General features: G+C 35.2%; 4 protein-coding genes and 1 long non-coding RNA gene across 11 annotated transcripts; 3 read left to right on the forward strand and 2 right to left on the reverse strand.

Annotated features, from left to right (window-relative positions):
• Window positions 1-58043: 58043 nt before the first annotated feature.
• LOC309809915 lies at window positions 58044-475497 on the reverse strand. Its single transcript, XR_014294918.1, has 5 exons — window positions 475445-475497; window positions 472897-472966; window positions 379993-380119; window positions 95243-95321; window positions 58044-58123 (listed from the first exon to the last, which is right to left on the reverse strand). It is a non-coding gene; the product is annotated as an uncharacterized lncRNA (long non-coding RNA).
• On the forward strand, window positions 475364-542737 carry TFPI (tissue factor pathway inhibitor). 3 transcript variants are annotated; one of them, XM_082631486.1, is made up of 9 exons: window positions 475364-475635; window positions 494419-494594; window positions 506531-506653; window positions 512498-512695; window positions 519116-519160; window positions 525160-525336; window positions 526015-526110; window positions 541115-541294; window positions 541970-542737. In XM_082631486.1, exons 3-9 carry the CDS (start codon window positions 506533-506535, stop codon window positions 542074-542076), a joined length of 924 nt encoding a protein of 307 aa, XP_082487612.1. In that variant the 5' UTR covers window positions 475364-475635; window positions 494419-494594; window positions 506531-506532; the 3' UTR covers window positions 542077-542737. The 3 variants fall into 3 exon arrangements, with proteins under 3 accessions (XP_082487612.1, XP_082487611.1, XP_082487613.1); XM_082631485.1 differs by lacking the exon at window positions 494419-494594; XM_082631487.1 differs by lacking the exons at window positions 494419-494594; window positions 541115-541294; window positions 541970-542737 and adding an exon at window positions 530975-533757.
• Window positions 542738-559719: 16982 nt separating this feature from the next.
• On the forward strand, window positions 559720-664871 carry CALCRL (calcitonin receptor like receptor). Of its 4 annotated transcripts, XM_082630357.1 has the most exons (16): window positions 559720-559944; window positions 579297-579364; window positions 619488-619577; window positions 619762-619850; window positions 620927-621019; window positions 623264-623399; window positions 625900-626010; window positions 626110-626222; window positions 627606-627697; window positions 643806-643932; window positions 646869-647022; window positions 648931-648991; window positions 649075-649141; window positions 655947-656165; window positions 656321-656362; window positions 661732-664871. In XM_082630357.1, the coding sequence occupies exons 5-16, from the start codon at window positions 620966-620968 to the stop codon at window positions 661945-661947; spliced, it is 1392 nt and encodes a 463-aa protein (XP_082486483.1). In that variant the 5' UTR covers window positions 559720-559944; window positions 579297-579364; window positions 619488-619577; window positions 619762-619850; window positions 620927-620965; the 3' UTR covers window positions 661948-664871. The 4 variants fall into 4 exon arrangements, with proteins under 4 accessions (XP_082486483.1, XP_082486485.1, XP_082486484.1 ...); XM_082630359.1 differs by lacking the exon at window positions 619762-619850; XM_082630358.1 differs by lacking the exon at window positions 579297-579364.
• Window positions 664872-942934: 278063 nt separating this feature from the next.
• Window positions 942935-944318, reverse strand: LOC309809553 (heterogeneous nuclear ribonucleoproteins C1/C2-like). Of its 2 annotated transcripts, none has more exons than XM_082630755.1 (2): window positions 944250-944318; window positions 942935-944204 (listed from the first exon to the last, which is right to left on the reverse strand). In XM_082630755.1, exon 2 carries the CDS (start codon window positions 944139-944141, stop codon window positions 943221-943223), a length of 921 nt encoding a protein of 306 aa, XP_082486881.1. In that variant the 5' UTR covers window positions 944142-944204; window positions 944250-944318; the 3' UTR covers window positions 942935-943220. The 2 variants fall into 2 exon arrangements, with proteins under 2 accessions (XP_082486881.1, XP_082486882.1); XM_082630756.1 differs by having other exon boundaries at window positions 942935-943785; window positions 943825-944318.
• A 120876-nt stretch (window positions 944319-1065194) lies between these two features.
• Window positions 1065195-1083553, forward strand: ZSWIM2 (zinc finger SWIM-type containing 2; the record flags this gene model as incomplete). The annotated part of the gene is made up of 9 exons (XM_082630994.1): window positions 1065195-1065359; window positions 1066488-1066564; window positions 1068122-1068162; window positions 1074089-1074299; window positions 1075367-1075618; window positions 1078458-1078542; window positions 1079244-1079353; window positions 1081660-1081813; window positions 1082741-1083553. The coding sequence occupies 9 exons, from the start codon at window positions 1065195-1065197 to the stop codon at window positions 1083551-1083553; spliced, it is 1908 nt and encodes a 635-aa protein (XP_082487120.1).
• Window positions 1083554-1153433: the final 69880 nt, after the last annotated feature.

Genomic DNA, 1153433 nt, shown 5'->3' on the forward strand with positions numbered 1-1153433 from the left:
TTAACATTATCTTGGATCATTAGCTGTATGTACGACATTTATTTTTTTAATTGGTAGGGTTGGATTGGAGGGAGAGTGCTGTCTTCTCAGGTCTAGTAGGTTCCTGAGTGATCCTCAAGGAAGAGTAGTGCAAATTTGGTTACTTTTCTCTCACTCAGTTATCTTCCCTGCAGTCACTTTGACTCTGAAGCATGGCTTGTTTTTTGTTGTTGTTTTGGTTTTTTTGGGGGGGGAGGGGATTTGCTAATAAACATTTTTAGAAAGCTTTGCTTCCCTGTGAGTTTGTCTAATACACTATTTAGTGCTTAGAATACTGGAATAAATCTAAATAGTTTGAAATTGAAAAGCCAGGTCATAGAGGTAGTAAGTTTCTGAAGTGAAGACAATGTCCCAAAGGTCAAATGACTAGATTTTCTTTGTTTCCTTTTCTCTGCATCTCTCAGGATGAAACCAGGAGTAGTTAGAAAATAAGAAGGAGAACTTATTCTTCAAACTCAATTAACTGTTACTTTTTAAAGAATTCTTTGCTGCACTACCCCCACTTCAATATTCAATCTATTTAACAGCATAGTCAGACAAATGTGAATAATCCCATCTTTTTACTGATGAGCTTTTCTCTATGTGTGTGTGTGTGTGTGTGTGTGTGTGTGTGTGGTTTCTCAACAAGCCCTGGTGTCTATTCTCTCTCTATTAGTTATCTGAATCCCAAAGTGCTGAGAAGTCATGATTTGTTCTATCTAGCTGTTTTGTACTGCTGTCCCTGAAGAAATGGGCTTTCTTTTCAGTACGGAATAAACTGTCGAGGACATTTAGGTGTTGATCAAATGGAACAATTATAACTCTTATTGTGGGATCCTTAAAAGTCCTCTTGTTGGAAGATAAATAATTTAAATCACCTTGACTATTGTTTGAGAGTCATCTTTCTTCTTTTAAAGGGAAATTTACCTATGAGATTTTAGATCTTAATGTGATTTTTATTAACTTTTGAAAATGCCTCTTAAGTTCAATGAATTAATCAAGTTAAGTATATTCTAATACATACACATAAACTTAACTGTTGGAGGTCATAGAGGTGCAGCATCTATTTGAAGTATTCCTATAACATATTAGGCAGATATTTCCATAATACAAAAAGGTGAAAAGGACTATTCTCAAATAAGAATGTGTCAACGATTCGGCACAAAGCAATTAGATAAGGAAAAGCAGGGCCCCAACAAGAGTATAGTGGGATATTTTTTTTGTATTGACTAGCTGGTTAGGGTGACATAAATGTACTAAAAATTGTAGGGCAGAGGATGCCAGATATTAGAGTCACCTAATAGCCATTGTATATTTCTAAGTTTGGTATCAAGCCCAGATATCCAGTTTTTTAAAATGGATGAGATAAACAACAATAACAACAACAAAGAAACGTCTATTATCTCATTTGCAAAAGCCAAACTGGCAAAATCTATGGGAGAAAAGTCACACTGTGCTTACTTGCCTTGCCTAAATGAGGGATGGCAGGAAAACTAGTAGGTAGGTCCCTGAAAGAGCAAGCACTAGTCTTACTCAGATTTCTCTTTACTGTGTTCTTTCTCCTCTGGTATTTTTCATTCCTATTTATTCATTACTTATTTGCTGCCTATTTGATTAAAAAGTCCTCATAAACTTTTTGACTAGTAATAGAGAAATTAAAAAATAATTTGTTGGATTATTTTCTCAAATGTATAAACCAGGACATTTCAATTTACTAAATAAGCTGGTGAGTGAATGCAACTCAGAGGATCAGTTTAATAAAGTATCTTAAATTAAGTCCTAGTTAAACACGCTTGAAAAAGACCTAAATTAAAAGTTTTTTTTCAGCTTTGCCATCTATTGTTCATTGTTTTCAAAATCAGAAGTCAAAAGTTTTCACTGAATACCTTATTTTGTACAAGGAATTGTGCCTGATCCCAAGTGCTGGCTTAGAGAGAACGGAACAGACATGTTTCTGCCTCTGTAGGTAGGAAAATGAATAAGTGATTACTTCAAGTAAATAAAGAATTACATGATGATAAGTGTATTGTTTAAAACAAGATGTTCAGTTGGCCATAGGAGTATATAACAGGGTAACCAACCCTAGCCTGAGGGTTCAGGAAAAGTTTCGCTTTGGAAGTAATACTAAGTCATGCAGGAGAGTAGCACTTACGTAAGCAAAGGCAAAGAGAAGAGTGTTCCATGCAGAAGAAAGTGCAGGTAAAGATCTGAGAGGATGAACAGTCCAATAGGTATGAAGAAATGAGAGAAGCTCAGAGAGCTGGCATGGAGAGACAGGGACAGCATGTCCTGATAAGTGACTGAGAAGCACAAACCACTGTATTATGCAGGTCTTTGTAGATCATGCTCAGGTTATTGGAAGAGTCCAGGTGAGAGACGATGAACTATGCTCATGGCAGTGAAAAAAAGAGAGAAATAGCTTGCTGATCAACAGGAAGGGCCTGGGCATGGGTGAGAGTGAGAATGTGAGGAATCCAGAGGGGACCAACCTGACTCCAAAGGTCAGTGGATGACGGTGTGAGTATCAAAGACTGGGAAGCAAGAGAAAAATCACGTTTGCAGATGAAGATCAAATATTAATTTTTGGAGTTATTAGTTTATGATGTCTATGAGGCATGTCAGGTAAGTTATTGTGTATAGGAATTTGGAGCTTGACCCGCCTGGAGAAATAGATTTGAGAGTCATCAACATCAGTATAATATATTGGAGAGGGTTTAATCTAAATTGTTTTGATGAAAATAATCCCATATACAATGGATTAAACAAGATAGAAATCCACATGTTCTTTTTCAGCAGTGCAGAGGAAGGTAATACAGGGCTGTTAACTCTATTGATATCAGGACATAGTTTTGTGTCTGGACCCATGGTGGCTGGCTACCCCAGCCTGTGCCATCCAGAATGCATTCCAGCCCAAAGAAAAGGGAAAAGAGGAGGTCACTTCTTCCTCTTGAGGATACTGAAAGTCAGACAAAGTCTCTTACAATCTCCTGACTTAGGCAAGAAAAGTGCACTCTGTATTTAGTAACATGGCATTGTCTAGCGACCTAGTTACAGCAGGTTGAAGGGTATTTACTGGGAGCAGAAAGGGCAAACTTTTTTCAGAAAATCTGTCATGAGCAAACAGAGAGTGGGACAGAAGCTGGAGGGATAAGGGGGGCTCTTTTAAGACAGGAACATTTTGAAATAATTAAATTATTATAGAATAAATCATAAATGCATACAATTTGAAGACACTGAGAAAAAGGCATAATTGGTGGTGGAGTAATAGTCTCTATATAAGAAATAAAACAGCAATTCCATCTGCAGAACAGTAGAAAAGGATGAATACAGTTGCAGAAATAACTGGAGGCTTGAAGGCAGAATTTTGACATAGTTTCATATCTATAATAGATGGTAAACTCATCTGCTGAGAGTGACTGAGGAGATGGCACCAGGAGTCAAGATGTTAAGGAGGAGGGGATTTGAAAACATCACGGAGGGCAGGGCAGTCACGTGCAGACTTTCACAGGGCAGACTTGGGCAGGGCAGTCGCAAGCAGCAGGTTGTGCCCCACTCCTCTTTAGGGATTACCATGCACACAATGTACCATGAGAACAGTGCTCCCCAGAGTTATAAAGTACATAAACACAAGACTCAGTGCAGGCTTTCACATTCACAGAGTGTGTCATTGGAAAACCGACTAGAGACCTATGTTACCGTGCGATGTACACGCCATTAGTGGTTGTCAGCCTGAATTTATGGTGCGTCAGCTTTCCATCATTCATGAGCAATCAAACTGTGTTCCTATTCCCGACACTCTACGATTTGTTAGACTTCTGAAAGTTTGTCATTTCATCAGTTACCTTATTTATTTTCAACCTTTTCTTATTCTGTCTCATTTGAAAAGTTGTTCAAGAAGATTCTACTTTTCTTTTGATACTCATTCTTAAGTTTTTCCCATTTTTCTCCACATTTAATTTTTTTATTTTGTATATTTACAGTTTAAGTTTTTAAAAGGGAGTAATGCTTTCATATACTTAAGAACTTTTGTACTTTTCTCATGCTTTTTCCTTATGTCGGATTTCTTCAGTTTTAAGTGCTGATTTCTTCATAGCTGCCCATTTTCCCTCACTTTATTTGGTTTGTAGAGTTATTTTTTGTTTGTCTTAGGTAGTAAATCTTCCAAAATCAACTCACTTTAAAATTTTTAGTGTAATAAATTGGAAGTGGCAAATAGGTTGTATCAGGAGGGGCCCGTTCTCATTAATGATGCCTGCTATGAACAAAAAGTTGACAAATGTGGCACATGTGACCTGTATCTCATTATCCTTCCTAACGTTATTATAAACAAACAAATGAACACATACAACAACAACTAACCTGAGGGTTTGGTCCTTTGGAATGTAATCCTGGTTTCATTTCTATCTAGAGACACTGATGTGACTTGAGCAGAACAGAAGTTCTGTATAGTGTTTGAAGTCTAAGAAACGGAAACCAGGAATTTTCAAGTGTATAACTCTATTGCTCACTTTATTCTTACATCACAGTGGTTGTCCCTTATAAGAGCTTGACAGGCAGTATTAAGACTTCCTAGCTCTCAAAAAATCAATTCAGATATCTGAGTTTAATACACTGTATGAACTCTCTGTGACTGATCTGTGACTATTCTTCTAGAAAGGCAATGTCCTTGTAGGAAGTCTGGACTGATTACTAAAAATATGTGACATTTTATTATCTCCTTTTCCCATATCTCAACAATAAAAGGGAATGGTAGAAATGCATGGGGCAGAGAAATGTAGGTGGCTACAGGTTTGATCTTTAAACTTTGAATCAAAATGTCAAGGACTCACAATGTAAATAACGCAAAATGTAAATGAGTCTTTCAGGCTCTATGTTGTCATGTATTTAGCTATGTAAAAAAAGGCTGGTCCTAAACATGGTCTAGTGAGGCTTAGACAGTTGTTCTAAATATGGTCCTACAAAGAATTTCTTTTGGTCAAACCATTTCCTAGGATAAACAGATTAACTCCAGATTAGATTTTGATGTAGATAGAGTAAATCTTATGATTCATGAGAAAGTCCTGGATCTGTCTATAGGCAGTCGTGATATCCATCTACATACAGTGATAAAAAAGTTCCACATTTGAAGTAAAATCACAATGACTTTCTTAATTTTCATAATTAAATATCAACTATGATAATAGCATGGCTGGTATTTAGAATATATAGACTTTTTGTCATTCAATAAATAATAAAGAATAAATCAACTTCAGACATCATTCTCATATCAGTTAATAATTAGCTACTCTTAGTAATCTGGCTGAAATAATTGCACAGCACCCACACAACAAAAAATCTAAGACATTGGTTTGCAAACTGCACCCTATGGAGCAAGAGGGTTTCTCCAGCGTTTTCAAGTTAACCTTAACAAGCTTCCTGGGTGGATGAGGAACCACTGTTAACCTCCATCCTCTGCAAGAAAAGGAGGTCTGCTTTGATAGCTTTGAAGTACGAACCCTGCATAAGCATTCATTTGGAGAACATATTTCTCAAACAAAAAAGAGGTTTGCAAATCACTGTTCTAAGGATTATGGGACCATCCTTTCCTACAGATACTTTAAACTCTATTCCTGAATCACGCTGGATAAATATCAACATAGGGACATTCTTTTAGCATAGATAGATCTATCTATATCTATACATATCTCCATATCTATCTATCTATCTATCTACCTACCTATCTATCCACCTTCCCAAATGCTCATTCCTGGCTTCAGGGTTGGGTCTTAATTACTGCTGACAAAAGTAATCCCATCTGCCTTGCCACTGTTGTTGACTTAGTGATGGGCATATGACTCTCTTTCTATGGAATGAGATGAAAAGAGGGCTTTATAAGGGTTTCTGGAAAAGGAAGTTGATAGCTCTTCTGGAGGGTGATGACAATCCAATTCTGGATGTCAGAAAGAAAGCGTCTCATCCCAATTCCAACTGGAAGATGTCCTTGGAGCATAAGGACTAGATTTAGAATTAGGCCCCCATGAAGGGTGATTAAATCAAAAGGTGGAATGAAAAGCATGGGCTGTTCAAAAAGAGAGGAAAGAGGTCAGTATAATGTCAGTCAATAGCTCTTGATCAAACGTAATAAGGATTGAAACTCAAGTTTAGGTAGCAGGTGAAGGATTAAGTTTTTGCAAAGATAGGAATTGTCTAGAGAAAAATTATCCTAAATTTTCCCATTTTTAAGAGTATAATGGAGCAGAAAGGGCCTAGATTTGGAGTTAGAAAGTCTGATTTCTGTGTCTATTCTGACTCCAACCGGCTGGGAAATTTGTGCTGATGAATTACTCTAGGTTTCTCTTTTGTTTTTCCTTTGTAACGAAGGGACATTTTCTAGATGATATCTAAGCTTTAAAAATCTAATTCAAAGACAAATGGCAAGTGAATTCAGCCTGGTGCTGCAAATAGAGCTTTATTGTTTTCAGAGAGCCCAGGATACAGGTTTGTGTTTGCATTTATTCTTTTTTTTTTTTTTCCCACTCCTCTGCTTAAAAAAAAAATTTTTTTTAAATTCATGACAGTTTTCATAAAATAACTGTTCTTTCCATTTATTTCCTGGTTGCTGAGGGGGGTGGGTCTTCCTTCTGGCTGGTTTGCTAGCCTGTGTTCTGAACTCCACAGGGCTGAAAACAGAGCATGGTGAGTCTGGAGGCACTCTCTGGGATCTCCGCACATAAAAGCTCATCCTCTGTTCACTAACATCTGTAGCACCAGCATGAGTTGGTGTCAGTCAAAAATGCAGAGGGAAGCTGGCTGTGGAGGAATTGTGTAGTCCCTGCCTCATTTCTTTCTTTTTTTTTTTTCCCAGAATGAGTCCCAGTGGAACCTGTTAACAACTCTGCTAGGCCGAAGGCTTCCATAATTACCTGGAAATATGGAACTGCATTGCATTTTCTTTAAAGTCATGATTTTATAACGTGAATTTATTGTATGCCACTCTTCAATCCAGAAATGGAGGGCTCATGCTCTGAGTTCCTAATAAAGTAAAATCTGTTAACTCACTATTTTTTAGTTTTTGCAGATAGAGATTAGCAATTTTCATTATAATATTTTTTTAGAAGATTAAACAAAACCAAAGCAACAGATTGCAGGATTTATGGAGAAATAGATATTTACTGGGAAACATAATGAGAGACTTTAGGAACAGAAAATTGCTCTAGAAGCTGAAGACTCACCAAATAGAAATGGCTTTTATAAGAAAAGAAAAATTATCAACTTCTGAAACAAATAACATAGACAGATGGAGATGGTAAGTTAGGAAATCAACTGAAATAAATTGAACTGTATTTCTATAGTCTAAAGGTATCAACTGAATATCTTAACAGAAAATGTAAATAAAATGAAATAAGTTCTTAACTCCAATAAAACCAATCAAGCAAAATAACTTGAAGAGCTCACTAAAAAGTTAAAAATATAAGCACATAATTTCCGGGGCAAAACCTTACTCTCTTCCTAGAAAAACTCATAGTTACTTGATTTCTATCATCTTATCTACTTCTCTTTGAGAGTAAGCATATTAAAAATATATGATCTATAGTTAAGAAGTTTAAAGATCATGTTCACACATGAGTTAATGTGTAATCTGGGCTGAGTTTTCAGTGTTAAGTTCAAGGAGAAGTTTTTTCTTTCTTATTTTTCTTGTTAACAACCATAGTTTTACACATAATTTATCACTAAATAATCCAAGTCCCCAAGTAAAAACATATAGATGACTCATAATATAGAAGATACTGCTCTAACTTTAGCTGATTATCTTCCCTGACCTATGAAGTCTACATTATTCTTAAGGCCTTATAGATACCATTGTGGTCAAGAGTTTGGGTGCCAGAATTTCAACCAGTCATGTCCCTAAGCTACACTATTAGGAGGTCACAATGCAAGACAGGAAACAGAATATCGATGACTTATTGTAATTCACACTTTTGATGGCAAAGAATTCCAGAGTACCTGTTTTGCTGACCCTGAGGGTGAAAGACAGCATAGAGGGAGCATCTGGAAGAGTGAACATACTGACTAAAATTCAGCATCTCATTGAAAAGAGTCACATTTGGCAGTTTGGTTTTTCCACAGGATAAAATGGGAGTGATTCCTCCCTTCCTCTTTTAGAATTTCCATGCCACTATCTAGAAGCCGTTCTTCACATCACACAGCTTCCTGGAACTGAAAAAATAATATGCATATTAGCCTTTGCTAGTGATAAATGAGGGAATAGAAGATAAAGAAAGATTGTGGAAGAAAAATGTGAAGTACCAATTGGCAAAATGTAGTGAGTAATTAAAAGCAGAGAATCCAGGAACAAGAGAAAGTAACAGTGATGCTGGATCTAAGGGACTTAGAAGGTGTGGGTGACAGTGAAGTGGAAATTGAGGAGAAAGCTGGCTTTACAGGAATATGAAAATATTGAAAGAGCAATGCTCCAATTTAAGGAAGAACAAAGCAGTGCTGAGCTAAACTGCCTGATATTTCTTTTTCAGAATAAAGAGTTATTCATACAAATTTGCAGGGGTAGATCTCTTTTATGTTTTAAGCTAATTATTAGATTGTTTTATATAGTTAGACTTAGTTGGGTCAGTTCTCACAGTCAGCATTGAGGTGACAGTGGCCAAACTGGGTGAACCATGCATGACTATCTTGGTCTGATTTGGGTAAATACGACCTAAGAATTAAAAATGAAGGCTCAAAAAAAAAAAAAAGTAATAAGAAGGCAAGAAGTAGAGCAGAGGGAATTAGAAATATTATCCTCAGCCTGAATGCAACATTTGCTGCTTATTTTTTCTTTGTACTGTCTGTTGAAGGGTTACCAAATATTTTCCCCTTTTCCATGTGACAGAATTTATTTTCTATTTTTGTTCCCGTGGTAATCTGTTGAGAAATTATGCTTTTTGACATTTTTCAGTTATAATGATTTCTGAAACTGGGCACATCACTGTGGGCAATCTGGAAGCTACACCATTGGGCATATTACAGGAGATACTGCCTCTTTAGGCTTTTAAGCCAGAGTAACTAGCACATCTACCTCAAGCGAGTCACATTCCCTTCCACCTGGGCTATCACCTGGGGACAAAAAGGAATAGCTTGTGAATGAACTGCTGAAGACTGCTGGGAAGACAACTCCTGTGCAAAGGAAATGGCTGATGGGGTTATCTGGGAGATATGGTTCTTGCCCTAAGCTCTCTGACAGCTGCAAGAGTGACCAGTTGAAACAAAGAAGTCTTCCTAGTGAGCACTGAGGAATCAAAGTAGGGAAATTTTTTTTTTCCATTTTACCCACCTCCTGCTCCTTCAATGAAGAACACTTCTCTTTTCAGTTTTACTGCTATTATTTATTGGTGGTATCATCTTAAAGGACTATCTCAACCTGTCTAATTAGTCAGAGGAAACTTATTTTTTCCACTGCATTTGTTACCACATTGGATATAAAAATTTTTCTTAGCATCTAAAAGTTGTCAAAATTATAAATAGACATTGATTTAACAATTGAATTATTTGTGCTTTAGTGCATAAGGTTCAATTAATCACATGCTCCATTTACTGGCAAACCAACATCAAAGGCCATACAAAGTCATTTTCTTGTTTTGTTATTTGTTCCTTAATGCCCATCCTTACTTCAATTCCCAGTGCCATCATAATGTCCTCTACACTTTCTTCAAAATATGTAGATGTATATGTGTGTGTGCCTGTGAACACATGTGGAGAGAAAGAGAAAGGGGATGGAGGGAGAGAAAGATGTTTATGGACGTGTTACTAATCTATATAAATTTATAGGCTTCATAACCAATTATAGCAGAAGTACAAGTTTTCTAGAAATTAATTAAACAAGAAATGGCCAAGACCATTTTGAAAGATAATTTTAATATAAAAACAGTACTTGGGTATATGCAGAACAATACTGTGTTCATGCAGGGGATTTTTAACATAAAAAAGTTATCAATTTTTTCAAATTAAGTCCAGAAGATGATAGAATTCCAATAAAAATTGCACTAGAAGTTCCAGCTTATGGAATGACAGAGTAAGTTCTTTATGAGAAATTTTGAGTTATAAATATATTCATTAGCATTTAATTTTTTATTGCAAATCCACGGACTTAGATTTATCACCTTTGTTACCATTATCTTGCCACATAATTTTAATAAAACTAATGTACACATTATGAGTTGAATTGTGTCTCCCTAAAAAGATATGTTGGAGTCCTAATTCCTAGTAGTTCAGAATGTTACCTTATATGGAAATAGATTTTTTCCAGTTTTACTGAGATATAATTGACATATAACATTGTGTACATTTAAGGTGAATCACCTTTTCACCCTGCTTCTGTAAGTTCGATGTTTTTACAGTAGTAATCAAGTTAAAATGAGGTCACTAGGGTGGGCTCCAATTCAATATGACTGATGTCCTTATAAAAAGGAAAAATTTGAGCACAGAGACAGACACGCACAGGGGAAGACAATGGGAGGACACAGTGACAACACGGATGTGAAGATGGAGGATTGGAGTGATGCATCTACAAGCCAAAGGGTGCCAATAATTGCTGGCAAACCACTAGAAGCTAGAAAGCGGCAAGAAAGGATTCCCTACAGGTTTCAGAGGGAACATGGCCCTGCCTGTCGACACCTTGATTTCAGACTTCTAGTCTCCAGAACTATGACAATATATTTCTGTTGTTTTAAGCCACCCAGTGTTTGGTACTTTATTAAATCGGCTCTAGGAAACAAAAGTAGTACATGATAAAATTTATTATATAATGTGTATATGCCAAAATTAATTACAAATAAGCTGTATTTAGGTTTTCCATAAATGTACTAATTTATATTGTTTAATAAATTGAATAATTTGACCAAACATAGTGACCAACAGTTTTGTGTTGTGTTGATAGTCTCTGAGCTGATACTGAAGGAAGTAAAAAGAAACTTACTCTTCAGGTCAAATTTGACATTCTAATTATTCTTTTCACATGTGACCCTCATAAAAGAGTTAATTGTCAATATCTTGATTAAAATATATGTGGTAATGAATACATATAAGTATATATAAAATATTGGTTGTCTTTAACCAGGAATTAGCCAATTCAATATTATAATATAAAAATAATATTATTATATAGATGTGCGACTCTTCCTTTCACTTGAACACTTAGAGGCCATTGTATGGTGCTTAATTGGCCCAATTTCAATGTTGTTGTGTCTCAAGGAATGAGAAGGCCTGAGGAGAAGAAAGATTGGGGAGTGGCTGGTTGGTGAAGCAGTCAGAACCCACACAACATTTATGGATTAAGTTCACCGTTTTGTATGGACATGGTTCTTGGCACCCCAAAACAATTACGATAGTAACATAAAAGATTACTAATCACAGATTACTGTAACAAATATAATAATAAGGAAGAAGTTTGAAATACTGCAAGAATTACCAAAATGTGACAGAGACATGAAGTGAGCAATGCTGTTGGAAAAATGGCACAGATAGACTTGACTTGAGGCAGAGTTGCCACAGACCTTCAGTTTGTAAAAAAACACAGTATCTACAAAGTGCAATAAAGCAAAGGGCAATAAAATGAGGCCTGCCTATATTAGTTAACATCAAATCTGGCTCCTTCTCTTGTCGCACTTCTCTCACTTTAAATCAAAAGTTAAAAATGATTTAGCTTAGTGAGGAAGGTGTGTCAAAAGCTGAGACCCGCTGAAAGCTAGGCCTCTATCACCAATTAGCCAACTTGTGACTGTGAAGAAAAGGTTCTTGAAGGAAATTAAAAGTCCTATTCTGGAGAATGCATGAATAAGAAAGCTAAACAGCCTCATTTCTGATATGGACACAGTTTTATTGGTCTGGATAGAAGATCAAACCAGCCACATTTGCTTAAGCCAACATCTAATCTAGAGCAAGGCCCTAACTCTCTTCAATTCTATATTTCATGCCTGCTAACATAACGTTCATTCTCCAGCTCATGGATCAAGGAATAATTTAGACTTTCAAATCTTATTCTTTAAGAAATTCATTTTGTAAGACTATAGTTGCCACAGATAGTGGTTCGTCTGATGGATCGGGGCAAGATAAATTGAAAACCTTTTAGAAAGGATTCACCATTCTAGATGCCATTAAGAACCTTTGTGATTTAAGGGAAGAGGTCAAAATATCGACATTAACAGGAGTTTGGAAGAAGTTGACTCCAACCTTCATGGATGACTTTGAGGGGTTCCAGACTTCAGTGAAAGTAACTGTAGATATGGTGGAAATAGCAAGAGAGCTAGAACTGGAAGTGGAACCTGAAGATGGGACTGAATTGCTACGATCTCATGATAAAACATTAACTAATGAGGAGTTGCTTCTTATGGATGAGCAAATAAAGTGATTTTTTGAGATGAAATCTACTCCTGGTGAAGATGCTGTGAAGATTGTTGAAATGACATCAAAGGATTTTGAATGAAGCAGCAGCAAGTTTTGAGAGGTTGACTCCAATTTTGAAAGAAGTTGTGAAGGTAAAGTGCCACCAAAATCATCGCATGCTACTGAGAAATCGTTCACATACATGAAAGGAAGAGTCAGTCAATGTGGCAAACTTCATTTTTGTCCCATTTTAAGAAATGGCCACAGCCACCTCAACCTTTAGCAAACACCACCTGATCAGTCAGCAGCCATCAACACTGAGGCAAGACTCTCCACCAGCAAAAAGATTATGTCTCACTGAAGGCTCAGATGATGGTTAGCAATTTTTAGCAATAAGGTATTTATAAATTAAGGTATATACATTGCTTTTTAAAACATAATGCTATTGCACACTTAATAGACTACAGTATAGTGTAAACATAACATCGATATGCACTGGGAAACCAAAAAATTCATGTGACTCACTTTATTGCAATATTCTCAAACTTTAATGCACTGGTCTGGAACCAAGCCCACAATATCTGCAAGGAAGGCCTGTATTAAACTGGACAAAGGTTTTTAATATCTGACAAAAAGTTCTAATACCCACAAGTGAATGGATAGCTATAGATTCTGCCTAGGACATTGTTCAAAGATGCAGAAGGAAAACCAACAGAACTGGTTTCTAGGGGGATATTTTTAGTTTTAAAAATATTATATATATACTTATATATAATATATATTTTAAAATATGGGGACTTCCCTGGTGGCGCAGTGGTTAAGAATCCGCCTGCCAATGCAGGGGACACGGGTCTGATCCCTTGTCCGGGAAGATCCCACATGCTGCAGAGCATGTTTTTACAGTAGTAATCAAGTTAAAATGAGGTCACTAGGGTGAGCTCCAATTAAGCCCGTGCACCACAACTACTAAGCCTGTGCTCTAGAGCCCACGAGCCACAACTACTGAGCTCGCACGCCACAACTACTGAAGCCCGTGCGCCTAGAGCCCATGCTCCGAAACGAGAAGCCACTGTAATGAGAAGCCTGTGCATCACAACGAAGAGTAGCTCCTGCTTGCCGCAACTAGAGAAAGCCTGTGTGTAGCAACAAAGACCCAATGCAGCCAAAAATTTAAAAACTTAAAAATAACATTAAAAAATGTTTATAAAAAATAAAATATGTATTTTTTTCCTTTCATGAATGACTACTTTAAAAGGTAAAATGGAGTAACTGGAGAATGCCAAAGTAGAATAGGATCACCCAAAAGTAAATCATCCACAAAATCACTGATTGGGTTAATTGTTTCTTTCAAAATTAGTAGAATAGTTTAGATAATTTAGGGGCACAGAATAGCATTTATCTACTATATAGTAGGGTAACATGCTATCAATTCCATACAAGTACTTTGGTTGGACCCGCGGTATCTTTACCATGAAGCTAAGTTTTTGCATATTGCTAAACTAAAATAGTTTTAGTAACCCATTAAACCTATCAAATTTCAGTATTTATGCTAACTTTGTACTCTGTGTTCATATCTAAAAATATGAAAATGTTGAAGATAAAGTATAAAATTTATCATAGCTATATATAATTAAAATACAAAATAAAGCATACATGTAAACTCAAATTGTCTTTGCAGTTTTGAGATTAACTTGCTTATTTGCTAGTGGCACCTTTGGAAAGGTGTCTTTTGCTTCCTTGAGCGTGAAGTTCTTTAGTCCTTTCTGTTTGTAGTGCACCATAGGAGGTCTAGTGTTCCCTTTAGTCTACCTCAGATCAAGAACAACCAGTGATGGAGAAATAGTCACTTTTTTTTTTTTTTTCTGCTAACTGTTGTTATGTCTGCCTGGGGGGAAAACCAAACCAAACCAAACCAGCCAACCAACAATAAATAACTGTACTCTATGGAGCTTAAGAAGTCCTTTTACTGAAGGGTGCTATACATATCCCCAAACAGCTCAGAATAAAACTTGGACTTGTCCCTTTTTCTAACCTATTGTGAAAGGGGTTGTGCAGGGGTAAGCGGCACGAGGAAAATTAATCTCCCAGGATGTCTGTCTCTTCAAGAACAAAGAAATCCCTTTGGAGAAAAAAATCAGCCTAAAATAAAAGAGTAAAGAAGTATAAGTTTGGTTTAAAGACATTGCATCAGTATCAGAAGAAAACTGATCTGAGGTAAAGCTGTAGGCTCTCATTAGATTATTCTGTGCCCCACATCCATGAATTTATGTCTTAACTCCAGGGAGAAAAAGCTGCAATGAAAGAAAAAAACTCTAGAGTCAGTTGCTTTATATTTTACATAAGACATTGAAAGCACTACTTAGGTCTTTTGAAACAGAAGAGCAATGTTTGAGCCGCAGGTGCAGTGCATAATGTCCATTCAGACCAACCTCCATTTAGGATAGAAAATAGACATCAGATATTGGTGCCTTCAACATGAATGGTGATGCCTTTGGTGCCAGTCTTGATAGCTTTGGCAGTAGACACCACATGAAAATAGAGCAGGAGTGTGAAAAGCCACAGACACAGCATGGGATAACCAAGATCAAAATTTGGTGAGCAAACAAGAGACACTATCCTAAAGAAAATGAAAACTATTAGGGAGGAGCTTAGGGGAGTTGAAATTCTTGCAAAGAGGGGAGAATCCAAAAGGAAATTTTAAAAAATGTTAATATGATTCTATTACTACCCCCAGGTTAGTGTCATTTAAATACAATGAAGCTGCTGACTAGATAAAATTATCTATTGAAAATTTAGAAAATACAGGGAAGGAAAAAGCCATCTATTATCCTACAGGTAGACTCTTTGGATGCTTTCATGGAGAAAATAGATTTGGATCAAGGGAGACAGCAGAACCATGCGGTTGCTACTAAATATATGTTTAAAGGTGACCAATAGGAGGATATATTTCTGACCAGAAAGTTTTATGCACACTACTTTTTTTCTCATGTGAACTGCAAATCTAAAGAGGAAACTGAAAGAAAGGAAAAAGAATCAAAATAAAAATAGATAAAATTTATAAATTATAATTATAAATTATAGAGACAGGATGTTAATGTTTTGCTGATATTAACTTCAATCAACACTTTAGGAAGTGTTTAAATTTTAAGTACCAGAATCAGTTGTTTACAATTCAAGGGTAGTTAATTAGCATTTGAAAGACTTTAATCAAAGGCCCACACTTCAGCCATCCCTTCAGCAAGCCATTCAATTAGTGTTATTTAAATCTGCACTAGAGAATTTGTTACTTAACATAAGAAATGGTAAAAATAAATTTTGACTTGCAAAACGAATGTTGAACAAGATATGTGATTGGTTAAAAATAATGCACAGGTGGGTGGGGGAGGGGCAAGATAAAGGACGGGATTAAGATCTACAAACTACTAGGTATAGCATATTACACAAGGATGGAATGTACAGCACAGGGAATATAACCAATATTCTATAATAACTTTAAATGGAGTATAATCTATGAAACTATCAAATCATTATGTTGTACACCTGTAAATCAACTATACTTCAATTGAAAAAAAAAGAATGAAGAAAAAAAATGCACAGGCATCCATTACCAGTGTATTGAAATCTAGGAAGCTCAGCAAGTGAAGAGCTTTGGAGTAGCACCCTAGTTCTAGCACTTGATGAAGACTTGTTCCCTTCACTTTTTTTTTTTTTAATCTTTATTGGAGTATAATTGCTTTACAATGGTGTATTAGTTTCTGCTTTATAACAAAGTGAATCAGCTATACATATACATATATCCCCATATCCCCTCCCTCTTGTGTCTCCCTCCCACCCTCCCTATCCCATGCCTCTAGGTGGTCACAAAGCACCGAGCTGATCTCCCTGTGCTATGCAGCTGCTTCCCACTAGCTATCTATTTTACATTTGGTATATATATGTCCATGCCACTCTCTCACTTTGTCCCAGCTTACACTTCCCTCTCCCCATGTCATCAAGTCCATTCTCTACGTCTGTGTCTTTATTCCTGTCCTGCTCCTAGGTTCTTCAGAACCATTTTTTTTTTCTTCTCGATTCCATATATATGTGTTAGCACACGGTATTTGTTTTTCTCTTTCTGAACTTACTTCACTCAGTATGACAATCTCTAGGTCCATCCACCTCACTACAAATAACTCAATTCGTTTCTTTTTATGGCTGAGTAATATACCATTGTATATGTGTGTCACATCTTTATCCACTCATCTGTCAATGGGCATTTAGGTTGTTTCCATGTCCTGGCTATTGTAAATAGAGCTGCAATGAACATTCTGGTACATTATGCTTTTTGAATTATGGTTTTCTCAGGGTATATGCTCAGTAGTGGGATTGCTGGGTCATATGGTAGTTCTATTTTTAGTTTTTTAAGGAACTTCCATACTGTTCTCCATAGTGACTGTATTGATTTGCATTCCCACCAACAGTGCAAGAGGGTACACTTTCCTCTACACCTTCTCTAGCATTTATTGTTTGTAGATTTTTTGATGATGGCCATTCTGACTGGTGTGAGGTGATACCTCATTGGAGTTTTGATTTGCATTTCTCAAATGATTAGTGATGTTGAGCATCCTTTCATGTGTTTGTTGGCAATCTGTATATCTTCTGTGGAGAAATGTCTATTTCGGTCTTCTGCCCATTTTTGGATTGGGTTTGTTTTTTTGATATTGAGATGCTTGAGCTGCTTGTATATTTTGGAGATTAATCCTTTGTCAGTTGCTTCATTTGCAAATATTTTCTCCCATTCTGAAGGTTGTCTTTTCGTCTTGTTTATGGTTTCCTTTGCTGTGCAAAAGCTTTTAAGATTTATTAGGTCCCATTTGTTTTTGTTTTTATTCCCATTTCTCTAGAAGGTGGGTCAAAAAGGATCTTGCTGTGATGTATGTCATAGAGTTTTCTGCCTATGTTTTCCTCTAAGAGTTTTATAGTGTCTGGCCTTACATTTAAGTCTATAATCCATTTGGAGTTTACTTTTGTGTATGGAGTTAGGGAGTGTTCTAATTTCATTCTTTTACATGTAGCTGTCCAGTTTTCCCAGCACCACTTATTGAAGAGGCTGTCCTTTCTCCATTGTATATTCTTGCCTCCTTTATCAAAGATAAGGTAACCATATGTGCGTGGGTTTATCTCTGGGCTTTCTATCCTGTTCCAATGATCTATACATCTGTTTTTGTGCCAGTACAATACTGTCTTGATTACTGTAGCTTTGTAGTAGAGTCTGAAGTCAGGGAGCCTGATTCCTCCCGCTCCACTTTTGTTTCTCAAGATTGTTTTGGCTATTCGGAGTCTTTTGTGTTTCCATACAAATGTTAAGATTTTTTTGTTCTAGTTCCATAAAAAATGCCATTGGTAATTTGATAGGGATTGTATTGAATTTGTAGATTGCTTTGGGTAGTATAGTCATTTTCACAATATTGATTCTTCCAATCCAAGAACATGTTATATCACTCCATCTGTTGGTATCATCTTTAATTTCTTTCATCAGTGTCTTATAGTTTTCTGTGTACAGGTCTTTGGTCTCCTTAGGTAGGTTTATTCCTAGGTATTTGTTCTTTTTATTGCAGTGGTAAATGGGAGTGTTTCCTTAATTTCTCTTTCAGATTTTTCATCATTAGTGTATAGGAATGCAAGAGATTTCTGCGCATTAATTTTGTATCCTGTCACTTTACCAAATTCATTGATTAGCTCTACTAGTTTTCTGGTGGCATTTTTAGGATTCTCTATGTATAGCATCATGTTATCTGCAAACAGTGACAGTTTTACTTCTTCTTTTCCAATTTGTATTATTTTATTTCTTTTTCTTCTCTGATTGCCGTGGTTAGGACTTTGAAAGCTATGTTGAATAATAGTGGTGATGGTGGACATCCTTGTCTTGCTCCTGTTCTTAGAGGAAATGCTTTCAGTTTTTCACCATTGAGAATGATGTTGGCTGTGGGTTTGTCATATATGACCTTTATTATGTTGAGGTAGGTTCCCTCTATGCCCACTTTCTGGAGAGTTTTTATCATAAATGGGTGTTGAATTTTGTCAAAACCTTTTTCTGCATCTATTGAGATGATCATATGGTTTTTATTCTTCAATTTGTTAATATGGTGTATCACATTGATTGATTTGCATATATGGAAGACTCCTTGCATCCCAGGGATAAATCCCACTTGATCATGGTGTAAGATATTATTATAACTCTAATGTCAAGGACAGAGCTATGCTGCCATTCTATTTTAAAACAAAATTATTTTTAGCTTTTGAATGGTTTTCCTTTAAGTTAAACTCCTTCTAATTCTAAAGCTTCTAAATTTAGTAATTCTTTGTCATTGCACTAGACGGACCTGGAATGGTGAAATGGGTGAACCATACAAACTCTGAGATCTTTTAGTTGAATAAACAAATGATCATCAGCTAACTTAAGGATATTCATTCCACATATTGCTGTCCATTAATCTGTGGCAATCTAGACAAGAGAAGGTAATTTTCTTTCTTAGAAATTAAACTAAAATTATTAAAATAAAAAACATTTTTAGCAATGAGATTGGAAGCTAAGAAGTCATAAGGTAGAGAGTCAGGACTATGAAGAGGTGTAACAAGTCAATGTTCCAAGCAGGCTGAAATCCTGTTTCAGCAGATACTATTAGACAGAGGAAAAAAAAATATATAGTAGAGATTGAGAAAGGTTGACATAGAATGATACAAAGAAGGACTAAAATGTTTAGCTGAGCATCTTCAGTGATGGCCTATGGAGTGAAAATTTTAGGGTAAGCATTACCATAAATTCCAGATTTATCCATGTATCTGACTTTTCTCAGTCCGTGCTGTTCAACTCTGACTGTTCAGTGTTTTATGGATTTGAATGTTCATATATATATGTTCATATATGTAAGTTAAGATTCTTTTGGTTACAAATAACTTATGTAAGAATATGAATTTATTGTGAAATACTTGGGCCTATCATTGATTCCAATCCAATGAATAGTTGGGTCACCAGACATGAAAAATCAAGATTTTATGAAAATTCTCTTAACATGCTGCCATCAATGTAACTCAGCTCCCATGAACTCAAACTCTATCATTTAGTTTAAAATTACTAATTTGTAAGAAAAAAATATTTGATTAGCCCAGCTTTTATTTTTATTTTTTTCAGATATTCTATTATAATGCCTAGGGAAGCAGAATTACATAACAGAATAAGGACTGTGGAAGTGACTCCAGTGTTAAAGGTGGGTAACTTTCAAAGAAAAGGAGCTGAAAAGATAACCTAATACGAATGCACCACAATAGTTATTCTTTCAACAACTCCTGATTACTTAGGATAATTCAACAAGTTTTTGTTGATTGCAAACAAGAGAATCAAACAACCGTAGGTATTAAATTTGAGATATTGCATGTGGTTGTAACGATACATCTTCATATTTGCCAAGGAATTATACCCAGAGCTTCTGCAGCCTATAGTTTCAACTGCCCAAATCTGTTGTTCACATGTTTTCAACTTGAAGATCCCAAGAGTTCCAGAGCATATCACGAGTGTCTGAATTGTGTGATTCCAAATGAGGTGGCTGAATACTAGGCTAACATGACTAGATAATTTTGCCATGAACTAGGTTTAGTTAAGAGTTAATTTCATTTGTTAAGAAGAATGAACAATAACTAGAGAGAGAGAGATCACACCCTTTTTGTTGGGATGACAGAATTACCGAATTACCTACAAGGTTCCCTATAGTCCTAATCATCATTTATTTCATAACTCTTAACTCCCCAAGCAAATTCTTACAAAATCTCTGTTCTAATTAGTTAGTTTCAACACCTGTGCTCTTGAAAATTCTACCAGGCTTTCTCTTGAATATTTATTGGAATGATCTGTTTTAGGTCTGTATATACTAAGAGGCCTAGATACTTTCGGAGATGCGAATATAGACACTTCCTTGGTTAATAGGGAAAGCATTTTATGTGATCTGAAAATAAAGTAAGAAATGTGCCAGAATGATTTAAAAAGTTTTCTTTATGTATCTTAAGAACATAAAACTAGGTAAAGTGTATTTTGCCTCATAATACTGGTAATATTTCATACTTCACTATTTCAATAACACGTCTCTTCAATGCTTCAAAATATTAACTCTTTCTTGAGAGAAATGTAAGCAGAAAGTGAAATTTTATAAACTTTAGGAAAAACTCAAGGGTCAAACATAAAAGGAACATTCAGTTTGTTTTTAATATTTGTTATATTTTTAAATGTTAAATGTTGATTTAGTTAGTAATAAAAGACTAACCAGAGAAGGTGCCAGTTAGATATAAGAAATTTAGGAATGACCATGTAAATACAGAGCTATTCCAAAAAAGAGATGTAAACCAAGGGTTGCTTTAAACTGAGTCAAAATTTTTGACACATTTTCATTGAAAGAGAACTCAACTGATTTAAAGGTTATTGCTAAGATAATAAAATGGACAGTTTCAGATGAAGATTTTGGTGTGATAGTTTTTGGAAAAGAGTTGTATTCACTTGCTTTTCACAGTGTCCTCACAGCTTTTCATTAATGTAAACAGAGAAAAACAAAGTGCAGCAAATGTCCCATTAACAGGAATTTGATTTTTGGAAGACTGGCAAAATAGAATAAAAATTAGAATATTAGAGGAAACTGATAAAATAGTAGAAAAGTAATTCCTTCATTTTGGTAGTTTAATTTAAACTACTACATTGAGTAAACAAGTTTAGAGAAACACATCAACGGTTCTCAGCAATTTGAAGTTATGACATTAATTCAATGTATAAGCCTGTTGTAGCTTGAAAGTTTGTAAGATGCTATATTGCTAATATCCTTTGATAAGAATAACAAACTTAAAATTGAGATGTTCTCAAGTTGACCTAATCTTAACATTACTTTTAAATTAATTAAACAGCTAGAAATTAATGTCATTTGTTTAAGTAGGCATTCTTCATTTTTCATAGACAAACCAGTCATTCAAGTGGTAGGATATATGGGAATTTAAAAGTTTGCTGGCTCCAAAACAGCTTTTTAAGGCCGTCAGAATTCCTGAGGTGCTTACAATTATAATTTGGTTGAGTCTAAGTATTGGAGACAGAGGAGGTGAGGGTGGGAGAAAATAAACATTTTTCAAATACTGTGCCATGCATAAAAATGCATTGACTTGCTATGTTAGCTGTGAAGCATTTATACAATAAGATTTGTTCAGCAATATACCAGCACAACTGGTTTTCAGATTAGTTCACTAGTCATCCAGTCAGGTACTGAGAGACCATTATACGGTACCAGATAGTGGCATTATATCGGAGCAACAGTGACTGAGAGGAGAGAAAGGGAATACCAAACATATTTCAGTAATACCTAACAATATCCCTAAGAACTAAGCATTTACTGAATGAGTGAGGCCCGCATTTCCCAGCATGAATTCTAGGAAACTCTATAAAATCTGGTGTGTTTATTATTCCAGGGTAATGTTTAATGGTCGAATAAATTAGAGAAACAGTGAATTAAACAAAGGTAAATAGGTTTCAGTATTGCAGGACTTCAAAGACCTTTTAATAAGCTAATAGGTAATAATTTCAAAAAGGGATTTATATATTTTAATCCTAATTAAACTAATCAGTGAAAACTTTTGTCCTAGAATTTCTCTTCTGGCCAGTATTTTATGTACCACACTTTGGGACATGCTTTCCTAGACATATTAATAATAAATACACTGTATAAAGCCCCTATTCCAATCATTTGGCAAAGCAAGAGTTCCCTATGCAAAGGCAAAGTTAGGCTTGTATGAAATTTTATTTTGAAGGTATTGCTAAAAGACAAAATGAAACTCTATATAGTATTACTTTAATTCTCTCACTTACTTTTGTAAATATCAAATTTTGTATCTTTGAGGGCTGCCTCACTCATTCAGTAAATGCTTAGTTCTTAGGGATATTGTTAGGTATTACTGAAATATGTTTGGTATTCCCTTTCTCTCCTCTCAGTCACTGTTGCTCCGATATAATGCCACTATCTGGTACCGTATAATGGTCTCTCAGTACCTGACTGGATGACTAGTGAACTAATCTGAAAACCAGTTGTGCTGGTATATTGCTGAACAAATCTTATTGTATAAATGCTTCACAGCTAACATAGCAAGTCAATGCATTTTTATGCATGGCACAGTATTTGAAAAATGTTTATTTTCTCCCACTCTCACCTCCTCTGTCTCCAATACTTAGTAAATATCAAATACTTGTAAATATCAAATTCTTGATATTTACAAAACAAGAATTTATAGAGCTTTAATTTCATAACAGATCCAAACACTTGACTATAATTAATTAATTTGTAGTAGTATTGAGAATATTCATTTGTATTTGAAGTGATTAAAATAAGAACCTCTTGATTAAGATTATAAACCATAATAGATTCAAGTATTAGGAATAAATCTATGTATTCTGATCTGTTTCTAAGAAATTAGTTGTTATTGAGAAAAGAAAAAGTTGTGTTTTTTTTTTTTAAACAACATACTTGGTTACAGTTGAGCAAAACCTGCTCACTGAAATGTGTCACCAATATTATTAATGTGATTTTTTGGTACTGACTTAAAATGATTATGAAATAAAACAGTTTAGAGATAGTCTACACTGCTCTTTTCTTTCCATACTTCATTTTATTCATTTTTTATATGAAATAAAATTATGCAAATATATATCGTGAGAACTTTTGGTATCTTTACTTATCTATGTATAATAGTACATTTTAAAAGTAACAAAACCAGGCCAAAGAAATACAGGTATACCTCATTTTTATTGTGCCTTGCTTTACTGAGCTTTGCAGATACTGTGATTTTTACAAATTGAAGGTTGGTGGCAACCTTCAAGCAAGTCTATTTGATGCCATTTTTCCAACAGCATTTGCTTAATGTCTCTGTGTCACATTTTGGTAATTATCACAATATTTAAATATTTTTCATTATTATTGTATTTGTTATGTCATCTGTGATCAGTGATCTTTGATGTTACTATTGTAATTGTTTTGGGGCACCACAAACTGCGCCCATATAAGATGGTGAACTTAATAAATGTTGTGCGTGTTCCAACTGCTTTACTGACTAGCTATTCCCCTCTCTTCCTCTCTAAGGGCCTTCCTATTCTCTGAGACACAACAATAGTAAAATTAGGCCGGTTAATAACCCTACAATGGCTTCTCACTGTTCAAGTGAAAGGAAGAGTCAACTGATGGGACAAACTTCATTGTTGTCTTTTTTTTTTTTTCTTTCCACATTGGGAAGCATTAGTTTATTTCAAAATCAATTGGGTCTAAAGAGAGTGCTCGGGCCTCCCTGGTGGCGCAGTGGTTGAGAGTCCGCCTGCCGATGCAGGGGATACGGGTTCGTGCCCCGGTCTGGGAGGATCCCATATGCCGCGGAGCGGCTGGGCCCGTGAGCCATGGCCACTGGGCCTGCGCATCCGGAGCCTGTGCTCCGCAACGGGGGAGGCCACAACAGTGAGAGGCCCGCATACCGCAAAAAAAAAAAAAAAAAAAAAGAGAGTGCTCAAAGAGTCTTAGCAAAGTGGCTCCTGATGAAAAGTTTCCTGAGGGCACCCTTCAGATCTCAGTTCCACAGGCTGTAGATGAAGGGGTTCAGCATGGGGGTGACCATGGTGTATATCACTGTGGCTGTCATGTCCCTCTGGGTGTGTGTGGATGTGGGGTTGAAGTAGACTCCAATGACAGTCCCATAGAAGAGACAGATTACACAAAGGTGAGAGCCGCAGGTGGAGAATGCTTTCCATTCCCCCCCACCCCACACACACCGGGCTGAGGGCACACTGCTGTCTTATCTTAAGAAATTCCTACAGTCACCCAACCTTCATCAACTACTGATCAAGTGATGATCAGTGGGTAAGACACACCACCAGCAAAAAATATTATGGCTCATTGAAGTTTCAGATGATGGTTAGCATTTTTTATCAATAAAGTATTTTTAAGTTAAGATATGAACATTGTTTTTTAGACATAATTCTATTGCACACTTAATAGACTACAATATAGTGTTGATGGAAGAAATTTTCACATATTGAGGTATAGCAAAGTCATTCTGCCTTATAAATGATTTGGCTTGGGCCTCCCTGGTGGCGCAGTGGTTGAGAGTCCGCCTGCCGATGCAGGGGATACGGGTTCGTGCCCCGGTCTGGGAGGATCCCATATGCCGCGGAGCGGCTGGGCCCGTGAGCCATGGCCGCTGAGCCTGCGCGTCCGGAGCCTGTGCTCCGCAACGGGAGAGGCCACAACAGTGAGAGGCCCGCGTACCGAAAAAATAAAAAAATAAAAAAAAAAATAAATAAATGATTTGGCTTGAACTTTATGCTGACTAGAACAGCTTGTTTTATGGCCTGTCAAATGTGCATTGTACATCTGCTTCAACCATTAAAAAAAAAAAAAAAGAATGCATTTAAAAATCAAAATGGAGTAACTGTGGTTCAGGCATTCAAAATGCAGCAGGGTGGCCATTGGGGATGTAGTTTCAGACATGTTCCTGCATCACTGAGAACTTGAATTTTCTGAACTTTATCGAACTCAAGGACACCACCAGCCATTCTCAGAACAATATCTGCTAGCAGCTGCCAGCTGCTACCTTATGGTCTCAAGGTTTCTCTTGTAACTATGCAACCATTTCAGACCCCAACCAATTCTTGCTTAACAAGCACTCTTATTTCTTCTTTTTTTCTACAGAACACTTTCTCTTTTTTTAATTAAAAAAATTTTTTTAAAAAATTTTTTTGGTCATGCCATGCTGCATGCAGGATCCCAGTTCCCCAACTGCGCCCCCTGCAGTGGAAGCATGGAGTCTCAACCACTGGACCGCCAGGGAAGTCCCAAGTACTCTTCTTGCCAGCTCCAATTATAACTCTTGACAAACAACTTATGTAATTTTTCAGTTTCTACTTTTATAAACCTCCCCCATTTTGTAGTTTGGCGGAACATAATTCAACTGCTTCTTGAGTCTGTGTCTCCCATGTTAAAGTCTCCAGTTTGCCTCCAATAAAACTCTTTTCTATCCTTATTTTAAATTGTTTATTGATTATTTCCATCAACAGTGTAAACATAACTTTTATATACAGTGAGAAACCAAAAAATATGTGTGACTTTATTGCGATATTTACTTTATTAAAGTGGTTTGGAACCTAACCTGCGATATCTCTGAGGTATACTTGTAAAAGGAATACAGATTAGAAAGGAAGAAATTTAGTTGTCTCTAATTGTTAGTTCCCTCCTTTCTGTTTTTACTATCATCATTTCAATTCAGGGCTTGCTTCTGCGCAGAATAATGGCCTGTTTTGCTTCCATTCCTGTTTATTCCACCCTTCACAAGACTACAAGGTTATTCTTTCTCAAGTAGAACTCTAATAACTTCATCTGCTAAAAATAAGCAAAACAGAAACTGCCAGTACCTCCCCATTGCCTACAGTTTAAACTTGTCAGGCTGCATTTTAAGGCACTCAGTGATCTGGCCTCCACCTGTTTCCCTGTTTCTCCAGATTCATCTCTTGTTATTCTTCATGACTGCTGTGCCACAGTCACTCTGGACACCTGAATGTTTCCTTAACACTCGATGTATGGTCCCACTTCTATAACTCTCCTTACTCTTTTATTTTACCTTTTCTTGATTTCTTGACTCCTACCATTCTTTTTTCTTTTTTTTTTTTTTTTGCGGTACGTGGGCCTCTCACTGTTGCGGCCTCTCCAGTTGCGGAGCACAGGCTCCGGACGTGCAGGCTCAGCGGCCATGGCTCACGGGCCCAGCCGCTCCACGGCACGTGGGATCTTCCCGGACCGGGGCACGAACCCGTGTCCCCTGCATCGGCAGGCGGACTCTCAACCACTGCACCACCAGGGAAGCCCCTACCATTCTTTAAAATGCCACCTCATTCATAAAGCTTTCCATGAGCCAAACCATCCGTCACAGTCACTGCTTTCTTGAATCTCCACTCTAGTTTAGCATATTCTGCTTTTAATGAACTGTGAAATAATAATACATTTCTTACATATTTCCCGGTTCCTGACACACACAGATCCTAAGACCTTTGTAATTTCCTGAGTGATAAGATCCTCTGACACTGAACTCCTAAATCCCTTGGGATTTCCTGGGTGATAGGAATGGTTTTTGTTTTAATCAGGTGACTCTTGGTGGGCTTCTGGATGAAGGCTGGTCACCAGAAAGCCCATCTAAGCCATGATTAGGAACTTGGAAGTTTTAGCACACTCCGCCATTTTCCAAAGAAGGGAGAGGGGCTGAAAATGAAGTTAACAATCGACCTTGCCTACGTGATGAAGCCTCCAGAAAATTCCTAATAGTATGGATCTGGGGAGCTTCTGGGTTGCTGAACACGTGGATGTGCTGGGAGAGTGGCTCTCCCACATACTTTGTCCTAGGCATCTCTTTCATCTGGTTGTTCCTGAGTTATATCCTTTTATAACAAACTGGTAATTTAATAAGAAAAATGTTTTCCTGTGTTCTGTGAGCTGCTCTAGCAAATTAATTAAACTCCAGGAAGGTTCATGGGAACCTCCAATTTATAGCCAGTAGGTCAGAAGCAAAGATTGACAACCTGGACTTGCAACTGGCATCTGAAGTGGGGCAGAAAGCAGATGGGGGCACAGTCTTGCTGGACTGAGCCCTTAACCTGAAGGATCTAATGGTAACTCCAGGTAGATACTGTCAGAAATGAATTACATTGTTGGACATCAGCAGGTGTTGCAGAATTGCATGATGTGTGGAAAACCCACATATCTGGTGTCAGAAGTGTGTAAAGGAGAAACAGAGGTTTTCCAATATATAAATGAACAAAGAACAAACAGCCAAATCATAAAATTACGCAAATTATAAAAAGTATTTTATCAATTTCTCTATTCAAGAAACCACTGTACTGCAGGCACATTGAAGTTAGGATTTGTGCTTTACTTTGTATTGCTCCTTGCCTGTGTCACCCCTGACCCATTTATAATTTCCATATTATTTTGCACAAAGTATAGGTATAGTAAAAGTTTGCTGAATTGAACAGAATCACCAGAAATATTTTGAATTAAGCTATTCCATTTTGCCTCAGAATTAAAGCTATCATTTTCTTTTCTCATTATATTAGTTCATTATTAAGTTCAAGATGTGAATTTTAAAGCTTGATAGGTGGTATGTCTCTGAACAGAGCAATGTGGCCTTGTGTTCACATTGGCATTTGGATTTGGCAAAACCTAAAGATGCCAGACTGTATTTTTCCACCTGCTGTTCCAGCTCAGGGTTTGATGTTGGATTTTAAATCTGAGCCAAACAAGTAGGGGAAATAAGTGCTAACCATCTGATACTGTAGAGATTGAGACCACATGGAAACTTGCCTTAAAAAGTCAGACCAGTTTCAGTCATGTCAACATGAGCTACCTTGAATTTCTGCTTTGGAGACATTATTATTACGATTAATCATAGTATTCACTGAAACATTGCATTTTATTTAAAAAAATAACCTGGAAGGTAGGCTCAGTATTGTGATTGTCAAAATGTTAATCCTGAATCAGAGGTGGTAGAAAATAATAATTTTAGCTTGTGTTTAATTTCCACCAATGATCTTAAAATCTGGAGCTGAAATTCTTGAAAAGAATATTAAGTTGGCTCTGAAGACTGATATATGCATAGCTGCAAAAGGCTATTTTCTCACAAAAGTAGTAAACTTTAAAAATAAGTGCAATGATCCAGCAATTAATTTCTCCAGAGTTTGTACCCTGGATTTTTACTTTTTAGAACATTTAAAGTTCCTATAGTACTTAAAGAGAGACTGGAGATACGGCATTCACAAGAGTTTGGTGATGATGGTAACTTTAAGACAAAAAAGACAAGAAGCCTTTAGTATGGAAATAATGAAGGGATGCCCTTAAAAGGTCAGATAACACACACTCAGCCATTCAACATAGCCCATTAAAAAGTGATTACATAGTAATAGAAAAGGATGCACTTTGACTAAATGGGAGCTTTATAATTATCCAAACTACTATCTTCCTAATCATTGCAATGGCCTACTTGAATATGAGACAGGTGATCTTTTGCTTATCGCAAACATCTACTGGGAAAACACCTGCTCTCTTTCAATTGTCTGCAATTTTAATGGTACCATAATGCAGAATTATCACACTGAACAATGACCTCTTTCCTCTCACACAGTTACACAGATGCTGGAATAAATGATCAACATTGAATCATACTGTGTCTTCATTTATGTGTCTTTATCTTCCTCCTTTAATGTAATTAACAAATTACCTCTAATACTATTTCAATCTTCAATATTTTCCATTATTGGAGTCTTCAAGTTCAGAAGAGAAAGAATATGCTAGCTCATTATTTAAACACAATTATATTACCTAAATAGGTACTCAATCAATCCTCTTTGTTATCAATAATGATTACTCAGAGATCCTGTAAGCATAATGAGCAATATAGGAAAGAATGAATTGTTTCTGTCAGAAAGTAAATTCATTCATTCATTTTCTCATTTAAAAAAAATTATTTAGTGGCCATTATACAGCAGATGTGCCAGGTTCCAGGGATACAAAAAAGATTATTGCTGAATTCCTGTCTTTCAGGAGCTTAGCCTCTCAAAGAAGCTGACAAGTACATTAATAAAGAAGTCTGTATGAGGGAGAATGAAGCCAAAGGAGAGAGTTTTAGAGTTTTGAGACCATTCAGGAGAAACAAAGAGAGCCGGCTTTCTTTTTTTATGCTGTTTTCTTCTCCTGTTTTAAAATTGCATGCTTATTTCACAACTTCCTGATTTAAAAAAAAGTTCTGCATCAGTTTTATGATAGCATTTATGAAGAGTTGAAAGGACACAAGGAAGCTAGTTTTTCACTTGGGTGGGACATCAAATGTGAGGATACGCAGAGTGGAACAAATACATTTTGTGGGCTGTACTTCAGATTTGTAAGTCTAGAATATTGACAAGGGTGACAGAGATATTAACACTAGAAAAACTCAAAATATTTAAGACGGAGTGCCTATTAACTCACTTGGGAGCATTATTTTGCAGCCCCCAGAATACAAGTTATTCTCTTACCTCCAAATCACTGCTCTCCCCTCAGAGGCCCAACTGGCAAAGAGGTGAATGAGCACAGTGAATATGGAAAGAGAGCAAAGAGAGCTGACTAGTCATAAGATATATTTTATCCAGGCAACAAAGAAATCTTATATATTGTACCTGCCTCAGAATAGAAAATTCTCCTTTAATCCTAGAATGATTATGATCTTCAGATGTAGTGCTTCATACATACACGGGTTAAAAACTGGCAGATTCTCCAATCTCTGACTCCATTTTCCTAATTAATATAGGATCCTTATCCTCCAGGCAATTGTAGTGTCAAAGAAGGTGACGGTACATTAATAAAGAAGTCTATATAGGAAAGAGTGAAGCCAGAGGAATGGGTTTTGAGAGAGTTTACTACAAACAAATAAATACTGCCATTCTGATAAATCCCCTTACATTGACATATTTTTTTTCTTCAGATAGGCTGTAGTACAACTGATTATATTTATGATAAACTCCATCCATTTCTAGAATGGATTAAGCTACAGAATCATTTATTATTATGAGTAGGCTAAAAAGTGGTATAGCTGAGACTGCCATAGTCACTCTGATGGAAGCTTTTACTTCACCTATTTTGTCTCTTCTTTAGGGTGGATCATTTCCATAAGTAGCTCATCACAACTGGTAGCTATTATTCTTGATTTCATTCTTCTTCAGTTTGTCAAGGTTCTAGGAATGCCTTATTTGCTGCACATAGGTTTTATGACAGTCATATATGTTATATTGATGTTGCTCTCATTTAATTTATGTTTACTGTATGCATGTGGTACGCATATCTGCCCTCATAGAACCGGCTTGAGTTTGCAGTGTACATTGTATGCTTTCCTGCTATTCTTCAGTGTGATTTAGATTGATATGTTAAATTAAAAGTAGACATTGGAACAAGTGCTTTTAGAATGACATGGAATCTAATAAACTCTGAACTGCTTTAAAGAGGACATTAGGTCAATTCCTGCTTCTGCCTTAACACAATGTGTAAACTTGAACAAGTACCCACAATTCTCCAGATTTCAGAATTTTTGCCTATAAAAGAGAAAAGCCTAGATCATCTATCTCTAAGCTATCTTTCCATAGCAAAAAATATATTACAAACCACATCATGATGCTGTAGGGCAAATAATAAAATATTGGGTAGAAGTAGCAGTACATTTCCTGGAGAGATAATAGCTAGAGAACTCTGAACTTAAAGACATGGGTAATGGAGAGACACAAAGATCAGGCTGAACATAGATATAAAGGCCAAAAAAAAAAAAAAAAAGAAAAAAAAAGACTTTTTGTTAGTGTTTTGAGTCTTTGGGATAGTTCCTTGGGCAGAGATTTCTACCACCATAGCCCTGGGTTGAATCCTAATATCTATAAGTCAATAATTCTTTTTGCTCACCTTTCTCCTGCATACTCAGTGGTCATTCCAGAATTATACTGTTCAAAGCCTTAGTATTAGAAAATTCAGTAAGTTCTTGACCTTGAAAAGCTCATATATGTAAGTATAAAGTATTTATTGGAAACTTAAAATGTGGGTATTATGTTTACCTCTTGATGCCAGATTAGAAATCTAAATATTTTATTCAGATTATGAAAATAAATGAACATAATACTAAATATTGGTAGTAGGTATTAAATTTATAGCTTCTTGTTTTAAAAATTAAACTACACCAAATAACTCATTAGAGATTCCTTCTATCATCTGAAGAAAAATCTCCAAGTATAAGGACAAAGTCCTTTTTTTCATGAAAATTAATTCAGTCATAATCACAGATAACTGTGAAATAAGATAAGAGGAAGATAATTATTTACTTTTGTTCAAATTATCTCTTAGAGTTAATTACAGTAATTTGTAGACAGAACATTTATAGATTTGACTTAGTGTGATTTAGAACAGACTTGGACATAAAGTCAAAAAATGTACAATTACACTAAAACTTTTATTGGTCTACTTTATCCCTAATTAGGAGAAACATAGTGAAATCTATAATATTCTTAGTACTAATTCTACACTCTAGGTAGTGTCGGTCTCTAAGATTGAATGAGGTCATCAGCATTTGATGTTTATCTGGTAGAGAAAGGGATAGATGACATGATGCATGGATAGGCATTGGTTTCTTTAGAGGAAAAGTGTGTTTACTTTTCTATTAGTGTCATTATGAGATGTGAATTACAATTGAGGGGAACCGAAGAAAAAAGAATATATTAGTTTTTGCTTATTTTTTGAAGAGAATATTTACCAAAATGTATTTCTAGAATAAAAAATCCTTTTATTGATCACTCTATATTTAGAAAAAGTGTTTTTGTCACTAATGCTTTGACTCAAGCTGAATCAAAACCTATTTGTTTCATTTTTAGGAAGCATAAAGAGCAAAATAAATATAGCCAACCACATGAAGCAGGGTCTTTCTAGTCCAGAAAGCCTTAAGGTTTAGAAAGAAGTTACTTGTCCAAAGTGTAAAAAGGAACCCTCCTACACTGTTGGTAGGAATGTAAATTGGTACAGCCACTATGGAGAATGGTATGAAGGTTCCTTAAAAAACTAAAAATAGATCTACCATATGATCCAGCAATCTCACTCCTGGGCATACATCCAGAGAAAACCATAATTGGAAAAGATACATGTGCCCCAATGTTCATTGCAGCACTACTTATAACAGCCAGGACATGGAAGCAACCTAAATGTCCATCGACGGAGGAATGGCTAAAGAAAATGTGATATATATATGTGTGTGTGTGTGTGTGTGTGTGTGTGTGTACACACACACACACACACACACACACACACTGGAATATTTCTCAGGCATAAAAAAGAACGAAATAATGCCATTTGCAGTGGCATGGATAGACCTAGAGATTGTCATACTCAGTGAAGTAAGTCACAGAAAGACAAATATCGTATGATATTGTGTATATGTGGACTCTAAAAAACGGTACAAATGAACCTATTTACAAAACAGAAAGAGAGTCACAGATGTATAAAACAAACTTATGTTTACCAAGGGGGAAGCGGGGGGGAGGGATAAATTGGGAGATTGGAATTGACATATACACACTACTATATATAAAATAGATAACTAATAAGAACCTACTGTATAGCACAGGAAACTCTACTCAATACTCTGTAATGACCTGTATAGGAATAGAACCTTAAAAAGATTGGATATATGTATATGTATAACCAATTCATTCTGCTGTACAGCAGAAACTAACACAACATTGTAAATTAACTATACTCCAATAATAATTAATTAAAAAATAAAAAAAAACCTGAATCCTCAATGGAGCAGTCAGACCTCATGGCTGTGTACACCTGGGCTGAGGATAGAAAGGTATGGATATAACAAGTGCCTGGGAATTACACAACGGAAAGCCTGTGTTTAAGTAAGAAGAAAACCAAATATAAATCTGGATAGACTTACATGAGGGCATGCTGCCCAAGTAAGAAAGCGTCTATTGCTATAACAGTAGGATAAAGTTATAGGAGTTAGGATTTGTTCTCCTATGAATTAGTGATATAGGCAAAGTAAAAGCATGAAAATTTTATTGCTTTCTCATATCTTTGATTGAATGAGAGAGAAAATAAGTGTTACAGGATTTAGAGTCAGTCAATAAGAAGGAAAAATATACCTCAAGTCTCTTCATTTCTCACCTTTACAACTCTGCAACTACATAGCCCAAGGTATCCCCATTCTTCGTCAGGGCACTGCAATAGCCACCTAAATGGAGGCTTCCTCCATCCATGATGGCTTCTAGCCCATTCTCCAAACAGCAATAGGGGTAGGATTTCTTGAATGTTGGAGTGAGGGAGAACCTCCATAAATCCACTTAATAAATGCAACAAAAGTACTGGCAAAATTGTGAAAATCAGAATTCTACTCTGACTTGACAGAAAGCCATGGCAAAGGGACTTTCATGAATGTGATTAAAGTAAGAGCATTAAAATGAAGAGATTATCCAACATAATCAAATGAGTCCTTAAAGAGGAGAACATTTTCCTGCTCTTGTCAGAGAGAAAGATGATAATGGAAGAAAGGCATGAAGATATGCAAACCCATTATTGGAATTGAAGATGGAAGAAGGGGACCATGAGCCAAGGAATGTGGGCCACATTTAGAAGATGCAAAGATATGTATTCTCCCCTGGAATCTCAGAAAAGAATGCAGACCTGTTGACAACTTGATTTTAACCCAGTGAGATCCATGTCAGACTTCGGAACTAGAGAACTGCAAGATTATATATCTGTGTTGTTTTAAGCCACTAAATTTGTGGTAATTTGTTATGGCAGCAATAGAAGTTGAGTATGTCTTTGCATACTCTGTCAATTTCTTTGTCCCTCTCTCACTTTACTTGTCTGGCTAAACTAAATGCTGGCCAGACCCAACTCTGTGTTTATTCTCATGTAGCTGAAAATAACTGAATGAAAACATAAAGCCTTCTAGCTAGTCTGACTTTAAATTCATAATCATGTACCTCAAATGAACACTTAAATGTACCCAGCAATAGTTCCTTATTCTATTCAATCTTCTCTTCTCCTAGTGATAATTTCCCACATTCTCCTCTTTCCTAAATCCATTCCTAGATGTCCTACATCCTAAGCTTGCAATTATTTTCCTGTTACTGAGAAAATAGAAGTAAAAGGACAAGAACATTCATAATGCTCTACCATCCCATCTATACACTTAGCTCCATCCATTTTCATATTTCCTTGCCTTGTTTTTATGGCTGTGCTTCCATCCTTTTATTTAAAGCTAAGTGCATCCACTTGTTCATTAGATTTCATCACCTATCACTTACTCAAGGAAACTATTTTATCAATTTTCCCCCCTTTAGCTTCAAAATCTATCCTGAATCTAATTACTTCTCACCACATCCATTCTTGCTACTTAGTTCAAGCTGCTTATATTATTATCCCCCTAAAGTGTATTCTCCACCCAAATACCATAGTGGGAATGTTAAAATATGAGTCACCTTATGAACTGTTCAGCAGCTATCCATACCTCCTAGATTATTTCTGTAAGTATACAAAGATGCTGTTATTTCTCCCACCCACAGGAGCATTTTCTTGACTTTACTTTTTTTTTTTTTTTTTTTTTTTTTTTTGCCAGACCCTGCCTTATTTCTATCCTTTTTACAGAAATAATCATTGAAAAGGAAGTCAATTGTTTTGGTCTTAATCAAGTTTCACTCCAACTAGGCTCTGAGCATGATCTTGTCAAAGTGAACAATGACCTTCATGTTGTTAAATCTAGTGGTCAGCTCTCAGTCTCTATTAATTAAACTTTAGCAGCATATAACAGAGTTAATACATATTTTTTCACTTCCAGGACTACAGGCTTGCTTCTTTTTCCTCTAGCTCACTGGTCAAATTCCTGGTTCTTCTTGCTTCCCTGACCTCTAAATTTTGAATTGCTTCAGAGTCCTTGGAACTCTTCTATTTTTATTTTTATCCACTTTTTTTGTTGGTGAATACTGTTACCCTGTATATACTGATGACTCCTATGATTCCCAAATTTATAGCTCCAGCCAGGACCTCTCCTCTGAACTCAAGAATCATATATCAAACTGTCTACTGGAAAACTGTACTTGGATGTTTAATACGCATCTCCAACTTGATTTGTCAAAAACTAAGGTCCTGGAATGACATGCTCCTCAAATCTGCCTGTATCCCAGGCTTCCTCATAGTAGTAAATGACAACTCTACAGTGTGTTCAGGATAGAAGCCTTGTCATTTTACTCTTTTCTTTTATATGCCACATCCAATGTGTTGTCATATCTTGTCAGCTCTGCCTTTAAAATCTATGCAGAATCTACTACTTCTGACCACTTCCATTGTAATTACTTTATCCAAATAATAATCATATCTCACCTTGAGGACAACGTCCTCTTACCTAACCTGTCACCTTGATTTCATGCCTGTTCTCCTAAAGTATATTCTCAACTCAAATCAGAGTGAGACTCCTTAACACATGTCATTCATGTTATTCCTTTCTTCAAAACCCTCCAAAGTCATCTAATCTCAGTCAGATAAGAGACACAATTCTTACAATTACCTACAATGCCTGATTACCTCTTTGACCTGATCTCCTACAAATATGCCCCTTGCTTACCCCACTCCGTGCACGTAGGTCCTCTTGCTGCTTCTTGAATAAGTCAGGCATGCTTCCATCTTTGCATTCCCTATTTCAGTTTGTATATCATCTGCCTGGAATGCTCATCCTTCAGATAGCCAATAACTTGCTTCAAAACACTTCCTTCAATTCATTTTCCAAAGTTCATCCCCTCAGTGAGACCTTCTCTGGCCATTGTGTCTAAAGCTACAACCTCTTCCACTACCACCATAGTTTCTAGTTTGACTTTCTGCTTTATTTGTCTTTTTTAAACACTAATTGCTTTCTAATATGTGACTTTTTTTGTTGTTATTAACGTTGTTTATTGTCTGTCTGAACTTCTAGAATACAGCTCTAATGAAAGTAAAGTTTTTACTGGGTTTTTTTTTTTGGTAACTTTATCTCCAAAACCTAGAATAATTTGCTGGTACTTTATATTCTCAATAGTTGCTTAATATATGATTATAAAGTAGATGCTGCTGCTTTTTCCATTGTAAATGAGACATACTTATACACTCATTTACTTAATTTTTTTGTCTGTCTCCTCTAAGATGTGAGATTCATGAGTGCAGAAAAGTTGTCTTCTCAGCTAGAAGAGTGCCTTTTATAAAATGGCCTTCACTTCAAAGAATCAGGGAGAGAGAGTGACTCCTTTAAGTTTCTGATATACTCTTAAGAAAAATGCAAACATGTACAACCATTCAGAAATAGTTTTCAGGGAATTTATAGACACTCTGAAGCCCATTATTAATGTCCATACTGGTAGAAATGTATGATTTCTACTTCAGTGTTTATCTTTTGCTGCATCCTAAAGGTCTGGTATCACAATTGAGAACTTGATACTGGTAGAAATGTATGATTTCTACTTCAGTGTTTATCTTTTGCTGCATCCTAAAGGTCTGGTATCACAATTGAGAACTTGAAAATAAAATCTTTATTACAGCTTATAATTGTACACAGGGTGAAAATAAATATTAATGGATTTGTGAGACATGGAAATCCTTCTTTTTAAAAAAATAGATATATGTGTGCATTGACCAAGGAGATAAGAGAATCATTTGTGCCTTATGTGAATGTCTGAACCCAGTGTTTCTCAACCAAGAGTGCTCTTGATCCCTGGAAGACATTTGGCAAAGTCTGGAGACACTCTTGGGTGTCAAAACTGAGGAGCTATTGGTAGCTAGTGGGTAGAGACCAGAGATGCTGTGTAAACATCCTTTAATGAATAGAACAGAGCCTTTCCCACCAGCAGAGAATTTTCCAGCCTAAACTGTCAGTAGCAACAATGTTTGGAAGCCCTGATATAACCTTGGGGTACAAGCACTATGCTCACAGGTGTATTGTTCAGCATGATTCCTACGCATAATAGATACACAAGAACACCTGTTGTGTAATTGAAAGATGAAGCCTAAGCAAGTACACTAGTACTTCTTAAAAATAACATACCATATCTAATTCATCCCTACATCCATTCATCCACCCATTCATTGATTCATAAGTATGTACTGATCACCTCCTATGTGTCAGGCATGGGACCAGGCAGTCGGAGCACACTGAAGACTAGGGTTTTTGTATCTAGTAATGAACACAGATAGTTCACAGATAATTTCAAAACATCATATGTACTCTGATAATGGAAGTGCTAGATTTTCTGAAAGCCAGCACTAACACAGGTCATCTAATCGAAATTTGAGGGTGAAGAAAGGCTGAGTTTTCTAAACCAAGATTTGCCGGATGAATATGAGTTAACAGAAGGGGAGGTAGAGAAAAAACCTACATAAAGGGCCAGAAGCTAAAGACAGCATTCCATATTCCGAGAATTATAAGCAACTTGGAATGGCTCAAGTTCAGAGTGTAATAAGGTCCTAGAAAGTGATGGATCTATAATAATAAACATGAGTCACATTAAGAAGTTTGGACCTTATTCTGATAGCATTATAGAATTTTAAGCAGTTATAAAATAACATAAATGTGAGGTATTACTATTATTTTGTTATTACTATAAATGTTATTACTTTTCCTTGTAAAAAGTTGAAGCAAGTATAAGAAAATTGAAAATAAAATTCTCAATAGGATTTATTTAAAAACAAAAAGTTCACGAATTTTTAAATGCTAATGTGTCATTTTACTTTAGCCCTATTTCTGCATTTTATGCCTTTTTATATGTCTGTCTGTAAGGAAAATTGGTATTGCCTATACATGCTTTACTGGGCAAATGGTGCTTGACTGTGAAACGATCTGTAATCACAACCTACATGAAAGCATCCACAATGGGAAAATATAAGATATGATCATCTAATCTAATGTAATTATACCTCATCAATGAGGAGGAAAAGGGTTTTAAAAATAGAGGTGGGTGCTCCAGGATTCAGACAGTAGAGAGAAAAGTTTAAAGCAGAAGTTATTTACAAAGGCTCTGCTGATCCTTTCTAGGTCACTTTGTCAAAAAAAAAGAGATGTTTCACCTTCCCTCAAAAGTCTACAAGGGGAAGCTACAAGTTGGAAGAGTGTCCTGATCCTTTCTTTGAAGACTTTAATCATTTCAATGCTGGTCTTGACTTAAAATGTCCTTAGCAGTTTTAACAATCTGTTGGTTTCCCACATCCCTAACTCATATTCTCAGAGGGATTAAAATATAATTAAATGTTACCTTTCACACACCACTTCACAGTTTACCAAATACTTCAATCTGCATTATCTTAACAAAATGTTGGAGGTTTGGCTTTCACCAAGGGTCACTTAATGGCCATGTTTTTCTTCTGGTATAGAACTTTACATAGTGAACACTGCAATTCAAATAATGATTAACTAGTCAGACATTTTTATGCTTATCCAAGTATTCATTTTGGAAAGTTATAGTTTATTTGATTTTTAATTATGTATATCCAAAGTGCATAGTAACATTTAATCATGAAGACAGCTTTTTTTTTTTTTTTTTTTGCTCCACCTTTTGGTCTTCACATTGTTTATGGCATTGTTTTAAACCTAAGAGCTCAGAATGTGTTTTCTTATGTTTTCATGAATAAGATAATATGTCATTCACATGGATCTGTTAAGACAATATACAGTAGGTGAGACCTGTAGAATTATTTCTTAAAAGCAAGCAATAGGGGTTTCCCAGGTGGCGCAGTGGTTAAGAGTCCGCCTGCCAATGCAGGGGACACGGGTTTGTGCCCTGGTCCGGGAAGATCCCACATGCCGCGGAGCGGCTGGGCCCGTGAGCCATGGCCACTGAGCCCGTGCGTCCGGAGCCTGTGCTCCACAGCAGGAGAGGCCACAACAGGGGGAGGCCCGAGTACCGCAAAAAAAAAAAAAAAAAAAAAAAAAAAAAAAAAAAAGCAAGCAATAAATTATTTTGGTTTCAGGTTAAAAAATACTTTATGCAAGTAATGAAAGAAAGTGAATGCATTGTGTCATGGCATTTCCTTAGTGAAATGGGAATATTTTTCTGATCAATTATTTGGAAACTGTAATAGAAGCACATTGTTTTGAAAAACAATGGCGTAGGTAAAAGCAATAACCAACAAGACTTTCGTTAAAAAGGCAAGTAGAACTAGCAGCAGAGGAAAACTATAAAGACATTATATTTGGGAATAACCCATTTAAGAGGCACAAGTTGCTGACACATTTCTTCGAAAGGATGTATGTTTAATATATTTGGAAGATGAAAGAATCTGCAGCAAAAGGAGTTAGCTTTAGGCTGTATTTAAATCTCACACACCCGCCTTAATATCGTGTATACAACTGCAATATCTTTTCCAAAATACATATTTTTTCCTTCCAAATTTTGAGGATAACATTTTTTACCTTCAGAGTGTATAATTTCCTTTTTAAAGTATTTTTTCAAATAGGCTTTATATTTTAGAACAGTTTTTTATTTACGGAAATGTGATATTAGTACACATCACACTATTTACTATATACCCTATGCTATTTCTGCACTTGTTAATGTCTTATGTTAGTATGCTACATTTGTTACAGTTAATGTTATCGATACATTATTATTAACTAAAGTCCACACTTGATTCAGATTTCCTTAGTTTTTAACATGTCCTTTTCCTCTTCCAGAATCCCATCAAGGATACCATATTACCGTATTACATTTAGTTGTCATTTCTCTTTAGACACCACTTGGCTATGACAACGTCTCCTACTTTCCTTGTTTTTGAAGGTTTTGGCACTTTTGAAGAGTAGTGGTTGGATATTATATAGAATGTCCCTAAACTGGTTTCATGTGACATTTCTCTTATGATCAGATTGGGGTTGTGGATATATGGGAGAAAGACCACAGAGGTTAAAATGTCATTTTCATCATACCATGGCAAATGTACATTCTGTCAACATGACTTTTCTTGATCACCTGGAGAAATAGTGTTTGTCAAGTTTCTCCATTGCAAGGCTATTCTTTGTTTCCCCTTCTGCATACTGTACACTTTGGAAAGAAGTCACTATACACAGACCACACGTAAGAAGTAAAAATTGTCCTCCATTTCTTTGAGAAGAGAGTAGTCACTTGGAATTCCTCTGCATTGGAGATTCCTATTCTCTCTCATTTAAAAAATTCATTCAATCAATCATTTATTTATATTAGTAGGGACTCATGAATATTTATTTACTACTTTGGGTTATAATCCAATACTATTTCATTTATTTTCTTGCTCAAATTGTTTCAGCTTTGGACATTGGCAGCTCTTTCATTTGGCTCCTATATCCCTTTGGCATCACTGTAGTTTATTTTTTCCTTTTTGAGCACTTATTTTCTGACACTACAAGATGTTACAGGCTCAGGTCTATATTTTCTGCCCCATTCCTAGAGTAAGCCATTTCTCCAATGATCCTGGTTCCTTTTATTGGAGGATGGTATTAGAAATCAAGATCCAGGAACTAGTTGTGTTCATTGCTCCTGGGGATTCATTGCTTCTAGGCCTTCTCAGGTGACAGAGCAAAGAAATACATGTGTATATACTTACTTGTGTATATACACAAATCTATAAGTCTTTCTATTATATATGTAAACATCTTTATCTATATTAAACTAAACATGGGTTTGTACTAATAACTCCAACTATAATCCATTACCACATGGATCATTCTAACCTATTCCCTTTGCTTATTTGTAAACTCCTACTCTAAAAGTGAGAAACCTGGCTCACACCATCTACCATGCATTTACTTTCCATCCAGTATAGATGTATAATGGTATCAGAATTGTTAACTCATACCCCCAAGGAGATCAACTTTATTAACTAGAATATAAGGCTTATGTGCAGTTTCTTTCACTTTTAGTCTTACAGATTCCATTCATTTTTAACATTACTTAGTACTTTTTATCTCTACTCCCTTCAGGGAAGTTGTTTCATATATATTTTAATACTGTTAGATTGTTTTGTTATGTTCTACATTCCATTCTAGGATCCCTCAACCTCCTAAATGATTTTTTAAAATTTGTATGAATAGTTACTCTGTGCTAGAAAGTTGTATGCCTTCTGGAAAATGGATAGTATCATGTCTCTACTATTGAAGTATCATACAGAACAGTTTTACTGCCCTAAAAAAAAAACCTCCTCTGTTTGATCTATTCATTTCCATTCCCCTGCCACCTGATCTTCTGAAACCACTGATCTCTTTACTGTCTCCATAGTTTTGCCTTTTCCAGAATATCATATACTTGGCATCAAGGTAGCCTTGGCTTCTTTCACTCATCAGTATTCATTTCAGATTCATCCATATATTTTTCTGATTTGAAAGCTCATTTATCTTTATCACTGATTAACATTCCATTGTATGGATATACCACAACTTGTTTATCCACTCACCCATTGAAGGTCATCTTGGTTGCTTCCTGTTTTTTTTTTTTTTTTTTTTTTTTTGGCATGCGGGCCTCTCACTGCTGTGGCCTCTCCCGTTGCGGAGCACAGGCGCCGGACGCGCCCGCTCAGCGGCCATGGCTCACGGGCCCAGCCGCTCTGCGGCATGTGAGATCTTCCCGGACCAGGGCACGAACCCGCGTCCCCTGCATCGGCAGGCGGACTCGCAACCACTGTGCCACCAGGGAACCCCCGTGCTTCCTGTTTTTGATAACTATGGATAAAGCTTCTATAAACATTCATGTGGAGATTTCTGTGTGAATATAAATGTTAAAATCAGTTTGGTAAATACCTAGGAGCACAATTGCTTGACAGTATGGTAAGATTATATCCAGTCTTGTAAGAAACTACAAAACTGTCTCTGGCAGTGGCTATACCATTTTGCATTCCCACCAGCAATGAATGAGAGCTTCTGTTGCTTTGCATCCCAACACATGCATATGTGTTTTGCAAGTATCTAACCTCCCCAGTGTGTGGGGTTTTTTTTTTTTTTTTTCCCCTTCTCTTAGCAGTGTCTTTCACGGAAGTTTTTAATTTAAAATCCAATTTATCAATTTTTTTCTTTTATGGATCATGCTTTTGAGGTTTTGATATTTATATTTTTATATCAGTTTACTAAACACATGCTCTAAATGTTATTTTTATTGAGATTTTCCTGTGGCCTAAGAATCTATTCTAGAAACATTCTATTTGTTCATGAAAAGAGGCTTGATAGCACATTCTCCTGGTTTTCCTCCTCCCAGTCTGACCTTTCTTAGTTATTCTCCTATGTTGCTGGGGCTCACTCCTAGGCATCCTTATCTTTGCTTTTACTTCTCACCTTTATCCATTCCCATAAGTTTCCAAAGCCTTTCATGTACCTGCTCCCAAGTTTATTTCTCTAGTACAGATACCATTTTTTCACTTTCAGCCCCATACATTCAACAGCTTACTTACATTATCACTCATATGTGTTACAACATCTCCAAATTTGCATATGCAATACTGAATTTCTGATATCCATTTACTACTGCCAGTACTTAGGTACTTGGTCCAGAAATCTTGGTAATGTCTTCCATTATTAGTCCTTCTCCTGAACTCTGACTTGAAATCCTTTTACTTTAATCATCCACTTCTTTTACTTCATTTATCCTACCCAGTTCAAGCTGTAATCATGTCTCCTGGACAATAGCAATATGTTTCCTGGTATCCCTGCTTTCATTTTTACTCTCTATCATTTTTCATATAAAACTTCTGCTTTAAACCTTTTAATAACTTCTTATTATAGTTAGCATGTGATTCAAATCCTTAATATGATATATAAGGCCTTACCTGTGACTACTCACCTCAAGCCACTTTTCCTCTCTGCTTGATACACCTTAGCCCCCTCTAAATTTTCAGTTGGCCTCCACCTATTTTTTTCATTGAAGCTTTTACACATATAGTTCTGTTTATCTTTAATGTTCTTTTGGACACTGTTTACTCAGCCAGATCCAAATCGTTCTTCAGGTCACAGCTTACTGCAACATTTTGGAAGAGAACATCACTGACATGCTAATATAAAATATCTCTCTTTTAGGTTCTTTCACACTACTCTGACATTTTCCTAAATATTTTCTTCTATAACTCCCAAATGTGGATTTTCCTCTTCAATTACACACAAAAATGCAGATGCAAAGCTGCACATTTTCTTTTAAAGATGCATTTTAATCTTTGAAGATGGTGCCCTCATCTAATTATCTGCCTATCTATTTTAACTAAGAGTGAAAGCTTCTTAGCATAATATAATGCAATTTCCCCCCATATTTTGTTAAAGCTTTGCTAAAATTTTGATCACTGAGAACAGTAGATGGTTCTGGGAGTATATTCAAGGCTGCCTTTGTGTACAAAATATCAAGATAAAATACGCAATCAGGAGACACAGAGAACTTTTGTCAGGGATTTCATATATTAAGTTTAATGCTTTAAAACAAAATATTGGGACTTAACAGAGTTATACCACTTAAAAGAAAAGGAAGTAAATTCTTCAGCTTTCAAGTTGAACTAACAGGTTTTAGTAATAAAATAATAATGTCTTCATCCTTCCAATGGCCAGCCTGATGAGTCTTACCCTTCTGATTTCAACTTTGTGATTATTGTTTTCTCACTTCTAAACGAGAAGACTGTGTCCCGTGCACTGGACAGAGGATGGGGTATATGCTAAAGTCACTCCCCCCACCTCACACTCATGTTTCGTGTCCAGTTTTCTATAGCATCTGTTTGTACTTCAAATGTGATTGTGTGACCTATTGTTAACTTCAGCTACATATGATGAAGATAGATTCATCATATATATATGATGTTTTATATATATAAAACTTTTTCTTACTCGTATGACATCCAACTGGATAAAAAGGTGTCATTTTTCTGACAGCTCACATGAAGACATAAAGTGATTTTCAGTGCACCTCTCTTTTGATTGCCATATACATTTGGTTGTAATATCCTGCTGCTTCTTCATATAGTTCCCCCTAGCACCCTTCCTGTGTCACCTTCAGTACTGTCCTAGATGTCATTTCTTCTAGAACTACTTCTGGAACTGTCACTTCACAAGATATTCTTTCAATACTCTTCTTCTCATCCACTGAACCTCTGCCCTGGCAATCTACCTTCATTTCTACTGTCAAAGGCGTTCTAGTACAGGATATTTTGAACATATCACACCCGCTCTGAGTCCTTGGAAGTTTACCTCTGTCTTCCCATTCCACTACAGATGAGGTCCCAGGTCCTTATTCTATATATCAAAACCCTCGGATATGTATTTCCTCTCCTTATCTTTCTATTTTTAAATCCAAACAACATTCTGAACTTTTTTCCAGGAAGCCTAATGTCAGTTTTTCTTTACTCCCATCTTTGATGTTTTTCCCCTCTCCAAGCAAGGCCACAAGCTTGGAATTCTCTTCCTTTAATGACTACCAAAATCCCTGACTCTTCTCCTGCCCCCATCTCTTTTGTTTCTCTTTCCTTAAATAGTGTCTAAAAATATTTCAGTTATTTTGGAAAATCCTTCTGTATTGATCACAAAAAAGTTAATAATCTTGCTTATTTATTATGTGCAAGGGTATTTTATAAGGCTATTTCTCCCATCTTTCTCCTTCATTTACATTTATCTTTTCTTCTTGATATGTGTTACATTTTATTTTGATATAGTGTACTTTTATCATTATCTTTCATATGATGGCCACAAATTTTTAGTCTCCTCATCCTATAAATGTGTATTAGTAAGAATGTTTGGTTTTAAGCAAGAGAAAACATTTCTAAATTAAGTCCAAAATGAAATTTTTGATGGATATGGAGTAACTCTCAGAACCAACAACAAAAATCAGGATATTGGAAGATACCAGTAAAGGTAGCCAGCAGAAGTCATGGCTACATTCATGACCCAGTAAATGTTTGGTCTGTATACTTGCCCAGACACAGGAGGATCCAGAAACTGAACTCTCCCTGACTCTACTGTGATTGACTTCTAAACTCTGCCCAAGTCTTCACCTCACCACCAAGACTGATATTATGAGCACCAATTATCTGAGCATACATTATATATAAACGAATATAGCTTTAATTCTATGTGGTAAAGAGAGGTACTAACTCCTTGGCTTCCTCTTGGAATTCAGAACATTGCCTCCTAAAGAATACTCAAGTGATGGAAGATTGCTCCCAAATTGGAAGACTATTCAAATATTGGTGGCTAAAAATCCTGACATATATACATAACAATAGCTTTCTCCCTTTTTGACACTATTTTAGGTTGTAGTCTAGGAAATAGGAAAAAAATTTGTATTATTCTTATATGCTATTATCCTGGTTTTAGGCATGATTTTATGTTTGGGGAAAATGCTATTAATATCATTTTTGCTTCAGTATGAATGCCTTCTTTTACAGGTTAAGAGAAAATTTTCCTCTGCTTTAGTTTAGCATTTAAGGTGTTACATGTGCTAAAATAATGAATTAATTTCCCCTTTTTAAAAAATAGTATGTGTATATGCTGAAAATATCATCTGGCTTCAAGTATTTGTCTTAACTTTGGTTTCTGATTAATTAGAAGCTTAAATTGTGAGTTTATGTGTCTTATATATTAACTTAATTACCTGGCTCTAACGCACAATCTGCTGGATTTTATTGGCAGGGTGTATCACAACTTTTAATGAGTCACATCTTCCACCAAGCTATGCTTTAGAAAGAAAGAAACCACATAATTAGATCAGGTTTACTCCATTTAAAAACATTGGACTGATTAGATACTTTGGTTTAATTTGCTGGAAAAAGATACGAAGTTTTAAATTAAATTAAATTTAAATTTAATTAAATTAAATTGTGTTAGTTATTCATGCTGTGCTTTTCATCCATTTCAAGTATGAATCTATTTGGGCTATAGAAAAGAACTTAGCATGTTTTTGCTTTTCAACAAGATAAATAAAAATGTTTGCATCAGGTGGAAATTGAGTATATATATGTGTTTATGTGCATTTTTTATCCTGGGATTATTGAACTCTCAGATATTTAACTTAAAATATTATATGTATATCTATATGTTCATTAGATTCTCAAAGAGATCCTGACCAGAAAGAGATCCAGAATCACACTTTAGTGACTTATTTTATATTGTTTTCTTACTACTTAATAAAATAAATTTTAACAAAGTGTCAAGTAACCCAGTTATTGAAAAATATCTTGTATTTGTATATAAATATATAAAATACCATCTCCATAGTATCATTATATCCATTTATATTCTTTAAATTTATTTGGTGAAAGATAAGTTAAAAATTGAATCACTATATTAATACATATGTAAACTAGATCTATACATTCACTAGAAATATCCTGATGAACTTACAAATTTGGATACATTCTCAAATTACATATATATATAATGGGTTAAAATGTTAATAATGAAGTCTCAACTTAAAAAAGGTAGGGATTTTGTAGATTTTTCAATGTGAACAATAAAAAAAAATGGAGGAAATATTCTTCCACTATTCAAAAGCTATTGCCTAGTTAAGTAAAATAGTCATTCACATCACTGACAAACACCTGAGGTTCTGGTGTACATCTTTACTTCATTTACATTTTACTTAATGTAAATAAAGATATCAACCAACATTCATGCTGAAGCTACAATCAGAAAGCTAATTGTTAAACATTTAGCAGCACACCACTGCCTGCATATATGACAGCTGTGTTCAATAGATTGGACACTGTGATGCAGACAGCAAGATTGCCAGTTGTGCATCTGTATGGTCCAGTCTGCTTTGTTGTTATAAGATGACTTTCCTGCTACAGCTACTAACTGACATGTTTCCCCTTGATTACATAAGGAAATATTAATCCAAATTCTTCATTTTTACTGGAAAAAACTAACACTCATATATGTCTCATTGATATGAATAACTTGTTACTCCAAAATAACTGTTCTAAAATTAATCTCATTGATTCCTTTTTAAACCTTTGCGTATATCAAATGTAACTGCTCTTTATACATGATTATATGTTTACATTAAATGTATATTTATATATTTAAAGATAATTCACAATATTTAAAGAGCCATCACTTCCTCAGTTCCACTGACCGTTTTTAAGAGGTACAAGTTTTTACTTATATGATTATTGACTGTCTTCTTTCTGAACTATTTGACTGTTTTCACTACTAAAACATAACTGGTAATTATATATTGTTGTTTTTTCCCCCAGATCATCTTTAGGTTCTCTAGCTTGCTGTAGATGATGAGAGTTGGGAAAATCTTTTTAAAAAGCCTAAAACTATAAAAGCAAGCACACATACACACACCCAAATACACACTGAACAGTATTTGTAACTGTAATAATTACTTAAAAATTCACAATAGTCTATGGGAATTATTTGTAATTCACTCAGTATGTTAAAATCATATTTAACTTTCAACAGGTGAAAAACATCCTCTGAAATGTAGGAATCTATGGTGAATATGTTTCAGTTGAGGATCACTTGGAGTAAAGCCAGCCAGAGATGGCATTGGCAGAGTGGAGAGTATGATGGTGGGGCAGTGAGTGTCTGGCTACATATGGGCAAAGTTCTCAGTGCCAGTGGTGGCAGCAGTGGGCATCCATCTGGAAAATGGACAAATCCTGTGTAATCTACATTTTGGTTCCTGCTACAGCCTTGTATTTCAGCCTTGCTGTTGATTGTCTCAGTTTCCCTATGTCATTCTCACTTTTCAGTTTTGGTTAACTAGAGTCAGAGTTTGTTGTTTGTTTGTTTTAGAACAATTGATAATGGCATTTTCACATTTAAAGCACTGATATCCTATACCAGATAGTAATTTTCTCTTGGCCACTATTATTTCATTTTTCAGGATTCCTATTCATTCTCATTTATGTCATATAAGAATTCATTTTAAAAATCAAACAATGGGGTCTTGAACTAGATGTGAAGATGAGTTGGGATTCTATATCTGTGATAGATAAAACTCTAGTGGGTCTCTGGACAATGAAGCACCTCTGCAGTATATGGCTATTCAAAGAAGGGGGTAAAGTTTTATTTTCAAGCTGTACCAAAAATATATTGTGAATTCTAAAAGAGGGAGTGGTCAGAATCTACATGTTGACCACTACTAGGCATAAATGGGATTATTTATACAATAAAGAGTCTATCTATTAGGACATCTTGCTTTTTTTTTTTTTTTTTTTTTTTTTGTGGTACGCGGGCCTCTCACTGCCGTGGCCTCTCCCGTTGCGGAGCACAGGCTCCGAACGCACAGGCCCAACGGCCACGGCCCACGGGCCCAGCCGCTCTGCGGCATGTGGGATCCTCCTGGACCGGGGCACGAATCCGCGTCCCCTGCATCGGCAGGCAGACTCCCAACCACTGCGTCACCAGGGAAGTCCCATCTTGCATTTTTTAATTTGTAACATCACTTGACCATTTTATCTCTCCTTTCTAAAAATGAATGGCATTGGAAACTAAGCATTTGTCGTAAACAAATATTTCCTGAGACAAAAGAGACTTGGATATTATTACTCATAAAGTTTAATGAACATTTATACAACTTCAACAACTATATTAGAGTTAATACTCTCTTTTAACTGAATGTTCAAGTAATTGATCCTTTTAACTAGTAAGTTGGGCATTTTATTACAATTATTCATCTAGTTTAAACAACTGCAAGTCTTCCATAAAATAATTATTTATAATAGGAACCTGATGAGCTGGAATATCAGACTTTGCCAGTATTAACTGTGTGCATTAACCCTATCTTTGTCTAATAAATAAGGGAGAAGACTTCAGCTTGGCACAGAGTAAACTCAACGGTCCAGATGAGGTGTTGAATTTCCCTTTTCAGATGAACAATTTGCAAGTTGGGAAAAAAAAAGGATAACAAAAATCTGATCATATTCTTTAATATTAAACACATCTCCTGAGAACCGTGACAGTACTATATTTTCCAAAATACATAATTTAAAGCTGAGATTTCCTTTTAAATAGAGTTAAATTAAGCACATATTTGACACGTGTTATTCCCAGGTGGGAGGAGCAAATAAGAACATGAGAGAGAGAGCCTGAATCATCTAGTATAATAGAGGAAGGACAATCCCAGAGGAGAAGAATTAGTAGCTGTGCTTTAGTTGTTCCAGTAGGGTGTGGAGATAAGTTGGATTGGAAGTTTCATTTAACCTGGGTCTTGATGGAGTTAGATAATAGTCAACCCTTTAACACTTTATAGTGCTTATTATGGGTCAGGTGTTATTTGATGTACTTTATGTATATATAGTCCTTTAATGCTCACAACAATCCTATTAGGTTGGTTCTATTAGAAATCTTGTTTGGAGGTTCTAGCAAGGGAGTGCAGCTACTGGTGTACATGCGACCATACAACCACCCTCCTCTACTGGGGAAGGTTGTCCTCTTCCACCAAGTGTACAGGTTCAGGGCAGATGCACATGGAACAGTGGAGACACCTGCCTAGCCAGATAAGCCAAATCTAACCTGGCGATCAATCGGGTGACTGATATTGCAGCCAGATTGCCCTCACATCTGAGGTTGGTCTTATTAGAATCACCAGTATACAAATGAAGAAATTAAGGTAACAAGAGATTAAGAATTTTGCCCCAAGGACACACAGCTTGTAGCAGCTAGCCATGCAGACTGGATCCAGCACCAGTGCCTTTCATTCCATATCCCATTTCTAGATCATCTGCTTTGTTTTCAGTGCTACTAAAGGAGTGGTTCTTATTGGTCATATTCCTTAGTCATAAAAACCTGCCTCCTGCCATGTTCTCAGAAAAGAAATATTTTATGCAAACACTATTCAATATTTTGTGCAAATAATCAAGCTGAGCAAGTGAGTTTGAATTAAGAAATACAGTGATGGCTTCCCTGGTGGTGCAGCGGTTAAGAACCCACCTGCCAATGGAGGGGACACGAGTTCGAACCCTGGTCTGGGAGGATCCCACATGCTGCAGAGCAACTAAGCCCGTGCACCAGAACTACTGAACCTGCACTCTAGAGACTATGAGCCATAACTACTGAAGCCCGCGTGCCTAGAGCCCACGAAGCGTAGCCCCCGCTCATCGCAACTAGAGAAAGCCTGCACACAGCAACGAAGATCCAACACAGCCAAAAGTAAATAAATAAGTTTATTTAAAAAAAAAAAGAAATACAGTGAGACTAGGCCAGTGGGTGGTGGAGATTGAAGCGTAACTGTCATAATTAGGAGAAGAATATGAAGGGGTCATGATGGCCATGACCAGAAAATGAAAATGGGCTCAGGAATCTGATTGGCAGAAAAACAGTTTAGAGAAGACAATAGACTCATGGTGAGCCGAGACACCATGAAAGAGAGTTTGAATAGTTCATCCCATTCCAGGTGTTTCCTTATAATAAGACAGAGAAATTGAGAGTGTGTCTATTTCTGTTTGGATCTTATCATGGATTATATCATTGGGGAGTCATTGAGAGTTTTTAAACAGAAAGATGAAATAATTAGGCAGATGATGCAGTAATGATAGGTCAGACAGAAGAGGATGTAACAAATTGAAATGGGAGAGACTAAGAACAAGACACTCATTACAGAAGGTGATGGCTATAGTTGAGGTACAAGAGTAATATTATTAAGAATGGCTCAGAAAATTATTACAGAGATAAATCTGACTTCCTTCATATGCTAATTTATTTATTGACTCATTTGCATCTTTGTTCCTGTATTTTTTTGCCAAAATACATTGACTCCTACATGGGTTTCTGGAAACACTAAGGTGAACAACTCAGTCCTTTCCCTCAATGAGCTCATTGACTAGTGAAGACTGTTATCAAACAACAGATCATTCATAAAAGGGACAGCATATCCAAGCTAAGAAAATCAGGGAAACTTTTTAAAAGAAATGACATTAAATTAGTGGTTGGAGATGGGGAAGGAAATGTACAAGATTTTGAAATTTGGTGACTATGAGGATACTGCTGATAATAAGAAATATAAAGACAACAGGAGAATGATTCATCAAGAACTACTTTTTAGGAATCAATGTGAAATTTGATTGAGATGAGAGAGATAGATGACCTGGTCCACTAATAACATATCCTTAATTTGTCTCCTATTGCCCTATAAGACAACTGAGGAAAATGTAGCACAGATTTGGTGGTCTAGTTAACAAACTGTTATTAGGTTGAGACTAAAACAGCTTTGGAAGGCTTATCTTAGCTGGAAGGATCAAATGAAGGATTCCCTGGCTTCACTGAAGGCAGGCCTAAAGTTCAAGAAGGTAAATGATGTATTGTCCTCATATCCATTAATCCTATCCTCTGATGAGAAAAGTCAATTTTGTTGACTTTTTTTGTTGAGCATAAGGACTAGAATGAAAAGCCAGATAATTTTCTCCAAAACCAAGAGCCTCTCATGCCAGGTCTTCTCAGTCCAGGCTGCCTCCAAGGCAGGGCCACAGCCCTGGCTGTCTCATCTCACCATTTAAGTGGGAGAAAGAGCCCAAAGGGAGTCAAAGTGGGGACCAAAGAGAAATACAATATGATGTTTTTAGACCCTGGAGACAAGACTGGCCTTAAATGGATAAGAACCCAAGAGACTGACAGAGACTAAACTTATCTCAGAGGAAAGCAACATTGCCCATCTCCCTTTGACCTTTCTTGCCTCTCAAAAGTGCCTTACCTTTCTGGTATTAAAGAATGATATTCACTTCTAAAGTAATAATTTTTAAATGAGTTTGGAAAATGTTTACATACCTCTTCAAGATATCCATGCACATTAACGCAGAAAAACACTAAAAAAGTCCCATAGTAAAGAAATTAAATTATTTTCAAAACTTATTTGATAATCAATCTTATTTCTATAACCCATTAACATGTTGCAGACAACACCTTGGGAAATATTGCAGTAAAGAAAGAGACTATACATGTTTGCCAGGGCTTTTCCCTATTCTAAAGTAACATGTATTTTTAAAAATATTTTCTAAAGATAATATATATTTTTCAAATATATTTTTCAAAATATATATTTCATGCTCAATAACTTTGGAGTGAACAAGTATTATTTTCTCTGTGATGGACATTTCTTACAGTGCCATGTTAGTCGCTGGGAGTTGATAATCATGTGGTATTCCCAAAATTATACTGCATAAGTACCTACTCCTTTTACCTTTTTTTTGAGTTTTCACTTAGATTTTATTTTTATTATTTAAAAAAATTAAGAAAAATTTTATTGAAGTATAGTTGATTTACAATGTTGTGCTAATTACTGCTGTACAGCAAAGTGATCCAGTGATACATATATATACATTCTTTTTTTAAATGTATTCTTTTCCATTATGGTTTATCATAGGATATTGAATATAGTTCTCTGTGCTATACAGTACTCCTTATACTTTAAAATAAACTTAATTCTCAGAATTTAAAAAGGTCCCCACTATTCTCAGGGCCAAGACGACCTGTAAAGCCATGGCACTGGAGCTTGCCTGCTTTATTCATAATTTTAATAGGGACAATGATAGTTTGGGTTATTCAGCATATTTAAATGTAGGCTAATTCTTTTAAATTTAGGAGTTATCCCTCATTGTTTGCTTTCCTAATCCCCACATTTCAATCTATCAGAAAATACTGCCTTTTCTAGCCAAATATATTTGAAATCCATTGACAAGTTTTCACCTTGTTGGCAGTACGCTATTCTCAGCCATAATCATCTGTCTCCCAGACTCCAGCAATAGCTTTTATATTGGTCTCTTCTAACACATATTTTTCTCCACAAAATTGCCAGAGTGTCAGTTTTTAAATATAAATGAAAGTATGTTGCTTCCTTGCTTCAAGTGCTTAAAATAGCTTCCTCTTGCTGTCAGAGTAAAACCCAAATTATCGTGGCCTACAAGTCCCTTTATAGTTTGCTCCTAGTTTCCTAAGTCCTATTGAAGCAGAATCTCTGGAAATGGAGCCTGGGGTTTTATTTTGAATAAGATTTTGATGGTCAGTCATGACTGAGAACTACTCCCTTCTTCAATGTTAGTGTTCATTCAGTTCCTTCACTTTTCACTTTCTCAGCAATGTTCTGGTGCCTTAAAGTCTTTGTTACCTGTTAGCAGAGAGACAGAAGTTTGGCCAATGGAACACATCATAGTTCCCCTTAGAGATTCTAGTCTTTGCTGCATCTTTTCACTTCAGACCCAGAGCCTCCTCTGAGGCTACTCTGGGTCTTCCCACTGCTTCGGCTGTAGCTTCTTTGCTTCTGCTATCATAGCTGCTGTGGCCAAATAGTCTATGCTGCCAGAGTACCTGCCAAAGCACTTCCAAATGTCACTCATTTCCAGAGTTGGGAGATACATTTTGACCTTGGCATAAAAGAAATCTTGTCCCAGTTAACATTCCCAAATTTGGAAACTAAGCATCAAAGGACTACTAAGTCATCACCTTTCAACTGCATGCCATGATCCATCCATGCAGAAATGCTGGGTTATTTGATGATGACAATGGCCTTAGCCTTGAAATATTCTCATCTGAAGACTTCTAGTAATGTTCCATCTCCCCAAACACATACACACACACATACATGCACTCACCGCTACGTATGTGTGCATTTTTTTGAGCATACTCTCTAACACCAAAAAAGGAATAAAGGTAGTTCTACTCTGAAGTATAGGTGACAGTCACTATTGTAAGTAAATATAGAATCTAGTTTTTGAAAATGGTTAATAGTGGAGAAACATACAGCTTGGAGGTAATGTAGAGAATCATGATGAAAGTGTAGTAAAAGTATATTTTACTGTAGCTATGGTTTTAGCCTAGGTTTCCCAAATAGTAAACTCCCCAGACAAAAACCTCATTCAAATGGAAAAGTGAAAAACAAGACAAAATAAAACAAAGTGTCACTGGTGGTAGACTGCAGTAAAGGAGCAGTCCAGGCAAAATTCTAGAGCTGGCTAATGATCACTTGCTTCTATTTCATTGATAGTATGCCTGGGTATAATTGACAAAGGGACATAGTGATTGTATACAGTTAAAGGTGGTAAAAAGGAATGGACAATAGATTTCACAAGATGGAGATACTCAGAAAAATTGAAGCAAAAATGTTTTAATTTCAGGATCAGGGTTATCTGAAATAAACATTTTGAAGAAAATGAAAATGTCAGAAATTTAAGGCATTGTCATGTTCTTTATTTAACAGATTGTATGAGTTTTCCACCTATATCTTTGATTAAGATAATCATGTCTGATACCTATAGTTTTGTTTTATGAGTACTAACATGACTATGGTTTTTAGAGGATATAAATTCAAGCTTGAATTTATATCCTCTAAAAACCATATGAGGACTACCTTTTTAAAGGTCATCCTTTGAATTTTTAAAGATCTAAAATGTTCAGCACTGCTTTAGGGTTTTCTCCACATTTGTCCTCTAAGTCTTACATGCACATCCATTTGGAGTTTCCCTGCACATAGATTTGTCATTTATACATAAATATTCATGACACCAATTTGATTAATGATCTTGTCTTTCTTACTCCTACAGTTTAATGGACAAAATAAGATGTTGACAAGGCTCTGGAGGTTGGAATAAGAGATGCTAATTACATTTTTTAAGGCCAATAGACATTTTCAGTCATAGAACTTTCTCATGTTCTAAATGTCTGGTATTTTTAATGCTTAATTCTTCAAATTGCTTCCACTGTAATGATGATGGTGAAATAACGGTAATTACAGCAGTTGTTTTGTTGATCCAGACTCTGACATTAAATCTATTATGCCCAGCCTCTTAGAGGGAATGGGTCTGAGCATTTTTTTATCAAGTGAGCAGGGTCATTATTTAAAAAAAAACAAATAATGTGTAGATTATCTATTTTTCTCATTGTTAGATTTAATTTTGTCAAGAAATACTATTCATTTTTTATAGTTTTTGACAATAATTCTGATTATAACAGTCTTGAAGAACTTTATATTTGAATAGTTTTCAATAGTTTATTAGCTATCCACAGAAATCTTATGAGGTCAGTATAATTATCTCTCATTTTATGGCAAACCTATTAGAAAATGTTCTCCATCTACCTACCAAATTAGCATTGTTATTTTAGTATTCATTTTTAAAGTAATAGCAGAGGCTGTGCTCAATATTGTATCCTTGGGCATACTGCACTTAATATGTTTTATTACCTGACACTTTTTTCATTTAATTTCTATAATAATGCAAATGTAAAACAATAAAGACTAAGAGACAGATGTATGACCTTCAAGATTAAGTATGAGTCCATAAAGGAAAGAGGAAAGAGAGGCTGTGAAAATATGGTCAATATTGAATAATTACAGATAGAAATTATTCACGTGTAATTAAGCTATTTAACTCATTTTATGTTGTCTCAAAATATATGGAAAGCTAATTATTTTAAAAATGTATTACATAAAGCTGTATGAAATAATTAATACTTTTATGAAAGACACACTGAAAACATTTTTATTGCATGATAAATTTTCAAATCTATTCTGCCCCTTGTCATTCACATACAATTGTCTAACTTGGGCAAGGGCTAGCTCTTTGGCCTCCAATTTTTGTTTTTTTAAGTGTCGCCTACCCAAAAAATATTTATGAGATGTATACATGTATACATGAGACATACTTTTTTCAGTATGATGAAGAATATCTATATTTTTACACACATATATTCATCCTGGATTTCAAAGATATATCTAGACTTTACCCAAAGTAAAATCCTAGATTTCAAAGATATATATTAGACTTTACCCAAAGTCTAATATTATATGATCTATATGTATATATACCTATAAATTTAGAAATAAGTGGATTTAAAACTAAAGTCCTAAAATATGCTTCTTATAAAGCACACATATTAAACAAAATCATATAATATAAAATTAAAGGAATAGAAATATATACCAGTTATGGAATAACTGGAAGAAAAATGATTAAATATGGAGCCTGGAAACAAACATATACACATATGGTAATTTGATATAGAATAAGATTAAGAATAAAATGAGAATGAGATGGTGATGATGATAGTAACTTATGAGGATGATGATGGTAACTTATGAGGATGATGAAGATGATGGTGATGAAGATGATGATGATGGTGGTGAGGATGATGGGGTAAGTGTTATTGTTTGCATATCATGTGCCCAGGTTTATAAATGCTTTATATACTTTAGCTGATTCAGTTCTCCTGACACCTATTAAGGACTTTAAAAGCTATAATATAAACTAATATGGTGTTTTAGTTGCTATCAGTGGGTATCGTTGATTTTAAATCTTTAACATTAAATGTGAAAATAAAACCTGACAACCTGATAGAAAACTAGTCTATGAATAGGAACAGTGAATATATACACAAGAGGAAAATCAGGAAGCTGATAAATCTATGTAAAGGAACACATTTCTCCACTTATCAGAACAACAAGTTACTGTTTCATGCTCATCAGTTTGGCAAAAAATATAAAGTCTGAAGATACAACAGTTGGCAAGGATGAAAATTCAAAACATAAACTTTTATACAGTTGGTAGAAGAGTAAATTGGTACAGCCATTCTGGAAAAGTTATAGAATAAATTTACCTTATACCCCATCAAGCAATTCTATTTCCAGGAGTACACCCTGGAGAAATGCTTTCACACACTGACAGGGAAACATACGTAAGAATGCTCACAAAATCAAAGCTTTTGTTTGGAAACTATTGGAACTAATTTCATGTAGATAAATCTCAGATGCATAATATTGATATGGGAAAAGAATTAAGTAAAGGTACGTAAAGTTGAATGCCATTTACAAAAGTATGAAAATATGAAAATTAAAGCTATGTATTCTTTCAGACGCCAATATATTAAAAATATAAAAGGATGAATGGCAATAATGAAACAGAAATTCAAGGTAGTGACTACTTCTGGGGAAAGAAGGAGAGAGAATCCAAGAGAGTTGTACAGCTTCAATTTTATGTGTAATGTTTTATTTTTTAAAAAATATGAAGTGATACATGAAAATGCTAAATTATATTAAACCTGAGCAGTAGCTACAGAGATATTTGTTGTATCATTCTTCATATTATATTGCACATTTGAGGTATTTTATAATATTTTGTATATGTACAATAATCTAACAGTATGATATATTAAATATTATACAGAGGTTTATAATATAATTCATACTTTCATAACTCTTTCTTTATATATGTCCCAATATGTTTTCTCCCTCCCAGCTGTCTCAGCATTCTTTCTGATTAGCATATTACCTATCAGATAGATGGAGTTCAACATATGATTCCTAAGAGATGACTGACTGAATATTAAAATCCTTCTATATACAGAGTGTATAAATTACCTCCAGGAGGTCTTCAGTAGGTAAAAAAAACACAAATACAGAAAGTGGGATATACTGATAAGACATTATTCATGAAAATATTTTACTGTTTTTGTGCTTTTCTTAGAAATAATTTACTCCAAATGTCCTTGGAAATTTTCACTATTTCAAAGCAAGTTTAACAGATTGTTTAGATTGAATTTAAGGATGATTACTATAGATATAATTAATTTTAAAAAAGATGTTGGAGGGAAATCTGAGCACATAGTTTTTTCAAAAGTTATATCAGTAATCTGTAGATCTTTTACTATAAGATATAAGCAAATGGGAAATTCTTTAATTCCACTTAATAAGAAAGCTCTTTAGGAATTAACACAGTCTGAACAGCTGTTATTTATAAATGTAAATCCAATAGACAACTTTTGAGAACATAATTCAAAAACCAAAATGATAGAAAATCATATTAATTATGTAATATAAATAATTAAAAAATTTCAAAGTATTCCCAAAATTAGGGCATTTTCATATTATGACAGTGCCTAGGGTGGGAAACATCTAAATAATATAAATTCTGTTACTGTAATTTATAAATAATAAATCTTTTCTTCCTCCCCTCTCATATTAGCCTGGAGAGGAATCTATTTTATTTTGGCAATAATTTACTTTTATCATTATGGTCCTTTGTCTTATAGATAACCTGAACCTGAAACTAGAAATTTTACCCTGAGCAAAAGAAACAGATATCATAAAGGGAATGTAGCTGTTTTTAGTAAACAATCAACTTACATGATGAAGAGTCAGAGATGCTGATCTCTTTTAGGCACTGATGGATGATAGGAGAATGGAGACGGCGGCTGACATTACACACAGGGATCCAAACGTGGTCTAATATGAAGAGATTGGAAAAAGACATTAAGTGTGATTTTTGTTATTTGTAAGAAAACACAATTAGACCATGACTAATTTCAAAATGGATTTAAAGTGACTCATAACACTAAATTATATACCTGACAAAGAGCTGAAAAGATGGCAGACTTGGCTCTTTCTTCAGGCCAGACCTGGAGCTGCCCCAGAACTGAAGGAAAAGCATCTGTGTCTAAGGAACACAAGACTGAAGGAAACCCCTTAGGATACAGAAAGTGTCTGCTGGAGTGTCCCAGGGTGGCAGAGTCCTGGTGTCACAGTTCGTGAATAAGTTGGGGAAAGCTTTTTAAGTATTTCTTTTCTGCCCACAACACAGTCCTGGGTAGGTTATAGTTTCTCAATAAATAACATGGGACAAAATGAATAAATATATACATACATGCATTCATCCATCCATACATAAATATATAAAAAATAAAATAAAACTTAAAAAGTGATAATCTATTACTTTTTGAGGATTGGAGGGTTACTAATACTTAAAATAATCAAAAATTTCTTTCAAAAATAATAGGTTATATTGATAATAGAAAGTAGGTAGGAGTAATTATAAAGAATTAAAACCAAGTGGTAAAGGGCCAACTTATTTCCAAAGAGAAATGAGTTACAGCAGAACTTGGGGGCAGGGCCATTTTTATTTTCAAAAGAGAACATTTTCACTGCCAAGTTCTTTGGGCAAATTTTCAATGTATTGCAACATAAAACATGGAAAAGATGATTTTGCCATAATTTTTCTTTTTAAGATATGCCACTATTATTTGATCTCCTTGTTGTTCGTTAACATCCACAAGTACCTGACACCCCCATTCTGTTTTTTGGTAGGGGTGGACCTTTCAGGTTGAATTACAGCAAAATATCTCCAAATGGTAGAATTAGTTAATCTGTTAGAAGATGAATTTAGTATTAAGCGTTGACAAATTCTGTCAAAAATCATGATTCAAATTTAATTTTATTGATACTAAATTGTTCTTTCTGGCAAAAATTAGCCAACAATTTAATTTTTTTTTATACTGAATCTTTTTTTTTATAATAAAAACTACCAACATGTAAGAGGACTCTCATCTTGTCTACTTGATATAGGGTATTAATCTAAAATAGCCTGTAAATTATTCAGATATTATAAAAAAAATCAAGGGTGAGGCTAATTCATGCACTATGACATACAATAAGGGAATTTTGCTTGCCAGAAACGTCTCCTGGTTCTGAGTCTTAGAGTAATATTATGGTACAGGCTTTGTTGATGCATTAATAGCGTAGGATTTATATCAAGACTGTTCGTTCTGGAATGCAGCCAGAATCTATTTGTGGAATCAAGGCAAGATCAATGAGCACAGTGAAGAGCTTATTCTGTTATTAGCCATTTTCTTGGTAAGACGAGAGTGAGGTTAGACACAGTAGTGGCGTAATTGTGTCTAAAATCTGCCTGCTTCTCATGAAAGATATTAAATTGAATTATTCATTCTTCTACTCTGTTGAGAGAGAAGCTTAGTACAATATTAAAGTGATATTCAACATATAAAAGTATTTATAACCTGGAGGGGATAAGGACTTCTTTTCATGACAATCAATTAGACTGTATTTTGAGACTATCTAAAAAGCTTCTAGAATAAATAGTTTAGAATAACTGAATTTGCCTTTCAGGGGAAGAAAAAATATATATAGTTGCAAGAGTTGCCTGATTTGGCTTTTTCAGTTTAAGGAGATTATGCATTTTATAGTAGATAAAATGATAGGAATCCCAGAACTATAAAAAATTCAGAGAGGTATTCCAAAAACTATCAATTTGAAAGAAATACTTCACCTAATCACAAATATAGCAGTTTTCATTGTGAGTTAGAGGCTTTCCAAATGGAATATTGGCTCTGGAGACTAAATTCAAAGACTCCCTTTGAAATCTGTTAAGATAGAAACTGTTGTAATTATTTTGAATTGCTTACAAAAATTCTAGCAATTATTTTTGAATCACTTTATTCAGTTGCATAATTTTTTCTTTTCTTCCTGATATTTAAACTTTACTTCATCAAGGTTTAAGTAGTACGTAACTTAAGGAAACATGGATACATTTGGGGATTAACTGTGTCATATGGAAGTATCTAATTCAACACTACCCTGGATAAATTTGAAATCTTCAGTTCATTTACTGAAGGATGTTGACTCTTCCAGAGCAAAACAGCAGCAATGCCCAGGTAACAGAGATATACTGTATACTTTCCAGATCTCTGAGTTGACTGCTCATGGGTGACTTACACCATGTGACATAATTTTACCTGTTGAGATAAGATGTATGAGGAGGATTTGTTAGTTTTATCAAGGGACTTGGCACATTTTCTGCCAGCAGAAAATGATGGCATCTCCATTGATAACCTCTGTTTTAGGCAAAGATGACATGAAAAATATTTCACATAAGGCCTTGTGGAGTATTAAAGTCCACACTGTGCTAAGAGTTTGGGAGACATTTAAGGTAATCTGGTGAGTCCATAGGAAGTATTAATTTACTACAGTGTGTTTGCAGTGTTCAAGAAGAGACTTCTATGCTGTCTAGGCTCAGTGCCTCAGCTCTAGATGTAGGAAACTTTAATAACACGCTTTAACCACTAAGGAGAGCTCAAGGGTCCTCCTGCTTATTCCATTTCTGTTGTGAGTCAGGAAACTACTCACTGTGCTTTTACGGTTTCAGACTTGGAGTGAAAGGGGCAAATAATTTAAAAGCACTATTATCTTCACTTGCACTCTTTGGATTGGCTCTTTTTTTTTTTTTTTTTTTTTTTTTTTTTTTTTGCGGTACACGGGCCTCTCACTGTTGTGGCCTCTCCCGCTGCGGAGCACAGGCTCTGGACACGCAGGCCCAGCGGCCATGGCTCACGGGTCCAGCCGCTCCGTGGCATGTGGGATCCTCCCGGACAGGGGTGCGAACCCATGTCCCCTGCATCGGCAGGCGGACTCTCAACCACTGCGCCACCAGGGGAGCCCTGGATTGCTTCCTTTGAAACAACTACTTACAACTTGTATGGGTACTCTTCCATGTCCTGTGGCTCCTACTCTAAATAATCTTTCTTCAAGAGGGGAAAAACCCAGAAACCCCAATCCTCTACCTCACCCCATGCACTAGAACACGTGAGAATAAGAGGAAGCCAGAGACTAGCATATTATTTGAGCAAATCACTCCATCTTCTTCCAATCTACAAGCACAAACACTCTCAGCTATTTCTGTCTCAGTTTACCAGAATCTCTAGAGCTCAAGATCTGTGCTGGTTTGGCCTGAAGGCGAAGAAGCGAAGTTAGGATCATATCTAAGTCTCTTTTCAAATAAGATATCGGAGGAATCTATTTTCCCCTTCCTTTCCTCATCTCTATAACCCTTGTCTGCCCTGATAAGGATGCAGTGCATTTTACTTAAATGTTCCTTAATGAAATAACTGACTAGTGTCATAGAAAAGGCACTTCAGGATTTACTGCTGTATTCTGTGTTTCATCTACTTCTAGCTGTGACATTGATTGATGTTTATAAAATACTTAAACCTCTACTGGCAGCTATGGTTATTATTTTAGAGCATATAAACAAAGAAGTGTGGGTGAAATTATGCAGGAAGAAAAAAATTTCTTGACTTTCCTTTCAAAATAATGTTAATAATAGCAATTATAAATTCGAGGGAAACATTTGAGCAAATAGAATTTCTTATCTAATGTTTTCAAACCAAAAGGTTGTCTTCATTAATTTTTTTTATTAGTTTCTGCTTTATAACAAAGTGAATCAGTTATACATATACATCTATTCCCATATCCCTTCCCTCTTGCGTCTCCCTCCCTCCCACCCTCCCTATCCCACCCCTCCAGGCCGTCACAAAGCACCGAGCTGATCTCCCTGTGCTATGAGGCTGCTTCCCACTAGCTATCTATTTTACGTTTGGTAGTGTATATATGTCCATGCCTTTCTCTCGCTTTGTCACAGCTTACCCTTCCCCCTCCCCATATCCTCAAGTCCATTCTCAAGTAGGTCTGTGTCTTTATTCTTGTTTTACCCCTAGGTTCTTCATGACATTTTTTTTTTCCTATTTTGCAAGTTGGCTCCACGGATGTATTTTAGTTAGCACAATAATAGATCATTTTTTGAATAACTCTGATTATCATTCCACATGGCAATAGCAGTGAGATTGTAGTCTGGTATTAAGGATCTAGTCATCTTACATTTTTAGAAGTTCTGAGATAAAGAATTGAGGCATCAGTTAAACATCAATCATTTTAAAAGTTGATAGTCATTTTAATGGTAATCTTAATAGAGTCTTTCCTTTTAAAGACACACTCATGATCATATCCTTCTAGGGGTTAAAAGCACAGCTATTTGATAAACATATTGACAAGGAATTCCAACAGCTATAAAAATATAAGGCCCTGATCATCAGCCAAATAAACTAAATTCTGCTCTCAGTTAGGTCATTTGTTTTCCCGTTCAAGTCATTCCAGAATTTGAAGCCAAGTAGCTGAATAACATTGTAACACAGCCATACAATGATAGTCAGCAAGAACATTCCTGAAACAATTCAGTAAAAATCTATTTGTTGTAAACTGTAGAAAATTATTATTATATTAAATTTTCAAATAGGTGGAATATAAGCTTAAAGGTTTCTCTTCCCTTTCAAATTGCTGCTATAACAAATGGGTTGTAGCACCAATCCTTTGGGGAAGAAGTTGGTTTTCAAGGTTCTGGTTTATAGCTGGGATCTGTTTGCCAGTTAAGTCTTGACTTGAGATATACTTTGGTTACAAAGTCCCTCCATTCTAAGCACTCAGTTAAAAATACTGAGGTAAATCTGGGAAGCCACGTGAAGAACTGGGCAAAGATGTAAACCCTGCTCCTCTTGCTGATGTTCTAGTTTACCCCAAGATGGCCAGACTATTCCACACTTCAAAGAGAAAAATGCCTAATTCCTTTAAAATAATAAACGCTCAATAGCCACTGGTTCTGTACCTATCTCTACTTTCCTTATTCCAAGGGCTGATTAGCTCTGGAAAGGTGAAGAAGGTCTATCTTAAATTACCACCATCTGGGACTTTTCTAGACAGTTAATACCCACTTGGTAAATTTAAGACCCCATAAATCAAGAGCCCTGGGAACTGGAGCTAGGTGTATGCTCCTAAATTTTATGGCGTTTTTTAGACTGCCAGGGTTCAAATCCTGCCATGGACACTTACTAGTTGTGTAACCCTATGTCAAGAGTCTTAAATAGTTCTGTATAGAAACTTAAGACATTTAGTTTCCTTATCTAAGAAATGGACCAAATTAGAATATGTGTCTCATAGGGTTACTGTAAGTATTAAGAGAATTGTTGACATAGGTAAAGCACTTAGAACAGTGTCTGGCTCATCATAAGTCCCCAGTGGTGGTGGCTATCATTAATGTTTATTATTAATGCTAATAGCCCTACGTGTCAAGGTAAATGATAGGTACTCATTGATATATTATGAATTAATATCTCAAAATATTTGGCAATTCATGTATTTTTTCTCAAAAATCTTGCTTTGCTTGTTCTATAACAACAGAATTGATGACCAGTAAAAACATGTGGTGATTAAGTAAAAATATTTATTAATGTTTCTATTAAGCAATGTAGCATGCAAAATGTAGGGGGCAGATTTAATAAATAAAAGAGTAAGAAAAATGCTCAAGGAATTTGTTATATCTTGCAATTTAAGAACCAATCATTATCTTAATCAAAATCTATTAATGAGAATTGTTCTATGAAATAAATACAAAGAAACTTTATTTTAAGTCATATGATATTAGAAAAGCAAGTTTCATGACTAGAAGTGTATATTCTTGAAAAAATACATTTTCTCAATTTACATTGTCCCCAAATACTTAATAGAGTTCAAGATTAATATTTCGTCCAGTTGCAGTGCCCACTTAATAATTATGTGGATACATCAATGAGAGATTAGAGTGAACTCATAGATAAGTAAAGTCTTGAAAATAAGTCCTACCTATTTAAAAAGACAAGGGATTGAGGTTATTTAGTTGGAGGAACTAAGACTAGAGTGTGAATTAAGAAGTAAACAAAAATTCCTTCTACAGAAGTGATAGTCATGTGACTTTACTGAGAATTCTAGAAATCAAGGAATCTGTATAGAATAAAAGTCAGTAGGCATAATATACTCACTGACAGTAGCCTGAGGAATTTTAGGTCATATCCCTAAGAGCGGTTTCTTTTAAACATATGAATGGATTACTGAGAATGACTGGAACTACTTTCAGTTCAGAACTGATGAATTCATCAATAATTAGAACATTTTCGGTTGGCAATATCTAAAATCCTGACTTGAACTTGCCTAAAAAATTTACTGGCCCATGTAACTGAAGTAGGTCACACAAGGCTCAGTGATATGACTAAGAGTTCAGTTTTTATCTCTGTGATTTACCTTAAAAGATATTGGCTTTATTTTAAATGATGTTCCTCTGGTGATCCCAGGCTTCCAAGACTACATTATTCTTCAGTTATATCATCATTCATAGCAAATCTCTTGGTTTCACAGTGATTGGGTCAACTTAGTTCAGGTGCCTCAAACAGTACCAATCACTGGAAACAGGAAAAGAAGTGCTGATTGGCTTACTTTCTTACTTTAGGACACTTGCTCTAAAAATGGAGCTGAGAAGATTCCGTTTCCTCAGAAGCACACCTTCATTAAATAAAAATCTGGAACTACTGGGGAAGAGTTAGAGTAGATGCCAAGAAAGCACTAACAAACCCTCCATCTAGGTCCTATTATGCTGAAATGGACTTTAATTTCTCCTTGGTAAGTTTAGCAAAATTTTCTTTAAAAAAAGATTAGATAACTGCCACCCCACTCTTGCTACAGAGTGTATATTATATTAATATGCTCCATGATTGTACTCTACATCTGTGATAAGCTAAAGGATAGAGTGTAAAGAACCCCAGAGATGTTATCAGGAGACACGGGGCCTAGCCTTGCTTCCACTGATTGCTAACAGTTAAAATTCAGCAAGTCACCTCATTTCCTGATAATTGGTTTCCCATTGTAAAGTGGATATCAGGTTTTTCCCTTTTCTCCTTAGCAGAGTTGTATTTATCAAATGAGATAACACACGAGAAATAAGTAGGTAACTTATTTTTATTGTAAAGTAGGTTGCACTATATAAAATAAGGGAAATACTGTTGTTTTAAACATTAGACTTTTGCCATTGTCTGGTTTAAGAATTGGTCTGAAATGAATGTTTTTAAGAGCTCACTGCATTAACATTTAGAACTTGTCAAGATTTCATTGCCTATGAGTCTTGGAAACATAAATGAACTCCACATGTAGGATACTAAATTTATTATGTTGCTTTCAGTTTTATTTCAGAAATTTGTAATTATTAAATTGCTCTTGAAAATCATGCCTTATATCTCCTCTTTATAGGGGATTTTAGTACCTTTGAAACTTGATTTCTTTGTTCTTTTGGTTAGGTTTGAAATATAGCACAATGGAAAAGGTTAGAGGTAGGATGTGTGTTCAATAAAGGTTTTTTCCATAACTTGGAGCTCAAGAAATGAATCAGTGTCATTGGCTAAGTGAAGGTCAATATGAAATAATTCACAGGAAGGTAATGAGACATTTTAGACTGCTATTCAAATACAAATTATCAAGTTTGATAAAGCTGTATCATTTGTATTAAATCATATAAGATAGTTCTATTATTTCAAATATAAATTTGGAAAAATATTGCTTTTTGATCCTTTGAGGCATTAAACATATTTCATTGTATTAATTTAAAGGATTATTTTTAGAACTGTTACTGTCAGTTATTAAAATGGTTTAAGCCTAAATATCCATTTGTGTGTGCTTACATACTCCCCATTGCCTCAATACCTATCCCCATGAATTCAGATGAAGTTAAAATATAAATCTTTTATGCAGTTATTTTAAAATGTTAGAAATTATTATAATGTTTCCATTTGACATCCACCACTCTACATTAGCTTATTTTGAAGAGACTAATGCTAGAATTTATTCGTTCGTTGTATATTTAAACACTGTTATGTAAAAGGTATTGTACTAAATGAATGTAGATATCAAATTTCATAAGAAATCATTCATGCTTTTATGGTTTTAGAATCAGGCACAGATATAAATCAATTATATGTAAGATCTGTGATACGAGTAGACAAGCACTGAGGAAGTGTTCGACAAACACTAGGGAAGCAGGCATTATTTCCATCTTTAACCCAGGGGAAAGAGCTCATGCAGACAGTGAATATTTAGCTGGGAGGTTCACATGCAGTGATCTGAGTGGAAAGTGCATTCTCAGCTGAGGGAAGGTGATGAGCAAACCTGCAGAGGCAGGAAAATATGATGAGTGTTGGTGTGGACACACCAACTGGTGGTCAGCTGGCTTAATTTGGTCCGCAGAGATGTTTTGTTTGTCCTGTATCACAATTAAAATTCTTTAGAATTGTTGCCAACATTAAAAAGCAGAGAAATGATGGGTTTCCAGTTTCTTGTGAAAAAGTGAAGTTTTAACTCTATCCCACATTACAACATTCCAACAGCCCCACACAGCAATTATTTGGAGCTGAGAAGCTGCTGCTTCATCCTAAGGGAGAAATCACCTTCCTTTCTCAAAATAACTGGCTTTTTCCTTTCCTTACATTACTTGCTTTGTTCCTATAATTGAGTTAGCTGCCCCTAGCCAGGATTACAAAAGTTAATGCTGTGTGGAGTTGACTGATGTCTCTGTTTTAGGATGTATTAAAACTTGTAACATTTGTTGTAAATAATATATGTTCTATAAAAAAAAAATCTTGACTTTTTTTAGGGAGATTAAAAATGAAATTTCCTTCAGATCTAATCAAATTTGAATGTTAGTTTGTGTTGTGCTCACTATCACTAATAATCAAAATAAAGGTTTTTTTAATCTTCATTTTTAAATGTAAATTATTTAAATGTAAATTATTTAAATGTATAATATTGAGGAAATATTTTCAGAATGTCAACAATTTGAAATACTATTTAACCAACTCTGTATGTGCATGTTATCGATTGACTGATTGAATATGTGTTTCACATAAAGATGAGCTATGTTTTTACAATCCAAGATTTGGATCATGTAAAATGATAATTGGAAGTTTTATATATTCCCAAGTCTTTTTATGCACCTCCCCACAAAAAAATGTACACTGCTATTTCTCTTTTTTTCAGGAGATCAGTATGAAATTTTGACACAATTGATCCTTTCCAGGATAATAAGCTGTGAGGAATTGGCCTACATTTGGTCAGCTTTGTCTCATGCAAGTGTTTTATACACTTGTCTTAAAAAACAAATCTGCTCAATTTGAAACTAAACATTTTACCTTATATATAAGTTTAATTCTTTTCAAGTTCAAATGTATATTTAGATTTTGATTTTCATAGGTTACATTTGATTTGTAATCCAAGGAACAGCTACTTATAGTAAATTGAGTGTTAGTAATATTGGTAGTAGGTAATAATTATCACATATTATGTAGTGATATGTATTTAGGAATATGTGTAGCTTTCCATAATTCATAATGTGCTCTCAACCTACAGTAGTAACTGTCCCTTTGGACACAACTGGAAAAATTGGGTATTTAGGCTTAAGATTTTTTTTTTTTGGTGTGAAACTTCATTGTTATATAAACACCACTGCCTACTATCAAGTTGTTCCATAATTCTCAAAAACTGTGTTTTAATTTGTCCATCAGATCATTGTTGGGATGTTCTGTGTAATGAATGGAAATATTTACCTGTATTAGTTCTATTTTTAATGTCAAAAATTATTTATTTAATATTCTCTATGTGTTAGGCATTCTTCCAAGCATTTTACATAAATTAACATTTTACATAGTAACAACCATCTTATGGTGAAGGTATCATTAGTAACTCCACTATATAGATGGGGAAACTGAATCATGGAGAAATTAACTTAATTGCCCAAGGACACATCATATGGAATGGAATAAAAAACAATTCCAGGTGATCCACCTCAGAACCCACGCTCTTCACCTCTAAGCTATGGTAGTGCAGACCAGAATGATCTCCTTACTCTTATGAAAGTTCGGATGAGATTGACATACTTCACATATTTAGTCTTCAGAAATACTAAAAATTCCAATGCTATGCTAACTTTTGCTGTCACTAGGGAGGATTTTGCAATTCAATGTAATAAGGTAGAACTATGTGAAATTAGCATTAAATATTCATTTTTATCTACAAAATGCCATATGGTTTTATACAGCTCAAGAAAATACCTATTAAAAGTTTATCCCCACTTGAAAATCCACATTAATGTCATAGTTTATATGAACTTTCTCCTGATTACCCTGATATAAACACAACTTAGGTAACAGTGGGAAGAGCCAAATGGCCATAAAATTTAGTCTAAAAGTTCAAATAGACTCTGGGTTTAGGTGACGATAGTGGTTCCCACAACATGTGGTTATACTCTGGGTAGATGTTCTGAATAATATGGAGAGGAGTGACTTCAGAAATTAGATTCAATTTACTAGATCAAGGAATTAGAAAATATCTGTCATAAAGCAAAGCTTAAAAATGCAAACCAACCTCAAAAGAGCCTAATCACTTTGTCATAAGAATTAAAAATATTGGTTTTCAAAAATAGGAGTAGAACATATTAATTCCCTTTATGCTTTAGCATGTATAGACAACTATTTTTTTATGATAAATGAGCATATAATATATGGGATTCCAAAAAAGTGTTTTATATTTATTTTAATCCTAGAAGATTTAGAGGGAAGCCTTGATTCTCCTTAAGTTCAGTGTAGATATAATTCTTTCCTGTTTTATTTCTTAATGTAATTTAAATTTAGTAGTATCTCATGGATTCCCTCAAAGAAGATTCAGGGGTTTGAAATAAAAGCCTGAAAGATGATTTGCATGAAATTGTCATGTTAACAGGGTATATGTTGATAAATTTTAGAATCTGCTCTTTGGCACATTTTAAATGGTCAATATCCTCCCACACACATACTCACACATACACTTACCAGAAGTCACATCATCTATTATAGTAACAGAGAACAGAGAAAGACAAATAATGCCAGTAAATACCTATTCTATCTATCAACTGCTGGATAACGAACCTACCTAAAACTTAATGGCTAAAATAAAAATTATTTATTTTGTGCATGAATTTTCAATTTGAACAAGACTATATAGGAAGAACCCATTGCTACTTCACTCAGCATCACTTGAGGCAGCTTGAAGGTTGGGGCACCAGAGTCATGTGGGGTACCGTTTACTCATACAATTGAGAATTGATGCTGCTGTTCACTAGAATGTTAGCTGGGCCTTTGGCCAGAACATTTCAATATTGTCTTTACATGTGGCTTTCTATGCTTACAAAATGGTGGTGGGAGTCCAAGGAAAAGCATCATGAGAAGGGGAGGAAAGCAAGCAGAAGGTGTATCACCTTTCCAAATTAGCCTTGAAAGACATCAAGGTACAAATCTTCCACATTCTACTGGTTAAAAGCAATTAATTAAAGTCAGCTGATAATCTAGGGATGGAAACTTACATTCCACTCTTTGATGGGAGAATTGTCAAAGAAATTATGGAGTTTAGTTTTTTTTTTAGCAGCATTCCTGAGCTATGATATACAGTAAAATGCATATGTTAAAAATATAATTTGATAGGTCTTAAAATATGTATACACCTATGAAACCATCACTACAATCAAGATGAAAACATAGCCATAACCCCCCAAAATTTCCTTGTGCTCTTTGTAATTTCTTCCAACTAACCCTCCTCATCCTGTTCATCTATATATAGACATTAATCTTTTTTTTTCTGTCACTATAGTTTAATTAGCATTTTCTAGAACTTCATAAAAATGGAATCAAGCAATAGATTTTTTTTGTCTGACTTGTTTCACTCATAATTATTTTGAGATTGATCCATGTCATTGCATGTATCAACAGTTAATTTTATTGCTGAGTACTACTCCATTGGATACTACTGCACTGGATATACCACAATTTGTATATCCATTCACCAATTGATGTACATTTGTATTCATTCCACTTTTTGGATATTATGAACAATTCTACTAAGAACATTTCTGTACAAGTCTTTGCATGGACATGTTATCATTTCTCCTGGAGAAAATACCTAGGAGTAGAATTAATAGGTCATATGGTAGAAGTATATTTAACTTTTTAAAAAAATGCCAAACTGTTTTCCAAAGTGGTTATACCACTTTCATTTTTAGCTCCCACATATAAAGAGTTTGAAAATTGTCACTCCATTCCTTACAGGAAAATGATGGACAAAATCAATGACTTTCTCATGTGATTAATATGATTAGGACTCTATATCAGAGAACAGAGTTTTCAGAGAAAACCACCACCCTGAAATCTAGATAGAAAGATGAATTCAGAGAGATGCACTGTCCAAGATTTGCTTACATAAGGCAGAAGATTCTCAACACCATACATTGGTAGAACTATTTCCTTAACTAATAATTTTGACAAATTTCTGGAGACTAAGTACAGACTAGTGTGAGAAAGTGAGAAAATTCTAAAGGCTGCAGTTACAGAGGATCCCCTTCTCTTTCATGGACTTCCCCTCCAGGAAGCCCAATGGGTTCTCATGATGAGGAACTGAGAATAATCTCTTCCTAGCTCTGGAAGGGGGAGGGAAAGGATAGCCATTGTGAATTCTACCTAGACCCTTCTGCTTAACAGAAACCTACTCTCCAGAGGGAAGGACTTTTACCAAAAGGCTTACCTCAAGGTTTTGCTAAAACATTGTCCCAGATGGCAAAAGAAAATTCCACCCACTCCAGCCTGCCTCAGCCTTTCTGTTCCACCTAAGGGGAAAATAAAAAATGATACTCAACAGGGGAGAGGGCCTCAAGGAAATAGATTGAGAATGCTGCACCAGGGAAAAGAATATAGGGAAGAGAGAGATAAAAAGCTATACCTGTGTAGGAGGGACAAAAACTCTTGGAAAGGCTTCACTCTGAGGTACAGGCCTATTAAAGCAATGATATTTTTTAAAAAGTTCATAGAACATCCTGTTCCGCATCACCCAGCATCACTTCAAAATGCCTTCACTATAACAGTGGAAATATCTGAAAGATGCAGACTCCCTCTGAAGAACAGAACAAAGGTAAACCCCAAAGCCATGGAGGGAGACGAAATAAGGACATTTTAAGAATTTGAAGCCTCCAGTACTTATAGCTGTAACAAATATTAAACAAAACATATCTCCTCTATGGGACATTATAGGCTTTTTAATTTCATTACCTATTACCCAAAACAGCATGTCCAGATTTCAAGACCACCAACAAAAAACAGCAGGCAAGCCAAAAAGTGAGTAAAAACAAAGTTTGAAGAGACACAACAATCAAAACCAGATTCAGAGATGACACATATACTAGAATTATCAGGAATTTAAAATAGCTATGATTAATATGATTAGGACTTAATGCAAAAATTAGAAAACTTTCAAGATCAGATGGATAATGTCAGTGGAGAGATGGAAACCGTAAGAAAATTCAAAAAGAAATGAAGTTAACTAACAGTTCATAGATTTTTCTAAAAATCTGGTAAGAAAGCTTCTTTCAATTACCAATTAGCTAAGAGCTCTTTTTTTTTCTTTTCTTTTTTCCTGCTGTACGAGGGCCTCTCACTGTTGTGGCCTCTCCCGTTGCGGAGCACAGGCTCCCGACGCGCAGGCTCAGCGGCCATGGCTCACGGGCCCAGCCGCTCCGCGGCATGTGGGATCCTCCCAGACTGGGGCACGAACCTGTGTCCCCTGCATCAGCAGGCGGACTCTCAACCACTGCGCCAACAGGGAAGCCCTAGCTAAGAGCTTTTTATTAGGAATGTTGGGTTTTGTCAAATGCTTTTTCAGCATTTACTGAGATGCTCACATGTTTTGTCTGTTTTCAGTCTGTTTACATTGATAGATTTTCAAATATTAAACCAAACTTGTTTTACTTGGTTAAACCTCACTTGGTCATGATACATTACCCTTTTTAGATATTGTTGGATTTGATTTGCTAAATTTCCAACAAAAAATTTCCCATCTGTGTTTATGAGGAATATTTATTTTCTCTCCTGGTATTGGAATAAAACTAATGCTAGCCTCATATTATGAGTTGCACAGTATTTTCTACCTTTCCATTTTCTAGATTTTGGTATCATTTCTCTCTTAATTGACTCACTGAATTTCCTAGTAAAGCTATCTGGGCCCAGCATTTCCTTGGTTTGAATGTTTCTAGATACAAATTCAATTCTTAAAATAGATATAGGAATATTTAGATTGTCTATATCTTTTTGAATGAGCTTTGGTACTTTGTCGCTTTCAATAAATTTGACAGTTTTATCTGTTTCAAATTTATTGATACAGCATTGTTGATAATATTTATTATTATCATTTTAATATCTGACTAATCTGTAGTGGCATCACCTCTTTCATACCTTACATTGATAATTTGTTTCTTCTTTTTTTCCTGATCGGTTGGGCTAGAAGTTTATTAATTTTATTTATTTTCTCAAAGAATCAGACTTTGGTTTAATATTTTTCTATTGTTTTCTGTTTTCTACTTCATTGATTTTCACTCATCTTCTTACTTGGGTTTTTAATTTGCTCAGTTTTTCTAGTTTTCTAATTTCTTTATGTGGAAAGTCATTGATTTGAGTTTTGGACTTACTTTCTCAGGGAACTAGCATAACTTTTAGCAATTCATGTCAGATAGTTAGGCAAAATATTTACCATCCATATGTATTATTTAGGGTTCTCCAGAGAAACAGAATCAATAGGATATATAAATACAGATACAATATATTTTATATATATTTATATGTATATATTTATATATCTGTATCTATATATTTATATCTAGAGAGAGAGAGAGATTTATTATAGGAATTGGATCACGTGATTATGGAGGTGGAGAAGTCCCACAATCTGCCACCTGCAAGCCAGAGAGTGGAGAACCAGGAAAGCTAGTGGTATAATTCAGTCTGAATCTGTTGTACAAGCACTGGAGAAGACAGATATCTCAACACCAGCAGAAAGCAAATTAGCCCTTCCTCTGCCTTTTTTGTTTTATTCAGGCCCTCAGTGGATTGGTTCTTCATTGGTGAGAACAAATTTTCTTTATTCAGTGTACTGATTCATATGCTAATCTCTTGCAGAAATACCCTAATAGACACATGCAGAAATACTGTTTTACCAGCTATCGTGGTATCCCTCAGCCCAGTCAAACTGACATAAAACTAACCACGGCACCATGATATTTCCTACTTTTTGTCTGGCACATAGTCATACTCTGTCAAACACTACCATTTAATGTTGTATTGTTTATCTCCTCACATGGTATAGTAAAGCAAGCACAGTCCTGGGTTAAAAGACCTAATCTAGAATCCTGCATCACCCACTTATTAATCTACATAGGGCTCAGTTTCCTAATACTAAAATATGAGTATAGTTGTATTCCTCTAGGAAGATGAAAGCACTAAATGAGATATACCTGAGACTGCATTTCCAAAGCTTCAGTTCATTTGTACTTGGTTTTAACTTTATTCTAAGAATCTGATCACTCCTTCCAGTAGTGGAAACTAAAGTGATAATTTAAAATATAGTAATCATCCCTCTCTATTCACATCTCTCATGTTTAATTTTTGTATTGTGTACATCTTCTTTAAAGTCTAAATTTATTTTAAAATATCAAGCAAAATTTACCCCAGGATTACACCACAATACTTCCTGTTCTGTGACCAAGACCTCCAAAGTACTTAAGTTTAAATCAATATTGTCCCATTACTAAACAGGAGACATCAATCCTGTAAGATATATCTGTGTGATACATAAAACCTTAGGAGAAAAAAGGGACACTAGCATGAAGAGTCCTAGTGCAGATGACCAGCCAAAATTTTCCCTTTTTCTCAGTTATTTTGGTATCATGTAAATGTAGCTTCTTTTAAAAGAGCATTTGATAATGTTATAATATAGTCAGTGACTTGCTGATATAGTGTGGACTGATACTTGTATTCTGCATAGTCATATCTATATTAAAATGTTGATTAAACTGAAATTTTATTTCAGCTGGTTTTATTGAAATAAAAAGTCACTGTATTTCTTCTTCTCATTTTTTGCCTAACACATTTTTATCTGAAAATATAAATTCCTTAGGACAGTATTATAAACTAGGCCATGCTATTGAAATAGTAAGTAAATAAAAAGAGGAACCTGGAAAGTCACAGCCAATTCTGAGATAAAATATTGCAGGTACTATGATAAAATATTTGTCCTGAAGTTATTTTTCTAAGGCATGAATAAAGTAGGATGAGAAAATATTAAGTTCTTGAAATTGTATATGCTTGCATGAGCAATATGATTTTTCTTTATATTTGTTTAGAGAATAGAAAAAAATCAAAGCTATAAATTCTCCCTATATTAATATATGGATTGACATCTATAATTGAATGATTGAAAGTTTAAAACATATTAAACATAATGGCCAGTCTCATTTCTAACCAACAATCAAGGAAATGCTGGTAGAGGTTTATTTCCACAGTCATGTTTCATGTTTCCATTACTACTTTTTTCTTTTTTAATAAGGCAAGGCAAAGTCTGCCTACCACAAAGGGTTTCCTTATACCATAGGAAGCCCGGCAAACTCTCTTGGAGGCAAGAAGTTTCCTGAGAAGTACAGAGAAACAGCAAGGGAAAGAAGGGAGAATAGCTGAACTTTGCCCTCGGGGGAAATTAAATCTAGTATTGATACAAATTTCCAGCGTGCTCATCAAGTCAAAGGTGAAAAGAAGAGCCATGGTTTACTAAAACCTAGAAGTTTCTCATTCAGTCCTGTGGCAAAGCATAGATACAAGCAAAACAGAACACAGCTTATCAGAAACAAAAAGTCCACAGGTTAAGTAGAAAATCTTATACTTTTCAGTCAAAATAAGTGAATTCAGAAGATGTCTGAGTGCCCCCTGTTGCCAGCTTATCTCTAGGGAAGTAGCTATATACAGAAATAGAGATAATTATCATGTGAAGGCAAGGATGGAACCACCAAAGAGGATGACTTGAACAAAACCAAGCTCAAAACTATCAAGAATTGAGAGTTAAGTGAGGATAAAGTGGGGTTTATATAAATGAAATTGTTGCACATGTGCCAAAGTTAAATCTTTAGTAAACTACATAATATCACTATTTTGTTTTGCTCTCAAGTAATTAATAAATAACATTTGTCGAGCCACTGTAATAAGCAATGCTTCCTCTGCTTTACAGCAATTCATTCAGTCATCACAAGTTTCCTATTATCTAGGCACTGCTGTTATTCTTTTTATTTACACTTTTCATAAAGTATAGACGAACTAACTTGCTTTTTCCATAGCCTGAAAGCAGTAGAGCCCAATTTGAACTAAGCAATTTGTCTCCAGAGGCTGTGCACTCTTAGTCACTACTGCACTGCAGAGGCTCAAGTTAAAGAATCTCTCCAGGTGTTACGAACCACATACAGTTGTACCCAACCAACTATCTATCAAAAATGTGGGCCTTTGACAGCAGTTCCTTTAAGGGCTGTCACCATCAGTTGCAGGGTTACCTGTTACACAATTTGTGACTGAAAAAGGAATGCCCTTAGTGTAGGTATCACTAGTTCACCAGTGTTGTTTGAAGCTATCTGTGCTTATTGGGCAGGGAAAGGATTGGGATTCATCTCAGTATGTTACAAGAGTAAAGCATCAGCAAGAGCTGAAATATTTTCATTCACACAACTTCAGCCACAGGAAGGAAGGTAATGTGACCACACTGGTACCTGAAATTCACCTTGAATGACCATATTACCTGAAGCAATACCTCTGGAAAGCATAAAACAAACAGGTTTTCTTTTAAAAATACAATATACCTAAATATATAGGCAATGATTTTTAAATTTCAAAATGAGAATTTTTGACTAGATATATGAGTAGATTCCTAACTTACTAGAATGCGAATCATATGCTATGTTATTTCAACGGTATAGAATTCTTAGAACCTGCAATCTCCACTATTTGGTATCCTACTTCTCCTAAGCTGCTTATTTCACAGGGAGTATCCCCAGTAGTCAGGCTCTGAAAAGGCAGGCACAGTTACCCTTGTTAGGTAACCGTGATTTCTTACAAAGACATAAGGGCATGTGTGATAGACTACGGTAGAAGAGTGGGTGGAAAGCGCTTGTACATTTCCCAGACTTCCTGGTTTGGGTGAGAGGGAAACAGAGTTGTCAGAAGCTGCTGAGCAGGCCCCTTTCCCATATTGCCTGAACTATTTGTCTGGTTGGGAGATACAAATAAGTAGAAGTAGCTGTGCAAATCCTCCGTAGATCAAAGGAAATGAATAGGGAAAAGGAGATGTTTTCTATACTGCTCCTTTCCTCTCCTGTGAATGGACACTAAAAACAGCTAGATATACTGAGCACTTCATTTCGGGCACTATTGATTATCTCCTTGATTTGTTTAGGGAACTACAATTGATTTATTTCAACAAATGAAACAAACATTTCATTTACCTATATGCTTTCATTACTTTCATCCTTCTAGTCACTTAAGCTTTAACTTGGAACACATAATGTGTATTTTTCACCTTACTCTTTTTTTTTTTTTTTTTAATGCATCCAGCTCTGTATGTTAACTTCTAAGAACATTGTTTGAGTTTTATTACTTGCTCTGGTTAAGCCTGGACTTTAAGTACTTTTCCAAGGATGCAATTAAATTGATGAATATTTGCAATGTTTGGTTAAATAAAATGGAAGTCTCTAAGATTTTTGTATTTGATTTGGTTTTAAAGGTATTTTTACAGAAGTTATTGCTCCTATTATTTTATCCATCTATTTGTATAAGAACAGCAACACTGACAATACAGTATAAGTTTTCATATATATTTTTCTTTCAGAAAATTACTTGGTCATCTTGCAATCCAGTTTTGTGAAATCATCGGTCTCTATCAGAATTTATCAATTATATTGCTATCTGTGAAGGTAAACAAAGATAAAAAATGAAGTCACTTCACCATAGATCAGAGGTGGGGTGTGAGGGGAAATGGGTAAACTGTTTATTTTTCTTTTTAATTTAAATAAATTATATTGAAAATTTAAAAATATAAATAAAAATTGAAGTCACTTTAAAAATATCTATTTTAATTTTGGGAATATTCACTAAAACTAGTCCTTCTCATTACATGATTTGCTTATTTATTTTCCTGTTTTATCTTTGTGTCTCATACTAAAAAATTCTGCATTCTTCACTAGCTACCATTTATCTGTCTCATTTTTTGTATCCTGGTCTTTTATATCTCACATATCGGAGTAATCTTAGACTCAGATTTTTCTTTTCTTCCTCTATGTTCATGCCCTACATGAAATTTTAAGTTCCATAGCTTCTAACTGCCTCTGTTCTGATAACGATCAATTTTTGAGTAGCCGTACATTTTCTCCTGAACTCTATAAATATACCATATGACTATTAAACCTCTCCACTTGGATGTTTAGCAGATATCTCAAATCTAGCACATCCAAAACTGGATTATTGATTCCTACCTCCCCCCACCTCCACACTACCTACCAAATCTGTTCCTATTACAATGTTCTCATATTTCAGTGAATAGCACTACTATCTGCCTGTGTGCTAAAGTCAAAATCCTTGAAAATAATCCTTGCATCATCTTTCTCTCCTCATCCATATCCAATACAACACATTTTGTAGTCTATACCTTCAAAATATATTCTGGAACAAATCACTCTCATCATTCCCACTACTCCCACCATCTCTGCATGGACTACTGTAGTAGCTTTCTCCCTGGTCTCCCCACTTCCAGTCTTGGTGATCCCTAACACCCTGTAATCTATTCTTTCACAGTAAGCAAGATTCTTTATACACCAATCATATCAAGTCATTCTTCTGCTCTAAAGCTTCAAGTGGTTTTCCTACACACTTTATCCAAAGTCCCTCCCATGGCATACAAGATCTGGCCTCTGCCTATCTCTCTGAATTTATTTCAACTCCATGGCCTTTGTTCCCTGTGCCTCATCCACTCTGAACTCTTTTCTATTCTTTGAGTACACCAAATCCCCTCCTGCCTCTTTGCTTACTCTTTATGCCTGAAAATCTCTTATGCCAATGTCTGGATAGCTCATTGTCTCACTCCATTTTGATCTCTGCACAAGTATCTCTTCTTGGAGAGCTTACTTGTTTTCTTAGCCACCCAATGTCTTTTGATTGGAGAATTTAGTCCATTTACATTAAAGCAATTATTGATAGGTATTACCATTTTGTTAATTGCTTTCTGGCTGTTTTTGTAGTTCTTCTCTGCTACTTTCTTCTTCTTTTTCTCTCTTCCCTTGGTTTCATTGTTTTCTTTAATGTTATGTCTAGATTCCTTTCTCATTTTCTTTTGTGTATTTACTATGAGTTTTTTTTTTTGTGGTTACTGTGAGGTTCACATATAACATTCTATGTATATAACAGTCTCTTTTAAGTTGATAGTAACAATTTTTTTTTTTTTCTTTTTGCGGTATGCGGGCCTCTCACTGTTGTGGCCTCTCCCGTTGCGGAGCACAGGCTCCGGATGCGCAGGCCCAGCGGCCGTGGCTCACGGGTCCAGCCGCTCTGCGGCATATGGGATCCTCCCAGACCGGGGCACGAACCCGTATCCCCTGCATCGGCAGGCGGACTCTCAACCACTGCACCACCAGGGAGGCCCGATAGTAACAATTTTGAACACATTCCAAAGCTTTATATTCTCCATCCCCCATGTTTTATATTTTTGATGATACATTTTAACATATTTTTATTTTACATATCTTTCTTAATGAATTATTGTATTTTTAATTAGTTTTACTACTTTTGTCTTTTACCCTTTATCCCTGCTTTATAAGTGATTGATCCATTATCTTTATTATTTATTTACCTTTTTTGGTGAGATTTTACTTTTGTATGTTTTCTTATTATTAATTAGTGCCTTTTCTTTTTACCTTAGAGAAGTCTCTTTAACATTTCTTGTAAGGCCAATCGAGTGATGATAAACTCCTTTACTTTTTGCTTATCTAGAAAATTCTTAATTTCTTCTTCAATTCTGAATTCTTTGCTGCATACAGAATTTTTGGCTGGCATTTTTTTTCCTTTCAGGACTTTGACTATGCCATGCCACTCCCTTCTAGCCTGCAAAATTTCTTCTGAAAAATCTGCCAATAGCCTTATGGGGTTTCCTTTATATGTAATAAGTTGCTTTTCCCTTTCACTTTTAAGATTCTCTCTTTATCCTTAACTTTTACTGTTTTAATTATAATGTATCTCAGTATGTTTCTGTTTGGGTTCATCTTATTTAGAACTCTTGGGGCTTCCTGTCTTGGATGTATGTTTCTTTCCACAGATTAGTAAAGCTTTCAGCCATTATTTCTTCAAACACTTTTTCTGGCCCTTTCTCTCTCTCTCTTCTCCTTCTGGGACCCCTGTAATGCAAATGATATTCTGTTTGAAATTGTCCTAGAGGTCCCTTAAGTCATCCTCACTTCTTTTAATTCTTTTTTTTTTCTCTGTCTGGGTGTTTTCCATTGCATTGTCTTCCAGCCTGCTGATTTGTGCTTCTATTTCTTTCATTCTGCTGTTGAACCCCTCTAGTGTATATTTTGGCTCAGTTATAACTACTGTTTGGTACTTTCCTATATTTTCTGTCTCTTTATTGAAGTTCTTGCTGTGTTTATCCATTCATCTCCCAATATTGGTAAGCTTTTTATGACCACTAATTTGAAGTCTTTATCAGGTGGGTTGCTTATCTATTCCATTAAGGTCTTTTTCTGGACACTTGCCTGTTTTTTGTTTTTGGAACATATTCCTCTGTCTCCCTGAAATAACTACCTCCCTGTCTTGAAGGAGTGTTTGTATAGGAGCTGTTTTGTGTGTCCCAGAAGTGCAGTCTCCCCCAGACACCAGAGTCAGGCACTCTATATGAGTGACCCTCACTTGCGCTGTGTAGGCATGTTATCTTTAATAGGGACGTGGCGGCTGCATGGGGAGAGTGGGGTTCAGGGTGCTTACCTGGCCTGGTTATGGCTTGGCCACTGTAGAATTTAAGTCACTTACCTGTCCCGGCTACGAGGTTATGGCTTGATCTCTGCGTTGGGGGGTCAGGGCTTGGAGTGTTCCTCTGACCTGGATGTGGCTTGTCTGCTGTGTAGGAAGGGCAGGACTCAGGGTGCTTGTCTGTTCCAGGTGTGATTCAGTCTCTGTGCAGGATGGCTAGGCTTGAGGCACTCATCCAGGTTGGTTATGGCTTGCCTGTTGAGTGGGGAGGGTAGGGCTAGCAAAGATGGTGCCCATAGGCTCTGTCATGTTAAAATGAGTTTGTAAAACTGGCATCTACGAGTGCTTCTGTTCCTGGATAGAATCCCTACAGGTTCTTGCCTCTCGCCAACCACTTTAAAATTAGTAACTGAGTCTCCCTCACTTATAGTAGAGATATTTTTCAATCTGTTGCTTTTGCACTGGATCTCAGCTTGCTTGGGTTTGTTTGCAAACCCTTTAAGACTGGAATCTCTTTTCTCTGCAGTTCAGATTCTTCTGGTCTGAATCCCCATTGATTTTCAAAACCGGACATTGTAGGGGCTCATCTTTCCAGTGCTAGCCCTCAGGGTTGGGATGCCTGACATGAGGCACAATCCCTTCACTCTTCAAGAGAGAGTTTTGTATTTGGGGTATACTTCCTGATTGTGGGGTCACCATGTCCAGGGTGGGGTCCGAGGTAAGGCTGTGTCTCTGCCTCTCCTACCCTTGTCCATGCATCTCTTTTGTCTTTTGTTGTGGAGATGTACTTCATCTAGGTCTCAGGTTCTTTTCCAAGGAAAATTACTTATATGTAGCTGTAAATTTGTTGTGTCCATGGGATAAAGTGAGTTCAGGGTCTTTCTATACCACCACCTTAGATGTCCCCCAATTTATTTTTATTTCTGAAAGATCCATTTGGTTTTATCTTTTATCTTTTTTCTTTTTTGTCATTGCATTGTTTCTTTATATATTTCACATACATAATTATATCTTATTTCTTTAAATATTTTATACATATAAAATTAATGGCATTATTTCCTTTTTGCTGTCTGTCTCTGTCTCTTAAAAAGATTATTTTCTTATAAATTTGACTGTCTTTAATAAAAGCTCATATTTGGCTGATCTTAATATGTGTAAAAACTGGGGCCTAAAATGAAAAGGCTTTCATCCAGAGAAGATTCACTTTTCCTTTTTTTTGAGCCAGGGAGTATTACCAATCTCATGGCCCCTTTCAGATTCCCTGGCTCAATATAGTACACTCTGGTTCACCTTCCTCCTCTTCCTTTAGACAATCATGATACTGGAAAGTTCCTTAGGAAAAACCTATCTTTCTTCTGTGCTTATTAATTCAAGCTCAGATTTCAGGATCCCCTCTTGCTCCTTGGAAATTTTCTTTACTTCCATCTCCTCAACTCAGTATTACAATAAAATTCATATTTTATCCAAGGTCTATCCACTTTCCCACATTGATAAAGCCCTAGGTATATATGCTGTGCTGGAAGCAAAAATTAATTTTCTTTAATCATCTGAGTAATTCTTTTATTTATTAATGTTTTTCATTGATTAGTATTACATTTTACAGAATTCCAACACAAAGCCAACTAAATTTTTAAAAAAGAAAAAGAATTTAATGACTCACATAATTGTTTCCAAACGTTCTAAAATACTAAGGAATGATCAGGAATGCTCCCACAATTGGTTGCAAAATCTTTCTGACTGCTGTTGCTGGTTTTGTTCTGCAATTTGTTGCCTTTCTGAATTGCTATTTTTTTCCTAAAATGCTGATCTGGTCTCTAATGCTGCCAAAAATGTGTCTCACTCAGCCAATATTTACAACTATTTCATTTTGCTCTGCAAATGTTAACTTGTCCTTTTAGATTCTCTATAACCCTCTTTCATCCACTTAATAATGTGGAACAATTTCCCCTGGGCTGAGTCAAAGCACTTTTGAGAGGACATTCAGATACTTTCTTCAGTCTTGGTATCTCCACATGAACTGCTTGTCTTTTTTTTTTTTTTTTGTGGTACGCGGGCCTCTCACTGTTGTGGCCTGTCCCATTGCGGAGCACAGGCTCTGGATGCACAGGCTCAGCGGCCATGGCTCACGGGCCCAGCCGCTCCGCTGCATGTGGATCTTCCCAGGCCGGGGCATGAACCCGTGTCCCCAGCATCGGCAGGCAGACTCTCAACCACTGCATCACCAGGGAAGCCCAGTGCTTGTCTTTTGACAACTTCCTACGAATTTGGTGAAAGGTCTTAACCTTAGTTTCCTGGTACTCAAGTTGTCTTCATTATTTAACAGTTGATTCTAAAACAACTGTCATGCAAACAAAAGACTTCTGCCAGTTTGCTTTGATATCATGATTTAGCAAAATATAGCTATTTACTTATAATTTGAGGAATGCCATGAATGGACAGATTGCTATATGAATGTAAACTGAATCTAATTTTTGAAATGAGGAATGGCAGGGAAAACTTCTCTGGAGAGGTGAAATTAAAAGTGAAGACTAAGGATAAATAATAAGCCAGGGTTGGAAAAAAAAAAAGGAAGTGGAAAAAGAAACATTTTAGGCAGAGGGAAAAAGACATTCAAAGACCTTGAGGAAGAACAGTGAAAAAGCAGTTACAGAAACAAAAGCAGAGTGACTAATTTGTACTCAGTAATGGAAGTGGTTAGAAATGACCTTGGGAGAAGTAGGAAGAATTTTAACATCAGATAGAGCATGTTAATAAAATGAGACTTTAAATCTAAGAACTATGTGAGACATTTAAGGTTTTTAGTATGTAAAAAAATTTATATTTTAAATTAAAAAAAATTCTAGCCATAATGAGAAAAAAGGGATTTTGTTGAGAGCGGGGGCAAGAGTGGATCCCAGGAGACCAACTTGGAGCTTTTGCAGTGGTTTAAGTGAGAAATTATGGTGAGAGTTACAATGGAAATGGAGAGAAGGAGTTAGATTTGAAAGATACTGAAGCAAGGGACCTACAGGATTTGGCCACTGATACAGAGTATTTAAAAGGAGGAGTCCATAAAATTAACTTCAGTTTTTGATGAAAATATGTATGACCTTTTCAACCTTGATAAATGGATGATGGAAAATCACTATATTCAGTCCATACTTCCATTTTCCCATTTTCAACACACTCCCTTTTATATACCTACTCTCCCAACCAAATATCCTTTGCCACTTGTACATTTTCCTCTAAAAAATTACTGAGATTTTTTTCTCTTTTTTTTGTATTAGGCACAACACAGCACTAGGTTCTTTTCAGTAACCCCCAATACCCACCCCATTTTGTCTATTTGTTTTTATCTTGGAAAAATTGAACAAATAAGAAATTTCAGCATCAGAATCTTTTATATTTTCTCTGCATGTTAAAGAGGGAGAATAAAAGAGTTTCTTTTCCCAGTTCTGTTTTTTTGATGTGATGGACTTAACCCCAAATATACTTGAAATAATTATTAGAATTACAAATTCATTTTCAGGAAGCTCTTATTTATTAATGGCATAAGCTTAAATTTGAAGGAAAATCTCCTCCCTGTTTGCCTGACCTATGACCCTATTCTCTGATGACATATTCTGATTGCCCAAGAATGGCTTCTTAAGATCTAAACAAGTTTTAGAGTTGATTTCATTATTACTTTCAAGGTGGCATGTCATCTTATACAGCTTAGTTTCCAACTTGCATCTTTCTAAAGTACATTAATAAGAAACTGTGCTACTAGGTTAGAATTTTATTAACATTCAAATCTTGCAATGGAATTGTATTAGAGTTCTCTAGAGAAACAAAACTAATAGGATATTTAATTAATTAATTAATTTATTTATTTATTATGAGGAATTGGCTCACATGATTGTGGAGGCTGAGAAGTCCCACAATCTGCTGTCTGCAAGCTGAAGACCCAGGAAAACTAGCTGTGTAATTCCAGTCTGGGTCTGAACAGAACCAGAAGATTGATGGTGTAAATCCCAGTCCAAAAGCAAAAGACTGATAGCTCAAGCAGGCAGGCAGTAAGGGCAGGTGGAACAAATATCTGCTTCCTCTACTTTTTGTTTTGTTCAGGCTCTGGACAGATTGAATATTGCCCACTCACACTGGGAGGAGCTAAGTGCACCAATTCAAACAGTAATCTCATCTGAAAACACCTTCATAGACACACCCAGAAATAAAATTTAATTTGGACATCCCAGCCAAATTGACACAAAATTTACCATCACAGGAATCATTTGCTATACAAAACAATATATTGTAAAACAAAAATCAAAACATATGATTGCATTTTATGTTATCAAAGACAAAATGCACCAGTTAAGGAGAGATTTTATTCAGTCTATTGCATTAGGGAGAGCATTACAGATTTGAAGATTATAGAGTTGTGGTAGGGTGATTTTGGCTTAGACTTTCATAGGAAGAAGACAATTTACAGGTGGCGTGATTTAGAGTTGTGATCATTTTACAATTAGGGGAATTCTCTGTCAGCTGAATGGGGAATGTTTTTCTTTGTGTCTAGCTGTTTACAGAGGGACAAACAGTTCTAATCTCAGCTAGTCATTCTTGAGGCAAAGAATAAGACTTCAGAGGGTCTGCATTTGGTCTTGTCACAGATATTCCAGGCAGTTGTCTCCAAATCTTATGGGAGTCAGTGAAAGAGTAGATAGTGAATCTTGTCAGTTCTTGTGGGGAAATGTGGTTCTTTATGGTAAATTGTTTCCTGGAACATATGTAAAATGCCAGAAAGATTTCAGAAAACAGAAGCATACAGGGATTTCTTAACAATCACTGTTTTCTGGGAAAATAGGGCTCAGGTAATGTTAATACTGTCAATTTTTTACATGTGAGTTCTCAGTTCTTGACAGAAATGTTTATTTTCATCACTTCTTAGGTGCCGCTTATTCTACAAAATTATGTCACAACTCGAAATTTGGAAAGTTTTGAGTATAAAGAAAAGTTAATAAAGAAGTTAATTTGATGGGAACATATCCAGATTTATCTAGAATTTGCAGGAATATGAAACCATCCACTTTATAGTAGAAGGAAACACTAATTTAGTAAATTTGACATTTTATGTCTTTCAGTTGTTTTATTTATATAGCTCAAATTCAATTTTACTAGTCATGATTAGTATATACTCCCACCAACTATTACAATCATTTCCTTGGTTGCAATCAAACAGTAGCTTGCCTAGGGAATTATTTTATAGTGCTTGTTTAAATTTGATCTGTTTATACTATGCTGGTTAAATATGAATCAAATCTTCAGAGTATTATTGTTTTAATACATTTCTTGGAAGCTTGACAAGAAATTCTATATATTAAGTTCAGCAAAAATATATACATACTTAGAGTCTGTCAGACTATGCATGCTCCCATCCTGAGTTGATGAACATCCTTTTGTTTCAGGGAAAATTTCAAATAAAACCTCCACTTGAGCTTTTTTTCCTCAGTAACCTCTTGTTCATCACCCTGGACTGGTTGCCAAGCAATAATGTGATTGCTTTACAGTCAGTGGGAAGTAATTCAGTGGTACTTTTCCATTTGTAATGCTCCTCAATGAGAAATGAGGTTATTAGGCAACAGATGACATAGGGTAGGGAAAGGAAAAAGACTTCAGAGAGGAATTCACACCAAATGCCACTCCATTTTCTATATAGTCAGTATTTTAAACTTTTATTTTGAAATAATTTTAGATACAAATAAAAGTTGAAGGAATATACAGACATTCCTGTGTACTCTCCATCCAGGTTCTGCTAATGATAACATAAAATCTCAGTGCAGTCATCAAAATCAGGAAATTGCCAGTGATACAATATTATCAAGTAAACTACATAACTTACTTGGATTTCACATTTTTACATGTACTATTTTTGTTTAGTTGCATGAAATTTAATCACAGATATGGATTCATATAGCTACCATCACAATCTGAATAGTGAACAATTCCATAATCTCAAAGAAACTATTTTGTGTTATCTCTTCCTAGTCACACCCTGCCCACCAAGCCTAACCCAGCAACCATGAGTCTGTTCTAGATCTCTTAAGTTTAGATATTTCTTGAGCTTAATATGAATGGAGTCATATGGTATGCACTCAGTTTTTGTCTGGCTTCTTTCACTTAGCATAATGCCTTTGAGATTCATTCAAGTAGTTGTCTGTATCAATAGTTCATTTCTTCTAATTCCTGAGTAGTATTCCATTGCATGAATGTACCACACTTTGCACATTTTGTTGCTGAAAGACATTTAAATTACTTCTAATTTTCACTATTACAAGTTGATATAGACATTTATGTACAAGTTTTTATGTAAGCATAATATTTTATTTTTCTAGAATACATACCAAGGGTCGTATGATAAGTGCATATTTAAAATTATAGGAAACTTTCAAACGGTTTTTCAGAGTGCTTGCACCATTTTCCATTCCCACCAGGAGTGTATGAAGGATCCAGTAGGTCTGTATCCTCACCAGTCTTTGGAATTGTCAGTTTTTATTAATTTAGCCATTCAAATACATTTATAGTGGTATCTCATCATAGCTTTAATTTGCATTTCTTTAAGGGCTAATATATTTCTTTTCATGTAATTTCTTTGCCATTCATATACCCTCTTTGATGAACTGTCTGCTCAGGATTTTTGCCCCTTCTCCAGCTGAAGTCTCTGTTTTGCTTGTTAAGTTTAGAGAGTTCTTTATATATTCCAGACACAGGCCCTGTGCAACACAGGGAATTTGCATATATTTTCTCCTGGTCTGTGGCATGTCTTTTCAACCTCTTATCAGTCCTTTGAAGAACAAAAGTGTTTTAATTTTAATAAAGTTTAACTAATAAATTTTTTATGTGAATTATATATTCATTGTCTTTTCTAAGAACTCATTGCCTAACCCAAGATAGTAAAGATTTCCTCCTATGTTTTATTCTAAAAATTGTATAGATTTTGGTTTTATATTTATAACTGTAATCCATTTTGAGTTAATTTTTGTTTAGGTTTTGAAATTTAGGTTGAGGTGTATATTTTGCCTAGGGGTGTCCAATTATTCCATTTGTTGGAAAAACTTTCCTTTCTCCATTGAATTGCTTTTGCATCTTTGTCAAAAATCAGTTGGCAGTACTTATGTGAGTCTATTACTGGACTCTTTATTCTGCTCCACTGATATTAGTGTCAGCTCCTCTACCCATACCTCTGTTGTACTTACTGTAGAGTATATAGAAAGGCTTAAAATATGGTAGTGCAAGTTTTCTAAATTTATTTTTCATTTTTAAAATTGCTTTAGCTGGATTTAGTAGATTCATAATTGTTTTATTTATAATTGATTTAGTAGATTCATAATTGTTTTATTTGGGGAAGGTATTGTCATAGTAATTTTTAAATTTTAAATTCAAATGGCTCATTACTGCTATATAGAAATATATTTAATTTTTGTGTCATGATCTTCTTTCCTTTGAACTCACTTATTAGTTCTAGAAAAAAAAAATTAATGGAATCTTTGGGATTTTCTATGTAGACAAGCATACCGTGTGGGAATAGGGACAGTTATAGTTCTTCTTTTTCCAATCCGTATGTCTTTAATTTCCTTTTCTGGACTGTTGCACTGGTTAGAACTTCCAATATTATGTTGGAAAGGAGTGGTAGTAGACAATATCTTTGTTTTGTTCTTAGTTTTAGGTGGAAAGCATTTAGTTTCTCACCAGTAAGTGTGATGTTAACTGTATATTTTCAATAGATGTTCTTTATCAGATTGAGGAAGTTCTATCCAAGTTTGCTGAGAGTTTTTACATCAATGGATAATGCCTTTTGGCAAATGCCTTTCTTGCATCAATTGTTTCTTCTTTATGCTGTTAACATTGTGAGTTACATTGATTTTCAAGTACTGAATCAGCTTTGCATTCCGGGAATAAACCCACTTGAACACGGTGCATAATTCTTTTCATATATTTCTGGATTCTATTTGCTAATATTTTTTTGAAGATTTTGGCATGTATTTTCATGATGGAGATTGGTTTATATATATATATATATATATATATATATATATATATATATATATATTTTGGTACTAATGTTGTCTGGTTATGGTGATGGTGACTTCATAAAATTAATTAGCAAGTGTTCCCTCATCTGTTTTTTGGACAAGATTTTGTAGGATTGGTGTCATTTCTTCTTTAAATTTTTGGTAGAATTCACCACTGAGTAAAACTAAGCTAGATATTTCTTTTTCAGAAGATTTTATTTAGAAATTCAACTTTGTTAAAGGCTATTCAAGGTTTCTATTTTATGTTGGATGTTTTGATAGTTTATGGTTTTTGAGGAATGGCCCTTTTCTTTTTTGTTGTTGTTTAAATTGGATAATTTCTCGATCTGTCTTCCAGTTGGCTCATTATTTCCTCTGTTGTATTCATCCTTCTATTGAACTCATCTTTTAATTTTGATTACTGTATTTTTCAGTTCTAAGAGTTTATTTTTTTCTTTTTATCTTCCACTTCTGTCAAAATTTCTGTTTTCATTTGATTCAAGAGAATTTCTAATATCTTATCAGAGAATTTTTATGATATCTATTTTATAATCATTGCCAAATAATTACAGTATTTGATATATCTTGGTTTTGCAATCTGTTGATTTTCTTTTCTTATTCAAATTGATGTCTCTGGTTCTCAATATGGTGAATAATTCTGGAATATATTCTGGAAATATTAAGTCATATATTATAAAACTAGTTATGTTTATATCTTCTAATATAGTAGGTAATCTTCCTGCTAAAGTTCAGAATGCATGTCCTGGCTCACTCTGGGGGGCTGTAATTTAAATGTTGAGGTTTCAAAACCTTTGTAGTGCTACTTTGGTCTGCTCTGTTCATGTGCTTTTCAATGAATGACTAATTAGAAGCATAGGTCACTCTGGAGTCTGCCCAGAATTTTATACACAGAATACTTTTCTGCAGCTGCCTTCTCTCCCTATGCCTACCTTCCACTTTCTAATTGGGTGGATGCTAGGTGCTTCATCTTTGCTGTCATTCAGTTAGAACAAGCTTAGGATAATAAGGCTCCATTTTACTGTCTCCATAGTACATGATAGAGAGGTGAAAGAGTGTTGCTTCTTTGCTGATGCTCACTTAGTATAAAACTGTGATTATCCATATAGCTAACTCCACAGTTCCACAGCCACAGTGTTCAATGTGGAGCAGAGGGGATGCACCTCTGCTCATGTTAGTGCAGTGTGGTGATGGTTGATAGGGTCCTGACACACAGTCTCTCCAATGCATGCTGGGGAGAGGTAGGGATGCTACCTCCTAAGTGTAGAGCAGGGATGGAAGATAGTGTTCTGTCCACAGTCTCCAGGGGACACTGTAGGGAAGCAGTGAGGCACAACTTTTATCTTGTTATTACAGACTTGGAAGGAGGTCAAAAAGTTATGTCTTGCAGGACATAAGTTTTCCCAGTCTTTGTTTAGGGAGACTGTGCTTTCTTAGGACTTAAAAAAAAAGTCTGTTACCATTGGCATTTCTAGTTTATGGCTTCCTTAGTACCCAGCCTAGGATATATTGGAATCAAAAACAAACAAACAAAACATTTAGAATTCACTTCTAAGTCATTCCTCAAGTCACAAAATCCCTAGCTACTTCTTTTTTCTGCTTTCAGATTCCTCTGATATTTATTTCATCCAGGATTTTTAGTTGTAATTACTAGGAAAATTAAGGAAGAATGAACTTTTATGGAACTCCTTTTACAGAAGGGAAAGACCAATGTCTAATCAATTTTAAGGCCTTATATTCAGTCCTAGCCTCATTTTCTGTTTTATCAGCATTTGCTAAATATGTTCTGTGTACTATTAGCACTCCTGGAGAGTTATAAAGGAAGTAGAAGACTTAGTTACAGCCCTCACATCTATTATGATCAAATTCAGTCAAAATACATTTACTGAAAACCTTTTGTTTGCCAGACAAATTTCTGAGGTGGGGATAAATATCATGGTCTAGTTAGGGAACAGACATTCAAACACATTATCCTATTACAATGGGTTAATGATATACTTAGAAATGTTTTAAAAGATTACTGAAGCAATGAATATTTCTCTTTTTATACATATACATTAAATTAACCCTGTGACAACTGAGTTGGTTTTGGGAGTTAAACAGGAATTTGATAGGCTACTTGGGAAATGAGATAAAAAACAAAAATGCAAATTTTCATACAATAAATCTGCAAATTCATGTAACCAATAAAGTCTATACAGAGATATAATTTTTAGATGTGGGAGGAGGAAAGGGTAAGGAATAGGAGAAATGGCATAAATTATATTGTGATTTGGTTTCTGGAGTAGTTTTTTAGGTGTTAAGATCAGTCATAGAGAAATGTAAACTATGTGAATTCAGTCATAACATATACTTGAGTAAAAGCCATTTGATTCTCTTACTATGGAGATAGTCATGTGCTCTTATTTTGAGAATGGTGATAGGTAAGGAGCTCATCGTCAGTCATTTTAATTTTACAAGTGTCTTAGTTCAGGCTGCTATAACAAAGTACCATAAACTGGTGGCTTATAAAAAACAGAAATTTATTTCTCACATTTCTGGAGGCTGGAAGATCAGGGTGTCAGCATTACTGGTTCTGGTGAGCTCCCTCTTCTGGGATGCAGACTGGACTTCTCATTGTATCCTCACATGGCTGGAAAAAGGACTAGAGTGCTCTCTGGGGTCTCTCTTTTTTTTTTTTTTTTTTTTTTTGCTGTACGCGGGCCTCTCACTGTTGTGGCCTCTCCCGTTGCGGAGCACAGGCTCCGGACGCACAGGCTCAGCGGCCATGGCTCACGGGCCCAGCCGCTCCGCGGCATATGGGATCCTCCCAGACCGGGGCACGAACCCGTATCCCCTGCATCGGCAGGCGGACTCTCAACCACTGCGCCACCAGGGAGGCCCTGGGGTCTCTCTTATAAGGGCATTAATCCCATTCATGAGAACTCTGCCCTCATGACCTAATTACCTCTCAAAGCCCCACTTCCTAATACCATCACATTGGGAGTTAGGATTTCAACATATGATTTCTGGAGGGGGACACAAAATTTAGTCTGTTGCAATATGAAAGGAAAATATGGAGCTACTAAAATTAAATATCAGACACACTCCCTGTCTTCAGACTATACTACAAAGCTACAGTAACCAAAACAGTATGGTATGGGCACAGAAACCAACAAATGGATCAATGGAGCAGAGTAGAGAGCTCAGAATAAACCCACACACATTTGCTCAATTAATCTATGACAAAGGAGGTAAGAATATACAATGGAGAAAAGACAGTCTCTTCAATAAGTGGTGCTGGGAAAACTGGACAGCTATATGTAAAACAATGAGATTAGAATATTCCCTATCACCATATACAAAAATAAACTCAAAATGGATTAAAAACCTAAATGTAAGGCTGGAAACCATAAAACTCCTAGAAGAAAACATAGGCATTATGTTGTTTGACATAAGTCTTAGCAATTTTTTTTTTTTGTATCTGTCTCCTCAGGGAATGGAAACAAAGGCAAAAATAAACAAATGGGAATTAACAAAACTTAAAAGCATTTGCACAGTGAAGGAAACCATCAGCAAAATGAAAAAGCATGTTACTGAATCAGAAAATATATTTGTAATAATATGTCTGTTAAGGGGTTAGTATCCAAAATATGTAATAATATGTCTGTTAAGGGGTTAGTATCCAAAATATACAAAGAACTCATACAACTCAATATCAACAAAGCAAACAACCCAATTAAAAAGTGGGCAGAAGACCTGAATAGGTATTTTTCTAAATAAGACATACAGATGGACAACAGGAACATGAAAAAATGCTCAACATCACTAATCATCAAGGAAATGCAAATCAAAACCACAGTGAGATATTTCCTCATGCCTGTTAGAATGGGCATCATCAAAAAGACAAGAGATACAAATTATGGTGAGGATGTGGAGAAAACAGAACCCTTGTGCACTATTGATGAGACTGTAAACTGTACAGTCACTATGGAAAACAGTATGAATGATCCTCAGAAAATTAAAAATAGAACTACCAGCAATTCCACCTCTGGGAATACATCCAAAGGAAATACAAACACTATTCCCAAAAGATGTTTACATCCCTATGTTTATAGCTGCATTATGTACAATAGCCAAGATATGGAAGTAACCTAAGTTGCTTAGATGAATGGATATAGAAGACGTGGTATATACACACAATAAAATACTACTCAGCCATAAAAAGAATGAAATCTTGTCATTTGTGACAACATGGATGGACCTGGAGGGTATTATGCTTACTGAAATAAGTCAGACAAAGGAAAACAAATGCTGTATATTTTCACTTACCTGTGGAATCTAAAAAATAAAACAAATAAACAAATATAACAAAACTGAAATAGACTCATAGATACAGAGAGCAAACTAGTGGTTACCAGAGGGGAGAGGAGTGGGGAGAGAGGCAAGATAGGTAGAGGGTATTAAGAGGTACAAACTATTAGGTATAAAATAAATGTCACAAGGATATAATGTACATCACAGGGTATATAGCCAATATTTTATTAGTTAATATGGGGTATAGTCTATAAAAATATCAAATCACTATGTTGTGCAACTGAAACTAATATGATATTGTAAGTCAACTATACTTCAATTAAAAAAAGAAAATAAAGAAAATGAAATAGTACAATACCTATATAATCCCATGCTCACTAGTGTGTATGCAAAGTAAAGATTAATGAAAGTTAAAGAAAGCCATGGCAGTAACTCAAAGATAAATTAATTAATGTCAGAATCACTCTAACAGAATGACTCAGGTGACATGTCCATTGTTTAAAAGACCTGACAGAAGAAAAAATGATTACAATAATTCCTTACAGAATATAGTTTTTTCAAATTAAAAACAAACAAAAACAACCTTTAATTCTTAAATGACTTAGAAACTGTTTCCTTCTAAAAGGAAATTATAATTTATTTCTGAACATGTCATGCCATTTTTAGATTGTAATCATATTTGATATTAGACTGATTATAATAGGAGGGAGGCAAAAATCAACTTTTAAGAATAATTTTTATACTACAGTGACTTATATAATAAAATTAATTTTGAAATAGTTGAGTTACCTGATTTTAAATAAACCAAGGTATTAAGATTAAAGATGTGGAAAATTAAATTTCTCCATAGCGTAATGGAATGGTTTACAATCTCTTTATTATATAATAGTAATCAAATAAGTCCACTTAAATCATATATTTCTTTCTTAATATTTAACTAACTGATGACATATTATGAACATTCACAATGTTTAGAAAGGCGAAATCTGCCACTTAAAAGTAGGAAACTTATTGTAACAGACATAGACCTCCACCTACCACCTAAAAGCATTAGGAGAAAGACAGTGGGTCCTGGAATAGAGAGGGCTTCTCTTGGAGTTATGTAGGAACATCTGCTAATGCTGAAGCTGCTACGGGTAAAAAAAAAGGAGAAAGATCTATATGGATCAGTGAATCCAGCAGGGATATAAACCCTTGTTATAACAGGAGTGCATTTGGCTGTAAGCCAACCAGACTCACAGGGGCTTAAATACCTAGGATATTATTCATTTTACATAAGAAAATGTCTAAAGACAGGTTTTCTAGGGCTTGAATGACTGATCAAGGATAGGGGCAAGGGCTCAATTTCCTTCTATCTTCCTGCTCTACCATGTTTAATATGTCACCACCATCCTTAGTCTAAAAATAGCTGCTGTGTCTTTAATCATTGTGTCCATTGTCCAGGTAGAAAAAGAGGAAAGGATGAAAGGAAGAAGAGCAAGCACCTGAAGAGGTATGCAAACCAAGCCTGTCCCTATTAAAAGCTTTTCCAGAGCCCATACCTCCCACCCCCCAGGAAGATTCCTTATATCTTACTGGCCATAATGGGGACGTGTGGCCACACTTGGCTGTCATGAAGTCAAGGATCATGAGAGTCAGCATGTACACCACTTGCAGAGAGAAAAGTAAGTTAGAAGAGACTATGAACTGCTTGTTTTTGAACAGAACCAAACCATAGAGTATGCCACAGGGATGTGGATGATACTGTCAGGTGGTTGATTCAGAGTGAATTGATCTCAGAAACTTCTGAGTTCACCTTAGTGCCCTTGAACTTTCTGTATTTTACATCACAAGAGCATACAAAATTTCCACATCTTCTGGAATATGCTTTATTACCCTAAGTCTGTCTTCTGGTACAATAACTATTTAATAGAATCTAAAGAGATTAAATTACCCTTGGTCTCTAACTTCTGTTGATTAATTCTGCTCAGATTTATCCTCTCTTTTTGTTGTGTTAGTATCTGATTACGGCTCATTCTGAAATTTGCTTTTTGTCTAGCTAGGAGCGTTTGATTTCTAGTATCTCCCAGTTTCTGTAGTATTTTGTCTCTGTTTCTCTCTCTGTGTTTGTTGCCTTTAACCTCTCTGTGTGGCTTTCTTGATTAAGCTGCAATTATGGCCATTTGTAGCTCCAAGGCTCACATCTTTTCAGCTTCATCACTGGAGAGGAAGGGACTCTATATTTTAATTCCCTATTTGAAATATCCTAGAGAAAGACTGTTGACATTGTCTGGTCACATGCCCACCTCAGAAAACATGTGTAGTGAGGTTAATTGCACTGTGATGTGCCTAAGTACGTGTTCAACCATTTCCCTTAAAAAAGAGCTGGGGATTTCTAAGCAGAATGAGAGAAAAGTACTGATAAAATGAAAAAAAAAAGATACATACTATTCTACCATATAAGATTCTATTTCTATTTTTCTATGCTTAAAAAATGCTATACAATAATTTCTTATGGTTGGTAAGGAGACGTGGCTTGACATCCTTTTCTAAAATTTTGGATTAGTTCTCAATAAACATCAAGTCAATGAAGCATGCCATAGATTATTCCAAGTTTCAAGGGAAATCCCTTTCTTTATTAAACCAGATTACAGGTTGTTAACTACAAAGAGTAAAACTGTGTTTAAAGACGATAATGGGAGCACATCCAATCTTACCTAGGATGAGTAGAGGTATCAAGCCGTGTGGCTATGTAGTTTCTCAGGTCCTGTTCTTCTAAAGTAGACCCCGACAGTTCTAAAGAGAAAAGAGAAAAGATATTAAACATATTTTTCACTTACAAAAATTGTGAGGTAAAATACTGCCTTTTATCTGATAAATACTGAACTTGAGTGCATGTTAGAATATCCCACATTTGTTACTACTCTCTACCCAGAGTTATAGTTCCATTTTTGACATTCACTTTTAGGATTGTGACTATGAATTAGCAAAATATATTCCCATTTAGGTTCAGTTGAATCTCATTATCTCTGAGAAGTGAGTGTTATTGCAGTTTGATTGAGCAAGTGATATTTGGTGGTTTTCATCCTAGGTGGGCAGTAAATAATAAATACAGTGATTTACTGTCAAAAGTGTAAACAAAAGATATTTCTAAATGCAGAAGAGCAACAACACCTTTCATCTGAAAGCAATAATGTCTTAACATTTGTGTAAAACAATTATTGACAAAGCACTTCCACCTATACTATAGCATTTAATTCTTAAAGTATGTCAGTGAGGTATGAAATGTTTTCTTCATTTTTAAAAAGAAAAGAAATGGTTACCAGAGAAATTTACATACTCAAGATCCCCACCAATTAAATAAAGCCCAGAAACTCAAACCCAGGTCTTCTGAGCCTAGTTCAGTCCTATTTTGCTACCACAGCTGTTCCTTTCAATGTAAGATGAAATATTCTGTCAGCTCTATGACAATGGCATGAAGGAACTTGAAGTAAAGTTATCTTTATGACAAAATCAGAGGATAATTTACTCATTCATCTCAATAATATTTATTGTGAATCAAGTATAAGTTTTATCCCTAGTGCCCAGAAGAATGTCTGACACATACAGTAGGTAAGATCAATGGATATGTATGATTAACGAATGGGTGAATGAATGAATGAGTGCTAAGTCAAGCAAGCATCATGCTCCACTCATGAAAAGTTAAAGACCCTGCTTTCAAAAAACTTCCTAATTAGGAGACACGTACATATCAATAAGAAAATGCCACATGAAGTGAAAAATGCTGAAGTAAAAAAATAAAGATGTTTTGAGCACTTAAGTGATGGATAAATTGAGCACCTCTTCACTGAGGAGGTGACATATGAGGTTGACCTTGAAGAACTAATAAGATTTTACCTCACAGAGAGAGGGAACATCATATGCTCAAAAGTAAAGGTCAGGGAATGTGAGTAGTTCCATGTGAGGCTGCTGATCAAGCAGCTGGGGTCAGAGGAGCTTGAGACAGCAAGTAGTGACTGTGCAATGTTACTGGCACCTTGTGAAGGACATGGTTGTGTACCCCATGGTGATAAATGAATTTGTATTTTAGAACGTTAACCCTGGTGGGAGCAGGGAGGATTGACTGGAGTAGGGAGAGCTGCTAAGCAGACATTTTATGTCTGGCTTGAACGTGAGAAAATAAACTCCTGAACCAGTGTAAAGAGGGTGAAGGTGAGGAGATAGATTCCAGTTCTGTGAGGCTTGAAGCTTATACAAATTTCAGGGCTCTCTCTCTAAAAAACAAAGTGTTCAAAATTACAAGTACAAAATTACGTATAAAAGCAAATATGAATTATAATGAGGAAAAGAATCTGAAATCATTACTAAATTTAAAGGGCTGACAAATGCTACAAATTTCATAAAATCCAGAAAAATGACATATTTCTATGAACTACCTTCCTGACACAGCTCTCTATATTAAAAGATATATAAACTTTTTAGATGCATACTCTTTAATATCTTCATATGATAAACATTTATTATATTAGTACTATATAAAAGACTATTATACAAATTATAATAGTATTTTCTGTGGAGAGATTAGAAATAAATTAAGATTTCTTTCTATTACAGTTGATCAGTTTTTAAAAAATTGATAGTTTAGATACAAAAATTATGTGGCTTTACACAAAGTTGAATCTGCTGCTTATAGTACTGCTACAGGTTGTGCCCTACACACAGGAATTCTGACAAACTTTATTTCAAGCATCTTTCATCAAAAGAAGGAAGAAATAGAGTATGGCGAGTTTATAATTGTACATGTTGCTATAAATCATATTTCTAACTGGAAATAACTTTTGATTAGGCATTTTATGGGAATCAAATATCTTTTTAAAATTACATATGTTTGAAAATTGGAAGAATTTTCTATATATTAGCTTCTAGTTCTGTACATGTTTAACCATATTGCTCCTCCATTCTCATGGTTCTAGTGCCAGATTCCAGAGGATACTTTCATACAGTGACACATTTATATCTTTTCGACTTCCTGCTATTATGCTGGGTGGGTCAGTACAGTGTGTGGTAAAAGTACTTCTGGAAGCCATTCCTACAGCAGGAATGCTGACAATTATGTAACCATTTATAGAAGTGACTGTAAACCACATTGATATATTCCAATAAACCAAAAATGAAATATTTCCAACTCAACTGCCCCTTAGCTGGATTCCAAACATGCTTTGTTGTCACCCTAACACTATTTAACATAAATGGAAGTGTCATGAGGGGCAATCACTGTGGAGACAGCCATCCTAACTGATCGTGATGCTTTTGAAATTTTAGAAAAACATATGAATATATGAACACATTTGTAAGAGCGCCTCTCAGAGTGTTAGAAGGGGTTTGTGCATGCAAGATGCACCAAAATTTACACTACATTAGTTTATGGTGAACCTGCCTCTATAGGATAAAACCTGCTTCTGGAAACTGGTTGGATATGAAGGATGAGAGAAACAGGTATCATGGAAAGCTGATGGGTTTTTCTAGTTTATAATACTGGTTGGATGATAATATGATAAACAAAAAAATGAGGTAACCAGTTTTCCAGGTTTGATTGTCCCAGTTTAAGCACTAAAAGTCTCTCACCCTGGAAACACCACCCCAGAATGCAAAAATATCAGTTTTTAGGTGAGGGAGGTTGGGGAGAAAGTATCAAACAGAAAAGGCAGCCCCCCAAAATATAGACTTAAAGAAAAACTGCTTTTAGTGTCAAATGAAGATAGCATAGATTATCTGCCTTTCACAGTTGCTACTGTTTTTACCTCTGACCACTGATGTGGTTGGTAACCATGATTTTCATTTCATAATAATGGATCATCTTTTATTGGACCACTCCAAGTGATGCAATTTCAGGGTGAAACTTTAGTGCTTTGTAATGGTGAGCATTAATAACCTGTCTTTGACTTGGTCAAAGGATGTTTCAGGATGCAAAAAGATCTTACTAGAAAAAGGCAGTGAAGTTAAACATGACTTTTCTAATTGCTTTACAAAAACTCCCACTTATTTGGAATTCAGTTTTGATTTACCAAATTTAAATTACCTTTGTGCTTTAAAACAATTTTCCCCGAGAGTTACCTTATGATAATATTCAATGTGGTTTGGAATGTTTAAAATGATGACATTTTAGACATGGAGAGCCTATATGATAAATTTATAAATGCAAAAGACCTGACTGATATTTGGCATACCAAAACAAGCCTGCAGAAATAAAGGAGAAGAACATTTTAGGACAGCCAGAAATTAATCCCTATAAGTCCAAAGATTTGCTGTTGCTAGTAAGTAAAATCCTAAATAATCCATGTTCAAACACTTTCATTGAGAGGATATTTACATTAAAGTCATCACATTTGATAGACACCAGGAATCAGTGTAATGTGGTCTTGATATGAGCAGAGCTGCTTGTCAAAGAGAATTTCATGTTTGGCTGTATTCAGTTTTAGTACTACATAAAAGAATAAGGGTATGTCCTAAATCCTAAAGGCAGTTCAAAGAAGTATTATTCAAAAAGGGAAAAGAAAAATATTCTACTTTCTCATAGGACAGAAAGAAGCATGCCAATGTTATATTTTTTAAATTAAATATGAGTAATACCTATTAGTCTGTATTTTCATTTTTAAAACTGTCTTACATTTCAGTCTCTTAAGAGCACATAAAAATACAGACTGCAAAATTTAAATTCCAAAAAAAGACTTGAAAAGGAATTAAAATAAATTGCTATGTAAGAGGACAGGAAGAAAATGATAAACAATAAACAATTGTTATTTTTCTTCACGCATATTATCTGTTTAATTTATTGCTGTTTTGTTTAAATTATAGCATTTATATAACAGAAAAGTGAATAAGTAAAAATCTATGAGCTTGTTTTGATTCATAAATAAATAACTCTATAGCTTTGAAAATCTACAGACATCTATGTGAAAATTTTGTATAATACCATTTGGAGAACCGAGCAATTTTTAAAGAAGTCCAAATTTCTATGCTTTTGAATACATAGTTTTCATTAATCTATTTATAAATACAAAGATCAGAGTAAATATATCTTCATTAAAGTGATATAAACTGCTACAGTATATATGTAAATAAATATTTGTTCTTCCTTATAACATACTTTAAATGTTATTTTGTCCTTCTAACTTTTGAACTTTCAGCTTTTATTTTCATGTAATATCCTACAATACAAAAGATATTGATTATTTTGTTCACTTCAGAGCGTGTTTTATTATCTCAATGTTTTGGCTTAAAATACTAAAGATTTTTCTTTGTAGGCAATATTCTAAGGCTAATATTTAACATTCTGCGTGTGATTCTGGATTAAATAAATTAAGTCAGCTACTTTATGACTGAGTATCTCTGATATACTTGCTTTCAGGTCTAAGTACTAAAGAAAAACAAAAGCTGTAAAAGAGCAATGCTGAATGTCCCCTTACATGCAAATGGATTATGTTTCCATATTGTTATGTATCCAGCATGTTTTTAGAGCCACTAAATTAATATATTTAAAATTATATTTCAGTGATATATAATTTAACTCTCTTAAGCATATATTTGAGTTTCTTGAAGAGCTGTATTCATAACAATTAATTAAAAGAAACTATAAATTAAATGTTTCATCAAATATTAACAATTTTATAATTTGACCATTGAATGTTAATGATTTCAAATGAGAGGCAATCATCAAATTTATTCTAAAAGATACAGAAGACAAATAATTCTAAGAAGAGTTCTGATGAAATTTTTGACTGGGATTTGGCTCCTGGTTACACTGGGGTACAGGTTAAATTATTCTTTGTTAGTTTTCTCTCAGTCATTCTGGGGATCTCAAGTCCCCCTAGGACTCATAGACCTTTAAGTAGAGCACAACAAAAGAACAGAGGAAGAAAGGAATGGAGGGAACAAAATGACACAATCAGAAGGTCTGGCTTTCAGACACAGGTGTATCCCTTTCTTACTAGATAATCTTAGCTGAGTCATTCTTGGAGCTTGAATGATTTTACTCACAAAATGGAAATAATAATTCATAATTCATACAATTTTTGAGAGGAGTCATTGAGATTACACTTGTGAAATGCCTAATGTGAAGTCTGGTGCCTGAATGATATTTAATGTGTGTTCATTCTTCATTCTTTCAGTTATTCACTTCTGAATTATTATTCATGAAACACTTCTGTTTTTTAGTCTCTAGAACCAAGTCTCAGTCCCAGGTTGGATTTTTTTCATTCCTTCTTTTCTCTAGCATGACTTAACTATTTGGCTTGCATGTAATTATTTCACTCCTAGCTCTCCTATAGAAAGAGAAGCATTTTCTAAAATACCCTATTTTTTCTTTCTCTGAAACACACATAAGATATCATGAGATTTTGGAAAGTAATGATAACAATTGATATTTCTGAACTTTTCTCAACAGTGTATTGGCATAGGCTTCTCTCTAAACTCCCTTCTTAATGTTATTTGAGAAAGCTCTAGTTCTTTTCATGTTATCAATAATTTTAGCACAATCTTATGTCAATAAATGAATTTTATTGATGAGTAAAATTTATCATTCTTCAGTCCAAAACAGGTTCCTCTTGAAAGTTATGCCAAAACTGGGATCCCCAGTCTTCTCCAGATATGCTTCTTATATTTATATCATGATATTATCCTTTTTTCCCTTCCCAACCTTTTCTACCACCTCATTCATTTTTGGTTCTGGACTCAATGAATTTCTACCTTGTAGGTTCCTCAAAACTCTTCAATCCTGCCTTTGGCTAGTCTCTGGATGAAGAATGAATTCTCTGTTTTAGCTTTTTAAATTTCCTCTGACCTAAATGTTGTCTACTTTGCCCCTCCTGAAACACTTCATGGTCTAGTTCCTGGAAGCTCTACCCTCTCTTCTGACCTGTTTCACCTTTCTGTGCAGTTTTCCCATTTCTAATCAATGTTAAAGTCAAAGTTAGGGCTGTGCTATCCATGAAGCTGTGCGCCTTTGTATATTATCAATAGTATAAACTAGTCTTACTAGTTGTCAGCATGCTCTTCTTGTTTTAAAGGTCATTCCTTTTCAAGGCATTCATTCATTCATTTTTTAAATTAAAGTATAGTTGCTGTAAAATATTATATAAGTTACTATTCATTCTTTCTTAACAAACATTTTTAAGCTCCTTCTTTATTCAGATCCTGGCCTAGGTGGTCCAGTCTTAAGAGAAAAGCAAAACAAAATAAAATATAGTCACTAACCACAGGGGGTTCTCAATCCAAAGGTAACTTACTATCAATTAATTTGTATTCCTCTTGATAAATAGTGTGCTGAAAGCAATCACAGGATGCTATGTATAGAAGGGGAAAATAACCCAGAAAGCTTCAGGAGATACCCAAATGGAGAAGATTTAGTTTGGTGAAGAAGTGGAAAAGGTCATTTCAGAACATCATGTACAAATGCAAGGCAGTGTGAGGGGCCATGTTTCTTTAAAAGGATTTGTAAATCATTTACTGAGCTGAAGGGAAAAGTACATTTGAGAAATTTAGGAAATATTCAATGAGAATATTGAAGGGGCCAAATATGGAGGGCTGAAGGCAATAATGTTCATTATGGGAAATTAACTTGAAGGATTACTATACATATTTTTGCTTTTATATTTATCCTACTTAATTTATCTTTGCTAAACATTGTCTCCTCTTTGTCTCCTTCTGCTTTCACAATCGGATAACCTAATCTACACTATAGTGTTATTGACTTGAAATGGCTAATACATTATCTCTCCAAGTACCAACTACGGCATAGTTTTATCTCCTGGAAATGCCAATGTTGTAACATTCACAAAATTTACTACTAAGGGTGAAATTTTAGCCACTAGGTCTGTATTAGAAATTGTTTTAAGCATTAGGTCTTTTTCAACACTGGAAATAATTTCTGCTTCCTATTTCTGTCAGTTTCATGCCTGTGAACATAACATATACTAGAAGGTTTGATCCAAATTGTAACAAGATTTATTCATCCCACACTTGTAGACTGAGGCTTTAACCATCATTTGTGGAACTTTAGAAGTTCCACATTACATATAGATTTAATAAAGTGTTATGATTTTTAGTTGATTTTATGTAGATTTGGTAGCTTGTATCTTGTAAAGATTTTGTCCCTTTCATCTAAATTACTAAATTTGGAGTTATTTGTAGTAATTCTTTATTATATTTTTAATGTCCATGAACTTGGTAGTTGTGACCTCTTTTCCTTATCTGATATTGTAATTTGTGTCTTCTTTTTGTTTATTTTATTAGCTTGGCTAGACATTTAGCAATTTTGTTTAACTTTTTGATTTAAAAGTTTTTAGATCCCTTAATTTTCTCTATTGTTTTCCTCCATATATAATGGTATACAATGGTTCTTTGACTCTAAAAAGACTAATACACAAGAATCTGAGGGGTAAATAAAATATTTTCATGCTCTGAAATGAGATATTCAACAAGGATAATGTATGTGCACACAAACACACATGAGAATGGATGAGTGTTGCTAATGCATGCACTTAATTTACTGTGGACTACACTGCTCTGTCTTGTTCAATCCACTTTCAATTTTTAACTTATTCTTCCATTCTGCAATTATTTCAGGAAAACCTACTATGGTCCTGGCACTCTTCTAGTGTTTGGGAATGTGCAGCAAGCAAGTGGCCAATCTAGGAACAGATGGAGCTTAAATTCTAGTATAGTGTATAGAAACTATAAACTAAGAAATAAACATTAGATTGTAATAAGTACTATGAGAAAATAAAATGAGGAATGTAAATAGGTAGTTAGGGAAGGGCTATTATATAGAGACTGGTATTGGGAGGTCTTTCTGATAATAATATTTGACCTGAAGAAGAAAAACTGAACCATGTGGATTAATGGGTAAGACTATTTTAGAAGGAGGAGGAAACAGAAAGATCATGAAGTGGAGAAAGCCTGGTGTGTTCAAGGAACATCAAAGAATGGGTGGCTCCAAAAAATGTACTAATGTTCACTAAAATTAAAGAGGAATAATTATTAAGACATAATAGAGTAAATCCTTGAGAGAGCCCAAACTCAGAATTGAGCACCCATTCCTAACTTTCTCTAGAAATGTGATAGGTATTTAAGCTCTGGCATCTATCTGCATGATATATAGGGGTTGGATGCTAAAGTCAGGCCAGTAGGAACACTGTCTAATCATTTACATAGTCCTCTTTCATTATCCACTATGGATTAAATAGTTATCTTAAAGGGAGTTTGGTTTGGAAGGGGATGGTCTGGTAACTGCATAGAGACTTTAACTTTTCTTTTACACTAGTAGTTGAGTGGTTCTCAAATTTTCATGTGCATAAACATTATTATACACAATTGTGTACACAAAATTAAATTATAAAGACATAATGTGTGGATAGCCAAGAAAAAAAGGAATTTTGCAATGTACAATTGTTGTAATAGATTCTGTCTTTAGAAGTTTACTTCTAAATAAGTCGCAACATCACTGTAGTTAATGGAAACGGAACCCACTTCCTCTTAGATAGTGTAAAAATTGTTGCTTATGAAAACTTTAAAATACATATTTAAACAGGGAAGCAAGGTATATCCTCATAAGAATTTTTATGTTAATAATACAAAAATTTTTTAATGTCATATGTTTTAATTTATTAAGAAAAAGTTAAATATTAATAAAAATGAAAGAAAATAAGTAAAAATCTGTCAGTGGGCTTTATAACAATTGTTTACAATACAATAATAGTTTACAACAATTGCAAATTTAATAATGGCATGAATTTTCCTTCTTGTTGAATGCTATTTAAACCAAAAATATAATAACTTGGTGATATATAATGAAATGATGCACTGCTCTACTTTATCTCTATAAGCCACAAGAAAATTTAAACTTTACTGGAAGGACCAGTTTGTATTGATCAGTAAGCACAGATACTGTCACTGGTATTTCTTAGAATGGGTTACTTTGCAGTGTAAAATATAGTCAAGAAGTCTGCCCCACTTTACTAAACCCTATATCTAAGTCTCATTCTTCAGTGGTGGATGAAGTGCGTGTTTTGGTTTTTTTTTTTTCTCCCAGTGTAGATATCTTCTAGTGGATATTTGCTAAGAACTTAATCCTGTGTACATGGACCACTGCACCGGATACTAAGAACATCTCTAACATACAGGAGCTTATGGCCTAGTGCATGACAACCAGAAGACAGTGGGTTATAAGGTGATATATGTGCAGATGAATATAGTAAGTCCCCTACGTACAAACGAGTTCTGTCCTGAGAGCACATTCATAACTCTAATTTGTTCTTAAGTTCAACAAAGTTAGCCTAGGTACCCAGCTAACACAATCGGCTATATAGTACTGTACTAATAGGTTTATGAAACTTTTCACACAAATAATACATAAAAAACAAACACAGGGGGCTTCCCTGGTGGCACAATGGTTGATAGTCCGCCTGTCAATGCAGGTGACACGGGTTCGTGCCCCGGTCCGGGAAGATCCCACATGCCGTGGAGCGGCTGGGCACGTGAGCCATGGCCGCTGAGCCTGTGCTCTGTAACGGGAGAGGCCACAACAGTAAGAGGCCCGCGTACCGCAAAAAAAAAACACAAAAAAAACCCACAAAAAATAAAGAAAACATTTTTAATCTACTGTACAGTACCTTGAAAAGTACAGTAGTACAGTACAACAGCTGGTATACAAGGGCTGGCATCGAGTGAACAGGCAAGAAGAGTTACTGACTAGAGGAGGGAGAGGAGGTGGGAGATGGTAGAACTGAAGGGTCATCAGCAATAGGAGATGGAGGGCAAGCTGCAATTTCACTCATGCCTGATGCTGATGGAATGCAACTTCGCCTCTTTGAAAGTTCGCAACTTGAAGTTTCGTATGTAGGGGACTTACTGTATTGTCTTAGGCAATGAAATAACTTTGTATTTTTTTCTTTTAAATAAGTAGTGGAGTTAATTGATTTCATACATTTCAATCTATTGATACATAGAAGTGACTATGAATGAAAAGAAGGAGAAATGTGCAATAGAAAATATCTTCTTATTTTTTCTTTTGGCTGTTGTTTTCTTTAACCTAGACATGGATTTTTGACCAGAAGGAAGACACTGTGTCTGATTTTTGACCGGAAGGAAGACACTATGTCTAGTCTCTTCAGTGGCATGCACTTGAAGGAGACATGTGGCAGCGCTATGAATCCCTATAATATCTGCACATTTAGTAAACTGCAGTAGTTGCTGAGTGATTGGGGATTGTCAATAATATCTTTCATGGTTCTCCAGAGAACTACCATCCCACTAGATAGTGTGGGTTTGGATACTCACAGCATATATTTTATATCTACCACTCATGGAACATTGCTGCACATATAAAGTAGACACTCAGGAATGATTGAGAAATTGAATTAATTATATTCTCACTATTGTTCATATATATCTAAGTTCCCCTCAAGTTATATGACTTTTCTATCTCCCACTAATTTTTATTTTTCAGAGATAAATTTTGTTAGATAAATTCTACTTACATAAAACATTCATAGGTAAAATTTACATCAATTACTATTTAACATCCATTAATCTCCTATGACAATGATAACATTAACTCTTACTAAACATTACAAAAATATTATTTCAGATCCATTTATACCGATCAGAATACACATTGGAATTAATTCCAAAACCAATTAAAAAGCATAACCTAGAAGTTAACAATTAACTAGGCCTTCATCTGAGTTTAATAAAATTAAATCTTTGTAAATATGGATGTAGTAAGTTGTATTTTCTATTGATTTATATCTGATGTCATGCATTATATGCCTAACAACTGTCTTTTCTTTTCATAAATGAAATCTCTACTTTTGTATTAATAATTATAATATTGACTCAAATATTGATCAAATTCTTATTAATCTCCATATATATTTTGTATTAGTTTATTAGTGTTTGGTTATAATACAGGGTCTTAAAAGGCATATGTTTGAGAATTTTTGATTAGTAAAGGAAAAATAATTTGAGATTTAGTTATTTAATAATACAGAAAGAATATATACATATATATGCATGAACACATACTGATCACGTATCATACACTATGCATACAGTTGGGTTTTTTATATATTAGCATTTCTATCACATTCTCAGTCATTAGTCATGAGCTCAAAGCTATTCATTCAGCTAGAGATTTAGCTCAAAATTGGATTCTAAGAGGCAAGAATGGATTTTGTGTCAAAAATTTTTTTTTTTTTTTGCGGTACACGGGCCTCTCACTGTTGTGGCCTATCCCATTGCGGAGCACAGGCTCCGGACGTGCAGGCTCAGCAGCCACGCCTCATGGGCCCAGCCGCTCTGCGGCATGTGGGATCTTCCTGGACCGGGGCACGAACCCGTGTCCCCTGTATCGGCAGGCGGACCCCCAACCACTGCGCCACCAGGGAAGCCTTGTCTGAAATTTTTGATTCAATGTTAGTATGTTATTTTTGTTGTTTTGTTTCCTTTGATCAACAGAATAAATCAATTTTCTCAAAAAAGAAATTATATCAAAATGAATAGCATGTCACAACTTTTCATTTACTTATTTTTTCTTCCTGTGTTGCAATACAGAATATTGTTAGAACTTATTACACAGAAAAGGAAAATTAATTCTGAAAAACTTCTGAATTTAGCACACAGAGACAAACCTGCCTAAAATATTACTTTATTAAACTGTAAAATTTCTTTGAATATTTAACTGGTCATGACATCAAATACAACTCAATTCTCTTGAATTAAGCCCACATTTGCACATATTGTGGTGAAAATCCTTGTGGAAAATTATCACAAGAGCATAATTTGAAGGCATGAACTATATATTAAAGGTAACTGGCAATTATTTTCTAATTTTACAACTGATTAATGTGGTGCACATATATATACATGTAAACATCTGTATATATATATGATTATATGCATTTATTCATATATAATCATAAACGGATGATTATTGGTTAAGAACTCTTAAAAAGTACACTTGATTAAGAAGCCTTTTACAACAGTCAGCATCTTTAAGATAGAAAACTTGCACATCCAAATAATGAAATCAGAAATTAATTATTCAATTTTTTAAAAGATTTTTTTGATGTGGACAATTCTTTAAAGTCTTTATTGAATTTGTTACAATATTGCTTCTGTTTCTTTTGGTTTTTTCGCCACAAGGCATGTGGGAGCTTATCTCCTTGACCAGGGATCAAACCTGCACCCCCTGCATTGGAAGATGAAGTCTTAACCACTGGGCCACCAGGGAAGTCCCCTAATTATTCAATTTAGATTATACCATATATGTGCTTTGCCCTTCTTTTTTCCTTCCTCATTATTTTAGACTGACTGTAATAATATGTCATTCATAAACTAGATCATAGTAATATGATATTCCAATGAGTTTAAATCTTAAATCTTTAAAACTTAAATCTTCATTACTTCTATTCATGGAATGTCCTGTAATTTATGACAGTGTATATTTATATCATTGTTTGTGTTTGCCTTTGTAGTTTAGAAACCTTAAAATTCCACAGTGACCTTCCTCAGTGCAGGAGGGCCTCTCACAAGTAGACCTTGAAAGCCATTTAGTTTTAGTCTCACTTTCACAAAGGCCTCAAATTTGGATTATTAAGTATTGAGAAATTAAGCATAAGATCATTGTATTTGTGGGTTTATATGTGCTAAAATGGTTAATTTCTCATTTATAAACATTTAAAATGAATCATAAATTTAACAGTATTTTCTATGTCTTCATATTTTCTAGCATATTAGTTAGTAATCCATGAAAAGCATTAATGGACTAGTTGTCTATTCAACTCAGATTATCATTGTATATCAGCTAAAATTTCATAGGGTAATGCAACTGAGACATGAGGTTTAAACTTTTCTACCTCTCAGAAATGTTTACATTTTAACAATGTCAGAAACAGAGTAAAAGGGGAGATAAATTTTCACAGATTATTAATTCAGGAAAACTATATAGGAGATTGAGTTCAAAAATTTACCAGAAGAACACCAGAAAATTATTTCTAAGAGAGTTCAAATGTCTTACTTCCATTACTCCCAAACTAGTTGATGTCAGTCTTGGAATTATTATTACTTACAATTAGAATTCTTTAGGTTATATGCTTCTTCTAAAAACCCAAGTAATTTAATAAAAAAGTATTTGCATCTCCCATCATACCTTTCCCAGTAAATATGTAACACAGTGATAGAGATTTGGAAGACACAACAATTTATTCATGTAAACCACTAAACATAAGCATGCCCAAATTTGGTACACTGAGTTTTGTATTGAATTAATAAATACCTGATAATTATACTAATTTAGTTCTTTAAGTAATAAATCATTTTCCTGGAGAAACAAAATTTTTATGGACTAGAATAATGTAGACTTTCTCAGCATATATATATTAACATTTTTCAATGCACCTGGTCTTGGAAAGAGTTCAGTTTTCTTTCATAGTGTCTTGCATCTCTCCATATAAATTAATAATGATCAGACTGTTGTGACACTCTTCAAATTCAAAATGATTTTCAACTATTAATAAATCTTAGCCCTACGGTGTAATTAAATTTTAAGAAGTGTGATTAAGAAGGCTCATGAACCATCTAATTTCTGGGAACCTACAATAATTTACTATTACATAAAGGTAAAGTTCTTATAGCAATGAAAAAGAGAAATTGCATGATATAATTTCTTTGAATGTGTACTACCAAAATGTGAAGACATTCATTAGGTGTTTGTTTCTTATCACTGACATTAGTAGAAGTGGAGCAAATATGTCTAACATATATAAGTAATAAATATTTTATGCTTGTAACTTTTCAAAATCTGAATTAAGAGTTCTAAGATTTGAGAAACTAGATAAATGAATAGTTAGCATATCTCTTAGCATAGTTCTCTGGAACATCAATCATTTCTATAGCACTCTGTGCTGAACTTGGAAAAAGAAAATAAAATATTAACATTCCTAAGAATACCTAAAGTACAAGAATTCTGGGTGGTTGATTGAAAAGATATGTGTATTAGTTAAAATCAAGCAGATGGAAATGTAGATTTTTTTATCTTTTTGGTTGGAGTTGTAAAAATTTTAAAGCCCGACACATTTTAGTCCCGATGGAATAGAATATTATCCAAATTCTATGCTTATAAAGACTATAAAAGAGCAGAGCTAAGATTATTTTCTTTCTGAAAAAAAAACAGTTTTGTCTATACTCAAAGAATAGGAGAGTCTTTGCTTGGAAGATTGTGAAAGTAGGAAGATCACACAATTTGAATATACCAAAGGGAATAAAAAGAAAAACTTGATATGGCTGCTGAAAATAACTTTATTTTAACTGAATTGCATTTTTATGTTCTTGTCAGATGAGCTTGTAAAAAAAGAATTACATATTTTCAACTAAATGGACTAGGGTGGCATTTAGTTTTTTAAAAAATGTGTGAGTAAATAAGACCTTGTATTGACAAAGTATATGACTAGTTTAACTGAACTTCTCTATTTCACTTTCTTGTACTGTTATAGTCTAAGTTAGGCAAGGATATATATCAAGCTTGGGGAGATCTGATCCACTTCTGGAATGCCAGTGGGAGGAGCTCTGAAGATCAACTCCTCAATAAAACAACCATAACTGGTAAAGATTATGAAAAACAACCTGACCACTTAAGTATCTGGAATTGTCCTAAGGGCATACAGCAAAGAAATAAATATTTATTCCAGAGAATCTGCAAAAATTCAGTAAGAACCATAAGAGTATATGACACTTCTGTTACAGACATAAATATGATTTGCTTCCACCTCCTCCAGCCCTGCAGTCAGCATGATAGAAGCTCTACTATAGGAGTGTATGACCAATAAAATGAGGTTTTCTCTCCCCTAGCTCCCAGTCAAGGACTATAGCACTGTATTAGTTTCCTGAGGGTGCTATAATAAATTACCATAAACTTGGTAGATTAAAACAACAGAAATATATTCTGTCCTGATGTCAGAGTCCAAAATCAAGATGGCAAAAGAGTTGCACTAACTTTAACTGCTCTGGGTGGGGAAGAATCCATTCCTTATTTACTTTTTTTTTTTTTTTTTCCAAATTCTGATATCCTATTTCCTGCTGTGGAATTTTAGAAGTCTGACAACCTTCTCTTTTTTCATTTTGTTCTGTCTCTGTCTTTTTCAGTACAAGCTGGCAGTATTTCTACTGATAAAACATTCTCTTAAACCTTGTGGGTCTCCTGTGTATGTCATGAGAACTCACACTATTAGAAAAAAAGGTCCTCCACAGATCTTTCTTGGATTATTCCATTCCTATTCCTGGCTTCTGTTGACATGGTTGAGTGGATCTATGAATAACACACCTAATCTCTTTAATTAATGCTTGTCCAGTTACTCACAGCCTTCTCTCAAAAGCACACTTTCCTAACAGCATATGTAATTTTAGTGTATTGTGTAATTTAGATAGGCTGAGAATTTTTCATATTATCAAATGCTGGTTCCTTTTTGCTTAACATTTCATTTCTCAATTTATCTTGTTTTTCTCATATTTTATTATTAGCAACAAGAATCCAGGTCACACCCTCAATACTTTCTTTAAAATTCTCCTCAGCTAAATATCAAGGTTCATCACTTACAAGTTGTGTTTCCTCTGATGCAACTATAATACAAAATTCAATAATGTTGTCTGTTATTCTATACAAAGGTTCACCTTTCCTTCAGTTTCCAATGACTCTTTTCTTCATTTCTTTCTGAGCCCTTACCAGAAGTACCTTTAATGTTCATATTTCTATCAACATTCTGTTCATGACTATATATTAAAAGTATTAATGGAGAAAGAATATTACTTTTTTACCCTGTTGGCTTTGCTTTCATTTGTTCATGGGGTAACTGAGGCCACTAATGGAAATGAACAACCCTCAAGTCTGTCTTGCAGACAATGTGGTAATCTTGTCAGCAGTCATTTCTGGGGAGGTCACTTACTGTTGGTTTTTTGAGGGTTGGCAATGATTCTGCATTATACATAATAAAGGATTTTTGTTTGAGGAGGTGTTGATGTTTACATAATGTGCTGAATTAGAACAAATCAATCCTGGATAATTTGAGTACAGTAAAACTTACTTGATTGGTCACTACTTAATCCCCTAGGATCTAATTCAGAATAAGTGCTACTTACTAACTGATTTCATGGAATTTCCCCCGAGTTACCTTGTTCCTCTGTGCCATGAAACAACAGTAGTTGTTTCACTTTGCGGGAAATCAATGAACCAAAAATAAGTTTACTTACTTCTACATAAGACAGGCAGGAGTGTTTGAAATTACAAATGAGGAAATAATTTAACTTCTGACTTACAGTATTTTTTTAATACACAGATTTAAATGTCACTATTTATTGAAATTTTGGGTAAATATACACACATACACAAATATGTATATACATATATATTGTATATATAAATAAATAATATGACTTGTATATATTGATATTTATTATATGTCATATGTAATTATATACAGAATATGTTACATATATTATACATAATCAATTCCCAATTCATGCTTCCAAGTGGATAATCTAAAGTCTGGGTTGAATTAAGCTTAATTATTGCAAGAGTACTTTTAATTAGTTGGGCTAGGGCATGTCAGATGTTAACTGTTTGAAGTAGAATTTTTTTAGGAGTTTTTCCCAAGGTTAACCTGTAAACTGTAATAAATCTTCACAGACTTACATATGTCTCTATGGACATGCTTTTGTTTTAAAAAAAGATTTAAGAACAATGATTTTGTCTTATTTATTTCTCTTTAAAAGGAAAATTCACTCATAATCCTACTGCTTAGAAGTGGACAACTGAAAGCATTTTATAATTTTCGAACTTTTCATTAATATACTCACTTGGCACTTTTTCATAAAAATGAAATTATATTTTTAACTTGCTCTTTTCAATTTATGTTTTAAAATCATCTTTCTATGTGAATTTTTTTTTTTTGTGGTATGCGGGCCTCTCACTGTTGTGGCCTCTCCCGTTGTGGAGCACAGGATCCGGACATGCAGCCTCAGCGGCCATGGCTCACAGGCCCAGCCACTCCACGGCATGTGGTATCTTCCCAGACCGGGGCACAAACCCGTGTCCCCTGCATAAGCAGGCGGACTCTCAACCACTGTGCCACCAGGGAAGCCCTCACCACTGCTCCACCAGGGAAGCCCTCTCTGTGAATTTTTATTAACTTGCCACCTAACCTTAATGACAGCAGAGTATGCCACTTTTTATGAACATAACATAATTTTTTACCATTTGATCAAGATTCATGTTATCGTTTCTTTTCATGTATCCTGACACTAGTTCGCACTTCCACGGACTGAAGAGTGGCTGAACATGGGCATCAGAAACAAGCAGGCTGACGAGAAAGCTAGGACAGGCTCTCTGATACCGGCCGGCCAAAGGACCATGAATGAATATGGTTAGAAAGCAAGATGGGAATAGGAGTGGAGCTTGATTTCATTGTGTAGACTGGTGGAAGATGAAACATTAAGCAGTTCAAGGCCCTGAAACTTTCATTTCTGATTCTTGCCCCACTTAGGTTGGGGAGTTGGGATATATGAGTGAGATGAGGAGGTGAGATGTGTGGAGTATTCTACTCTATATAAAACAAATGAAATCCAAGAATAAGAATCTTACACAGAAGAAGGTGGAAGTATGCCTAACTTTCCTTTCTTGCTCATCAGATTACATGTCATAGTCCATCCTGAAAAGGATGACAAAGTAAAAGCTCATAGAATATATAGTCTTTCCTTAAATTATTTATTTGCATATTTACAGAGATAAGGAGATAATTGCAAGCTTAGAGCTTTGGCTCTATCTCCTGCTGGGTTAGAGTGTGGTAACAGAGCTTGTTTATATATTTAGACTAATTTACTCAATAGAGATGACTATGCTATTAAAATATGATATAAATTAATGACTGATTTAACTACAATCCAACTTTAGTTCATAGAGGTCTAGTTATTTATAGAAAGTTGTAATATATAGATAAAATCTAGAACTTATATTACAGTACAATCTGAAGCTCTGTCTCTTATACTACCATTTTTTTATAATGAAAATACATTTTATATTTTATTTTTTTCACACACACACACACACACACACACACACACACACACACACACTGTATTTTATTTTTACAAGAGATAAATGGACTGACACCAAGCATTGTAAATGGATGACCACAACAAAAGCAACAATGATTGCAATTACCAAACACGAAACACACTCATACTATGTCATAATATTGACATTCAGTCCAGTAATCCTCCACTGTAACAGGTCCTTTACTTTGCAGTGAAAATTGATTTGTATATTTTTTTGCCTCTGAGTCCTTGTGGGATTTTTTTTTTATTCAAACAGAAAGTCACAAAAATTATAATCATCCTCATCAGTTCACTCAGTCCCATGTAATTAATTTTTTTTTCATCTTGATCTTTTGTTAGCACTTTTATGAATTCATCAGTTTTCCATTAGAGTTCTGAAAATGCTTATTCATTCAGTTCAGCAGTATAGTCAGTTACCAGAAACCTGTACTTGTCAGAGTTGTTTCCATGAATTCCTTGAAGATGTAACCTTTTTATAGGAACATTTTTGCAAAAGAATCTGAGTACACCCAGAACTGACTGTAAATGACAAAAGACTTATAAATGACCATGGTTAAAGATTTGATGAAAGTTCATAATAATGCAATTGACAAGGAAATTTAGTTATTTCTGAGATATATATTTTAAAGTAATAACTAGAATTATGACTTATAACATTATACCAGAACATATAAGATTTTTAGAAATTTCATGTAATGTCTGAAACATTTATATTAACATATTCCATACAAATAACCCAAAGAAAGTTTAGTTGTTTATTGTTTTTTTGTTTGTTTTATACTGCAGGTTCTTATTAGTCATCAATTTTATACACATCAGTGAATACATGTCAATCCCAATCGCCCAATTCAGCACACCACCATCCCCACCACACCATGGTTTTCCCCCCTTGGTGTCCATACTTTTGTTCTCTGCATCTGTGTCTCAACTTCTGCCCTGCAAACCAGTTCATCTGTACCAGTTTTCTAGGTTCCACATACATGTGTTAATATACGATATTTGTTTTTCTCTTTCTGACTTACTTCACTCTGTATGACAGTCTCTAGGTCCATCCATGTCCCAACAAATGACTCAGTTTCATTCCTTTTTATGGCTGAGTAATATTCCCTTGTATATATGTACCACAACTTTTTTATCCATTCATCTGTCGATGGGCATTTAGATTGCTTCCATGACCTGGCTATTGTAAATAGTGCTGCAATGAACATTGGGGTGCCTGTGTCTTTTTGAATTGGGGTTTTCTCTGGGTATATGCCCAGTAGTGGGATTGCTGGGTCATCTGGTAATTCTATTTTTAGTTTTTTAAGGAACCTCCATACTGTTCTCCATAGTGGCTGTATCAATTTACATTCCCACCAACAGTGCAACAGGGTTCCCTTTTCTCCAAACCCTCTCCAGCATTTGTTGTTTGTAGATTTTCTGATGATGCCCATTCTAACTGGTGTGAGGTGATACCTCACTGTAGTTCTGATTTGCATTTATCTAATAATTAGTGATGTTGAGCAGCGTTTCATGTGCTTCTTGACCATCTGTATGTCTTCTTTGGAGAAATGTCTATTTAGGTCTTCTGCCCATTTTTGGATTGGATTGTTTCTTTCTCTAATATTGAGCTGCATGAGCTGTTTATATATTTTGGAGATTAATCCTTTGTCCGTTGATTCATTTGCAAATATTTTCTCAAATTCTGAGGGTTGTCTTTTCGTCTTGTTTATGTTTTCCTTTGCTGTGCAAAAGCTTTGAAGTTTCATTAGGTCTCATTTGTTTATTTTTGTTTTTATTTCCAGTACTCTAGGAGGTGGATCAAAAAAGATCTTGCTGTGGTTTATGTCAAAGAGTGTTCTTCCTATGTTTTCCTCTAAGAGTTTTATACTGTCTGGTCTTACATTTAGGTCTCGAATCCATTTTGAGTTTATTTTTGTGTATGGTGTTAGGGAGTGTTCTAATTTGATTCTTTTACATGTAGCTGTCCAGTTTTCCCAGCACCACTTATTGAAGAGACTGTCTTTTCTCCACTGTATATTTTTGCCTCCTTTGTCATAGATTTGTTGACCATAGGTGCGTGGGTTTATCTCTGGGCTTTCTATCTTGTTCCATTGATCTATGTTTCTGTTTTTGTGCCAGTACCGTATTGTCTTTATTAGGGATTGCATTGAATCTGTAGATTGCTTTGGGTAGTATAGTCATTTTCACAATGTTGATTCTTCCAATCCAAGAACATGGTATATCTCTCCATCTGTTGGTATCATCTTTAATTTCTTTCATCAGTGTCTTATAGTTTTCTGCATGCATATACTACCATTCTTGTACTTGTTTCCTAAATAAAATCAATTCATCGGACATAATTAAGAGTATCCACTTATGCATATGATGGTGGGACACTGTGATATGAGACCCTGTGTCATTGATACTTTTTTGTTGTATAGTGCTTTCCAGTTTTCAAAGTCCTTTTGTAATTGGTGGTACAAACTGAAACAATTCTTTTTCTTAGATTCTTAAACAAATTGTGTCTAAAATGCCATTGAGTACTTCATTATTTCTATGGTCGATCTCAGAAAAATCAACATAGGCATAGACACAAACATTTCTGTAAAAAATGTCAAAGGGTCAATGGACTGCCATTAGCTATGTTTGGGCCTTCAAAAATAAGAATATCTGTTTTAAAAGGGTTGGTTTTCTGCTCTGCCACTCCAGTTATTAACATCTATGTCCAATTTTTTTTGCATCTAACCATTCATATTCTATTTCATAAATAAACTCTAAAGGACAGATCAATGAAGTACTAGCTAAAATGAATCCAACCCATACTATATAAAAAGTATTACAACTTAATAAACATTTATATTAAGCAAAAATATATACGTGTGCGTGTATATGCACAAAGTTGATAATACAGGAATATTTTTTAAAAATCATCAAAGTTTTGCTCTTTTAATTTTATGTGTAGTTATTCATTATCTATCTGTTACTCAGAAAACTCAGGTGGAGTAAGCAGTATCATGCCTGTTTCTTGAATGAGGACATCTAATGTTCGAAAGTTTGTGAGACTTCTTCAATTAGTACAATTGAAGAAAGAAAGAGGTTTTCTGAATCTCTGAACAGTATTGCTATATCAACTACTCTTTCTTTTTTCTCTTCTTCACGTTTCTGCTGGTCTATACCATTATAAAACAGAATTCATCTTTCTCAGTCTGAAAATGTAAAGTTATTTACTTTCTAAAAATATTACAACTAGAATAACAAGTACACTTAAACCAAATAGTAGACAAAAAGTGAAGAGATATTAAAATCCATTAGGATTTACAAGTTTAGCATCATTATTAAAAAAAAACCCTCCAGTTTAAGGGAATTATATTTAGTTGTTAAAACATATAATAGTATATCATGACTTTGAAAAGATTTCTAATCTTGGGGCAGTGGATTGCCCTGTGTCCTCTCAAGGATCCGAGAAGAATTGTTATTTTTTAGTCTTTTCAGCTTTTTACTTATTGTTAGAGTGGCAACTTCTAAGCTCATCACATGTGGAACTGGAAACTGTCGCAGATATATCTTTACTTGTTTTTACTAAGTTTCTTCAATTTGTAGCTTTCTTCAACAATTTGGGGATATTTTGACCATCATTTCTTCAAATAAATTTTCCTCTCCCTGATGATTAGTGATGTTGAGCATCTTCTCACAAGCCTGTTGGCCATCTGTATGTCTTCTTTGGAAAAATGTCTACTCAGGTCCTCTGCCCATTTTTTAATTGGGTTTTTTGATTTTTTGATGTTGATTTGTACGAGTTCTTTGTGTATTTTAGATATTAATCCTTTATTGGATACATCATTTGGAAATACCTTCTCCCATTCAGTAGAAGGCCTTTTGCTTTCTTGATAGTTTTCTTCACTCTGCAAAAGCTTTTTAGTTTGATATATATAATTTGTTTATTTTTGCTTTTGTTTCCCTTGCCTGAGGAGATATATCCAAAATAATATTGCTAAGATTGATGTCAAAGTGTGTACTCCCTGTTTTCTTCTAGGAGTTTTATGGTTTCAAGTATCCCATGTAAGTCTTGAATCCATTTTGAATTTATTTTTGTATATGGTGTGAGAACGTAGTCCAGTTTTACTACTTTCCACGCAGCTGTCCAATTTTCTGAGCACCATTTGTTGAAGAGGCTTTCTTTCCCCCTTGTATATTCTTGCCTCTTTTGTTGTTGTGACCATAGAAGCATGAGTTTATTTCTGGGCTCTCTATTCTGTTTCATTGATCTATGCGTCAGTTTCTGTGCCAGAAGCATACTGTTTTGATTACCATAGCTTTGAAAGCATTATTATAGTTTGAAATCAGGAGTATCTCCAACTTTGTTTTTTTGTATCACAATGATTGATTTGCATATATTGAACTACCCTTGCATCCCTGGGATAAATCCCACTTGATCATGGTGTATGGACCTTTTAATGAATTGTTGCGTTCTGTTTGCTAATATTTTGTTGAGGATTTTTGCATCTCTCCTCCTTTCTCTCTCTTCTCCTTCTGGGACTTCCATAATGAAAATGTTAATACGCTTGATGTTATCTCAAAGGTCTCTTAAACTGTCCTCATTTAAAAATTTTTTTTCTGTTCAGCTTGGGTGATTTCTACTACTCCATCTTGCAGTTCACTGATCCATTCCTCTGTATCATCTAATATACTGTTGAATTCTACTAGTGTAGGGGGGCCTAGCAGCAAGCTCCCCTATGGTCAATAGAACTACATGCTCTAGGATTGCCCCCTATGTGGGTTGTGTGTGCACTTGCATTGTGGTGGTAGGTGGCTGGCCCCCAGCTCAGATGATAGTGAGGCTGTGCCTCGTGTGGTGGCCGTGGGCCTACTAGAGGACAGGGTAGGCTTTTCACATGGTTGGCTCTGTGGCCCAGGGTGGGCGTGTCTTCCGCCAGCCCCCTGGATGGGGGGGGCTGCATGCACATCTCAATTTTGCTTACCAATGTCAGCCTCTGGAGTATGGGGTAGGGTCCCTGCACAGTTGTTTGCATGGCCCAAGGGTGCTCCAGGCTGGTGCTGGCCTTTGGAAGGTGAGGCCAAGTCCCTGCAGGGCTTTCTGAGGAACTGAGGGGGTGGTTTGGAGACTGATGCCAGCCCACTGGTAGTCAGGTCCAGGTCCCTTGTGCTAATATGTTAGAGGATGGAGTCCCAAATGGTACTTGCTAGCACAGATGCTATCTTGGTAAAACAAACTCCCCAAAATGCCTGCTGCCAGTGTCTCTGTCCCCACGAGGAGTTCCCAGTTGCATCTTGCCTCTCTGGGAGGATCTCCAAGATCAGAAAGTGGGTCTGACCCAGGCTCCTTTTAAACTACTGTCTCTGCACTGGGACTCAGCATGTGAGATCTTGTGTGCACCCTTTAAGGACAGAGTCTCTGTTTCCTATATCCCTCCAGCTCTCCCAAATGTAAGTCCTGTTGATTTTCAAAGCCAGATATTCTGGAGGCTTATCTCCCCAGTTCAGGCTGAGGAGCCCGATATGGGCCTCAGACCCCTCACTCCTTGGGGAGGACATCTACAACTGTGATACTTTTCCTGTTTGGGGGTTGCCAACCTGGGGATGTCAGTCTTGATTATACCACTTCTCTGCCCCTCCTATTTGTCTTGTTGTGGTTCCTTCTTTATGTCTTTAGTTGTAGAAAATATTGTCTGCTAGTCTTGAAGTTGTTCTCATAGATAGTTGCTCTGTAAGTAGTTGTAATTTTGTTGTGTCCCTAGGAGGAGGTGAGTTCAAGGTCTTCCTACTTTGCCATCTTGGTCACTTCTTGATTGTATATTTTTAATAAATCAAAAGTATTTTCATGTATGCACCCTAAGAAAGATATTTGCCACTACTTTTTACCTTTATCAGCAATAACTATCGATCTTGAGTGTCACATTTATTGAAGGTCAGCTTCATGCAGTTAAATGAGAAAGTAGCCATTTATTGTTTTTGCCTCAGGAAACTTTATTCAGCTGAACTAATGTGACTTTAACAGAGAGCACAAAGAGATCATTTACTAAGAGGGACCCATTTATTATAAAATCTAAGGAAATGAATTTTGTTCTATCCTTATTCAGTGTACTTGAAAATAACTTATCACATATTTTCCATTTTATACACTGTTACCATCTATAATTTAAGACAAATAGTGTGGAGATTATTAATCAGACTGTGATTTGTTACTAATTTATGTGAAACCAATGGACAAAAGCTGAGGACAACATAGAAATTGTTCCCAATGTCTATTCCTGAGGAAAGGTAGGCTACTCAACTTCTCCACCAAAAGGGGAAAAACACTGTCTACTATATATCATTCCCTCATAAAGATGCATAATTTGTACTAGCATATTATCACAGTAAAGGTTCTGAGGTTTCTGTGATTAGGGAACTTATTTAACTGGGCTTAATTCAGTGCTTCCTAAACATATTTGACTACAAATCTCTTTTTCACATGTGAAGAGATAATACAGTTAGTGTTCTTTAGGTAAAGACTAATGACATAAAGAGAAAAACTGGTTATTCAATGTAATGAGATATGACACCTTGGGTGATTAGGCATAGAAAATGAGAAGAAGGAGCCTAACTCCATTAGGCTGATAGCCTCAACTTTGAGGAAAAGGGCTCTTTTAATCTGAATGTTTCTGAGTGCTTGATCTATGAAAGCCCATCTAGGTGTCTCAAGGAAAAGGAAGATTTCACATTAAACCATCTTATAACACTAGTAAAGAAAGCAGTGTTCTAGATATGGGTCTCTTTTCCCTTTATTCTATGTGTTTGAGTGTATGTGTGTTAGTACGTGTTTGGCATACAAAAGAAGAATTGTTTGTCAAGGGCAACCTGAGAATTAACCTGCATCAGATTAACACTGGGACTCAGTGGATGGATATGGATGTCTTATGTCAACTGCGTGAATATGTTTCTTAGAGATATTGTTTGCACCTTTATTGTGGGCCGTCAGTTTATTTTAGGAAATCTCACCCAGAGAATATCCTTTTCATCCTGTTGCTCTAAACTTGGTCAACACCTTTAAGCATTCCTACTTGTGCTGATAAAAAGATGGCCTTTAATATCAGAGAGGATGAGGAAGCCAGGCTCAGTGGATTATCTGAATAATTCTAAAAAAAAAGTTTTTCTAATAGTTCTCTTATATTTGTTCTCTCTTCATAATATTGTTATAAATGTCATGGTCATTGCCCATAATTCTCTTTCCTTCCTGTTTATCCTGGCAAATGTCCTAAAGGACTCAGCTCTGTATCACCTCTTATGTAAAATATTCATCAACGCCCATACTAACAGAGTTAATTGATCATTCATTTTTGCTTCCTTAGCACATTCTTTATTTGTTCATATTTCATTGGAGCTCTTTATTTATTGTGACATTCTTGTGGGTTGGGTTTTGAAGTATCATTTTGATTTTACTTGTATTTGTATTTTAACCATGTCTAATATGTAGTATTGAGTATCCAGTACATTCAGGAAATGTTAGTTGACTGAATGAAGAAATAAACATGGGAGGTTTTTGGTTTTGTTTGCTTTTGTTTTTAATGCTCACTTATTCTTATTCACGTATAGGGAGTAAGAATTTCAGCTCCCTCTTTCAAGATACACTTCTCCAATTATGTATCAAAAGGACAACAATTTTGGCTTCCTCTTTAAAAAAGTAGTATGTGCAAGAAAGTCATAAGTGAGTAGGTATCATATTTGGATGCTTCCTACATATTAGGCACTAACATATTTAATTTTTGTTTAATACAGATTATTCAGAATAAGAGAATGTCTATTTGTGACTAATAGAAATTCTTCTTAGTGTATCAAAATGACCAATTACCACATTATTTCTTCCTCAAAAATTTTTTGTTATCTTTAAGGCACAGTATTTTCAACTTGAGAAGTATTTCTGACAGTATCTGTTTGTTTTAAATTTTATCTAGAAGAGAATATCATATTTTCTTAAGAAGATAAATTCATTGTGTATTAGTCCCCATCAATTCCAGGAAAACTGCTAACTGGCACAGAGCAGTTAGGAGCAGCCAGCTGTCACTTCATAAGCATTCCTGTGTACCTCTCCACCTGTGGAAATTGGATTTAGGTGGCAGAACAATCAAAATGAATAATAAACATCAATACTAATCGCTCACATGATAAAAGGTGATTTCTCTCTCTCTCTCTCTCTCACTCACTTAGTCATTTGTAGAAATGTTATATACATTCTCTGTAATGCTGCAATTTTGTTCAGGATTTGAGGCAGCCGAAAGGTTTTAGTGTGGTGTTACTGTAATTACCTAAAGAGTGAAATGGTTACCGAATGTAAATTCTCAACTCTTATAGTAAGTTGATTTATAGCATGTTTAAAAACACTTCTAAGCAGTAAGGCTAGGTATCACTGGAATGTTTAAATGTGCTAAAAATGACAAAAATTTATAGAGTGACCGGGAACTTAATAGGTAGGCAACAAATGCTACTACCCCCATCCCTCTTGTAAATGAAATACAATGTTCGGATCTTGGGGGAATATAAAAACAAATAACAAACTTCAACTGGTTAGTACTAAATCAACTATTTTTAAAGTAAGCTTTCTTATAAACAAAGCAAGAACTGATACACATTTTTTTCAATGCCAATTAAACTGTTTGGAATTGAGCAAATACCATTGTTGGGTGTAAACACCTTTTATAAACTGTCCTTATTTTAGCACATATTAGTGATTCCAATATATGAAAAAAATATTGATATTGACTTAGAAAATATTTTTAGCATATTGGTATGAAATTAATATTTTAAAGAAATTCTGAAATTTGATGAATCCATATCATCTCTGAATCTGAGTGTGCCCTATATTTTGGAGGTTTGTGTCAATTTAATTGCATATGATTTAGTTAGGTGTAATGAGACTATGAAATTTAGCAATATGGTACTTGATATCCAAGACAAAAAATTCATGAAATAAATTAACCAGGGCATAACTATTATTTCAAAGCATTTTAATGATATCTTATGCTTTATAAATTTATATACTACTCATTATCAAGTAATGAATTCATAAATGAAGGAAGCTTCTGAGGTTGATTCAAGTCTCACACTGTTCTATCTATCTAAAATGTTGAGAGCAGGTTGAGTTGTAAGACTTATTAGATTTCAAATAAAAAGATATGGATTCAAAAAGATACATGCACCCCGATGTTCATAGTAGCACTATTTACAATAGCCAAGAAATGGAAACAACCCAAGTGTTCATCAATAGATAATAAGCTTAAGAAGATGTGGCATATATATATACACATTATATACTTCATTATATATATGTGTATATATATGTATATATATATATATATATATATATATATATATATATATATATGTAAAATGAAGTATTACTCAGCCATAAAAAAGAATGAAATACTGCCATCTGCAGCAACATGGATGGACTTAGACAATATTTTGCTTAGTGAAATAAGCCACACAGAAAAAGACAAATACTACATGATATCACTTATAAATAATAACCTAAAAAATAATACAAATGAATCTATACACAAAATAGAAACAGACTCAAAGACATAGAAAACAAACTTGTGGTTACCAAAGGGAAGAGGGATGGGGGCAGGGACAAATTAGGAATATGGGATTAACAGATACAAACTACTATATATAAAATAGATAATCAACAAGAATTTACTATGTAGAACAGGGAATTATATTAATATCTTATAATAACATATAATGGAATATAATCTGAAAAAAACTACTGAATCACTATGCTGTGCACTTGAAACTAACATAATATTATAAATCAGCAATAACTCAATAATAAAAAAAATCTGGGATCTAGGCTCAGTCTTTCAGTGACAAATTTCTTAGTTTTCTTTCATTTAAAATGTGTACTGACACCAAAAGCAAAGGCAACAAAAACAAAAATAACCAATGGGACTATATCAAACTAAGAAGCTCCTACACAGCAAAGGAAATCATCAGCAAAATGGAAAAACAATCTACTGAATGGGAGAAAATATTTGCAAATCATCTATCTGATAAGAGGTTAATATCCAAAATATATCAAGAGCTCATACAACTCAATAGCAAGAAAAAAACAATCCAATTTTAAAATGGGCAGAAGATTTAAATAAACATTTTTCCAATTAAGACATACAGATGGGACTTCCCTGGTGGTACAGTGATTAAGAATCTGCCTCCCAATACAGGGAACACAGGTTTGTGCCCTGGTCTGGGAAGATCCCACATGCAGTGGAGCAACTAGGCTCGTGTGCCACAACTACTGAGCCTGTGCTCTAGAGCCCACAAGCTACAACTACAAGCCCACGTGCCACAACTACTGAAGCCCACGCATTTAGAGCCTTTGCTCGTCAACAAGAGAAACCACCGCAATGAGAAGCCCATGCACCGCAATGAAGAGTAGCCCCCGCTCACCGCAACTAGAGAAAGCCCATGTGCAGCGACAAAGACCCAATGCAGCCGAAAATAAATAAGTAAATTAAAAAATAAAAAAAAGATATACAGATGGCTAACAGACACATGAAAAGATGCTTAACATCACTAATCAACAGAGAAAAGCAAATCAAAATCACAACAAGATATCACCTCACACCTGTCAGAATGGCTGTCATAAAAAAGACAAGAAATAACAAGTGTTGGCAAAGATATGGAGAAAATGGAACCCTTGTATACTGTTGGTGGGGATATAAATGAGTGCAGCCACTATGGAAAACAGTATGAAGGTTCCTAAAAAAATTAAAACTACCATATGATCCAGCAATCCCACTCCTGGGTATTTATCCAAAGAAAACAAAAACACTAACTTGAAGAGATACATGCACATCCCCATATTCATTGCAGTACTATTTACAATAGCCATGACATGGAAACAACCTAAATACCCATTGATGAATGAATGAATTTTTAAGATGTTTTATATTTTATATATATATATATATATATATATATATAATATTATTTAGCCATAAAAAGGAATGAAATCTTGCCATTTGTGACATGAATGGACCCTGAGAGCATTATGTTAAGTGCAATAAGTCAGACAGAAAAGACAAATGCTGTATGATCTCACTTATATGTGGAATCTTAAAAACAACAACAACAACAAAAGCTGAGCTCATCAATACGGAGACTGATTGGTGGCTGCCTGAGGTGGGGAGTACTGGGGCATGGGCAAAATGGGTGAAAAGGTCCAATTTTTTTTTGTTATATTGATAAAATGAATGTCTTGGGGATATAATGTACAGCATGGTCACTACAGTTAATAATACCATATTGTATATTTGAAAGTATCTAGGAGAGTGGATCTTGAAAGTTCTCATCACAAGAAAAAAAATTTGTAACTATGTATGATGCTAGATGTTAATTGAACTTACTGTGGCTATCATTTTGCAATATATAAAAATATCGAATCACTATAGTATACAACTGAAACTAATATAACGTCATGTTAGTTATACTTGAATGAAAAAAGAAAAGAGTAAAATCAAACAAGTAAAAAAAAAAAGTGGGTGTGATAATGACTATTCTATCTAGTAACCTCATAGGGCTATTAAGAGGATACTATGTGAAGGTCAGGGAAATTTTAAAAGTACATGCAAAACAACACAACTTTCTATTAAAAGGACACATGTATTTGAAAGTTTGAAAATATTTCTGTTTATATATCTCTTTACATTTTTTGTGAATGAATTTTTGTTCTGACTTTTCAAAACCTATCTCTACCTGCTTTTTAGACTGTTATTGCACTATTTGTTCTAAAAATAAGTACTGACAAGGCCCTCAATGAATCATTTTTTAAAATAATGCTTAATTGTACTTTAGTTTTCTTAGCTTATATGAATCACATATAATTATGCAGAAAAGGTTTTGGTAGGTATTTTATTTTGCCACACGTCTATTTGTTTATTTTTCCCTCTTACTGTCTTTTTAAATAATACTTCTATGACTTTTTCTTTTTTACATTTTGAACTACAGTCTTTAAGTTTTCAAAACAGAAGACACATTTTCCATCTCAAAATAATGCATTAGTATATGGAATGTAATGAAGAACAGTTGCTAGCTCTTAGTACATGACTGCACTAAATAACTTTTGCTGAATCTCTTGTAGAATTGGCATTGACACAGACCTTGAAGTTTTCATGTGTTTTAGAACCTGGGGTGATGTAATGAATTGGCTGTGTGGTAGATAATATAAGGTGTATGGGAATAAAGTCCTCAAAACTCTTAACGGATTATTTATGGTTCCTGCTAGGTAGAGAGGATAGTTTAATTCATTCACCCATAAGGTTATTTTTTCTGACTGGAGAATTTATTTTTAACACCTTTTAAAAGGGGTGAAAATAAGTTTCCGTATACTAAGACCAAAATCACAGTAGCCTACAGCAAGGGATATAAAGGTTTTCCCCCTAAAGTTTATTGCCAATAACAAAACATTAAATGTTTACCAAACTTAAATTCTTTAAATTTAAAGAAATACAGTGAATAAATAAGGTGATTCTTGGAAAAATAAGAAACAATGAACAGTATTTTTTACAGTTAAAAAGTTTTGCAAATAAAACACTTCTGAAAGATCTGGGAGCTTCCAAAAGACATCCCAACTTCCATTTCTATGACCAATCTTATGACATTGGTTTCTGTGTTCTTTATTTTATTGTATTCCACAATTTGGAAGGCTTTGTAACCTATAATGTAAGCATGGTATGGTAAGGAAGTAAATATATGCATGTATGTGGTATTGGAGCTATTTATTAAAATGTCAGTGTGGTTCTCTTGTTTTTCTTCCAGTAGCATATCCATTGGCTTCACATAAATTAGCACCAAATCACAGTCTGATTGATAATCTCTACACTGTATATATTGGGTTGGCCAAAAAGTTTTTTTGGGTTTTGTCCATAACATCTTATGGGAAAAGATGGTGACAGTATATAAAATAGAATACAATTGATAAGTTATTTTCAAGTACACTGAATAATGCAAATATTTTTATATTTGTAGTTAGTGATCAGTGATACTAAAAGAAAAATAAACACATATCCATCATTTAACCAAGAGTTTCAAAGAATAATTTAATTATTTAGTGGTGGTTTAATTTTTTCACAACTAATAACCAAAGACGATGTTATCTAGTGAGCGATATTGGCTTTCAACATTAAAAAAAATATAATTACCTTCTATAATTGCTACAGTAATTAAGAGTAAAGAGTCTATTGCAATCTTCCCCAACTAACACATTTGAGCCAGTTAAATTAAGTTCCCAATACCAGTCTTTTATAAAAGAAAATAGAACTACTTACTTAGGTAAGTGGGGGGGAAAGTGTGGCAAAAATAAATCAAGAAATAAAGGAAGAAAGAAAGACTTTCTGTCTATTTTCTCATTTACTTTCTTGTCAGGATATCTTGGTTTTTTTTGTTTGGTTGGTTTTTTTTGCGGTACGTGGGCCTCTCACTGTTGTGGCCTCTCCCATTGCGGAGCACAGGCTCCAGACGTGCAGGCTCAGCGGCCATGGCTCACGGGCCCAGCCGCTCCACGGCATGTGGGATCTTCCCGGATCGGGGCACGAACCCGTGTCCCCTGCATTGGCAGGCGGACTCTCAACCACTGCGCCACCAGGGAAGCCCTTGTCAGGATATCTTAATGGCACTTTCCAATGGTTCTGCTTTTTAACATTGTCCCTGTAGTGCATATTATTTTCATCTTCCCAGAACATTCTCCTTTCTTACAGGTTAGGTATATGATGAAGGTGGTGTCAATCATAGTACTTATCAATCTGGCCAAATGTTAATATAGAAATAGTTATATGATGCAAATTGGGGCAAGTAGGGTCTTCCTGTGAGATTTTTCTATGTGAAGCTAGCAGGAATAATTCTCTCTTCTCTCCTGGGCATCAAGTACTAAAAGTATTTCCAAGAACTTCCAGGGACCAAGTCTCTTGCCATGTGAGAATATCCCAGAAACTCATGCAAAGCAGAATGAGTCTTAGAGGATCAGGTCCTTGATTCCAGTCTACGAGGCTCTGAGATGCCCTGTTCCTGCAGATCTTCATTTAATTCTCAGAGATATCTTATATCCTTCCAATCCATCCTGTGCTTAGATTCAACTATGTTGAATTGGGTTTCCTTCAAGTGGAACTGAACATCTCTGGCTTAAACAGCATATTCAAAAGGGGAATGTCAAAGGATACTGCATCATGCTTACATTAGAAACCTTCTTTCCACTACTCCTCAGTTATTCATCTCTACCAAATCCTATGTTGGAATTGGAAATTTCCATTGCATGGGCTTATTTATAACTATAATGTGGGTGTTATTGGGATTCCTCATTTGCCTTCTTTAATATCAGCCTCTGCTACTCAATAATGCAATCTGTACATTTGCTCTTTTTTTTTTCTTTTTACTCTTTGTGTCTTCTCAAGTAGACCCAAAAGGCTTAGTTTTCCCATTGCTTTTAGAGCTACAGAGCTTTTCCACGTAACTCCTCTTTTTTCAAATTCATATGATAATCAGCTATTCATTTCCCGGTTAGATCTCCTAAATTATTTTCCAATTAAGTCAAAATGTTTAACTTACAAAGAAAATTAAGAGATACTCCTGTTTCCCTTTTTGAAGGAAAATTATTTTTGCATATATTTTAAGCATGGTCTTCACTTCAAAAAATTACTTTAGAACCGTGAAGAGAATCTTATTGACTATATTTATCTTGCATCTGTTTCTTTTTAAACATCTGTATAAAGACTACCTTATCTAGTACCATCTGAAATTTAAAATTTATTCATAAAGCATTTTTTATGATTTCTGTGTTTTTTTCTATATTTATATTATTCTCATATTTTTTTCTGCTTTTTCTTAAAAGCAAATTTTTTTCTTACTGAATCTAAAGCTAATGCATAATTAGACAGAAAATTAAAATTAATAAAATTAAAATTAAAATTAATAAAAATTAATAAGAGAGTAAACTTTTCACTAAATCTAAACATGTAGTTATAAATACTTAATATGCAGGTGGACACTTTATTTTTTTTTATTATTTTTTTTCAGAGAGTATCACTCCATTTATCTGAAATTCCAGAATAGGCAAATCCATAGAGACATAAAGTAGATTAGTGGTTGCCAGAGGCTGAGGGGGTAGGAGGATGAGAGTAACTGGTAAAGGTACAGGGTTTCCTTTTGAGGTGACAGAAATACTCTGGAACTAGATGGTGGTGACGGATGCGCACCATCGTGAATCTACTAAAACCCACTGAACTGTAGACTTTAAAATGGTGACTCTTATGTTATATGAATTTTATCTCAATTTTAAAAAATGCAAAAAACCTCATAAAACCACATAAAGTGCTTAGAACAAGGCCTGGCCTGGAATAAGCACTCAGTTAATGCTAAGTTGATTAATACTAACATTTCCAGTGAAGTTATTTTTTCCTTCATTGTAACAAGTTGTCTTGCTGCAGTTTTTGTTTAACTATTGTTTTGTTTAACTTTTAATCCCAGCCCTGCTTCTTCCCATCCCACTGATAAGAAAGCCTGGAGCTCCCTCTTTTGGTGACGGCAGAGATTCAAACCACATGAGGCCCTGGCCCAGGCAGAAACCCTCACCCCAGTCCTGCCCCTTAACCACAGTAAAAACCGGGGCTAGGTGCTCTTCCTTCTTCTCACAGAGCTTCTCCCACCACCAGAGATCTCTATTACGCAAGCAGTAAACCTTTCATATCTTCATCGTTCTCAACATTCAAACCAAATTTGGAGGAAGGGTCCATCCTATTTCTGAAGGACAGACAGAACAGTGACTACTGTCCTTATCTTCCGGCCACACTGGGCCTGCATTCCCAGGTGACAACAGTAGGTGGTGGTGGAGAAGAGTGTTCTCTTTATCCAGGGCACATGCGCTCTGGTTGGCCACAGTCCCCCCCACTCCCAATCGCCTGACTCCCAGCCTCCTGCACTCATTTACTCTACCTTCCCAGCTGTTGTAGGTGCATAGGTTTGCAGTCCCAGCTCTAAGAGAAAGCTGCCTCGAGGCAGGTCTGCAGCTGGGATACGGCTCCATCTCCATTCTCAGAAAGTGGTTCCCTCCCATTTGCCTTGGCTCCAAGATGGCCCAAGCCAGCCCAGCCCAGCCCAGCACCTGCCCACCTGTGGATAGAGTATACCTTCATAGAGAATGCCCTGGCCATCCCTGCTCTGGAGGCATCTCAGCTTCCAGTGCCGTCCACTCTTGTCTATCAGCACTGTCCCCGCTGGCAAAGCCTTGAGCAAGGTGGTCACCCGGCTCCGCTTCAGGGTCTGAGGGCTCTGCCTGGTTGTCCAAGGGCTGCTCCGGGAGGTTGGGGATCTTCTCCAGCACGCTTTGGGTTTCTCACAGGTACTCAAGGTATCTTCAGATTCAGAACTGCCACCTTCTGAGAGAAGGGATGATGGGGGAGAGGAAGCACAGCTGGACCATTTCACTTTCTTGGGAGATATTTCAGAACTGGTGTTCCTCCTTCTCCTTGAGCCTTGGGAGGATGGCATAGATGGCTTGACAAAGGTCTGGGACCCCTCGTGCTCCTCTGTAGGCAAAGGTTTTCCACAGTAGGGGCAGAATTTGAAAGTTGCTTCAACACCTTTGCCACAGTCTGGACAGGAGATCATGCTTTATGGGGTTAGAGTCGGGCCCTCAGACTCACTGGACTGGAAACTCCATCTTAGCTGTGTCCTTCTCAGTTGCCCTGCGAAAACTTCCGCTTGGGCAGAAGGCGCTGTGCATGCATCCTCTCCCTCGCGGGAGGACTAACACCTTATTTTTTAAATTAAACTTTTAAGTTATAGATTTATGTGAAATTCTAAGAAATAATATGAATAACAATATGGTATATAATTATTTTTATATATTACTGAATTGTATATTTTTAAAGCAATTTTTGCGTCTATATTCATGGTAGATATTGGTCCATAGTCCCCCCCACCAACACCTTATTTCCTGCACTCTCTTTATCTAGTTTGGTTATCAGGGTAATACTTAACTCGTTTCATAATATGAATTGGCAAGTGTTCGCTCCTCTTCAATTTTCTGAAAGAGATTTTCCTCTTTTCTAATATATGCATTCAGTGCTATAACTTTCCCTCTCAGCACTGCTTAACTGTTTCTCATATAAGTAGATATGTTTTATTTTAATTTTCATTTCATTCAGTTTAAGGTATTTTTGATTTCTCTTGAGAATTCTTCTTTGATTCATGGATTGTTTACAAGTATGTTGTTTAGTCTCTAAGTGTTTGGAGATTTTCCTATTATACTTCTGTTAATGATTTTTTGTTTAATTGTGGTCTATGCAGAACATACTCTGCATTATTTCAATTCTGTAAATGTTTTGAGGTTTGTTTTGTGGCCCAAGATGTGGTCTATCTTGGTGTATGTTTCATGGGCACTGGAAAAAATATGCATTCTGCTGTTGTTGGGTGGAGTGTTCTGTAAATGTTGATTAGGTCCTGTTGGTTGGTGAAGTTTTGAGCTCTTCTATATTCTTGTTGATTTTCTGTCTAGTTGCTCACTCAATTGTTGAGTAAGCTGTGTTGAAGCCCCTAACAATAATTGTGTATTTGTGTATTCCTCCTTTCAGTTCTGTTTGTTTTGTTTCACATATTTTGCAGCTGTGATGTTTAGTGAATTTATATTTATGATTGCTATGTCTTCTTGTTGAATTGACTTTTATCAGTATATCATATCTCTTTCTGGCAATTTTCTTTTTTCTGAAGTCTACTTTATTTGTGCTGACCAAAGAGCATACATCATTGTGCCCACAGAGTGAGCAGAGCAAAGCCATGCATAAGCTACTTGGGTAAATATATAAACACAACTGCAGAGGACCCCATACCTGATCCATCATTTATATATAGGAATGTATAGCCTTGTCCTACCAAATCAAGGAAACACAAAACATAAATGATAAAATTAAGATGGAAAATAAAATAACTGATGCAGAAGTGAAGTTTTTATTCAAATATCACTTTAAAATCATTGAATTGATATTCTCAGAAATATATGATTGAGAAAATATTGCACTGAGTAATAATAATAGGCTGCTATGTACAATATTAGGAACAATAATATTGCAATAAAGGAGGAATCTAAGAATATGGATTGAGTACCTGGAAATAACAGTATTGCTAGGATAAAAAGAAATCCACAGAAAACTGAAGAAATTTAGATGTATAAGTAACACTTAGAATTATAGTCTTTGAGAATATTAGGGACTAAGGCCCCTCCATCATACCCTGTCTAATCATCCATTACATAGATTGGTCCCAAGCCCCCTCAAAAGTAAAAATAACATGAAAGCTATATCCCAAAACAGCAAAAATACAAAAAGAGGAAAAGTATGACTAATAGTTCATCTGAGAGGATAGATCCAGTAGCTCTGAAACTTGTTTAATAGAAATATCAGAAGAAGAGGATAAAGAGATGAAAACAATCAAAAACATAATTGAAGATAATTTTCTAAAAATTAAAAAATAGCCTTGAGTGCCAAGAGAAAATAATGAAGCACATGTTATACACACTCAGATAAAAATGAATCATACTACACATTCTCATGACAAAAATTTTAATAAATCAAGTTTAAAAAAAATCCTAATTTGTTTAATGACTAAAAACAGCTCCTGATGAAAGAGCAAAACCTGCTAATATTAGACTTTTCAGTGACGAGAGGAAAATGAAGGGATATGGTAAGAATTCAATGAAATGATAACCTTAAATTTATGGGTGGGCATGATTTTGAATCTAGATTCTTATACCCAACTAAACTTTTATTAGGGCAAAATAATGAAAGTTTTAATATGCTAAGACTCAGAGGATTTACTGCTCATATAATCCAGGGGGAAAAAAATCACTTACGGATGTACTTCAGAGAAAACAAAATGTATTCAAGGTAAATTATTACCTTTGCTTTTGAGATTATTTATGTCTACTCTATTTATTTGTTGGAAATACTATACAATGGCAAGCTGTTGTGCCATACTCTGCATGTTCCTTACTCTGCATTCAGTGATGCCTTTTGGTAGCTTGAAATCAGTTAATGCTACAAATCAGGACTTGATTCTATATTTTGTTGTTTGCCTAGACTTAAGAAACTAATGAAGAAAATAGTAATCATGCAGATCAAAGTGTGCCATGTCTAGTGTTGAAGCTTAAAGATGTTTCACTTTAATAAGTATAATTTGTATAAGGTAAGAAATAGTCTAACAGCAGATTCTAAATGAGATTTAATGACAAAACATTTTTTTGCGAAAAGGATTAGATGATTAGGATATAATTCCATGTGTTGAATTATGGTTGGATTACAACCATAGATTTTCTACAGAAAAAAGAATTTGACAAAAATCCATGAAAGCATTCTGCAAAATTAATAGGTGGGATAGAATTTACAATAAAGAGTATTGTGTATTTTATTATTATTTATATATCACTAAAATTTATAAAACTTATATAAGTATATCAACACATACATTTCCCCCCCCACCCCCAGAGAGCCAGTTGTTAAATGTTTACTGGAACAGTACTGGTTATGAGTGATTTTAATTTCCCTTTTTATAGCTTTCTTGTGTCTGAATTAAATATGGCTTTTATTTTATAATCAAGAGAAAGCATATTGTATCCAAGCTATAACAGACTGGTATATCACCTAGCTTTAGCTAGGTGATATAGTACCAGAGTGCCACAATGTTAAAGTGGCTGTTGAGTGAGTTCTCAAGTTCAGAAAGAAAAGTTACATAAGCTATATCTAAGGTACACAGGGCCAGCCTTGTTTTTGTACACAATCCCATTTAATACTCATTATAAACCAACAAAGTAGCCATTTTTGAAATTTTAAAGATATGTGGGACAGCAAGTTCAGAGGTTTAAGTTGGAGGAATTCAGATTTCAGGAGGTTGAGTGAAATGATATTTACCCGATCTCAACAAGGCAGATCCAAAAATGCTATTTTGCCAATATACTGAAATTGAAAGACTCAGGGAGATTCAACCATAAGATAGTAAACTATATAAATCAGGATTCCAGTGTATTAAGTTAAAATGAAAAATGTGACTGTCAGCAGACTCAGTGTTCATGAAGGCTTGACAAGGCTCAGGAAGCCACCCAAGTTATCAGATAGGTGCTTGGTAAGTCTGAAATGAGAGTGAGAATAATGAATTACATGATTTTAATGTGTAATAATAGTTTTTTGTTCCAATATCCTAATCCGTTTATCCCCATAATAGTGATAAACCTTCCATTGGACAGGATAGTTAACTGATGTTGATGGGGTTTGTAAGGTCTTGATAACTATCCTTTTTCATGGCTTCCGTTGTTACCATGCTGTGATTAATATTCTTTTTCCTTATAGTTATACTTACAATCTTGTTACCTTGGATATCTAGGAGCTATGTGTTGGTTTATAATTTATCTCTCAAATAGCAACCTGAATACTTATTTCAAAGTCTTTTATTTGAGAAGTATGCTGTTTTCTCCTACAAGGTAAGGATATAAATTCCTCCATTTACTTATGAGCTGCTCAGAGGTTCAGAGAGTGTAAGCAGGGACAGTGGGTATAGATGTTGTATGTGTGCTTGTGTGTGTATGTGTTTGTGGTGATTCTATTGGGAACCAGGAGTTAAAGAATTTGGAGGGAACAGGCAGAAGCTTATTGCAAATCAACTGTTTGGAATCTTGGGCACTGCTTTTATGATTCTTGTACTCTTTCTTCACCTTTGTTCAGAATTCAGATTTCTTTTTTTTCTTAGCCTGTTCTTGATGAATAAGGTAGAGTAATCATTTGGATCATTTTGCTATGCTCTTAGAGTATTCTCTGCGGGTTGAATTAGCTTTTAGCTATCTAAACCAAAGTTAATATGCTGGTTCTAGAAATTTCAGAAAAGTTTCCAATTTACTTGATGGTAGTGAATGCAGAAACCATGAAGTCCAGAGAAGACCTAATGAATGCCGTCATGGATTTTCACCAAATTTTATAATATTTATATGGCCTTTAATAGGCTCTATTACATTTCATATCTATCTATCTATCTATCTATATATATATATATGCCTACAGAAACACACACACATCCACTGATAAGAATGGCAATTTAAAAAATAGTACAAGAATGTTTTTTCTAGAGATCAGTATTTTAGGAAAGAATTAGAGGCTAAAACAGGGTATTTATGAATATAAATAGCTGAGTATCTGTAAATCAGGTATATATACCTTATATGTAACAATCTCCAGGTCAACCAACTTATAACAGGCTTTTTCAATTGCTGATGTGGAGAAAATACAACTTCAGCTTGGTAGGGCAATGATTATGAATAATGGCCTCCCCAGAATTCATACAGAGCCTCACCTCCCACTACACCCTCTTCCAAACACACAAATCATTATGTCTCATTATTATCACATAAGGTAATATATACAAGATTGAGGAATTAGTAAGAATGGTTGGCTCTATACCATCACCCAGAAACCTCACCTAATAAGGAGTAAGTCTTCAAGGTTACTACAATGGGGTGAACAGGGATCCATGGCAAGAGCATCCAAAAGGACTTCTGTCAAGATGAGGATGGAATGGCAGATAAAGTTAGAACTGCCAAACTTGTTGAAGACTGAAAATTATTTAGTGAACTCTTGAATTATCCTGATCAACTTGAAACCAAAAAGGGAACTTGGAGGATGATCACAGAGATTTAATACTTAGGCAAAGAGGTAAGTCACAGATGGCATTATGCACTTTTTCTTTCAATAAGACCCCTTTTAAAAGGTAAAAACTTCCAGTTATAAAATAAAAAAATCATGAGGAAGTAATGTGCAGCATGGTGATTATAGTTAATAATACTGTGTTGCATATTTGCAAGTTGCTAAGAGAGTAGATCTCTTCAAAAGAAAAAAATTGTAACTATGTATGGTGACAGATGTTAACTAGACTTACTGTAGGGATCATTTTGTAAGATATACAAATATCAAATCATTAGGTTGTACACCTGAAACTAATATAATGTTATATATCAATTATACTTCAATAATGATTTTAAAAGACCTCCTTCAATACACTCTAGACAGCATCTTGGTAATGCGGCCCATCCAGTGAAACAGGTATCTCAGAATTCTGCTAGGGATCTGAACCAGTGAAATAATGGCATAATTAAAAGATTTAAAAAGGCAATTTAGGAAAACCAAGTGAAGGATTTATCATACACATGCATTGCTAAAGTTATTTTTTAACCCCTAGAAAGTGACCCCCCGCCTCAAGCATTTGAGATATGCTTTAATACGAATAACATGCCTTTTCCTTGGTATGGAAATCAGTGACAAACCCCTAATGGTCTGTATACTGCCTTTATCACCTCCTCCTTAGTGCCTTTCAGTGCTGCCTTAAAAGAGAGGGTTGGGATAGTATATGAAATAAAGAACAAGACCAAATATTGTTGGTTATTACCAGCTGATTTTCTATCCTTTTTAAGATTCAGCCGTCTTCCTTGCACTTGCACCCAGCTCTCTGTAGATGCCTTCTGCTAGTAGTAGAATAAGCATCCCATTTATTTCTGATCAAAATATAAAATGCTTAATGTAAAATATTAAGATATAACATATTATATGACACTGAGAAAATATTTAAATAGCATATATATTTTAATAAATTTTCTCAATTCTCTAATCTCTAAAACACCCTAAGTTGGCATATATATGTACTATATATATATATATATATTTTTTTAAATTTTATCTCATGTATTTACTTCTTAGAGTTGAACACTGTCAACTAAGTGCTAAGATGAATCAGAAGAAATTTGACTTGAGTTTTCTCTGAGGTCTTGTAGCTTTTGCTTTTCAGTGATCAGATTGCAGATCACTCTGCAGTAGACTTCATCCATAATTCCCCTGCCTGCTTGGCCTGCCAGAATTGCTAATAGGTTTAAATATAGTAGGCAACCACGTTTCAGGCTGATTATGTCACTTTCATTTCATCATTATTTAGTATACACATTTTTAAAATGTTTCATGGTCCTCATATTTACTTTGAACTACTATTCCTGTTGCTAGCATGTATTTTTTTTTTATAATTGCACACTAAAGTCAAATGTCTTCAGGTTTTTCAAGTTTCAACTTGTCAAAAGCTTAAATAAATTTAAAAGTGACAGGGCAAGCAAAGTGAGCTGAGATACTTCTACTAGGTTATGTCCCTCAATTTACTTTCCAAACAAAGGGGAAAAAAGCCAAGATACAGGGTTAATAAAGATACATCACTTTATGATAAATATTTTCTAGTTTGAAAATAAATATTGTTTTCTCTATGTTTCCACTAAAAATAAAATCTGGGGTTTTTTTTGTGTGTAAATTTTCTTCCTTGTGGCATCAATAATTTTAGTCTAAGATGTGACAACTTAATAAAATTGAATGAATATTGTATTAAAATCTTGTAGACCAGGATTCATTCTTTACAAGCAGCCTCTGAGTGATTATGACCTCCCAAGAAAGTAGTGCTATAGAAAACCTTGGTAAACAAATCATGGTTTCTGTTTTAAAGAAACATGTAGCCCAGTGATGGGGTGGGTGGAGACCAGACAAGTAAACAGGCTCTAACAATCCAGAGCAGTAAGGACTATGATAGAGGAGGTGCCAAGGCAATAGAACACATGCAGAGGGAACTAACCCAGTGTAAATTGTCAAAGTTTCCCTAGGAGTTATTTCTAAGTTTATAACACAGCACAATGGTATTAAAGTAGTTACATGTAAGATTGGTTACATGTAAAACTGGAGGAAAGAGAAGGAATTTTGGAAACTAAAGAAGAGCTGATGAAAAGAGTGGACATATTTAAGAGTTCTTAGGAGCTGGAAGAAATAAGACATGATGATTCATTGCATATCAGGGAAGAAGGACAGGAAACAGTTAAGAATCATATCAAGATTTCTAGGTTGAGCTAGGCAAGGGATTGGCCATTCACTGAGATTTGTTTCAACGGAAAAGATGTTTGGGGACATAGGAGGTAAAAAGAGACTCTTTTGGGGATGAAAGGTACTGGATTTGAACACTCTGGAGTCAGCCAAATGGAGATGTCCAGTGGTTAGTTGAATATGTGGGTTTGGAACCCAGTGACAGAGCTGGGATGGAGCTGGAGAGCAGAATCTTGAGCAGAAGTAGAGTTATCATCTTTAGTTATTGCATTCACTCCATGGGAGTGAAGGAAATTGTCCCAGGAGAATATGAGGAAAAGAAAGAAAAATTTAGATGAAAGCTTAAAGAAATCATATGATAAAAGAAATCTGTAGACACGTTATGAAAGTGTACAGAAGAAAAAATAATCTAGGCCTGGCTGTGCTTTGAACAAGCTGTATAACCTGAACTATTCACTTAATGGCTTCATTTTAGTTTTTGTCTCTTTAAAATAACAGAGCTGCCCACATGTTAAATTTTATTAATTGTATAGCACTTTTTAAAATGGTGCATGTTATGGGCTGAATTGTGTCCCTCCTTCCCCTAATTCATATGTTAAAGTTCTAACTCCAGTACCTCCAAATGTAACTGTATTTTGATATAAGGTCTGGAAAGAGATGATTAATTTAAAATGAGGCAGTTAGGGTGGATCCTAATCCAGTATGACTGGTGTCCTAATAAGAGGAAATTTGGACATACAGAGGAAGAGACACCAGACATATACACACAGGGAGATGACCATGTGAGCGTAGAGGGAGAAGACAGCCATCGAGAAGCCTCAGAATAAGACCAACCTTGCTGACATCTTGATGTTGGCTTCTAGTCTCCAGAACTGTTGGGAAATAAATTTCTGTTGTTTAAGCCACCCAGTCTGTGTGTTTGTAATGGCAGACCTAGAAAACTAATTCAGGTTTTAGTATTGAGCATGGGGTGTTTCTGTAAAAAATACCTAAAAATGTGGGTAATAGGTGGAAGCTAGAAGAGTTTTGAGGTCATGTTAGAAAAAGTCTAGATTGCCTTGAAGAGACTGTTGGTAGGCATATGGACATTAGAAGTGCTTTTGGTGGTCTCAAATGGAAATAAGGAACATGTTATTGGAAAGTGGAGGAAAGGAGATTGTTGTTATAAAGCAGCAAAATTGCATTCTGGTGTTTTGTGGAAGGTATAGCTTGTAAATGATTAACTTGAATCATTTAGCTGAGGTGATTTCTAAGCAAAGTATTGAAGGTACTGACTGGTTTCTCCTTGCTGTTTACAGCAAAATGTGAGAGGAGAGAGATAAATTGAAGCAATTGTTAAGCAAAAATGAACTAGAACTTGAAGATTTGGAAAATTCTCAGCCCATCCATATTGCAAAAAATGAGAAAGTGTTTCTAGAAAGAACATCAAGTGTGTAGCTGGACAATCTTTTGCTATAAAGAGATTATGAATATGACTCATGGATCCAATTATCCATATCAGCAAAAATTCTGCCAGCTTGAACTGAACGGAACAGAGCCAGGACAAAGTGAAAGAAGGCTTTCAGCCTTCTGAGATTCTACAGGATGGTCCAATAAAGCTATTCAGCTGTGAACATGCATTATCCTTTATGAGAAGGGAAACAAATGAGGCAAAGGCAGTTCAGGGGTTCCAAAGCTGCCACTATGAACTGAGGGGGCACAGGCCCGGGTGCTGGGGTCATCTCCTCCTTGGTTCCATAGGCCAGAGCAGCTGCCCAGGGCCCCTGGGATGGAGCTGCTGCCTGTGGCCACAGGGATGGGGCTGCCTTCCTGGTTGGCCCTGAGAACAGAGCAACAAGCCAAAGAGCATTAGTCTTGAGCCTTAAAATCTAATGCAATTTGCCTTGCTAGATTTCAGTCTTGCTTGGGACTAGTGACCCCTTTCTTCTTTATGATTTTCCTCTTTTGTGATGGGAGTACCTCTCTTATATCGGTCTCACAAAATCTGTTGTATTTTGGAAGCAGGGAACCTATCTGATTTCACAGGTTCACAGCTGGAAGAAAATTTTGCCTTAAGATGAATCATACTTCAGTATCACCCACACTTGATTTAAATGATATTTAAACAAGATTTTGGACTTAGAGTTGATATTAGACTGCGTTAAGACTTCTGGACTGTTGGAATGAGGGTGACTGTATTTTTCTTGTGGAAAGGACAAAAATTTTGAGTACCCAGAGGGTGGCGTGTTACGGGCTGAATATGTTACCAAAAATTTATATATTGAAGTCTTAGCTATTAGTCCCTCAAAATGTAACCACGTTTGGAGATCTTCAAAAATGTGGTTAAGTTCATATGAGGGTTTTATGGTGGATGCTAGTTCCATGAGTTGTGCTCTTGTAGGAAAGGAAATTCGGACACAGAGAAAGAGAGACAACAGACATGTGCACACCTAGAAAGATAACCATGTGAAGACAGAGGGAGCAGACAGCCATTTACATCAAAGAGAGAGGCTTCATGATGAAACCAATCCTGCTGACATCTTGATCTTAGACTTAGAAGTCTAAGTTTTCAGATCTGTGAGGAAATAAATTGCTGTTGTTTAAGCCACCCAGTCTATGGTATCTATTATGGCAGCTCTAGCAAACTATTACGGTGCACATTATTTTATTTCTAACAATACTGAGATATAGATTTTACTTGCTCCACTTTAAAGATGAAACCATTGAGATTTTGTGAAATTTAAGTACTTAGTCAAGATCAAAGGGTGGATGAGAGAAAAAAGGTTTAATCCTGGACTTAGGAAAGGCCTAGTTCTTTCCAGCATACCATAGCTGTTGTTCCTGATAATAGCTATTTCATAGAAGTAAATGAGTATATGTAGAATAGCATTTTGACAACAGTTTTTGTTATTTGATTAAATATCTATAACCACATGTTTAAATATACATTGAATTACATTAGCTTCAATATTTTATTCACTTCTTTTTAAAATTTATTTATTTATTTATTTAAAAAAATTGTTTTGGCTGCATTGGGTCTTCATTGCTACGAGCGGGCTTTCTCTCATTGTGGCTAGCAGGGGCTACTCTTTGTTGCAGTGCACGGGCTTCTAATTGCGGCGTATTCTCTTTGTTGCGGAGCACGGGCTCTAGGTGCATGGGCTTCAGTAGTTGTGGCTCGTGGGCTCTAGAGCGCAGGCTCAGTAGTTGTGGTGCACAGGCTTAGTTGCTCCGCGGCATGTGGGCTCTTCCTAGACCAGGGTTTGAACCTTTGTACCCTGCATTAGCAGGCGGATTCTTAACCACTGCACCACCAGGGAAGTCGCTTTATTCACTTCTTAATAAGTAAAGATATATGAGTATAAAAACATTACATTTTAGGGCTTCCCTGGTGGCGCAGTGGTTGGGAGTCTGCCTGCCGATGCAGGGGACACGGGACCGGGGCAGGATCCCACATGCCGCAGAGCGGCTGGGCCCGTGAGCCATGGCCGCTGAGCCTGCGCGTCCGGAGTCTGTGCTCCTCAATGGGAGAGGCCACAGCAGTGAAAGGCCCGCGTACCGCAAACAAAACAAAACAAAAAAAACATTACATTTTAAAGGTTCAAACAACATCTAAAATTATTGCTTTATTTTTATTCATTTATGAAAAGTAAAAAAAAAATGTGCTTATAGAAGAGTTATGGCTGACTGACTGCTCAGGCAGGAGTGATGGTTAGCTGAGTGTTTGTTTTATACCAGCACCATTAATACTTTATCTTAATATTTACTATGAAATAGTCATTTATTATGCCTGTTTTCCATGAGCAACAGAGGTTAAGTAATTTTATCAAAATCATATGTCTAATAAAATATGTAAACCCGGGTTGGTTGGCTGCAGAATCTGTGCTTTTAACTACAAAAGCATAATCACTCTTTGTAGCAACTTGTCCAGGGTCTAAACTTTGTTTTTTGCAAATCATTAGAGAGTATCTTTCTCATCACTAGAGTATTTGTTCCATGAGAACAAGTTTCTTTTTCTTGGATAGTGTAATATAAACTCTCTTCTAGGATCTGTGCAGGCAATCCAAATTCATTTTCAAATGGGTAATGCTGAAACTTTGAATCTAATTGAAAATGTTTGGGCTATGCTTTCCAATACAAATGTGAATAAGAACAATGAAATTTTTTAATAAACAAAACCAAAAAGTTACAAAAGCTATAGATTTAAGAAGGTAGGATATCTTAGATGGAAATGTTTATCATGTAGATATGGCTACAGAACCAATTAACAGTGCATTGTTTATAGCCTACCAAGAAGGATAAAAATAGTAATTTTTAGAAATCATCAATTATTTTTCTATATAAAAACTATGGCAATAGAATCTGCTATAAAAATTATTTTATCAAATTCTAACAAATCACAGATTTGTAGTTCTGTGATTATTAATTTAACTAAACAAACATTTAATAATAATGAAAAATATGAGTTGACATTACCACATGATGAGGAGAAGGAGTTGTACATGAATGTGTTTAAATCACAAGGATAAATAAGTCTTCAGGGCACACCCAGATTTAATAGACAGGAGAGAAAGATCTGGGAAAGTGAGTTCAGAGATGTAGAAAGAGAAACAGACCATGTCTATTGTTAAGAGAAGAGTTTCATTGAGAATTGAAGATATTGTCAGTTGAAACTGGAGAGAGACACACGTGTTCCAAAGAGAGCAAGGAGCTTGACTGAAAGCATTTAACTCTAGCGAGCCACTCTACATCCAGCCGATCTATTCCTTTTATCCTCTCCTTCACTAATACAAAGAAGAAATTTTTAAGAAAATGGATATGGAAAAATCATAGCATTCCACTTAAATTGAGATCATTCTTATTTATATATTCCCTAGATTTTGTGTTTTATCCATTTCTTTATCCTACAAAGTCTGATAAATAACACAGAATTAACCTCCCTCCCTCCACTGAAAAAATAATCTTCAAGGCCGATGTTCCCCCTTACTGATTCCTTCTAACTTCCATGAGCATCTTCTCTGTTTTCTAGATTTCTATTTTCTTCACAGTCTTAAATGCCCTTAAATCTTTCTATCTTACAAAAGAGGGAGAGAGAGAGAGAGAGAGAGAATACAAAGTAAAAAATGAAACAAAACAACAACCCTCTTTTGACTGTGTATCCTCTTCCAAGTAAGGCCAGAGATGAAGCTTTAGCTTTTAAAATGGAAATCCAGTAGCATGATGGTGAAGATTGAGTCCAGAGTCATATTGCTTTTGTTTTACTTTCAGCTTTAGTACATGGGCTAGTTACTTAATATTTCAATGCCTTGATTTTCTCATTATACCCATTTCACAGATAGTCCCATCTCTTATGATTGTGGTAAGTACTAAATGCATAAGTATACATCAAATGCTTAGAATGGCTAACACAAATTGAGTTGTTACTGTGGCCCAAGAGCTGTTCTAAGCATCTCCTCAGTTAGATTATAAGGCACATATAACCAGGGCCCATGTGTTATGTTTTTATTTCACCTGCAGCATCCCATACTCTATCTGTTGCTTAAATAATACACTTCCATTTGTGTGACAAATGAATGAATGCATAGAAATATAGGCATGCCAAAAATCCCTGCAATGGAGGAAAGTCTTTTAACTGAAGGAACAAAAGTTGTTGTATTTTTGGAAGTCATACCATCTTCTTGCTTCAGTATAGGATTCATTGTTAAGCTTCAACCATTATCCTCAAACAGTATGAAATAAAATAAGTCCAAGTGACACCAGAAAGAATCTGTAGGATGCCGCTGGAAGGCTAAAAAAAAACAGAATATTTTTGTACAAGTGGCCTTTAGAAATTTTCTCTGTCTGCTGTTTTGAGAATGAAGTTGAATTTATTTCTCTAGTCTAGAAGATTTCTGTGTAAAGGAAACCATGTCAATAAAAATAATGTAGAGAAGTAATATGTCATTGTTAATTAAATGGGGGTAATGAGTAAAGAAGAAGTGAACAAAATAAACCTAGTGGAGTATTCAATGATGTTTTAGTGTATAGAATTTTGGTTTAGGAGACTTAAATGTGGGATGGCACTTCAATTATAAAATTACATGTAACCTTCAAAAACTTACATATATGTGAGGGGCTGATGAAAAAATAGTTTTCAACAGGAGACTGAGACCTGTGAATTTTCAGCATGTTTTCTGAAATGCACTTTACCCATGTGAAGACTTGTTTTAAGTAACCTTCCCCAGTCTCTAAATTGAACTTATATCAACAATAGATATTTGAATCAGTACAATGTTATTTCTACTGGCTGTACACTAACATAATCAGGCTAAATTAACACTGATCTCTGTCATTTAACATTCACCAGTTATTTGCGAATCCTCCTTGTCTGTCTTCTTTACCAAAAGAGGCAATGAATGAGAGTTGAGCTTTAGTACTCAGACCTCCTTGTAGAATTAGAATATGATGACAGCTAATTTTTCAGGCAAGGTTATAAATGTCTGTAGTTATGGGATGTTTTACTGAAGTCTTACCTAGTAGTACAATATTTTAAATCCTGTTCTAATCCCTGGATAGAAATGAATTCCAAAAATATATAAGTTGTTTGCTTGAATGTAGGGTAAAATAGTTATGATATGCTAATTGTACTTTTCACCCATTATGTGAGCAATTCCTAGTATATGATGAACCATGTTTAGTGAGATTCTCTGAAGTTTGTTCAATAATATACTGAAATCTAAAGATTTAGAAGACTCATTCATACCGTCACCTGAGCTATTAAGGTAGGCCAACAGTACTCAAATTTTATTTCTTAGTTTAATAAAAAATAGTTTTGATTCTTAACATTAACGACTTCACAATTAAAGAATTTATGGCACAAAGGGGAATTTCAGTGACATAGATAAGATGACCATATAATTTATCATCCAGCTCTACTCATAAGTAACTCACTCAAGAGGATTTAGGATATAAAATCCCTCAGCAGATGAGAAAAAGTTTGGAATAAAAGGTTTTGTAAAATATTTTGTACTTTTTTCCTGTATTTCGAGTGTATCTACAAGTGAGAAGGTAGTTTATTTTGTATTTGTTTTGCTGCAAGGGAATAAAAAAAACGTGGCAAACTCTTTCCTATCCTCGAAAGACAGTCAGTCATTTTGACTTAGCAACTTTGAAAACAAAACAAAATTGTTGCACTACTTCCAGAAGAGAACTCCACCAGACTTTTGTTTTAAAAAATAATAAATATGGGCTGTGATAGGACAAAGACTATTCACACTGGTTTGGAAGAAGTGTTGAGGGCCAGGGATGAGCACTGATGAAACTCTATCTGTTGCAGAGGTATCTGCACCATGAAGTCTTAGATGGCAGACCCTCTGAATGGATGGCAGGAGAATGGTGGCTGCAGTGAACAAACAGAGGGAAGTGTGCAGGCCAGAATACTAATAGTAAAGTACCTCTGTGCTCAAGCTTGGCATAAAAGCAACAGAAACATCCAACATCAAGAAGGCATGTGGGCTTCAACAAGTGGTGATCAATATGAACCCAAGATCACATATTCTAGCTTGCCTGAAACACAGGAGAAGGGGAGACCCCATAAAGTATGACCCTGACTGCATATACCAACGGTCAGATGAGCAATGGCATCGAGTAGGTATGATTTAGAGAAATAAAGAGTTAAATGAGTCAATTCCATTCCTGCTGTAGGCCCCTCATAAAGATATAGGTAGGGAGATTTTTGTAAAGTATCTGATTTATTTTGATTATCCATATTTATTAAATTGACTTATGTCTACATTACTCAGTTTGAGATTTTCTACTTCAACTGTAAAATCAATTTCAATATCTAAGATTGATGTTCACATAACTGGGTAATTAAGTCTTAAACTATTCTTTTTCTCTATCCTCAGAGAATAATCTACTGACCTTGGTTTAAATGGATTTGGCCTTGGAAGACATTATGATACCCTAGGATTTTGGAACCTTGATAGTACAACTAGCATACTACAAGCAAAATCACAGCTGTTATAGCTGTCTCTGATGCCAGGGATTACTTATCTCCAAGTATCAGGGAGAAAATAGAACAGATGGTCTAATATGTCTCCAGCAAAAACTTTTAGAAACAACTGCTAAATTTTGCTTATGGGCACCAGAAATACGATACCTAGGTTGAAGCTGAAAAAATGTTTATTTTATCCTCAGCATTTAAAAAGAAAGAAAACTGTTTTACATGCAAACATTTGAAGGACTTAGACCATGCTTATATAATCCTAAAACAATTACCAGGTGCAACTGTCCTTGTATGAGGACATAATTATAAAATATTACCTATCAACAGAAACAGTAAAAAATTAAAACCATGCCCTATTTCAGTAGCTAAAATGCATAGGCCCTCAGATTCCATGCTTCACCACTTTCATTGCTGACCTTCTTATGGCATTCTGTGATTGTGACTAAGCAATCTATTTGGGTTCTGGGTGTCTCTCAGGAGCATCTTCTGCGTGGAATTGATGGTGTCCATCACTAACTTTATTGTGCCATACAGACTCAAATATTTAAAACCTTGGATTCTTTGAGAAGAATATTATGAAAACAAGTTCCTAACATGTTAAGGAAAAAAAGAGGAGGGCTACCAATTAGAACTAGTGTTTATTTACCCATTTATTAAGACAACAAAGAGTTTTTGAATCTCTACTGTGTGTCAGTTGCCGGGAGACAAACTTCTGTTCGTATATGTGTGTGTGCTTTTCATAGCTGTTAATGATGGCTAATTTTATGCTGATAGAAGTGTTAATATTTGGTCTACTTATTAATTTTTGGCAGTTTATATTAGAAATATAATTATTACTACAGAAATAAAGCACTGAACGGAATCTTAATAGCATACCATGGATATACCACTGCACTTATTTTTTCATGATGTCTTTAGTGGGTATCTGTTTGTTCTATCTACCTATTTATCTAGCTACCATCTATCTATCCTTCCACCTTTTGAAAGCATCAGTCTATTTTTCTTAGAGAATTTCTCCCTATACATGCTCAGATGATGTGTTTTGATGTGGGTGGATATGTGACCATTAAACCATCACATCTCCCTGGCTACAGGTTGAGCACATCATTCAGGCCTAGACTCAGAGCCAAGAGGGTTGGGTTGCCAAGAAGAATAAACAAACGTAAATCTAGAGTTCTGGTACCATGAAGGGAGAGTTACGTGCAAATGGAGCTGATCTCAGAAAAGGAGAGAATAAGACCATATTTTGATTATATCATTTGGGCCTCCCAATTCAACTATGCTTAAAGATGTTTTCTATGCTGAACTTTTTCAGTAATATGATCCAATGCATTTAGAGTCAATTTAGATAGCCAATTAAGATTACATACTACAATCTGAATTTGTGTCCTGGATTCCACCATTTAATTCTTATAGGACAGTCACTAGATACTATGCCTCAGTTTAGCATCTGTAAAATAGGAATAGTAATAGCTACTTCTTTGGGCTGTTGAGAGAATCACATAACCTAGCATAAACCAAACTGTCATTTCCGCCCTTCAAGATGCCCATTTTGAAAACTTTCTATCTCAGTAAATGATAACTCTATCCTTTTATTTGTTATGAGGCAAACGCAAAAAAACAGAGTTAAAATACTTCAACATATATTGACTTTTCCTCTCATTCCTCACATGCGATTCACTAGCAATTCTATCCAACTCTATGTTTAATATATATCTAAAACCCAGTTACTTCTCAGCCTCTCTACCTTTACAAGCCTGATCTGAGCCATCATTATTTTTGCTTGGATTACTGCAGTAGACTCAAAACTGGTCTCTCTGGCTCCCTTTCAGTGTAGTAGCCACAGCAATGCTTTTAAGATATGTCAGGTGAGACTGAAATACAAATGTTTTTCAAGGCTCTATATCTTTGGCATTGCTCTCTAGGAGGAACTCTGGAAAAGTATAGGAGAATTTTATCACAATAAAGATAGGTAGGGAGTTTCCACTCACATTTATTGAGCCAGATCTAAGGATGCCAGAAGTCCTACAATATGTGGTTATTCCTGAACAGCTCTGTCCCCTCCATAGCTTTCAAATAGAGTAACAATTTCATAAAAATGAAAAGCCTATTTGTATTTTTAAGCTTGGAAACTAGTTCTATTTTACATATAAACAAAGTATTTTCTAACTGTTTTATTATACTAAAATTCCCAGTAATACCATTATCAGGCTGTTTGATAATTTAACAAGCGATGTTCACAACTTTAGAAACTCACACCACTGCCATATTGCAGTTGCTAAAACAATTCTTTTTTGCATCTGTCCTTACTATAAAGAAAGGTGTGTTGAACCTGACAGGGTTGAGGACTGCTGCCTTACATGATCTCAACTTCATCCAAAGTTCTTCCCTTGTTAACTCTTTAGCATCAATTCCTGCTCCTTTCTCCCACACTCTTTCTGTTTAGTTCTAGCCACAAAATCTTCGTTGGATATGCCAGACATGATCCCTTTGCCTGGCATGCTGTTTCCTCAGTATTCAATGTCTGACTCCCTCATTTCCTTCAGGTCTTTGCTTTTCTCACTGACCATCATGTATAAAATTATACTGCCCACCCCACTCCAAAATTCCTTATTCTCTTTGCCAGCAGTAATTTTCTCTATAGCACTTTCAAACATCTGATGAACCGTGTGTTTCTTACTCGTCTTTTGACCAGTTTCACTGAATAGAATGTAAACTCAATGAAGGTGGAGGTACAAAATGTTGTCCATTTCGTTCACTGCTGTATTTCAAGCATGTAAAATTAGCACCTAATATAGAGTCCTCCTCTAAAAGCTAGACCTTCAGTAAACATTTGTTGATTGAATAAGTAAATTAATGATTACTACCTCATGGAAAATAGTCAGAATAGTACCCAACATATAGTGAGATCTCAACTGATATTATTATTAATAACAAAGTCCATTTTGCTTAAGAAAGATTTCATCAGGTGTTGTTACTTGCTACTGATATATTCCTAAACAATAAAAAAAACTCAAAGCCACTATACCTAATTAAAAAGTAACATGATCTTATACAACAAAGTAGTTATCAAGAAGTTACATTCTAGATACTTTAGAAGTGTGAGCTGCATTAAGTTCCATAATTTAAATATATGAAAAAAATCTCAGACACTACCTGTTATTTAAAAGGTATTCTTAGTAAGAATGGCATTACTGAACTCAGATGTTTTAAATAATAGATAATATGTATGATGTTGTGTCACAATTGGTCGAATATGAATGGGATATGAAACAACAGAAGCAGTCATTCTAGAATAAAAGCGTTTTATTTTGCCTGTGATTGAGTTTTCTGTATCTATCTGTTGTTCTGTATTTTTAAAGAAAGCATAGTAAAAAAGAATGAAAAATGTCAAAGTGAGAAGGCAGTCTCAGCACGTCAAATGAAACAGACAAGAATATAGCAAAATAATCTCTGTCAGCAGTCCAAAACTTTAGAAAAACTTCAAATGAATTAGAAATGCTGTGCAAGGAAGAAGGCAAGTGTTCTATAGTTATTCAAGGCAATATATCAAAGAAGTATAAAAAGTACATATTAGAATATGTCAATGATTCTTAGATCAGAAGGGGAGGGATAAAGAGAGGATCAGAGAAAGGAATACAGGAATTTAGTGGCCTGGAAGTAGAAAGAGAAAAGTCATGAACATTTATCAATGACAAAAATTATTATCATAACTTTGATGTAGAGAATTTGAGGAAAGAGAATCTTGCAAATATGTGATCACTGATTATGGCTGAACAAAACTATTGCTTATTTCACTGCTCAAGTCTCAGACAGCAAACCTTCCTATCTCCCTCCTCTGAACATATGCACGCATGCATTCTAGTTGTGTGAAGCCTAGCACCATGGTTTCTAATTCCCTTACTTTCTCTTGCATCTTTGTAATGATCTGTATCATCTGAGTTAATCAACATCACTCTGATCTTTGCTGTCTGACAAAGTCTAACAAATGGGGAAAATGTGGTGGCATTCTATGATGGAGGAAAGTGAGCCTGTTTATGATAAAAAAATTATAATAAAGAACTAATTTAAATAATCAGTGGTTAAATATGAATAATTATAATAGATTTGAAATATTTAAGGAATTTCTATTTTTTTCCTGGGCAGTAGTATTAGTAATTATAACAATGGCAATGATAATAAGGATATTTTATATATTGGCTACTTACAATGTTCTAAGAACTGTTCTAAATACTTTCTAAGTATTGCCTTTTAATCCCCCCAAATTCTAAGAGGCAAAATCTATTATTATTTATATTATATAGATGAATCATAAGCTATATATAATGTTCTCAATTCAAAGAGGAGGTGACTTTTGTGGGAACTGAACTTCAGTTTAAAACTGAAGGTATATTTGTAATGACCTTCCATTGATGAGCTTGGATTTATACATGTTTCAAAACTGATAGGAATAATATATATGTTTAAAAAATTAAAAAGATAGTTTCCCAAGAAGTTATTTTTTCAGTTGAAATGGATTCTTATAATTATCATGCCCATTTTACAATTATCTAGTTCTTCAAAAACTAAATAATATAGATGGCATGAAATATATACCAGATGAATAAGTCCTAGAGATTTACTGTAGAACAGGTTTCCCCAGCACCCGGGCCACAGACTGGTACCAGTCCGTGGCCTGTTAAGAACTGGGCCGCACAGCAAGAGGTGAGTGGCAGGCGGGTGAGCGAGCAAAGCTTCATCTGCCGCTCCCCATCACCCCCCATCGCTAGCATTACCGCCTGAACCATCCCCCACCCCACCCCCCAAGTTGTGGAAAAATTGTCTTCTATGAAACTGGTCCCTGGTGCCAAAAAGCCTAGGGACTGCTGCTGTAGAGAATAGAACTTATAATTAACAATATTGTATTCTATGCTTACAAGTTTGCTAAGAAGATAGATATTATGTAAAGGGTACTTAGTACACACACACACATACACACACAAATAATAATAAATAATGAGGGCTGGAGGAAACCTTTGGGATTGACGGATATGTTTATGGCATAGATTGTAGGGATGGTTTCACCCGATATATACTTATCTCCAAACTCATCAAGTTATATATATTAAATATGTACAGCTTTTTGTAAGTCAGTCATATCTCAATAAAGTGGTTTTAAAAAGAAATATATATATATATACTTCCGGGTAAGATGGCGGAAGAGTAAGACGCGGAGATCACCTTCCTCCCCACGGATACACCAGAAATACAGCTACACGTGGAACAACTCCTACAGAACACCTACTGAACGCTGGCAGAAGACCCCAGACCTCCCAAAAGGCAAGAAACTCCCCACATACCTGGGTAGGGCAAAGCGGAGAGATTCCCGCACAGAGGATCGGTGCCGAGCGGCACTCACCAGCCCGAGAGGCTTGTCTGCTCGCCCGCCGGGGCACGCAGTGCTGGAAGCTGAGGCTCGGGCTTCGGTCAGAGCGCAGGGAGAGGACTGGGGCTGGTGGCGAGAACTCAGCCTGAAGGGGGCTAATGTGCCACAGCTAGCCGGGAGGGAGTCCGGGAAAACTCTAGAGCTGCCGAAGAGGCAAGAGACTTTTTCTTCCCTCTTGGTTTCCTGGTGCGCGAGGAGAGGGGATTAAGAGCGCTGCTTAAAGGGGCTCCACGGACGGGCGCGAGTCGCGACTGAAAGCGCGGAGCCCAGTGACAGGCGTGGGACGCTGGGGCTGCTGCTGCCGCCGCCAAGAAGCCTGTGTGCGAGCGCAGGTCACTGCCCACACCGCCCTTCCGGGAGCCTGTGCAGCCCGCCACTGCCGGAGTCCCGGGATCCAGGGGCGGCTTCCCTGGGAGAACGCACGGCGCGCCTCGGGCTGGTGCAACGTCACGCCGACCTCTGCCGCTGCAGGCTCGCCCCGCACTCCGTGCCCCTCCCTCCCTCCTGGCCTGAGTGAGCCAGAGTCCCCGAAGAGGCTGCTCCTTTAACCCTGTCCTATCTGAGCGAAGAACAGACGCCCTCCGGCGACCTACACGCAGAGGCGGGGCCAAATCCAAAGCTGAGACCTAGGAGCTGTGAGAACAAAGAAGAGAAAGGGAAACCTCTCCCAGCAGCCTCAGAAGCAGCGGATTAAAGCTCCACAATCAACTTGATGTACCCTGCATCTGTGGAATACATGAATAGACAACACATCATCCCAAATTGAGGAGCCCGGAGTCAGTGCTGTGCCTCTGAGGTGGGAGAGCCAACTTCAGGACACTGGTCCACAAGAGACCTCCCAGCTCCACATAATATCAAACGGCGAAAATCTTCCAGAGATCTCCATCTCAACACCAGCACCCAGCTTCACTCAACGACCAGCAGGCTACAGTGCTGGACACCCTAAGCCAAACAACTAGCAAGACAGGAACACAACGCCACCCATTAGCAGAGAGGTGGCCTAAAATCATAAAAAGTCCACAGACACCCCAAAACACACCACCAGACGTGGACCTGCCCACCAGAAAGACAAGATCCAGCCTCATCCACCAGAACACAGGCACTAGTCCCCTCCACCAGGAAGCCTACACAACCCACTAAACCAACCTTAGCCACTGGGGACAGACACCAAAAACAACAGGAACTACGAACCTGCAGCCTGCAAAAAGGAGACCCCAAACTCAGTAACATAAGCAAAATGAGAAGACAGAAAAACACACAGCAGGAGAAGGAGCAAGATAAAAACCCACCAGACCTAACAAATGAAGAGGTAATAGGCACTCTACCTGAAAAAGAATTCAGAATAATGATGGTAAAGATGATCCAAGATTCTATTTCCCAGATACAAAATCTTGGAAATAGAATAGACAAAATGCAAGAAACAGTTAACAAGGACCTAGAAGAACTAAAGATGAATCAAGCATCGATTAAAAACACAATACATGAAATAAAAAATACTCTAGATGGGATCAATAGCAGAATAACTGAGGCAGAAGAACGGATAAGTGAGGTGGAAGATAAAATAGTGGAAATAACTGCTGCAGAGCAAAATAAAGAAAAAAGAATGAAAAGAACAGAGGACAGTCTCAGAGACCTCTGGGACAACATTAAACGCACCAACATTCGAATTATAGGGGTTCCAGAAGAAGAAGAGAAAAAGAAAGGGACTGAGAAAATATTTGAAGAGATTATAGTTGAAAACTTCCCTAATATGGGAAAGGAAATAGTTAATCAAGTCCAGCAGGCACAGAGAGTCCCATACAGAATAAATCCAAGGAGAAATACGCCAAGACACATATTAATCAAACTGTCAAAAATTAAACACAAAGAAATCATATTAAAAGCAGCAAGGCAAAAACAACAAATAACACACAAGGGAATCCCCATCAGGATAACAGCTGATCTCTCAGCAGAAACTCTACAAGCCAGAAGGGAGTGGCAGGACATACTTAAAGTGATGAAGGAGAAAAACCTGCAACCAAGATTACTCTACCCAGCAAGGATCTCATTCAGATTTGATGGAGAAATTAAAACGTTTACAGACAAGCAAAAGCTGAGAGAGTTCAGCACCACCAAACCAGCTTTACAACAAATGCTAAAGGAACTTCTCTAGGCAAGAAACACAACAGAAGGAAAAGACCTACAATAATGAACCCAAAACAATTAAGAAAATGGGAATAGGAACATACATATCGATAATTACCTTAAATGTAAATGGACTAAATGCTCCCACCAAAAGACACAGAGTGGCTGAATGGATACAAAAACAAGACCCATCTATATGCTGTCTACAAGAGACCCACTTCAGACCTAGAGACACATACAGACTGAAAGTAAGGGGATGGAAAAAGATATTCCATGCAAATGGAAACCAAAAGAAAGCTGGAGTAGCAATTCTCATATCAGACAAAATAGACTTTAAAATAAGGACTACTAGAAGAGACAAAGAAGGACACTACATAATGATCAAGGGATCGATCCAAGAAGAAGATATAACAATTGTAAATATTTATGCACCCAACATAGGAGCACCTCAATACATAAGGCAAATACTAACAGCCATAAAAGGAGAAATCGACAGTAACACACTCATAGTAGGGGACTTTAACACCCCACTTTCACCAATGGACAGATCATCCAAAATGAAAATAAATAAGGAAACACAAGCTTTAAATGATACATTAAACAAGATGGACTTAATTGATATTTATAGGACATTCCATCCAAAAACAACAGAATACACATTTTTCTCAAGTGCTCATGGAACATTCTCCAGGATAGATCATATCTTGGGTCACAAATCAAGCCTTGGTAAATTTAAGAAAATTGAAATTGTATCAAGTATCTTTTCCGACCACAATGCTATGAGACTAGATATCAATTACAGGAAAAGAGCTGTAAAAAATACAAACACATGGAGGCTAAACAATACACTACTTAATAACGAAGTGATCACTGAAGAAATCAAAGAGGAAATTAAAAAATACCTAGAAACAAATGACAATGGAGACACGACGACCCAAAACCTATGGGATGCAGCAAAAGCAGTTCTAAGAGGGAAGTTTATAGCAATACAATCCCACCTTAAGAAACAGGAAACATCTCGAATAAACAACCTAACCTTGCACCTAAAGCAATTAGAGAAAGAAGAACAAAAACATCCCAAACTTAGCAGAAGGAAAGAAATCATAAAAATCAGATCAGAAATAAATGAAAAAGAAATGAAGGAAACGATAGCAAAGATCAATAAAACTAAAAGCTGGTTCTTTGAGAAGATAAACAAAATTGATAAACCATTAGCCAGACTCATCAAGAAAAAAAGGGAGAAGACTCAAATCAATAGAATTAGAAATGAAAAAGGAGAAGTAACAACTGACACTACAGAAATAAAAAAGATCATGAGAGATTACTATAAGCAACTCTATGCCAATAAAATGGACAACCTGGAAGAAATGGACAAATTCTTAGAAATGCACAACCTGCCGAGACTGAATCAGGAAGAAATAGAAAATATGAACAGACCAATCACAAGCACTGAAATTGAAACTGTGATAAAAAATCTTCCAACAAACAAAAGCCCAGGACCAGATGGCTTCACAGGCGAATTCTATCAAGCATTTAGAGAAGAGCTAACACCTATCCTTCTGAAACTCTTCCAAAATATAGCAGAGGGAGGAACACTCCCAAACTCATTCTACGAGGCCACCATCACCTTGATACCAAAACCAGGCAAGGATGTCACAAAGAAAGAAAACTACAGGCCAATATCACTGATGAACATAGATGCAAAAATCCTCAACAAAATCCTAGCAAACAGAATCCAACAGCACATTAAAAGGATCATACACCATGATCAAGTGGGGTTTATTCCAGGAATGCAAGGATTCTTCAATATACGCAAATCAATCAACGTGATACACCATATTAACAAACTGAAGGAGAAAAACCATATGATCATCTCAATAGATGCAGAGAAAGCTTTCGACAAAATTCAACACCCATTTATGATAAAAACCCTGCAGAAAGTAGGCATAGAGGGAACTTTCCTCAACATAATAAAGGCCATATATGACAAACCCACAGCCAGCATCGTCCTCAATGGTGAAAGACTGAAACCATTTCCACTAAGATCAGGAACTAGACAAGGTTGCCCACTCTCACCACTCTTATTCAACCTAGTTTTGGAAGTTTTAGCCACAGCAATCAGAGAAGAAAAGGAAATAAAAGGAATCCAAATCGGAAAAGAAGAAGTAAAGCTGTCACTGTTTGCAGATGACATGATACTATACATAGAGAATCCTAAAGATGCTACCAGAAAACTACTAGAGTTAATCAATGAATTTGGTCAAGTTGCAGGATACAAAATTAATGCACAGAAATCTCTGGCATTCCTATATACTGATGATGAAAAATCTGAAAGAGAAATCAAGGAAACACTCCCATTTACCATTGCAACAAAAAGAATAAAATATCTAGGAATAAACCTACCTAAGGAGACAAAAGACCTGTATGCAGAAAATTATAAGACACTGATGAAAGAAATTAAAGATGATACAAATAGATGGAGAGATGTACCATGTTCTTGGATTGGAAGAATCAACATTGTGAAAATGACTCTACTACCCAAAGCAATCTACAGGTTCAATGCAATCCCTATCAAACTACCACTGGCATTTTTCACAGAACTAGAACAAAAAATTTCACAATTTGTATGGAAACACAAAAGACCCCGAATAGCCAAAGCAATCTTGAGAACGAAAAATGGAGCTGGAGGAATCAGGCTCCCTGACTTCAGACTATACTACAAAGCTACAGTAATCAAGACAGTATGGTACTGGCACAAAAACAGAAAGATAGATCAATGGAACAGGATAGAAAGCCCAGAGTTAAACCCACGGACACATGGTCACCTTATCTTTGATAAAGGAGGCAGGAATGTACAGTGGAGAAAGGACAGTCTCTTCAATAAGTGGTGCTGGGAAAACTGGATAGGGACATGTAAAAGTATGAGATTAGATCATTCCCTAACACCATACACAAAAATAAGCTCAAAATGGATTAAAGACCTAAATGTAAGGCCAGACACTATCAAACTCTTAGAGGAAAACATAGGCAGAACACTCTATGACATAAATCACAGCAAGATCCTTTTTGACCCACCTCCTAGAGAAATGGAAATAAAGACAAAAATAAACACATGGGACCTAATGAAACTTAAAAGCTTTTGCACAGCAAAGGAAATCATAAACAAGACCAAAAGACAACCCTCAGAATGGGAGAAAATATTTGCCAATGAAGCAACTGACAAAGGATTAATCTCCAAAATTTATAAGCAGCTCATGCAGCTCAATAACAAAAAAACAAACAACCCAATCCAAAAATGGGCAGAAGACCTAAATAGACATTTCTCCACAGATGATATACAGACTGCCAACAAACACATGAAAGGATGCTCAACATCTTTACTCATTAGAGAAATGCAAATCAAAACTACAATGAGATATCATCTCACACCAGTCAGAATGGCCATCATCAAAAAATCTAGAAACAATAAATGCTGGAGAGGGTGTGGAAAAAAGGGAACACTCTTGCACTGCTGGTGGGAATGTGAATTGGTACAGCCACTATGGAGAACGGTATGGAGGTTCCTTAAAAAACTACAAATAGAACTACCATATGACCCAGCAATCCCACTACTGGGCATATACCCTGAGAAAACCATAATTCAAAAAGAGACATGTACCAAAATGTTCATAGCAGCCCTATTTACAATAGCCCGGAGATGGAAACAACCTAAGTGTCCATCATCGGATGAATGGATAAAGAAGATGTGGCACATATATACAATGGAATATTACTCAGCCATAAAAAGAAATGAAATTGAGCTATTTGTAATGAGGTGGATAGACCTAGAGTCTGTCATACAGAGTGAAGTAAGTCAGAAAGAGAAAGACAAATACTGTATGCTAACACATATATATGGAATTTAAGAAAAAAAAATGTCATGAAGAACATAGGGGTAAGACAGGAATAAAGACACAGACCTACTAGAGAATGGACTTGAGGATATGGGGAGGGGGAAGGGTAAGCTGTGACAAAGTGAAAGAGCGGCATGGACATATATACACTACCAAACGTGAGGTAAATAGCTAGTGGGAAGCAGCCGCATAGCACAGGGAGATCAGCTTGGTACTTTGTGACCGCCTGGAGGGGTGGGATAGGGAGGGTGGGAGGGAGACGCAAAAGGGAGGGGATATGGAAACATATGTATATGTATAACTGATTAAATTTGTTATAAAGCAAAAAAATAAAATAAAATTTAAAAAAAAAAAAAAAAAAAAGAAATATATATATAAGCTCCAATCATCTGTATCAAGTATTAATATTCGATGAGTTTACTTTTTTTTTTTTTTTGGTGGATTTGCACATAGGAGGCACACAATTGTTGGCACTCAACCCATGTCTCTTTAGCAACATTTAATGAGTAATGGTCAATTATTAGGAGTTATATATGACAGGTAAAACAAAAAAACTCATAAATGTTTTTATAATATTATCATGGAGTCAAGATATTTAAAGCCTTTCTAAACTCTTGTTGAAGGAGGGCTGTAAGAACTCAAATACAAATTAATGACACTTCTGTTTCTGGTGGTATGGTAGGCAGACACCCTAAACAAACTTTCTGCATTAGAGTTCTTCAAAGAAACTGAACCAATAGGAGATATATTTATATATACAATATATAACATAATCTCTTTTTATAAATTAATATAAAGAGATTTGTTAAAATTTATTAAAATTTTTAACATATATATAAACAGATTTATTATAAGGAATTGGCTCATGTGATTACAGAAGCTGAGAAATCCCATGTTTTGCCATCTGCAAGCTAGAGACCCAGGAGAGCTAGGGGTGTAGGTTCCAGTGTGAGTGCAGGAGAGGACGGATGTCCCAGTGTGAAAATAGTCAGGCAGAGAACAAATTCTCCTTTACTCCATGATTTATTCTATTCAGGCCTCTAACAGAATGGATGAGGTCCACCCAGGGATGGCAATCTGCTTTACTCAATTTACCAATTCAAATGTTAATCTCATCCAAAAATGCCATCACAGACATACCCAGAATAATATTTAACCAAATACCTGGGCTCCCTGTGGTCCCATCACATTGACACATAAAACTAACCATCACAACTTCACCCCTTGTCAACTTTGCACACACACACATCTCCTTAAACCATACTTAAGCTCCAAATAAAGACAATAACAAGATTGTGATTCTGCCTAACACAATACAACTACTCTGCATACAACCAAAAATGCACTAACCCCTTTCCTAGAAGAGAAGGTAAAGTCGTTGCATGATGTTTACTCTTCTTGATATCTTGTAACTTAAGTATTATGATGTAAAATTCACAATACTTAAATACTATAAGAAAGTCAATACATTTTATGTTACATATAATGAGAACTGATTCACCTCCCAATGGAAATAACTAGAAAAATTAGACAAATATAAAAAAGGAATATATGTATATTGATGCATTATTGAAATAGCAGAAAGATAAAGAAGCCACAGAAGTAAAAAAAAAAAAATGAAACAAAAATTATGAAAACAGAAACCCTGAGGAGGTAAGCAGGTCAATTTTATTCTTATGCCAAGAATAATAAATTATAAAATAATTTAAAAAGATGTATTTGAACATATAACAAAATGTGTTACTCTTAGGAAAAAAACCTAACAACAAAAGATGTGAAATCTGTAAGGAAACTTACAAAATTTTGATAAAAAGACATTTAGGGAGTTCTAAATAAATGAAAACATTTTTATCAGTTGTGAGAAAATATATCAAAGATGAAAAATATTCCTAAATCTATGTATAGACTCAACACAATTATTATTGAATTTTACAGGATTTCTCATGGATACTTAGAAGTATTTACTAAAATATATGAGAAGTAGCAAAATATTAAGAGTAGCCAACACTCCTGAAAGTCAAGAAGGTCTTCCTCTTAAAAAGGAAGAACATGTGAGGAGACTTTTTCCCTCAGACAAATAGACTCATTTGAATCAGGAAAAATGTGTAAGACTGTCCATATGAACATTGTTTTAGTAGCAAAAATATTAACCAGTATCCACTTATCTATGTCCGAATTCCTTAGGGAACGTATCAACTAATGCCTATGTTTGAGGATGTTCAGCAACTCTAGTATTCCAACAAATTATGATAATCAAGTGTCAGTTTAACCATTATGGATAAAAGGGCTTCCAGACTACCATATTAACCTTGCGTGTGTGTGTGTGTGTGTGTATGTACTTTTAATTACATAGTCATATGCTTTTCTAGACAATCTCACCTCTCTGGATGAAATAATCTATTCTTTCTGTTATGTCCCCACAGCAGATTCCTATCATATGGCATCTATAACAATTTGTCACCAATTATTTGGCTTTACTTAGAAATGTTGTGAGTGTGTAGAGCCCTTTCTGTGTTTTCAAAAGCAAACCGTACTGCTTCAAGCTCCTCTTAATTGATGGATTAAATGTAGAATTGAGGTTAGAACTGTTATGTCACATGGATGACAACCTAGATTTTCTGGGATCAACATGCTGAATGAGCTCATAAAATGGAGATGGGGCAAGATAGAAACCTGAGTATAATTTTCAGGGACTTGTGTCTGGGATTAGAGTACCACTTTGACCATCACTGTGAGGACTGTGATATCCCAAACAACAGAGGCAGGTAACTCAGGAGTGGGTACATGGGCAAACACGCAAAATAAACCAAGGATATTTCTCAGTCCAGTAGATTATATAGAATGTTTATTTGGGTAGGCGTACCCCATAATTAGTGATAAATAGAGAAATATATTCAGGAAATCTAAGAAACTATATGGTTTCTTGATGTACATTACAATAAGAGTGTAAAGTTTTAAACATTGGAGCAAGCAACTTACAAGTATTTAAACAGCAGTATGTTGTTAGAGTTTTACTCTACTTAACCTAAGTACACTTATGGACAATGGAAACAAAGAGATTACTTCTCATCTCCCAGTAGCCATGGGAAAAGAACTTTAAAATTCAGAAATGGTATTACAAAACAATATTGAAAAATGGTCACGTGAGAACGTGACCGTATTTAGAAATATGACCCGGGGGTGGTGGTGGTGGGAGAAGTAAAAATTATCTTATGGTGATATCAAAAATATATCTACTATTAGAAATATTTGACTGAGTTGAAGGATGTTACCTTGTGGAGTAGATATCCTGTAGCAATGGAGAGTGTTATCCAAACACAGTACATACATTTTTATATTTGTGGGGGGAGGTATAGTAACTGCCTAACAATTTCAATTGCATCAGGATCTTTACCGTGCATAGTTCTGTTTTCATGGACATATGATCAACAATTCATCCAATCCATTTGACAATTATTTATGCCAAAGGATTATTCTATTCTCCTCTCAATATTTTAAAATCTTATTATAACTAAATATGTATGCTAAAAACAGTCTATAAAAATTCCAGGCAATTACAGATTTTAAATTACTGGAGGAATTTTCATGTGTTACATTTTAAATTTTATGTTTATTCTGAAGTTCACCTCAGTTCCAGAAAATAACTTTCTTCTTAAGGAACATATTTAGTGTTTATGATACGGAATTAGTAATGATAATTGGTTAAACCATGTGTTGTAGAAAGATTCTGGACATTAATCCAACAAAGGGGTCTACCAAGATATACTCCTCAGGGTTCAATTTCACACTGCTTCTATTTCATCCTGGCTTTTTGTTTAGTAGTGTCTATAATTTGTGTCAAGTCCTCAGAGATGTACTTTAACTGTGATTAAAGGAAGCAAGATCATTTTAATTTCTCCTTTAGGATGTAATCAATCTTCAAATTATTTTAACAAAGTTCTCATGTAATATTTTAAACTTTTTCTCTTTTGGTTTCTTTCAATTTCTAACTTTTTATATTTTATAAGATGGAAATAATTAAAAACTAATGATTGTTTTGATCTATTATTTACTAATTGCTGCTTGTCTTATTCAGGAATAGAACATTTTTCAATTTATTTTAAGATACTAAATCACATCAATTTTTTACCATTTTTCAACCTTTATATCACTTCACACTAATTATTTTTCCCTTTTTTGTAAAAAAAAAAAAAGAAAAAAAAAAAAAGAAGTTACCTGAGATGCATGCACCAGTGCTGGGTCTGTCACTCATAAAGTTATTTCAATGTGAACATTGTTTCTAGAGCAGCCTGCAAACTCTTTCCTATTGTATCTTTGGGGATAAAATTAACTGTTTGTCTTCCATAAAGACATTAACAAGTTTTTGGATTTTTAACAGGAACTATATCAGATTTTAATTACTGAGACTTACTTTTTAAAATTAATCTTATGGGGTTTCCCTAATTATTTTCCATTGACTTATTTAACAGTTCCTCGAGATTCCAGTAAATAGAAAGACATATTGATACAACTAACTGCAAGGGTTTCTATTATGACTTGTTTTGCCTTTTGACAAAGACTCTCTCCTTTAACCAAATATGAGTCAGGCTCCTCTAAGCCCTCTTTCTTACAAGTCCCTGACCCTAGCTATTTTCCTATCTCATTTACTCCAGTTTTAGCAAGGATACTGTTGGGGTCAGGTTTACTGAAAATCTCCCATCCTTGATATCTGATCATATTCCTCACCCTCACCCTTGTTATCTTATCACCCTGTCCTGCCTCCAGCAAGAATCCTGAGAAGTAGTTCTGGCAAGAATTGCCCTAGCCTAAATGTTTTATTTCAGTGATTTTCCATTCATTGACCCCCACCCAGTTCCTTGGTTATAAATCTCCATTTGTCCTTTCATTTGTAGCTGAGTCCAATTCCTCTCTGCTACTGCAAAACCCCATTGTTACAGTGCACTTGAGTAAAGTCTACCTTACTGTATTTAACAAGTGGAATGAATTTTTTTAAATATTTTTTAAAGGGATCTTTGGGAATTATAATTTAAATATTTGCTTAATACACAACACCAACAGCTGTTGGTGTTAACTTTAGTTAACAGCTGTTAACTAAAGTTTGTTACCTATTTTAATTTCCTCTACCTCACCTTGTCCACAAAACCCCATCCTTGAATAAATCCAGCCATGAGCTTAGTACTGTAAAGTGCTGTATAAAGGGGACACTAAAATCCTGTAGTGCCTCATGGTCTTCAGCTGGAGCTGTGCCCACATCTTTACCTCACAATCTTTGTGGTTGACTCTGTTCAGATTATGCTCCTATTCTCTCTGTAATTATCCTTAATGTCTACCTTTTCCTCAGGCTCCCAATTCTATAAACTCTCAACTCACAGAAATATCACTTTGCTCTTACTTCACAGAACCAGTAGGGGTTTTCAAGGGAAAACTCCCTCAGAATCCTGCTTACCCTGAAACAAACTTTAATTGGAATCTGTTATTCCTCCTGACTTAAAGAAACCATGACTTTCCTCCAGTTCATTCTGTATTCTCAATCTCACTCCTCCTGATACACCTCTTATTTCCATACCAGCTTTTTCTCTCTTGGCTCTTCCCCCTTGACACATAAACCTTAGACCAGTGATTCTCTACTAGGAGTATTACCTGAGGGCTACACTTTTAAACTATACATACTTTCTCTGTAATTGAAAAAATTTTTTTTCACTATTTTTTCTATGTCTTTTTCTTAGTAACAAAAGGCATTCCCAAGTGGGGTGCCTCAGTGAAGTTTGGCATACAAAGTACTTTACAGGTGACTTTGCTTCTGGTCCAACACATTTTGGTTTAGGGTCATAGCTTCCACGTGATCTACAGAGTTAGAACCTACATTTTAATAGCTTCCCCCTGGGATTCATATACATAGAAGTACTAATTTACGACAGTGGTTCTCAACAGTGGCTATACATTAGGATGTCCTAAAAATCTCTCTAAAATTAGTACCAATGCCTAGAATCTTTTCCAAACCACTTAAATCAGAATCTTGGAAAACGGTGGGGCCCATCTTTCTATTTCTCTCTTTTTCTCTCTCCCTCTTTTCCTTCCTTTCTACCTTCCCTCCTTCTGTCCTTTCTTCCTTTCCTCTCTCCCTCCTTCCATCCCTCTATACGTTCATTCTTTCTTTTTAACTTTTAAAGCTTCTCAAGTGGAATTCTAAAATGCAGCCAGAGTAAAGGGCCATTAGATTACTGATGATGGAAACATGCAGGGTTTCCACTCTGCTATTTACTACCTACGCCATCTGCACAAACTAGTTAATTTTTCTGGTTTTAACTTTTCTGTTAAAGTGGAGTAATAGCATCCACCTCAAAGAGTTGTTCTATAAACACAGTGCTTAAAACAGTGTCTCATAGAAAATGACTTTCACAAAGTGACAACTATAATTATTGAAATTACATTATGCTTATTATTCTGTAGATTTGTTACATCTAAATAAAGAGATATAACAATTTTTTTTCCTTCAAACTTCAGGGCTTTGCATCAATTTAATTTGGTTCTGAGACTATAAGACTTGACTAAACCATGGTTCTTATTCTCACAGATTTAAAAACCAATCTTACAGCTTCCTCTGTCTGCAGTATGTGACTTTTTTCCTCTTAATCAAAAAGCATTATAACATGTTGTCTGGTAATCTCAGAAAAAGGCCTAGTCTTACCTTTTAAAGCCTTTTCAACAACTCCTGCTCAGTTTTTTGAGCTTTAGGATTTTTTCTATTTCTTTTCATTTTGGTGAAATAATTACAGTTGGGTATTTTATATCTTTGGCAGATGTAGGGACAAGATAGATTTTCTGCTTATTTTGAGGAACTAATTTTGTCATCTTGTAAAGGAAAAAGTGCTTTTACCACAATAGGAGTAAGATAAGCACATTATAAAATCATCATTTAAAATTAATCTCTTTAGTAAATCTCTCTAAGCTGGATTCAGTATAAATTTCTTTTCAGATAATAAATTACTTTAAGGAATAACTTGAAGAAAAAGTTATTGAAGAATATAATTTAACTAAGTTTTTGAAAGGATGACTAACATGTTTTTTTTTCTCCCTCTTTTACCTCATCTTGGAATAAAAGTGGAAAAAGACAAAACAAAACAAGCATATAGCAGAAAGATGGGGAGGGTGATCAACAAAGGATCAGAGATTGCAAGAAAATTATGGAAAAGAGAATGCTGATGAAGCATAAAGTGGGCCCCCTCATTAGAAGAAGAAATGGGCCTAGAAAGCTGCATCCTAAATTACATAAAAAAAGAACCTGTAGTGGAGGTGGGAACTCATGTCCCCACTGCGATCCCCAAGCAGCTCTGAGCTCAGAGGCAGTGGGTAAAATGGAGTGGCAGTGGGGCTCTCTACAGCAGGATTAACTGGGGGTCATATGAAACTCTATTAGTCAGTGTACCCCTCCATAGCTAATCCACAGAGTGTCAACAGGCAATTAGCACCTGAGATGCTGGTCAGAAACTGGGGTCTCTCCTCAAAAGAAACTGAACCAAATAGGCTTTTAGCTAGAGGGCCAGTTCTTACCTCCTTGCCTTTTTTGCCCCTTATTGCAGAGATCTAGCAGTGAAAAATCCTCCTCAGAGAGAGATATGATGTGAAAATATAAAGAAAAGTTAATACAACAGAAGAAACCCACAGTTCTTCTGTACCCAACTCTTCTTTCTGAAATTTAAACAAGACCATCAAGAATCACTGGATGTATGTAGATCAGAAGTAAAAAAAAAGACAATGGGCACCCAATCTAAAATAGTCAAACTCACAGAAGCAGAGAGTGGATTGGTGGTTACTTAGGGTGGGAGGGAGGGGGAACTGAGATGTTGGTCAAAGAGTACAAAGTTTCAGTTATGAAAGATGAATAAGTTCCAGAGAGCTAATGTATAGCATGGTGACCATAGTCAACAATATTATATTGTACACTTGAAACTTGCTAAGAGTTTAGATCTTAAATTGTCTCACCATACATATTCACACACACATTCACATAAATCTGCATCCCTACCACACGCATGCATGAGCACACACACAGTGGTAACTATGTTGAGATGATGAATATGTTATTTAGCTTGATTTTGATGATTATTCACAACATATATATATATATATATATATATATATAAATGTTGTTTTATACCTTAAGAATATACAATTTTTATATGTCAAAGATAGCTCAATAAGGTTGTTTAAAAAATAGTTCAACCAGAAAAAAAAAGACAATGGACACTCAAAAGCAACTGATCATTGAGCAAACAATGATCATGGAAAGGATGACTGTTATCCTCAGGGAGATATGGGAATATGGTATATACACAGCGTGGAACTATAACAACTATAAAAAAGGAATAACAAAGTGATAGAGAGAATTAAGGTTTTAAAATAAAAGTAGTAATATTGAAAATAAAAATCAAAGGGTTTTTTTGTGGACTTCTCAGAATGTAGAGTAGATGAACAAAGAAAATTTTCAGATGAGCTTTTAAAAAATGGCAGAAATGTTCATGTATTAGAATAACAGGGACATAGAAAAAGAGAAATGAGGAAACAGAGGATAGGAAATTATCATGAGGTAGTAAAATTTCCCACTTATGAAGAAATTATAGGTCTTCACACTGAAAAGACCAGCTGAATATCCAGCTTAATGAATAAAAGTTCCTCTCTCTCTACCTGAGCACATCATCTTGAAATTTCAAAATATTAAGAACAAAGAGAAGAACTTAAAAACTTCCATAGAGGAAAAAAGAAAATAACACTTGCTGAAGAACAAAAATCAAAATGTTCTTGGACATCTTCTCATTAAGCTTGGATGCTAGAATACAATTAATATTTCTGAGGAAAATTAAATTAGAAATCTTACCCAATGAAACTCAATGAAGTATGAAAGCAGAATAAAAATGATTTCAGACATGTTGAGATTTAGCAAGTAAATCTTCCAAATGCCTTTTCTATAAATATCATGAATAAAGAAGCTACTGGGCATCAGGACACAGTAGCTCAAAGAGGGCAGGGAAACGAAGTCTGGGCTGAGGCTACACGAGTGACCCATACAGATCAGATCAGCAGGCCACTGGGAAGAAGTGCTTATACTTTTTAAAATAAACTAGATAATGAGAAAAAAAGGCTGAAAACTAAGGGCATGATAAAGGCTACATAAAGCAAGAAAAAGCTGATCAGAAACTTAAAGAGGAACAAGGTTCTTTATAAGAAAGTCATAGCTCAAATATGAAGCACAGTGAGATGTGGAATGATTTTAAGGAATTGAGTGAAAGAGAAAAGATTACTCAATAGAAATATTCAGTTTTAGGTGACATCAGGTTGTACATGACATTGGACTCAAAGAGAAGAAAATATAATCCTAGAGTTATAGTATTTGATTGGTTATTGTGTGCACAAATTTATTCTGATAATAAAAAAATCAATAAATATTAATTTGAAGATTTTAACAAAAATTTCTAAGTTATGTAAATGACTTCTTTGCTAGAGTCTTTATTTTTGGTAGTCATTCTCTTCCCAGGTTGTTCCTATATCTTTTTACTTTTCTTACCATTTTACATACATCTAACATTCTGCCCCTATTGCTAGTTATTTGTAAAAATACTGTCTCACTTTCTTTATTATATATATTCTTTACAGGCTAGAAACAGAACTTTTATAATCCTCCAGGTACACAGTGCAATATAAAACGAATAATCATGGAACTGAATAGGTGTTGGCGAAGTATATTGTATTTTAAAACTATGAAAAATTTGAACAGTATCTTATCATGCATTATTTGAATTTTAAATGGTTTCAACTCAAATGAGTAAGATTTTAATGTCAGATAATTGCATCTTTAATAAAGCTTTTGGATTCATTTTTAAGTACATTTTTAAAATCATGTAAAATAACCTATCTGTGGCAAGAAATTATTAGTAATATTCAATCATCAGATTTACTGTTTTATGGAAATCAGTGGAAGAAAAATGATAATTATACCTGTCATCTTAGTGAGCACTGGTGTCATTAATTAAAATTCTTTGCCTTAGACTGTGTTATTAGTTATATATTTTCATATTGCTCTTTCATTTTGTCAGTGGTATATGTTAAGCATTAATGTAGAAACGTTTTCTTAGAAAAAGTTTACTTAGTTAAGTTTATAACTTGAATCATGAAAATGAAAAGTGGGAGAATATTAACTTTAGTTAAAAGTATTTGGCATTGGGCTTCCCCGGTGGCGCAGTGGTTGCGAGTCCGCCTGCCGATGTAGGGAACACGGGTTCGTGCCCCGGTCCAGGAAGATCCCACATGCCACGGAGTGGCTGGGCCCGTGAGCCATGGCCGCTGAGCCTGCGCGTCCGGAGCCTGTGCTCCGCAACGGGAGAGGCCACAACAGTGAGAGGCCCGCATACCGCAAAAAAAAAAAAAAAAAAAAGTATTTGGCATTAAAAAAAAAATAAAGTATTTGACATTTGACTCATAAGCTGCAGTTATCCACCTCCTTTTAAGTTAATGTTTCTGCCAGTAAGAAGATACAGTGGATGCTCTTGGTTGCCACCCTATAAGAGGCCATCTCCTCTTCTCCTTCTTAAGAGAATTCTGTTTTGATTTTATTTGTCTTTCCAGCTATCCACTCATTCACCTGCTCTATAGAGTCATCCTCATTAGTAAACTAACCAAGGCCTCAAATTCTCCTGATGTTCAGGGAGTTATGTTCCAAATTAAGAAAATTAGAATAAGGACTAATAGCTCCTTGTCTGAATCAAATTTTTCTCACCTGCTAGATACAAACAAGAAAGCATGGAGCCTCGACTACCACTGGCAGGCACTTGTGAAAATAATATACTAGCCTGAGCATGAAGCTGAGTTCACTGTTACCCACAGTTTGAAAGTATTGATAGACAAGAAGTCTCACAGCAAGGCTGGGGCTAGTGAAGCTAGTGAGGTTCCTGGTGCACAAAATTTAAGGAGACACTTACTCTGTCTGTACTTGCATGACCCTAGTCAATGTCCTGACTCACAAGACCCCAAATGGCAATGCTTACAAATCTATACTTTATTGCATGAAAAAGATACAATACAGCAACAGTATTAAAGTAAGGATATGCATCACTGTCAAAAGTTTCCTCACAACAAGGGGTCAAGAGAGGTCAGGTTCTAATTCTCCTCCCTCTCTAAGAGCCTTAGTGATATGCTTCCTCTCTTGGATCAAGAAGCACCTGACATATGCATGGAACCCCTCGGAAGCAGGGTGCCCAAAATAATGCCAACCCAGGTTTCTTTCACTCTGCTTGTCACCTAAACATATCCTTGCTACATAACCAACCCAATGGGAGAACTTTCCAGGAATCTCTGGGCACATAGTAAGTCTCAAGACCATGTGAACACCATAAATCTCACTGCTATCTATAAACAATGCTGACAGCTGATACAAACTACCTGAAATTCCTCAGACTCATAATTACAAAGTTACACTCTTAATCAGAATGTTTCATGCCTTGGCCAGAGTTCCCTGCCGTGCAGGTGCAGTTATTTCAGTAAAACAACTCAGGCCAATTAATTCCATGCTTGCTGGAATGTCACACTGACCCTAGGTAGACAGACTCCTGATTCTGTGATGACATCACTAAGCTGCTAACCAGTCATCTCTGGAGCCACTTCTCTTTCTGGTTTTCTTGTTAACAGAGACAATAGACTTCTTTACTGTTTAAACTGGTTGATCTGGAGTTTTTATTTCTGCAGCTGAAAGTATTGTAATTTAACAAAGAGGGAAACTCTCCTTTATCTACAGTTATTTGGGGAAAAAATGGGTATACAAGGCAAAGTACCAACTAAGAGAAAGGCTGCATCTAGGCAACCACTGACTCAACTTTTGCCAGAATTTTCTTTGGTACTCTTTTACCCTACAGGGGAAAAATATTTTTTTCCCCCCAGAGGCAGATAGAGATACTTCAGAAACAATCCTACCATGTGTAATATGCATTAGTATTATAAATTACTTGATTCTATGAGTAGATTTTGAGGAAGAATATACTTTAATAATCTTAAACCATTTATTTCTATTTATTTCCTTTTTTCATGCTTCTATTTTGGTAATAGTCCATAACATTTCTCTTCACATTTACTAATTTCATAATTGCCTAGTCAAATTCAATTGTTCCTACAGAAATTTATTATTAAACGATAGTTTAAACAGTTCTTTGCATTCAGCAGAGGTCTACACAGCAGCATCTATACCTTCTAGTAACAATTTGGCTGAAGAACTACGTATTCACATACTTAGGACCTTCTCTGAAATTAAACTGTCCTTTGATTTTAGCCTTTAGCCAATGAGATCAACTTTAATTTTCTTTTTAAAAATTTGCCTTTTGCTATAAGTGAAACTTTAACATTTCTTAGTTCTTATGATGTAAAAGACTTCAAACTTTATGGTAAATAAGAACTGAGGAAGTTTAAAAAACAAAACCACTTAAACTCTGGAAACAAATATTTTTATAAGGCGACTATGCTATATCTGCCTGCTAGAACTGAGCTGCTGGTGGAGTGGGCCTGTGTACACTGGGAGTCAGAGAGGTTTGTAATGACTCCACAGTCAGGGAATTTTAATTTCCCTCGGTGACAGTGCTTTTGGCTGAAAAAAAAAAGGTTCCGTTAAAAATTTTTCAGTGGATCCAGAGTATAAGGTAATATATAGAGATGGGGACAATGTTGGCACTAAATTCAGACTGGCTTTAAAAAAATAAGGTATGTAAATTCCACTGCCTCATGAATTTTGAACTTTCATAATTTGCCTGAAAATACTGCTCCCAAATAAATGTCATGAATTAAGTTTTACTTGGAGCTGTTTGTTATCAAGTTTATCTAATGTCATTGTTGTAAACTGACCAAATGTTTCTCTTAAAAACACCAAATGTACAGAAATGAATAGAAATATTTGGGGGAAAATGTTCATAGATTGAGTTAATATATAAAAGCAGAATGCAGGGTAATATTTAATTAAAGTTTTCAAATTATACTGATAGTTGAGGTCCAACTTCAATACAGATGTATATCATTCCACATATCCTATCCTTCTTATATAAACATTAAAACTAGAATTTGATCATCTTAATGATGATATTCATATGTGACATCTTTGAAACAATATATTCTCCACTTAATTCTAAAAAATGGTGACACATAATAAGGGATTCTTTTTAAGTGGGGAAATAAGAAACTAAAGATTCTCAAATCATGCTGAAAATAAAAATGGGTAAAAAAAAATTACTTGGAAAGCATCATGGCATCATAAAATATGGTACCAAATTATACCTCAAAGACCTGGCTTTTAGCCTAGCTTTTCCAGTGGCCATGTAACCCTGGGCAAATTATACTACTTCCCTAGAATTCATGTTCTTTAGATATCCCAAGAATGGATTAGACAATAATCTATTATCTCTTTCAGCTTTCTTCTTTTTAAGTTTTAGCTTTTATTATTTATAAAGGGCTGAGATTATATATTTTGCAACAGTTTCTACCATCAAACCATGCCCATGAATACAATCACTTTAAAAGTACCAATTTCTCTATTATCCTTTCAGGTACATATCAAATGCCATAGAATGATCCTGACCATCTAGGCCTAACATCTTCTAGCTGCCACAACAGAGCTTGCCCCTACCACTCCTGCTAATGCTACCCCAATGCTGATACTGCTGTTTCTGCAATTTTTTGTTTCTGTCTTAATGTCCTTGTCCGGTAAGATTAATTTCAAATTTCATTTCCAACTGATGTCTATGGTAGGAGATGCATGGTGGTAATGCCCCTGTTGCCAAGTCCCACACAGTGGTGGGAGAATAATTTGCCACAAATACAGCATGGAGCTTTAGGAAAGGGGGTCAAATACTGAGTGGCCAATACCTGATTAATGTCATCTCATGTTTACTCCATTCTGTTGAATGTTAAGCCTCTGGAATCTTAATATAAATGCATAGATTTTTGTTGATGTCATTTTATGAGTATTGAATTTGAAAGTGGGTTTGGAGCTCACACTTATCTAGTGTTCTAAATGCATCACCTAGAGTTACATATGTCTAACATGTGACTCCACCATAATGTAGCAGCTTCCAATGCAATGAGGAAGACAAGCACCAAAAATGAAAAATCAAAATGCTGTGAAAGCACAAAAGAGTAATTGATGACCTCTGCAAGTCAGGAAAGTTGTCCCAGAGGAAATGACATTGAAATTAGAATTTCCACGAATTTTAGCAGCTCAACAGATAGACAAGCATCAGGTAGGACATTTACAGGCAGTGGGAATGGCTGGGGAATTGGACATTGCTTGGTGGGTTTCAAAAAGTTGAAATTCATTGTGTGTGGAAGCTGTAAAAGACAGAATGGACAGGAGAAGTGCTTGGGAGTTAGAAAGGAACTGGGCTGTGATTAAGCTTTTTATGCCATGCTGAGGAATTGGTACTTCATCTTTCAAGGCATGGAAGGTCATGAAACATTTTTAGATGAGAAAAAGCATGATTTGATTTGCATTTCTGAAAGAGTATACTAGGATATACCAGTAGAATTCTTGACAGTGACCTTTTGCATAAGGAATGAAAATCAAGGTTGAAATATCTTATTGACAAGAAATGATATAAAAATTAAGAGAGCTACAATTTACTTATTCAGCAGGATTTGGTTCATTTCGTTATACAGTCCGTTCTCATTATTCACAGTAGTTATGCTCTATAAAGTTGCTGTGAACCCGGAATTAGTGAATACCAAACCTTTGCTCCTAGGGAAAATACAGAGTTAGGTTCCTGCAAGACACTGGTCACAGTAATTTGCATCAATCAATCAATTCGTTATCTTGTTTTACATGTGCTTCTATTTGAAGACACCTTATTTTATAACTTATTGATCCATTAACATTGAACTCATGACCAATAGCACTATAAACTCATGCCTGGACAAAACTTATCTCATACATACATATTCTCTGTAAGGCACATCAAAGCCTTCTTGTGTTTAGAAACCCTAGACATCACTTCAGCACTATGCTTGAGGGGCACTCTAAGTAGCGAAATCACTAACAAAAAGCACAAAAATGTACAAAACATGGCACTAAACAGACTGCACTTGTTTGCTGAAAAGAGAGAGCAGAGTTTTGTTTTGCTTGACCTCAGCTGGGAACATGCATGTTGCCGCTTTGCATATGTACTTGAAAGACTGTGAAAGCACTGCAAATATGATTTTGATATTATAAATAAATTTTAGCAAGAAAGCATATTCACAAATATGGAATCTGTGAATAATGAGAATAGACTGTATATTTAAAACTGCTAATTTTAAGTAAGCCCTATTTAAGAAAGATTACTTCAAATTCAGTAGGCAGACTACTAAAGGACACTCATAGAACACTTGCTAGACAAAAATTACTTTAGGTCTGCCAAAACCTAATAGAGAAAGAAAGAGGAAGGAAGGAAGGTAAGGAAAGAAACCATCAACTAAAGTTTTGAGTAAAAGATTAAATGTATGTCACTAATTGATAAATTAGTTAGCTAAACTGACTCTCAGAAGAAGGTTAAATGAAAAGTGAGCAATGTGTTTCCTTAATTATGTTCCAATCTCCTTCCTCCTGCGAGAGCTTCTTGTTCATGTTCACCTATGAAGGAATTGCTTAACTGAAATATGCTTCTCATCTTACTTAGAATAAGAGCTTGCTTTTGCCAGCCAAGAAGCCAGAACAGTAGGAGCACTAATAATACATATTATATATGCACAAGTATTATTAGTTAAGCAGAGTTCCTAAGAGAGAACAGAGAGAACAAAACTGGTTTGTCTTAAATATTTCATCTGCGAAATTATGATTTTATTCATTCCACTTCCCCGAAACAAAATTCTATTTCCCCAGCACTCATGTGTTTTCAGTCCCACTATTTTCTTTACATAACTTTATTATCATTAGACTATCCAATTCATAGACTCCTTTACTTTTTATCTCCTACTGGCATTCGTATTATTTTCATTCCCTGGGGCTGCATTCAGATTTTGGGGTTACATGCTTGTGAACTATTTGCAGGACTGTTTAAAGGAAAAATAGTATAAAATTATAAATCACAAGTACAAAATTGCCAGTGTCTCTTGAGGGGTATTTGAGGTGACCCGTGTAAGAAGAGGACCTATAGCTTAGCCTTCAGTAGCTTTAAATCAGCCTCTGCTTATGCCTTTTCCTCTCTAAATTAGAACTGGGATTCATCACTCAACCACAGTCTTTTGGAACCCAACTTTCCATCTCCTCAGGCTCCACCTCCAGATAATGAAGCAAAGATGTAGCAAATCAGATGACCTTACACAATGCCACCACTATAGATTTATGATCAATAATCTGGTCTGACTTCTCAATGCTGGCTGAGAATTTTACAACATCTTCTTAGTTAACACTTTCCTAGTCTTCACAGAGGTTATTTCAATCATTCTCAATAATCCTCAGACCTCTGACCCTCCCACATTTTCCCTCAGTCAGCAGAAAATCTTGCCTCCCACTTTGTAGAACAACAACAAAAAAGACTTTAAGAAAACTGTTTCTTTTCATAAAACCCACTCACACAGTTGCACATGCACCCATCCATTTTTCCCTCTTTTTAGAATAGTGGACTTAAGCCTCCATCTGTGCTTTGGATCCCTTTCCTTTCTGCCATTTTAGGGACCCCACTCTCTCAATAATCTCTTCCCTTTCCTCTATCCCCAACTTCTTTTCTGATTGTTTCCTATTTTCTCCAGATATGGACCTGTCTGCATTCTTCAAGATCAAGTTTCTTGACTTTTGAAAGACTTATGTATCTTTACTATATTTACTTTCATTACGACTCCTTTCACTTGGTATTGCCACCTGGTTTTAGCTTTGACCACTGCACTAAAATAGAATTATTTAAGTATTTTTGTCACTAAATGCAATGAACAGTTCAATTTACATCTTATTTACATTTCTGGAACACTTTAATGTTTTTATTTAATGTCCCTTTGCCTTTTTCCTGGCATACCTTTTCTCTTATCACTTTGTCTACTCCTTTGAAGTATGCTTTGTTGAGTTTAAACCCATTTTAAGAGGAAAAAATCTGTGTGTATTTATATTTATAATATATATGTTATTAAGACGTTTACATTGCTAGTAAAGAGAAAAGACTTAACTATTAAGGTAAAAGATTATTCTTAGTATATACCCCTAGTATGAAAAAAATGGTATAACTATGTTTATAGCTAGTTCTAGGAGTTATAAAGTTCAGTTATTGGTTGAGGAATAAAGGAGAAAATTAAGTAAAATGCTCACTTTACTTGCTGACATAGCGTTGGTATTAAAAAGGAGCTCAGGTTAACTTTCTTACCTATACAGTTGTTGAGGTCAGTGCCATTATCCTAAAGTTATAATCCACTGCAGCTTAGCAATCACAAAAATATTTAAATCAAACACTGGGAATAAATATTTTGTTGTGTCATGTTTATTCTTGCACTCAAGACACTTATTACCATTGATTATATCTGAGTTTAAAATTCAAAATTTCAAATTCAGCAATTACTCATTGCATGGTTGTTTTGTATCAAGAATTGTGCTCACCTAGGGGAATACAGTGATGAAATATGCATTGCCCCTCCCATCAATGATGTCATATTACTCTAGCAGTTTACAAAAACAGAATCTTAAAGTTTACTTATTTATGCAATGAGAAGCTGACACGTTAACTAAAATGAGAATGTAATATGTTAAGGAAATCCACTTATTTGATTTATATTTAAAGTTTGTTTTTACAACCATGACTTAAATATTAATGGCAACTTTCATATTTTACTTCTCATGGAACAGAGCAAATTTGACTATGGTGTGTTCTAAACTGAACACCTGGAGCAAATCAAGGTCTTAAATGGTTTTATTATATCCCTCAAGTATTGCTTATGTGCAAGGTAAACCCTGAATGTTAAGGGAGCAATGAGTGGTCACCTGGGTCTTTCAGTGTTTTAGGAATCCATCATCTCACATGCTCATTGAGAGGTGACATTAATCACTATGTCTTGACTTTCATTTGCAGCAAATCCTTAACTGTCAGAAAGTTACTTCTTGGTTTACATATGAGACAGAATTCCAGACTCAAAAAGCTTTACATTTTTATTTACATGCTCCCAGATCTTCTTGTAAAGAAATTAAAGCAATAATGTCCACTGCATATGCCCAGCCCCAGCCCAGGGTCACTTACTGGGAAGCACCTGCTTCCATTTGACCAGGTGCAGCTCATTGCCCACCCCACCCCCTCAACATCTAGAACTGCCCCAGGCCTCTTCTAATGGCAAAGTCAAGCCCCCTGACCCAACCACCAGCTCCAGAGAGGAAGTGCTTCCACTGCCCTCATCTAAGGCAGCTGCTCCTTCTTCATCTCCTGCCCCAGGAAAGTACCAGACAGTGGAAGCACCCAGTTCCTGCAGGAACCTACAAGAATGGGGTCTGATTCACCTACAAGAATGAGGTCTGATTCTCTGGCCCCAGTAAGTTGACCACAACATACTGCAAGATCTAAGCTTATCTGTGGTCATTTTGTTACATTTATGATAGTAAAATGTGGAAAAACCTATAAATCCATTGGTAAGGAAGTGACTAAATTATGAGACCTCCATAAACCTATATAAAGTTACATGGAATGAAGAGGATGGGAAGATTACAGGAGTCACTCCATGTCAAATACTTAGGACAGGTCTGGGCACACAGAAAGTGTGGTTAAGTGGAAAAAGAAGCTAAGAAACAGTGTTATAGTTCAACAGCATTTTATTATTAAAATATATGCAACCTTATGTGTTCACATACATAGATAAATATATGGAAGGATATACCAAAAAAAGGAGAGAAATTAAATCATAACATATTTAATTTTAAAATAAAACAGACGGAAGTGTTTAATGATTTTGTCAAAAGTTACGAAAGGCAAGAAAAATATGGACTCCTTTGATGGCCTTTACCTTGAAGAGATAAGATAGGAAAATTGGTTGGCTTTATTGGAACGTTTATTATTTATAAAAATGTTATCTGCCAAGAGAAGTTTGGGCCAAGAGAACTACTCAAAAAGGTTGGATGTGTTGGTAAGAAGGGAGAGAATGTTCTTTACTGCTGACCTGAATGTCAGCTTAAGCAAAAACTTGTTGACTTGATTCAGTTCTATCAGAAGGCCAAAGATCCTTGGAGACAGTAGCATGGTAGAATCACAAGGTCCAGTAGGGCAAGGAATACATCAAATAGAAGTCCTTCTCCTATGCCTGCAGTTCCAGACTGGGAACCACAAGATGACATTGAGGGATGTAGGCCAGCCAGAGGTTTTCATAGTTGTGGAAAAGTTGTGGAGAAGAAGCCTACATACCCAAGGAATAATACTTGGGTTCAAAGCTGGGAGTTGCTGGATAAATGAGTATCACCAGAATTCACAATGGCTAGTTAAGTTCTTTTTCTTCGCCTGTTCATGTGAGCATCTATCTGCTTACATCGAGCCTATAGACAACAAGCTAGATCAGGAGCCGTAGTAAACAACAGAAGAGGTTCAAACCTGCAGCAGTCCAGGATGGAAATCAAAACCTATTTTCCTTTTCCTTCCTTTCTCCTCCAACCAGTCCAGCTTTCTCTGAGTAGTAGAAGACACATTTAAATGAGATCACACCTGAAAATGAACTGGACTAATATTTAACTGAAATGAGACTGTTTTTCTACAGAATGTCACTGTGAAGTTTTGAAATTGAACAGACTTGTTAAAAGAACCAGAGACCTGATAAAACAGAGCATGTTTGGTAGCAATTACTATAAAAACAAAATGTTCATGTTTTTTTTTTTTAATGAGTTGAGATTCCTAACTAAAGTGGTTAGAGAAATAGTTAAGATATTAAAATTCTCTTCTGTCCTGTACTCTCTTTTCCTCTTTCTAGTGGTTGCAGTGGCGTGATATACACTTGATGCACTTCTGCACTGGGATTAGGGGATGGAAAAGGAAAACCTTCGCAGAGCTACACACTAAAAAGGTTTAGTGAGGAAAGGGGTTCTTTATGTTTCTGTGTAGCCCAGTGTCTCCTCAGGTAGGAGAGCATTTCTGGTGCATTGTGCCTGCTCTCTTCCCAGGTACTTTAAGCAAGTTGGCTTATAACTGGATGTAATAGGGGTGGGAAACCAGCGTGAAGCCTAATCCCTGGTTTGATCACTACTGGAACAAGTAATTTGTAAGATGTTATTTTAAATACTAATGTCCTAGATCTAAATTATACCTATATGTATTACTTTGTCTTTCTATAATTAGAACAAGGTGATTTTGGAAAATCACCAGCAATGCAATGCAATTACCTAAGAGCTATATATATTTTTTCATTCACGTTAGACTTAAGTCTTTTCCCTGAAATAATTTGTTAGTTTGTCTTTTCTGTGCCTAGAAAGATTTCTTCAGCTGTACCTGAATTGACCTTCTCTGAACCAAATATCAGATCAACTTCAAAGCAAGTTGACTTGCTGACACAATTGCTATGTCACAGCATTGAGCATTTACTTGGAATTGGAAACAGGATAAAGTGCAGTCTGCTTCCAGTAATTTAACTGTGTGTAGAGTCTAAAGTGAGGCAAATAGCCTATGCAGTTTATATCTTTCTCACTGGAGATGAGGTTATTTATCATAAGTATATCAGCTATAAGAAACAGACAAGAATATCATCGAAATCATAACATTTGATTTTTAATTTCACAGCTTTTAATTATTTGGAGTCACTAATATCAAGTGAGAAGAAAACATGTATTCCTTTTATTAGGGTGGTTCAATCACAAGTGACACTATGACTAAGCTGAAGGAATGAGTCACCTGTACTGCAAAAGAACCAATTTCCATTTGCTAATGTATTGTCAGAAAAGCTGACTGGCCAGCCTGAATGCTGTTATACTTACAGCCAGTTGTCAGGCTAAATTAGCAGAACCATTTTTCTTGCCTTGTATGAATTCTTTATAATTCATCAAGAGAGAGACCAACCTTTACATGCATTGTGTTTTAATGGAAAAAGGAAAGGTTGTGGAGTCACAAATTTTGAGTGTGTAGGATTTTTCTTTTCCCTTTTTAATACTAAAATATAAAAATGACATGCATTATAAAAACACATGTATTATAACAAAAATAATAAATACACATATGAGAATAATGCCTATATAAAAATACACACATACACACATATAAGTTCTTCTTTTCCTGTCATTTCCAGGTTGACCCAAAACTCTTTCTGGAAATAACTGATGTTATCAGCTTATGGTATTATCCTCCTGTCACATTTTTTTGGCCAACCTTTCCTTTAAAGGTCTGTATCACCCTTTATTTTATTACTACCATATAGTAATTTATTTAACCAGTCCCTTATAGTCATTTAAGTTTTTTCTGGTTTCCTACCATCACCCCTCCTCCCCAGTCAAAAGAAAAAAAAAAGTCACATAAAACATGCTGACGTAAAAGTAAGTACTAGTTCGAATTCCAGTTTTGCCATACCCTAGATATGTGAATTCAGGTGAGATATTCAGTCTTTTGAAAACTCAATTTTCTTATTTGCAATTATGGAGAAAATAATGCTAATAAGTACTGTGGTGGGAACTAAGTGAGATGTTGTAAGCAAGACACCACAGCTTGATACTGTGTGAACCCTATCATGGACAAGATCTTCAGTCCTATATTTATATTTTTGACTTTCTAAAAATAATTTGACATTCTAAAAAACATACATTTTATGGAAAACAAAAAAGTAATGTAATACCATAGACTTTAGAGGAGAATAATGAACACAAATCATGAGTTGATGATATTTTTGACAAGGTATTTTGCAAATGGGTTTCTTGGTGTGAATATTAATATATCTGAGCTAGGAGTGGTGGATGACTAATATTCATGTATTTCTGATAGAAATCTCTAATTATATTAATGTTCTTTCAAACCGTATGAAGAAACAAGTTTGAAGGAAAAAGGCCAAACATAATTTCCAAAATTAAGCTTAATATTAGGGCAAGGCAGAAAAACACACTCTGCATAGTGTCAGCTCTCTGCTGACATAGATGGGAGACACCTCAGAGAAGACACATATAATCATCAGAATATTATTTATAGGGTATATTTCACTCATTCTCAAAATAGAGATGCTTTTGTAACCAGACCTGTTATAAAATGCATACATATGTGTGTATATATTTTATTTGGAATAATCGTAAATAAATAAAATGCATGGGAGCCTCTCAGATTCATAATAATGTATTCATATTGAAATATATTAAAGCTATAGATGTGAGTTATTCAAATACTTTTCTCAAAGATAATTCTGTTTTTCTCTAGAAATGTTATAAAATATCATCAGGTAAAGAAACATGAATGGTAAATAAAAGTATCATTTTTATGTCTGGGTTAGGTTATTCTGAATGCAGTAATTATTTATATGATATGTTCTTTGAAATTTACATTTTAGGGATAGTTCTAGTACATGAAACAATTAAACCTTAGAAGTAAGCCTTTGTTTGAAATCTTGAGGTAAAAATATTATTTACATAGAAGGCAGATGATTATTATGCAGAGAAGTCTATCCTTTTCTATAGTGCAATAACAAAAATACTCCCTTAAGAAGAAATTGGACTCATTGCAGGTGGTAAGAATGATTTCCATCCTTTCCTAGAAGAAGAAGGAATGGATCGCATGGTATATTTATCACTTCACTACTTGGTGGCACTTACTTTCCACACCTTTCTTATACATTAGCATTTTTGCTTCTGTTTCTCTTCTGCTGAGTACCTTTGCCCCTCTTCCTTGGAATCTCACTCAGAGGCCTTCACTTCCCATTCTCATATCATTTTCCCAAACTGTTTTCTGTCTCCTCTCTTCCCATTGAGCTGAGCATTTTGTGACCGTAAAGCAGTTTGGACACATGCATTTTTGAAGCAGAAATATAAGAGGAAGGAAGCAGGTGCATCCTAAGAAAAGGTTCCTCATTTATTACTTCAAAAGTTCATACACATCTCTTGGTATGTCTTAAGAAGCTTAGATTTCCTTAGTCTTATAACTAAGATAATAATTTATTATCCAAACTTGAACACACTTAGAGTGAAAGAGGCACTAGCCGCTTGGAATACCGGGGAGCTGGACCTAAATCAGGACTGTCTAAGCACATATGCTCATCCTAATTTTAACCTTACATTCACTTTTCAAAATTGTTAAATTGAAACATATAAAGGAATAATTTCAAATTCATAGGGAATATTACAATTAATGGTAAAGTGATAACCTCAGTTCACCTTACTAGAAAATGAAACATCATAATTATTCAATTTTCCTATAAAAGAGACTAATACTTCTCATTATTAACATCTTAATGCAAAAGACATCTAAGTAATTTTAGTGTCTTAGGGATACAGTAAAGAATGTTGAAGCACTGAGAAATTATGGTGAAGTCTTTGACTTTGATTTAAATAAAATTAAGCTAAATGTAATTTCTCATGGTATATTATTTTAAAGTCAAAATCTGTGAAGCTACTATAGTAATCTGTGTGTTGGCTCTTGCAATTAAATTACAAAGTCAATGTTTTGACATGTTGCCACATTTTATTGATATATTTATATTGAGACCAGAATATTTTACTCAACTAAGGAAAAATTAGGAAAATGTTCGAAAATAAATACAGTGCAAACATTGCATTTGTACTTTAAATATGTAGTAAAATATGATTATTTCTAAAGTTAGTCTTTAAAATAAGATGCATGTTGTGATTGCCAACTTGGTTTACGTTGATTGATTTATTTTCCAAATTTGTTTCTTTCTTTAAATTTTTGTTTTTTAAAGGTTTAATAACTAGTTCAATTTAGTACCAAATGTATATCAGTTTGTGATCCAATGATGCACATGTAAACGTCATTCTTGTTCATTCTTGAGAAGTTTATTGCCATGACTGGGCCCCTCTACAAGCCTACATGCATATAAGGTGATGACACCAGGGAACCACACACACAGTTTTGAGGTGATCCCTAACTCGTCCATGTCTTTCATCCAAGACCCTTCACCACAGCATCTATAACATTTATATGGTCATCTATTCACAACAGCAATGCCATACCCATGGTACTCTGTATTTTGAAACAAACTCTTACTCTGCAATTTCTACCTAGTCCTTCTATAATAACCTCTAAAACCAGAGTTCAATGAACAGCACATTTCTTTATATCTTCAACTTGTACTTGTTTCATCTCTCATGTCCCAGGTAATTCTGGCTTTGGAAATGTAGTTGATGTCTTCCAGCTTCCTACAGTTCTTTCCAGACTGTTTTTCTCCCTATATTTGAGGAAAAATCCCTTGTTCTTTCAGGCTAAGATTATCATCATCCCTGTCTCTGCTCTTCATTAATAAAGACTACTGACCCCTCAATATGTCTGGTGCATGTGTAATGACATCACAATTTAGAGTTAAAAATGCATGTCCCCAAAGCCTAATGAAGTACTGTTTATATGTATAGTAGCCACTTGTATACATTCTTTTGTGAAGTGTTCATATCATTTACTCATTTGTAGTGGGCTGTTTATCTTTTTATCATTTATTGTGGGAGTTCTTGCTGTGTTGTGAATACCAGTTTCTTCTTAAATATATGTATTACAAATATGTTCTCCCATCTGTGGCTTGCTTATTCATTTTCTTCATGGTGTCTTTTGAGGAGGGAATGATTTTAATTTTGGTGAAGTCTAATGAATCTTTTTTTTCTTCTTTTATGGTTATTAGTTTCTGGGATCCAAGTCATAATAATAGTTTATTAGGTTTTCTTCTAATGGCTTTATATTTTTAATAGTGATACTGAAACCTATGATCCCTCTTAATTTACTTTTTGTGTATGGTATAAGATATGGGTCAAGATTCACATTTTTTCTGTGTGGATATTCAGTATCATCTGTTGAATAGAATTAAATTTTCCCATTGGAATATTTTGGCACTTTGTTGACAATCAAATAACCAAATGGATCTATTTCTGGTTACTCTGTTCCATCCTATTGATCTATCTTGTGATCCTTACACTATACCACATTGTTTCTATTACTGTAGTTTTGTATTAAGTTTCAGAGTCAAGTGGTATGTCTTTCAACTATGTTCTACCTTATTAAGTTTCTAAGTCCTTTGTAATTGCATGTAAATTTTAGAATCAGCTTCTCCCATTCTACACCAAAGAAAGCATATCAGGACTTTGATTGGGATTATAGTAAATCTCCACACCAATTTAAAAAGAATTTTAATTAAAAAAATGATTCTTCCAACACATGAACAAGGCATATCACTCCATTTATTTTATTTTATTTTTACTTTTTCAATTTATATTCTTGAGTTTCTATCATTTTATTTCTTGATTTGTCTAATAAATGTTTTATCAATTTTCTTATCTTTTCAAAGAACCAAATATTTGCTTTGTTAATTATCTTTATTTTTTATCTGTTGCATATTTCATTGATATCTGACCTGATCTACATTTTTCCTTTCTTCTCCTTACTTTTTCTGTCTTCTTTTGCTGGTCTCTCTAAGTACTGCTTTAGTTGCATCCAACAAGTTTTGCTGGGTTGTATTTTATTCTCATTTGTTAGAAATATTTTCTAATTTTCCTTGAAATTTCTTCTTTGACATCTGGATTGTTTAGAAATGCATAGTTTAATTTCCAAATACTGGGGGAATCTACTAATGTTTTATTGTTATTTTTTCTACTTTGAGTGTGGTCTTAGAATGTACTATGATTTCAATCAATTTGTTTTTGAAACTTGTTTTATGGCCCAACATATGTCTCTACAGGTCAACATACTGTATTCACAAGGAAAGAATGTATGTTCTTCTACAGTAGGACTTAGTTCTCTACAAAAATCTGTAAAGTCAAGGCAGTTGATGGTGTTGGTCATATTATCTATTCCTTTATTTTTTTGTGTGTGTAATTGTTCTACCAATTGCTGAGAGGGTTATCTAAAATCTTCAGCTCTGATTGTGAAGTTATTTTTTTATCCTTGTAATTGTATCCCTGTATATATTTTGAATTCCATTTTTAGGTACGTATATGTATTTATTTTTATATCTTTTAATGTATTAATTTAATTATTATGAAATATCCCTCCTATCTTTTGCAATGCTGTATGTTTAAAAGTTATTGTATCTGATATTAATATAGTCACTCCATTCAGTGGGGGAATAGTGTGATATTCTGCACAATATCAAAATGTTTATGTCCTCTGTGTACTATATTGTGACAGAGCAGAAGAGTTTAACTTATCTTGGGGACACACAATGTATACTTCTGTCTTTCCTACAGCAATTGAGCAGCTTTTGATGAATGTACTCTTCACGTGAATAGCTGCATACTGTTCCAGAACTGTGTTGATCTTCTTTATTAGATATCATGACTGGCTTGGCAGCTGAGTTTGAGGTTACCACTAAGTTAAATTATAAAAACCCACCATTATCCACTGTAATCCATTTGGATGTTACAGGGGACAACACAAATAAAACAGGGATATGACTGGCACCTCTACTCTTGTATTCATTAAAACTTTGAGGGTGGCACTAATTCCTCCCATTCCATCTGGGATACAGTATTGCTTCATTTTAATGATATTGCTCTCCAGGGGAGGTGGCACAGTTTTAAGGAATTTTGCTTAGCCTTTTACTCCACAAATCAGAGAAACAATGTGAAGGAAGCTTCTGCCACCTGCTATGATGTATGAGTTCAGAAATGAGGGAAATGGTAACCAGGTAAATTTGAACATATATTTTAGTGTGAGATGATCTTGGGCTGGGACACCATTTATCAACTGGCTTCTATCACTCTCACTCAAACAGGGATCCAAAGTAGCATTCTGAATTCCCTGTTACTAGGTCATCTTAGATGCTGGATTCAACAGCCCTCAAAAGTAAAGACATTCCCCTTTTCTCAGTAAATGGAAAAATGGTCATAGATCTCTTTGGGGAGAGAGTTAGGGGGTGTTTATTTTATACTCTAATAGTGGTATTGCTGTATCCTTCCTCAAGGGGATCCAACATTCCCTTCAATCAATGGATTTTGGATTTGTGCAGTGTCATACATCTGGAACTTGGATAAAAAACTGTAACTTTCCATTTTGGTGGCTGACATCAGCCTTCTGCTTGGCAGCACACTGTTTTTTCTTGTTATGCAAGTTACATAACACCCTATCATTTGTGCTTGGAACAGTATGATCTCTCAATCGTCCCACAGATCTCTGAGGGTCATGGCACCCTGATAGCTACTCTGATCTTGCTGCCCATTACAGCAATCACATCTTCCTTGCCTTTGGTGGCTAAGTATTGCCACTTGGCCTCTGATATTCCAGAATTCTGTGAAAGGGATGTTTAGTTCTTTCTGCTTACACGCCTGCTCAGGAATCCACTACTGAGTTTTACAAAGTTGCCTGTGCATCTCCTGCATCTCCTCTACCCCCTCTACCCCCACCATTCCTTATTGACTTAACATTCTATAAATGCTTCTGAGGAAAACAAGTAGATAGTGAAGTGGTGTGTCTTCTGGTTTTACATAGTAAAACCATCTTAACTTTTTCAATCCTGGGAGTCTTCTGACTTCTTCAATATTCTACCAAGGCAGTTTACCTCATTTACAGTAGACCATCATTGTGTAAAAACTTCAAAGGATTATCCCAGCATGGTTTTATAATTGGTTCCAGGTGTCCCTGCCAAGTTATTAAACCCTGTATCAAGGGTGAGTGTTCTCAAGTTACTAAATTCTTCCCTTTCCAGTCTTACATTCTTCCTCTTCTGATAAATGTATTTCCTCAAGTTCTTGTGTGTATACATTAACAGGGTCCTACTGTTCCTTTGGGGAGTTTGCTATTTCCATCTAGAACTTAGACGCACATCTTTCTGCTCAGGTTGTGTTGATACTCATCTTGTTTAGTGGTATATAGATAATAAATGGTGTGGAGAGACAAACATCAATATTTTGGAAGATAAGCAGCAATTTGTGAGGAATCTGTTTCTGGTGAAATGTTTGCAATGTTTACAAATAAGGGAGACTGTTCTCCTCTGGTAGGGTAGGGAATTGCTTCTGACAGCCCACAAAGTCAAGGGTTCAATAAAATATGCAGATTTGAGTTTTTCAGGATTGTCCACCCAAAGTCGCCACCCCAGATTTCGAGGTCTTACTCTTTTCCTATGAAGACATTGACTTAAAAATTAGAAATCTGTTGAAGAAATGAACACCATATCCTTTGTAGCTCTCTCTCCCTTATACTTAATCTAAGTCTGATTTTCAGCATAGTCTGACCTGTGACATAAGGATGTTCCTAAACATCACCATCACTGTAGAAACTTTATTTTTCACAATGTTGCTCAAGTTGATAGTGATTAATCTGTCCCTGCCATTTTCTTTTTTCAAAATTCTAAAGCAGTTGATTTTTTTTTTTTTTGGGTTACCATTGCTCACATACTGTTTAAGTGCCAATGGTACTATATACCCTATCACTTCATATTGCAGGGGCACTTCATCTTACAATAAGTGAGAATCTTAGTAATTGTGATGCTACTGTGTGTCAGGGGTTTTTTAAAACCATAGGATTACACAAGAAATGGGTTCTTTCTTGCCTAATGACTTACCAATGATCTAGCTCCATCCCATCCTTTGGATTTAATTTTCAGCACCACTACTCATTCCAACTAGTTTAACCCTGAAAGTAGAGTACGCACTCAAGAAGTGCTAGCATAAAGTACTACGTATGAAAACATCTATATTTTATTACATTAAGCTACACTAATTAAGGTACATGAGCTTGACTTGCCCAGAGACACATGATGATTTTTATGAAGAAATTAGCCAGGGTAACTTCAAAGATTTAACAATTTGTCATGTTCTTTGTTGTTCTTTTGCAAATTTTAACTGTGGATGTAAGTTCCCTCTTTGGCAGATTTGAGATGTTGTTGTCTTGTTAATTTTTCTTTTCCTTTTTTTTTTTTTTTTTTTGGTTTGTATTTGAGTTAACAAAAATTCCCAGTCAGATTAATTGGAATTTTCATGTAAAACTCAGAACTAGGTAGAACATTTAGATATTCATCCCGATTCTTCCAGCAACATAGTTGTCTGAATTTGAGATGAAATTACCTGCTTTGCATGCTTCTATTTCACTCTTTTCTATCCAAGACAGATTCTGCTAATAGATCAAGGTGTTTCCTTCACACTGACTCCAGTTATGACCTCAGATTCTTTCTCAACATAATGTTTTGGGAAGTCTTAGTTGGGATATGGGATGAAATACAATTGCTATTTCTGGAATCAACACATAGAAAACTCTTATCTTTCCATTTCTTCCTTCTTTTTTCCATAATTTTTAAGGATGGAAATAACAAATGCTTCTCTCAGGAATTCTATCTGATTATTCTAATATTTAAGAGCTATAGCTTCTGAGCAAATAAAATATATTCTACCTTTTATTAACCATAATAAATTTATTTAGTAATGTATTTTATAGCTCCCTGTTCAAACATTTCTAAAATAGAAATATTGATGAAGTCATTCTTAAATTGACTGACACAAATAATACAAAAATTTTTTTTGTTTGATTATTTGTGAAATAATATAAAAGTCTGGATTAAATGTAAATAAACTGAGTTATTTAGGCTCGATTAAAATTTAAATAAAGTTTAATAATACTTTTGAAAAATCTCCCTTCTGAGAGGGGGGAGAATCTTCAAATCTCCCATTTGAAATGCTAAATGGCAATTCACATTATCCTTTATGAGGAAATAAATCTTTTTAGAAATGAAGATTTGCTTTCAAGTTGCAAATATGTTTTATGTAAGCCCTTGTTTAGTTTCGCTGCAGATGTCATGAGAGACTTTTGAAGCCTATAACACTCAGTAATGTTTTTAATGTGGACAGATACACGAGTTTGATAAGTAGGAGGGTGTATTTGAAGAAATAATAGAACTCTTTGGGATCCAGGCCAGTGGACTAATGGGGTTATACAATCCCCAAGTCAGAAATTCAGGAATCATTGTATTGAATTATGGACCCTTTCCTGAACTTTGGCACAGCTTCCAGAAACATAAACTTTGAAGGTATTTGGAATGTTCTTTAACTGCTCTCAGTTACATAAATTCGAGATGGATGAGAGGCATGTCATGATTAATACTCTTTTGCTTATAGTAAAGTAAATTTTCCCTTTTTTTTTCCTAAATAAATTTGTCAACAAAAGGGCATAACAATGTGGATAATATTACTCGGGTATTTCTTCTATAAGTCGTAAATTTTACTTCATATCTATTGTCTCCCCACAGTATTTCAGGTATTAACTGTAAGGTCATTCAGGAAGAACAGATATCCAGAAATTCATCTTTAACGATAATCCAAAATAAAGCACCACATTTCATAGGACTCCAATAGACAACAATTTAGCTCTTAAGAATGAACAAAGCAAGCAACCAAATCTATGTTTTAAAACACAGTGACTTAAATACCAATCATTTAAATTTAGAAATAATATATACAAATATATACAATAACATAATATACAAATATGTGTTCAATTTAAGTTGATGCTGGTCATTTCCAGAGAACATGCTGTCTGTCCATATATACTTTGAATGCTCTTTATCTCTTAAAACAGTGGCAATATAAGAAAAACATTTGCTGGTAAACAAATATTTTGACACATACTCCCTAAAATGTCATCTTTTAATGAAAAGTAGATAATAAGATAAAATCAAAATATGATACAAATAATTATAATGAATAAATTATATTTAAACCCTACTGATATTGTTTTGGTTTAGAGACAAAGGCTCATAAATTATTAGGAATAATTTTGTATAAATTTAAAGATTCTTCCAAGTTGACATAATGGGTAGATTTTGATTTTTCTTAATTGGTCTCCTTTCCTTTTAGTCAGAAACTTACATTTTTACTCTGTTCACAAACCATTAAAGCTGATTTGGAAACTTTATCATTGGGTCAATGGATTAGTTCAGAGAAAGTAACCTTAAATTGCAATGCACGGAATTCCTTAGATCAATGAATTTCAGGGCTTATTTTATTTGGACTGAGCTTGGTCTGTATTCTCATGTAATCAGGATGAGTATGGTGTCCCTTTTTTGCGTCATTGTTGTGAAAACTAATTGGTTTATGTGCTCCTATTACCTAATGAGAAGTCATTCAGGAAAAAAATGGGGCAAGAGTAGCTTCTGAACTATTTGGGGTGAGGTTTACTCTCCCTAATTCCTGAGGTATTGAAAGGGCACTAAGCCTTCCTAAGTAGTAATCATATTCCTTAGGAAGGAGCCAAGGAGCCCTTCCAAGGACTGCTTCTTCAGATGCAAGAGAATGGACAAAACCCTCAAAGACAAAAAGATACCACATTTGAGGCACATAATCCTCCTTTTAGATAGTCTCTGAGTTTGTTTGAACAATAGACATATGGGCTAGCAAACAGAAAAGACCTCTGGTTTAATACCTCACTAACAAAGGGAATATAGAAGGAAGTTCCCAAACCTTACCTTAAATCCTTAGAAGTATTTTTAAAGTGCTAAAAGGCAACAGAAGTGCCACGAGAAACTATTTCAATAAACTAAGATGGTCAATAAGATTCTAGATGATCCAGAAACTACAGACTTAGAATCTTCCCCAGTAATCCATTTTGAGCTTCAAAAAATTCAGTATATTTCTTAGTAGAGAGTAGTGCAAATAACATTGTAAAAACAAAATTGCCAAATTAAAGAAAGCATATGCCTTGATTCTAAGGTCAACCAATCTCAAAATTTAGTGGCCCTTTATTCATATAAAGATTATTCTTATTTTGTTATCTGAGATTCTTCCTGTGAAGCCTCAGTTAGGACAACCTTCCTTAGGGGGCATAGCCTAATGCTTTTCCTAACTCACCAAAATTGACTATACTATATACTAACTTCTTGGCAGTTTAGTCTATTTTACTGTCTGTTACCAAGACAGTATATAATAGTATCAATTAAGACAGCTAGGTTCCACCCATTTTTTCCTTTTCAGACAATAAGTGTTTCATCTTGAGTGAAATCAGCTTTCAAAAATTCAAAAAGTTATAATTATATATAAGTGGATATTTTTATTAGCAAGAGTTTTTCAATCATAAAATAATAGTTTCTCAAATTCATATATTGGTAGAAATATATTATAAATTGTTTTTTATTTTCTAATTTGTTCTGACCAAAAAACATATAAATTAGGCCATTCAGATAATGACAAACACTTTTATTCTCAAAACTCAAGGTGGTTAAGTGACTGACCTAAATTGTGGAACATATAACAGATCTGGGAATGGAAAGTAGGTACTAGATTTGGGCTGTTTTCTGGAAGTTCAACATCAAATTCCCTTACTACTATCTTCCTGTCTTCCTCCTAGGAATCATATTCCCTCCTGTTACAGAGCTGAACAGGCTCTCCCTGCTTCTGGTTCACTCAGTCTTGGAAGAGTCACAGGTTATTACTGGGGTAGTAGAGGCCAGGCAGCCAAGCTAAAACTCAGCTGTGTGAGTGTCTGTTTCTAAATTTTCTGTTACATAATCCTCTGGAGATTCCCTAGGATAGTTCCCATTCTTCTAACCAGTTCTTCAAACTTCACATTTATTGTGTGAACTGTCTCCACTCTCACACCTCCATACTTTCTAGTATATTCCTTTCTACTTAAGATAACAAGAACTGTTCCCATCTGCTGCATTCAAGAGTTGGGCTTAAAATGAGAGAAGTTATGGTAAGAATGACAATGAAGTAGACTGATGAGGAAGATGGATGATGTAATTTCCATGCATCACACTACATGCCTAAGGTCAATTAAAGCAACTATGCTGAAAGAATTGTCTCTGTAAGTCTATATGCATATCAAATACTATGTGAGAAAGTATGAGTATCCTTAACTGCATAAACTCTGTCCCTAATGATTAAAAATGCATTTTGTTTCTTTTTGGTTAGTTTTAGAAAATTATTAGGGAAAGGGTTAAGGTAAACGTTTTTAAATGTTTTAGTAGAATTTGATTCTCTAAAATGTTATCTAGGCCTTCTTGCTATCAATGTAACCAAGCAGAACCCTATGGGGCCTTCCAGGGACAGAAACCCTTTGGGGAGTTTGGGGTTTGGGGGGCATAAGCTACCTTGTATGGCCCTGCAATAAACCTTTCTCTGCTCCAAACTCTGACGTTTTGGTTTGTTTGGCCTCACTGTGTGTCCGGCACACGACTTGCATCCAGTAACATCAATATGTGATAGAAATGTTACATTGACAGAGAAATTTATGGTTCGATTTAAGAATATACAAAATAGCCTATATCAAATTTTAGATTAAAATATTAAATTATCATGTAATAGCTATCAACATTCCCCAAGAAACAGAAAAAGGACTATTTTTTCTATGTTTTTATATTTTTAATTATTTTTCTATTTTAATCTTTGAAGAGGAGCCAGAAATATGGTAGTCATTAAGTAGTACAACACCTCACTTTAATGATGAGAAAACCATAACTCCCTCCGGGTCTTGCACTGTATTGTATGGACATTCTAAAGACCTCAAATGTCTATGTAATTGCCTGAATTATGTGCATAAAAAAGGATTTACTCTTTTTGGGTTTTTGTTGTTGTTGTTCACACTCATTTATAAGTCTTAAGTACTATTAAGAATTTTATTTATAAAGAATTTTTGTATAATATTCTGAAGGGCCTTTAAATTTAGGTCTTTGAGTTTGGTCCACTTCTCACTGATAAATCTAATTGACTAATAAATTTGTAACTGCACTTAAAAATTTTTAAGGAGTCCCAGAATTATAATCTCAAATATGACAATTTACCCATGGCAAGTTAAATGACACCATGAAGCTAGATCCATCATGAGATAATCTGAATGGGAGTAACAATAGTTTTGATCAAAATATTGCTCCTGGGTAAAAGCAACTGCTTTTAACTTCCTTATTTATTCTAGAAAAAGTCAATTTAATTGTCATAATGACCTCAAAGAAATTTAAGCTAAAGTCACAGATTTCCCTCAAATATAAAAAATAAATAATGTACCCCCTTCTCAATGATCTAATCAGGCTCAATATTAGTTCTCATTGATTGGGAATTCATATAATTTACTTTTAACGAAGAGATACTTTAGAGTGTGTCAAAGTGTTTATTATTCCTGATAATCCTGATCACCTATGTAACTAACAGCATTATAAATATAGCCTTGACTATTCTACAGAAATCACATTTTGTAAAAAAGAATCTGATCATAAATAATGTTCATTGATTTGGAAAGACTAAGTATTCAATTCTAACCTCATCTCAAATAGAAAGGGAGGCCCAGTCTCTCAGTTACTTAAGGACGGGGTTGGTGCTGTAGAGGGAACAGACTCACTACTCTTTCCATTATACCACATCTCTGTGTTGTATGTCATAACTAGAGGCCTCCATGGAGGGCAGATTGCCTGGAAAAATATTATGAGAATATTTTATGACATAGTTGAAATTCACTAAATGTCTCTGCTACTCATAACAAAGTTACTAACATAAAGATTACTCTTTTTGTGTGTATATGGAAAGTTGGCTGGCTAGTGGTTTGAATTACTTTTTCTTTAATTTCAATTATTTTTCAATTTAAAATTTAAAATGTAGAGGGTACAAAAGATATAATTAGACCATTTAATTGAACTGTTTCAAGATTATTCCATTACCAAAATATTCCAAGAATATTTGGTTCCTAAAGTTTTAAGTTACCACTTAAGCTTTAAATTATGCCATGAGAATATTCCCAGAATATACTGTTACTAATGTTTTAATATTATTAATAGAATATTTTTAGAATGTGTTCATTTAAATAAAAATGTTAAATTTAGTATGTGGGTCTCTCCTTTTTCTTTTATTCCTGTTTGTCTGAAACTTAGAGCACAGTCAAGTATAACTTTTTAAGTGAAGGACAATTAACTTGACAAGTAAGAATACTGATGTTTAGACAGTTTGCCAGTCTTTAAAATGTATGGATGAAGATGTATTATTCAAAGTGTCATAGGCAACATTAGGGGGTACAAAAGTGAATAGGGCATGATCTCTAGAATCATAATATTAGAAGTCAAATAGGGAAGGTAGATTGATATGGAGAGAAGTATAATAAAAGATAATTTGTTAGAAGTATTATCTAATAGGTATAAAATGAAAACAGTAAGTGCTCAGACAAAGGGCAGGCAAGTAAAGGAAAAAAATGTACAAAATGGTGACTGTAAGTATACGTGATGGATATGGAAGATTTTATCAGATACAAATATAGTATCAGGATCTTAGAGTTTAAAGAAACCTTTGTTGTCCAAACCACATTCCTAGTCAACATCACAATCCTATCCACTCATAGCTTTTTAGAATCTTATAAGGAAAGCTTGTAAAATCTCTACTACGTATAGCAGAGTTATCTCAAGTCACTATCTCAAAACCTCTGGTTTTACCATAACTCTTCTCTTTGTACCACCTCTAACATTTGGCCAATTTTATTTGTAATTTATACTCATTTCTTTCAAAAAAGTATTTGAGATGAACCATGTTATTAACTTTTCAGTTTCAATGATTCTTCATCTGACCCATCTTTATGCACTATTTCCAGATTAATTATTGAAGTTCAGAGAACAGCTTAAGTTTAACCTTGTTCACCAGTAAGGCTTAGATATATTCAGTTTGAGCTGTAGTGACTCAGTGATACATCATAGAGATCAGTAAGGAGCAAGTCTTGACACAGCATGGTTTTCCTTTCTTGAATTTGTTCCTTTACCAGCCTTCTTTTCAAGATTTGTTTCAAACTTGGAAAGGTTTAATGATTCATGTAAACAGTGGAAATATTTGCATTAAAATTTATGTCTGATACTTGGTACATAACCCTCACTAATACTTGTACTTTGTTTCACAATTAACTTATTAAATTTATACAGCCAATACACAAAACTTAGAAATCTAATCCTTTTTAAAAGATTAAACTTTAGTTACTAACCTAACAAAATCCATCATAATAATTTAAATAACAATGTATATTTATATGACTGACTCATTTAAACACGTGCCACATATAAAATAAGAAAATAGACAAATAGAGTAAATACATATTAACAAAGTTATATTAGAATTTTTAATGCTATTAGTAATATTGGCTTATTTTATCATTTACTAGAGATTTGTTTTATACTTTCTAAAAGCTAGAGTAATTCTTATTTTGACCAACAAGACTGAAGTTTAAAAGTTTGGATTTTTGACCAATCACTATTTTTGTGAAGGCATTTTAATCAGTTGCAATTTATGAAATGTTTCAAACTTGAGCTGCAGATCACCAGGCTAATCCTATTTTTGTTGACAAAGATAGTTACTATATCTATGAATTTTTAAGTTCACACTTTTAATATAGTAGCCAAGTGAGTGAAGAGAAGAACTTCAGAAGTTAGGGGGCAAAAACTATATGGTAGATTTCTAACAAAGGAGTAATATGATCTGATTTCTGTTTTAAGAGATTCATACTAGCAGTTGGGTGCAGAAGCAAAACAAATGAGAACTACTTCACTTAGAAAAGAGTAAAAGTAGCAATGGCATAAAAGGAATGGTAGGTTGAAACCACATGAGCCCCACAAAGACTGGGTCGGAGAAAGATTTTTCAAGTTTTTAGAAAAAGAAAACAGAAAAATGTAAGGGTGAGAAAGATAAAGGATAATTTGTAAGAAAAAGATAGTGAGCTAGAACAGAAGTTTACTGTAATTATGACCATTCATATGCCATTTTAGTGTTCTTAACTTGCTTTTCAAATATATTTGCTTTCTGACTGGTATTCCTTATGTGACTTCATGCCAGTTCAAGCTGCCTGCATTTTTAAACCTTTGATACTTGGAGAAAATTGGCATTCGATTGAAATATTTCATTCCTAAGTAAATATTTTTGAAGATTATTTTAAATTATTAGTACAAATAAATCCTGTTTTCACTTTCATGATATAAATAAGATTCTTAACATTGAACTACCATGTCGTTTTTCTAAGGCCCCATTGTTTGTTTACAATAAGACAAGATGGTGAATATAGTAGACATTTTGCTACTGAAGTAGTTTACAATGAAAATTTCAATAACAAATTTATTTCAAGTTTAATTATAACTTTTACTGTGACAATGTCAGTTGGTTAGAAAAAAAAGCAAAAAATCTAGTCAGCTTTAAGTCAGTTGACAAAGAATGTTTTCCAAACAGATGTGTCAGTATAAAAGCTGGGAAAATAAAAAGTCAGACCAACTTCACTCGTATAGCATGTGTATTATCAAATTATTTTGTGAATATATTAACACATTTTAAAAACAAACTTTTTTTTTTTTGAATTTGATTGGTTCTAGCCTTGTACTAATCCAAGTAGTGCTACAGTGAATACCACAGCCTTTTTATACTTTGACTAGTATATTTGTGGGTTAGAATCTGAGATGTGAGATTTCTAAATAAAAGAGTTCATACATTTGTAATTTGGCTATTTTATTATGTTATGTCAACTTATTTTACAGTTCCCTTTCAATGTGATATATGGCTCATATGGTATGGATCTCTGACCTGTGTTTGTGAACCATAGATGTAAAACTGGGACCTTTTCTATATAGAGACAGAGAGTAAATGTTTTGGGCTTGGCTGGTCATATATAGCCTCTGTTGCAACTACTCAACTTTGCTATTCAAGTGTAAAATTAGCCATAGATACCATGTAAATGAATGAGCATAACTATGTTTCAATAAAACTTTACTTACAAAAACAGGAGGTAAACTGAATTTGGCCAACTGACTGTAGTTCGTTGACTGCTTCTCTAAAATACATATTTTGTGTGTGTGTGTGTATGTGTGTGTGTTTTTCTTTCTAAAAAAAGTGGATAATTATTATGGCTCACTGTTCAGGGGTTATAAATTTTACATATCCTTGATATATGAATGGAAAAGTGAAAACTGGAAAAGTATACTCTAAATTATTGTGATTGCTGTGCAAAAATGCCTGAATAGAAACATCAGAAAGCTATAGAAAACAGGACTTGACTGTCAACTTATAATTGTTTTCAGTATTCAAGGAAAATCAATTGTTTATCAGAATATGTTGTTACATTTAAGAATTTGTAATTTTTACTTTATAAGCATTTTTAGTTTAAAGATTAAGTTTTCAGATTGCAGTAAAAAAATTAGTTTTCAAAAGCATATTATTTATCATTGGCTCTTCTAATAAGGAAAGTAGTTTCTGGTCAAGCAACTAATATGTATTTATATTAAAATTTAAGGACACATTTGTAATTGAGCAAACATTGATTTTCAATGGAATTTTTTTAACAAAACAGAGAATATTGGCTCATTGATTCTCACTATTTCCTTAAGGATACAGAAGGAAAAAAAGACAAAAGCTTGATTTTTAAACTCACAGGTCTTTGATTTGGAGGATTCTATTCTTTCATTTTATTTTACTTTATTTTTCCTGAAATTGCTGTTTATATTTTGGAGGAACTACAAGTCCAAATCTGCAAAGGATACAAACTATATTAACTTTAGAAACAAAAACATAAGAAAATCTAAATGTAGCCATTTAAGGAAAACCTACACCATTTAAAGAACATTTCAGAAGTTACTTCAAGAGCTATACCAAGTTGTTGTGCCACACGTTGGTTCCTACAAAACATACTTAGGTGATGGCAAAATCCAAATATTTCATGAATATAGTCTATCTCTTAATTTTGTTTTTCTTTTTATAAATTTCTAATAGATGAAAGCATGAGAAGACCATTTTAATTTCTATTGCTCCCTTTTTACATCTCCCTCACTCAAATTCCATTCACCCATGGTAACCTCTGTCAACAATTTACTCTTTTGTTCCCTTTTTATGTATTTGCATAGACATGTATACTGATGTATCTATATTTTACATAAATTATGCCATACTGTGCAGTGGTCTGTGACAAGCTCTTTTATGTTAATACGTCCTTCAGGTTTTTGCATGTCAGCTAGTGAAAACAGCTTTGGCCAAAAAGGGAATCTATCTATCTATCTATCTACCTACCTATCTACCTAGAGAAAAAGAATATTAATCTTATATCACAAATTTCTGAACTCTAATTTTAGTTTTAATGCTTTTTATTTTTATGTTGTGGTTGATTTTCTTGGAGTTTCTAGGAAGGCATTAATAACTTGAAAAAATTGGTAGTTTATTATATATTATCTTATTCATTTTTAATAATCTCATTGTATTTGCCTAGAACTTGTATTATAACTAAATACAGGTTATCTTAATGACACCAGACATACTGGATTAAGGACCAGTTCTACTCCAGTATGAACTCATCTAGACTAACTGCATCTGCAGAGACCCTATTACTAAAGGTCACATTCAAAAGTACTGGGACTTAGAACTTTAACATATTTTGGGGAGACACAGATCAACCCATAAAACCTCTTATTACTTTTCTTTTTTTTTTTTTTGCTTAATTTTTAACTGTTTTTCACTTAATGTGCTAATGATTTTGCAGCCAAACCATATTGCTTGCAAAAAATATAATATTTTACCTCTTTGTATTTTTTTCCTCTTGACTCATCAAATTGACTAGCATTGTAAAAACTTTATTTTGATGGTGACAGTGTATATTCAATCTGTTTCTATTTTTAATATAACTTTTAGATTCTCTTTCTTAATTGTTAAAATACCATAAAATTAGAGATATATCTGTGAAATCAAAGAAAAAATAGCAATCTGTTAAATGCATACTATGTACAGTACTGTCTACTCTGCTTGTTTAGTATGGACCACTTGGTCACATAACTTCATTTTAAAGGGGATACTTCTAACTTAGGGAGAGATGAAATAACTTGTAGGCTCAGTGACAAAATGTTGAAGCTTAGATTTAAACTTTGACTCCAACTACTATGCTATTATAAAGGAGCACTTCAGCTCCTTCAGTATTGTTATTAATATTGCATGTATCTAAATTTAGTATAATTGCATAATAGACTATATATCTCTGTAGAAAAGTAACTATAACTTGAGAACCTCCTGAAACTTGGCCTGGCTTCTCCAGTCTTTGCAGATGTAATACCCATGTGTAGTTTCCTTTTTGACAATTGGGCATAGCTTTATTTACCTAGTGGCTCATATGTCTTCTCCCTAACTCTCCTCAAACATATCAATTATTGTTAAAGGTGTCAACCTGTAACAAATAGACTGCCAGATAGTTCTCCAGGAAAGATGGGTTTATTTGGGATTAACACAGACTTGCAATTCAGTGTCTGCAACCATGGTGAGCCACATGTAAGTCCCATACAGCAAGGGAAGAAGATCACTTTTATAGAGGGGAAAAAGAAGTTGGGAAGGCTAAACAGAGTCCATGGCTTTTCCTTGGCTGAATTCTTGCCAGGAAAGAGGAGGCTTTATTCTTCCTGTTTGGCCCTGCTATTGTTGCAGGGCATGAGAACTCCGCATTCTCGTTTCCCAACTCTAATTAATTGAGGTTTCTGTTTAATCATTTTTTTACAAAGCAAAAAAAGAAAAGCTGAAGAATGAGCTTTTATTTCTTTTTCTGGCCACTATTTAGTAGTTTATATTTCATATTCAGAGGTTTATTTTTGATTTTGATGGGGGCAGCAGGAAGGGTACAGCTTCCTGTTTAGTTTCTCAAGAAAAGTTCCCCAATTAGATTAGAAAGGTATTCTAGGAAATATTATTATTAGGTGGGTGGGAAGAATTAACTACTCCAAGGAAATATAAGAAAATCCAACACATGTTCCTGAATGCAAAAAACGAACTATAAATTCATTTTACCCGGTTATGAGACTCTTCTATAATGGTTTGCCATTTTATAATCTCTCCTTCAGGCTAAATGGTTAGAGCTGAATAGTTCTTAGTATATTTTTTAATAGAAATATATTTGGCATTTATTTGCCTTTCTCTCTGTAAACTCTTTTGTTAGTCACAGCAATATTAATGCAACTTTGTTGTTTTTCTTTAAATTTTATTAATTGACTTAATAATTTTCTAGAGTGAACATAACAAATTACCACAAACTTGGTGGCTTAAAACAACAGAGATTACTCTCTCACAGGTCTGGAGGCCAGAATTCCAAAATCAAGGTGTCAGCAGGGCCACACCCTTTTTGACAGCTGGAGGAAAGAATGCAGTGCTTGCCTCTTGCAGCTTCTGGTGGCTCCAGACTTCCTTGGCTTCTGGCAGCATAACTCCAATCTCTTCCTCCCTTTTTCCATGGCCTTCTTCCCTGTGTGTCCCTGTATCCTTTTCTGTATCTTATAAGGATATTCTCATTGGATTTAGGGCTAACCCTAATCTGATGAGATTTCATCAAGATCCTTACCTTGATTTTATCTGCAAAGATCTTATTTCTCAAAAGGATCACATTCTGAAGTTCTGGATGGACAAGAATTTTGGGAAGACACTATTCAACCCACTAAAACTGGGTAGAATGAACTTAGGAAAAAGTAAAGACAGTGAATAGCTCTATTTCTTCAAAGTTGTAACATTATAGCTAATTTTTATTTCTTTCATTTTCAAAATTAACATTTCTGAAAAGAGAAAGGAAGTAAAAATGATAACGTTGTTATCAAAGTTATATTATTTACTCCCTCTTCAGTCACAACAAAAAACTATGACACATTCAGCCCACTGCCTCATATATACTGCTCAAAAAGGTTAGATTCTGTTCCCTTTCCAAGAACTGCCTTATTTCCCACTTAATCTAAGCAGACATTCCCCTTTTATGACTGTGGCTTGTCTTACATTTGAGTAGCTGATGATCTTTTAAAGGATTTTAAAAGTGAAGTTTCTCCAGACTTATGGTTACCAAACGGGAAAGGGTGATGGGGGGGGCAGAATATATTAGGAGGCTGAGATTAACATATACACATATACACAATATTATGTATAAAATAGATAAACAACAAGGACCTACTGTAGAGCACAGGGGACTATTGTTAATAGTTTGTAATAACCTGTAAGGGAAAATAATCTGAAAAAGAATATATACATATATATATATATATATATATATATATATATACACACACACACACACACACACACACACACTCATATGTATACATAACTGAATAGCTGTGCTGTACACTAAATCAACTATACTTCAATAAAAAAATTTTTTTTAAGTGAAGTTTCTCTGAGAATTACTGTCTGACCTCAAATCACTTAACTTTTTAGAACCATGGCTTCCTCATTTTAAAAGGAGGACAAAAAAACTTATCTCATGGGGTAATTTTGATGATCAAATGAGATAAGATATATGATGCTTTATGGAAAGCACTATAAATATGTCAGTACACTTGTCAGTAAATAAACTACAATTTTAAAAGTCACTTTAACTCAATATTGAGAGGAAATAATTCTGTTATTATTTGTTTTTAGCATGCTGTCAGATTTTCCATGTCCTTCTTTAGTTCAGGAATGTCATTTTTATTTCAACTTAGACCATTAGAGTGATTAACCTGCATAGACTGGTAATGAAAAAACAAAAAGAAGGGATTTTTACTTAGTTAATTTGTTACTCAAAATTCATTTTTGTCCTCGCTAATTTTTTCCTTGCTCTTATGGTGCCATTACTTTTATATTATCTCATTTTCCACACAAGAGAGTTGATGAAATTCCTCTTGGGTAGAATATGATAATGATACAAATGTGCTGTTCATCAAGCTGAATTTCTCAAGAGGCACTAGAAAAATTGATGATTGCATGGCAAAGTTTGTGACACCCTAGAGTACACATATTGTAAGAGGAGACTCATTTGGAACTTTACAAAAAAGGTCTGAAATCACATCACTTGGGAAATGGATACTCCTCATTAATTAATGGGGTAAAATCTTTAAGGCTATTAAGTAGCAGATTCAGGGAGAAAAAAGAAAGAGAGAGAGCAACCTAAGAGGAATCAAGAAGTAGGAATACATGAGAAAAAAAAAGTGTTAGACCATATTAGGTTTAACAACATAAAAAAGTATTATACCATGTTATCATGTTTGTTTGTTTTTTAACCACCAAGAAGGCATTAGACCATGTTAGCATTAATGATTTAAGAAAATACTGCTTACAGGTTAATCAACATATGTACCTCTACAAAGTATGTTCTCCATCTCTCTCTCCTCTATCTCTCCACCTCCCCTCTTTCACTCTGTGTCTAAACACACGTTTATTTCTATATAGGTCCAGAATCACTGGTCTCATTTGTAATACTCATTATGAACAAATACTCTCTCCATGAAATTAGTTTATTTTATTGAGAACAAAATCTCTGAGGTACTAAAATATTAGTGTGAAGAAAGTGAAGCATGACCAAGGCAAAATATAAATATAAAATAGAGTACATCTTCCCTCCATCAATCAGAAGGGCAAGCTATTATTTTTATGCAAATAATTTCTTGTATTATATATTAGTCAGAGTTCTCCAGAGAAATAGAACCAATAGGATGGAGATATATATGTGTATATCTGTCTATCTATCTATCTATCTATTTCATGTATATCTCCATCCTATATAGACAAGATATATTTCAGATCTTGGGACTTGTCAGCCTCAATAACTGCATGAAAGAGGTTTATTCGAAAGAATTAGCTCATGCAATTATGAAGACTGACAAGTCCCAAGATCTGCAGTAGGCAAACTGGAGACCAGGAGAACCAATGGTATAGTTCTAGTCCAAAAATCAGCAGTCTTGAGACTCAAGAAGAGCTGATGTTTCAGTTCAAGTCCAAAGGCAGGAAAAAAAACTGTTGTCCCACCCCAAGGCAGTCAGGCAAAAGAAGTTTCTCCTTATTTGCAGGAGGTGAGCCTTTATTTCCTATTCAGGTCTTTAATGATTGGATGAGATCCACCCACATTAGAGAGGGCAATCTACTTTACTCAGATGCCATTTTCAGTGTCTACCTATTATTCAACCAGTAGTGTATCTTTTGAAGACTCATTACAAGTATATACACATTCCTTCCTCAAATACCTGTTTCAAAGCAGGACATAAAGGAGAGAAAAGATGTTTTGTAAATCTTCTGAGAAGTTGGATTTATATGTAGTTGCTGTGTGTAATCAATATGTAATTGATCTAAAACCATTAAATAGCAAAACTTTAGCAATGCCTCTCTAGTTGGAGAATGAATACATTTACACTGGTAGCTCAGATGGATTATATTGAAAATGGAAGGTTAGGTCAGCTGTAGAGCAGAGACTACTGAGTAATGTAGAGAGTTTTCTGGGCAACATTATTTCCCACATTAAAGCCAGAAAGATCTGTGAATGTCCTTTTCCTCAAACCAAAGCAAAAGGAGACATTTGGTACTAAGCATTTCCCAGACAATGTGCATTGGTTTTGATAAGGAGCAAACCAAACAGTATGTCTAATAATTCTGTCACTGTGCAGAGGTAGAGTGTTCCCTATGTACTTAGGGAAAAAACACCAATATTTGAGTTAAAAAGTCTAAAAGTTTAAAGATGATTTGTGAATTCGTGAAGACAATGATACTGAGAATTCTGTGTTTTAGGGTATCAAGACTAATGCAAAGAGACAATAAGGATACATGGATGAACATGCATATAGTTAAGAAGAACAACAGAGCCATGATGACAAAAGAAAATGAAAATTAGTGCAAGGACATTATGAAGGCCAGTTTGCATTATACCATGTTTACAGTGGTCTTTTAAGTAAGTTCTTTTTTAAAAAATATAACAGTATGTAAATCATTCTTTAGAAGGAGTTTAAATTTTTCTCTACCTTTTGATAACTTTTTACAAAAAAAATTTGAGTTAGAAAGCCCATATCAAGTTTTGGTAAGGAAAAGTATTTATATTAAGTCATAAAAGTTAATAACTATACCAGGAGGATATAACTTATTTTATGATCACCATCTTGGTCCTCAGCATTTTCAGTGCAGTAGGCAGCTTTCCTTAGAGAGCCATCCACTTTCAGGGATTGTTTCTGTTCAGCTGAGTTAGTCCTCAACTCTATTTAAGGCAATATAAAACATTCCTAAAATCTGTATCATCTCTTAGCTCAGTTACCCTGAGACTTAAATTAAATACAATAGTGCTGCTTTTTCTTGATCCTTAGATTATTCTTAAAAATTCCTTTGGGTATGGGTCCTTTTCAAAAAGAGAACATTCATTAAATGTTTCATTATGCAGTGGGTTTTTTTCACTTATAGCATAAATTCTTTTTTTTTTTTTTTTTTTTTTTTTTTTCCGTACGCGGGCCTCTCACTGTTGTGGCCTCTCCCGTTGCGGAGCACAGGCTCCGGATGCGCAGGCTCAGCGGCCATGGCTCACGGGCCCAGCCGCTCCGCGGCATATGGGATCCTCCCAGACCGGGGCACGAACCCGTATCCCCTGCATCGGCAGGCGGACTCTCAACCACTGCGCCACCAGGGAGGCCCAGCATAAATTCTTATTTATGGCAATGATATACTCTAGTGTTTCAAAAACTGGGATTTATGGACTGCAGGAAATTCACAGGTGTTTTCTCCAGGGGTCTAGATGTCCTGAATGTTAAGTAACAGGTTGTACTGCATGTGCCAAAAATTTGAAAAGTTGACATACACCCATTTGAAACTTATTAAATATCCTCATTGTGTCAATTTAAATTAAATCTTAAATTGATCATTTCACAATATATGTAAATCAAAACATCATGCTGTATGCCTTACACTTATACAGTGATGTATGTCAATTATTTCTCAATAAAACTGGAAAAACTCTTAAATTGAAATAGTATGCTATATAGGAATATATTCAATAGTGAAAAATAAAAGACCATAATTTTTAAAAATATAGATTACTGAATCTATCATTTTTCTTTTTAGCCCTGTCTCCTTGATGCAGGTTTTGAAATGTCATCATAGTTTCATAAAGATGATACGAAATAAGATTATTATAATAGTCAATGAAAATGAGAGCTCATAAGATCTGTTAAATCATGTGAGAGTGTTTGGTATTGTTCCTTGAAACTGCAAACAGATTTTTAAAAAGCAGGTGAAACTTGAAATGTATCCTAAACGCAGTATTTTTTATATATACAAGTACAGAAAGATAACTAATCATTTAATCTGTCATTCATTTTACCAGGTGTACATATGCTCATGACTGAACAAGTGTTTTTCCTGGTTGGCAAAACTGTAAATTGTTAACAGTAATTATGATGAATCACAAAAATTTTGCTTGTGCATTTTTATAAGGCAGACAGATGACACTGGAGAATAATTGTATGCAGAAGTCAAGGAGTCATATTTTGGCACCAGTGTGCACAAGACAATATGAAGGGAACACTTTTTTAATGACATCCCTTGTAAAGTAGAATTCAAAGTAAGACATGAACATGTCAGGTGCAATCTAAAGGGAATTCGTTTCTGAAATACTAAAAGGCCATGAAAAAAGAGTACATTTACAATTCAGTGTATAGCAACAAAAATGCAAATTGGACTGACAAAAATTTTAAAATTATGATTATTTAGAGGAAAGGTATTGAGCTGGTGGTCAGAAGCTGAGTGGTCACTCGTGGATTTTTTTTTTGGACAGAAGGGTGTTTTAATTTCTAAAAAAAATTCAAAGTTTGAATGTCTTTCATTGTAGAATGAAAAATTGGTCACGGGCTTCCCTGGTCGTGCAGTGGTTAAGAATCCGCCTGTCAATGCAGGAGACACAGGTTCGAGCCCTGGTCCGGGAAGATCCCACATGCCAGAGCAACTAAGCCTGTGCGCCACAACTACTGAGCCTGCGCTCTAGAGCCTTCGAGCCACAGCTACTGAAGCCTGCACACCTAGAGCCCGTGCTCCGCAGCAAGAGAAGCCACTGCAATGAGAAGCCCGCGCATAGCAACGAAGACCCAATGCAGCCATAAATAAATAAATAAATAAATAAATAAATTTTTAAAAAAGGAAAAGAAAAATTGGTCACAAAATTTGAAGTTTATTCCATCAAGAGTTTTGTAATCTACTTGCTTTAGGCAATGGGACATTAGCAAACATGAGGCTGCTTGTGGAACCCATGTGAAGAAGCTGATATTAGCCTAACATTAAGTGAAGACACATGACCTGTGTTTTTCATAGTAAACAGCCATACATGTGTGTGAGTTCATCTGGGAACAATCTGCTTCCAACTATCTGCCAGGAGATAGTAGCCCAGGACATACCAGCAGAAGAACTGCCCACCTGAGCCTGAATCAAACTGACAACCCTCAGAACCATCATTTATTAGAATAATTGTTGTTTAGCTCACTAAGTTCTGGGGCATTTGTTATATAGTAATAGTTATGGCATGCCCTCTCTAAGTTGACACTAGTTCTTGCCGTCCTATTTTGTATTACACCAGATGGACTCACACGTTTATGCAATTGACCTGCCTCCTGAAAGCATTTCATTTCTGGGTCTGTACTCTTACAGAAAATCTCTTTAACAAAAGAAGCACTGAGTATGGTACTGGCACAAAAACAGATACATAGATCAATGGAACGGTGTAGAAAGCCCAGAAATAAACCCACACACTTAAGCTCAATTAATCTATGACAAAAGAGGCAAGAATATACAATGGAGAAAAGAAAGTCTCATCAATAAGTGGTGCTGGGAAAACTGAACAGCTACATGTAAAAGAATGAAATTAGAACATTCTCTAACACCATACAAAAGTAAATTCAAAATGGATTAAAGACCTAAATGTAAGACTGGATACTATAAAACTCCTAGAAGAAATCATAGGCAGAACACTCTGACATAAATCACTGCAATATTTTTTTTGGATCCATCTCCTAGAGTAACAGAAACAAAAACAAAAATAAGCAAATGGGACAAAATGAAAAGACAATCTACAGTATGGGAGAAAATATTTGCAAATGATGCGACCAACAAGGGATTAATTTCCCAAATATATAAACAACTCATACAGCTCAATATCAAAAAAGCTAAACAACCCAATCAAAAAAATGGGCAGAAGACCTAAATAGATATTTCTCCAAAGAAGACATGCAGATGGCCAATAGGCACATGAATAGATGCTCAATATCACTAATTATTAGAGAAATGCAAATCAAAACTACAATGAAGTATCACCTCACTCTGGTAAGAATGGCCATCGGCAAAAAGTCTGCAAATAATAAATGCTGGAGAGGATGTGGAGAAAAGGGAACCCTCCTACACTGTTGGTGGGAATGTAAATTGGTGCAGCCACTATGGAGAACAGTACGGAGGTTCCTTAAGTTACCATATGATCCAGCAATCCCACTCCTGGGCATATATCCAGAGAAAACTCTAATTCAAAAGATACCTGCACCCCAATGTTCATAGCAGCATTATGGAGAATCCAAACACCTTAACCTCAAACACCTTAACCTTAATGACATTAAAAAGAAGCAACTGGCCAGGTTGGAAAGTGGTTGTTGCCTTAGCAGATTCTCACTTTAGCTAAGTGAGAAAGGCATAAGCCTTTTGATAAATATCCAAAAATGAATTTTGGTTTAGGCTAAAGAAATGGCCCTCATTTTAGATTTAATTAAGCATTTTTTTTTTTTTTTGGAGAATATGTTGTGCTGTTCAAACAGTCTGGTCTTATATTAAGTTATCTTAATTGTTTAGTGCACCTTTGGCCATATCAATGTTTATACTGCAAATATTTAAAAATAACCAATGAAATTTCAGGTTATTGCTCATCTAACATTTCTTTGAATTAAAGTGATTTTATTTCTCAGTTTAAATCCTTTATGTTTACAAAAACTATAAATTATAGGAGTTTAATTCAGTTTTGAGGTGATATGTGTGTTTGTGTATATATACATATATCATATATTTGTAGTAAACAAATGGGATGCATGTTTTATTAAAAGAATTCAACTTATTGTGCTGCTCATACATGACCCTCCACCTTCCATTTGAGATTTATAGTTCATATTGTTAATCTTTGCTTTACTATTTAATTTTGTATCTAGATATCTAGATATGAAGTGACTTTAAATATAAAATATATTCATTAATCCAATGAATTGTATTTAAAATTATTATGAACTATTAATGCATTGAGCTTTGTTAAATACAACTATATGATAAAGAATAAACATGATAAAAAATGGAAGACAACCAGTATGCTTTTTATGTTATATATAGAACTAGACAGGAAGCAGGTGCCTAATAAATATGTATTAACAATTATTATGAAAACATGATCTCGAAAATTATTGAGCTTTTTACTGAAAAACCTGACTATGCCAGACATAATTATTTGTAAATAGATAGTCATCAGAATATTTGTAGTGAAATCATAGAAAGCGTGGTCAGTTAAAATTGCCTACCAAATTCAAGTTTCAACATAAACTGTTTTTGAAATACTTTAGGTAGTGGAATTTACTTTTGCTGAACAATGTAATTTTCCCTCCTTCTAGAGTCTGTATAATTACTGGTAATTTTCCTAATTTTGCCCCACTTCAGACTTTGATCAGCACAGCATAAACCAATTTTTATGTCTTCATTTGTATCAAGGGGAAGAAGCTGATTAGTAATTACAGTGAATAATAAGAGTATTTGTCAAATATCCTTAAACTGCTTTTGTAAAGTAGGATGGTACAGTTGGTCCTCTGTATTTGTGGGTTCTACGAGTTCCAATCTGCAAATTCGACCAATTGCCCATTGAAAATATTTGCGGAAAAACGCTCCAGAAAGTTTCAAAAAGCAAAACTTGAATTTGTCATGCACCAGCAACTACTTACACAGCATTTACATTGTATTAGGTTTTTTTTTTTACATTTTTTTAACACACTCTCCTTATGACTTTTGAGTGGTTTGCTCTCCTTTTTTAAAATTATTTTTTAATTAATTAATTAATTAATTTATTTATTTATTTATTTATGGCTGTGTTGGGTCTTCGTTTCTGTGCGAGGGCTTTCTCTAGTTGTGGCAAGTGGGGGCCACTCTTCATCACGGTGCGTGGGCCTCTCACTATCGCGGCCTCTCTTGTTGCGGAGCACAGGCTCCAGACGCGCAGGCTTAGTAATTGTGGCTCACGGGCCTAGTTGCTCCGCGGCATGTGGGATCTTCTTAGACCAGGGCTTGAACCCGTGTCCCCTGCATTGGCAGGCAGATTCTCAACCACTGCGCCACCAGGGAAGCCCTGTATTGGGTTTTATAAGTAATCTAGAGATGATTTAAAGTATACTGAAGGATGTGCATAAGCTATATTCAAATACTATGCCATTTTATATAAGGGATTTGAGCATCTGGAAATTTTGTTATCTATGGGTCCTGGAACCAATTCTCCCATGGACAACGAAAGATGACTCTGTTTCTATCTGTCAAGGATGGTTAAGTATTATTTAACTAAATCCAAGAAAGTACAGCAATAGTATTTCATTAGCCTATAATAATATGATCTTTTAAACACTTAAAAATACAAGCAAAAATACTGAAAGATTATTATTACATTTAATTCTGATTCAGTAGCTACTCTATAGAGAAAATGCTATATTATATTTCTTAAATTTTGTTCTGGTATTTAATTAATATTTTCAAAGAATGAATTATTTAGACTTTGGGCTTGCAGTTTCATTAAGAGGGTGCTTACATGTACAAAGAATGTTCATTAAGGAAAAAGTCTTTAAAAAATAAACTGTTATTCAAGTACATTTCTTTAGCCTAAGAATAAACTATAAAATCTTGCTTCCAGGTGGCTTTGCTGTCTGTTTCCATGGCTTTGTAGAACTCTTGAAAATGAGCTTTTCTTCTCCCTTTGATGGACGAAGTGCTGAAGGTGTGACATTTCACTGTAATGCCTCATGCCCATCCCCAGCAGCAATTATTCAAGTAAAAGTTTAGTCACTTCATGCTCACAAGCTTCAAAATGAGTATGCTCAAGCAGCATTCATGAGAAATGAAACTTTCCTCAAACTCTGTGGGCAAATGAGAATCATAATTGCATATTTGTATGAAGTCATATATTTATTGACTATTTTAATTCATATAATAGCAAAAAACTATCCTGTTAACAAGTCCAGATTTTGAGTAAAAAAAAAAAAAAGCCTTAATAAAATATTTACTGAATTTGTTTCTTAAACAATAAAGAGAGAGGAAAAAATAGTTAGAATTGAGAATAACAGACATAGCTCACATGTCTACAGGGCAGAATAGGAGGTGGAAGAAACAGTATATTAGAACTACCAAGAAAGCTTTTCAGAACTACAGATGCCTATGCCTCCTCTCCTTACGGCTCTCTGATAGATGATCACTATGTATCCTACCAGCCCCATGGACACCCACTGATAAGAGAGTGATGTTGACTGGAAATCAGGATTTCAGCGATCTCTAGCTTGATCTTTCAGCCAACCTTAGCCTGGCTGTGAGAGTTTGGTATTAGCATAAAATGTTTGCTTATTTAGCAAGTTACTATGTAGGAAATTTTAGTTCCATGACACCTTAAATTTGCATAGAATGACGTGTATCTACTCTTTTGAGAGGTAACTATCACTGTATTGTACTAACGAATGTCTGAAAGCTGTTACTCATTGAAGGCAAAGTCTGGGATTGACCTCCAAGTCACATAAAGTCTCATGTAAATAGATTGCTAGAAATTATGAAGTTGGGCATCCATCTGGTTTCAAACGTGCATGAGCTTTTAAGAGAGTAGTGTTTTATTCTTCATTCTGTGATGCCACTTAATTTTCATTGCACATTTTTTCATACAAGGTGGACTCTTCTAAATATAACATTAAAAGATAAAGAAAAAAGTCTAAACTTCCCTTGCAACTTCTCTCAAGTTGAAGTGCTCTCCTCTGATCTATAAAGAAAAGGCAAGACCCTTCAAAGCATTTGTACCTGCTGAGGATAAAAGTTAATGCTTCTAAATAAAAAGGTATAGGGATGAAATGAAAGTTATCAGTAGACTTCTGCCCCAGTCTTTCAGTATCCTAGAATCACTATTCTTATTATGGTAATTTCTAATGATTGAAGCTTTCAAAAATGAAAGAGCCTATCTTTTAAAGTAGCCTCTAGAGATGAGAGGCAAAAGTGCTGTGTAAGGAACTCCTGCACTGGGGGGATGTGAATCACATTGCTGGATGAAGCACATATCTACCTCCCCTACCCTCCATCACAGCAGGAATTATGGAAACTTTAAAACAGAAAGCAGGTAGAATGGAACTTGTGGAAGGACCAGAAAAGAAAAAAAAAAATTCAGTTTGTAACAAAGGAGAAAGGTCGGCAAAGGAAAGAGTAGTTCTCACCACAAATTTCATGTGAAAAAATATCAACAAAGTGGAGTGAAGAGTGAGGTAGTCATCAGAGTAATACAAGTGTTGCCTTTGGAATACTTATATCAGAGGACCCATCCTACCATCCATCTATACTACATGAATGAAATCAGAAAATTTTTGTCCTTGACTAATTCTCAAGCACTACTTTCTAAAGAATGTGACTGATGTGCTCAGAGACAGTGCTTAGTCTGGGTATTGGAAAATAATGAAAAGCAGATTAGACACTATGGCAACCCCATACCTTAACAAAAAGAGTAGAGGGAAAAATGAAGGAAAAAAGAAAATATCAGTTTTTTTCTATTGCATCTAAGATAAAGCTGTATTTACAGCTTTCTAACAGAGAAAGATTGCATCCAAGAAATATCCACAGTGGTTACCAGGAGTGTCCCAGACAGGGATGGAGGCTGCACCCCCATAACATAAGTCTGTTATACCCATACAGCCAGATATCTCAACCTTTCTCTGAAAAGCCCGGAAACAAGGCTACTATATGTAAGATTGGTTTCCACCAACAGAAGAAGAAAATTTATTTGACTTGAGAAAATACACTGTTCATCTAAGACTTCTACAAGATACATAGACAAATGTGAATTACCAAATATTTGTGTTAAGTCCAGACCATGGGCTAGTGAATCAAAGTTTATTAACAAAATGAAATCATGAAGAAACAAAGTTAATAGGGGAAATAAAATATAACTTAATATAATAATTACAGTTATTATAACTTATAGAATTAGAAGAGATAATGTATTTTGGAAAATGTGGAAGTTAAAAAGTGAACACTCGGGCCTCCCTGGTGGCGCAGTGGTTGAGAGTCCGCCTGCCGATGCAGGGGATACGGGTTCGTGCCCCGGTCTGGGAGGATCCTATATGCCGCGGAGCGGCTGGGCCCGTGAGCCATGGCCGCTGGGCCTGCGCATCCGGAGCCTGTGCTCCGCAACGGGAGAGGCCACAACAGTGAGAGGCCCGCATACCGCAAAAAGAAAAAAAAAAAAAAAAAAAAGTGAACACTCAAAATTCTTGATATATATGAAAATATTACATATCTGTGTTAAAAACAGAATGGTTACAGTTGAAGGTAGTAAGCTAGAAGACTGAGAAAGGAAAATTTCCCAGAAATCAGAGAAAATAAATAAATAAAAGTGAGAGTAAATAGATGTCTGATAGATACGAATCTAGTAGAGGTCCCAGGTTCCAACTGAAAAAGAACAGAGAGAACTGAGTGGAATAAATAATCAAACAATCAAACAAATTATTCTAAAGCTTGAAATGAACAGCTAAGACCACAACTAGATGAAAATAATAATAGACTCAAAATCAAATATATTTTAAAGATATTTAATATCAATAGCTGCACAGATAAGATAGAATTGTTAGTTTTTTCAGAAAGCAAACTATGTTAACGGAAAGAATCAAATGGACGTCAAGCTTCAGCTTGAGCAGAGAAATATTTAACTACAATCAAGCAAAGCCTCCAAAGTTCTGAGGGAATGGTGATGTTTGAACCAGAACTTTGTAGCTAACCAAATGAGCATTCAAATATGAAAGCGAACTAAAATTAATTTTGGATATGCTAGTGCTCCAAGTCTGTTGGGAATAGATCCTTTCTAAACAAATGGCTTATTGCAACAAAACTAATACAGTATAAATCAAATCTAAGAGAAGAGGGTGAGATAAAAGAATCAATGGTCTATGTCAATAGCAATTCAAATTATGTGTAATTCTAAATTAATTATATATATATATAAGGTAATAGTACCCAGAATATTTTAATTTTGAAAGGTAGAGGATAAAGAGAAAAGTAATGTTAATTAACTGAGTTTAAAAACTAGGTTAATTCAACAAAAGTCAGAAAAAGGGAAAAAATCAAGAATGCAATAAAGGAAATCAAGATGATAGGAATTCAGAAATCATAAGGATCATTCATAAATTAACACCCCTTTAAAGAGAATTTCAGACTGTCTTATAGTCCAAACATGTACAAAATTATTGCAAGAGACACAAATAATTATAGCAAAATTTGCAAATAAAGTGAGAGACATATACACTTGCCAGATGCTATTAAAAGAAAGCAAATAAGGCAAGAACATTATCAGAAAAAGGAGAAATTACAAATTAAGGTAAGAAATTTCATGGAAAAAAGAAGACTATTAAAATTGATTAGGGAATTAATCATCCAAAAAGATGGACAAAATTTATCAGGTACTCAACAGAAATTGAGAACTGCTGATTACTAGAACTTTCTATGGTATAGCAGAATGTGAAATATTACTTAATTTTAGCTACTTTTTCTTGCTAATTACTGAATTCATTTTTTTCTTAGGGGCAAATTCTGTACCTTTTAAGATTTCTACTTTAGAAAACTTGAGACTTTCCTTTACCCTTTAAATGTAATCAGTATTTAAAATATTTCATGGCTATTTGAACAACAATAGCAACTTAAAATTTTGTTTCTGGGTAATAATTCACATGTATATATATGTATGCATATATGTATAAGTATATATGTATATGTACATACAGATATATTCACATGCATTAAAACATACACACACAACAAATGTGTCTATGTTGTAGATGATAGATAGATATGGATAGACAGGTAGACAGTTATTCATATTCCCCAAATCTTTGAATCCTTTTTTTACAATAACCTTTTCTGTTTATTTTTAAGACAAGGATATTGAAGTCTCCACAAATGGTTGGTAGATCTTCTAGATTCTCTTTGAATATCTGACAGAATTATTTCTCTATTTGCTTCAAAATGATGCTGAATGCTTAAGTTACCACATCTATAAATGGCAAAACATCTAATAATACAAAGTTTTGGCAAAGCTGTGGGGAAATACCCTCTCAGTCTTCTGGAAGAAGAGTAAATTGTTACAAGCCATTCCAGAGTTTTATCTGTCAGTAATAGCACTGTTGAAAGGAAGAGCTGATGTGCTTTATGACTAAGCAGAAACACTCTTGGGTATACATCCATTCTCATACAGGTCAATATGGAAATGTGGATGAATAAATGCTTAGTTTAACAGTATCTGTTTATCTCCATGGGAATGAAATGTAATTACTATTCAACATGCAGAAGCAATCAATAACTACTGTTACACAGAGAAGCAGTGATGGGTCTCAAAAATACAGTGCTGAAGGAAAATTGTAAGAAAACACCAAAAATACCATTTCATGGAAATAACTTTCAAGGAATCACATACATACACAAGAATATAGAGTTTTAGCTAAAGTATTTGGTAGTAGTATAAATACATATGTACACTTAAGTATGTATATATATAATATATATACACACATATGTACACGTTTGTTTGTTTATATAAATGTAAATAACTTAAGCCTCAGAACAAACTAGGAAGTAGATATTATTATACCCATGTTGCAGAAGAAGAAACTGGTATGGCATATAAGTAATATGAAAGGTCAAATGTTCATGAAAGGTCAATAACATAGCTAGTATGTGTTGAAGCCAGATTTCAAACCTTGGCTATCTGGCTCCAGAGTTCACAGGCTTAAGCACCATGTGTGCTTACTGCAAATGTCAAATATGTTAGTGTGTACCTAAGGGAGGATGGAAATAGATATGAGGATGAATGATGGTGACAAAACAATAATATAAAACCAATCAGAGTCTTGAACATTACTGATGAGAATGCTGTAATGTGATTAATTCAGCTCTGTGAACCTAAAGAAGGGAAGGGAAGGAGGAGGAGCAACAGGAGAAAAGAAAAAACATTCTAAGGAATAAAAGAGTCTAAGTGATAAGCATAAGTCGTGTCAGTGAAAAGACCAGAATCTGACTTTTCTGGATTTTATTCATGTCATTTACAGGTGAAATACATAAAAGTGTTAATAAATTAAGTGCTTTAAGCTTCGGAGATTAATTTGTTTAAACCTTACTGAACATCTATTACCTGTTTTTTACTATACAGTATTGGAGAAAGATTAAAGACATGCTCTTTTGGTCTCTTATTTCTATGTGATATTGGACAAAACATTTAACTTATTTTTGTCTAAATTTTTCATACCGAAATTATATTATGCTTTAAGAGTTCTTTATTGTAATAGCAACCACATTGGAAATATTCAATTCCTAAAAAAGATTTAGTAAAGGGATTTTTCATTTATTGTTCAGTGGTATTAAATGCTTAATTTAGCTTTTTTTTTGTTCAACACGGTGTTCAGGTTTACGAGTGAAGCACATAGAATTGTGAAGAAGAGATGGAGAACCAGTATAGACAGATAAATAAACCAGTGAAAACTGTCTAGAGATCAATGGGAGGAGAGATGTCCTTATCATGTCTAATTAATTTGTTTAAAGAATTATTCTTTTTACACTTTTATAACATGCAGCCACATTAGTTAATTACAACAACAGCCATCTACTACAATATCTGTTTAATGACATCAAGTTACAGAATTTATGGTTAGTGAATTTTGTCACATGAATAGCAAATGGAAGCTAAGTAGTGGCAGAAAATAAAAAATAGTCTCAATTTCCTACTTCTGAGAAGAGAGATTTAAACAGTGCATTCACAAGAGATGAAAATATATATATAAGAATTAAAGTTTAATTAAATTATTTAAGCCTAAAAAAGAATGTTTATCAGACACAGAGCTTGAGATAGTGATCCTGATTTTGGTTTTACTTTGCTAGGTTTTCTGTGCTTCTGTGGGTTTAAATGCAAATGTGAAAACTGAATACCATAAAACAGCTTCATCTTTCCTTTTTGGCCTTGTGGCTCTATGCCATATTTTTATACTGAAATCACTAAGTTATGGGCTTTTCCTAAAAAAAAAAAAAGTTACTCCAAAATATTACCTACTTAGTAGTGATCTAGCAGTATCAAATGCCTAAGGAAAAAATTTTCTATCTGAAAATCTACATAGAGATTAATGTTTGCCATTTCATAGCTCATTATTCTGAAATGGTCCCCTCTAAAGCCATGAAATGTCTAGAAGTTCATATGAATAATTTTACAATAAGGTGCTATTCCCAGAAATCATTAGTTCTGCTATACTCTTTTTGTTTGAAAGGCTCCTGGATTTCAAAATAAATGTCTTGCCTTATGAAAATAAAAGCCAGTTTGTATTGCTAGAAATTATCTTCTCATAATATTTAACCAAAGCATCTCTTTTTTTCAGAAATAATAGATCCAATTAATCTCATAGTATCAACCATAAAGATTTATGTAGTGGATGAACCATTTTGCATGAGTTAAATTTTTATCAAATAGAAGCTTATATTTTGAAGCACAACCAAAAAAGCATTATTTTTTGGTTCTGCCAAGAATATGTCCCCCAAATATTTTATAGTTTACTCTTTAAGCAGAATATGCTCAATTCATTACTTCAGGAAATGACCAAGTATTTTGGATTATTAATTTCTAAAGTAAATGATCACACTCTGCTTTATACATTTTCAAGGTTTATTTTCACTGTTGCCCTTTGTTTTTCCTCTTTATCTGGATGGTAGCTACCAGAACTAGAACGAGTACACCTAGTGCTAACAACTACTTTACACTTCCTAAATACTTTTCTGCTCTTGAGTTATAAAACAAATGTGACAGGATTTTATCCAAAATAGTGACAAATAGTTAGGGCTACTGGGAAGTTCTGCTGTTAATTTACTGCAACTTAGATCCTATATTTAAAACATTTTTTCCTAACATAAGTAGTTAAAGATATAAAACTCCTTTTCAGCACTGCAGCTTTCATTTCCAGCTACCCTATGCTAAAGGGAATACTTTCAGGCAAAGAGCCATACACATGTGACTCTTATCTAATGTAGTTCCCCTCTTTCAAGGGTTGACTTCTGATTTTCTGTCTACTTTTGGTCACTCTACAGTACCTTCAAATAGTTGAGTTAGGAGAGTGACATGTAATTTATATCTTAAAAGACCTACACTGTCTCTTCTGTATAGAAAGTACTGGGATAAAAGTGAAAGCAAAAAGACTAGTAAGAGGTAATTGCAATAATTCAGGAAAGTAGTGATTGAATGAGGTAACAGTAAAGGACTTCTGTAGAAGTCTCAGATATAGGATGTGTTTTGACTGTAGAGCTGAAATCAAGTTTAACTCATCAGTTGGATATAGGTTATTAGAAATTTTGCTGAATCAAAAATGATCTCCGGGGCTTCCCTGGTGGTGCAGTGGTTGAGAGTCCGCCTGCCGATGCAGGGGACACGGGTTCGTGCCCCGGTCCGTGAGGATCCCACATGCCGCTGAGTGGCTGGGCCCGTGAGCCATGGCCACTGAGCCTGCGCATCCGGAGCCTGTGCTCCGCAACGGGAGAGGCCACAACAGTGAGAGGCCCGCGTACCGCAAAAAAACAAACAAACAAACAAACAAACAAAAAACACCTCTATTTTTGTTTATTTTGTTCTTTTCTGTGTTTTCTGTTTTAACCTTAAGATTTTAATGAAGTGTGATGGCAGAAACTATGATTAGGAAGACTGTGGGATTGGTGAGAAAAACAGATTTTGGAGACTTGACAATACTTCAGTTTAGCTACAATGAGACTGAAATATCTATTAAACATTCCAGTCTTGAGTATAGGAGAATTTTTGTCACTGGCTATATAAATGTAGTTCTTATATTTTTAATGGATGCTATTTAATGTATACAACTTTTTGAAATCACCCGAGAATTAACTGTAGGTGGTTATGAGAAGCGATCCAAAGGAGGATGACCCAGATAATGAGAATGAAAAGAATTTGCTACTGGGGGAGAAGGAAAACCAGAAAGAGTGGTGTCCTTGACACCATTCTTTTTTTTTTTTCTAAAAAGAAGGGACTGATTAAACCTACTAATGCTTAGAATTATATATATAATCAACAATATATGGATGAAACATATTTGGAGAAACTGTGTTCAACATAAACATTATTAACAAGTTTCCTGTCAAGTGTATAAAGTGTACAATAGTGTCGAAAATATTCTGATGATGCAATTTTTCCCAATGAGGAGTATCATGTAGGAATACTATTCTGAGAAATAGTCTTATGTCTTATGGAATTCCCACTTACAGCCACATTTCTCAACGATCCATCAAAAATTTTTATTCTTTTTCAACATTTTAAAACTTCTTTGGGGCTGTAAAATTTAAAAGGACTTGAAATTAGTAAAGGAATTTCACAGTTGTAAATTTACTTGGTGCTGGGGGCCAATTCAATTAGCTAAGAACTTACTTTAAATTGTTACCAATTGGATCAAGGGCGTATGACAGCTTTCCCCTTTCATTTCCATGTTTCTAAGGACAAGACCTTGAAAGAAACATCCTGCAGGACTAATTACATTTTAGAAAGATAGGGTGTTCTTCCTCTTCTTTGTAAACATTAGTAGACAAGGCAGATTTATTTTTAATTTACAAAGAAGGGGCTACTGATTACATTAAACAGGGACACAATATGAACTCTCTCTGTGCAAGCTGCAAGCAGAATTCTTTAGCTCATGATGATTCCACACTAGGTTCAATTCCTCCTCTGTTTTCAGAGAAAACATATATTTAACACCACATTGACAAATCTTCAAAAATGTTAGCTTCAGTTAATTTTAGGGATCTTACAAGTTATATTAGGCTGACTATTCTTAATCATTTCCTGGTAGGGTATGTGTAAAAAATGGATCTAAATTCGGCAACCTTAGGTAGGAAAACAAGAACAACACACGTCAAAATGGAATCAGAATGTAACCTTTATTTTTTCTTACTTCCCTGATGATGATTTTATGGAGGCTTCAGATTTTGTGTCCTCTAGATGAGATCCAGACACCATGTTGGCATTCTGGCTCCCAAATCAGCCTGAGGCAGAGACTCACTCAATAAATAACCCATTCCTTTAGGAAATAACAATAAAAATCTGACCAGATACAGAAATTTATTGTATCAGGCCTGTTGTAATAGAAAATTGTTAAAAGGCTTTAAGGTTTTCAGGACTTTGAAGATCAATAAACCTCACCAAAGGCTAAATAGTTCTGTGATTTTTTTTAAAAGCCAGCTTAGTTTAGGTAAGCATAAATTACTTACCCCCTAAATACCAATAAGCAGTCATTTCTAAAGATATATCATCAGGGCCTCCCTGGTGGCGCAGTGGTTGAGAGTCCACCTGCCGATGCAGGGGATACGGGTTCGTGCCCCGGTCTGGGAGGATCCCATATGCCGCGGAACAGCTGGGCCCGTGAGCCATGGCCGCTGGGCCTGCGCATCCGGAGCCTGTGCTCCGCAACGGGAGAGGCCACAGCAGTGAGAGAACAGCATACCGCAAAAAAAAAAAAAAAAAAAAAAGATATATCATCAATTAATAGCAGTTTCTTGACGGTAAAATAAGCCCTAAATTTAATACACCAACCAAAAAAAAAAAAAAAAAAGAGACCAACTCAATTTCAGAAATGTTAAATGTAAAAAAAGATGCAACTTAGATTAAGAAAATACTATATAACACATCAGGGCTAAATATTTTCAAAAGATTGATCAAAGGCTTTATAGACCTCTTTAAGTATTGTGTTCTTTTTATATTTATGTATCTTTAAATTTTCAATTTAAAATTGTCCACTTATAGATATGTAAAATCTACTTATATTATTTATCCAAAAACATATTTACTCTACAAAGCAACGCTGAAATTCACCAGCCTTTTATGTCCTTAGGGCATTAAAGTCAGAGGCACTACCCATTTTTGCAAAACTCTTAAATGCATCTTTCCTATGTCAACACTTTGCTTATATAAATATGAAATTCCATTCTATGGCTCTTTAAATGTGTCCTGAGTATGTATAACTCCTTATTTGGAGCTACTCTCCACCTAATTGAGGATGTATCTGTAGATACTGAGGAAGCATGGTACCCCTGGAAGTGTCATCTCACCTGACAGTGCTATAGATGTTTTTTTCTATCACTGACAAAAGATTAAATATTGCTAGCTTGGCATTGCTTTAGGCTGTAATAAAGTGTGACTTTATAGCATTTATTTGCTCTACTTCAATACATTTGTTTATTTTTTATGTATTTTCATTTGCTTTATAGTTTATTTGTCCAACTTGGTAGATTTGATTTTTTTTTTTTTTTTTTTTTTTTGCGGTACGCGGGCCTCTCACTGTTGTGGCCTCTCCCGTTGCGGAGCACAGGCTCCGGACGCGCAGGCTCAGCGGCCATGGCTCACGGGCCGAGCCGCTCTGCGGCATGTGGGATCCTCCCAGACCGGGGCACGAACCCGTGTCCCCTGCATCGGCAGGCGGACTCTCAACCACTGCGCCACCAGGGAAGCCCGGTAGATTTGATTTTGAATAAACACACAAGTTGGTTGTTAGTAAGATTTTTTTTTAAGTGTCAAGGTTAGTGTTCCTGTGTGACTCATTGATGGGATATGATGTAAAATATTCACTGGTTTGAGAAGTTGAAATAAAACCTTTAAGTAGTGTCACAATCAAATATGAAATAGAATGTGGAATACAGTAAATTGATAGTGTAGTAAAGTCATGATAATTTCACTGAAAAGGTACCTTTGGATAAGATTTCCATGCATCAGATTTATCTCTTGGTATATACACTGAAGTAAATTAGAAATGTCCCCTTTGTTTATTTCTTCTGTAAATTTAAATCTGATTGGAGCACATCATTCTGGGCAGGAAACTCAATCTTACTGTCTTGGACAGTGCAGCAGAGGATCTTTTTCTAGAGAAACACCTGGAAAATGTGGGAAGTTCCCTTTCTTCTTCACTGAAATCATCATGGTTACTAATCAGAACCTTACTTCCCAAGTTTATGTGGTTCTTTGAAGACACGTGATTCAGTCCTTTCTGGGATAAGAACTTTTGTCAATGTGGGAAATTTGAGTGCCTAAAGTCCAACCTCCCTGGGTGCATGATATAGCCATTTTCCTCTAGAACTTGACAATCTCCTAGGAACAGTCTTATCAGGAAAAATACAGGATGCCAAGTTCAGTTTGAATTTCAGATAAACTGCACATTTTTTAGTTTAATTATGTTGAAAATATTGCATAGTATATCTTATATTAAAATATTTATTGTTTATTAAAAAATTTAAGTGAATATCCTGCATTTTTATGTGTTAAATCTGATAACCCCTCCTAGGACACAATCAGTGAGTGGTATAGCCCTCACCCCATCCTCACCCACCCCTCCACCACGCCCAGAAATCAGAAACACTGTCTTCTTCCTGGGCTTGAGAAAAAAACTCTACCCTTCTCTATGTCTGTCTATTCCTGCAATGTAAACATTCCTTTCTGAAACACAGAGGTAATACTTTCAGTGAAGGCCAAAGCTGGCAACCTCAAATGCCTATAGATTCCATAATGTAATATATATGACTGAAGCAGGCCCAGGAGGACTATGGCAAACTATTATATATCAGCTAACAGGGTCAGCTGATATTCAGCTCCAGCCAGGTACCTTATGCGAAAATTGGCCTAGTGTTGCTAGATTTTCTGAAAACCAAATTTGGATTTTTAACAGGGAGTCTCCCTATATTGAAGTGTTAAAAGCACATTGAAATAATTTAAGAAATAAAATAATCAGCAACTTACACTCAGCACTCAGCCCTAATTTTTTAACCATCAGTGCAAACTTTTACTAAAGACAGCAGTCAGAATTTTCTCCTACCTGCTTCAGCTTTCAGTTCTGAAACAGAAACTTCACCTGAGTTGAGAGAGCCCAGAGCCTTGTAATGAAACAAAACATTAAACACACACACACACAGACACACACACACACACACACACACACAGCTCGAGTGCCTTTGTGTAACAGTATGATGAAGTATCATGTAAAAGATTCAATGGCTTGAGAAGATGAAAGTGAATCATGCAGCATTAAAACTTTATTTCAAAATTAGTTAGTGCTTGCTTTATGTACCTAAAGGAAATCAATAGCATTGTGATATTCATGTAAAGTCCCGGGAATGCCTGGCTATTTTGCAAGGTTTTCAAGCTAATAAAACAAAGGTAAAAATAAAAATATATTACCTTAATCTTTAAATTATATACATGTGATTGATCATTTTTTTTGATTCAATAAGATGTTATTTTCTGTTTCCAATTATGTTTTGTCAGAGCATTAAGCTAAAGTATCATAATCTTGAATGTGTTTTGAAGACATATTTCATATAAAAGTTTTGCTTGTTTATACGATACTATCACTAGTTTCTGGGTGAAATTCTGCCTGTGCCCCACTTTCCTCTGATACATATAGAGTTTATATTGTGTGGCAGATAGTAGTAAGCATAGCTTTTTTTAAAATGCAAATGGGATAAATCTAATTTCATATGTACATTGTAATAATCACCTTTGGCGATTGGATGTATTGAATGAATATTTATAAGCCATTTTTGTTTTTCCCATTTTAAGGTAAAGAGTATTTAAGAAGCTAGGTGAACATTTTGAAGAAATGAAGAATGACTGGTTAAATATTTATACATATTTAGAAACCTGCTTTGAAAGTCAATACTTCAAAGAGACCTCAACAACTTTAACAATACAGAGTAAGCAAACTACAAATATTTCAAAGCCAATTGACTTTTCTTGAGCATGAGGCAAAGATTTACCTAAAGAGAATCAATATCTAGCAGACAGGCTTGGTAACCCGTATAGCAATGAAGCAAAAAACAATTACATGTTTAACCTCAAATATAATTTATTTCTGATATTTTCATCAAACATTCACTGAGATCCTATTCTACACTAGTCATTGTGCCAGATACTAATGGTACAATATTTTAGTAACATTCCTTATGCCATCACAGAATTCAGATTTTATTGTAGAAGAGAAGTAGGTGAACAGGTCGTTGCAGTCTTCTGTTAATAAGTTACAGAAGAGTGCTGGTTTCTATGGGAGCACCTAGGAGGGACATCAAACACACATGATGTCACAAATCTTTGTGATGGGATTACTTTTAATTTATCTGAAGAGAACATCTCCCAGGGGTGTTGATTATTGAAAATGCCATGAGACATAGAGGAGGGAGAGATAGGATTCGAGGGTATGTGTCCTCAGCACAGTTCAAGAACATATTTTATCATCCATGCTGGGATACTTTGTGAGAGGGGACACTTAATATTTACATTGGGACATCAAAATGAACCTGAAATGCCCCAGGAAAAATAAGATATACGATCACCCCATAGATAGTCCGTTCCAGATCAGCTCCAGGAAGAATAGCTAAATCCTTTCCTCCATGCTACATTTATTCTCTATTTTACAACAAAATGGTTAATCTGGAGTCTGACATTTAAATATATACCATTATTACTGATAGAATGTCACTTTCAGAAGTCTTTGATATTATTCAATTCTAGTCAGAATATTAAATACTTGTAAGGTGGCCAGAAGGTTATTTCTGGCTGCAGAGCAGGATAAGTTTTCCTTATTCTAGAAGAAATTGACTGTTTAGAAGTCATTTTTTTCAGATGCCAGATCAAATCTCTACCTCTTTCATATGTCTGCAAAAGGTAAGCTTATTCTTTGAGTGTTCTCCATTCAATCTTTAAGTGATAGAAAATGCAACTGTAGCCCAAGACTATAATAGAAAAACAAATATGTTAGCCTTGCATGACTAAGGGAACAATTATCTGAGTTAGGAAAAGATTCTGCTAGCTGTTCCTACTCATCTCAGCTACTCAACACACCTGAACAGCATAAAAGAAATTAGTTTTATGCCTTCTTTTTCATTTTCTGGAACGTTGACAAATGTATCTCAAATGCTTACTGTCCTACAAAAGTAATAGCCATTTATTTAACAAAATGTGTATTAGTAACAATAATGGCAAAAAAAAAAGAATTTTGGCAGAGAAACAACTATTCCATTATACTTGACACTTGCTTAGTAGTGTGATGTCTGGCACATTTAATAATAGCTAATGAGACTTTAATGCTTAACTACAGAAAAATGCATTTTATTGTGGGTGTTCAAGGACAATAGTTTATTTTTACTTTGATTTATAATTATAATAAATTAGTTTTGAATAGAATATATATAACAATCCTATTCAAATGGAATTCAGAGACACTTTTAATAGCATGTGATTTATTTTAACATTCTATTTACAGGTAAAGTGGTTGCAGATAGCTCCTATTTAGTTGGTAGGGAGACTGAGTCACTGCAAGTTGTGACAGGTCTAAGGTCATTACAATTCATTTTCTTCTAATTCTTTGCTACTGTAACATCCCAAGACTTCTCGTAAAATTAAAAATATATATATATATGTTTTGTTGAAGCCACTTATTTTGGTAGTGAAGATGATCCTGACATTATAATATATAAACAAAAATATGTCTTTATTATAAGGAGGATACAACTGTGACTATGAGTTTCAGAACTTTGAAAAAATTTATAATTTTACTGAAAAATAAATTTGTTGAAATTAAACATTTGATGGAATTTAAATTCTTTATTTTTCATAAAGTTGCCCAGAAAAGTAATTTGCCAAATACTCAAGACTAACATTTGTTGGTAAGATTTTCTATAGGATCACAAAGCCAGGGAGATAGATACCTCAGATATATGCACTATAGTTTATTTAGTTTAGCAGCCTTTGTGTTGAAACTTCTCAGTATAAAATAAATCTAAGGAGAACAAAATATTAGTCATCAATTTGTTTGAAAATAGTTATCAAACAACTAATTAGATAAACATACATACAGGTCAATTTATAGAAACTACATATATGTCAATGTCTGCTCAGCATTTACAAGCTAGTAGATCCTTTGTGAAAGTTATAAAAGAAGAATGAGAATATTTATTTTGTGATGGTTAATTTTACGTGCCAACTTTACTGGGCCATGGATACCCAGATATTTGGTTAAATATTAATCTGGGTGTGTCTGTGTGTCTGTGTTCTGGATGAGATTAATATTTGAATTGGTAGACTGAGCAAAGCAGATTGCTCTGTCCGATGTTGAGCCTGATCTAATCTCTTAACAGCCTGGGGGGATTTACTCTTTCTGCCTGGAGTAATTTTGGAGCTGGGACATCAGTCTTCTCCTGTACTCAACTGGAACTTACACTAGTAAAAGAAAGTTCTCCTGATTCACAAGCCTTTGTACTGGGACTAGAACTATACCGATGGTTCTCCTGGGTCTCCAGCTTGCTGACAGCAGATCTTCTCAGCATTCCATACTCATGTGAACCACTATCTTATAATAAATCTCTCTCTCTCTCTCTCTCTCTCTCTATATATATATATATATATATATATATATATATATATATATATTCATACATATAAGTCTATATCTATAAAGATATATATGAACATATATATATATATATGTATACACACATTAGTTCTGTTTCTCTAGAGAATTCTAATACATATTGCAATACAACTGTACTTTTTATTGATTTTTTTAATTTAAATCATCTGCATTAAAGTAAATGGAGTGGGTTATGCTTTCTGACTAGACCCTACTGATACAGCCTCCTTTTACCTATTGTGGTCTACTAAAATTATTTTTTCTGAGCAATTTTCTGTTATTGCTAAAAGCATATAGCATTTTAAATTCAGTAAAATACAAATTGTTTTACCAATTTCCTGTAAATGTTAGAATACTTTAGTAAACTTTAACTCCTTTTACCACCTCATCTTTTATATTATTCTTGTCATGTGTTAATTTCTATATATTTCAAACCAGATATATAATATCTTGCTTTGTAGAGTCATTGGTCTTTTCTATTTACTCAAGTATTTACACTTTTTTTTCTTCCAGCAATTCAGTGTTTCCTACTGAAATCATTTTCCTGAAAATCTCTTGTTAGTAATTTTTTAGAAGAATTTTGCTGTAGAGGGGTTCTTCTGTTTTTGTTTTTCTGAAATTGTCTTCATTTACCTTCATTTTGGAGTGATATTTTTACAGGGTACAGAGTTTTGGTGGGCTGCTATTTTCTTTGGTCGCTTGAAAGTGGACTTTCCATTATACTCCTAAGGCCCACAATCTCTCAGTTTTTGCCCTATTTCTCCAGGCTAAGCCCTGGAATCTTAGCCCGATTTTTTACTGCCTCCATAGTATTCCACTGCTATTTTAAAAATGACTTATTCATTTTAACTGGATTTTCTGGTTATTTCCTCAAACATTTCTGTTCATGAACAAAAAACCCAGAGTAGAATCAGTATAAATGAATAAAGTGAAGTGAATATGGCTTGATTTTTTAAATTTTATTTTCTGGTCCAAATATCTAAATTATATTGAGTGGCACTAAATACATAAGGTATTCAAATAATAAAAGAAAGCAATGAAAATTATACTTTTTATTAAATATATTGGAAGTGGTTTTTCTTCTATTAATATACAAAATAATAATTTTTCTCTTAATAAGTAATATGTGCTTGGGAAAATTGTATCAATAGTAACTTTTCCCCACCATAGTGACAGTCTTAATGTGAAATGCCTATGCACAGTAAACACCTAACAGAAAAACTGAGAAGACCTATTTTATTTCAAACAACTTAGCACCTCCATCATTGAAATTCATACAAAAGTGAATCAAGAACTCTTAATCAGGGAAAATAGGAAGCTGTCATATAGGTGAGTGGTAATGACTAATAATGAAGAGTTGCCCAGAAAACAGACATTTTGAATTATTTTCATTTCCAGCTTTGTTAGGAAAATCTATCAAACCTTTCCCACAAGAGAGATGCATCCTTTCAGGCTACATAGCTGGTTTTTGGCAGAAGCTGATGTCAGGGTGTTTATACTAAAAAAGAACACAGCCACTTAATACCTAACATTCCTGAACCCAACTCTGGCCATCCTGCCAGGAAACCTTCTCCCCTACAAAATACCTAATCTCAGTAAATGTAAACACAGACTTTTAGAAGCTCAGGTTTAAAAAAAAAAAAAAAAGATGTCTTGGAATCTTATTTGACTCTTCTCTTTTTCTTACACTCTATATCTAATGCATCAACTTATGTTAAAGTTAAAGACTTTTAGATATTGGTAAAAACAGTTGCTCCTATCACATGTCTTTAATGGATGTTGACATTGAAGACTTTAGCAAAATATGAGGTAGATTAAAATAAGTAAATTGCCTTTGCAGCTGGAACCTGAATAGGACTCTTTCCTTTTGTATGATATTACTTGATAATGTTTTAAAATAATTATTCTTTTTCAGAGAGATGAAGCTAAAGTTTCTAATGCCCACCTGGTTAAGCAGCTTACACATAGGACCTCCTGATTGTTTATGAAAAGCATGCATTTATATATCATAGCTCATACAAAAATGCTATGCTCTTCTGAAAATGCTTTAATTGATTCTACTTTTTATTCAGAAGAACACTTGGGATTTCCTAGAGCCATGAAAGTGTTTGGTCTGGAATAAACAATTTATTTCTCAACTGAAATATATGGTTTAATTTCCCTCTGACTTTCTGCTTCATTAAAGCACGTTCTCCATCTGGGATGTCTTATAATTATTGTTTAATGAGTTTCAGTGTTGTATTTATTGTGCTTATCACTAATGGAAGTAATTTCTCATTTGCACTTATAATGTATTTATTTCATAGGATTGTATACAGTTTAATTGATTTTGCATGGTGTCTAAGGTTTCTTAGCTTCGGCAAAGGTATGTTTTCCAGTGGACTGTATTTCATTTCAAAGATATTTAATATTTCAAAGGAAAATTAACTACATTTTTGGAATATTAAATAGATCACCATATCACATTTCATAACATGCAAAAAGAACATTTGAAAGACGTATGATATTCCTAATGAATTATATAATTACAAGAAAAACAAACAGGATACAAAAACGATTAGGTCTTGGTTTGTTTGTTTGTTTGGAGGAGGAAAAGGGACATGTACTATTTAATGAGAAATTCACACTTTCTTATGAAGTATATAAAGGTCATTAATAAATCACTATGCCTTACCTCCTATGGCAGTGAAAGTATATTTTGTTGACTGTGACCAGGAATACTACAATGAAAATGATAATTTTAAAGTCAAGGACTTCACATTTATAGATGATTTCTAAACTTTAATTATTTGTCTTCTTCATGCTGAAATTATTTTATAATATCTAAGAATAAACTAAGGAATTCTCTAAAAATATTTGCAAAAGAATAAGATGAAAGGTATGGGAAAAAGTTAGGTAACATGGATAGTTCTATGGATTTCAAAATTAATTTAATGGATGCCACAAAGGGACAAAATTAACAAGCACAAAGGAAAAGAGACAAAATAAAATTTATAAAATAAAAAAAAATATCTTAAACTGGTAAAAGACATGAACCTTTGACTGAAAAGTCCACACAGAAAGTCAGGTAAGATTAATACTTTTAAAGATTTCCACCTAGATAAATCCAGATAAAATTTAGAACCCTAAAATTATGCATCAGGAAAACAAAATAATATCTTAAAGAGTACAATTTAGATAGGCATCAGTCACAGACACATACTAGAATATGTTAAATATAGATTAAGTGGATGCCTTCTAATACCTGAAGAAAAAATTTTCGAATTTAGAATTCCAAATTCTGTCTCAGTCAGTGTGAAAAAAAAAATCTCCTTAGACATAAAAGAAACTAGGCATTTGCTTCCAAAATATTCTTCCTAAAAGAATTACTCAAGTTTTTAGTGAGACAAAGAGAGAAACAAAATAAAGCAAAAGATCAGTTATCAGCTGTGTTCACCAAATGCTAGAAATATGGAAAACAAGGCAGGTGTGTAAAGTAATAGAAATAGAAATTCTCTTCTATTTCTAGTTTTCTGTGAGAGTTTATCATAAGCTTGTGTTGGATTTTGTCAAATACGTTCTCTGTGTTTATTGAAACTATTTTGTGGTTTTGCTCTTTACTCTTTCAATATGATGTATTATATAAGTTGTTATTTTTGGATCTTAAACTGACCTTGCATATCTGGGAGAAATACCAGTTGGCTGTAGTTTATAACCCTTTTTCTGTGTTGCTGGATTTAGTTTGTTAATGCTTTGTTGAGAAATTTTGCATCTTTATTAATAAAGATAATTTCTAGTTTTATTTTCTCATAACATCTTAGTCTGGCTTTTGTATCAGGGTACTTCTGGCCACATAGAATGAGTTGGGATGTATCCTTTCTCTCTTTTCTAGAAGAATTTGGGAAGAATTGGTATTATTTTCTCTTAATTTTTTTTTTTTGATAGACTTCACCAGGTAAATATCAGAGCTTGGGTTTTGCTATGTGGGACAGTTTTAAATTACGAATTCAATTTCTTTATGTGATCTGTTTATTATAGATTTGCAAGGTGAAAAAGAGCCTGTGTCAGAATATAAATCAATTCACTGCTTCCTTCTTTGAGAAAGTTTTGCTCTGAAAAATATTTTAAGTCAGCTACCTAAAGAGTGTGCTTAATGAAGTAACTGGTTTACAATCTGGTGTACGCTCCTTGTCATTACTGACAATAACAAATATTTCATGGATGAGTACCTGACCATGGACTATATTTTGAACAGCAATAATCTACAGTATGAAGATTAATCAAGACACTTTGGCAACAAATCGATAACCTGAACTATTTAACTCAATAAAGTAAGGATTTGTTATGTTATGCTGGGCTGTATCATCCATTTTCTTAGTACATTTAGGCTGCTATTAACAAAAATACCATAGACTAGGAGGCTTACAAACGACAGCAAATTATTTCTCACAGTTCTGGAGGCTGGAAAGTACAAGATCAACATGCTGACAGATTAAGTATCTGGTGAAGACCTACTTCCTGGTTCATAAGTGGCCATCCTCTTGCTATAATCGCACACAGTAGAAGGGAAAAGGGAGTACTCTGGGGTCTTTATATAGGGCACTGACCCCATTCATTAGGGCTCCACTCTCATGACCTAATCACCTCCCCAAGGCCCCACCTCCACATACCATTACTTTGGGGATTAGGATTTAACATATGAATTTTAGGGGGACACAAATAGTCTACAGCGATCATGGAACCTAAGGATAGGGATATAGACAGGTCTAAGGTAGGGTCTGGAGTAATGAACTGAAAAGTCCTATTAACAATCCAGAAAATACATTTCCTCTCTCAATTTTTTTGCTCTGATCAACTTTCTCAGCTTCTCTTTCACATGGTACAATGTAGCCACCTCAAAGTACTAAGTTCCATATTTTGGTTTCATTCCAGCATGGATAGGTGTCTATTTGTCCCTATGATGATCACTTCTTATAAATGGGCATTATAATATAGTACAAACATGTTTAGGGGCTCCAATATTGAGGATGCAAGAGGCATGCAGCAGAGAAGGTAGTCTGGCAAACACTGCCAAAGTGTGTCCTATTTATAATCTGATATGATTGCTCTTAAAAATTACTTTTGGGATGAGTTTGAAAAACTTGTGGCACATTACTTTGAATGTGTCCAGTGTTGGTAAATCTTTCAGGGAAAAATTCACTTTTCAGACAGCCATATTTTTAAACTTGTCATTTGAATCCATTGGGTTTTTGTCTGAGTATGTAGCCTTTAGCCAAAAAAATAAGGTGACAGTATCAATAATTAGTCTGATATCCTGTGTTGATTGTAAATTATCTGCAGAACTTACCAAAGAAGATTCTCAAAACGTATGAGTGATGGAAGAATGTATAAACTCCCAACCCAAGTATATAATTTAAAAAACAACGTTTATTCAGATATATGTATTCTTCATTAATATTTGTTATTCATTATGTTCATGAATTCCAGGTCACAAACAGTGGATGTAAATAAATAGTGCTTAATTAACAAAAGGGAGGGTTGGTTAAAAAATATGTATATATATTCATATGTAATTATATATACATACATATACATATGTGTGTAGTATACAAATATATACACATATATGTGTACATATATATAATATATATGTCACCTCATTAGCATAGCAAAGATATTCCTATCACTGAGGACATTTCAAGGGTTTTAGAAGTTGTCTACCAGAAACTGGGAACAATGACCAAATATATTTTTTATATACCACAGAAGTCCATTGTAATTCTTATCCTTGTTCTTCTCTAGGTAAGGTGTATTTTTTCTTTGGCGACTTTCAAGAATTACTTTCTCTTCAGTTTTCTGTAGTTTGAATATGCTATGCTTACATATGGGGCTTTTGGTCTTTATACTGCTTGCTGTTTTCTGAACTTTCTACATCTGTGGTTTGTTGTCTGTCATTAACTTTAAAATGTTCTTGGAGTAACTATTCCAAACATTTCAGTTTCTCTGTTATCTTTTGTTTCCCCTTCTGGTATTATAATTACACATATATTACACCTTCTGAAGTTGTCTCACAGTTTTTGGATGTTCTATTATTTTAAAATTATTTTTCTCTCAATTTGGGGACCTTCATACTTTCAAGCTTACGTGAATGAGTTAATTCCACAAAGAAAAAAGTTAGATCATTGTATCATGGTTGTATTTATATCCATTTTACTGTCTATGAAGAAAAAACCTAAAACACTATTGATTTACTCCATGTATTTGTGGGTTCAGAGAATTAAAGGCATACAAATTCTGCACATGTTGTCAGTGAGCACCATAAGTTTTATTAGTGCTGAGCAGAAAAACTAGAGTATGGAAATACAATAATACAATATCTATCTGACATTTTTATTTCAATAAACTAAAATTGATATACATATAAAATAATGAACACACACATATACACACACATACACATATTTCTTAACTAGATTTATCCAGAGGGAAAGAAGAGCAGATTCCCAAATTTGGAACCCGGAGAATTTAGATCCTTATGCAGTTACGGTATGACCTAGAATTCTTTTTCTTCTGTTTAAGAATCTTTGGGTTAATTCAAATTTGAAAAGGCCAGAATAAAATGGAGTTTATTGATTTATGATAAATCTTAGCAGCAAAGTTCATTTTTGTCAGGACAAAAAAAAAGGGCAACTAAGAGGAAAGTATTTTCAGATGCTGAACAATCAGCAATTTAAGCAAAATCTGTCAAAACCAGATGTTGTTTTGACAATCCATCCTAAATAGACTTGTTTTGTATTCCTATCTCTGGTTTCAAAATAACAGTACAACTGAAACAGTGTAGTCTTCTATAAAGGGTAGACTCCCTTTGTTGTAGCATGAAAAAAAAGTGAGGGAGATGAAATAATTTGATTCTATTTTCAGTGAACTGAATTCGAGTAAATTCATTTATTATTAATATCCAACATAATTATTATGGTTACTTCAAGGGACATAAACACAGTATATTTTTAAATTCCATTTCTAAAAGACTTTATGGTTGAAAACTGGCTATTATTTTAGTTTTATGTTTAAAAAGTCTGAACCCCTTACAAATTCTTCAAAATAGATTCTAGTCTGTACTGATTATGTCACACAACAAAGCTGAAGCAAAGAATTTGAACAATGTAAAAATTCTGTTAGTAACCAAAGAAAAAGAATACAAGAGAACAGCTTTTTATATTCAAAGCAGGCACCTGACTAGTTATCTTTTTTTTTTTTTTTTTTTTTTTGCGGTACACGGGCCTCTCACTGTTGTGGCCTCTCCCGCTGCGGAGCACAGGCTCCGGACGCGCAGGCTCAGTGGCCATGGCTCACGGGCCCAGCCCCTCTGCGGCATTCCTGGACTGGGGCACGAACCCGTGTCCCCTGCATCGGCAGGCGGACTCTCAACCACTGCGCCACCAGGGAAGCCCTAGTTATCTTTTACTGATGTAGAAATTATCTTGAAGGAAATGAACATCATAGTATTGGCCAGGTGAGTTAAGAATTAATTTTGAAATTGAAGAAAACCAAAGTAGAGAGAGCAGTGATGCTAAGAAAAGATCCAGCAGTCTCTTGTTAGAAGATCAAGGCAGGGAAGTGTTGGAAGTGACAGTGTTCCTCGGAGTGGTAGAGTAGGCTAACTTAACAAGGGACTTTTACACTTCAAGGGAGGGGCAGTGAGTGTAATTCTGTCAAGCAGGTTGGTAATTAAACTTAACAGCAAGTCAAAAATATAGTTCTCTCTTTCCCAGGCTATGAACAGAGAGATGATGCCTAAGAGGCTTACAACCAGAATAGTGCTAAAATAAATCAAACTTTCTAGAACAATAATCACAGAGAATTAGGAAGAAATTTAGCTTTTTGTACAGGCTCAATGCACAGAATTTAAAACCATAATTAGGTTTTTTGAAGTAGAAAAAATAATAATAGCTTATTTGTAATGTCTGAAAATTTTTTATCTGTGTCTGTTAGAGAAGTATTATTCCAAATGATATTTCTATATTATCAATTTTAGCTATTTAAGTTATCCTATAAGTTATCCTGCTACAGTTTAATGAACACTTTGTCATTACAAAACAAGGCCGGTGTTACAATCATTTGTGAAATTTAGTTGGTTTTATCTGTCTCCCAAGTACAGCTTTTACCTTTTACTAGACTCACTCTTATTTTGCAATATTTACTACATAAAATTAGTTATTTGAAGAGCTCTGGGACATGAATTCAAATAAACAAGGACTTATCTGAATATCCTTCAAAATAATTTTTGAAGTAAATTCAGTGATATAACTGGGATTATTATAATTCTTGTGATACTTTAGAATTTCCAGGTATTTGCCAACTTAGCATGTTGAATCTATGCTTGCTTGTCAAGATCTGGAATAGATCTTGTAAATTTGCAAGAGAATAATGAATATCTTCAAATATCTAGATAGCAAACTGTGGCATTTGCTTATTTCCATGGTGTAAACCCACCCACTATGGCCAATTTCAAGCTACTCATGAGTCATCACTGAACAGAGTTGGGAATAGATGTGCACACAGTTGAACACAATTCATTATACAGTGTTTCCACCTTACCAATATAATAGACAAAAATAAGTCTGAACATATATGATAGTAATTTATTTTTTAATAATGGCTATATTTAATAAGTGGCTCACAGAATGCCTAAAAATTTGGCCATTAGCTCTCACAAGCTGGTAGGAGCTGGCTCCAGCATACCACCAGCTATCTCAATTAATCTGCAAGCTTCCTTGTCCTTTCCTTCCTTTCTATATTCACATTGTGATTAGTTGGAATTTGCCTAAAATATTTCCTCAAATTATCAGCTGCCCCAATAATGCCCTCTTCTATTTTGCTATTTCCAGTGTTCTAATTGATCTTAATAATTATTGAGCAAACCAGGATGTGCTAATATTGTATGAAGCCAGCACAGTCACACACATATCAATTAATTAGAGCTGCTAGATGATTGAGACAGCTGCTTCTCCTGAATAATCAGCTCATTGGATATTGATATTTTGCCAATAGATGGCTTAAAAGGTATGTCTTGGAGCCACTATTTGGGTAAATATACAACTCATTATGTACATATAGGTAAATTGAATGACTTGATCTTGATCAAAAACAAACAAACAAAAAATAGTTTATAGCTAAGAGTCAATCATCAGTAGAGGAATGAGATCTGTCCTCATGCTGTAGCTTATTGACTTAATCATTTTGCTTTTTGGAATTCTCCAAGAGATAAAAACACTCACAGCAGTTTGGCTAATAACCCGCTGCTTCAGCTAAATAACAGTGTCAGAATCTATGAGTTATAATGTAACATTAAGGAGTATAAAGACAGTTATTCTCCAGAGGATGTTTCAAAATCACAATGAAGTAACAAGCAATTCGTTGAGGATCCTTCCCCGCCAGTTGCCAAAGCATTAGCATTCCATCTGCCAGGCAGTGGGATTAGCATATCCCCAGTGAAGTTGTTAATGGCAACTTTCAGAAGACTAAATCAGTGCTTTGTAAAATCTCTAGGAAATCATGTTGAACACTGTATTAACGCCTTTCTTTAGACACATATTATGTTAGCCTTTTTTCTTATTGCTTACTTATGTTCATTTGTTTCAGCATCTATTAGAAGATGAATGGCAGCACCACGAGACACCAGAACTTTTTTATTTTTTCCACTTGAGCAATTGAAAGTAATGTTATATTTACCCCTGTTAGAAATAGCCCAAGAGAACTGATATTGTTTTAAGTCAAGTTTTGGCAAAAGCTTTATCCAAACTGAAGCATTTTGAAGAACAGGGGATGCACTGTGCAGGACTTTTCTGGGCTTGCATGTTCACAATGCCTGATACTTTCATCAATCTCCATTGATTCATAGCTATGATCTTTGAAAGTTATTTTCAATGTGTGCTAGCAAAAGTACTTCCTATGGTGTTTGCCCTGAAAAATGCCTTTTTATAAATGTTTTCTAACATTTCAAACACACTTGAAACTAAGTCGAAGACTCCATATCTCACTGGTTAGAAACATGGTTGATAAAAATTAAGGCTGCAAAAAATAGTCTATGTCTACTTTTAGATTAGGAGAATGTTTCCCTGCTAGGTGCCCTCTGGGAATATTAATTAATGATAGGAAGCGAGTTCAGAGTGGTGGATTTTGTAAATTAATAACCCCAGGCTAGCACTCTTAGGGTTTTGTATGCAAACAGTCTGAGAGAGTTATGAGACGGCTTTATTGTTTTAATAAAGAATTACAAACATCTGGCAGCCTATAAAAAGTTCTTTAGTCTCTAATGTTTTGTTTCTCTTCATCCTGCTCCTTTTTTTGGCACCAAAATTACTTTAGATGTTTTGATCTCAGAAAGTTATTAATGTCTGTTTATCTTAACCAATTTTTATAAAACAAAGGAAATACTGTTTTATATTTCTTTCAAGACAGATGCATAATTTATAGCCAATGGATTCAGCCTAACTTCTTTTAGATAACAGACATAATTATTTTTTGTGTATTATTTATTTCAAGCAAATAATTGCAAATTATTCCATTTAGTGTAATACTACTTCAGTGACAAACAAGTGTATGATGGCTTAATAAATAAGACAGTAGCTTATTTCTTGCTTTCCTAAAGTTCTGATTGTGAATGGCTTTTCTCTAAGATAGGACACATATTCTTCCCATCTTGCTGCTGTACCATCATCAACATATGGCTTCCAAGATCATTGTGCCCATCTGCATGAGGCCAACTAAAGAGGAAAGTGGATAAAGAATCCCATGTAGAAGGCTTGGAAGTGATATACCTCTGCCGGAAGTTATATACCTTTGTTCACATTCCATTGGCTAGAACTGAGTCATTTGACTATGCCTAACCAAAAGGAAAGTTAGGAAAAATAGCTCAATTTGTTCATAACTTAGCAAGGAAATGGATCTGGTAATCATCTAGCAATCTTTGCCATGGTAAATTACAGAATAATACCAGGTCACTATGAAATGAAATGATGCATTCTATGAACTTTAGCATATTAGTGTTTGCCAGTATAGTGAAACAATGCTTCTTAAATATTCAAGCTACCATTCTAAAAAGGAAATAAATAAAGGCATATATACATATATATTACCTTTCCTTTTGTTCACATTAAAGTGACGTAAATTCCTTTGTACTGATATTCATTCATTCAGTATACTAAAATAGCCAGGTTTTATATTTTGCCTTTTTTTAATGCTGTTTTTTACCACTTTGTTTCTATTAATGGACCATGTATTAGCAATCTTGAAAACATTAAAGGTATAAATAAGAAGGTATTATAGTTCTGCAATCTTAAAATATGAATAATACTTTGAATATAAATTTAATGCTATTTCAAATCCTAGAGGAATTTAGTATGCTAATCTTATCTTCTTAAATTGTCTGACTTATCTGTATTTTACTCTAGTATAATCTTTCTATACTTAGCACAATATACACTTTCATGTACTATTACAGAACATTATGAAGGACAAATAAAATTATTATTAGTCAGAAAATTGATTAATAATAGAAAGAAGACATGGAACATTTTATCTTTAGCTACTAATTTGGATGCTCATAATAACTGAAATTTACTTCATCACTTGAGGAAAATGACTCCTAACTAGTCACTGTTATTTCCTTTCTTCATATCACCCTCTTAAAGTCAATGAATTAAAAAGGTAACTAAGGATGAAACCTCTAAAATGTTCTTCCATTCATAATATCCAACACTGGATACTTATCCAACATTTTGCATAGGTTTTCCTACTTTTGATTTATAGGGCTGTGTTTAATTTGAAAGCATCTCTCCCAATCTAAAGAGATTGTTACAGATGAATCAATTATTATGAGCAGAGACTGGAAGAGAGGTAAATGAAGGAGCTCTTGAACAATTTTGCTCATAACTGGTTGTAGCCTATAGGATGAATAATTACCCCTAAATATATCCATGTCTTTGCCACATACAGAGTCATAAATCAGGGAAAATAGGCAACCTTGCAAAGGTAAGGAAACAGATTGTCACCCAGAATCTCAAAGACAAACCACTCCACTGACACCTAGACTTTAGACCAGTGAGATTGATTTTCGATTCTGACTTCCAGAGTAATAGATTAAGTTTTTGTTGTGTTTAGCCACTAAGTTTGTAGTAATTTGTTAAAGTGGCTATAGGAAATGAATGCAGTGGTATACAGCCAGATATCTATGCTGTAATTGGGAGAGACTGAGTCAATTCCTTTCCTACAGCAGTGGCTTAATACCATGCCATATTTACTGCTCAGATGCTTAAGAGGATGAGAAAGTCAAAGGTAATAATATGTGCTCTTGCTACATTTGAGAATATTAGTGGCCAGATGTTAGTGAATAATAGGGCTAGGAAGAGGCAGGGGATTAAAAAAGAAAATCATGAGCAACAAAAGCCAAGAGTAAACTATGTTTTTCTTTCTGAATGGGATTTCCTACTTAGTTTCTGCTGCCCACAGAACTATTGTCTTCCTTATAAAACAGACACTATTTTCTGCTAAAAACCTGTATCTCTCTTTCTCTCTCTCTCTCTCTCTCTCACACACACACACACACGCACAAACACACCCACCCCTCATCTCTGAGGAATCAGGTCTAATATCAGAACTAGCTGAGGCTTTCATATCTAATTTTACAAATGGATATAAAATACTTTGATAAATCTTTGGGCCCCACTCCGTAACATACTACACATGATACATGGCACCAAATGTGCCCACACTTAGAACACTTAGAATAACATTTCATAATTTCTGGAAGTGTTGATCCTGAACTCATGTACAGGATTTCTTGCCAATCTTTGTCCTTACAAAAATTTTAAAAACTCACAATTCCTGATGCCACTGATGATGTTCTTTAGCCATTTTCAATGCCAAATATTTGATGGTTGTGTTACATCATCTACCATTAAAAAAGAAGCATAGCACCTTGTAGGCCTCTTTTTGTTGTGGAGGTGACATGTTCCACACCTAGAAATATTGGATGAAATGCAAATCTGCCAAACTTGAGTTAGGCCTGGAGTAGAAAAGGGCTCAGCAACAGGTCAAAGCTCCCATGCACGCAGTCCTTCTGCTAGGGCCATACAATCTACCAGACCTAAGGTGATGGATATGTCAGTGGTGGGAAAAGACACTGTGTATTTTGATAGAAAACCTCAGTGGAAGAATTACAGTGCAGACTCCTGGGGGTTTAGAGCAAGATTATGTCATTCATAGTGGGGAATATGTTTTCTGAAAAACAGCTCCTGGCCAGTTACTAAGTCTTAGTAGAGACAAAACACTTAACCGTGTTTCCAGAAATGCCCTTTGTGAGCTGCATTTGGTTTTCTCCTAAGTCAAAAAACTGAAGAGGTTCAACAGCAGGGTATGTGAGATGGAGTCTGGGTAGGACCAGAAGGCACAAATAAACTGCATGAGCAGATGGCCAGAATTCCCATATCATGTACTATATTTACACAGAGTCCTTTCTTTTGTTATAACCTATAGTCATAAGGGGGTTCTGTATAACCAGCTAAAGGAGGATGAAAAAGCCCAAACTTGGTTCACATATATGTTTTCTTGCATCCATGCAAGACAAAAATGGATGGCAACTGCATTATAGTCACATGGTGACCTTGATGGACAGTAGAAAGAGTTGTAGTGTATCTGGTCACCCACTTAGTATAGAAGAAGTGATTTGAGGTGAATATGTAAATTTGTGGGCAGTCATCAATGGCCTGGCTGTTTTGTGAGTGGTCTGGAAGAAAAGGGAATGGAAAATTAGGGACAAAGAATTCTTGGGTAGAAGTGTGTGGTTGTAGACATAGAGTGTGAAGATTTCTATATCACATATTAACATTTACCAGAACATATTCATTGTGAAAGAGGCACTGAATAACCAAATAAACAAGAAAGCTTGGCCAGTTGATGTTACCCAAGCTTCATCCATCAGTCACCATGGAACTGGCACAATCAGTACGTGTACAGACTGACCACATTGACAGAGATTGATGGTACACATGGGCTTAACAGCATGGGCTCCTACTTAGAAAAGGTGATTTAACTAAGGTGCCTCTGAATGCCGAATCTTCCAGTAACAGAAACCAGCACTGAGCCCTAAATATGGCACCATTCCTTGAATAGACCAACTTGGTTACTTGGGTGCAAGTCAGTTACATAAGTCTCCTTTCATCTTGGAAGGGCCAGTGATTTGTCCTAACGAGAATAGTTACGCCCCCCTAACATGAACGTGCCTTTTCTGTCCAAGTGTCAGCAAGCACTACTAACCATGAGTGATTACATGACGTCTGATCTACAGACTTGGAATCTCACAGAAAATATCATTTGACCAAAGGACCCATATCATAAAACAAAAGCAATATAGGAATGAGCCCATGACCATGGGATCCTCTATTCATATTGTATCCTGCACCAGAGGCAGACAGACTCATAGAAGGCACAGTTGAAGTACCAGTTAAGACGTAATATTCTGCAGAGATGGAGTGTCATCCTTCATTTAGCAGTGATTTGAGAATCAAAACAATTACACAGCATACTCTAGATTAACATGACTTTAGTGTTCCATTATCTTCACCAATTTAACTTTACAATTCCAGAAAACATTTGTCCAGGAAGATAAAAAGGTAAGTTACTTTACTGTTTAGACCAGGAATTTCCTGAAAGATCCATAAACTCTCCAATAGAAAAGCAACAAACAACAATTTACACTCCAAGACTCTTTGGACTCCTTGCCTCAGTATCTTTACCCTCCTACGTCCACCAATGTTAAACTATTATGTCAAGATCCTTACCCAATCCTAACCAAGTCTCTATGTTTGAAAGACCTGCCTTAGAAGAAGCTTCAAAATCTCAGTATCTAGTCTTTGTACTTCCTTCCCTGATATGATACTAAGATTTTATTAAGGTAGTATTCTTCTTTACTATGATAAGCAATAATCTCAGCTTTACTTTTCAATTGGTTGTTTCATTGGTATTCTGGGAGCTGGCAATCAACAGATGTTTGTACAGAAGCTTCGAATTGACTTAATAATGAAATTGAGGTATACACTATATATAAATTTCTTACATTTTCTTTAAATATTTTTCTTCCTATTCTATTGTTAAGCATGTGTTAGGTATAAAATGTATAGAAAAATGAATCTCATACCTCCAGTGCTTGTGCAGATGCAGGATCTGAATTTGTCAGCTTCCTTGTCAAACATTATTTGGTCCAAGAAGTGCTATTGAGATAAAAACCTTTGGTTATATTTATAATGGTACATCTAAAGCAATCTGAACATATGTAGAAAATAAAAATAATCATAAATAACATATGCCAGATACAGATTTTCTAGGAATAGTGCTAGAATGCATGTATAACTGCCTAATAACTTTGCTGTTTAAGGATGAATAGTTTTCTTTAGAGATGTACAGGGATTTCACATTTTCTATGTATTAATTTTAATAAGAATAGGTGACAAAAGTGTTATGAATTTGGTACATTAGTCATGAAAATTTCCAGGGATGGTCATTCTCTTAATATGATATGAGGTCTTTTCTGCTAGACCATTCATTTATGCATTGCTGTGACTGGCCTTTGTAAATCTGAGAAAGTCTTGAGAGATATGATATTCCATTCTATTGGCAGATTTCTCTCAGTGAGGAATGAAGAACTAATTGGTAAATGGTTCTGATAAATGCCCTTTATCTAGACATTATTTTTTATTCTCCTTTTTTTAACCTAGGAAGAGAATATTTTATTAAAATTGAATAAAACTTTTTTATTGCTAATGTAAATAAAAAAGAACACCTCAATTATCAAGATTACAAAAATAGCGCATATAAAGCCATTGATCTAGTAATTTTCAAAAGAAAAAAATGTTTTATATATGATGAGTCAGGTAAATCTAAAATCAAAATAACATAAAGCAGATGTGTTGTACTTTTCCTCCTTCTATTATACAAAAGTATATTAATTTTAAAAATATAAAGAAAAGAAATACCTAAGACAGAGGTATTATGCTTTTTTATGATAAGCTGTTATACTTGTCAGTTAATAGTCTAAGCCAGTTGTTCTCAAAGCCTGACCCCTGCATCAGCAACTTCAACATCACTAGGGAATTTGTTTAAAAGACAAATTCTCAGACTCTACCACAAACTCACAGAAATGGAAATTTGGGGAATAGGGCCCAACAAACTGTGATTTTGCAAGCCCTCCAACATAACTCTAATATACACTAGCCAAGGAAAAAATTAAGTTTATGTTGTGCAAACACAGATCAGTCAGTAACTATTTGGTAACTATTATTTGCCCAGAGAGTAAAAACAAAAAAGGTATGTATTTGGGAATAAGAAAGCGGTGTGTTAAAATATAAACCTAAGTAGTGCTATACTGAGCACCTCAGTTCCCTCATCGTTTTTTTTTTTTTTTAAACATCTTTATTGGAGTATAATTGCTTTACAGTGGTAGTTCCCTCATCTTAAACATGTATGGAACTAAATAATCTCTCAGTTTCCTTCCATTTCTAAGAATCTGTAATCATTTGACTGAAGTAATAACCTAAATAAAATGTTATTGTAAGCATAAGCATAGTTAATGAAAAAAAATGTCTATAGCTTAACATGAAATGACGACTCTTCGTGGGGAGAGGTTGAATCAAGAGTTGAAGAAAGGGTAAAATTTGCATACACTTAGAAAAGAGGGGCACATTCCAGGTGGGACAAATGCCTTTAGCAAACCCATGGCAGAGGAAAGGAGCAAACATCCAGTGCCCAGGAAGAGAGTGAGTTGGGACATGGTGGGAACTAGGGGAGGGAAATCTCCAGGCACTCATAGCAGGCTGAGAAGTGGGCATGTGTTTCAGAAGCCCATGAGGTTTACAAGCATAGGAGTGTCATGGGGTAGCAGTGTTTTGTTGTTGTTTTTGTTGTTACTGCTTAACTCTCATAGATATGGTTGATTGATGCAAGAGAAATGGTAGGAGTCTGTTAAAGGAAGTTGGTGGCAGATAAAAAAGCCCAAACTACAGTGATTTCAATGAGAATTGAGAAGTGGAAAAGCAAAGAAAGGACCTAAGGATTTTGATTGTGGGCCTATAGGAAAGGGAAGACTCAACTGTTGTGCCAGTGGTCCTCTGGGTTCCTGTTTGTTGTTTGATTTATTTGTTACTCTGAAAGTCAAATTTATGTGATGTGAAACAGAAATGGAAAAAATCTAGCATATAAACCATACGAAATTGTTGTTTGAATAATTTTTATACTGCAGTGATTTGGAAAGTGTAATATATACGTAGTTATTATGTCACTGATTATGTACTTTTATAACCACCAGAATAGCTAAATGTACTGATACTGGAGTCAGATTTATAAATTCAACTCCCAGTTTAGTCACTAGCTCCTATATGATCTTAAGCAAATTACTTCATCCTTCTTAGTCTCATTTTCTGTTTCTAAATTTTTTAACATAATAATAATGCCTATGTCATTGGGTTAGTGTGAGGATTAAATAAGGAAATCGATGTAAAAGTTGACCAAGAGCCTGGCATATGGTAAACATTCAATAAATGTAAACAAATATCATTGAATTAAAATAAACAGATCAAATGGTAATTAATAATTTCTTATTGGATTAATAAAAAAACTTATGTGTAAAACTTTGCATGAAACATTATTGATATCTATAATTCACCTAGAAAACTTAAAAGTGTATGTTGAATGTGTAGTGATCTATAGATATATGAACATGGATGAAATCTGTTTTGCAAAAATTAACTTATCTTTAGTTAATAATTATTGGAAAATATTCTCCAATCTCTTTAGTTATAATTCATAATTTTTGCTTCTTAGACAGCTTTACTTTTTCTGAAAATATGTCCTAATGCATTATGTATTTTTAGATAACTGACTTACCTCTTTTAAAATATTTAGTTTGACCTAACTGAATGTTCATACTCTTAGTTTTATTATTTAGAATCAATAAATAACTTCACTGATACAGATTTAAACTGTTGTTCCAAGAACATTTCTGACATTTTCATATTTTATTCTTAAATAACAGTGACCTATTCATTAATTTACATCATTATCTCAACAAATAGATTAATTCCTGATTTTATTTCCATTAATACACTTTTTAAAATAGAGGGTACAGCAGATAGATGTTACTGACTTTCTCAATGAAGATGATGTCACTGTATTAACTTAATTTTATTTCTCCAGGGAAGAGATTGTTCCTTGTGCCTTTCTAGTACATTGGCAGCTGGTGGTTTTTCTGGTCTTATATAATAAATCTATTTTAACACGCTCACTTTTCTGAGCCTTCTGCCTGCTTTCTCAGTGCTATGCATAAGTAGTTCTGACACTTCTGCCTCATTTACTTGGTGCTTCTAAGCTTCAAGGAACAATTTCTTGAAACATATTATGCCTATCTCCAGTATTCTTAATGCATTTTTTTTTTTTTTTTTGCGGTATGTGGGCCTCTCACTGTTGCAGCCTCTCCCGTTGCGGAGCAATGCTGGACGCGCAGGCTCAGCGGCCATGGCTCACGGGCCCAGCCGCTCCGCGGCATGTGGGATCTTCCCGGACCGGGGCACGAACCCGTGTCCCCTGCATCAGCAGGCGGACTCTCAACCACTGCGCCACCAGGGAAGCCCTAATGCATTTTTAAATGTTAAATGATGCATGAGTGCTCCTGTATGAACAATTTCCTATCAGCCTTTGTTTCACCTTCCCTGGTCTAACATCCTCAAAATCCATTTTCTAGCATGTTCTTCATATTCCTGCCAGTACATATGAGCCTGGACCTGTAGGTCCTTTGTTGTATATTCTTCTTTCCATAGCAGGAACTGTCCTTTTCCACTTGAGTTCTGGTGAGACTTGACCCTACTTATTGGTCTAGAAGCAATAAGTGGAGGTGGAGACACATCAAAGGAAGCCACGAATCATTTTTCAAGGCATTAACTTCAGTGAGGCCTTTCCATAACCTCCAAGTAGCATGAGGCTGTGTTCCTCTAACAAGGATGGAATCTCCACAGCCTGCTTTAAGTGTCCAGGGATATCTAGGCATTTAAAGATCTCTGGCGACTCCACCCAAATACCCTGGTTTCAGGGTCTCATTCTTTCCTTATCAGGGCTCAGGTTTCAACATGAGAGACCTGTTATGGCTATAAGTTAAGCTTCCTATGAGGTAAATTCCTCTTACAATTAAGACTGATCTTCAACACACACTTACCTCCAGCTATGGAAGATAAGGATTTTCTAAAGTGCTGCCAAGGACATTTTCTGGGTTTCATACTGTACTCTAAATTATTTGATTTGCTAATATATGTCTTTTACTTACTTTCTTGGGACTTCTGTGATGTTAATAACCACCAACAACACAATCTCTATAACAAACCATTGTATTCATTCTTTCAAGCACTAGGGCTATTACATAAACCACTGCTAACCTTCCACCTGTGTTATATCCTAATCCATGCTAGTAATTGCGTTGTACAGAATGCTATGGATTATTATCATCTCCATTACCACCAGCAAGGGGGTCTTCACTGACATCTGGGCAGCAAGTGATCTAATTCCAGAATCCCATCTTTCACCTTCAGTTCCCTAGATGTGCACTCCAAGAAAAATACTTGATTGCAAGTTAACTGTAGAAAGGATCAGTAAAGGAGTGGGAAGTAAACTAAGGATGAAAATAAAAGTAATAAAAGGTGCTTTAATTAGCCAGGTTACCATTGAAGGTAACTGGAGCTCAGTTCTGAGGGACACCTCTGCTACATGCCCGAGTTGTCTGATCCAAGATTCAAGAGAGCTAGGACATTTATCCTTCAATTCACTTCTGTCAATGAATGAGTGACAATCACTAAGAACCTAGTCTAAGTCAGTTTCCGCCTGTAAAGTGTATGGGTCTAGAAAGAGTTCTCAGGCAGAAAGAAGGACATCATTGACATATAAAGGAATTGCGGGTTCCAAAGGGATATGAATGGAGCTCCAATAGTGTATACTATACTGGCTGTGTCAAGTTAGAGTAACTTGCAATCTGGAGATCAGTCATCTGGTTTGACACATCCTAAATTAGCAAAAGCTTCCTAAGGATCCCAGAGAAAACGTTGACTTTAGTGTTGGTTACTAGAAAAAAAAAGAGTATGACAATCCACAGCCAGGTTACCTTTAAAGAAACAGAGATCTCAAAGTGCGGTACTGGCTCCATGGGACATTTTGGAAAATCTGTGGAGTCCTTTCAGTTAACACAAATGATATGAGGCCTAACCTTATCACTTAATCATTCCGTAGCAGGGATGTCAGTTTCAATGCTCAAGATATTCCCACAAAATTATTTTCTATTTTCTCACAGGACTTTCAAGTGTAGATGAAACATGAATAATCAGAGAAAATAATTCTGTAACTTAATTTTAGATGCAAACACAAAGCATTTTTTAACATTTTTCAATTTTCCAGAAATCTAGTTACTCTATATATTGAGAGTAGCTTGTTATTTATTTTATTCAAAACTTTTCTAATTTTATTGTTTTGGAAAATTAAATCAATGCTGCTCCGAGAGACCGAGTCAACATAACAAAAATCTGTATCAGTCTGTATTTTAAAGTTTTAAATTCACAATTACTTTTATTTATACTTATTAACTATTTATTTTAAAATGTTAAGACCTTTGAAAAGTCAACACTCCTCAGTTGAATATTGCCTTGTTTGTCTCAAATCCAAACTTATTCATCATAAGTACAGGACATTTGATGAATGTAATATGTCATCTCATGTACTACTGTCACCTAAGATTTATATTCTGAAATATATATTATTTTATTATATAAATTCATTAACATTAGGGTGTATATAAATATTTTTGTTTTCAATTTTATCTTATATATTTATAAAAATAGTTTTTAGTGTTCCTTCTACTATCCAGAAATGACATTAATGTCTTGGGGTTAAAAATTATTGCTCTAAAACGTTGTCCATCAGTTTTACTTGTGATACTTTTAAAAAATGCACACGACCAGGTTCCATTTCCCGCAGATTCTGACTTATAAGTTCTGGATTGTGACCTGGGGGAATATGATTGGAATAATTGATAAGGTAGCTTCAACTATAGTATGATATATAAAATTATTGCCAACAATTTAGGCAAAAGGAAGATTCAAAGCTTTTTGTACTCTCTAAAATTAGTTTGTATATAAAATCAGAACCCTCATATTTTCAATGAATCAAAAATAGAACCAACTACTTCATTGTAAGTACTTGCCAAAAAAAAATAAAATAAAATCTACCAACATTTATAAGATACGCTTCTTGAGGAAAGAACAGTTTATGTATTATTGAAGTTATATCACTAAGCAAAATAGCTTAATTAATTAAATTGGTCACCTTAAAACTCAATGAAATGAAATGATTTTAGAATTATAAAGTAAGAGAAGTAAATTAGTTTTAAAAAAATGAACTACATGATGATATTTACCTTACTTTAAAAAAAAAAAGGATTGGTTTCTATCATTACTGTGTAGTAGTAAAAGAATACCATAAGATGGTTCAAAAGTTCAATCTGAATAAACATTTAAGATGCTTGATTCTTGGTTGACTCTCAGCCACCAAACCTTTCAAGTCTGAAAAAGTCAACTGGAATTCTTATAAAAACAGTTGTCTAAGGATATTCTTGGCAGTTTTTTCTTTTTTCTTTTTTGTTTATTTTTTTTACCTCAATTCTGGTGGGCCGGGAAAAAAAAGGAGATGCACAGTTTTCTTTTAACATCATAATTCTGCTATGTTTTTCTTACCAAGTCAAGTTCAATAAAAAGAAAATAATTTTAAGTTAAAAGTTAAAAACCTACATGCAAAAATCAGGAAATATTCTGGCTCTATGTACTCAAAGTTAACTTTCATTCCTCCTTTATTGCTTCTAATTTCCCATCCCTTCCCCACAGCATTTCTAGAAGCAGTGCTTTGCTTTTCCCACTACTTGAACCCAAAAATGGAAAGAGAAGGGTCAGAACATTATCAGTTTAATACTTTTCCTAAATATCACTGAGTGCAGTGTTCTGATCAGAAGTGTACCCTCTGATTCCAAAACTGTAATAAGTCCTAGATCATACTTCCAATTTTCTAAAATAATAATGAAAATATAATAATGCTAATAATACTAATTGTTAATATTTATAAGTTCTTGTTAGTGCCAGGAGCTTTTCTAAGTGCTTCACATATTAAAAATAGTTAAATTTTAAAAACCTTAAGAGTTTGGTATTTTTATTCCTCTTTTACAGATGAAACACACACACACACACACACACACAAATGAGATCTGTTTAGAGAATCTCATCAAAGATCACTTTACATTCTAACCATTTCAAATTATTTGCACATCCTTTAAAGTATCATACATTTTTTGAGGAGGCCTTGTCCAAGAGCATTGCAAAAGATGTTCCCTGTGCCTAGAATGTCTTCTCCTCAACCCCTCAGCACCCAGCTAATTCCAATCCAGGCATCATTTTATTGATCTCGTATCCCTCTCCAGATTCATTTAGGTGCTTATTCTTTGTTATCCAACAGTACTTTAAAGATGTCTGTATCATATTTTCTTCAAATTATCAGTGAACTCCAAGACAACAATTTCAACTTTTATCAATGCATTACTAGGCACTGAATAGAACTTTTTATGGTAATGGAAATGTTCTGTATCTTTGCTCACCAATACAATATTCCCTAGCCACATGTAGCCACTGAGCACTTGAATTGTGGCTCATGTGGCTACAGAACTGAATTCTTAATTTTATCTATTTATTGACTAACTTAAATTTAAATAGCTACATAGGACAGTGTAGCTCTAGCATACAGCTGACACTCTGTACAGGTGCACAGAGAATGTTAAGAAAATGAATGTGTGACTGAAGGAATAAATTAATAAACTGAAATGACTCCAAGCCATTTGAGTAAAGAATGGAGATAGGAAAAAAACTAGAGGTAGGAAGATATGTTAGAAAGCTACATCAGACTTTTTGTCCATCTATGCAACTTACACTCAGTCATAAACATCAGTCTTGTGGTAGAAGAGATGATGAAAACAAATGTGAAGTTAAACTCATGATAGCAGCACAGTTTCACCATTCTAAGATTATTTGACTTTAAAAGTGATTTCAGGGGCTTCCCTGGTGGTGCAGTGGTTGAGAGTCCGCCTGCCGATACAGGGGTCAAGGGTTTGTGCCCCGGTCCAGGAGGATCCCACATGCCGAGGAGCGGCTGGGCCCGTGAGCCATGGCCGCTGAGCCTGCACGTCCAGAGCCTGTGCTCCGCAACGGGAGAGGCTGCAACAGTGAGAGGCCCGCATACCGCAAAAAAAAAAAAAAAAAAAAAGTGACTTCAGGTCAGGAAAAAAAGAGACAAGTATGGCTTTCTATATTTGCTACCATCAGTATTCAGGCTTGCATATTTGTATAAATTATTTCTGTTAGAACTTCAGATCATTATTTCAAAGTTTCTTTCCCATAGCATACTGATTTTTAATATGTCACGTATTTATACCATCTGATGCATTCACTCCTGTTAAAAATGATCTTCTCTAGCATAACCACCTATAAAATATTTTAAATAATCAAGCATTTAAGGAAGTAGAGTCTTGTTTGGCATTTTAATTTACATAAAATTACTATAAGTATTATCAATATTACTTTTAATCATCAGCATTTGAGTATATACTTTATCACAGAGGTAATAATGCATATTGAAAATAAATCTTCAATAAATGACAGTTTTAAAACATACTCTATTCCTTAATTATTTTTTGCTTGCCAATAATTATTTCTTTGCTTAGCTGCTTAGAATATCCTAATTAGAAGATTAAAAGGCTTACCTTTGGAAAAAGTAGAGAAGATAAAAAGTTAATCATAGGAGTTTTGATTATACAAATGAAATGCAACATAATTATAACTCTTTTTTATAGTTTACCATCACCCCATATGTTTGTGTATATTAATCTTCCATTTTCAATTCCATTTATAGTGTTTATTGATTCTATGTAGTATCTTTACTCCTACTCCATGGTACATTGCTACAAATCATTAATCTCAAGCCAATTTCAACTCATCAGGTATAAAGCATGAAAAATAAGCTTTTAAACATTTTACTTCAAAGAATAACACAGGTGTTTTTGTGGCATTTAACATAATGTATTCATACCTTAGCAAAAGATTCCACCCACTTATGATAAATCATATCAATAACTAAGTTGCCAGCAGCTATGTAAAAGCACATTAGTTCATTAATTTTGATGATTCTTATTCAATGAAAAATGGGTGTGATGACATATGACAAGTCCTTCTGCACTGAATGATCCCTCTTCAAGGAGGAGCATTTTGTCTGATTTCATAGAAGTATGTTGGGAGACAGCTGTCAGTCACCAGTCCCTTCAAGGATTGCCTCAGAGGCAGAGATCTGCCTGGCCTAAGGTTGCATCCCTTCTAGGATGGCTCACTTCAAGTGATTGATATCAACAGGAATAGAAAGGCCCAAGCCAGGAGGGAGGATCAAGAACGGCAGAGTAGGAAGAGGTAGAGCTCACCTTCCCTCACAAACACATCAAAAAATACATCTACATGTGGAACTATTCTCACAGAAAACCAACTGGAAATTGGCAGAAGATCTGTTATACAGCCAAAGCTGCAAGAAAGATCTCCAAAAACCTGGTAGGACAGGGGGATAAAAGCATCAGAATGGGACTGGCATTCCTGGGAGGGAATCTCTGAAGGAAGGAAGGTACACATGGGCAGGTCCTCACCCTGGGGAGCCACCTTGCCTGCTGGGAGATCCACTGGGATGGATAGAGAGGTTAGAGGGGCTGGAGGGGCCTGGACTCTGCCTGTGAGGAGTGTGCACATGCTGGCTTGCTAGCAACTAAGGCAGAGAGAGACTGGTGCTGGCAATTACTGCCTGACCACACTTTCAGGAAGGACAGGGCACATAGTCAAGGACAAGGGAGTCTTATCAAACCCAATGCTCAGGGTGTCTACTCCAACAACTGTGGGCAGATCCCAGCCCCGACAGGGTTGTGACAGCCACAGAGCAAAGAGGAGGCCCTGTTCAACATACAACACAAGCTCTGGACACCACAACACCAATCATACTACCTATCAAGGTGATAATGGCCAGCACATTCTGAGGAAAGACATGATTGGCATCTATACCAAAACCAGCTTTCACACAAAAAATATTGGACTCACACAGTCTACATTAGGATGCTCTCACATAAAAACAGCCCTTAAAAACCACAGCAGATAACTGTTACTCCTAAATTCACAGAGACAGAGAAAGTTAAGTAAAATGAAAAAGCAGAGGAACTACTCCCAATTAAAAGAACAAGAGAAATCCCCTGAAAGAACAAATAATGAAATAGACTTAACCAGTCTACTAGACCCCAAGTTCAAAAAGGAGGTAATAAAAATGCTAAAGAAATTAAGAAAGATTATTGATAGGAATGCAGAGCACTTGTAACAAGGAACCAGAAACTATAAAGATGAACCAAACAAAATTAGACAGCTCGACTGCCAAGATAAATACCAATCTAGAAGCAATGAATAGCAGACTAAATAATGCAGAAGAACAAATAAGTGAAAGCAACATACAGCATCTCTGGGATAATATAAAGTGTGTCACCCTATGCTTAATAGGGGTACCAGAAGGAGACAAGAAAGAGAAGGAGATTGAAAATGTATTTGAATTATAACAGCGAAAGGATAAACATGAAGGTGTAAAATAGGAAACCAAAATCACAAAATGTGGTGGGGGGGAGAGTAAAGAAATGTAGATATTTTAGAATGTGTTTGAACTTATATGACTATCCGTTTGAAGCAAGTAGATATAGTTATGTGTCAACATACATGAAAACCAGGGTAACCACAAATCAAAAATACAAAAGGTTCACAGAAACCAAAAAGAAAGGAACACAAGCATAATACAAAAGAAACCATCAAACCACAAATTGAAAAAAAAAAAGGAAGAAATGAACAAAGAAGAACTATAAAATCAACTGGAAAACAAGGTTTAAAATGGGAATAAATACACACCTATCAATAATTACTTTAAATGTCAATGGACTAAATTCTCTGATCAAAAGACACAGAGTGGCAGATTGAATTAAAAAAAACAAAAAAACAAGTACCTACAATACGCTGCCTATAAGAATCTCACTTCAGGGTGAAAGACACACACAGACTGCAGATGAGTGAATGGAAAAATATTTCATGCAAATGAAATGACAAAGTGGGGGTAATAATATGCATATCAGACAAATTAGACTTTAAAACAAAGTCCATAAAGACAAAGAAGGACATAATATAATGATAATGGGATCAATACAAGAAGAGGATATTATGCTCATTAACATATATGCACCCAATATAGGAGCATCTAAATATATAAAACAAATATTAACAGAGATAAAGGGAGAAATTGACAGGAATACAATGATAGTAGGAGACTCTAATACCTCACTCACTTCAATGGACAGATCTTCCAGACAGAAAATCAATACGGCAACAGAGATCTTAAATGACACAACAGACCAGCTGGACTTAATTGATATCTATACGGCACCACATCCAAAACAAAACAAACAAACAAACAAAAACAGAATACACATTCTTTTTAAGTGTGCATGGAATTTTCTCTAGAATAGACCACATACTAGGTCAAAAAACAAGCCTCAAGAAATTCAAGAGGGTAGAAATTATTTCAAGAATCTTTCTGATCACAACAGTATGAACATAGAAATCAACCACAGAAAGAAAAGCAGGAAAAAAAACCAAACACATGGAGACTAAACAACATGCTACTAAAAAAACAATGGGTCAATGATGAAATCAAAGAAGAAATCAGAAAATACCTTGAGACAAATGAAAATGAAAACACAACCTTAAAAAATCTATGGGATGTAGCAAAAGCAGTTCCAAGGGGGAAGTTCATAATGATTCAGGCCTTCCTCATAACATAAGAAAAACCTCAAGTAAACAACCTAACCTACCACCTAAAAGAATTAGAAGAAGAACAACAAACAAAACCCAAAGTCAGAAGAAGGAAGGAAATAATAAAGATCAGAGAGCAAATAAATAAAATAGAGATAAAAAACAATAGAAAAGGTTCTTCCCGAGCCTGAATGAAGATGGCGGAGTAGAAGGACATGCTCTCACTCCCTCTTGTGAGAACACCAGCATCACAACTAGCTGCTGGACAATCATTGACAGGAAGATACTGGAACTCACCAAACAAGATACCCCACATCCAAAGACAAAGGAGAAGCCAAAAAGAGATGGTAGGAGGGGTGCAATCACAGCAAAATCAAATCCCATAACTGCTAGGTGGATGACTCACAGACTGGAGAACACTTATACCACAAAAGTCCACCCACTGGAGTGAAGGTTCTGAGCCCCACGTCAGGCTTCCCAAACTGGGGGTTTGGCAATGGGAGGAGGAATTCCCAGAGAATCAGGCTTTGAAGCCTAATGGGATTTGATTGCAGGACTTCAACAGAACTGGTGGAAACAGAGACTCCACTCTTGGAGGACAGAGACTCCACTCTTGGAGGGCACACAAAAAGTAGTGTGCACATCGGGACCCAGGGGAAGGGGCAGTGAACCCACAGGAGACTGAACAAGACCTATCTGCTAGTGTTGGAGGGTCTCCTGCAGAGGTGGGGGGTGGCTGTGGCTCACCGTGGGGATAAGAACGCTGGCAGCAGAAGTTCTGGGAAGTACACCTTGGTATGAGCCTTACCAGAGTCTGCCATTAGCCCCACCAAAGAGCCCAGGTAGGCTCCAGTGTTAGGTTGCCTCAGCCCAAACAAAAAACTGGGAGGGAACCCAGCCCCACCCATCAGCAGTTAAGCGGATTAAAGTATTACTGAGCTCTGCCCACCAAAGCAACGGTCAACCTCTTCACACCACCAGTCCCTCCCATCAGGAAACCTGCACAAGCCTCTTAGATAGCCTCATCCACTAGAAGGCAGACAGCAGAAGCAAGAAGAACTACAATCCTTCAGCCTGTGAAACAAAAACCACATTCACAGAAACATAGACAAGATAAAAAGGCAGAGGGCTACGTACCAGATGAAGGAACAAGATAAAACCCCAGAAAAACAACTAAATGAAGTGGAGGTAGGCACACTTCCAGAAAAAGAGTTCAGAATAATGATAGTGAAGATGATCCAGGACTTCAGAAAAACCATGGAGGCAAAGATCGAGAAGATGCAAGAAATGTTTAACAAAGACCTAGAAGAATTAAAGAACAAACAGAGACGAACAATACAATAACTGAAGTGAAAACTACACTAGAAGGAATCAATAGCAGAATAACTGTGGCAGAAGAACGGATAAGTGACCTGGAAGAGAGAACGGAGGAATTCACTGCTGCAGAACAGAATAAAGAAAAAGGAATGAAAAGGAATGAAGACAGCCTAAGAGACCACTGGTACAACATTTAACACAACAACATTCGCATTATAGGGGTCCCAGAAGGAGAAGAGAGAGACAAAGGACCTGAGAAAATATTTGAAGAGATTATAGTCAAAAACTTCCTTAACATGGGAAAGGAAATAGCCACCCAAGTCCAGGAAGCAGAGCGAGTCCCATACAGGATAAACAAAAGGGGAAACATTTTGAGACATATACTAATCAAATTGGCAAAAATTAAAGACAAAGAAAAATTATTGAAGCAGCAAGGGAAAAAGGACAAATAACATATAAGAAAACTCCCATAAGGTTAACAGCTGATTTCTCAGCAGAAACTCTACAGGCTAGAAGGGAGTGGCATGTTATACTTAAAGTGATGAAAGGGAAGAACCTACAACCAAGATTACTCTAGCTGGCAAGGATTTAATTCAGATTCAATGGAGAAATGAAAAGCTTTACAGGCAAGCAAAAGCTAAGAGAATTCAGCACCACAAAACCAGCTCTACAACAAATGCTAAAGGAACTTCCCTAAATGGGAAACACAAGAGAAGAAAAGGACCTACAAAAACAAACCCAAAACACTTCAGAAAATGGTCATAGGAACATACATATCAATAATTACCTTAAACGCAAAAGGATTAAATGCTCCAACCAAAAGGCACAGGCTTGCTGAATGGATACAAAAATAAGACCCATATATATGCTGTCTATAAGAGACACACTTCAGACCTAGGGACACACAGAGACTGAAAGTGAGGGGATGGAAAAAGATATTCCATGCAAATGGAAATCAAAAGAAAGCTGGAGTAACAATTCTCATATCAGATAAAATAGACTTTAAAATAAAGAATGTTGCAAGAGACAAGGAAGGACACTACATAATGATCAAGGGATCAATCCAAGAAGAAGATATAACAATTATAAATATATATGGACCCAGCATAGGAGCACCACAGTATGTAAGGCAACTGCTAACAGCTGCAAAAGAGGAAATCGACAGTAACACAATAATAGTGGGGGACTTTAACACCTCACTTACACAAATGGACAGATCATCCAAAATAAAAATAAAGAAGGAAGTGGAAGCTTTAAATGACACAATAAACCAGATAAATTTAATTGATATTTATAGGACATTCCATCCCAAAAGAGCAGATTACACTTTCTTCTCAAGCACGCATGGAACATTCTCCAGGATAGGTCACATCCTGGGTCACAAATCAAGCCTCAGTAAATTTAAGAAAATTGAAATCATATCAAGAATCTTTTCTGACCACAACACTATGAGATTAGAAATGAATTACAGGGGAAAAAAGGTAAAAAACACAAACACATGGAGGCTAAACACTACATTACTAAATAACCAAGAGATCACTGAAGAAATCAAAGAGGAAATAAAAAAATACCTAGAGACAAATGACAATGAAAATATGACAATCCAAAACCTATGGGATGCAGCAAAAGCAGTTCTAAGAGGGAAGTTTATAGCTATACAAGCCTACCTCAAGAAACAAGAAATATCTCAAATAAATAATCTAACCTTACACATAACAGAACTAGAGAAAGAAGAACAAACAAAACCCAAAGTTAGCAGAAGGAAAGAAATCATAAAGATCAGAGCAGAAATAAATGAAATAGAAACAAAGAAAACAATAGCAAAGATCAACAAAACTAAAAGCTGGTACTTTGAGAAGATAAACAAAATTGATAAACCATTAGCCAGACTATTCAAGAAAAAGAAGGAGAGGACTCAAATCAATAAAATTACAAATGAAAAAGAAGATATTACAACAGACACCACAGAAATACAAAGCATCCTAAGAGACTACTACAAGCAATTTTATGCCAATAAAATGGACAACCTGGAAGAAATGGACAAATTCTTAGAAAGGTATAACCTTCCAGGACTGAACCAGGAAGAAATAGAAAATATGAACAGACCAATCACAAGTAATGAAATTGAAACTGTGATTAAAAATCTTCCAACAAAGAAGAGTCCAGGACCAGACGGCTTCACAGGTGAATTCTATCAAACATTGAGAGAAGAGCTAACACCCATCCTTCTCAAACTCTTCCAAAAAATTGTAGAGGAAGGAGAACTCCCAAACTCATTCTATGAGGCCACCATCACCCTGATACCAAAACCAGACAAAGATACTACAAAAAAAGAAAATTACAGACCAATATCACCGATGAATATACATGCAAAAATCTTCAACAAAATACTAGCAAACAGAATCCAACAACACATTAAAAGGATCATACACAATGATCAAGTGGGATTATCCCAGGGATGCAAGGATTCTTCAATATATGCAAATCAATCAATGTGATACACCATATGAACAAATTGAAGAATAAAAACCATATGATCATCTCAATAGATGCAGAACAAACTTTTGACAAACTTCAACACCAATTTATGAAAAAAACTCTCCAGAAAGTGGGCATAAAGGGAACCTACCTCAACATAATAAAGGCCATATATGACAAACCCACAGCAAACATCATTCTCAATGGTGAAAAACTGAAAGCATTTCCTCTAAGATCAGGAACAAGACAAGGATGTCCATTCTTACCGCTATTATTCAACATAGTTTTAGAAGTCCTAGCCTCAGCAATCAGAGAAGAAAAAAAAAAAAAAGGAATATAAATTGGAAAAGAAGAAGTAAAACTGTCACTGTTTGCAGATGGCATGATACTATACATCAAGAATCCTAAAGATGCCACCAGAAAACTACTATAGCTAATCAATGAATTCGGTAAAGTAGCAGGATACAAATTAATGCACAGAAATCTCTTGCATTCCCATACACTAATGATGAAAAATCTGAAAGAGAAATTAAGGAAACATTCCCATTTACCACTGCAACATAAAGAATAAAGTACCTAGGAATAAACCTACCTAGGGAGACAAAAGACCTGTATGCAGAAGACTATAAGACACTGATGAAAGAAATTAAAGATCATACCAACAGATGTTCTTGATTGGAAGAATCAATATTGTGAAAATGACTATACTACCCAAAGCAATCTACAGATTCAGTGCAATCCCTATCAAATTAGCAATGGCAATTTTTACGGAACTAGAACAAAAAATCTTAAAATTTGTATGGAAACACAAAAGACCCTGAATAGCCAAAGCAGTCTTGAGGGGAAAAAACGGAGAAGGAGGAATCAGACTCCCTGACTTCAGACTATACTACAAAGCTACAGTAATCAAGACAATATGGTACTGGAACAAAAACAGAAACATAGATCAATGGAACAAGATAGAAAGCCCAGAGGTAAACCCACACACCTATGGTCAACTAATCTATGACAAAGGAGACAAGGATATACAATGGAGAAAAGACAGTCTCTTCAATAAGTGGTGCTGAGAAAACTGGACAGCTACATGTAAAAGAATGAAATTAGAGCACTCCCTAACACCACACACAAAAATAAACTCAAAATGGATTAGAGACTTAAATGTAAGACCGGACATTGTAAAACTCTTAGAGGAAAACATAGGAAGAACACACTGACATAAACTACAGCAAGGTCTTTTTTGATCCACCTCCTAGAGTAATGGAAATAAAAACAAAAATAAACAAATGGGACCTAATGAAACTTAAAAGCTTTTGCACAGCAAAGGAAACCATAAACCTGACGAAAAGACAACCCTTTTGTCTGAATCAACGGATGAAGGTTCAATCTTCAAAATATATAACAGCTCATGCAGCTCAATATTAAAAAAACAAACAACTCAATCCAAAAATAGGCAGAAGACCTAAATAGACATTTCTCCAAAGAAGACATACAGATGGCCAAGAAGCACATGAAAAGCTGCTCAACATCACTAATTATTAGAGAAATGCAAATCAAAACTACAATGAGGTATCACCTCACATCAGTTAGAATGGGCATCATCAGAAAATCTACAAACAACAAATTGCTGGAGAGGGTGTGGAGAAAAGGGAACCCTCTTGCACTGTTGGTGGGAATGTAAACTGATACAGCCACTATGGAGAACAGTATGGAAGTTCCTTAAAAAACTAAAAATAGAACTACCATATGACCCAGCAATCCCACTACTGGGCATATACCCAGAGAAAACCACAATTCAAAAAGACACATGCACCCCAATTTTCATTGCAGCACTGTTTACCATAGCCAGGTCATGGAAGCAACCTAAATGTCCATCGATGGATGAATGGATAAAGAAGATGTGGTACATATATACAATGGACTATTACTCAGCCATAAAAAGGAACAAAATTGGATCATTTGTTGAGACATGGATGGATCTAGAGACTGTCATACACAGTGAAGCCAGTCAGAAAGAGAAAAACAAATATCGTATATTAACACATATATGTGGAACCTAGAAAAATGGTAGAGATGAACCAGTTTGCAGGGCAGAAATTGAGACACAGATGTAGAGAACAAACATATGGACACCAAGGGGGGAAGCTGCAGAGGTTGTGGTGATGGTGTGATTAGTTGGGCAATTGGCATTGGCATGTATACACTGATGTGTATAAAATTGATGAGTAATAAGAACCTGCTGTATAAAAAAAATAGAGAAAACCTATTTATTATGTTTATAGACATGTGCACAATTTAAAGTAAAAAAAAAAAAAAAAAACCCACTATTGTTACCCTCAAAAAAAAAAAGACTATACATTTTCCTGTAAGCACACCTTTAGTCATATCCAAGTTTTGGTATGTAATATTTTTATTATCATTCAGTTCAAATTATTTTCTAACTCCAATTGTGATTTGTTTTTTGGGGGGTTACTTAGAAGTAGTGTATTTCATAACTTCTAGTTACTTTTTTGTTACTGATTTGTAGCTTAACTACAAGTCAAGAAACACACTTTGTATAATTTTAATACTTCAAAATTTGTTAAAATTTGCCTTAAGCACAATATGGTCAGTTTTAAAAATGTTCCAAATGTGCTTGAAAATAATTTGTAATTTAAATTTTTGGAGTATAGTGACTATATATCTTCTTGTTGAATCAAATTTGCTGCTCAAGTTATTTAAGTTTTTTATATCCTTACTAATTTTTTTGGGGGGGTCTACTGGTTCTGAAAGAGTTGTCCTCTATCAGTGAATGAGAGCAGCATGTTAAATCTCCTATTATGATAGTGAATTTGTCTATTTTTTCCTTGTAGATCTGTTGCTCTATTAATTTGAAGTTAAGTGCATACAAATTTGACACTTCCTGGTAAATTGGACTTGTTGATATGAAGTGCCCTTGTTTATTTCTAGTAACGCTTTTGCTTTCAAGTCTGCTGTATCTGTTATTATATAATTTCCTTTTGGTTTATATTTGTACAGTATTATATTTTCCAATTCTTTTACTTTCAAAAAACAATGCAAAAAAAAAAAAATAGAAAAGATCAACCAAATCAAGAACTTGGTTTTTTAAAAGATAAAACAAAATTTACAAAACTCTAGGCAGGCTCACCAAGGAGAGAGGACTCAAGTAAACAAAATAAAAAATGAAATAGGAGAAACAACAACTGATACCACAGAAATATAAAAAAATCATAAGAGAATACTATGAACAGTTACATGACAACAAATTGGACAACGTACAAGAAATGGACAAGTTTCTAAAAACATAGGGCCAGCCAAAATTGAGTCAAGGAGAAATATATCAATAATTTGAACAGGCCAATCACTAGAAGCGAAATAGAATCTGTAATTTAAAAACTCCCTGAAAACAAAAGATCAGGACTGGATGGATTCACTGGGGAAATCTACCAAACATATAAGGAAGAAAATATACCTATTCTTCTCAAACAACTCCAAAATACTGAAAAGGAGGGAACACTCAAATTCATTCAATGAATCCACCATCATCCTGACACCAAAACCAGACAAAGACACACAAAGAAAGACAATTATAGGCCAATATGTTTGATAAATGTAGATGCAAAAATCCTTAACAAAATATTGGCAAACTGAATTCAACAATACTTAAAAAGGATCATACATCATGATCAAGTTGGATTCATTCCAGGGTTGCAAGAATGATTCAGTATACGCAAATCAATCAATGTAATACACCACATTAACAAAAGGAAAAACAAAAACCACATCATCATCTCAATAGATGCAGAAAAAGCATCTGACAAAATTCAATATCCATTCATGATAAAAAACCTTCACAAAGTGGGTATAGAGGGAACATATTTCAACATAACAAAAGCCATTTATGGCAAACCCACAGACAATACTCAACAGTGAAAAGCTGAAAGCCTTCCTACTAAATTCAGGAACAAGACAAGGATGCCCACTCTTACCACTTCTATTCAACATAGTATTGGAGGTCCTAGCCACAACAATCAAAGAAGAAGAAGAAATAAAATGTATCCAAATTGTAAAGATTGAGGCAAAACTGTCTCCATTTGCAGATAACATGGTACTCTATATAGAGAACCTTATAGACTCCATACAAAAATTGTTAGAATAAATGAATTCAGCAAGTTAGAAGACTACAAGATTAATACACAGAACTTTGTTGCATTTCTTTACACTAACAATGAAATATCAGAATGAGAAAGTTTTTAAAAATCCCATTTAAAATTGTGTCCAAAAAATAGCTAGGAATAAAAGTAACAAAGGAGGTGAAAGACTTATATGCTAAGTACTAAAAAACATTGATAAAGGAAATCAAAGATGATTCAAGAAATGGAAAGATGTCCCATGCTCTTGGATTGGAAGAATTAATATAGTTAAAATGGCCATACTACCCAAAGCAGTCTACACATCTAATGCAATCGCTATCAAAATACCTATGACACTTTTCACAGAACTAGAACAAATAATCCTAAAATTTATATGATACCATGAAAGACTCAGATTTGCCAACACAATCCTGAGGAAAAAGAACAAAGCTGAAGGCATAACCCACCCAGTTTTTAGACTATACTACAAAGTCATGGTAATCAAAATAGTGTGGCATTGGCACAAAAACAGACATGTAGATCAATGGAACAGAATAGAGAGCCTAGAAATAAACCCACACACTGACAGTCAATTAATCTATGACAAAGGAAGCAAGAATATACAATGGAGAAAAGACAGTCTCTTTAACAACTCATGTGAAAGCTAGACAGCTACATGTAAATCAATCAAATTAGGACCCTCCCTCACACCATATACAAAAAAAAAAAAAACCCCAAAAACTCAAAATGATTTAAAGACCTAAATATGATATGACACCATAAAACTCCTAGAGGAGAACATAGGTGAAACAGTCTCAGACATAAATTATAGCAGTAATTTCTTAGATCAGTATCCCAAAGCAAAAGAAATAAAAGCAAAAAATAAACAAATGAGACCTAATCAATCAATAAAGGCTTTTGCACAGAAAAGGAAACCCTAAACAAAATGAAAAGACAACCCACGGAATGGGAGAAAATATTTGCAAATGATGTGACCAACATGGGATTAAAATCCAAAATATATAAATAGCTGATACAGCTCAATATCAAAAAAACAAACAACCCAATCAAAAAATGGGCAGAAGACCTAAACAGACATTTCTCCAAAGAAGACATACAAATGACCAACAGGAACATGAAAAGATATGCTCAACATTGTTATTAGAGAAAGGGCAAATCAAAACCATAATGAGGTATCACCTCACACCAGTCAGGATGTCCATCATTAAAAAGTCTACGAATAATAAATTCTGGAGAGAGTGTGGAGAAAGGGGAACCCTCCTACAATGTTTTTGGCAATGTAAATTGGTGCAGCCACTGGAAAACAGTATTTAGGTTCCTTAAAAAACTAAAAATGGAGCTACCATATGATCCTGCAATCCCACTTTTGGGATGATCCTGCAATCCCACTTTCATATCTGGAAGAGATGAAAACTCTAATTTGGAAAGATAAATGCACCTTGATATTCATAGCAGCACTATTTACAATAGCCAAGACATGGAAACAAACCACGTGCCCATCAACAGATAATTGGTTTACGAAGATGTGGTACATATACACAATGAATATTATTCAGCCATAAAAAAGAATGAATTATTGCCATCTACAGCCACATGGGTGGATGCAGAAAATACCATACTAAGTGAAGTAAATCAGACAGAGAAAGACAAATATTATATGATATCACTTATATATGGAATCTAAAAAATAATACAAATGAATTGACAGACAAAACAGAAACAGATTCACAGACATAGAAAACAAACGTATGGTTACCAAAGAGGAAAGGGAGGTGGGGGGAATAAATTAGGGGTATGGGCTTATGGGCTTAACAGATACAAACTACTACACATAAAATTGCTAGGCAATAGGGATTCACAGTATAGCACAGGGAGCAAAGAAGGGTAATGGTCATTTAATAAAAAGAATTTTGATTTTTTGAGAAGTCACTAGTAAGAAATTTTTAAAAATAAAGAAATGTTTAAAGCTTTATTTCTCGAGGTTTGCTGCCATTTGTCTGCCTCATTCTCTATATTTTTGACATTCATATGCCTTCTGATCATGTCTTTTTATTCTCATCAGATTTAATGACTAACTTGCATTTTTTTCTTCTCCCCATTCCACCATAATGTGCAGGATTTAAAAATACACAGATGGACCCTTCAATGCCCTTCTTCTCAATTCATGGATGGTTCCACATCCAGTGACCCACAACTCTCAAGCAAATCACTCATGCAGTCACACACTTGGAATCCTCATTACTTGACATATCTCCACCACTGATGATCATTTAAGCTCAGAAAATTTTCTGTGTCCACAACTTCTTATCTTTTCAATAATCTTAGTATTTCCCAGGGTATCTGTTCTTCAACTCTTAGTCTTGTGTTCCCCTCTTTAATTTCTTCAGGCCATTCTTTTTTCACTTCATTTTTCTTTGCTACTTTGTTCAGATTCCTCTGACAAATACTTCAATTGTTTTCAATTCTCTCAATTTCTTTTTTCATTACATCCATCTAGCAGGTGTCTTGTCTTTTTGTGATTATGACAAAAGTGATGTGTATGTTGGAGAAAAATAGAGTAAACATGCACATTTATACAAAAATAAAATAATTTCCAACTTTAATTTATCCTTCAGTGCTTTCTTGTAATCTTTTTCTGTTTTCTTGGTCAGCTATCTTCTCCATTTTCTTCAATGAACGTATTAAACATTTTTCAAAACTTTACCTTTATTTCCTCAAAATGTTCAGTCAAATGCTTCTCCAGAACAGAGAAAATAGGACTCCCTTCACTTCCTGACATCACCTCACATATATCTCTATGATTATCCCATTTTCCTTCCTGCCCATCATTCCACAAAATTCTATATATTTATTTATTTATTTGTTTATTTTTGGCTGTGTTGGGTCTTTGCTGCTGTGCACAAGCTTTCTCTAGTTGTGGCAAGCAGGGGCTACTCTTTGTTGTGGTGTGTGGGCTTCTCACTGTGGTGGCTTCTCGTTCTGAAGCACAGGGTCTAGGCAAGTGGGCTTCAGTACTTGTGACACGTGGGCTCAGTAGTTGTGGCTTGCAGGCTTAGTTGCTCCATGGCATGTGGGATCTTCCCAGACCAGGGCCCGAACCCATGTCCCCTGCATTGGCAGGCAGATTCTTAACCACTGCACCACCAGGGAAGCCCTGCAAAATTCTATTTTTAATCTTTGCCAATCTCATCTTTAAAAATAAAATGGTTTTAATTTTTTCTTCAACAATTAATGAGTTAGAATATGTTTTTATATGTTCATTGATATTTGTATTTCTGTTATGGATTACTTATGTAATGGAATACTTATTTTCTAATTCTTTTGAGATTTGTTTTTAGTAATAATATTAAGCTGCCATATATCTTGAAATTATTTTTTTCATTTTTTTGTTGCTTTTACTTTGATTTATAATATGTTGTTTAAATATGATCTCTACCAGGATCTCAATTTTAAAAGCTTGCAGAGTACATGCTGGAAAAAAAAAAAAAGTGAACTAGAGAGGGTGAGTGATACAGTTTACTGGATAACTCTTGCCTCTTTCTAAAAGAGGTCACTGAACCCAGCACCATTTTATAGTTATTAGTTCAGTTTTGCCAGATGGTCTGGTTGTTTTTCCAAGAAAACTAGTTAATTATCTCTTTATTTGAAATTTTATAATGTTCAGATATTTTATAACTTAAAAAAACTCTTTGAATGGTAAATAAAAAAAAATTGTAGGTTGCTGCTGCCTTGACTGCTACCAATATATGATCTTCTTCTGAAAGTAATGCTTGATCCAAGATTATATATTCACCTGTGTGCTTCTGTTTTAATCTTAGCACTGATAATTTTTAGCTTATCTGTTATGAATTTTGGCAAATGATGTATGGTAAATATTCAACTTATTTTTTTCCCAAAGGTTAGCTAACTGTATAATTAGCTCCATTTTCACCTAGTGCTTTGAAATGGCCCATTTTACACCCTCAAATTGGTAGAATTGTTTTGTATATTGCCCTTTTATTCATTTGATTTATTTGTATATTCCTGAATGAGTACCCCACTGTAACTTCATAGAATGATGTTCAGTTTGGGGGGCAACTCATTATCCATCATTTTCAACAGTTTTAGGATTAGTGCATGACTATTCTTTAAAGAGGAGAAAATCACCTTAATAAATTGAATAATATATCAAGTATTTAAAATTATATATCACTTTGGAGAAAAATAACAACTTTATATTGTTTTATAGGAAGTTCTCTGCCCCCCGCCTTACACACACACATACACACACACAGATCTGGTACAGTTCTGTGACTTTTTCTTATGTGACTCTCAGACTTTTTCTGAATTAAGGACATAACTTAGTTGCAGAATTATATAATACTGAAAATTAGAGAATTTTTAAAACTTTTAAATGTTTTGTGAAATAATTCTATTTATAAGAGTAGGGACTTCTTGGCTTGTGTATTGTAGATTGCTAATGTGCACATAGATAAGCTTCAGAAATTCTGCAAATCTCATATAATACTTTCATATATAATTGTATTGTCCTGGAGATAATGTCCAAAGATTCCACTGGTTTGTCAAAGAATGTTGCAATCTAAGAATAATTAATATCTGGTATTGACCATTTCCCAGATTTGTGACACATTAAAATATCAAGTACAACTGAAAGTTTCTAAAAGTTCTTTGATAAGTAATAGTGGAAAATAATCAAATACATGAAAAGTGGTCTATTCTAAAAATACGAGAGACTAATGCTTCAGTGAAACATTAGTTCACTAAATTAGTAGAGAAATGTAATTACAGCCACTTTTCCCTTTCTGTAGGTGATTATATTGTCCTCCTAAAAATAACAAATATATTAATATTAATAATTATTACAACTGTTATTGCTCTTATTGCTACCAGTTACTGAGGACTCAGATTGATATAAATACTGTGACAAGTACGTTAAATGCAGTATTCAATTTTACTCTCAAAAAAAGCCTCAAGTATTGGGTATTACCATTTTCAGACAGAAAGTGATCCTAGGAAATTACTCAGATGATTAGTAGCTGAACCAGAATTAGAAGTTTGACTCTGAATTTCTTTTTTCTCTCTCATGTTAAAAATAAACTTTTTCTTCTCCATTTTATTTTCTCCCTGCCTATTGGATATAGAAGATTAACTAAATTTCGACAATGGCTTTTTATTAAACATTAAAGCTATTATAATGACAGAATTTCAGCAGTTGAATCTTTTTGAGATTAATTAATCCATTCCTAGAAATTTCAGGGCTGTAATTAATTTATTACTGCTTTTCACTAAGAGCTGTATTTAGCATTAAACATGTCAATGGTCAAAGCTGTCTTTATTAAAAAGTCAAAGAATAATCATACATGATTTTTCTTATTCACTTATTTCAGAGAGTTTTAGGATTGATAGAGCACAAATTCAAAGAAACAGAGTTTGACATCTAGAAACATATTTGTGAGTCTGTGGCAAGGGAATGTTTTCAAAGAAAGATGTTACAAAAGAAATTTCTGAAGTCATTCAATTTCTTAAGCTCCTCTTAATATCAACAGCCAGTCATAATGGAGTTAATCTTTAACTCATACAGTACAGAGAACTCAGGATGTGATATGAAGGGAAGTTGGGAATCCATTCTAGCCTCAAGAGTTTGTAGGATTGGAATAAAAGATAAAAATAGGCATGGAGGTAAAATGCTCAAGTTCCAACTTTCCCTTCTCTTGGATTACAACCTCCTGGGGAAGATTAGGAATATCCATATAATTATGAGAAAATCTAAGATTATTGAAATGTGTTGCCATGACATAACCTGGGAGAGGACACAGGTCTCTAGGAGAAATCTAGGGATGATAGCAAAAATGTAATAAGTGCTGAGTATGTAGCAAGCACTTTTCTAAGTGCTGATGGACATTAACTTAGCAACAACCCTCTAAATTATTTTACAAATAAAGAAACTGGTGCAGTGACATAGAGTGACCTCCCCAAGATAACATATCTAATAATCCTAGAGCTGGGATTTGAAGCAAGACACTCTGAATTTGAAGGCCACTCTCTAATAATGAAATATCCAGTCTTTCTAGGTAAAGAGTGATGATGCCTCTTTTAGGTGAGTTGCATAAAATTATCAAAATGATAATACTACAGGTGACATTTTGGAACTTGAATAGACAAACCAATTAATTAGAAGAGTAGAGTAAGATGAAGAGTAATTAATTAGAAGAGTAGAGTAAGATGAATCATGTGTGTTACTGAATTCCTATGTAATATTTTAATTTCATCATGCTAAGGTTATTGCTCTAGTACTCTAGTGTCTTTTGAGTTATGTTCGACATTCTGCGCAAGCAAGGTGAAGGGTGTGTGTGGTAGTAGTTGACCTCATTAATGTGAGTTGCTGAAGGTTATTAAGGAATGACTTGGAAAATCTGGAGATGGTAGGAGTAAAGGCAGTATCCTAGATATATAACCTCTTATGGAAAAAACCAAGAAACTCTCTCTAAAGCAGTTTTTTATGGGGAGAACATATTAGTCAGGTTTCTCTAAAGAAACAAAACCCAGTAAATGAAATGTTAAATTAGGATATATATATATATACCAGATGTTCTGGCTCAAGCAGAGAGAGCGACTTTGCCCTTCTACCTTTTTGTTCTATTCAGGCCTTGAAAGGATTGGATCATACCTACTCTCCTTGGTAAGGATGTTCTTTACTCAGTCTGCTGATTCAAGCGTGAATTTCTTCCAGGAACGCCCTCATGGACATACCCAGAAATAATGTTTTATCTGGGCATCTTTAGCTCAGTCAAGTTGACATATAAAATTAAGTATCATGACAGGGGTGGGTGGATTGTTTTTTTCAGTCATGAATAAGGTTATAAATATTGGTACAGCTTTTTAAAATTACATATGGCAAGATCCCCCCATGGACAAACTAACTGGAATATCTGAGGAAGTGTCCTAGGTACTGACATTTTTAGGCCTCCCCAGTGGGGTCAAGAATATCCCTGGGAAACAAGGTGACACCTCTTTGCACTTTTTCTATACTTTTTGAAAATGCCATTATGACTTTACTCCCTGGTGAAGGTGAAGGTGAAGTTTGGTATTGCAGTACATTTGTTTTTTTCAAATGTAACATGTCTTTGCATGCTTTCCCACTGCCACCCCCCACCTCCTCAATCCTCAGCCCCATAGAGGGATGGAGTGTAGCACTGAGACATCTGCTCATTTGGCTGGATTCTAAAATCATACATCTGTTTGGACAGAAATTTTGTCAGCTCTGAGAATAAAAAAATGACTTTGAAAATAATGTGTATTTTATTTAACTGCTGACCACCAATAAATATTAAAAACAAAAAGATTTGTCGTTGTTGGCAACTTCCTTAAATAACCTTCTTAAGTAAAACAGCTTGACTGGCCACTGGCCACTGTTTAGGTAATTTTTTTAAAAATACTTTTACAAACAGAAAAAAGACAGCAAGGGATTTCAGTGAATGAAGCCAAAACTGTCACAACATTGATAACTTAGTCCAAGGATTTTCAGAAAGATGCATCTTGCTCCTAAAACTTTTACTCTTTCACACAGTTTTCATAATATTTACGTTCATTAAAAAAAAAACCTTTTCCAACCTGAATCATAAGCAAAAATACATATTTCTACCCTGGGGGTATTCTTTAAGAAACTTTTTAATTAGTATTTTAAACCCATAAACTATAACATGCTGCTGTGGAAAAACTATAACCTTTAAGTACATAATATTACATTTATAAAATAATTTGGTTAGTAATGAGAACCAACATACTTTTATTTAAAATCAGTATACCGTGTTGTATGATTACACTGTTTTTTGTTTGTTTGTTTGTTTACTATGGTGACTTTGATTTTTTTCCTATTAAATAGTATCTGTGTGATCTATGGGATATTGTTATATAGGTGATACTAATGTGTCACCTTTAAGATTGTAATGATATATTCGTTTGACTAAAGAATTGTTAATGTCTATTTCAGTTCTGGAATTGTTTGAGTCCCCGAACAGAAGAATACTGAAGTGGTGTGAGTATAAGCAATATTCAAGGAGAAGACAGAAAAAATGTTATTTATATTTATCTGTCTTTGTTGTGATTTTAAGCATCACCCAATAGTGTATTTATTCTATCTCCCTGGTCTGAATTTATAATTCCTTACACCAAAATCAAAGTATATGAGTATTGGAAACATAATTCTGATATTTTAATATAAGTGTGTCAACTTAAAGCAAATTTTTATAAGCTGTGTTTTCAGTGCAATACTTATTCAGTGCAATATAAAATTACTTTTACTCGACAAAAATATTCAAAGTTCCTTTAAGTCCTGAATTTTATCCAGATAACAAAGTATTTATTTTCAGATCATTAGTTTCTTGACAGAGATACTTGAGGAATATTGAGATTACATTTAAAATATTAGTGCCAATTGAATATTAATGTGGAATAGATTTCATTAATTATAGTAAATACATATGGGGAAACAAAGATTTTCTTTACAAGCATTAATTTATTCACAGCTTTGGATAACATTACCTTGTACAAAATCAGGCATCCCTGTATATCAATTTAAGAGAAAGATTAAATACTAGCTTATTGGGGTACTGCTTTCTGCATAAAATTGTGTTAGATATTGTGGTCATTTCAAATTAGATAAGACAGTTTCACTGCCAAGATGGTTAGTGTTTAGTAAAGGGGCAAAAATTAAATAAGCAGATAATAAGGTCAGAGCACTAAAAACAAAACAAAAAATACTTTAAAGAATGTAGAAAGTGTTATTGATTTACCATGGAAATAGTCTATGGCAGATATATTCAATAGCTGATCTAATAGTCTTTCCATTTCCTCTCTGTCTCACTCCTATGCCCGTCTTCTTTGAAAAAAGAATGTCAATTGTATTAAAGTATTTGACAGCCAGAATAGACACCTGTATTACGAAATTAATATTTTGGTAATTTCCTTCTTGTTAGTGTTTGCTTTGAGAACAAGCATGCGACTTCATTCTGACTGATGAGGTTTGAGACAAAGTATACTGGTAGATTCTGAAGCATTTCCTTAGTTTTACAAAGTTTCACAAGGAAGGGATGTGTTTTCTTCTCCCCTTCTAGCTTTTGGGCATTTAATTTGTGATACTAAGCTGCTTAGAAGCATTATAGGCATTTATGTGACAGGAGAGTATAAACTTGAAGATTAAAGCCAATATACTGAGAATAGCAGAGTAGAAAGGTGGAAAAACTGGAACTTTTCTGGAAATCATTGAACTAGTAAATTAACAGACCCTATAAATATGTCACCTCCAGACTTCATGTTATGAGAGATCACCATTATCATCATCATCCTCCTTCATTTTGTTAAGCACTTTTCAGTTGGAGATTCCATAATTCAATATAAGAATCATGTGCTCCCATGCTAGGGTAGCATCATGTCATGCTCTCCATGTCCTAGTTTTCTGGAATCCATGAAGCCACCTTAACATACTGAGTAAGGAAGTGTGAGATTCTAGAAGGTTGACTTGATGCTCTTATTTTGGTGAACACAAATGTAACCTACTTAACAAGTTCAGAGTGCTGATTAGTTCTTTGAGGTTTTGTTATAACTCCTCCTTCATAAATGAATTTCTTTACAATTGACCCCTAGGTATTCTAGGTCACCAATTAATCTGCTCTCTGTATTTTAACAGCTCAAAAATCTGCTTAGATACTGCTGCTGTGATTTCCAGTTTCACTGACCACTTCACACATCAGATTTATACTATTAACTCTGCCAATACAGCTTTCAGTGGGTCATTTCCATTAACATGTTGTTGTCTTGTCAGACACTGCAAACCAATTGTTTCCCCTCTGTACCATTTCTTAGGAGGTCCACACTCTAACAATATACATTGACTCATTTGCAATATTTCTATCCCCAGATATCTTGTTATCTTTCTTCTAGCCCTTTAGGTTTTATATGTTCCCTGGGATGAGATGATCTCCAGGAAGGTAAAGGTTAACTTGTACAGGAGTCATTTCCCTGCAGGGTTAATCCCCCTAAAAGAGGTTGCCTTCCTGCAACACTCAATGGAAACTGGTTATATACCTAAGGCTCTAACACCAGCCCCATGATCACAAGAAAGAATGGACTGGTGTTCCCCCCTTTCATAAAAACTGACAGGTAGAGTAGAGTTGGTGCCAAGTACTTGCAATGTCTAACTGCTATTGGATCCCAGTAACTGATCCCTGCAAAGGAGCAGCTGGTTCTTAATTAATCACGAAGCCCACATTTCAAGGATCAGACTTCTTTTCCCAAAATCTCATGTCCAACCCTGTTAGTTCCCTGTGTGCTCACCAAAAAATGCAATCAGCTTCAGGGGACTCACATACATACCTAAGACTATTTCTTCTCTGAGTTTCTCCTAATAAGCATTACTCCTTCAGGCCTCTTTTGTGTGTACTTGGTCATTTGCCTTTGATTGCTTGCCATTTCCTAAATTGTGCACTCATATAGGTAACTGGTTCCAGGAGAGACAGATGTCACTTTGAAGGAGAGCCATCTGACATTCTATTCAGAAACCTGCTAAATGTCTTTTCCCTATCGACAGCCCATTTTGTCCTTTGGTTTCACTGATGTTAAAAACTACCTGAATCTGGGAGTGATAAGTCCATCCCTCTTGGTACTCATGCTTACAGGACAAAGAGAACAGCTTGAATGGAAGAGATGGTGCACATTGACCTCTTGTTGCTACTGCTTCTGCATTCCCTAGCTGTCTCTCCCTACCCTGACAGCTGACAGCTCAGGACTTATCTTCTTCCTTTATCCTGACTTAGCATAAATCCCTGCTGCACCTCTTGTACCATGGGAGAGACCTAGCTACCCTCACCAAACCATATATTCTGTTTATGACTAACTAGATTGAAAATTAAATTATAAATCCTGGCTTCTGTAACCAAATATCTTATTGGCATCATTAAAAACACAGTGGCTCATGGATTATGACACTGATCAATAATTTGATATGCCTTGTTTTTTCACTAGACTTAAGTTAGTTTTAAAGTGTCATCTGAGGAACACCCTGCCAACACATGGCCTGAGGGCAAAATTTGGAGTAGGAGAGCCACTGCTAGGAACTCTTGCTTCAGATAAATTCTGCCCCAGCAAGTAATAAAATAGAGGAAGAAGAGGCACTCTAAAACAGGAATGTTTGGTTTTCCAGGTTACTCCAGAATGGCCATGATGTTCATAGCAACCGGGACTCTCAGGAATGTTCATTAGTTGAAGCATTTCAGTGTTTGAGGACTATAAAAGTTGTGTGGCAAATATGTGGTGAGCAAGGAGAAGAATGACATTAGTTGAGGTTGGGCTTATAATCAGGATCTAAAAATATTTAGAACCTGTAGATCAGGATAAAGCATTGGGATTGTAGTCAAAGCATAGTGAGGGCCATTAAGAAAGTTTCGATTATTTGGTTTAGTTTGGCTTGTTTTTTTTCCCTGTATGGGATCCAATTTTGTTTTTTCTTAAATAATTGAACTAGGGGATTTTTTTTTGAATGAATGAATGATGAATTAGACCTGAAGAATTAATAATGCAATATAGAGAGGAAATGACTATAAAGGAGTAAAACCCCTGATGATATGAGAGGGAACAAGTTGCAAGTAAATGTAGTAGTACTGTCCTTCAGAAACAAGAGTCATACCTTCTCTATGGAGACAGGAAGAAAGGAGGAGTAGGTAGGGCAGATATAGGTTTATTTTTGGAATTGGCCACAGAAGTTGAGGAGTTTCTGACCTGATTAATAGTCAAATGATATGTGCAAGAAAGATGACAAGATTGGAAGACATCACTAAGTTTCAGTATTACAATTTCATAGAAATGCCAGTCTACCTGGTTGTATGATTTACTTAATCAGTGCTCAACTCAAGAGAAATACCAAAGGTGATGTAGGATTTGTTTTTTTCAGGTAAGTAATGAGAGAAATGGGCAAAAACAAATGGAGAATAGAAATGATGGAACATAAGATGGAATAGAAGGGAAGCAATTACAAGGTGGATTTCCTGATTGGCAAAAAGGTGGTGAAGTGAATTGACTGGAAGTTTCAGTGAACAGAAAGAAATATTTCTTATTAGTCTTTCTGAGTAAGTAAGTTGGAATGATAGAAAATTATAGGTATTTTTGGAAGTGGCAAATACAGCTAGTGTATTAAATTTATTTCAGAGAAATTAAGCACTTTAACGAAGGCAGAGTTGAGAGTTACTTCGTGTAAAGATTCCATCCTTTATGCTCTCATCCTCGGATCCATCCTTCCTCTAAGAAAGAGTACAGCTTTAATTTCTAAGGGTTCCTTCCCTCATTCTTCTCAAGATTTTCTGAGTAGAAGTCCTCATCCTTCCTGGAGAGGTATCCTAGTGTCTTTAAAAAAAGAGACAGTCTCTTTTACCAGAAAGGTAACTTGACAGTAGCTAGAGGTAGTTCATTCTCTACCTCTGATTTGAAGTGGAGGTAATTTATTCATATTAAAAATACAGACTGTTTTTGGTGGTATATTACATATGATTTAGTGTTCTAGTTATGTTTTTAAAATAGAGTCCCCCAAATGCTTTTAAATCAATCAAAAGTCTACACATACGATGCCATTTTTGCTTGACTGAAATTACATATTTAAAGATATTTTACTTCTTAAGGGGCTTCCTTGGTGGCTCAATGGTTAGGAACCTGCCTGCCAAGGCAGGGGACATGGATTTGAACCCTGGTCCGGGAAGATCCCACATGCTGTGGAGCAACTAAGCCCATGCACCACAACTACTGAGCATGCGTGGCACAACTACTGAAGCCTGAGTGTCTAGAGCCTGTGCTCTGCAACAAGAGGAGCCTGTGCTCTGCAACAAGGGAAGCCCATGCACCACAACAAAGAGTAGCTCACTGCAACTAGAGAAAGCTCGTGTGCAGCAACAAAGACCCAATGCAGCCAAAAATAAATAAATAAAATAAATAAAAATTTATAAAAATAAAAAATAAAGATATTTTACTTGTTGAAATTTCTTCTCCACAGTAATAAAAATGTAGAATGCCCCCAAAACACAAGAAAAATTACAAATAACCTAACTTACCACTTAAAAGAATTAGAAAAAGAAGAACAAATAAAACCTAAAGTCAGCAGAAGGACAGAAACAATAAAGATCAGAGAGGAAATAAATAAAATAGAGATTAAAAAATAGGAAAAAATCAATAAAACCAAAAGCTGGTTTTTTGAAAGGATAAACAAATAGACAAAGCTCTAGACAGATCCACAAAGAAGAAAAGAGAGAGAACCCAAATAAACAAACTAAGAAATGAGAGAGGAGAAATAACAACCAATTCTGCAGAAATACAAAATATCGTAAGAAAATATTATGAACAGTTATATACCAAAAAAATGGACAATCTAGATGAAATGGACAAGTTTCTAGAAACATACAGTCTTCCAAAATTGAGTCAAGAAGGAACAGATCATTTGAACAGACCAATGACTAGAAATGAAATAGAATCTGTAATTTTAAAACCCCCTGCAGACAAAAGCCAGGACTGGATGTCTTCACTGGGGAATTATATGAAACATACATAGAAGAACTTATACTATCCTTCTCAGGCTCTTCCAAAAGAATGAAGAGAAGGAAACAATCCCAAAGGCATTCTATGAAGCCACCATCTCCCTGATACCAAAACCAGACAAAGAACCTACCAAAAAATAAAATTACAGGCCAATGTCTTTGATGAGTATAAATGCAAAAATCCTCAACAGAATATTATTAAACCGAATCCAACAATACATAAAAATGATCATACCCCATGATCAAGTTGGGTTCATTCCAGGGTCACAATGATGATTCAACATATGCAAATCAATCAATGTGATATAGCACATCAACAAAAGAAAAAACAAAACCACATGATCACCTCAATAGTTGCAGAAAAAGCATTTGATATAATTCAACATCCATTCATGATAAAAACTCTTGCCAAAGTGGGTATAGAGGGAACATGCTTCAACATAATAAAAGTGATTTATGACAAACCCACAGCCAACATAATACTCATTGGTGAAAAGCTGAAAGCATTCTCTCTCAATTCTGGAACAAGAAGACAAGAATGTCCACACTCACCATTTCTATTCAGTATAGTATTGGGAGTCCTGGCCACAACAGTCAGACAAGAAAAAGAATTAAAAGTTATCCAAATTGGAATGGAAGAGGTAAAATTGTCATTATATGTAGATGAGATGATACTCTATATAGAGAATCCTAAAGACTCCATACAAAAACTCTTAGAACTGATAAATTCAGCAAGGTAGCAGGATATGATTAACATACAGAAATCTGTTGCATTTCTTTACACTAACAATGAAATATCAAAAAGAGAAAGTAAAAAAAAAAAATTCCGATTTAAAATCATGTCAAAAAAATACCTAGGAATAAATCTAACCAAGGAGGTGAAAGACTTATACACTTGAAAGCTATAAAACATTGGTAAAGGAAATAAAAGATGATTCATGGAAAGGTATCCCATGCTCTTGGATTGGAAGAATTAATATAGTTAAAATGACCATACTACTCAAAGCAATCTACAGATTTAATACGATCCTTATCAAACTACCCATGACATTTTTCACAGAAATAGAACAAATAATCCTAAAAGCTATACAGAACCACAAAAGACCCAGAACTGCCAAGGCAATCCTGAGAAAAAAAACAAAGCTGGAGGCATAACCCTTCTGGACTTCAGACAATACTACAAACCTACAGTAATCAAAATGGCATGGTATTGGTACAAATGCATACATATAGATCAATGGAACAGAATAGAGAGCCCAGAAATAAATCCACACACCTATGGTCAATTAATCTTTGACAAAGGAGGCAAGAATATACAATGGAGAAAAGACAGTCTCTTTAGCAAGTGGTATTGGGAAAGCTGGAGAGCTGCATGTAAATCAATAAAGTTAGAACCCTTATACCACATGCAAAAGTAAACTCAAAATGGTTTAAAGACTTAAATATAAGACATGACACCATAAAACTCTTAGAAGAGAATATAGGCAAAACAGTCTCAGACATAAATCATAGCAATAATTTCTTAAATCAGTATCCCAAAGCAAAAGAAATAAAAGCAAAAAATAAACAGATGAGACCTAATCAATCAATAAAAGCTTTTGCACAGATAACGAAACCATAAACAAGACGAAAAGACAACATTTTCATTGGAATGGGAGAAAATATTTACAAATGATGTGACCGACAAGGGGTTAAAATCCAAAATATATAAATAGCTCATACAGCTCAATATCAAAAAACACACAACCCGATAAAAAAATGGGCATAAGACCTAAATAGACTTTTCTCCTAAGAAGACATACAAATGGCCAACAGGTACATGAAAAGATATGCTCAACACTGTTAATTATTAGAGAAATGCAAATCAAAGCCATAATGAGGTATCACCTCACACCAGTCAGAATGGCCATCATCAAAAAAGTCTACAAATAATAAACGCTGGACAGGGTGTGGAGAAAGGGGAACCCTCTTACAATTTTGGTGGGAATGTAAATTGGTGCAGCCACTGGAAAACAGTATTTAGGTTCCTCAAAAAACTGAAAATAGAGCTACCATATGATCCTGCAATCCCACTTTTGGGCATGTATCTGGAAAAGATGAAAACTCTAATTTGGAAAGATAAATGGACCTTCATGTTCACAGCAGCACGATTTACAATAGCCAAGACATGGAAACAAGCCACGTGCCCATCAACAGATGATTGAAAGAGATGTGGTACATATATACAATGTAATATTACTCAGCCATAAAAAAGAATGAACTATTGCCATTTGCAGCAACATGGATGGATGCAGAAAATACCATACTAAGTGAAGTAAGTCAGAGAAAGACATATGTTATATGATATCATTTATATGTGGTATAAGTACTCTACACTCTACCATACTCCATACTCTAGTAAAACTGTAAGCTTATGAATATGTTATTTAAGTGTATTTATTTGTGCAACAGTAGGTGAATATTTTAACTGATCATTTGATATATGAGATCTGTAGAAAAAGTTGTAACCTGATTGAAAATGCATCAAAAATAATTTAAACCCAAGTTAATGGCTATAATTCTATACATTCATATTTAATTTATAGGCATACTTCTAATAATTTGACTAATAATGAATAAAATACATGAAGACCAGTTATTCATCATAGATAAACATAAAGATACAACTTTATTATTCTACAAGCTTTTTGTAATCATCATTTTACTTGAAAAGTCAGTGTCACAACTCCAGAGGCCAAGTACTCCATTTCAGTTATAACTATTTTTAATGACCTAATGTTCATGTAATAATTCAATGGTAATAGTCTCTCTGGAAAATCTAAGATATGTGTCACAATTTACATGCTTATCTAACTGTAGTATATTCATAGGCTTAATATGTATAAAAGTTACATCATAATACTTGAGAAACACCCTGTATTAGTTTCCTATTGCTATTGTAGCATATTACCATGAACTTTGTGCCTTAAAACACCACAGTTTTACTATTTTAGTTCTAGAGTTCAGAAGTCTAAAGTCAGTGTCCTTGAAGGGCTGTGTTACTTTTATTCCCTTGTACTTCCCAGCATTTAGAGGGCACATACATTCCTTGGATCATGGCCCCTTCCTCCATCTTAACCTCAGCTTCTGTTGTCACATGTCCTTTCTCTGGCTCTGATCCTCTTGCCTACCATATATGAGAGGCCCTGTGATTATATTGGACCTACCTGAATAATCTGGGATAATCTCTCCCCTTCTCAATATTTTTAATCCCATGTGCAAAATCCTCTTTAACATGTAAGATAATACATTCACAGGTTCCCAGGGATAGGGTGTGGACATTATGGGAGTCATTATTCAGTCTAGCACACACACACACCAGAGAACATGCTTCAGAATTGAACATTTTTACAGAATGACTTCATGATTAATGAGTATCATTAGTGGTCTAGATTGTAATTAGTAAAAATTCTTAATGCTTCCCCTGATGTTATAAACCTTATTCAACCTGATATAATCCATCTGCATTGCTAAATAATTTCAACTCTGCTAACTCACTTTGAATACAAAATACTATTATGATTTTAAGAAATACTGTACTCAGCATTTATTATACTGAATTGTACATTTCAGGTTAAGCATTTTGTGGAGGCTAAAGATACAAAGATGAGAAGTGATTTCTGGCAAAAATGACTAGAAGAACCTGTGGGGCAGGTTTTTTCCAATCACCTTTTGATATGGAATACTGGTAAAGAATTCAAAGAATTAGTCATTGGTTTTTATTTTAAAAGATGAAAAGGATTTTGACTAGTGGAGATAGAGAGAGGAGAGAAAGGCATTCTAGGGAAGGAGAACCATTTGTGAGAAGACATAAGGACAGAAAGGATGTGGTTGGAAACTAACCAGCAGCTCTACTGAAGTCTGGATGATGTGCATGACTAGATCATGGCTTGATCATGGCTTGAAATACAGGTTAGGATCAGATTATGGAAAAATTTTAATGCTATACCACAAAGTTGGAATTCTGTCATAATGTGAACCTACTAAATAATTCTAAAATAGGATGTGATTATTTTGAGATGCATTTGTTTTAAGTATTTACTCTATTGCAGACATTGTTCTCGACCCTGGGGATGCATTATGAACCTTGTATCCTAATGGCCAATTAATAGTTCATGAAATCTAGTCTTTTAATTTGACTTCTGATTTGGTTTGGTCTTTATCATTTAATAATTCCAATATAAACAGATCATATTTTGTGTTTGTCAGTGTGTGTGTACGTATTTTATTAAATAGCAAGATAACATTGTCAAATAGGGTGATAGCATTATAAGGTTGTATATCTAAGAAGGGATGCTTCTCAGTGGAATTTTCCTTTCTCCAGAAGGGGGCAACACAGCCCTTGTGTAAGCAGGGAGACTAGCTTTTACCAGAATGTCTACAAGCAAGTGTTTGGAATAAGAGCCTGGATTTTATCACAGTTCTTCTCAGCCTTTAAAAAAAATCCCCGCAGAAAAAGTTGCCCACTTAGAAATACATAAATTTCTTCAGACCAGCGTCCATCTAGTACTGTACTAATTTATGCTGATTTCCCCATCTGAGTGTCTGATGGAAAATTTTATTCCCCTCCACCCAAGACCTCATGAAAACTTTCTTGTTTCCATTCTCTACATGGATTTTTCTCTTAGCATATTAATAATATTTTTTGTTCCAATTTATCTTCACTTATATTAAATCAGCATTCAAAACCATTTGGGTATAAATGTATAACAAGATTCTTAAGACTTTTTTCTACTATCCAGTCTTTGATTGATGTAAAATCATGTCCATGGCATGACTTTTTCTATCAGTTGTTAATACATGTTCTGCTTCACAAACTTATTATATCAGATTGATTGAAGAGATTCTAGACAGTAATACTAAAAGTCCTCATATATCTTCATGTAAGTCAACAACTAAAACACTTATAAACATATCTGTCTTTAAGCTTTGCTTTCAGAGCCTCTCTCAACTTCCCTTTGCACGTTGAACATTCAGGCCTTTCAAATCTCCCCTGTTCAACCTCTCCTTGAAATGTCATATGACTAATGATTTACCTTCTCCTGTCTCACACAGGGCTCATTAATAAGGCTTCCAAATTAACTCATTTCTTTTTCTGTAATTACACAACATACTGCTTTTAAAAACAATAATTATCTTGCTATAATTACTCCAGGCTGGTCTTATAGAGAATCCCAGCATACATAAGGAGACATTAAAAAGGAACCTATGATTTATGGGAGGATATATTGAAAGAGTTTGGGTGCATTATTTGTTCCTTGAAAATAACTTTGTGATTCTTCTGAAGGGATTACAAACTGAACTCCCTTTGGACTTTAGTTTCTTCATTAGCATAATGATGGGGTTTGAATAGATGTCCTGTGCTTGCTCTAAAACTGTCTAGTTTCATGATAGCGTTGTGCTTTGGCATAGTCAGGGAATATTCATCACTTTAGTATATCTATCTGCATAATGAATAGATATTCCTCATAGCTCTACACTTTCCTCATATTCAATCAAGATGATGGTAGGCCTCTAGGCTCTCTTACTGGCTAAGTGACTTACACATCCATTCTACCTTTCAAGGATGTGTGATTCAACTTCACATTTCAAAAACCTAACACACGTGGAACTCACAGGGGCATCACTGGATATTAGAATCTGTGATTATTCAGTGGGTAGATATCAAGGGTCTGCTTACTAACATGCAGAAAATAATATGCTACCATATATTCCTCAAAGTTTCATGTTTTAATGTCTTTACTGGTCATATTTTGTTTGCTCTTAGCCATATTGTTTAACTTATATTAATATTATGGAATTTATTGTACAATGAAAAATTACTAAATGTCTTAGCAATATTTTTCTCAATGATCAATGATAAAGTTAATTTAGAATAACATTTAGAAATAATGTTGATGATATTTAATAATGTCCTAAAACATAAATAAGCATTTCTGCAAATATTTATATATCTGCAAATACTAATATACTTATTAAGCAAATGTATGGAATGTGGCTTCTATTTAGAGTGGGAAAAGTAGTTTGCTAATATTTGCTAGAGCATTTTAAAGTCAGCAAGTCAAAAACATAATTATAGTTGTCAAATGCAAGCATTTCTTGTGAAATGCAGAATACAGATTTAATGTTTATGCATTAATTGGGTAAAATGTTGATCTATTTTGTTATTATGAAAATATATTCCAGATAAAATACTTACGAGTTATAATTCTGCAGAAAAGTATGTCTATATATGTACAATGCTCTAATTTTTCCATACGGTACACAAGCAGTGGATTAAGTAAAAGAACAAAACAAGTAACTTAAAGTCTTATGTTTTACTCAGTGGTGATATTAAAATTATGTCCTATTTTCTCCATACTAGCTGAAGTTCTTAAGAAAAACATAAAAATCATAATTGCCAAATCTGACCAGTCTGTAAATCAAATTAATTACTTTCTCAGTCATTTCAGATCTTTGTTTCAATTTTAATAAGTTAGCATAGTTTCCAATGAAGTTGGGTTTATTTTGTTAATATGACAGGTTGTGTTGATGATTTTTAAAATATTGAATCAATCTTGCATTCCTAGAATTAATCTCACTCAGCCATGCTGTATAATTAATGGCTTGGATTTGAAGTATTTTGTCTGGGATTTTTATGTGGATTTTCGTGAGACAGACTTGTCTGTAGCTTTTTTTTCTGATGTGTGTGTGTGTTTGTGTGTGTGTATGTGTGCTGCCTTTGTCTAATGTTGGTATTAGAGTAATGGTGGCCTTATATAAAGAGTTGAGAAGTTTTGCTTCCTCTTCTTTTTTTTGGAAGAGGTTATATAAAATTGGTGTTAATTCTTTAAATATTGGTAGAATTCTCTAGTAAAATCATCTGGGCTTTGAATTTTCCTAATTGGAAGCTTTTAAATTAAATTAAATTAAGTTAAATTCATTATTTTTTAATAGTTTCCGACTATTATGATTGTCTATTTCATTTTGGGTGAGTTTCGGTCATCTGTGTTTTTTGAGGAGTTGGTCTGTCTCCTAAGTTGTCAAATTATCTGTGTAGAGTTGTTTCTAGCATACCCTTATTATCCTTTTAATATCTGCAGGGTCTGCAGTGATATTCCCTCTTTTCATCACTGATATTGGAAACTTGTGTCTTTATCTTGTTTCTTTGACTGTCTTACTAAAAGTTTATCAATTTTCTTTTTAAAGAAGCAGGATTTTGTTTTATTGATTTTCTCTATTGTTTTTCTGTTTTCGATTTCATTGATTTCTGCTCTTATTTTTATTATTTCTTTCCTTGTATCTATTTAGGTTCCTTTTGATCTTCCTTTTCTAGCTTCTTGAAGTCAAAGTGCAAGAGCCATGCCAAATCTTATTGGAGACTGAGGCAAAAGAAAAAACTCCGTAATATCGATCCTGTCTTTAATTAAAATGTGGATAATTCTTATACTATAGATTTTTGTATTAAATTTTATTTTAAAAATACTACATTAAAGTGTTACCTATCTTAATTGTTGAGGGTTTTGCTGATCTTAAAATTTGCCTCTGAGGTAAGTACTTAACTAGCCTGACCTTAGTACTGGTCCTGCTTAAATATAACTTTTTATTAAGATATATGTAGGATATGATTTTGCCTCTGTAACACTTTTAAAACAGCTCCCTAATGATAGTAAATTAGGGAACTACTTTTCAATCATTTCATGACACTTATTGTCTTAAGCTGAGTTCCCCAGAAAGCAGACTCTGAAGAGTAGATTTCTGGGCAAGTGATTGCTTTAAAAATTAGTCCCAGGAGCTTACAGAAGAAGCATGTAGGTGGAAGGACATGGAAGTGGAAGAAGCCAAGAAAGAGTAATATTTTAGGTAAGATTCTAGGGAGGGTAGCTTCAATCTAATCTTGCAGGGGAGCTTGAGAGTAAAAATTATGCCTCAGAGTTGTCCCTATTTGAAGGAAGGAAGCCTACCTTCCATACATGTGAACCCATCTAAGGTCAAAGTTGGACAGGGAGTGGATTGGGGATGAACTCCCAACCACATTGACTCTCTCTGCCATGGAAGGCAAAGCAGTTCCATTAGCTTGATGCCAGTCTTCAGAAAAAGAGTCAAGATACTGACCTATGTGAAGCAAAAGGGTCATGCAGCAGAAGTAGCATAAAGAAATGGTAAAAATAAAGGAACCTGTACAGATTTCATGTATTATGTAAGTATATATCAATTAAAAGTATAGAAGGAATTTCAGGGATCTAGATACTGTAATATGAACTAAAACGACTAAATCTGAATATTTCTCATCGGCTTTAAATATACATACATGTACATATATTTATATATACATGCTTTATATACATACACACATGTGTGTGTGCATACATACACACATTTCTCTCTCTCTCACCCTCTGTCTCTATCTCTAAGGATTGACTTTTCGGTACTATTTATTTAAAATAAAACTTTAATGCATTTTGGGAGAATAGATAAGCTATCAGGTGTATAGCTAAAAAAGATATTAGAAGGGTAGCTAGATAAGATATTAGAAGTGATTTCTACATTTGCTTTAATGCATTCTCAAAAGTGTAAGTCAGGGCTTCCCCAGTGGCGCAGTGATTCAGAGTCCGCCTGCTGATGCAGGGGACACGGGTTCGTGCCCCGGTCCGGGAGGATCCCACATGCCACGGAGCGGCTGGGCCCATGAGCCATGGCCGTGGAGCCTGTGCTCCACAACGGGAGAGGCCACAACAGTGAGAGGCCCGCGTACGGAAAAAAAAAAAAAAAAAAAGTGTAAGTCAAAATTCTCTATGTGTTATATTTGAAATTTTTTGCTCTTGTAACACAAACTAAGTTTGAAAACCTATGTACCACCTCAAACATTTTTAAGTAGACATATATATTTTATCACTACAAAATTTAAAATAATTTTATAGCAATTTAAAATGAATCCATTTAACATTTATATATGTGTAATAGTATGTTACATAATAATTCATTTATAGAAATAAGGTTATGTAAAATATGTTATATTAAATACATGCTAACAATGATATACTAATTTTAATATATTAATATAAATCACTATTATATCTATATATAATTGTGCTTTGTTTTCCACCAATATCTATATAAAAATACATTTTAAAAGTTTTTCCTTAAGAGTCAGGCATTTTACCTTATTCCCTTTCTCCTTTGAATTAATATTTCCATCCCATTTGCCAGTAGAAATTTACATTAGTATTCTATTTTAATTGTACTTTAAAAAATTTGTTCAAGCAGATTATTTTTTGGAAAATAATGTATAAGGAAATTGATTATTTTAAAATTTATTCCTTAAACTTATCCATGTTCCCTTACCACCCAGAAGTATGCATACACTAGTTTGAAGACCTAATGTTATGACAGTTTTTGAAATATAATTACATAATTAAACTGAAATCTATTATATAGATCTATTATGAATATTTATAATATATATTTACATTAAAAATATAAATCTATTATAAGGTTTTAAAAACAAAGCTTATACATTATTTAAGTTATCTTGGTTGTATTATAAATCATCCTTACATTTTCCCTTCTCATTCCTAGAAAATTGTATCTCCATAATTGGGTAAAATATTTGAAATATTTGACTCTGTATATTTTACTTAAAAATAAAATATTAAATATTTATGAAAACATAAAATATGTATGTCTATTCCTCCTTTTATTCAAACCAACCCTCCATCATCTCAGAGATATACAATATTATCAACATTTAAAAGAAGTGAGGAGAGTGATAGAGACTGATACCTATAACACAGGTGATGCTGTGTTGTTATTTTTACTCCTGCTGAAATACATTCTATTATTTTCTTTGTAATCAAGAAGTCATCTTTAAATGTTGTCTTTCATCTCCCCTTAATTCAGTTGAGCAATATATAATTGTTATTATGTTCTAACAGTCTCCACCACAAACACAAATATTTCCAGGGATAATTACAATTAAGATTTTAGCATATGAAAAACTTTAAAGTCTTCAAACAATTCTGTGAATTGTAGTCCTAAATCAAAATTATTTTGAAGAATATGAGTATGACTCAAATCTGTTAGGAAAAATACCACACACTCCCCAATTGCTTAACGGTTGTTCTTAGCAAAATAAATTAGTGTGCTAAAATATACTGTGAATATAATGATTGCTCTGTGTTTAGAACATTAAATTCTTTTTTTTTATTTAGGTGAAAGAATGATTTAAGTTCTTTTATCCTTCAAAATAAGGATATGTGAGAATTATCCCATTTAAAATATTTGTTTTAATTATTTCTAGGAAATTAGTATAGCATTTAGAATTCACAAAAGTTAAAAATTGAAAAACATAATATTCTTATTTTATCGTATGTTGTGCCTTTAAACATTTCAGAAATAAAGCAAAAAAAAAATAATTCTCAGGTCAAATGAGTTACATTAGCAAAATATACCAAGGGGAATTATGTAATGAGGTAAAATAGCACAAACAATTAACTCTCAAACACTGAGGCATTTTTAGAATGGTATTGAGTTTTCTGGATATAATTAAGGTATCAAAGGAAACGCAACTTAAACTCATAGATCCTAAAATAATTTACTGAATTTGTAATTTTGCCTCAAAGAGAAAGCATAAATGGTCTTTCCATTGGAATAACAAACCAAATGCCATTATATTTATTTCTTAATGAATTTATAAAATTACAAAAAATCAATTTTAAGAGTTCATTTAGAAACAAATATCTAATGGTCTAAATGAGGTAAAAGCAGGGATACTATTTGGAGACAATATATTTTTATTTCATTAGACTGTAACTTTCTGAAAGAAAGTATCTACTATATATTAAGGTACTTTTCTTGATTAAGGATAATTATATGTAGATTATTAAATCAGACAGTTATCCTACAATCAATTATTTTATATATGAGAAACTACAAATAAATTGTATGGGGAAAGAGCAGACATTGCTCAGATGAAATAGCAGAGGAAAAATTTAGACAACAAATATTAAGAGAGAAAGATGCTATTGGCATAGTCATTCTAATAGAATCAGTAGAATTAAAGGATATGTATTGTCACACGTGAATGGAATTACAGAAAGATATAAGAAGATTGCACTGGCAGTACTTAGTGAAATTAAACTTGTGCTTATTCTATGGCAATTTTTTTTTCCTGATACATATTAGAGAAGTTGGATGTAATTGGAGATCCATTACTACAAGGAAGAAAGTAAAATATTGTGCAGGTACATGTGGCATATTATGCAGCAGTTAGAACCTATGGATTTATGTAGAAGACCTGCAACAGGACTAATTTTCTGAAATAAAATTTTAAAATTACACAGAATAAGTTCCATAGTGACATTTTTATTCAAATTAAACACACACATCCTACCACTACCACCAGCCACACTATATTGTGTTTTCACTGATGTGCAAATATTCAAATGATATATCAGATGTCTTACAGAGAATGTACATTGGAGTAGGGGAACAGAAGTAAGATGCATGATGGCTCAAGAAAAAATATATCTATATATTTATATGTATATATATACTAAAAGCTTCTTGTTAATTATGTCAATAATGGTAATATTTTCCTAAAAAAGATAACTATGATGCAAGTATAGAAACAGACAATTTATGATTCAATTATTGCTTACTTTCTCTAAAATTCAATGACCAACAATCATTAATTTACCATTGGTTCTAAGTCTTTCCCATGAAAAATTATTTTGTTAGCCTAATATGAGTCCTAATATTAAAATACTGTATTGACATCACTATATATAATAATTGGATCTTTAAAAATCATGCTGACCTCTGTATTCAGGCAGGATGAAGTACTTCACAGAGGATAACACTTCTGCTGAGAACAACATGAAAAGCCAGGTAGATATAAAAAAAAAAACTATATATAAGTATGTACATACAGAAACAGATTTGCAAAAGCAACTGTATCTACAGAAAGTAAAATTCTAGAGAGTCTTTCATAGTTGATCTGAATCTCTACTGCTGTCCCTGGATATATTTATTAATGCTGTGCCTTGCCTAGAAGCTGAAATAGGATAGACCCAGGAAGAAGACTGCAACCAAGGGACAGAGAACCCAATAGCTCTTTTGGTAGTGACATGGGGTTGGATGGGGAAGACAAACAAACAAACAAGAAAACAATCAAACAAAAAACCTCTGCACTGCCTAATATTGCCTAGAAGAGACACATCTTAAAGATGACACAAAAAATATTGAAAATAGAGGGATGAACTAGAACTCTCATACACTGCTGATAGAATTATGAATTGGTACAACCACTCTGGAAAACTCTTAGGCAACATGCCAAAACTGTGACCCAGAAATTACATTTCTTGCTATAACCCATTCGAATTGCATTTATATGCTCACCAAAACACATGTAAAGAATGTTCATAGCCACACTATTCATAATAGACAAAAACTGGATCTACCTAAATGTTCATCAACACTAGAATGAATAAATAGTTTGAGGTATTTTAACAATATTAAATTCTATACAGAGATGAGTGAATGAATTATAATTTTATGCAACAGAAATACATGTTGAGTAACATGTTATAAATGAGTATACTATCTTATTTCATGTAAATTAAGTTCTAAAACGAGAAAAATTTATCTATAAAGGTATAAATCACAATAGTAGTTACTTCAGAAAAGGTAATAGTGACTTCAGTGAAGACAAAGAGGGTGCTTTGTGAAGCTGATAATATTCTCAAATCTTGTGCTGGATACCTGAGTGTCTTTAGTTTGTAAAAACTTTTGTATCTTCACACTTATAATTTGTGAACTTTTATATCTATGTCTGTAAAAATACTTCCATACACAGTTTTCAAAAGAATACAGGAAAAAAAAGAAATGTGTGTGGTGAACTTCACCAAGTCCTGATGCATAGCCTTGAAGGGATCAGTGTAGCCTTTCAAGAAATCAGAAACCTGCCTGCTCTTTGGGTCTGAGGGAAACCAAAAGGCTGATTTGCTGTCTTTACAGCTAGGAGCCAGGGACAGAGCCAAATAAGCATTCAAATATCTTTTAATACCAAGGAAGAAAATGCTTTGGTGTGCCACGAATAAATGAATGAATGAATGACAAATGAAAAAACAAACAAAAGAACAAACAAACAGAAATAAAAGTAAAGGCAGCATGGACTGGATGGAAGCTGGAAAAGTTCTAGTTTCCTCGCTACTGTATAAGAGGCATAGACAACTAGAGAAATGGTGGCCTGCAATTGTTTCACATCCTTCTTAGATATGGAGGGACAGTTGTGACTCAAAGCAGAGTATCTTTAGAGAGTTTTGAGTGTACTAGAATCCAGCTGTACCCTCTTGAGCAATTTTGCATAGCCTTCTTCTGTGGGCTGGAGTGGAGAGATGCTTTTTTTGTCTTTATAACATTTTCTGTACTATTGATTTTTTTTTACACAAATCAGATTACATTTGAAAATTTATAGGTCAGCTTTCATTTTGTCATTCACTCATGATTTCCTTCCCTTGAAAGTATTGATTTATGGAAATTTCATCTTTAACACTAATATGAAAATTCAGACGAATTAAAATAGGTGAATATTACAAATTTCCATGCTTCTGACAAGGGAATTTTATCATGGTTAAGATATTTCCTTTAATATGCACCAAGACTGAGTAAATATCCACTTAATGTACCCTAAACTGTATTTTTAAAAATATTGTAGGGGAGACCTTCAAGATAGTGTAGGAGTAAGATGTGGAGATCACCTTCATCCCCACAAATACATCAAAAATACATCTACGAGACTTCCGGGGAAGATGGCGGAAGAGTAAGACGCGGAGATCACCTTCCTCCCCACAGATACACCAGAAATATAGCTACACGTGGAACAACTCCTAAAGAACACCTAATGAATGCTGGCAGAAGACCTCAGACCTGCCAAAAGGCAAGAAACTCCCCACGTACCTCGGAAGGGCAAAGCGGAGAGATTCCCACACAGAGGCTCGGTGCCGACCGGCACTCACCAGCCCGAGAGGCTTGTCTGCTCGCCCGCCGGGGTGGGCGGCGCTGGAAGCTGAGGCTCGGGCTTCGGTCAGAGCGCAGGGAGAGGACTGGGGATGGCGGCGAGAACTCAGCCTGAAGGGGGCTCATGCGCCACAGCTAGCCGGGAGGGAGTCCGGGAAAACTCTGGAGCTGCCGAAGAGGCAAGAGACTATTCCTTCCCTCTTGGTTTCCTGGTGCGCGAGGAGAGGGGATTAAGAGCGCTGCTTAAAGGAGCCCCACAGACGGGCGCAAGCAGCGGCTAAAAGCGCAGAGCCCAGAGACGGGCGTGGGATGCTGGGGCTGCTGCTGCCGCCGCCAAGAGGCCTGTGTGCAAGCGCAGGTCACTGTCCACGCCGCCCTTCCGGGAGTCTGTACAGCCCGTCACTGCCGGGGTCCCGGGATCCAGAGACGGCTTCCCTGGGAGAACGCACGGCGCGCCTCGGGCTGGTGCAACGTCACGCCAGCCTCTGCCACTGCAGGCTCGCACCGCACTCCGTGCCCCTCCCTTCCCCCCGGCCTGAGTGAGTCAGAGTCCCCAAAGCGGCTGCTCCTTTAACCCTGTCCTGTCTGAGCGAAGAACAGACGCCCTCTGGCGACCTACATGCAGAGGCGGGGCCAAATCCAAAGCTGAGACCCGGGAGCTGTGGGAACAAAGAAGAGAAAGGGAAATCTCTCCCAGCAGCCTCAGAAGCAGCGGATTAAAGCTCCACAACCAACTTGATGTACCCTGCATCTGTGGAATACATGAATAGACAACAAATCATCCAAAATTGAGGAGCCAGGAGTCAGTGCTGTGCCTCTGAGGTGGGAGAGCCAACTTCAGGACACTGGTCCACAAGAGACCTCCCAGCTCCACATAATATCAAACGGCGAAAATCTTCCAGAGATCTCCATCTCAACACCAGCACCCAGCTTCACTCAACGACCAGCAAGCTACAGTGCTGGACACCCTATGCCAAACAACTAGCAAGACAGGAACACAATGCCACCCATTAGCAGAGAGGTGGCCTAAAATCATAAAAAGTCCACAGACACCCCAAAACACACCACCAGACGTGGACCTGCCCACCAGAAAGACAAGATCCAGCCTCATCCACCAGAACACAGGCACTAGTCCCCTCCACCAGGAAGCCTACACAACCCACTAAACCAACCTTAGCCACTAGGGACAGACACCAAAAACAATGGGAACTACGAACCTGAGCCTGCAAAAAGGAGACCCCAAACAGTAACATAAGAAAAATGAGAAGACAGAAAAACACACAGCAGGAGAAGGAGCAAGATAAAAACCCACCAGACCTAACAAATGAAGAGGTAATAGGCAGTCTACCTGAAAAAGAATTCAGAATAATGATAGTAAAGATGATCCAAGATTCTATTTACAAGATCCAAAATCTTGGAAATAGAATAGACAAAATGCAAGAAACAGTTAACAAGGACCTAGAAGAACTAAAGATGAATCAAGCATCGATTAAAAACACAATAAATGAAATGAAAAATACTCTAGATGGGATCAATAGCAGAATAACTGAGGCAGAAGAACGGATAAGTGAGGTGGAAGATAAAATAGTGGAAATAACTGCTGCAGAGCAAAATAAAGAAAAAAGAATGAAAAGAACAGAGGACAGTCTCAGAGACCTCTGGGACAACATTAAACGCACCAACATTCGAATTATAGGGGTTCCAGAAGAAGAAGAGAAAAAGAAAGGGACTGAGAAAATATTTGAAGAGATTATAGTTGAAAACTTCCCCAATATGGGAAAGGAAATAGTTAATCAAGTCCAGGAGGCACAGAGAGTCCCATACAGAATAAATCCAAGGAGAAATACACCAAGACACATATTAATCAAACTGTCAAAAATTAAACACAAAGAAATCATATTAAAAGCAGCAAGGCAAAAACAACAAATAACACACAAGGGAATCACCATCAGGATAACAGCTGATCTTTCAGCAGAAACCCTACAAGCCAGAAGGGAGTGGCAGGACATATTTAAAGTGATGAAGGAGAAAAACCTGCAACCAAGATTACTCTACCCAGCAAGGATCTCATTCAGATTTGATGGATAAATTAAAACCTTTACAGACAAGCAAAAACTGAGAGAGTTCAGCACCACCAAACCAGCTTTACAACAATAGGAGCACCTCAATACATAAGGCAAATACTAACAGCCATAAAAGGAGAAATCGACAGTAACACACTCATAGTAGGGGACTTTAACACCCCACTTTCACCAATGGACAGATCATCCAAAATGAAAATAAATAAGGAAACACAAGCTTTAAATGATACATTAAACAAGATGGGCTTAATTGATATTTAGAGGACATTCCATCCAAAAACAACAGAATACACATTTTTCTCAAGTGCTCATGGAACATTCTCCAGGATAGATCATATCTTGGGTCACAAATCAAGCCTTGGTAAATTTAAGAAAATTGAAATTGTATCAAGTATCTTTTCCGACCACAATGCTATGAGACTAGATATCAATTACAGGAAAAGAGCTGTAAAAAATACAAACACATGGAGGCTAAACAATACACTACTTAATAACGAAGTGATCACTGAAGAAATCAAAGAGGAAATTAAAAAATACCTAGAAACAAATGACAATGGAGACACGACGACCCAAAACCTATGGGACGCAGCAAAAGCAGTTCTAAGGGGGAAGTATATAGCAATACAATCCCACCTTAAGAAACAGGAAACATTTCGAGTAAACAACCTGACCCTGCACCTAAAGCAATTAGAGAAAGAAGAACAAAAAACCCCAATGTTAGCAGAAGGAAAGAAACCATAAAGATCAGATCAGAAATAAATGAAAAAGAAATGAAGGAAACGATAGCAAAGATCAATAAAACTAAAAGCTGGTTCTTTGAGAAGATAAACAAAATTGATAAACCATTAGCCAGACTCATCAAGAAAAAAAGGGAGAAGATTCAAATCCATAGAATTAGAAATGAAAAAGGAGAAGTAACAACTGACACTGCAGAAATACAAAAGATCATGAGAGATTATTACAAGCAACTCTATGCCAATAAAATGGACAACCTGGAAGAAATGGACAAATTCTTAGAAATGCACAATCTGCCATGACTGAATCAGGAAGAAATAGAAAATATGAACAGACCAATCACAAGCACTGAAATTGAAATTGTGATAAAAAAATCTTCCAACAAACAAAAGCCCAGGACCAGATGGCTTCACAGGCGAATTCTATCAAACATTTAGAGAAGAGCTAACACCTATCCTTCTCAAACTCTTCCAAAATATAGCAGAGGGAGGAACACTCCCAAACTCATTCTACGAAGCCACCATCACCTTGATACCAAAACCAGACAAGGATGTCACAAAGAAAGAAAACTACAGGCCAATATCACTGATGAACATAGATGCAAAAATCCTCAACAAAATACTAGCAAACAGAATCCAACGGCACATTAAAAGGATCATACACCATGATCAAGTGGGGTTTATCCCAGGAATGCAAGGATTCTTCAATATATGCAAATCAATCAACGTGATACACCATATTAACAAATTGAAGGAGAAAAACCATATGATCATCTCAATAGATGCAGAGAAAGCTTTCGACAAAATTCAACACCTATTTATGATAAAAACACTGCAGAAAGTAGGCATAGAGGGAACTTTCCTCAACATAATAAAGGCCATATATGACAAACCCACAGCCAGCATCGTCCTCAATGGTGAAAAACTGAAACCATTTCCACTAAGATCAGGAACAAGACAAGGTTGCCCACTCTCACCACTCTTATTCAACATAGTTTTGGAAGTTTTAGCCACAGAAATCAGAGAAGAAAAGGAAATAAAAGGAATCCAAATCGGAAAAGAAGAAGTAAAGCTGTCACTGTTTGCAGATGACATGATACTATACATAGAGAATCCTAAAGATGCTACCAGAAAACTACTAGAGCTAAACAATGAATTTGGTAAAGTAGCAGGATACAAAATTAATGCACAGAAATCTCTGGCATTCCTATATACTAATGATGAAAAACCTGAAAGTGAAATCAAGGAAACACTCCCATTTACCATTGCAACAAAAAGAATAAAATATCTAGGAATAAACCTACCTAAGGAGACAAAAGACCTGTATGCAGAAAATTATAAGATACTGATGAAAGAAATTAAAGATGATACAAATAGATGGAGAGATGTACCATGTTCTTGGATTGGAAGAATCAACATTGTGAAAATGACTCTACCACCCAAAGCAATCTACAGATTCAATGCAATCCCTATCAAACTACCACTGGCATTTTTGACAGAACTAGAACAAAAAATTTCACAATTTGTATGGAAACACAAAAGACCCTGAATAGCCAAAGCAATCTTGAGAACAAAAAATGGAGCTGGAGGAATCAGGCTCCCTGACTTCAGACTATACTACATAGCTACAGTAATCAAGACAGTGTGGTACTGGCACAAAAACAGAAAGATAGATCAATGGAACATGATAGAAAGCCCAGAGATAAACCCACGCACATATGGTCACCTTATCTTTGATAAAGGAGGCAGGAATGTACAGTTGAGAAAGGACAGCCTCTTCAATAAGTGGTTCTGGGAAAACTGGACAGGGACACATAAAAGTATGAGATTAGATCACTCCCTAACACCATACACAAAAATAAGCTCAAAATGGATTAAAGACCTAAATGTAAGGCCAGACACTATCAAGCTCTTAGAGGATAACATAGGCAGAACACTCTATGACATAAATCACAGCAAGATCCTTTTTGACCCACCTCCTAGAGTAATGGAAATAAAGACAAAAATAAACACATGGGACCTAATGAAACTTCAAAGCTTTTGCATAGCAAAGGAAACCATAAACAAAACCAAAAGACAACCTTCAGAATGGGTGAAAATATTTGCAAATGAAGCAACTGACAAAGGATTAATCTCCAAAATTTATAAGCAGCTCAGGCAGCTCAATAACAAAAAAACAAACAACCCAATCCAAAAATGGGCAGAAGACCTAAATAGACATTTCTCCACAGAAGATATACAGACTGCCAACAAACACATGAAAGGATGCTCAACATCTTTACTCATTAGAGAAACGCACATCAAAACTACAATGAGATATCATCTCACACCAGTCAGAATGGCCATCATCAAAAAATCTAGAAACAATAAATGCTGGAGAGGGTGTGGAAAAAAGGGAACACTCTTGCATTGCTGGTGGGAATGTGAATTGGTACAGCCACTATGGAGAACGGTATGGAGGTTCCTTAAAAAACTACAAATAGAACTACCGTATGACCCCGCAATCCCACTACTGGGTATATACCCTGAGAAAACCATAATTCAAAAAGAGTCATGTACCAAAATGTTCATAGCAGCCCTATTTACAATAGCCTGGAGATGGAAACAACCTAAGTGTCCATCATCGGATGAATGGATAAAGAAGATGTGGCACATATATACAATGGAATATTTCTCAGCCATAAAAAGAAACGAAATTGAACTATTTGTAATGAGGTGGATGGACCTAGAGTCTGTCATACAGAGTGAAGTAAGTCAGAAAGAGAAAGACAAATACCGTATGCTGACACATATATATGGAATTTAAGAAAAAAAAATGTCATGAAGAACATAGGGGTAATACAGGAATAAAGACACAGATCTACTAGAGAATGGACTTGAGGATATGGGGAGGGGGAAGGGTAAGCTGTGACAAAGTGAAAGAGTGGCATGGACATATATACACTACCAAACGTAAGGTAGATAGCTAGTGGGAAGCAACCGCATAGCACAGGGAGATCAGCTCGGTGCTTTGTGACCCCCTGGAGGGGTGGGATAGGGAAAGTGGGAGGGAGACGCAAAAGGGAGGGGATATGGGAACATATGTATATGTATAACTGATTAAATTTGTTAAATAAAAAAATACAAAAAAAAAGTCCTCAAAATGAAAGAACCTTTACCCCAATAAAACAAAAACAATTAAAAAAGAAAAAGAATTGCCTGAGGTAATTTTAAAAATATACAATACAATTCTGTCAGAATAGAAGTTATGGTTAAAAATACAAATTCCTGTTAAAATTGCAACTTCAATCTGAGAGCCACTGACTCATAATCCCCCAAGAAGGAACAAGAAGCTGTATGCTCAGGGCCCCAAGGGATTATTATCAACATGGTAATTTTGGAAATAAGTCATACCAATAATGGACATTTTTTAAATAGAAATAAAGGACTAAAGTAAGTTAAAAAAAATACATCTACACGTGGAACAACTCCTACAGAACACCTACTGAACACTGGCACAAGGCCTCAGACTTCCCAAAAGGCAAGAAGCTCCCCATGTACCTGGGTAGGCCAAAAGAAAAAAGAAAAAACAGAGACAAAAGAATAGGGATGGGACCTAACTTCTGGGAGGGAGCTCTGAAGGGGTAAAGGTTCCACACACTAGAAAGCCCCTTCACTGGCGGAGACGGGGGTGGTGGTGGGGGGGAAGCTTTGGAGCCACGGAGGAGAGCACAGCAACAGGGGTGCAGAGGGCAAAGTGGAGAGATTCCTGCACAGAGGATCGGTGCCAGCCAGCATTCATCAGCCTGAGAGGCTTGTCTGCTCACCCACCGGGACAGGTGGGGGATGGGAGCTGAGGCTCCAGCTTTGGAGGTCAGATCCCAGGGAGAAGACCGGGCTTAGCTGTGTGAACACAGCCTGCAGAGGGCTAGTTTGCCACAGCTAGGAAGGAGGGAGTCCAGGAAAAAGTCTGGACCTGCATAAGAGGCAAGAGACCATTGTTTTGGGGTGCACAAGGATAGGGGATTCAAAGTACCACCTACACGAGATCCAGAGACAGGTGCAAGCCGCGGCTATCAGCATGGACACCAGAGACGGGCGTGAAATGCTAAGGCTGCTGGTGCAGTCACCAAGAAGCCTTTGTGCAAGCGCAGGTCACTATCCACACCTCCCCTCCCGGGAGCCTGTGCGGCCCACCACTGCCAGGATCGTGTGATCCTGCAACAACTTCCATGGGAGAATGCACAGCGCACCTCAGGCTGTTGCAATATCATGCTGGCCTCTGCTGCTGCAGGCTCACCCCACATTCTGTACTTCTCCCTACCTCCGGCCCGAGTGAGCCAGAGTCCCCTAGTCAGCCTCTCCGTTAATCCCCTACTGTCTGGGTGAAGAACAGATGCGAGAGAGCGACCTACATGCAGAGGTGGGGCCAAATCCAAAGCTGAACCCCAGGAGCTGTGTGAACAAAGAAGAGAAAGGGAAATTTCTCCCAGCAGCCTCAGGAGTAGCGGATGAAATCTCCACAATCAACTTGATGTACTCTGCATCTGTGGAATACCTGAATAGACAATGAATCATCCCGAAATTGAGGGGGTGGACTTTGGGAGCAACTGTAGATTTGGGGTTTGCTTTCTGCATCTAATTTGTTTCTGGTTTTATGTTTATCTTAGTTTAGTATTTAGAGCTTATTATCATTGGTAGATTTGTTTATTGATTTGGTCGTTCTCTTCCTTTTTTATATATATATTTTTTCCTTTTTATCTTTTTATGACTGTGTATATGTATGCTTCTTTGTGTGATATTGTCTGTATAGGTTTGCTTTTACCATTGGTCCTAGCATTCTGTCTCTCAGTTTTTTTTTTCTTTTTAGTATAGTTTTTAGCACTTGTTATTATTGGTAGATTTGTTTATTGCTTTGGCTGCTCTCTTCCTGCTTTCTTTTTTTTTTAGTATCTTTTTATTTTTAATAATTAAAATTTTTCTATTTTAATAACTTTATTTTATTTCTTCTTCTTTCTCCCTTTTCTTCTAAGCTGGTGGCTGACAGGGTCTTGGTGCTCCAGCCAGGTGTCTGGCCTGAGCCTCTGAGGAAGGAGAGCTGACTTCAAGACTTTACTCCACCAGAGACCTCCCAGCCCCACGTAATATCAATTGGCGAGAGCTGTCCCACAGATCTCCATCTCAGCGCTAAGACTCAGCTGCACTCAATGACCAGCAAGCTCCAGTACTGGACACCCCATGCCAAACAACTAGCAAGACAGGAACACGACCCCACCCATTAGCACAGAGGTTGCCTAAAATCATAATAAGTTCACAGAAAACACACCACCGGACGAGGTCCTGCCCACCAGAGACACAAGATCCAGCTTCATTCACCAGAACACAGGCACCAGTCCCCCACATCAGGAAGCCTACACAGCCCACTAAGCAACCTTACCCACTGAGGGCAGACACCAAAAACAACAGGAACTACGAACTTGCAGCCTGTGAAAAGGAGACGCCAAACACAGTCAGTTAAGCAAAATGAGAAGACAGAGAAATACACAGCAGAAGAAGGAGCAAGATAAAAATCCACCAGGCCAAACAATTGAAGAGGAAATAAGCAGTCTATCTGGAAAAGAATTCAGAGTAATGATAGTAAAGATTACCCAAAATCTTGGAAACAGAATGGAGAAAATACAAGAAACATTTAACAAAGACCTAGAAGAACTAAAGACCAAACAAACAATGATGAACAACATAATAAATGAAATTTAAAATTCTCTAGAAGGAATCAATAGCAGAATAACTATTGTTAGAAAAATGGAGAAGTGACCTGGAAGATAAAAGAGTGGAAATAACTACCATAGAGCAGAATAAAGAAAAAAGAATGAAAAGAATTGAAGACAGTCTTAGAGACCTCTGGGACAACATTAAATGCACCAACATTTGAATTATAGGGGTCGCAGAAGAAGGAGAGAAAAAGAAGGGGACTGAGAAAATACTTGAAGAGATTACAGTTGAAAACTTCCCTAATATAGGAAAGTTTGAAATAGTTAATCAAGTCCAGGAAGCACAAAGAGTCTCATACAGGATAAATCCAAGGAGAAACATGCCACGAAACATATTAATCAAACTATCAAAAATTAAATAGAAATAAAAAATATTAAAAGCAGCAAGGGAAAAGCAACAAATAACATACAAGGGAAACCCCATATGGTAAACAGCTGATCTTTCAGCAGAAACTCTGAAAGCCAGAAAGGTGTGGCAGGACATATTTAAAGTGATGAAAAGGAAAAACCTACAAGCAACATTACTCTACCCAGCAAGGATCTCACTCAGATTCAATGGAGAAATTAAAATCTTTACAGACAAGCAAAAGCTAAGAGAAATCAGTACCTCCAAACCAGCTTTACAACAAATGCTAAAGGAACTTCTCTAGGCAGGAAACAGAAGAGAAGGAAAAGACCTACAATAACAAACCCAAAACAATTAAGAAAATGGTAATAGTAACTTACATATCAATAATTATCTTAAATGGATTAAATGCTCCAACCAAAAGACATAGACTGGCTGAATGGATAAAAAAACAAGACCCATATATACGCTGTCTATAAGAGACCCACTTCAGCCCTAGGGACACATACAGACTGAAAGTGAGGGGATGGAAAAAGATATTCCATGCAAATGGAAATCAAAAGAAAGCTGAAGTAGCGATTCTCATATCAGACAAAGCAGACTTTAAAATAAAGACTGTTACAAGAGACAAAGAAGGACCATACAAAATGATCAAGGGATCAATCCAAGAAGAAGATATAAAAATTGTAAATATTTATGAACCCAACATAGGAGCCCCTCAATACATAAGGAAAATGCTAACAGCCATAAAAGGGGAAATCGATAGTAACACAATAATAGTAGCGGACTTGTAACACCCCACTTTAACCAATGGACAGATCTTCCAAAATGAAAATAAATAAATAAACACAAGCTTTAAATGATACATTAAATAAGATGGACTTAATTGATATTTATATATATTTATAGGACATTCCATACAAAAACAACAGAATACACTTTCATCTCATGTACTCATGGAACATTCTCCAGCATAGATCATATCTTGGGGCACAAATCAAGCCTTGGTAAACTTAAGAAAATTGAAATCATATCAGGTATCTTTTCTGACCACAACGCTATGAGACTAGATATCAATTACAGGAAAAAAAAATCTGTAAAAACTACAAACACCTGGAGGCCAAACAACATACTGCTAAATAACCAAGAGATCACTGATGAAATCAAAGAGAAAATCAAAAAATACCTAGAAACAAATGACAATGAAAACACAACCCAAAACCTATGGGATGCAGCAAAAGCAGTTCTAAGAGGGAAGTTTATAGCAATACAATCCTACCTCAAGAAACAGGAAACGTCTCAAATAAACAACCTTACACCTAAAGCAATTAGAGAAAAAAGAACAAAAACAATGCAAAGTTAGCAGAAGGAAAGAAATCATAAAGATCAGATCAGAAATAAATGAAAAAGAAATGAAGGAAATGAAAGCACAGATCAATAAAAATAAAAGCCGGTTCTTTTAGAAGATAAACAAAATTGATAAACCATCAGTAAGACTCATCAAGAAAAAAAGGGAGAAGACTTAAATCAACAGAATTAGAAATGAAAAAGGAGAAGTAACAACTGACGCTGCAGAAATACAAAGCATCATGAGAGATTACTACAAGCAACTCTATGCCAATAAAATGGACAACCTGGAGGAAATGGACAAATTCTTAGAAAAGCATAACCTTCCAAGACTGTACCAGGAAGAAATAGAAAATATAAACAGACCAATCACAAGCACTGAAATTGAAACTGTGATTAAAAATCTTCCAACAAACAAAAGCCCAGGACAAGATGGCTTCACAGGCGAATTCTATCAAACATTTAGAGAAGAGCTAACACTGATCCTTCGCAAACTCTTCCAAACTATAGCAGAGGGAAGAACACTCCCAAACTCGTTTTATGAGGCCACCATCACCCTGATGCCAAAACCAGACAAAGATGTTACAAGAAAAGAAAACTACAGGCCAATATCACTGATGAACATAGATGCAGAAATCCTCAACAAAATAAGAGCAAACAGAATCCAACAGCACATTAAAAGGATCATACACCATGATCAAGTGGGGTTTATCCCAGGAATGCAAGGATTCTTCAATATATGCAAATCAATCAATGTGATAAACTATATTAACAAGTTAAAGGAGAAAATCCATATGATCATCTCAATAGATGCAAAAAAAGCTTTTGACAAAATTCAACACCCATTTATGATAAAAACCCTCCAGAAAGTAGGCATACAGGGAACTTACCTCAACATAATAAAGGCCATATATGACAAGCCCAGAGCCACCATCCTTGTCAATGATGAAAAACTGAAACCATTTCCACTAAGATCAGGAACAAGACAAGGTTGGTCACTCTCACCACTATTATTCAATATAGTTTTGGAAGTTTTAGCCACAGCAATCAGAGAAAATAAATAAATAAAATGAATCTAAATCGGAAAAGAAGAAGTGAAATTGTCACTGTTTGCAGATGACATGATACTATACATAGAGAATCCTAAAGATACTACCAGAAAGCTATTAGAGCTAATCAATGAATTTGGTAAAGTAGCAGGATACAAAGTTAATGCACAGAAATCTCCTGCATTCCTAATGATGAAAAATCTGAAAGTGAAATTAAGGAAACACTCCCATTTACCATTTCAAGAAAAAAATAAAATACCTAGGAATAAACCTACCTAAGGAGACAAAAGACCTGTATGCAGAAAACTATAAGACACTGATGAAAGAAATTAAAGATGATACAAACAGATGGAGAGATATACCATGTTCTTGGGTTGGAAGAATCGATATTGTGAAAATGACTATACTACCCAAAGCAATCTACAGATTCAATGCAATCCCTATCAAACTACCAATAGCATTTTTCACAGAACTAGAACAAAAAAATTCACAATTTGTTTGGAAACACAAAAGATCCCGAATAGCCAAGGCAATCTTGAGAAAGAAAAACGGAGCTGAAGGAATCTGGCTCCCTTACTTTAGACTATACTACAAATCTACAGTAATCTCTTGCCACTATGGTACTGGCACAAAAACAGAAATATAGATCAATGGAATAGGATAGAAAGCCCAGAGATAAACCCATGCACATACGGTCATCTTCTCTTTGATACAGGAGGCAAGAATATACAATGGAGAAAAGACAGCCTCTTCAATAAGTGATGCTGGAAAAACTGGACAGCTACATGTAAAAGAATGTAATTAGAACACTCCCTAACAACATACACAAAAATAAACTCAAAATGGATTAAAGACCTAAATGTAAGCCCAGACACTATAAAACTCTTAGAGGAAAAGATAGGCAGAACACTCTATGATATAAATCACAGCAATATCCTTTTTGACCCACCTCCTAGAGAAATGGAAGTAAAAACAAAAATTAACAAATGTGACCTAATGAAATGTAAAAGCTTTTGCACAGGAAAGGAAACCATAAACAAGACGAAAAGACAACCCTCAGAATGGGAGAAAATATCTGCAAATGAAGCAACTGACAAAGGATTAATCTCCAAGTTATACAAGCAGCTCATGCAGTTCAATATCAAATAAAGAAACAATCCAATCCAAAAATGGGCAGAAGACCGAAATAGACATTTCTCCTAAGAAGATATACAGATTGCCAACAAACACATGAAAGGATGCTCAACATCACTAATCATTAGAGAAATGCAAATCAAAACTGCAATGAGGTATTACCTCACACCAGTCAGAATGGTCATCATCAAAAAATCTAGAAACAATAAATGCTGGAGAGGGTGTGGAGAAAAGGGAACCCTCTTGCACTGTTAGTGGGAATGTAAATTGATACAGCCACTATGGAGAACAGTATGGAGGTTCCTCATAAAACTAAAAATAGAACTACAATACGACCCAGCAATCCCACTACTGGACATATGCCCTGAGAAAACCATAATTCAAAAAGAGTCACATATCACAGTATCCACTGTAGCTCTATTTACAGTAGTCAGGACATGGAAGAAACCTAAGTGTCCACCGATAGATGAATGGATAAAGAAGATGTGGCACATATATACAATGGAATATCATTCAGCCAGAAAAAGAAACGAAATTGAGTTATTTGTAGTTAGTTGGGTGGACCTAGATACTGTCATACAGTGTGAAGTAAGTCAGAAAGAGAAAAACAAATATCGTGTGCTAACACATATATATGGAATCTAAAAAAAAAAAAAAAATGGTTCTGAAGAACCTAGGGGCAGGACAGGAATAAAGACGCAGACATACAGAATGGACTTGAGGCCACCGGCAAGGGGAAGGGTAAGCTGGGATGAAGTGAGAGAGTGGCATGGACTTATATATAGTACCAAATGTAAAATAGGTAACTAGTGGGAAGCAGCCGCATAGCTCAGGGAGATTAGCTGGTGCTTTTTGACAACCTAGAGTGGTGGGATAGGGAGGGTGGGAGGGAAATGCAAGTGGGAGGAGTTATGGGGATATATGTATATGTATAGCTGATTCACTTTGTTAGAAAGCAGAAACTAACACACCATTGTAAAGCAATTATACTCCAATAAATATGTTAAAAAATGATGAAGATGAAGATGATGTGATGATGATGTGAAGATGATGATGAAGATGAAGATCATGATGAAGGGCTTCCCTGGTGGTGCAGTGGTTGAGAGTCCACCTGCCAATGCAGGGGACACAGATTCATGCCCCGGTCCGGGAAGATCCCCTATGCCTCGGAGTGGCTAGGCCTGTGAGCCATTGCTGCTGAGCCTGCGCATCCGGAGCCTGTGCTCCACAACGGGAGAGGCCACAACAGTGAGAGGTCCGCATACCACAAAAAAAAAAAAAAAAAAAAAATAAGATCATGATGAAGATGGAGATCATGATGATGATGATAACAATTTTGATGACGGTACCTAACACTTATTGAGCTCTTACCATAAGTTAAGCTAAGTGGTCCGTTTAATTTCCACAATACCTCTGCAATACAGGTAGTACTGTCATTTTCATTTTATAGAGAAAGAACTAGGGCTTACTTTGTTTAAGGACCTGGACCAAGTTCACAGGGCCAATTGAGTCACGGAGCCAAAATCCTGAGACAATGTGACCCCAAAGTCTGGGCTGATGTGTTCCTACATTCTCCCTATTGATTTTTTCAAATACTCTATTAAAGGAGTGAGTCTAATTTCCATAATTAAATGCCCCTTAGTCTCTTAAAAACAAACAAAACCCCATATATATAAGTGGTTTATATACATATATTATAAAATATGATTATATAATATATATATAATTTATAACAAAGGTGGAACATAGGGATAAAAGAAGAAATCGCTCTTTTTTTCTTGCTTTGTACAAAACTTGACTCTCTGAGACAAGTAGTAGATGACATGAGGGAGAATTTGTTTTTCCTCCACATTTTACGGTTTGTTCTAAACTATTTCCAGTTGAAAACAATTAATTATGATTTGCATTTGAGCTTCAAGTCAGCTATATTTAGCAGACAGTCCCCCAGATTCTTAACAGTGATTGACACAGATTTTGTATTTTCAGTTATTTCCATCTCATGTTTGTTAAGATTCAGCGGTATTTTATTAGGTATTTGGAAAAAGGAAGATAAAGCAAAATTTGTCTTGATGCCATCTTCAAGCAAAATTAGGTGTGCTTGAATATTCCTGAATAATTTTTATGGTAGCCTTATGAACTTCTCTCATTAATTGTATTTATTGGCATAAAATTCTTAAGATAACTTGGCAAATTTAAGGAACAAGGAAAGAAAATAAAGGAAGAAGTAGGGGGAAAGATTTGAAAAAGAAAGTGAAAGAGGGAAAATGGTAATAGAGTAACTAGCATTTCTACCCACAACTTTTTTCAAGGGACTTGTTATCAATGTGGGTCTAATAATCAAAATATTACTATGAAAGTAGGCAAATGCTGACATGAAAATTTTACTCTAAATATTAATCATTCCAAGTAGCCCCAATCCAATTCCACCATGGGCACTTGGCTCTTTTATCAAATTAATTTATCTAAAATAATATACCCCCAAATATTTTCTAATTAACATTTGATCCCATTTAAATGGTTTTCCCTTGGCTCTACATGGCCTTAGTGTTATTGATATTTTCTTATGGTATTGTCTAAAAGACATAGATTCCCTTAACAATAAAACAAAGAAACATCCAAAGGGCATAAGATTAAACCATTTAGTATCTTGTTCACTCTTCTAAGAATCAAGAAGATATAAATGTGTGACCACTAGTGAAAAAAGCATGTGTAATCATTAAGTAATTCGCTTCAATGATAATATCTGATTCATCTTAATGGAAGCGTTTTATATGGAGGAGTGTGACACTGAATAGGATGTACAGATGCCAATTAAAGACAGATAAATTAACACCAATGTTTGAAATTCTCATTTAGGAATAATCTGTGAACTGGCTCTTTCTCAGGTGAGATCGCTGCACCTGTCAAAGAAGGCAATGACGTTTTTGAACCCATGATTATTTATAAGCACTTACAGCTCTTTCCTAAATCAAGTCAGTTTCCATGGAAACAGGAATTATCTGTTGAAGTCTGACCTTTCCTTTGCATAGTTTAGTTTTGACAGCTATGTGAGCAGTGTTTTAGAAAGCACATATATCCTAGAGTCCTTACAAAAGATATACAAAGCAGAAAGTAATTGAAAATGCTAAGCTTTAAAAATGCAGTTAAGTTTACCTAGCTTTTTAAAGTGACCTTTCATTTCTTTAAGAGTATGTGAGTTTTATTTTGAGCCAGTGTTACCTTGGAATGTTCAAAAGTAAGAGTTGGAACAAGGTAGAGAACTATTGTTATTATTATTTTGTTACATAAGTAAATATTAGAAGGAAAACAAATACTTGTATGAGGAAATAATCTCTCAGCATATAATGGACATGTACACATCATTATTTTTTTCAGTTGTGAAAGGATCAAAGCATGCTAAACGATTTCCCAATGTCATATGTCAAGTATTTAAATGCACGGCTCATGTCCTGGAGATTCTAGAGCAGCAGTTCTTTTAATTTCAGCCTTTAAAATTATGAACGAATGAAGTAATATTAAGTAGTAGAAAAATTTACTAAAATATTGGGGCCCGTCTTCTAAATTTGGTTAATTTTAAGGCTCGATAAATTATGGCTATATTTTTACCTGCTTCTGCATCTGGAAAGATTATTTTTAAAGTGCTTTTACTAGTTTTCATATTTGTGAAAGAAATCAATGACTACAGCTTTGGCAATGTGGTAGTAAATGAGATAAAATGATTTATTAAAACCTGATAGATTAGAATTTTACAACAGATAATCTCAGAAAGCACATAATTATGGCAATTGTCATTAGAGCTTCATATTCAATAAATACAACTTATCAAGTGTACTTAAGGACAACTCATAAATTGTTTTCTGAACTTTATTTACTAATTTTAACTTTCAAGTAAATAATAGAAAATAGCAGCCATTCCAAAATGAAGAAAAATGTTTCATGAGGAAAAAAAGTTATCTAACTGAGAGGACCACCTCAAACATAAGGGCAAAGTACTAAAATAAAATTCAATAATGAATCAAATGTAAAATAAATGAGTTTCCACATTAGTTTGACAGAATAACCTTAAAGAGCTTTGAAGGACATCACAATATAATTTCATTTTTCTTAAGAAACAATTTTAAAGCCATAAATTATATAAAAATATTGTGTATTGCTTACTTTAGTTTAATACTTTTATTTTTTCATATTTATGAAAAATTTTTTCATATTTATGATAAAATTTGAAAACCATATTGACAAATTCCCTCTCCCTTTCAAATCTATTTTATGTGTTTCTATACTTTCTAATTTTATGACAATATTTAAGTATCATCTTTCACAAAGTGGAAACATACATCAAATAAAATAAAGTTATAGATTGAATTTCTGCAGTTGCAGAGCATACTTTGATTTTTTCCTGAAATGAATAAACATATTTTTTAAGCTTTAGCTTCTATTTTCCTCCTCTTAAATTTGATAACTTAGTCCCTGAAGGAAGTAGATTATATTGTTATAGGTTTGAAAACTGGTATCACAGAAAAGGTATATGCTAATGGGTTATTTCAGTGAGACTTTGGTTGAAATGCATAATGACAAGTCTCAGTTGAACAGAAAAATAATCTGTAGTTGGACTCAGATAAATTTGTCTGAGTCTATTCTGATTCAGAAAAATTTAGAGTGGGCTATAGAAAATAACTTTACCAAAATACTTAAATAAAAATTATGGTTACCAAGAGGGAAGGAGAGGGAGATAAACTGGGAGATTGGGATTGACATATACACACTACTATATATAAAATAGATAACTAATAAGGACCTACTGTATAACATAGGGAACTCTACTCAATACTCTGTAATGACCTATATGGGAAAAGAATCAAAAACAGAGTGGATATATGTATATGTATAACTAATTCACATTGTTTTACAGCAGAAACTAACAAAACACTGTAAATCAACTATACTCCAATAAAAATTATAAAAAAAGGAAAGAATGAAAATTCCATTACAGTTCCCAACATTTAAAGATTATATTTACTACTCTTAAAACTGCTCTAGAAAGGAACCAGGACTCCTAGGAGAGATGCCTGAATTGAGGACTGAGGCATGTAAAGTATATGAATATAAAACATCTTTTTTTGAGCTGAAAAGTAAAGTGATATTCAAAGAATGATGTGGACATATCAAAAGAATACAGGAGCCAGTTTGAGCAAGCAACCCCTTGCCAAATCAGAATTTGTGAGAATCAAGTAGGCTGAAAGGAGAACATTCAATTGGCATAAGACTGAGGAGTGGGGGATATTTTGGATGTGTCACACTGAAATTGAGATGTCTAGTGCTGCCTTTGTCTTAAGTTAGCTCTGTGTCTCTGGATAAATCACTCTGAGGTAAATTCCTTCATTTTGAAATGAAAATGTCTAAATTTACTTCCAGTTTTAAAAATCTATAAATAGAGAATTTGCAGAATAAAGAAATGAGAAGTCAATAGAAGATCTCTAATAAACCATTTAACTAGAAAAATTATGAAAAGCAATAATTTAAAATCTCTGGAAATTGTCCTAAGGGCACACAGCAAATTTAGAAACATTCGTTCAAGTAAATCTTCTAAATCTCAGTAAAAGTAGCAAAAGCCTCTGACATTTGAGCCACAACCACCTTCCTCCACCCTCCGTGGCTCCTGCTCATCCCAAGCTACATCTTGTGAAAACTACCGCAGGAGTTCTAATCCAGGAAGCTGCGGCCAAGAAGATGATTCTCTCTCTTTCCTTAGGTCCCATTCTGGGCTTTGGTTTCCAGCTGAGGTTGCGGGGTGGGAAGAGAAATTCTGTTCCAAGCAGATGCAGTTGAGAGAACCAGGATACCCTTGTTCTAACCGGCCATTATTCATAGAGCAGAAGCAATTAGAGCAGGACGGTTTACAACATATATTGACCTAAACGTATCACAATAATAACAGCACAGATAGGAGGATGAATGGAGCAACATAGGGAAAAAGTTTCAGTATTTCACTGGAACTATGTTAGTATGAATCTAAAGTATATTTTGATAAATTAAGTTACAACCCCTAGAACAATCAGTAAGATAATAATTGAAAAATATAATTAAATTTATTAAAGCAATTAATATTTTGCACTGAGAAATATCTACTAAATTAAAAAGAAATTTGATAAGGAGGACCATAGGAACAAAAAAAGATGTGAGACACATAGAAACAAAAAGTAACGTGGCAGATATAAATACAACCATATCAGTAATAACACTAAATGTGACAGGATTAAATATTCCAATCAAAACACAGAGATTAGATTGGATAAGGAAAAACAAGAACCAACTAAGTTGTCTTAAGGAGACAAACTTTAGATTTAAATACACAAATAGGTGCAAGTAAATAAAAAAAGAGACATCATGCAAAAACCAATCTTAGGAGAGCTGGAGTGGCTGTACTAACATCAGGAAAATAGACTTCAAGCAAGAAATGTTACATATACAAATAGGGATATTTCTTATGACAAAGACCTCAATCCATCAAGAATAAACATGGATGGCCCTAGCAACAAAGTCCCAAAACACATGAAACAAAAACTGACAGAACTTAAGGGTGAAATATTCAATTCAACATTAATAATTAAAAACTTCCATACCCTATTTTCAATATTGGGTAAACAACTAGAAAAAAATCAGTAAGGATATAGAAGATGTGAACAAAACTATACATCAACTAGACTTATTTATAGTACATTCAACACAATAATAGCAGAGTATACATTCTTCCTGTTTATAGAACATTCTCCTGAATATAAAACAAGCCTTAGTAAACTTAAAGTGATTGAAATCGTATATAAAATATGTTTTCCAACCACAATGGAATGAAATTAAAAATCAAAAGCAAAAAAGAAGTTTGGGAAGTTTACAAGTATATGAAAATTAGACAACACACTCCTAAATGACCAATATGTCAAGAAAAAAATCACAAGGGAAATTTAAAAATAAGTTTAGATGAGTGAAAATACAAACACAATATACTAAACCTTATGGAACATAGCTAAAGCAGTGAAGTGCTCAGAGGGAAATATATAACTGTAAGTACCATGCTTAAAAAATGCCTCCAGAGTATAATGTGAAACTTGCACAGTGCTTTTAATGCTTTTAATTGTGTCACAGCTTGGGATAATTAATTTTTCTGAGTCTTACTCTAATCTTCTTTATAATGAAAAAAAATTCCTAAAGTTCAATGTACTGAAAGCACACATAATCTCTCAAACACATATATCAATCTCTCAGCAAATGATATCTCTTCATCCTCCTCTTTCTTCTCTTTCTCTTCCTTTCAGAGTAAAAAGAAACTGCTTCATCTTATATAACTTTTAATTCTAAAATTTTAATATTCTAAAATAATTTTCTAATAGAAAAAAATAATTAAAATATTTTAAAAATATTAAAATAATTGAACTTTATTTCAAAAAGAATTTCAGTATTTAAAAATGTCCTCAATATTATTTTTGTTACTACTCTAGATTATCACTGAAATATGAAAGGGCAGAATTACACATATGGATGAAACAGAACAATTTCCTTGGTTTACATGAAGTATAAGGTATATCAAAGAGAATGTTTAGTTTTTGTTGTAGTATTTCCAGAAAGATAATAAAATAAATTATTTTCATGTAAGAACACAAAGTGGTATCTCTAGTCTGTTCATACTATTGATACAACCCTGTTTTCTCCAAACTCTTAGAGAACGATAGAAAGGAAATATCACTTCATATTCCAAATGAGATGGAATTATGCAAACTAATGGAATAGAATTCCTCATGCTGTAAAAAATGCATGATCACATTTTGGAAAAATCCACTTAGGAGACAATGTTTCTCATTGCCCCTGCCCCCTGTCAAAAATAGCAAGAAGAACAAATACCAGCCCTCCAGGTAATTCTAATGATAAACAGTACCAGAATTTTGATCAAGTGCTTAATTCTTAACTTAAGCCCCTAAAATACCAAGTTTCTGTGTTAGAAATAACTAATCGCTACTGACACAGTTCCTCTGTGTGTGTGTGTGTTTGTGTGTGTGTGTGTTAAGATAATCAAACTTACTTTCTAGACTTTTAAAAATTGTAGGAAAACTAGAACTTTTAAAAAATAGTCACAAAAATGTACTCACATACTATGTTTTCAAGTAAATGAAAATGCTGCTTAATGCATACCACCATTTCTTCAACTACTCTGATAAAATATATATAGGCTTTACTTGGAAGTAGTCATAGCTTCTAACAAAGGTTATTTTACCAGTTACAGCTATGCCTGTTCTTATAGCAACATCACTGTATTTGCTTCTATTTTGGAAAAAAATTATGGATATTATTAACTCTCATTAAGGAAGAAAGGAAAAATATGAGTTTACAGAATGGTGGTACAGAAAGAGAATGGGTTTTAATAACAAAAATCTGAGTTTGAATCCTTTTTCTGTCACTTACAAGCTTAGGGCACTTAATCAACCTTTTTAAATTCCAGTTTTCCCATGTGTGAAGTGTAAGTAATTAAATGTATGGCATTATTGAGAAAAGAAAAAAAAGTAAAGCATCTATCAGTGCTTCATAAATAGTCTACACTCAGTAATTATTAGTTCTTTTCTCCCTGTTCTACATTATAATCAAAATATGACACCTTATTGGAAAGAGTTAGAATCAGTCATGTATTTATATTATGCTATATTATATTTAGAAGGTAAATTATTTAGAAATTTGTGAGATGGTATAATAAGAAAAACTCCTTCTTAATTTTCTCTCATTAGCTCAAACCCTCTTCCAACCTCTGTACTTGTGTACTTAGTTGCCTTTTTCAAACCCCTCTTGGCTGTCTCCAAGATAGCTCATACTTAATCCAACGAAACTAAATTGTTGATTTCTCCTTCCCTCCATGTCCCTTCATAAGAGATTTTTGATTACAGACTATTCGAAATTAGTAAACAGTCCCACCATCCACCCAATTACACAAGTCAGTCTTGGGATACTTTTAACACTTCCTTACACTTTCCCCACATCTAAACTATCCCATCTGTCTCATTTTGATTCTACCTCACAGAAACATGTATCATCCATTTCTGTTCTTCATTTCTGGTGCAAATCACTATCATTTTTTTTTTTTTTAATCTGGAGTACTGCAGTAATTTCCTGACTGGTCTCGTCTCTGATTATCTTGTCACTTTCCACTTTATTTTCCATACAGCAACTAAGGCGATAATTTTAAAACACAAATTGCTTCGTTACTGTTGCCTGAAACTGTCCAATGGCTTCCTTCTCCACTTAAAAATTATATCCATGCTTCTACACATGACTTAACAGGCATCCTGTGTTCCAGTCCCTACCTGGCTCTCCAAACTCTTCTCATGATATTCCCTCTCCCTACTGATTGTTACATCCACAAGGGTCTCTCAGGTCCTTAAACATGCCAAGTGATTTCCCACCAAGTGCTATTCCTTCTGCCTGAAAATATTCATTGCTCCAATTTTCACATAATTGGCTTCTGATCATCTTTTAAGTCTCACGTTAACTTTCTTCTGAAAAGCCTTTTCTAGCAACCCAAACTAACTTCATATGCCCTATTACTTCCCCTGAAAACAGCCTGCTCCTTTCCTTTCTATTACTTTTTGAGATATATTATTATATACATTTTGATTATATACATTGGGTAGAATTTTATTCCTCCTTACTTTCTCTTCCAGGCAAGGAAGGATTTTTTGGCATGACACAATAAAGAAAACAAAATTAATGGCATAATATGTTCATTTATTCAACCAAAGAATATATGAAGGTTAGAAAGTAATGGACATAGGAGCAGCAGCTATTTTATATAGATTATTCAGATAAGAACTTTAAAAGATGAAGCAACATTTAGCACAGTTAAGAATGAATTGAGTGAGGGAGACAAGAGGAAGTACTTTCTAGGCAGGGAAACACAAGCACAAAGTTCCTGAGATAGAAATATTTTTAGTGTGTTTGAGGAATAGTAAGGAGGTCAGAGTGATTTAAAAAGAGAGAAGACAAGAAAGAGGGTTGAGTTGGGTCTAGATTACATAAGGTATCATATATCACAGCATAGGTTATGTTTTTATTCTACTGTGAACCTTATTCTATTCAAGGCAATAGATTTTGTTTTTCTTGTAGATTCTCCTGTCTGAAAACTGTGAAGACCTAATATATTCCCAAGTGTGGAGCAGCACTGCTACTGGAGGATAGAATCAATAGGGAAACTCAGAATATGAGCACATCTAGGGTGGAGCTGGGACCCTGAAGTGCAGTCGAGGGAGTGAAAGACTAAAGGGATGATTGAGAAAGGATGGCAAGGGAGGAGCTGGAGTGTAGAAGAAGAGTTTTTAGACACTATCCAGGCTAGTGTGGTATGAGAGATAACTAGTGGGAACAGTAGGGGATATTTTGCACTATTCTCCTAAGTCATGACTTTGTAGTCATCCAAAATAATATTTCTTTATATGTGTCTAGACAGCGTGTTGTGTCTAGACAATGCAAGAAAATATAAGCAGTTAACTTTGAAGGGAATTATCTACCATATTTATTGATCTGTGATATTATATCTGACCTTGCATGAATCATGACAAACTACATGATCAAATCAGGAACATAACAGCATGCTACCTGAACTACAGATAGAATGGTGCAAAGAGAGAGTAGAACCAGTAGGGGCAGCCCTGGAGTTAGAAACACCTTCTCGGGGGAATCCACCACGGTGGAAACAGATACGACTATAGCGTTAAGGCTACTAGAGAAATAAAACTATAGATGAAAGGACATTTCAGAGACTTCCACTTTCAGCTTTGTCACCTAGAGAGTTTAGAAGTTGTCACTTCCATCCTTACAACAGGAAAATATCTAAGCAAACTGAAGTCATAACTTTTCTTGGACACATCAGTGAAATGAGGTTGCAAAGCAAACAAGCATCCCAAAATCTGGAGAGACAAGTGAGTTCAGAGAATTGCAGTCTACATTAGCTTGCATGGAGCAGAAGGATCTGGAGCCATAAGTTGGAAGAAACACTTCAATAGTAATTTTGAAAAATTGCTGGAGGCAGAGTGCCCATTAGAGCGAGACCCACACAGGAGTTTCTCACTCTCAATAGAGAAAACCAAAGCCAATTCGTTAAAAAGTTCAATAAATTTGATAAACCTCTAGCCATATTAACAAAGAAAAAGAGAACACACAAGTTACTAATATCAGAAATAAAAGAGGGGCCATTACTACTGATCCCATAACATTAAAGAATAACAAAAAATACTATAAATAATTATATAACCAGAAACTTGATAATTTAGATAAAATGAACAAACTCCTTGAAAGACACAAGCTACAAAAAACTCATACAAGGAGAAGGAGATAATCTTCTTAGGAATATGTCTATTAAAGAAATTATTTCATTAATAACCTTTCAAAAAGGAAAAGGCTTAAATAATTTCACTGGTGAATTTTACCAAACACTTAAAGAAGAAATGGTATCATTTCTCTAGTCCAGAAAATAGAATGAGTTAGGTATCTATATTTAATTATTTACTGAAATAGAGAAGTGGGTAGACTGAGACAAGGATAAGAGTTTTCTGGGAGAAGCCATGTATCACATTTTGATTAAATTTAGGTTTCTCCAGAGTTCTCAATATGCTCTAGGAAGCTTTACTTTTCAATTAATTTGGGCAAAAGGGAAGAAAACAAAGGTATCACGTTAACAGAAATAAAGCTACTAAGATAAATATTATCTCATAACTGAGACCAAATGATGGTGAAAGATTGGTGTAAAGCTTAGCGGGAAAATGTGGAACTACAATTAGTGGTAAAAGAAAAGGTTTAGGTCCAGGATTAGGTGAGAAACACTGAAGCTGGTTATCTAGTAGAGGAAAAATATGAACAGTTATGCTGTTAGCATGAGTGTCCTAAGCAGGAAATGGCATACATGACCACAAATTGCTGAGGAGTATAAAAGAATAATAGTAACCCACAAACTGATTGTGGATCAATTTATGTTTCCCAGTGGACCTTCAGAAATGCCACTGGGAAATGATGTATGATGACACTGAAAATTTGCAGAAGGAACAGGTGTTGCAAAATGTGACACATACTTAATTTTGTACAGCAAAACCATTGACCATTGAAAACCTATTTATAAAGGACTCAGACCCCCCAAACTAATATTATCATGCATCAAGCCCCGTACTGGATAGCCAGAACTTAAGAAACTATCTTACTATTTGTAAAAACCAATTCACATGTTTTTTTCCCATGAGAGTCCTATCTAGGACCTGGAATCTTGGAAAAAATATTTTGAGAGAAGTGACTGCCTGCTTACCAGCCCTCTACCCAAGTCCAACTCTGAGCAAGGAAGAAATTTTGAGAATACACTGCTATATCAACAATACTGGGACATACCAACATCATGTGCCTCTGATACAAGGCACTGAAAAGGACACAACATCACCCCAATGACATTCTTTACAAAATGTATAACTTGAATCTAATCATAGGAAAAATGCCAATTAAGTAAAAATCTACAAAATATCTATCTTCCACTCTTGAAAAATTGTAAGGCCAAGAAGATTAGGAAAATCTGAGAGAGTACCCCAGCACTCTGTACTTTCAGATCCTTGGCCAGGGTTAGCTTCACTGGGAATATTCTTACTATCACCATTTCAGAAGATGTCTTATGTACCATCCAAAGTTCAGGGTCAACGGCTCCTGTTTTTTGAAGAATTCCTGTGTGCCTCAAACAGGATTTGTCACTCTTCATTTTGTGATCTTCTGACATACTTTATCTTTCTTATGGCCAATTAGCATATATACTAGACTTGTACGTATTTCTGCTCTCCTCACTATGGTATGAGTTTTGTGAGGACAGAGACCAGGTATTCTTACCTGCCTATATCCAGGACCTAACCCAGTACCGAATGTATCATATGTCATATTTTGTTGAATGAAAACTTTATTTTTATGAAGCAGCTTGTTTTCTCCCCTAGAATAGATACTAATTATTGATACCATTAAAATTTCTCCAAGTTTCTAAATTCATAGAGCATAATGAAACAGAATATTTGATGAACCTTAATTCTCAGTAACACAGATAACTTTCCTGATAGGTTTTGGTATTTCTGGGCAGCAGGCTTGTAAAGGTGGCAATGGCCAAGGACAGTGATCTTTTGTTTATTACATACCACCTGGTATACTTTGCATATCAAACACTAGAACATAGTATCTGAGTTGTGAATAAAGGTTACAACCACTTGAGAAATCATCTATGCCACTGCATTAATAGAAATGAGTTGAAAGAAGGCAGGCTATTTAAAATATTCATTTATAATTTTGTAGATCAGAAAGGTTTTTGATGTGGTATTTCAGTTCCTTTGGGTTTTTCATTATGGTTAAAGTTGCTAAGAAAGTAGATCTTCAATGTTCTCATTACACAGACAGAAAAGGTAATTGGGTGAGGTGTTGGAGGCATTAACTAACCCTATGGTGCTAATCATTTCATAATATATAAACATAACAAATCATGTTGCACACCTAAAATGTATACAATGTTATACATCAATTATATCTCAATAAAGCCGAAAAAAAGACATAATGATATTTAAGAAATCAGGGAGAGCAGTCTAAATGATTTTGGGTGTGTATGTGGGGAGCACTGAGGCTTCATTGTTCCTACCCATTTCTTTTCACTGGGGAAAAATTGAGTTAAATTAGCAAAGTTATTTTCATGAATATTTTCAGCTACTTGAAAAGATTTCCTTTATGTTCTCAATGAGCCCATAAGATAAAGACAACATTTAGCAGGAAGCCACGTTGACCACTTTCTCTTAGTGACTGAAAAAGTTATTTAGTAGTGTACTAGTTAATTTAGAAACAGTCTGTGTTTCATTGCTCAATCTACACAGGAAAAAGTATTAAAATATTCTACTACTTCATAAATGCCAGATCCCCTCCAAACCACCACCTTGGCTGATGTAATATATATATTTCCAGAACAGATCCTGGAACATCGTAAGTACTTCACCATCACTGAGAGAGATGAAGTCAGTGATGAATAAATACATCAGCCTACAATGAAACATTTGGTTTATTTTAAGAGTTCACTAATTAGAAGTTTACTAGGTCCAGAAACTATGAAAGATTCCATTTTTAAAAGCATTGCCTCTGCTCCTGTTGCATTTAGATTTCTCTTTGATACTAGGGAATTGTATGCACATTCCTGCCTTTGCTCACTTTGTGTTTGATCATTAGAATATCACCCAATTCATCTTCTATGTAGCACATTAGCTATTTTGAAAATTCTAATGGTGTTCAGATTCTTCCCTTTAATATTTCCTACAGCCATTCCATTATTTCAATCCCATTAATTTTCATCATCCTAATCCAGAAGTTTGAAAATCTCTGATGACCTTCTTGTCCCCATTCTACCTCTACTCCATCCATCAGCAATCCATCACTTCTTTTCTTTTCCATAACAAAGGCTCCAAATTATCTTCATGTGCCTCATATCTAAAGCACAATACGTAGCAAGATGTACTTAATCTGTTTTCTGTTATTCTTCAGTATGAACCTTCCACAAACAAGCTAATGTAATTTTTTATCCAGATGGTATTTTCTGTTTATTGGTCATCATATTACACAGTTAAACAACAGAAGCTTTGCGTATTTGAGAAAACTCACATCAATTATTTGCTTCCTATTGGTTAGATTTTCTCTGACCAATTTCCTGTCTTTCTCTTAGACCTTCCTTCCTCCTTCCCTCCCTCCCTCCCTTCTTTCCTTCCTTTCTTTTTACATGAAATCTACTCTCTTAACAGATTGTTAAGGGTACACCACGGTATTGCCATCTATAGGCAAAATGTTGTACAGCAGATCTCTAAAAATTATTCATCTTGCATAACTGAAATTTTATACCCGTTGATTAGCAACTAGTCATTTCTCCTCCCCCTCCAGGCCCTGGAAGCCACCATTCTATTCTTTGCTTCTATGAGCTTTTCTCATGTCATTTCCTCTATGTGAAAATATTTTTTTTCTTTTATCACTTCACAGTAAATGCTTCCTAATGTATCTGCCCTTACCAAAGTTCCCTTATTACAATAATGTTCAAGAGAACACTTGTTTTTGTCTTACTCTTAGCAATTTCCTCAATAACTAGTATAGCGTTTGCAATTTCATAGGTTCCCAATCAATATAGGCTGAATACTACATAATGCTTTTCCAGGCATGTTAAGATTTATTATCTTCTCTTTATTTAAATTTTATATGACTTATTTATCTGTATCACTTATTTCTGAGAACTTCTATCTTCTGATTCCTCAGAGAAAGATAGAACCAAGCTACCTATTATGTCAGTGACTTGCAAGTTCAACATTTGTGAACTCCCTCCTTTGGGATCTGGGAGACATATGGGCTTGGAAGTCTAGGTACTGAGAATTCTCATTCCATTCACAATCAGAAACTACGTTGGAAATACACCTGGGTGTATATGTGTATTAGAATTATAGATGACAAAAGAAAAAATTGTGTATAAAGATGATTGACACCAGGGGATAAGGTGGGAAGGGATAAATTGGGAGTTTGGGATTGACATATAAACACTACTATATATAAAATAGATAACTAATAAGAACCTACTGTATAGCACAGAGAACTCTAGTCAATACTCTGTAATGGCCTATATAAGAAAGGAATCTAAAAAAAACAAAAAAGAGTGGATATATGTATACGTATAACTGATTCACTTTGCTGTACACCTGAAACTAACACAACATTATAGATCAACTATACTCCAATAAAAATTTTTTAAAAAATGATTGAGCTATTTAGACCAGAGTTAGAACATGACGAGAGAATGACATTTGTACTGTCAGCTACTTCTTTTGCTGGTGACCTGAATTGAACTAATAGAACAGCTTTTATCCTCTTTGTTCCTCAGACTGAAAATACACTTGCAACACAGCTCAGTTATGTTTTTGAGAGCCTGACCTACATTGGGTCTTCTTGAAAGTACAGTGAGATAAGCAGACAGGGAACTCTAAGGCCCCTCATTTCTCATGGAGGTAGACAGTTCTAATATTTCCTTGGGATACATTCCTAATAAGAAATGTTACCTTGCTTTCTTCTAGATTGTTGTTGTTTTTTAAATTAATAAAACATTAGCTAATAACTTCTGTTCAGTCTTCTCTCCTTAATAGTAAAAAAAAAAATAACTAAAGTTTGAGAGCGCTAATTTAAAAGTCCACAATATTGCTGCTTTAATTAAAGTGCTCCTTTATTTGAGCTTCTTTGGATTGTCAATGTTTAAGAGAACAGCTCTTCTTTTTTCTTCTCTGCTTCAGCTGATGCCTCCTCCATACCTTAGAAGGTTATCTATCCTGTTCATTTCACAGCAAATCTAGCAGAACTGATGAGATCCAAAATAGGCAAAAGGTCATGATTCAGGTATCTAAGGCTGAGCAATCTTTTTTATGATTATTACAAATTAATCATTGTTACTGAACATAGGTAATTTCTAAATGTAAATGTTTCATTTGATATTACTTCTGAATTTTAAGTAGTTAAATAAAATACTGAGTTTCACAGGAATAGTCCCTGTTACAAATTCCTAGACAATACTGCATAATGTAAGGACCAAAAATTAAGGGTGGGGATATTGGGGAATGAGGTGGCTTTGGGGATACCAAAAGGAAGCCAATGTTGTGTTCTGTCTAGCTCCTCTCTGCACCTTTGAGAAAACCATTTGAATGGGATCATATTTGCTTCAGACAAAATAATGTGGGAGGTTCTTGTAAATATGTTTGGCATACTAGCTATTTTCCCAAATGCCAGTTAATTTACTCTTTTCTACTATTTCTTTCTCTCTCCCATTCCCATAAATATAAATCCTTGTACTAATGGAAATGTGCTCTAATAATAATTTTCTTTCTTAATTGCTTTAAGATCCAAGGAGATGATCTTTATTAATTGAAACTTTGCAACCCACATGTAATGGCAAGTGTTGCTGTTAGTACTCAAGCTTTGCAAATGCAAACGAACACATTTGTGTCCTCCAATAAAGCGTTTCTATGTCATTTCCAACCTCACATGAAATAATGGACTCTTTCTACCCCTCTCTTAGTGCCTGAGATAGAGTTCATAATTTAGCCTTTCCTAATTTCCAATCTAAAAAGTATACAAGTGGAAGATTTGAAGTTGTAAAATATCTGATATTCCATATAAACATTCTAGTGAATAGCTCTTTGTAAGAGTATGGAGAATTTTAGATACATGGAAGGGAGTCATAGCTATTGATGTTTTTGTTTTTATAAAATAATGCAAATGCAATGATTTACTTTTAAGTTTGATTATATGAGTACAAGAGAATTTTAACAATCATCTATGTTGAATACCATCACTGACAATTAATTCACTACCTCAAACAGTAACGTATTGGTGTTTCAAGCTTCTTTGCTTGATATGGTCCTGATAAGCCTCTTTTGTATCAAGTCTTATCCCACAAATTAAAAAAAATATTCATATTCTTACACTTAAAAAATAGTTTATTGTCATTTAACTATTATGGTCACTTCCAGAAGTCACTCTTATTGACAGAGAATTTCTTTAAAAATGTGATTCTCATAAGTAAAAGCAATACAAGTGATATAATCAAAGCAAATTAGAGTCTCTTGGATTTAGTCAACTCTGATTGATTTAGGGAGAAAAAAATCAGTTATAAGGATAAAAAGTTAAAAAATCTGGGTGGCTCCAGAAAATGAGGCAGTAGGAATTGGAATCTTTTTAGGGGTTGTCATTAGAATAACTCTGCTCCAACTATTTTCTGTCCTTGAATCACTCAGCTCAAGATTCAGTTTTAAAGGCTGATGGGCCTATCTGCATTTATGTGCCAATTCCCTTCATTTGGTGAAGTAGATAAGCGAAGCTTTTTGTTATAAATTACTATTGAGGTTATTTGTAAAAGTCACCATCAAAGAGTATTACTAAAGGAGAGAAAAGGAATGTTACCCAGATAAAGACAAACAATGCCTGATTGAGTAGGCCCAGAACCCTCCAGCTTTTCTGTCTGTGACTAGGTACCTAAATCAGCACGGCCTTCTGAGCAGGTCCAGTTGTCTTTAAATATAGAAGAAGATGACGGAAGAGTGCTGCTTTCACTTTAGGTATAAGCTGTTTTTTTTTTTTTTTTTTTTAATCCTTTAATATTTGTGTAAAATTTTGATCTCAAATTTACTTCTATCAGCTTTTTACCATTAAGAATACTGAAGAAGGGCTTCCCTGGGGGCGTAGTGGTTGAGAGTCCGCCTGCCGATGCAGGGGACACAGGTTCATGCCCCAGTCTGGGAAGATCCCACATGCCGCGGAGCGGCTGGGCCCGTGAGCCATGCCCGCTGAGCCTGCGCGTCCGGAGCTTGTGCTCCGCAACGGGAGAGGCCACAACAGTGAGAGGCCCGCGTACTGCAAAAAAAAAAAAAAAAAAAAAAAAAAGAATACTGAAGAAAAAGAAATCGACTGACAGGCAATACACAGACACACACACACACACACATATATATAGAGATATACATACATACATAGTTTGATCATCTAATTGTCAGAAATGGTGATTTCATTATGCTTTTCTGTATTTTCTAAGTCATCCTCAACAGATAAGTATTTTTAAACTTTTATACGCTGTGGCATAGAAAAATATTCTCTAAAACATCTTTTATATGTGTGAACCTGTGTGTAGACAACACATATTTTTCCCAGAGGTGTAAACAGGTTTAAGATAAAGAATAATTCCATCATTAAAAATATTTATGATATGCTGCTGCATATTCTAGCACCTTTCTGGAGACCCACAATTCATATTAATATATTAAAGGCTTTGTGTGTCCCTGATGTCAGGTAGACATCAAGTCAGATGGAACTGGATGTAATTTACTTTACATGTTTTTAATGTATAAGCTTTGGTCTATTTATGCCATCTTTTAAAATTTCAGTTTTCTCAACAATTGAAAGATAGTAGTAATACCTGCAATTTAAATGATAAGAGCACAAATTTAATCATATAGACCTGGGTTCATACCTTAGTTCTTGAACTTCATCTTTGTGTGTTTAACTTTTCTACACTTTAATTTTGCTCACGTATATAACAGAGATGATACTATTAAGGTAATTCTCAGAGTGTTGGGAGGATTAAATTAGATAATAATTATGTACAGAACTTAACATGGTGCCTGACATACAATGAGTCTTTATTATTTGGTGACTACTATTATCATTGCCATTACTGTTGGGCTATTTGATGTACCAAGTGGATAACATACGTAAGCTCTCAGCAAGGTGAATAATACAGTAAATGTTTATTAAGGGCTATTGATGGTGTGGTGGTGGTAGAAGAGATGGAAAAGAGGTAATGTGTGTGGTGTTTCATTTACAGAAATATTCCCAGATCAAATTTTTGCAATCATTCTATATTCCTCAGAACTTTGTGGACATTATTACTTATTCATATATATGCTGGAACACACCCTAAGCATTTATTTTGTGGGGAGAAGCTTGGCAGGAACTACCTAGGCCTACCTCTGCGTGAATATGCCATGGCCTTCTGGTCAGGCACCTGTCCTTGTTGGGCTCCTCACATTTCAATGGGGATGTTCATCTTACCTTCTGTTTCACTGATTCTTGCAGCATATGGCCCTGCACAAACTGGCAGCACAGAATAACTCTGTTCCAAGTATTTGTGGGGGAGTATGACCTTGACATTGAGGATCAATAAAATTGACTTAAAGGAAACATTATGTTGAATTTTTTTTAGTGACATTTAAATCTCTCTCTAGATAAGCTAAAGAAGTCTGTTTTTAGAAATTTTATCATGGGATTTTGCTGAAGACTCCTCCCCTCCCAAATATCCCTACCATCTAGTTTTTCGTTTTAATGAACTGAACTTTGAGTTTTTTGAAACTCATCTTTATATTTATTCTAAAGTTACTGTTGAAGATATGTACATTGTACATTTTTTCTTTTTTTGAGGATGAATAAGAATTTCCTCTATGGTCTCTGTACCAGGAATATTTGTACTACTCTGATTCAGTTTATCTTCAATTTATGAAGACTGCACATCTTATAAGTAATCATGTTTGCACTTTAAATTTTGGTTGCTAAAATGTTTTAAGCCAATTTTTGCCATCTACCCCTTCCAAAAATAGACTGCTACACATTTTGTGTGATGTTAACATTACTTCTGGCATTACGTTAACCATAATAAACCAGTCCTTTTAATTTTTTAATGAATTTCATACCAACTACTTTTAAAAAAATAAACCTTTTATTGAGGTGTGATATGTATGAAGAAACATAATTCATAAATGTATAGCTTAATGAATTAGCACAATGGAAACATATCTGTGGAATGACCACTCAGAATGAGAAATAAAACATTACTAGCAGTGCAGATGCCCCCATATTCTCCCTTTCAACCCCCATCATCCTCAACTTCAAAGTCAACCAGTATCTGTTTTTCCATATGAATGAAACTATAGATTCTATGATTTAATATTATGCTTCTGAGATTCACCCATGCTGCTGCACGCAGCAGTGCATTTACTTTGCTTTACTACAAAAATATTTTTAAAAATCTCCCACTGTTTATCCATTCTTCCATTGAAAGAACAAGGATGGCATAATTATGTCCTCCTATTGAACTGAGCCTTCTATCATTATGTGTTCCTTTTTATCTCCAGTATGTTTTTACTTTAAATCTACATTTTAGACAGCTTTCTCTTGATTAATCTTTGTATGTTTTCGATATTTTTATTTTCAACTTATCTGTGTTTTTCTTATAAACAACATATATTAAGTCAACCTTTTTCTGAACATGTCCCCAACAGTTCTTCTTTATTTCTCCTTTCTTGCCACTTATGTATTATTTTTATGTACTATTTTATTTTCCCTCTCTTTCTAAACTATTTTTACATCCACATGCACCTTTGATTCATCAAGTGTAATATGTACGAGTAGTTTGTCCACATCATGCACAAAGGAAGGATATTAAAACTCTCCAACTCCACTTAATACTTTTCCATATTTTGTACTATCAATTTCATACATCTTAGTCCTTTATATATTTAAATAATACAACATTATTTTATTTGTATTTACCCACATTGTTACTTTTTGGTTGCATTCTCTTTATCCCTTTCTGAATACGTTTTCATCTGTAAATACTGTTTGTACAACTGCCCTTTAGTTTTTCCTTTAACATTGGTTCACTGTTGATAAAGTTTTTTTGTCTACCTAAACCAGTCCGTATTTTGTCCTAATTTATGAAGGATAATTTTTGCTCTACATAGAAGTCTATGTTGGAAATTATTTGCTTTCCCCATTTGAAGCTATTATTCTCCTTTTGGTTTCCATAGCTTATTTTGAGAAATAATCTGTCAGTGTTAATGATGCTCCTTTGAAGCTTATATGTTCTCATCCTTCATATTCCTTTTAAGATTGCCTTTTTTGGGGGTTTTCAGCAGTTTTGCCATGAATTGTCTAGGTGTATTTCTAGGTGGATTTAGACTTCTTGGTGATCATTTCTTGATGTCTATCATTGGTTTTTGAAAACTCTGAACCATTATATATTTAAATAGTTCTCTGTCTTATTCTATATTTCCTCTATTTCTGGCCTTCAAGTTAAATTAAACTGATGTTTCCATCTCAGTGTCTGTCCTGACAATGAAGTAGACAACAAACACATTAGGTTTCTACCTAGCAATCTGTTCTTAACATTTGTAATGTATTTTAGTTTCCTTAGGATTAGAATTCCTTCAAAATTTGTACAGTTTGATGTAACAAAGATTTTTTTTTCTATCCCAGTTAGCTGTTCCTATCTTACATCTTTGGAATTTGACCTTTGAAAATCTGTGCTTACCAGAATATACCATGTGGAAGTTTGATGGTGTATACTGATGTTCACCTCTCTTTTCCTTTCTTGATAGTATTTGTGAATATTCAACATATATTTATTTAAATAATGTTTACAAATCAACTACTAAGTGCCAGATACTATTCTATGTTTTAATGAAGTTTACACTTTAGTGATTATGTGTTCCAAATATAAATTTTTATTCTCACAAAAAAATCATTTATTGAGTCTGATCCACACAGTATGAATATCACTGCAAACTCAAAGGAGAACAAAATCAAAGCCCCTAATGTTAAGAAACATAGTATGATATTTGAGATAGACTATATAAAGCTTGTTGAAATTCTTAGCTGTGTATTGAGAAAGGTATACAGAAACTATAATGGAAACAATGAAGATGTGGAGATTAATTGGTTCTTAGAAGACAAGGAAGACTACATAGACTACATAGAGACAAAAATAATAGAAGTCTTGAGAGAAAAATTGGATTTGCCAAACAGATAGGTTAGAGTGGGAAGGAAGAAGCGCCAGGCAGAGGAAAGTTCCAAAGGAACACAGATGTCAGAGAGCAGAGCATTTTTAGAAAAATGCAAATAGAAAATGCCAGGACAGAGAGAGCTATGAATTTTTTGCATGTGTTTATATGTATACATGTAGTTGGGGCATGGTGGTGTGCATGTGTGTTTATCGGGATTGAGTGGGGCACTGAGGTAATTGAGAGATACAATGAAGTATTAGCAAGACTATATCATTAAGTGCCTATCTAACAGTTTCAAACTATCTTGTTACTTACGGGCAGTCTGACAAATTTTAAGGCAAAATATTATAAATTCATGTTTTCAGAAATATAAATTTTCTATGATGGGATAAGTTTGAAAATTTTTTGTAAACTATTACAATGTTCTTTCCTCTAGTTTATTGTGTGAACCTGACAATGATGAATTTTACCTTTCACAGCTATTTCAGATAGTTTAATGATATGATTAGTATCTCTAACTGTTTTCATCACTTTCACGTCACCAACCATCACTTCCCCTTTTGTGATAATTGTTTAGAGAAGCATTTCCGCTAACTCTTGTTCACTCTTCAGAGATAAAATTGTCAGTAAAGAAATAACAGCATTTATCAGATTTTCTATTTTAAGTGGAATGAGAACTGTAGCTTTTATCTAGATTGAAGTTCTTATATATAGTATGAGGGCACTTGTGCAAGGTGTTTTTCAAGCAATATGTTATTAATGATTGTTTATGTATGGATTTGAGAATTATATACAATAAAATAATTTACAGTGACTAAAGGTTATTCCTCTAATCATAACAGTTTTACTCATGTTCATATATGGTTAATAACTGTGGGAGAAAACTAGCAAGCTGAGAATTACACAATACCTGCAACCAATTTTACCCAGGCCAGAACCAGACCCCAGAGTAATTCATCATTCACATATGAAATGAACACAAATTATTATATTGCTTAGCTTACCAAGAGCATTTTGTGGGGTTTATTAAAATATGAAAGGGCTTTCTCATTCCCTCACTACTTATACATTTATTAGCTCTCAGTTTGTTGTAAGAGAGAGCTTTCCCTTCTTTTCATTTATTTATTCAAGAATTATTATTATTATTCAAATAATTATTTTAAGTGCTATACTCTGTTACTATCATTATATATTTTTATATTCAAAGCACTCATAACTTGGTCATTGGGAGGCCCTTAAAGCTGGCTCTTGTATCCTTCTAATGTGCTTCCATCATTCTTTGAACATTTCCTTATTTCTGGCATAGCAAGGTGTTTCAAGGTCTTTTGGTACTTTGCCAGCACCTGTCCTGAAATCAGCAGTTTCACCAAGAAATCTGATTACTTTCAGTTGGTTTAGAAATCAAATATGGGTTCTGGGTGCTAAATATGCTTATTGCTACTGGGATCACTGACTTAAGACTCTTTAGAGAAAAGAGCCAAGAAATGCATGCACACATGTGTACACAGAGTATATTTCATCCTCCTCCCTTTCTGTATTTGTAATTCTCTGAAATGAGAAGCATGGATCCTGTTATACATGATATCTTCACTTGTTTTCTTAATTCTAGACTGCTCAGTTTCAGCATTGCCTACTCATACCAGTACGAAAAAACAAACCTGCTAACTAGAGTTTAACATTTATTTACATTTCTGTAAATACTTAGCCTAAGTATATATAGTCAAATACTGTTTGAAAACCACCACAGTACTAATCCTTTCAGGCAAAAATCATCATGCTAAAATGAAATTTTATGAGAAATAATATATTGACATAATCTCAAAGCATCTCCCTACAAGATACTTATTACCTATAAAGGGAAAAAGAGTAACATTAAAGTAGAGAAACCTGGCAGGCATCATTTTAACTGAGTGATAAAAGTTAAAGGTAGTACAAAAGCTTTTAAGCCTAATTAAACTTAAAAGCTTTTGCACAACAAAGGAAACCATAAACAAGATGAAAAGACAACCCTCGGAATGGGAGAAAATATGTGCAAATGAAGCAATGGACAAAGGATTAATCTCCAAAATATACAAACAGCTCATGGAGCTCAATATCAAAAAAACAAACAACCCAATTAAAAAATAGGTGGAAGACCTAAATAGACATTTCACCAAAGAAGACATACAGATGGCCAAGAGGCACATGAAAAGATGCTCAACATCACTAATTATTAGAGAAATGCAAATCAAAACCACAATGAGGTATCACCTCACACCGTTCAGAATGGCCATCTCAAAAAATCTACAAACAATAAATGCTGGAGAGGATGTGAAAAAAAGGGAATCCTTTTGCACTGCTGGTGGGAATGTAAATTGATACAGCCACTATGGAGAACAGTATGGAGATTCCTTAAAAAACTAAAAATAGAACTACCATACGACCCAGCAATCCCACTACTGGGCATATACCCTAAGAAAACCATAATTCAAAAGGACACATGTACCCCATTGTTCATCGCAGCACTATTTACAATAGCCAAGACTTGGAAACAACCTAAATGTCCAACAACAGATGAATGGATAAAGAAGATGTGGTACATATATGCAATGGAATATTACTCAGCCATGAAAAGGAACGAAATTGGGTCATTTGTAGAGATGTGGATGGACCTAGTGTCTGTCACACAGAGTGAAGTAAGTCAGAAAGAGAAAAACAAATATCGTATATTAATGCATATATGTGGAATCTAGAAAAAATGGTACAGATGAACCTATTTGCAGAGCAGGAATAGAGGCATAGATGTAGAGAACCGACATGTGGACATGGCAGGGAAGGGGAGGGTGGGACGAATTGGGAGATTAGGATTGACATATATACACTACCATGCATAAAATAGCTAGCAGGAACATGCTATAAGGCACAGGAAGCTCAGCTCGGTGCTCTGTGGTGACCTAGATGGATGGGATGTGGGGGTGGTGGGAGAGAGGTCCAAGAGAGAGGGGATATATGCATATATATAGCTGATTTACTTCATTGTATAACAGAAACTAACAAAACATTGTAAAGGAATTATACTCTAATAAAAAAAAATAAAGGTAGTAATTATTAGAAGCAGACATGTATCTTCTGATACGATGCTCTGAGGAGCACAGAGAATCACATACATGGTATTTCTGCCCCCAAAACACACATCACCAGAATCAAATCATGAGGAATATACAGACAGATCAAAACTGAAGAACAATGTGCAAAATAAATGTTCTTTTACTTTTCAAAGAGTCAAGCTCATGGAAAATAAGAAAACTTAAGGTACTGTTCTACTTAAAATGATGAAAGAAAGAAAGAAAGGGAAAGAGAGAGGGAGATAGGGAGAGAGGGAAGGAGGAAGGAGAGAGGGAAGGAAGAGAAAAGGGGAGAGAAGAAAAAACAAATAGAAAAAAAGAGAGGGGGGCAAAAAAATATGACAATTAAATGCATTGAATAATTATAGATTGGTCCAAGCCCAAGTTATTTTTTTCCTTTAACAAGGGCATTAGTAGAATGATTGGAAAACTTGATAAGTTCTGTGTATTAGACAATAATATTGTATCAGTGTTACTTTCCTGATTTTGAAATTTTCAGTGGTTATGTAGAAGAATGCCCTTGTTTTTAGCAAATATACAGTTAAGTTTTTAGAAGCAAGGAGCATCATGTCTACAACTTACTTTTGAAAGTTTCCCCCCCGAAAATGTAAATAATAAGAGAGGTAGAGAGGATAACATGGCAAGTGGAATAAATTATTAACATTTGGGTAAGCTGGGGCAGTGGCTTTGAAAATATGTGCACACTTGTTACTTCTTCCTTCAAGAAGTAAAGGGAAGGGGCTTCCCTGGTGGCGCAGTGGTTGAGAGTCTGCCTGTCGATGCAGGGGACACGGGTTCGTGCCCCGGTCCGGGAGGATCCCACGTGCTGCAGAGCGGCTGGGCCCGTGAGCCATGGCCGCTGAGCCTGCGCATCCAGAGCCTGTGCTCCGCAATGGGAGAGGCCACAACAGTGAGAGGCCCACGTACCGCAAAAAAAAAAAAAGAAAGAAAAAGAAAGAAAGAAAGGGCAATTCCTCTCCGCTTGAGTTTGGCCTGGATTTAGTGATTTGCTTCCATCAAAATGAATAAGACAGAAATAGCAGAGTATGAATCTGAGATTATGTCATAAAATGCATCTATCTTTCTCTTTCTCTCTCAGTCTCTCTCTCTCTCACCCCCCCCCTTCCCTCCTCTTCTTTCCATTGCCCCTTCCTTTCTCTCTGGAAAGCTAGCTGCTCTGACATGTGAGAGGCCCTATGGAGAAGTCCACATGTCAAATCAAGGAACTAAAGCTGTTTGTCAACAGTCATAAGTGTTTAAAAGCAGATTATCCAGTCCCTTCTGATAACAGCAGCCCCAGCCAACATCTTGGCTACAGCTTCATGAAGAAACTCTAAACCAGAATCACTCAGCTAAAGTGCTTCCAGATTCCTGACACTCAGACACTGTGTGAGATAATAAATGTTTGCTGTTTTAAGGTGCTAAATTTGGGAGGTTGATAAACAATATTAGGTAATTAATACAATATGTGAAGGGTTTATTGAAATTCTCTGAGCAAATTTTGTATCTTTTTCTGTAAGTCTGAAATTATTGATATTTCAAAATAATTTTTTTTAAAAAAGAGAAAAACATCTGGAAGAGTGTTACACATGCCAGATTTTCCAGGCTCCACGTCATAGCAGAAAAAGTAGTTTACTGTGCATCTGGAGACTTACTGGCTTCTGTCATTCTTTTCTCAGCAATATTTATTGCATCTCTAGCCTTTATCTAGTCTGTAGAACACCATCAAAGAAAGTCACCTCGCATAAATGATCTTCTTCCTCATTCAAATACATGTATAAATACATTTCCATGCGTAAAAATGAAATATGCCATGTGGTTTAATTTTGAAATTTCAATTATTATTTTCAAATGTACAAAAAACTATATGATTCACTCCATGCTCTGAAAATTTTACTCTGTACAGGAAGTAAATTATTGTCTCCTGAGCAACGAGAGAAGTAAAAATGGACCTTGAGTCAACTTGTCATACAACCTATACCTTGCCAACATAGGACAACCAAAAAAGAAACCTTCCTTTTTTATGAATTAAGCAAGAGCTAAATTCCTGAAGAAGGAAAAGGACAAAATATTATTTTGTTTAATGATTCTTCAATGGTGGGAGAAAGCATCAACTGCTTTGTTTTATTTTTTTTTAATTTTTATTTTATTTATTTATTTATTTATTTATTTTTAAAAATAAATTTATTTATTTATTTTTGGCTGTGTTGGGTCTTCGTTTCTGCGTGAGGGCTCTCTCCAGTTACAGCGAGCAGGGGCCACTCTTCATCGCAGTGCACGGGCCTCTCATTGTCGCGGCCTCTCCTATTGCGGAACACAGGCTCCAGACGTGCAGGCTCAGTAGCTGTGGCGCACGGGCCCAGCTGCTCCGCGGCATGTGGGATCCTCCCAGACCAGGGCTCGAACCCATGTCCCCTGCATTGGCAGGCAGATTCTCAACCACTGCACCACCAGGGAAGCCCTGCTTTGTTTTATTAATACTCACAGGTAAGTTCATTCACTCGTGTAATTTGCAGTAACATTTCGAACGGAAAGAGATAATTTAAACAAAATTGAATTGTATTCAATGTCTCTATAGTAGAGTCTTTACTTTGATTTATTGGAATATGAAACAGAACTTAATTTTTTTAAAGATGCATTAAATTCGCATATATATAAGCATACATATACATATGTATATGTATACATATATAATGTATTATGCAATGTATAAAACACATGTTTAATATATAACATATATGTATATGTGTATATGTATAGACACATGTATATATGTATTATATATATAAATACACAAACACATGGATTCCCATATGAACTCTATGTCAACATACACCTTTTATTTTCTTGACTGTACACCTTCTGCCTATCTTTCAGGACTTATCTCAAATATAGAAATATTTCTTAACATTTCCAGTTGACTATGATCCTTCCTTCTGCTAACTCATATAGTTGCCTCTATATTTTAAAATTTTATGTAACTTTTCTCACATCATCTTGTACCATTAGTATTTGTGTTCAGGAGTCAATCACCCTGCATTTCTATGATATTAGATGCTCAGTAAAAAGTAGTGAATAAATGGTTTAAAATTTTATACTCTCAAGAATATTTCCAGTCTGAGTATCTTGCTTTTAACCAGAATACAAAACTCAGAAATTATTAAAGTAATTAAATTTACTATTTTAATTTTGAAAAAGACTCTCTTGTTTTTATGGCTCAATTTAAATATTCACAACATTCCTTAATTTATTCCACATACACTATTTTGACAGTCTTCAACTTGGGGTTAATTTGTTTTAAAATAATAGAATAGAACATTTGGATATAAATAAACTCATTTTGCAATAAATAAATGGAAAAGAACATTTACAACATTTTCTTGAAATAATTTCACAAATCTTTTATAGCCACCATTTGTAAATGCTTCTTAATATTTTAAAATTTTACAGCACTAACTCTATGTGATTATTTGCTTTTACTATTTCATTCAATCCTGGAACCCTTTGTCTCTGCCATCCTTCACATTTTCCTCATTTTTCCTTCTGCCTTTTTATCACCTACAGTAAAATCAATTCAGTCACCTGAAAAATTAAATTGAGGACAGCAGCTTATTAAGAGGAGGAACAGAGCAATCCCATTTGATGCTAAACCACCTACTGAAGACAAAAAGCTCAGAGGTTGAAAGAAAAACATTTCTATTCCTTAATCTTTTTATTTTTAGATTTTATTGGTTCTGAAATGACTAAAACATTTTGAACGTTATGTTATAGCTGGAGGAATTTTTTAAAGAAATATAGTTATCGATATCTTCATTGTCATCTCAGAAGAAAATGTGGCTTTTACTTTTGTTAAGCATCAAGAGACTGTGTGGAAGTAAAATTTCCAATTTAACCTCTATGTTTCATATAACTACCTTAACTATCTACTTACCTTCATTTCTTATCTTAATTTGTCCATAATTATAACACATTACATACTATTGGTAATCTCTTTAATCTCAGACAAACTAATTTGCCTGCATTTCACAGATAGCCATATGGTCTCACTGACCATCATCAAGGGAGAAATCTGGGCTATATTCCTCATCAACTTGCTTGTTATAATCAGTAGTCTTATTTCCAGGCTCTTACCCCATGAGTCAGTCAGCCCTAAAAACTTGACCCATAAGAAAAAAAATAAATTCTAAAATATCCAGATTCATAACTGTTTAATTACTTTAAAATAATATTTCAGCTCACAGTGTTCTATTCTTTTCCCAAGTTCAGTTAGCATTCTGATTACTACTGCTTTGAACTTGTTATCTCGTAAATTATTTATCTTTGTTTCACTTGGCATTTTTCAGGGTTTTTTCTTGTTCTTTCATTTGAAAAAAATTCCTCTATCTTCTCATTTTGTTTAACTTTCTCTGTCTCTCTGAAGCAGTTACTTATCCCATTCCTGAAGGGATGTTCTAGAGTGAGAGGGTCCTTATGCAGTCTGCATGTGCTCAGTGGCTTTGATGGGAGAGCTGGAAGCTACCACCTTGGTGAGAGCTAGGGCTGGAGATGGAGTGGCTAGAGTCAGAGTCAGGTGTGAGCCAGGACTTCTATGCTCAGTGGCCATCACTTCCTTTTTGGGAGTGGAGCCACGTCCCAAGGTACTGGAGCAGAAACCCTGAAGTTTGGATCTGAGCTGGTTTCATTCCATCTAAATGTGCACACTTTCCTCAGCAACTATATCTTCACCCTAGTGGAGATCAACACTGGAGCAAGAAAGGCTAGAGTGGGTGCCCAGTGCAGGCTGGGGTGTGCTCTGGGACAGTCCTAGCAAGGCAGTCACGGCCTCAGGATATTTCCAGTCCACTGCCTCTATGCACTCACTTGAAACTGACCTGTTCAGAGTCAGGGCCAGGTCTGAGCCAGTTCTGCTTCCTCCAAGTTTGTGCATCACCGCTAGCAATGGCACCTTCACTGCAGTGGGGAGCGGTACCAGAGCAAGAGAGGCCAGGGCAGCTACCCTCACCCTGTTTGGATGAAGGCTGGGTCTGAGCCAGCCCTGTACCCCACAAGTGTACACCCTACTCAGCAACGGCAGTCTTTGCCCTAGTGGAGAGCTGCTCCAGAGCAAGCGGGGCTGGAACAGGCTCCTGGTTCAGGCTAGGGTGCCTGTTGGGGCAGTCTGGGGAAACCAGCCAGCTCTGGTGAATTTTCAGTCTACTTCTTCTGCCTTGTTCCTGGGAGTAAGCAAGCATGTGCGCATTGGGATTTTGATCAGTAGCTGTGAATCAAACCTCAACTTTGCCTGTATATTTATATCTGAGAAAAGGTTTTGGGATACACATAAATAAGCAATATACAAGGGCAAAGGCAAACTATATGTGTGAAAATTGAACAGAAAAGTAATTCTAACATTGTATATAAAATCACTGCTGCAGCAGAAGTATAACTCCTTCAAACCATTTCTAAAGAGCTAAATAATAATCAATTTTGATAAGTATTTACTATGAGAAAGGAAAAAAAAAAGGAAGAGGGCAGTTATTATTATTGGTTTGGTTTCTATAGAAAAAGATCCATAATAAAAAACAAGCAAGCAAAGAGGTTCAAGTGCTTTCAATGTAAAACTTAGACTGCAAATATCTAAAATTATAGTTACAGAGGAGAACATTATTTAACATGGCAGTGTCAATATGGCAATATTTCTAACAAAAGTCACAATGTAAAGGATGGAATCCTAGCCAGAAAAATGATATATTCAATTTAGGAGAATTTAAGGAGGGTTTCATAAAGGGACTATATACAAAGATGTGGATAGGGTATAGTGAATTACAGAGGATAGTATAATATCCCTTTTTCTAATAACAGGGCAGTAAAAACAGATCTATTTAATAACAGGGCAGTTACAATTCCTATATCTGAAAAGTAAAGGCTAGAGAGTGATTACTGTGGAGAGGGCCATGTTAAAAGAAGCTAACCTATTTTTTTGAAAACAATTTTAAAAAATCTTAATAACTGTAGTTAGAGAAGAATCTCAAGGAATTTCAAGAACATACTTTGCTTACACCTGTACAAATAAATTTAAGTGAACTGGATGTAAAGGATAACGCTTTAACAAATTGCCTATTGCTAAAACTGACCCTAGAAGAGCAGATAATCTGAACAATTCCTTTAAAGAAAATATAACTGGATGAATTATTCATAACCAAATGAGAAAACTGTCAGAGTTTTATAGTAAAAAGTACTAGTACCCTATTGTTTATATGAACTAAGCAAAAATAAATACAATACATAAGTACAGGAGAAACAGGAATCTTCAAGATCCAGTACTATTTAAACTTTTCCTGAGCTGACAGACATAATGAAATGTTCTAAATTATTTTTTTAAGTAGAATATATAAGATAAATGTAAAGATAAAGACTTTTTCCTCGTGAATGTCAATAAGAAAGAATGCCAATTAAAAGATTGGAAATACAATCATGAAATACTTATTTATTTTTTTTTTTTTTTCGGTACGCGGGCCTCTCACTGTTGTGGCCTCTCCCGTTGCGGAGCATGGGTTCCGAACGTGCAGGCTCAGCGGCCATGGCTCACGGGCCCAGCCGCTCCACGGCACGCGGGATCCTCCTGGACCAGGGCACGAACCCATGTCCCCTGCATCGGCAGGCGGACTGCCAACCACTGCACCACCCAATCATGAAATACTTTTAAAGAATAGTACTTCAAAGAAAAATGAGGTTCCTTTGCATAGATTTTAACAAAACCAAATTTCCCAGCCATCACTATTATCTTCATCAGTTTATTCTCTATATTTAATTAGATGTTATGGAATTATACCCTTCACAATTCTCAACAACTTTCTTTTAAAAATAAAATCCAGTCTTTATAAAAATTTAATTTGATATTTAGGAAGATTTGTATTTTTGTTCTAATAGCTAATTTTTACTAATGTCTTAATTTATTCATTTAGTTTCCTCTCTTTTAGAGATGCTCTTCATTAATATTGTACTATGAACAATATTGCAACTAGCTAGTAACTCTTTCTCTTTCCCTCAACTCCAAACATCTAGTTTAAAGAAATATTATTTTTTCCCCAATTAACACATACAGAGTTATTAGTGAGCTTTTTCTACCAATAATTTCTCTTCTCTTGTTTCTTACTTTGGGATATTAATATTAGTATAATGACTATCTATCTACCTACCAATCTATCTACAATCACATCTATGTAAATTGTTAGAACATGTAACAAAAGCAAGGTGTTTTATCACTCTTCTCTTTATAGCTGTGTGTTATTTGTACAGATGAATACATTTACTGTGCAGTAGCACTTCTTATGCTGAAAGTTCTCTAAACATGTCTTGGCTATTTGAAGCCTTTTCAATAATAGATTCTTTGGAAAGCATTGATCAGAGAAAGTATTCACTGATTCATTGCATATTTATATATATCAGCTTTTGCTTTTCCTCTGGCATGAAATTCAGTCTGGGTAGATATAAAATTCTGGATTCATACTGTCTTTCCTTGGATATCTCAAATACATTTGCTTCATTTGCTTCTGGCATAACCCGCAACTGTTGAAAGAATAATGTATTTATGATTTTCTTTTTCATTCAAGCGACTTGGTCTTTTGTCTGGATGCCCACAGGCCAACTTTCTTTATCTTAAAATTTCAATAATTTTGCCAAATTTTACCAAATCTCGATCAATTTGCCTTGCCCTTTCAAAATTAAGTTTCCAGCATTCTTTATTTATTTTCAAATGTTATTTATTTATCTATTTTTGGCTGTGTTGGGTCTTCTTTGCTGCATGTGGGCTTCCTCTAGTTGCGGTGAGCAGGGGTTACTCTTCGCTGTGGTGCTTGGGCTGCTCATTGTGGTGGCTTCTCTTGTTGTGGAGCACGGGCTCTAGGTACGCAGGCTTCAGTAGTTGTGGCACGCAGGCTCAGTAGTTGTGGCTTGTGGTCTCTAGAGTGCAAGCTCAGTAGTTGTGGCATACAGGGCTTAGTTGCTCTGCAGCATGTGGAATTTCCTGGACCAGGGATCTAACCCGTGTCCCCTGTATTGGCAGGTGGATTCTTAACCACTGTGCCACCAGGGAAGTCCCAAGCATTCTTTATTTTTAAAAGAGATATCCTTAATTTGATATTTTGAGTATTTCCCATCCCATTGTTTTGTTGTTTTTCTTTCAAGGATTTTAAGTTTATTTGAATTAGATCTTGTTTTCCTTCTTCTATGTTTATTATTTTCTTTTTAATATTTTTCTTTCTTATTTTCTGCTTAATTTCTTTTATTTTCTCCTTTCCATACTTTATTTTCCTTATTGTATGTCTGTGGTCTATTTGTTTTTTTGTTCCTTCCTATGATTTTTTTAAAATTTATTTCTAATTTCCCCCCAACAACTCTGTTAATTACTTTTTGGATTATTTTTCCTTCTTATATCATTTTTATATATTACTATTTCTATTTTTGAGATGTTATTCTCTCATAGTTTTTATCATTTAAAATGTTATTTTAGTTAGTTTTGGCTAATTTCTTAGTTATATCTTGTGCTCATTTGGACTGGTGTGATTCCCTTTTCTCAGTTTTTCAGATTATACTCCTTTACCAATTCTTAAATTCATGTTGAAAGCAACCTGTTTTTCTGTTGCTAGTGTTTAACTATATCCTTTTTATGCTGCAGTGTTGAGATTTCTTTATGGGGAATAGGGCTGGTCAGGATATACATTCCATCTTCTATTGTTCGTGAATTATTTTATGGCTTTGAAAAAAAAAACAGATATAGTCTTAATTTATTAATGTCTTCCTTAGATCCACAATAAAGAGATACTGAGTATAAGGAATGTTTAAGGAAACACAAGATTCAGTGTAATCGAAGATGAAAGATAATTTTGTAAGTTAAACAATTTTAATTAAATGATACTTCCACTTTGGCTTATAGGAACCATGATTATACTATTAGAATTTTCTCATTTAAAGTCATGAAATCTGACTGAAAATATATTTGGGTATATTTCCAGATGTAAAATGTATACCCAAGACTACTCAAAAATTTGAATTTAAAAGTTTCTAATTTTCAAGATTATATTAAAAAAGATGCTCTGTTCTTTGATTATATGAGTTTTAAGTGTTTTCTATTCTGTTTTATAAAAATTGAATAATGTAGTCTGTAGTAATGGATAATTAATTGTAAAGGCACATTATAATTTTGAGTAAATAATTCACTATTTAGTGCCAAATAGTATGTCCTCAGGTTGTGCTTTAAAAATGACCTACCAGGGGCTTCCCTGGTGGCACAGTGGTTGAGAATCTGCCTGCTAATGCAGGGGACACGGGTTCGAGCCCTGGTCTGGGAGGATCCCACATGCCATGGAGCAACTAGGCCCATGAGCCACAACTACTGAGCCTGCATGTCTGGAGCCTCTGCTCCACAACAAGAGAGGCCACGATAGTGAGAGGCCCACGCACTGCGATGAAGAGAGGCCCCTGCTTGCCACAACTAGAGAAAGCCCTCGCACAGAAACGAAGACCCAACAGAGCAAAAATAAATAATTAATAAACTCCTACCCCTAACATCTTTTAAAAAAAAATGACCTACCATATAAACAGTTGTAAACAAAAAATACTGATTTCTTGAAATGCAGGGACTATAATATCTTCCTAAAATTGCTCTCTGGGTTAAAAAAAAATGATCATATGCATATTTGAAACCTGAAGGATCTGGGCAAAGAGAGGATAAACTGGTCTTTTTGGCTCTATTAGTCAGAAGTGATCACCTTGGAGGAGGATGGAAATATGGTAGTTGAAGTCCCAGTATCTGTGGTATGACAATGAGAGCTGAGAGGGCTGCAAGGATCCTGAACAGGCACTACAGATAAAAAAGTTGTTATCAGGAGTGAAAAAGCAATTGTAGCTAAGAGATAGCATTCTAAGGCACAATTTACCTAGAATATCTAAGTGTTTGGAGATATGCAGAAGATGAGAAAATGGCAAGAATGATAACTCTGGAGTCAGTGTTGGTAACTGGAAGAGAGGGTTGCTTAGGAAGAAGAAATGAAAATGTACTGGAAGGATGGGAGACTAGAGAAGTTCAAGTGAGGGAAGAGGAAGTGGCCCAGGAAGTCTGAACTAATGGACCCTCCAAGGATCTGGAACCTAGAAGTCTTCCATTCATTATTTTTCCCAGAGGTACTGGAATTTCCAACAAGAAATTCCATCATTGGACTGCATCTACAATCATATTAGGAATATTACAGTACCCATTAGTAAGTGTTAGAAATAAAAACACTATTTTATCTATAAAAAATAGGTTTTAAGCTTTTTTTAAGAAGAAAAATTACCACAGTAAACAAGCAAAGAAGATTCTTTAAGCAATAAACACCTCTATATAAAACTACTACTGAATATCTTGCTGAACATGGTATTAGAGAAATGTCATTGTTTTCTTAGTGTAAATTTTTAAATCTTTAAGAGGTGTAATTTTAATTTTATTTGCAGCAAAAAATACGAATTTTGTTATTCTACTTACTTTCATAGCAAAATGCTATATGCTATCTGCCTCTAATACCTCTCTCTCTCTCTCTCTCCTTCACACACACACACACACACACACACACTCAAATATAGACTTTTCCCATAAGAGACAGAGTAGAGTTCAAATTTGAATTTTATCTATCATGCCAAAGAATTTATATCTGGCTCAGGTGTCATCCCAGCCCTACAAAAATATTGCAGACAAATCCCCAAGATTATATCTGTGAATCTGGATGCATTATTTGTAGAGTACTTTTGAAACCCAGAAGTGAGGGTGAATGGACCACGAGTGATAAATGATGTGGGCTTTTTGGGTAAATACAGCTCTATGGGCTGATTCTGTTATTTGCAATCTCTAAAATTATCTTTAGAATAGAAAAGGGATGATATCAATTATGCTTGAATGTGTTAAAGAAGCATGCTTCCTAAAGGAAAAGAGAGAATTTCTCCTAAGTTAATTTTAATATATCATCACAGGCTGTTCGGGAAATAAGTCTATCAGAATACATTTTGAGCTGGCTTTCTATATCCATTAGTTTAAATTTATCGGTAATCTTGTTAGTGAACAGGGGATACAATCTAGGTTTCCTGAGGACATCAACACATCAGACTTTGCTACATTTTTTAATATCTGAAAGGAACCAATCTCAAAATTATGTATAAAAAAAGATGATGATGATTAAGGAATTGACCCTTGGTGGAAATATTATTTCCTGAGACCCTTTAATGAGAGCTTACAAAAAATATATTAAACACCAAAAACTGCCATGATATAAAATTTTAATCAATGGGATTTAAATTTAATGACAAATCTCTCATAGCTTCTGGAGTGTCTGACATATCATAGATATTCAAATGTTTGTGCATTAAATACAGTAAGATTGAATTTCCAGGGTCACCTCTTTTGTTCAGACTCCCATCATGTCACAGTTTGATATTGGGCTAACCTTCTAAATCAGGTAATGGCAAGCTTTTTCTGCAAAGGGCCATATAGTACATATTGTCAGCTTTGGGAACCATGCTGTGTCTTCTCAAATATTCAACTCTGCTGATTTAGCACAAAAATCTTATATTAAAAAAATGAGTGTGGCTGTATTTTGATAAAACTTTCTACATAAAAACAGACAGTGAGTCAATTGGGCTCCTGGGTCCAAGTTTGTTAACCTTGTTTCCACTAGTCTTCCTTCTCCAGGTTTCCTGTTTATATACTTCCCTTCCTGTGGTTAGGACATGTGAATCAAGGTGCATTGGGGCATGATATTGAACTCCCTGGAGTGCCCCTTAGAGTATTTTAAATTTTCAAGGGAAACATGGTAACATTTGTCAGAGGCCACCTGAACTACTTCTATTCTGTGGCTTGGACATGACTGCTTAATAAACAGAACTATTAGATATATATTTTTAGCTTAGAAGGCCTAAAAAATTACTGAGACTAAGTATAGTTGAAGAAACAATGAATAAATCAATATGATTCATTAGAGAGATTTGAGGTAATTCAAGAGACAGAAGTGAACCACATAAAAAACAAAAGCACCAGGTAAGACACAGCAACATATGTACAAGAATGCCTTGTTAGAGCATTATATTAAAGTTCAGTTCTTGACAAGGGATGCTTTATCAGCAGACCTGGGCCAAGCCATGAAGGGCACTGTGTGCCATACAATGGGGTCAGGATATCATTACGTATGTAAAGAAGATCAATTAAAGGGTTTTGAGAAGGTCAAGTTTTGGTTTTGGATTGCTAACTAGAGCAGCAATATGGAAGAAGAACCGGAAAGACTGGAGACTGAATCAGAAAGAGGAGTACAGAATCATAATCAAAATTAATGAAGCCCTTACTCAACTGTCAGGCAATACCCTAAGCACTTTACATGTACTCACATCTACTTCCCAGAGTAAACCTGTGAGATAGGTACTATGATTATTTTTTTCTATTTTACAGTCTAGGAAACTAAGGCATAGAAACATGAAAGTTATAGAATAGGTAAGTAGCATAGTTGGAAATAGAGCCCAGTTGGGTAGCCCCAGTACCCATGCTCTTAAGAACTATATTTATTGACTTTCAAAATTGTACATGAGAGATAATCTAGGGCCTACTTACCATAGTAGTAATGGTGTGAAGGAACTGGAGAGCCAGAAACATTCGACTGATAGGACTTAGTAATTAATCAATAAATGTAGAACACGTCTGTGATGTTCCTTGGGCTTCAAGCTGTGGTGATTATACGAATAGTAAAGATACAAGAGGAGGAAGTTTGTTTTGAAAAATAATTTGTTCAAGATGAAATATGCTGAATTTCAGATGCTGAAATATTCAGGCATAGAAATTCAGGAAGACGTTTTATATATAGTTCAACAGCTATATATATCATGTCTGAAAAAAAGCTGAACTTACATACTTCAGAATTGCCAGAATTGCCAGTGATGGTAGTATATGCTACGTAATTGCTTGTGATCATCCAGATAAAGAGAGTAAATTGAGTAGATCAAGGATAGAACCCAAGAGTACCCTTAGCATCTAAGGGACAGTTGAAGAAGAAGAGCCGCCCCCCACAAAGAGCAAAAAAAAAAAAAAAGGAGTCTTAGACGGGTCTTTTAAGAATCTACTAGTTGTACTACTTCTTCCTCACCTTTGACCTACATTTCTAACAGGACTCAAAATGCCTGGTATACATTCTTTCCGATAGAACACAATGCTATGTTCCACCTAGTTTTGCGTTATAGCCATAAGCCATTGGAGTTCTGTAAATATATTGCTAGTTTTTATTTCCATGTTATTGGGAGTTGCTTCAGAACCCGGAAGAAGGAACTTCTAGAGAAGCAGAAATAGTGGGTCTGAACTCAATACTTGTACCACGGACAGATCACCAAAGTGTTTCTCTGAATGATAACCTGAATGTGAATGAACAGGGCATGTTCATGTGAATGCCTGGCTCTGGACTGCTGAGAATGTTTCTTATCTTCCTTATTATCTGGCCTCTCCTTAAAACAACTAGCCATTAACTGAAGTAACCTGATGAAATGTGTCCCTTGCAAATTTTAACTACCTAACTCACACACAAACATGATGGCCCACAACGTATTTGTGCTCTTTTTTGGACATAGTTGCCAAAATCATAATGTAAACCAGTTAGGCATGAACAGGAATTGTAAGGACACTGGAACTCTTCACAAAATCAAAAAGGAATGTTGGTAGGCCTCAGTAATAAGTAAGAGACTTTAGAAACCTTCTGTATCACCAGTCTCAGACTGTGAACAATGGATTCCCTCTTCTCTCTTGTTCAGAAAACTAGCATTTTCTTACTTTCTAGATGAAATGGTAGTAAATGTGGCTTCACAAAGCCCTTAAGCTTAAAAACTTCAGGTATTAGAGAGAGATGGCTGTAATCACTTATAGTCACAAGTTCAAAAATTCCAGAGAAGAGAATCATTAGTTTCTTTAGAGTCACTTATCCAACGTTGGAGTAATCAATGCTCAGGTGATTAAATAATATATAATATAACCATCTGTAAAACCACTAGAAAAAATTGTTTGCTGACAATCCCATGTCTATTCCATACAGGTATATAAGTTATGCATGTCTTGAACTGGGCTCTAATCCTCTACATCAAACTTGCTTTCTTCCTGTATTTCTTGTCCTGATTTGATACAAATTATTGTCAAGGGCTTACTGAAGCAGTATAATTAAGGTTTTTGAAAGAATGTGAGGTTGATTTTTTTTAATGAGATAAAATGAACAGGAATAAAATATGGAAGTGTAACAGAATGTGCCTGTCCAAAAGGAAAAAGAAATAGAAAATTTGTTGAAGTACAAAAGTTATGTGCAATGAAGAAAAAACCTTTTTAAACACATTAAAATAAAACTTAATATTGGAAACTATTCATTTAGATTTTTGATAGTTGTGAAAATTACTTAATTGGTGTATACTTTTCCCCTTTGTAGTTCATCTTAGTTAAGCAATTTGACAAAATTGCATTTTGAAGTACAAATTCTCAATTCTCACTTATGTGTAGAACATGTCTATTTGTTTATTGACTTATTAATCACTGGATAATTGTTTTCAGTACTGTTTTAATTGTAATAAATTTTTCTAATTCAATAAATTGTGAAATTTCCAATAGCAAAATAAAATTTACAAAACTATATCTTAAAGTTATTTAGAGTAAAATTAACTTCATTCACATCCTTTCTGCTATTATATTTCAAATTATTTAATAATATGAAATGAGAATCTTTCTTAGAGCTATTAGAGCCCACCAATTTCAATTATATAAACATTTTCAATATATATAATTATATTTTCATTCTGATTTCTTACATAAGAACTTCACTGGACTTCCGGGTAAGATGGCGGAAGAGTAAGACGCGGAGATCACCTTCCTCCCCACGGATACACCAGAAATACAGATACACGTGGAACATTACTCCTACAGAACACCTACTGAACGCTGGCAGAAGACCCCAGACCTCCCCAAAGGCAAGAAACTCCCCACATACCTGGGTAGGGCAAAGCGGAGAGATTCCCGCACAGAGGAGCGGTGCCGAGCGGCACTCACCAGCCCGAGAGGCTTGTCTGCTCGCCCGCCGGGGTGGGCGGCACTGGAAGCTGAGGCTCGGGCTTCGGTCAGAGTGCAGGGAGAGGACTGGGGCTGGCGGCGAGAACTCAGCCTGAAGGGGGCTAATGTGCCACAGCTAGCCAGGAGGGAGTCCGGGAAAACTCTGGAGCTGCCGAAGAGGCAAGAGACTTTTTCTTCCCTCTTGGCTTCCTGGTGCGTGAGGAGAGGGGATTAAGAGCGCTGCTTAAAGGGGCTCCACAGACGGGCGCGAGTCGCGACTAAAAGCGCGGAGCCCAGGGACGGGCGTGGGACGCTGGGGCTGCTGCCGCCGCCGCCAAGAAGCCTGTGTGGGAGCACAGGTCACTGTCCACACCACCCCTCCGGGAGCCTGTGCAGCCCGCCACTGCCGGGGTCCCGGGATCCAGGGGTGGCTTCCCTGGGAGAACGCACGGCGCGCCTCGGGCTGGTGCGTCACACTGACCTCTGCCGCTGCAGGCTCGCCCCGCACTCCGTGCCCCTCCCTCCCGCCCGGCCTGAGTGAGCCAAAGTCCCCGAAGAGGCTGCTCCTTTAACCCTGTTCTGTCTGAGCGAAGAACAGACGCCCTCCTGCGACCTATGCGCAGAGGCGGGGCCAAATCCAAAGCTGAGACCCAGGAGCTGTGAGAACAAAGAAGAGAAAGGGAAACCTCTCCCAGCAGCCTCAGAAGCAGCGGATTAAAGCTCCACAATCAACTTGATGTACCCTGCATCTGTGGAATACATGAATAGACAACAAATCATCCAAAATTGAGGAGCCAGGAGTCAGTGCTGTGCCTCTGAGGTGGGAGAGCCAACTTCAGGACACTGGTCCACAAGAGACCTCCCAGCTCCACATAATATCAAACGGCGAAAATCTTCCAGAGATCTCCATCTCAACACCAGCACCCAGCTTCACTCAACGACCAGCAAGCTACAGTGCTGGACACCCTATGCCAAACAACTAGCAAGACAGGAACACAACTCCACCCATTAGCAGAGAGGTGGCCTAAAATCATAAAAAGTCCACAGACACCCCAAAACACACCACCAGACGTGGACATGCCCACCAGAAAGACAAGGTCCAGCCTCATCCACCAGAACACAGGCACTAGTCCCCTCCACCAGGAAGCCTACACAACCCACTAAACCAACCTTAGCCACTAGGGACAGACACCAAAAACAACGGGAACTACGAACCTGCAGCCTGCAAAAAGGAGACCCCAAACACAGTAACATAAGCAAAATGAGAAGACAGAAAAACACACAGCAGGAGAAGGAGCAAGATAAAAACCCACCAGATCTAACAAATGAAGAGGTAATAGGCAGTCTACCTGAAAAAGAATTCAGGATAATGATGGTAAAGATGATCCAAGATTCTATTTACCAGATCCAAAATCTTGGAAATAGAATAGACAAAATGCAAGAAACAGTTAACAAGGACCTAGAAGAACTAAAGATGAATCAAGCATCGATTAAAAACACAATAAATGAAATAAAAAATACTCTAGATGGGATCAATAGCAGAATAACTGAGGCAGAAGAACAGATAAGTGAGGTGGAAGATAAAAGAGTGGAAATAACTGCTGCAGAGCAAAATAAAGAAAAAAGAATGAAAAGAACAGAGGACAGTCTCAGAGACCTCTGGGACAACATTAAACGCACCAACATTCGAATTATAGGGGTTCCAGAAGAAGAAGAGAAAAAGAAAGGGACTGAGAAAATATTTGAAGAGATTATAGTTGAAAACTTCCCTAATATAGGAAAGGAAATAGTTAATCAAGTCCAGGAGGCACAGAGAGTCCCATACAGAATAAATCCAAGGAGAAATACGCCAAGACACACATTAATCAAACTGTCAAAAATTAAACACAAAGAAATCATATTAAAAGCAGCAAGGGAAAAACAACAAATAACACACAAGGGAATCCCCATCAGGATGAAAGCTGATCTCTCAGCAGAAACTCTACAAGCCAGAAGGGAGTGGCAGGACATAATTAAAGTGATGAAGGAGAAAAACCTGCAACCAAGATTACTCTACCCAGCAAGGATCTCATTCAGATTTGATGGAGAAATTAAAACGTTTACAGACAAGCAAAAGCTGAGAGAGTTCAGCACCACCAAACCAGCTTTACAACAAATGCTAAAGGAACTTCTCTAGGCAAGAAACACAACAGAAGGAAAAGACCTACAATAACGAACGCAAAACAATTAAGAAAATGGGAATAGGAACATACATATCGATAATTACCTTAAATGTAAATGGACTAAATGCTCCCACCAAAAGACACAGATTGGCTGAATGGATACAAAAACAAGACCCATATATATGCTGTCTACAAGAGACCCACTTCAGACCTAGAGACACATACAGACTGAAAGTAAGGGGATGGAAAAAGATATTCCATGCAAATGGAAATCAAAAGAAAGCTGGAGTAGCAATTCTTATATCAGACAAAATAGACTTTAAAATAAAGACTACTAGAAGAGACAAAGAAGGACACTACATAATGATCAAGGGATTGATCCAAGAAGAAGATATAACAATTGTAAATATTTATGCACCCAACATAGGAGCACCTCAATACATAAGGCAAATACTAACAGCCATAAAAGGGGAAATCGACAGTAACACAATCATAGTAGGGGACTTTAACACCCCACTTTCACCAATGGACAGATCATCCAAAATGAAAATAAATAAGGAAACACAAGCTTTAAATGATACATTAAACAAGATGGACTTAATTGATATTTATAGGACATTCCATCCAAAAACAACAGAATACACATTTTTCTCAAGTGCTCATGGAACATTCTCCAGGATAGATCATATCTTGGGTCACAAATCAAGCCTTGGTAAATTTAAGAAAATTGAAATTGTATCAAGTATCTTTTCTGACCACAATGCTATGAGACTAGATATCAATTACAGGAAAAGAGCTGTAAAAAATACAAACACATGGAGGCTAAACAATACACTACTGAATAACGAAGTGATCACTGAAGAAATCAAAGAGGAAATTAAAAAATACCTAGAAACAAATGACAATGGAGACACAACGACCCAAAACCTATGGGATGCAGCAAAAGCAGTTCTAAGAGGGAAATTTATAGCAATACAATCCCACCTTAAGAAACAGGAAACATCTCGAATAAACAACCTAACCTTGCACCTAAAGCAATTAGAGAAAGAAGAACAAAAACATCCCAAAGTTAGCAGAAGGAAAGAAATCATAAAAATCAGATCAGAAATAAATGAAAAAGAAATGAAGGAAACGATAGCAAAGATCAATAAAACTAAAAGCTGGTTCTTTGAGAAGATAAACAAAATTGATAAACCATTAGCCAGACTCATCAAGAAAAAAAGGGAGAAGACTCAAATCAATAGAATTAGAAATGAAAAAGGAGAAGTAACAACTGACACTGCAGAAATACAAAAGATCATGAGAGATTACTATAAGCAACACTATGCCAATAAAATGGATAATCTGGAAAAAATGGACAAATTCTTAGAAATGCACAATCTGCCAAGACTGAATCAGGAAGAAATAGAACATATGAAAAGAGCAATCACAAGCACTGATATTAAAACTGTGATAAAAAATCTTCCAACAAACAAAAGCCCAGGGCCAGATGGCTTCACAGGCGAATTCTATCAAGCTAACACCTATCCTTCTCAAACTCTTCCAAAATATAGCAGAGGGAGGAACACTCCCAAACTCATTCTACGAGGCCACCATCACCTTGATACCAAAACCAGACAAGGATGTCACAAAGAAAGAAAACTACAGGCCAATATCACTGATGAACATAGATGCAAAAATCCTCAACAAAATACTAGCAAACAGAATCCAACAGCACATTAAAAGGATCATACACCATGATCAAGTGGGGTTTATTCCAGGAATGCAAGGATTCTTCAATATACGCAAATCAATCAACGTGATACACCATATTAACAAATTGAAGGAGAAAAACCATATGATCATCTCAATAGATGCAGAGAAAGCTTTCGACAAAATTCAACACCCATTTATGATAAAAACCCTGCAGAAAGTAGGCATAGAGGGAACTTTCCTCAACATAATAAAGGCCATATATGACAAACCCACAGCCAGCATCATCCTCAATGGTGAAAAACTGAAACCATTTCCAATAAGATCAGGAACAAGACAATGTTGCCCACTCTCACCACTCTTATTCAACATAGTTTTGGAAGTTTTAGCCACAGAAATCAGAGAAGAAAAGGAAATAAAAGGAATCCAAATTGGAAAAGAAGAAGTAAAGCTGTTACTGTTTGCAGATGACATGATACTATACATAGAGAAACCTAAAGATGCTACCAGAAAACTACTAGAGCTAATCAATGAATTTGGTAAAGTAGCAGGATACAAAATTAATGCACAGAAATCTCTGGCATTCCTATATACTAATGATGAAAAATCTGAAAGTGAAATCAAGGAAACACTCCCATTTACCATTGCAACAAAAAGAATAAAATATCTAGGAATAAACCTACCTAAGGAGACAAAAGACCTGTATGCAGAAAATTATAAGACACTGATGAAAGAAATTAAAGATGATACAAATAGATGGAGAGATGTACCATGTTCTTGGATTGGAAGAATCAACATTGTGAAAATGACTCTACTACCCAAAGCAATCTACAGATTCAATGCAATCCCTATCAAACTATCACTGGCATTTTTGACAGAACTAGAACAAAAAATTTCACAATTTGTATGGAAACACAAAAGACCCCCAGTAGCCAAAGCAATCTTGAGAACGAAAAATGGAGCTGGAGGAATCAGGCTCCCTGACTTCAGACTATACTACAAAGCTACAGTAATCAAGACAGTATGGTACTGGCACAAAAACAGAAAGATAGATCAATGGAACAGGATAGAAAGCCCAGAGATAAACCCACGCACATATGTTCACCTTATCTTTGATAAAGGAGGCAGAAATGTACAGTGGAGAAAGGACAGCCTCTTCAATAAGTGGTGCTGGGAAAACTGGACAGGGACATGTAAAAGTATGAGATTAGATCACTCCCTAACACCATACACAAAAATAAGCTCAAAATGGATTAAAGACCTAAATGTAAGGTCAGACACTATCAAACTCTTAGAGGAAAACATAGGCAGAACACTCTATGACATAAATCACAGCAAGATCCTTTTTGACCCACCTTCTAGAGAAATGGAAATAAAGACAAAAATAAACACATGGGACCTAATGAAACTTAAAAGCTTTTGCACAGCAAAGGAAACCATAAACAAGACCAAAAGACAACCCTCAGAATGGGAGAAAATATTTGCAAATGAAGCAACTGACAAAGGATTAATCTCCAAAATTTATAAGCAGCTCATGCAGCTCAATAACAAAAAAACAAACAACCCAATCCAAAAATGGGCAGAAGACCTAAATAGACATTTCTCCACAGAAGATATACAGACTGCCAACAAACACATGAAAGGATGCTCAACATCTTTACTCATTAGAGAAATGCACATCAAAACTACAATGAGATATCATCTCACACCAGTCAGAATGGCCATCATCAAAAAATCTAGAAACAATAAATGCTGGTGAGGGTGTGGAAAAAAGGGAACACTCTTGCATTGCTGGTGGGAATGTGAATTGGTACAGCCACTATGGAGAACGGTATGGAGGTTCCTTAAAAAACTACAAATAGTACTACCATATGACCCAGCAATCCCACTACTGGGCATATACCCTGAGAAAACCATATTTCAAAAAGAGACATGTACCAAAATGTTCATAGCAACCCTATTTACAATAGCCCAGAGATGGAAACAACCTAAGTGTCCATCATCGGATGAATGGATAAAGAAGATGTGGCACATATATACAATGGAATATTACTCAGCCATAAAAAGAAATGAAATTGAGCTATTTGTAATGAGGTGGATGGACCTAGAGTCTGTCATACAGAGTGAAGTAAGTCAGAAAGAGAAAGACAAATACTGTATGCTGACACATATATGTGGAATTTAAGAAAAAAAAATGTCATGAAGAACATAGGGGTAAGACAGGAATATAGACACAGACCTACTAGAGAATGGACTTGAGGATATGGGGAGGGGGAAGGGTAAGCTGTGACAAAGTGAAAGAGCGGCATGGACATATATACACTACCAAACGTAAGGTAGATAGCTAGTGGGAAGCAGCTGCATAGCACAGGGAGATCAGCTCGGTGCTGTGTGACCGCCTGGAGGGGTGGGATAGGGAGGGTGGGAGGGAGACGCAAAAGGGAGGGGATATGGGAACATATGTATATATATAACTGATTAAATTTGTTATTAAGCGAAAAATTAAAAAATAAATAAATAAATAAATAATAAAAATGTACATCTTTTATCAATATGAATATTGGAGCTGATATATTTTCTCAATGTTAATATTTACCCAATAACACTTAATGATGCACATTGTAAAGATCAAGTGTAATCATATACTTTTTTATCTTAATGCTTCCTATTCCACTACATTTCAATCTAATGATATGTAAAAAAAAAAAAGAACTTCACTGAAATTTTCATTAAATACTGCCTTGCCTATGTGCTGCTATGTACGTACATGTTGCCTAAACTTTTGGAGTAACAGGAAGTGACCATCATCACAGTAGTTATTGATATGATGGCAAATGCAGCTATATTAGTAGCATGACACACTTGTTAGGAGAACAAGCTCTGCAGTCATAGTGCCTGAATTTTGATATTGACTTCACTGCTTACTAGGTACATGACCTTGGTAAGTTAAAACATTTTAAATAATAATAATTCCTAAAAAGTACTAATTGGTACTATGTATTAATTTATAGCTTACAAATGTTATCACATATATTATATAATTTTATCCTGAACAATAATCTTGTGTGTGGGTATGAAAATCCCTATTTTACAAATGAGGGAGGGAGAGAAAAAAGGAAGGAGGGAAGGAAGGAAGGAAGGAAAGAAGGAGGGGAGGGAGGAAGAAAGGATAGATTAAATTACCATTCTGTGCCAAGTATCAGACTAAGGTCTTTCATGTAAGTCAAGTACTATAACCTTTTATTTTTTTTTTCATTTTGGCGGCTTGCCGTATCTTAGTTCCCTGACCAAGGATTGAACCCATGCCCTCAGCAGTGAAAGTGCATAGTCCTAACCACTGGACCGTCAGGGAATTCCCAGCCAAGTACTGTTATTAATATGAATTTACAGGTGAGAAAACTATGGATTAGAGGGGATAAGAAATTTGCTCAAAAACCCAACAAGTAAATAGAGAAAAAGGAATGAATGATTCATAATTTGCATTTTAAATATTTCCTTTTGTTGTTATTTTATAATATGTACAAAGATCATCTGAGGTGTGTAATTTAATTCCTGATTTATTTTATAGAGGGATTAAAATGTATATCCTTCACATTAATGAAAGGACAATCACAATGATGTTTGATGTGAAAATACAGTTTTTATTATGGTTTTAATGATATGCTATATAGAGTAAGTTTTCTGAGCAAACAAAATTTCTGTATTATAATGAAGTCACATAAAATAATTTCACATATTTTTCATTTTAGAAATTATTTTAGACATCATATATTAGAAAAAGAGAAATATTATTACATCTAACTTTCTTAAATTTGATAAAAGTCAAATCACTAATTTTTTTGCCTCTTGCCTCTTCTAATGTATAATAGATTTATAATGGTAATCAGTCTCAATTCCTTTCTGGATGTAGAAGTGGTATAAAAAATGCATATGAGAAATGTAATATTGTCATAATGGTGTTTAGAAACATGTTGAAGATGAAGTTGTTGGATGGTAGTGCTACCATTTGGGTGGGTCAGTCTTTCTTTTAGTAATTTCTGGGATCTTCCTTAAAAAGAGTTAGTAGTTGTTAAGAGAGTAAATCCTAAGAGTTCTCATCACAAGGAGATTTCCTTCTTTTCTTTTTATTGTGTCTATATGAGATGATGGATTTTAACTAAACTTATTGTGGTAATCATTTATCAATACATGTAAATCAGAACATCATGCTGTATACCTCATACTTATATAGTGATATATGTCAATTATTTCTCAGTAAAACTGGAAAAAGAGAACTAGTAAATGAGAATGGTATAGCCTCTTAAACTTCTACTAGATTCTTCTATGGTGTTGATTCTTGCCCTAAGCTCACATTAATTTGTCTTAACATCATGTATATCAGTTTTTATTTGCAGAAATCAGTTGCTAACATCCATATAAGGCTACTGAATCAATTGCTAACATCTCATCCTAAAGTTATGAAATAAATTCTACATCTAACATTTTCATTTCAAAATCATTTGGCTCATGCACCAACATTGATTTATATGACATTGTGTTACTTAAATCACTATAATTTTCCAGACTCTTACGTTTACAATAAAAACCTAGTTAGCCAGTTTTTTCCTTAAATGGATGCTGAACAATATATTTGAAATGCTTTAACTTTCAAAAAAACATGCATGTTTCTTCAGAGCAGGAAAGTTTTTAAAAATATCTTACCCCCCTTCTATTCTTTATTGGATAAGTTACACTGGACCTCGTGAGGGATTTTTAATGACTAAAAACCTTGCAGTTCTTCATATTATCTTTCTCAGCACAGCCCATAAGAGAGCAGTAGAACAAATTGAGGTGAATGCCAGGTGAATGTCTTGTGTTAAGACTTTTGGCATAAAATTCCTAATGATGATTTTTACTCCCATCTCACCAACAAGAAATGCTGATTAATTACAGTTCTAGATTTACCAAATGATGAGCAGAGAAATTATCTATGCTATGTTATTAAGCTGTTTTCATTTTTCACTTGCTTTTTAACTTTTTAACTCTAAGGTGGTATATAAAACACAATGTTTATTTTAAAAACTATCTGTCTCAAATTATCTCATACCTTAAACCTATTTGGTGACATGTAACAATGATACTTGTATGTTGCTCACAAGCTTTTCTTGGGGATAAAATGAAAGTATAAATGTGAATATGCTTTTTTAAAAAACGTAAAAGACACAACATTATCTATTATTTTGAAAACTTTTTGGAATTAATTGTTATGGTAAATATGTGTTGGTTAAAAGTTATATATGTCAAACTCTAATTTTCAAAGAAATACTTGTACTTGGGATAAAAATTCACTAAACTCTAATTTGATAATTTAGATACATTTCAGAATTTAAAGCCAGTGTCATCATTATTCTAACAAAATGGAAGCACAGAAGTTGTAAATGTGTGTGTGTGTGTGTGTGTGTGTGAATACACATTTATTCCATAGCTTCTATATATAGGTATGTGTATACATATATTATATAGCATTGGATATCACTTATATATTATGTAACATATATATCATTCATAAATGGCACATATATAATATTTAGCATACATATCTGCATAGTTATATATGTATATGAACTAGATTTGTAGTTATAAAGATATTACCGCCATCATATTTTTGGTACTACACTGTTACATACAATTTACATATACTTATTTAATTAGAGTTTTCATGTGTTCTTTCAAAAATATAAGGCCATATTAAGTAAATAAACTTTTTCCCATTTTGCATATGAAGAAATCAAGGCTTAGAGAAGTAATGTAACTTGCTCATGGTCACAGTTATCCTTGAAATTCAAATTGATCTGGTGAAAAGTATGTACTCTTTGTATCGTATCATGTTATTTTGACTTTTAAAAATGCCATAGTTCATCATTTCTTTCTATTTAATTATTTTTCCTAATTTCTTAATATATTCCTTAGTAGCTTATTCATTCTAATCTTTAAAAGTAGGTATAAAATACCTTTGATGATTTTATCATGTTAGGTTAAAAATTTTACTCATGGTAATTATCAATTATCTTGGTGTGTTTGCTAGGCATACCTAAGTTTTCTAAATTACATAGGTTAGTGATGTATTATACTCACACACAAACACTTATATAAATTTTAAACAATAAGAAAGGATGTAAAAGATAAGAAACCATGGTAGAGCTCTAGGATATAAGGTCAGTAAACTTGGCTATTATGAGATGTCACTAAAATGCTTTTCCATAAAACAGGATTAATATAGTTTTTCAATCAACAGTTCTGAGAATGTAGGAAAATAACATATGTAAAAAGGTTCCATAAATTGTAGAGACCTCAATAAATGTTAGAGTAAATTATACTAAAATTAAATCTTGAATTTTGAATAGAGTGTGAATTATATGATTATAAATATAACTTTACTTAAATATATATACTATAAAATATATAACCATAAATTACTCTTACTATATAGCTATCACTTATATAACAATGTATTATAAACCTTGGCACTTTGATAATCTAAACATTTGATAATCTACTAGGAACTAATTTGCATTGAGGTCTGTCCTTTCCATTATTATATCAGTAAAAGAAACTCATTTCACTCTATGTTATAAGCACATTTGGAAAAATTTTAAGATATATTTGCTTAATTTCTCTTGTAGTTTTGAGTAATTCTCTATTGAGAATGGAATTTTCAAATTAAATAATTATTAAGAAAGTTACAATGAGATTTAAAATACATGTACTGTACTTGATAATGTCTCTAAACACTTCAAATCATTAAAGTCTATATAGTGTATTAGTATTTCACACTACATGACACATTTGATTTTAGAGAAGACTATTGATACACCAGAATTCAATGTCAAAAACTGAAATATTTATATAATTTATGTAACTAGAATAATTTATTATACCATAGAACATTTACATTTGTTTATAGTTTTTCCCTTACATAATCTCTTGATATTTCCAACCATTCTATAACAATTTCAGAGCAAGTATTTTCTCTACTTCAAAAGTCAAAGATATGTACTCTAATGTACTTTGCGCCTGAGGTTACACAGTTATCTTGTATATGACCCAGGGCCAGAATCATGATCACCTAAATCTCTATAAATGGAAGCAAGGTGTTTCCTTAAGGGCTAAAGGAGCTGATTATAGTCATTAGACTTGTTATAATCTCTATATAAGTGGCATTAAGCGAAAATACCAAGTATTTTAAGCACAAGCTTTCCTAGTTCCATGACAACATTGTAAAGAAGATAAAGTAATGTTGACTAAAGTATGTTTATTATGATACACCACTGGATAGGCATTTGATAATATTCAAATAACACTAAATAATCATTGAATGCATGTGATATAAATTTTGTTATTTCTATACAATATAAACTGAAGTGAGTTAACATAACAATATTCATCCAGTCAACAAATCTTTACTGTGTGTTCAGTATGTGCCAAGCAATGTTCTAAGTACTTAGAATTCATCAATGAACAAAACACACACATATTCCTGTTTTTTTGGAATTAACTTGTTAGAAAGAATGAGTAACTTTAAACAGTAAACAAAATAAAGTATGTTGGGTGGTAATAAATTCTATTGGAAAAAGAAAGAAAATTGAGCAGTGTCAATGAGGGGTGACAAAAATATAGTGGAGGGAGGGGTGTTGGGTAGCAATTTTTTAAAGCATGACCAAGGAAAGCATCAACGAGAAGGTGAGCAATGACTTCAACATGATAAACAGTAAATCATACAGATTTACAGGGAAGGGAGTTCCAGGAAGAGGAAGCTACTGCAGCAAGGGCCTATTGTCTTGGAATATTTGAAGAAGAAAAAGATCAGTATGACTGGAGAAGAATGGGCAAGAGGGAGAGCAATAGGAGGCGGGATGAGAGAGGAAGCAAGAGACTGGCTCAGAGAGCTTTGCAGAGCTTCAACATCTGCTGCTAGTGCAACAGGAAGTCCTCAGATTTTCCTATGAATCAGAGGAGTAACATCCACTGATACATGTTTTATCAAAATCACACAGTGCTGTGTTGATAATGCAAAGCAGGGGGGCAAACTGGAAGCAGGGAGACCAGTTAGGAAGCTAATGAACTAATTCAAACAAAAGATGATGGGTAGATTGAATAAAGTGGAGATGGTACAAAGGGGTCTGATTCTAGGTATATTATGAAGGGAGAGTAAACATGACTTCATGACAAACTGTATGTGGCATGTCAGAGAAAAAGGGAAGTCAAGAATGACACTAAGGTTTTTGTGTTAAGTAACCTAAAGGATTGAGCTATCATCACTAAGATAGGAACAGATTTAGGGTAGAGAGATAAGAAGTGTTCAGTTCCAAGCATATAGTGTTTCATATGCCTGTCAGTTTCATCAAGTAGACAACTGGATATGTACCTAGAGCTACAGAATATGGTCCAAACTGAAGATATAAATATGAAACTAGTTGGCATAGAAATGGTATACAATATCAGGAGAGTGAAATCAGCAATGGAGAGAGTGTAGGTAACACAGAAAAGAACCAGTGACTGAGAACTGGATCACTATAACATGAAGAATTCTAAGGGAAGAGAAAGAATCAGTAAAACATAATTGAAAAAAAAAAAAAGAAAGAAAAGTGCTTCCCAGTGAAGTAGGAGCAAAAGCAATGAAATGTGATTTTCTAGAAGCCAAGTGAAGAAATTATAACAAGATATAGCACACAGTAAACTAAATGAGTACAAAGAATCAATCATTGTCAATATAGAGTTCAAGAATAGTTTCACTGGGCTTCCCTGGTGGCGCAGTGGTTGAGAGTCTGCCTGCTGATGCAGGGGACACGGGTTCGTGCCCCGGTCCGGGAAGATCCCACATGCTGCGGAGCGGCTGGGCCCGTGAGCCATGGCCGCTGAGCCTGCGCGTCCGGAGCCTGTGCTCCGCAGCGGGAGAGGCCACAACAGTGAGAGGCCCCTGTATCGCAAAAAAAAAAAAAAAAAAAGAATAGTTTCACTGGTGGTGAAGGAGGAAAACACTTTTTTGGGTGATTGAATAGAGAAACGGGAAGAGAGTTATTAGACACTGACAATGTAGAGAAAATTCTTTTGATGAACGTTGCTGCAAGAAAAGCAACAAAATGTAAAAAAAGTTTGTTTGTTTATTGTGTTTTTAAAAAGACAGAATGAATAATACATATATCTATTTCTTGTTTATATGTCATTGGGGATGATCCAGTAGATTAGGGAAAATTTATGATGTAAGAGAGAGGATAACTGTAGGACCAAAATTCTTGAGCAGGAAAGAGAGGATGAGATGTGGAGAACAAGTGGAGGGACTGGTTTGAGATGAGATCAATTTAATATGATGCATAATACTAACACAGCATTGTAAATCAACTATACTCCAATAAAATTTTTTTAAATATGATGCATTGTATAATTCTATATAGTATGCACCCTAAGTCTTAAATTTGGTTTCTATATATTCAAAAATATTTCTAATTTAATGCAAATTAATAACTGGATAAAATAATTTGTTCATATTTCCTGTAAAGATGGCAACAAGATCCATCTTAACCTTGTAATATACAGCTGAGTACAGTTAAACTATGTTCAATGTTTAGACATGACACATACATTAAAATGACTCATTCAACAAATACTTTCTGAGCATTTGTTGTATCCTTTAATTCTTTCCTGAATTAAAAGCACTACTCCTTGTCAAGGCCTGGATTAAAATAAGGGTAATTAGAGGTCATTGGATTTCACATCTGTGTATAATTGCTTTAAGTTTTTTACTAGACTATGAAATAAAATATGAAATAAAAGATTCAATTCATAAATCCATGAGTGAGAAGAACTTGAAAAAAAAAAGGTGTTCTTAAATTTAAAACATGTAAAGCGTCAATTAAAAATACTTGGGTTTTAGGGCCTCCCTGGTGGCGCAGTGGTTGAGAGTCCGCCTGCCGATGCAGGGGATACGGGTTCGTGCCCCGGTCTGGGAGGATCCCATATGCCGCGGAGCGGCTGGGCCCGTGAGCCATGGCCGCTGGGCCTGCGCATCCGGAGCCTGCGCTCCGCAACGGGAGAGGCCACAACAGTGAGAGGCCCGCATACCGAAAAAAAAAAAAAAAACAAAAACAAAACAAAAATACTTGGGTTTTAAAGACACTTTGGAGACAATTATGATATGTTTTCAATGTCTGATTTCTTAATGAGCCAGAATTCTTCTTCATGATAATTTTTGCTTCTTGAAAAGAGTTAATACTTTCTTTTCACTTTGTAAATGCTATGAATTGATCTGTTAAATATTCAGGCATCTCTCCATGGCATAACAGTCAAAATTGTTATTTTTGAAAGGATTAAAGCAGATATATAAAGAAAATAGATAAAATTTTAAGCTACATAGTCAAAAGACTATTTTCATAAAAGTAATATTTTATAAATATTGATCAGAGTTAAAATTGAATATTAAATAAACACATTGCTTTAAAAGAGACATATGCAAATATTTTCCTGGAGTAGTATAACAAAATTTTTGTATAGTTCCATTTCTTCTTTAGATATTAGATTTTACATTTGGTCTAAAACCATAGTAGTTATATCTGTCCACCCTTGTCCAATTAGTTTGAATTTTCCATTCCTTTGTTAAAGAGTATATTTTATTTTCTGATGGCTTTATAATTTTTAAGTCTTATATTATATTTCACAGATATATTTAAATTGTCTTATATTATGTTGCATCCTAATGTAACTTTTATATTTATTCATGTATATTTATAAGTACATATACCTATTTCTGAATATCTCCCATATCACAGGAAATTTATTACCACCAATTTGTAGCTGTTGAGTGTCCTTCAGTCCTTTTTGTACTTATGACTACTCTTTTCCAATAGTATCACATCTTCAATACTTTATTCCCTTCAAATATTATGTTATTATCTAGCTTATATGTTCTTATCTATCATTATCTTTTTCTCCTCTTAAAGGTATTTGCACCTTCCCCAAACTCCATTTTCTGGTGTTCTAGTTTGTGAAGTTGTCCGCATTCAGAGCCTCTCTTTATTACAACCTGATTCTAATTTCACACTTATTTATATTGTTTTTATTATCTGCATATCACACAAGAATGTAATTACCATGAAAGTATCTGTTGTTAGCATAGAGTTGACTCTTAATAAGTACTGGTTAACTGAGTAAGTGAATGAATATTTGCGCTCACATGAAAGGATATGCTCTGCATTAATAAGAATATAAGTTCAGCTTCTGCAGCAAAGAATCAGAATAACAGATATAGGAAATATCAATATATCAGGTATTCAAGTTCCTTCTAACTTATTGCTCTGCCATTTTATAGAATTGCTCAAATCCATATGGTCCAAAGGATCACAACCAAAGCTGTGAGAAGAGGAAAAAGACACCATGATCTCTTTCAGTTCAAGGTCATGTATCCATTACTTCCATTAGCACTACATTAGTCAAAATTAGTCACATGTCCTCAACCTGCTGCTGGGATTCTAGTCTTTATTCTAGGTGAGTCAGTGTCCAGGTAGAATTTAAGAATCTGTTACTAAAGCAAGAAGGGGAGGTCGTAGCAGCTTCTGTCCTTTCACCTGTTTATAAACATTTATTATTTTGCCTCATTTTTTATTTTCAGGCTTTGATTTTAAAAAGTAAACAGACTGTTTATACTCTTAGAAAATAAAAGTGCAACATAATCAACTCATTTTATCAAATAAGAAAATATAATAGGTTAAGTTCTTAACAATTGCATCAGAGGAAACCCAAAGCTTTTCCTTTGTATTTTCCTTCTAATTTTGATTGAAATTAAGAATGCTGCATAAATACAGAGAAAATATCTGAAATTAATCAACTATATGAAACACAAATATACACACACACCATATATGTACATATATATATATATACGTATGTGCATGGTATACACACATGCATGTACACACACGCACACACATTACTTCTCTACTCCTAAAGGTATCTGTGTCTTCTCAAAACTCCACTAGTCTAATGTACCTATTTGGGTAGTTTTTTGTTTTTTTTTTTTTTGCGGTACACGGGCCTCTAACTGTTGTGACCTCTCCCGTTGCAGAGCACAGGCTCCAGACGCGCAGGCTCAGTGGCCATGGCTCACGGGACCAGCCGCTCCGCGGCATGTGGAATCTTCCCGGACTGGGGCACCAACCCGTGTCCCCTGCATCGGCAGGCGGACTCTCAATCACTGCGCCACCAGGGAAGCCCGTTCCTATTTATTATTTTTATGAATTTGCTTCTACTAGGGTGTTTTAAACTTCTCACATCTGCTCCAAAAGATAGATGCTGCACACCTAACCATACGTTTTTAGGAGACAATAAAGAAAGGCAGAAAATAGGCAATTACTTATAAAACACAGAGAGCCCTAAATATTAGGGTAAGGAATGTGAGATAGGTCATTGATGATTTTTGTATGATGTTTTTGGAAGGACGTAGATGAAACAATGTAATGTTTTATATTATGATTATAAATCATATATACACTTATTAAAGAAATACATAAAACCAATAATGAAAATAGGAATGTGCAAAAGCTTCATGCATTGTAGGAGATTGTGGCCCCTGATACATAAAGTTTCTTCACAAAGTAACCAGAAGTCATAAATCATTATCAGCATTTTTATTAACCTTAAAAATCAATCTTAAACAAGTAAGAATGATATAGAGAGTCAGCCTGTGGTAAACAGAGGTATGACACAGTGTCATTTTGTTGATAGGTACTTAAGAAGACCAAATATTTCATATACTCCTCAGGGGCTTTTCTGACCTTTCTTGTGTGGTTGAACTATACTATTTTTTCCCCTGGAAGTTAGTTTACTGTAAGGTACCTTTTAATGTTGTACAGCCATAAATCCTCTAGGAAGTTAATAAAATAGTTCTTAGTGGCTGTTGGTTGAGCCTTATTGAAGTGATTAAACTGTCCTGCTCTTAATTGCAGAGTACAGACTGCTGTTGAAGCTTTTTCACTTGTAATAAAATAGTCTCTGAAGAATAATGACAGGATTAGGCAGGAATTATTCACCTGTTGTCTTCTAAAGGAAACGCTTTTTGTTTCCATGGAGACATGCTTTATATCATATGATGAAAATTACATGAAAGAAGGAGAGAAGTTAAGCGGTACAGGGTTTCTTTCAGAGGGGTTAATATGACACGAGGACTGATATTGTTCCAGTGGAATCATTAGTGCAACTGCATAAGTAGCATTCTCTCCCAACAGTCAATTAAACATCAGCAATTTTGCCAATAGCATAAAACTGGTGCTGAATATACAATTTGATTTTTTTTCTTGATTTAATGTTACAATTAAGGTGTCTGCTCCTAAGTTTCATCATTGAGACTAACTCTACCAGCTACAAGCTCTGATCTACTTGGTGAATGGATGATTGTTTATACTCATATTAAAATAAAAAAGGGAAATAGAATCTAGTGACAAACTACTGAAATACTTTAATAAAGGTATAATGTTTATACAGCATTAAATGTTTTTTCTCCCCAACAAGAATGAATACACTAAAAAATAAGGTTGAAATATGTTCTAGTCAGTGTTAAAATATAGAGAGAAATAACTTCATTATCATCATCATCATCAATATTGTCATAATCAACAACACAGCCTAATCAAAAGTATCACTAATGAGTATCAATATGAGTATCACTATGAGTATCACTTATTATGTTCTAGACTTTTGTGTTTTTTTAAACATATATTAGCTATTTGATCTTCACAATAACTCTATAAAGTAGGAACTATTATCTTCTTTATATTTTAACTGATTGTAACATAACTTTGTCAGAGACAAATTTTGAAAAAAGATCCAACTTATGTATAAAGTAAATAAGTTTCAGCTTTGCCAATTAACATATGAACCATCCATATTACAGTTATTTGTTCTTGTCATGAATATATCCATCTTGCCCTGTTGCTAGAGAGCAAAACATTAGATATGTTCCTAGCAGAAGGTGCAGAAAAATGGAAAAATGGAAATAAGTTTGGTTGAGATCTTAAGACATTCCAGGCTTTGAGATACCATTTAGTGCATATGATCTCATTTCAGCCCTCTACAACTCTTGTAAACAAATTTTTCTCGGATGGGCAAGTGTATATGCACCAAGCATGATACTTAATACATTCAAAGACAAGCAGTTAATCAATGCTAGAGCCTGACGTGGACTCAGAACTGAATACCCTTCCTATGCTCCCATAACACCTCTTCAGATTACCCAAGTCTTTGTGTCTAGATTTCATATTATCTATTTCTCTCTTCTGTGTGCTATTGGGTCACAGTCTCAAACCACTAGAAAAATGTTCATGATTTTCTGTAATCTGTTTCAATGTGGCTATTCTTTGCATCACTGAAATATTATTAATTTTCATTATATTTTCAGTTGTTTGAATGTTCTATGAAAGCATTTTAATTCAAAGTATTTGTTTTACTTGTCAGGAAAAAAATACATAGCAGTACTTCCATTATTTGATATTTGACTACTACTTTTTAAAAATAGAGATAAAAACAAATCATTTAGGGTTCTTACAGATTGTTGCAAACTTAAATACATTATCAGAGAAATGAAATTTTCTCTTCAGGAAATTAAAATAGGGTTCTGTCTCTATTTCTGCTTTAGACATGATGCTAGTTAACGTTGAAGAGTGGAATGATTAATAACTTTCAAATACAGACTAAGAAAAGTGAAAGATATATAGGCTCATGTATGCCTCTCAGCTAAAATATGGCTGATCATATTGCAAAGTGAACTGCCAACATATTTATTGTAATTTATGAATATGTTGTAGAGACAATCTTTTATAATGACTCACTAAAAATTGGGAAACTCTAAGTCTCTACTTCATTCATCTTACTGTGTTTATGAAACTCCTGAAGTAGGAAAGTTGAAGGGCACCATTGAGATCAGAAGCAGCTATTTGTGGCCTTGTGCTCAGTTGATATAGATTCATGACTCTCTCTCTCTGTCCAAATATATATATAACTTATATATTTCTCATGCACCTTGTAAAAAATTAACAAACAAACACCTCAGTGAAACAGAGTTCAGAAACCAGAAGGGGCAGTTTTGAAAAAAACAGAATACTCAAGCCTGTGGCATAAGTTCAAAGGATGTAATATACATATAATGGGAATACTAGAAAGAGAGAAAGGAATAGAAGTAATAGTTGAAACAATAATGACTGAAAATTTCCCCAAATTATTGTCAGACACCAAACCACATATTCAGGAAGCCCAGAGAATACTAAGATAAATAAATGCCAAAAACTACCACCTAGTCATAATATTTTTAAACTACAGAAAATCAAAGATAAGGAAAAATTCTGATAGAAGCAAGAGGAAAAAATTACTTACCTATAGAAAGAAAAAGATAAGAAATATATTTGACTTCTCACAAGTCATGCAAGCAAAAGAGGATGGAGTGAAATATTTAAATTGTTGAGAGAAAAAACCATCAACGTAAAATTCTGTATCTGACATAATTATCCTTCAAAAGTAAAGGAGAAATAAAGACTTTCTCAGACAAACAAACATTGAAGAAATGTGTTGCCATTAGACCTGTCCTGCAAGAAATGTTAAAAGAAATTCTTTAGAGAGAAGGACAATTACATAGGTCAGAAACTTGATCTACATAAACAAAGTAGGAGCATCATAGAAGGTATTGAAAGTAAAATAAAAGCTTTCATTTTTCTTATTCTTAATTGTTCTAACAGATAACAGTTTGTTCAAATAATAATAGCAACATGTATTCAATTATGTGAGATATATATTTATGCATACACACAGACTCAGGTATAAGTCAAATCAATTACAGCAATGATATAAGAAAAAGGAGGGAAGAATTAAGATTTTTTTGTTATTATAAGGTACTCATACTACTTGTGAAATGGAACAGTGTTATTTGAAAGTGGACTTGAATTAGTTGTAAAGGTATATTGCAAATTTAGGTCAACTACTAAAAACAGTTAAAAAAATAAGTATAACTGAGATATGCTAAGAAAGCAAGAGAAAGTGAAATCATAAAAAATGCTCAGTTAAAACCAAAAACTACAGGAAAAGAGTGGAAGGCATAAAATAAGACTAAAAAGCATGGGCAACAAACAGAAAACAGCAATGAATATGGTAGATAATAATCCAACTATTTCAATAACCACTTTGCACATCAATAGTCTAAAAACAGCAATTAAATACAGATTGTCAGAAAGGATTAAAAAAAAAGACACAAACAATGTTGTTTATAAGAAATCCACTTTAAAATATTAGGAAACATATAGATCAAAAATATAATGGATGGCTTGCATTTCTCTAATAATTAGTCATGTTGAGCATCTTTTTATGTGTTTTTTGGCCATTTGTATGTCTTTTTTAGAGAAATGTCTATTTAGATCTTCTGCCCATTTTTTGATTGGGTTGTTCTATTTTTTTTATGTTGAGTTGCATGAACTGTTTGTATATTTTGGAAATTAATCCTTTGTTGGTTGCATTGTTTGCAAATATTTTCTCCCATCCTGTGGGTTATCTTTTCATTTTGTTTATGGTTTCCTTTGCTGTGCGAAACCTTTTAAGTTTAATTAGGTCCCATTTGTTTATTTTTGTTTTTATTTTCATTATTCTAGAAGGTGGATCCAAAAAAATATCGCTATGATTTATGTCAAAGAGTGTTCTGCCTATGTTTTCTGAATAAAGATGTGGTGCATATATGCAATGGAATATTACTCAGCCATAAAAAAGAATGAAATAATGCCATCTGCAGCAACATGGATGGACCTAGAGATTATCATATTAACTGAAGTCAGAGAAAGACAAATATCATGTGATATCACTTATATGTGGAATCTAAAATATGATACAAATGAACTTATTTATAAAACAGAAACAGACTCACAGACTTCACAAATAAACTTACGGTTACCAAAGGGGAAAGGTTGGGGGGAGGGATAAACTGGGAGTTTGGGGATTAACATATACACACTGCTATACATAGAATATATAATCAACAAGGACCTACTATATAGCACAGGGAACTCTACTCAATATTCTATAATAAGCTAAACAGGAAAAGAATCTGAAAAAGAATAGATATATGTATATGTAAAACTGATTCACTTTGCTGTACACTTGAAACTAACACAACATTGTAAATCAACTATACTCCAATATAAGATTAAAATTATTTTTTTTTAATTTTATTTTACATATTTTTGAAAGCTAAAAAAGTAAATAGATGGAGAAAAATATACCATCTTAACAAAAATAAAAAGAAAGCATGGGTAGCTATATTAATTTCAGACAAACAGACTAAAAAGCAAGGAAAGTTATCAAGGATAAAGAAGGGCATTATATACTGACAAAACGGTCCATTCTCCAAAGGAAATAACAATCCTTGGTATGTGTGCACCTACAACAGAGCATCAAACTATGTGAGATAAAAACTGATAGAACTGCCAAGAGAAATAGATAAATCCACTATCACAGTTGGAGACTTCATCACTGCTCTCTCAGAAATGGACAGATCCTGCAGTCAGAAAATCAGTAAGGTCATAAGCTGAACTCAACAACACCATGAATTAACTGGATATAACTTACATTTATAGACTACTTGTTCCAACAACAGCAGATTACAGTTTTCTCAAACTAACATGAAACATCTAGGCCATAAAACTTACCTTCATAGGTTTAAAATAATAGAAATCATACAATATCTACATGCATACCACAACTGAATTAAACTAGTAATCAAAAAGAAAAACAAATAACTGGAAAATTCTCAGATATGTAGAGATTAAACAACACATTTTCAAAAAAAATCTCAAGAAAAAACTAAAAATACTTTTAACTAGATGAAAATGAAAACACTACTTATAAAAATTTGTAGGATGCAGAGAAACCAGTGCTTAGAGAAAAAAATATAGTATTTTATCATAAAGCATTTATTAGAAAAGAAGAAATATCTAAAATAATAATCTAAGATTCCGGGCTTCTCTGGTGGCGCAGTGGTTGAGAATCTGCCTGCTAATACAGGGGACACAGGTTCGAGCTCTGCTCTGGGAGGATCCCACATGCCGCAGAGCAACTACGCCCGTGAGCCACAACTACTGAACCTGCGCGTCTGGAGCCTGTGCTCCGCAACAAGAGAGGCCATGACAGTGACAGGCCCGCGCACCGTGATGAAGAGTGGCCCCCTTTTGCCACAACTAGAGAAAGCCCTCGCACAGAAACGAAGACCCAACACAGCAAAAATAAATAAATTAATTAATAAACTCCTACCCCCAACATCTTCTTTAAAAAAAAAATAATAATAATAATAATATAAGATTCCACCTTAGGAAACTAGAAAAAAAGGAGCAAATTAAATCTGAAGTAAGCAAAAGAAAAGAAAGAATAAGAGAGTAGAAATAAATGATACTGAGAACAGGAAATCAGTAGAAAAGAATAAATGAAACCAAAAGCTGTTTCTTTGAAAAGATCAATAAAATCAATACGCTTCTAAGATTTTAAAAAAGGGAGAATACAAATTACTTATATGAGAAATGAAAGAAGGGAGATCATTAAAGATCACATTAAAAGGATAATAAAGGAATACTATGTCTACAAATTAGAAAAGCAACAGGAAATGGACCAATTCTTTGAAAGACACAATCTGACAAAACTCACATAATAAGAAGTAGATATCTGAATAGGCCTATATCTATTAAAGAAATTGAATCAGTAGTTATTAACAGTCCAAAACAGAAAGCACCAGGCCCAGATGGGTTCACTGGTGAATTATACCAACTATTAATAAAGAAATTATACCAATTCTCCATAATCTCTTTTAGAGGATATAAGCAGAAGGAATACTTCATAATTCATCCTGTGAAGCCAGCTTTACCCTAATACCAAAACCAGGCAAAGACCTTACTAGAAGAGAACTACATATCAATATCTTTCATGAATATAAACCCAAAAAACCTTCACAAAAATTAGCAAATAGATTCCAACAATGCATAAAAAGAATAATACACCAAAACCAGACATGATTATTCCAGGTATTCAAGGCTGATTCAAGATTTGAAAATTAATTAATGTAATCCATCATATTGATAAGCTAAAAAAAACACATGATCATATCAGAGATGCAGAAAAAGCATTTGACAAAATCTAATATCATAAAGATAAAAACACTCAGTAAACCAGGAATAGAGGGGAACTTCCTCATCTTATAAAGAATATCTATGAAAAAATCTAAGCCTAACATCATACTTAGTGATTAGAAACTCAAAGCTTTCCCATTAAGATAGGTACAAAACAATTATATCTCCCTCACCTCTCCTTTTCAACATTGTGCTGGAAGTTCTAGCTAATACAATGAGATAATAAAAAGAAACAAAAGGTATACAGATTGATTGAGAAAGAATAAATAAAACTGACTTTGTTCACAGCTGACATGATTCTCTGTAGGAAATCTAACAGAGTTGACAAAAAACTACCGTAACTAATAGGTAATTATAAAAATGTTGAAGAATAAAACGTTAATACACAAAAGTTAATTGCTTTACTATATACTAGCAATGAACAATGTTATTACATAACATGATCATGGGAGTGGCATCTCATCACCCTTGCCATATTCTATCGGTAGGACACAAGTCAGTTTTTGTTTGTTTCGGTATGTTCTGTGGTTGGTTTGGGGTTTACAGCATACATTTTAACTTACCATAGTTTACCATAGATTAATACTGCACCACTTCAGACGTGATATAAGAACTTTATAACAATACACTCCTATTCTTCTTCCCTGTCTACCTGTTATTTTTGTTATAAATTCTCTACATACATTATAAATTCCACAGTGTATTATAACTATTTTGATTTTATACAATATCTTTTAAAGGTATTTAAATAAATAGAAATAAATCATTTTATATTTACTACATATTTCCAATTTCCAGTGCTGTTCATTCTTTTGGTAGATTCAAATTTTTATCTTTATTCTGGCTCACGGACTTTAATATTTTAGGCCCACTGGTGATGAATTCTCTCTGCTTTCCAGTGATTCTTCTATTTCAGTAGTTTTCTCTCATGTATGTGTCTATCATGCCCAGCCAAAGACAAGTGGAATCCTCTGCAGATCGCCAATGTGCCACCTTCTCTTTTGCAAAAGCATACTTACACATCTTTCCCTGTGCAAATTTACCATTTACTCTGGAATGTTAACCCAAGATTTTAGCTGCTGAGTTGGACTGTGTGTACAGTGAAATGATACTGACAAATTGCTTTCTAAAGTGGTTATTTTGATTTATGCTCTAACAACAGTGTATGACAGTTACCATTTCCCTGATTCTTCACTAAACCCGGCTACATCCTCTCTCTCTTATCCTCTCTTTCAATCTCTCTCTCAATCAATCTCTCCCTCTCCCTCTCTCTCTCCCTCTCTCTCTCGTTCTCCCTCCAAACCTCCTTCACCTCTCTTCTCTAGTACCTTTTCCCACAAATTCTAGCCTCCTTGGCCTCCCCAAGCTCCAATTTCTGTCTCCGCAAACAGGAAAACTGCTGCTCTCTATTTGGGCTCCCCGTCTCTGTGTTAAGAACTGGAAACTCCCTAAAACCCATCAGCTGATGCAATCATAGGGCTCACCCAATTTGTCTTCTGACAGATTTCCTTAACAGATCTGGTAGTATTGGCTCACTGGTAATGGATTCTCTCAGCTTTAGTATGTCTGGGACCACTGACCTATGCTACCTATTGTCCAATGTCAGAAAAGCATCACCTCTACCCCCACACCACATATTTTGCCTAGTTTTCTAGCTGTTTATGGTGGGAGGGTAAATCTAGTCTATGTTATTCCATCATATCTTCAGTGTGGAACTTTCCTAATTTATTTCTTTTCTGCTGTTGGTTTTAGATTTTCTGATGCTTTTTTACTCATGGAAAATTAAAATCAAGTTAGTTTTGAAAGAGACAACATTCTCCTATAAATACATGCAAGCAACTGGTTTATCTCCACAAAATTGAATATATTTTGATGTGTTAAAGAAAATAGTGAGATGAACTAATAATTTCTTTAAACTTTCCTTAAACACAGGAAAAAGAAATACAGGAATAGTTTCCTTCAACAGATTAAAAGAAAAAGCAATATGCTATATTATTCTAAATATTTAAAATAACCTAGTTAATACAATCCAATCAATGATCTTTTTGCACCGAATTTGAATCAATGCAATTAATACATATAAAAGAAAGGGGTTTATAATATATGACACAGTGCATATTGCTGTAGTTAAGAACACAGCTACCCATGTGTGACCCTGGAAAAAATAAGTATCCTAATGAAACGGAGCAGGACCTTATGGTCCTTCCCTGCCATGTCCTCCGCCTTCCTTTTGTCTGTGGAAAAACTTTAGCCAAAGAGTAAGTTTAATCAGAGACGTGAAAAAATACAAAAGCAAAGGAAAACAGTCAAACAGGACAAAACAATAATAGCTTGGTTAGTGCAAAGCCAAGGACCTTTAGTCCCTTCTCAAGGGCTATAGATAATAGCCTGAGCCATATCCTGTGAGCTGTCTTAGAGATACTAAAACCCTCACCAGGCAGAAGTTAACTACACAATGGTCAGACTGTAGCCATGACATATGCTGCCACAATTCCGAGAACTGGCCTCAAAGACGTGGGAACAAACGGACCCTGGAACTGAAGATTAACTGTATTTAAAACAATCAAGATAACGCTGGTCAGACCACCACATGACCAATTTCAAGATGACTGTCAGAGCTGATCATGCTGTTTCTGCATGTAGCCTCCTCCCTCTGTCTATAAGCCCTTGCCCACTGATTGTCAGTGGCAGGGAGTCGGCCTTTGGACGGTAATCTGCCCTCCCCCGCCACCACTGCCCTGCTGGTTGCCAGCATCCAAAATAAAGCAAACTTTCCTTTCCACCAACTTGCCTCTCTATTGGCTTTTGAGCAGCGAGCAGCCAGACCCCACTTTCAGTTACACCAAGTCACAAGTAGTATATAAAAATAGTTATTTAGAGTAGTGCCTGGAAAGTAATATGTATTTGATAATGCTTATTTTCACTATTTCTAGTCAATGAATTATAACTGTCATTTCACCATTCTAGTATGAAATATAATGATAAAACAACATACCTTGCTCTATGACCATATACACATTGTTTCATATGGTTATTTACATTTAATGTAACCTGATATAATAATTCCTAACATCTTTAGAGAACTCTAAAAGTTTACAGGGTTTTTTCCAATGTAATCCTTCTAATATGATCCCCCAAATATGTAATCCTAGAACAGCCCAGTGAGATAGATGTTATTAAGCTCAAATTACAGGGAAAAGCATCAGGGCTCAGAGAGCCTATGTGATAGATCTAGATGTGCATCAGGCAGAGCAGGAACTAGAATCAGAGTCTTCTGATATTGTAACTTCTTGCCTTTGTAATATAGTTCACTTGATGTCACACCCTGTATTTTTTTAAAGGCAGTTTTAACAATACTTATAATATTTTATGTATATATATATATGTATTATATATAAATGCTAATAAGATATATGTAAACACATATGTATATATATGCATATATACATATATGCACTGTAATAATGAAAAGAATAGCATCCTGTTATATTACTAGTTTATAGTTAAAAATAGAAATATATATATTTTAAAGAATGAACATTCTCTAGCTGTGACTATATATACTAATAACACTCATAGAATAACAATATCATACAAGTTTCGTAGGAAGAGTATATAATAAATTTATAGTAATTCATGCTAATCATTACTATGATATTTTAAAAAATAAAAAGTTATTGATACAGAGGAAGTGTACCAATAAATTATTTATCCAAAAGATTTCTTGTTTCAAAATGAAAGTAATATTCTGGTACAATCACTACACTTAATTTTAATATAATTATCTTGAAGGTAAGCACAAGCCAACTGCATAGAGCTAATTCATAATAAAAAAAAATCCATGCTTGATTTTGTTGTTAACTTGCTCTAAATTTAGAGATGGTATTTATATCATATATATGATTTCAGTGAATAGATTTTCAAATTAAAATAATTCTATAATTGAGGCAAAGTTATTAAATATCATCATACAAAAGGATCAAAGCAACAAACACTAAATACAATTTGTCATGGTTTTTTAAGAAGGCTATTATGGAAAAATTATTGAAATAATGTTATCAATGTATTTCTATCCACATATCTGGGGGAATCACCAATTATCCAATACTTCACAGTTTGAGATCCAGGTACTCTAATTTTCAAGTAAATAAACTGTGTTAAATTTTTCACACAACATGGTGAATTTTAACTACCAGAACTACTGCAAGCATGTGTTTTAAAGCTTTGTTTCTATTTCTGTCTTTAAAGAATACATTATCAAAGTGAGCAGATGTTGTAGATGGAGTGGATAGGAAATTCAGTGAAGATACGTTGTGTACGGAGACTTCTCATATGTATTGCCTTTGATTTTAATGAGACAAAATGTAACATATTTACATAGAAGTTATTTTGACACATTATAGGTAAGTCTAAAAATTATGCCTTTTTTATTTGGTTAGTGACATATTACCTCTGAGTAACTATTAGCTATGAATATTGAATCCTGCTTTCCATTGTATTATTTAATATTTTTACTGAATTAAAGTGTACATACAATAAAATATACACATCTTTTGTGCTCAGTATGATGAGTTCAGGCAAATGCATATACTCCTCTAACCCACACTTCTTTCAAAATTGGCTATTTCCTATGTGCAGAAATTTCTCTCAGGCCACTTTCCCATCTGTCTCCACCCAACTCTTCACCAGAGGCAAACACTGGTCTAATTATGATCACCATAGATCAGGGGTCCCCAAACTCCGGGCCGCAGACTGGTACCAGTCCGCAGCCTGTTAGGAACCAGGCCGCACAGCAGGAGTTGAGTGGCAGGCGAGCGAGGGAAGGTTCGTCTGCCGCTCCCCATCGCTCACATTCCCACCTGAACCATTCCCGCGCCCCAATCCCCCAGTCGGTAGAAAAATTGTCTTCCACAAAACACTTTTCCCTGGTGCCAAAAAGGTTGAGGATGGCTGCCATAGATAACTTGACCTCTCTTAGAAACTCATAAATGCAATCATACAATATTTATTCTTTTATGTCTGTTTTTGGTTTATCTCAAAATAATGTTTTTGCTAATCATCCATGTTGTTATGTGCATCAGAATTTCTAAAATTTGTATTGCAGAGTCGTACTTAATTGTAAGAAGCTACCACAGTTTGTTAATCCATTCTCTTCTTGATGGACAATTGAAATGTTGTCAGGTTTTGCTTACTATAATTAAAGCTGCTATGAAAATTACTGCACAAGTCCTTTTGTGTATATATGTTTTCATTTTTCTTGTAAAATATTTAGGAGGGGAATTGCTGGGTCACAGGGTAAATATAACTTTATAAGAAACTGAAAACTGTTTTAAAAAGTTGTTGTAACATTTTATACTCCCACCAGTAATGTATGAGGGTTCTCCTTGCTCCATCTTTGCCAAAATCTTTAAATAACTGCTTTTCAATTGTAGCCATTCTGGAGATATGTAATAGAATTTCAAAGTGTTTTACATTTGCACTTCATTGTTGATTAATAACTTTGAGCATAATTTCATGTGATTCTTGGCTATCTGTATACCTTTCTTTGTGACATGTGTGTTCAGTTCTTTTGTATATTTTTCTTGGGATTTTTTTCTATTTCAGTTGTAACAATTCATTATATATTTTAGATACAGATTCATTGACATGTTTTAGATACCAATCTATGCCTTTACATTGTTATGGCTGTGTTCTGAAAAATAGAAGTTTTAATTTGATGAAGTCCAACTTATCAATTTTTATTAGCTTAGAGACTGTCCTTTCTCTCTAATTTTGACTGCTCCATGAAGATAGTCTCCTATATTTTCTTCCAAAATGTTTATAGGTTCAGGTTTAACATTTAGGCCATAATGCATCTCAAAATAAATTTTCATATATAGTGTGAGATAGGTTACAAGGTTTATTTCTTTTCTCACATATTTGCTTATTCAGCACTATCTCTCACTGAATTTTCACTGTTGATTTTTTTTCTGGTGTCTCTGTTGCATACATATTAAAAATATATAGGTGATTCTATTCTGGACTCTATTCTGCTCCATTGTTATATTTGTCTACCCTCACATCAATAATATGCTGTTTGTACTACTATACCTTCACAGTAAATCTTAAAACTAAATTGTACCATTCCTCTGGCTTTTTTCTTTTTCAAGATGGCTTTAGCTATTCTAGGACCTTTGCATTTTCACATAAATTTGGAATCACCCTGTCCACTCTAAAGTAGGTCTTGATGTGCTTGATTGAGATTGTATTGAATCTATTGATCAATTTGTGGAGAATGGACGAGTTAACAATATTGACTTTTCCAATTCAGTAACATAGTATATATCTCCATTTATTAAGATTCTTTTAAAGTTCTTTCAGCAATGTTTTCTAGTTTCAGTGAGATTTTACACATCTTATGTTACATCTTTCCTTTTATTATATTATACATTTAAATTTTTTTTCAATTATTTATTTTTATATATGGAAACATAATTGGTATCATTGAATTATATACTGAGACCTTGCTTATTTCAGTTATTAGTTTTAGTTGTTTTGTATTTATAGATTCCATAGACTTTCAGTAAACTCATGTTATCTGGGAATAAGGATGATAAAATTCTACTTTCTCCCTTCTATACTTTATGCTTTTTATTTTTCTTGCTTTATGTACTGTCAAAGACGGCTGTAAAATGTAACTAGATGTCGTAAGAGTGTACTGCTTCAGATAATGATCTTGAAAGAATAGTAAGCATTTGCAATATCCTTTCTCCATTTGTACACTGTTTATTCTTTGTTTTCTATTCTTTCCCTCCTCACTAGCTCCTAAGGACCCCAGACAGCCTTTTTCTAATTTCTTTTAATTTGTTTAAAACTACAGTGCAGGCTTCCCTGGTGGTGCAGTGGTTAAGAATACGCCTGCCAATGCAGGGGACACGGGTTCAAGCCCTGGTCCGGGAAGATCCCACATGACGTGGAGCAACTAAGCCCATGTGCCACAACTACTGAGCCTGTGCTCTAGCGCCCGCGAGCCACAACTACTGAGCCCACGTGCCACAACTACTGAGGCCTGCGCACCTTAGAGTCCATGCTCCACAGCAAGAGAAGCCACTGCAATGAGAAGCCCACGCAACACAGCAAGGAGTAGCCCCCACTCGCCACAACTAGAGAAAGCCTGCACACAGCAATGAAGACCCAATGCAGCCAAAAATAAATAAATAAAATAAATAAATTTATTAAAAAGAAAAAAACTACAGTGCAAAAAACAACAACAACAACAAAAAACTATAGTACATCTAATTATCTCATACATAACCAGACTGACTCTTCAAATTAATGGTAATTGATTCATCTATGTATTCATCTATCTAGAAATAAATCTTACTTTAGCTTAATGACATTTTTTAATGAAATACAAAATATTGAGTAAGGGATGGTACCACAATGATGCATGTAACTGACCTTGTAACTGACCTAAGTAAGAAATACACTTTATACTGGATAGTTAGTAATAGAATTTGAGAATGGTAATGATGACTCCAAGGTTATTATCCCTGTTCTAGTATTCTTTGCAGAGACTTGCTTCTAGTAGAAAAGAGATAACTTTGGCTACCAACAAAAAAATAAGTAAAAATATGAAGCATCCATGAAAAAACTGTCAAAAAATTAACTTTTCTTTTGGGCACCTTGATCCATGAGCTCTCTTACACACTTTTTCTTTTAACTCAGAGCATTTCAAAAACCTAGGCTTCTGCTTGGAAATATGAAAGAAAAAATTCCCCATACTTTTTTATAGGTTAAGTTGGAAACATTGAAAAAGTTAGATACTTTAAGGAAAATCTGTACATGAAATTGTAATAAGCATTATGCTTATGCCATAAACTTAGATGGGCAAAAAATGTCACACTACTTTATTTCCTTTAAGCCAACTAATTCTAACCATAAGACTCCACTCTGCTTTTGTCTACTGGGATTCCTTAACCAATTATGGCCACTATTGTGAAAAAGTCCTTGGAGTTTGCATCTCAACAAAAGTCACAGTTGTCCATTCAGTGTTGGTTCATCTCTTTATTATCTATTGCCTATGAAATGCCCATTAGCCAAGTTTTCATCACTCTTTGAGGACCAGGTGTCCAGTTGTTTCTGCTTCCAATTTGGGCACAGAGATCTTTGCTGAGGCCAAGAATTCAGAGGCCAGATATTGAGCATCTCTGAGCACATCAGTCATCATTTTCCTTTTTCTAGTTAATATTAGGGTAAAACTGTGTGATATTTCAAAGCCTCAATTGTGTACACAATTTACTGTTATCCAAATTCTTTCAAGAGCGTGATACAATTTATAAAACTCTATGCGTAACTGAATACTACTTTTTGTAATGAAAGTAAAATTGTATATTTAAGTATTAGGTTAAAAAGCTGACAAAAATAGGTAGCATATATGTGTGAAAAAATGAATAGAAACCATATTTTAAATATTTATATTTAACGTGCATATAGCACAAAACTAACAATACAAAGATAAAAGGTAGCAAATTAACAGATAACTATTTGTTACTAAAAATATACACCCATAAAAAATAAATAATCTTAAAATACTAAGTCATGCAGGTAAAATATATAAGTACTTATAACAGTCCATTACATGTACAAGAATAACAGCTGTAGTGGTCTTAACATTTTCACATTATACTTACAGTTGTGGGTTAGGTCTCTAGCAGATGAGCTATGAATAAATGTAAATGACTACCAACAGCCTTTGTAATTGGCAACAATCATTTCTTTGAAAAATATATAGGGGACATCAAAACATAGAAAGGACATAATTCAAAAGCTAATATATGGGTGATATTACACCCTGTATGCTGAACAAATTTGTCATTTCACAGTCACTTTTTCAGTCTTATCGCTTCACCCCCATTCTCATTCTTCTATCTTGGGGCCCTGGCCTCAGAGCCTTGGCAGTTATGTCTACTACTCATGAAATGATCCGTGTAGGTGGGTTTACCTGGTTTCCAATTCCCTCCATCAGCCGTGCATAGACCTTTAGCTTTCCTTTTCAAACATATTTTATAGTATGTAATTTAGACATGTTATTTGGGAATGATGAATTGTGAGAGTTAACAGAAGTGCAAAACGCCCTACTCTAGGAGCCATATCGTGGATGGAACAAAAAGAGCTTTGTCCCAAGTCTTTGCTATTTAAAGATAAACATTCTACTCACTTAACTTTCCTGGTTCCTAAAAATATTTTATTCCACCACTGTAAACATCTAACAGGAGAGCTTGCTCAATAACTCCTAAATGGTCTTTTTTGCCATTACTTCCCTTCCTCTGATAAAAGACGCTTGGCCATGAAGACCCTTGCTGGAACACTGGAGTCCAACTCACAAACTTTTTCATACTAGAGCTGGTAATAAATGTCCCTTTCTTCTCTGACAAGGGAGTTTTCTGGATGTTAGTATAAAGTTGTCTATGGCCATGTCTCCAACGAAGATGTCAACATGTAGAGGGGAGCAACAATAAAAGAACAGGTCCTAACAGTGAATACAAGCTTATTTCCATTGCTACTGTCATCCATGACTTTCTTTATTTCCCTATTATTATTATGCAAGTAATATATTTCATTTTTATTGAAAGAGACAGAGTTCAGTTTCTGGTAAGTTACAAACAAAAAGCACCATTTATTTTTATTCCAATAGTTTGTTTATTTTTGTATATTTGTAAATAAAAATTACATATATTTCAGTGAAATAATTCAGTATCTCTCCTGTTCTGGCTCTTATTTAATCTTAAGAATAATGATCTATTCCTTTATCTAACACTTTCTTTAACATTCTCCTAGGGAAAAAGGAAGAGAAAGAGTGTGTGTATATCCAGGAATGCTGAAAGAAACCTTAGAAAACATCCTATTCAGCATTTTTGTTTTACAGAAGAAATCTGCTATAGACTGAATTTCTGTGTCCCACCCACCCCCAAATTTACGCATTGAAATTGTGCTCTTTGGGAGATGATTAGATCATGAGGGTGAAACCTTCATGGAAGGGATTAGAGCTCTTATAAAAGAGATCCCACAAAACTCCCTAATCCCTTCCACCACGTAAGGATACAAGAAGAAGTCTGTGACCTGGAAGAGGGCCCTCATCCAATCACACTAGCACCCTGATTTCAGACTTCAGCCTCCAGAACTGTGAGCTAAATTTTGGTATTTACAAGTCATCCAGTCCATGGTGTTTTGTTATAGCAGCCCAAATAAACTAAGACAAAGTCGTGGAAAGATTCAAAGACAAAAATTGTTAATATTCATTTACAATGTAGTACTGAATAAAATTTGTTTTTGTGCATTAAATTTCTTTTAATCTCATTTACTCTTCTAGCTTTATTTTGTCTTAATCCTTATTTTTTGAGGGGAGTTGGTGATGGTTGCTAACAATTGAAATGGAGACATTTATATATTCTTTAAGAGAGACACTCCCTTTTCCCTTATGACTTTATGATATTGAAAGCTAACTTTTACTGAGCTCCATTGTAATGGCTTTTAATGATGTTGTTGTTGTTGTTTTCCATTTATCCCTTGCCACAACTCAATTATATAGGTACTGATAAATGGAATGTGTATCAGACTATTAAATATTTTAGTGACTGGTGAGAACTATTCTAGGAGATAGTAGGTTATACTGATGTTTTACTCCTAGGGTTAATGAGACTTGGAAGAAATCTATTAAAATCTCTAACCTGAGAGTAGTCAGTACACTCAGTCACACACTCTTTAGACTAATTTACAAAGCACTCGCTTGAATGATTTTTGACCTTTAGCCCTTGTTATTAAGATGGAGAGGTAAGTGGAAGAAAATTATAAGTTAGATCACTGAAGGCAAATTTTAGTTCTAGACCAGACCAAAAAATAGAATCCTTTCTCTCTAAAAAGAAAAAGGAAACAAAAAATAATACTAGCTATGGTATAGTTATTCCTTACTTGAAGTTTTAATTAGTTCTCTGTTTCCTCTCTAAGTTGACTTTCATAAGAAAAAATTCAGATTATTTAACGCAAATGATTCTAACTAAAAATTTTGACATAAGTAAAATACAAATTACCTAATATAGTTTTCTATTAGAAGCTCTGTCCATCAAGGACATTTTTATAATGCAATTAAAAATGAAGTGAACTTATAGAAGAGCAAAGAATTGAGCACCAGGTCTTTTCTATCGAGTTTCACAGTCTTGTTTCCAGCTTATGAAAGATGGGGTTAAATTGCCAAGCTACTCCCAATTACTTAAATCTGTTGTACCTTATTTCTTTTGCCCTCAAGGTAAAAAAATATCCCTGATATGGCATAAGCATGGTCTATGGCATGAGGAAGGTTGTGTTTTACAAAAACAGACTTTTAGGCAAAGGTTTGTGTCCAGAATGTTTATCAGGGATTAACTTGCACAGTGGAAAGGGAGTAAGCAGAATTGTCCAGAGGGAGAAGTAGAGCTGTAATGCAGGTCCAAAAGTCTCATTTGACCCCACTGGGGAGATGTGAAGCTGAAATGGACTGCAAGAACTGTCTGGTGTCAGTATCAATCAGTAATTGGATCTCGGCCACCTCAGGAAGGACTTGACCTGGTGTGCATTGCTCCACACCATTTATTATACAGATGGTGTTTTTCCAACTGACTTGAAATGTCACTTTATAAATATACAAGGTTATATATTTGTCTATCCATTAATGGTGCTCAAACTCTTATTTGCTTTCTCTATTTTATGGTATTGGTTAAACTCTAGTAAAATGCTGAAAAGCTGTGGCAGAAGACATCCTTACCTATTTCTTTATCATAATAGGAATGTTTCTAATATTTCAACTTTAAGTAGGATATTTGTGGTAGGTTTCTGGTAGGCACGATTTATGAAGTTAAAACATTCCTGTTCTATTTTTAATATGTTAATAATTTATCATAAATGTATGTTAAATGTTAACAAATGCTTTTTGGATATTTATCTAGTTGGTTACATGCTTTTCTACTTTCATCTCTTAATGTAGATGGTTTTCTAATGATGAGGCTCTGTGGCTAATGGAATTAATTAGCATTGATCTTTTAATACTCCATACATCTACACTCTTTCCATTGCTTTATTACAGGAGAAATGTATTTCCACACATCTTGACTTTGGGCTGGGCATGTGACTAGTTCTGATCAACAGCAGGTGCGTGGAAGTCACTGTACCTCTCAGGAGCCTGAACCTTAAGATGTGTTGTTTTCACTTGTCCTCATGTGCTTCTATTTATGCTTCTGCTGTGAGAAGAAAAAGTCTGGCTAACTGGATGGGCCAAGGAAAATAAGGATGTGATATATAAGGAGAGATATTAAATCACATATGATTTTTGTTTTTATATTCAGAAATGATATTAGTCTACATTGCTCTTGTTCTGTGCTTGTTGGTTTGGTATCAAGGAATTATAACCTTCTAAAATAATATATCATGCAAAATTGTGTATGTCTATGACAGTTTATATAATATTATCAATCATTGTGTTTTATCAACCAACTGTGTAATTTTTATCAGTTATCTTTATCTTTTTATTATCTTCCTTCTAGTCTTTTTTAGGTTGTTCTTAAATTTTCATTATTAAGTTCAAGCTTTTTGAATTTAAGAATATATACTGTTCTACAGACACAAAGATCCTCAAAAAAATACTAGCAAACAGAATCCAACAGCACATTAAAAGAATCATACACCATGATCAAGTGGGGTTTATCCCAGAAATGCAAGGATTCTTCAATATTTGCAAATCAATCAATGTGATAAACCGTATTAACAAATTGAAGGAGAAAAACCATATGATCATCTCAATAGATGCAGAAAAAGCTTTGACAAAATTCAACACCGATTTATGATAAAAGCCCTCCAGAAAGTAGGCATAGAGGGACCTTACCTTAACATAATAAAGGCCATATATGACAAACCCACAGCCAACATTGTTCTCAATGTTGAAAAATTGAAACACTTTCCACTAAGATCAAGAACAAGACAAGGTGGTCCACTCTCACCACTATTATTCAACATAATTTTGGAAGTTTTAGCTACAGCAATAAGAGAAGAAAAAGAAATAAAAGGAATCCAAATCAGAAAGGAAGAATTAAAGGTGTCACTGTTTACAGATGACATGATACTATACATAGAGAATCCTATACATGCTACCAGAAAACTACTAGAGCTAATCAACAAATTTGGTAAAGTAGCAGGATAAAAAATTAATGCACAGAAATCTGTTGCATTCCTATACACCAATGATGAAAAATCTGAAAGAGAAATTAAGGAAACACTCCCATTTACCACTGCAACAAAAAGAATAAAATACCTAGGAATAAACCTATCTAAGGAGACAAAAGACCTGTACGCAGAAAACTCTAAGACACGGATGAAAGAAATTAAAGATGATACAAACAGATTGAAATATATACCGTTTTCTTGGATTGGAAGAATCAACATTATGAAAATGACTATACTACCCAAAGCAATCTACAGATTCAATGCAATCCCTATCAAACTACCAATGGCATTTTTCACAGAACTAGAACAACAACAACAACAAAATCACAATTTGTATGGAAACACAAAAGACCCCGAATAGCCAAAGCAATCTTGAGAAGGAAAAATGGAGATAGAGGAATCAGGCTCCCTGACTTTAGACTATACTACAAAGCTACAGTAATCAAGAGAGAATGGTACTGGCAAAAAACAGAAATATAGATCAATGGAAGAGGACAGAAAGCCCAGAGATAACCCATGCACATATGGTCACCTTATCTTTGATAAAGGAGGCAAGAATATACAATGGACAAAAGACAGCCTCTTCAATAAGTGGTGCTGGGAAAACTGGAAAGCTACATGTAAAAGAATGAAATTAGAATACTCCCTAACACCATATACAAAAATAAACTCAAAATGGATTCAAGACCTAAATGTAAGGCCAGACACTATCAAACTCTTAGAGGAAAACATAAGCAGAACACTCCGTGACATAACACACAGTAAGATCCTTTTTGACCCATCTCCTAGAGAAAGGGAAATAAAAACAAAAATAAATAAATGGGACTTAATGAAACTTAACAGCTTTTGCACAGGAAAGGAAACCATAAACAAGACAAAAAGACAACCCTCAGAATGGGAGTATATATTTACAAATGAATCAACAGACAAAGGATTAATCTCCAAAATTTACAAGTAGCTCATGCAGCTCAATATCAAAATAACAAACAACCTAATCCAAAACTGAGAAGATGTAAACACACATTTCTCCAAAGAAGATATACAGATTGCCAACAAATACATAAAAGAATGCTCAACATCACTAATCATTAGAGAAATGCAAATCAAAACTACAATGAGGCATCACCTCACACCAGTCAGAATGGCCATCATCAAAAAATCTACAAACAATAAATGCTGGAGAGGGTGTGGAGAAAAGGGTACCCTCTTGCACTGTTGGTGGGAATGTAAATTGATACAGCCACTATGGAGAACAGTATGGAGGATCCTTAAAAAACTAAGAATAGAACTACCATATGACCCAGCAATCCCACTACTGGGCATATACCCTGAGAAAACCATCATTCAAAAAGAGCCATGTACCACAATGTTCATTGCAGCTCTATGTACAATAGCTAGGACATGGAAGCAACCTAAGTGTCCATCGACAGATGAATGGATAAAGAAGATGTGGCACATATATACAATGGGATATTAATCAGCCATAAAAAGAAACGAAATTGAGTTACTTGTAGTGACGTGGATGGACCTAGACTCTGTCATATACAGTAAAGTAGTTCACAAAAAGAAAAACAAATACCGTATGCTAACACATATATATGGAATCTAAAAAAGCAAAAACAAAAATGGTTCTGAAGAACCTAGGGGCAGGACAGGAATAAAGACGCAGACATAGAGAATAGACTTAAGGACGCAGGGAGGGGGAAGGGTACGAAGTGAGAGACTAGCAAGGACTTATATATACTACCAAATGTAAAATAGATAGCTAGTGGGAAGTAGCTGCATAGCACAGGGAGATCAGCTCAGTGCTTTGTGATCACCTAGAGGAGTGGGGTAGGGACGGTGGGAGGGAGAAGCAAGTGGGAGGAGATATGGGGATATATTTATATGCATAGCTGACTCACTTTGTTATAAAGCAGAACCTAACACACGATTGTAAAGCAATCATGCTCCAAAAAAGATGTCAAAAAATATATATATATATATATATACTGTTCTCTAAGAACTGCATTGGGCCAGTGTATACATTTTGTTATTCAATACACTGCAATTAAATCTTAAATAGTTTATTATTTCTAATTTTTCCTCTTTAACTGAAGATGTATGTCGAAATATATTCTTTAATTCCCAAAGGAAAATAAACTCTGTATACTTACTTCATTTCTTTTTATTGTTGCTTGCCAGCAAATACATAATATTAAATATTTTTAATTTATTGAAATTCATTTTGCTAAATTCTACGTTAAATCTTATATTTCAAATATATTTGAAAATAATATTGATATCATGTATTCTGTTTCCTAGACTCATAATTCCATATGTTAGACATGTGTTTGTATCTCTATACACCCTCATAAATGCATTAAAGAAGATTTTAAATTATGACATTGATATTATCTATATTTCTCCACTAATTTTCCTATCACTAAAATTAGATTCAGGGGCAGATAGTATAAATACCTATATATTTTCAATATATAGGATTTATTATTAGTAATACATGATTAATTATATGATAAAATGTAAGTATGAAGAATTTGAGTAGTTTATGGATGGACTTTGATCCTTAATAACAAGTATTTAACATTTTTAGCAAATATAATAAGTAAAGATAAAATTACATAGTGATCCTCCATAAATTGAATATATAATTTAATTGCATTAAGGAGAAGAGTTACAGATGGTGGAAGGTGTAACTTGACTCTTTTTTTGCACATCTGTTTATATTTCTTTTCAAGTTTAGTCCATGATAGCCTGAGTATGATGGGCACTGATTAATTCATGTGTCCTTGTAACTAGAAAGATGGATATTATGGAAGAAAATAAATAATTCTCTGAGTGCTGTCACATTCAGATGAAATAATTAATTCAAACAATTTCAAAACTCTTCACTTCTCCAAAATTTACAAGCAGCTCATGCAGCTCAATAACGAAGAAACAAACAACCCAATCCAAAAATGGGCAGAAGACCTAAATAGACATTTCTCCAAAGAAGATATACAGAGTGCCAACAAACACATGAAAGAATGCTCAACATCATTAATTAGAGAAATGCAAATCAAAACTACAATGAGATATCATCTCACACCAGTCAGAATGGCCATCATCAAAAAATCTACAAACAATAAATGCTGGAGAGGGTATGGAGAAAAGGGAACACTCTTGCACTGCTGGTGGGAATGTGAATTGGTACAGCCACTATGGAGAACAGTATGAAGGTTCCTTAAAAAACTACAAATAGAACTACCATATGACCCAGCAATCCCACTACTGGGCATATACCCTGAGAAAACCATAATTCAAAAAGAGTCATGTACCAAAATGTTCATTGCAGCTCTATTTACAATAGCCAGGAGATGGAGACAACCTAAATGTCCATCATTGGATGAATGGATAAAGAAGATGTGGCACATATATACAATGGAATATTACTCAGCCATAAAAAGAAACGAAATTTAGTTATTTGTAGTGAGGTGGATGGACCTAGAGTCTGTCATACAGAGTGAAGTAAGTCAGAAAGAGAAAGACAAATACCGTATGCTAACACATATATATGGGATCTAAGAAAAAAAAATGTCATGAAGAACCTAGGGGTAAAACGGGAATAAAGACACAGACCTACTTGAGAATGGACTTGAGGATATGGGGAGGGGGAAGGGTAAGCTGTGACAAAGTGAGAAAGTGGCATGGACATATATACACTACCAAACGTAAAATAGATAGCTAATGGGAAGCAGCCGCATAACACAGGGAGATCAGCTCGGTGCTTTGTGACCACCTAGAGGGGTGGGATAGGGAGGGTGGGAGGGAGGGAGACGCAAGAGGGAGGAGATATGGGAACATATGTATATGTATAACTGATTCACTTTGTTATACAGCAGAAACTAACACACCATTGTAAAGCAATTATACTCCAATAAAGATGTAAAAAAAAGATGTAAAAAAAAAAAAAAAAAAACTCTTCACTTCTGAGTCCTTGTTCCTCAAACATGGGACCTTGACACCGTCAAATACAGTCCTAAATAGAGGAGACAAATACTTTCATCCTCCAAATTGTACTTTTCACATCAGTATTGAATTACTGGGCTTTAGTTTATGTTAGTCTCTTTAATGCATAGCTTGTGTGAAGCATTTAATCATTGTTTAATAAACTGACCAAAAAATTTAAGAAACAGACCTCACAGAGCTGCCAGTCACTTGATCACTCTTGGCCTCCCTCTAATCCCACTACAACTGCAGATTTACCTACGTTTAGTAGCACAATTCCAATTTATGGAACACGCCACACAGAAAAAAAAAGTTATAGATCTGTTGAGGACCAAAGAAATATGATTGGCAGTAACTGATGTCCACTAGCCATTTACTGTCAGTAAAGTGTGATATGTACAAGAAATGCATTCCATTCTTGATTAGTTCTGTTAATTGGGGTCAAAAATAGCATAATCTGTTTGAATCTAAAAATTAATTCTTAATATTTCATTATGCAAATAACATTCTTTCCCAATCTAACCTCTAAATGAAGACTCTAGGAAGTTTTACTTTTTTTATGTGTAACAATTTGAAATGCACTTCATATTTCTGCCCCTGTCAACCTTTTGGTGGAAGCCTCAAATCAGTTATATGACCATGAGCAATTGGGTGGCCAGAAAAAAAGTCTTTATACTTCCTCTAATACCTCATGGGGATGAACAAAGAAAAGATAAACAAGTGGTACCTCTCTCAGGTGAATTTTGTAACCAGACATAATTTGACTAACCTGCTCCATTCAGTATCTCGCTGCTTCTCACAGAGGGCACTATATGGCAGTAGGTTTACCAAGGAGTCTCTTTGATCTTCTGCTGTACCTCGTAAGTATTCCATGTGGAGGATGGAGATGATAGCAACTAAGGGGGACAGAGGTAGAGAGAATGTGTACACTTGTGAGTAAAATACTGTGGAGGAGAAAGATAACCTGTTTAATGATTGCTTGTCCATCATCATACCAGCAAATTCCCTATAATTTCAGGGAAAGATAAGCTCCAGCAGGAAATCATTCTCCCTACATATAAGACTTACATAGCTCTAAAGATTTTCCCATTGGCCAACCTCAAAGCCATTTTTAAAAAATATATCCACAAAGTTCATTCTTGCTTTGGGCCTTTTTATCTGTTGTCTCTCCTTCTGGGATATTCCTATTCTCCTGATCTTCACTTTCCTGTTTCCTTTTCAATATTCAGGTTTTGAACTAAATATCTGCCACCTGGAAAGGCACAATATTATTTAATGCAGCACCTTAATAGACCATTAAATCTGTAATACAATACTCCATAGTCTTATCAAAAAGGTAACTGTCTTAACAGCAGTCATCACAAAATGAAGTTACCTCATCTAATTGTTCATTTTCTGTCTCTCTATACTGACATGTAAGGACTTGTCCACTGTGAAACCCTTCTTCCTAGAACAGTGTCTGGTACCAAATTGATGCTATTAAATGTTCACTGAATAAATTAAAGGAACACAGAATAGGTAACTTGCTGAGGTAGAGGGATCACTGCCAGGAAAATAAGGCCGAAATCTTTCTGGGCATGACCGCACATTGCTGACTGGTGGCAGAAAAATCAGAAATACCATTACCCATTGGCTAAAAATCAATAAAATGAATTCTACAGATATAAGAGATCACATCAGAGAATCAGACTTGATATTATATAAGTATATTTTTAGTTTTTAAAATAAACATGATAAATGATTTCAGCCATGTTTGTATTTTATAATTTTGAATATTTTTCAGAATCAAGTGAAAAATTTAGTATACTTTATTAGTAATTAACTGTATTAATTTATTTATCTGAAAAGATATCCTTCATAGATTATAGCCTCTTATTTTTAGTTGCACATATGGTATTTCTCTGATTTCCTATTCACGAGAAATTGTACATTTTACTTTGTCATGTGGTGGTAATTTTATTTGGAATTAATAAGTATTAACAAATACTTATATAACAAATATAAAGACAATTTAGTCTTAAAATACAATTTAAATAGTACTGGAAATATCAAGACATACATTAGCAGCTGTGAATAAAAAGTGGTTTTAAATGTGAAGAGATGGTCATGTGGAGTAGATTACTGATAGAACCCGTAACATTGCAGCATTCACTTAATTTTTCTAACTTGTCAGACTATTAGCGCTTTAGATACCTAGCAATATGTATTGCTTCTCAAACCCAAACCTGAATTGCAAATATCATTAATATATCATTCCATTGTTACCACCACCATTATCAAAATCACCCATACTTGGCCATTTAAAAGATTTTGAAGAAAAAAAAAAAACAGGAGGATGTTTATCTTGTTATAACATACAATATGTATCTCTAGCTTGATCTCCATTTACCATTAATTTCATTTGACCTGCCCGACAACCAGTTTCCTTATCAACTAATATTGAAATATTGATTATTCTTACTGATGGGTCACTGAACATGGAATACTCTCTTCTCTGGAAATTCCTCTCTTTTCCAAATTTTGTTTTTATTTCCTTTAATATCTCATTCAAGTAGCCAATGCCTCAATAAGGTGTCTTTATTACTTATAGTACATAGGCTTTCTGATTTTGAAATTCTCAGTGTCTGTAAATTTTATATCTATTATTATCTTTTGTTTTTTATTTTTCCTTATTGGTATTTATTCAGGTCCAGTGCAGTGATATGCTCATTTATTAAGAAGAACATATAAAATAAATGAAAATGGAATTGATATTTAATCAAAAGAGAAAGAAGCAGGTAAATCAAAACTAAAGACAATTTCCAAATAATATTGTCTGTGAGTTTATGTGTCTGTACACACATAATACAGTTTCATTAGGTATCTAGGAACATTCTTGGATTAACATATCTTCTCAGAGATGTTGAATATGTTTTCCACATCTAACCCTTGCAGAGATGGCAAGAAAGGTGTTAACACATAGATTTGACCTGAAATCTTTCAGCTTTGTTCAGTTGTGGACTCCAGATTAAGACCTAGAAGAACTATTGGCCACACGGAACATTTTCAACTATAGATTATGGCATGTGCTTGCATGCCAAGATTATAGCAGGACTGCATGGTAGGGAATCACACACTGCCAGTGGATTTATTTCATTTCCCTTAGTTGATTCTTCCAGTATATAAGACCTAGCTCTTATATACTTACATATATGGTGTCAAAATTATTTTTTCATAAAAATCCTGTTGTATCAGTACTAAAATTCCAATAGAAAGCAGAATAATCATCACTGTGTTGAAATATCATTCAGAATTTACCTCCCAAATAGTCTATGCTGCATAACCAAAATAGGTAATTTTTCTTCATGGGTTCTTATTTCAAGGTCTGTGATAATTCTCTATAATTTGTCACTAAATCTTTCTCAGTTCCTTCAGATTTTTTTAAGAACTTTAGTCTATTGTTTAAACATATTACTAATATAGAGAAAAGTCAGTGAAGCTCAATATAATTTACAAATAGTATAATCTTCTTTTAAAAATTGTTCCCCCCGGGCTTCCCTGGTGGTGCAGTGGTTGAGAGTCCGCCTGCCGGTGCAGGGGACACGGGTTCGTGCCCCGGTCCGGGAGGATGCCACATGCCGTGGAGCGGCTGGGCCCATGAGCCATGGCCGCTAAGCCTGCACGTCCGGAGCCTATGCTCCACAATGGGAGAGGCCACAACAGTGGGAGGACCACGTACAGCAAAAAAAAAAAAAAAAAAAAAAAAAATTGTTCCCCCCAAAGATTTTAAGTCCTTTTTTATTTTCACTTATAGTATTATCTTATTCATCTTAAAATTTGCAGCTAATTTAATTTTTTGAGGAAGTTCTTTCAAATTTTACATTAGCACTCTATCCAAAAATGCCTCAAAAGAAAATAATAGTTTCTATTGAAGGTGATCTACCTCTTTGATGCAAGTTGATTTATAATCTTTGTTCAGTTTTTGTTGTTGTTTATATTTTTAATTCTGTATTGAATTATAACAAATACAGAGGAAAGTACACAACTCATAAGGCAACAGCTTGATGAATTTTCACAAAGTGAACACACCTGTGCAATCAGCACCTGGATCAAGATACAGAGTATCACCAGCCCCCAGAAGCCTCCCCATGTGACCCTCGAGTCACCACCCTTCCTTCATCCCCCAAATAACCACTATCTTGATAACTAACACCACACATGAGTTTTTGCCTTCTTTGGAACATACTACAAGTGAAACATAGATGGTCTTCTCCATTCCTTGGTCTTCATTCCTCAACATCATCCCCACCAGTGACCTTTACCTTCACCCCACCCCCTGTGACCTTGCCATCTTTAATAACTATTCCCACATCTTGTTGGCAATGATTCCACTTTCTGACCATTCACTTCACATGATGTGCTCTTTGTTCAAAACTTCTTTGATTTGCTGTCTCTGTGAAAACATCAGGTCTACCATGTTCTCACCATCCATCACCTCCCTGTGCCCTCACCCCTTCTGGCTCATCTAAGGTTCAGTGCTCTCCAAACTCCCTGGCCTCTTCTCATTCCACTGCATTCACTGGGCAAAACCAATTCAATTTAACCCAACTCTCCACTTAACATGCACCTGCCCCCAGAGTTGAGTGTGGCTTCAGGAAAAGCACACACTGGGCTGACTGGTCTCACTGTAAGTTCAAGTCTTAAGATCTCAGATTGCACCACCAAGCTTCCCTGGTAAACTTCATTCCATTCTCAAAAATGATGCTTTCACACTTCTGCTTCCCTTTTCAAGCTTCCCATAACTCCTCTCTTCTCCCACTCTCAGCTCATTACTTAGACCCATATTTCATGGAGCAAACAATTAGACAATAGTTTTCTCAGCTTCTCACCACCTAATCTTCAACCTACCTACCTCTGCACCCATGCCCTCTGCCTTCTCTCTTGGTGCAATGTTTGATGTGTTCCTTCCCCTATCAGAATCCAATCCCTCACTTGTGCCCTGCCTCTCACCTCCTCCTGCCTACTCAAAAGCACTTCCCCCATAACTCTCTCCTCTATTACACCATCGGCTTCTCCCTCTGCACTTGATAGGTCCTACCAGAGTACAAATACACATCAGTATCTGCCATCTTAAAAAATAACACTCTTTTTGATCCCCCATCTCTCTCCAGCTACCACCCCAATTCTTAACTCTTCTTGATCAAATTGTCTAAAGTGACTGCCTCTGCATTCTTATCTCTTGTACTCCCCTTTACCTTCTTCAGCCAGGTGCCTAAACTCCAGTTCACTATTGAAACTTCTCTTGCCAAAGTCACCAGGGACCTCCATGTTGCCAAAGAAGTGGTTTCTTTCCAAAGACCCACACATTTTTTGTTGTTGTTTCAGTCCTGATCTCTTTTCTGAGTTTCTCACTCATACAACATAGTGCCTACTCACTTACAACACCAAGATTTCCAGTAGGAAACTCCAGCACCGGTACACATCAATTACGTACACTGAATCACATCTGTTCTGTTTAGAAAAATACCTCTTCTTATCGACAGGTTCCTATGAGAATATCAGCTGTTAATTATTTTAATATCACTCCTTACTTCTGAAATATAACATGTCCAAATCCAAACTCTTTACCCTCAAAACTGTTCCTCCTCCACTCTCTGCATCTCAGTCAAACGGCACCAACCACTACTCCGTTGCTGTGTGCTCTTTATCCTTCTTTTCTTTATAATATGTCTTCCTTCCCTCCATCCCTCCATCCCTCCCTCCCTCCTTCCCTCTGCGGCTTATACTTTAACCCTCCTCAGCTCTCAAAGACCTGAAATGGCCGGTAGCTTCCAGAAGAAAGCGGCTCTTTAGGTTTCCTTTCGCAGCCTTCCCCGCCCCTCCGTGGTTCTGACAGCTTTCAGTGGCTCCTGCAGCCTGTACATGTACCCTCACCTTATTCCAGACAGAGCGCCTACTCCTGAGACCACGACGCCTACGGCATACCTGCCAGCGCGTCTTTGCTCTGCTGCCCCAGCTCGCCTCTCAGGTCTATGCTCCCGCAGTCACCTCCCGAAGGCGCGCGGCCCACTTGTCTGTCAGGTGCGCACGTCCGACGTCCTCCGTCAGGTCTTCACGTCAGACGTCATCCGTCAGATCCGTACATCCGACGTCCGACGTCAGGTCTTCACGTCGGACGTCATCCGTCAGATCCGCACGTCCGATGTTGTCTGTCACGTCGCCCGTCTAACGTCATACCCTGGATCTGAACGTGCCACAGCTAAGGTCAGTGTTTATTTTCTGTTGTTATTATTAGAGAGGGGTGTACAACACAGAACTCAGCTCTAGGGCAGCTCTTAACTTGATCACCTGTAAATTGTGTATCTCCATGTCATAGCTGAGGAAATCTATATTGTTGATAAAATTCTTATGTCTGTGAACAGGTACCTGAAAAAATGGCTGAGGTGGAATCATGAGAGAAAATGAATTCTAATTTAAATGTTGAAGGAGAAAATTATTTACTTAAAGAAAATTTGTGATGCATCCTTTAAAGAGTTAAGTATATCTCAGTTTGCAAGTTGATAATTTTCAAATCAGATTTTCATAGACTGAAATAGCCTGAATATACAGACAGCACTTGCATTGTTTTATGAATATAATTCATGGCACTTTATGTGGGCAACAAAATTCTACCTGTTTCCTGGCTATTTGGAGAAAACAGTGTAAGGAAGGAGACAAATCACTAGAAGTAGTAACACCTCTCTATGAGACTTTTATATTTTACTCTCTTATGAGTTGTCAGAGAAATTGCACCTTGTGATTAATTTAAGAAATAATGCAGCCCGTCCTAATACAGTTATCCATTATTGTTCAAGTCATGTTGGCAGCATTGTTTCCTGGAAACACTTAAAAAGTGAAAACATTATAAACGTTTTGCACTCACTGTTGATTCTTGCTACTGGTTGCCTTTTAGTTTTATTCTCTGGCTCAGAAATTTCTACTCTAAATGTTAGAGAAATAAAAGTAATATTTTCATCATTCATCAAAGATACATATTAATACTTAAGACTAAAAATACCAGTCTTTTTGTTCCAGAAACTATTCTGCACTTGATAATATGAGTAAAGTTTCATTCATTTGAAATATATAGAATATTATATTATAAAAGAAGTCAGGGTATTGCATAATTTTGCAATATGTTATGGTATTATTATATGAAGTCTACAAATTTCTCAATAAGAATACTTGATTTCCTTTAATGTGATTAAGTCATTTATTAATTTATCTGAGCCTGTTTCCCCGCAAAATAAGTAAATAAGTGTAAAATATATGGTAAGATAAACTACAGTGGTTCATTAAACAGGCATGTTTTAATGGAAATATATTTTTCTTGTCATAGATTTTCTAAAATCTAGGTATAAGTATCTATTATAAATATTGAGACTTCTTAATGGAATGTCTGTCAACACTGATGAAATGATTTGTGCATTTTTACAATCACAAGTAAGGGAACAAGAAATTCACAAACCTCTTTGATTTATTTTAATCGCTTTATGTAATTTGGGTTGAATTTTTTTTTAAGAAATATATTAGTACTTAGGTCAAAATAGTTTGATGACATTTATTTTAGTATCTTGTCTCAGATACATTATTTTGTAGTGATTTTAATACCTTAGCTTATTTTCAGGAGCCATTTGTTTACCAGTTACACAATATTTTATTTCTGTAAATACTATCTTCATGAAACATTTTGCATCCTCCAGGACATAGATAAGACAGATCCAACCTTCTCCTCAAGAAACAATCAATTTAAAAGTATGTGCATGGCAGGGACTTCCCTGGCGGTTCAGAGGTTAAGATTCTGCATTTCCACTGCAGGGGGCGCAGGTTCTATCCCTGGTCTGGGAACTAAGATCCCACATGAAGTGTGGCACCGCCAAAAAAAACTTTAAATAAAAGTATTAAAGATAAATAATAATACACAAAATTATAAAACAATTATACAAAATAAAAATCCTCTCTGTAAACCTCCCAAAGTAGCAAAAGATAGTTATATGAAATGATGTTTAAATTGAAGTGAAAATATTCTGAGGAGGATCATAATTCTAAACTGCTCTATGCAAGATTTTATTTTTCAGGGTTGTGGGAGAGGGCAAACACAGCCAGCACTTGTAAAGGACTTACTATGTCCAGTCTTTAAAGGGCTTTGCATCTATACATAGTATAGTCCTCATAACAACCTTGTGACATAAGTACCATTATACCTCTTTTCCATTAATAGGGAAATAGGTACAGAGACATTAAAGAACTTGGCAGTAATCACAAAACAAATCAATGGTCGAGCTAGAATTTAAACCCTTAGATCTAGCTTCAAAGCTTCTTTACTTTTTACTGCTTTTTTACTTTTAACTTCTGTGCTATGGTATCAATTCACACGAATTAGATTCATATACCTATATTTTAGGGAATCTAGGATACTTTCACGATGACTCTTAATCTTGTCACAAAGTGTCAACCGAATTTTTCACACAACCAAGTTATGTTAGGCCCTTGCCTGTTAGGAATTGTAATCTTGCAAGCCACAAACTTTGGTAATATGTACTCCTATTTTAGAGAGGTTAAACTGTGGGGAAATGCATATGAGAATTCATGAAATAGATGGTAATCCTTAAATATCTTTAAATAAGCCTTATTAATTTTGACAGGACCAAATAGTTAACATTTTCGTAGAACTAATTCCTCCTTGCCTGTGTCAAGTCTTTGCTCAATGTTCACTGTCAGTGGTATTTTCTGGAACACTCACCGCTCACCCACAGTATTCCTAATTCGGTATACTCCACTCTGCTTTTCTTCTTTTCCATAGTTTTATCATTTTGTAACATGCAATAGATATTATTAGTTATGTTGAATATTGATGTCTGCCTTCGCTGATCACTGTCCCCTTAGAATGCAAAATCATTGAGGGAAAGACTGCTGTGCTGTTCACTGATGTATATCTAGCACATAATCATAGTCTGGTACATGCCAGAAATTCTATATGTATAATTTTTAATGTCAAGAAAAATTTATCATCATCAAAAAATAAATTCATACTGTGTGATCAATGTTCTTATAAGACTGGCTAGAGTTACATTTCTTTACTTATTTTTATCTGAGATATATCTGTACAATTTGCTTGTGTAGAAAAAGTGTATAACTTTTATGTATTTAATGTGACATTAAAACTGCCAATATACATCATCAGTGATCATCCAGCTGTTGAATAATTCTTTCAGTTTACAGTTTGGTTAGGGAAGAACCACACACTAAGCTGAACAGTAAAAAAATAAACTAATTGCAAATGTGCTTAACGTCTCCAAATCTCAGTTTGCCTATCTATAAAATGCAGACAGAAATAGTACACATCTCATAGGGTCATTATGAAGAATATGTGAGATAACTATTTCAAGGATTAAGAAAATAGTGTTAACTATGATGTTGTTACACAAGAGTAGATGACGACTTCATCTGGATGGTTATTTTCGGGGATATTTATAAAAGCACTGTACTTGATGAGGATTTTTTCCCTAGATTCACTTAAATAGATTCACTTAGTTATTGATTACTTCTCTTTAAAATGTCTTAGAATGGCAAAATGTAACGTACGTAAACAGACTATATCTGTGTCCATCACAACATTCTAACCAAACTTCAAAAATATATCTGCACAAACATTTGTTTTCCCCACCAATAAATTTCTAGTACTCAATCTCATACTACTTGATAATTATGCCTTTGAGACCAATAGACATCAAGGTGCCAGTAATGTAAATTCTGTTTGCGTACGTGTAATACAGTTATGATAGAATCATAACCTCATTTTTACAAGAAACAAAATAGTTTCTCAGACTTTGCTATGATAGACCAGTATCAATTTGAATGAGGCATCATATTGTAGTCCTTAAAATAGCTCTGAGAATGGAGGGTGATAATGTATCTCATACAAAGAAAATGACAGAATTGTCTTGAGAATGAGACAACTCATAGGTGAAGAAAACCTGAATAGTCACTCTACAACAGATTGACTATACGTTTATGTAAACTCTGCATGGTCACCATTTTGAATTCTTTGCATACAGAAAGACACTGAGCACAGTTTAACAATTAGCCTATAAGCAAAAAGTTAAATCAGACACAGAAACTATTCCCAGCTTTCAGGAATATGAAAAAGATTAATAGAGCATTTGGCATCTAAAATACTATTTATTAACCCAATTTTGTAAGTTAATCAGTCACCAGTCCTCTTAATACTAAAAATTATACATGAGTTGGTTGATACTTTAGTGCTCTAGATAAATGTGATCATTTTTTTTTGTATAAAATATGTTCTGTAATGCTGTGATTCTCAAACATTGATATATGCCAGAAACAGCTGGAGAACTTGTTTAAAATGCCGAGTTTCTGTACAGTTTTAACTCTCCTGTGACTCAGATTCAATAAATCTGTTGTAGGTTTGGGGGAATCTGGATTTTAATAAGCAAACTCACTAATTGTGGTGCTGTTGATGGTAGACCACACTTAAACCAAGACTGCACTAAGCCTGTCATTCAAAAATTTAACTTTTTCTTGGTGAAAGGAAACAAGAAGCTGAAGAAATGTGAGTAAAAATATATAGATGCTTTTTGGACAGTAAATTCACCTGAAATTGGAGCCCTTGGCACAAAATATCTCTCCATCAAAACAGTATGTTACTGTCTTTGCAAAACAAAGTACTATACTCTTAGAGAGAGAAACTCAGTTTGAAAATCATGGGGGATGTGGGCTAGAGCTAAGGTTTACTGCAGTAACAAACAACTCCTAGTATCTGAGAGGCATAAAGCAACAAAAATTTACTTCCTGGTTTATACTCTACGTCTATCATGGACCTGCTTATTGCAATCACTCAGGAACTCAGGATGATGAAGTGGCTGCCTACGTATGTGATGTTGGCTTCTATGTCAGAGAAAAGGGGAAGGCTCTAAGAGTCCATGTTTTTGTAAGTAAATACTAACTTCTGGCTTCAGCAATTGAAAGGTTATGACTCATTGGTCAAAACTAGGCACCAAGCTATTTCCAACTGTAAGAGCCAGGAATGCAATCCTACTATGGGCCTGAAAGGTGGGGCAGTGGGGGGAAATAGGAAGATTTGGCTAACGGCAATTATGACTATCAAAAGTTGCCAAAGTCTCTTCTGAGAAGTGCTCCCGTAGCCTAATATCTGAACAAAGTCAGTGAACCATTTATCTGTTAACTAAAGACACTTTATGGCTCAGGGAAATCTACAAGTGAAAAACGCTGTGCATGAGCTGATTAGACATCAACATTATGTCTACTCCAAACAGATGGCAGAAATGTAAAATCTTCTGAAATGGAAAGAAGTTTTAATTATTGAAAGATGTTCTGCATATTATCAACAGAGAAATCTGTCCTATTGACTAACTTTTTTTCTAGAAAGCGATTTATTTTCTGACCAGTGCAGCTTCACTAGTTTTTCTGTAAACAAAATTCATCATCACAAACTGCCCTTTGATTAGTTTAATTAAAATTTCTGCTTCACAGTCACTAAACAAGTGAAACTTAAGGAGTGGGAAAGGGTTAGAAAGTTGCCTTACCATTTAGTTATTCAACAGAGAAAAACATAAAATTTGTTTAGATAGTGGAAGATACCTAATTTTTTAAAGCATAATTCCTTTCCTAAACAATTCCTCTAAAATTTTTAATAGACTCAACACTTAAAATTTTGTAGTCCCTTTATCTTTTGAAGCAATACTTTCTTCTTCACTTTTTAAAAATAATTCTATTGCTTTTATAATTTTGTTTACTTTTATCTTATTTATCAAGACACTACTTTTCCACTGTACAGTGAGGAGGAAGTGTAGCAATTGTCTGTGTTTTTATTATCTTATTAATGTGTTTACCTGAATCCATTCGGTTCTTAAAAGGAAACCAATGTAGTAAAAAATTTAGAAGTGTTCAAATTGTGCTTGCAAAAGAACAATTTAAAAATATTTTTCGGTCTTCCCTGGTGGCGCAGTGGTTGAGAGTCCATCTGCAGATGCAGAGGACACCAGTTCATGCCCCGGTCCGGGAAGATCCCACATGCCGTGGAGCGGCTGGGCCCATGAGCCACAGCCACTGAGCCTGTGCGTCCGGAGCCTGTGCTCTGCAATGGGAGAGGCCACAGCAGTGAGAGGGCCGCGTACCACAAAAAAAAAAAAAAAAGTTTGTCTAATTTGAGAGGAGTTTCAAGTTCTATTTTCTAAGATGGAACATTTCTGATGTATGAAATATATATAAAAGTGATTTTAAAGAGCCAGTTATTTCAGTAACCTCTTTCATTATTTTTATTAACTTCATGCTATTATAAGGTCACAATTCTTTAAGGGAACACTAAAAGGTAGAAATTTGAATGAGATATAATGTTAATAACTATAAGTTTGAACAAATTATTGACAAACTTGAAATTATACCATAGAGCTAATGGACAATTTAGGGTTATATTTTCTTCATACTGATCAAGGCCTAATGTACATTCTGATTTGATACTAAAAATAAGTTCAGTTTCATAAGTATCAATTAATTAAATGAAATTGTAATGTAGTCCTTGTAGACATCAGTAGAACAAAGTGTATGGAGTTTTTTGTCATGATCCCATATGTCTTATTAGTGATAACAATTTTCACACTGCATTCAGATTCACAAAGAAATTCCTTGAGGACCTTCCAGCATTCAGTAAGTCTCTGGGAGGCCCTTCCAGCTCCTCCTTATTGCTGAGTCTCAAACTCAATGTCCCATGCTTCAGATTTCTGCTATGGCATCATGCCACTTTTGATATCAAAAACTGTGCTAGTTAGATATTAATGCATTAAAAAAACAAAATGAAACGAAACTCAAAAACAACTTATTATATCACAATTTTGAGATTCAGAAATTCAAGTAAAGCAAACTAGGAATAGCTTATTTCAGCTTCCTAGTGATTATTAAAAATTTAAAATATACAAAATAATTTTTAAGAAGGGGAAAGGGACAAATGGGAGTAAAATGTTTGTGTCTTTGTCTGAGAAGTGATAAAATTACCTATTTATACATTAAATTGGAATAAATCAGGGATATGACATATAATCTCTAGTATAATCATTAAAGCTTGTTAAAGAAAGTTAAAAAATCAAGATAGTAGAGGAAATAACTGATATCTAAGGTTAATGCAAAAGAGATAATGAAGGAGGTAAAACAGAATACAAATCAAGTGGATCAAACAACAAAAATAGAGTAAGATATTAGATTTAAACACAAACATACTAGTAACTACAATAAATGCAAATATATATTTCAAATAAAAGACAAAGATTGTCAGATTTTTAAAATTCAGTCATACGCTGCTTACAATAGACACACTTTAAATACAAAAATATAGGAATATTGAAAGTAAAAACTATGCAAATATCAACCAAAAAAAGATATATAGCTACATTAATATCATATAAAAGTAGACTTTAACCAAAAAAAAATGATAAAGAGGGATATGTGATAATGGCAGAAGGGTCTTAAAATTTTATGTGCCTAATAATAGTTTTAATTTTAAAATGCAGACAAATTGATGAAGATTATAAAGAGGAGACAAACCCAGAGTCATACTGGAAAACTTAACACTTTTTTATTTCTAGAATTGAGGGATCAAATAGACAAAAAATTGATTAAGAATATAAAAGATTTGAGGATCAAAATTAATCACATTGACCTAATTGACATATATAAGACATTACACCAAGTAACTGCAGAATGCATACTCTTTTTCAAGAGCACTGGAACATTTACCAAAATTGACCAAATGCTGGGCCTCAACAGATGTTAAATAAATTATATAGAGTATGTTATCTTACCAAAATGGTATAAAGTTGAACCCATAAGCAAAATATAACTAGAAAATACCCAAAACACTGTAAATTAAGTTATACACTCTGAAATAAAAAGTCATCGGTCAACAAAGAAATCATAATGGAAAATAGAAAGTATTTTGAAAAGTATGATGGTTAAAACAAACACATTAAAATGGAAGGGTGAACACTAATGGAGGATTAGAGGGAATTGTATACCCTTTACTGAATGAGAACAAAGAGAACCAAAAATCAGATCTAATTATCTGTGTCAAAAAATGAGAAAAATGAAAATTAAACACGATGAAATGGAAATGAGGCAATAATAAAAATAAAAGCTGAAATTAATGGAATGCCAAATGAACAGATAACAGAAAATTAACAATACCAAAAGTTTGTTCTTTTGGTTGTACTATAGCAAAATGGACAGAAGATAGAAAAATCTAAAAATTGTTTGTTTTAAACTCTTCTGGCCTGCCTCACCTCCACTTGGTTCATCTTTTCATAGGCTCCTAAATATACTACAACTCAGAAGTGCAAGTTTGAGGAAGTTAACATCTCATGGAGCAACCCTTGACCAATGTTGCAGAAGAGCTAATAGGGAACATTTCTCATTTCCAGGACTAAGGCAGATAGTTCTGAGATGCATTCTTCACACCTACTTACCAGGTTCCAGGGAATCAAAAACCCTCAGTTCTCAGAGTAGTTAACAGTTTGATTATGCAAATCTGCATTGACTTTCCTATTTCTCTATGTTTCTTCACTCTTGTTTTATGGGATACTTTACTAATTAAGTTACCTCCATCTAAGTCTGTTTTTTTTTTCAACATAGAAGACAGTCTAATGTATTTCAAGTAACTTGTATCTGTAATATAAAAATTCTCACAAAAATTCCAGGCCACATGGTCTCATAAGTGAATGCTGCTAATCATATACACATTCTCCCAGAGAAAAGGAAAACAGGGAAACTTCCAAACATTATATAAGGCAAGCATTACTTTGACATCAAAACCTGAAAAGGAGATTTTTTAAAAAATCAAACCAATCTCTCTCACAAATATAGATACAAAAAATTCTAAAGAAAATATTAACAAAGTGTTCTCTTTTAATACATAAAGGAGGACAATGGATAACAACCCTCTGTGATCATTGCAGTAATATAAATATAGTTAAGGATTTGAAAACTTCATCAATTTTAATCACCATATCAACAGAATGGAGAAAAACTATACAATTATCTTAATACATGGAAAATAAGTATTTGAAAAATCTAATATTTTTTCATGATAAAAATGCTTAGCATGCTATAAATTAAATGAAAATTTCATAATCTTTTAAAGATATCAAATTATGTAGGTCCAAATATTCTAGAGCAAATACCATACACAATGATGAAATATTGAAAATTTTCCCTATAAATTTGGGAATTAGTCAAGAGTGCCTACTCTCATCATCCACCAGAGGGCAGACAGCAGAAGCAAGAAATACAATCCTGCAGCCTGTGGAACAAAAACCACATTCACAGAAACATAGACAAGATGAAAATGCAGACGGCTATGTACCAGATGAAGGAACAAGATAAAACCCCAGAAAAACAACTAAATGAAGAGGAGATAGGCAACCTTCTTCCAGAAAGAGAATTCAGAATAATTATAGTGAAGATGATACAGGACCTCGGAAAAACAATGGAGGGAAAGATCAAGAAGATGCAAGAAATGTTTAACAAAGACCTAGAAGAATTAAAGAACAAACAAACAGAGATGAACAATAAAACAACTGAAATGAAAACTACACTAGAAGGAATCAATAGCACAATAACTGAGGCAGAAGAACGGATAAATGACCTGGAAGACAGAATGGTGGAATTCACTGCTGTGGAACAGAATAAAGAAAAAAGAATGAAAAGAAATGAAGACAGCCTAAGAAACCTCTGGGACAACATTAAACGCAACAACATTTGCATTATAGGGGTCCCAGAAGGAGAAGAGAGAGAGAAAGGACCAGAGAAAATATTTGAAGAGATTAGATTCGAAAACTTCTCTAACATGGGAAAGGAAATAGCCACCCAAGTCCAGGAAGCACAGCGAGTCCCATACAGGATAAACCCAAGGAGAAACATGCTGAGACACATAGTAATCAAATTGGCAAAAATTAAAGACAAAGAAAAATTATTGAAAGCAGCAAGGGAAAAACGATAAATAGCATACAAGGGAACTCCCATAAGGTTAACAGCTGATTTCTCAGCAGAAAATCTACAAGCCAGAAGGGAGTGGCATGATATACTTAGAGTGATGAAAGGGAAGAACCTACAACCAAGATTACTCTACCCCGCAAGGATCTCATTCAGATTCGATGGAGAAATGAAAAGCTTTACAGACAAGCAAAAGCTAAGAGAATTCAGCACCACCAAACCAGCTCTACAACAAATGCTAAAGGAACTTCTCTAAATGGGAAACACAAGAGAAGAAAAGGACCTACAAAAACAAACCCAAAACACTTAAGAAAATGGTCATAGGAACATACATATTGATAATTACCTTAAATGTGAATGGATTAAATGCTCCAAACAAAAGACACAGGCTTGCGGAATGGATACAAAAACAAGACCCACATATATGCTGTCTACAAGAGACCCACTTCAGACCTAGGAACACATACAGACTGAAAGTGAGGAGATGGAAAAAAATATTCCATGCCAATGGAAATCAAAAGAAAGCTGGAGTAACAATACTCATATCAGATAAAATAGACTTTAAAATAAAGAATGTTACAAGAGACAAGGAAGAACACTACATAATGATCAAGGGATCAATCCAAGAGGAAGATATAACAATTATAAATATATATGCACCCAACATAGGAGCACCTCAATACATAAGGCAACTGCTAACAGCTATAAAAGAGGAAATTGACAGTAACACAATAATAGTGGGGGACTTTAACACCTCACTTACACCAATGGACAGATCATCCAAAATGAAAATAAATAAGGAAACAGAAGCTTTAAATGGCACAATAGACCAGATAGATTTAATTGATATTTATACGACATTCCATCATAAAACAGCAGATTACACTTTCTTCTCAAGTGCACATGGAACATTCTCCAGGATAGATCACATCTTGAGTCACAAATCAAGCCTCAGTAAATTTATGAAAATTGAAATCATACCAAGCATCTTTTCTGACCACAACACTATGAGATTAGAAATGAATTACAGGGGAAAAAATGTAAAATAAAAACAAACACATGGAGGCTAAACAATATGTTACTAAATAACCAAGAGATCACTGAAGAAATCAAAGAGGAAATAAAAAAATACTTAGAGGCAAATGACAATGAGAACACAATGACCCAAAACCTATGGGATGCAGCAAAAGCAGTTCTAAGAGGGAAGTTTATAGCTATACAAGCCTACCTCAAGAAAAAAGAAAAATCTCAAATAAACAATCTAACCTTACATGTAAAGGAACTAGAGAAAGAACAAACAACCCAAAGTTAGCAGAAGGAAAGAAATCATAACAATCACAGCAGAAATAAATGAAATAGAAACAAAGAAAACAATAGCAAAAATCAATAAAACTAAAAGCTGGTTCTATGAGAAGATAAACAAAATTGATAAACCATTAGCCAGACTCATCAAGAAAAAGAGGGAGAATCAGATCAATACAATTAGAAATGAAAAAGGAGAAGTTACAACAGACACCACAGAAATACAAAGCATCCTAAGAGACTACCACAAGCAACTCTATGCCAATAAAATGGACAACCTGGAAGAAATGGACAAATTCTTAGAAAGGTATAACCTTCCAAGACTGAACCAGGAAGAAACAGAACATATGAACCAACCAATCACAAGTAATGAAATTGAAACTGTGATTAAAAATCTTCCAACAGGCCCTCACGCGTCTGGGTCGTGGAGCCATTGGCCACGGTCTCCTGTGCAGATGGGCTCAGTGACCTAGCGTCCCAGTCTCCGCCATCCATGATCGAGTGTCGAGGCCCCCAAGGGGTTGCTGCCGAGGTTTCCACCAGCCCACAAGCAAGAGCATGGCAGCCATCCTCTCCAGCAGCTCGCTTGTAGCCACCCATGACTACTACCAGCACTGCCTGGGCTCCACTTCCAGTAACAGCTCCTGCAGAAGTGCCGAGTACCCTGGGGAAGGCATCCCCCACCACCCCGGTCTCCCCAGAGCTGACCCAGGACACTGGTAGGCTAGCTTCTTTTTCGGGAAGTCCACTCTCCCATTCATGGCCACATTGTTGGAGTCCCCAGAGCACTCAGAACCAGCCCAGTCCTCCACTGGCATAATCACCTGTGACCTGGCTTGGGAAGCCATGGGGAAGCAGCAGCCTGGCAGCCAGCCTGGCCAAACCAACTACAGGCCCCCGTCCTGAGTGGCCACTACCAGCTGCTGGGCTTCCTCCCAAGGCTCTAGGCTTATCAGAGGCCCCCCTCCTTAGAGTGAGCAGGCTGCAGCCAACAGAAGCAGTTGGGTTTTTAATATCAAAACAGCAAAACACCAAAAAAGTTTAGAGAACTCCACTCTTTACTATCCAAGCCACATGAGAGCCTTCCAGCACCCTGTGCCTTGCACTGAGTAGAAAATAAACTCCAAGAAGCCAGCAAAAAAAAAAAAAAAAAAATTCCAACAAACAAAAGTCCAGGACCAGATGGCTTCACAGGTAAATTCTGTCAAACATTTAGAGAAGAGCTAACACCCATCCTTCTCAAACTCTTACAAAAAATTGTGGAGGAAGGAAGACTCCCAAACTCATTCTATGAGGCCACCATCACCCTGATACCAAAACCAGACAAAGATACTACAAAAAAAGAAAATTACAGACCAATATCACTGATGAATATGGATGAAAAATCTTCAACAAAATACTAGCAGACAGAATCCAACAACACATTAAAAGGATCATACACCATGATCAAATGGGATTTATCCCAGGGATGCAAGGATTCTTCAATATATGCAAATCAATGTGATACACCATGTTAACAAGTTGAAGAATAAAAACCATATGATCATCTCAATAGATGCAGAAAAAGCTTTTGACAAAATTCAAAACCTATTTATGATAAAAACTCTCCAGAAAGTGGGCATAGAGGGAACCTACCTCAACATAATAAAGGCCATATATGACAAACCCACAGCAAACATCATTCTAAATTCAAAGCATTTCCTCTAAGATCAGGAACAAGACAAGGATGTCCACTCTCACCACTATTATTCAACATAGTTTTGGAAGACCTAGCCATGGCAATCAGAGCAGAAAAAGAAATAAAAGGAATCCAAGTTGGAAAAGAAGAAGTAAAACTGTCACTGTTTGCAGATGACATGATACTATACATAGAGAATCCTAAAAATGCCACCAGAAAACTACTAGAGCTATCAATGAATTTGGTAAAGTTGCAGGTTACAAAATTAATGCACAGAAATCTCTTGCATTCCTATACACTAATGATGAAAAATCTGAAAGAGAAATTACAGAAACACTCCCATTTACCATTACAACAAAAAGAATAAAATACCTAGGAATAAACCTACCTAAGGAGACAAAAGACCTATATGAAGAAAACTCTAAGACACTGATGAAAGAAATTAAAGATGATACCAACAGATGGAGAGATATAACATGTTCTTGGATTGGAAGAATCAACATTGTGAAAATGACTATACTACCCGAAGCAATCTACAGATTCAATGCAAGCCCTATCAAATTACCAATGGCTTTTTTTACAGAACTAGAACAAAAAATCTTAAAATCTGTATGGAAACACAAAAGACCCCAAATAGCCAAAGCAGTCTTGAGGGAAAAAAACGGAGCAGGAGGAATCAGACCCCCTGACTTCAGACTATACTACAAAGCTACAGTAATCAAGACAATATGGTACTGGCACAAAAACAGAAACACAGATCAATGGAACAAGATAGAAAGCCCAGAGATAAACCCACATACCTATGGTCAACTAATCTATGACAAAGGAGGCAAGGATATACAATGGAGAAAAGACACTCTCTTCAATAAGTGGTGCTGGGAAAACTGGACAGCTACATGTAAAGGAATGAAATTAGAACACTCCCTAACACCATACAAAAAAATAAACTCAAAATGGATTCAAGACCTAAATTTAAGACCAGACACTATAAAACTCTTAGAGGAAAACATAGGAAGAAACTCTATGACATAAATCACAGCAAGATCTTTTTTGATCCACCTCCTAGAGTAATGGAAATAAAAACAAAAATAAGCAAATGGGACCTAATGAAACTTCAAAGCTTTTTCACAGCAAAGGAAACCATAAGCAAGACGAAAAGACAACCCTCAGAATGGGAGAAAATATTTGCAAACGAATCAACGGACAAAGGATTAATCTCCAAAATACATAAACAGCTCATGCAGCTCAATATTAAAAAAACAAACAACCCAATCCAAAAATGGGCAGAAGACCTAAATAGACATTTCTCCAAAGAAGACATACAGATGGACAAGAAGCACATGAAAAGCTGCTCAACATCACTAATTATTAGAGAAATGCAAATCAAAACTACAATGAGATATCATCTCACACCAGTCAGAATGGCCATCATCAAAAAATCTAGAAACAATAAATGCTGGAGAGGGTGTGGAGAAAAGGGAACACTCTTGCACTGTTTGTGGGAATGTAAATTGAAACAGCCACTATGGAGAACAGTATGGAGCTTCCTTAAAAAACGAAAAATAGAACCATATGATCCAGCAATCCCACTACTGGGCATATACCAAGAGAAAACCATAATTCAAAAAGACACATGCACCCCAATGTTCATTGCAGCACTATTTACAATAGCCAGGTCATGGAAGCAACCTAAATGCCCATTGACAGACGAATGGATAAAGAAGATGTGGTACATATATACAATGGAATATTACTGAGTCATATAAAGGAACGAAATTGGCTCATTTGTTGAGACGTGGATGGATCTAGACACTGTCATACAGAGTGAAGTAAGTCAGAAAGAGAAAAACAAATATCGTATATTAATGCATGTATGTGGAACCTGGAAAAATGGCACAGATGAACCGGTTTGCAGGGCAGAAATTGAGACACAGATGTAGAGAACAAACGTATGGACACCAAGGGGGGAAAGCCCTGGTGGGGTGGGGATAGTGGTGTGATGAATTGGGCGATTGGGATTGACATGTATTCACTGATGTGTATAAAATTGATGACCAATAAGAACCTGCAGTATAAAAAAATAAATTAAAAGAGTGCCTGCTCTCATCAAAACAGAACCATTAATAATAGGAAAAATTTAGATCATGTGCCAACTGATAAGATGCATTGAGAACACAGCATTACTTTTGTAAGATTCCTGCCACGATAAACAACGTAGACTAATATGACAACAATCAGGCAAACACCAACAGAGGGATCTTCTACAAAGGAAATTCCTTGTAATCTCCAAATGTGTCAAGGTCAAAGGAGTCAAGGAAAGACAGGAATCAAGAGACCAAAAGAGATTGAAGAGACATGACAATTAAAGCAAAATGAATTTGTGAGTCTGAACTAGAGTTTTTGCTATAAAAAACATTGTGACATTTGGTGAAACCTGAATAGGATGATTTTTAGTTAATAGTAATGTATCAATATTAATTTCTTGCTACTGATGGTTGTAATATGTTTACTTATGGGAGTATCCTTGTTTGCAGTAAAATATTCCAGGCCTGCAAGGGCTTCAGCTCTTCAGTTTAGTCTCAAACGGTGTAGGGGTAATAATGAAGGCTTTGTATTGATTACATGGGCACCTTTTCTGGAAGTTTAAGTGTTTTTTTAATTCTAAAATTTACAGGGAAAATCTACATTGTTAAGGTGATTTTACTTTTTAACCATTTAAATAACTAATTGATTTCAAATTAGGCTTCTTTAAAAGGAATCACAGTTTACATGGATGATCCTTTCTAGAGTTATAACTGGATCAAATCAGTCAGTGTTTCAGAATCAGCTTTTTTCCAGACAAAATGAAAGAATGGGTGTTTACTTTTTAATTTTACTTCTTCTCCTATTACTAAGCATGAATATATTTTTTTAATCTTTTTGGTCTTTAGCCTTAGGTTCTAAAAATTAATTGCATTTATTAAACATGCTCATATTAATATATAATATATATTATATAATATAATAATATAACTTGATATGATGCAAGAGAAAAACGTAAACAGTACCTGAAAGACTATGCTGTTTGTATTTAATAAACTCTATTTCTGAGGATATTTGCTTAATTATAATGACTTAAAACCCACATTATGTTTGTGGGTTTTAAGAATCAACATTTGATATATTGTGGTTTCATCAAAGGTGGATTTTATTTTACATTTTTTATTGCTAAAATTGAGAGAAAATTGAGTGGACTGCACTGTATATTACTAAAATACTTTGGTTTTTCTGTTAAGAGCAAGGTATTGATATTTATCAGACTTTACAGAGAGACCATTATTCTTCACAAAGTAATCTACTGTGAAATTTCCCCAAATGGTATTCTAGCTATGTATTTATTTTATTATAAATAAGAAATTTGCCTGATCAATAAAATTGTGCATATTCTGTGTGAAATAGAAGTTAATTTTTCACTGGAGTAATAATGGTATTATAATTAAGAAACCTAGGCAATTGAACTTTGAATGACCAGTAGAATCAGTTCTGTCACGGTTATAATTACTTCCACAAAATATCATTTCTTCTCTTAATATGCACTTGGTGTGAATGACATGACTTACGGTTATCATGAAATTGTTTTGGTCACCTTAACAATCACTACATAAATTTCCTATTTAAATGAGGAATGAATTGCCATTAATTCATTTAAGGGTGTATTTATCAAATGCTTAACTATTTTCTGCACGTAGTACATGGGGGTTATTTAGGATGAGAGACAGATGCTGTTACCATATGAGTGTTTTCTTATGATCCTAAGCAAATCTCTTTTTCCTTTCAAAAGACCTGAAACTGAGTAATTTTAATTTTTTAACTTAATTAAATATCTATCGAGTGTCTATTATCTGCATTACTTCATCACTATATGATATATAAAGATAGATGAAGTGTAGCACTGGATTCATAGAGTATAATAAAATAAGGAAAATGGATCACATTAATACAATTTGCTTGTGATAAATTTCATATGAGCTAAGCAAAGCCAGTTGGCATAGCATTGGATAAAGGATAGATCATAAGGGAGATATAGTATTTTGAATAAATTTTGTGGGCCAGGAGACTATCTGGGTGACTTACTTGGCTTTTGTCTCTAAATCTATGAAAGGTTTGTTGATGATACTTTCTTCTCAGCCCTTTCCATGGACTTTCCTATAATGTTTTATGTCCAAGTAATATTTTTAAAGTATTTTGAAAATATCTATTTATGGAAAGTGAATTTTCTTTTGTATAATAATTGAACAGTCTCTTTTGAAATTTAAAGAAGAGATTTTAAGTACAAAATAATAGAGGTATTCAACAGATACAGCAAAACAAATCATGAAAGTGTTATACAATGGTACATGGTCATGTCAAATGCTAAGATCATGGCACCAGAATGAATGAAATTTGAGTATCAGAGAAATTAAGCTGATTAAGATTAAGATTTGATGAAAGAGTAACCAGGAAAAGAAGGAAGAGCATTTCAGTGTGAAGGTACATCATGAGCAAAGATCTTATGTCAGGCATAGATATGGAATGTTTGATAAGGGAGCAGGCCAGTGTGGCTAAAGTGAAGATACATGGCAGTGAAATATGAGATTGGACATAAAAGTAGGGATTGAATTCTGTGGAACCACGCAGGCCATATGAAGAATGTTGGTATTTATCATAAGAGCAATGGGAAAACCGTAAGTATTTTCAATGGAGAGGTGATGTGTAGCTTTGTGATTTGAAAACATGCCTGCTTAAAAGCAAAGAATTACTAGAGAAAAAAAAAAGAGAAAAAAATTCAGTAAAATGATAATAGTTTAAGTTACACAGTACTACCACTTCTTTGTATTTTAGAAACATGAAACAGTTTAAAACAGTTAAAACAGATTCTTTCGATTAAGTGCTCAATCTTTGGTCCTCTTTCCCCTTCTTTTGCTTCTCTCCAAAGCGTTTCCAGGTGTAAGCATTCACACTACCCTTGAGTTGCCACTGGTCTCTGACAAAATGGTTTTTCCCATAGTTTCCTGACCTAGTATCTACTGTGTTGTAAATGGTTTTATTGTGCTATAAACCACTCATCCAATTCTGGTCTAGACTGTGCTGAACATTGGTGGCTCCTTATTCAAATTCCAGCATTCTTTAGATTCTTGGATATTCTTAGCACCTCCATGTTCCATCCCTCAACAACCATCCCTCCCACCATTGCTACCTAGGAAGTGAGAATGCATCTATATCCTCTACAGAATTGGGTAACCCATAGGAGGTCATTATGTCACCTCTGATTCTACTCTGTAGCCACTGCCTCCACCCATATGTACGGTTGTAGAATATGGCAAAAGGCCAAATGCAGCCTTACATAGATTTCATCAAGGGAGTTGGGTCACTAGTTCCAGTGCTCTCATGTTTCCTCTTACCCTTGTGGAAGTTTCTACTGAATCCCCAGAAATATCATCATATTCATCCACCAGAACCACAAATATGCACACATTGAGTTTCCTTACATAGAGGTCCAGAAATAAGAGCATTGCTGTTGGATCATTTGCCCTTCTCCTTCTTCTGAGGATAGGATTGCCCCCAAATACCCCTGTGATATCCTGAGTTCTCTTTATTTCTTGCTTATAGTAAAACAGATATTCAAGGATTCTAGTCCAGGCCCATAATTTGTTAATAAGAGGATAATAAATTTAGACAGTCCTTCCAACTTTACACTATTATACTACTAGGGAGTTTAAAAAAGCCCCAAAAACATTTTTTTGATTGGTCATAAAAGCTAAGCATTGATGTTTTTTCATTCTTTTCATTTCCTACCACAACAGTTTTAATGCTCTCCTCTCATTCTGTTTCTACCTCATAGCATATATATGACATTAGTTAACCAAAAATTGTCGAATACAGGGACATTCAAAAATAAAACAATTTAATATATTTTGGTTGAGATTTTACAATTACATGAGGAAAACATTGCAGTGAAATAAGATGTCTATTGCAGTGATCTAGAACGGAGAGGGTTAGAAATTGTAAAAAAGTTGTTGGTGATAGAACTGGTAAAAAGTGAATGAATTTAAGGGACAAATCTGGCCCACCACCTATTTATGTAAATAAAGTTTTATTGTAACATTCATTTATGTACTCTCTATGACTACTTTGCATTACAAGAGCAAAGTTCAGTTGTCATGACAGAGACCACATATCAACAAAGCCTAAAATATTCACTGCTTTGTCCTTCACAGAAAATTTTTGCCAACTCCTAATTAATAGCATAGATACAAATTCTATGCATTATTTATACTACTTTTTTATTAAAGATATCAGCAAGGAGATTTTTACCTCTTGTGAACAGTTGGGTTTGATCTTGTTTTTAACTTGGTGTTCTAGAGGCAGCATTGACATAAATATTATTTAACTTCATATGGAAAGGAGCTTTTTAAATTTTTATTTAGTTATTTATTTTTGGCTGCGTTGGGTCTTCGTTGCTACGCGCAGGCTTTCTTTTAGTTGCGGCGAGCGGGGGCTACTCTTCGTTGCTGTGCGCAGCCTTCTCATTGCAGTGGCTTCTCTTGTTGCAGAGCACAGGCTCTAGGTACACGAGCTTCAGTAGTTGTGGCACACAGGCTTCAGTAGTTGTGGCTCGCGGGCTCTAGAGCACAGGCTCAGTAGTTGTGGCGCACGGGCTTAGTTGCTCTGCAGCATGTGGGATCTTCCCAGACCAAGGCTCGAACCCATGTCATCTGCATTAGCAGGCAAATTCTTAACCACTGAGCCACCAGGGAAGCCTGGAGTCCTTTTACAGAGTCAGTAATCATTTATAACCTCCTTGTGATTCCACTTGGCATGAATAGCTCAGTTTGTACACATCCTGTTGCAGACCTGGAATTAGCTATTTTTCCAAGGAGTTCTGTATCCTTTTAGTGAGAAATGTTAGTGAGTGAGCACAGCCTTGATACTAGGAATGCTCATTGGTTATTGGGTTGGTCATTATTTTTAGTATTTTTTAAAAGAACTAGAGTACACATTTTGTTTTAAGATAACTATATTGATGCTTCCAATTCAATATCAGAATTATTCTTACTTAATCTCATTGATCTTACCTCTGTATTTCCTCCTATCAATGTTAAAAATCCTTGTTCTCAGTGACCCCAACATACTCATTTGTTTTACCCTGTGTAAGAAATATACTACAGTCTCAGAATAATAAAACCAATAGGACCTACAACAATATTATGACTAAAATAATGTTTTTAGTATACCAAGAATTTTCCTTTAAGTCAACTTTACTTTTAACAATTACTCAATGTATTTTAGTAATTACTTTAGTAAATTATTTTTGACTTTAGTGGATTTCCATTAAAATTGTCTATAGTTCTGGAAATTCCTAAAATATTTTGAAGTTAAGTAAACACAAAACCACTTGATAAAATATCTTGGGGAAGTGCCATCATTCTTTTTTTTTTTTTTTTTTGCAGTACGCGGGCCTCTCACTGTTGTGGCCTCTCCCGTTGTGGAGCACAGGCTCCGGACGCACAGTCTCAGCGGCCATGGCTCATGGGCCCAGCTGCTCCGTGGCATGTGGGATCTTCCCAGACTGGGGCACGAACCCGTGTCCCCTGCATTGGCAGGCGGACTCTCAACCACTGCACCACCAGGGAGGCCCTGCCATCATTCTTTATCTGTCTTTTGTTTCAGAAAATCTTTATTCCACCTCTATAAGAATTTCAAATCTCTTTCTTTCCAACCCCCTCTATGTCTTCTACACAATCCCCATTTAGAACATTTCTTTAGATCATAATCAGCCTAAGAAACTATGATGAAGAGGAAAATATTATACCACATTTATTTAAGTACTGTTTTTTCAAAAGAAAAACCACTGCAGTTTTTTCCCAAACAGTACTTTAAATATATTATTGATTGATACCTTTAGGAGATCAAAAATCTATACAGATATAATAAAGAAATATACATATGTATTTTAAATAGGACTTATTCTTGTCTCTATGGGTTATAATGTTTAAATCATATTAATATGAACTTTGTTTCTTTTAATACTCCTCAATCTTCCCTTTTTCAGTAATATCTTATCCTCTTTGTTGTTAGACACGTTAAAAGGTACAACATGCAATATTTATGTGATGAAAGCTTTATTTTTTTCTTAGATATGGATTTGGAAACATGATGAAAGCTTAATGTTCACTTAACTATGTATTTGGAGATACCCTAGTTGAAAATGTGATGTATCATGAGTATTTCCTCTTGAGGGCTTTGAAAATGTGTCCTTACTGATTGTAATGTAAAATCCACATTCAGCTGCAAGTTACTCATGGCTATATAGCTAAGTATAAATGATTTGACTATGAGTCAACTTCTTATGCATATAGAAAAATGCCTTGTATCACAATTATATTTCAAGAGCAATTCAATTATAGCCTTATTCAAAATCAAGGAAAGATATTCTGAGTATGCCGGGTTATTTGCAATAACTGCCTCTCAGCTTCATATTAATATAGATGATAAACACAGTTCTTTGTACAAAATTTGAATTTTATGAATTGTAAATTTGAAAGGTTGTCTTTATTGGAACATTACTTATATTAATTATTTTACTTAAAATAGTTTATATTCATAATCACTGATTTAATATACTTCTGATTTTAGTGAATTCTCAGACTACTGCTATAAATGACACTGAAACTTTTATTTAAATTATGAGGAACCTTTCATACAAGAAAATTAAGTAGCAGGACCAAGATCATTCATAGAAACTTGTGGTGGAAAGAACACCAGTTTCCATCTAATTATAGCTGTATAGTTCATTTTATTTATACTACATTTATTTATACTAAATACAAATTTATACTAAATTACAAAACCAGATTTGAGGAAAAAATTGGATTTAGGCAATTAAAACATATATGGCTAAATGTAAACCAAAGCATTTATAATTATTTTTCTCTTCTCAGTGTTATCTTGGATCTTCAGATTTGGTCTTCCACCACACTTGACCTTGTGTATACCTATTATGTGTATGCAATTCTATTTGAAACATGGGGGTTTTGTTTATTTTGTTTTGTTTCATTTTTAATGCAGGAGTGGAATTTTTGAAAAATGACTTAAAATCTTTAAAATTTAATAAATTTAAAAAACTGCAATATGCCAGACAGAACTTAGAGCCAACCAACGATGTCCTCCAATTTCTTCTGTTCTTGTTCAGTACTTCTTATCTCACACCAAGGTGTTCATCCAGGTGGCTTCAAGTTATAAAGAATCTTTTTTTTTTTTTTAAGAATCTTAAAGAAGGCTCTTAAAGAGAAATCACAGCAAATTATTACAGAGCCTAGAGCATATACACTGAAATAGATGAAAGGCTCTACTCCTTGTCATGTAGATAGTGATGGATAAGTGCCCATTGTTTGCATATAACCCCCAAATTTCTTTCAACAGCTAAAGTTGAATTCTTTAATGATAATTTGGTAGCTCCAGTATTTTTAACAGGTAACGTGATGACAAGTTCTTTAGTTTGTGAATCAATAGTGATCTATTGGTCAGAACTGATTTAATACAGTAATAACCAATAAGTATAATATTGAATTATGGTTAATTATATCCAATAACTGTAAGAAATAGAAGGAGAAGGAGGAAGAAAAATAGAAGAGGAGGAGAAGATGGAGGAGGAGGGAAGGGAAGAAGAAGTAAATGCAGTTATTCCTCATCCAAACACTTTAGCAAGGTATATAGGAAGAAGGGGAATGCATTTATTGCCATTCAGGATTCTGCTTGTCTGTGAGGGTGAGTAGATCTCCCTTTAGCCTGCAAGTGTTATTAGGAAAGAGCTAGTCTGGGCCTCTTTCTTAGTGGAATCAAATGGAAGTCCAATCCACAGTGTTCAGTTTGTGACCTCAAAGGCAAAAAAAAATGCCTTCCCTTTTAGAAGATTCTTGGTCTTGTTTGTGCACTATGTAATTCAGACTATTTGGGTTTTGCAATAGGTATTAATATACATGGAAGTTTTAGGAAAAATAAATTTGACATTCAAATATAGCAGGATTCTACTTTTTTAAAATAGAATGTTCTGTATTGTCATCTATAATTTCAAAAATTCTCCTCTCATAATCTTAGTTTAACGTATACGCACTTGTTTTCTGTTTCCATTTCTTCTTCTATTTCTTTAAAAACTGCTTCATATGCTTTGGGTATGCAACACTAGAACTGTCAATAAGGAAGCCACAATTTATATGCTTTGTAGTGAGTGTTTAAGAAGACTTAACAAAACTGTAAAGATATTTGTCCTTAAAAGTCTCATTTTACTAAAAATTTGGAAACTGGAATAGCCTGAGGAATGCAGGAAAATACGGAAATTTACAAAAGATAACTTAGTTCTTAAGAATGACATGAAATAAAGTTAACAGTTTTGTAATCCTCATTCCCTGAATCAATTCCCTTTGCAAACCTCAATAAGAGCCTTTTACACTTGATACGCATCTCTAAATTTGATCAAAGAAATGCATTTTAAATTATGCAATTTTAAAAAGAATTTGATCGATTGCTTTGCTTTTTCAATCAAACTACTAAAAGTTTTAACTAATAGAGAGAAAATGATTGCAAAGGAAATAAACCATTTATAGATGGATATTAAGCATGTTTTGCAACTAATTGCTGAATACTTAAAACTTATTTCTTATTTTATTCTGTTTAAGAATGTTAGCAGGGCTTCCCTGGTGGCACAGTGGTTGAGAGTCCGCCTGCCGATGCAGGGGACACAGGTTTGTGCCCTGGTCCAGGAAGATCCCACATGCCACAGAGCAACTAAGCCCATGAGCCACAACTACTGAGCCCACGCTCCAAAGCTACTGAAGACCGTGTGCTCTAGGGCCCACGTGCCACAACTACTGAGCCCACATGCTGCAACTACTGAAGCCCGTGCGCCTAGAGCCCGTGCTCCACTTGTTGACTTGTTGACATCACTGGGAAGGTTGTAGGCCTTATTTTCCACTATTATTTTATTGTCTTGAAGCATGCCTCATGCCTCCATTGCATGGTTTTTTTACTAAGCAAATTACCTTGGTTTCGTTGTTAGGCAAGCCAGTCTGGCTCTGATGCTAAGTGACTCGCTCTGCTTTATGAGTCAAGCAAGCCCATATTGTTTCAGGATTTTTCCATTACTTTCTTGAGTGATCATTAACTTACTGCGGTCTCCCAAAGCCCCCTGAACTTTCCAATCTATCTACAATCCCCTAGTGGGATCTAAACTATTTGATTATCCTATTCTACCCCTATCAATTTGGCATGAAGAAAGGTCTATAACAAATGCTAGATGCATTTATTTTATATATATATATACATATATATATATGTATGTATGTATATATGTATGTATGTATATATACATATATGTATATATATGTATATATATATATATATGCTAGAGCATTACAGCAAAAGGAAACCATCATCAGGCAACAGAGAGAAGTTATGTACAAAATGCCTCAAAACCAGGAAGCCTGACACATACTAGCAAGTGCTGGTCATGTAGCATATTCCTGCCAAGAAACCAGCTTCAACAGCGGAGCCCTCCAGAAATCTCATTGAGCCCAAATTCAAATCATGAGTCTCACTGTAATCAATAAACAAAGCTGACGAGCTAATACAAACCCCACAAATCTCCTCAGTTCCAGGTCACAAAGCAACACTTTTTTTTTTTTTTTTTTTTTTATTTTTGGCTGCGTTAGGTCTTCATCGCTGTGCGCGGACTTTCTCTAGTTGCAGCAAGTGGGGGCTACTCTTCGTTGTGGTGCATTGGCTTCTCATTGCAGTGGCTTCTCGTTGTGGAGCACAGGATCTAGGCATGAGGGCTTAAGTAGTTGTGGCACGTGGGCTCAGTAGTTGTGGCTCACGGGCTCTAGAGTGCAGGCTCAGTAGTTGTGATACACGGGATTAGTTGCTCTGCGGCATGTGGGATCTTCCTGGACCAGGGCTCGAAGCCGTGTCCCCTGCATTGGCAGGCAGATTCTTAACCACTGCGCCACCAGAGAAACCCCAAAGCAACACTGTTAATCAATATGTTCGTACCTTGACCAGAGGGCAGTGTCATACGTGTATATTTCTTATTTCACTAAGAGAGCTAAGGCTAATTCCAGACCTCCTGAAATTAATTCTTACAGCATAGTCAACCTGCCAATTGATAGTTAAAGCCTTCTTATGACAAAATGCTCATTCTTAGTTTGTCAACAGTACTTGCCTTACAACATCATATAGTCAGATAATCAGAAGTTACATACAGATTCCAAATGTTTGTAATACCCAAATGTTTGGGTTTAGATGGAATTATACAACTAAACCATCCAGTAATACCAGCATCAACTTTTTCATATTTTTGTGCTAACTGTAGTGTTTCACCTCCCTGATAAACAGCTTTCTGTACTTTATGGTATACGTTTGCTGAATGGCTAAGAAAACAATCTGCCATTAATGAGGTCTAAGTCTTCTTCAGGCCAATTCTCCTCTATAAGGATAATATCCTGAGGGGGCTTTACTTCAGTCTCCCAGTACATATTGCAAAGATTTCCCAATTTCAGATATTTGAAAAGCTTACCATATTCCACACAGCATACTTATGTAGGTCTTTATTTAAAAGCAAATGAACGAGACAATACAGGCAAACATTGAGGTTCCACAAAACATCCCACGAGAAAGCTCCTCAGGAGTCTTAATTCACACATGCTGACCTTGTTCTGTCTCCAGCTTAAACCAGCAAGATCTGTGCAGACTGTTAACTTTGGGAGACCTCAAAGCAAAAGTCCTGAGCAGGGCTTTTATGCCTCCTTGGCTGCATGATAAGCCAGACTGACTTAACTGGTTAGGCTGGTTGCAAACCATCAGTAAAGAAACTAAGTTTGGGGGATTTCTAGGGGTAGTTTAGAAGTTTAAATAAATCGTCATAAATTCTACTGCCCTTGCCTTAGCCGGGGGTCAAAAACCGGACATTCAGGAGTCCCCAGAATATAGTGTCTCCAGCCTACCTGTAACTGAAACTTATCTCACATATTTATGGTAATGCATACTAACATTATCTTATCATGCTTATAATACATATATGTATATAATACCAGTATTATAATTGTGCAAACTAATAGAAGATAAGACATCAGAAATAGAGAACTCATGGTAGGTTTTTTGTTGCTGTTTTTGTTCCTGTTTTGTTTTACATAGTGAATTAGTTACAAAATCAGCAATAAAACCTAAGTCTTCTGAATCACAGTCCATCTCCATTGCATCTTGATGCCTTGCAACATAAATGTGAACTTCCTGGGGTTTGAAAGGTGTAACTCATTTATGAAATAGATATTCTACATACCATGCAAAGAAAACAGTTGTAATATCCTAGAAATAGCAATATAAAGATTTTCTGATGTGAATTATTTAACTCTGTCATTAACTGTTTATCTACAAATCAAAGTTAAACACCATTTAAAATTAATGTATATTTCAATGACTAAGTATACTGTTGACTTGTTTTAATTATCTTAGCTTTATGTATGTTTTCCATATTCTTTTTCATATTACATTATATGTTGCTACTTTATGTAACCTTTATTTAAAGCAAAGACAGAACATATTTTTTTCAATAAGTGGATAATATCATTTTTTAAAAAAATTTGTACCTTTTACATTATAAAGATTTAGCTCATTATATCCCTTTAAGTCATCTAGCATTTGCTTCAATGAAGCCATCCATGCTTTTTTGTATCTTCTATTTATTAAAGATAATTTTTCTGTCTCTGAAACTCGGAAAGATTTCTATTACTTTCTATGTTAAAATGTAACTGTAGGGCTTCCCTGGTGGTGCAGTGGTTGAGAGTCTGCCTGCCGATGCAGGGGACACGGGTTCGTGCCCCGGTCCGGGAAGATCCCACATGCAGTGGAGCGGCTGCGCCCGTGAGCCATGGCCGCTGAGCCTGCACGTCCGGAGCCTGTGATCCGCAACGGGAGAGGCCCACGTACCGCAAAAAAATAAAATAAATTTTAAAAAATGTAACTGTAAATCTTCTTTACTCTTGAATATTAATTTTCTCAGAGTTAGCATTCCTTCTGTCTTTCATCAGAAAGAGATAAAATTATAAGAACATGATTTATTTTTCTATCTATTTATCTATCTATTTCTATCTATTTTATATTTCTATCTATTTTTCTATCATATGACTGGTTCAGATGATAATACCAGTGATACCTTATACAAAATCAAATTACTAAATTGTAGGTCTGTAAAATTTCAGTAAGAAATATGTCTTTATGTGTGATACTTAAGTTAACAATAATGTTTTATCGTCATGCATTTATTTGATGCATTTGATTTAATTTGCTCTCATCTAAACAAGTTTCTGAAATTTGTTATTTCCTGCTTTCAAGAAAGCCTCTTTTTGGAAAACATTGATTAAATATAAATATATTATAAATATAATATAAATTTGTATTATAAATATAATTCATTAACTTAAGCCAAAATTTTGTTTATGAATCATGCCACATAATCCATATATAGTGTCTGTGTATGAAGTACAGAGATCAGAGTCTCCCCTATGAAGAGACAATTTGCAATCATGATTTGTGCAAACTGAATTCAGACATTATATGTGTAATTGAGGTCTATGATTAACAAGCATCTTAATTCAGAATTATATGGTTATTAAGACTGAAGGACAACTATATAATTCACAATGTATTAGTAAAGAACTATCTTTGGGATAGAGAAATGAGAAACAAAGCTCGATTATGATGCAATTAACATAAGTAATTACCACATTATATTTTAAGTATAAAAAGCTTTCATCAAAATTATTTAAGGTACCTTATAAGTTTAAGAACAGATAGCCTAATTTAAATTTTATTTATTTATTTATTTATGGCTGTGTTGGGTCTTCGTCTCTGTGCGAGGGCTCTCTCCAGTTGCGGCAAGCGGGGGCCACTCTTCATCGCGGTGCGCGGGCCCCTCACTATCGCGGCCCCTCCCGTTGCGGAGCACAGGCTCCAGACGCACAGGCTCAGCAATTGTGGCCCACAGGCCCAGCCGCTCCACGGCACGTGGGACCCTCCCAGACCAGGGCTCGAACCCGCGTCACCTGCATTGGCAGGCAGACTCTCAACCACTGTGCCACCAGGGAAGCCCAGATAGCCTAATTTAAAATGGCATATTTGAAACTAATATGCACTGGCAAGAAGGAAAAATTAAAAAACAAATTTTGAAATGTTATTTCTAAAAATTCAAAAGCTTGATATCAGAAAAGCAAACAATTGAATCATTTTTTGAGATTCTTATTGCTAATTTTGGATAGATACCTAGAATATTGAATTGATTTCATTTTTTATTATTAATAGTAGAGTAAGAAAGAGGCCATAAACACATATCTCGAGGAGAGGAAAGGCCAAGTTAGTTCTAGACCTTCGGCCCATAATACTAAAGTTCAGAGACAAAAAATAGATCAAAGTTTTCTTTTAGGAATACTCCAGGCCCAGCTTCTTCCTTGTAGTACTCTTGCTGGATTATAGGAAAAAGAGTAAGCTTAAGACCTAAGGTGATTCCAAATGTTCAAGTAAATGGTTTAGAGGGCTCAGCACAGTTCTATCCATATCAGATACAGTTTTCTTTATCCAAGGATGAGTAAGGAGAAAAATATTGAACTAATGGTCCAGTCAGAGAATATGCCACAAGGATGTGAACAAAGGATAAAACAAAAAATATAAGCATCAAATACAGGTAAAAAATATATATGAATTTTGGGAAAGTATTACTGCAGAAATCAAAGTAAACTTTCTCCCCAAGAATATTCATTTAAGTGTTATTTTTTTTTAATGGAAGCCACTTAGATGCCCCCAAATATGGAAATATTAAGTAAACTGAGATATCCACACAGTGAAATACAATAGAACTTTTAAAACTGATGGTAGGGGAAATGACTACAAGTGATGTTTAAAATCAGGTTAAAAATATTGTGAGTATGAAATATTCATATTGTATATACAAACATATCAATTGAAAGATAAAACAAGATGATAATATTGATTCTCCCTGTATAGTACATTTCTGGTTTACTTTTTACATACTTTTCTTTGACTTTATTTTTAAACTTCCTCTACAATAAATAATAAATTATACTGTAATCAAAACCAGATATTTTAGAAGAGACTAACGGAAATATTGGAGGAAAAGTGTGAAAAATTAGCCCATGATGGGAATGATAGTTTACTGTTAAATGATAACAATGGAGAAAACTCCTTAACTCATTTCTGAAAATAGAAAAGAAGGAAATGCATATTACTTTACCAGCACATTGAGAGAACAGGAGTCATAGGAAACAATCAGAAAACAATATAAAACAACCTTGGGTTTTTTACTTAGGACTGCCCCTGAAAACTTACTACATGAAACCATTTTGTCTCTGTCCAGGTTAAAATTTGGCCAGGCCACCCAGCTGTTAACTCTTAGTTAACAAAACTTCCCTGCTCAGTTTAGTGCTGAAACAGTCTCGCTCTATAGTTAATGTACCCAAACAGGTATAATAATTAAAACTCTCAAATAACTTCAGAGTTGAAATTCTTCCATATTCCAGCTAGACCAACTTCTCATCTAACAACTCCAGAATTGGAGAGATATCGGGGAGAAGATGTAAATGATAATGAGGTCTTTTTTTTTTTTTTTTTGGCCGCATTGGGAGGCATATAGGATCTTAGTTCCCCGACCAGGGATCGAACCCGTGCCTCCTGCATTGGACCACTGGACCGCCAGGGAAGTCCCAATGGGGTCTTTCTTAAGTGAAGTTCTCTCATCTGCAGTTCCAATGTCAAGGAGATACATTGGACATTTATGACTCCTTCAGCTTATGGTCCAAATAGACTCTTTTAATTAGGCTCTTCTCTCTCCTGCTCTAATAGTCCATGATACACCCAGCCCTTTGACCAGCCATTAGTAGGAGTCCTTTTCCAAGCCACCCCAGACCACTACTTTGCTGTCACAAACTCTTTTATTTTTCTTTTCTATTTTTCCTAATTCAAGTTCATTTGTTCCTCAAACTTAGAGACTTCAGCAACACCTATCAAATTCTCCAAGTAGTCTTATATAAGTTTTTATCATTATATCTGAGGTAAGGGGGAAGCATGATCCCCTCACAGCAAAGTTATAACTCTATCATGAAAGCCATTTCAACTTAGCTTTGATATCATCAAATGTTTAAGAACCCAAGGGTTTTGATACGGTTTTTGAAAACTCTTTTGCAAAGCCAGATAGGTGAATAAATGCATCATTTATTTTCCTATTTCTGGCTGAAGGAGGGGATGGGATGATAGGGTCCCTTTGACCACAGAAGTTTCCCCTCCTCTTCAAAACTATGCATCCTGCATATGTACCTGGTTTATGCCTTCTACAGAATAGCTTAGCACCACCTACCTTTAGGGCTTCTCCCCATTGACCTATTTCCCCAGTTGATAGCCTCACACAGTTATTCTACAGTCCCCACAGTCATAAAGCCACAATCTTATAACACATACCATTGTCTCAGTCTGTGCTGGGGGTGAAGAACAGGCTCCCATGGCCTCCATTAAAAGCATCACTGAAAGAGTCATAGAGACTCCTGTGCCAAGGAGACCAAACCAGTGTAGACTCTGTCTTCCCCCAGGTGCTGTCGAGAGGAGATAGTCAACACAATTCGGAAGTGTGAAGGACATAACACTATATGGGATGGACTTTATCTAATGGGGAACAAGAAATAGGACTGTTCAATGAGCAGTAGCTTTAAACTGCCTCTTTTGAGATATTCTTCATGACTGAACCAACATCTGGGTTTTCTTGGGAGTTGGAAATGCTTGTATTTGCTTTTCCTCCTTCTCTGCCTCATTTCTTTTACCCCTGTGTTTTCTTTATTTGAATGACATTCACCAATAATACAGTAGCATGAAAGTTTGCCTCAGGCTCTGTTTTCCAGGGAGTTTAGGCTTATGCCCCCTGAAAGTAGGTAATTTACTGAAAAGAATTTAGGAGATTATTGTGAAAGGAACTTGGATTGCAGATGGTCAAGAAATTACAAATGCCACTGACATGTAACAGCTATTAACATCCTATAGAACTGCAGTTCTGAGGAACACACTTCATTTAACTTTGGACCAGTTGTCTAGTTCAAATCTAAAGTTTTATGATTCCTCACTTTATAAGTAGATCTATTATATTCAGAGATGCTGTAAATCCAGTCATTCAACCTATGAAAATTCCAAGAGGTCATGATTCTGACTTTGAAAAGGAAGGTACTAAGCAGCAATAAAATTAACAACTTTTTGCACAAAGCTATCTGTGTAGCAAGAATCACCCACAATAACTTCCATTTATTTTGACCTCATAACACCAGAGCACTGAGCCAGTAACAGCTCAATGTCAGAAAGGTGAGCTGACCCAGAGGAAGCAAAGCACTGACATTGGCATCCAAATTATTATGTATTGAAAAATCATCTCGGCTTGCACCTGGCACATTGGCTTTTCTTGCTGACATTGAAACTGGAAACTGCCACTTGGCATTATCTATCAAAGTCTAGAAGGATAGAGGTTCGATATAGAATGTAATGCAATCAGGACCAGCCTGTAATTACAGGGACAATTCTCAGAATTTGCATTGACACTGAAATGACAGTCCCTGTATTCTTTCAATAACCACACTCTAAGAACCTAACAGTAAATACTAAAGTGATGTCTTTATATTAATAACATCAATTTAGTGAACTTAAAATTTTGGAGCAATATTGAACTACTAATTATAACTCGATGTAAGAAGAAAAATTCCTAAATATAAATATGTCATAAACACAATAATTATACCCTGAATGTGTTATTTTATCATTGTTACCAAAAATCAAAATAACTTGTATAGCTATAATAGGAATAGGTAACTTTTGTTTTTAGAACATATCCCTTACTAAGATACTCAATCTTCATTACTGCTATTACATATTGTGTCTTCCACTGCTTCCCCATATTTCATATTATTCACTGTTACTTTTAAAAGCAACATTTGGAGAGAAATTTATAATCTTCATAGTTATCAGATATTACTAATGAAATATAAAGCTCCTCATATTTTAATAAGTAAAACTGGGGAGCCATAAAACTAAACTGTACCACTTTTTCTCTTAAAAACTCACCTCTTAATTTCTTCTATCTTTTCCTTAAGCTGTTTGTAGGCATATTTTTATTGTTTGTATTACTTCTAAAATGTACTATGTACTCAGCAATTCTATTTCTTTAAATAACATTGTGATTTAATATTTAAGCAATACTCATTAGTCCATAAATTTTACAATCGGAATTCTTTGCAGATCTGGCTATTGCTGTTGATCATTAATCAGGAGTTGCATAACTCATTAATTTGTGGTAAGGTTTTACAGAATTCATTCTTCTACTAGGTGAATGCTAAAGGGCACAGAAGGAATTAAGAGTCAAGACTAAAATTAGGTAGTGGCAAAATGGCCAATAGTTAAAACCAATAACCATCACATTGATAGATGGTGGTTAATTCAGAGTACTGTAGAGCAATGCTACAAAGTCAGAAGGATTGCTGCTATGCCAGCAACAGCTTACAAGGAAATGAAATGGCTTCAAATATAAAGGCCCTATGATCAAAACCAATGTTTCCTTTGGTATGTGAAAGTCCTAATAATGTACCTTCTAAAGGACATGTGAAGAGTTTACATTTATGACCCGCCTCTCCTTTATGCTTTTCTTCATTATACTTATACTCCAAATCTCCTAGGAACCTCTTTCAAAACACATGTGAGTAGTCTCAACCCACAGTGCAACCAGATCTAGTGAATCCCAAGCACATGTGTATTTTAACAAAGGCCCCCAAATGCCAGACACAATAAAGAATATTTCATTTGTTATCTCATTTTATTTAACCCACACAGAACCCTGAGAGATAGGTATTATGAACCTTACTTTCCATTAGAGGGAAAAGGAGACTCAAAATAGTAATTAATAAGGAAACCCATCTAGTTATTCTGCTTATAATCACTATGCTCTACTATGTTCACTCCTTAGTCACTAATGCTTTATGTAAAATCAACTAATGATCTCCATCACTGTCATTTCATAATCAGAAAAGCAGAGTACCATTGGAAGCACATGCCACATGAAAGATAGAATTCCCATGGGAAGCGGACTATCACACCTGAATGACAGAAGTCTCACAGAAGGTTGGCAGCTACACCTATTCCAACATGTTTGTGTTATGTTCCTATCACTTGTTCTTCCAATTCTGCCCTCCTGGCACCCATGCCTGTGTGACTCCAACACACTTAAGCACAGAGGCGTCTGTGTCCACTCTTGCCCCCCCCTTCAGGATTTGGTGGCAACTTTGTGCGAGTTTACTCCATCTTAAAATGGGGGAAACTGATTTACGTTATACTGTAAAACCCTTTGGTTTGGATGTTTTCTCCTGGAACAGATGCAAAGATATCACAGTTGTACCCTCAGGTTTTAGGGGGGAGAGTCCAGCAGCATGCAAAGAGTGTTTATTGTCAGCAAAGAGATGGTCTTAATTGGTTTCACTTCTGATTTTAAAAGTCCATTTCTGCCCATCTTAGCTACTTAGCTTAACTTTTAATTTCACACTTTATTGCCTTTATTTTTGCTGTTCTGATCACTTGGACTGTTCAGTTATCTTTGTTATGCTTGGTTAATAACTATATACTTTGGCAAGGCAGTCTTTGCTTCAAACAGCTATCCTTCCTGATTTAATCAATATAGTCTATTTCACTTAATATTCCAACAAAGAATAACATGGGGAACTAGAAAGAAAAGAATCCATATACTAACAATTAGTCCTTATAATTAATGCCTATGATCTTGAACACCTAACAATTTAGGCCTTATTCAACCACTTTTAATGGCAAAGTATCTTCATTAGATAACAGAATATATTAATATCTGACAGAATATTAGTCAGTGATTAGTCAATAAATAGCTAAGCTAAAAAGAAGAAAAAAAACCTCTTTGTAGCTGATTAGTTCTTCAACTTGTAAAAGTTTTGCTTTTATTAAATTTCCATGTGCTATATTCCCGTGACCAAATCATATATCTCTGACAGGTTTCCCAAATCACAAATATTATAATATAGAAATTTTAATTTTATCTCAGCAATTTTAGTAAAATGTCTTCTCAGAGGTTGTCACCATAGAAATACATTACTCAATATTTTGTGTTTATGAATGAGCTTCGAAAACAATTGTACTGTTCGGACAAAAAAAAAAAAGACTTCTTCCCTCAAACACTACATTTTTCTTCTTATTCTGCTGCGTACACTCAGAGTTGTGAGGCCATATTTTCTAGTATCCTGAGAACCTGCACCTACATTATAAATTAAGGATTGCTTTAGTTATTTTAGAGATTCTCTGTGGAGAATAACAACTCAAATTTTCTCTTGTGTTTGCCCAGAAGTTCAAAGGAAAAAGCAAATTAACTAGAAAAATAAAATAGCTTTTCTTCTTCTCCAAATGATGTTTCTAAGAATATTAGAAAGTTCTAGTCGTTGGAGTGGAAAAAAGGAAATATTACAACAGAAAAGTATCTCTTCAGTTATTGAAAATTTTTCTTTTATATTTGTGGAGAGTAACAATGACAGTGATGACAACAACAGACATTAAGTGCTCCCTGAGTGCCATTGTATGTGCTAGGGACTATGTAAGATGCTGAGGAGTGAATTATGAGAGAAAGCAGACAGGCTCTGTGACATCACAGCCTTAAAAAGCCCAAGGTACTTTCATTCGATGATCTCAGATATAAAAATTTACACATCAATCAAATAGTTTCCCAACTTAGCTACATAGTTTTAAGAGTTCACTTGTTTCCCAAAGTAAAATTTGTTGTTGGCTGTTCCCAAAATGTCTGCTAAAAGTTTGAAAACCAGTATTTTTGCCATTTTAATTTAAGGATATTGCCAAATACACAAATGAACAATTTTTTAAGTTCTATTTTGTGTTTAGAAAAGAAGAATAATTGTCCTAAATTAAGAATACCTGACAAGGGAGAAGAAAAATGGAAGTAGTAATCATTCATTATTAACATGAGGGCTACTCTTGACTTTTTCATTCTTACAAGTATTCCATTGGCTTATTATATTACTCCCCTAACAGTCATTTTTCTTACTGATGTGGTACTGCATTTGTGTATACCACAATTGAAAACTGGAGGATAATTCATCTACTCTGATAAGTTGCATCAGGAAGCTACAAGGATCTTAGTAATAAAAGTTATTACTCTTAGATTAAGTATTATGGTTGTTGTGTATGAATAAATACTGCTGAAACCTTTCAGCTTCTGACTGCTGTCTCATAATATTCAGAAATTTCACTTCTCACTTTGGTATAACAATAACTCATAAAATATAGCTAGTCTTTTTTTAATCTTATTTTTTGAGATATCGATAGCTTGCTAGCTGGTAAGATATAAATATACCAAGTTTCTTTTAGACCACTTAACTTTAGAGAAATAGATTTATTTTCTGTCTAATTGTGTAAATAACCTTTGTTACTTAATCTTTTTTGTAACCCTGGAGGTGTCTATACTATTAAAGAATTAAATTCTGAATCATGTAACTTCCAGGGACTATTTGGCCAGAATTTACTGACTAAATAAAAAATCTCTAACACAATATTATAACTTAGTCCTCTTAGCTCATACCTGTGATTTCCAGAAAACAACTTAATCTCTTCTTTTCATAATGATTCATTCAGGCTATGTTTGTCCTCTCACAGGAGTTACAAGACATTCTTTATTTTTCTCTTTAGACCATTTACATACTGAGAAACCTTAACACTGAAACAATATTTATAAAAGGGAGAGTTCTTCAAGGACCTGTGACAAACAAAAATTTAAAGTTCATCCACAAATCTAAGTGCTGTCTTATATGTACATGGACACCAGAGCAACTGGAGATGCTAAGAACATAATTACTATATTATTAATTATTAATGGATAATATAAAAATGTGTCTTGAATAATTTTCTGTAATATTTACTCACAAAATCCTTATCCAAGAAATTAAGAAAAACAAAATATTATTTTTAAATTGTAAACACCTATTCTTTTTTGTAATATATTCAGAGAAATAATACAATTTAATATTAACATAGATATTGATATTAATATATATATTGATACAGAAATATATAGTGTTACCTTAGAGAATTCATATTTTCATACCATTTATTATCATGCTCAAAAATATGGATAATCTACAAATTTGATCCATTAGTTTATTACACAAACCAAAATTAATTATATTCCCATTAGGTATATGGCTCATATACTCATATATGATAGAGAAAAGGCACAAATAAGATGAATAAATATATATTACACCATATTTTTAGGCAAATTTAAAGATAAGATATTTTTAATTATCTGATTTTACACTTGATTTCCATTCTGTCTATTGTTTCATATCTCCAATACCATTTCTAAAATGCCATTTACCAGAAACAGAGAGTAATCTCTAGAGTTCCAGGAAATTTGAGGCCACACATGAAGTAGATTCTTTTCTTCACCTTAAAAGCCTTCATTAGGAGATTACCACTTGCATGCTAGGTCTGTTCCATCAGGCATATTGGCCACTGGTGTGGCTACCAAAAGCAGTTTGCTTATCAGTCACTTCTGAGCATTCTTCAGGTCATTAAAAGCCATCAGAACATGATGTTGCAGAACAACTTGGTTGTTGAATATGAAATTTTTTTTTAAATTGCTCTGCTGTGCATACTCTGCAGATAATTATTACAGAAATCTATATTGTGGATGGTTTAAAAAAAGAGGGTGAAAAGTGCTAATATCTTTCCATAAATCATCACTGTATGTCACCAAATAAAATTCCCTTTATTAACAGAAATTCTATGTAAATCTTTTACATAATGTGCTGGAAGCTAACTCATGAGTGGTTATGGAAAGCCACACAGCTGGATGCTCCTTGCAGATCTGCTGAAGTATGCCTCCTTTAATCAACGGCATTTGGATCTTCCTTTAGAACCTGATTTAAAGAATTTGACCACAGCAATTACCAGGCTGACACATCACACAGTTTCATTAAAGATCCTTTCACTGCTCATTAGCATTAGACAGACATTACATAAGAATTCTCTATGATTACTTAGCGGAATTTTCTTTTTTATTCTACATGTTCCCAGTGGTTTATACTATCTGTCAGAGATTATTGTATAGTTTTGGTGCTGTGTACTATATTAACAATGTGACGACTCTCAGGAACTTGCATATCCCTAAACATGGCACTGATTTAATAAACTGTGTGACATCATAAAAGACAACCTTCACTTCAGTATAAGATGGCTTTTACTTTCTAATTGGAACTTATTCTAGAGGTTTTTGATTGTAGGGGAAAACCATGACATTTTTCATTCATCCAGAAGAGATTATTAACCTTTTAAAGTAATATTTTAACAGAAAGTGTTGTCATATGAGTCTCACTTTCCACTACTTTTAACACCACAGATAAATTATGTTTACAGGGGCTTCGCTGGTGGCGCAGTGGTTGAGAATCTGCCTGCTAATGCAGGGGACACGGGTTCGAGCCCTGGTCTGGGAGGATCTCACATGCCGCGGAGCAACTAGGCCCGTGAGCCACACTACTGAGCCTGTGCGTCTGGAGCCTGTGCTCCGCAACAAGAGAGGCCGCGATAGTGAGAGGCCCGCGCACCGCGATGAAGAGTGGCCCCCGCTTGCCACAACTAGAGAAAGCCCTTGCACAGAAACGAAGAACCAACACAGCCAAAATAAAAATAAAATAAATTAATAAACTCCTACCCCCAACATCTTCTAAAAAAAAAATTATGTTTACAGTCTTTTATAGTTATTATCATTCATGCACACTGAAAACTGTTATAAAGACTTGCTTTGTGATTGTCAAATATCCAATCAGTCCTGGGTTTGCAAATCTGATCTCTATGGCAAAACTGTTCATTGCTAAGTTTAAGGCCAAGGTTTAGACTCAACTGGATAGAGAGTCCGTCCAATGAGAAAGTTCCCACTTTCTGCCTTGTGAAATTCTAACATGGACCCTAGAGGAAGGTAGAACATCTTGATCAACAGTTCCACTAAGACCATCCAAAGTGAGGATGAAGCAACATCTGTAAAGGAAATCAGTGCTGCTGAAGAAGGGGGAAATGAATACTGAACAGGCAAAATAGCAAAAAATAATGGACATTTCAAAACTAAAGTAAATAAGTGCTTCTGTCTGACATAGTTATACTTTTAGTTTCTCTATAAATAGGAAGAGCCATTATAATTAGTGTTTTAACAATATAGGCCCTATAGTCAGATACACCTGCCTCATATCCTAGTTCTACCTCTTCAAGTTGTAGAAATTTGAGCATGTTTTATAATTTATCTATGCCTCATTGCATCCCATTGTTAATTTCATAGAAATCATCATGAAGATTAAAAAACTATATAATTCCAAACATAGCATGAGCTAATTACTATTACTAGTATTACCTACTATTATTAGAGGTAACACTTATGAAGTACTTTATACCAAATAAGCACCCAATCAGTGCTAGCAATAGTGACAGTTAAAGTAACCATTATTATTTTTATTAACCAACAAAATATATACTGGTACATCAAAAGGGTATTTTTGCAAATAAGAACTAACTGGACGAGGAACTTCCTTCGGTTAAATAAGAATTTAAGTATCATAAGTTACACATGCAAAAATTGTACAGTCAAGGTGGGTGAGATAACCTTGTCTTTACAGAATAACAACAATAATAACTGCTAACATTATTATTAAAGCTACCTTTAAATAAGCACCTGTTTTGATCCAGACATAATGCATAATACTATCTAATCCTGAAAGATAATAGTAATATAGAAAACAATAATAATACCAGAACTGCCCAAGGTAGTGAGCAAAAGAGGATCCAGATTTTTCTGGGGCCTGAAGATTTTAGTATGGGAAGCTAAAAAATAATATAAAATTATGAATATATAATTAGGTATAGGATCTTAGAAGAATTCTCTAGTAGCCACTTGGTTAGTCTGCCTCTGAAAGAGAGTACTATCATTATCATAACTTTAGAGATAAGAAACATAAGACGCCCAGTGTTGAGACAGCTTGATCAAAGTCACACAGCTGGTGAATGTTAGAGCTAGGCATCAAGCCTGATATTGTTTTTCTTTTTCTTTTTTTTTTTTTTTTTTTTTTGCGGTATGCGGGCCTCTCACTGTTGTGGCCTCTCCTGTTGTGGAGCACAGGCTCCGGACGTGCAGGCTCAGCGGCCATGGCTCATGGGCCCAGCCGCTCCGCGGCATGTGGGATCTTCCCGGACCGGGGCACGAACCCGTGTCCCCTGCATCGGCAGGCAGACTCTCAACCACTGCGCCACAAGGGAAGCCCCGCCAAATGTATCTTAATATAATATTTTGAGGCCAGAATAAAGTTGGTGGGGAATGTGAATACTTCCATAACCTTATTTCCCATAGTGTGTATAGGCATTTAAAATTCTTATATAATTTGACAAGCTAGAGGAAGGTGTGATAGGAGTCTGGTATTCCTTTATATTCATGCGCCAGTAGGGTGTACATCAGATACAGAGGAGATTTTAGAATTCATCAATTAGGGACTTCCCTGGCGGTCCAGTGGTTAAGACTTCACCTTCCAATGCAGGGGGTGCAGGTTCGATCCCTGGTCAGGGAACTAAGATCCCACATGACTCGCAGCCAAAAAAACAAAACATAAAACAAAAGCAATATCGTAACAACTTCAATAAAGACTTTAAAAATGGTCCACATCAAAAAAAAATCTTTAGAATTCATCAATTATCCAACAATTAGATTGATATGAAACAGTAGCCATAACACTTCAGGTTCTTTAATAGGTCTTGGTAACCCTTTAAATCATTCTATGTTTTCCTCTCATATCACTCAACACATATATACACTATATTTATAGGTATAATGTTAATCAGTAACATCCCTGAACTATTAGTTCCAGGAAGGAACTTCTATGATAAAGGTGGTGTAGCAATGATCTCATGCCCATGGAATTCACTGGTCTTACTTTACACCATATTGGAATTGTGATGGAATAAGACAATATAATCTTAACTAAACATTTCAGTCAGGTGTCGGTCTGTGATTTTTTTTTAAACATTTCACAGAAAAATAAGAAAACTAAAGACACTATAGAAAGTTTTTTATTAAGTTAAAATTATACTTTTAAAATAATCACTTTATTCTGAGATTATGTTTTTCCTTCTCTTTAGGTGCTAAAATATTCTTTCCTTTATGTGGCTAAAGTGAATGGAAAAGTTATTTTTTAGTTGCTTTTACTTAGAAAATTTTAATGTTAACATTCTCTGCAAAGCACCTAATTTTTAAATAAAATGTTACTTGACTATAAAATCTAAAAATACAGGAAACCAATATTACATAGAAAGTAGTATGCCATATATTTTTGGTTAAAGTAATATGTGTGTACCTTAAAACCTTTAGTGAAATAACCCTTCTCAAAAAAGTAACGTGTCAGATAACTTCTGTTAGTTTTCTTTCCATTATCTTCATATGGATAGACAATTACATGGATATGGATTTGCCTTCATGAACTGCAGTGCTTCTGCAAGCACCATCATTGGTGGATTTATATAATTCCTTGTTCACTATTATGTTAAACTGCACAAAATCATCACAGGCCAGGGGCATATTTTATAACAAAGGAAGTATAGCAATGAGCCCATGCCCATGAAATTTACTGAGCCTACCATATGTCACATCTAGAAGAAATACGCTTGATAGGCAGTGGCACTTTGGGGAATCCAGCAGGAGGTGAGAAAGAGACAGAAACAGGTTAAGAAGAGAGTGGTAGGGAGAGAGAGGAGAGGAGAGAGATATCAAGGTATGGATACCCATGGCTGTCTTTTGTGAGGCTGCCTTGAACTAGTTATGTCCTTTACATAAAGGTCACTTATCATCAAGGTGGCTCCCCTCAAGGTGGTCTGCTCTATCATGACTCACTTCTGGATTTTAGTTTCCTCCATCCCTTTGATACTTTAGGCCTAGGGGTACTGATAACTAAGCACTATACTAGTGTTTCCCCCGACCCCCCAAACCTTTATAATTAGTACTTTGGAAATAAACTCTTTTTGAAGTATCTAAATGTATGTGAGTCATCTGTTTTCTGTAGGAATTCTGACGATCTATTTTCATTTCACCCTAAGAGCAGAAAACACTGAAGATAGAGGAGATTCAGGTCATACACACAAACACAGACACATACATAAAAAAACAGAAAGCAGGTAAAATAGCTAGTGGGAAGCAGCCGCATAGCACAGGGAGATCAGCTCGGTGCTTTGTGACCACCTAGAGGGGTGGGATAGGGAGGGTGGGAGGGAGGGAGATGCAAGAGGGAAGAGATATGGGAACATATGTATATGTATAAATGATTCACTTTGTTATAAAGCAGAAAATAACACACCATTGTAAAGCAATTATACTCCAATAAAGATGTAAAAGAAAAAGAATAAATGGTGGACTATTTTTTAAAAAAACAAACAAACAGAAAGCAGGAATAGAGAAAGCAGGGCAGAGAGATAAACCCGCAAGTACAATACTTCACAAATAGAAAAGAAACTATTAGTTGTATAACATATAATTTGTAGCAGCAACTTTGTACAACATGTTGGAGCAATAGATGAATAAATTTAAAAAAAACAGTGAGATAACACATAAGAATACAGAAATTTTCTGCTGAAAATGATTCATATAAAAGAAAGAGACATTACAACTCAAATCAGAATAACACATAATTAACAAAAAAGAATCAGCAACAATTGATCAATATCTGAAACAAGGGACATCCTATCAGGACAGTACTGGACTAAGAGTACTTCAGTTTCTTAATGTGGACAAAACTGTAAAAGAATATATATTATTATATTCTCTGGTATAGTATTAATTTTGAATTAAGCATTATTGACTATTGTGACTATTGTGATTATTAACACCTCTTTTTGCTTTTAACTTTGTTTTCATAAGGTTCCAAATTTTTAAAAATTTAGATATTGTGAGGGTAAATAGATAAGTAAATAGTGTTTGGGTTAATAGATTTATCATCTGAATTTTGTTCCTGACCACATTGTGTTTTAAGATGTATTCTAGAACAAAGTTGGAAAGGGAACTGATAGTATTATTATGAAGAATATATTTTCTTAAGACTTTTTACCAGTGTGTAGGTATACTGCAATCTATTCATAAATGGCAAAACATTATTTATGGAAAAATAAACAAGCTCCCTTTACTCTATTAAATGATAAGAATTTGCCTCTAATATTGAAATATTACATTTCTCTAAGAGTTTCTGGCCATATTTATTTCCTATTGCACTTCATTTTTTGCCTTTCTGGATACATAAAACAGTAAGATAAAACAAGTTATATTATACAATTTCATTTATCAGGGTGATGTTTTATAGTATAGAAATAGAATTTTAATATCAGCTATTATTTGATATACTAGATTGATTGTGTAAAATTAAACTGCAACTTTCTGCTATTTTTTATTTTAAGCTTCTAGAACTAAATAAATAACATTGACTTCTTCAGAGGTCAAACTAAAGTAGACAATATCAATTTTAACAGAGTTAATGAAAGAAATATCTTACTTTTCAGTCAATGATTGTTACAGATGCATTAATAAATTATTGTTATTAAGTAAAAAAATGAGTCAAGTTTCAAAATTATATTGTAGTTTGATATTCTAACTGAAATTACTTGGAGAGAGAATACTAGAGAAAAGGAACAGATAAGACAACTGGGTTAGAGGCAACCAACTTCACAGGGCTCTCTGAGGAAGAGTCGGAGGAGAAAGGGAAGTAAAGCATTTATCTTGCTGAGTTTTGACTACTAGACAATAGTCATGTAGCCAGTACTCAAAATTATTTTCTAAAATCTCATAAATATTTTAACTCTAAGCAATCACATATTTTATGCATAAATACTGCTATTTTAAGAACCTGGGATGTCTCAGATGCTGTCTAGTTTAGAAAGTAGGAAGTTATAGTCATTATCAACTTCACATTAATTAATCATCTACATATGAAGAACAGAATTATTTGTCAATTTTTATACTTTTTACTATCTTGTAACTTCTCCCCTCTTTAGAAAAGAGAATGGTGGTTTGCATTCATGTTTTCTCCAATTGAAAATATTCTTTGTGAAAACTACTGTAATAGGAACATGTGTTTAAATTGCAAGGTATTAATTAAATATGTCACCTTTACAACTGACTTAACTCCTCTACATCTGATTCCTTCATTGGCTTACTCAATATATATGCCAACTCCTGTCTAATGTAGATACTTAAAAGGTATATTTCCTAGATTCCTTGAAACTATTTTTTCCTTAAATAGATCAAGTAGAAGCCAACTGTTGGTCAGCAACCTTCTGATTCCTAGTCTTCAGCTAAGGTAGTGGATTCATGGAGGCATCAGTTCTGCTGCTCCAAGACTAATAAAAGTAATGTGATTCTAGAATCAGTGAACAGATTTCCCAGATTTGTGTTTGTTACAGATGGAACCCTCAGTGGGCTGGTGCTATGGTGTTTTTCTGGAAGTGATTCTTAGGAGCTGAACTAATAACTGATCCTCCAGTCCTTTCCATAGTTTTGTAAGCACCATACTCTGTATTAAGTCTCTCTGTGCTTAAATTAGATGGAAGGATCACCATTATTCTCAATCAAAATCATACTAAATATTAACTCATAAAGCTATCATGAGGATAAAACGTAGGTGATGATATAAAGTAATTAAGATGGTCAAGTGTTTGGCCATCAGTAAATGTTAGAAAAATTAGTAGAGACATATCTTAATGAATAGATTTTATTTTTATAAACATATCTTTTTTTTTAATGAAGCAAAATCTAAGATATTCTGTATGTTTTGTCAGAATTTTGAGTTAAAGAAAATTTGAAAGTCAAAAAGCTTTTACTTTTATTTGTATAATTTTGCTTTTTTTTATTATGATCTTTGTTTTTACAAAAGCCAAATGCAAACATAGCCAAGACAATCAAAATATTGAAGAATCAGTCTTTATGGGTCATTGCTGGCAGGGTTAGTAATTGATTTAGATTGTCAAAAGATAAGTTGAAAAGTGGTTTATTTTTGTAACTGATCAATGTTGCTTCACTGTAATTCATTGATTTCACCATACATATCCATACTAATATATATTTTTTTCAATTTGGAATTGTTTCAAACAATTTTATAGACTACTTCTGTGCATCTAACAAAGAATTAAAAACTAATGAAATAGTTCCAATAATTGAAGGAAAATAAATAAATAAGTGATCTTATGTAGTCTATTTCTTAGAGATAAGGGCCCAAGAAAAATGAAAAATAAAAACCAATTGCTAATTTATGCAGAAAATAACAATTTTTTTACATACTATAATATTGAACAGTATAAACACTCACACACACACACACATATGAATGCCACCTTGTATATACATATATTCACTATGTGAACATGAGTTATGGTCATGTAAGGAAAGAACTGAGTTCATTGTACCCTTCATCTCATGCTATAATATTATCATCTATGCAGGGACTCTCCCTTGATTTCCATTTAATCGTTTTCCCTTCAGCATTGGTTTTCCCCTCCATTCCCTCTTCCTGTTGCTGTCCATTTAATGTATTTGGTGTATGTCTTTAATATGCATGTATTTTTTTTAATGGTGTTATTTGGTGTATGTGCTTTTAGTTTGTATAGATGATATTCACCTACAAATATAATTTCTCCAATTTTTTCATTCAACATCATATTCGAAGATCTTTGTTGTATGTTTATATAGTTTTTTGTCCTAAATTCTGCACAGCATTCCACTAGAATTAATTTTTAATTTTCCTTTATGGACACATAGGTGCCCCCAAGCTTCTGCTTCCACAAACTGTCATGCAATAATAAATGGTGACACTGTCCATTGGTCACACACTCAATAGCAGGATTGCAGTGTCCTAGGCAACACACAATCACAATTCCAATAAGGATTGGTAGCTTGCCCCCCATAACAGCTCATCCAGTTTTCACTCCCATCAGCAAAATAAACCTGCTCTTAAGTCTCCACATTCTCACTAACACTTGGTATTATCTCACTTGCCTCCTCTTCCTGAATTTGAATGTGGAAACTCCCTTCAGTCAGTGTGCTGGAGCAAATCGTAATGTAGGGTTGAACTCTTGTTTCCTGTGCTTATGGGATCACTGCTCTTCACAGACCAATATTTAGTTAGCAGAAAACCATCATTTAATATATTTTGACTATTTTTTGTTTGTTTCAGGTGAGAGGATAAATCCAATGTTAATCGATTGTGGCTGGAAGTAGAAGGGCTATTTTTCTTTAAATTTTTATTTTGTATTGGTATATAGTTAATTTACAATGTTGTGTTAGCTTCAGGTGTACAGCAAAGTGAATCAGTTATACACATACCTATATCTATTCTTTTCCAGACTCTTTTCCCATATAGGTTATTAAGAGTACTGAGTAGAGTTCCTTGTGCTATACAGTAGGTCCTTTTTGATTATCTATTTTATATACAGTAGTGTGTATATGTAATCCCAAACTCTTAATTTATCCCTCCCCCCACATTTCCCCTTTGGTAATCATAAATTTGTTTACAAAATCTGTGAATCTGTTTCTGTTTTGTAAATATGTTCATTTGTATCATTATTTTGTTTTAGAGTCCACATATAAGTGATATCATATGATATTTGTCTTTCTCTATCTGACTTACTTTGATTAGTATGATAATCTCTAGGCCCATCCATGTTGCTGCAAATGGCATTATTTCATTCTTTTTTATGGCTGAGTATTATTCAAACCAGGGCTTTTTTAATAGTTAAGAAGAGAGATCATGATAACTGTAAAAGATATCAATCATAAATTATGCTATGCAAACCAAGACAAACATTCACCCCGTAACACTGATGTTTTAATTATTTGCATTTAATTATTTAATTATTAGTGAAATTGAACATCTCCTCATAAACAGATTAGCCAGCAAATTAATTCTGCTAATAAATACTATATCATTTGAATGTTTCTCTCATAGTTTCCTATCTCTTTCTTATTAACGGGTAAGAGTTTCCCTAGATTTTAGGTTCTAATCCCTTGGTTTCTGTCATCTTCTCCCAGTCTATAATTTACCTTCTTCCATTCTCTATTGTTTCCTTCATTGAAGAGAAATATGAGTAAATCTATTTTATTCTTTGGGGACGGTATTTTTAGTGTAATATCTTACAATGCTAAAATTGTTATTGCTTAACCAAAGTTTCACAACTTAACACATCTTTATGAATAATCTATGTGCCGCTAGACATTAATAATCAGTAAAGCAGATATGGTGCCGCTTTTAGGAAGTTCACAGCAAAGTAACGCAGGTAGGCGTTCAAGTACCAACGTGGATGGTGAATGTTAAAAACAAGAAAGAGAAGTAATGTTCTAAGATAATGTAAATTAAGAGACTCTAACCCAGTATAGGAGCCCCTGAGGAAAGTATGCTTAAGGTGGAATAGTTTAGCCAGACAATGGGGTGTGGGTGGGACATGTTCAAAGCTTGGAAGAACATGGCCAGAAGCTGTTTTAGCGTAAGGCACTTTGCAAGAGAAGCCGGTCTGTCTAGGCAGTTTTAGCTGTGGTTATGGTATCTGGTAGTTATACCGAGATTGTGATAAACTACTTTCTTTCAGACATTTCTTTCTTAAGGAAAAAAAAAATCAAAAAAAATTTTGGTGTATATACCAGAATGTGGTGGAAAATGTATACAGAATGAATTTATTCCAATTTTATATTAAACATATCGGTTTTTAGTACTTGAGTATATGTAAATATATATGTAAAAATATATGCATATATATTTTAAAAGTTTTATAAGTAATGGAATACTTTGAAAATATTTCATGTATTATATATTAGCCATGCACCATATGTAGCCTAAATCTTAATCCTCTATCTTAAAAATAAAATTATTGTTCAAGTAATGTCTTTTGATTCTGTACTGTCTTCCTAATGAATTCTTTGTGCTATTTGAAGCTTATCTATAAGTTTAGGAAGAAATTTATATCTTCTAAATTAAAAAACAAAATGTTTTCCTAATTTTTTATATCTTTTGTGGCTTGGACCTAAATCTTGTTGACAGGTACTTAAGATGTGGATTTGTTTCTTTTAATAAAGTGCTTATTTAGAAAATATTCTAAATCATTGTCTTTATGAACAAAACAGTCATATTTGGTAAAGCAACAGTGACATCCAGTGACAGTTCAGATTTATTCAAAGAATATTTTTTTAGATTTGCCATACAAGCAGAAGAAAAAGTTATTAAATATTAACCTGCACACTTTTACCTGTTCTAAGAATGTGTCTGTAAAAAAAATTATTGGATGAAAATAAAAACCAGTCAATTATTTAGAGAATGAAAAGATAAGCCACAGACTGAGAGAAAATACTTGCAAGACATATGTCTGAAAAAGGACATATCCAAAATACACAAAGAACTCAGTATCATATGTCAAAAGGGGATTGCAAATTAATGCAACAATGATATACTACTACACACTTGTTAGAATGGCTAAAAATGTTGTTAAAGTGATTATAGCAAATGCTGGCAAGGATAGAGAGCAAAAAGAATTCTCATTCATTGCTGCTGGGAATACAAAATGTTGCAGCCATTTTGCTGCCTAAGTTTGGCAGTTTCTTACAAAGCTAAACACTGTCTTTAGGATCCAGCAATTGTGCTCCTTGGTATTTACTCATATAAGTTGAAAACTTACATCCACACAAAAACGTGCACGCCAATATTTATAGCAGGTTTATTCATAATCGCTCAAAACTGGAAGCAATTAAAATGCCTTTCACTAGGTGAGTGGATGAACAATTATACATCCATACAACTGGGTGCTATCTAGCCATAAAAAGACGAGTTATGCCACAGAAAGGCACAGAGGAAAGTTAAAAGCATATTTCCAAGAAAAGGAAACCTGTCTAAAAAGACTATGTATTGTATAATTCTAATTATAATGACATTCCGGAATAAACAAAACTATAGAGAGATTAAAAAGCTCAGTGGTTATCAGAGGGTGGTGACAGATGGGAGGGATGACTAGTTGAAGCGCTGAGGATTTTTAGCGCAGTGGAACTATTCTGTATGATACTGTAACGGTGGATACATGGCCTTATGCATTTTCAAAACCTGTAGATGTGTATAATACAATTGTGAACCTTAATGTAAACCATTAATAATAATGTATCTCTATTGATTCATCAATTGCAACATGTACCACACTAATGCATGATGTTAATAATAATGGAAATTATTGTGGGGTGATATGGAAACTTTCTGTACTATCTTCTCATTTTTTTCTGTAACTCTGAACCCTCCTAAAAAGTAAAGTCTATTCATTTTAAAAAGTCAATCAATAAAATTATCATTTCAAGATTAATCTTTTCCACTGAATTAAGGTATTTTACTGAATGGTGGATTGTCACCAAGGTACTGAATGGCATTATTCATAATTTTTATTGAATATGTGAAGTAGTGAATATTGAGTAACACAGTGACTGTGTAACTATATGACTTTTAATTGCAAAAATTAAATTGTGTGTTGTATGTGTTTGGAACGATGAGGACTCCACAGTCATGTTACTTTGCTATGTCCTCATCATTGCATTATTCATTATTTTCATTAATATCATTGATATTGAAAACTTGACCTCATAATTCACCGTTTCTAAAAGCACAGTGGAAAAATTAATACAATAGATACCAAAAAAAAAATCACAATTTAATGCAATCATGATAGGCTGAAAAAAAATGGACTCTCCAATATGAAACCAACAGGGGTGCATACAAAATGTCACATCAATCACAGAATTATACTATAAGGGAGATGTAATTTGATAATAGTTCACACTGGAAAGTAAATGTTAGGGAGATTCTTAGTTGAACACAGATTCAATATAACCTGTTTGTGACGAGGTTTTTATTGGGTTGGCCAAAATTTTCGTTTGGGTTTTTCCACGCCATCTTACGGAAAAACCCAAATGAACTTTTTGGCCAACCCAATATTTAGTCTGCCTTAATTTCATTTTTATTCTGTTTTATTTGAAAACAAAGGGAGGAAATAAGCCAAGTGTGAACTCCAGCTGGTTAGACTGCATCTAGAGTACTGTGTTCAGTCCTTGTTGCCTCGTTTTAAGAGGGCCATTGACAACTGAAAGCATCTTGAGAACAGGTAAGATGTTGAAGTATGTAATATGAGGGGTGAAGAAACTTGAGAATTTTTAAATTCTCAAGAAAAGCATAGATAATCAGTTACAGTTACCTTTAAATATTTGAAGGTTCCCTCTGGGAGATAACATTTCCTTCAGTCTTACAGGGAAACTGTGAGCAATAAGTGAAAATTACAGGGAAAAAACTTTTAACAATTTTCACTTAAGATAACATAAGTTGTTCTTGCTGAATTTGATTATATTAACAAAACATTAAGATACTTTACCTGGTGTTTTTTATTTGAAACATAATTAGAACCCATCTCTATTTTTATGCAACATATGTAAAATCAAATGATGGAAATTTTGAGAGAGAAACATACAGTTTTTGGCAGCTAATTATCAATTATGAAATTATAAACAAATTATCTCAATGTCTGTCCATATGAAAGACTGTCCTCCTTGTAATATTTAAATTGACTAGTTTTCTTCTTTCATCACCAAATTAGTATGGGCATATTGTCTCAAGTGAAAGATGCAAAAATGTGTGAAGGTAACTTTAATGATCTCCAGTCATACATCTCCTTTCCCACAACCTTGAATTAATAAATTTCAAATGTCTTTTGTATATTCTTCCATACTCCCTCTATATTCATATGAATATATTAAATACACGCACATGTAGAAGTTATTCATTTCTTTTCCAAAAATATGGATCACAAATAGTACATTGTAATGTAAAATAAGGTCTCTTGATAAATGTATTAACCATTCCTCAGATCAGAAGGTTTGTTCAATCTTCTTTCTATTGATGGATATTCAGTTTTTTTACTTTTTAGTTTTATATTGCCGTCATGCTGCTTGCCACAAACATCTTTGTATATGTGTGTATTTAGTTACTATTGCTTTTATTTTTATATGGTATTCTGTAGGAACATTTTTAAAAGTGGGAATGCTAGTTTAAGGATTATGAGTATTTCTTTTGTTTAATAGGCATTACAAATTACTTTTTAAAAAAACTGTAGCAAGGCTTGCAAGAAAAGGAAAGAGAATTTCATTTCCCCCATCGTCTTATAGCACTGGATATTACCAAATTTTAAAAGTTTGGTAAATCTGAAGACAAAAATATTATTTAATTGTTGCTTTAATTTGCATTCCCTCGAGTGAGGTTGAAAATAGATTTTATGATGTTGTTTGTTGTTGTTATATTTCTTCTTCTGTAAATTTCCTGCTGTGTTAGTTAGGATAATCTAGGATATGCTGATAATATGTTAACCCAGAAACTTTGATGGTATAACACAGGAGAATTTTACTTCTCAATCATGTTACATGCCCAAAGTGGATTAGCAGCAATCCCAAATCCACAGACTAAAAAATGTTCTTCGATGTTGTATTTGAACCACCTGCAATATTTGTTCCAAGGGAGCTTCCAAAGAAGCAAAGAATTTTAAAGGAGGCCTATCAGCTCATAGCAGCCTTAGCTTCAAACTAATACCCATCACTTCTTCTTACACTAACTAGTTCCATAGCACCAATCTAACTTTCAGTAGGGTTGGGAAGTACAAGCAAACTGAGTTTGGTGAATATTTGATAGCTACTAACCATGTCTACAACAACTGCCATTTTTATAACTTGATATCTGTCTTTTCTTAAACCAGTTTATCAGGAGTATTTGTAGGAGATATTAACTTTTCATAGATTAGGTTAAGATATACTTGTTTAGTCTATTATTTATTTGTCTTAGTCTTTAGCTACTTTGTGGTATCCTTTGCCACACACAAAAAAAACCCCTCCATTTTTCTAAATACTATTACTCTTGTACAATATTTATTCATTTTCTTTACATTTAAATATTTACTTCATTGACATTGATTTTTAAATAATGAACTAAGAACCTGGCTGTTCTTCTGTTAGATGATTAATCAACCCCATCAACAACATTTATTAAATAATTTCCCACTGAACTAAAATATTTCCTTTATAATACTATATTAGGTTCCTTTATAGGGTTTATATCTCTTCCAAAACTGCTTTTTATGTATTTCACTAGATACTGTGTGCCTTAATATGACAATACACTTCCTTTGCATACAATGTTTTCATACTCAAATTTAATATCTAGTAAAACAAGAACAGAACCTCCTCTTCCAATTCTTTAAAATTTTACTAGGTATAATTTTTCTGACCTATAAAAACCTATTTAAAATCTAAGGTAAAATCAAATTATTGTGGACTTGTTTGAAATTATTCATTAATTTTACAATCACTTTTATTCAGCTACGTGGCTTCTCCATTTTGTGCAGGTCTTGAAAAAAATTATATAGGTTTTTCATTTTTACCATAAAATTTATTTACAGTCATTTTATCATTTACTATTTATGTATTTATTATTTATTACCATAAGATGGTATTTTTATTTCCATTTCTCAGTGGCAATTGTTAGTAGAGATAAAAAGCTATACTGACTTTTGTGTATTAACCTAAACAATCAACGAATTTTCTTATTGATATACTCACAGTTTCTTTAGTTTTCTAGGTATACACTCATGTTATCTACATCTAAGAGTAAGTTTCTCTCTCTTTTGCATATACAACTTGTTTTATTTTGTATTGTCTTGTCACATTACCTAGAAAAATAATGTCCAACAGAACTTTCTGCAGTAATGTAAATATTTTAAACCTTCACTGACAATAGGTAGCTACTAGGCACACATGGCTAATGCAACTGTGGAACTGGCTTTTTAATTTCATTTAACTTAATTAATTTAAATTTAAATTGTCACATATGAACAGCATCTACTGTACTGGACAGTGTGTATCGAAAATACAAAAATAATTTTGAAAAATATCATGATAATGAACATCCCTGTCTTCTTATTTTTAATTATCTCAGTATTTTACTATTTTATATGTTGTTTGCTGGTTTATCTGTGATTGTGGGTGAATATTCTTCATTGTTTTTAAGGAGTCTTCTTCCATTCCTATTTCCTTAATAAAGTTTAGAAATTTAATTCAGATTGGAAACAGAATTTTAGCAAATACTTTTTGGCATACGGTTTCTCTTTTTTAATGTGTATATGTAATTACTTAAGATTGATGCCCTAATTTTGAACAAAACTTATATTTTTGTCTGAATCCTTTCTGTTTCTGTTGTTATTCTTTTCACATTATGGGAATTTAATTTTCTGAACAATGTATTTAGAAAGTTAATAGTGCTAAGTGAATTGTTCTAGAGTTCCTTAACATGTTATAATATTAAGATTATGATAAATGCATAAAATGACATGAGAAAAATTCCACTTCTCTATGGTCTAGAATACTTCATATTACATAGAGCTTTAATGTTTAGATAGAGCTCAATTATAAAACAATAAGTGTCTTATGGCTCTCAATGGGAGATTTACAAATATCTTTCCAATTGTTTTCTGTAATTATTGATTATTATTTGGTGATTGCTTTCTATGTTTTGAAGTCATTCTTGATAGTTTATATTATATTTTTATAGGAAATCATCTATTTCTTCTAGCTTTTCTAAGTTATTGCCGTAGTATTGTTCATAATATTTTATAATTCCTTTGTTCTTTTATCTTCTTCTTTTTCTAAAGTTATATCTATTTTATCAATCTAAATATTGCATAATTTTGCTATCTCTTATAGTTCTTTTGTCAGATTTGTTAAAAGTTTGTCTAACTGACATTTTTTAAAGAAGCTTTTGGCCAGTTGGTTTAGACTACTTTGTACTGTTTTCTATTTAATTATTTCAACATTCATTGATCTACTTTCTCTGTTTCTTTTCTTTGGCTTCACTTTCTTTCTTTTTTTTTTCCTAATGTTTTAATTTGGACACTTCATCAGTCTTCCTTATTTTTCTTCAGTCTGCATTGGCTATATTATGTCAGTCTTATAATAAATTTTTCTTATTAAAAAAAATTAGTTAAAGTCCCATTTACGTTTTTTCTCTTTGATCCCAACACTTTTATTTTATTTTATTTTTTTTGAAAGGAAAACATGTCTTTATTTCATGGGAAGAAAAAATACCAAGTATGACACAAGGCTGATACCCACCCAATGGCCTGATATGTTTTCCTGAGGGATTTTGTTGTGTTTATTCCTCTAGCATTTTTCCATTTCTGATTTTTAGTGTGGACCTTCTGTGAAGTTTCCTCATCCCAGCTGTTATGATATTTAATACAGAGTTGCCAACTTCTGATCTGGCGGTTCTAAGACACAGGGTAAGGAAAATAAAGCTTTCCAGTATTTCTGAATCCTATCCTCCACCCTATTTGGAATTAGTGCTTTCATCTCTGGTCAATCCTGAATTGTTTCTAACCCTAGCTTCAATCTTCCTCTCCCCCAGAATAGCAGAACACTTACTAATGGTAAAGATCCATGTCCATGTCCAGAGTTCAAATTACTCATGCCCCACACAAATCTCAATTTACTCTTTTTTCCTTTTCTGTCCCTCTCCTCCCCTCTACCCAAGTAAATTATGGTGGTTTTCTTTGGGGGACATATTTACGTTAAAGAGCTTTTATTTTTTCTAAGATAAAAATTAGATTTTTATTTTTAAACTAACTAGGAAAAACAGAATAATCTTTAAAAAGGGTAATTATCTGGGGATCCTAATGTTACTCCATGGGATGGCTTAACACTTCCAGTAAGGGAAGTCATGGTATTTCATTCTAGAAATACACAAGAATCGCTACTTCCTGCTCCCTCCTGCCCTCAGCCTGAATTGTTCAATGTTAATGTGAAGTGGTCCTGACTGGTCCTGTATTTTATGCGTGGCCTGCTGCAGAACAAGGCAGATAGGGAATTAGAGGTAAGCAGAATTAATACCTGAAGGCCTCAGAGTCAATGTTGAAAAAACGGATATGATATCTAATATGCTAAAATTCAATGAAAAGGCATTGTTGTAACCCAGAAATTACATATCTAAATAGGGTTATAGTAGCAAATTTACAATAATTGTATAGGCAATGGTTTGAAATCCAGTCTGTAGCCGCTGTCTCAAACTTGAAAGGATCCAGCCATCAAAATATGTCAGTAATCTTGGGGACCAGACTGGGAATATGCTCAAAGATTTGGGTAATATTATGAAGTATTTTAACATCTTGGGTCATCTGGTGTAAGTTGGTTTGAATCTGACCTGAGTTGGTAGATTGTTCCATATCTCATCAAATCAGTTTCTTAGTTCTGAGAATGGTCAGTTTAATTAAAGGGTCGTGTCTCATTTCAGGAGGTGGTATTGCAGGTGGGCTCCCAAAGTTAGGTATATATGGTGCTTATTTGCATCAGGTTACTTAATAAAAGGCATTTCTATAGAAACAAAAGAAAAAAATGGTTAATGGTTGGAGCAGACTATAAACCCAGTCTGAGTCCCAAGGGTGACCAATCAAGATTTTTAGATGTTGAGTTTAAAGCATCTTCAGATGGAGTGAGGGAAGGCAGTGGAAATCTAATGGAGGTTCTTGGTTAGCAGTTTGAATGTCTCTGGTAATCCTTTTGAGCGGCCACATAGCAACAGACACAAAGATTTTCCATACACGAGCTATTGTGGTGATTTCTCTGAAGTTTATATTAAGTTGTCCTACTTTAGCTTGCATAGTTTGGAGGAATGGACAGTTTTAGTCTGAGAATTTCAGAATTCTGGAGGGATCAAGAAAGGAGAAAAAGTAATTGTTTCACTTTTGTTCACAAAGGTATACTTTAACAAATTGCTGTAAGTCATAGCTTAAGAGAAAAAGTTTTCTTAAATATGGAAAACAAAAGATGAAAGACCCAGCAATGTTCAAACAAAAAGTCATAAAAAAATTATAATCACATTCATCAATTCATTCAGTCCTATGTAATTAATTTTTGATCTTGATCTTTTGTTAGCTATTTTATGAATCCAGTTTTTCTTAGAGTTCTGTAAATTCTTACCTAGTTCAGTGGTATGATCTGACAGTTAGCAGAAACCTGTATTTGTCAGAGTCCCTTCCACAAATCTCCTTGAAGATGAAGCACTTTTGCAAAAGCATCAGAGCAAAACAAAAGCTATCTGTAAGTGACGAAAGACTTAAAAATGCCCATGGTTAAAGATCTGATAAGTGTTCATTATAATGCAATTGATAAGGAAATTTGGTTCTTTCTCTAACACAGGACATTTCAAGATGATAACTAGAATTATGACTGATAATATTACATATCAGATTTTCAGTTTCATATAATTTCTGAAACACATATTCATAACATATATCCATAAAGAAGGTTTAGCATTATTTCTTATTTGACAGTGCTTCCCATATAACTTAACATGTCAAATAAGCCTAATTAGTTTAATGTTTCTCTTTTATGAGGAGAGGCCCTCTGGAAATCCCAAAGTTACTTCCAGGTCAAAAGACTTCATTTAGAATTTGATTTTGGGAAGTCTGTCAAAAATACCAAAAGATGGGCTTCCCTGGTGGCACAGTGGTTGAGAATCTGCCTGCCGATGCAGGGGACACGGGTTTCTGCCCCATTCCGGGAAGATCCCACATGCCACGGAGCGGCTGGGCCCGTGAGCCATGGCCGCTGAGCCTGTGCGTCCGGAGCCTGTGCTCCACAACGGGAGAGGCCACAACAGTGAGAGGCCCACGTACCGCAAAAAAAAAAAAAAAAAAATCAAAAGGTTTTGGACATTTGACTAAATAGGATCACCAATTATGATGAAACAGTACTTAATTATCTACTTAACCAAAGTGACAAAATATTTTAAAGGCAAATACAAGAGGTTACATAGTTGTAAGCAAAACAGCTCTTTTAATGTTGAGGAAACTCAGTTTTCTTAAGTAATCAAAAACCTGATTAAGACAACATGAAGCACAAAATTATTCTGATAAAACTCATAATCTTTGCTTTGTAGCCAGATCACTTAAAAGGTAAAGAAATACCTTTCACAATCTCTTATGAGGAGCAGACCAATACTCCAAAAAACTTTGTCCTTTTGGCAGATGAAAGAAAATTGCGTAAGTGTACTTTGATACTAAATGTTATTTAAAAAAACTCTTATAATAACAATTCAATTTTAACCAACCTGACCACACAAGGTGAAATTCTCTTTTTCTCTCTCTTCTCAACTTTCTATACAATTTTGTCCTTTATTCACCTCTTTCTCATTCTGAAATAACCAGCTTTACTTTAGGACAAAAGACAAAAAAATAATAATAATAATAATAATTACTTGCATTTCCCTTAGAAATGCATCTCCATACATCATAGCTTTCTTACCCAAAACACATCTTACTTTCCTTGCATATTAAGATTTTTTCCTTATTATTTCTAGGAGTTTTAATTACATATATTAACTAGGTCCTTAACCCTTAAAAACCTTAATTTCTAGTGAAAACTAAGAAGTAAGCAATTGTGAACTGTCTGTTACACCAGCATTCTTTAAGATTGGCAAATCTGTGAATATATTTTATAATTTGTAGAAACATACATTTCCTCATAGAATAATTTTTCAATGTCTCAAAAATCATGTTTACTAACAGATTCAAATATCTTTAGTTCCTCTATAATAAAAGGTCAAAAGTTGGTAAACTTAGACTTGTTTGGTAATTAATGTTTTACTAGCTTATCTTATTTGGAAATGATCTAGATAGTCAGTGAATTTCCATCATTTATTTTAACTTAGCAAAAGTCTAAGCCTGGAAGTTACCAAAGATTTGGGAAACTATTTTTAAATAGACATACTATAACACATAATTCTTGCTGAAAAGTTCACCTAAAAACTCTTTTCCTACTTACATCTATTTAAATCATTTGCTCCCAACAATTATGTTTAGATTACCTGTGAAAACTTCATTAGGCAATAGAAAAAGTCAGCCATCATCCCAAGCTACTTTTCTTGCTGACAGATTTTATAATAGAGATAACATGAATTTATTTGACTAGAAAACTCAGGTAGAATATAAGTAGTTTATCTGCACTATATTTAATGCTGATAACTCTGAAGACATACTTATTTTAATTAAACCAAATCTAAACTAGCTTTTACTTACCAAAAATTATCCTAGATCATGTAAACTTGAAAAACTTTTGGGTTAGTTTTTATATTTCTGAGTTTAAGTAATAGTTAATTCATAAGAGTTTATTTTTAAGACAATTAAATAGAGTTCTTTTATGAATTAATTTTGGCAATACCATCCGGAGGTAGAGAAGAAAAAATAATCACATACACCTAAAATATATACATAGACTTTTGTAAACATGCAGACAGACACAAACAGAGACCCTATAGCTTCTGTTCCAAAATTTTAGCCATGAATCAGGTACAGCAATATAAAACTCACTAGTTTACAAATAATAGCTGAATCCAAATTGACAGACAGAACAAGTAGAAGTTACCTGTTTCAATGGCTGAAACTTTATACTAACATTTGTGGAGAAGACTTTTTAAGATTTGTGTTTGTCCTTGACAAGTAATCTTAAGGAGGCTGTGGACTAGATTTGGGGCAAGAGAGCTTTTACAGCAGTTTGTATTTTAAAAGGCCCCTCCCCCTGCTATTTAAACCCTTCAGCCTCAAGTGATTGTGGGTAGTGTTTAGTTGCCACCTGGGGTGTTTACATTTCCAACACATGGTAAGGTTTACATCTTCAAGTGATAGAGAAAGAATGTAAATTTTCTTCTAGGAGTTTTAGTGCCTTTTGGATGGTTTCAGAAATCCCAATAAAATGTAGTAGCACAGCCCTATAATTAGGGGAAGCACCTTGTAAAGATAATTTCTCTGGACTCAGGGTCAAATGGGACATGTTCAGGATTGGACATAAAGACGGGCATCATTTTGGTCACTATGGTCATGGAAATGATAAGCCCATTGGACCACGCCAACTTTTCATGGCAGGAGACAAGCCTCATCTAAAGTTTTCCATTCACTGTGAGCCTTAGCAGTGATCACCATGATGGAAGAATGGGCAGGGTACCAGGCAATAAATATCCAGATGAGGAGACGGAGCGCCCTGGTATGAATATCGATGGCTCTGGGGGCCTCTGCCTTCCAGTTTCCCTCTTCCTCCTCTCTAGAGGCCTCAAGAACCCTGTCAGCCTTTCCCTTGGCAGGAGGGATACCTCTAGAGGAATGTTTCTTAATTCTGACACATTCAGGGGAAGGCCAAGGGGGCTCAAGATCTGTGGTATCGCCCCCGGAGGAAGATGGCGGAAGAGTAAGACGCGGAGATCACCTTCCTCCCCACAGATACATCAGAAATTCATCTACACGTGGAACAACTCCTACAGAACACCTACTGAACGCTGACAGAAGACCTCAGACCCCCCAAAAGGCAAGAAACTCCCCACATACCTGGGTAGGGCAAAAGAAAAAAAAGAATAAACAGAGACAATAGGATAGGGACGGGACCTGCACCAGTGGGAGGGAGCCGTGAAGGAGGGAAGGTTTCCACACACTACAAGCCCCTTCGCGGGCGGAGACTGCAGGTGGCGGAGGGGGAGAGCTTTGGAGTAGCGGAGGAGAGCGCAGCAACAGGGGTGCGGAGTGCAAAGCGGAGAGATTCCGGCACAGAGGATCGGTGCCCTCAGGCACACACCAGCCCGAGAGGCTTGTCTGCTTGGCCGCCGGGGCGGGCGGGGCTGGGAGCTGAGGCTCGGGTATCGGCTTTCAGTCGGAGCGCAGGGAGAGGACTGGGGCTGGCGGCAGGAAGAGAGCCTGAAGGGGTTAGTGCACCACGGCTAGCCCGGAGGGAGTCTGGGGAAAGGGTCTGGAGCTGCCCAAGAGGCAAGAGACTTTTTTCCCTTTTGTTTCCTGGTGCGCGAGGACAGGGCATTAAGAGGGATGCTTGGGGAAGCGCCGGAGACAGATGCGAGCCGCGGGTAAGGCGCGGACCTCGGAGACGGGCGTGGGACGCTGGGGCTGCTGCTGCCGCCGCCGCCGCTGCCGCCGCCGCCGCCACCGCCGCCGCGGGGCCTGTGTGCGAGCGCGGGTCACTGTCCGCCCCGCCTTCCGGGGGGCCTGTGCGCCCCGCCACTGCCGGGGTCCCGGGACCCGGGGACGGCTTTCCCGGGAAAGCGCACGGAGCGCCACGGGCTGCTGCAACGTCACGCCGGCCTCTGCCGCCGCAGGCCCGACCCACACTGCGCGCCCCTCCCTCCCCTCTGCCTGAGTGAGCCAGAGCCCCCGAATCAGCGGCTACTTTAAACCCGTCCTGTCTGAGCGAAGAACGGACGCCCTCCGGCGACCTACGCGCAGAGGCGGGGCCAGGTCCAAGGCTGAGACCCGGGAGCTGTGAGAGCAGAGAAGAGACAAGGAAATCTCTCTGTGCAGCCTCGGAGGCAGCGGATTAAAGCTCCACGGTCCATTTGATGTGCCCTGCGTCTGTGGAGTGCATGAATGGACAGCGAATCATCCCAAATTGAGGAGGTGGACTTTGAGGACAAGATTTAAGACTTTCTCCCCTTTTCCTCTTTTTACAACGAATTATCCCAAATTAAGGAGGTGGACTTAGCAAGATTTCAGACTTCTCGCCCTTTTCCTCTTTTTACAACGAATTATCTCAAATTGAGGAGGTGGACTTGGAGAGCAAGATTTTTGATTTTTCCCCCTGCTCTCTTTCTGTGAATGTGTATGTGTAATCTTCTGTGTAAGATTCTCTCTGTATAGCTTTGCTTCCACCATATGTCCCAGGGTTCTATCGGTTCGTTTTTTTTTCAATAATTACTTTTTAATTTTAATAATGCTACTATATTTCATACTTTATTCTATTTTACTTTACCTGCTCTTTCTTTTTTTCCTACCTTCCCTTCCTCCCTCCCTCCCTCTGCTCCTCCTTTCCTTCTTTCTTTTTCTTTCCTCCCTCCCTCCGTCCCACCCTTCTTCTTTCCACTTTCTTTTTCTTTCCTTCCTCCCTCCCTCCTGTCTTTCTTTCCTTCCTCCCTCCGTCCATCCCTTCTTCCATTCACTCTTCCTTTTGCTTTCATTCCTCCCTCCCTCCCTCCTTTCTTTCCTTCTTTCTTTCCATCCTTCCTCCCTCCCTCCCTCCTTTCGTTCTTTCTTCCTTCCTTCCTTCCTTTCTTCCCTTCTTCCTTTCTTTCCCTCTCTCTTTCTTTCTTCTACTACTTCTTTCTTTCTACTCTTTCTCCCTGTTATTCTGAGCCAGGTGGATGAAAGGCTCTTGTGCTGCAGCCAGGAGTCAGTGCTGTGCCTCTGAAGTGGGAGAGCCAACTTCAGGACACGGGTCCACAAGAGACCTCCCAGCTCCACATAATATCAAGCAGCGAAAATCTCCCAGAGATCTCCATCTCAACACCAGCACCCAGCTTCAGTCAACGACCAGCAAGCTACAGTGCTGGTCACCCTATGCCAAGCAACTAGCAAGGCTGGAACACAACCCCACCCATTAGCAGAGAGGCTACCTAAAAACATAATAAGGCCATAGGCACCCCAAAACACACCACCAGACGTGGACCTGTCCACCAGAAAGACAAAATCGAGCCTCAACCACCAGAACACAGGCATTAGTCCCCCCCACCAGGAAGCCTACACAAGCTACTGAAACAACCTGAGCCACTGGGGACAGACACCAAAAACAATGGGAACTACGAATCTGCAGCCTGCAAAAAGGAGACCCCAAACACAGTAACATAAGCAAAATGAGAAGACAGAAAAACACACAGCAGGTGAAGGAGCAAGATAAAAACCCACCAGACCTAACAAATGAAGAGGTAATAGGCAGTCTACCTGAAAAAGAATTCAGAATAATGATAGTAAAGCTGATCCAAGATTCTATTTCCAAGATCCATAATCCTGGAAATAGAATAGACAAAATGCAAGAAACAGTTAACAAGGACCTAGAAGAACTAAAGATGGATCAAGCATCGATTAAAAACACAATAAATGAAATGAAAAATACTCTAGATGGGATCAATAGCAGAATAACTGAGGCAGAAGAACGGATAAGTGAGGTGGAAGATAAAATAGTGGAAATAACTGCTGCAGAGCAAAATAAAGAAAAAAGAATGAAAAGAACAGAGGACAGTCTCAGAGACCTCTGGGACAACATTAAACGCACCAACATTCGAATTATAGGGGTTCTGGAAGAAGAAGAGAAAAAGAAAGGGACTGAGAAAATATTTGAAGAGATTATAGTTGAAAACTTCCCTAATATGGGAAAGGAAATAGTTAATCAAGTCCAGGCGGCACAGAGAGTCCCATACAGAGTAAATCCAAGGAGAAATACGCCAAGACACATATTAATCAAACTGTCAAAAATTAAACACAAAGAAATCATATTAAAAGCAGCAAGGCAAAAACAACAAATAACACACAAGGGAATCCCCATCAGGATAACAGCTGATCTCTCAGCAGAAACTCTACAAGCCAGAAGGGAGTGGCAGGACATAATTAAAGTGATGAAGGAGAGAAAACTGCAACCAAGATTACTCTACCCAGCAAGGATCTCATTCAGATTTGATGGAGAAATTAAAAGCTTTACAGACAAGCAAAAGCTGAGAGAGTTCAGCACCACCAAACCAGCTTTACAACAAATGCTAAAGGAACTTCTCTAGGCAAGAAACACAACAGAAGGAATATACCTACAATAACGAACCCAAAGCAATTAAGGAAATGGGAATAGGAACATACATATCAATAATTACCTTAAATGTAAATGGACTAAATGCTCCCACCAAAAGACACAGAGTGGCTGAATGGATACAAAAACAAGACCCATATATATGCTGTCTACAAGAGACCCACTTCAGACCTAGAGACACATACAGATTGAAAGTAAGGGGATGGAAAAAGATATTCCATGCAAATGGAAATCAAAAGAAAGCTGGAGTAGCAATTCTTATATCAGACAAAATAGACTTTAAAATAAAGACTATTAGAAGAGACAAAGAAGGACACTACATAACGATAAAGGGATCGATCCAAGAAGAAGATATAACAATTGTAAATATTTATGCACCCAACATAGGAGCACCTCAATACATAAGGCAAATACTAACAGCCATAAAAGGGGAAATCGACAGTAACACAATCATAGTAGGGGACTTTAACACCCCACTTTCACCAATGGACAGATCATCCAAAATGAAAATAAATAAGGAAACACAAGCTTTAAATGATACAATAAACAAGATGGACTTAGTTGATATTTATAGGACATTCCATCCAAAAACAACAGAATACACATTTTTCTCAAGTGCTCATGGAACATTCTCCAGGATAGATCATATCTTGGGTCACAAATCAAGCCTTGGTAAATTTAAGAAAATTGAAATTGTATCAAGTATCTTTTCCGACCACAATGCTATGAGACTAGACATCAATTACAGGAAAAGATCTGTAAAAAATACAAACACATGGAGGCTAAACAATACACTACTCAATAACGAAGTGATCACTGAAGAAATCAAAGAGGAAATTAAAAAATACCTAGAAACAAATGACAATGGAGACACGACGACCCAAAACCTATGGGACGCAGCAAAAGCAGTTCTAAGGGGGAAGTATATAGCAATACAATCCCACCTTAAGAAACAGGAAACATTTCGAGTAAACAACCTGACCCTGCACCTAAAGCAATTAGAGAAAGAAGAACAAAAAACCCCAATGTTAGCAGAAGGAAAGAAACCATAAAGATCAGATCAGAAATAAATGAAAAAGAAATGAAGGAAACGATACCAAAGATCAACCAAACTAAAAGCTGTTTCTTTGAGAAGATAAACAAAATTGACAAACCATTAGCCAGACTCATCAAGAAAAGAAGAGAGAAGACTCAAATCAATAGAATTAGAAATGAAAAAGGAGAAGTAACAACTGACACTGCAGAAATACAAAAGATCATGAGAGATTACTATAAGCAACTCTATGCCAATAAAATGGACAACCTGGAAGAAATGGACAAATTCTTAGAAATGCACAACCTGCCAAGACTGACTCAGGAAGAAATAGAAAATATGAATAGACCAATCACAAGCACTGAAATTGAAACTGTGGTTAAAAATCTTCCATCAAACAAAAGCCCAGGACCAGATGGCTTCACAGGCGAATTCTATCAAACATTTAGAGAAGAGCTAACACCTATCCTTCTCAAACTCTTCCAAACAACATCAGAGGAAGGAACACTCCCAAACTCATTCTACGAAGCCACCATCACCTTGATACCAAAACCAGGGAAGGATGTCACAAAGAAAGAAAACTACAGGCCAATATCACTGATGAACATAGATGCAAAAATCCTCAACAAAATACTAGCAAACAGAATCCAACAGCACATTAAAAGGATCATACACCATGATCAAGTGGGGTTTATTCCAGGAATGCAAGGATTCTTCAATATACGCAAATCAATCAATGTGATACACCATATTAACAAGTTGAAGGAGAAAAACCATATGATCATCTCAATAGATGCAGAGAAAGCTTTCGACAAAATTCAACACCCATTTATGATAAAAACCCGGCAGAAAGTAGGCATAGAGGGAACCTTCCTCAACATAATAAAGGCCATATATGACAAACCCACAGCCAACATTGTCCTCAATGGTGAAAAACTGAAACCATTTCCACTAAGATCAGGAACAAGACAAGGCTGCCCACTCTCACCACTCTTATTCAACATAGTTTTGGAAGTTTTAGCCAAAGCAATCAGAGAAGAAAAGGAAATAAAAGGAATCCAAATTGGAAAAGAAGAAGTAAAGCTGTCACTGTTTGCAGATGACATGATACTATACATAGAGAATCCTAAAGATGCTACCGAAAAACTACTGGAGCTAATCAATGAATTTGGTAAAGTAGCAGGATACAAAATTAATGTACAGAAATCTCTGGCATTCCTGTACACTAATGATGAAAAATCTGAAAATGAAATCAAGAAAACACTCCCATTTACCAATGCAACAAAAAGAATAAAATATCTAGGAATAAACCTACCTAAGGAGACAAAAGACCTGTATGCAGAAAATTATAAGACAGTGATGAAAGAAATTAAAGATGATACAAAGAGATGGAGCGATATACCATGCTCCTGGATTGGAAGAATCAATATTGTGAAAATGACTCTACTACCCAAAGCAATCTACAGATTCAATGCAATCCCTATCAAACTACCACTGGCATTTTTCACAGAACTAGAACAAAAAATTTCAAAATTTGTTTGGAAACACAAAAGACCCCGAATAGCCAAAGCAATCTTGAGAATGAAAAACGGAGCTGGAGGAATCAGGCTCCCTGACTTCAGACTATACTACAAAGCTACAATAATTAAGACAGTGTGGTACTGGCATAAAAACAGAAAGATAGATCAGTGGATCAGGATAGAAAGCCCAGAGATAAACCCACGCACATATGGCCAACTTATCTTTGATAAAGGAGGCAGGAATGTACAGTGGAGAAAGGACAGCCTCTTCAATAAGTGGTGCTGGGAAAACTGGACAGGGACATGTAAAAGTTTGAGATTAGATCATTCCCTAACACCATACACAAAAATAAGCTCAAAATGGATTAAAGACCTAAATGTAAGGCCAGAAACTATCAAACTCTTAGAGGAAAACATAGGTAGAACACTCTATGACATAAATCACAGCAAGATCCTTTTTTGACCCACCTCCTAGAGAAATGGAAATACAAACAAAGATAAACAAATGAGACCTAATGAAACTTCAAAGCTTTTGCACAGCAAAGGAAACCATAAACAAGACCAAAAGACAACCCTCAGAATGGGAGAAAATATTTGCAAATGAAGCAACTGACAAAGGATTAATCTCCAAAATTTATAAACAGCTTATGCAGCTCAATAGCAAAAAACCAAACAACCCAATCCAAAAATGGGCAGAAGACTTAAATAGGCATTTCTCCAAAGAAGATATACAGACTGCCAACAAACACATGAAAGAATGCTCAACATCATTAATCATTAGAGAAATGCAAATCAAAACTACAATGAGATATCATCTCACACCAGTCAGAATGGCCATCATCAAGAAATCTAGAAACAATAAATGCTGGAGAGGGTGTGGAGAAAAGGGAACACTCTTGCACTGCTGGTGGGAATGTGAATTGGTACAGCCACTATGGAGAACAGTATGGAGGTTCCTTAAAAAACTAAAAATAGAACTACCATATGACCCAGCAATCCCACTACTAGGCATATACCCTGAGAAAACCATAATTCAAAAAGAGACATGTACCAAAATGTTCATTGCAGCCCTATTCACAATAGCCCGGAGCTGGAAACAACCTAAGTGTCCATCATCGGATGAATGGATAAAGAAGAGGTGGCACATATATACAATGGAATATTACTCAGCCATAAAAAGAAATGAAACTGAGCTATTTGTAATGAGGTGGATAGACCTAGAGTCTGTCATACAGAGTGAAGTAAGTCAGAAAGAGAAAGACAAATACCGTATGCTGACACATATATATGGAATTAAAAAAAAAATGTCATGAAGAACCTAGGGGTAAAACGGGAATAAAGACACAGACCTACTTGAGAATGGACTTGAGGATATGGGGAGGGAGAAGGGTAAGCTGTGACAAAGCGAAAGAGAGGCATGGACATATATACACTACCAAACGTAAGGTAGATAGATAGTGGGAAGCAGCCGCAGAGCACAGGGAGATCAGCTCGGTGCTTTGTGACCGCCTGGAGGGGTGGGATGGGGAGGGTGGGAGGGAGGGAGATGCATGAGGGAAAGGATGTGGGAACAGATGTATATGTATGACTGATTCACTTTGTTATAAAGCAGAAACTAAAAAAAAAAAAAAAAAAAAAAAAAAAAATGCTTAAAGTCCAGACTTCTCAACTAGAAAACTTAAGCACAGTAAAAGCAGTGTTTTTAAAATTAATTCTGGAATATATTTCTCTTGATGGTAAAGACATATAAGATTACAGATGTGTATGTTTGGATGCTTTATAAATAAAAGTAATATGATTAATAATTAAAAAAAAAGAAAGTTATACATTTTAAGGTCATTAGAGATACTGACCAGTTGAGGCATTTGGGGATCCATGAGTAATAATTCAGAGCCCCTTCCAAACAAACACCTGACAATGGCTGATTAGCTCCCCTCTTTCCTACTTGCTACATAAAATCTTTAAGAAAGGTTTGAATTTCAGTTAAGGTAATACTTTTTGATGTCAGTTTTACTTATTGATTTTCTTCCATTACCTTAATCTTATGTGTTGTTACTGCAAAGGTTTGGATGATGCCACTGTGAACCCTCTTCATGGGTGGTCACTTTCCTTTCCAGAATTGTCCCAGTTGATCTCTCTAGGATTGGAATCTGCCTCCACTTGTACGATACACACATGGTCTCTGGGGGAAACCCCTAGGTTTCTGGAGTGTAATTCCAGAGTCTTGGCATGTTGGTATGCATGCCACTGAACAACACCTAGGAAGCTTCCATGGGGTTTTGCATTTATCAAGGAACTGCTGTACCTCTTCAGGGTTCTTCGGAGGTGCTGGCACCAGATATTCAAGACATTTATATTTGTCCATTATTATTTCTCTTTTTTTAGCAATATCATACCAGTGATTGGACCCACAATATCCCACTGGGTCAGGGAACGAAGAGCAACAGTAGTGAGTGAAGTGACCATAGGCCTCATTGTAGTTTTTTCTCTGATGATGCCACTGGTCTCCTTGCAAGGCTCTTTCATTCTTCTGAGTTAGGACATGTAGTCCAGCCATGACCCACCAACTCAGGGTTCGCAGATGGACGTCTCCCATCCTCCTCACCTATGAGAATCCTTTCCCTGTGCCTTTAGCTCAGAACCTCTCCTTTGTCAGTGACAAAAGCTTTTCAATTCAGTCCACCCTCCTTAGCTCTTCTTGGTCTTGAGGCGAGGAAGACCCTCATGCACTTTAGTAGTTAATTAAAGTCTATATAAATAGTGGTCTGATCACCTCATTAGACCATATGGCCTTGATCACACTGCTCTGGGAAGATCATTGGATTATTATGGCAGCCCTGACATTTTGGGTTGAATACCACAGGTAACACATGACAGAGGCAATACCCAAAAGCACATAGCAGTGGGACAGAACCTCAGCAAGCAGTGTCCCTTCCCCAGATGGTGTTACCCACCTGAATTAGGTGGTTAGTAAGCAAGTTTCAGGTAAAAGGCATTCCCCTTGGTTAATTGCAAAGGCAATCTTGGAGTCCTGCTGACTATGCCAATTGTTTTGTGCTGGTCTCAGCCTACCCAAAACCAATGTTATGGCTGGATAGGCCCTTATGGTCCTTATTATGACTGCAAGATGCCCTGCAGCAATAACTATCAGGAAACTTTGAAAAAAAAGAAAGGTTTATTACTTACAAGACCTGGATATTACATAGCACACCTGGGGCTACACAGCAAGGTATCAGACAGAGAGATTGAGAACGGTCCTGGGGTTCTGCTTTTACTGAGGTTGAGGGTGGGAGCCTAGGGTTTCATGGGCTCACCCTTTATTAGTGAATTTAAAATATGAGAGTGGAGGGGTTTCCCTGGTGGCGCAGTGGTTGAGAGTCTGCCTGCCTATGCAGGGGACACGGGTTCGTGCCCCAGTCTGAGAAGATCCCACATGCTGCGGAGCGGCTGGGCCCGTGAGCCATGGCCGCTGGGCCTGCACGTCTGGAGCCTGTGCTCCGCAACGGGAGAGGCCACAATGGTGAGAGGCTCGAGTACCGCAAAAAATAAAAAAATAAAAATAAATAAAATAAAATATGAGAGTGTAAATTTACAGCAAGGAAGGAAAAAAGCAAGTGGCTGAAATGTTCAGTTATTGAAATCAACCAAGTTCTTTAAACAAAGGAGCCTTAGTGGGGGAAGGCCGCCTGGTTTTTTATCTGATTATATGGCTGGCAATGTGTATATTCGAGATAGCCACCTTTGAATTGGATGCCTCTTTGAAGTGGATGCCCCTTTGAAGTGGCATCTCAGCAATCAAAGCTTAAGTCAGGCACTTGCATTACAAAAAAGAAAAAAAAACTGTCAGGGTTTATAGTACAGTCACTTTGGTTCACTGATTCAGAAACAAGAAACAGAAAAGGAAATTTAGTAATAACTTGAAAAACAAACTGTGTAAGTCACAGATGGCAAATTTCTAGTTATGTGCAAGGACAGGAAGAAGCAATCCAGGCAAGAGCAAATAAAAAACAAAGTTTCATTCTGTGATGCATTGCAAGAATTTCACAAGTAAGCAAATTATTCAAGTGTGTAACCAGGATTATTGCATGTAAGAACCATGAAATAATCATTCTATTATATGAAATACATGTTCTATATACATTTACAGTCTGCAAAAAAAATGAAAAAAGATAATCAATGGCAAGTTCCATGAAGCAAATTGATTAAATAGCATCTAAAACACTAGAATATTAGATGTGTGATGGGACATTAAGAGATCTGGATTTATTCTCTCTGTTAAAGACTCTGAATGAGATTGGATAATGGATTGAAGTACATGAAAGCTTTTTCCATATAGAATGACTGTTTTATTTCTAAAGAAGCAAGAGAACAAAGGATTTATATCCTATTTAAGGAGTACTTTCCTGGCAAAAATGATAAACATAAGAAAGCATTCTTGAGAGAAACTGCAGATTTCCTCTTACTCACAGTCATTCTGCAAAGGATAGGTGTCTGTATATCTAAAGTAGCTTAATACATTTGGCTTAGTGATAAAGTGGTGTGAATTAATGCTGCTACAGTCTCTATTTGATGCTATGGAGCAGATACACAAGTTAGCTAATATACAAGCTGAGAACTCTTGGCCCTAATGTGGATCTTAGAGGGCATGAATCTAATTCCAAATTTTTATCTTGGGGTGATCTGAGTCCTAAAAAAGTGACAAGGTTGCATTGTGAGTAGGAGCTTGGACTTAGACATCAGGCAGGAAAAGCTGAGTCATAACTCAACTCCCTAATAGATGACAGATACCTATGTCTGAGACTGAATGGTCCAAGGTCTCAGCTGGTGGTCTAAGAAGGCTTCCTGAAGAGTGAAACCTGAATTGATAGGTAGAGCTGAGGCAGTTTTCACTTTAGGCAGAAGGAAAGTACATACAAAAAAAAAAAAAAAAAACAGGCAATAAGTCAGTTTTTTTTTTTCCAAGAACTGCAAGATTCTCAGTATATCTAGAATATAAGGCTCAACTGGGGACTCTGAGATAACAGTTCTAAAGGAAAGGCAATTCTTAGTTTATGAAGCACTTTTTAAGGCGATATTGGGAATTCGTATTTTATTCAGAAGGATTTGGAAGAAATCTTAGCAAGTTCAGAACAGTGCAAAGGAACTGCATGAGTATAGGCAGTAATTGAGTGTATTTTCTCTAGAAAACCTAAAAACAATAATAAAATCAACTTAGTCTTTTTTTTTAATGCACCAGCAATTCTAAACAGTCAGTGATAAAATACTCCTCCCAGAAAAATATTTTATTGGTCTAATTCTAAACAATTTCTTCTGCAGTTATTGCTGAATTTTAATACTATATAAACCAGTGTGGCAGACCGTATTTTTCAAAAACAGCTGCAATGGTATTTCCAGTACCATATGCTCTTCCAAAATTTTGTCACTCTCCCATCAAGAGGTGGAAACTTTCTCCCCTCTGTTGCCTTTGTGTGGACTTTTGTAACTGCTTTGTCGAGTAGAATGCAGCAGAAGTGTGGATAGGTCTTAAGTGTCTCTTGTAATGCTTGCTTTTGGAACCCAGTCAACCTTACTATGAGAAAGCCGAGGAGTAACTTGCAGAGGTTACATGGAGATGTTCCTGATGACACTTGACCAAGATGGCCTTAACGTCCCCTCAGCTGATTAAACTGCACACAGGTTTTTCCTGTCTTTCTGACATCCCTCTTTTTAGAGCACTAACTTTAGAAGATTTGCAGTCATCTATTCTTTCTCTGCCTTTTTGAAATGTAAATCTCTCAGCCTCCTGCCAGTTTTACAACCTAGGAAAGTCTTTCTTGAGGACCTGGGAGCCATTCCTTTAACATGCAATCATTCAGAAAGATATCACCCTTATTTCCCAGTGTCTGAGGGAGCCTAACTTTGATAAATTAGCCAACACAAATGACCTAATTCCATTGACCGAATTCTCCCCTAATGTCCTCTAGTACTTTTCTACTGACTCACCCCAGCACTTAAAAACTCTTCAATCTCTCTCCCTATTGCAGTACTTTTCTAGTCCTCTAGTACTTTTTCTAGTACTCTAGTACTTTTCTACTGACTCACCCCAGCACTTAAAAACTCTTCAATCTCTCTCCCTATTGCAGTAGTCTTTAACTCTACTGCAATATACTTGAATAGTCTTCCTCTCTGTTTAACTCAATCCAATGAATTTTTTTCTTTGATTCACTCTCTGGTGAGGACCCAGATGACAGCATCAACTGTTCAACATTTGAGTAAGTGAATATTAAGATTCCAGCACCAAACAGTCCTCCTAGCTACCCCAGTTGGTGCCACTTGGAAAAGATACAAACTGTCTTCACTGAGCCTACCCATACTTACAGCTGTGCAAAGTAAATAAATGATCGTCATTGTTTTAAGCCACTAAGATTTAGGATGGTTTGTTATTCGTCAATAGATAACTGGAATAGTAAGCTTCAAATTAGCACAGTTTTGCTAATAACCCTCTGTAAACATTGTTTTTTATGTGGATGTTAATTCTGTTAACTCCAATAGTACATAACACTCAATTCACAACTGTGCAGAATCATTCCAACTCACTTTTTTTTTTATTATTTTTGTATTCTTTTGGATTTATGTGACAGTTTTATTGGAAAAATCATACTCAAGGCAGAAATAGAGACACAGACATAGAAAACAAACGTAAGGTCACCAAGGGGGGGAAATGGGGGTGGGATGAATTGGGAGATTAGGATTGACATATACACACTAACTAATATATATAAGATAGATAATGAGAACCTGCTGTATAGCACAGGGAACTCTACTTCTCTTTGCTGTACAGTAGAAACTAACTGTACCCCAATTAAAAAAGAAAAAAAAAAGAGAGGGGGCAGGGGCAGAGATATTCAGAGTGAGACTCTCCAAGTGTTGGAGCCAGAGGTTAAGACTGTTGGGGGAAGAAGAGTACTGAATCAGGCTTGACTTGGGAGTTTTAAGATGAATAGGGCTGAGTTTCAAAGACTATAAAAATGTTCTAATTACCAGCTCACTTCTTGTGCCATTTGATTCTCTGATCCTGGGGGACCACATTTTCCTGCATTTAACGAACGGATTAAAAATAAACTATGATAACACAATGATTATAAAAAAGGAGAAACAAAACTTACGTTATTTCAATTCTGTCATTTTATGTAACCACCTGGGTTTTGTGCATGTGTGTTTAAAATTTAAAACATTGAAATAGAGTATGAACTGGAAGGAATAATAATTTTTTGCAAGTGCAAATTTTTATCCCACACATGAAAATTTTTGCTGAATTTAAATAATATTTTTAAAACTAAAATTCACTCCTCTTTTTTTTTTTACTGTGAATTTGTTATTGGGAAACTAAAGAACAAATCAACAAAATAAAATATTACATCAGAATTATGAGGTAGTAGTGCTTAAATTGTTTTGAAAGTGTTCCAATTGTATTAAAATTCACTTACTAATTATTGGACACTTATTTACATAAAAACTTATTTTATAAGACTGTACCAAAGGCTGATAGACACAATTGTTAAGTAGATATAAAATCTACTGTATAGGGGCTTCCCTGGTGGCACAGTGGTTGGGGGTCTGCCTGCCGATGCAGGGGACGCGGGTTCGTGCCCCGGCCCGGGAGGATCCCACGTGCTGCGGAGCAGCTGGGCCCGTGAGCCATGGCCACTGGGCCTGCATGTCCGGAGCCTGTGCTCCGCAATGGGAGAGGCCACAGCAATGAGAGGCTCACATACCGCAAAAAAAAAAAAAAACAACAAAAAGAACCCCAAAAAACTACTGTATAAATATTGTACTTTTTTCTCCTATAAAAACTTGGAGGAACTTGTAATCACTTGCAATATTTTTGTATAACCAGCAACTGGTTCATAATTATTGCAAATTTCAGAAAGAAAATTGAATACACCAACATGAAACAATTAAAATCAGTTTTCACTTGAAATGTTACACTGCTAACCACTATGTCATAACAGATATAAGTGGAAAACCCTTTCAGTAGCCAAAATAAACGTTAGAAAGTCAGTGAGTTGAAAGTTCCTTTCTTTATTTTCCATAGATTAAGTCTTAAGTGACTAACGCCTTGTTCAGTCCTCTCATCCACGTGGGAAGGTGTGAAGCCAGTCCAGTGTCTCCTTCTTCAGCACTTTGCTATCCTCCTCACAGTTAATACTATCACTCCCCAACAAATTCCTCTCCTCCTGTCAATCCAGTGGAACTCAACAAGGAAAAAACAACAAAGCAAAAACAAACAAACAGCAACAACAAAAATATACTAGGAAACAACTGCAGCAATGTCTGCATCTATTTTGGAATATCCAATGTCTCCAATGTTATGTATAAGTTAACTTCATGGTCATTAAAATAATAATAATTTTGTCATATAAGAGAGGGGTAGATGTTAAAAAAATAATTCACTCTCATGTCATGGGATAGGTATACCACTGCAATGATTATTTTATATTATATATTCTGAGACTACTGAAACTATGCCTATTTTGTATTATACTTAAAACATAGTATTTAATAGGTATTTGTAAAGTTGATGCATCAAATATTTACATAGGGAGTGATATAATCAGTGTTTTATTTGTAAATGATCACACTGATATCAATTTGGACACTAAATTAGAGGAGGCTAAGACTGCAGACAGGAAGACCAATATGGCAATTATTGAATAAGAAATGAAGAACCAAGGTGGTAGCTGTGGGTTTGGAAGAGATGGAAAAGATAAAAATACTATTTATGGGGCTTCCCTGGTGGCGCAGTTGTTGAGAGTCCGCCTGCCGTTGCGGGGAACACGGGTTCGTGCCCCGGCCCGGGAGGATCCCACGTGCCACGGAGCGGCTGGGCCCGTGGGCCATGGCCGCTGAGCCTGCACGTCTGGAGCCTGTGTTCCGCAACGGGAGAGGCCACAGCAGTGAGAGGCCCACGTACCGCAAAAAAAAAAAAAAAAAAAACTATTTATGAACTATAATCCACAGGACATAAGGGAGAAGGAGGAGTTAAGAGAATCTTCTAGGGTATCAAGAAAGATGGGTTTAGGGCTTCCCTGGTGACGCAGTGGTTGAGAGTCCGCCTGCCAATGCAGGGGACGAGGGTTCGTGCCCTGGTCTGGGAAGATCCCACATGCCGCGGAGTGGCTGGGCCCATGAGCCATGGCCGCTGAGCCTGCGGGTCTGGAGCCTGTGTTCCACAATGGGAGAGGCCACAACAGTGAGAGGCCCGTGTACCGCAGAAAAAAAAACGACAGATGGGTTTAGGAAATCAGTGATATAGTTCAGCTTTATACATGATGTTCTGGAGATGTCTCTTGACTATCCAAGAGGATATATACAGTAGGTAATTAAAAATATAATATTTATGTTTAGAAGAGAAGTAGTAGAGAAAAATATTGGAGATTCGATACATATATGGTATACTTGATACCAAGGATATGAGGGTGATAACTGAGGTTCAGCCTTTAGGTTAGAAGAAAGAAATGTATAAAATTTGGGAAAATATCAGCAATTAGTGGATGAGCAGAGAAAGAGGATCTATAGAATAAAACTGTGAAAAAGACTTAGAAAACCATTTGGAAATTTCTAAAAAGAAACAGTGACCCCTGTCAAGGTGTGTAGAGAGGTCAAGACAGTCATTGAAAAGTGTCTGTTTGACTTAGCAAATAGAGAGTCATTGCAGTCATTAAAAAGGAGGGCTTCACTGGAACAGTGTTGGGAAAAAGACTTTTGCTATGACTGAAGTAGAGACTGGGAGATGCAGAAGTACAGATAACAAGTATTGACTATGTCAAGAGTCTTTATTCTAAAAGCCAAAAGAGGCTATAAATACTAAACAGAAAGCAAGTTTAAGGAAGAGGTTGCTTTCCTTTTTAAGAGGGACAAAACTTGATTATGTTACTGATGTACAGAAAGAGCTAATATGGAAAGAAAGTGATAGGAGTAATTAATGGAGATACTTGAGAATGTGAAATGGAATAAACTCCAAATGATATCTTCTGAGGAAGATATTGAAGATTTACTCATTCAATATTTATTCCAGATTCCTTTTAGTATTTCCTTCTATACTGCAGAGACAGGAAAGCTTAAAACAAATCCAAGATTATCTCATAGCTAGAGTTCCAAATGTGTTTTAGACTCCATAATCAAATGCACTTACATGAGACTTGAATCAGAACTGAGGTTACTGAGATGGGTAACTAACACATGAAAAGACTCTCAACACCACTAATTATTAGAGAAATGCAAATCAAAACTACGATGAGGTATCAGCTCACACTGGTCAGAATGGCCAAATCTATGAACAATAAATGCTGGAGAGGGTGTGGAGAAAAGGGAACCCTTTTACACTCTTGGTGGGAATGTAAATTGATACAGCCACTATGGAGAACAGTATGGAGGTTCCTTAAAAGACTAAAAATAGAATTACCATATGACCCAGCAATCCCACTCCTGGGTATATACCCGGAGAAAACCATAATTGAAAAAAATACATGCACCCCAGTGTTCATTACAGCACTATTTACAATAGCCAGCACATGGAAGCAACCTAAATGTCCATCAACAGAGGAATGGATAAAGAAGATGTGGTATATATATATATATATATATATATATATATATATATACACACACACACACATACACACACACACACATACACACACACACACAGTGGAATATTACTCGGCCATAAAAAGGAACGAAATCGTGCCATTTGTGGAGACATGGATGGACCTAGAGACTGTCATACAGAGTGAAATAAGTCAGAAGGAGAAAAACAAATATCATATAATATCACTTATATGTGGAATCTAGAAGGATGATACGGATGAACTTATTTGCAAAGCAGAAATAGAGACACAGATGTAGAGAACAAACCTTGGATACCAAGGGGGGAAGAGGGGAATGGGATGAATTGGGAGATTGGGATTAACATACATATATATACTACTATGTATAAAATAGATAACTAATGAGAACCTACTGTATAGTACAGGGAACTCTACTCAGTGCACTGTAGTGACCTAAATGGGAAGGAAATCCAAAAAAGAGGGTATATATGTATACATATAGCTGATTCACTTTGCTATACAGCAAAAATTAACACAACATTGTAAAGCAACTATACTCCAATAAAAATTAATAATAAAAAAAGAACTGAGGTTATTGATGAGGGAAGCAGAGTTAGTGGTTCTCTAATTATTTGCACATATTGTGGAAGAGGCAGCATGGTTCTGAAGTGAGCAGTTGTAATGGCACCATGTCTGTATGTGTGTGTGCTTTGTGCACACACACATGTGCTCATGTGTATCTGTTGGCATTTGTCTGGAAACAGCAACTATAGAAACAACTTACAAATGCAATAGACAAGTTCTCATGGAAGGAGCTGCTGGTGCTTTGGCAACAGTTCTACTCTTGATAATTTACATTAGAGTCTCTTTTGACAGCTCTCTCAATGATTTATAACCCATTTAGAACACTGTAAAAATATACTTATTCTTTTTAAACCACTTTATTGTGACGTGATTGACACACAAAAAGCTGTGCATATTTAATTTCACATCTGAAACAATCACTACAATCTATGCCACAAACATATCCATCACTTCCAAAAGTTTCTGTTACCCTCCTTATTATTATTATTATTATTATATTATTTCTCCTTTTGTGATAAGAACACTTAACATAAGATCTATCCTCAACAAAATTTTAAGTATACTATACAGTATTGTTAACTATAGACACTATGCTGTACAATAGATCGTAGGTTCTGTTTGCTTTAACTCAACCATGATCCATACAACTTAGAAAAAAGGTATAATATGAACAAAGAAAAGATTGCTAGTGGGGAACAGAAAATTTGATGACATGCTATCTGGCAGTCTCCTTTTTCTCCCCAAACAAAATTTTCTACTGAGAGTAAAGAGTAAAGTGTTGGGAGTAGGGAGTTGCGGAATATAAATATTTTATTTTGCATTGATGTTCAAAAACTTGCCTTTGTCTTTGTAGTTGTCCTCATAGTTGTCCTCTTGTTTTGAAGGGAAAATGTAAATTCCTGAACTAGTGGAATTCAATTGAAATATTCTGATTGAGGCAATGCATAGAATAACAAAAAATTTTGGCTAGAAATTTCTCGAGTACTGAATAAAAATATAACTTTTCTGATACAATATATTGCTGTGTTTACAGTATAGAATGAGAATACCCAGGGCTGGCAGGGAAAAAGCAAGAAAGGAAATGGAGATAGTAGGCTGATCTTGTGGCTGTGGCTGGGCACTGAGTTTATTTTACATACCCATGGTGAAAAGAAATAAGTTTTGAATCTATATGAACAGGAAGTTAGAACTGAGGCACCTACAAATAATTGACATATGCAAAGATTTACACAATTACTGAGAAGGAAGACTATGGCAATATCTATCCACCTACACAAGTAGATCATAGGAATATTTTGCTGGGATTAAAGCAGGAAAACAAGTTTCCCTCAATTACTTAAATCAATGAGCATGCTCCTTAAGTGAGTTTGAGATCAAATTTGCACAACTCTAATGGTTTTTAAATGCCTGTAGGAGTGAAAAAAAGAAGCTTAAAAATAGGTGAAACCAGCACCATCATGGATTTTTTGGCAGGTTTTGCACTACACAATGGTGCCACTTTCAAGGAGAGTGAGTCATATCCTTGACATCATAGATTGTATTTTTCTATAACAATTTTCCAGTAATGACGGAAAGTTGTATTGTTCTAATAAACTTAATGCATTATGACAATTTTATGGAATAAAATGCAACAAGAAAAGGTGACAAAAAGTTCCCAGGTGGGATAATAGCAGTCTTTTGGGATATCTGGCATATGCACATGCACAATTTCTCTGAAAAGAAACACAATCCAAGACAAGATTCTCACAAACAACCTCACTGTGAAGGTGAGGACATTTCCAAAATTATTAGCATCATAAATGATCACTAGCAGCCATAGCCACCAGGATGATTAAAGACCTAAAAACTTCACAAAAAAAAAAATACAAAAAAAATACAAAAGAAAAATAAGACCAGAAAATAAGTATGTATAAAGTTATTAAAGACAAACAAGAAACTAAAAGCATAAATCAAAAAAATACCAAATTATGAAAAAAGGCAGAACTGAAAGAAAATCAAGTAGAACTTATAAAATTAAAGTACAGTCACTGCAATTAAAAATTAACTGAGGGCTTCCCTGGTGGCGCAGTGGTTGAGAGTCCGCATGCTGATGCAGGGGATGCAGGTTCATGCCCCGGTCCGGGAAGATCCCATATGCCACGGAGCAGCTGGGTCCGTGAGCCATGGCCGCTGAGCCTGCACATCCGGAGCCTGTGCTCCGCAACGGGAGAGGCCACAACAGTGGGAGGCCCACGTACCGCAAACAAAAAAAAAAAAAGAGAAAAAAAGAAAAAAAATTAACTGAATCATAGATAACTAATAAGAATGTGCTGTATAAAAATAAATAAATAAAATTCAAAAATATATATAAATAAAATAAAATAAAATAATTGAATCAACTGAAAGCAGATTAGGCACAGGGAGTTTTGGTGAATTGAATATGAGACCTTGAGACATAACCCAGAATGCAGCACAGGGAGATAAATGACATTTACTTCCTATTCCATGAGAAAATAAAAGCTTCTTCCATATACACCCACCACTCTATCTACCCATGCTTTGCAACTGAACCCATGTCCTCTCCAGGACCAGCTACATATTTGGGGGACACAGTATAAAATTTATCAATTTCAAGGTGATGACAGCAGGGTATCAAACCAAGCACAGGACCCTTCTCAGTGCAATGCCCTGTGTGATCGCAGCAGTAGCACATCCATGAAGCCAGCCTTTAACCAGCCTTCACTTCTATTTCTGTGGATGAGCTGCCTGTCTCCTAGCTAAGGTCAGTACATCCACCAGATTACTAAAGTCCAGATCCCTTAACTGTTCAAGCTTAATCTTTCCAAATTAATTTATTAATTTAGTGCAATACCAGTTAATATTAATTTTTTCAAAGAAATGGGCACACCAGATATTAAACTTTATATGGAAGATATAAAGGGAAAAATAGCTGAAGAACTTTGAAATGTTTGAAACAGAAGACAAAGATGACGATTTCAAAGATAAAAGATTTAAAAGTAAAAATTTAGAGAAAACATAGAATAATATATTCATCATATTATGATAGTAGAATTTTTTTAATAAAAATTTAAAAGCATAAGCCATGAAGGAAAAGACTGATATATTTACCTACTTCAATATTAATTCTTATATGACAAAAAATTCTCTAAACAAACTAAAAAGACAAGACACATATTTGGAGAAGGAATCTCCATTCCATATAACCAAGAGGATTTTTTTTCAGAATCTATAAGAAACAGCTCTTATTTAAACAAGAAGAAGGCAGGACAGAAAATCAAATATTTTAAATGGTCAAAGGATATGATCAGGCATTTCTCAGAAGAGTAAACCAATAAACATAAACACTTTCTCACAAAAAAATCTAAGAAATAAAATCAAATCTACAATAAGACATCTTTCCTTACATATCAGGTAAAATTTAAAATCCTGACAACACTTTTGGCAAGCATTTGGAGAAATAAGTACTCTTATATAGTGCTCTGGTGAGACTACTTTGTAGAGCAGTTTAACAATACCTTGTGTAATTAAAAACTGCTTATTCTACAAGCCAGCAATTCCAGTCTTCCATATCTACCCTGAAGATATGCTTACATTTATACAAGGTATCATGTTTAAGAATGTTCACTGAAGCAAAAACAAGTGCAAGCAAGCTAATCAATCTACTACTCCTCAGCAGAGGAATGGAAAAAAAATTAATTGTATGTTTTTAATAAATGGAATACTATACCATAGGTAAAACAAAAGGAGTAGATCCACACATGTGACCATATATACATTTCAGAAATGTAATGATGTGTGAAAAAGAGAGGTTCAAAAGAATAAGTTGAGTATAATACTATTTACTCACATTAAAAAGGGAGCAACTGTGTAAATTATTTGTGTAAATATCATATATAGCAATGTACAACATCATAAATGGGAAAAATTCACCCAATTTCAGGATATTGACTACTTCTAAAGAGGCAGAGAGGCTGTAAACTGGACTGGAGTTAAGGCTGTTTCAGAGTAAAGTAAGTCTGGGTCCTTATTGATTAGGAGTGGTAAAACTATCCACAAAGCATGAATAGAACAAGTATCAGCAGAAATGTCCCAAGATGAGAAACAGCCCCATAACCCAAGTGCCATAAAGGAATGTTAATACTCACCAAAGATTATTTCCATGCTTAGTGACATTTAGGTAATTTAGCCTGAACTACCATGCTGAAGTAAATGCATTACTCAGTTGTCATCCATTTTTGTGGAAGCAAAGGTACACTCCCTGACTTTAAGATAAACATGAGAAATCTAGATCAACCTTGTCATTTATGCGTTTCATCTCAAATTTTTGTGAGAGAATGAAAACCACGTATTGTCTTTATGACTTCATTATTTAGTCTGACTTTGGTTATAATGATTGTCACCTGGGTTTTGAATGACTTCCACATCAAAAGAGAGAAAAATTACTGTTGCCAAAAAAGTAGAAATATTCTTCTCAGTCCAGGTGGGTTTTTGGCAGGCGCCCCACTTCCTAAGCCGTCTAATGAATCACTAATATATGGATCTGACACAATCCTAATAGAACTCACAAAAAAATCATGCCTTGAAAATACCTTTTGCTGAATTGATTTTGCTGTTACTGGAACTGAATTTGCAGCTACAGTATTTCTAATTAACCTTACTTTTCTGTGTGTGCAAAATGGGCAGCAGCTGTTTATCACTATGTCTCCACGGAGATATAGAGGCTATGGTTTTGTGATTGCTTATTTTACATGTTACAGTACCAATTAATCAAGCTTATTCTGCTTACTTTCTGGAATACCTTTCCAACCTGAAACAAAACTCAGTTTAAATTTATATTTTCTTTCTTTCTTTTTAAATTCTACTCGTTAGATTTTGAGGATAGTGTTGGCTACATTGACATTTTTCTTTTATTCTTCTGCTTTCTTTTGCCTCCTAAATATTTTCCCCAAGGCCAGACCTTTCCTCCAAGTCTTTTGATGAATGCTTCTACAGTTATGACTTTCTCCTACCAAAATCACAAGTTAATTCAGGAAAATTTGTCATGCCAATGAGGAAAATTGAGAAAGTTAGTGTATGCCATTAAGAGGGCAAAAGTAATATTACATGCCTGAGTATGTTAAATATGTCCCCTGACCCTTTTGATGAAAAATGTACTAAAATGTAAGTTCCAAGAAAACGGGAATGTTTATCTGGTTTGTTTACTGCAATAGTCCCAATAGTGGCATATAGTAGGTGGTCAATAAATAGTTAGTAAATGAATGATTCAGAAAATGCTCTCTTTGCATTATAGTAAAGTGGAAGGCAGCAAGGCATAATGATGAGCATGTGTTAAATATTAAAAGTTATTAATCAAGTTAGAAAAGTACTACAAAAAATATTTTCTATCTTACTTAGACAAATATACTTCATAAAGATGAAATTGTAAGATATGTAAGATACATAAATCTATAATTTTTATGTGGCTGAAAGCTGACAAAATTGTAAGACATCCCAATTGAGTTATTATTGTGCATATTTGGATATTAGGTTAATTGGTGAGTGCTGCTTGGATGAATAATAAACTAAATACATACATAATTTATGAGTATTTGTATATTTATTCCATACCATTGATCTTTCTTGCCTTCAGTTCAGCACAATTAATAATTATGTGATAATCAAGATTATCACATAATTTTCCTCTACTGCAATTTGAAATAATTTGTCCAAAATGTAAATTAAATTTAAGTATTAAAAAAATTCTTTTGTTTTAAAAGTTTTTTCTTCTAAAGCAATCAAAACTATTTATTAAAATACAAATGCAAAATGAAAAGTTTTAACTAATACCAAAATTTAAAGTAAAAATTCAGATGACTGAAATTTTAATGTAATATTTGAAAATATGATTGTATTATTACATGTTTTAAGAAAAAACTGTCAGCAGTTCTGGTGTTCAGTGTTTATCTAACTGCCAATGCAAAGAATTATTATTTTACTCTACATGTTATGTATACACTTACACATGAAAATGTTCAGAGTTACATGAATTGTTTAATATACCAAACCATTCCACATTCCAAGAGCAACTACTACAGATACCTCCCTAATTTGTGTATTCTTCCAGAAAGAGGAATTAAAATTAAACAAGAAGCCAGGAAATGGACACTCAGCACTCTTGGGAAAATAACACTTAGCATCAAAGATCTACTCTTCTTGCTACCTGAGAGAAAGGACAAGGTAATTATTTTGATTTTGTATTTTTGCTGAGCATTTCTGCCACTCAAATCCTATCTGTGCACAGAAACAGAAAAACTGGGTAGCTTACAATGGAGAAGCCTGCAGACGACACCTTGATGAAGTGACCAAAGTTAACATCTGTCCTCAGTAATGAGACAAACCCAAATCAAGTGTCCCCTGATGAAATGAAATGAGAACAAAACAGCTTCACTTGTGTAAAAGTCCAAGAAGAGATGCACAATCTAAATTAATTACAGGAAATGTCAGGTAATCCTAAATAAGGACATTCTAAATTTGTCTGTAATCCTCAAAAGTGTCAATAAAAGGAATTCATATTAAAAAATGAGTTATATCTCTGCAAATTAATATGGAATAAACTCTAAAATATGTTTTACATTTATAAAAAGTCAGAGAACAGTACTTCAATTTTGAAAAAAATACACACACACACATATATATAATTTCCAGAATGACAAAGAAACAGTTAATAGTGGCAACCTCTAGGAGTGGAATCTAGATGGAGAGTGAGAGAAAGATGTTTATTTTTCTTTTCTCACTTTTATTTTTTGCATGGTTTATTTTTAACCTGAACAAACATCTTAGTTCAATTTTTAAAATAAAATAATTTCTTTAATTCCTTTGACTATTGTAAACTTTGTTTTTGACTCAGAAAATGGGAAATATTCTCAGGCAAAAAAAAAAAAAAAGTACTGTTTTTAACTTAGTCAACACAAGACTGGTGGTAGGGGACTTCCCTGGTGGGCCAGTGGTAAAGAATCCGCCTTCTAATGTAGGGGACGTGGGTTCAATCCCTGATCACGGAACTAAGATCCCACATGCTGCTGGGCAACTAAGCCCGCGTGCCACAACTACTGAGCTGCGTGCCTCTAGAGAGCCCACGTGCCGCAAAATACAAAGCCCCCACGCTCTGGAACCCACGCGCCACAACTAGAGAGAAGCCTGCGTACCGCAATGACACCGCAACGAAAAGGATCCCGCATACCTCAGCGAAGATCCCGCATGCCACTACTAAGACCCAAGCAGCCCAAAAAAAAAAAAAAAAAGACATGGTAGGTCATGACACCCAGGGTCTCATCCTGCCCTTGTCATTTAAAAGCTATGGCTGTTTGGGCAAGGCACTTCCATTCTCTGGGATTTAATTATTCATCTTGTTGATGAGATTTGTTATAACTCTAACTTTAAATACTCTTAAAATATAAATTAAGACTTATATAACATTCTGCCAACAGAGGGCAGTAATTTATCACAAATAGTTCCAAAGAGTTTTTCTGAGCAAGAAATGAATCATTTTCATACAATTTAAAGGAAAATAGTAACCAGAGTACCACCGTTTTCCTCGCTGTTCCTGAAAATTTGGATCGCATTCCAATTTCTAGAGCCCGCGCACCACAACGAAGAGTAGTCCCCGCTCGCCGCCAACTAGAGAAAGCCCACACGCAGCAACAAAGACCCAATGCAGTCAAAAATAAATAAATAAATAAGTTAATTTTTAGAAAAGTGTTGTTGAGGACGTTGGTATATGGGTACTATCAGACTGTGAAGTTCAAGTGGCTAGAAACTGATATAAAAGTATAACTTTTAACCGTGAAATTTTATCCTAAAAATTTTAAGAAATTAATCAAGATGGTAATAAATAGTTTGTCTTTAAATTTCAGATAATGAATAATCGATAAAAACCTCCACAAGGTAAACTAACACATTTTTTTATAAACTAGAAAGAAGAAATAAACATGCAGCTCCTGGAATAACTTCTTTCTAAGCAGATTTAAAAGGAGATATTTTAAAAGGTGAGACATTCTTTTGTTTGCTGTAATCCTCATTCACTAAGTAAGGATTGTTATCATTAGTAGCATTCAGTTTATGGCACTAAAATTAAAGTTCCAAGAAGACAGAGTTGTATCTGTCATGTTCTTTGCTGTCTCCTTAAATCCTAGAACAGTGTTTGTCATACAGTTGGTGCTTAATAAATACATCGTGTGGTATATTTATATGCTATTTTATTTTAAACTTTGAAGTTTTCCCTAAGAATTTGTAAAGTAAAAATATTTAATAAAAATGTATAAACTTATGAGAAACAAGTTTTATATTTCTAATGCAAAATTTATCTCTTAACAGTATTTTTATGCTTCTTACCAAAACTCTACTCAACTCTGCCTACCAACCATTCTTGCTTTTGTAGTTGTGTCTTATTATCATTAGACAAAGGGAGACAGATAATCATAAAACCACCATCATAGTGTGCCTTTTTTCCTTTTTTTTAAGAATTCCAAATGACACTATAATATTATTCTTCTGAGTCCTCTTAGAAAAGAATAGTGAAAATACAAATGTATATTTAACAAAGAGATAGAAAAATAAAATATTTTGAATGGAAAATTATTATCCAAAAACCCAGCTGATATTACAATAAAGGAGAAAATAAGATGGTAGCTGGTGTCCTATACTTTGAAATTCTGGGCAGGATCACATTATCTAATCAGCAAGGATTTCTGAGGGCAGAATCTATCAAGGGATTAACTCCCTAAATCTAAAACAATAGGAATGGGGATATAAGGATAATCCTCTCTGAGGCAAACTTTCCTTAACATTCCTAATCAATAAGAGGTGATTTACGGTATAAGTAACTACTCCTCAAACACAGTGAATAAAAAGTAGTAAATTAATATGTGTATGTTGGTAGTAGAGACTGGAATAAAACTTACCTATCCATACAAGCAGTCTTTCTGGGAGGTTCAGGATGAAAGTATGTGCTGTGAGAAGATAGACTTTTCATGCAACTTGCCAGTGTCTGTCCTGGCAGTATAGGTAAGTCAGTGGTTGGAAATAATTTTCTTCCGTGGGCCTATCAAATTATTCAATGAGGTAATCTTAGAGTCACTGAGCCCTACTTCGGTTAACGGAGGATAGTCCATCTTAGGGAATTGAGAGCTTGCTGCTGTATCAACTTGAAGGGAATAAAGACCCAACTTCCCTGGTTTACACCGTGCTATATTGACACACATGGGCATCATACATTATATCTTCATCAATATAGTACCAATAATAATACTTAAGATAGACACTTCCATAAAAATGAGAACTAAAATAACACTAAAAGTAATAAAACTAGTTAAATATGGGATTAATAGTACTAGTAATATAAATCAGAAGAATGATTAAGAATAATAGTATTACAAAATAATTAAAAGGACCGGAAAACTAAAAGCCTAAAACCAGTTTTAAATCTAGAAAATAAACAAAACAAAGCAATTAAAGTCTAGATTAAAGGATAAAACGCAAAGTTGAATGTATAAACTTCAAGTCTTGACATTCGAATGCACAAGCAAGCAGGTAGAAATTATAAAAATTAAGATTACTCCCTTCCATTGTTATCTGAGATTGGACTTTCTTTGAAGGGAGTCTCCAGGCAGATTTCCTAAAGAAAGAGTATTTACTGAAACTCAGGTGAGCTCAGCAGTGGTTAATCTCCCTCAGGAACAGGACTGTGAATTTATTCTCAGGACTGTGAATTTATTTATTTATTTATTTATTTATTTTTTCTTTTTGCGGTATGCGGGCCTCTCACTGTTGTGGCCTCTCCCGTTGCGGAGCACAGGCTCCGGATGCGCAGGCCCAGCGGCCATGGCTCACGGGCCCAGCCGCTCCGCGGCATATGGGATCCTCCCAGACCGGGGCACGAACCCGTATCCCCTGCATCGGCAGGCGGACTCTCAACCACTGCGCCACCAGGGAGGCCCTGTGAATTTATTTTTGCTTCTCCTTTCCATGGCCTCTTCTCTCTTTGTTTGTGTTCACCCAACCAAGGTTTTATGCATCTGTAATGATCCCATCCATGCTGTAATGAAAAAGGGATCCACCTTGGTCTTAAAAAAATGTAGTGAGACAACAATTATGAATGGCATAATTGTTAGGCTCAAGGCTTCTGGAGTTGGACTTACTATTTGTAAGTTATTTAGACACTCTGTGTACTATCATAGAGTTGTTACAAAAATCAAATGAGTTCATTTAGTTAAAATATTTAAATAACAAAATAGTTTTTGGTACATAATGACTTTATCACTCTCCTAACAAAACTTGAACTTTAAAAGACTATACGGTGAGCAGACAAATGCATTTTTCATTATTGGGTGCATTTCACATATGGTAGAACCTGGAATAAGACATTGGGAAATGTGAGACTTTTTCTCACTGCTTATCAAATTGCATCTCACAGGAGGTTACCTTTTGTATCTGGACATTTTTTCTCTCTAAGAAAGTCTCCAGAAAGGATGAAAAAGCAAGCTGGGCAAGAAGGCCCTGTCCAGATTTTTACCTTCCACATAGAGTTAGGTAGGGACAGGAAGAAACAAGAGATATACTTTCCAAGTTCTCACAGAAGGAGTTAAACAAACTAAAAAAGATTAGGGGAAAAAAAACATTAATTAAAGTGAAGTTTCAAAGTAATATACCAGGCCATCTAATAGACTATCTAATTCTAGAAAACCATAAGGAAATAGCTAGGAATTCAACTTATTTTATTTTTCCTCTGTTTGAGACATGATGTATTTTTTTAATATCAATAAGTAGCAATAATTTATTGTGAAGTGCAATGCCTAAACACAGATGATACAATGATTAGGCTTCCCAACTCTCTTAGTCAATATATTTTGCCTAATGAAGGAAAATCACTTACTCAAGATGTCCACCTGTTAATAATGCAAATAATTAACAGAGATTCCTGTGGAGACGCTCCTGAGAGGGCTGAGTAACCCTCAATCATGACTTCATGGTCTCACATATTACCACTACTTTCAAAAATCATTCTCATTTTAAACTGGGCAAGGGATATCTTATTAACAAGAAATATGAATTAGAGAAAACAAAAATAACATGATGATTCCAGTACTCAATTTGCATGTGTGTATTTATTTTGAGTTCCATGTAAAGATTTAACCTAATTTGAGGAGTTTTCCTACAGATGGAGTCAGCTTGCTTGTGACTGTAAAAGTTCTGAAAACCCTTTTGTTATTACTATATTACTTAACAAGAATAAACTTTAATCTGCAACATATTTGAAATTGATTGTTGCTTAATTTTGTTTATACTGCTGCTTAACATCAGTAAATTTCCAGAAAGCATTCCACCCAAATTACTTCATATACTACAATGAAGTGCGTAGGGTCAAAAGGAACTCAGGACACCAGGGGGACTGAGGGTATGGGGTCCAGGGTTACATAGCATAATAATATATATGTGGTCAATATAACACATCTTTAAGGGAAGAAGGTAAGGGGGTAGGGAGTATATTATTTATCTCTTCCTAAGTTATGCTTGATAACAAACTATCCCAATATCTATGGGGTTTTTATGAAGAAAGGATTTATTTTGTCTCCTTTGTGGGTCATCTTTATTGTGATCCAATTTTAAAGAGTTACCTTTATGTGGGACATGCACATCATCTGGCAGGAAAATGAAAAATATAGAATCATAAAACTCATGAACTTCTCATAAAGCTCATAAAAATCTGAAATGTTATTTGAATTGTGTGAGTGTTGGAAAGACAAAATTGACAGAGTATGGTGAGAAATGAAAAGGAGAGTGTTTATTTAGTATTAGGTGGGTACTTGGAACATCCAGATAATGATTAGATGCAAAGAACTTTAAGATACGATGGCACATAGTCAAGTTGTTGGTGAGAAAATCTTTTTATCCAAATAATTTAGACTTAGAGTTGTACACAATAAGATAGACAAACTAGTAATAAAACCTCAAAAAGGAGCTCACGCAAGCCTCAGGGAGGGAAAAGCTGAGTCCACAGAGCCCTTAAGTGACAGCATCAGGTTGTCTTACCTTAACAATAGCTTACGTCAATTTCCCACATTCTCTTCAGCACAAGAATACCCAAGTGTGTGTAAATTACCTGGAAATAAAACGGTAAAAAGTCTTCACTGATGTCAAGTGCAACTTAAATATGAAATCAATGATCTTTGAGAAAATAATTTCAGCTCAGTTGTGGCTCTTTCAAATAGGGTTCTTTACATAGTAAGAAAAAGAGATTTCTTAAATGACCTTAGGGGGAAAAAAGGGTTTACTACAAGGGTATATGTTCTTGAGTACTTAGAAAAACTTGAACTAGGCCTGGGAAGGACTGTTACTGTAGAGCTCAGGCATCACTTCCTCGTCTCTCATCTCATCTCTGTCTTGCTCTTGCTTTCATTCTTTCCCTCTTTCTGTCTCAGAGGTTACACGCCCTCTTTCATTCAGCCCTTTCACCATTCACTCTCACCTAGCTTTCTCCACATAATCATCTGGCGCACACCATTTTGGATGTCAGCACTTCCTCTATCTTGGCTTTTTAGTTAAGAGCCTGGCACTGTATACTTTTATCTATAGCTCTCAGTACAAGTTTCCAAAAAGGAAATCTGATTTGCTGAGCTTACCACTACCTTAGTAGAGCCTGCAGATTGGCCAAAAAAAAATGAATCAATGTCCACTCCAGTCCAAGAACAGGCAACTTTCCTCAACAATCTGAGCAAGAAGGGAACACTGAATATGCTTGAGTTGCAACAGGTATGGGGTAATAATTATGCAGCAAAGTTCTTGAACTAGGCCTGGGGAAGGACTGCTTTTAACTTTCTTAAAAATAAAGTTTCAACACACAGCAAAATTTTGTTGTGGTATGAAATCCAGAACATGGGTGAGAAAGAAACATAGAAGAGTATTTAAGTATCTGTGCTCTGAAGTCAGACTACATGATTTGAATCAGAGCTCCACAAACTATACCTAACCTTCTTAAACCCATGAAATGGTGAAATGGTCATGCAGAGAGGGCTTTCTTCACAAGCTGGCTGTGAGAATTAAATGAGGTAATTTATGTGCCAGACACCTAAGAATTATTCAATAAATAGTAAAAACACACAAGAGGAAAAGTTACCCTGTAATAGGGAAGGACCTTTGTATTCTATTACAAGGTAATCACTAAAGGAATGTTGCCTATAAGCTTAAATTATACATAATGGCCCATCTCTGGGAACCCTGCCTCCCAGGTAATGAGCATTAAACTAAAATACTTTTGTTTAGCTCACAAGAAAACATCCTGACTAGGCCCACCTGTGAATGACTGCAGAGAGGTAGAAATTAACACAGCCTCTCCAGAGTCTGATGGGAACCAGGAAAGGTTTGACTTTCCTCCCTCCCCTTTAGTATAAAAGAAACCTGAATTCTAACTCAGGCAAGATGGTTCGTTGGTACAGGAGTCTACCATCTTCTCTGCCTGCCGGCTTTCTGAATAAAGTCGCTATTCCTTGCCCCAGCAGCCTATATCTTGATTTATTGGCCTGTCCTGAGGCGAGCAGTATGAGCCTGGACTCGGTAACAACTCCTTACCCAGAGGTCAAAGGAAGGAAGCAAGAAAAGTTGAAGATATGAAGACAATCAGAGATGGAAAAAACAAGAAACTGATGGATTTTCCTATCAAATGACTTCAGCCATCATGGCAAAGAAGATTTTGCCATCTTACAAAATCTCTAGTGATCTTAGCCTGATATGGCCATAATTCCATTACCGAAATACTAAGGGTTAACTTCAGCGATAGTGACCTAGAGCAGAGCAAAGTGAGTGATGCCTTTAAATATTTACATATCATGTAAAATAATAACTATGATATAAACAACAGCAATAAACGTGATAGTTAACATTTATTGAAGGTTTGCTATGTGTGGAGGACTAAGTGCTTTATATGTCTATTTATATGTATATATATTATATGTATTAATCCATTTACTACTTTTATCAAACTTAGGAACTTTTATCATTATTTTAGGGAAAAAGAAACTGGGGCACAGAGGGTTTAAATAATTGACCAAAATTACAAAGCTAGTAAGTAGCTGAGGCAGGGTTTACAGCCTGACATTCTGCAACAGGCAATACATTGCATTGCCTCTCAATCAAAGGGAATTTCAATAGCCCTCAGGTGTTTTTCACAAACATGTTGACAATATGGATGAAATAATTTGAAGAAGAAATAAACTGCAAAAAAAAAGGTTCACTTTATTAAGTAACTACATGATGACAAATATATTTAAAAAATATATAGCTCTGGGGGGAAAAAGTGTTTTTTTTTTAACTGATTACAAAGAATCCTGGAAAGTAAAAGAAATAGTTATGAAAAAATAGTAATTCTGAAATCTTAGTGTAAGCTGATTCCTTTTTCTGTTTCCTTCATAATTGAAAAGGCTTTTGAATAATTTGGCGAAATTAGCCTAAAAAGAGTTGGAGTGACCTAAACAGGAAGCCTGGCTATTCCCAGCTGTGGGTGATCTTTGAGACCGGCTCTGAGGCTCCTCTTTGCTCCAACAGACGGGAGCGACATTGAGCTGGATAAAAGTCAAATTCTTACCTCGCCCTTTCACTGCTGGCAGGATCAGATTGCATTTCTTTCATTATTCTTCACTCCCCAGTTTCCTGATCTGTTTAAAAGAAGAAGTAGAAAAGATAAATCCTCTCTTCAATGCCTGGAAGGGAAAACAAAATGACCTCAACTCCGCTTTGAAAAAATCTTTCCAAGAACTTTCTTCAGAGATTTTACTCGTGAGTACTTGGCAATATACTTTCTAGCCCATGAGAAGTAACTTTTATTTATTTTCCTTGGCGGGGGGCGGGGGGAACCAGGGTGCTGAGAGGCAAAAGCTTGTAGGGGAGGACCATTGTCTGTAACCCTACAATGAAAATCGACCCTTCTCTGTAAACAGACTCACTGCAATGCTAAACTAAATTCTCAGGATTTTCCATTTAGTTTTAAGCAAATATATATGCAGTATAGGATTATGCTTTTAAGACCATGAACATAAAAAGTTGGTGAGATGTAGCCTTGTTTATAATTTTAAGCTTGTAGTGGCAGTTCTTTACTAATTGTGTCTTTAATTGGAGTTTTCTGAAGATTTTTTTTTAACCTTTAAACATTATTTAGTAACATATAAAGAAATATAATAAAGAGACTGTCTGGCAGCCTTATGTTTAAAGAAACTTCTTTCATTGCCATTAATTGGTGATATTTAAAATAAGGTACAAACATTAGAATCCTTGTAGTCTAAATAGTTCTTGCCAGCATTAACTAATCTCTGTAAGAAAATATTTGACAAGTCTCCAAAAACAAACGCTCATATTCTAAATATACTAAAATAAGAATAGATAGGATTGCACTATATATAGTACAATTACGTAAATTAAAGCAATAGATTACATACCTATATGATGTACTGTCATATTGTTGCTTATAAAATGATATTAAATTTAGCTTCTGGTAGTAAAGAAAGCACATAGTATAGAAGTACACAACCACAGAACTATAATGAAACAAAAAATTAATTATGGAAAGCACTCATTTGTATGAGTATTAATGGAAAAATGAGGGTCAGGAGCAGTGCTGTGCAGAAAAAAAAAGAAAAGATAAGTAACAGCCACACTGTGACTCAGTGCTCTGGAAATTAGTCACAAAATGACTTTGTATAATTGTGATAACATTAAATACAAAGGACAGAACCCAAGCAGGAAACATACAGCCCAGAGAGTCATATTTTATTATGTGTAAAAGCATAATATTTACGTCAGAGGTGAATAATTGTGTCAATTTTGAGATATTGCAAAGTTTTTTAACCTTTCATAAAACATTTTTAGGATTCTTTTATACTCATCATTCTAGCGCATGATTATTTCAAGACATATAATCTATATTTTATCTAATACTTAAACTGAAGGGTGAATAATCTCTGAAAATGTATTGGAGTGTGAAATTTTAATTTGGGGCCTATGGGTTAATAAAATGGTATAAAATATCCTTAGGGATCAACAGAGTTGGAAAACTATTAATGTAAATACAGATAATTAACATTACAGATGTAAAACTTTAAAATATTTACTTTTAACAATTTGAATGGTTATTGGGAAGCCAAATTTGTCTTCTTCAGGTAACTATACAATCTTATTAGAGAGCTTCAATGGCATATATACTACTATTTGGTTCCGTCCTCTATTAGGTATGCTGACTTGTACAAGTTTTGTTTTCTGTGTTTAAAGGTACAGTCCGACATCTTTAAACATTTGTTTTATCTCCAATGACTAGATCTAAACCTCTTTGGGAAATGTGGTCCTGTTCAAATGGATTATGCCATCAGGTAGTGCTTGCTGGTCTGATTGGTTGTCTGTAACTCTAGGTTTCATTTGCTTATTGATTGTACAACTATTTTGCCTAGAATCTTCTACTATAAACAGTATTGCTAAATTTAAAAATAATAATCTATGAAATAGAAAATTGTTTTTGTATTAAACTATAGCTTTCATAACACTAACTTATTCCTTCCTAAGAATTAATTTCCTGATCTTAGTTATCTACATCATTCAAATTCAAAACATAATTGAGGGACTTCCCAGTTGGTGCAGTGGTTAAGAATCTGCCTGCCTATGCAAAGGACATGGGTTTCAGCCCTGGTCTGGGAAAATCCCACATGCCGTGGTGCAACTAAACCCGTGCACCACAACTACTGAGCCTGCGCTCTAGAGCCTGAGAGCCACAACTACTGAGTCTGAGTGCCACAACTACTGAGCCCACACGCCTAGAGCTGGTGCTCCACTACAAGAGAAGCCACCACAATGAGAAGCCTGCGTACCACAAGGAAGAGTAGCCTCACGCTCGCTGCAACTGGAGAGAGCCCGCACATAGCAACAAAAAACCCAACGGAGCCAAGAATAGATAAATAAAGTTATAAGAAAAAAAACCCATTCAATGATAATGATAATTGGACAGATGACAAACTACTAGAGGAAAAAAGCCAAGCTGAAAAGGTTTTGTTTATTCCCAGAACACCTAGCAATCTAACCAAATAGTAGATATGCTACAGATTCTTTAGGAATTGTTGGCTTACTAAGTTCACTGTCACAAACTTTTAATACAGATTTCAACTGAATCAAACATCTCTACTTAATAGAAGAAAAAAATAAAATAAACATCCTTGCCAAAAACAAGGGGGGGGGGTGGGTGGGACAGGAGAGACAATATGAAAAGGAAAGGGAAGTACTCAGAATAGGGTTTTCAAAAAAATCTTGTTTATTGGTATAAATTAAATAAGTAGAATAATAATGATTAAAATTAATAAATTTATTTTTGATATGTAGACATGATCTAAAAATTATATTACAGTCCAACTCATCTATTCTCAATAAAGGCTGTCTTTAGCCACCTTTTTCTTGTTTACCATCTAAAACATGTAACTCAGAAAACTTAATTTGCAAAGTTGTCTTTTTCAAAACAAAAAATGCTTTTTAAAAAAAATTATTTGTTTATTTGGCTGCACCAGGTCTTAGTTCTGGCACGCAGGATCTTTGTTGTGCCGTGCAGGATCTTTAGTTGCAGCATGCAGGATCTAGGTCTCTGACCGGGGATCAAACCTGGGCCCCCTGTGTTGGGAGCACAGTCTTACCACCAGGGAAGTCCCCAAACAAAAATACGTTTAAATGCATTATTTTTTTAATAGAAATATGCCAATACTATAAATATTTGATTGTTACCATCTGCATTTGGAGAAATCTGAATTCAAGACATGGAGTGACTATTGAAGTCTTTGTTTGTGGATATTAAATCTCAACAAAATGAAGAAAGGATGCAAGTTATTCCAGAGAGTTCTCTTTATGCTAGACCACCTCTCTTGGGTCTCTGAGATCCTCAGTGACTGCTTTCTTGGTGTGATATATCATCTCTAGGAGCCCAGTCTTCCCATTACCCTTCTCTCCCTGTCTTCACTTCAAGTGGCAGGTGCTGTGTAGAACCAGAGCCTAGGATTCAGCTACCAATAGGATGAGGGCACCCTAGTCATTTCCACTTTTCTTCTTTTCAAAAGCAATAACAAAAAGCACTGGATGCATGTCAAATCTGCTATGTTCATCTCTCTTCAGGCCTTCCTTTGTGATTCTATGTTCTTTCTTAGTTGGAACAACCATTTTTTAAATTATTTTAAAAACAAGAGGTCCATGATCCATACTAGGAGTCCCAGTGCTGTAATATTTCTGTCTCACTTGCTCCACCTGATAGACCACAGGTGCCTGGGGAGACACAGACTTACTGCAAGGAATTCCTCAATCAAAATGTGATGATAGCATACTCCCTAGACTGAATAAATATTACATGTTGTTGATTAAGCTATTTCAACATCAGGAATGTAAAAGTATCCATCAGTACAGCACTGATATACTGTGGTGTTTTTATTACCAAGCATAGAGTGCCATTGACCCACTTCAACTGTACCACACCCTCAGTGCCACCACCACCCTGCTGCCAACCTCATTCTGTCTCTCCAATTCATGTTTCTTACCAACATCTATCCCATCCTTTAATCCTGTAATAATCCTGTAATCTAAACATCACCTCATTCCTTACTTCACAAGGCTTAAAAATGGAGTAAATCTCATAAATTGGGTGAGTCTCCAGAATAGTAGTGTTTGTTGCAAAATATTGGTAATGTTTTTAAAGTTCTTTTAGGAATAAACTTCAAAGTATCCCAGGAAATGAATCAAAATGATTATATCAAAATATCAAATGCCTACTCACTCTTCTTTGTGCAACCAATTTGAAATATACGTGACAATAAAATGAATGAACTTCTGATTCATGCTACATGAATGATTTTGAAAACATTATGCTAAGTGAAATAAGCCAGACACACAAAAAAACTAATAGTATATAATTTCACTTACATGGGATATCTACAATAGGCAAATTCATAGAAAAAGAAAGGAGAATAGAGGTTACCAGAGTCTGGAGGAAGGGATGAATGGTGAGTTATTGCTTAATGGATACAAAGTTTCTGTTTGGGGTAATTAAAAATTTTGGAAATAGATAGTGGTGATGATTGCACAAAAATATAAATGTAATTAATACCACTGAGTTGTACACTTAAAAATAGTTAAAATTGCAAATTTCGTGGTATATCTATTTTACCACAGTCAAAAATAGTAAAAGAAAAATATTAATATTTTTAGTTTTTTTCTGTTTCAATTTACATAGTTTCTATCATTATATCTTCAAATTTACTTATCTTTTCTTCTATGTCCAATGTGTTTATAATCCCGTCTAGTGTATTTTTCATCTCAAATAATGTTGTTTACATCTCTAGAAACTCAGTTTGAGTCTCTATCTTCTTTCTCTATTTAACACATTCAATATTTTCTCTAGATTCTTGAACATATGAGTGCAGTTAAAATTTTAGTTTAAATTTTAGTTTAAAATTTTAGTTTAGTTTATGAATGCAGTTAAAATTTTAGTTTAATTTTAGTTTAGTTTGTTAATTCTATTTTCTGTGTCATTTCTATGTCATTTGGATTCTTCTCATTATGTTATATTTTACTGTTTTTTGCAGACCTTATCATTTTTATTTGAATGCCTGATATTATGAATCTTACCTTCTTATGTGCTGAATATGTTGTATTCCTGTAAATAACATTGAGCTCTGTTCTGAGTTGCAGTTTAATTACTTGGAAACAACTTTGTATTTTGTTATCTCACTGTCAAGCTTTGTTAGACAGAATCAGATAAATGTTTATTCTATGGTTAATTTTTTCCCAGTACTGAAAAAAACTTTCTGACTACTCTGCTTAATGCACCATGAATGAAGATTTTTACAATTTAGGGACAAGAAAATATTCACAGCTTTACATGTGTTCTAAGTGTTATTCCCCTCTAGCCCTTTAAGGTGGTTCTTTACCCAAACTTGGGTACTTTTCTCTTGTATATGTACTGATCAGTATTAGGCTGAAGACTTGAGGGCCATCTGAAGATTTCTGGATCTCTCTTTCTGTATAGCTCTCTACTCTGTTCACCGTGCATACTCTAGCTACCCTGGCCTCTGCAGACAATGTGCTTTCTCCTAAACTCAGGGAGACCACTGGGCAATTCCAGAACCTCCTCTTCCTGAATCTGAATGTGGAAACTCCCTTCAGTCAGTGTGCTGGAGCAAATCGGAATGTAGGGCTGAACTCTTGTTTCCCGTCCTTATGGGATCACTGCTCTTCACAGACCAATATTTAGTTAGCGGAAAATCATAATTTAATACATTTTGACTATTTTATTTTTTTAAGTTGTTTCAGGTGGGAGAATTAATCCAATGTTAATCCATTGTGGCTGGAAGTAGAAGGGCTATTTTTCTTTAAATTTTTATTTTGTATTGGCGTATAGTTGATTTACAATGTTGTGTTTGTATCAGGTGTACAGCAAAGTGAATCAGTTACACATATACATATATCTATTCTTTTTCAGATTCTTTTCTCATATAGATTATTACAGAGGACTGAGTAGAGTTCCTTGTGCTATACAGTAGGTCCTTGTTAATTATCTATTTTATATAGAGTAATGTGTATATGTAATCCCAAACTCCTAATTTATCCCTCCCTACAACCTTTCCCCTTTGGTAACCATAAATTTGTTTTCTAAGTCTGTAAGTCGGTTTCTGTTTTGTAAATAAGTTCATTTGTATCTCTTTTAGATTCTACATATAAGTGATATCATATGATATTTGTATTTCTTTGTCTGACTTAATTCACTTGGTATGTTAATCTCTAGGCCCCTCCATGTTGCTGTAAATGGCATTATTTCATTCTTTTTTTAATGCTGAGTAATATTCCATTATATATGTGTACCACATCTTCTTTATTCATTCATCTGTCGATGGACATTTAGGTTGCTTCCATGTCTTGGCTATTGTAAATAGTACTGCAGTGATCATTAGGGTGCATGCAATGCATCTTTTCGAATTATGGTTTTCTCTGAATATATGCCCAGGAGTGGGATTGCTGGATCATATGGTAGCTCTATTTTTACTTTTCTAAGAAACCTCCATACTGTTCTCCATAGTGGCTGTACCAAGTTACATTCCCACCAACAGTGTAGGTTCCCTTTTCTCCACACCCCCTCCAGCATTTATTGTTTGTAGATTTTTTTGATGGCCATTCTGACTGGTGTGAGGTGATACCTCATTGTAGCTTTGATTTATATTTCTGTAATAATTAGCAATGTTGAGCACTTTTTCATGTGCTTTTTGGCCATCTGCATGTCTTCTTTGGAGACATGTCTATTTAGATTTTCCGCCCATTTTTTGATTGGGTTATTTGTGTTTTTTTGATATTGAGCTGTATGAGCTGTTTGTATATTTTGGAGATTAATCCCTTCTCAGTCATATCATTTGCAAATATTTTCTCCCATTCTGTGGGTTATCTTTTTGTTTTGTTTATGGTTTCCTTTGCTGTGCAGTGGAAGAGCTATTTTTTTAAATTATATTTTAATGATATCGTAAAAAACTAAAAATAAACATAAATAGAATGAGAAATTTTAAAGGCATATAAACTGTAATTCATTCATTGGCCTGGATAAGATAAATACATTTTTTGCCTGCTATATCTCAGAAACTATGTTAGATGAGTAAATATATTTACATGATTGTACAATGAAAAACTTAAATTCACTGTTTCTAAAAAATAATTTTTCATTTCAGATAAGCAGTTTGTTTCATTATGATTTTCTAATAATGGTAGTTGTTTGGGCGGCTAATATTTTATACTCTCTTCTATTTTAGATGACAAATTCATTCTATAAGCTTAAAACCAATCAAGTTGTCACTTGTTCAACAGGCATTTCCAAAACTCTGAGTGCTGAGTGTTATTTACCTAAAGCTTCCAGAGTTTTGCAATGAATTAAAGATTGCATTTACTGATTGTTTCTTATCACAATTTCTCATAATTATCTTTCCTCCCCTGATTCCTGGATACTTCTACATATTGGAAGCTGTGAAAGTTCATTGACAGCACAAATTAAAACTTACTCTTTTTATGAAAGAAGTTTCAGGTGTTTCCTGCTTAATTATATATACCAATTGATATAAACAGATAATCCCAAATGACAAATATTGTAAACAAAAATTATATTTAGCGTTAGAATTTGTTTTTATAATTATGTAAGAGTGTGTACATTATTGAACTTTCTATGCATCTTATTTGAGTTCTGTGGTTTTAGTCTCCTTTAGCATAGTTATTCAGTCTATGAGGAAAGGAAAACAGGTACACAGTAAAGAAATCATTATGGCATCTACATCCTGGCACTAATGCAGGTTTATAAAAAAATTATGAGATAAGCAATTTACCTTAGAAACACTCAGGCCCTCCTTTCAGTGCTAATAATTTTTTTCAAGTTTCAGATTTCCCAGGATTAATCTCTTTTAGTATGTTTTTCTCTTAAGGAATTGCTGGAGAATATTCCAGTGGAAGAAAAGTGTTTAACTAGGGAGAATTTAGATTAGCCTCAATTAACATGGCAAAAGAGCATTGTTGTTTTGTTTGTTTGTTTGTTTGTTTTTCTATTTGTGGTAAACTCTGGATGAAACTCCTTTAAAGCCATTTGCATTTATTAGTTATATCCCTAAAGAAAGGAAAATATTCCTTGGGTACCAGTGTTTGCCCTATCACTACTATGTCAACATTGCTCTCCCAACCACCACCTGCATTCCATATTACTTCAGAGGCCAAAGAGATATAAGTGACCATCTATCCTTCCTAACAGGTACTGGAAACCTCTTCTGAAAGGATATGAGTAAATGGGCATTTATGGATGGTCCTCAAAAACATGTGTGAAAAAATATCTGAGCCATGTATTTACTCTTTAGAAGGGAATGTATAGTTTTCCTCAGATCTCTCAGGAGCTTACATATGACCATGAAAATATATCTGAGACATGATTAAATATCTAAGGAAAACAGTATATAACATTGGGATCAAAAAAGAGTGTCAAGTAATAATATATCCTGAAGAAGGCAAGATAAAGTTTTCAAAGGCAGATAAACTTGACATAGGAGGGATAAGGGTGGGGTAGAGATGGATAAGTTATCCTATGTATAAGAAATCTTGGAGAAAATATCTTTTTTGAGAAGGCTTGGAAGAGATTAAATTATTTTAAGATCTTCAGTTCAATCATTACACTTGAATAAGCAGATTCAATTTTTAATATCTTTAAAGCTGAGCCTTAACTATGTGCTTTTTATATATTAGAACTTATGCAGGGTACAAAAAGTGTACAATGTGATCATTTTTTAAAATTTATTTTTTAATTTTTTTTTGGTTATGCTGGGTCTTCATTGCTGCACGCGGGCTTTCTCTAGTTGAGGCAAGTGGGAGCTACTCTTCGTTGCGGTGCACGGGCTTCTCATTGCGGTGGCTTCTCCTGTTGTAGAGCACAGGCTCTAGGCGTGTGGGCTTCAGTAGTTGTGGTGCACAGGCTCAGTAGTTGTGGCTCACAGGCTCTAGAGTGCAGCCTCAGTAGTTGTGGCACACGGGCTTAGTTGCTCCATGGCATGTGGTATCTTCCCAGACCAGGGCTCGAACCCGTGTTCCCCACATTGGCAGGCAGATTCCCAACTACTGCACCACCAGGGAAGCCCAATATGATAAATTTTAATCATTATAAATTAACCTATTAGCATTTGAAGTAACAACACAAATAAAATCTCTGGTCTTCATTCTCAAAAAATTACAATCAGGGGAATTAAGTAGGGCCTTTAACAAGAACATGCTATCTGATTCCTGAGATTATGTAGAATATGGGTAGGTAGAATATGGATAGGAGAAAAAAGAATGGCAATTTAGAGAAACTAGCAGATATTTATAAAAATGTAAAATAATGGGCATTCAATGTGAGGAACCAAGAGAAAAAAAGAACTATTTATTGGATGCTATGAGTAAAAAAGGAAGTAGCACTAGTTTCCTTTCATTCTCTGAGTCCATAGTTCATTGTTTCACGGGTCTGACATTTTACAGTCTGAATGGAAGTGGCTGAAGATTAACATGTTAATGGTTCCTGGAGGACCATGACTTAGCTCCCTGGGGCCCCTGTTCCTTTACAATGATGACTCAGAAAGTTGAACTCAGGATGTCATGGGTGTAGTCACCAACAGCTGCAGTTCCAATCTTGAACTAAGCTCAGTTGCTTTTCATTAGAGCACAATCAGAAATTCCCGGGTTTTTTACTTTCGGACTTACTTCACCCGCAGAATTACTCTCACTGAGGAGGGAGAAAATTGGTCATTTCTTGTTCAACATGTTTATTGTACTTAAGTATAAAAACTTTAGCTAATATTTGGAATCATAACACTTTCATAGTCAGAAACAAAGTTACCTGATTACTTATCGGACACCAGAATGTTATAAATATCTAGCCTCAGGTATATTGAGTATAAATTTTGCTTCTCTTTCTCTCAAGGAAATGACAGTATAGGAATATTTTGTGGGAACTTCCCATACGTGGACTAACATTTTGCTCACCTTTTCTCATACTACAACATTTACTATCAAAAGCAGGAAGTTGAGAAGTTTCCAATATATTTGTCTAAGCAGAGACAAAATCTAAAGACAAAATCTAAGATGGCAACAGACTTTGAGGGGAAATGAGGAAGCAGACTTGACTTTATCTATTGATCTTTAAAATTAAAAAAGGTAAAATAACCTGAATTACATAAGCTATGAATCAAGGTTTTAATTAGAAACCTGTTAGGAAGGTCTCAACTGTCTTTCCAAAATACATATACCTCCTGCCTAAGATGTCATACTAAATATTAATTAATAGCTTAATTAGAATTAATAAATTAATTATGTAATCAGGAGATAGATTGATTGATAGACATATAATCAGAGAAGCAATGGTCCTGAAATACCATTTTCTTATCTTACTAAATAATGGATGCCCAGAAGAGCAGATACAAACAGGAGAAAAAATAGAAGCAGACATAGGTCTTTCTATATAAGTTTCTTTCTAATATGGACAGTAATGATAATAAAGACATAGTTAATATATTCAATTCTTTTCTTTTCTCACACCAAAATTCATTGTATTCCTTTGTTTTTCTTTTTTATTTCCTTCCATTTGGGGCTACTGGCATTAGTAGTCGACAAGAATTATATACTCAGAAATCTCCATTTTGCTTTAGATATATAATACCAAGTTTTATTTATTTATTTATCTATTTATTTATTTTCCTGCTTAAAGGAAAGAAATGAAAACAGCATACTATGAAGATCTTTGCTGTTGAACTGGATTAGATTAAGAAGAGTCCCTGTGATGAGGAAAGGTGAACTCATTCAAAGAAATGAATGCCACCTTCTTTTGACAAAATGTCTTACAAATTTAACTGTAATATCTAGACAAAATAATTCCCCACATTTTTTCTAAGAGTCTTGGTAGCTATGGGCAACTATATAAGGAAGAATCTTTGGTATTATTTCTTTTATTATGTATTTCTCTCTTATTTTCCTTTGCTCATTGTATTTTTCTTAGTAAAATATATACACTTTCTTTGGACCTTTCTTACAAATTTCAGAAATATTTTTACATATTTACATTTCCACTATTCTTTTTTAAGTTACTTAATTAATTTTGGCTGCATTGGGTCTTCATTGCTGCACGTGGGCTTTCTCTAGTTTCAGCAAACAGGGGCTACTCTTCATTGTGGTGCACGGGCTTCTCATTGAAGTGGCTTCTCTTGTTGCGGAGCACGGGCTCTAGGCACGTGAGCTTCAGTAGTTGCAGCACGTGGGCTCAGTAATTGTGGCATATGGGCCCTAGAGTGCGTGGGCTTCAGCACTTGCAGCGCATGGGCTCAGTAGTTGTGGCATGTGGGCTCTAGGGCATGTGGGCTTCAGTAGTTGTGGCACATGGGCTCTAGAGTGCAGGCTCAGTAGTTGTGGCCCACAGGCTTAGTTGCTCCATGGCATGGGAGATCTTCCAGACCAGGGCTTGAACCTGTGGCAGGCAGATTCTTAACCACTGTGCCACCAGGGAAGTCCCTACATTTCCACTATTCTTAACTTTATAATTATCTCTTTACTATCCCACTGTCTCTTATTGCTTCTCAATTTTCCTTCTCCACATCCAGTTCTCTCACTCATCTCTCTTAGCTAGTAATAAGAATTAATATGCCCTATTATTTAGAGGGAGATTATTTTTCCTCTTAAAAAATATAAACACAAAAGTTTAAAAAAATAATTGGTGAGTTTCTTGACTTACTTTACTTATAGAACTTTAGTCCAAAACAGAGAATAAAAATCCCCTACTTATGTTTTGATAAATTGCTAATTTCTAGAGAATGTAAATAATCTGAAATTCACTTTAGGGGAAAAAAGAAGGAAAAAGATATTTGTGAAAATAGTGGGTCTTTCTTAAGCTTGCAGTTGCCCTTTTTTGGGATGGTCACAATTCCTGTGTTTAAGTTGAAGCTCTGTCAATATGCAAGTCTAAGACTTTGGAGAGAAAAAATTAGTTTCAGGGTGTCCTCATTAAAAAACGCAGGATATTCTAGATACTTATCCCTGTAGGTGTTTTGTTTGTTTGTTTTTTTTTTTTTCCGGTACGCAGGCCTCTCACTGTTGTGGCCTCTCCCGTTGTGGAGCACAGGCTCCGAACGTGCAGGCTCAACGGCCATGGCTCACGGGCCTAGCATGTGGGATCTTCCCGGACCGGGGCACGAACCTTCATCCCCTGCATCGGCAGGCGGACTCTCAACCACTGTGCCACCAGGGAAGCCCTCCCTGTAGTTTTTTATATCTCTAGCAGTATATAATTCTATGACCTTGCCCTTCACTTCAGCTTTTTTTAATTTTTTAAATAAACTTAGTTTAAATATGTTGTATGCTATTTGGTGTAACATGAAGATATTCACTTTTTTCTCCTGGCATAGCTATTTCTTTTCTCTGCGATATTTTTGTTTTTAAGTTTTCTTTCTCATAGTATTAGAAATGACAAGAAATTAGACCTACACAGTAAACAGTTTTTAACATTTCATTACTAGAGGAAACTTCCCTGCTTTATAAAATCATACCTAACAACCACTTCATATCCAAAAGAGAGAGAGAGTAACTAACTTTTTTATCAGTGAAATTGTCATAAGCTAAAATACAGATAGATGTTGTGATTTGACATATTTGCTAACATTAAAGAATTCCACATTAAGCAGTTCTCCAGAAATATGACTTCCTGTAGCAAGAGCCAAATCCAATAGATGTTTCCTGAAGGATTGGCCAATCTTTTAGTAAACATGATTAGAGTGAATAGTCTGCAACTATTTGGGGAGGCTTGTTTTTGTTGTTGTTTTGGTTGTATTTTACTGTGTTCCAATATTAATTTACTAACCAGGTTCAGAATGTTTTGCTTCATTGTTTCCCATATTTTATCATTAGTCTGGGTGTATTTTTAGAATATAATCTGAAAATCTGACTTTTATAAAGCAAAACATCAGGTATTATTTTAAGGGTAAATTTTTTTTTGATATTTATTTATTTATTTGTTTATTTACTTGGTTGCACCGGCTCTTAGTTGAAGCAGCCAGGCTCCTTAGTTGCGGCAGGCAGGCTCCTTTGTTGTAGCTCCCAGGCTCTTAGTTGTGGCATGTGAACTCTTAGTTGCAGCATGCATGTGGGATTTAGTTCCCTGACCAGGGTTCGAATCCAGGCCCCCTGCACTGGGAGCATGGAGTCTTCTCCACTGTGCTACCAGGGAAGTCCCAAAATAATTTTAATGATAAGAAAAGGGGATTCTGACCTATAGTAATGATATTATTTTCCCATCCTTCAAGCATCCTCTAATCAAAAACACTGAAAAAGTTGGTTAATAGCCAGTTTGTGAAATCAAAACAGCAGAATAATTGTCAGGTTACATTTGGCTGCTAGAAGGCAAAATCCATAGCATGAGTAGCTTAAATATGAGGCCATTTACTAGTTCACATTATACAAAGTACAGAGGATGCTTCAAGATTTGTTAATTCAACACAAATCTAAGTGCTTTCCATCGTTTTATTTCCATCACTAACAGCAGGTCATCCTTATCTAGGGATAGTTCTCCTCGACATTACAAGATGGTTGCTTCAGTCATAGGCATCACATACAGACAAAACAAGTGGAAGGAAATATTATGTGCCCTTCCCATGTGGCTCCATTGAAAATAAGGACCTTTTTCAAAAGTCCCCCAGCCCTGGAAGATAGCATACTTCCTTCCTCATCTCATTGGTCAGAGATTTATGAAATAGAAATATCTAAAACAATGTCTGTAAGGGAAATGGAATCACCATGATTAATGTAGATTAATGAAGAGTTTATTATTTATAAATTTATTCCTTAGGTGGGCATAGGCTATCCTTCCCGGAGAACTGGACATATGAACATATTCAGTTCATCTATCAATGAAAAGTGACAGAGAATTGTTGTTGCATAAGCAAATGAGATGACTAAAACAACACCTTACAAAGTTAAAAAAAAAAAGACAAAAATATATCCATAATTTCACTGACCTAATTTCCCTTATTAAAGCATATTTTTCTGTATAAACACCAATTTTTGCTTAGTTTATCTTAAAGTGTACATATATTTTTGTATACAGCTTTTAAAATTCATATTACCATGATTAATCCCCTCTTAATCTTCTAGTCATTATCATTACCAATTTAACTTTGTATAATATTACATCTGGTGGATGGATGTACTGCCATATCTAATAATTGTCAATGTTGCATACCTACATTGTTTAAAAATGTAATATTTCCTATTTTTAAAGATTGTGCATTTAGTCATTTTCATATTTTTAAATTCCCAAGTGTCATATCAGTACCTTAAAGTATCATCTACGTTTTTTAACAAAGAAAGTACACATTTAGGAAAAATTTTTAGTCGACGATTAAATAATAAGCCACTTATATACTTCCCCTTGCCAACACTACTCAAAGTCCTGCCTTTTTTGTCCTTTATCTCTGTCCAATTGATAAAATCCAACTCTGAATCCTTCAAAAGGTTAATTCGTGAATCTGGAGGGAAAGGGCACTGAATTTTGAAGGCACAAATTACTATGAATTTATAGTTTGGGATTCCAGCAGCCCATAATCCTTTAAGATTTTCGATACACCATTTTATTTTACCTGGAGAAAATGGCAAACCCTCACTTTTTTTTTTTTTTTGCTGTACGCGGGCCTCTCACTGCTGTGGCCTCTCCCGTTGCGGAGCACAGGCTCCGGACACACAGGCTCCGCGGCCATGGCCCGCGGGCCCAGCCGCTCCGCGGCATGTGGGATCCTCCGGGATCGGGGCACGAACCTGTGTCCCCTGCATCGGCAGGCGGACTCTCAACCACTGCGCCACCAGGGAAGCCCCAAACCCTCACATTTTTAAAAGTCCATTATTTCTTGACATATTGAACAGAAAACCTCAGCCTCTTCTTCACATAGAAAATTGAATCACAGCAAGAAAATCTTCAATTTTCTTTTATTTATTTATTTATTTATGGCTGCGTTGGATCTTCATCACTGCGCACGGGCTTTCTCTAGTTGTGGCAAGCAGGGGCTACTCTTCATTGCAGGGCATGGGCTTCTCATTACGGTGGCTTCTCTTGTCACAGAGCACGGGCTGTAGGTGTGTGGGCTTCCGTAGTTGCAGCACGTGGGCTCAGTAGTTGCGGCACACGGGCTTAGTTGCTCCATGGTATGTGGGATCTTCCTGGACCAGGGCTCGAACCCGTGTCCTCTGCATTGGCAGGCAGATTCTTAACCACTGCACCACCAGGGAAGTCCAAAAATCTTCAACTTTCTGTCTACTCTTCAACAGCTCCATCACAAGACACATACACACACACACACACACACACACACACACACACACACACACACACACCTGAAAAATATGTCCTATTTCTCTCCCCACAGAGAAAACCTCACTTCAATGGAAGTTATTTTTTTCTTCAGGCCAAGGTTAGACCCTCTTTACTTGTGTCCAGGATCTCAGTCTCTATTTTATTTTTAGCTTTTGTCTCTTCCTCTCTAGTGGCAGAATCATATTAAACTAAATCCTCCACAAAAGTTTCCTTCAAACACCCTCTCTTACTTTCCAGCATAGATTTATAAAATGATATCCTCAATTGCTATTTTCACAGGCTTTGTTCCAGTTCCTTCCTCAGGTCACCAGTTGCTGCCCCCCCCCCACTGTACCAAAGTTTATTTTGCAGTGTGCAAGGGTACTGACAATGCCACTGTCACTAAACCCCATGCATGTTTTTTAACTCTTGTACTTGAACCCTCTGTGCTCTAGACATTGTCAACTTGTGCCAATTTTATGAAATATTCACTTCCTTAGCATCTATGTCGCTACAGCCTCCCAGGTTTCCTTTTGTTTCCATGTCTATTTCTTAATCTTCTTCTTAGACCTATTTCCCTCATCCTTGTTCTCCACAGTTCACTTATAGGGTGTTCCTTCCCCATCTTCATAATCACCTTTATAGAGTCACTGTGAGGATTATGTGAATTAATATTTGCACAGTCATTCAGAAGAACACCTGCTTCATATCACATGCTACATAAGTACTTGTTAATCAAATCAACCTCAGCACTCCACAGAGTAATTTTCATTTTTATCTTGATACTCACATTTCTGTCTCTACAGAGATGTCTACCCTGAGCTCCATGTCTACATATCGAGCTTCTTATTGCATGGCTCCAATGAGCATCTTACAAATACTTAAAACTCTCCTGCTTTGATGAAAATATGTATTTAAATCTATTATAGTTAGTAATACATAGTCATAGCAAAAATTTGCCTATGATTCATACTATCTCAATAATACCAAATAGAATGCTTACTTTTTTATTGAGATATATTTGACATATAACATTGTGTGAATTTAAAGTGCATGATGTGTAGATTTGATATATTTATACATAACAGTATGATTATCACCATAGCATTGGCTAACACCTTTATCACATCACATAATTATCATTTCTTTTTTGTGGTGGGAACAATTAAGATCTAGTCTCCTAGCAACTTTGATGTTTATAATACAGTACTGTTGTCTATAATCACTATGCTGTGCATTAGATCTCCACTGGCTATGAGTTTGTGCCCTTAAACAACATCTCCCCAATTTCCCCATCCCTCAGGCTCTAGTAACCACCATAGAATGCTTACTTTAGATTTATACAGATATATCACTTAGATGAAAACCAAACTACATCTTTTTCTAAATGGCATCAAACACAAATTAAATAGACAATTTCTGGATGGTTTTATTGTTAACATTTTTTGTATTTTTCTCATTGTAAAGATGGGAAAAATAAAATTTCTAGGTACCTAGAACTTATAAGCTTATTATAGTCTTAAAGTTATATTAAAAGAATATACTATAGATATTTTTGAATGAAAAACTTAAATTTGTATCATAAAATTATAACTAAATTGTTGCAAAATACACATAGAAAATATTCCTTAAATACATTTACTTTTCTGTTATTGACTTTTTAAAATAAAAAGACATTGACCATTGTGTCAATTATGGTGATAATAAAATATATCACATTTTAATTATGTGTCATAAAACAAGATTCATTTAGATGAAATGAACAACACATACAATAAGACCTCAAGGGCACAATTGGAATTCCTTGATAGACTATGGAGTATTATAGAGAACATACAATCATGAGCTAAGGCAGAGACCAGAATGTAAACAACTAAGATCACCGGGTTGTGGGAGGTTATTGGTGGTGGAATGAACTGGGAGATTGGGACTGACATGTATACACTAATATGTATAAAATAGATAACTAATAAGAACCTGCTGTATAAAAAATAAATAAAAATTTAAAAAAAGAACAACTAAGATCACCATCGCAGCCTCTCTAGTGAGCTCTTGTTATTTGGCCCTCTCTGGAAGTCTACACAACACCTCTCTCTATAGACCAGCAAATCATCTGACTGTATATATGTCTACCCCTTGGCAAGTCAGCAGTGGCCAGATGCTAATGTGACTTCATTATTATCCATTCAATAGGAGTTTGGAGAGCTGACTTTATGAGTAGAGAATATGGGCAGGTTTTCTTAGAAGTAAAGGTGGAGAAAAGGAAGAAATAATTAGTTGGATACTTATTGTCATCTCTAGTAGAGGATTAAGTTATAATTGAAGTCCATTATGTTTCCTTTCATTCATACAGTTTTAAATAATTTTAGTTTATACATTGGTTTTAAATTTCTCCAGTGACTTTTTACTTTCGTTTTTGCAGAACTCTTAATTCATTGATTTGTTCTATAAACATTTATTGAGCTCCTATTAGATACCAGAAAGAACAGATATAATTGCTGCTTTTAAGGACAGAGAAAACAGTAAGCAAATGTGTTACATAGGGATAAGTGCAGTGATTTAAGAAAAAACATGAAAGGGAATGGAACATAATTATGGAGCTATTTTGTCTCAGTGTTCAAGGCAGGATTCTGAAAAGACTCCATTTGAGCAAAGATTTGATACAGAACCAATATATCCATAGCATTTATGAGATTGAATCAGAGCATGATTCCAGGGGTGGGGAGGTAAGGAAGACCCTGTGAGTAGGGATTTACCACAGAATTTCCTCTCTGCTGCAGTTGGGAGTGTCTCTACATCCTTTTCCATAAGAGCAATCATAACTTCTCATTTTCCTAATATCTTGCAACAAATGGTACATAGTTAGCTTTCAGGACCTTAGGATAATTTAAGAAATTTTTTATGCAAAATTATGAAAAAATCCAATCTTAAAATAAGACTTCTCAGTAATTTCATAGCCCAGAAAACTAACTGGCTGAGTAAAAATTATTCTCTAATTTCAAGTTCTAAGGACTGACATACAGGGCAGTGCTTTCTGCTCTGGAACATATGATTTGTGATTACAGTTGAGGAATGAAGCAGAGAAGGGATTAGGCAGTGAGGGTCTGTTTTACCTGCCAAGTCTTTCCTTGTTGTGAACTTTAAAAGACACCTTCTTCCTAGAAGATATTATACAGAACAATTTTCTCGGAACACGTCCCCTCTTAGTAAATAACAACAAAAACCCAACAAAAGCACATAAATTGAGAGAACTGAATACTAAGCATCCTTATAGTATAGGTGATTCTACATTTCCTATAAGAATGTGGCAGGCCATGGCCAGTCCTGCCTCTGGCTTAATTTTTAAGCAACAAGAAATAGAATATGGTAGTCTGTAACTGTGCAGAAAGAAAAGAATTGGCTTACACATTAAAAAGCAAACTCTAGGGCTGATGTATCTCTTCCCACAGCCTAATGACAAAAGGGAAGTGACCCTTGCTTCTGAAACAAATCTACTAACCAAGTGTAGAGATACTTTCTTAAGAAACTAGGTGGGCTCCTGCTATGAACTGAATTGTGTCCCTCCCACCCCAAATTCGTATGTTGAAACCATAATCCCCCATATGATTGTATTCGGAAATAAGACTTTTAGGAGATAATTAATGTTAAAATGAGGTCATAAGAGTGGTGTCCTAATCTGACAGGATTGGTGACCTTATAGAAGAGGAAGGGAGAGAGATCCTTCTCTATATATATGCACACACAGAAGAAAGGCCACTTGAGGACACAGAGAGAAGGTGGTTTCTGCAAGCCAAGAAGAAAGCTCTCTCCAGGAGCCTGATTCTTCCAATGCCTTGGTCTTGGACTTCCCTCCAGAACTGTGAGAAATTTGTTTCTGTTGCTTAAGCCATCTAGTTCATGGTATATTATCTTATGGCAGCCATAGTAGACTAAGATAACTCCTGTGAGCTTTATCCACAAAATCACTTGTATCCTTACCTAACAAAGATCCATTTCAAGCCGTGTTGGCTGGTTGGAAATGATAGCAAAGAAAAACTACCTTGAACGAGGTCTAATTCAGCATTCTTGCCAGACCTCAAACCTGGACTAAGTCATTGGTGATTGCCTACCTTAAGCATTGAGGCTCTTTCACTCATTTTTCACCAGCTGGCCTATCAACATAAACTTCCTTTATAATATCGCATGCTCAGAGTTCCAAAAAGCTTACGCTGCCAACATGCTTTGGAGCATGGTTCCATTCTAAGATGATGACTGCCTTAATCAAATCTGTAGTGTCTTTTTCAAATTTTGACTTAACCATTTTTATTACAACAAATCACACTAATCAATCCACAGAGGAATGTATAAATATAATTTCTAATAATATTTAAATTTTCTTTTACCAAAACATTTTTTTTAATTTGACAGTATAAAGCAATAACTAAGGCATTTGCTTTAGAATTAGTACATCTGCACAGCCACTTACAAGCTGTTTTCTTGGAAAAGTTATTTTATCATTTTGAACCACTATTTGTTTATCAAATGAGGATAAGTTAAAAACATTCTCTTAGACAGAGTGTGAAATATAAATGAGAAAGAAATAATAATTAAGGCTCATTATTGAAAACTGCTTTTTGCATTATGATTTATTATCATTAAAGTGACAAACTAATTTCACCACCCCATGGTAAAAACAAAAAATAAGGTGGCTTAAAAGCAGGCATCTAGAGAGAAAATCTAAACAAAGACTTAATCTACAACATGAAAATTAATCCAAGATATTTCAAGAGCTGACTATAATTACATGTTTGAAATGGGGCTTAAATAAAATAGGAATTTGCTCTTTTCAACTCTAGTCTTTAGCCAAGATCATTTTAAATGCTTGTATATGTGGTTTCTATTTCTTCTAAAGTTTGGGAAAAAAAGAGAAAATATGTTACTTAACAGATTTTTGAAGTACCTCTTTTAGATGTTCCCTTGTGTAGACTTCTTCTAATCTGTTCATTCAGGCTTTGACTGATGGGTGAACTTCTGTATCCTCTTCCCAGGTATGAGAGGCAAACACCTAAGTTTTCTAAGGTTTATGACCTATTCCCTTCTCTAATATGGTTCGCTAGGCTTGGGCCAAAAACCAGCTACCCATATATATGGATAGAGTGATGTGGAAATATTTACACAGTAATAAATATAATTACTAATGAAGTGTAGAGCTAAAGCTAGGAATAGAAAACATTTAGACAACTTACTGAATCAAAAATTACAGTAATGATCACAGTAAAAACTTATATTGGTCAGTTAATTGTAGGATTAGCAAACCAGAGAAATCAATTATTTTGAGAAATCAATTTTTATCCCGTAGTTCCCATGGTGATATTGCCTAATCATCTTCTTCAAGTCACAATAAAGATATATTGCAAAAAGAAATAAACAGAGAGACTAAGTGATTAATACATTTAATTATAGTTTCCTGCATTGAATTTGGTCTCTATTCCACAAATCTTGTTTATTTTACGGGTGCTTTGGGATCCTATCCTGCCTCTGTCACTTACTAGCCACCTGGGCATATGAGGTTGGAAAACAAACCATGTATCTCTAACATAAATTCAGTATACCTGCCCCACTGGCTACACAGCATTATTATCAAGATTCAGTAACCTGGGGCTTCCTTGGTGGCGCAGTGGTTAAGAATCCGCCTGCCAATGCAGGGGTCACAGGTTCGAGCCCTGGTCCGGGAAGATCCCACATGCTGCGAAGCAACTAAGCCCATGCGCCACAACTACTGAGCCTGCACTCTAGAGCCCGTGAGCCACAATTACTGAGCCCGTGTGCCACAACTACTGAAGCCCACGTACCTAGAGCCCATGCTCTGCAACAAGAGAACCCACCACAATGAGAAGCCTGTGCACTGCAACGAAGAGCAGCCCCTCTGGCCGCAACTTGAGAAAGCCCACGTGCATCAACGAAGACCCAACACAGCCAGAAATAAATTAATTAAATATATTTTTTAAAAGATACAGTAACCTAATAGGTAAGAAACCACTTCAAAAAATAATAAATCATTACAAAATACAAATGTTTTGTAATGATATATCTTTGTACTTCTATTATCATTCTTAAAATAAATGTGGTGAATATACCATACAGCCAGAGCCTCAGGAAGTTTGATCTTAATTTTAATTGTAGGTCATGGATAAATAATCCTGATACCAAAATAATGCTTATAGTGATGACTCAATGCCTCAGTAATGTGAGATCCAGGGGGGAGTTAATAATAAAGAGATAAGCCTCTGTACTGACCTGTTAGAATTTGGTATGTGGCAAACGTGCAGTTACAGAGCCTTAGATCTCTCTTGGGAAACTGCCCAAACATTTGTATTTCCACAATGTATTTATTTAGAAAAATACTCTTTTCCTGAGAAAAATCTGGCTCTCAAATCTCTAACTGAGATTATGCAATTTCAGTAACTCTATTCAGGAACAAGTGTTGGAAGTCTAGTGAGAAATATATTTAACAAAAATCCATTTCCAGACTCTAATTGTTGTGAATATTTGGGAATTTTCAGTTGAAAATACTACTTATAAAAAATGAACTTCAAAACATTAAAAAAATAAATAGAAAACTGTAAGAATACCGATAGGGCTTTTTGGCTTCCTCCCCTTACTGTAGGTTTATTCTCATGTTACCTTTCTTCATTCATTATCCTTGCTGTTAGGGCACTGCAAACTCACCCAAAATGAGAAACAACCAAGAAAGCACAAAGGTTAGAGATAAAAACAGGCTCTAGGTTATAGTGGGCAGCCCCGCCAGGGTTCAGCCAAATTGAGTGGAGGGAAGTATTAAACACCAAGAGGATAACAACATTGCCACTGCTGAGCAGAAAATTGGAATTATTTTTCAAGTTATATTTTTTCTTTTTTTCTGGTTGTCAGGTTTTGTCTCTCCTGTCTTTCATTGCTACACTGCAAATAAATAAGCAGCCAACATGAAATTTCTTTTAGACATGGTAAAATACTCATTGAACTTAGAGATTAATAGTAAAATTTTAAAAAAGAAAAAGTTCAATGATATGTGATAAAGAAAATCTGAACTAGGAAGTTTAAATTATATAAGCACCATGATGATAATATACACGTAAACACAACATGTGATTTTTCCAGATAAATTTATAAGATGATAAAATAACAAGAGTGTACCCCAAAACTAATGATAAAATAGAGTAATAATTGCCTACATGTTGTTATATGCCTTTCCCAAAATGATGTATTAGAAATTTAATGCTGGGGACTTCCCTGGTGGCGCAGTGGTTAAGAATCTGCCTGCCAATGCAGGGGACACTGGTTCGATCCCTGGTCTAGGAAGATCCCACATGCCGTGGAGCAACTAAACCCATGTGCCACAACTACTGAGCCTGCACGCTAGAGCCCATGAGCCACAACTACTAAAGCCCATGCGCTCTAGGGCCCTCATGCCACAACTACTGAGCCCACGTGCTGCAATTATTGAAGCCTGCACGCCTAGAGCCCGTGCTCCTCAGCAAGAGAAGCTGCCTCAATGAGAAAGCCTGTGCACTGCAACGAAGACCCAACACAGCCAAAATTAAAAAAAAAAAAAAAAAAAAAAAGAAATTTAATGCTATCCTTCCAGGCTACTATTGGTCTCTTCCATTACCTGTGAGCTTTTTGCTCTTTGAATCCTGTCACAAGTTCTCATCCACATCAACATCCATTGCCATTTCCTTTGAGTTGTTCTCACCAAAGCCAAATTGCCAACATATTTCTAGTTCCAATGGACTTGGATTCTTAGAAAAAACATTCATTTTACATTAAGATCTGTACTGCCTCATCTTACAACTTGTAGCCCAAGAAACATCCCATACCTAACCAAATTATCACAAAAATGTCTCTCAGTTTGGGCCTAAGGTCTTTACAAATCAGTGCTATATTTTCAATTGTTTAGATTTTCAAAGAGTCTGAGATGACATTCTCAACAAAGAATAAGCTCAATATAGCTCAACAAAGAATAAGCAAAATATTTTGCTTCCGTTTTTACAGTACACCCAAAATGATGTCAAGGATTACTTAAAATGATTATAATAGCTAAAATTTATTATATTAGTCATCATTCTAATGACCTTTCCATTTAATCCTCACACCGCATGAAATAGGTTTTAGTAAAATACCCAGCCTATAAATGAGTAAATAGAGGCAAAGAGAGGATAAATATATTGTCAAATTCACATAAGTAGTAAGGTACAGAACTGGTATTTGAAGTTTTACAGTCTGTACTAGGTTACTAGAACTGCCATAAACAAAGTATGACAGACTGGGTAGCTTAAACAACAGAAATGTATTTCCTTACAGTTCTGGAGGCTAGAGTTTGAGATCAAGGTGTCAACAGGGTTCATTTCTTCTAAGGCCTCTCTCCTGGGTTTATAGGTAGTCAGTCTTTCTCTGTGTGTCTGCATTCTCTTTTTTTTAATAAAGACACCAGTCATAAGACCCACCCCAATGACTTCATTTATCCTTAATTATCTCTTCAAAGGCCTTATCTCCAAATACAGTCACATTCCGATATACTGGGGGTTAAGACGTTAACATATGAATTTGGAGAGGACACAGTTCAGCTCATATCACAGTGTTAATCCAGATCCCTCCTCTTAACCACTAAACATGCAAAAGGAAGGGAGGGAGGGAGGAGGAAAGGAAGGGAGGGAGGGGCGAGGAGGGAGGGAGGGAGGGAGAGAGATGTTACTTAGGGCATTACTTGGATTGATTTGATGGCTCTTGGTTTCCATATGGGATATAGCCACCTCTACCACAGCAATATACTTGTCAAGCAAACCAGAATAACCTTGAAGGCAGCTGGAGGTAGGGTGCTTCCTAGACAATGCTGAGACAGATTGACCAGTTCCTGGGACAGAAGCTTGGTATGGTGATGTGACCTTGAGCTCTGAAGTTACACAGATATAGGTGCAAATATTAGCTCAGTTTCATTCTACTTGGAAAAATTATATTCCCTTTCTGAGCTTCAGTTTTCTTAACATGGGTATAATATTTCATATAGGATAGGATTTTTAAGAGTATTATAGTTGATATGAAGTTCATAGATGAGCTCATATCCTCAACAAGTGAAAACCTCAAAGTTCTTCATTTTTCCTTTCCATTTTTCTCCTCACTTACTAGATTCACACAGACCACTTACCTTTCTTTCACATACCCTCTCAAGAATATTAATATCATAAATAAATAGTGAAGTAATAAATAATACGTTTCTTTTACCTAATTACCTCTTTTCTAAGCACACCTTTCTTTAGTCATCTCTCCTACACACTCACCATCTCTTTTGGTTGGATTTAAGCAATCACCCTGTCTTCTTTCTTTGAGTTGCAAATTACCTATCACTTAAGCAAAATTTTACAAATAGAAATCTACTCTATTCATTTTACATTTTCTTTGAAAAATTTCTTTTTAAACAAGTTTTTAAATTAAAATATTTTATACTTCCAGAAAAGTGGAATAAGCAATACAAAAGGCACAATTAGAAAAATAAATGTGTATAGATGGACATTCCATCACATTGATTCTAATGTCTTTATTTTTTGGTGGGATTGGTAGAAATAAATAAAACTGTATGGATATATCCAATGATCCATATTGTAACCTAATTTTAATTCACAAAGTTTATCCATATTAATTAATTTATTTATCCTTATGTCAGTCATTATTTTGGGTATTGAACATAGAATTGTGAATGTTATGCTAAGAATGGAAAATGCGTTAGTGATGGAGAGACAGTGACTATGTATGCAAATAAATATGTAAGTGGTGATAAGTGCTATTCCAAAAACAAAGCAAGTCATTACTTTTAGGAATGTAAAATGGTGCAGCTGCTTTGGAAAACAGTTTGGCAATTCCTCAAATGACTAAACAGAACTATCATATGATCCAATAATTTCATTCCTAGGTATATACCTAAAAGGAATAAAAACATATGTCCTCACAAAAACTCGTGCACAGATGTTAATAGCAGCATTGTTCATAATATCCAAAAAGTGGTAACAGCACAAATGTTCATTAAATGATGAATGGATAAATAAATTGTGGTATATTTATAGAATACTTTTAGCAATAAAAAGAAATTAAGTACTGGGATTTCCCTGGCGGCACAGTGATTAAGAATCTGCCTGCCAATGCAGGGGACATGGGTTTGAGCCCTGGTCTGGGAAGATCCCACGTGCTGCTGAGCAACTAAGCCTGTGTGCCACAACTACTGAGCCTGCACTCTAGAGCCCATAAGCCACAACTACTGAGCCTGTGTGCTGCAACTACTGAAGCCTACACACTATAGCCCGTGCTCAGCAACAAGAGAAGCCACCACAATAAGAAGCCCGCGCATCACAACAAAGAGTAACCCCCACTCACTGCAACTAGAGAAAGCTTGCACGCAGCAACGAAGACCCAACACAGCCGAAAATAAATAAATAAAATAAATAAAGTTTAAAAAAAAGAAATTAAGTACTGATGTATGCTACAGTGTAGGTTAACTTTGTAAACATTATGTTAAATGAAAGAAGCCAGACTCAAAGCCATTTATATGAAATGTCTAGAATTAGGTGGTATATAGAAACAGAAATTATATTAATGGTTTCCTAGGAATGTGGGGATGGGAAAATTGCTGGGGATGATGGCTAAAGGGTGGGGAATTTCCTTATAGGGTAATGAAAATATTCTAAAATTGATTGTGGTGATGTTTATACAACTCTGTGGATATAGTTATAGCTATTAAAACATTTTTTAAAATTGAAATTATCAAAATTAAAAGTTTGTGCTTATCAAAAGATTTGTATAAAATTGAAGATATAAGACATAGACCAAGATAGAATACTTATATATATTTGGCAAAGAACTTATATCCATAATATATAAAGAGCTCCTACAATTCAATAATGAAAAGACAAAAAAAAATCTTTTAAAAAAACGCTCAAGTTATTGGGATAGAGAGTAATAGAGGAACTGGTGGTTGTTACTTTTTAAATATGGTGCTCAAAGAAGGTCTTTTGGAGACAGGATACCTGACAAGTGTCCTAACTAAAAGAAGGGAGTCTGTCATTCCAGGATCTTGTAGAAGAGTGTCCCCATGACAGGAAATAACAAATTTAAAGTACTAAACCTAGAATGAATATGCTATGTTCAAGAATCAACAGCTTCAGTGGAGCCAAAGGATTAGTAGGCAGTATCCATAAAACTGAGTAATTACAGAAAAGACTGACAGGAAATAAAGTTGAAAGGGGAGCTGGGAATGACATATTGGACACCTTTTCCCTTGTCAAAATGATCCTCCCTAATGATGATGATGGGGCTACAGCAAAATATTTCCTATCTCCTGCCTTGTGTCTTTAACTGCCCTTATACTGTTCCACTTAGAAAACATAACCTCAAATGTAATCTGTCCTGACCAAATTTGTCCCTAATATGTACACCAATCAATATTTACATTAATTTACCAAGTTGTATGACTAGCAACAACAATTCACTCAGGATATACTTGAATCCTCTGACCTTCATATTCTGTATCTATTCAATGACTCAGTTTTATCAATACTAACTCAAAATACCTGTCCCTTTCTCTGTAGTTCCACTGATAACTCCCTTTTCATAATTTCAATCTGATCTGCAACATTCTAGCTGTTAATTCCACTTATAATTTTTCCCTCTCAACATCTTTCCATACATGCTGGATTTTATTAATGCACAAAGCATATCATACTTTTAAATATTTTTCTAACTCAGAAAACCTACTGACTTTTTCTTATTTGTAATATTATCTCTCAAGATATTTTCCAAAAATATTTTATGGGAAAATAGTCCCTTGACATATAAATTTGGAAATGCAGTTACTATATCTCCCATAGAAGATACTATTGCACATTACCACATTAAGGATTCTTTAAAAGTCCTAGAGTTAAGAAACCTATATAAATTTTTAAACTTAGATATAAATATATATTCATCTATGAACACTTTTTAAATATAATAACTAATAACATCTTGCTGAACTGGTATTCTAGGAACATACCTTGACTAAAGGTTAAAATTCATGCTGCAAATTATCATTAAAGTGACTACAAAATGTAAGTTATACGACATAACTATGTTATTCTGCAAAGTGAGTAAAATGTGTTAGTTCAAATGCATACATTTTTAGAACTGAAATGTAATTTAAGGACAATCTAGCCCAAGTCAAGCATTTTATGAATCAGGTTCAGAAATGTAAATTTCCGAAGGTTACTTAGGTTGATAGCAGAGCTGAGCTTAGAATTTCTAGTTTATTGCCCTAATGTATAAATACTATTTTTATTCAAGGTAAATAATTTAACATATATTTATTGTCCACTACTATGTGCCTGGTATATGCAAAGATATTCTCACAATTCATCTTGGCACTTAACATTGCATTTATATTTAATTCAATTGGTTGAGCATAAATTCCTTAAGGGTCAAGGCTTTCTTTAGATTTTTAAATCTCCCTTTGTGACTAACATATTATTATGCACAACTAGTCACTGGCTCAACACATTCATGTAATATATTCTTGCTTAAATAACTTCTGATGACAGATCATAAATTAAAGAGGATTTAGCAAGAGTGAAGGCCCTCTTCCTAGTTCATAGCTGGTGACTTCTCGCTGTGTCCTTACATGATGGAAGGTACAAGGGACCTCTGTGGGATCTCTTTTATAAGAACACATCCCATAGCTCATGATCTAATCCCTTCTGAAAGGTCCTGCTTCCTAATACCATCACCTTTGGGAGTTAGAATTCTACATAAGAACTTGGGGGAACACAAACATTCAGACCATAGCATAATCTCACCAACAATCTTAAAGGTCCACATCCTCACCAACATTTTGTATTGTCAGTTTTTATTAATTTTAGTTGTGGTATCTCATAATAGTGCTGATATGTATTTTTGGATGACTAATGTTGAGCATCTTTTAATATGCTTATTGGCTGTATATATATAATCTATTGAAAAGTACCTGTATAATCTTTAATCCTTTTTTTTTTTTTTTCTGTACGTGGACTTCTCACTGTTGTGGCCTCTCCCATTGCGGAGCACAGGCTCCGGACGCGCAGGCTCAGTGGCCATGGCTCACGGGCCTAGCCGCTCCGTGGCATGTGGGATCTTCCCGGACCGGGGCACGAACCCGCATCCCCTGCATCGGCAGGTGGACTCTCAACCACTGCGCCACCAGGGAAGCCCTAATCCATTTTTAATTGCATATTTATTTGTAGTTCTTTATATATTTTCAATATATAATCTTAAGATATGTGAATTTCAAATACTTCCTCACAACTTGCCTTTTCAGTATCTTAACGGTGCTTCCTTTGTTGAACAGAAGTTCTTGATTTTAATGAAATCCAATTATCAGTATTTTATTTTTAATTGGTACTGTCTATATCTTGATTCAAAAATGCTTGCCAACCTCATCATGAATATATTCTCATATGTTTTTTCTCCTAAAATTTAATGTTTTATCTTTCACATTTAGATGGTTGAATTCTCTTGAGTCAATTTTTGTGTATTATACCAGGTTGGGTAATACATATTTTTAATGGGGCCAGCTATTTAAGACAATAGAGTACAGAAAGGTACCAGGATGTATAAGAAGTGTGTTAATCACTGCATAGCTTCAGGTCGGGTTTGTTATCTTGTTTATCATTTTACAATGTAATTATGCATTTTGAAATTTTAAAATAAGTTAATTACAATAATATATAATTACATCACTTCACTCTAGTTGATCTCCACAAATTACAGTGTTATGAATGTTATAACAAGTTGTACTATTTTTTCAGTGGCACGCACACCTAAATCAGTCTTCTACACTGCTCTTAGAAACTGAAATATTTAGTGGTTTTGGTCACTTTTCAGAGGCAACATTGTGGAGAAGAAAAGGTACTGAACTAGCAATCTGCTCACTTGAATTCAAGTTCTGTATCAGTCATTAATTAGCTATGGCTTGCTATAGAGCATACTTATAGTTTTCTCTGTCCAACACCCTTGCTTTCTTCTGGAAGCGATAATCTACTCCTCCTGGGAGCTACACCTGTCCACTCCACCCTTAAACTCATATACTTACATTAAGATTTGCAGTGTTTTGACATTTTCCTATTCCCTGACCCCTGACATTTTTAGGGTCCACAAAATCTGTGCTAGTCTCCCGTAGCTATCCACCTCAAACATATTGGTCCAGTGGTGGGACACTTCTAAACTGAAACTATCAATGCTATGCTGAAGCTATGTGAATCTAGTCCATGAAGAAACGTAGTCACACTATTCTGATTAGGCCTTCCATGTGCGCAATTCCTTCATATCCACAATTCCTCTATATCAGCGGTTCCACATCCAAGGATTCAAGCAACCATGGATCGTGTAGTACTATAGCATTTACTATTGAAAAAAATCCATGTATAAGTGAACCCATGCAGTTCAAATCCATGTTGGTCAAAGGTCAACAGTGTATATGTATATTTGTACATACATTTAAATACATATATATTTGTGAATTCAAATACTTTGTGATATGATTTAGAAGTTATGTAACACTGCTACTGACTAAAATTCAAAAATGTGTTAACATTTCCAAAGTGTGAGAAAATAGGCTATACATTTCACTAGTGATTTTAATGAAGTTTAAAGCAAATGCCATTTATTACTTTATTATTTATTATGACTACACTTTAATGATGTATATTGCAGCTGTGATCCACTATAGACATAAACAGAATATTCTCTAAATTGTTTTTGATGGAATATCTGTTCCTGAATTTCTGAATGTTTACTGATAACATTGCTCTTTCCTTCCTGATTCCGATCACATCAGCGACTGAACACGTGCATGCATTCTCTTCCTTTTCTCTTCCCATGCTGTGTGAACATTACACATTTCCTTCCACTTTTGAATCCAAAGGAAAAATAACCTTAAAGAAAAAAATTTATATGTGCCTTTCCATTATTTTTTGCTATTGATCTTTAAATAATTTTGAAACAGGAAGTCTCACTCTCCTGCTGAAATCTGTTTCCTATAGAGAGTAACTGTGTTGATTTATCACTTAAAGTCACTTTTCTATGAAACTCTTTTGAATCAGATAACTCCCTAAGTTGAGGGAGAAGAACTGGGACAAAGGACTGGCTAGAATGTTAGACAATTTCTTTTTTCAACGGTTCTGTTTGCAATCTCATAGAAAACCTGGTCAAGAAATTGGTTATAAAAACAGAAACATAATTTAAAGGAAACAAAGATGAAAATTTGGAAATGTGTTTCTTTTTTGAAATGGGAGTAAAGGGAAAGAGAAATCAGAAATTGAAAGTTGCGTTAAAGAAATAATAGAAAAATGCAAGAAAAATTAAAGTAAAATTAGTTCTGACTCAAAAAAGATAGTTATGAGAAAGATGTGGCAAATAGAATTGCAAATGAAAATGGTTCTTAATACATACTTCGTCATGTTGATCAGGATTACCCATGTCTCTCAGTTATTGCCATTTTAATGTGTATTTTTAAGATTGAAATATGACCTCTGTACTTGAATATTATTAGCTATATGCACTGAAAGTATGTGTGTCTACAATATTGAATGCTAATACACATGTTTTAAATATGACTCATGGAATTTGTGGACAGAAATGTATAAGAATACACATTAAATGTCATAGAAACTTCCATGTGGAGGTGTGCATAAGGTTCCTACTAGTCTATATATAAATCCACATTAACATTTTATTTATTAGATATATCTGTGTTCTGTATTTCAGAGATGATTGACGCAATGAAGAAAGAACAGATTTTTTGGGTTTCTGTATGTCTGCTGCTTAGTTGCGCCTCTGCCCCTCTTAATGCTGTTCCTGAGGAAGATGAAGAACATACAAACATTACAGGTAAAATGTTAAAAGCATTCACCTTTTTAAGCTAGTCAACGCTCTCAATTTTTTTTTTTTTTTTTTAACGGTATGTGGGCCTCTCACTGTCGTGGCCTCTCCAGTTGCGGAGCACAGGCTCCGGACGCATAGGCTCAGCAACCATGGCTCACGGGCCCAGCCGCTCTGCGGCATGTGGGATCTTCCCGGACCAGGGCACGAACCCGCGTCCCCTGCATCGGCAGGTGGACTCTCAACCACTGCGCCACCAGGGAAGCCCAACGCTCTCAATTTTAATCCAAAAATTTAATACATTTTTCTCCATCTTGTAGAAAAATCAGTTTTTATTGAAGTGACATTTTCCCAAAATCTTAGTCCAAAAAAAAGTCACTTTAGTAAGGAAAATCTCTTTTTTCTCAGACTATATATTAAATACTGAAGTACCTCTGAAAAATTGCAAGGAGCAAAATGATATACATACAACTCTCTATGAACCTTGATGTACCCTTTGGCTGGGAAAAGTATGAGAAGGAAAAGGAAAGTACAAACATCTGAGGTTTCAGTCATTCTCTCCTTCTTGCCTTTATTCCTCAAATAAAAACTTCTCAGATGAGTCCAAAGTAAGAATCTAGTCAAGCAGGACACCAGAAGATCTGGGTAATAGAAGATAGTTCTAATCCCATAAAGTTCTGTGTCTAAAAATAAAATACAGTTGACCCTTGAGCAATGCAGGGGTCAGGGCACCAACCATCAGTGAAGTCAAGAATCCACATATAACTTATAGTCAGCCCTCCGTATCCACGATTCCTCTAGGTCCTGCATTCTGCATGCAGATTCAACCAACCACAGATCATGTAGTACTATAGTATTTATTACTGAAAAAAAATTTTGTATAAGTGAACCCATGCATCTCAAACCTGTGTTGTTCAAGCATCAACTGTTTTAATAATAAAACAATAGAACAAGGAAGAGACTGTGTAGTGATCATTATAGATTTATTTCTTTCTTAAAAGTAATATTTTGTGGCAAATTAGTAAATTAGTGATAAAAATTTCATCACTGTTAATAATGAGAGACTGAACAAAGTGATAGCTTCTATTCGTTTGTATATGTGTTTATGATGTACAAAAGATTTCCATAAATACATTTTGATTTCATGTCTCCAACAGCTCTTTAATGTGATTTTGTTCCTTGTACTAACCTTTGATAAAGGTTGAATAAATATATCTTATGTGCCTGAAACTCGGTAGGTGCTAGGGAAGAAGTGATGACAGAGACCAGGTTCTCCAAAATTTCATGGTTTCACAAGGGAGACTTTAACGTAGACAGATTATTTCAGTGTAATAAGAGGCATGCATAATGGTGCTGCTGTTGACACAAAGAAAAGGGGGACTCATCTAAGCTTGGCTATCTGAGAGCTTGGCACAGGGAAGTGGCCAAATGGTACATGCTACATCACTTCAACCTGCACCCAAAAATGAGACACTGGGAGCAGATCTGATAGTCTAGACCAACTGGACCCACAGCTTGAAGTCCATCTGCCCAGGCAGGCCCAGCGTCGATAAGCCCCCAGCTGACCGGTCGATAAGAAGCAAACCCAGCTGGGATCAGAAGGGCCATTCACATCCTACCCATGAATGAAAAATAAAGGCTTATTATTATATGCCACCGAAAAATACATATATATTATTGGGAAAATTTCCTAAAGATGGAACATTATTTGATAAAGTAAAAACCATTATGTGCCTTATGAGAGTAGGAACGTGGGCAGTATGAGATGGATTCTTCATTCCACTCATTTTTCAAAAGGGATGGTTAAAGTTCTAATATTCTGGAGGTTGGGTAGAGAAGGAATGCGGAGGTTACAGTAAGTCCCAACAGGGCAAAGCAGGCAATCCCGTCTTAGAAAGTGGGAGGAGAAAGAGTCCAAGTGTTCCTAATATTCACCTCATCCAAGCTCCCTCAATTAGGCTGAGAAAATGCATGCCAGTTAACCACGGTGTTCCTGAAGTTGTTGCTACTGCCACAGTCAGTCCAAGAACCCAGAATTAACTCATCAATAATTAAACCCAAGTTTAAAATCTCTGGGTAAATCCAGACCAAACCCACCTGGATAAGGAAAAATTTTGATCTTAAAGCTAGATTTGAAGACCACTTAGCTGACTGGCTGCACAGTCTTATGCAGTTTTGGTTTTCTTTTCTTTTGTTTTTAATTAATCTTGTGATAACATGATCCTGTGTCTGTATAGATTCAGTTTTGGAGATACCATCTATCACATTATGCCAGGGTCATGCCATCATTTTATAGATGTATGCCATTTCATTGAAATACTGTACTAGCATTTTATTGAAAAACATTACAAGATTTTATGGCTTCTCTCACAAGTCAATAGTAGACTTTTTAAAATTAGTTCAACCAGCAGGGAGGATGAAATAGAGAAACTTTTTGATAAGATAAAAATGATTAAAAAATAGTGGTGATAAGGTTGTTTTTTTTTTTTTAATTCCTTTAGACTGGTATAGACAAGATTAGCAGGGAGCATTTAGAGAAAGGCAAGTATGTTTCATAGCATTTAGAATCAGACAGACCTAAGTATGCATGTGTAGTTTGCCACACAGCAGCTTTGCAAAATTAGATGAGTTTATGTAAACTCTCTGACTCCCAGTATCCTAATCTATAAGTAAGTGATCTAAATAACTACATTTAAATGGTTGTTATATAAACTGCATAAAAGCATCTGGCATATTTCCTAGCACAGAGGAGGCAGAGTACACGTCTGTGTTCTTCCTTTCCAGAGAAATCAAATATTTTAGTTACAGAGTAAAGTAGCATATAGACTCCTAGATAGTAGGTTCCCAAACAAATTCCAGGAGAATGAGGATTCTAATAGTCAAGGATATGACACATCCCCAAATATATCATGAGCCTTCCATTCAACATCCCAGGACAGGGGGAGGGAAGACTGAGATTTTAATTCCCAGACTGTGAGACATAAAATATTGGGTTGGCCAGAAAGTTCCGTAAGATGTGATGGAAAACCCCTAACTTTTTGGCCAACCCAATAGAAGAAATTAATTATGAAAATAATTACATATAAACCATAATTCTGTTTATCTCACTACATCAGATTAAAGTCCTGTTACATTGTCTTGTATAATTTTTCCAGTTTTATGGCCTTAGGTAGATCCTTGTCACAGTCAACGCTTTCTTCAAGTCTCAGGAAAGTTATCTCTGATCCCCTCAGAAAAGCTTAAGTATCTTATTATACACTTACACAGTATCCTGAACTTCTTGAATATTTATATAACTAAGTCTTTAGTGTCTGCATGCTCCATGAAGTGGGGGGGTGGGGGTGGTTACTGCCACCTAATTTACTATCATATCTGCCATGACAGCACAGTTCCTGACACACATGACCAACACACGATTGTTAACTTTTGAAAAGGTTTATCTAAATTAAAAAATCAAAACAAGACAAACTTTCATCCCTTTTTAGTGGCATGGCATGGCTGTGTGTCCAAAGGGGCCACCTGATCACTCCCCCAAATCAGGAATGCTGTGCCCAAGTGCGAGGTTGCAAGGTCACTGCACAAAAGAATATTCTAATATAGTATTTGTGTAAGAAATACAATAAAATATGAATGGTAAAAATGAGTAACTAGATAATAATTAGTAAAATACATTACTCAAAGTTAATTCTTAGTGTTTTCTTTAGGAAATTGCTATAAAATCATTACCTGCTTTCATCACTGAAACCATTTTTAATTTTTATAAAGTGAAGTTTAGAAAAATTTATTGAGTGGAAATTGTAAAATTAAATCTATGTGCTTGACTTAAATGCCAATTAAGGAATCTCAGTCACACAGATCTGTGACAATATTACTCAGTTATTAAGAAGGTGAGCAGTATCTGGTATAAAACTATCTGAGGGTCAATTCTGAAGCTATCACTTATGGTGTGAACTGAACAATTAATTTTTGCAATGCTATTTTATAATCTGTAAAGTGGAGATAATAATGCCTAATTCAGAAGGTTGTTGTGATCGTTAAAGAATATAATTGTGAAATGTCTGGAGCACAGTAATTACTCAGTAAACGTTAGCTGTTACTACCAGGACAACTGCTACCACTATGGTGTAATATCCTTTTTTTGTGGTGCGCTGCCACCACCTGGTGGCACCATTACTAAATAGCAGGTTGAAAATAAGATGGTATATCCTTAATACAGAAAATGTAAAATAAAAGATTTGGAATGATGATAAGGAATATCAAATGTATGAAAAGTCAAAAATGTGGGAATAATCAATGAGGAAGAATTTGATATAAATTATTGATTTATAAGACATAGTTTCTCTAAGTATACAGTATTTGGCAACTCAGGTAAAGCTGTCTGTGTTCTACAAGTGGCCTATATTAAAGGTGCCTGTCTGAAGCACTGCTTCAATGATTCGGTGTCTGTAGAGTTCTAAAGTAACATTAACTTGGGAATGAAGACCATCATATCGTATGAGAAGTGCTATAGGAATTTCTGAAATAATGGTATATAGCCATAAGATTTGAAAATGTCAGGGAGTTTTTATTCTAGCTCATTTCTCAAAATTATTTATGGGACTTCTGAGATTCTAAGATCTGCTCCTAAGAGAGGATATTTATAGAACTGATAGGTCAAATTTTTGTCAGCACTGCAAAAATGTATATAGAGCAGATAAAACATAAAGTGCTAATTCAGTGATACATTGTGGGCCATCTCTCAGTCAGACGCACCACTTAGGGTCCTTGAAGCTTTCTAACTTCTCACAACTTTTTAACAACTCAGAATGTCATGTATAGAATTATCAATCCTTAAGTAAAGAAAGGAATATAAATAGCATTCACAATCATGCATAAATGTACTACTCAGAAAATGCTTTCGCTTATTTTTGAATTCAAATTGACAGTTGTAACTTCAGTGATGAAGGGAAAATATATTTTTTCATGTCATTTTTTGTTTATATACAGATATATACAATACTCTAAAATGTTATTATATATTATTAATTTCTAGAGAAAAGAAGTACTTGTGTGTATAATTTAAGAAAATTATTTGTAATTTATAATATTTAACACCTAAATTTTCATAACTAGGGAATGGTTTAATGTAGTATGTTATATACATACATGTATGAATATAAATATTCTGTTGCTTTTTCTTTCATGAAGATTGGAGTCATGTACCAGCCCTGATATTGTTGCTTTTAAAGAGTTGTTTTGTATGTAAAAAATGACACAGCTGTTGGGCTTCCCTGGTGGCACAGTGGTTGAGAGTCCGCCTGCCGGTGCAGGGGACACAGGTTCGTGCCCAGGTCCGGGAAGATCCTACATGCCACGAAGCGGCTAAGCCCGTCAGCCATAGCCGCTGAGCCTGCGCGTCTGGAGCCTGTGCTCCGCAACGGGAGAGGCCACAACAGTGAGAGGCCCGCGTACCGCAAAAAAAAAAAAAAAGAAAAAAGAAAAAAAAATGACACAGCTATGGATTAGGGAGTCATCTCTACTTATTTGTAATGTCAACACATCAGTTACCTTATAACTACTACTCAATTCCATATTGGTCAACTGGCACAAGTTTAAACAACATCTATAACAAGAGTCTAGAAAAAATATTTGATACTTTTCCTTAAAAGTTGCTTAATAATCAACTATTAAAGTTTAATAAAGTTGGTAAGACCTGTCTCATTTGGTGAGTTTATATATTTTATCTAACTTTTTGATAACTTTTCATAGTTTCTTATATCAGCCTGTTTTATGATTGTTGCACTTCTCCTTAAAATTAAGATGTATTAAAAATGAAATGAAAAGGAATGTTATTCTTTTATTTTTACCTTGTAGATTCTGAGTTGCCACCATTGAAACTTGTACATTCATTCTGTGCATTGAAAGCAGATGATGGCCCATGCAAAGCAATGATAAAGAGATTTTTTTTCAATATTCACACTCAGCAATGTGAAGAATTTATATACGGGGGATGTGAAGGAAATCAGAATCGATTTGAAAGTCTGGAAGAGTGCAAAGAAAAATGTACAAGAGGTAGGTTTCTGGAGACACTTATCACCCAGAAACGTTTAGAGTGTTTAGATCTAATCATAGATTTGATAATTTTAGAAAAAACGTTAAAACTATGTTAACATTCCAAGGAATCTTTTTTCACTTTTTTAGCTTTAATGTTCAACTACTGTTTTTCATTTTTTTGTATCAGTCATTATAAAATACATTAAGCTTATTGTCCTATACTCTTCTCCATAATAAAGAGGGGAGAAAACCCTTAAGTTTGCAGAACAGATTTTATATCTGCAGCAAATTAAGTGTAATTCAGCCTCCTTGGGTAGCTATGAGTTCACAGGAAAAACATTGTTATTCACAGTGACTTAGACTTTCCTTTACCAATACAATGATCTCATAGTTGTTTCCCTGTCAAGATAATGAATTAATCCAATTTGAGGTTCTCAACAGCTACTACTTAGAAAATTATAGAAATATATGTATGAAAGTAAAATCCTTCTCTTTGGAGCCTTGGAGTAATGTAGAAAATATCATCCCTGATGACCTTAGAAGACCTTACTGAACTCAACTTTTCATAGTTTTACTAAGTTATAAGGTTTAAAAGCATATCACATTCTACTATTAAACTTTATTGAACACTTTTATTCTTTTAATCATGTTAAAACAACTTTTTTTTCTTTTGCAAATTCTACAAATTACAGTGTTTCATGTGGTTTTCTCTCTTTAGACTGAGATAAATTCCAAACAATTACTGGTCAACATTTTTGAATGTTTTTATCTCAGTTTTATTCTTCTGAATTGAGAGCTACTTGAGAGATAGAAAATCCTGAGTTGTCTTTATTTCTGCAGTTTCTAGTCCCAAATTTCCCCACTGCATGTTCTTAGAGACAGTTGAATTAAACTGTAGGGCCATAGCGATGGTATCTTTAGTTAACACCGGTGTCTTGTTTTTTGCAAAGCAGGCAGGTCTGCATTTTCACTCTGATAATGCTTTCCTAAACAGCTTTTACAAAACAGCCTTGGCATCATGATGCTCTTGGCCTATGGGAAAATCTCAGTGTGGTAAAAACAGAGCTTTTCTCCTCTGTGACTGTTGTATGCTCCAGAGCTGGCAGAAAAGAATCGATGTGAATGAGTTTCTTTATCTCAGAGCACTTATTTTCTTCTTTCCTCTCTGTAGAAGTGCTAGAAATGTTACTAACACAGATTAGGCAGTTCAGTGGTTCTCTGTAGTACCTTTGGTTTTTGTGATTGCCTGGTCATTTTCCATTCATCACAGATTTCTATACCCTGTTCTATTCCATACTGGGCCAAGTATCCTTTTGTACTGAGTATCACTCAGGTTCAGCACCTTGGCTAGAGGCCTGGTTGCCTCATTCTTTGTAATCCTCACTTTTTCATGTAGCAGGCTACTTAATTTCATCAACTGGCCTCTTTCCTGAAATACATACCTATTTAGTTTTTATAATTTACAAATCTTTTATCTCACCATTGTGAAAAGTTACCCTTTTCTTCAGAAATTAATCAAATATAATGATTTTGTTCTTCAGTAAATGTCATGTTATAATGTTTTCTCAAACATCATTACTGCCTACCATAACTATATGTCTTTTGCCCCCATCTCCTCATTATCTCTTCAAAAGTCATTGATATTACTGTTTGAATATCTGAGTGTTTTATATAGTAAGCTACTCTTAAGGATATAGCTGACATAGAAGAATTACTAAGCTTTTAAAAAATCACCTAAGGAGAAAATTCCATCTTCAGCTGTGATGGAGTAACTGGAGCTGAACTTTCTCTCCTAATGTAAATAACTAGAAAACTGGGCAAAATATATGAATCAGCTGTTTACAGACATTGATCAAAAGGCAGTGCAGGATTGTGATCTCTGAGAGATGGGAAACATGTGAGGTGAACCCTCCGGTCTCCCCAGCAATCTGCATGAAGGCACTTCAGACCACAGTTAAAGGAGGGAAATACCAGCACAGCATGGTGGTCTCCATGGTGGAGGATGTGGAGATTGGAGACTGGTAGACTGATGTGGCTGGGTTTTGAGGGACAATATGTGAGAGAGAATGGACATATGTAGAGAAAAAGCTAAAAAATCTGGATAAGGGTCCCTTTGAGTTTGTTACTGAATAATAAAACTGCGTGCACTTGGTGAAATTCCATGAGTTTGAGAAAGTAATTACAGGGATTTTTAAGTGGAACAATTCCCAGAGCTCCCACATGACTAGGAGAAATTTTGCATTTAATTTAGTACTACGACTAAATTAGACCTAGAGTAAAAGCTATTTTAACCTTGCCATAGTGAAACTTTAACCAAGCCTTAAAAGTTCCAGATGATCCACAAGTAACTTAACTACTTGCCAGAAGGCACTTCTTTAATGGAAGATGGTAAAACATTCTTTAACGGGAGACGATAAAATCCAGCAGCTAACAGGATAATATTCAAAAATATCTATAATCCCCCCTGCCCAGAATACTAAACATTTGAAGAAGCAAACTGTGATCCATAATTAGGAAAAAAATGCTTAATTCAAACAGACAGAGAAATGACAGAGGTGACGAAATTAGTAGACAAGGACTTTAAAATAGCTATTATAAATATGGTAAAGGATTTAAAGAAAACATGAATGTAATAAGGAGAAAATGGAATATATAAAAAAGAACTAAATGGAAATTCTAAACTTGAAAAATCCATTATATAAAATAAGAAATTTTCCAGATGTACTTAAAGCAGATTAGACATTACAGAAGAAAAGGTCAGTAAACTTAAAGATAGAGCAATAGTAACTGTTCAAGATGAAGGATAGTGAGGATAAAAAAAAGGCTAAACAAGCAAACAGAAAAGAATATAGCCCAATAACCCATGACAGGAGATCAAGAAGTCTATCAAAATGTGTAATTGGAGTCCTGGTGGTTGCGGCAGAAGATATGGGAACAAAAAAATGTCAAAGAATTATCCACATTTGATGAAAACTGTAACTTGTAGAACCAAGAACATTGACAAAATCAAAAAAAAAAGAATAAAGAAAAAGAAGTCTACACAAATGAATATAATAATCAAATTGCTGAAAATTGTGGATAAAACGTAAATCACAAAAAAATGAAGAAAGTGATACATGAGAGAATGAAGATAGAAAGAATCCCCAATTTCCCATCAAGAAACAATTCACAAGAGAAGAAAATGGAACATCTTCTTTGAAGAGCTAAAGGAAAAAATAAACTGCCAATTAGTAATCTAGATCTATTAAAAATACCCTTATAATGGAGATAAACACTTTTTCAGATTAACAATGTCTGAGAAAATTTATTGCTAGCAGACTTGCACTGTGAGTAATAGTAAAAGATTTAAAACTAAAGCACACAGGAAAGGAGGGGGAGCATATGAGATTAGTGTTGTAAGGTTCTTATACTACAGATGAAAGTGGTATAAATTATTTGAAGCCAAATTGTCATGAATTAAAGATGCATATTAAAATTACATTAAATTTAAATGGTATAGTCACTCCAGTTAAAAGGTATATAGTAGACAATATAAAAAAATCACGAACAAAGTATGTGTTGTCTGCAGGAAAGACGTTTTAAAAATACAGACACAGAGAGGTTAAAAGTGAAAAGATGAAAAAAGATATACCATGCAAGCACAGATCAGAAGAATGATTAGTAAAAGTAGACCATAGGACAAGGAATATCGGCAGGAGAAAGGGAAGATACATTATAGGAATGAGGGCCAATTAATCAAAAAGCCATAATAATCCTCAATGTCTATGTGTATGCCTCAATTACAGAACTGGAAAATTTTCAGAGAAAAAACTGACAGAAGTGAAAGGAGAAATATGATGTGTATCTTATATATTAAGACTTGGAAGCTGAAATTGTTTTTTATTTTGGATACCTTTGAGAGCTATGGCTGGTAAATTACCATGCCTGAGAATAAAGTCAAGCCAAATATTTCAGAGAATAGGAACTAAGGATGTGTTTAGTTTGATATGTATGCTCAGCTGTCCTTTTGCATGTAAAGCTGTTTTACCAGTTGTTTCCAAATATGTATAATCTTGCATGATGTATTTACCTATGTAATAATAGAGACGTGGTAACAAAGTTAATAAGGTAGAAAAAATTAAAATATAGTTTGTAAATGGTTTCTAAACACATGGCTTTCAAAGTGTTTGTCTTTCGGTTTAGTTGCTTTTTTTCCCATAGCCTAAACAAGAACATTGTATTTGATTATTATTTTTTAAAAAGTAGGTGTATGTAGTGTGGGAATTTAAAAATTAGATGACAGAGATCAAATTCCTACTTAGCTTTTTAGCTAGTCAGCCTCTACAGCAACTTTTAAAGGCTCCAATAGATATGCTGTTTATATTAATTACTATTTTATTAGTTGGGCTAACTGTGACTTGCAGCTTTTCATGGGGATTTACATGGAAATTTTCTCCACAGGAAATTAAAGAGCGTGTAAATACTTTTTCCATTCTCTTTATTTTTAAGTTTATTTTGTGTTTTATTTGTTTGGAATAGTGAAGACTTACCCAGTAACAAGAATATTCTGTCCATAGACTCTTTTCCCATCTACTTGGAAAATTTTCTAGGCTGACTTCAACAAATATGAAATATAAAAGTTAGCATTCAGATTTTACCCTCCCCTTTCCCAACAGAAAACAAAAAGATGAAGAAAGAATAGGGCAAAAAAACATTTTTTTTACAATTGTTTAAATGCATCAGGTAATTATGAATTAATTTTGATATTAATTAATTTTAATATTCATAATGAAATATTAAAATGTGAATTCATATACATTGGAGTTCAAGGAATTACTAAAATAAGAATTAGTAAAACATACTCTCATTATTCCTTAAGACATCATTAATAAATGTTATGTTCTGCATAAATCTAGGAAAATATGATAACTTGGATAATTTGCTGTAAACCTCATCTATCTTTTCAGACTGTAATTGGCATAAAAATAAATTAAATAGGGTGTCCATGGTTGTTATTTTCAGAATCCTCAAAGATAATCATTGGTAATTTAAATACATCTAAAATTCGAATGTGCTAAAATACATTATTTGAGTTAGTTTGCATGTATACCAGGTGAATTACTCTGATTTGGGATGAAACCAGAAAGGAACAATTTCTCTCTTTTAATATTGCATGAATATTGAAATCAAGCATCTCTATGTTCCTGTTCTGTGGCTATTGTCAGTAGGTAAAACAGAGCAAAAATTATTATTCAGCACTCTAGTCTTATATACTGTTTATATGTATATATCCTTTCCCTGCCTTCATAAATTAAAAATGTAACATAATAATTGTACATTAAAATATTTTAAAGTAAGCTTATTATGACAATCCACCATCTAAAAATATTAATTGGGGGTTGTTTATTTACAATAAAAAAATCAGTTTTTCTTAACATTTAAAATACAATTAGAATTACACACACACACACACACACACACACATCTTTTTTAAAAGACTGTTGAATAAAACATAGTAAAGCTCAAAAGGGAGATGAACCACATCACCTTATCATTCGTAGACATTTTACTCTCCAAAGCATAACCTGATTGATCACTGGCTGAAAGGGGCATTTAAGCCAACTCATACTCATATTCTCTCTCTCTTGCCTCTCTCTCCCTCCCTTTATGTCTCTCTGGCCATACAACTAATAATAAACTGCCCTGAACAAAGCTTTTCTCTGTAAAACAAATGATTATACAACAAATCAAATATCACTTAGTTTTCCTAATGTTTACGTGAACAAATCAAAATTTTTCATAATATATCAATTTGAATTTCATTATCCTTTAAATTAGAATTTAGAATCCATACTTGAAATACAGTGGGTCAAAGACAAGTAGCATTCTAATTCTCAAGTGGAGTAATTCCAATAATTCTATGAGATTAAACTAAAAAATACATGACAGATACCATTTGCTTCATTTCTCCTCTGTAATTGGAAATAATAATGAAGCTTGTAATTGGATTAAGATAATGAAGCAGAAGAAGGAATCAGGGAAGGAGGTAATTCTGGTTCCTTTCACTCCTACTTCCATTCCTCTATACAAATGATCTGTTTTTATAGGCAAAATAGGCTGTTTGAATTACTTTCACATTTCACATTATTTTAATAAATAACTATTTTAATCATAGATATTTTGAATAGCAAACAGTTCACCATGAATTATTATTTTTGTAAATGTGTTAGAAAGTTTTAAAATAGTTTTTGAGACATTATTATATTAAAATGTAGGTGACTTCATGGTTATACTGTAATAATTTAATCTTTAGGGAAAATAAGAAATTTATTTATTGACATTCTGTATAAGAATAATTTTAATAGTAATAAACATATCACCCTAGTTTGTTAAATTGAAAGTCATAACATTATATTATAAATTGTGGTAATTGATACATATATACTGTTTTACTTGCAGATTATCCAAAGAAAACTAGAAGGACAAAAACAACATTGCAAAAAGGTGAATATGTTCATTTGTATGCTCATTAGTAGCATTTACATAAGACACTTGGCAATTCAATTCTTAGCTTTCTCTGCTATGAGATTCATCATAAATCCATGTGATCTTTGAAATGGTGTTTTGTTTCAGTGCATATAATGAAAAAGTAGAAATAACATACATGATATTTGGTAAAGGAAGACTTCAAACACTGTGTTTACTCATTCTAATGCAGTGTGATATCTGGTATTAGATCAGTAACAATCCAGAGCCATGCACATGCTATTTTAACATCCCCAAATAGTGATTTAGATGTTGCTGTTCTTACTTTATTTCTCAGATCTCTAATCCTTTCATAATCTCAGCACTATGTGGCTTTAGCAAGTTTCATCCAGTATTACCCTGAATGTATATATGCCTTTGAGTTGTCAACAGCCTGTATGAAAAAATAAGTGGAGATATTTAACAATAAATAATTGCTTTTGTCAACATTATTTAGCATTTGCATATTTTTGATTTTGTGATTTAAATTATTTATAGTTTTTAACTAAAAATAATTACTTTTTGGTGAATATATTATATCAGCACAAGAAAAATATTACAAGAAATGAAGAAAGACATGCTCCTTTTAATAAAGGTCTAGAAGCTGACTTTGCTCAATTACCATTCACAGCATTTACATTTAAATGAGAAATTATTGAACAAAAAGATCAAATTATTTAACTCAGGACATGAAAAATCTACATAATTCAAAGTGAATTTTAGTTTTACTAACTTTGATTTAATTATGTGGGAAAGAGCTGAAAAATTCTATAACTCACTGATAAGCTTAAGAAAATCTACTGTCCAGGATTTCAGTCAAAATTTATAAAATAAATTCAGCAAAATTTGTACAAACAACATAAGTAAATGTATTTATTTACAAGTTTTAAAATAACTTTCTATAAATATTGAATTAATTTTTACAAAAGTGTTCAATACTTCAATTAAATGAAATTCTTCTTCTCTGTAATATCAAAGAATACAGCATATTTATAAATAGGGGTTTTTTGTCCATCAAGTAAAAGATGATATCTTCAACATTTAAACATTAGTATATTTTTTTCAAAAATGTAGATTTAGGAAAAAATTATATGCAGGGGAAATTTACTAGAAAATTATGCTACTTAATTTATATCTAATGATTCAGAATTGAAACATTCTTATTTGATATTATATATGAAAGTTAGAGAGTAAAGCTATGGATACTATTCACGTGTAAAAAATGTCAGATGCTAAAAAAAAAAAAAAGTCAGATGCTAAAACCAATCCATAATGAAGACTTTAAGCATATTGATTTGAAGTCAACTTTGTGATATGCTTCCTAACATCACATCAGAACAGTTATAAAGACAATGGGGATTCTTTACAACCCTTTTGGGAGAAAGTTTTGTTTAAGACAATTGCCAAGTATGCAGCCTCAAACAAAAGTTAGTAGTGAAAATCATGTGGTTTATGGAAGTTGGCATATAGCTTAAAGCCTGCCTTCTGAGTTTTAGCTGAGAATCAATTTAGAGCAAGGATTGTATATGCAGATTCAATACGAACGTTAAAACTTTATTTATCTTAGGAATATTGGGAACAAATTTCTTAATTTGTGACCGTGGATATTTTAAACTCTAGGCCTAAGCAGAATTATTTTAAAAGTATTCAATTTCAACTCCTAAAATATGTCCTAGAATGGGGCCTCATATAAATATGGCAACTTTCAGTTGTATAATTCCTTAATCATATTTTCAGAATAATTTGTTACTGTTTTCTCTTCTTTGTATGCAATATTTTTTACCTACTTCCTTTTGTTAAACATAGAATTCTTATATTATTTGTTAATATGATTTAAAATTTCATAAATACATACTAAGACCTAAACAAATCAAATTAGTGATCAAATGTATTTTTCTTTCTCTTGTAATATGGTATATTATAAAACTTTTTTAAAACAGCTTTATTGAGATATAATTCACATGCTAAACAATTCAGCCATTCAAAGTGCACAATTTAATAATTTTAGTATATTTAGTGTTGTGCAACCATAAGCATAATCAATTTTAGAACATTTTTATCACCCCCCAAAAAAAACCTCTGTAATCACTAACAGACACTGCCCCATTTCTTCCAGCTCCCCCAGCCACAGGCAACCATTAATCCACTTTCTGCATCTATAGATTGGCCTATTCTGGATGCTTCATAAAAATGAAATCATATAATATATGGATATATGGATATATATGGATAATATATGGATTTTTGTGTCTGACTCATTCCACTCAGCATCATGTTGTCAAGGTTCATCCATGTCGTAGCAGATCTCAGAATTTCATTCCTTTTATGACAGGATAATATTCCATTATATGAATAGACCACATTTTGTTTATCCATTTATCAGATGATAGATGTTTGGGTTGTTTCCACCTTTTGGCACTTGGGAATAATGTTGCTAGGTACATTAGGGTTCAAGTTTTTGTGTGCACATGTGATTTCATTTCTCTTGCCCTAGACACCTAGGCCTCTGTGTGGTTCTAATAGGCATTCTTTTTAATTTTGAGTGAAGTTGAACATCTTCATGAATTACCTGTTTAAATCCATTGCTTGTTTTACTGTTGGGTTGTTTGAATGTTTCTTATTTGTGGTATTGTGATTTATAATAAAGATATAGTTGGTCTTCCTCCTGTTGTCCCTGGCACAGAGCTCCAAAAACCCTTGGAATTTCCTGACTTGAGCCTTAAAGGTATCTTTTGTTATGTTAATGATGTGACTTCCGGGACAGCTGCTAAATTAGGGGGGGCTGCTGGTTGCCAGGGGAGCCAACCCCTTGATTAGAGGGTTGGAACTTTCGATCCCAGCCCCCCTCCACCACCTCCAGAGAGGGGAGAGGGGCTGGAGGTTGAGTTCAATCACCAATGGCCAATGATTTAATTATTCATGCCTATATAATGAAGCCTCCATAAAAACACAGAAGGACGGAGTTCATGGAACTTCCGGGTTGTTGAACTTGGGAAGATTCGGGAAGAGTGGATGCCTGGAGCGGGAAGCTCTGCCCCTTCCCACGTACCTTGCCCTGTGCATCTCCTCCACCTTGCTCTTCCTGAATTATATCCTTTTGTAATAAACTGGTGATCTAGTAAGAAAACGTTTCTGGAGTTCCGTGAGCCAAATTAATCAAATCCAAAGAGAGGAGTGTGGAACCTCAGATTTACAGCCTTGTTGGTCAGAAGCCCCGGGGGCTGGGGGGGCGGGGTGCACCTGAACTTTTTTTTATTTTAACATCGTTGTTGGAGTATAATTGCTTTACAATGTTGTGTTAGTTTCTGCTGTATCACAAAGTGAATCAGCTATAAGTATACATATATCCCCATATCCCCTCCCTCTTGTGTCTCCCTCCCACCCTCCCTATCCCACCCCTCTAGGTGGTCACAAAGCACCAAGCTGTGCTATGCGGCTGCTTCCTACTAGCTATCTATTTTACATTTGGTAGTGTATATAAGTCTATGCCACTCTCTCACTTTGTCCCAGCTTACCCTTCCCCCTCCCCATATCCTTAAGTCCATTCTCTATGATTGCGTCTTTATTCCTGTCCTTCCCCTAGGTTCTTCAGAACCTTTTTTTTTAATAGATTCCATATATGTGTGTTAGCATACAGTATTTGTTTTTCTCTTTCTGACTTACTTCACACTGTATGACAGACTTTAGGTCCATCCACCTCACTACAAATAGCTCAATCTCTTTCCTTTTTATGGCTGAGTAATATTCCATCGTATATATGTGCCACAGCTTCTTTATCCATTCATCTGTTGATGGACACTTAGGTTGCTTCCATGTCCTGCCTATTGTAAATAGTGCTGCAGTGCACATTGTTGTACATGACTCTTTTTGAATTATCGTTTCTCAGGGTATATGTCCAGTAGTGGGATTGCTGGGTCATATGGTAATTCTGTTTTTAGTTTTTTAAGGAACCTCCATACTGTTCTCCATAGTGGCTGTATCAATTTACATTCCCACCAACAGTGCAAGTGGGTTCCCTTCTCTCCACACCCTCTCCAGCATTTATTATTTGTAGATTTTTTGATGATGGCCATTCTGACCAGTGTGAGGTGATACCTCATTGTAGTTCTGATTTGCATTTCTCTAATGATTAGTGATGGTGAGCTTCCTTTCATGAGTTTGTTGGCAATCTGTATATCTTTTTTGGAGAAATGTCTAGGTCTTCTACCCATTTTTGGATTGGGTTGTTTGTTTTTTTGATATTGAGCTGCATGAGCTGCTTGTATATTTTGGAGATTAATCCTCTGTCAGTTGCTTCATTTGCAAATATTTTCTCCCATTCTGAGGGTTGTCTGTTCGTCTCATTTATGGTTTCCTTTGCTGTGCAAAAGTTTTTAAGTTTCGTTAGGTCCCACTTGTTTATTTTTGTTTTTATTTCCATTTCTCTAGGATGTGGGTCAAAAAGGATCTTGCTGTGATTTATGTCATAGAGTTTTCTGCCTATGTTTTCCTCTAAGAGTTTTATAGTGTCTGGCCTTACATTTAGGTCTTTAATCCATTTGAAGCTTATTTTTGTGTGTGGTGTTAGGGAGTGTTCTAATTTCATTCTTGTACATGTAGCTGTCCAGTTTTCCCTGCACCACTTATTGAAGAGGCTGTCTTTTCTCCATTGTATATTCTTGCCTCCTTTATCAAAGATAAGGTGTATTATAAAAATTTAAAGAAGTAGGATTTTTCCTTGTCCCATATATTAAACTTAACCACAAATTATTACCATGGGAATAATAGTTACATTCACCTTAAGAAACGAGGCAGTAAACAATGAACAAAACAACTTTCAAATTGGTACTTTGAGAAGTCATAGAAAATAGATATTTTACTCTATATTAAAATAGGATGTTTTAATTAATAAAACAACTTTTTCATAGGGGATTCATTTTTCTACTGTTGCAGAAATCATTAACATTATTAAATACATACTGGTTTTATAATAAAACACTCATGAATATTGCTTCCCTGAGATAAATGCAAGATGCTTTAAGATGTGAAAAGATGCCACTGTTCATTTTTGCCGCTATGGTAATATATAGTTGCAGGGGGGAAAAAATGGGGAAATTGGAGCTTTGCCCTAAAAAATTCAAACCCAGTATATCTTGCAATCATCATAATTTTGAAAATGATCTATTGCTTTTCTTTGCAGAGTATGCATGTAAACAAGGCTTGTAATATAGATCACAGTGGTACAACTTTTGTGACAGCTATGTTTAGCCTGGTTTGGAGCGCTATCAAAGAATGGGTATTAGACTTTTTCAAAAGCCTCTCCAATCCCTGAACATGTATTTCCTGTCTGCCTCTGCACTATTGGAGTCATTCCAATGCCTGGAAGAAAAATAAGAGACACAGTGGAGGAGGATGTCATACCTAATACAGATATTAATTTCAGCATAAGAATTCAGGAACTTCTAAGTATAGCCAGGAAAGCTTCGATACCCCTCAAAGCTTCTACCTTTTTTAAAAATTGAAACCATTCTAATGAAGCAACAAAGTATACTTAAATGAGACTGCACACCTGAAAAATAAGAAATATTTGTAGATCTTTCCTAAATGTTGATGCACATAAGCTTAATAAAAATAATTAAACCAAATTTTTGCCATAACATTTTGGACTTCCAAACCAAGGGTAAAAAAAAAAACCCAATATCTTTTATTCTCTCAGTTCATGAAAGAGCTGATAGTTAATGCCCTACTAATTTACTATGAGAAATTTAGAATTTGAAATTCCAATAGACACAATGTATGACAACAGTTGTAACTCCCTTATTCTAAATGTCATAGTAGATATAGTATAGTTGTGGATAAAGTTATATTTTACCTTTTATCTTTATCTTTTCATATTTACTCCTTAAATAATTTCAACTTAACCATTTATATTTTTAATTAACATAATTAAATTATTCACAAAGAGGAATATTGCTTTCTGACATTTTTATAATTTCTAGAAAAGCCAGATTTCTGCTTTTTGGAAGAAGATGCTGGAATCTGTCGAGGTTATATTACTAGGTATTTTTATAACAATCAATCAAAGCAGTGTGAACGCTTCAAGTATGGTGGGTGCCTTGGCAATCTCAACAACTTTGAATCACTGGAAGAATGCAAGGACACCTGTGAGGACACATGTACGTTCATTTCTCATATCCTTTTACTTCATTTTATAGGCATTCTTTTTAAAATAAGGCATCCTAGAGGATGTTCAGGCTTACCCAGATTTTGTTGTAGCCATGAAAATGAAGATCCACTGTAGTCACTCTTAATCTGATAGAAATTAGTCACCATGTTAGTTTATTTAAGAAAGAGAATTAAGAAATTTATAGTGGAAATTATTTCCATAGAAATTATTTTTAGGTTACATTATTTAATTTTCCTTTCTGAGAATACTGTAGTACAATTTAGGCACAAGAGTAGGACTGCTGAAATCCCTTAGGCTTATAAAAATTTGAGAGCATGTGGTTTTTTGGAAACTACCACCTAAAATCAGTCAGTTTTATCTGACCCTAAAATTAATTAAAGGAGTGACTTAAACATTAATTTTTACCTTTTTTGTTTTGACAAAGAACCACAAAGGTACTCGTGGAAATATTATCGTATAAGATACATATATAAAGATATATATATCTTATATATATAAGATATATAAAGATATATAAAGATTCACTGTTCACTAATTTAACATACCAATGTGAATAAAATTTCTAGACATCTACTTTTCTTAACACAACTTCTGTGCTTTGCTTTATGTGTACAATTATGAGCTTGTGAAAATGTCTTCTATTTTAATTGGCTGTATTTTTTTTCAGTGAATGATTTCCAGGTGGATGATTATAGAACCCAGCTTGATGCTGTGAATAATGACTCCTTGACTCCCCAGCCTACCAAGGTACCCAGCTTCTTCGGTAAGACTCTATTTTAATTGCTGCCAGAAAAATATTATCATGGTAACAATAGAAATAAAATGTACATGAGAACTATGCTTTTTAGAAAATTATACTTCTTTTGTTTTTTAATAATAAGTGTGTTGAAATACTGAGATTCAAAATTGCTTAAGACCTTTTTTCCCAGAAAAGTGATAATTTTCCTAATCTATTTTAAAGTATGCTTTGTAGTAGGCTTTTGATTACATATCCCATGAAAACTTTTACATGATATTTAACTCTGCACCAAATTTATCTTATAAAATAATGCTAGGAATTATCAACTTCAATATCTAATTGTAAGTCATTGTAATGGCAGCAGTGTGTCAAAAGAAGCCTACAGTGTTCTTAAATTCAGCATAGCGGGCTTCCCTGGTGGCGCAGTGGTTGAGAGTCTGCCTGCTGATGCAGGGGACACGGGTTCGTGCCCCGGTCCGGGAGGATCCCACGTGCCGCGGAGTGGCTGGGCCCGTGAGCCATGGCCGCTGAGCCTGCGCGTCCGGAGCCTGTGTTCCGCAACGGGAGAGGTCACAACAGTGAGAGGCCTGCGTACCGGTAAAATAAATAAAATAAAATTGAGCATAGCATTGGAGAACGTCTCTGGTGTTAGTCACAGGATAGATTAGGATTTGGTGACTAACCATCCGTGAGGCTATGTCACTCTGAGAGAATTTTCTTTTGGATGTATGCAGAACACTTTTCTGGACTCTGTCCTGTCAACATATTTGTCAAATTTAAACAAACATACAGGAAATATGCTCACAAAAATGCAGAGCTGGGAAAATAGTGAAAATACTGGAAAACATAACCAGACACCACAAATATCTAGACAGAAACAACCTAAAAAGTTGAAAGTTAATGGGATGAATGTAAGGTTCTTTCTAAATTTAAAAAATCACAAGTCCTTATTCAGAAATTGGAGATTTTGCTTAGAAGCAGTCTGTATAAGTGTTAAACGTAAAGTTGGCATGTGTTGAGAGTTCTGTGGCTATTAAAATTTCAGCCTTAGGGTAAAAAGAGACATAGTGTCTGGGTCACAGGTTCTCTACCCCAGCCATGTGTCAGAATTGGATGGGGTTCAGAACCAGAATGTCTTTGAGCATCTTCCTTTACAAAAAACAAACAAGCAAGCAAAACTTCTGCCCACATGGATTTAAGGGACTGCAAATGTTGTCTGTGATTTATCTAGAATGAGGAATATAGTCCTACATTGACCTGATGATGCCTGTGGACTTGCTTCAGCCCTGAATGCCATACCTTAGAAGTCACTGGACTGAGACTTAGAAGGACTGGAAAGTGTAAGGAGATGTGAGATCTAAGAGAGAACATTATATATACTCTCAGTACTTGAAACACTGTCATGTGAAAGGAAAATTAAATTCTGTACATGCCTCACTCAATCTTCTCAATTTCAGTCTTCCCTGTCCCTATCCCCCCATTCCTTATCTCCCTCAAACCAGCCTAAGAATCAGAATTAATGAATGAAATCTAAAGTACAAATTTCTTTCTGTAAAGTGTTTATTTTTAATGTGAAGTCTTCAAAAATGAATGAGTGCTTCAGTGACTAAATTCCCCAAATTGTAGGCATTCAAGTAGTGTTCCAATAGTACTTGCAGTGTCATAAAGGGCATGAAAAATTTCAGAGGGAGTTAGTATATTCAAAATCCCTTCAGGTCTTTAGATTTTATAATTAGAACAGTGAAGTATTATATCTGTCACTGCTTGCAATTATATAAATACATTTTATAATAATTTAAGAAAATACAGTTCTATTTATGTAAAAACTTGTTCAACGTTTTAGCAAATGCGTAAGGTTCTCTGTGGATATTAGATTCTTTTGAAAAGATGTAAATCCTTTAAGGTTTTGATTCAGTGTACAGGAATAAGAATATGCTCCACAATACAAATAGAATAGCATTCGTTTAAAATTATTTTCATTAAAAACAATCCTTAGGTATTTGAATACTCCAAAAATATAGCTAGATTGTGTTATTGTTATTAAGTGAAATATTTATAAATATAATTTTAATGTTTCTCTTTCTGATGATAATAGAAAAACATTTTAGAAATTTTGTTCAATGTTACTGGAAAATGGTTTGGTAATTTTTTTTAATTGCAATTTATTCTCAACCATAATATTGCAAATTAGCATGAGAATATATTTTTTCCAGTGAACCCTCTTGACTCAAGATATTTGAATGCTTATTAAGCACAACTGAGGTTTAATTTTCTCCTTTCATTTCCATATTTCAGTATTTTTTTTTTTTTTTTTTTGCTGTACGCGGGCCTTTCACTGTTGTGGCCTCTCTCGTTGCGGAGCACAGGCTCCGGACGCGCAGGCCCAGCGGCCATGGCTCACGAGCGTAGCCGCTCCGCGGCATGTGGGATCTTCCCGGACCGGTGCACGAACTCGTGTCCCCTGCATCAGCAGACGGACTCAACCACTGCGCCACCAGGGAAGCCCCATATTTCAGTATTAATAGGCTACATAGGTGACCTCAAATATTGAAACTTGCTCTTCCTTAAAGAGGTTTTTGTTTTGTTTTGTTTTGGTTTTTTTGGTACGCGGGCCTCTCACTGTTGCGGCCTCTCCCGTTGTGGAGCACAGGCTCCGGACGCACAGGCTCAGCGGCCATGGCTCACGGGCCCAGCCACTCCGCTGCATGTGGGATCTTCCCAGACCGGGGCACGAACCCGTGTCCCCTGCATCAGCGGGCGGACTCTCAACCACTGCGCCACCAGGGAAGCCCTAAAGAGATTTTTATAAATGTTCTGTAAGCATGGCCCTGTGCAGAAGTGAGAGCAAATTACTTAATTTGATTTTTTGTCCTGAATTGTGAGGATCTCCTCATAGTTACAATAAATATGTGCTCAGTACATATGGGAGAGAAATAATTCTAACACAGTATCTCTAAGTGTATGCAGTTCTGTGTAAGATCTTCAGAATGAAAGACTGTCACAACGGGTTCTTCTTGACTTTCCTGCTGGGATTGGCACTAAAATATAGTGGATAAGAGATATGACTCTGAGCCTGAAGACTTGGTCTCAGATCCTATTTCTTTCACTTACCAGCTGTGCAACATTAAGATAATTCTTAACCTCTCAGAACCTTATTTTTTCCCACTGCAAAATGAGGATGGTAATAATATAGTACTTACCTCATAGGTTTTATTGTGAGGTGAAATCAGTCAATATACATAACTTGCTTAGGACAGTACCTGATAACCTATTCAGTGCTACATAAGTATGATTTATCATTATTACCCATGTAATTCAGAGCAATACAAGCCTTAGTTCCCAGGCCTTAGTTTCTCATCTGTAAAACAACTCTTTGTAAGTTCCCATTTGCAGGAAAAGGTGGTATTTCAGCCACTTATAAAATCTCAGATTATTCAAATAAGTGCTTCAGTACACATACAGTAAAAAAATTACAATTAACCTTTAAAAGAGAATCCACAATAGAACTAAATACATATGTGGGAACTTAAAACAGTTCAAATGTGTTTCCTAGAAACAAATTGAGAATATTGGCATGCAGAAGTATCATGGGGCTTTGAAACCAAAAGAATTTTATTTGTAAAATTTTTCTTTATAGTTTTCAGTATTTCCAGCTTTCCAAATTTTCAGAATTCTGCCACCATTTTTCCATTTATTTCAGCTTGAGCATTTGGTAATCTCTTTTGATCACTTCTGTTCTAGTCAGTCATTAAATTCTATTGCTTTTTCTGATGAAATGTCCATTCTCATCTTCTCCATTTTCAGTCTAACCTGTTTCATTCAGACTATCAGTCCTTCATGCTTAGATTACAACAATCATATGTCAACCAAACTGGGATGCTAATAGAAATGAAAGGAGAATGCTAAAAAAATTTTATTTATTTAAAATATATACATATAGACAGAAAATTGGGTTTGTCATTTTGGTGGATAAATATTATAGTTTTATTTTAAAACATATTTCAATTTTTAAAAAACACAATATGTTGGAACATGATATACCAAAAAAATAAGCATGAATTAATACTAGCTCAGGCAAACCAGATGTTATAGACATTAAATAGGTAGATAAGGAGGATAAATAAATAGATATCACAGAGGTCAGCTATAACTCAGATATACTACATATATTATTAATATAGTCATATATCAGGCATAAGTCAAGTAAAACATTTTATGTATATGTGTGTATATGTATAGACATAAAAGATGGAGATGGAGAATCAGAGCTATATATAACATGTATAAGATGTGACCTTTTTTGACATGACTGGCCTACTTAGATACATTCATTATATTAGTGTCAGGCAAATTTACATATTTCTCTTGCTTTATAGAAAAGAGTTTTAACTTAATGGATACATTTTTTTCCCCTGTGTTAATTTAGCCTCACCCACTTGGCTTAAATTTGTCTGTTATCTGTTAGCTCTCTACCTATTCCAGATTTTGTCTCACTATCCTGTAAATAAAAAAGTTTTTTGTCCATTCAGAATAGATATTGTCATTAAACACAAATTATCCACTCTCTTCATTATTATTAAACACAAGTTATCCACTGCTTTCTCCCACCTAAAACTCACTGGCCTTCCTCATCATACCTAAGCTGCTTTTTTACCACCATAAGGAAGACTTCTTCCTCTCTCTTTCCCCTGGCTTTTTATTTTGATTCATTTAATATTTATATTGTTTGATGTGTCAGCTCTGCCTCACTGACTAGATTACAAGTTTTTTGAAGGAAGAGAGCATGGATTATATATTTTGTAGACTTCCCTCCCCTAGTGTTTATCCCACTGTTAGGCACAGGATAGAAGACTAATATTTTTTTATTTATTAATTTTGTAATCCACAGTTACAAGAGAAAGAACAAATGACGGTTGGAAGAATGCTGACCACATTTACCAAGTCTTTCTGAACATCTGCATTCATGCATCCATATTCATTTTAAGATTACATGGCATTTTATGCATATATTAATAATTGTTTTTTTGGTATTTCTTTAATATTTACATGGTATATGTGGTGTCTTCCATAGGATACTATTAATAAAGTTTTAATATTTATATGGAGTTAATATATTCCTCTCAATATATCTCTTTGATAAACATCTAACTAGCAAAGAAAAACTAATGTTTTCAAGTGTTCATATTGGTACTGGGCCTTTTGAGTGGACTCGACTCATTCATGAAAACAGTGGATGATCCTTCTGCTGCTCATAGCTTCCTTTGCTTCTGTATATCAACTCTTATTAGCTGCCTTGGAACTACATCAGCTATATGATATTTCGGAAAGAAAAACTTTGAGTAGACTTCAGAAGCCTATTGCCAACCCAGTCTGGTATTTGATATTTAAGAAAATGAACATCTGTATACCTGACCTAGTCCCATGTTGCTTCCTGGCAGCCTCCAGGTCAAGGGAGAATAATTGAATGGTATTCTGAAGGCCATTTGAGTACTTGGAACTCTATGTCTCTCCTGACTGTATTCACTGTATGACCTAGTGGCCAGATTCCATATATATGTGAAAAAAATGGGTAGAAAAGAAACACACACACACACACACACACACACACACACACACATACATACACACACATCTTTTAAAAAATTTTGGTTATCAGCCTTCTGGAAGAGGTGTTATGCTCAGAAATTGTGTGATTGACACCAAAAACCATTACTGATATGGTCAATTTACAGATTTGCAAGAGAATGTTGTCACCTATTTGGCCTCTTGTTGAAGATGTGGTTACATAAAGGAGACTATTACAACCATGGAAATTTTTTGGAAAGAAAATAACCTCCATCAACTAAAGAGTTACACACTTAGCTGTATACCACAGTTAATCGCCACTAAGCAGTGTCAACGATTCTGGAAAACCCAACTTATCAACACCCCACTTCCATAGTCCCAAAGAAATATCTTGTTTTTCATACTGTATTCTCAAACCAAGAAGCACAGAAACTTCCCTCATAATCTAAATATTCCTGCATGGTGAATCATGTGCCTTCAAGCTGGCTTTACAAAAATTGATAACAACTTGTGGTAAGGATTCATCAGACCTACTATTTCTTGGCAGGAGATCTGGTGAGAAACAAAAATGTAGCACTTCATCTCTGCCAAGAGTGTTGCCAACTGAATATAGTCACTCTAGGGGACCACTGACTACTTTTGCTAATCCTTTTCTTCCTGGACCATCTCTGGTTTTAACAAGGATAAATTTTTTGCCCCAGTCATAAGATTCCTCCAGAGAAGTGTTTCTAAATATATGGATACCTTTAAAAGAGAAAATTCACAGACCTCCATTTTGAAAACCAAATTATTTTGAATGATATTAATTTTATATGAACAAGTAAAATGGTAGGAATAAACTTCTTTGGCATGTGACCATTACACAACTATAAATCAAAACTTATTCACAAATGAATACAATACAAACTACAAACTAATAAATTAATAATACTAATTCATTGATTTATTTGATGGCACATGTTTTTTGCTAAAAAGGAAAAATCCCTATAATATGATTTTGGTATGGACTGCTATAGGACATGTTAGGAATGAGATAGGAATAGGTTAGATAACCCTGTGCTACTCTATGTTGCGTGTAAGTCTTTGCCCTTTTTCTATTTGAATGCTGGACAATCTTTGCAAGAATGAATTTGAGAAGCATTGATATAAAATGTATATTTTAGGAAAATTCCAACTATCTTTCCTAGGGACACAGCAGAATGAGGTTTCTAGTTTTCTATCACATCTTAATGCTATTAAATGGATCCAACTGGCCAGTGCAAATATGATCAGAGAAGGCATAGAATCCTGGAACTTTGGTCTATTTCTAGAATCTGCCCAGGTTGAACATGCCAACTCAATAATTCTCACCTTCAAATGTTTGAGTTCTCTGAATACTGTTTGGCTCAGGACTGTTACTCCCAAAACTTGTTTTCAGCTTCCTTGTTTGATGACTGTTTTGATTAGGTATTTTTCTCCTGTTCAAACTTGCTAAATTCCAACTCCACTCACATAACTGAGGGTAAGAAGCTTCTAAGACATACTGAATCTGAGCTTCAAAGAAGAGAGACTTTGAGAATGAAACATAAAGGATAAGTTGTGACAACTTTCATTTTACCTGATAATTATTAAAATATATTTGCTCAGTTATTTTTATTTTCTAGTTAGTTTTCAGAAGACATATCATAGTGGTTAAGAACATTGGCTTTATGGGCAGAAAGATGTGGTTTAAATTCCAGTTCTGCTACTGCAGACTCGCTCTGTGGCCTGGAAAAGAATTACACAACTTTCAGCCTCAGGTTCCTCATTTGTTATATGTGAAGAGTAATAGCTCATAAAATTTCGGGGAAGACTGTAATGACTTAACCCAGTGTTTAGCACAAATAAGAGCTCAAAGGTATTAATATTTGAATTTTTCACGATGGTGGGATCAATGATTATCCAGTATCAACAGAGGTTTAAAGCAGGAAAAAATAAAATAATCAGGGTATCATTTGTATGCACATTATCAGTAATAATTTTTAATACAACTGAAATATGTAACCTTGATTTGGAGTGTCTGTATTTAATATACTTAATACTATGATTACCTGAAATAACATAAAGCACTTGTAAAATTCAAACACAATTATAAAATATCAATACGTGTTTCGTGTCTTTGGGTCTTATTTCTAATCAGAGGACTTGCAAACCTGTGTTTATCTTATGACTTTAGGTACAGATCTGTTATATTTCTAAATTTCGATTTATCTTATGACTTTAGGTACAGATCTGTTATATTTCTAAATTTCGATTCAGTTCAATAATAATTGAGTGCTTTCTATATGACAGGATTTGTCATGCAGACTGGGAGTCTAATAATAATAAATAAGAGGGTGGTTTTGTCCTTTACAGGCATGCCTGAGAAATAGGGGCATACGTAGATGAAGGGAGGACAGAGTCATGATGTACTTGCATTGAAGGATCGTCAAAATTAAAATGTTCTGTCTTCTCAAAACCTGGGTTCCGGGGCTTCCCTGGTGGCGCAGTGGTTGAGAGTCCGCATGCTGATGCAGGAGACATGGGTTCGTGCCCCGGTCCGGGAGGATCCCACATGCCACGGAGTGGCTGGACCCGTGAGCCATGGCCGCTGAGCCTGAACGTCCGGAGCCTGTGCTCCGCAACGGGAGAGGCCACAGCAGTGAGGGGCTCGCGTACCATAAAAAAAAAAAAAAAAAAAAACACCTGGGTTCCATCTTCTATCTAACGTCTTGGACTTGTTTGCCTAGGTGCTGGCTAATCCATAGGCATAGTTCACAATTCTATCTTCATTCAGAGAATTTTCTAAGTAAAGCCACATTGAAAGAAAGCCATGATAAAATGACAAATTTTGAAACTATTGACTATATTTTATACTCTAATTATATTTCATAATACATTAGAAATATTCCATCTTCTAAGTCAACCAGTCTAGAAATATTAGAATTACCTTCTCTCTAGCTGTTTCACTACCCACATTCACTCTGGTGCTTAATTTTAGCCATTCCCACTGTAACTGCTTTAGTTAGGGTTATCTTATATTCTCCTCTATTGCAAGTCTCCTACTGGATTCAGCTGACACATGCCTGGTTGTGTTTGTTTCACGCATAAAGATCAGAATTTGTCTCTTTCATCCTTCTATATGTTCAGGCATTTATTAATGTCTACATCATAAAAACCAAATACATTAGTATTCAAGGACCTTCTTAATTTTGTCGAAATCTGCTTTTCCAGCCTTGTGTCCCACTATACTCTCCATGCACTCCGCTCTTCAGATAGCTTGGAGTTTGCAAAGTACCTCAACAAACCAGGGATATTCGGACCTGTGCTTTCCTTCACCTATATTACCTCTACCTCCTTTGCTTATTAAAATTTCATTCTTCCTTGAAAGCTGATCAAGGGACTAAGTAAGCATTACTTTTCACCTTCTACTAAAATCTTATAGGGTTTTCAATGTTGCAGATATGAAGAAAAGTTTTTCTAATGTATTATAAGGTATAATTATCTTAGTATACGTTTACTCATAAGAGTCTCAAAATTGTGATTTTACTCTGGCTTTCTTCCTTTGTGGCTTTATTTAGAAAAATCCCTGGATGAAAATAGTTTTATGAACTTTGTCCATGGATTAGGCAATATCTAGGCAAGGAAATCCAACCGAATAAATATCTACCTCATTTCCCTTCCTCCTGTTTAATCTGTGGGGCTTCCTTGTCTGGGAAAGGTTTCTGACAGTCTATTTCCCCATGACCTTTCAGCTTCAAGTGCCCTGGCAGCTTACCTTTTACATTTCAACCTCAGCTAAGTGGCCCAGTACACACAGAAAAAAGAAAGTTCCATAGTGCTTGTTTTCCCATTCCCTGCCCTCTTTTCTATATGGCATGTCAGTTGCTACCCATTTAACACCAGTTCTACCTAGTGAATGGAGATACATGCTTTCCTTGTAGTACAAATTTACTATCTATCTGTAAATAGTAAATTTACAAGTGACAGGTTTATTCTTCATTCCTAATCAGAAATAGATTCTAATCTCTAGTCTTTCTTTATGACCCCATAACACTGGGATCCCCCTAAAATATTTTTATATAATATCTCTAATATTTATTATATATTTTATTATTACATAATTTGAGCATTATAATTGAAGACAACTTGCAAAAAATACAAAAGTAGAAGAAAAATTAGCCATATTTGCATTACGCAGAGACACTCACCATTAATATTCTAATATATTTCCTTTTACTATTTCTTTGCTATTTTTGTCTCCAACTCATCATGAAGTAAATAAAATACTGTAAAGGTAGCTTCTGGAGGATCCCCAGCAGTATAGAATAGGCTTAGCACAAAAGAATCTATTTTGCAGAGTTGTAAACTCTAAGCTCCCTACCTCATAAAAACATCTCTACAGTGATCATCTTTCCCACTGATTACATACCCTCTCAGGTTTTTTGTGTGTTTATATATGTACATGTGTATATGTATGTGCTTAGTTTTGGGGTGTTGACACAAAAAGATAAACTATCATATTTTATTGATTGTGAGGTACATATTTTTCCATGTTTTAACATGGTTCAGATCATGATGAAACTTGTAACTTATGGTATGTAACAGTGTAATTGTATTTTTTATAAGCAGTGCATAAAATAATGGTGCATCTTAAAATCAATGGCACCTTAGGTTCTGTAAATTATATTTGCAGAACATTTGAGTAATGAGCAATTACTTCTACTTTTGTGGGTATGAAAAGAAAATAAAAGCAACAAATGGTAAATAAATACAATGCAGTAAGGTCCAAGTTTGTTAAAATTTTTAGGCACTTTTCTTTTTGTTAAATTGTTTAGGCACTTTTAAACACTATTGTAAAAGTATAAATTTATATAAACTTTTAGTGGAAAAGTCAACAGCATCTACCAAATTATAAATTGAATACAGCTTTTGCACAATTCTAATTTTAGAAATATCTCCTAGAAATATCTGAACCAGTATATAAGGATGCTCATGAGCCACTGTCTGGAACTGAAAAAAATAAATGGAAGTAATCTATGTATACACAATAATGGGTTAAATATACTGTAGTCAATTCAAAAAATTAAATACTGTGCATACATTAAAAAGAATGAGGTAGGGCTTCCCTGGTGGTGCAATGGTTGAGAGTCCGCCTGCTGATGCAGGGGACACGGGTTCGTGCCCCGGTCCGGGAAGATCCCACATGCTGCGGAGCAGCTGGGCCCGTGAGCCATGGCTGCTGAGCCTGTGCATCCGGAGCCTGTGCTCCTCAATGGGAGAGACCACAACAGTGAGAGGCCCGTGTACCGCAAAAAAAAAAAAAAGTAAAAGAAAAAGAAAAAAAAGAATGAGGTATACAGATGAAGAAATGTGGAAACAAGCCAGAAAATATTATCAAATATAATAATGAGACAGAACAGTATACTAATATGTGTTTGCATATGCAAACGATTTGGGGGAAGATATTCCCAAACCACTGGTGGTGGTTTAAAGGGCAAGGGTCAAATTATGGAGAACTTTTGTTTTATATTTGTCATACTTTTATATTATTTCAACATTTTACAATGATAAAGTGTAATTAGAAAATAAAAATCTTTATATTTTTCTTCACTATAAAATTATGGGAAAAAAGAATTTGTTGTTCAAAGGAAAGATTTGTTATTCAATTCCCTAAAACAATCTCAGAAGACAAAAAATAATTTATTCAACAAGTGATGAGGTAGTTCCTAAAACTTAAGTTCATTGGTAAAATAAAAGCCTAAATATAGGCATGTAAAATGGGACAGTAAGAGAGACACCATAGTAAAGATTCAAAGTGAGTACAAAATTGAAAGTTTAGTGTATAAGTTTCAAAGCAATTGCATAAGGCACTTTACATATAAAACTGGCTCTGGAGCATCACCTTACAGTTTACCAGTCATACTACATCATGGCAATTCCTGGCAGAATGTAAGTGGATTCTGAATTCTGAAATCTATCATAGACCCTCTAAATGGAAGCTATCCAAATTGTTATTAATGGCGAGATCAAGACAGAATGCATTTGGTTATTAAATTACTTTGGAAAAGAACAGAAGTCAGGTTAGCATCTTTTTATTCGATCTTAAATTTCTGCAAATAATTATAATCTAGACCAAAATATCCCACTGTGCAACTACTTCAAAACCTTTATATTTTCTTTCACTGTAGATATCAAAGTCTGGGTTTTGAATAAGTGAGTGCCTATGTTTATCTAGAATAAACATGTTAATTGAAAACAGTCAAGCTTATCTCCTCACAGGGGGCAAAAATTTTCTATTTCCTCAACTTTGGAGAGTGAATCAGATGATAAGGACCCAAAAAATCCTTGGAGCTAAAATGTCCTTGAGAAACCATCTGCTTCATTATTTTAATTCTGTTGTTTATGCTAAAATAATCCAATGATAGTCTTAACTGCTTAGAGTTTAAATGATTTTAGGAGAAATAGATTAGTTTATGTAGTGGGTATAATTCATGTTTCTGAAGAGTAATGACATTATGAAGACTCCCCAACTGATGATAATTTATTGCATTATTAAATACATAATTTTTAAAATTTAAAATAAAACATTCTTAGTGATTAATTTCAAGCTTTAACCCCCTAATCAAAATATTCTTACTTCCCTATATCGACCTGGGTCAAATGTGAGTTGTGTTTGATGATCTGTGTAGGTAGTGATTAAAACAGGACAAACAAATGAGATAGACAAACAACTGTCATCGGGTCAGTCATGGACAGACACTTTCTGAGTAGGAGCTGCTATCTGGTAAGAGGGACAATTCAAGTCTGCACACCAGATGCCAGGCTGTCAGAAAGCAGCAGTCCACACATCCTCTGATTCAGAAGTCACAAAGAGTTTCGGGTAGAGGCAATCTGATGCCTGGGACAATTTAACAGGTAGTAAAACTCTCTTTGATGGACCTGTGCTGTCAACTGTCTGTTTGCTTTCAAACTAATCCCCTGCCTTCTTCATGCTTTTTCTTTGGCTTCTGAGTAGATTTGGTCAGTGGCAAACTGTTGGAAGACTGGGTCGCCAAAGGAAGACAGAAGCTCCAGTACATCTCTCCACCAAAACTGTGGTGTATGCTCCATGGTTTCAGATCCCACTGGAGAGATCGTTTTGGTTCTAGCTTTCACATGATGTTTGAGGCTCCTGGCCTGTGATAACAGACACATCCCTTGTTACCTTTAATCTAGGGACTGTAGCCCCAGATATACCAAGCCAACTTTTGCCCAAGTTGAAATGGCATTGATTTTGTTATGGGGCCAGTTTTACTCTAGATTGTAAGCAAAAAGAAGGATGATTTTGCTCCCTGTCATCAGAAAACTCTCTCTGTCCTGGAATAAGGAACTTTAGGTCGGGCATTGCTATTAAGACATAATAACTAACATTTGAAAAGAAGTGTACAACTTAAAAGTACATCCATATTATTATTTTCAACTTACTGTGGGATAATATCTTGTGTACAAAATGCTAAAGTGAAATTGATGTATAAATCATATCATCATACTTACACATATACTATGAAGCATCTGTGGGTGCTTTCTGAGGATAATTTTTCAATGAATAGCACTTTCCTCTGTTTTCTCTTTCTCAAATCAGGCTAATTGCTTGTGGGGTATTTCATTTGTTTCTGAACATAGGTGATGACTTTGGATGACTCATGGAATTAGAAGTGGTGGCAACTGATAACCATTTCATCATCTCATATTCTTGGCTGTGGATTAATGAGAATCCACAACATACCTATTGGAAAAGCTTGCACAATATTGGACTCAATTACAACATATCTCTCCTAGGTTGTTAGAAATTTCCTCTTACATGAGCCATTGTTGGGGCAAAAAGACCTTGACATTTTCTAAAAAATTAAGCACACATTCTCACCAAGTACATTTTAAATTTGATTTATGATGGCAATAATCATGCACTATAACCCCCAAATGGGGTGAGGCCAAACATAAATTAGACTACATGATTTTGAATGATGTTTTAGTTTTATAGATCCTAGGAGTTTCTTTTAAAATCAGTGTCTACACACCTAGTCAAAGACTAAATAATACAAAAATTTTTAATGTGATTTCAATTCTTGAATTGACACAAAATGTCACCTTTCTAAAATGTTTTATCATAAATTCTTCCCATAGTATTCCCACTGCTTCTCTTATATTTTCCAGAATTTCTCTTTACATGAGACGTTATATCAAGACACTCTAATATTTAAATACATAGAAGGCAGGAGGTTATAAAATTGTTTATCAATTTAAGATCTTTTTCATTTTTTTCTCAAATTGTTTTATTTCTCTTTTAGTCTATTCACCTGGGGTTCACTTGCCATCAAACCACTTCTTGCTCTTTTGCACAACCTATTTGCCTTCCTTGCTACTGGATTCCTCAAAGTTCTATTTTCTGCCAGTGATGTACATTTAGCAAATCCTCTTCATTTGCATTTGCTGTACCACATCTCACTATTTGGCAAAGCCACCAAAGCTCTCTTTTATTGATTCCTGACCATCCACCAACTTACCTGCAGTATTGATTTACCAATAATATCAAGCAGTTTAGCTCTGCTACTGAAGAGTACCAGCTTCCCCTCACTGACAGGAATTCCAGAAGGAGCTAAAAATTATCATTGGGCTGAAACCATTTTTCTGCTTTGCCTTAAGGAAATGAGTTATCCTTTCATTACCCTAGTTCATGTTTCTTTTTCCTTCTGTTTTTGAAAGTGGTTGTTCCCATTGACAGACCAGCCTGTCGGTCTGGTTTAAACCTGCAAATGTTTGATCTTTCCTGCCTTTAGCAATATTCCTCCTTTTGCAAAAATATCTAACTCATCTAGAACTGATGGCTCAATTCACAAGAAAACTTTATTACTAAGCCAGATCATCTCTTCTGAGCTCCTTTTCCAAAGCTTAAGGTTAGAATTTGCTATACCTGATTCCCTGTGCTTTAAATTGTGATATATCATTCAGAACTTTAGTCAGGGAAAGAACTCCTTCTCAGCTTCAGTTTGTGTCATACAATGAGTAAGGATTTTGCTCATCAGGACTTTTTTTGCAAAGTTGAATACTCATGAACAAATGATATGTAAACAATGATAATTTAAAAAAAATTGATATGGTTAATACATTTTCACAAATTAAATTGTTGAATAGTGGCTGTTTGTATTATGTACAACTAGTTTTGTCACATAAAGAGTAATCCCGGCAATTTCCTTTAACAAATGTACCTACTTTTACATTTATTGGAGAAAGGTGTCAGTATAGTGGACACCTGGAGATTGGTTAAACATTTTGCTGGAATTGAAATGCATGAATTTTGTTACTTTAATTCATTCAGATTACTGTTTTACATAAACATGCCACAAGACTAATCTATAAACAATGAATATGAAAGTTTTAGATTAACTATCATATATGGCTTACCATGTTTTCTTGATGTTTTTAGAATTTTATGGCCCCTCCTGGTGTCTGAGCCCAGCAGATAGAGGATTATGCCAAGCCAATGAGAGCAGATTCTACTACAATTCAATCATTGGGAAATGCCGCCCATTTAAGTACAGTGGATGTGGAGGGAATGAAAACAATTTTACCTCTAAAAAAGCATGTCTTAAGACTTGTAAAAAAGGTATAGAGGACATTCTTCCTATTAATTCACTAGTGTTTAAGATAATAATATTGAAATTATGAATGAATTTTATTCTATGAAAGTATGAAATGAGTTCTATTTATGATAAGGAACAGTATTATGATTTAACTAAGTGTCCCCTTTTCAACTACATTTTGATAATATTGCCAGATATGTTAACTGTAATTCCTTTTAATATGTCTTCATAGAAAAAAATCAATTTTAAACAAAACATTTTATTCTTTTAATATTTACATACTGAGCTTTCATTTTAAAGGATTATACCAAAATATCTTTAAGCTTTCTAATGCACAAAACTTTAATGTATTTATTTTCTTCTGACAATAAAAATGTTGCATATTTATAGAGTATTAATATGTAAATAAAAATCATCTATAACTCCACTAACCATATATAACCACATGTCCACTTTAATTAGTATTATTTTGTAGCTCAAGGTGAATAATAAAAATCAATAACGTTTACCCATTTATGCAAAGTGACATCCTTAGGAAGAGGTTGTTTACACAAAGATATAGACAAATTAAAGACTTTTAAACCAATTACATGTATTTTGGTTTTAAATATTAAAAGATAATTTGAAGAAATTTTAGATTAAATGTTTTATTATGTTGTTGCTTTATCATGCATAAATTTATTTATCTTCCTTTTTAGGTTTCATCCAAAGAATATCAAAAGGGGGATTAATTAAAACCAAAAGAAAAAGAAAGAAGCAGCCAGTGAAAATAGTATATGAAGAAATTTTTGTTAAAAAGATATAAATTTGTTACATTACAACATTATTTCTACTAAATATTTTGGATAAAACTTTTCATTATGATTCCTATTTTTTCTCTCCTGAAATCTTTTTAATGAATTTTTCATGAATTTTCTATGCATATATTATCTGCTATTAATGTATTTGCATCAGGGTTCCTTTTCTTATCTGGTCAAATTGCTTATTCTATGGCTATAACTTATTAACTGTCTACTATGAACTTATTATTCTCTCAATCCCTTTCTAACTATCTGCCATTTAACTACAATTTATCATACTACTGACATCAAATCAGTCCATTTTACCATTTGGTGATCATCCTATTTGAGAATATGTTGTCACTTATTTGTTTTGATCATGTATACAATTATATATTTTATAGCCTATGTCCAGATTAAGAAATACAACAATTAAAGATCAAGTGGTTTTGGGGTTTCACATCTAAAATAGTGGCAAGCATCTTCTTCTGATAAAGATCACTCAATAGTGCATTTGGAAAGAGCTGGTAATAACAGAATTCTGCCATGTGATTCCCTCCCTAGACATACTTTTTCTCCTTTTGCATTAACCAGTACCTCAAACAATCTTGAGCCAAACCATATCTGAACAAAGAAAGTCAACTCTATGTCATGTGCCTGCCTGATTTTTTTTTTTTTTTTTTTTTTTTTTTTTTTTTTTTTGCGGTATGCGGGCCTCTCACTGTTGTGGCCTCTCGCGTTGCAGAGCATAGGCTCCAGACGCGCAGGCTCAGCAGCCATGGCTCACGGGCCCAGCCGCTCCGCAGCATGTGGGATCTTCCTGGACCGGGGCACAAACCCGTGTCCCCTGCATCGGCAGGCGGACTCTCAACCACTGCGCCACCAGGGAAGCCCTGCCTGCCTGATTTTGATTGATGTAACTTTTATTTGCTTATGGCTGATCATATCAGTAAAGATGGCTGAATAGCTGTGTGTTAAATACAGATCATGATAAGAAAAAACTTGGTGGGAAAGGAAATTTCTTAGTGGCAATCAAAAGGAAATTGTTTATGTACTTCCTAATTTTATTGCTTGACAAAATTTTCTCTTACCAAAAATAGCAAGTATATTTAAAACTCCTGAAACCTATTCATTTATAATTAGGCTTTGCACACAAAGCAACCAGTAATTCACGCTTTTAAAACAAAGTCATGTTATTTCTGTAGAAAAGGAAGAGAAAATTATCAGCAAGGAAGATTCTACTAGAAAACATATGTGTTATTCACTCTCAGGCTTTTAACTAACATTTCTCTGGAGTTAATTCAGTTTATCCAGATCTATACCTTTCCTCCTCTGCTGAGTCATGTACAGTCTGACATCTCAACAGCCTTCTAGATATTTCAGATTCTATGATGTTCACTTCAAATTTCACTTTAAAATTTGAACTTGTCATCTAGAAACAACTAACCACTTTATCCATTTAGTTTAGCTTAATTACTTCTCTCTAGCAATAGTATCATAATTCTGCCTGCTTCTCAGGCTTGAAAGTTTGAACCCATTTTGATTTATTTTCCCTCATATACTACTTCCAATCAATCTCTAAACACTAACGCTTCCTTTTTCATAAAGTTCATCTAACTCCCAGGCTTTTTACATCTACTTCATTCTTCATATCATTATTAACTTAATTCTTTTCTTTTTAAAATTTTTTCTTAAGCTTTATTTTTTTTAGAGCATTTTTAGGTTCACAGCAAAATTGAGAGGACAGGGCTTCCCTGGTGGCGCAGTGGTTGAGAGTCTGCCTGCCGATGCAGGGGATGCGGGTTCGTGCCCCGGTCCGAGAGGATCCCACATGCTGCGCAGCGGCTAGACCCGTGAGCCATGGCCGCTGGGCCTGCGCGTCCGGAGCCTGTGCTCCGCAGCGGGAGAGGCCACGACAGTGGGAGGCCCGTATACCGCAAAAAAAAAAAAAAAAAAGAGAGGACATTTCAAGATTTCCCAAATAACTCTTGACCCTACACATGCATAGCCTCCACCATTATCAACATCCCACAACAGAGTGGGACATTTATTACAACTGATGAAACTACATTGACAAAACATAATCATTCTAAGTCCATAGTTTACATTATAGTTCACTCGGTGTACATTCTATGGGTTTGGACAAATGTGTAATGACATGATTCCACCATTTATAGTATCAAACGAAGTATTTTCACTGTTCTCAAAACCCTCTGTGCTCTACTTATTCACTCCTTTTCCTTCCCCGAAACTTGGCAACCACTTAAGAATTAATTCATATATTTCTCCACCACCACTCAAAATCCTTCGATGACTCAGTAATTGGTACTTAACCCCACCCCCCAATTTTGATATATCTATATATATATTTGGACTTACCTACACTACTCTTTCATGACTATTTCAATTTAGTTAAAGTGGTATTCACTGATCACTGAATATATGTTTAATTACTTAGTTTATTCATGCTGATTTTTTATTTAAAAATATGATCCCCTCCAGACCATTCATGTGAAGTCAGGGTACAGCTGATGTGAACTATAAAATCACTGTATTTTGAGGCATAATATGAAAAGTTCTAATATACACTCTATGGCCTAAAAATTATATCATTGCAAAACAGTGTCAATTTGTTCACTTAAGAAAATTTCTATATCTTGATTTCAAATATTCATACATAAGTAACTTCCTTAAATTGAGTCTCTGCTGTGGAATTTGGAACTTTTGGAAATCAAAATCTCTTGTGAAATATTCCTGTTGTCTTTTATACATGGATAGCAATGGCTTTAAATAAATTGTAAAGTCTCCCTAGGTCAAGTTGCAAGTTGCTACCAAGGACATATAAACAGCACAATGGTGAGTTGACTATTTTCACCAACAACTACTCATGGCTCTTCATTACTTAGTCAAGAAAGACACACACTGAGAGATGGTTTGCAGTGTTTAATGCATGTGAATATTATGTTTACTGTGTTTTTAAATAAGATTGTCGGTGGTGGTATTGTTTTCCCTTATTTTGCATAATCAAATGCATCTAACTGTGAATTTTATATAGAATTACATTATACAGCATATAATGCTATTTACTGACTTTGTTCAAAATTAACCATGTATGCTGAAAATTGCTCAAATGATTTTATTTTTTACAGTATAAGAAATAAAATATATTATCCTGAATAATAAAGTATGACTGTTATACTCATGAGTTTTTTTATACTTCAAAAAATAAAAATTAATGCTTTTCCGTTATTCCAAAGATAAAGAGTTCTAAGACAAAGAAAAATAATTATTCCACAAGCTCCACTCTACTTACCTCCTTTAATTGGAATTTGCAAATAATCCTTTCAGTTATAAATGGGCATCCATGTATTATGATTTCTTACTCAGCAAATTAGTGTGCTATGCCTTATAATCCATATATTCTACATTTAATTCATTCCATATATATTTCTACCAATCATCTCATATAATTGTACAAATATGATAATATATTTAAATATATCATACGACAATATATTATATAAATGACTTCCAATCCTGACTATTGAAGGTGGCCTGTCCAATTTTTATACCAGAAGAAGGAAGAAAATGACATTAAAGTAACCAACTATTTAGGGGACTTTCTGATTTTTTCACCAGTTCTTCCAGCTCTTGTCTGTTTTTTATGAAATTAGCATTTGTATTTACTTTCTCCAATTTTTGACTTTTAGTTCTTTCTCAAGGACTTGAACATGGACACATCTTAGTTGCCTTCCCTGCATCCTGCTTTTCAGAACAGGAAACCTTGATCTTTCAGCCTCTCAGGCCCAACCTCTGAACTATTCTAACCACATAGCTGAAGTCTTGGCTAGAATTATTTGGACGATTTTTAAAGGGAGTAATACTACATGATAATTCATCTTACCAAAGAGAGAGAGGTGCACAGGCATTTAATCATATAAAGTAACAATAAATAAAATAGAGCTTTAGGACAATGGATATGATCTCCTCATCAATTTGCTTACAAATGAGAAAAATTCTGGCCCACACAGTCTGAAACAAAACAGGGATATTTTTTATCACAAAATTGAAAAGGTCAAAGGTATCTGACTGCGTTATGGTTGGATTCAGGGCCTCATATTGTCATCAGAATTCAATCTATCTTCACTTCTGATTCTGCTGCCCAATATTTTTTGCCTTTATTTTCTAATCTCACAGGATTTCAAGATGACTTCCAGAATTTAAGTCCCACATCCTCTCAGAGTAAAGTTTTCTAGAAAAGTGTGTACTCTCTTAGCTAAAAGAATTGAAATAAAGTCCTGACCTCAGGCATGATCCATGAAAGAAATAATTGATAAGCTAGATTTCATTAAAATTAAAAGCTTCTGCTCTGCAAAGGAAAATATCAAGAACTTAGAAGGCAAGCTACAGACTGGGAGAAAATATTTGCAAAACATACATTGGATAAAGGACTGTTATCCAAAATATACAAAGAACTCTTAAATCTCAACAATAAGAAAACAAATAACCCTATCAAAAATGGGTCAAAGACCTTAACAGACACCTCAAAGAAGATATACAGGCGGCAAACAAACTTATGAAAAGATGCTCCACGTCATATGTCACCATGGAAATGCAAATTAAAACAACAGTGAGCTACACACGTATTAGGATGGTTGAATAAGGTACACTGACACCACCAACAGCTGGAAAAGATGTGGTAAAGCAAGAGCAACTCATTCATTGCTGGTAGGAATGCAAAACAGTATAGCTACTTTGAAAGACAGTATGGCAATTTCTTACAAAACTAAACATACTCTTACTATACCATCCAGGAATCATGCTCCTTGGTGTTCCCAAAGAAGTTGAAAATGTACGTTCACATAAGAACTTGCACACAGATATTTATGGCAATTGTATTCATGATTGCCAAAACTTGGCAGCAACTAAGATGTGCTTCAGTAGATGAATGGATAAACTGTGTTACATCTAGACAATGTGATATTATTCAGCACGAAAAAGAAATGAACTACTAAGCCATGGAAAGACATGGAGGAACCTTAATTCATATTACTAAGTGAAAAAAGCCAGTCTGAAAAAGCTACATATTGTATGATGCCAAATATATGGCATTTGCCTGGAACAGGCAAAACTATGGAGACAGTAAAAATATCAGTGGTTACCAGGGGTTGGGGGCATGGGGGAGGAAGAGATGAATAGACAGAGCACAGAGGATTTGGGGGGCAGTGAAAATACTCTGTATGATACCATAATGATGGATACATGTCATTATATATTGTCCAAACCTATAGAATGTACAACAGCAAGAGTGAACCATAATGTAAACTATGGACCTTGGGTGATCATGTGTCAATGTAGGTTCATCAACTGTAACTAATGTAACATTCTGGTCAGGGATAATGATAATGGGAGAGGCTATGCATGTGTTATGGTAGAGGAGTTATGGGAAAACTCTGTACCTTTCCTTCAATTTTGCTGTGAATCTAAAACTGCTATAATAATAATAGTAGTAGTAGTAGTAGTAACAGTAATAATAATAATAAAATCTTAACTTAAAAAAAAAACAAATCCTGGCCTCCCTCTCTTTGACCGAATTGTCTTATGGCCAGCCTTGAGCCAAATGCCATGTTTAGAGAAATGTAACTTTCTGACTGACCAGGTTGGATTCACAAATTTACTCCCAAATATCTGGTTGGTATCAGCACTATCTGAAATATGTGATCTGACTGGCAGGGCTGGGAGTAGAGTGAGACAAGTGAGACACTTGCCTCAGGCACAAAATTTGAAGGGACATAAACAAACTCAGTAACCAAGATAAATATATTGTAATGTAGTATTTTTTAAATAAAAAATAAAGCAAATATCCATTATGAAAATATAAATTTTTTTTTAAAGACAGGGTCAGTAACTGAGCCATATTGTTATTTGAGGCAAAAGGAAAAACCAATAATACTGATGATTTACAAGAAATATAAAGATGGTTCAAATGTGATTGTTGTTTAATGTAATGAAAAATATTAACAAAAAGTATAAGCCAAATTATCATTTTCAATAGATAAAGAAAACTCATTTGATTAAATTTGATACTTGTTTTATGATTTAAAAATTTAGTAAATTAAGGAGAAGAGACCTTCCTTAATCTGGTAAAGGATATCTACCAAAAAACATATAATACTTCGGGGTAAAATTTTAGAAACATATTCGTTAAACTCAGGAACAGGAGCAAGATGCTCTCATTACCATTGCTATTAACATATCCAGGCTGTCATAGTTTTACAGTCAAAGCAAAAAGACAAGAAACAGAAATTAGGTATAAATATTACCACATTAGTTATTTGCATATAATATGCTTGTCATAATTGAAAATCCAAGAGAATCTAAAACAACAGAACACTGGAGTTCAGCAAGGTTACTTTATGCAATTTTAACATATGAAATCGATATATTTCTGTAGGCTAAATAGGAAAATAGCAATAAAATTAAAAATAAATTAAACAAAAGAAAAAACAGAAAATACGCACTAATGACAATAAAACAAAAACCCTAATCTACTTAACAGTAAATCCCACAAAAGATGTGTAAATGACTTTTACAGAAAAACCCCACAGAAAAATTCAATATGTTATTGAGGGCCATAAAAAAAGCTAAATACCTTCCCATTTATTGTGACCCTTATAATTAGTATTTGCAGAGAAATAATGGAACAAGAACACTAGATTCTGAAGAAAAAAAACACTAAAATACAATAAGTATTTTTAAAATTAAGAAATCGGAGAGAAAAGTGATGAAAATATCTAAGTTATAGAAGGAAAAAGCCATAGAAAAGGAAAATGGGAGAGAAAAAAACAGTAAGAAAATTAGGAATTCAATTCAAGAGCTCAACCTTGTTGTAACAGAAGTTCTACAAAAATAGAAGAGATAAAATTGAGGGGAGGGAAATTTTATAGAATAACATGTTTCCTTTATTGAAATGGGATATTGTATTCAAAAAAGGAAAACCTACCCAGCACACTCCCTACACACACACACACACACACATGCACACACGCACACACGAAATTTCAAGCACTACAGATGAAGAGAAAATTCTAAAAAACGGGAAAATGTGGAGGAATAGGTCACATACAGAGAAGCAGAAATAAAAAAAGGAATTGTGCCTCTCAACGGCAAGAATGGAAGGAAGCCAGAATAAAGTTGGATGTGGAAGTCTGAGGGATGAGGAAAAGCTGTTTACTTGTTATACACATTTAGTACTAATTGATCTTTCAATTATGTGCCTGGAGTGCTTAGCTGAAAAATAGATATTAACTAAAATAAATGTAAAGTTGTTTAAGGCTTTCACTTTCCATCAGAGGCTGTGGGGAAAAGTTCTGAAGTGTGAACTAAGAGATATTGTTTATTATACAAATACTGACACTACCTGGTGGATGAATTTGTTTGTCACCTAATTTGTTTACCCCACATTTACTCATATTTAGAAACTGTTTTGGACTTGACTGCTTATAAAAATTCTTCCAGTTTGGCATTTTAGAATTTTATAAAAATGTTCTCTATTTTAAAGCCTCCAACACCGATACATGGTAAGCCAAAACAAATGTGAAGATGTTCTGTGACTAAAAAACAAAAGTCAACACTGGCCAGGTTCTTCTGTTGGTAATAACCACATTCTATGTAGATTAAGGAAGTCATTTTCAGTGGTCTGCTATATTCCTCCAAAACTAGCCTATGTGGATGTAGCTTGCCTTATCTAAACTGAATACACCTGCAACAGATTTCCTTTTTCAGTGCCTAATTAGTCCATAAACAACAGAAGTTTTTTATGACAAGCTTCCAAGTTACTACTTTACGGGGGGGGGGGGCACTCACTTTGGAAGATTCTAAATGCCTTAACATTTGGCTTTTGCTTATGATAAAGTACTTAATCTCTTTTTGTAATAATTCTTAAAAGAGCTAGCAAAATTTAGTGAAGCGTAAATTATTTCAAGTACCAAAATATTTTATTTCAATCTATAATTTATTCTAATAAGCTTTAAGCAAATGAAATTGAATCACAATTAAGCCATTTCTGTCAACACTACTGATAATTTGCTCTTCTTCATTTATCATGAGATAATATCAGCTAAGTCAATTATGAACCTGAGTGTCTTTGGGGTTTTAATCCATATTTAATCTGTATTTTCATAAAGTGTGTAATTCCAATTTACTGACCTCTCTTTCTTAAGCTGCAGGTGCTCTCAAGTTAGAAGTCAGAGGAAACTATTCAATATTTCCTTCTTAGTCGAATTTTGGAATCAGAAAGCAAGAATTCTGACCTTCAAAAGTCAATTTTTTTTAACGTATTCCCCATTCTCAACAGAATGTTCTACAAAATTTGTAAATCACTCTAGGGAGATTTCCAGAGTTTCAAAATGCAAACAGCTGTGAGCTACCTAAACGATCTATCTTGCCAAGAAGTTTCTACTCCCAAGATGAAGAAATAAAAAATTACCTTTTTTTTTTTTACTCAAAATATCTGCCACTGTTCAGTGAGAACGTTTGTGGAATTATAAAGCTAAGTATACGTTAGAAAAAATTGTATTCAACCTTTTGCATATTCTCTTTATTTTTCTCCTTCACAAGCTACACACACATACATACCATCATTTAATTGGGAAGAAAATCTTTAAAATCCAGTAAATCCCACAGTTTCTCTTTATCTACTGGCTGCCAGTACTGTCAGACACAAATGAAGAATATTTTAAGTATTGTAGAAGAAAAACATAAAACACCAAATCAAATGTAATAATAAACAGCATAGGATTTGGATTCAAATCAATTTGGATTTGTACCCAATAAGCCTGACTCTTCTTTGCCTGTGAAATGATTATGAGGGTAGATGAGAGCACACATGGAAAGTATTTAGCATAGTGTTTGCTGCATCGTAAGTATCCAATAAGATGATAGCTATTGATATTAAAATGTGTTGAATATTTATTATTTCCCAAAGTTTTAAAATATAGTTTGAGCTGTAACAATTATTCAAATAAATTAGGCAATTAAAAGTTAGAGTAGGAAATTTTAGGTACATTTTGTTTGCTAAAGTAACAATTTCATAAAATGAGAAATGAGATTAAGTGGTTTTACTGTTAACAAGATGGAGAAAAATGTAAAATTTTTATATTTAGAATTTTAGACATTTTTAATAATTTGTTTTTGAGATAATTGCCTGAGGTGCTAATAAAATTTTTAATATGGGACATGGGTAAAAGGGGTAAAAAGCAGTGAATCGTTTTATTTTTATAATGAACCTATGTAAAATTCATATTAAAATATTTAAAAATATCTTATGTTTCTAAGAAATTTTAAGTTTAAAAAATGATCACCATTATTCCTTGAGTCATCCTTCCAAATATTCAGAAACGTATACTATTATTCATATATGAGTAATATTGGAAATGTGTGCTTTGGATAGAAACCGGATTATAAATATATTTGAATAGAAAAATAGCCAAGCTAGTGGTGATGCTTTCTTTCTTTTTAAACATCTTTACTGGAGTATAATTGCTTTACAATGGTGTGTTAGTTTCTGCTGTATCACAAAGTGAATCAGCTATATGTATACATACATCCCCATATCTCCTCCCTCTTGCATTTTCCTCTCACCCTCCTTATCCCACCCCTCTAGGTGGTCACAAAGCACCGAGCTGACATCCCTGTGCTATGCAGCTGCTTCCCACTAGCTATCTATTTTACATTTGGCAGTGTATATATGCCCATGCCACTCTCTCACTTCGTCCCAGCTTACCCTTCCCCCTCCCCGTGTCCTCAAGTCCATTCTCTACGTCTGCGTCTGGTGATGCTTTTTTGTTTTTTGTTTTTTTGCGGTACACGGGCCTCTCACTGTTGTGGCCTCTCCCTTTGCGGAGCACAGGCTCCGGGCTCGCAGGCTCAGTGGCCATGGCTCACGGGCCCAGCTGCTCCACGGCATGTGGGATCCTCCCGGCCCGGGGCACGAACCCGCGTCCCCTGTATTGGCAGGCGGACTCTCAACCACTGCGCCACCAGGGAAGCCCTATGGTGATGCTTTAATGCTAACTTTCTGAACGCTGTTTTGTGTTTTCCTATATTGCTAGTACTCATTATTTTCTTTTTCTCAGTGCAGAATCATCTAACTGAAACTCCAGTAGCTAATATCATTTGAATTATATTCCATACAGTCTTCTCCCAAAAATATCTGAAGTAGTTTGCCAGATTAAATATTTTACTCATAATGTCACGAAGGAGGAGGACTGGTTTGAAAACTAAACAACTTAAGTTTCAAGTTCCAGTTCTACCAATTTATCCAGTTGTGTAAACTTACTAAGATTCTATTTCCTCACCTGAAAAGTGAAAATAAAATCTTATTCAGAGTTAAAGAAAATGTCTAAAGCATATAGCATATTTCTGGAAAAATGCCAGTCATCAACAATGCTACTTTTTGGGCTTCCCTGGTGGCGCAGTGGTTGAGAGTCTGCCTGCTGATGCAGGGGACGTGGGTTCGTGTCCCGGTCCGGGAAGATCCCACATGCCGCGGAGCGGCTGGGCCCGTGAGCCATGCCCACTGAGCCTGCGCGCCTGGAGCCTGTGCTCTGCAACGGGAGAGGCCACGGCAGTGAGAGGCCCGCGTACCGCAAAAACAAAAAACAAAAAACAATGCTACTTTTCTTCCTCAACTTCCCCTAAAACAGAGCAGAGACCACAGAAGCACTGCTAGATATTAAGTACTTAAAGATACACTAATTAATACAACTCAAAGTTGAATCTATTTTTTATGCTTCCTTACAATTAATCCAAAAAAAGAGGGTCCTCCAACCATAGTATTTTTTTTCTGAATAGTCGCAAATACCATGAGAAATGCATTTTAAGGGTACCATGTATAAGGGACCATGGTTGACACTGCGGACATTAACTTCCTAATAACTTTGCAGAAAGACATAGAAACATTTCCCAGGGAAAGGTTTTGTACTTGCCTACTCACGCCACCCCCACCACCCCAGTCCCACCCAGCCTCACAGAATAAAGCATAAAACTTGATTTGGAGTGCATGACCATTGCAAATAGATTAAAATACAAATTCCTTATCACAACCTACATGGCCCTACTTACTATGTCCTGATATACTCACGTGGAACTCTCTTCTTGCTCACTGATCTCCAGACTCTAGAAACAATCGAGATGTAGCACTTGAACAGGTTTTGCTTACTTGCACTAGTATTCCGAGTCAACTTTGTTCAGGTTTACCACCCGTATTGAGCTGGTGCACTCTTCTCCCTGTTGCTGGGAAAACTGGCTGCTAATAGTTCCCAGCTGCACCCTTCTGCAAATTGTCCTCAGCTGATAGTAGTTACTTTCCCTAGAAGTTGTTTCCCTCTCCCAGAGCGCTTCACACAAGGACTGACTAAGAAGAAGCTATGAAAAGACAGACTCCTGTTCAGCAAGGGAAGACAAATCTGACAGGCAATTTATACTCCAGAGCCCTAGCCTAATGCATTAGGCCAAATCCAGATTTTACCTGAGACCACATGCTTGCTCACCTCCTTCTTCTTCCAGTCCTGCTTCATTCTCTCCCTTAATGCTTTTTCCTAAAGTCTAAAGAGTACTCCTTCAGTAAATTAAATCCTAAATCCTTCTCTCAAGCTCTGCTTCTGGGCCCTATGGAGAATAGACTCCTTTCTAATCCATGGAATACCTCATATTTCTTGACTTTTAGGTTCCAGAGTAATTATTACCTTCAGAGAAAATGCTCTTCTGCAAGAAGTATGTCCTCCCTCCATCCTACCTTCCTATCCACTCAGTCCTGGTGTGTTTCAGTCATTGAACATACTGCTTTTAAGCAATTGGAGTATTTGAGCAATATGAGTAAAAATAAGTATATTTCCCTAAATGTCTACCTGAGGATAGAAACTAAATTCCTTGAGAGCAGGAACCATGTCCCTATTATCCAACTTTGTACTCCCAGTATCTATCCAAATGCTTGGTACATGGCAGATGATCAATTAATATGATGATCAGTTAACATCCAATGGATGGCTCTAGTTCAGAAACCTTGCTTTCTGATGATACAACTGTTTAGAAAGGTAGATTTCAGGGGTAATTAATATGCCCCCAAATACTGTCTCTCAAAGGTCAGCTGTATTAAGCCAGACTGGCAGGATTATAACCAATTAATCATTGATTTTTTTCCTAACACATAGTGGTAAAACAAATATTTTTCATGCTTGAATACAGCGAGGTCCTTGTTTATCAAATGTGAAAGACACTTTTCACTCTGTTGTGAGCTTTTGAAAATCTGATTTGTATTCCTGATCAGATATGTAGGAGTTAATCCACTTTAACGTAGCCATAGGCTTCAGAGTTGTCTAGCTTTAGATCATTTCAAATATTTAAATATATGTATGTTACATATATGTGATATGTACATTCATTAGAAGAAAAAAGGTGGTATGTCATTTTAATTTGTAATGTTTCACTTATGTTTTAACATTTATTTAATGATTGTTTGCCTTTGCATCTAAATACCGTATGAAGTACATATTCTTTTTACTGTATATAAAAGGATATTTTAATTGTATAGTCTAAAATAAGTACCTCCCCACTATAACTCTAGTCATCATGTGCATCAGATTGTTTTCTTAGAAGTCTTCCCTAGTTATTGGGATTTTTATTTAAAGAAAAAAGGACAGAATTCCATTATTATTTCACTTAAGAGAGCAACTTTGGCAATTTGAGAATGTTTAACACTAGATGGCAGGATGAGACTGTAGATACACAACTCCTCAAGCTAAGTATAAAAAAAAATGACACTTTCTCAAGGTTGTTAAGAATTCTTAGGCAAATACATTGCATTATTCTTTAATATATGCATTATATATAGTTCCACACTACTTTATATTTAAAAGCTTTCACTGTGTATGATAAGTGATGTTAAACACAAATAAATTAATGAAAAGAAAATATAAATTGCTAATAATTTTATAAGTTATATAAATATGACAATAGCTGAATAAAATAGTCTGTACTGGGAAAACATTCATACTATTTGGCATTCTTAGAACTTAATAATTAAATTTTTAAGTAAAATGTAAGATGTGGTCACTTAATCAATTGTTGCTTAGGTCAACATGCATAAACACAAAATTAAATAAACTATTTATTTTCACAATGAAGATGGATATTCAGCAAATAAGAAGCATTTCAGAATAAGTTCACAATACATATCCAGAGATGAAAAGGGCATCTTTTTCAATGCCAACTAATACTATCCTAGAAATAAGAACTATTTTAAACTCTTCTGGGAAAAGCGATTCAAGTTTCCCAGATGAATTACTCACTCTCAGTATTTATGTACCACTTGTCAGTGCAATATGGGTAAGTATAGCTAGGGTGACCATATATAATTTTTCATCCAAACAAGGACACTTTTGAATATAAATATATAAACTGGAACTGCCCTAGCAAACTGGGGCACATGATCACCCTGCTTAGGGGACTTCATCCTCAGGAAGTTCATTTATAATTTTATTGTATTTTAAAATTAATTTTTAATTAGTCCATGACATATCTCATTTGCTAGTCTTAGCTTTTAATTCTAGCAACGGTTAGCCCTTTTGGAGGAGGAGAGGCTCAAACACTCATTAATATCTATAAGAAAATATTGAGTTCCTTAGAAGATCCAAATCCATGAGAACTTCATAAGAATCAATGAAAAGAATAGGCAGGTTTGTAGCCAATTGTTACTGATACGTTGTTTGACTTTCTTGGGGAAACACATTATAAAATACTAAAAGAAATACTCTATATAAGCTAGTAAAATAGTTTTATTTATCCATATATTGACCTGATGTCATGGTACTCACTTCAAATTTAAAGTTTTCTGTTCTTTTCAAATTTGTATTTATAGTAAATATTTTACAAACAACATCAAGATCTCCTTGAAATGATAAAATATGTATATAATTAGAGTGAAATCAGCCCTTTGGTTTTAATAATGGAAAATAGCATATTCACTTTCAATGGCTCAGCCATCAGATCTGGGTCCTTCTACTAAATACAATTCATTTAGTAATAAAATAACTTGAAAAATGCTAAGCAATTTAAGTAAAATGATAGAAGGTCAGGTCAACTTCCTTACCAGGATTTTTTTGATTTAAAGATTATAAAAATTGTGTGTTTCTCCCCAAATTATTGGTTCATTTTAAACAATGCATGGTATACATAATTTTGTTGATGCATAAATTTTCTGAGTGTAAATAATGACTTTTAGACAATTGAGAACACAGAGGAATTATTAATTCACAACATAATACCTGAAAAACTTCATAGAAATAATTTTTAAAGTTCTTTCTTGCACCCTCACCAAGGACAGTCTGTTCATATGTTTCATTTAAAAGTGTTTTGTTTTGTTTTGTTTGTGGCAGAACTATGCTCCAAGGCAGTAGCCACACGAATTCAAAATAAGTGGTCAGTTCAACCCAAACTACATTTTTGGTCTAATTTGACTAAGTTAGTCAAATAATATAAACAGTAATCCAGATATTTTGAGATAGCCTCCTCCTGAGTGTTAGTCAAAGTGCATTTCACATGGTAATTGGTACTCATTACTGGTGGACTACGGCTCTCATGTGCCTTACATGGGACCACAAATGTAGGCACAAATCTGCGTGTAGGATTCTGAAATGGGCAAGCATGACTAATTATTATTATATATTTCATTCTGCATTGTACATCATTCCTGAGTTCTATAGAAAACCTTATTGACAGTGTTCTGCATGGTTACATCTAGACTCTGCGTTTGCAACATTAGTTGTTAATTGCAGAGAATTTGGCACTTGATTCCTCATGTGCTAGTCAATCTATGCTGTAAACAACTAGATAACAGAATACATCCTATTTTTTCTTAATTCCCCAACACAGCTAGTACAGTATCTAGCTCAAAATATAGGTTTGATCACTTATTAAATGATTGTAAGTGTCTTTAATCATCTGTTCTGGGAAAAAATATTTTATAAATAAAATACATAAGGCTAAATTAATATATTGATTAATGCCTCACTGGTTAAAAATCACCTCAATGATTATTGAAATGCTTTCACTTTGTTCTACTGCATTTTTTCCAAATACCTGTTGTCATGTTTCAGTGTTGAGATCCATCTTTTCACCTGTCCCTTCATACCCAGGGTGGCTCCCTGAAAGTCCTCATGACATTTGTTTCATCTGGAGTTTATAAAATGGCAACTTAGAATCTGATTAGTGGGATGCAGTTTGCCTGTTATTTCTAAATAAGGCTTTTAAATGATAACTAATAAAAATTATCCAAGGGACTTCATGGAGTATAACCATGTGCCTGAACAATAATTTAAATATAAATACTATAACCTCTATTAGCCTTCCCATTTAGTGTAGTATTAGTAAAGGAGAAAGATGATGTATAGTAGAGGAGAAACAGGGTTGGTTTCAGATTCTTAGGACATAAGTCCAAAGCATAGATTTTTTTTATTCCCTAGACTTTACTAGTGTTGGACAAATGAAATCAATGACTCTTGAAGAAAAAATATTAGTACTTTTGCAAACTTATTGGCAAAAGTTTTAGTTTTTTATAACTTAAATTCAAAAGCTATATTTTGATCTCTTACTAGGAGTCAGATGATATGCCAAGCATGAGAGATCAGAAGACATGGACAGTAATCATTCAGGCACGTATTAAAGTCTAGTATTTGATTCTGCTCTGAATTTTAAGATGGGAACAGCAAGACATAAAATGCTTTGTCAAAGGTCACATTAGAAAGTATCAGAACCAGGACTGGAATCTCATGTCTCTTGGTCCAGTCCCAGTGCTTTATATTTCTTCTTAGTGGTTCCCTTAGTGTATTCACTCCACAGCAGAATTCAGTAAAGCTTTCACCTGGCAATATCCACGTCAGTATTCTGATTAAAGAACCATTTTTTGTTGAGTCGGTCATAATCTGCAACATTGGCTTTTCTTCTCATGGGCGGAAAGAAATAACTCAAAAAGAAGTATATCTCAGCAGCCTCTCAATGCAAAGCAAAATCTAGCCTTAACTGGAAATGACAATATTCTGTAAACTTGCAACCTATGGTTATTTTCTATTTCTCAATAACCAAATAGGTATAAGTTAGTTTCTTACAAGCTTTATAACTATAATTTGATAGAGATTAGTATGTATCCAATTTTTATATGTATTTATTTTTATCAACCTTGATCTTATTGATCTTAAGATCAACAATTGTGTAATAAGTTTCTTCCAAGTAATAAAAGTGTCAGCAGGAACATAGTGTTTAAAATACGTGAATTCTCTTTAATTTATGTTGCCTGGTCCTCTTTTGTTATTCTACAAGGAATATGAGAATCTCATTTTGTTCTGGAATTGCAGTAACATACCAATATTTCACTGCCTCTGATCTCAGATTTACTAAGAATTGAGTAATCATCATCATATCATATGTATTTCTAAATGTTACTTAATTTGTTGATTGAAAGTGTTAAAAATATATGGATTTTAGATATTCTTTGATACATCTCTTCTAGTTTACAGATAGAAAATTGATGCCCAGATAAGTGACTTTTAGTGCTGTTTAGATTTCAGAAATTATTATTGTTGTTTTATCTCACACATACACCATATTGTCAAAAAAAAAGTTCATTTCAAATTTAAAACTTTCTCCCCTGATAACATTCAATGATTTATTAAACACATTTAGAATAAACTTATGTTTTGAGGCAAAACTTTTTCTAAAACATTAAAGTATGTTACATATTTTACCTTGTTTCATAATTTAAGTCTACAAATTATCGGCATTTTTTAAAGGCTACTTTGAGGTATAAGTGTAGTGGTATTAATTACTCTTTTATTTCATAGGTGATAACAATCAAGTCAAATATTTTTAAATATGTGCAATTATTTTAAATTTATAAACACGTTCTCAAAAGGTTACTTTCTCTAAGATATATATTTATATATAATGAAAAATAATTATGTATGTATATGTATACACACACAACAGATACACACACAATGATTTTGGTTATGACACATACACATATCTATGTCATGAACAAAATTTAAAAAATGTTCAAAAACCTACAGGATAGAGTTTCATCATTTAATTGTGGAAAACGGATCAGGAAATAGCTCTGATTATCAGAGATCCAAATAAACAAGAGTTAGATCACAGAACTAATTATGAGGGAAAAATAGTTATTACTTTTCTGTGTTCCTTTATGAAGAAAAACATGTTAGATTTAAAAATTCCCTTGATGCTTTGTAAAGTATAATTCAACACACACACACACACACACACTTCCTAATTCCTTTAATTCTTTGAGCAGAATACTATGTTCAGATTTCCTTCAAATCATAGGCATCTCTGTTTGACAAGTTCTAACAGAACTCAGTCAAGGTGAAATCCAGCCAGCTTTTGCTGCTAACAATGTATTCATACAGCATATGATCTCTGTCTGTTCAGGCTGCTTCTTGCTCTTGTCTCAGAATGAAAAAGGAGTGCTGCTTTCCTGGGGTATGCCATTTGAGAAAGAAAGTAACCTAACACTAACTGCAGGCGGGGTCAGAGTGATGTAACAGGAAGCTCTGATGTTTCCCTTCTGCTGCTGAGCACATACAATGTGACAACCCTTCCAATCTACTCAGAACAACCCTCTCTCTCCAGCAGAGAGTGTCACCTCCTGCTTTAGATCATCAAGCTCTGCTAACTGGACCTCACCCTGCCTGCAGGGTTACACTGCAAAGCTTTCACCCTTCCGCACCTTGTCTGGGGGTACATTTCTTCTGCGGAATCTCAGAAAATCAAATTCCATCCCAAGAATATTTCACCAAGAATTTCCTTAGGAGCTGTGCTGGGTAAGTGCATTATTCAAAATAAATATATTTATTCGGAGTCGTATTCTCATGTAGTTTGACAATGTTTCTACTATAGAGTTTAGTTAGTGACATTGAAATTATGTTGAAACAATTCTCATTATTTCACATGTTAGAAAAATGAGAGTATATCTCCCCAAGATGTACACAATACCTATTATTACTAGATAATATTATGTACAGTGATATTCTAGAAAAATAAATTTAGGAAGTAATAAAACATCTAAATGGATTAAAAGGCACACTTTTGAGCAAATATCTTGATCAGGGAACAATGCTTTTTAAAATTAGCTCTACTATTAGCTAAGCTTAAATTTTGACAGCTGGAAAACATTTTTCCCCCAGGAAGAGTCTTTAAACTTTCCATATAATCAGTATTCTAAAAAGGGGGTGAAAGAATAACTACTTATGGGGGTCTCGGAGTCTCACTCTGTAGTTGAACACGATGGAGAATAAAAAGAAAAGGAATCACTTCGGATTTATTATATTTGTCTTCTATTTGCCACTTACCCCTATTTACACATACATCTCTAACTATTGAACTAATGGAATTTTCATTGTTTGCTGTTGCCAGATGTGTCTAAGTCTCTCTTTTACTAACTCTGAACTGTTTCCGCTGTATTGGATCATGGGGTGGGCAACAAAGGAAAAAAACAACTAGGGTTGAGAAAATGTTGATATTTCTATATTAACTCTAATTTCCAAGCTCTTAAGCTAATAGAATGTGTTACTTCCATTTGTCTGGTATCCCTCTGCAAGCTTTTTCGGGGAGGGTGTGATACTGAGATAACCGTGGGTAAAGAAAAGTAATAAAATATTTCCCAAATAGATATATCAGATAATTAAACAGGGAAATTAAAGTGTGTGTTAAAAAAAGAATTTCCAGGATAAAAGTTACTGAAATGTTGAGATGAATCATCTGTTAATGCTTCTTTCAACAGTACAGACTGTCCTGGACAATTTAAGAAACTAGTATCTACTTAATAAGTTGTTGGTATAGAGACATGACAAATTTGTTGCTAAGAAAAATTAAATGTCAGATTTGGGTTCAAATTATATTAATCGACATAATTTTAATATATTTTCTTACCTAAGTGAAATTATAATCTGCAAAATATCCTTCAGTGGAGAAATCCTGTACTTAATCACCCATAATCTGGCACATTAACGGTGGACTACCAACACATTCTGAGTAATTCCTTCATAATTTTCTACTCAGTTTTTCCACACATTTCTCTAAATAATGGAAAGTTCAATTAAGTCTTATTTTTGTGATTCTTTAAAAATATTATGGCTGGTTTCCTATCTCCTGTCATTCATTAATTGTACTGAGTTCCCTGACACATTTTTGGAAATGGATAGTGTTTTTAGAATGTGACTTTGTAAATAGCCATTAGATAATTAGGGGAAGAAATGGAAAGAACACATTAAATGCCGAACCCACCAGTGCCATGGGTTGGTAACAAAAATTAAAATAACATTGTTTTTCATTTAGATTATTTTCTTACAAGGAGGTATTACATTAATATTGTATTTTATAATAAGGAACTCCCTCAAATTCTCTAATCTTTATTTAATTGCTAGCCAAAACCCCATAATTTTCTTTAAATTATTAAAATAATTTAATTTATTTTTGTAACTATTCTAATAGTATGGTTTATAATCTTTATTTTCAAAAAATACTGTGGAAAAACACTAAGAAACGAATATTGAGGGTCATTTGGCAAAAGTTTATTATTTGAGAAAATAATTGAAAGTCTGAAATAAGAATTCATATTATTAAATTCTACAGTTTGCTTTCTTTAATGGTAAGAGAATATCAGAGCATCAATGCATGCTTTCAGCCATTAAGAATTAATTTACTTTTCTGGATGATATTACCCTGTAGGATCATAAAATCAATACACAGAACCTAATTACAGTTCTAAATATGTAAGATAAAAATACAGAATTGAGAAATCACAGGGGTAATGTGAGCAAAAAATATGTTCTACCTGCAATATTTAGATATCTTTAAGAATATGCTTTTGGTTATTCCTACAAGTTCTTTTTTCCCCAGTATATCTTGGCATATGCCAAAATATTATTTTGTTAGTTAAAATATGTAAATTTTTAGCATATATAAGAGTATTCATTCACTTTGAAAAAAATGAATAACAAAAAATTAAATAGAAATTAGAACTGGGTCTGCAATTTTAAAAACTATGTTAAATGAATGGCCAAGGTATATGTACTTTACTCATTGGTGATGCCTAGGACATACTGAAGTTTAAATGGAGTCAACACTCTAGTATACTCTGAGAACCTTCACATTAACCTGTACATATTTTATCATTATTTTATGCATGACAGATATTTACTTCAGTAAAAAATTCAAAATAATATTAAGACAAAAGTTTACCTTGTAAGCTTTATGTTAATGTGGAAAAATTCTCTGATAAACACATAAAAACTAATCAGAATTCAGTTTATAGCATTATTACATATTTCTAATTTAGATATTTGTAACCATTATAACAATATTTTGTTTTCAACCTTTAATTCCATGGTTAAAATTTGATAGTTACTTAATTTTTAAGAATTGCCTTAGAGACTGCTATAGAACAATTAAAAAACTTTTTAAAGATCTAAATATGCATTCACTAAACAAAACATTTCATACTCTATGTATGACTTTGAACACAGCTTGAAAAAATAATTGTTTTTAGAGATACCATGATAATGGTGTCAACATTTCAGAAAACAAATATATTTAAAGGACATTATTTGAGTCTTTTTGGCTTTATTCCATATCTTTGTTTAGGACTCAGAGAAGCTTTTAAACCATAAACATAAGATACATCATTGCAACAGTGTTAAAGATGACACTCAAAGAGTGTAGTATCTCTTAGTTCTTGACTTGTAGTACCTCTTAGCTCTTGACTTAGACTATCAGAGAATATACATAAGATGGAAAATCAGTACACATCTATTTAAAAGATTTGTCTGTGTCTGGTTTTGAAGTCCATGGATGCACTATATAAATGTTTATAATTTCTTAGGAAATCTCTCTTTCTCTACCAAAGTACTACTACCATGCTGCACTATTAAATTTAAGAAATTCTCTCATTTAATATCAGAAAATGTTCTGATGCAATTAGATGGAAAACAAAGACTTAACCAGAAACACAAGGTCTATATACTAACCAGATATCTCGATCATTTTCCCATTTATTCATATGGACAATCATATCTGCCCAAATTCTTTCCTCAATAGTAGTTATGCAACTCAAAGTAACTGGATAGTTTTTACACCTTAATTTTAGTTTATCTACTTATAAGTTGGTTTATAATTTTGAAGGTATACAGCCTTAATTAGTGTAAAATTGAAAAAATAATATAGAATACATTTAATTGTAAAATTTGGAATATAAATATTGAACTAGTGTGATTTAAGAAAAAAGAGCATATGATTAGATATATGATAATTAAATCAACAAAACCCATTTAAATAATAGGAAATATACTTTATACGTCCAATTGCCATTCCAATTTAAATAATTTAAACTTTTTGTCCTCAATAAACCCAGATTATTATTTTCTCATGTCTAATTTGGATTGTAATATTGTTCATTAAATCAGATTAGATCAAATAATCTGTATTTTTCCATATTTGAGTAAACTTAAAATCAAATTAGTTTTTAAATTTAATGTTATTTACAAAAAATGAAGAAATGGATTTTAAAGATACAATAAAAGTCTTCTTAATGTTAAAAAATAAAATGGAATCACTGGCTGTGAACTGAGTTAGGGTCTATGTTTATTAGGTTACCAGAATTATTATCAGATGATAAGTTGCAAATACTTTCCTAGAACATGTTTCTTCCTCTTTTTCCTTTAAATTAGTTTACTTAAAAGAAACAGTATTATACAAAACTAACACAATGTATTGTCATTTGCAAAAATGGTCAAAAGAGTGTATTTACTTTTAAACATAAAACAAGTTTTAATCTTTTTCTTCCTTCCTGGTTTAATTAAATGCATCATATGTTTCCTACCTTACTACCAATTAAAAGGACAAAAACTCAACTCAACCCAATATAAATCTAAATAAACAATTAACCAACCCAACCCTGTGGTATTGAGGCTATTGCTTTATACTTTATTGAAGTTGTTGGATGGAGCCCAGTTTTTAGTGAAATCTTATTCCTTTTAACATGGAACATATTTTTTAGATAAAAATGTTAATATGGCATAAACTTTTGTATAAATCTGTCATTATTTCTCTATTTAGGTTTAGGTTAACCTGAACTCAATTGTGCTTCTCATAAAGCCATAGTGACTTGTGAGCATGTCATTTGGTATATTAAATAACAGTGATATAGTGAAATGGCGGCTAGCTAGTTTACAAGGTGCCCCTCTCCTTCCAGCTTAGTCAGCTGGGGGGTCATTAGCATATTCATGAACACATAAGCTTGGTTTTATCAATCAAAACTAAGATAAATTTGTCTTATATCCAAGCACTGATTTCATACATTTTACAAATGAGCATTATTTTGAACCCATAACCATTAGTTAACCTGACACCAATTATTATGCAGATATTTGTGCATGAACCTCAATTTTGCTTCCCTTCCAAGGATAACTTGAAGGGAAAATTGGAACTTCAGTAAGTACTAGAGAAGAATAAGTAATGTTATAGCAGAAAATAAGGAGGATTAAAACTCTGGGAAAAGAATGTCATCAATACAAAACTGTTGATTTTTTTTTCTTAATTCTGTTATTTTCAAATGTGAGGCAAAATAGGAGACTTGTTTTTCCTTAAATAATGCAGATCTAATATTAGGGTAACATGCTTACATATTTTATTAATCAATTTACATATGCCTTCTTTAAAAATCTATTTTCAATGAAATTTTTTTTGGTTTTAAATCTTGTTTTTAGGACATGCCAATATACTTTATTAGCTAAGGCAAAAAATATAACTTATGGATTCGTGTTTTAGAAATTTAGATATAGTTGTTGTTTGAAGCAATTCCCTGGAATGGAGTACATTTTAGACAACAATCATATCACATTTAGTAAGGATATTGCTACATTTTAAATGTGTTAAACACAATTTCGTTAAACTCCCAGTTAACTAACTAAAATATCTTGGAATTGTCAGGTTTACTTAGGTAAATATATTTATTGTCAGCTTTGCTTTTTGGTCCTTGACATTATTAGGTAAGGATGAATTATTGGATGAAGGATACATTATTGGATGCATCTATCTTAATATCCCTGAGGGACAAAAACTTTTTTTTTTCCTGCCTCAAACAGTAGAGTCTGCCTTCCCTACTGCAGCATTCCCACCAGAAGTCAGCATGGGTGAATTTGTCCACACTGCACTCATACAAGAGAACCCCCTTTTAAAGGGTGGCTTGCTGCTCCTGATTTAGCTAATTTCTTTGAGGGTTTGCCATGTGCTATGGACATTATTAGTTACTCATGTATAAGCCCATTTAATCTTCCCCAAAGCCCTAGCAAATATTATTATCTTTGTTTGCAGGTAAGAAACTCCAAAACCAAGGCACAGAACTCCTAAGTAATGTGCCAAAGGTCATATGGTTATCAAGTGGCAAAACCAGAACTTAAATTCTGACTCATGCCCTGAACCACTCTTCTTCCCTTTCCAATTGGTGGCTGGTATCTCATCATTCCTATTGCAAAGGGATGTTGTTCCTGGAACCTTAAGTTAAGTATAGAGTGAATTGAAATTCTTTCGAAACAGTGATAGAGTAAATAATCTTGGGTTTCCTGGTTAGTCCATAAGTTTACATTTTAAGTAGGTTTTTATTTCCCACTGCTTTCTTACCAATTGCAAAAAAAAAAAAAGGAAAAGAAAAAAATTACAATACCACAGCTGAAATATGAGCTGTGCATATGAAATATGAGAAGTGCAGCTTAATGGACTTTGGCTTCAAGTCAGTCACATATGAACCCCAATTTCACCACTTCTTAGTTCCCCTTTCTCTTCTGTAAAATGGAAGTGATTAATCACATTGCTTTATAAGGTTTTGTGAGGAATCCAAGAAACAATACATTGAAAATGTTTAGCACAGCGCTTGGCACGTAGTAGGTATCCAACACATTTTAGTGCTCATCATAAATCTTTTGTGAACAAGACTGAGGACATAACTTGTGTCTATGCAAAAGCTCATTCCAAACAATCAACATACAGACAATTAGAATACAACTTCTTCATAGGACAGGGAGAGTGAACAAGTGTGATTTGTAATCAGTTTTTAGACTGATCACACTTTGCCATCATCATATAATATGTGCCAGACCTAATAAAGCTGACATTGTTAATCACCATTTCTACAGAGCTTGAGCACCTAAAAAGTATCTTCATGCTAAGAATTTTAAAGGTATATTATACAGAAATTATTGGGGTTTTTTCTTTCTTTTACACATGAAGCCCAATGAAGTACATGGTGTTCCCAAAGTCAAATGATATCATTGATAAAGCTCTGATTTTAACGTACATCTACCATGACTCTGAATCCTAACTATTTTGTTGCACTATTATATATTATCTATTATTAGATCTTATTATTAATGTTGCACAAAGTTGAATAAGCATAATGATCCACCAGATTTAAACTCAATTTCTTCTAACATAAGATAATAAAAGTAACTTTATTTATGTTATGTGGATTTTGTGGAATATGGTACATTAGAGATAAATTTAGATGTTTGTCAAGAAATTTTTAGTTTTGACTACTTATAGCAGCTGTAGAAACTCAAAATTTAAAGAACATTTAGAATGATCAAATTAAACTTCATTTGTAGGGCTCCAAGTTTTTGGTGGTTATTTTCTTTTTGTAAAAATGTCTTTATTACAGGGCCTTCTTACTACTGCCTAATGGTAGACACTTATATTGTCTTATGTATTATATTTCAGAAATAGGATGAAAGAGTACTTGTGCAATAGGATAGTGAACATTCATTTAAGTTTTGGTTAAAGATAATTTATTCTAAAAATCTGTTTTTGAATATTTTATGAATTATGGTCCATATTGAGAATATAATGAAAACTGCAAACTCTTTGTCCAGAACAAAACCAACTAATCTACATTGATAGGGACTCACATTTTGCATACAGTTACATGAGTTTCATGGGATCTCCCTTTTTGATGGATCCATTAAGAGTTCTTGGATCTCATGTATGAAACTTGCTAATTAATTCAAATGACAATTTTTCTTCTGAATGAAGTAAATTATATGTATATATTTTTCAGTTACTTCAGATACTTTTATAAGTACCTATGAACTCAAAAAATAGACATGAACATCAGAAACAAATGGCTTATAAGATTATTTCCATCAACTAGAGGGCAATACTGCAGGGCTCTAGGAAAAAACTACACAGTAGGTAGAATCCACAATTGGTAATTTTCTATCTCCTCTCTGTACCCTTCTCCATTCATGATGTTTTTATACCTACACCTACACCTTTGGACCCTCCTCCAAACCAAATACTCAGCAGCTTCTTTCTGGCCTCCGATAGTCGAGAGTAGCATGGGAAAAAATCTTGAAGAAAAATTCTTTCTTTATTGGGAAAGCTCAGTGTTTAATCTTAAAGCTTTCCACCGACTGGAAGAGGCCCACACACATTATCAAGGGTCATCTCCTTCATTTAAAGTGTCTCATGGTAGATGTCAGTCACCTCTACAAAATACCTTCACAGCAGCATCTAGACTAGTGTTCGATCAAACAACTGGGCACCATAGCCTAGCCAAGTTAGCACATAAATTAACCATCATAACTAGTTAGGGGGATTCATCCATATTCACTCTTTTTTCTCCAAAATTATTTAGATTTTTAGATTTTGGAAATTCTTCAAAAATTCCTTCTGGAATGATAACTGGAACTGTAGTGAATTCACTAGTTAAACTGACAAGAGCTGAGACCTTAATGTTGTTATCCAACCATGAGCATGGTTCATATTCTCTAGTTACTCAGGACTTTTTTTAGGGAGGTGGTAAGGCAGTCTGATATGGGCTTAAATGTACGTTAAAGGTATATTTAAAAGAAATATATTATAATATACGTTATAATATAAAAATACATTATAAATGGGGGAGGGTAAAGAGAAATGATATAAGGTTTCCACTTTTTTAAGAAAAAGATAACATACACACAGGATCTTCCAGATTCGCTCTTCCTCTTATCAAGTTAAAATATGTTCTCATTGCAATATATTTTATATGGGGAAATTTCTGCTCACACCAGAATTTAATCTTGTCAGAGAACAGTTGTAGTTTAACCCAGTGACTATGACATTATTGATATTAGGGGTGCTAGGGTTAAACAGCATGATCTTCAGTTTAGAAAGCACTCACAGTGTGCCAGCCTCTATGTTACACGTTAAAGGTAAGACCCCGGGTCTGGACAACATCAGCTCCACCTCAGTGCAGTGTAAGACAGTGCTGATTAACTGTTAAGCTGTACTGCTGGCTGCCACTCTATTTTTCATTTTGTTCCAAGATCAGGACTGAATGCCTTAACTAGGGTGTTTCTAAAATGACAAAACATGATAAATCAGATATTTTCTGCATATATTTATTATATTTAAGAAACCTTGTGTTATAGAGTAAAAGTAGAATAAAAACTGAAATAAAGAGCAATCTAATGGATTCTACTTAGCTCACAATTGTATGTGCTTTGATATTCTGAAATATCTTCTTTTCAACTGCTTCTGATATAACTTTGACATTTTAAATTTTAACAGAAAGATTTCCTTGCATCTAAATCCACCACAAATTTCATGGTCGTGTAGCAGAAATTTTTCATTTTTTAGGCAAAAATAATGTGGTTAAAGAAAGTGATATCATTAAGAATAAAGTTTGAAGAATGTTTGGTTTCATTAATTTGAGCAGGAAGGTCTTCAAATGAGATATGAGCAAGTTTTAAGGTCTAGAGCAAACTGAGAGGGATGTAATCCATAAATGATTTTCCTAAATATTGTTTAATATTTTAATTAATTGAATTCTTCACATGAATTAACTTCCTTAATTATACACTTTCCAAAAGGATTTCCTGTACTGTGCTCCATGTTATCAGTTCAAAAATTATTAGAAGACTTACCAAATACTTTGATCATAAAATTAATATATGTCCATATTTAATGAACCAGATTCCAGGCTACTTCCTTCAAAATAAATATATCGGGCTTCCCCGGTGGCACAGTGATTCAGAGTCTGCCTGCTGATGCAGGGGACACAGGTTCGTGCCCTGGTCCGGGAGGATCCCACATGCCGTGTGGAGCGGCTGGGCCCGTGAGCCATGGCCGCTGAGCCTGCACGTCCGGAGCCTGTGCTCCGCAACAGGAGAGGTCACAGCAGTGAGAGGCCCGCGTACCACAAAAAAATAAATAAATAAATAAATAAAATAATAACAAATAAATAAATAAATAAATAAATATACCAAAATCAAAGAGTTTATGTTAGAGTTTTTGTATAACTCAAACATCCTTCAGAAATCCACTAATTGTGTGTTTCAGATTAACCCTGAAACCTCACAGTTCACTAAGTTCTTAACTGTCACAACTCTAATACCATAAGACACTACATATTTAAGGCTACATGTTCTCAACTTTCTCAGTTATAGTACCATACATACCATAAAAGACTACATGTTAAAAACTTTTAATGTTACATGTAGTTTCTGAAGCTAGAAGCTAGAATAAGCTAAATAAATCTAGTCAATGGGATCCTAACTTAGAAATAGGAGACTCCAGCTCAGTGTGTCTTCAGAGGGTTTCGTTAAGTGTAACTATGATGTAGGTCTTGAAATAGCGTGTGCTCTAAAAAAAAAAGTTAGATTTGTACACTGAGACAACACTCTGCTCCTAATTACTCAAAATCATTTAGACTTCAAGGATTGTCCTACATCTTGGTCTATGTTTTTCTTCCACACATAACTGCATAATTTTATTATCACAAAAGGGAAACAGTCTGTAAATACAACGTGTAAGCTTTTCTATCTGGAGAACTATCACAGTATATCAATTCCAATTTGACTAACTCCTTGGAATTAAATTTGTAGTAAACAAAGGTCAGGGAATTCCCTGGTGGTCCAGTGGTTAGGACTCGTGCTTTCACTGCCATGGGCCCAGATTCAATCCCTGGTCGGGGAACTGAGATCCCGCAAACTGCATGGCATGGCCAATAAATGATAAATATATAAATAAAACAAAGATCACTGTGTATCATATTACTTTACTAATACAAAATTATAATAGAAATTAGTGAAGGAATACTTACTTGAATGAATTGAGTAACTTTCTAAGTTTATTTTGTCTCCTTTACTCTTAATCATGTATGCATCATTATAGCACCTGAATATGAAAAAAAATGCTAATCGTTTTTATTTGTGGGCGTGTAGTTCCTGGATTCCGGATTTTAGTAGCTCTTCTTTCTTTTGTTGAGTCCTTCACCTCCAGACAAGTTTACTTCTTGCTAGTACTTCTGATATCAATTGGCATAAATTTAAGGGAAGGTCAACACATTATCTAAGAAAGGATTAAAACTTATCTGAGTTTCTTTTAATGAGCATAGAATGCTTTTCTCCCAGATATCCATATGCCTAGGTCCCTCTCCTCCCTGTAGTCTTTGCTCAAGTAAAAACTTTTCTATGGGGCCTAAACTAATCACTATTTAAGATAAACCTACACCTATACCACCACAACCCTATTGTTCATCTTTAGCTATTTTAGCATGTTCTTGCTTTTTCTTATAACACCAATCACCTTGCAACAAACCATCCACTATAATTTACATATTTTCTGTTTTTATTTATTTTCTGTCCATGCAACTAACATGTAAGCTCTACAAGTACAAGCACTCCTATTTTTTTTCACTAATATATTCTAAACACCTAAATAAGTGCCTGCACTAGTAGGTGCTAAAGATTGCTTAATAAATGATTAAATGAATGAATATGTTTCTTTCTACCAGTCTCCACAGAAAACTAGTAACTCTGTGATTTTGTATGCAGTACACAGTAGATGTCAGAGCTGAAATTTGGAAGGCGTTAGAATCACTACACATTGCCAAAGAGAAAATATTCAGAAGCTAATTACCATTTCATTATTCTTAGGTCAACCTAATATTTACCCCTTCACTGTCTTTGTAAAAGAAAATAAATTAATAAAGATGCTTTCCGTAATGTATTTAGTGTTCAGGTTTCACTGAATTCCAAGGCATGACCTTTCAAACTGGGGTAAATGAGAAGGCTGGTCAGTGTTTTAACACAAAGTGTTGAAGCATTTCCCCAAATGACCAAACAATGGCTGAAATTGGCAGAATTTCTTGTTGAAACTGGCAGACTTGCCCACTGTTGCCTCCCAACAAAAGTCTTCCTCCATTACTTGTTGCCTTTTTGGACAATTGCACTAAAAAGTCTATAGAAGGAGAAAAAAAACCTTAGCAGTGAAATTGAAAGAAAGTAAATCAGTCTTTTAATGAAGCATATAGGGTAGAATACAAATCCTGTTTAACTGACAAAAAATTATCCCTCTGTTTGATAAGTGAAGAGTTACATATTTGTAAATCTATAATTTATCAAGCTTTTAAGTGTTGATTTATAAATATTTAAGAATAATTTTAAAGAGTGCCAACTGTCAATGCCCTTTCATCATTGTATAGCTTTGAAAGTTTTCTAAACTTAAAGCCAAAGGACTATTTTATAAATTAAAATACATACTTGTCATTAAATAAAATCATGATTTCCTTGAAAGCCTAATGATGAATTTTCACAAAATGTATCTTTTAATTAACACAACTCATAAGTTATAACAATACTTTTCTTTTCTAATTAAGATTCTCCATGTGTTTGAGACACATAAAGCTAACTTTATTTTCTTTTAAAACAGGTGTTAGTCATTCATTCACCTAGAAATATCACTATTGAGTTTGTTTTTCTTCTGGGTCTAGAATGTATATCATTCAGGGAAATAATACTATTCCTTTGAGAAAAAGACTAATTCTCAACATATGTCCATAGTATTCAGAAAAAAAAATATGTGTAGAAAATGTGTCAAGGTCGTAACTTTACTGTCCTTCAGTATATTATCTAATATGACTGGATTTTAAACCACAAGCAACAAACTAGTTTGGATTAAACAACTCTCTGTCCTCAATGAAGTATTGTTCAAAACATAAAAGTAAGTTGTGAAATAGCTTCTTCTTTAAGTCTTCTTGAACTTTCTGACTTTAATGTGGTATTATCGAATGGTAAACTTATAATAAAGTTACTATTACAAAACATAAATGATAATAATACCCTAACAAATATTGTATTTGTTTTAAGAATTATTCTACATTCAATTAATTTCTGGTATGTTTACATATAACATGACAATCCAATATTCTACATTTTCTTTGTCCCAAGTAGCTTAAAAACAACAATAATAATAATAAAATAAAGCTGAAATCAACAATAACTTTTAAAAGACCAAAATGTGACAGTTTCTACTCTAGAAACTAGATGGGCTTGATGAAATGGTGGAAAGGGCACTTAAAATACGCTTTACATATTAATAGAATAATAATGAATTTTCAGTTCAAATACTTTGCACTTAAAATTGGAGTGCAAAAATAACTAATTTCTCACAGTAAGTGGAGACACTTCACACTTTCTCAAGCTAGAATCAGTCCCTACAATGAAAAATGGGTACTCCCAGTAGTCCTGTTCAGAAAAAGGCAGTGCCAAAACATTTGTTTACTCTAATCTAGATTCAGCAGAGGTACCATGTATTCTTGAGAGCCTTTTCTAATAGGGTGTTACTTGCAGGATGAAAAAGCTCTTTTGAAGACTGAATAATTGTCTAATACTAAATTAAGTCTAAAAAAATTGCTGTCAAATGAGTTTCACTAGGGCTTCCCTGGCGGCGCAGTGGTTGAGAGTCTGCCTGTCGATGCAGGGGACACGGGTTCATGCCCCGGTCCGGGAAGATCCCACATGCCGCAGAGGGGCTAGGCCCGTGAACCATGGCCACTGAGCCTGCGCGTCCAGAGCCTGTGCTCCACACACAATGGGAGAGGCCACAACAGTGAGAGGCCCGTGTACTGCTAAAAAAAAAAAAAAAAAAAAAAAAAAAAGAGTTTCACTAATTATTATAATTGACTCTTCATTGCACATTGGATTTAAGGGTATAGAACAAAATTCATTATCATGTTTAGTAGTTCTTCAGCTCTTATATACTGTATCTCCTTGACTCTGTTAAAGTGTCTCTACACTAGAGGCATAGCTTGCTAGCCTATAGCATGGAATATGACCATAAATCAATTTTGTAATCCATGATGTTGTCCACAAACGTTACTAACAATTCTCTGATTAGTTCTATTTTAACTAATTCCTCTTACTTACTAGGTCCTCACCTCATTTGTTTCTAAAGGAGTGGATGTGTTCTCCTTGTTTACATGGATCTTAATTTTTAATTGCATATTTTTAAACATATAATTTAAAAACTATAGAAATCCTAAATTTTCTGCCTTGAAGTAAAACCATGTCAGGTCTGGTGACTGTGTCTGTCAAGGTGAAAGGTTTAGAGATTCAACCAGAACTTGATGAAACTGGAAATGAAAGGAACAAGATTAGGGAGTTAGAGACTAATCAGGAGAACAGAGAATAGGAAAGATTCAGAAAAATTCTTATTCAGAGACCAAAATATATATGACTGTAATAATGTAATTAACTTAGTAGTTATTGTTTACTGAGTCAAAAAACTGATATAAAGCCACAGTGAGGGATGTGTAATACCTCTCATATAATATTACCTCCGTGAAAAGTTGCTAATCAGTAAAATAAACCAGAAAAATAAAAGGGAGTGAATAGAATAAAGAGAGGAAAAAGGGAGTGAATAGAATAAAGAGAGGAAAAGAGGGAGAAGATAAAAGGAGAAGCTATAAGAGAAGATAAATTGGTTCAATAAGACACAGTATTTGCCAGAAAGGTTAGGAAATAAAAATCCTACACTGAACTGCATCCGTTAAGATGTGGAGGTACTTTGGATACATGGTCATGAACCAAAAGTTAGTATACAAATACCCTCCAGCTGCTTGGTATAACATTTTGGATATGAAAAATTTACCTGCTCTTTTGTTTGAAGAATGGGGTTGAGTGTTAAGCCTAAGGGTTATTCCTTCTGATAAGAGGTGAGGAGTGTTTATGAAGAAGTTGTGAGAAGAAAATACCACCTCCTGGTACCAGGTGGTACCACCTCCATGATTACCTGGATGGTAATCATGTTCTAAGACTTGGACCCAATTAGTCAAGATAATGACTCTACTTTTAAAAGGGGAGGTTTCATAGAGACTGACCCACTGGGAAATCTTAGTCTGTCTAGGATAGTTTCTCTAAAGGGAGCCCAGAAATTGGGCTACATTAATCATACCATGTTTAAAACAGCAGAGCTTATTTGGTTAACTGCAAATCTCTTGGCTCATTCCAAACCTACCAAATCAATCAGGGGTGGCTCAGTATACAGAGGGAGGTGATACTTAAATGAGTCTCATGTGCTCTGAAAACCACTTTCTCTTTACTTTACACTGCATATTGTGAGATAAGAGGTGATAACCTGATTTGGTTCAAATTTACAGTTACAAAATAAGAGTGAACAAGGATGTTTAAATCAATTAATTTTCTAAATAATGAAATAATAAGTATAAATTCACACTGAGCTACACATAAATAGCAAGATATATACTGCTTTCCCTTCTAATTCTGGCTTTGAGAATTATTAGTTTTGTGCATGAGGTGCACATTTTCCATGTCTGAATCATTATAACTTAATAGTCTTAGAAACTTTGTAATAATCCAAAATACAACTTTACTGACCCTTTCCTTTTTCACTGGACTCGGGGGTAAGTACACACACACACACGCACACACACACACACACAAATACTCACACATATACATTGATTCACAGGTTGTTCATCTTTGGTGTTCCAAAATTCCCTCCATGTAGCTAAGAAACTAACCTAAAGTCAAATAGAATTCACACACCTAAATCATATCTGTAAAATTCACAAAGTGTTTAAATCATACATATACTATGATTTAACTGGGAAATCTTAAAAAGGGTCTAAACTTAACAATATTCTGACAAAAGGAAATAAACTTTAAAATTAAATGCGTGCTGTGTGAGGCATCTCCATCTCCCACCTAACACTCCAGACCTATCTGAATTACATTGCGTTTTTATGTATTTTGATCCACAGATCCATAACAAGTACATGATTCCAAAGTAAGGAATCACACTCTGCACATTGTCCTACAAAAGCTTTTTAAACTTTAAAATTTTCATGCATATGAAAGATTATTAAAATGCACTGCTTGGGCTTCCCTGGTGGCTCAATGGTTAAGAATCTGCCTGCCAATGCAGGGGATATGGGTTCAAGCTCTGGTCTGGGAAGATCCCTCATGCCGTGGAGCAACTAAGCCCGTGCGCCACAACTACTGAGCCTGTGCTCTAGAGCCCTTGGGCCACAACTACTGAGCCCGCATGTCACAACTACTGAAGCCCACGTGCCTAGAGCCTGTGCTCCACAACAAGAGAAACCACTGCAATAAGAAGATTGCGCACCACAACAAAGAGTAGCCCCCACTCACCACAACTAGAGAAACCTTGTGTGCAGCAATGAAGACCCAACGCAGCCAAAAATAAATAAATAAATAAATTTATTTTAAAAAATACAATGCTTAAATAAATAAATGCCTGTATACCTAGAACCCATCTTTTCCATCATGTTCCTCCCTGATTAAGTCACATGTGTGTCCCCAGAAGTAAACCATTAGCCTAAACTTGTACTAGTCATTCCCTTGCTTTACTTTATGGCTTGACCACCTATATATGTATTTCTAAGCAATGTATTATTTAGTGTTATGTTTTTAGTTTTACTTTTATGAAAGTGGAATACTTCTGAATATAGTCTTTGGAGACTTGCTTCTTTCATTCAGCATTATGTTCCAAAGATGCATCAGTGTTAATGTGTGTAATTTTGGTTTTGTTCTTTTCACTGCTGCAGTGTTCCATTGTATGAACGCACAATGTATTTATCTTTTCTCCTGCTGAGGGACATTTGGATTGCTTCTACCATTTTGCTATTATAAACAATGAAGCAATGAACATTTTTTAAACATATTTCCAGGTACACATGTTTGAGTTTCTTTAGGGAATAAATTTATGAGTGGGATTTCAGGATCCTAGCAATTCTTGTACCAATTTATCGTCCCACCAACAGTGTATGAGGTTCCCATTACACCACATCCTTTCCAATACTTTGTATTACTGTCAAACTTTAAAATTTTTGCCAGCCTGGTGGATATAACATAGTCTTACTGTGGTTCTAATTTGCATTGCCCTAATTATGAATAACAGCAAATCTACATGTAAAACAAGTTAAAATTTTCCTCTGAATTTTTGTTTCTAATTGGGTAGCAGTGACTTGATGTTGTAGAATTATTTTTTGCTTATAATTATTTAAGAAAAGGACTATTTTTGGTTAGGTGGTCCAGGGAAAGGAAAGATTGTTTTAATGCTTTTAAAACTGGGTATGTGTGAATGGCATTTCTCATCATGATCAAGAACATAGACTGATAATGCCTAGAATCATACACCAAATTTTCCATTTCCTTTGCTTCAAAAACCCCATCAAATACATATCTTCTTTAAAAACAGAGAGGAAGGGACTTCTCTGGTGGCGCAGTTGTTAAGAATCCACCTGCCATTGCAGGGGACACAGGTTCGAGCCCTGGTCCGGGAAGATCCCACATGCTGCAGAGCAACTAAGCCCGTGCGCCACAACTTCTGAGCCTGCACTCTAGAGCCCATGCTTGGCAACAAGAGAAGTCACCACAATGAGAAGCCCGTGCACCGCAACGAAGAGTAGCCCCTCTTGCTGCAACTAGAGAAAGCCTGCGTGCAGCAACAAAGACCCAACACAGCCAAAAATAAATAAATAAAAATATGTAGTAAAAAAAAAAATAGAGAAGAAGAAAGTGAATACTTCCATTCAGATGCATGTGTGCTTTTTAAAATATAAACTTTATTTTTTAGAGTTGTTTTAGATTCATATCAAAGTTGAGTAGAAGGTGAAAGATTTTCCGTATAACCCCTCTCCCAACCCTCCTCTATTTCTCCCATGAAAGCTATACATTTATTACAACCAATGAACCTATATTGACACATCATGCCCACTGAAAATACAGTAGGATTCACCGTTGATGTTGTACATTCTATGAGTTAGGACAAATGTATCATGACAACTATTATGTGTTTTTATAATATTTTGACTATTTTAAATCACTCATGGAGCTTACAAGTCTCCTGAAAGAGATAATGTCTCTCTTTCTACTGTTGTAAAAATTATTTCTTATACATAAAAATATCATAAAAGGCATTGTAGTTTGTGTCTTTCATGTAATTCCACATTTTGGAAACCAGTGGATTTCCCTTATATCCAGTAGCTGAATTTAACTAATATATTTCTTCAAGATTCTGATTTCCTCTTAATAAATATGCTTAGGTTTGCATTTTTTTCTAGCTTGATTGTTGTGCTTCACCACGGCAAATATCAAGAAAGTTTATCCAATAATATATTTATTTTCTGTGTTTCTAAGGTTCAGTTGATTTTGATTTCATTGTCTACTTCAGTCAGTGGTGCTACTTCCACAAAATTAGCTTTCTTTTGAGTTTTCTCTAGGTATCATTATCATTTTCATTAAGGCTTTATAATATTTTCTTTGTAGCCTCTCTTCTTGGATATTAATCTATTTTTTGGTACTACATATACTGATATTTTCAGAGGAAAGTGGAAGTAAGACCATGCTGACATATACATTATATTTTATTAATATGTGCAATGCATTTACTAACCAAAGTTAACTCATCAATAAGTTTACTGATAGTCAGAAGTAATCATTGACATTTTGCTTTTTACTTATTCCCTATCACCAAAAATGTGCAAATATTCTTTCACAGCATTTTCAGCTCGGATGAAAAATGAAATTTCTAGACCCATGAAGAAAAAAAAACACTCCATGGTCATGTCTATTTCTAGTGGCATTTTCTAGCAAGTTGGGAATATACTCAAAATAAACTTCAACCTTGAACCTTGTGAATTCCATATGAATGCCAGTAAAGCCTGAGTCTGACAGGAGTTTTTATTTTTTCCAAAATAGCTTGTAGAAAATTCAGATTCTAAATATATGTGGAGTGTCTATTGGTGTAAAAATACACAACTCTTTAAGATGACCAGATCATGATCCTAATTACAACATATACTAGACAATTTATAATATATAATAAATTATTAAAATATATGAAGGTGTGAAAATTTACAAAATAATTTTACAAAGTAATCAAAACTTTTTGATTTATATAAAAAATTTGATTACAGAGATTGCTTTTAACATAAGCTTTTTAATACTTTTGGGTTTTCATGTAAGGATCCCTAGTGCCTTCACGGAAATCCTTGACAATAATTCAGAGATTATTTTTGGAAGTAGCAAATTCATGATCTAGAAGAACAAGTTTAATAAAAGCCTCTCAAATCACAATATAAATTAACGGAGATAAAAAATTTGCAAATGCAAATTTGATATTTTTGAAGTTCTAAAGTCCAAATAATACTGTGTAAATGCAAAGCAAGGTAAACAAGATTATAGCTATATCTTGCCTTCGACCTTATTTTGAGTCTGAAAAAATGATGTAAACCACATTTATATACGTTAACTCAGTTTAGCAGTGGATGAATCTCACCTGTTAGTGATACCCTATGTTTAAGGAGAGTTAAAGCTCATTACTGACATGGTCTAGCCTCTGGCTTCCTCTTTGACAAGATCTGTGTCACTCTTTCCCCCTCATTCACTCCAGTTTGATCACGTTGGCTCTCTTTATGTACTTTGAACTAGCCGTGTCATTTCCTTCTCAGAACCATTGACCAAGCCACCATTTCTTCTGGGAACAACCTTTCACCTGAACATTTCAGGGCATCCACCTCTCCCTAGTGCTAAGACCTTTAACAACAGGGACCATCCTCCATGTTCGTGCTCCTTACAATACTCATTCTTAAGAAATAAGGTCCAAGAACAAAGTTCCTGATTACTTTCAGGTCAGCATGGTGGCAACATAAATGTGCCTGAAACAACGTCTCCCAACTTCCCATTAAAATGAGACATTTAAAATACATATGTCTGTGATTTAAAAAAAAAAACACTAGTATATAACTTTAAGTTATGTAAAATCCCACTATCCACTAATAATACCAAATTCACAGGAATGTTCTCTTGTCATCCAGGGTCCTATGATGATACACCAGCCACTTGTGCTACTACCTGTCAAAACTATGGATGGCCCTACCTTCAGGTATTGAGTATGAATATATTACAAAAGAACATTCATGACTTGATGAAAGTAACATGTTGAATTTCCAATGAAATTGAGGATAATATGAACATGTTAACAATCACAAGAAAGATTTCACAGAATGATACATAACATAACTCCAAATAACTTCTGAATCAAGGAAAACTTTGAAAGGCAATCTAACAAAATACAGGCTTAGGGACATCTGTCAGACTTACAAAGTCATTTCCTTGGGGCCTTTGGGTATGAACTTATCCCCTATGTCTTTTTTCCCTTGGCCAAAGGACTAGGAATGTTAAATTAATATGAACAGTTCTTATAAGATTTATTAATATTAACAATTTGGTAGTATTAGCCACAAACCTCACACAAACACACACACACAAACACACACGTATATAATGTCTATGGTTAATCTTATTTTAACTATGTATATGTTTCTATATATACATATATAAAAAACAAATTATGTTTCCTGTATAAAATAATAGGGCTAGGTTGCTCTTTTGAACTAAATTCCTTTCCTCTGCAGAGTTCTTTGTTTTCTGATCCACATAGTCACTATTATATTCTTATAAATGTCTGTAAACCTTTCCCATAATTGGAAAATAAAAAGATATCATTTATAAATAAGGGAACAGGAAAATGGGGGGTTTGCTGAATTAAAGATTTAAGTTGCTCTAGATACTATTTTTAGAACTCCCTGGCAAAGCAGTTTCAATTTCAATCCTGGGCATTAATTTCAAGCTTCAGGGGCATTGGTGCCTCCAAAAAGATTACTGTTGCAGACAGATGTGTCATTTATATTTAGTATTATAGTTCCATATCAGATAAGATATTATGTGATTATTATTACACCTCACATCCTCCTTCCTGACAAAATTAAAGTAGCTTTCCTGTCCTCACTTATTTTTAGACTGCGAAGTATTTAACAATTCAATCATGCATCATCCCAATAAACTATAATAGCATTAATGAAAAATAAAGGCTACTGAATTATTTTATTTTAAATTCAAAGCTGAGTGACATAATTCCTTCTTCTGATTTTAAATTCCCAAATCATTCTGCTGGACCCAAAAATAGACCCTCTATAATTATTCTTTGTCCCACAGCATGTCTTTGGGAACTCATCATTGTTGTTCTATCCTTTTTATGTGTCAGCTTCCTTTGCACATTGCATCTCATATGACTCACTGTTCCTTAGAGCATGGTTTGAATGCTCAAAATGCCTACTTATATCTGACAGCTGGATTTTTCTTCCTGAACTATTTTATGTGAAGTGGTGCCAGATCAATTTTTAAAGCCCCAAGTTTGCTTATTGAAGACATATAAGAAAGAGCAGAAAATGGAAAAAGAGTCACTTACTAGGCAAAAACTGATTTTGACTTCCAGTTTCTGTTAGTACCAGTCATCTTCATATGGAAATTAAGAGGATTACCCATTTTTTTTTCTAAGTGTCTTTCCACCTTATAAATTCTAACATATATTGGATAGTTTGAAGGAGATAAATTGGAAGTGGCTTGAAAATGAAAGGTCCAAATTTAAGCTGCATTCTCTTACCAATACTTGCAGAGTATTGGTAAGAATTTTTGTGAGACACTAATAGGCCTAATGGTAATTTTTTAAACTTTATTTCTAACAAGTAGAGTTTAAGGTGGATATATATTTAAATTCTAGCAAGAAAGAGGTTGAAAAAATGATCTCTGGAGAGATTAAAAAATATAACTGAGAACCAGGACTGCGGTTTGCTATCATATTAGGTTGACTCACATGTGGTTTAATTTTAACCTAACAAAGAAGCACAGAAATGAGACTTAGGAAAGAGAACTCCTAGTCTTAGCTCATCTACCTCTACTGTGGGATATGAGGCACATCACTAAACTCTCCTGAACTCCCACCTTCCAAATCTGTAAAATAAGCAGGTTATACTGTGAGACCTTCAGGTCTATTCCAGCTCTGAGATTCTGGATCCTCTAACTGTAACTACTCTGAATTAAAGACAGGAGCTGGAAATAAAATATCATCTGAAGTTCTTTGTAACAAATAATGTGATTTGTAATAGCTCAATTCCTCTAACTTTGAATAGTTTAGCATTGCTTTATTTACATAATCATTCAGTAGACTCTGAAATTTGACAAATGGGTAAGAGGTGAGAAAGAGGAAGAAAAAAGAGAATATCTCTGGCTAGACTGAATTTTGACAATAGAAGGATCCATTTCTATTTATCACTAATGTAATATATTCTTACCGAAAATTCTCTTTGACTCCAATATAGTAAAAATATTAACTATTAAATTTATAATAATTTAAAGGTCCATTTTTACAATTAAATCTTAAACCAACTGAAACTGAATCTCAGATATAAACTTCTTCCCAAAATTGATAGACAGTTGTAGCAACACTTTTTATTAAATAATGCATCCTTTCTATTACTGATTTGAAACATAACTAAATTGTTCTATTTACTAAATTATATTAACAAAATTATTTTGGATTCTAGAGTACATTTGTCTTATTGTTGTCTGTTATTTGTTTATCTGACCTTTAAAATTATTTATTACCTTGACTTCATTACATTTACACATTATTTTGGGAAAAATTAAGCATCTTTATACATTCTAGTTTTGTACGTATTAATACAAATGTCTCTTTATTTATTAAATATCATTTTATGTCCATAAGATAATTATATATTTTCTTCAGAATGGCTCTCCATGCAGGAGAAGTGCCTGTTTCTTAAAGATCAGAGAAGACTTTTACACAGAGCAAGATGAAAATTTTCTCAGCAAATAATATGAATAGTTCAGACAATCAGGAGTGAGTCCGGTTGGTTAGAACAGTAAGAACTAAATTAAGGTAAATTTGGAAACTAAAAAGTATTCGTATTCCACTAAACTAATGAAACTTAAATTCCAGGACTTTCACTCAAATAAGACCTTTCAAGACCCTGTATTTAACTTTGTGTTTATGATTTGGTGCTGTTTTTTTAAAAGAGGAATCCTATAAGCGTGTTAGTTTTCTCTAATCTAAGACCATAACATATAAGTCCCCAAGTTGTCAGTGCTTTGGTTCCTACATCTCATCTGGTAAGGCAGTAAGGGTACCCAAGGAGCAAGGGGGCCACGGGTGTGTAATATGAGATACTGGCCACTGAGGGCTGGTCTGGTGTGTAGCACATCTCTCCTTCTAGCTAAGCTTTTGACTTATGCATGTCACATAAATAGACTGGAGTTCGGCTGCCCCATTCGTATAATAGAAGATTAAACTAAATCTGAGAAAAAGAAAAAAAAAAAAAACAGAAAGTTGCTCTAAATAAACTCTAAGATCTTCCTTAATTCTAACTCTTCCCAGGCACTGTGGCTCATGGTTTTATCTCTATCTCCAAAGGGTACATTTTACATTCTGTCTTTTGTCCTTTAATTTGGCATGCCTGTCTTTCTTGTCCCCGAGCTACAATACAGAGGCATCTGTAAAGAGCTATTTTAAACCTCTTTGTAGTACACCTTTTAGTGCCTGTAGACTCAATAAGTACATTTACAAATTATATTAAAATGCTCCCCGGAAATTTCACCTTTACTGTTTAAACTATATTTATAGATCAACTTCATGCATGATTGTCTTACCGTCCCTTGAAAAATGTATAGCACACTATCTTATTGCTCAGAGTTAAAAACAGGTAAACTAAGAGATATCATTATTCTAGAAGGCATAATTAATGACTTGTTACAAAAAGTAGGTATAAAAGTATATAACATATATATATATATATTTTAAAAACTAGGAATCCTTTTGAATTTTTTAAAAAAATTATTTTTATCTTTTATTTTTAAACAATTTTAAAGGTTACACTCCATTTACATATATTTTTAAATGTAATCCTTTAAGAGTCAAAAGATGCAATATTCTAACAGTTAGAATGTCCAAAAAATACCTTTTCTCATCTTTCTGTGTAATGAGCCATGTTTCCAATAGAAATCATTCAAAAAAATTATGGATTCAACAAAATGAGTTTAGCACAACTGATGAGGAATGTTTGCTATATATACCTGTCATTTATGTTAACTTACATACTCACATGCAAAATAAAGCATGAACCTAAGTATAACACACACCTCAATAATTCAGTATTGTTATTGATCCAGTGACTTGGGGTTCTCATTTTCAGTGCCAAAAAAGTCTACTAATATTCTTTCGAATCTCTAAGAGATCTCCGTATTATTATGCATCCTATAAACGGTGGTATTCTTTACAAATACACTTCTCTGAAACCACCTTGCTAACTTACTTTCGGTACAGGGGCCTCTCACTGTTGTGGCCTCTCCCGTTACGGAGCACAGGCTCCGGACACGCAGGCTCAGCGGCCATGGGTCACGGGCCCAGCCGCTCCGCAGCATGTGGGATCTTCCCGGACCGGGGCACGAACCCGTGTCCCTTGCATTGGCAGGCGGACTCTCAACCACTGCGCCACCAGGGAAGCCCTACTAACTTACTTTTAATCAGACTGCCTTTTAGTGCATAAAGTTGTTCTAGTTTGCATTGATCCCTGAAATAGTCCTTTCTTTGACATCTATAAAAAATTCCATACACTAAATTGTTTTTGAGCATAGTAGACTTCACTGCAGATTTTCATATGAAAGATTCAGGAGAGATTCACAGATTAGCAATGCAAACAATTTCAAATCAAGTGGTAGACATCACCATTTTAAAAAGGTCACTTGGAGAGTGGTATGGACATATATACACTACCAAACGTAAAATAGATAGCTAGTGGGAAGCAGCCACATAGCACAGGGAGATCAGCTCAGTGCTTTGTGTCCATCTAGAGGAGTTGGATAGGGAGTGTGGGAGGGAGACGCAAGAGGGAGGAGATATGGGGATATAGGTTATGTATAGCTGATTCACTTTGTTATACAGCAGAAACTAACACACCATTGTAAAGCAATTGTACTCCAATACAGATGTTAAAAAAAATAAAAATAAAAAGGTCACTTGGTTCTTCCAATATCTTATCTATTTCCAGCCTCTTTCCATCTTTCTGGATTCACGCTCTTCCTCTTTATCACTCATTTTCTTTCTTCCCTTTTAGGAGTGAAAATAATACATTTTCTAATCTTGATTCATGAAGAGCAGATTTTTCTTTTTATATTTGAGCAACTGTTAACATTTATGGCCATGTGGCTGTTCTAGCCCATGTTATTTTTTATGTATTTTACCAAAAATATATAATTCCTTCTATAAGAAGAATTCTGGTGTCAATGTTAATGATAATTATTTAATAAGTTATGGTAACAATTTGTTAATAATGACAATTATTTAATATTTAATTTAATAAGTAAAAATAAGTTGTCATTGAAGTTTAACGGGAACCATGTTATATGTAGTATAGACACTATAAACGTTCATACATGTATTTACTTATAATTTGTTCCTTTTCACATTTGCTTTATATTAAATTACAATTTGTTTGATTCATTTTTCTCACTACAGTGCCCAGCATAATAGTTCTCAAATGCAATGCATTTTTATTTTTGGTAGAATTGAATTTCTTCATTTAATATGTCTTACTCTTTAGACCAGTGATCTACAAACTGGGGTATGCATACCCCTAAGGAGTAGGCAGAAACAGCTTGTTTTACAGAAATCAATTTCCAGATTCTTAACCTTCATTTGAACTCCATCTTAGAACTGATCTGCCACAGAAAATTCCTAAGGTCTAAGCTTCAGGCCACTTCTCCCTTTTTACTTTTTCTTTCATATCGCTCCTTTTACTTCTTTACACACACACACACACATACACACATGCACTATTTCACCCTTCTGAGCCTTACTACAAAGCATTTCTGCAGGATGTAACAATCTCCTAGGCCATAAATGAGGGGACAGGGATGATGAATACACTGATGTTTGCCAAGCCTTCTTAAAAAGGACACATGACTTTCCCACTTTGTTCATCTCATTAATGATGTATTTCTAATAAAATTTTACTTTATGTGTTTAAAAATTATGTATCAAAATTTATAATAAATTTATTATGTTTTCATCTAGAGTATAAAGTCTAGAGCCAAACTGGTTCAAATCCTGAATCAAACAATTTTTTAAATTATCTGGTGAAGTTAATAAACGTACTTGTGCCTCAATTTCCTCAAAGGTAAACCTGGGATAAACAGTACCTACTTTATATGTTTTAATAATGTGATCATAAAGTCTGAAAAGGTAAATATTATTTTTTCATATATTATAATATAAAGTAGCATATCATCTATTATGTATCATTGGTGTTTCCAGACTTGGTGGCCACTCTGTACATGAACTGATGGAAGTAGAGGCAGAAGTATATAGTGCTTAGGTCATGGCTTGGAATTGAGTAAGCCTTCCAAAAGTTTTAGCTACTATTATCATCATTGTTATTAGTATTATTATTTCTAATAAAAATTGTAATGGTAATGCAATTGGGAAGGATTTTTAAAACATTCATTTAGATAGGATTTTTTTAATGAAATTTCAACCTAGGTATACGTATTTTGTTTCATAAAAGATTTTGAGCAGAGAAGACTTCATTGAAAATTTTGTTAGGAAAAGATTAGGAGAGGTTTGCATAGTAGCCATGCAAACACTTCAAAGGAAAAGGAAGATATTGCAACATTATAGTTTTTAAGTGTCACCTGCTCATTAGGTGATCTATTTCTACATCCCTCCATCTTTCCTGCTCCACTCTGTCTTTACTCCTTCTATTTCTGTATTATGCTTTTTCCTGGCTCTCTTTCAATGTGGTCATTTAAAAGAATTTGAAAAATAAAAATATAGTTCAATAGAATAAAATTCTATGAGGGAAAGATGGATAGTGGAGTAGAATATGATGTCAATGAGATTAAGAAATGAAGTAAAGTTTCCAGCTGTCAAGAAGAGAACATTCATTTCTCTACAAATTATTGTGTATGCATTAAATTGTTGTTGCATTTATATTTCATTGAAAAAGAATACTATAACAGTCATAGTTTAAGATGTCATCATTTAAAATGTACCCAAAATTATGTTTTGCAAATGACCTAGTAACTTAAATGGGTGAAGTTTTTAAAATATTACCTTATAAATAGTGTCAACAGAAAAGTTAGAACACTGCACTAGATTGGCATGTTTAATTCATCTTTGCATTCCCTCTTCCATGAAAAGTACACTTAAAATAAGTTTATTAATAAATATGAATATAGCATTTTTATCATGAAAATAGGATGTTATAATATCATACCTTTCATTGTACCATGGCTTTGTAACAAAAACAACTAACTTTATGTTCTTGACTTAATTACAGGAGGATGTATTGGATCTGGGATAAGGTGACTAGGTACTACACATATCATCACATGGAAATGAGCTCTTGCTGTTATTAGTAAGAAAATAAATATAAGGCTTTGCAAGCAGTGGGTTGGAAGATACCATAAGGGCTTCTCTTTTGTTGTTAAGGATAATAAATTATAAGGAGATTAAGAAAGGTCCTTTGCAACTGGAGCTTATAGCTCTATGTGTAATAATTTATATTTGTAACTTATGATTAACAAATAACTTACTTTTATTTTTTGATAATGAAGTTTTATTTTTGATAATGAAGAACATTATAATTTGCAAAAACATAAGAGGTTGTCATTAGATGTGGGAAAACTCCACAGTTTTTTTCCAAGATGCAGTGACACATAAAAACGCAATCAGTTGAACAAAGAGTACCTATCTTGAAAGGGTTTTTTAATCATATTTGAAGAGCTTGTTTAATGGGATAGACCCATACTTATGATTAAGAATCAGACCCCTCAGCCAAATCTCAGCCAGAGTCCATTAGACTCCAGCTTAATTCTAACAGTCATTAGGGTGTGGATTTCCCCTCTGTAGAAAATCCGTGCATTAAAAGAAAAAAAAGCACCTCTCTCCCCCCACAGAAAACCTTGTCTGTTTCACTTAGATATTTTATTATTGTTTCATTTGTCTTTCACCCTATCTCCCAGGCCTTCCTTAAGCTTCCTTTCAAAGCAAATTATTTATCTTTCTATGGAATAGATCAATTTTGACAAAATTTTCCCTCTTCCCCAATTATGCAGACTCTAACATGAACACAACAAAGTGAAATTATCAATCAGCCTATGCCACAATTAATTTATACATGTCAGGGTCATAATTTCACTAGTTTTTAACTTTGAGACAGTTCTTCCTAAACTGCCCATATTTATAACGTTCCTAGATTATCTAACTTTCTGTCTGTGTTAATCCATCCGTCACAATATACTTATACATGACCAGATGGGCAAGCCTTTCCACTTTTTGGCTTATTCCATTAATGTATAGAGTCTTGCTAATATATTTAATGATATTTATACATCTACTAGTTATTGAAAATAAATGAAAACACATTTACATTTATTGACTCCTGTTTAAGTGAGCACATTTCTACCTAAAGTAGTGGAGAAATGCCTAGGACCTAGGAAGAATAAAGGGTGTGGCATATGAGGAAAACACAGTCATTTACTGTATTTTACAGGAAGTTCCTGCTGTGACTAAAAGTTCTTTGCTCTCTCAGACTGCTGCAGATGCAAGACAAAGAGAAACGCAACACAGATAATTATAGCTTTTAATATGCTGAATGTAAAGCATGTCTACCAATGAGAAACAGACCCTGGATTTAAAGGAAACGAATGTTATGATTCAAAGAGCCTGGCAAATACACCTGGCAACAATAACACAAGACAGATGCACTATTACTGTTTTAGGTTGTTTTAGATAAACCAAAACCTCCAGATGAAAGTTCAACACTTCTCTGTCAAATGTTTTGTCTGTATGACACCAAATATCACCTTAAGTGAGAGAAATTTGAGTAACCAGTAACTGTCAACTGCCAATGGTAAAAATTACCTCATTGGGCATATCCACATCTTTTAAATAAAATGTGGCTATTGTTAATTAGGCTTTAAGCAAGAGACCTCCTATCTATAAAGAAAAAATTATGGCCATGCTGAATTTATTATTTTTTATTATCTCACACATAGAGTAAACTTTTTTTTCACATTTACTATATAATTAGTAACAAACTCTAACTTCAAACCATTTGGGATTCCATTTTATAGAGTGTGTTCATCTTAGTTACATATTTCCTGAAAAAGTTATTATTCTGTATTTACTCTCAATTTTTTCCAAAGCCTTTGGACATTTAATAAGGGATCCAGAAAACAGTGCTGTGACACAAAGATTGCCATATCACTGGAAACATTAATGCATGCATACAATAAAATCACAAAATGCTTTAGAATGAATTTTACTATCATAAGAGTAAGTTTTCTGAATCATAGCAGACCTTAGAATTCATCTTTCAGCCAAATCATAAACATATACATCAACAATAACCTATTAAGATAGTTTCTGTGTTTTCTTTACTGTGGGAAAATGACATTGAATGCTTTTATAAATTCTCAGATTCTACTTGGTATTTCATAGACTATTTGGTGGAAATTATACATGAATACACACAAACATACATACATACATACGTGTAACTTGAAACACATTAGCAGAAATTCAAACGCATTCTGAGAAAAAATACTTGCAATGAAAATAAAGAGAAAGAGGTGTGTTTGTTCACAAAGACATATTAAATTAAAAACAATAAGGCGGTATTTTTGGTTCACACTTTGTAGTGGCTGGTTTGGAAAGTTATATCTTTGTAGCCAGAACAATTCTTCTATTATACTCTATTCTTAATGTCTGTTAGTCTCTATTATTTTCTTTGAAGGTTAACTGCGTCTTTAAAAATTTTTAGTAGTGAACAGGGAGGAGTTATTTTTTTTCTTATGAGTCCCACCTAAATACTGTAATGTAAATTGTAATTTCTATTCTCTCTATTACAGCTCTTTTGCTTGGAAGTGTTTGGTGACATTTCCAGGCGCAGAGTTTTAAAAAGCCCTATATTCAATCTTCTAATACATTAGCTTCATAGCTTTGTAGGACTAGATGGATCCTTACAGTTTTTTGAGACAACCCCACATTTTTGAAATGAAAAACTGAGAATCAGGTAAATAAAAAGACCGATTAAAAGAAACAAAATAGTAATCTGGGGTCACCAACAGAATTAGTATCCATTTTACTTCAGTACACTTATACTGACTATTCTATAAAATGCCCACAAACTACCTAATCATGTCCCTTAAAAGTTACCTATAAGCAACACTCCACTCTTCACACAAATTTAATTTTCCCCCGTATTCTTCTGGACATTTTCTTATATGTTTCCCTTGGAACTTAACAAAGCATTCTCTGACATTGACTGTAAGATAATCACTATTATTGACAGATTTGATAAGTCTTCTTTCATGATGCCCTAAAACAAATCATCACGTACGGTTAAATCTGGACTTCAAAAAACAACCCCATTTTTGGATTCATGTCCTATCCATTGTCCATTGAATTGTCAAGTGATTTACTAACTGGGATCACATAATATGCTGACGTATCTTAAATTTCAGGTACTTGTTGCCACAGAATCTCTCATGCAGTTTCAGTTCAAACCCTGATCAAATAAGTAGTGTGATTGATATTTCTATTTTTAAAAATTTGGCCCTATCAAATAACTTTCTGAAATTCCTCTCCATATCCTGACATGATGAGGGTACCACTCAGTTAACAGAGGGCATTCACATGTGCTTAGAGACTTTGTAACCACTCTGTCTATATGAGGTCTCTCAACTGCCATTTTATTTTATTTTTCTCTCTTTATGTAGCAAGTTGGACCCATTTAGCCCCAGGGCCTTAAGAAATTATTATGTAATTAGTATTTATGTTGAAAAAATACATACTATATTACACAAGATAAACCTGGACTTGTTAGCAGGAGCATCAAGCTGACTTCAAACACTGGTGAAGTAGACATACACAAAGATAAAGTACACACTGTTCACTAAATGTAACTCTTCTGAGTCATTGGTTTTTAAATCTGCCTGAACCCATATGTAAATACATTAGTCTAAAAATACTAATTTTCAAGTGAAATCTCAGTAATAAAGATCACTTGATCACTTGTGGGTATAGTTAGGTGTTCATATTTTATCTTGAGGATGTTATTAGCTCATTTCACAGGATTTTGCATACCTGGGATAAGTTCCCAGAGACAGCATAGAGTACCCAAAGGGATTTGAGTTAGGAGACATGTTTCTAGTCTCTCCTTTGCCTCAGACCTGTTGCATGAATGTGATCATGACACTTCACTCCTTTGGTATTTTGTCCTCATCTATAAAGTAAATTTTTGTACCAAATTGATTTTATTTATATTGTGAAAAAGTGATATTTAAACAATAATAAACATGAAATGCATATACTTCCAAAAGTCATGTTGTATACAGTTTTTCTAATTCTGAAAAAGCGATCCCTTCTGGAGTCAGAAAGATCTCAAGTCTTATGTGATTGCTCATAGAATGAGCAATTTCAAGGTAGAAATTACATAACATTATTTAATATGGTCCATTTTTCCCTGAAGTATACTTTAGTGCTCTTAATATAAGCAAAGAAACAAAATTGAATGTAAAAGAATGGTGAGGTTTATTCATTTTAATATCCTTCTTCTAGGATCTAGCATAGTGGTGGGCACATAGTAAGGGATTACTCCATAAACATTGGTCTTTCAGTGATAATTTTGCTCTGTGGGAGAACATGTGCTTCACATAAACTTTAAAATATTGCTGATAAATATCTGCATAGCCAGTGACTATTTGGAGGAGTGAAACACATCAGGGTCCAGAGAAAGTTCTGGTTAAGAGTATATGTTTAGAAGTCAGAGTCACAGTCTGGAGTCCTAGCTGTTCACTTCACTAGTGAGATGACTGAGTTTCCTTATCTGGAAAAATAAAAGAGAGAGTGTAATAATTTGTTACTCTTAGAATTAAATATGGTAGCATGCTTACAGTGGCTGGGACAGTGCTTATCACACGGTAAACACTCAGTAAATGGTAGCTATTACTATTTAAATTATCCTGTAATTCTGATTTCAATTGTTGCAAATAACACCAAATTAAGACTTGATTTATAATGATTTATTTCCTACTTTCTACTTTTGATCTTGTGCTAATAGATTTCTGAATGCTACCTCAAGGAATTTCTGACAATTTCTGCTCTCCCTTTATTAGTTAGTGGAATTAGGATGGGATGCTTAGTCCAAATAGCCCTCCCTTTCCCCACTTCCTCCTTTTCTCCTACCAGCATCTATATGCTTGAAATAATATGCAGGGAAATTTGAATGTTGCTGAAGAAAGAAAGAGGGGGTTGTTTTGTTTTGTTTTATGGGACCTAACCTATGATGATGAGGACGTAAAACTCAGAGGGTGGCATGGCACCTATGCTTTACTGGGCATGAATTGGGTGGAGCTGCTAGGGAACTAAAGATGAAGGAAAGGTTTTCATGAGAGTATTAGTAAAACTCTGGATAGAGCCCAGGTGTCAACACAGCAGAGGGTAAAATTAAAGACCATTTTCTACCAGTTCTGCACAGAACACAACAGGTCTCTGGCCCCAAGAGTTGAAGGCTTTGAGGGCATCAGGAGATAGTGCCCTTGTGCTATTATTTTCAAGATGAAGCAGTAAGAAATATCAAGAGTAAAGTCACTTCCAGTGATTCTAAGGACAGAGGGCATAGAAGAAAGAGGTCAGAGTTCTAGACAAAGTAGGGTGTGTGTTGGCCCCACGAAAGAGACTGGTCTATGAAGCATTTCCTTAGAGATTTCAAGAGTTATGTGGGACTTTGCAGGATGCTGGAGGTCGCATGTTCTAAGGCGCAAACAAAATTAGAAATTTGGGGGTTATTGATGATACGACTTGGTATCCAGAGGCTTCTGCAGTCTAACAAGATTTCAGTCACAAGAATAATTATGGAAAATTTTATTTAGATATAAATCAAGATAAATATTTAACTAGTATGGAGCCAAGAGTAGATTTCAAAGTATCTGAATTTATGAAAATTGTAAGTGAACTATGGGATTACCCAGTTGATTTAAGGTATCTTGGGCTTTTACATGAATCACCTGGCAATAAGGAGGTATGTGATATTTCCTAGCAAAGTTATTTTCCGATGGGAAAAAGTGAATATAGCTACTTCCACATGGGAGGTCCTGCTTCTGACCTATATAACCCTAAGGATTAATCTACTCATGGCTTAGATAGTTCTACCTAAGAAAGGTAACATGTAAATTCTTGTAAGTCAGCATTCACAGATACCCTCCCTCTAATGTGTTCAGAGGAAATTCTCAAATGGCTTTAAAACCCTTAATCCTTTCTCAAAACCCATGCAAAGCATTCAATATCCTGATATCTTAAGTCTACTTAAAATAAACTTTTAGACATGTATTGTTACTGTATTTATGTGTAAATAATCGGAGAGTGGATACTAGAGATTGTCTTTCTTTCATCTTCCTTTCTGAACACTAGCCTTTCCCCACACCTCCACTCTCTTGTATCACTTACACGTATATTTCAAAATTCTTCTTTCTTTTTACTCAAGATACCACTCAAACATATGTACTCCTGAAATGTAAACTCACGTTATCTCCTGCCAAGTTCAGATTCCAAATTAAGTTGCCTGAGGCCCTTAATGATTTTGTTTCCTCTAGCCAGTATTTGACAAGAATTCATATCTGCTTTCAATGTATCCTTTTAATAGATTTAAAAAACTTTTTTAGCCTGCCCTGAGTTTTATTTGTGGCTGTAGGCAAATAGGTGAAACTTGGCAAAGAATCATGCTCTACAGTGATCTTCACCATAGGGACAGCTGCCTCTCCCTACTGGTCCAATTCTTTCCTTTTAAAAAATTTCAAAAGAAGAAATATAATTATGACCATTAGCCCATTTGAGCTGTATCTTCAACCAGTTTCATTGCAAAGTCACTTTTATACTTTGAAAAAACAGTGGTTCATTAAAGAACAGATTTTTCCAAGATATGCATTATGAACAGTGGAATGCATTATAAGCTCATGAAAGAAATTCCATCTCTTCCAGAATTAGTTCATTAAATGATTCTTTTAATCAGACTGGTTCTTGACACAAAAGACAGAAACTTTTCTCTTAAATTCATCTGGCAAAGATACAATCTTTTAAACACATGAAATATCAGCAGATTTAATTAACTTCAAGCACTATATGGAAATGATTTTTAATGCTCTTACTATGAAGGCTTTTTTAGAAATGTTAGTATCTATTTCATTTTATAGATTTTAGAGTAATTTCTATCAGAAATGTATAGTTCAGTGTGAGAGTGGCAAGTGAAGGTTCACTGATTATTAGGGCAAACAGAGGTTAAGTTGGCATATGAGCCAGTCTCTGCTTCCATAAAGATTAGCATGTGGCTCCTGAACTAATAGTTATTAATCATAGCATTTTTTAAACTGCTATGTTTAATGGCTTAATATTATGTTATTTATCTTCATAATGCCTTCAGGCAGATAGCATAGATCCTTTAGTGGTAGATTTATACCTGTAGTTAAAATAATCTAAGGAAGGCCTTTTTAATACATTTTAATTTAGCCTCACATACAGTAAATATTTTCTTTAAATAATAGCTCTTTAGCAAAGGAAAATATATTTCTTTGTTTTAATTTTGAATATATGAAATGGTATATTTATCAACAAGGAAGTGTTTAAAATTAGATAATTTTTAAAATACCTTTATGAAATTCTGGGAAATTTTTCTTCAGGTTTTATTTAGACTCTAGCTCTGAGAACTAACTCAACCCAACTGTATTAGTCTGTTAGGGCTACCCTAAAAAATCACAGACTGGGAGCCTTGAGAAACAGAAATTAATTTTCTCACAGTTCTGGATGCTGGAAGTTCAATACCTAGGTGTTGACATGTTTAATTTCTCTTGAGACTCTCTTAGTGGCTTGCAGATGTCCACCTTCTCATTATGTCCACATATGGCCTTTTCTCTGTATGTGAGCATCTGTGGTGTCTCTTTCTCTTTTCATAAGGACACCAGTCCTATCAGATTAGGGAGCCACACTTATGACCTCATTTAACCTTAATAACCTCCTTAAAGGCCCCATCTCCAAATACAGTCACATTGGGGGTTATATCTTCAACAAAATAAGTTTGGAGAGGGAGGACAATTTACTCCATAAGGCCAAGAATTTCTAAGAAATTTTTCAAAGAAAATGGAGTTGAAATCGGTAAGAGTTATTGGAAATTTTTAAATTAATCCCAAGTAATAACTGGGTTTATTCCCTAAGTAAAAAACTAAGCATCCTGTTGACATAAAACGAATAGACTGCCAATTATTTCTACAGCAAAAAAAAAAAAAAAAGGGTTTATTCAGGATCAGCAGAGGACTGCAATTCAGGGTCTACAATCCTGGCAAGCCACATGCAAGTCACCCACAATAAATGGAGAGAAGACCTCTTTTATAGAGGGGAAAAGGAAGTTGGGAAGGCTATAGCAAACAGAGTCCATGGCTTTTCACTGGCTGAGTTATGACAGTCTTTCATTGGCTGAACTCTTGCAAGGAAAAAAGAGGAAGTCTTTCTTCTTCCTGTTGGGTTTTGCTATAGTTGTAGGGTGTGAGAGCTTCTGCTTCTGACCTCCTGACTCTATTTTAATTGAGGTTTCTGTTTATTAATTCCTACATTTCCCATTTTTGAGCATGATCTTTCTCTAAAATCATCGTGGTCAAGAGTCAGTTTTTCCAGTTTCAGTGGCTTTTTGTCCCTCAATACCAGGAAGAACATTTCCTGGGTATAGTGTCCCTTGTCAAAGGGAAAATGCACAAATTGGAAACCTATTGAAGTCATATTCAAGTAAAAATGAGTGGTAGGAAGGAGCACTCTCAGGCAATTTTTATTTAAAGTCCATATGCTATCAGGATCCCAGTCATCTGAAGTGTTATGTCATAATCAAAGGTTTGGCAGATGAACTTGCAAAAGGTCTAGTCTGGATATCTTGGGAAAGCTATCTCATCAGATGTTGTTTCCTTCAATTCTTGGAAATCTTTACTTTCAGGTCACCAGATGATATGCCTGTAAGTCAGGGTTTGGTGCTTTCTTTAGGTATGTCAAGTGAATCCAAGAGTCTGTTCCTTAGAACTTGGCAGGACAAAGGTTGGTTAGCAGCACCTGATAGGGTCTTTCCAGTGAGGTTGAAGAGAGCCTTCTGTAGGTATCTTTTCCAATAGATGTAATCTCCAGTTTGCAAGGTGTTATGCCTAAGGTGTTCATCTCCTGAAACATACTGTGAAAAGACTATGCTACCAAAACATGATTATTTTTAATAGAAGCAGTTAGACCTCTGTAATACTGGAGTATCTCTCCTTTTATAAGTTATGGGTCAAAAGAGACAGGAGCCGAATGCATTGGGTGTCCTGTGACTATCTCAAAGGGTGAAAGTTCTATGAGTTCCAAAAGAGTGGATCTAAGATTTAGAAAAACCAACAACAATGCTTTTGGCCAAGGTATTTGGAGGGCCTCACAAACTTTGCCAATTGAGTCTTAACACTGCTATTAGTGCATTCAAGTAAACCAGAAGATTGAGTGTGGTAAGTGCAGTGAAAGTGTAAAACCGGCCAAATAACACAGACTTGTTGAAGTACCTGACCAGTAAAATGAGTTCTTGGATCATGAAATTTGAGAGTGGTCCCCCAGGTAGGGATAATCTTTTCCAAAAGGACTTTGCTACAGTAGTCTGTCTGCAAGGAAAGGCTTCAGTCCATTGTAAAAACATGCAGACCCTGACTAAAACTTATTTATATTCATGAGACAGAGGACATTTTATGAAATCTACTTGACAGACCTCAAATGATCCATTAGGAGATTTAAAATGTTCAGGAGCAATACAAACAGGCTTCCCTGGGTTGTATTTTGGACAAGTGGGACAAATGACATAAGCAATTTTTGTAGCCTTGTTAATGTTTCCCCACCCATATTGATTCATGAATGCTATCATTTTTTCAGTAAACCAATGGTTTAATGAATGTACAAGAGTGAAGAGTGAGAATTTGAGAGTCTGCAGTAGGACTGGCTTGTTTTTTTGTCTAAACCAGAGCCTTCTCTTTTTGTCAAACCAACAATTATTGAATTTCCAATCTGGTTCTTCCTTTCCTGAGGCCAATTGTTGGGCTTCTCTAGCTAGTTTTTATAACTTATCATTTGGAGAAATATCCCTTTTGACCATGACAGAGGTTTGGCTGCTGTTGGTTCCTTTAAGGAAATGATTTCCCCTAGCTCCCAGACAGTCAAGTTTAGAATTCCCTGGAATCTTAGTAATAGCTAAAGTGGCAATAATTGCATTTAGTAATTCCTGAACATAAGGGTCATTTTTTGTTTTATTTTTCCTGGAAGTAAAGAAGTCACACTGTTTCCACAACATTCCAAAATCATGAGCTACTCTGAAAGCATATCTACTATCAGTATAAATATTGACAGTTTTGCCCTTGGCTAAAGTACAAGCCCATGTAAGAACATATAATTCAGCCTGTTAGGCTGAAGTAGACATAGGTGAAATTCTGCCTCAACGGTATCAAAATGTGTTGCAGTAGCACAGCCAGCACAATATTTGCCATTGTCACCTTTTAAATAAGAACCAACAGTGAACCATGAGAAGTCAGTGTTACCCAAAGAAATTTCCAGCAGATCATCCTGAAGAGCCAGGAGGTGAACTGTCAGCATTAAGCAGTTGTGAGGAACTTCGTCAGTGAGAGAGAGGAGAAGAGTAGCAAGGTTAAGATTACTACAACTTGAAAGAGTTATATGAGGAGCGGTTTAAAAAAAGGACTTCATAGGAGGTGAGGTGGCTGATTGAGAAATGTTAAGTGTGATGGGAATTCAGGAGAGCCTCTATAGCATGAGGTACAAAAATGGTTAGGGAGAAATCCCACAACAATTTTCTCAGTAGTCTTAACCAAAAAGGCAGTGGCAGTAATGGCTCAAAGGCAAGAGGTGTATCCCAATGCCCTTGGGTCCAGTTGCTGGCTATAATACCCTATGGGTCAATGGTGGTCCCCATGTTTTTGGGTGACTACCCCAAGGACATTTGCTTCCTTTTCATATACAAAAGGAAAAAAAGGGAGTCTGATAATTGAGATGCCCAAGAACAGGTGGGTTCATCAGACTCTCCTTTAAGGCCTTAGAGACTGTATCATCCGGTTTTTCCCACAAAATTGGGTCAGGGTTGTTGTTGTTGTTGTGTGAAACATACAGAGGTTTTGTCATAACAGAGAAATTTGGAATCCAATTTCGGCAATAACCAACTAGCCTGAAAAAACCTTGCAGTCAGTGCTTGGTTTTGTGCAAGTTCCCCACAAAAAATGGAAAGGAGACCTCTTTTATAGAGAAGGAAAGGAAGTTGGGAGGACTATAGTAAACAGAGTCTATGGCTTTTCATTGGCTGAGTTGTGATAGTCTCTTGTTGGCTAAGCTCTTGCCAAGAAAGAAGATGAAGTTTTCTTCCTGTTGGGCTCTACTATCATTGTAGGGCATGAGAGCTCCCCTTTCTGGCCTCCTGGCTCTATTTGAATTGAGATGTCTGTTTATTAATTTTTACAATTGATATCTTCTATATGCCAATAACTTCCCAATTTAAATTGTTATGTAAGAGCTTCTTACATATCAGTCCTTCAGTAAGAACTTTTAGCCACATATTTGATAAACCATTTGTAATGAAAAACCTTTTCATGGCTGAATATCAAACTGGTGTCAGAAACACTGTTAGTTTCCTGTTATAGACACTATTAGATGACACAACGGCTTCTAAAAATGTTTCTTTGTTAGTAAGTATACTTTCAAATCTATACTCTTCCTCAGATTCTTCAGAAGGATTTCTCTTTCTTTTGTGATTCAATATTTTTCAAGCATGTCCCTTTTTAAAAAAATTTATTTTTTTTTGGTTGCTGATCGTGGCCTGAAGGTAGACCCACTCACCTACAGACATCTTGAGAATTTCCCTTGGTTATGCTCACTGCTCTCTAGGCTTTCATCAAAACCCCTTTTCATGTCAGAAGTTTAAAGGCAAGCAGATAAGCATAATTTTAGCCAAAGTCCCAACATTTACAAAGCATTTATCTAGATTTTTCTAGAGTGGAATTGTCTCATATCCTATATCCTATCATCTGGAACTCTCACACTTTGACCAATAGAATGCATTAAAACCTCTTCACCAGGGCCCTTGCTACTTCTTCCTTCCCCGTAGGGCTTGATTTATGGGATTAACCCTTAACCATAGAGATTATTGAGACAGCACCAATGTCTACTCCTAACCAAATCAATTAATCAATCACCAAAAAAAAAAAAGTATTTCTTGTTTTCTGGGAAATAAAATTCCTGATGAATGGGGGGGGATGTACAAAAAGAATAGACACACATCTCTGGGCTTGTTTTGTTTTAAAACCCAAAACACATACATTTACTAATTTCCTGGTGAGTACAGCTCTCATTCCTCTGAGCTTCAGAGAAGATGTTAAATTTGGGATGCAGTATGTGTCAATTTTTTGTCTGTTGGGTAGGCACTGGCTGTTTCTGAGTCCACCTCTACATTAATTGGCATGCCTCCACAGTCCTGGGAAAATCTGTCTTAAATGTTCATGTTTCTATGTGTTTTTCTTCAACTTCTGGGTATTCAGTGTGTAGCTGGTGTAAAGATAGTAGATGGCATACGGTGCATAGGTTGCCATTTAGATCCTATTTTTAGCCAAGATTCACATGTGTACTTTGGTTTTAGACATTATTTATTCTATTATGATGAAGGAAAGATTGTGTTTTCAACATCCTACAGATCTAGCTGCTAATAATTATGACCTCTCAGAGAAAAGTAGATTTTAAATGAGTTCATTATGGCATGCTGCTGCCTACATTAATATGTGAGCAGTGAGTTTAAAATGTGGTCATCTATTTATAACTTTACTATTTAAAGTTACTTTTATATTTAGGAATGAAATACTGTTGACTAATATTGAGGAATTCAAACACCTCTTTGGCTAAGAATATGCTAATTGACCTCTGAGGCAACTACACTTATACAACTTTCCATACTTGCACCCTAATAAAACATGGTAGAAAAGAGAACTTTCTTCCCATAAATGAAATTTTTGCATAAATAAAATATTTGCTATGCTGATGTCCCTATTTAGCTATTGTACTTCCTATTCCTCCTGCTGTGAAAATTAATGATAACCAATATTAAAATGGTATCATAATAATAATTCACATTGAGTGCTTACTAATGTGTCAGGAAATGTTAGCTCACTACATACTAACACATAAACCCTAAATAGGATATACTACAATTATTCACATTTTATGTAGATATCAAAATTAGAGGGATAAAATGATTTGCCTAGGTTATTTAGATACATAGTGACAGTTTATATCAGCGCTCAATGAAATACTGACTCAATCAGTGACTAACTCTATAAAAATAGTCTTTCTCACTTCTCCCAAGATGAAAATGTAAGCAAAGCAACTCTGGGTTGCCTTCTCTGGTATTTTATATCTATTGAGACATAAATCACAGTTTTTGCGTCAGCCCTGGTGCTGTCAACATACAAGTTTTAGCTTGAATAGAGATTATTTTAAGGTCAGGCCAGTAACAATTACTTCGGGGAGTTTTTCTACCAGAATTGTTGAAGGGAAGAATAATTTCCATTATTTTGCTGAAAACTTAGCTGCCCCAAACCTACTTTTGTCCTTTTGGTATATGAATAACAAAGTCTTAAATAATATAGTTCTATAACATTCTCTTGCTTTCCTCATATGGGGGGGAGATAAAATTTAATTAACTGATAAAAATGTGATATAACAATTATGGTAGGGTAGCCATCAGATAGATAGCAATTACCTTAAAAGTTTTAAAATATAACAGCTGACAATAATCACATATACAATGTCAGGGAAAACAGAATGAATGTTTAAATCTCTTTAAACTTCAAAATTCTGAGAAAGAAATACTGTGCCTCTTTGATATTCATGCTGTTCTCCCTGTCTTAAAAAAATATTTTTTTTGCACTTGTTCCTTCCCCCATTTGGAATATTCTCTCTCTCTCATCCTCTCTGACAGATGCTTAGATCACAATAATATCTCCTTTATTGGTCCAGAGAACAATCCTGACACTATTAAGGTTATTTCCTGAATCAAAACAAATAAGTTTGAAAAGATGATGCAATGGAGGGGAAGGAAAAAAAAAAGACTTTAGTGTTGTAAACATTTTCCCAGGGATTTCAAGCCTATTATCCATCATTATTTGGTAAACAGAGTCAATTAAAGGCATTCACATGTAAAACATTCCTTTACAAAGAGCTCACAGTGACTGCTGCAGTCAAGGGAGAAAACTGGGGAGAAGGAGACAAAAAGGGAAGAAAGAAAAAGCCTTCAGACCTTTAACCAAGAGTAATTGTAAACATTTTACGTGTGCTGAAATAATTTATTTGTGCTTTCTTGAAAATGTAATTGCTACATAATTTTTAGGAAAAAACAAGTTCTATATTTCCATAAAATGTTGTTTTAATTACAAACTATATAGAGCATGGAGGAAGAGAGAATAGAATAAAAATGTTAAAGAAAAAACTGCATTTATAAACTTTTTCTTCTTGGTAGAGCTATTCTTTAGCTATCACTGGAGTATAATTATTTCAGTCAACTATACAGTGATTAAATTACTTAATTTCTTTTACTAAAATTTCCTTAGTAGCATTTCTAAGATGGGAGGATTTGTACACGAATTACAATAAAAATTCAAGATCCGTTCTGGATTATCACAAGGGCAAAAAAAAAAAAAAAGCCAGCTGCAGAAGGGAGTTCTTGAATTTTCATTTGTACAGAACAGACTCCAGGGTAAAGTTATAGTGAATTCATCCATATATTTCATTTAGTAGGTGTTTGGGCTTCCATATCATCCTACCTTTTTAAAATAAAGATATATAGCATGTAATATAATTTTATGAATATCACGTTAGGCAACTTTGAGTTTTATTTCTATCAATAGATTGCCTATTTCTTAATAATGTTTTAAATAAACTTTAAAATATACTGTCATGCTTCTTAAAAGTGTTGCCTTGCTCATTTATTAAGGCATTGGGAGGAGGAAAAAAAAAGAAAAAAACTCACTAAAGCTAAAAAACGAAATCCAAAAATGTTTTCTAAATATTTAAATAGATATCAAAATAGCATTATTTTGCAAACTGTAATATTTGTTGCATGTAGATCTGAAACAAATTAGTGAGGAAAATTTTCTTTAGTTTAGCTTTCAATACTTAATGGATTTACATTAATATATATGTCTTAGATAAAATAACAATGATATTTCCCCTCAGAACAGTAGAATTAAAGAACAAAAAAAGGGCCTTAAGAATCTAGTCCAATACCCTTATTTTACAGATATAAAAACAAAACAAAACAAAACAAAACTGAGACTACCAAAGGTAAATGGTTTTGTTCAAATTATATAGAGCTTGTTTAGTGACAGAAACCAAGACAACATATAGAGGTGGAAATACTAGTCATCTTAACGCACTATGCACAAGAAGCTTTAGGTCACACTAGAGCCGGCCTTCACTCCTTTTCCTCTGTGATCCCCGTTTGGCTAAAATTAGAACGCTGGTTTTATTCACACTCAACCTGAAGCTATTCGAATTTTTTAGAATAGCAATATTTTACCTAAATATATGCTTAACGTTAAAGAAAACTTTAATATCAAGCAGCATATATTTATATCTCACTCTGTCTCAGCCCTTACCTCATGCCAAAATATATCTCATTCTTTTATTTTTAAATTTGTTTTTTTTTAATCTTAGAATATAAAAGTCAGCACAAATTTCCAGGATTGACAGCAAAAATATACCACTAAAGTTTTGAATAGGCACTATTTTAGAATTAAAAGAAGCAGTTCATTTGAAAATGTTCACAACTTGCCAATTTTAATCATCATGATATTATCACCCACTAATTTTTAAAAATTTTCTTCAACAGTCTGAGAGAAAACTTTTTTTGGACTAGTTTAAGTGCTTTTCTTTATTTGACAAATGGATGAGACAAACCTTTTTTAACTAGTCTTACACTCTTCCTAAATACACATGAATTTTGCTGTGATCAGTCTTTGTAAATCATTAAAACGATTTTAATTATTATAACTATAGACATATTTTGTGATAAATATTTATTTCATTTCTTTATTCATTAAAAAAAAACTGGTAAAGGTTACTACACACCAGGCAATGTCCTGGGGACCCAAAGGTTAGTAAGGCAGTACCCTCAAACGCCCTCAAATAGGACTCACATTTGGTGGGAGAAAGTAAAAAACCAGACTGAAATAAGTCTAGTGTGATAATGTGCTGAAGAGGGTGCAGTCTCTCTGTGGTGGGGACATTAGGGACATAAGGAGTTCGGAGAGGGTTTCCTGAGGATGAGAAAGCCAAAGATAAATTCTGAAAAGACAGTAATTAGATCCTTCATAAAGCATCATCAGCATTATTGGACAAACAGTTCTATTTTTTTCGAGAATTCTGCTCTTCTTATATCTGACTAAAAGATTTTCCAGTTAAGTAGTTAATGTGTGTATTTAATGATGTGGATTCCATCACTCCTTCCCTGTGTAGGAAATAAAATGGGAAGTCCTGTTCTTCTGTCTTCCAGTTTTAGCTTTCTCTCTCTCTCTCTCTCTCTCTCTCTCTCTCTCCCTCTCCCTCTCTTATGTAAGAATACACACACACACACACACACACACACACACAAAAGGACCAAACCACATCTTTTTCAAAACTTATTAGTTGCTTATTTTAAGTACCAACTACAGTGTTTTAAGCAATGATTACTTTAAGAGACCATAGATATACCCAAACAAACAGACTAGTAATGTTAGGTTCCCCAATGCGTCCTCTTTTTTTCCTCCTTCTTTATCTTATCAATTGTACCCACCATTATGCAGAGGTAGAATCCTCCTAAGATTTTCTTCACAATAAAGATATTTAACAGAAAACTTACGTTGAATTGTGAATGGAGTATTCTAAACATCTTCACTAGTTAATGAATTTATTTCCAATTTTTTAAGTACATATAATTTTCATAAAATGGTAAGAGCTAACAAGTAATTTTCATAAAAGGTAAGAGCTAAATCAAATAATTACAAATAATTTTCATAAAACAATGAGCTAAATCAAAATATATGCAATTTTACAGAACAAGAAATTATTTTTGAGCTTCAAAATCTTTTTTTGATGATAAGGTATTGTTTTTATTGTTTCTTTGCCACGAACAAACATATCAACTTTTTCCCTTTTTTCTTTTTCTTTCTTTGGCTGGGGATGGTGGTGAGGTGGTCCAGAATTCAGTTTTAACCATAATAATGAAGTGATAAAGCCCAGCTACTTACAGCTCCACATTCATACTATTTTATATTAAAAGGCAACATTATGTCTTAAAACACAAAGAGTACTATTTAATTAAGAAATAATAAATTATTGATCTAATTATTTTGTGTTATGTATATGTCTGTATTAATTTTAATTGTTTTGAACAACAAAATAAGCTTACCTAAGAATTGCTGCAAGTTTTTTCTTTCTTTGTCCTTCAGCTCTTTACGTTTCATATCTTCGCACCATTCTGCCTCCAGCTAAAAACTCCCTGTTTCCAGATAGTATATCTGATGCCTTCAGTTTTACTGTTTTTTTTTTCATCCAGGGATTAAGAAAATCAAAAACAATTGATAAGGCAGATGTAGAAATCTTCATAGGGTATGTGTTTATGACAAAGCTTAAAAGATTTCACCTCCTTAATAATATTGTCCTGGAGATCTAAAGAAGAGACTGGAACACTGGTGTTTATTACCTTCTTAGTAAAAAGGCCTAATGTCGTGTATGTGTGTATATGTGTGTGTGTGTATATATATATGTATATGTATATACAGGAAATGGTACCTCCTAACAGAGCAAGTGTTAGGGTTAGGGTTAGGGTTATGTATAGAGCAAAGTAGTTTTCATAAGAAAACAAGCGATTTTGGATTTAGAGTCCATTGTGACTCCCCTTTGAACATGGTAAATCCCATGCCTTTGATGGCCAATAATCTCCTCTTTTACAGAATGCTGAGAAGGTTGGCATTGTTAAATATTCACATATAATTTTACCCAAAATTGCAAGTCTTGTCACTGAGACCGATTAAAGCAAACCATGGTATTCTCGTCCGCTGCAGGGGAGAATAGAGACCACTACTTTCTGAGTACCTATCACTTCCCAGATAGCAACAGGTGATTATGTGGGTTATTACATTTAACCCCCATAGGTATACTTAAGATAGAAGTGCTATGCCCATCTCAGAACTACAGAAACCCAGGTAAATGTTGTAGGTTAGGTTTCTGCCTACATTCCCAGTTTGTAAATGCTACAGCTGGTATCCAAAACCAGAGTCCATTGACGCAAAAGCCTGTGCTCTCTGCCCTGCATCTTGCTTTCTACCGTTTTCCTGTCTTTTTTTTTCCCAATACAAGTCCCCTACTGTTATTTTTAAAAAGTTGTCGTTATCCGTTGCCAAAAGCAGCATACTGTTCAGATAAATGCATTGACTCCTGTCCCAGAAAGCCACATGTGAGTTTTCTAGCCATAGCCCCCATCAAAGTGGCCATGAGGCTGTGTTTATCTTTTATTTACTTTCCTCTTCTTCCCCCTCCTCCCCCTCTTTCTCCTCCTTCTCTTCCTTTTTTTTTTTCTTTTCTGAGATTGCTATTTTGATTGCTGTTTAGAAAGACTTTTGATGGAGAAACACTTCTCTCTGCAAAGACAGACATGCATAGCACTACAACCTGAGTTGCAGTTTGATAAACGTGCCCCCAAAATACTTGGGATTTGTTTTGAAGTGACCAAGACAGATTTCAGGATGTTGCGATTCTTTTCTTTTCCTCCAAAAGAAGAAAAAAAAGAAAGATCAACTTACTGGGTACCTAGGGGGCCATTTCATATGACTAATTTATTTTCTTTTAGGTTATTTTAACTCTTACAAAACATTTATTTTCTGTAGTAATTTTTTTCTCTTTACTTGGAGAAAAATCCTACTTCGGTGGGCAGATTTTTCACTTGATTTAAAATGGTGACTTTTTTGGGTAGATTGTCTCTTCTGTTGTTTCTTCAGGGTATTTTGCATTTTCATGAAAATGCACTATCTTAAGATTCAGTGAGAGGAGGGGCAGTCAGGTTAGGAAAATGTTTTACTGTTGTTGTTAAGGCCTATTATACCATGTCAAGAGTGACAGGGCATTTTTTTTTCTTTAACACATCCTGGTCCAGTTAAGGCTGAGATTCAGAAAAAGTGCTTGCACAACAATTTAGCAGGAAAGAAAGCTATTTTAAAAGTCTTTTGGGAACATGTTTGTGAAACAGGAAAAAACATAAAATTGAGTTGATAATAGCACTCCATAAAGGTTAGACTCGCTGAAAGGGACTTGCCATCTTTTTTTCACAGGGAACGTGTTGTTCTTAAGCAGCAGTTCTCACTTAAGCATGGCTTAATTCAGCGAGGAGCTTCTTCCTGTGTAACTTCTTTTGCACTGGAATATCTATTTTTAAATTACAACCCAGATTTAGTCACAGGACTAAATAATTAAAAATAAGCTGTGTTTGGTATGTGCAAAATTACAGAAGTTGTAGAGTGCATCATGGGACTGGGTGCCTGGGAAATGTTTCAAGTCACATATCCAGGTTTCCCCGCATTGATTTCCTACAGATTCTCAAGTTCCTTCAGGCCTGCACCTTTACCCTTACTCACACAAGCCTTGTTCTTTCACGAACCTATGCCTTTGTGTTTCTAGTTCCTAGTCTCTAGAAAGCTCTACCTCTATCATCTATCAACACACAGTCTTCCTTTTGAAGGAAGGAATTCCTTAAATTCCACCAGTGTTTTTGAAATGTGCTCCAATTCAATTCCATGTACATCTCTTAGAGTACACTGTCTACTCCTTTCCCATTATAGACAGTGTTTCTGGACAAAATGGCACTTTTTACTGTTCTATTATATTATGATGAGTATGAACATTTTATTTCAAGGCCCTTCCTTACTAATTTCCAGAACTATCTAGACAAACACTCTCAGGCATTTTCTTCTTCAGAATATCTCATCTGTACTCAGATATTTTCCCACACTTGTTTTCCTCTGTTGTAGACCCTATATTACTGATTGGAAGCCAGATACTCATATTAGAATTGGGGGAATTCATTTAGGTTAATTACACTCAACTGAATTCTCATATCTTCATAGTTTAACCTTTTTAATATCTCTGACTTTTAAATATTGCTTTCCATCCCCATCATTATTAATCTTAGTTCCAGCCTCCATGATTACAGTATTTTCTTGCCTCACGTACTTAGAAGTCACTGCAGTATTCTAATTCATCTCTGTACAACCGCCCTTGTCACCATCTCTGAATTAACCCTCGTACTTTGTAAAATGAAAATCTTGACATACTGTTCTACTGCTTAATTCCCCTACAATTTTTTTTTTCTGCAGCTGGGCTAGCAAATATTTTGAATACTTGTCATTCCTTCTTAGGATGATGCCCATGGCAGACATCACTGATGCATCAGTGATGCTCACTGAGCCTAGACTCAACCTCGTCACTGCTCAGTGCAGCAATACTGCCTGCCATCAACAGCAAATCAGAGTAGGCATAAAGATGAAAATCTATAGCCTAGAGCATTAAATCAAAACTCTTCAATATGACAGAAAATACCATCTTTAATTTGCATCCCTGTCTTTCAAGAAAACCTTATCTCATAAGTACTTGCATCTTTTTAGCACCTGACACTTCCAAATTACTGATTTTTTGAAACTCCACATAAGTGTCATATTCTATATGTTTCTCTCTACATGCATGAGCGTGCACACACACACACTTCTCCTATCAAAAATGCATCATTCTATCTGATCAGACACTACAAATACTTATTGACTACCTATAATACTTTATTATCTACATTTGTACATCTTTTTCCCCTACAAGATTTTTTACTATCTCTAAGGTCAAAAATTATAGCACTTCTGGATCCCCAGTACTTAACATAGCTTTTGATATATATTATATATTTCAAACAAATAAATTTTATATTCAAATGAATAAAAAAATGAATATACTAAAAATATTAAGGTGGAATTATGTTTAATGGTTGTGAGAAAAAGAAATCTGTAAAGGAACAAATTTTAGTATTATCAACATTCTGTTTGATTCTTTATAAAAATAATGAAAAATAGAGTTATTTTTAAATAAAGTGTGCATTTACTTGAGACAAACATTCCTTCCCTCTTTCTTCTTTCCCTCCTTCTTTCCTTTTTCTCTATTCTTCTTTCACCTTTCTTTTACTTATTAATAACATCATAAAAGGGAAATATTTGGGATATAAGATTTTTTTTTCTTTGTGCTGGGTTTTTGTTGCGGCACGTGGGCTTCTCTAGTTGTGGCATGGGGGCTTAGTTGCCCCATAGCATGTGGGATCTTAGTTCCCCGACCAGGAATGGAACCCACATTTCCTGCATTGGAAGGCAGATTCTTAACCACTGGACCACCAGGGAAGTCCTGGGATATAGGATTTTTAACCAGGGTTTATTTCCAAGAATGAACCAAAGTTCAATAATTTCTCTTCTCTTTCTTGCTAATATTCCTGTATGCTATTTCTTTGTTGTTATGGCTTGTAATCACACAATTAAAATATGCCTCAAATGAGAAAAAAATATCTGCATTTTTGTATACAAATTGTCAGTTTTCTACTCCTATCAGAAAATGAAATAATGCTATAGAAATGTAGAGAAAAGAAATTACTATCAAGAGAAAAGAGATAAACAACTACAGATCCTATTTAAAACTAAGGGAAATTTTCTCAGATATCATTATACTTTTTGCTCAACTGTGTATAATGGTTATTTTAAATAAACACATTTATTCTTCATGGGAAATATAAAATTTTTGTGTATGAGGTGAAAGCAAATTTCAATGCAAATGTACTTTTCCTTACAAATCAAAACAGTACTAAGCTGTAAAATAGAGTTGATTGAGTGTTGTTGAACATGAGATAATGCATCAAATTGAAGGGACAAGTCAGAGTATACATCCATGTAAACTAGGCAGGTTTTTTGTTTTACAACATGAAAATTATTATTATTTCTCTCTCAGAGAAGAGAGAAATGAGACTAGATGTTCTACTAAATCTAGTATAAATCTTCCCTTAGATATACACACCTTATTTTGCATTTCCTTTTTAAGATATAAATCATATACCATATAGTCCATCAATTTAAAGTATATAATTCAATGGCTTTAGCATATTCACAGGGTTGTGCAACTATCACCGCAATGTAATTTTAGAACATTTCATCACCCTAAAAAGGATCTTGGTACCCATTAGCAATTACTCCCCTTTACCACTCTCCCCCAGACCAAAGCAGCCACTAATACGGTCTCTGTTTTTATAGGTTTACCTGTTCTGGACATTTCATATAAAAGGAATCACATAATATGTGTCTTTTGTGGCTGGGTTCTTTTACTTAGCTTACTGTTGACAAGGTTTATCCATGTTGTAGTATATATAAGTATTCCTTTCTTTTTATTGACAAAAAATATATCATTTGGGGGATATATCACATTTTGTTTATCCATTCATCAGTTGATAGACATTTGAGTTGTTTCCACTTTTTGGCTATTAAAAATAATACTGCCATGAACATTCAAGTACAAATGGTTTCTTGGACATATGTTTTCATTTCTCTTAGGTAAATATCAAGAATAAAATTGCTGGGTTATATGGTAACTCTATGTTTAACATTTTGAAAAACTGTTAAACCACTTTCCAAAGCAGCTGTACCATCTTACATTCCCACCAGCAATGTATAAAAGTTACAATTTCTTCACATCCTTAACTACTTGTTATTGTCTATCTTTTTCACTACAGCTATCCTGGTGGGTATGAACTCATAACTTATTGTGGTTTTGAATTGCATTTCCCTATGACTAGCGATGTTGAACATTTTTTTTCATATGTTTATTGGTGATTCATATATCTCTGTGGAGAAATGTCTTTTCAGATATTTTGCCCATTTTTAATTGGATTGCCTTTTTATTATCTAGTAGTAGTGATAGTTCTTTGTATATTCTGAAGACAAGTCCTTTATCAAATACGTAATTTGCAAATATTTTCTCCCATTCTGTGAGTTGCCTCATCATTTTCTTGATGGTATCATGTGTAACACGAAAGTTTCTAATTTTGTTGGAGTCCAATTTATCTTTTTTATTTGGTCACTTGTGCTTTTGGTATCATGTCAAAAAATATTGCCTAACCCAAGGTCACAAAAATTTATTCATTTGTTTTCATGTAAGAGTTGCATTTATTTTTTGAATTAGCTATAAATATCTTATTGCAGGCACATATTACCTGTGGATTATCCAAGGGCATATATGGCTAAGGCTATTTCAAATTTAGAAAAAAACAATCACATCATAGATATATTGGGTGGAAAAAGTTAGTTTATGAACTCATATTGGCTGGGCTTGGAATATGCTTTGGAAATTAATAATGATGTCCTGCCTTGGTGAAAAAGAAAATAATTTGGAGATATTTAGATTACAAGGCATAAGAGAGATTGAAGTCATCTTATTTTACAGGTCAGGAAACTGGGGGCTGGCAGTGTAACTATCTTAGGCTCAGTAAAGCTAGGCAGAATGAAAAATGGAACCTTCTTAGTAATCTTTCCACTACACTAGGGTTTCTCAAATTGTTAGAAACGTATTGGTTGCAAGAGACAAAACTCCAAATCAATCCTGTCTAGGTATAAAATGTAACTTGATGGTTTTTCCCTGATAACATTAAAAGAAATGTCCCAGGGAGAATTTTGACAGTACAGATTGGACCACATTTTCATGCCTAAATCAATCTAAATCAGAGGACTATGCTAATCTGACCAGTTTTCAGTCACTTCCTACCTCAGTTGAGCAGCCTCACTTGAACCAGAGGGAATAGATTTTCCAGTGGAAAGAGAGGTTCATTTTTTCAGGGAAAAAAAGAAAGCGTGCCAGACCAACAGTATCAACACAGTTCCCGTGGTTCTAAAATGCTGAGATATGCTAATAGGTGGTGTTTAAATTTATTTATTTTTTTGAGAAAGATTGAAAACAAATAACAAAAATACCACAACTTTTATGATGGACTACTATGTTAATTTAAATTAAAATTCCAGCAGAATTATATACTTTCTGATTTTATTGTCTGAGGAAGAAAACATGTTTTCGCATAGAACTTGATTCCTGACTTTGTGGAGGGGAAATAGGTATAAAGCTCGTAGTCCAAAGAGCTGGAAAGATGTTTTGTTTCTATGCTCTTGGGCAAGCAATTCTTTCCATATTAGATCTCCTGGAGGGAGATTGTTCCATCAAGTACAAAGCAATTTTTTTCAGGTTCCCACCTACCTTTTACTAATTAGGCTGATATTTGGCCACTTGCCTCTTTCAAATAAAAAGAAGGTGACCAAAATCACCGGAAATGGCTAATTATTCCCACAATGGGAAAATTATTCCCGTGAGTAAGTACTTCAGAGTGTAAAATGCAGTCCTAAATTTAATCACAATATTATCTCTCTTTAATGGTTATTCAACTATTCACCCTGGAATGTTCATTAGATAAGCAAGTAAGCATAGAGTCAATATTTTTCTTTTTGGTTCCAATACAGTGTTAGTAAAGGCTGTTACAGTCAACCTAAAATTAAAGTCAAATTTGAGAGGTTTTATATCTTGTTTTTAATTGGATTAGCATGTTATATTGTTTACAATGTGACTGATTACAATGTGTACAGTTTGTTAGAGTTTTAGTTTATATAAGCTCAGTATTAGGAAATATGCAGTTATTTATTAACTAGATGGACATTATGTTTGGAATATACTTGTTATCATTCACTTAACTTGATATTTTCATAACTGATTTAAATGACAATGGAAACAATCATATTATTTCTACAGAAGATAAAAAGTCAAGATGCTTATGACGATCACCTTGAAATATAGGATTAATTTTCACCTATAATGCTATTGAAATTGTGATAAATAACTTAAAACATGTATGAACTTACTTATATTATTAAAAATGTTAATGTGATATAATAATAATAATAACTAACATTTACTGTGTTCTAAAATGTTTAGGTACATTATCTCATTTTATTTTCACAATAGCCTTCTGGTTTAAAAACTATTTTGCAAATGAGAAAACAATTCTTACTGAAGTTGTTTAACTTGCAAGTGTGAGGCTGAGTTGGGTTTTAAAACCAGGAAATCTAACTCATATTAGCAATCAGTACAACTACTGCCTCTACTTGTAACTGACCTCACACATTGTCCCTCAATTATGCTAATTATAAATAGCAGTTGGATGTTACGTTATTTCAAAAACTCTCTGGAAAAAGGAAAACTATCATTAGCAATGGGACAATATTTACAATATATGTTTTCTTAGCATTTGGAATTTAATAGTTATTATTAAACTAAGGTGTCATTTCAAAAATAAAATACTTTCTGGAGGTATTTATGAGAGTTCTTATTGCCTTTTTAAATATTAGATGTGTTTTTATACTAAGTCACTCATAGGATTTTGATAAATTAAATGTAATAATCCTTCTTACTCTTTCATTAATTAACTTGTGTATATTGTTGCATCATTTCTTAACATGTCCTGTAATTTTTGGCACTGTATGATTTTTAAATTTTTACCTAAGTCATTTTCTGTTAAATGAAAAAGAGATAAAAACCAATGTAGCTAAATTTCAGAAATTGTTGGTTTCCAGTATTAGGAGCATTAAGGCTATTCCAATGATGATGGTAATAAGTTTAGCTTGGCCTAGATGAACTGATCAGATTCCATTCTGAGAAGTCTGGCAAGGGGGCTTATGAAGAAGTATGTTTGCTTTTCTAATTTCAATTTTCTGCAGTTCAGAAGAGAGAACTAGCTTTTTTTTTTTTTTTTACAAATGGCCTTTCAAAAGTAAGAATGACTCTTAAAAAGAGGCAGTATATGAAGAGGTGAAATCAAGATGCTATTTTTTTTTTGGCCTAGATACCTTTTCCCTGAATTCCCATGTAACAAAAGAAAGAGCATCTAGCCAAATGGTCCACTTTCCACTGTCTTAGATTCAAACTCAAACTCCTTTTGGGTAATTGGTAGTAGGAGACCTAGGGAAATTCTTCCTGAGCCAGAAAAAAGTTTCAGGAATGACTTGGTTTCAAGGATACTTAGGATTTGGGTTACTTTCAACAAAACTGTTCCTATACTAACCATTTTTTTCCTTTTTATATAAATTTTGAACCTTTATTCAACATTTAAATTTATCTTATCCTACTCTTTTGTTTTACAAATGAGACACCTGGGAAAGTATGTAACCTGCTCAAGCTCATTGAAAGTGTACAGACTGAGGCCCAGCACTAGCTTTCTGTCTTAAATGTTGTAAAATCATTCCTTTTTAGAACCTCATGAATGACTCTTATGGACTGTGTTTAAAAGTACTGAACGAATTCTCTAAAATCAGTGTAAGATTACCACTATCTAACTTGATAAATATTTTCATTGAGAGCAGAAATCTTAACTTGTGTTCACTTCTGTCTCCGTGCACAACTAAGTGAAAGTAGTTGCTCAAGAAATAGGGTAAGATGACTAATTGAATTTCTAGAAGTACTTCTTAATCTATACTGCATTTTAAAGTGCTTGAAAGCGAGACAATACATGTGCTTTTGATTTTAGTACCTTAGCAGAATGGCAAGTCTGAGTTGTCAAGCCATTTACTAATATAAGTTAAAAAAAAAAATCAAATGTCACAACATTTCTAAGGAAAGGAATTAAAAGAAGAAATTGTGCCAGAAAAAAATATAAATGTGTCTTATGAATAAAAACAAAATGCAATACAATGAATGGCTGGTTAAGTAAAATAACTGAATAAGCAAAACAGAAATGTATTCTGCACTTTTTAAACCTTAGTTATCCAAATAAATGACTCAGTCCTCTGAGTCAGGATGGTGTAGGACAAAGCGGCCCAGATTTAGGGTCAGAGAATCTGAGTTCTTAGCTTTGTGTCAGCCCTAAGCTTCTATGTGACCTTGGCCAAATCACTAAAATATGTATGCTGGTTCATTCAGTTGAGATTAGCATTGTGAAAACTGATTGAAATAATATAGTAATATTGATAATACAAGAGCTAATGCTTATTGTGTATTTATTATTAGACAAATTCTTTATATCTATTATCCAATTTAACACACTGACAAGATGAGTTATGATAAAAATTCTAGGCAACATTGATTCAGACACTACTTGTACACCCACTTTCAGGTCAGGAAATAGATTTAGTGAGTTTGAGTGTTGCAAGAGCTTAAGTTTGAAAATATGGCTCTCTGACTCCAGCATATCTCTTCTAACAAGGATGCAGTAGCAAACAAGAAGCTAAAGATCAAGTTGAGTACCCATTTTCTACTTGGGTAAACCCTGCAGAAAAAAAGTTGAATCAATTTTCTCAAAATCACACAGCAATTTAGGACCAGCTAGAAAGAAATTCTGCTAGCTAACGTGATTGCCTTGCAGTATAATGAATACATAGACAGTCCCCAACTTACAATGGTTTGACTTTATGATAATGTGAAAGAAATACACATTCAGTAGAAACCCTACTTTGAACTTTGATCTTTTCCCAGGCAAGCAATATGTGGTATGACATTCTCTTGTGATGCTGGGCAGTGGCAGCAGCTGCAGCTCCCAGTCAACCACAAGATCACGAAGGTAAACAACTGATACACTTACAACCATTCTGTACCCATACAACCTTCTGTTTTTCACTTTCAGTATAGTATTCAATATGTTACATGAAATTTAAATACTTTATTATAAAATAGTATTTGTGTTAGGTGACTTTGCCCAACTGTAGGCTAATGTAAGTGATCTGAGTATGTTTAAAGTAGGTTAGGCTAAGCTATGGTGTTCAGTAGGTTAGGTATATTAAATGCATTTTTGTCTTATGATATTTTCAATTTATGATTTATCAGGAGATAACCCTATCATAAATTGAAAAAGATCTGTATTCTAGAGTTAGGAGGAATGACTGACCAGTTGGGAAGCAGAAAATTACCACTTAGTTTTGATGGGAAAATTAATTTTTGATCAGGTAAGTATTTGTACCTAGTTTTTTCTCACAGCTGTAACAAATTGACACAAATTTAGTGGCTTAAAACAACACACCATTATTATCTCACAGTTCTATAGGTCAGAAGTCCTATGGGCTTGGCTGGTTTCTCTATTCCAAGTCTCACAAGGCCAAACTCAAGGTGTTAGCAGAGCTGTGTTTTCTTCTGAAGATCCTGGAGAGAATCTGCTTTTGGACTCATTCAGGTTGTTGGCAAAATTCAGTTCCTTGAGGATGTACAGTTGAGTCCCCATTTGCTTGCTGGCTGTTAGCTTGAGGTCCACCTTTATCTCCTAGAGGCCTATTTCTGGTCCTTGTACATGAGCTCCTGCATGGCACAGCCAGTAACAGTGCATCAACTCCTTATGTTGCCATATCTCTTCTGCTTCCTTTCTTCTGCTGCATCATTCTGATCTTCTTCTTCTACTTTGAAGGGCTGAGTTTAGGCCTACCAGGATAATTCATGATAATCTAGGATAATCTTCCTATTTTAAAGTCCATAACCTTAAAATTGCAGATTCTGGGGATTAGGTATGGAAATCTTCAGAGGCTCATTATTCTGCCTACCACAGGATTCTTCTGTCTATCCCACTGGTTCTCAAATTTAGCTGTATATTCCTGTATCACCTAGGAAACTTGATAAAATGCTTATCCCTGGGCCACAGTCAAGATGAATTGAATCTGAATTTCTTGGACTACAATTCAGGCAATGACTTTTTAAGGTATCAGAAAATTTTAATATGTTTGAGAGGGTTGAGAATATCCCAGAACATGAGATTTCTTCAACTTGATTAAATTCATTTTGTAAGTAACCTACTCAAAACATACTTTATATACCCTGTTTATGCCCCCACTTTGCTAGGGTTTGGAGTCACAGAGATTAATATGATGCAAGTCCTATTCTTCCTGTGCTCACAATCTAGAGGCACAAACAGTACAAATGAATAATTACAACAGTACATGAAATGTTTTAAAATAGGATATTTGAATAACTTGCTCTGGGAGTTCTCAGATATTAATTATGCCTGAGCACATTGCAGAATATTTTGCTTGATTTATACTTAATAGTACTTGTAAAATAGTCTGGCTAGTACCTAGAGACAGAGGAATATAAGTGTGTCCAGGTTTCAACATGGCCAAATGATGATGATGTATTTATATTGTGCTTCCCAAAATTTAACAGACCATGAATTTCCTCAGGTGCTTGCAAAAAGTGCAGATTCCAAAGTTCTGAAGGTTCTGATGCAGAGGTTCTGTTGTGGGCCCTAGACATTCTCACATGTTCAGCAAGTTCTGGTGGTGATTCTGATACAGGTGATCCATTAACCCACACTCTGTGGAATTCTGTTTTATGTTACGACAGTAATTTAGTAACTATTCATTAAATAATGAAAACCCCAAGCCATATTATAAAAAAAGACTTACAGTTTGATTTTCTTACAACAGTAACAGATCTTCAGGCAAGAGAAGTCTAGTTATATTTTAAGTTTCTTACTGCTTCATGGATTGAAAGTGTTAGGAACGTTCTGTGACCATTTGGATGGGTGGGATAGGGAGGGTGGGAGGGAGGAAGATGCAATAGGGAGGAGATATGGGAACATATGTATATGTGTAACTGATTCACTTTGTTATAAAGCAGAATCTAACACACCATTGTAAAGCAATCATACTCCAATAAAGATGTAAAAAAAGAAAAAATCCTTATACTGGAATTTCTTTCTCAAAGACTCTAGTGGAAGTAAAGACAGTAATTTGCAAGAATCATTCTAGCACAAAGAGTTATGTTTTGCCAAAAAAAATAAACAGTGAGGAGAGAATAACAGGTAAGCAGGTCTTGTACTTGGATACTTTTATTAGTGGCACAATCTGTTCCACATAGTGTAAAATGACAGAAAGAAGTTTGCATTTGTCATAGACGTGTAGAATATTGGGATTGAAAAGTGCTTTTTCCTTGTTTTGATTCAGGAGAAATGTAGCTTGTTTAATACTCCATAAAGGAAGGCATGTACCTAGATAGGAAACAGCCTCACTTTGCTCACACAAAGTTTCAGGATACTTAACGGCAAATTAGATACTTGTGGGAAATGCTTCTGTTAGCCAACTTTATAGTGACTGGGTAAATAAAAGGAGGAGAGAATATGGCTTAGGGTCTCTGAAAATCCAAGATATTTTGGAAATGCAGGAGTGGAAAACAAAAGTTGGGGTTTTTTCTTAATCTTGGAGTGAACATACACTTTTAATATTAGGGTTAGGTGACTCAACTAAAATAAGAATTATTATTAAGAAAAATAAATTAATGGAAAGTGTGTATATGTATAATTAAAATCTGAGAAAATAAGAAGCGGGTTTGAAAGGCACTGGATTTATGCTTTTATGTTCTGGTAAATTAGTATCGATTAAGTCACACTAATCTATTATGTTTATGTAGAATAAAACACGTTTTTACACTGAAGTAAGTGAAGATTGGTTAAACTTTGTGGACTTGGAAACAGAACTGTTTTAAAAAATGTAGAACTGTCTTGGGTTGCAGATCTACTGAAATTTTAAGAAATGAACTCAGAATGATGCTACATACAGCCTTGAGTGACTAGGAAGATATATTTCAAAAGTTATTTGAGGTCTCAAGACAAAGTTCTTTCTGTGATGAAATCAATCATTTTAATTTTATTTTGGTGATTCTTTGGTCAAGAAGCTTGTAGACTATTTATAAGCTATTTTTTATTCCATGTGTACAGTAAAGAAAGTTATTTTGTTTCTAGTAGTAGAACCAAATCTTCCACTTTAATTTTGAGGTGTGATAATAAAATGGTATTTATAGGATCCATGAGGCTAACAGAAAGAGAAAATGCCAGTAACTACTACTAGTACCACTGTGATTACAGATGCACTTAAGAGTTTAAATTAGAGCTTTCTCAGTTTTGAAGAAGTGCTTTTCCCATTAAACAAACCTAAGCTCACTTGGAAAAATCGACTACCAGATTTAGTCATTTAACTTGACCTCCTTTAATTATGTACTTGATCTCTCCTCCAAATTGAATGGGAGCTACTATATATTTCACCAGGCAACATGCAACTCAGTTGTCAGTAAATAGTTTAACTAGATCTGAGAAATTTACAATGCTTTACTTAACAGCTTAGGTCAATTGATATCAAGTGAACTTCAGCAAAGATAAATTTGGAATAAGCTAAACATAGAAGAGAGAACCACTTGCTGAATGAACATATGAGAGGCTGTATACAAAGAACCAATAAGCTAAACCTAGGAGTACAATTAAACATACTTCTCCTTGTAATAATCATGCCATTACTCCTACCAATATGAGGCTCAATCTAAACTGACCTTCATATGTATCTGCAATGGCATTATCTATATGCCCAGTCATGATCCCTCCATTATTGGCCTAGGGAGGTCTTGGTGAAAGGGGTGATTCTCCCGTAACTACCACTCCCCATATGTGTCTACTGGTAGGGAAATTTGATGAGTCCTTTGTAGAGTAGATGCCTCAAGCGAATTGGATCACCACATGAAATGGACATTGCTAGATCTAATGAAGAGTACAGGTGTCCACCACGATTTTGAAAGACTGCTACCCAAACTTGCTGCTGCATCTTTGATAAAACCAGAGATCATGAACCTGCCCCCTTGGTTAGGAGTGCTACAAGTTTACACAGGGCAGAATACAATCTTGTCCCTAGTAGCCCATTTTTCAGATCACTAGGGAATAGGGTAAAGAGAGAAAGCTGTAAAAGTGGAATTACTTGCACTGATCAATATTTTGTGTGTTTAATAAAGTCCTCTTAATTATTGGTGCCAGGATGATCTATTGCATGCTAAGAGATATTTCACTAAGATACTTTTTGGAATTCTGATTTAGAAACCCATTAGATAAGCAACAAAAATAACTGCTATTGTTGCATGAACTGCTTTTCAAATATGTTGGATATAGGAAAACTTCAAACATGTTTTTTAAGGCACTTTTTCCTTCAATTTTTGAGCCCATGTACACATGGAAGGTAATTTAATCTTGACTCATGTAAATCATCAAAGCATTGCTTCATAAAAACCTATCTGATTTCCAAATAAAACAATATCAATATGTCTTTACATTCCTGTTTGTAAATCTATGTGTTTTATATATATTTAATACAGAAAAATGTGGATGACTAATGTTTTAAATTTGGCTTAAGCTTTATGACTTCCAAAGACAGTACAGTAAACTACTCTTTATTCAATATCCAAACGACCACAGGACTCAAAAACTGAATAAAGGACTTTATTCTGTAGGATAGTAAACATGCTGATATAAGAACTTTTTCCCCCAATTTTCAGTGTCAGTATAGATTCAAATACTACTTAAAGTCTTCTAATAGAAGAAATGACAGTTCACTAATAGTTATGATTAGTGTTCCTGATTGTAAGCTTAAAATCCTAAAGTACTTTATTGTTTCATTTATTTATTTATTTTATTCATTGATTTATACAGCAAATGTAAATTAACTACCAGAGACAAAGGATACAAAGATCAATCAGATATGGTTTCTGCCTGTGAGACACCACACAAGCTAGGGAAATAGATATAAGTAACTAAGATTAACACATTCCAATAAATATTAGATAAAATTATTCAAAGGAAGTTTAAACTACAGTTTAATTTAAAAGTCCTTTTATCATACTCTAGTTCTTCGAAATTTACGTAAGTAAAAGATTCAGTTAATTGCTAGTGTTTTGACCATCCTGGATAAATGAAAATTGACATTAAGTTTTTCCATATAATGGAAAACAACAAATATTTGTGATAAAACTCAAATATATTGTAAGCAAAATAGATTTTTAAAAATTGGAATAGCTTAATAAAAATATCATTTTTCTAGTGGCATTTTCTTTGAAATTTAAAATTTATTATGGAAATGATTTTGGCTCATTGAAATAATATTAAATTATTATATCAATATTTCAGGTCATGACCCTGGATTTAAGAAATTTTTCAAGACAGTTTTGAGTATAATCCAAGAGAAAATGTGATTTGAGTCTGGAGACAATTGTGAATGTAAGTATTGGAAAATTAGATTTTTCTCATTGTTCCATGCAATAAAAACTAAGATATCAACTCATTAATTTTTGAATTGCAAAAACTTTGATTCATTGTTTTCTCTCTATTACAACATGATTTTTTACATCTAAAATTAATGGAATTCTTCTTTTTTTTTTTTTTTTGGTTGTATTTTTTAAAGATCAGCTAATAATAAAAGCCCAGTGTAGCTGATCGAAGAGAAAACATTATTTGGAAGTTTGCTACAATAAAAAGAAAAGTTTCTTCTAGGTAAGTCATTGATGAGGGCAAGCAATGGCATAGATTCTGTGTGCTAGTTAATGGCAAGCTTTCATTGCATGTGATAATGCAAATGCTAAGTAAAATGAAGAAAAGTTTTTTGTAATTCTTATTCTAACCTTTGCCCTATAATAAAAAACATGACATGTTTCCTAACAAAATCAAATCTAAGTTCATAGTCCACTGGCAAATATCTATTGATTAGATTTTTATCTCCTTTGAAAAATATTTTTTACTCATTCAGTTAAATAAATACTATATTTTATGACTAAACCATGGTCATTTATATTTCATAAAAATTCTGCCAGAGTATACTGATCATGGAACTTATAGGGAGTAAGCATTATACACGTTACTCCTGCAATGTTTGTCTCTTAGAATTAAGAAGTTAGCAGAGAACTGTATCTATCGTTAGAAATACTCAACAGAAGTACTTTTATTTGGTATTGCCCATCTCCTGTAAACTTATTTTAATAATATAGATGACTTAGAGAATCTTTTATTTTTTATTAAAAAAATTGAGTGCTGAAGTGAAGAATAATTTCTATTAAATCATAAGGCCAATTTTATGACTTATGGATGTTAACTCTCAAGAAATTGGCACAAATACAAAATTTTCCCTTAAATTGTTTAAAAGTCATAAAATTAAAAATAAGATTATGCAAAAAAATAAATAAGATTAATACTTATCGGACATAAAGGTAAGCTTTATAGTAAAATATGCTATCAAAATTTGTGCTTTTATGTTCTTGTGAAACTCTTTACTTTGTACTTTTTATCCCAATTTTGGTAAAGGTAAAGAAAGTGAGATGTTTTCTAATTACTTAAAAATAGATCTGTAAGAGTATTTCCTGCTTGTAAGGCTAATTAAGTTAAACTAAAATGTATTTAATTAAGCTCTTTAGTACTTTAAGCCACGATGCTCTTAATATTTGTAATATGTAAGACTATTAATCAAATCCTTAAAGCAAAATTATTGTGTAGTTTAAAAATTTTTTCCATTGAGAGCCATCTATGTTTATTTCATATATATTGCTAAATTATATTTCCTTTATTTTCTATTGCAGTTTGATTTATATTATATAGCATATTTCATCTTGGCTTTAATGATGGAGAAAAAGTGTATCCTGTATTTTCTGTTTCTCTTGCCATTTTTTATGGTAAGCATAAATTTCTCTAATGTATCTCCCTATCTATGATTATTTCTGTTTTAACTTCCAACATACCCATAATTGATAAAGGCTAATAACACAAAAATATATGTAGTTATTGGATGCATAAATTAAGTACATTTTTATATCTAATCAACACAGCAATCATTTGTTTCCCTTCAGTGTACCTTTTTAGGCTTTTAGTCCTGTAGCAGGCACAACAGTATGATGGTGCAGTGTGGGTGGAGGGATGATGCACACAAATGTGCAGACACCAGAGAAAAGCCATTACCAGAGTTTGAAATAAAAATGGAATGGCTCTATAGTACAGTCGTACGTAATGAAATATTTTCAATCAGACCTGCTGATTCTGAGTTAGATCTATTAAAAAAGCAATTCCAATCTGTTGATTTTTCTCCCATTCTGCCAACTGATTGACCTGTATTGATTGAAAATCACTTTGGAATCATGCACTATGTTTTAAATTAAGTTCCTCACCCATTCACTCAAATAAGTATTAAGTGCCCATTTTCTGACAGGCATGGATGCTAAGTTTGAGGCATGTGAGTATGAGCACTCCTGCATGCCTCTGCATGTATATGCAGGGGATGTGGGGCTGGAAGTGGAGGGTAGACTAAGGATGACTAAAAAGCAATTGCTGTACTTGAGGGGTCATAGGTCATAGACATTTAATTTTATTTTTATTGACAGAAATTTTTGTTCCTATTTTTCTCTGTTTCACATTAAAACAGTGACTATACTCTTACTATATGTATGAGAAACTCAGAGACATAATCTCACCTAATTCTGTACCAGCAAATAATTTTCTTGTGGTGTTTCCAAGTAAACCCCACAAAGATTCAAACAAAGAAACTCAAGAAAGGTATAGAAAACCTAAATGGGAAAAAAGCACAACTACTCTCCTGTCAGTATTTGTATTTAAAAACATTCTCAAGTCTAGGAGCAGTCCAAATTCTGCACTTCTTAGATGTTATCTTAAGTAAACAGACTGAAATTCAAGAAACAGGATTCCTGTTTCTTCAGCTCCCACCCTCCATTGAGTAGGCCAATGAGCTGCACAGGCCAAAGCTGGTTCCCTGTAGGTAGTTCTGTAACAGATTACCAATCCGATTATTGTAATTTAAGGAATTGTAACCGTTTCTCTTGAATTCATTCAGACGATGTGCAAACTTGAGTTTTTAAGTAAGAATAAAAATGATATTGATTTTATGCAATTCTATAAACTGAGAACAGGAGGAAAGAATTTTTTCTTGATGTTATAAATTTCCATTTATTACTTGTGCAGCACAACAGCTGCATAAATCTTTATTAAGAGATTAAAACCAATCAAAGAATAAAAAAGTTAATGTTAAATGGTGGTGAGGTGATGGTGAAACTTGAGTGGTGCCACATACTGAAGAACTTTTACAATTTATTTTAAATTTAAATTAAATTCAACTTCCTGTTAGAGAATAGAAAATCAAAAATAAGGGAAAAAAATAGGAGTAGAAAGAATTGTTTATGGAAAACAATTAATAGGAATTATGCAAAAGCAAAGAAGAAATAAGGTTGAAGAAAGGTTTATACAGGCTTCATGCTACAAAACAGGAAAAAAAGTCAGGTAGAAATTAAAGTATAAGTGAATCTTAAAATAAAACTACTAAAGTGGAAGAATATAAATATATACCATGCCTAAAACCTTTATTGATATGCATACAATAAAATTCTGTTTACCAACGTCATAAATGAACTTGTCATTATTTTGATTATCAAAATGTAATTATAAAAATGCCAACAATTTTAAGCATTTACCATGTGCCAGATACTTCCCCTCTGTTATCTTGATACTATTTTATCCCATTTTACAACGAGAAAGCAGAAGTTTTGGTGGTGGTAGAGGGGGTGGTTAAATATCTTGTCTACACTCCCAGGTCAAAAAGTAGAGGTGAATTTTGAATACAGCTGTCTGCATTCCAGATACATGGCTTGGAGCTGGCTCCCACAGTCTTCTGAGAGAGAACTGTGGACTATGCTGCTCACTGGGGCCATTGGCAACTCTTGGTGGTGGTTTGAAATTGGACATGGTAGGAATATTTACACCATGGAAATTAGCAAACACTACAAATCAGGAATTTCCCCCCAGAGCCTCTTGACCCTGCAGTACATCACAGCACTTACTGTTTTCCAATGTGACAGACTGCTTCTCACAGACATTCTCACAATTCTGAAGTTTTATTTTCTTTAATCCCTTAGATTCTTGTCATAGCAGAATCAGAAGAAGAGAACCCTGGTGACTTAATTCAGTTGGGTGTTACTAGAAATAAAATCATGACGGCTCAATATGAATGTTACCAAAAAATTATGCAAGACCCTGTTCAACAAACAGAAGGTAAACATGACCAATTTTAAATTCATTTAATATAGTTTTGAAAGAAAACTACCTCATTACATTATTACGGGTCCCTTAGGTCCATTCTTAAAAATGGGTTAATTGCTAGTTTTTCTGGTATATGTGCAGTTTTAATTATTTACTTATGAAGAACATTTTATGATGCAATTATCTTGCCTCTTTTTAAAAATTCTAATAAAAATATGTGCGACAGGGATATTTTTAGTAACTTTTTTTATGGTATAAAGATATTTAAAATATCAAATAAGTATGTGTCTTGGATTAAATCAGTGACAGTTGATCTTCAGTTTATGTGATTTGTATGTCTTTTTTTTCAAAAGCTCCTTGATAGTAGCTTAATAAAATGACAATTTTTATTTTTTATTTTTTTGCACCTAACATACTTTGTGTGATACATTTGGTAGCAAAGCTAATGAAATCCAAGAGCTTCTGTTTCCATTAAGATATTTTTAAGGTATTTTTGAAACATTTATAGAGGGCCTACTAAGTGCCGTATATATGCTTCAATTCTGAGAAGAACAAGTAGAGTTGCCAAATTTAGCAAAAGCAAAAACAAGTCCTGTATTTTACCTGGCAACCCTAAAGGCAGAGTTATGTTCAACATGTAAAATGCAACACTCATAGTGAAACAAAGCAAAATGTGAAGACTTTAGATATTTTTAAATCTTTAAACCATCAGTGGAAACAAAGAATTTAAATTTGGGGGAAAATATTTGATAGTATAAAATACAATGTTTGTTATATACATGAAACGTTAAAAGTAGGTTATTATTAGTATTTGTAACTGTCAAAATGAACTTGCTTGTGAGAAAGAGAAAAAAAGCAAATTTTCCACATTGGTCAACTCTTGGAACCTTAATCTAACTGAACAATTTAATTTGTTCATCTTCGGAGAAGTAGTTAGATATATCTGTCCAAATATTTTTATTACAATATATATCCAGTTAATACATGTATTTAAAATATGCCAGACAATGACAAACTATCTGATATTAGCTCAATAGGGATTGAATTATCGAGTAATTAAAATTTGTATACAAATTCTTTGTTAACTGATCTGGCTTCTCACTTTATTCCATTAAAATCTAAGTGTTACTAGTTTAAAATTATTGAATTAACACCTTCCAAATCATCTAGATATGTGTGAAAGCTAGCTTCAAATCTAATTTTTTAACAATAGGAATATATTTATGAGGGTTTTATAATAAAATAATTTTGTGATAAGTTCAAGATCACTGCAAAATAAATCTTCCTCTTGGAGAGTCATAATACACTTTGTAATTTTAAATACTCTAGAAAATCTTGTTATAAAGAAATGTTTATTTTAACTTTGTGTTCCCCAAATCTATTTGATTACATAATTTTTTAATAGAATACCTACCTACTCATATCTCACTCAAATGTCATACAGCACAGTTGGAAAAATTCTAGACCTGGCAATCTATCATGCAGCCAGTGTTGTGGAATCTTTTGGAGAAGTATAAGGACTTGTTTGTGAGGCTTTCTAAAATGGTATCAGGAAATTTTTCTCTGATAGGCCACAAAATGCATTTTATTTAGTAATATGTGGATGCAAGCTATTTATATAAGAGTTTGAAAATCACAGGAGGGAAAACAGACTATCTGAGGCTTTTTTTTTTTAACTAGAATTATTTAGATTTTCAGGCCAATAGAACTTTTTTACTTCCGTGAAGCCTAGATTGATTCTGAGATTGCCTTACAAATCTGTTAATAATAATAAACATCTCATGGAACATTCAAGTTTCTATCTATGTGTGCTTACCTAACAAGGCAGAAAATTACTCTCTTTGATTACAGACTGTTATAACTTTGGAACATTTTGGTCATTTTATTTCTCTATGTCTTTAAAAAACTTTACATTTTTTCATGTAAGAGGTTCTTTCTCTTAATGTTGGTAAGAAAAGAATGAGAGACTAAACACTCTACTTCATTTGAAAAGAAAAGGAAGGAAAGTAAGAGCTAGAACTTGGTGGAGGGACCTAAATAAGTATGTGTCAGGGTTAATGTGGTGAAACAGGAAATATTGGAATGTTCATCTCTTCACTTCAGAAAATACTATAACTTGCCCTTAGAATACAGTTTCTAAAATAAAACACGTTTTCATCTTCCCATAGTTTTTGAATTTCAAGCATAGGGACACTAATTAACCACTACTTTATGGTTAAGAAAACCAGCAAAGACCGTGTGATTTATTAAATAAATAGCTAACTTTGAGAATTAGAATTAAAGCTAAACCTCATATATTTTTTAGATATTTCTAAATTTAATTTAACAATTAGTTATTCTAATAATTACTTTGTGAATAATCCAAGTAATTGTTATAAAGATTTTATATGATGTCTTCATTTTCAGTAGACAGTCTTTATTCCATGTCAGTGTGAGTCTACCATTAAGACTTTATGTCTTTCTATATAACTAGAGGGAGTTAGTAAGCCCTAATTTCTACTCTCCCCTTAAGGCATTTATTGCAACAGAACCTGGGATGGATGGCTGTGCTGGAATGATGTTGCTGCAGGAACGGAATCAATGCAGCACTGCCCAGATTACTTTCAGGACTTTGATCCTTCAGGTAAAAGTAGAAATTTATATACAAATCTCCTTGACATCTACTTAATAAACCCTTGGTTAACGGAATTACTGTTTCCTTTTTTCCTTTTTAATTTTAAAGAAAAAGTTACAAAAATCTGTGACCAAGATGGAAACTGGTTTAGACATCCAGCAAGCAACAGAACATGGACAAATTATACCCAATGTAATGTTAACACACATGAGAAAGTGAAGGTAAGTAATAATTATAAATTCAGATTTAATTTACACTATTTTAAAAGTTAGTTGCCGATATAATATTGGAGAAAATTTAGCTAGTTCATTCCACTGTAAAGCCTTTTCATCATAAAAACAATGAACAAAAATATCTTTGTAGAAATAAATAATTATTGATTTGGTCATTACACCGAGGAAGCAATCCTGCTAGGTAATTCAGTGTCTCAGTATTGGAGTTTAGAATTTTCCAAAGTAAACATACTTTAAAAGTGTAAGAAAAAAGAAAATTTTCATCTGTGGTGGAATTCCTATAATTACGGTCAGGAATTGTGCTCAAGTAAACAAGATAAGCCCAGCGGGGTTTACACAGTTCCCTCAGCAGAAGGCTTTCATTCTGACTGGCTATTAGGTCACCCTCACTGACATTCCCACTTTTAACATCATACATTAAAGTCAAGGTTAGTCACAGTTTGTCACAACAATAAAGCTTCGATACAAAGTGCCTGCATATATTTGCACGTGTGTGTATATTGAGGCAGTTTGTCACAGTGATTAAAACTGTGTTCTGATTTCTGACTTCCTGTTTCTGCTCCTTACCAGCTGTGACCTTGGGCAAGCTGTAACCTCTCTCTGCCTCAGTCCCCTCCTGTGTAAAGTGAGGATACTAAACCCATCCACAAGGTTTTCATAAGAATTGACTTAATACAAGGAAAATATTTAGAAAACTAACGAGCCTATAGTAAGCATTTGATAACTGCCAGCTATCATAATTATAAATCATGTATTGTTTGCTTACTCAGAGAAGGGTTTGAAGAGAATTATAAAAATACACAATAAAATGGTAAGTTACAATAGAATAAAGACAAAAATCAGAGAAAAAGTCAAAACCAAGATAAAAAATTTATTTGTACACATCAGAGGCGCCTGTAAATTACTGTTTTGAGACTTGTTTTGGAGCCTCAAATTTGTCAAAGGAAAAAAAAAAACCCAGTTAGGAAAGAAAGCCTTATCTGGCATCTAAGTCTAAACAAACAAACAAAAATCATTGATTTAAGGTGCACAAACTGATAGAGTGAAAATTGCCAAAATGATAAATGTTGGTTTTCATATTTTATACAACGTAGATCAAGAAATTTATTTCTTCATATGTTTAATATGTGACTTCTAATTTCTTAAATAAAAAGAGCAATTTATAAATTTTGATATCATCCAATAAATTTTCATAGATATTCTTCATTCCAGATGTATTCTAATACTCATTGGCTTGCAAACTAAACGGTAAGGCTATCAGATCACATGTTTTTAAAAATATAAGTTATTTTATTGATTTTGAGCTTATACACATGTAGAATTATAGTATTGATATGAGCCTTAATTTTTTTTTATTCATACAAATTACAGACTGCACTGAATTTGTTTTATCTGACTATAATTGGACATGGATTATCTATTGCATCACTGCTTATCTCACTTGGTATATTCTTTTATTTCAAGTAAGTACATGTAAAACTTTTTTTAATTTACTGATTATCTTTGGTGAATGCAGTATCATATGCATGTTTATCCATGTGCTGATAAAATTTATGAAATATAGATGATTTATAATGTTTAAAATAAATTGAATGTTTAAAATAATTTGAAATATGTTGATTTTATCTTGACTTTATAAAATGTAGAGAAAGGAGATTGACAAAATATCTGAAGCCTAACTTTACAAAATGAGTATGCATATAAGAATGAAGTCATGCAGTAAAAAGGGAGCCAAAATGAATATGTAAACCTATCCTTATTTGCTTTGGAAACTGCCAAATATTATAGGCCTTCCTAATTAAATTTTCAACTTCTTGGTCAATTTTAATATCAGTATACATGGTACATTATAAGAACTGGTATTTTGTGCAAAAAATAGCAATGACATTTAATATATATTATTAAAAATAATAATTTCAATATATTATGGTTAGGTTAATTTTCCTGGTTTGGTGGGTTCATTTTTAAAATAGTTTAAAATTATATTTTGAAATTTACTTGAAGTTTATTCCTTTTTAGGGTGGAGGGAGAGTCAGCTCCAATTTCTTCTTTTTTAATTGAAATATAGTTGATTTACTGTGTTTTAGATATACAGAAAAGTCATTCAGTTATGTGTGTGTGTATATATATATATATATATATATATATATATATATATATAAAATATATATATTCTTTTTCAGATTCTTATCCATTATAGGTTATGAGATATTGAATATAGTTCCCTGTGCTATACAGTAGGACCTTACTGTTTGTCTATTTTGTATATATAGTAGTGTTATCTGTTAATCCCAAATTACCAATTTATCTGCCTTCCTCAAATTTTTTGATTCCACCTATCAACTGTGATATTTTTTAATTGACAGGAAAATAAATTCTAAAAATGCATAATTATGCATTAACATGGTCTTCATAATTTTGATCACCACCAGTAATTAAAGAATGCAGTGTAAAGAGAAAGTAGCTATATTTTATTGTATCTTCATCACCAGTGTCACTGTCATTGTCTCTCTCTTCCTCTCCTTCCTCCTCTTCTTCTTCCCTCTTCCCTCCTCCTTCTCTTTCTTCAACAATCATCTTGGAACATTAGCAGCTTCAGAACCAACTAAAGTAGTAGTTGCACATCAAAATAATCCAAATACAGAAATTATTAGACACCTGGATGTTAGGCTCATTTGTAACTGGAGTACTAGCTTTTAGCCCACAGTTCATCAAATATTCAAAGTACATGAAATAATATACGAACCAACCAACGAATATTTTTCATGGGATCAAAATCATGGGATCTAGAGATTGCATCATAATTGCTGGAAACTTGCACTTCCTTAAGAATCTTCAATATCAGTTACTTTGGGGAATTTTTAAAAACTTTTTGTTTTATATTGGATACAGCCAATTAACAATGTTGTGATAGTTTCAGGTGCACAGCAAAGCAACTCAGCCATGCATATACATGTATCCATTCTCCCCCAAACTCCCCTCCCATTCAGGCTGCCACATAACATTGAGCAGAGTTCCCTGTGCTATACAGTAGGTCCTTGTTGTTTATCCATTTTAAATATAGCAGTGTGTACATGTAGGTCCCATATTCCCTAACTATTACTTTGGGAAATTTAAATGGCACTTTTAATTTATGACATTATCGAGGCACCATTAGAAACCGACTAAAAATATTCCACTCTGAATAAAGCTAATTCAACATCTGAGTACATTTTAAAATGTGACTTTTTTTTTTTTTACTAAATTGTGTTAAAACATGCATCAAAATAAGTTGAAGAGACTTTTTATCCTAAAATACGGAAAACATTTCTTAAAGAATAAAATTTACTATACTATATTTTGTAACAAATTGCCAAAATGTTCTTGCTCAAAACAAACTGTCGGGTTTCCCTGGTGGCACAGTGGTTGAGAGTCCGCCTGCCGATGCAGGGGACAAGGGTTCGTGCCCCGGTCTGGGAGGATCCCACATACCGCCCAGCGGCTGGACCCGTGAGTCATGGCCGCTGAGCCTGCGCGTCTGGAGCCTGTGCTCCGCAGCGGGAAAGGCCACAACAGTGAGAGGCACGGGTACCGCAAAAAAACAAAAACAAAAACAAAAACAAAAAAAACCAGGCAATTCTCAGTCACTGCCTTTATAATTAGTTACATAATATCAGTTGCTTATATACAGTTTAATAAAACTTCATGTCTTTACTCTTGAATATACTCTTAGGTTATGTAAGATTTTTGAAATGAATATTTTGGAGTACGAAAAACTTCATTATGACTATCTAATAGATTGAAAACTGGAAAATAAACCATTTTCCAAAGTGACAATTTTTAAATAAATTCCTCGGGTCTACAGTGATAAATTATTTATGCTAATTGACAAAGTGAAATAGTGTTACTGATGATAACAAACTTATTGGTAAAATATGGCACTAAAACTCAGTTAATATTTTATTTAGTACATTTAAAGACACAAAATAAAATTAAAATTTCAAAATCTCAGTATAAATTTAAGAAAGATATAGTTCTTTTTTCTTCTTTATTGCTGAAAACAAAATATTTACAATTTAAAAATGAATGTATCTAAATTTGAATAAATGACTCTCTTGGATCTTAGAACTAAATGATACAAGTAATTCCCTAAAGTCTATGCAGTACTCTAGAACTCAGATTCTTAGTTCATTAAAATTACATATTACCACACATAGAAACACAGAGAAGATTAACTTAAATGTAACTAATATCAGCTAAGGTTCTTTTTCTAACATGAAGACTTTTATGACCATGACTAAGTATAAAGTAGATCAGCCTCTACCCTAAAGGCATACAATAGAAATCATAAGAGTTATTTGACTATCTTAAAAAGCTTCTTGGAAAAAAGGTTATGTTTTAATATTTCTAACCTCAGGGGAAAAAATGCAACCATTAATTAAAAACAAACTAATCTTGAGAATTGCACTTAAATTTGCAATATTTTTAAAAATTGAGAACAATTTAATTTTTTAAATAAAGAAAAGAAATATATACACCTACAATTCTAATACACTATTGCACAATTTCATTTATTTTTCCAGTTTTATTTCATATTCATTTGTATTTACTGTTTTATTTGTAATGTACAAATTATTTTAACTATTTTTACAACTTAGCATTATATAATTCTCTCCATGTCACTAAGAAGTTTTTAAAACAACCATTTAATTGGCTATTTAATTGGCTAACTAATATTTTATTTAGTAAGTTGACAAAAGTTTACTAAATCATTCTTCTATTTTTGAAAACTAAAGTTGCTTCCAGCTTTTCCTATTAATAAAATACACTGCAATGGACATTTTCAGCCATAACTTTCCCCATATTTTACACTATTTTTTTAGGCTACATTCCCAGACTTGTGATTTCTTGGTGAAAGGGTATTTATCTTTTTATGGCTCTTGAGATATATCATCTCAAAAGTATTTCAAAAACAACATATTCGAAACAAATTCATACTATCTACCTTCTCCTAACCCAAAGCAGTTTTTCTTCCAGAGTGACCCATCTTTACAAATAACATTACCAGCAATCTACTTGCATAAGCCATAGACTTAGGAGCAATCTTCGATGCCGTCTCAGTTTTCCTCCCTATCATTCTCTCCTCATACTCTGTGGATAAAACCTCCCAACAGCCCTCCAATCTATCCATTTTGTTTCATCTCTCCTGCCATCACCACCAACCTAGTCTTATGTAGCCTCAGTAAGTCCACTTTCACCATCTTCATTCAATGCTAAACATCGCAGCCAGAATATTTTCAAAGATTTATATTAAATATAGATCTGATTTTGTCACCCCTTGCTTTAAAAATTTTAGACTTCCTGTTATAATTTATATAAAATCAAAGTCATTAATGTATTCTATAATTGAATATTCTGTATAGTCTCTTCCCTGCTCCTCTAGTCTAGTTAAATGTAGTCATCTTTCAGATCTAAACCTTAGCATCATTTCCTCAGTGAAATCTCTGTGATTTTTTTATTGTAGTATTTCTGAAACTGCAACTAGTTTGTGCTGAATGTGGAATAAATTTTTAATTACCATTTAGGAGCCCACCATCTCTTCAGATTTAATATTAATACAGCTGAGACCCTTCAGATTAAATGATCTCTTTTTATTTTGCATGTAATAAGCCAAAATATTTAGACATATTAAATTTCTGAAGGACACAAAGTTAAATATAGTAATTATATTGCATGCCAAAGTCAGCAGTTAAAAAGACGATAAAGGGTGTCCTAGAATTCCAAGTCCTATGGCTCCAGTCAAGTTTGAATTTTAAGGATATAAATAAAGTTCTAAACTAACTCCATAAAACCAAATGTAAAATTAACTGTTTCTTTATGAAAAAGCCATGATTTAACTGAGCAAATGCTTGCTGTGTACTAATGAGGCAATAGTGGGACTGCCAAGGGAAAACAATATTGCAAGCCAGACTATACATAAATGCAAAGTATCCAGTTTCAAAGCTCTAATTAAACCAGTCATTTACTCTGTCTACTATGGACTGACTTTGTAAGAGGAAAAGAGGATGTCATAGAACTGACTTATCAGGACAACGAAGAAATTAAAGAAAATAATATCTGCTGATCAGGGAGTCAAGGTACCAAAATTGTTAAGCCAAATGACAAAATAAACAGGGAACAGCAGATGACTTCAATAATCTGAAAGGCTAAAATGGGAATAGAGTTTGTATAATAACACAGAGAGAAAAAATAGTTGGCTCAATTTAAAAAAATAAAAAAACACTAACAGGCAAACAAAATAGACTGAACCATCTGTTGACCAACTGACCTTTCTGTCACCAAAGATTTTCAGATATTAGGTGTCAACCTAGCAGGAATTTTGAAATAGGTGATTTCTATACTGGGTTCATAGCTGCACCTAATGATCTGTAATGCTACTTTCAAGCCCAAGTCTATAATTTAGGAAAGAAGATTAGAATGAAAGAGTTAATTTTTTAAAACAAAATATATAATTTCAATAACAGGAAAGTTAGCATTTGTGAAAGTATTTGCAGACTGAAAGCAACTACACAGATAAACTACATTTATTATATTATTGATTAGGAATTGAAAGAAAATCTGGTTCAATATTTTTATATCTGTATTTACATATATTATATTTAAAAGAGCAAATGCTATTCAACCAATACAAGTAATTTTAAATTGAAGGGTTAAAATTTTAAACTTCAGAATTAATTTATTTTCTCCGTAGAAAAACACTTTTTAAAAAACTGAAATTGTGTATATACATGCTAAGTACTTTAGCTTTAAAGATATAATCTGTAGACCCATTTCTCATTTTAAAAAGAGAGGCTAAAAATTTCATGTTGCCCCAAACATCGTCTTCATGTTCAACATATTGATAGACCTTATTTTTTTCACAAAAAGAGCAGGTTTTCTTTTTTTTTTAATCAAGAATTCTATATGCAATATATATATATATATATATATATATATATGTTAATTGCTAAAAATTTCGATGCTTTAGAAAAAAGATTTGTGACATGCTACATAGGCAAAACCTCATTAAAGCAAATAAATATCTTGCCAATATATGAAAATTGGTTCTTGGCCTCTACATAAAAGAAAAATTAAGGTTTTTAACTAGTTGCATTGCTTATTTTTAGAGTTTATTCAGAAACTACAATTAACTATTCATTTTCTATAGTGAACTATAAAAAAGCTTTAATGGTGAGTTAGCATGATAGATATATACTTGATTTCAGGCACAGTTAATTTTAATGGATAGTGTAATACAGTAATTAAAACATGGGATATATGCAAATCTTGCCATTACCACTTACTAATAGTATGGACTTATCCTGATTTCTGTTTTTCAGTTAGCCTGTTTTTTATAATGAGTCCTAACATTTAAAATACTGGGCAGAGAAGACACACAGTACCTGGCATGTAGCGAACTTTCAATATTCAGTAAAAGGTACTAATTTTGTCATTAGACAATATCAATCATGTAGGCACATAGACTACACTTACTTAGTCATCTAACATTATCCCTATATAAATAGTAATACAAAGTAAACAACAACAACAACAAAAGCCCCCCAAATTGCTGTGGAGCTACAAAGAGCTATGGGAAGACAGAGGAAAGAAAGACTCATTTTGACTCACAGAATTGGAAGATTCTTGAGGTAATAACCTCACTGAAATGAGTGTTGAATAAAGGGTAGAATTTCAACAGGTAGAAATTGTAAGCCATGAAAACTGAAGAGATTATCTAGTTCAACGCCTAATTTTACTTATATTCTAAGTAGTTAACTAAGTTATCTAGGGTTCCTCCCCATCTATATACTTTTTGTTTGGCTTAGTAATTTTATTTGACTTTAGTTATCTTTTAAAAATGGAGAATTTGACCAGAAAGAAGCAAAGCTTCAATTAATTTTTCTTTTTTATTATACATTCTCGGGCTTTATATAAAACATGAGAAACCTGGGTCAAGTTAGGCCCAGGTATACCATTCTAAATACTTTTTTATGTGTTAGACAGCCTTCACTACAGGTGAGTGGTTAAGAGTATGTTCTCTAAACAGGCACATCTTGTCTCAGATTCCACCTTCGTCAGCTACTTGCTGCATAGTATCGAGCAGCTTCTTTCATTTCTCTAATCCTCAATTTCACATCTTTAAAATGCAGATTCTATTAGTATCTATATCATAGCTGAGATGATATATATGCACTGTTAAGTGGAGAGTCTCGTTTGGAAAACACTATTATTGGCATAGTTGTCACTCTTGTTCTTTCTTATTAGTCCATTAAAAGATTTTATATAAATAGTTAGCCCTGATTGGAATATTTTAACAGTGGGCTCTTTGAAAACATAATTAAAGAACACAGTTTCTAGTTTTATGTGTCCCACATTTTTAAAGAAATTGTTATAATGTTCACATAGAAAAATAGGTACACAATGAATGAAAAATTTTATAAACCAAAGTAGTAGTATAATTATATCAGGAAAAAATTGAGGTTAAGTAAATTAGTCAAAGATAATAAAACTTGTTAATGCCCACAAGATACCACATAGCTTACTCAGTACTTGAATTTGTAGTCTTTGATTTTAAGGCACTTTTAATATATACTCCCAGAACTATCTACTAAAATAGGAAAAGCCACTATCAACCCCAAACAACTATCTGCTAAAAAAAGGAAATAATGGAAAGAACAGCACAAATTTAGCTCCATGAGGGCAGGAATCATCACTGCTTTGTTTCTTTACACATTCCAGGGCTTAGCACATAACCTTGCGCACAGTAGGCACTTAATACATTTGTAAGGAATGAAGACATGAACTGACTTGGAAACTTATTTCTAGGACAGACTTTCCCATGACTTATCTGTGACCTTGGACAAGTCCCTTGAGTTTAGCCTTTGCTGTCTCCATCAACAAAGAAAGACATTAGAGTAAGACTCTTTACAATTCTAACCAGTAGAAGCATCTGTGTAAAATAACATAGGATACCCTGCAGCTAGATCCAAAGAAGACCAAGGCCATTTCAGAAAATGCTTAACTGAATGGTTAATGAAGCATGTTCATACAGTCAGGAGCAATAGAAATCTTAGCTTTCTTCCAACTAACCTGGAAACAATTCCTAGGAGAGCTGATGTTTCACATAAAATCATTGTGTGCACAAAAATCTATCAATATCTCCTTTCTGCTTCTGAACCCAGTTCCTCATACTGCAGTCATTCTTGTTTAGTCTAGGGTAGAGGCAACTTTTTTTTTTCATTTGTTAATTGAGTGAGGGTCACTGATCCACCCTAATAAAAACCAAGACCATACAAAAAGTTGATTTAGGGTACTGTTTGTTATTTTTTATTTAGAGAGAGAAAAAAAACTCTACAACTCATCCATGCTTTAAATTAGAAGCAGAGAACATGAAACACTATTTACCAGATATACTTCAGTTTTATATTAGAGCCAATTAAGGAAAGAGAGTGGGAGATAAAAAGAAAGGGAACAGAAAAGGAGGGGAAGAGAGAGAGACAGAAATTTGGGATTTGCCAAGCCCTAAGAGGCAATGACTCTTACTCATAATGATCCTTGGAAAAACAAAGCAGAACCCTTTAGATTAAAAAAAAAAATAAGCTTTACCAGAATTAATTATAAATTATATTTTAATTACTGTTTAAAATCTGAGAGCATAGCAAATCTTGCTCTTACTTTCAACTCAGACAAAAGGCTCCATATTCTTGTACATAAAAGAGCACACGTAACTTGTATGGGGAAAAAGGTAGTTCTTTTTTTTTTAAACCATCTTAATTTTGCTGACATTTCAGACAATGATTCTAAATTATTTTATTTTATTTTATTATTTATTTTATTTTATTTTATTTTTTGTGGTACGCGGGCCTCTCACTGCCGTGGCCTCTCCCATTAAGGAGCACAGGCTCCAGACATGCAGGCTCAGCGGCCATGGCTCACGGGCCCAGCCACTCCGCGGCATGTGGGATCTTCCCGGACCGGGACACGAACCCGCGTCCCCTGCATCGGCAGGTGGACTCCCAACCACTGCGCCACCAGGGAAGCCCTCTAAATAATTTTAAAGCCAAGTTGCATATTTACAACTATATAGAAGATGTTATTTCTCGGTAGTCCTGAGTAAAATTCAGCAAAAAGTCTCTCAACTTAATAAAATGATCCTTTAATGCTTATATTTCTGCTTTTCAGGACACGTGACACAAATTCTCACCTTTCTTTTTTTAGATCATATTTGAAAATATTCAATCAATATTGTGAACTTTCTCTCATTTCCAGTTTCTTCATATATCTCTTGAATTAGAACAAGTATGGCTTCCTTCTTTAAGCTATAACTATTCTCCTGAAAGCTGTTCATGATTCAATCTTTAAATCAGTTTTAAATAAAACTAACTATTTAAAGAAATCCTACATTGAAACAGAGAATAGAGAGTCTTATCTACAAATCAGGTTCTGATGTCCCTGTATTTGCAAGTCAGAGCTATCACTTAAATAAGTTGTTTAAAACCTGGCAAATCTGCATTGTCAGAAGTCTGACAATGGCTGAGTTTAGAAATAGTCATGTATCGATCCTTGAATAACATACCTCTGAGTGCCTACTCAGGACCACCCTTGCTTTCTCCACTCTTGTGGTAAGAGTGTATTCATTGTAAGTTTGTTGTGCACTACAGTTCTGAGATACATTCTATTCTGTTGTATGTATTCTAGACTTCGTTCAGCTCAACACTGGATATTTTAGTTATAGTTTTTCATATAATGTTTTATTAGAGCATACTCACTGAGTCTACTTCCAAATTAATGAATTTAATCAATGTGCTGAAACATCCTTCCCTCTCAAACTGAACGTGATGAGAGCTGAAAGCGTTCCTATTCAGGAATGCTAGTCTTGGCTGGAAAGCTTTTTAAATATGTCCACTGTAATTATATAACAAAAACATTGCATTTCCACATTAGAGTATCAGATTTAAATCAGGACAAACTGGTGCAAGAAATAATGGGTTTACTCTAACAAAACCCAGTTCCTCTATAATGTAATTGCTAGTACTGGTTGATGGAGAAGAGTCCCAAGTATGGAAATATAACCAAATTAAAGAATTTGGACTTATTTTAAAGAGTAAATTTATTATTTAAACTATAACTAAATGTTAAAGATTACATATTTCTGTTGATTTTTCTAATAAATATGCACCTTATTATAAGTGTATTTATAACGTATATTTAAATGTAAGTACTATTTAAGCATAACTGAATTTTCATGGGACCAAAAAGACAAATTATTTTAAGAATGCTAATGATCCGTTGCTTGGTGTTAAAACTATACAGTTATTAGAATGGATTAAATTTTGTATTTGAAATAGATAACACAAATAATATAACATCTTTCTTCCCCAAATCATAATATGTTTTGCAATCTGGTTTCCTACTCTTGCAGACATAGTTTATTTTCCTAGACCATACCCACTGATATGACTCTATATGAGGAGAAAGCAAAGCAAAGTAAAGCCTCCCAACTGTAGCATCTTTTTAGTAGTTAGGAAAAACAAAACCCAAGAATGGCGGGCTATTACATTGCTAACATTTGCTGATGGAACGTTAAGATGTAACATAAGAGTAAGAGCTGCAGAATCAAAAATTCATTTAGTAAGTTGTGTTCTTTGAATTTAATTTTCCTCATTTAGTATGGGAAAAAAAAACAGTGTGGAGTTTTGCCTTATGCTTTATTCACATTGTCTGTCCTTCTTGCCCCTCAAAAACCTTAAGCTTTAACTTAAAAAAGAAAAATGTTCGACACAGGATGCTGTCTCTGCTTGCAATGCTTTCCTTCCCTATCTTCTCCTGTTTCAGTTCTATCTGGAGTATCCCCCTCACTCTTGCTGCAGTCTTTGCCTATCTCCTAATTCTATTTTAACTTCTAAAAAACATAGAACACTATGTAGAATTACTTTATGTAATATATGTATCTATTTACCCTCCACTGTCCCATGAGTAACATGAGATCAGGATCGTGCTCTGTGTTTTTCACAACTGTTTCCCCAGTATTTAGAAACAGTGAACAATATATTATTATGCATCAAAAATAGTTATAAGTGACTAAATGAATGTTAAAGGAGACAAAAGCCTTATTATTGATACTTTATTAAAAACTTAAACATTCAAATTCAAAAGATCACTTAATAGGATTGTGACCTGGAGCAGCTTACCTCAATTTTATTAAAGGATAATGATATTTCAAGGGGTTGTTAAATGAGATAATGAATGTAGAGTACTTATCTCTGCACCTGGGATATTGTAAAACCTCAACATCATGGTGTATGCTATTATTATGAATTTTATCTCTAAAGGGTTGTTTTTTGGGATTTTTTTTTTAAAGCATAAGAATCACAGGCATTCAGAAAGCCAGACTATTTCTTCTCTAGTTTTCTGCCCATTAGGAGACCAAGAAGCACACTTGCACTGGGGCAATTCACACATGAGAGCAAACCATTTGGCCACATAAAATGAGCAGGTCTGTTCCTTATGCAGCCTGTATTTATATGTAATATTAAATGAGCAACTTTGGAAGGCATGGGAAGTGGAGGAGGGAGCATGATAGAGGAAGGGCAACCACATCCTCTCTAGCAGGACTTGACTGAGCACCTTGGTTGAAACACTCTTGGACTCTTTCTAATCTGGCTGAATGGATCACCAGCAGCCTCCAAAAGAGAGCTAATGTTAGAGGTTATGTCTGCTTTGTGTCACATAACCAGGTGATTCCATCAACTCAAATTTCCATTGCCAGTAGACAAAAGATAGCCATACTGCTTATTCTTTTAATACATTTATTGCTTTCTGCCTGTTGTTTTTGGCAGTGTTCCTATTGGCATGAGCTTTCCTTTCGGATACATGATTTGTGTTTTCTTGTGGAAAAAGCTGAGCATTTGGAAATTAAATTAGATAAACTAGCATAAGGAAGTAGTACACTGTAGAGTGGGCTATTCTTTTATTGCTTGTATTTCCTCCTTCCATGACTAGTTTTGCTCAGGATTAGTACTGAGGAAAGTAATTTGGAAATTTCGACCTCATGTCAAAACCAAATGGGAATCAAAGGCAAGTGTTTTGTCCATACTGTGGCAGAACTTTGAATATGGAGTAGCATAATACCTGGCATCAGCATGATAAGGAAAGTGGAAATTTGCAGACAACTCCTTGGGAAGATAATTTAGATTGCTTGATCTATTGCCCTTCATCACATGGAAATTATCTTTCTGATGCTGAATTCTTGTGTTTTGTAACAAAAAGAGGACAATGTATCATTGCATTACTTAAAACATGGGCAGTTTTATATTACTGACATGAACCTTGATGCTATTTTATTATTTGTGAGAGAAAACCATTAGAGAATTTGATTAAAATTAGCCACATGAAAACTATGTTAAAAATAATAGTCAACTTGGAATGTTTACTATAGGTTAGATATTATGCTAAGCACTAGACATGATTTAACTCATTTAACCTTCCAGACAGTCCTATGAAGTACTATTGTTATCCCTATATTACAGAAAAGGAAACTGAAACTGAGGATTAGAGTTTTTAAATAACTTGTCCAAAGTCACACTTTCAGTAGGTAGCACAAAAAGAGAATTGAAAGGCATGGTTACATTACACATGGAATGTAATGATTTTGCTGCCACACTTATGCCAACTGCCTCTATAACTCTGCTTGTCAAAATTGTATATTGAAATAGTGTTCTAAAATAATTATATGTACAGAATATGAAACGGAAACAATCCAGACCCACAAACCACATTTTCTATTCTATGGTTATGCTATGATAACATTTAAAGAAAGCAGACAGAGATTTTTGTTAAACATTCTATAAGCCTATAAAATAATTTTTAAAAATATTTTGAATAAATAATCACATTAAAGAATTTAGGATAGGTTAAATTAGTTGCAGATTAACATTTGAAAAAATAGCAAAATATTTTAGTATTTCATTTAAGCAAACCAGTGTGTTTACCAAGTACATATTTTGGTTTTCATTTTCAAGTTGATTTTATTTGGCCTAATGTACTTATACGTATTAAGGAATATGTTTAAAAGAAAACAATATGCATCACTAGAAAAACCTGAACCATTTTTACCACTAGACATTGAGAAAAAACATGTCAGATAGCATTCGTCTACATTTAAGTTACACAGAACCTGGAGGAAGAAATCGAATAAACCAAAACTATAGGCTAGTATTGTAGAGAGTAGGACTTATTTTACACAACACAAACTGAAATGATTTGGCAATGGTTCAGTATGTTACAATGATATGGACAACTAAGCGGGATATCAGGGTTCCTAATGCAGAAGTATATGGTTTGAGTCATATATGGTAAATTATCTATGTTGACTATACTACTTGGATAATTTTGTATAACACTCAAAATAAGCTTCATGTGTCTATTGAAATGATTTCATGTGTCCTCTTAAGTAGTTGTTTGGTTTTGGTATTCAATAATTCATTTACCATAGAATTTCACTCTATCATTTCAAAATTTTGCCCATAATATGGCATTGTTTGGGTCTAAAAGAGGGAAATATGGTATATTCTTTTATCACATAGTAAGAGAATAAGAAACCATTTTTTTGGTAACTGTAGTCACAATAATTACATCTTTAGAAGAGAATAGATACCAGCAGCTCATTTTTTTTTAAACATCTTTATTGGAGTATAATTGCTTTACAATGGTGTGTTAGTTTCTGCTGTATAACAAAGTGAATCAGCTATACGTGTACATATATCTCCATATTCCCTCCCTCTTGCGTCTCCCTCCCACCCTCCCTATCCCACCCCTCTAGGTGGTCACAAAGCACCGAGCTGATCTCCCTGTGCTATGCAGCAGCTTTCCACTAGCTATCTATTTTACATTTGGTAGTGTATATATGTCCATGCTACTCCCTCACTTCATCCCAGCTTACCCTTCCCCCTCCCCGTGTCCTCAAGTCCATTCTCTACATCCAGCAGCTCATTTTTAAGTCCTTAACTTTCAAGCCAGATTGAGGTCGGAGCAGAGTCATTAGAAAAGAGGGAATTCTCAGAGGAACAGAAATACAGACTATCATACATAGAGAAGAGAAGGAAGTTTAAATGAACACAAGGAAAATTAAACTGGTTTTTCAACTAACTAGTTGGCATTTTAGTTTACGTATTTTCAATCTTTTCACATGTGAATATTATAAGTATCAACAGTTATTATATAAATGCTGTTTGTTTTATGTTCCTCAGCTCATATCTTTCAGCTCTTACTTCTATAATGAATTGCTATTTTTGAAAGCCTTCTTCAATGTTTGTTTTCCTGCATTCCAATTTACTCTTTACAAATATTTCTGACTTGCTGTGTAAGAAAACCCTCCTAGTCTTTTGGTCATAATTTGAAAAATATGAATTTTTTTTATGTATATATGTCTTAACCAATGGACCTGGATATAAGTGTGTTCAGCAGAAAAGGGCAAAACAACCCAGTTAAGGAAAACATTTTATTATTTTTCCCATGATGGTAGCTGAGTTATCTAAATTCCATTACTAAAAAAGGGCATGGGTGTTTTATATTTGCATGGATAAGCAGTTTTTCCCTAAACAATAGTTGGCACTCCATAGACACAGGGTAAGCCCAAGACAGGCATTTTAAAATAAGACCATGTTGACAAATTTTATGCGTTCATAATTTTCAACACAGAAGAGTGATAACTTACGAGAAATAAACTACACATAATATGTATAAATGATTTGAAAAGAGTATTTTTTTATTAGACCTCTCCTCATATTCATTCATTCTCTTCACTCTCAGTAAACACAAGCACTCGTGTCACTGCTGTGGCATTTTATCAAAAATAGAGCCATCTTTGCCTCAATGTTGACTTCAGTTAAATAGCAGAACTCATGATACTCCTTAATTCAAAAACTTTCAAAGGTTCTTTTTCTCTATAGAGTATCATTTTTACACTGTTCCTTGATCCCTGCCTGCTTCTCACTACTGTCATGCACTGCAAAGTCAAGTCAAGTCAAAGACTCTCTAATATGAAAATACTAGCAACTCTCAGCTGTTTCTATTTTGATGGACTCCATCTGGACTTCACAATTGTTGGTATATGACTGCCTCACACACAGTGATTGATCTGAGGGCCGTCTTGTTCATGAAGCCTTTCAAAGAAGTTTCCCTGATAGCATCTACTTCTGTGAAAGGCATGTATTGAAATTCCATAAATTTTGATTTGGATTGGATTCACTTTCAGATCCTTTAAAATACTAGAGCTATATACAGGATCACAGACCTTTAGCTGCAAGAAATTTCAGAGACAATACAGCCTAAACTTTGCATTTTAAATATAGAAAACCTTGGCATCCCAGCCTAACTATAATATCCTGGGCACATAGTCTATTTAGAATAAGGTGATATAGTGATAAAACTAGGTTAAAATCTCAAAGTTTCCAAAGTAGAAGTCATTGGTTTGAGTTATATAGGGCAGATTATCTAGGTTGATCATATTAATTGTATAACTGTGTAAAACCCCAGATGAGCTTTTAACTCTTTGTAATGAAATGATTCCTCATGTCTTCCTACATATATGTTTTGTTTTGATATTAAGTATTGTTTCAAATGGATTCCTTTATATTATTTTAAAACTTTACCCATAATAAGCCATTGAATAATGCTTCATAAAAGAGGTAGTACTTGAGTTGGTCTTTGATCATGGGTAAGGCAGTCATATACAATCTTGTAGAGCAGATGTGGATTCAATCTGAAGACCAGCATTACTTGTCATGAGTGACATCTGCTTCTGAAATCTATTTCTATATGAACTCCATTTAGGCAGTTTTAAAATTTAGTTTTACACATGAGGACCTTCAGTAAAAGGAGGTAATATTTTTATATCTTATGCATGTGGCTGGGCCAATTGGAAAAAAATTCAGTGAAGCTGAGCAAACCTCATTGGTTGTTATATCTATATTTTTATCAACCCATTTCTTCTAAATACAATGTTATTTTTCTCATGATTGGTCTACATAATCACCACTACCACATAGGAGCTATATAAACAGAACAACCATAAATAACCATAAACAGGCTATATAAATAGAACAGCCTATGTGGTATAATGAAAAGAGCATTATCTATGTGAGAATCTGATGACAAATCCGAAGTTTTCAAATTAATTAGCTGCATGATTTTTGGATCAATTATCTATTTTCACTGAATTTCAGTTTCTACATCTTCAGAATAAATTAGAATATTAACCATGATGAGAGATTAAGGGAAGAAATTTATGCAGAGGCCTTGTACAGACAAATTTCCTTTCCTTATATATGTTTACCTGTACTGAAACAACACATGTGTCTCTATGCTTTAAGGAATTATAGATTTTCCCCAATTAAAATTTTATCATGAGTGAATCTTGGGGAGAAAAAATAATTCTTCCAAATTTGGAGCAGCTGCTGTGAATTGTGAATGTATCTTATTTGAATGGTTATTAATACAAAATGTGGAAACATTTTATGATGTCAGCACACTTTGGTTTCTCTTGCCTTTCAGGAGCCTAAGTTGCCAAAGAATTACCTTGCACAAAAATTTGTTCTTCTCTTTCGTTTGTAACTCTATTGTAATAATCATTCATCTCACTGCAGTGGCCAACAACCAGCCCTTAGTGGCCACAAATCCTGTAAGTAAAATGAAGTTTAGGTTCAAGGGGTTAGTGGGGAAGAAATAGGAGAGGTGGGGGGCAGGGGTAGATACATGTATATGTGTGTAATTAAGTACTAATATATGTATATTTTATGTCTGACATATAAAGAGTATGTATATGTAGCTATATTCCAATTTAGAAAGGTAAATATATCTCAATATTCCCCAAGTTATAAATATTGAATAACAAAAGGAAGAATAATTTCTTTGTTTCAGTTACTTACATATGTTAAATGTCTTCACCTCATTTATGGTTAGAGCCTTACTTCTGGTTGGACATAACATTTCCTCAATCAAATTTTTTAAAAAATCAAGCAAAGCAACTAACTGTGCAGTTAGAGAAAGGCAGCACATGAAAATGGAAAATTTAATTTCAATTATATGTTTGGTATTAGGCTGACTTTAAAGAGTTAATAAAACCAGGGGGAAATGGATTATGTCTAATATATAATATGAAACTTTATCAACATAAAATTCTTCAAGTGCTCTACCAAATCCTAACTGTCTCAGCAAACATTTGTAAATTGTTCCCTTACAACCCCTTTGGAAGTACAGGTTTTAGGATAAATATAAAAAGGTACACAAAAATAAGCACAGAGACTATCACAATACAAAAGCTATATTTTAAAAATATAACCTGACATTTACTTATACAATTTTATATATTTTATGCAAGTTATATGCATATGTAGGCTATATTTAAATTAAAATATCTGCATAAATAGCAAGCATATATTCGAGATTTTTAAATTGCCTGCTTTTATAATATTTGTAGTATCTATACTACAGTTTTGGATGCAGACTTGGGAAGGGTGTGTATATATGATATATAAAATAGTTTTTATATAAAAGATTAAGGTTAAGATTATAAAAGATTAAGTTCTGGTTACTGAAATCGGGAAAGGGAAGGAATTTTCACTTAATTGTTCAATAAATGATACTGTCATATGTGTTTTATGTGTGATTTTAGGGTAATTTCCAAAATTCTAAAATTCCCTGTGTTGTTTGCACATGTGCATCCGGATTGCTTAATCTTGTATATGTTCCACTCTAAAGTCACTGGGTGAGGAAACACTGGGGTATAATTAGCAATATAAAAAACTGGCGAATATCTTGCCATTTTAGAGTGCATTTCTCTAGAGCAAGGAAAGTCGGAGCTTTGTCATGAAGCTTCAGAGAAAGAGACTCTAAATCTTACATTTATATACTAGGATATTCTGTTTATCACATAAATTGCAAAATGTAGTATAGTTACTTTTAATGTATTCTTGGAAAATTTATTGTCTGTTTATATTGCCAATGCCATCATAAAAATATTTTTCTAAGGCATGCTTTAAGTTCTTTTTATCATAATAATTTATAGATTAAATTTTTAATGAAATCAGGAGTTGGAACCCCAATTAGATATATGTATATAAAAACTATACAGATAAAATTTTGAAGCTGAAGCCTATCATTTCTATATAACATAGTTAAATAACTCAGCTTTATTTTTGAGAGAACTTTTTAATATAATGTTTGACATCAATGTACAATATTTACAATTTAATATCATGCATTCTGCAGATGTATTTAATAAAAGAATAGTTTTATAAGTATCCTCAGTCAGAAGGCATTATGTACGGTCGAGAAAACAAAATTTTGTTCAGGATGTAGCTTTGACTGATGTTGTATGAATTAGCAAATCATTTAACTTCTCCAGTACTCAGTTTTTTATCTATAAAGTATGTGGCTAGTGATAAATCATGCCTCACAGAATTATCTTAGGGATTACATAATACAATACATATTAAAATATTTTAAGCTAACTTATATGCCAATGTTATTACCACTATTCTATGATAATACAATATTTATTTTCTAGTGCATTTAATTTCCAGTTTTCCTTTTAGTGAAAAAGATATTTATTTCAAAAACAGTGATAATTGCCACTAAATATTTGAGTTCCAGTCTGGAAACTTGAGCTGATGGAAGTAACTGGAGAGCTTTAAATTTATTCCCATTGTTAAGGGGTAAATATCTCTTTTACTCCTTTGTATTTTCTTTACCCAATATTTAAAACTCTCTCTTCCTGTCTCTTTGAGAAAGTGGAGACTTCAGGAAAAGAGGAAGGAAAACCATAACTTTTTCTTCTTTTTACCTATGTGAAACCCTCAAACCCCGTATTTAAATAAAACAAAGAATGGGCTCATTAGATTATTATTTAATAAGTACCTGCACTGGTAGCACACGATATGCAAGACTTCCTAAGTATTTGGCACTTTTCATGAACTGCTTTTAAAATTATTAAGATAATTATTAAGATTTTTCCAGCAGAATGCAACAATCGAGGAGTTCATGATGACATGGTTAAAACAGATGTAAATTCATTCATGTGCAAAACTTTGATACTTGTAATTACACAATAACTAAAACAGTATTAAGAAAATACACATCCACTAAATGTAGTAAACTTGGCATTCACACATTTCCTGGGAGGTGTATCATTTTAAATCTCTGAAGTCAGTGGCTAAATACTTTAGAGGCACCATTAGATGGGGATGAAGACTGGCTTTTATAATCTGAATCATTAGTGGGAAAGATTTTGTGTAGAGGAGAGAAAATTCTGTGTTTCTGTAAAACTAAGCTAAACTAGAATATTGCTTTACACCTACATTTATAAACAACTAAATATTGATTGCTTTCTGGGAATTCCCTGGCGGTCCAGTGGCTAGGACTCCGTGCTTCCACTGTCAGGGCCCAGGTTCAATCCCTGGTTGGGGACCTACGATCCCCCATGCCACATGGCACAGCCAAAAAAAATAAAAATAAATATATATATATATATATATATACACACACACACACACACACACACATATACACATACATATATCTATATATCTATATCTATATATCTTTTTTTCCTCATAGGTTAGCTGTAAAGTGTTCCAATTCATTCATCTTTACCTGATGGGCTGTAACTACTTTTGGATGCTTTGTGAAGGCATTTACCTACACACACTTATTGTGGTGGCTGTGTTTGCAGAGAAGCAGCACTTGATGTGGTATTATTTTCTTGGCTGGGGTAAGTGCCATCATGCATATCTACTGACTCATCTTTTAAGAAAGCTTTTGGAGGATGCAGAGTTCCTTTGTAATAAAAATATTCTTATTATCAATCATTTTTTAAACAATATCAAGTGATTAACCTTTGCTCATGGCTGTAAATTAAAATATTTAAAGTACCACTGACTCACTGTTTTCGGTAACCACAGGTCAATTAATGATACAATTTTTTTCCATTTAATATTCCAGTGTATATTTTGGCCAAATATGTAGTGACTAAAACAATAGAATTATTTATTTTTTATTAGTTTCTGCTTTATAACAAAGTGAATCAGTCATACATATACATCTGTTCCCACATCCCTTCCCTCATGCATCTCCCTCCCTCCCACCCTCCCCATCCCACCCCTCCAGGCGGTCACAAAGCACCGAGCTGATCTCCCTGTGCTCTGCGGCTGCTTCCCACTATCTATCTACCTTACGTTTGGTAGTGTATATATGTCCATGCCTCTTTTTCGCTTTGTCACAGCTTACCCTTCCCCCTCCCCATATCCTCAAGTCCATTCTCAAGTAGGTCTGTGTCTTTATTCCCGTTTTATACCCCTAGGTTCTTCATGACATTTTTTAAATTCCATATATATGTGTTAGCATACGGTATTTGTCTTTCTCTTTCTGACTTACTTCACTCTGTATGACAGACTCTAGGTCTATCCACCTCATTACAAATAGCTCAGTTTCGTTTCTTTTTATGGCTGAGTAATATTCCATTGTATATATGTGCCACATCTTCTTTATCCATTCATCCGATGATGGACACTTAGGTTGTTTCCAGCAAACAACAGAATTAGAATCATAAATTAGGGATGTATTCTGAATCTCCTTTTTCCTCATGTGCAAAATGAGGGCATTGGGTTTAACCAGCTTTGAAGTTCCATTCTAAAATTGCTTGTTTAAAAATTTTTTTTAATTTTATTTTAAGAGTAGAGGGAACAGTAACTGAATAAAGACAGCCCCCCAAATCTGCTTTTTCCACACAATCTCCTGACATGATATTATTCACAAAGCAAAAATAATACACTTCTAGCATATTTTTAAAAAATAACCGGAATAATGCAAAACATAAAATGCTGAAAATGAATTCATTGTACATGAATTCAATAGGACTAGTTTCCAGAAACATAACTGAAATGATACTTATCTATCTATCTATCTATCTATCTATCCATCTACCTATTTATCCAGTCAGATAATAGATGTAGATATATAGAGGTATGTACCCACACACTATATTTTTTTTTACTGAAATAAATGTTGTTCCTATTGGTTGTTTGATATTATTGATAATAAAAATGTCATATATATATTTGCCAAGTGAGTCCAATTTTTGCTCAATTATATGTATGTATGTGTTGAGGTTATTAGTACACTCAGGTTACCTTTATAAAATATACCTTCATTTTACATTTGAAAGATCTGATTTAGAATGCTAAGAACATGCAAAAGTTCTGATATATAAGCCATCTCTCTCTTCCTTCTCTTCTTCTTCACATAGTCAGTCTCAACTTCTTCCCACATCTGATTGGCCAGTCCCATCTTACAGAAGATATGTGGATGCTGAATTTATTCTAAGCTTTTGAGCCCAGGCAGCACATTTATGAACTTAGGTCTGGAGTCCCCTGATTCAAAATGGCTCAGATTAGAAGAAACTGCACACACACACACACACACACACGCCTGAAGACAGATACCTAATACTTCGTCACATTTACTGTATGAGTAGACAGATAATATTTACGTCAGAAGCATATAGTGACCAGCTATTTTTGCTCCTAGAGTATCTCTGAGTTTCATATTTCAGGACATATCTTAGGAATTCCATCTACAGAGAAAGATGCCTATTTATTTTCTTTTTGTTTGATATTTACAGGATTTCCACTGATTCCTGCTTGTATACATGCTGTTGCCAGAAGCTTATATTATAATGACAAGTAAGACAATCTCTCTTTTTTATTTCAATTGGAAATAATTACAATGAAAATCTTCAACATAATTTCCCTGTTTTTTCCCTTAGCTGTTGGATCAGTTCTGATACCCATCTCCTCTACATTATCCATGGCCCAATTTGTGCTGCTTTATTGGTATGTAATTAAAATGCTCCTTTTTTCATTATTGTTCATAGTTCAACTTTATTTCCTGAAACATCTGGCCTATGGTATCCTTCAGGATATCAGTGGACATAAACGGCATACTCACAGTGTTTGATTGAAGAGGGTTAAAGGAAGGTGTTATATTTGAAGTGTTGGCAGGAAGAGGAAAGGAACTAATTCATAAGGGATGGTGAGGCACCAGGCACCAACAGCGGGAAGCTGTTATCATGGACAGACTTTAAGAGGGGGTTGGGTGAGTGCTAGGAGGGGTAGCCCAACAAGAGGTCTGGCCTTGGGTAGAGGAACACAGCTACTGTCAAAACCACAGCCTGACAGGGGAAAAAGGAGAAGGAAATACTCAAACTTCTCTCTTTTCCCATGCTCTAATCTCTTGGATCCTCCCATTGGCCAAATGCAGCAAATGCCAAGGGCAAAAAAGCCTTGTGATGATGCAGTCCTCAGACCTGCCTCAGAGCCTGCTGGGGTGCAGAGCAGAGGGCAGAGGATGGATCTATTGAGTGGGGATGGCAAACAGGAAAAACCACACACCTGTGACGGTAATAAGACTAATATCCCCATAAAGAAAAGACTTTAATTTGGAAAAAGAAAGTATTGCTTAAACTGTTGTTTTATCATTATAATTATCAGCACTTAATCCAAGTGCACGAATTGGACATTTTAAAGTGTGGTTGAAGGAAAACAGAAGTCAAATTCAGTGCTTTTATTACATTGTTTCAATGGGGAAATAAATTAATCTAAATTAACATGCTTTCTCTCATAGAGCATTAGAGACCAGATTCCAATTACAGTCTTTAAGACTGTAATTACAGCTGATATTTAATTATATATAAAAAGAAGAAGGTGGCACGTTTCTCAGCCAAAATTCAAAGCTTCCTAACCCTTCTTTTCAGATTCTTTTTTTAAGAGAAATATTCTATTATTTTACTACATTTGCTAGCTGCAGTTTAGTATGTGGTTATGTGAGAACACTGTTCAAGACATTCTCAAGTGAATCACTGTTATTTTCAAAAGTGTGCCATAATTAAGAGGGTAAATTTTAGAAGCTGATTGTCTGGGTTTGAATTCTTCTACCTCTTACTTGCTATGTGACCTTATGCAATTAAACTAATCACTCTGGGCCTCAAGTCCCTTATTTGCAAAACGGAGAATGTAATTACAGAGACTTCTAATTTTTTTTTAACAAGAAATTAAATGAGTTAATACATAAAGAGTGCTTAGCCTGGCATGTATAAATCACGGAGCAAGTGTCAAATTTCTGGTTTGTGCTTGGCTACACAAGACAGCCAGTTCAAAAAATCAACACATGGAATTTATTATTATATCTCATGGAAATTTTAATGTACCTTAGTGCAGACTCTATGAAAATTTCAGAGGCAGAAGCATTTCCTTCCCTTGCTACCTGCACATGAACATGTATAGCACATTGTTTAAGCTGTATCCTGAGAAGTCTTAGCTTTGTATTCTTGGAAAGAACCAGCATTGAAACCTAGCTCTACCATTGCTGGTTGTGTTTCTCAGGGCAAGTTCTGTTTTGTTTTGAGCCTCTTTTTGCCTTTGTTTTCTCATCTATGACTATGCAGTAATAAGAATAAATACCTCATAGGGTGTTGTAAGGATTGAGATGTATCCTGTTAAGCAATTAACACAGTGCCTAGAATATAATAAACTCTCAAAAATGCTTTTAAAAGATCCTTCATTTATAATTTCTACATGATACCATGATTCTGTTTTGAGGAAATTACAAAGAAATTAAGATTCTTTTTTTGGGCCATCCAGAAGCTTACAGAACAAATACAAGGCAAAATTTTATTATAAGAGATCTGGCTCTAGAGAGGGGTATGTGATTCAGAGTCCTAAATCAGAGAGGTTCAGGAAATAAGTAAAAGCACCTAACAAATGAAAAATATAACAGCAATTAACACAATCCTTGGAAGAGCTTGTCCACAACAACTTTGGAAGAGTAGATGGTGCAGTTAGGATAAAATATCACATAGGAATATAGCCCATCAAGCTGCTCAGTAAGAAAGGAAGTGAAAATCCACATTATTTGCAGAAAGCTTTTTCCATTTTTCTGGCCTAACAAAAGACTAGAGGACTATTTTTCTACCAGGATAAAATGTTCTGTCCTTGTTTAAGCTCTAGGGCTCCTCACTGGTCCTGGCCAATTCCAAGGTCTTGGGAGGGGCTCTAGCAATTTTTTATATGGTCACATATTTTTGTATAATTTTTATAAATGAAGAGATTTCAATCACAATCAGTTTCTTTCCACTCAGACTTCCTCTGTCCCATATTCCCTCGAGCAGGGTGGTATTGGAATGTTTACAGCACTTTTGAGATCTTGCTAAGGGGAAGTTGAGAGGGGATACGGTTAATTTGTGTTTAGTGAAAGATGTTTAGGTCACTTTAGTGAGTAGTTAAGTGATTGCTGGCTAATCTAGTAGAGGAATGACTTCCAGGAATCCTGCTGCCACTGGGCTGATTCACAGGGCTTCCTGCCATGACCCTAGGTGGTATCATGATGTGAAAATGTCCTGTTGTACCTACGACCATCTATGTGAACTTTATGGGTATTGGAGTAAAAACAAGTTTCTCCTCTTTTCCTTACCTAGTTTTTCACTAAGATAGATGAGATTCAGATGTGATTCATCTGAAATTCATTATTCTTGTTCTATTTGTATTTAAAATAAATGGAAGTATTTGCAGAAAATAAAGTAGGATGACTCTCTAATTTCTAGGTTCACATTTTAAATCAGACTTGCCATTTGGAGAAGCACTTTGCATTTAGAAATTTTTATATAATAGGCATTTAAATTGCAACATTTATAGTGATTTTTATAATTTATGATTTTTGCATATTAGGATTATAAAATATTCTAAATTCTAAATTTATAAGCAGATAAAATGGCATTATTACTTTTTATTCAATGGGCTGGTAGAAATTTCCACTTAGTCAAAACTTTTAAAACAGTAATGAATGCTTGGGAAGGGAATACAGTAGGATGGGTGGAATAACAGCTGATGTGTTGATTCATCATGTTTCATTCTTACACCTGTTGCAATAGCTTATTCTGCTTTGGTCTTTAGCAGAGACAGTCCTGTGTCTGTAACCATGTTACTTTTCATAGATGTGTTTCCATCAGGATTATAGTTAGCTGTTTATTTTTGAAGCATATGTTCCATTGAATTCTCTAAAAGAATAGTAGAATATTTTTATGCCCAGTTATTTTCATAACACGTGCCTTAAATCAGCAAATGTATGTTATTTGTTCATTGCTTTCTATATTAAATGAGATACTACCATTATTTTTCTGATTAAAGTATGTGGATATAAATTGCATAATAGTACGCAGTTTGAAATTTTTACATTATTAAACAAAACACTAGAATTCAGGGTGAGAAAAAAGGAAAGAGAACAAAAGAGAACAAAATAGTAGAATAAGAGCCCGAAGGGACATTTCTGGGGCTATTGTCCATAATTCTATGGAAAGCATAAGGAATAGGAATAGAGGATTTAGACAAAAGTAACAAATATTGACATGGATAAAGATAAGAAAGAGAGAACGTATTATTCAGGAAGAGAGAGAGAAATGTATTTCAATAGAACTCTGTTCATTTCTTGAACACTATATATATATTTTTTCACATCTTTATTGGAGTATAATTGCTTTACAATATTAGTTTCTGCTGTACAACAAAGTGAATCAGCTATATATATACATATATCCCCACATCCCCTCCCTCTAGAGCCTCCCTCCCACCCTCCCTATCCCACCCCTCTAGGTCGTCACGAAGCATCGAGTTGATCTCCCTGTGCTACGCAGTAGCTTCCCACTAGCCATCCATTTTACATTTTGTAGTGTATATATGTCAATGCTACTCTCTCACTTCGTCCCAGCTTCCCCTTGCCCCTGTGTCCTCAAGTCTATTCTCTACGTCTGCATCTTTATTCCCTCCCTGCCACTAAGTTCACCAGTGTTGTTTTTTTTTTTTTTAGATTCCATATATATGCATTAGCATAAGGTATTTTTTTTCTCTTTCTGACTTACTTCACTCTGTATGACAGACTCTAGGTCCATCTACCTCACTACAAATAACTCAATTGCGTTTCTTTTTATGGCTGACTAATATTCCATTGTATATGTGTGCCACATCTTCTTTATCCATTCATCTGTTAGTGGACATTTAAGTTGCTTCCATGTCCTGCTATTGTAAATAGTGCTGCAACGAACATTGTGGTACATGTGTCTTTTTGAATTATGGTTTTCTCAGGGTATATGCCCAGTAGTGGGATTGCTGGGTCATATGGTAGTTCTGCTTTTAGTTTTTTAAGGAAGCTCCATAGTGTTCTCCGTAGTGGCTGGATCAAACTACGTTCCTGCCAACAGTGCAGGAGAGTTCCTTTTTCTCTACACCCTCTCCAGCCTTTATTGTTTCTAGATTTTTTGATGACGGCCATCCTGACCGGTGTGAGGTTATACCTCATTGTGGTTTTGATTTGCGTTTCTCTAATGATTAGTGATGTGGAGCATCTTTTCATGTGTTTGTTGGCAATCAGTATGTATTCTTTGGAGAAAGCTTTATTTAGGTCTTCCACCCATTTTTGGATTTTTTTTTTTTAATTGAGCTGTATGAGCTGCTTGTATATTTTGGAGATTAATCCTTTGTCAGTTTCTTCATTTGCAAATATTTTCTGCCATTCTGAGGGTTGTCTTTTCGTCTTGTTTATGGTTTCCTTTGTTGTGCAAAAGCTTTTAAGTTTCATTTGGTCCCATTTGTTTATTTTTGTTTTTAATTTCCATTACTCTAAGAGGTGGGTCAAAAAGGATCTTGCTGTGATTTATGTCATAGAGTGTTCTGACTATGTTTTCCTCTAAGAGTTTTATAGTGTCTGGCCTTACATTTAAGTCTTTTTTGTTTGTTTGTTTGTTTGCGGTATGCGGGCCTCTCACTGTTGTGGCCTCTCCCGTTGAGGGGCACAGGCTCCGGATGCGCAGGCTCAGCGACCATGGCTTACGGGGCCTAGCCGCTCCGTGGCATGTGGGATCTTCCCGGACCGGTGCACGAACCTGTGTACCCTGCATCGGCAGGCGGACTCTCAACTACTGTGCCACCAGGGAAGCCCACATTTAGGCCTTTAATCTGTTTTGTTTATTTTTGTGTATGGTGTTAGGAAGTGTTCTAATTTCATTCTTTTACATGTAGCTGTCCAGTTTTCCCAACACCATTTATTGAAGAGGCTATCTTTACTCCACTGTATATTCTTGCCTCCTTTGTCAAAGATAAGGTGACCATATGTGCATGGGTTTATCTCTGGACTTTCTATCCCTGAGCACTATATTTTTTTAAAGTTTCATGTCTCAATTTCAAAGAGAATGCTTTCTTTTGGGGAAAGTTGTAAACTCACAGTAAGTTTATAATTACAGAAAGTAATCGACAGAAGGCCTTGTTGGATGCCAAATTTTTTTACCTCTAGGATGATCTAGGTTGAATATCAACTGGTTCCAGTATGTGATTCAGCCTCCTCATAAGGGTAAAGAGGATTATAGTACTATCATGGGGAGTTGTGAGGATTGTTACACACATACACACACAAATAATGCAGGAAGGATAAACCAAAAAGATGAAAATGGTTATTATGGTATAATACATATTTGGTAAGTACCTAGTATGAACACTAATACAGAGTAGACACTTAAAATAATTAGTCTTTGCTAAAAACAATTATTTCCTATCTTTGAGCTGAAAATGTTCAGAAGCTTTAGTTTTTTAATCATAGCAAAATTTTAAAATTTTGCATAAGAAAATGAACTAAGCAAAACAATCAGATATTACTTAGCTGAAGGTGGCCCACAATAATTCCACCATAAATTTATTTTTTAAAATCTAAATCCATTAAAATTGATGTACTTTTAAAATTAATAAATCACAATTCCATATCCAAAGGAAACAAGAACACTATGTTAAAGAGATATCTGCACCCCATGTTCATAGCAGCATTATCCACAATAGCTAAGACATGGAAACAACTTAAGAAGTTATGGTATTTATACACACACACACACACACACACACACACACACACCACACAATGGAATACTATTTAGCCATAAAAAATAAGGAAATCCTGCCACTTGAGACAACTTGGATGAGCATTATGCTAAGTAAAATAAGTCAGAAAGGGAAAGACAAATATTGTATGATCTCACTTATATGTGGAATCTAAACAAATAAACAAACTCATAGAAAAAAGAGAACACATTTGCGGTTACCAGAGGCAGAGCATGGAGGAGGTGGAATTGTAGGAAGGTGGTCAAAAGGCAGAAACCTCCACGTTTAAGATAAATGAGTATGAGGGATGTAATGTACAACATGATGATTATAGTTAATGCTGCTCTACGATATACATGAAAGTTGCTGAGAGTAAATTTTAAGAGTTCTCATAAGGTAAAATATATATACAATTTTTGGTATTTATATGAGATGATCGATGTTAGCTAAAATTATTGTGATGATCATTTCACAATATATGTAAGTTAAATCATGCTATGCAACCTAAACTTATATAGTGTCACTTATATCTCAGTAAAACTGGGGAAAAAATGAAAAAATTCAGTAGCAGAAATACAAATTAATATTTAGGCAAATATTCTCATCAATAGAACATATTCTTGTGTACTGAAAACATTCTAAGATTCATAAAATCAAAGATCCTTCAATTATGATTCTTAATATTAAATATGAAATAATTTCCATATGCCATTTTATTTTCTTTTAGGTGAATCTTTTTTTCCTATTAAATATTGTACGTGTTCTTATCACCAAGTTAAAAGTTACTCACCAAGCAGAATCCAATCTCTACATGAAAGCTGTGAGAGCTACGCTTATCCTGGTGCCATTACTTGGCATTGAATTTGTACTGTTTCCATGGCGGCCTGAAGGAAGGATTGCAGAGGAGGTGTATGATTACATCATGCACATCCTCATGCACTATCAGGTATGGTGTTCTTGCATCAGGAAGGCACCTTGTGAAATTTGGTTTTAAATTTATATATAGCTTTGGTTTTATTTTTAACTATATGTGCATCAAGTTGGTTACAAATAATGTGTCTTTTCCATTTGGAATCAGATAATTCTATTTTTCTTTTACAGGGTCTTTTGGTATCTACAATTTTCTGCTTCTTTAATGGAGAGGTATGGTGATTGATTTTATTCCTCTTATTTTTTATTTGCAATACTTTTTTACTTTAAAAAATGAGAGAATTATAAATTCTCTAAGAACAAGTATTTCAAATTCCATTTCTGTCAGGAAAAAGAACCATGGAATCTCTTTTACTAGATGTAACTCTCCTTCCCAAAAGCTCAGGTCATATTGGAGTTCAAGACTAGGGCAAATTCAGCCTCACTTTAAAATATTCCATCAATGACTTTTATTCATCTAGTCTTTCGACCTACCTTTTGAACTAATCCTACTAATTCTAGACTTTGTCCTAGGTACAATGTTAGGCAATCCTTATCCTCATAGAACATACACTCTAATAGGAAATAAAATTGGGTCATTTTTATTTTCCCCCTTTCTCTGTTTTGTTTTTTTTTTTCTCCTGGGAAGAGCTGAAGTGGGTTAAGAAACAGAAGAGCCCTCTGATTTGTAACATGGAAATGTGCTTTTGGATATTTCAAGATTTTTATCCAATATTTTTTTCCCTAATTGGGAAGTTTCAGGCATCTTAGAAACTGGTACCATATTTCTTATATCAATAGGGCTATAACTCAGTGGTTTGAGCTATATTGATTTAGTTCTTTATATGATTTTAATCTACTTGACAAAATTTAACGTGTTGGAGGATTTTGGCAAAATTCAGTAAAGTTTAGAAATTCAGACAGCAACTTATGAGACATATATTTGGTAATGGTGAAGCTTACCACAAAGCTTCAGATGGGCAACACATGGAACCAGTTGTCATAACTTTATAAGAACCATTTCTGTACAACTAATCAATGTCGGAAATTATGTACGTCATGAAAAACTATAAAATATTGTTTTTCCTTGTTTATGTAATATTTTAATTCTTTCTCTTAGCATACAATAAAATTTCATATTTGATTTCTTAATCAATTTTAAGATATAGATATTTATTTTATATATTTATTTATTTATAATGGCGTATAGAACTGTCAAACATAGTAGACTATATTTCATATCTTTGAGTGGTGTCTCCATGATTCTTCTGCTGTATAGAGGATAAGAGTGACTTTTTCTGAAGTCAGTGAGAAGTAGGGACAGAGAATGCAATTAGGAAGAATAGATACATCATCTGTTTTGATAATAAAATTCAATTAGCATTTATTATATAACTCTATAAATTAATTATTGTATAAACTGAATTAGACAATACAATTTCTGCCTACATAGGACTTTACAATTAAATATAGATGAGAAAGCTACAGACAATATGCCATAAAGCATGTATGAAATAATTAAGATACATGTTTGCATGTGCAGAAACATATTTGATTTTTATAAAGGGTATTTTTTAAATGTACAAATTATAACCACTAGTAAAATATTTTGTGATGGAAGGCAGTGTAGCATAAAGGCACTGACACAGTAATGCATTTAAACCCAAAGATGCCATTTTGTTCCTGGCTGTAACATCTTGGGAAATATTCTGAACCTCCAGGAGTCTCAGTGTGTACTTTTATTAAAGGGAAATAAACGCAAGTTCCTTACACAAGTCTCACAGGGATTAACATAAGCTAGGAATATAAAGTTTTTAGCACCATGCCCCACCCACAGTAGATACTCAGTACATTATAGATTCCTTTTTAGATTTGTCAAATCTCTCATTTACAAAAATATATGTACAAATGGGGACATTAATCATATCGGAATCAAATCTCAAATTGGCCCTTATATTTAGAAAAAGTGCCCAGGGAATATCTAAATTAATGCCTAACACTCTTATTGCACTCTACCTGTGTAAGCAAAAGAGACACAGTCCTTGATCTTTTGCCATGTTCTAAAATTGAGAAAACTTTGGCACTGGAAAATTACAATAAAATATCTTTGAGCCAACTTGTTACCAAATCCTTCAGCATCTCACAACATCTCCAATATCTGTCCCCTTGTCTTCATCTCTAGATACAATCCCTGTTTGTGTATGATTCATTTCTCATCTTAAGAAATACTATAATGCTTCCTTTTTTTGTCCCTTTGCCTCTAGTTTTTCCCACTCTCATAACATGAAGACACAGCTGCCAAATCCATTTTGTGTGGTTCCAACTATGTCATGTACTTCTTGAAATCATTTGCTTAGGCTTAGTTTCCTTCTTACTTTCCATGTTAGGTCAAATAGCTTGCCTTTATCTTAATATTTCTATTTATTTTTTATTCTCACATTTTATTTTTATTTCTTAGCCAAAATATTCCTATTTGCATTTCTCACTAAATAACCGTGGCTTGACAAGTACTCAGGTCACTTTCATCTCATCTCTAGTCCTCTCAATCAAAAAAATGTGCACTGTTAGCATAAACTACGGACTCTAGACATCAGAAGGGCCCTCCCTAGTCTCATGGGTATCTTTTTTTTTTTTTTTTTTTTTTTTTTGCGGTACGCGGGCCTCTCACTGTTGTGGCCTCTCCTGTTGTGGAGCACAGGCTCCGGACGCGCAGGCTCAGCGGCCATGGCTCACGGGCCCAGCCGCTCCACGGCATGTGGAATCTTCCCGGACTGGGGCATGAACCCGTGTCCCCTGCATCGCCAGGCGAACTCTCAACCACTGCGCCACCAGGGAAGCCCCTTCACGGGTATCTTTAACAACACCTGAGCGTAGATATTTTTACAACGTGAACAAAAAGATTTGTTGAGAATAACCAAACTCACATTCTGTAGTGAGAAGTAGGTAGAATTTTTATATAAAGCTCTATTAAACACCTTTTAACTGATTTAGGTTAAGCAGTGTAGAGTTGGTTTCTTATCAGGTACTAATGGTCATATAAACCCATATTCTTTATATTGTACAAAATTATATATTGCAATGTTATATTCTAAAAAGTTGGCCTTACTATTTATATAACACTTATGCATAAATCAATGAAAACATTTTCATATCTTTAATAACATCAGGCAGGCTCTCTTGCCTTCCAATGGCAATTTTCCTTTTTATCTTTCCCCATTACATTCTTCTCATTGTAAGTTTACTGAGAGTGGCCACTTTAATGTTCTGTTGAACAGGTGTGATGTTGTGTTAGAGAAAGCAGATGAAAAAAAATAACATCCTTATAGAGAGTACCATAAACAAACAGATGTCTACAAGGCCTATGGGTCTTTAATTACCTTTATATTTAGCTTCAGTAAGTAAGTCAGGAAATTGGCTTTCCATGGTTTTTCTGACGATTTAGTTGCAAGGGAGAAATAGGGTGATGACCTTAATCAAAGTAGATATTTCAAGAGCAAACAGTCATGTATTTCAAAGCCATTTTGGCTTTTAGAATTGAATTTAAGCTTTCCTTGTTAAGACTATAAGTACTACTCTCGTAGCTAAAATATTTCTTCATGTCAGCTTCTTCCCAACATTAATGTAGAATCTTTTGTACAAAGCTACATTCCACCTCCTTTCAAACAGAAACTATATAGCACATGGATTCAATCAGTCCAGCTTTTAGTAACAAAGTGAGAAGTTAATTAAGCATAAAAATCAGGATCAAAAACACTCCCATTAGAAATACCTAGATAACTGGCCAAATGTCATTTTTGTTTTAAATCTCTGAATATTTATTTAAAAGTCATAATCTAAAGCCATTCCATTTGTCATTTGCTTATATTCTTGAAGATATTACATACGCAGATGGTATTTTTTAATTACCTTAATTTAAAATGTTATTTGGAGAACTTAGAAATACATCACTAAACCATAAGAGAAATAAATTTTTATAAGATAAATGTATTCATTTTCCTATAAATGTTGTTATTTCAAAGAAAATTTATATGAATAAAAATTATTTCCTTCAGATATAGTTGCCATATGTAAAGAAGTGAGCTTGAAATTCTTGAAGCTCTGAATTTCATATTAATAAAACAATGTATTGCATTCCTAGCTACATAATTTTTGAATTATAGAGTAGGGAGATGCCTCCTGGAATTTCTAATAACTCATTCTGAATTCTTACTAAAGAAACTGATTAACCTTATATTTGTTTGTTTTGTTTTTCTACATGTTAAAATATGAAATGAGACAGTAAAACTTTGTGTTCATTTTAAGCGACAGATTAGAGGAGACTAACAGGACCTTAAAGTATCCCACAGAGCTGCAGACATCCTGGGAATACCTATTCACTATAGATTGTAATTTGGAGAAGAGATAAGAAAATGAAAAGACTTAAATAATCAGCCCTATTTTAAAGTTTAATATTGATATGTACACGTGAATGTAATGAACAAAAAGTTGAGGAATTTATGTAATTCGTAGAAAGTTAAATAATATTGCATGAGTATGTTTGTAGGACATGAACTACTAGAAAGTTGTTTTTGGATGCTCAGATTCCCTTTGGGGAAACAATCAAAGGGTCAAAGAGCAGTAGAGATTTGGGGAAGACAATTCAAAGCTATACATGCTTTGCAAAGACACAGATCAGGTCACAGCATGTGGCTAATACATCCTTAACCTAGAAGCAGACAGGAAATGTACAGGTGATTGAGTTGGGGATGCATTTGATATTCTCATTTATGCTCACTGACTCAATATGAAGAAAATCATCTGTGTCTTATGTTCAGTTAAAACCAAAATCATTGTATATGACCTACCTAGTTCTGATCTCTATCCCCAAGCAGAAAAGATAGAAGAGTCATTAAACTTCAAATTTATCCAGACAGAGGTGTATCTAAATACAAAAAAAGTGGAGTTGTGACATTACTAAACTTTTTTTCCCCACAATACTCATACCATTATATGTTCAATGCTGTAATTATCTGTTCAACACTATTTTCCCTCTGGGGGTAAGCTCCATGAGGACAAAAACCCTGATCTTCTTTTTCCAGAATGTAGCTCAATACCTGGCATATGCTAATCACAGTAAAAGGTTGTTGCTGCTGCTGTTGATGATGATGGTGATAATTATTTATATTCCCTGTATCCCTGTTTTTAAATCTTTTTTCTCTCTTCTTTTATATTTCACTAATTATCTCATTCTTTTAATAAAAATATTGACACAAAACTAAATGTTGCACATGCCAACTTGTAAGTGAGGGTGTAGATTAACTATTTGACAGCAAGACATTCATGTGCATTTTTAGAGCTTCAAAGAGAAGGCATAGAAAGAGAAATATGAAGTTTTCTGTAGTCTGTACAAAAGTATAGAGTAATTACAAAGATTTCCTAATATAAAGATAGTTTACTCAATTTCATTTTTTAATTAAGAAAATAAAGTAATATTATTCACTCAATATCAATGCTTTTTTAAAAAAAGCTTTTGTAAATAACCTATTTTATTGTATTATTAAACACATTATCTTCGTTTCATTTATGAATTGCTCTTACCCTTTCTGTTTCTTTTTATTTTATAGGTTCAAGCAATTCTGAGAAGAAACTGGAATCAATATAAAATCCAATTTGGAAACAGCTTCTCCCACTCAGATGCTCTCCGTAGTGCATCTTACACAGTGTCAACAATCAGTGATGGTGCAGGTTACAGTCATGACTGTCCAAGTGAACACTTAAATGGAAAAAGCATCCACGATATTGAAAACGTTGTCATAAAACCGGAAAAGTTATATGACTGATAATAGAGCGTGTATTGCTGAACTATCATGTTCCACTCCTAACTCAAGGACTTGGATCCATGACTTTACAACCAGAAGACTTCAATATTAAATGAATTATTTGAAGGTGACAAAGAAAACCCTCACATGATTTCAGTAGTGTGTTGATAAATGTTTCACACTAGCTCCATGGGGGAAAACAGTCCTAATTCGTAATTTTTGCCAGTTTTTATGGTGTAAGTAGTCCCACCATGGCTGATTTCAAGTTACGAACTTGACATCAGTGAATGTGGAGTTGGGTAAAAATGAGCACAATCAGTTGTTGTAGGTTGGTGTGAGCCAGCTCCAGCACACCACTGCATGAATCCACAAATAAATAGACCATAAAAGTTCATAGACACAATGGGCACAATTCCACTCCTGTTGCCTAAAGAGACCTAGCTACGGCCTATAGACTTGGAAAGAAAATGAGCTTTTCATTTGTTTTTAAAATCTTTATCCCATATTCCTTGGTGAAGTTGATTTTTTACCTTGAAAGTATTCTAGCCCTTTTTGTTTTTATTTTTTCAAATGGACCAGATAAAGAATTAATTATTCCTGTTTGCTTACCCTCTTCTCCCCACAAAAAATAAATGAGCAGAATTGCTGTTGGCTACTCATTTGCTGATTCATCACAGTTATACCCCTTGTCATATCCATTTTTGAGGCTTGATGAATAGTATGTATGATACACAATCCTACTTTGGTATCATTAGGGAGAAATCTTGGTTGATACTACAAAACATGTGGTTGACTACTTTCCCATCTTACTACACGAGTGGGAAGGAATTCATGTCCATATACCTGTAAATAGAAACTTTGCCCCTTCCATTTCTACTATGTGGACAAATTAGCAATTATTTTACATGAAGGAAATCAATGAAGGATTTCTTATTTTCTTAAAAGTTTGTAAAAAAATTGTGAAAGGTAAGCTTGTAAATACTCTGTTATTCTATTTTATAGTCTCAAATATATACAATCTAGGTAATTTTTTTAAAAAACAAATACTTAATGTAACAGTGTGTGCATGTTAATATCTGATACTGTGTCTGGGCTGATTTTATAATAAAATAGAATCTGGAATTCTTTATTTGGTAACTATTTTAAAGACAACCAGATGCCAGCATCAGAAGTTTGAGAACTAAGTTTGAGAAATATCTATGATAAGATATAAAATATTTATTTAAAAAATCCTCAAGGCCATTGTTTTATTGAATATATTAACTTTGGTGATTCATACCTTAATAATAGATATGTTTGACATATATCCTTTTTTATTTTGATGATGAACTTTCATTCTAATCCAGAAAATTTAAATGACTCCTATAATAAATGCCAATCTGCTATTCTTATGGTTTTTACCCCGTTAAAAAGATTACTTTTCTGACTTACTATATGAAGATATATAGCTTTGGAAATGCTGCAGGCTATTTTTTAAAATTAGAGGAATACAATATATATCATATACAATGTTTTAATATTTTAATAGAGATATTATATATGACAATGCAATATAGTGAAAGACCTGAATGTATCAGTAAGGAAGAATTGTTGTCAGAACATTTATGGAATAATTAAATTAAGATGGAAGAAATCCTCGCTAATGAATTAAAGTGACATTTAAATGGGATTCATTTTCCCTAATGTCATTTTCCACTGATTTCTGAAAAATAAAATGCCTTCAATTAGTAAGTCAGTTTTGGCGGGAGAATTCATTACATCTATATGTTTTTTTGTTGTTGCTGTGGTGTGTCAATCTGCTTAAAATGGATTAAACTAATGACTTAGCCATCATAGGTTGTTTCGTAAGCTGTCAATAGATGGTAAGTTCAGAAGTCATTTGAAATTGTCCAGGTAAATTATCTAAATTAGTAAGAATTCACTTATTAAAAGGCCTGGTCAGTAGATTTATGATTTATCTATACACATGTAAAAGCTGTACTGTTAGTTTCAGATTTATGGATTTCAAAACAAGCTGTTATAAAAAGGAACTCAGGCTGTTCTGAACTTTCTAATGCCTAAATTATACAATAATTCCTTTAAATAATCTCACATTTTAGCTATTTATTATTCAAAGACACAGATTCAAATCCTTCACTGACACTGTTCATATATTTTAGCATTCTTCCAGACAAGCTATCAAGTCTCAACCATAAATGACAGTAGAAAATGTCAAATTATCAGCGAGCATTATATTAAAAATACATTGTAACTTTCAAGTCTTTTTATTGTGCTTTTATCATATTAAGTTTAGATCAGATTTCCTTTGTGGCCAGGATTTATCTATTGTACCATCTTTAGGTGAAGACAGTCCATTATTAATCAGTGTTAGTTTTGAACCCATTTTTTTAGAAGTGATATTTTTAAATATTAGACTTCTCTAAAACTGAAGTACTAATAATTAAGATCTCCTTTGTATCTTACTCATATAAAAAAGTCAAATCAATACTGTTTAAAAGCAAACTTCCTTGGTATCTAAAAACTTATTTGGGGAATTTCTAGCTTTTAAAATGCAAATCTGCTACTTTTCTGAAAGTATTTGTGAAAGTCATTTTAATTTTTAAACAATTCTAGTATGTCATATTTTTAATTTCTAAAGTTATTTAGTGCATTTATTCATAAAATATTCATTCTGGAATTTAGTGTTTGTTCAAATGTAATCCAATGTACATAGAAATAGTGGTAGCTACAGTGCTGTATTTATTGCTTGATAACTTTTTAAAAATGTGAACTTATCTAATTTTCTCTTGGTTTTAATATGCTAATAAAAACCATTTCTTTTATTTCTAAAACATACCCAAGATATTCTGATCAATTAAAATAACTCATGTTATGCTTACTTAGTGTATATCTCTATATTTTGATTGTATGAAAATATTAAAGTTATGAGCTAAAGTTGATTTTCACTCATGTTTACTGGAGTACTGAATAATCTAAATTACAAATATAATTCTTTACAGCAATCAGTGTAATACTTAAAATCGATGACTATATCACCATTACCCTCTTTAAAGTCTTCCATAAACCTGTAAATCATTCCATAAACCGGTTTGTTAAAATTATGAATTCATCTTTTAAGCTAGAAAATTCCAAATAAAGTACAATGTATGCAAATTCCTTCCTAGGCTGAAAGAAAGGAAAAGATTCCCAGAAATAGGAAAATGCACAGAGATTTGTCTCCTTTCTCCATTATATTCTACTGTATAATTTTGTGTTGAATAGCAGAAAAAAACAGAAGGAAAAGAACTATTTAAAAATATAATTTTCTCATTTAAAGTTGTTTTTAGTGTATTATATTGGTATAGTATATTTACATATATTCAAAGATGTGTAACCATCACCACAGTCAATTTTATTACATTTTTATGACCTCAGGAGGAAACCATGTATCCTTAGCTATCACTCTTCTATCCTCCCATCCCTGCTCTTACCCAAGCCCTAAGCAGCACTAACTTACTTTCTGTCTCAATAGACTTCCCCATTCTGGACTTTCATATGAATGGAATCATATGGAATATGATCTTTTCTGACTTCTTTTACCTATAATGTTTTCACAAGTTCGTAACTTGTTCCAATTTCATTCCTTTTTATGACTAAATTATTCCATTGTATGGATTTACCACATTTTGTTTATCCATCTGTCTGCTGATGGACATCTGTGTTGTTTCCATCTTTTGGCTATTATGAATAATGCTGTTATGAACATTTCTGTATAAGGTAATTTTTTTAACATATATTTTAATTTCACTTGGTTATATACCTAGAAGTGGAAATGTTGGATCATATGTTAAATACATCTGAGGACTGCTAGACTGTTTTGCCAAACAGCTGGACCATTTCACATTCCCACTAGCAGTGTATGAGGGTTCTGATTTCTCCACATGCTTCCCAACACTTGTTATTATGTGTCTTTTGTACTTTAGCCATCCTAGTGGGTGTGAAGTGGTATCTTGTGGTTTTAATTTGTATTTCTTTGGTGGCTAGTGACATTGAGCACCTTTTCACGTTTTTATCAGCTATTTGTATATCTTTGGAGAAATGTCTATTCAAATCCTTTGTTCATTTTTAATTGGATTGCTTGTATTTTATTATTGAGTTGAAAGAGTTCTCCATGTATTCCAGGTACAGGTCCCTTATCAGATATAAAATTTGCAAACATTTTCTTCCATTCTGTGGGTTGTCTGTCACTTTCTTGATGGTGTCCTTCATAACACAACAGTCTATAATCTTGATGAAATACAATTTATCTATTTTTTCTTTTGTTTCTTAGGCTTTTGGTGTCTTATCTAAAAATCCTTTGCCAAATTGAAGGTCATGAAGACCTACTCCTACAGTTTCTTCTAAGGAATTTATAGTTTTTGCTCTTACATTTAGATCTTTGGTCCATTTTGAGTTAATTTTTGTATACGGTGTGAGATAAGGGGCCAAATCCATTCTTTTGCATGTGGCTCTCCATTTGTCACAGTAATACTTGTTGAAAAAAATTATTTTCTGCATTGAAGAATATCCTTGTCTTGGTGTCCTGATCAAAATCAATTGACCTTAGATTTATGGTTTTATTTCTGAACAACTCTATTGGTCTCTCTTTGTGTCCAAACCACATATCTTGATTACTTTGCTTTGTAGTAAGTCTTGAAATCAGGTAGTGTGAGTTGTTCTGTTTTATTCTTATTTTTCACAGTTGTTTGTGCCATTATGGGTCTCTTGGAACTCCATATGCATTTTATTTTTTTAATTTTTTTAAAAATTAATTTATTTATTTTTGGCCATGTTGGGTCTTCATTGCTGTACACGGGCTTTCTCTAGCTGTGGTGAGCGGAGGCTACTCTTCGTTGTGGTGCATGGATGACTCATTGCAGTGGCTTCTCTTGTTGTGGAGCACGGGTTCTAGGCACGCAGGCTTCAGTAGTTATGGCACGTGGACTCAGTAGTTGTGGCTCATGGGCTCTAGAGTGCAGGCTCAGTAGTTGCGGTGCACGGGCTTAGTTGCTCTGTGGCTTGTGGGATCTTCCCAGACCAGGGCTCAAACCCATGTCCACTGCATTGGCAGGCCAATTCTTAACCACTGCACCACCAGGAAAGTCCCTCCATATGCATTTTAGACTGAGCTTGTCAATTTGTACAAAGAAGCCTGTTGGAATTCTGATAGGGATTACATTGAATCTGTCGATAATTGGGAGAGTATTACCATCTTAATGTTAAATCTTCTGATTCATGAACATTAGGTGACTCTACACTTACTTAAATCTTTAATTGCTTTCAATAATTTTTCTAGTTTTCAGAGTATAAGTTTTGCATTTCATTTGTTAAATTTATTCCTAAGCATTTTATTCTTTCTGATGCTATCATGAATGGAATTGTTTTCTTTTATGTTTGGATTGCTTATTGCAAGTGTATAGAAATAAAATTAACTTTTGTGTATGATTTTATATCCTTCAACCTTGCTGAACTCATTTATTCATTATAACATATTTTAGTGGATTCCTCATAATTTTCTACATAAAAGATCATGCCATCTGCAAATAGAGACAGTTTTATTTCTTCCTTTTGAATATGAATGCCTTTTATTTCTTTCATGTCTAAATGTCATGGCTAGAACATTCAGTAAAATGTTGAATGGAAGCAACAAGAGCACACGTCATTGTCTTGTTCTTGATCTTAGGGAAAACACCCAGTCTTTCCTCCTTAAGTATGTTAATTGTGTGTTTTTTGTAGATGCCCTTTACCAAGTTGAGGAAGTTCCCTTCTATTCCTACCTTGTTAATTGTTTTTACCATGAGAAGGTGTTGGATTTTGTTAAATGCTTTTTCTGCATCTATTGAGATGATCATGTGATTTTTGTTGTATATTTTATTGATATGATGTATTACATTATTGAATTTTCAGATTTTAAAACAATCTTGCATCCCTGGGATCACCTCTCTTGGTCATGGTGTTTAATTCTTTTTATATGTCGCTAAATTCAGTTTGCTAGTACTTTGTTGAGGAAATTTGCATCCATATTCATAAGAGATATTGGTCTGTAGTTTTCCTTTTTTGTGATGTTTTAGTCTGGTTTTGGTATCACAATAGTATCATATTCATAGAACGATTTGGATTGTGATCCCTCCTCTTCTGTTTTTAGAAGAGTTTGTGAAGAATTCCTTGAAGAGTTTGTATTAAATCTTCTTTGAATGTTTGGTGAAATTCAGTGGTAAAGTCATTTGGACTTGGACCAGATAAGCGCAGTTTTTTGATTACTGATTCAATTTCTTCACTTGGTATTGTCCTATTCAGATTGCCTATTTCTCCTTGAGTCAGTTTTGGTAGTTGATATTTTTCTAGGACTGTGTCCATCTCATCTACTTTGTCTAATTTGTTAACCATACAGTATTGAACAATCACTAAGGCCACAAACTGATTTTTGTGGTGCACTGACATTTTGGCCTTAACCAAAATAAAGCTGAGAAATTCATTAATTTTTTGGCAACATAAGCATTATTAGTGACATTGGCAAAGGTAGTTTCAGTGGAGTTTTTGAGACAAAATCTTGATTAGAGTGGGTTCCAGATAAATGGATTATCGTAAAATACTTTTTTGAACAAAATAAAAATAGAAAACATGATATAAAAATAATATGGCAGAATCAAATCCAATGCATCTAGGGTTTAACTTACATATTAACAGATTTTCAACTTGGATCACAAGCAAAACCATATCTTTGAGGTAGACAAAAGACAAACCTAAAAACTTTGAAAATACAAGGATCAGCAAGGGTAGGATATCGGGGAAATCAAACAAACAAATGAGAAAGCAATGGTCCTGATCTTAATATTAGTCAGGGAGGAATTTAGGTTTTTTAATAAGGCATCATTTGGGGAAAATAAACGTATTTTATAATGCTAAAGAGTACAAGTCCCAAAGAAAGCATAACACATATGAATATCTGTGAAGTTATGAATATATAGAAGAAATTACAGGAGACATAAGGAGAACTAGAAAAAAACACAAAAGTAGTAGCAGACTTTAATTTACCTCTCTCAACAATGATAAAATAGACTAAAATGTCAGGGAAAAAAAGCCCAAAAGACATAATTAACATATTTAGAAAAGTAAACCTTCCAAACTACTTTTATAAAGTGAGAATATCATCGAATTCAAAATATGATATTGCACCAAAGTAGTACAATTAATATCTTATGAATATTGGTAGATAAAATACTAAAGTAAAATACTGGCAAACAGAATTCAATGCATATTAAAAGATCTTTCACAACCAAGCAAGATATATTTCAGGAATGCAAGGATGAATCAATATTTAGAAATCTATTAACTTAATACACCATAGTAATAGTAGTAAGGAGAAAAATATCAAATAGTCATATTCAATGATAGTGGAGAAGCATTTGACAAAATTCAACTTATACTTAATTTTTAAAAATAAAAATAAATAAGGAATTTATATACAGACACTTCATTTACATGACAAAAGATACCTCAGCCCCCAAATCATCACCATGTTAATAGAAAAATACTGGAAGCTTTGTCCCAAGAGTCAGGATCAAGATGTAAATGCTTACATATCACCACCATTATTTAGTATCCAGCTAAATGAACCAGCCAATGTAATTTGACAATGCAAAACAAAATTAAGCAAAATAGAGGTAAAAAATATGGAAAGGAGCAGAAAACTATCAAGATTTTCGGATGATAGATACGGACACACCTGGAATGTTAATCTAAGCAGTAAGAGAATTCAGAAATTTAGGAACGTACAAAGTACATGTGCAAAAATCAATATTTTCCATATATACATATACCAACCAGGTAGAAGATGCAGTGGGAAAAAAAGGAGCAAATGCCATTTGTAACAGCATCAAGATAAATAAAACATATAGGAAAAAATTAAGCAAGAAATGAATGAAATACATTTTAAACACAACTATGGTCACAACAGAGGACATCACTTCATGGAAAGACACCATGTTCTTGAATAGGAAGATCATCATAAAGATGTAATTTGGCCCCTAAATAAATTATAAAGTATTTATGATCTATATAAAAATAATAGTAGGTAGTTATTTTGAAATCAGATGTGTTGATTCTAAATTTCATATACAGTCGTCCTTTGGTATTCTTGGGGGATTAGTTCCAGGGCACTCCTCCTCCCTGCCAATACCAAAATCTGCAGAGGCTCAAGTCCCTTATGTAAAATAGCATAGTATTTATATATAACCTATGCACATCCTGTATACATGTCTAGATTACTTATAATATCTAATACAATGTAAATACTATATAAATAGTAAATACAATGTAAATGCTATGTAAATAGTTGTCAGGTGGGTGGCAAATCCAAGTTTTGCTTTTTGGAACATTCTAGAGTTTTTTTTTCATCTGAGGTTGGTTGAATCCACAGATACAGAACCCTCGGATACAGAGGGTGGACTTTAGGGTAATAAAAATAAATAGTCATGAAGATTCTAAATAACAGTGGTTAGGAGATAAGCCTTAACAGATGTTATGAAACCCAGTTAATAAAACAGTGGTAATGGTACATGATTAGGACAGAGAGAACAGGAGGAGGGGAAGTGTGTATACAGACCACTCTTTGGAGCAGAAAACAGTAATCAGAATGGGGAGTGGAATGACATTATCACCCAGAGAATCATTAATTCTTGTCCTTTCCCACTTTGTCTTCCTTAAAAATGTGCCACCTCTGGAATACCAGATATAAGAAATGGGCATAACTGGTAGTGGTTGCTCCCTTGGCTTTAAAACGCCAAATGCATTGAAACTATTACCCATTAAGTATAAAAGTCTGTAGAAAAAGCCATCCTCTTCTTTAATTTTTTGCCTGGGAAAAAAGTGGAGATGCCAGTTGTTTGTTTATTCAAGTTACAGTTATAAGCATATAAGTTCAATGATTTCATAGATTCATGGATGCCGAACTACATCTGTGGATGACCTAAGAGTACTTAAACCTTAAGTAAATCCCTTTAGCCTACATTTTCAGCAAAGTTGAGTGGTTATTCTTTTGTTTCTAAATTCCATCTACAATCTCTTCTCTCAGACTCCAGGTAGAAGGCATTTCTCAGGTCTCCTGAAAGCTCAAATATTTTCACCATACAATTTTGTTTTAAGGTATTTCTTAAATAATTTTGCTATTTCAATTTGTCCTTTACATTTTAACTTTCCTTTGACCTTTTTCTCTTTATCTTATCTCAGGGTATATATTATATTCCAACAGTTATTGTCATAAATTTTCTGTAAACACATTTATATATTTAAACCCTAGCCTCTTACTGTTTGTTGCATGTCTTAGTCTGGTCAGTTTCCAAAACAAAAATACCATAGACTGGGTGGTTTAATCAACAGAAATTTATTTCTCACATTACTGGAGAGAAAGCCCAAGTTCAAGGTGCCAAGATTAAAGTTTCATTTTGAGTCCTCTTCTCTTAACTTGTAGGCAGCTGCCATCTGGCTGTGTGCTCATATGACCTCTTCTTTGGGCATGTGGAGAGAGTAAGCTACTTGGTGTCTCTTCTTATAGGTACACTAATCTTATTTTTTCAGGGCCCCACCTTTATGATCTCATTTAACCTTAATTACTTCCTTAGAAGCTCCATCTCCAAATACAGCCACACTGGGGGTTAGGGCTTCTACATATGAATTTGAGAGGGATGCAAACATTCAATGCATAACACGTCATTATTTCATTACAAGTTCTCTGTGTACAACCCATTACCTCATGATAAAGCAAACAAAACATAACAAAAAATTAAAATTTGCATTCCTCCTGTAAATCAGATAGTGCCCCCTTTTCTGAAATGAGTTCTGCAAAAATTATGTCATTGCTTAAGTCTATTTCCAGACAGTTGCTGATGGCTATCTTCTTGATCTTCTTCATAGGACAACTAGTTTCCTCACAAACTTCAAAATTCTCTTTCCTTTAAGGTTCATTTTGGTTATTTTAAACTTTTATTTCTTTGTGTTCATGTAACAAATGCAGCCAGTCATTTTTCTCTTTTGGATTCTGTGTCCAGGAAGCTCGCCCAGCTGTATCATTTTTCACTGTTACTTAGTCATACAAAGTCTGTATAAGAATGTTCTTCATCTCTGAGGATATACAAAGAGCTCTTTCTATGAAAAAAAAAAAAACCTATTTGATCCAGGTCTATACACCCAGGACAATTTTCTAGACTGCAGTTTACACCCCAGTGTGTCCTCCATAAATTTATGGTAACCATATACATTTGTTTGCTTGAGTCTAGGTTTGTTGCTTATTGTCCTGGCATCAATTACAGCTTAGCGTTTGCAGTACTGGCCTCAGATCCATGAGAAAGGAGCTATGTTCTTCTCCTGGCACTTCAGAGACTCTAACTCTGGCTTTATTCTAGCTTTATCCCTTTCCATGTGACAAGGAGTTATCTAAACCAAGGAAACATGTCCACCTAAAGCTTAGCCCTTCTAACCATATCCTGAGAACCCTGGGACCCCAGAGTTTCCAGCTCCAGTGGCTTATGCTCATATCCAGGAACTACACAAATCTTTTGTCTGTATTCTCCTTTCATATGATGGACCTTGCCTCTTCTGTGCCCATTCCTAGTCTCAAGAAGTGGCCATGGGATGAGTATTTACACTGAGAAGTGAACAGAATTCAGATGCACAAGCTGAAATGAACACTTACAGCCACATGAGAGGCCCCATAAGTGCAAGAAGGAACTGGGGATGGACAATAAAGGCCCTTTTGGGGGACAGGCACCAGTTTATCCCATACCAGCATGTTCCTGTACAAAACTCCAAGGATCCTAAGAATTCTGAGAAACGTAAATTTGAAATTTATCTTATTGGGTGTTTTGAATATTTATGTGTAAAAACAGGTATAGAAAGTTACCAAATAGTGTCGTGGCTTCCTTTATATACTTGGAATATGTCACATATACAGGATTTAATTTTGTACCCTTGCCTCAGGCTCCACAGATACTAGGGAAAAGCCTAAGCAATTTTCTCAGAATAAACATTTCTTAGTTTGGATAATGAATTATATGTTCCCTTATTCACTTCTATTCTAAACCTTCCCTGACCCCATTTGAGAAGTACATATTAAATGGTTAAACTTTTCTTGTTTTTTCCTTTTCTTTTTTACCCACAGATGTATTTCATGCTTTTATTATGCACACTAAAGCGCACATTTTCCCATTATTTTCAATCAGTCATAACCTAAAAATTCTTCACAATAACCATGAAAACAGCTAGTTTTACTCATGTTATTCTAATAACTCTATTGATCAAATATTATACCTGCGTGATCCTGTGAAGCATGGGCCATCTCTGAAGGTAACTAACAATCTCTCTGTCTTTGACTTGCTAAGTGGAATTGCAATAGGATTCCTCCAAAAGTCATGTTTCTACTACTGATACATTTTAAACCCAGATTCACTGCTGTTCTAAAAATCATTGAAAGTTCTTTATTTCCTGGCATTAACATAATAATAAATATCTACCTCGTTCCTAAACATTGATTTAAACATCAGAGTTTGGGGGGCAGTTGTTCTTTCTCTAGAGACAGTTGTTCTCACAAAGAAGCCTCTTCCTCAAAGGATCCTCCCACTCTCTCCTGCACAGAAACTGTGCAAGTTGTCCTCTTCTCTGCTTTTTTTCAACCTCCAAATGTAGATATTATGTATGATAAATAGAAACTAACAGAAAACACTGCTTTCCCTTCTCTTTCTGCTGTAAAAATGCACTCAGTTCTGTTCCATGCGAGAAAGATTTGCCCTGCCTTTTATCTTTCTTAAACCTTCCTTTTGCAGGTGTCTGCAGACATTTCTATACCCCTGTCTAAAGCGAAAGGAGAAAACTCAGCACTCTGCATGACCAAAAAAATCCTTTGTTTGTTGCCTGCTACTCCTGATCCTTTGCAGACACGTACACCCCACTAAGATGCTCATGGGTTCTTTCTGCACTGTAGTCTCTTTGTTTTGTGCCTTTTCACTGTCTCTGGCTCCCTGAATAGCTGTAACAACTGCAGAGACTTTCTTTTCCCTCTACCCTACCTGCCCAATAGGATGTGTTACCTTATGTCCTATCTTACACGGCTTCCTCTATATTGTAAGAGCTTGGCACATAATAGGCACTCAATCAATATGGTTTCTCTTCCCTCATCTATTAAAAAATATATTTGAATCAGTAAGGCAAATGTAATCCTCAGCTGATTAATAAAATTGAGGCTTCGCAAACATGTCAATGTCATACTGTTTCCAAAATATAAAGTTAAGACTAGAAATCGATGTCCGTATTCGATACTAGAAACAGTATCAAACTGTTCATACCAAAAAGAGACAGTATAGAATAAAATACTTTACAAGAAAGCCCCTCAGAAGACCTTTTACTGTCATTTGATAATAAGGGTTTGGGGGAAGAATCTGTCAAAGAAGACGAGCTGAAAGGCAAAGACATGGTTTTAAAATAATGGCTTTCAAAATAAGGAATTGGCAAAAATTCCTTTGTACAATGTCCCATCTACAAAATAGGAACTTTTTTTTTTCCTGACAGTCTGTTGTCTCTTCTATCTCATGATGAAAGTAGATTCATCCTTTTATACTCTGATTATTTCCTGTTTGAGTAGTCAGTCATCAGTGGCTGAAAGAGAAAGAATCATTTGTTGTTCTTTTCATTCAGCTGATATGGTCACTCAGCTATCTCAAATGGTGGCCAGGCTAGGTCTCGTTGGTTGTCTGACTCTTTGCATCCATGCCCAGCAAGGTCAGAACACAGAACCAGAAATGTGGAACCCAGTGGGGGTCATGACCCTAAACTGTGCTTCATGACCTTGACTTGTTTATGTGATCTTTGAATATCCATTTCCTCAAACGCAGCTAGCCGTAGCAATACAAAAAGTTGAAAACTCACTGTTTCTAAGAAGTTCTAAAGAATCAAGAGGTGTCAATTAGACATAAAGTGACAGGTAAAGATTTGCAAAGCACAGGGAGATAAATTTTAAACTATAATGAATATGAAGGTCTTGTATGATTAAGCAGGAAAATATGTAGCACTGTTGGTAATTTCCAGTAAACTATTAAATCAGCTATGCTTTAACTGTCACAGGTGTTAGGCCACAAGGTGCCCCAGGGGAGAACAATTTATTCTATGGCTTCCAGAACACATTTGATTCATATCCTGTCTCCCATGTTATTTTACAATGTATTGGGATTGGCCAAAAAGTTCATTCGGTTTTAAGTAAAAATAAAAGACACATTTTTCATTTTCACCAATAACTTTATTGAACAACATATTCTCTAACCGAACAAACTTTTTGGCCAATCCAATATTATATTTATCAGATTACAAGATAAGCATATTTTGGATGGGCTAAAAATCACCCATCTTTCAAGGCTTCTATTCCCCTGGGGTTTGTGGATAGAATTCAGGGGATACATGAATTTAGATGCACAGAAAACTCTGTTTATTTTTATTAACTGCTGGCTGAAATTCAATGTCTCCTTCAATTACAAATGTAGGCATAAAGCACCATAGCATTAGTAATATCTGTGACTTTGTCACTGATATAAGTCACAGATATAGTCATATCACATAGTGATTGTTGCAGATATCTGGAAATGATTTTTTTCTGATCACCAATATTTTAAAACTATGATAGTTATTAGACTTGCTCTTGGATCTTGTTAGTTAAATTTATTAATAAGGAAGCACATGTATGATGGTATCACACATTTGTTTTTTATATTTGGATAACTAAATTTCAATGTAATCTATTTCTTTAGTACTCTATGTATTTTATTTCAGATATTTAAAAATATTATTCTTACAAAAGATCCATAGGCTTTCAGATATTTAAAAATATTATTCTGACAAAAGATCCATGGGCTTTACCTTACTGCAAAAGGGGTCAAAAATATACAAAATAGTGATAAGCCATAGTTTAGAAGAGCAGTAGTTCTCAAATTGAGTGTGTATCAGAATCCCTGGAGAGTTTGTTAGAACACCAATTACTGAGCCCCATCCCCAGATTTTCTGATCAGCCAGTCTGGGGGGACCTGAAAACTTGCCTTTCAAAGAAGTTCCCAGGTGATGCTGATTCAATTGGTGCAAGGACTAAACTTTTTAAATGAATGCAACAGCATTGCTTGGAAGAAAGAATGGGCAGCTCTTAAAATCAAAGCCTAAACTTGTTTAAAAATATTACAGGGATGTTGGCAAGGAACAGTTCAGGAAAACTTGAAGGTCACACACATTAAAAAGAAATGCTCAAATGATTTTCTTACTATCAGAGCACAGCAAATCCACTATATGAAGATTTATATCTTAAACAGCTGGTTTCCTCTCCTAACAATAACAATATAAATCAATAGAAAACATCAACACCATTATCAAATACAAAACACATTTTTACCTTGATTAAGGAAAGAACTCTGCAAGTTAAGATGTATTTTCAAATGTATATCCTTCAAAACTCAGTGTCTTTAAATGTACCATGCATGTGAAGTCTCCCTTCTAAGTGATGAATGATCCATTGTAATGATAGAGAACTCATTCTATTCCTCTTATTCCTACCCAGGTCACTTTGCAAAAACCTGTCCAAGACAGGGAATTTTTAAATCCAATTGCGTATCTTAATATAAACTGATGAATAGTGAAGGAATCTTTACATCTATAATTCATTTAAATTCTGAAGGTTGATTTTGTGTTTATAATTCAGTTAGTTGCTCCAAATTAGATTAGCTGCCTCTGGAGTCTTGAGCATGTCAATTTCATCTCAGGCAAAGGTATTTTAAAAAGTTGTGTGGTGATAAACTCTTGTTTTACAGCCTCTTCTCCTTGTGACTGCAGATTTTTAATTAACATTAGCTCCTGAGTTATACGTGTGAGTGTTAATGGATAAGATTATACATTTAGCAACTCTTCCTAGCAGAAGGAAGAGACATGCACAGACGAGTTGAAAGGAAAAAAGATGGTGTGACTGTGAATCAATACATGTGGTATTCTCTACACACTATGTTCTAGAAATTGATGTAACACCATTCTCCTGGACCCGGTGTACACAAGTTCTTTGCCTATACAACCATTCTATTCAAACTTAGCTTACATATTAAAAGAAAAGGTAATATTTGACTGAGCATAAAGGGAGCTAGAGTGAGAAAATATACGGGAGACTAGCATTAATGTGTGTTTGTTAAAGGAAATGTATATACTCAAACAATATTCCCAGGACGGTGGGCAGCTGCCAAAGCTCAGAGTGAAGATACATCGATAAATATGTGGGAAAATCAGCAATCAAATAGGTTTCGTAAATTTAAATAATTCCTGCCAAATTTGACTGCAGGCATTTAGAATTTGAGAATCCCAAGTAGAAAACCACTTAGATTTCTCAAAGGATAAGGCCTGGCTCGTTTCACTGTGAAACATTATTTTTTTACTGACAAAAGATGCAACAAGGAAAATGACTGAAATACAGATGCTAAGCTATAAAGGAAAATGACATTAGTTTCCTTTTTAATCAAAATAAATGAAAGTTTTCATTAGCAACCAAGATCTCAAAGACATTTCAAGATCTATTCTAGTTCAGAGAATAAGCATATGGGAAAAGTATTAGTAGAATCATTATCACCTCTAATTTTTTCAAGTGTTCATGGGAGGATGAATACTTATTAAGTAGTAAATGATAATAGCCCATCACTTGATTAATTTGATACCATTCTCGTTCTGTGAAAAGTAAGGAAAAGATAATGTAGCTCTGAAACTGCATCACTAATGGCTGGGGTTAATTATCATTTCATGTTTTCCCACTTTCTTGTCCATGGGATCCACTTTTTAAAGGGATTGCTTTCAGTGACATAAAGGGATATTTAGTGTGTCTGTCAGAAAGGGGGAAAATCTCAATCTTGCCAAAAATATTTTGAACGATTTGATATATAAAATCTTAATAAATCTAATAAAAATCATTGCAACCCCTAGAGGGATTTTACAGTAGAGTACCCCTATGTGAAACTGTAAGCTGAGGCTTCCCAAGTTACTGATCTTGGGAGCAAGCACATACTAAAGGAGTTTCAGAAAATCAATTGCTGCTCTGGATGCCTGTTAACAATTGATGGGAAATGAAAAATATAAAAAGAGAAATTAGATCAAAAGATGGAGGAAATGGTGAGGAGGGGTTTTAAAGGAGAAGCATGCTGGGTCATGCAGTGTTCAGTTGCACAGGATTCTAAATTAGAAAGTTCACTGTGCCAATTCTAGTTCTGTCATTTTCTACCTTAGCCAGTTTGAGTAACTTGAATTGTATCTTTGTTTCTCTGGCTCCTCAGTGAGAAGGCAAAAATAGCAACTTTTAGGACTTTGTATGAAATAAATTAGTTAAAGTATTTATAATGTCTAGTGGGGTGCTAAGAACTGGAGGATATTTCAAAAAACACAGTTTTAGGATTAGGCTTGGTAAATAGCTACTATTGTATTATGAATTTTGCTAGACACTTTATGTTTTATTTATAATTACTATTAATAGTTACTATAATAATTACTATATCAAAATTGTGCCAAACTCTTTCTTAGCTATTTCTTTAATATTAGTTCATTTCTTCGTAATTCATAACTCTGCATGGCAGGTATTGTAATTCTTAGTTTACCTACTGTGGAACTGTGGAGAAATTAAGTCATTTGTCTAAAAGTCATGTGGCCGTAAGTGAGAAAGTGAAGGATTATATCTGGGGCCAGACTTTCATACAGTTTACAATTGGATGTGTCATTTGTTTTTAAAAATTAAGTTAAAATATGCAGGGAACATTTGTATTTCTAATTGATTAATTAAAAAATTCACTTATGGATTTTATATGGGAATTTTAGATAATGATGTGTGGCTGTTGATAATCGGTGAGTGGTGGGGATAATTGGGAGAATTTTCTATAGAACTGTCATTTCAAGTTACCAGCTATTTGGTAAATATTCTGATAGAACTAAATCCCATTTAGTTCATGTTTTTGATTTATTAAAAAGAGATTATGGACCAGATGATGATAGATGCCATATAATGAAATGCATCTTTAATAGAAATGTCATTTTTGGGAGAGGGTTGCAGTGTAAAGCCTGAACATGAGCATAATGGCCTACCCATAATGGATTATTTTGCTGACAAAATTATTGATACTGCAGAAATTCCCTTTTTTCACTACAATGTACATTGTGACATATACTACTGATATTTGTGTGTCAAGCCCAAGCACATAGAAGACTTTTGAAAAATGCTTATTAAATAAATAAATGAATGGATTAAAATCTTTCACACTTACTGCTCTTACCAAGGGCACTAATATCCTCTTACTCCTCCACCTCTGCAGAATTTGCTGTTTGACAAATTGACTTCTTTAAACTCTCTAACTTCTATGATGTTATTGAGATTTTTGTTTCTGTATCTAGTTTTGCAATCATTTTTTCTCTGTCACCTTTACTGACTGTTCCTCTTCTAACCATCTCACAAGTGCAAATTTATACTGGTCACCCTTAATTACCTTCTTCAATCATATACACTCTCTCTGAGTGACCCCAATCAGTGCTATGGCTTCAACTATTACATTTATATTGAAGAAACAGAAAGAGAAGGAGGAGGGTGTGAAAGAGGGGGGAGGAAGGAAAAATGGAAGGAAGGAAGAAAAGAAAGAAAGAGAGTAAGAACGAAAGAAAGAAAGAGAAAGAGAGAGAGAAGGAAAGAAAGAAAAAGAAAGAAAGAAAGAAAGAAAGAAAGAAAGAAAGAAAGAAAGAAAGAAAGAAAGAAAGAAAGAAAGAAAGAAAAAGAAAGAAAGAAAGAAAGGGAGGAAAAGAAGAAGGAAAGGAGAGATAGATGGAGGGAGGGAGGTTTTTTGTAAGCTGGCTACAACTTATTTCTCTACCCACCTTTTCCTCTCTTTATGGTTTTGTGCCAAGCACACTGACCTCCTTGTTCCCTGAACACACAATATGCTTTCAGAATGTTGTGCCTGGAATACCCCACTCCATCTCCTCCTCTTGGCAAACTCCTGCTCATCACTCAGCGCCAGTTCAAATGCATGTCATCCGTGGCCTTTCCTCACTCCCTCAGGCAAGTAGTTGTTCTGTTTTCCTCTCCCAAAGGAGTCATGCTCACACAGTGATTATATCAGCGGTTACATGCTATGGTAGTAATTGGTTCTGATATCTGTCTTCTCCACTGTACTGCTTTACTCATCCGTGCCTCCATCCCTAATACAATAATTGTAGAGTAATTTGAATTTATGCATGCATATATGAATATTTGCATGCCAAAATTTCATTCAAATATTCTTTTAAAATTATTTCATTTGTCCTTTCAGCTTAATGTTATAGTGGTCAGTGTAATAATGATTTAGCTAGTTCAAAATTTTGGTAAGCCCTAATGTAATTTTAATTATTTAAAATAAATTATTTATTTAAATATTTTATATTTTTAAAAATGATGATCACTAATATAATCTGCATGCCACCTTTCAGGCATGCATAGATTCATCAATATGAATTCCATCTCTTACAATAAATCTGCTTCTTATTGTGCTGGCCTTCATGATAGGTTATTAGTCATGGTTTCTCTTACTATTGCTAAGTCTACAAATTACAGCCTATTCATGTATAATTTTTAAAATTTGATTTGGCTTTTATATTATAAGTAAGTTATAATTGTGTTATAAAGAATAAATACCCCTCAAGGAAGAATCTATTGTCCTCTCTCAGAGAATAAAATCTATGGCTTTACTGATGGGATTTTATGAAAGATATTGTGGGTATTTCAATGATCTGTTCTACTTCCTTGCAAGGGTAATGAGTTATATTTAAGAATACTGATGTTTACTAGGAACTACAGTAACCAACTTCTATTCAGTGGCAGTTGCAAGATCCTGCCTGATTTGTAATTACGTTATTTTTACTTCACTTATTTATTTAAAAAATGTTTATTCAGGGCTTCCCTGGTGGCGCAGTGGTTGAGAGTCCGCCTGCTGATGCAGGGGACACGGGTTCGTGCCCCGGTCCGGGAAGATCCCACATGCTGCGGAGCGGCTGGGCCCGTGAGCTATGGCCGCTGAGCCTGCACGTCCAGAGCCTGTGTTCCGCAACGGGAGAGGCCACAACAGTGAGAGACCCGCAAACCGCAAAAAAAAAAAAAAAAAAAAAAAAAGTTTATTCAGTTTCTATACTGTGCAAGGTACTGTGCAAGAGATACAATCAATGGTCAGCAAAGACACACAGTGTGCCTGTCCTCACAGCATTTACAGTCTTCTATTATTAGGTCTATTGGGCAAGAGATTTGCAAAGTATTGTATTACTAAAAACGCATCATTAAAAATTCCTATAATTAACAAAAATTTTAGATAAAAAGAGAAATCAGCATGCTATGTATGATGAAAGAGAAAGAAGTTAGGAAATTCAGTAGTTAAAATAGCTATTAAATAAGTGGGATGTGAAAGTTTTAAAGGGTATACAGGAGGCAATTGGGGAAATATTATTTATGTGATTATACCACTAGATAATCTATCTTAAAGAAAGAGCAACTTTCACAAATTCAATAAACTCATATTAGAAATATAGAAAAGGAAAAGAACATTCATTTTCTTATTCTTTGCCCCCAAATAATAAGTTGGCCATGACAGTGTGAATATACATGTAAAACATAGCCCAGAACTGTAATACAAAAGCTCTTAAGATAAAGCATAGTTTTCGAGGCAATTCTAATAAACGTGATCATCATGCTCCTTTGCCCTATGGTGATTAGAGTGAAGGGTTGTTAGATATTATTTTGTCTGCTAATATGCTTTTAGGTATACAAATGAGAAAGAAGAGTGAGGTAGAAAACCAAGGTTTCTTAATGTGGGCCCCACGAATGGGCTTTAGGACATGAAATAATTTGCAGTATTTTTTAATGGAAAAAGAGTCAATAGCATTCATCAGATTCTCCAAGGAACCTATAATTACCCAGAAGTTTAAGAACCCAAAAAGCTGGAAAGTAAGAGAAAGAGAGAGAGAGGGAAATAGATCAGAGATAAAATAATTCCAAGGCAATAATTAGTACTTCTGAGAGCCCCAAATTTTAAAAAAGTTTATAGGATTCTAAAATAAAACAGGATATTGAAAAAAATAATTAGCTCTCAAAAATGTTGCTATTTTGTTTACTATTTGGAATAGAGAAAAAGGGGTAATTGAAACAGAGAAAACTTCCCCTGTCATTTAGATGTTTTAGCATTTGCTACAAACAACTTTTGCGAAAGTATTTTTACATCTACAATTATCAAAGTCAACTCAGTCGAGACTTGCTTTCAGTTTCCTCATGTAAACGTTACTTTGAATTTTGCTCTTAAAGATGCCTGAAATTATAATTTGTATTCTATATCATCATTATATTTACTATTGTAAATTAAGTATTGTACACAGATCAATAAGGTGTTTCAGAAACAAAGAGATTAAGTCACATTCACTCATGTCACTATGGCCTATTTTTCCAAATGATTAAAAAGTGTTCATCAAATTAAATGCAATAACATCTACATATTTGGAAGAACTAGTTTTTTAATATAGCATATGTGAAAGTTTGAAAGTTTATTTAATAAATGAATTTCAGCTCTTCTTTACTGAAGTCACTTCCTGATAAACAGCCAACATGGAGAAATAAATAAATATAAGGCGTTTGTGAATTCCAGGCTTCTTGGCTAGTCACAATTGGTGTGTTGTTATTTTGGCTTGAGGACAATAGTCGTAATTACTCTCCTCTAAACAGCTGAATTCAATCCAACTCATAATGTCAAAAGTTTATGAATCTGTTGTAGCAAAAATTACGATTAACAAAGAAGACAAATGCCACTGGAAAAACATTTTTCAAACATTTCCTATCCTCCCACTCCCCTTTCTTGTTTCATCAAATTGGAATCACTCCCAGTTTTAAAGGTATCACAGATTGAATTGTACTTTCCCAGCCACTGTCTGTCCAGTGAGTTAAACAAACACATATGTAGCCAGAAAACATCTTTCCTTTTTTTATATGTGGCTTTTCATGTGTATTAAAATCATGTCCTTTAGTTTTGCTTAAAATCTGTGGTTATTACATCATTACAAATATATTTATGTACATTTATTCTAGATAACAGTTTCTGAAAGATGTTTAACTGATGTTACAATGATTATGCCTTGAATTAGAATTTACTAGATTTGAACAAATAAAAAATTGTTGATCTTTATATTTCTCAATTTTCAAAACAATATTATTAATTCAGTAATACAAATTAAAATAATATTTATATCACTGGTGACTATAGAAAATGGTCACTAATCCCAGTGAGTCTTAAAATTACTCAGTTCTCTAACAAAAATTGAAAAAAAGAGGTGTGTGTGTGTGTGTGTATGGAAGTAGAAAGAGAAATGTCATAGATAAGGAGGAAGTAGAGGACCTTTAGGTACTCTGCAATGAACTTGAAAGTCTAAGAATAGGAGAATCAGTGGGTTAGGTGGAGGATTTTTATCAAGAATAAAAGAGCATTGATTGGAAAGAAAACTACATGATGTGACTAAAGCTTTCACCAGAGATTATCCTACTAGGATAGATAAAAGGGGACAAATAAAATAAAAAGTTTTTCAGAGGAATACAGAGAAATATTTTGTAAGATTTTGATTATGAAAAGAGAGAGAAGGAAGAGATGGGGAACACTGAAATTTTATGCCCAAGGGCCTGGAAAGATGATCATTGAAGTCATGCAAGAGAAGGAATAGTGAGAGAACATTTAAAGGAAAACAGATGGTCTAAGGTCAAACATGATACTAGCCATAGTAGAGGTTATTAATGCTAATTTTAAAATTACAACATGCGTACAGTGCATTTTGTGTCATCAATGTTTTCATGTGCATGTTGCCTCATTTGACTTGATAGGGAAGAGGAGTGGCCATGTAAGAGCAAGAAGAAAAGCTGAGGTAAACCAGACAGTGAATTGTCATTTAGACTGTTAGGAAAAAATTAGAGAAGAGCTAATACCATTTATTTAGTGCTACTCTATGTGCTTGACATGATGTTAAGTTTTCTAAATCTATTTTTTTTAATCTTCACAGTAAATTTTTCAGATACTTATGTCTCCATTTTGCAGATGGAAAACTGAGATTCACAGAGCTTTTGTAACTTGCCAAAGATCACATAACTAGGAAACAGCAGAGCTAGCATTCATCCCAGACATGACTGGCCAGAACATTTAATATATTAAAAAAAAATTCCTAGGCCAATAAACACTGAGGGACCTTTTTCAAATAAAAACAAAAATCAAATTTCTTGGCCTCTTATTCGCCATTCAGCACTGGACTATTTTGGTTAAAAAGTAAATGAATCAAAAATAATCTAACATAGTTATAAAAAAATTTTAACTATGGTGAAAGATATTAACTAGACTTACTGTGATGATCATTTTGTAATATATGCAAATATTGAATCATACGTTGCACACGTGAAACTAAGATAATGGTATATGTCAATTCTCCTTCAATAAAAAACAATCTATAAATTCTATGCACTAAGGAAAAGATAAAGTTAGGGGAACATGTTCTACATATCAGGTGCTCTCCTAAGTACCTTACAACATAATCTTTACAATTTCTCGGATATTACAACAATTTCATTCCTTCATGTGTCATTACATTACCCAGGGGATCACCAACAGAAGTGGGATAACATGCTCTATGTATGTCCCTTCCTTCAGATGGAGGGAAGTGAGAATAAGAGCAGCAGGTAACATTTAGTGTAGTGCTTCTATATACCAGGGTATTTCCAAGCACTTTACATACATTAGTTCAATCAGTCCTCACAGCGGCTTAATGAAGCGAATGCAATAGTATGATCCTCATTTTATCAATGAGTGAAGAAAAGTACAGAGTAGGTAGTTTCCAGAAATTTCCAGAGATATAGAGTCAAAGATCCAGGATTTGAATGGAGGTGCTCTGACTCTGGAGTCTGTGCTACCAGTACATACATTGTACTGATTTTGTACAACTTAATAAAGGAGACTTAGTGCCCCCATAATGGTTCTAGAAGCCTGCAGAGGTCTGGAGTAAAGAAAATGTTCACCATTTAAAGAAACAGAAAATCAAAACAGGATAAGGAGCGGACGTTTTTGTTTGCAAACCAGTCCCTACCAACAAAACAAAACAAAACACAGAGACAACTTATATACGTTTATATTCATATTTTATGATTTTTTAAGAATATAGGGAAAAAAGATTTTGCAACTATCAAATCAAAGAGCAGTTAAACTAAGAACACAGATAACTACTGTTGATATTTTCATATCTAGCATTGAAATGCCAAGAAAGACTGTGAGAATGTCTAATATTAGACATTCAAAGGGTGAATGTACCTCAATATGCAGACAAATGGAGGAGGAAGAGAAGAAGATGCCCTTTTGTTCCCTGATACAGTCTGAAGAATTATAACTCTTGAAAATACAAATATCAATGAAATTAATACTAGCTAAAAATAGCCATATAAAACCATTCCCAATTTTTTTCTCACATTCTGAAGGCAAAGGGATGTGGTTTTATGTTTAACTTTATACTTCTTTATCAATTGGTACTTCTTTCTTGTGTTGCAATAATGATATAAAAATTTTAAATCACAAGTTTATGTAGGTCTAACTAAGAACATTGAAAAGTGACATAGTTCTTATAAAAACTGTTTCTGTTAATTATAGACTGACAGAATTGAAACGTGCTAGCTAACATTTGGATTTTTATTCATAATTAATACTTAGGGTCTAACAAATATCAGACAAAGCAATACTACACATTACCACTCAGTTCTTCTGTGATTTAGACATTGTGAGTAGTTCCTTTGATGTCATTAATTCCATTAACTCCGTGTTAAAGTTTTCCCACTTTTAGCGGTAACTAAACAGACCAGATAACCTTTCCATCTCCTATCCTTTGCACATGACCACTACACAAAGCGAATTCCATAAATGTTAACATCATTATCCTCAACTGTCTGTATTTAAGGAAAAACATTTTCCTATGGATGATAACATGGCTGTCGAGGAAATACTAAAAAAAAAAAAAAAAAAAAAATCCGTCAAGAAGCTTTTAATTGTATCTTTAGCTTTATCTCAATCTCCTAAAATCTACTATGGTTTTTATAGGTCTTACATTGTATCAGTATCAAATTTTGAAACTAATGCCAAGATCTCTCATATTTTCTGCTAAGATCCTGAAAATAATGAAATTCTTTTTCACCTAATTTAATTTACAAATTAATTCATAGTCTTTAAATTCTAATTTATTACTCTCAAGTTTCTATTTTGAAAAAACGTAATTTGTGTACTACATGAATGAATGATTAATGTGTTTCATGCAATCATTTTATTAACGATCTTTGAAAAAAGTAGATTTTTTTCATATAACCAACTTATTGACTGACTCCTCATGAATTAGCACAAATATCACTTCCTCAGAGCAGTCTCCCAAAGTGTCCTTCCACTCCTCTTCCCCATCTAACTACTCTTCATCCTATTAGCCTGTTTGGTTTATTTTTTCTTCAATTATTTTTATCTTTTCATTTATTTGCTTACCTATTACTGGTTTGTTTGCTTCCATTAAAACGTAGATTCCATAAGGTCAGGGATATTTTCTACCTCTCTGACTGCTATCTCCCTTGTGCTTTGAGGTAGACGCTCAATAAACATTGCTTGAACAACCATCTACTGCTAAATACTTTAGCATCTATCTTTTGAGTAGATGGTTGTGATGTCTGCAACTTGCTCTCAGATGATTCATCAATAAAATAACAATATATATACATATAGTTATGTATGGAGAAAGAGAAAGCAAATGTGACAAAGTAGTAGCAGTTGGGGAACCTTAGTGAAGGATATATGAGAATTTATTGTTCTAATTCTGCAATTTTCCTAAAAGCTTGAAACTTTTGCAAAAGAAAAAGGTGAAACAAACAAAAAAAAACATTACTTGAACAGATGTATGGATGAATACATGTAATAATGATTGGTGATAATGATATGGAATACTTATTTGTTTAGTTATCTGATGTTATTCTAATTTGCTGATGTGGCCATAATTATCTACCTATTATTTTCAGTTTCACCAATTATTGGAGGCAACTTGTAAAGATATGCTAATCAGGCAACATGAGTATGAGCATGAAACTAAGTCAATATAACAGATTTAATGGTAAGATTAAAAACTTAATGTATTTATTCATTGACTCAACAAATGTTTATTGAGTATTTCAAGTCAGTCAACTTGCTAGGTGCTGGGGATACAGTACGGGTAAGATGGATAGAAATACATAGAGTATGTATCATCATTACCATTTATTTGTGGGAAGGGTGGAATATAACTACCACCCAAATAATAAAGATTGTGTTGGGTGCTATGGAAGAGGAAATACAGGTGATATTCACCTAGTCTAGGAGAGGCCTCCCTAAGGAAGTCACAGTTAGAGTGAGCTCTAAGGCAACCAAACAAGCAGGTGAGAGGCAGCAGGGAGATTATTCCAAATTCAGTGATCCAGATTTGGAAATTCAGTTAAATATGAAATCCTCTTTACATATACTATACTACATTAGAAATGCTTTCTCTAGATGTTTATGCATAGATACAAGTACATTATAGAGAATAAAAACAATTTATCAGTATTATCTTCCAAATATTCTATAAAACTGAAAATGTCTGTAAGTATGGGTTAAGAGCCCTTTCAACCTAATTATACTATGGTGATTTTATAGCCAAAGGATCATCTAATGGTATCGTCTTAGAACATACAGCATACTTTTATAAACAGGAAGTCTCTACTCTTTTCAGAAATTGATTTATTTTTCATTTTTATGGAGGGAGGATACGAACACTTGCAATTCTCACAAAAGTATAGAGAGTCAGAGAATCCTCTTTAAGACTGAGTAGTTTATCAAGCCAAAAGCTGTGAAAACAGAGAATAGAATGATGGTTACCAGGGGCAATGGTCAGGGGTGGGGGAATTGGGGAGATGTTATTTAAGGGTACAAACTCGCACCAATAGATAAGTCCTGGAGATCTAATATACAGCATAAAAATGATAGAAAGCAACACTGTACTATGACTTCAAAGTTGCCAAGAGACTAGATCTTAATTGTTCCCACCATAAAGAAAAGAAATGATGATTGTGTGACATGATAGAAGTGTCAACTAATGGTATGGTGATAATCATATTGTAATATATAAATATATCAACCAACATATACCTTAAACTTGCACAATGTTCTATGTAAATTATATCACAATACTTTTTTTTTCCTCCTTGTGGTATGCAGGCCTCTCACTGCTGCAGCCCCTCCTGCTGTGGAGCACAGGCTCCGGACACGCAGGCTCAGCAGCCATGGCTCACGGGCCCAGCCACTCGGCGGCATGTGGGATCTAGCCGGACCAGGGCACGAACCCATGTCTCCTGCATCGGCAGGTGGACTCTCAACCACTGCGCCACCAGGGAAGCCCACAATAATTTTTTAAATGGAGAAGTTTAGCAAGAATAACCAGTTGGACAATGATGATTTAGGAAAATAGACACTGCCTATTTTATGTATTACATAAATTTGCAAACCTTACATTACAATTTGCAAACCTTAATGCAAATTGCCAAAAAAGACCAGGGCCTGAGATGGTATAACCAAATGGCTCCAAGCCATCAGTAAGCTACTGTTGGCTTGTGGGAAACTCTTCTATTTAGTTCTCTGCCCAAGAGGAAAGCTTTTTAATAATTTTAATTAAGAAATAAATATTTTGAGAGCAAAATAATAGCTTTATTATTCTTAATTATGACTTAAAGTGAACAAACATATGCTTATTTAATACAAATTAACATAGATTTTAAAAGATTATTAACTCTCACTCTGAAGTATAGAGAAAAGTGAAGCTAAAACTTTTAAATTTTGCATTTTGGGCTAATACATTAAAATGTAGGAGCATTCTTAGCTAAAGAAATATAAAATCTGAAAATACACTATGATTCAGTAAATACATGTAATGTTTTGCAAACACATGAGCATAATTCTTTTCAGTTTAAATCTGGTAATTTCAACACAAGAAGACACAAAATTAACACAAATATTTTAATATCCAAGAATTTAGCACAGATTTTTATAAGAAAAATATGGTTCCCATAAGGCAGAAGTGCTCCATCCTCATTCATAATTACTAAATATAATATAAGGTGTTGGCTACTTTGAAAAGTCTCACAATTTGTTAAGAAAAACACAAAAACCTTAGTTTTTATATAGATCCCCATAGTATAGCAGAAAGGAAATAAAATTAAGGATTAGTATAATTATAAGATATCCTTCCCATTTTGTCATTTTAAGGTGATCTTGGAAAAAAACCTGAAAATCACAGTTTCACACAAAAAATGTACATATTCCTCTAAAATATGTGGTAGAACATTTTCCTCCCTGAGAATACTTTTGTTAGATTATTTTCTTCATCCTTTATGATACACATAAATAGACTCTTTATCATGTTTGTTTTCCTTTTGGCTTGGAGCATTAGGGCACCCTACAAAGATTTGCAGCTGGCAAATCTTTCCATAGCTTAATGAATATTCATTGCCAATTTGCAAAGATAGAATGACAAGGAAAACTCTCTGTTTGCTTAATACAGGACAATTTGGCCAGCTCCTAATGATTGCTTTCTGTGTTTGAACACTGAATTACACTAGTAGGGAATTAATGAAAGAAAACTCCACTGCAAAGGGGAGGAAGAAAAATGATTGGAGGGATATGAAATGGTAATTATAAAAATCATTTGAGAAGTTTAATCTCATAAAATTTTAGCTTCAAATAATATCCCCTTTGCTCTAGAATTGTGCTGTTACTCATGAATATAATTTATTGCATTAATATTAGTATGTATTCATCTTAAAATCACTTTAATGAATTATGAAGTAGACTAAATGGTCATATGGGACTTCAGTAGAAAAAACTGCTAGAATAGTATACTCTTAATTACTGAAAATAAGATGTGCTTCATTGTTAACACCCTGTTCTTAATGACATTAAAATTCTTATTTGCTTTGCTGAATAGAGTCTTTTTCAGATAAATTATTATTCCTGGTGTGAGATGAAAAGCTTTTTTAAAACTCCCACTACATGGGTATTTCAGTTAACATAATTTAGGCTTTTGGTTAACAGGATTGTTGAATTCAGAAAAGAAAGTTCAAAAAACCCTCTTTTGCTCTAATGTAAAATGAAGTACAATCTCATTTAAAACAAATTAAACAAGTAAAACAACACAAAAAGAAGTACTCACAGACAAGCAATTTCTCATTTTCTTTGCCTTTTTTGCCATAAAGTCTTTTTTCTTTTATATTTAAAAGTTGTTAAGTAAAGAATCATTACACAATCATACAATATACAATACTAATGAGAAACATTAAATGTGGAAATATTCTCTAGTGGGATACTGATTTACCTAAAACCTATAAAATACAATAAAAGGGGAAAATGTAATACTTTAAAAGTTTATGTAAAATATGACCAGGTTATTATTAAAAGGTATTATATAAAATGAAGTAAACTATGTTTATTTGTTAATAGAAAAGATTGATACTTAAGTCAGATTACCATTATATCTAAAAACCAATATATTCTTTCAAGTCCTTAGCATCTCAAGCCGTTAAATGATTCTTCTATGTATAGGATACCTTACTACCTGGTGATTCTTTAGCAGTGCTATGAGGCTGCTTAGTGTTAACACACACACACACACACACACACACACACACACACAAGGTCTTTAGACTTTCCTGAATACTACAACAACAAACTATTTTTATTCAGACACTTTATACTGAAGAGGGCTATTTTTAGAATGAATCACATCCTGGTCTTCAAAAACAATGGGATAAAACTGGGTACTAAATACAAGGGCAATATTTCCACTGTGTAAAGGAAATGTGTGTGTGTATCAGTGTGTGTGCGTGTGCGTACATCTCTCCAAAAAGCTGTCAATGATTGTCTAAATCCTCTATATATTGTGTAATCCATTTTATCCATGAATAATATGGTTTCAAATGATCCCAAATTATTCTTTTTTTTTTTTTTTTGCTTATTCTGAGTTCTTCAATCAGTTACTCTATTAGTGGTTGTATTCTGTTTATAAAGTAAAATTATTATTATTACCAAATAAAGGATTATTAGTTTTACTATTGAGTGCTTATTTCTCCTTCTGAGCACCACTGGAATTTCTCTTCAAATCTTAGAGAAGTGTGCCCTTCCCCAAAAGAAAATGGAATTTCTGTGAATCAAATTGTCCAGGGCAGCTTGCAAACAGATGGGAGAGTCCTGCTGCTTTTTGCTTTTGAACTTCTGCCATGCAAAGCTAGTACACACAGAAAAGCACTCTTTGAGGGTCACTTGTTTGTGTTTTCTCTAAATGGAGGTGTTGTTGTCCACATGCATACTCTAAATAATTTTTGCTTTTTAAAAAACTGCAAAGAAGTCTTGCCAAATTGAAGATCTAAAAATAATACACATTGTAGTGAATGGATATCTGTCTCTATATCAACATGACATCTGTAATATTTACCCATTTTTTCCTACTAACAGAAAAAAACTAAAAATTACTACAAAAGATGTGAATGGAAAGAAACTTAAGGAGAATTATTTTTCTTTCCTCAGGTCAATTTTTTACTTTAAAGTTATATTTCCATGTTAATATATATTATTGAAATTAATAGAAAATATGATTTTATACATGATTCTCTATAGAAAATTTCAGAATCAAGTTTAAAATATTTTAGTTCTAGTTGGAAACATTTTTTCCAATGTTTAGATACGGGAAGTAGAAATTATAATATTTCAGGAATATATATATATCCTCAATTTGCCAACTAAATTGTAGGGATACTACGCTTGAACATTCCATACTTAAAACACATTTATAAATACATGTTTTGTTATTGAATTTGAAAATTCTTTTTTTTTGAAAAACATGCAGATTTTGGCTTTGTCATTTGAAAATCTTAATTACATGACCATTGTCCAGATAATTACTAAAAGAACTACAGACTTGGCTAAAGTAAAAACATTAGAAACAAATTTTGTTTTACACTAAAATAATTACTTTTTAGAATTTCAGAACTTTATGTTACAGTAGCTAAAAATAAAACAAAATTGCTTTAGAGAAACTGGTGAATCCATAGTATACTGTGATATGTTTTAAAAATAAAGATATGAGGGCCTCCCTGGTGGCGCAGTGGTTGAGAGTCCGCCTGCCGATGCAGGGGATACGGGTTCGTGCCCCGGTCTGGGAGGATCCCATATGCCGCGGAGCGGCTGGGCCCGTGAGCCATGGCCGCTGGGCCTGCGCATCCGGAGCCTGTGCTCCGCAACGGGAGAGGCCACAACAGTGAGAGGCCCGCATACCGCAAAAAGAAAAAAAAAAAAAAAAATAAATAAAGATATGAAATTAGACAATGGCCACAGAGGTTAGTTTCTGGTACTGAAATAGTTAAAATAATATTTTTTATATAAACCTTTCAACCATGATATTGGTATATGAACCTGTTATTAGGTCAGTTAAATGAACAAAGATTGGATAAAACTTGTCTCCAGTAATTAATTCTTCTAATTGAGCAACATTGTTTTCAAACTCACAGTAAGATTTAGACATGCTGTTTTACTGGGTATAATATTTATTGATTAAATTTAAGATAGAAAAATATGAACAAATATAACAGTAATTAGAAAGCACAAAGTGTGACTCAGATAATTAAGAAAGTAAACATTTACGTTGTATTTAGTCCAATGGAAAAATGTTTATGAGTAAAAGGGAAATGATGACAATTTCATTTGGTAAGAGAAGTTTTCACTTCTGCCTAAAGGGCCCCAAAAAATTAAAGAAAGAGAGAGTGGGAAAGATATGGGGGAGGGGGAGGAAAGATGGGGAGGAAAGTACTCATAATGTGTATTTTTCAGAGTGGCCTTCTGATTGTGCCCTTGTACAACTGTAACTATGATGGCAGAAATTTTTGAAATTCTCTGCAGTGGCAATTTTCTGACAGGCTTATGGGGTAGATGAAGCCTCTCAACACCTACTTCCTCTAAGAATAAGGCCCCAATTTAGAGAATACTTCTGCCATTACAACAGGAAAAGAACTGTGTTAATTTTGGCTATATTGGTCAACTCAGTTAACAGTAGAGAGTAAACTACAGTTAAACTGCAAAGTTTTATCCTCTATGACAGTGCTAATAAAATTCATCTATTGATATATTAGGTGAGTATGAATAGTGTATGCATCTAGCAAAAATTGCTTGAGAGCCTATTATACTATCCTATCCCATCCTTGAGCAGTTCAAACTTGTTAGGGGATGAGGAGACAAGAAACAGGAGATGTTTCAACCAAAATTTAAAACATTTTTAAAATTACACAAGAAAAATATATGTAAAATGTTGTAGGTACACCAAACAGGAAGAAGGCAGTGGGACTAGAGATAGCTAAGTTATTAATAAATCATACTCAACTTTAATGCCATGCTACAACTTTGGGCATTGAAGAGATGTCAAAAGATTTGAGTTCCAACAAGACAAATCTGGCGTTCACGTAAGATCTCACACTGATTCTGGGCATAACGAAGCATCTTTAACCAGGAGGAATGTTATCCAAGACTTCAGACTCCATCCCCACCATCCCTTTCAAAAGCTATCTTGCATTGAGATTCTCAATCTGTATCCTAATTATGGCCTCCTGCTGCTTTCCTTTTGCTTCTTCTACTTGGACCCTGTTCTTGGCCTTTGCTTTCTAGGTTGAAACCTTACTGGCTCTGCCTCTGTCAATCTGACTTCCTCATGTTCGTCTTAGTTGGGTTATCTGAGAGAAGTCCTGGCTCTTTTCTTTCCTAGTGGTTCCCTCTTTGGGTGTTTTTTCCCTCTAGTTATCTATACCACAGAGAATTTTTCAAAGATTAAAAAGTGGTAATGAGGGTACAAGCAATATTGTTGTTATATTCTTTTTATTTTATCTAGTATATTAGCTACTGTCCCTGATACAAAGACAGCAGATTAGTTTCTTGGGTCTCCTACATTTCTCCATTGATAAATGTTGCACTCACCCTCCAGGGTTCTTCCAGGCATACTCTCCATCTCATCTCAGGCCATTTTCTCAAGGCTAGATTTCTGACCTGGGCTGCACTTTGCTGCCCTCTTCTGATCTACAGTCATGGTTTTGATCTGGCTTAAAGGAATCAATTTTTAGGCTCTCTCTAGAATTAACTCTTTTCAGGTTCTACTATTGCCATCTTTTATGTCCTTGCCTATAGTAATAATTGCTATTCCTATTGTACTGAAGCATGCTGAATATATACAATTATAGGATAAAGCAGGGGTCCCCAACCCCCAGGCCACGGACTGGTATCCGTCCGTGGCCTGTTAGGAACCGGGCTGCACAGCAGGAGGTGAGCGGCAGGCAAGTGAGTGAAGCTCCATCTGTATTTACAGCTGCTCCACATCGCTTGCATTACTGCCTGAGCTCCACCTCCTGTCAGATCAGGAGCATTAGATTCTCATAGGAGCACGAACCCAACAGTGAACTGCACATGTGAGGGATCTAGGTTGCGTGCTCCTTATGAGAATCTAATGCCTGATGATCTGAGGTGGAGCTGAGGGGTGATGCTAGCACTGGGGAGCGCCTGCAAATACAGATTATCATTAGCAGAGAGGTTTGCGCAAAGACCATAATAAATCAACTACTTGCAGACTCATATCAAAACCCTATCAGTGGGGCTTCCCTGGTGGCGCAGTGGTTGAGAATCTGCCTGCCAGTGCAGCAGACACGGGTTCGAGCCCTGGTCTGGGAGGATCCCACATGTTGCAGAGCAACTGGGTCCGTGAGCCACAACTATTGAGTCTGTGCGTCTGGAGCCTGTGCTCCTCAACAAGAGAGGCCGCGATAGTGAGAGGCCCGTACAACGCGATGAAGAGTGGTCCCAACTAGAGAAAGCCCTCGCACAGAAACGGAGATCCAACACAGCCATAAATAAATTAATTAATTAATTAAAAACCCTATCAGTGAGTGGCAAGTGACAATTAAGCCGCATCTGGTGGCAGGCTTTATAGTAGCAAGTGAGTTGATGTACTTCAATTGTACAGTTGCATCTGGTGTCAGGCTTTAAGTCAGAATCCAACACTTATTTTAGTCCGTGCATGGCCCACCCATTATTTTATTTACCACTACCATCCACTCCTCTTTCCTGCACCGCACACTTGTCTCAGTCACAGTTTTGGTAAGCCCACAAGCTGACCCGAGCCAAGATGAATAAAAACTAAACATCCCTGGAGAGCTTCTTTGAAAAGGGGGAAAGACCCAATGATGAGACAGCAGAAGGCTCTAGGACTGCCAACAGAAAGAAAGCTGCATTTGAAAGAAAATACCAAGAGTCCTACTTAAATTAGGGGGTTCATTGTAACAAGTGATTCACATTCTCCAAGCCCGCTTTATATAATATGTGGCAACTGGCTATCCAATGAAGTCATGAAACCTTCAAAACTGCTTGGCCACATGGAGACCAAGCACCCTCCATTACAAGACAAGCCTTTGGAGGTTGTTTTTTTGTTTTTTTTTTTTGCGGTACGCGGGCCTCTCACTATTGTGGCCTCTCCCATTGTGGAGCACAGGCTCCGGACGCGCAGGCCCAGCAACCATGGCTCACGGGCCCAGCCGCTCCATGGCATGTGGGATCTTCCCAGACCAGGTCATGAACCTGTGTCCCCTGCATCGGCAGGTGGACTCTCAACCACTGCGCCACCAGAGAAGCCCAAGCCTTTGGAGTTTTTCAAAAGAAAAAAAATGTGAACACGAAGAACAGAAGCAATTAATGAAGGCCACAACTTTATCAAATGTGTCTACACTGAGAGCATCATTCTTAGCGGCTAACCACACTGCTAAAGCTAAGAAGACCTTTACTATTGAAGAGTTGATCCTGCCTGCTGCTAAGGACATTTGCTGTGAACTTTTAGGAGAGGCTGCAGTTCCAAAGGTGGCATGTGTTCCTCTTTTAGTTAGCACCATAACTAGACAAATGATGAAATAGCAGAGGATGTTGAGGTGCAATTGTTAGAGAGTATTAATGAGTCACTGTGGTACGCAATCCAGGTTGACGAGTCTACTGATGTTGACAAGGCAACAATGCCTGTTTTTGTGCTATATACTTTTTGGGAGGATGTGCATGAGGTGTTATGTGCACTTTTGTTGCCAACCAACAGCACAGCTGCAGAACTATTCAAGTCTTTAAATGATTACATATCAGGAAAACTGAATTGGTCATTTTGTGTCAGTATATGCACGGACGGAGCAGCTGCCATGACTGGACGACTTTCTGGTTTCACTACTCTGGTCGAAGGGGTCGCTACTGAATGTAAGTCTACGCACTGTGTCATCCATAGAGAAATGCTGGCTAGCCAAAAAATGTCACCTGAACTTAACAATGTTTTTCAGGATGTGATTAAAGTTATCAACCACGTTAAAGTACATGCCCTTAACTCACGTCTGTTTGTGCAGCTCTGTGAGGAGATGGACACAGAGCACATGTGTCTTCTCTTATACACAGAAGTGAGATGGCTTTCTAAAGGTAGATCACTGGCCAGAGTTTTTGAGTTATGAGAGCTGCTGCAGAGATTTCTTTTAGAAGAAGTCACCACTGGCAGCACATTTCAGTGACACAGAATGGGTCACAAAACTTGCTTACTTGTGTGACATATTCAACCTGCTCAATGAACTCAGTCTGTCACTTGAGGGGAGAACCACAACTGTGTTCAAGTCGGCAGATAAAGTGGCTGCATTCAAAACCAAACTGGAATTATGGGGGAGATGAGTGAACATTGGGATGTTTAACATGTTTCAAACATTAGCAGAGATTTTGAAAGAGACTGAGCCAGGGCCTTCTTTCTCCTTACTGGTGCATGATCACCTATCTCAGCTTTCAAAAGAGTTTGAGCATTACTTCCCAACCATAAACGATCCCCGAACTGGGAAGGAATGGATCTGCGACCCATTTGTAAATAAACCAGGTGAATTGACTTTCTCCGTGCTAGAAGAGGATCAATTGCTTGTGATCGCAAATGACGGTGGCCTTAAAAGTATGTTTGAGACAACTTCAAATCTCCATACATTCTATATTAAGGTCAAGGCGGAATATCTTGAGATTGCCACAAAAGCACTGAAAAACCTGCTTCCATTTCCAACATCCTATCTTTGTGAAGCAGGGTTTTCTGCAGTGACAGCTACCAGAACGAGATTACAGAGTAGACTGGACATAAGCAACACGTTTCGGGTGTCACTGTCTCCCATCACCTCCAGATAGGACCATCTAGTTGCAGGAAAACAAGCTCAGGGTTCTCACTGATTCTGCATTATGGTGAGCTGTATAATTATTTCATTCTATATTACAATGTAATAATAATAGAAATAAAATGCACAATAAGTATAATGTACTTGAATCATCCCAAAATCTTTCTCCCCGCCCCGGTCTGTGGAAAAATCATCTTCCATGAAACTGGTTCCTGGTACCAAGTAACATGATCAAAATAGCATTTTAGAATTGAGTCTCTAACTACTGCTTGGCTGACAGCCTAAAGTGGGGGATGATATGACAGTGGCAATTAGACTAGGGGTACAAAAGGCGGAATAATTGAGACACATCTAGAAGGTACATTAAGTCCTAATGAAACAGTGAAGAATGCAAAAAGAGGGGAGACCAGAATTGCATATTGCACAATGTAATAAACTAGAAATCAGTACGAAAATAATGAATAGAATACAGACTTCTTGGAAACATTCCATATCCACATATAAACATACAATTTTCTAAATTTCGAAGACACACAAAAAATTTCAAAATGGAAGCTTTTTCTAACGCTATCCGATAGTCAGCTACTCAAATTCTTAACATATTCCCTATTGCCTACTGAAATTCAGACTTTGGGTGTTCAGGATTCCCTATGATCTGCTTTCATTTTACTTTCTTTCTACTCCTTCTCACATCTCTTACATCAGCCAAAGTGGATTTCATCCCCCCTGCCCAAAATCACTATGTATGTTCCTACTTCTCTTCCGTCTCCAATTACTGAACTTCTATCAATTCTTCTGAACTATCTTAATTTTGCTTCTTTCTTAATCCTATAGTGTTCTCAGTGCATATACTTTACCACTTCTCAGTGTTCTCATATTAGCTTGTTTATTCTCTGGTAAAATTCTTAACATCCTTACGTTGTATATACAGTTCTTTTTGTGTTTGTCTGAACCCTCTATCCTTAGAGTAAAATATACTTGAATACATGGTTTATATAACTTGCTTCTCTTTTAACCACTTGAATTTCCTAGCACAGGTCTTTGTCCAAAAGTTTTTAGAAAATATTAATGGTGTGAGAAAGAGAACAAAGAAGAGATAGAAGGAAAAAAATACTGTTTAATTTAAAAATAGTTCTGAACAATCATTTAATATGATGGGGAAAATTGAGAAAATAAATGTCTGTTGGCTGGAAGCTTTCATTGTTTTGATTCATAAGACCTCATTAGGCAACTATTTTCTGGCATGTAAAATCTCATATATTATGTGATTGTGGCTAAGTAGAGTAAACGAAATTCAAGGTGAGTTACATAAGACAATCAGCTTGGAAACAGAAACATAAAACCATGTGTGTCTTATGAGGAGAACATTTATAACAGGTTCTGTGAGAGCTCAATTTTAAAATACCATGTTTTTGTTATGATGAAATGCTATGACACCACCTTTGATGAATGAAAACAGAAGCACATTCTCATACAAGAACAAGAAAGCCTTAGGGGTCCATCAAGTCAAACTGATGCACCATTCAGGCACTGTTTTCCTTATTCCAATGATATCTATCTCCTGCATTCTTGAACAGCACTAGTAACAGAAGCTCATTTTGCTAAGACGCGTCTCTGGATAGTCTAGCTGAAGCTGTTTCTCCTTTCCTTCTCTCTTTCTCTCCCCTTCCACCTTCCCTCTTCCTCTCCATCTCTCTCTCAGGTATTACTTAAGAGTATTATAGTATTTTATTGATTTTTTTTCCAGTTATCAATATCCAATTTCTTATCAGTTCCTCATGTGTACCTCAAAACTCAAAACCATCTTTCAACTTGATAGGAATCAATTATATTAGTCCAAGATTATTTACAAACAAATGCTTTCCAGTTTTAAGTCACTAAAATGTTATTTATGATAGCCTGTGTTTAATCACTTTATAACTGTGGTACATATTTTAACAGATGAAATATATAAGATATCCTCTGATAAATAATATAAGGCTATTTATTTATCTGATCTTTCATCTGGTACACCAAGTTATAAAAAGCTGAACTTTTGTTCAGTAGAAGATATAATTGAACAACTGTCTTTTTTAAAAGTGAGTTAAACAACACGTATTTTGAAAAATCGGCATCCTCATTTATTAAAACTGAGCACTAGGTGTGGAATTTTAAATTTAGTATACAAAACAATATATATTAATTATAGTTCCATAAGTATATAAAAATTAACAGTCATGGGAATGATAAAAGCCAAACTCATTTGCCACCTATGGTGAGAAAAAAGGGGGAAAAATTGAGGGACTTTGAACTACATATCATATTTTAATTCTTAAAAATGAGACATATCTAAAACAAATATAGCCAAATATAAAGATTTGACAAAACTGAATATTATGTATTAAAACAGCTCTTATCTATTGAAGTCTAATACCATTAAGTGCTTTATATCTATTATCATAACAATGTGTAAGAAAAGCACCATGTTCTTTCCCATTTTCCATTCTTTCCATTCTTCCCGACTGAGGCAGGGAAATTAAATAAGTTGCCTCAAAATTGCACAGTACATAAAAGGTTGAACTGGGTTTGAACCCATGCATTTTGTCTCTTGAGGCCTTGTTCTTAATCACTGCATTACATAACTAGTTTTATTTTGTTTTCTCTTTTACTTCTCTGTGTGCTTGAAGTAGTTCATATTTTTTAATGAATACAAAAACAGAAATATCAGAATATTAATGTTAGTTAAGCTGAAAAAATTCATTTTTTAATATTTACGTAGGAGCTTTGGCATTTGTGTTATAATTTGTGAATAGATAGATTAGTAACAGACATTTGTAATGACACTCATTCTCATGACACAAATTAGGTATTGTTTCACAGAAGCACATCTTTAAGAGACATGAAAACTAGGGCTTTGAGTATTTTCATAAGAAATATCTGAATTCTGATTGTTTAACATATTGATTCAGCCATCCTTTGGACCCAGAGACTCAGGGTATTTTTTTCACCCTGTGCATCTCTTTTTAGAACAATGGTATGAGATTTTCTCAAAAGTCAATGTAAGAGTGAAGAATATGAGATTTAGATGTTCCAAATCCAGGAAGAGTCAGAAGACTGGATATTCTGAAATATTTCAATGACCCCTAACTAAAAAATTGTTCAAATAGATTTTTTTTCCCTATGGCAAGTGATTGACTTAAATACTTGGAGCAGGTTACAGAATCAATGGTAGACTACTTCCTATTCTCAATTCTCCTGTTGTTTCTCTGCAAAATTTTCTTTACTCTGGTATCTGACCAATTCTAGCCACTTTAGTAGCTGTAAAATGACCAGTGTCTGTTTCCTCTGCTCAGCATGGCTGCCATGCTCTTATTTGGACTCACCATCTGCTGACATCTAGAAAGTGCCTCCAGGCAGAAAACCAACTATTCTGGGAGTTTATCTCATTCATTACCTTTAGCTTAGTTATTACAGTTTTGTAATTTTTTGTTCAAAATCTGAAAACAATTATTTAATACATTAACTCTAATTTTTAAATTATTTATGGTGGGCAGCCACTTTAACTAGCTTTTAAATTATTTTTAGAAGTAGAAGTTGTTATCATAGATTTGAAATAATTAGAAAAGACTCATCCTTGATTTCTATCCATTATGTACATATGTATATGTAATATTTATTAAATTAAAATTTAAGGAATAAGTAATAGTTCACAATTTCACAACCACTGTCTAATCTTGGGCATATAATATTTCTATTAATTTTATTTTTTCCTTTCTTTTGTGGATTAAGATGCTTATCCTAAAGTAGAAAGCACATGCCCAAGACCACACAGACGGGATTGGAACCTAAGTATTTTAATGCTAATTTCTGTGTTCTCTCCAAAATGGACAAAGTATATAAAGAATGGGCCCAGGGTATTAAGGATTATCTTCCTGTCCACTCAAAGCTTTGGTAAGCTTAAGCCTCAATGTACACACTCATATCCCATCATCAGGCTTTAACTGTGACAGGCTAAGCTACAGAAGCCATCTGGAAAAAGAAATTTCCCCACCCATTGCTTCTTCCCACTGACTTTAATATGACCCATGAATACTGTTAACAAATACCAGCTGTCTTGACTCCATACAACATTTAATTGTTATTTGTTTGTCTTAGCTTCTTGCAACTATCTCAGGAGGGTAAGGGGTCTGAATTCCTCATTGACATCCTAACATGTTGAACTACAAAAATTAGTTGGATTTGGCTTATTTTGATCTCTTCAATGCCACTTGTATTCTTTTACTTGTACAGGGTTAGAAATAGTCAAAATAATAATAATAATAGTTAAAGTTTAAGAAATATTTCAGAGATGATATATTATTAAAAATATACTATCATTGTAAATAAGAGTCATACACCAGAATCACTGAAAAATGAACCATTTATTTTCTTATAGAGTTTTAGATACTAGATTAGGAAAAGAAATTTTTGTCCCCTTGATGTTTATTTGCAATGCTTTTCAAATTGTTTATAATGGTTTCTTTGTTTGTAAAATGAGTGGGTTGGGTCCTTGAAGTCTTTCTGGTTCTTCCCAATTTGTAATTCCGTAGAGAGGTGTATTTCTATTGAAGGCAGCATGCAGGCATCTATGCACCCCTCACCTGCCCTTTGCTCTTTCCTCAGTGAATACACACAGAGTCTGGGATTCACTTAAGAAAATCTGAATTGAAGTTTCCTCTTCTGAGTTAGCTATACTTTTGCTCTTGGGAAAATTATTAAATACTTATAAGAAAATTATGAAGGAGATTTTATAGATGTAATAATAGTTCACTCACTGAGAAAATGAAAAGAAAATATCTACTATAAAATATGTTTAAAGACAAAGTAAATATGAGAATAATTCATAAATTGTGAACATCTTTCAAATGCAAGGAAATCAATATTATAATAATTAAGCTCAAAAACAGAGAGAGAGGGAAATAAAAGGAATAGCTTCAGATAGACTACCCAGAGACATGTCTTAGCAAAGTGAGGTTCTGCTACTAGTGTTGTTCAAGAATGCAGGACATAGAATCATGGAAATAAGAAAAAATAGCACATACAAACAAGACAGTGTTGATTTGTCTAGTAAAAAGATCATATTTAGAATAGCATCTGCAATTTGGTTAATTTTGTGATAATTAAATGTAATGTTTGAAGACTTACCTTTTGCATGTATTTAATTTGCAAGTAATTATTTTGCATGCTAAATAACTGAACAAAATTGAAATGTGATTGTAATCATACATGCATCTTTTGTTTTCAAGGATGGCACTGATTTCTGCAATTCCACTGAGGTGAGAGTATTGTTTTTGGTTACATCTGTTTTGGGTTGCATTTTTTTAAACAAATAATATATTTGCAACACAGCCCAGTCCCCATCACTTCAATACAGAACAGGAGTAGAAAAGAGTCATGCTGCAGGCATCATTATTATTACTCATGTAGGAAGGGTCATTTCAAAGCTTTTTACATGATCTTTCTTTGTAATAGCTCTTACTCCACAAACTGGGAAGCCATGTGGGCATTGTGCCAGTTGCTAAATATGTCTTCCAACACCTCATTTCAGATAGGGAAAATAGGCACATGTTGTCTCCACAGACCCACTGGATCCACTATGTGATGGACTTAGTTCCAATCAACATTTATTACCTGTCATCAATAGTTCCCCTCTCTGATCAGTGGACCATAATGATGGTTCAGATCTCTAGAGATTAAAGCCAATTCAAAGCTTCTAGTAATTCTATAAAGGTCTGAGTGTTTCCAATTTTCCAATGCAAAAATAATTCCGAAAAATGGCCATTGGTCCCTTTGGGGAAAGCACAGAGAAGAATTAACAGTACATACTTGTGCTATCTCACATCCATTTTCAAGGGGACTAGGCTCACCATCATTCAAGAGATTCTGGGTCTTTGTTCTGGCAAATGTATGTAAAATGTCTAAGTTCTTGAAGCTGTACTATGCCAATTTTGATGATGTAAGTAAGGTCTAGAGTTGGTTGTGTTTTTTTTTTTATTTTGATCAATAATATTTTAGAAGGCTGCCCATCTATTTCAGTCCTAGAAACTGAACACTTAGCCAGGGCTAAAGGAAAAATCATTCTTACATTCTGATAGCCATCCAAGCCCTTCTGTCCTTTGTAGTGACCACGCCCACCTTGACTCTTGTCAGTTAAGTGCCACCACTTAGTCTTTGCCATTTCTACCATTTCCATTGATATCACGAAGTACATGTTTTTACTTCACCTTGCATCATCACCCTTAAATTTCAGAGAGCAAACAATGAAAAGATTTTCAAGATTTTTTAATGTATTGCTAAAGGGAATGTCCTCTGGACCTGCTGGTGGATTGGAGTGAAAGTCAAACGTGATAAACTCACTCTAATGTTCCTATGACCATAAGCCTTTGGAGACTCTCTTTTTTGTTATTTTAAAGACGTATATACCCTGAGAAAACCATAATTCAAAAAGATACATGTACCACAATGTTCATTGCAGCACTATTTACAATAGCCAGGACATGGAAGCAACCTAAATGTCCACTGACAGATGAATGGATAAAGAAGATGTGGCACATGTATACAATGCAATATTACTCAGCCATAAAAAGGAAGGAAAATGAGTTATTTGTAGTGAGGTGGATGGACCTAGATCCTGTCATACAGAGTGAAGTAAGTCAGAAAGAGAAAAACAAACACTGTATGCTAACACATATACATGGAATCTAAAAAAACCAAACAAACATGATTCTGAAGAACGTAGGGCCAGGACAAGAATAAAGATGCAGATGTAGAGAATGGACTTGAGGACACAGGGAGGGGAAAGGGTAAGCTGGGACAAAGTGAGAGAGTGACATGGACATATATACACTACCAAATGTAAAATGGATGGCTAGTGGGAAGCTACTGCATAGCACGGGGAGATCAACTCCATGCTTTGTGATGACCTAGACGGGTGGGATAGGGAGGGTGGGAGGGAGGCTCAAGAAGGAGGAGATATGGGGATATATGTATATATATAGCTGATTCACTTTGTTGTACAGCAGAAACGAACACAACATTGTAAAGCAATTATACTCCAATAAAGATGTAAAAAAAGACCCAAAAAACTAAAGAGGTATATAGAAAGAATATTCCAGCAACAACATTACTGAAGATGGGTTACAGTTTCAATCAATCAACTGAACAAAATATTAGAGCTGCTGCTCAAGATAACATATTAATCCAAAATTCTCTAGTAAGTATACTAATATTGATGAATTTGACTCAAATGTTATGTTTTACTCTCTTTGGTCTAATAGCCTTAGAAAAAATTCTCATACATATTCTCCAAGTTCCTGCCAAAATAAAAATTGGACATTTTTTTGATTGCAGAAATTAGTGCAATTATACTGTGTAAAAGCTACGTCTTCCTAGGTTACATTTTCAAATAAAAACTGACAATACTCTGAATTCAAGTTACTTTGTTAGCTTTTATCCACAGAATCAAATTTTGAGTCTTATTTCTACCTCAGCAGCCTTGCAGCTATTAGAGAAAATAAATAATTTTAGGGCAATATTAGAAGCTCTTTGGTTGTCTGACAATGACTTGAGCTGATTAAAATACTCAGCATGATAATTTATTTCCATAGTCTCTCAAGTTAAGTCAAAGGCAGTTGCCCTAACCCTCCATTTAGTCATCCTTTACTCAGTTATGATCAAATGCAGCAGATTCTTGGTCTCCCCAAATTTTTTCTTCATTAGGAGCTTCATGCAAGAAAAATCACAGAAAGTTATTTCAATGACTATTTTTCCATTGCATAATTTTGACTAGCAATTTTCCTCCAATTTTCCACTAGCAATGAGGTTATCACTGCATTTAGATCCAATTAGATCAAATCACAATTCCTGAGTGCCTATCTTTGTGGGTGGATATGTTTCTTGATTCCATTTCTAATACCAAGAATTCTATTGGTCAATGTTCAGTCAAGGGAAAAATAATCATTGCAAATCCAGCAGACAGTGATGATTTAAGTCATAAAATTGGTTACAAAGCTTTTGGTAGCTGAAAGACCACATGGTATAAATGTTACTGGAAAAGCAAAAGGGAGAAAACCTTATCAAGTCTGAGGCTGAGTTGCTGAAGAGCTATTTCCTCTGCTTTTCTTAGAAAAACGTAAGAGCTTTGCATTTTATAAACAAATGAAAGGAAATGGCTCTTCTTGCCTCCTTCCAATCTTCTTTCAGTGCCACCTACTACTGTAACCCTAACCCTAATAACAGGGAACTAGGTAGTGTTAAATTAGTTTTCTGTCTTCCATCCCCAGTGATAAAGAAAAGAGTATAAATAGATAATGATGTACGTAAGAGAGAAGAGACACCATCCAGCTCAAAAGTGTTTAGTAGCTCTGGGTTAAAACTAGCATTAGGTGTGAGTTCAGTTAGTATTTGTGGTAAAAGATGGAGGCTATTTGACTCAGGATTCTGGTAATAATGGAATCTCCATTTCTTTAAGACGTTGTGGCCCTTTGTGGAAAAGTAAAGACCTTGCTAAGGAAAGTAATGATCACCTTAAAATACACCTGTCTTTAGTATATGGATGCATTCTCAACAATGGCTGCTGTCCACACTGACTAAAGTAATCTTTAGCCAAAGCCTAGTTCATGAGGTTTCAACCAGCATCTCTACAGTGACGTGAATTGATAAGAAACATGAGAATGGATGCTCCAAAACTGGTTTGCTTTAGATGGTTTCTTGCTTTTTTTCTTCCTTCAGTATTTAGATAGGACTAAAGGAATGATATTTTTCTCTGTTAGACCACGAGTTTCTACAACTGAAGGAAAAGAAAAAAAGATGATGGAAAATGATGGTCATATTGAAAATTAATAAGGACCCAAGCAATGAAAACTCTGATAAACAGATTTGGGGAGGAGGTAATGCTACTTCTCATTGGAATTTCCTCTGAGTGCCTAGGTTTGGAATATCTCTATGGAAGTCACTATGAAGCTGAGAAAGCCAGAAACTTCTATAACAAGATAATCAGCTTTTTGAAGGGAGACTTCACCCAGTGTAATTTAAGTCCACATGTTATGGCTTTTAAAAAACTGGAATGAACTGACCAGCATCCCAAAGAAGCAGAAACCAAGAAGATTTTAGGGTTTGTTTGTTTGTTTGGATTGTTTTTGTTATTGTTGTCTTACATGTACTCTGTGTATCCTGTTCATTCCAAATAACTCTGAGCCTTAGCTGTGGTCTATGACTGAATAAAGCAAGAAGGGCATGTAATGGTCATTGGGCCCTAGGTACATTATTTTTCATTGATATAATAGAATTGGAGTTTAGATAATGCATTTCTATACTGTCTTTCTTGCATTCTAAATTTGAATGTAGGGATATTTTTGTGAACCTGGCTATTCTTGAAATTTTGGAAAAATGGAACACATAAAAATGGGATTAAATAAATCAAATTTGGATGCACTGAAATGGCCATACTGATTCCAGTGAAAATGGCCCTCGTTGCAAATAGTGTAGAAGGAATTCAAACCACCCAGACATCTGAGTGAAAAATCTGTCTAGATGAACAAAATAAGACAATAAGGAGGAGAGACAGTGAATTTAGTTACTTTGGAACTTTATCCAAAGAAGAGAAGTTTCTTTTTGATATCTCTTTTAATATATCTTTTAATATCTCTGTGTGATATTTGGGATTTTTTCCCATTTTTTCTATTGAATTTGGAGTGGTAAAAAGAGGTGATTGTAGGTTGTTGGGTTGGGACATATAATAATCTATTTTTACAAGTGCTTAGAAATGGAAACCACTGTCACTGTTTTAGCTAAAAATAATGTGATAATTTGTTTCCCATTCACTATTATTCATTAGACTTCCCTCGTTTAGAAAATATCAAGAGAGAGGTGATTGGCAAAGCAGGATTCAAGCATGTCAGGGATCTAGTCAAATATTATCAAGTCCCATCAAACCACCCACATATCAAGTAGCTAATAGTAATGGGTGCTGTTAAGAATTCAAAGAAGATGATAGTTGAAAGCATGTTAAACCTTCATGAATAGGTTTCAGTGGAGAAGTGGTAGTAAAAGCCAAATTCAAGATGCTTATGATTTGTGAGAAAGCAGAGACATGTGACTGTAGTCTCTCAAGAAGCTTAGTTAAGAATAAAAGTTTACACATAGAATAGTACTTTTTAAAACTATAGACCAAACAAAAAAATGTTTTTATAGAATGAGAACTCTTAAAAACATGTTTACTCTTAGAAGAAAGAGCTGAAGAGTGAGAAGTTGAAGACCCTGATAAGAAGAAAAACGGCCTAATGAATTCAAAAGAAAGTAGGATTGGAGAAATTAACCAAAAGATTAATCAAAATCAAAAGATTAACAACTTTTTAAAGTCAGATAAAGAGATAAAGGAAAAAGACACAGGGAAATGTTTAAGGGGAGAATAGGTAGTTCCTTCTGCAGGGAATTATATGCTTAGTGCATAAGAGAGGTTTAACTTGTAGATGTATTGATATGACCAAGTATTATGAATCAAATCTCCTTCATAAATTATCATATTTATTCTGTCCTTATTAGAGGAAATTTGTGGATGGAAAAGGTTTGGGTCACCTCTATTGATCTGATAAGTTCTTTTTTGTTTTTTTGTTTGTTTGATCTGATAAGTTTTGAGAAGCAAAGCATTAACTCATAATACAGCTTCTGCTTGGACACTGTACCTACAGAGGAAAGGTTAAAGAGGGAAAAGATATCTTGAGCCAGAGTTTTCACATTATTCTTCAGATTAAATAAATCCCAGTATCTCTTGCTATAATAGAAACAAATTGATTAAAGATGGTAAGAGTGTAGAATCAAGCTTCTCATCGTATAAATAAAGACACTGCATCATTCTCAACAGTCATGTTTTTCAAATTTTCTGTGCTTTGAAACAGCTTTGTGCGACATTTATTTTCTCTACACATCATGTATAAGCAATATGATTTTATTATGATTTACAAAAAGCTAATTTATTTTATGCAAAATATGCATTTACAATAACTCAGAGTCTTATGGAATAAGAATTTATTTCTGTATAGTATTATTAATTATAAAAGATTCAGACTTGTTTGCATTATTATGAGATAGGCATCATTCTCATCAGTTTGCAGATGACAAAACTGGAACTCAAAGATTAAAAGTGATTTGTGTTACGATTATGCCCCTCATAAAGTGTGAGTAGGAGCTTGAACGTAATTTTGTGATTCCAAGCTTAGCATGAACTCTACCCCAATATATGTTCGTAACCACATGACAAGGAAAAATAGTTGATACTGTACTCTAATTTCAATCTCTGATCCAATTTCCATGGTGACAATAAAACTAAATAAAGATACCTCTTCCTCCAACTGAGAACATTCAAAATTGTGATTGCTCTTTCAGAAGTCAGAAGCATTTGACTAAGATTTGAGGGATAGGTCCAATTAGTCTCCTGGTTTGATTAAAATCTTACATGATAATGTTCTGCCTCACATCATTTTGAATTTTAGCTATCATTATTTACTTGATTTTAAATCATAGAGTGCTATCTAAATATATCAACACATTTTTTTCTTTTTGAAGATAGAGTACTGTTCTTTAATTTCATACATAATTGTCAGGATTTTATCTTGAAAGAGAAGAATTTCATTGTACCCAGTGTTAATATTTAGGAGGAATTTATTGCTTTTATTTTGGGTACTTAATATTTATTAATAAATATTTTAAACATTTTATAAATATTTTAATATTTCTATAAATATTAATAAATATTTATTAATAATTTTTATTAATAAATATTTTTCTTATTATAAGCTTGTGAAAAGAACAATAGAAATTACTCATAAAATGTCAGGAAATGTACTAACATGATACAATTTCTAGTTCTGACAATGACTCACTAAGAAAATGAATTTCTCTTTCCGTTTTTTTTTTTCCCTTATGTCCCAAGAACAGCAACTGACATTTGAATACGTCAGCCAAAACTCTCTACTCAACTGGGAACTGATACTAGAGACATTTACTCTTATAAAGCACTTAGAAATATTCCAATTCATAGCTTAAAAATATGAAAAACAATATCATTACCACTAACATTGTAAATGTAAGTGCAGCAATACTGTCTGTATGAAAGACTATACTTCCTGGGATTAAAACTATTTCAAGTGGAAGCCTTGAAAGTCTAAAATCATAAGACATACCTCACTTTGGAATAACTCTCATACCACACTTCTCTCTAAAAATAAGTATATATTTTAATTGCTTCAAGTTTAGGTGACAACGCTAAACTTAAAAAAAAAAAAAAGAGAGAGAAGACCCCTGCAAGGTAACAGTTCCAATGAGGTGAGCCCTTTCTGTGAGGTGCACTTCCCTAGTAAGGGGAAAATATTAGCAACTAAGAAAAGGGGAAATTTTTGCTAAATATTTTTCCTTTTCACAAGAAAATTGCATTTTATCTTTAGTAAATCTTTTATCACTAATATTAGACTCAAAATATTAAATTTTTAGAGTTGTACTTTCTTTCCTCTAGAATAATTAAAAAAATATTATGTACTCTGTAATCTTTTGGAGTGCCAAATTTTTGCAGAACGTGTTTTGATATGTGGACTTCTTTTGTGTCACACCTAATAATCTGAAGTTTTAAGTTCGTGCATTATTCAATCAACAGTAACTCTGATAACAATTTCTAAAAAACATTTCATTTTTGTTACCTTTTGTTGTATTACAAAACTCTATCTTTTCACTGTTATGTAAATATATATTTTTAGGGACCAGAATGTTACCTTACAAGAAAAATGAGCAATTTACCTTCTATACTATTGAAGATGATTGTCTCAAGTCCCTTTTTCCTTTCCCCTCAGTATAACATTCCATGGTTAGGGATAAAACTAGGATTCAAAACATATGGATCTCCACAACTAGTCACCTCCTTTTCTACGCAAATCTGAAAATTTACATAAACAAAACATATTAATGATGTGCATAAGACATTTTTCCATTTGAATTGACGGTTATGTATGAAAATGAAACAAATTCTCAAGTGAATTTTTTCTAACTTTTTAAACTATGAAACTACTATCCAGTGTAGAAATAAATTTTACAACTAGGTTCTCTATATATCTATTATCAAATATATCTATCTGAAACAAAATATTTTAATACAATTACTAGATTTTCCATGTGAGATGCACTCTGTTTCTCTTCTTTTAAAAAAATTTTTTTAAGGAAATGTGAACACTAATTGCAGGGTTGATTAAAGAGTAACATCTGTATTAGAGCTCTATTCTTTCTTGGTGCTCACATCACAATGTGATCAACAAGTTTAGGCTTGAACATTTCAAATATCATATTATTTTGCAAAGTTTTTGTACTTTTTATATTATACTTACACTATTGTCATCCCAAACCTAATTTGGAAGTACAAACACAGGAGATTACTTTTTTTTTTTTTTTTTTTTGCGGTACGTGGGCCTCTCACTGTTGTGGCCTCTCACACTGCGGAGCACAGGCTCCGGACGCGCAGGCTCAGCGGCCATGGCTCACGGGCCCAGCCGCTCTGCGGCATGTGGGATCTTCCCGGACCGGGGCACGAACCCGTGTCCCCCGCATCGGCAGGCGGACCCCCAACCACTGTGCCGCCAGGGAAGCTCCAGGAGATTGTTTTTACTGTCAAAATTTCTTCTCTCATTTTCATTAGGGTTGATACCAAATATTGTTTACTGTATTTGCTATTTTTTCCTGGGAAGACAGAAGAGACATAGTGCTCTGTTCCGTGAAACTTTCACAAAGAACAGCAATAGATTCTCATGTAAGTAGTATAGATAGATGGTGTGTTTTCTGGAGATGCAACATGTATGAGGATGGTACAAGTGCCTTATCCCATCCACCGCCTAATCATTCCCCTGCACCCCTGTTTGGTTGTATTACTTACATGAGAAAAGGAAACAGATTAGGTTCCTTTGATCCCCTGTTATTCTTCAAAAATTTTTTTGAAAGGTAACAAAATTAATTCCAAAAGTACCAAGCTTAATTGCCTTAATATTGCCATATATATAATATATATATATATGCCATATATATACATGGCATATATATATATATATATGTGCCATATATATATACATATATATACATGAAACGGTTCTTAAGACCTTATACTATGGGAACAAATGAATGTAAATGATTCTTATGCTTTTTGACTAATTGATAGTCTCAGAAATTAATAATCTCAAAGTTCATAGAAGTAGAAATAACTATACTGTTTATAGCATTCAAGGCGATATGATTACCTGAACAGTATTACTTATTACATGACACTGTTTGGTCAATAAAATATATAAAAATTAAGGTGTGGGAAGTATGATTTAAAAATCCATCAGCCATTTTCAGAAAATAAATTGCTCCTTGGAATTAAACTTTCTAGTCTAATTTGATTACCAAACATTTCTGTATGTAAATGTTTAATTATGATACAAAAAAATCTATGTTGAGCTTTGCTTATGTAAGATATAGTTTATCCAAGTATATTATTAGGGACAATATGTGCATCATTAAAATCAGTAAAAATAATCTGAAAATTAATTTACAAATGGTTCTATTTTTAATTTAATATGGTAAAGTTTGTTTTTTCCTATTGAACTGCTAAAACGTTAAGACTATTTGTGAAAGTATCTTCACAGACTATTCTTAGAAAAACAAATCCAGCTAGGCTATTTACCTAAAACTTCTTAAGCTCATTAATTTTATTCTAGTTTATCTGAGTATTCTTATATACTTTAAAGAAGGCAACTACAAGCAAAAACATCAAAGCATAAAGGAAAAACAGGATACTCTGAATTATGGTCTTGTTTTTTTAAATACAGTAACAGTTGATGGGACATAGGTCCTTAATCATCGTTTTTCTTTTACCTGACTATTTTCACCTATTTTAACTATTTTAATTCTGATATAATTTGTACGAAAAAGTGTTCTTGACAGAGATACCTAACGTAGCTAATACAAATGTAGGGGCATAATAAAATAGGATTCTTTCATGACGATTTCTACAAGCCTGCATTTAGATAATTTAGCAACTTAAATAAGAAAAGTCATAATAGGAGGCCAATTGCAGTAGTTCAATTTTTAAGCTAGAATTTGTTTATATATTCTTTTTTATTTTTTTTACTATTCCTTACCGATGTCTCTTACCCATCACACTGCAGACTCTTAATCATTTAAAACAAACAAGGAAAAATGTCCATGCAAACAAGTTTTTTTTTATAGCATAGAATTTAGCAGAAGCTCAGAGCAGAATTAATGGGTGCCACTTCATAGATGGGGAACTAAAAACAGTAATAAACCAGGAGGACTGAGCCCTGCTCTATCACAAGGAAACAAATGTGAGAAAAGATAAGAAAATTCAATGAGAAAGCAATAGGAAGAACCACAGAAAACAGTCTAAGCAACAGAATAGCACAAGCAAAAACACACAGTTAATAGGAGGAAACAGGCCTGGCTCTTGAGAGGTGATTAATAACAATTAGAGGCCACCTAGGGTTCTGAACTTGGAAATGATGCTTCATGGAGTAAAACTTAAAACAGAAGTATCCATTATGAGTAAGGCTCCTCCTTCTCAAAAATTTCTCACTGCTCTGTGATACTAATTTCACAAAAAATATTGCCTCTAAATCTGCACCCCATTAGAAAGTGCTGCCCACAACACTTGCCTTAAGTGAACCTCAGAGTGCAGTCTTCCTTGCAGCTCCCAACCCTGCCACTAGGAAAGGACGATAGTTACACTCTGACATTCCATAAACACAGAGTTGGGGAAATTGCTTCAACTACAAATGCCTGCTCTCCAACCCACATTCAACCTATTCAATGACTGAGTTGCAGTGCCCTCATTACCTTATCCCTCCACCTGTGCTCAAATACTATATCCTCCTATATCCTCAGGAACTTTGCTCTATTATGCATCTTTTCTTTTTCACCGGCTTTTGTTTTTTTCCTTTGTTTACTGTCTCTATTCTCTTTGTATAAAATCCATCACCCATTTCCCACTGGAAAAAGAAAAGCTCCCTCAGTTTCATGATTTCCTATAACCATATTCCCATCTGTTCCCTTCCCTCACAGTCAAGCATCTTGAGTTTTTCACATGCATTGTCTATATTTTTTCCCCACTCATGTCTCTGCATTTCAGTCTTTCCTCCCCTATCAAAGGACTTACCTTCATTCAAATTGTCAGTGACCACCTGGATTCAAAATGCAATTAATACATTTAATCCCTTCTCTCCTTTCACTTCTCCATGCTATTTGTCGTACCGCTGAACTACTATGAAACCTACCAACCCTTGATCTCTGAGACGTTCTCTATTATATGTCTTCCTGTTTTGCTGTTAGATATAGTCTTTGTTTTCCCCAGCATTCCTTAAAGACTCATGTTTCCCAATTCTATTCTTAGCTTTCTTCTGCTAATTACTTACTTTCTCTCTGGCTTTAACCAAGATCTATAAACTAACGCTGTTATATCTTTCTCAATAGTCCAGAAATCTTTTCAGAAATTTAGACCTGTATTTCCAAATTCCTGCCAGACTTAAGACTTGGAAGTCACATAGGTACCTAAAATCAGCAAGGCCAACACTGACCTGGTCATTTGCACACCTGTTTCTCGTTCTAGTCTCATTATTTTAGGTAATTACACCATCTAATCACCTAAGTTGGGAATGACCCTCAGTACTCTCTTCACTAAATCCTTTCCCCAATGATTTATTTTTAAGCCCTGTAGATTCTATCTCCTAATTATCTCTCCAATTGGACATTTCCTTCCCTCCCCTGTACAGGCCTCATTATTTTGCATTTGTATTATACCTCTGCTATCAGTCCTGCTGATTTTGATTTATCTGTTCATTTACTGTTAATGTTTTAAAATACTTGATACTGAAGATGAAATGACATGGGCTTTTGTGTAAAATCTTCCCAGGAGTTCTTACTAATCGTGAATCTGCAATTCATCTAATATTTCTGAGGTCCTATCTTCTCATATCTTTAGTGGATAAGAAAAGTATTCTCCGTACAGAGTTAAATTAAGTCATGCATATAAGGGCTTACCCCTTGGAAATCACTCAAAATTCTTCTTACTATTATTATTAACTTTTAATTTTACAACTATTATTATGACTCAAGCTTAAATCCATTTGAAGACTCTCCATTACCATAAGGATAAAATTGAAAACCTTAAAATGGCTTTCAGGGTCTCTAGAATCTAATTCTACTAGCTTCTCTAACCTCATCTTTCTATACTCTCTGATAGAAGCTCTAATTTCAGTCGGGTGCTTTTCCTTCTCCTTCTTCTGACATAGTTAATTAACTACTCATGGGCATCTTAAAAACTCATTTTAAAAATTACCCGTGCTAGGAAGGCTGATGGGGAAGGGTCTGCAAGGAAACAGTGAAAAGGGTCAAGAGAATTTTCTTGAATACTGAAAGTTCTATATCTTAATTGGGGTAGAGTTTACATAGATGTGTATGTTTGTCAGACAACTGTAGAGTTAATCCATTTTATTGTATGTAAATTATACCTCAATAAATTGACTAAAAATGATTCCATATGGAAACTCTTCAGTAACTCCTTTCTCCCTGGGCTAAATGGCCGTATATGAACTTCCATACGACACGCACATACTCTTTCCACACCACTTATTCTATTGTCTTGCCAAGCACTAAACAAATTATGAATCCCTCTAAAAACTCTGGAATACTCATTTTTATATCTGTATCTCCAACATCTAGTATAAGGGCCCAAAACAATAGGGCCTCAAAGAATATTTATGGGATCAGTGAATGAATGAATTACAAATTGAGATTATAATTATAAATTCAGATTAAAATTTGGTAATGTGGAATTATGTGATTAAATGTTTACAGTTTTAATGTAAAACTGTTCATTAATTAATTTTAAAGCACATGTAATCCTGTGTAATATTTCTAATTTATACAATTAAAGATTAGAATGCCACACACGATTGCTAATAATAGCTATGTAACTCCATCATAATATTAATAATGTTTATATTAATGCTTTGGCATTAAATCTTAAAATCAGAGTGCATGATGCATAGAGGACTTATTCTCTTTTTAATGAGAAACAAATAAGATCAATTAAAAACTGTCATCCATTTATTACAAAAAAACCCAGTGCAGCAATAAGTATCAAGAACATACTGAAATGAAAAAAATGATGAGAAAATGGGATACTAACATCAACTGTACTGTTACTTCCAAACATACCAAGAAAAACCTGGACTAGAAGAAACCATAATTCCCACAGCACTGAGGCACTTAGAGCAGTCATTACTGATATACCCAGGATGCAAAATACCAAGGAGTATGATCCTTAAAGAAATACATGCCTAACAGCAGGCAAAGTTCCTGATAATTATAGATGGGATTGGGGGGGATCATCTTATAAAATGTAGAATATAAGGTCATATGACCTGGATTTCAGGGGTCATATCGTCAGTCAGTCTCATTGATAACTTACTTTGATAAACCACGTGCATAAAATATCCTTATTCTTGGATGAGGAAGAGGTATAAAATCCAATATATTCTACCTTAAATTAATAGTTTGTGTATATCATGTACAAATTGAATTGCCATATAAGAAAATGTACATAAAAGATGATGCATAATATTGGAGCACAATTTCTTTGTGTTAGATAAGACAGAATCTTGTATTTCAGATGTACCAATTATTGTTCCTTCCAAGCCTACAGTTTCTCCTAAAGGAAAAAACCTTAGCTTTCCCACCAACAAAATGTTAACCCATATTTAAACACACATGATATAGCCCCTGCCACAGACTGGACCACAAGTCAATATACAATCCAAGGGCAGCCAATCTTCAGATTTTTAATTGTAGTTGATTTACAGTATTATACTAGTTTCCAGTGTACAGCATAGTGATTCAGTATTTTTACAGATCATGATCAATTTAAAGTTATTACAAGATAATGGTTATAATTTCCTGTGATATACAATATATGTTTGCTGCCTATCTATTTTACACATAGTAGTTTGTTAATACCATACCCTTAATTTGTGCCCCCCTTGCCTCTCCCCTTTGGTAATCACTAGTTTGTTTGCTATAGTTGTGAGTCTGCTTCTCTTTTGCATATACATTCATTTTATTATTTTTAAGGTTCCACATAAGTTTTTGTCTTTCTCTGACTTATTTCACTAAGCATACTATTCTCTAGGTCCATCTACATTGATGCAAATGGCAGAATTTCATTCGTTTTATGTCTGAGTAATATTCCATTGTATGTACACACATATATATTTTCTGCCCATTTTGTAATTCAGTTGTTTGTTTTTTTGATGTTGAGGTGCATGAGCTGTTTATACATTTTGAATATTAACCATTTATCAGTCATATCATTTGCAAATATATTCTCCCATTCCATAGGTTGTCTTTTCAATTTGTCAATGGTTTCCTTTGTTGTGCAAAAACTCTTAAGTTTAATTAGGTCCCATTTATTTATTTTTGCTTTTATTTCTTTTGTCTTAGGAGACAGATCCAAAAAATATTGCTATGATTTATGTCAAAGAGTGTTTCACCTATGTTCTCTTCTAGTTTTATAGTTTCAGGTCGTTAAACCATTTTGAGTTTATTTTTGTATATGGTGTGAGGTAATGTCCTAATCTCATTCTTTAACATGTAATAGCTGTCCAGTTTTCACAGCACCACTTATTGAAGAGACTGTCTTTTCTCCAATGTATATTCTTGCCTCCCTTATAGGCCAATATCTTTGATGAATATAGATGCAAAAAATCCTCAACAAAATATTAGCAAACAAAATCCAACAATATATTAAAAGGATCATATACCATGATCAAGTCAGATTTACTCCAGGGTCACAAGGATGGTCCAACATTTGCAAATCAATCAATGTTATATACCACATTAACAAAAGGAAGGATAAAAATCACATGATCATCTCAACAGATGCAGAAAAAGCATTTGACAGAATTCAACATCCATTCATGATAAAAACTCTCATCACCATGGGTATAGAGGAAACATATCTCAATATAATAAAGGTGATTTATGACAAACCCACAGCCAACATCATACTCAACAGTGAAAAGCTGAAACTCTTTTCTCTAAGCTCAGGAAGAAGACAAGGATGCCTACTCTTGTAACTTCTATATAACATAGCATTGGAAATACTATCCACAGCAATCAGATAAGAATAAGAAATAAAAGGCATCCAAATTGGAAGGGAAGAGGTAAAACTGTCGCTATCTGCAGATGACATGACACTTTATATAGAAAACCCTAAAGTCTCCACTCCAAAACTATTAGAATAAATGAATTAAGCAAAGATGCAGGATATAATATTAATATACAGAAACTGGTTGTGTTTCTATATATTAAAAATGAACTATCAGAAAGAGAGAGATTTTTTAAAAGTCCTATTTAAAATCATATCAAAAATAATAAAATTCATAGGAATAAACTTAACCAAGGAGGTGAAAGACCTATACTCTGAAAACTATAAAACATTGATGAAGGAAATTGAAGATGATACAAAGAAATGGAAAGACATCTAGTGCTCTCAAATTGGAAAATTAATATTGTTAAAATGGCTATACTGCCCAAAGCAATCTACAGATTTAATGCAATCTCTACCAAAATACCCATGACATTTTCATAGAACTAGAGCAAATAATCTTAAAATTCATATGGACCCACAAAAGACCCTAAATTACCAAAGGAATCTTGAGAAAAAAGAAAAAACCTGAAGGTATCACTCTCCCAGACATCAGACTATACTACAATGCTGCAGTAATTAAAACAGCATGGTAGGGCTTCCCTGGTGGCGCAGTGGTTGAGAGTCCACCTGCTGATGCAGGGGACATGGGTTCATGCCCCGGTCCAGGAAGATCCCATGCGCCATGGAGTGGCTAGGCCCATGAGCCATGGCCGTTGAGCCTGCGCATCCGGAGCCTGTGCTCCACAACGGGAGAGGCCACAACAGTGAGAGGCCCGCATACCACAAAAACAAAAACAAAAACAAAAAAAGCAGCATGGTACTGGCACCAGAACAAACACATAGAACAATGGAACAAAATTAAGAACTCAGAAATAAACCCATGCACCTATGGTAAACTAACCTACAACAAAGGAGGTAATCTTCAGATTGAACAGTCATTTGTGATTGAATGAAAGGCAGGATTAGCCATTAAGGAATAGAATGCAGAGTGAGGGATGGGTTGTAAAGGGCTTAATAAACTGAAGTTATAAGGCTATCAAAATTATAAGTAAGCAAAACTAATGAGGTAGAGGAAATATACAAAGAAGAAGCCAAATGGTAGAGATAGGAATACAGAAATGTGTAGCTGTGTCTCAATTATTGTAAAAAAAAATGCCACTAGTTCAAAGATCTATGTGTAGCTCAACTTTAACAAACTATTTTGTGTCCAGATTTTTCTGGATTCTCTATGGATATGTGTCTTTCCAACAAACCTATAATCTGCTAAATTGAGACAATTTCTTGAAAGGAAAAATAAATAAATAAAATTTAAAAGCTTAATTAAAATGACTTTCTATGAATTTTCAGCATCAGAACACAGAGTGGCCAATAAAAATATAGGGAAAACATTAACTTTCTAAGAAACAAATATATATGCTTAGAAAATAAAACATATTTTATAAAACTGTCGCCATTATCACTATATAGTATTCTTTCAGCATAATTTTTTTAAAATTCAACTGTAAAACATGACAGCAAAATAAATTTGACTCCCATTACGTAATTCTTCTAAATGATGTGAAAGTCTGCACGTACAACTAAATAAGCTGAAATAGAAATAGTCTGTTTGCTCTTTCCACCAAATAGAAAAGAACAAAAGCTCTTGGCATAGCCAGGAAAGAAAAATACTATGAATACCATTGTTCACCATGAAAATCTTTCTTTAAAGTACTAATATATCAAAGACCAGTACGATATAGCCAATATAATTTCTAAAAGTTTGCATACGTAATTTTGGAAGGAACAAAATTTCTAATGACACTTTGACCTAGTATAGCTTATATCAGATTATATCTTTTTTCCAGTAATCTCTGTGTACATATTCAGATACACATAGCAAAAAAAAAAAAAAAAAAAAAAAACCCACAAATGAACCTCTACTATTTATATACTCAAAATAGTCAAGAAAAAAAATGTTTCTTATATTGAATACTAATTCCATTGTATACATATATATTTCCTGTCCCATGACATAACTGGGTGGACTCAGAGAGTGATACAATAGATTTTAATCATTTTATCTGGCTGTTCTTATTCACTGGGCCAATGTTTTTCTTTTCCCATGAGAACTCTCTGTAGTAGTAGAGCACCAATGCCCCCTTTTTTCTCCTGACTGAAATGCAAGGTATATACAGTGTAGAACATAAGTTATTCCTGCCCAAGGAGAGAAGAGAGACAAAGTTTTTACCTTCTAGAAATAAACAGTGCAATGCTTTGTCCCAGCTACTGCATCAGTGGTGCTTAGGATGTTCTGTCCTCAATCAATCACTGTTAGTTTGGTCAATCCTTCTAAAACATTAAGCCTAAAGGTACTGAGCCAGATACCATAAGTATCCTAGATGTCTGAAAGAAATGTTTCCTTAGTATAGTATTTGCATCCAGCCTGAGGAAAAGTTGATCGGAGCCGCTCTCCCAATTCCCCTTCTCGTCTCCTCACCCCACACCTGGGTAAACGGTGCATTCATCTTGTTTCCGAGCTATTCTATATTTCAAGGAGGATCCTTCTCCATGATTTTACATGCTTTAAAAATGTCCTCTACTTCTCCAAACTCTCTTTCCATGTTCACTCCCACCCCATAATACAAAGCACTTTCTTGTATTTCATTATCTGCTCGTTCTAACTCTGAAGTTATCAGGCCATGCAGATAGATTGGAACAGCTGCATTATATGGATCTACAAAACAAATATTTAGGGATTCATAGGTCCTCAAAGCCCTCAAACCACAGTGCACAGCAGGCTATTTCACAAGCTTGAATAACTAAGACATTAAGGGAATAGAGGACACAGAGTACAAAATTGTTTTCTTCTGTCTCAGTTAAGGTGTCTGTAAGCCCTACTTGTTATTGTTGATTCTGTATCTCACTTAACTTTTGAACCTACATATCACTGGGACAGTGCTTGAATGTCTCACTGTGAAATATTGAATGAATATAATGAGCAGATCATATTTCTTCAACTATCAGAGAAATAAAATTACCAAACATTCATGGCTGTTATAATGCAGATAAGAGTAAAATAATTATAGGTGATAAAAGGATGAACATTATTATGCTAATTTATGTTTATTTAATGTATATTCAAAAATATGACCAGTATATCAAAGTTGTGATTTCACTGATATTATTTGCTTGTCACAGTGTTAAAGTATTTAGATCACTCCCTAGCCATATACGTTTTCAAGGATGGCATATATCGTGGGCAAATGCTCTGAAATAACAAAGTGACTTTTAAACTTGCAGAACTTAACCTTACACAGTCACTAACAGGAAATACAAGTAGTTGTTAGATGGAGTCTTTGTGCACAAGTCTCAACTGAGAAAAAGAAAATTCTCAATTCCACCAAAGAACAAGACCTCAGAATACTTGTCACAAAATTTAATGATTTTCAACTATCATCCCAGAACTACTTTCTTACTGGATAGCCATCTAATTATTTGTGTGTGTGTGTGGCAGGACAATTGGTGGTCTCTCCTACTCCACTATTTTGCGATGTTACCTGCTAAGTAAATTTTCTACAAAAGTATATTTCAGAAACTTATCCAAAGCACAGAATGGAGTCTTAAAGAACCACCTCTGGCATAAAACAAATCCTCTGTAATATGTCAAGCACATTTGTAAATAGTAAAAGCATATAAAAATCTATCTATATGTGGTTTGCTGTTAATTTAATTCCAAACTTCTAATTACTTATAATCTTATTTGAAAGAGAAGACATATATGTACAAGGAAGAATTATAACACAGTACAAGATGGTATAAAATGGAGTTCTAATTTGAATATAATTAAGAAATAAATTACATATTATGCACAACACACACTGTTGAATTAAATTAACTTTGAATCATCAGTGAAGACACCATAAATAGAAATTGATCTGGACTTCAAATAGCTGAATGGTTTTGTATAGAAGAAGAAAAAGGCAAGACTGAGGTGAAGAAGTAGATGAAAAGAGGAAGGCTGTACAGGAAGCTGGAAAAAAACAGTAAAAGAAATCACTGTGGCTTACAGTGGAAAGATCAACAGCCTGTGTAAGGAACACATAGTATCATTCAAGCAGAAAGGAAGCTAACTAATCAAAAAGAATACTAAGAATCTTTATAGACACCTATAAACAGACTATATATTACTATATCTGAAATGATAAATAACACCGTTTAAAAAACGCCCATAATTAATTTTTGATATTTTTAAAAAATGTTTTGTTTTTTTTGCTGTTTTTTTTTTTTTTTTTTTTTTTTGCGGTACGCGGGCCTCTCACTGTTGTGGCCTCTCCCGCGGCGGAGCACAGGCTCCGGACGCGCAGGCTCAGCGGCCATGGCTCACAGGCCCAGCCACTCCGCGGCATGTGGAATCTTCCCGGACCGGAGGACGAACCCGTGTCCCCTGCATCGGCAGGCAGATTCTCAACCACTGTGCCATCAGGCAAGCCCCTAAAAAAATGTTTCTTAACAATCAGTTTTTAAAAACAGAACAATACTGGTTAAATTTAATACTTTCTCCCAAAGTCTTTGGACAAGAGCTTTTATTTCTCAAATCCTGTACGGACATGCAGGATTGAAATTTCATGTTATAAGAAGAGTTTAGAATATATAAAAAAGTGTATGTGTAGAATGTGATTTGTAAAGGATTTAGAAAGTATCAGTTCATTGCTTAAGAAATGTAAAATAAATGGAAACTTTTTAAACCTCTGGCCCTGATTTTTTAACCTGTAAAATACTTAGATCTATATTATTCAGCTATGTTAAAAGTTTCTTATAAAGTAACCATATTTCTACATCATCACTTGATCACATTTTAGTTACAATAATATTCACATTAATAGTCTCCCTGTGTCCATGTCTGCTGAAAGTACAGAGAAGCCAATCTTAAAGAGATCAAGAGGTCTAATTGGCTTGGCAAAATGACAGTCAGTCAAAGAACCAAGGTTTGTAATTCCTTTTTATCTATTGTCCCTGATGGGACAGCTGAACCATTTGAATAAACTGTATCTTTTTTCACTCTGAATCTCATTATGGATCTTATCACAATGCATCTTTTTAGTAGCTACTGATTCATTAATCTAGTGCCAAGGGATTTTTATTATCAAATCACTTGATTTGGGGGGCTTGCTTGGTTAAATACAAAATACTAATTTCTCTCTGACTTTATATATAACTTTCCTCAGACTCTAAGTGTGAGAAAGACTTTGGAAGTAGAAAAACAAAAACAAAAACAACAAATTAGAATACAAAAGATCTGATTTCTTACTTTTCTAGTATTTATTGATTTTAAGAATCAGTGAATTTACTGCTACATCCCCAGGTCTATAGTTGAGGCTGTATCTTGAGCAGTTTTTAAAGCACAAGGCTTGAAGAAACCTGGCTTTAAAAGCAAAGCTTACAAGGACTGGGTTTGGCTGGAATTCCCTCAGACCGTAGGTTTCAAAGTGAGGGCTGAAGCTCCTTTCAGTAGCTCTGGAAGCATTTTCTAATGCTAGTAATGTGTAAAATATCATAATTTTAGAAATTGGAATATCTATCTTTGTATTTGAGATATGAATCAATAACCTTTTAAAAGATTTTTATTTATAATATCCTATGAGTAGCAAATAAGAAAATGACAACACAAAGTAATATTAAGATAATTATTTGTCTTCAACATTTTATAAAATGTTTAAAAACATAATTCATTGCAAGCTTTGCTCCATTTACCTAAAGAACAGTAAATTCTTCTCTAACATTATATACATAACATTATAACCTTAGAAATATTGTAAAATCGTCCACTACAATCCTCTCTTTATTGGGATGTACTTTTTTTTAATAGATCTTTATTGGAGTATAATTGCTTCATAATACTGTGTTAGTTTCTGTTGCACAACAAAGCCAATCAGCTATGTGCATACACATGTCCCCATATCCCCTCCCTCTTGAGCCTTTCTCCCATCCTCCTTATCCCACCCCCCTAAGTCACTGCAAAGCTCCAAGCCGATAACCCTGTGCTATTCTGCTGCTTCCCACCATCCAACTATTTTACATTCGGTAATGTATATATGTCAATGCTACTCTCACTTTGCCCCAGCTTCACCTTCCCACCCCATGTCCTCAAGTCCATTCTCTATGTCTACCTCTTTATTCCTGCTCTGCAACTAGGTTCATCAGTACCATTTTTTTTATATTCCATATATATGTGATAGCATACAGTATTTGTCTTTCTCTTTCTGACTTACTTCCCTCTGTATGACAGACTCTAGTTCCAACCACCTAACTACAAATAACTCAATTTCATTTCCTTTTATGGCTGAGTAATATTCCATTGTATATATGTGCCACATCTTCTTTATCCATTCATCTGTCGATGGACATTTAGGTTGGTTCCATGTCCTGGCTATTATAAATAGCGCTGCAATGAACATTGTGGTACATGACTCTTTTTGAATTATGGTTTTCTCAGGGTATATGCTCAGTAGTGGGATTGCTGGGTCATATGGTAGTTCTAGTTTTAGTCTTTTAAGGAATCTCCATACTGTTTTCCATAGTGGTTGTATCAATTTACATTCCCACCAACAGTGCTAGATGTAAGGCACTATGAATGATAAAACAAGAATGCACTGATTCCGCCTTGAAGGAACATCAAATCAAGTGGTGGAGATCAGATGTTTACTAAATAACCTCAAGTAAAAATGGAAATCATACCATTAATTAAATATAGATAAAATACAAATTAGAGAAAGAAAAGAATTATTTTCAATTCTTTGTGGGAATCAGGAAAGCTTCTGTGAAAGAGGTGATATCTAAGATAAATGTTGAAGAGACAAAAACAATTGAAGTTGAAGATCAAAGAGCACAAAAAATCTGTATAAACAGAGGCACAAGAAGAGAAAAGAGAAGGAAAAATACATAGGGAGCATTAAGCAATTTACTTTGGGTTGAGAATGAGATGCACAGAACACTCTAATGTAAGGTAACACTGGGAAAGTTGTCTGGAATATGGTTTGAATAGGATGCTATATATTCTGAAACAGGACACTTTCAAGAGCAAAAGGGACACTACTAATAATTATGCCAAGACAACAGGTATAAACCTAGAATGTCTCAGGCATACCAGAAAGTATTATCACGTTATTTCTAGTATATCTTTAATCCTAGAATAGTGTTTGGATTTAATTGTTTAATCAATGGGGATGAAAGTAATATTCATATCATATAGGGTACTTTAAAATGGAAATTGTATCTAGTAGAAAAAACAGTTAAGGCATGGAGAATAATTAGGAGTCTATGAAAGTTAATCAACACTATAAATATAATGTATTTATAACATATTATAGAACACTTATTTCATAGATTGTTTAGCATTGCAATGTAATAATGAAGATAGATTGGCCAAGAGTTCAAGGAAGTGGAAATACGTGACAAATAATTTATGTAACAACACACATTTAAACCACAATACAGGCTGTCCACGATATTACTCATTTTTTATCATCAGATGCTGTTTTCAGATGAGGTAATTTCCTGATATTATAGTTTAACAATTTTTCTTATATCATTTTTCAAAATTAAGAACATATCAAACTGATGAAGGAATTTATCACTATTTAACCCATTTATTTTGAAAGCTGAATTTAAAAGATATAATTAGCACCAATGATCCAGCCTGCTTTCTTGTTTCTATAATGACATGTATTGTGTTTAGTTGATATATGTTATATCCTTCAAAATTCTTAGGCTGTTAAGCTATTGAATTTTACATTTAATCTTCTGCTGATCTATATTTGTCCTTTGTAAAATGTTCTGGGGCAGAGCAGTGACATAAAGTTGTAGATATCTCAAATTTGACTCCTTTCAAGTTTGAATTGACTATTCACCTCATTAAGAGATTGCGTGGGTAATTCTCAGTAAGAACCATTCAATCTATGATTAAAATAGTTCATGACAAAACCTTAGTAGTGTAACTGCAATTTAAAACAACAATAAATCTCCAGTATTTAAAACTAAATACAAATGTTATATAAAACAGTTAACACATGAAAAAATAAACTATGAACTATATTTTTCACTAAAAAGGATCAATTTTGCCATTTTATAAATTTTGAAAATGTAATGCAATTATTGACTTTTCCAAAAAAATATCAACAGCAAAGAAACTTGTAAACACTAAGTATACCTTGTATAATAAAAAATTTATTAAAAGCTAATCTTACAATGCCTCCTTCATTTGTGCAAGAATTTACAAAAATACTTTGTATTTACAAAAATATTTTGTTGTTTGACCAACTTAACCTTGAAGAAGGATAACTAACCTTTAATTATTGTATGAAAATGTTTTCATATTTCTCAAACTATAGAAGATTAGAACAACACAACATGCTTGATCAACAGGCATGCATAGAATACTAACGTCTAGATAATACTCATTCGACTCAAACTGGTAATATAAATTTGATCAAGCATAAGCTATAAAACAAGATTCAACAAAATTCAGAAAATTGCTTTTACACAGAATTTGTTCTCTGCCCATATGCATGGTTAGAATGCAATAACAAAATAACATAATTTTAAACTCATAAAATTAAAAAAAAGTTTAATTCTCCTAAATTAATCCTTTTGTGAAAAGAATAATAGACTCTCTGGGACGGTCAATAAAGAAAATATCAGGAATAAATTAGAAATTATACATACTTTGTATAAGTTGTAAAATAAGTTTCTTATTAATTAAGAAATGCAAGCTATAATCAGAATACCATTTTATATTCACAAGACAGGAAAAATTATAAAATCTGATAATACCAAATATTGGTGTGGATGTAGAGCAACAGACATTCGAAACTTCTTGCAAATATGTACATAAATATTATTTCTTTATATAGCACTCTGGCATTATCGATTACATTTCATTAATTTTAAGGTGCACACTTCTTCACATTTTATCATCTCTGTAATCAGGATACATCTTATAAAACACAGTAGTTGGTGTTTTTCCTTTTATATTAGTATATAAAATAATATCTTACAATAGATGGCACCTTAGACTTCATGAAATACTATATAAAGATAAAACATCTCAGCAACCCAACTGTAAATTGCTTTGGCTAGAGAAATTCTTGCACAAATGAATGATGCATATTGAAAAATGTTTACAACAGAACTGTTTTAATAGCAATAGCTCTTTAAATAATGCAAATATCCATTTTCAAGAGAAAGATGATTCAATTTTGAAAAGGAGTATAATAGGGACTATTGGACAGTGAAAGCAAATTAATTAACGCTACTTGTATCTCTTGAACGACTCCCATGAATGACTCTCACAAGCTAGTAATACTGAATGTTAATAATGCTGAAGTAGCATAAAAACAAATACCTTCTAATACATTTCAAAGTAGAAGTAATCAATAATTTTTTTAGAAATATGTATTATATACATACACATATATCACAAAGAAAAGGAGAAAAGGAAGGGGGAATTCCAGGATGATGGCTAGATCTGATGAGGAGAGTGGTAGGATAAGTGGATAAATTTGGGGATACTTCAGTTACATTGGTGATGGTCTACTCAAACTTTGTGATGTGTTCATAAAAGCTTGTGCTTGTGATATTATTCTTTCATCATTTTGAGGGTATTAAATATATCATAATACATTTTTAATGTTTAAAATCATTACTGATTTTAAGACTGCATGATATCAAAGTATGCAAATGTCAAGGGTTTCAAAATGTCTAGAGGTAGTATTATGAAGAGAAAACATCTGAATGATGAATTGAATTGTTCACTTTTCTACTTGGCTATTTCATGTTTTTTGGTTTCTGACTTTTATTCTGAATTGCATTTCCCAAGACAGCTGACCTCTTGTCATTGTGTTTTTTCAGAATTCTAACATTTATTTTAAAACACTGTGGTTACTGAAAAAGTTAAACGTGTCATGATAAAAAATGCACACTGCCTCATATGAAAATGAAAGGGTATGAAGTGAAAAGCAAGTCTCCTTCTGAAGTTCATTCCCCAAAGGCAACCACTAGGAACAGATTATTTTTTGTAAAATTCCAGAAATTTTTTGTACTTACAAGTGTATATAAATATGCCTTTCTGGAAACTCAAGTGGGAGCATACTGTAAACACTGTCACACATCTTTGTTATAAACTTAATTTATCTTGGTGATTCTTAATATCAGCAGAAATAAATATATCTATTTGTCTTATTCCTGAAGTAGCTTAAATAGCACCAGATTATCTGTTTTAGCAGTTTTGACAGGGCTAACTGATGAAATATTTGAGCCTGCTGCCTTTTAGGAATGTAGCTCTTTAATGTTTTTTTCTTCAGTAAAAATTGTTCTATTTAGAATTTCTCTCTTCCAGGGTTAAATTTGGTTATTTATGTTTTCCTATGATGAGTTAATTTTTCTAAAATTTCAAATATATGTATATATGTGTATATATGTGTATATACACATATATACATATATACACATATATACAGAGAGAGAGAAAGGAGAGTAGATGGTAGTTTGTCTATTCCCTCCAATAAAAAGTTGTTCATGATATATCTGGCAAATGATTTATTTTCGTACAGCCTGTGAGCTAACAATGTTTTTATATTTTTTAAGTGTTGTTTTTTTTTTAAAAAAGATTGCTTATGCCACAAAAGCCTAAAATATTTACTTTTTGGACCTTAATAACAACAAAAATAGTTTGCCAGAATCTGATTTGTGTCTTTATCAAAAAATGTGGCATGAAAATTTAAGTCAGTATAGCCATTAAAAGCACTTGGATCTAGACTGGTTAGGTTCAAATGACATCAATGCCACTCACTACTTTACGTGAACTTGCAAGTTGTTCTGAACATCTGTTAACTTATCTGTAAAACTGAAATGCTGAAAATAGTTATCTCATAGGATTGTTGTAAAGATTAAATGTGCTAGTATTTGCAAAGAACTTAGAAGATGAATAGAACAAAGGTCTGGATAAATTATGTTGATCATTGCATTGTGTTGATCTTTAAAGCAATACATAACACTAGAGATTAAATTTCATATATTTCAAAATATTTAAAGCAAATTTTAATATAATTAAAAACAAAGAAACAGACAAATGTATAGTAACTGTAGTTGGAAATTTTAAACCATTCCTCTCGGTAATTGCCAGAATAAGCAGACAAAAACTTAGCAAGGATAAAAATTTGCTTATTATGATTTACCAAATTTACCTAGTTGCCATGTATAGAATATAACACTTAATAACAGCCAAGCAATTTTTTTCCTTTGCAAGTACATATCAAACAGCTGCTAAAATAGACCACATGCTGGCCCATATAGAAAGCCTAAATAATTTTCAAAGAAATGAAATCATATAAATTATATTCTCTGATCATAATGGAATTAAACTAGAAACAATAAAGATAACAAATTTCATTCATTACTAAGCTTCATTTATTCATAACTAAATGAGCAAATTTATATTCAGAAATTGACAAAAGAAGGAATTTAAAATCTGATTAGTCTTGCATATGTTAAGTAAATTAATTCTGTAATTTAAAAAATTCCCAAAATGAAAAATCCAGTGTGAGATGTATTCATGGTGAACTCTTCACCTCCAATTTTTTTTTTGCTTTATAACAAATTTAATCAGTTATACATATACATATGTTCCCATATCCCCTCCCTTTTGTGTCTCCCTCCCACCCTCCCTATCCCACCCCTCCAGGCAGTCACAAAGCACCCAGCTGATCTCCCTGTGCTATGCGGCTGCTTCCCACTAGCTATCTACCATACGTTTGGTAGTGTATATATGTCCATGCCGCTCTTTCACTTTGTCACAGCTTACACTTCCCCCTCCCCATATCCTCAAGAACATTCTCTAGTAGGTCCGTGTCTTTATTCCTGTCTTACCCCTATGTTCTTCATGACATTTTTCTTTCTTAAATTCCATATATATGTGTCAGCATACAGTATTTGTCTTTCTGACTTACTTCACTCTGTATGACAGACTCTAGGTCCATCCACCTCATTACAAATAGCTCAATTTCGTTTCTTTTTATGGCTGAGTAATATTCCATTGTATATATGTGCCACATCTTCTTTACGCATTCATCTGATGATGGACACTTAGGTTGTTTCCATCTCCGGGCTATTGTAAATAGGGCTGCTATGAACATTTTGGTACATGTCTCTTTTTGAATTATGGTCTTCTCAGGGTATATGCCCAGTAGTGGGATTGCTGGGTCATATGGTAGGTCTATTTGTAGTTTTTTAAGGAACCTCCATACCGTTCTCCATAGCGGCTGTACCAATTCACATTCCCACCAGCAGTGCAAGAGTGTTCCCTTTTTTCCACACCCTCTCCAGCATTTATTGTTTCTAGATTTTTTGATGATGGCCATTCTGACTGGTGTGAGATGATATCTCATTGTAGTTTTGATTTGCATTTCTCTAATGAGTAAAGATGTTGAGCATCCTTTCATGTGTTTGTTGGCAGTCTGTATATCATCTGTGGAGAAATGTCTATTTAGGTCTTCTGCCCATTTTTGGATTGGGTTGTTTCTTTTTTTGTTATTGAGCTGCATGAGCTGCTTATAAATTTTGGAAATTAACCCTTTGTCAGTTGCTTCATTTGCAAATATTTTCTCCCATTCTGAGCGTTGTCTTTTGGTCTTGTTTATGGTTTCCTTTGCTGTGCAAAAGCTTTTAAGTTTCATTAGGTCCCATTTGTTTATCTTTGTTTTTATTTCCATTTCTCTAGGAGGTGGGTCAAAAAGGATCTTGCTGTGATTTATGTCATAGAGTGTTCTGCCTATGTTTTCCTCTAAGAGTTTGATAGTGTCTGGCCTTACATTTAGGTCTTTAATCCATTTTGAGTTTATTTTTGTGTACGGTGTTAGGGAGTGATCTAATCTCATACTTTTACATGTCCCTATCCAGTTTTCCCAGCACCACTTATTGAAGAGACTGTCCTTTCTCCACTGTACATTCCTGCCTCCTTTATCAAAGATAAGGTGACCATATGTCTGTGGGTTTATCTCTGGGCTTTCTATCCTGTTCCATTGATCTATCTTTCTGTTTTTGTGTCAGTACCATACTGTCTTGATTACTGTAGCTTTGTAGTGTAGTCTGAAGTCAGGGAGCCTGATTCCTCCAGCTCCATTTTTCGTTCTCAAGATTGCTTTGGCTATTCGGGGTCTTTTGTGTTTCCATACAAATTGTGCAATTTTTTGTTCTAGTTCTGTGAAAAATGCCAGTGGTAGTTTGATAGGGATTGCATTGAATCTGTAGATTGCTTTGGGTAGTAGAGTCATTTTCACAATGTTGATTCTTCCAATCCAAGAACATGGTACATCTCTCCATCTATTTGTATCATCTTTAATTTCTTTCATCAGTGCCTTATAATTTTCTGCATACAGGTCTTTTGTCTCCTTAGGTAGGTTTATTCCTAGATATTTTATTCTTTTTGTTGCAATGGTAAATGGGAGTGTTTCCTTGATTTCACTTTCAGATTTTTCATCATTAGTATATAGGAATGACAGAGATTTCTGTGCATTGATTTTGTATCCTGCAACTTTACCAAATTCATTGATTAGCTCTAGTAGTTTTCTGGTAGCATCTTTAGGATTCTCTATGTATAGTATCATGTCATCTGCAAACAGTGGCAGCTTTACTTCTTCTTTTCCGATTTGGATTCCTTTTATTTGCTTTTCTTCTTTGATTGCTGTGGCTAAAACTTCCAAAACCATGTTGAATAAGAGTGGTGAGAGTGGGCAACCTTGTCTTGTTCCTGATCTTAGTGGAAATGGTTTCAGTTTTTCCCCATTGAGGACGATGCTGGCTGTGGGTTTGTAATATATAGCCTTTATTATGTTGAGGAAAGTTCCCTCTATGCCTACTTTCTGCAGGGTTTTTATCATAAATGGGTGTTGAATTTTGTCGAAAGCTTTCTCTGCATCTATTGAGATGATCATATGGTTTTTCTCCTTCAATTTGTTAATATGGTGTATCACGTTGATTGATTTGCATATATTGAAGAATCCTTGCATTCCTGGAATAAACCCCACTTGATCATGGTGTATGATCCTTTTAATGTGCTGTTGGATTCTGTTTGCTAGTATTTTGTTGAGGATTTTTGCATCTATGTTCATCAGTGATATTGGCCTGTAGTTTTCTTTCTTTGTGACATCCTTGTCTGGTTTTGGTATCAAGGTGATGGTGGCCCCGTAGAATGAGTTTGGGAGTGTTTCTCCCTCTGCTATATTTTGGAAGAGTTTGAGAAGGATAGGTGTTAGCTGTTCTCTAAATGTTTGATAGAATTCGCCTGTGAAGCCATCTGGTCCTGGGCTTTTGTTTGTTGGAAGATTTTTTTATCACAGTTTCAATTTCAGTGCTTGTGATTGGTCTGTTCATATTTTCTATTTCTTCCTCATTCAGTCTTGGCAGGTTGTGCATTTCTAAGAATTGGTCCATTTCTTCCAGGTTGTCCATTTTATTGGCATAGAGTTGCTTGTAGTAATCTCTCATGATCTTTTTTATTTATGCAGTGTCAGTTGTGACTTCTCCTTTTTCATTTCTAATTCTATTGATTTGAGTATTCTCCCTTTTTTTCCTAATGAGCCTGGCTAATGGTTTATCTATTTTTTTATCTTCTCAAAAAACTAGCTTTTAGTTTTATTGATCTTTGCTATCATTTCCTTCATTTCTTTTTCATTTATTTCTCATCTGATCTTTATGATTTCTTTTCTTCTGCTGACTTTGGGGTTTTTTTGTTCTTCTTTCTCTACTTGCTTTAGGTACAAGGTTAGGTTGTTTATTCGAGATGTTTCCTTTTTCTTAAGGCAGGTTTGTATTGCTATAAACTTCCCTCTTAGAACTGCTTTTGCTGCATCCCATAGGTTTTGGGTCATCGTGTCTCCATTGTCATTTGCTTCTAGGTATTTTTTGATTTCCTCTTTGATTTCTTCAGTGATCACTTCGTTATTGAGTAGTGTATTGTTTAGCCTCCATGTGTTTGTATGTTTTACAGATCTTTTCCTGTAATTGATATCTAGTCTCATAGCATTGTGGTCGGAAAATATACTTGATACAATTTCAATTTTCTTAAATTTACCAAGGCTTGATTTGTGACCCAAGATATGATCTATCCTGCAGAATGTTCCATGAGCACTTGAGAAAAATGTGTATTCTGTTGTTTTTGGATGGAATGTCCTATAAATATCAACTAAGTCCATCTTGTTTAATGTATCATTTAAAGCTTGTGTTTCCTTATTTATTTTCATTTTGGATGATCTGTCCATTGGTGAAAGTGGGGTGTTAAAGTCCCCTACTATGATTGTGTTACTGTCGATTTCTCCTTTTATGGCTGTTAGTATTTGCCTTATGTATTGAGGTGCTCCTATGTTGGGTGCATAAATATTTACAATTGTTATATCTTCTTCTTGGATCAATCCCTTGATCATTATGTAGTGTCCTTCTTTGTCTCTTCTAGTAGTCTTTATTTTAAAGTCTATTTTGTCTGATATGAGAATTGCTACTCCAGCTTTCTTTTGGTTTCCATTTGCATGGAATATCTTTTTCCATCCCCTTACTTTCAGTCTGTATGTGTCTCTAGGTCTGAAGTGGGTCTCTTGTAGACAGCATATATATGGGTCTTGTTTTTGTATCCATTCAGCCACTCTGTGTCTTTTGGTGGGAGCATTTAGTCCATTTACATTTAAGGTAATTATCGATATGTATGTTCCTATTCCCATTTTCTTAATTGTTTTGGGTTCGTTATTGTAGGTCTTTTCCTTCTGTTGTGTTTCTTGCCTAGAGAAGTTCCTTTAGCATTTGTTGTAAAGCTGGTTTGGTGGTGCTGAACTCTCTCAGCTTTTGCTTGTGTGTAAAGTTTTTAATTTCTCCATCAAATCTGAATGAGATCCTTGCTGGGTAGAGTAATCTTGGTTGCAGGTTTTTCTCCTTCATCACTTTAATTATGTCCTGCCACTCCCTTCTGACCTGTAGAGTTTCTGCTGAGAGATCAGCTGTTATCCTGATGGGGATTCCCTTGTGTGTTATTTGTTGGTTTTGCCTTGCTGCTTTTAATATGATTTCTTTGTGTTTAATTTTTGACAGTTTGATTAATATGTGTCTTGGCGTATTTCTCCTTGGATTTATTCTGTATGGGACTCTCTGTGCCTCCTGGACTTGATTAACTATTTCCTTTCCCATATTAGGGAAGTTTTCAACTATAATCTCTTCAAATATTTTCTCAGTCCCTTTCTTTTTCTCTTCTTCTTCTGGAACCCCTATAATTCGAATGTTGGTGCGTTTAATGTTGTCCCAGAGGTCTCTGAGACTGTCCTCTGTTCTTTTCATTCTTTTTTCTTTATTTTGCTCTGCCGCAGTTATTTCCACTATTTTATCTTCCACCTCCCTTATCCGTTCTTCTGCCTCAGTTATTCTGCTATTGATCCCATCTAGAGTATTTTTTATTTCATTTATTGTGTTTTTAATCGATGCTTGATTCATCTTTAGTTCTTCTAGGTCCTTGTTAACTGTTTCCTGCATTTTGTCTCTTCTATTTCCAAGATTTTGGATCTGGGAAATAGAATCTTGGATCATCTTTACCATCATTATTCTGAATTCTTTTTCAGGTAGAGTGCCTATTACCTCTTCATTTGTTAGGTCTGGTGGGTTTTTATCTTGCTCCTTCTCCTGCTGTGTGTTTTTCTGTCTTCTCATTTTGCTTATGTTACTGTGTTTGGGGTCTCCTTTTTGCAGGCTGCAGGTTCGTAGTTCCCGTTGTTTTTGGTGTCTGTCCCTAGTGGCTAAGGTTGGTTTAGTGGGTTGTGTAGGCTTCCTGGTGGAGGGGACTAGTGCCTGTGTTCTGGTGGGTGAGGCTGGATCTTGTCTTTCTGGTGGGCAGGTCCACGTCTGGTGGTGTGTTTTGGGGTGTCTGCGGACTTTTTATGACTTTAGGCAGCCTCTCTGCTAATGGGTGGCGTTGTGTTCCTGTCTTGCTAGTTGTTTGGCATAGGGTGTCCAGCACTGTAGCTTGCTGGTCGTTGAGTGAAGCTGGGTGCTGGTGTTGAGATGGAGATCTCTGGAAGATTTTCGCCATTTGATATTATGTGGAGCTGGGAGGTCTCTTGTGGACCAGTGTCCTGAAGTTGGCTCTCCCACCTCAGAGGCACAGCACTGACTCCTGGCTCCTCAATTTGGGATGATGTGTTGTCTATTCATGTATTCCACAGATGCAGGGTACATCAAGTTGATTGTGGAGCTTTAATCCGCTGCTTCTGAGGCTGCTGGGAGAGGTTTCCCTTTCTCTTCTTTGTTCTCACAGCTCCTGGGTCTCAGCTTTGGATTTGGCCCCGCCTCTGCGTGTAGGTCGCCGGAGGGCGTCTGTTCTTCGCTCAGACAGGACAGGGTTAAAGGAGCAGCCTCTTCGGGGACTCTGGCTCACTCAGGCCGGGCGGGAGGGAGGGGCACGGAGTGCGGGGCGAGCCTGCAGCGGCAGAGGCCGGCATGACGTTGCACCAGCCCGAGGCGCGCCATGCGTTCTCCCAGGGAAGCCGCCCCTGGATCCCGGGACCCCAGCTGTGGCGGGCTACACAGGCTCTCGGAAGGGCGGTGCGGACTGTGACCTGCGCTCGCACACAGGCTTCTTGGCGGCGGCGGCAGCAGCCCCAGCGTCCCACGCCCGTCACTGGGCTCCGCGCTTTCAGCCGCGACTCGCGCCCGTCTGTGGAGCCCCTTTAAGCAGCGCTCTTAATCCCCTCTCCTCGCGCACCAGGAAACCAAGAGGGAAGAAAAAGTCTCTTGCCTCTTCGGCAGCTCCAGAGTTTTCCCGGACTCCCTCCCGGCTAGCTGTGGCACATTAGCCCCCTTCAGGCTGAGTTCTCGCCGCCAGCCCCAGTCTTCTCCCTGCGCTCTGACCAAAGCCCGAGCCTCATCTTCCAGCGCCGCCCGCCCCGGCAGGCGTGCAGACAAGCCTCTCGGTCTGGTGAGTGCCGCTCGGCACCAATCCTCTGTGCGGGAATCTCTCCGCTTTGCCCTACCCAAGTATGTGGGGAGTTTCTTGCCTTTTGGGAGGTCTGGGGTCTTCTGCCAGTGTTCAGTAGGTGTTCTGTAGGAGTTGTTCCATGTGTAGCTGTATTTCTGGTGTATCCGTGGGGAGGAAGGTGATCTCTGCGTCTTACTCTTCCGCCATCTTACCCGGAAGCCTACCTCCAATTTTTTAAAACTCTGTAGAAGTCCAGTAAAATTCTGATACCAAACTTTAAAACAATCTAACAAAAATAAATTCACAGATCTATATGTCTTTTAAAATAGTGCAAATATTATAGTGCAAATAGTGAAAAATGTTAGCAAATTAAATTTAGAGACGTTAGAAAAATAAGTTCATAAAAAGTGGGGTTTATCTCACCAATGCAAGGTTTGTTCAGCATTTGAACATCAGTAATCATGATTCACCACACTAACAGAGTAAAAGAGAAAACCATAGGATCATTTCATTTGATACAAAGTGAATATTTGATAAAATTCAACACTCACTAAAGAAACAAACAAACTGAGGATATAATGGAACTTCTTAGTTTGGTAAAGTCCACTAAAACTATTTACTAAACTAATAACTATACTAAAAACCTTCAGGGACCATCATAATAATGATGAAATATTAAATGTTTTCTCCATTAGACAGTGAACAAGACAAAGATGGTAACTATGAACTATGGTCTCAATTTTATTTGTAGAGGGTAGAGATGACAAGTCTTACTATTCTTTTAATTTCTGTTTATTTTCATTTCCTAGGTTGGTAATTTATCCTGAACACTTTCCCAGCTATGTTTGTTTGTTCATTTTTAAATTTTTATTGGTATATAGTAGCTTTAAAATGTGTTCATTTCTGCTGTACAGTAAAGTGAATCAGTTATACATATACACATATCCACTCTTTCTTACATTTCCTTCCCATTTAGGTCACCACAGAGCATTGAGTAGAGTTCCCTGTGCTATGCAGTAGATTCTCATTAGTTATCTATTTTATACATAGTAGTGTATATATGCCAATCCCAGTGTCCCAATTCATCCCACCCGCCTTGCACCTTGGTAACCATAAGTTTGTTCTCCACATCTGTGACTCTATTTCTGCTTTGCAAATAAGTTCATCTGCACCATTTTTCTAGATTCCACATATAAGCGATATTATATGATACTGTTCAGCTATGTTTTAATTAGATTAGTTAAATCTTTATCTACTTTTTTTCTGCTTTTCAAAGAATCACTTATTGAATTATTATTTCTGATATTTTTCACTTATTTTCAGCTTCTCTTTTTAATAATTCTTTCTTTATCCTTCCTTCAAGTTCATACTGCAGTCTTTTTCTATGTGCCAAAGTGTAATGCTTAATTCACTTAGTTTTATTTTATTTAAATTTATGATTATGTTTGAGTTGTGTGTTTAAATAAGTAATTTTGCATTTATTTCTCCCAGACAAAAGAGATTGGCACCTAGACAGCAGTGTACAGCTCAGAATCTCTTTCTCCTCCACTAGCTGATTGCAAACATATCTTATCTGTGTAATTTTTCATCCACTGTTTTTACCCTGCTTTTTGGGGGGCAAATTAGAGCTGAGAAGTTCCAAATTCCAGTTGTTCTCACTTTTCTATTCCCATTATCCCAAATATTGTCAGTTTTGTTCCAGAGTGTATGTCACATACTACAGGGAAATTTGCTTTGAGGAATTTGTTTCAAACCTTCGGTCATGGGTAGTGTATTTAGCCATTTTTCCTTACTTTTTTCTTTTCCTTTTTTTTTTTTTTTTTACTCAATTGTATTTGCATTTTAGGGTTACAGATGAGCCTTGGTTTTGTTTAGCAATTGAAACATGAGCCAAGTGGCAATATTGTATGAATGTCATCATTTATTTCAGGCTATACCAAGATATCAGTATTAATATGTCATATTTGATATAATTCTCTTCAGAGTTCATAAAACAGTAAAACCAAATAGCTAATACATTTGTAATAAATAAAGGTATAAATATATTATAAAGTATCAAGTAAAACTGTAAGCTGATATAAATATAAGCATTGGCATATAGAGTAGGAGAGACAGGACTATCGGGTCCAGAGTATAAAGATCACCAAGATGATAATTCCATGCAGTGGTCTTGGTAACCCCATGTAATCTGTTCCCAGTTGATCTGTGTCTCCTGCTCCTGCAGGGTGCCATGAGCTTCACCCTCTGACCAGAACTCTAGCTTGAATTCCATTCAAGTAGCCAGTGACAATAAACTGGATCTCCTTTCAGCTTGTCCAGGATTCATTTATGGAAAAATACATCAGTGAGTGAAATCCTGGAACTGGCCGCCCATCCTAGGCCAGGGTCCTGCCACAGTGACCCTTAATCTTCATAACACCATGCTCCAAGCTTGGTTTTGGGTTCTACACTTAAAATGGCTCAGTATCCTCTAACACCACATACCCCGAAAATTTTGACAGGACTGAGGAAACAGGACAGGAACAAGCAGGGTGTGGGAGAGTTAAGAATGAGGGTAGTAAGAAGATGGAGGATAACAGAGAAAGAAAAAGACAGAATGGTGAAGAGATGGTTCAAAGCTAATTTCAAGTACCTACCTCTGTTCAAAACTAATTTCAAATACCTACCTCCTAACTTATATTTGATAATTTGGGGAGTATTTTTTGAACATATTTAAGAAAAATAAACTGTGTGATACTGGTCACCATCCATACTTTCTACTTTATTATTATAGTTGGAAGTCTGGAAACCACATTTCCCATAATGCTTACCAGCAGTTATAGGCTAGATTTTGCCAATGAGAATGTGGTGGAAAAATTGGATATCACATGCAAAAATAAATTAGTTAATCTAAACACTGACATGCTTTTCACAAAAATTAACTCAAAATGGATCACAGACCTAAATGTAAACTGAAAAACTATAAAAATTCTGGAAGATAACATACAAAGAAATCTTGGTGATGTTGAATTTGGTGATGAGTTTTTAGATACAATACTAAAATAATAATCCATAAAAGAAAAAAATTGGTAAATTGGACTTCATTAAAATTAAAAATGAAACTTCTCTGAAAAAGATACTGCAAGAAAACGAAAACACAAGCCACAGACTGGGAAAAAATACTTTCAAAATACATATCTAATGAAGGATTTGTGCACAAAATATCTGAAGAACTCAAAATTCAATGATAGGAAAGCAAACAAAGCAATTTAAAAAGGCAAAAGATATGAACAGACACATCTCCAAAGATTTACAAATGGAAGATTAGCATATAAAAAGATGCTCAACATCATATATCATTAGGGAATTACAAATTAAAACAATAATGAGGTTACCACTACACACTTATTAGAAAGGCTAAAATCCCCAAAATTGACAATACCAAATAATGGAGAGAATATAGACCAACAAGAACACTCGTTCATTGCTGGGGGAAATCCAAAATGGTATAACCACTTTGGAAGACAGTTTGACAATCTCATACAAAGCTAGGCAGAGTCTTACCATAGGATCGAGCAATTGCACTCCTAGATATTTACCCAATTGAGTTGAAAACTATGTCCATACAAAAACCTGCACATGTGTTTTTATAGCAGCTTTATTCATAATGGTCCAAAACTGGAAGCAACTAAGATGTCTGTCAACAAGTGAATGGATAAACAAACTGTGGTACATTTAGACAACGTAATATTGTTCAGCTATATAAAGAAATGAGCTATCAAGCCTTGAAAATATGGAGGAACTTTATGCCTATTGCTATAACCTATGTCTGTAGCTAAGAAAACCAGTCTGAAAAGGCTACATAATATATGATTCTAACTACATGACATTTTGGAAAAGGCAAAACTATAGAGACAGTAAAAAGATCATTGGCTACCAGAAGCTTGAAGAGAAGAGAGATGAATAGGTAGAACACGGAATTTTTAGGGCAGTGAAACTATTTTGTATAATGCTGTAATGGTGGATATGTGACACTATCAATTTGTCAAAACCCATAGAAGTGTATAACACAAAGAGTGAACCCTAATATAAACTATAGATTTTAGTTAATAATAATGTGTCAGTATTGGTTAATTTTAACAAGTGTATCATATTAATTCAAGATATTAATAATAGAGGAAACTATGAGCAGGGGAAAAACTGGAGTTTATGGAAATCTGTTCAATCTACTCAATTTCTGTAAACCTAAAACTGCTCTAAAAAATAAAGTATTTTTATTAAATACATTGTAGTATGCGACATGAATAATCAGATACACTGAAAATTACAACTAGAATATATTTTCCAATTTACAAACAGGTCACATTCAAAACATATTTTAATTATTATTTATGTGAAACTTTGTATATAATTTTCCTTATAAAAAATGTAACAAGTAGTAATTTATTATTATCCCAGTAAAATCTATTTAATCTATATTATGCCAAAATGAAAGTTTATTAGAAAATATTATTTTATGAATAATCTAGAAACATACTAAAAGCCTAAATATATCTATTATATTTGTCTCAAAATATTTTATGAAAAATGTATATAAAATTAGAGACATTCAGGTATCAGTTATCAACATGTTTTTTGTGCATTTTTTCAATCTGATAGATAGCAATAAGGGATGGTTTAAGATCTTGGGTCTCTTGCTATTGATATTGCTTTAAACCAAATGGAGCAACTTCTACTGAACCTTGGGACACTCAGATCTTTCTTTCTCCTCCAAGTTTCTGGGAAGCTCTGGGGGAAGGAGGAGGGCAGATGAGAGGAAATACTAGTTTTCTAGCAATCACAAGCTCTTCATCTCTCCAGTTTCAGTGGATGAGTTTCCCAGTTCCATAGAGATCAAGCCACCTAAAGATAGTTCCTAATGCAGCAGGACAAATAAAGGTCATTGTGTAACTTCTCCCTATTTCATGAGAAAGGAGAGATGCTTCATTTGCATCTCATCATTCCCTGCAGTACAGGTATCATTTCTGCAAAAGATAATGTTGGTAATCGTGTGAGAATAGTCAGTGAAGACTGCCCCCATCGCCTATTCACTTACTTTGCTCTCATATGTGGATGTTCATAAGCCAGATGCACCTTCCATCCCATATACTTACATATAATTGCATATTATATGTGTTTTGTCACAAGTGCTGGATTGGAGAATTTGGAGTGAGGAAAAGGAGCATTATGGTCTTGTAAAGAGGAAAATCATCAACTAGGAAACATAAGATAATGTTCTAGTTCTCAGACACTAACTGCTTTACAGTTTCCTAGGGCTACCACAGCAAATTACCAAAAACTACGTGGCTTAAAATAATTGAAATTTATCCTCTCCCAGTTCTGGAGACCAGAAGTGCAAAATCAAAGTTTTGGCAGTACAGCCTTGAAGAGAATCCTTCCTGCTTGGGGCTGCATAATTCCAATCCCTGCTTCTATTTTCACATGGGTTTCTCTCCAATGTGTCCTTTCCTCTTCCCTTTCCCTTACCCTTCCCTTATCAAAACACTTGTTCTTGGATTTCAAGCTCACACTAAGCCAGGATAATCTCAGCTCGAGCGCTCACCCTAATTACATCTACAAAGACCCTTCTTCCGAATAAGGTCACGTTCACAAGTTCAGGATGGAAATTTCCTTTGGAGGGTCACTATTCAACCCACTATACTAGCTTTGTGTCTCTTATAGTCTGCGGATTTTGTTTTTATCATTAAAACAAAGAGATAGAAGAAGAGCACATTTAGATGACCGTTAGGATAGTTTTCAACTGTTATATACCCTTGGTTTGCAAAAATTATAAAATCTCACAGTAACTAGATTTGGTGAAGATTTGGTAATGGCAACTCTGTTTGTTGGGGAGATTTTAAATTCATATGACTAGCTTAGAAAACAGTTTGGTCCCATCTAATAAAGTTGCAGGTGCACATGGTCTATAAGCCAGCAATTCTACTCTAGGTATATAATCAAGAGAAACTTTTGTACACGAAACAGAATATATATACAAGAATATTTATCTTTTCCGTCATTAGTAAGATGTACAGAAGTAAAAATGAACAAATATAGCAATATAGGAAAAATTGATGAATGTCACAAACATTATATGGACTGAAAAAAGGCATATATATGCTATGATTGCATGGGTGTAAAACAGAAAAATAAGCAAAATTAAACCATATATTTTATGTATAATACAAGGTAGTAAAACTCTGAAAAAAAGTCAAAAATTATTATGAAAATCATAATAGTGAATAACTTTTAGGAGGAAAAAGAGTCTGTGACTGTGGAGAGGCACCAGTAAGCTTCTAGCATGCTGGGCAATGCCTTCTTGACTGAATGGTGGTAATAGAGGTGTTTTCTTATGATTGTTCTTCAAATGAACACACATCTTTTCTATACTCTTTATGTAGGCTGTATCTCACAATAAAATTAATGATAAAAGAATGGATCAAAGAAAAAAGAGAAAAGATAGGAGTCTATGCTTTCAAGGTTCTTATTTTTTTTCCTGGTGCAACATATCATTTAATACCCTTTCACAGGTTTACTCTTTTTTTTTTCTTAACATTTTTATTGGAGTATAATTGCTTTAAAATGTTGTGTTAGTTTCTGCTGTACAACAAAATGAATCAGCTATATGTATACATATATCCCCATATCTCCTCCCTCTTGTGTCTCCCACCCACCCTCGCTATCCCACCCCTCTAGGTGGTCACAAAACACTGACCTGATCTTCCCATGTGATGCAGCTGCTTCCCATTAGCTGTCTATTTTACATTTGGTAGTGTATATATGTCAGTGCTACTTCTCATTCGTCCCAGCTTACCCTTACCCCTCCCCATGTCCTCAAGTCCATTCTCTACGTCTGTGGCTTTATTCCTGTCCTTCCCCTAGGTTCATCAGAGCTGTTTCTTTTTATTTTTAGATTCCATATATATGTGCTAGCATACAGTATTTGTTTTTCTCTTTCTGACTTACTTCACTCTGTATGACTGAATCTAGGTCCATCCACCTCACTACAAATAACTCAATTTTGTTTCTCTTTATGGCTGAGTAATATTCCATTGTATACATGTGCCACATCTTCTTTATCCAATCATCTTGTCGATGGACATTTAGGTTGTTTCCATGTCTTGGCTATTGTAACAGTGCTGCAAAGAACACTGTGGTACATGACTCTTTTTGAATTATGGTTTTCTCAGGGTATATGACCACTAGTGGGATTGCTGGGTCACATGGTAGTTCTATTTTTAGTTTTTTAAGGAACCTCCACACTGTTTTCCATAGTGGCTGTATCAATTTACCTTCCCACCAACAGTGCAACCTTCCCTTTTCTCCAAACTCTCTCCAGCGTTTACTGTTTGTAGATTTTTTGATGATGGCCATTCTGACTGGGGTGAGGTGATACCTCATTGTGGTTTTGATTTGCAGTTCTCTAATGATTAGTGATGTTGAGCATCCTTTCATGTGTTTGTTGGCAATCTGTATATCTTCTTTGGAGAAATGTCTATTTAGGTCTTCTGCCCATTTTTGGAATGGGTTGTTTGGTTTTTTTGATACTGAGCTGCATGAGCTGCTTGTATATTTTGGAGATAAATCCTTTGTAGGTTGCTTCATTTGTAAATATTTTCTCCCATTCTGAGGGTTGTTCTTTCGTCTTGTCTATGGTTTCCTTTGCTGTGCAAAAGCTTTTAAGTTTCATTAGGTCCCATTTCTTTATTTTTGTTTTTATTTCCATTTGTCTAGGAGGTGGGTCAAAAAGGATCTTGCTGTGATTTATGTCATAGAGTGTTCTGCCTATGTTTTCTTCGAAGACTTTTATAGTGTCTGGACTTATATTTAGGTCTTTAATCCATTTTGAGTTTATTTTTATGTATGGTGTTAAGGAGTGTTCTAATTTCATTCTTTTACATGTAGCTGTCCAGTTTTCCCAGCACTACTTATTGAAGAGGCTGTCTTTTATCCATTGTATATTCTTGCCTCCTTTATCAAAGATAAGGTGACCATATGTTTGTGGGTTTATCTCTGGGCTTTCTATCCTGTTCCATTGATCTACATTTCTGTTTTTGTGTCAGTACCATACTGTATTGATTACTGTAGATTTCTAGTATAGTCAGAAGTCAGGAAGCCTGATTCCTCCAGCTCCGTTTTTCTTTCTCAAGATTGCTTTGGCTATTTGGGGTCTTTTGTGTTTCCATGCAAATTGTGAAATTTTTTGTTCTAGTTCTATGAAAAAGGCCATTGGTAATTTGATAGGGATTGCATTGACTCTGCAGATTGCTTTGGGTAGTATAGTCATTTTCACAATGTTTATTCTTCCAATCCAAGAACATGGTATATCTCTCCAGCTGTTTGTATCAACTTTAATTTCTTTCATCAGTGTCTTATAGTTTTCTGCATACAGGTCTTTTGTCTCCTTAGGTAGGTATATTCCTAGGTATTTTATGTTTTTTGTTGTAATGGTAAATGGGAGTGTTTCCTTAATTTCTCTCTCAGATTTTTCCTCATTAGTGTATAGGAATGCAAGGGATTTCTGTGCATTAATATTGTATCCTGCTACTTTACCAAATTCATTGATTAGCTCTAGTAGTTTTCTGGTAGCATCTTTAGGATTCTCTATGTATAGGATCATGTCATCTGCAAACAGTGACAGCTTTACTTCTTTTCCAGTTTGGATTCCTTTTGTTTTTCTTCTCTGAATTCTGTGGCTAAAACTTCCAAAACTATGTTGAATAAAAATGGTGAGAGTGGACAACCTTCTCTTGTTCCTGATTTTAGAGGAAATTGTTTCAGTTTTTCACCATTGAGAACAATGTTGGCTGTGGGTTTGTCATATATGGCCCTTATTAGGGTGAGGTAATTTCCTTCTGTGCCTACTTTCTGGAGAGTTCTTTATCAATAAATGTGTGTTGAATTTTGTCAAAAGATTTTTCTGCATCTACTGAGATTATCATATAGATTTTATCCTTCAGTTTGTTAATATGGTGTATCATATTGATTAATTTGTGTGTATTGAAGAATTCTTGCATTCCTGGGATAAACCCCACTTGATCATGGTGTATGATCCTTTTAATGTGCTGTTGGATTCTGTTTGCTAGTATTTTGTTGAGGATTTTTGCATCTATGTTCATCAGTGATATTGGCCTGTAGTTTTCTTTCTTTGTGACATCCTTGTCTGGTTTTGGTATCAAGGTGATGGTGGCCCCGTAGAATGAGTTTGGGAGTGTTCCTCCCTCTGCTATATTTTGGAAGAGTTTGAGAAGGATAGGTGTTAGCTGTTCTCTAAATGTTTGATAGAATTCGCCTGTGAAGCCATCTGGTCCTGGGCTTTTGTTTGTTGGAAGATTTTTAATCACAGTTTCAATTTCAGTGCTTGTGATGGGTCTGTTTATATTTTCTATTTCTTCCTGGTTCTGTCTCGGAAGGTTGTGCTTTCCTAAGGATTTGTCCATTTCTTCCATGTTGTCCATTTTATTGACATATAGTTGCTTGTAGTAATCTCTCATGATCCTTTGTATTTCTACAGTGTCAGTTGTTACTTCTCCTTTTTCATTTCTAATTCTATTGATTTGAGTCTTCTCCCTTTTTTTCTTGATGAGTCTGGCTAATGTTTTATCACTTTTGCTTATCTTCTCAAAGAACCATCTTTTAGTTTGATATTTGCTGTTGTTTGCTTCATTTCTTTTTCATTTATTTCTGATCTGATCTTTATGATTTCTTTCCTTCTGCTAACTTTGTGGTTTTTTGTTCTTCTTTCTCTAATTGCTTTAGGTATAAGGTTGTTTATTTCAGATGTTTCTTGTTTCTTGAGGTAGGATTGTATTGCTATAAACTTCTCTTTTAGAACTGCTTTTGCTGCATCCCATAGGATTTGGATTGTCGTGTTTTCATCATCAGTTGTTTCTAGATATTTTTTTATTTCCTCTGTGATTTCTTCAGAGGTCTCTTGCTTATTTAGTAGTGTATTGTTTAGCCTCCATGTGCTTGTATTTTTTACAGTTTTTTTCCTGTAATTGATAACTACTCTCATAGCGTTGTGGTTGGAAATGATGCTTGATATGATTTCATTTTTCTTAAGTTTACCAAGGCTTGATTTGTGATCCAAGATATGATCTATCCTGGAGAATGTTCCATGTGTACTTGAGAAGCAAGGTACTCTGTTGTTTTTGGATGGAATGTCCTATAAATATCAATTAACTACATCTGGTTTAATGTGTCTTTTAAAGCTTGTGTTTCCTTATTTATTTTCATTTTGGATGATCTGTCCATTGGTGAAAGTGGGGTGTTAAAGCCCCCCACTATTATTGTGTTACTGTCACTTTCCCTTTTTATGGTTGTTAGCCTTTGCCTTATGTATTGAGGTGCTCTTATGCTGGGTGCATAAATATTTACAGTTATATCTTCTTCTTGGATTGAGCCCTTGATCATTATGTGATGTCCTTGTCTCTTTTAACAGTCTTTATTTAAAGTCTATTTTGTCTTTTATGAAATTTGCTACTCCAGCTTTCTTTTGATTTCCATTTGCATGGAATATCATTTTCCATCCCTTCATTTTCAGTCTGTATGTTTCCCTAGGTCTGAAGTGGGTCTCTTGTAGACAGCATATATACAGGTCTTGTTTTTGTATCCATTCAGCCAGTCTATATCTTTTGGTTGGAGCATTTAATCCATTTACATTTAAGGTTATTATCAATATGTATGTTCCTATTACCATTTTCTTAATTGGTTTGAGTCTGTTTTTGTAGGTCTTTTCCCTCTTTTGTGCTCCTTGCCTAGAGAAGTTCCTTTAGCATTTGTTGTAAAGCTGGTTTGGTGGTGCTGAATTCTCTTAACTTTTGCTTGTCTGTAAAGGTTTTAACTTCTCTGTCAAATCTGAATGAGATACTTGGTAGGTAGAGTAATCTTGGTTGTTGGTTTTTCCCTTTCATCACTTTAAATATGTCCTGCCACTGCCTTCTGGCTTGCAGAGTTTCTGCTGAAAGATCAGCTGTTAACCTTATGGGGATTCCCTTGTATGTTATTTGTTGCTTTTCCATTGCTGCTTTTAATATTTTTTCATTGTATTTAATTTCTAATCATTTGATTAATGTATGTCTTGGCATGTTTCTTCCTGGATTTATCCTGTATGGGACTCTCTGTGCTTTCTAGAGTTGATTTACTATTTCCTCTCCCATGTTAGGGAAGTTTTTTACTGTAATCTCTTCAAATACTTTCTCAGACTCTCTTTTTCTCTTCTTCTTCTGGGACCCCTATAATTCAAATGTTGATGCACTTAATGTTGTCCCAGAGGTCTCTGAGACTGTCCTCAGTTCTTTTCATTCTTTTTCTTTATTCTGCTCTGCGGTAGTTATTTCCACTATTTTATCCTCCAGGTCACTTATCCAGTCTTCTGCCTCAGTTATTCTGCTATTGATTCTTTCTAGAGAAATGTTAATTTCATTTATTGTGTTGCTCATCATTGTTTGTTTGCTCTTTAGTTCTAGGTCCTCGTTAAACCTTTCTTGTATTTTCTCCATTCTATTTCCAATATTTTGAATCATCTTTACTATCATTACTCTGAATTCTCTCTCAGGTAGACTGTGTATTTCCTTTTCATTTGTTAGGTCTGGTGGGTTTTTACCTTGCTCTTTCATCTGCTGCATATTTCTCTGTCTTCTCATTTTGTTTAACTTACTGTGTTTGTGGTCTCCTTTTTGCAGGCTTCAAGTTTGCAGTTCCCATTGTTTTTTGTCTCTGCCCCCAGTGGATAAGGTTGGTTCAGTGACTTGCGTAGGCTTCCTGGTGGAGGGGACTGGTACCTGTGTTCTGATCAGTAGGGCTGGATCTTGTATTTCTGGTCGGCAGGGCAGTTTCTGGTGGTGTGTTTGGGGGTGTCTGTGACCTTATTATTATTTTAGGCAGCCTCTCTGCTAATGGGTGTGGTTTTGTTCCTGTCTTGCTAGTTGTTTGGCATGGGGCTTCCAGTACTGGAACTTGCTGGGCATTAGGTGGAGTTGGGTCTTAGCATTTAGACGAAAATCTCTGGGAGATCTCTCACAGATTGATATTACATGGAGCTGGGAGGTCTCTGGCGGACCAATGTCCTGAACTCGGCTCTCCCACCTCAGAGGCTCAGGCCTGACACCAGGCCGGAGCAGCAAGACCCTGTCAGCCATATGGCTCAGAAGAAAATGGCGAAAAAAGGAAAGAAAATAAATAAACTTAAATTAAATAATAAAATAAAGAAGTAATAATAATAAAAAAGCAGCAACCAAACCAATAAACAAATCCACCAATGATAACAGGCACTAAAATCTATACTAAGATAAACATAAAAATCAGAAAGAAGTCAGTTGCAGACAGCAAAGCCTAAGTCTACAGCTGCTCCCAAAGTCCACGGCCTCAATTTTGGTCTGATTCGTTGCCTCTTCAGGTATTCCACAGATGCAGGGTACCTCAAGTTACTTGGGGGGAATTAATCTTCTGCTCCTGAGGCTGCCCAGAGAAATTTCCCTTTCTCTTCTTTGTTCACACAGCTCCTGGGCTTCAGCTTTGGTTTTGGCCCCCACTCTGTGTGTAGGTTGCCCTCAGGCATCTGTTCCTGCCCAGAGAGGACGGGGTTAAAGCAGTGGCTGATTAGGGGGCTCTGGCTCAGTCATGCCAGGGGGAGGGAGGGGTACAGTAGTTATAATTGGAATGTGGGGTGAGTCTGCGGCAGCAGAGGCCAGCATGCTGTGTGTTCTCCCGGGGAAGTTGTCCCTGGATCACGAGACCCTGGCAGTGGCGGGCTGCACAGGCTCCCAGGAGGGGAGGTGTGGATAGTGACCTATGCTTGCACACAGTATTCTCGGTGGCTGCAGCAGCAGCCTTAGCTTTTCATGCCCATCTCTGGGGTCCAAGCTGATAGCCACGGCTCACACCCATCTCTGGAGCTCGTTTAGGTGGCGCTTTGCCTTCTGTGGGCAGACAGGGAAGGAATCCCCTCTCCTCGTGCACCCCAAAACAATGGTCTCTTGCCTCTTAGGCAGGTCCAGACTTTTTCCCTGACTCCCTCCCAGCTAGCTGTGGTACACCAGCCCCCTTCAGGCTGTGTTCACGCCGCCAACCCCAGTCCTCTCCCTGGAATCCGACCTCCGAAGCCCAAGCCTCAGCTCCCAGCCCCCGTCTGCCCCAGCGGGTGAGCAGACAAGCCTCGCGGGCTGGTGAGTGCTAGTCGGCACCGATCCTCTGTGCAGGAATCTCACCGCTTTGCCCTCCGCACCCCTGTGGCTGCGCTCTCCTCCGCGGCTCCAAAGCTTCCCCCCTCCGCCACCCACAGTCTCCGCCCGCGAAGGAGCTTCCTAGTGTGTGGAAACCTTTCCTCTTTCACAGCTCCCTCCCAGAGATGCAGGTCCCACCCCTATTCTTTTGTCTCTGTTTTTTTTCTTTTGCCCTACCCAGGTACGTGGGGAGTTTCTTGTCTTTTGGGAGGTCTGAGGTTTTCTGCCAGCGTTCAGTAGGTGTTCTGTAGGAGTTGTTCCACATGTAGATGTATTTTTGATGTGTTTGTGGGGAAGAAGGTGATCTCCACGTCTTACTCCCCCACCATCTTGAAGGTCCCCCTCGCTTTCACAGTTCTTGAATGTAATGAGGAGGAGAAAATTTAAAAAGGGCAGCAACTAGAGAAAGGCACAGAGATGAGAGAAGCTTTATTTTTCTTAAGTTCAAAGAATCTGGACTAAATTTCTAGTTTGTAATAAGAAAATGGAAAAGGAGAGGGGAAAATGATGTTTTGATCTTAGTTGACTTCAATTTAAGAGTCCTACTAGTCCATCTACAGTCTTCTAAGAATCAAAATGCAAAGAGAGAGAGTAGTGTTTTGAATGCTCCCAGTGAATACAGCACTGGAGTCAGGTTGAGGCAGCACTGGAGGAAAGGTTAGTACAAGGATCAACCACCATGTAGGGTTTCTTCCTCTTTCACCTCACTCACAAATCCTTCCAATCCTTCGACATTGGACCCTAATCTACAATGTGCTGAAAAAATATTGAGATAAAGTGAAGAATAAAGATTGAACGTGTTATGGGTGGGTATTTGGGAGAATTGGGGAGAGGGCACCAATGGCTTTTGTTGTGAATGAAAGGAGGAAATAAAAAGGAAGAGGGGAGAAAATCCCAACCAGAGCAATAGGGGAAAAAGTAATTCTTGTGGCCATATGGAAAGGGGTATATCAAATAAAATTTAGAATGGCCTCCTGTACTTTCTGTTCTAATAAAATTGAAATATACTGCAGTCATTAGGCCACCAGTAAGCTATAATAAGGTTTGGAAATTTTAATGCAATACACTAGTGCAATTGAAAACAGAAGTGTCAATTTGACTTTAATAGATAAATATTGAAGATATATTCATCTGTAATGGAAGAGTGGCATAAACTTGGTTTTTAATTTGATGTACAAATTCAACCTCTGTCAAACTGGGCCAACATATTTAGTTCTCTTCTTCAGAATTATATCACAGTTTCTGAGGTGGTTGAAAGAAGCAGTAGCAAGCATGTTTTTCAACCCTGGAGGAGAAAAATTATTCTTTTGATACTATATTTTGTTTACTGAAATAGTGTTCTCTTGTTTCCTTTGGAAATATATTTCCATGGTCTCTGCTCAACTACAAAGTCCTTTAATGTAAGAGCCAAGTAGCCAGGTGGCGTTTTTCTCTTTTACATTCATCTGTTCAGTAAATATGTATTGGTCATTATTGCCAGGAACTTATCAAGGTGCTAAGGATTCAAAGAAAAGTAAGACATGTTCATATATGTGGGTTGGATGGTGGTGAAAGGAAGGGAGGTTATTAGAGATAAACAAATGTTTTCAGTATAATATAGTAAATACAATAATAAAAGTAAAAATTGGGCTCTGAAAGCACAGATTAAGAGCACCTCACCCAGGTTTGGAGGAGTGTGAGGTGAGTCAGGAGATTTTCATAAGTGTAATTTGATTCTTAACAGGAGAATGAATAGTAGCAGTTAGAATCTGCAACAGGCAAAATGACAGAATATTCTAGGCAAAAGAAGACTTGAGTAAAGTGAAAGCATTGAAAAACACTGCAGTGTGTTTGTAAGTGAAATACGCTAGTTGTTCCATGCTGCTGACACACAAATATTGAGAGGAGAAAAAAGATGATAAGTTAGGTCATAGAGTTATGACCTAACTCTATGTGGGTGCTTCATCTTGTAGAGTTTCAAACACAAGGTTAAAGATATTGGTCATTATTCTATAGCCAGAAAAGATGTTTTAAGCAGGGATATGACATGGTCTGGTTTGTGTATTAGCTAGGTCATTCTGAGACCTGTGTGGAGTACAGAACCGATGGGAAATATGACAGCAGGGTAGATCAGCAGAGGAGGATTTGGAGCAATCCATGAAAGAGATGATGAAATCCTGAACTAAAGTAAAATTATAGCGATAGAGAATCATGAAAGTGAGTCAGGAATCCCTCAGTTCCAAGTGCCAGGAAACCCAATCCAAAATGCCACAAGCAAAAAAGGAACGAAAAGCCTGAGTATAAGCACAAATTGATGAGGCACTAATGACGTCACCATTATGGATTGCCTTGGTTCCATATCCCAGACCTGCTTCCCCCAACTTAGCTCTATCTTCAGGCGTTTTTTTTTTTTTTTTTCTCTCGTAGTGACAAAGTGGCAATAACAGATCCAGTCTCACAGCCTTGTAATTCCAAACCAAAAGGAAACAAGAGCTTCATTTGTATACCTAAATTTCACAAAACTCTTGAGATTTTCTTTGGTTATATCAACAAAAATCACATGTGCAACTCTGAACAAATGACAGTGACCGATTGTGTACAATGGATGAAGGACTTAAGAGAATCAAGAGGGATCCAGGTTTTCTAGCATAAAAGAAAAAAAATAGAGAGAATACCAAAAAAGCAATATGCAGGAAGAAAGAGTTCAGTTCTGTTTCCGAGTAAGATAGCTCAGTGAACATTCTTGGAAACTGGATACTGTTAGTAAGATGGGCTTAGCCTTTATTCTAACCAAAAAAATTATAAAAAACCTTATTGTTACTATTAATTTTTTTCCTGGCAGGAAAAACAAGATGTGTTTATAAAGAAATGAAAATTTACAAATTGAAAATAAGAGTCTGAAACTTAGAAATCTGGGTTGGAGATATAAATTTGAGTATAATAAAAAAATATATGGTAATTAGACTTGTATGTAATCACCCAGGAAGAGTATGTAGGGTGAGAAACATGCTATATTGGAGATAAAAAACTGGCCTATCATAATAATTATTATTATACATCACTGTATTCCTGGTTCCCCTTCTTTATTTTTTATTTCCTATAGCAACCCTGTGAGTTCCAAATTCAGTTCAAAGAAACCGAGGCCCAAAAGATTAAAAATATTTCATAAGTGTAGACAATTTGTAAATGCAGCTTCCAGAATTCAAACACAAGTTATCTGAAGCCACGATCTTTTTTTATACCTACTCTGAATACCACCTGTCCAAAGAAGGTCACATTGTAAAACTATTGTTTCAACAAGGTTTACATACCTGAAAGAACATTAATACCAAAGTACTGACCTTCCTGCTTAAAACATCTTTTCTGCCTATAAGATAAAGACCTCCTACAGGATGATTCACATCAGTAATTCAATATAATGTGCTGGTCTCAAAATCCTTGACGTGTTTTCCATTTCTTGTTCTTGTCTTGCCTAGATCGATATACTCATAGGAACATTAAGGCCTAAGTTATTAAATTATTGGAGGAGGAGAAAGAATCTCAGTTAATCTAATTTGTCACTACTCATTAAGACATAGAAACACTAATCTTCTGTTAAGAAGAAAAAAAGTTGGGCACACATGAACACAGCACTTAAAACTGCTTATAGGATTTTTGATTACTTGATTCAATAAAATGAAAGCAAGTCAATGGCATCACCTCCCTTAACATTGGTAGAAGCTGCCAGTGATGTTTAGGCAGACATAGACTACTCATTCATTACGAATTCTATTTATGAATGATACATTAGTGAAATATGACAGTAGTCATCTATAGGCATAGAATCCCAGAACTGTGAAAAATAACTTTGTGAATTCACATACCTTTTTCTAATTTCCTAACAAAAGTGTAGCTATCTAATATAAGAAATTTTCAACGTTTCTCAATTCTTCGGCTTTTAAGAAAACATAGTTACAAATTACATGATTTTCTATTACTTATTTAGCATATATAACATAACAGATGAAAACCTATGACCATACAAACAGTGGTAATTTATGTAATATAAATGACATATACTGTTAATTTAAATTTTTTTTCCTCATAAAGCATGGAAGAGTTGAGTGGACACATTCATTAGATTTACAATTATTGAATGTGAACTGACTTTAGCTAATTTTAACTGAAGCAAATATCTTTTTTGGGGGGGATTGAGAACTTCTTTTTTCCTTGCTACTTTACATTCCTATCAAGGGTGCACTTTCACTTTCCCTGACACCTTCTATAATTTGTATTCTGTTGTGTGAAGGATACAAATCATGCAATTTTCACCCCTGTGGACTTCCATGGCTCATGCTCACAAAAGCCAGTATCATTTCAAGTATTGCTGGAACATCCTCTTTTCTCTCTGTATATTCCTGTTCTTTCCTACATGAAATTTACTGGCTTAAGGGGAATAAACAGATCCCTGAGCTCTCGTTTCTTCTTATTTGATTTCTTTTGTTCTATATCACTCATCGCACATTTCTCATAATTAACAGAGCTTATTCTTTAGGATTTTTTTTCTGTTGTCACTTCAGTATATTTCCATAAACTATAAGCAATTATATGAAAGGCTATACTAAATAATAAAATATTAGCTTCCTAAAAGGGAAAGAAAAAACCCAGAAATTTCTTTCCCTCCATAATCTCAGAAATTTTTCATGGTACTTAAACTAACCCAGAGAAATAAACTCTGGAACTATATTCACTTTATGAGCCAATATAATGCAAAAGACAGTTAACTCCTTGAGAGCATGCTTCCTAATACTTTTTACTGAGTGATACAGTATTTTTGCAAACCTCTTGTAGTAGAGCATAGCATCTCTGCTTCATTTCCTTTATAGATAATAAAAATAATCTGTAGACTCCCTGTGACTGATGACTTTATATTCTCTCTTCTGAATTATACCTTAAGGCAATTTTCCCCTTATAGCTCTAGTCCTTCAATGCTCTGTGAAATCAAGTTTCTTTAATCAAATGTGTTTGGGAAAGGCAGTATACACTTGAACATTCATAGTGCACATTCGTATTCTAAGAATTCTAAGCATTTGATTCACATATTCCTATCAGTATGACCACCTGAATGCTTCTTTAGACAAGAATTCTCAAATTCAAAAATGTCCCAAACTGACTCATGCTATCAAACGATATCCCAGAAAATGGCACAATCATCTAAGTGATGAACCAAGGCCAATATCTTGATGTTATCCTTGACGTATCCTTAAATCTCACTGTGGTAGGTAGACTTCTAAAAGGTCCCAGATGGCCCAGGCCCTTTTAAAATCTCTTCCCTGGGACTGTGGAAGGGACCAGTGAGTATAATGGGATACTAGTCCCATGATTATGTCATATTGTGTGGCACAGTTGACTGTGAGAAAGGGAGATTATCCTCACTGGGCCAGCTCTAATCAGGTGAGTACTTTAATAGGGTAGGCATTTTGTGCCAAAAGGAATCTGAAGTATAGAGGGATTACATACGAGGGAGATTCTGCAATGTAGGTTTTGAAATAAAGAATGACACTTGGCAAGGAATACAAGCACTCTCTAGTTGCTGAGAAGAGCCCCCAGCTAACAGCCAGTAAAATGTGGGGCCTCAATTTTACAATCCTGAGAAAAGTTGTTCTGCCAACAACATGAGGGAGCTTGGAAGTGCATTTTTCCCTAGAAACTCCAGATAACTCATAAGAAATCCCTGATTTCAGCCTTCTGATACCTAAATAGAATTTCCAGCCACACTGTGCTGGACCTCTGACCTACAGAACTGTGAGCAAACAAATCGGTATTAGGTTGTTAAATTGGTGGTAATTTGTTATGCAATAGAAAACTAGCATACTCACATCCCAGCGTTACCAATTCCTGTCGATTCTATTTTGTACTTATTAAATTTGTCTACTTCTTTCCACCTCATCAACCACCATCCTAGTCCAAGTCACCATCATCTCTTAATTAGACTTCTAATAGCCCTGCTGACATATCCTCTGAACTCTCCATTCTTTACACAGAAACTAGACGGTTCTTTTTTTTTTCCATCTTTATTGGAGTATACTTGCTTTACAATGGTGTGTTAGTTTCTGCTGTACAACAAAGTGAATCAGCTATATCCCCATATCCTCTCCCTCTTGAGCCTCCCTCCCACCCTCCCTAACCCACCCCTCTAGGTCACTGCAAAGCACCGAGCTGACCTCCCTGTGCTATGTGGTTGCTTCCCACTAGCTATCTATATTACATCTGGTAGTGTATATATGTCAGTGCCACTCTCTCACTTCGTCCCAGCTTCCCCTTCCCCCTTCCCCCACCCCGCCTCCCATGTCCTCAAGTCCGTTCTCTATGTCTGTTGACAGGGCAGATGTAGAGGATTCTTTTAGAGACAGAATTCTATTATTATCAACACTTCTCTGCTTTAAAACCTACAATTACTTCTCATTACGCTCAAAATAAAATTTTTTCAACAGATGTAGAAAAACTTATCATTACCAAGGGGGAAGGGGGAGGGATAAATTGGGAGATTGGGATTGACATATACACACTACTATATATAAAATAGATAAATAATAAGGATCTACTGTATAGCACAGGGAACTCTTCTCAATACTCTGTAACAGCCTATATGGGAAAAGAATCTAAAAAGAGTGGATATATGTATTCCTATAACTGATTCACTTTGCTGTACAACAGAAACACATTGTAAACCAACTATGCTCCAATAAAAATTAATTAAAAAAAAAAAACCCTTAACCCAAACTCTGCCTATCTCTCCACCCTAATCCCACACCACTTTTTTTTCCTACCCACCTGTCACAGTGGTAAGTTTTCAGTCCCAGAGCCATGTTTCTTTCCACCTCCTGTTCCCTTTCCTGGGGTACTCTGCTCTCTGCTTCAGCCCCCCATTTCCCCCAGCTAATGCTTATTAATCATATGGGAGACAACCTAAAGTTAGGTCCTATGGGAAACTTTCTTAACCCCACAGGTCATTCTAGTCCTTCTTTTATACACCATTATGGCCCACATAGCATACTTTTCCACCATAGCATTTAATAGAATAGTTTTCATGGAATTAAAAAAAATAACATCTACAAGCATTCTTCAGTATTACTACTACTCAGCATCCTGTCTTATTTGATCTTTGTGTGAAACAGTAACTTCAGAATTTCCAGAGTATTTCAATTGTCCCTTTTTCTCAATCCCTCCTTCATATATTGCTAGAATGACCTTGTTAATATGCAAATATTAAAGCTTTCTTCTCTTTCTGTAAGCTGTTTATATATCCCTGAGGCATAGAACTTTTATGAAGGAAATATGGCAATAGGTATAAAATGAGATTTTCCTGGACTAACCCTGCCTATGAACAAACTATAGCCAAGTTTATAATTTTATTCCAAGATTTATTGACTTGTGGGAATTAGACAGCCCACTTTTTTATTTGAATACCAATTTATTTACATTAATTCTAGTCATCCTATTTTATATGTATTCTATAGAATGTCTTTTGTGTGGTTTCTTCTAGTCAGTGGAAGTATTTTGGCTTTTCCACATTAATAGTTTGGAAATATTCTATTTCAATATTTACTAGTGGCTATACTAAATTTTTCACACCCATTTAATATTATATTTTCTATCAAAATCTAACATTAATCAGTCTTTGACTTCCCATTAAAGAAGACAGTCTTCTTGGGCCTTTAAATCCCCCACTCTACTCACACCTATATACACTGATGCATACACATATTCCCGTGCTAAAACTTCCAAGATTTTAGTTGTTAATTATTATCTTGTTTTTTTTAATGTTATGCATCAACAGTAACTTCGACTTAACCACAGATTGATTTTACAGTTCATTTGTTGTTATGGCCACTGTTCACCACACTTCCGTGAGCACATCATCCTCAGCCTTTAATTCATTTTTCATTTTATTAGTGTGCATATTTATGTAATTATATCAAGTAAGGCCTGCCAGTGGGTAAACTCTGGAAACATCTATTTTCCCATTTCACCCGAATGCTAATATTTTTCTGGGTATGAGAAACTAGGTCCAACATAATTTCTCCCTTAGTGCTTTGATGATACTGCTTCATTGTATTCTAATAACCAGTCTTAATGATGAGACATCTGATGTCAACCTGATTTTTAATTTTGTGTAGGTAACCTGATTTTCCTTTCTGAAAGCTGTTAGGAATAGTTCTTTTAGTTTGGTGTGGCCTTCTAGTTCACTCACTTGCTCAGGACGCTTTTCCCAAAGCTAATGCCTTTTCATCTTTCTTCAGTTCTGGGAAATGTTCTTTATATTTGTTTCTTCTCTAGCATTTTTCTCTGTTACTCCCTTATGAAACTGCTACTAGAGGAGTGTTGAAACTTTTAGAGATCTCCTCCACTTGTCTTAACTTTTATGTCACTGCCAACTTTGCATTTTTTTAACTTCTTCTGGGAGATGCCTACAGTTCAGTTTTCAGTTAACAATTTACTCAGCAGCTATAACTATTCTTTTTAGCCCTTCTTTCAAACCCTAGTGTTAATGATCTTATTTTTTTAATCTCTAAGATCTCTAATTCTCTCCAACTATTCTTATTTTGTAGATGTGATACTTTAATATATTCTTCTATTAAATGAATTGTCTTGGGAAAAGCCTTAGGTGTCTCTCTTTCACTGCTTTCTTCAAATATTTGATGACACTGATCTGTTCAATATCATTTTGAGAATACGTGTTCCCCTCTTTGTGAATACTGGTTTTGTTTACAAGAAGATGTCCCTTGTGATAATGTGGACAAGCTGGATATTCTATTAGAACACTGAGACAATAGCTTATCTTCTGTTTTGGAGAGCTCTTCCTTTTGGGACACCGATTGTCTGGGGTAGTGTCATCCTAATACTCAAACTCCCTGTTTCAGCTCATGAGTAAACAGTTCAACATAAGGAGTGGGGGCTGGGTATGGGGAGGATCTAACTTGTGCTGTCCATATAAATATATACGGTTTAATATCCTTATACTAGGACTATCCTCTTTCTTCTAATATTGTTGTCCTTGAGACATAAATGAACTGCTCCTGAAGCCACAGAAATCCTCCCAAGTAGACATCAATTTATGAATTTAGGGCCATGATTTCCTTCATCAATCCAGAAATGACTATCTTCAAATGGTTTCGACATCTGTAGTCCAGAGATTTTCTTGCAATGTCATTAGAGATTTATTCTTCAGAAAATACATATGTTTTCTTTTTAAATCAAGGGATTTAGGGTAGGTAGGAAGGTAGACTCACATTCTCAGCTTATGCTGTTAATAATTACCTATCTCTTTAAAATGGGGGAAATTTAGGCACATAATAATGTTTTCATTCATGGTCAAAGTGTAAGAGAGTTGCCTAGGCCAACTGGAATATGAAACCCCTAGCTCCTCATCCACTTTTCAGCCCTCTACCATAGGACTGTTTTTGGATATATATTTCACTCTGCTCTTTTCCTGAAGGATAAGTAGCAATGTCTTTTGTTAAATGTCAAGTGAGTAGATACAGAAATAACACAATTTTGTACATTATAAGAACTTCCTTTACAATAAGAAGTCACTGTTAGAAAAATAGTTACTGCAAATATTTAGAGTCCTAGGACATTGTGACAAAACCTCAGCGCCATATTGGAATATCAATAAGACTCCAAAGTGAATCAGTTCTTGTATCTTTAGCAATATTCTTTTAACTGATATGTTTAATAGAGGAGCAGAAACTTAATACATTATTAGCTGAACATTTTAATTATAATCTACAGGACATTTTACAAGAAGTTTAACATGATAATTATTCTTTACAACAAATTGACAGTCTTCATCCTCAGAATTCTTTAGCAAGAATAACCTTAGTTAAATAATGCCAAACACAAAATTATCCTAAATCACATATTCTTATTCATTTGAAGTTTATCATTATGATTTTCCCTTTAGAAGCAGAATGAACAGAATTAAACCACTAATGGCAAGAGTAAGCCATAAAAGAATCTACACACAAGAAGTGTAATTTTGTTAAATTGCCAAGTACACACTAACCATGAGATTTTATTTAAAAAGCGATTATAAAATATCCATGTAAAGTACTATATAGCACATTAGAAATTTATTCAAAAATACCTTCTTACTAGTGAATACAACAACTTAATATGTTTTCTTCTGGTACATATTCTTTGAGGACTTTATTCAAATGTGAAACACAAATTAAATGCCACATTCTATACATGCTAAATATAATGAGAATAGTACTTTATTTTATTTTATTTATTTATTTATTTATTTTGCGATACGCGGGCCTCTCACTCCTGTGGCCTCTCCCATTGCAGAGCACAGGCTCCGGACGCGCAGGCCCAGCGGCCATGGCTCACGGGCCCAGCCGCTCCGCGGCATGTGGGATCTTCCCAGACTCGGGCACGAACCCGTGTCCCCTGCATTGGCAGGCAGACTCTCAACCACCGCGCCACCAGGGAAGCCCAGTCAAAGAGTTTTGAGGTAGGAGAACTGAGACTTGAATAGCTACTGGCTTATGAATAATTCCAGTTTTTCAACTTATTACTAAACTAAGTTTGCTATATTAATTTTTCTTCACAAAAGAAAGCAACTAGATCATCATCATCATCACCATCATCATCATCATCATCCTGGCCTTCACGTAGTAAATTAATGCATAGCACCACCTGTTGGGCTGAAGAATAAGAATACTGTTCCCAATGCTCATCACTGAAAGTTATGAAATTAGCCCAGGTATGGTTTGTCCGGATTTTTATAGCCTTGATTCATTCAAGACTTAAGTGTGACTACAAAACTGACAAATATCTATATAAACTGTCTCTAATATATGAAGTCAAATTTCAAAGCCTGTGATGGTTGATTTTATGTGTCAATTTGACTGGGCCACAGGGTACTCAGTTATTTGGTCAAAGATTTTGCTCCATGTGTCTGTAAGGGTTTTCTTTTTTCTTTTTTTTTTTTTAGATGAAATTAACATTTGAATCAGTAGACTAAGTAAAGCAGATTGCCCGCCCCAGTGCGGGTAACTCTCATCTAATTAGTTGAAGGCATGAATAGAAAAAAAGTCCCTCCCCTGAATAAGAGGAAACTCCTCTTACCTGACTGCTTGGAGCTGGAACATGGGTTTCTTCTGGATTTTGAACTCAAACTGAAACAGCATCTCTTCTTGGGTCTCAAGCCTGCTGGCTTTTGCACTGGAACTTACACCATGTCAATCCTGGGTCTCCAACTTGTCCACTGCATATCTTGGGACTTTCTCAGCTTCTATGATTACCTGAGGCATTTCTTTAAAATAAATTTCTTTATATATGAGTATGTATATGTAGGGGTGTGTGTGTGTGTGTGTGTGTGTGTGTGTGTGTGTGTGTGTGTATTCTGTTTCTCTGGAGAACCCTAATACCCTTTCCTTTCATTTATAACCACACTTCTTCAAATCAGGAACATATTTTAATGAAGGTTAAAAGGCAAGGTTCTCAAATCCCTTTTTTAAATAATAGGCATGATTGGGCTTCTCTGGTGGTGCAGTGGTTGAGAGTCCGCCTGCCGATGCAGGGGACACGGGTTCATGCCCTGGTCCTGGAAGATCCCACGTGCTGTGGAGCGGCTGGGCCCGTGAGCCATGGCCGCTGAGCCTGCGCATCCGGAGCCTGTGCTCCGCAACGGGAGAGGCCACAGCAGTGTGAGGCCCGCGTACCGCAAAAAAAAAAAAAAAAAAGTAGGCATGATTAATCCTCCTTAACAGTTAAGTTAGACAGAGTGACACCCTTCAGAATTGCTGTAGCAGAATAAACAGAGCAAAGGCTGAGGAACAAGAGCCACAAGTTGTCATCACTGACTTGCTGTGTAACTTAAGCTACAGGTCCCTTCGAGCATGACTTCATTTTTAAAGTAAATTACTCAGTGTGATGACCTCACCTCTAGAGGTATATGAATTATCAATTACGTGATTTAACAGTACCCTGGTGCTTGAATCCTTCCTTACCCTTCTCCCTGTCATTTCACACTGCTCCCACCCTGCTCCTTTCTGGAGCCTACAGTAGAGTTTTAAACCCTCACTACGTAGTGTTGGTGTGGGGACCAACCACATCAGCATCACATAGGAACTGCTAAAGGAACTTTCCAAACCCAAGATGGAGCTGCTCCTGCCAGGGGCTCCCATATCAGCAAACTGAAACTTAAATTTTAACTTTCATGCCCCTGTAAGTGCTCCACTTGACCAGAAACATGGTATATCCAGTCAGCCAAACACCAAGCCAGCTCTGGGTTCTATAATTATTTCCTTGTGCCTTCTCACCCTAAACAAGGTTGACTTTGTGGTCCCAGCCAATCAGATATTTTCTATTTGTCTCTTCCTTGTTCTTTATTCTTTATCCTATAAAAGCTTTCTGCCTTCTGCCCTGCTTTGCAGTTCTCCCAAAGGAGACTCTCTACTTCATGAAGTGTTAAATAAAGTTTGTATGCATCACCTAAATTGTCTTCTTTAATCATTTTTAACCCAACTTATTAGACATGCAGAATCTTAGGCCCCACTCCAGATCTACTAATCAGAATCTGGATTATAACAAGGCCTGTAAGTGATCTGCATACATATTTGAAAAGAATTGTTCTAGCCCTACTCAAAGCTACTATGCTTGTGTGGAGGGAGTAAAGAAGTTTATTGGCACTAATATTTGTATTTTTACAGTTTATGGAGATCTTTCAGACCATGAACTCTGAAGTCAATCCAGATTTCATATCGCAGCATTGCCACTTTTAGGGGTGGGACTTCAGTTGATGTCACTTAACTTTCTGCAACCCAGTTTCCTCCTCTGTTAAGTAGGAATAATAATAGGACCTGGTTCATAGAATTGATTTACTTTAAACTGATTAATACACTTAAAATTTAGAAGATTGTCTAATTTACATATTAGGTATTCACTATTATTTCACAGATGTTCTTCATCTCACAGAACTACACACTGCTGGTATCAAACTTCAGTTATGCAAGCCTTTTCTTATTAGAGAGAAGAGGCTTAATTTTCCTATAATTTTCCAATAATTTTCAATTATTATATTCCTAATTTTCCAATAATTTTCCATCTCTCTTTTTACTTTTGCTTCTCTGCCTTGGTTTTCTTCTCTTTTTGTCCTTTTCTCTTTCCCTTTTCCCATTTTTTCCCTTTCTTCCTATCTTCATTTTGCAAAGTTGAGTATCTCTTTGTCTCTCCTCCTCTTCTGCTCACAAACATCCTTTCTGGTGTAAACCTCAGGGATACTTTAAAAAGAGGTATGGAAACATTTGTCTCTGATATATAATTCTGTTGTAAACCAAAGCTAGAGGCATGAGTACTTGGCATCCCAAAAGAAAAAGAATAAAACCCATGGGTCAAATGTATTATTTCTTTTAGGATGGACCCTCTCCTTTGAAGAACCTTTGGAGAGATAGCAAAGCAAAAGCAATAAGGACCCAGGCTTTGGAGTTGGAAATCAGTTATGCCTAGCCTTTCTTTACAAGCCCTTACTAGCCTTGTGGCCAAGAGCAAATTTCCTCTCTCTTTGAACATTAGTTTATTCATCTGTAAACTCTTATAGAGTTATTGTAAATGTTCTGAGACAATACATGTAAAGTATTCAGCACAGTTCCTGAAACAGTAAATTCTTTGACGTGTTAGTTCTCATCATCACCATCTTTATTATAATAAACAGTGCCTATCAATGATGCAGCCAGAGATAAATTACCCTCAAAAGGTCAAAGCCCAAATAAACAACACTAACTGATCTTAAAACAACTTAGATTTCCTCCTAAATTCTGGTACTCCCCTGACTCTTTCACTAGAACTCTGCATCTGGCACACACGAGAGATTTTCCACCTCATTTTCTTTCTCTTATTATTCCTCTATATGTAACTTTCTCCTCTCATTGAAATTCTTTCTTGTTTTCTTTAATTTGCTCTTCCTTCTCTCCACTCCATTCAATGCTTCTAGTTGTTTTTGTATTTCTAGAAAACTAGAGTTAACTTAGTCACATATATTTCTAGGAAAGAAAATAATTTTACATGTGTCTGAGTCATTGAATAATTATGTGTTCTCCTTTTTATGTGATGTCCCTGCAATATCACATACAATTTTAATATTTTAGTAAATTTCAAATGTTCACTAGGTAACTCATCTCCAGTCAAACGTGTCATTCATCACACCAGTGGCTGAGAAGTTGCTATTGGTTCTTGAATTAAGTACGAATCATTTCTCTGTCTTAGTGCTTTTGTGATTTAAATTTTATTTTACCTTTTCTGTGTGATAATATAATGTAAGAGAGGTCAAAAAAATCAGTTTTTGAGCACATTTGGTAGCCTCTCCAATAAGTAATTTTTATTTTGTCTTCATACATTTTCTACCCATTTGTGTTTTTTAAGTACTTATGTTTTACTATAATCATTCTCAGTTGTGTTCAGGAAAATCTGGTCTTATCATTATGTAGATCAAATTCCATTTTTTTCACCATGTAGGGTGAACTCTTGATCTAGAGTTTAAATAAATGATGGATGAAGCATCTATTTAAATACACAATTATCTCCTTCTGGCACTTATTTTTGTATTTTAATAATGATGGTGAAAATAAAAGTGTGATTTCATGTTACTATAAAAATAAAATATATGAGTTGAATTTCTTTTAAACAGAAATTTTAAATGTCATCTCCTATTTTATTAATTCTTTATGAAAAAAAGACCCTGTCATTTTCACAATTTATTTTGCATTGCTAATAATTTCTTTGGAAATCCCCAAATTAAACCCAAATGTCTTCCAGGGCAGGATAATGTGAGCTAAGTAGTATTGACATGTGCTGGCAAAACATGCACAACAATACAAAGGGAGAATTATCCTTGGGTTTTGCAAATTCTGTGTAGAAGTTCTTCCTTCATCAATGAGATGTTTCTATGTATTTTCAGGGCAAATAGAGAAAGATTCAAATGAGAAGAAATTTAACTTTGTTGTTATGTCGATTTTGCTCTCTTGAGTGACCTCTCCTGGCATTTCTCAGATGTAGCTGAAATCAAGAGTGGTCAGTTGACTGAATGAGCCAGTGCCTTATTCACAGAAAATATAATTTAATACTAAATCTCATATTTGTGTAATAATTTATTAAAAGTATTATAATAATAGTGTTTCAAATAAAACTAGAAATTTCTCTATTTAAAAAATTGTCCAGAATATCTAGAAACAATTATTACCTTAGAACTATTCTGTTTCCACTCTTGCTATTCTCCTAGGACACACCACTTTTCAGGTAACCCAGCTTCATAATCATGCAGAAACCATCTGCCAAAAGTCTTGGTTATTTTTCTTTCTCCTATCTGTCTGAAACAAAATGTCATGGTAAGTATAGAGGCCCCAACTTAGCAACATTTCCCGTAAATAAAGGAAATGGTGTCTCATCCCAAGTGCTTCAGAGCTCCTGTGAAGGCAGTGGAAAATCTGCAGAGGAAATCTTTTGAAATGCAATCAGCAGCAGCTTTGGGTGGAGCCCTGAAATAAGGCCTTACCTTTCTATATTGATTTCTCAGTTGAGGAACCTGAGGTCAAATGTCAACTGGAATATTATAAAATGCTGCCCATAGAAATACGGTTAGGTCTTGTGTGTTATAATTAATTATTTGAATATATATAGTCCCATGCCTCATATCTCCATGCACTAATTACACAAATTGGCAATAGCAGATAACACTTAATCAAAGGTAAAGCACATATCTTAGCGTTGTTTGAGGTTACAAAATTTATTCTTTTTTTTAAATTTATTTTTTATTGAAGTATAGTTGAACTACAATGTGCTAATTACTGCTGTACAGCAAAGTGACTCAGTTATATATATATATATATATATATATATATATATATATATATATATATATATATATATATATATACATTCTTTTTCATATTCTTTTCCATTATGGTTTATCACAGGATATTGAATATAGTTCCCTGTGCTATACATAGGACACTATTGTTTATCCACTCTATATATACTAGTTTGCATCTACTAATCCCAAACTCCTAATCCAACCCTCTCCCACCCCAGCCCCTTGGCAACCACCAGTCTGTTCTCTATGTCCCTGATTCTGTTTCTGTTTCACAGGTTAATCTGTGTCATATTTTATATTCCACATATAAGTGATATCACATGGTATTTGTCTTTCTCTTTCTGATTTACTTCACTTAGTATGATAATCTCTAGTTCCATCCACAAAATTTATTCTTGTGTAAAATATTTAAGTGACTCATTTCTCCACCTATAGCCAAGTCTTCCAGAGAAGAAAGTAAAAACAAGCAAATTTATTTATTCCATTATTAATATGATTGAACAAATAAATACGGTCTTGACAAACTAAAGATCTGAGATAAAATAGGCACTTAAAACTAAATTTAAAATAATGTTATTTTCCCCTAAATTTCAAATTGTATAGTTTTCTATCTGCTTTATACAATATTTTAACTCTTTAATAGTGGTGAATATACTATGTATACCACCTCTATTTTTAAATATACCATTTACGCTGTACTTAAAAATTTCTTTAAAGTTGCATTTATATAAATGAGATTTATATAACTCTGGATTATTTGTTAGAAAAAATTGTATATCTAATTCTCTTTGTTACAGTTGCCAACTGAATACTGAGTATAAATTTGGACTATCAGAAACTTAAAGTTCATAGGGCAATTAGCTAGAAGAGAAAAATTTCATACACCAAATTGGAAAAAGGCAGTAGTAAGCCTTTATCCAAATGTGTGGTGTTTTGTTCCTTTTACGGAAAAGTGGAAAAATATGTTTCTTCTTCATGTAACTGAAATCTATAATCTAACCAGATAGAAACAAACCATGGTAATGCAGCTTTCTCTAAGACACAGGGCTTGTTCTTTGACACCAAAATCTTAACTCTAATAGATCAAGTCCACAGTCTAGATATTGACTATAGAAACACCTAAAGAGATTCTTTTACTCTTTTATTTGAAAATGACAAAAGGATTTGTTCAGATCATAGCCAATTCTATGAAAAAAGAATTGTTCATAGATATATGTCATTTAAAACTTATAATAATGTTCTAAAATGTACAGTGATAACTTGGATTTCATGATCAATTCTCTCTCCTTACTGAGCCTAAGCAGCAGCATTTGGCACAATTGTTCATTCCTTCCTCCTTGGACTGTGTTCTTGGATTCTGAGACACCACACTCCCTTAGTTGTCCTCCTAGTTTACTAGTTTCTTCTCAATCCCTTTGGTTGATTTTTCCTCATTTCTTTAACCTGTAGGTTGTAAAGGGCTTCACTCCCTATCCTCTAAACTTTCCTATCTACACTCACTCCCTAGGTGATCTTTTTTGGTCATATGGATTTAAATACCATCTATAGTCTGGCACATCTCACATGTATACATCTGGTCCAGATCATGCCTCTGAACTTGACTCCTGTATTCAAATGCCTACTTGACACCTTCACTTGGATATTTAATAAGCATAACAAACTAAACTTGCCCAAAATTGAATCCAGAGCTGTCCTTACAAATTTCTGTTTCTACAATCTTCTCCATATAAAATGTGGCACCCTCCATCTTCCAGTTGCTTAAACCATTAGAGATTAGTGTAATTCTTGACTTTTCCCTTTCTCTTATACTTACATCCAATCCACCAGCAAATGCTGTCTTCTTTACCTTCAATATATATATATATCTAGAATCCACCACATCCCTGACCTAGGTTATTTTAATAGCCTCCATAAATTTTCTTTGCCTTTACAATTTACCCAATTAAAACATGTCAGTTCATGCCACTTCCTGCTCAATATCCTACAGTGGTTTCTAAACTTTTGAGCCTATCTGAATTGTCCTAAGTTTTATTTCCCAGGTTTCATTGTCACGGGACCACATTTTTCAAGTAATGTTGCTATGCTTCAAAGGTGCTCTTGATATCTGGTAGTTTTCTTTCACAAAATGGATCATTTTACTTTGCTTAAGAACAGTGTCTTAATACTTGATAGGTCTCCTTTTATAAAACAAGTTTCTTTTGCTATTCTGTATGAATTTTTTTATGATATAAGGGCAAGATTTGGGGTAGGATAGGTTTTTGAATCTTTGCATGGCCAAGGTACAATTAAATTTCTACATTTACTGTGAAAGCCTGTTAGTCTGTTATGTAAAGAGTGGAAAAGTAGGGGTAAGAGGAGACGAAGTGTTTATAGATAAACACATTCTGAAACCACTGAATACTTGATATTCCAGAGGTTTCGTGTGTAATAGATATTTTGTCTAGTAAGAAATAGCTATGTTGGCTAGATAAGATGGAAAGGAGAAGCCACCTCTGTGCTTTTTTTTTTTTTTTTTTTATAAATTTATTTATTTATGGCTGTGTTGGGTCTTCCTTTCTGTGCGAGGGCTTTCTCTAGTTGTGGCAAGCGGGGCCCCTCTTCATCACGGTGCGCGGGCCTCTCACTGTCGCGGCCTCTCTTGTTGCGGAGCACAGGCTCCAGACGCGCAGGCTCAGTAGTTGTGGCTCACGGGCTTAGTTGCTCCATGGCATGTGGGATCTTCCCAGCCCAGGGCTCGAACCCGTGTCCCCTGCATTGGCAGGCAGATTCTCAACCACTGCGCCACCAAGGAAGCCCCACCTCTGTGCTTTTAAAGGTACACTGTTGGACCAGAAATCAAATTGCTATTGGCTCTCATGACCAACTGGGTAAATGGTTATTTGTGAGACAAAATTGAGGAGAAATGTCAAGATATGATCTAGATTTACTAGCAATTCTCAGTCCAGGGGTTGAAACTTTGCCATATGGCCAAGGCATCACACAGATTGCAGAGCATTACAAAATGTTCAAACTGACTCAAGAATGTCTAAAAAGCTACCTCCATTCACTGCACCTGAATGAGGTTGTAGGCACCTAGCGTTCTAAGGGGCACTGTAATTTGCACAAAGATATTAAAAGGAACAAGCATGAGAAAATGTCATGTTCACTCTGAATTAAGTCCATACTGGGAAAAGATCAGATTCAGCAGAACAAAGTGAGGAATTAATTTTAAAATGCTCAATGAAGTTTGATGTCAATAAATTCTCCAGCCTCTGACTCTGAGAGCAAATAGACACATATGGTAATTAAGCATGCCATAATCCAGGTTTACTATGTAGATAATTCCTTTGGTTTCTAACATCAAAAAGCTTTCTGCAGCCAGTGTACACATTTTGTATTCTAAGTGTCTAGAGTGTTTCTGGATTTAAATAGCTTCTCTCATTTGTTGTATGATAGTGCTCATCACAGAAAGTAGAAGTGAAGCTTAGCACGAGCATCTCAGGGAATATGGAGTTCACTGCTTTGTTTTTGTTTTTTTTCCTAAGATTTGGACCAGTGGGACATGTAGATAATGTGTAATGAACCATAGCAATTACCTGAAATGTATGCTCCATATTTATTTCCTGGGACCTATTTTGTTAGTTGTAGGAGACCTCAAGACTGAGAGTATTCATAATCAGCTTCAACCGGTCTGCCCTATTGCCTCAAAAGATATCTTCTGAATGCAAGAAGAAATAGATGAATGTTTGAATGGATGAGTGGATTAGTGAATAAACGAATGAGTGAATGAACGAAAGACATATCTGTCCTTAGTGATCTCCCCGCCTATGAGAAATGTAGAGGCAGTAAATCAAATAAATGTGGAAGTGGTATGCTGGAGGTAATTCAAAAGTCGTGTAGTGTCACAAAGAATAAAGTCTTACTCTTCCTAAGAAAGTCCGTAAAGAACGTTTTCATGGAGGTGGAGAAGAGGGAGTGATGTTTGAATTTAGTCAACCCTGTTTACAAATGTTTTAGCTTATTTGTCATTCCCCTTAAACAACATTACTTAATTGTGCTTCACTAATAGTTTACTTGAGAGCATCTAAGGCCTTCATTATTTTACTAAGATTGTTCCTAAGTGACACTGTTTTTTTACTTTTTGCTTCATATTTTAAAAGCCCAAACATTCCTGGTTATTACTGCTGTCCCTAGTCACTGAAAGCTGTCTTTCCCGAATACCAATAAAATGGGTGATATTCAAAATTATTTCCTTTGAAAAATTAATATGCCTTCATGGAATGAATTTATTTCTCAATTTACATTTCTAATAATGCTTCTAACGTCAATGACTGACTTTTGAGTTTGACTTAAGATATAGGTTACCTGAGATGTGGGAATTTTTACAACCTTTATCATTGTAGTTATGTTGTAAGTATAAATAGAAAATTAATTCAGCATCATGCTATATGCACAACAGTATTCCAGAAAAGACAAGAAGCATGTGTTTGAATTGCTCAACTTTTGAATTCTGAGAATGGGCATACTAACTCTTGAAAAGCGTAGACCCACACTGCAACAAGGGGAAAGCAAAATAATTCCTATAAACCAGAGTGATGAAAAATTACTAATAAAAATACTAAAGCTTCATAGTAAAAAGATAAATAAAGGAAACATTTCCAATCTAGAAAGAAAGGAATATGAGCAGTGAGAAGGCTAAAAAGTGGAAAGCCCACAGTTACAGAAAATGGGTGACCTCATCTATTCTCAGCTTTGCCAATGCCTAGCTAAAGAGCTGTTAGCTATTGGACATGCTTCTTCACGTTTCTGAGCTCTGGCAGCAGAGAGTACAATTGGACAATAATCTTTAGAAACTTATATATGTCTATAATTCCATGACTACATAACAAACTTAGCAGCAATTTTATTCAACCTTTAAGAAACACAACGGGATATCTCTAATATTAAATGTACTGGGAGCAACCAGAGTTAGATTTTTAATTTACTTAAGATTTTGTGCAAAAATAAAATCACAAATCTAAAAATAAATTTTCTATTATATGTCAAATTTGGATCCTTGATTTGTAAAATTTGATTTTCCACTAGTAAGAAATAACTGCCTGAGGTATAGAATACTCACATTTAATAATCAAAACAGTATGTTTCCAGGTCATATTGGAAGCAGAGATCATTGGAAAATACCCAATTCCTTATCTTTGTTCTTTATTAAACTCATAATCAAAACATTTACGTGAAACTAACAAATATTTATGGGCCCTTGTTTGGTCCCTGGACTATTATATTTTATTTTCAGCTTTATATGGATGACCCCATCATATTCTCATAACCTGATGAAAATTGGTACTATTATTTTCATTATTATTCTTATTTTACAGAGGAGGAAAGTGAAGCACAAAGAGGTTGAAAATCTTGCCGAAGGTCATATAGAAAGGAAACAGCAGAACCAGAATTTGAACCAAGCCAGTTAGGTTACATAGTTCAACCCTTTCAATCAGAGGTTTCCTCAGTTAAAGTTAATGACTTTCTTCTTTGTCCTTAAATACTACTTTGTTTATATTCCTAGTAGGATATTTGTTACCATCTGCCTTGCATATTTTGAATTATGAATGTGTCTGTTTCCCACTACAATAGTTCCTATAGTAAACAGGGCTTGTATCTTACGTATTTGGGGTTTCCCAAACAGTTAGCACAACATCTTGTTTATATCTTTTGTACCTTCTTCATAATAGTTTTTCAGTAAAAGTTTAATGACCTTATTGCCTCTATAAAATCTCAATTCAGTCATTCCGCCTGTGTACACTGTAACAGGTGTCTCTCACCTAAGCCTTCTCTCTATTCCTGGCATGCGAAGCCTATAAATACATTGCCTAGTCCCCTTGTCAGATATGACTACCTATTAGTCACCTCTTGTCTACAGAGGCACTGACAGAAGATTGAAAGTTACGAAGAAGGCAGAGGCCATGTTTTTCCAGCTCGGGCAGTGCCTGTAGCAGTGCCTACAGTGGAAGCAGAAACAGTAACAGCAGGCAAGTACAGTATGTATCCTGCATTCCTGCATAGACAGCCCAGCTCCAGAAGCAACAGCATCAGTGGCATAGAATAATGTCCTATCATGATGAACAGAATACAACCTCTATTACCTGAAAATGGCATTTCACTTCTTTGGTCATTTTCCCCAAAACCCATAGCCATAGTCTATGAGAAAAACTTCAGGCGAACCCAAATTGAGAGCTATTCTACAAAATTCCTGGCCGGCACTCCTCAAAACTGTTTGGCTTTCATTTTCATTAACATATCACATTTTCCATTAAAAATAAATTTGAAAAAACTTAGTCTCTTCTGTCCCAACACTCATACATTTGTTGTTACTTTTCTTTAGCCTTACTGTAAACTTCTTTTTAATGAATCTTTGTTTCCAGCCAAACATCCTTGACATTGCTCTTCAGACACCTTATACATCAACTTTCTTAGTAAGGCATCAGCTCCACTTCCACCCTACCCAACCCACACACACCACAATGAAGCTTCAGGCCAGATTATATACTCTTTTTGGCTTCATATCTGCACTATGAAAAACTTGAGAATAACTGATAGAAATCTCCATATAATTTAGGCAAGATATATCATTTTATGGAAAAACTTTGTCCCTGTTGATCTAATATACCAGGTAAATGTTCTACCCTGTACTCACATTGTTTTGGAAAAGGCAGACCAAATGCAAATCTTACAAACAAAACATTCATCATTTCACATAGAGTTTACTACAGATTTAGATCAGGAGAAGTTATAGCCACCGTCATAACAAGACTTTTCCATTCTATCTAATATAAGAAATAAATCTGGCAATTATGCCAAGGAGAAGGGGAAAGAAGGGAAGTAAAGGGGGAGGGGAGAGGGAGGGAGAGGAGGAGGAACATGACTAATAGAATCTTTGCCAATAATAAGAAGTAGCACCTTGTGGAAAAGGTTCCCATAGATGTTTGTAGAGTAGTATGTCTTCATAAAATTGCAGACTTAGATAGATACACATGAGATGTTTCCTAAGTTTGAAGGTTGCAATATTACTTGAATAACTTGTCAAGTGTATCTGACTAAATGGTAGATTAATTTTAGTCATTTTAGGTTTTTTTTCTTTAAGGTATTCCTATATAGGTGATTTGACATAATCAGAATCACTTAGAGTCACTATTTTGGTTATTCATATTTGTTATTTTAAAATGTACTATTTAATGGAGCTGGTAGTTTTGTTCACAGAAATTCTTTAGACAGGGCTTCCCTGGTGGCGCAGTGGTTAAGAATCTGCCTGCCAATGTAGGGAACACGGATTCGAGCCCTGTCTGGGAAGATCCCACATGCCGCGGAGCAACTAAGCCCTTGAGGCACAACTACTGAGCCTGCCCGTCTAGAGCCTGTGTTCTGCAACAAGAGAAGCCACGACAATGAGAAGCCCACGCACCGTGATGAAGAGTAGCCTCCGCTCGCCCTGCAACTAGAGGAAGCCCACGCACAGAAACGAAAACCCAACACAGCCAAAAATAAATAAATAAATGTATATATATATATAAATTCTTTAGACAATTTCTATCCAAGGCATTTACATCCCCTGAATTTGATTTATATTTAATTTCTACTTAAAGCAATTCAGCAGTTCTAAATACTCAGTAAGGAACTAGTAAAATAAATTTGGCTTCACTACATGAATTCTGACATGAGCTTTCATAACTCAGTCTCATAAATTGGGAAACATGAACAAAAAGCCATGTATCATGGTGAGTTTACAAAGCTGCATGTGAATTAGAAACCAGAACCCCAAAATTATATCATGAATAAAATCCAGATCCCATAGTCTTGCTTTCCAATAGGGAAATGGAATGTCTGATCTGTTTTGAGGCACCAGTTTATATGCTTATACAGACAAATCTAATCTAACCTCTCAGTTTGTTGTTTTGAATCTCAGTTTTCAAACTATTATATATCTATATCTCTTCTATGTATCATTTTAAAGAGGTTAGCTTTTTAACTTATTTAAAAATTATTTTAAATTTACAGAAATTTTGCGATAGCACAAATAATTCCCATTTATCATCACACAATTCCCCAGTCATTAACATTTAAAATATTTTATTTCCTCCTCCTCCTCTCTCTCCTTTTATATGCTTATTATAATATATAATGGTATACAATTATGCATTATATATTATTTATATATGTATTATATATTTTTTTTTATAAACCACTGGAGCATAAGTTGCAGACTTGATGTTTTATTACTGCTAAAATTTTCAGTACGAAAATAGGCAGAAGATATGAATAGACATTTTTCTAAAGAAGTTGGACAGATGGCCAACAGGTTCATGAAAAGATGCTCAATATCACTAATCATCAGAGGATGTGAAGAAAAGAGAACGCTTGCCCACTGTTGGTGGGAGTGTAAATTGGTGTGGCCACTATGGAAAAGAGTGGAGGGTCTTCAAAAAAATTAAAAATAGAACTACCATGTGATCCAGCAATTTCATTTCTAGGTTTTACTCAAAGAATACAAAAACACTAACTCAAAAAGATTCTGCATCTCCATGTTCATTGCAGCATTATTTACAATAGTCAAGATATGGAAGCAACCTAAGTGTCCATCAACAGATGAATGGATAAAGAAGATTTGATTGATATATATAATGGAATATTACTCAGCCATAAAAAAGAATGAAATTTTGCCATTTGCAACAACATGGATGGACCTGGACAGTAATATGCTTGGTGAAGTAAGTCATACGGAGAAAGACAAACACTGTATGTGGAACACTTATATGTGGAATCTAAAAAATATGAAAAACAAACAAGCAAAAAAACTGCTGAGCTCACAGATACTGAGAATACACTGGTGGTTGCCAGAGGTGGGGGCTGAGGAGTGGGTAAAATGGGTGAAGGAAGTCAAAAGGTACACACTTTCAGTTATAAAATAAGTCATGGGGATGTAATGCACAGCATGGTAACTATAGTTAATAACACTGCATTATATATTTGAATGTTGCCAAAAGAGTAGATCTTAAAAGCTCTCATCATAGGGAAAAAAAAAGGGTTTTTTGTAGCTATGTATGGTGACCAGTGGTAATTAGACTTGTTGTGACGATCACTTTGTAATATACACAAATATCAAATCATTATGTTGTATACCTGAAATATAATGTCACATATAAATTATCCCCCATTTTTTTTAAAAAAGTTCAGTATGCATTTCCTAAAGACAAGGATACTTTCTTACATAACCAGAGTACATCAAAATCAGGAAACCAAGATTGATGTAATACCACCATCAATCCACAGGTTTAGTCAATTTTGGCAATAGTTCCAATAATGTCCTCTATAGCAAAAACAAAAACAAAAAAAAAAGTGGGGAGGGGGATTCTAAACTTACAGACCTACAGGTCATGATCCAGTGCAGAATCACATGTTGCACTTAGTCGTCATGTCTACTTACCCTCCTTCAATCTGTACATTTCACTGCATTCCTTGTGTCTTGTAACCTTGATGTATTTCAAGTGTATAGGTCAGTTGTTTTGTAGAACTCTGGGTTTGTTGCCTATTTACTTGTGATTAGATTCAGGTTATCTGTTTTAACCAGAACACCTCAGAAGTGGTGTTGTGGTTTTCTATCAGTATTAACCTTTCTCTTAGAAGAGTACCCCGGGAAAAGAGGCTCACTGGTATCCCAGAGGAGTGACTCAAAGAATTTAAAGAAGTGTCCTTTCTTCCAGAATAGCCTTGAATCCTCCAGACCACTGGACAACCCCACCACCACCAAATTTTAGTGTTGTAGCAGCCCCTTGCATCTTCATAAGGCTTACATCCCACTCTCTTGCATGCAACTGTCTTACCAAAGTCCTTGCCTTGTATGGATAAACATGATAATCAACATCATTATGTCTGTATAATGGGCCAACATGATATTTTACAGAATGTCCAGTTTCTTCCAGACTATATCTGACAGAGGATAGAGAAATTTAAAATAGTCTTGGGGCAAGACTGTAAATGTATTTAAAAATTTTTTCCAGCTTTGTTGAGGTATAGTTGACAAATAAAATTTATACATATTTAAGATGTACAACATGATTGATTGATAAATGTATACATTGTGAAATGATTACCACAATCAAGTTAATTCACACATTTATTTTCCCCCCTTTGGTGTGGTGAGAACACATGATCTATTCTCTTAGCAAATTTCAATTATACAATACAGTATTATTAACCATAGTCACCCTACTATTAGATCCTCAGGACTTATTCATCTTACAACTGAAAGTTTTTATCCTTTTGGTAAACATCTCCTCATTTCCCCCACTCCCCAACCCCTAGTAACCACTATTCTACTCTCTAGTTCTGAGTTTGACTTATTTAGATTCCATATATACCACACTTTCTTTATGGATTCATACATTAAAGGACATCCATACTTTGGCTATTGTGAATAATGCTGCAATGAATATGGGAGTACAAATATCTCTTTGAGATACTGATTTCATTTTCTTTGGATATATACCCAGTATTGATACTGCTGGATCATTTGGTAGTTCCATTTTTTTTCTTTTGAGGAACCTCTATACTGTTTTCCAAAGTGGCTACACCAATTTCATTCTCACTAATAGTGTACCATGGCTCCCTTTTTCCCCCATACCCTCGGCAACACTTGTAATATCTTGTCTTTTTGAGAAAAGCCATTCTAATGGGTTTGAGGTGACATCTCATTATGGTTTGATTTGCATTTTCCTGATGATTAATGATGTTGAGCACATTTTCATGTATCTGATGGCCACCCATTTGTATGCCTACTTCAGAAAAATGTCTATTCAGGTCTTTTGCCCATTTTTTAATTGGGTTATTTTCTTTTTTGCTATTTAGTTGTTCCTTACATATTTTGGATATTAACCCCTTATCAGATACATGGTCTGCAAATATTTTCTCCCATTCCATAGGCTGCATTTTCATTTTGTTGATTGTTTCTTTTGCTGTGCAGAAGCTTTTTAGTTTGCTGTAGTTCAACTTGTTTATTTTTGCTTTTGCTTTTAGTGTCATATCCAAAAAATCATTGCCAAGACCAATGTCAAGGGGTTTTATATTTTCTTCTAGGTGCTCAGTTTCAAGTCCTACATTTAAGTTTTTAATCTTTTTTTTTTTTTTTTTTTTGTGGTACGCAGGCCTCCCACTGTTGTGGCCCCTCCCGTTGTGGAGCACAGGCTCCGGAAGCACAGGCTCAGTGGCCATGGCTCAGGGGCCCAGCTGCTCCGCGGCACATGGGATTTTCCCGGACCAGGGCACGAACCTGTGTCCCCTGCATCAGTAGGCAGACTCTCAACCACTGCGCCACCAGGGAAGCCCTTTAATCCATTTTGAGGTGATTTTTGCATTTGGTATAAGGGTCCAGTTTCCTTCTTTTACTTGTTTATATCCGGTTTTCCCAGTACCCTTTATTGAAGGGACTATCCTTTCCCTGTTGTGCATTCTTGGCATCCTTGTCATAGATTAGTTGACCATATATGTGTGAGTTTATTTCTGGGCTCTCTATTCTATTCCATTGGTCTGTGTGTCTTTTTTACACTGGTACCATACTGTTTTGAATGCTATAGCTTTGTAATATAGTTTGAAATCAGAAAGTGTGATGCCTCCTGCTTTGTTCTTTCTCAAGACTGTTTTGGCTATTGGGGTCTTTTTTGGTTCCATATGAATTTTAGGGTCGTTTTTTCCATTTCTGTGAAAAATGTCACTGGACTTTTAGGGATTGCATTGAACCTGTAGAATACTTTGTAGTAGTATGAACATTTTCACAATATTAATTCTTTCAATCCAAGAACACAGGGTATCTTTCCATTTATTTGTGTCTTTGTCAATTTATTTCATCAATGTCATAGTTTTCAAGGATAAATGTATTCTTCCTCCCATGTACTGATTTCTGCCAACCTCTCCCTGACTCAACAACCTTCTCATTCCATAGTTCTTGTTATTTCTACTTCCTCTGAATCTTTCCAATACTGAGATATTGCATTTGTAGTACATTTCATACACTGTTACCCCTATTTCCTGTTCAAAGCCAGTGAAACAATTTTAGCACTATATCATACTTGGTGTTATAAATATTCATCTACTATCAGTATGAGGTCCTTATTCCTAGCTGACCAACTAGTGATCCAGATACAAAATTTCCATTTAGTATGTCTCCAACACTACTCTTGATAGCATCTGCCATAGTTCAAGTTCCTAGAAAACAGACTGAGAAAAATTTGTGTGAAAATGGATTATTGGGAAATGCTCTCAAGAACCATACCTATAAGAGATGAGGAAAGGAGAATTAGGTAAGGGAAACATTGAACTGCAATGTAGTTGCAACAGAGTTGTTGGTTAAACCCAGGGGAAGCTCTGAAGTTAGGGCAGCCCTTCAGAAGAGTCCCAAATTGAAAGAAGGTGGCCAGGCCTTCATAGCCTCTTAGTGTGAACTGCCTCTGCAGAGGCAGCCATCTTTGATCCAGGGTGATTGCGTGGGAGAAATACAGCTATTATCCATCAGCAATCAATACTCCTGGAAGAATGAGTGTCTCAATGCTGAATGAGAGAATCTGGTGGCACACCACAGCATCCATAACACTATAGTTCATTTATTTTCAAGTGCTCCATTTTGTGAAAACATTACAATTTTTTAAATTAACTGCCTTCATCAGTGCACATTTGATTTGCTTCCAGTGTTTTTCATTTGCAAATCGTGCTGCTAAATATTCTTGCATGTCTTACTGTGTATTTGTACAAAAGTTTTTCTAGGAATGAGTCCAAAAGATATTTTTACAACAGAGTGCTCAATTATTTTGAAAATAGTTGAACAAATTTTGACTCTCAACAGCAATTTTGATCCACCAACAATCTCCCAACATTTGATAATCAGACATTTAAAAATTTCCTCATCTAGAGGACATAAAAATATATTTCCTTGTGTCTTATTTTACTTTTTCTTTTTACATCAGTATTAGGTATGAGTTAAATTATAATTGAGGCACTCCTAATAAAGATAGCTTCTAAAAAATAAGAATATCTTTAAAAACAACTAGTTTAAATGAACATTCACTACAGCTAGCTGAGTTACAACCAGCTGGATAGTTCTGGGAACCTGAGTGGAGAGGTATTTGTTCTCAAAGTTTTCAAAGTATTATGAGCTCTTCAAGAATTTTTTATTCTAAAGGATTTGTGTTTTCCTTATAATTACCTCAGCATGACTTTCCATAAGCCCATTTCATTCTCTTTTAAATTATATCAGTTCTTTATTTAAAAAACAACAACAACAACTTTTATTTCACATAGAATTTTAAAGAGTTCACCACATTTTTTTTTAACATCGAGTTTGTTTTGGGGAAATGCTTTAGCTATACTGAAAATATACTTGGCTTATATATCTCCACGTCTATTAATGAATGTTGACATTGAATCTTGAAATGATATCCAGAGAACAGAGGCTTTTTCTTTTCTTTTTATAAAACTAATTTTCTTCACTGACTAAATCAAGGTAACTTAACCTCTACTCTTAAATATAGGGGGAAGCTCTGTAATTACTTAAGAAGTGGAGTTGCTTCAGTGCAATATTTGTGAATACCATGATGTTTCTTTTTGTTCATCATTCATTCAACCAATACGTATTGAACTTTTGCTATGTGATGACTTGGGGTCACTAGATAGGGTTCCTCTTCTGTGTGTAAAAGAATGAACCTCCCTCACACCTTCTTTCACCCAAACAAGGTGCAAGAGAGTAAACCAAGCATGCAATTTAGACGTCTCATATTATGTTATCCAATAAACAGTTTTATTTGGTATACACACATAGCAACCACTAATTGGCCATAATAATCACATACTCTTACTAAAACTATTGCTAACAACTAACGCCATGTATGTATCATACATTCAGCTCATCACATTATTCACTCAAAACTCACCTCCTAACAACTATATCCTCAACTGTATGATTTGCAATTACATATTGTGTTGCTGTCTTACACAACCCACCTGGAATCTGCATGAATATTGCCGCCTCCCCTCCCCTACCCTTCTGTCTGTCTTTCTCAACTGGCTCTTCAACCTTGAGCAATTCTATAAATATATTTTCTCTTCATTCTCAAATAGAACATTCTCAATCCAACTTTCTAATTTAACTCTTTATTGCTCTTTGAGTTTGCGTTTCCTTTTCCCTTACCCTTCCAATGTCAAGATTTTCTTTTTCTCCTTTATCCCTCTCTCTCCCTCAATTTTCCAGTGCCCTTCAACAGTCTCCTCTTCCAATATATTTTTCCTCTCTTTCTTTATATCAGGACAGTTCTATGGCTACTAACTTAAACATAATCATGATAACACATATTTAGTAATGTTAACAGAGCTCCAACATTTTATTCATTTTTTCTTACACTCTATCTACCACAAACATTTCTTGACACATAAACTTCAATCCTGAAATTGACTTCATTTTTAGAGAGCATCTTTTTGTTATGCAAAAGATACAGTGTCCTATGAAATATAAAATTTGAATCCTTCCTTTACCAAACATAATAATATGTCTCTATTTAAAATTTAAATTTGTTGTTACTTTGTTACTGGGTATATTAATCTGCTGTTTTGGACAGATATAAAACATTTACTCTTATGTTTTGATAAGAGAATATTAACTCTCAAGGGAATTTCTTCCTTATACTGCTCATTTTAAGATTTAATACAATAATGTTATTTATTTTTCCCTCTGAAATGATTTTTAGTTAGGGTTATTATATTTAGCAAATAAAAATACAGCATGCACAATTAAATCTCAATTTTAGATAAACAGCATATAAGTTTTTAGTATAAGTATGTCCCATGCAATACTTAGAACATAACTATACTAAAAATTATTCATCATTTATCTGAAATTCAAATTTAACTAGGCATCCTATAACATATTGGGCAACCATAAGTATCTGTCAACATTTTAAAAACATAATTTTGTTTCTATATATTAATACTCTAATAAATAAAGGACACTCTCTACCTAATTAATCAGCACCAACAATTTCACATTTAAATTCCTCCCAGATGATACTGGTCACTTTACAAATTAACACAACATTAACTAAACTGGGCAGAAAAATCTAATTCCAATAGAAATACAGAAATGAAATATTGTGAAATTGTGTTCATTCTTAATGAGGCCCTTTCCATTGGAGAGCACCACTTTAAATGAATTTCATCATTTTCAACTTATAGTCAAACTTTTTTTTCTCCTGGGTTATTAGGTTCATGGGAAACCTTTCTCTCTTTGTATTGCTATGGACTAATATTTGCTTCCTATACTGCACATTTCATTCCAATTTAAAAAAAAGACTAATTAGTTTATTATTTAATGCTAACTCTCTGGGAATGATCACATCAATGTTTTAGATTTTTTTTTTTAATTTACATTGAACAATCAGGACAGACAATGTAATAACCCCTCACCTTTTCTGGGTCACAGATACTTTTTACAAGCAGATGGAAACTAAAGATTTTTTTCCCCAGAAAAATGATTTTTCACGGACACACAACAGTTTTTATTAAAATTTCAGTAAATTTTCAGATCCTCTGAAGATCAACTATGAGCCTCAGTTAAAAACCTAGAAAGTACTGGGTAAATATAATAGGCATATAAAATGACATATATTGATGGCTCACACTTTCTGTTTTATGATATGCTGAAGTTCTACTTCTACTTGATTTTTTAAATCAATAAATGATTCCAAATATAAAGTGGCTCACATACTAAACCAAACATATACCACATACGCACACTTTTAATTACTATTTTTTATTTTCCCAATTTAACAACCCACCTCACTTTACAATTATGTCTCATAAGCAAGATGAGAGGGTAGTGGAGTTACAGTTTTGTATTTTAGTCATTATTATTGTATGCATATTTTATATAAGTATAAGAGTAAAATCTCTGAAGGCTGGAACACTATCTCATTCTCTGACACATTGTGTTCCCTTAATTAACATTAGAAAAATCATTTTAACTAATTCATGGAAGAAGTTGTAAGCCAAAGTTTCGCTCTCTATAACTTACTGAGTGATAAAGATTTAAATTGAGCCATTTGGCTACATGAAAACAATGCTAGAAACAATGGAACTCATCTTACTAATATAACTTTATTCCTATCATTCTAGAATGTACTTATATTGCTTTAAAATTTTTTAAATTACAATGTTGGGTGAAGTTTTAAAAATCAGTTCAAAAATAGTCAAATTCATAGGATCAAAGAATGGAACTGTGATTGCCAGGGGCTTGGGTAAAGGGGAAGTTACTAAATCAACAGCATAACGTCTCAGTTAAGCAAGATGAATACACTCTAGAGATCTGCTGTACAACATGTACAGCTAGTCACCAATACTGTACAGTACACAAAAATTTAAGAAGGTAGATCTCATTTAAGTGTTCTCACTACAATAAAATTTTGAAGCAATACCAAAAAAATGAGTTATTTTCTCATTTGTCTTTTTAAATTCAAAACCAAATTATTTTGTTATTTTATGGCAATACACTTACTTTCCCATTTCTCCTTTTTCATTCTAAGATGAAAATAAAACTCTCTTGGTTTAGGGAGGGTGGTATAACTAAAAGTGAACTATCATCTCGTAACCTAGAAAGCCTATCACACATTATGTAAACAGGCAGTTATTTTTGTTTCCAGACGATTGTCATGGGGAAATAAAAGTTGAAGAGGGAGGCTGAATATGACCAATCTCATGAAGCAGAAAGTGCTTTCAAGTTACTTCTATTTTTCGGGAGACTCTTTTGCCTTTTGTAGCTGAGACTTCCACGGTATGATATAGTGAGGCTGCCCTCAAATGTGATGCATGGAGGCAAAAGCTAAAAGTACCCTAAGAGATGTCTTTCCCCTCTTCAAGCACATAAATATGCATCAGGATGGTCTACAGGCTTCAGGTGGTCTGGGAATCTTTGCCACTGTACGTAAGATGGTGCCTATGTATGGGAATGGCATTGTCAGAGACTTAAAGGAGTCTATGACCCAGAAAATGTAAGAACCAAGTGCTTTAAATTCCTGAAGGTAAATTTCAGGAGAACTGAGCTCATTTAGCATAGGAGGATGTTAATGAAGTGGTGTGTCCTACAAAACACACAGACACTCTGCTACTGGGAGAGTCACCCAATCAGGGCATCCACAGATCATTTTCATTTTGAGTATTTTATATTGTGTGTACTCTCTAGCTTTTCTATTTTTAAAAGAACCACCTGTAGTACCACCTGAAATGTAGTGTTTCACATTTAATGCACAGAATAAAGTATAGAAAACATAATACCACTGTATTTAATATGACATATATTTTCTGCCATATAAAACTGCCTGTAGTTTTATGCAATATTTTCATCATCTCACACTAAACGTCTGATACAATGTACAAAACCCAGTGAGATTGAAATACTTGGAAAGCAAAACATCAATGACCTTCAAATGAACTTGTTAAGGAAATCATGTTGTGAGTCAGTATGAAAAGTTGGTGACTAGATATGTATTTGCTGTGGTGAAAGAAAAGGAAAAAATATTTAATTTGGACAGGTTAATTTTTTGAGTACAAAGGGTCAAAAATTTATCTTAAGTAGGATAAAATTGGTCTTCCATTAGAGTTGAGAAGGCTCTAACATTTTAAAAATGTATATATGATATATTAAAATGTCTGATTAAAAATTTAGCCTCTGTACATGCTATAATAGAGTTATAATATAAACTGTTTGTTTACTTGTGTTTAATCCAGTGTTTAAAGGCAATTTATAGAACTGTGTAGATTCTGTGCTCTACCTATTGGTAATTCAGAAAAATACAACTCTATTTCACACTTTTATTACCCTCTAAAGAAATACTATTAAATATATTTTTTCAAAGTAAATTATAAAAGTAGTCGAAGATAAATATCCAGATATCTTTTACTTAAAAGTTAAAAACCAGGTATCTGTTTTAAAATTTTGATAATTTATAGAACGTGATAAATTTGCATTCTTTTTCTTAATGAATCATTCTCTATAATCTAGATAATTGCCTTGTATAGTGCCAAGCATAATTGGGAAAAAATCAGTCCATTACACAACAGTATAGAAGCGAGTAAAATAATTACAAAAAGAAAAAAAAAAGGCAGTCTCAACACAGATAAAAACTACTCCATGGATGTGGGATCAACTATCTTTTAATCCTTTCTTTTCATCGCACAGTTGCCTGTGGAAAATGGCTACCATTCATAAGGATGTAGAGCTATAAATCACAAGTAATAGGAAACATACCTTCACACTGCTAAAACAATAGTTATAATAATAATCTTTTAAGAATGAATAATCCAGCAATTTTTTCTTTTTGCTCATAAACAACTAAAAGCATTAACAAGCATTGTCTTCCTGCAGAATTTCCAGTTAAGGTTCCAGCTGGCAGCTTTGAAAAATGATTTTGTCCCTTTACAGTGATTCATTCTGACACTAAAAGGACATAAAAAAGGCCATCATAGTATTTCTGTGTTTACATAGAGAGTACAGTTAAAAAGCACAGTACCCTCACTGTACCTGGGGCTGTTGCTTACTTGCAGAATTTCCTTGCCTCTGAATTAAAAAAGGTAAACTGGATATCCTACAAGTACCATGAGTTCAATATATTCAAATATATTTAAACTGAATGAACTATTTTTTCCCCAAACATGTCCTGTCATTCACACAAGCCAGAAACCTAGTAGGAATATTAGAAGAGTTGATAGTAATAAAAGAAATAACTGCCCTGTGTTGATTTACCAAAAGTGAATGCCATAACATTTGGAGCATGAAATAAGGCAACTTCCATCTGCTCCACCCCTAGTGATTCTTTCATTCTGTTAATCACCTCTGTGCACAATAAGTTGTAGTGGAAATGCCGTAGATTTGGGAATGAACTCCCAGGATTGCCACTTAATGGCCATGTATTCTTGGCAAATTATTTAACCTTTCCAAGTTTTGATTTTTTTTGCATACATACTAAAAAGACATACTATATGTCTAAGGTTAATTAGAAATGTCTTAAATCACTTAACACATAGACTGACATATAATAGGTACTCATTAAATAGCAATCATTTCAAGTATTAGTCTACCAAGGCACATTAGCCTGGACTACAGTAGCCAGGGTGACATAGAAACTAGTGGTTTCAGGTGAGACACATAAGTATTAGGGCTGGCCAAAAAGTTCCAAATGTTTTGGCCAATCCAATATCATCAGAGGCTTATCTGCCAGTCTCAGCCTCAGATATGAATAAAATGTAATCTGACCACAGAGAGGGTACTCATTCTGTGACATAATTACATGATGGTTCCCAGAGGAAGCCCTCTTTTATTAGCTGGAATGATGAGTAAGGTACAAATTTGGATACAAAGTAAAAATATTTTGGGGGTGGAAAAGTATGTTGTGTGATGAAATTATGGATTCATCACAGCGATTTTTAAAGCTCCTGACTTGATAGCTTTCATTGATCATATAATAGTTTTTGGATTTTATTATTCTGCACTAAAAAAAATTCATTTAACCCTAAAATATGTGGGCCACTATCCTATTCTGAAAGAGCAGCCATGGCCTTCCTGTTTCCTTGACTTCTTTTTGCCAGTTTTGGTTTGAAATAGCTAAAGGTTTCTAATAGTATTCAAGGGTCAAAGTAATAGTTCACCAGGATATGAAGAAATATTGCTGTAATTTGAGGGTAGATTGCAGAAGCCTTTTCTGATGACTCCAGATGCCCTGGCCACATCCCTCAACACCAATAACTACGCTTTACAAACTAAATCTTCTGAGGACTTTTGACTAATTGTTTAGTCCAGAGCTGGTATTTGACTTAACAGATTTCACTGTTATTTTTTCTTTCTTTCTTCCTTTCTTCCTTTCTTTCTTTCTTTCCTGCTTTCTTTCTTTCCTTTCTTTCTCTCTCCCTCTCTTTCTTTCTTTCTTTCCCTTTTAAAATTGTAACAGGGATTTCTTGAGTTAAATAATTTCCAAGCAAAATTTTAGGAAAGTTTAAAAATAAATCACTTGCAAACATATTGAGACCATGTTTTGAAAAGTCACGAAAACGTTTTGTCTGGTTTGGAGTGTCCCTGGAAGAAACTTCTGAGGAATGTTTGACCAGAGGAGCAGTTTTTTTACTTTGAACATGTGAAATAATTTTATCCTGACAGCATATATGGCTTCACATAAAGAAAAGAAAGAAAAAAACAAAGATAAAGACGTGTAATGGAGAGATGTTTATGATCAAAGGTTAACTGCTGTTTCACTTGCCCTCACCTGTGAGACCTTTGGGGTCAGCATCACATAGAGGGTTCCTAGTGAGGCAAGCAGCTGGTATATAAATGTAAGAATTTAAGTGAGCAATGTTTTTGCTTTTCTTCTTAGTTACAAAAGCATCTGAAAAAGCAATCCTCATTTATTTCTCAATTTTTACCTTAATTTTTTATTTTAATTTTTTGAAAATAAAAGGTTTTTCTTTGTTTGCTTCATTGCCTAGGGAGATGGGTGGTAGAAGTGGAAATGCAAACGAAATGAGAACTGTGAATAAGAGAAAATGGTGCTAATTTTTTCCTGTTAATTCAGAAACTTAAAAATACATGAAAAAAAGAAATCAAAGTTCAAGGGGAAGGTCAAATTATTATCCTGAGAATGTAGCAGCAAAAAGAGACCTGGATAAAATTAGGTAATATCAAGTACTGAGTATACATTCCTTTTTTTGTCCACTGATAAGTTATAGAGACTTTATGCTGGAAACATAGAGACAATACACAGAGCTTTGGAATCAGACAAACCTGAGCTCAAGTCTCAGAACTACCACTTACTAGAGAGTTGAGAAAGTTTTGTCCCTCTCCAAGATTTTTTTTTTATATGTAATTATCTTCACTTCACAGGGTTGTTGAGGAAATCATACAAATTCACAAAACATTTTGGACACTTAAGAAATATAGCAAAGGCCTAATAAATGACTGACATAATCATAGTCACTATAGCTATACTATTTATGTCAAGATACTACATACTTAGCACTGAACTTAATGAAACATTACTCCTAATCTGGTCTCCTCCAGTCACCCAAACTTCATTAAGGGTTTTTATATGCATTGCCTTCAAGTGGGGGTAGAGAAAACAAAGATTCAAAGCATTCATACTTAAATCAACGTTTTTTTCTTGTTGAAATTTTTTTATTTATAAACAATAGCCATTTCCCATAATGGCCTTTGTAATTCTAGGCTTAGTAAGATTTTGACATTTTTATAGATATCTACAGATCCCAGGACCAGTTCTTAGACATAAAATAATCAGGTGTGCTGGAAGGTGGTGCACTCAATCCTTTGAAACTTGAGATCCCACTTCTTTAGCTAAGCATGGAGTCTCTTGGAGCTAAATTAACAACTAAGAAGGATATGCTGCTGGTAGATATTTTGTGGTGTTGTACAATGTGCCTCACTGCACAAAATTATTCTTGAGGTTGATGGGTGACTTCGTTTGTTCTAACCCATTCTGTAACCAACTTATCCTAGCATGGGAGTCTTAGAGTTAGGTGACAAATGCTCTATCAGCTATTAAATGCTTGACTGGTGCCCACCAATTTTGTGGCTTTGGCTTCTGAGATTTACAGTCGCAATAAATTTATTATTCTTTTCAGAAGAAGATTTCTTTATGCTGGCAGACACTATAATGGCTTTCAATGGTTTGACTTGTGCCGACGTAGATTTTGATGTGCCACTGGTCAAAAAAAGTCTAAATTTCTTGTCTTATTTCCCCAAGTCCCCCAGTGGTCTATGTTGTGGACTTACCTCAAGGTTTTGTGGGTCCCCTAATGGCTGCCATCCTGCTTTCTTTAGATTGAGGGGTACCCATTATTTTCCCTTGAAATAAATCTCCAAAATTCAAACACACTTACTGTTTCTGGCTGCCTGGGCACAATTCCTGAGGTCTGCAGGACCTCCTGAAGGCAATTACTTTGAAGTTGAGGTCAGCCACAAACTCAAATGTTCTACCCACTAAGTCTCACCATGAAAATCTGAAATCTGTAACACCACAATTTTTGTCCTGTGAGAAATATGGAGTCTCTCATACCCCAATTTTCTACCCAGAAGGATTTGAACAAACTGACTGAAAGAGCTCAGAACACAAAACAAGCAAAACTTGATCCAAGGGAAACTTACCAGAAATCCCAGAGAGAGGCTGAAGAGACGACAAATCAAAAGGGCTCTGTGGATACCTTCAGCTGCATCTAAGAGCCATTGCAGAATCTTCAACAGCTGTCTTAAGGTCCCGTCTCATTTCCAAAACTGTAAATGACAAAACTAAAACAACTTAGTAATGAGTTTGATGTCCTTTATTCAAGGGAAAATAATTCATTGATTATGGGAGTAGAGTGCCTCACATGCAGTAGAGCACTGTTCCCCTAAATTGACTTGCATAAAACTACAGAAGACTGTAATTTTGAAATGTCTGTGTTCCAATTAAAAGGGTAGATGTTTGAGAGAAAAATGACTTGTTTGTATATTGTTAGTAATTTTAAAATCTTGATATTTAAAAATATAAAGAGTGAAGGTATGTATGAATATAACATAGATTTAATTCATAATACCATATCAAGTGGGAATAATAAGTGAGTAGATAAGACCCGTTATATCACATGGTAATATTTGGCAAGTTAGCAAGGAAGGGAAAAACAGGAAGAATGTGACTGGAACTTAAGCACTGATGAGTCTCTGATAATGAGCCTAATGACCTGAACTATAGGCTAAGCTTTGGCAGTTAACTGGGACAATAGAAACCATTATGCATAGATCTCTCTCTCATATGGTTGGAAGAATCCAGAGCAGAAATCCTCTTTGGAGAAAGATAATGTGATGTAAAAACAATATCACATCTAACATATTTTATATATAATATATGGCACTCAATAGAAAAGAGGCAGCATTGAGGGAAAAAACAGAAAGAAAATAATTGACTGAAAATGAAATAAACAGAAAAATCAGCCAGTAGAAATAGACACACCAGAATTCCAGATATTGGAATGTGGAGAAAACAGTTTCAAATAACAGAGATAAACATGTACACATATTAAATGACAAAATGATTTCAGCCAAGAACTAGAACTATATAAAAGAACCAAATAATAATTCTAGAATTGAAGAATAAAAGTAATTGAAATAGATAGGTATTCTAGAGGATTAGATAGCTCTGAAGAGAGAAGTAGTGAATTGGAAGGTGGCTCAGAAAAAAAATATCTAATTTGAAGCACAAAGAGATAAAAGGATAGAAAATAAGAAAAATGTATAAAGATACATGAATCATAGTGAAAGGGTCAACCAGTAGGTATTTGGAGTCCATAAAGGAGAGGAGAGGAGGGATAGGATAGAGGCAATATTTTAACAGAAAATGGTCACAAATTTTTAAAAACCAGTAAATACTTCAGAAAGCCCTACACACCATAGCAGAATACATTCAAATAAAACCAGTTCTTGGCACCTCATAGTTAAAATGGCTGAAAATCAAATACAAAAATAAATGTGAGCTAACAGAAGGTACAAAAGGAAAAAGAAAAAAGACAAAGAAATGCCTGGTTAAGAGAAAACACGAACAAGTTGAAAAATAAAAATTAGTAATGACAACAAATATAGCCTGATTGCATCATACATTAAGACAAAATTTGTTAGGCTTAATTAGAAAAAAACCTCTTACACACTCTCTCAGATACATACTTAAAAGAAATGTTACATAGAAAGTGGGAAAGGAGAAGCTATACCAGACAAATAACAGTAAAAATGAAACTGAGACAGTATAAGTACTATTTTATTAGTGTTTAGGCAAAAATAAATAAATAAATAAAAAAAAAATAAATAAACTATTTTAACTAGAAGTTTCTGAGTTATATAATGAGAGTTTTCAGCTATCACACCAAAGTGTGAGTTTCTTTTTAGTCACAGAGAAATTAAGCCAATGTTTGTAACCTTAAAAAAATTTCTAAGTGTTAAAGATAAAAAGAGAAGAAATAAACATATGTTGGAGGAGAATTAGCATTCAGGCATTGAATTTAGGTTGAATTTGAACAGAAAGAGAACACTGGCAGCATTTGTTTTAAACATTCAATAAATATTCCTATTTTATCATTTAATGCCTCTCTCATAGGTTTCTTGTGAGAATCAAATGAGTTAACACCTATAAAGCACTTAAAACAGTGACTTTGGGGCTTCCCTGGTGGCACAGTGGTTGAGGATCTGCCTGCTAATGCAGGGGACACGGGTTCAAGCTCTGGTCTGGGAGGATCCCACATGCCGCGGAGCAACTACGCCCGTGAGCCACAACTACTGAGCCTGCGCGTCTGGAGCCTGTGCTCCGCCACAAGAGAAGCCACGATAGTGAGAGGCCCATGCACCGCGATGAAGAGTGACCCCCACTTGCCACAACTAGAGACAGCCCTCACATGGAAACGAAGACCCAACACAGCAAAAATTAATTAATTAATAAACTCCTACCCCTAACATCTTCTTTAAAAAAAAAAGTGACTTTAATATCTATTCAGTAAGTATTATGTATTATTATTGTTGTTGTTGTTAGAATATTGTCCCCTGTAATAATATTTTCTAGGATAAATATTCCACTCCCAATGTCCTACTATACTGCAATTAAGGATTTTAAAATTTTTATAGTGAGACTATTTTATTGCAATTTAAGTTATTTCCATGTATTCCAAAATGTGATGAGAGAGATCAAAGATATTGAATATAGTTCAATTCCGTTCAGAGTTTGAAACAGAATACTGAATAAGGTGGTCACTTAAAATGAAATAATTAATTCTTAAAATAAGCCCTTCAAACCATTAAGGCAAGTATTATAATTCCCATTCTGCAGATGAGGAAATTCAGACTCAGGTGATTTGTCGAAGATCACAAAAAAAAGTAAGGCAGGACCTGAATTGATATCTTCGAAACTCAGAGGTCTTTACGAATACCCATAACTAAATAGTTAAAACTTTAACTTAGAGCTAACAGGCTACAATAAATTATTATGATATAAGAAGAATGTTATCTAAAACTGATTAATTTTCTATAAATTCAATTTGAAACCAACAACATTGTCAAATGAGACAGTTCCAGCTTATAGAAAACATTTCTGACATTCACTAGCTCTCTGCATTCAATAGCATTTTACCCCTCCCTGCTCCCTCTCCCATCTTGTACATCTATCATTTCCCCTGCCTGCACTGAAGTCAATATCATGTTCTCACCCATGATTCAGATAAAGTTGGAAGCGAGGGGCACATTTGTCTGGAACATGACAATTAAAATGAACACCAGAACTCACCCAGCATTGTCCTATGAGATTTTTCTCCTATTTATTCTATGCTTTTTATCCTACTAATTGTATTACTTTTCTAATGGATCAGGCCCTTTTCAGTCTCATTTCCTCAAATCTATTCCACAACCCACTTCCAGGTTAATATTCCCAAATTACCTGACTCCCCATTTCTTGGCCAATAAAAGACAGCCTCAGACTTGTGATCATGTCCTCTCCAAACGGCACTTCCCACCAAGTCTCCACAGCACCCCTACATTTTAACTCCAGTTGCTTAGTTCTAAGAGGTAATTCCTACATAAATATTGCATTTTCCACTTCTGCTTGAGCTACTCCTTCTCTCTGGAATGTTCTTTTTCTTATGAAAAAAAGGGAGATTTTACAGTATTACTGTACTGGTCAGTGGTCAGTTGCAGAGACAAAAATCTAGCTAGTTTAAATCCACAGGGATTTATTACAGTGTTCCCAATGGCTTACAGCATTCTTAGGGCTGCTGAGGGAACAGGTTCTAGGTTGATACTCAAACCAATACCACTGACGTAGACCACAAATCACCTCTTTGATGTGGAGATCACTGGCTCCAGATCCACACTGTCACAGGGAAATTCCAAAGTCAGGAGACAGCCACTATCAAGAAGCCACCACCATCACTGCAGGCTTCAGCACTATACTGAGACTGCTGGAATCACAAATTGATTCTGCATGCACTATCTCTCAACACCCCTAAGTCTAGTGGCAAGACACTCTGCTACTACTACCAAGTAAGGAAGGAGGGAAAAAATCACTTAATGACTGAACTTGGCAGCAGAAACAGCAGAATCAGGCCTTCACTTCAATTCTGTCTTCCAAATCTCACATGCAAGCACATCATCTGTCAAAGGTAAATTGCATTATCACCATAAGTCTATTATTTTTCCACCCTGAGTCACCAACTCTTGTGGTTACTACTTTCCCTTTCAAAAACCACTATTATTTTCCTCCAAGGAACTTTTCTCTGCTTCCAAGGCCCTAAGTATGTTCATATTTGTTCATTCATTCATTTATTCATTCACTCATTCAGCCAGTTGCAAAGGTTTATGAGAAATGTTGTTTTTAGCTTTCTGGACTCTTAACTACAGGAAGGACACTAGTAGAGGAGTGGAATAGATGTTGAGTGCTAAGCCACCATCTCTGCTGCAATTCTCTCCTCATGGTGCCCATTCCAAACCCACCATGAATATTCCCCAAGTGGACCCTCCCTTCTTTGTCCTCTTATACTCTGTAGTTTCTACATTTGCACATTTTCTCTTCTTTTCTAAGTATGTGTGTATTCTTCTACTGGATTATAAATTTCTTGAGAATAGGACATTAGGTCTTTCTACAAATTCGGGGACTCCACAGTGTGTTTCAGAATATGGATGTTGTTTCTCTATGAAACCTTGTATGATTATAATGGGTATATTTAATAAACATAGGCTGAATGAATGAATAAATGAACAAGTGAAAAGATATGAACATACTTAGGGCCTTGGAAACAGAGAAAAGGTCTCTGAAGGAAGATAAATCATAGTGGTTTTTAAAAAGGAAAGTAGTAGTCACAAGAGTTTGGTGACTCAGGATGGAAAAATAATAGGGTGATAAAACAACTAAGAGTGAAGAAAATTCACACACAAAGAACAGATTTATCTACATAAAAATTATTCTAGGATAAACGCTTTGTATTAGGAACCAGAGTTTTGTTTTTTGCTTTAATTTATTCAACAAGAAGTAAAGAAACTATGATATAAAATGTCTTCTTTTTTGAGATTTTTTAAAAGCGACAAAGAATTGAAAGATAGTTATAAGATGAATAACTTCTGGGGATTCAACGTACAGCATGATGATTATAGTTAATAACATTGTACTGTATACTTTACTTTTGTTAATAGAGTAGATCTTAAGTGTTCTCACCACTACAACAACAACAAAAATGGTAACTATGTAAGGTATTAGAGGTATTAATTAACCTGATTGTGGTAATTATTCCACAATGTATCCTTATATCAAACCATCACATTGTACATATCAAAAATATATAATTTTTGTCAATTATACCTCAGTTTATATATTTCAGATTCTCCCCAGCTTTATTAACAAATATTTGATGTGATTTAGAATCATGTGACGACCCTCTCAGGAAGAAGAACAGTGCAACCATGCCTTCAGGTTATACTTTACTGTCTGAAGAAACACAAGGAGGGCTAATAGGTGACATTATGCAGGAAGTGGGTGGTGCAACACACTGTAGGGAGGATCACTGATTAGAACACAGATGATATTTTGATTTGTTGGTCTGAAGAGCATAATATAAATATGCTTTTAATATGAACTCTAGAATCTTATGTGAAATATACCAGTTGTCATGGACACCTTTATTTATTTTTCTTTATACACAAACCCAATCCAGTTGTTCAAATGTGATTTATAGACAACCTCTCTTAGATTACTCATTCTTTAATCTGAACCCTTAAGAATATAAAATTCTCGAATGCCATTGTTTTATTTTCAGTGATCAACAGCTGGGGAGTGGGAAAGACTTCTCAAAGTTCAGTTTCTTTCTTAATCCATCCTATTAATATGTAATTTTAAATAACTTTTCAAAAATTTCATCAGGGTACCTCGTGAAAAAAGTGCAATGATAGGCTTCCCTAGTGGCGCAGTAGTTGAGAGTCCGCCTGCCGATGCAGGGGACGCGGGTTCGTGCCCCGATCCGAGAAGATCCCACATGCCATGGAGCGGCTGGGCCCGTGAGGCATGGCCGCTGAGCCTGCGTGTCCGGAGCCTGTGCTCTGCAACGGGAGAGGCCACAACAGTGAGAGGCCCGCGTACCACAAAAAAAAAAAAAAAAAAAAAGTGCAATGATAATGGATTAGTACAAAGATCATATTTAACTTCTGAAAACATCTCAGTGATTCTTGTCATTGTTTTAACTTAGCATTGCATTGTTCTTTGCCTATTATTAATGAGACACTGGTTATTACTCATTCTTTGGTTAGTTGAAATGGAAAACTCTTCAAATTAACAGCTGCACTGTATTATTTACTCATATAAACTTTCTTCATTATAGTCATTATTGTCATTCTTATAGTCATGACTATAAATTAATGTCATTGATTTTTTTTTTTTTTTTGCGGTACGTGGGCCTCTCACTGCTGTGGCCTCTCCCGTTGCGGAACACAGGCTCCGGACGCGCAGGCTCAGCGGCCATGGCTCATGGGCCCAGCTGCTCTACGGCATGTGGGATCTTCCCGGACTGGGGCACGAACCCGTGTCCCCTGCATCAGCAGGCGGACTCTCAACCACTGCGCCATCAGGGAAGCCCTGTCATTGATTTTTTAATGCATGTCTGCGGCAAAATCTGCTATTATTCACCAATGCCACTCTTCCCTTTTTCCATAAGAACCGAACCCTAGTTTTCAGCTAGATTCATAATCAGCTAAATAGAATAAAGACATTTCTTAGCCTGTCTGCTAGGTGTAGGCATGTGATTAACTTCTGGCTAGTGGAGTGGTAATAAAAATGATGTGTGCAACATCAAGTCACACTCCTCAGAGAAGGGCCCTTTTCCTCTGACTGGCATGTGGCCCTGTGAAACATCATGGCCACAGGGATGAGGAAGGGCAGCACCCAGTGCTGTGCTGGGGCTAAGCTCATGCCAACTTGCCAGAGCTGACTGTTCAATTTTCAAGAATCTTGCAAGCCAGTAGTTAAACCACTGGTAGCTTAAAATTGGCTATTATAAGTATTTACACCACAAAATTCAGCAAACACCACAAGTCAAGGATATTTTTTTTTCCAGAGAGCCAGTTTACCTGCACACCTCTGACAATTGGGATAGGGAGAGTAACAAGACAGAAAGGGCCTGGTCCCTTATATAATCATAGTACCAGAGCTGGACTCCTTATGTCTAAACTATTATAGTAAGAGATAAATTTCAGGTTGTTTCAGCAACTGTTATTTGAGTATTTGTTACAGATGCTGAACATACTACATAAAATGACTACAATGTTTTCAATTTCACATCTGAAAAGTGCTATAATCTTCTGTAGGAGCCTATGTAGTGTGACAAAGCTGCTATGTATGTTTCACACATAAAAATCAGTCTTATATGTGAATTATTGATCCACAAATATAAAATTTCAAATATTCCATTTCTAGAAGTTTAAAATTAAAAAAAAAAAAACCTCTATATTGGGCTTCCCTGGTGGCGAAGTGGTTGAGAGTCCACCTGCCAATGCAGGGGACACGGGTTTGTGCCCCAGTCCGGGAAGATCCTACATGCCGTGGAGCGGCTGGGCCCGTGGTCCATGGCCACTGAGCCTGCGCGTCTGGAGCCTGTGCTCCACAACGGGAGAGACCACAACAGTGAGAGGCCCGTGTACCGCAAAAAAAAAAAAAAAAAAAAAAAAAAAAAAAAAAAAACTATATTAAATATATATAATAAATCTCTAAAAGAGAAGTGAAAACTGTGTGTGAAGAGGCAATAGCAAATACATTTGCCATTGAGGCTGATATAATTGATGTGATTTAGCAAGAAACTTAGCTTGAGCTTTCCAGAAGTCCCTGCAGAAAGGGAAACACAAATGGATTACATAATTCTTATCATCTCATAAAAGATGACTCAGTATTTGCTTAAGAGAAAGAAAAATTTCACTTGTTCTGCATTCACAAAAAGAATAATTTCATGAGTTCTTTCATAAGAGTAATTAAATAATTTTTTAAAATAAGTGATCAACATTTTAAGGAATTTTTATGCAATAAAAGCATTCTTAAGAAAATAATCTTTGTCATTAACCTGTAAGAGCCAGAATTTCCTGAATATAGATTTCATTTAGGAATAGGAAAGTGGGTTTGGACACTCTAATACTGCCAAAGGGCCAGCTGTTGTGATGGAATTACACTGTGACTCTGTCAAAATTTCTCATCAAAAAAATGACAAGACCAACAAATATCATTTAAGGCCACTTTCATGTTTAAATAATTCTGTATTATTACTGAAAGGTCCAAGTGCATGCCATTTTCAGCCCACACAGGGTCATGTCAGAGCCTGAGCACAATGAAGAGAGTATTTGAATTAGGGGATGCCTAGGCTGGGTGTCAGAGCATGAATTAAGTAAAAAGGGTGTCAGTGGATGGGTGGTGATAACAGAAATGAGAAGTTAGTTATATTGAGGGGTCATTGGCCTAAGAAGTTAATATACTGATGATTACAGAATCCAGGTTTCTCATTGTCAGAAAAGAGTTCCCAATATAGAAAGGAAAAAAACTAGAATGAATCCTGTGGTGCTGAATTGGTATTGATGTTGACTCATAGTGTTAGATAGATAATAGAGAGAGAGAGAGAGAGAGAGAGAGAGAGAGAGGGAGGGAGGGAGGGATAGGGAGATAGGGAGATAAATAAATTTGTGTGTGAACATACATGTGGACAATATTCTCTTGCATATAATACATATTTGAATATATATATTTGTATATATATTTGTATGTGCATATATATAACTTATTAAAAATATAAACTAGTCCTTGCTATGTCCACTCAGAAGCCTAGGAGCAGCAATATTCCATAGTAATAAGCTCACTTGACAGCTAAAGTTGATTTTCAAATACCATTCTTTTCTAAAAGGAACCAGGGATCTTTAAAGAAATGGTGAATTCCAGGACTGGGACAGAGAAAGTACAAGATAAGCCTGGAGCATCTTTAGAAGAAAGTAAGGAATTGCTCAAAAGATGTAGCTATGTCAAAAGGATGCAGAAACCATTGTGAAGGAGCTCTAACTGGGCCAAATCTGAGAAAGTCTGAGTATCAAAATAAATAATGATATTAATGGGTTATAATCCATTGAATAAAATATAAATCTATAACTCCTTACTTTAATTAAGGTGAGAAGAAAAAGCTTTTCCTTACAGTAAAATGCCAACCAGTAAATGTAGAAGGAATTATGGCATTAAGAATAACCATGTGGCAAGCATCATAATAATTAATTCAGCTGAGAAGCATCAATGGATGCTAAAACAAGCTTGTGAAAGCTTGATGAGGATTGGAATATTTACATGTTCTCAAATGACCCTTTCCCCACAAAATCATCATAAATTACAAAGGGAAAAAGGAAGAAAATTACAGAGGAAGTCTGGCAAATTAATCAAGTGATGAAATCAGAAAAGAAACAAATCAAAACTGTGTACCATCTGAGTGAATACAAGTATAAACTGGCATCACATTTATGATATTCCTGACAAAAATATCCTGAATCTATAATGAGGAACTATTAGACTAAACCAAAGTGAGGGACATTCTACAAAATAACTAGATTAGTAACTTTCAAAAGTTGTATGGTTGTGAAGTCAAGGAAACAATGGGGAACTGTACCAGGTTTAAGGTGGCTAAAGAAACATGACCAGTATCGCTACATGTAATCCTGACTGGACGGTTATTAGGAAATCTGGTGAAAGTTTGAGTCTGAGCATCTGATGGTAATAATTTATCAGTGTATCCTTTTCATTTCCTGATTTCAAGGGTTGGATTATGGTTATGTAGGAACATATCCTTTTTTATAGGAATTACACACCAAACATTCTTGGGTGGTAGAATGTCATGTTAACAACTTACTCTCAAATAAGTCAGGAAAAATCTTTTATACTATTCATGTAAATCTTCTGTAAGTTTGATTTTATTTGAAGTCTAATATATTTAGAATTTTTGAACTCATAGGTAAAATCAAAATCTGGAAAATTTGTGGCTAAACTATTGCCAAAATATTCTACAAAGGAAATTTGTTTCCGATAATTTATGTTTTCTTAAAAAAAAATAAAGACAATATTTTCCTGACATAAAAATATGGCTCACACAGGCAGAATTAATAGTTGTTAGAAGTCAGAATAGTGATCAGACCCTTGATGATGGAAGAAAGTGAAATTGATTGAAAGGTGGCAAAAGAGGACTTCTCAAATTCACTGTAATCCTTATCAAAATTCCAACACCCTTTTTTGCAGAATTGAAAAGGCCAATTCTCAAATCCATATGGAATTGCAAGGTGTCCTGAAGAGTAAAAGCAGCCTTGAAAAGAAGAATGAAATTGGAGGACTAACACTTCCTGACTTCAAAACTTACTGCAAAGCTACAGTAATTTAAAACCGTACAGTGTTGGCATAAGGACAGACATATAGACTAATGGAATAGAATAGAGAGCCCAAAAATAAACTCTCGTGAATATGGTCAATTAAATTTGACAAGGGTTCCAAGACCATTTAATGGAGAAAGGATAGTCTTTTCAATAAATTATGCTGGGAAAACTGGATATCCACCTTCAAAAGAATGAAGTTGGACCTTTATCTTCCACTATCTACAAAAATTAACTCAAAATGCACCAAAGACCTAAACTTAAGAGCTAAAACTACAAAACTCTTAGAAGAAAACTTTGTGGAAAATCTTCATGACACTGGATTTGTCAAAGATTACGTGGATATGACACCCAAAACTGCAGGAAACAAAAGAATAGATAAATTGTTCTAAAAGTTCAAAATTAAGAACTTTTGTATATTAAGTGATACCATCAAAAAAAAATGAAAAAACAGCCTACAGGAAAAATATTTATAAATCATATATCTAATAAGTGACTAAGATCCAGAACATATAAAGAACTCCTAAAACTCATCAACAAAAAACAACCCAGTTCAAAATTGGGCAAAGGACTTGAATAAACATTTCTCTAAATAAAATGTACAAATGGCCAATAAGTACATGAAAAGATGCTTAACATCATTACTCATTAGGAAAATGCAAATGAAAACCACAATAAGATACCACTTCACACCTACTAGGATAAGTAAAAAAGAATAGAAAATAATGTGATAGCAAGGAAGTGGAGAAATTGGAACCCTCCTGCATTTCTGATTGGTAAAGTGATGCATTATGTTTACTGAAATATGCCAGACACAGGAGGACAAATATTGTGTGATTCCTCTTATATGAGGTACCTAGAAAAGGCAAATTCATAGAGCAGAAAGTAAAACAGAGGTTTCCAGGGACTGGGGGAAGAGAGGAAGTTGAGTTATTGTTTAATGCATACATATGGGGATGATAAAAAAGTTTTGGGTACAGACTACAGAGATGGTTAAACAATATCTTGAAATGTATTTAATGCCACTAGATTATACACTTAAGAAAGATTAAAATGATAAATATTATATTATGTAATTTTTCCAAAATAAAAAAAGAGGGCACTGAGTTCTACTAATGTACTTATTGAGAAGCTAAAGACATGTATATGTATGTATGTGTATGTGTATATACATATATGTGTGGATATACTTACATATTTTCACATATGCATACTTTCTCAAGATTCATCCAGCTGTACACCTATGATTTGCCCTTTTTTTAAAGTATGTTATACTTCCATAAAATTTACATTAAAATAACAGAAAAAGTCAGTTTATCCTACTGATACATACATTTTCTATGGTAAATAACAACATAAATAATATATGGTAAAGCTAAACTTTATTAAAAGTCATTTACTTGGTCCTTGGAAAGTTACATAAAATTCTTATACTCTGTTTGTTAAGCCATAAGCTCAATCATTTAACATAAAAATACAAATGAGACATTTGCATTGCTATTATTAGTTTGCTAAGCCTACCATAACAAAGTACTACAAACTGAGGGACTTAGAAATTTATATCTCATAGTTCTAGAGGCTAAAAGTCTGAGATCAGGGTGTCACAGCGTTGATTCTTTCTGAGAACTGTGAGAGAGATTCTTTTCCATGCCTCTCTTCTAGCTACTAGTGATTTACTGACAGTTTTTGGCATTTCTTGGCTTGTAGAAACATCTCTCTAATCTCTGCCCTCATCTTTAAATGACATTGTCTTTGTGTGCATGTCTCTGTGTCCAAATTTCCCCTTTTAATAAGGATACCAGTTATTTTGGATTAGGGGTCCACCCTAATATGACCTCATCTGAACTAAGTATGTCTCAACGACCCTCTGTCTAAATAGGTCACATTCTGAGATACTAGAGGTTAGGACTTCAATGTATGAATTATGGGAGGACAAAATTCAACTCATAACAATTACCTTGCCCTTGAGTTAGGTTTATTTATTTATAAAGATCAAACAGTAGACATGTTGGTCTTTCTTAGGCTTATCAACAGATTTTTCTCTGTAATACTGATATTGCTGAAGTCAATAAAAAATGCAGGGACACTGGTGAATTTGGAGCATATTTTTGCCTGACATCATTCCTCTAGGAGGCTAGTTCTGAGCTTTATATTGTTTCCAATGCATTATGAAGTTTGGGTTTTCTCACTCTTAAATAAGTTGCCCGGATTTATTTCATTAGTTAATAATGAAATAAATGTTTGAAACTCAAAATAAATTGCAGTAACTGTCTCTCCTATAGTCTCCATTTTTATTTATTGGAAGTTTCTTTATAAAAGCCATAGTAAAGGCATCTTTCTTTTCTAGGAATGTCAGGAATTACAGGAATGTTTTAACATATCCTTTGATAGCTACCTACCCATCCATTACCCTTCATATAGAGCCAACATTCCCAGGGGTGGCAACCACCTATCTATTTTACTGCAGCAGTAGCTGAAAGCCTTTTTCTGCAGTTAGTGTTGCAAATAGAACTTACAATAACCACTGGAAATCATTCTAGCACACATGCTAAATACATTACTCAGTAGTAAAACTATTTAAATTTTCCATCCCTGGAAAGAAAGCTAACAGTTATGGAGACCACGTGGTACTCTAAGGATGAGTATAAAATCCTCTTTGATATTAAGGTATATTGATAAAATAATTAATTGTGCTATTGAATCCTCTCCACAGAACACTTACATTTTGATAAGGGAAATCAGATTTTTGTTGAACAGAATGATAGTAACCATCTGTTGAGTTAAGTAACTATTTGGACTTAGCACTAAAATCAGAAAAATTTCATATCTCGGATACATCAAGGGTATGATTTAGAGCGAGCTAGCCTATTGTTGGAAAATCAGCAAATGTAATAATGAAACATTCTTTCCTCTATCTTTTATCAGAAACTGGCATTCCAAAGTACAGAGTGTACTTTACACCCCTCCCAGAATGAGGCTGCTAGGGCTTATACTTCTGAAGACCTGGCAAAACATTAATAAGCAAATCTTCTCACTCTGACTTAATAAGAGGAATAGTCTGTAACAAGAACCAACAGGGTAGAAAACCACCAGCTTTGTTTGGGAAATTTGAGGGGGGAAAAAGTGCTCTGTCTGCCCAAATAACTCTTGCATTTCCAGTCCAAAAAGCCTTAGTATTTTTAAGTCAAGGATTACTTCCAGGAAGCCAAAATAAAACAGGATTTGCCATGAAGTGTTAAAAAAGTAATAAAGCATTAACAAGGATTTGTTAGCCAAAATTTTAATACAGCTATGGGAACTGAGGAAATGAGGCAGGGCAAGTATATCCTGATGGGTAATTAAGGAGGAAAGGCCCAACGCACTCAGCTAAAAAGGACAGGCTGAGGGTGGTGCTTCAGAGGCAGAGTCTGAATTCTGGAAACTGGGGAGACATGAGTGGGTGCTTGCAAAATAAGGAGAGAAAGAGAGACGCAAGGATTTCCTCTGTGGATTCCATGAAGTTCATTCCACGTCCAGGCCAGGAAGTTAAAAGAATAAAATTTGGAACTTATATGGATAATCTCTAAAGAGCTTATTTGTCATGTGAAACATATTTACATTGAACATACTGAAACAGAAGTTTGTATCAAGTATTATGTTCCCAACTAAGGTGGGATGAAGGAACAACAAAAAAGGCAGCCCCTGATATCCAGGAGCTGGTATGGCACTGACAGCAAGGCTTTGGTGGTCTCCCACCTAACACAATCACACAGAATATCAATATCAGACAAGGCCACTTTATGTCCATGGTGGATCAAGGCAAAGACAAGACCACTCTATAATCATGTCTGAACATACACAAAACAGGAACACTGCCCAAGGACAAAATTCCAAATAGTCCCCATTCTCAGCTGATGGGTGCTTTACCAACCTCTGCTTTAGCCTTGCTCTAGTCTATACTCCCTAAAAATTTATTTAGAACCCAATCATAGACAATGGCCAATCTATAGCAAACCCCTAATTCCTTGGACTCTTCCCCAAATCACCCAACCAAAGCCAAAATACTGTAACAAGTTCTAACACCCTACTACTAAGTTACCCCATAGTACTTCATGATGTATATTCTCCCTCACTGTAATGAGTAATAAACCCAGGTTTCTCAACTGCAGATATTTTCCTGGTGGTCTCTGGCTAGGACATTGACAAGAATTACTGAAATTTCAAAAAAAAAAATAGATTATTGAGGATTATTTCTGCTACTGAAATGTGAAGCCTTACTTATTTAATCTCTGTAATACTATTATGGCAACAATAGAGCTTTAATTTGGCCTTAAATAACCTATTAGCCACCTTATTTCTCCTCTCTATAAATGAATCGCTTGATAGGCCCATTTTGACCTCTGAGTAGAAGGCTAATGTGTACCTTGTGAAGCAGTTAAAAAGGTAAATAACCTGTGCCATGCTGACTTCTGCCATAGAAAAGAATTATCTAAAATATAGCAGAAATGATTGTCAGAGAGTAGCTGTTTCTCCTTCCCCAATTTGTAGACTATTGGTGGATCCTCAGTGAGCCATGCCTTCAGTGTTCCTGCTTCAATGTAGTACTTTTCCATGTTGAATCTGGGCTTAGCTGTGTATTTTGCTTTGCCCAATGGGACATTAGCAAATGTTATATATTGAATTGTGTACCCCCCAAAATGCACAGGTTGAAGTCCTAACCCCCAATGTGATTATATATGGAGAGAGGGTCTTTAAGGAGATAACTGAAGTTAAATGAGTTTATAAGTATAGGGCTTAAATCCAGTAGGATTGGTGTCCTTAGAAGAGGAAGAGACATCAGGGATGTGTATGTACAGAGAAAATGCCATGTAAGGACACAGTGAGAAGTCAGCCTTGTGCAAATTGAGAGAGACCTTATAAGAAATCAACCTGCAGGCACCTTGACCTTGGACATAAAGCTTCTAGAACCATGAGAAAAATAAATTTCTTTTTTTAAAGCCACATTTTGGGTGCATTTTGTTATATCGCCCTAGCAAATTATTGCAGCAAATATGATGTAAGCACAGCCTTGATACATGCTTGTATATTGGAACCTTCTAAGGACCCTGAAACCACTAAGCTGTGGAGAAGTTCAAGTTTGAAATTAATGTAAAACAACAAATCACAGATCAAAGAAGCCTAGAGAACTCCAAGCAAGATAAACACCCTTTAAAAACTACAAATAGAAATCAAATCAGACCCTAAGCAAGCAGAAGGAATGAAATAATAAAGAGCCAAAATAAGTGAGGTTGGAAACAATAAAGAAAATCAATAAAATATCTGGTTATTCGAAAAGATCAAAACATCTGATAACTCTCTAGCCAAATTAGTCAAGAAAAAATGAAAGAAGAAAGAAATAATTAATGTCAGAAATAAAAAAGGAGCACCACTGCATATCCTTATATATTTAAGAGGACAATTCAGGAATATTTTGAATAACTTTATATCAATAAATTTGATAACTTGTATTAAGAGGAAAAATTTCCTTTTAACGACACAAATTACCAAAGCTCACTCAAGAAGAAATTAAAAACTTACATAGCTCTATGTCAATGGTCACCAAACTTTTCATCAAAGAACCACAAATTTTTATTTTAGATTTTGCAGGTCATAGAATGGCTATACCTCACTACTCATCTCTGCGTAGTAGTGCAAAAAAACAAACACACAATACATAAACTAATGTCCATGTCTATTTTCCAATAAAATTTTATTCACAAAAATAGATGAGTGACCCATAATCCAGTTTGCCAACCCTTGTCCTATATCTAACAATTCAATAAGTTATTACTGAATGCCTATAACAGGTATCATGCTAGGTTCTAACACTACAACACTGACCAAAACAAATTCTTAGCACTCAGAGAATTTATGGTCTAGTTACTGATACAAATAAACAAATAGTCAAATAAAATAAGATGACTGTAACAATTGAGGTACAGGCATGTATGAAAGACACCTAACCCAGATGGTGGGGCTCAGAAAATTACCAGAAATAATTTATATCTATATTAAGAAATTCACCAGAAGATGAAGGGGATAAAATATACCAGGAACAACAACAAAAAAATCACATACAAGAATATCATAAAGATAAAAAAACTATGGGAAATTCTAGAAATTAAAAAAACTTCAGTATGAATGAAGCTTGAAAGGCAAGCTGTAGAATAGCACAAAAGGAACAGAGTCCATCTGTGCAGAGGAAATGTCAATTGTCCTTATTAAAGAAGTCACCTCTGCATGCATATGTGTGTGTACATGGATGGGGTGGGCGAAGTACCAATGGAAATTAAGAAGAGACAAATTCTCTAAGGCCTACCTTGAATTTCTACTAAGTTGCTTACTTCTCTCATTTTGGTTTGATTTTGGAAATAACATCAGAGTTTCATTTTCATTGTAACAGGCTTCTAAGTATCAGAAAACTATAGTATTAGTATCTTTACTAAAGACAATTGAAGCAAAACAACTTTCTAACATCTAAGAAAAATTTTAAGATCTGGTTAAACTGTAAATAGTGACTGAGAAAAAGCTACAAATGCTACAAATGTATGAAGACTATGCACTGGTTGGTGATAAAAAGCTGACTTAGTTAGATGGACCTCTTAGAATATCTTTCAGGTACATAAAAACCAAGGAATTTTAATCTATTCTAATCTAGTTAAAACGCCAAAAAGGAAATACTCCCCCCACAGCCAGTGTTATGCTATTACTGAATGGATAATGGATTTCAAGAACATAGCGCTAAATAATGATGGGCTAGTTCACAGAAGAACAAAAATACCACCGGCACTGACTGAACGGCCTTTACTGGCTCTGCGTGACCTTTGAAAGGTGATTCCTGCCACCCGAGTAAGCGCAGCAGAGGATGGCTAAAACAAAGGTAGAACAGCTGACTCTTTTAAATGGACCAGAGAGAGTTTCATGGAAAATCTGAGTACTCTAAAGTTGTGCTCTTTTAAACAATGTCAGGCTGTTCTTAAACCAAATAGAGGGAATGAGTTAAAGTGATTGCCAGGATAACACAGCCGACCCACAGCCCCCCACTCCCGCAAATAGTTATTTAGGAAGAGAATTTAAGTTGAATCTGAATACCAACATCAGCCATATTCACCCAAATACTAATTAGAATTTCTTACTTCACTAAAGCATAACTTTCATGCTACAAATAAAAACCAGGAAAACAAAAGAGCCTAAACCACTCTTTTAAAGCAAAGTAAATCCACTCCAACAACTAGCACCTCAAATGTGCTACTGAACTACGTTCTGAAATTTGTAAGTTAAAATATAAATAAATAAAACCTAATCTCAAAACTAAGCTCTTAGTTGTAGAATACAGTAATTACAGATGACGTCATTAGCTGGAAGTCTGCAGAAGCTGACTTTGACCAAAGGAAATCTAATTATGAATGTAGGTCTCTGTCAGGAGTTAATCTGTTATTGAAGGAGTAGTGATAGCATCTTCTTTTTTTTTAAATTAATTAATTTATTTATGGCTGTGTTGGGTTTTCGTTGCTGCGCGCGGGCTTTCTTTAGTTGCGGTGAGTGGGGGCTACTCTTTGTTGCAGTGTGAAGCCTTCTCATTGTCGTGGCTTCTCTTGTTGTGGAGCACGGGCTCTCGGCATTCAGGCTTCAGTAGTTGTGGCACGCGGGCTCAGTAGTTGTGGCTCGCGGGCTCTAGAGCTCAGGCTCAGTAGTTGTGGCGCACAGGCTTAGTTGCTCTGCGGCATGTGGGATCTTCCCAGGCCAGGGCTCGAACCCGTGTCCCTTGCATTGGCAGGCAGATTCTTAACCACTGTGCCACCAGGGAAGCCCGATAGCATCTTCTTGATTAACCAAATCACATGAAAAGGGTTCTAGGATTTTAGCTTATTACTCAAATAATACAAACTTCAGAAATTAGAAAAAATTTTTATAGTTACATTTTCTGAAGGACCAAAAAAAATCATCTGTCCTGTGCTGTTATTCAGTCATCCAACATGCCTTAAATTACTCCTTATCTGGTATTTCACTTTCACCTCACACACTCAAGGTGGCCTGTTCAGATTCCACTTCTGAAGAACTTAAAGAAAGCTGTTAGCTAGAATAGGAGAGACTATTGCTAAATAAGCACTCTATAAACACAACCTGTACTTAACACTCTCCTAGATGTGTAAACTGTCATAGTAATAAGAGATTCTGTGAGAGGTAAGGGCTCAGGAAAAACAAATCATGTTAAGAGATTCTATCAAGATTTTATGTCATATAAGCAGAACTGTAAAATATCTACCTTAAATATAACTTCAAATTTTATAATTTAATGCAGATGCAAAAATCACAGGTATTCTTGGAAAGATAATTAAAATTCCTTCTAATTATTTGGTTAGGATTAGTCAACCTCAGTGGAAAAATTTACCATTTATGTCTTGAACTGTCTTCTTCCAAAGCAGTGTTTGCCCTAAGAGAAGATAGAGATGACTGTTTGGGAAGAAGGCACCTAACCAAGATCTCTCCCATCTGTCAACATTAAAATCCTCAGCTTCTTTTGGGGACATCTAGTGAAAGACAATATAACATTTGGTGCAAAAAAAAAAAGACTCCTTCCAATAACCACAATTACTTAATCTTTTACTATATAATCAGAACAAGTTATACATAGATCTTTTTAATCCTCACCCTAGGTGGTATTATGTTCCCCAGTTTACATATGGGAAGCTGGAGGCTTGAGAAATAAAATAAGTGGTCTGAATTCACATTATTAGCTGAAGGGTAGTGTCATGACTCTCATCAAGAATCTCTGAGTTTGACTCCAAACCCCATGATCTGTATTCTGTGCTTCCTCTTACATATCTAATACCAAGGCAGAAACTGATGTATCTAATTAACTTATTACTACCCATCATGCCTTGGCGGAGACTTCAAGGGGTTTGAATAAATATAAGGAAGGTATTTAAAAGATAATAGGACATCACTAGTAAACAACTCAGTATGGGCTGCTGCCATGATGTTAGAACAGCCAGCACAGAAATTCTGAGCTGGGAGAGAGCATACCTCAGAAAGACAGGAAGATAAAGACAAACTGCTCACTCCAGAAGTTTGTTGAGGAAACTCCTTAGTATAAAGGTAAAACATAGAGTCTCCTTTTTGTAAAAATATGTCTTGATAATTCATTTGTCAAGTGGATAGTGTCAAGACAAATTTATTCAAGTTTCCATTCATTTATTAAGCAAATATTTACTGAAATAGGTATATTAGATGTGATTCTGATATAATACACTAGTGAAAAGACATACAACAACCCATTTTTGCTGAATTTTACTGGTTAAGGAAAGTCACAAGATCAATCCAAGATTAAAAAGGGGAAATTAGTCTTGATGGAAAAACAGAATAGAATTTGCGATCATATTTTATCCAACATTATTTTGATATATTCTTACTTTTTTAAAGTTTTCCTTAAGTAATCTCTGGAAAGAAGTTAATTCTCTGGCAATAACAGTTACTCAAAATTGAGTGGTTCTAGACTTTCTGACTATACTATAAAGAAGCTTATATGTTTAATCAATGCCTTTTACTAACCTATGAAAATTAAGCAGAGCAAAACACAAAAAGCCTAGGCTTTTTTGTGATAAAGAATATTCTTTGGGGATTATTTATGATCACAAGGGGTAACTGTTAAGAAAAATTATCCAAAATAGCTATTAAATCAATAGAATATCTGCATGTAATTTCAGTATTATACTGGGGCATTAACAGGATCACACAAGAATAATTTAATTCCCTAGGGTATGTACCTCTGTTTTCTTTACTATTTACTATTTATTAGGTCAAGAATCAGGGCTTCCCTGGTGGCGCAGTGGTTGAGAGCCCGCCTGCCGATGCAGTGGACAGGGGTTCGTGCCCCGGTCCGGGAAGATCCCACATGCCGTGGAGTGGCTGGGCCTGTGAGCCATGGCCGCTGAGCCTGTGCGTCCGGAGCCTGTGCTCCGCAACGGGAGAGACCACAACAGTGAGAGGCCCGCAAGAATCAATGAAGTTACATGTTCACTTGTAGTTTTTTTCCACTGGAGATGTACATAGTTCCTATCCAGAAGAAAGGTAATCTTAAAGGTTGTAATTTTATTGCCCTGTAGGATATTAACCAGTTTTATTCCAAAACAAATTTATTTCAGCATGTCTTTCTTAACAGACTTTATCAATCTCTGTTCTTCAAATGCTCCCTGAAGTAACTTTACCTTCCTGATGATTCCCTCATTAATGATTTAAATAGATGTTTGGCATGTGCTCACTTAATATTTGTAAGAATGTCACATTTCTAACTTTAAAAATTATACTTTGACAGTACAATTATAAAGTGGAGGTGCAAAAAAATAGTGTGAAGACTCGCTGATGGATTGGATGTGAGAACTGAGGAAAAGAGAAAGGTGAAATATAACTTTCAAATTTTCTCAGACTTTGAAACAATCATTTGTGAAAATAACTTAACATCACAAAACCTAAGATCTCCCAGGGTAAATTTTAAGGCTGTGGATGAATTAATCTCTCCTGTTTTAGATCAAAAACAACGAGTTTCTGCTTTTGTCTCAAATATCATTCAGTAAGTACTGTAGGAGCATTTAAAACATTACTTTAACATTTTCTAAGATAGTATCCCTGGGAAAATTATCTTTTAGCCTTGAAAATGTTAGATCATGTTTTGAATCACAAAACACACACTACACACATTTTGGCTAGGAAAGAGAAAGAACAACATTATCATCATTAAAAAACTATTAATGTTCACCTATACATCACATGAGATTTATTTCCTATAGCCTAGTAACATAGTGGAAAAGAAAAATAAACAAATGTGAAAGAAGCTTTAAGGTAAATGAAGTGGAAATGAAAGAAGGAGGTAAAATTTAAATGGAAAAACCAAGTGAGATCACAGTTATAATATAAAAATATGATGAAAATCTGTTTAGATAAATGTTACAAGTTGAAGAAATTAAGAAAAAAGAGAGGCGATAGACTGAAGTAGTTAAGAGCATGCTCCTCAGGGTTGAAAGTATTTGTGATTGAATCCTGATTCTGTCACTTCCAATGAATGAGCTTGGGCAAGTTATTTTATTTCTATGTGATTCAGCTTAAAGAGCTTTAAAATAAGGATAATAATAGAACATCTGAGGATTGTTGCAAGGAGTAAATGAGAAAATAAATGTGAAGTACTTAGTTTTGCTAACATAATATACACTTATATTTAATAATTGTATTGTTATTAAATGAACCAATCATGATAACCTCTCTGGATGTGAAGCTATTTTTGAACAGTTAAAGATAGATACAGAATGTTCAAATGGGAACTAACAGACTGTCCTCAGTATCTTATAGCATTTTAGGTTCTTGTTTACATTTGGTGTCACAGTAAATCTATGGTTCTTAGCTTTATTTGTTGTGTTACATCTAAACTACACATTTCTGTGGTTTACACCTGGTTTATTGTTTACCATTGTGCCTTGTCCGAAAATGTACTAAATATTTACTGAGTACTGATAACATTTTTTAACTAGAGTTTTTGAGGGAAATGAAAAGAGGGATGTGCTTTTCCAGATTTGGTTTTCTCACCTATACTTATTATGCTACATGATGTCACCTAATATCACCCCCAAAATTCTGGGTGCACAAGGAAAATATGTTGAATGAGTTCTGTTTGAAACTCAGATTGTGAAGATCAGACCATTATGCTGGGGAAGTTGCTAAGACATGTAAAAATGACTGGGAAAACTTGTAACCTCATTAATGCAGTTATTTCCAACAGACCTGAAATTACAAAAATAATGATGTTGAAATGTAAGACACATTCATTGGTTGTTTTTTTTTTCCCCGCAATAGTAACAATAATGAATTTTTACTGAAGCCTAAACTCTTTCACCCAAACCTTCCTACAATCAATTACATAATATTAACTGAATTTGTGGTTCAGCACTTGACCATGAATATTATCTGACCATTATCCCTCAGCTTTCTTTTGTGTTTTAACAATTGTTAAAATATGTTACTGTACATAACTATTGGGGTTTAGATCCTGATGCATAAATTTGAAACTCTTCTGACTCTTCTGAAGTTTTCCTTCTAGAGAGAATTTTGCACCTTTACTTTTATAAATCTATACATTTCTTTTTTTAAAATGAATAACTAAACCCATGTATTTCACAATAAGATGAAAGTTTAGGTGCTTAAATATCTCCCCTAGTAGGACACTCAATTTTCTTCTTTGTATTTGACATTTGAAATGGAAGTAGTACAGAATAAAGCTACTGAAATAAATCTTGAAATAAAGTATATTAAAACAGTATAATTTTTCCATAAGCATATACATCCTGTGCAAATTGAAAAAGAGCCTAGGTGCAATGTTTTGTAAAGTGAATCTATTTAACTATGCCTGAAGACATTGTTCAATAATTCTCAGGAAATAAAATGCTTTGAGCATAGGTTAAAGTTCATTTTTATGCTTATGAAGTTGATGTTTTCAAGCTTATTTGATTTTGCTGATTAAATCCATTTACTTGAAAAATAAAATTAAATGTGCTACAGTGAGTGCTTTTGGATGACATGGATAATAAAACTGAACACGTTATATTCTTTATGTCCATGATTGTGACTAAATTTAGATCCTGATTAATGCCTAAGAGCATGAATTTAGTGTTCAAAATGACCATGAAGAGTTGAATAAAAAGATCTACATTGATGAAATTCACTAAGGAAGAGTCCCTGAATACATACCGTATATACATAGAGTTGTATATACATAGTGTATACTTGGGCTTTCTATGTAAAACAAAGTCAAACTGGGTCTAAATTCATCAAGAAGTAAACCTTTAAAAAACCAATGACTTCATTCTTTTGATCTTCTTTATTGAGGACCTGGTTATAATCATTATCTCAACTGTGTTGATATCTGCTTGGAGGCCTCTAAGCTTCTGTGAGATACTAAGAATTCCAAAAAGAAATGAACATCTTTAGCATTTATAAGATTTGTCCTGTGATCATCCAGCTGTTGGACTTTTCTGCAGCTGACAATTTTTTATTTATTTATTTATTTTTTTTGCATTACGCGGGCCTCTCACTGCTGTGGCCTCTCCCATTGCGGAGCACAGGCTCCGGACGCACAGGCTCAGTGGCCATGGCTCACGGGCCTAGCCGGTCCGTGGCATGTGGGATCTTCCCGGACCGGGGCACAAACCCGTGTCCCCTGCATTGGCAGGTGGACTCTCAACCACTGCGCCACCAGGGAAACCCTGACAAATAACTTTTTAAAAGAATCTAACCTGTGTTAGGTTCTGTGCTATAAATTTTAAGTATATGTTATAATTTAATTCTCACAACAATCTATGAATAAGTATTATTAACCCTACATTAAAGATAAGTAACTTGCTCGGGTCATTTGGCTGTCAATCTTCAGAGCTGTACTTTTTCTCTCTAAAACCTGTGGTCTTTACACTTGAACTAAAGATGAACTTCATAAGAAGTGGGAAGGTTTTACACCGTTAGTCACATTTGTAGCAGGGAAATCTGTTGTCAGTTACTGGGCAATTCCAAATGTACACAATATCTTGGGCAATATTTCTAGAAATTCCCAGAGATCTACTATTAGAATGGCATTTTTGTTAAAAAAAATTAGGATAAATAAGCAAATACATAGAGATATAAATATATATTTCTTAACCTGGAGCAAGTACTTATACTAAACATTCTATAATATACCTATATTCTTTCTTAAGGATTATTAGTTTAAGGGTTAAAGAACATTATCAATAATTTGAATATCATTAACTCTAAGAAGAAAAAAAGCATACTTCATAAGCAACATCATACATATATACATCTCCTTACCCTCTTCTCCAGATCATTAAATTCTTAAGTAACCATATCCAAGTCAAATGTCTTTTCTTCTCCCATTATCCCATCCAGATTTTGTTTCTACCAACAGCACACTGATAATAAAAATTTCAAATACCAAGTATAAAGCTGTTCTCTACAAGTCAAGATTTTTGGAGAGATTTAAAATATGACAATAAAAAATAATATTTTTGTTTAAAAAGAAATACAACATTTCAAGAAACTCAACCTTTTTTCCCATTAGAATCAATGGGGGAAATCAAAAAAGCAGAAGTCCTGGACCCAAATTCAGAGATTGTGAAATAGTTGGTCCTCCATAAATCTATATTTTAGTTTCCCTACTATATTTAAGTTCCCCTACTGATGATAATTCACAACAAAAACTGTCTTAAAAGTTAAATCTGGAAAGTGATGTTCACTTAAAGAATGGCCTTTGCACACAGAGAATAAGCTATATTTAATATGAATGGCCTAAAAAACCTTAAGTTGAAGTGTTGGCTTTCCTTTATCTCCATAATTTCCCTGGACCTACTATAAAATCATTGTAAAGACTTCCCTTCTTCATAACACTTTTAATTTGTATTTGAATTCTATCTCCAGTTGTTTGCCCCTTATAGTAGGTTGTATAATGGTCACCCAAAGACGGCAGGTCCTAATCCCTGGAATTTACAAATGTTTCCTTTTTTGGAAAAAAGACCTCTGCAGATGTTGTTAAATCAGGATCTTGAGATGGGAAGATTATCCTGGATTTTCCAGGTAGGCCCTACATGTCATCACACGTGGAGACACAAGCCAGAGAATGCTAGCAGCCCAGAAACTGGAAGAGACAAGGGGTGGATTCTTCCCAAGAGCCACTGAAGGGAGCATGGCCCTGCCATAAACTTGACGTTAGACCTCTGGCCTCCAGAATTGTGAGAAAATAAATTTTTGTTGTTTTAAGCCACCAAGTTTGTGGTAATTTGTTACACCAGCCATTGGAAACTAATACAGTCCCCTGTGAGGGAAGGAACTTCATCATTTTCATCTTGCAATCTCATCACCTGGAACGTTGTTGGTTTAGAACAGTGGTTCTAAATCTTGACTGCTATTCAGAATAACACAAAAAACTTTTAAAAATTACTGATGCCAAAACCAAATCTCTCCACTACAGAAATTCTGATTTAGTTGCTCTGAGGTGAGGTCTGGGTTTTTTTTTTTTTTTTTTTTTAAAACCCTCCAGATTATTTAGTGTTTAACCAAATTTGAGAACTACAGGCATAAAGAATGATTGAATGAAAGGAGATTTATTTAGTAGGGTGTAGTAGCTAAGAGTAATGGTTCTGGAATCAGACTGCCAGCCCCACAGTGTGCCAGCTGTGAGAACTAAATCAAGTTGCCCAATCCTCACTTTCTCCATTTTTAAAAAGTGAGAAAACAGAATTCTCTTCATTTAGGGTTATTGTGAAGATTAAATAATGCAGATTTTTAAAAAATATAGTGCCTAATCCATTTTAAATTCTCAATAAACGTTAGATCTCAATGTTAGAAAAAAATTATTTCACAAGTCTTCAATCATTACTCTGAATTTGGGTTAATGAGGAAGACTAAGGATTTTAATCAAAATGAATACTTAATATTACATAAATAAACCTTATACAAACTTCAGTTCGACTGTTTCAATTTACTGAGCTTCTGAAATTCTTAAATATAAGTTTATTGCCAGTAACCCAGAGATTTGCCAAGCAACTTCTTTAAAATCCTACAACAGAATTCCTACTATTGACTCATACAATGTGTTCTCTTTTAATGTAATTACATTAGAATTCCCTTGTTTGAGTTAAAATTTGTATTGCTTTACATGGTAGAGAATGGAGCAACATTTTGTATATAGTGGAGCCATGCAAATCTTTCCAAAGTTTTTTTCCCTTTTTTCTCCCCCTTTCCCAAATTCCCATCTGTTTTGCTGATGTGCCAATATCTGGGGTCTGTTTTTCATAATGTCATTTTGTTTGTGAGGATGTCTGTTCCTGAGAGTTCACGAGCTGGCTGACAATGAAAAACTGATCACAATGAGGCCAGGAAATATCCTGAAAAATAAAGCAAAAGCCAGGAAAACCGTTGCACCCTGCTGGCCAGTGCACAGAGGGCCTAGGAGAGCAGGGGCAGCAGTTATGGACATTACTGGAGAGGATCTCCTTGGTGGCTAAAGAAACTTCCAAGAAGGGGCCACTGAATATTAGAATCACATCACAGCTGCTGACATTCCCTCCAGAACGGTTTAAACAAAATAACTCTGTGTGGAAAAACAGTTTCATTTTACAAAGGAAGAAAGCAAATAAGAGAAATGGCAAATGACATTTTTTAAAAATCCTCTCTGAAACATCAAGAAAATGGAGATGGGAGGAGGGGGGAAAAAGCAAAAAAATTTCAATACTTCTATTAAGTATTCATTAGTTTTGTTTCCATATTTAACTAAAAGAAGACAGTCTAAACACTGCTTGGAATAAAAGTTTGTTTCCTTCTGATATTTTTTGCATAGCTGATAATTCTAATTCCTTCAACACTGAGTGGATGAATATGTCAGAAAGGAGGATTTTTTTCCCCTCTGTTTTAAAAAAAGGGGCATCAAAATTCTAGGCAATTTATCTTTGTTAGAATTTTACATAAAATTTCTAGTGCTACATGTGGGTTGGCTTTGATTAATGGTCTATGTTGTAGATGTTATAAACATAAGAATACAACCCTTGAAATTTTACATACATATGAAAATTGCTAAAGAAAAGAATTTATTTTAACAAGGGTAAATCCCCACTTGATGTGATAATAAAGAGAAAATCTTTAATCTTATGATATTTTCTAATTTTATGCTGAGTAGAAGGCATGGATGTTATACTTTCACATTGGCACTGGTTTTAAAGATAAGTAAGGTCATCTGTGATGTAACACGATTTTTATACTAATAGAAAATAGGATTTCTCTTCTCTTGGGTAATACGATAGTGTGATTTCCATACAGGAGATGGTGGGTAGAGGTTTGAAAAATGCTCACAAAGTAGCCTGTGCAACTTCCTGTGATAGCACATCACTCGGAAGAATTTACAGACTGTTGTTCCTTTTTTTTTTTTAACCTCCATTTTATCAGTAAATACTTCAGAAAGAACAAGTGAGAGTACCTCAGAAATGTGCAGGCTCTGGACTAGTCCAACCGAGACTATACACTGTGGCCCATCAGCTTGACAGACATTGAGCAGGGCTTCCATTTGGCAATAGGAAACCAAGAGGAAAAATAAAGAATGTAATACCTCTCCAGCTCTGTTTAATCAGTTTCAAGTAGAATAGCTTATAATGACACAATATGTAAAAAGATGAGGGTGGGGGAAGAACATTTCAATAAAAATGTAAACCTAACTTTGGAAACTCCATTCCGTAGTTGGTTCTACTTCTATGCAAATTAAAGCCCTCATAATTAGCTCTAAACTTTTTTTAAACCTTTTGTGTAAAATTCCATTTTCAGTGGAGATGTCACCTTGTGCTATATCCCTTTCCCCTCCCTCTGGCTTTAATTCAGGTGATAGACAGGAAAAGGAGAGTTCCAGAATCCCGCCTTTTCCCAGCTAGGCACAGCTTTTTCAGCTTGAGGTATAACAATTGTAGGAAATGGTGAATGATGGAAACTTTTTCCTAGAAGGGGAGTTTGAAGCCTAGAAGAGCCACTCCTATTTGAGCCATAACTACTTACAGAAGCATGAATCGGAGGAAGCTTGCCACATTGAGAAGGCCCGAACAGACCAACTTGACAGAGGACTAGATTGTCACTTCCTGAAAGTGATGGACTAACACACTCCCAGGATGCACCTTCCTCTGACATTTCCTGAGCTTTGCCTCATTATTTATCTACTCCCAGGATTCATGAAAGGGATTACAACCTGCATTTTTTAAAGAATACATAAAAAAGCAGCCACTAATAATAATTTTCTGAAGCAACAGATCGCAGATGTATACAACTTTCCTAGGGCTAGCATTTCTTACATGAGGTCAAGTTGCAAAGGAAACAACCTAAATATGGCCTTGCATTTTAATATGCACCCCTCACCTCAAAAAATGAGCCGCTGAGAGACTGAAAGAAAAACCTGACTGCCTGTAGTTTAAAAATAAAGCATTTCCATTCCTCATACATGGAATTTTCAGTCAGTGTTCAAATGAGAGCAAATCATTAGCTGTCAGGACTTTTATGTCCCTGAAAAATAAAAGTAAATTGCTTCAGTTGTCCTTTTTTAGCTTTTTGCCTTACAGTTACAAATAAGATTATACATGAGAACTGATTTGGATTCAAGATGACTTGAAAATTAATATCATTATACTAGGCAAGGATGTCATTTACAGGATGAACGCAGGGAGAGCTGAAATTGCATTTTGCTTTAAATACCATTATAACAAATTAATATTGCCATATGTTACAATTAAGAAATAAACTAACATATATATTTTATACGAAGTCTTAAGAGTAATTTTTTCCCCAGAACATGTGTTGGGGAGTGGGAGGAGTATATGGATATTAAGTCACAGAAAAAGGCTATTTATTATTGAGGTTTCAGTATTAATAATTAACAAAAACTTAAGGAGGTAGCAGATTAAATTCAAGTAAGGAACTTTCAATTAAACAATGATGATGAGGATACAAGGCATTTCCTGAGGATTTATCTTTGATTAGGAGAAGTTGTTGAAAACATATGGCCTTTAATTCTAGCCAGTACCTAATCCCCAGGAAGTATCCTTAACTTTACTGCTATTTTAAAGATAACACTAAACACTTTCAGACAGAAAATGGCAGATGATCTGTCTTTTTTAAGCCTGATGTAGCTCAAAGACATTCAGATCTCTCTAACCATTTCTCAGCATTTCATACACTTCTGTGCAGCTTACATGTAGTATTCCTACATACAGTCTAAGATCTATAGTACAATGGTTAAGGGTAGGACTTCTCAGTCACATAAAATACCTTTGAATTTTGGTTCCAAAAGCACTAACTATATGACTTTGAACAGGTTACTTAATTTCTCCAAGTAACTATTTCATAAACTGTAGCATGGGGAAAATACAATCCTAATTAATGATGATTAAATTAAATAAGAAAATAATATTATGCAGAGTGCTTAGTACAGTGCCTGGTGCACAGCTGAGTTCCCTCATAGGTATTGCTAAGTTTTCCTGAAATTTTAAAACTCCATAAATTAGATAAACATCTCCATTATTTAATAATCACTTTCTTGCATGTTTTTCCTCAAAAACTTTATGAAATGAGGACCTAGCTATTCCAGTATCAAAACTCTCTCAAAGTTTGCATGTTAAGACCTTGTTGGATTATTTTACTAATACACTTATATCCAGATAATTACAAAATGCACATGGAAATAATGTGTGGCTGTCTCTGGATTTTGTTATGTCCATCTCACAATAAAAGATCTCTATTTAAGGCCCAAGGCTACAGAAACCCTTTATCTTACAGATTCAAATTTGACTAAAAACAAAGATCAATTTTGGTGTTGAGATCTTTTAGCATGCAGTTTGACAAAGCAAAATGAAAAGTCTGGCAAAATAAAAATTTTAATGAAAAAATCGATTTTACATATAATTTACATAGAAATGATTTCTTATAATGGTAAATACTGACAAAGGAGGCAGTAAAAATTAAGAAAGTAATTTATAATTATTTCTAAATTTGTAAGGCATAAGAAATGCTGAAGGTGCATGATCCATCTCACGAACAAGGTAAAAGACCAGACTGATAGATTTAAAATAAAAGAAATGGAAAAAAATGAACAGAAGCAGCCACAACAGGGAGAACAGGGCAAAAGGTGATATAAAGCATTCCTCCTTCCTTTTATAAAAACATGCAATGAGCTTCTACTATAGAAGCCAAAATGTAGGTTGAGGAGGAGATGTTAAGACAGATAAATGAGACCTCTGTGCTTGAATGATCTAGGTTTTGGCAAAGAAGACATATGCTCAAACAAATAAGCACAATATAATATAAAAAGCATTATAATCAGGGAAGGTATAAAGTGGGCAACCATACAGAAAAGCAGGAAACAAGCTATAGGGAACCAGAAAGTCTTCATAGAAGGGACTGTATTTAACCTGAATCTTGAGGAATAAGTAAGCATGTACTTAAAGGTAGACAGATGGGAAAGGATGTCCAGGAAATGGAAAAACATTCAGTTTTTACATAGAGATGTGAAAGAACACAATGTGTATGGAAAATTAAAAGATGGAAACTTGGGTGTCTGGAGATTGAAATGCAGAATGAGGCCTAAAGATGAATGTGGGACATAATACAAAGACCTTATATGTCTTGCCAAGTTGGTTAGACTTTTAGTGTGCAGCACGAGACTAGAGAGAAGACCAATTAGGAAATGAGTGATTTGTCCAGACAGACCTGCCACTAACATTTGTGGGACAGGGCAAGTGTATGTATGGAGCCCCAAGCCTGTGCCCCTCTTCAGGCCCCTCCTCCAGCTCTCCTCTTCACCTCGAGAGATCTCAGACAAAAAGCAGTCTACCACCACTACCACCCTCCCCCATAATGTTCAGGAAACAAAGAACCTTTGGCCGTAACTCAGTCCTATGAGTCCCCACCCAACCCCCTGAAAGGTAGGACCAGGGAAAGGCCCTTGAAAAGCCCTGGCTTCCTGCAGTATAGTCTAGAAGGGTGAGAGACACAGGGTCTAGGAAGTACATTCCCCTTGGCTCCATAGACTTCTCACCCATGGGAACTTGGCTAGGAAAAAAACAAAGAATGTTCCTCTAAAGTATGGTCTAGAACAGTGGTCCTCTCACTTGGGTGGTACTTGTACAAAGATGAGATGATATGGCCAAAACTAATTCATGACTGTGGGATAGAGAAGAAAGGCCAGTCTCACACAATGAGATTCAATTACAGCCATATGATGACACACAACATAAGGCAGAAATATGTACAATGGCTATAAACTTAACACATGAAAGGAATGAATAAAACTGGAATTTCTAGCTTGGTATATATAGGAAATAGTGTTAAGAACAACTCTAATAATGACTACTATTACTATTGCCACTATATTACTATTCAGTTACTAGATACCAAGACTAAATCAGAGAGAAATAGAAAATTTGAATAGACCAATTACCAGTAAATGAAATTGAATCAGTAGTTTTTAAAACTATCAAAAAACAGAAGTCAGGACCAGATGGCTTCACAGGTAAATTCTACAAAACATTTAAAGAAGAATTAATGACTATCCTCCTCCAACTATTCCAAAAATTGAAAAGGAAGGAACACTCCAAACTCACTCTATGAGGCCAGCATTACCTTGACAGAAAAAGCAGAGACACCACAAAAAAAAAAAAAAAAAAGAATATTACAGGCCAACATTACTGATGAATTTACATGCAAAAAATTTCCACAAAAATTTAGCAGACCAAATTCAACAATGCATTAAAATGAACATACACCATGATCAAGTGGGATTTATCCCAGGGATGCAAGAATGGTTTAATATCCACAAATCATTCAGTGTGATACATCACATTAACAAACTGAAAAGTAAAAACCATATAGTCATCTCAATGGATGTAGAAGAAGCTTTCAACAAAATTGGGCATCCATTTATGATAAAAACTCTCAACAAAGTGGGTATAGAGGGAACATACCTCAAAATAAGAAAGGCCATGTATGACAAACCTGCAGCTAACATCATACTCAATGGTGAAAAGCTGAAAGCATTTCCTCTAAGATCAGGAACAAAACAAAGATGCCCACTCTCACCACTTTTATTCAACATAGTACAGGCAGTTTTAGCTACAGCAATTGGATAGATAGATAACTAAACAAACAAACAAATAAATAAATAAAATAAAAGGAATCCAAATTTGAAAGGAAGAAATAAAACTGTCACTGTTTGCAGGACATGATACTGTATATAGAAAATTCAAAAAATGCCAGCAAAAAACTACTAGGATAAATAATTCAGTAAAGTTGCATGATACAAAATTAATATACAGAAATCTGTTATATATTTATACTCTAATAACAAACTATCAAAAAGAGAAATTAAGAAAAAATCCCAGTTACAATTGCATCAAAAAGAATAAAATACCTAGGGAAAAAAAATCTAACCAAGGAGGTAAAAGACTTGTACTCTGAAAACTCTGAAGACAGTGATGAAAGAATTTGAGAATGACACACATGGATGGAAAGATATACCATGCTCATAGACTGGAAGAATGAATATTATTAAAATGACCATACTACCCAAACAATCTAGAGATTCAATGCAATCCCTATCAAATTTTTTCACAGAAATAGAATAAATAATTCTAAAATTTGTATGGAAACACAAAAGACCCCAAATAGGCAATGCCACCTTGAGAAAAATCAACAAAGCTGGAGATACCACACTCCCTTTTACCAAGCTATAATACAAAGCTATAGTAATCAAAACATTATGAATTTGGCACAAAGACACATAAAGAAATGAAACAAGATTAGAGAGCCCAGAATAAACCCACACTTTTATGATCAATTAATCTACAACAAAAAGAGCAGGAATATACAGTGGGAAAAAAATAGCTCTTCAATAAATGGTGCTGGGAAAACTGGACAGCTACATGCCAAAGAATGAGACTGGATTACTTTCTCATACCATATACAAAAATAAACTCAAAATGGATTAAAAACACACGTGTAAGACCAGAAACCATAAAACTCCTAGAAGAAAACATAGACGGTACACTCTTTAACATCAATCTCAGCAATATATTTTTTTGGATATGTCTCTTCAGGCAAGAGAAACAAAAGCAAAAATAAACAAATGGAACTATATCAAACTAAAAAGCTTTGGTACAGCAAAGGAAACTATCAACAAAATGAAAAAGCAGCCTAATAAATGAGAGAAGATGTTTGTTAATGATATATCTGGTAAGAGGTTAATATCCAAAATATATAAAGAACTCATGCAGCCCAACATCAAAAACAAAAACAGCCAATTAAAAAATGGGCAGAGGAGCTGAATAGAAATTTTTCCAAAGAATACATACAGATGGCCAATAGACACATGAAAATATGCTCAGCATCACTCACTAATCATCAGGGGAAGCAAATTAAAACCACAATGATATACCACCTCACCCCTCTCAGAATGGCTATTATCAAAAGGCGAGAAATAACAAGTGCTGGTGAGGATGTGGAGAAAAGGGAGCGCTTGTGCACTGTTAGTGAAATTGTAAATTAGGGTAGCCACTATGGAAAACAATATGGAGGTCCCTCAAAAAATTAAAAATAGAAATGCCATATGATCTAGGAGTTTCATTTCTGAGTGTTTACCCAAAGAAAACAAAATCACTAATTCAAAGAGATATATGGACCTCAATGTTCATTACAGCCTTATTTATAATAGCCAAGATATGGAAGCAATCTAAGAGTTCTCCAATAAATGAATGGATAAGGGGGATGTGGCATATATACATAAACACACACACACACCCCACACACACACATACACTCACAAATGGAGTATTCCTCATTAAAAATGAAATCTTGCCATTTGTGACAAGATGGATATATCTAGAAGGTATTATGCTAAGTGAAATAGACAGAAATACAAATACTGTTTGATGTCACTTATATGTGGAATCTAAAAAATAAAACAAACAAAAATGAAAACAGACTCAGATACAGAGAAATGTAAACAGACTCAGATACAGAGAACAAAGGAGGGGTCGCCAGAGGGGAAGGGTTTGGGGTGGGGGGTTAAATGGGTGAAGGAGATTAGGAGGTATACATCTCCAGTTATAAAATAAATAAACCAAAGGGATATAATATATGGCATAAAGAATATGGTCAATAAGGAATATGGTCAATAAGGAATATGGTCAATAATATTGTAATAACTTTACATGGAGGCAGATAGTTACTAGAGTTATAGACTTATTGTGGTGATCATTTCATAATATATGAAAATATCAAATCACTATGTATTACACCTGAAACAAATATTATACATCAACTATACTTCAATAAAAATAATTTTATTTAAAGCATAACAGAAAAGAAAATCTACACAGACAATAAAGTAGACTTCATTTACTTATTCATGCATCAGTTTGTTCTCAAAAGGATTTTATGTGACTTAGAACTATGTATAGTCTAAAATCAAAATATATGTAACTCATTTAGATATAAACATGAAGTTATCTTATTTTCCAATGTTTACCAGCAGTGTTCCATCAAACCACCTTTTCCACTAAAGAGAAGACTTTAGAGACCCACTAGCTCAATTTTATACCTTTTGTTTTTAAAACAGGTTTATTCTAGTTATTTGGACTTAACTTAATGAAGTCTTCATTTAAAGACTTCAATCTCATGGTCATTTAAAAGGCAAAAAGGCATTATACATTTTTTTCTACTGGTGAAATTGTAATCTCCATTCTTCTGTTCATCATCACTGATCTACTTCCTGCTTATAGAACCAAGATGCACAGGTTGGCCTCAACACACCTCACTGATGAGTAACTCAATCACAAGTAGCTTCCTTAAGTATTAGTGGTCCCTGGCAAGATGAAACCACAACTTGCAACTGATGCCCAGTTTTTGACACCATACAAATTCTTCTTATGTCTAAGCTTCTTTGTTTCTAATGTTCAATATGTAGTTTTCTGTGAATAGGCATGATTTATCTTCTATACATCTAAGGAATCAGGAATTTAAGGGAGGGAACAGGCCTTGGCTCACTATATCAATATACACTGCCATACCCTCAAGGCTCTGACAGGACGAGATTGGTCAGCAATCTCAGGGGCTATTTGTTCAACTGGAAGAGATGTCAGTCTCTTCTTACATGGTTTAAAATGATCTGGGTATGACAAAGTGAATCAGCTATACATATCACTTTGTTATACAGCAGAAACTAACACAACAATGTAAAGCAATTATACTCCAATAAAGATATTTTTTTAAAAAAATAGTGGTTTGGGGAGAAGATCTGTCAATTGGGGACTAACGAATAACTTCTATTCCCAAACATCAAAATACCCCAAAAGGCTGCCTTCCCCTCATACTTCTAGATGGTAAAAGCTGCCAAAGAAAGCCTCTCTCATCCCCAAGAGGCATGATGAGTCTCATGCCTAGAACTGAGCCTTCTTAGACCTCAGTCTTAGAGAAATGGGAAATGTTGTTCTCAATAGTTGCCCTGAAGACTGACCACCTGGGACTAAATCTTCGTTTGAACACTTATTCTAGCAAATTAGTTAATGTCTCTTGGTTTGTAAAATAGGGTTATTTCTCATTTGCAAAATAGAGATAATAATATTACCTACTATACAATGTTGTTGTAAGAATTAACTGTGTAAACAAATGTGTATGTTTTACATCCTTTTGTTCATCCAAATTCATTTCCACTCTTGTCTGTGCCACTCTGTGTCCTGGGAGGCTGACCTCTACAGACTGTAGCAGCCAGCTTCCCTCACCTTCAGACCCTGAATTGGGTTCAGCCAATGGGAGGCACCAGCAGTATATGAGACGGGTGGGAAGAAACAGAGGTCGAGGTATTGCTTTCTGTTTTGCTTCCTCTGGGTTTTGTAATTATGGTCAGGCAGAGAAATGTTTCTCCATTTCTACAGCTCCTTTCCAGGAGCCCCTCTTCTAGGGACCAGCTCTCACCCAGCTCTAGTACCATTGCTCCCTCCTCTTCCTTCTTCAAACCCAGGGGCAGCATGGCCTCCTACTGTTGCTAGTTTCTGGCTCCAATGATATTCAACATACAGTTATTAATCATATCATCTTCCTATACATACAACAACTAGGTTGTCATTGAAAGTCCTTGTTATTTAATTACATTTTTATAGATGCATTTTTCAATTAGTAGAGAGAAACTTTTGCACAACCATTTTGATCTAATTCATCAAATCAAATCTGATTCATCAGGTCATTTGATTTCTCATCATCTATTGATATACATATACATATTCACATTCATATCCATACACATACAGAAACATATACATATAGTTTGGCCACAAAACATAGCACAAAATGTTCCTCTCCACACAGTCAGCACATTATTCTTTTTGCTAGACAAATCACATCAGACATCTTATTTAGACTTTACAATGACTTTTTTTGAAACCCAACTCCTCATACCTAACACATTTTCTGATGCTAATTACTTCTTTCTACTGATACCTCCCTTCCTTTTGTTCACCATGTTCTAGCAATACTGGACTTATTATTTCTTAGTCAAGTTCATTCACATGACTTTTGACACTTTCTGTTGCCTCTGAAAGGAAAGCTCTTACCTGGGTCTTTACATGGGTCCTTCTCACCTTTATTTCTAAAGAGTCAATATCTGGTTAGTGGTAAATACAGCACATAAACTCAAGTCCTGTGGTTTCCTTATTAAAGTTGTTTTCACTGTCAATAGTTTATGCTTTCAAATTAAAGGAGTATAAGATAAATAAAAAGAGTCAATATAATTGTATAGATTGCAGAAAATGGCACTTAATACTACAGAGCTTTGGAAAGTGCTCTAAACCAATAAATAGATGTCTTGATACCTAGCAACCTATTTTCATTAAACCCAACTTTGAACTTGAAAGGCTAACAGCAATCGACACAGTTGTATCATGGGTATTGCCCAACTGAGCTAACAGTTAAGAATATCTATTACAAGTTCTTTATTCCTCAATAAATGGTCCATGTGTCTACAATTATTTATCAAATCTGTGACATTACTTGTAAAGACCCCATAAAATCCATTTACATGACTATTTATTTTTATATTCTGTTATAATCACCAAAATAAGTCTACTTGAAGAACTAAAAGGAAAGTTTTAATGATCTAGAAAACCTATCTCTCAAACTTTTAAATATTCCTCATTCTGATTAAAGTTAATAATGATTATATTGACACATTCCCAATATCTTCAAGAAGTTTTTATTCAGCCTTTACTATTAAACTCAAAATAATTCAGTTTTTCAGCCAATTCAATAGATATTCTTTTTTACCTTAAGTTCCAGGACAAACTAATTGACAATATATTCGACAACATTGGCAATATAAGTATGAGTACTTTGGTGCTTCCTGGGTGGCTTTTTAAGATGTAATGCTTGTTTTTATAAAATAATTATCATGGGAATCACTGTGGCTTTAATGAAAGGTTCTAATATTGCCACTGGATATAAAAACAGTTCCCATAACTGAACTCAGAGCCCTTAAAATAGCACTTACTATTAGACATGTTTTGTTACTCCTGTGTTACTGGAACATTTTGATCAAAATCATATTTAAACTTCATGTGAAGACAATGCATGTTTATGGAAAGAAGGCAGTTCATTTACTGCTTAACTTCATCTTAGCGATGTTGTCTCTAAATACAGTGCCACAAAATATTTATCAGTTGTATTTAAATGATAACATACAGAAGACATCATTATCTTACCACTTACATGAGGACTTATTTTAAGAAAACCAAGAATGTGTGTGTGTGTGTGTGTGTGTGTGTGTGTGTGTTTCTCTTCAGGACATACCTTATATATAAATGAGGCAGATTATTACAATAAATATTTGTCATTTGATAATTTAGACTAGAAAATAATGTTTATATCCCAACCTGTAACTGTAAAACATTTGCAAAATTATATCAGTTTTGTAACTAGAATATACAAACACCATACTCATAACCTACCTACACAAATAATTGTACTTCAGAATAAAACAGAGATTTAGGGAGATGTTTCTAATTGATAATTTGCCAACTTCTAAATACACTTTAAATACCCAAGTTCACTGTGGGAATTTTCAGGAAGAATTACATGCTCCACGCTATTTTCAGAATATGAAGTTTAAGCTAGTACATCTGTTAAATACTGAAATAGCCAAAAGAAATCCCCGAAGACACAGTCTTTTTCAGGCAGCAATTTTTCCTTTCAGCCAAAGGTTTATAATCAGAGAAGTTTTACCCAGTCCAGGTGTGGCCTTGAATACTGAAGCACAGCTGCAAAGAAGTTGCTCTGATTTTTTTTCTCTTTCCTTTCACTCCCTAAGTAATGCAGCAAATATTGCCTTTTCCTCTCTTGAGGGGAATTCATGGATTTATGTTTTGAAAGATTTTTCTCTTTCTGTTGCTTAGCAAACATGCTGTTGTGGTTAGATGAAAAATATATGCAAGTGAACACAAAAAGAGCTGAGAACATTTGATGTGCTTATGATATGGCCAAACCTCAAGATAAAATAAAGAAAATGAATTGTATATAGTATGGATTTTTATGAGTTAACCATTTACCATGCTTTTTTAAAGAAAGATTACACAGATTATGAATTATGAATGAAAAAAGATGTTTTGTATTTTTTTAAATGCTAAAAGCTACAGAGTTTGAAAAACATGTATTTTGGACTGTTCATAAGCTAATGGTGAGCTCATTTGATGGAATGATGATGTCTTCATTGTGTTCTTTTTTAATATCCCAAAATTCTGGCTTTATAAATAAAAGAGGAAGCAAAAGCCTCATGTGTGTCTTTACCAACAAACATATATTCAACAAACACGTATTTTCTAGCTACCAGGTTCCAGGTTCTATGCTATATGTTTGAAATGCTGAGACAAATACTCCCAATGAGCTCATAACTTACTGGGGGAAATGGGTATGTAGATAGATAAAACCCAGTGATGAGATATAAACAAAGTTCTTTAAGAATCTAAAGAGTATAGCCATGGTGTTTGTTAAAATGATCAGCTCTTGGCCTAGACTTAAAACCTACTGAATCATAATCTTGAGGGTGAACCAACAACTTGTAAGGAATTTTGCAAGCACCCCAAGGTGATTTTTATTGTACAGATGATCAAGGTCCACTGAAGGGGAATTCATGTCTTCTGAATATGTTGGAGAAGGCCTCTTCAAGTAGTTGACTGTTGAACTCAAAACAGTACACCAAAATACTGCTTTTCTTTGTCATAGTTCTACAGGTTGGAGAACCAATTTCACTTATTATTCATTCAATATCTGTTTAACAATCATTTGCTGAGCATCTAATCTATGCCAGGCACCTTATACATGCAGTAACAAGGGGCTTAGTAATACTGAGCCTCAGAATTAGGAAGATGAAAGTAAGTCCTTTCACCACATGGCAGAAAGAAGAGAAAACATGTCCAGAGCCAAAGAAAAACGTGAGAAGAGGCAGCAGAGCCATGTATGCCCAGTTCTTTCTCCAAAACTCGCCAATCTGAGAGTCTGTCCACCTCTCCTGAGAAGAATAGTTAGGAGAGCACAAAAAAGTCTTGCTTGTAGAGATCCTTTCACATGGAAAGAGTCAGCATGTGTAGGAAGTATTTCCCTTCCTCCTCAATGATGACATATGAATTGGGTCTTGAAGGAAGAATAATCGTTTTCCAGATCATGGGAGGTTGTGGTGGGAGATAAGAAGAATTAAGCATAGAATGATAAACAAACATATTCAAATCCAAGTCTAATTAACACCAGAGCCCACGTTTAGAATCAACGCATGAGACAATGAAGAGCCTTCAGAGGATTTTAAGTCAGTGTGTAGAAAGTTCAGCTTTGTCCATTTAAGAATATGGCTCTGGGTTTCCCTGGTGGCACAGTGGTTGAGAGTCCGCCTGCCGATGAAGGGGACACAGGTTCGTGTCCTGGTCCAGGAAGATCTCACATGTCGCAGAGCGGCTGGGCCCGTAAGCCATGGCCGCTGAGCCTGTGCATCCGGAGCCTGTGCTCTGCAACAGGAGAGGCCACAACAGTGAGAGTCCCATGTACCACAAAATATATATATATATATATGGCTCTGAGGAGACCTTCAAGATGGCAGAAGAGTAAGACGCGGAGATCACCTTCCTCCCCACAGATACATCAGAAATACATCTACACGTGGAACAACTCCTACAGAACACCTACTGAACGCTGGAAGAGGACCTCAGACCTCCCAAAAGGCAAGAAACTCTCCGCGTACCTGGGTAGGGCAAAAGAAAAAAGAAAAAACAGAGACAAAAGAATAGGGACGGGACCTGCACCTGTGGGAGGGAGCCGTGAAGGAGGAAAGGTTTCCACACACTAGGAGCCCCCTCGCGGGCGGAGACTGCAGGTGGCGGAGGGGGGAAGCTTCGGAGCCGCGGAGGAGAGCGCAGCAACAGGGGTGCGGAGGGCAAAGCAGAGATATTCCCGCACAGAGGATCGATGCCGACCGGCACTCACCAGCCCGAGAGGCTTGTCTGCTCGGCCACCGGGGCAGGCGGGGCTGGGAGCTGAGACTCGGGCTTTGGAGGTCGGATCCCAGGGAGAGAACTGGGGCTGGCGGCGTGAACAGAGCCTGAAGGGGGCTAGTGAGCCACGGCTGGCCGGGAGGGAGTCCGGGAAAAAGTATGGAGCTGCCGAAAAGGCAAGAGACCATTGTTTCGGGGTGTGTGAGGAAAGGGGGTTCAGAGCACCGCCTAAACGAACTCCAGAGATGGGCGCGAGGCGCGGCTGAAAGCGCGGACCCCGGAGGCGGGCATAAGACGCTAACGCTGCTGCTGCCACCACCAAGAAGCCTGTGTGAGAGCACAGGTCACTATCCATGCCCCCTTTCCGGGAGCCTGTGCAGCCCATCACTGCCGGGGTCCTGTGATCCAGGGACAATTTCCCCGGGAGAACACACGGTGCACCTCGGGCTGGTGCAACGTCACACCGGCCTCTGCCGCCGCAGGCTCGCCCCACACTCCGTACCCCTCCCTTGCCCCGGCCTGAGTGAGCCAGAGCCCCCGAATCAGCTGCTCCTTCAACCCAGTCCTGTCTGAGCGAAGAACAGACACCCTCCAGCGACCTACACGCAGAGGCGGGGCCAAATCCAAAGCTGAACCCCGGGAGCTGTGCGAACAAAGAAGAGAAAGGGAAATCTCTCCCAGCAGCCTCAGGAGCAGCGGATTAAATCTCCACAATCAACGTGATGTACCCTGCATCCGTGGAATGCCTGAATAGACACGAATCATCCCAAATTGACGAGGTGGACTTTGGGGGCAAGGATATATATTTTTTTTTCCTTTTTCTCTTTCTGTGACTGTGTATGTGTATGCTTCTGTGTGTGATTTTATAGGTATAGCTTTGCTTTTACCATTTGTCCTAGGGTTCTGTCTAAACTATTTTTTGTTTTTTTTTTTTTAATTTTTTTAGTATAATTTTTAGCACTTCTTATTATTGGTGGATTTGCTTTTTGTTTTGGTTGCTCTCATCTTTCTTTTCCTTTTTTTCTTTATTACTTTCTAATTTTTTTATTTTTAATATTTATTTTTTATTTTAATAACTTTCTTTTCTTTCTTTCTTTCTTCCTTCCTTTCCTTCTTCCTTACTCCCCCCCCCTTTCTTTCTCCCTTTTCTTCTGAGGCCTGTGGCTGACAGGGTCTTGGTGCTCCAGCTGGGTGTCAAGCCTGTGCCTCTGTGGGAGAGACGAGTTCAGGACACTGGTCCACCAGAAATCTCCCAGCTCCACATAATATCAAATGGCAAAACCTCTCCCACAGATCTCCATCTCAATGTTAAGACCCAGCTCCTCTCAACAAACAGCAAGCTACAGTGCTGGACACCCTATAACAAACAACTAGCAAGACAAGAACACGACACCACCCATTAGCAGAGAAGCTGCCTAAAATCATAATAAGGTCACAGACACCACAAAACACACCACCAGACGCGGTCCTGCCCACCAGAAAGACAAGATCCAGCCTTATCCAACAGAATACAGGCACCAGTCTTCTTCACCAGGAAGCCTACACAACCCACTGTAACAACCTCACCCACTGGGGGCAGACACCAAAAACAACGGGAATAATGAACCTACAGCCTGCGAAAAGGAGACCCCAAACACAGTAAGTTAAGCAAAATGAGAAGACAGAGAAATACACAGCAGATGAAGGAGCAAGGTAAGAACCCACTAGACCAAACAAATGAAGAGAAAATAGGCAGTCTACCTGAAAAAGAATTCAGAGTAATGATAGTAAAGATGATCCAAAATCTTGGAAATAGAATGGAGAAAATACAAGAAATGTTTAAAAGGGACCTAGAAGAACTAAAGAGCAAACAAACAATGATGAACAACACAATAACTGAAATTTAAAATTCTCTAGAAGGAATCAATACCAGACTAACTAAGGCAGAAGAATGGACAAGTGACCTGGAAAATAAAATAGTGGAAATAACTACTGCAGAGCAGAATAAAGGAAAAATAATGAAAAGAACTGAGAACCATCTCAGAGGCCTCTGGGACAACATTAAACACACCAATATTTGAATTATAGGGGTCCCAAAAGAAGAGAAAAAGAAAGGGACTGAGAAAATATTTGAAGAGATTATAGCTGAAAACTTCCCTAATATGGGAAAGGAAATAGTTAATCAAGTCCAGGAAGAGCAGAGAGTCCCATACAGGATAAATCCAAGGAGAAACATGCCCAGACACATATTAATCAAACTATCAAAAGTTAAATACAAAGAAAAAATATTAAAAGCAGCAAAAGAAAAACAACAAATAACATACACAGAATCCCCATAAGGCTAACAGCTGATCTTTTGGCAGAAATTCTGCAAGCCAGAAGGGAGTGCCAGGACATATTTAAAGTGATGAAACTCAAAAACCTACAAACAAGATTACTCTACCCTGCAAGGATCTCATTCAGATTCAATGGAGAAATTAAAATCTTTACAGACAAGTAAAAGCTAGGAGAATTCGGCACCACCAAACCAGCTTTACAACAAATGCTAAAGGAACTTCTCCAAGCAGGAAACACAAGAGAAGGAAAAGACCAAAATAACAAATCCAAAACAATTAAGAAAATGGTAATAGGAACAAACATATTGATAACTACCTTAAATGTAAATGGATTAAATGCTCCCACCAAAAGACATGGACTGGCTGAACTGATACAAAAACAAGATCCGTACATGTGCGGTCCACAAGAGACCCACTTCAGACCTAGATACAGACTGATACAGACTGAAAGTGAGGGGATGGAATAAGATATTCCATGCAAAAGGAAATCAAAAGAAAGTTGGAGTACCAATTCTCATACCAGACAAAATAGAGTTTAAGTTAAAGACTATTACAAGAGACAAAGGACACTAAATAATGATCAAGTGATCAATCCAAGAAGAAGATGTAACAATTGTAAATATTTATGGACCCAACATAGGAGCACCTCAATACACAAGGCAAATGCTAACAGCCATAAAAGGGGAAATCGACAGTAACTTAATCATAGTAGGGGACTTTAACACCCCATTTTCACCAATGGAGGGATCATCCAAAATGAAAATAAATAAGGAAACACAAGCTTTAAATGATACATTAAATAAGATGGACTTAAGTGATATTTATAGGACAGTCAATCCAAAAACAACAGAATACACCTTCTTCTCAAGTGCTCATTGAACATTCTCCAGGATAGATCATATCATGGGTCACAAATCAAGCCTTGGTAAATTTAAGAAAATTGAAATCATATCAACTATCTTTTCTGACCACAACGCTATGATACTAGCTATCAATTACAGGAAAAAAATCTGTAAAAAATAAACAAACACATGGAGGTTAAACAAGACATGACTTAATAACCAAGAGATCACTGAAGAAATCAAAGAGGAAATCAAAAAATACCTAGACAATGAAAACACGATGACCCAAAACCTATGGGATGCAGCAAAAGCAGTTCTAAGAGGGAAGTTTATAGCAATACAATCCTACATCAAGAAACAAGAAACATCTCAAATAAACAACCTAACCTTACACCTAAAGCAATTAGAGAAAGAAGAACAAAAAACCCACAGAGTTAGGAGAAGGAAAGAAATCATAAAGGTGCAATCAGAATCAAATGTAAAAGAAATGAAGGAAACGTTAGAAAAGATCAATAAAACTAAAAGCTGGTTCTTTGACAAGATAAACAAAATAGATAAAACATTAGCCAGACTCATCAAGAAAAAAAGGGAGAACACTCAAATCAATAGAATTAGAAATGAAAAGGAGAAGTAACAACTGACACTGAAGAAATATAAAGGATCATGAAAGATTACTACAAGCACTATATGCCAAAAAAAAAAGGACAACCTGGAAGAAATGGACAAATTCTTAGAAAAGCACAAGCTTCTGACTGAACCAGGAAGAAATAGAAAATATAAGCAGACCAATCACAAGCACTGAAATTGAAACTGTGATTAAAAATCTTCCAACAAACAAAAGCCCAAGACCAGATGGCTTCACAGGCAAATTCTATCAAACATTTAGAGAAGAGCTAACACTTAACCTTATCAAATTGTTCCAAAATATAGCAGAGGGAGTAACACTCCCAAACTCATTCTATGAGGCCACCATCACCGTGATACCAAAACCAGACAAAGATGTCACAAAAAAAGAAAACTACAGGCTAATATCACTGATGAACAAAGATGCAAAAATCCTCAACAAAATACTAGTAAACAAAATCCAACAGCACATTAAAAGGATCATTCACCAAGATCAAGTGGGGTTTATCCAAGGAATGCAAGGATTCTTCAATATATGCAAAGCAATCAATGTGATACACCATATTAAAAAATTGAAGGAGAAAAACCGTATTATAATCTCAATAGATGCGGAAAAATCTTTCAATAAAATTCAACACCGATTTATGACAAAAACCCTCCAGAAACTAGGCATAGAGGGAACTTAAATCAAAATAATAAATACCATATATGACAAACCCACAGCCAACAGCATTCTCAGTGGTAAAAAACTGAAATCATTTCCACTAAGATCAGGAACAAGACAAGGTTGCCCACTCTCACCACTATTATTCAACATAATTTTGGAAGTTTTAACCACAGCAATCAGAGAAGAAAAAGAAATAAAAGGAATCCAAATTGGAAAAGAAGAAGTAAAGCTGCCACTCTTTGCAGATGACACACAGACAATCTTAAACGTACTACCAGAAAACTACTAGAGCTAATCAATGAATTTGGTAACGTAGCAGGATACAAAATTAATGCACAGAAATCTCTTGTATTCCTATACAATAATGATGAAAAATCTGAAAGAGAAGTTGAGAAAACCCTCCCATTTACCACTGCAACAAAAAGAATAAAATACCTAGGAATAAACCTACCTAAGGAGACAAAAGACCTGTATGCAGAAAACTATATAAGACACTGGTGAAAGAAATTAAACATGATAGAAACAGATGGAGAGATGCACCATGTTCTTGGATTGGAAGAATCAACATTGTGAAAATGACTATACTACCCAAAGCAATCTACAGATTCAATGCAATCCCTATCAAACTATCAATGGCATTTTCACAGAACTAGAACAAAAAATTGCACAATTTGTATGGAAACACAAAAGACCCCAAATAGCCAATGCAATCTTGAGAACGAAAAATGGAGCTAGAGGAATCAGGCTCCCTGACTTCAGACTATACTACAAAGGTACAGTGATCAAGACAGTACGATACTGGCACAAAAACAGAAATATAGACCAATGGAACAGGATAGAAAGCCCAGAGATAAACCTACACACATATGAGTCACCTTATTTTTGATAAAGGAGGCAAGAATATACAATGGAGAAAAGACTGCCTCTTCAGTAAGTGGTGCTGGGAAAACTGGACAGCTACATGTAAAAGAATGAAATTAGAACACTCCTTAACACCATACATAAAAGTAAAATCAAAATGGATTAAAGACATAAATGTAAGGCCAGAAACTATCAAACCCTTAGAGGAAAACATAGGCAGAACACTTTATGACATAAAGCACAGCAAGATCCTTTTTGACCCACCTCCTAGAGAAATGGAAGTAAAAACAAAAATGGGACTTAATGAAACTTAAAAGCTTTTGTACAGGAAAGGAAAACATAAACAAGACTAAAAGACAACCCTCAGAATGGGAGAAAATATTTGCAAATGAAGCAACTGACAAAGGATTAATCTCCAAAATGTACAAGCAGCCCATGCAGCTCAATATCAACAAAACAAACAACCCAATCCAAAAATGGGCAGAAGACCTAAATACACATTTCTCCAAAGAAGATACACAGATTGCCAACAAACACATGAAAGAATGTTCAACATCATTAATCATTAGAGAAATGAAAATCCAACCTGCAGTGAGGTATCACCTCACACCAGTCAGAATGGCCATCATCAAAATATTCACATACAATAAATGCTCGAGAGGGTGTGGAGAAAAGGGAACTCTCTTGCACTGTTGGTGGTAATGTAAACTGATACAGCCACTATGAAGAACAGTATAGAGGTTCCTTACAAAACTAAAAATAGAACTGCCATATGACCCAGCAATCCCACTCCTGGGTATATACCCGGAGAAAACCATAACTGAAAAAAATACATGCACCCCAGTGTTCATTACAGCACTATTTACAATAGCCAGCACATGGAAGCAACCTAAGTGTCCATCAACAGATGAATGGATAAAGAAGATGTGGCACATATATACAATAGAATATTACTCAACCATAAAAAGAAACGAAATTGAGTTATTTGTAGCGAGGTGGACGGACCTAGAGTCTGTCATACAGAGTGAAGTAAGTCAGAAGGAGAAAAAAAAATACCATATGCTAACACATATATATATGGAATCTAAAACAAAACAAAAAAATTGGTTTTGAAGAACCTAGGGGCAGGACAGGAATAAAGATGCAGACGTAGAGAATGGACTGAGGACATTGGGAGGGGGAGGAGCAAAGTGAGAGAGTGACATGGGCATATATACACTACCAAAGGTAAAATAGATAGCTAGTGGGAAGGAGCCGCATAGCACAGGGAGATCAGCTGGGTGCTTTGTGACCACCTAGAGGTGCGGGATGGGGAGGGTGCGAGGGACACACAAGAGGGAGGAGATGTGGGGATATATGTATATGTATAACTGATTCACTTTGTTATGAAGCAGAACTAACACACCACTGTAAAGCAATTATACTCCAATAAAGATGTTAAAAAAAAAAAAAGAATATGGCTCTGTGATCTGTGTATGTCTGATCTAGGATAAAAAAGGACTGGTATCAGGAGACTGGTTGGAAGGACATTAATAATTCAAGATGGAAATTACGAAGGCCTGAAGGAAGGCCATAGCAAAATAAACAGAAAGCAGTGTACAGATTTTGTAGATAGTTCTATAAAATGGATGGGAATTGGTGACTAATTGTGTGTGTAGGGGAGCTGAGAGAAAATAAGACTGAAATTGAGTGTGGGATTCTAGTTTGACAAATCTACACTCAAACATGGTTCTAAAATGTGCTCATTATGTGTGGTTCATTAGCTGTGGAATTTGATGTTCAAGTTTAGAATTAAATTAAGCTTACATTTGAAAAAAAAGATTTCTCTCAGAAATGAAAAATAATAAATTGCTTTATATTTGAGTCTTTGCAGTGACTTATGGGAACTGCTCTCAGAAATTTCTAAATAAAAGTATTTAAGATGGGGATGACATCAGAGCAAACAAAGAGGTTCTAGGCCTTGCTTTTTAGCTCCTTGGGTCAAAATAAGGAATAGAAATCAAGCTTAATATAGAGTAGTATAGTCTTCCTAAATAGGCAAAATCCATCAATTAGAAACAAAATATAGTTAGGATAAATGGACAAAAATTAAAATAATGACCTTTATATTTCTGTGAGTATCCTAGCTGTTGAAGTTGCTTTGAGTTCTTTTCTTCTATCTAAAATGTAAGCATCTCTTCTACTCACATGACCCTGAAAGACTTTATGGAAGGCAAATTGAAATGCACAGTAAAGAGAGTATTGAAAATAGTGTGAAGATAATTAAAATCAGAATAGGCCAAGAGACTAAAATTCCACTTTTGTGAGTAAAATACAAATGAAAAAAATATATCCCTGTAAGGGGAGAAGTTTTTTCCAATGCAAATAGAGAACAGTATTTTTTAGCTAAAGCTTAATATGAAAAAACAAAAACATTCTAGCCTTCTTTTGTAAATACAATGATTGACTAGAAAGAAAAAGTCCAATATAGGGGTATATAGGGATATAGTCCAATATAGGGGTATTGTGTGTATCTAATAATTTTAATAAAAACTACAGTTTAAAGGTCTGAGAACCCTGATTATTAATAGTTAGGAGTTAGTCCATTGTAAACATTTCTCTGGATTTTCAGTCTCCTTCCTGGTTTTATTGTAAGCAAATTCCAATTTTACTGAGGCCAGTTGAAACTCATTTGTAGGAATACAGATTATATTAACTGATGTGAGGGCCTCTGATCCCATTCCACCTGTGTTTAGCTAAAATATCTGTACTGCTTGTCTTTAATATCGTAAGTTGACCCATCCATAAAGAAATGAACTATAATAAACTCACTGATATCAGAGGTGAACCTAGCTGATATCACTGGGTGTGACAAAAGACATTTCAATTCGTAAAACTCTAAATGCCATTATTTTCTGAATAATGTGTGGATTCAAGAACACTTTCATAGTACTGACTTTTTTTCTAGGAGAAAATTTCAGAGAAAAAGAATAAAATATGCTCATAAAAGGTACACAAGACCTTATCTGCTGAAGAAGGGAAATAATTCCTTCTAATTGGGCACATATGCTTGGTTTCTGTTCATCTGAATTTCATAACTCTAATATCACTCATCTATTTATTTATGGAAGAAGTATTTTGTGAGTAAAAAGTATGCACCAGATGTGTTATGGGTAAGAAGATAAAAAGTGTGTTTCCTCACTTTGCACTGGAGAAGCCAGCTTAAAAGTCACTTGAAAATTATCATATGAAGGATTACACAGAATGCTATAATTGCACAGAGTGGCACTCTCTCGAGCTGAATATTTAAAAAAATGAGCTGGGGGATGACAGAGAAACTAACATTTTCAAAACGTATAGAAGAAAGTTTAGGCAACTGCAACTATCCAGGAATTTAAAAAGCACAAGGGAGATTCGGGAGGAGAAAGAAGCAAACCTAAAGAGGTGGGGCAAGTTACATAAAAAGATGCTCAACATCACTAATCAACAGGGAAATGCAAATCAAAACCACAATGAGATATCACCTCACACCAGTTAGAATGGCTATTATAAAAAAAAAGAAACAAAAATAAGAAATGAGTGTTAGTGAGGACGTGGAGAAAAGGGAACCCTCATGCACTGTTGGTCAGAATGTAAATTTGTGCAGCCACTACAGCAAACAGTATGAAAGTTCCCCCCCAAAATTAAAAATAGAACTACTATATGATCCAGCAATTCCACTTCTTAGTATATACACAAAAGAAATGAAAACAGAATATTGAACAGATATATGCATTCTTATGTTTATTGATAGCATTATTTATAATAGTCAAGATATGGAGACAAACTGTCAACACATGAGTGGATAAAGAAGATGTCATACACACACACACACACACACACACAGAGATATTGTTTAGCCATAAGAAAGAAAGAAATACTACCATTTGTGACAACACGGATGGACCTTGAGGACATTATGCTAAATGAAATAAGACAGAAAAAGACAAACACTGTGTAATAGCACTTATATGTGGAATCTAAAAAAGCCAAACTCAAAAACAGAGTAAAATGATTGTTACCAGGAGCTGGGGGTGGAGGGATAGAGAGATGTTGATTAAGGGTACAAATTAATGGTACAAATTTACAACCTGTAGTCAATAAATCCTAGATATCTAATGCACAGTACAGTGAATCTATAGACAACAATATTTTATTACAATCAGATTTAGTGAGACTAAACCTTAATTATTCCCAACGAAAAAGAAATGATAATCATGTGATGTGATAGAAGTTTAACACTACACTGGCAATCATACTGCAATACATAAGTGTCCAAAAACGAAGTTGGATAGTGGCCAAGTACAAAGTCTCCTGTTTACTAAGTTAAGGAATTTGTATTTCATCCTGAAGTTGACGAATTTCAAAAAATTGCAGTTCTTGAGTATTGAAGTCACACATACTCTCCTCTTAGAAAATGAACTTTATTCTTCTTTAAAATTATACTATTTCCATATTTTTGATAATACTACTAAAAATGCCAAAGACTTCATTGACTGTATTACTCCTAGACTATTTTAAATTTTAACTACATTTTTGTGTGCTCTCTCCACAATAACAAGGAAAGACTACATCCTAGATTCTTTAAAGATTTAAACCCCTTTCAGTAGCTCAACAGTCTTATGATACCCTGGAATGTTATTTTTTTCTAATCCTTCCTCTTTCTATCCTCTCTTGAAGGAGTTGGTGTTGGCTGTTGAGAATTTTTTTAAATGCTGGCTTCAAAGGTGTATTAGCAAGGGAACTGAAGAGATAAGAAATAGAGTGACAATCTTCTATCACCTCATACTATTTTCTTGCTTTCCAAGAATTTCAACATCTTTTACATGTGACATAACTCATACACTCTTTAAATTCAGTCACATCACAGTTTTTTGCTGAAAAGAAAAATGTTTACCTAAAAATCAGACAGCATGGGGGTAGGGGAAATATAACACTAAACTGAGAATTTTGGATTCCTTGATGTAAGTCCAGGTTCCGTGAGTTAATAAGTATTATATCATTGTTTAGCCAAATAGGAGCATCACCATTAGATCTTAACATTCCACTGATAGCCAATAAGCAGGGTGCTATTAGCTCTGAAAATTTTGTAATCTCAGAATTTGATACTGTGTCCAACAATTTCACCATGAACTTGAAATAATAAAATGCATAAATAAGCCATACACAGAAATTATCCACCCAAGTATTTGATGAGTAAATATTTCACCCATGAGAATAGGTTATCTCACAAGTCTACTAAGAAGTCTAATACTGAAATAATATAAAAGAACTGTATTTTGAATAATTCTAATATTCTCAAGTCAATACTGTTTGTACATTAGAACTATGTTTACTTTCCTTTTCTTTCTGGAAATGTAAAACTTATAAATATATTAAATTTTCATTAATATATTTTTAATTCCAGTACAATTTATATTAGAATTTTATTATGCATAGTTTTATATTTTATTATATTATATATTAAAATATATTTATGTTATATTTTGTTAATATATTATATTGTATATTTTATTATACATAGTTTGAATTTCTTTGGAAAATAAAATCCAGTGATGCATATACACATTTCAAAATAAACCAGTGATTCTGAGAAATAGTTACATAAAAATAATAATTTTTTCTTCTGATTAATATATTGCTTTAAATAAATGGATTCAACACGTTTTCACCTTGAATTTCTGAAATTCAAAATTTCCAGTTCACCGGAAATATAAATGACACAAAGAAAAAAAATATTTTCACAAAATAAAATTCACTAAAAAATTTTAGATCCATTTTTCAGTTCTCCTAAATAGTGTCACTTTCATCTCCCATTTGAAAGCAAAAGCAAGCAACAAAAAGAAACTGCATAAGAAAATATATGTCATTAGAGAAGTTGAGGATCATCAAAATATACATGTAAATAGTCTTCTTTTATAGCACATTTAAGGAACACTATGTTCCTTTTTTTAAAATTAAAAGACAGTGCCATCCTGAATTAAAATGACCAGATTTCAGAAACTGAAGCAGAGATTGAGTATGCTGCAAAGTTCTTAAAGGACATATCCAAAAACATGAAACTTGGCAATGTAGACAAGCAAAGTGTGGCTATAGCTCACAATATCTACAAAACTGCTGAGTTTGAAAGAAAAATAAGATAGAGGCAGAAGAACAGAGGAGATAATATTTAATAGCTGAATAATTTATAAATAAGGTTAAGCAATTTACTTTGGCTTATATTTCCTTTGTATTATTATTCAAGCCCTTGTAGTTTAATATGTAACCAATTTACTAAAGAGTTTCTAGTCATCAGAGTATAAGCATAAAATTATTTTAATTTTCCCAGTAATTGCCTTTCAGCTATATTATGTTCCACTTGGTATTTTGGCTAAATTCTATCTCTTTCTTGTTACATTTGGCTATTATTACCGTCTCATTTTATTTTTAAGACTCAGTTCTGCTCTTGTTAAAAAGTTTGCTTTTAAACTTGTTTCCATCTTTGTATCCTCCCATCCCCCAACCCCACATTAAAGTAGAACTGAGTCCTGCTTGTTAAGAGTGGGGAGAGTAGATGGTCAGCCTGACTCAGAGACAACTCTTCTTCCTTTTCTAGGCACTAGTTTCACTCCTACTGAGGGCAGGAAGAAAATATTAAAACATTACTTTCTTCTCTGTTACTGTTTCAGTCTGCTCTATCTGATGCTAATATTCTCTGCTGATAGGTTGGAGTCTTCACAAACCTTGTGCATGTAGTTTTCTTGGAGCAACGTTCAGCATCACTCCTGCCTTCCTTGCTACTGGGCACAAGAACTCACAGCTGAGAGGATGATCAGATGCTGAAAATGCAGCCCTCACTCTGTTTCTTAAGACTGTATCAAAAGCACACAGATGGTGTAATGTAAACAGAGATGCACCTTCCACTTTCCTATAGACCATGAGGCAAATTTAGCATCATGAGGACACAGTAAATCATAGGTAGTGATCAAGGAAACATGGGAAACCTATTAAGAGACTTCAAAGTATTAGCATTGGGGCAGTAGTGTCCAGGAGAATGGAGAGAAACCTAGTGACTTCTGTGAAATACATTGCTATCCACTGGAGCCCTAAGAAACTGTTGTACTGTAGGAAATAACTGCAGTGGCCAGGAAAAATGGAGTGCCAGGAGTAGTGGCACAATGCCCAAAATGATTGGACTCATTTCTCAGTACATTTGATTCCCCCCATTAAGATTTCTATAACTCATTGAGGAACAATTAGTGTGAAGTCCTGTATGAATAAATGGGAACTCCCATATGAGTTGCTAAGACTTCATCTGTAGCCCCAAGAGATGAATCAGAGGAAATTCTAATTACCTACCACCAACCATCTAAGAGCCAGATGACTAGAGATGAGCTCCTGATGCTTGCCTTCTGTCACCTGATGAGCATAAATCTTGGAAATATCAGTGAATCCAACAGAAACTTAAAAATAACCATGCTTAGAACATTGTCCACCAATTCTATATTTTAGATTCATTTTATTTTTAACAATACAACTTGATGTAAGACATAATCTTTATTTTTTTAATAGCCAAATTTAATATTTTTAGGAGAAATAAGCTGCTCTCCTGGGAACTGCTAATAAAAGTTATTAGCTGTTCTTTTTAAAGAATAGATTTTGTAACCAGGTAACATCATGCTTTTTAAAGTATGCTTAATTAAATACATTATACTTGAAATAAATCAAAATTCTAATAATATTCATGTTATAAATATTAATCAGAGTTCTGTAACAACTTTAAAAAATACACTATGCTGTCCATATTCATGCAGTAGTCCTAAGTTATAATTTCAATTTTGAATATACTGATAATTTGTAAGAACTAGAAAACCTATACAATGACCAATTAAATCTCAAGTACTATTTACTCAACCAAATTACTAGAATAAGGCATAGTGAATAGAGATATTTTAAAGATTTTAAAGGCCAATTCCAAGTGATTTGGATGTGAATACTGTCACTGATCATGAGATGTTCAAAACTATATACACGTTTAGACACTAACGTGCTATATCTAAATCATTTATATAGTTGACTACAGAAATATTTCTTAAAATTTGTATTTTATCAGAAAATATCTACATATTTAAAAACAAATAATATGCTTGTCTTACAGTAACTCTTGATCTATTGTTTCAAAACTATATTTCTTGAAGAATTCCCCTCTAGACCTGCCAATTCCTTTATAGATTCCACTTCTATGTCTAGGGTGATACTAGTGGGAACATCATCTAAAGGGATTTTGCTAGGTTCGAGAGTGATTATTCTAAATTTCCTAAGGCAAAATAACCATCTCCATGTTGTGACAAAAAAGGAAAGCCATGTTCAAAGTCAGGAAAGCAGACCAAGAGGAACAGCTAAGGGTGAGGGTTGATGGTGAATGGTAGGATAAAACATGAAGGCAGAGCAATGGTTTGGGTATAAGGTCAGGGTGAAAAGATTAGATCAGAAGCAGTTGGGACATGATAGGAGGAAAGACATTCTTTTCAAAAATGCTGGGATGCTAGTGACCATCATATGGGCCATCCTGGTAATTTAAAGGGAAAAAGCTGTGTAGAACCAAGAGCTAGACTTTCATGAGTAAGATACACCCCATCTAGGATAAGCCTGGGTGTAGAGCTTAGACTATCTGTACTCTGGACATCGGGCAATGTTTCTTTGAGTTTACTGTTCCTTACCTTCATAATAATAATTTTTAGAGTGTCAATTTTATGGTATGAGTCTGAAAGAGAGAAGAGCCTGAAAGGAGAAATGCCATGAAAAGCCTCTTGGTATGCTAGTAGGATAGACTCTGGGCCAGAAGTGCAAGGAGAGCATCTGGATCTCTAGTGTTCTTTCCAGGTCCACATGTCTGCCCCCTTCCATAAGAAGCTTTTGAGTATATTGTGGCTGCTAAAAGTCACAGCACTGTCTGGTTTTGCTCTTGCTAAGGACTAATTATTTAAATTTTCCTTGGAATAACCCAGTAACCTCTTAATAAATTCCACTGGGTTTTGGACAAGATACTTTGAGTTATTTTCTCTTGATTGTAATTAAATTAAGAAAATCTCCAAAATGATTCTATCAATCTCATTTAAAGCAGGCCTTCTACTTAGGAGTTTAAGGCCATTTTTTTAAATTAATTGCAATAAATATGCAATTTTGTCTCTTCACTCTGGTAAAGAAAAGCAGTTCATGAATAAACTGAGAATGATCCTAGCCATCTCAACAGTAGGTCATGACAATAAATATAACATAATAAATTTAGTACTGCAAGAAGAGTACTTTTGAGAGCTTGTCAAAAGAAGCAAGCAAATAAACATGAGCTGGGAAGATTGTACTCTTAACACTCTGGATTTCCTGAACTTCCTTGTTTAAAAATATGCCTACTACATCAGCAGATCTCTCAGAGAGAATTTATAAGCAAGGGAATCTGTAAAGAACACATTTCAAAAACGTTAAAGGGGGCTTCCCTGGTGGGGCAGTGGTTGAGAGTCTGCCTGCCGATGCAGGGGATGCGGGTTCGTGCCCTGATCTGGGAAGATCCCACATGCCGTGGAGCGGCTGGGCCCGTGAGCCATGGCTGCTGAGCCTGCGCATCCGGAGCCTGTGCTCCGCAATGGGAGAGGCCACAACAGTGAGAGGCCCGTGTACCGCAAAAAAAAAAAAAAAAAAAAAAAAAAAAGTTAAAGGTATTTACTTACTTAGAACTATAAATACAGTTTAAAAGTTTTCTGGCTTTACCTTCAGCTGCCTATTCAATACAACCATGGGCTTCCAGTACATGATCTGTGTATCAAATTCTCAAACAGGAGCAAACTACTTATTTTGAGTACAGCTGGAAAAAACTTTCATTTGATAGCACTGACAGTCAGAACAGCCATTGATTTCACTGTTTGTTTGTTGTTCAAATACAGCTTGATCTATTTTTTCAGTCCTTTCTTTTCTTATATTCTTTTCAAATGATTACAGAAATAGACACAAGACAGAAACTTTTTGTAGCAATCCTCTACAGCTCTCTTACTTTAACTACAGAATATAGCCCAAAGACCATTAACAGCTGTGATCTATTGTATGATGTGAATTTAACTTTTTACCAATCTATATCTAAAATATTTGCATTTTAAAAATGTATAAACTGCCTAGAGCAGACAGTAGTATATAATAACATTATGAAAAGATTCTCATGATTTTGATAATTCCTGTTTCTTTCATTCGTTGATATTTTCCACGTTTCTTGGTTTACTCTGTACTTAGTAAAGTACTTAGTATTGTACATAATAAAGGCTCAGTAAACATCTGTTAATTGAAAATCATCTGAGAAAGACATGTTTAGTCCATCATACCTCACATATAGATAAAAAGTATTACAAAGTAAAACAAAATGAAAATAAAAATAATTTGTAATTTCTTTGACTGTATTCCAGGTTCAGGTTTTACTCCATGTTTCACTGTCTTTAATCACCTCAAAATAAAGTGATTATGTTAAGACTTAGGAATAATTTTAAAAATTAAATGGTTTGGGTTGGTTGTTTGGCCTGAGGTGACCCAGCACTGAAGCCTAGAGGCTCTTTGGTGGGGCTAATGGTGCACTCCAGGAGGGTTTATGCCAAGGAGTACTTCCCTGAACAACTACTGCCAGTGTCCTTGTCCCCGCGGTGAACCACAGCTGCCCTCCACCTCTACAGGAGACCCTCCAACACTAGCAGACTGGAAGATAGACATTCTCTTTCCGGCTGATTGTATGGGAGAAATTTTGACCTCAGAAACAGGAAATGAGGTTGCTTTGGAAATTGGTAATTCTGCTGACACTCATAAATACTTATGCAGTTTCATCTGTTGTATAAAGTACAATAAGCTTATGCTGAGAGAGAAGGGGAAGATGGCAAAAGAGTAAGATGCAGAGATCACCTTCCACCCCACAGATACATCAGAAATACATCTACACGTAGAACAACTCCTACAGAACACCTACTGAACGCTGGCAGAAGACCTCAGACCTCCCAAAAGGCAAGAAACCCCCCACGTACCTGAGTAGGGCAAAAGAAAAAAGAATAAACAGAGACAAAAGAATAGGGACAGGACCTGTACCAGTGGGAGGGAGCCGTGAAGGAGGAAAGGTTTCCACACACTAGGAGCCCCTTCGTGGGCGGAGACTGCGGGTGACGGAGGGGGGAAGCTTCGGAGCCATGGAGGAGAGCGCAGCAACAGGGGTGCGGAGGGCAAAGCGGAGAGGTTCCCACACAGAGGATCAGTGCCAACCAGGCTGAGAGGCCTGTCTGCTAACCCGCCAGGGCGGGCAGGGCTGGGAGCTTAGGCTCTGGCTGTGGTCAGAGCGCAGGGAGAGAACTGGGGTTGGCGGTGTGAACACAGCCTGAAGGGGGTTAGTGCGCCACGGCTAGCCGGGAGGGAGTCCGGGGAAAAGTTTGGACCTGCCGAAAAGGCAAGAGAATTTTCCTTACCTCTTTGTTTCCTGGTGCGCGAGGAGAGGGGATTAAGAGCGCTGCTTAAAGGAGCTCCAAAGACGGGCGCGAGCCACGGCTAACAGCGCGGACCCCAGAGGCGGGCGTGGGATGCTGGGGCTGCTGCTGCCACCACCAAGAAGCCTGGGTGCCAGCACAGGTCACTATCCACACCTCCCGGGAGCCTGTGCAGGCCGCCACTGCCAGGGTCCTGGGATCCAGGGACAACTTCCCCAGAAGATCGCACGGGCGTGCCTCGGGCTGGTGCAACATCACGCCGGCCTCCATCACCACAGGCTCGCCCTGCCTCCATGCCCCACCCTCCCCCTGGCCTGACTGAGCCAGAGACCCAAATCAGCAGCTCCTTTAACCCAAGTCCTGTCTGAGTGAAGAAAAGACGCCCTCCAGCGACCTACATGTAGAGGCGGGGCCAAATCCTAAACTGAGCCCCAGGAGCTGGGTGAACAAAGAAGAGAAAGGGAAATCTCTCGCAGCAGCTGCAGGAGCAGCAGATTAAATCTCCACAGTCAACTTGATGTACCTGCATCTGTGGAATACCTGAAGAGAGAACGAATCATCCCAAGATGAGGAGGTGGACTTTGAGAGCAAGATTTATTATTTTTTCCCCTTTTCCTCTTTTTGTGAGTGTGTATGTGTATGCTTCTGTGTGAGATTTTGTCTATATAGCTTTGCTTTCACCATTTGACCTAAGGTTTTATCGGTCCTTTTTTTTTTTTTTTTTTTACTTTTTAAAATAATTTTTTTCTTAATAATTATTTTTTATTTTAATGACTATTTTATCTTACTTTATTTTATTATCTTTTATCCTCTTTCTTCTTTCTTTCTTTCTCTTTCTTTCTACTTTTTCTCCCTTTTATTATGAGCCGTGTGGATGAAAGGCTCTTGGTGCTCCAGCCAGGAGTCAGTGCTGTGCCTCTGAAGTGGGAGAGCCAACTTCAGGACACTGGTCTACAAGAGACCTCCCAGCTCCACGTAATATGAATCAGCAAAAATCTCCCAGAGATCTCCATCTCAACACCAACACCCAGCTTCACTCAACGACCAGCAAGCTACAGTGCTGGACACCCTATGCCAAACAACTAGCAAGAGAGGAACACGACACCACACATTAGCACAGAGGCTGCCTAAAATTATAATGAGTCCACAGACACCCCAAAACACACCACCAGACATGGGCCTGCCCACCAGAAAGACAAGATCCAGCCTCATCCACCAGAACACAGGCACTAGTCCCCTCCACCAGGAAGCCTACACAACCCACTGACCAACTTTAGCAACTGGAGACAGACACCAAAACCAACGGGAACAACAAACCTACAGCCTGTGAAAAGGAGACCCCAAACACAGTAAGATAAGCAAAATGAGAAGACAGAAAAACACACAGCAGATGAAAGAGCAAGATAAAAACCCACCAGACCTAACAAATGAAGAGAAAATAGGCAGTCTACCTGAAAAAGAATTCAGAATAATGATAGTAGAGATGATCGAAAATCCTGGAAGTAGAATAGACAAAATGCAAGAAACATTTAACAAAAACATAGAAGAACTAAAGATGAAACAAGCAATGATGAACAACACAATAAATGAAATTAAAAATACTCTAGAAGGGATCAACAGCAGAATAACTGAGGCAGAAGAACGGATAAGTGACCTGGAAGAGAAAATAGTGGAAATAACTACTACAGAGCAGAATAAAGAAAAAAGAATGAAAAGAACTGAGGACAGTCTCAGAGACCTCTGGGACAACATTAAACACACTAACATTCGAATCATAGGGGTTCCAGAAGAGGAAGAGAAAAAGAAAGGGATTGAGAAAATATTTGAAGAGATTATAGTTGAAATCCTCCTTAATATGGGAAAGTAAATAGTTAGTCAAGTCCAGTAAGCACAGAGAGTCCCATACAGGATAAATCCAAGGAGAAACACGCCAAGATACATATTAATCAAAGTGTCAAAAATTAAATACAAAGAAAACAAATTAAAAGCAGCAAGGGAAAAACAACAAATAACACACAAGGGAAACCACATAGGGTTAACAGCTGATCTTTCAGCAGAAACTCTGCAAGCCAAAAGGGACTGGCAAGATATAATTAAAATGATGAAGGAGAAAAACCTAGAACCAAGATTACACTACCTAGAAAGGATCTCCTTCAGATTTGATGGAGAAATTAAAAACTTTACACACAAGCAAAAGCTGAGAGAGTTCAGCACCACCAAACCAGCTTTACAAGAAATGCTAAAGGAACTTCTCTAGGCAAGAAACACAAGAGAAGGAAAAGACATACAATAACGAACACAAAACAATTAAGAAAATGGGAATAGGAACATACATATTGATAATTACCTTAAATGTAAATGGAATAAATGCTCCCACCAAAAGAAACAGACTGGCTGAATGGATACAAAAACAAGACGCATATATATGCTGTCTACAACAGAACCACTTCAGACCTAGGGACACATACAGACTGAAAGTGAGGGGATGGAAAAAGATATTCCACGCAAATGTAAACCAAAAGAAATCTGGAGTAGCAATTCTCATATCAGACAAAATAGACTTTAAAATAAAGACTGTTAGAAGAGACAAAGAAGGACACTACATAATGATCAAGGGATCCATCTAAGAAGAAGATATAACAATTGTAAATATTTATGCACCCAACATAGGAGCACCTCAATACATAAGGCAAATACTAACAGCCATAAAGGGGAAATTGACAGTAGCACATTCATAGTAGGGGACTTTAACACCCCACTTTCACCAATGGACAGATCATCCAAAATGAAAATAAATAAGGAAACACAAGCTTTAAATGATACATTAAACAAGATGGACTTAATTGATATTTATAGGACATTCCATCCAAAAACAACAGAATAAACATTTTTCTCAAGTTCTCATGGAACAATCTCCAGGATAGATTATATCTTGGGTCACAAATCAAGCCTTGGTAAATTTAAGAAAATTGAAATTGTATCAAGTATCTTTTCCGACCACAATGCTATGAGACTAGATATCAATTACAGGAAACGATCTGTAAAACATACAAACACATGGAGGCTAAACAATACACTACTTAATAACGAAGTGATCACTGAAGAAATCAAAGAGGAAATCAAAAAATACCTAGAAACAAAGGACAGTGGAGACACGACGACCCAACACCTATGGGATGCAGCAAAAGTAGTTCTAAGAGGGAAGTTTATAACAATACAATCCTACCCTAAGAAACAGGAAACATCACAAATAAACAACCTAACCTCACACTTAAAGCAATAAGAGAAAGAAGAACAAAGAATCCACAAAGTTAGCAGAAGGAAAGAAATCATAAAGATCAGATCAGAAGTAAAAGAAAAAGAAATGAAGGAAATGATAGCAAAGATCAATAAAACTAAAAGCTGGTTCTTTGAGAAGAAAAACAAAATGATAAACCATTAGCCAGAGTCATCAAGAAAAAAGGGAGCAAACTCAAATCAATAGAATTAGAAATGAAAAAGGAGAAGTAACAACTGATGCTGCAGAAATACAAAAGATGATGAGAGACTACTACAAGCAACTCTATGCCAATAAAATGGACAACCTGGAAGAAATGGGCAAATTCTTAGAAATGCACAACCTGCCAAGACTGAATCAGGATGAAATAGAAAATATGAAGCGACCAATCACAAACACTGAAATTGAAACTGTGATTAAAAATCTTCCAACAAACAAAAGCCCAGGACCAAATGGCTTCACAGACGAATTCTATCAAGCATTTAGAGAAGACCTAACACTTATCCTTCTCAAACTCTTCCAAAATATAGCAGAGGGAGGAACACTCCCAAACTCATTCTACGAGGCCACCATCACCCTGATACCAAAACCAGACAAAGATGTCACAAAGAAAGAAAACTACAGGCCAATATCACTGATGAACATAGATGCAAAAATCCTCAACAAAATACTAGCAAACAGAATCCAACAGCATATTAAAAGGATCATACACCATGATCAAGTGGGGTTTATTCCAGGTATGCAAGGATTCTTCAATATATGCAAATCAATCAATGTGATACAACCATATTAACAAACTGAAGGAGAAAAACCATGTGGTCATCTCAATAGATGCAGAGAAAGCTTTCGACAAAATTCAACATCCATTTATAATAAAAACCCTGCAGAAAGTAGGCATAGAGGGAACTTTCCTCAACCTAATAAAGGCCATATATGACAAACCCACAGCCAACAGCATCCTCAATGGTGAAAAACTGAAAGCATTTCCACTAAGATCAGGAAGAAGACAAGGTTGCCCACTCTCACCACTATTATTCAACATAGATTTGTAAGTTTTAGCCGCAGCAATCAGAGAAGAAAATGAAATAAAAGGCATGCAAATCGGAAAAGAAGAAGTAAATCTGTCACTGTTTGCAGATGACATGATAGTATACATAGAGAATCCTAAAGATGCTACCAGAAAACTACTAGAGCTAATCAATGAATTTGGTAAAGCAGAAGGATACAAAATTAATGCACAGAAGTCTCTGGCATTCCTATACACTAATGATGAAAAATCTGAAAGTGAAATTAAGGAAACACTCCCATTTACCATTGCAACAAAAAGAATAAAATATCTAGGAATAAACCTACCTAAGGAGACAAAAGACCTGTATGCAGAAAATTATAAGACACTGATGAAAGAAATTAAAGATGATACAAATAGATGGAGAGATATGCCATGATCTTGGACTGGAAGAATCAACATTGTGAAAATGACAATACTACCCAAAGCAATCTACAGATTCAATGCAATCCCTATCAAACTACCAATGGCAATTTTCACAGAACTAGAACAAAAAATTGCACAATTTGTATGGAAACACAAAACACCCCAAATAACCAAAGCAATCTTAAGAAAGAAAAATGGAGCTAGAGGAATCATGATCCCTGACTTCAGACTATACTACAAAGGTACAGTGATCAAGACAGTATGATACTGGCACAAAAACAGAAATATAGACAAATGGAACAGGATAGAAAGCCCAGAGATAAACACACACACATATGGTCACCTTATCTTTGATAAAGGAGGCAGGAATGTACAGTGGAGAAAGGACAGCCTCTTCAATAAGTGGTGTTGGGAAAACTGGACAGGTACATGTAAAAGTATGAGATTAGATCACTCCCTAACACCGTACACAAAAATAAACTCAAAATGGATTAAAGACCTAAATGTAAGGCCAGACACTATCAAACTCTTAGAGGAAAACATAGGCAGAACACTCTATGACATAAATCACAGCAAGATCCTTTTTGACCCACCTCCTAGAGAAATGGAAATAAAAACAAAGATAAACAAATGGGACCTAATGAAACTTCAAAGCTTTTGCACAACAAAGGAAACCATAAACAAGACCAAAAGACAACCCTCAGCATGAGAGAAAATGTTTGCAAATGAAGCAACTGACAAAGGATTAATCTCCAAAATTTACAAGCAGCTCATGCAGCTCAATAACAAAAAAAGAAACAACCCAATCCAAAAATGGGCAGAAGACCTAAATACACATTTCTCCAAAGAAGATATACAGACTGCCATCAAACACATGAAAGAATGCTCAACATCATTAATCATTAGAGAAATGCACATCAAAACTACAATGAGATATCATCTCATACCAGTCAGAATGGCCATTATCAAAAAATCTAGAAGCAATAAATGCTGGAGAGGGTGTGGAGAAAAGGGAACACTCTTGCACTGCTGGTGGGAATGTGAATTGGTACAGCCACTATGGAGAACAGTATGGAGGTTCCTTAAAAAACTACAAATAGAACTACCATACGACCCAGCAATCCCACTACTGGGCATATACCCTGAGAAAACCATAATTCAAAAAGAGTCATGTACCAAAATATTCATTACAGCTCTATTTACAATAGCCATGAGATGGAAGCAACCTAAGTGTCCATCATCAGATGAATGGATAAAGAAGATGTGGCACATATATACAATGGAATATTACTCAGCCCTAAAAAGAAACGAAATTGAGTTATTTGTAGTGAGGTGGATGGACCTAGAGTCTGTCATACAGAGTGAAGTAAGTCAGAAAGGGAAAGACAAATACTGTATGCTAACACATATATATGGAATCTAAGAAAAAAAAATGTCATGAAGAACCTAGGGGTGAGACAGGAATAAAGACACAGACCTACTAGAGAATGGACTTGACGATATGGGAAGGGGGAAGGGTAAGCTGTGACAAAGTGAGAGAGTGGCATGGACATATATACACTACCAACAGTAAAATAGATAGCTAGTAGGAAGCAGCCGCATAGCACAGGGAGATCAGCTCCGTGGTTTGTGAGCACCTAGAGGGGTGGGATAGGGAGGGTGGGAGGGAGGAAGACACAAGAGGGAAGAGATATGGGAACATATGTGTATGTATATCTGATTCACTTTGTTATAAAGCAGAAACTAACACACCACTGTAAAGCAATTATACTCCAATAAAGATGTAAACAAAAATTTAAATGGTTTGCCTGTAATATTAAATATTAATTCACCTAATGGTTAAATCCCAGAAAGGAAAGAACACTAAATGTGTTTTTACAGTGGCAGCAACTGTTTGATTGAAGTTAACAAAATATTTCAGAACATATTTTAATATTAGAAATCACTGCTCTGTATGTTTTCTGTGCTTCTGAATTTTAACAGATAATCTACATCCATTATTATCCAAGAGACACTCTTCCAATGACCAATAAAGAGCACTGTTTTGTTTTGCTTCCTAAAAGACATCTATTACTTTCTCTTTTTTCCTGTCAGATGGAAAATCTATTAGGAAATAAAATACAAAATATAGTCTCTCAGCAACCCTGTTGAAATTAGACCTAATTTCCTAATACAACTCATATTCTCATTGTTGAATAATAAACAGAACATTTTTCCAAATGCCTGTATTCCAAAGTCCACTAGGGATCAAAAGGAATGTGTTCTAAGGAAGGAGACATAGGTCAGACCTAGATTTGAAAATAAAAGTTGAGATTAGTGGTCAAGGAACCAAATTCTAGGGAAGAAAAACAGCATCCATCAATTAGTTTAAAACCTTGAGACATTACTTTGAAGACATTTTTAAAAAACAACAGAAGTGGCAGTATCCGTGCAGGCCTGCCAAGCTGAGGCATCAGGCGCAGCGGTTCTGTGCTGGGAACTCTAATTCAATGTGTAATGTGCAAGGCCTCTGCACAGGCTCCCTACAGCTAATTTTTGCATGACTTACCTGGACATTTTCCTCTGAAGAAACTGAAGTTTGAGGAAAATTCCTGCAGACTGATTTAGAGAATTACATTTAAAAAGGAATTAAGAAGTATACACCAAAAAGACAGAAAGAAGTGCTACTGTGCATTTAGTGGAAGTGTGCTCCATGAGATGAGGGACTCATCTGTCTGGTTCTATGCTGAATCTCAAGCTCTCAACTCATACCATTTGGCTAACAGGGTCTTGGTGCTCCAGTTGTGTGTCACGCCTGTGCCTGTGAGGTGGGAGAGCCGAGTTCAGGACATTGGTCCACCAGAGACCTCCTGGCTCCACATAATATCAAATGGTGAAAGCTTTCCCAGAGATCTTCCTCTCAATGCTAAGACCCAGCTCCACTCAAGAACCAGCAAGCTACAATGCTGAACAAACTATGCCAAACAACTAGCAAGACAGGAACACGACCCCACCCATTAGCAGACAGGCTGCCTAAGATCATAATAAGGTCACAGACATCCCAAAACACACCACCAGATGCTGTTCTGCCCACCAGAAAGAGAAGATCCAGTCTCATCCAACAGAATACAGGCACCAGTCCGTCTACCAGGAAGCCTACAAAACCCACTGAACAAACCTCACCCACTGGGGACAGACACCAAAAACAATGGAAACTGCGAACCTGCAGGCTGTGAAAAGGAGATCCCAAACACAGTAAATTAAGCAAAATGAGAAGACAGAGAAACACATAGCAGATGAAGGAGCAAGGTAAAAACTCACCAAACCAAACAATTGAAAAGGAAATAGGCAGTCTGCGTGAAAAAGAACTGAGAGTAATGATAGTAAAAGTGATCCAAAATCTTGGAAATTGAATGGAGAAAATACAAGAAACGTTTAACAAGGATCTAGAAGAACTAAAGAGCAAACAAACAATGATGAACAACACAATAACTGAAATTTAAAATTCTCTAGAAGGAATCAATAGTAGAATAACTGAGGCAGAAGAACAGAAAAGTGAACTGGAAAATAAAATACTGGAAATAACTACCAGAGAGCAGAATAAAAAACAAAAGAATGAAAAGAATTGAGGAGAGTTTTAGAGACCTCTGGGACAACTTTTTTTTTTTTTTTTTTTTTTTTTGTGGTATGCGGGCCTCTCACTGTTGTGGCCTCTCCCGTTGCGGAGCACAGGCTCCGGACGCGCAGGCTCAGCAGCCATGGCTCACGGGCCCAGCCGCTCCGCGGCATATGGGATCCTCCCAGACCGGGGCACGAACCCGCATCCCCTGCATCGGCAGGCGGACTCTCAACCACTGCGCCACCAGGGAGGCCCTGGGACAACATTAAATGCACCAACATTCTAATTATAAGGGTCCTACAAGACGAAGAGGAAAAAAAAAAGGGACTGAGAAAATATTTGAAGAGATTATAGTTGAAAACTTCCCTAATATGGGAAAGGAAATAGTTAATCAAGTCCAGGAAGGGCAGAGAGTCCCATACAGGATAAATCCAAGGAGAAAAACACCAAGACACAAATTAATCAAACTATCAAAAGTTAAATACAAAGAAAAAATATTAAAAGCAGCAATGGAAAAACAACATGTAACATACAAGGGAATCCCCATAACGTTAACAGCTGATCTTTCAGCAGAAACTCTGCAAGCCAGAAGGGAGTGGCGGGACATAATTAAAGTGATGAAAGGGAAGAACCTACAACCAAGATTACTCTATCCCGCAATGATTTCACTCAGATTTGACGGAGAAATTAAAACCTTTACAGACAAGCAAAAGCTAAGAGAATTCAGCTTTACAACAAATGCTAAAGGAAATTCTCTAGGCAGGAAACACAAGAGAAGGAAAAGAGCTACAATAAAAAACCCAAAACAATTAAGAAAATGGTACTAGGAACATACATATCAATAACTAACTAAAGTGTAAGTGAATTAAATGCTCCAACCAAATGACATAGACTGGTTGAATGGATACAAAAACAAGACCCATACATATGCTATCTACAAGAGACCACTTCAGACCTAGGGATACATACTGACTGAAAGTGAGGGAATGGAAAAAGATATTCGATGCAAATGGAAATCAAAAGAAAGCTGGAGTGGTAATTCTCATATCACACAAAATGACTTTAAAATAAAGACTATTATAAGAGACAAAGAAGGACACTACAAAATGAACAAGGGATCAATCCAAGAAGAATATATAGCAATCGTAAATATTTATGCACCAAACATAGGAGCACCTCAATACCTAAGGCAAATGCTACAGCCATAAAAGGGGAAATCGACAGTAGCAAAGTAATAGTAGAGGACTTTAACACCCCACTCTCACCAACGGACAGATCAACTAAAATGAAAATAAATAAGGAAACACAAACTTTAAATGACACATTAAACAAGATGGACTTAAGGGATATTTATAGGACATTCAATCCAAAAACAACAGAATACACCTTCTTCTCAAGTGCTCATGGAACATTCTCCAGGATAGATCATATCTTGGGTTACTATAAAGCCTTGGTAAAAGTAAGAAAACTGAAATCATATCAAGCATCTTTTCTGGTCACAACACTATGAGACTACCTATCAATTACAGGGAAAAAACTGTAAAAAATACAAACACATGGAAGCTAAACAATACATTACTAAATAACCAAGAGACCACAGAAGAAATCAAAGAAGAAATCAAAAAATACCCAGAAACAAATGACAATGAAAACACGATGATGCAAAACCTATGGGAGGAAGCAAAAGCAGTTATAAGAGGGAAGTTTATAGCAATACAATCCTACATCAAGAAACAAAAAACATCTCAAATAAATAATGTAAACTTACAGCTAAAGCAATTAGAGAAAGAAGAACAAAAAAACCCAAAGTTAGCAGAAAGAAAGAAATCATAAAGATCAGATCAGAAATAAATGAAAAAGAAATGAAGGAAATGATAGCAAAGATGAATAAAACTAAAACCTGGTTCTTTTAGAAGATAAACAAAATTGATAAACCATTAGCCAGAGTCATCAAGAAAAAAAGGGAGAAGACTCAAATCAACAGAATTAGAAATGAAAAGGAGAAGTAACAACTGACACTGCAGAAATACAAAGGATCATGAGAGATTACTACAAGCAACTCCATGCCAATAAAATGGACAACCTGGAAGAAATGGACAAATTCTTAGAAATGCACAAACTTCCGAGACTAAACCAGGAAGAAATAGAAAATATGAGCAGGCCAATCACAAGCACTGAAATTGAAACTGTGATTAAAAATCTTCCAACAAACAAAAGCCCAGGACCAGATGGCTTCACAGGTGAATTCTATCAAACATTTAGAGAAGAACTAACACCTATCTTTCTCAAACTCTTCCAAAATACAGCAGAGGGATGAACACTCCCAAACTCATTCTATGAGGTCACCATCACCCTGATACCAAAACCAGACAAGGATGTCACAAAGAAAGAAAACTACTGGCCAATATCACTGATGAACATAGATTCAAAAATCCTCAACAAAATACTAGCAAACAGAATCCAACAGCACATTAAAAGGATCATTCAACATGAACAAATGGGGTTTATCCCAGGAATGCAATGATTCTTCGATATACATAAATCAATCCATGTGATAAACCATATTAACAAACTGAAGGAGAAAAATCATATGATCATCTCAATAGATGCAGAACAAGCTTTTGACAAAATTCAGTACCCATTTATGAAAAAACCCTCCAGAAAGTAGGCATAAAGGCAACTTACCTCAACCTAGTAAGGGCCATATATGACAAACTCACAGCCAACATCATTCTCAATGGTGAAAAACTGAAACTATTTCCACTAAGATCCGGAACAAGACAAGGTTGTCCACTCTCAGCAATATTATTCAACATAGTTTTGGAAGATTAGGCACTGAAGTCAGAGACAAAAAGGAATCCAAACTGTAAAAGAAGTAAACCTGTCACTGTTTGCAGATGACATGATACTATACATAGAGAATCCTAAAGATGCTACCAGAAAACTACTAGAGCTAATCAATGAATTTGGTAAAGCAGAAGGATACAAAATTAATGCACAGAAATCTCCTGCATTCCTATACACTAATGATAAAATATCTGAAAGAGAAATTAAGGAAACACTCCCATTTACCATTGCAACAAAAGCATAAAATACCTAGGAATAAACCTACCTAAGGAGACAAAAGACCTGTATGCAGAAAATTATAAGACACTGATGAAAGAAATTAAAGATGATACAAATAGATGGAGAGATATGCCATGATCTTGGACTGGAAGAATCAACATTGTGAAAATGACTATACTACCCAAAGCAGTCTACAGATTCAATGCAATCCCTATCAAATTACCAATAGCAATTTTCACAGAACTAGAACAAAAAATTGCACAATTTGTATGGAAACACAAAAAACCCTGAAGAGCCCAAGCACTCTTGAGAAAGAAAAATGGAGCTGGAGGAATCAGGCTCCCTGACTTCAGACTATACTACAAAGCTACAGAAATCAAGGCAGTATGGTACTGGCACAAAAACAGAAATATAGATCAATGGGACAGGATAGAAAGCCCAGAGATTAATCTACGCACATATGGTCACCTTATCTCTGATAAAGGGGGCAAGAATATACAGGGGAGAAAAGACAGCCTCTTCATTAAATGGTGCTGGGAAAACTGGACAGCTACATGTACAAGAATGAAATTAGAACACTCCCTAACGTCATACACAAAAATAAACTCAAAATGGCTTAAAGACCTAAATGTAAGGCCAAACACTATCAAACTCTTAGAGGAAAACATAGGCAGAACACTCTATGACATAAATCACAGCAAGATCCTTTTTGACCCTCCTCCTAGAGAAATGGAAATAAAAACAAAAATAATCAAATGTGACCAAATGAAACTTAAAAGCTTTTGCACAGTAAAGGAAACCATAAATAAGACCAAAAGACAACCCTCAGCATGGGAGAAAATGTTTGCAAATGAAGCAACTGACAAAGGATTAATCTCCAAAATTTACAAGCAGCTCATGAAGCTCAATAACAAAAAAAGAAACAACCCAACCCAAAAATCGGCAGAAGACGTAGTCATTTCTCCAAAGAAGATACACAGATTGCCAACAAACACATGAAAGGATGCTAAACACCACAAATCATTAGAGAAATGCAAATCAAAAAAACAATGAGGTATCACCTCACACCAGTCAGAATGACCATCATCAAAAAATCTACAAACTATACATGCTAGAGAGGGTGTGGAGAAAAGGGAACCCTCTTGCACTGTTGGTGGGAATGTAAATTGATACAGCCACTATGGAGAACAGTATGGAGGTTCCTTAAAAAACTAAAAATAGAGCTACCATACGACCCAGCAATCCCACTACTGGGTATATTCCCTGAGAAAACCATAATTCAAAAGGAGTGATGTTCCACAATGTTCACTGTAGCTCTATTTACAAGAGCCAAGACATGGAAGCAATCTAAGTGTCCACAGACAGATGAATGGGAAAGAAGATGTGGCACATATATACAGTGGAATATTACTCAACCATAAAAAGAAATGCAATTGAGTTTTTTCTAGTGAGGTGGATGAACCTAGATTTTGTCATACAGAGTGAAGTAAGTCAGAAAGAGAAAAACAAATACTGTATGTTAACACATATATATGGAATCTAAAAAAGAAAAAAATGGTTCTGAAGAACCTAGGGGCAGGACAGGAATAAAGATGCAGATGTAGAGGATGGACTGGTTCTGAAGAACCTAGGGGCAGGACAGGAATAAAGATGCAGACATAGCAAATGGACTTGGGGACATGGGGAGGGGGAAGGGTAAACTGGTGTGAAGTGAGAGAGAGGCATGGGCATATATACACTACCAAATGTAAAATAGATAGCTAGTGGGAAGCAGGGATATCAGCTCAGTGCTTTGTGACCCCCTAGAGAGGTGGGATAGGGAGGGTCGGAGGGAGACGTAAGAGGGAGGAGATATGGGGATATATGTATATGTATAGCTGATTTACTTTGTTATAAAGCAGAAAGTAACACACCATTGTAAAGCAATTATATTCCAATAAAGATACTAAAAAAAACCATAGGAGTATTTTTATAAAACAGAATGGCTGAAAAAATGTTAAGACAAAATGTCAAGAAACAAATACAATTCACAGCAAGCAAAAAAAACCCACCATTCAAATCAAATTTATATCCTTGCATTCTTAATCACATTATTTTACAAAGTAATATTTGTACACTTAGGGGAATGCAGGGCAAGAAAAATGATAAATTAAATTAAAAATTGAGAATTTGATCACTACCTGATAGTCATAAATAGTAGCCTATAACATTCAGAAAGTTTATTTTAATGACCACTAGTTTTTATTTAAAATATAAGGTAACAAAGATTTTATAGCAGACATAAACATAAAAATGAATTTTTTATACAATGACTAAGAATTAGAATAAATGTTTTCCATAAATTCTTGTAAACATCTTTTATAACTCACTAATTTTTGCTTATATTTTTAAATGTTGATTTTAAACTCAATTAGTAGACATTACTTAAAACTTTTCTAGTATGTTCCAATATTGTCACAGGGTAAAATACCTCTTTTCTCATAATAATTCATCTGGACTTATTTATACTTTCACTTACATAAAGTAATAGCACCAACTATCTTTCATGGGAAAAAAATATTTTCTCCAAATATAAACCAAAGAGAACTAAGGAATCAAATGCATTTAGATAGAAATAAACAACTGTGCTTTATACTTGGCTTCTACTTCCATTTTAGATTTATTAGCCACTTGGACACAGAAATGACAGTTACTGTCTTAGTCCTATGCTGGGAAAATAGAAATCTGGTTACATTAAGTGCTATTACTTTAAAAAAAATAGTAATAAAGGATAAGATACCCCGCACTAAAGCACTAGCTGTACTGCTCACTGTTCTAGTTCTCTAATGTAGAAAAGAAAAGGGAAATAAGAAAGGTAAACAGTCATATATTTTTATAAATTTGTCAGGACTCTATTACACTTAGCTGATTGAATACTAATAATGTGCTTTGGCTTCCATTCCACTATAATAATCTCTTGTTAAAGACACCAATAATTTTTTAAATGATAAACCCAACATATTCCTTTCAAACTTTATGTTCCTAGATCTGAATACAGCATCTCATAATATTAACCACTCCTAATTCCTTGATGTCTTTTTTATTCATGGCTTCCAGGACACTACTTTTTCTTACTTTCTCCTACAGTCACAACCACCTCTTTTCAGTGATATTTTCCTTTAACTCTTAATGTTACTCATGGTGGCAACCTGGCACATTTTCTCTTCTCAGTATACACACTGATGATTTCAACTGTTACGTGTTCTTTGACTTCTGTAACTCTACCCAAGAACTTGTTCTCTGGTCTAGAACAAGTATGCATGACTGTCTTCTGGATGTGTCCATATTATTGTCCCTTAAATACCTCAAGCTCAATATGCCAAAAATTGAATTCATTACCTTCTCCCCCAAATCTGCTTTCTCATTCCTCACCTAGATAAAATGAGCCAATTCATTGAAAGACACAATCTGTCAAAACTCATACAAGGAGAAAAAGACAATTTCCATTAAATAAATTGAATCAATAATTAATAACCTTCCAAAATAGAAAGCACCAGGCCCAGATGGGTTTACTGGTAAATTCTACCAAACACTTAAGAGATTATGCCAATTCTCTACAATCTCTTTCAAAAGTTGGAAGCAGATGAATACAGGGAATACTTCCTTACTCAATCTATGAGGCCAGCATTACCCTAACACCAAAACTATACAATGACATTACAAGAAAAAAAGACTATAAATCAATATTTATCATGAACATATCAATAGATGCAAAATCCTCAACAAAACATTAGCAAATAAAACCTAATGATGTATAAGAAGAATTATACACTATGACCAAGTTAGATTTAATCCAGGTTTGAAAACCTGGTTTAACCTTCAATATCCATCATATCAACAATCTAAGAATAAAGATCACAATATCATACCAAAAGATGCAGGAAAAGCATATGACAAAATTCAACAGTCATTCATGATAAAATTCTAAGAAAGAGAGGGGAACCTCCCTCAACTTCATAAAAAATGTCTATATAAAACCTCCACCTAACATCATACTTAATGGTGAGAAATTAGAAGCTTTCCCACTAAGGTCAGAAATAAGGTAAAGTCTCCTCTCACCACTACTTTTAACATTGTACTGGAAGTCCTAGTTAATGCAATAACATAAGAAAAGGAAATAAGAGGTACACTGACTGGGGGAAGAAATAAACTGTCTTTGTTTGAAGATGACATGAACGTCTATGTAGAAAAATCTTAAAGAACTGCCAAAAAAGAACCTTCTGAAACTAGTAAACAATTAAAACAAGGTATCAGGATACAAGGTTATACCAACACTCCCCAAAATGAAATATTTAGGTCTAACAAAAATGTACAAATATATATGAGGAAAACCACAAAATTCTGACAGAAGAAATCAAAGAAGACTAAAGAAATGGAGACATATTCCATGTTCATGGATAGGGAAACAATATTATCAAGATATCAATTCTTCTCAATGTGATCTATAGATTGAACACAATCCCAGTCAAAATCCAAGCAAGTTATTTTGTGAATAACAACAAACTGATTCTAAATTTTATATGTGGAGGCAAAAGACCTAGAATGGCCAACACAATACTGAAGGAGAATAAAAAAGTTAGAAGATTAAAATTATGTGACTTCAAGACATACTACAAAGCTACAGTAATACAGTGTGGCATAGTTGAAAGAATAGAAAGATAGATCAATGGAACATAGTAGAAAGCCCCCCAAAATAAACTCACACAAATGCAGTCAACTGATCTGTGACAAAGGAGCAAAGGCCATACAATGGGGAAAAATAGTCTTTTCAACAAATGATGGTGTCATAGTTGGACATCTACATGCAAAAAAAAAAAAAAAAAACCAGAATCTATACACAGACATTTCACAAAATTTAATTCAAAATGGATCACAGACCTAAATGCAAAACTATAAAATTCCTAGAAGATAACATATGAGAAAATCTAGATGAACTTGTGTTTGGCAATGACTTTTTAGATACAATACCAAAGGCATGATCCAGAAAAAATTAATAAGCTGGACTTCATTAAAATTAAAAATTTCTGCTCTGTGAAAAGCACTGTGAAGGGAATGAAAAGACAAGCCACAGACTGGGGGAAAGTATTTGCAAAAAAACACATCTGATAAAGGACTGTCATCTAAAATATACAAAGAACTCTTAAAACTCAGCAATAAGTAAACCACCAGCCTGATTTTAAAATAGACCAAAGACCACAGCAGCCACTTTAGCAAAGAAGATATACTGATGGTAAACAGGCATATGAAAAGATGTGCCACATCATCTGTCATTGGGGAAATGCAAGTTAAAATAATACTAAGATACTACTACCTACTTATTAGAATGGACAAAATCCAGAATGGTGACACTAACAAATGCTTGTAAGGATGTGGAATAATAGGAACTCTCGTTCATTGCTGGTGGGAATGCAAAATGTACAACCATTTTACATTTTACATTTTGCATGGAAGACAGTTTGGCACTTCCTTGCAAAACTAAACACACTCTAATCATACAATCATTCTCCTTGGTATTTTTCCAAATGAACTGAAAAATTTATGTCCACACCAAAATCTGTACACATATGTTTATAGAAGCTTTATTCATAATTGCCAAACTTCAAAGCAACCAAGATGTCCTTCAGTAGGTTAAAGGATAAACAAACTGTGGTATATCCAGACAGTGGAATATTATTCAGCACTGAAAATAAATGAGCTATCAAGCCATGAAAAGACATGGAGGAAACAAATGCATATTACTAAGTAAAAGCAGCCAATCTGAAAAGACTACATACGGCATGATTCCAACTATATGACATTCTGGGAAAGGCAAAGTATGGAGATCGTAAGAAATCAAAGGTTACCAGAGGTTTAGGGAGAGAGAGAGAGATAAATAGGTGGAACACAGATGATTTTTAAGGCAATGAAATTATTCTGTATGATATTGTAATGGTGGATACATATCATTATAAATTTGTCCAAATCTACAGAATGTACACCAAGAATGAACCCTAATGTAAACTATGGACACTGCATGATAATTATGTGTCAATATAGGTTCATCAGTGATAACAAATGGGCCACTCTGGTGGGTGATATTGATAATGGGGGAGGCTACACATGTATAGGGGCAGGAGATATAAGAGAAATCACTGTACCTTCCACTCAAGTTTTGCTGTGAACCTAAAACTGTCCTACAAAAAATAAAAATAAGGTTTCTTCTAAAAAAAAAATACACAGTCATCTTTCAAGAGAAATTGAGCTTCCCACACTTGCAAATACAGAATTCAAGTCAGCATATTGCAAGTCAGATGACTTGGAAACAAGTGTTGCCTTGGAGAATATATTATAGAAACATCTGTTAATATGGTATTTCTATGTCCGGGAGTGTGTGGTCTCAGTGACCTTACTATAAAAGACTTGTCAAGGTAAGCAAAAGGATGAGGGCAAGGGACCGAGAATAAAGCACAAGAAAGGAGTGGTGTTGAAGAACCCAGCCTCACTCTATGCTAGTCCACTCCCTTCCTCATCCTTCTTTTGTCTCATGAACGATTACTCTTATATCAGAAAAGCCAAAGTAACAAATATTTATTGAGTGCTGTGTTTAGTGAAGTATTAAGGATTGCTAAGGTCGGGAAAAGGAGCATGAAGTATAAATCAGGCCAAGGTAAGAAGCAAGACTGACCACTATTGTTGCTCCACGTGGCATCAGATTAGGGTCCTGACATCATTGACCAAAGGTAGAACCAGATCAGAAACTAGAAACGGAGTTGAAAGTCAAACTTCTCATCAGACTTAAGGACATTTTCTACTTAAAAATAGAAACATGAGTTAGATTGAGGCTGAGCAAGAAAACAACTTATTAGAATTCTATGGTCAGAAACTGGTTATTTTGATGTTGTGATAATTTTGAGAAAGCAAGGCTGTGAATTCCTAAGATGCTCAGTTCATTAAAAGTCTAAATTAAGCTTTCAAGGCTGCAAAGTCAGGGGAAAACCCTTCACATTAAAAGAAAACTTCTACCTTGTAAATGTTATTTTAGTGTAGAGACATCAATATAGGGCTATTTAATATGGATAAGAATTTATAGAATTATAAACATATAAATATGGAAAGAAACCAAGAGGTGGAACATGTCAAACATCACTCCCAATGCAGGAATTCTTTCAACATTTTCAACCAAAGTTTATACAGCCTGATATATGCAGTGACAATGAGCTCACTCCTTTTATAGAAAGCTCAATATTCATCTTTGATTATCTACAGCAACAAACATTTCCTGTGAACTCTCGTTTGCCAGATGCAACTCTAGGCACCGGAGATACAAGCATGTATAATAAATGTATTCCTTAAGTTGAACTCATTTCCATCTCTCTTTAACTTCCATCTACGGCTCTTTATTCTTACAGTACCACATGGAAGAAGTCCTAAGTATTCACTTTATCCAATTAACCATTCTCTCATATGACTGTTTTGCAGAATGCCCATAATCTGAATGACTCCCATTTGCTGCTCTTACTGGGTAATATCCTGGACTAAAAACAATATTTCAGATTTTGCACAAGCACTTCAGAGCAAGGAAGAGTCAATACTTTCTTGACATGGAATATGATTACTTCTAAGAGTTACAGGGCTTTTTTTTAATAGTTATAGAATTCATTAGGGACCTATTTAATGCATTCTAGAGTCAGGAACAATTGACATGATTTAATAATCATAAGACATTATCCTAATATTAAAGCAAATCTAAGGTAAAAAGTGTTTTAAAGGTTAAAAGCACTGTGTAAATAGATGCAGTGGTTATTATTATTAGATTCCATTATATAGCTTTATAATGTCATAAGGACTGGACTAGAACATGCCAAGATGACCAGGACTAGAGATGTAAATATAGGAATATTTTCCACCTTCGTGACAGCTGGGCCTATAAAAGTGTTAACAGTCTTTCACAGGAGTGAATGTTTAAAGAGTGAAAGCAAATTACATTTTTAAGATTAGTTTGCTAAGGTAAATAAACCACTGCATTTAAAAAGTTGAATATGTATATTAAAAAAAGCTTTGACTATAATTTCTTTCAGCTTTTGTGGATTTTGTTGTTCTGAATGACAACATAATATGTACTTTGGCATGTTATTCTTTACCCAAACATTCTGCAAGGTCCTGGACTTCAGGAAGACTTTGTAACACAGTCCTCAATTTTAATTGCCCAGGGATTCCCCTGGAGCCCTTGAAAAATTATTGGATAGGGAAAATTTCTAAAAGTGAGAATTCTACTTCACAAGGGACAAGAAACTTAATATTCTAATCAGATAGTAGAGAATCTCAACAAATGCTCATATTTCTCCCATTTGCAATTTTCCCCAAGTGTTCTGGCACTTGTTAAAAGTCAGAGTTAAGAGGCAGCAATAGGGCCAATTTGGCTGATCATATAAGAGTAGATGTTGCTAACTGCTGAGAAAGAGGGTGGTTCAACCATGAGAGTCCAAAATGATATATGTTGAAAATTTGTCAATATTTTCAAAAGCCAAGGAGAAAACAGTGAAACTGGATTTCAAACATAAACAAGACTGCATATTCACAACAATGAGAATTAGTTCTTAATCATAAGAATGATATATTAAAACAAATATAACTACCTAAAGTGTTGGTCTTCAGAGATCACATTTATCAAGAAGCTTTATTTTTTCTATGGAAATGTACTGTAAAATTGATAGACAAAACAATGAGAGGACATTTTGGTTAGTAAGCAGGTAGTTCATGATGATCAAATGTAAGTGGAAAGTAGTGGTAAATAATGCAAAAAAAGATTTAACCAATTCAAAAATCATTTATGCTTGACTTTAGGTGTGCCTTTGCTCTAGAAAATTAATAATGGCATGCCCAGAGTTCTGGAACTCCTCAGTACTTCAAACTATATAAAGCAGACACACTGAAGATCTCCACACAGACAAAAACATTCTCTTCTCATCCTGTGTTTGACACTGATCATTTATTACCTCCTTTACACTTTCTAGGGTCAGCTTAACTTTCTGGCATACATTTAATATTACTCTAATTCTTATTCAATATTGGTAAGAATTTATATAATTTAATTTTATAAATATGGAGAGAAATTAAGAGATGTTCCTCTTGTTGGCTTCTCACCCACTTATTAAATATTTGCTCCACCACAGATTGCTCTGTGCTCAGGGAATGCTATACTCCCAAGCAACAGCAAAGTTCTGCCCCGTCCACATTGGGCTGACCTCCTATTACTTGTCACTGTGCTTTTGTCTTGGGACCAGTGAAAAGAGTAATAAACCACTACATCCAGAATCCTCTAAAACAGGTCTGAAGAAGACATGGCTTAAGTTAGCTGCAAGGAAAATATGTACAATTAAAACATATGTTCCTTTTCCACTTTGCTAAACAATTAGCATATATCTACTGACAGGTATTTTTGTTTGTCTTTTTGCTTCCATACTCTCTGGACTAATTATCCCTTCTGCATGCAAATCTAAAAACAATATTTAAAACTCACTCTCTCAAATGCTGATAATGGCCTATTAAATCTAATCCAGATACTGTGTTACAGAATTTAAGGATTTCTATCAATTGACAACACATGCCTCTTCATGCCATACCCTGTTAAAATTCTAGTACATGTTCTTTGCCCCAATAAGTCAGATTTAGATAATTTAAGATCTATGACAGTTTCACTGACCAGTAGGAATGATAAGCACACATTGCAACAGATAGGAAAATAAAATTGGGTCCCTGCATGGAAAAAGAAAAAAGCATAAAGCATCCAAAAGAGACAAATCTTATTATTGTCTAACTTACTCTACAGATGTGCATTAACTGCCTGCTCTGTGCCAGGTACTGATCTAGATGCTGGGGACACGCAAAGAACAAGAGGCACTCTTTATTTGAGAAGGGTTTTTGTCACTTACAATAATGTTTATACAATCCTGTATCCCTGTTGAAGTTAGAGTTTCAGAAATATCTCACATAAGAAAAAGGAGCTTTAAAGACGATACTACCATATGAGGTGTACACACAATTCTACAAGTTGCTACCTTAAACAAATGTTTTAACCTAGTATTCAGTTTCCTGGTATTGACAATTGCTTAAATAAGGAGATAAAAATTATGTATCCAAAATATTTCCTTCAATTTTTAACGCCCATTTTCTGTTTTTAATATATTTGCCTCACAAGTTAATTACTAGTATGTAATATTAAAAACTACATATACCATATATAATCTCACATATAGAATCTAAAAATGTTGAATTAATAGAACCAGAGAGTAGAATGGTTGTTGCCAGGGACTGAGGGGAGGGGGAAATGGAGAGATGTTGCTCAAAGTGTAAAAACTTTCCATTTTAAAAGGAATAGGTTCTGGGGATCTACTGTGCAGCATGGTGAATATAATTAATAATACTGTTTTGTATACTTGTAATTTGCTAAGAAAGAAGATCTTAAGTGTTCTTATCACACGTTCACATACACACAAAATGGTAACTATATGTGGGGATGGATATGTTAATTAGATTGTGGAAAATTTTGCAATATATATCAAATCATCACATTATACACTTTAAATATATACAATTTTTATTTGTCAATTATACCTCAATAAAGCTGGGGGAGAAAAAAAAACCTATATGCGTCCCAAGCAAACAAAAAAAAACAGTAAGTATGAAAGAATATGTTGTGATTACATCTTGTTTTCTCTGGCAGAGTGAACTAGCTATGGCACAATTTCCTTTGGTAGAGATTGTTCCAAACTTCCTTTAAAAGTCAGCTTTCAATATTTCATGTCAGTGATGCCTATTCAAGAAGTGAAAAATCATGTTTCAGGGGGTCAATTCAAAATGGTGTGCTAGGAGGATGTGGAATTCACATCTGCTCACAACTAGGGCACTTACCAGGCACTGGTGGAGGACCACAGACACCTAAGGGGACGGGAGGAACCCCTAGCAACGGACTTGCAGGATCTTGGTTCCCAAGCCGGAGGTCAGGCCCAAGCTCCTGTGATAGGAGCTCTGAGTCCGAACCACTGGACTAATAGAGAAGCTCAGACAACAGGGAATATCAGAGTGAGGCCTCCCAGAGGTCCTCATCTCAGCACCAAGACCCAGCTCTATCCGACTGCCTGCAAACACGACAGCTTAAAGTTTCAGGCCAAACAACAAGTAAGAGAGGAATACAGCACCACCCATCGGGAAAAAAAAAATTGTTACAAGTGAAGGAGCAAGGTTAAAACCTAAAAGACCAAATAAATGAAGATGAAATAGGCAACCAACCTGAAAAAGAATTCAGAGTAATGATAGTAAAGATGACCCAAAATCTCATAAACAGAATGGAGAAAATACAAGAAACAATGAACAAGTATCTAGAACAAAGAGCAAACAGTGATGAACAACACAATGACTGAAATTAAAAGCACCCTAGAAGGAATCAATAACAGAATAACTGAAGCAGAAAAACAGATAAGTGAGCTGGAAGATTAAATGGTGGAAATAAATGCCAGGGAGGATAATAAAGAAAAAAGAATGAAAAGAATTGAAGACAGTCTCAGAGACGTCTGGGACAACATTAAGCACACCAAAATTCGAATTATAGGGGTCCCAGAAGAAGAAGAGAAAAAGAAAGGGTCTGAGAAAATATTTGAAGAGATTATAGTTGAAAACTTCCCTAACATGGGAAAGGAAATAGTCAATCAAGACCAGGAAACACAGAGAGTACCATACAGGATAAACCCAAAGGGAAACATGCTGAGACACATAATAATCAAACTATCAAAACTTAAATACAAAGAAAAAATATTGAAAGCAGCAAGGGAAAAGCAACGAATAACATACAAGGGAATCCCCATAAGGTTAACAGCTGAGTTTTCAGCAGAAACTCTGCAAGCAAGACAGGAATGGGAGGACATACTGAGAGTGATGAAAGGGAAAAACCTACAACAAAGATTACTCTACCCAGCAAGGATATTGTTCAGATTCAACGGAGAAATTGAAACCTTTACAGACAAGCAAAAGCTAACAAAATGCAGCATCACCAAACCAGCTTTACAACAAATGCTAAAGGCATTTCTCTAGGCAGGAAATACAAGAGCAGGAAAAGACCTAAAACAAACCCAAAACAATTAAGAAAATGGTAACAGGAACATACATATCAACAACTACCTTAAATGTAAATGGATTAAATTATCCAACCAAAAGACATAGACTGGCTGAATGGATACAAAAACAAGCCCTGTACATAAGCTCTCTACAAGAGACCCACTTCAGACCTAGGAACACATACTGACTGAAAGTGAGGTGATGGAAAAAGATATTCCATGTAGGGCTTCCCTGGTGGCGCAGTGGTTGAGAGTCCGCCTGCCGATGCAGGGGACATGGGTTCGTGCCCCAGTCCAGGAAGATCCCACATGCCACGGAGCACCTGGGCCCGTGAGCCATGGCCGTTGAGCCTGCACATCCAGAGCCTGTGCACTGCAACAGGAGAGGCCACAACAGTGAGAGGCCCACATACCTCAAGAAAAAAAAAAAGATATTCCATGCAAATGGAAATCAAAAGAAAGCTGGAATAGCAATTTTCATATCAGAAAACATAGATTTTCAAATAAAGACTATTACAAGAGACAAAGAAGGACACTACATAATGATCAACGGATCCATCCAAGAAGAGGATATAACCATTGTAAATATTTATTCACCCAACATAGCAGCACCTCAATACATAAGGCAAATCCTAACAGCCATAAAAGGGGAAATCAACAGTAACACAATCATAGTAGGGGACTTTAACACTTTACTTTCACCAATGGACAGATCATCCAAAATGAAAATAAAGAAAGAAACAGAAGTTTTAAATGACACATTAAACAAGATGGACTCGAGTGACATTTATAGGACATTCCATCCAAAACAACAGAATACACGTTCTTCTCAAGAGCTCATGGAACATTCTCCAGGATAGATCATATCATGGGTCACAAGTCAAGTTTGGTAATTTTAAGAATATTGAAATTGTATCAAGTATCTTTTCTGACCACAATGCTATGATACTAGCTATCAATTACAGGAGAAAAACTGTAAAAAATACAAACACGTGGAGCTTAAACAATACACTACTAAATAACTAAAAGATCATGGAAGAAATCAAAGAAGAAATCAGAAAATACCTAGAAACAAATGACGATGAAAACACGATGACCCAAAACCTATGGGATGCAGCAAAAACAGTTCTAAGACGGAGGTTTATAGCAATACAATCCTAGCTCAAGAAACATGGAAAAATCTCAAATAAACAACCTAAACATACACTTAAACAATTAGAGAAAGAAGAACAAAAAACCCAAAGATAGCAGATGGAAAGAAATCATAAAGATGAGATCAGGAATAAATGAAAAAGAAATTAAAGAAACGATAGCAAAGATCAATAAAATTAAAAGCTGTTTTTTGAGAAGATAAACAAAATTGATAAACCATTAGCCAGACTCATCAAGAAAAAAGGGGGAAAAGACTCAAATCAACAGAATTAGAAATGAAAAAGGAGAAGTAACAACTGACACTGAAGAAATACAAAGGATCATGAGAGATTTCTACAAGAAACTATATGACAAAAAAATGGACAACCTGGAAGAAATGGACAAATTCTAAGAAAAGCACAACCTTCTGAGACCGAACCAGGAAGAAACAGAAAATATAAACAGACAAATCACAAGCACTGAAATTGAAACTGTGATTAAAAATTTTCCAACAAGCAAACACCCAGGACCAGAAGGCTTCACAGGCGAATTCTATCAAACATTTAGAGAAGAGCTAACACCTATCTTTCTCAAACTCTTCCAAAGTATAGCAGAGGGAAGAACATTCCCAGACTCGTTCTATGAGGCCACCATCACCCTGATACCAAAACCAGATAAAGATGTCACAAAAAAAGAAAACTACAAGCCAACATCACTGATGAAGTTAAATGCAAAAATCCTCAACAAAATACTAGCAAACAGAATCCAAGAGCACATTAAAAGGATCATACACCATGATCAAGTGGGGTTTATTCCAGGAATGCAAGCATTCTTCAATATATGCAAACCAATCAATGTGATACACCATATTAACAAATTGAAGGAGAAAAACCATATGTTCATCTCAATAGATGCAGAACAAGCTTTCGACAAATTTCAACACTGACTTATGATAAAAACCTTCCAGAAAGTAGTCATAAAGCGAAATTACCTCAACATACTAAAGGTCATATATGACGAACCCACAGCCAATATCGTTCTCAATGGTGAAAAACTGAAACCATTTCCACTAAGATCAGGAACAAGACAAGGCTGCCCGCTCTCACCACTATTATTCAACATAGTTTTGCAAGTTTTAGCCACAGCAATCAGAGAAGAAAAAGAAAATAAATGAATCCAAATCAGAAGAGAAGTAAACCTGTCACTGTTTGCAGATGACATGATACTATACATAGAGAATCCTGAAGATGTTACCAGAAAACTACTAGAGCTAATCAATGAATTTAGTAAACTAGCAGGATACAAAATTAATGCACAGAAATCTCCTGCATTCCTATACACTAATGATAAAAAATCTGAAAGAGAAGTTAAGGAAACATTCCCATTTATCGCTGCAACAAAAAGAATAAAATATCTAGGAATAAACCTACTTAAGGAGACAAAAGATCTGTATGCAGAAAACTATAAGACACTGATGAAAGAAATTAAAGATGATACAAACAGAGAGATATACCATGTTCTTGGATTGGAAGAATCAACATTGTGAAAATGACTATACAACCCAAAGCAATCTACAGATTCAGTGCAATCCCTATCAAACTACCAATGGCATTTTTCATAGAACTAGAACAAAAAATTTCACAATATATAAGGAAATACAAAACACCCTGAATAGTCAAAGCAATCTTGAGAAAGAAAAACGGAGCTGGAGGAATCAAGCTCCCTGACTTCAGACTACAAAGCTACAGTAATCAAGGCAATATGGTACTGGCACAAAAACAGAAATATAGATCAATGGAACAGGCTAGAAAGCCCAGAGATAAACCCACGCACATACAGTCACTTTATCTTTGATAAAGGAGGCAAGAATATACAATGGAGAAAAGATAGCCTCTTCAGTAAGTTATGCTGGGAAAACTGGACTGCTACATGTAACAGAATGAAATTAGAACACTTCCTAACATCATATACAAAAATAAACTCAAAATGGATTAAAGACCTAAATGTAAGGCCAGACACTATAAAACACTTAGAGGAAAACATAGGCACAACACTGTATGCCATAAAGCACAGCAAGATCCTTTTTGACCCACCTCCTAGAGAAATGGAAATAAAAACAAAAATAAACAAATGGGACCCAAAGAAACTTAAAAGCTTTTGCACAGCAAAGGAAACCATAAACAAGATGAAAAGACAACACTCAGAATGGGAGAAAATATTTGCAAAGGAAGAAACTGACAAAGGATTAATCTCCAAAATATACAAGCAGCTCATGCAGCTCAATATCAAAAAAACAAACAACCCAATCCAAAAATGGGCAGAAGACCTAAATAGACATTTCTCCAAAGAAGACATACAGATTGCCAACAAACACATGAAAGGATGCTCAACATCACTAATCATTAGAGAACTGCAAATCAAAACTACAATGAGGTATCACCTCACACCAGTGAAAATGGCCATCTTCAAAAAATCTGCAAAAATTAAATGCTGGAGAAGGTGTGGAGAAAAAGGAACATTGTTCCTACATTGTTGTTGGGAGTATAAACTGATACAGCCACTAAAGTGAACAGTATGGAGGTTCCTTAAAAAACTAAAAATAGAGCTACCATATGACCCAGCAATCCCACCACTGGACACATAGCCGGAGAAACCATAATTCAAAAAGAGACATGTACCACAATGTTCACTGTAGCTCTAATTACAATAGCCAGGACATGGAAGCAACCTAAGTGTCCATCGACAAGATGAATGGATAAAGAAGATGTGACACATTATACAATGGAGTATTACTCAGCCATAAAAAGAAATGAAATTGAGTTATTTGTAGTGAGGTGGAATGACCTAGAGTCTGTCATACAGAGTGAAGTAGGTCAGAAAGAGAAAAACAAATACCATATGCTAACACATATATGTGGAATCTATTTTAAAAAATGGTTCTGAAGAACCTAGGGGCAGGAGAGGAATAAAGACACAGATGTAGAGAATGGACTTGAAGACATGGGGAGGGGGAACGGTAAGCTGGGACGAAGTGAGAGAGTGACATGGACATATATACACTACCAAAGGTAAAATAGATAGCTAGTGGGAAGCAGCCACATAGCACAGGGATATCAGGTCGGTGCTTTGTGACCACCTAGAGGGGTAGGATAGGGAGGGTGGGAGGGAGATGCAAAAGGGAGTGGATATGGAATATATGTATACATATAGCTGATTCACTTTGTGATACAGCAGAAACTAACACACAATTGTAAAGCAATTATACTCCAATAAAGATGGTTAAGTAAATAAATAATAGTAGTTCATAGTCACTGAAAAAAAAAAAAAAAACTATAGGGCTTCCCTGGTGGCGCAGTGGTTGAGAGTCTGCCTGCCGGTGCAGGGGACACGGGTTCGTGCCCCGGTTCGAGAGGATCCCACATGCCGTGGACCGGCTGGGTCCGTGAGCCATGGCCACTGAGCCTGCGTGTCCGGAGCTTGTGCTCCGCAGCAGGAGAGGCCACAACAGTGAGAGGCCCGTGTACCGCAAAAAAAAAAAAAAAAAAAAAAAAAAAAACTATAGACCAATATCACTTGTGAAGATCAATGCAAAAGTACTAAATAAAATGTTAGCAAATAGAATTCAACATTATGTTACAAAAACTACATGACCAAGTGGGATATTCTCAAGTAATGACAGATTGGTTGAATATTAGGAAATCCATTAAGATAACAAACCATCTAAATAGATCTAAGGAGAAAAAAAGGTATGATTTTTTCATAAATGCTGAAGAAACGAAACCTCTGAAATATTCCATAGTCCAATTTTTTACATTTTTAAAATATTTTATTGAAGTATAGTTGATTTACAATATTGTGTTAATTTCTGCTGTACAGCCAAGTAACTCAGTTATACATATATATATATATATATATATATATATATATATTCTTTTTCACATTCTTTTCTATTATGGATTATCACCGGATATTGAATATAGTTACCTGTGCTATACAATAAGAAGGACCTTAAAGTTTATCCATCCTATATAGTTTGCAGCTGCTAATCCCAAACTCCCAATCCTTCCCTCCCCCATGAAATAGTCCATAATCAATTCTTGATTTTTAAAAAAATCAATAGGAATTTATTGATGCCTTTTTAACATGATAAAATGTAACCTAGTCCTAAAGTCAGCATCTTATTTAATGAGGAAACACTAAAGGCATCTCTTCTAAGATAAGGAACTTGTTAAGGATGCTATCTCGAACACTGTATTAGAGATATTGAATGCATTTAAACAAGAGAAATCAATTAGAGGAAAAGAACTGGTAAAGAGGGTGGTATTATAGTTTTCTAATCCTAGAAAACACAGAAAATCAATGATAAAACTACCTCAAACAATAAGAATTCAATAAGTAGGATAAAATATTAATATACAGAAATCTATAACATTCATATATGCAAATAATCAAATTGCATAAAAGTAGAAAAATTATCATGATAAAAAGATTAAATATTTTAAAATAAGCAAAAGATGTACAAAACAATGAGAAAATGTATACAGCTACTAAAAGACAAAGTGTAAACTTGAAAAAAAGAAAGGTATTCACTGTTCTTGGATGGAATGAGTCAACATCATAAAGATATCACTTATCTCTAAGTTAATTTATCAATTTAAAAATAGGAAAATACTAAAAAGGAAAATTTATGAAGGTCTCTAATTGGGTAAGGTTTTAAAACACAGTAGGATGGCTCTGTTATGAAAAGAATGTGTTACTAACATGAACAGACAATCAGACCAGTGGAACACAATAGAAAGACTCAAACATCATTGGGAGACATTTTTCCGTGGGTCTCTCACATTTCTGTATGTCTTATATCAGCTTCTATTTCAGACTATCTTTCAAGTATAGTTATATAGTAAATAGCCTTGAAAGACAGAGATAGTGTCTCCCTCCAGGACAGAAAGCAGATTTGTCTCTTGACCAGTAAAATAATGTCTTATAGATAAATGAATGTATTTGAATATACTGACAAACGTATACCTTTGGCAGTTTGGGGAGGAGTCAGAGAAAGAAACATAGAATATGAAAGCAAACTAATATAATTATTATTTCAAGGAAAACAAAATATAATAAAGAAAATATTATTCAATATATACCTCCTTTGTAAATGATATTTACAAAATCATAATTTATAAATAATAAGTACTGGTTTAAACAAATCAGTGTCTGCCTAATTTAAGCAATATGTGTGTACTATTTTGATTAAAGCCTTAAATAAAAGCAGTATATTTATGAGAAATCTGGTACATAGGCATAACCTAAAATTATTACTCAAAAAAGCGAACATCTCCTTATAAAAGAAATTTCTCTAAGTTGACTACGAAGAATGAACTTGTTATTAAAACAAGAATCTGTAGATTTTTTTTTGTGATCTTTATTCTCATACACAACTGTAATAGTATGTTAATATGATCTCTTGCAAACATTTTTACAATGTGTACTGGGTCTAAAATGTTTTTATTCATTTTAGTCATTAATTCCCTTTTTTAAACTTACTATGAAGACACCATCTTAGCAACAACTGTTTTGTTATTAATAATAGAAAAAAAATTAGAAAAATCCTCAAGGTAAAGGAATAACGTAGTACCTAATTATAGCTTTCTTGATGAAATTATATGGAATTGTTTAAAAATATGACAAAAGATGTCAAGTTATATGGAATATGCTTGTGATATGATGCTGTTTTAGAAATTTTTATTATAACATTTCTTTACCTTGAGAATAAAAAATATATAAACAAAAAAAGGCCCTCCCCCAAAGTACCATATTTTCAATGTAACCTCTCTATGCAATAGCATCCCTCTCCTGGTAATTAAAAATATTATAAAATATAATATTATATTATTATGTATAGTCAAATGAGATCTTTTATTATGAGTTAACTTTATTTCTCCTATACTTTATTGCTTAGAATAATCTCCCCTGAACTTTATCCTCTCACTAATTAAGCAAGCATTCAGGTATAAATTTTTTAAATTATAAATTCTTTATCCTTATATGCCGGGGTGATACTTTTTACATGTTTTTCAAATAGTACAGCACATGACATCAAAAAAGGCACTGACCAACTGTAGCATGTGATGACTATTAAACAGTATGACTGTCCTGACCTTTACTGGCTCATTATAGTTTCAGCCTTCAGGTGGGGTAACCTGTTTACTCAGTATAGTCCTAGTTTATACCTGCTTTCCTAGAACAATCAACAACGTACACTTTCATTCTCAAGTGTCCTAGGTAAATGATAAATTATATTGTCTCCCTGACTTGCATATACAATGACATAAATGATACCTTTGGAATATCAACTACCATAGCTCTACTTCCATTGAGAACTGGATGACAAATATTTCCATTTTAGCCTTCTAGCGTATGCCAGGAATCAAAATTTCTATTTTCATTAACATCAGAAATCTTGATGTGCATTCTTGCCCATACCCAAAACCATTCTACCTCTGCACAAAAGTTGAAAAAATGCACACGGGGTCTGTAAGAACCCTGGAATACTGTATTTGAAGAAGAATGTGGTTAAATCCTTCTCTCCTGAACCAAAAGTATGAAGATATAACTTACTTGGGCAATTCTAAGGACATACATCAGTCATATAGCTTTCCTGTTAGAAGACATCTAAAGTGACTCCCGAGGGACTTTTACTTGTGAGTAGGCAAGCCTCTCTGTGAGTCCAGTAGATTGTGTGATCCATAAAATGCACTTCCAGACAGCTGAAAGTGGATGGAGTGCCCACAGAAGGCATCACAGAAGAGGCACAGTTTGAGCCAGGGTTCCAAGTGTACATGAGGTCCACAGTGATTACAGGGGAGTTTGCCAGGGGAAGGCTGGCTGCCTCCCAACAGGCCTCACAGAGTGATATTCTTTACCTGCATAGATTCACAACGGCTGAAAAATTGCCCTGCAGATTTACATGCCTAGTAACTTGATTTTGCCAGCATTCCGAAAGCAAATCCACTTCTCAAGAACAAGTTCACATTATCCAAGCTCCTGAGGTAAATAAATAAAACCAGAATGTAACTTAATTTATATTGTGAAATAATTGTTACAGGGACTAAAATACTTGAAGCTCATATGAGCAACACATTTTGTCCTTGTAGGCACAAACATGGAAAAGATAAATAATAATCAGAAGGTTATTTAATAAATGTGGAATCAAAACAAAAAAGTTAGATGAATCCTAAATTTTAATGGCATTAAGCTCAGACAGCTGATGAATTCATCTTAAAATAGGAGTAAGCTTGCCAAAGGAGTCAATGTCCTCAAAGTCTGTTGGCTTAGTGTCCTTTTCTCCTGGACAATGCTTGGATGGAAATTGCCAAATATGCCTTCGTGAGTTTTTTGTTTTAAGGCTTCCATGACTAACCAGCTTACATCAAATTGAGACATTCTTTCTTTGGATATCTTAATGCTCTATATCCAATTGCACTCATTATACAGCCAGTAAAGCCTTTCTTCTTTTGCCATTTTTAATTTTTTAATTGCATAAATTATAACATACATGAATATTTTTAAAAGGGGAAACTCCTTCAAACTCTTTCAAAATATCACTACCCTTCCCAGAAATGTACTCATATACATATAAACACATGTGTACTTAGGCATATAAGAAATTCTACCTTGGCTTCTTTCCTTAAAATTAAATTAAATCCTAATCCTTTCACTTATTTAGGTTAGAAGGATGTTTAATCCTGGTAACTGAGGCTTGCCCATCCCATTCCCATCCCAGGACTCTTGGCCTCTTTGGTTCCTGCTGGCACAGTCATTGTTCATGGTAGCCCCCCTCCAAGGAGGGCCACACCTTCAGAGTTCTAAAGGAGGTTAACCGTGGATTTTTACAACATTGCAATCTCATTCCACCAGGATTTTAAGTTCACTAGCTCTATCTCTTTTCAGTTCCTAATACCCTCCTGATTTCCCCCACCTCCTCCCTTACCTAGCTTACATTGTATGATTCATTACTTTAACTATTCTTTGCATATCCTTGGGGTTTTCATCTCCCTTATCCTGCCTTCATTCCATCCCACCTGGATAACCCAAACTGTGAAAAGCCACCATTCTACCCCACTAGTTACACCTAGGTAACTGTGCAAATAGCTGAAGAAAACCAGAAAATTATACTGCCCTACTTAAATTTATTACCCCAAAGTCTCAAACGGCCTGTTAGTGCTGCCTGGTGACTATAGTACATTTTTTAGGCAATTCACATTTCATTCAATCAGAATAATTATTTCACCCTTTTCTTCTCTCAAAATTTCAAAACCCTATACTACTACTTTACTCTTAGCTGATCACCTTGCTTTTATTTTCACTTAGAAAAAAATAAAAATTTCAAGGGGGAAATTTTCTATCTTTCAACATTAAATCCACCAGCTTACATGTCTTTAAGCCCCAACTATTCTTTTCATCTTATTAGAATGGATAAATAGCCTTTATCCCTAAGACCCAATGGTCTGCCTGAGTTTGTTTTCTCATTTCTCTTACAGTCTCAAATACTGCTTCTTGCCATAATTCTCCCTCTCTTGCATCATCATTTTTTCCTTCCTATGGATCATTCCCATCAGCAGAAAACATGCTCCACTTCTTTGCTCTCATTTTCAGGAAAAAAAAAACTCATAAGTATTATTTACATACATTATTTTCACTTTCTATCCTAGCTGCACCCCTCCACTGAAACAGCTCTGTTCAAGTTCAAAGTCTTACACATCCAACAGTCAGATCTCAGTCTTCATCCAGCTTGACTTCTTAGCATCGTTTGTAACCACTGATAATTCCCTTCTTGTAGTTCCCTCCCTCATGTGCTTTCCTAACACTGTTTCCCTAGCCAACAGTCTGCACCAGCTACTTCCTTTGTCAGACTTCTTTGCTGGATCTTCCTAACACCTACATATTGAAATCCTCCAGAACTTAGTCCCCCAGCCTCTTCTTTTCTCCTTTTACAATTACTTTCCGGGTGATCTCAACAAATTCCATATTTTTAAAGTCACATATGCCCAGTTCTAAGTTTTTATACCTAGCCCTATTTTTGCTACTAAACTCCTCCAACATACCAGGCTTGTTCCCACTTCAAGGCCTTTTGCAATCAATATTCCTTTGGCAAGAATGTTCTTTCTTCCCTTATATTGGTGTAGCTCATTCCCCCATTTCATTCAGCTTAGTCTAATTTCACCTGCTCAGACAGACCTTTCCCTGACAACTCTATCGTAGCAAATCCTGCCACTCTCTACAACCTTAATGTACTGGATTATTTCCAAAGATGGATACAGTAATTCCTCCTATGGAATCTTCCCTTTAGTGATATAGTTTTACCACTCTTCTGGTCAAGGGGTAAAAGCTATGTCCCCTCCCTATAAATCTGGACTAGCCTTGTGACTTCCTTTGACCAATAGTATGATGAAAGTGATGCTGTGTAATTTCCAGGCCTAAGTCTTAGGAGCTTCTCTTTTGGCTCTCTTAGAAGCCAGTCATAATGTGAAGAATCTCAGTCTAGAATACTGAACAATGGAAGACCCCATGGAGAGGCCAATGAAGAACTGAGTTATCTTAGCCAACAGTCAGCACCAGTCCCCCTGGGGGGTGTGTGTGTGTTGCCATCTTGAGTAGTCCAGTCCCAACAGAGCTTTCTTCCTGAGTGTAAGCATGTAAATGACCGTAGACACCTTAAGGGATTTTTTTCCCTGATTCTATATCATGCTTAAACTATAAACAACTAGCCACTCTGTTCACAAATAAGTAAAATAAAATAATTTCAGAAGAGCTTTTGTGGAGGAGTTTAGGACTTCTTACTTACTGGATTGTAACATGGAATATGTATTGTGGGATGTACTTAGAAACTTTTCTTTCAGCCAAGAAAACAATGCTATGAAAGCTGTCAATCATTTCATTATCTTAGCATCAGGAGAGAGATGAATAGAAAAGATTTTGACAAATATAATAGAGAGAAAAGCAAATATTCAAAATATAAAGTGATGGTAGATCAAATCAAAAGACTAAATAGATTTTATTTCACATTTGGAATATTTACATTTTTATCAACTAAAAACCTCAAAAATAATCATTTTTTTCAAAAAACAAAGTGCTTATATGTTTACAATACCCTACTGTGAATTTTGTCTGCTCTTAGCTTTCTTTTTTATTTATTTATTTATTTATTTATTTTATTTATTTATTTTTGGCCGTGTTGGGTCTTCATTGCTGCACACAGGCTTTCTCTAGTTGTGGCAAGTGGGGACTACTCTCCTTTGCAGTGTGTGGGCTTCTCCTTGCAGTGGCTTCTCCTGTTGCAGAGCACAGGCTCTAGGAGCACGGGCTTCAGTAACTGTGGCACGTGGGGTCAGTGTTTGTGGCTCACCGGCTCTAGAGCACAGGCTCAGTAGTTGTGGAACACGGGGTTAGTTGCTCCACGACATGTGGGATCTTCCCCGACCAGGGCTTGAACCTGTGTCCCCTGCATTGGCAGGTGGATTCTTAACCACTGTGCCACCAGGGAAGCCCAGTTCCCTGTTCTTAGATTTCTATTTAAACGTAAATTCAGCTATAACCAATTACTGTCAATTCTGGAATTTTAAAGATTCCAGTAGCTGGTAGTTTTTACTGAGAAAAATCAACACAAAGTTAGTGAAATAGTTTGCCTATTTATGGAATAAAATCTCACTTCAGTTACTCAATTTATTTTAGAACTCTAATTGTAAGTTAACACTCTAATTTTATGAATCCATTCATCTTATGAATGTCTTCATAAGATATTGATTTAAATATTTCCTTGAACCTTTTTATACCAGCATATACTTTGAGATAAGACTCTGTCCCCCACTGCTATTTTTTTTTTAGTATAAAATTTTTTCTAGCACGTTGGCTACCCAGATTGGATTCCCCAGAAAGCATACCCTGAGACAAACTTTAGCATGCAGAATGTTTAATAAGAAATGTTCTTGGAAGCAATACTTGTGCAGAGGTAGGAAGGTCACAGCTGGATTAGACAGAGGAAGAAGTTGAGCTACAGTGCAGTCCTGAGAGCCTCAACTGACTCAAATGGGAGTTCTCAAATCATAAAGAACGTTCAAAAGGTCTCATGTTGGGCCAGAATGAAAGATCATTATATTCATGTATCTATTTATCATTATATGTGGACCACGACAGTCATGGGCCCACTCTTATACCTCCTATGGTACAGAAATCAGTCCTCTGGATAGACACCATGTTATCAGGATTCCATGCTGTTGGATCAAACACTATGTAAACATAACTTAAATAGCAGTGCCAGCTGAGATCTGACAGGTAGGGAATGAAAACCCATTCCTGAAAAGTCTGTTATTATTTTCAGAGCTCATCACTGGCCTTTCCAGGAAGGAAAGATAACATTAGTATTATCTACTTGTCACCAAGTGGCCAGTTAGTGTCCTCAAGGGATGGTGCCATATCAAGGACTTAGTCTTGGCCTCTGTCACTGACAGGGTAGATATTTTGTGGCAATAGTAGGTAGACCAGTCTCAGTGTGTTGGAGCCCATGCTGCTGGATTCATACATAGACTCCATCCTACCACCATGCCACTTCACTCATGTGCCCATTGTGCCAGCACCAGGGTAGTTGATGACAAATTCTGGTTTATGGCCAAGTATTTTCATCTACTTTGTTCTTTAGTGCTTCTTACCTGGTAGGTGTTCTCTGACTGGCATTAACATCTGATATGAGGATTTTCAAACTTCACACCTTTTCCATACGTACAACAAAATGTCTCTGCCCCAGATCCTTGTCTTCAATTTTCCAATCTTTTTCTTTCCAGGTTTCTGAACCTGGTCACACCATTTGCCACTAGCCATATACACATCTATATGTATACAATCTATATGAATATATATATATCTATGTATATGAGTATGTATGAGTCTATACATATCTAACCTCAGGTCACTTCTTCCACAAAAACCGGATAACCAGGTGCACATCCAAACCTATATCCACTGAAAGGCTTTTCCCTATCCACTATCTGTCAAGACCTCCCCTCGCTGGGGCTGAAGTACAGTTGCTATCTATTTGCAGCTTACACTCATATCCTAATCCAATCTCCCTGAGGCAGGACACCTCTAAGATGGCCTCTAGTGATCTCTGTCTCCTGATATTCACACTCTTGTGTAACTCCACCCCCCTTGAGTGTACCCTTGATTATGGGCACGAACTATTGCTTCTAGTCAATAGAAAATGACAAACGTGATGGAATGACATGACACTTCTGTGATTAGAATGTATAAAAGAGTAACTTCTCTCTTGTTAGTAGACTCTATCTTTTTCTGGCTTTGATTGAAAAAAAAAATTGCCATGTTCAAGAAGCTCCCATGGCAAGGAATTGAGGGTAGCCCCCAGGCAACAGCCAACAAAGAACTGAGGCCTTCATTCCAACAACCCTCTAGGAACTAAATTCTATCAAAAAACACAAAATGAGCTTAGAAAGGGATCACTCCCCAGTTGATCCTTCAGATGAGACTCTAGCCCTGGACAATATTTGCAGTCTCATGAAAAACTCTAAAGGAGCAGACTCAGCTAAACCATGCCCAGATTCCTGAGCCACACAAATTGGGAAGAAATACATGTGTATTATTTTAAGTTTTGGGGCGATTTGTTACACAGCAAAGATTAGTAGCATATTATCCATAAACTAAATAAAGGGTCTGTTTTAAAAATAAAAGTAGAGGGCCTCCCTGGTGGCGCAGTGGTTGAGAGTCCGCCTGCCGATGCAGGGGATACGGGTTCGTGCCCCGGTCTGGGAGGATCCCATATGCCGCGGAGCGGCTGGGCCCGTGAGCCATGGCCGCTGAGCCTGCGCGTCCGGAGCCTGTGCTCCGCAACGGGAGAGGCCACAACAGTGAGAGGCCCGCATACCGCAAAAAAAAATAAATAAATAAATAAATAAATAAATAAAAGTAGAAATTTTACTTTGTATAGGAAAGTATAAAATATAATAGAGGACTTTCAATTATAGTCTAGAGGTGTTTCTTCTAAATTTGGTAGGAAATAGGGAACCACTGTACATTTTATTACCCAGGAAGTGGTGGGATTTTTTTCCTACTCTTTTAACATTATTAGTCAGGTTTTAACATATCAAAAGGATAAAGGTGAGAACAGTTAGAATGGCATTATGCTTTTACAGATAAGGGAACATGAGAGTTTGAGCCAAGGTATAGCAATAAGAATGAAAAGAGAAAATAAGTTCAATGGAAGAGACTGTCAACATTCAACTGGTAGTATTAAATGTGGGAGATTAAGGAGGGGGAATAGTTTAGCTGATTAGGCATCGATTAGACTGGGAAATGCTGGCCCTCTAACAGGATGAAAAGAACAGAAAGAGCTGTTGTCTTAAAATCTTAAATATTGCTTTTTTAAAAAAAAGAACTAACAGTATACAGAATTTTTGTATTATTGTTGTTTTTGTTGTATAACCAGAAGTTCAGAGATAGGATCTGGACCCTAGGAGATACTGATTTGGTAGATATCAATAAAACAGAAATAGTTTAAAAGAGAAACTAGAGAAAGAATAGATTTGGTTAAGGAAATAACTTGGAGAATTAATCTATATAAAAAGAAAAGATGAGATGTGAAAAGGGGAATAATCAAAGAGAATAAAAAGGTTGTATTGCAAGAAAGCTAAGGGAGAAGGGAGAGTCATGAAGGTGGAGCTAAAAATTAGAAAGACTGAAAAAAGTTCAGTTACCCTGGAATTTACAGAAAGATTAATTTTGAAAGAGCGGTAAAGAGAGTAACTGGCTTACCAGAGGTCAGGGGTGAGAAGGTAAAAACTGGTGGCAGCAAATTTCCTTTTTTCAAAGAGTAGTTTTATGGAGTAACAGATCAAAAGGAGAACGTGGGGTGGGAGTCAAATAGGCAGAGGGAAGAGGAGCTTTGAAGCCAGGAGATAGGAAGTTGCATTATCCCTTGTCAGATGGCTCCCACTTCAAAGGCATACTTACAAGAGATTGGGCTAGACCAGATTGGAGTTTAGGAAAGATGTAAACATTTAAAATAGCCCCTGCAATGAGTAAAGAGGAACATTCAGAACATCCTTAGTAGTGATGAAAATCCAGCTACATTTAAACAGCACATGTAACTCCCTTAGTTATGGCGGCAATCTACTAGATGACCACAAGCTCAAATAGAACCCCAAAATGGTAAACTTTCTGTTTTTCATTTGTCTCCTTTTGTTCATCCAAAGTCCACAAACAATTGACACATGAGAATCCTATTATTTCTGTAGTTCAGGCATATTACGTTATTTGCCATTCTTGGCTCGGACCATGCCTCCATGCCTTTGCTTATACCTCTCTCTGCCTGAAGTGAGCCTGCCCCCATATTTCAACTCAAGCATGACATAATTTATGAAGCCTCTCTGCCATCTGTTTCTTAAACACTAGAGAGCTGACCATATTCTCCATTACACTGTACCCTACATTTTCTTAATAAATAAAATCTGCTACAGAAATACCCTATTTTCAAATGTAATGTATTTTAGAAAATGTATACTAAAGTCAAATGTGGAAAAGCCAAATAACTGACTGAAAGTGTAAAGATGGAACAAACCCAGAAAAATAATAAATGTAGGTCTAATTACCTCTCTTGTTAGATCAGTGGTTCCAAATTCCCAACAGATATCACCATGCCTGTTGCTTAACTAAAAGTCAATTAATTTATCAATTAAGGCTTTCAGCATTTTCGGGCTGGAATATCACAATACCATCTTAACCATTCTCAACAGTATCTTCTAATTTCAATGTATTTTACTCACACACCACCATTCTATAAAATGATATGAATCATGTCACTTCCCTATTAAAAACTCCATAGTCTGGTATAGAAGGTCTTTCAATGCAATTTGACTTTGGGACCCCTCTCCCACCATCATTCCAATCAGTCGCTGATACTGCCATACATCCAGAGCATTTTTCACCATTTCATGCTTTCCCATTTCCTCGGATATCCTCCATTACCCATTCAGCCTTCTGAACTTGGAAAATTGTAACTCATCATTAAGGCCTGCTACACAGGTCACCACATCAGTGAATTCTTTCCTGAGACAACTTAGTTGCTCCATCCTCTGTGTTCCTTATGTTATCTTTAACTCTGAAAAGCACTTGCATGGTACCGGTGTATTATAACTGATCTTTTTTCATAGTTTTCCCCCAATAGAATGGACATAATGTAAATGCACTTAGTAATCAATTCGAGTCCCCATTTTATTAATAAGAACAGAATAAAAGCATAAAGTTGATTATGGTGATTTTATTTAATTTGCTCAACTGAACCCCAATTATATGCCTACCTTAGAATTAAAGTCAGACTATACTGTGGCAAACCCTTTATAGAACTTAAAGTTTAGTAAGGTAAAATCATATACAAATAAAAAACCTGCATAAAATGACAAATTGTTTTTAAATGTTGAGAAAAAGCATAATGGGACTTAAACTAGTTTAGATAAATCATAGAAAGCCTCTCTGAGTAGTTGACATTTATGCTAAGAACTCATGGGGAGAAAACCTATTTTTTAAGTTATGAAAGGAATTGGATAGACCCTTCCAAGCAGAAGTAACAACATATACACACTCCTAAGGCAGAATAAAGCTTGGCATACAGGAGAGAGAACAAATGTGGTTAAAGTTGGGAATATTTGAGGAGATGAAGGAATGGAGAGGTAGCCAAAAGCTATATAATTAAAGAATTTGTCCACCAAAGAAAGACATTTTGATTTTACTCCAGACATATTAGGAAGATATTAAAAACTTTCAACCTGGAAATTGATACATTCTAATTTATACTTTAAAGAATTTCTCCTGCTAGCCTTTGGAGAATACATTGGAGGTGGCAACAGGGAAAATAAGGAGAATATTGTGGATGCCCAGGTGAAAGGTGATTAATTTGGACCAGAGTCATAGAAATTGAACAGCAGAGACATAGGAATATTTGAGGTGTGCTTTCTACAGGATGAAGAGGTTTTGATAATGGAATGGATGGGGGTTTAAAAGAGAGAAAAGTGTTGTTAGATCCCATACCATTAATCATTGTTCCCATTAAGCTTTACGTAGGACCTGTGCCTGTGGCTTACCTACAAGCTGTGCCAATAGACAAAGAAAAGAAATGTGAATTTCAGGAAAAATTGTCAGTGTATGTAGGCAACACTTTTCTTGAAATGAGGGGGAAAATATTCCCACATCTATCTCCCTCCATGCAACTCTCAATTTTGTAGTTAGGCAAACTTGAACTATAATTCTGCCTATGACTTTACATGACATAAAACTTAGCTAGTCAAGTTATTTAACTTCTGTTACTCAAATTCCTCAGTCTGAAAACCAAGTGCAAACTTCCTATGTGCAAGCGTGTTGTCAAATTTAAAAGAGACAATATATATACATGAAGAACATAATGCAGTACCTTGCATATGGTAAGTACCCATGTTTATAACTCTTTTCAGTTGTAGGTGTTTCTTTAAAAAGTTTTGCATCATTATGTATTCATGTGCTATGACTTTCTTCTCCCCCAGCAATGCCACTACTCCCTGCTAATAAAGCCAGTACATGCTCAGAAAAATCCTGTAGTCAGTCTATCATTATAAGTCTCAAAAAGCTAAAAGATATTGTGACAACTGCTTCAAATAATGACTTTACATTTTAAAGGCACAACAGACTGTCAAGATATACTGGCATATTTTTCCATTGTACTGGTTATTAAACATGTCACAGGAAGTACAAATTGCCTTGGCGACATAAAATATTTCAATAAAATATCTTAAAAGAAGATTGTTTCAGTTCCTTCTCAGATATATTCATTTATTTTCTCTCTGAATATGAAACTGTCAGGTTACAAATATTCCCATTGTACTTATATTTTTGGTACAGTATTCATTCTTTGGAACTGGTAGAGGCCTGAAAGAAAATCAATCTATTCTAGCACAAAGCACATAATCCTAGCATCTGTCACGAAGGTAAAATAGCAAAGATGACAGCATACAATAGTGGGGATAGAACATTTTAGAATCTTTCATTGCTCATCAAATCTTGAATAGAATTACACAAAACTGTCACACTTCCCTATAACGCCTTAAAAATCTTTATGCTTTAGGATATCTGGGGTGTCAGAGTAAAATCAGAAGAATGATTACCATTGTGATCAAAAGAAATGATAAGCACAGAATAGCTTCCCACTTTTCTCTTTTGCAAAAAGCAATTCTTGATTTAGAGAAATCAAAAGGTAACTGAGATCTCAGGATCAAGACGGTGGAGGAGGAGGACACTGAGCTCAACTCTCCAAACGAACGCATCAAAACTATACCTACATATAGACTAACTTTTGCTGAAAACTAGCAGGAGAGCTCTTCGACAACCAAGGCTGTAAATATTCATATAGAGTCTGGTAGGAAGGGAGGAGAAGCGATTTAGTCAGTATCTTCACCCCTAGCAGGGAACCCAGAGGAGAAGGGGGATATGACAGTCTCGGGCATCCTCCCTGGGGAGCAAGGGGTTCAAGCCACATATTAGACACCTCAGCCCTGGTGTCTGACACTGGGAAGACGAGTCCCCTCATCTGGCTTGAAAACCAGTGGGGCTTACCAGAGGACTGTAATAAATTGAGACTCCACTCTTGAAGAGGATGTGCACAGACTTGCAAACAGACGGTGCACCTGCTCCAGCACCTCTCGCTCCAACACTGCTCCCCACTGAAGTGAAGGGAACAGAGCCAGCTCTGGCCCCAGCGCTGCCTCTGACTACAGCAGAGACCACCATTTCCTGCACAAACATCCGTGTGCATACTTGGTGGGGAATAAAACCAGTCCAGTAGTGTGGCCCCAACCCCTCTGGCTGGACTCAGCCTCTAACCAGGGATATACACTTGGGGGAAAAAGTGAAACCAGCACAGAAGTGCAGCCCCAAGCCCTTAGACCCCATGCATGCCCCTAACCAAAGCAAAGACTGCCATCACAACATGATGAAACCCAGCTCCCTCAGGGTTCCTGCTCCAGCCCCTTGGGCCATAACCTCACCCCCATAGGGAGGTGACTGCCATTGAACATAGAAACCCCAGCTTACAGCTGATAATTTACCTGATGAAAAGTTCAAAGCAATGATAATATGATTGATAACTGAACTTGGGAAGAGAATGGATGACCACAGTGAGAATTTCAATGAAGAACTAGAAAATATAAAAAAGAACCAGTCAGGCCACATGTGAAAGAATGAAATTCCAACATTCTCTAACACCAGATACAAAACTAAACTCAAAATTGAAAAGACCTAAATGTAAGACCAGAAACCATAAAACTCCTAGAAGAAATCTTAGGTGGAACACTATTTGACATAAACTGTAGCAATACTTTTTTGAATCAGTCCCCTAAAGCAAAGGAAATAAAAGCAAACATAAATAAATGGGACCTAATTAAACTTAAAAGCTTTTGCACAGCAAAGGAAACCATAGACAAAACGAGAAAACCTTCTAAATGGGAGAAAATATTCGCAGATGATATGATTGATAAGGAGTCAATATTCAAAATGTATAAACAGCTCATACAACTCAACATCAAAAAAAACCAATTTGATTATAAAATGGACAGAAGACTTGAATAGACAATTTTCCAAAGAAGACTTATGAATGGTCAACAGAAACATGAAAAGATGCTCAACATCATTAATCATCAGGGAAATGCAAGTCAAAACCACAATGAGATATCACCTCACACCTGTTGGAATAAGTATCACCAACAAGAACACAAATAACAAATGTTGGCGAGGATGTGGACAAAAGGGAGCCCTTGAACCCTGTAGTAGGGCTCCCTTTGTCCACATCCTCGCCAACATTTGTTATTCCACCTGTAGGTGGAATACGAATTGGTGTAGCCACTGTGGAAAACAGTATGGCGGTTTCTCAAAAAACTAAAACTAGAGCTACCATATGACCTAGCAATTCCACTCCTGGGTATACATCTAAAAAATGTGAAAACACTAATTTGAAAAGATACATGCACCCCAATGTTCATAGCAGGATTATTTACAATTGCCAAGATATGGAAGCAACTTAAGTGTCCATAGATAGATGAAGTGATAAAGAAGATGTGGAATAGATACACAATGGACTACTACTCAGCCATTAAAAAAAAATGAACTTTGCCATTTACAGTAACATGGAGGGACTTGGAGGATATTATGCTTAGTGAAATCAGTCAGAAAAAGACATCTATTATATGTTTTCACTTATATGTGGAATCAAAAAATAAAACGAATGAATGTAACAATACAGAAATAGACTCACAGATACAGAGAACAAACCCAGTGGTTACCAGTAGGGAGAGAGGTGGGTTGAGGGACAAGATAGGGGAAGGGGACTAAGAGGTACAAACTAATAGGTATAAAATCAATGTGATAAAAGGAGGTAATATACAGCACAGCAAATGTAGTCAATATTTTATAATAACTTTAAATGGAGTATAATCTATAAAAATATCAAATCACTATGTTGTACACCTAAAACTAATATTGTAAATCAACTCTAATTCAAAAAAAGGTAACTGAAAAAGATAGGATATGATAAAATGATTAGATTCAGTTTCCAGTAAGTGTCCAGGTATCTCATTAATGGTACCCTCAACTGGGCTATATGTGATTTGCACTGCTATCCCAGACAGCTTCCTAGTGAGGGATTGTATCCTGGAACTAGCCGCCACCTCAGTCCAAATGAAGAGAGGTCCAAGGCAGTGAACTTCACCCATTCATGTAATAATCATATTCTCAGTCAAATAGCAGTCTTCATCAAACTTATATATGGAACACTGTATCCCTGATTCCTATTCCAGAGCTCAGATTACTAGACTGTGTGGTTGCCTTCAGAAATGTTCAATTTAAAATTATACTACCATGGAGAAAGAAAACGGACAGTTTCCAGGCATTTGCAAATTTCAAACTCACTACTTTGGATCTAATATCATCAACCAAATAATTCATACATAAACTATGGTTAATCTAAAATTTGATTCTTGTATGTGACCCTAATCACATTTAAACAATGACACCTTTTCAAATAAGATTTATATGTATGGCAATCCCTAGCTTTCCCTATTATAAAAGTGATTCTGTGTATTAATAATATTCCAAAATTTATTTGGGCAAATCAAGGTCAAGTCCCCATTATAACGGGCTGTAATTTCCTCATCTGTAAAATTAGATGATCAGATTACATGATCTCTAAGGTCTCATCCACCTTAAAAATTTATAAGTTTTATTTCCAAGAATGGAGGTGAAGGAATCTAATCTCTATCTCTGACCTCAGCACTGAATTACCCTGTGTTTTTTTTGTCTCTTTTTCTCCCCAGGGGGCTTAGCTTTAAAAAAAATGTACATTGAGATGCAATATGCCTACAGCAACAAAAGGTGAAAATTATCAGAGGCTTAGTTGCTCAGCAGTATTTCAATTCATAGAGACTCCAAAATAAAGAGCAACTTGTATACTCAATGGAATTAAACCCATTTAATGACAATCAAAAACATACACATATACAAATTGGCACATTCGCCTCCATGAAATCTCAGTATTCGAAGAATTACACATATTGTTTTAAACTTGGCTCAGGAATGGTGATGTGAGATATCCTTAGAGGAAATCTATTAATATGAACATATTCTTAATACACCAAAGACTGTGACTGATCTCTTTCAGATTGCAGCTGGCCTTCTGCCACAGGTTAGTCTAGAAATAAAGCAAACAGGATAGAAAGAAATCTAAGAAGGCTAAGGCAAGAAAGCATTTTTTTTCCCTTAGTGCCTGAGATTCTTGAGAAAGCAAATAAACTTCTATTGTTTTCTGATCCAATTATTAAAAAAATAATTTGGAAAACACTTAATTATTCATACAGATAGAAGCACTGGCAATTTATATTCCGTGATAACTCTAGCTGCCCCATTTTGTTTCTAGGTTCTTACACAAATCTCATCTAAGCTTTAACAAGTGTCAGAATTCACCTCAGTTTAAACACTTCTGTCTGCCTTTGCTCCCTTTAAAGTGTAGATATTTATAAATATGACAAGAACACATGGAACAGTCGAAGAGGGTAAGGATAAAATAGCAGCAATGTCATCCATTCCTATGTGGCCTCAGAGAGACCTCACTTCAGAGCACCTAACTCATTCCCTAACACAGCACCTGGCAAAATTAAGGTGCTCAACACATATTTCCTTAATACCTGAGAGCAAACCCAGCTTATATAGTGCGTGAAGCAATAGAGACACATGTAATATATTAACAACCGGTGGGAATCATGTGCCATAAGCAGCCTGGATACTAGCCTACAGATTTTTCTCTCCCAGATCTACTGTTTGCCCAAGACTTAGGCCTAGTTTTCCCTCTAAACTTCTAACTATATGACCTCTTTTGACACTGGAATCCTGCATTGAATGTCAGCCTAGTTTGACTGATATTCCAATATTTTGCTTTATTCCTGCCAGTTGCAGTACCTCCAGGGCCTGGTTCTCCTTTCCTATAGCTTTAGCCACTGCCTGTGCACTTTCCAGGATCTACTTGACCATAGTATAGGATATTGAATGCGACTGTTTCTGTCTCAGTTTCTACTGAGGTCCAGGGCAGTAGGTATCAGCTACTTTAATATTCCCATGTGAATATGCAGGACTGCAAAAGAGCTGTCTGTGAATCACTTTTAACTAACCTTAGATTTCACTCATCTCTGGGTTTTAAAGGGAGTGGGAGAGGCACATACATGAGAAAACAGAAAGAGGATATTTTTGGAGACCATTGCTAGTGAGCTGGAGGAGGCATGTGGGGACACATGGAGATTTTGCCCCTGGTCCCAAACCAAGTGAACGGAGCTTCAAGGAGACCATTTCTCGAGAAGTTTGACATAATCCCCTGGAGTCTGAGAACATGCAATCTGATTTCCACCTCAAGCCTGATTTTGTAAGCAGTAGAAGGCTGCCAAAACAGCCTGTGGTGGCAAAGCAGAGAACTAGTTAGGGAAGCTACTGACCATCTCACAGTGGGAAAAGGGACCAGGTTTCCCAGGGACAAGGCATGGGCCACCTGAGACACAGAGGTAGCCTGTAGAGGTTTTGAATGATGTCCAAGAGGGCTTTCTGTGATGATCAAGATAATCTCATCCAGGGAGGCTGAAAGTATAGAGCCAGGTGCTATGGGAATAACAACTGGACAGATGAAGGAGAAGTACTTACTCAAGTGGAGAGAGCCTCAGGAAAATAATAGAGTAGTTCACTAAATACCCAGAGAAGAATCACTTCGAACAATAGGAAAGGCCGGAGAAAATCAACATAAGATGCTACCTGAGCTCACATAAGACCTTTTTCCCTCTTACTCCTCCTCCCTTTGGCCTACCAAAGATCTCACCCAGGGGTAGAGGAATTACTGTGAGATAGAAAATTCTTTTTAAAAAATGATAGCAAAAGTTAAAATCGGTTTCTAACTCACCATGTTATTTCACATATCAATTATACCATTAATAAATATTACCGGGGCTTCCCTGGTGGCGCGGTGGTTGAGAGTCTGCCTGCCGATGCGGGGGGCGCGGGTTCGTGCCCCGGTCCGGGAGGGTCCCGCGTGCCGCGGAACAGCTGGGCCCATGGGCCGTGGCCGCTGGGCCTGCACGTCCGGAGCCTGTGCTCCGCAGCGGGGGTGGGCCGCAGCAGTGAGAGGCCCGCGTACCGCGGGGGAAAAAAAAAAAAGTCCACATGCCACCTCAACTAAGAGGCCCATATGTCTCAAGGAGGATCCCACGTGCAGCCAAAATAAATAAATAAATATTTTTTTAAAAAAAAAGTATTACCTACCCTTCCAAGTTTTGTGGGGACCATATCTTACTCCCTCGATCAGAGCCAATTAAATTTGCATTTGTTTAGATATTTTAACTTAACAGCTTTTCTAGTGGGGCAGCCCTATATTCTGGTTAACTTCCCCAAAACTTTGTATACTCCATTACTCTTCGTTTCCATTGAGGTATCAGCATGTATTATAACTGAACCAAGAGGGGAACTGAAGAAACAAACTGGTGGTGTGTATTTTCTAGAGATTGATAATTAGAGCTGTATTCAGGTAGTCATTTCAGGAGATACAGCCTCTTTGCTTTTTTGTTTTGTTTTGTTTTTGCTTGCTGCCCTTTTTAATGAGTATTCTCTCCTTTTTAATATACTTTTCAGTAAAACGGGCTAGGGGTAAAAGAAGAAAATATTGTCAGGGTTGTGTTGTTTGTTTTTTCATATCAGTACCTGACATCCTAAATAAAACATAAATCTAATGATATGCAGCTATAACAAATTTGGTAGTTTAAAACACACAAATGTATTACCTTACAGTTCTGTAGATCAGAAGTCTGATGCAGGTCTTTCCTTCTGGAGATCCTAGGAAAAATGCATTTCCATGCTTTTTCCAGATTCTAGAAACCACCAGAATTCCTTGGCTCATGGCCCCACTCCATCTTCAAAGGTAGCAGTGCCCTGGACAGAATTCTTTCTCAAATGACAACACTCTAACACTATTTTGTTTTACCTCCTCCTGCCTCTTTGAAGGACGCTTGTGATTACATTGGGCCCACCTGGAGAATCTGGGCATGCGCAGTTGTAAAGTAAACTGATTGGCTGCTAAGACCCTTTGCCTGGTAACAACCTATTCACAGGTTCTGGGCATTAAGCCATTTTTCTGCCTACTCCACCACCATGGCCACCACGACCATCACCCACACATACACACAGACGATACTGTTTCTCTTTCTAATGGAATAAGCATGGTAAATGTCCTTAGAATGCCAGATAATGCTTCAGTATGTGAGAAATGTACCGTCTGACTTCCCCTGATTAATCGGCTTGAATACCATTTGTCTAGATAAACACTCTCTGAATTTTTTTAACCTTCTCAAATGACAAGTTTCATTGTATTTATTCATATTCACTGGATAAAGTAAAAACAACCTTTATTTATTCTAACACTAATCCCTACAAATGAAATCAATATGCTTCAACAAGGAAATCAAGTTTGTTCTTTCTCTAGTTCCTTCTCCTTTGTCTGATTTTCATGGAAAGTCTATATTTGGCAGTAGAATTGAACTCAACATATTTGTACAAGTTGGTGCTTGGATGGAGTTTTCAGCAAAATTTTAAAAGATGGTTGGAGAAAGACTAGGTTCACTAGCAAATTAGAGTGAAAAACAAAATCAGGTGTTGCATTTTGAGGTTAATGGTATGGTAAGAGGCTCTCAAGGCTGAAGAGGAGGGTTGAGTTGTTGGTGTTTTTGTTTTTTCTACTTTTTTTCTTCCTTTATCTTAAGTAGAATTCCCTAGAAGTAGGGCCTGAGACGGGAATCCAAGCACACATGATTTATTTTGAAAGTTCTCTTTAGGAAAAACATATATGAGACAGAGGGAAGGCTAGGGAAGGAGAAAGAGCCAGCAAGCATGTGACTTCAGATAGAGGCTAGCCTGGACTGTAAATTTCATGGATAGAGTTAGCTCACATGGAAGCAAGAAGGCTGAGCTTCTGTACCTTGTATCACTCAGTCATTAGCTGCTTCAGGGATGCGGAGTCATGTAACCTTTCAAGTATTAGCAGTTAAGGATCAGGTCAGCGAAGGACACTTCTCCAGAGTTAGTTCAACACTTGCACAGCTGAAGGACATCTTCCTGATCAAGTAAAAGGGATCTGGGAGGAATAACAACAGCATCTCCTCCATCCTTCCTTCCTTTTTCCTACACACTCTCCTTACTTTCTTCCTTCCTTCCTCTATTCCCTTTAAATCTTGCTTTCTTCCACATTGCTATATTTTCAAAAATTCAGGTCTTATTGGAATTATTCACCCATAATCTGTAAGCAATGGAAAATGTAGTGTTTCTGCTTAAGCTGATTCACATGATTTCTGACATCTGCACAGAACCCTAATTAGTACGATTACTACAAAACATTTGGATTCACATTGTAAGTATTTAAAAAAATTTTTTTCTTCCAGTTTTTAGGATATAATTGACATAGAGCACTGTATAAGTTTAAGGTATACAGCATAATGATTTGATTTACATACATCACAAAATGATTAGCAGAGTAACTGTAGTGAACATCCATCATCTCATACAGGTACAAAATTGAATAGAAAAAAATTTTTCCTTATGATAAGAACTCTTAGGATTTCCTCTTTTAACAACTTTCATATGTAACATACAGCAGTGTTAATTTTATTTATCCTTGAACATTATAATCCTATATTTATCTTATGCATCTTATTTATCTTATAACTGGAAGTTTGTAACTTTTGTCTGCCTTCGTCCAATTCCCTCTCCCCCTACTCCCCAATCCCCACCCTCCACCTCTAGTAACCACAAATCTGATCTCTTTTTCTATGACTTTGTTTGTTTCTGAAGTATAATTGACCTACAATACTATGTTAATTCCTGTTACAAGTCATAGTTATTTGATATTTCTATACATTTCAAAATGATCACCATGATAAGTCTAGTTATGATATCACCTTACAAAGATATAGCTATTAATTATATTCCCCACACTGTACATTTCATACCCATGACTCATTTATTTTGCAACTGGAAGTTTGTACCTCTTAACCTCCCTCACCTATTTCTTTCCTTCTCCCCACCTCCTGGCAAACCCCTGTTTGTTCTATGTATCTATAACTCTGTTTCTGTTTTGCTATGTTTGTTTGTTTTTTAGATTCCACATATAAGTGAAATCATACAGTATTTGTCTTTCTCTGACTTATTTCACTTAGCATAATACCCTCTAGGTTCATCCATGTTGTCACAAATGGCAAGATTTCATTCTTCTTTTATGGCTGAATAAGATAACACATCTTCTTTACCTATTCATCTATTGATGGGCATTTAGGTTGCTTCCATATCTTGGCTATTGTGAATAATGCTACAGTGAACATAGGGGTGAATATATCTTTTCTAAACAGTGTTTTTCTTTTCTTTGGATAAATACCCAGGAGTAAAATTGCTGGGTCAAATGGTAGTCTCATATTTAATTTTTTGAGGAATATCCATTCCTCCATGGATATGTTTTCCACGGTGGCCACAGTGATTTACATTCCCACCAACAGTGCATGAGGATTCCCTTTTCACAACATTCAATACATATTTTTTAAAAATTAGAATTAGATCTGAGTAACATAAGCATAAGCATAATCCTCTGAATGTAGCCTGTCCAACTATGATTTCTGCCCAATCTGCTAGATTCTAGAAATCTATGAAATGCTACCACAAATTTGTTTCTTTAGCTCAAATCATAGTACCAGATTGACAGATCATTGATGACATAATTGCCTGAGAATTGCAGTAGTGTCATGTTGGAAATATTTCTACTAAATGGCACATATATCTAAGTTGACTATGGGATATCATCAAAGTTTGAGCACTTTCTTTAGCTATCCCAAAAATTGAGCCAAAACACCCTTAAATTTGTTGGACAATGAATTTAGAACATAATTTACTTACATTTTATAATGGAAAAAACCCAAATTGGAAATCAAGGACATCTGGAAGATCTATAACAACTTATTAAATCTTCTTTCATCTTTCATTCCCTCATTTGTAAATGATTTAACAAAATTACCTAAAGGTTGCCTTCCAGAATTAAAATTCTGTGATTAAATGTCTATTTCTAATTTGAAATAGTGTACAGAGTAATACTTGGAGTTATGACATCATTCTTTGGCTGCATGATGCTTCGGCTGTTTTCATTCTGAAATAAAAGGATAATGTAAAACAAATGGGCCATTTTCCTTTCAATGGGGCTGAGAAATCTCATGAAAAAATATTGAGTTTCTGTAATCACTACATCAAACTGTCACAATATATAAAGTATGGGAAAAGTTATTTAGAGATTCTCATAACTGGTCACTTATTTTCTTTTACTGACATAAAAAATAATTCATAATAATAATTATAATTCTATGTAGCTCACATTTCTTAACCAACATTGCAGATATTTTTTTCTCATAAAAATTCTTGGATTTTTTAACCCACATCTTACATGCATATTGGGGAATAAGGGACAAAAGTCAGATAGTGTATCAATAGTGAAATCAAGATTGAAAACTATAATTCCAGATTCCTAGGGTCTTCGTACTGTAGCACACCCTTTCATCACCAGTCATAGTCTGGCCTCATGTAATACATCGATTTCACTGGTATCACAATTAATCCAAGTATTATTATGTTGACATTCAATTAAAAATTTTACAAATATTTTTATTGTTCATAAGTCAACTATATTGTCACTAGTGAACTATAAATGTATGGCCATGTTATCATCCATAGAGCTGGATGGGAAATATTGTCAAGTAATCTAAGTTCTGAAATACCTTGCATTCAACTTTGGATATACTCTACCTCCCATCCAGTGCCCTTTTGCTAACCTTTGATAATCACTGGACTCTCTTCAATCTATCCTCCCATCACTCATTTGATTAAAAGTGAAAAACAACAAGAATCATGCAGATGTTCAATTCTTACTGTGACTAAAAGGCATGAGCCCAAATGACCTTTCCTATTAATGCTGAGATTATCCAATTAAACCAGGGCCACGGTACATTTAACTTTTTCATTTTGCTTTATATACCTGACTCGAAATATCATTGTAAACAATTTTTTTCTTGTTAAAAAAATTACCTTTCACTTAATCATCTGATAAATACTGTTAAATTAAACAAAGAGGCCATTAGACTGAGGCAGCTCTAATACCTGAGTGACCTACATAAGCAAACCAAAGTCTTAAGCCTATAAATGCCTCAAGGTTAAGAAATAAAACCCAAGGGCTACCAATCACAAACAGCCAACAAAGGTTTTCCAACTAAGGCAAACACTTAAGCCATAGCCGTTCAAATAATTTCCTTGCTTTGCTTCCACCTTTTCTCTACAAAAGTCTCTCCCTCAGCTACTGTGGGTGGAGCCCTCCTGACCACTTCCAGCTTGGTGCTGCGCAATTTGAATCGATTTTTGCTCAAATAAACTCTTAAAATTTTCAATATGCCTCAATTCACCTTTTAAGAGTTTGAACATTAGTGCTACAACCATATACTCAGTGGGTGTGTAGGAAGCCAGGACAATGAACAGGAGTGGGGAAAGTGGATCTATGTAACCATTTCTGGTATCTGCAGTGAATCATTATCTTTATAATCCATCTCTTCACCAGACACATTCTAGTTCCTGGAACATGCTCTGTAGATTTGTATTTGGGTTTGCCTTTTTGTAAAGCATATAAGTTAGCAAAAGTTTCATTGCCTTTCGATGGTTTTGACTGAGTCCACTCTCTATCCTCAACCTATCACTGTGGCCAGGAAAATGCAATGCACTGATTGTTTTGGGGTCAGGTCTTGTGCCTCACTCCTGAGACATGGTGGAGCCCCACCCAGCTTAAGGAGAGAAGAGGTAGATTCCCAAATAAGAACTGGTACTCTTTGCCAAAACGATAGGCCATAGTGGCAGGGAGCATCAAGTTTCTATTGCTATAGCACTTCCTCAGCTTTTATTTACCTTCTCCCAATTTTTATATAAACATTCTAAACTGTCAAAATGTCAACAAAGTTTATTCTAATCATCCTGTAATTTCTAGTCAAATACCAACCTTGAGAATCATTTCCTAACTGTTTCTGTCAGAATTCTTCCCTCCCTTAACGATTTGTCTTTCTACTAGTATGTTATTTAATTGAACATTGCATATATTGTTTGCTTAACTTCTGCCAGCTTTGGTGACCTGGTTTTCAAGTAGATGATTCTATAACTACATTGTCTTATTTCCAGTATGTGCCTCCAATAGTGCTTCACACATCTTAACAGGCACTTGCTAAAGTGAAATATCTTTAAAATCTCTTTTAAAGTGAAATATATCCAGGGAATAGTTTTTTAACTAAGCACATCCTATGAGACATGTTGAATAAATCACACATTAAAATGTGAAAGGGTATTTCAGTCAGTGTTAATAAATAGTCAAGAGTAAGACATTGAATTTAGGACACTTAGATTCAGTCGTGTCAAAAGAGAAGAGAGTACAGTTTAGACGAATGTCCAAGGGCTACAGCAGAGTTTTGCCCAACTTCAGCAGATATCACAGCATCAGAGGTGTTTTGTTTTGAATGACAGTGCCTGGATTTGTGTGGTACATGACATGCCTGACCACACACAGAAACCCTGAATTTCTACCTTCAGTCTTGGTCACTTTAAGGTACAAAACACACAACATTTTTATCGGAGGAGAAAAGCTCATAAAAACCTAGGTTAAGAGAAAAGGTGTCTAAGGTTTTAAAGAGATATTTGATTTAATGTTTTTAATAAAAGACTGCTGCTAAGCATGAGGGGAACACACGTTCTGAGTTATGTTTTCAGCTAAGGTGATAGATGTGAATCTCTCCTTTTCAGTCCCTTGACCTTTGGTAATTATTTACAATGAAGCAGAATGAGCTAGATTGTAGTTACAGACATAGAGAATAATGACCCTCCTCAAAGAGAGCTCATAAACATAACTAACTACACTAACAGTAGTTCTCCAACTTTTTTTCATCTTTCAAGGACCCACTTGAGAGAGAAACTCATTTACACAGCTTGCATGGATTTATGAATACAGACAGCTCAAGACCAACTGCTGTGAACGTTGGTTCTCAACCTAGTGTGGTTCCCCCCACACCTAAGTAGGAGGTGGGCAGTGCTTACTGACATCTAATAAGTAGAGGCCAGGGATGCTGCTAAGCATCCTACAATGCACAAGACAGCCCTCTACACTAAAGACTTATTGAGCCAAAAATGTCAGTAGTGCACAGGTTGAGAAACTGCTTTAGAGATAAAATTACTTGTATCCTTTGTCTTCCACAGATTGCTGTTACTGGAAAACACTTGAAACAGTTCCAAGGAGTCATGACAATAGATATGGTCTCACAGAGGCCTTTGAACTGACCACCTAATGCATTCTTAAAATGTTACAATAATGAGAGCTCTAATTTAATCTTTATATAGAAATGTGGTAAAAGAAATCTATATGATGGAATATTATGCAGTTATTAAACATAATTTTTTAGGATGATTTTAAGTGGCATGTAAAAATACCCATCACCTGATAATTAGAAAGAATCAGTATTTTTTACAATATGTTACAACCTTACTATATATATTTGGTGATACAGGCAAATTCATGGGTAAGTATATGCATGCAAGTATAAATAAAAATATATACTGAAAGTCTATTAGTGATATAATTTACAGGTAATTTTAATTTACTTCTTTGTACTTTTCAGATTTTTAAAATAACTATAATAAGTAGGACTTTATTAAAGGGAAAATATTATTTGAAATTGAAAAGAAACTGTTTAATGTATGCTTCTGAAACTTTTCAAAGGTTCTGTAAAGACATATTTGGCTATTGCTATCACAGAAATGGCATCAATCATGGTGAAAACAAGTTGAAGCAAAATTTTAAAAATATTTTGAAATGAATTACTTTATTTGCAAAAAAGTCAACATTAGCATTAAAACTGGACAACACCAAATGCAAACAATTTATGGATAAAAAATGAGAAACAGCTGCTTTATTCGTTCTCCATCATTCCCAGGAACATTTAAGTGAAGGAAGTAAGATTATAAGATAGCATTTGAGAAAATAAAACCAACCAATAATGTTGAATATATGTAAAATCTCCTTTGGCTTTTAGGGCATCAAGTTTCAACTTCTTACTAACTAGAAGTTATTTTCCTACTGCTCCACATAGAACAGAAGAGAGCATTATTTAATACACACACACACACACACACACACACAAATGTTTTTGTAGCTAATTGTGCACACAAATGGAATCAGAAAAATGCTTGATAAGCCTTTGACTCCAAGTAATTAGAGTCTTCAGATGGGCAGAGTCAGGAGAGATTTATCTAGTTTAATCGACTTATACTGAGTTCTACCCTACTTTAATCCTAGAGAAATATTTCTTAAATAACACCTGCATAGAATGCAGATTTCTAAGCCTCCTCAGAAACTCAGCTTTAGAAGGCTTGGACCTGAGGCTTAGGAACCTACATGGTTAACAGATATCCACAGGTGGTTCAGGACCCAGGGGACACCCCTCCCAGCCTCAGCTCTCTGCAGAGCTGTCTTCCTGAATCTCTTTCCTCCCCACTGCCCCCTCCCCCCAGCTCTGAGTTCCATTAGGCACTTCCCAAAAATATTCCTCCTTCTCTAATGCAAGAACTACAGGGAGTGCGCTATGGACCTTTCTCTTTTGCCAGGTACTGCAGCTAGATAAGGGACAGGATAAGGAGAGAGAAGAACATTTCCTATCCTAAAGATGTAGAAGAGAAGGAGACAAAACCACTCTGTGGTCTGCTTGGAGTGTTAAATCTTTGTACAGAAAAGATCAATCTAACCTACTGCTAGCAAATATTTTAAATCTTAACATGCTGAGAGCCTCACTGTCTTCTATGCTAGGCTAAGGAATTATTAGAAAAGTTTTCTTCTGACATTTTAAACATTATAGGTATCAGTCTTCAGGAAGTGATGGAAACTCCCAAAACGTGTCCATCTGAAGAGGATTCCATTTCTTTTTTAATACAAACTACAGAAAATAAAGGTTTAAACAAATTCCAGATTTAACTTGATTGTATCTTCTTTCTCCCCCAACCAAGAAGATTCTCAACTTGTGAGGTATATCCCCCAAAAGAAGTGGGTGGAATGGAGTAGAGTGGTTTGTAAGATTTTCATGGTAATCAAAAGAGAGTATGTGTTATAGGATGAATATTTGTGCACCCTAAAATTCATGAGTCGAAATCCTAATCCCTAAGGTGATGGTATTGGATGCAGGCCTTGGGGAAATGGTAGGTTATGAGTATGAAAGCCCTCATGAATAGGGTTAGTTACTTTATAAAAGAGAACCCAGAGAGCCCCCTTGCCCCTCCCAACATGTGAAGACCCAGCAAATAGACAACTCTCTATGAGCCAAGAGGTGGGCCCTCATCGGAACTCAACCATACTGGCAACCTAATCTTAGACTTCCAGCCTCCAGAACTGTGAGCAATAGATTTCTGTTGTTTATAAGCCACCCAGTCTATGGTATTTGATTGTAGCAACCCAAACTAAGACATCAAAAGAAGGTATGGTTCAACCACTTTGAAAAACTCTCCTTGAAAGACAACAACTTAGACTGAAAAATGGAAGTAATTGGTTAAGTGATTAATCAAAAGCACCAAAACTTTCATTCAGAAGATCCCAAAGTTAAAAAAACAGATTGGATTCAAAGTATATTCATTTCCCCACTTCATGTCCTCATGTAAATTGCTTCATCCATTTTACTGTCTCATGTAAACAAAAGTGTAATTACCTTTGCAACTGGAATATTTTTGTATTCCTTAAAAGACTAAACACAGTGGTGAATAACTGGAGGCTTTTTGAGTATAAAACAAGGAAATACAAAATAAACACAAATTTTTAAAAAGCAAAACAAACTTAAGCAATCTCTGACTCCTAGTCTCTTCCCAAAATGGATCAGAATATTTATGCCAAACCTTGAAAATTCCCCTCTGGAAAAAAAACACTCAGAGCCACAAACTGTCTAAAACCAGGAGCTGTCCATTATGGCAAGACAGATACCTAGGGAACTGGGCCCAATATGTCCCCCAAAACAGCAAACATCCTGAGTTGGAGACCCAGATCTCATACTTTTGACAAGAGCAAAAAATGTCTAAAAATTTTAGTTTGTAGTTATACTGGAAAATATTAGGGGTAGGATTTGGGTTGTGAATGAGAATAAAATTGCTTTTAGTGTCCCTTAATTGCCTCACATTTAAATATACTGTATTAATCAGCGTTCTCCAGAGAAACACAACCAGTAGGATGTGTATATAATATAAAGAGAGAGAGATTAGTCTGTAAGAATTGGCTCACATGATTGCAGAGGATGGAAAGTCCAAACTCTGCAGGCCAGGCTGTCAGGTTGGGGACCCAGAGAAAAGCTGATGTTGCAGCTAAGACTGAGGCAGGCTGGAGGCAGAATTCCCTCTTCCTCAAGGCATCATCTTTTCTCCTTTATGGCCTTAAACTGATTGGATGAGGGGCATCCATATAATGGAGGGTAATCTGCTTTACTCAAAGCCTACTAATTTCAGTGTTAATCTCATCTGAAAAATACTATCACAGTAACATCTAGACTGGTATGTTGTCAAGTATTTGGGTACTGTGGCCTAGCCAAGTTGACACATAAAACTAACTATCACCTATACCAATATTATATTCACATTTTGTGATCCTAATGATTTGACTAACATTAGGGAAAGTAATTAATATTTTGACTACCCATTTAAATTGTTTAACGAACAATCATATCTTACAAATTTAACTCAAAATTTGGAAATGATTAAAGTTTCATTTCAATACGAAAATATTTTACAGTGCCACATGCTTCACAAAGCAGCGATTATGGTCTCTCTGGTTCAGTGAAGTTTCAAGCTATTAACAGGTCCCTGCACTAAGAAAATAATTTTAAATTATTAAAATATTAGATGACTATTATGAAAAATATTTATTTCAAGCTCAATTGCTGACCTTAGGCTGATAGTCACTAAACTTCTGAAATTTAAAATCCTCCCACTACGTGATTTAATTTAGTAGTTGCAAACTTGACTTCACATTGTATTCACCTCAGATACTGAGGCCTGGATCTCACCCCCAGAGGTTCTGATTTAATTGATCTGGTATGCGCACTGGGAATTGGGATTTTTCAAAGCTCCACAGATGAAGCTAATGCACAACCAGAATTGAGAACCACTGCATGCATTATAGTTTATCAATCCAAACTAAGTGTGCATAGCCCATTATTAGTACAAGTTTATAGCAGTGTCTTAGCAAAGAAAAGAGAGTAGAAATACTTATCCATTCTACATTTAGTGTACAGATAACACAGATAAAAGTTTTTTTTAATTTTCTAGATAATTTGCTCCAATAATTCAAATATTATTTTGAAGGTACTAGATACATTCATATTCATAAATAAAATTAGTCTGTGGCTTTCCTTTTTTTTGCTTTATTTCTCAGAGCTTGGTATTAAAATAATATATTAGGAGATTTCCTTTTAAATTATTTATTTATTTATTTAGTTTATGTGGAAAAATGAAAATGTAAACATATAGGAAAAAAGTCTTGGGGGATAAAAAATATAAGCCAGTATGCATAAGTTAAAGTATATAAACTTTAAAATGTTCTACCAAGAAATAGTGATAAATTTTAAGAAAATTTCTGAATTTGCTGAAGAGGGAGAAATTATTCTGGGGGAGAGGGGCATCTGGGAAGGGTGGGAGAGGCTGACTGAAAGACCCTACTTCCAAGATCAGAGTACTGCTGGAGCAAACACCTGGAGAAGAAAGAGTATTCCTGGCAAGAAAAAGGCCAGGAGGAGGGACAGAACCTGCCATGTTCCAAGAATAATGGGGAGGTGGAAGGCTGGAGTTGGGTGAGTGAAGGGAGGTGAAGGCATGGAGCCTGGATCCTCCAAGCCCTAACCCACCGCTGTCACCGCCTTCTCCAGGTCAACCCAAATCAAGACCTACTCATGGGAAAATGTCCAGATGCTGCTGATAGGGAACAAGTGTGACACGGAGGATGTTGTTGGAACGCAACTGGCCTACCATCTTGGTGAGTGCCTAGTGAGGCTGGGGCTGGAATCCAGACAATTCACACTTTTTACAAACTGCCTTGATCCAAGAACCGTTTGAGGTGGATATTAATAGATGCATAGGAGTTTACAATGCAGGAAGTTACCGATTCATTCTGACAACCTCATTGCCCAGCTGGGCCCCTGAGAGGGGTAGAGGAAGGGACCTGGGCTGAGGGATAGTCGGGTAGAGCTTTGTGGAGCACAGGGAAGGACCTGGGTTTGGGGAGTCCCTGGAAAAACCCAGGCTCTGCTTGGCAAAGTAAAACTTTGGCAGGGGGGTGGGGATTGGAACTGGTGCTTGAAGAAAGGGTGATCTTTCAGGCAGAGAAAACAGCTTGGGCAAAGGCCAAAAGTGGGAAAGATCCGGTGTGTTTTGGCAAATAATTTTACATGGCTGGAACATGAGGGTCACTTGGAGGAAATGTGCAGGTCCTGAACCACATGCTGAGGAGCTGAAACTCTTCTGAGGGCAATAGGGAGCCACAGAGTGTTGTGAACAGGAGAGTGTATGGATGGATCTGAGTGTCAGAACTAGTGCACAGGGGTGGACTGAATGGTGGATTCTGGGCAGAATTTCCTCTTTCATTTATGCTTTGGATTAACTGAAAGAATATCAGATTTTAATATGCTTAGAAGGTTTCACAGAGTTTGTGACTTTGTAGATGTGTATGTGATTTTTTTATTGTGTTAAACTGTTAGTCTTTAACCACTTACTCAATTCCTTAATGGCACTTGACCTCTTTAGGTTTTTATTTCTCTTCTGGGGTCCTTTTCACAATTTATATTTTTCTAAAATAAAATCATGTCTTCCATCTCAATTTTCAAATGTATTGACATAGATCTGCTGGTTATTAAACTAGTGTCTCTCAGCTTGAACCCCACCAATCTATTCCCTGCAACGTGATGCTGTAACTAGGATAGGCCAAACCCATTTCCCCTGTGCTGGCCAGCTCCCTGCAGGGCTGTGCCAATAAGGAGAGTTTCCTGGAGGGAAACTGCAAAGCTGGAGGAGACAATGGAAAAATGTCCCTTCTTTTCTTCCTGTTCCTGTCAGCATCACTTCGGCAATAGTTTTTTACCATAGCAACAACAGTTAGTTCCAGTTTGCAATTATTCCAAATCTCCCAAACCAGGCTCAGTGTACCTCTTCAGACATACTAACACCAGTCTACTAGCACGCCAACTCAGATTTCTGGGTCTTCCTTGATGGGCCCTTCTTCTTCAAGCTTCTACGTTTTACTAACCTCAGTTCTTCCCTTTGTCCCTCCATCCTCAGGGTGGTAATTTTTTCCTGTGTTTAATACCTCTATGATACTTCAATGACCTCTTTTCGATTCCAGTTCTCCAATATCTGGTTTACAATTCTTTATATTAAATTTTCTCTGTTAAACTAATAGTGATTCTGTCCCGACTGGAAAACTACTCAGACTTATTCTCTTATAATTCTTTTCATTTCTTCAATATCTATAAATATATTACTATTATCATTCAAGAGACATTTTTTCCTTTCATTTTTTTCATTTTTATAGTTTTTTTAATAAGACAGTATATTTTTTATTTTACATATATAATTTTACATGAATAAATGGAATAATGCATGTGAAGTTTTGGAGTACAATCTCTTCATTTTCATTTTGCTTGCCCTTATTCCCTACCGCTCCTACTCTCTTTCACCCACAGCAGCCTTTCCCAATTCCCACCCATACCTTACATGGGCAAGGACCCAAATTAACTATCTCATATATATCTGTAATGTTCTCCATGTCCATATAATTATACACAAATATTCAGCTGTTTAACTCAGTTTTTTTTAATTGCTATATAAAATTAAGATAGTTACAATTTTATTTTTCAACATTCCTTTTTCAGTGGAAATTAACTTTGTTTCTAGTTTTTTCCCACTCCCCCTCCTACTCTCTTTGATAATTCCCTCATATTGAAATATCCTTGCAGTCCTCAATAAATATTCTTATTCATTATATATTTTGGGAGACATTGCTAGAGCTATTTATAAATACTTTATTTAGACTTTCTGTTTCTATACTCATAAGAATGGTCAATAGGTTTTTTTTTCTTTTTTCATTTTTTTGTACTAGAATTCACATATTTAACACAGTAGTGTTTAAAAATAAGTTGACATTATAAATAAATTAGGGAGAGTTCCAGATTTTTCTGGGGTTATAACTAGTTTAAATAATATTGCAATTCTTTATTCCTTGAAAATTAATAGAACCATCTGGTCCTCATTCCATTTCCAATGGTAGATTAAGCAATCCTTCAATATTGTCAATATTAATTGATTCATTCAAGATTTTCACTTCTTCTTTATTCCTTTGCTAGCTTATATCTTGTTAGTAAACAATTAATTTCATGATTTTTAAATTAGTTCCCATAGATTTATATTGTACTGTCTTAAGATCTCTTTAATAACTGTGGCTATGTAACTTTTCTCATTTATTCTGTCTCAGTTTTTCTTTGAATTTCTAAGAGATTTGTCTACTTTATTGACCTCTTCAAAGAACAAAGTTTTGAATTGACTTATTCTTTCTACTTTATTTTCTTTGCTTTTTATTTCATTCATTTCTACTTTTACCTTTATTGACAATTTCCTTCTATTTTTCTTTGGATGTGTGTGTGTGTGTGTTTCTAATTTAAGTGAGTTTCTTCGCTGGGCTTTAATAGGAAGAATTTTTTTCTTCCTTGTTTGCTAGATCATTTATGATTTCTCAATTGATTTCCTTTTTTCAATCAAAGGATTATTTAGGAAAATAATTATTAACTTTCAGGTGGTTAATATTTCAATGACATTTTACTTATTTCTAACTTTATGTGAATATGATCAGAAAATTGCTTAGTAAAACTTTCCATAGTTTCAAATGTATTTTTTGTAGCCAATATATGATTAATTTTAACCAATTCATAGAAAAATGAAAAAAGTCATAATATCTAGGGACTTAGGGATCTTATATATTTACTAAGCCAGGTTTTTAAAATAATTTAATTAAATTTCCTTGCTTATTTTTGTCTAGTAGTCATGTCTAATTCTCAAAAAGACTGAAATAAAATTCTCCTAATATAATTATGTTTTCTAAACTTATCCTTGTATTCCTAAATATATTGATTTTTATCTTTAGCTACTGTTTAGGGGTTTTCTAGCTTTAGTCTTACATTTATCATAAATTGCATCTTTCATTATGATGTAATGTCCATCTTTACCCTTATTGTTTTTATAGATAAATTATACCCTTTCTCATATTCATACAGCCATTCTTGATTTACTTGTCCTATGTGTGCCTGCCATCTCTTTGCTCTTCCTCTTATCACTTATTTTTTTTCTTTGAAATGTCATATGTCAGTTTTCGTTTTTTTGTTTTTTTGTTTTGTTTTTGTTTTTTTTTTTGTGTGGTACGCGGGCCTCTAACTGCTGTAGCCTTTTCCATTGCAGAGCACAGGCTCCAGACGCGCAGGTTCAGCGACAAAGGCTCACGGGCCCAGCCGCTCCATGGCATGTAGGATCCTCCTGGACTGGGGCACAAACCCACGTCCCCTGCATCAGCAGGCGGGCTCTCAACCACTGCGCCACAAAGGAAGCCCTCAGTTTTCATTTTTGAGCCAATCTATTTTCTAATGAGTGAATTCAATTCATTCATATATAGCATAATGACTAATATCAATATATGTATTTTATTCCTTCCATCAAACTTTGTCTTATTTTTTATTGTGTTCTTCTTTTCCTTAATTTTGCTGATTTAACTAATTATTTCATTTTCTTTACTTACATATTTCATTTTGTTTTTTTGTTCTTTTTAAATGTCATTTAATTAGATTACTATACTTTTATCAGTTCCCTTCCTTTCTTTTTCTCCTAGCATCATAATTAGAAGCATATTTTTGTACTACTATTTGAAAGGAAAAAAAAAAACTACCTATTGAAAGGAAAAATACTACCTATTTTCTCCACAAACAAACTTTTTTTCCATAACTTCCTACTTGCTACACCTCAATAATATGGAACTCTTAGAAAACATTTTTTTAACTCTTTTCATTGCTATTTTTTTCTGGATTAGTATAGTATTCCCTGCAGCTTGTCCCCTCCATTTCAAGGATCTTTATTTTGCCTTATATTACTCATTCCCAATCCATAAAATTCAGTGTAACTATGTACATATATATACTTTTAAGTTCATTATCTAACACTTGTTTTCTCTGTTCATCCCCTTCACCCAGGATGGGAAGGATGTTTCGATTCACTTGTTATTTAATTAGAGCTATTCTCATGTGAGCAGGTTGCCTCAGATGATTTATATGGGTGATGCACAGCCTGAATATTTTTATATTCTCAAATATATTTTTCCAGTTTTATTGTGATATCATCGACATACAATGCTGTATAAGTTTAAGGCATAAAATATAATAACTTGACATGCATGTATTGCAAAATGATTGCCACAGTAAGTTGACATCCATCACCTCATATAGTAACACACCAAAAAACTTTTCTTTGTGATGAGAACTTTTAGAATTTACTCTTTAAGCAAGTTTCAACTATACTACACAGCAGTGTTAACTACTGTCATCATGTTGTACATGACATCCCCAGTGCTTATTTATCTTATACCTGTAAGTTTCTACATTTTGACCACCTTCACCTATTTTCCCCACCCCTCACCCCCTGCCTCTGACAACCACAAATCTGATCTCTTTTTCTTGAGTTTGTTTTTTTTTTAAGATTCTACGATATTGTGATTTATAATAAGAAATGTATATGTTTGGTCCTTAACCCTGTTTCTGGCACTGAGCTCTTAAAACCCTTGGAATTTCCTAAGTAATGAGAGCAAAAAAAGATGTCTTTTGTTCCATTAATGAGGTGGCTTTGGCCCACACAGAAAGATGGGGGTTGATCCCAGGAGAGCCAACTTTGTGGTTAGAGGGTTGGAAATTTCAGTCCCAACTCCCAAACTTCCAAGGAGTGGAGAGGGTCTGGACGTTGAATTGAATTGATCACTGAAGGCCAATGATTTAATCAATCATGCCTACACAATGAAGCCTCCATAAAAATCCAACAGGACTGGGTTCAGAGAGCTTCTGAGTGGGTAAAGGTTTTTATCATGAATGGATGTTGAATTTTGTCAAATGCTTTTTCTGCCTCTATTGAGATGATCATATAAATTTTATTCTATTAATGTGATATATCACATTTATTAATTTGTGTAAGTTGAACCATCTTTGCATCCCAGGAATGAACCACTTGATTGTGGTGCATGATTCTTTTAAGTGCTGTTGAATTTAGTGTGTTAGTCTTTTTTGAGAATTTTTGCATCATCATTTTCTTCAATTCATCTACAGAATAATTTGCTTCAAAAAACTGCTTTAAAAAAAAAGTTCTAGAGGGTCTTTTCGTACTTCGTACTTGAATCATATTAAAGCTTTTGCTTGTTTGTTTATTACTCGAATTGTTTTCTGTCATCTCCAGCAATTCTATTTCTCTGGATGCCTGGTTTTTAATCTCAGCCATTGGAGGTTTCTTTCCACTATTTGAACTTCTCCTCAGTGTCTTAGGGTCAGACTGACATGCTCTGGGGTCCATGTTGGTCTTAGCCCAAGTCTTAGGCTGGCTCTGCCTGTTAGACCTCTCCCATGGCCCAAAGCTCACATGCAGTCTGCTGCTAGCCATCTCCAGATGTTCTGAAGGGAAGATGGATTAATCTTCAGGGTGGAAGAAACATCAGAAATGCTCATATGAAGTTACCATTTCTACTCACTGAATCTCTTTTTGAATTTGTTTTATTTTATTAGATTAACTAACAATTCATCCATTGTTTTTCGAATAAACAGCTCTTAAATATGTTTATTATCTGCCTTCTTTGCTTCTAATTTTTCCTATTAACTTTATTGGTTCTCTCCTTCTGCTCTCCATGTTTTATTGTCTTTTTAAATACTCTTCAATTGAAGGATTTATTTTCATTTCTTCTTGTTTATAATGTAATCATGATTCTATGATTTGGGGAGAGAGACAAACTTCAATCTTTCTAACTAACTTACTTTAGTTGATCTCATACATCATAATATATAATTTTTCTTAATTTTTAAGTTTTAGATATTTTTGCCATATTGATAGAATATTTTTATTATCTATTTTCTGGGCTTTTTCTAATCTGGGCTTTTTCTAAGTCTATTATTAATTTTAATGTTACTGTAATGAGGTCAATGAATTGTGCTTTACTATTATTAATTTGCTTATTCTACTGAGATTTGTATTGTGGTCCCAAATTTGATCAAATTTTGATATGTCCTTGGGACATTAGAGGAATCCTGCATCAGGCAGAAATGGGTTGTCGCTAATACCCTGCCATGCTCAGTCATTGCCTTGCAGCAGTCTGGGGATAGCTTGGCCTCAGATTCACAGGGGTGGTAGCTCAAAACTGTCAGTCAGTTTTGCTCCCACAGCAGCTTCTCACGTATGCGATCTGAATGACACATCTCCATGACCACCATACACTGCTAAAGCTTAATTGAAATATAAATTTTAACACCATACCTTTAGACATTTTAAGAAGCAAAATGTCTCTGAATAAGGGTAAAAATATCAGCAATAAATAAGTTTATTTTGTTCCTTCCCTATAAAGATTTTGTACCCACCCCTTTACAGACATGGGTGATTTTTGTATTAAGTTGGACATGAACTTGGGAGATTATTCTTCAGCTGAACCTTATAAATTCTTTGTTAAAGCCTCTCTCGGCTATAAGGCATATTCAGAGTAGAACATTACCTGACCTTCAAGTGTACAGGGACAGTTAAAGAAGAGTTGATTGCTAAAGAAGAATCACAGGACCCAAAATGGCAATACGTTCAAGTCTACAGTAAAAGACACAATACAACAACAGCATAAAGCACAGATATGCATCACAGCCAAAGGTTATCACCAAAGCCTGTTCCAAAGGCTACTTGGAACAAGGTATCCAGGCAGGCTAGGCAGGGGCTCCAATTGTTCTTCCTCTAAGGACCATAGCAGAAGTCTTTTTAATCTCAGATCAGGTAATACCAATATGTACATGGAATACATCCAAACCAGGGAGCCCAAAGGGTGTCTCATCCCAGGTTCCATATATTCTGCTGATCATGTAAGCACATTCTTGATACATAACCAGCCATAATAGCAGAGATTTATAGGGGTCTCACTGAGGCCAGATGCAAACCATCAGTCTCAGTGTTATTAATAAATAATGCTGACACACTGGTACAATTCTTCTGAGACCCATGGTTACAAAGCAACATTCAAAGAAATATTTTCCAATTCTACAACCATTAAAGACCGTGTTTTGGAAAAAACATTTAAGTATTTGAGGAAAATGTTCACAGTATGAAAATACACAAGAAAATTACTGTAGCTATAGAATTTTTTAATGACATTATTGACTCAGGAATAATTAAAAAGTTGAGGAAAGAATTGCTTCTCACCATGTACACTGAAAAAAACTAAGAACTAAGAAGATCTGGCCCTTGCCTCCACAGAAATACCTTGGCTTGCCAGCCGGTTCTATTTTATTTTTCACTGCTAGTCCACCAATCTGGCCTATACGGTATGGAAGAAATATATGCTGACAAGAGTGAGAAAGAAAGGTTTCTGTTCTGCTAGGAAAAGACTGTTCTTTTGCCATAGAAACAAGTAGGCATTGATCGAAGTGATTAATAGCAGCTTCACACCACTGCACACGCCTCTATGCTTTGTACAGAGAGACTGTGTTCTACAAGCACAGCTCCCTCATGATTAGCAAGGAATAAAATCAGCTTTCTTTTAAAGATCCTGAGTGGCTGACAGCCTCTTCCTTCAACAGGTGGCTCCTGTTACATATATTAGAAGAGAGAAAAGTGGGTTAGCAAGGGGAGAAAGAGAGGAAGGAAGGAAGGAAGGAAAGAAAGAAACAAAGAAAATAGGACTTTAAAGTAAAAAGTAGTGAGAAGTGTTAAGGAAATTAACTACCTTACAGGCAAAAAGGACTTTCTGGAACCAAAATTATGATTCTGAATTTTAAAAGTAAACAGACTAAATAGGAAATAGAGTGAATACACTGTAAAACTATAGTACTGATGTATGCAGGTTAAACATGGAAACAACTCACAAAAACCAAGCATGTAAACAAAGAAACTGAAAAAAATGTTGGAAGCTAAATCTTAGGATTCTCCTTTTCTGGAAGAAGTAAAAGAAATGGAAATAAGAGAAACAATAATTTTTAAAATGAGAGAAGATTCTGGTTAGACATAGGAGAATGAAAACCTGTCTACTCCCACCAAAAACCTCACTAAAGAGACAGTAAAGGTTTTTTCTTTTTACATCATCCACTTATAAAGACAAAGAGAACAAGGGAAGTAACAACAAATAAGAAATTCAGCAAGATTTTAGAAGCTGAATATCAGATGGATGAGGATAAATGATAAGAAAAAAAAATAAAGCTGAATCTACAGGAGGAAAGCAACCACAAAGTAATCTGATTCATATTTGAGTTTTAACACTAAGTATATATTTATAATTTTAAATTTTTTAAATTATTTTAAAAGCATACAACTAAGTTTCTTTAGATACAAGAGTAGAATTAGCAAGAAATATGTCTATGTCATCAAGGGTTATACTTGTACATCATAGGGACTATTCCACTTTACGTATCTTAAACACAGTATTATATGTTCAATAAGCAATGCAAGAAATTGTATCATTCCTTAGCATGAAGAGTTATGATACACAGCTCTAACATGAGTGAACCCCAAACAGAAGTTGGTCTCATTTTCTTAGTTTCCATTCTTAATTCACACACGTTAGTTCACTGAAGGGTTTAACTTTTTATTGCATACATTTCCTTATTAAGAATTATAAAGGTGATCACCAGTTCATCTTAAGTTACTTATACAGTAGCCAGTAAAAACATTCCTTAAGAAATATTTAAAGCTTTGTGCAAAGATTTATATGCAATTTTCATTGCAATGTTATGTATCATAATAAAAATTGGTGAAAAGATTCATTTAGAAGGCTCTGATTAAGTTATGATAATCTTTTTGTAGAATATTAAACAGTTATTAAAAATGATATCATAGAAAAATGACATGGAAAATGGTCATGATGTATGATTACAAAATAATATGGCCCTAATTTAGTTTTATTGAATGCACATACTATATATTTATGTGTATGTTACTGAATATACATATATGCATGTACTTATATGTATATATATTCATTTAGAGAGAGAGAGAGAAGAAAGTTGAAGAGAGAGACAGAGAAAAATGAAGAGAATACAGCAAAATGCTTAACACTGAGGGTGAAAGAAGTGGTTAAAAACTATAGCAAAATCAACAAATTAGCCCTTTAAGAAAAAAAAATGCTATTGAGAAATTCTTTGACCTTTGAGCATACTGATTCCTCCTTTCTCCCTATCCTTTAAGCCACTGAAGCTTAATGAAAACACTAAAGGGAAGAAGCTAAATTCTTCCCTACACAGTTTGTATTTCATGAGTCCTCATTTCAATTTATCTTCTTCAGTGCAATTTCTACATTTCTTTGCCCCTTGCATAATACTCACCTGTCAAAGCTTCATGTTGCTTTCACCATACCTGTCACCAAATTGATGTTAATAAATCACTAAATCTGGTGGTACCAATAAAACTGCCTGACGATCAGCCCCACCTTGACCCCTAAGCCCAGTCTGGTGATCCTGTTACATTTGTTTAGCCAGCATGAGCCTTATCCCTGCACCATGATCATTTCAACCTTCCCACTCTCCTTAAACTACCAACCTCATCACGTCTTCCTTTTCAGAAATTGACCTCATCAGACAGCAACCCCCTCACCTTATGGCCACCAAATTTACAAGTACACCCGTACCTATATTCATCCTTTCCTCCATTCTCCATTCATAAGAGAGGAATTGTCCTATCAAAATTCAGTTTCTGCCCAGCGCTCCAGCTTCCTTCCCCTCCCACCGTATATCAGATCCTGATAAATTTATTATCCCTCTCATATTATTTAAAAATAAACCACTTCACTTAACCCCACATTCCTCTCCAGACACCATTTCATAATTCTTTTTAGAGTCAGACAGTGTATTAAGCATTTTTAATTTAGAGTATCTTAGTTACCCCTCTCAACAACTCATTGCCCAGATTGGCAACTGGAACTTATTTTTTTTTAAATGATAATTTTCAAAAAGTGTTAAAACCATGATTCTCATACAAATATAAAATAAACATGTCAATGTCTATTCAATTCAATTAATGAGAGGATAAGACAGAAGTCCAAAACCCCACAAATTTATAGGGAGTGGAGAAATGGTGACATGAATTTTGAAATGGATTGAAAATGGACTTTTTTGACAGTAGGAGAGAGAAATAGATTGGCTCTCTACTAGACTGAATTTATTTGCATATTTATAAACAAGAATTATTTGTATTACTGTCCGTGCTCTACAAGTAAACTTTTATTGCTAACAGAGCTGTAAAATAGACTAGTCAGTGACAAAAGTGCATATCCCTACAGAATCAGCTAATTTCCAGAGGCTCCAGCATTTCTGTGAAAGATATTCAGGAATATTTTTTGCTAATTGCAAAGTCTTAAAACTTTTCCTACATAGAGATTATATGATGTATAAGAAGTCATATAAATAATAATTGGAAAATCTAGGATTTAAACCCTAGCCTGAAAAACGTATGCTATTACCCTCTACCTTTCTTTTTTTCTTTCTCTTCTTCAAATTCCCTTAATGAGTTATCCTCAGATGTTCTCTCCATGAATTATCCATCTCTAACTGAATACTCAAACTCAAACTTATTTCTGCCTTTACTATTCTACTGAAATATCCTAATTTAGGTGATGAATAAATTCTGTATCCCCAGAGCCAGTCACCATTCACTTAGTCGTTATTTAATATCAGAAACATCAGACAATATTGAGCATGCACTCCTTTTGAAACACTTTTTAAATTTCCCTTCCATCTTGACACCCGCTCCTAGTTTTAGTCCACCTTACCCCACTCTTATTCAGGCTACTTTGCCTGTTATCCTCTTCTAGTCATCATTTAAATAAATGAGACTCTTCAAGGAGCTGTTCTTCCATTTATTTATTTTTTTTAAATTTTTATTGGAGTATAGTTGCTTTACAATGCTGTGTTATTTTCTACAGTACAGCAAAGTGAATCAGCTATACCTATAAATATATCCCCTCTTTTTTGGACTTCCTTTCAATTTAGGTCACCACAGAGCACTGAGTAGAGTTCCCTGTGCTATACAGTAGGTTCTCATTAGTTATCTATTTTATACATAGAATCAATAGTGTATATATGTCAATCTCCCAATTCATCCCCCCCTTCCCCCTTATGTTTGTTCTCTACATCTGTGTCTCTATTTCTGCTTTGTAAATAAGATCGTCTATACCAATTTTTTCAGATTCCACATATATGTGTTAATATGTGATATTTGTCTTGTCTTTCTGACATACTTCACTCTGTATGACAGTCTCTAGGTCCATCCACGTCTCTTCAAATGACCCAATTTCATTCCTTTTTATGGCAGAGTAATATTCCATTGTATATATATACCACATCTTCTTTATCCATTCCTCTATTGATGGACATTTAGGTTGTTTCTATGTCCTGGCTATTGTAAATAGTGCTGCAATGAATATTGTGGTACATGACTCTTTTTGAATTATGGTTTTCTCTGGGTATATGCCCAGTAGTGGGATTGCTGGGTCACTTGATAATTCTATTTTTAGTTTTTTAGGGAACCTCCACACTGTTCTCCATAGTGGCTGTATCAATTTACATCCACAGTGCAAGAAGGTTCCCTTTTCTCCACACCTTCTTCAGCATTTATTGTTTGTAGTTTTGTGATAATGGCCATTCTGACCAGTATGAGATGATATCTCATTGTAGTTTTGATTTGCAGTTCTCTAATGATTAGTGATGTTGAGCGTTTTTCATGTGTTTTTTAGCCATCTGTTATGTCTTCTTTGGAGAAATGTCTATTTAGGTCTTCTGCCCATTTTTTGATTGAGTTGTTTGTTTTTTTGATATTGAGCTGCATGAGCTGTTTGTATATTTTGGAGATTAATCCTTTGTCCGTTGTTTCACTGGCAAATATTTTCTCCCATTCTGAGGGTTGTCTTTTCATCTTGTTTATGGTTTCCTTTGCTGTGCAGAAGCTTTTAAGTTTAATTAGGTCCCATTTGTTTATTTTTGTTTTTATTTTCATTACTCTAGGAGGTGGGTCACAAAAGATCTTGCTGTGGTTTATGTCAAAAAGTGTTCTGCCTATATTTTTCTCTAAGAGTTTGATAGTGTCTGCCCTTACATTTAGGTCTTTAATCCATTTTGAGAATGTACAATGGAGCAAAGATAGTCTCTTCAAAAACTAGAAAACTAGACAGCTATGTGTAAAGAATGAAATTAGAACACTCCCTAACACCATACACAAAGATAAACTCAAAATGGATTAAAGACCTAAATGTATGTCATTCCCTTTAGAATCTACATTTTCTGTGTGGGCTATTTTATTCTTCCCAATAATCATATATTTCATAATATATCCAAAATTTGCCTCTGGCATTCCAGTTTCACATATCAAATTTTTAAATGGTTATATCCACTGGGTGTTCATTCAACATATACCTTTTGAAAATTTGCTATATGCCATAGACTTTAATACATGCTTGGGCACCATCCAGTCATAGGATTTCTCACAGGTATTTCACTCTCAATAACTGAACTTAACTCAAGTTTGTGTTTCCTCCAGTTTCCCTTCACTGTAAACAGAATCTCTATCAATAGAGTTTCTCAAAGCAGAAAACTACAAGGCATTTTTGACCCTTCCCTCTCCCTGTACTTCTACATCATAACAAGTCCTATTCATTCTACCTCATAAGTTTGTCTCAAATTAATACACTGCACCTCATTTCTATTCCCATCCCAAGTGAAAATTAGGGATATCTCTTAAAACAAAATCTGGTCATTGTCACTTGATTAATTCAAATGCTTCCACAGAACCCCATCTCTCTTAAAATTAGGTCTCAAATCCTTAAATCGATCCTCTAGGTGCTCCTCTTTTTCCTGTCTCCATTATTTTTTCTTCAGTCCTAAAATGTGAGGCTGTGTCTCTTTTGCCTGAAGGTTTCCCCAAAGACTGTTTCCTCTGCTTAAAACATCCTTTTACCTAATTTGTATTTGCAAGTTCCTAATCAACTTCCAGGCCTCAGCTTAAGTTTTATCTTTTCAGGGAGACTTCCCATGAACCGAGAGTTTACATTGTGTATTCCTGCTTTATTTGACATTTCCCCTCGTATTACTCATTAAATATCTGCTTATTTGTTCAAAGTTTATCTTTCAGGGACCATGTTCATATTGTGTAGTGAAGCACTTCAGCACTTCATATCCTTGGCACATAGTAGGGGCTTTCTACTTATTGAATAGATGAGTGATGCTTATATAGAAACTGCCTATAACACACACACACACAAAAGTCAGAACCGGGAGAATGGGAGAACTGAATGACAACACTTAAAATTTTTGTAGGCCTATGTAAAGTTGTGTTGCCACATTTCTGATCATTTCCCTGCCTTTTATAGTTAATGTGTCCATGATCTTTTGGGACATACACTCATACACACATACACACACATTTAACTCTACTACCAATATAGAATGTAATTTGCACAGTTTTAGAATCTTGAAATAAAAGTAGTCTAAATAGACAATATACAATTTATATTCAAATTTATTTATTGTATTTTAAGATTTATATGCAATAAATTTCACTAAGTCTCACTTGAAAGACAGGCACCTTAGCAAGTATTCTAAAAGGAAAGTGATTATCTTTGGTGAATATTTGCCAAATTTCAAAGTGTTTGGAGATAATTGGCACACAAGTTTCCTTGGAGTACATTTTGCAAACAGTCTTATATGTACACTTAAAAGTAGTAGTACCTTATGTAACTAACTGAGGGGTGCTTTTGCCTGAAGCACTGCCTGAAATTTTTTTAAGCTCAAATCTCAAGGTATAGTAACCATAATTTAGTTTAAGAAAATAAACTTTGGATTCTTAAAGTTAACAAATTATCAAAGATAACAAATTATCCATTTGTCCAATAATGAGATTTACAGCAACTTTCTGAAGAGTATCTTGGTATGCTCATAAGTACCCTTTTGGCTCTCCACAAAGCAAATATATCATGGTCTTCTCTTCAGGCATATATTCTTCTTAGAGTCCTCAGCTTCCATATAATGTGTTTATTGTACACTCTTCTGTGGACCCACTAGGCCTCTGGACTTATCATAGCATATGTCACACTGCACTACAAATGCCTGCTTATTTTTCTGTTTTCCCCAATTGTTAATAACTTTCAGTGAAGACAGAGTCAATTTCTGTCTTCTTTACAATTGCATTTTAATTTTCTAGAACAGAAAAGTGACACAGGGGCCTCCCTGGTGGCGCAGTGGTTGAGAGTCCGCCTGCCGATGCAGGGGATACGGGTTCGTGCCCCGGTCTGGGAGGATCCCATATGCCGCGGAGCGGCTGGGCCCGTGAGCCATGGCCGCTGGGCCTGCGCATCCGGAGCCTGTGCTCCGCAACGGGGGAGGCCACAACAGTGAGAGGCCCGCATACCGCAAAAAGAAAAAAAAAAAAAAAAAAAAAGAAAAGTGACACAGTACAGGTGCTCAGAAAAATTGGTTGAATGGACCTAGTGAACAAGAGATAATGTGACACAACTTCATGCATAAATATTAAATTGAATTGACCAATTAAAATATATTTATACAATAACTTATATGGTCTTATGTCAAGAAAAATAGTAGCAGATAAAATGGGTAGTTTGAATAGCTTTATGTACATGCTATATAAAAAATGAATCAATTTAATAAATTATGATTTTTGCATGGCAGACTGTCAGACTTTAGACATAATCTAATATACTGATGATAGATATTTTAAAAGCTAAGTGAAGGTTTAAAGGATTTCAGTTTTATTCCCTTTGTTTTAATAAAGGAAATCATTGTTTTTACTAGATATTGGAATGCTATCATGTTGTGCCAAGAATCTGGTCTTAAAGTTGATGAAAAGGAGCAAATTAAAGGTTATAGCCTATAGATCACAATAACATTTATAATGAAAAATATCCTAATTTCAAACAGAGACCTATGACCATTTTTATAAAGATGGGCATTGTGGCTGAAACTACCTCTTCCAGGAATTTTAGCCAACTAAATAATTCACTATGTAGTTTTTCAGAAATTTATTATTGTAAGAAAGATTTTTGAAATGTAGTCAAATAGCCTGAATAGAGCTAGTTAGAGTCAGAAATTTTCATGTTTATATTATTAACCCTTTGAGGCAGGGGAAGTATCTCCTTAGCAATGGTTACATTTTCAGATGAGCCAAATGGGAAATCTTGGTGTAGTTAGAATCAAAGCTCTATTAACAATTTTGATATGTGCTACACAAATGAACCTTGAAAACATTATGCTAAGTGAAATAAGCCAGACACCAAAGGACAAATAATATGTGATTCCAGTTATATGAGATACCTAGAATAGTCAAATTCATAAAAATAGAAAGTAGAAACCAGATTGGGAAACAGAGTATTGGGGAGTTATTATTTAATGGATACAAAGTTTCAGTTTGGATGATTAGAAAGTTCTGCAGAGGAATAGTGGTGATAGTTATATAACAATGTGAATGTACTTAATGCCACTGAATTGTACAATTAAAAGTGGTAAATTTTGTGCAATGTCTGTTTTACCATAATAAAAAATAATTTTTTAAATTCCATTATCATATACTAAGAAATTGAACTATTTATTTTATAACTGGCCTGTTCACAGCCATCAGATCCAGAATTCTCTTCTGGGATGGTTAGAATGGTCAAGGGCAGCCAGAATTAGAGGTGAAATCATTCTGGCTTATTAAAGGAAGTCAGTGATACCACAATTTGTTGATTGGTTGTTTGGTTGATTGATTCTCCTAAACAGTTGAACCATCGGCTAGATCTTTTCTCTTTTTAACTAGACACAGTGCTCACTGGTTGATGAATTCTTTCAAAAATTTGAGCATAGCTGCTAGGAAGAAATAATAAAGGTAAGGCAGGGAGGAAAAGAGCAACTAATGAATAAGTCAAGGAATCAGAGGGCAGACAATGGTTAGTATGGTCCAAGGGTGTGTGATGTCTAACCACATAGATCAGGGAAAGAAGACCTAGAGTTTTGATCTAGTTAGTCTGGAGCTGACCAGATGTACAACAGAATAATCATGATAAATTTTCAACTCATTAAATACAAAATAAAAATCAATTAATGTAGTCAAGGTATAAACCCCTTACTTTTCTCTTCCAATTTAACCTGCTCTCTGAAATTTTCCTCTTTTCATGCCTTATGTCTCCTATGGTCAGAGACCCATTTAGCTGATCTTTTAAGGCTATAATTACTAAGAGTGTCTATCACACTCTTGCCCTCCAAACAGCTGAATCTCCATGTGTTCACTAGTCTCAACTTTTTTGCTTGAATCAGACACTTATGGGAGTTCTTCAAAGCACAATAAGGCCTTATTATTTCTTTCTATCTTGAGAGTATTTTTTAATCCTGAGTATAGGAAATACAGTTGAGCCATTTTTTTCAATTTCTAAAAGGATAAAAAGCTAGTACTCTGACAATGACAAACTCTTCACAAACATGAAGAATGATTCCTGCATTCAAATGGAAAATCCATCGCTTTCCAGCAATCTTATCATAGAAAAAAATGTTTAAGATTTTCTGAGCCTCAGTTTCATCTGCAAAATGGTAAGAATTACAACTACAAAGCATACTTATTTTTCTCTTCCTGCAGATAAACTGACATCAAATGTCAAAGGAGATGAGTTACCCAAGAAAATAAATTGAGAAAACAATTCAGTGAATGTAAAATGTTAATAGGTATGGGTTTTCTGCACTGCATTTGGTAATGTTCAAATATGTCTTTTTAGGAAAACTGAAATTTCATTAAAAATCGGGTTGATCACAGCTCTGACCTATAATTAATAATAATAATTATCCTATCCATAGGTTCTAACATTATTTGTGGTAAACTTTAGTAGGAATTTCAAGATGAAACCTAAGCTTAGATCTTCATGTTTTATCAAAATTTTACCTTATTTGTCAAATGGAAAGATTTCTCAAATAGGTATCAGTTTCCTTTTTTTACTTATTATGGAAAATTTCAAAAACACACACATAAAGAAAGAGTACAATGAACTATCATGTACACATTGCCCATCTTCAGCAACCACCAATTCAACCATGTTATCATTACTATGCCCCCCAAATTAATATTAATTTCTTACTACTTTCAAATTTTTAAACAATGTTTAAATTTTCCCAATAGTCATATATTTACAGCTTGCTTGAAACAGGATCTTAATAAGGCCCATAGATTTTAATAGGTTGTTACATCTCATCTCCTTTCATCTATATACTAGCTCACAATCTGCCTCTCTTTTTTCCCTTGAAAGTTTATTTGTTGACCAACTAGGCACTTCTTGTTGTAGAGGTTTTTCAGTTAGATTTGGCAAGCCACTCATAATCAATTTACTTTTATTTAGAATACTAGAAGTTATCTTCATTACATTCTCCTCAAATGCCAATATTAAATGAAAATAAACTTGTACTTCAGTCACATATGTGACTATGTATTTAAATTTCATTATATTTCCTAGTGTATGTAGAACAGGGATCTTCATGCCTCATTGACCAGAAAGTAAAAACATAAGGCCACATTCCACTAATATTCAAACAACAATAATTTGGAGTACCCACAATCTAAATGCAAAAAAATTATTCATCTTTACAATATCTTCTAGATGTTTCTAGAGTCCTTGAATATGCTTTCCCCTTGTACTTAAGAACAGGAGCCACTCAGCCTCATTTGTTCCAGCCTTTTCTTAAGACATGACAAAAACTATTGTCTCTTGTTTTCAACAGCTGTGGGACTACTGACCTCCCTCAAGATGCTGCTGCTCCCACCATGCTGTTCTCCAAATGTGCCATTGTACCATTGTTCCATTATACTGTTGGATGGGGAGAAAGTAATGCTCTCCTTTTTATTGCTTAATCCCTTGGCATGCAGCAGCAGTTCAGAGACAAACCTGCAACTTTAACAAGATTGTACTGAATTTTCTGATATAAAGGAAGCCAGACAACATAAAGAATAACTTAAATTGTTACCACATATGATTATTCTTAGAGCTTACAGGTCGTTGTGTCCTTGGATTTCTTTAAAGACCTTCCCTGTCTACTTTTGAGTCTATTTCCCATAGGTTTGACCCCTACCTTACACCATACACAAAATTAATTTGATGTGGTACATATAACTAAACATAAAAGCTAAAACTATGAAGATCTTTAAAGAAAATATATAGACTTTTTGCAAACTTGCAATAATAAATTTGCAAAGACTTCTTAAAGAGAACATAAGCAAAACTGTTGAAGAAAAATGATAAGTTGGACCTTATAAAACTTACAAATTTCCATTCATCAGAAAATAATACCGTAGGGACTTCCCTGGTGGTGCAGTGTTTAAGAATCTGCCTACCAATGCAGGGGACACGAGTTCAAGCCCTGGTCCGGGAAGATCCCACATGCTGCGGAGCAGCTAAGACCGTGTGCCACAACTACTGAACCTGCACTCTAGAGCCTGTGAGCCACAACTACTGAAACCTACATGCCTAGAGCCCATGCTCCACAATGAAGAGTAGCCCCCGCTCGCTGCAACTAGAGAAAGCCCGTGAGCAGCAACGAAGACCTAATGCAGACAAAAATAAATTAATTAATTAACTAAAAAAAAAGAAAAGAATACTGTTAAGAAAATTAAGAAGCCAGTCACAAACTGGAAGAAAACATGTGCAGTATAGGTATCTGGCAAAGGAATTTATCCAAAATATGTAAGAAATTCCTATAACTTAATAATAAAAAGTCAAATAACTTTAGGGGAGGTATTTTTTAATGGACAAACCCTTAGTAGACATTTCACAGAAGAAGATATATGAATAACCAATAAATACATGAAAAGTTGTTCAATATCATTAGTCATTAGAGAAATGTAAATTAAAGTCACAATGAGCTAACAGTTCACATCTTAAAGAATAGCTAAAATTAAAAAGATTTAAAATTCAACTTTTGGCAAGAATGTGGAGTAACTGCAACTCTCATACACTGCTGAGTGATAGTGTGCACTTATCAATCATTTCAGAAAAATAGAAATATATTATAAAATGAAACATACAACTACTCAATTATCTAACAATTTCACTCCTAGATATTTACCCAAGATAAATGGAAATGTACTCTAACAGTAAGATGGGTACAAAAATATTTATAGTAGTTTTATTCATTATAGCCCCAAATTAGAACCATCCAAAATATTCATCAATAGATGAATGGATAAAAAAATTCTGGTGGATTCATACATTGATGTACTACTCAGAAATAAAAAGGAATACTCTATTACATGACAATAATGTGGATGAATCTCAAAAAAAAAAGTGCTGTGTGAAAGAAGGCAATCACAGGAATATATATTGTATTGTTATTTATTTATTTATTTATTTATTTATTTATTTATTTATTTATTTATGGCTGTGTTGGGTCTTTGTTGCTGCACATGGGCTTTCTCTAGTTGTGGCGAGCGGGGCCTACTCTTCATTGCAGTGCAGGGGCTTCTCATTGCAGTGGCTTCTCTTGTTTCAGAGCATGGGCTCTAGGTGCACAGGCTTCAGTGGTTGTGGCACGCAGGCTCAGTAGTTGTGGAGCCCAGGCTTAGTTGCTCGGCAGCATGTGGGATCTTCCCGGGCCAGGGCTTGAACCCGTGTCCCCTGCATTGGCATGTGGATTCTTAACCACTGCACCACCAGGGAAGTCCTATTGTATTGTTATTAACTCAAGTTGGAAAGAAATCAGAAGAGTGATTGCCTGGGTAGGGGATGGAGGGACATTGACCAGAGAGAGACATGAAGATACTTTCTAGGGTGATGGAAATCTTGACTGGGGTGATGGTTACACAGATGTATAAATTTGTCAAACCCCATCAAACTATACCCTTAAAATCTGTGTACTTTATTGTTATGAAATTATACCCTTATAAAGTTTTTCTGGTGGGGAGTACAGAGAAGTCAGTCTAATGAACAAATGGTAAATAAAACAGATATGGTCCCTACTTTCAGGTAGCAAGCTCAGGCTCAATCGGGAGATTAGACATAGTATAAATCTCCCCACACCACAAGTTCCAGGCACAACAGCCTAACTCTTAGAGAAAATAAAATAAAATAACCCTATAGTTTAAGCTCTTCCTCTCCATTCTTTTTACTCCCAATTCAAAGTAAGCCACTTTACAGGATGTTTAAGAGTGGTAAGTTCTGCCTTCAGAAAAAACCCAGAAGTCATTATGTATGTTTTGCCCTCTTCTCCAATAGGAAATATACATCTGAACATGATAATACAACATTAGCACATATAGATTATTTGGTTTTAAATAATACTATGAGCAAGTGCATCAGTAGTCCTGTACACATTGAGAAGTGCCAAGTCCTATTCAAATCCATTTTCACAGTCTGTCTTAAAGCATGAAGTCATGCCTGCTGGTCCTTCCCACAGACTTCTGTCTCAGCTCCTTTTCATTGTTAGCCACCGATTGCCTTACTTATTAAGATATTTCAAGTGACAAGACTACTTATAAGTCTGAGCATATTTAGAAACTGTGGCTAGAAAGCAGTGCAGTGTCTGAGTCCAAACTTAAGGACTTACCTAACACAAGCTATTTGTCCTACCCCTAGAGCAAGAATACCTCTAACAGTTACTAGGTACTAAATGGTCGACCTAGGAGATAAAAATTGCTTGGGAAGACTGGCGTAAAATCTCAGCCCTGCATGGATAGACAGCTTGTCACCAGCTGCTCTAAGAAATGCCATAATCCTTAGTCTTCTGTAGTTGATTTCATGCCCACTTTCCTGTTTATGTATTAAAGTGCTGGCCAGTAGAATGGTTGTCCATCTTCAACATATTAGCGACAACATGGCTTTAGCAACACATTGTAAAGACTTTGTCTAAGCAATTTACATAAGCAAATTAGTGGAGCAGTATAACCTGTTTACTCATATTGCATAATAGTTTTATAAAGAACCTCAGTTATTCTAGCTAGGACCAATTTTAGCCTATCCCTCAGACTGGGCAAAAATAATATCCACACCTCCACACACATACAAAAAAATTAAAACCATACAAAGAAAGGAAATATTTTCACAAAGAAACAACAACTCTAATGAGTTGTGACATTAGCTAAAGTATACACTCAACAAATTCTATTGTCATCAGAACTCTTAGCTTTTCAGACTGAAATATATATGTATTCAAGTTACATCAAACTTTCCCACAAACAGTCGTTGTGTATTTCCTGTACTTCAGTTTTTTTAACTGAAGGGACGCAGGAGAGCTGTCCAGAAGTAAACTTTACCTGAAAGGTAAATTCAAGCTTTTACATCTTTCATGGCTTGCAGCTTTTAAAAAGCAGTTGTTTGGGGGTTTTTTGTTTGTTTGTTTTGTTTTGTTCTTTTAACTTCACCCCATCGATGTTAGGCAGAAAGAAAAAGGGAAAAATGAAGACCACATTTTGAGTTACCGCACCCCATTAGAGAAAAATAAATAAATGAGATTCCCGTGAAGAACATTCGGTTCTCTACTGAGGAGTTTTCTATTTAATGTAAACTTCAGTTTTAGTTTTAACATCAAAACTTTACATCAGCTGACAAAACACAGAAAGAAAAGAAATCTTTGTTATTTGTTTTGGCTTTTTTCTACGTATTAAACAACAGTCACTCTCAGTATACCAAGGGGATGAGGAACAACATTTTCTCATGTTAAATATTGCCTTTGGGAGACAGCATGGTGTATCAGAAAGAGTGGGGTTTGAAAATGAGGAGTGAATTCAAACTCAGAGTTTTCCCTTAATTAACTCTATGTCTCTGTCATATTCCATTATTTTTCTGGGCTTCAGGCCTCTCGTTTGTTAAATAAAGATAATTATACCTGATAGTTACTGTGATAAGGAGATTCAACTGAATATTGGTTCTGTCTCAGTTAGTAGCTAGCTTTCTGATAATGAAATTTTTATTTATGGCTTTCCTATGATTTCATTTTTTAATCTATAAATCTGTAGAATTGATAAACCAGCTCTAATGATTTCAAATTATTATGAAAATGATCAATCTATGTTTTCATTAACATCTTTAGGAGTCCACTGAAGACTTACCCAGATAGCTATCTAGTTGAAAGAATTATTCATCCTAACCCTGAATTAAACAATGTTTTATTTACAAGTTTCATGCATCTTAGAATGAAAGCTTAAGCTATAAAATTCTAGAGATGAGCCCTAAAATAAGAACTAAAACTCTCCTTGAAGGATTGATGATATCAGAAAAGACCAAGAAAGCCCAAGTTTATTCTTCAAATGATTTTTTTTCTTGCCATGTAACAATTATTTAAATTAAACATTGGAAATTTACAGAGCTGTTCAGCTTCCCTGAATGACTTCTCTAGGCTAGATTGCAAGGATATAGTTTGCTGAGCAAATACTAATTGCATCTCAGGGACACTTTATGCAGTAAATTTTACTGAGTAAAATGCTGAAGATAAGGAAACGGTCTAAAATACATCAGATTTTACAAAATCTGACAAAATTCTCTTCTCATAGGATTCATATTGTATATTTACACATAATAATGATTATTAAGGCCCACTCTAACCATAGTCTTACAACTACATGCATCTATATCAGGGCACTTTAGTTCACCTCTGCTCTTCCTTCTGGTTTGCAGTATCCCCTAAGACCATAGATCACAGCACTCTCCCTGTTTTCATAACTATGGTAATATTGATTCTTACATACACAAACCTTTATGATTCCTCAGATCAACACCTCAAACTGATACATTTCCCCCTGGGCCCTACCCCTATTTCCCCAGATAAGGAAATAGACTCCTTCACATTCCAATCACCAAAAAAGAAAAACACACGTGCACAACCTGAACTGTTATGACAATCTAGCCAACTTAAACAAATTCACTGAGCTTCAACCTGGGAGAAGGGATAAAGAAAAAGAGAGGGTGGCTACGCTACTTCATTCCACACATGTATGTATGTATGTATGTATATATATATATATATATATATATATATTCAGGAGGAGTATGCAGAATGTTTAAAAGGCTATATTCAACACTAATATTTGAAAAAGTATATCCAATATTAAATTTGAAAAGGTGACTTCTTTTTTGTTTCCATCAAGTCACTCTTGGCTTCCTTGTCTTTTTTTTTTTTTTTTTTTCTGGTATGCGGGCCTCTCACTGCTGTGGCCTCTCCCACCGTGAAGCACAGGCTCTGGACACACAGGCTCAATGGCCATGGCTCACGGGCCCAGCCGCTCTGCGGCATGTGGGATCTTCCCGGACCGGGGCACGAACCAGCGTTCCCTGCATCGGCAGGCGGACTCTCAACCACTGCGGCACCAGGGAAGCCCTTGTCTTTTTTTTTTTTTTAACTTTGTATTTTATATTGAGATATAACCAGTTAACAATGTTGTGATAGTTTCAGGTGCACAGCAAAGTGACTCAGACATATATAATCATGTATCCCTTCTCCCCCAAACTCCCCTCCCATCCAGGCTGCCACATAACATTGAGCAGAGTTCCCTGTGCTATACATTAGGTACTTATTGGTTATCCACCTTAAATATAGCAGTCTGTACATGTCAGTCCAAACTCCCTAACTATCCCTCCCCCTCACCCTTGCCCCTGGTTACCATAAATTGGTTCTCTAAGTCTATGACTCTGTTTCTGTTTTGTAAATGAGTTTATTTGTATCATTTCTTTTTAGATTCCACATATAAGGGATATCATACGTTATTTCTCTTTCTCTGTCTGACTTACTTCACTCAATATGATAATCTCTAGGTCCATCCATGTTACTGAAAATGGCATTATTTCATTATAAAAAGGTGTATTTAATACTAAAATTTATTTATTTGGTGATGATATTTAATTTTCTTCTGATATTGCAAATAACACTAAAGGAAGAGAGTAGGGTTTTTTAGTGTGAGAATACTGAACTAATTGAATACTTAAAGTATATTTCTTTTTTTAATGAATAGTTAAGGAACACAATATATGAAGGGACTAAGGACCAAGTTTTAGTACTCTAAAAGAGGAACGCACTCTTCACAAATACTCAGTACACAGAATTTACAGTACAAGACATCATTATCCAGCATAGAATTACCTAGCCCTTTTAAAAACAAGCATAAATATCTTTTCTGTTGAATAGACACAATATATACCTAAAAGTAGTAGTGGTACAACATTGAGAAAAACCTAGGCATACGGTATTCAATCAGATCAGTCTGTTTACTTTGGAACATTTCCTTATGAAAACGTTTGGCAGAATATGTAAAAATTACTAATGAAAAATTATATAACTTTTAAAGAAACCAAATCTTTGTATATTTGGTACACAGGGGAATCAGAATAATTATCATCAGTTCTATAAAGTGAACTGTACCAATTTCAACTTTGTCAACTCTGTACAGATTGTGAAACAATTTGCCCCAGATTGTTTTATGCCATAACAATGGCAAAGTCTAATTTCCAAGTTCCAGGCTCCATTGTGGAAATAAGCCACTTCAAGCTAGTTTAGTTAATGATTTCCTTTAGGTTTATTTACAAAATAAAGATAAATCCACATTGATTCAGATTTTTCTAGGGTGAAATAGATACACCGAGTCTGTTTTTATTCCTTAGGAGCAGGTTGAATGCATATAAAAAACTATTATATGGTGTTATGCTTGGCTGGCCTTTGATTGGTGAAGAGCGTCCGTTGAGTGTTTAATATCTGGGAGGATTTATGTATGAAAAACAAAATTTTAAACTGTCTGTGCTTTAGCTTATTAATTAAAATTTAAAATCTTCAACCTATTTCCTAATCCTTTATGTCAATGTAAAAAAAAATCTTAAATCTATTTAAAATAAGAATGACAAGTTTTACTTGATCCTTTTTTAAGTTTAATATAGCTGATCTTCATCACTTCAAACTCCTGATAAGTCAGACTTAAATGCTCTTATGGATTTAATTGTGTCCCCCCAGATTGTTATGTTGAACTCCTAATCTTCAGGACCTCAGAATTCAACCTAATTTGGATATATGTTCATTGCAGATGTAATTAGTTAAGAGGAGGTCATACTTGAGTAGCAAGGGGCCCGAATCTAATATGACTGGTGTCCTTATTAAAAGTGGAACTGTAGACGCAGCAATGCCCATAGGGAGATCACCCTGTGAAGATGCAGGCAGAAAACATGGTGACACCAAGGAACACCAAAGATTGTCAGCATACCACCAGAAGCTAAGAGAGAGAGGCATGGAACAATTTTCTCCCTCACAACCCACCAAATGAACCAACCCTGCTGACATCTTAATCCTGGACTTCTAGCCTCCTGAACAGTGAGACAATAAATTTCTGTTGTTTAAGCCACCAGTCTGTAGTACTCTATTACAACAACCCTAACAAACTAATACAAATGTTTAACTTGCAAGTCACTTCTAAGTATTTAAGCAACTTTTGTAAATCTAACGAACCAAACATAAATGTAAATAGCTTTTCTTAAAAAGACAAATAAAATTCTCCTACACATTTCAAATTTAAATCTAGACAAAGCTAATATGTCTATGTTTCTTACCTGTCATATTCTTTTAAATGTTTTCTATATATTAATTAATGTATATTCTCATTATCATGATGATTTAAAAATTAAATACCAAAATATTAATCTTATGGGATTCTTTTACTTCATCAAAAATTTACTTATTTTTTTCCTAAGTTTCAGTGTTTAGCTTATCTGGCCAAAGCAAGAATATTTATCATCACAGATGGGCTATGTTTACCATGAGCTTTTCATAAAATTTAACTGTCTGATTTGAAATCATGAGATCATGTAACATCCTGACCCAGGATTGTAAATAAATGTTTTACTGCTCTTTGGGTCCTGAATCTTTATTTATTCCTCAGTCACAATTCTATTCTTCAGCCTTTTCCCACTATTCTACAATCACTTTATTGGCAAAGGAATCCTATTTGCTAAGGCAGTGTTTTGCAAGAAACAGCTTATTATCAGGTAGGTTTGAGAGGACACCTATGAGGATACCTTGACTCTGCCTATCTCGGCCCTGGACAATTGAACACCTACTCAGACTGTTGACTAAATCCTGAGTCATTGAGTGAGCCTGACCCTACCCAGTAACTGGGAAAAGTCACAGAAGTGACCAAGGTTCACATTCACCCTTCCCAAAGATCCTAAGTTAGAATTCGGTTCCTTTTCAACTTTCAGTGTAAAGCAATAATAATTAGAATACAGAGACAATATCTGTGACAGAAGGAGAGTGATCAAGGGGGAGAGGAAGATGAACTGATATAAAAAAGATAAGGGCATGGGGAGCCAGTTATGTAGGGACTTTTAAGCCAGTGTGAGGAGTTGGACAGAGGCATGAAGTAGTCTCACTTAAAGTTTTAAAAAGATCATGTTTCTGGTCTGTTGCTCTGGACAGTCACAGTCAGACAGTGAGCATTCACCTCTTCTCAATCCTGGTTTCTGATTAATGAGATTTCTTTCCAGCAAGGAGAGAAGATCATTCTCACCAAAGTCAGAGAGGAAGTAGGAAATACCCAATGTTCCCTAGAGCCTTTCAGCTTTAACTCTACCTGATCAGACTCCCACTATGTTTGTGGCTACTTTCACTCTAGAAAGGAATGAAGGATTTAGCTAAAAACCAAAGCCTTCATTCTCCTTGCTTTGTACCTCTGCTTCAATCAGGTCTCTTTGTCTCCTCAATATCTGATTTACTTGCATAGTTTTTCCTAAATATGTTGCCTCTACTCCTTGTATTTCATCTGGCTAATCTTAATGCATTCCTTTTCCCACCTATACCATATATTTACAATTTGATTAGTACTTATCAAACTACTGTGTCAAGCTGATATCTCCACCCTTCCCCAAGGAATGTGGTAACAAATAACCAGCTTCTTTCAACCTTATACTGGCAACCAAATGGAAATATTTGAGCTAAATTGTTGCTTCAAAATTAATCATTAAGATCATCACAGATATAAAGCTACATTTTATAAAATTTATTTGTTTGTACTGTTTAAAGAACACTGTGTTATCCATAAATATGGCCTAAGAAGGAGTTTATTTCTGGTAATGAACATGGAAAAATACACATAATATAGTGGGTTTTAAAAAAATTATGAACTTATGTGCCAGCCCCTGACCGAGTTCAACTATAGATCCCATGTGTGACCCTACAACCTAGTGAGGAAGACAAGGGTAAAAACAAATTAAACCACATTTTGTTAAGCAATATCCTGTCATTCATCCATTCAATAAACATTCATCAGATTCCTACTTTGTTCCTGACTTTAAGCTAAGGATACAAGAAGAAGATATACTAACTGACCTCAAAAAAGCAGGCTTACGAGAGAAGAAATCAGTAAACCAAGAATTAGAATACAACGTGTAGTATGTAAATTATTCATTCATTCAACAAACATTTCTTGAAAATCACTTTGTGCCAGACGATGTGGCAGCTGCTTGGGTTATAAAGACGTAATTCATGATTCTTTCCCTTACTGGGAACCCATCAACTCTAGCACATTTTGATGAGACAATTTGTGGAAAAGCACAGGGGCAAAGGAAAGCAAGGCATGTTCCAGAAACTGTAAGTGACAGAATTAGGATTTAGCATGGAGTACCTGTGAAAAAAATAGTAAAAATAAGGCTAGACAGGTAGAGACCAGATTTTAAGAGAATTTATTCTAAAAGACTGAAGACGTTTATATTCTCCAAACTCTATAATAATGTTTCAAGAAAATTTTTATCATTGCACTACAAATATTGTTTACTTTGTATAGATATTGTGGAATGTCAATAAATGGAGTTTAGTTCCCCCAGAAGGCAGAGGCTAAAACCACGAGTTGTGTGAGGGTAGTTTATTTGGAAGACAGACAAGGTAGAGCGAAACAGGAAAAGCCAAATTGAGAATGCTATACTGGGCTGATCACCGCCGTTAGCAGCCAGGGGCTCAGCACCGTGTTCTCTGAGGAGCATTTAGAAGAGCTCACAGAATCTTCCACGCAAAGATAGAAAGGGAGACGCATTCATCGTTCAGCTCCCATCCCCATTTATTGATTGGCGCCTTCGCTTCACGGCAAATGTGCACATGCGCACGCGCACACGCACGCCCGCGTTCTTAAAGGTACGTAAGCGTGTGGCGAACGGCGCCCCCAGGCGTCGCCCCCTACAACCTAAGAGGGGTCCTGGGACAGAAGCTGAAGGACATGTGCTGGAGATGAGACATTGTCACTGCAAAGTGAACTGTGGAATTCCACAAGGAGTTAACTGTCCAAGTCAAAGCTAGACTCAGATCGGAGGCGGAGAGGGATGTAAGGACCTAAGAAGTGTCTGAGGTACTCATTTATTTTACAACCACATATTTGAAATGCTCCCCAGTACGTGTGATGGCGATTAAACACTGACCTCTCACCTTAAAAATTAATATCTGGGGCTTCCCTGGTGGCGCAGTGGTTGAGAGTCCGCCTGCCGATGCAGGGGACACGGGTTCATGCCCCAGTCCGGGAAGATCCCACATGCCGCGGGGCAGCAGGGCCCGTGAGCCATGGCCGCTGAGCCTGCGCGTCCGGAGCCCGTGCTCCGCAACGGGAGAGGCCACAACAGTGAGAGGCCCGCGTACCGAAAAAAAAAAAAAAAAAAAAAAAAATCTGTCTTAAGGTTAACCTGTTTCAATTTACAGTTTAGAAAGATCTCTTGAGTAGCAGTTTTCAGCAGGAAATGTTTGATGACAAGGAAACTGAAGTGACTGGGGCTTACATTAAAGCAATGGAGGAAAATAGTACAGATCAGAAAGCTTCTTTAGGAGATAAAGTTGATAAGCTGGAGAACATAGGAGAGAGACAGCATATCGTTGGACAGTGTTTCTTAGACACTTTTTACTATAACCCACATGAAGAAATAGATTTCATACCTGGAAGACCCTCCGTCCCTCATGCCTCCCCATTCACAAACATACATTTTAATGATACAAAAGTTTTACAAAGTAATCAATATCTTGACTGAGATGCCCTCTAATAGTTTTTATATTTTATTGTTTCTATTTTTAAATATTGGCTGCAGAAATTGATATTACCACAGTTTGAAAATATTGATTTAGGGTTACTCTCAGCTTTCTAGCTTGGCAACAGAGAAAAATTGATGGATCATCAAGATGAGGAATATAGGAAAAGGAACGAGGAGAAAGTTGGGAAGAGTTCAGCATATGTTCAGGGTATGTTAGGGACTTTCACATGTAATGCTTTATTTAATCTTTGTAATCACCCTAATAGGAAGTTGTTATTCCAACTTTAAAGATGAAGATATTAAGGCTCAAAAAAATTATGGTACTTTTCAAAAATTGTACAGGCAGAAAATGGAGAAAGGTTTTGAAACAATTTTTTATTGCCCTGTTAAAAATTAAATATTTTGCAGGGCTCCCCTTTAGATTACTTAATATGAACCTTGCTTTATGTTTGAAAAGCTAACAATACAAGTAAATAGTGCCATTAAATTTCTGGCTGACCCTGTAGTCTACTGGGAATTATGTTTTGTTAATTTAGTTGTATGAAATAAATTTTCTGTTCTTTATTCATATAACAACCACTCTTCATAAGGGAAAAAAATTATAATTCTATTTGTTTGGTGGATGAGGGAGAATAAGAGACCTGAATTTTTTTCCTGTGCATTGTCCATTTTAATAGAATTTTTAAACCGAAAGAGACTATAGAGACCATCTACTGGAGACATCCAGTTCCTTTACTTCATAAATGAGAAAACTGATCTCATCTCTTTATTGGCAGAACTGGGTGTGTAGGAAACCCTTGTAAATCATGTGTTCTGCCATTTAAAATGTGTGATTATTATTCAACTTCCTTCTCTGCTCCATTCTAATTGCTTTTTCCAGAAAAATCATTTCCCAAGTGTCCAGATAACAAAATAGAACACAAAGAAAGTTTCAAGCACAAGGAGGAGGAAAGGGTGGAGTTGTTAACATCCTCCATCTTCCTCGAGTGGGTTCAAAGCTTTTTTTTTTTTTCACTCCAACTTCAATACACAAAGACTGAACATGTGTGGAGGCCACACTGTTTTATCTCCAGGTCCTACAGAAACTGGAAATTTATTTCTCTCTTTCCACATTGATGGTTGACAGCTGACATCCTGAAGATTCACTTTTCTGTTGACTTTTCTGTTTTCCTTTTCCCCTCCCATTCTATGAAATAGCCTTATACATACCACTACATCTTCATATTCTGTCTGCATCAGGGTGGACTTTATTGACAGAAGACCTACCCTGTTCTTTCATATGTCCTGTCAGTGTGGAAAGCTACAGGGAAAGAGTCACAGAGAGGGATTCAGCCAAGGCCGAAGAAAATTGTTTGTGTACTTTAAATCCCAAATATGGGGAACTCTTTTTCAGTTTTTGCAGTAAGTGGAGCTAAATTATTTGGGGCATAAAAACTGTCCTGATAACCCAACATGTCCTACTTGTTTGCAAAAGTTTATATATGTAAGATGTGTTAAAAACAGTTGGAGAAGTCTGATGTTGGTACTCACCTAATTCAACTGGTTAAGAGCCAGCTGTATTAATCATGGTTCTCCAGAGAAACAGAACCAGTAGGATGGAGAGATATAGAAAGAGTGATTGAACAAGAGAGAGACTGATTGATTTTAAGGAATTGGCTCTCATGATTGTGAGAGCTGGCAAGTCCAAAATCCATAAGGCAGGCCAGCAGGCTGGAAACTCAGGTAAGAGTTGATGTTGCAATTTTGAATCTGAATTTCACAGGTCAGCAGACTGGAAACTTAGGTAGGGTTTCTTTGTTGGTGTCTGGAGGAGAATTCCTTCTTCAGGAAACCTCAGTCTTTGCTCTTAAGATCTCAGCTAATTGGAAGAGGCCCAAGCCATATCTACTTTACCCCACGTCTATTGATTTAAACGTTAATCACATCTAAAAAATACATTCATAGCAACATCTAGACTGGTGTTTGACCAAGCAACTAAGTACCATAGCTTAGCTATGTTGACACATAAAATTAATCATCACACAAGCTAACCATAACTTTGCTTTTCACAGGCAAAGTAATTATTTAAAATTGTAATATAATGGAATTACATTAAGTTTTAAAAAGCATCACCACAGGGTAATATACACAACCATTTTAACTGTTTTAATTTATCTGAATGGCTAATTTTGGTAATGTGTACCTAATTTTTATCAATAATCACTTAATTTTATTTAAAATAAAAGAATAACCTGTAGACATTTTTGGTTCAAAATTTGGTGTGTGTGTGTGTGTGTGTGAAAGAGAGAGAGAGAATGCTATTACTTGACAGAAACTAAAATTTTACCTGACAGAAACTAAAAATTATTCTGCACTAGTAGTCAATTCAATTTATCATTTACATATTTATATTTTGAAACTCTCTAAGTCAAATGTATATAGAGAAGCCAAAAAATCTACAGATTTAAATCTAGTATCAATATATTCCCTGTGGTATATGCTTTAAATTACACTAAATAAACTAATTCTGTAACAGAAAATAAAGCTACTCCATAAGACTGTAAATTAGCATGTGGTTTTCTAGGAAACAAGCAACAGAATTTTTCACCTAAATATGATTTGCAAAAACTTCCCCCTTTCCCTGAGGAGAGAAGTAAGTATAAAAAATAATAGAATTTTGTGCCTAATTTCCATGACATTTTCAGTTATATGAGTTTGTATGAAGAACCCTGTAGGTTCTTTTCTTTTCTTTTTAATAATTAGCAATAGCAGTAGCCTCCCTCCCACTCAGCTTTGACCTCTCTAGTTTATACATTCCCTCTGTGAGGCTCAGCCCAGGTTCACATGTAAAGTCAGGAGAAATTTGAAACTTTTTGCCGGTCAATTCTATAGCTAATAGAGCTGTTCATCACTCAGCACAGAATACATAGGAAGTGGCTGTACTTCGTTTTGTTCATCAACTTTTACTTTTCCCCTCTTTTTTATGAACTATTTCAAACATTTGGAAACAGTTTGTATCCAACACCCAACATCCAATAGTTTGTATCCAACAGTTAATTTTTTAACTGTTTCAGAAACTTTTGGAAGGAAATGAAAAATGGTAACTACAGAGAAAGCCCCTTTCACACCCTCCTCAGTCTTTTAACCTGAATTACTCCTCCCCTTCTACCTGCTTTCTCCCTTTCCAGAGATAACCAATATATTAATAGATTGGGCAGCCTTCCTATCTTGGCTTTTGTTACTTTTCCCACATATGTATAGAGACATTAAAACTATAGGTATTATTTTACATTATTTAAAATTTTGTATAATACATATTTGCAGCTTAATTTTTAATTTAAGCTTATGCTTTCAAAATGTATCAGAGTTGGTACATGTAGACTTACTTCATTTATTTTAACTGCTAGGGTAGTATTCTATTTTAAAAAAAGATACCACTACTGAGGTGTTTTATATGCATAAGTCTTTTTCTGGAATCTTTATTCCTTTACATTGGTTGTTTTGTCTAGCCCTATACAAATAGTAAAATAGAATAATACTTATAATTTTATAATTTGTCTTTATACCTGCAAAGAATTTCCTCTTCTTTCTTCTTCAAAAGAGGCTTAAATATTCCTGGCCCTTTTCTGTTCCAGAGGAATTTTCAAATCAGCTTAACTGACATTGTACAGGATTTATAAATTAATGTGGGGAGAATTTATATTCTTACAGTATTAAATCTTCCCATCCATAATTTACTTAATCATTTCTTTATCAGTAAATATTCCTTTTACTTATTTTCATATCTTGTTGTGCTGGTTACAAACTTCTATAAAATTCATGTCTAGCTCCCCAAATTAATGGAAATTTTGTAAGGTTTCACCATTAATAGTATTTATTGCATCCAGTTTTTCAGCGTTCTCTTATGCCCTCCACTAAAAATATAGGTATCTTTTGGTTTTTGTTCCTCTTATGATTTTGGTCTTCTTTTCTATAATAGTTTAAGGAGGTTGGGAATGAATAGGAATGCCAGTGTTTTTGTATATTGATAATATATCCAGCATATGTGCCAAATTCATTAGTTCAAATCATTTGTTTATATGGATATTATATATATATATATTTACATAATCTGAAAATAATGACCATTTAATTTCTTCCTTTCCAATTCTCATTCCTGTTCCTTATTTTCATGTCTTATTGTGCTGATTACAAACTCTTATAAAATCTTATCTAGCTCCCAACGTTAATGGAAATTTTGTAAGCCTTCACCATTAATAGTGTTTGCTACAGGTTTTTGGTAGATACACTTTGGTAGGTGGGCAAGTTCCTTTCTATTCCCAGTTTATTAAAAGTTTTTATCATGAATGAGAGCTGCATATATTGCACGGGTTTTCTATGTCTATTGAATTGATCATAAATTTTTCTCCTTTAATATATTAATATAGTTATATATTAAGATATTTGTAATTTTTGTGCTAAACCATCCTTGAAATCCCAGAATACACACTATTTGATAGTGATGTATTTTAATACATTGCAGAATATAGCTAGTTAATATTTTACTTTCTATTTTTACATCTATACTAATAAGAATACTGGAGTAGAGTTTTCCTTTTATGTGCTGGCCATTTCTTGTTTGGGTACCTTAAAAATAGTAAGAAAAGAATGGCTAACATTTATTTTGCACTTACTGTGGCAGACATTGTTCTCAGCATTTATCTATTTATTTATTTATTTCTTTTTGTGATTGAATTATCACAGTTCAAAGAGGTGTGTACTTTGGTCATTATTCCCATTTGACAAATGAGAATTGTAGTCATTTATCTGGGAATATAGAGGTAGTAAGTGGCTGAACTGGGAGTAGGAGACTTTTTCTCCTTTTTCTCTTCTCTAAAATAATGTTAAAGTTAGTAGCTATCTATTTGCTGATAGTTTGACAAAAGAGTATCAGTAACTGGGACTCCTAGTTTAAAAAAAACTTTTATTAATTTTTGACTACAAACTGATTCCATTTCCTTAGAGGATATAAGTATATTCAGTTTACTCTGTCTTGAATCCATTTTGGTAAGGTATATTTCTCTAGAAAATTGTCCATTAAATCAACATTTTTATATTAAGTTATAAATGAGTAATATACTATTAAATATTTTAATATGAAAATGCAGATTATCTCTGATTTTTCTTGACTAATGTTCTTAGAGGTTTGTGTAAGTTTTTAATCTTTTCAAAGATAAACTTTAAACTTCTTTTTTTTACATCTTTATTGGAATATAATTGCTTTACAATGGTGTGTTAGTTTCTGCTTTATAACAAAGTGAATCAGTTATACATATACATCTGTTCCCATATCTCTACCCTCTTGCATCTCCCTCCCTCCCACCCTCCCTATCCCACCCCTCTAGGTGGGCAAAAACCACCAAGCTGGTCTCCCTGTGCTATGCAGCTGCTTCCCACTAGCTATCTATTTTAAGTTTGGTAGTGTATATATGTCCAAGACACTCTCACTTTGTCACAGCTTACCCTTCCCCCTCCCCATATCCTCAAGTCCATTCTCTAGTACGTCTGTGTCTTTATTCCTGTCTTACCCCTATGTTCTTCATGACATTTTTTTTTCTTAGATTCCATATATATGTGTTAGCATACGGTATTTGTATTTCTCTTTCTGACTTACTTCACTCTGTATGACAGACTCTAGGTCCATCCACCTCACTACAAATAACTCAATTTCGTTTCTTTTTAGGGCTGAGTAATATTCCATTGTATATATGTGCCACATCTTCTTTATCCATTCATCCGATCATGGACACTTAGGTTGTTTCCATCTCCGGGCTATTGTGAATAGAGCTGCAATGAACATTTTGGTACATGTCTCTTTTTGAATTATGGTTTTCTCAGGGTGTATGTCCAGTAGTGGGATTGCTGGGTCATATGGTAGTTCTATTTGTAGTTTTTTAAGGAACCTCCATATTGTTCTCCATAGTGGCTGTACCAATTCACATTCCCACCAGCAGTGAAAGAGTATTCCCTTTTCTCCACACCCTCTCCAGCATTTATTATTTCTAGATTTTTTGATGATGGCCATTCTGACTGGTGTGAGATGATATCTCATTGTAGTATTGATTTGCATTTCTCTAATGATTAATGATGTTGAGCATTCTTTCATGTGTTTGTTGGCAATCTGTATATCTTCTTTAGAGAAATGTCTATTTAGGTCTTCTGCCCATTTTTGGATTGGGTTGTTTGTTTTTTTGTTACTGAGCTGCATGAGCTGCTTGTAAATTTTGGAGATTAATTCTTTGTCAGTTGCTTCATTTGCAAATATTTTCTCCCATTCTGAGGGTTGTCTTTTGGTCTTGTTTATGGTTTCCTTTGCTGTGCAAAAGCTTTGAAGTTTCATTAGGTCCCATTTCTTTATTTTTGTTTTTATTTCCATTTGTCTAGGAGGTGGGTCAAAAAGGATCTTGCTGTGATTTATGTCATAGAGTGTTCTGCCTATGTTTTCCTCTAAGAGTTTGATAGTTTCTGGCTTTACATTTAGGTCTTTAAACCATTTTGAGCTTATTTTTGTGTATGGTGTGAGGGAGTGTTCTAATCTCATATTTTTACATGTACCTGTCCAGTTTTCCCTGAACCATTTAATGAAGAGGCTGTCTTTTCTCCACTGAATATTCTTGCCTCCTTTATCAAAGATAAGGTGACCATATATGCGTGGGTTTATCTCTGGCTTTCTATCCTGTTCCATTGATCTATCTTTCTGTTTTTGTGCCAGTACCACACTGTCTTGATTACTGTAGCTTTGTAGTATAGTCTGAAGTCAGGGAGCCTGTTTCCTCCAGCTCCATTTTTCGTTCTCAAGATTGCTTTGGCTATTCGGGTTCTTTTGTGTTTCCATAAAAACTGTAAAGTTTTTTGTTCTAGTTCTGTGAAAAATGCCAGTGGTAGTTTGATAGGGATTGCATTCAATCTGTAGATTGCTTTAGGTAGTAGAGTCATTTGCACAATGTTGATTCTTCCAATCCAAGAACATGGTATATCTCTCCATCTATTTGTATCATCTTTAATTTCTTTCATCAGTATCTTATGATTATCTGCATACAGGTCTTTTGTCTCCTTAGGTAGGTTTATTCCTAGATATTTTGTTCTTTTAGTTGCAATGGTAAATGGGAATGTTTTCTTAATTTCACTTTCAGATTTTTTATCATTAGTGTATTGGAATGCCAGAGATTTCTGTGCATTAATTTTGTATCCTGCTACTTTACCAAATTCATTGATTAGCTCTAGTAGTTTTCTGATAGCATCTTTAGGATTCTCTATGTATACTATCATATCATCTGCAAACAGTGACAGCTTTACTTCTTCTTTTCCAATTTGGATTCCTTTTATTTCCTTTTCTTCTCTGATTGCTGTGGCTAAAACTTCCAAAATTATGTTGAATAAGAGTGGTGAGGGCTTCCCTGGTGGCGCAGTGGTTGAGAGTCCGCCTGCTGACGCAGGGGACCTGGGTTCGTGCCCTGGTCTGGAAAGATCCTACATGCCGCAGAGCGGCTGGGCCTGTGAGCCATGGCCGCTAAGCCTGCACGTCTGGAGCCTGTGCTCTGCAATGGGAGAGGCCACAGAAGTGAGAGGCCTGCGTACCGAAAAAAAAAAGAAAAAGTGGTGAGAGTGGGCTACCTTGTCTTGTGCCTGATCTTAGTGGAAATGCTTTCAGTTTTTCATGATTGAGGATGATGTTGGCTGTGGATTTGTCATATATGGCCTTTATTATGTTGAGGAAAGTTCCCTCTATGACTACTTTCTGCAGGGTTTTTGTCATAAATGGGTGTTGAATTTTGTCAAAAACTTTCTCTGCATCTATTGAGATGACCATATGTTTTTTCTCCTTCAATTTGTTAATATGGTATATCACATTGATTGATTTGCCTATATTGAAGAATCCTTGCATTCCTAGAATAAACCCCACTTGATCATGGTGTATGATCCTTTTAATGTGCTGTTGGATTCTGTTTGCTAGTATTTTGTTGAGGATTTTTGCATCTATGTTCATCAGTGATATTGGTCTGTAGTTTTGTTTCTTTGTGACATCCCTGTCTGGTTTTGGTATCAGGGTGATGGTGGCCTCGTAGAATGAGTTTGGGGGTGTTCCTCCCTCTGCTATATTTTCGAAAAGTTTGAGAAGGATAGGTGTTAGCTGTTCTCTAAATGTTTGAAAGAATTCACCTGTGAAGCCATCTGGTCCTGGGCTTTTGTTTGTTGGAAGATTTTTAATCACAGTTTCAATTTCAGTGCTTGTGATTGGTCTGTTCATATTTTCTATTTCTTCCTCATTCAGTCTTGGCAGGTGGTGCATTTCTAAGAATTTGTCCATTTCTTCCAGGTAGTCCATTTTATTGGCACAGAGTTGCTTGTAATAATCTCTCATGATCTTTTTTATTTATGCAGTGTCAGTTGTTACTTCTCCTTTTTCATTTCTAATTCTATTGATTTGAGTCTTCTCCCTTTTTTTCTTAATGAGCCTGGCTAATGGTTTATCTATTTTTTTTATCTTCTCAAAGAACCAGCTTTTAGTTTTATTGATCTTTGCTATCATTTCCTTCATTTCTTTTTCATTTATTTCTGATCTGATCTTTATGATTTCTTTTCTTCTGCTGACTTTGGGGTTTTTTGTTCTTCTTTCTCTACTTGCTTTAGGTACAAGGTTAGGTTGTTTATTCGAGATGTTTCCTGTTTCTTAAGGTAGGTTTGTATTGCTATAAACTTCCCTCTTAGAACTGCTTTTGCTGCATCCCATAGGTTTTGGGTCGTCATGTCTCCATTATCATTTGTTTCTAGGTATTTTTTGATTTCCTCTTTGATTTCTTCAGTGATCACTTCGTTATTAAGTAGTGTATTGTTTAGCCTCCATGTGTTTGTATTTTTTCCAGATCTTTTCCTGTAATTGATATCTAGTCTCATAGCATTGTGGTAGGAAAAGATACTTGATACAATTTCAATTTTCTTAAATTTACCAAGGCTTGATTTGTGACCCAAGATATGATCTATCCTGGAGAATGTTCCATGAGCACTTGAGAAAAATGTGTATTCTGTTGTTTTTGGATGGAATGTCCTACAAATATCAATTAAGTCCATCTTGTTTAATGTATTTAAAGCTTGTCTTTCCTTATTTATTTTCATTTTGGATGACCTGTTCATTCGTGAAAGTGGGTTGTTAAAGTCCCGTACTATGAATGCGTTACTGTTGATTACCCCTTTTATGGCTGTTAGTATTTGCCTTATGTATTGAGGTTCTCCTGTGTTGGGTTCCTAATTATTTACAATTATTATATCTTCTTCTTGGATTGATCCCTTGATCATTATGTAGTGTCTTTCTTTGTCTCTTCTAATAGTCTTTATTCTAAACACTATTTTGTCTGGTATGAGAATTGTTACTCCAGCTTTCTTTTGGTTTCCATTTGCATGGAATATCTTTTTCCATCCCCTCACTTACAGTCTGTGTCTCTAGGTCTGAAGTGGGTCTCTTGTAGACAGCATATATATGGGTCTTGTTTTTGTATCCATTCAGCCAGTCTGTGTCTTTTGGTGGGAGCATTTAATCCATTTACATTTAAGGTAATTATCAATACATATGTTCCTATTCCCATTTTCTTAATTGTTTTGGGTTTGTTATTGTAGGTCTTTTCCTTCTCTTGTGTTTCTTGCCTAGAGAAGATCCTTTAGCATTTGTTGTAAAGCTGGATTGGTGGTGCTGCACTCTCTCATCTTTTGCTTGTCTGTAAAGGTTTTAATTTCTCCATCAAATCTGAATGAGATCCTTGCTGGGTAGAGTAATCTTGGTTGTAGGTTCTTCTCTTTCATCACTTTAATTATGTCCTGCCAGTCCCTTTTGGCTTGCAGAGTTTCTGCTGAAAGATCAGCTGTTAACTTTATGGGGATTCCCTTGTGTGTTATTTGTTGTTTTTCCCTTGCTACTTTTAATATGTTTTCTTTGTGTTTAATTTTTGTTTTTTTTTTTTTTTTTTTTTTTCTCCAAATTCCTGGTTTAATAAGGACTTGTTTATTTTGAGAAAAAAAGGTCCCAAACATCAGGCTATTCACAAAAATAACCCACAGTATCAACTTTAGAAAACAAATCTTAAAGACTATTACACTAATTATTTTTCTAGAGAATCCATTTGACATGCCAACTCTCATTCACAAAAATACATTGTTACATTTGTGTTGAACAGCCCCACACAGCACTCTTATGTGGGGTATAACACGCATACCTCTAATTCAAAGCTGCTCTTAGGTGCTACTCAACTAATGAGACTGCCTTTGTAGTTAGGGAAGCAACCACTGAACTCATGTATGAATGGAAAGAACTGTACTCCCTGCATAACAAGAGATTATTTTGGAGACAGTTGATAAAAACCATACATCCTTTTTATTGTTAAGTCATAAAGAGGTATCAAAATTAAAAGCAAAAATTACAGGGTAAGACTTAACAGAACTACTAGGAGCATCAAAGGAAGTGAAAACGGGACTAGGCGCAGGGCAATGTGAATTAATGAACATGGGAAGGACAAGGATGGGGACAACAGTGAGCATGTGCTGAAGATACTAGGGGAGAGGATCTGGTGAAAATTTTGATCTTAGACAAGCGCCTAGGTAAAGAAATAATGGGACAAGATTTCTAAACCCCACTATGTGCTTAAGAGTCATCCTCGCCATTGGCGCTGTCTCTGTCATCCTCTCCTTCCTCAGCCTCTTTTTCATCATCCTTGATCAACTCCAGCTGGTCATCCCCCCAATCTTCATTATCATCATCATCCAGTAGGTCCCCCTCCTCAGCAGAGTCATCTGCACCCCCCTCAGACTCCATCTTCACATTAGTCTCCTCTTTCTTCAGGGAGCTGCTGCTCTGCTCCTCTTCTGACTTATCATTCTTCATCTCTACTCCTTGTTTGCTCTGTTCCTTTTCGATTTTTTCCAGGTTTTCCAGTAGAGAATCCACTTTTTGTTTTATCTGAGTCAACTCCTTCTTAATGGCCTGAAGGTCATCTCCTTTCAACTTTCCAGACTTAGAAGATCCCCGCTGTCCACTCTTAGAATTGAAGCCACTTTTGCCCCTTCGTGAGGTGTTTCCTGATACACGCTGGCGTTTTGAGGGCACTACAGCCCGAGCAATAGGAGGAGGAGGAGGAACACGTGCTGGGTAACTGTACATCCTGTCATAATAATCCCGTTGAAAGTCATAGTCCAAGTCAAAAGAGGAGCTGAGTAGAGGGGACGGAGAAGGGTGTTCTGGTACTGACCCGTACATCTCCGCTGCAGATCGTTTCACACCTGCTTTTCCTCGGTTCACTTTTGGCTCTGCGGCCAGATTAATATCTAAAACCTGGCCAGCAATCATTCTGCCATCCTCTCCTGCCACAGCAGCCCGGGCATTTCTCTCATTAACATACTGAACGAAGGCAAAACCCTTATGAACAGAGCAACCCACGATTTTGCCATATTTCGAGAAGATTGCCTCCACATCAGATTTCTTGACCACAAGAGTATTGAGATTCCCAATGAATACACGGGAGTTCATGGAGCGAGGATCCGTCTTGTTGGTAACATTGCTGGCCATTGTCTTTGATGGTAAGGTGCCTCACAAAGCTGAAAAATGTAGCTGAAGATCAAAAAAATCTCACTCAAGCAAGTTCCACTAACTTATATATTTCAAGTGATTTGTAACCAGGAGGGGGAAGGGAGAAGAGATTCGATTCTGAATCTCCTACTCCCAAGTTCTACGCGAAGAAGCCGACTGCTGTGTGTTTAATTTTTGACAGTTTGATTAATATGTGTCTTGGCCTGTTTCTCCTTGGATTTATCCTGCATGGGACTCTCTGTGCTTACTGGACTTGACTAACTATTTCCTTTCCCATATTAGGGAAGTTTTCAACTATAATCTCTTCAAATATTTTCTCAGTACCTTTCTTTTTCTCTTCTTCTTCTGGAACCCCTATAATTTGAATATTAGTGTGTTTAATGTTGTCCCAGAGGTCTCTGAGACTGTCCTCAGTTCTTTTCATTCTTTTTTCTTTATTTTGCTCTGCAGTAGTTATTTCCACTATTTTATCTTCCACCTCACTTATCCATTCTTCTGCTTCAGTTATTCTGCTATTGATCCCTTCTACAGTATTTTTAATTTCATTTATTGTGTTGTTCATTATTGCTTGTTTCATATTTAATTCTTCTAGGTCCTTGTTAAATATTTCTTGCATTTTCTCTCTTCTATATCCAAGATTTGGATCATCTTTACTATCATTATTCTAAATTCTTTTTCAGGTAGACTGTCTATTTCCCCTTCATTTGTTAGGTCTGGTCGGTTTTTATCTTGTTCCTTCATCTGCTGTGTGTTTTTCTATCTTCTCATTTTGCTCATCTTACTGTGTTTGGGGTCTCCTTTTTGCAGGCTGCAGGTTCATAGTCCCCGTTGTTTTTGGTGTCTCTCCCCAATGGCTAAAGTTGGTCAGTGGGTTGTGTAGGCTTCCTGGTGCAGGGGACTAGTGCCTGTGTTCTGGTGGATGAGGCTGGATCTTGTCTTTTGGGTGGGCAGGTCCACGTCTGGTGGTGTGTTTTGGGGTGTCTGTGGCCTTATTACGGTTTTAGGCAGCCTCTCTGCTAATGGATGGGGCTGTGTTCCTGTCTTGCTAGTTGTTTGGCATAAGGTGTCCAGCACTGTAGCTTGCTGGTCATTGAATTAAGCTGGGTGTTGCTGTTGAGATGGAGATATCTGGGAGACGTTTGCCGTTTGATATTACTTGAAGCTGGGAGGTCTCTTGTGGATCAGTGTCTTGAAGTTGGCTCTGCCACCTCAGAGGCACAGCACTGACTCCTGGCTGGAGCACCAAGAGCCTTTCATCTACACGGCTCAGAATAAAATGGAGAAAAAGAAGAAAGAAAGAAAGAAAGAAAGAAAGAAAGAAAGAAGAAAGAAAGAGAAAGAAAGAAAGAAAGGATAAAAGAAAATAAAATAAGATAAAATAAAGTTATTAAAATAAAAAGTAATTATTAAGAAAAAAATTTTTAAGTAAGAAAAAAGAAAAAAAACAGACGGATAGGACCCTAGGACAAATGGTGAAAGCAAACCTATACAGACAAAATCTCACACATAAGCATACACATACACACTCACAAAAAGAGGAAAAGGGGAAAAAATAATAAATCTTTCTCTCAAAGTCCACCTCCTCAATTTGGGATGATTCGTTGTCTATTCAGGCATTCCACAGATGCAGGGTACATCAAGTTGATTGTGGAGATTTAATCCGCTGCTCCTGAGGCTGCTGGGAGAGATTTCCCTTTCTCTTCTTTGTTCGCACAGCTCCCGGGGCTCAGCTTTTAAAATTGTTTCTCTTGCAATGCAACGTCTGAAACCCTGAGTCTTCCTCCTGGGCTGAATACTTTATTCTCCCGAAGTGTTGGAAGTGAGCCTCACAGTCTAGAAGCCAGCGCCACCATAGCCCACTCTTGCTCCCCCTTCCAGCCTCCCCTCTTAATCCCCAGGGGCATCCACGTGCACAGAACTTACTGGGTTGGTTTGGGGCCCTGGGAAGACTCTCAAAGTTGAACTTTATACAGTGCTAATTCTCTCTATTATGTCTTGGTTTTCTAGATTCATTTCTGTTATTATCATTATCAATCCTCTCTACTCTCTTAAGATTTACTATTTTCCTAATTTCTTGAGTTAAACGTTTAGCTAATAAGTTTCCAATTTTTTCCTTAATATAGGCTTTTAAAGTTAAAACTTTCCTCTAAGTGTATTTTTTGCTGTAGCCTACCACTTGTGCTTCTATTGTTTTTCAGTTCTAAATTGTTTGTAATTTTCAATATGATTTCTTTTTTGAACTATGGAATATTTGTAAGTGTGTGATTTGATATTATTCTCTAATTTTATTACATTGTTCTCAGAGAACATAGTTTGTATGTTATCAACTCTTAGAGAATTTCTTTGTGGCCAAGTACATGAACAACTTTTAAATATATTTCTGGATGGATTTCTGGTACCAGTCAATATGGAGTAAGCATGCAAGAGGCTTTCTCTCTCACTGATTATAGTTTAAAATTCTGATAATAGTTTAAAATTCTGGACAAAATGCTAAAACAACTATCTGACAACTCTGAAAAATAAAAAATAGCAAGAAGATTGAGAAGAGAATTTAAATTCAAAAAACCACCAGTATGGCAGTGATGAGTTTCCTGATATTTTTCTTCCTCCAATATCTTCTGCCTTTGACTTAAGGATGGGCCAAATCAGGGAGCTGTGCAACAGCCTTGCTCTTCTCATAGCAAAAATTTGCGATAAGCCTGTTTTGCTAGCCATAGGACTGGGAAGCAGGACCCCTGCAAGTCAGAGAGTGTAAGTATGTGGAGGGGAGGGGGATTCCAACATAATTTTCTCTCTCTCTTTGTTTTCTAACTCTGCCCCAAGGCCAGCTTCAGTGCCTGCAGAGGCAGCAGCAGGGATGCAAGACCCTAAAACCCTGAGAAAACCCATCTCTCTGAATAGAGAAATCAGGAGAATGGGCCTCTGTTGTGCAGGGTGTGGAAGGAATCCCTATTTTTTATTTTCTGTCTTTTCTTTCACTACTTCTCCACAAGGTGTATCCAGTTACACAGAACTGTACAACAGTGTAAGAGTCAACAACTTTGAGAGAAGGCTATCTTTCTGGCCAGAGAGACTTGAAAAGGGGACCTCTGGGAGCCAGACAGTATAAGGGAAGATCCTAAAAAGAGAACTGAAGAAGGGAATTCTCAGGCTCAACCCAAACTGCCTGTACAGAACATATCAAAATAATCACAGGAAAGTCTTGGAGAATTCATCATGAACCAGCTCCACAGTCCCACACTGATTCCCGACTGGCTCAGATAGCACAGTAAAGGCTTTAAAACCTGAACCAACATTGAAACAGCCACCCACAGAAGGCAAGATAGAACTCAGCAGTCTGAATCAACTGGGTTCACTTACTGGTGAACCAACAATTCAGCCTGCTTCAGAAGATTTTAGCAAGATGCAGAGTCTCAGAACACATTATCAAAAGGTTGAAGATACAATCCAAAATTGCTCAACATACAAATAACCAGGAAAGTTGGACCAGCTTTCCAGAGAAAGAATAATCAACAGATATCAAATCTAAAATGACCCAGATGTTGAAATAAAGATTTTTTAATTAGCTGTCATAACCATCCTCCATAAGGTAAAGGCAACTCTTGAAATGAGTGGAAATGTAGACATTCTTAACAGAGAAATAGAAACTATTAGGTTAAAAAAAAAAAAGAACAAATTGGAAATTTTTTAATTGAAAAATATAATACCTGTAATTCTAAAATTCCCTGTGCAGGCTCAATAGAAGAATGGAAATGTCAGAAGAAAAAGTCAGTGGACTTAAAGATAAATCAATAAAAATTATCCAGTCTAAATAACAGAGAGAAAAAGATAGAAAATTAAAATGACCAGAGCTTCTAGGGCCTAAGGATACTATGATAATAATATCAAAAATCTATTATTTGTGTCAGTAGAGTGTATGAAGTAAAGGAGAAAGTGGTTGGTGCAGAAAAATATTTGAAGACATAGTGGCTGAAAAAATTTCCCCATGTTTGAAAAAAAATTCAAGAATCTCAGCAAACCCCAAACAGTTTAGACTTAAGGGATAATATAAAAGACTTAAGGGAAATTATAACAGAGGAAAACTTGGAACTGTAGGAATGAAGGAAAAGCAAGGTAAATGATAAATATCTTAATAAATATAATTTACTATTTTTCTTCTTTTTATTAAAATATATATCACTTTGAAAGCAAAATTTAAAATATTTTTGGGGAAGTTTCAGTGTATGTACCTGTAATATATATGACAGAGCAAGTAGACAGAAAATCAGTGAGGACATAGAAAACCTGAACAACACTGTCAACCAACTTGACCTACTTGACATTTGTAAAACACGCCACCCAATAATAGAATAGAAGAATATACATTATTTTCAAGTACACGTGAACATTCACTAAGACAGATCATAAAACAAACCTTAACAAATTTAGGAGAATTCAAATTATATAAATTGTAAACATCAGTAACAGAAAAATATCTGCAAAGTACCTAAATATTTGAAAATTAACCCTTGTGTCAAAGGAGAAATTTCAAGAGAACTTGGAAAATATTTTGAACTGAATGAGAACACAAATTAACAATGTAAAGCATATAAAAGGAGATACTCCTACAGACTCCACAGATATTAAAGGGTAATATGAGAATACTACAAAATTCTATGCACATAATTTCAACAGCCTAAATGAAATGGATCACTTCGTTGAGAAACAAATTACCAAAATTCACTCAATAGTAAATAGTTTATATCTATTAGAAAATTGAAGTTGTAGTTTTAAACCTGCCAAAAAAGAAAACTGTAATCCCAGATGGTTTCACTTGTGAATTCGACCAAGTATTTAACAAAGAAATAATTCCAATTCTGCATCATAATCTCTTGCAGAAAATCAAGGGAAGGAAAGGGGCATGGGGTATTTCCCAACTCACTTTCTTTCTTTCTTTCTTTTTTTTTTTTTTTTTTTTTGCCATACGCGGGCCCCTCACTGTTGTGGCCTCTCCCATTGCAGAACACAGGCTCCGGACGCGCAGGCTCAGCAGCCATGGCTCACGGGCCCAGCCGCTCCGCGGCATGTGGGATCTTCCCAGACCGGGGCACGAACCCGTGTCCCCTGCATCGGCAGGCGGACTCTCAACCACTGCGCCACCAGGGAAGCCCCCAACTCACTTTCTGAAACCAACTTGATAACCAAAACCAGCAAAAGGGATTGCAAGAAAATTACAGAGCACTGTCCATCATGAGCATAAAAGTAAAAGATCCTCAATGCTATGGTCTGAATATTTATGCCCCCCCCCAAAAAATTCATATGTTGAAATCTTAATCCTTAAAGATGATGATGGTATTAGTAGGTGGAGGCCTTTGGGAGGTGATTAGGTCATGAGGGCGGAGCCCTCACAAATGGGATTAGTGCTCTTATAAAAAGCATTCCACAGAACTTCCTAGCCCCTTCCACCATGTGAGGACACAGTGAGAAGTTGTCCTCTATGAACCAGGAAGTGGGCCCTCATCAGCCACCACACAGAATCTGCCTGCCCTGTGATCTTGGACTTCCCAGTCTCCAGAACTATGAGAAGTGAATTTCTGCTGTTTATAAGCTGCTCAATATTTTGTTAGTGGTACTTTGTTATCACAGCCTGAGTGAACTAAGACACTCAAAAAAATGAATCCTGTAGTATGTAAAAAAGATAATATGAAAATAAAAATCATGATGAGATACCAATACACATCTATTAGAATGTCTTTTTTTCTTTAATTGACAATAACAAGTACTAGCAAGGAAACAAAGTGACAGAAATGCTCATTCATAGTTGGTGGGAATGCAAAATGGCACAGCCACTCTAGAAAATGATGTCTTATAAAGTTAAACATACATTTACCACGGCAATTACCAACCAATACCACACTTTGGCATTTACCCAAGTGAAATGAAAATTATATTCACACAAATACTACAGTAATTTTAAAACAATTTTATTAGTATCACCAGAAACTAAAAGCCACACTAATGCCCCTGAACTGGAGAATAGATAAATTGTGGTACATCCATACAGTGAAATACCATTCAGCAACAAAAAGGAATGAACTATTGATACATGTGGGAAACTGATGAATCTGAAATGTATTATGCTAAGAGAAAATAGCCTTTCTCCACAGGCTATATAGTGTATAATTCCATATATATTACCCTCTAGAATAGACAAAGCGATAGGTATAGAGAATCAGTCAGTGATTGTCAGATATTAGTAGTGGGGGAAGGGTTTGACTACGGAGTGTAGCATGAGATAATTTCTGATGGAGTGATAGAACTGTTCTGTATCTTGATTGTGGTGGTGTTTGTGCTACAGTGTGCATATGTCAAAATTCATAGAACTCTACACTAAAAAGGTCAAATTTTCTGTATGTAAACTTTTTTAATTTAAAAATATTCCATGGATGTTGGAAAATAATTTATTTCCCTATTTGTTGAATGTAATGTTTTATATGCATCCTAATTTTGGATGTATCCCATCTATCGTTTTCTGGAAAAGTTATAATAAAATCTCCTACTACAATTGATAATTTGTCAATTTTAACCTTAATACTATTAATATTTGCTTTATGCATTTTTGAAGCATTATATGTTTTTCTATATATATATACACTCAGGGTTGTTGTATCTTTCTAGAGAATTATGACATCCTTTCATCATAAGTCCTTTTTTGGTCCAAAGTTTATTTTGCCTTTTATTAATATAGCAAAAATGAATTTAGTTGGGTTCATCTTTGCCTGCATATGTTTTTCCATTTCAATATTTTCTATATCATCATGTTTAGGTATATTTCTCATAAACAGTATACAATTGGATTTTTAAAGTATGATTTGAAACTACCTATCTTTTAAGAAGTAAATTTAGATTTAAATCTACATTAAATTAAATTTAGTTTATAGATTAACATTATTATTAGTGCTCTGTTTTGACTTGTTTTTATTATCTTTTAATTTTTATTTTGTTTTCCCTGCTGTTTATTTGCTTATATTCTTCCCCTTTATTGAGCAACACAGACTTTTGTTGCTTTGGTTTTGTTTTACACTATATTGCTCTCCTTAGTGTGGTGGTCCTTAAATATTTAACATGCATTCTTGGCCTAATAGAGTGAAAGTTTAGTCAGTATTTATATCTTCCTCCAAAAAATCAAAGGGTCTGAGAAAGCTTGAAGTTCAACCGTTTATCTGTGAATTTTCCATGCAATTAGAGTACCACTTTTTTGAGGCACTCAAAATTAGTCACCACCGTTATTTTATTATTCCTTTTGGCATTCATTGCTTATCTAGATTGATCTATAGGTTAATCGGTTTCCTTGCAGACATGCTAATCCACATTTTAATCAATTTCTTTGATTCTTGCATCCTGTTCTTCTGTGTTCCCTGTCCTTTTTAAAGTGCATTGTTTGATGTTTCCTTTAGTGGTTCTGAATAAGAATCCTCTTAGTCCTAATTTTTCTGAATGATTTTATTTTGTTCCTACTCTTCTGTAACATGTTTTTTGGTCCTGGGTACCAGAAATGGATTCTAAGCTCTCAGTTGAGGCAAAAGCACTAAGCACCTCGAATCTAAGTGCACTAATTTTTTTAGCTATTTATACCCACCCATGAAAGGATTGCTAAAGGCAATTTTCCTGTAAAACCGATACTACCACACCCACTCCTCATTCAATATAACAGGAAGTTCAGGAAAATGGAAGGTGAATTTTTGTGGGATGCACAATTCACGAAGAATGTTTTTATTTCTTATGTATCCCTCCATGTGAAAGAAATGTATATTTTCCCTTTCTGAAGCCAGGAAAGGGAGAAACAAAGAAAATCACTAAAACAAATTAGGGTATCCAAACCACTTATTTTCCTCTAAGTCAGGTAATCATGAGTATCTCTCACATAAAGTTATCCAAACCATTTATTTGGCAAAGAGAGAGCCTGGAGTTGCTGGGATATGGAAACAGGGACAGGAAAAATGCTAAGAGATGTCAGTGAAGCAGCCAACACTTCCACCATTTGGTTTCACAGGGAGTGAGTGAGTTTCTCAGAATTTTCTAAAGCCCTCAGCTGCCCTGTCAGTATATATGAACTATATATGAACCTTAAGAACTATAGAAGGAGCTAAAGAGGGGAAAAAAAAAGTTAGAACCAAAACCAAATTCCCACATCAGAGATAACACAGGGGAAAGACACAGGAGTCTCAGAAGAACCAATTAATGGTCCATTTGTATGGTTGCAACTATAGAAACTAGAAGGTTGTCAGTCTCAGCCAGAGATGTACGAATGAAGATTTCCAGACTCAAATCAGGACAATTATTTAAAAATTGTAATATCCCAGTGAGTTGTTGCTTCTCTATAAACCAGTAAAACCTAAATAATATTTTGGGAAGGTATAGAAATACAAATTTCTATTTTTGTTTCTGCTGGAGCTCCAGTTACTTTCTTGACTTAGAGTTGTGTCCCATATAGGGAGACAATGTTAAAGTCTGGTGTTGGAATGGGTTTTCAGTTTCTCTAAGGTAACTTTGTTTTTCTTCTTAACCATAATTCATAATTTAAAAAAAAAACAACAACAGTATTCCATACTACTTCCTTAGACTGGTGGCAAACTTTAGGTAGGCTCTTTTCACAAATAAAGTAGACCAGTCTTTGTTGAAGCCCTACTTCCACATTCCCATTGAGACGCTAAAATTCCAATCTTCAGTCTTTAAAGCCCACATACCATTTCAACCTCACTACTATATAAATTCCCATGATTTCACTTCCTTCGTATGGCACAGGCTTAACATTTTTCCTAATGTCTACAACTTGAGTAATTTCTTTCTATGAATTAATTACATATTGAAAAAAAGTTTATATTTTTAGTAGTGTCAGATCAAAAGCCAAATGTCAAAGTATGACTTTTATCAGTTAATTCCCTATATCCTCCTTATATAGGGTAAAACCAATATATTTAAATGACTTCATATCCACATATTTATTAGTGATCTGAAATGACATTTAAATATGCTTTCAAATGTTAGGCTCTGCTATGGCCTGAATGTTTGTGTCCCTCCAGAATTCATGTGTTGAAATCCTGATAACCAGTATGATGATATTAAGAGGTGGGCTTTTGGGAGATGCTTAGGTCCTGAGGGTGGAGCCCACATGAGTGGGATTAGTGCTTATTAAAGAAACCCTATCTCTTATTAAAGAGATCCCTCGCCCCCTTCCACCATGTGAGGATATGATGAGAAGTCTGTGACCCTGAAGAAGGCCTTCACCCAACCACGCTGGTACCCTGATCTTGGACTTCCACAGTTTCTCAGAACTGTGAAAAATAAATTTCTATTATTTATAAGCCTCCAGTCTATGGAACTTTGGCCCAAACTGACCGAGACAGGCTCTGTAGCCAATCTTCTTAAATCAGAAGTCTATGATGCAAAACCCCATTGTGGTGTTAAATGAATTTTGTTGATAAAAAATTAGAATATCACTTGTAATCTTGTAAATACACACATGCATGTACATACACACTAAATTATAACTAGTTTCAGGTACACCATGGTTGTCTCCATGACTGGATTCCTGTTCTCTTGCTAACTTTCACTGACTTTCTGAAAATATCAATAGTAGCGAAAGCCATGTTCTGAATAAGCAGGTTTCAACTCCTGTTATTTCATCACTGGACTCCTCCCAAACTGACTTTGGCAAGAGTCTTTCTGAAATCAACAAAGAAAGTCACAGAAGAACAAATTGGGGTCATCTGACTCATTCCACTTGTGACGTAAAGTGCATTTGAACCCACATCTCCAGAGGGGAAAGTTAGTTATAAAGTATTGCAAATCAACTAATGTCACTTGTTTCAATTTCTTTTAAACTTTGAGTCAGAGGGGAAACAAGGTGGAGAAAGATGAGCAAGAGAAATGAGTATTTTTAAGTAGAACATTTCCAAATTGCTGAAAATAATTTTTATGTCATAAATTTAGAAATAATTTCAAAGGAGAGGATCATATGATCAATAAGCTTTATTAAGTCATCTTTTTAAAAATATTTTAAATCGTACTTCTAAAATAAAAAGCAACATTTTATTTATTAAAATCCTTTTTTTTAATCCTTTTTTGATATTCCGTTCCTGAGTTCAAAATACTACATACCCCCAGAAGTCTAAAACTAAAGTATTAAGCACTCAAACTTATTTATCCTTCCTTCTCTAGATAAAATCTCATGTTCTTAAGTTTTAGATAATTGTATTGTTAGAAAACTATGGTTTTAATTGTATCTATATTGCAAAAATATTATGAAAAGTAAATATTTAATCGCATATAGTTTGTCTATTAACATCATATATTTCCAAAAATATGGTTAACAGGTACTATCAGACATTTCTACCTCAGACTCAGGAGACTGTTGGTATGAGCTCTTTGCTTCCTATGAGTTACTTGGGGACATAAAGACAATCCAGAGAGGAACAGAGAATGTTCTTCTCTATGTTTACTGCACTACAAAATCACTAGTGTTAAGAAGGAGGGATGTGCTTTTGTTATTGAATTTGCTGCCACTAAAAACATTAGTAGAACAATCAATTCTATTTGTCCATTCTAGTCTTTACTTAAGCTCTTTTCCTCATGCTTCCTTTTCTCATCTTTAACACTGTTGTCTCCTTATTCTATGAGTATTTCGTTTCCTTCCTTTTTGTCCTCTATATCTCTTCCTATTCAATCAAGTATTTTGAAGGCTAGCTTAAAGACCAACACATAATGGTCTTGCACAACAACCTCTTTTCCAACAGATTCCTCTTCTAAAAAACAGCACTTCTACTGAATGACTTATAGTGGATGTGCAGATGCCACTCCAGCTATGCTTGGAGTGAAGCTGATTAAATTATTTTTCACTTACCATGTATGTGTATTTTTTTTAATGAAACTAAGTTTTATAGGTCCCTAAAAATAAAGTCTTTCAAGAATGACAAAAATATTTTTATAGCAATTTTGTAATGTATTCCTCTAAGAAGATCATAGGTTCATATTAATAATACGTTCATCTTAGCTTCACTGTGATGTTCTCTGAAGAAGCATTTTAAATGCTTTTTATTGGTGGACTAACAAGCAACAGTATGTAATGTTGGGAGAGAGATCAACCAGGTACAGGAACAGACATGCTTTTCTGAAGAAGTGCCATCATTGACAATTAGGCCATTTATTAACTACTCAACATATTCCACACTCTTGGCTAAACACATTACACACATTACTGCACCTCATCCTTCCAAACCAATCTTGTAATTCTGAGTATTTTTAACAAGATTTAGTAGATGAGGAGACAGAGCCACAGATCAGCTAGGTAATTTTTCCATGATCACATTAGCAATAAAGGAACATTCAAACACAGGTCTGTCTGTCTCCAAAGACAGTGCTGTTGCCTACCAGGCAAACCATGTATCTACTGGAAAAATAGGGAACTAAATCCATTATATAAAAGAAGGAAGAAAAAGAAGATATGGGAATCTAGATTACCCTGAAAATGGAAAACATGAAAAATAAACCAAAAGTCCCAAGAGTGCTGCAAAAATAAAGTATCATTAAGTTCTTGGCCAATGGCAAAAATAATTTGTACATAAAACTAAAACATGAATAAAAATTAGAATTATTCATGAAAATGTACAGCTTTTATTTATGTTTTTCCTATATAATAAAATGATCACCTTTCTCCTTTTCTAATTCAAAAGCAACATTTACTCTCATATTAAAGAAGAAAATTTGGAAGGTTTACTGAGTGTTAGGGACTGTAAACTTCAGTAAGTAACAGGCTCTTGCTCATTCCTTACACAAAATTTCAAAATTAGTTAGGAGTTTTATATGTAACTCTTAAATCTCTAATTGTAAAGTATATAGAACTGCTGATCAAATGTTACAGTTAATTTTACATTGTCCTATATTTTAATGTGCTTTTCAAGAAAAGTAATATATCACTGACTTTACTAAAAACATAATTGCAAAGTGTCCATGGGTGTTACTAACATATCAAAAAAAACTGAGTTATTATCATGTGAAATATACAAACTAGTGAGAAGGAACATTTCCTATATATATTTATTTAACCAGAATCTAAGGGAGTCTTTATTTGTACTTTATTGAGATTGAAACCATCCAGGGAACCTCAGAGTAACAATAGAAAGAATGGGACTCTTCCTTTAAAGATAATTTTCTCCCACCAGGAAATTAAATGTTTCTCCTGGCAGCAAGTAAAGTACACAGAAGAATGTAGGCTCACACGTATACCTCTTCAAAGTTAATCAGAAACCAGGGTTACCCAAGGTTCAGACTAAAGGGTGGGAGTGGGGACAGTTTCATCCCTAGATATTATTTGAGCATATAAGCCAAGTTAGAAGTATTAACTAAAATGTTTGTTCTTCTAGTAGGGTATTATGAAAGAATTAAATGCAGTAAACTGTAACACCTTCATATGACTAAAGGAAGGGAAGGAACTAGCATCTGCCTTAAAGATGGCCCAGGTTATATTTTGTGTGTTCAAAGTTGTAATGTATGGACGCATATATTTGACTCACAGTTCATCAAAATATATGTAATAAGGAATCATCTAAAAGTGCTCATCTAGGCAATGATGGTTTTATTCAGGGGAATGAACGATAAATTTAGAACGAGAATCAGTAAGATAATATGGGGTCAGTCAGTAGTTGCTATGACAACTTATAAATGTTCTGTAACATTTGTGAGCCTCAGTTTCCTCAACTGTAAAAATTGAGATAGCCAGAATACCTAGCTTACAAGAGTGCTGTGAGAACAGAATGCAATAATACATGTGAGAGGGTTCCATATATTTTCTACCTCTATGCAAATGTAAAATAGTATTATCAGTCATATCTGTAAGTCAAAAAGGGCCATAGCTAAAATTTAGCTACAGGGACACATGGAATCTGAGAACATACACATTACAGAACATGAATGCCCCTGACTCCTGAGGGCCAACACTGGGTAAGTAAATATCTCCTTGCTCTGGAATCCTGTGTTAGTCTAGGCTGAAAGAGCTCATGTGAGTAGCAAAGTGAGACTGGCACTAGAGAGACATCTAGTGTTTGAATTAACAGAAGAGCAGATTTGGAGGTTGAAATAATTTTGTTAAAGAAAGAAAGAAATATTCTGCGTCCAAATAAAACCATACAAAAATTAAATCAACATTATAAAAATGTTCCTACATCGTTTCAAATCCTCCAGAAATGTGAAAACTTTTGTATTTGAATTTTCAATTCATACGCAGACATTTTAAGGAGAGCCAGGAGTCAAGGAATGTAACTCTAGGAATTCCTTTTTTAAGACAGTTACCGCCTAACAGGGTAGAGTTTGGTATGAAAAGGAGAGCAGATAGGTCTGGAAGAGAGGATAAGTGAAAAGCAGAGGGAGATTTCATTAGGTAGAAATCAGTGAAGGAAAAATAATTAGGGACTATGTCTATGGAGAAGGTGAAAAAAGGCTGTGGCAGAAGACCAGACAAGAAGATTCTACATTATTAGTAGTAATGCACCCTGCTAAAAATGCAATTTGTTGATTATTATTTAATTATCCCCACCTGTAATGCATCAAGAGTAATTAAGCTTACAGATTTTAATAACTGGACATCAACAAAAGCATTTTCACCTCAAATAGTTAATAGATACTTATTAAATGATTATGATGGGTCAGGAATCTTCTAGATATTTGGAATGCATCAATTAACAAAACAGATAAAGACCCTTGGACCTGGGGTTTATATTCTAGATAAGAAGAAAGACAATAAGTAATAAACAGAATAAATAAGCAAAATGTATGGCATATTAAAAGGAAGTAATTCAAAAAAATAATATAATAAAAATATGGAAAAAATGAGAAGTAGAATAGAATAGAAGACATAGGGTATGTGTGGCAAAAGGGAAAGGGAATTCAATTTTTGCTAAAGTAACAGTATAACTAATCTCTCCCACCAAAAAGTGAAAAATGAGAATGTAACCTGGGCCATCTTTAAGGCAAATGTTAGTTCTTTCCCCTCCCACTGTAAATAAAATTTGTTAGTCACAGTTCCACGTTAGCTAATTCAAGTTTTTGGTTGGAATAAGTTAAGTAGTGGAAGCAATCATATTTATGCATAATTTCTTATAGTTTTCCATACCTTAAAGTTCTCACCTAACATTCCTCTAATTGCTGTTGTTTCAATTTATAAACTTATCTAAGTTCCCTGCCACTGCAAAGATTCCATAAATGATTTTCGGTGGTCATAGTAACAATAAATGCAGAACTTCTTCCTTCTATTTACATGTTTAGAGTCTATAGATATATATCCCTAAATATATGAATATATTAATTAGCTTTTTCTTCCCTAAATTCTAAGAATCACTAAACTCTAGTAATGTCAAGCAGAAGAGATAAAGTACTCTTATCCCCAAGATTGAGAAGGATTTTTTAAGGAAATACTTGGTAAAAATGGAATGCAGATCAATCTTGCTGTTTAGAAAACTCTTAGAAACATTTGTTGAAAACATGTTATTGCTTTTTATTTTTTTATTGAGGTATAGTTGATGTAAATTTTTATATAAGTTTCAGGTGTACAACACAGTGATTCACATTTTTTAAGGTTATATTCCGTTTATAGTTATTATAAAATATGAGCTATTTGCCCTGGGTTGTACAATATGTCCTTGTAGCTTATTTATTTTGTACATAGTAGTTTGTACCTCTTAATCTTCTACCCCTATCTTGCCCATTGCCCCCTCCCCTCGCCCCGTAGGTATCCACTAGTTTGTTCTCTATATCTGTGAGTCTGCTTCTTTTTTGTTGTATTCACTAGTTTGTTTTATTTTTTCGATTTATTTTTATTTTTTAGATTCCACATCTAAGTGCTCTACAGTATTCATACAGAATTCAAACACAGTATTTGTCTTCCTCTGTCTGACATTTCACTTAGCATAATACCCTCCAAGTCTATCCATGTTGTTGCAAATTTCATTCTTTTTATGGCTGAGTTCCATTGTATATATATACCACATTCACCTGTTGATAAACACTAAGCTTGCTTCCATATCTTGGCAATTGTAAATAATGCTGCTGTGAACATTGGGGGGCATGTATCTTTTCAAATTACTGTTTTTGGAAAATATGTTATTGTTATTAGCATCCAACTACTGAATGGATAAGAGATGATATATTTAAGGGACACATATACATTATTATTATGCATACCAAAATAGTCAAATATTTTTCAGGAGTTTTATGCTGGTGATTTCTCCCTGAAATTTTTCTAAATAGTAACATAATCTTTTTTGTTTAGTTTGTTCCCATTATAAAATACTTTTATCCTTCATGTTGATATTTTTTCTATATCATCATCTTTCTGTTAATGTACGTCATATGTTACTCTTTAATAGCTCTCTTAACTAAAAACATAACAACACATATAATTATGTTTTGCTATGTACTTTGGTATGATTTTTTTATTTTGCAGTAAACTTGTGCTATCACAATTCTACAGTAACTCCCAGGTTTAAATTCCAATATTTAAAATTTCTGTACCCAACATTTTTTGTGACAAAATCTGTCAAAAATGTTATTTTTCCTTTTATTATGATAAAATGTAGTACTATAACTCTAGCAAGCATTAGAGAGTTTTCTCCCCAAGACATCTATGTTCATATTCTCTACATAACCAAAAAAAATAATAAACTTTGGTATGCACAGAAGTTCATATACCAACTTATTCTTATTTCCCATTATTATAGAAGTCATATTTCTTGATTCAAAAATCCTTACATAGGGGCTTCCCTGGTGGCGCAGTGATTGACAGTCCGCCTGCCAATGCAGGGGACACGGGTTCGTGCCCTGGTCCGGGGAGATCCCACATGCCGCAGAGCAGCTGGGTCCGTGAGCCATGGCCGCTGGGCCTGCGCGTCTGGAGCCTGTGCTCTGCAACGGGAGAGGCCACAACAGTGAGAGGCCCGCGTACCGAAAAAAAAAAAAAAAAATCCTTGCATACAGCCTTATATTGCTTGTTTCCCTCTGGTTTCTGGTCATGCAATCGTCATATTTAAGATTCAAAATCACAGTGAGAATTGCCTAATTGTGTGATGAGAGAAGAATCGAACTCCTTACTCACTTTTCATTTTGTTATAAGTGACAGTTATCATCAAACATTTCAATTATTTTCAATCAACAGAAAAACTTTCTTGCAATTTCAAATTCTTTAGCAAACACACATACACAGGACAGAAACTGTTGGAATAGAAAGATTATATGATAGTCTTTTTTTATTCAGATTATTTATTTTCATTACTTATTCTGAAAGAGGGGGTTGATCTCAAATGTCGCTTTATCTTAGTTCCTGTTGAGTTGGAATGTCACATATAGAATTTCATACCTTGTTTTAAATGTGAATATCACTGAAATATTGGTCTAAGATCTTATTACTATGAGGCACTTTGTTATGATTTTATTCAGTTTGTCTGTAAGACTCTGAAATGTTATAGAAAATGATTATTTCTTACGTGTCATCCACACAATATCCAACTATAACATTGCAATATGGGATTTTTAAAAGGCAATGGTCCTGAGATATAACACTGCAGAACTGAATCCAGCAGGTTGTCAGAAGTGTGCTTCAGAACCATACCTGTCTTCAAAACAGAGTCTATCCAAATCCTTACATGAATTTTCTCTGGCTGGTCCTATATACTGGTATCCCACAGAATGATATAGAGATTTTCTTAAGGCAAACTAAAGGACAGAAAGCATCTGCCCACAGTCATGGAAGCTGATAATGCAAACGTACCCCCCATTTCAGTATAATTCAACCTTATGCCTATGAAAGGAGTCCTTAAATGATCAGAAAGCTATGGATCATCTAGAGTTGGAATTTCACCCGAAGACTAGATATTTTTCACATAAAAGACCATTAATAATAGATGTATATCCATAATTCACTATAGTTTGAAACTTACAGATTTGGCCAAGTTGGAAGATTCAAAACACTGAAAATATTTTATTAATATGATTTTCTGGTTTCAAGTCTGTGATAAAAATTACATAATAGATTGGGAGTTTGGAATTGACATGTACACACTGCTATATTTAAAATAGATAACCAGCAAGGACCTACTATATAGCACTGGGAACTCTGCTCAGTATACTGTAATAACCTAAATGGGAAAAGAATTTGAAAAAGAATAGATACATTTATATGTATAAGTGAATCACTTTGCAGTACACCTGAAACTAACACAACATTTTTAATCAACTATACTCCAATATAAGATTAAAAAATTTTTTTAATAAAAAATAATACACAGGAGCACATTTACATCTAACTACTCATGTATAATTGTGAGAACAATAATCACAGCCATCAATGAGTAGCATGAACCCATGAGGATGTAAAGCCTTTTTTTTTTTTTTTTTTTTTTTTTTTTAAGCAGTACGCGGGCCTTTCACTGTTGTGGCCTCTCCCGTTGTGGAGCACAGGCTTCGGACGCGCAGGCTCAGCAGCCATGCCTAATGGGCCTAGCCGCTCCACGGCATGTGGGATCTTCCCGGACCAGGGCACGAACCCGTGTCCCCTGAGTCGGCAGGCGGATTCTCAACCACTGCGCCACCAGGGAAGCCCCTGTAAAGCCTTTTAAGTGAACTAATTTCATTTAATTCTCATAAAAACCCTTTGAGATAGATACAATTATTTATATAACAGATGAGGAAATTAAGACTGAGAATTTCAACAAGTTTCCCGACTAAGTAACATTGGCTGGAATTCATTCTAAGTCTATTGCCTCCATGAAACGCTGTGCTTTACTGGTGAACTCGAGTATTTAAAGCTCAATATCTAAAATGAACTCGAGTATTTAAAGCTCAATATCTAAAAACTGTACATGAAAACTAGCCTTGATCCTATGTCTATAAGAGGTAACAAAAATTGGAAAACAAGTTACGATGCAAACTGGAAAGATTTGTGGCTAGGTTAAGAGCTCCTAGTATTCAAGGGCACATATTTACAGTAGACAATAGATGCCTGAAAGATTGAATAAGCTGTGCAGCAAAAGGCAAATTTATATCCTCACACTTTCAGGGACAAGTGGCACAGCGGAAAGAACACCACATTTAAAGTCAAACAAGCCTTCTCTAGCTCCACCACTTAGCAGCTATGAGATCTTAGTCACTGTTCTTAAACTCTATTTGCCTCCTTTTCTTTGGGGAATAATATACCTATTTTCTATTTTGTATTGAGGATTTAGTGGCACAATGTACATTCAGTTACTGACACTCAGAAAGTGCTATGAGTGGTATTATCTCTGAAAAAACAACTTTCAGGGGCTTCCCTGGTGGCGCAGTGGTTGGGAGTCCGCCTGCCGATGCAGGGGACATGGGTTCGTGCCCCGGTCAGGGAGGATCCCACATGCCGCGGAGCGGCTGGGCCCGTGAGCCATGGCCGCTGAGCCTGCGTGTCCGGAGCCTGTGCTCCGCAACGGGAGAGGCCACAGCAACGGGAGGCCCACGTACCGCAAAAAAAAAAAAAAAAAATTTTCAGGGCTTCCCTGGTGGCACAGTGGTTAAGAATCTGCCTGCCAATGCAGGGGACACGGGTTCAAGCCCTGGTCGGGGAAGATCCCACATGCCACGGAGCAACTAAGCCCACAAGCCACAACTACTGAACCCGCGTGCCACAACTACTGAAGCCCACGTGCCTAGAGCCCGTGCTCTGCAAGAGAAGCTACCGCAATGAAAAGCCCGCACACGGCAATGAAGAGTGGCCCCCGCTCGCCGCAACTAGAGAAAAGCGGGGGCCAGTTATTTATTTAAATAAATAAATAAATTTAAAAATGCACGTTTTACAAAATTCAATATTTTCAATGTTTAATTTTTAGAATAAATTTTTCCCATTATTTATTTTTGAAAGTCATTTTTAACAAACTTTTTTTGGTATAAATTTATTTATGTATTTATTTTTGGCTGCATTGGGTCTTCGTTGCTGCACATGGGCTTTTCTCTAGTTGCGGCGAGCGGGGGCCACTCTTCATTTCCGTGCGCGGGCTTTCATTGTGGTGGCTTCTCTTGTTGCAGAGCACGGGCTCTAGGCGCGTGGGCTTCAGTAGTTGTGGCACGTGGGCCCTAGAGCACAGTCTCAGTAGTTGTGGCACACGGTCTTAGTTGCTCTGCAGCATGTGGGATCTTCCCGGACCAGGGCTTGAACCCGTGTCCCCTGCATTGGCAGGCGGATTCTTGACCACTGCACCACCAGGGAAGTCCCAAAACATGCATTTTTTTAGGACATCCATTTTAAAAATTTTCTCATGTATATATGGACTAAAATTTGGTTAGTGAATTTTTTCTTATAACATTCAATTTTAATAACATATAGCTACACCCTTAACAGGCTACCTATATTAGCAAACTACAAGGGCAAGGATAGCTTAATAAGTATATTTGGACATATTTTTACCTATATAGACAGCCATTATGGTGAAAGCTCCTGAAATATTATTCACTTGAATGGCTATATTTTTACAGTAATTTTGTTTCAAATATGTCTTACCTTTAGAAAATTATTTTATGAAAAATTTTCATCTGCTGAACAATGTTTTCTGAACCACAAAATTTTTATCAATTTGCTGTTTAAATTAGAATCTTGATTATAAACTAAAAGCATCCCCCCTAATCCTTTAATCCATTCACCACATTTTTACAAAGAATGAAACATGGATCTGAGGTTATGTGACTTGCTCAAGGCTTATGTGTGTCTGATTCTTGACCCAGGGACATTTTCATCAAGTAAGCGTCCTCCCTCTTTAGATGCCTTTTCTTTAAAGCTTTTCATTTTGAAATAATTACACAGTGACAGGAACTAGAAAAAATAGTACACAGAGTCTTTCATACCCTTCATCCAGCTTTGGCCAGTAGTGCATCATATAAAACTATAGAACGATGTCAAAACCAGGAAATTGACATTGGGTTAATACTGTTAACTAGACTATAGATGCTATTCAATTTCACCATTTTTACATGCATTCATTTCTGTGTGTGTGTGTGTTTCTGTGTGTGTGGTTCTATGTAATTTTATCCTACTTATAAAGATGCTTTTGATAATGCAGTCAATGATAGGAAGCATTAATAGCTGAATGACAAATAATGCCAGAATGACTCTGCTGCTTGCTTTTTTAAGTTTTCATGTCTCATAAATCAAGTTCTTTTGGATTTGACATAATATCTTTTCTCCTCTGATTGGAAAAACCTGAGCAAATAACTAAACTAAAGATTTTGAATGTCAAGTTTTCATTCCGTGAATAATGAACTTGAAACAAGTGGTCTGAGATTAATAGTAGAAAACTGGTCACATTATTTGAGTCTATCCTCTATTTTATGCAGAGGAAAGCAATTAGATGACAACATCTTCACACATGTTTATACCTCCAGAAAGGGGTCTCTGCTTCAGGCTTTTGTGGAAAGCACACTGCACCAGCTACTTATGACTCAAGATCAGTGTCTGCTTTACACAGCATGAGAGAACAGGTGGGTCATAGGTGGCCATACATGTTATATTTAATACGCTTGCCAGTTTGCCTTGTGTTTTCTTTATTTCTGCAGATGTGTCATAAGGAAATTGAGTCAGTCTATTTTTGGCTCTTGCTATAAATATCCAAGCTGATTTTATGAAAGCACATGTTGGTAATAAAATACTCATTGCCTCCTACTAGCACAAGAAAAAAAATTAAAGGATTATTTTGAGAAATGTACTTTTATAAATTTGACTGAAGGCTTATGACAAGATGTTTTATTATTTGATAATTATTTACAGAAAGGGTTTCTTAGATTTTCCTTTTCTAGATACAGCATCTATATCCTAGATGAATTAAAAGATATTTTCTGTGTTGATTGGTATAATGAATTAAAAACCAAAACTGAAGATTTTAAATTTATATTATACATATAAATATATCCCTATATTCATGTATTTTAATGAAAAAATAAGTCACTGTTATTTTATGTCATCTTCTCAAAGATTTAAGAACTACTTAACCACAATGAATAGAGTCTAGGGAATTGTGGGGCTAAACCTCAAAGGCATTGATCTAAAACCACTTTTGAGACTTCACTTCATCGAAATCTACATTTAAAAAAAATAAATTTATTTATTTATTTTTGGCTGCGTTAGGTCTTCGTTGCTGTGTGCGGGCTTTCTCTAGTTGCAGCGAGTGGGGGCTACTCTTCCTTGCAGCGCACAGGCTTCTCATTCTGGTGGCTCCTCTTGTTGTGGAGCACAAGCTCTAGGTGCGTGGGCTTCAGTAGTTGTGGCACGCAGGCTCAGTTGTTGTGGCTCATGGGCTCTAGAGCTCAGGCTCAGTAGTTGTGGTGCATGGGCTTAGTTGCTCTGCAATATGTAGGATCTTCCCAGACCAGGACTCGAACCCGTGTCCCCTGCATTGGCATGTGGATTCCTAACCACTTAGCCACCAGGGAAGCCCCATTTAAGTCTACTTTGAAGGTATCTAATAAAACAATTACACAACTAGCCTGTTAAAATATAACTTTTTACTGTGTTGCTTCAATAAGTAACAATTTTTATTAATATCTAATCGATAATAAATTAAAGAAATACAGGCAAAAAAATTTACAGAAATTCATACCCCCCCGCAAAGGGAAAATATTATAAATATCTTTTTTCAAATAATCAATTTTAAATACCCAACAATAAATTTAACAAGTAAATCAAGGACTTTATACACCACTCAGTGAGAAAAATGGCTGCACCATGAAGGGTGTTTTCATCCACATTTTATAATTTAGAATGGAAAACTATTGCTAATTCTAATGTTTTTTTAAACTTCCATTTATTTTTCTACATTTTCATTAATTTAAGAAATATTTTTTGCACACCTACTATGAACCGGGCATTGGGCTGATTCAGAGGGTACAGTGGTAAACAAGAAGACAGAGTCCTCTCAAGAAACTAATCTAGTAGAGCAAACAGAAAAGAAAACAAGGACTCACAATATAGAGTTTGATAGCATTAAAATAAACATTAACTTTCAATTCGTTCATAACCTTTTTTCTCAGGTATTTGAGACTATTGATAGCCCAATTTTTCAAATTTCTTGCAACTCCTATACCTTTAAGAGCACAGTGCTTTTAACAAGTGTTTATTTTCTCTATGATCTTGCAGTGACTATGAAATTTACCATCAATTATTTCTATTTGATGTATAATCAAATATGATTAGTTAATATATAAGAATTTGAAATATTTTTACACTTATGTGCCAAAAATGGCTAAGATATTAAAAGTTCATACATTTTTTTTGGTTTCTTCTTTTCCAAAGATTTTATTTCCCTTCCACTTCTTCTGTTAACATTCTATTACAATAACGTAAGAAGAAACTTCCTCTATAGGAAATTTCCTTCCATTATGTCTTCAACAATTTCTTTTTGAAAACACTTATAAAGTTTAGTCCATTTGTGGAGAGGATATGAATCTTTAATAGACACAGCAAAATCTGAAATTATACATATTAAAAATTATATCAAAGACATGACTAAAGCATATATGTGTGAGATGTACATTTAAATACTTTTTTAAGATTGTAAAAGTATGCCCTTTGTCTTCGATCAGAGCCACCACTGATAGTACTCATGGCTTCACATCAGATGGGGCAAGGGTGATAAATGGAGAGAGACATAAAGTCAAACCATTAAACTCAGAAAAATTTTCCCATCACCATCTGACCCAACTCATCTGTCTTAAGAATATTGACCCTGTGCTGAGGCACTAACCCAACTGGAAAGCACATCCTTGCATTCATATATTACTCTAATGACATAAAAATGGATAGACTTGGTCCTCCTACTTAAAAGTATTATATGTTGAAATTTCTGCGATGATAAGACAAAAATAAAAGTTCTTAAAGGTCTCATACATTAACAAATCCAGTAAGTTGTCATGTTTCTTGCGAGCTCAGAGAATCTAAGGCTTCTTTTTGTCCTGTCTTTTAATGCTGCTTGTAATCTAACTGATACTGACTGCTCAACCCTGTTTGCTACTAATTTCTTGCTTTTCTCTCCTAACCAACCGTTCAAATATGGATTCTGATCTTGTTATTTATTTGTGGAGTCATTTCTCTCTATCCATTTCACCTGAAATAGTAGATTCCATTTTAAGCATATACTTTCTTATTTATGATAGTTTGGACTCCCTCTTGTGCCTAAAGATGTATATTGCCTGACTGGCTTCTCTCTTGTATCTTCTCTTAACTGCAGCCTATGAATGGCATAACTCTAAGTATAATGCAGGAATATTATCATGTCATGTGATTTTACATAACACCAATCAACAGAATTCCATCCTTACATTGCTGCCAAGACATTATTGAAAATAGGTGGAAGTCATAAAAGAGTCACTTTAATATATAATTACTTTAATATAAGTCTTTATATATACTTTAATACTTTAATATAACATAATTTAATATATATACTTTAATATAATATATACTTTAATATAATATACTTTATACTAATATACTATATACTAATATACTATATACTAATATACTTTATACTAATATACTAATATACTATAATATACTATACTTTAATATAATATAATTTGTCACTTTAATATATAATTTATGATAACATCTCAGTTCATTTGCAAAGCGCATAATTCTAACCACATAACAAGGGAAAGGGGATATTATGATAAATCTAAATATATTAAATTTGGGGTTAAAGAACAAAACATAATAACAGTATCTGAAGAAGAGAAAAAAAATATTTTTAGGCCATGAAAACTTATGCTGAAAAGGTTATGATGTTTTAATCTGCTCAGTATGTTTTTCTCTGATATGGGCCAAGTCCCTAGAATAGGGCTTGGCATAGTATATAAACCCTGTAAATATTTGTTGAATTAACAAATAAATCATTAAAACACTACATTTTCATGTTAATCATCCACTAATAAAAGTTTTGTTTGGATAGTTTGAGCTTTGCTTCCATCTTCTGAGGAGCCTACTATCTCTGAATACCATTGCCAAAAAAAAAAAAAATATATATATATATATATATATATATATATATATATATATATATATATGTATATGTATATATTTCAGAACCATGCCTTGTAGCTATTAAATTATTTTTGTTTAAAATTACTAGTATCTAAATTTTGCTTAAGAGTCACGATGTTAACATTATTTTGCTCTGAGGAAGTGTCATTAATTTTGACTAAGACTAACCTTTCAACTTGGGACTTTGTAAATAAGACATTTTTGGTAATTTTTATTTCTTGCTAGAATGGGTCATGCTCCTTATGATTCTTTTTTCTACTTGGTCAGGATAATAAGTATGAACATTGATATTTTTCTTAAATTTTTTAAGTTGTTTTTCAAAATAGGACTTTAAATCCTAAACTACTCTCAATTTTCCAAATTAAGAAAATAACTCTTTAGCCATAATTTTTTTAAATTCACAAATTCAGCATTAGAGAAATGGGGATGGGAGAGACAGAGAGAGAATATGGACTCTTAATCAAAATATTGAATGATTATGAGTTATCTGAACAACCATAGAGTATGAAAAATTAACTGGTAAAATTTAATGGTTGAGATAATAATGCAAGATTTGATATCTTTTTAATGAAACCAAATTCTTCTTGAACATTTCCTTCTTCTTATACACGATTTACTCCCTGTACTGAATGCTATTCTTCTATCCTCTTACTCTGTCCCCAACTAACATTAACTTCCCTCTTCTCCATCCTCACAAAAACCAAACTGTCAATTAAGAATAGAGTATAGGGCTTCTCTGGTGGTGCAGTGGTTGAGAGTCCACCTGCCGTTGCAGGGGACACGGGTTCGTGCCCCGGTCCGGGAAGATCCCACATGCCGTGGAGCGGCTGGGCCCGTGAGCCATGGCCGCTGAGCCTGTGCGTCCGGAGCCTGTGCTCCGCAACGGGAGAGGCCACAACAGTGAGAGGCCTGCGTACCGCAAAAAAAAGAATAGAGTCTAGGGTAGGGGAAACCATGTAAGATAATTTACCCCCATTTAAATATCTCATTCAGTTGAAGTATTCTGATGAGCTTAATACTTTCTAAACATATGGATAAATATCACATCAGTTTAACTCAGATATTCTAACTGGAGATTCCTCAACTAATCTACCAAGAAATGAGAGCACAATTTCCATCTATGCCTAGCTATTTCTGTGATACCTGTTAAATTTGTTAAGTTAGAGAAGCCATGAAAAAATATTTTTCTTCATGTAAAGAAAATAGAACAATTTCAGTTCAGTCAAGCAAGGGGAGGTTTTCCTAGGCATGTTACCAAGGCAAAAACCATAAATGTAAACAAAGATAGATGAGATGTCACAAACATTTAAAATTTCAGAGCAGAAAAAAATTAATTAGGTCGAAAGGGAAATATCCACTGCTCTGTCATATTATATTGATGGGTATAGAATTGCTGTGATTTTTCTGAAGTACTGAATTATTATTCAGTTATATTGATGTAGTTACAGATTCAGGTATAGATTCAGAAATAGATACTGATGGTAATGATATAGACACAGACAGATATAAAAATAGGCTTACCCTGTGCCCCAAAATTCCAATTCCAGGAATTTACCTTAAGGACATAATAAGACTAGTAAGAGAAAATTTATGGATTTTCATTTATATCAGGAAAATTAAATTAATCTAAATATCCAACAAGGGAGGATGTTAAACACTGAACATTTATACCCACATTGAACAATAGTGCAAGTATTTAAAATGTTGATGTATTTCTATGTTTTTATACATCTATATTATATTGTTTCATTTTTTTAAATTTTAAAACTATATAGAGAGAGAGATGAAATTGTATCATCTCAGTTTCCTTTTTAAAAAGACAGTTTGTAAGTGTGGGTACACATACATAATGGAAATATTTAGAAATAATTAATATCAAGATACAAATGATAGTCATGTCTGATTTGAAGGTTGAACAATTATTTTCTTTCTTTTTATGCTTTTCTGAATATCTGATTTCTTCAAAGAAAAAATTAAGTTCACACTGGGGAAAAAATTCAAACAAATGCAAGCAAAGTCAATGCTTTGGAATGGAAATATACTTATATCGGATTATCTAAGTTTTTTTCCTTTCTAATATTTTATCATTCTAACATAATTAAAATATTTTACCACTCATTGATCAAGAGTTGTGTTTAACATAATTTGATTTTAGGATTGTAATAGTTAAAATCCATACATTATTAAAAGATAAACTTATGTGGATATTTTTATGCTTTTGATAATGAATTTCTTTTTTTTTTTTTTTTTTGCGGTACGCGGGCCTCTCACTGTTGTAGCCTCTCCCGTTGTGGAGCACAGGCTCTGGACGCGCAGGCTCAGTGGCCATGGCTCACGGGCCCAGCCGCTCCACGGCATGTGGCATCCTCCTGGACCGGGGCACGAACCCGTGTCCCCTGCATCGGCAGGCGGACTCTAAACCACTGCGCCACCAGGGAAGCCCGGTAATGAATTTCTTAATAATGAGGCAGGTCCTTCAAATCATATCCTATAAAAAATTTTTATACAATATTATTTTTAGTTTTTATCTATTTTTTCTCCCCTTTCTTTTGTCTTCTTCCTCCTATTTCCTCATCTTTTGTCTCTTTCTTCTTGACTATTCTACAATTCTCTATCCCACAATTGTACCATGATTTCATTAAGTCCTCAATGAATCTCAATTCATACAGAGATACCTGAAATTGTGGGATTTTTATGCTAGCAAACTGAGGATAATAAAATGCTTATGCACCCCTATGGTATATGGAAATGTGATAATATTTAGTAACACTTTTATTTCCTTTTTAAATATTCAAATTAATATATACTATTTTATCATTATAATGCATTTCTCCAGAGTGTTTTCCCAAAAGCACTTTACATCCAGTAATTAAATACACTCACAGAGCATGGCATAGTTTTTACTTAATGCAATTTTCTTAATGAAAAATTATAATATTAAACAGTTTTTAATAATAATAACTAGACATTTGCTATATACCAAATGATTTGTATTCATCCTGACATTTAATCTTCCCTACCTCATCTTAAAGATAAAGAAACTGAGGCTCAGGAGAGTTTTATAATTTGCTCAGTTTGAATAATTGAAAAATAAAAAGGTCATATGTGAGGTTTACAGCAGATTGTGAAATTATTTTTGAAAGAATTCCTTCCAGGACTCTACTTGGGAATGAAAGGAAATGTTAAGTGCTCAAATTTTAAAACTTTAAATAAAGTACTGTACAGATGGCGGGGCACTTTAAGTAAATTCTGCTCTATAGCTTTGAATAAAACCTTGACAGAGAGTAGTCTTCATTCACAAAATAAGTATTGGTAATTTTATGTCAACTTAACACACATCTTAGAATAGAAGCAAAAAGTCTGGGATGGTTTCCTTTTCTCTTACAACATTTCTGCCAAGACTGTCAAGATTAGTGAAAAAAGGGTGTGAAACTACCTAGAAATGCAAAGAGGAGTCAGACACACATGTGAACTGTTATGTTTCATAACAATGTCTATTTCATGTATTTTACTTTCTTTAGAAAGCTACCCAGGGAGGGTACAACCCAGAGGGATAGGCCAACCACCTGAGATTAGGAAAGATTCACAGAAAGATTTCACACACCCAAAATCTCCCATGGACACAATCTATAAATTAGAGTCTTATATGCATTGGTAGAGTCCTCTTCTATAATGAAATATTCTCCTGGAAGAATAATTCTACCAGTTTTCCCCATCTTAACTTCAATGCATGAGTGACATATGCAAACCTGGTAAATCGGAGTAATGATGAAACAGGGAAGAAAACAGTTATAACTGAAAACAGGTGATAGAAGGAGATTTTTTAGTGATTAAAGTAGTAAATTTTAAAGAACTAAAGGACTTGGTCATTGGGGGAGGAGGGGAGATCTAGGAATAAAAAGATAAACTTGATAAGACCGTTCCAGTAGATAAATCGGGTTTACCAGGGTTTACCAAAGTCAAATTTTTACAACATGCAATCTTGCTGAGGACCCCTGTGATAGCCCTTCCTTTTACCCAATCTCAAAAAACCTCCAACTCTCTACCCCAGCTGTTAAATCTCAAAGAATTTTTCCAACTATATCTCTTCCTCCTCTAAATAATAACTATTAATTTTCATCATTGGCTTGTAGTGCCATTTGAAATTCTTGAATTGTTGCCTTGTCCGCAAGTGAGAGCTAGGGCACTGGAACATCAGGGTGGGAAAATCAGGGCCCTGATAACAGTAAGGGAGGAGCGCTCACTCTCTGAGAGCCACAGGGTCCAACCACGGTGACTAAGACCAAAGGCTCTGAAGAGATGCTGAGCAAAGCCCAAGCCCACTATCCAATTGATTATTAATCCTAATGGGATAGATAGAAAAAGAAACTTCCTAAGTCAGTGAAAAGGCAATAGCCTAGGCATCCAAGGAAATCAATGAGGTTCACAGTGAAGAGTGATCCAGGGACAGAGTTCTGAGATAGACCGGAAATCAAGAGAGATGACACAGTAGAAAGGGACTGCCTTGGTCTGGCTATTTAGTTACTGTTGCATCCGTTTTGCTTTGCTTCTTCCAATAGACTGCCAGAGAATATTCCATGTGCCTCTCTTTGAAACATCCTGCTATACTTTTCCTAACAGTGAGGAAGCAGAAGCTGAGCAACATTCAGAAGCCACTAACAGGTGATAAACCTAGAAAGGGAACAAACCAGGAATAGAATCAGCACCAAGCTTCTTCTGACCTAGTTTTTGTATGTAGAAATTTCTGTGTTTTTTTCTTTGTTTTGTTTTGTTTTGTTTTTTTGTGGTACGCGGCGGGCCTTTCACTGTTGTGGCCTCTCCTGTTGCGGAGCACAGGCTCTGGACACGCAGGCTCAGCGGCCATGGCTCACAGGCCCAGCCGCTCCACGGCATGTGGGATCTTCCCGAACCGGGGCATGAACCCGTGTCCCCTGCATTGACAGGCGGACTCTCAACCACTGCACCACCAGGGAAGCCCAAGAAATTTCTGTATTTTTTAAATCACCTTTTCTACCAGAACCATAAGATTGACCTTTTAATAACCATAGAACTGCCCCAAATTAATTGCCATATCCCTTGCCTTCTCTGAGTTCTTCCTACCTTCCGTCCGCCCCACCCACTAAGAGTTTCCACTACCTAACTGGATAAAAAAATTAACACTATGAGCTACACAGGTATGAAAGTAGGGACCATGGAAATAATTCAAAGACTCTGGCAAAATTAATAGGAGAGAAATCTCAAGGAGCAATCAATTGATGCAATCCATTTGTTTTACATAGGAAGACCTTAAGGGAAATTAAGGTCGTGCAGTTAATGTAGACTTTAAATCTCTTAGATCCTGCATTTTTAAAAAATTGCTTAGTATTAAGAAGAGTTTTAAAATCTTAGTTATCAAAAAACATTTTTATTTAAAACAAATTACATAGTATGTAAAATAAATAGATTTAGGAAACTTGCTTTAAAAACAGTGATAGAACCAACGGTATACTTCAGTTAGGGTCCATTATTGTTCATCACCCTGTAAGAGAAGGCCAGACACACACACCATTTGTTTGGCTCCATCTGACTCTAACTCTTGAATAAAGAGTGCACTGACTCTTTTTGAATTATGGTTTTCTCAGGGTATATGCCCAGTAGTGGGATTGCTGGGTCATATGGTAGCTCTATTTGTAGTTTTTTAAGGAACCTCCATACTGTTCTCCACAGTGGCTGAACCAATTCACATTCCCACCAGCAGTGCAAGAGTGTTCCCTTTTCTCCACACCCTCTCCAGCATTTATTGTTTCTAGATTTTTTGATGATGGCCATTCTGACTGGTGTGAGATGATATCTCATTGTAGTTTTGATGTGCATTTCTCTAATGATTAATGATGTTGAGCATTCTTTCATGTGTTTGTTGGCAGTCTGTATATCTTCTTTGGAGAAATGTCTATTTAGGTCTTCGGCCCATTTTTGGATTGGGTTTTTTGTTTTTCTGTTATTGAGCTGCATGAGCTGCTTGTAAATTTTGGAGATTAATCCTTTGTCAGTTGCTTCATTTGCAAATATTTTCTCCCATTCTGAGGGTTGTCTTTTGGACTTGTTTATGGTTTCCTTTGCTGTGCAAAAGCTTTGAAGTTTCATTAGGTCCCATTTGTTTATTTTTGTTTTTAGTTCCATTTCTCTAGGAGGTGGGTCAAAAAGGATCTTGCTGTGATTTATATCATACAGTGTTCTGCCTGTTTTCCTCTAAGAGTTTGATAGTTTCTGGCCTTACATTTAGGTCTTTAATCCATTTTGAGCTTATTTTTGTGTATGGTGTTAGGGAGTGATCTAATCTCATACTTTTACATGTACCTGTCCAGTTTTCCCAGTACCACTTATTGAAGAGGCTGTCATAGTTCAAAAAGAGTCATGTACCACAATGTTCATTGCAGCTCTATTTACAATAGCCCGGACATGGAAACAACCTAAGTGTCCATCATTGGATGAGTGGATAAAGAAGATGTGGCACATATATACAATGGAATATTACTCAGCCATAAAAAGAAACGAACTTGAGCTATTTGTAATGAGGTGGATAGACCTAGAGTGTGTCATACAGAGTGAAGTAAGTCAGAAAGAAAAGACAAATACCGTATGCTAACACATATATATGGAATTTAAGAAAAAAAAATGTCATGATGAACCTAGGGGTAAGACAGGAATAAAGACACAGACCTACTAGAGAATGGACTTGAGGATATGGGGAGGGGGAAGGGTAAGCTGTGACGAAGCGAGAGAGAGGCATGGACATATATACACTACCAAACGTAAGGTAGATAGCTAACGGGAAGCAGCCGCATAGCACAGGGAGATCAGCTCTGTGCTTTGTGACCGCCTGGAGGGGTGGGATAGAGAGGGTGGGAGGGAGAGGGATGCAAGAGGGAAGAGATATGGGAACATATGTATATGTATAACTGATTCACTTTGTTGTAAAGCAGAAACTAACACACCATTGTAAAGCAATTATACTCCAATAAAGATGTAAAAAAATAATAATAATTTGGCCCAATTAGATGCATACTATGTAGAAGCAGCATCAAAATTTGCTATAAATCAAGAGACGTAACTGGGATAATTTCTACTTGAACAAGCTGTTAAAGCTTAAGTCGATATACAACCTGCCTGTGGAGAAAAGGGGGAGAAGACAAGTCTGGATCAGCCCACTCCTCACTTCAGATGACAGGGAAGTCTTTCCTGTGAATTTTTTTCCCATTAGTTCACCATTGCACCTTTTCTTCCTGAGGTGCCTGAAGTCAGGGATGAGTTTCAACCCTGCATTGCTGATGAGAGGTTTCATCTGCAAGATGATATGTGACATCACTCTTGCTATTGCTGAATTTATCACACCCTTCATCAAAGGACCTGCCAAATATTTGTGCCTTACCAGCAGATCCTTGAGGACAGAAACAATGCCCATATTGTTCAGGATTACCATTACCTTTATTTACTAATATTAGTACAGAAAATTACACTGCAAAATATTTACAGATACATGGCAGCAACTATATGATAAAAGCAGGGGAGGGATTTCTATCCTCACCTTACTGAAAAGCAGACTGCGAGAGACTCTAATGTGTCCGGGCGGCTGATGGCTAACCAGGAAGGAACCAGAACTGGAACATAAATAGTCCCCTCCTGATTCAGACTGCCTCACCTAAGGCTAGTCATAGATGCCTGTACTAAGAGAAATAGATGCTGCTTGTATTAATACAATACCACAGAAAACTAAAAAATAAAATGGGAAAAATAACTTGTTAGGAAAATCAATGGTTTCTTTGATCTTTTTCTGAGTGATTTCTAGGATTAAATTACTCAACTATGTAGGCTGATTTAAAACTTTTCAGGATATTTCCCAACACTGAGTAATCCTGTACAAGTGCTTTTAGCTATGCTGTTTTCCCAGTTTTCTCAGCCATAATTCAGGAGTGGACAGAATGCCTTACGTCAAAGAATGAAAAAACACTTCTGAAATTTTACAAAATATTCTAACAAATCACCTCACTCACTTCAAACTGTAGCTGCATCCAAATACAAATGCCACCTGTATTTTAAGGATCTAGGATATCTGAAGAATAGTAAAGATCTGCTCAGCATTTCTTTCACTGTAGGAAACTGTAAATTCCACAGACATGCTATACAATGTGATTCTTATTTAGAAAAGGAAGAGAAAGCGAAGGCATGAAACAATATATTATTTGTTTTTAGTGTTTTTTACACTCAAATTATTTGACTTAGGCTGCAAGAAGCAGAGAGAGATAACCCCATACGAAGCACCTCCTAAACTTCAAACCTCTTTTAAGGGTTTGAAGACAGATGTAGGATGTCTGCTGGCTTTGATAAGCAGCTGTAAAAGAAACGACAGAGCCTTAGGAAGTGGAAAGAAACACAAAAGTGTATTCATTACTCAACTTAGTAAAATTATGATAAAGAACAGTTGCACTATTTGTGTAAGGAGAGAGCTAAAATTCTTAAATACAGAGCATATATCTTTCTTACCGCAGCAATCTAAATTTTAATAACAGGAAAAGTAGATATGTTTCTTTTTAAAATTTTTATTAAATTAGAAAAGTTATAAATCTTACTGCTCTTGATATTATTAATCATTGAAAGAATAAATCATGCGTTGGACAAGCCATAAAAAATTTCACTTGAATCTTTCTTTTATTAAAAACAAACATTTTTTAAAATAAACTTCTCATAAGGGATTATGCCAAGTATGTACTTCAAAGCCTGTTTCTCTTTGATGGGAGCTAGAGGCAACTCATAATCTAATTGTCAAGGGTCCTTGGAATTCGTTTCCAACCTATTCATTAACCACTGGAAATATTTATTGGACAACTACTACCTACCCACCGTGATTGTGTTATAAAGAGGAAAAAAAAAAAGTGTCCCTCTCTTCGTGAAGGATCTCTAAAGCTTTCTCTGGCAACTTTGGCGTAGCTCTGAATTCCTACCGCACTTCACTCTTCGTTGATAATAAGCAAGTAGGGAAGAAAGCAGCGAGATATATTTATTCAGAGAGCCTGTGTAAATTATTTAAAGCTACAGCAGTTTTCCTTCATATTTATTACTTACTTAAGGCAACAGTCTAAAGTCAAGATTTTGCTGTTCCCTGTATGTTTGATTTACATAGATAGTAAATAATTCTCACTTGTAAAAAATAATTTAACACAGGGAGAGGACAGCTGTATACAAGCCAAGGAAAGAGGCCTCAGAAGAAACCAGCCCTGCCCTGATCTTGGACTTCTAACCTTGAGAACTGTGAGGAAATACACTGCTGTTGTATAAGCAAAAAAAAAAAAAAAAAAAAAAAAATCAATTAAACTCCATAACCTTGGGAATTTTCTACTTTACTTGATTATATTAGGAGAATTGAGAATTGTACATGATTTTTTCTTTTCATTATAATTTATTTGCTTGCATTGCTTTCACATTTTGATTACTTCTTTGAACTTTATAAATATCAACATTTTTATGAACATCAGATCTATGTACCCTTACTGCCTTAATGAGGAAAGCAAATGTTAAACATGTCATTAAATATCGGTAGATAGATCTAAATTATTTAAATTACAATTTTAAAAATATAATTTAAAATATAATTTTTAAATTATATTAATCTTAAAGAGCAAGTTACCTACAAAGTTTAAAGTACTTGACTTTCTAGAAATTGAACTGATTTTTTTGGCTTAACTTAAATTGGTTTCTCTAACTAAAACTGGTAAAAAATCACATTGCAACTTAGAAGTCTTAAAACATTGACTTAGTAATCAGGTTATTAATTCATTAACATGAAAATATATTTTAACATTAACCATTCTAGTTGTAAGTATTTCGTTTTAAAGTTTTAAGTTAAGCAATAGAATCAAATGAAAATTAGAGTGGGTACTACAATTTATTTTTGCTTTGTTTTCAAAAACTACATAACAGAAATATAGAAATAATAGACTCTCCAATATAAAGACACTTTGGATTAGTGACACAAACAAATGTTTAAGTTTCACTATTTTTACTCACAGCTTCTGACTTAGGTTCATTTTTCTTCCTTTCTTTTCATTGAAATATAATTGACTTGTGGTATTATTTTAGATTCAGATGTACAAACATGATTCGATATTTTTAGACATTATAAAACAAGCACCACAAAAAATTTAGTTACCATCTGTCACAATAAAAAGTTATTACAGTATTTTTGATTATATTCACTATGCTATACATCCCCATGAATTATTTATTTTATAACTGGAAGTCTGTACCTCTTAATTTTCTTCACCTATTTTAATCATCCCCTACCCTTCTCTCCTCTGGCAACAATCAGTTTGTTCTCTCTCTTTATAAGTCTGTTTCTATTTTGTTGTTTGTTCATTTGTTTTTTTTTTTTCAGATTCCACATATAAGTGAAATCTTATGGTATCTGTCTTTCTCTGTGACTTATTTCATTTACCACAATACCCTCTAGGTTCATCCGTATTCTCACAAAAGGCAAGACTCCGTTACTATTTATGGTTGAGTAATACTGCACTGTATGTATTTACCACATCTTCTTAATCCATTCAGCTATTGATGGACACTTGGGTTGCTTCCATATCTTGGCTTTTGTAAATAATGCTGCAGTGAACACAGGGGTGAATAAATCTTTTCAAATTAGTGTTTTTGTTTTATTTGGAAAAATACCCAGAAGTGGAATTGCTGAATTATATGATAGTTCTATTTTTAATTGTTTGAGGAGCCACCATACTGTTTTCAATAATGGCTGTACCAACTTACATTCCCACCAACAATGCACAAGAGCTCCCTTTTCTCCACATCCTTTCCAACATATTATTTCTCATCTTTTTGATAATAGCCATTCTGACAGGGGTGAGGTAAATATCTCATTGTGGTTTTTATTTGCATTTCTCTGATGATTGTGATGTAGAACACCTTTTCATAAACCTGTTGCCCAACTGTATGTCTTTGGTGGAAAAAGATCTATTCAGATTCTCTACCCATTTGTTAATTGGATTGTTTGATTTTTTGCTACTAAGTTTTATAAGTACTTTCTATATTTTGGATATTAACTCCTAATTAGATATATTGTTTGCAAATATCTTCTGCCATTTAATATGCTGCCTTTTTGTTTTATTGATGGTTTCCTTCACTGTGCAAAAGCTTTTTAATTTGATGTAGTCCCATTTGCTTATTTTTGCTTTTCCTTCCCTTGCCTGAAGAGACATATCAAAAAAACATGGCTAATACCAATGTCAGAAAGAGTACTGCTGATGTTTTCTTCTAAGAGTTTTATGGTTTCAAATCTTACATTTAAGACTTTAATCCATTTTGTGTTTATTTTTGTATAAAGTATGAGAAAGTAGTCCAATCTGATTCCTTTGCATCTAATGGCCCAGTTTTCCCAACACCATTTATTAAAGGAGCTGTCTTTTCCCCATTGTATATTCTTGCCTCCTCTGTCATAGATTATTTGACCATATAAATGTGGGTTCATTTATGGGTTCTCTATTCTGTTCCATTGATCTATGTGTCTGTTTTTGTGCTAGTACCATACTGCTTTGATTACTGTGGCTTTGTAGTATAATTTGAAATCAAGAAGTCTGATAACTCCAGCTTTATTCTTTCTCAAAATTGTTTTGGCTCTCCAGGGTGTTTCATGTTTCCATACAAATTTTAGAATTATTTGTTCTATTTTTGTGAAAAATGCCATTGGTATTTTGATAGGGATTGCACTAAATCTGTAGATTGCCTTCATGAGTATGTCGTTTTAACAATTTTAATTCTTCCAATGCATGAGCATGGTATGTATTTCCATTTACTTGTGTCATCTTTAATTTCTTTCACCAGTGTCTTATAGTTTTTCAAGTACAGGTCTTTTACTCCTTAGTTAGATTTATTCCTAGGTTTTTAATTTTTTCTGATGCAATTATACATGGGATTGTTTTCTTAATTTCTCTTTCTTATAGTTCATTGTTATTATATAGAAATGCAACCAATTCCTGTATATTGATTTTATATCCTTCAACTTTACTGAATTCATTTGTTAGTTTTAATAGTTTTTTGGTGGCATCTTTAGGATTTCCATATATAGTGTCATATCATCTGCAAACAGTGACAGTTTTACTTCTTCTTTTACAATTTGGATTCCTTTTATTTATTTTTCTTGTCTGATTGCTGTGGCTAGGATTTTCAATACTATGAACAGAAGTGGCAAGAGTAGTTATTCTGGTCTTGTTCTTGATTTTAGAAGAAATTCTTTCAGCTTTTCACCATTGAGTATAATGTTGGCTGTAGGTTTGTAATATATGGACTTTGTTATGTTGAGGTATATTCCCTCTATAGCCACTTTCTTGAGAGTTTTAATCAGAAATAAATGTTGAATTTTGCCAAAAGCTTTTTTGCATCTATTGAGAAGATCATATGATTTTTAATCTTCAGTTTGTTAATGTGATATATCATGTTACTTGATTTGCAGATATTGAACTATCTTTGCATCCCTGGGATAAATCCCACTTTATCATGGTGTATCATCCTTTTAATGTATTGTTGAACTCAGTTTGCTATATTTTGTTGAGGATTTTTACATCTATATTCATCAGTGATGCTGGCCTGTAGTTTTCTTTTTTGTGGTATCATTGTCTGATTTTGGTATCAGAGGATGTTGGCCTTGTAGAATGAGTTTGAAAGTGTTCCTTGTTCTTCAATTTTTTGGGAATAGTTTGAGAAGGATAGGTGTTAACTCTCCTTTATATATTTGATAGAATTCATCTGTGAAGCCATCTAGTCCTGGACTTCTGTTTGTTGGGAGTTGTTTTCATTACTGATTCAATTTCATTACTGGTAATCAGTTTGGTCATATTTTCTATTTCTTCCTGATTCAGTCTTGGTAGATTTTGTGTTTCTAAGAATTTATCCATTTCTTCTAGGTTGTCCAATTTGTTGGCATATAATTGTTCATAGTAATCTCTTATGATCTTTTGTATTTCTGTGGTATCAGTTGTAACCACTCCTCTCTCATTTCTGATTTTATTTATTTGGGCCCTCCCTCATTTTTTCTTGATGAGTCTGGCAAAAGATTTACCAATTTTGTTCATCTTTTCAAAGAACCAGCTCTTAGTTTCATTGATTTTTCTTTTTGTGTGTGTGTGTGTCTATTTCATTTATTTCTGCTCTGATCTTTATGATCATTACTTTGAACTCTTTATTAGGTAGATTGTTTATCTCTATTTCATTTAGTTCTTCTTCTGGGGTTTTGTCTTGTTCTTTCATTTGAAATGTATTCCTTTGTCTCCTCATGTTGCCTAATTCTCTGTGTTTATTTCTTTGTATTAGGTAGGTCTTTTACATATCTTAGTCTTGGAGATGTCCTGTGGGGCCTAGCCACACACTCCTCCCTTGTCAACAGAACTATATGCTCTAAAGGTATCCCTTATGTGGGCTGTGTGTGCCCTTCTGTTATGGCAGGGCTGACTAATGTGGGTGCACTGGTAGTCAGGGTTGGTCCCTGTCCCAGTTGGCTGCCAGGCCCTGACTTGTGTAGTGGCTGCCAGCCTGCTAATGAGCAGGGTTGGGTCCCAGTGCATCAGGTTGCAGGGCCCAGGGAAACCCAGGGCTGGTGCTGGCCCACTGGTATGTGGGTAATCCTCCAGCACTAATAGGCTACAGGAAGAACTCCAAAATGGTGCTTCCCAGCACCAGTGCCCTAATGATAGAACAAGCTCCTAAAAATGGCTACCACCAGCATCCATGATGTTCTGGGGCTCATCTTCCCAGAGCAAGGACCCTCAGGCTGGGGAACTTAATATTGGGCTTGGAACCCTTGTTCCTTGGGCAGAATCTCTGAAACTGTGATTATCCTCCCACTTGTGGATCACCTACCAGGGTTGTGGGTCTTGACTATACCACACTTCTGCCCCTCCTACCCATCTCATTGTGATTCCTTCTTTATCTCTTCAGTTGTGTAAAATCTTTTCTTCTTGTCTTCTTGTCTTCAGCTCATTCTCATAGATGGTTGCTCTGTAAATAGTTGTACCTTGGTTTATCTGTGGGAGGAGGTGAGCTCAGGGCCTTCCTATTCCACCATCTTCTTGGGTTCATTTTTTAAAACTATCAGAAGAGAAGTATGGCATATTTGGTATAGAATAGAAAAGAATCGAGTCCCAGAGTCATCAGATGTGACTCTGGAATGGAGAGACCAAGCCATGGCCATAAATCTGAAGTCTCAGGATGGCAAGAAAGACTTTTGTAATGAAGCCTTGTGTTTAAGGAAGAACTCTTGGAGATCAGTTGCATGAAAGAGCCCATTTTTTGGGGGAGCCAGAATCTACTAACCCTGACCTGTGCCAAAATAGGATCTCTGGTTTCTAGTTCTGTCTTGTGGCAACCATGGTTTTCCTAAATAATTTAGGCCCATGATTTACTCACACACAGTGAGGAGGCTTCAGTTGTGGTGTCTGAATTATGAATGTGTCTATGATATTCAATTTCCCTTGCTTGGCAAAAAAATTCCTAAAGAGATTATCTAAAGTCATTCAGGTAAACTTAATCTTCTAAGAGAATCCAGTGCCCCTTCTCCTTCCTCTAACCACCTAGGATAGGAATAGAAGCCTTAGGCCAAATGTACTCAACATATATAAAATAACACTGATTTTCTGACAAGCATGTCGATTGTTATGAACCTCAAGTCTCCTATTGTGCAATTGATGACTGAATTAGTGGACACATTATCTCTTTTAAGTAGAAAACACTGAGAGCTCTGCCCATATACTCCATGTATGCACATTCAGGGAGAAGTTAGTTTGGAGCAGAAGGAACAGGGAGTAGAAAGGTAACATTTTTGTTAGTTTTGTGGCAAAAGCCCCAATCTCTAATACTATCCTCCACTTGAAGCTGAGATATATAAGGAAAGCATTTATCAATAAACAAAAATTTTATTAATGTGTTTTGTTCTTCAAGTTATCAAAGCTAAAAGGTTCCCTTGGAGCCATCTCTGTGTTAGTGCCTAGATAAGAAAAAATATACTTGGATAACATAATACAAAAAGAAAGGAAACTAATGACAAAATCATACTAAATTATTAATAAACAAGTACTGAGTATTCTAGAAATTATAGCAACAATATGTTCCTAACTCCATAACTTTAACAGCCTTGTGACTATTAATGATAGCAGTAGGTAAATTATTTTCAGATTGATACATCTCAGGTGTGTTTATGTTCCATCAGATCAACATAAATATCCAGTCTTATAATCCTAAAAACTACTGTCAATGGCATGCTGAATAATCCTTTGAATGGCTCATCTCAGTAAGGATCCTAACATTATATCTGTTTTTTAATATGAACTCAAAAATTGCTCTGATTCTAAACTAGGTATTGAAAATCAATTGGGAATTCTTTCAAAGAATAAATACCTAAATGTACCTTAATCCAGTCAGGCAAATTTAGATATTTCAGAAATTTAAATATAACCTAAAACACTGACATTTTCTTGTGCACAAGAGCTATAAAAACTTTTGTCACATAGAGAAAAATTGAACATCTGCTTTAAAAAATAGAGTTCCAGTAGCTTCCCTGGTGGCGCAGTGGTTGAGAGTCTGCCTGCCAATGCAGGGGACACGGGTTCGTGCCCCAGTCCGGGAAGATCCCACATGCCGTGGAGCAGCTAGACCCGTGAGCCATGGCCGCTGAGCCTGTGTGTCTGGAGCCTGTGCTCCACAATGGGAGAGGCCACAACAGTGAGAAGTCTGCGTACCACAAAAAAAAAAAAAAAAAAAAAAAAATTGAGTTCCAAAACACTAATCCATAATTGAATGATATATTTTAAAGAAATGTATAAATGAATGAATAGTTAACTAGTTAGTTAGCTATTTCTCTCCTTCTCTCTCCCTCTCTCTCCCTCTCTCTCTCTCTCTCTCTCTCTCTATATATATATATATATATATATGTGTGTATATATATATATATATATATATATATATATATATATATATATATATATATATATAAAGTATAGGGTCTTAAGGATATCAAACTCTCCCAATTTGAAGAACCAGACAGACCTGGACTTGAAGGTTTCTCTATGATTTTTTATGCAACCATAGGAAAACTACTTAGATTCTTTAAAAAATGTTTCTTCAACTGTTAAGTCAAAATAATAATATCTACCTCACAAGGTGAATTAAATAAGATAGCATATTAAGCATTTAGCATGTACCTAGCCTATGGTGCACTAAATTTTCATTAATATTAATAATTACAATTATTAACCATAACATGCCAAATACAAATGGAGTTGGCAGTCATGGGGAACTTCCTGGAGAACATAAGAATTGAGTTGGACCTTTAAGGGCAGCAACAGTATAATGGATGCCAAAGGTCATGCACATAGAATGTGCTAACTCAATATTTTTTAACCTGTTGCTTTGTGGAGTAATCAAAACTGTTCACTAAAAGAAGCTAGTCACAAAAGACCACATATTCTATGATTCCGATTACATTAAATTTCCAGAATAGGCAAATCTATAGAGACAGAAAGTAGATTAATGGCTGCTTAGAACTAGAGGAAGGATAGGGAGGTTGCAGCATGATAGCAAATGGTATGAGCTTTCTTTGTAAGGTGATGAAAATGTTCTAAAATTGATTGTAGCTATGGTTACACAACACTGTGAATATATGAAAAACCATTAAATTGTGTACTTAAAAGGGTGAATTGTATGGTATATGAATTATTTATCTCAATAAAGTTGCTACAAAAAAAAACTGTTCACTAGGGATCTCATTTTTCCTATTCTTCTGTAATATGGACAGAGTGTTTCTGAGCATGCACTCTCCATTTGCACAGCACGGCTCAAGGGGGAAGAAAGGACTAAGCCTCAGAGAGACCATAGCTATTGTCTTTCTACCCTGGAATTCTTCCTTCAATAGGCACAAGAGGTTTTCCGGGCATGTGCAATTGAAATGCATCCATTCTAAACAAAATGTCTTAAAATGGTAGAATATATTGGCATGAAAAGAAAAAAAATTTCCCTAAGTTAAAACACTTTGAAGCACTTATGTCATTTAAAGTTGCCAATGGCTCTGAAGCTTAAGAGAAAATATAAGATTAAAAGAAATTGTGAGCTCGAAAATAAGAACCAGAATAAAAGATAAACTTTAATTCAAAAAATTTGTTCAGTAGCTCTTAGGATTTAAACTGCTTTCAGATGCATTAACCCTAAGCTGCCAAAAATTAACTGAGTGGCAGACTGGTAAACTAATACAAAATGTGCCTATTTGCTGGCTGTGAAAAAAGGTTACTCTTCACTTTTTCATATATTAACTGTGGCCTTTCTATCATCTACTTATATATGTAAATCATTTGGCTTTATTAGTAGAAACACAATCTACTAAATTCTCTGATACCATAACCCAGAAATTATTCCTTTTTATGATTTTCTTCTTTAGATTACATAATGTTCTGTTTAGATCCCAATGGTGCATGTTTATACGCAGACATATCCACATGTTCAGTATTAAATAAGAGAGAAATTACTGAAAGCTTTAAATTATTACAAAACATAACTCATGAAATTCTCCCACTGGACAAAGCATTGGGCAGAACACTTTCCAGTCCTTTGCCATAAAGGCAAGAATTTACTCCGATTCTTAGGCAGTTAGACAGAGGCCGATATCTGGCTAGATGGTAAAGAATTGGTGAGGTTGAAAAATTGGAGGGAAGGAGGCTTGGAAAGAAGTGTGTGAAAGGAGTACTTGGAACAACACCAGATCATGAAAATATCTGTACCTCAGGTAGGTTCTAACATCATCAATCCCCATAAAAGGAGCCTTAATAACCCAGATGTATAAGCTGAATGTGAATGTGAGTCATTCTACTTCCACGGTTGACCAATGTTATTAATGTCCAATTTGCCAGCAGTTCAGATGAGGCTCCTATAATTATATCTAATGATCTTCTTGACAAATTATTTGCTTTTGAGCCCAGGAATTTGCTTTCCTATAAGTTTTAGTACCCAAGGAAGATATGTGTATACTAATGAACACAATAATGGTTTCTCTGAGTTAAAAACAGAGGCTGCATACTGATAATTTTGGTTTCATCCTTTCTCTAGGCAGAGAGTTTAAAATTGCAGCTCTGCTATTGTTTGAGATTGACTATCAAGAGTAAATAGGATTTCTGCTCTGTAATGGGGGCTGGGAAGAGTTAGGCTAGAGCCCAGTGGGATTGTTGTACAATAATGAAAATCAGTGAGTGTGCTTCAAACCTTTATAGAAAGGACCACTGAGTCCTATAAAAGATGAAGGATTGGATCACATCACTAAGGAAAAAGTACCAAACAACCAGGATTCTGTTCAAATGGAAGAGAAACATGGACTAGGTAGTGGAGAAGCAAAATGAAATTTACCAGATACTAACTGCAGAAATGAGAACTCTAGCCTGTATATTTATTCTCTCACTTTCTGAATATGTATTGTCAAATGTGCCTGTGTGTGTGTAAGTGTACACACATTTCATTCTCGTTTCTTTCCTTTTATAGTATTAAATAGAGAGAATATTGGCAATGGCCAAATTTAACATTTATTGAATAGGCTGCAAAATATTGATCTCTTCTCTTGGTTCTGTGAGTGATACTCTATCTTTTTAAAAAATTCTTTTTCAAGGTTAAGTTCATCAGAGTCAGTTTCTGCTTAGAACCAAAGAACTCAAATAGTGATTATGTATTAATCATGTACATATATAAATACCTTAATTTCACCCATGATTTTATGGCCAATATGTACTAAAAAGAAAGTCCATAAATCAAATTATTGTTCAAATCCTTGCATATCAAAATTATTTAAATCTAACAAATTACTTTCTAACCAAATTTCATCAACTCCATTTCAAACTACTTTTAGCCTGAGGGAGAAGGGTAAGATAATGTTAATAACCAACATGTACTGAGCACCTACTATGTATCTGGCTCTGATACATTTCGTTTAACACTCATGAGTTACTTATTATAATTACACCAATATTGTCAAATAGGAAATTGATATTAACAATTTTCCATAATCACACAGTAAGTACCAGTGTTATATTCTCAACTATTATACTGTCTCCTTAAAAGTCAGTCTATTCAAGGCGTCTGTAAAGAGGCCTTGGGGATGTTGCCTCTGTGGGGAAAGGGAATAAAATAGTCTGTAGGGACAACACTGTAAAACACAAAGAAGAGTAAATTACATTAAAAGAAACAATATTCCAAAACTTTGTAGAAGAAAGTTGTTTGTTTGTTTGTTTTAAGGTGGGAGCAGCTTCAAACACTTACAAAGAGATCAAGGATTTCAGATGCAGAAGTGACCAGGGGGCAAACAAAGGAGCAGGGATAGTGGTCAGCCCTTCCACAATTCCCTACATCTTACGCAGAGGGGGAGCAACAGATTGTGGGTGCTTAGGACAGAGAGGTAGGACAGTGATCTCATGACTGAAACATACAAGATAAAAGGGAGCTCCTAATAGATCCCTCAGGGTGGTGTATCCTGCCCCTCCCCTCCAATAAGTAGGCAACAATAAATAGAATCAGAAAAAGCAGTCAGCCTAAGCAACAATTAAAAGCAAACATATGAGCCTATAAATAAGAATCACTAACCAACTGAGAAAATCAAAGCCAAGAAAGAGAGGTACTCTCCCGAAATGTGGAGAGTGTAGTAAATGTACACAAAGTACTACTTTGAAGACGTGTAATTTATGTCCTCAGAAAAAATGTGAAATGAAATTGCTTCCATAAAAAAAAGTGTCACCTGAATAACTTCGATATTGAAAGATAATTATTTAAGAAAGCAACTTTACAGTGGAAAAACCCTGGCAAACACTACATTGGCCAGAGAATCATGGTTAACATCATCAGTGATGAGTCATGTTGCTAGCAGGTGCACCTCTATCTGAGAGATAAGAAGGGCACTTCACCACTGTAGCATTCTTTACAAAAAATGACAACCCTAATAATAAGGAAAACATCATACAAACTGTGGATATTCTATAACATCCTCAAAACTGTCAAGGTCAAGAAAAACAAGTCTGAGAAACTGTCTCAGACCTGAGGAGACTAAAGAAACACGACAACTAAACACAATGTGGTATTCTGGATGAGAGACTGGAAGGGAAAAAGAACACTAGTGAAAAATTTTAGTAAAATTTGAATAAAGCCTGGAGCTTAGTTAATAGTAATGCACCAATGTTGGATTTTTAGTTTTACAAATGTATCATGGTTATGTAAGATGCTAGCAATAGAGGGAATTGGGTGAAGGGCAGACAAGAAGTCTTTACTATTACTGCAACTTTTCTGTTAATCTAAAATTATTCCAAAATTAAAATTTTATTATTAAAAACTTACTCAAATCTAAAACTGAGTAGCAGGACCATTAAGCAGAAGAATAAGGGGAAGTATGATTTAACATTCTGACTTCAGTAATATGATAGATTACATATTCTAAAAAGCCCTTTCCTACACAACATTCAGATCCTAGATAAATTATGATAAATATACTTTTAAATAAACTCTTCTGGGTTTATAAAAATTTAAGAGCAATTTCCTGAGAGAAATAAAACAGTAAATGTATTTTAAGTCATAAATTGTTAACCTAAAAACAAAGAGGTAATTTTTAGTACTCAATATTGCCCTCGGTGATTAAAAACTAAAAAAAAAACAAACCCAAAAATTGTCCTTTCTGAGAATTTGTAACAATAGACCTGCTTTCACATGTTTGTAGTTTGAATTTTTCCTACCATTTCAATCAGGGAATCCCCAGGCTAAAGAGTAGATAAAAGTCACAGGTTGGTAACAACCTCTGGCCCCCAGTGAAAGTAAAAAGAAATCCTACAATGAGAAAAACATTTTTAATCTAAGCACTTCAGATTAAGTCCAGGCAAATCTAAGTTCATATTTGAAAAAAAAAAAAAACAAAAAAAAAGCTAACATACAATGAAACAAGCCACCAGTAGCAAGTGAGCAAAAACACATCAGTGTTCATTATATAGTCCAAAGACTTCAGATACAGGAATGATCAAATATAGATTAGAAAAAATTATGTGTGAAATGTTGAAAGAAACGTAGGAATAAATAAAAGCATGAAACAAAAGACTCAAAAATGTTCAAAAGATCTGAAAGTAATAAAACATAAATTATCAATCTGAAATTATAATTTTTAAAACTAAAATAAAATGTATAAGTTAAACAGAAAATTGAAGAAAGCTGAGGAAAGAATTGGAGAAACTATAAATATATTTGAAGAAATCAGTCAAAATATAAACAATAAAGAGGTAGAAAATATGAAAGAGAGGTTAAGTTCATTGAAGGATAGACTCAGAAATTCTAACGTGTCTATTTAGAGTCCCAAATAAAAGTATTAGAAAAAATGAGGAAAAGGAAACTTTAAAAAAGGTAATAGCTGGGCTTCCCTGGTGGCGCAGTGGTTGAGAGTCTGCCTGCTGATGCAGGGGACACGGGTTCGTGCCCCGGTCTGGGAGGATCCCACGTGCCGCAGAGCGGCTGGGCCGGTGAGCCATGGCCGCTGGGCCTGCGCGTCCGGAGCCTGTGCTCCACAATGGAAGAGGCCACAACAGTGAGAGGCCCGCGTACCACAAAAAAAAAAAAAAAAAAAAAGGTAATAGCTAAAAATTTTCTAAAACTATGCATACATATAATTCATAGATCAAGGTAAATATAGCTGACCCTTGAACAACTTGGGTTTGAACTGTGGGGATCAACTTATATGCAGATTTTTTTCAATAAAAACATATATGTACTATAAATGTATTTTCTCTTCCTTATGATTTTCTTAATAAAACATTTTCTTTTCTGTAGCTTACTTTACTGTAATAATACAATATATAATACATTTCACATACAAAATATGTGTTAATTGACTATTTATGTTATCAGTAAGGTTTCTGGTCAACAGTAGGCTACTAGTAGTTAAGTTTGGGGGGAGTCAAAATTATACATGAATTCTCAACTACCAAGGGAGTCAGTGCCCCTAACCCCCATGTTGTTCAAGGGTCAACTGTACCACCAAAACAAATCTACTCCTATAGTGCAAAAGAGCAAGAGAAAACTTAAAAGCAGTCAGAGAATAAAGACAGGTAATCTAAAAAGAAGAGACAATTATAATTACAGCTGAATTCCCAACAATGGAATCCAGAAGGCTTTGGAATAACATCCTTAAAGAGCAAATAGAAAATAACTGGCCACCTAGAATTGTATACATAATGAAACTACCTTTGTAAGGAAAAAGGCCAAATAGAGCCTTTTCAAATAAACGAAATACATTCAGCTTAACAGTAACAGAGTTTCATGGAAAGAATTTCAAAACAATGAACATTAGAAAGAAGATAAGTGACCATAGAAGGAAGCCCTGAAATTTAAGAAGAGTGAGAATAAATATATAAAGAAATGTTGACTGTAAGAAAAACAATAATAATATCTTCTTTGGAGTATTGGAAATATAAGTTAGAACTAAATTACTTGACTGTTTAAGCATGTCAGGAGGATAGGATCAGTGTTAAAGCATTATAAATTTCTTATCTTGAGGGGGGAGGAATCAGAGATTGATTATTTTTTTTACTTTCTTAAGTTAAATAAGCATGTTAAAGTTGCTATAGTAACCTCTACAGAACAGTTAGAAAATACGTACACGTTAAATCAATAGGAGAGGGGCTTCCATGGTGGCGCAGTGGTTGAGAGTCTGCCTGCTAATGCAGGGGACACGGGTTCGAGCCCTGGTCTGGGAGATTCCCACATGCCGCGGAGCAACTAGGCCCGTGAGCCACGACTACTGAGCCTGCGCGTCTGGAGCTTGTGCTCTGCGACAAGAGAGGCCGCGATAGTGAGAGGCCCGCGCACCGCGATGAAGAGTGACCCCCGCTTGCCACAACTAGAGAAAGCCCTCACACAGAAACGAAGACCCACCACAGCAAAGAAAAAGAAATTAATTAATAAACTCCTACCCCCAACATCTTGTTAAAAAAAAAAATCAATAGGAGAAGGGGAAGAAAACATAATCTACAAGATGGAGAGAGAGAGAATAAAACCATACCTAGAAACAGTAGGACAATAAAAACAAATTAAAATAATAGAAATTATTACAAATAGGGAACTATTCACAATTCCTGTAAACAAACAAAACTCAAAAGTTGGTGGACTAGGTTAGCGAACAAAATCAAATTGCATTAGCACCTCTAAAACATAAAGATAGAGACAGGAAGAAAGTTAAAGGATGAAAAAATACACAGTAAGCCAAAACGATCAAAAGAAAACAAGTGTGGCTAGGTTAACACAAAAAATTTAATATACAAAATTAAAGATATAAACCATTATTAAAGGTAAAACATAATACTGCATAAGGATGAAAGTTTAAAATCACAGGGAATATATACACATATATGAACTTATAACAAAATAGTGTCAATAAAGTTAAGGAAATAGTCAAATGAACTACAAGGTAAAAGTGATTAATCCACCATTATAGCTATAGATCTGACATCTCTCTCAGTAACTGACAAGTTAAGCACAAAAAAATAGTAATTGTAAAGAAGATTTAAACAATGAAAATAAAAATATTGATTGTGCATTTAGATATAGCAAAAAAGTTAAGCATCATCTTATAAAGTTTTTTAAAGGAACAAATTAAATCTAAAGTAAATAAAGGAAGCAATAAAAGAAAAGCAGGAATTCAACAGAAAAAAAGACAATAGAATTATTTTTAAAAGGCAAACAAAGAGATTCTCTGAAAAGATTAACAAATTTGATAAGCTCATGACAGGACTGATTAAGAAAAGGAGAAAGATGGTATTAAATATTAAAATTTCTAGGATGACCACTAAGAAAATAGAAATAAAATGCATAAATGTCAAAACAATGGAGGGGGTAGAGAATGAGAGAAAACACTTTCAGTCCAAAAGAAGGCAAGAGAGGAAATTTTTTTTAGTGTGTCAAAAAGAAAGCACCACAAAATATAATAGAAATGAAATATATCTGAAATGACAATACATATTAATCACCAATTAACTTACCATTAAAACAAAGATTAAAAAATTGGATATTAAATATGCAACACTAGGTGCAAAACAATGTACCAGACAAAATATAGAGCAAAAAATATATAAATGTAATTATAATAATGTCAGACAAACTAGGGCAAAAGTATATCAAGCAATAAACTTATCAATACATATTAAGTCAAGTTCAATTTATCAGAAAGCTATAATCATTTTAAACAAATAAGGTAGCAGCAAAATTATCAAGACTTGAAGAACAAACTGACAAATCTATATCATAGTGAGATTTGTTAAAGCTCTCAGTCCTCCTTAGGTAAAGCATACAAAAAAAAAAGCATTCAGGATTAGATTATTTAATAACACATTTAACAAATTTGATCTAATGTATGTCAATAAACTGGTGACTACACATTTTTGAGCAAATATTTATGATAGAGAATACACACTAAGGCCATTGAGCAAGTCTCAACAAACTCAAGCATCTAGTTTCATAGAGAAAAAAATTCTTTAACCTAACATAATTAAATTTAAAATTGTAGCAAAACTGTAATTAAATATCAGATAACATATAATTAGAAATTTACAAACACATCTAAATAGTTGAGTCGAAGAATAAATATCATTTATATGTGAAATATTAAAAAGTCAAATTTACACAAAGAGAGAGTAAAATGGTAGTTACCAGGGGATAGTGGGTAGAGAGATAAGACATGTTGTTTAAGGGTACAAATTTACAATGCATAGTAAATAAGCCCTAGAGATCTAATGCACAGTATAGTGAATATAGAGAACAATATTATACTGTAATCATCAAACTTGTTAGAACTTAATTATTCCAACTACTAAAAAGAAAGGATAATTATGTAACCTGACAGAGGTACTAATTATCACTACAATAGCAATCATATCGCAATGTATAAGAGTGTCAAATTACATATATACATTACCAAATGTAAAATAGATAGCTAGTGGGAAGCAGCTGCATAGCAGAGGGAGATCAGCTCGTTGCTTTGTGACCACCTAGAGGGGTGGGATAGGGAGGGTGGGAGTGAGGGAGACGCAAGAGGGAAGAGATATGGGGACATATGTATATGTATAATTGATTGACTTTGCTATAAAGAAGAAACTAACACACCATTGTAAAGCAATTATACTCCAATAAAGATGTTTTAAAAAATAAATAAAAGTGTCAAATTAATATGCTGTATACCTTAAATTTACACAATGTTATATATCAAGTATATTTCAATTTAAAAAGAGTTGAAGAATAAATCAAAATATAAATTAGAAAATACTAATACCTGGTAAAGTAAATCTACATGTCAAGACTTGCAGGATGCAGCTACTATGGTATTTAGAAAGAAACATATAGTCTTAAATTCTGATATTAGAACATAAGAAAGACTGAAAATTAGTCAGTTTAGATAGAACTTTAAAAGTAGAAAAAGAAAAAATAGAAAAAAAAACTAAAGATGATACAATATAAGGAAAGAATAGAAATTAATAATATAGAAAACAAAGTTCAGTGCAATAGTAAACAAAGATAAAACCTTATTCTTTGAAAAGACTAATGAAATTGACAATACTCTGACATAACTAAGATAAAAGGCAAAAATCCACAGTGTGGCAGAGTTTTTAAAGCTAATAAGAGAATACTATTAAAAACTTCTGACAATACTGGAAAATAAAACTGAAATGAAACTGACCATTTCCTAGAAAAACATAACTTATAATGACAGCATACATAAAAACTCCTCAAAATCAATAAGGAAAAGAAAATAAAACTCAAGCAAAAAATGAGCATGAAACAAAACAGACATTTCATTAAAAAGGAAACCCAAAGGCTTAATAAACCTATAAAAAGATGCTCAATCTCATTAGTAATTTTTAAAATATAAATTAAAGTCACAATAAGAAATAATTTCATTACCACTAGATTGTCAATAAAGTCATAAATCTCCACATGTGGAACCACAAAAACTCATATGCTACTGTTCAGCTGATTTGGTACAAATTCTTTGGAAATTATCTAGTATATCAGAAGGTGAGCAGAACCTACAGGCCAGCAAATCCACTACTCAGTGTGAACACTATTCAGGAAAACTCTCCAGTGGGGAACTAACTATCTGATACTAAAGCAAATCTTATAGAGTCACATTTTTAAGTGTAAGAGACAGGTTAATAAAAATAATAGACTAAAAAGTTAAGAAATATACCTAGATGCATGTGGAAATTTAGTGTATAAAGGGATCTCAAATCAGTTGGAGAACAGATGAATTATACGACAGTGGGTTTAGGACAACTGAATAGTCATCTAGAAAAGAAATAATTAAGTTGGATTCATATCTCATATCCTATACCTTGATAAATTCAAAATGGATACATGATTTTTTTATTTTACTAAATTTTAAAATTTTTTTATTTAAGTAGAGTTGATTTACAGTGTTGTATTTCTGGTGTACAGCAAAGTGATTCAGTTATATATATATTTATATATATACATTCTTTTTCAGACAATTTTCCATTTTAGGTTATTACAAGATATTGAATATAGTTTCCTGTGCTACACAGCAGGACCTTGTTTTTTTATCTATTTTATATATAGTACTGTATATACGTTAATCCCAAAGTCCTAATTTATCCCCCCCACCCACCCTTTTCCCCTTTGGTAACTATATGGTTATGAGTCTATTTCTGTTTTATAAATAAGATCATTTGTATCATTTTTTTAGATTCCACATATAAGTGATATCATATGATATTTATCTTTCTCTGTCTTACTTCACTTAGTATGATAACCTCTAGGTCCATCCATGTTGCTGCAAATGGCAGTAATTCATTCTTTTTATGGCTGAGTAATATTCCATTGTATATATTCAAATTGATAAATTCAAAATGGACACATGATTTAAATAGGGAAGTGAAAATATAAAATTACAAGAAGAAATCATTTGATGATTATTTTAAACTCAGGGAGAAAGACCTTTCAAACTATGACACAAAACACAAGACTTATCAAAATCAAGAAGATTTGACTTCTTTTTTAAATACACAGCAAGCATATTTAGGATTCTCGATGTATAGTATCATGTCATCTGCAAACAGTGTAAGTTTTACTTCTTTTCTGATTTGGATTCCTTTTATTTCTTTTTCTTCTGTGATTGCTGTGGCTAAAACTTCCAAAACTATGTTGAATAATAGTGGTGAGAGTGGGCAAACTTGTCTTGTTCCTGATCTTAGTGGAAGAATAAAATACCTAGGAATAAACCTACCTAAGGACACAAAAGACCTGTATGCAGAAAACTATAAGACACAGATGAAAGAAATTAAAGATGATCCAAACAGATGGAGAGATATACCATGTTCTTAGATTGGAAGAGTCAACATTGTGAAAATGACTATACTACCTAAAGCATCTACAGATTCAGTGCAATCCCTATCAAACTACCAATGGCATTTTTCACAGAACAAGCACAAAAAATTGCACAATTTGTATGGAAACACAAAAGATCCCAAATAGCCAAAACAATCTTGAGAAAGAAAAACGGGGCTGGAGGAATCAGGCTTCCTGACTTCAGACTATACTACACAGCTACAGTAATCAAGACAGTATGGTACTGGCACAAAAACAGAAATATAGATCAATGGAACAGGATAGAAAGCCCAGAGATAACCCATGCACATATGGTCACCTTATCTTTGATAAAGGAGGCAAGAATATACAATGGAGAAAAGACAGCCTCTTCAATAAGTGGTGCTGGAGAAAATGGACAGCTACATGTAAAAGAATAAAATTAGAACACTCCCTAACACCATACACAAAAATAAACTCCAAATGGATTAAAGACCAAATGTAAGGTCAGACACTATAAAACTCTTCAAGGAAAACATAGGCAGGACACTATTTGACATAAATCATAGCAGGATCCTTTTTGACCCACCACCTAGAGAAATGGAAATAAAAACAAAAATAAACAAATGGGACCTAATAAATCTTAAAAGCTTCTGCAGAGCAAAGGAAACCATAAACAAGACGAAAATACAACCCTCAGAATGGGAGAAAATATTTGCAAACGAAGCAACTGACAAAGGATTAATCTCCAAAATATACAAGCAACTCATGCAGTTCAATATCAAAAAAAACAAACAACCCAATCCAAAAATGGGTGGAAGACCTAAACAGACATTTCTCCAAAGAAGATATACAGATTACCAACAAACACATGAAAGGATCTCAACCTCACTGATCATTAGAGAAATGTAAATCAAAACTACAATGAGGTATCACCTCACACCAGTCAGAATGGCCGTCATCAAAAAGTCTACAAACAATAAATACTGGATAGGGTGTGGAGAAAAGGGAACCTTCTTGCACTGTTGGTGAGAATACAAATTGATACAGCCACTATAGAGAACAGTATGGAGGTTCCCTAACAAACTAAAAATAGAACTACCATATGACCCAGCAATCCCACTACTGGGCATATACCCTGAGAAAATCAAAATTCAAAAAGAGTCATGTACCACAATGTTCATTGCAGCTGTATTTACAATAGCCAGGACATGGAAGCAACCTAAGTGTCCATCATCGGATGAATGGATAAAGAAGATGTGGCACATATATGCAATGGAATATTGCATATGGAATACTCAACCATAAAAAGAAACGAAATTAAGTTATTTGTAGTGAGGTGGATGGACCTAGAGACAGTCATGCAGAATGAAGTCAGAAAGAAAAAAACAAATACCATATGCTAGCACATATATATAGAATCTACCAAAAAAAATGGTTCTGAAGAACCTAGGGGCAGGACAGGAATAAAGACGCACACGTAGATAATGGACTTGAGGACACGGGTAGGGGGAAGGGTAAGCTGGAACGAAGTGAGAGAGTGGCATGGACATATATACACTACAAAATGTAAAATACATAGCTCGTGGGAAGCAGCCACATAGCATAGGGAGAGCAGCTTGGTGCTTTGTGTCCACCTAGAGGGGTGGGATAGGGAGGCTGGGAGGGATACGCAAGAGGGAGGAGATATGGGAATATATGTATAGCTGATTCACTATATACGTATAGCTGATTCACTTTGTTATACAGCAGAAACTAACACACCATTGTAAAGCAATTATACTCCAATAAAGATGTTAAAAAATAAATACAGACAGACAGACAGACAGACAGACATGGCAAAAAGTACCATGAGGATAGTCTAAAAACAGCAAACTGGGGAAAGTATTCATAATTTATATGTCATTATAATTAAAAATAGCTCCTAATATTCAATAAGAAAAAGACTAATATATCTTTTGAACATAGAAATGAACAAAGGCTATGAACATACAGTTCACCAAAAAAAATGAAATATAAAAAGTAGGAAAAGATATCCATCACAGTTCATGATAAGAGATATGCTAATTAACTACTACCGTTTTTTATCTATCGGATTGATAAAGATTGAAATTGATCCTATTTCTCCATTTATCTTACTTGCTGGCTTGGTTACGCACATCCCCATACTACAGGAAAAGCCTCCTAAAATGTAGCTTCCTCTCTGGTGGTTCTGAGAGTACATTGCTTCTTTGTCACCACCTCATGAAAAACTGCACTAACTTATAAAATCTGGTACTATACTCTCTGAGAACCATGGAACATCAGATCAAAATATAGAAAACCTCTTTTGCAGTCTAAGGGAAGAAAAACCTCCTAAAGGTCAATAAAATAGTAGTAATAATAATGCTAATAATAATACAGCCACATGCCTTGCAGTATACTAGGCATGCATTTTAATGCTGAATCCTTTTAATATTAACACTGAATTATTTATTAAGGAAGACACAGTCTAGTCGAGGGTATAAAGCAGAAATGTTTCATTGTTTTGGGGGAAAGCAACATTTGACAGAGACAGTGACTAGTCATTCATAGACAAGTAATTGGAGAATCTTTGGTGTTCATTTCAAATGACTAATCCAATTGAAAAAAAAATTCTTAAAAATGAAAAACGAGATTTTTTCAGAAGAATATTCCTATTCTTGTAGCTTTTTGAGAAGATAAATGTGTTCAGAATAACCAGGCATAGCCACTCCCTTCCTTGCAGTCCTGACCCACAAAGCTACTGTTGTGTTGGGTTCAGCATAGTGCATCCGTGTATTTTGCTCTTCATCAAACAAGTTGTATGAAAGAATATCTGGAATGAGTATGCAATTTGTTGCTCTGTAGAAAGGAGAGACTCTTCCATGCTCATCATAGTATGATGTGGTAATTTTGTCTACATGAAGGCAGATTGCAATGCATTATTGAACAAAAACCACTGCAACTCTGTTATGTCAGCTCTGGCACCAACAACATGAATTGTTAACTCTGGGTCATATATCAAAGACTGTATAATTAATGTATTACCTCTGGATCTTCCCTGCTTAAAAAAAAAAAAGTGATCAGGAGCAGTTCTTCATGATTTAGGATATAAGCTGTTCCTCCCACTCAAAGCAGAGAAACACTGGGTTCGTTAATTGCCCTTCCATCCAAATCTGTTCTTCTGGCTAAAACATTTCCAGCTCCATCGACCATTTCAAGTCTATGACTCCAAGACCAAAGAATTGACATGTCTGACTGAACACCCTGAATAAAATCTTGAAATCTGATTACACAAACTGAAGCTGTCAATCAGGAAAACACATTTTTATCCAGTTAAACATGAAACCATCAGCTAGCAAGTGTCAGGCAAATACATGAACGCATAAGAATGATTAGTTCATCACTCTGATAACCAATTATCATATCTCTAAAAACATGCTGAGAACTGAATAGTAAATTCTTATGAAGGCCACAGAATCTCATGTGAAAGACCAAGTAAATACAGTCATGTGTTGCACAGGCAAGATAAGGGGGGAAATTTTGTTTTGGTTCATTTTTATTTTTATTTTAGACCTAGAGAAAGTTAATCTTCACCCAAACTTTAACTTCTTTTCCTGCCCTCATTCATCCTCCCTATGGCCCTCTATACAAGATTGCTCTAATCATTGGTAAGCTGTTATCTAACAACATTTGATTATTAGACAAAAATATATTATTGTTTTTACTGCTTCCAGAAGCTTTTGAATTTTATTTAGATAAGCATCTGGGGTGTGAAAACAGTAGGAAAATAGTGACATTCCACGTTCCAAATGTGGAGAGAGATTTAAGGACAGCTGGGACTTACCAAGGGATGTTAAAGGATACAGCATAAATGGCTGACTGCTGTATATGTTGTTCTTGAAAGGAAGGCAGTGGCATAGCAGTAAACCTTCTGAATCTCAATTCTATTTTCTATTCAAATAAGGCAATACTTTGTTCCCAAAATTAACATGTTACTTTAAAACTACCTTACCTATTTCACTATAAGTAAGTATATTAAAGTACTTTGAAAAAGGAATAAAAAGTACTTTCATCATTTTAAAATATTTTCTCATTAAAAACAGAAGCAATACTAATGAACTATAAAAGCTTCTTTCAGATTTTGTCATTATTAAAATCAAATCTGATAAGAACATGGATCTGGGACTTCCCTTGTGGCGCAGTGGTTAAAATTCTGCCTGCCAATGCAGGGGACACGGGTTCGATCTCTGGTCCAGGAAGATCCCACGTGCCACGGAGCAGCTAAGCCTGTGTGCCACAACTACTGAGCCTACGCTCTACAGCCCATGCGCCACAACTACTGAAGCCTGCGTGCCTAGAGCCTGCGCTCCGCAACGAGAGAGGCCACCACAATGAGAAGCCCGCACACCGCAATGAAGAGTAGCCCCCGCTCACTGCAACTAGAGAAAGTCCGCGCGCAGCAACAAAGACCCAACATGGCCAAAAATAAATAAATAAATTTATATATTACAAGAAAAAGAATATGGATCTGGGATAGAAAATCCATTCAAATAACGTTTTAACCAAAAAATTGAATGCCTTGATATAATCCCAATCTGAACTGAAAGCCTGAGGGATAAGTGGAAATAACCACACCAGTAGTCAGGGAGAGAGAGTGGGACCAGGGGAGAACCACACCAGTAGTCAGGGAGAGAGAGTGGGGGCAGGGGAGAGAGGGGAGAAATAAGAAGGTAGAGGGAGATAAAATTACAAAAAGAAAACTGGCACACATAATGAGCTTGCAATCTTAAATTCTAAAAGACACTTTAAAAGTTAACGTTCCGTTTTTTTTGATAATAGCCATCCTGACCAGTGCAAGGTGGTATCTCATTGTGGTTTGGGTTTGCGTTTCACTGATGACTTTGGGCATCTTTTCATATACCTGTTCACGCGCCACTTGTGTGTCATCTTTGAAGAAATGACAATTCAATCCTTAACCCATTTTTTAAATCAGCTTGTTAGGGTTTCATTTTGTTTTGTTTTTTGTTTTGGGGTTTTTTGCTATTGAGTCCTTACGTATTTTAGAGATGAATCCCTTATCAGATATACTGTCTGCAAATGTTTCCTCCCATTCCATAGATTGCATTTTAGCACTCCCATGTTCATTGCAGCCATCCATTGGTTATTCACAATAACCAAGATGTGGAAACAACCTAAATGTCCATCCACACATTAATGAATAAAGAAAATGTGATATCGAATACAATGGAAATTCTGCAATATGTGACAACATAGATGGACCTTGAGGACATTCTGCTAAGTGAAATAAGCCAGTCACAGAAAGACAAGTACTGTACAACTCCATTTATATGAGATATCCAAAATAATCAAATTCGCAGAATCAGAGAATGGAATGAGGGACTTGAGAGAAGGGAAAATGGAGAGTTATAATCAATGGGCATAAAATTTCAGTTAAGTAAGATGAATAAGCTCTAAAGATCTGCTGTACAACATTGCACCAGTAGTCAACAATAATGTATTGTACACTTAAAAATTTGTTAAGGAGGCAGATCTCATGTTAAGTGTCCTTACCACAATAAAATAAAATTATAAATAAAGAACACAACCATTTAAAGCAAGCAAGAATGTTTAAAACAAAAATAAGCATTAATTTAAAAAGCCCAAGTGGACATGAAAAGGTAATCACCTAGAAAAAATGGATATTAGAAATGAAGACACTGAAAAAAGTTCCAATGACAGAATAAACTCTAGATTGGACTCAAAGAGAGCATCAGTGGATTAGCAGATATTTCACAAGGTCTTGCCACTGGTCATGTTATCTAACTTTGCTGCTATTTAAACTACAGCTTCTGTTTGAGCTCATTTCCTCAAATTTGTTAATATCATTTATTACTTAATATTATTAGTAGTCCAAGACAAAGCAAATTTAGCCAGTCTACTTAAATCCAATTCTTCATATGAAAACTGAAGGGCATTATGAAATAGATTCCAATAAATTAAATTTGCCATCTTCCTTTTCACCCTGAACTTAATCCCAGTAATCAATTATGCTGACTCATAACCAAATCATGAAGTACAAATAAAGGAGAATTGAAGTAAAGGAGAAAATTGAAGTGGAATAATAACATTTATTTTATGAAGATATGAAATCTCTTTGGTTCCTCTACTGAATTATTGCTATATTAAAAAGGTAACCACACAGAAGATTTTTAGGATAGTGAAAGTACTCTGTATGATATTATGATTATGGATATATATGTCATTATACTTTTGTCCAAACCCATAGAATGTACAACACCAAGAGTGAATCCTAAGGTGAACTATGGACTTTGGATGAATTATGAAGTGTCAATGTATGTTCATCCTTGGTTAAAAAGATACCATTCTGATGAATGATGTTGATAATGAGAGAGGCTATGCTTGTGTGCGGGAAGGGGGTATGTGCAAAATCTCTGTATCTTCCTCTCAATTTTATTGTAAACCTAAAACTGCTCTAAAAGATAAAGTCTTAAAAATTTTTAAAATGACTGTAAAAAAACAAAAAACAAAGTTATTTAAATGGCTTGAAATGCTTATTATTTCTTTTAAAGCAACATAAAATGTTTTCTATATTTTAAATGTGACTCAACCTAGAAAATGTTTAAATATGATGGCCACAGCCTCAAGTCCATTTGTGAGCAAGGAAAATCATTAAATTCTATTAAATCTCCTAATGGTGGGGGAGGGGGGAAGACAGTAATTATATGTTGTCCCATAAACCCTAATACTGACTGAGAAATAGAATATTCCCTGCCATACCAGTAAACAAAGGATGTCACAGTCATCCGGTGAGCTGGTGAGCCCTGAGGGAGCTCAGGAAAGAATACCTTCCATCTAACAGCCATCAGACTGCATCAGACTTCCATATCTGGTTTTCCTTAATTAGCAATCTTAAGAGCAATCTTTTGATATTCCCAATTACCTGCCCTTTGTTGCAAAACTCCTATATATCCTAGCTCCCCCCTCGCCTCCTTGGAGCAGTTCTCTCAGGGTTACTTGAGATGCTGCCTCCCGGGCTTGAAGTCCTAAAAATTCCCACCGAATAAGACATAGCTCTCAACTTTTAGGTTGTGAATAATTTTTTAGTCGACATGACATAAAATAAAATCTGTTGATCGAGTAAGCAAAAAGTTTACCTGGGAATTCTCCGGATTTGGTTTGTATCTGCAGTTGCCTTTTGCAGGATCTCTTCCTATTACTTGATAATTCCTATAAGAGTAAATCTTGACATAACTACATGGCATACAGAGGCTTCTACCAGACTACCTATCAGACGCCGTCTCCTGCCATGCCCCATATCCCGCACCAGAACACACTCTACTCTCCAACATTCTAAACAATTCTAAGAATTGTTCCCAAAATGCCAGGCTCTCTCCCCATTCCTCACCTTCACATGTTCCTGCATCTGCTAGATTCCTTCTGTTATCTGCTCCACCTGACAAGCGCTTACTCATCCTTCAGATACAGCTCAAATGCTATGACTTTTCCCCTGGCTCACTAAGCAGCATGGGTTGCTTCTTAGATCTCCCTGAATACTGTGCAGTTCCTATTGTATCATTATTTTACTGAGCTACAGTATTTTGTTGGTTGGTTTGTTTTTTGTTTTTTGCTTCTTTTTCTCTTGCGCTACACCATAAGCTCCAGGAGGGCAGGGGGTTTGCTTTTGTGTTCCCAAGACCCAGCTGACTGCTTTGCTCATCATTTGCACCAAAAATATCTATTGCACCTGAGGTTAGAAAAAGCCAAGCAGGTCTTAATGGGAAAATATCAGTCTTGTATATCTATTCTTTTACCTTGCTGCATCATTTTGTACCTGAAGGTGCTGTCAAAAGTGTTCAAGCACACTAGCTGTGATGTCCAAGAGCTCAGAGTTCCTATTATAATGCCAGCATTTATAAGTTATAACATCTCAAGTAAGGTACCTAAAATATTTATAACTAGTTTAGATACCTAAACTAGTTATAAAATCTCAAGTAAAGTACCTAAACTGTTTCACAACCCTATGATATAGGGTAATAATAATAGCTAAGAGTTTTTGAGCATTTACTATGTTCCAGGCCTTGTTCATGCAATAAACAACTCAATCCTCTCAACAACTCTGTGTTATCTTCCTTTACACGTGAGGAAACTAAAGCACAGAGAGATTAGGTAACTTGACCAAGGTCACACAGCTCATAAGTTGTAGAGTCAGAATTCAAATTGAAACAGCCTGGCTCCAGAGCCCATCACTTAAATATGAACTTATACTGCCTCTCTACCATAATATTGTCATATTCGAGGCTTAAAGGAAGTAATGCAGGTACATAACTTAGCACATAGTAAACCTGCAGATGGCAGTTGTGCTTATTGTCATATTAACAATTCAGTCTTGCTTCTTATCTCCAATACCAGGCACTGATAATCTTCATTTTATTTAATGCTAAAAATGGACAATTTGGGAATTGTTTATGATACCCTCACTAAACCCTGAAAGTTTAGTATTCATATATGCACAGCATTAGAACCATGTCCAATTAATCCACTTCAATTAAATCTTAATAATTTAAATGAAAAACATAAGTCAAAATATAGATGAGTTCTGTGTTAGCACACTTTTCCCCTTTTCTATAATGTAGCAAGGCCAAAAAGTACTCTCTTGTAGTAGCAGTTTGAATTTTGAGTTTCAGAAGCATTGCAACTGACAAGGCAGTGTGGAAAAGCATAACTTCCCCTCTAAAATTCTTATTATAAAGTCTTTCCAGAGTTGATTTCAGTAATGGGTCAGAATTAGAAGGTTCATGTTATTCGAGGTTAGAGGTGAGTTAATTGTACTAAGATGGCACATTGAAAAACAAGTGTGGCTGGAAGCACAACAGAAGGAGCAGTCAGCTGCATGACCAAACCCTCTGGAGAAATCAAGCAAGCCAACAGACTCATCTAAGATAATTGCAGCACTGGAGTCTCTGCCCAAGCGAATTTTATTCCCACACTCACAGGGTGTGCCCTCTTGGAACAGAATATATGTAAGCAAATGGCAGAAATAGCACCAGGAATCCCTTTCACAAAAATTTCTATGGTAGGAAGTAAGATATGGAAGATGGACGTGTTACTACGATCTCAAATTTAAACTCCTGACTCTAAGTAACTGCAACCAGATTATCAGTACTGTTTCAGGGATTAAAAACAAAACATTTCAAACTATTTTATGTTATAGAAGATACTCAGAGTAATAAATTATTGTATGAGCAGTATATAAATAAATCCTCCTATGGAAAATGTTAATTTTAGATAAAAAGAATAACTACTAGAAGAGCTGCATAAGGTTTCAAGCTTTAGACAAAGTCATTAAAAACAGGATTGAACTTTAGACAATTCCATGTCACTTATCAAAATATAAGGATTACAAATGCCAGCTTGGCTATAGACTTTAAATAAAAATTATATGAAGTGGAGATATGCAGTTTATAAGGTAGCAAGGCAGGAAATTTTGGTTGGAAAAAGTGAAGCAGAAGCCACTTGGATTCTGATCCCAGCTGTATCACTTAAAAGTCTAAATCCCATCCTTAATCTACAAAGTATATTTTTCTGTCCATTTTTTTGCCATTTAAAATGAACTAAATATTACTGTCCTATGATTTTAATGCAAAATTCACATTCAATAAACAAGTTACAATGTGATAGTAGATACTTGTTTTGAAGGCCCAAGTTAAATAATTTTTGAACTAATAAATGGATTTTTATGGGTGGTAATAGAAGGTCTAAGCCCTCCATTAATCTTTCATGCTTATTCTTATACAATGTTCCCCATTCTATTCCACACTGCTTAATGTAATTAGAGAAGAAAAGCAAAAATGTCAAAAATATTCAGTTGTTTGAAAATCATAAATATCATATAGATTTAAGACTATCCTTTTGAATTTCAGAGGTTTGCTATAAGGGAAAAAATTGTTTATTTTCTAAACTGAATTCTCCTATTCTCAGTTGGTGGTGATATCATCAATCCATTTAATCAAACAAGGTAGAAACACAAAGGAATCAACTCCCCCCTCTCCATCATACCCCCAAACCAAGCAGTCATCAGTTTATCATTTTCTATCCTAATTCCCAAAGAGGTTACTCTAACTATCATTATTTCCACTGCCTTGGTTAATGTCTTTACCACATCTCCATTGTATTACAGCTGAAGCCCCACAAGTAAATTTTCTTCCTCTGAATAGGCCCACCTTACACAGCTATCACAGTAATTCATCTAAAACACAAGTCTGACCCACTCACATTCCTGACTAAACTAATGTGAATGGCTTCCCACTGCCGACAGGCTAAATTACAACCTCTCTAACGTGCGACTCAAGGCATCCACGATCTAATCCCAGACTGACTCTCCATGATGGCAGATATTGTTTATGTCTTGCTCTCCATGGTATTGTCAGCAAAGTTTCTGATGAATAATAAATATCACTCAATAACAAACTAAATAATAAATTTCAGTTAATAAACGTTGTTGACTAAACAGATACATAAATAAATGACTGTTGTCTCATTTCTGACACTCCTCATTTAGCAATTTGTTCTCTAGCAAGATCAAAGGGCGTCTAATTCCCCACACATTCCAAGTTGTTCTGCCCTGTGGTTCCTTCCCTTTTTTCTTTGGTTACTCCTCCTAAGCAGCTGGAACAGCTGGCTACTCCTAGAAGCTTTCCCAAATCCTCCTCCCTTCTTCTGGGCTCCCAAAACACCCTGTGAGAAATCCTTAGACTTGAACTGAAGATGACATGAAATTATAAACCGTGTTCCTATTCCCAGCACTTGTCTCATGACAAGCATGCAGAAGGTGCCCAATAGCTGTTAGGTAATAAATGAGTGAGTAATTCTAATCCAAATGTCATATATATATATATATATATATATATATATATATATATATATATATATATATATATATATATATATAAAACATATATATAAAACACTTATTCAATGTTAGAAATCAGTTAAAATTCACAAAATCTGTTTCTTCACAAAATCGCAGCATTCTACAAAACATAGTTAAATGCATAAATTCTGATTTAACATCTTCAAAAATAGGTCTGTAGGCTTTGATTTATCACAACCAAGTATGAAGTAAAGGTTTGCTATCTCTGTGTTGGTTAGTATTCCCTGAATAATCTATCTATGAGGTAGATATCATTAAAAAAAGAGATGATAATTTTAAAAGGGCTATAAAATAAAGGCAATACATTAAATTATTGTTGTTATTAAATATTTAATGTGTCTTTCATGCATCAAATATATGGATGTGATCTTTACTTGGCTGCGCTGCTAAAAATATTCAAGTTGCTAACCACTGCTTAACCTACACACAGATTAAGATATACATAGAATAATACTGAATTGATCTGAGTTTGAAATCATACCAAAGGCTCTTTCTTTTGTAGTAAGCTGATAATGTTTAAAATGTCTGTACACATATGTACTTACACACTATAGTGATAGGCATAGAAAAGATAGACCTCATAGGGTATTTTCATATATGGAAGAATATATGATTTTTCTAGTAAATCTAAATATGAATTTCTTTCATAAGTAGTCACCAAATATAATATTAATAAGGGGATTTTACTATATACTTAATAGACATATTTTTGCAATGGAAAATTTAAAAGCATAATTGCATTTTGATATTTTTTTAACATGCCTACTAATAGGATGGTTAAATAATCATTGCATTATTCAGCCAGCTGAATTCATTTATCCATTGCTTTTTATGAATATTTTTGAGCACATATCACATACAAGGCACTGGGAGTAAACATTGGAAATAGAAAAAATACAAAATCTATCTTTTGAAGTGATTTATGCTCTCAAAAATGTTAATAATTTATGGGGATATTATTTGTGATCTGATCATATAAAGAATTAAATAAAGAGGTAAAGAGTTTGAAATTTATTTTGTAACAAATTTTAAATCACAAGTCATCTATGATCTTTAGTCCAGTGAATATCTAGAAGCAGTACAGGAAATAGTTTGAAGGGGGCAAGGTCAGCCAGACTACTATACCAGTTCAAGAATAACGCAATGTGGGCCTGTAGCTATGGAATTAAATATTACACATGGGAAGATTATGACCTATGAAAACATATTTTATCATTGTATGTTATTGAATAAGACCAAAAATATTTTCATTCCCCATTGGACACATTTTCTCTGGCAGGATTTTTTGTACCCACAATACTTTGATTTTACCTGTATCATAAAACTTATTGTGCTGCATTTTAATTATATGTTTGTGTCTCTCTCCTTAGCTAAATCACAACTCCCTTGAGAGCATGAACTGTGTCAAAATCATCTTTGAATCCCCAGTGCTTAACATGTGACTGCAAAGAAGTAGTAATTCACTGTAAAAATGTTGTTGGGGGTATTCTTTATTAATTTACAAGGTGAGAACCCAAAGGAGAATTACTGTTTGCTCTCAGGATCGTAAATAGTTGTGCTTTTCTAGAAAAATTGGATTATTTCTATCTTATAAGGAATAAACATTTCTGGTTTTGTTTCCTTCTTTCCCATTGGCTGTTAGAAAATGAAAGAACAATTTATACTCTCCAATAGCAAGTGTATAGAATGCCAGGGCATTTGTTTTCTATAAAATATTCAATTCCTGCTTCCATCTTATTTTTGCTTCCTTACTTCTACCTGCTTCATCTACTAACTTCAAATGATTTTATCTTCTCCAATTAGTTACATTTATGTAAATCAGCTTAAATTTATTTTTAAACAAACTGGGTTAAAATGATTAAGCAAATGGCAGTTGTTCAAAAATATCTCTTCAATAATTGAAAAATGGGATAAATTGTTGAATTTAAATTCAATTGAATTTACACTTATACTTTTCTTTGTAAAATTCTCTTGCCTTACATGAGGTAAATTCTCATATATTCTTTAACCTTCTATCATCAGTACAAGTTTAATAACAAAAGTTATAGATATAACAGTGACTAAGTGCTAGAGCTACTCTATATGTATAGGTATTCTATCCTACATTTGTAATATAGTACGTATAATGAAATTTTCTCCAGAAGGTAATTTTAGTTAAGTCAATAACTCACTAAATAACATGAGGCTTTAGAATTGTTCTATTAAAATAAAAGTATAGCTTGTATTTTTCCATGTAAAATAACTGTGATCTAACTGCTCTGAGGTTATGTATTTAAAGCCATTCCTTTTGAATTTTTATTACAAATGACCCTTAGTATTCACACTCTCATCAGTTTAAGCCACATGAGAGAGAGGAAAAAAAAAAAGAAACTGTGGGAAACTAGGAATAGTGGGTGGGGTAGGGAAGCACTATGTTTCTTCAGGATTCCCAGAAGTTCTCATTGTTAGCTGACACATGTAATAGCTAAGGCATTAAAAACAATAACAAGTGCTTCTTTCACAGTTCATAGTTCCTACTGCAAAATTAAAGTTTAAAGATGAAACATAAGCAGCAAAATTTTCAGATGAATTTACAAGAAATGACTTGTAGCCAAGGCCCACATTTTTACTGAATAGTTTTCACACATATTCCAATGAACAAAATTTCTAGGCCATTTAATGTTTTTATAATCAACAATAAGAAAGGATTAATATATTAAGCTGCATAATTTATTTCATATTAGTAAATATCTTGCTCTCCATATGTTATCCTAGTGAGAATTTCTGATTGAGGAAAAAAATCTATAGCTTATATTAAGCTTAAAAAAATGCATTGTAGCATCAGTTTATCATAATTTCTAACCTATTATTCATAAAATAAAGTATATATATGACTCATTCAATATTAAGTTTGGGGAGATCTTTCCTTAAAAAGCTACTAGATACTTGGGTACTTTTACTTTATATCTAAACTAGAAGAAGCAATCCTCAGGGGAAATTATATTCATTCTATCAAAGGATATAAGAAAAACATCCATGTGACATTTTTAAAACCTAAACTCTGAAAAGGAGATTGTACAAATTTTTATTTTTTTAAGAACTTTTTCAAAGGTCAGCAGTGTTGCACTTTTCATTGGAGACATCTTTAAATTTTACTCCAAAAACTACCTAATGATCTGTGGCGTATCAAGGTATATGAAATGATTGAGTGGACTTTAGCACATAGCTTTCTATAAAAACAATGAAGAGACAAGAAAACCACAAATTGTCATAGGTTACAGACATTCTAGGAAAGAAATTTCAGATTTGCCTCTAAAGATTATTTTTCACTTTTGCAATATATTTCATCATTCTGTTGCATCATTATTAGTAAGACACAACTTTGTTTGCAATCTCTTAAATGTTGAAAGCATGATGGCTAACTTGGGCATATTAGTCAAATAGTATAAAAATCACATTCAGACCTTTTCAGATTGTTTACAAAATGATCTTTTATAAAGCATAGATTCTAATATTTTTATGAATTACCTTTTATAATTTGGATACAATGTCATGTCAGTTCAAAATCAGAGCTGATAAAGGAGTTCCTAGATGGATTAGGGAAAAGAGAAAGTATTTTATCATTAGAAATCAAGAGGATACTCTTCATACAACTTTTCTTGGAAAAGCTTGAAAATATGTAATATTTAGCAGAGTTCTTACTCCCTCTTGTGACAGATAAATGAAATGTAAATGGTACATAAGAGTTTCAACAGGGATTTTTTTTTTTTGGAAGTATAGTTAATTTACAATGTGTTAGTTTCAGGTGTACAGCAAAGTGATTCAGTTATACATGTGTGTATATATATATATTCTTTTTCAGATTCTTTTCCATTATAGGTTATTATAAGATATCAAATATAGTCTCTGTGCTATACAGTAGGTCCTTGTTGTCAACAAGGATTTTAATGAAATTTCCCAAACCTAGCTAGATTATAAACGTTTCTTAGAATTCATGTAATATCAAATACCTACACATCTAAAAAGAATTCACTGAAAGAGAAATTCATTGTAACTTAACAATATCAAAAATTTACTTTTTTGTGTTTTTTCTTTTTATTTCAAGATGCATATTTTTAAATGTCTAAATTTCTTGATAAATAAAACTAGAGTGCAAGATAAAAAGGAGGCAGCACAATTCTTCAGATGGATTTAACTAGAAATGACTTGTAGCCAAGACCCACATTTTTACTGAGTAGTTCCCACAGATATTTGTACTTTGATACGGCCAAAGAAAGGGGTCAGGAGGAAAGGACGATTGTCCTGAAAACGTCAAAGGGCCCAGAAATGTTCCACTATACAGAGACTTGGAGCTTCAATCTAACTGTTTCCTTTCAGGTTCTCAGAGACCAACTGAGACAAGGCAGTTAAAACCATCCTAAGTTAAAGTGTAAGGAGGTTGACATATACACACTACTATACATAAAATAGATAACCCATAAAGACCTACTGTATAACACAGGGAACTCTAGTCAATACAGTACTCTATAACGGCCTATATGAGGAAAGAATCTTAAAAAGAGTGGATATATGTATAACAGATTCACTTTGCTGTACATCTGAAACTAACACAACTTGAAAATCAACTGTACTCCAATAAAAATTAATTTAGAAAAAATTTTTAATGTAAGGAGTTTGAAGCTTTTCTTAGATGCACTCTTCCCTGTCCATCAGCACTGCTCCTAATAAGCCTCAGCATTGAGACTTTATCTCCCTCTTTTCTAAAAATCCAAAGTTCTTTAGGGGCCTAGGACCAAAATGTATACTCAAACCTTCCCTTAGTCAGTGTCCTATATTTCATACCTATCACACCACCCCTCATATATGTCAAAAGCCCATAGGTACCCTATCCATTTCTTCCGTGACTGATTCTCAGTATTCTACCACCTCAGAGATAAATAAGTATAAGTACATACACACACACACACACACACACACATACATTAATTGAAGCTAAAATGTAAATGTTTGCCTCTCATATCCTATGTTTGCATTTAACTGGGGATTCCTGGAGATATAATCCTTTAATCCAAAATAATATAGTATTTGAGGCACCATTGTTAAAAAAAAAAAGTAAAAATATTAAGCATCTGCTTTAGCAGGTACTGTATTTGACATTTTATATATATTATCTCATTTAACCTTCATGATATCCCTGTAATGCAAGCTTAATTATCTTCAGTTTATAGATGAAAAAACTAAGACTTAAGTAATCCATCCAAGGTTACTTGGTTGATAGTGGCTCCAAGTTTCACACCCAGATTTATATAGCTCCAAAGTCTTTGGTGCTAAGGACATGGTTTTGGCCCAGATTTTTTCAGGCGATTTTCAAATCTCAAATGAAGTTTGTTGTCTTCTCTATCCATGCCTAATGATCTTCTGGGTGAGCTGTGAATCATGCCCAGTACATCAAATATGGAAAAAGATCTCAAAACTAAACATGAATATGAGATCACTAAACTAATTTTCACTTGAGTCCCAGGATTTTCATTATTATTATTTATAGTCCTCTATTGGGTGTTTTATTGTATTATGAAATTCTGTGGAGTTCTAGCCAAACTTTATTATACATCGTTAAAAGTTTTTGAATATTCACTTGAATTTGTCCACCAATTATTTATTGAAATCTATTATGAGTAAAACCTATATTATATTATTTTGCATTATTTTATGTTACATTATATTAAAATCTATTATAATGCTCCCTGACCTTACAGTTTCATGGGGGATACGTATAAAGAAAGAAAAAAAAAAACTCTCAAAGAAATGGGATAAGAGCTATGATAGAGGTAGAAGAACAAGGAAGAATGAAACAAAGTAGAGGGGCCACTAGTCCCAGACAAAGAGAATGGCTTCCCAGGGAAAACAATGTCAAACTGAGCCAATGAAAGAAGAGGAAACAATGTTCCAAGCAGAGACAACAGCACTGAAAAATAGACAAATATTTAAGATTTGTAAGCAATAGGATTTTGTAAAATGTATTATATGAGGCAGCAGAGAAAGATGAAGGACAGATTTTGGAGGGCCTTTAGATTCTGAAATTTGGAATATATTCTGAGGGTATAGCTGAAAAGCTGGTAAACTGATAAGCAAAAGAGAGACACAATCTGATAGGCATTTAGACATATCACTATAAAACTGCTTGGAAAGAGGCCAGATTTGAGTCTGTTTCAGCAACCAAGAAAAGAGTAAGTGCTTGCTCAGTCTAAGGTCATAGCAGTAGCAATGCTGAGAAATGGACCAATTTTTAAAATGTATAAGGCACAGGATTTAGGGATTTTGATAAAATGAGAGAGAGAAAAAAGGATTCCAGGGAGATGTTTGTATTTCTGCCAAATGAATGAAAATACCATTTGTGAGATACAAAACAATAAAGAAGAAAGTTTAGGTGAAGGGAGGAAAATGAGAATGTTTCATATTTCAGGAGAAATGAAGTTAGTTTGATTTTGTAATTCCATATAGTTTGTAGTTTGAGGAAAATGACGCATATTTTAAGTATTGTGGAGAAAGGGAGAATAACATGACTGGCAAAATAAGGCTCGTCTGGCATCACTGAGACCCCAGATGCAATTGAAACAGAAGGACCTGTCCTGTGACATGACTTGATTTTCACCACCAGTGCTCAGCCGTCCACTTACCAAGGCAGGCAGGGGACCATCGGGTTTATTAAGGATTGACACTCTGCTGAGGAATGAAACAAAAAGTCAGTGGAGCTAAGAAGGGAGTAAATGTGGATTGGCGACAGCTGAGGGATTAATGTTTCAAAAACAAGTGTAGTGGAGTAACTAAATGGAAGAGTTAAAACTGTTGTTCTCAATCTTGGAGGCATATTAGTGTCACCTGGGGAGCTTTACGATCTACTGATTTTTGGATTGCACCTCCAGAGAGTCCAGAAATTCTGATTTAATTAATCTAGGATGTGGCCTAGCCTGGGCATCAGGATTTTTCAAATTTCTCTAATGTGCAGCCTGGGCCCAAAGAGTGAGCTGTAAGGATATGAGATTGAGAACTGGTTGTTTAACTTTAACATTCGAAAGGAGAGGAAGTAATGAGTGATAAAAAGGTCCCGGATGTGGCTGAGGGAATGGCTGACTGCAGTGCTGTGGAAGTAAAAATCACTGAAGATGTGGAAATCAAGGACCTGAGCAAGAGGCAGATGGGTCATCCTCGTGGACACTAACGTTACCCAAGGAGATGGCAGAACCTGGAGCAGAGTAACTTGTGAGTCAAATGCTTAATTTAAGATAATCTTAGATTTACAAGACAAGTATAAACCAGGTGTTGATAATTCACTTTACAAATTATACAATGTAACTCTTGAAATAAACCTAAAAGTTATATGTATTTATAAATATATATTTCATATTTTCATGTATAAAATGTAAAATAATATAATCTATAACAGTACACCAATGGTATTAATAAAATAAATTCAGACGACTTCATCGACCTTTCCAGAAGGAAAAATATATTTTTTATCGTGACCTATAAAACATAGTATATAGAAAAAAATAGCCTTCAGTACAGGCAAATATCCTTTTATGGGTGTGAATTTTAACATGGATAAATGACTTGTACCCTTTTTTCAGAGCTTATATTCACCTAGTAAGAAACTTTCTCTTCCCTAATGTGTACCTACTCAAGCCACTTGTCAAGGTTAGCAGCGGGGAAGGCAGAAAATTTCTAGCAATTTTTACCTGGTTCCAAAATATATTCTCCTAGTTTCCACCAGTTGGTCCAAAGGAGAAAAAAATATAACAATAGATATTATTTGACAGTGTTACAATAGCAGCTGCTTATAGTTAGGTTAGAGTGTAGCTATGTGGCTCTTTATAGGACCTTTCCATTCGGCAAGATGATCACAATGAGCTCCTTTATTAGGCATTTAAGTAAATAAATTCCTTTGGTTGTGGCTCAAGACTGATTTATCTTACACAGAAATATTTATGTGGTTGACATAATTTTGGAGTTTTCTCTTTAAATTTTAAAGTCGTGTACACTTTGGAATTATAGTAGATATGTAATCTCTGCTTTGTTTTCTAAACTATACGTGACATTTGTTTTCTGACATAACATGAGCATTTTTTCCTTCTCTTTAGAATTTTTTGGTAGTTTTGTCAATTGTGATACATCTATATATTCACTGACAGCCCATAGACTTCACTAGCTAGGAGCATATCATTGACAACATTTGGAGAATCTAATTTCCCACATATGCTTTCACTGAGTACATACAGTTGTTAAGCACTATATCAAGGGCTTCCCTCGTGGTGCAGTGGTTGAGAGTCTGCCTGCTGATGCAGGGGACATGGGTTCGTGCCCCGGCCCGGGAGGATCCCATATCCCGCAGAGCGGCTAGGACCGTGAGCCATGGCCACTGAGCCTGCACGTCCGGAGCCTGTGCTCCGCAACAGGAGAGGCCACAACAGTGAGAGGCCTGCATACCACAAAAAAAGAACTATGTCAATACAAATCTTCCCCTACAGTGGTCAAATACAACTTTTGTTTTTATATTCACCATAATTTAGAATATCATTTAAAGAAGCACAAGAGTAGACCAGATCATAACAGGAGTAAATGTATTTTTAAAAAATACAAAGGAAAATAAATATATAAATTGTGAGGAGTATATCAGCAATAAGACCTGAAAGACAAATGCTGACACTGGCCCACCTAAGCAGTGTTGAGTAGAACTTATTTCTATTGTAGAAATTCTGTTAAACCCTCAGATCATATTTGTCACTTATGATGTTCCCATGTGCACCAAGCACATTTCTGGTTATTTGTAAAAAAGAACATTCTGGCTAAAAGGCAGGAGTGTTGGGTTATGTTGGCTGTTATATTTCTTATTGTCAAATAACACACTGGCTTTCTGATTTATATACTTCAGTCTCTCGTGAGTTCAGTCAGTGTGAGTCATCCAACACATATGACTAATTGTAGGGTATTGACAAGATTGAGTCTCTCAATCTGTTAAGCTGGACCAGAGTGAAATCACCAGTGTTGTAATTCTACTTTGTGTCACCTTTGGCATCTTGAAATTTGACCAGCAGGCTTTCCCAACCTCAACATTTCCAAACCTCCACAATGAAGTTCTTTGTTTATAAGAGATTAAATATAACACAAATAATAGGCTCTCCTTCTGTCAATCAAAGTGTCTCATTGTGATCTATGTATGAACAATATAATTGAATATTTACATCAAGACTTTCTCCTTCCATGATTCATTTACACAGAAAAAAACAAAATAAATTACCATAATTACATATTGATTTTTTATTGTAGCAATGCTTTTATAAGAAACAAATACTGTGTTTTCTAAAAATGTAAGTATTTCAATCACGATGAAGAAAAGTAGAGATGAGGTAGGGTATTTGAAGCAAAGTTTGTTAAGATATTATAATATTTTTAAAGATTTTTTAAAGATATTTTAATGGTATTGTGGCATATATCCAGGAACAAATAAACCTTGAATTGCACAGTGTCCTTCCTCCCTTGGTTGGGAGGCAGGGGAACAGGGGAATCAAAACAATGGACCAAGAGGAGAATGAGTCAAAGCATACTTTGTTAATATCAGAGCAAGCACAGCATCCTCAATGCTGTGCCCTGCTCATAAGGTCAGGAATAAGACCAACGAGAAGCCATCAACCATCTATTTATATTCTCTACCATCATTTTCAGCCTCCATCTTCACTCACACAAATGAACCTGAATATAAAGTTTGGAATCTTAACCACTTTCTGGTTAGCTGTATGGATAAAGAAAATTGAGAAAAAGAGGAATTGGCCCAGGGCACCATTACTATGCAACTTTATAAAATGGAAAACAAGAAAGAGCAGAGTCTAGACTAGTGCCCTTTAAAGTGCAGGAAACTTTCCCACTTAACTGTGGCCAAATAGGGTGTTAGAGTAAAGAATTGTCAAAAGTGCTGGGTGGTCAAGGGAGGATGTAGAGGCAGGGCTGGCACAGAGTAGGTGAGCTGAAAATTCCCTCGAGGCTCCAGTGTCAGTGGAAAAACCGTAGGCTTTGATGACAGATAATCCTGAGTTCATTATCAGTTCGTCCTTAATGAGCTTTATGGTTTCTATATAATCCTCAGATGCCAATTTGTGAAATGCTGATAGCAATTTCTACTAGGGATTTTATGAAGATTAAACAAATGACTAAAAATGGTTACTGGCACAGAGTAGGTACTCAGTAAATGATGGTTATTTTTATATATTATGAGATATTTGTTTACAGGCCATACATACTTCGTTTAAAGTAGAGTTTAAAAAATAAAGTACCAGATCCCTCCGATTTGTTACAATTGGTAATCATTTATTTAGCATTTTCATCTATACTAAAAAGAGCTTTAAGATATTTCACTTAAGAATAATTTTATTTCTATGACTTACTACCAAAATCCAACAAAATAATAAGAAATTCATTTTTAATTATCTGAGGACTAAATTGTTTTCTCACATACATGCATTTCTATCACTACTTAAGAGTTTCTAAGAACATTCATTTAGGATCAATCTAGACATACTAAATATGTGTTCAACATACGAAATGAGTTTAGATAAATATTCTTAGTCTTCAGATAATTTATTTCCCTGTCAGGGAAATATATATCTAGCTTTTTTTTATTTTCTAAAAATTAATTTTATTCAACATCTCCATCCCCTGGGATTTAGAGACATGCCAAAGGTTGCACAGCATCAGATTATTTCATCATGGAATTGTGAAATGAAAAATTGTTCTGCCAAATGCTCTTGGTAGACAGTAAATAGAGAAATTCATACTCTCTTACTAATGTATGTCCTTAGCAGCTTGTTTTTAAGACAGCAGTGCAGAAGGTCACTATGTGATTAAACTTGAGTAAACCTCAATTCACAGTTAAATTTTATCTAATTCCATTTTCTTTTTTAAATTTAATTTTATTGAGATATAATTTTTTACTATTTTAATTTTATTAGAGTATAGTTGATTTACAGTGTTGTGTTAGTTTCAGGTGTACAGCAAAGTGATTCAGCTATACATATACATATATTCATTCTTTTTTAGATTCTTTTCTCATATAGGTTATCACAGAATACTGAGTAGAGTTCCCTGTGCTATACAGTAGGTCCTTGTTGGTTATCTATCTTATATATATTAGTGTGTGTATGTCCATCCCAATCTCCTGATATAGCCCTCCCCCCACATCTCCCCTTTGGTAACCATAAGTTTGTTTTAGATATCTGTAAGTCTGTTTCTGTTTTGTAAATAAGTTCATTTGTATTTTTGGTTTTTTTGATTAAGTTACACATGTAAGTGAAATCATGTGATATATGTCTTTCTCTATCTGGTTTACTTCACTTAGTATGATAATCTCTAGGTCCATCTAAGTTGCTGCAAATGTCATTAATTTATTTTTATTGAGATATAATCAACACATAACATTGTATAAGTTTAAGGTGTACAAAATATCGATTTGATACATTTATATATTGCAATATGATTACCACGGTAGCATAAACTAACACCTTTATTACAACAGGTAATTATCACTTCTTTTTTTATGTTCAGAATAATTAAGATCTAGTCTCTTGGCAACTTTGAAGTTTATAACACAGTATTGTTGTCTATAATCACTATGCTGTGCATTAGATCTCCAGGACTTATTTATCTACAAGTTGCAAGTTTGTACCCCTAAATAACATATCCCCAATTCCCCCATCCCCTAGTAAACACTGTTCTACTCCATTTTTATGAGGTTGGCTTTTTAGGATTCCACATATAAGTGATATCATTACAGTATTTGTCCTTCTCTGTCTGATTTGTTTCACTTAACATAAAGCCCTCAAGTTCCGTCCATGTTGTTGCAAATGGCAGAATTTCCTTCTTTCTCATGATGGAATAATATTCCATTATGGTATATATATATATCACATCTTTTATCCATTCATCTGTTGACAGGGACTTATGTTGTTTTCATATCTGGCTATTGTGAAAAATGCTGTAATAAATGTGGGAGTGCATTTACCTCTTCAATATCTTATTTTCATTTCCTTTGCATATGTTTCCAGAAGTGGAATTGCTGGATAATATGGTAGTTCTGTTTTTAATTTTTGAGGAGCTTCCATACTGTTTCCCATGTAAATTGGCTGAACCAATTGACATTCCCACCAACAGTGTACAGGTGTTCTCTTTTCTCCACCCCCCCCCCACCCCTTACCAACACTTGTTAACTCTTGTCTTCTCCATGATTGGCTATTCTAACAGGTGAGAGGTGATATCTCATTGTGGTTTTAATTTGCATTTCCCTGATGATTAGTGATACTGAGATCTTTTCATATACCTGTTGGACATCTGAATGAGTTTTATGACTTCTTTACATATTTTAGATACTAACCATTTATCCAATATATGGTTTGCAAGTATTTTCTCCCATTCCATACGTTGCCTTTTTATTTTGTTGATTGTTTCTTTTGCTGTGCTTTTTATTTGTTGTAGTCCCTCTTGTTGATTTTTGCTTTTGTTTCTTGAGCTTTTGGTGCATTATCCAAAAAATCATTGCCCAGACCAGTGTCAAGGAGCTTCTTCCATATGCTTACTTGCAGGAGTTTTACAATATTATGTTTTATTTAGGTCTTATGTTTAAGTCCTCAAGCCATTTCAAGGTAATTTTTGCGAGTAGTGTAAGATAGGAGGCAAATTTCATTTTTCTGTATGTGGTTATTCAGTTTTCCCAGGACCATTTGTTGATGAGACTATTCTTTGCCCACTGGTATTCTTGGCTCCCTTGTCAAATATTAGTTGAGCATATATATGTGGGTTTATTGCTGAGCTCTCTATTCTGTTCCATTGGTCTATGTGTCTATTTTTATGCCAGTACCATACTGTTTTAATTACTATAGCTTTATAGTATAGTTTGAAATCAAAAAGTGTGATGCATCCAACTTTATTATTCTTACTCTTGATTTCTTTGACTATTCAGAGTATTTTGTGGTTTCATATAAACTTTAGGATTACCTTCTCTATTTCTGTGAAAAATGCTATTGGAATTTTTATAGAGATTGAATGAAATCTATAGATAGCTTTGGGTATTATGGACATTTTTATAATATTAATTCTTCCAATCAAGGAACATGGAATATCTTTTAAATTGTGTCTTCTTCAATTTCTTTCATCAAGGTCTTGTAGTTTTCATTGTACACATCTCTCACTTTCTTGGTTAAATTTATTTCTAAGTATCTTATTGCTTTTTTGTTTTTGTTGAAATGAGATATAATTGACATATAGCACTGTATTAGTTTTAGGTGTACAACTTAATGATTTGATATATGTATATATTACAGAATTAATATATACATATATTATATTATATAATATATAATAAGTTTCTAAACTTATTGTGATATGGTTTATGTATGTATGGTTATGGTATGGTTTATGTATGTATAAACCGTACATAGTTACATTTTTTTCTTGTGATGAGAATTTTTAAGATTTATGCTCCTAGCAACTTTCAAATATACAGTACACTATTGTTAACTATAGCCACCATGTTGTACTTTATATCCAGGACTCATTAATCTTCTAACTGGACGTTTGTAACTTTTGACCACATTCACCTATTTTGCCCATTCTTCATGCCCCACCTCTGGCAACCACCTCTATATCTATGAGTTTGGGGGGGTTTTATTCCTCATGTAAATTATATTATACAGTATTTGTCTTCCTCTGTCTGACTTATTTCATTTAGCACCATGTCCTCAAGGTCCATCCATGTTGTTGCAAATGGCACGGTTACCTTTGTTTTTATGACTACTTTACATATATACACCAGATTTTCTTTATTCATTTATCTGTCAATGGACACAGGTTTTTTCCATATCTTGGCTATTGTAAATAATGCTGCAATGAACATGAAGGTTGCAGATATCTTTTCAAGATAAGTGATATGTTATTTGGTTTTCTTTGAGATAAGTACCCAAAGAAGTAGAATTGCTTGATCACATAGTAGCTCTATTTTTAATTTTTTGAGGAACCTCTATATTTTTTTCCATAGTGACTGCACCAATTTACAATTCCACCAGCAGTGTAAAAGTGTTCCCTTTTCTCCACACCCTCAAAAATGTTTGTTATTTCCTATCTTTTTATAATTGCCATTTTAACAGATATAGGGATATCTCATTGTGGTTTTCATTTGCATTTCCCTGGTGATTAGTGATGTAGAACACCTTTACATAAACCCTTTGGCCATTTGTATGTCTTTGTTGGAAAAAGATCTATTCAGATTATCTACCCACTTTTTTATTGGATTATTTGGGTTTTTGCTATTGAGTTGTATGAGTACTTTATATATTTTGATATTAACCTGTTAAAAGATATATGATTTGCAAATAGTTTCGTTCAGTAGGTTGTCTTTTTTTGTTTATTGCTTCCTTTGTTGTATAGAAGCTTTTTAGTTTGATGTAGTCCCACTTGTTGATTTTTGCTTTTGTTGCTTCTTATTTTTGGTGTCATATCCAAAAAATCATTGTTGCACTTCCATTAAGGAGCTTACCATATTATTTTATTTTTTAATTTTTTTGTTTATTTATTTTTATTTATTTATTTTTGGCTGCAATGGGTCTCATTGCTGTGCATGGACTTTCTCTAGTTGCAGCGAGCAGGGGCTACTCTTCATTGTAGTGTGCAGGCTTCTCATTGTGGTGTCTTCTCTTGTTGCAGAGCATGGGCTGTAGGCACACAGGCTTCAGTAGTTGTGGTTCACGGACTCTAGAGTGCAGGATCAGTAGTTGTGGCTCATAGGTTTAGTTGCTCCAAGGCATGTGGGATCTTCCCAGACCAGGGCTTGAACCCATGTCCCCTGCATTGGCAGGTGGATTCTTAACCAATGCACCACCAGGGAAGCCCTAATTTTTATTTTTTTAATTAAATTTTTATTGGAGTATAGTTGATTTACAATGTCATGTTAGTCTGCTGTACAGTAAAGTGAATCAATTCAGTCAGATATATATATATATATATATATATATATATATATATATATATATATATCCACTCTTTTTTAGATTCTGTTCCCATATAGCTCATTACAGAGTACTGAATAGAGTTCCCTGTGCTATACAGTAGGTTCTTATTAGTTATCTATTTTATATATAGTAGTATGTATATGTCAATCCCAATCTCCCAATTTATCCCTCCCCTTCTTTCCCCCTTGGTAACCATAAGTTTGTTTTTTATTTCTGTGATTCAATTTCTATTTTGGAAATAGGTTCATTTGTACTATTTTTTTCAGATTCCACATATAAGTGATATCATATATTTGTCTTTGTCTGACTTACTTCACTCAGTATGACAAACTCTAGGCCATCCATGTCACTGTAAATAGCATTATTTTGTTCTTTTTATGGCTGAGTAATATTCCATTCTATGTATGTACCACATCTTCTTTATCCATTCCTCTGTTGATAGACATTTAGGTTGCTTCCATGTCCTAGCTATTGTAACTAGTGCTTCAGTGAACACTGGGGTGTACGTATCCTTTCAAATTATGGTTTTCTCCAGATATTTGCCCAGGAGTGGGATTGCTGGATCATATGGTAGCTCTATTTTTAGTTTTTTAAGGAATAGCGATACAGTTCTCCATAGTGGCTGTACCAATTTACATTTCCACCCACAGTGTAGGAGGATCCCCTTTTCTCCTTACCCTCTCCAGCATTTATTGTTTGTAGATTTTTTGATGATGGCCATTCTAATCAGTGTGAGGTGATACCTCATTGTAATTTTGATTTTCATTTCTCTAATAATTAGTGATGTTGAACATCTTTTCATGTGCTTCTTGGCCAACTGTATTAGAAATTTTATGGTGCCATGTCTTATGTATAAGTCTTTAATACATTTGAATTGATTTGTATGTATGATGTAAAAAAGTTGTCCAGCTTCATTCTTTTACACATGGTGGTCCAGTTTTCCCAGCACCAGTCTTTATTAAAGAGACTATCCTTTCCTTATTGTACATTCTTGGTGACTTTGTCTGTTATGTGTATTATTTGATCATATATATGTGAGTTTATTCTAGTCCCTTATTCTGTTCCATTGATCAATGTGTCTGTTTTTATACCAACACCATATTATTTTGAAAACTATAGCTTGGTAATATAGTGTGAAATTAGGAAGCATGATGACGCCAGCTTTTTTCTTCTGTTTGAAGATTGCTTTGCTATTTGGGGTTTATGGTTCCATACAAATTTTAGAATTGTTTTTTCTATTTCTGTGAAAAATGCCATTAGAATGTTTATAGGGATTGCACTGAATCTGTTGGCTACTTTGGATAGTTTGGATATTTAATAGTATCAGTTCTTCCAATCCATAAGAACAGAATATCTTTCCATTTATTTGTGTCTTCTTCACTTTCTTTCATCAATGTCTTATAGTTTTCAGCGTACAGGTCTTTCACCTCCTTGATTAAATTTATTCCTAAGTATCTTTTTCTTTTTGGTGCATTGTAAATGGGATTGTTTTCTTAAGTTCTCCTTCCAATAGTTCATTTTTAGTGTATAGAATTGCAACAGATTTTTGTACATTGATTTTGTATCCTGCAACTTTACTGAATGCATTTATTAGTTCTAACAGTTTTTTGGTGGAGTGTTTAGAGTTCTCTATATATAACATCATGTCATCTGCAAATAATGATAGTTTTATAGTTTACTTCTTTCTTTTCACTTTGGATGCTTTCTTTGTGGCCTAGTTGCCCTGGCTATGACGTCCAATACTATGTTGAATAAAAGTAGCAAGAGTGGGCATCCTTGTCTTTTTCCTGATCTTAGAGGAAAAGCTTTCAGCTTTTCACCATTTAGTGTGATGTTAGCTGTAGGCTTGTCATATATGGCTGACCTGTATTGTGTTGAGGTATATTCTCTCTATACCCACTTTGTTGGGAATTTTTATCATAAATGGATGTTGAATTTTGTCAAATGCTTTTCCTGCATCTATTGAGATTATCATATGATTTTTATCCCTCATATTGTTAATTGGTGTATCATATTGATTGCTTTGTGGATGTTGAACAATCCTCACATCCTTAGAATAAATCCTAGTTGATCATGGTATATGATCCTGTGATGAGAAAACAGTTAATTTGTGTTCCTGCCTAGGCATTTTCTAGTATGACAGTCCTGCTCACACCTAGAGTCTGGACATTTAGATAAGGATCCAAGCTTAGGATTCCTACCACAAATTCTCACTTTGCATTTCCCAGGGCACCTTTTTAAAAGACTAGCTCAAGAAATGTTAGTGACTGCCACCCAAAACACCTTATAAGTAACAGGTGCTCACTACTCTGCTCTATCTTCTGCTCATTCATGACCTGGGATGGAGGACCACCCTTCCCCAAACTCATTGCACCCACCCCTTTTCTGGGATCCAAAAGTAATAAAATATTGTGACTTGGATTCCTTTGTATGAGTATACTGAAACTGCAACTTCAATGAAAACGGCCTGGGGTTTTCACTTCCCCAGAGTGGGAGCTCAGATGCTGAGAGAGCTGCCTGCCAACACTGTGAGGGTGGCTGGTGCCTCCTCATTCAGCAGATCATAATAAACATATCCTTAATTTAACACATCAGCTACAGGCCCCTCAACAAAGATCCTTTTAAAGTATTGTTGAATTATGTTTGCCAATATTTTGTTGAGGATTTTTAAATCTATATCCCTCAGAAATATTGGCCTGTAATTTTCTTTTCATAAGAGTTCTTGTCTGGTTTTGGTATTAGGTTGATACTGGCCTGATAAAATACATTTGGAAGTGTTCCCTCCTCTTCTACTTTTTAGAAGAGTTTGAAAAGTGTTGGTACTAATTATTCTTTAAATGTTTGATAGAATTCACTGGTGAAGCCATCTTGTCTGGACTTTATTTCTTGGGAGGTTTTGATTACTGATTCAATCTACTTACTAGTAATGAATCTGTTCAGATTTTCTGTTTCTTCATGATTCAGTCTTGATAGGTTGTATGTTTCTAAGAATTTATCCATTTCTTCTTGGTTGTCCAATTTCTTTGTGTATAATTGTTCATGGTAGTCTCTTATGACCTTTTACATTTCTGTGATATCATTTGTAACACCTCCTCTTTCATTTCTGATTTTATTTATTTGCGTTCTCTCTCTTTTCTTGATGAGTCTGGCTAAAAGTTTGTCTATTTTGTTTATCTTTTCAGAAAACCAACTCTTTCATTGATCTTTTCTATTGTCTTTTTAGTCTCTATTTTATTTTTCTCTGCTCTGATCTTTGTTATTCCCTTCCCTGTATTAATGTTTGGCTTAGTTTCTTTTTCTTTTTCTAATTCCTTGAGGTGTAAAGTTAGGTTGCTTATTTGAGAAATTTCTCACCTATTAAAGTACACATTTCTAAGAACTTCTCTCTTAAAACTGCTTTTGCTACATCCCATAAGTTTTGGTATATTTCCACTTTCATTTGTCCCTATATATTTTTAATTTCTCTTTTGATTTATTATTGGCCATCAGTTGTTCAGTATCATGGTACTGAACACAAATCTCCACACATCTGTGAATTTTCCAGTTTTCTTCTTGTAATTGATTTCTGGTTCATGCCACAGTAGTCAGTCATGCTTGGTATGATTTCAATCCACTAAAATTTATTAAGACTTGTTTCGTGGCCTAACATATGATCTATCCTAGAGAATGTGCCATGAGTGCTTGAGAAGAACATATATTCTGCTGTTGTTGGATGGATGGTTCTGTAAATGTCTGTTAAGTCCATCTGGCCTAATGTGCAATTGAAGTCCAATGCTTCCTTATGGATTTTCTGTCTGGATAATCTATCCATTGATGAAAGTGGGGTATTAAAGTTCCCTCCTATTATTGTATTTGCTTTATATATTTAGGCACTCCTACGTTGGGTGTACAAAGATTTACAAATGTTATATGCTCTTGTTAGATCAACTCCTTTATCATTATATAATTACCTTTTGTGTCTCTTATGACATTCTTTGTCCTAAAGTCTAATTTGTCTGATTTAACTATAACCACCCCAGCTTTCCTTTGGTTTCCATTTGCAAGGAATATGTTTTCCATACCTTCACTTTGAGTCTGTGTGGGTTCTTAAAGCTGAAGTATCTTATAGGAAACTTATGCTTGGGTCTGTTTTGTGGGGGTTTTTTTTACCCATTTTTACCCATATACTTGAGTCTTTTGTTTATAAAATTTAGTCTATTTACACTTAAAGTAATTATTGATAAGCATGGACTTCTTGACATTTTGTTAATTTTTCTTTTACTGTATTGTAATACTTTTGTTCTTTTCTTCTTCTCTTGCTCCTCCTTTGTGATTTGATGATTTTCTACAGTAGTATATTTATATTCCTTTTTCTTTACCATTTGTGTATCTACTATAGGTTTTTGCTTTGTGATTGTGTGAAGCTTACATAAAACATCTTATAGTTATAACCATTTATTTTAAGTTCAAATGCATTCTAGAGCTCTACATTTTTACTCTCTCCCCCCCCCACACACCATGTTTTATGATTTTGATGTCACAATTTACATCTTTTCCTCTTGTGTGTCCATTAACAAATTATTGTAGTTTTAATTATTTTTACTCCTTTTGTCTTTTAAATTACATACTAGGCTTATAAGTGATTTATCAACTACCATCACAACATTAGTTTATTCTGAATTTAACTATATATTTAACTTTATTAATGAGACGCATACATTCATATGTTTTCTTATTACTATTTAGCACTCTTACATTTCAACTTTAAAAATTTCCTCTAACACTTTTTATAAGGCCAGTCTAGTGGTGCTAAGCTCCTTCAGTTTTTGCTTATCTGGAAAACTCTGTATCTCTTTTAATTCTGAAAGACAGTTGCCAGGTAGAGTATTCATAGTTGGCAGTTCTTTTCTTCCAGCACTTTGCATGTATTATGCTATTCCCTTCTGGCCTGCAAAGTTTCTGCAGAAAATCTGCTGATAGTCTTATAGAGGTTGCCTTGTATGTAACAAGTTGTTTTTCTCATGCTCCTTTTAAAATTCTCTACTTGTCTTTGACAATTTATTTATAATGTGTCTTGAGGTGAGTCTCTTTGGGTTCCTCTTATTGGAATTCTCTGGGCTTCCTGGATCTGGATGTGTTTCCTTCCCTAGGTTAGGAAAGTTTTAGCCATTGTTTCTTCAAATAAGTTTCTTGCCCTTTTCTCTCTTTCGTCTCCTTCTGAGACCCCTCTAATGCAAATGTTGGTCTGCTTGATATTTTCCCATAAGTCCCTTAAGCTATCTCCACTCTTTTTCATTCTTTTTTCTTTCATTGCTTTGATTTTCCACCACCTTGCCTTTGAGTCTCTAGATGAACTCAAAGACAAGACTTCATTTAGTCTTCTATTGAGCCCCTCTGTTATATTTTTCAGTTCAATTATTATATTCTACAGCTCTGTGACTTTGATTTGGTACTTTCTCATATTTTCTATGTCTTTGATGAAATTCTTACTTTGTTTATCCATTCTTCTCCTGAGCTTGGTGAGTATCTTCATGACCATTATTTTGAAATTTTTATCATGTAAATCACTTATCTCTCTTTCATTAAGGTCTTTTTCTGAGGTCTTGTTCTTTCAGTTGGAATTTATTCCTCTGTTTCTTCTTTTCCCTTTACTCTTTGTGTTGGTTTCTATGCATTAGATAAAACAGCCACTATGCCCAGTCTTGAAGGAGTGGCCTAGTTTATGAGATGAGCCTTATTGTTCAACTCTGTCCTATCTCTGTTTGTGTGTCAAATTTTTGTGATTGTCCAAGCAGCCTACTTTATCCTTATGACTCCCAGTAGTAGTTGAGGGTGTGCTAAGACCTGTCAGTGTTCCAAAGGGGTGGGTCTGTCAGCACCTAGATTTAGGCAGCTGCTTTTAAAGTGTGCAAATATACCTCTTTCAGGGGAAGACTGGCAGATAGGTGTTTCTCTCTGATCTCTCGGTACTGAGCCCCAGGATGATAGCCAGTCAAGAACTGTTTCTTTGTTTGATACCCTTGAACCCATAAACACAAGTCCCACTGACCACCAGAGCCAGGCTATCAAAGGATGTGTCCTCTGGACAGGAGACACAAAAATTGGGCTCCAGACATATACACACGTTTCTTTCTCAGGGACACTGCAGACCAGCGGTAGTGCAGAGGGAGAACACAAACATGGTTTCCAACGGCCTCCCAGCCTCTGTAATATTTGGCAGTTGGCTCAGAGTGTATTAAGTTAGAAGCCCTAAGTCCTCAGCTATTAAAATAAGCAAATAGGCCTCTTTTATGGAAACACTGAGTATTTCTATCTGTTGCCTCTGCACTATGCCCTGAGTGTATAGCCAACCAAGAACTGTTTCCGTCACTGTAGTTCTGTGTGACCCTTGTGTGCAAGCCCCACTGGTCACCAGAACCAGGCTATCTAGGGGTTTCCCCTTGGTGGCAGCCACAAAGACCAGGGCACCAGAGATGTGTACAAGCTTCTTTCCAGGAGATACCAGCAACCTGGGGTGAGGTAGAGGGTGAACATGAAGATGGCAACTGCTGGCCTCCATAGTCTCTGGAGAGTATTGCAGTTGGCCCATAGATATATGTTAAATTAGAAGTCTGCCCTTCAGGCCAAAGCTTTTAAGATAAGCAAATAGACCTTCTTCAAGGAAAGACTGGGCATGTTTCAGTTTTCTGCCTCTGTGGTGGTGCCTGGGGTGGGTGAGTTCATGAGCCCTTTAAGAACTGATTCTCAGATCACTATAGCCTATGGGATCACTATAGCCTATGGATGCAAGTCCTATTGGCTTTCAAATCTAGATATTTTGGGGTCCATCTCAGGTGAAAGACTTAAATGTTGGGGTGCCATATGTGCAGTCCAAACCCCTCACACCTCAGAGTTTCCTCCCAGTTGCATGTCACCTCACCAGGGGGTTTATGATAAGACTGATTCTCAACCACTCCTACCCATTTCAATGAGTTTTGCTTGTTCACCTGCTGTGTGGGTGTCATTCAGCTAGGTTCTGGATTTCCTTCAGAGAAAATTGTTCCAAATATAACTGCAGATTCAATGTGTCCATGGGAGGAGGTGAGTTCTGGAACATCCTACATTGCTATCTTGATTTGGAACCTATTATTATTATTTTTTTTTTTTTTTTTTTTTTTTGCTGTATGCGGGCCTCTCACTGCTGTGGCCTCTCCTGTTGTGGAGCACAGGCTCTGGATGGGCAGGTTCAGTGGCCATGGCTCATGGGCCCAGCTACTCCGTGACATGTGGGATCCTCCCGGACTGGGGCACGAACCTGTGTCCCCTGCATCAGCAGGCAGACTCTCAACCACTGTGCCACCAGGGAAGCCCTTGTCTTCAAAACTAATCCCTCAAGGTAAGTTGGTAACCTGATCTGTTCACCCTAAATGTTAAAATAGGGCTTGCCTCTTCTTGGTGTTATACATGTGTAGTTTGTAGTTGTCAGGCAGTTACAAAATGTTTCACTTGCTTTTAGAAATCTATTAACAAATGATATATATCAGTAGTTTTAAATCAAAGAAGAATCTCAAACTTAGTTTAAAGAAGTCTTTTATTTCTTTAAATAAAATTTCAGACCCTTTCTCCCTCTCTTCTCTTTCTGGAACTCCAATTATTCTAATACTTTGTTAATGGAGTCCTATACATCATGTGGGCTATTAGGTTTCTTCATCTTTTTACTTTGTTCTGCTCTGAGTTATTTCAAAATTCCTGCCCTCCAGCTCACTTATTCTGTCTTCCATTTGCTGTACTCTGATGCAGATGCTCTCTATTGAATTTTTCATTTCATACATTGAACTCTTCATCTCCCGAATTTCTGCTTGGTTTATTATCTCTATCTCTTTGGTAAATATCTCATTTTGTTCATGTATTTTTCCCCTGATTTTATTGAATTGTCCTTCCGAGTTTTCTTGTAGCTCATTGAATTTCTTCAAAACAGCTATTTTGAATTCTTTATCAGCTAGATCTCAAAATTCTGTGCCTTTGGGTTCAGTTAATGGGGAATTATTATCTTTTTGTGATGACATATTTCCTTGATTTTTCATTTTCATTATAGTTTTTCATTGTTGCTTTTGTGTTTGAAGCATCAGACACCTCCTTAAATCTTTACTAATTGCCTTCAGATTGGGTAAGTGTCTTCAGACTATTCATTGGTGCTGTTATAGCTGAGGTTTTCTCTGCCTTCTGGACTTTCAATAAGGTAATACTATACATAGCTCATATTTGTAGTTTCATCCTTACCCCCAGATCCTGTTCTTTTCTTCTAACAGCATTCCATTTACCAGACTTGCTTTTACCACTGCACTCAGGAGCATGCACAAGAAGCCACAGAGTGACTGAAGTCCTGATACGGTCAGCAAGAACCTTGTCCCTTTAATGCTTTTTTATATTCTTATCTGCCTCTTTCCCGATATCCTCCTTCCTCTCAGTCCTGGAGATCCTACTTCAGTACTGGGTGCTACTGGTTGCTGGGCTATACAGCTTCCAAGGGTTCCCAACAGTCCCTCTGGTCATATGAGGCCAGGAGACACTCTCCAGAGCAGGTGAGACTATGACTCAGCTCCTTGCCTGGGCTTAAGCAAATCAGGCTCTGGGCCTGGTAAAACTCTTTTGAGAATCCAAATCAGGTAGGTCTACACCCCGCCAAGTTCTCTGGTAAGAGTGCACCATTCTGCAGATGAGCAAAGCCACTGGTTGGGATTACTGCTTGGGCACTGCAGGTATGAACTCAGTCTGCCAAGATTCGTGTACTGGTAGTAGCATGCCCCTCCTCCCTTCTCCATTACAGTCAGATTACCAGTGGTTGAGCCCCTGCAGATTTGACTACAATCCCTGTGGGATGAGATCAGAGTAGGGGTTCCCACAAAAAGGCCCACAATGCTGTGGGGAGGTGACTAGTTGTTCCTCTGGGTTCTCTTTTCCCACTGGAGGAACAGAGGCTCAGAGAGACCTCTACTTAAGGTGCTGTGCTGGCCTGGAGAAGGGACAATGTGGTCAACTTATGGCTGCTTCTCTTACCCTTCTAATGCAGTCTGTCTTCATCTCTGTGGTGCAGGGGTTGCTTCAGTCTCACCCCTGTTTTCTAGGATTCTCTCAGTGATGTTTTGTTCTTGAAAAATTATTAGTTCCTCTTGTGAGGGGAGCAAAGTCAGAAATAACCTATGTCGTCATCTTGGTGAAGTCACTCTCCTAAAGCTTGGCTTGTATTTATAAAATTAGAATTCTATTAGATTAACTCATATCCACTACAATAGTTTCATAAAGATCAATGATATTCCTTTAACATTTTTTATTATTCTTATTGCTATATTCTATTCTTCCTGGCAAAAGACCTTGGAAATTCAATAGCATCATTGCCCATGAAATTTTTAATCTAATTATCAAGTCTCTTCCTTAGCTGGGAAGGGGGCCAGAGGATGAGGAGGCAAAGAGGATGAGGAAGATGAGAAGCAGGAAGAGGAGGTGAAGGTAGAGGCAGCTAGTAGACTCAGCAATAATAAAATGTAATGTCTTTGGATCCAAGAGGACACAGAGTTATATTCCTAGGGACCATGATAACTACTCACTAACAAAATATTCTTTGAACTTGCAAGATTAACGTTGTCCTAAGGACCAAGTCCTTCTTTATGTATGCTGAAATATCTACTCCATAATTCAAAGAAAGTCAGTGGCAAGTAAAATTAGGAGTGTTTCAAAATGTATTTTTAAATAAAATATGAGGGTTTTTTTTTTTACAATTACAATAGTCAGTACTATAATATGGCATCTGTAAAACTTTAAATTTAAAAATTAATATTGCAGAAATGTAAACTCCTTTAAACTAAGTTTGAGATTCTTCTTTGATATAAAACTACTGATATATATCATTTGTTAATAGATTTCTAAAAGCAAGTGAAACATTTTGAAACTGCCTGACAACTACAAACTACACATGTATAACACCAAGAAGAGGCAAGCCCTATTTTAACATTTAGGGTGAACAGATCAGGTTACCAACTTACCTTGAGGGATTACTTTTGAAGTTTCTCAGGGTAGGGGCGGAGTAAGAAATAGGGTACCACTGACTAGGCACCATCAGACCTAAGAGCTCTGAGTATAAACACTCCACCCACAAACAGCTGCATGGCCCAATTTAAGCATGTGATTTTGAGAGGGAAACGTTGGGAAAAAACAGAGTCAGAGATTGCACAATTCAGGAGATTTTTGCCAAAGTGCTCCCCAGCTTGCCTGAGACACCCTGGATCTGGCTCTCAGACATGCTGAAAGGGCTTTCCTTGATCTCCACAAAGCCAGAAGCAAGGCCGCTGTAGCAGCCAACTGATTCTCCTGGGTCACTCAGACCCAAGTTCAACAGCCTCGTAACATCTGGGCTATAGCAGAGAAAGATTCTTCTCTTTTTTGTTGTGTCCAACATCAGCACAGAACAAAACTAAACTAGCTAAATAATATTCTGTCTGCCTTTTGATACTTCCATGTGTGATTATCCTAAATAAAAGTAAGGCAGAGTTTGTTTTTTAATCAAGTTGTAGTACTAGGCTCCCTTTTCTTTATATTGTGCTTTTCTTAAGAAAAAAATTTTAAGAAAAATTTCTCACAATAAAACATTAAATACACTTATTCAGTGGTAAACTAGTTGAAAAAATGGCCATAAATTTAAAAAATGGAATTCTTCAATGGTAAAACCTGGTAAGATCAACAGAAAGTTAGAGGTAGAAACAGAATTATTAAAAACATCATTGTTCCCATGAAGATAAAAATGACCCTTTATTCTATGTTATACTCTCTACAGCAAAATATACTTAATAGCTTCAATATATTTTTTTCTTTTTTAATCTGGTTGTCAAGTCCTCTTCTCTAAACAAAGAGAGTGGCCACAGGGGAGAGAAAAGAACCCAATAAAAGAAAAAAGGAAGAAAAAGAAAATGAAGAAAGAAGGTATAAAGCCATAATAAGATTTCCTTTCTTTAGTATCAGAGGGCTTGCAGAGAAGCTCCTGGGGATGACGACAAGCACTTTGACAAAGTATGGTGTGCTTTAGGACTTTTGTGTTTGGTTCTTCATAAGCAATAGAGAAGACAATCAATGTATGACTATCAGAATTGTCCTGTGGTCCTAAGAGCAAAAATTCACAACCAACATAGTTTTTTCCAGCACAAATAGGTATATAAATATCACATATGGGAATTCCCTGGTGGTCCAGTGGTTAGGACTCAGTGCTTTCACTGTCGAGGGCCCGGGTTCAATCCCTGATTAGGGAACTAAGATCCCACAAGTCACGTGGCATGGCCAAAAATAAATAAATAAATAGTTTTTTAAAAAAGATGTCACATATGGCCGTAGTGCGGTTTATAATACAAAAATGCACTTTAAGACACTGATTTTCCAGTACCATTTTTACTTAACCCTGGTATTATCTTAAACATGAGTTTTCTCTGTCTGCACTTTGGCAGAGAACCAGCTTAATTCTCCTCTAATGGATGCCTGGATGATAGATATTTTAAGCTTCTTCAGCAATCTACAGCCTCTGCCTGCTTGAATCCAAACTGGAAATGACTCTTGTATTTGTATAGAACCACGACACTTCCTGTTTAACACAATTAACTTTCCCCTGGAGACAGCTTAATATTTTAACATTTAATTACTTTATGCTAAGGGCATGTGCTTTATAATAGATTCACTAAATCCAGTAGTTGATCCACATGACATGGGTCTTCCTGATCATGGCCATAAGAAGCTACAAGACATAGGGAGACACTGTCTCTAAGGTAACCAGAAGATTTAAAGGCGTCCAATAAAGATATTTGTGCATCCCATACAGTTGTTCACTAATACTTACTTGTTCAATCAATGAAACCTTATGCAGTCACTGAAAATGAAGATTATAAAATATACAAAAAACATGAAAATGTGTATTCTATAATATTAATTTTTAAGAAAAAGTTATATTCAAAATTAAAAGTACATATACATGTGCATTGTGTATGTGTGTGTATATACACATTTGATTGCAGTCTTGAAAATATATTGAAAAACATACAGGGAGAGAAAATGAATCAAAATATTCACAGGGGCTATGTCAATGTTGAAGACTATATACTAATATTTTTGTTCTCTCCAGAAGTTTTGATAATTCACTTTTTTAACCTTTTTGAAAAGAAAGAATGTGGAAACCATTGTGAAAAACTTCTCAAATGATTTTTTAACAAATCCAATATGTTTTATCACATTGGTAGATATCTCTACAATATATCCACCATGATTCAAGTAACACTTTTTTTAAAACATCTTTATTAGAGTATATATAGTTCCTTTACAATGGTGTGTTAATTTCTTCTTTATAACAAAGTAAATCAGTTATACATATACATATGTTCCCATATCTCTTCCCTCTTGCGTCTCCCTACCTCCCACCCTCCCTATCCCACCCCTCTAGGTGGTCACAAATCACCAAGCTGATCTCCCTGTACTATGTGGCTGCTTCCCACTAGCTATCTATATTACATTTGGTAGTGTACACATGTCCATGCCACTCTCTCACTTTGTCACAGCTTACCCTTTCCCCTCCCCATATCCTCAAGTCCATTAGCTAGTAGGTCTGTGTCTTTATTCCCGTCTTACCCCTAGGTTCTTCATGACCTTTTGTTTTTTTTCTTAGATTCCATATATATGTGTTAACATACGGTATTTATTTTTATCTTTCTGACTTACTTCACTCTGTATGACAGACTCTAGGTCCGTCCACCTCATTACAAATAACTCAATTTCGTTGCTTTTTATGTCTGAGAGATATTCCATTGTATATATGTGCCACATCTTCTTTATCCATTCATCTGTTTATGGACACTTACATTGCTTCCATGTCCTGGCTATTGTAAATAGAGCTGCAATGAACACTTTGGTACATGACTCTTTTTGCATAATGGTTTTCTCAGGGTATATGCCCAGTAGTGGGATTGCTGGGTTGTATGGTAGTTCTATTTTTAGTTTTTTTTTTTTTTTTTTTTTGCGGTATGCGGGCCTCTCACTGTTGTGGCCTCCCCCGTTGCGGAGCACAGGCTCTGGATGTGCAGGCTCAGTGGCCATGGCTCATGGGCCCTGCCGCCCCGCAGCATGTGGGATCTTCCCGGACCGGGGCATGAACCTGCGTCCCTTGCATCGGCAGGCGGACTCTCAACCACTGCGCCACCAGGGAAGCCCTATTATTAGTTTTTAAAGGAACCTCCATACTGTTCTCCCTAGTGGCTGTATCAATTTACACTCGCACCAACAGTGTGAGAGTGTTCCCTTTTCTCCACACCCTCTCCAGCATTTATTGTTTCAAGATTTTTAGATGATGCCCATTCTGACCGGTGTGACATGATATCTCATTGTAGTTTTGATTTGCATTTCTCTAATGATTAATGATGGTGAGCATACTTTCATGTGTTTATTGACAATCTGTATATCTTCTTTGGAGAAATGTCTATTTCGGTCTTCTGCCCATTTTTGGATTGAGTTGTTTGTTTTTTTGTTATTGACCTGCATGAGCTGCTTGTAAATTTTGGAGATTAATCCTTTGTCAGTTGCTTCATTTGCAAATATTTTCTCCCATTCTGAGGGTTGTCTTTTGGTCTTGTTTATGGTTTCCTTTGCTGTGCAAAAGCTTTGAAGTTTCATTAGGTCCCATGTGTTTATTTTTGTTTTTATTTCCATTTCTCTAGGAGGTGGGTCAAAAAGGATCTTGCTGTGATTTATGTCACAGAGTGTTCTGCCTATGTTTTCCACTAAGAGTTTGATAGTGTCTGGCCTCACATTTAGGTCTTTAATACATTTTGAGTTTATTTTTGTGTATGGTGTTAGGGAGTGTTCTAATTTCATACTTTTCTATGTACGTGTCCAGTTTTCCCAGCACCACTTATTGAAGAGGCTGTCTTTTCTCCACTGTATATTCTTGCCTCCTTTATCAAAGATAAGGTGACCATATGTGCGTGGGTTTATCTCTGGGCTTTCTATCTTGTTCCATTGATCTATATATCTGTTTTTGTGCCAGTACCTTACTGTCTTGATTACTGTAGCTTTGTAGTATAGTCTGAAGTCAGGGAGCCTGATTCTTCCTGCTCCATTTTTCGTTCTGTAGATTGTTTTGGCTATTTGGGGTCTTTTGTGTTTCCATACAAATTGTGGAATTTTTTGTTCTACTTCTGTGAAAAATGCCCGTGGTAGTTTGATAGCGATTGCATTGAATCTCTGGATTGCTTTAGGTAGTAGAGTCATTTGCACAATGTTGATTCTTCCAATCCAACAACATGGTATATCTCTCCATCTATTTGTATCATCTTTAATTTCTTTCATCAGTGTCTTATAATTTTCTGCATACAGGTCTTTTGTCTCCTTAGGTAGGTTTATACCTAGATATTTTATTCTTTTTGTTGCAATGGTAAATGGGTATGTTTTCTTAATTTCACGTTCAGATTTTTCATCATTCGTGTATAAGAATGCCAGAGATTTCTGTTCATTAATTTTGTATCCTGCTACTTTACCAAATTCATTGATTAGCTCTAGTGGTTTGCTGGTAGCATCTTTAGGATTCTCTATGTATAGTATCATGTCATCTGCAAACAGTGACAGCTTTACTTCTTCTTTTCCAGTTTAGATTCCTTTTATTTCTTTTTCTTCTCTGATTGCTGTGGCTAAAACTTCCAAAACCTTGTTGAGTAATAGTGGTGAGGGTGGGCAACTTTGTCTTGTTCCTGATCTTAGTGGAAATAGTTTCAGTTTTTCACCATTGAGGACAATGTTGGCTGTGGGTTTGTCATATATGGCCTTTATTGTGTTGAGGAAAGTTCCCTCTATGCCTACTTTCTGCAGGGTTTTTATCATAAATGGGTGTTGAATTTTGTCAAAAGCTTTCTCTGCATCTATTGAGATGATCGTATGGTTTTTCTCCTTCAATTTGTTAATATGGTGTATCACGTTGATTGATTTGCATATATTGAAGAATCCTTGCATTCCTAGAATAAACCCCACTTGATCATGATGTATGATCCTTTTAATGTGCTGTTGGATTCTGTTTGCTAGTATTTTGTTGAGGATTTTTGCATCTCTGTTCATCAGTGATATTGGCCTGTAGTTTTCTTTCTTTGTGACATCCTTGTCTGGTTTCGGTATCAGGGTGAAAGTGGCCTCGTAGAATGAGTTTGGGAGTGTTCCTCCCTCTGCTATATTTTGGAAGAGTTTGAGAAGGATAGGTGTTAGCTCTCCTCTAAATGTTTGATAGAATTCTGCTGTGAAGCCATCTGGTCCTGGGCTTTTGTTTGTTGGAAGATTTTTAATCACAGTTTCAATTTCAGTGCTTGTGTTTGGCCTGCTCATATTTTCTATTTCTTCCTGGTTCAGTTTCGGAAGTTTGTGCATTTCTAAGAATTTGTCCATTTCTTCCAGGTTGTCCATTTTATTGCCATAGAGTTGCTTGTAATAATCTCTCATGATTCTTTGTATTTCTGCAGTGTCAGTTGTTACTTCTCCTTTTTCATTTCTAATTCTATTGATTTGAGTTTTCTCCTTTTTTTTCTTGATGACTCTGGCTAATGGTTTATCAATTTTGTTTATCTTCTAAAAGAACCAGGTTTTAGTTTTATTCATCTTTGATATCATTTCCTTCATTTCTTTTTCATTTATTTCTGATCTGATTTTTATGATTTCTTTCCTTCTGCTAACTTTGAGGTTTTTTGTTCTTCTTTCTCTAAATGCTTTAGGTGAAAGGTTAGGTTGTTTATTTGAGATGTTTCCTGTTTCTTAGGGTAGGATTGTATTGCTGTAAACTTCCCCCTTAGAACTGCTTTTGCTGCATCCCATAGGTTTTGGGTCGTTATGTCTCCATTGTTATTTGTTTCTAGATATTTTTTTTTATTTCTTCAGTGATCACTTGGTTATTAAGTAGTGTATTGTTTAACCTCCATGTGTTTGTTTTTTTACAGATATTTTCCTGTAATTGATATCTCTTTTCATAACATTGTGGTCAGAAAAGATACTTGATACGATTTCAATTTTGTTAAATTTACCAAGGCCTGATTTGTGACCCAAGATATGATCTATCCTGGAGAATGTTCCATGAGCACTTGAGAAAAATGTGTATTCTGTTGGTTTGGGATGGAATGTCCTAAAAATATCAATTAAGTCCATCTTGTTTAATGTATCATTTCAAACTTGTATTTCATTATTTATTTTCATTTTGGATGATCTGTCCATTGGTGAAAGTGGGGTGTTAAAGTCCCCTACTATGATTGTATTACTGTCAATTTCCCCTTTTATGGCTGTTAGTATTTGCCTTATGTATTGAGGTTTTCCTATGTTGGGTGCATAAATATTTACAATAGTTACATCTTCTTGGATCGATCCCTTGATCATTATGTAGTATACTACTTTGTCTCTTCTAATAGTCTTTATTTTAAAGTCTATTTTGTCTCATATGAGAATTGCTACTCCAGCTTTCTTTTGGTTTCCATTTGCATGGAGTATCATTTTCCATCCCCTTACTTTCAGTCTGTATGTGTCTCTAGGTCTGAAGTGGGTCTCTTGTAGACAGCATATATACAGGTCTTGTTTTTGAATCCATTCAGCCAGTCTGTGTCTTTTGGTGGGAGCATTTAGTCCATTTACATTTAAGGTAATTATCGATATGTATGTTCCTGTTCCCATTTTCTTAATTGTTTTGGGTTCATTACTGTAGGTCTTTTCCTTCTCTTGTATTTCTTGCCTAGAGAAGATCCTTTAGCATTTGTTGTAAAGCTGGTTTTGTGGTTCTGAACTCTCTCAGCTTTTGCTTGTTTGTAAAGGTTTTAATTTCTCCATCAAATCTGCATGAGATCCTTGCTGGGTAGTAGTAATCTTGGTTTTAGGTTTTTCTCTCCTTCATCACTTTAAATATGTCCTGCCACTCCCTTCTGCCTTGCAGATTTTCTGCTGAAAGATCAGCTGTTAACCTTATGGGGATTCCCTTGTGCATCATTTGTTCTTTTTCCCTCGCTGCTTTTAATATGTTTTCTTTGTATTTAATTTTTGATAGTTTGATTAATATGTGTCTTGGCATGTTTCTCCTTGGATTTATCCTGTATGGGACTCTCTGTGCCTCCTGGACTTGATTAACTATTTCCTTTCCCATATTAGGGAAGTTTTCAACTATAATCTCTTCAAATATTTTCTCAGTCCCTTTCTTTTTCTCTTCTTCTTCTGAAACCCCTATAATTTGAATGTTGGTGTGTTTAATGTTGTCCCAGAGGTCTCTGAGACTGTCCTCAGTTCTTTTCATTCTTTTTTCTTTATTCTGCTCTGCAGGAGTTATTTCCACTATTTTATCTTCCAGGTCACTTATCCATTCTTCTGCCTCAGTTATTCTGCTATTGATCCCTTCTACAGTATTTTTAATTTCATTTATTGTGTTGTTCATCATTGCTTGTTTCCTTTTTAGTTCTTCTAGGTCCTTGTTAAATGTTTCTTGCATTTTCTCTATTCTATTTCCAAGATTTTGGATCATCTTTACTATCATTATTATGAATTCTTTTTCAGGTAGACTGCCTATTTCCTCTTTATTTGTTAGGTCTGGTGGGGTTTTACCTTGCTCCTTCATCTACTGTGTGTTTTTCTGTCTTCTCATTTTGCTTATCTTACTGTGTCTGGGGTCTCCTTTTTGCGGGCTGCAGGTTCGTAGTTCCCACTGTTTTTGGTGTCTGTCCCCAGTGGCTAAGGTTGGTTCAGTGAGTTGTGTAGGTTCCTGGTGGAAGGGACTAGTGCTGGGGTTCTGGTGGATGAGGCTGGACCTTGTCTTTCTAGTGGGCAGGTCCACGTCTGTTGGTGTGTTTTGGGGTGTCTGTGGACTTATTATGGTTTTAGGCAGCCTCTCTGCTAATGGATGGGGCTGTGTTCCTGTCTTGCTAGTTGTTTGGCATAGGGTGTCCAGCACTGTAGTTTGCTGGTCATTGAGTGTAGCTGGGTGTTGGTGTTGAGATGGAGATCTCTGGGAGATTTTTGCTGCTTGGTATTACGTGGAGCTGGGAGGTCTCTTGTGGACCAGTGTCCTGAAGTTGGCTCTGCCACCTCAGAGGCACAGCACTGACTCCTGGCTGGAGCACCAAGAGCCTTTCATCCACACGGCTCAGAATAAAAGGGAGAAAAGAAAGAAAGAAAGAAAGAGAAGAACGAAAGAAAGAAAGAAAGAAGATAAAGTTATTAAAATGAAAAATAATTATTAAGAAAAAAAAATTTTAAGTAAAAAAGAAAAACAAAAAACGGACGGACAGAACCCTAAGACAAATGGTGAAAGCAAAGCTATACAGACAAAATCTCACACAGAAGCATACACATACACACTCACAAAAAGAGGAAAATGGGAAAAAATAATATATCTTGCTCCCAAAGTCCACCTCCTCAATTTGGGATGATTCGTTGTCTATTCAAGTATTCCACAGATGCAGCGTGCATCATGTTGCTTGTGGAGATTTAATCCGCTGCTTCTGAGGCTGCTGGGGGAAATTTCCATTTATCTTCTTTGTTCGCACAGCTCCCGTGGTTCAGCTTTGTATTTGTCCCTGCCTCTGCATGTAGGTCGCCTGAGGGTGTCTGTTCTTCGCTCAGACAGGACTGGGTTGAAGGAGCAGCTGATTCGGGGACTCTGGCTCACTCAGGCTGGGGGGAGGGAGGGGCACGGAGGTGGGGCGAGCCTGCGGTGGCAGAGGCCGGCGTGACGTTGCACCAGCACGAGGCGTGCCCGTGCGTTCTCCCGGGGATGTTGCCCGTGGATCCCGGGACCCCAGCAGTGGCGGGCTGCACAGGCTCCCGGGAGGGGAGGTGTGGAGAGTGACCTGTGCTCGCACACAGGCTTCTTGGCGGCGGCAGCTTCAGCCCCAGCGTCCCACGCCCGTCTCTGGGGTCCGCGCTTTCAGTCGCGGCTCGTGCCCATCTCTGGAGCTCCTTTAAGCAGCGCTCTTAATCCCCTCTCCTCGCGCACCAGGAAACAAAGAGGTAAGAAAAAGTCTCTTGCCTCTTCGGCAGCTCCAGACCTTTTCCCGGACTCCCTCCCGGCTAGCCGTGGTGCACTAACCCCCTTCAGGCTGTGTTCACACTGCCAACCCCAGTCCTCTCCCTGTGCTCCGACCGACGAGCCTCAGCTCCCAGCCCCGCCGCCCCGGCAGGCGAGCAGACAAGCCTCTCAGGCTGGTGAGTGCCGGTCGGCACCGATCCTCTGTACGGGAATCTCTCCACTTTGCCCTCCACACCCCTGTTGCTGCGCTCTCCTCCGCGTCTTCGAAGCTCCCCCCTCTGCCACCCATAGTCTCCGCCCGCAAAGGGGCTTCTAGTGTGTGGAAACCTTTCCTCCTTCACGGCTCCCTCCTACTGGTGCAGGTCCCATCCCTATCCTTTTGTCTCTGTTTATTCTGTTTTCTTTTGCCCTACCCAGGTACGTGGGGAATTTCTTGCCTTTTGGGAGGTCTGAGGTCTTCTGCCAGCGTTCAGTAGGTGTTCTGTAGGGGTTGTTCCACATGTAGATGTATTTCTGATGTATCTGTGGAGAGGAAGGTGATCTCCACGTCTTACTCTTCTGCCATCTTCTCAAATCTCTCAAGTAACTCTTTAACGACAGATGTATACCCCAATTAAAATATACAAAATAAAATCCCTAAATGAAATGAGTTTTTTAGTTTACAAAAGGCACAAAATCTTTATTTATGGTAAAAGTTTAGCCACGAAATGGAAATTCCCTTTTCTTCTGAAATAAGAGAATACAATTGGAATTTTTAACATACATTGCAGATGGGAACAATTTTTAAATTATTAAGAAATGTTTAATTGTATGTTTTGAGAAATTGTGTTACTTCCTGACATAACTTTTTAATTTAACCATTATTTTCCCATTTTTAAAAAATGGGGGTCATCAGTCCAAAGCGAAGAAGATTAAATGGCTACTTTTATAGAATTTTTAATATTTAAGGATTTCTAAGCATTTTATGCTGAAGGCTAATCCCATATTTCCAGTTCTGTCTATAATATTATTAGATATCTCCAGTTCTGTCTGTAATATTATTAGCATAATATTCTCTTAGCACAGCTTTACCAGCTTGTAACCTGCCTGACACTTTTCCTGTATTTGTACTCTGTTTAACACAAGCAAGCCTGAAGCTTCCTGTGTGATGGTGATAACATATGCCTGGCTTTGTTGTTGGCTGCTGGAGTGAAAGGGAAGACAATGCCCTTTAACCTGTGCAAAGTAGAATAAGGCTTATCAGATCCTCCCCAGATATCATTAAAGGAAATGGGCTATGAAGGTTGCCTCTGTTAGGAAACATATATTTTAGAAAACTGTCACTGCTAATCTTTTTTGTTTGGGCACTAGAAAATTACTTCTACAAATTTCAGTCCTTGTAGCCAACGAAACCATACCAAGATAAACTGAAGAAGGTAATAAGAAAAGCATAACAGGCAATAAATTTTCCTCTTGCAATCACTATGGCAAATGCTCTTTACCAAAAGAATTAACTCACTATGACTATTGGAAACTGAGTCTGAAATCTATTGTGTTTAAAAAGTAAGAACTAAGGCAAATTTTTATAAACTTGTTTATAAAGTAGAAATGTATAATTTTACTTGTATTTAAGTTGCAGTTGGTTTATTCCCAACTAAGTTTATTTAGTCTCTCAGGATATTCTATTAGGCAGAATATTGATGGTTACACATTCAAATCTCCTTGCCCCCTCCCCATTTCCATCTACATACACAAGAAAATTGTTAGTCCTAATAAACAAAGTCAGTAAATTTGCAAGACAGAAAATCAACATACAAAAATCAATTGTGTTTCTTTCTACTAACAACAAGCAGTCTGAAAGGCAATTAAGAAAACAATCCTATTTATAATAGTATCAAAAAAGAATAAAACACTTAGGAATAAACTTAGCCAAGGAGGCAAAAAAAACCTATATACTTAAAACTACAGAACATTGCCAAAAGAAATTAAAGTAGATGCAGATAAATAGAAAAAGATCCCATGTTCATTGATCAGAAGACATACATGGCTAAAATTTCCATCCTACCCAAAATTATCTACAGAATCAATTCAATACCCATCAAAATCCCAATGACATTTTTATAGAAATAGAAAAAACAATCCTCAAATTCATATGGAACCACAAAGGACCCCAAGTAACCAGAATAATCTTGAGAAAGAACAAATCAGATGCTTCCAACTTCCTGATTTCAAAACATGTTGCAAAGCTACAGTAATCAAATAGCATGGTACTGGCATAAAGACAGACATATAGATAAACAGAACAGAATAGAGAGCCCAGAAATAAACCCATGCATATACAGTCAACTGATCTTCAACAAAGGTGCCAAGAATACACAATGAGGAAAAAATAGTTTTCAACAATAGGTGTTGGGAAAATTAGATATATCCATATGTGAAAAAATAAAATTGAACCCTTATCTTACACAGTACACAAAAATTAACTCCAAATGGATTAAAGACTTAAACATAAGTCTTAAACATAAAACCTAAAACTGTAAAACTCCTAGAAGAAAACATAGGGAAAAAATCTTTGTGACATTGGTCTTAGCAATGATTTCTTGAATATGACACCAAAAGCACAGGCAACAAAAGCAAAAATACACAAGTGGGACTACATCAAACTAAAAACCTTCTTCACAACAAAGGAAACAATCAACAAAATGAAAATACAGCCTATGAAATGGGAGAAAATGTTTGCAAACCATCTATCTTATAAAGGGTTAATTGCTAAACTACATAAGGAACTTCTAGAACCCGACAGCAAAAAATAAAATAAAATTAGTAACCTGATTTTAAAAATGGGCAAAAGATTTGAATAGATATTTCTCCAAAGAAGACATACAAATGGTCAACAAGTATATGAAAAGGTGCTCAATATCACTTATCATCAGGGAGATGCAAATCATATCCACAATGGGATATCACCTCACATCTGACAAAATGGCTATTATCAAAAAAAAAAGGAAAGAAAAGAAACCCAGAAAGCAGAAAATAATAAATGTTGATGAGGATGTGGAGAGTGAAAGACTTGTGCGCTGTTGGTAGAAATGTAAAATGGTGTAGCCTATGGAGGACAATTTGAAAGTTCCTCAAAAAATTAAAAATAGAATTACCATATGCTTCAGCAATCCTACTTCTGTGTACAGAATTTATCCAAAGGATCTGAAATCAGGATCTCAAAGAGGCATCTGTACGTCTGTATTCATTACAGCATTGCTCACAGTACCTAAAGTGGAAACAACCTAAATGCCCATCAGTAGATTAATGGATAAAGAAAATGTAGTATATGCATACAGAGGAAAAGTATTCAGCCATAAAAAAAGAAGGCAATCCTGTCATATGCTACAACACGGATAAACTTTAAGGACATTATGCTAAGTGAAGTAAGCCAGTCACAGAAGAACAAATACTGTATAATTCGACTTACATGAGGTATCTAAGTAGTCAAACTCATCAAAGCACAGAGTAGAATGGTGGTTTCCAGGAGCTGGGGGGAGGGAGAACTGCGGAGTTGCTATTTGATGGGTATAAATTTTCAGTTTTACAAGATGAAAACGTTTTAGAGATCTGTACAATATTGTGCTTATAGTTAGCATTACTGTACTGTAGACTGAAATTTTTAAGATGGTAAAAAAATACTGTACTTGGGTAGCACACAGATCATTTTGCTTAATGATATGTTTGCAGTCCAAAGATGTCATTCAAGAAATAATCATCGGAATAGAATTTGTATCAGTTTGTTCAATATTTTCATAAGAATTACTCAGGTAAAATATCCTCTGTGTCATGTAATGTATAGTACTCAACAAATTTTGACCATCTTACAAGTGTCAAATAATAGCACAGCCCTTTTTTATTGGAAAGCTCCTCTTATTGACACATCATTCCACTCCCTGCTCTTAAATTCCAGAACACTTTAAAATTCTGAGCCCAAATCTGGCACACATCCATTCTAAGAACTTCTAGATTTTCAACATGATCTGGTTATTTATAGATCCTATTCTGTCCATCCTTGCACTGTTTCTGTAATCCAGATCTCTCACCTCCAGGTAGAGATGGCTTTGTTAAAATGTTACCCTGTCTGTATTTTACAGTTTATATGAATAACTTCAATGTCCTGCTCATAAAACTCTCTGTAGTCTCTACTCTCAGCCTGTTTTCCCAACATTTAGTAAAGGATTTTGTTTGTTTCTTTGTTTGTTTGTTTAATGAACAAACAGCTCATGTAAAAAGGTAGAAAAAGGACTTCCCTGATGGTGCAGTGGTTAAGAATCTGCCTGCCAAGACAGGGGACACGGGTTTGATCCCTGGTCTGGGAAGATCCCACATGCCGCAGAGGAACTAAGCCCATGCACCACAACTACTGACCCTGTGCTCTAGAGCCTGCGAACCACAACTGCTGAAGCCCGTGCGCCTAGAGCCTGTGCTCTGCAACAAGAGAAGCCACCACAATGAGAAGCCCACGCACTACAACGAGGAGTAGCCCCTACTCCCTGCAACTAGAGGAAGTCCACTCACAGCAACGAAGACCCAATGCAGCCAAAAAATAATTAATTAATTAATTTTAAATTAATTAATTAATTTAAAAATAATCTCATCTTGTAAAAAAAGGTAGAAGGGCTTCCCTGGTGGTGCAGTGGTTGAGAGTCCGCCTGCCGATGCAGGGGACACGGGTTCACGCCCCTGTCCGAGAAGATCCCACATGCCATGGAGCAGCTGGGCCCGTGAGCCATGGCCGCTGAGCCTGCGTGTCCGGAGCCTGTGCTCCGCAACGGGAGAGGCCACAACAGTGAGAGGCCCGAGTACCGCAAAAAAAAAAAAAAAAAAAAGGTAGAAAAGAAGGTATATGATGAGTCTCACATATCCCCAAAGCATGAAGGATACATAGATTTATGGAAAGCCAAACCTAGAAACTGGAAAGTTATTAACATAAGGTTGTTCTCCATATCTCTGCTTTTCTCATTGCTTAGGAATGTGGGCCTTGAGTCACACTACCTAAGTCTAAAATCTTGTTCCACCATTTGCTAGCTATATGACTTTAGATTAACTATTTATTATATCTAAGCCTTATTTTCCCCATCTAAAAATGGGAACAAAAAAGTACCTCTCTAATAAAGATATGGTGACATTAGAGATGTAAAGTTCTTAGAATAATACTTGTAGTTATGTAATAAGTGTAAGTTCTCATATTATCTCTGCTTCTTCTCTGTATACACTAAATCACTCAAGTTCAACATGGCTGCTGCCCAAACTCTACAATCACAACCACCTAGTCCTTCTCCCCAACTGATTCATCATCCTATTTGAGCAATGCAACACAATGATATGGCTAATATTGGGTCAACTGTCCTCTATTGCTTAAATAATTGTTGCCCACAGCTAGGCTTTTGAGGCGTGAAGGGTAGCCCTGTCTAGGAGATGTGAGCATGCTGAATTCACATGGCAATGGGTCTTGGATACTGTGTCCTGAGTCTGTAAACTACATACTCTAGGTAAGTTATTGGTCATAGTTACAGTCATTTTTCTGTTGCTGTTTCCAACAAATTGGTGGCACTTATAGGGCCAGATCCAAAGTGTACTGATTTCTACCTGAGGATTTTTTCCTCTACCCTATGACTCTAAATAGCTGTTTTATACTAAGCAAGTTATTTCACTTCTCTGATCACTGAATTTCTCAATTATACAATGTGATTTTTTTTTTTTTTTTTTTTTTTTTTGCCACGCCACATGGCTTACAGGATGCTAGTTCCCCGACCAGGGACTGAACCTGTGCCATGGCAGTGAAAGTGCCGTGTCCTAACCATTGGACTGCCAGGGAATTCCCATATATAGTAATCGATATAGATCAGTGTTTCTCAAACTCTATCTCTGTGCAGCCCTGGCAGATGGCAGCTCACAGGCACAACACTCTTGAACAGATGAGATGGACAACAGATTAGGAGAAATTCCTGGTACTTTCTCTGTAACTTTACCCCTTTTCCTACAACTCAAAAAATATATGCATATTGGTGGGTAAATCAGGGCACTTAAAATAACATAACCAGGCTTCCCTGGTGGCGCAGTGGTTGAGAGTCCGCCTGCCGACTCAGGGGACACGGGTTCGTGCCCCAGTCTGGGAAGATCCCACATGCCATGGAGCGGCTGGGCCCATGAGCCATGGCTGCTGAGCCTGCACATCTGGAGCCTGTGCTCTGCAACGGGAGAGGCCACAACAGTGAGAGGCCCGCGTACTGCAAAAAAAAAAATTAAAAATAATAAATAAATAAATAACATAACTAGATAACCTCTAAAACCTCTTTCATTCTAAGAGTTCTAAGACAGCTCAAGAAAAATTCAAAGAAGTTCCTTTCAGTAATCTAAAGTAGCATAAATTTGCTGCATTTCTCCAGTAATCTAGTAGCCTTATTATTTTAAATGAACAAAGATTTGGGTAAGCATTCTCAAGAATAAATGTTTTATATGTACTGGAAACAAAGGAAAGTGGTTGTTCCTTAGACTGTTGAACGGCTAATAAAATCACAAAGTTATTCTTATCTATTAACATTTGCAGAATTATTTTATGAAATATTGACAAAGATATATGGAGTTTACTATTCAATCCCAAACACAGGTGACTTTATTATTCTTAGCACCATCTCAAGAAATAATTCATGGGGCTTCCCTGGTGGTGCAGTGGTTAAGAATCCACCTGTCATTGCAGGGGACATGGGTTCGAGCTCTGGTCTGGGAAGATCCCACATGCCGTGGAGCAACTAAGCCCGTACACCACAACTACTGAGCCTGCGCTCTAGAGTCCGTGAACCACAACTACTGAAGCCTGTGCGCCTACAGCCTGTGCTCTGCAACAAGAGAAGCCACCGCAATGAGAAGCCCATGTACCGCAACAAAGAGTAGCCCCCGCTCGCTGCAACTAGAGAAAGCTCGCACACAGCAATGAAGACCCGACACAGCCAAAAATAAATAAATAAGTTTTTTTCAAAAAAGAAATAATTCATTGAGTATCATATATAAAAGAATTCATTTTTAATGTATTTCAAGTATATTTTGGGGTCATTGTTGAATATGGACCCTTCAGGCAAAAACTTTGGCCCTCTTTGCAAACTAGTTTGACAGAAAATAGACAAACCTAAAATTATCTTCCTTCTAAAGTATTAGGCTATTTTATTAACAAGAGCATTTCATAGTTTTATATTATCTTATTCCAATATTTCTACAGGACCAATTGCCCTGTCAGGCTATTCCCAGTGGGCACATCCCTACATTAATGGCAGAGAGAACAGTTCTTTAAGCAGAGGATTTCCTGTTCAGTTGCTACAAAATTGCAAGGATCTTGGTTTGGAATAACTTTGAACCAAGTATTTAATAGTAAGTAATAGTAGCATATATTTGACAGACCCCAGACAAAAATGTGGGTCTACCTACTAAAATAATTTTTATTCATTTTCTATTTTGCCTTAAAGACATTAACTTATATTCCTTCAATTCTCCAAAGTAAATGATACATTCTAGCAACCATACTCCAATACAAATTAACTAAAAAAACAAAAAAAAGACATATTCTATTCTTTATTTTAATATTATATATGCCTAATTCAAGATAACAAAATGTATCAGTTGAGCAACTTTATTTTAACCATTATGAGACTATAATAATAGGTAGCATGGCCAGTACATTCCTATCAAGACTCATTATATTTTCCGGTTAATTCTCTCCTCTTTTTAGAGAATAATCTGAAAATTATGCTTAAATTTGACTCTAGAAGAAAATTGCAGTATCATAATCAGTGAACAATATATTTTTCACAATTCTGCAACCAATCCAGAAGATATTGGAGCAAGCCTAGTAAGATCTCATGACAAATCATAGTGGTGTACAATTGTAATTGTTTAAGTGAATTGATAGGTTTAAGAATTCTCCAGGAAAGTGTTTAGGTGCCAAACCATTTTATTTACAGCATGAAGTTACTGTAGAAAGTAGTAGTGGACATTTTCAAACTGTAGTAATCAGAATTCTGAAATTGTGAGCTCCAATTCCACCTTGAACTGATTTCTAGACTAGATGATACTTTTGAGCAAGGAATGTCAGTGACTGCAAATAACATTAAAAAATGGCTTAAATAACAGACATTGTTATCTCACATAATAAGAAATTTGAAGGTGGGCGATTTCAAGGTTTGTTGACAAGCTAATGAAGACAAGGTTCTGGAATTTTATCTCTACAGTTCTTTTGACCTTTCCTTCATGCTTGCAAGATAGCTGCCATAGTTCCAGACATCATTTGTCTAAAGCAGGATTCTGGAAGGGAGAAACCAATGGGACTAGAGTATGATAAATTTGTATTCTTCCCTCCTTTTTTTTTTTTTTTTTTAAGAAGGTGTTGAGGGTAGGAGCTTATTAATTTATTTATTTATTTTTGCTGTGTTGGGTCTTCGTTTCTGTGCGAGGGCTTTCTCCAGTTGCGGCGAGAGGGGGCCACTTCATCGCAGTGTGCGGGCCTCTCACTATCGCGGCCTCTCTTGTTGCGGAGCACAGGCTCCAGACGTGCAGGCTCAGTAGTTGTGGCTCACGGGCCTAATTGTTCCGCGGCACGTGGGATCCTCCCAGACCAGGGCTCGAACCCGTGTCCCCCACATTAGAAGGCAGATTCTCAACCACTACGCCACCAAGGAAGCCCCCTCCCTCCTTTTTATAAGAAAGGGAAAAATCTTACCTAAATATTCTCTAACAGACTTCTCATTTCTTCTCATTTGTCTGAACAGTTTCATATGCTCATTCTTGGGTGCAAAGAATTACGGGAAAGGAACTACTTGGCTGAGGAAAATGTGATTGCCATGACTGGCTCATACCACTTTTGAGTCTGCACAAGTAAATTTGAGATTCCATTAGTATTTAAAGAGGGTTAGTCTCAGAAAAAAAAAAAAGTTTTGATAACGTAGAGGAAAATAAGGAGTGAGAAATTGTGGAACCAAAATGAACCAAGTAAAATTTTTATTTTCGAGTAAATTTTGTGAAACAGTTGATAGGCATTTGAATAAATATTTGTGCTCTTTGAAACAATGGACAGTCTCCAATATCTGTTCTAAAATTTGAATGGTGATTTGCTACTACCTTGCGCCCATTATCTTAATGTGGTTCACTTGAGAGGTCAGTTAGAGGTCAAGAGTACTCTGTTGGGTTAGCTTTACAATGTGCAGCAGCACCACCAAACTTCCCAAGCTTGTTAGTTGAAGATTCACGCATAATCCCCTTATAAACACATCGCTTCTGCTGAGTAACCAAAGTTAACCTCTCAAAACAAAGCATTTCTATTAAAATCACTTGTTTGGCACATAATTAGGGTTGTACTATTATTAGTTCCAGGCAAACAGATGTCTTCCTGGATGAAATCCAAGCCAGGCATCTTTTTTTTTTTTTTTGGCAAGTGGGTGAGATGCTAAATTATACTTTTTCCAGCTCAGTAAGTTTTTAGCATTAGAAAGAGATAAAATCTTGCAATTCCATTTGATTTGAATCATAATCTACTCTTTTACAGTAAATACTACAGCAATTTAATTCTTTACAAAAGCAAGATAGTAAACTCCATGCTTTCTAAAAATGTAGATATACTGGCTGATGACATAAAAAGTTCAAGACCAGAATATTTATAATCCTTTTGAGAGTATCAACATCCATTTCTAATGAAAAATATGTGCAATTATTATTTCTAAAATGTGCATAGTAATATCAGAAATTAAAGCATCCCTCAGGAGTACTACCATGTGTGAAGTACTTTAAAATGTTCTAAACACTTACACTGCAACTTTTTCTTTTAATATAGAAGCAGAAATCCCCTTTTCTCTTTTTCCATATAAATAAAGACGTGTTTTAGCAATGTTTTCCATAGTAAGAGTAATTTTAAAAATTTACTCTATTTAAGTTTGTACATCTAAAAATTAAAAGTAAGTATTGCAAAGACAACTACTTTTCCCATTATGCATTCTCACCATTTTTCTTTTAGTAATACAATCCTCCTGAACACATCTTAACCCATGTAGATGCCATACTTCTCAGCTTCCTTTGCCACCAGAGATGGTCATATGACTATATTTTGGCCAATAGCTTATGAACAGAAGTGATGTTTGCTACTTCTGGATCATTTCCTTAAACAGAAGTTGCTTTTTCTTTTTTTTTTTTTCCTTCTTCTTCTGTGTCCTCTTTTCCCCTCTGTGGGCTGTTGCCAATGAGCTAGCTTTGGCACTAGGAAACAAGAAACAGTATAATAGAAGGAACCTCAAATTCTGATTGACCTTAAGAAGCAGAGCCACTTACATTACTTAAACTGCTTACTTATCTCTGGAATGTTCTTAGAGGGACTGAACCACTGTATATTTAATTTTCTTTGTTACAGCTGCTTAGCCTATTCGATGAATCAGTTTTTAATCAGTACAAATATAATATATGAACAATATCGTATTATTTTGTCTGATAATCTATCTGGGGGTATTTTCAATCCATGTAATTCAGGTAGGGATGCCTTTATCACCAGCCTTTTCAACAAGGATACAGAGAACCCAGATCTGGTCACTCACAGTATTGCAACATGCTGACCATCGTGAATGTTTTATGGCTGGAAACATGGCCCGTGCCAGGCCCATAAAAGCCTTCCCAGCTTTTTTTCGTTTAAAATGTCAGCAAAAAGATCCATCTCCTTCAGAACTTAAAGGCAAGCAAGCTTGGATTCTTGAGGATCTCTTGGCCACCAAGTGGGGAACATCAACCAGAAGTTCAAATGCAGCACAAAAGAAAACATAGCCGAGAGAAGAAGAAAGAAAAGGTCTTGATGATATTATTTAAGCTCCTGCATCCAGCTGTGGTGCTACATGCATCCTGGGCTTCCCACTTTTCTGAGCCAATAATTTCCCTCTTTTGTTAAAGCTAATTAAAGTTGGATTTCTATAATTTGCAATTAAATAACTTGACTAAAATAGCTGTTAATTAGTCATTTTAATTGACAGAAAATATCAAGACTTTTAATCTAAAAATACTTCTTAACTTCAAAGTCATCCCCATGTTCCCAAGAATGTCCGTTGGAGATTCTTATTTTACATGATCATTCTGGCTTATTAAAAACTAAATCTGTGACAGTTTTAACTCCACGACACCAAGTCTGATCAGCAGTTTTAGGCTATTACTTCTCTACCATAATCCAAACACATAAATACTCTTTAACACATGATGCCATAAACAAATAATTCAAGTATGGTATATAGAATGTAATTTAATAACATTATCATTTGAATTAAACATTTTTCTGCTATTTTGTAGCATCACCGTCCTTTATTTTAGGTAATGAGATATAAGATTTATTTGCAAGAGAACTTTCAAACTGAATTATATAAGCATGAGTATATAACTGGAACCTATTTTTGTTCCATTCTATATGGCATGAACAAATAATTCATAAATTCAAATAGGCATTATTACAGATTGGCAATTCAAATTAGTTCCACTAAGTTAAGACTCAGGAGTCTTGGGTACTTCCAATCACTACCAACTCATTCAACACAAAATACTTGAGTACCCTATGGCAAGCAGGGTTCTAAGCATTGAGAATACTGTATTGAATAAAACAGTCAAGCTCTTATTCCATAAGAGGTGAGTTTTCTTAGAGGTTTTGAATCCCCTCATACCACCTGATGGGAAGTTCTCTTCAGGGTCCATCCAATCACAGTCATTGTTGTCTTGAATACATTTCTAAAAGTCATGAATCCTGAGGAGAAACTAAAGTCACAGATAGTTGACCTCATTGGACAGCTGACATCACCTAAGGCTTCTGTCTACATCTACTTAGAACCTTCAAACCTGGCAGAATTAATCTCATTCTATGGCTGTTTATCCTGTTCAGCACAAAATTCAGACCACTTACTGAGCTTTCCTTTCATATGCTCTAATTCCTGGACCACTCAACGCTTCTTCAACCCTCACTGCCAATGCTCTTCTCTTTCCCAACACTTTCCTTTGTATAATATGTCCTAGAATCATTTTTCATTGTTTTGTTGTTTTCTAATTAGTTTTTGTAACAATGAATAAACATCACTGATGTAGAAGGCAGTGTTAAATATGGATTTAATTCCTATTTTGTTGTTTTTATAAATACTGAGCAAAATTATTTGCATAACAACGTGGGATGAGACAGATGGGAATGAAAATTTTGGTATTAGCAATATAACTCAACTATTGAACTCCTTTCAAGTTATTTGCCAAATATCACAGTGATTTATTATCAAAAATTGTATTTTAATGATAAATTAGCTCCTTTAATTGTTTTGAAAGTGCAAGCTAGAAATGTCTTAACTTTCAAAAAGATTTGTTTCTGAGCCATTAGAGACATTCATTTTCTTACCATCAATACAAAATTTCCTTTTGTTTGGTGTCCCAGTGATTTTCACACCCTGGGGTGATGAACACCAGATTAGATCTAAGATATGATTTTGTTTTCTAAAGTGAGAAAAGTATGATTGCAAAGGAAGTGGAAAAGGAAGACAAAGCGTGATGTTTTAACTCAAGTTCTCAGGCCGATTAATATTAGGAAAGAGTAGATGTGGGATCAGGACATTGAGTCTCTTAAAATTATTCTAAGCCCATGTACTCTGTAAAGTCTTCGTGGACTTTAAGAAGTACACGTATCTCAGTTTGAAGACTGCTGGTCCACTACCCTATTAAATCCCACCTGTAGGTCAGCTGGCTTTAGCAACATTAAGTGCCATGTTTTCTCTCTCCCTTTCTTTGAATATCTGTATTCCATCAAAATGTAGTCTACAGTATATATTCACTATCTTCACTTACTCACTTTTCACATATTCCAGTCATAACTGTAAACAGTATGACTGCCTCAAAATGGCAAAATCTGAACTCATCATCTTTCCTGCCAAACTTGTGCCTCTTCCTAGATTCTCAGCTTTTAATGAATGCCACTACGAAGCCTTCTAAATTAGAAAACCCCAATAGTCTTTCTCAATTTCTCAACCTTTTGCTTCCATACGTGACCAAGTTTTATTGATTACATCACACATGTATCTTCTCTATTCATGTCTGTTAATTTATCCTTTTAACAAATATTTATTACATACCTGTTATGTTCCAGGTACTAGTCTAATCATAATTAACAGAAGATAAATATAGACATGTTCCTTGTATTTCTAAATGTGTGTATGTATATGTATATGCATATGTATGTGTGTATATATACCCTCCATCTTAGAGTTGTATCATAATATTTATTCAACTTAAATTTTTAAAAGTTTGTTTTGCCAAAAAAGGAAGGCGTTTAGAGATATCAGTTTAGCTAACATTTCTCTATACTCTTTCCCTACGGTATGGGATAAGTTAACATCCTAAAATTTATATAGTTTACATCGTTTGATATTGGCTTTTTATTATGTAATTGATTAATACTGTGAGTAAATTAACACTGAAAATAAGTCTTTTAATATGAAAAACTAGCATGAAGGAGTGGAAATTCCTGTGAATTTCAAGGAAAATTTTCAAAGAAAAATGAAAAGATTATAACCCAAAATTAATTGAGATTTATAATACTTTATTAAAATCAGAATACATTGCCACAGGATCCCCCCCTACCTTCTGTGGCTGAAAACTTATTACAATGTTGACCACATTAAAAACAAGTGCCCAAAATGGTGCACTTTAATGCATTTCTATGTACTGTTATTTGAAAAATAATTCAGCATGTCATTTTTTTCTTCTAAAATGTAGTAACAGTTGCATTAAGCAAAATGACAGTTTTTGCTTACTAAGGAAAACAACTCAATATGAAATAACTTTCACAAATATAAAGCTATTTCTGGCCTTTGAAGATATGACCGAAGGCACATCTTCACTATTTAATGTAAGATGAAACTGATGTTCAGATGAATTAAGGTGAAGTCGACATAAAGCCAAAACCAGAGATGTTACATTGGGTAGTCATAGGGGGAAAAAATAAGTTAAAAATATCTAACTCATAAATTACCCAACACGTCCTCTTAACAAGAAAGTTTACCAGTCAGCGTGACACTAAGCTAGTCAATTATTGCTCATACCCTTTAAAGCATATTTAAAAACTAGATAACAGAAGGGAGAAATGTCATATTTTTTATCTTCTCTATTGGTCAAATGTCTTTCATAACCTACTGAAGGAAAAAGCCACTGACAAAACCGAAAATACAGATACAGGAAGCATACTTATGACTGTCATTCCTGTGTGTGATTGCTTTCTTTTTCTATTCCCTTGATGTAGATTACCACCCCAGCAGCTGACATTAATTTGAATAGGAAAAACAAAAATGAACATTTAGGTAGACAATAATTATTATAACTACACAAACTGATTACATTATTAAATCTACATTTCATATCATCATTTTCAGAAAGATGAAAAAAAAAACATGTTTATGAACAAGCAGTGATTTAATAACTGTTCACCCAGCAACATTCAGATTCACAGTGCTATGCTGACACCTAGTGGAATAAAAACAGGAGTCCAGGGCTGCAAGAAACCTGTTTTTAAGCTTTTCATACTTTAACCTATGCAGTAAACCACACACACACACACACACACACACACACACACACACACACACACGATACACATATAATATATGCCGAAAGACAATATGGCCTTGGGGCCAATTTAATAAGAAAGCAATTAAAAACAGATGCTATTGGGTCTCAAATAATAATACCTTACCAAATCCTGTGAAAATTATATTTATTTAAAAGTAGCCATGAATTTTTCTTTATTTTTATTTTAACCAAAGTTTAAATGAATATATTTATAAGAATCGATGTTTATTAAGACAAAAATTAGCCTCTGCCCCCTCTACATCCCATTTCTCCTTCCCCTGAGGAAAATATTTTAAGTTATTTTACTAGTTGATTCTTTTTATTTTTATGTCTGTATCTTCAAATGACTTTTTAATTTTTCCATTTACTTCCCACAATGGAAGTTAAAGGTAAAGCTTTAAGTCATGGAAGTTAAAGGCTTAGCTTTTTCTCACCCCTACACTACCACACACAGTTACCCTTACCATCCTCTCATTCTCACAAAAGAGTTCCAGCATACTTTTATTTAGGTCATTATTCAATGTGTTAAAATACTGTGTCATGAATGTGTAAATGCTAATCAGAGTAAAGCCATGTAGTAAACTACAAATATGTTTTGCATTTCTGCACAATATTTTTACTCTTAGAACTAGTATTTGTTGAAGTGTTGGTTGGTTGGTTGGTTTGCCTTTAAGCCTGGTTCCCTAGAGAACCAAGCCTAAGGTGAAACTTGTATGCCAGTATTTTACTGGGGGGTGAAAACCCAGAAACACAGGAATAAAGGAAAGGAAAGAGGGGCAGAAAAATAGTATAAGCAAATATGAGGGAATGAATTATTGAAACTGATCTCTGCTTGATATCAATCACAGCTGATTGCTCCATCTTGCAGGACCACCTTCAGAGTCTGTATTTCCGGAGAGTATGGAGCCAGGGCAGGAAAACAACTTATCCACCAGTTCCTGTCTCCCATTAATCTCCCCAGGGATGTTAAATTCCCAGCATTTCCAAGCCCCAGTCATACTGGCTTGCCCATGGTTTTACCCAGTTTAGAGTTGAAAGTCCTGCTTCCTGGGCACCCCTCTCAGATCTGGGCAAACCAGGACAGTTGGTCACCTGAAGGACATCTCATACCTAACAGCAATAGGTCAGACTGAGGAATCCAAGCCTGGAGAAGAGGTGCTGTCAGACTGGACCCACATAAGGAAACAGTTACCCAAAAACCACCAAAAGAATTGTGATCGAGATAACCTGAGGTGCCACATAAGTGTTCTGATAAAGTTTACTCCTTAATTTTCTGTTCCTATCACTGATTTAACCAGAAACTCTGAAAATCATATCAAAAAATCCTCTCAAAACTTTTAGACACATCACATATTCTATGACATATTCTATCAATTTTATCTTTTTGAAAAAAATCTCCTGATGTTTCCTCAACTGCTCCAGTCTAGACTGTTTTTCTTCTACTCCTTGTGCAGTTATTATCCTGGGTATTCCCTCTATGTATATCTTCTGTTAGAATTCCTATGTCCAATAGTGTGTGTCTTTCTCTTTATTAGTTTACTTCTGTGTTTTGCTGGAGCATATGTTCCAGTAGCTTCCTTAGGGGGAAAAAAATTGATGGAAGGTAAACATTCCAAAATCTTGCATGTCTGAAAATGTTTTTATCCTATCCGCACAATACTAGATATGGCTAGTTATAGATCCCTAGGTTTGAAATCACTTTTCTTTAGAATTTTGAAGTCCATGTCTTATAGTTTCAGTGTTGTTGATGAAAAGTAAAATTCTGATTCCAGATCCTTTAGTCAGATGTGCTCTCTCTCTCTCAGTCTTTCCTCTCTCTCTCTCTCTCTCTCTCTCTCTCTCTCTCTCTCTCCTCTCTCACACACACACACACGCAGTGTAAAATCTTCTCTCTGATTCCATGATTATGAAATTTTACATTCATGGGCCTTGGTACTAGGCATCAGGACCACCATATTCAGCACACATATCAGAATTGCACAATTCCACTTATGTATATAGGGTGCCCCCTTAGGGTGATTCAATGCCCAACCTATATACCCACCTCAGCAGATGTGCTTTTACACTTTATAAGCCCTTTTCAATCAGTTAATTCATGCCTTTCAGTTCCAGCAAATATTTTGTATCGTTTGTTTAATGTTTTCTTCTTTCTTTTCTTTGGTCTTTTTCTGGAATTTCTATTTATGAGGTATTACATCTCTTGTACTGTCTTATGGTATTATTTTCTCACTTAAATTCTCTTCCGTTTTTTGGTGGTTAGTTGGGTTTTGTTGTTGTTGTTGTTTTGTTATGTTTGTTTTCTCTGGGGGGTAGATTTCCTCAGTTCTTACAATCCTCTTATGCTTTCTTGTGTCATATTTTAAATTGCTAAAAGCTATTTTTTTTTGTTTTCTTAAATTTTCTTAATGATAGCATTTTGTTCTTTTTTTTAAGGTTTCGATAGACTTATCTCTCTGAAAAGATGGTGCAAAACTTTTCATGTTTTCTTCTCCCTGCTGAGTCTCGGTTTCTTTCTCAAAGTTTTTTGCTTTTAGCTATTTGATCTCTATCTTTTATGTTAAAGGTCTCCCTTAGGTTTCTAATCCTTACTTACCAGCTCATATTTAAGAATGGGTGATGGAAAATCCCAGTTTGAAACTCTGAGTGTGCAGGTGGGGCTTGCTGACTGTAATCAGCACTGCAAGTGATCTGGCAGGGCCATGTCATTGTCACTGGGTAGCCCCTGTGGTCAATGTTTAGGTCTTTCATCTTGGGGAAGTTTCCCTAGAGAAGACTCTTCCTTCCTTTTTCTTGGAAAGTAAATATCTGACAACAGTGATCTAGTTGTGGATAGAGTAAGGGGCTGGGATTCAGCCTCTAATACATATATGCTTACTTAATACCTCTCTTTTCAGTATGATACAACCACCCTTGATTATTCTTGGGGTCCCCCAATGTAGATCCCTTCTGTTTTACCTTCTGCAGAGAATAAATCTCTGCTGATTTACCTGGGTGGAGAAAGTTGTCTGAATGTTCAGAATGAGGAAGGGGAACTGGGGATATAACTCTTTCCTAAGCAGCTTTTAATCAAATTTTCTTATTTTAGAATATCATCCCACTGCATCTTTCAACTGCCAGAAGTAGTTGTTCCCATTAATCCTTAGGCTCTTCTGGAATTCTTCAAGGTAAACTGGACTGGTTCTCACCTTTTGCAACACAGGTTCAATATACAGCTATCACCAGCTGGCTATGACAATAACATTTTCCAAAATTATGTTGCTGTTGTGTCCACTCTCATCCTTTTGTACTTGTGGGTTCATTCCTATTAAAACATTCCTTTACTGTAACGTCACTGGGGTTTTGGAAGGTAGCTTAGTGAGAGTCGTATGTTTCATTTATCAAGCAACAACCTTGCATTCTATTCACCTAGTAGATTTTTTTTTTTTTTTTTTTTTGCCACTTAGGGCCCTGAGAAGGAAAGCCAAAATATATTACAGATATCAGTTTATAAGTGTTTCAGTGCAACAGAACTAAAGATGATATTTACAGAGTCCAGCTGTCCATGTCCACACCTGAATCACCTTGGAGGCATCATAAGCTCATGACTGATTCCTCAAATTTGTGCCTCTAGAAACATAATTTTATTGGTGGCTCAGAATTGCTCAGTCCTTTGGCAACTAGCTCACACTAACAAAAAATTTCACAAAGGACTCCTGTATAAAAAAGGATTATAATTTATTGACTCATGGTAAGAAATATACTATCAAATGAATAAAATATTCAAGTTTTATGAATTACAATTCTGTGTTCAAAGTACAGAAGGTCAAATATGTATTTATTAAAATAATATGATTATTTTAAAAGAATAAAAGCTTAATTAATAATGGTATGTTGCTATATTAGTTTGATGTACTCTTACTATGTCAATTTGCCGATCAAATCATTGTCAAAATCCTTAGTTATAAATAATTCAACATAAAAATGTTTCATGACAATTAAGTCATTTCTGGGGGAAAAAAGAATATTGCATTAAGATGAGTCCAAACTAATGTATCCAACTTTTTAATATGCATCTTCATTGAATGTCCCACAGGCACTACAATCTTAACATGTTTAAACCTGTACTTGACATGTTTAAATCTGGACTCAAGATCTTTCTGCCCAACTCTATTCTTTCTTCTGTGTTACCTCTCCCAAGGGTTTGAGACTCATCTTTGACTCTTCCCTCTTGCTATCAACCATATCTCATTGGTTTCTAAGGCATTTTGATTCTATGCTTGAGACCCATTCTTTCTTCTATATCTCAACAACCACTAAGTTAATGAAGAGCCTCATTTTACTTACAAAAAAGTTACCTCATTTGGTAACAAAAAAGCAGAGACTCACTCAAGCTAATTAAGGCAAGAGGGTTTATTGTACAGAGTAATTGGTGAATCACACAATAAGCTGGGATATAAAAGGACAGGTGTTGATTAATAGAAACCATTTAAGCATAAAATTAAACAATAAAAAATAATAATACCTAAATACAAATTTAAGCAACCCTGGTTTATCTGGTAGACATCCTCTAGTGCCTTATTCATTAATCATGCATGGGAGATAAGCTTTCTAAATCCTATGTGTCCTTATATTTGTTTGATAACTTAGCTAGATATAAAATTCTAGTGTTGGTGTCATTTTCCTTCAGAACTCCTCCCACTCTTTTAGCATCCCCTGATGTAAATGAAAAATTGGATGCTTATCTAATTTTTGCCTTTTTGTACCTATTTTTCCCATAGTGTAAACAGTTAGGTTTTTCTCATTCTCTTCAATGTTCTGAAATGTATTAGCCAAATATCTAGGTATGATATAAATCATTATTCATTCATCTTTACTCAGCACTTGATAAGGTCTTTCCACTTGAAGGTAAGTTCTCCCCTTTTGTTTTAGGAAATATCTTTTAGTAAATCTTTGATAATTTCCTCACCTTCATTCTGCCCTTTGGAAATCTTAATAGTCTGAATTTGTCCATCTTACATTAATCCTCTTTCTTTCTTTCTTTTTAATATTTATCATCTTGCTTCCTTTCTGCTTTATATTCTGGATTATTGACTTCATCTTTCAAAACTTCTATTGAACTTTTTATTTGACAATCATTTTAAATACTGAAAAGCTCTTTCTTATTCTCCGAGTGTTACTTTTGACTGGCCAAACCACTTTTACCTCTCTCCTCTTACCCACTTTGGTAGCTCTCCAATTTGTTAATACCCCCCTTTCCATATTTCTGAGATTTTTTTTTCTTTTGGCCTCTAGATTGTAAAGACATGACTAGCTTCTGTCAAGACTTGAAAGGCAGAAGAGAAGCTTTTGAGACCACCCAGCCCAACTAGCAATCACAGTTAAAAAGTCCTTTGGTTTTTCTGTAGCAATAATAGCGGAGGTACTGATATCTAATCCTTAGCTTCTAGAGTGACGGGGAGGGATTTCCAAAGGAAAAATCTCATTGAGTGAACAGTTTTCCTGAGTGCCTCACTTTAGAGTGGGATCATACCTTGATTCTGTGGCCTTTCTAAATATTCTGTAAGCTAACTTATATGCTATAATAAATTTCTTTATACTTAGAATCAGCCAGAATGATTCTATTGTCCAACCCAATGCTGGCAGATAACAAGGACTAAACTGTTCCATGTTCATACCTTCACTTATCCCCCTTTTCACCAGTCAGTACTTTCCATCCATATATATCCTGGTAGTTTGTTGAAATTTGCCAGTTCATTTTCTATTACTGTGTAAAAAATGACCACAAACTTAGTGGCTTAAAACACCACCCATTTATTAGTTTACAGGTCTGTAGGTCAGAAGTTGAGGCAGGCCTGACTAGGTTCTCTGCTCAGGATATTACAAGGCCAAAATCAAGGTATCAGCTCGGCTGTAATCTTATCTGGAAGCTCTGGGGAAGAATCTGATTTCAACCTCATTAAGGTTGCTGGCAAAACCCAGTTCTTTGTTGCTATAAGTCTAAGGTCACCATATCCTTTCTGGCTGTTAGTCAGAGGTTGCTGTCTTCTTCCAGAGCCCCCACCACCACCACCATCACCACTGCTTTATCACATGGAGCCCTCCATCTTCAAGGCCAGCAAGAGAATCACGTTTTAATCCTGGCCTCTCCTTCTGCCACCAGACAAAGAAAACTCTGCTTTTAAAGGATTTGTGAGATTAGATTAGGATGACCCAAATTATCTCCCTTTTATTAACCCAGTCAACTGATTAGTAACCTTAATTACATGTGCAAAATCTCTTTTGCCATATAACATGACATATTCACAAGAGAGGGAATTATGCAAGGGCAAAAGTCATTGGGGTCATTCTTAAAACTCTGCCTATCTCAGCCCTCTCTAGTTCACTTTAATATCAGAGGTTGAAACCTTTTTAATTTTTTTATTATTTTCATAAGCTCTTCAGATTGAAAAGGATCTGACATTAACTACTCAGTTTTTCATCTTAAACAATAGTATCAATCACACTCATAGTTGGTTGCAAATTTATATTAGACTTGGATGTGCAAAATATTGAAGTATGTTCTCTCTACAAATGATCCAATCACTTGCTAGCCACTACTCCCCTAATGGGGGGGGGGGAGCATAACTTCATAAACTCATTTAGTCTGATTTAATAAAGTCTTTTGATAAATGTTATATATTGCCAAAGAAAAATTGCACTGGCAGAGTAAACAGGCAAAGAAGTCTATTCAAGACATTACAGCAGGGGAGAGAGATTGACCTCAACTGTACTGGAACAAAAGGTGGGAGTTTTGAATCCTTTGGTGAGCTAGTTGGAAAGTACTGGAGGACCTTAAGGATAAGATTGGTCACTGCGATTAGACCATTTATGTTTGCTATTTGGTGATTATCAAAGTTAGGCTCCATGCTGCCACAAAAACTGAGAGATAGGAGGAATATCTTTCTTGATTCTATTTCAAAGGGATGGCTAGCAGGTTCTTGAGAAAGATATTACTAGGTTGTAAAACTGGCAAAATTCTGTGAGAAAATCTGCATCTCAAAGGGGCAGTGAAAGAATTTACAATTGAAAGTTTTCTAAAGTAAATGCTCTAAGAAAAGGGAGGTCAGGGACTTAAAGTCCAGAAGAAATCTGTCTGAAGTTTAGTCAAGGTGAGAGGAATGTTAAGGCTACTTCGGTCACTATTAAGGATAAAATGTTTAGCATTTCAGTTTTCTACCCATCACCTATTTCTCTCCACAAATGTATATGAGTGTTTGAGGAAAGTGAAGCTTATGTAACCTTGTGTCTGATGACAAAAGATGGAGACCTTGAATCCATACAATGTCCCCTGGATTCTTGCTGGTCACTTCTGCAGCGTGGCCACTGTTGATCACCTGTTGGTAATCACTGAGTTGTGCTGGACCTATTGGATTTTTTTTAAATGGAAGGTATCATGTTGCTTCCTCCCACTAGAGTCCTTGGTTCTATTTGCTTCCAGTCTTGAAGTCATTGAGTTCTGCACCCTCTGTATCCACTAGTATTCTGCCCTTCTTTTGTGACCATTCTCTAGGGGTAAACACAAATTCCTATATTCATTATATATCTTTACCCCTTGAGAACCAGGGCATTACCTCCAGTTCATTTACCTGTCTTCCACTGGCACCTCTGCATATTGCTTATCGTGTTTTAGGTCACTGAACTAGAAACTCAAGTTTCCTACTAGCCTATATCTCCCTAACACTATTTCAGAAGTAAGCATACTACTACTACTACACACACACACACACACACACACACACACACCCTAGATATTCTCAGTCTTCCCAAACCCAGCTCATTGTTTCAATCCATCCCTCCACCTACTCCCACTCTTACCCCAACACACACATACCCACCCATGTTGAGATTGGCAGCTGACTTTTTCCACTGACTTCTGTTATTCTTCTTCCCAACCCCTCAGGGCATTCTCTTTCATACAATTCCCAGGCTTAATACTCTAAGCCCAGTTTTTTATATCTTAATCTGTAGCTATAATAATTTTTAATTCCTGTCTTTTATAACCAAATTGTATTGCTAAAGGGCCTAAAACTTAGTTCATGTAATTCAAAGCTTATCAATGACTTTCTAGCACTAACCACTTCCCTCTTTCCAGGGCATTATGCTTCAAAATGGAACTTGGAGGGGAACAATTCTCTTAAATATTTGCAAAATATTACCCCTGTCACACACTCTTGAGATGAAGCAAACATATGGGATAGTCACCTGGCTATAAAAGTGTTTTTAAAGTCTTAACAGAGATACAAAAACAAATGTCTTATAGCTAAAGTTCTGTCTAGCAACCTGTGCTTTCTTTTTTTAATTTCCATAAAAGTATGAATACTGTTACTTTTATCATTCCCCAAAATAGAATTTATGAACCTATATTCAGTTGAAATAATGACAATTGTGTCTTAAAGATGCGATCTTTTGAGAATGCTGTTTATCAGTTACACGTGTAGCAAGTATTATTACCTAATTATAAATAAAACAATTTACTTATTTATTTACAAAGATAATTTGAACAATTATTTGCTATTGTTTGTTTCTTAAAGTTCCCTTCAAAGTAATTCTTAAATAACTATATACATGATATATGTAATATATATGGAGATATATTATGTATGTATGTGTGTATATGGAGAGAGAGGGAAATGGTGGTTGAATAAAGTGCCTTCACTCTGAAACCTTACTCACCTTATCATTTAGAAAGTGTAGACTGTCATTTATTTGGAGTTTTTTTAATTATAAGTATTAATAAATAAACTAAGTTAATTCAATTTATAAGTTCTTGTGGTTTCAATATGTAGTTTTTTCTTAATGCATAAGGTTTAACATCTAGCACCATTAAATTAATGGTAAAGTGGCAGTATGGTAGTACGTACATTAGTTGTTATTAGTAAAAATAGGAGAGTAGAGATAAAATTTAGTTAAGTTAAAACCTTAGACCTAGGATTAGATGCTGTTTATCCAGATGTCTCACATGTGAAAGCTGCCATTTCCATCATCTTCTTTCATACTGGGGCCTTTGGCCATTTTCTCCTTCCTGCTCTTGACATAATCTAGTTGTGAGTTCCTCCCATGATAAAATGGGACAAATATCCCCCATCTTTATGTTTGCACCACCAACTGGCTATTTCCCGATTTCAGTTTCTTAAAGAGATATTGCAGTAATGTGGCTTCTTTACTTGACTCATACTATATTACAGCTCTCCCCCTAGAACGTAGTAACAAAGCTCATAGACAATTTGAACTATTGAGTCAACATTGCATAGCTTATTCCTTCAATTGGGATTTGTAAATTTAGAGGGCATAGAGGCAATGGATTCCGCACCCCACCCCAAACACCCATCCCTACACAAACATGCAACTTAAAGATGCTCCCCTCGTTTAAAGACCATCCCCCCACCAACACATACATCCCTACTTAAGAGTCTAACTTCCCAGGTTAAAATCCTGTCTTCCACATCATTGATCTTCCCCCAGCGCTTCATTCAGATTATGCACCTAGTACGCAATCGGAAAATGTTTGTGGAACACTGTTGAATGTCAACAGTCACTCTGGGCTTTCGGATAAAAATGATGAATCATCACAGGATAATTTCAGCATCCAGAGCCCAAACTGTAACCGGGTTGTGCTACTATCCTAACACAGAATTCACAAGCCCCCGCCTTCGAGGAGCCAGCAGAAGGAACACGAGAGATTTGACAGCGATGACTTGGACCACCAGCTTTTAAATCAGCCAGTTGGGTATTAGAAACGCTCTACAGTCAAGATTGTCGCTTCAGGAAGGAGTGGAGGCGGGGGTGAGCTGCGGAAGCAAACCTCCGCGCAAGGCACTCTGGGACACTGCGACTCCAAGGCAACCGGCGGGCACGCGGTTGTCATGGAGACCGGCGGGCGACTCTGAAAGCCTTGCGGAGGGGCTGCCTTCGCCCCTACCCAGACAAGATGCTTCGCGGAAGCTGTAAGGCCTCTGAAAGGCGAAGACACTTTATTGACCGCCTCAACTGGCAACAAGACCAGGCGCTGAGCAGCAACATCTACCTCCTACGAGAGATGGGCCCCACCTCCTTTCTACTGAGAGAGGAAGAGCCGGAAAACAGGGATTTCCGAGTAACTACCACCCCCAACCCGCCTCGGCTCCCTGCCATGCCGACCCGCGCGGTCCCCCCAGGCCCACCTTGTATGTGGCCACTTGCTGCCGAACCCCACCCGCGAGTGTTCCAGACTCTAAAGATGTGCACATTGCAGAGCGAAATAGTATTTGTTAGAAAAGTTCCATTATTGGAGGTTAGGACTCCAAATTGCATCCAACTCTTCTAAGATGATGGCCTTTGATCTCTGGGCTTAAAAACGGGAGACATTTTATCTGACTATATGGTTTGCATTTACGTGCGTTCTCAGATCCGTTAGCAGTCACTAACCCTGTAACTCAAACGAAATGAAAATCGTACAATCTGTTTACAAGACGTATATATTTGCTAAATAAATAAAATCGGGTTTTCTTTACTTTTTAGACAGTCTGAAGCTATAACAAGACCCTTTTAAAGTATGGCTTAAATGGTGATTCCTTGGAAAGTCTTAATGAATAAAAATTCTTTTTAATTTTGCTGAAAGACCACAGATATTTCATATTCTCAAATCCTATTCTCACCACTCAAAAATCAGCCACCACTCTACCTCCCAGGAGTTGACTTGAAAATTTTTAATTTAGTGTCATGCTGCTTATCTCAGACGTCCTTTTTTCACTTTATAACCCTTAGAGCATTTAATAAATAGTTTAAGCCAGTACAGACTTGGTGAATAAAATTAGTTTTCTTGAATAAAATTAAACTCACCAATTGAAACGCACAAAACAAAAACCCCAGAAGAACTACTTTACAAAAGGTCTTTAGCTCCATTGCAAAGTAGAATTTCCTTTCAGTTAAAAATTTATAGATTTTTTTTCAAGTTTTTAAAATTACATTTCTTTTCTCTTGCCTGAATGTAGGTCTCTTAAAAACAGTCTTAGCTGACAATGCAATTTGTTTAACAAGGCAAAGAATAAGGAAGTGAAAAATCAGACTTGTGTCAAGAATTAAGATGTTCCAGTAGACTATGTTCAACATTTTGGAGTCACCTAAAATACCTAAACTAAAATATCTCTTGAAATCTATTTTAATCCAATTATCTATTAATTTTACTCTATAACTCTAAAAACTGACTGGAACTTTTTTTTAAGTATGCATTTTTCTTTTGAAGGTTTCTCTAGGAAATCCTCATGTTTGTAATTGTGCCATATTTCTGAAAGGAGGGGAACTTTGTAAGCATATATGCTGGTAAGTGACATTGTAATGAAGATCTTCCACAAAGGAACATCTTGGTATATTACATGTTTTGCCTTCTTCATGGCTTGAGTACTGCAAGATTAAAGAAATCTGGTGTTGGGAGAACTTAAAGATAAAATGGTTGTAGCTTGTCAATATCATTTTGGATATTTTATTTCATCCCAAAAATTAAGTGAGGTTTAAAAATTAAAGTGAGGTAAGCATACTACCACCTCTACATGTTTGGAATGTTATTGTTTTTAATAAGAAAAAAAATCAATGTTTAGATTTTCATTATGTACAAAGGTGAAATGTAACAATAAAACAAAAAATCTCCCCTGTTCACATCACTGATGATAATTGCATGGTTCATTATGATATTTTTAAATTTTACTATTTTCCTTTTCAATAAGCATTTGACTATGAATCTTTTAAGACTGAAATAGGACTCTGCTGAAGATTACTTCTGTCAAATATAAAATTTTTCCTCTAGAGTCAGAACCTGTTTATAGGTGATCCCAGAAATGAAAAACAAAAAAATTCCTTCCATGTAATTTAAACCCACATCAACTCATTTGTTTACCTACTATACTTATACCAACAAATCACTAATTATATTATTATAGAAAGTTTGTAATTGATATTCTAAGAGAAAAAAATCAAACAGGAAATTAAGAAAAGTGTGTATCATATTTCTAATGCTTTTCTTTATAGGTTAGAAAACAGTATATATACATATAGGTGTTATTTTCAATGTTTTTATTTACCAAGTTTTTGTTGTTTTGATCAGTTTTTATTGAGCATCTACTAACACAAGTTATTTGCTCTAGTTAGCATAAAAATATAAAATATGGTCCCTTCAAAATTTGCAATTTGGTTTTATTATTATACATAAAATAGGTTTTTTCCATTTTTATTTATGCCAGCTTCCTCAGAGCAAGGGCATTCTGTTCTGATTTTTATGTAATGTAACTAATTTTTTACAGTATGTTTACCATAAACTTAATGGAAATATAATCCAAGTATTTAACATACTAAAGTATATTTAATATATTTAAGTAAGAATTTAATATATATTTCCCACTTTTTTAAAAAAAGTCATATTCCATTATAATTGGTGATATTTGAAAGTATTTTTCTGTCATACATACCTAGTGGTATGTATAGGAAAACAGTCATTTGTTACTCTATCCAGAAAATTCCTCCATTTCCAGGAGTAAGAAACTTCCAAGGAAGTTTAAAAAGAGTGCTGTGAATACTTAGATTCCCTCACTAACCTCTCTTTGTGGGCTACTCTATGTCATAAAGAAATATATGGACTCTCTCTGCCAAATCTCTTTACTGCAAATGTCTTTTGTTTCCATGTATCATAGTTTTTTCACATATGCTTATTTTAAAACAAAAATTTAACGACTCCTGTAACAGAAAACTGATGAGAATTTTGTTTATCCCTAACACTTTCAGCAATATAAATTCTGTAATGCCATTCCTATTCTAAAATTAATAATACCTTTTGAGGTTATGTCAGAAATAAATGTTTTATTTTGTTTTTCTACTTTTGAATATTAGGGTCTTGTTGAAAAAATTCAGGCTTCCAAGGAATCATGAATGTAAGTTGTGTTTGTGTGTTTTTACTAATTTGAAGTTAACGAGTTTAATAATTGTTTATTTAGACATATTCTAAATTTAGACAGTTATTGTCCAGACAATCTGAAAACTGTAACACAGTTTGTTACATTTAAGACAGTTGGAACATTTTTTCTTCCTATTTAACAAAAAATGTAACTTTATATGCCATTTCACATTAAAAAGCACTTAATAAAAAATGAGGTGAAATAATGGCCAGGTTTTCAGTAGAAAAACTTTCCCTCATGAATTCTAAGCAAGGATTTACAGTAATTTCTGTATCTAAATTTATTTTAATTATGAGAAAAATGACAAATGTAATTTTTCAGGTCCCAGAAATAGTTGACATGATACATAATTTCATTTAAAAATGTTTACTCACAAGTTTTTATGCAAAAAAATATATGTATTTTACAGTTAAATAGTTTTTATGTCAGTACCTCCATTGAGTTTAAAGTCAGGCATATGAATTTTTTTATAATTTTCAATTTGAAATTTAATTTAAAATTAAATTCTAGAGTCCTCAAAAATAAAAGAGATAGAAAAATAATTCTATCACAGGTTATTTAGATTTATACATTTTATAATAAAGATGCTATCATTATGGAAATGTTTCCTGCAAAGATTTATTTAACCTATACTAGATTCATCTAAGAACTGCAAAGGCATTTAACATTTATTAATAAATGTTTATAATATTCATAAAGAATTAAAGTGATAATCAGTTTTCAATTTTTTTCAATTCAAGTTATTGGTTCTATTTAAGCAAATATTATATAAGTACAAACACAGTTAACATTTAAAAGTCCTACTAGATAATAAATTAATATTAGTGTTTCACAAGGGTTTTTCTTTTGTATTCTTCTCTCTACCCATTTTCTTAGAAACATCTCATATTTTCTGTTTCCACCTGTTACCTCTGTAACAGTGATTTCCACATCTTATCAGCAGACCAGTATTTCCAGCTGCCTTCTGAGCACCACAATTTTGGAGGTCCCACAGGCATTTGGAATAGTAAATTCCCCCCATATGTGCTCTCCTGTTGTATTCCCTACCTCACATATTGGCTTTCCTTTTTCTTTAGTCTCCAAAGCTAGAAACCTTGGCATTCTCCTTGTTTTTCCTTTCTCATCCTCTTCTCTCGTAAAGAAATCCTGTTTATGTTACATCCTACCTACTTCTCAACAGTGATTTTACTTCCCCATCCTCATTCTTACCTTTGTTCAACCTTCATCAGCCCTTAGTACTGTCCTTTGTAGCCTCCCTGTTTCCAGCACCTGCACTTTGTTGCTTTCTCCTTCACATTGTAGACAAAAGGTTCTTTCTGAAATGTCACCTACTCTGTACTTCACCCTCTCTCCCAGTCCCTTCATACACAATAATTAGGTTGGATGAGTTCATGGATATTGTTTTCTTCTCTATTTCTCCATTGTATACACCTGAAGTTAAATGCTCACATCCTCTCCAAAGTCTTAGTTATTATCTACACTATTTTCCATATCATTTTCACAAGCTTCTATACTAGGGCTACCCAACAGAAATATGATGTGAACCACATATGTAATTTTCTGGTAACATATTATAGAAAGTAAAAATAAACAGGAAAATTAGTTTTAATAACATATTTTAATTTAACCCAATACATCAAAATATCATGTCGGCATGTAATCAATATAAAAATTATGATATTTTAATGTTTTTTCATACTGCCTTCAAAATCTAGTGTGTATTTTACATTTACAATGCATCTCACCTCAGACACTATATTTTCATTGGAAATGCTTGATCTGCATTTAGACATCATAAAATATTCAGTTGAAAAATAAATTCATATAATACCCAAATTGTTATAAACATAAATTTTCCAGAAACTATAGATTATCAGTTTTCCATTTAACTTTAAATAAGACAAAATTTAAAATTCAATTTTCAGTCACACTATCCACATTTCAGGTTCTCAGTAGCCACATATGGCTAATGGCTACCATATTGAACAGTGCAGCTCTACCCAATTACACTCAACAAATATTTATTGTACTGCATATTAGGAACTCTACTAGGTGATTTTTTTTAATAAATTGAATCATATGAATTGCCAATATTTTTTCATCTACAAATATAGCAATTTCATATGGATCAATCTAATACTTTATATCATATCCTTTGTGCTCTTGAAGGCAGAAACCACATCTTATTCTTTTTATAAATATCCATATAGTAGGAAATTTTTTAAACGTTTAAATTTGATCCTATATATTAATTTTGAAAAATTATATTTCCTACTAAAATAAAATATTTTTATACCTCATATTTAAAAGACGTTTTAGCTACTCAATGTTGAGAAAATCCTTTGTGCACAAATATTCAAAGAAAGTATAAGTCTCAATAATGTTGAAATTTATCATTTAAATGAAAGTTTGAAAATTAAAGTAATTCAAAGAAAGCTATAAACAATTATTCAATAATATTATGTAAAGTATGTACATAAGTGTGGAGAAGAAGATAGTGAAGCAGAAGCATTTTGAACATCATTCATAGATTATTTTCTAAAACAAATCTGGAAACAATTATTTGTGCCCTAGTGTTGCATACAAGAAACCCGAGATTCTCTTTTATTTTTGAAGACCTATAAAGATGATTACATAGGAATTTTTTATAAAGATATCAGTTTTTGAACACTGAATATTATTTTCCATCACCCAAACAAATGCTTCCCAGTAAAACCTGGCTTCATTACCTAATGGTTTTTCCTAAATACAACGTCTAGGAAATGCCATCTTGTCCTTTTCTCAATTAAATATTTATGGATAAAATAAAAGCTGCATTTAGGAAAATTTTTTAAATACCCACCACAAAGATATAATAAACATTTTATTTTCTCTTTTCTTTTTTGACCTTGTATTTATGTATACCTAATAGTCTGTGGGAATTCTGTGTTCTGCTTTTGTCACACACTGTTACTTTATATTTTCAGTGCTATGTAGTCTCTCTCATTCAAGTCATCAGTGAATATTAAACTATGATATACCATGATAGTGTATGGTATATCATAATTTATTTAACATTCTTCCATTTTAGGCATTTAATTTACTTCTGACTACCTGTTATATTCTTTGTAAATGAAACTTTTTCTTCTCTCAATTATTTGTGTCGCCTGAAGTCTCATTAACTGGATCTTGCAGTAAAACTATTATTTTTTTACTGAGATATAATTGACATATAACATTATATTAGTTTTGGGTGTACAACATAATGATTCAATGTAAGTATATATTGCAAAATGATCAACACAATTAATCCAGTTAACATCCATTACCACACAGTTACAATTTTTTTTTCTTGAGATGAGAATTTTTAAGATTTATTCTCTTAGCAACCTTCAAATATGCAGCAGAGTACTATTAACTATAGTCACCATGCTGTACATTATGTCCCCATGACTTATTTATTTTATAAGTGGAAGTCTGTACCTTTTGACCACCTTCAGCCATTTCTCCTACCTCCTAGCCATCCCCTGGCCCAACATCTGGCAACCATCAATCTGTTCTCTGTATCTGTGAGTTCGAGTTTTTTTTCCTTTTTAAGTATTAATATTTTTATGTCAGTCACCCATAGGTATTGCTTTATAGCAATACTTTTGCTGATTTATGATTTCAGCAGTATATCAATTTTCTGCTAGCTTTGCTTTTTGGATTCATGTTTTAGGCATATTTAACCATATTACTTAAGCATAAAATGGAAGACATTAACAGCATATTTAAGTCTCCAAAGAAAATAAAGATACATGGAAATATTTTGAAAAGCTAATAATATTTCTATAATATTAGAAAAAAAGACTAAGTCACACAAAGTGGGAAAAAATAACAGATACAAAGTTCATAGTAATCTATTCATTCCTAGTAAATTAAGTAAGAAAATAGTTTTCATTCTTCCATACATCTAACATACCCTTAGAATCTAAAATGCCCTGAAATAACTTTTTCAAATAAAAAGAGAAAATAACATAAGGCAAACAAGATGTAACATTCTATTTATTTATTACCTTTTATTTAGATTTATTCTGTGTCTGCACCTCATTTTGATTTTAACTCACTTTTCTTTTGATATTAATGAGATTGAACATCTGTTGACTTTAATATTTGTACTACATGTGTAAATTAAACTTTGGCTATTTATTTATTGGGATAAAACTACACACTCTTCCTAAATATAGGGATTACCCCTCTTTGCAAATGTTTTCCTAATGTCATAATTCTTTTTTATATGGTTTCGTTAAATTTTGTTTTATATATATGTATATGGATTTTTGTGTGTTGCTAAATCTGACCATTTTTACTTTTATGTATATTGTTTTGGTACTTTGAAAGTTGTCTATCTTCCATAGTATTTTAGAGATTTTTTTTCTGCTAGGTTTTCTATTTTATTTTTATTCTTCTTTATAGCATCCATGTGTAGTTGTATTGATATAAATTGGAGGTTGGTATTTGGTTTGAAGTAATTTAATTTTCTCCATATTTCTACCTAGTTATCTCAATAACAGCTATTAAATAGTGCTTCTTTTCATCCTTGTTTCATAATTTTTATAGTGAGTTTTGTTTTTTTATAATACATTATGATATCTGATAAGGTTAGCTGTCTTGCTCTCCTTTATGAAAGAATATTCTTTTATAGTCTCATACATTAATTTTTCCAAATTAATTTCAGAAGATTTTGTTTCTCCCTTTTATTCTCCAATTCATGTTATACCACATAGAACAGTTTGTAGCCAGCTCCTCTTATGAAGTTTTATGTTTCAGTATTTCTGCTGCTCTAGAGAATCTTTATCCCCCAAAGCACAATTTTCTGTCTTCATTTTCCTCCTCATTTCTATAGGGAGCAGATGTTTCTGTGTCTCTGTGACAAATAGCCCTCATCCTCCAAAGTAATGATTAATTAAAATATGATATCCTCCCACATTCCACCTGCCATGCCACCTCAGACAAGGAACAGAGATTTCTGTATTGAAATGTAACTGTGATGTTTTCAGTATTGTTAATGTTTAATTGGTAATCTTTTTAGGGAAAACGGAGCTTTTCATTATCTTGCAAATGATTTTTTAATCTCTATGTATTAAAGAATATATAAAATGAATAGAACTCAAGGGGACCAACAACAGCTGGCATTTAAATTATGTTAAGAAGAGGGAAAGAAGAGGGGCATGGGAATGGGCCAGAGAAAAAAGGAATCTAAGATGCCTTGATCAAAACTATATGCACTTAGTACACCATTTCTTAGAAGGACAGCAGGATGGAGAAAATTCAGAATTCAAAGACTGTGTATCCCAAATGTATAGGCAGTATAGTTCCTAACAGATTGTCCTGAGGAATACTGACCAAATCTATGAAGAATGTGGCTACCGAGACACTTGTGGGGACGTAAAACTAAGGAAAATAAGCGCAACTGTGTCTTCATCTCTCATTATCTATTTACTAATTTATTCATCTAACAAATGTTAATTACACTAACTACTCGAATCTCTCTTCTCCTTTCTGTATTTGTGCCCATTTCTTTTAATACTCCTGTATGATGATAAATATTTGTTTATGAACAAGAGAACAGATCAAAATGTAAGAGATGATTATAACACCAATCCAAGGAGGAACACTGTCATATAATTAATCTGAAACCTTTATAATGCACTGGTTACACTGACTCTTTTCAGTAACAGGAAAACAAGAGATAACTTCTATTCTTTTTATAAATGACTCTTTTCTGACCTTTTGGCTCTGAAAGGAATACGAAAAGTGGTAAATGTCAGTGTAATAATTCAATCTTTCTGATATTTGGGGGAAAAATCCTAACTTTCCGCCTAAGTTGTTTCTTTGTCTCCAATTTGCCACTGAATTTTAATACTTTGGAATTTATCGTTAGCTGCTTTGCGATTAGGTCTTGTGGAAAGAGAAATCAGCAACTTGCTTCGAGGGATACATCGAGTTCAAACTCCCCAACAAGGAAGGAACAATGAAAATGCACAGATTGAAGAAGATGGTTACATTAAACAGAAGGAAATTAGTTCAGATGATATATGCTCTATTTGTCAAGAAGTACTTTTAGAGAAAAAGCTTCCTGTCACGTTTTGCAGGTGACGTGATTTTTCTTTGGATTCTGGAAACTTATGAAAAAATTCTAGTTCAATATATTTGTAATATGTTATGAAACATGTTGATAGAAAAATAATACATATTTAAACAATTATACTTAATTGGCCTTCTTTTATTTCCTAACATGTTGTGAGAGGTCCTATGCTAACTCTAAATATTTCTGGGCTACATTTTAAAGGATGAAAGTTAAAAAATAACTCCACTTTATTTACTTTTTCACTTTAAGTTATTAAAGTAGATAATTTTCATGTTTCTGTTTTATACACATGAATAAATGCCACGGCTTAGAGTAGTTACAAACAGTTTTTCTGAAAGTGAAGATTATTTTACTTTAAAATGATAAAAATTCTCTTCAGCTTTTCTAAATTTTATCTTTAAATAATTCAAAATATCACTTATACATAAATGTTTATTGAGAGTATTGTACTTAACCATTCTTCAAAGGCACTGTAAATTTGGACTTGGAAAATTTGGGCAACCATTTGCTATTGAACTTTTCAATTCTTTTTTTTTTTTCCTGATTATTTACCAAAATTTTCATCCACATGTATTTTTTTCACATAGCTGCTTCTTTTGCATATTTTAAAATTACTATTTCCCAAAATATTATTTCTCTCAGCAGATATTTATTGGGTACAACCACATTCATATTGTGTGACTTCTAGAAAAATAAGGTGACACCCCTGCTCTCAGTGATGCTTCTTGTTTAAAAACAATAATTATTGTTATAATTTTCCTTTTTGTTAAGACTATATGCATTCTCACTTTAAAGATAAAAATATTATAATGATGCAAAATCTTTTACCACCATTTCACTGAAATGGAAAAGATTTTGTTTGGAATTCTGATGTACTAAATTAAATATGATAGATTAGATTAGATAGATAAAATAGTGTTTATGTGTGTAATCAAGCTATATCTGGAGAATCAGTTCAGAATCTATTTTTATAGGAAATAAATATGGTAGCACAGAAAAAAATATATATATATATACATATATATAACTTTGCTGTATACAAATGGTAAACTTGGATTTTATTTCTAACAGGTTTGGCTGTGGCAACAGTGTTCATATAAAATGCATGAAGATCTTAGCTGAATATCAGGATAAGATATCACACACTTCCATGTTGAAATGTCCCTTGTGTAGGAAAGACTTTGCACCATTAAAACTTATTTTAGAGGAATTCAAAAACTCTAGCAAACTTGTGGCTACAGTTGAGAAAGAGCGACTAGACAAACACCTTGGAATTCCCTGTAATAACTGTCAACAATTTCCAGTTGAAGGGAAGTGTTATAAGTAAGTATCAATCAGTAATATTATAAATTTGTAGTCTAACTTTTTTTTTTAATTTTAGGAAACTTTGAACATTAGAGTACTAGTCATTTAGGCTTCTTCTTTTCCTCCTCTATATAGTGTGTTTGCCTTAAAGATGGCTACTTATTTAGGATTTTCAGACTAGTGATCTGTGTCAGCCCAGTACCTTAAGAATTTCAGTTGTTTTATTTTCTTTACTCACACAGAGTATTGGCTTTGCATTCCAGTCTAGATTGAGAGTCTGAAGTAGCATTCTTTCTTGGAAGCTCTGAACACAGGCTTTGTAGTTTGGCCTAAATGAGTTTCCAAGCTCGGAGCCCTGCTAGATAGACCTCTCACCCCCTGTAACTTTCTTTGAACCACCAATGAGGTCATTGCCAAAAACTCCTAGGACTGAGCCAGAGGGATATTTACTAGATCAACTGAACTCGAGTTCCCCAACTCCAAACTGCAATGATGCATGTTTTGTTTTCTTTCACATCTTATACCTTAACAAAAACAAGATACTTATTAGAGAGAGAAATTTTCATTACTTTTTGAGTATTCCTCAAACTTTCCCACTTTCTTAATTGAAATCTTAACTGTATGTTAAGAAGAAAATATTTTGCTTCAGTCTTTGTTAAACTTTTTTCTAAAATGCATCAGTTTACTTTTCACTCTTCCTGGAATTACATTATGATGAGTCTAATTAATATTTTTAAAACCCTCTCATAAAAACATAAACCCCCAATGGTGAATGATACCTTTCTCCTTTAAACTGTTTTAGTCCTTTGTTTTCTCAATGTGTCACATAGAAGTAAATCAACCAGAGCACCATTAGCAAAAGTCTTTATTGAAAACAGCAAGCCTGAGAAAGCTCACTTGAGGAAGAAGGGCAGAATTTTTATAAGGTTTAGCAGGAGGTGTTCAGCTAGTTTCAGGAATGTTGGCTAAAGAGAATTCTAGAAAAAGGAAAGACGATATTTGGCATTAGCAGCCATTTTGGGGGTAATCTGAATTTTTTCAAGAGGGGTGGGTAAGAACAATAAGGGGCTAAGGTAACGTGTGGAAAGGTGGGTTGGGAGGAACAGCTGGGGGTGACAAGGACAGGTGAAAGCCACGGTGTAAAATTTTCAGTTTTTATAGTGCTGTATTCCTCAAATTGTTAATGCGTGGGTGGCTTTGGTAAATGATCTCAAATCTTGCTTTTAAGTATTTTGTTAATGACAATGCTCTCCTCTGTCCCTCTGACTGCTATTTCTGTCCCCAAGGGTGATTCTTCCTACTACCCCTCAATACAGGCATTCTCCACTGTTCTGCTCCCTGCCTGCTGCTCCGCACTCTGCTTTCAGAGTAACTTCTCTACGCATTTGGCTCACAATTATTCACATCCATATCTCCTTCCACTCCCTCAGATGCTAACATTTCAGCCATTAGCCTGAAAAAACGATTTCTGGGAGTTTTAGTAATGGTTTGAGTAGGAAATAAGGTAAACTAGAAAGCTTTTCAGTTCCTCTTCATTAAAGTTTCATAATATAGCTACTTACCTTTTAAGAAGTTAATTCCAAAACTATCATATATATATATTAAAATATAGAGATACTTAACTTTTTGTAGCCCAGCATAATTTGATGTATTGAATAAACCGCACCATTGCTTTGATTGGTTGATGTTAATTATTAAGAATCTTCCATGTATGTATAAACAATAATAATGAATAAATTAATACTTGCTGCTTCTAAGATGTCTGAAGGATATATTTTCCCAGATTTCTCTTAGAAATAGTCTTCTAATTCTTTGATAACTTGAGTAAGAAAATAACTTTATTTGCTTGAAATGTTATTTTTGGTGAATATTGCTGAAAGTAAATTAAAATTCTCTGCTTGTGGCAAAATTTTTATAAGTGATACATGTTTAGATTGAGCTTTGTGGAAAATGAAGTTTTTTAGTATATCAATGATTTTTATTGCAACCTTTTTATACATATACCTTTTTCTATTTTGTGAGGACAGAGAAGGAATATAGTACAATTCCTGTTTTCAATAAGTATTCTGCTAAGTATAACTCTAGCATTCATGAAATATAGGAAAACACTGGGTAATCAAATGATAGAATGTCCAATAGACTGTACATCCTAAAGGAACTTAGAAAAAGAGATAAAGGAAAGATAAAGCATTCCAGGAAGACATCATGGTAGGGATATGTGGTAGGCAAAATAATGCCCTCCCAAATATATCCACATCCTCATGCCCAGAACCTGTATGTTAGGTTACATGTTGTAGGGGGATTAAGGTTGCAGATGAAATTCAGGTTGCTAATCATCTGACCTTGAAATAAGGAGGTTATCTTGGATTGCCTGGGCTCAGTGTATAATCACAAGAGTTCTTAAAAGTGGAAGAGGGCAACAAAGAAGAGAGTCAAAGGGATATGTGAATATGGAAGAAAGGCACAGAGAGATTCTGCATTGCTTGCTTTGAAGATGGAGGAAAGTGCCACAAGCTAAGCTAAGGAAGGTGGGCAGCCTCTAGAAGAAAAGGCAAAGAAACAGATCTCTATAACCTCCAAAAAGAAATGCCATTCTCTGGACCCCTTGATTTTAAACCCATTGAGACCCATGTCAGACTTCTGACCTACAAAACTGTAAGATAATAAAGTGTTGTTTAAGCTGCTAAATTTGTTGTAATTTGTTTCAGTAGCAACAGGAAGCTAATATGGGGTGAGATTTAAGATGGGCCTTGTCATATCTGCATAGTTCCCAGCAAATCTTGGCCAGAATTTTTCACCAAAAACAATCAAAATAATTGGATTTTTTCTTGTATGTTTTGGTGTTTTGCATTTTTAGGTGTACCGAATGTATAGAATATCACTTATGCCAGGATTGTTTTGATAGCTGCTGCCATCTTTCTCACTCATTTACATTTCGTGAGGTACAGTATCCATCTTGAACTTCATATAGTGTTTGTATTTTCCTATTGTAAATCTAAGTAAAATCTAAGAATAGGTAACCCTCTGGAATAGAGCTGACTGTGCTTGAATAAAAACCAAAGACCATAATTTTTGGAGAACTCTTTTTCATAAGGATTTATAGGCAATCAGTTCTTACATTGGTAATTTATAAAATCCAACACAATAACAAATATGTAATGATATCACACATAAATCTTAAGGACAGAAATTACAGCCATCAAGCTTGAAAATTCATTTTAAAAAAGATCTCAACACTACAAAATGACTTATAATGCTACTGACAATGATTTACGGTTTTAAAATTTCTTACATCATGAAATTTTATTGCTATCATTTGAATCTAACACGTAAATAAGTATCTCCTGATGCTGAGTAATAATGCTACCTTCTATTTACTACACAAGATAAAACATCCACAATTACCATTATTGATTAATAGATAAATATTTTTACCTTAAAAAGTAATGTTATAGGAGCTGTGCAACAGTATATTAGACTCACTAATAATTTGCAAATTCTTTAATGTGTTAAAAAGCTATCTTTTAAAATGATGAGTATTTCTTTACATTATTTTGTTATTGATACACAGCCTACTGATTTAATGCACAAGATAAAAGCTTCCACAATTTGCAAAATAACATTTACCTTTTACCTATTACAGAAGAGAAATCAAAAATGGAGATCGTTGGAAAAAAGATCAGATGAAACTGTAAAATATATAGATATTAAAAATGAGATAGAAAAGATGCCACATTTTCAAGAAAAGCAAGGGTGAGATTCTCAGTGAAATTCATATTTCTTGGGATATTTAAATAATTTTTCAGTTCGGATAAGTTTTATTCATTTCTTTATTCAATAAATATGTATTGAGTACTTATTATATATACTAGGTGACATGGTATTCAAGTGAAGAGCAAGGCTCTGGAGTCAGCATGCTTAAATCCAATCCTAGTACAACCATAGGTTGGCTATGCAACTTTTGGGCTAGTTACTTCACTTCTCCTTGCCACATTTTTATCTTTAAAATGGGGATAATTATAAAAACCAGTCTCATAGGAATTTTGTGCATATGAAATGAATTAATACACACAGTAAATATTCAAATAATGCTGTCTATTATTATTATTAATTCTACCAGAGATTGTACTAGGTATTAGGGATATCTAATTTCCTCAGCAATTAAGTGATCATCTAAATAAATGTAAAATTAAAACTGATATATGTTATGTAAAGGAAAAATACAGGGAGCTTTGAGATTTGCTTTGACATAAATGACCTCTATGGGAAGGAAGGCTTTCTTTCCTTATTGCCCTCTATTCCACCCCGAGGGAAGGAGAATGCTAAGGGGATTGGTTGTATTTCAAAACTCTGACTAGTGGACAGTCATCCAGACCTTTTGCCATACTTCGTATCAATTAAAGAAAATTAAACATACCGTGTATAATTAACATATTAGGTACACTATAAAATATATACAGGGGCCTCCCTGGTGGCGCAGTGGTTGAGAGTCCGCCTGCCGATGCAGGGGATACGGGTTCGTGCCCCGGTCTGGGAGGATCCCATATGCCGCGGAGCGGCTGGGCCCGTGAGCCACGGCCGCTGGGCCTGCGCATCCGGAGCCTGTGCTCCGCAACGGGAGAGGCCACAACAGTGAGAGGCCCGCATACCGCAAAAAGAATAGAAAAAAAAAATAAAAAATAAAAAATAAAAAATAAAATATATACAAAGCTCATTTTAATAGGATGGGATAAAATTGAAATATTTTTAAGGGACCATTTCAATGAATTAACCAAACAAAAATTGTGCTTGTTTATACATATGTATGTGTGTATATATGTATTTCTATCCCACATATATATAGTAGATAGGTAGATAGATAGATAGATAGATAGATAGATAGATAGATAGATAGATAGATTTCTATCCAACCCAGTGGATATCTAGCCCATGCCCTGTGGGTGCTCCACACACTTCAGAGACCACAACTCTTGTGGAGCATAAAATGCTTTGTGGGTATGAAAGGAGCCTATACAAAGTCTCTCCATCTCCATTTCCCTTGGCCCTGGCTGGGTATCACACTTCAACCTATTAGAATGATATACTGTATAACTAATGGTTTAGGAGGTATTGTGGGAGGAGACAAGAGAATATTAGGGATAGAAGGACATTCTAGGCAGAGAAAATGGAATAAGTAAAAGGAGAGAGTTTCAAGATTTTTTTAAAGTGATTAACAACCTGAAATAATAGAAACACACAGATTCTTTTTAGTTGACAATTAAATGACCTTGGTAAAAGCAATTTTTGTAGCATGATGAAAGTTTGTCTGAAGAGTAATGAGAAGTATAAAGTTTTCTACAGAATATATTTGAACTTTATTCTGAATGACTTTTGAATAATAAGAATGCATCTAACCTTTTAACCAAGATTTTGTTTTTAAATATTGTTTTATCAGTTGCTAGTGGCATCATATTTACATTGTGTAATCTTAGTTATGTTTGTTGGTACTTTTGGTACAAAAATGGGGTTGGTATCTTTAGAGTTCATTAACGTGGTCTAACAATACAGAAGTAATAAGCATATACCCCAAGTGAAATGTCTCCTCATAGATTATGACCTACCAGTTTATAATAGTAGCCTGGAATATTTAATATGTTTTACCACGTATCTTACTTCCTACCAGATGACAGAGTGAATTGGGTTGTATTTTTCTAAACACAAACCTGTGTGTTGGCTCAATCTGAAATAATTTGAGTATATGGTTCTCACCAAAATTATGTTCTGGTTTCATTGATGTTAAAAAGTACAAATCAAAAAAATTCAGGTTAGTATTTTTATTTGAAATGACTAAATTAAATTTTGTTCCTTATGAAGTTGATGTTGAAGTTGGATCCATCTTGTTCAAGGTCAATACAATAGATTTTGTAACTTTATAATGTACGAGATTTATTATCTTCAGTTCTAGAAAGCACTGGGTTCATTCGCATTATTTATTTGGAGGTTATTACCTGTACTATTGATTACTTCCTTATCTACAATCACATATGACCATTCATGTCTCTCTGTTTACTCTCATTTAGCCAAGTTTACACACCAAAACACGTGGTAAGGTCACTGCCTCTCCTACTGATCACAAAGAATAATAAGCTGCTTGCTCCAGGCTACCAGTGTCGACTTTGTTTGAAGGCATTTCATCCTGGTCAGCATACAAGATTGCTACCATGTACTCACAAGGTAGAAATCACATCATTTTAGTCTGACTTTCCCTGTAGGGCCAGTTTTCACAAATGAAGTGGCAATTTAAGTCTCTCCTTTTACTTTTTAGTTGAATTATGAGCAGAGATGTTCAAATTGAACAGTGTGTGCAGAAAGCTAGAGCGGAGACTATTGAGAAGGCAGCTCTGCCCCCCAAGGATGGATTCCTATTAATTAGGATTCATTTCTGTATAAACTATTGAGGAAAGATAAAATGGCACTTTAAGTTAGATTCTCTTATCTACTTTAGTTACCTGTAAAAGGAAAAGGCTTATAGAATACTAACTTTTTAATGTTATTTTTATGATTCTTTAGATGAAACAGAAATGCTTAATTTGACATCGTTTATTATTATTTCAAATGAACTTACTGGAATCAAAGTCTAAAGTTGCTGAATCACTATGTAGTGGTAACCAGGTTTTTTCTGAGATAAAGTTGTTTTAATAAATAAACTTTTATAGCTTTAGAGTCACCCTTACTTATAATGACTGATAATTTGTTTTCTTCCCTAGAAGGTGATTTGTCACGTTATGTCTTACCATCATCATATCAATTTTCAACTCTAGTTGGCTATGACATTTTTATTACTTAATAATTTTCATTCATTAGAAAGCAACAGTGAAATTAATGTCTTGAATAAGTAGTGAGTTTTTAATGAAATTGCAAAAATGGTATCCATAGAAGGCTTTTCATTTTAATGTGGAAAATGAAGATCAGTCTCTAACCAATTACATTTTTAAGAGAACTTCAAAATATTTCCATAAAACTTGATGAATTTTATTACGTTCCAATATTATGAAACAGTGTTAAAAGTAACACAATAATGGAAGTGGGGAAATTTTACTGGATAGTATACATTATAAACAAGATAATATATCTCTGATTAACTTATAACTTTTTTTTAAGTTTCATAGGAAGTGTATTGACAGTTGGTTACTCCACAAGTGCAATTCATGCCCTATTGATGGACAAGTTATATATAACCCTTTAATCTGGAAAGATAGAGCAGTGAATGGACATGCACATCAATCTGTTTCAAACACAAACATCATTCATTTGTCAAAACAGAAAGAACCAGAACTTTTTATTCCTGGTACTGGATTAGTATTAAAACAAAATGGACTTGGAATTTTACCTATCATACCTCAGCGTAATTCTGAAAAGTTGAATACGCCTCAAAGTCCAATAGATACTTATCACAATATAACAATAGATGATCTGTATTCTGTCAAAGTAGATGATTCAAATTCAAGAAAATCAATCTATGAATATAAAATTAGCCAACATTTCGCCAGCTATCTCCAAGATTTACCCACTGGATCCTTTGGAAAAATATCATCTGAAATGTTTTTTCCTTCTGTTGATCACAAGAATATTATATATCCAGCTGGAGAGGAAAACCCATGTATCAGTAAAAAACACCACTCCGGTCAAAGCCAGAAGATAAACAAGGACTGTAAACGTGTTAACAACAATTCAAAGAAGACTCTTGGTAATAAAATAAGAGAGGACAACACGAGACCAAATACTTTGCTTCCAGAAGATTTAAATCTTATTGTCAATTGGGGTACAACTAAGCTTGGTTTGTCTAAGAGGTATAATAATTGTATGGGGAAAATTAGACCAAATTGTAGTCATCTATCCAGAAGGCGTATATCTCACCCTTTAAGTACAAAAAGTACTGAGCTATCTTTAATATTGGAAGGAGTTCAGTTATAAAAATGTATTTTATTAAAATCAGAAAATATTTGAATATTTAACATAAAAAATTTTTTGTAGAACATAAAAATGCTATATACTCTTGACAAATATTCTCTGTTGTTATTTTGCCGACTTGTCTATGAATAAAGACCTACAGCTAAAGGGAATGGCCTCATTCCTTATAAGACTTAAAGAATTAGGTATCTTAATGAGTATGTTCAGTATGTTATGAATTACAAATAATTTTTAGAACTTTCACATATGACTTTACACTAATTAAAATAATTGTTTTTAATTAAGGAAATAGATTTTCCATGCCCTGAGTCCCTATTTTCAAACATTTCACTTGATGACATGTAACATACAGGGATCCTTTCCAGGTATTTTTACATTTTCTTGCACTAATAATCACCACAAACCTATAGGAAAATCCAGATGGTGGTTTTCTTTTTTACTTTATTCCTTAAAGGAGGTTTCTTGTAAAGGAAATGAAATAAAATATCCTTATAATGCTATAAGCTATGCCACATTTATAGTGGTTTTACTGGGTTTTTTTTTATCAAGAAATATATAAGTACTACCAAATTCCCCCTTTCTTATTGAAGTATAGTTTATTTATAATATTGTGTTAGTTTCAGGTGTACAGCCTAGTGATTCAGTATTTTTGCAGATTATATTCCAGAATAGGTTGTTGTAAGATAATGAGTATAATTCCCTGTGCTATTCCATTATAGATTATTACAAGATAATGGGTATAACTCCCAAGTATAGCCTTGTTGCTTATCTATTTTATATATAGTAATTTGTATTTGTTAATCCCATATCCCTAATTTGTCCCACCCTGCTTCCTCCCCCCTTTGGTCACCACAGTTTGTTTTCTATATCTGTGAGTCTGTTTCTATTTTGTATATATATTCATTTTATTAGTTTTTAGATTCCACATATAAGTGATATCATGTAGTATTTTTCTTCTCTGTCTAACTTATTTCACTAAGCATAATATTCTCTAGGTCCATCCAGATTGCTGCAAATGGCAATATTTCATTCTTTTTTATGGCTGAGTAATATTGCATTTTATATATATATATATATATATATATATATATATATATATATATATATATACAGACACACACACACACACACACATACCATCTCTTATTTATCCAGTCATCTGTTGATGGGCACTTAGACTGCTTCCATGTCTTAGCTATTGTACGTAATGCTGCTCTGAACATTGGGAAGCATGTATCTTTTCAAGTGTTTTAATTTTTTCTGGATATATACATAGGAGTGGGATTGCTGGATCATATGGTAGTTCTATTTTTAGTTTTCTAAGGAATCTCTTCCACGGTGGCAGCACCAATTTACATTCCACCAAGTGTACAAGGGTTCCCTTTTCTCCACATCCTCTCCAACATTTGTTGTTTGTAGACTTTTTGATGACAGCCATTCTGACAGGTCTGAGGTGATACCTAATTGTGGTTTTGATTTGTATTTCTCTAATAATTAACAATGTTGAGCATCTTTTCATGTGCCTGTTACCCATCTGTATGTCTTCTTTGGAAAAAATGTCTATTCAAGTCTTCTGCAGATTTTCTGATTGGATTATTGGTTTTTTGATACTGAGTTGTATGAGCTGTTTACATATTTAGATATTAACCCCTTGTTGGTCATATCATTTGCAAATATTTTCTCCCATTCCTTAGGTTGTCTTTTCATTCAGTCAGTAGTTTTCTTTGCCATGCAAAAGCTTTTAAGTTTAGTTGGGTCACATTTGTTTGTTTGTTGTTGGATTTTTTGGATTGATGAATTGAATTTTATTTTGTTGGAGTAAAAAACTTTCCTTTGAGAGCATTTGCTTTTTGTTCAACATGCATTTGTCAAGTTTTCTTTTAATGTCAGGTGTTGGAGTAGAAGGACTTGAGCTCACCTCCTTCCATGAAAACAACAAAATCACAACTAACTGCTGACCAACCATCAGTAAAAATGATTGGAACCTGCCAAAAAAGATGTTCTACATCCAAAGACAAAGAAGAAGCTACAACGAGACGGTAGGAGAGGCCCATCTGCAATAAAATCAAATCCCATACCTGCTGGGTGGGCAACGCACAAACTGGAAAATAATTATATTGCAGAGGTTCTCCCACAGGACTAAGAGTTCTGAGCCCCACATCAGGCTCCCCAGCCTGGGGGTCTGGCATTGGAAGGAGGAGGAGAATCCAGAGCATTGAGCTTTGAAGGCAAGTGGGACTTGATCACAGGAACTCCACAGAACTGGGGGAAACAGAAACTCCATGCTTGGAGTGTGCACACAAGGTCTTGTGTGCACTGGGACCCAGAGAAAAAGCAGTGACTTCATAGGAGCCTGGACCAGACCCACCTGCTGCTCTTGGAGGGTCTCCTGGGGAGGCGGGGGCAGGTATGGTTCACTGTGGGGACAAGGACACTGGTGGTGGAGGTACCATGGAGTACTCATTAGCATGAGCTCTCCTGGGGGCCATGATTTTGACACCAAGACCTGGCCCCACCCAATAGACTATAGGCTCCAGTGCTGGGACACTTCAGGCCAAACAACCAATAGGGCAGGAAAAGAGCCCCACCCTTCAGCAGACAGGCTGCCTAAAATCTTCCTGAGTCCACAGCCATCTCTAAACACACCCCTTGACACGGCCCTGCCCACCAGAGGCATAAGACCCAGCTCCACCCACAAGGGGACAGATACCAGAAGCAAGAGGAGCTATAACCTCTGAAATGGAAACCACTATCACAGAAAGTTAGACAAAATGAGATGGCAGAGGAATATGTTCCAGATAAAGGAACAAGATAAAACCCCAAATGAACAAGTAAGTGAAGTAGAAATAGGCAATCTACCTGAAAAATAATTCAGAGTAATAATAGTAACTGATCCAAGATCTCAGAAAAAGAATGGAGGCATGGACCAAGAAAATACAAGAAATGTTTAACAAAGAGCTAGAACATATAAAGAACAAACAAACAGAGATGAACAATATAATAACTAAAATGAAAAATACACTAAAAGGAATTAATAGCAGAAAAAATGAGGAAGAAGAACGGATAAGTGAGCTGGAAGACAGAATGGTAGAAATGACTGCCGTGGAGCAGAATAAAGAAAAAAGAATAAAAAGAAATGGGGACCATTTAAGAGACCTCTGGGACAACATTAAACACACAAACATTCACATAATAAGGGTTCCAGAAAGAGAAGAGAGAGAGAAAGGGCCTGAGAAAATATTCAAAGAGATAATAGCTGAAAATCTCCTTAACATGGGAAGGGAAACAGTCACTCAAGTCCAGGAAGTGCAGAGAGTCCCATACAGGATAAACCCAAGGAGGAACATGGTGAGAAACATAGTAATCAAACTGACAAAAATTAAAGACAAAGAGAAAGGACTTCCCTGGTGGTGCAGTTGTTAAGAGTCTGCCTGCCAATGCAGGGGACATGGGTTTGATCCCGATCCAAGAAGATCCCACATGCCGCGGAGCAGCTAAGCCCGTGCACCACAGCTACTGAGCTTGCACTGTAGAGCCCACGAGCCATAACAACTGAGCCCACATGCCACAACTACTGAAACCTGCATGCCTAGAGCCCGTGCTCCACAACAAGAGAAGCCCCTGCAATAAGAAGCCTACACACCACAACAAAGAGTAGCCTCTGCTCGCTGCAACTAGAGAAAGCTCACACACAGCAACAAAGACCCAATGCGGCCAAAAGATAAATAAATAAATGAATAAAATTTTAAATGCCAATCAAGATATTTTTTTAAAAAGACAAAGAGAAAATATTAAAAGCAACAAGGGAAAAGCAACAAATAACATAAAAGGAAATCCCCATAACGTTATCAGCTGATTTTTCAGCAGAAACTCTGTAGGCCAGAAGGGAGTGGCACAATATATTTAAAGTGATGAAAGGGAAAAACCTACAACCAAGAATACTCTACACAGCAAGGCTCTTGTTCAGGTTCAACAGAGAAATCAAAAGCTTTAAAGACAAGCAAAAGCTAAGAGAATTCAGCACCACCAAACCAGCTTTACAACAAACGCTAAAGGAACTTCTCTAGGCAGAAAAGAAAAGCCCACAACTAGAAACAAAAAAATTACAAACGTGAAAGCTCACCAGTAAAAGCAACCATACGGTAAAGGTAGGAAATCATCCACACACAAATATGATATCAAACCTAGCAATTGTGAGAAGAGGAGAGTACAAATGCAGAATATTAGAAATGCATTTGAAATTTAAAAACCAGCAACTTAAAACAATCTTGTATATATAGAGACTGCTATATCAAAACCTCATGGTAACTGCAAACTGAAAATCTACAATATATACACACCAAAAAAAAGAAAAAGGAATCCAAACACAACCAATTTGTTTGGTTTTGCTTTTATTTCTTTTGCCTTAGGAGACTGATCCAAGAAAATATTGCTACAATGTATGTCAAAGAATGTTCCACCTATGCTCTCTTCTAGGAGTTTTATGGTTTCAAATCTTAAATTTAGGACTTTAAACCATTTTGAGCTTATTTTTGTATATGGTGTGAGGAAATATTCTAATCTCATTGTTTTACATGTAGCTGTCCAGTTTTCCCAGCATGACTTGTTCAAGAAACTGTCTTTTCTCCACTGTATATTCTTGCCCCCTTTATCATAGATTAATTGACTGTAGATGCATGGGTATATTTATGGGCTCTCCTTCTGTTCCAATGATCTGTGTGTCTGTTTTTATGCCAATATCATGCTGTTTTGATTGCTCTAGCTTTGTAGTATAGTCTGAAGCCTGGGAGAGTTATGCCTCCAGCTTTGTTTTTTTTCCCCCTCAGGATTGCTTTGGCAATTTGGGGTATTTGTGGTTCCATATAAATTTTAGGATTACTTGTTCTAGTTCTGTGAAAAATGTCATGGGTATTTTGATTGGGATTGCATTAAATCTGTAGGTGACTTTGGATAGTATGGCTATTTTAATAATATTAATACTTCCAATCCAAGAGTATGGGATATCTTTCCATTTCTTTGAATCATTTTCAATTTCCTTCATCAATGTTTTGTAGTTTTCAGAGTATAGGTCTTCCATTTTCTTGGTTAGGTTTATTCGAAGGTTTCTTTTATATGATTTTAAATAGTTTTTTTTTTACTTCCTGATATTTCATTATTAGTATATAGAGATTTCTTGTATTCTGCAACCTTGCTGAATTCATTTATTCTAATAGTTTGCAGTTGGAGCATTTAGGATTCTCTATATAGAGTATCATGTCATCTGCAAATAGTGACAGTTTTACTTCTTTCCAATTTGGATACCGTTTATTTCTTTTTCTTGTCTGACTGCTGTGACTAGGACTTCCAGTACTATGTTAAACAGAAGTGGTGAGAGTGGGCATCCTTGTCTCATTCCTGAATTTAGTGGGAAGGTTTTCAGCTTTTCACCATTGAGCATTATGTTGGCTGTGGGTTTGTCACAAATGGCCTTTATTATGTTGAGATATGTTCCCTCTATACCCACTTTGATGAGAGTTTTTATCATAAATGGATTTGAATTTTGTCAAATGCTTTTTCTTCATCTATTAAGATGATCATGTATGTGACTTTTATCCTTTCTTTTGTTAATGTGGTGTGTCCACTTTGATTGATTTGAGTATGTTGAATCATCCTTATGACACTGGAATAAATCCAAGTTGATCCTGGTGTATGATCCTATAGTTGAATTAAGTTTACTTATAGTTTGTTGAAGATTTTTGCATCCATATTCATCAGAGATATTGGCCTGTAATTTTCTTTTTTTGTAGTGTCTTTGTCTGGTATCAGGGTACTGGTGGTCTTGTAGAATGAATCTGGGAGTATTCCCCCCTCTACAGTTTTTTGGAATAGTTTGAGAAGGATAGATATAAGCTATTCTTTATATGTTTGGTCAAATCCCCCTGTGGAGCTGTCCAGTCCTGGACTTTAGTTTTCTGGGATTTTTTTTTAAATTACAAATTCAATTTCACTTCTAGTGATTGGTCTGTTTAAATCGTCTTTTCTTCTAGACTCAGTCTTGGCAGGCTGTCTTTTCCTAGAAATTTGTCTATTTCTTCTAGGTTGTTCAATTCATTGGCATATAACTGTTCATAGTATTCTTATGATTTTTTTGTATCTCTGTGGTATCAGTTATTATTGCTCCTCTTTCATTTCTTATTTTGTTTATTTGGGTCCTCTGTCTTTTCTTCTTCATAAACCTGGTTAAAAGTTTATCAATTTTATCTTTTTTAAAAAGCATCTTTTGGTTTCATTGATCTTTTCTATGTTTTTACCTCTATTTTATTTATTTCCTCTCTCATCTTTATTATTTCCTTCCTTCTGCTGACTTTGGGCTTTGTTTGTTCTTCTTTTTCCAATTATTTTAGGTGGTAGAGTAGGTTGTTTATTTGATATTTTTCTTGTTTCTTGGGTATCACTATGAACTTCCCTCTTCTATGCTTTTGCTGCATCCCATAGATTTTGGAAAGTTATGTTTTCATTTTTATTTCTCTTGAGGTATTTTCTGATTCCCTTTTTGATTTCATTGTTGATCCGTTGATTTTCTAGTAACATGATGTTTAGTCTCCACTTTTCTGTTCTTTTCCCATTTTTCTTTCTGTAGTTGATTTCTAGTTCATACAGTTGTAGTTAAGAAAAATGCTTGATGTAATTTCTATCCTCCTAAGTTTGTTGAGGATGGTTTTGTGATCTAGAATGTGGCTTATCCTGAAGAACATTCCATGTGCACTTGAAAAGAATGTGTATCCTAGATTTTTGTTTGCTTGTTTGTTTGTGTGGATGTAATGTCCTGTAGATATCTATTAAGTTGAACTGGTCTGTTGTGTCATCTACGAACACTGTTCTCTTACTGATTTTGTGTCTGGATGATCTATTATTGATGTCAGTGGAATATTAAATTAAGTCTCCCACCACTATTATTGTGTTATTATCAGTTTCTCCCTTTACGTCTGTTCGTATTTGCTTCATGTATTTAGGTGCTCCTGTGTTGGGTGTGCGTATGTTAATGAGTATAATATCCTCTTCTTATATTGATCCCTTTATCATTATAGAATGCCCTTCTTTGTCTTTTGTTATAGCTTTTGTTTTAAAGTCTATTTTGTCTGATATGAGTATTGCTACCCCTGCTTTATTTTGTTGTTTCCATAGGTTTTTGATTGGTGGTTACCATGTTGTTCACATATGCTAACCCATAATTATATCAACTTGCTTTAAACTGATAGTCATTTAAGTTCAAACACATTCTAAAAGATCTACATGTTTTACTCCCCTCCAGCACATTTTGTGTTTTTGATGTATCTTACATTTTCATGCTTATCCCTTTACTGTTTATTGTAGTTATAGTTGCTTTGCTATTTTTTTTTGAATCTGTGTACTGGCTTATTTAAGTGACCTCAATCCTTACTAGGTATTTGCCTTTCCCATTAGGATTTTTCCCTTTCCTGTAGATTCTTATTTCTTTTCCATTTAGAGAAGACTCTTCAACATTTCTTTTAGCATAGGCTTAGTATTGCTGAATTCTTTTAATTTTTGCTTCTCTGGGAAATTCTTTATCATTCCTTCTATTCTAAATGATAATTTTGTTGGGTAAAATATTCTAGGTTGCAGGGTTTTCCCTTTCAGGACTTTGAATATATCATGTCACTCCCTTCTGGCCTTCAAAGTTTCTACAGAGAAATCTGCTGATAGCCTTATGGGGTTCCCTTGTATATAACTCTTTGTTTTTCTCTTGCTGCCTTTATCTTTAACTTTTGCCATTTTAATTACATGTCTTGGTGTGGGTCTGTTTGGGTTCATATTGTTTGGGACCCTCTGTACTTCCACTACCTAGATATCTCTTGCTTTCTTTAGGTTTGGGAAGTTTTCAGCCACAATTTCTTCAAAAATATTTTTATTCCCTTCTCTCTGTATTCTCCTTCTGGAACCCCTATATTGTGAATGTTGGCATGTTTTATGTTATTTATGTTATTCCATAAATCTCTGTTCTCTGTTTCTTGTGCTTTTTTTCATTTGTCTTTGTCTGCTGTTCTGATTGAGTGATTTCCATTATTCTATCTTCTAGATCACATGTGCATTCTTCTGTGTCATTTAGTCTGCTATTAATTGCTTCTAGAGTGCTTTCTATCTCAGAAATTGAATTATCTATTTTTAATTAGGTCTTCTTTATAGTTTCTTATTCCTTGTTAAAACGGTCTGTGCTTAGATTCTCTTTCTTAATTCAGTTGACATTTTTATTACCAAATTTTTAAACTCATTGTCTCGTAGGCCGATTATCTCTTTCATTATTTTTTTTCAGAGTTTTTCTATTGCTCTTTCAATTGAAAAGGCAGGTAGTTCCTCTGCCTCTTCATTTTATTTAACTTCATCTGCCTTTATGAATTTAGGTGAAACAGTTATTTATTTTGGTCCTGAAAGAGTTTTTATGTGGTAGCATCCCTCTGTAGACTGCTTGTGACTAATGATATTGGTGTGAGGGTTGGATTTGACATGGATGCCAGCCATGTCATTTCTCAAGGTGTACTGTCCACTATCACCTTGATAGGAGGTGTGGCTGGTGTTAGAAGAGCTGGAGTATGTTCTGGGTCTCAGGAGGGACTTCCTCTCTGGTCAGTGGCATTCGCCACCCTGTCAGGAGTGGGGTCTGCTCCCAAGTTGCTGGAATGGAAACCCTGAGGGTCAAGCTTGAGCTGACTCTATTCCCTTTAAGTGTGTGTTTTTCCTTCTCCCCACATTGGGACATTTGCTGCAAAGGAGGAGAGTGCTGAAACAAGTGGGGCTTGTGCACTACAGAGTTCCAATGCACTGCCTGTATAGGCATCTGCAGCTCCACTCAGATGCAACCCAAAGTTGCATCTTTTCCCGTTGTGGTCATCTGACATCGAGTGTGAGGTTGCAGTGTAGAGTGGGTAGAGCCCAAGGATTTGCTCAGCTGAAGGTGGGATCATGGTGTGTTGGTCACAAGAGTTCAAGCAGCTGTGCTGCTTCAGAAGTCTGGGCTGCTTCTGAGGCACAGTCTGAGAAAGTGTCAACAATGGCCACAGCTGCCCAACCTGGACCACTCCCTGGCCCCCCAGGTTGCCTCTGCATCCCTAGATCAAGTCTCTTCTCAGGTCTGGCTGCCCTAGATCCAGTGCCAAGCTGTGCTGTGGAGTAAGTGGGGCCCGGGTATTTGCTCAGCTCAGATTGGGGAGTGCAGCAAAGTGGCAGCCACTAAGGCAGACCTCTCTCTGCCATATCTGGTGGCAAGCCAGCACTCACACATTTCTCACAAGTGGAGTCTAGGTTTCTCCAGCCTTTCTCTCTGTGCCAGCGGTTCCCCAAGCAGCCGAGGGTGCTTGTCTCCTCAGCATAGGGCCCCAGGACTGGGAGTCGAACCACTCACTCCTAGGGTGAGTGTCTACCCATGTGATCACCCTTTTCCTCTTAGTTCCTTTGCAGGGACACAGGTCTTGACCCAGTGCTTTTCTTCCCATCCTACACAATTATGTGGGAATCTTTCTTGCAACCTTGGTTGTATAGGAGTTCTTTTGCCAGTTTCCAGTTAGTTTTCTGTGAGAACTGTTCCACATGTAGATGTATTTTTGATGTGTTTGTCAGGGGAGGTGAGCTCCATGTCTCTTACTCTACCGTCTTGATCCCCTCCCCCCAAAAAATTTCTTATTATACAATGACTATTAAAGGATCTGTTTTTTTTAAACTGGCTCTATTTCCAAAATAATTAACCATTGTTTCAAAATGTTCATTTGAAAAATATAAGCCTTAGATTCTTTTTCATTTTTAAATTCTGTGGCTCAGTAGCTTTTTAAATTTTATTAATTTTTTTAAAATTGATGATTTAAAGTAAGGTAGATAGCTAGTGGGAAGCAGCTGCATAGCACAGGGAGATCAGATCGGTGCTTTGTGACTGCCTGGAGGGGTGGGATAAGGAGGGTGGGAGGGAGGGAGACACAAGAGGGAAGGGATATGGGAACAGATGTATATGTATAACTGATTCACTTTGTTATAAAGCAGAAATTAACACACCATTGTGAAGCAATTATACTCCAATAAAGTTGTAAAAAAAAAGCTAATTCATAATAAACACACACACACAAATTGATGATTTCATTGATTTTATTATCTATAGCAAAGGAAAAAAACCTCACATAACATTTGTCATGATGGTAATAGAATACATAGTTCTATGAAACAAATCTCGAAGAGATCAGAAAGGGAAAGTTCTTTGAAAACAGCATTTGAATTTAAAGAAATGATTGATTAAATTGAGGTTAATTACAAAAAAGTAATTACTAAAATGTAGTTAGTCACAGTAACTAACTCTAATTAACATGAGTTAATTAGAGCATGAGCAGCATTTTTTTAAAAAATGGAAAGTTTGACTTGTTTCTGATATATAAAGGTAGGGTCAAAAATATACATTGTAAGAATTCTTTCTCACCACTGTCTCTTGAAGCCACTAGTGAGGCTACAGGGCAGTTGGCCCTCCATCCTCAATTTGTACCCACATATTCAGCCAACCCATCCAGAAACCAAGCCCAGATTTTTTTTTCTCTGTTGGCTGGTCATAGATATTAGCCAAAGGAGGGGCACTGGTCCAACATTATCTAACATTGCTGGCTAAAATGGAGGTCTGGGCCCTCTGTCATGCAGCTTGCCTTCTGATACTGCTCATGCTGTCTGGATGTACCTCTTCCATATTATGCTGGATTGCTGCTAGGCCTAACCAACTTTATGACATGATGAATCTGACCCACCCCAGTTCATGATTGGCTTTTGTGGATACATGATCAATCTATTGGTATCTCATGGTCAGGGGCTCCATCTCTATCAGGGCATGCTGTGAGTTGTTTTCCAAAAGGCAAATTTCATGCTTGTTCCAAAAACCTCAGGAACCCACATATGATTCCCCCATGTGGGCTTGCCATGAGTTCCATAGGTCATCTGTATCATCACCAATACCTCTAACACCTCGAGATTGCATGGCCCTAGCAGCAGAACTGCTTACATTATACCCTAGACCTGTAGCAGAAGTCCTTCCTGCTCTAGGTCCCACCAAAGCTGGTAACCATTAGTATCATCCAACATATGGGCCACCAGCAGTATTCTCAGGTTTGGAATAGTGGAATATGCTGCCTCCATAACTCAAAGATACTGACCAGGTTAGTTAAGCTTCCTTTTTTGTTGTGCAAAGTGCAACATGTGATAATTTGTCTTTTATTTTGGAGTGGATATCCTGACATGCCTCTGTCCATAGGAACCCTAAACGTTTTACTAATTAGAAGGCTTTGAATCTCTTTCAGTTTACCTCCCATCCTCTAGAACACATATATCTTACCAAGGAGCATGATAGCAACAACTTGCTTATCTGCCCCAATTAATGTAATGGCATTGATGTAGTGAATCAACTAATAATGTTCTGCAGGATGTTCAAATGGTCCAGAAGGCAGGAGAACTAACATAGCCCTAGAGCAAAAGAAGGAATGTATATTATTACCTATTCCATGTGAATGAGAAGTCCTTCTGATCCTTTTTCCTCTCTGGAAGAGAAAGGATGCATTCACCATATCAATGTCTTTATATCATGAACCTGAGGACATATTGATCTTCTCTACCAAAAATATCACATCTTGGCATGGCCATGCAATTGGGATTATGACTTTGTTGAGTTTGCGGTGGCCTGCTGTCATCTTTCCAAGATTCTTCCAGTTTTGGCAAGGGTCATAATGGTGAATTAAATGGAGATTTGATAGGGACCAACACCCCTGCACCCTCTAGATTCTAAGGTTGACACTAATTTCCACCATCCCCCTTGGGATGTAACAGTGTTTTTGTTTTATTATCTTGGCTGAGTTTGGGGAGCAGTTTTAGAAGCCTCTACTTGGGTGTAATTATCCTTATCCCATAGACCAAGAACTCAAAGTGGAGCTTGTGCTAATTATTTAGTATGTTATTCTCAATTATACTGTCAGGAACTGAGGAAAATAACTGCTGGATAGATCTGAAGAAATAGTGGACCCATCACAAGCCAGATGTTTTTCAGGACTCAATTAATTACCTGATCCCCATGTGCCCTCACTCTAATAGAAGGACCATAATAGTGCTTCAAGCTTCCGGGTATCACTGTCAGTTCAGCCTGTGTCCAACAGTTCTTGAAATATTGGCTATTCCCCTTTCTGCAAGGTATAGTACTGAAGTGACCAGCTCAACCCAGCTTGCTCAGGATGTCCCAAGAAACCCCTGAATTCTGGGAAAACTGTGATTGTTAGCCACTCTAACAGTCACCCAAGTGAACAATTTGGGGCAATAGTGGGGAAATCATTACTGAGCATATTTTCTGTGCTATTGCAATTTCCTTCCTATTAGGGACTTGCCTCCTCTTCAGTAGAGGGGTTCTGTGTCTGAAAACAACCTCAGATCCAGAAACTTGGCACTAGATTGTAACTTTTAATTAAGGCAATTGCCCTTGGCCTCCTGGTCATCTGTTCTTCATTTCTTACGATACTGCAAGCTGATTAGGATACCTTTGTTGGATTCCCATCTATTTTGCCCCTAGTGACAAAACAGACATTTAATCTGATTAACCATCTCCAACTATTGTGTCAGGCCTCCTAGATGCTACTTTGATGCTACCAGTTATTACAATATTTTTATCCACCTGGATTTTGGCAGTTAAGTGCTACCACCTGGCCTTTATTTGGATCCAATCATCCCCATTGCTATAAGTGATCCTAATAGTAGGAGCCTATCCTACCATCAGCCTTGGATTATAGAGGAGAACCACCACTGAACTCTTAGTGATTCTAGTGCCCCACACCAGCACATTATTTATGGCTTTGGTAAATAATGTATTGCCTTCCCATAGAACATAACCATCTGGTAGGGCTCCTAGACTTACAAAGTATATTCATTCCAGCATGCTGGCTTCCATGGGTTTTTTAATCCCCTATTCTATTGTCTACTACGGCATTCTGGCATATCAACTTCAATTAGCTTTAGCCATTGCTTTTTCTAGGCCTCCAGGAGTCATCTCAGTAGTGAGTATGCACCATCAGCTGGAGTCCTCACCAAACTGTTAAATCCAATATCGGTAGAAAGCTCCTAAGAAAATAAGGTCTCTTGATAAATCTTATTATCTAGTCCCCTTAATTAAGCACTCTTAGAATTCAGACCCACAGGTTCTCCTCCAGCACCTGACAATACACAATGGCTAAATTTTGTTTCTTCTTTAGGTTATTAGGTATCATTAACACCAGTGTATCACTGGCTGAGTTATGCTATGACTTAACCCTAATTATATACACTAACGGTCATAACAGAAGGTAAAGGTAAATCCTGAAAGGCAGGAGGAACATGATATTTCTTGGAGAGAGAACTCTGCTTTGCCTTCAAGCAAGGGGGGTGGGCAGGCTAGCCCTCAAGACAAAGGAAGGAAGGGTGGCTCACTTCTGCATTACAGAGTTCAGAAGAGTCTGGAGGTTCAAAATGTTCAGGATCGGGCTTCCCTGGTGGCGCAGTGGTTGAGAGTCCACCTGCCGATGCAGGGGACGCGGGTTCGTGCCCCGGTCCGGGAAGATCCCACATGCCGCAGAGCGGCTGGGCCCGTGAGCCATGGCCGCTGAGCCTGCGCGTCCAGAGCCTGTGCTCCGCAACGGGAGAGGCCACAACAGTGAGAGGCCCGCGTACCGCAAAAAAAAAAAAAAAAAAAAAAAAAATGTTCAGGATCATCCACCCAGATGTTCTCTTTCCAAATGTCAGGATCCCATTTTATCCCAGCCAGGCCCTGATCTTGTCATAACCAACCTGCCTTGATTGGGCATTTAATCTTCTCTGAAGCTCTACCACTTCATTAACTCCTGGTCCTCAGCTTCTTCTGCCTTCCTGCTGCAGGAGACTGTTTTTGTAAGCTATCAGGAAGGTTGCTGCCTTGACTTTCATGCTTGGTGATCAATTGCCCACACCTTTCCATGATCTTTTTCTAGGGTATCAATGGGCTTAACAATAGCCATTCATTCACATTATTTTTAAAGTTTGTTTCCCAGTTCTTCTCAGAGGTCTGATACTTTACACCAGCTAATGCATACTCCCCTCCCCCAGTGGCATACATCATAATTCACCAATGGAGAGAGTTTTAATAACTGGACATCCACCTTATGTCCGGGCATGTCTGTGTTCCCCTTACCAATGACAGGGTCCTCATTGCCAGCTGGGATGAAAGTGACCTTACTCCCAACCCTCATCTTATCATCTGTTTTCAGACCCCTCCCATTACCAACTGGCATAAGTTATTTCTTCCAAAAACAGGTGCTTAAATAGAATTTGATGTACAAGCTATTTATTAAGCATTAACACCTGTGGAAAGGAGGCGCCTGATTCTGTTTCTATTTAAAACATTGTTGTTTTGTTCATCATCTTTCCTCACCCTAGTCCCTTCCCTGGGGAAAGAAAACCAAATTTGTTGGAGAAAGAAGTAGAACTGTAAAGCCTTGGTCATACTCCTGCCACAATCAATCATGGGATGTTGCCATAGCAGGAAGGGTGTGCTCTTGGCCTAGGTCGTGCTCTGCAGCTGAGGCAGATTCGGGAGATGCTGACAGCTGCAGGCTGTCTTCTAACTGCAATCCCAGCAGCCCAGGCAACAAGTCCTTCCGGGAAGGCCGATTTGTGGGCAGTGCGTCTCCTGTTTACTGTAAGTATAGATGGAGAAATTCCTGAATTAAAGAAACATTTAGAGGTTGTTGGTAAGGGAAAGGAGGAAAAGGAAGTCTAAAATAATTCTTTTTGTGGTAGATATTACTCATGCTCATCAATATCTGGTTCCTTTCTGGGCCTTTGGGAAACCTCACTCCCCAGCCCCATTGTAGTCAGGTAGAGCTCTGTGACTAGCTCAGGACGAATGAAATGTGAGAAAAGCTGAAGTATATCACTGCCAGCCAGAGACAGTGAAAAGTTCCCTCACCATCCAGTCTCTCTTCCCCAGCTACTGTATTTGGGAAGCCACATATTCCAGGTGGTACAGCAACAAAAGAGTGGATCCTCCAGCAGCCTGCCTCCTTGAGGTAAGCACTTAAGTGTAAGTTTGGAGCTCAGAAGAGGTCTGGGTTGAGATTTTAAATTTAGGCGTTATAGGCATGTAGACGAAAATTGTGTGACATCTAGTGTGTCAGGATCAGCTATCAGCTAAGGAGTGAATACAGAGTAAACAGAGGTCATTGGACAGAGCTCTAGAGAGCTCCAACATTTAAAACTCAGGAGAAGACTGTAGCAAAGGAGGCTGAGGAAGAGTGAGAAATACTCTAATCTGGGATCTAATATAACTATTCTACTATTTTCATAACACTTTTGAAGACTATATGACATTACTTAATCCCTCCTCCCTTAAAATAAAAGGTACTTAGGGGCAAGGGCCTTGTTTTTTTTGCTGTTAACATGCTCAACATACAATGCTTGATATACATGGATATTCTATAATATTTGTTGAACTATTGAATTATAAAGAAAAATGGCCAGATAAGAAGTGGAGGGGAAAAAACAAATATGTGGTATTAGAAAACCAAAGAGGGCTTCCCAGGTGGTGCAGTGGTTGAGAGTCCGCCTGCCGATGCAGGGGACACAGGTTCGTGCCCCGGTCCGGGAGGATCCCACATGCCGCGGAGCGGCTGGGCCCGTGAGCCACGGCCGCTGAGCCTGCGCATCCAGAGCCTGTGCTCCGCAACGGGAGAGGCTGCGACAGTGAGAGGCCCGTGTACCGGAAAACAAACAAACAAACAAACAAAGAAAATGTAGTCAGCTAGCAGGGCCTGGTCAATAAGAACAGCACTGAGAGCGATGCATTTTTGCTTTAGCCATTAGGACCTGGGCATTCCTGATCTTGGCTAGGAGACTTTTATTGGAGTGGTGGGAGCAAAGTCCAGGCTGGGTTGTGGTGAAGACAGAATGGCAGGTGCGGACACAGAAACAGGATGTATGCATAACTATCATTATGAATAAAGGGATAAAAGTAACTGGAAGAGGGTGTTTGTTTCAGGGGTTTTTTAAAACTAAGACTCAAACATGTTTAAGAGTCACTGAAGATACAGCTGGTGATAATTGATACTTACGAGGATCTAGATAGAGCACAGGTGCTGGGGTAGCCTATGGTAGGATGCAGGGACGTATCCCCTATAACAGAAGGAAGATGGGGGGCAGGGGGAGGGTATTACAGATGTAGGCAGGTTTGGTTATTTGCTGGCAGGAGGTAGTAAAGTTGTAATCTAGGTCGGTCAACAGCGAGTGAGTAAAGAATGAAGAGGTTCACAGTCATCGAAAAAGATTAAAGAACCTTTTACTTTCCTCAGAGAAATAGACAGTGAACTGACTACTGACGAATGACAGAAATTCACGCGATTTTAAAGTCCTTTTAAGTTTGTTGGCTATGAATTTATATAGTTACCAATCCGACTTCCTTGGAAGATTTTTAGCTGCCAAACAATCTTTGTGTAAGCACAGAGAAGTTGAAGAGTTGGAGTCACAGTTGCAGTTTTGGTAGGCAGTTGGAATTAAAGGAAAATGGACAAGAAAGTTTGGGGCCTCAACAAGGGAGTGATTGAAGAGAGAGACTCGAAATCTAAACTGGATTAGAAGAGAACCCAGAAGAAGGCTGACCCATAGGTAAAATAAATGAGTAAATGAATCCGAGGACAAAGATTGGTCAAAAAAGAGTACTTAGGCAGGCAAGCTGCAAAAATAGGAAGTTTGGACCAGAGAGGGTAATGCCTGAAGAAGAGGTTTCAGAGGTGGGGCAGGTTTGGGTGAGGTCCCAGGTGTGGCCATGGGTTGGGGGAGGTAACAGAGAGAGGGCTGCAGGGTGAAAACACAAAGGAAGCTGAGCAGCAATGGCGGTAACTGGGACAGCCTCTTGGACATCACGTCCTTCCTGATAACAGGAGGTAGGGAGGAAAGAAAGTTTGTAAACACGTTGCCAAAACTCCTCAGTGATGGAATGTCTATAATGTCTACAGATGAGGGGATATAAACGGAGAGACATAAAAAATGGTAAACCCGGGCTTCCCTGGTGGCACAGTGGTTGAGAGTCCGCCTGCCGATGCAGGGGACGCGGGTTCGTGCCCCGGTCCGGGAAGATCCCACATGCCGCAGAGCGGCTGGGCCCGTGAGCCATGGCCGCTGAGCTTGCGCGTCCGGAGCCTGTGCTCCACAACGGGAGAGGCCGCAACAGTGAGAGGCCCGCGTACGGCAAAAAAAAAAAAAAAAAAAGGTAAACCCCTCAAAGGAACTGGCTTTTTTTTTTTTTTTTTTTTTTTTTTGCTTACGCGGGCCTCTCACTGTTGCGGCCTCTCCCGTTGCGGAGCACAGGCTCCGGACGCGCAGGCTCAGCGGCCATGGCTCACGGGCCCAGCCGCTCTGCGGCATGTGGGATCTTCCCGGACCGGGGCACGAACCCGCGTCCCCTGCATCGGCAGGCGGACTCTCAACCACTGCGCCACCAGGGAAGCCCGGAACTAGCATTTTTATAAGAATGTCTTGAGCTGTGATCTGAAATAAGAGGAAAGAAGGTGGGACTTAACTTGAGAAGTGACGGAGAAATGGGAATTTGAGGCAGAGAGAACAGGTCATTTCAAAGATTATTAAGAGTTTTAGTCCCTGCTGGGTTGTGGCTAGGTGGAGAGATCCACAGGTGGGTGTGAGCTTTGTCACTGTATGCTCCTGACCCTCAGTCTGTCGGCAGCAAATCGTGTTGCCAAGTGTTACGGCCGAAAAACATATAGAGAGGCAGCAGGAGCCTAAGTGAACAGGAGGCTGGTGGTCAGTGGGGCTGAGCAACGGTGAAAAGGTCCAAGAGGGGATCACAGTAGGAGACTTGGGTGAAAGAAGACTGGAGGCCAGCGACTGGCTCAAACCCTTTTCTGTGGTCTCCTGATTTCCCTTAGCCTTTTGCCAGAGTCACAGAGTTTAAGAGCTGAAAGAATTTTTGGAAATCCTGTTTTCTTTACGAGGAAAATGAAGTTTAAAGGGCTTTAATATTTTACCCAAGATAAGGAGCCAAAACTATACCCAAAAAATCCACATTTCCTTGCTCCTAGTTTGACGTTCTCTCTCTCTGAACTTTTTCCTTCTCCCTGTTTCAATCTCTCTCAGCTTTAAATTGAGGGAGTGTTGTGTTATCCCATTTTAAACTAATCTTTCTTATTATGGCTAGAGAATGTTTTCTGGAGTTTGTAAAGGCAAAATTTTGCTCTTAACAGTGGGGTGTATTTAACTTTTATAGAGTCAGTATTATAGTGAATAAATACCTTCATGAGTATTATCATGATTAGTAATTACATTATATATATATAGATGCTTGTACATATGGTAATAAATATTTTATTCAAATAAGCCATTATAATGAAATATTCAGTGACATGATTGCAGGAACATTTCAAAAAAGCAATTAGAGGATTCAAAACTGAGGGAAATGCTTTTTTCTAAGTGATGACTACTGTGAAACAAGTTCTACTTTTAATGTGTTCTTTAAAGAAGATGACCAATTTCTTTTAAGTTAAAATGTCATTATTATTGGGTGAATGACTGATCTCCCTGGAGTAGAGGAAGCATTTTCAAATTTGAATAGAAAACACTGATTCATCTAAAAGACAATTTGGCATACCACAGAGGTTTAAATCACTGAAAAGGCTCTCATGTTTAAAAGTTGGATTTCAGTTTCTAAATAAATTGTACTGTTTTGCGGCCATCTGTTTCATAATTAAAATACATTTCCAAAATGTATGCTTGTTCAAACATTAAAATCCTGAGAATAAGGACTAGAAGATGTAATACTAAGGATCAAATTGTGCTTCAGATACAACTTTAATTTAGTAGTTATGTACTAGTATATTATTCTTATAGTATAAAGGAGCAAGATAAGAAAGAAAATGTAAATTTTTTTAAGTAGTTGCTTTTATTTGAAAAATGCCAACCATGGACTAGAGGTATGTTTCAACGATAGTAATATCTGAGTAAAACAATCAAAGTATACTAACAAAAATTCCTCTCTCCAAAAAAATACTACCATATGAGTTATAAATTTAGGAGAAACATGTTCAAGCTAGAAATAATAACATATGTTCCTTTTATACCTTATAAAAACACTAGACTATAATAGTTAATTTTCCAAAAATTTACATGCCTGTCACTGGTTAATTAAAACAGAAATAATTTGCTTATTAGTTTTTTCTCATTATGAATAATTAATAACTTTAAAATGATAAAATTCTAAATGTTCATTACAGAAGAAAAATAGAATAAGAATCTAATAGTTTTCAAACACAAAATTTCAAAAATCAGTTATTTTGAACAAAAGAAAATTATTAAAATGACTAGATGCTGATTATTTCAATTTGTAGTACTAATTATATAATTACTTTAAAATAAAATAATAAAACCGTTATAAATGTGACACAGATTTTGAAAATAAAATATGGAAACAGCACTAATTGGTATACTTTTGTTTATAAGAAAACTTTCAAAAAATGTAATTTAAAAAATCCCAGTTCCTGATTTTACTGTACACTGTAGACTGCTAAGGGATCATGTGTAAAAGAAAAAAACAAGAATATGATCATGATAATTCTCAAATGTAATATTTTTAACCTTCCATTGATTATTTTGGCAATAGAGAGTTTTAAAATGTATTTTTTTTGAAATACAGTCGATTGATTTACAACATTATATCAGTTTCAGATGTACAACAAAGTGATTCAATATTTTTATAGACTATAAACCTTTTAAAGTTATTATAAAATATTGGCTATGTTTCCTGTGGTATACAATATATCCTTGTAGCTTATTTATTTTATACATAGTAATTTGTACTTCTTAATCCTCTGCCCTTATCATGCCTGTCCCCTGGTTTCCTCTCCCCACTGGTAACTACTAGTTTATTCTCTATATCTGTGAGTTTTTTTCTGTTTTGTTAGATTCATTCATTCGTTTTGTTTTTTAGATTCCACATATAAGTGATAACATACAGTATTTATTTTGTCTTTCTCTGTCTGACATAGTTCACTAAGTGTAATACCCTCCAGGTATTATGTGGATAGCCACATTGCTGAAAATGGCAAAATTTCATTCTTTTTTATGGCTGAGTTGTATTCCATTGTGTACATGTGTTATGTGCCATGTGGTATGTGTATCTTTATCCATTCATCTGTTGGACACTGAGGTTGTTTCCATATCTTAGCTTGGCTATTGTAAATAATGCTGCTATGAACATTGAGATGTATGTATCTTTTCAAATTAGTGTTTTCATTTTATTCAGGTATATATCCAGGAGTGAAATTTCTGGATCATACTGTAGTCTTATTTTTAGGTTTCTGAGGAATATCCATAATGTCTTCCACACTGACTGTACCAATTTATATTCCCACCAACAGTGTACTAGGGTTCCCTTTTCTCCACATCCTCACCAGCATTCATTATTTGTGTTCCTCTTGATGATAGCCATTCTGATAAATGTGAAGTGATATCTCATTGTGGTTTGATTTGCATTTCTCTGATGATTAGCGGTGTTGAGCATTTTTCATGTGCCTTTTAGCCATCTATATGTCTTCTTTGGAAAAATGTCTAGTCAGGTCTTCTGCCCATTTTTTGATTGTTTGTTTTTTTAATATTGAGTTGTGTGAGTTGTTTATATATCAAGGATATTAACACTATATTAGTTATATCATTTGCAAATCTTTTCTCCCATTCAGTAGGTTGTCTTTTCATTTTGTCGATGGTTCCCTTTGCCATGCAAGCTTTTTTCAAATTTTTTATTGAAATATAGTTGATTTACAATGTTGTGTTAGTTTCAAGTGTACAGTAAAGTGATCCAGTTATACAAATATATATTAATATATACTTTTTTACATTCTCTTTCATTATAGTTTGTTACAAGATATTGAGTATAGTTCCCTGTGCTATACAGTAGATCCTTTGTTGATTATCTATTTTATCGATAGTGTGTATATTTAAATCCCAAACTCCTAATTTAACACCCCATTTTGGTAACCATAAGTTTGTTTTCTATGTCTGTGAGTTCTTCACAACTATATGACTTATAATCTATCAGTTTATAATCTGACCTTAAGCTACTTGTTCTGCCTACATTGCCATCACTCATTTTCTCAATCAGCCTTTATTCCACTCCTGTTTAACATCTTAATATTTCCAAATATTCATTGTTCATGTTTTAGCATGTGCTACTCTCCAGGGTTTTCACTGCCCCTTTTGTTTTGTGTGTATATTTTAATCCCAAACTCCTAATTTAACACTTTCTACTTCCCGTTTGGCAACCACAGTTTGTTTCTATGTCTGTGAGTCTATTTCTGTTTTGTAAATAAGTTCATTGGTATCCTTTTTTTAGATTCCACATAAAAGTGATATCATATGATATTTGTCTTTGTCTGGCTTACTTCACTTAGTATGATAATCTCTAGGTCCATCCGTGTTGCTGCAAATGGCATAATTTCATTCTTTTTTATGGCTGAGTAATATTCCACTGTATATATATATACCACATCTTCTTTATCCATTCATCTGTCGATGAACACTTATGTTGCTTCTGTGTCTTGGCTATTGTAAATAGTGTTGCAATGAACATTGGGGTGCATGTATATTTTCAAATTATGGTTTCCTCCTGATATATGCCCAGGAGTGGGATTGCTGGATCATTTGGTAGCTCTATTTTGACTTTTTTGAGGAACATCCATACGGTTCTCCATAGTGGCTGCACCAATGTACGTTCCCACCGACAGTGTAGGAGGGCTCCTTTTTCTCTGCACCCTCTCCAGCACTTCCTTTTTGTAGACTTTTTGATGGTGGCCATCCTGACTGGTGTAAGGTGATACCTCATTATAGTTTTTTGTTTTGTTTCATTTTAATTTTTATTTATTTTTGTCTGTGTTGGGTATCCATTGCTGCACGCAGGCTTTCTCTAGTTGCAGCAAGCAAGGGCTACTCTTCATTGCTGCGTGCAGGCTTCTCATTGCAGTGGCTTCTCTTGTTGCGGAGCATGGGCTCTAGGCATGCAGGCTTCAGTAGTTGTGGCTGGTGGGCGCTAGAGCACAGGCTCAGTATTTGTGGTGCACAGGCTTAGTTGCTCCACAACATGTGGGATCTTCCCAGACCAGGGATCAAACCCATGTTCCCTGCCTTGGCAGGCAGAGTCCTATCCACTGCACCACCAGAGAATCCCCTCATTATAGTTTTGACTTGCGTTTCTCTAATAATTAATGACAATGAGCATATTTTCATGTGCCTTTGGCCATCTGTATGTCTTCTTTGGAGAAATGTCTTTTTAGATCTTCTCCCCATTTTTTCACTGGGTTGTTTTTTTCTTTTTTATATTGAGCTGTATGAGATGTTTGCATATTTTGGAGATCAGTCCCTTGTTAGATACATTGTTTGCAAATATTTTCTCCCATTCTGTAGGTTGTCTTTTTGTTTATGGTTCCCTTTGCTGTGCAAAAGCTTTTAAGCTTAATTAGGTCCCATTTGTTTATTTTTGCTTTTGATTCCTTTGCCTTAGGACACAGGTCCAAAAAAAAAAATTGCTGCAATTTATGTCAAAGAGTGTTCTGCCTATGTTTTCTTCTAGGAGTTTTATGGTTTCTGATCTTATGTTTAGGCATTTAATTCATTTTGAGTTTATTTTTGTATATGATTGAGCAAATATTCTAACTTCATTCTTTTACATGCAGCTTTCCAGTTTTCCCAGCGCCACTTCTTGAAGAGACTGTCTTTTCTCTATTGTGTGTATATATATATATATATATATATATATATATATATATATATATATATATATATATATATATATATATATATATATAAATAAAACATCTTTATTGGAGTACAATTGCTTAACAATGTTGTGTTAGTTTCTGCTTTATAACAAATTGAATCAGTTATACATATACATATGTTCCCATATCTCTTCCCTCTTGCATCTCCCTCCCTCCCATCCTCCTTATCCCACCCCTCCAGGTGGTCACAAAGCACCGAGCTGATCTCCCTGTGCTATGCGGCTGCTTCCCACTAGCTATCTACCTTACGTTTGGTAGTGTATATATGTCCATGCTTCTCTCTCGCTTTGTCACAGCTTACGCTTCCCCTTCCCCATATCCTCAAGTCCATTCTCAAGTAGGTCTGTGTCTTTATTCCTGTCTTACCCCTATGTTCTTCATGACATTTTTTTTCTTAAATTCCATATATATGTGTCAGCATACAGTATTTGTCTTTCTCTTTCTGACTTACTTCACTCTGTATGACAGACTCTAGGTCTATCCACCTCATTACAAATAGCTCAATTTCGTTTCTTTTTATGGCAGAGTAATATTCCATTGTATATATGTGCTACATCTTCTTTATCCATTCATCCGATGATGGACACTTAGGTTGTTTACATCTCTGAGCTACTGTAAATAGAGCTGCAATGAACATTTTCGTACATAACTCTTTTTGAATTATGGTTTTCTCAGGGTATATGCCCAGTAGTGGGATTGCTGGGTCATATGGTAGTTCTATTTTTAGTTTTTTAGGGAACCTCCATACTGTTCTCCATAGCGGCTGTACCAATTCACATTCCCACCAGCAGTGCAAGAGTGTTTCCTTTTCTCCACACCCTCTCCAGGATTTATTGTCTCTAGATTTTTTGATGATGGCCCTTCTGACTGGTGTGAGATGTTATCTCATTGTAGATTTGATCTGCATTTCTCTAATGATTAATGATGTTGAGCATTCTTTCATGTGTTTGTTAGCAGTCTGCATATCTTCTTTGGAGAAATGTCTATTTAGGTCTTCTACCCATTTTTAGATTGGGTTGTTGGTTTTTTTTGTTATTGAGCTGCATCAGCTGCTTATAAATTTTGGAGATTAATCCTTTGTCAGTTGCTTCATTTGCAAATATTTTCTTCCATTCTGAGGGTTGCCTTTTGGTCTTGTTTATGGTTTCCTTTGCTGTGCAAAAGCTTTGAAGTTTCATTAGGTCCCATTTCTTTATTTTTGTTTTTATTTCCATTTGTCTAGGAGGTGGGTCAAAAAGGATCTTGCTGTGATTTATGTCACAGAGTGTTCTGCCTATGTTTTCCACTAAGAGTTTGATAGTGTCTGGCCTCACATTTAGGTGTTTAATACATTTTGAGTTTATTTTTGTGTATGGTGTTAGGGAGTGATCTAATCTCATACTTTTCTATGTACCTGTCCAGTTTTCCCAGCACTACTTATTGAAGAAGCTGTCCTTTCTCCACTGTACATTCCTGCCTCCTTTATCAAAGATAAGGTGACCATATGTGCATAGTTTTATCTCTGGGCTTTCTATCCTGTTCCATTGATCTATATTTCTGTTTTTGTGCCAGTACCATACTGTCTTGATTACTGTAGCTTTGTAGTATAGTCTGAAGTCAGGGAGCCTGATTCCTCCAGCTCCGTTTTTCGTTCTCAGGATTGCTTTGGCTATTCGGGGTCTTTTGTGTTTCCATACAAATTGTGAAATTTTTGTTCTAGTTCTGTGAAAAATGCCAGTGGTAGTTTGATAGGCATTGCATTGAATCTGTAGATAGCTTTGGGTAGCACAGTCATTTTCACAATGTCGATTCTTCCAATCCAAGAACATGGTATATCTCTCCATCTATTTCTATCATCTTTAATTTCTTTCATCAGTGTCTTACAATTTTCTGCATACAGGTCTTTTGTCTCCTTAGGTAGGTTTATTGCTAGATATTTTATTCTTTTTGTTGCAGTGGTAAATGGGAGTGTTTTCTTTATTTCATTTTCAGATTTTTCATCATTCGTGTATAGGAATGCCAGAGATTTCTGTGCATTAATTTTGTATCCTGCTACTTTACCAAATTCATTGATTAGCTCTAGTAGTTTTCTGGTGGCATCTTTAGGATTCTCTATGTATAGTATCATGTCATCTGCAAACAGTGACAGCTTTACTTCTTCTTTTCCAATTTGGATTCCTTTTATTTCCTTTTCTTCTCTGATTGCTGTGGCTAAAACTTCCAAAACTATGTTGAATAAGAGTGGTGAGAGTGGGCAACCTTGTCTTGTTCCTGATCTTAGTGGAAATGCTTTCAGTTTTTCACCATTGAGAATGATGTTGGCTGTGGGTTTGTCATATATGGCCTTTATTATATTGAGGAAAGTTCCCTCTGTGCCTACTTTCTTGAGGGTTTTTATCATAAATGGGTGTGAATTTTGTCGAAAGCTTTCTCTGCATTTATTGAGATGATTATATGGTTTTTCTCCTTCAATTTGTTAATATGGTGTATCACGTTGATTGATTTGCATATATTGAAGAATCCTTGCATTCCTGGAATAAACCCCACTTGATCATGGTGTATGATCCTTTTATTGTGCTGTTGGATTCTGTTTGCTAGTATTTTGTTGAGGATTTTTGCATCTATGTTTATCAGTGATATTGGCCTGTAGTTTTCTTTCTTAGTGACATCCTTGTCTGGTTTTGGTATCATGGTGATGGTGGCCTCGTAGAATGAGTATGGGAGTGCTCCTCCCTCTCCTATATTTTGGAAGAGTTTGAGAAGGATAAGTGTTAGCTCTTCTCTAAATGTTTGATAGAATTCTGCTGTGAAGCCATCTGATCCTGGGCTTTTGTTTGTTAGAAGATTTTTATTCACAGTTTCAATTTCAGTACTTGTGATTGGTCTGTTCCTATTTTCTATTTCTTCCTCATTCAGTCTTGGCACGTTGTGCATTTCTAAGAATTTGTCCATTTCTTCCAGGTTGTCCATTTTATTGGCATAGAGTTGCTTGTAGTAATCTCTCATGGTCTTTTGTATATCTGCAGTGTCAGTTGGTACTTCTCCTTGTTCATTTCTAATTCTATTGATTTGAGTCTTCTCCCTTTTGTTCTTGATGGGTTTGGCTAATGATTTATCAATTTTGTTTATCTTCTCAAAGAACCAGCTTTTAGTTTTATTGATCTTTGCTATCATTTCCTTCATTTCTTTTTTGTTTATTTCTGATCTGTTCATTATGATTTCTTTCCTTCTGCTAAGTTTGGGGTATTTTTGTTCTTCTTTCTCTAATTGCTTTAGGTGCAAGTTTAGGTTGTTTATTCGAGATGTTTCCTGTTTCTTAAGGTAGGATTGTATTGCTGTAAACTTCCCTCTTAGAACTGCTTTTGCTGCGTCCCATAGGTTTTGGGTCATAGTGTCTCCATTGTCATTTGTTTCTACGTATTTTTTGATTTCCTCTTTGATTTCTTCAGTGATCACTTCGCTATTAAGTAGTGTATTATTTAGCCTACATGTGTTTGTATTTTTTACAGATCTTTTCCTGTAATTGATATCTACTCTCATAGCATTGTTGTCAGAAAAGATACTTGATACAATTTCAGTTTTCTTAAATTTACCACGGCCTGATTTGTGACCCAAGATATGATCTATCCTGGAGAATGTTGCATGAGCACTTGAGAAAAATGTATATTCTGTTGTTTTTGGATGGAATGTCCTATAAATATCAATTAAGTCCATCTTGTTTAATGTATCATTCAAAGCTTGTGTTTCCTTATTTATTTTCATTTTGAATGATCTGTACATTGGTGAAAGTGGGGTGTTAAAGTGCCCTACTATGAATGTGTTATTGTTGATTTCCCCTTTTATGGTTGTTAGTATTTGCCTTATGTATTGAGGTGCTCCTATGTTGGGTGCATAAATATTTACAGTTGTTATATCTTCTTGGATCGATCCCTTGATCATTATGTAGTGTCCTACTTTGTCTCTTCTAATACTCTTTATTTTAAAATCTATTTTTTCTGATATGAGAATTACTAGTCCAGCTTTCTTTTGGTTTCCATTTGCATGGAGTATCATTTTCCATCCCCTTACTTTCAGTCTGTATGTGTCTCTAGGTCTGAAGTGAGTCTCTTGTAGACAGCATATATATGGGTCTTGTTTTTGTATCCACTCAGCCAATATGTTTCTTTTGGTGGGAGCATTTAGTCCATTTACATTTAAGGGAATTATTGATATGTATGTCCCCATTCCCATTTTCTTAATTGTTTTGAGTTCATTATTGTAGGTATTTTCCTTCTCTTGTGTTTCTTGCCTAGAGAAGTTCCTTTAGCATTTGTTGTAAAGCTGGTTTGGTGGTGCTGAACTCTCTCAGCTTTTGCTTGTCTGTAAAGGTTTTAATTTCTACATCAAATCTGAATGAGATCCTTGCTGGGTAGAGTAATCTTGGTTGCAGGTTTTTCTCTCCTTCATCACTTTAAATATGTCCAGCCAGTCCCTTCTGGCTTGTAGAGTTTCTGCTGAAAGATCAGCTGTTAACCTTATGGGGATTCCCTTGTGTGTTATTTGTTGTTTTTCCCTTGCTGCTTTTAATGTTTTCTTTGTATTTAATTTTTGACAGTTTGATTAATATGTGTCTTAGCATATTTCTCCTTGAATTTATTCTGTATGGGACTCTCTGTGCCTCCTGGACTTGATTAACTATTTCCTTTCCCATATTAGGGAAGTTTTCAACTATAATCTCTTCAAATATTTTCTCAGTCCCTTTCTTTTTCTCTTCTTCTTCTGGAACCCCTATAATTCGAATGTTGGTGCATTTGATGTTGTCCCAGATGTCTCTAAGACTGTCCTCAGTTCTTTTCTTTCTCTTTTCTTTATTCTGCTCTGTGGTAGTTATTTCCACTATTTTATCTTCCTGGTCACTTATCCGTTCTTCTGCCTCTGTTATTCTGCTATTGATCCCAACTAGAGTATTTTTAATTTCATTTATCATGTTGTTCATCGTTGCTTGTTTCATCTTTAGTTTTTCTAGGTCCTTGTTAAATGTTTCTTGCATTTTGTCTATTCTATTTCCAAGATTTTGGATCATCTTTATTATCATTATTCTGAATTCTTTTTCCTTTAGACTGCCTATTTCCTCTTCATTTTTTAGGTCTGGTGGGTTTTTATCTTGCTCCTTCTCCTGCTGTGTGTTTTTCTGTCTTCTCATTTTGCTTATGTTACTGTGTTTGGGGTCTCCTTTTTGCAGGCTGCAGGTTCGTAGTTCCCGTTGTTTTTGGTGTCTGTCCCCAGTGGCTAAGGTTGGTTCAGTGGGTTGTGTAGGCTTCCTGGTGGAGGGGACTAGTGCCTGTGTTCTGGTGGGTGAGGCTGGATCTTGTCTTTCTGGTGGGCAGGTCCACGTCTGGTGGTGTGCTGTGGGGTGTCTGTGGACTTATTATGATTTTAGGCAGCCTCTCTACTAATGGGTGGGGTTGTGTTCTTGTCTTGCTAGTTGTTTGGCATAGTGTGTCCAGCACTGTAGCTTGCTGGTCGTTGAGTGAAGCTGGTTGCTGGTGTTGAGATGGAGATCTCTGGGAGATTTTTGCTGCTTGGTATTACATGGAGCTGGGAGGTCTCTTGTGGACCAGTGTCCTGAAGTTGGCTCTCCCACCTCAGAGGCACAGCACTGACTCCTGGCTGAAGCACAAAGCCTTTCATCCACACGGCTCAGAATAAAAAGGAGAAAAAATAGAAAGTAAACATTAGTAGAAAGAAAGAAGGAAAGAAGGAAAGAAAGGAGGGGGGAGGGAGGGAGGAAGGAGAGAAGGAAGGAGGGAAGGAAGGAAAAACAGAAAGAAAGAAGATAGAGTAAGATAAAATAAATATAAAATAAAGTTATTAAAATAAAAAATAATTATTAAAAAGAAAATCCGATGGATAGAACCCTAGGACAAATGGTGGAAGCAAAGCTATGCAGACAGAATCTCACACAGAAGCATACACATACCCACTCACAAAAAAAGGAAAAGGGAAAAAAATCATAGATCTTGCTCTCAAAGTCCACCTCCTCAATTTGGGATGATTCATTTTCTAAAGGAGGGAAGGAAGGAAAGAAAGAAGATAAAGTAAAATAAATAAAGTAAGATAAAATAAAATAAAGTTATTTAACTAAAAAATAATTATTAAGAAAAAAATTTTTTTAAAAACAGACGGAAAGAACCCTAGGACAAATGGTGGAAGCAAAGCTATACAGACAAAATCTCACACAGAAGCATACACATACACACTCACAAAAAGAGGAAAAGGGGAAAAAATCATAAATCTTTCTCTCAAAGTCCACCTCCTCAATTTAGGATGATTCATTGTCTATTCATGTATTCTACAGATGCAGGGTACATCAAGTTGATTGTGGAGCTTTAATCCACTTCTTCTGAGGCTGCTGGGAGAGATCTCCCTTTCTCTTCTTTGTTCGCACAGCTCCCTGTGCTCAGCTTTGGGTTTGGCCCCACCTCTGCGTGTAGGTCTCCGGAGGGCATCTGTTCTTCGCTCAGACAGGATGGGGTTAAAGGAGCAGCTGATTCGGGGGCTCTGGCTCACTCAGGCCAGGGGGAGGGAGGGGTATGGAATGCGGGCAAGCCTGCGGCGGCAGAGGCTGGCATGATGTTGCACCAGCCCGAAGCGTGCCGTGTGCTCTCCTGGGGAAGCCGTCCCTGGATCCCGGGACCCTGGCAGTGGCGGGCTGCACAGGCTCCCCAGAAAGGGGGCATGGACAGTGACCTGCGCTCGCACACAGGCCTCTTGGTGGCAGCAGCAACCCCAGCGTCCCATGCCCATCTCTGGGGTCCGCGCTGTTAGCCACGGCTCGCGCCCATCTCTGGCGCTCCTTTAAGCAGCGCTCTTAATCCCCTCTCCTCACACACCAAGAAAGAAAGAGGGAAGAAAAAGTCTCTTGTCTCTTTGGCAGTTCCAGACTTTTCCCAGACTCTCTCCCGGCCAGCCGTGGCGCACTAACCCCCTGCAGGCTATGTTCACGCCGACAACCCCAGTCCTCTCCCTGCGCTCTGACCAAAGCCCGAGCCTCAGCTCCCAGCCCTGCCAGCCTCGGCTGGTGAGCAGACAAGCCTCTCGGCCTGGTGAGTGCCAGTCAGCACCAATCCTCTGTGCGGGTATCTCTCCACTTTGCCCTCCACACCCCAGTTGCTGCTCTCTCCTCCGCGGCACCGAAGCTTTCCCCCTCTGCCACCTGCAGTCTCCACCTGTGAAGGGGCTTCCTTTCCTCCTTCACGGCTCCCTCCCACTGGTGCATGTCCCGTCCCTATCCTTTTGTCTCTGTTTATTCTTTTTTCTTTTGCCCTACCCAGGTATGTGGGGAATTTCTTGCTTTTTGGGAGGTCTGAGGTTTTCTGCCAGCATTCAGTAGGTGTTCTGTAGGAGTTGTTCCACGTATAGATGTATTTCTAGTGTATCTGTTGGGAGGAAGGTGATCTCTGCATCTTACTCTTCCGCCATCTTCCCCTCCTCCTCTGTATTTCACTCCATTGTATATTCTTGACTCCTTTTTCATAGATTAATTGGCCATAAGTACCTGAGGTTATTTCTGAGATGTATTTTCTGGTCCACTGATCTATGTGTCTGGTTTTTTGCCAGTACCATGCTGATTTGATTACTGTAGCTTTGTAGTATAATCTGAAGTTGGGGAGCATGATACCTCCAGCTTTGTTCTTTTTTCTCAAGATTGCTTTGGCAATTTGGGGTATTTTGTGATTTCATATAAATTTTAGAATTGTTTGTTCTAGTTCTGTTAAAAATGTCTTGGGTATTTTGATAGGGATTGCATTACATCTATAGATTGCTTTGGGTAGTATGGACATTTTAGAATATTAATTCTTCAAATCCATAAACACAGGATATCTTTTCATTTCTTTGTATCATCTTCAATTTCCTTCACCAGTGTTTTATAGTTTTCAGAGTATAAGCAGTTCACCTCCTTGATTAAGTTTATTACCAGATATTTTATTCATTTTGATGCAGTTTTAAACAGGATTGTTTTCTTGTTTTCTCTTTCTGATATTTCATTATTAGTGTATAGAAAAGAAACACATTTCTGTATATTAATTTTGTATCCTGAGACTTTACTGAGTTCTTTTATTAATTCTAATAGTTTTGGGGTGGAGACTTTAGAGTTTTCTACATATAGTATCATGTCATCTGCAAATAGTGACAATTTTACTTCTTCCCTTCCAATTTAGATGCCTTTTATTTCTTTTTCTTGTCTACTGTGACTAGGACTTCCAATACTGTGTTAAATAGAAGTGGTGAGAGTGGGCATCCTTGCTTTTTCCTAATTTAAGAGGAAAAGCTTTCAGCTTTTTACCATTGAGTATGATGTTAGCTGTGAGTTAGACATACATGGCCTTTATCATGTTGAGATATGTTCCCTCTATACCCATTTTGATGAGAGTTTTTATCATGAATGGATGTTGAATTTTGTCAAAAGCTTTTTCTTCATCTATTGAGGGGATCATGTGATCGTCATCATTCCTTTTGTTAATGCAGTGTATCACATTGATTGATTTAAGTGTACTGAACTATCTTTGTGTCCCTGAGATAAATCCCACTTGAATATAGTGTATGATCCTTTTTATATATTGTTGAATTTGGCTTACTAATATTTTGTTCAGGATTTTTTGCATCTAAATTCATCAGAGATATTGGCCTATAATTCTATTTTTTTTTTTTTTTTTTGTGGTACGCAGGCCTCGCACTGTTGTGGCCTCTCCCGTTGTGGAGCACAGGCTCCAAACGCGCAGGCTCAGCAGCCATGGCTCACGGGACCAGCCGTTCCATGGCATGTGGAATCTTCCTGGACTGGGGCACGAACCCATGTCCGCTGCATCGGCAGGCGGACTCTCAACCACTGCGCCACCAGGGAAGCCCCTATAATTCTTTTTTTGTAGTGTCTTTGTCTAGTTTTTGTAACAGGGTAATTGTGGCCTCATAGAATGAATTTGGGAGTCTTCCCTCCTCTTCAGTTTTTTAGAATAGTATGAGAAGAGTAAGTATAAGCTCTTCTTTATATGTTTTGTAGAATTCACCTGTGAATCCATCCAGTCCAGGCCTTTTGTTTATTGGGAAATTTTTTATTACTAATTCAATTTCACTACTAGTGATTGGTCTGTTCATATTATTTGTTTCTTCCTGATTCATTCATGAAAGGTTGTATATTCTAGAAATTTTTCCATGTCTTCTAGTCTGTCCAGTTTGTTAGCATATAACTGTTTGTTTTATTCTCTTATGATTTTTTGTATCTCTGTGGTATAAGTTGTTATTTCTCCTCTTTCATTTCTTATTTTGTTTATTTTGGGCCTCTCTATTCTTCTTGATGATCCTGGTTAAAGGCTTATCAGTTTTGTTTATCTTTTCAAAAATCAGCTCTTGGTTTCATTGATCTTTTCTATTGTTGGGTTTTTTGGGGGGGGTCTCTATTTTGTTCATTTCCTCTTTAATCTTTATTATTTCCTTCCTTCTGCTGAATTTGGGCTTTGTTTATTCTTTTTCTAATTCCTTTAGATGATATGTTAGGTTGTTTATTTGACATTTTTCTTGTTTCTTGAGAAAGGCCTGTATCATTGTAAACTTCCCTCTTAGAATGGATTTTTTTCACATACCATAGATTTTGGAAAGTTGTGTTTTTATTTTCATTGTCTCAAGTTATTTTTTGATTTCTTTATTAACCCATCACTTTTTTAGTGGCATATTGTTTAGTCTCAACATGTTTGTGTTTTTCCCTTTTTTTTTCTGTAATTGATTTTTAGTTTCATACCATTGTGGGTGAAAAAAGATGCTTGATATAATTTCTATCCTCTTAAATTTGTTGAGACTTGTTTTGTGGCCTAGCATGTGATCTATCCTGCAGGATGTTCCATGTGCACTTGAAAAGAGTGTGTATTCTGTTGTTTTGGGGTGGACTGTCATGTAGATATCTTTAAGTCCAACTGGTTTAATGTGTCATTTAAGACCACTGTTTCCTTGAATGTAAATTGATGCAACCACTATGGAGAACAGTGTGGAGCTTCCTTAAAAAACTAAAAATAGAATTACCATATGACCCAGCAATCCCACTACTGGCCATATATACAGAGAAAACCATAATTCAAAAAGACACATGCACCCCAATATTCATTGCAGCACTATTTACAATAGCCAGGTCATGGAAACCATCTAAATGCCCATTGACAGAGGAATGGATAAAGAAGATGTGGTACATATATACAATGGAATATTACTCAGCCATAAAAAGGAACAAAACTGGGTCATTTGTAGAGACATGGATGGACCTAGAGACTGTCATACAGAGTGAAGTAAGTCAGAAAGAGAAAAACAAATACTGCACATTAACATATATATGTGGAATCTAGAAAAATGGTACAGATGAACTGGTTTGCAAGGCAGAAATAGAGACACAAATGTAGAGAACAAACATATGGACACTAAGAGGGGAAAGCAGGGGGGCAGTGTGGTGGGATGAATTGGGAGATTGGGATTGACATATATACACTAATATATACACTAATAAGTATAAAATAGATAACTAATAAAAACCTGCTGTATAAAAAAATTAAATTTAATTAAAAAAAAAGACTACTGTTTCCTTGTTGATTTTCTGGCTGAATGATCTGTCCATTGACCTCAGTGGGATGTTAAAGTTTCCTATATTGTTATATTATTGTCAGTTTCTCCCTTTATATCTGTTAATATTTGCTTTATATATTTAAGTGCTCCTATATTAGGTGCATATATATTAATGAGTGTTATATCCTTTTCTTGTTTTGATCACTTTATCATTATAGAGTGCCCTTCTTTGTCTTTTTGTATAGCCTTTGTTTTAAAGTATGTTTTGTCTAATATGAATATTGCTATCCCTGCTTTCTTGTTGTTTTCATTTGCATAAAATATTTTTCCATCCCCTCACTTTCGTGTGTCTTTCTCTCTGAAGTGAATCTCTTGTAAGCAGCATATAGGGTCTTGTTTATTTTTTATCTAATCAGCCACCCTATGTCTTTTGATTGGAGCATCTAGTCCATTGACATTTAAAGTAATTACTGATAGCTTTATACTTATTGCCATTTTGTTACTCATTCTCTTGTTTTTGTAATTCTTCTCTGTTCTTCTTTTAGTTTCTTCCCTTGTGGTTTGATTATTTTCTTTAGTTGTATGCTTCTGTTCCTTTCTCTCTGGTTTTTGTATAGCTATTTTAAGTTTTTGATGTGGTTAACATGGGGTTTATATATTTTGACATAAAACTATATTTGTTTTAAACTGGTAGTCATTTAACTTCAAGCATATTCTAAAAGATCTACATGTTTTTACTCCCTTCCCCCACGTTTTGTGGTTTTTATGTCATATTTTACATCTTCATCTTTGTCCCTTCACTGTTTATTGTAGTTATAGTTGATTTTCAATTTTTTTGTCTTTTAATCCTTATATTAGCTTATTTAAGTAGTTGATCACAGACTTTACTGTATATTTGCCTTTTCTAGAGGGATTTTTACCCCTTATATAGATTCTTACTTCTTGTTGTAGCCTTTTCTTTTCCACTTAGATAAAACCCTTTAACCTTTCTTTTAGGGTCTGTTTTCTATTGATGAACTCTTAGTTTTCTCTTGTCTGAGAAGTTTTTTATCTCTCCTTCAATTCTGAATGATAACCTTGCCAGGTGAGTATTCTAGGTTGTAATATTTTCCCTTTTTCACTTTAAATATATCATACCACTCCCTTCTGGCCTTCAAAATTTCTGCAGAAAAATCAGCCGATACCTTCTTGGGGCTCCCTTGTATGTGACTCGTATTTCTCTTGTTGCCTTTGCAATTCTCTCTTTAACTCAGCCATTTTAATTATGAACGGTCTTGGTATGGGTTTCTTTGGGTTCATCTTGTTTGGGTCTCTCTCTGCTTCCTGTACCTGGATATCTGTTTCCTTCTTCAGGTTCAGGAACGTTTCAATCATAATTTTATCATATATATTTTCAACCCCTTTCTCTCTCTCTCTTCTCCTGGGACCCTGGTAATGCAAATTTTGGTATGCTTGATATTGTCTCAGATATCCCTTGAACTGTTCTCATTTTTTTTTAATATGTTTTACTTTTTGCTATTCTGATTGGGTGATTTCCACTATTCTATCTTCCAGATCACTTATGTGCTTTTTTGTATCACCTAGTCTGCTGTTTATTCCTTCTGGTGTGTTTTTCATTTTGGTCATTGTATTCTTCAGCTCTGACTGATTCTTTTTCATATTTTCTAGTTCCTTATTAAAATTCTCACTGTATTTATTCTTTTCCCTGGTTCAGTTAGCATTCTTATTACTAATGCTTTGAACTCTTTATCTGGTAAATTATCTGTTTCATTAGTTGTTTTTCAGGGTTTTTTTTCTTTTTCTTTTATTTGAAACAAACTCCTTTGTCTTCTCATTTTGTTCCACCTTCTCTCTCTCCATGAGATTAGGTGAAACAGTTACCTATCCCAGTCTCAAAAGGATGTCCTTGTGTGGGTACATCCCTATACAGTCTGAAAGTGCCCAGTGTCTTTAGTGGGAGAGCTGGATCTGAAGTGAGCAAGAGACATGTCTTCCCCCAGGGTGTGCTAGTGGCTATCACCTTGTTGGGAAGTTGGGCTGGAGATGGAGGGGCTAGAGCTAGAACCAGATGTGAGTCAGGACTTCTCCTATGCTTAGTGGCTGACACCATCCTACTGGGGACAAGGTCAGGTCCCAAGGTGGTGAAGCAGAAGCCCTGAGGGTCAGGGGCTGGCTCTGTTCCCTCTAGTTGTGTGCTCTCCCCCATCCCAGCATTGGCACCTTTGTCCCAGAAGAGAGCATCATCTGGAGAAAAGGGCTGGATTGGGCACCCAGCACATGCTACTGCACATGCTGGGGTGGTCCCAGCACACCAGTCAGACTTCCAGACTGCTCCTGATCTGCTGCCTCCTAGCATGCCAGCAGTGGCCACCCCTTCCCCCTTCAGATGTACTGCCAGGTCCTAGACAGCACTGTCCCTCACAACTGAGCACTCTCATCAGCAGTGACAACCTTCACCCTATTGGGGAGCTGCATCATGGAGCAGGAGGGGCAAGACTGAGCACTTGACATGGGCAAGAGCATGCACTGGGGCTATCACAGGAAACTGGCCAGAGTCCCAGGCACTCTAAACCTGCTTCCTCCACCTTGTTTGGGGAACAAGCAACCATGTGTATGCTCTTTATGAATGAAGCTCATGTTGCTCAAGCACCCCTGACAATCCCACTAGTTGGCAAACTAGCCAAGGGGACTAGTTTCCTAGTGTTGAACCCCAGGGCTTGGGTACCCCATATGTGTTTCAAACTGCTCACTCCCCAGGAAGGATATCTGAGCCTGTGTAATCCCCCCTTTCTGTGTCCCCTCCTAGAGGTGCACGTCCCTACATGATCACTTCTCTTCTCTTCCTACCTGACTCCAAGTGGATATTTCTTTACAACTTTCTTTGTATAAGAGTCTTTCTCCCAGTTTCCAGTTTGCTTTCAGTAAGAATTGCTACATATGTAGATATATTTTTGATGTGGTCATGGGGGAAGGTAAGCTCAGCATCCTCCTACTCTGCCATCTTAATCTCCTCCGCTAAAATATATTAACTTTATGCTGTAGCCAGTGTAAATTCACTCATATTACCTCTAGACAATTAGTATTTTATCTGATGTTTAAAGCAGTTTTAAAAACTTAAATCTGAAATGCATCATATCTGCATGTATTCTCTAACTATCCAAATGCCTTCAGTATTTTTAAAGGATGGTATAAAAATGACAATACCTGATTTCCTAGAAGCCAGGGAGTCCTGGACTTTAATGAGAGAGTATTACATAATTTAATGGGAAAGAATGTTGTCTAGAGAAAAATATAACCAAAGGAATATGCAAGAACATATCTTCAATATTCTGTATGAGAATTTAGCTATACAGTTCCTAGTAGTTCTCCACATAATCTCTAAAGATAAACTTTCTTATTTTTTCAGCTTTATTGAGATATAATTAGCAAGTAAAATTGTAAGATATTTAAAGTGTACATAATATGTTTGTCAATGTGTACGTATTGACATATACATTGTGATAGGATTCCTCCCATCTAGTAATACATACTTATATATGTATGTGTACATATATATATACACTTATGTGTATTTACCTATACACGTACATATATATATAAACATTTAAGTCCTACTCTCTTAGCAAATTTCAATTATATGATAGAGTTATCAACTATAGTCACCATAACATGTTATTTTTGAGGAACCTCCAAACTGTTTTCCGTAGGGACTGCATCCGTTTAATCCGAAAACAGTGCAGAGGGGTTCCCTTTCTGCCACATCCTTGCTAACACTTGTTCTCTTTTTGGTGATAGCCATTCTAATAGGTATGAGGTGATCTCTCATTATGACATTGATTTGCATTTTCCCTGATGATTATTGATGCTGAGTCCCTTTTCATGTACCTATTGGCCATCTGTATGTACTCTTTGGAAAAATGTCTATTCAGATCCTCTGCCCATTTTTTTAATCATATTTTTTGTTTTGCTCTTGAGTTTTGTGAGTTCTTTATATATTTTGGATATTAACCTCTTATCAGATATATGATTTGCAAATATTTTCTCCCCTTTAACAGGTTGCCTTTTCATTTTATTGCTGGTTTCCTTTGGTGTGCAGAAGCATTTACTTTGATGTAATCCCACTTTTTTATTTTTGCTTTTGTTGCCTTGTCTTTGGTAGCAAATGCAAAAAAAATCATTGCCAAGATCAATGTCAAGGAGCTTACCACCTATGGTTTCTTCTAGATATTTTATGGATTCAGGTCTTATATTCAGGACTTTAATCCATTTTTGAGTTGATTTTTGTGTATGGTGAAATACGGTGTAACATAGTGGTCGAGTTTCATTCTTTTTCCCAACACCACTGATTGGAGACACTGTTATTTCCCCATTGTGTATCCTTGCTGCCTTTGTCATAAATTAATTGACAATATATGCATAGGTTTATTTCTGGGCTCTCTGTTCTGTTCCACTTATCTATGTGTCTCTTTTTATGCCAATAACAAACTGTTTTGATTACTATAGCTTTGTAATATACTTTGAAATAAGGAAGTGTGATACTCCAGATTTGTTGTTCTTCCTCAATATTGCTTTGGCTCTTCAGGGTCTTTACTGGTTTTATACAAGTTTTACAGTTATTAGTTTTATTTCTGTGAAAAAAATGCCGTTTAATTTTTATAGGGATTGCATTGATTCTGTAGAATATTTTGGGTAGTATGGACATTTTAACAATATCCTTCCAATTCATTTGCCTTATCTTCAGTTTCTTTCATCAGTATCTTATAGTTTTCAACATACAGGCCTTTCACCTCCTTGGTTAAATTCATTCCTAGGTATTTTATTCATTTTGATGCAATTGTAAATGGGATTGTTTTCTTAATTTCTTCTGACAGATTGTTATTAGTGTATAGAAATGCAACTGATTTTTGTATATTGATTTTGTATCCTACAACTTTACTCAATTTGGTTATTAGTTCTAACAATTTTCTGGTGGAGTCCTTAGAGTGTTTATACATAATATCATTTCATTTGCAAATTATGACAGTTTTGTTTCTTCCTTTCTGATTTTGATGCCTTTTACTTCTTGCTTAATTGCTCTGGCTAGAACTTATAATACTGTATTGAATAAAAGTGTTGAGAGTGGGCATCCTTGTCTTGTTCCTGATCTTGGAGGAAAAACTTCCAGCTTTGCATCAACAAGTGCGATGGTAGTTGTGGGCTTGTCATATATGGACTTTATGTTGAGGTATGTTGCCTATGTATCCACTTTGTTGAGAGTTTTAATCGTAAAGAATGTTGAATCTGATCAAAAGGTTTTTCTGTATCTACTGAGATGATCATATGATTTTTATCCTTCATTTTATTAATGTGATGTATCACATTGATTTTGTGGATGTTGAACCAATCTTTCAGCCCTGGAATAAACCCACTTGATCATGGTATATCATCCTTCTAATGTATTGTTGAATTCAGTTTCTTAATATTTGGTTGAGGAATTTGTATGTCTTTTGTCCAGTTTTATTGAGACATAATTGACATACAACACTGTATAAGTTTAAGGTGTACAGCATAATTATTTGACTTACATACGTGGTGAAATGATTACCACAATAAATTTTGATAACATTCATCATCTCAGATACAATAAAGGAAAGAAAAAGAAAAAATATTTTGTGCCTTGTGATGACAACTCAGAATTTACTCCCTTAACATTTTTCATATATACCATACAATGGTTAACTTTAGTCATCATGTTGTACATTATATCTCTAGTACTTTTTAATCTTATAACTGGAAATTTGTACCTTTTGACTCCTTTCATCCAGTTTCCCCTCCTCTCACCTCTGGTAACCACAAGTCTGATCTCTTTTTATGAGTTTTGTTTTTGTTTTCTTTTGATTATACACATAAGTGAGATGGCACAGTATTTGTCTTTCTCTTTTAGACTTGTTTCATTTGGCATAATGCTCTCTCTGTCCATCCATGCTGTCACAAATTGCAGGATTTTCTCTTTTATTCATGTTGGATTAATATTCTGTCATATATGTATGTGTGTGTGTGTATATATATATATATATATATATATATATATATCACAATCTCTTTATCCATTCCTTTGTCAAAACACTTAGGATGGTTTCATGTCTTGAAAATTGGAAAGAATTTTCCTATAAACATAGAGGTGCATATATCTCTTCAACATAGTGTTTTTCTTTCCTTTAAGTATATTTGTAGAAATAGAATTGCTCGATCATATGGTAGTTCTATTCTTAGTTTTTTAAGGAACTTCCATGCTGTTTTCTATATTGGCTGGGATTGGCCCCTTTACAATCCCTCCAACAGGCATAAGGGTTCCCCTTCTTCCCCATCCCCACCAGCCATGTTATCTCTCTCTTTTTTTTTTTATGTTATCCATTCTAGCAGGTATGAGGTGATATCTCACTGTGGTTTTCATTTGCATTTCCCTAATTTTCAGTAATGTTGAGCATCTTTTCATGTACCTGTGGGCCATTCATATATCTTATTTGGAAAAATATCAATTCATGTCCTTTGCGCATTTTAAATTTGGATTATTTGAGGGGGTTTTGCTGTTGAGTTGTATAAGTTCTTTTTATATTTTAGATATTAAGCCCTTATCAGATATAGGCATACCCCAGAGATATTGCAGATTTGGTTCCAGACCACTGCAATAAGGCAAATATCACAATAAAGCAAATCACACAATTTTTTTGGTTTCCCAATACATATAAGAGTTATGATTATGATCCAGTAATCCCACTCCTGGGCATATACCTGGAGAAGAACATGGTTCAAAAGGATACATGTCCCCCAGTATTCACTGCAGCACTATTTACAATAGCCAAAACACAGAAGCAACCTAAATGTCCATTGACAAAGGAATAAATAAAGAAGATGTGGTACATATACACAATGGAATATTACTCAGCCATAAAAAAGAATGAAATAATGCCATTTACAGCAGCATGAATGGAATTATCATACTAAGTGAAGTGAGTCAGACAGAAAAAGACAAATATCATATGATATCACTCATATGAGGAATCTAATTTTTTTAAAATGATACACATGAACTTATTTACAAAAGAGGAAGCAGATTTACAGATATTGAAAACAAACTTATGGTTACCAAAAGGGAAATGTGTGGGGTAAGTGTGACTCAGGAGCTTAGGATGAACATACTCACACTACTATGTATATGATAAATAACAAACAAGGATCTACTGTACACCACAGGGAACTCTACTCAATATTCTGTGACAACCTATATGAGAAAAGAATCTGAAAAAGAATGGATATATGTATATGTATAATTGAATCACTTTGCTGTACACCTAAAATTAACACAACATTGTAGATCAACTATAGTCCAATATATTGTAGTCTATTAAGTGTATAATACCATCATGTCTAAAAAAAGTATATACCTTAATTTAAAGATATCTTGCTAAAAAATACTAATCATCATGTTAGAATACAGGGTTGCCACAAACCTTCAATTTGTGAAAAAAATCCATATCTCTTAAGCATAACAAAGTGGAGTGCAATAAAATAAGATATGTATGTACATGGGTTGCAAATATTTTCTTGCATTCCATAGGATGTCTTTTCATTTTGCTGATTGTTTCTTTTGCAGTGCAGAGGCTGTTTGATGTATTTCCAGTTCTTTATTTTTTATTTTGTTACTTGTGCTTTATATGTTATGTCTAAATTATCATTGCCAAAACTAATGTCAAGGAAATTTTCTTCTTTTTTTTTCTTTTTTTTTTTCCTTTTTTCTTCTTTTCTACATTTTTTTCCAGGACCTTCATGGTTTTTCATCTAACATTTAAGACTTTAATCCATTTTGAGTTAATTTTTGTAAATGGTGTACAATAAGGGTCTATTCTGTTTCTTTCATGTGAATATCCAGATTTCCCAGCACCATCTATTGAAGAGACTTCTACTGAGTATTCTTGGTTCCCCTGTCAAATATTAGTTGACCATATATACATGGTCAACTAATATTGACTAATATTATTTCTGTGCTCTTAATTCTATTTAATTGGTCTATGTATCTGGTTTTGTACCATTACCATATTGTTTTGATAACTGTAGTTTTATAATATAGTTTGAAATAAGGAAGCATGATGCCTCCAGCTTTGTCTTTTCTTAGTATTGCTTTGGCTATTCAGGGACTTTTGTGATTCCATACAAGTATTAGAATTGTTTGTTCTATTTCTATGAAAAAAATATTGGAATCTTCACAGGGATTGTATTGAATATATAGATGGCTTTGTGTAGTATGAACATTTTAACAATATTAATTCTTAAAATCCATGAACATGGGGTAAATTTTTGTTAATTTTTGTCTTCTTTGATTTCTTTCATCAATGTCTTGTAGTTCTCAGTGTAAAGTTTTCACATTCTTGGTTAAATTTATTCCGAAGTATTTTATTATTTTTGATGCTCTTTTAAATGGGGTCATTTTCTTTATTTTTATCAGATTATGTATTGTTATTATATAGAAATGCTAATGATTTTTTTTGCTAATATTGTATCCAACAACTTTACTGAAATCACTGGGTAGATATAACACTTTTTCTGTGGAGTCCTTAGAATTTTCTCTAATAAAAATCATGTTGTCTGCACATAGACACAATTTTACTTTTTTCTTTCAAATTCTGACCTTTTTTTATTTCTTACCTGATTAGAGGTAGGCACCCATGTCTTGTTCCCGATCTTTGCAGAAAGGCTTTCCTACTTTCACCACTAAATATGTTACCTGTTGGCTTGTCGCATGTGACTTTTGTTATGTTGAGGTACATTTCTTCTATAAATAATTTTTAAGAGTTTTTACATTAACCAATCTTGAATTTTGTCAAATTTTTCTTCTGCATCTATTGAGATGATAATATAATTTTTTCATTTATTTCATTAATATGATATACATTGATTTTGTGAATGTTGAATCATCCTTACATTCCAGGGATAAATCCCACTTGATCATGGTGAATGATCTTTTAAATGTGTTGCTAAATTTGGTTTGCTAGTATTTTATTGACAATTTCGCATCTATATCCATCAGGGATACTGGCCTGTAGTTTTCTTTTCTGGTAGTGTCTTTGTCTAGTTTTGGTATCAGCTTGCCTTGTAAAATCAGTTTTGGAGTATTCCTTCCTCTTGGTGTTTTTCTATGTCTATGAGTCTGTTTCTGTTTTGTAATTAAGTTCGTTTGCATCATTTGTTTTAGATACCACATATATGTGATACAAAATATCATATGATTTTTGTCTTTCTCTGTCTGACTTACTTCACTTAGTATGATCATCTCTAGGTCCATCCATATTGCTGCTAATGGCATTATTTCATTCTTTTTTAATGGCTGAGTAATATTCCATTGTGTGTGTGTGTGTGTGTGTGTGTGTGTGTGTGTATACACACCACATCTTCTTTATCCATTCCTCTCTTGATGGACATTTAGGTTGCTCCCATGTCTTGGCTATTATAAATAGTGCTGCAGTGAACAGTAGGGTGTATGTTTCCTTTCTTTTTTAAAAAAATATTTATTTATTTGGCTGTGCTGGGTCTTAGTTGCGGCATGCAGGATCGTTAGTTGTGGTGTGTGGGCTCTTTTAGTTGTGACATGCGGGATCTAGTTCCCTGACTACAGATCAAACCTGGGCCCCCTGCATTGGGAGCACGAAGTCCTAACCACTGGACCACAAGGGAAGACCCACATGTATCCTTTCAAACCATGTTCTCCTCTGGATATATGTCCGGGAGTGGGATTGCTGAATTAGATGATATCTCTGTTTTTAGTTTCTTAAGGAACACCCATACTGTTTTCCATAGTGGCTGTACTAATTTACATTCCCACCAACAGTGTAAGAGGGTTCCTTTTTCTCCACACCCTCTCCAGCATTTATTATTTGTAGACTTTTTGATGTTGGCCATTCTGACCAGAATGAGGTGATACTTCATTGTAGTTTTGATTTGCATTTCTCTAATAATTAGTAATGTTGAACATCTTTTTATGTCTGTTGGACATCTGTATGTCTTCTGTGGAGAAATGTCTATTTAGATCTTCCACCCATTTTCTGATTGGATTGTTTGTTTTTTTAATATTGAGCCACAAGAGCTGTTTTTAAATTTTGGAGACTAATCCCTTGTCAGTCACATCATTTGCAAATATTTTCTCCCATTCTGTGTGTTGTCTTTTTGTTTTGTTTGTGCTTTCTTTTGATGTGAAAAAGCTTTTAAGTTTAATTAGGTCCCATTTGTGTATTTTTATTTTGATTAATCTCGGAGATGGCTCAGAAAAGATATTGATGTGATTTACGTCAAAGAGTGTTCTGCCTATGTTTTCCTCTAAGAGTTTTATAGTATCCAGTCTTACACCTAGGCCTTTAATCCATTTTGAGTTTATTTTTGTGTATGGTGTTAAAGAATGTTCTATTTGTTTTTTTACATGTAGCTGTCCAGTTTTCCCAGCACCATTTATTAAAGAGACTATCTTTCCTCCATTGTATACTCTTGCCTCCTTTGTCATAGATTAATTGACCATAGGTGATTGGATTTATTTCTGGGCATTCTATCCTGTTCCATTGATCTGAATTTCTGTTTTTGTGCCAGTACCATACTGTTTTGATGACTGTAGCTTTGTAGTATAGTCTAAAGTCAGGGAACCTGATTCCTCCAGCTCTGTCTTTCTTTCTCAAGATTGATTTGGCTATTTGGGGTCTTTTGTGCCTCCATACAAAGTTTAAGATTTTTGTTCTAGTGTGAAAAATGCCATTGGTAATTTGATAGGGACTGCACTGAATCTCTAGATTGCCTTGGGTAGTATAGTCATTTTCACAATATTGAGTCTTCCAATACAAGAACATGGTATATCTTTCCATCTGTTTGCAGCATCTTGGATTTCTTTTATCAGCATCCTATAGTTTTCAGAGTACAGGTCTTTTGTCTCCTTAGGTAGGTTTATTCCTAGGTATTTTATTCTTTTTTATGTGATGGTAAATAGGATTTTGTTTTCTTTAATTCCTCTTTCTGATCTTTCATTGTTAGTGTGTAGAAATGCAACAGATTTCTGTGTACTAATTTTGTATCGTGCAACTTTGCTGAATTCATTGATGAGCTCTAGTAGTTTTCTGGTAGCATCTTTAGGATTTTCTATGTATAGTATCATGTCATCTGCAAACAGTGACAGTTTTGATTCTTTCTTTCCAATTTAGATGACTTTTCTTTTTCTTCTCTGATTGCCATGACTAGACTTCCAAAACTATGTTGAATAAAAGTGGCAAGAGTGGACATCCTTATCTTGTTCCTGATCTTAGAGGAAATGCTTTCAGCTTTTCACTGCTGAGTATGATGTTAGCTGTGGGTTTGTCATATATGGCCTTTATTATGTTGAGATATGTTCCCTCTATGCCCAAATTCTGGAGAATTTTTACCATAAATGGTGTTGAACTTTGTCAGAAGCTTTTTCTGCATCTATTGAGATGATCATATGGTTTTTATTCTTCAATTTATTGATGTGGTGTATCACACTGATTGCTTTGCAGATATTGCAAAATCCTTGCATCCCTGAGATAAATCCCACTTGATCATGCAGTATAATCCTTTTAACATATTGTTGGATTTGGATTGCTAGTATTTTGTTGAGGATATTTTCATCTATGTTTATCAGTGATATTGGCCTATAATTTTCTTTTTTTGTGGTATCTTTGTCTAGTTTTGGTATCAAGATGATGGTGGCCTCATAGAATGAGTTTGGGAGTATTCCTTCCTCTGAAATTTTTTGGAATAATTTCAGAAAGAGAGGTGTTAACTCTTCTCTAAATGTTTGATAGAATTCACCTATGAAGCCATCTGGTCCTGGACTTTTGTCTGTTTGGAGTTTTTTATCACAGTTTCAGTTTCAGTACTTATTATTGGTCTGTTCATATTTTCTATTTCTTCCTGGTTCAGCCTTGGAAGGTTATACCTTTCTAAGAATTTGTCCACTTCTTCCAGATTGTCCATTTTATTGGCATGTAGTTACATGTAGTATTCTCTTATGATCCTTTGTATTTCTGTGGTGTCAGTTGTAACTTCTTTTTCATTTCTAATCTTATTTATTTGAGCTCTCTTGCTTTTTTTCTTGATGAGTCTGGCTAAAGGTTTATCAATTTTGTTTATCTTTTCAAAGAACCAGCGTTTAGTTTCATTGATCTTTGCTACTGTTTTATTTGTCTCTGTTTCATTTATTTCTTCTCTGATCTTTATGACTTCTTTCCTTCTATAATACTAACTTTGGGTTTTGTTTGTTCTTCCCCTAGTTGCTTTAGGTGTAAGGTTAGGTTGTTTGTATGTGATTTTTCTTGTTTCTTGAGATGAGATTGTATTCCTATAAACTTTCCTCTTCAAACTGCTTTTGCCATGTCCCATAGGTTTCAGATTGTCATGCTTTTGTTTTCATTTGTCTCTATTTTTTGATTTCCTCTTTGACTTCTTCAGTGATCCATTGGTTTTTTAGTAGCGTATTGTTTAGTTTCCACATTTGTGTTTTTTACAGTTTTTTTTCTTGTAGTTGATTTCTAATATCATAGTGTTGTAGTAGGAAAACATGCTTGATATTTCAGTTTTCTTAAATGTACCAAGGCTCATTTTGAGGCCTGGCAAGTGCTCAGTAGTGGAGAATGTTCCATGTGCACTTGAGAAGAATATTTTTTGGATAGAATACTCTATAAATATCAATTAAGTTGATCTGGTCCAATTTGTTATTTAAGACCTGTGTTTCCTTAGTGATCTTCTACCTGGTTCATCTGTCCATTGATTAAAGTGTGGTGTTAAAGTCCACCACTATTATTGTGTTACGGTCTATGTCTCCTTTTATGGCTGTTAGTATTTGCCTTATATATTGGGGTGCTCCTATGTTGGGTGCATATATATTTACACTTGTTATATCTTCTTGGATTGATTCCTTGATCATTATGTTGTGTCCTTCTTTGTCTCTTGTAACAGTCTTTATTTTAATGTCTACTTTGTCTGATATGAGTATTACTACTCCAGCTTTCTTTTGATTTCCATTTGCATAAGATACCTTTTTCCATCCCCTCACTTTCAGTCTGGATGTGTCCCTAGATCTGAAGTGGGTCTCTTGTAGACAGCATATATATGGGCCTTGTTTTTGTATCCATTCAGCCAGTCTGTGTCTTTTGGTTGGAGCATTTAATCCATTTACATTTAAGGTAATTATTGATATATATGTTCCTATTGCCATTTTCTAAATTGTTTTGTTTTTTGTAGGTCTTTTTTCTTCCTTTCCTCTTTTGTTCTCTTCTCTTGTGACTTGATGACTAACATTAGTGTTGTGTTTGGATTCCTTTTTCTTTTTGTGTGTGAATATTTATTGTAGATTTTCAGTTTGTGGTTACCATGAGGTTTTGATATAGCAGTCTGTATATAAACAAGATTATTTAAAGTTGCTGGTCTATTAATTTCCAATGAATTTCCAATATCCTGAATTTGTACTCTCCTCACAGTTGCTGATTTTGATTTATTTTTGTGAAGATGATTTCCTACCTTTATTTATTTATTTTATTTATTTTTTTTTTTGCGGTACGTGGGCCTCTCACTGTTGTGGCCTCTCCCGTTGCAGAGCACAGGTTCCGGACACGCAGGCTCAGCAGCCATGGCTCACAGGCCCAGCCGCTCCGCGGCATGTGGGATCTTCCTGGACGGGGGCACGAACCGATGTCCCCTGCATCGGCAGGCGGACTCTCAACAACTGCGCCACCAGGGAAGCCCCCTACCTTTACTTTATGTTTGCCTTTACCAGTGAGCTTTTCCATTCATAATTTTCTTGTTTCTAGTTCTGGCCTTTCCTTTTCCACTTAAAAAAGTTGCTTTAGCATTTGTTGCAAAGCTGGTCTGGTGGTGCTCAATTCTCTTGGCTTTTGCTTGTCTGTAATGCTTTTGATTTATCTGCTGAATCTGAATGAGAGCCTTGCTGGGTAGAGTATTCTTGGTTGTAGGTTCTTCCCTTTCATCATTTTAAATATATTGTGCCACTCCCTTCTGGCCTGCAGAGTTTCTGCTGAGAAATCAGCTGATAATGTTATGTGAGTTCCCTTGTATGTTACTTGTTGCTTTTCCTTTGTTGCTTTTAATATTTTTTCTTTGTCTTTATTTTTTGTCAGTTTGTTTACTATGTAACTTGCTATGTTCCTCTATGGGTTATCCTGTATGGGACTCTGCTCTTCCTGGACTTCAGTGATTTTTTCCTTTCCCATGTTAGAGAAGTTTTCAGCTATTATCTCTTCAAATATTTTCTCAGGTCCTTTCTCTCTTGTCCTTCCAGAACCCCTATAATGTGAATATTTGTGCATTTAATGTTGTCCCAAAGGTCCCTTAGACCAGCAGACCCTAACCTTTTTGGCATCAGGGACTGGATTCGTGGAAGACAATTTTTCTGTGGACTGGGGCAGGGGGAATGGTTTTGAGATGATTCAAGTGCATTACACTTATTGTGCACTTTATTTCTATTATTACTACATTGTAACATATAATGAAATAATTATACAGCTCACCATGATGCAGAATCAGTGGGAGCCCTGAGCATGTTTTCACTTGCCACTCACTGATAGGGTTTTTATGTGAGTCTGCAAGCAATTGACTTATTATGGTCACTATGCAGTCAAACCTCTCTGCTAATGATAATCTGTATGTGCAGCCACTCCCCAGCACCAGCATCACTGCCTCAGCTCCACCTCCGATCATCAGGCATTAGATTCTCATAAGGAGCGTGCAAACTAGATCCCTCACATGCACTGTTTACAGTAGGGTTTGTGCTTCTATGATAATCTAATGCCACCGCTGATCTGACAGGAGGTGGAGCTCAGGCGGTAACACAAGCGATGGGGAGCGGCTGTAAATACAGATGAAACTTCACTCGCCCACTGCTCACCTCCTGTTTTGCAGCCTGGCTCCAAACAGGCCATGGACTGGTACTTGTCCATGTCCCAGGGGTTGGGGACCCCTACCTTAGACTGTCTTCATTTCTTTTCATTCTTTTTTCTTTATTCTGTTCCATGACAGTGACTTCCACAATTCTGTCTTTCAGCTCATTTATCCATTCTTCTGCCTCAGTTACTCTGCTATTGATTCCTTCTAGTGTATTCTTCATTTCAGTTATTGTATTGTTCATCTCTGTTAGTTTGTTCTTTAGTTCTTCTAGGTCTTTGTTAAATATTTCTTGCATCTTCTCAATCTGTGCCTCCATTCTTTCTCCAAGATCTTGCATCATCTTCACTATCATTACTCTGAATTATTTTTCTGATAGATTGCCTATCTCCACTTCATTTAGTTGTTCTTCTAAGGTTTTATCTTGTTTCTTCATCTGGGACCTATTCCTCTGCCATCTCATTTTGTCTAACTTTCTGTGATTGCAGCTTGCATTCAGTAGACTGCAAAATTGTATTCTTCTTGCTTCTGCTGTCTGCCCTCTGGTGGATGAGGCTGTCTAACAGGCTTGTGTAGGCTTCCTGGTTGAAGAGTTCCTCCCCACTGGTGGGTGTGGCTGGGTCTTGTCCCTTTGGTGGACAGGGCCATGCTCAGGAAGACTTTAAGGAGCCTGTCTGATGATGGGTGGGGCTGTGTTCTCACCCTGTTGGTTGTTTTGCTTGAGGAACCCCAGCACTGGAGCCTACAGGCTGTTGGGTGGAGCTAGGTCTTGGGAAGGAAATGGCAGCCTCCGGAGGGCTCATGCCAATGAGTACTCACCAGAACTGCCACTGCCAGTATCTTTGTCCCCACAATGAGCCACAGTCACCCCCCACCTCCACAGAACACCCTCCAGTACTAGCAGGTAGGTCTGGCTCAGTCTTTTATGAGGTCACTGCTTTTTTTCCCTGGGTCCTGGTGTGCACCCTCCAAGAGTGGAGTTTCTGTTTCCCCCAGTCCTATGGAATTCTTGCAGTCAAACCCAGCTGGCCTTCAAAGCCAGCTTCTCTGGGGTCTCTTACTCCTGTTGCCAGAACCCCAGGCTGGGAAGCCTGATGTGAGGCTTAAGACTTTCACTCCTATGGGAGAACTTCTGTGGTATAAATATTTTCCAGTTTGTGGGTTCCCCACCCAGCAGGTATAGGATTTGATTTTATCATGGTTGTGCCCCTCATACCATCTCAATGTGGCTTCTTCTTTGTCTTTGCATGTAGGGTATCTTTTTTGGTAGGTTCCAGCGTTTTGTTGTTGTCGTTGATGGTTGTTCAGCAGTTAGTTGTGATCTTAGTATTTTTGTAAGAAGGGATGATCTCACGTCCTTCTACTCCACCATCATGCTGGCCAGTGTAGCACATCTTCTTTATCCATTATGTGTTGATGTATATTTAGGTTGTTTCCATGTCTTGGCTATTGTGAATAGTGCTTCTATGAACATAGGGGTGCATGTATCTTTTTGAATTACAGTTTTGTCCAGGTCTATGCCCGTGAGTGGGATTGCTGGATCGTATGGTAGCTCTATTTTTAGTTTTCTGAAGAACCTCCAAACTGTTTTCCATAGTGGCTGTACCAACTTACATTCTCCACACCCTCTCCAGCATTTGTTATTTGTAGACTCTTAATGATGGCCATTCTGACCAGTGTGAGGTGGTATCTCATTGTAGTTCTGATTGCATTTCTCTAATAATTAGTGATGTTGAGCATATTTTCATGTACCTACTGGCCCTCTGTATGTCTTCTTTGGGGAAATGTGTCTTTAGGTCTTCTGCCCATTTTTCGATTGGGTTTTTTTGTTGTTGTTGTTGAGTTGTATGAGCTGTTTGTATATTTTGGAGATTAAGCCTCATTGGTTGCATCATTTGCAAATATTTTCTCCCATCCTATACGTTTTTTTTAATTGTTTCTTTTGCTGTGCAAAACTTGTAAGTTTTATTAGGTCCCATTTGTTTGTTTTGGTTTTATTTATATTGATTTGGGAGCAATTCCTAAGAAAACATTCATACAATTTATGTCAGAGAATATTTTGCCTATGCTCTCTTCTAGGAGTTTTATGGTGTCATGTCCTACGTTTAAGTCTTTAAACCATTTTGAATTTATTTTTGTGCATGGTGTGAGGGTGTGTTCTAACTTCATTGATTTACATGCAGCTGTCCAACTTTCCCAGCACCACTTGCTAAAGATAATGTCTTTTTTCTATTTTATATTTTTGCCTCCTTTGTCAAAGATTAATTTACTGTAAGTGTGTGGGTTTATTTCTGGGTTCTCTATTGTGTTCCATTGATCCTATGTCTGTTTTTGTACCAATACTACACTCTTGATTATTGTAGCTTTGCAGTATTGTCTGAAGTCTGGGAGAGATATGCCTCCTGCTTTGTTGTTGTTTTTCTCTCAGGATTGTTTTAGCAATTCTGGGTCTTTTATGGTTCCATAAAAATTGGGGGATTATTTGTTTTAGTTCTGTGAAAAATGTCATGATCCCTAATTTGATAGGGATCACAATAACTCTACAGATTGCTTTGGATAATATTACCATTTTAACAATATTAATTCTTCTAGTCCCAAGAGCGTGGGATATCTTTCCATTTCTTTGCACCCTCTTTAATTTCCTTCATTAATATTTTATAGTTCTCAGCATATAAGTCTTGCCCCCTTGATCAGGTTTAGTCCTAGTTTTTTGTTTTGTTTTGTTTTGGTGCAGTTTTAAAACGTGTTGTTTTTTTTACATTGTCTTTCTGATATTTCATTGTTAGTGTAAAGAAATGCAACTGATTTCTGAATGTTAATCTTCTATCCTGCTACTTTGCTGAATTCATTTATCAGCTCTAGTAGTTTCTGTGTGGAATCCTTAGGATTTTCTATATATAGTATCGTGTCATCAGCATATAGTGAAAATTTTACCTATTCTCTTCCAATTTGGATATCTTTTATTTCTTTTTCTTGTCTGATTGCTGTGGCTAGGGCTTCCAATACTATGTTAAATAGAAATGGTGAGTGTGGGCATCCTTGTCCTGTTCCAGATTTTAGTGGGAAGGCTTTCAGCCTTTCACCATTGGGTATTATACTGGCTGTGGGTTTGTCATAAATGGCTTTTATTATGTTGAGATATGTTCCCTCTATACCCACTATGGTTAAGAGTTTTTATCATAAATGGATGTGAATGTTGTCAAATGCTTTTTTCTGCATCTATTGAGGTGATCATATGGTTTTTGACTTTTCTTTTTTAATGTGGTGTATTACATTGATTGATTTGCATATTTTGAACCATTCTTGTGAACTTAGGATGAATCCCACTTGGCTGTGGTGTATGATCCTTTTTATGTGCCATTGGATTCAGTTTGCTAATATTTTGTTGAGAATTTTTGCATCTATATTCATAAAAGATATTGGCCTGTAATTTCCTTTTTTAGTGGTATCTTTGTCTGGTTTTCATATCAGGGTGATGCTGGCTTCATAAAATGTCTTTGGGTGTGTTCCCTCCTCTTCAGCCTTTTGGAAGAGTTTCAGAAGGATTGGTATAAATTCTTCTTTGTATGTTTTGTAGAATTCGACTATGAAGCCATCTTGTCCTGGACTTTTGTTTGTAAGGAGTTTTTTTGTTTGTTTGTTCATTACAGATTCTGTTTCACTTCTAGTGATTGGTCTGTTCAAATTATCTATTTCTTTTTTATTCCATTTTGGTGGGCTGTATGTTTCTAGGAAGTTGTCCATTTCTTCTAGGTTGTCAAATTTGTTGGCGTATAATTGTTCATATTATTCTCTTATGGTTTTTGTACTTCTGTGGTATCAGTTGAGATTTTTCCTTTTTCATTTCATTTATTCATTTTCATTTATTTTGTTTATTTGGATTCTCTCGCTTTTCTCCTTGGTGAGCCTGGCCAGAGTTTTGTCAACTTTGTTTAGCCTTTCAAAGAACCAACTCTTTGTTTTTTTGATTTTTTTCTATTTTTTTTACTCTCTATTTTATTTATTTCCTCTCTGATCTTATTATTTCCTTCCTTCTGCTGAATTTAGGTTTTATTTGTTGTTCTTCTTCTAATTCTTTAAGGTGGTGGGTTAGGTTGTTTATTTGAGATTTTTCTTCTTTTTGAGGAAGGCCTCTATCACTATTAACTTCCCTGTACAAACTGCTTTTGCTACATCCCATAGATTTTGTATGGTTGTGTTTTCAATGTCATTTGTCTCAAGGTATTATTTAATTTCCTTTTTGATTTCCTCCTTGACCCATTGGTTTTTTAGTAGCATGTTGTTTAGCCTCCATGTAATCATTTTTTCTTATTTTTCTTCCTGTGGTTGATTTCTAGTTTCATGCCGTTGTGGTCAGAGAAGATGCTTAAAATCATTATATACTCTTAAATTTGTTGAGGTTAGTTTTGTGCCCTAGTATGTGGTCAATCCTAGAGAATGTTCCATGTGCACTTGAAAAGTATTCTGGGGTTTTTTCAATGAAATGTTGTGAAAATATCAATTAAGTATAACTGTTCTATTGTATCATTCAGGATCTCTGTTGCCTTACTGATTTTCCACCTAGAAGATCTGTCCATTGATGTGAGTGGGGTGTTAGTCCCCTACTGTTATTGTATTCCCATCAATTTCTCCCTTTTTGTCTGTTAGTATTTTTTTTATGTATTTGGGTGCTCCTCTATTAGGTTCATATATGTTGATGAATGTAATATCCTCTTCTTTTATTGATCCTTTTGTCATTATATAGTGTCTTTCTTTATTTTTCTTTATGGCCTTTGTTTTAAAGTCTATTTTGTCTGTTATGGGTATTGCAACTCCCACTTTATTGTGATTTCCATTTGCATGAAATATCTTTTTCCATCCCTTCATGTCCAATCTATGTGTGTCCTTTGCCCTAAGGTGGGTCTCTTCTGGGCAGCATATTGCAGCCACTTTTTTTTTTTTTTTTTTTTTTTTTTTTTGGTACATGGACCTCTCACTGTTGTGGCCTCTCCTGTTGCAGAGTACAGGCTCTGAACGTACAGGCTCAGCAGCCATGGCTCATGGGCCAGGCCGCTCCATGGCATGTGGGATCTTCCCAGGCTGGGGCACGAACCTGTGTCCCCTGCATCGGCAGGCGGACTCTCAACCACTGCACCACCAGGGAAGCCCAGCCACTTTTTTTTTTAACATCTTTATTGGAGTATAATTGCTTTACAATGGTGTGTTAGTTTCTGCTTTATAACAAAGTGAATCAGTTATATATATACATAGGTTCCCATATCTCTTCTCTCTTGCATCTCCCTCCCATCCACCCTCCCTATCCCACCCCTCTAGGTGGTCACAAACCACCTAGCTGATCTCCCTGTGCTATGCAGCTGCTTCCCACTAGCTATTTATTTTACCTTTGGTAGTGTATATATGTCCATGCCACTCTTTCACTTTGTCACAGCTTACCCTTCTCCCTCCCCATATCCTCACATCCATGCTCTAGTAGGTCTGTGTCTTTATTCCCATCTTACCCCTAGGTACTTCATGACTTTTTTTTTTTCTTGGATTCCATATATATGTGTTAGCATACGGTATTGGTTTTTCTCTTTCTGACTTACTTCACTCTGTATGACAGACTCTAGGTCCATCCACATCACTACAAATATCTCAGTTTTGTTTCTTTTTATGGCGAGTAATATTCCATTGTATATATGTGCCACATCTTCTTTATCCATTCATCTGTTGATGGACACTTAGGTTGCTTCCATGTCCTGGCTATTCTAAATAGAGCTGCAATGAACATTTTGGTACATGACTCTTTTTGAATTATGGTTTTCTCAGGGTACATGCCCAGTAGTGGGATTGTTGGGTCATATGGTAGTTCTATTTTTAGTTTTTAAGGAACCTCTACACTGTTCTCCATAGTGGCTGTATCAATTTACATTCCCAACAACAGTGCAAGAGTGTTCCCTTTTCTCCACACCTCTCTAGCATTTATTGTTTGTGGATTTTTTGATGATGGCCATTCTGACCGGTGTGAGATGATATCTCATTGTAGTTTTGATTTGCATTTCTCTAATGATTAATGATGTTGAGCATTCTTTCATGTGTTTGTTGGCAATCTGTATATCTTCTTTGGAGAAATGTCTATTTAGGTCTTCTGCCCATTTTTGGGTTGGGTTTTTTGGTTTTTTGTTATTGAGCTGCATGAGCTGCTTGTAAATTTTGGAGATTAATCCTTTGTCAGTTGCTTCGTTTTCAAATATTTTCTCCCATTCTGAGGGTTGTCTTTTGGTCTTGTTTATGGTTTCCTTTCCTGTACAAAAGCTTTTACATTTCATTAGGTCCAATTTGTTTATTTTTGTTTTTATTTCCATTTCTCTAGGAGGTGGGTCAAAAAGGATCTTGCTGTGATTTATGTCATAGAGTGTTCTGCATATGTTTTCCTCTAAGAGTTTGATAGTTTCTGGCCTTACATTTAGGTCTTTAATCCATTTTGAGCTTATTTTTGTGTATGGTGTTAGGGAGTGATCTAATTTCATACTTTTCTATGTACCTGTCCAGTTTTCCCAGCACCACTTATTGAAAAGGCTGTCTTTTCTCCACTGTATATCCTTGGCTCCTTTATCAAAGATAAGCTGACCATATGTGTGTGGGTTTATCTATGAGATTTTTATCCTGTTCCATTGATCTATATTTCTGTTTTTGTGCAAGTACCATGCTGTCTTGATTACTGTAGCTTTGTAGTATAGTCTGAAGTCAAGGAGCCTGATTCCTCCAGCTCCGTTTTTCGTTCTCAAGACTGCTTTGGCTGTTTGGGGTCTTTTGTGTTTCCATACAAATTGTGAAATTTTTGTTCTAGTTCTGTGAAAAATGCCAGTGGTAGTTTGATAGGGATTGCATTGAATCTGTAGATTGCTTTGAGTAGTAGAGTCATTTTTGCAATGTTGATTCTTCCAATCCAAGAACATGGTATATCTCTCCATCTATTTCTATCATCTTTAATTTCTTTCATCAGTGTCTTATAATTTTCTGCATACAGGTCTTCTGTCTCCTTAGGCAGGTTTATTGCTAGATATTTTATTCTTTTTCTTGCAGTGGTAAATGGGAGTGTTTTCTTAATTTCACTTTCAGATTTTTCATCATTAGTGTATAAAAATGCCAGAGATTTCTGTGCATTAATTTTGTATCCTGCTACTTTACCAAATTCATTGTTTAGCTCTAGTAGTTTTCTGGTAGCATCTTTAGGATTTTCTATGTATAGTATCATGTCATCTGCAAACAGTGACATCTTTATTTCTTCTTTTCCGATTTGGATTCCTTTTATTTCTTTTTCTTCTCTGATTGCTGTGGCTAAAACTTCCAAAACTATGTTGAATAAGAGTGGTGAGAGTGGGCAACCTTGTCTTGTTCCTGATCTTAGTGGAAATGCTTTCAGTTTTTCACCATTGAGGATGATGTTGCAGCCTCTTTTTTTATTGTCAGCCAGTCTGTCTTTTGTTTGTTTTTGTTTTTTTTGGCTGTGCCACGTGGCTTGTGGGATCTTAGTTCCCTGATCAGGGAGTCAACCCATGCCCACTGCAGTGGAAGTGCAGAGTCCTAACCACTGGACTGTCAGGGAGTTCCCCACTCCATGTCTTTTGATTGAAGCATTCAGTCCATTGACATTTAAGGTAATTATTGATACATATGTATTTATTGGTATTTCAAACCTTGTTTTCCAGTTGATTCTATGTTTATTCTTTGTTTTTTTTTTGTGGTTTGATGATTTCCTTTTATTTTATGCTTGTGTTCTCTTATTTTTGGTTTTCGTGAATCTATTGCATGTTTTTGATTTGTGGTTGCCCTGTTTTTCAAGTATGTTAATCCCTTCCTATATCTCCTTGCTTTAGACTGATAGTCATATAGGCTCAAACACATTCTAAAAAAAGAATCTATATTTTCATACTCTCCTTCCCCACACTTTGATTTTGATGTCATTTTTTCCCTCCTTATATTACTTCTTTTGCTGTTCCTTGTGTTTATCATCACTTTCACAAATGATTTTGTTTTGTTTTGTTTTTCTGATCTGTATACAGGCTTATTCAAATGATTTACTTTCCAACTGTGATTTCCTCCTTCCTATATCTTCTTGCTTCTTTTCTATTTAGAGAAGACATTTCAATATTTCAACACTAAACCTATTAAGATAGGTTTAGTATTGTTGTATGTTTTTTAGTTTTTGCTTACCTGAGAAATTCTTTATTTCTCCTCCTATTATATTCTAAATGATAATCTTGCTGGGTAGAGTATTCTAAGTTGAAAATTTTTCCCTTTCAAGACTTTGAATATATTTTGCCATTCCCTTCTGGCCTGCAGTGTTTCTGTAGATAAATCAGCTGATAACTTTATGGGGGTTCCCTTGTAATTAACTCTTTGTTTTTCCCTTGCTGCCTTTAGAGTCATCTATCCTTAACTTTCGCCATTTTTATTATATGTCTAGGTGTAGGTCTGTTTGGATTCATCTTGATTGGGACTCTCTGTGCTTCCTGTATCTGGATATCTGTTTCCTTCTTTAGGTTTGGGTAGTTTTCAGCCAAAATTTCTTCAAATACATTTTAAATCCCCTTTTCTCTTTCTCCTCCTTCTGAAATCCCTGTTATGCATAGATTGGCATACTTTATGTTATCCCATAGGTCTCTTATATGGCTTTCATTTTTTTCATTTGGCTTTCTATCTGCTGTTTTGATTGGGTAATTTCCATTATTCTATCTTATGGATCACTTATTTCTTCTGCATTATTCATTCTGCTATTCATTGCCTTTAGCTCAGCTTTCATCTCAACAAATGAATTTTCTAATTTTTCTTGGCTCCTCCTTTTAGTTTCTAGTTCCTTTTTACATTTCTGTTGATAGCCTTTCTTAATTTCTTCAGTATTTTCATTACCTCCTTTTTGAAATCGGTGTCTATTAGATTGAAGAGATCTGTTTCACTGTTTGTTCCTTCAGGGGAATTTTCTTGGTCTTTCATCTGGGAGTGCTTCCTCTGCTTCTTCATTTTGCTTATATTTCTTTTACTCTGTGAGCTTAGGAGAAACAATTATCTACTGTAGTCTTATGGGCTATTTATATATGGGAGCATCCCTGCCTAACTTGTGTGGGTTTAATATTTTTTTCGCATGAGGGCTGTTTTTGGTTTGGATGCTGGCTGTCTCTTTCCTTAGCATGTGCTGGCCATTATTCCCTTGATAGGGACTGTGCAGGTGAGTGGCCTGTGCCTGCCCCCAGGAAGGTGGGGGCAGCAAGTGACACCTACTCACAGGACCCTTGGCAGTGGCAGCAGTCTGCACCCACCTCTGGAGTCCGAGATGGCAGCGGTGTCTTGCACTCACCCCTGGAGCTTGTGTAGGCAGTGCCTTCCTGCCCGAGAGTGCACACACACAGAGAAAGAAGATCTTATGGTCGTCCCACCCCTCTCCTTGCACACCCTCCTCTCCTTGCCTCTCTGGAGGGCCCAGGCTTCTTCCCATACTCTCTTGGTTGGGGTTCACCGTACCCCAGGCCCCTCAGGCTGTCTCCACACAGCCAACCCCAGTCCTCTCCCCTGGTCTGACCTCCACAGCCCGAGCTTCAACCCCCAGCCACCACCCACCCCAGTAGATGAGCAAGCATCTCAGGCCAGGGAGTACCAGGCAGTGGCACAGACCGTCTCTGCAAGTCTCTTTCCGCTTTGCCTTCTGCAAACTGGTTGCTGCACCCTCCTCCGAAACTCCAAAGCTCCCCCTCTGTCCTGGCTGTTATCCCCACCAGTGAGGCAACTTCTCAGTGTGCAGAAACCTTTCCTCTTTCACAGCTCCCTTCCAGGGGTGCAGGTCCCATCACAATTCCTTTCTTTTTTTTTCTTTTTTCTTTTGTCCTACCCAGTTTCATGAAGATTTTCTTGCCCTTTTGGAAGTCTGAGGTCTTTTGCCAGTATTCAGTAGATGTTCTGTGAGAATCGTTCCACGTGTAGATTTTTTTGTTTTTGTTTTTGTTTTGTTTTGTTTTTTGCGGTATGTGGGCCTCTCACTGTTGTGGCCTCTCCCGTTGAGGAGCACAGGCTCTGGATGCACAGGCTGAGTGGCCATGGCTCACGGGCCCAGCCGCTCCATGGCATGTGGGATATTCCCAGACCGGGGCACAAACCCACGTCCCCTGCATCAGCAGATGGACTCTCAACCACTGCACCACCAGGGAAGCCCCTGTAGATGTATTTTTGATGTATTTGTGGGAGAAGGTGAGCTCCATGTCCCGCTCCTCTGCCATCTTGACCTGATCCAAAAAAGGATTCTTATTCCCACCTCATTTGGTGGCATCACAATGCCATCTCCCACAGTGCTTTCCCCCCACTTGCACTAGGACAGGACAGCAATCCAATCATAGAAAGAGATGTCTATGTCCCCTTATTGTAGGTACCCCCAAACTTCACTGATGATCCTCTTGTCCTCCCACTGAAACTTCTGGGAGGAGTATCAGTAAAGTGCTCCTTTCACCACCACAGGGGGTGAGGTGAGGGGTAGCTCCCTTCAATGACAACCTCTCCCCAGAAAGGGCACTTCTCTGCTTCCTCATCTTCCTCTTACATTAATGAAATGGAGGCGGGGGGGCTGAAGTTAGCATCAATTCTGCAAAAAAGCTGCTCTCAACAGACTCTTTGAAGAGATGGTTGACCTGATAACTGAGGGTTCTCTGGACTGAAAACACGTTTTTTTGTTTGTTTGTTTGTTTGTTTGTTTTTTAGATATTGGGGGCAGGAGTTTATTAATTTATTTATTTTTCCTGTGTTGCGTCTTCATTTCTGTGTGAGGGCTTTCTCTAGATGTGGCAAGCGGGGGCCACTCTTCATCGTGGTTCACGGGCCTCTCACTATGGCGGCCTCTCTTGTTGTGGAGGACAGGCTCCAGACACACAGGGTCAGTAGTTGTGGCTCACGGGCCTAGTTGCTCCACGGCATGTGGGATCCTCCCAGACCAGAGCTCAAACCTGTGTCCCCTGCATTAGCAGGCAGATTCTCAACCACTGTGCCACCAGGAAAGCCCAACACACGTGATTTTTTCATCTTCTATGGACTTTATTCTTCAGGCTACCAGGAAAGCTCTTACTCAATGTTTTGGTCCATTTTTTACAAGTTTTAGAATACATTAAAAATATCAGTGAAGAGATCAAGAAAAAGTTTTCTAGAAACAATCTGTTTCTGAAGGAAATTGTATAATTAAATACTTCTAGTTTGTATAACATATTTCAGATTAATAAAAATGTAGGAGAAAACTACTAGGGTGAGGATGTTTAGAAATAACCCAGGTTCCTTTGATTCATGAATCTCTGAATAATGGGTCCATAAAAACCCTCTTTTTTATGCCTCTTTGATGGTTGTTGCTAAATCATTTTAGATAGCTGAGCAGTTATTGAGTTATATGAGACAATATGAAGTATGGGAGGCAGGCTATGCATGAGAGCCGTACCCCAATTTATCACATTCCCTAAATAATTTGAGTGGTTCTCTTCTTTCCCCAATTCCTAATGGTCCTAGGTGAAAAAGCACAATAGTGGCTATAAGGAGAGCTCTGGCATCTGGAGGCTACACTCTGATAATTAGCTATCAGTGATATAGGTATTAGTGTGCAGTGATAATCAGCTCTTAATTGGAGATAATCCATTAGTTAAACAGGATTGAATCACAAAAGTGACCCCTTGTAATTTGTAAATTCATCAAACGTAGTGCCATAGGTCAATAACTAATATTTGCCAGGTCTGTGCTTTTCCTTTGTACCACCTTCAGTCTTACAATATTACTGTTCTGAACATTGTCAGAGCCATGTAACATGAGGAAACTGAAGTTTACTAGAAATGTGAAGTGTCATGGCTTGAACCCAGATCTCCTAACTTTTGCTCCCTTACTTGTAAAATATTTATTGAAAATCTACATTGTGAAAATGCAAGATAGAAAAAAAGAACAACTTTAGTAATGAAGAAATTGACTTATTTGCCACTTATTTGAAAATAAGATTCTACTTACAAAAATTAAAATTATATTCAACTTGAGATGTAAAGTGAAAGTCGTATCTATGAAATATAAAAGGAGATGCTGAAGTCATTGTCTTTTTTACTTTCAACTTAAATATATACACACCAGTTTGTTTGTAAAACCCAATATTCTTAAATAGAATTGATATTTTCCTTATATATATATATTTTTATATATATATATTTTTTATTAGTTTCTGCTTTATAACAAAGTGAATCAGTCATACATATACATCTGTTCCCACATCCCTTCCCTCATGCATCTCCCTCCCTCCCACCCTCCCCATCCCACCCCTCCAGGCGGTCACAAAGCACTGAGCTGATCTCCCTGTGCTCTGCGGCTGCTTCCCACTATCTATCTACCTTACGTTTGGTAGTGTATATATGTCCATGCCTCTCTTTCGCTTTGTCACAGCTTACCCTTCCCCCTCCCCATATCCTCAAGTCCATTCTCAAGTAGGTCTGTGTCTTTATTCCCGTTTTGCCCCAAGGTTCTTCATGACATTTTTTTTTTAATTCCATATATATGTGTTAGCATACGGTATTTGTCTTTCTCTTTCTGACTTACTTCACTCTGTATGACAGACTCTAGGTCTATCCACCTCATTACAAATAGCTCAGTTTCGTTTCTTTTTATGGCTGAGTAATATTCCATTGTATATATGTGCCACATCTTCTTTATCCATTCATCCGATGATGGACACTTAGGTTGTTTCCAGCTCCGGGCTATTGTGAATAGAGCTGCAATGAACATTTTGGTACATGTCTCTTTTTGAATTATGGTTTTCTCAGGGTATATGCCTAGTAGTGGGATTGCTGGGTCATATGGTAGTTCTATTTTTAGTTTTTTAAGGAACCTCCATACTGTTCTCCATAGTGGCTGTACCAATTCACATTCCCACCAGCAGTGCAAGAGTGTTCCCTTTTCTCCACACCCTCTCCAGCATTTATTGTTTCTAGATTTCTTGATGATGGCCATTCTGACTGGTGTGAGATGTTATCTCATTGTAGTTTTGATTTGCATTTCTCTAATGATTAATGATGTTGAGCATTCTTTCATGTGTTTGTTGGCAGTCTGTATATCTTCTTTGGAGAAATGCCTATTTAAGTCTTCTGCCCATTTTTGGATTGGGTTGTTTGGTTTTTTGCTATTGAGCTGCATGAGCTGTTTATAAATTTTGGAGATTAATCCTTTGTCAGTTGCTTCATTTGCAAATATTATCTCCCATTCTGAGGGTTGTCTTTTGGTCTTGTTTATGGTTTCCTTTGCTGTGCAAAAGCTTTGAAGTTTCATTAGGTCCCATTTGTTTACCTTTGTTTTTATTTCCATTTCTCTAGGAGGTGGGTCAAAAAATGATCTTGCTGTGATTTATGTCATAGAGTGTTCTACCTATGTTTTCCTCTAAGAGTTTGATAGTTTCTGGCCTTACATTTAGGTCTTTAATCCATTTTCAGCTTATTTTTGTGTATGGTGTTAGGGAATGATCTAATCTCAAACTTTTACATGTCCCTGTCCAGTTTTCCCAGCACCACTTATTGAAGAGGCTGTCCTTTCTCCACTGTACATTCCTGCATCCTTTATCAAAGATAAGTTGGCCATATGTGCGTGGGTTTATCTCTGGGCTTTCTATCCTGATCCATTGATCTATCTTTCTGTTTTTATGCCAGTACCACACTGTCTTAATTACTGTAGCTTTGTAGTATAGTCTGAAGTCAGGGAGCCTGATTCCTCCAGCTCCGTTTTTCGTTCTCAAGATTGCTTTGGCTATTCGGGATCTTTTGTTTTTCCAAACAAATTTTGAAATTTTTTGTTCTAGTTCTGTGAAAAATGCCAGTGGTAGTTTGATAGGGATTGCATTGAATCTGTAGATTGCTTTGGGTAGTAGAGTCATTTTCACAATATTGATTCTTCCAATCCAGGAGCATGGTATATCTCTCCATCTATTTGTACCATCTTTAATTTCTTTCATCAGTGTCTTATAATTTTCTGCATACAGGTCTTTTGTCTCCTTAGGTAGGTTTATTCCTAGATATTTTATTCTTTTTGTTGCAATGGTAAATGGGAGTGTTTTCTTGATTTCATTTTCAGATTTTTCATCATTAGTGTACAGGAATGCCAGAGATTTCTGTACATTAATTTTGTATCCTGCAACTTGACCGAATTCATTGATTAGCTCTAGTAGTTTTTCGGTAGCATCTTTAGGATTCTCTATGTATAGTATCATGTCATCTGCAAACAGTGACAGCTTTACTTCTTCTTTTCCAATTTGGATTCCTTTTATTTCCTTTTCTTCTCTGATTGCTGTGGCTAAAACTTCCAAAACTATGTTGAATAAGAGTGGTGAGAGTGGGCAGCCTTGTCTTGTTCCTAATCTTAGTGGAAATGGTTTCAGTTTTTCACCATTGAGGACAATGTTGGCTGTGGGTTTGTCATATATGGCCTTTATTATGTTGAGGAAAGTTCCCTCTATGCCTACTTTCTGCAGGGTTTTTATCATAAATGGGTGTTGAATTTTGTCAAAAGCTTTCTCTGCATCTATTGAGATGATCATATGGTTTTTCTCCTTCAATTTGTTAATATGGTGTATCACATTGATTGATTTGCGTATATTGAAGAATCCTTGCATTCCTAGAATAAACCCCACTTGATCATGGTGTATGATCATTTTAATGTGCTGTTGGATTCTGTTTGCTAGTATTTTGTTGAGGATTTTTGCATCTATGTTCATCAGTGATATTGGCCTGTAGTTTTCTTTCCTTGTGACATCCTTGTCTGGTTTTGGTATCAAGGTGATGGTGGCCTCGTAGAATGAGTTTGGGAGTGTTCCTTCCTCTGATATTGTTTGGAAGAGTTTGAGAAGGATGGGTGTTAGCTCTTCTCTAACTGTTTGATAGAATTCTGCTGTGAAGCCATCTGGTCCTGGGCTTTTGTTTGATGGAAGATTTTTAACCACAGTTTCAATTTCAGTGCTTGTGATTGGTCTATTCATATTTTCTATTTCTTGCTGAGTCAGTCTTGGCAGGTTGTGCATTTCTAAGAATTTGTCCATTTCTTCCAGGTTGTCCATTTTATTGGCATAGAGTTGCTTATACTAATCTCTCATGATCTTTTGTATTTCTGCAGTGTCAGTTGTTACTTCTCCTTTTTCATTTCTAATTCTATTGATTTGAATCTTCTCCCTTCTTTTCTTGATGAGTCTGGCTAATGGTTTGTCAATTTTGTTTATCTTCTCAAAGAACCAGCTTTTAGTTTGGTTCATCTTTGCTATTGTTTCCTTCATTTCTTTTTCATTTATTTCTGATCTGATCTTTATGATTTCTTTCCTTCTGCTAACTTTGGGGGTTTTTTGTTCTTCTTTCTCTAATTGCTTTAGGTGCAGGGTCAGGTTGTTTACTCGAAATGTTTCCTGTTTCTTAAGGTGGGATTGTATTGCTATAAACTTCCCCCTTAGAACTGCTTTTGCTGCATCCCATAGGTTTTGGGTCGTCGTGTCTCCATTGTCATTTGTTTCTAGGTATTTTTTAATTTCCTCTTTGATTTCTTCAGTGATCACTTCGTTATTGAGTAGTGTATTGTTTAGCCTCCATGTGTTTGTATTTTTTACAGATCTTTTCCTGTAATTGATGTCTAGTCTCATAGCATTGTGGTCGGAAAAGATACTTGATACAATTTCAATTTTCTTAAATTTACCAAGGCTTGATTTGTGACCCAAGATATGATCTATCCTGGAGAATGTTCCATGAGCACTTGAGAAAAATGTGTATTCTGTTGTTTTTGGATGGAATGTCCTATAAATATCAACTAAGTCCATCTTGTTTAATGTATCATTTAAAGCTTGTGTTTCCTTATTTATTTTCATTTTGGATGATCTGTCCATTGGTGAAAGTGGGGTGTTAAAGTCCCCTACTATGATTGTGTTACTGTCGATTTCCCCTTTTATGGCTGTTAGTATTTGCCTTATGTATTGAGGTGCTTCTATGTTGGGTGCATAAATATTTACAATTGTTATATCTTCTTCTTGGATCGATGCCTTTATCATTATGTAGTGTCCTTCTTTGTCTCTTCTAATAGTCTTTATTTTAAAGTCTATTTTGTCTGATATAAGAATTGCTACTCCAGCTTTCTTTTGATTTCCATTTGCATGGAATATCTTTTTCCATACCCTTACTTTCAATCTGTATGTGTCTCTAGGTCTGAATTGGGTCTCTTGTAGACAGCATATATATGGGTCTTATTTTTGTATCCATTCAGCCACTCTGTGTCTTTTGGTGGGAGCATTTAGTCCATTTACATTTAAGGTAATTATTGCTATGTATGTTCCTATTCCCATTTCCTTAATTGCTTTGGGTTCGTTATTGTAGGTATATTCCTTCTGTTGTGTTTCTTGCCTAGAGAAGTTCCTTTAGCATTTGTTGTAAAGCTGGTTTGGTGGTGCTGAACTCTCTCAGCTTTTGCTTGTCTGTAAAGCTTTTAATTTCTCCATCAAATCTGAATGAGATCCTTGCTGGGTAGAGTAATCTTGGTTGCAGGTTTCTCTCCTTCATCACTTTATTTATGTCCTGCCACTCCCTTCTGGCTTGTAGAGTTTCTGCTGAGAGATCAGCCGTTAACCTGATGGGGATTCCCTTGTGTGTTATTTGTTGTTTTTCCCTTGCTGCTTTTAATATGATTTCTTTGTGTTTAATTTTTGACAGTTTAATTAATATGTGTCTTGGTGTATTTCTCCTTGGATTTATTCTGTATGGGACTCTCTGTGCCTCCTGGACTTGATTAACTATTTCCTTTCCCATATTAGGGAAGTTTTCAACTATAATCTCTTCAAATATTTTCTCAGTCCCTTTCTTTTTCTCTTCTTCTTCTGGAACCCCTATAATTCGAATGTTGGTGCGTTTAATGTTGTCCCAGAGGTCTCTGAGACTGTCCTCTGTTCTTTTCATTCTTTTTTCTTTATTTTGCTCTGCATCAGTTATTTCCACTATTTTATCTTCCACCTCACTTATCTGTTCTTCTGCCTCAGTTATTCTGCTATTGATCCCATCTAGAGTATTTTTTATTTCATTTATTGTGTTTTTAATCGATGCTTGATTCATCTTTAGTTCTTCTAGGTCCTTGTTAACTGTTTCTTGCATTTTGTCTATTCTATTTCCAAGATTATGGATCTTGGAAATAGAATCTTGGATCCGCTTTACTATCATTATTCTGAATTCTTTTTCAGGTAGACTGCCTATTACCTCTTCATTTGTTAGGTCTGGTAGGTTTCTATCTTGCTCCTTCACCTGCTGTGTGTTTTTCTGTCTTCTCATTTTGCTTATGTTGCTGTGTTTGGGGTCTCCTTTTTGCAGGCTGCAGATTCGTAGTTCCCATTGTTTTTGGTGTCTGTCCCCAGTGGCTAAGGTTGTTTCAGTAGGTTGTGTAGGCTTCCTGGTGGGGGGGACTAATGCCTGTGTTCTGGTGGTTGAGGCTCGATCGTGTCTTTCTGGTGGACAGGTCCACGTCTGGTGGTGTGTTTTGGGGTGCCTATGGCCTTATTATGTTTTTAGGTAGCCTCTCTCCTAACGGGTGGGGTTGTGTTCCTGCCTTGCTAGTTTCTTGGCATAGGGTGACCAGCACTGTAGCTTGCTGGTCATTGAGTGAAGCTGGGTGCTGGTGTTGAGATGGAGATCTCTGGGAGATTTTCGCTGCTTGATATTATGTGGAGCTGGGAGGTTTCTTGTGGACCTGTGTCCTGAAGTTGGCTCTCCCACTTCAGAGGCGCAGCACTGACTCCTGGCTGCAGCACCAAGAGCCTTTCATCCACCCGGCTCAGAATAACAGGGAGAAAAAGTAGAAAGAAAGAATTAGTAGAAGAAAGAAAGAGAGAGGGAAAGAAAGGAAGAAGGGAAGAAAGGAAGGAAGAAAGAAAGAAAGGAGGGAGGGAGGAAGGATGGAAAGAGAGAAGGAAAGAAAGGAGGGAGGGAGGGAGGAATGAAAGCAAAAGGAAGAGTGAATGGAAGAAGGGAGGGAGGGAGGAAGGAAAGAAAGAAAGACAGGAGGGAGGGAGGGAGGGAGGAAGGAAAGAAAAAGAAAGTGGAAAGAAGAAGGGTGGGAGGGAGGGAGGGAGGAAAGAAAAAGAAAGAAGGAAAGGAGGAGCGGAGGGAGTGAGGGAGGAAGGGAAGTTAGGAAAAAAAGAAAGAGCAGGTAAAGTAAAATAGAATAAAGTATGAAATATAGTAGCGTTATTAAAATTAAAAAGTAATTATTGAAAAAAAAACGGACTGATAGAACCCTGGTACATATGGTGGAAGCAAAGCTATACAGAGAGAATCTTACACAGAAGATTACACATACACATTCACAAAAAGAGAGCAGGGGGAAAAATCAAAAATCTTGCTCTCCAAGTCCACCTCCTCAATTTGGGATAATTCGTTGTAAAAAGAGGAAAAGGGGGGAAAGTGTTAAATCTTGTCCTCAAAGTCCACTTCCTCAATTTGGGATGTTTCGCTGTCCATTCATGCACTCCATAGACGCAGGGCACATCAAATGGACCGTGGAGCTTTAATCCGCTGCCTCCGAGGCTGCACAGAGAGATTTCCCCGTCTCTGCTCTCACAGCTCCCGGGTCTCAGCCTTGGACCTGGCCCCGCCTCTGCGCGTAGGTCGCCGGAGGGCGTCTGTTCTTCGCTCAGACAGGACGGGTTTAAAGGAGCCGCTGATTCGGGGGCTCTGGCTCACTCAGGCAGAGGGGAGGGAGGGGCGCGCAGTGTGGGGCGGGCCTGCGGCAGCAGAGGCCGGCATGACGTTGCAGCAGCCCGTGGCGCTCCGTGCGCTTTCCCGGGAAAGCCGTCCCTGGGTCCCGGGACCCCGGCAGTGGCGGGGTGCACAGGCCCCCCGGAAGGCGGGGCGGACAGTGACCCGCGCTCGCACACAGGCCTGGCGGCGGTGGTGGCGGCGGCGGCGGCGGCGGCGGCATCCCCAGCGTCCCACGCCCGTCTCCGAGGTCCGCGCCTTACCCGCGGCTCGTGCCTGTCTCCGGCGCTTCCCCAAGCAGCCCTCTTAATGCCCTCTCCTCGCGCACCAGGAAACAAAAGGGAAAAAAGTCTCTTGCCTCTTCGGCAGCTCCAGACCCTTTCCCCGGACTCCCTCTGGGCTAGCCGTGGTGCACTAACCCCTTCAGGCTCTCTTCCTGCCGCCAGCCCCAGTCCTCTCCCTGCGCTCCGACTGAAAGCCGATACCCGAGCCTCAGCTCCCAGCCCCGCCCGCCCCGGCGGTCGAGCAGACAAGCCTCTCGGGCTGGTATGTGCCTGAGGGCACCGGTCCTCTGTGCCAGAATCTCTCTGCTTTGCCCTCCGCACCCCTGTTGCTGTGCTCTCCTCCGCTACTCCGAAGCTTTCCCCCTCCGCCACCTGCAGTCTCCGCCCGCGAAGGGGCTTGTAGTGTGTAGAAACCTTCCCTCCTTCACGGCTCCCTCCCACTGGTGCAGGTCCCGTGCCTATCCTATTGTCTCTGTTTATTCTTTTTTTCTTTTGCCCTACCCAGGTATGTGGGGAGTTTCTTGCCTTTTGGGGGGTCTGAGGTCTTCTGTCAGCGTTCAGTAGGTGTTCTGTAGGAGTTGTTCCACGTGTAGATGAATTTCTGATGTATCTGTGGGGAGGAAGGTGATCTCCGCGTCTTACTCTTCCGCCATCTTCCTCCGGGGCCCCTTTTTCCTTATATTTTTAAGTTATTTTTTACATAAATAATTTAATGACGTCAATGGGAGTCTTTTCTCACCATACATACTCTTTCTTGACCATCTCACCTTTGCCTGTAACTTCAAACAACCATCTGAAATCCTCCAAATCTCTACTGCCTGTATATCTAACATCTGATGTGACCCTAATAGCTAACCCAAGATGGATTCAAAGGTGCACAGGAAATCTCCTAGATACCACACTGATCCTTTTAACTTGGAATATACAAAAGAAAATGACAGATCTCCTCTCAAGCCTTCCTCCAGTCACCTAGTTACCCAAATAATCAGTAATAAACACCAAATTAAAAAATTAATAATGAGAATACAATATATGTAAAAGTACATGTTAATAATTAAACATTTCTGTATTTAATGGACACAAGTCTTTCAGAAGTTATCTAAGTTAGAACTCAGGGTTTTAAGGTAGTATTTATTTCAGAATGCTGGATATTAGAGATAAATTTAAGCTGAATAAATTTGCCTTAAAAATATTTTCTACATAAAACAAAAAAACTTTATTTTCCAGACTGAAATATGGGGATATATAAAATAAAAATTATTTTGAGATATCTACTGCACATTGCTTAATAGCTACAATTCTACTTTTCAATACAGTATTTAGGAAATGTTCTTAACAAAGATGTTCAAGTGTAATAAGGCCAGAGACTCCTGGGAATGTAATGATCTGGTTTGTTTTGAATTAGAATGTCTGCAGTTAGCCTAGTGTTTTAATAAGGTGTATAGGGATTAGAACCAGTCAACATATGAATTATGAAACTTCTAGTCAACCTGAAGAATATAAGTAGAAAAAAAAAGACTAAATCATTTGGAAAACTGGAGTATCCCTACCAGACTGTGGAATATTATTTACAATTGTAACAAGTGTAGGTTTGAAAACCAGGAAATATAGGGTTCAACCAAGAAGAGTTTTGCCACCAAAGGTTAAAAAAAATACCATATGCTTCTTCTCAACATGTGAACTTTCCCAACAGAAACAGGCAGATATTCATCTACTATAGCAAACACAAAGTGGAGAAAAGTTTTACTGCAGTGTTTTGACAAACACCACAGGTAATTTTAAAATGTGATCTTTAAGCTTAGCTATCTTAGGAAGAAGTACTTATCAAGAAAAATAGTTATTTTTCCCTTAAAACATTTTTCATATATATCTAATGAAAATGTTTCTCCATCATTTGTAATTGAGTTAACTTTTGGTATTTAACATTATAAATTGTGATTGTCTAGAAATCAATTTTTCTTTTTAAATTTTATTTATTTTTGGCTGCATTGGGTCTTCATTGCTGCACGTGGGCTTTCTCTAGTTGCAGCAAGCAGGGGCTACTCTTTGTTGCGATGTGGGCTTCTCATTGTGGTGGCTTCTCGTTGCAGAGCATGGGCTCTAGGCACATGGGCTTCAGTAGTTGCAGCACATGGACTCAGTAGTTGTGGCTCACAGGCTCAGTAGTTGTGGCTCATGGGCTCTAGAGCTCCACCTCAGTAGTTGTGGTGCATGGGCTTAGTTGCTCCGTGGCATGTGGGATCTTCCCAGACCAGGGTTGGAACTCATGTCCCCTGCATTAGCAGGTGGATTCTTAACCACTGCACCATGAAGGAAGTCCTAGAAATCAATTTTTATCTAGTCAAACTGAAAATGTTTTTATAACGAAAAAATGCTAAGTCAATGGTGAGAAGTGCACAGTCCCAAATTAGAGGCCCAAAATAAAGGAAAAAGATAAGAAAACAAGTCAAAGGGAAAATATTTATTTATTTATTTATATAAATTTATTTTATTTATTTATTTTTGGCTGCGTTGGGTCTTCATTGCTGCGTGTGGGCTTTCT

This window comes from Mesoplodon mirus, assembly GCF_964341445.2.
Source record: "Mesoplodon mirus genome assembly, chromosome: 8".
In the NCBI taxonomy this organism is placed as follows: Eukaryota; Metazoa; Chordata; class Mammalia; order Artiodactyla; family Ziphiidae; genus Mesoplodon; species Mesoplodon mirus.

Coding starts and splice junctions, on each gene's coding strand:
- CALCRL (XM_082630357.1), top strand. CDS start 620,966: ATGATGGAGAAAAAGTGTATCCTGTATTTTCTGTTTCTCTTGCCATTT. Junction 623,400..625,899: donor CCCTGTTCAACAAACAGAAG/GTAAACATGACC, acceptor TCTCCCCTTAAG/GCATTTATTGCAACAGAACC. Junction 626,011..626,109: donor TCAGGACTTTGATCCTTCAG/GTAAAAGTAGAA, acceptor TTAATTTTAAAG/AAAAAGTTACAAAAATCTGT.
- TFPI (XM_082631486.1), top strand. CDS start 506,533: ATGATTGACGCAATGAAGAAAGAACAGATTTTTTGGGTTTCTGTATGT. Junction 512,696..519,115: donor CAAAGAAAAATGTACAAGAG/GTAGGTTTCTGG, acceptor TTTTACTTGCAG/ATTATCCAAAGAAAACTAGA. Junction 519,161..525,159: donor AAAAACAACATTGCAAAAAG/GTGAATATGTTC, acceptor TATAATTTCTAG/AAAAGCCAGATTTCTGCTTT.
- LOC309809553 (XM_082630755.1), bottom strand. CDS start 944,141: ATGGCCAGCAATGTTACCAACAAGACGGATCCTCGCTCCATGAACTCC.